This window comes from Zootermopsis nevadensis, unplaced genomic scaffold (genome assembly GCF_977971745.1).
Source record: "Zootermopsis nevadensis isolate Lab colony 2312 unplaced genomic scaffold, Znev_1.0 Znev_ptg000013l, whole genome shotgun sequence".
Lineage (NCBI taxonomy): Eukaryota > Metazoa > Arthropoda > Insecta > Blattodea > Termopsidae > Zootermopsis > Zootermopsis nevadensis.
In genome coordinates, this window is record NW_028259145.1 from 14,234,838 (window position 1) to 15,388,270 (window position 1,153,433).

A 1,153,433-nucleotide genomic window follows, 5' to 3' on the forward strand; every position below is an offset into this window, starting at 1 on the left:
CAAAGTGGAATAAATATAGAAACATAACAGACTATGGTATAAAATGCGAACGCCTGCTACGTGTGTGTGGATTTTATTCTCCGTAAACTAAATATTAAAAGATAGATTAACGTTATTAAAACAGGAACAAGAATTAAATTTAAATGTTATAGCCTAACATATTAACAACGCTACAAAATACGACAAATCCTTTTATTTCAAATTGAAATGAACGTAGTAATTTAATAAATGGTTTTTTAACACTTTAACAACTTAGGTTGGTGACGAACACAATAACCATGGCACACAAGCGATGCTTAAGTATGAGGATGGGCCCAAAATGCACGCAAAATATAATTCGTGTTCAAAACAGAAATGTGAGTTACGGCACCCAAAATTTTAACTTTACATTCCCAGCAAAGACTGAATAACATCCTTTCCTGCCGTCTGAAATCTCGAAGGGCACGTAAGTTCCTTATTGCGTAACGAAAGCCAGGTTCATGGCATTACCATCATGAACCTGTGTCCGCCTATATACGTATCTGTACCCCTAATAACTTGAACTAAATCACGGATAATCATAACATTTTGTATTGGCATCGTTCTACTACAGGACACCGTCTCCTCGCACAATTTTAATTTCACGCAATCAATGAGTTGCAACATTTGTTAACATCATTTTTGTGTACAATGTAGTCGCAAAATGCGAACAAGTTGGACGTGAGAAATGGATAATTAGGTTTAGGCTTGCTGATGATGACTAATGAACCATCGGGGTCAAGCATGTTTAATTTTGACTAGTGATAACTAACAAACACACCAACAGATTTTGTGGTTTTATAAATTAATAATTACATACATAACGGCGCAAAAATTTGAGCAAATATGGGGAACATGTAAAGTAATTGAAATTTGCAGGCAAACTATTATAAATTATGCACAACCACTAGAAAATGTACAATTATGAATGTAAGGTAAGCATCTGAAGGAAAGTAAATATTGTAGTTCTTCCCAGAACGTCTTGCGAAACGTAAGTTACTCCCTTCTTCTTCTTCTTCTTCTTTGAAATTTTCAAACACAAAACTTAACAAAAATTCTTTCATGTAATGCACAGGTGGCCATATTATATACGGACCCTCAAAAAGAACTCTCCACACGCATGAAGAATATATTTATAACTCTAAAGCTCTTACTCAACTGACCTGAAACATTTTCTTCACGTAATCATTGCTGCTTCATAACCTTGTGATAAGTAAGTTTCAAGATCCAATAAAAATCACGAGGCCGTACCTCAAGCAACTCTTCAGTGCCATCTTGTTGGAATGAAATCAGTTCTGTGTTTTCCTTTAGATGCTACAATATTTACAGTATGAATTTTTAATTAATAATTATGCATTCGAGTAATCAAATAAAATAAAATTTGTCCGATATTAATCTCGAAGTTTCGCACCTTCGCCTTGCTTGTAATTGTTAATCTAGACAATGTTTAATATCATTGTGTTTGTATGTTAATGATTTACCTCCATACGAAATTTCACATATCTGGCTACCACTATTAAACCGAAAACTAAATATAAAATTTCAGTAACCAGCCGTCATGTTAACGTTTTAGATTATACAAATTATGTGAAAGAAAAATGCATAGGTATTACTACAGATAATTTTAAATCCTATATTAAATGTCGCTTTCACCTCAACTACAATGCCCCTATTACTGTTGGCATATACTTAAAATGTATGATGTTGATGATTTATATGTCAATTGGACCAAAAGTTATTAAGGGGAAAGCAATGCTGGTGGACCCAAGAATATGACGATAATACTACAACCTATACGTCATAAAATAAGGAGTGAATTAGGCTACCATATTAGATAGGCCAAAGACTGGGCATTTCACTTTTATTTGTCCGAGCTGGTTAAGAGATCATAATTTCATTCATGAGGAAATTTAGATTCTGCTAAATTCGGGGAATGTTTGCTATAATGCAGTTCAGAACACTTTGTCTTCCCTTTTGTTGTCTAAAACAAAAAGACTAAATATACAAATATAGTACCTGCTGCTTTGTATGGTTGTGAAATATCTTACGTCATGGGAAGACCACAGATCGAGAGTGTTTATGAACAAAGTGCTCAGAAGAATATTTAGACCTAAGAATGAATGACGTGAGGACGAAGAAAGCTGTATAATGAGGAACTTCACAGATTGATCTTCGGCAAATATTATTGCGGTGGTCAAATCAAGGAGAATGAGATGCAGAGCGCATTGGGTAGATGGAAAATATGTACTGTATTTTGGTTGGAAAGTCTGAAGGGAAAAGACCACGGAAATCCCAGGAGTAGATAGCAGAATAACATAATGTATCTTAGGGAAACTGGGTTTGTGGGTATAGATTTAATCCATCTGGCTCAAGACAGGGGAAGTGGGGGACGTTTGTGACCATTGCAATGAACCTTCGGGTTTCACAAAATGCTTCTCAAGGAGAAGTTAATCAGTAAAGTTTATTTTCTACAAGCATGTTTTCTCTTGGCCTTCATATAGAACTAATCTCTCCGCCCAGTGGAACTCATTACGATAAATTGTTATAGATTTCAAATACAGTTCATTCACCTGTAAGTAATGGTCTTTCAGCTTTTACAAACTTCAGTACATCGTTAATAAATGACATGAAGTGGTATAGCCCCAAAGACTATCAAATGTGTCCCGTGTGCCTATTTGGCATCTCAATATAAAAAAAATAACTTTAAACACCATGGGACCTAATATCATTTGGTACTTTGCGCACGTATGACAAACAACGCTGTCAAAACTTATTTTATCTTCTCCGTTTATTTTAAACGATTGATAACATAGTCAGGGACAGAGAAGTAAAAAGAACGAGGACCACTCAAAGCTCTTGCCCTTCATAGTTACAAGACCACTCTAATTTTTCATTGCATTCCTTGATCTCATGTGGCCATTTGCCATGGCCTTCAGTATTAAAAGGTTATACATATATACATATACGTATATGAACTAAGGTTAAGATAAAAAGTGAGCGGCCTCTTACAGCCTACTTCCAGGATGCAGCCATAATGTAACCATGCCCCTACATATGTCTTCTTTCTTAGATTCAGACCCAAAGAACAAGAAAACACCAAAGCGTTATTTCGATCCCTACAAATTATAGGCCTGTAGATTTTTAACACTTAATTTTGTTAAATTATTTAAATTAATTATTTAAACACAGAGCAGCTCTCATTTTGTAATGTTTGTCTTATAGCAAACTTCGTAAGCTGTTTTAGTTTTAGTAATAATAATTAGTTCTGTTTATTGAGATTTACCGAGCTGTACGTATGTCTGGCAGCGAGTATTGAAACTGGTTCATATCTATCTTATGGGCCCGACAAAGACCAGCCCATTCCGGACTTCCCACTTCCCTTCAGGTCGCAGTTCTTTTATACAAACGACCACTGATCGCCGACTACAGGCCTACTTTATTTACAGCAGTTTTAGTTCTTCAGTGACGACATCTGAAGTCACAAGACAGCAAAACAATGAAGCACAACATTCCGAAGCGTCTAACCCCGTCCAATGACAATAAAAGCTGTCGATAACTTCTAATGATTGCAAATGTAATTATTCCGGACACTTAGCAATCGCGATCCGAAGATAAATAATCAAGCTTTACAGATCGCGGCACGAAGGACCGGCAAATAAATGCAGTCAACACATCCAGATAAGTAGATAAAACTCACTGCAACTGATCTTCAAACCTCCGAAATACAGAACTACGTTTCATGCTGTATCGCCCACATATAACTTCGTAAAGTGTTGTTGAATTCAGTTTCGTTGAAAATTACAACCCTAAAATTCTGACACCTTGAAATTCCTAGAGTTTAAGGGCACTTAAAAGAATATCCGTTGACATGCAAAAGAAATTTTTCGGCAGAGGTTAAAACCCCAGTACGTAAGAGAAACACGCTGATGGCTGATAATATTTATCCATAAATTGAAATTAGAATATTTGCAATAAAAATAAAGAAAATAGCAAAGAACTGGGCTATACTTGAGCAAATATAAAGGAAAAGGTTCGATAAGCAGTAGGAAGATACAAAGGTCACAAATTAGGGTGGTAGAGAGAATAAGCCGAGTAAGAGTAAGAATTTACTGTATAAGAAATTATCCTAATAAAATACTTATTATTATACGTAACACTAATTACTGCATATTATTCAAAAGCAGCTTTCTTGCATTTTGCTACATACTTCACACATTATTCAAAATAATCACAATCCACAACCATTACGTACCTGTTCTATAAGAACCAATTAATAACTCATTATCACTCTAATGTAACAGTAATGTCAAGAATATAAATGATTACGTTATTTAACGACGCAGTATCAGCTAATGTGGTTATTTTTCGTTCCAAATACTGGTGTAAATAAATCAGGTAAATAAAAAGCAGAATGGTCAAAGAAGAAACGGGACCACCAACATGCAGTCATCTCAACAAAGTTATGCCCATAACAGAATTCACATAATGTGGCAAGATCATCGCCCTGATGACAGAGGCAGCAAGGACCTCTGAAACGTCGGTAAACTTCTACCAGATTACACGACGCTACAATCCAGAAGACAGCCATCTTCATGGCAAGACGGTTTTTTGCCCTAGCCTCAAGACAATCTATAGAAGAGTGTACCAGATACCAAGCACGAATGATAGTCCTCTCCTCGTAACGACAGAAATAAACTTTAATTTAATTCATGTTTAAGGCCAAGAAAAGACGTTTGACTGCTTCAAGCCACTGTCATCAACATCACAGTGTTGGCTCCGACAACCACAATTAGCGAAAACATTAAACTTCCAAAAACTTTCACGGCTTCTGAATCGTATGGGAGTAGGCGTGAATGCACTGGCAGCCAGTACTACCGGTTCTAATACTGCTTGAGGCTATCATAAATGGCGTGCAGATCATCACGTTTCTCCGATATCAGCCTTGGCGTAAAACGTTGGATCGCCTAGCAAAGTATAATTAGTGTCAGAAGTGCCTTCTTCGCACAAGCTAGGACGCAAAAATTTGCCAAACAATGTATTTAATTCCCTTTACATTGGATATTAATAACTATTAAAATAGTCAGTACACAAATAGCATCATATTCTATATGCTTTTATATACGTGCAAAATTTGTCCTGCCTAAGGGAACAGCGAAGACTGAGTGTTGGGGAAAAAATGTCGTGAGGTATATTTGGACCTCCGACAGACAACGTAGCGGGAGGAAGAAAATGCAAAAACAAATTAACAACTAGAACAACACGCGGTGAAATATTTAGATTTGTGGATGACTATTTTCTAAATAAAGGTTCGAATGGAATATGCATACTAGTGTTTTGAAGTCAAGGTTTCTGGTGCGTTATAATATGCAGAACATTTCTTTTCGGCCTTGTCCAGCGTCTTAAATTATAAAATAATAAAACAATGTTTTGGAAGCTGAAATGTGCTTCCGTCTTCAGGTCAAAGGCTAGTTCAACCAGACGGCCTAACAGACCGACTTTCTGTCCTCCTTTCAATGTTCTTTATCTCCATACGGAAGCAGAATCCAGCTTTAGAAAAGGTGTTTTATTATTTTATAATTCATGTCGACGGTAAAAGCCCAAAAGAACAGGTCTACTTATTATGCTAGTGACTGCATGGACGGTGTTGTAGCAATGACAAGAACAATGGAATAACGACAAAACACACGCATGCACTGTAAGAAGAAATAATTCACTGCGCTATTCATTACCAAACCAGTAAGTACATTAATAATAAATAATCAAACAACAGTAATAATAATCATGACGCTAATATCTGTAGATAATCACATTCCTAAAATTTTTACCCAAATAAATTATTATTCAAACCACAGTTCTAAACTATCTTAACGTAATCACAACAATTATGGTAATGGTAGGTAACACATTCACTTATAACTCTGAATTACTGTTTAAATGTCTGCTACTCCAGCTGTTATTTTGCATACTGAACCTAAATTAAATTTACATCTTATACAAACAACAAAATTATCATTTACAGTACAATTCTACCTTCAATTTCAATACCAGGCCTTACTGTATGTACAATAATTATCAACATTAACTACGAAGGCTTTAAGTTATATAATCTAATAACTTTCAAAGATGTAAGTAAAAAGTTTCTTTAAGCCTTATCAGTCGATCTACCTCTGCAGAATTGCATTTTATCATCACGTACATAATCGCAAAGCTAGCACAAAAGTAACAACCCCTTAATTCTCAACTAATCATAAATATATTAAAACTTCATACTTCGCTTTTTTAAAATGATCAGGTACAGTAGGAACTTCACTGAATGCAGAGCTAAGCCAGGTAGGATATCTCACTAGAGACGATCAAATTCATAATTTAATTATAAGAGCCCATACATTTATCATAGTTTCCTTTACAGCAATAATTGTTTCAATTGGAGGATTCGTAAATTCATTAGTACCCTTAATATTAAGAGCATCTAACATAGCTTTCCCTAGAGTAAATAATATGAGATTTTGGTTATCATCATCAATCGATGGTAACAAACCCACTGGTTCCTGAGCTTAATCGCGTATCAGTAAAGTAAATAGTTGTACTGCTATCAGTTCTTTAGATCTGTCCTGTTTTACTGTAGTGCACAACACATACGTAGCAATGCGCTAGCAGCCAAGGGGAAACCTTCCCGGAATGTATTACCACATAAAGGGAAACTATCAAACTTCAAATACAACTTCATGGTAATAAATGGCTGGCAAAAGAATATTACTTAAGGGTCAGTTTTGGTTTAATAAACTAACTACATCGCCATCACAGTTTCCTAAATGACAAATTTTGCACGTTTACAGAACAATAGTAATATAAAAAAAGAAACTATACTTTCGGACTTTCATAGTAAAATTTGCGTGTTTATACATTTCCACCAGAGACTTCACTGGCTAAATGCGGACGCGAACACATGCTCCCTTACACAGTGAGAACATCTATCTAAGGATTAGGTTTGTTCTTTTGTTAAAGAGTTCCGGCTAATAAACTTGGTCATTCACTAAGAGGCCACCATGTCCAGTCCGTCTGATGTAGGAACTTAAAGCGTGAAAGATAAACCCAGAACACGGCAGTGCTATGACCATTTAAAATATACGTAAAGGCGATAGAAGCATGAACAAGTACGTGGTTATTCATCGGTTAAATAATAGATCGCGTTCAGAACTTTGGTCGTTGAGAATTTATAATAATGAAAGTCCACAAAGTAATCAATGAATACAGATACAAACATTCTTACGTCTAAACAGCCTAAATGTTTTGATAAATATTGCTTCCGCAAACACTTCACTTCAATGTGCTTATTTTAAAGACTTGGGTTCCAATCTCGACATAGAATCGCTTTACAACTTCGAAGTCCGCAAGAGTGACGGCATACACATAAAATAAAAATCACAACCTGCCATACAGGAAACGAAAGAACTGAACTTAAAAATATTTTCAATAGGATTTTAAAAGTCCTGTCTTAATAACAGCTAATGAAATTTCTGTTTTTACACCCAACATATCACCAACCATTCCATATTAAGCGTCATCGCCGAAGCCACGGTTTCTGCATAGAGAACTTTGTGCCAGTGTCACGTAAAGTGTCTACTATTTAAAATGGAATTTGAATAACAAATTAACCCTCTGAAGCACAGAGTTAATAATATGTATTACTTAAAAATGTAGTTGCTCCCTGAAAGAGAACACACAACGTCTCTTCTGTAAGAATCTCTTGCTCAATGCTGTTTAGACAAATATTCGCTGTTTATTCTTCAAATAATATGAAATCCATGAATACACTCTAAGTAAACTGCTGAGTTACTGAATATTAAAATAGGTGGTGTTTTGAAAGCTTTAGTCGGAAAGCGCTTTCTTTAGTACAAGTCTTTCTCCTGAAGAAAGGCTGATGAAGGTCTGAAGACTGTAAAGAAGGAGGGGAAGTTCGTTCCCTTTCACCCTGACAATGGACCAGACCTGTAGCTCATGGAATCGATACGATTTGTGGGTCCGTCAGTAACTACAGTTCGTAGACTTTTAAGACCCGAGTTGGACTGTCCAGATAATACAGTATGTGAATATTATGCGAATCTTAACTGTCACCCTTCCATCCTGCGCATTCACATCTGTTTCAGTCTTTGTATACATCAAAAGAAAATTCATCCACAGCTTAGTCCATTGTATTATGCTGGCTACAAAAAATCGGAAAATGTGCTGTGGACTGTACTTAATACTCTGCTTACTTCTATAGAAGTTTCAGAACTATATAATTTTAACACCAAGTGGGTCACGTGATTTTAAGATGAGGCTCTACAACCTGCAGTACTTTAATTACTTTGGCTGTCTAGTGGGAGAGGAGCCTTCCTTGTACGGGGGACGAGGCGGGAAAATGTAATGCACTTTTGTAATTATTTCGATTACAGTTTTGTTTTCACCGGACGTCTTAAGAAAGTAGTTGTAGTTGTTGTTGTTGCTATTGTTTCCATAGGTGCCCTTGTTACTGTTATAAATGTGACAGATAAAGTATTCCTTGTGCTTAACCACCACGCCATCAAGGCGTACAGGGAAGTGGAGACAAATCTCCAAGCATTATCGTCGGCACTAGATGCGTGACAATACCTGAAAGGAATCCATGGCCTTCTGGAGGGCGCAGAAAACTGTATAACGAGTTCACCAAATATTATTTGGCTTATCAAATCAAGCAGGACGAAATAAACGGAACATGTAGTGTGCAATGGCGAGCTAAGAAATTAGTACAAAATGGTGATTGGATAGCCAGAAGTAAAAGACCACTTGTTCGACGTAGGCGTAGATGGGAAGATAATATTGAAATGGGTATTGGGCGAACTGGTTTGATTAAATCCATTTTGCTCAGGACAGGGACCGGTAGCGGTTTCATGTGAACACGGCAATGAACCTTATGACCCCATATAAGACGGTGGATTTGATTAGCTGAGCAAAATATTAGCTTCTTACCAAGGATTGATTGTGCTCTGTTGTAACGGACATGACGTACCTAAGGGTTACTGAAGGGCAAAGGAACCGACAATTTATCCAGTCTACATTGTTTGTGACCGCACAAAAACCGACGCATATATGTAATAATTTGCAGGCCTATATCAATATTATTCGTGTAGTAATATCTGCTTCGCGTACATAACATCGCGTATTCCAAGAACTTGCAAATTCTACCGCACATAAATGTTGATTCGTTGTTCTCTGTTACCATTTACAAACATCGTTAACGTGCGGTAAAACGAAGGCCTAGAAGTTGCAGTTTGCTTTTGGAAAGTCGGGCTTCAGTTTTGGTTACCATGATGAAGGAGCATTTTGACTAGCGCTCGCCAAATATTGTATGAATAGGACCTCGCCAGGATGTTAGATAAGGCACGAGTAGTTGTGTATGAATAGCAGGCCCGTTATCAGAAGGCCTATATATATATATATATATGCAGGTCATGACGTCAGAGCTTCATAAAAAACCCACTACCACCACAAGCACCCCATCATCATCATCATTAATACTATATAACAATTCGTTTGTACAAAGATGGCTGTCTTATGGGTTGCAGCGTCATGTAGTCCTTAATGCAAGGACATCTGAAACGTCGCTAAACTTCTACCAGACTACACGGCGCTTCAACCCAGAAGACAGCCATCTTCGTACTCACCTCAAATCCCACTTAATTCGTTTGTAGTTTACACAGTATTGCTCTTAGAATTGCTTACTTGATGTTTTGAATTGAAAAAATTAGGATTCCATAATTTGTACTCTTCACTAAATGCTATCAGGTTTACTAATCAAAGAGTAGGAGATGGGCGGGACATGTAGTACGCATTGGAGAGCTATGAATGCACACAAAATTTTGATGGGAAAACATAAACGTAAGAGACCACTTGGTACACTTGGATGCAATCCTGGCTGGAAAGATATTACAAGCGGATCGTAAGCAGGGTGTGAGGATTTGGACTAGATTCATCAGGCTCGAGAGGAACCAGTGATAGGCTCTTGTGAATATGGTAATGAACATTCAGGTAGAAGATTTCTGTCTTCTGGGTTGTTGCGCTGTGTAGTATGGTCGATGTTTACCAACGTTTCAGAGGTCATACTGCCTCCGTCATCAGGGCGATGAATCGCCCTGATGACGGAGGCAGTACTACACAGCGCAACAACCCAGAAGACACCGCTGTGAAAACCTCAAATCTTACAACATTCAGGTCCGATAAAATGCGGAGAGTTTCTTAACTGGTTGAGTGACTATTGGCTTCTCATGAAGGATTTAACCCCATTGAGTTAAGTTGGCTAAGCTATAAGCTGGCCCCCTTCCAAAACAAGCAGATGGTCGCATTCTGTGGACTGCTTAATTCACGACCACGCACGCGCACCACCGGCTGTATCGACCCTGTTTCCAAAACCACGTCTGGCAGTGTCCTGAAGCAACAAATTGGACACAATCTTTAAAACGTTCCATCGACTCCTGGCGGATTTCTGGGAGGCATTAGTCACAGAGATGAAGAAGGCAAAATCATTATTTACTATAATTATGAACAAGACATACGCTCATGTCTAATGAGCTGCAACAGTGTAGTCCATATATGGGCCTATAAATCCAAGATAGGAGTAGACTCTGTGAACTAGCAGCTTCACCAATCTTCGCGATTATTAGCTAGAATACTGTTACGTTGTTGAATAATGGTGGAAGTTGAAGTTCTTGTCTAAAATACCATAAAATCTGAAACTCATGATTTGTGACCTAATCAATGACTGCATAATTACTAAGGGAAAGATGCTGACTGACGATGCTTGAGGACAAAGTGTCGAGAATATCTGGACTTATAAGATATAAAGTAACAGAAGGGCGGAGAAGATTGCATTACGAGGGGGTTCACAATTGTACTCTTCACCAAATATTATTACGATGGTTATATCAAGGAGGAAATAGACGGGGCACGTAGCACTCATGAGAGAGACGAGAACTGCATAGAGAATTTTAGTCAGGAAATCTGAAGAGAGAGAGACCTCTTGAGAGACAAAAGCGACAAAGAGAACATAATGTTAAAGCGGACTTATAGAAAGTGGTTATCTCTTCCAGAATATTTTTTAAAAACCCGGGGGAATAGGACTCATTCCATGCCAATTTTTATTTTAAGCTAACGGTAATATGCATTCATAAAACGACATATCAAGCAGCTTCGTCATTTCAGTACAGTTTATTTTAATAGAAATCAGACGCTACGTCATGAAAATATTTAAAATAGATCATAACAAGCCTTCTTGAAACTCAGCGCACACGAAAGAAGAAAGAAAAATATATATATTTCCCGAGAGGATTTGTTGGTTCCGAGTGGGTTATGAGAAACAAATAGAGTGTTAGGAAACTAAATTTTCTATGTGTCTATGTTAAACATGATTTATTGTTATTCCGGATTTATGTTTTTCACTCACAATGATAATATAGATTGAGACTGGCGAAGGGACGCCTACTTCTCGCCGTTGTGGCGACTACTTACATTGGAATGTGATTTTGTGTTTCTAAGGGCCAATAAAACTTCGCACGAAGGATAGCCTACCTGTTATTATGTGTTGCTACAATCACAACGCACTACGTGAATATTATCTAATTTCAAATGTACCATTCCAATTTTGTTACATCGCAAACTAGATATATATGACAAGGGTTTAACTGCTGAACAGCCGGACGGTGACCACAGAGGGTATCGCACCGATGTCTACAGGATGGCAACGGCAGAAACAAGTCAAATGGCAGACTATTCATGCGTGTCTTGTGGTGGACGAAGGACGGCGTTGATGATTAATGTGGTGAAGGGGCAGTCTTTCATGCATTTCGTTTTTTTTTCGTTGTTCAGTAGTCTTGGAAGCTGTATCATGTTTCCACACAGAACACTTGATACATTTTTGGGCGTCCTGTACTGTATTGCTATGTAGGGGTGGGTATCGATCTGATCATTACGCTTCACTCTCAGCTCGTGGACAGAAAGAGGCAGCACAGGACACAACAGACAAGCATCGCGACATCTTTAGCTATGGCCAGCTACGCTGCGTCACTAGGCGGTTACATATCGTCACAGCAAGAAAATATCCACACATATTTCCAAAAGACAGCAATTGTGTAAATGGACAAAGAGTTGCTAACCTAAGTGCATGTTACTTAGGCCGATGGTATATTAACTACAGAGATTACTTAGGAGCATATAGAAAATAGCACCACACGACACGTTCGTCAAGACAAGCATTTGTACTTGAGAGGGGTAGAAGGAAGGGTCCCTAATATTTTAAGAGTTTATTCAGAAATTCAGCTGGAGTGGCTGGAATAAACTACGATACATCCCACTGAGGAGAGCTGAAAGCTTGGTAGAGGTTTGCATTATTCAGCGTGATCTAATGTTGAAACAAAATGCCAGCGTAAGAGAATTATGTAATCGTTAATTAGTATACAGCAGAAGGAAGGAAGCGGAAGGAAGTGGTAGTGGCCTAATTTAAGAAATTATCTCATTTCCTTAAAGAGACTGAATAAAACCACGAAACCCTCACGAAGGATAGACGGTCCCCGGGCGGAAATATGAACCAAGGACCTCCCGAATACGAAGCAGGAGTGCTAACTACTCGGCCGTGATGTTCAGCACTATTAATGCTGTTATACTGTTACTTACATCAGTTACAGCACAAAGCACAAATACTGTCACTCTGTTTTCCACCGCACGAGACAGCAGGGTTGGCACATTATTATGGCGATAAATCAAACATCTGCAGGCGACTGGAAAATACCCCTAAGCTTCTGTCGTCGTAATTTTCCTGACCATTTATCCTAGCCGTCTGTTATATGGCTCGTGTCAGACTGCACTGTTGGAGAAGTGGCCTCATAACAACGGCATTACATGTTAATTTCTGACCTAAGCAGCTCACTAAGATTGTATACGATGAAGGTACCACGGATAGAATATCAATTGCCCTTCTCAAATACTGCTTCTGAATTTCTAAAAATCTTCAAAATTTCTGTGCTAGCGATTTTATTTGGAGACAAGAATGCCGCGGGAATGTGAATGTTTAATAAACACTTCGACTATTAGGAACGAAACTGATTCAGTTTTAACTTTGTGTGTAGTAACCAGAAAACAAGACAGGATAGGCAACCTCAAAGAAAATTTCATCAGTTATAGTTACAGACTTTAATAGGAATCTTAAGAGCAATTAACAGATTTCCGAGCCCTCTATAGAAAATAATTTGAATTTGGTGTAAAATTCAAATGACAAAACTGAATCCAACGCCTTTAATAATCAATACTTGTGTATTTGTGTGCTATAGCAGTGGAATGGCAGTCAACAAAACTGGTTTTCCAATTTTGTTAGAAAGTGCTGCGGAAGTGTTTGTGAAGAAGCAATTATTATGTATTGGCTCTTCACAGACATTTCGATGGTTCTGCTGTGATGCGAAAAGTAGCGGAAATTGTGCTCCATCCTGGGAGCCGATATCTGGAGTCTGTGTGGGCTGCAGAAGATAGTTTGTTCCTTCAGGAGCGCCAGGAAATTAAAAGACTGACGAACACTGAGCAGCAACACGGCAGGAAATTCTTGTTTAGTGGACAGTAGTGTTATATAAAGAGCAGCTTCAGTAACATTATATCAGGTAATAGCAAAACGAGCACGTAATACCTTTTTATGAGCCTGTGAAATGTCCGATATAAACAGCATGAATTCATAACCACCGTCGATCATAGTTATTCCCCGAAGGTAAGCAGTGTCGTGTAATTAACACCATGAAGTTACTGACAGTGCAGTAAGGGTAGAGATGTGAATTATTATAAAACTACACGGAATAATGTCTTTCTTATGAAATTACAACTCACTCAGCTCGTCAATATATTACCTTTATAAAGAACCGGAAGGTCATTGCGGTGTACAGCCAACGATGGCAAAAATGTAATTTATCTAGACGGAAAAAGTAAATACTAGCCGCCTTGACTATTACAAACATGAGATGAGAGAATTAAGCAGACGTATTCCTTGCGAATTTAATCCCTCTACAACCTTGATGCTCATTCACTACAACCACAAAAAAAAATTCATTTTATTCGTCTTACTGATCTTCAGTTGATCTCTTAAGGCAAAAATGAACGCTAAAGATTCGTAACTCACACCCACTTACAAATATGTTGAATTACTAGCAAAGAAAAGAGTACAAACTTTGTCAATCTTCGCAACCTAATGAAATGTTTGTGTTCCTTTCGTTATTAGATTATAAATATGGCTGAGAAAGGCAAAAAGTTCTGAGAACAATTTATGACGTTTTAGTGTGGTTACATAACACTATTTCCTATGCCGTGCACTATTGAAGGAAATGGGACTACCCACTTTCATCGGTAATACGTATTTAGACAACAGCTATGGTACGTTATTGGCAATGTTACTGAACTGAGTAAAAAGCAGTAGTGACGTATTTTTCTAAGACACTAGAGCATCATAATTGAAGAAAACAGGTCCCCACGTTAGAAATTATTCAACAGGCGTGTAACATAGCAGTAAAAAAAGATATTACTTATGAGATCCAAATAACTGGGCGAAAAAATGAACTGGTGGCAACATACGTTTAACAAAGGATCACTATTTCTGAAGGCGAAAATTTCATGGGAAGAGACGCCATGAGAGACCTAAGTGAATTCGAAATATCAATGGGCTGCAATTAATCTCAAGGAAACAAGATGAGGGTGTAAATTGGATTGAAACGACTTAGGACAGAATTTAACGGCAGACTTTTTGCGATTACGATAAAAAGGCTTCCTTTTATATCAAAACAGACTGCCTTATCTAGTTATTTATTATTTAACGACGCTGTCAGTAGCTCAGACTATACAGCGACAAATTAGAATTAATAAAACTATTCCGGATATACATGAAGGGACTGAGGAAAGCCACGAAAAACCTCAGCCAAGATACCGGTCTCCGGGTCGAGATTATAACTGGGGACTCCCCGAATAAGAAGCAAAAGAGCTAATCATTCGGTCGCGACACTGGGTGAGAATATAATGTCACCCTCTAAAATACCCAGCACCACTGAGCTGGTAAGTTGGTTTGGTATAAATGTTTGGATTTGATCAATAACAAGGTTTAAGTACCAATATTTCGTCACGTTATCTTAATGTGCTGCAATGTGAGCCCAACAGCGCTGTTACAGCGCACAACACGAACGTACATTTGGTTGCCTAACGTGCAAGGATAACCACGTCGTACTAAAAGCACTATGATAGAAAATGATCAGAGTTATGACAACAATATTGTCACTTCCTTTATACGTGTCCAGAATGTAAAGATGGAATTAATGTTATGTTAGAGACATGCATACGTTTACGACACTAGTTTGCAACAGGACACTCCCCTGTATTTAAATGTTGTACTTTCGTATACACAGTTAAAATATTACATTTACGCTGTGGTTGACTTGGTGTTCATGATGTTGCATTATTGGGCTGTCACGTAGCCATCCACAAGACAAACACTTCCCGTTACTAAGTAGCAACACAACAAGAATGATATGCAGATATGTGAACGAGAGGTGTTGGTAGAAATACCACAGAAACGATACTTACAGACTTATGACTATACAAGACAACCTAAAATCCACGAGTAAAAAATAATTATAAAATTCAGTGACCTCACATCGCGATATAACAAAAGGGCAACAAATGCATTTGGAGTTAAGGAACACCAACACGTACTGACCTAGTCAAGAAAAATCTAACGCTGCATCCGCAAAAGGAAATAATGTCAGCATTCGGGTAAATTCTGAACAGACTACAGTCTACTACTAAACGACAAAGAGAAAAATGCAAGAATTCGACAGAACAACGTCTATCCCTTTGAATGAAAAAACAACTGACAACCAGACAGTTCAACAATGAAACATCATAAACGCAGGCAACATAATATAATTTAAATTCCTTCGTTTACACATGGGAGTTTGTCAACTGCCTTATATACTCCATAAGCTGGCTAAACATGATTACAAAAAATGATCACTGATTTACGTACGCTTCACTCACACATTCAGAAAAATTAATCAAAAACAAAATTTGACACAAGTTAGTGCTTTTTAAAACCCTGAACAAAAAAGTAAAACTCACGATTTTCTAGGGACAAAGAACTCAGTATGAAAGAAACGGTTAAAAGCTGTCATTTAAGTACGTTTTTGTATAAAATCAGCCATGCTCGTTAACATACGCGAAACACATGAAAGCAGCACAGCGTAATAATGGCGTAAAGCACTGTTTCATGAAGGCAGAGGGGAAAGTCGGTTATTAGCTCATGCTGAGACTGGCCTTACTTAGCCCCACGATACTTTCTGGATAGCAGGTTAAAGACCTTCAGGTCACATTAAACAGCGTGGTAAAAAGTTCTCTCTCGTTCTATTTAGTAGCAGCAATTGCGTAATTGTTACGTTCCTAAAGCACCGGCACAAAAAAATGGAGAAATAACGACAGATGCATTCTTATTTTAAATGAAAAAACATAAATATAAATAGGCCTATGGGTAAAAACTACATTAAAAGCTAAAATTTAGATGTTATGAGAAGAATATTTGATTAAAATTATGAGAAACCGACACTACGAATCATTACATAATGTATGGGCATTTTTTCACTCTGCCTTATTGCTGATGGTTAGCAAATAAAAAACTTGTTAATCGCCATATAAATTTATTGATCAACTGAATGTCGGGTGAGCTGAAAAGGGTCACAAACTAAATCTTCTTTATGCAAACGCAGCATGACACGTAGGCCTAACACAAAACCCGCATCAGAGTGCCTACAAGAGTCCGGTCACTATGTATAGGAACGTTAAAAATAGGAAATCGATTCTTTGAGCATGCGAACGGATTATACATACAACGCGGCACAAGAACTACACATACAGACATCCTATCAGAGAATTCGTGTATTTTAACTGGTTTAATTAACACCTAACAAAATGAAACTAGACTCCGTAAGTACTTTATTTCGTTGGTAACGCTCATAATGTTCACCCTGATCACAAGTAAAAAATAAATACAATAAATATCTTCATAAGAAAATTGGCTGCTATATTTAGCATTGTTTATTGCATCAATCGTCTTAGCTTGCGGGTGCATGACAATTCGCACATTTTATTCTCCTCCAGTCAGAAACGGAAGAAAGTAAAAAGTGGTCAATGTCAGGTTTAAAAAAATCTGACACCGCAACTAAGAAATACGCCGTGACACACGTCCTGAGTTCTAATGGGGCGCATTATTAAAACGATTAATACACGCTGGTACACATGTGCTGATTAAGAAAGTAAAATTACATTTTAAGGACTACTTTCTTCAAGGAACAAAAGTAAATGTGTATGTCTGTAAATCTTTGACATATCTCAATACAGCTTCGTAAGTGTCACTTTTATTGTACGACTACTGCCATGTATAGCGTTCATGTAAGACTTGAGGTTCTCACAGCGGTGAGTATGAAGATTTCCGTCTTCTGGGTTGTTGCGCTGTGTAGTCTGGTCGATGTTTACCAACGTTTCAGAGGTCATACTGCCTCCGTCATCAGGGTGATGCCTGCCTCCGTCATCACCCTAATGACGGAGGCAGTATGACCTCTGAAACGTTGGTAAACATCGACCAGACTACACAGCGCAACAACCCAGAAGACGGAAATCTTTATAGCGTTCATCTTTTGCTACATTTAAGCTTTTGTATTTACTATCACATACACGTAATTTTCTTGTTACTGTCCGTGAACTTCGTGCTGTCACATGCTTTGTAGTGTGAGGTGAAAAACATTGCAAACAAATCAAAGTACGTTTCCCTAAATGTATTTATGCTTATGTTGCCGAAGTCAAGCGTTATTCTTCCGTTCTGACATCTTTCTACTTGTATGTAAGTCACCATCTCCGACTGAACTGAGTAGCTTGATGAATAAAGTGTACTTTTATTCTGCTCGGAAATACTATACAAATAATAATAATAATAAAATAGTTATAGAAGCAACAGGAACTGTCTCCAGGTCACTCAGGAAATATTTGGCCAACATCCCGGGCGAACACGACATCAGGGAACTGCAGAAGACCGTCATTTTGGGAACTTCATACATCATTCGGAAGACGCTTTCATAAAATAAAATTATATAATACATGTGGCACTTGCTAAAAACAATATGGATCCCGGAAATAGCTGCTGCCCTATGTACCTTAGGGACAAGGTCTGTCTCGGGTACATGGAAGTACATACCCCATAAAGTGGTGAATAGACGGGATAATAATAATAATAATAATAATAATAAAGATTGGAAGTGTAATGTGATTTGTTCTTTTACGTTTTTCTACCTCTAATTTTGCAGGATTCTGAACTGATACAAAATCCATTACAAGCAATCTGGCACAATTCACGAGATTTTACTGCACAGAATATAACTCGATTGTACTCAGTACCAAACCATGCAAAATGACCTTCAGCATTTGACAGTCTAAATAATTAACATGCAACACAAGAGCATTTGCAAATCTGGATCTTTAAGTTATAGAGTAAACAAACGCCCAAGGCGAAACATTTCTACGCCGCGTCTCCAGTATGCCAAGACCAAAGACAGAGGCGTTAACATTAAAATCGAACAGTAGAATGACAAGCGCTTCCCTTACTAGCCTCAGAATAAGATCCTTCATCACACTACACGTTTTCTCAACCAGCATAATAAAGTACACAAAGATGTAATTTCCATACAAGTTCACGATAAAAAGCAAATTAGTCAGTGATGACTTTCCACGTTGAGACGCCGTGTGGTCTGGCAGGTGGTTCGAACGTTTCGCCTCCATCTTCAAGGTAGATACGTTCCTCCGAAACGCTGGTAATCACCTACAAGACCACAATCTACATATTCACAGACGCGCCGTGACAATCTCAGATCTTAATAACGAATCAAGGTTAAAAAGTTCCCTAAGATAAATATGTACTTTTCTTACTATTTACTTTTTATGCAACTCTTACATGCCTGAAAGGCGATGGGAAGGTAATATTAAAAGTGATCCTAAATAAACAGCATATAAGGACGTGGACTGCATTCATCTGGCTCAGTGGCGGGATCTTGTAAACGTGGTAAAAAAACGATGTTACAAGTTTACCGACGTTTGAGAGGTACTAGCTGCCTCCATCAACTGGACGATAAGTGGCAGCAAGGGCTTTTGAAACGTCGGTAAACTTCTACCACACTACAAGGCGCATATCCCAGAAGACAGTAATCTTCAAACTCGCCGCCGTGAGAACTTGAAATCTCACACGGCGGCAATACCATGGGGTTCTGAAAAAGGCGGCGGGACTTATTAACCAGGTAAGCGACTCTCAGCTAATCAAGGAGGGCTCTGCTCACGGAGACTTAACAAGATTACAGGCATCCTACACTGACAGGAATAGTACACAGATACATCAAAATGTGAAATCAATGTTTGTGGCTTACATAGTCGAAATTTATTTTAACAAATTTCTGATATCATTCATAGCTTATCAACGTTTTGACTCGCAGACAGATCCAGCCCATCGGTTGAAACTGATCGCATCTAAACAGAAACATAGCTACCAACAGTAATCGCCATGCAGATCGATTACTGTGTATGGTTGCAGATTACCTGCCAAAAATATGTTAGTAACTGGATGATTAATGTCCATGTTTTAATAGGTATTTTGATAGAGCTTAAAATGTTTAGGCTTTTGCGGCTAAAAGAATGGCGTGTGATACATAATGCGTTTTCCAAAGCTTCGCACTAATGAAAGGTGTGGACCGTTAACATACAAGCTAATGAACGAAAAACAGGATCCGTGAAAGATAAAAATTTATAGGCCAACGCTTTACCATTCTTGGTACAGTATGATAACATCAACAAACAAATCAGTAGTTTACAATAATTACAATTATATTTAACGAGCAAAAATATTTAAACTTCATTTAAAAAGCGCTTGTGGCGGATTTGGATAAATTGCGGTTATAATGCACGTATTAATATTTATTCTTCCACCACAGGAAATGTACGAAGATTCACCACCTATCCACATGGTGATGGACAACGAATCATGATTTTAGTGCAAAAGACGGAAACAAACACGGAACCATGTCGAAAACAGGCCAAGGATTCGTGAGGAGAAATATCAAACTGAGATCTGCAACAGTTTCTAGGTGGGAAACGTAGTATTTTATAATGGTATATAATACAGAAGAAAAAAAGCTAAACAGAATTAATGTATGATTTCCATACCTTGAAAGTTCCGCCTCAGTGCCCTTGACGTAATGCATGCGGCGTACTCCTGAAGAGCACTCAAGCGTCTAGTTCACGAAAGGAAAACTTGATGACACGTCAAAAGGGAATTTAAATCCCTGGAAAGGTAGGATAACTAACGAGAGACAGCGTGCATAACAGGAGCAGAAAAACTTAAGAGGGTAGGTAGAAGAGACAGGGCAAGAAACACCAAGTTTGAAGCCACTAAAACCCCCTCCAAGACAAACGAAACTTTCTCGGGCGTTTAATGGGGCAGAGATATAAACTAGACCGCTACTAGCAAATTTAATTCCTTTAAAACGTAGTAGCGTTTAAATTTAAACTGTAATCTAAGTAAGCATCTAACAAAAATAAATCATAACTTCAGCCCTGAAAATAGAGGCGGTTCTCCAAAACGTTGGTAACCACCTAAAACTCCACAGGACAACTGTGTTAATCAACATACCAAAATATCTTTCACTAGGTTTAATCGTTCTTGGTTAGGTCTAAAACATTTTTTCGTGCAGCATTTAATTAATTTGCCACTAAAAACGACCCCATAAACTTAATACTCAAAACGAACATTCCCTTAAGGTAAATAATTAAATCAGTAAACAGTTTCAATACAACACTCGTATTAATCGAAAACAAATTATACAAAACGTTCAGATATGGTTGGTTTCCATAGCTACTTACCCATTCTGAAGGACACAAATTTTAGTTTTACTGTACTGGTCAAGGGCCAAGAACCAATTCGTGTTAACCGTGTTAGTCCGGCTAACAGTCTGAAATAAAAAGGAAAATAAAGTATTGTCTTACTTTCATGGTTCAGAGGTACTCCATACAATGTAACACAGCAGAACCGATCATATAAAATGCAACGTAAGCCAGCTCCATCCAGCTAGTTGAGGCTTGCACTCACACCGATCACTCGGCTGCCTGAAGCTGAGAACGATGCATTTTCTCTGTCCGTTTCTGCTCTGCACCACTGAACCATGAAAGTGAGACAAAATACTTTCTATTTTTCGTTTATCACAGAATTAGCCAGGCTAACATGGTTAAATCTCCGCCCCTGGAATTAATTTTGTCAGAAAATACAAATATCTTTAATGTCATGTTTCGTTAAAAAGTTGATAAAACAACACTCGATGCATCGATACTTATTATTAGACATGGGAAGTTCATGCAACTGCATGTTTGTATTCGTTCTATGCACAAAGTGAATGAGTGAACATGTTTCATCTCCGAAACGATTTGACAGATTTCGATGACATTTGGTGCTGGGGATTTGCACGAAAATTGTCTCAAGACCTTAATATCGGTTGATGTGTATCCAATACAATCTCTAGTTTACATGAAATTTAAATGTAACTTCACACAGTTACTCAAAAACGGCCCAGCGTACAATAAAATTATACGACACGGAGTAGGTTCCACAGCGCTTAAAATTACAAATCATGTTGTTCTGCGTCGTAACGCCATGCAGACTCGCAGGTAGACAGCATCCTGCTTTCACCGAAATACAAGTACAAATATTTTCTGACTATGCAATGACAGATGTTTGATAGCTTCGCAATAGTGGGTGTCGACTTGAAATAAATGATTTTAGTATCTGCAATAAATGAACATAAAGACACCGAACGTAGCGATTGAGTGGATGCACTCCTGCTTTGTATTCGCTCCAAGTTCAAACCTAGGCTTGGTGTCCGCCAATCATAACATCATGCCTTAAAATTAGGACACGATCATTTCTTTCCGCATCCTTTACAAATTTTAATTCACCAATCATCGTACAATTCAACGCCATGTAAGTTATTGAAACTGTCGTTAAATAAACAAACAAATCAAGGCTAACGAGGTATGAAACAACAAACGACACGTATGAAAAATACTGGTATGAATTCTATTTACTACAGTTTGAAGTATACTTCTTCAAGAGAGAATAAAATTATGCTGTTATGTATGTTCCACTCACATACGAATAGACGTATGCAATTTTGTAGTAGTTAAAATGTCTCTTTACGGTTAATGTTTATCTCCGCCTTTACATACTTATACATACACCTATATAATTTACAAAAATAAATCATAAAAATATCAATATAAATGTCGATAAATTATAGTTTTAAATTTCAACACCGACATTTGATAATATTTTTGCCGTTGTTGACAATTTTTAACAAATATTTAATCATGTATTAACATAACGCAAGACTGTTGAACATTGTCAATATTGTTACTTATCGCATCAGGGCTGAGAAGTGACTGTGTTTGTGCAACATAATGCCGCAAGTAAAATAGGAAAATTGGAACATTCAATAGTGGTTTACATAATTTCCCTGAAAAACAGCAGTCAGTACGATTTTAAACACTTGCATCAACACATTCGTGTTGCTGTAACAGATTATACTAATACCAGTGCTTCCCCGTGTGCAATGCGTCGTGCAGTATCGTAAACGGGTTGTCACATTCGAGTATTTATTTATTCTTGTTTATTTAACATCGCTTTCAGTTTCTAAGAGTATATGACGCAGAATGATAGGATGATCAGCGAATAATTAATTGGTAATGGCGTGCAAGGAAGCGGTCATGATTTAACTACAGCAGCATTTGCCCGAAGGGGCAGAGAAAAACCACTAAAAGCCTCAGACACGATAACCAGATTCCGGGCAGAGATTTAAACCCAGACCTTGCACTTAAAATTAAATGGGTGCTGACAATGTAGCATTAATGATATGATGGTGATAATAACAACAATCTTGTAGCTCTTACTTCTGCACCCTTACGAAGCTGTACAGTCCGTTGCGTCAAAGGAAGCAAATTTAACACCACGTTGTTCACGGAAGGTAACCTGATAACCGAAGATAATAAGAACCTTCCCACCGTCGGATCAGTTCTCGAGAACGAACATTCGCAACACGAAACTGAGACTGAACTGTTTTCGCTGTTTCAGCCTCCTTACCCTTACTCCTGACTAGAAAAAAAAAGTACCAATGTTTCCAAACTGTACCCCTTTCCACGTCACGCAAGCGTGTGGTTCCTGTTTCTAGCTGGGAAACAGCAAAACACGACTGCGCAGGTTCTCTATATTAGGGAACCTGGTTCAATCGGATTGGTGCTCCAGTTACCCCGGTCATCCCCGAAACACCCCTATGACCCACTTCGAAAGCTTATAGTTATAACAAAAAAGAAGCTGTAATCTTTCTGGGAACTGGGCCTCAGTACCGAATACCCTGTGCTCCACCCCCCATGCGCGCACACACTAACACACGAAAATCGTAGAATTCACCATTCTGACCGAAATGTTTCTCGGTATTGAAGTAGCCTACATACATATTCCACCACAAACTAATCAATAATCACTGATAATCACTGTGCATTGCAACTCCATACCCCCGAGATATGGCTATTCGGATCCAGAAGGTCCTAGATCGATCTCTCTAAATGTGTGAGTCGCCGTCAGATGGCGACGAGTATGAAAATGGCTGTCTTCTGAGAAGATGCACCGTGTAGTGTGGCAGAAGTTGGCCGACGTTTCAGTGAAGCTTACTGTCTTTATAATCAACATCATCGCCCTGATGATGGAGGCAGTGAACTCGGTGTCTACTCCGTAAAATTTAGAATTAGGGCTGCCACTGGCATATGTTCCATGATAAATACTTACAGACAGTTTCAAGTTGGCCTGAAACATAAGGTGACGTTGAAGAGCTAAATTGCTGTTTCAGACTAATGCAATGAGTTGGAAGAAAATTTCAGGAGTCTTGGAGGAACTTAATTTAGAGGTCTGCACCGGTCTTGGCCGAGGAGCACCGATAATGGTCGGGTGAGGGATGTGTTCAAATGACAGCAACCAAACGTTATGCAGAACATTTCGGGCTTTCTCTGGTTACTTTTTTCGTAAAGACAAAATTATTTGTGTTTGCGCTCATCTTGGGCTCGTAACACAGTTGGGCTAAGGTAACCAATCCCACCGAATTTATTTTATTTGGGATTTTCGTATTTGCTACCTCCCAGAAATAGCTCGAGGTTAGGCCTCACAAACTTGTCATCCGATATCTTTGTACCGTTCCTCAAATGCAAAAATAACTTCACATATTTTAGAGAGTCGATAAATAATTCATTCAAGGATTGCTGGAAATTATGAGTTAAAATAAACAATAGTCAGGGCAGATTATAAGGGCTGGAATGAAAGGATGTCGGGCTTCCACGGGGTAGGGATAACACATCTGAAGCTAAACTTCGGGCTCGGGTCAAATGCTTCTCGGGCCGGACAGGGTGAAATTCTTAAATTTTGGCTCGTCTAGACCTCTAACTTACTTAATTACCCAGTTGCAGCGCGTTGTGACAGATGTAACGAACTCCAATTTCTACTCACATCTTCCTCGCTGAAAACAATTTGGAAGTCGCGTGTCTGGACTAACAAGATAAGAAAGGCGTAGGCCTACTCTAATGTGGATGAAATATATTTTCCGGGTACGGTCTTTGCGATGTCACGTACCTTATTACCCTCGATGTTAATTTATTGTAGAGGTGACTCTTGTAGCAGGGTAATGAGGGCAATTAATATTTATTTCCTGATATTATTAAATGTGTAATCTGATATATATATATATATATTTACTAAAACAAAAATGTACACCTTAAATTTAAATCTGAATTGGAAAGTCATAATGTTAGTTATTTCTTGGAAAAGGGCAAATAATCTGATGCTAGATTCACTTCAGCTTCATGTATGGGAACAGACTTTTGGGGATCACAATCTACTGTTATATTTTTATGATTGGAGATTTACATAGCAATGTGAGTGTAGACAGTGGTTGCTAGGTTGCTAAACTGTGTAGCCTAATGGCTGTCATCAACGTTTTGAAGGAACATGCTACCATATTAAAATAACAATGAAATAATAAGACATCTTAAATGAATGAATTCACTATCTGTGCATTAAACATGGATCAGTAGCTTCCTTACACAATATACCCCACGCAGCAAGAGCAGGTATTTCCTTATCACATTATAACAATGGATTGCTATGTCAATGTTGCATGGTTCCACATAAGTGTAACAACAATCATAACAATAACAATGTCAAATGTCTACCAATATGCTTCGGTAAATCCTTTTCTGAAAAGAATAAAATAAAATTTCAGAAATATTGGAAATATTTTAAGCCCAAAGTGGTGAATAGTTTCAGATGATAGCAGGTAAGCCAGTAAATTCAGCACACTAATTTCCAGTGTTGGATAGCAGGTTACTGAACACATACAATGATCATGATGTTAATTACATATTGTATTCTGTTGCTGCAAACAGGTATACTGATGTATGACCAGGGACAAAATATGTAGACTTATGCAGATAATGAATGTGTACAATTATAACAGCAAAAATCAACATGCAAAATATGGGTATGGTACTGAGCCAAAATGGTCGAGGCATGATTGCACTCCCAGAAAATAACTACCAGAAACTCCATGAACCAAGTCTGCATTAAGCAGTCATTAGCTGTTTGGCTGAATGAGAAATTTCTTAATAGGGCCAAGGATGAATCAACATTATTATGAAAGCCTTAAATTTACACTTACAATTTTATCTACATACACATTTTCTACTATTTTGCAGACAACAACTAACTCCCTCATCCCAAAGAGCAGAGTCCTTCTTGAAAAGCTAATAGCCATATGGACGATAAATCTCCCCACCCCTTATGGAACTTGAAGGCCCATTATGTGCTCACAACTGCACGTCGCTGGATGCTACCAGCTAGATCTAGTCCACACCCTCGCACTGCCATTTCCTTAAGATCCATAGCACATTACCTACAAACTTCTTGATTCAAATTACCAATGCATGCTACATGTTTAGCCCAACTCATCTTGACTTGACCCCCCTTTAGAGTAATTGTTAAAATTGTGCGATGTTCTCCAACTCTTTTGCTTACTATCTCTTGTTCATTACTCTCCTCACCACCCTGTCCTCAAAGACCCTAATTTCTGTTTTTATCTTAGAGTGAAAAAACACAACCTTTACATGTAAATTACAGTTTTGTGAATTTTAATCTTTTTTTATGTAAGAGATGAAAAGGCAAACGCTTGTGAACTGAATGGTAACAAACATTCCTGAAATTTAATCTACTTTTCATTTTATTAAGACGATTTCAATTTGTTACTGTGAGTACAAAATACTTAAACAATGCCAGAGTTTTTAAGGATTTTTTGGACATCTTTATATTATCATTTAATCCTTCACTATGTTGAGAAGCAACATATATTCAGTCCCCTGTGTGTTTATTTCCAAACCCTACTAGGGTATAATATAGTTGCTGTTTTTGTCTTTTGCACAATAAATTAACATCATCAACATAAACCTGAAGTCAATATGTTCCATTCAGTTACAGTCTCTCCTGATTTTATTGGACCTTTCTGGTGGTATCTTCTAAGGCAAAACTGTTTCTTTGACTTTATGTATGTAGTGACACTAACACATTGGTGACTCATACAAGACAAAACTTCTCTGCAACTGTGGGCCTGAATTCTGACTCCAAGAAGTTATTTTCTCATTCTTACTTTATAGTGTGACCAGTAAGAAACTACTCTGCTGAGTCTCTGGGGAGTCATTTATTCTTTATTTAAATTGTAAATTCTAAACTAAAGAATATTCTAATTTAGTTTATGATGATCCTCAAAAGCCTGTTCAAACCAGAGGCAAAAAACTGTTCTAAGATTACTAGAAATCAGGCATGAGACCTTCCAAAATGTTGAAGGATCAACACCATATGCACCAAAGAAATTTTACAGCTGAAACTTTCACAATCCACAACAGATCTACTTGCACAACCACAAATCTACTGGAATTATACAACATAAAACTTGTTTACATTCAAAAACATCAGATTATATATTAATGTGTAGTGTAAAGTCTTCTCACTAATCTTGGCAAGCCGAGCCCCACACCTAATTAAACTCTCAGACTCAGAAATCAAGTTAAGGAAGTATCCCATCATGATTGCAGTTAAAAAGCAGTCTGCATGCTGGAGAAGGATGACCTTGTACGAGCTATGAATAAGGTCATCCAGATTTGTATATATGTGAATCTGATACAAATCTATGAATAAATTTCCATACAAAAAATTGCAAAATAGTGCTTTTGCATACCTTTCAACAGATTATATGAGATATTAACTAAATTTTTATGCCACAGTCAGGATAACAATACACAATCTGGAAACCATGTGAAATGCACAGAAATTAACAGTTACGCAAATTCAAATGAACTTCATAAAAACTTTCTTTATATAACAGACACTGTAAGTAGCAGAAATCATTGCATGGAAAATAATGACTTCATTTTCGTTATCTTAACTTTGTGTAATAAACATATGATTCCAAACAACTTTCACATCAACTACCTGACCAATATTCGATACATAATACTTAACCCTTCCCAGTCACCATGATGACAGATGCAGACACTAAATAGTGAGATGAACAAATACGGTATTTCTGGAATACGACACAACACTTAAAGGTACAAGACGGGTGTCAGAACCTGCTAAGCAGACTTTCAATAATGTTGTTTCCTTGCCAAGATTTAACACAAGACACTCAGTATCTTAATAAACAACAAAGTTTCAGATCATTAAATTACACACAAACAATTTTCAACTGGATGCCACAACGGAAACGGAACTATGTGTCTACTTATGTTTATGTTTATATTTACATACGCATGCGCACGCACTCAAATTCCTGGAGAGGAACATCGATGCCCTCGCACAGCCTTCAGCAGTATCAATTCATAACGTCACACGCACATATTAATTTAGTTACAAAGACCGAGCAAGATGGCAGCAGAATCCACTATTCAATACAGTGTCATCTACAGAGATACACACACACCCTTGCTTTCCTTCCTTCTCTCTCTCTCTCTCTCTCTCACACACACACACACAGACAATACAAAATGCTGAATAGCTATATCGATATTATACGGCAGCGGTTCAAACCCGCTGCCTGCCGATGTGTGTAACTTTTTATACCATATTCCTTTAATGCACCGCATTTCAACAAACTGTCCTCTGAAACGTTGGTAAACATCGACCAGACTACACAGTGCAACAACCCAGAAGTCAGAAATCTTCATACTCACTGCAGCGAGTCTAAAGATGGCTGTCTTGGGGGTTGTAACACTGTGCCAGCATCAGAGCGACCGCCCTGATGTTGGAGGCAGCAAGAACTTATGAAACGTTTGTAAACTTCTATCAGACTACATAGGGCTACAACCTAGAAGACTTCATTGATATCGCTTGGAAATATGCCTGTGCTTCCATCTGGAGAATGACAGTGGCTGGTGAAGGTAGCAACCTTCAGTTGGTGATAATCGTAACTGTTATTCAACCTATATATAGTTCCTCTCTCCACCGGACCCAACTAAAGTAAAAATTTAAAACTCTGGTATTGCAGAGGAACTTACTCAATTGTCAAAGTAAATGTAAAGAACTGGTTTAACCAGTCTCATTTTTTTATAACACTTGAAGCTTTCACAGCAACAGAACACAATAAAATCTTCTCAGGCAACAAGATGTCACTGGCAGACAAATGCCTAACATTTTAGAGATCATCTATGCCTCCATTATCCCCTGAAATTTGCACTTAAGTAGAATGCACAACTAATAAAACATTGTATTATTCATTTATTTATTGTATTGTTTAACTTTTGACCTTTGTAATCAGCAAACATTTATCACCAGGCCAATAAGACTCATAAAATTCTTCAGTTATTTTACATAATGCCTTTCAGTTCAATTATTATGTCATTATATGTCTAACTGTGACTACTACAATTTTTCATATTGCTTTACATTTGCTGATCTGTAAATGCCAAACTATTAACATATTGTTAATGTTCATGTTGCTATAAGCAATCCTGCTTCTGTATTTTAACCACTAATTAGGCATGGATCAAGTACAAGAATGTGTCATTTTCTGGAGACAGGAATATGGTTGAATGACTCAAAATAGATGTGTTATATGTATAATATGGCTAGCTAGCACAGGAACCAGACAATGATCTTTTCAAACAAAATTATTATGAAGTTTTATTTATGTTCATTTCCTACAATACACAATAAATTAGCTCATAACATGTTGATTATCATTTAAATTGTATAACTTTTTAAAATGTATTTTAATTCATGTGCAGAATGCATGCACAGGTTACAGATGGGATGTTAAGATGGAGAGATCATCATAATGCAATGCCGTTAATATTAACATTTTCCAGGTTAGATAATGGTGATAGGAAAATGAATATTTTATAATTTGTACTACTTATTACTAGTGATTTCTGAAAATTATAATTTTATCTTTGATTGCTGTAGAGGTTTTTGTCAGCTGGATTGGACTGATCCCTTCCTACCTAAAAAGTAAAGAGACAGAATCTTTATTATTTTGTAACTACGGTGAGAAGTAAGTCTAAAAATTAACATACCACATAATAAATGTTCATAACAAAATATGGGAACTTTAATGTGAACTGACTCTTTCAGAGATATGTTTACAGCTAGGTTTCTTCTTTTGTTTAAACAACCAAAAAACTCTCTTGTTACTAAGGAGAATAAAGGTCATTAATTAATACTTCAGCAGGGACTTAAGTAACACTTCAGAGTAAAATAATAAATAAAAACAAAATAATACAACACCAATATTTCCCATCAGATATTTATGTTTTACTACCAAACACAGATCTGAAGAATTCCGTCTTCTCGGTTGTTGTGCTGTGTAGTCTGGTCGATGTTAACCAACATTTCAGGGGTCATCGCCCTGACGACGGAGGCAGTATGACCTCTGAAACGTTGGTTAACATCGACCAGACTACACAGTTCAACAACCCAGAAGACGGAATTCTTCATACTCACCGCTGTGAAAACCTCAAATCCTACAAACACAGATCTGTTACTATACAAAACTGTATGATCCCAAAGAGAAAGTACAACTTTAAAATAAATGGCATGGAGAGCAGACCATTTTTTGGACCACGTAAAAATGAATGTGGCACTACCAAAATTCTCTGAAATCAGAAAACTAGGTTCATACTAAAATTATGATTGACTGTAATTACATAACCTCAAAGCAATGTAACAACATTTCAGTTAGGAATGACCAAATGGACAGGATGGAAATGATAGGAAGCCATCATATTTACCAGCATGGAGACCCCATGTTGACAAACCGGAACCCCCAGTACACAACATCACTCATCATTTCCCCCAACCCGTCCAATTCGCTGCCACAGATGGGATACCTTACTTCATGGCTATTGACGGCAGGATCAGGACAGGAGCACGATGCAGATATGTTGCTGAATATATTTGAGGCAATCTCTTCAGAGGTCACTTTAAGAGGTGGGATTCTTTTAGTTTTGGAATACTCTTCTTGTACCTGTGGAGTAGATGATGTTTCTTGTTTATGTACTGGCAAGGAAGTCTTATCTGGAACAGGTGTAGTAGAACCCTTGGTTGAAGGTTTATCACTATGTACAGATGGTGATGTAAGAAACTTGAAGCCATCAGGCTTCACTGTAAAACAAAATGTATTTCTTACGAAACAACTCTATACATTATTAGTATTTTATTTATCTATTAGTGTTGTTAAGTGTAATTTCAAAATTCCACCACTTTAATATGTTTACTGAAAAGTCCATACAAATGCTTCAGCACAACTGTGTAAACAGAACACAGTGAAGTAGTACCTACCGACAGTCAAGTTGTGTTAAAACACTTTTATGAGGATAAATAATTCACAACAATATTAAGAGGAAAAATGTTGCATGCAGGAATTAATATTTTCTGTCATAAAACCACATAATAATTGTCAAGCTCTGGTGACATTGCCACTTCTTTTAATTAACTAAATTATAACAAAGTTTATAACAACTTCCTGTATGTTGCAGCCAGAATTCAATTCCTGAAAATGTGCATCTAGGTGGTGCCTTTGCGAACTTGAGATGTGTGACCAACACTTACAGGGATACAAGGGGAGATATTATTTCCGGCAAATTATATAGTGGGTAGTAGAGGGATGAGCTTCATGAGACATTTACACATTTTATGTAAATATAAAAACAGTTAGCAAATAGAGTTCTGGCTCTTAAAACTAGCTGCCATTGCATTGTTGCTCTAAAAAATTAGAAAATATTCCACCAACACAGAAATTAATACAACCAGTAGACAATTAATCAACAGCCAATACATTCTGTGTGTTCCTTCAATTTAAACTACATTTATTAACACTGGCTGAACAATTTTATAAAAATATGTGTTTATAATAACAAGTACAGTACTAAACCACCATCTATGCCCAAAAAACAAATATGGCCAAACTTACCATTCTGAATATTACAGAAAGATATACAACAAAAATTAGATATACAAACCTCCATAGATGAAGTTGTATGCAATGGTGAAATAATATTTGGTTATTTGTACGGACTGATCAGCAATTTCTGCTGATTCTCGAGGGTAGCACAGTGCTGCCATTGCTGCTGCACCAGCTGTTCCATAAATTAGACGTTTGAACCAACCACTGCGTAAACCCAATACTAAACCTCCTAAGCCACCTAATCCAATGGCACCTGCTCGATGGACAGTAGTGGCTTCTTCTTGTAGGAAGCTCAGAGTAGCTAAAATGGTTATAGCAGATGTACAAGTACATTACATTTCTAAAACTACAATCTGTAACACAAGATGTCAAGACATATCTTAACATATTCACACATGGTATCTTGGTGCCTGCCTGTCTTACCCAGCTAGCTGTTCTGCAGCAATATATACATCAGCTAACATAATATAATGTCTATCTGGTAGATTTCCAGTGTTCATTTTGCAGTGGGTCTAATAAGGTGTGAGAAAGTGATATTATGTATTGAAACCTGGTCTACTAGTCACCAAAATCACCATGATGCTTATAAAGGAGAACAAGCAACTTTCATCTCTTTTAAATGTTGTTTTCTTTGTTCCCATTTAACTTACTAATATAATATTTTGTCAGCAAGCACAGAAAGTCAGTTTTTAATGCAAATATCAGACAATGACATCAGCCACTAAATAAATGAATGACAAACCTTTAAATCAGCTTATAGTACTCCTGTTGGCTAGTGCTAGAGGTAGAGGAAATAGAAATTGCCTTCCTGCCATTATACAGGAAACACTGATATGATTTTCTGATTCAAACAAACTACGCTGAGTAAACAATGAGGTTAATAATGGTTCTTTTAAAGTACTATGTAGTGTTTGTCCTTTTGACTTGTGGTTTAAAAATTCTGTCAACAGCTCAGATTATATAGCATCAAATAATAGAATAATTACTAAATTATGAACTGGAAAGGATGTGTGAGGAAACAGTCATGGTCTCACTTAAGGTATTATCCTGGAATTTTCCTGGAGGGGCAGACAAAAACTATAAAAAATCTGAGTTGGGATAGTCAGTTTCTGAACTAAGATTTGAATATGGAACCTCCCAAATAAAATGCACAGCTAATCGTTTAATTACAACATTTTGTGCATTTTTGTGAATATTGTAAATGTACAGAACTTTACCTTCAGTGAAATGGTGTTCATAAAAAAAAAATACAACTGTACTGTCACAAACACATATTTGTAAATTTGAACTTCACTTCCTTGTAATTTAACATTTTGCATACTAATATCAGGTGTAAATTTTACAAAGTTCTCTGTTACAATAGTTATACAATCATTATTTTTTTAAATAATTTACCAGCCCAGATACATAACCCATATCCCTACAATCCATTTTAATATAATTCTTCCTTCCAAACGTGCGTCCCCCAAGCAATATCTCCCTCTGTGGTTTTCAAGTCAATTTTGTACATATTTCTCATTTCAACCCTGCGGGTCAACATGTCCCACCCACCTTATCCTTACCGATATTACACCTCATTAGTACTGGGTAAAAAGTACAGCTTGATCTTCAATGGCATGGAATTCTAAATATTTTCATTATAATGGCCACTTTGAATTCAGCACTTACACTGTGAATGAGCCTTTCCAGTCTCCACAACTTCAAGGACCTTCTGCTGATAGCCTTTGTATTGATCATAAAAGACCCACAGCTCCTTACGGACAGCACCAATCATATGCTCAAGCCCTGAAGGCTCCTCCACTGTTTTCTTCACCCTATACATAAACATCCTAATTGCATTCACATGCAAGTAATGTGTTCAGACACTACAGTATTCTGTACACGGAAGAATATTTAATAATATCATAAAATGAGTTGATATTTACCCTCATATCTCTCATCAGTCTTCCATATTATCTAACATTTTTAATTATTTGATGGTCCTCCAGTCCTGTTTTGGTCTGATAAACAGGACTCTACTGTACTTTAATTACACAAATATTTCATATGCAGTTTTCATAAACAGCAATACAACAAATGTGAATAACCAGAACTCTTTATTAGTTGGTGCTAGTGTCACTCAGACTTCATAAAATTATATTTCCTCACCTTCCTGCCCTGCCTTGTTCACCTCCATAAAAAGGCAGCTCGCTAGGGCGCAGCTTATGAGATGCATGGCAATGTTTGCATGATTCTGTCTTTGAGACATCTTCAAGTGTCTTGCTAATACCACAAGAAGCCTTCTCTTCTGCTGCAGTAAGTGTAACTGCAGAAAATACTGCTCCTGCACATGATGCTCCAGGCACAAGAAATTTTCTGACTATCTGCAATGAAGAAAACTTTCTACATATGTATGTCTGTCACTCACCAGAAATACATAGTACTTTATATTTCAAACACTCCCGTCCAGTTATGTCAAAATATTCTGAAGATAATGACAAATATTACCATTATTGAGCTAATTGAATTTTCCTGTTTTTCAACACTTAAATGCCCTTTCTAAAATGTAGTTTTAAAAGCAAAACTGAAATCGAAGTCAAAATGTTGCCCGATATTATTAAGTTACGGATGCAAGCTGAATCCTATTAAAACTCCAATGATATACAATACGAGAATACCTATAAACCTAGCCCCACACACCCTATTGCCATATTCTTCGCCCTGATGACGGAGGCAGTATGACCTCTGAAACGTTGGTTAACATCGACCAGACTACACGGCGCAACAACCCAGAAGACAGAAATCTTCGTACTCACCGCTGTGGAAACCTCAAATCTTACAGAGAATACACAAGTTTCAACCTCAATGTAAGTTATTACTACAAAATTGAACGAGTAGAAGTGCTATTTTTACTGTTGCTACATTTAATGCACATTCGTACCTTGAAGTGAAACATTTTTATGGGAAAAATTAAATTAACAGCTGAATGACGATTGCACTGTATATTATTTAACAGTATAATACCGTCAATTAAGCAAAATTTTAATAATGTATTATTTTATAGAAATATCGTCCGCCATTTTTGCTGGAACGAACTGTCTTGCCATCTATCTTTGAAGTACATACATGCTCATTACTGGTCCTGCCATCTAACGACCATAGTGCTCACTCAAATGATAATGGTCAAGGACAGGTGGGCCTTGATCGCTTGGACACTGGAATAGTGGGTTCAAAACCCACTCTAGGCATCTAAGTTTCTGTGTTATGTTGTACTGTGACTGTCTTGCATCGAGCTGATCATTCGTCTAAAAGGTCCTACCATATGTCGAAAAAGATTCATCATTTCAGAAGTAGAGTAACTCTGAATTGGGAAAGAAGAAAAAATTTCAGAATTATGTTACTAACCGAAGATTCCAAGACTGGATTTTATTTAATTATTTACTGTAACGATGGGGTGAGACTGCATGTGAAACTGCGGCCGCTAACGGGCCCATTGTCCTTCACCCAGATGATACACAAGTAACTATGGAGCAGCAGTGCAATGATACTGACAGAGTAAAACTGATGGATTCGGAGAAAAACGTGTTGTCACGTTGCCACGTTCGCCACAAAGCGCACATGGACTAGACGGGGCGCAAAAACGGTCACCGACGGTGAATGAGTTTGAACAATATAAGCCTGCGTTAAATGAGCCACGCCCGCTTCTCCCCTATTCAAAACCTATAGGCATAGGATCAATAATTTTATACTACTTCAAGTCAGAACTTGACGCAGTTTCGAAAAATAACCGGATAGGAAGCCGAAGACGTATTTACACCGCGTTGGTCACCGACCCGATGTCTGTTTAAGTTGGAATACTACGAAATTTGTTGAAAATGCATAAGAATACGTATGGAAATATAAACAGGGCCAACATTTACGCGAAAAGTGAATATATTTATGTAGTGTTGCATGACAGAATTCTTTGTCCAAACTGAGAGCCACCATTCTTTTCGTGTTCCTCTGTTTATACAGGATATATGTGGGGATTTCCATCCACTGCATGCAACCTAAAATTAGATGTCGGTTGCTAATGGAAACAAAGTCGTGTAGTAATAACTGGTTTCTTTTCGCAGTTGTGGTAAGAAGTGTTTAAATGTTTTGACAGAGGAAATTAAGATCTCTTCCTCTAAAAAAATGCTTTGCTTGTTTGGCATAACTAGTGGACACATTCGGTACCATGAGATTGGAGTGGGGGGTAAAGGCTGAATTCCATATTTTATTTTTATTATTTGGATGTGGTCGCATCCTAAGACCCTGTTATCCTGTTAAAGAGATCGGACCTTTGTAAAAGACTTCATTTTATTTTCTTCATTAGACCTGCTTTTCTGTACAAGCTCGATGAAGAGGATGTATAGGACAGTGAGAGTGGACCTTTTTTCAGGAGGAACCCAGTTCGAATTCTAATGGAGGCACCGCCTATCCTGACCTCGTGATCTTGTGGCTCTCTTAGTTTATCCAAACAATTTCTGGGACTATTGTATGAATTAAAGGTTGTAAAATAATGAAAAAACCTTTGTGTGCAATTAACAAAGTCAAACATATGTTAAGAAAACAATATTATCTAAGGCACACACGGCAGTTTCCCGCGAATTTACAAAGCAATTGAAATGTACAAAACTTGATTTTATATTTTGTTTTTTGTGGGTCTGAAACTTGGTATCTAGTCTCAAGGGAAGAGCGTAAATTTGGGTATCTGAGAACAGGTTTCTGAGGAGTGTCATTGAACTTGAAAGAGAGGAAATTTGAGGAGGATAGAGAAAATAACATTAATAAAAAGTTTAATAATTTAGACTAGAAAACAAATATTATTACTGTGATCAAACCATGAAGGATGCGATCAACGGGGTATATAGTGCGAAAGTGAGACATGATAACTACTGATGTTTTGGTTGGAAACCATTGAAGTCTACTTTGGCTACTTCAAGGACTATTTGAAATGCTCTGGATTAAATGGAAGAATAGGTAAATATGAGTTGATTTTAACTACGTTAAATTTTAGAACACTTTATTCCAGGCGGCGACATCTCGATGCTTTATTTCTTATTAATGTTTTTAAGGGCAAAATTAATTGCAATTCTATTATGGATACTGTTGGTATTCGTGTGCCGTCAAGGCAAATAAGAGAATTTTCTACGTTTTGCGTGTGCGGTGCGCTTAGACACAGTCCTTCAGCCAGGTGTGTCATTGCTGCTAATTATGTTTGTACATTCTTGGACATTTTTGGTATAATCAATGTTTCTTTTGATGACACTTATTCCATAAGGGATAATACCTAGAGTGGATCTTATTGGTTACTTTTGTACTTTAAATTTGCTTTTTATGTTATCTATTAAGTTTTTAATGTCTTTTTTTTCTTCCCTTTTCTGTGTTGTCTTTGTATTTTGTTTGTTTGTTTGTGTTGCCCTGTAATTGGCTATAGCAGCTGTTGGTGAGTACATTAAATAAAGAATTTAATTATAGAATTGAAGTATTTAATTTGGCAAACACGTAAATAAATGAATTGAATTGAATATTGTACATTTATATAATTAGTTCATTTGTTTGTTTGTTTTTTATTTTAATGTTTCACTTTTAGGCATATTATTTAGCTCATTTACTGTTCATTATTTTGCAATAAATTAATGAATTGATTTATTATCATTATTATATTCTACATTTATATATTTAGTTCATTATTTGTTTTTGTATTGCTATGTTTACTTTTATTATTTTTTTGTATTGTTAGTGCTCGGCTGTTATTGGCCTTTTTGGCTGTTGCCAAGCACTCAAATAAATGAATTGAATTGAATTGAATTGAATATTAACTTTGTCACAATGCCGAAAGGACGCCTATGCCATAATCAGGAGCGAATCCATTATTTCAAAGAAGAAAAAATTGACTGTCATAGTGTCTGTATAGTCATTAAATCGCATCATGTCCATTCGTTGTTAATACGTTGTGTCATTATCTTTAAAAACTTATGACAACACTGCTTGTTATAGGCAACAAAGGAAATTATACAATGTCAGATATTCCATGCTAACTAACTAACTAGATGGCTTACCGAACCCGAAGGTTCATCACCGAATTAACCAAAGCCCTCCACCGGACCCTGTCCTGGGCCAACAAAATCCAGTTTCCTTCAACTCCTATCTCCCATAGATCCCGCCTGAGATTATCCTCCCATCTACGTCTAGGTCTCCCCAGCGGTCTCTTCCCTTCAGGTTTCCCAACCAGTACCCGGTGCACACCTCTTGTCCCATCCATGCGCGCTACATGTCCCGCCCATCTCACTCTTCTCGACTTAATCACCCTCACAATACTGGGGGAGCAGTACAGATTTTTAAGCTCGTCATTGTGCAGTTTTCTCCACGCCCCATCGTCTTCCCTCTTAGGCCCAAATATCCTCCTCAACACCCGATTCTCAAACACCTGCAATCTGTGTTCCTCCCTCTGAGTGAGAGACCATGTTTCGCACCCATACAAAACAACAGGCAAGATTATTGTTTTGTATACTTTAATTTTCAGGTTCTTAGAAATCAGACGGGAAGACAAAATATTTTGGACTGAGAAGTAGCAAGCATTTCCGGAATTTAGTCTCCTCCTAACTTCCTCACAAGTATCATTTTGATTTGTTATTGTTGTTCCCAAATATTTGAACTTTGTAACCCTTTCAAAGGATTTATTAGCTACCCTAAGATAATTTTGCCCGCCTGTCTTCTGATGACGAGATACTAACATGTACTTAGTTTTTTCTGAATTTACTTCCAGCCCCACTTGTCTACCAGCCTCTAGTAAAACTTCTGCGTTCCTCTTTATTGTATTTATATCGTCCCCCAATAAATTAACATCATCAGCATATGCCAATAGCTGATGTGTCCCGTTCAATTGCAAACCCTCCTGCCTACCTTGGACCTTCCTGATGGCGTATTCTAGCGCAAAGTTAAAGAGCAAGGGAGACAAAGCATCTCCTTGTTTTAGACCGTTCTTGATGAGGAATGTCTCAGATACATATTTACCTACTCGAATTTTGCTGCAGGTTTCATTTAAGCACATTTTTATTAGACCCACTAGCTTCTTTGGTATACCAAATTCAATAAGAATATTATATAGCACTTCTCTCTTCACAGAGTCATAGGCTTTTTTGAAATCTATAAATAACTGATGTACAGTCCCACCGAACTCCCATTTTTTCTCTAGTATCTGACGAATGCAAAAGATCTGATCAATCGTTGATCTGTTTCGTCTGAACCCACACTGATGATCCCCAATAGTTTCATTCGCATATGGGGTTAATCTTGCCAAAAGAATGTTGGATAGAATTTTGTATGAGGTTGATAGCAGCGATATTCCTCGGTAATTACCACACTCAGTCTTGTCCCCCTTCTTATAAATAGGAATAATTATGGATTCCTTCCATTGATGTGGCATCTCTTCCTTATCCCAAATTAACTGAATAAGCTTATGGATCCTCATATGCAACCCTTTGCCACCTGCTTTAATTAATTCGGCCGGAATCTGATCAATTCCTGGAGATTTATAACTTTTCAACTTCCCAATGGCTAGTTCCACTTCATCTAAGCTAGGTTCTGGCACCAACAGTTCAGCTGTATGCATTTTAATCTGTCTAATATCACCAGTATTATGAACATTTAAGAGCTCGCTAAAGAAATTTTTCCACCTATTCACAATTTTTATTGGATCTGCAAGCAAATTGCCACTATCATCCTTTACCAAATTAGTCTGGGGTTGATATCCTTTCTTAAAGTTATTAATGCCTCTGTACAGGTCTCTGATGTTTTTTTCCTTATTATTTGTCTCAAGTTCAGCAATTTTGCCCTTCAGGTATTCCCTTTTCTTAGTCCTAAAGGTTCTACTAGCCTCACGTCTCACGTTACATAGATTATCCGCATTTGTTTTGTTTGGGTTCTGCAACCATTGAAATTTTGTTTGCTTCCTTCGATCTATTAATTTTGAACATTCTTCATCAAACCACGGTTTATTTTGCTTTCTCCTGTAGTATCCTAGTTTCTCTTTTGCTGAAATTTTGATGCAGTTTCTGACATTTTCCCACTCCCTGTTGATGTCCACACTTTCATTATCCTCATTTGTCTCTAAAATTTGAAACCTATTCGAAATTTCAACTTGATATTGTTCCTTTGCCTCTCCCTCACTTAATTTTTTCAAATCAAATCTTTCTGTGTCAAAATTTTGTTTAGTTCGTCTACTTACTGAAAGCCGCTCCCTCACTTTTGCTACCACCAGATAATGATCAGTGTCGCAATCTGCTCCTCTGAATGATCTCACATCAATTACATTTGTCTGCCTTCTCTTATCTACTAAAACATGATCTATTTGATTGTGTGTTCTGCCATCTGGGGAAGTCCAAGTGTATTTATGAACATCACGGTGTGGAAATTTTGTACTTTTTACAATTAAATCTTTTGACGTAGCGAAGGTCACTGCTCTGACGCCATTATCATTACTAAGTGCATGGAGACTCTCGCTGCCTATTGTGGGTTTAAGGTGAAAAACTACTCACTTATGACCCGGAAGGGAAGATGTTAAAATTTTCTGAGAGTGGGCAAGAAAAACAACAGAAGAATCTGATGACATGAATGAAAAAATGACACATCTTAATGACACAAATAAAGTAGCTGAAATGATTAATGATGTGAGTAAAGCTGGGAAAGAAGTTGATACGAAAAAAGATGTAAAAAAGTTTCAAGAAGGAAGCAGAAACAGCGGTAATTAAGCTTGAAAAGACGTTAAAATTGCAGATGACTTTGAAATGTGACACTCGAGTCAAAGTTGCTCTTGTTGCTAGGCCGCTGCCCGCGCCAGTTGCGCAAACGCTGTGTAGGTGCGAACATGAGTAGAACGTGCGTTCGTGCTCGAACATTACTTCGCATCGAACGCTTGCTCCTGTTCGTTCAAAATTTATGAATGCATATCCCGACAAGGAAATACCGAATATAACAACAATACACGGATTGGTAGCAACGTTTCGGGGAAAAGGAAGTGTTTGTATATGACAAATGCTCATCAAGCGACAAAACAGCGTTAATTACAGCCGACCGATTTCAAGCAGTGCATCGGATGCAAGAATCCAATAGTATCATTGGTTCCTTCGTTTTGTGCGTGCAGAGGTTCTGTAATTAACGCTGTGTTTTAAATTCAACACTGGAAACTGGGTTCTCTTTAGATGTTGCCTATAGAACAACAAACAATTGTACAAATTTTTGTACAAAAATTTAAACAAAAATATTGTCTGTTACTGTTATGAAACTCGGACTGTAGGGACTAATACGAACCCTGGTCTTGGATTGTGTTTACATACTGGTTGCTTGGGAACTCACTGATGCACTTGTTAGGAGCTGACCTCGGATAACGGTAGTGATCATTTCAACACACAGTCCCAAAACGTGTTTCACCGAACGGTTGGCAAAGCTGGGACTCAGGTGATGACCAGCACAGTTTAAATAATGGTGTAATGGTGTATGCGGTTGAAGTTTGTTTGTCGTTTCTTTTACCGAGCATCCAACACCTGCAGTACATTAAGTAACATTAAGACATTTTATACCTGAATGCATAACGGAACTTAAATTACGTACATATGAACTCACAGTTCTCTGCTATTGCTCCTTACGTACGTAAGATGAAAGTCTTTTTTTAACTTCTTAACTGAAAGCGTATGAATTATGATATGTTGGATCGAATGTATTGCGAACGCCCGTTTCTAAATCTGAATTAAACAGAAGTAATATAAATCAGGAAGATCGTGTCGGTTGCTGTCTTCTGGATTGTGACACGATCTTGAAACGTCGTTAACCACGTACAAGATTACACGGCGTCACAACCCAAAAGAACACAATCGACTTCACAGCCGTGAAACTCAAATCTCAGAAACATTACTCATGTGATGTCACTCTTCACGAGTCCAGCAACCTGTCCTCTTACCATCATGTTGCTTCTTTGTGAAAAGTTCAAATCGTGTCATGAACCCACCGAGAGTAACAGCCGACAGTGTTGATTCTATACATTCTGAAGATCGACTTCTCTAATTCCGATACTTACAATCTTTATCGAAAATTCTCGTTCCCATGGTGACTATGCAGTTTCCGGAAATGCAATTTTGAAAGGGACAATACAACGATAAACAAGTGACTCTTCAACGCTTCAATGCCAAAGCGTCAGAAGTTCACTCCTGAGTCTTCTGTGGCTTACCATGTATTATTTTAGAAGAAACCTCGGACGTTTAGTAGGAACTTACAGTCTCTATCAATAAGTTCCTCTAAAATGTCGAGGTTTCCTCCAAAGTAATAAATTATAAATAATAATTCAATGTAGTTTGTGAAACACCAAAATCACTTAGTTAATACAGTGTATCATGTGTACATACATAAGTAGCAAATGTGGCTAGAATTTGGTCCGAAAATGGTTCACCTAATAAACACAAATGCAGATAATAATGATGATGATGGCGACGACAATAACAACAACAATGGTGCCTTTAAGCTTTAGCGTGAGCGAGTACATTTTATGGGCCAGACCATGTCTGTCGGAACAAATAACTTAGAACCGAGACCATAGGAGTAGTACTATTTTTACAACGAGAACTGATGTAGTTGTCGTCTCACGACAAATTCTGGCAATATTTTAGCAACAATGACCATGGACACCATTACCGCCTTTGTTATTTTTTTCGAGTAACAGTGATACCAACAGTTCCTTCAAACCGTTATTATCAACGAAGCAATCTGTTGATGTCACCGTCCGTGATGTGACGTGAAGAACATCTTCGAAATTTCAGTGCACTACAAAGAATGTTTATTATTCGTTACGGATCACAATACGTGCAGCTTACTAATAAAATATTTGTGTGAGATTTCAGGCCCTCGTGGTAACGGATACGAAGATGGCTGCCTTCTGGGATATTGCATCATGTAATCTAATAGATAAAGCCTTCATCAAGTCCCTCTGAAACACGGATTAACTTCTACCAGACTACACGGTGCAACATCCTAGAAGAAATAAGTCATTTTACTAAATAATTTTACTAAATTTGATGATTCCGGCGCAACGCACCCTCGAAATTAGGTATCATATTAATATGAGACGTGGGACACGACGGACGGAAATAAATGTTCACAGGAGACTTGTAGTTGTACACGCACATACGAAATATGACTCGTGTTTTGACAAGGGTACGAGCTTTGGTACTGTAATTACTAGCTACACTAATTAACACACTCTTGTAATATACTCGTCCACTTTTGTTGTTTGCTTCCTAAATCTCAAACTCCTGACTAATGCGAAGCAGGAACGAGCCCTGTCGTTGCACACGCGAACTCTTGTTCATGCGGAGAAGTAGAAGTTGCTTGGAATAATTTTTGAATAAACTGAGAGGCGTATTATCTGTCTAGATAACTGGGTACCAGCTGGTAGCTAGTACTCAGTCATCAAGTAGTAGAAACTAATAATAAATCTTTAAATAATTATATGTAGCCTACATATTACTGAAATATAAAGCAGAGTCACGTAGGCCTATTTGTTGTCGACTGTGGTATTCTGGATTGCGATGACGCGTAATCTTGTATGTGGTAACCAGCGATTTGGAGGAAAGTACCGCCTTCATTGCTGGGGCTGAATGTAGACAACCATCTGTAAAATAGGCGGCGTCACAATCCAGGTCATAACTGACATCTTCGTCTCTGTGAGAACCTCAGATAATTCACACATTGTATAACAACAGAGAAATGATGCTAAAGACGCACTAATTTAGGGAACATTAACTTGGGCCTCCATGTGGAACGATGTATAATTATGAATTAACATAGGACTTGAGAAATATGTAAGGAAGTTTTTACATGTTTTTTTTAAGTATATGACTTAGATCATTTTCAACCTCAGGCCCGCAGCTTCGTGTGTGTACGTCATTATTTCGAAGAGGCAGTCCTGGCGATGCTGTGTAGCACGTTCCAAGTCATCGTACTTGTGAACTCTTGACAAGATACGTCAATAAACAAAGGATATTCGGACCGACTTCACACGAAATGGAAGCTTTGCAATTTCAGCTTGAGTGAAGTCTTTGATGTGTTCCCAAATGTATTTCTTTCAGGAATGTTATCCTGTACCTAATCTTCAAAACACCAAGACGTTCTTAAACTTTAAATATTATTTAATGCAACAGTTGGTGGGTTCATTTTGGCCTTTTTCTAGCTCGTTGTCCAGAAGAATTAGAATTCGCAGGGATACATATATTACTCAGTAAAAGGTAGACATGTTTCAAGAATCCTCGCGATTTCCGCACAGGTGTTGAGAAAAATCGCGAAAGTATTGAGCCAAGATGTTCGATATCTTTATTATTCCGTAATCTAGCCGAATATAAAAGAATACAAATTTACTTTTCGTCTAGACGGAAAACTCTGACCTGCGTTGACTTTAATTGCTTTTTCATTTCATTAAAACACCGAAATATTTAAAAGAGTGAAGTTGTCCCTTTTTCCAAGTTCCATGATGTGAACATGAGAAAAGTTGACAATGGAACCACGGTTCCGGAGAATCTGACGTAAATACGTCTCTGTAATGTAATGAAGTGTAATAATTCTTATATAAGATAAGTAATTGTGGTATTCTAAAACGTTTTTAACAGCACAATATTATCTACTCTACGACGCACTTCTTCTACAAGCGATTCACAGCTCAGCTCTTTCCGCAATAACGAAAGCGGATTGTTGACGGCAGTAATGAAACACAACCTTGCCGAGTAAACAGATGACGCAACAATTAGTTTCTTAGGTAACATAACAATGCACGCAGGAGTTCATATAAAAGCTGACCATTGTTGTCGGTCCACATTTACACATTGTTGATATGGATCTTACACAACTTCGTTACGTTTTTTGCCGAATGACCCTTCCGTATAGACGTATTTACGTCAAAAAGTAGAAGTAAGTCACTACACGACACTTAAATGGAAATGAGTGGTGAGCTTCAAGCTTAGGCCGCTCTAGTCCGGTGGAATAGTCTCGGTATCCATTGTAAATGAAGTTAGGTGGGCCTCAGAGATGTTCTGGGAGTGATGGCAGAGAAAAGAGTTCCTGCTTTTATACAGCCGTGAACCGAATCTCAGTCGTTCTATTCATTGGCTGACCATTTTCCTCAACATGTTGGCCGCCGAGCGGCCTACACCAAACAGCACAGCACTGGACCCGATTATCTGACGATGCGCTGTTCTGTTCGTTTATTCGCGTACTACAGATTTACCAAAGTTATTATTCTACTAGTTCTTCTTAACATGTCTCTTACGAACTGTAATATCTAATCTGTGATACTTGACTGGGAATGGCAAAATACAGGAAACAGTAAATAAAAATGTCTTATTGTTTCTTGTGACTGAATATTTTTACTTGAACTCATATACATAATCTGCCTCAGTTTTATACCACGTGATATTCAGATTGTTCCATACGCTTACTGTTGTTGATAGAATCTTTGGAAGACAAAATGCTAGTTCAACAAAAGAACAAACTACCAGTCTGTAAAACACAATCACAGAACTATTCTTTAAACTAAATTCAGTTTCTAAAAACGAAAGGATATGATATCACACGTGGTTTATAACTTATTTTTCGACGTCGCCCCGCGTAGTGGGTATTACTAGGAACACAGAAATAATGGACCATTTTATGCTATGGGCTAATCCATGGTCTTCAGTAAACAGACAAGAGAAACGGAAGGACTTTTTGTAGGTAACCTAATTATTAGGTGAATGGAATGTATGAATTTATGAAAGATGTTTTTCTTACAGTATCTAACTAAAATGATTAGTATGATGAGAATCGTCAGAAGACAATGCTTTGAACAGGCGAAGACGAGAGAAGTAAGTTTTTCTGCAGTGAGGAACGCTAAAACTCCGCTATAAAGGCAACATCATCTAGTATTTTCTGTAACCTCTCTTCACTTACAGTGGGATGTCAGATTGATACATTACCGACTAGAAATGAGGAATAGCTTCATGCTCTGTTCGTGATGCATCTGACCGGTTCGAAGGCTTATTACACGCCATTTAGCTGTGAATGAAGCATGATGGCCATTGATTAAACCATTGGAAAGAATTAAGGAGGAAATTATCCTGGTCAATTCTAGGTTAATCCCTGAATTCGCTTTAAAATACTTGCGAAAGGAATTAAGTATCAGGATAGCCGGTTCATTAGCCAAGTTTCGAACTGCTTATCTCTCAAATACAAGACATGTATGGTTGCTGAACTAATTTGTTCGGTGATACAGTTAATTATCTGCGTTACGTTTACACAATTTTCTATCAATTTTATAATCACACACATCACTTTGGACTTATTTCTGAGTTTGTTTGCTGCCCACGATTCCTAGAAAAGGTTCGACTTTGTCCTTGAATATATCATATATTTAAATCGGTAATGTTATTATCTATCAGATAAAACGCCTATTTTATTTGCACTATCCAGATAATGAGAACAAATATTACAGATTTTTCCATATTCGACTGTGATACTGTGCTTTATATGCATGGACTCTTCACATTGAAGATATTTCGTAATAATAAGCTGATAGTCGCTCAGATACTCATGAAATTATGAAACTCTAAGATTTATATATGTGTTAAAAAGTTTCATCCACTGGATTCTATCATAGCCAAATTAATCCAGTCTACAGCTTTACATCCTCTTTAAGATCCAACTTAACATTATTATCTAATCTGCGCCTGTCTCCCAAACGGCCTGACTACTATCATGAAGCAGGAACAGAATTGCAAAGCAATCAAAATTAGCGTGTCTCACAGTGCAGCATGAAGACACGTGACACATTCCGAAGTGGGCGATGACGCCCCGAGAGTATTTGCCACCTTTCCAATTGACAGCAGACTTGGAGGTTCCCAGATTCATCCCGAACGAAGTAAAAGAAAAACAAAAGGAATTACAATGTATACATTTTAAGTCTTTTGAGGATAAGCATGTTATAGAATTTCGTCCGTTTCCTTTTCTGGTGTCAAGCTTGCTTAAAGATAAAAATTTCGAGGTCTGTAATATAATTAGCGTTTTGAATCTAACTGAATACCATTTGCCACAAACATTAAGCACTGCACTGTTCCATTGTACCTTTTTGGTACTGAACGCCTGCTTTTTTGCTGAACTATCAGTGGTTTAGGTGAACGCAGACATGCCAGATAGCATGTGTACAAACTCTTAATGAACGAGTGACAAATATCAACACGCCATCTCTGGTGTGTTCCCACGGTCAGTAATTTGCAATGGTCATGAGATCCAGGGTCAATCACTTACCCTGCATATGCACTAAAAGGGAAATAACCACGAGCTTAATTACATGTTTTAAAAACGATTACAAGTTGGGCAACAGCCATATCCATAACATAAGGAGCATAAAGAACGTACTGATAATTAGCGTCTTAAAAAGTACCGTCAGAACGCAAATCACTGGAAGTGTCTGCTTTTCATAGAAACAAAATGCCCACTTTTTGACGTAAATACGTCTATATTTTAGGGTCAGTGTCATTCGGCAAAAAGTGGAACGAAAAAGTGGAACTTCATTGTTATGTTACCTAGGAAACGTCAAATTTCATTGTTATGTTACCTTGGAAACATAATCTGTTTACTTAGCATTGTTGTTACCTATAAAACATTACATTACCTTACCTTACCTTACCTTACCTTACCTTACCTTACATTACATTACATTAATTTACATTACATTCAGCTACTACAGACCCATTTCAAGCGTAACTAATTGAAGTTGAATAAGCAATGTCTTAATCAAACTTACCTCAATTGTAAAGCATGTATAAAGGAAATATTTAGAATAAAGCCAATATATAAACTTCCTTTCCGTATAGACGTATTTACGTCAAATTCTCCGGAACCGTGGTTCCACTATCACTTTTTTACTTACTTACTTACTTTTACTTAAGTATCAAAGCTAACAACAAGGGTTAAAATGTCAGGCTGTGAGAATTTAAAAAGTTATTTTCTCAAGACGGATGGCCCAGAATTTAAATTCGATTTAAGCACTTACATTTGAAATATAATCATGCCTGATACTGTGGCAGTAAAGCGAAAATTATCAACACTAATAATACAAAAGTCCGCCACTGCGTGGTCTAATCTATCTTCCAACTTCACACTCTGTTTTCTTGTGATTAACTTTAATTTTCTCTTTCATCTCATTGTTTCTCCAAAATGTTTTCCCACCAAAATTCTGTCTGCATACTTTGACTAGAGGTCCAGCAAATTATAACCTCTCGTTGAATAAAAATCCAAACTCCTAGCTTAATTCCTTCTTGTTAGATCTGGTGTTATCAATTTCTTTCAAAACCCTTGCAACTTTTATTTTCCAAAAACAACAGACCATATTTCACAGTTATTTTAAAATAAAACTTACAAAAACGGTTAGGTCTATATCCGTACCTCCAGCGTTTTGAAAAGTAAATTTGATGATACCATTTCTCAAACTGAATAATGACAAGCGTTTCCAGAAATTATTCCTTTTTTTACTTCGTCATGAATCTAATTCTTGTTTCGTAATGTTGTTTACAGATAGTTCACTTAAATTGAAAACAACTTAAAATTATGTGTTATATTCTTTCTTTATTACAGATAGTCATATCAAGGGCACGCTGAATATGGAGGTTACTCACCTACAAGACAACACGACGTTACAACCTAGATCATAATCCATTTTTTTGCAGCCGTGAAGACCCCGAGTCTCGTATTGTAGAAACGTATGGTTTTCATCTACGATTCATTTAACGGCGCTGACACTAGCTCAGATTATATACCATAAAATAACAGACTACTCAGAGAATAATGAATTGGAAAGGATGTGGAAGGAGGCCGTCGTCGCAAATGTAAGAGGGGCTGGGGAAAACATGAAAAATCTCAATTAGGATATCCCGTTTCCGGGACGTGATATGAACCTGTGACCTTCCGAACAGAATGCAAGAGTGGTAACTACTCGTCCACGAAGTTTGGTGGTTTGCAGGGATCGATTATACATTCCAATTAGATAGTCTAATTTAAGACTGAGGAATGAGTGAAGCCAGTCTATTATTAACAATTATAAGACATGCTGATATAATAAAGCAGTTACCTGGGAGAGGAATTTTCTCACGAACTTTGTACCAACCATCGTCCTATTATCTTCATCCATCCATCCAGCTGCAGGATGATGTAGCTGTATCTAGTCATTTAACTCTCCCTGCTCTTCACCCCGTCCTCCGAAGCCATTGGCTGTATAAAACAGCCATGCCCTGTCTTGGTTAACTCACAGGTTCTAGTTCAGTGCACTCGAGAAGGTTGTTTCTTCAGACGATCTAAAACCTGAGCTCTTCCAGGTGAGTAGACGCATATGTTAAGAGCAGGAACTGACTTGGCTGTACACAGCAAGTATCGAATATAATTAAATTACTCTGAATCGTTACCAAATTCATATTCATTTTCGAATATTATATATTTCGGTACAGGGAATTTGAATCGATTATATAAACTAAAATATTTATTTTTGAATTAAAAAAACATCGAAATACAAAGACAAGGGATTTAAGACATTTCAATCAAGCATAATACATATTACGTAATAATAAAACATGATAAGTTTTGGCTGTAACAAATAATATAATTCAAAGTCTAAAGTCACGAAAACATGCAACATAACAATTTGAAATCTGTAGCAGAAATTAAATCGGAAAATTTAAATTTTTTAACGGATATATAGGCTTGCTAACCTATTCATTGAAACGCGTTGACGTGGAAACGAACGTTGACTAACGCGTCTCGTGCTAGAGAGTTCACTGCTTTGTGAACAAATTTCAGTCGACGTTGCAGGACTCATATTACCGGAAATGTAAAGATTTGTGTGATACGACATTTAATGCCGTAGTTATTCTAAAAATCGTACTGCATTATTCAATGTAATTGTGTCAGATATAATACAAACAATTCTATGGACCAGAAACCTATAGTAGTTGCTCAGATGCTCATAAACTATCCCGAAGTTTAATTAGGTTACCCACGTAATGTCTTCTCTTCAGGGTTTTCGACTAAAATTTCGTAAGAATTTCTCATTTCTGCCACGCCCTGTCCCTCCCATTCCATCCTCCAGGCCGAGATTTTAACTCGGGTCCTCTTGAATACTATGTGTCATAATTTATGCAATATTATCAAAATAAGTTTTTTGAAGCGTGTGTACAAATCCACAAACTGCTAAGTGGACGTACGTTCGCTGTGCTTTATTTACAGGACCCACGCACCATGCACTCCTGGGTATTTTTCTGCTTTGCACTTATGTTCTTGAGCGCCTCCGTGAATGGTTTTGGAGGAGCTGATGACCGATACATCAAGAAGTACGCCATGATGAAGGTAATCACATTCCTTCACATCTCCCTGTTCTTGAAAATCGTTTAATGTTTCTTACCAAACTACAAAAATCAGCCACACTTCTGAAAAAACTGCATATGTAAACACGGTTAATAATTAAAGAGTAACTGCACAATTAAAAAAAGAAGCTATTATTAACTGCAGGTTCGATCCTCGGTCAGCCCGTCAGATGTAAATACAACGTATCGTTCCGGGGAACAATTTCTCATCAGTCTGATATATTGTCAGCATCCAATAACGTACTGATTAATTGTAGTTAACTAACTATATGGAGAATAACATTAATTTATTTTTTAAATCAGAGAGCAAGATAATGACACGGTGTCTAATTTAGCGCTTCTCTTTCTGTATCAACTTGTATTGAGTGAATAATTGTAATGGGCTGAAATCTCATCCAAGTAATCCTTTTGCTAATGTAAAAGCTTGCAGAGAAACCTCTGAAACGTCGGTAAACTTTCACCAGACTACACGGCTTAACATCTCACAAGAGTCACTTTCGTACTCGCCGCCGTGAGAACTTCAGATCTTACCACTGTGATAATAAGATTCTTATTTATTTGAATACTACATTCCTGCTGTAGCAGGGACTGGAAATTCCCTCTGCGTATAGATCAGGACAATGAACTCCGTTTCATAAATTATGCAAGTTATTTAAAATACCAGGCTTTAGTACGGAATTTTCTCACGCCATATGACAAGATCTTAAGACTATGTGAAGAATGTATTACAAAGGAAAAACTGGTTTATATTAGGTGTTTGTTTACAAAAACGAAGTCGCTACGTTTTGGTCATCTGAGGGCCTTCAACTCTCTACATAAATAATACTGAGAATGTTACTCCATGCTTTTAATAACAAAGTCCTGAGTACAAAACGCACATTCGTTAATGAATCTGTCTTATAGACGCATTAAACGTGATTACTGTATAGGCCTACGCTAGCTTTTCAAAACTATTAATTACATAAAAGGCTTGGCTCATTTAGGAGAAGAAACGCCCAGATGACACGCATACAGACGTTTCATTGCCGGACATCTTCCACAGATGAAGTAGGGCCGAAGACTGGTCAATCCGATCTTCACCAAATATTACTTGGGTAATCACGTCATGGAAAATGAAATGGGGCACATTAAAGCCTGTCAATATTCAAACGGAGTGTAATCTGTCACCGTCGGCGATATTAAATTCGTCGAGCAGTTATAGGTCAAGTGAAGTTTCGTCTTATAATTACCAGCATCTTTCTCTTTAATTTATTATCATTATTACTGTTACTATTGCTTATTCAAAATTATATTTAAGTTAAATATGAGTGTAGTACACACTGGTAAATAAACCATTCTGGGATGAAGATAGATACTGAATGCCCGGAAGAAAAAGTGATTTTTGCTTTGAAATTTGTCCATCGTCTTAAGTTTCTTCAAACATGAAGTTTCGGAAAAGATAATTTCTCATTAACCGTGTATAACCTAGTCAGTTGATACAGCGTCATGAAGTACGTTCTCTTAGAATCACTAGAATGCTTTTATATGCCTGTCTCCAGTTGGATGACATTTATTTAAGTAATTATTTTTAATGATCTTTATAGGCTTTTGCGTGTAAAACGCAACTACTTCTTCGAACAATGTTTATTTAAAAAATAGCCCCAGAAACAAGTGCAATTATTTTAACAACAAACGTTGTACCAGCGCGGACACAATGACTGTCACGGTGTTATTCCATTCCAGGAATGTGGTGTAAAAGGAAACGAGAAAATCTGCACCTTTAAGTCTTGCTGTTTCGCTGACCACGACACTGATTCAAGGTTGTTAACGAAAAAGCATGCAGAAGTCATTACCCCAAAGAAATAAGAGATCTCATCTACGAACGTTTCGTTACAATAAATAAATCTGAAAGATAATTACTTCAGTATTTAGGCCTAACGTAATTTTACTTTCAGTTATCAACGTTTCACGTCACTTAAGGTCTTACATTTCGTCTCGTGAAATTCCATTGCAGGAGACAAGAACTACACCGACGACGGTCAAACAGACTTTAATCAAAGGACAATGACACTTTTAATCATCCTCCTTCAGCGTTTGACTATCGAAAGGGATCAATGTCTGTTTCGTTCCCTGCATTCATATTTCGAGTTTAGTTAAAACCGAGATTTCTTCTCAAAATAATATACCAAGATTACAGACTTTTGGACGTTCTTTAACATTCCAGACTACTTTTATGTTTACAAAGTTCTCACAAACAGAATTAAATCATCACATTTTATTTGGACTCAGTTCCAATAATTAAAATATAATTTTGAAGCTTATGTTTCCAGATACCACGAATTAGTACTCCAGTAAATAAAAGAGGTTACAGTTAGAATGAGGATTGAATTCGTTAGTATTTGGACAAATTTACTGTTAGTTTTTAACACGAGGTGTAACAATTAAGTACCCGGAATGCCCGTATACATGTATAGAGTGAGCAGTAAGTAAGCAGCAAATCTTAAGACGGCCTGTAGTTGCATCTTGAGTGTTCTTGAAGCAAATAAGACAGTATGGCGAAGCAGTGGCATAGTTACACAAGCGCGTGTTTCCGTCCCGGAGGAAAAATGATTGAATGACAGCCATTTTGCGTGCTCACTGGAGTGAAAGCCTCAAATTTTACTGAGTGACAGGTTGTTGGAGCAACGCATTAACATCAAGTTTTGTGAAAAATTAGTCAAAAGCGCGAGTTAAACTCTGCAGATGTTAACAGAGGCTTATGGTGCTGATGGAAGAGGGTCCAGAAGACGTGAAACACGACGAAAAACCCGACGCCCGAAAATTCACAGGGCAGATGAAAGTGTGGGAGACGCATATACGAGAGCAATGCAAACAGTCAAGCCAATAAAATTCGATAGTGTTTTATACGAAAGTCGGACGTTAATCCGGAGCTAATGATGAAAACAAGACATTTTGGTAGAAAAACCAAAGGAAGATTAACCCAAGCAACAGCTCATGTTAAAATTCATGCTGAATCCGTTTAAATTCGAAAAAAAATATTTACCGCATTGTCAGTCGGGCCCGACACAACGAAAATATCGTCGAAGCTGTTTAAAATAGGCCGCATATGTTGATGTGCAGGTGTACGAGAGTTGTTTTGGATCTGACGTGGTGAAGGAGGTGCGCCAGGAGATGAAGGCAGCGTGCGCCAAGTGCGCCGGAGTGTCCGCCACTGCGCCTGGTCAGGCCGTACCTTCTCTAGCCGAGCCGAGCGACAAGAAGAAGCCTCCTGCAGGCGCTGTGCCGCCCTCGTTCGACGCTACCAGACTCCAACAGGCAATTCTTAGTTTCAGGTCTCCCCCACAGCAGGTGAGTCAGTCGTCAATTTCAAAACTTAATTTCTAATCTTAAGCAGATTAATTCCCAATATTCAGTTCTGATTTCTTTATCTTCCAGTCTCTTATCAACAAAAATAAAGATTAAAATATACAAAACTATAATTTTACCTGTTGTAGCCTTTTCTTTATAAATGTGAAGTTCTGTACTACAGTCAACATTTACAAGGCAAATGAGTACAGTCAAACACATCAAATTTTCACTGTTCTGGTTGCTTATTGAACAGAATCCTCTGCTGTCTGGATACATACAGCAGAGTCCTACAGTGACACCCCAGTACAGGCCTGCAGGCTTCTACCCCCAGCAATTCCCCCTGTACTACCCTGCAGTGCCCAGCGGATCTCTGTACAACCCCCAGCCTGTGCCCTACCAGAGTGTCTACCCTGCAGGGCCCAACCCCTATTATCAGGCACCTTTCTATCCTGGTGCACCAACATACTCTTCTGGTCAGAGAGCTTCGGTAAATAAACACACAATCGAACATAAGTTTAGATTTAAGATTTGAGGTTTTCACAGCAGTGAGTATGAAGATTTCTGTCTTCTGGGTTGTTGCGCTGTGTAGTCTGGTCGATGTTAACCAACGTTTCTGAGGTCATACTCCGAAACGTTGGTAAACATCGACCAGACTACACAGCGCAACAACCCAGAAATCTTCATAAGTTTAGATGTTTGCGCAAGTTCATCAATAATTCAGGCCATACTGATTTCTGTATCAGCACATCTTATAGTACTTAATAACATTAACAGGTTCATTTTATATGAATTATTATGTGAATATCAGAATGTATTAGTAATAGGTGCTTATTTATTAACTGCTTTAGAATATCTGATGTTTCTTACCTAAGTATGGAGAGGAGATTCTCAAGATCATGTCCTGTGTGTTACAGAGAGATCTCGACATCAGAGGGCAACTGGAAACTCTGACATCACGTCTCAATGGCAAGATAAGGAATGTGACGTGTGTGATGCAGGAACTTGGCTATGTAAGTTTTCGTTCTTTCCCAATTCCTACTGCACAATGGGTGCAGTATCAGAAGAGACTGGGCACATATGGAACAAGTCACACAGTATTTTGGTTAGCTCTTTGTTAGCCAAATCATCTGGTCTGTACTTTCCTGTAAAATAAATTCAAGACAGTGAGAACAGCCATGTGGATACAAAATAAAGTTCACTCAAAAGACAAATATCCTTTAAATTGCACTTATCTGTCCAAGAGTTAATGCAGTTTCACGCAGGGACAAGTATGCATCTGTACAGCCTATATGACAAAGAAAAATGAGACTAACAGAAAATGCCAATCGAATACTTTGATTATGTTAGCACTCAGCAAAGCGGCTGTGTTATAAGCTGTAATAAAACTAAATAATACATGATTGAGCAGAGTTCTGCTGCCAACTCTCATTAAAATCATGAACTCACCTAGAACAGTGAGATAGAGAAAAATCTAATCACTCCCAAGTTTATACAAAAATATAAAGGAAACAAAAACACAAGGTAAATGCAATGTCATTGTAATCCCCTTGCTAATTTAACACAAAGAACACAACTAGACAATTTACATTAGTGAAGGCGAGTAAAGTGCCCAAGGATTTCCTTGGGTACTTAAAAATTTGCCGAGTACAGCCTCTGACCCAGCTACAGGCAATACCAATGTTTAAATGACATGCTCAGAATATCTTCTATGACACAAAATGTCGTGGTTTGAACAAAATTTTGGTTTTACTTTTGACAGTGATTTAGAAATTAATTTGTTAAAATACATAATTTTTTAAATTGTAGTTGGATGAAAATTTGGAGCCCAATTTTGAGAAGATTTCAGAAAGAATCAACAGACTACCAATTGGAGAAGAACTGAAGAAAGACATGGTTGATGGTGTCCAGTTCTGCAAACAGTTTGCTGTAAGAAGTTTTTTTAAATCTAAACAAAATAATTTTAAGTGCAGCAGACACTACCATTCTCTGTAATATTAATAAAGTTTTGTGTCAAAAATGCAGTGCAACAGAATTCTAGAGGAGTAACATACTTACATAAATGCCAGTAAATGTCAAATTGATTAATGATGCAAATCATAAAAGCCAGCAAATAATTTGAAGGTTTTCACAGCGGAGAGTATGAAGACAGAAATCTTCAAATAATTTGAAGCATCCAGAAATTATGTCAAACACTTTCAATCCAAACTGTTTGTTTGGATATTTGCAAAGCATTCATGCTGTTTCCTGTAGGGAAATGATTGTATATTTATATTTCTGGATTCTGACTAACTAAAATTTTTTACCAAGTGGCCTAAAACAATCGACACGCTTGTTCCTAAGATAGAAAATGTTTATAACCTTAAAATATGAGACTAATCAAGTCTTACTTGTAATGTTGCTTTTTATTGCAGCAATGTGTTCCTGAGACGGGAAAGGATAAGTTTCAGCTTTCTCGGGAACTGGTGAAACCCATGTTTTTCTTCAGATGCTATAAGGTGGGTGCTGAAAATTATTATGCTTGTAGTTAAAGGTACATCACATCTCTCTCTCCATATTTAAAAACCAAGGCTACAATCAAATGAGCTTGTGGATAAAATTATGCAGAAGCCTATTATTTAAAGCAGGCCATGGAACTTGACCTTGCTATTCTTTATCACCTTAACATTATCCATACACATAAGTATAAAAGTTCAGCAAAGTTCAGAAACACCAGCATATAAACAACTGCAGACAAAATTAAAATAATACAAAGACATATATTAGGGATGAATCTTCTGACATATCAGTTCACAAGGAACTTCAGTGACAATATAGCATATCAACACATTAGGGAATGCATGCAGGATGACAATCTTAGTGAAATAAAGTACAGGTAGCCCTCGATTTACGCCGGGGATGCGTTCCTGGACGAACCAGCATAAATTGAAACTCTTTTATAATGTAAATCAATGGGAAGTCAATGACATGTGTTCCCCAAACACTCACGAGTAATATAATGGCATTACATTTAAAGCTCCGAAATAACGCAAACAAAATAAAGGGAATTAAAAAAAATATATTTTATACAATTACAATCTGCAATTCGTTGGTAACAGCAACACTGGCCATGTAATCCTGGGGTCTCGGGTTCAATTCCCAGCGGTACCCGAATTTATAACTTGTGTTGGGCAAGGCCGTGGTCTAGGCAACACAGAGTTTTCCTCCGGGGGCTTCCCTGGTTTCTCCGTGGCATCCCAACAATCACTCCATTCACACACAGAAGGAGGAAATGGCAAACCACTTCTGGATCATCTGCCAAGAACGTATATGAACAAGTCCCAGTCCGAGAAAAGGATGGAAGGATCCTGTTCATATGGACCTGTCGTCAGACAGAACACTAAATAAATAAATAAATAATTTGTTGGTCCCTGTGATTATTTCATGTGATTGATGTGTACAGTTATCTCTGCTGTTATGCGATAGTTGCATTCACGTAAGACGTCGACCTATATAAAATCGCGTAGTAAAAATAACCCCGAGACCTCCGCAGAGATTAAATTAATCCCTTGAAAGTTTAAAGTGCCAGGAATGAAATTGTATAAGAGCAAACTCGCATATGCAAAAGTTTGCATTTCACAAACAGCTTTTACCGATTCATCAATCTCATTGGAGATAATTCGCGTTAACGAAACATACGTAATTGCAGAGATGACTGTATTTATAATTTTTATTCAAAATCAGTGATGTAAGAATTACGAGAAACATTGTAAAACGTTATAAATAACAGTAAATATACTTTTTCATTTTTTGAATTTCTGGTTTCAAAATTGGCGTTATTCTGAAACAGCGCAAATCGAGGGCTACCTGTACAACCACTGGCTAAGAGCAATAATGCTATAAAATCAACTGTTACATGGTCTGAGCACATATCAACATAAAGAATCACATATTTTGTTGTGGTAACTTCATCCAGCAAGGTCACTTGATCATGAGTGGACACAATATCATTAAAGTGGATCTTAAGGATATTATACAGTACAAAAACAAAAACAGTGTAACATAAAAGTATAGTGACAGTATAGTTAAAGTGATAATAAATTTCAGGACATAAGATACGTAATCAGGGATGTATGGAAAATATGACAACTTATCAGCCAAATGTTACAATGTGAGAATTCTGTTTTTGCAGCATAAGAAACTTGAAGCTTGCATCATGAAGGATGTGAGGGAGAGGTACACCCCTGGAGACGATATGGCAGCACCTGACGAGGATAATATCGGAAGTGGGGAATTGCGATCTTTGTCTTGGGCCAGCAGTAAGCCTGATTATGATGACATGGCTACAGCTGCATATGAGTTTCTTTATGGTGGGGAAAATTCTGATCTTGAAAACATCATGTAGAAACATCAAATTCAATATTTACTGACTGTGTTACTAAGGATATGATGAAAGAAACAAAGTTTTCATATTACTGGACTTGAAACAATTTCTACATTTCACATGTATGATGACAGTTTCCAGGGTAAGCAGTAATGTCAACATTCTATAATTTATCAGTGCCTTTAACATTTTTAAAGTTTGATACTCTTTTTACAGCTGAAAAATATTACACAATTCCTTAAAAGATTGAATTATTTCATTGTGGACAATAAAACAACTTAAATGTCATTAAAGATGGCTTAATGGAAATTTTAAAGTGTCATCAATTATAAGAATCTTAATTTCATACTGTATACTGAAACCCAACTATGCATTTGAACAAATCAGGGACCTAAATTTTTATAGAAAAGGGAGAAAAATATCAGAAATACAATATATAAATCCTCAAGAATACATTAATTTATTTTACAAGTTCAATAACTTTTTATTTCAGTTATATAATGACAAGAGAAATGTGACAACCAAATATTTTCAAAGTTAGCGTCATTTAGAAACTTCAAGCATAGTGAAGATGGTCAACATCATGGTGACATAAAACATTTCATCTCTTACTCTGCTACGGACCAACAATTGAAATATAGCCATTAGTCTTCAAGTAACCGGTATTATGTAAGAGTGAACCTGACAGTAGCAGGCTCTAGGCTTCCTTCTGGGTATTTGGCTGTATTGGGGAATAACCCATTGACACAGTAGTACTAGATGTGGGAATATACTGATATGTAGTAGATATCAGATCACAGACCTTGTTCGTGAGACAATTAACAAATTCTCACAGGATCTGTAGTTTCTGTGACAAACTGTCAGCAATGAAATGCCAGCAGAATTATGCCACTGTCTCACGAATGAACGTCCAGTTTTTATACTTTACTTTATGTACTTTCTAGTTTTGTGCAATAAAAAATGTAAAACAGTCCACAGTGAACTTGCTTTTTCTGCTTATATCTTCCAATAGCTTCAACTTCAAATGTCTGTAACTCCAACATCGAGAACAGGCAATTGATTACTCTTTATTTTCAACCTGCAATGAACTCTCCTGGATGTAGGTAAAGTACAGACTTTATGTCATGGAACGTCCTGTGACACTGTTATGTGTCCGTGTGTATGCGAGTGCTTCTCGGACACAGTTCTTTACCGCAATTCTCACTCAAATAGCATGGCCAAATCAAACTCACGTGAATTTGTGTTGTCACATGATCATCTACTTTCGTCTAAGCATGTAAAATAATTTAATGCAACTATATCAATGTTAACCTTACCAAAAATGTCACAGTATGTTTCTTCAATTTAATTTGAACATATTTCATCATGTAATTATAGACATAGAAAAATTTGCAGCAACAATTCTTGTCAGTGAAAAATAAAGTAATTATATGAATGAAGAAAACATACTTAAAACATTTCAATGTTGAAAATAGATATAGGTATTATTTCTTTTGCATTTTAAGTGTCATCAAATTGTAGTATGCATGAAATAATTATTTCACTTCCAGGTCAAGTTTATTTGGTTATAAATCACTTTGCTTTGTCATGGACTGTCATAGACATAGCAAGTACAACCACCTCCTTTTGAAACCGAGCGCATCTATTCATAAACCACACACCAAAATGATAAACATCTTGATCCTCACCTTTTCATTTACCCTGCTTTGTATAGCCAATGTAATTCATTAAGGACTACCAAACACAAATGAAACATATGTTTCATTATCTACATTTTAAATCTAAAGTAAATACCTGTATATTGCAAAAATCAAAACAAGCAAATAAGAATGAGGCATTAAAGAATTATATGGCATAATAACAGTTACAAATTTTCTCTTTCAGCGTATTAGTTCAATTGTCCAAAGACCTTTAATTTGTGATAGGAATAACAATAACAAAACTTGTAATCACTATATTTGTTTTGAAAACGACAATACATCCTTCTTAGTAATCAGTCATACTAAATTTTGTGTGTGTGTAAATATATGCACTTTTCTACATAAAACTGCATGCCTGTCTGGAAAAAGAAATAGAGTTTCCATGTTTCAATCACTGTCACAGAATTACAACCTTTCACAAGGCAATATGCCACTTTTACACTAATACACATTTCAATTGCATCGCAGCATGACCTTCATGCTCTCATCAATAAAGTTTAATAGTTGCTGTGATCACATCACACTTCAAAATTTGGAATCTTTTAATGCAGATTTGTGGCTCTTAGTTTTGTGTGAACCAAAAACAACTAGAATTTACTGAAAAAGAACATTTATTTTCTCACAAGAAGCAAGTTTTAACTTCATCTAAAAGAAAATATACTAACATGAAGAAAAGGAAGGATGATGAGTTCTTACTTGTTTGTTACAAATGTAACAAACTGAAACTGGAGTGTCGAATTTTTGATCAATTGAACTGCTGAACTAAAAGATCAGATGACTGAAGGGAACACTTACTTATCTATTTTCACATGAGTTTATCCTCCTTTGTATACAATACAGTACATCATGTTGTTAAATAATTTATTACATGTCTTAAAAGAGATGACAATTTTTCTTACTTCAATACCATTTAGTAACTTTGCTTACAAACTCTAATGTTCACCCAATGCATTGACAGATTCCATTTCGTACAGCTACATTTCACTCGAAACTCAAGAATTAGATGCCACATCACATGAACTAGGCCAATAAGAAAGTCATGACTTATGTCTTATGGGTCCACAAACCCCTGAAGGTAAGAGTGAGCAGCACGGACTGTCTTTCCAGTTCACATAACGCCTATGTATAGGACAGAGGTTCATACGAAGCCAAAGTTCTTGGTCTTGATGGCAAGCAGCAGCTTGTGACGAAGCACTGCACGACTGCTATACAATGGGATGTAGAGACGTGAGATGCAGGTGTTTGCTGTTGGCAGATGAGAATCGTCTGCGGGTCGGATTGTCACGCTTGGCATGGGCTGGAATCCATCCTCACTAGCAGGTAATGCAGGGGAGCCTGTCCAAAAATACACCTGGAAAACATAGAAGACACAAAAGGCAAAATGATGAATGTGTCTAAGCATGAAAGTGAAAGGCAACAATAGTAACCAAAGTCATTGTTGTGATAATGTGATCTCAGGAAACTTTTGTGAGTCAACTATGATGTTAGTTCCCACTGCTGAAACAATCTGTTCCAACAACGACCCTGAGGCATGTGGGTTGCCTAATTCCTAGGAAAACATGTGACAAATGGAGTTCTTCATTCACACTAGTGTGTAAACAACACCTGATGCTCTGAACAATGATTTTCCTAGCTGGTGGATCAGGAGAGGCGACTATTTTCACATACCACATTAAACAGCTTTGATGCAAACCTGTCTAAAAATAATTGTGATTGTGAAATTTGCAGTCTGTTGTTAACTAAAGAGTAAGTACATTACAGTACAGAAATGTTTTGTTTGCATGTCAGCTGAATAAATGTAGTAAATTTTTATATGTGCGTGTATTATAATGCATTACTGAGACAACATTCTTTCTTGGTCCAAACAGAACTGAGCTGTCTGGTGACAAATTTCAATAGCTGCCATAATCCTGTTTTTTAATGTTTCAACACTATGTTGACGTCCAACAGCTTCGTAATCTGCACTTTTTGTATTGTACTCACCAGATCTTGTCTCTCAATGTGAGACATTTTCTCTACTATGGACCACAGCCAACGTTTGAATTTCAAAAGACGTTCGCTTGATTCGCCTGATTCGTCATTAAAACTGGTATAAGAGATTAGAACAGCCACATTGATATCACCAACACCATTCAGTAACAGCCGCAAATCCTCCGCTGTAAGCCCATCCAACGAACCGGCTGGTAGGACATCAAATACACCTGTACGCAGTGCCTGCATCAAGCACAAGAAATGGGATGTCAGACAACATTTATATTCAGTTCTTTATATATAAGTACATATAATTTACAAACTGCAGTGCAATTTCAAAACATTTTCATGTTTAAAACTATAATCTCTAGAGTTGAGGGCACCAGAACAAGAGGAAGAGCTAGAAAGAGCTACTTGGATACTATTAGAGAAATAGGACAGGCAAAGGGGAAAAGTTTAACGCAGATGAAATTCTTAGCAAGGGATAGGAAGGAATGGAGGAGGTGGACCCAGCAATCAACCCTGATGCTATAAAGGTAAAAAGGGAGATGAGGAGGCAGAAGAAAAACTACAATCTAACAACACAGTGTCATTACAGAATGATTATTTACAGTAGAAAATGACAAGGACTTGTAAAAGGTGAAAGCAAGACTAAATCCAAAGGAAGAAATGATTTTGTGTTAATAAAAAAATGTTATATCAATCTATACGTCATTTGAGTTGGAGATTCTCACAGTGGCAAAGATGTTGATGCTGGTGTTCTGGATCGTAATGCCACATAAATCTGTCATATGACACCAAAGTTTAAACTGCTTTAGTCCAGCCACACAGATTTCAAAGACACTCATTTCTTGCTCTTTTATCTACATTATACAAAACATGCTTTCAAAATTTGTTTTCTTGCTGCCTATTTATGTGACCTTTTTTCTGTCTCCAATAACACTAAAACACCTCTGCTGTGTCTTTTAAGATGGTTTATAGGAGGTGATTAATTTTAAAACCCTACCTCAATGGCTTTTTCCTGTGCTTTAATCATGCGATACTCAGCATATTTTCGCACATAGTCATAAACGTTCTGTGCAGTGACCTCCATGTCACGACCACCAGATACAAGTTCCATGGTACCACCTCCTTCCTCTACACTCAAATCAATGCTGAAACAAACCAAACATATTACTGTGTGAAACTTATTATTATTTAGAAGAAAAAGTTACATCCTACAGCACAGGATTTTCAAATTGTCTCTCTTTGTGTTGAAAAACAAGATTTTATAAACTGATTGCCACTTGTTAACAAACATGAAGACAATTCTGAAACAGCCTTCAGTGCATTATTTTAAGTTACAATGACTGAAAAATTTACTTCAACTATTAGGTGATTCCATCTTAACAGTGGCAAACTTTAACAAAAATATGAGTTACTGCTTCTCAAGATATAAATTCAGTTTCCAGAATCTTTTGATATTTATAGCAATAAAGACAAAATTTAAGGCATTTATAATTTACAAATTTTCTAAAATTTCTCTGAGTACTGTTATTGAGAAACCATTTATTCTCAGAATATAAGTAAAGCCAATTACCCATCTATAATAGAGAAACTAGAAAAAATCACATCTAAAGGATGAATGCATTTCAAAACCAAAGCTATAAACTGATAGCTCAAAAAATTTATATGTTAAGATTCACATGGATATAACAGTAAGCCATTGGAAATGCAATGATTTTTGTATACAGAATATTTTAAAAGTTTCCTGCATGTCATCAGTATATGCTGCATCTTTTGCAATTATTATATTCTTAATTTTAGGAGTTTAGAAAAATTATAAACTAAATTACTATTGTTATGTTATTAAAACTTCTTGAATATGCTGGCACTGTTAACATAGGAAACATGTGAAATATCTCTTATAGCTGAGCTTCCCAAAACTAGTATGATCACTTTGTACTTTTTATTTTTGAGTAGAAGGAGATATTTCTGAATGAAAATAAATTTAGACTTACTGTCAGGTTACTATGGTATTGAAACAAGGAATGTGTCTTGTAACAAAACAGGAGTTGAGAGTTACAAACACCCTGAATTCAATAAAAACAGCATTGTCTACAAGCAATGTAATATTTGAAAACCATACCTGAAAGTGAGATCAAGTGCCGAGAAAAGGCTATTACTATCTTTAGTTTCTGCATCCACAACCAACTGCCGCAGACTCTCATATATGACTGGATCAAAAAATGCTAAGTCATGAAATCTAATAGGTCGACCAAGGATATACTTCATCACATGACGATTCAAGAAAATGGGGCATAATTCATTCTGCAGGAGACACAGACCAATCAACCTAAAACCAAATAAATAAACTCATACACATAAAGAAACATACACTGTGATCCTTCACTAGTGAACCGAGGCATTCAACAATAAAGCTGATCGCTGATGGTGATCAAATGTGAAAGTACTACCTCAGTCCTTGTAAAATCATATCAGATCACTTTTCAGACTGTAGTGAATTGTTCTTGAAATGTCTGATCAACACTGTACAAATGACAAGAGGGCATTTTAGAAGTACAGGTAACTCTTGGTTTATGAACGAGTTCCGTTCTAAGATGCTGTTTGTTATGTGTATCTTGCATTCCTGAGCTTTTACGATACGTAATGTATGTGTTAGCAGCCATTTTAAAGCGTTATAACCATGTACTAAACATTGAATGGTCTATACAATACGTTTTATTATAATGTATATATGCGTTATGGTTTATCGTATACGATACGTAACGTACGCCACATGGCGTGGCATGTAAACCAGCATTTTTTTACTGGCTAGATTAGTTTTATTAACCAAGAACAGTTATATAAAATATAATAATTTTCTGATAATTATTGTAATAAATACATTTTTTAAAAGTTTATTAATATAAATGTTACAATTATGTTCAATATACATTTGGCATTTCGTTTTATAAGGAACTCTATCTATTGGAGACTTTAAGAAATTTTGAATGAATTGTGACGTTTGTCATAGCAAATGTCCGTAAATTGAACGTTCGTAAACCGAGAGTTGCCTGTATGGGTATAGGTCAACACCATTAAAAAGCTGTATTCAGATATCAGTAACACAATTAGAGATGATGGGGAAGCATTGTTGATCAGCACTGGGTGAGCCAGAAGCTGTCCGATCAAATCAAACAGGAAATTAAGGAGCAGCTGCTGCCACCACCCCTCACTTCACTGTATGGCTTTTTCAAGAGACCTGACATTATGTAATTCTGTTTTATATGCTCCTGTTACTGTATCTCTCTTCGTTCCAAATACTCTCCTTAGCATTATACTCTACGACACACTCAATTCACATATTTCCTTTAGGACATTTTTTAAAAGTTTTCCAAATAAAAATTACTTTCTTTAAAGCAAAACCATAGAACTTATCAAAGATACAGGCATTTAATGTTCATCCTTCAGAAAGACATTAAATCATGTGTGCAAAACCCAGAGTTTAGTATCAGAAATACCAAAACATAGCTGAATCAGTACCTCCCAACATTCCGGAAAGCATTCAGCCTCTCAAAGCTAGCCTTTCCCTGGCGCGGAGAATAGAAACCTCTCTTGCCAGGACTATAGAACAAGGGTGAGTTGTCTTCGCTATCATCTGCAGGTTCTTCAGTTTCTGAACTTCTTGATGCTCCACTTCCAGATTTCTTCCCTCTTTCTGACAGGCTGAACACATCTAGATCTGAAACACACTCAAAATTCAGGAGCTCCGATAGTCTGTGAACTTCATTTAAACAAAAACATAAGTCAAATCTGTACTGGTAAAATGTAAGAAGATACATTCGGCTATTTTAATGACCTAGAACAATTCTGTGTGTTTGCAACAACTCAAGAATCACTTAAGAAATTATCATTAAATCTGATACCAGGGAGGTTTGCTACAATTTGTTGACACATTTCAATTTTGGTTCAGACTGGACAATTATCAAAATTTTACATGAAGACCTGTACAGTTTTTGTACACAGAAATGATTAGGAGGGGAATTTACAGCCATGCAACCACATGGGAGAACCCTAGGAATCCTGTGACTATGTCAAGACACAGTCAGGCACCACACACACCATGTCCATGGGGTCACTTTGAAATTTGTAATAAACTACCATACATTTATGCAAATAAAATAAAGCATGCAGACTGAGAACTGTAATGGTAAGCCAGATCATATTTTCATTTAAATTCAATACATATCTAGGAACTAAACATCCAGTTTTAAATCCATTCTAATAATCAAAGGATCTACTCTTTTACCTAGCAGTGCCTCAGATGCAAGCTCTTGTCCATGATTCAATATGAGCTCCATTGCCTCTTCAACTTTTTGTCGCAGAGCATCTTCTGAAGCTAGGAGCATCAGCAGCTGTGCTGGGGTCAATTCAAGGAGCATACCAGTAATTTTGTTGGCAAATGATGGACGCAGAAGCTGTACTTTTGGATACAACCGATCTCCAAGTTGTTGCTGGTGTAATGTAAGATGTTCATTGTGACCACTGTTTCCACCACTACCACCACCTGAGGAGTTATTACTGCTTTCAGCACCAGGTGGAGAAAAGGGGCGGGCATCGAAGGACAAAGAACGACGTGGCTCTCGACAGCGCTGTGATGAACGCTGGGCCTAAGGGCAATGAAAGGTAAATATTCACATAAACAGTTCAATAGGAATGTTTGAAAGCAATCTAAAGTATGCAGAGTGTGGCAGAAGGAAAGACTAGAAACAGTTTACAGTGCTGATTTGTTTGTTGTGGACTTGTACATGTGAAAGAAGATGGAATATAAAACCCTCTGATTATTCTGCAAATTATTATTGAAATGTATAATTAGATATTCTGTTTCAGTTGTTCTAATGCACAAACGTTATTTTTTACAAAAACAATTCTTGAAACACCTCTCTTCTATCAACGAGCTTGTAGTATGAGCTATTCCATCTTACTGCAACAAGAATGGAAATTAACTGCTTAATAATCTGGCATTTACAGATTCACTAAAGGAAAGGGGAAGGGTCAAATTACACACAGACATAAACTACATACCATTCACCAACAGTTTAAATGAGTGTAATGGGTTCTCATGGAAAACATGGGAACATATTCAGGTATCTTGTCTATTAAAATATCCACCAACATGGACTTGCCACTTCAGAAGTTGAAACTGTATATGTTAATAAGACTAATGTCCTTTTGTTTGAGCATTCACACTGCAGCACTTACGATGTGAAAAATATATGGGGAAGTATTTCTATATTTTGCAGGCTCTAGTGAAACTGCAGGTTCCATGAAAGGCATGGAATTTGACTAGCCATGCATTATCAACTTCCCAAAGAGGGCTTCATTCTACATGTTAATAATTTATTAAAATCAATGTTTTAAATTCAATTTGGTCAAAACTGTGATGGCCATCCTTCACTTTCAGGTAAACAGAGACGCACGCATTCTAGCCCCATTCAAGTTTCAAAACCATGTATCAATTGCATATTCCTTTAGCAGGCCCTTGCCCCAGCAAGACTTTTCATTTTTCTTGACATATCTATGTGTACGTGTGAGACATAGTTATACAGAATGTGACAAACTCATACTTGAACTGGCAAATTTAATATATTCCTATGAACTTTACAAGTTGGGATCTATAAGTTTTGCAACAGAAAACAAGTAATTTACATTACCTGAGCATGCCGACGTATGTTCTCCCTCTCACGTGTTCTTAATCTTTGCAGTACATTGTAGGGAGCATACTTGGTGCCAACCTGAGCTGCTTCCAAATTTGGTAACTTCTCATTGGCCAACAGTGCCTATAAAAAGATTACAGTATTACAAAAGAATAAAAAAGAAAACTTACAAATTTATGTCACATAAGACTATCCATACAAACAAACAAACATTTAAATGTTCTATGAATACTGAAAATGTCCATAAACAAATATGAATTTATGAAATTAAAAACTGTTAAATTAAAAAGAAATATATTTTACCCCTTTTCTGGCTCCTTTTTCAATGATATACAGATATAAGAACTAGAAACTTTCACAAGCTTCCTTCTGATAAGGCATGACATTTTGTTCTTTATGTAAAGGAAGCAGCAAATGAAATCCACATGTACATATTTTGCATGTCACCATCATGTTCCTACACACCTTACATTAAAGACACATATTCTAGGAACTCTGTAGGTCAAATAATGTATTCAACTGAATGGAAGGCTTGATTTTTCCTCAATTTCAGAGATAGGAAACAAAAGGACATCTTGAATATATATCAATGTTTTTGAACATTAAAAGCCTTTAGAAGAGCAATTTCCAAGTTCTTGTAATTACAACCATATCTTATGAGACACTACACTATATCATCAGAATAAGGCAATAAAAGCCGTATGTTTGGCAGAAGTATCTCACACAAATAACTTCAATAAAATGCTATTTAAAATTTTGTTCATGCTATGTTTATTCATCCAAACTCACCTCAGCTATAGCAGTATAAAAACTTCGAGCAACCCCTGAGCCTTCACCAGGTTCATCCTTAAATGTGACTTTGACGCGATTGACAGCCAGTGGAGGTTGCGAACTTGAAGCTCTACGGTGATAATTGTTGTACTGTGTATTTAATTCCTTCATTGTTTGTATTATCAGTTGTGTTCTTTCCCTTTCAACCTGTAACATTTCACAAGTGATAATAATATTCTGTACAGAAACAAAAAGCAGTTAAATCAGTACATCAGGCTTTTAACATTTTTTCCTGAGTAAGCAGAAGTAAACTGCAACACCAAATATCACATTTAAATACTAATTCCCTCGTAGTAGAACCTGCAGGTCCAACACCAAAGCCTGCCACCAGACACGATCTTGAGCCAACTCCATCCATTTACCATCCTCATAGCCCACCTCTCTAAGATCCATCTTCATATTATCCTCCAATCTCCTTCCTGGTCTGCCCAGTGGTCTTTTCCCAGAAGGATTTTCCACCAAAAATCTGTATGCAACCCCCAAGAATGCTACATGTCCCACCCAACAAGTTCCTTTCGTATTCCAAACTCAATCAAAATGCCATACAGCACCTCTCTTCTGAGTCACATGCCTTCCTAAAGTCCACAAATAGTTGGTGTTCTGATCCATTATACTTCCACTTTTTCTCTAATATTTGTTGAATGCAAAATATCTGATCAAGAGTTGACCTATTATGGCGGAATCCAGATTGATCATCCCCCATAGTTTCATTCATAAATAGTGTTAACTGTGCCAGAAGAATATTGGATAATATTTTGTACGATGCTGAAAAAAAGAGATACCTCAGAAGTTACTGCACTCAGTTTTGTCACCTTGTTTTATGGATAGGGACAATTAATTCTTTCCACTGCAGTGGTAGTACTTGCTGGTTCCAAATCGAGACTACAAGTTTATGTATCTCTGAGGTAAGACATGAGGATGATCATAACACGGGACTTACAGTTTAACATGGGCTCTGAAACAAGGTAGAGGCCTGTAATACTTTGCTTTCAGTTTGTGAGCAGAAAATCTGCACACTGATTGATGTAACTGGCAATTAATTTGTTACTTATTTAAAGATGGTGTCAGTAATTCTGACTATACAGTGTTAGATGATAAATGAATAAAGAATTGGAAAAAATATGAAAGGGAGTGGTCATAGCCTAATGGGTAAACCATAATTATAAGGAATTTAATGACTGGCCTGAATGAATAACACTACAATAAAGAAAATAATAAAAATAAAAAACTTTCAATCACATATTGTAAAAAAGGATAAAATTACCTTTGCCAAAGTCAGGTCCCGCTGCTGGCCATTACGTAGTTTTTCCATTTCACGACGGAACTTAGCTTCCTTGACAGGAAACCCTCCCAGCTCAGACACAACAGAACCAGGCTCCAGTCCCACATCTTCCATGAAGACACGCCCAAATAGGTCTAGAGATAATCTCCATCGACCAAGAAGAAGATCATGAGATACTGACTGACCAATTGTAGGATGAGGCCTATAAAGAGAAACGGTCAGTGTAAGAAAGGCAGCATTACTTCTCCTCACTTACTCTAAGGTGCAGGAAATTCTTTGAAAAGTCAATTGTATACATTTCTTCTCCTCATTAACCAAAAAGGATTCTCTTCACTACAGTCAGAATCTACATGTCAAACAACTAGGACAGAAAACTGAATTTAATATGACCAAACTTTGCAAACTCTACAGACATACAAACAGTTTAAGGACAATTACTTTTATTGTACACTTAAGAATGAGAAAGAAAGAAAGTTTTTATATGAAAGTTGAGACAATATGTTGCAAACATCCCGATGAAAACAGTCCAACATTTCTGAGATTAATAAATTAAGTGTGAACAGTATTTCAACTACTGGCTAGGAACTGAACGGCATATGCTGTGTGCAAGATAATAGAAACAATCCTGCCTACTAATTTGTGGATACTGTTTCAAGTAAACAGAATCATCATCAAGTATTATCCACTGAGCCAATGATACATCCACATCAATAATTTTACCTAGGCTGATCATGTGTTCGACTTGTCTCAACAGTAACATGGGCAGAGATTTCATGACTTCCGCCAACACTGTCAAGTCCATGGCCATCACCATGCTGCCTGGAGTCTGTTGTTGGAACAACCAACACATCAGGTGCATCAGTGCGGTGAGAAGAAGCCTACAGTACACAAAATTATAGTGTTATTATTTTCAAGCAACTGAATATGGAATTTCACATAAATCTTGAAGCATGAATAACATAACTTTATACCTAAAGAAAAAAAGGTCAACGCAGCAACGGTTTGCAACAGGCATATTGTTACGCAGAAGAAGGAATAGTCAGCACAAAAGAAATAAACACTGATGTAAATAATGTGAGGAAAGAACACAAAATATTTATTTCTATTTAAAAAACTTTACTCTTGAAACATTTTAACCACAAGCATATTGTGTGATACAAACTGAAACTGAACCTTGGCTGACCTGAAGCCCTGAGTTCCACTTCTTTCACAATTTGTGGTGATGACAACTGGCAAATTTCACTTGACATCACATACCCAAAATGCCACCTCTCATTTAAATACAAAAAAATGTTTCTTTCTACCTCTGGAAACCCCCATCCCAAAAAAATCCACTGACAACCACTACTTTGTAGAGAAAGATATTTTTACACATCTACTGCTCTATATTACAAGAAAGCAGAGTGTTGAGCATTAAGCTTCTTACTTTGCCTTATGGCAAATGATGTTTGCGAATCTACTGCTCCCTCTTGTAAATTTGTATGTTTCCACAGCACTTTATGTTATCCAAATCAAATCCTCAAATATGATGAAAATCTACTTTACAAAAGGGTTTTAGATGGTACATGTGGTATTTAGTATTATGTGATGAATAACAGTACATAATTTTATGCCCATTCTTGCCTGTAAATAATGACATTACATTTATACACTGATTTTACAACCGATAACCACAGTTTCGTCTTACACTCGTAGTTGGCCCAGGACCAGCACGAACTATTACACTTTTGACAGGCGGTGTTGATACAGCTGTTGATAAAGGTGTAGCTGAAGGGGTCTGTTCTCCAAAGCAAGCAATTGCATTTGCAAGTGCAGCTGCCACTTTGCGAGGCGAAACAATGATTGGGGCTCGGTTCTGCTCCATCAATTTCCGACTCTCTTCAGACAAGGATGTGTCTGCTGGAAAAAGTGAGAATATATTAGTGTTACACAGCCATATCTCCATTATTCAGTATATGTATACCAGACAAATGCCATGTAAAGTAGGAACTAATATTACATTAGAAGTTGAATTCCCAGATAATAAAAAATTATAAACATTTATTCATGTAAAATGTACACACACACATAAATATATGCACCTTAATTTATATGCCATGAGATTCATATCAGAAATAAATGTAGGATACAAAAATCAGAACATGTGTACTTCATACTAAAGGGGTAAAAGAGACTTTTGTGCTTGTCAAAGGTCATTAAGAAACTACAAAGAACATGGTAAAAGATTTATTTACAGCTCGATAAGTGGACACTACATCAATACTAATTTTTGATTCCTAATCTCCAATTTTCCAGAGCCAGCAATCATGACATGTCAACATTATTTAAAAGTCATTTGAAGAAAATATGACCCATCTAAAATTTAGTAAACAGGATGTTGAGGACAATTTTTTCAGAGTGTGATTAACTCAAGAGTTATTTTGCTGTATAGGAATATGTGCAGAAAGAAATATGACATAAAAGAGAATTGGCAAAACTTTGGAGGCAGTTGGCCAAATACTGTACAGAAGACAACATGTTATGCTGTAAGAACTGAGTTTATCACCTCATTTCTTTGTACGGAACTAAAAAGTTCACAATGAGTTAACACCAGCGTTAATATTTGTGACACTGTATTTTCCAGAAACATTCAGAAATATTTCTAAAGATGTTTATTTGAACATAAATGTTGCACACACAGCACTTTCTCTCAGTATTATGCCCATACTGTGTTTAATCCAAATTTAAATACTGCATGGATTGAGTCACATCAGGTAATGTTCTAACCCAGATGCTTCTTCAATGCAAGACACATACATGAACCAAACCTACTGGATGGAATGTTTCTACACACAGTGAAGAACTGATAGAACTAAAGTAAAGTTAATAAAAATGTCAAATTTACAAAATACTTTTTAGTCTTTGTCCAACCTGGAATGAACATCAGTAATTACAGATATAACAGTGCATCACTGATTCATAACCAACATAAAATCTCTAAAACAGAACACGGACAGATGAACTCACCAGAAGCAGAAGAGGCTGCTGTGCTCCCACAAGCCAATTCCTGCAAACTTGTCGCTGTTTGAATATCAGCTGCACTTCCAGATGTTTGCATACCACTTGGGCCTGGTTTACTAAGGTCAGCTGGTCCTTCAGATACAATTATATCGGTCTGTGATGTTTTCCTTTCATTAAATGCCTGAGGTTTTACACTTGCAGCCAAGCGAGCAAATGGACCGCTTGAATCGGAATCTGAAACAAAATCTCCTGAATCTTCATTGTCAACTTCCATCTTGGTAACAGGTGCTGAATTAGTAATGGCTATAGCAGTAGCAGTAGCAGCAGCAGTAGTAGTAGTAGTAGTAGTAGTTGTTGCTGCTGCTGTTGTTGATGGTGGTGGCGGAGGTGGTGGCGGCGGCAGCAGTGGCTGCGGTTCCTTGCTGAATGATAGATCCTGAGGACCTTCCTCTGTTGTTGCTACCAGTGGTGCAGAGCTCATGTTAATATCTGGACTTGGATCATTCAATTTCATTTGTGCTGTTTCTTCTTCCTCAATCTCACGGAAGAGGTGGTCAAATGCATCAAAACTTGTCCTGTTGGATGGGGGGAAAATATGCTGCTTAATGTGCCAACAATAGTTGTTTTGTATGATCTGAAGCTTTCACGGCAACTAAGTATAATAAATTCTTCTCAGGCTACCAGCCATGTAAGGTGGTTTAATGAAGAAAACACATTATTCATTATGCCACCTTACAAGGCTGGTAGCCCGAGAAGAATTTATTATAATTGTTTTCACAGAAACTAGGAGATATACATAGCATATGCATACATAAATGTGAACACCAACCCAAATGTTTCCAAAATGGAAATGTTTTTGCTGTGTGGCAACACCAGAAGTTGGAGGGTGAAAAACAAGAATTCTTAGACTTGCCACTGAATAAATTGTATAAGAATGTAGTTAAACTAATAGACTACCTTCCTTTCATGTTTTCAAAGGATGAAGAGCAAAGAGAGATAGCTAGAACCTAAATTCATCATATACCCTTTTCATAAGATTAGACAGACAAGATTTAATATATATATATATATATATATATATATATATATATATATATACCCTTTTATCTCCTATGTGAAGCATAGCTTCTTGGATGAGTGATCAGCCCATTGCAAGGCCTCTACCAAAGATGTGGGTGAGAAATGGCTGCTCAATTTTTCAAATGAAACGTCTTGTTCATGCTCATAAGGTTCTTTTATATGCCGTAATCTACGACAGGGGACCACCAGCTTTACTTCCCCTCTGAAGGAAGTCGTGCTATGGATTTTTATCACCCTTAAAAATCCATTGACCTCGGCCGGGTTTGAACCCACAAACCTTTGGTCCAGTGAAAAGCATGCTACCTCTAAACCACCGAGGGCAACTAGAACCTAAATTAATTTTAAATTAAACATCAGATAGCACCATACTATTAAAGACACTTAGAGGAAACAGCAGTAATATTTAGGTCATTCCTTATACATACAGCAAATACCTATTATTTTCCATACATGTATTACTTGGAAGGTTAAGGCATAGTATTAATTTTTAATTAAAAATGTACAGCTTATGTCCATCACTTTAACAGAACAGGTCACAATCAAGACAAATTCTTAATAATTATATTATTTGAAAGACCTAACTTCAGCTAAAGCCAAGAAACAAGAGAACAATAAAATGGGAAGAATTCTAACCATATAAAAAATCGTTAACTTTTACACCAAAATGAGCTCATGAAAATACAATATATAAGAAGAAAATAAATAGCAGAAAGTTCTAGAAAATGTTCTTTTAAGTTAAAGTACTTTGATAACAAATAGGATGCAAAGAATCACTCCTCAAGAACAGAGGAATTCTAAATGTCACACATTATTTACTGTGCTTTGCTGGAGATATAATATACCATGGTTTAAAAGTCTCACATTCAAAAACAAGTTAGAAAATGATAATTAAAACTTTAAAAATATACCTGTGAAATGGAATTTGTTCTTTATTCATGTTGGTATCTTCGGGAAGAGGTTTACTAGGGCTTGACTGGGGCTGTGGTTTGACAGTTGTTACTTCTGGAGTAGCTGATATATGTCTTTCTTCTGTGCCACTGTTGCTACTGGGTCCAGGTCCTAAGTGTGTGTTGCTAGCTGCATTCATGCATGGGCTTCCATTTGTATTATCTGCAGTTCTCATGGACAAACCTAGTCGGGTTGGCAAAACTTCTAGTGGATTGTATGTTCCTGGTGGACTTGTGCCTGTTAAACCAGGGTATTATAATTCAAATTATGGGAAGAAAGAATGAACATAGACACAATTAGAAGAATACAAATTATCAGACTTTTATGCAAGGTACAAATTTATATAACAAAAATTAAGACTGGGAACAATATCATCAACATTGTGCACCTTCAGTGTGTCAAAGGTATTTTTATACCAACATACAATGCTATCCATGGACAATTATTCATATTCATCCAGAAGGAAATGAAGATCAAGTACCCAACACATCCTTCATCTATTCTAAAATATGAAGAAACAAACAATTATATGTGAACAGTAATGTAAATAAGGTTTATTGTGTTTAAAATGTCTAGCCCCACACTTAATCACCACGTTAAAGCATCTTCCAGATAATCTAGTACACCTGATGTGCAGTAGAATGATTCTGAAAAAAACAATTTTAAGCGTCAAAAAGTCCTTTAGCAAAGTATTCTATAGTATTTTCTGAATCAGCAAACAACGAATAAAACTGAATAAAATAAAATAAAAGACAATAAAATGCTTCTTTTTGTAAACATAGATATAATATGATTGTTTTACTTCAGGGGCCCAATGAACTTGAGCAACAAGCATTAATTTACAATTGTGACCTTTCTTAACTCACTTAACAAACTACTATGTAAATTATGAAGCAGTTCAAATTTGATATTTCGAATTTTAATTGGTTCCTGATGCCTCTGCTGGCTGCAAACACATCCTAAGAATTATATTTTGCAGGAATGTGACAGTGGGATCAACTGCCTAATGTGGAAGTGCTAAGATTATTTACCGACATACTATGATAAAAATTCTGCATTAAATTTAAACTGCTACACTGCATAAGCAAGCAACTCATAAACCATTACACCATACCTGATGCTGGCACTGTAATTGGTTGTTTAGGCATCCCAAAGAGCTCCTCTCTTCTTGCATTGGGTTGTAACAAATGTGGTTGGTCTGCTAGAGGTAAAGCTTCAGACATAGGCGTGTCAAAGGGATCTGGTGGTGGACAACCCAAACACAAAGTAGAGTCTGAACGCTGAAGAAATGGATTCTTGCGTCCTTTCCCATTGGGACTAACGGCACTCATACTCAATACTCCAGTTCCAGGTCCAACAGTTTCCTGATCATCCACTGACTCAGTTTCCATCGCAACTGAGTGATTCAATTCATCATCACCCTCATCATTATCATTTTCATCCTAGGCAGAAAGATCCACTTACAACCATCTAAAGCCAAAGCTCATGCAAAAAATATTTAAACATTCAGTTCATACTACAAATAAAACAGGTTTGGCACCAATCTGCTCACGAGCATCCCTCTTTTGGGTAAAACCCATGCTTAAGGCGGTAATACAATTCCTGCTAAAATCACATTAGTCTAAAAATTTGGTTCTTCCTGCATATATCGAATACATTGCTAACAACTTCGAGAGTTTGACTTTTTAAAATATGCTTTTGCAATTTACTTTTGAATTCCATTTCTAAACTTTAAATATAGATAATAATTCACCGGACACTTCTCGAAGTATACTTGTGGACGAGGGAGCAACAAACGAGCTCCGTATCAAAGGCACAAGTTTAGTGCGCATAACGAGGGCGGGGCTTACCTCCGGCCATCACTCAGTCTTTGAGCTGTACCTCTTTCATGGTGGTGGGCAGTATGTGCGACACCGGTGGGCGGTAGGGAAATTTTACCATCACCAAAGATACAAAAGTGGGTGGTAGGTATAAAAAGGTTGACGACCCCTGGTCTAGAGGAATATAAGTGGTGAATACAGGAATTTTTCAGCTTAAACTGTTGTATTTTAAAAATAAAAACAACTTGCATCCATTTAATTGTCTCCTATTGCAAAAGTAAACTTCTTACATACCTTTAACTATATTCCTATGTTGCAACATGCAAATGCACTGGTACAAAATAAAAAAGTTAAGAAATTTTCACTGGATCAGATGCTGGAAAGGTTTTACCAATTTCAAAAAAAAAGTTAAATTTTGGACTTACATAGTTTTTCCAATAAACCCCCTAATTAATACGTTCAGTCACAGAAAGAATTATCTCATCTGGAAAACTCTTCAATTTAGAGAAAATTACATTAGATATTCTAAACAATTCATGCATGTTAAGGATACTGGTTTTAAAGAGAGTTGTGAAAACCAACAATTAAAAAAAATTGCATTAACTTTCCCTCTTGAACATAATCTTCATAAATACAAGAAACAGAAATTGAAGAACTTTTTTACCTGATCATTCCAAGACTCCATTGGTAGCCCATCACGAAGTACATCAGCGTCAGGACTTTCTGTACCAGACCGCATGTAGTAGATTAAAGCATCAAATACATATGCAATGTGCTTCAAAGCAGACACATCAAGTATTGGCAGACTATCAAGATGTTCTGCATTATGTGCTCGCATCAGAGACAGGCAATATGATAGGAAATCTCTTCGTGCAGAGTGTGGATCTGCAGCTATAATAACGGAAATAATAATAATGACAACAAAAATGATTATAACAATGACAGAAATATAGTCAGGACTTAAAAGACAAAATTCAGAAAAGTAAGCTTTTGAATTCGACTAGGAACTCTCCATTCTTAAACTACTGCAATGAATTTCAAACAACACCGTCATTTATTCTCACCTTCTCTCTCCCGAGCAGTCCTTGGCGCATCCACACCTCCAGTTGCAAACCCAACAATTCTTGTGCCAGTTGTAGTGGCAGCAGAATTTGAAGACACTGCTCTATGGCCAGAACTCCTGGTGCCTCCAGTCACTGCTGTGGTCCCAGAAGAGCTAGATCCCCCTCCTAACACAGAGAGTGACAGGGCAGCAGAACCAAGAAGTCCTCCAAGTCCTCCTGCAACACCTAGTCCAAGACCCGCTGTCTGATGCAGTGGGTGACCTGGATGTGTTGGATCTGATGAATGTGTCAGAGAAGCACCAAATCGGAGCTGAGCTTCTGTTGAATCCATCACTGTTAGCAGCCAATCCCATGTGGGCTTGAGATGATACTCCAGGTATAACTGTGAGAATGTGTATCAAAACAGAGCATGCAGGACTGTTGAATTACAATGTAAGTGTAGCAATAAAGTCTTCATGGGTGATTGGCCATGTAAGTATGAAACTAACATCCAATGTTTTAGACTCTCTCTGACTCCACCATCAGGAGTTGATGTGATGAGTGACACATTTGTCTGCTGCATTTGCACCCACAGACAGCTCTCAGAGCTGTCCTTGTATGAGAGTGGGCAAACAGAACCGTGAGGAAGGTTATCACACAGTCCATGATGTTTAACCTGAATAATTCTTCTGCCCTATTGTGATGCAGTTTGCTAGTAGCCAGGTTACAGAATCAAGCTGACTTGGTACGTGCCACACATGAGAACATGGTGAAATGTTTGTTGGACAGATGGTTCACTCTTTTTCAATATGCCTGTTTAAACCAGACAAGGTGGCAGTGGTTGAACATGGTACTGTATAAACCTTAAGGAAACCACAGTACTGGCTACAATGGCAAACTACTGGGATCACACATAACCAGCCTAGCTTCCAGCAAACTGCAGCAAATTAAGAAGATAAAAAAAAATGGAAGGAACGATCAGCGATAGTTAGAATCCTAGATTGTTGAGGTTAAGCAACAAGGACTGTGATATGATTTACCACCAGACTCTGCCATATGTTCCACATTTGGCTGCTCCTGGGACAGGACACTGGACTTAAGAGTAATGAGATTACAGATACAAACACAACAAGCAAACATGTCACCGTTATATAAATCCCTAACAGAACATTGAATATTAACATGGCTGATCAACCACAGTCTTCATTGCATTCAGTCACTATGAAAGGCTATTTAGCTTACATATAATTTAAGTAGTACATAGAATATTACAATATGAAAGCAAGATTCCTAGACACAAAGTTTCCTAAGAGAAAGATAGAAAATAAACATTCAAGGTGTAGCACAACTGTTGACTTTAAAAACGTCGCAGTCTTTGATAATGTAACAACCCTACTGAAGCATTTTACACAAACAAGGTTCTATTATTGAGACAATATGAAGTTTTTAATGATGTACACAACACAATCCTATTTTTACAATTAGAAATACATATCATGGTAAACAGATTTTTGTTTTGGCTGAAAAAGATTAAACAAACAAGTGTAAACTTCAGACATTCTGCTTGGCAGCCTTAAATATACTATTCCATTAATAACAGATCTAAGAGCTACTTCTGTTTATAAATAATCTTTATTACATTTGACACATAAAGAAACTTTATTCCACATAGCAACTGTATGGTAAAGAGGTGGAAACTTCATAACTGGTAATTTCAGTGTCAAGATATCACATGAAATTACAGCACTTGCAATATATGATATAAATAACACAGTTTATATGTCCCATAAAGATACATGTTAAGCCTTCTTGCAACAAACTAAAACAACTGCTTCCTATCCATAACAGCGTTCAATGATTCATCTGAAATTCATTCATAACTTTATCCATTACCTAGCCTCAGTAATTTTATTTCATGATTGTCTGCAACTAAGTGTAATTCATGCCTTTTCTTAACAACTGTTCCTTTTCTTTAGAAACTTACAAGTACACATTTTATGAAGCAAAACAGTAACAGATAAACACATTTTCAAAATGATCCAAGGAATATTTAAGAAAACATATACACACCTGCAAATTAATGGATTCTTGATACGATATATCAAGTGTTCTTGGCAACGCAGGCGCAAGTGCATGATAGTCCTGAAGCATGGTGAGAAGATCTGCTATTTGACGCACAACAATACCAAAAGCTCTTGCCAAGCAACTTGCCGTTGTTGCCATAGTGACTGGCTCCTGGTTGGCTGCAGCAGCGGCAACAGCAGCGGTTGCAGTGGTCGAACGTCGCAGGGATGAAGGATCGATAAACACCAAGCTGCTTCCACCTGCAACACGCACACCTGCCACACTCTTGGCAGTCATCAGGCTGAATACAACAGTGCTCTTGCTACCATCAAGTTCTTCCAAGCAACAGTTGGAAGCCTTGTTCATGGAAACAGGAGACAGTAGTGGTTCATAAAGTACTTTCCTACACACCTGAGGCAAACACTGAGCTGAATGGTTCTGAATGGCTAACACTTGCTTCACTAAAGTACTTCATGAAAGCAAACCTGAATGTCATAAAAATTATTATTACTGCACTGCATTTTAAGATTTTACACCTTATATGGTTGGTATAAATAAAATAATAAACTAGATCCACAATAGTAAGGTGTAAAGGTAGAGAATGGATTCATTTAGCTTAGGGTAGGTTCCAATATCAGACACTTAAACACAGTAATGGACATTCAGGTTTAATAAAAGACAAGATCAACTGGTTAATGCTGTTTAAGGAAATAACTGCTGTTTACTCTGAGAATAAAACTGAACACACAAATACTAAATGGAGTGTTACTTACTATTAAAGTAGATGGTAGATATAGGTACCACTCACCCTTAAAGGGTTGTCTTCATACAATCCCGAATGGACTGTTTTCAGGACTGGGTCCATACCGTTAAGAAATCTTAACAGGCAGGGATATGATAACTTTGGCATACTGCATTTTCTCTGCTCATTTTACAGCAATTCTTGTTTATGTTAATTCACAACAATGCCCTAACCAGTTCATTATGGGGATTACAAATCAAACAATAACGTTTTTTTAAAAAAGACCCTGTCTGGAGTCATGTGAATCCTGTCTACAACTTCACACACCATTTATTTAAGACCAATTTTAAAAATCCTCCAAATATGTCTCCCTCATGGTCATTTCCTTCAGGTTTTCACACTAAAATTCATAATGCATTTCTGATTTATGCTATAAATGCAATGTCTTGCCAACCTCACACCAATTTTATAACTCAAAAAATATTTGGTAAAAGAAACGAAAGCTTGTCTTCATGCAATTTTCTACAGCTTCCCAGACATTTCCACTTCAGGTCCAAATAATCTACTTGGCAGCATGTTCTCAAACATCCTGAATCAATGTGAGTAGGTCATACCAACTTTAAGTTTTCTTTTCTAATCATTTACAGATAATTTCACCTTACCAAGACTTTTTCCCTTATTTAGTTCAAGTGTTTTCAAATTATATAATGTAATTAATAATAATTACAAACAACTCAAAATAAGAACAAGCTTTTTGCAATGTGTCAGGCAGGAGATTCTTAACAGATAAAATAAGGTAAATACAGCCATGGTGGAGCGTCCATGTTAAATGTGTTAGCCATGCTAGTATAGTGAAAACTTCAAAATATGGCAAATAAAGGTCTTCTTTTTTATTTTTGTGGTTCAATGGTACTCTATGCACTGGAACATAGTAGAACCAATCAGATAAAATAAATCATTAGTCAGCTCTAGCTAGGCATTGTTTAGCTAGCTAGCTGAGGCTTATAAGGCTAACATGGTTAATACAAATGCTCCACGCCTTAATATAACAGAAATGCCCAAGTAGCTTCCATACCTCCTGCTCTTGCCCCTGTTTCACGGTTGCGTATTGCCCACTGCATTGACTGTGGAGCCAGGTGATTACGGTGACCATGACCAGTACTCGAGCTGTGAAAATCAAATTAAATTTATATAAAAATAATCAGTTAAACAGTATGGCTCTGTGTAAAGTCAAACACAATACGAAGGAAGATGAAAGCCAACATTTATTATCTATTTAGATTCAGAAAAAATTAAAATATTTTTGTGGTGTGAAAGCTGATAACTCAAGAACAATTCAAAGGATTGATTTTAATAAAATCATATATTCGAGGTCTGTGCCCACCCATCCTGCTTGTTTTACACTATTTGTAATAGGGCATAAAATATTAGCATCCACAAACTGAAAATTCACAGGCAAGTACAGAGTGAATGGAGCAGCATTATTACAGTATGTGCATATTTCCTAACATGATTATTTGCAAAGCTGTCACAAAACACAGTTTCTTGTTATCATGCTGGCACCAGCCAAATTTTATTTATAATTGCAATTTTTCTCCTGGGTGTGTGAATAGAACAACCCTGTTGTTTTAACATTTTTCATTCTTCCATTATCAGTTATGTCTGTACATCATAACAATTGCATTTTATTCTGCTAGGAGACCTGTAGGTATCATTGTACTTTTGTACTATTAACAGTGCAATGGAAGGGAGGGGAGCCAATATCAATGCTGCAGAAGAAATGAGAATTCTAATGAAGAAGCTACAAACTATTATAACTTAATATGTTTGTTTTAATAATCACACTTACCTTCTGCGTTCCAGTTGCTCATCTGCTAGGGCAAATTCCTCTGTGTCCTGCTCATCAGTTTCACCTGCCTCAGACTCATCATCTTCTTGCTGGCTTGACTCTGCCGAATCATCCTCTGGGAACAGCAGCAGTGAGGCAATGCCTACACCGCACACATAACAGACTATTCACAGCCAACTGGCCAAGAGTAGACTGAATCCAGGATATGCCAATACCAGACAATGTTTTATTCTTATATTTTTAGAACTGTATGTATAAACTCAAATAAAGCTCTTGTAGCAACATTATTTAATAACGATAAAGAAAATAAAAACTAAAGAAAGTTTCAGAAAAAAGAGATATAGGCCTGAAAGAGTGTGTATAATTCCGAAATACCATCTAACAATATCTGCTGGTGTTTTAAACCAGCATAATAAATTCACTTCAAATTATGTTCAGTCACGGTTGATAATTTAATTACGAAAACAAAAGAAACAGACAAAACTACTCTGCCCAGTTATCATTTTGTAATATAAACTTCAATTTGATATACATTATGAAGTCTTTATTATGATAAAAAAACCCACTTTCAAGCTTCTTTAAATGGTATTGTGTGTCTGGATTCAATGCACACTCAACCAATGTGTGAAGTACTTCTTACAACTTATTACACAGAGTACTGTGAAAATATAATGGAAATCTTTACTAGAAATTAAAGAATCCAACTTTCTACTACAATAAAACAGAGGAGAGACCAACATGAAATGGCATTTCAGAAGCCTACTTTAGATACTTTATTATACAGTGAATTCCGGTTAATTGGGACACATTGGGATTAGAACACTTTGGCCCAACTGAGCAGCAACCCCAATTATGCGAAGTTTCACATAAAGAGTTACAAAAGGTTTAAAACAAAAGACAAACTCCTTTATTGAGCAACAAAAATACTGTAAATGAATTCTGGAACAAATGGTACAGATCAGAGAAAAATAATTACGCAGAATCGCTACACTGCCTGAACACTCGTGTTCATTACTGTGTGAATCAGCGATGACTCACTGACTTGCCCATGCCACACATCACAAGCGCGCCATGTAGCACTCACTGTCCCGATTAAACAGCATGGTGTCCCAAATAAGCGAAGCAAATTGCAGTTATTTTCTCGATTTGTTATTGGTCTTTAAGACTTGTCAAAATAAACAGCTGACCCGATTAACTGATGGCCCAAGTAACCAGAATCTACTATAAATACAAAATCCTGCACCCATTTATGCAGACATGATTTGCTTGACTTAAGCACAAGAAAATATACAAAGTTGCTAAAATACCAAATACAGTGAAACCTCGATGCATCGTTTTCGGCGGGGGTGGGAAATAAAAACGATGAATGCGGGAAAACGATAGATGCGGGAAAGCATTAAAAATTTAAAAAAAACAATGTTTCTCTTTCAAAGTTACTTCTTTCTACCAAAAAAGTCTTTAATGGACAACTGGTTTGTTGAAACTTTACGTTTTAGACCAAACAGAGCACTTTCCACGTTCAAAATGTTTTCTTTGTCACGTTCACTAATATTAAGCGCATAAAAGAACGACTTCACTTTCGCCAATGCAGCGTGTGCTTCGGCAAAACTCGGCAAAGCTTCGGGCTCGCATTTGTCGTCTTCCTCACCGCTCCAACCCCCTTTGCAGACAATAACAGGAAGAATGGAAATACTATTACTGCCGAACTCAACTCAACGTAGCTGTAGAAGACCCTGAACCGCTGGAAACGAGATGAACCAGATGAATGAAAAGTGCCGCCAGCCTTTCCTTTGTACTTGTAATAAAAGCATTTGTGAAGAAATTCACACTGCACATGCCATCTGGCATCGCTGGAACGAAATATGAGTGCACCCTAATTAAAATCGTAAAATTTCTGACAATGCGCGCCGCCATTCTCTCCAACTATCACCCCTGCACCGCTGACCCTCATTCCAAAAGAATGTGCTGGTTGGGCGACATAACAGGTTACCGCTACTGTGTATTCCAAAAACATTATGCGTCTTTCGGTATTAATTTATCTCTAAACCCAGCATTTTAAATTCTCAGAAACGATCATTGCGGGAAAATTGTGGGCCGGGACTAAGATTTTTGAACGATCGATGCGATAAAACGATAGTTCGAGGAACGATAGAAGCGGGAAAATGTAACATTATTTTATATGGGATGTATTCGGGACCGAACAAAACGGACGATGCATCCGGGAAAACGATAGTTCCGGGAACGATGGATAGAGGTTTCACTGTATAAATATATGTATCAGAATTCACATGTAGCACATGTTAGCTAGACCAAGTTATGAGAGATGTGGAATTGAGAGAAGGAAACTAGGGAGTAGACATAACACAATAATGGGCAGATACAGGTAGCAGGACACTCCTATGTGAAAGTTGACCTATAAATGTGGAAATGGAAGATGATCCAAATAAAAAGACCATTCATGCAGAAATGCCTAAAAAATACTGTACTTATTATTTCTATATTTCATTCTGCATGCCAACAAATAATAAAAGCTCTAAAAACTTGTTTACTTCTGCAAATGTAAACCTTTGGCTTTTAGGCTTAGCTGAAAGAAATTTTGGCAACCACAGAAATCAGTAAAGTTTTAATTTCTGATTCTCACTGATCACACTGAACATAAAACGTGAATTATGCCTTATTTTCTTAACCATTCTGTTTCAAATTTCAAGACCTTATTACTTATTTTTAAATATATTAATACTTTTTATCATCAATGTATCCTACTTTTTTCTATCTCACATTTATCTAGGAGAAGCTTCCTGTGAATATACTTACAAAACACACATAATATCTGCATGCCTCTTACATTTAAAGCACTAATTACACAAACATATACAGTAAAAACCTACCAAATTAAGAATCAGTTTCTAATGAAATTCTGTTTTATTTTACCTGTGTCAGATCCTGCAGTAGCTCCAGTCTGCACACTCCGCTGAGCTGAAGCTGCATCTTGGTTGCTATGGTTATCATCTGAGTCTGATTCTGTTTCTGCCAGAAGGTCTAGTTCATTATCTGATTCCCCATCTCCCTGGGCATCATCTCCTGGCCCCCCCACTCCTCCTACCAGATCTCCAACTTCTGCTTCCATTGCTTCCCCATTTCCCACGCCTACACCACCACTCCTATCTGCATTATCCTCTTGCTCACTGCCTTCACCATCTCCATCCTCAGCAACCAAACCTGCCCATATTCAAACCATTATCTATGTTACAAAGGATATAAAGCCAAGTGACAAACAGCACACACATTAATACAAGCTGGAATCTTTGTACAAAGGAATATCTAAGCAAAGTTGCATGTTCACCTTCTACTGCATCAGCATCATCTAGCATCATTACTGCAGCTGCTGCTGCTCTGGCTCGAGCAACACTGGCTGCCAGTCCAGGACGAGACACCTCTGCACCACGAGATGACCCAGTCATGTTGCCAACTAGAGGTCGTCCTCCTGCCAGATACCCACCATGAGGAGTCAGAGGTTCTACAGAAAACAACTCCTCAGAACCCTAAATGGAATAACATAGAAAAGAAGACAGTTTCAGGCATCAGGATATAACTAGCTATGAGTGCCATGCTCCCCTGCTCTATCAACCAACTCTTGAAATGAGTATATTGAATTATATCAGGCAATGGGCAAGACACTGTATTTATTCATGTAATTGGTTCCATAATTCTTGTCCTTCAGTTTTTGTTGCCAGAGTTTAATGCACAACTTTGGCTCTTCAGTTGAGCTGTGTCATGCGTTGAAGGTGTTCCAATTTCTTGGCAACCACTGCAATTGACATCTTCAGGGTGAATGTCTGTGGAAGGGAAAGGGAAGCTCTCATAACAACTGGCAACAGAAGTTGAGTGAGAGGTGAGTGATATGGCTGGGAAGAGAAGCAGGCTGCAACCCACTGGGAGAGCCATGTGGCTCAGAAGTAGTATAAGAGGTGAAAGATTATGCAACAGCTAAATGTAATTACTTTTGCCATTCTTTCAAGTGAAGTCCTAAAATGAAATATGCATGGCTAAAGACAGCAACTATTACAGCAGCATGCTTAAAATGAGAGTATTACTCACATTAATTACATCAATTGTGGAACTGGCAAGAGTGAAAGGAGCAGTTGGTCGAGCCACCCCTAGCCGGACAGGAGCTATAAGTGAGTCGGCTGTTTCACACAACTCCTCTACTGCCAGTTTGATCAATGCTTGGAAAACTCTCTTGCACTTCACCAGTGGCTGAGACATGCTGTTCAAACTAGAGTTCAAAGCAACACACAAAAGTACATTTGAAGATAACAGCTATAGTGTTTCCCTGATAAGAAGTTCTTCAATGGGGAGGGGGAAAAAAAAAAAAAAAAAAAAAAAAAAAAAAAAAAAAAAAACCAACAACAACAACAACAACAACAACAACAACAACAACAACAACAACAACAACAACAACAAAGGGGGAACATAAAATTTTGTCAAGTTCTCAAAGCTTTATGTTTACTACAACACTGTGGTCCAATATGTTAATAACTGTTATTTACACAACACCCAATGTAAAAACTAGAATAACTCCACATTCGAGACCAAAAGCAAAACTGATTTTTCATAAAGAAGAAAAAAACCCTAGTAGACATATTACTGCCACTTCAAGTGTAGTATGAGTATATCTCACATTCAGATACATGGATTTATATGGCAGTTCATACATTCACAAAGGAGAACATTGAATCTAGGTGAATATTTGAATAATTTTCAATCAATCAAAATTTGCATTACAGACCTGAATAATTTTTCCAAATCCAGAACAGCTAACAGTTAATCAGGTCACACTCAGTGGATGCAATGAAAACATAGTTCAATTCTGAAGTTACACTTACCCCCTTCTTTTACTGGTTGTTGGAGCCATCTCAATGCTGAAAATGACAAATATACGAGCTACAGAACGTACAAACCGGCGTGCTACCACCTTCGCATCTGCTAAACGACTAGGGGGTGATTCATTTTGGAGCTCTCTGATAAGTGTAGTTAAAAGAGTATCTAACATCTGAAACAAAAATATAAACATTCAATTATCAACAACAGCATTACAGTTTACTTATTTCTTCGTTCTCAATACGTGATACCCACTCAGATTATGACAATCTTACACTATCTTCAGTATAAGTCAAAAGCCATGGAACATAGCAGTACCTTAGTTAAAATCCATGCTGAATTTTCATAAGTACTTAAATTCAATGTCATACTCAACATTCTTTCTAAATAATAAAAAAAAGAGTTTCTTACAAGGTAAGAGTATGTTTTCAATTATTTCTGCTAAATTTTTACAGTTTGTATTCTATATTGTCTGGCAAATTAAATCTACACAGGCATGATTTTATTGTGTCCTGTCTTGCTCTTATACCAAAACTAAGTCTTTTAATTGAAAATTCTTTATGAAACAATATGAATGGGCTTGGTCTAAATAACAGTTAGCTCATCAGAGTTTTCCATCTGCTTGATGTCAATGATCACAAAATGGATAGTTGTATGGCTATTAACAGATTATCACACAAGATATGAGATAATTAATTACAAAATTCCATACAGAAGCTCATGTACCTTCACAGTCTTAGACAAATATCTAATAGTACAAATAAATAAGAGCATTGCTAACTTAATACTGTGTAACAAACTGCACCATACTAACAGCATACAGATACAGAAATTAGTATGTACCTCAGCACTGCACTTCACCAAAAGGCAATATGTAAACTTGTCTAATAAAGTTGTTCCAGTCTGACTCTGCAAATAAGTTTGGTCTTCATAAACAGGTTGTGAAGTTGAAAACACCTCTTTCACACCTATATAAACAAAATAATAAATACCAGAAATCCAAAAATTGAGAACAGAAACATAAACTGTGCAAAAGAATAGTTGAATTTTTTTACACTCTACAACCTCCATACAATTCATACTCATGTGATACCATTCTCATATTCTACTTGAATTCTGAATTTGAGATGGAAACATGTTCTTGAGAGTTTGCAAAGTTCAAACAGCTTTCAAATTAATCCACTAACATATTACTATTTTCACTCTAATTACAGTGAATTAAAAACAAACAGGCAAGATGACTTGTTAATGGAAAGCAGGTGTGAGCAAACATTATGAAGCTGAAATTCGGTCAGTTAATGCAGGAGTCGGATAATTGAAGGTCGGTTAACAGAGGTTTTACTGTATGTCATTAATAACAAAATTTATCATAGTTTACTTTCCTACACACAGAATAAAGAAATTATTGTAATCAAGCATTAGAAGGTGGATGGGGGAGTTTCATGGAAATACAGGTAGCCCTCGATTTACGCAGGGGATGTGTTCCTGGACGAACCGGCGTATATTGAAACTCTTTTATATTGTAAATCAATGGGAAGTCAATGACATGCATTCTCAGCACCCAAACATTCACGAGTAATATAATGGCATTACATTTAAAGCTCCAAAATAACGCAAATAAAATAAAGGGAATTTAAAAAATATATTTTATACAATTACAATTGGCAATTCGTTGGTCCCTGCGATTCTTTCATGTGACTGATGTGTACAGTCATCTCTGCGGTTATGCGATAGTTGCATTCATGTAAGACGCCGACCTATAGAAAATCGCGTAGTAAAAATAACCCCGGTACCTCCGCAGAGATTAAATTAATCCTTTGAAAGTTTAAAGCGCCAGGAATGAAACTGCATAAGAGCAAACTCGCATATGCGAAAGTTTGCATTTCACAAACAGCTTTTACCGATTCATCGATCTCATTGGAGCAAATTCGTGTTAATGAAACACTTAATTGCAGAAATAACTGTATTTATAATTTTTATTCAAAATCAGCAATGTAAGAATTACGACTTAGTATAAGAATCAGTACGAGATACATTGTAAAACGTTATAAATAATAGCAAAAAAAATTTTCTTTTCACTTTTTGAATTGCTGGTTTCAAAATCGGCGCAAATTGAGGGCTTTTGATGGCCCTAGTACACATACATATCCTTTTACTATATGTATAATTGCATATAAGTTGGGTGGTCTCCACTCTAAATTTTGTTTACCGAATGAAAACACCCATGAAAGAATATTATATTCTATTTAATTATTTAACCATTTTAATTATTTGATGTCTTTCAGTACAACTATAAAGTATGTTCAGTCCAGATGTATAATTTCTATTTAAGTGTCTAAACTACAGAATTTCTCTTCAGAGGCTCTGCAGCCTGTGGTAACTGCAAAATGGCTCCAGCCAGATGAGTAAAATTAAATGTCTACCAGTGACGTAAGAACACCTGGTATGAGCAGTAATGGCCACTTGAGGCACCATTACAATAATAATAATAACAAACAAGTGCAAAGACATTAGCTTTTGTTTATCTTGCAGTTCTGATTCTGTAAGCTACTCACCAGACATAATCATCCCACGCACTGCTGACCAGTCACTGAGAAGTCTTTCCAATGCCCTTCTACTGAACCGGGGAGGCTCCAAATCATGATCTGGTACATCTGGCTCTGAAAAACAAATGATGTAGGTACACATCCAAAGTTGTAGGTTGGGTCAGAAGAATTTTAATCAAAGTGGTACTACAAGCCATATTCACATACTAAAGACATCTTTTCTCAGAATGGCTGCTTTGATAAGTGGGGTGCATGTCACATTCAAAGACTTGAATTTCCAATACTTAAGACTTTGTTGAAATTAAATATGCTGAAAGTTGGAATTTTATTTTGCAGTGGTCCAACACGTAACAAAACCAAGGAAGGCAAGCCACATGAATATAGTAAGCTTAGTTTTACAACTTATTTTCAGCAAGTAATGAGCAATGAATTTACTCTACATACTCACAAAATTCTAATATAAAGAAAGACTTAAAATGCCATGTGTATGGCCAATGTGTGTTTTTATCACACACAATTTATGGCACAGAATAGCATATTTACATCACTACAAGACAATACCAAGAGTACAAAAAATTGTGTTATCTCATATTCACAAATAAAGAAAAATGAATAAATACCAGGAAAATTTTTGTCCACATTACTGTTAATGTGCAGTGTGGTATTTTTTCTTTCATTTCCTTTCATTGAACTTTAGACATGTATTTTGTTACACCCATCATTCTTTATAAACAAAATTATCATACTTATGTCAATATAAATCACACATCACCATCCAAACTGACATCCCCTGGAACTTATTTTATTAGGAAATGAGCATTATTGTTTTGGGGGCAGAAAATCCATAAACATAATTCAATAATAGCGGGGGAAAAGGCAAATGTTTCACAGATGAATAAACAAAACTGCAAACAATGAGAGAAAAAATTACTTTATTTGAAAGGTAGCACCATCACTGATGTTTTGGCAGTGGGCCATGTTGCCATTGAATGGTGCAAAGTTGAAAACTTTTAAATACAAACTTACCTTCAGCAGTAGCTGCACTAAAGCAGGCAAACTATATCACCTATGGAGCAAGCGGAAGAGGACGGGAGCATAAAGATCATAAACTGTACCTTGCATTCCAAAAAGTGATCTAGGCCTAATGAACATGAGCAGTAGTTTAAAACTAATAAATTTTTTTTGTCAGCAATAGCACAATTGGGCCTAAGCTCTGTCGCCTCCTTTCAGCCTGCGTGTCTCTCATAGTTTACTGGTTGTCACCCACACAAAATACCAAGTGCCCACTCTACAGATATAGTCACGATTTAGGCTGAATGTGTGATGTGTATGTTGTTTTGATCTAGACTTTACTGACTACTTTATTTCCTCTGAAGTAATAAACACACAAATTCCATTAACAATCACAAGTCCACATATAAAAGCTATGTAAAATTTTATCTGTAATTTAAAATAAAAGAATAGTACATTCAACAAACATGCAATTAACTGCAGGTTTCATTCACACTCATCCTACTAGTAGGAAGTTCACATAAGGTCCACAAAAATTTAAATTACAATGAGATTTATCACTTATCATCATCGTTATAATCACCACCACCATCATCATACCACAAGCAAGTACATACCAAGGTCTGATGATGGTGTTTTCCTACTGGACGCAGATGCACTTCTTGGTCTTGCAGCTCGATACTGGCGCTGCTCCACTGACTGGCGTCCTACAGTCTGAACCAGGAAGAGCAGAATGCTCTCACCTCTGATAGGAGAATAAATAAAATTTCTCTGTTAATGAGGGACTCACATTTACAATATAATTAATGTGCAGGTATTATGAAATAAAAATGTCTACTGCTGTAACATAAAAACCTCACTTTGCATTAACAATTTGCCTACTGTAAGTTCTAATTACAATACAGTAATGAAAGTACTATTGTACCTTTAAGTGTTATGTTTTCAAAAGCTTTTCTAATGCCCTGTGCTGAGAAATGTTTATTTTTAGACTATTTGTATAACTACATTTCTAATGCATGCAGCTTATTCTGTTTTACTGAATGACTGTAAATAACTGAGGCGGCTTGCAGTATAAATCATTTCAGGACTGTAAATAACTGTAAAACATTACCAGCAATGAAAAGCAAATAAAATTGTTGGGCTGACCATAAAATAGCAAAGTGAATTAACTTTCATTAGAATTTCAAGTACTGGAAAACAATCTGATAAGTAGAATGAAACAAAATTTATTGTAGATGCCTGGCTAAATCATAAATTAAAAACACAATGCTTCTCTAAACAAGAATCTAGACAAGGGTTTCTTCCTAGCAGAACAATAAAATATTATGATACTGCAAATACAATAATGAACCTTTGGTTTCCACAAAAGGCAGGGAATTTCTTGACCATCTGAAAGATTATAAGGATCTCAAGAAAGGCTTTGCTGAACTGAATTAGAGCACACACATATCAAAGCAGCATATACAAAATTAAATCAATTTGTTATTAGGACAGGCAATATTATAATGTCAAATTCTGCAGTCCCTTACCTGCTGTTTGGCTGAGAAACAAGTTCAGTCTCAGTGACAAGTCGACACAGCAAGTTATAGCGCGCTGCTTGCTGACCCATAATCAGGGCTTTGCATTTGCACTTCTCCCAGCAGTCACAGTAAGCTGTGGGGGAAGTACGCTTCAACTTGCAGTCATGACCCTTGTGACACACTCTGGCACATTCCGTGCAGCAACACAATGAACCAGTCAAACCACATGTGCGACATTCAAAGATATCCTGCAAATGTATTGATTCAATTTAATGAGAAACATCAACGTAAAAAATATATATATTATTCAACTCCATGTCTAACAAAAACACAGAAGCTAGGAGTGTACCAACCATTAAGAAAAGAATGAAAATTACCAAGCTATAATCTTCAATAAACAGACAGTGTAGAAGCCACTGTTTTTGGCACACACCAAGATCATCCAAGTGTCCTTTCTGGTTTTATAACTAAAATTATTCTGCACACACTTAATCCCACAAATGCTCTATGTCCTGCCCATCTGATATTCCTTGATATGACCATCAGAATAATGATCAGTGAAGGACACATATTATGAAGAGTTACACATTAATAAGTTTGTCATGTAGTAAGTTCAAATTATGACTGTAACACAATGCGTACAATCCAGATAAGTTTTCATATACAGCAGGCTTTAAATTAAACATAAATTACACTAAATAACATGTTTATGTCCATTTATGTGTAATTTAAGACAAATACAATTATAGTACTTACCTGATTGATGTGTTCAGCTCCAGTCCACGTAAAACTGCATGTATCATTACAGCAAACAACATGAAGTGGCGAATCATCTGGATTTGAACCAATAGGGTACACCATGGCAGCTACTGCACAAGCCTTCTGTTGCTGCTGGGATGATTCAGAAACTGAGGGAACACCAGCAGTTTGTGGCTCAGCTGTAGGTAATGATGATGGAACTGCCAATGGACTAGGAGGAGGAGTCGTTTCCTTGTTTGCCACACGCTGGATTGTATCGAGAAGTGTTAGAGCTGCCGCATATGCACGTGAGGTTACTGCCAACATGAATGGTGTGAGCCCTTGTGCATCTCTGTAAGAACAATAACACACACACACAAGCATGTGACAAATTCAATTAAACATAGTAGTTATTTAACAAGATCCACTTACCAATAATCTAAAATTTCTTAAAAAAATATCTTTACATAAAGTTAATTAAAAGGACTTACAAATAAATTATCTTCATTTACATGTAAAACAGATAAACATATGGCTGAAATGTGACCAGATTACAAAGTATACAGTCCAATTTGTAAAAAAGTAAACACAATTACTGTTCAGTGACATGTAAATACTGAGTACTAAGTGAATGAGTGATTACATTATTTGTAAATAAGCCTTGCTTAACAAAATTACTTTTTCCTAAGTTTATAAATGCATATAACTGCTAACTCACTTGGCAACAAGCATTTCCTTTAGGTGTGAACTTAAAGCAGAACTCTCACACAACAATTGCAGTGCCATTAGTGCATTGTTCTTGCGTTCTGTTGGGTCCACAACATATGAATTACTACATGTCACACCAGAGCCTGAACCTGTCCGAAAAACAAAAACAACTGTTAACAAAAGAATTTCACTATTCACGTGAACAAGAGAAAATTAAAAAGAGGCTAATAATCCAAGTTATGTAATATCTGAATATCAGAGTACAAGCAGTACTGCCAATTAGTTTTAGTTAAGAATCAACAAAATGATAAATACTAGCTAGCAATTTTGATATATCCAGCACAAGCCTGGAATAAACAACAAACACGCTATCTGAACAAGACTGATAAAGACTTGAGGTTCTCATAGCGGTGAGTATGAAGATTTCCGTCTTCTGGTGTTAACATCAACCAGACTACACAGCGCAACAACCCAGAAGACGGAAATCTTCAAGACTGATAAAGTTATAACAAATGAGAATTCTCTTTTGCAGGATCAATGAAATGAATGCCATGCTTAACATTCCATATCAGTACTTTGCAAATGGTAATGTAAAACTGCAATTCAAAAGGTGGGGATATTTTTAAACATAATCCTATTGGCAGAAAGAGATACATAATGACTCAAATGGCCATATTTAAAATACAGACATTCCATTATCACGTGTGCTTCGCAAAAACAAACTATAAAAAAAGTCAGCCGCTCCAAATTTTGATGATAGCCTGTGCACAGACACATTCTTTTTTTATCTTAAACTATGCAAAAGATATACAGATCTTTACAACAGGAAGTGCTAATGACAGATCTATTGCCCTACATAAAAAGGACTAGTCACAATGGAGGTTAAATGTCTTCTGTTACCCAGACAGCATACACAAACTGTGATCGTGACTGATTTATCTTCTTGCCAATTTGATGACAAGTGCTTGTACTTTCATGCAGGTTAATCATAATCATTACAAGTCAAATTGAAAAAGTTCTTCTACAATTCTAATTAACCTTTAAATGACAGGGATTTAAATGGCATAGTGGTAGCAGCCCTACGGAGTTTCTTTGCAGGTTTTTAAAATTTTGTGCACACTCTACGGAAAACTTTAATATTATCTAAAGTAAACATGATAAATTGACAAAATAAAAGCCATATTTATTCGAATAGAACAGAGAATAGATAGAGTTCTTTAAAAATGCAGTTAATATCTTAATTGCCTAAATAGGCCTTAATAACTTTACTTTGTTCTTTTGAAGCTCATTCGAAGTGGTTGTGAACTAATGACCACACAGAAAAATTTGTCTCCCCTACTTCGGTGGATACACATTATTCTCACCCATCATGCCGAGGAATGTGAGAAGCTTTGATTAGGGGCCTGAAAACGAAGCCGAAACTCACTTGACAATAACAATGTTTGTTGCTGTTTATGGTTATAGTTTCCAAGTTGACAGCTCAGGCTGACCTTGTAAAAACCCTAGAGAAAGTGATTCAATATTTGCAGCCCCTAAAATAGGCCAAAAGACGTAGCCAAGTCTTCTTACAATGTTGCAAGTTTTGAGGTCCCCTCCGGGAACGTTCGTAGGGCTGACTACACAACTTACGTTCCCAGGCCGGGAACGCTAGGAAGATAAAGGTAAACATTTTCAGTCTTCCAATACCACATTTACTTACTGCTGGTTGTGGGTTTTGTGTTAGGCGTATTTGAGGCCCCAAGACCCATAAGACTGTCCTCATCACCAGATGTTGGGTCAAATGTCTCTGGTGGCCAGCTCAAGGTTGGAATGGCTTCATCTGCCAATGGTTGATGTGCTCCTCCATCCACAGCCATATCACGTTCTGCACACAATTTTTGTTTTAAATTTTACAGCAAACATACAAGACAAATTATTACATTCTTATGGAGAATAGCTGATGACAGGGTATTAATTAGTGATGTGCAAACTGTTCTGAATTTCAAGAGAGAGAGAGAGAGAGAAACAACTCTGCCTGGCTTGAACTAATAAAAATGTTCGAAAAAAGTTTCAACTCTTATTTCGTCATTTCCAATATCACACCTGGGATGAATTTTCTTCGTAATTGATAAATCAACCATCGACTGTCAGCTAACCGTGTTATTGATAGTGCATAGTGAGCATCAATCTCTAACTCTACATGTATTTTGGTTGAATATATGCAGGAGTTGGAGGTGGGACCACTGATAAGGCAGGACTGTTGTGTCTTCAGTGTATCGGTCTAACAAAATATATCTAATAAAGGTGATTTCTTACTTAAACTCGAACTTGAATCGAAACTCAAGAACTTTAATACTGTTCAGTTCGAACTCTACTCGACTTTTTTTTTTTTTAAAAAAAAACTCTGTTCACACATCACTAGTATTAATGTTTTAAAAAATAGAGTTTTCTTACCAGATGATCTAACTGCAGCTGTGGCTCTTCGCATCATCTCACGCAGACTCACTGAGCGGGAACCCAAAGCATTGGTTATCACGTTGATAGACTCAAGTCCTGAGTTGTTAGTGCTATTACTTCCCTCTGGTGGGCAGAAGCAGATATACACACATAGTATATACATACACAAAGTTTTTTACCTATATATATATATATATATATATATACACACACACACACACACACATATACGTACATACATAAAACTATAGTTTTAAAAATTGAAAAGGGAAACAGTTTGTGCACAGCGTCTAAAAGTTACACAAAAAAGTGGAAATCGATGCATATAATGATTTAAACTTCTTTTCTTAACCATACATTACAAATCATTTCAGAGTTCATATTTTAACAATTCTGAAAAATTTAAAGCCTTCTCAGCTAGGACACAATGCTGTGATCTAAGATATTCCAAGGAACATAAGCAATGTAACTCTACACACCTTGATCTCCATCCTTGTTTGATGTTGGTGTACACATTGTGACACATGCATGGAAAATATTACGATTACCATCACACCGTTCCATCAATATACCCTGCAGTGCAGATCCTACATCATTGCAGCATTCTGAAAGAAAGGATGTTCAATGATGAACAGAGAAAATTCAACAATAACTCTAATTCTCAGCCAAAAGTATCTTGCACAATGCTTCTGTGAATATCGGAGAGCTTTACCTCATTTGACCACAAAAATCAAATTACATCACACTGCACAACAACACACAATCTGAAATCAGAGCCAAAACGTACTGATCTTTTCTGAACATTATGTCTACCCCATGAAATGCCCAAACACGGCTTAGCATGTAGGAGCATATATGCAGCATTGTCTGCAAGAGTATTTGTCTGACAAATTGCCAGGATTTTACATGCAAACTGCCATTACCTTTTCAATTCACCTCAGATATGAACAAATCAATAAGATAACGTACAAAGCCTATCTTTCAATGTAAAATTATGAAACCAATACAGAAATAGCCGAAGTGACTACAGATGCCAAAACTATGAAAAACTTACCATTATACTTACTAGCTTCTTGTTCGAGATTCAGCAACACTTGCTTAACACCTTCAAAGTCACATCGCAGTATTCTAGGCATGAGAACTTGGGATTCCAAGGCTAGGACAATGACAGCCACTTGATTCTTCAGATTAGAACCAGTAGCAACACTAAGGGCATGAGTTCCAGCTCCTACACACCGCACTGGTGGGAGATCTAGCCAGTGAGGATCCCGAATACTGTCCACACAATCCTTCGCAAGTGGATAAATTGTACTGTTACCATCTCTCAGGATCAGTACACTCTCACTTGTCTGGAATTGAAACCAAACATGAGAAAAGCAATGCTACACCATAATTTCCATTTTATTAACTTCATGCTGTAACTTAACATCTTACACTATACATAAATGGCTTCCATTTATTTTACAAAGCTATAAAGTCTATCTATAACTTTTCTTAAATATTTGTCATTCCAGGAAAGATACAGTAGTGCCCACTTGTCAAACGAGATGTTATATCACTGATCCATAGGTAAAGTTGCAAATCAACAAAACTTAAATTTATTGGGAGGCAAATGAAAGCAGTTATTCTATCAGTTCTGCTTCACCAGCATATGATGTACTTATTGCTGGGTAAGCAGAAATAACCACAAAACTAATTTTAGATGTTCATACCTATAACTGTTTTTAAATGTGTTCACAACTAAAGTCACAAAAAAAAAACCAGCTTTGTCATGTCTGTCTGTCCATCTGCTTGCATGAAACAACTCAAGAACAGCTGAAGTAATTTTAATTAAACTTGATATTTGGGAGTTTTACTAAAATGTGTAAGCACATTCCAATTTTTGTTAAGACTGGACAACAATAATGGACACTTTATATTAATACCAACACTCATTCTCGCTAGCTTTCTTAAGGAAGTGACTGGGAGGTGATTCCCGAGCCAGTTTAATTACTAAACAGATTTAAGGTGGAAATGTTTACGTAACTGGAACGTCACAGTCTAAGCACTTTCACTGCTTCTGGCTGCACTGCAATGTTTGCCAAGCCATAATCTATTCCCCTTCAATTTGTTATATCCTTGCACATCTTTGGCTGCAACAACATTATTCTCGTGTACCTATTATTACAAGCTCTAACCACATCCTCCATTTTACGCACATTACTTTAGATCACACATACCTCTCCTGCACTTGTAAGATTGATGTTTTGTGGTTCCAGTCCCAGGAATGAACCTGTATCTGATGGGAATGGGCTGTCTTGTTCTGCTCTGCCACTGCTCAGATTGTAGATAATGTAGCTCAATTTCATACCTGTTTTCACTATTGCATGAATACCTGCAATGCAATACATGTACACCAAATGTCAAAAGAAGCAAACAACAGAGAGTTTGGAGCCGAAGTAACTCAACAGTACACAAATCAACACTACTAATACTGTGAGTATACCACATGCCATGCAGACTAAATATGTTGGGACAAGGCATACCAAAGAGGTAAATAATTTACAGACTACCTTCAACAGACATATTACAGTATTTTGTATTTTACTAACCCTGTCCATCAACTGTGATTGTGAGGATCTGGCCTCCTTCAGCTATATTTACTCTGCGTGGGATGCGCTGAAAGCAATCTGGGGCACGGGAAGTAGTTCCAGATTTAATCACCTATTAACACAATACATGGGAAGATTAATAATGTCAATACCTGACCTAACCTGCAGCAAAGTTTAATTTTTATGATAGCTTTCGACATATAGCTTTTTGTCCATAATCTTGGATCTAGAGATTTTAAAATGTTCATTTGGCATGAAGGTCAGGCTTCAATAGGTTTTCAAGAAATCAGTTTGTGTTTGCTGGGGTACATATTAGGAGCTTCCACCGAGTGCTACTCAAATAAAGACCGTTCAATTTCCATTGGCTGTTTGTTATGGAAGACAGCTTCTATGATAGATGCCTGACAAACATAATCACTGACCTGGAGCTCATCCTTTCTCATGAGCCTGCAATCTTGTAGAAGGTTAACAGTATCATCAGCTGTAAGATCTTTAATTTCCTTTGAATCCTTGGTGCATGGAAAACGAACTGCTACATGAGCCCCATCAACTTTCAATACTCGACCTGCAAAAAAGAGCACCTATATATATGCTTGAAGACTGCATTCTGATGTACAGGCATGATAGTTATTCAGCTGTTTATGAAATTCCTTATTGCTGTGGAGCCCAGAGAATAATTTTTATTTACAAAAGCCCATCAGAGTACTTTTCTTGAGCCAGATGAATCAACTTTTCACTTCAAAAACTTGCTTCTCCAGGGTGCCCCATCCTTTCCAAGAATAATTTCTATACAAAATTTCTTGGAGGCCTTACTTTAACTAGTATATTTTTTTAATCAGTGAGATGTAAAATGGGTTTACATAAAACTTAATTACCCTGATAATACCATATGAAAGATTAAGAAACTCTTCAATATTACTTCATCGCTCTTGGTCCAAATAATCTCATCAGCAAATTGTTCTTAAACACTCACTTCCGTTCTCCACTCAGGGTAAGAAATCAGTGTCAACAGCTAAACACCTACTGCAATATACTTTGTTAATATTTTCAAAAACTGTGAAAAGGCAGTAAAGGTAAGGGGCAAGAACAGCACAAAATATTTACCAGGATTGTGGGAAAGTAAAATTAGTAGTATGAATGTTTCAACCCCACAAGAAATCACATTATAACAAATTAATAGTATATGATGACATTTGTAAATGTGTCATGCACATTATATTCTTCAATAAAGAAATTCCAACTTTTCCAAAATACAAAGGCTCTTGTAAACATGGTAATGAGTCTTGGGGTTCCATAAAAAATAGATAATTTCTTGACCATCTGAGCGATTATGAGCTATGCAGTTAGTTCAACAGTTCAATAAACCTATATTAGCTGTAAGACGTACCAACTGGCACACTCTTCACATCCTCCACAAACACTACATCCTTCAGCTGCCACTCCTCTTCGTCCTTCTTCTCCGTATCTTCTCCCTTAGGTGCTGGGCGCTTCTGTCTTTCTGTATATGCATAAAAAATAGTGAAACAAATGAAACAGAAAATTTGTTACTTGAATACAAGATTTCCAATAATTAGTAAAAGTGAATGTACTTGTGAAAGGTATGTGAGCTGACAATCTTAGCATTATCAATAACTTTCTCAACTAAATGCACTCAGCTATGTCACAGAAAACTCCTTTCAAAAGCAGTTAATAGGAAATGCATAACCATTAGCACACAGGAAAATTATGCAAACACAGCCTATCCTATGCTTACCATCAAATCACACTGCACCTTCCAACTGAGCAGGGGATAATCAAAAAGATGTATGTTACGTTAAGCTCATTTTTCAGGATATGTGCAACTGTATGCCACCGTAACTATCTATAATATACAGATGGAAGACCAAACAAATGTTTGTGCAGTTGACTATTTTCCAGGGGCCATAAATCCCTCTTACAAACCACACAATTCAGAGCAGATGAAAACTTTTATGACCTCTCCTCATTCCTGTCAGAAATGGGGAGGGAAAACAAAAAAGCAAGATATATTATGAAGAATATATGATGACTACAGTGCTTTGAATAATTCCACCTGTAAGACAGGGGTAAGGATTTCAAGTTTCATATCTTTGCCAGGTTTGTAATTTTTAACATAAAAGAAATTTGACACAAAAATTTAAATACATTTGACACACCTGACAAATTCTGTAAGTCCAGACACACTGATTCATCAGTTATTGCCACAAAGCAGAAAAATAAATATACATTTTTACAGGGCTATTCTGCATCTGTTTTCATTAAAACTGCCTGCCTTCAATTCCTGACTTACCCTCTTATACTGAAGGTCACTAGTGTTGCTTGGCAAACTGATATTTATATTATTGTGGCACAGAATAAAACTGAAAAGGTGGAATGGCAAACAATGATATGACATTCTTACACTGTTTCAGCTAGGAGCATATAAACATTTCAAACATGACTGCCACACTTCCCATCCCTTCAATGCAATGATACTACAAGCACAATTGTTCAAACAAAATGAGGAAAGTAGGGAGAAAAAACACTGCAGAAACTGAAATGCATAAAAGGTGTAATGCACATAAGTGAACATATGCACTGAACATGGTTCCTATGGTCCTAATTATATGTGTGTACATACTGTGGCTAGTTGTAATACTGCCTGTGTCACTGCAGGTACTGGATGCAGGAGAAGGAGGAGGGGGCATGTCCAGTCTATCAGCAGTCTCTTTATGCAGGGTATTTTTGTTTCCACTGCTGCCAGGTGCTGGAAGGCTGCTTGCTGCAGTTACTCCAGATCCACTGTTATTACCACTGCTGCTGTCTGCTCCACGACGATGCTCAGGTGTGGATGAAGCACTGAGATGTGGTGTTGGCGGTGCAGCTGTTATTAGTTTGAAGCGACACAAGTCCGTTAAATTCCAAGCAGCATTCAGCAACTGGCCAACCTTAGGAACACCACCTGATATTGTGAAGCCTGAAAATATGAAAAAGTGGCAGAATAAATGAAGTCTCCCACACTGACAGTAATATTCCAATCTCTACAGTGAAGTCACCATTTTTTCTTTGCCACCAAATCTAGATAGGGTCAACCCAGCCTCCTATCCGATCGGTATTGTAAGTTTTCTTCTTGAATGTAAGTAAAAAGGCCATATTGTGAAGTTAACCACTTCTATCTAACACTGCAGTTAAGAATGCATACATCTCCACTCCTGTATGTCTTCATCACATGGCACCAAATTAAGAACTTCATATAGTTGTATCTTTATTAATGTGTTTAAAAACAGCCAATTACATTTCCAGCTTTTTGAAACAATGAAACAAATACTTAAACTCTCATGGCAGCATTGTCATAATGGATTTTATGCTGCCATACAAGCAACGATAAAGCTTCAATTTTTTGTAAATGCAGTTTTCTATCTACAGATTACATTGTCATCTGCACCAGCAACAAGTTGAATACAATTTCAAACTAATTACAAGCTGATAGTTACAGTTCCAAAGCTTGTCTGTGATAGATGTTCTGTTGAAATATGTCCTTCAGGATGTCAATGAAATTTCAGGTCTTTTCCAGTCACCCCAGAATTATTATTATAGTGTGTGTCCATATGTGCACATGTGCATGCACAGACATACTTATAAAATTCTAGTAAAGTTCTTACCCAGACTTCTGACTTTTAGTGATAGATGCATTTTACACACATCTGTACACACTCTTCAGAGAAGCAACCAGAAAATAACTTACACCAACAGCAGTTTCCTTGTTATTAATAGCACTAAATCAACATCACAGTGTAGTTCTTCAGAATGGTACTTACACTTAATTACACACACTCCTTTTACCCTGTTTTTAAGTTTCTAATGTTTACAAGAAGCCATAATGTTTATTAAGGTTTTCTTGTCTTCATACAACACAAATGAGCAGTATACCTACTGTATGTAATGGGTGGATGTATTTGAAGATTGCTGTCTTCTGGGTTATTGTGCCGTGTAGTCTGGTAGATTTCCACCAATGTTTCAGAGGTCATCAGGGCGATGAATTCATCATCATCGCCAGACTACACGGCGCAACAACCCAGAAGACAGCAATCTTCAGACTTACGCTGTGATAACCTCAAATCCTACACGGTGGATGTATTTGTAACACATCACTGCTTTATGTGAACCCTTTGTCTGTAAGAGGTGAAATCTTTACAACAGTATAAATTATACTTGTAATATGTATTATTATGACTTATTCTAGTGCCTATTGCCATCTGACTAACTTAAGGATCAATGAAATGTAATGATGATGTATGGATGTATTAATAAAAGTTAGATCAAATATGCCCCTACTTCTTACTGTAATTACAAGTACTCACTTGGAGAGCTGGTTAAATTGTTGTTCAACCTCAACCAAATAAAATGAAATAAAATCATGATCATAAAACATGGTGAAATCTCATTTGTAAGAAACAACTGATATGTAGGTGAAATTTACTGAAATAAGGATAAAGTTTGGTAATACAGCAGGTACAGAATATTCTGAAATTTACTTCCATTATACCAAATGTAAATATCAACACAAAGTGACATACATGAACAGGATAAACGTGTTTACCATCAAATGTCGGTAGATTAGGGTAAAACATTTTTTTAAACTTTAACTCCATTATCACTTAATAACCCAGCAAGTAACAGTACTTACCAACGGCCCCTGGTTGGTACATGGGACTATTCTTCATGCACACTTGACTTCCACACACAATGTCAGCTGTCACAGTAGAAGGTCGGTGTTTACGAGACTTTGCACGATGCTTTTCCCACAACCGCTTGCGCTGACCAAATGGCAGAACACCCCTGAAACAGCAATGTAATTTACTTTTTCTAAAAGAGATTAGAAATACCAGTAAGTTACCTTCAGTATGTTGTTTTTAGTGATATTACCAGAAATTACAAAATAAATTGTCTTGTTACTACATTAAATTAGTGCCATCATGATTCTTTTGATACACTTATGTATTTGTACTCTATTTTTTCCAATTTGCAAATTTTATTTTATAGCACTGCACAGCATGTGAGAATGCAATAATTAAAAAAGTGTTCTTGAATCATGCACAATTACATGAGTACAATATATATAATATTATGGTGTACCATGTTATATAAATTTATCTGTGATTTACTTGTCAGTAGCATAGACTGTTTAGTTTCCATGTCCCCATTTTTGCCTCAAGATGAAAGGAGAATCCAGCTTCCAAAATGATATGATTTTATTATTCTATAATTTTGATGATGGAAAAAAGTTCAAGAAAACAATTTTACAGATTACAACATGTCAATGCCAGAAACTTCCTCAGACTTGATAAAAAATTAAATTTATGGGGTTATGTGGTTATTATCGAAGTCTATCAGAACTGCCTCACTCTTATATTACACACTCACCACCAGTATAAAGCTCCACTTTCCAGCCTAGCTACAGTATAAAGAGTACATGTATGAAGTGAGACAATGTGATCAACAGTGAACTCTGTGAAGCTCTGGGCTGGGTGTTCTAACTTAACAGCTGCATGATTTAGAAGTTCATCCAACCAAGTGGCTACCTTGCCACTTTCTGTTGCAACAGAGCAACGGATAACTGTTGCTGATATCTGAACTATTCGCTCTGACAGTAGACCCAATGCCACTGTTTTAGGATGATGAATATTGACATTCTGCAAGAAAGAATACATCATATCACACTAAAAATTCCACATTTAAATTATCTATATTTTCAGGGAATAAAATTTTAAATATCCCTCCAAGTTATTTTCAGAATTAAAGAGAGGTTCTATATTTCTTATTGCTTCCTTAACAACAGAATAAGACAAACAACAAACACACTCTTCAACAAAGATAAACAGGAACATGGCATGACTGACTTCTTTGACATTGTTCATAATCTTGAAGAACAGAGACAAAATAAAATCGGGCACACACCATGAACTACAGGCAAAATATAGGTACAACCTGCAGGTTTACAAACTGTGGGTAGGACTTATGCTTGTAAAGTACAGATCCACAGCTCTAATAAGTAGTCAGATGCAAGTATGAACAAGAGATGAAACGTGTACATATGTTTTCTCAGTTCAAATAATGCTAGAGATGACGAATGCTGAATTATTATTTATTACAAAAGGAAACAAATTTCCCTAATGGCATAAACCTTTTAACTTAACACTGTACTGTGATATACACAATTAGTAGTTAGAAGACAGCCATGAAGTTTACATATTTCAATCATTTTCATGAGTATCCACAAGAATTATATACTTGAATCAGTTTCATATATTACGAGTACCTGCTAGAACAAGCATTTTTCCCAAATCTTATAAATTCTCATTATACCAGTATTGTATACTATGTAATGCTTCTATATGATAAATTTTGTCTGTGATCCTTGGCTTCAAAATGGCCATGTCTGCATACCTCTGAGTGTCTGTATGGCTCAGCTTCATTCCATTTCCATTGGTACAGCTGACCACTGACTGTCACTGCTATCAGTTCACTGTACAGTGCTGCCAGTAAACTGAACTGTGGCAATGGCTCTCCTCTCTCTGGCCAAAACTCCAGTTCATCTGACATCCAAAGCGGGCTTTGGGCTGCAAATTCCTTCTTTTTGTTTTCTGTACAGTGAAAAACATCCATCAATTAGCATTTTTAACACAGATTGACTACATACATCCAGACTGTCATAAAATTATGCAGATAAATTACATAAAGACATGAATTTTTTGAGTTAACAAAATATTCAGCCTGTTACCTTAATTTGTCAAGTGTTAGCAAATAAATATGGGTGACACCCAAACATTATGCCTCCTTAATCCATGAAGTAAAATCTTTCTTAGGCAAACAGGTACTCAAATAGCCAATTACTTCTACTGGATCCTATTTTGTGTCAGACAAATCCAGAACACACCCCCACACATGCTTCTTTCCTCAAGACCCACAGATAAACTTCAATGATATCTTCATATCTATGCCTATGTCCTGCAACAGCTCATGTCCCTTCAGGTATTCAGGGTAAAATTTTATATGCATTTTACATTTTTCCTGTGTGTGCTCTTATGTAACAGGCAATGCTTTATGTATTCTACTGGCACTGCCACTGTCCCACTAGCATATGAATTTATGCTCTGCTACTGACAAGATACACATATATACCAGCATGTATTAAGTATACAGCCCATCCAACATAGCTCAGCCAAAATGATTCATCTGCAAACATAATTTACCCGGATCTTTATCCCACGTGGAATCACGTAGAGCAGATTCAAGCCAACGTCGTGGCCCGAAGTATTGGCGATCTCTCCATCGGGAAAAGCTATCTCGATCTCTGTCCCGATCCCTGTCTGATTCACGGTCTCTGTCAGCTGTAAGACGGCGACTACTGGTACTTCCACGACTGAAGAAAGCAGAATCAGATATTAACGTGTCTATCTTCTGAATGTATCATAATAATTAAAAAGCAGTTGAAGAAGAATCCAACATGACAGTATTTTATTCAATCACTTCTATCTGTTCATATTTAAATACAGATGTCCAATCACAATACAAGCAATATGCTTAATATGTAAGGACTAGCTGCGAATGTGATGACACACCAATTTCAAGCTTGAAATATACAATTTCTTTCATGTAATCCTGGTAAGATTTTATATGATAATGAATAAAACAGGAAGTTGATGCCATAACACAACACATTACATCAAGAGTTTTACACCCATAAATATTAACAGAAGAATAAAAATGGGTAAATTTTATGTGAGTAGCATGTCAAGGATTTTTTAAACATGTAGTAATGTTTTCAGGCATATATATGCTGCATGGCTTACATGTGGTCCAAATGACCATGTGATGCACTAGAGTATTGCTAAAACATAATCTCCAGCACTGAAGCCTGGCTGGCAGTCCCACAGCATGGGGGTTTCAATTTGCAATTCTCATATGATAAAGGTTAACCTGTAAAGTTTACTCCCACCGTTCTCAGCATTTACCTTCTCATGGCTGAATACCCAAACATGTCCTCAGAAAACATTGCATCAGCATCAATGATAACGGAATGTTCAGAATGGAAACCACCATCTAATAGTGATATCAGATCTTCTGGAACATAGGAATCTGGTGCATCATCTGCATCATCTCCTTCTTCATCATCACGGCTCAAAAGGTTGTTTACTGCCAGATTAACATCTAGGTTGGTACGCTAAAGAAATTAATTAGAGTTACTTTCACTCTTAGAAAATCTACACATAATTTATTTGAATGGCCCCAGAACCATCACAGACTTCTTCATTCATACTACATGCTCATTATAGGACAATTTTAAACTTGTCATAATAATAACAACAAAAAGCAGCAGCAGAAACTGGGATATACGTATTTTGAATATTTTCTAAATTCTAAATCTCTGTTAACTTTCCACGGTTGCTTAATCTCTGGGCTGGTCTCACAGTAAAGGGAGTTTAAGTGTCTGGACAACAGTTCATATACTATGTTATACTTTGGTATCCTACACAAAATCACCTGCAGTTCCCTAATGATGAGATTCCTACTCTTCCCCTGCAACACAACCTGTGCCTGTGACACCAATTCCTCAGGCACATAGGGGGCAGGTACAATAGGTCGTGATCCTCCACCAGCCCCTCCTGCACCAGCCCCTGCTCCCATGATTACTCCAGGTGTACCACGGCCTCCAGCTGCCTGACCAGCTCCACCAGCAGCACCCCGCAGGGAAGCATTCGAGCGCATAATGCGAGCACGTGTCCTTGTAAGCTGACGACTGTTCGAGCTTGAACCTGCACCACCAGTGCTGCCAACCTTGCTATTATTGATGTTGCTTTAACAAACAAGTCAATTATTAATGCTGTAGATTTGTTACTGCTAATACACTTAAGCATTTTTGTTTGACACAGTGGGCTGAATTGCATCTCAAAGCATCACAACAAATTAAAAAATTAGAATTAAAGATAAAGAAAAATGATGTGTAAATACAAATACTTCTAAGGCATGATATACATATATATGAAAAAACAATATATATATTACCTTTTATTGGGATCATTTTTGCTAAGATCAAGTCGATCTGAGATAATGGAGAATGAGACTCTACAAACACGTCCATCCTCCAAGAGCAGAGCAAAGTGACTTGGACCAACCACAATACGCTTCACAGGAATTTTGAGACTACTGAGAGCAGCTGGGGTGGCAGATCCAAAACGATTCAACTTTTCAGAAACCTCTTTGAGCCTAGAAAATAAAACAAAGACAATTTTAAGCTGTTTTCAATGACAGAATACTAGTGAAATCTTCACCCTGAAGATACCAAAACAGAAAACAAACAAAATTAAACTCCAAGTTTGTTTCAAGACAGTGACGTTGATGAAATAAGTGAAAGAAAAAATGGTCAGTAATGCAAAACAAATTTAAATTTTTTAAATTAAAAAAAATAGATTTGTTGGAAGGCAGGAAATGGAAATATAAGGAAAGTGACAGAGAAACAACCAAAATTCTTGATGATATGGAGAGGAACATTTCAGTAAACAAATTAAAGGATGTCTAAGAACAGGGTACTGAGAATATCAAGACCTAAGAGGGATGACAGCAGGCTACAGACAACTGCATAATAAGCAGCTCCATAATTTGCACTCTTTGCCAGATATTAGGATGATTAAATCAAGGAGGCTGAGATTGGTAGGGCACGTATCATACATGGGGAGCTAATAAATGCAAACAAAATTTTGGCTGGAAAAGCTTGAAGAGAACAGACCATTCAGAAGACCAAGGTGTAGATAAGAGGTAACATTAAAATGGGTCTTAGCGTGGCCATAAACTACCAGGTTTCTAAATATGGGTATGTCCACCAGTTTTACCCATATCCTGTGTGAGCCCACATGCCATACAGTTTTAAATCCTAAACCCATACTGGCTGATACCACATACAAGCCACTGCACCTGTATCTAGTAGTCATGTATGCCAACAAATCAAGCTCATTTGATTTTTCTCATTCCAGTTTTAAAACACATATGTTTTATAAAACAGCCAGTTTTGTTTCATATACTGGCAGTCTTGCTAATACCTGTAAATGTGTTGTAAAAGAATGCAGTGTATGGGGCCCTTTGGGGAAATAAGATGGGAGGATGTGGATTACATTTATCTGATTGAGGATAGGGACTGATGCTCAGCTCTTGTAAACACAATAATGAACCTTCTGGTTTCTTCTTGGTTAGCCGAGTGTACTTTCTCAGGACAAACTCTGTTCACTGGAGTTAAGACAGTTATTCAATTTGTTAAACTGACACTGCTTTAGTCACTAAATGCATCAGTTTTAATTCTTTGTTTGTTGTTTTATCAGGGTATTATAAACTATGTGTTATAAGATAATGAGAAATAATAACTTCTGTTTGCAATAAAGAAGAAACAGCAGCTAATTAATTGTGTTACACATGACAACAGAAGGTTAAGCTACACTACTTTTAGAAGTCTCTTGGGCTATTTGTGATCATTATCAAAGTATATTTTCTTTTTAAACACAAAAGCACACATGTGCACACACATATGCATTCTTTAACTATTATGAATTTCTAAAAGACTTATCAAGGTGGAAGCCAGGATAATACCTTTAAACTATGACCATTTATTTCCATATCCTTTATTCATTTATTAACCACTATGCAATATATAAACTCAGCTACTGTGTCATCATATAAACCACAAATAAGACATTAAAAATATTATAAAGAATCTCACACTTTTTAATGCCTCCTGTAACAGAATGTACCATATATTATTCAAATGACAAGCCATGTTAAAACTTTCAATTTTGAATTAATTTTTGACAGCATAGGAGATTTAAGTGAAGATATTGGTATTCTAGATTGCAAAGCTTGGTGGACTTGCTGGCACATATCAACATTTGGAGAAAATTATTGTCTCCATCTTCAGGACTGAAGTATTTTATATCACACTGAAAATACTCAGTACATTTTGTTAAAAACTAATGCACTGTAGTTGCAACTGAGAGGTCATGTGGAGAGCTAAAAATAGCAGAAACAAACAATGGAGGAGGAAAGAGTCTAAGACCAAGAAAACAGTCTTTTTCAGTCTGCTTTCCCACCTCCATTCTTCTTCCTTGCACTTCACAGTATCTTAATTTTCAGAATAATCTATTATCTATTTACCCTGTGTCAGATAAGAAATGCTCGGTACTTTTCAACAACAAAATAATGCAGAAGTTGGTAACAGTGCAGTTGGATGACTGCTAAAAATTGAGTGAGGAGGAGTAAGGGATGTGTAATTCACAAGTATCAGCATCAATTTCTTTCATTTTCTCCAGACATTAATCCCTACACAATTATTCCAACATCCACAGCACCCAAACGTGTTACCAAATTTGGGTTATATTTATGGTTCTTGGACCAAACACAAATAAATCAACTTATCCATGTCAACTCATTATACTGTAAAGTTATACCCAAAAAGGCATGCAAAAATAGAAATCGGGCATACATACAAAACCAAAAATTAACAATCATAAACCACACATGGCTCTCTGACCTGTACAGAGGCAACTGCAAGAAGGAAAGCCATGTTCCATTATTACGCAACGCAGCATGAAACTTTGTCAATTATATGCGTTTTCACATAGAATACATCATTTACTGTCATTTCCCTAATGAAAAAATTGACATTTGGGAACTTTTACCCAATTCTGCGAACCCTATTAAATGTTCTACAGCAAGCCTTCTGGCAAATTATTAGATCGTACACATCGTCTCGTAACACTTATTTCGATTGCAAAACGATTTTAAAAATCCTATTATAAAGGAACTTTTCGAATGTTCATTATTCCGAGTGGTTTTTATATCTCCTTTAGATGTGATTCAATGTCCACTACACAAATCGGCCATGAATGATGTTAGGCCTTAAACCTGCCTGTTGAAGCTAGCCTACTCAAGTCCAAGAAAAATATGTTTTACCTGTCATTGAGTTGATCTTCACTTCCTGGGAGAGGGTGGACTACAAAATGTATTGAAGACATCTCCTTTGTGATATTACAGAATAGGCATTGACCCCAAAATACACAAATCTGACACAAATAATTTCATACTCTCGACAATCGCTATTCCTTCGCCATGTTTTGTGGACGACGAGCTTATAACGTGCTGCATTCTATGATGAACGCGAAGAACCTTCGAGGAAAGCTGTGTAGTACAGGGCGCATGGTCACTAGATCTCATCTGTTATATGGTGTTTTGCAATGCTGCATTTTACCTTCTACACATCTAGTGTTTAAAATATGTCACCTGTCCCTTGGTATATGTGAGAAGAGGAAAATACACTTGTTTCACTTAATTTTAGCGTGCTTCCTCTGATGAAATGAGAATGCAGTATTAATACACTCAGATCTCTTCACCAAGTAACAGAAATCATTGTGTATTTATAAGACTACTGTTTAAGTGAAGGAAGTCTGTTGTGATTGAATAGGATTCATTTGGTCCTTTTTAGTGCTGTCACGCAATGCGTACTAATAGTAATGCTGTTTTCCATTCAGGATTTGGTATGGAGGCTTCAGAAGTTCATGAGGGCCCAGAATCTTCAAAATCACTCAGTAACAGAGGAACAGAGAGAAATGTAGAACCCACATCAGTGGTTCCAGCTTCTTCAACTCCAGATTTCAAATCAGCATGGAAAAGAAGGGCGGAGAAAAGAAATAGACAATGCAGAGTACGGGGACAACGATGTGTTCGCAGTCAATCATTACCAGGTTGTCAGCTGAACAAATACTCTGCTGGTGAAATTCGACGCATGCGTGAGCGTCTCCTGAGAACACAGAGGCACCCTGAGCCTGGATCTATTAGACATTTCAGCCGTACCCAAAAACTGGCACTAACTTCTCTAGCTCTTGTTGATTTTATCAGTTTCTGCTCAATGTCCATTATGGCACCATTCTTTCCAAAAGAGGTATGTTATGTCAGAACATTCCTTCATTATTTTGATTTTGTTCCTGTACTTCATTAAGTACATGCCATGAATACATATGGAGCAATGGAAGTATAGCTCCATAATCTGTTAATCCCAACTCAGGGCATGTGATAAGCTTCATACTCTAGCTCTTTTAACTCCAGGGGAAGAGTCCCCCAGTAACAATTAAATAGTCTAGGTGGGCCCCAGAGCTTGTCTTGATCTGGTAGCAAAGAAAAAAGTCTGGTCCATGATGGGAATTATACCCTGGTCATCACATCTGTAGCCCAGCCAGTATACTGACTGAGCTTATTTTAAATAATTCTTTGGCACTGTGCATGTTTAGATCTGTTTAAAGTTGAAATATGCCTATCATGTTTTTGGATAAAGAATATCTGGGTAACAGGTCTTCCATCACTAGTGTCAATTATAGTGATAATTAAAACATGCAAATATTAAAAATTACATTGTCTAGAAGTAGCTGCAAGTAAGTGTTATTATGTGTTATTTGCATGCTGAGCATTAATTTATTGCATATAATGTTGGTCATATCTGTCTGTTCTGCATGATTCAACTTGAGGACTGTTGGATGGATTTGCTTGAAATTTTATATTGACATTATGCCATTGGGGACTACACTAAAATTGTACTTACCAATTTCCTACAGTTGGTAATACCAGCATGGTGGATGTACAAACTTGTGAGGTGAATTGGCACTAGTGCCAGTTGTAACAAGGCCATTCAGTGATACATGGTTATGTGTTTTCAGAAAATAGAAGTTTCATACAGTAATTCCTTGTATAATGTAAAATAACAATGTGGTGGCCACATGAAAAAAAAATTGACCAGGATTTGATGATGTAATTCCATGCATATAAATCCAGTAGTGTTCCATAGAGCTAAAGTAGTGTGTAGTGTGCATAAGAGATGAGAAATGCGTACAAAATTTAGGTCATAATAATAATAATAATAATAATTTATTTACATTCCATGGATCCATAAGACAGTCAGATGACAATAGGATGTGGAAAAAGTCATAATAATAAAAATAATAATAATACAATACATATTATAAAGTACAATTCGTACTATTATATAAATTTCACATAATACAAAACAAAGTATTCACCTAGAGAAATGATAAGCTACAAATAGATCTACCCATTACACACAAGAAAAATTTATCACTTATTTGTAAACAACATAAATTCATTGACAGAGTAAAAGGAGTGTGTAATTAAGTATCTTTTTAATGCTACCTTAAATTGCTCCTTCTTATTTACAAGACTTGTGAGATTTGATGGTAGACTTGAAAATTTTGATTCCTGCATAATATGCACTCTTCTGAAAGCATGAAAGGTTGGCAATTGGTCTATGAAGCTGATTTTTATTCCTTGTGTTGACACTGTGTACAGCAGAATTAGTTTGAAAGAGTTCTTAGTTATTTACAATAAAGTTCATAAATGAGAATATGTATTCACAAGGTAGAGCTAAGATCTCTAATCTCTTAAATAGACTTCTACATGAATTTCTAGGTTTTACACCAGCCAATAATCTAATAATTTTCTTTTGTACAGTGAATATTTTTTTTACTGTTTGATGAATTTCCCCCCAAAATTATTCCATACTTCATTAAAGAGTGAAAATAGGCAAAATATACTGATCTGAGTGTGTCAGTGTTGCTGACATGCAACAGAGGTCTAACTGCATAACATGCACCACTTAACTTAGGTATCAGTTTATCGATATGATTTGTCCAATTTAGGTGATTATCAATTTGCAAACCCAAGAATTTAGTGTTTATTGACTCTTGTATATACTTCCCATTATAACCAATACTTAAAGTAAGCTGTGGTGAGTTATTTGTTATAAATTTTATTATATTCGTTTTATCTAGATTTAGGGCCAGCTTGTTAGCAGTAAACCATTTACTCATATGAGACAGAACTATGTTTGATGTTGAACAGATATCATCAACATTTTTATTAGAAATTATGACACTTGTGTCATCAGCAAATATTATGGGTTCTGTTAAAGTATTTATTGTTTTTATTGTTGGAGGAAGGTCATTTATGTATATTATAAAAAGCAAGGGCCCTAAAATTGACCCTTGGGGAACTCCACTTTTTATTGTTCCCCAGTTTGAGAAAAATTTTTGTTTGTTTTTAGGTGCTTTTACTTCGACCTTTTGTTTTCTATCTGTTAAATAGGATCTGTACCATTGCGCTGCTATTCCTTGAATGCCATAAAAATGCAATTTATCCAACAAAATTTCATGATTTACACAGTCAAAAGCTTTTGCTAAATCACAGAAAATTCCTCCAACATGCATTTTTTGGTTAATAGATTTAAGCACATTGTCTGTTAGCTTGAAGGCCGCATCTTCAGTGGATACACCTTTCCTGAAGCCAAATTGTTCTGGGACTAATATGTTGTTAGCACGCATATGATGACTTAATCTATTGTACATAATGTTTTCAAGTACTTTAGAAAAAGTAGTTAAAAGTGAAATTGGCCTGTAATTTGTCATACTGGTTTTGTCCCCTTTCTTGTACAGCGGTCATACTACTGATATTTTAAGGCGGTCCGGGAAAATGCCTGTGTATAATGAGTGATTACACATGTGGGTTAATGGACGACTAATTAAAGCTGAACAAGCTTTCAAAATTTTACTTGTTATTTCATCATAACCTGATGAGTTTTTTGACTTGAGGGACTGTATTACAATTTTCACCTCAGTTTCAGTGGTTGGAATGATATTAAGGCCAGAAAATTTTACAGGAAATGCAGCTTTTAAAATGGAAACCGGAAATTGCAATCAATGTATGTCAAGCACCTCTGTGCTTTAGACTTTAAGCTAAAAAAGGCGAGGCTCTGGTATGGGTAATAACTGGAATGCTGCTAACACTTGACACATGGCCACCACATATTCTTCCAGCAGTCAGATGTGTTAGCCTCCTTTTGCCCAAGGAATTTAAGTGTAGGCCATGCATTGTCAGAAATCAGAAGTGAAGAGACCCCTTTGAAGAACAAGGTTTAGATAGGGAGATAATATTTAAATGGATTTTAAAACAGGGTAGGAGGGTACAGACTCATTAATCAGGCTCATGATAGAAACAAATGATGGGCTCTTGTGAACACTGTAATGAAACTTTGGGTTCACGAAAGATGGAGAATTTGACTGCCTAAGCAACTGTTAGCTTCTGAAGAATGTCTCTGCTTCATGGAGTTAATTAGTTCTGACTACATTAAATTTGTCAGATAGTGTCAAAGTTGTGTGCTATCACCATATTTGTAATTATTGACTTTTTTCAGGCTTCTCGGAAGGGGATGTCGGAGACCATATCTGGCCTTGTCTTCAGTTTTTATGCATTAGTTATGTTTGTTTCATCACCATTATTTGGAAAGATTGTAAGTGGCATTGAAAAGATAATTACTTTATGATTAATTCATTTACTGTAGCATTGAACTACAAATGTAAATTTAATTGCAGCATCATATTTTAACTTTTACAGTTACCTCGTGTTGGAGCAAAGTTCCTTTTTATGTCAGGCATGTTTGTGGCTGGAAGTTGCAACTTATTGTTTGGGTGAGTGCAGTGCTGTTTTGCCAAATAATTCAGTAACTACAACATCCTTTCTCCACTGTTCATGTGATCAAATGTTGTATAAGTACATGCCTCAGTCCTGATGAAACTGCATCCCTGCATGTAAGGGCTGAAAGTGGTTGCTGTGGGAGTCCATATACAACTGAATGCAATGCTTTTAAATTTTTGGAGATCAGGTGATCCCACAAGACCTCTGGATAACATGGCCCCCGATTTTATCCTGTCAGACTATTCCCTGTGATCTGTGTGGCCATTATGGTACTGATAAATGTATTTCTTCAAAGCTGTTCACCAAAAAATTAATTTTAGACTTAGTGTCATGATTATGAAGTAGAGATCTAGTCATTAACTATACATGGATGAAGTACGTTTAACTCATTCTGCAAGGATTAAATATATTCAGTAGCATAGAATGGAGCAACATTTTAAGTATTTTTTTTATCACAGCACCAGTTATCCATCACAAGAATGAGGTTAAAATTGTAAGACTTGAGGTTCTCACAGCGGTGAATATGAAGATTTCTGTCTTCTGGGTTATTGCGCTGTGTAGTCTGGTTGATGTTAACCAACGTTTCAGAGGTCATACTGCCTCCGTCATCAGGGCGATGAATATTCATCGCCCTGATGACGGAGGCAGTATGACCTCTGAAACGTTGGTTAACATCGACCAGACTACACAGCGCAATAACCCAGAAGACAGAAATCTTCAGGTTAAAATTGGCTACCATTTATGAAAAATATATTATTTTCACACTAACATTGCATCTGTTACTTTTATTAACAGACTCTTTGAAAAGCTGTTTATGTTCTTCTTTTGTCCTGTAGGATGTTGGTATACATTGAGAATTTCCCAACCTTTACAATATACTGTTTTTTGGTCCGTGGGATGGAAGCACTGGGAGCAAGCGCATATGCCACAGCTAGTTACGTGTTTGTGGTCGATATCTTCCCAGATAACATTGGATCTGTTCTTGTAAGCATGCTTGTTATATCAGTAGGTTGGTTCAATGTGATGTTTAATGTACATGGATAAAGTCAAATATTTCATTACCTTACACCTGTGTGAGATTACCTGTCATGGCAGGTTTTATTAGTTTTTGAAACAGTTCACGTCTGCTGTCATACATTTCTGTCAGTGGCTGTACTTATGGTCTTTCCTTAAGCAAGCAAGAACAAAAAAACTGGAATCACCCTTGATCACAGACAGAAATGAAACAATGAGGTATGGTTCTGAAACTGTTGGCATATCTATCAGAATAGAGCTGGATTTTATAAACTACTACAATTCAACCTCTATGGCCAAAACATGTATGACTATGCCCAAGGAATAAAACTGAAAAATAACCACAATTTTTTTGAAAGAATATGTGAAAGATAAGAAGCTGAAGAAAGAAGCACTGATAACACAACACTCCATTTCCTTTGTCAAGACAATTGTCAGTGATTTCCGCATATCAGGATCATTAAATAAGAACTGTGGCAATCACAATTAAATAAAGTCAAACTGCTTTGCATGTTCAGTGATAATCAGTACATGTGTGAGATTGGCACGAAGGACCAAGGATGTGATTGAGGGAAATACATGAAATAATTTTGCAGACTTCTTACATACCATAAGTCCGAATGCCTTTATGATGATAGATGGAGAACTTTGGGAAGAAAACTTATTAACATTCAGAATCACATTAGTGGAAGGTCTATTTGTGAGACAGGCCAGTATTTCTTAGGCAACAAAGTACCATATGTTACACATTTTATCAAAAATCTCCTGCGAACTAAGAAGAAAGCAAGACCACAGAGAAGGTGAGCTGTAACTTTTTGTGGGTTTAGTTGGAATATTTGTTATGTAACAAATCACTTTTCACAGCATTTCTGGAATTAATTTTGTGATTTATTTTAAGTTTTTTATACATTTCCTATCATACTGGCAGATGAAGAAAATCAGACTACCCTCAGTGTTGCAGAGTACTTCTTGTCAAGGAACTCTCATTACATATTGTTAGATGGAGGATTCTCTGCATCGTTGGAAATTTTGGATCAGTCCTGTCTTACATTATACCCACACAGCCATGTAAATCTTAACTGAACAGCATAACCTTTCACTCTACTGCTGTTAGCACATAAAACAGTCAAATGAAAGGTTATGACTTAATATGAGGTGGTGGACTAGGGTCATTGCTTGGATAGGGAGAGAGTAAAGGACAGTCATCTGTCGAGGCATGGTAGAGAGAAGATAACTGATCTACACACAGCACACACGGACTGGCTGTTTGGGTGCTGGAGGAGTAAAGTGTATGCAGGGCTTGACTGCGACTTGTTCAGACTCGAATGATGGTATGGCTGTCTGGTGTTTTTTGGTATAGAACTGGTTTGTGGATAATATAGGTATTAAAATTCCTTTTGGGTTTTGAGATTGGAAAATTTATATTTTGTTTGCCACACTATTATTTACTATTTAATATTTTGGTTTGTGTAACTGGGTTATCCTGCTAGTAGTTTAACTCCCTTCTACCCCTATAGCACAACTGGTTTTGTATAGTAACATGAATTTTGTGGTAGATTGGTTAATGGTTAAAACCAAAAAAACAAATTATTTTTACATTTTCAGAAGTTGTAGGAAATATAAATGGGATATTTTCTAATAATTATTCTTCGTCTTCAATTAATATTTCTATTTACAGGGAATTCTTGAGACTTTTGTTGGGTTAGGAATGAGTATTGGACCTGCACTTGGTGGAATTCTGTACTCGGTAAGTGGAACTGTTTATCTTAAAACCTTGCATATCATGTAGTGTATTGGAATATAAAACACATGGCATTAGTGTCCTTCAAAGTGTAAATAGTTTTGTTTACATGCGTGTTTTATATGGAACTGTTTATTTTTTCCATTCATTTTTATGTCAACAAATATTATACATAAGATTTAAAACTTTCACAGCACATGAATGTTATAAAATCTCTAGGGTGATCAGTCTCTTCATTGAGTCAAAATCAACATTTTGGAGACTATTTCTGTCACCATCATCACTGACATTCATAATTATTCCAATTCACTATAATAAACTTTCTTAAGAATCAGTTTAACATATTCTTCTGCCTGTCTGTCACTTTTTTCCTTCTGCAAGTCTGTCCCTTTTTTCCTTCTGCAAATTTAATTTCCAAAACTATAAATCAGATTTCAATAGCATTTTGTTTGGGAGGGTGGGCCATCTACACCTGAAGTTGTTGGGTGAAAATAATTTTAGTTCAAATCAGTCTGGTATATAACACTATTATGCTTCTTATGGATTTTTTATGTCCTGTGAAACATGCATTATAATGATAACGTTTGTACTACGTGCATGTATACATATGATTATATGACATTTTTGTTTCTGTCACAGCATTTGTTTTCATTTCATAGTATTTTATGTCGTTCACTTATCTAGGGAAAGGCTTTTGCTTCTGTGTCAGTTACAAATATAATGCAACCTGCAAAGACATTTCCAATATTTAATTTCCCTTTTATTCCTTGCTGATGACTTCATAAATGATGTGGAACATCCTTCGGGTTTTCCAACCAGATCTTTTTCTCTATGAATTGTTAAAACAGATGAATAATTTTTGAAAACTACGAAGTTGTTTATTCTGTAAGATCAGTTTTACCAAAAGGGTGCTTTATTTCATATATTGATCTCTAGTCTGGCTTGTAATGTGTTGCCTTTGAAAGCATTCTTTCTTTCAGTCAGTAAAGCTGTGCAAATGCTATTGATACAGTACATTCCCTTTCAACAGTTCACCTTTAAAGCTTGCTTTTTCTAGGTAGGAGGGTTTGGACTGCCCTTCTACACACTTGGGATTCTCATGGTAGTCATCGTGCCTGCCAACTTGTGTTTGTTACCACCAGGGGATGGTGAGTTACTCTGTATATACCCAACCAATCTTTCCCTACCTCTAAAATACGTTAATTGAAATATTTGTTGATAGTGTTTGTTTTATTTATTTATTTTACCATATTATGAGGTAGTTTTGAAAGGTCTTGGAAAGAGGTTATGAGAGAAGTTGTATCCTTGTTATTTCCTCATGGGATAGATGAACATAATGTTTCATTACTTACATGCACCTCATGGAAAGTGCTGAAGAGATATAATTGGCTCACTTCATAAACTTTGATTACAGCACAAGATTTTTATTAACTTAAGAACAAGTTAAACAATTAAGATAACATGAATTAGAATATATCAGTATGTAGTTGAGAAACTAGCTTTCCATTTTGTTGACCTCAGAACACATCAGTTAGTAGTATGAAGGACTGGTAACTGTATTTGCGGTACATAAAAATTACCATGTTTGGGATATTTTGAGAATCATTTACTTGCTCTCTTGGCTTAATTCCTAGTTTTAGATATATATGCTACTGCAATGGGATTATCTCCAGAAATATTATACTACCTATATATTAATCTTGCTTAATTCAAACTAAGAGGATTTAAAATACTTTTACAACAGAGTGTTCAAACAAAGTTGCTGCTTTCAAATTACTATTTTATTTTATATGAAGTTTGAGATTTTTGTGGCAGTGAAAATGTGGACTATGGTGTACCATATTTCAGTTAATTTTACTTGCCCATGAATAAATAATAAACGTCAGTAACAGACTTAGTCTTTCCACAAGTTAAAGACCAGTAATCAGTCCTGCCACATTGCTAAAATTTTGTAACATAGTTCTTCGGGTAGTAAGCCAAACCTGGCTTCATATTAATCTGTACTGACTCAAACCATAATCACCATACTCCCTGCCACTGGTATAATTATTTGACATTATCATTGTGAATATGCTAACAACACTAAGAATGAATTATTAGCTCTAAATGCTGAGGAATTCATTTGAATGAGCCCAAGAAGTTCAGTTTGTGTTACATGTTAGCTTTTTGAAACAAAGATGATAAATTAGTTTCCAAATATATTCGAGCAACAAACTGTGAATTGTAAAATAATTACAATCGGGGATTACATGGATTATTTCTTACAGTATTATTAGGTGTTTTACTTTGCTACTCTGCAAAAATATGAATATTTAGAATTGGGGTTCTCAACCGACAACCCACGTGGCCCAGGTACATTATTTCTAAGCCCTACTGTGTTCAAATGTATCGTAACTAATATTTTTCTGATATTAGAGAACACCTCTTGTTATTGTATTTACTATTTGGTAATCTCTGCTGACCAGACTACACAGCGCAACAACCCTCGAAGACAGAAATCTTCATACTCACTGCTGTGAAAACCTCAAATCTTACAGTTTTGAAGTACATGGTAGCAAGCATTGCCCAGATTTAATCTTCTCTTAAATTTCTTCATGAATGCAATTTTGATTTGTTACAGTCATTCCTAGATATTTAGTTTGCCATATTTTCAAAAAAATTGTAAGCTATGATTTTGTTCTTTATTTTTGTGACCAGACATGAACATATACTTAGGTTTCTCAATGTTTACTTATAGACCAACCTTCTTTTGCTGTAGTACCTATGCTTTCACCCATCATGAATATTAACAAAGAGTACTGTTAAGAATGTTTCTCTTTATGAGACTTTTCTCTGGAAGAAATTTCATTGGCTTTCTTTAAAAGTCTCATATGTCCAATTTTTATCATTTTATAATATTTATGTATTTCTTGACAAAGCAGAATCGCTGTACCTGTTTATAAAAACAATATAAGTCTGCCATCAGTAATGGCAACCTCATTTACCATATCAATAAATAACAGCACAGAAGGCATATATGGGTTATAAAACACTTTGTGTTTCCTAGAAAAATGGTGATTCAGACATGCATAGTTCCTAATAAGAAATCAGCGATTTGTAAAATTTACCATTGTTATGTATGCTTCTGCTTTGTAGCTTGCAACATGGAGAAGAAAAGTGGGTCACTCCTTGAGTTGATACGAGTTCCATCAGTGATCATGATAAGCCTGGTGATTGTGGTCATTTCTAATACATGGGGTTTCCTTGACCCAACTCTAGAACCACATTTAAGAGAGGTAAGCAAATGTTTAATGAAAGTTACTATCAGTAGAAGGAAACAAACGTAGAATCATATGTCACACATGCATCCACATACATGTCATAATTTATTACTTGTATGCCTGTCATTGCTCATTACTGTGTTAATATTGACATCTTTTGTTTATTTGTGACTACTTTAATGGATGTATCTAAACTGGCAGGTGGTGATGATAGTTTATTGGTTAAAAATGTAAATCCCCATAAAGAAAAACACAGAAACTGCATTAGACAATGTTAATGATGTTAATCTAGAAATAAATGCAGAGAAAACCAAGTATATGTTCATGTTTCATTACCAGAATACAGGACCCAATTATAATATAAATAGAAATAATAAATGTTTTTAAAATGTGGCAAGTTTAAACATTTTAAAATCATGGTAACAGATTAAAATTGTATTCATGAAGCAATAAGAACATATTAAATGAGCCTTTGGTTTAAAAATGGAGCAGGGAATTTTTTGACCAGCGAGTGAATACCAGCTTCTCAAGAAAGCCTCTGCTCCAAAACATTAGTTGGTTAATCACATTTCCAGAAAAAGTAGAACACAGTAAAATATAAATGACAAATTAACATAGGTTTGCTACTACAGCAGTCAATGTAATTCATAATTTTAATAACAAAATGCAAACAGTAATACCTCTTATGTAATAAACACATATCATGTGTCTCTAGTCTGCACTACTGTGAAGTCTGCAACTCTATACATTCGTGTTTTAGTTTCAGTTGAATCCAGAGCACATTGGTCTTATCTTTCTCCTGTTCTCTTCTCTGTATGGAGTATTCAGTCTAATATGGGGTTGGCTTGCTGATCGTTGTAACAATCATTGGTCCATGATGGTGTGGGGACTTCTTATCTGCACTATTGGATTACTTCTGTTGGGTCCTTCACCTCTGCTACCTTTTCTTAAAAAGTAAGTGAACAAGAAGCATGGACATCCAGGTATGAAGACATTCACATAAGAATCCTGCAGCATGCTTGAACTGAGCATCAGGTAAGTGTTTTCACTCTCCATACCTTAGCCGAGAATCTAAGTTTCCTGTTCCTGTTCCAGCTTGCTTTCTTATTTATAAGTTCTTATACCAATCAGTCTGCCACAATACAACCATATTTAGCACTTCATTAACATTAATGTGGCATTTGACACACAACCACCTGAAGGAGAGCAGCCTACTGCAAGGACATGGGGGGGGGGGGGGGGGGGTGTTCTAGGATATTTTGGCAGTTGAGTATATGCATCATATGCACTTCATCTTCTGTGATGCAGTCACTAGTCGCAACATGGCACATGCATACAACAAAGGTTATGCAATCAAAATCACAAGACATGTGATACAGTGCAATATGTAAAACATCAGCATGTAGCGCAAATGGGAGAAACTAGAAATATATACAGAATTTGTATGAGGAAACATCTTTGAAACCAGCTTCAAAATGAAGTGTAGGATAACATTAAATTAGAAGTAGGTTATGAGGATGTGGACTGGATTGCAGTGGCTCAGGATTATATTATATTAGTGCTAGCTTATTGCCTTGTTCGTTTTTAGACCCTTTCCCTTCGCCACAATGAAGTGTCCATATTTTAAAATTAAAAATTTGGCAACCCTATGTCAAAAGCAATGTAATAATTATTTCGCTAGTATTTTATCACATTTTCCTTTAATTATACTATACTGCACACATTTTTAAGTTCTATAGAAATATCATAATTAAAATTAATGTTTAGCCTCACTGGTGTTCAGATTCAACTCTTAACTGCTGAGTATTTCTTAGCTCATCAACTCATGTTTGTTGGAAGTACTTCATCAAACAATATGTTGCTGACATTATAGATCTTATTAGAAGAGTTAATTTAAAAAACTGTGAAAGTTACAGGCTGGAGTATCCCAGTAGAAGTGATGTGCTACAAACTGCATGAGTCTGGGATATCCAGAGTATAGTGGCCAAAGGATTAATTGATACTGCACTGAGGATGGTTCTGTAGATCTGCAACACATCAGCAGTAAAGTATACTGAAGTAAAAAATATAATAACATGCTGATGTAAAATGATAGCATTACAGTCATTCAAGAAGCACCAAGGATATGTTACCATCAAAGCCATATTATGATATGATTTGGACAAAATGTCTACGCTAAATGCAGATAATGATTAGATTCAAGAATATAAAGTGAGTTTTGGTATGGCTAATAAACTGTATATGGAAAGTAATAGTATCTCATCAATTGGTTGTGTGAGGTGTTAATAAATTTTCTATTTTAAATATATGTATTCAGTAATTAATTATTTGTAATCAATGTGTGCAATACTCTATTAATTTTTCTTTAATTTTTATAGCACAATTTGGTTGAACCTGGTTGCGTTATCAGTTCTTGGAATCTCAGTAGCACTTACACTCCTGCCAACATTCCAGGCTGTGTTAGACAGTGCAATGTAAGTTCTGCAACTTAAGGGTGGGGGGAAACTGGAAAATGTAACATGAAGTGTCTGTATTTTATACTAGTATTTTCAGTTGTAACTTTTAAATCTGAAATTAATATTTCTTGTATTTCTGTTGGTTACCTAGTGAAGGAGGTTGCAGTGAAGATTTATCAACATACAGCTTAGTAGCTGGAGTTTGGTCTTGCATGTATTCATTGGGGTAAGTATAATTTATGAGCAATTCAGTTAGACTTGAATCCACATACTTAAGACGAGTTAATCATAATGCTCTTGTTGCAGGGAAGTTACGGGACCATCAGTAGGTGGAGTATTATTAGAATACTATGGCTTTCCAATTTGTTCCACTGTTATGGCCTGTGCTACTTTTGTGTTGGTAAGTTCTTTGTTCATTACCAAATCTGATAATTTCTGAAACCAGAATAGTACATGGTGGAATCACTAATGATACTTCTGAACTATTTACATGAATAACCCTTGAAATGTGTTGCTAGTATAGAAAGGAAACAGTTTGTGGGAAAAGGAGTAAGACGTGAGATTTGTCTCTGAAAGTCTGCCAAGGTGGTATGTAAACATTATCCTTTACAAAATACTAGAAGAAAAAGTCTTGTGAGAACAGGTCTGGGGACCTTGGTGGTGGTCTATTGACCACTGGATAAGAGCTCATCTAGAAATGCTGTTCTCAAGCAGTCTTTTACTAAGGATGAAGGCAATGCTAGTGTGGCCAGGAAATGAATTATGTGATCAGAATTTGATGTGTTTCTGCATATTTATCAAGATACCTCATTGTAGTTACTGCTTGTTTCAGTAATCTCATTCATTTTGAAAAGGCCTCTAGAATCTTCCTCAAATACTGAAATGTACAACTCTCTTGACTCTTATGTCACCAAGGAGCCAAGGCTTGAAGATCCACAGGCCGGCCCCTCATCTAAAACATAATTAAATAAGTTTCATTATTGTTCTAATTGTATTTGTATTTTCACCCACCTAATATATAAAAATACTATATTGACCTCATTTAGTGCTGTTTCGGTAAGTGCTCCACTTTCTAGGAACGTATCCTGAGCGTTAACCGGGGTATTACTGCATACCTGGAGGCAATATTAAATACAGACAAACCAATCATGATTCAAACCAGTTTAGGTAAAATCTGTAAGTTTCCAAAACTATTCAACTGATATCACTGTTTAAGACTTATAAAACTACCACAAGACAATTACACTTCAGTCAAGGAAACTATACATTCTCTGATTTCTAGCATGACGTAAGCATTATTTATGTAAAACAGTTTCCAATGCCTTACAGCAGTATGCACTTTCCTATTGCTGCTGCAAACTATATGTGATTCATTGTTGTGCTGAGATTGTTCATACAGCATTTTATAAATAGTAAGAAATTAAAATTAGAAGAATGTCACTGATTACAGTGTTTTGGGGGACAATGAATTCATTCTTTTTGATCAAATTCCAGCGCAATTAATTAAAGCGGATGGCAAAAAGTTGCATATGGAGATCCATAAGCTTATTAAGTTAATTTGGGATAAGGAAGAGATGCCACAACAATTAAGGAATCCATAATTATTCCTATTTGTAAGGGGGCCAAGACTAAGTCATATAGTTAGTTATGAATTGATACTTTAGAACAGTTATAATAAATTTTACTCTGTAGTCAGTTTATATTGAAATTCATTGATTAAAATATTTCAATTTTCTCAGATACAAGAATATTTTGTAAGATATGGATGGTCACAAATGTAATGTGTTTGTGTTATAACAGGCACTAGTTACATTGGTGTTCTTTGTGACAAAAGAGACTATGCATCAGAATAGTAGTGACAAGATCACTACTGACAGTGGTATCAGTGAATATACAAGTTCCTGGGATCAAGACAGGGAGCTGGAACATGATGGAGTGACTGGGTCAGAATGTCAGGAGGACAGTCCTCTGCTGGCCAGCGGATGCCCTGATCATGACCTATACACCAGGGAGAAGGTTGAGTATTATGAGACTGCTGTTAATGCAGAAGAGGACAATGATCCAGATAGACTGTTAGATGTAAGGAGGACTGTAGGCATTACTGGAGGTGGTGCCTGTGAAGTTTAGGTTGCAACGAGGAAAGCATGTTCACTGAGTGCTAAAAACGTCTATACTCAGTGCACTGAAGAGAAGATTAAAAGTAAGACTTTTACTACAGCAGTAGTTCCATCAGTACTGTCTGAAATGAAACCACACAGAATGAAAGTTACAGAAGTGTGGAGTGATAAGTTTTCTGTTGTTATCTTCTCATATTGTCAGGATTGTTAATGTTCCTCAACAGTTGACAGCCAGACATTTGAGTTCAGATTGAACTGAACTATAGACAGATAAAACCATACAACTTGTAAAGTTCAAGAGATGGCTCTGTTCATATAACAACTTTGGCTCGACACGATAACTTTTAGACTTTTTGAGCACTTTAATACAAGCAGAAACTTTTTATTCATGTTAGTAAACATTAAAAATGCATGCAATATATTATAATGTTTGGTGAATGGAGGGCTTGAACAATAATCTGTACACTGTCACCAGGTACCATCACAGAAATAGTAAATATTAGCCCAGTCCACTGTTCATTATTAAAAATCCACATCTTATTGACACATACTGAAAAGCATGTTTGCTGTTGAATGTATGCAGGATAGGGTGAAAAATTCATCCACATAATAATTTAAAGCAGCATTTCAGAACCTTTTTCAGTCTACATACCCCCTAGTCCCAGAAAGAAACATTTCTGTTGATTTAAAGTATGGCAGCCCTATTGAATTATAAATACTCACTAAACAAGCATAATTTTAAACTTAAGCTCCTCTGTCACTAGAAGGAATAATGTAGGCAGTTGGTTATACTTGATTCTTGATAGGGAAAAGAGAAAAGTTGGTTTAAGTAGAAGTGAAAGTGTGTAATAGTTGATATTTAATTGTATGTATTATCCTACTTCTTATTTGCTCACAAAGGTTTGAGAGATGGTATAGAAGTGTTTGTCCGCCTTTCTAGAGTTGTGGACGCCCTTCCTCTTAACCTTTCTGTTACCACAGATCCCCTTCCCCAAAAATATCTCATACATTTAGATTAAATAGAATAAGACTACTAAAATATGGATAGAAAGTATTGTTTTTTCATCATGTTCTTATTCCAATGTGGAAGTAAATAATGTTATAAAATAATCTTAGAAGTTGCAGGAATACAGCATAAGAAGATAAAAGAGTAGAATCTACTCAACTTGTGGACCCCTTACGCACAGCTTGCAGATCACTGATTGAGAAACAGTAGTGTGGAACACATTATGTCAAGATCAAGTCTGCTTGACTGCCCACTTCTGTTATTAGAATAAAATAATGTGGGCTATTAAAAGCCAGAAGGCACAAATCTTTGATTCTGTTAGGTGTTATGAAATCACATTATAAGGTGTTATTAGTTGGCATTTAAGTAAGTCTCACACTCTCAAAAGTACAAGAAGTTGCACTCCTATGTTCTGTGCATTTTTGCACATAAGTTCATAATTGTTCCAAACTTATGCCAGTGAAAATGTTAATCCCATCTCTGACAAAGGACCTCAAGTCTTACGAAAAAATAGAAGCAATCTAAAATGTGTATTTTCTTATATTGTGAGGTAATCAACACAAGCATATTTATGTATATTTATTTTCTGAAATAATTAAAATAAATAGTTTTTAAAACTCATTAGTGTAGAAACTAGTGGCTGCCAATCATTTTTACTACTGAAATAAAAGAGGAAATGATTCAATGAATAGGCAAAGGTAAAGAAGCATAAATTATTTAAACATGGGAATTTATATTGTTATTAGTCCAAGCATAAAAATTAAAATGTATAAATAATATGGATGTAAATGCCTGACTGCTAGTATAATGATGAAACTGAGAAGATGTGTGTGTGATTCATTTTTAATTTGTTTATCATTTCCTTGCCCAAACTTATGAAAAATTACTTTTCTGTGCTGAATCCTTAAAATACAGCAGCTTAATTATTCATTGATATGACACTTTTTGTCAACAGTATATGTTGTAAGTTAACAGTAAATACATTTCTAATGTAGAAACAAATTAGTTTTCAGATGGCTGTTTTCTTGGATGTTGCACAGTGTATTTGGTTTTCCTACTTATAATTTATTTCTTATACCTAATGAGTTTCAGTGCACTGATTAGAGAATAATAATGAAGTCTACATATATTGATAATACTGCATCATTAAATAAGATCAATATTAAATTTAAACAAATGAGTGAATGAGAATGTGGAAGGATATATTAGTTGTGAACTTTTATGTTTACAGTCCACGGTGCTTAGATTTTTAATTATTAAATTATGTAAGTGAATATTAAAAGTTTTCACTTCACTGTAACATTGAATTTAATATAATGTAAAATGGAAAATATATTTTATTGCCAAAATTTGTCAATGAACAACATGGTGTTTGCCATGTTAGTGGAATAATGGCTTAAGTACATTGTCGTGAAATTGTGGTGTTGGAGAAAGAAGACTGAAATCATTAAACAGAGTGAGAATTGGAAGGAAATTTAATTGCTAAAGGCAGCTAAAGAGTAGGATTTTACTTTATGCCCTATTGGATGAAAGAAACAAAAAGGACCAGATACCAAAGCTTGTCCACATTGCACTGCTGCTATCACAGGGGCACTACTCAGTCTCATTATAAAATCTGTGACTTGATTTGTGGCAAACTGATTGGCACATATAATGAACAAAGTTCATTCTGGGAGGAAATGTGTTATGCTTAATTTTGAAATCTGTATATGCTTCTGCAGTACAGACAGGACTGAAACTTAAGTACACTTTCTAAGTGAGTTTGCAGAATCCTACAGCAGCATGTACGAAAATGACCAACTTCTGGGATGTTGCACTGTGTAGTCTATATGGTGCAACATCCCAAGTTATGAATGCCTCTAGTTTGTCTGAAGGCATATCCTGCAAGCTGAACACTCATGTCTATTATTGTACATTGACATTTAAAAGCCTGTTTAAAATAAGTTGTAAGGACATCTACAGAATGTAAATATTTTACAGGATAAAGGTTAATTACATTGGTTGTGCAGTATCATCATCAGTTTCCTTTTAATGTTGGGTACCTGGACAACAAATGTAAGGAACTCGGTTGAATGGGACATAAGTTAGTCAATAAAAGTGTAGTCCCCACATTAACAATTAAGGTCAGCCATTGTCCAATCATTTGTGTGGTAGCAAAATTAAAATATTATGAAATGTATAATTATTATTATTTACTTGTTTAAAAGCAACAAATGTTGAAGTGCTGTTACTATTTATAATGAATTAATGTAAAATTCTTCCAAAGACATTGCATGGTTTAATAGCTGCACTGCAAATGAAGTCCCTCTTTTTAAATACTGTGATAGTGACTAGTTAGTTTTCATCTGAATGTAAAGATAAGAATTGGATCCTAGACTTTATAATTCCATTACTCACTTCCTTGAATAATGAAAATATTATTATTTGTTAAACACCAAGTAAATGTTTGCCTAAATGTATGTATACAAGCCTCAGACCTGGTCTCCTGGTTTAGTTAATACTGCAGAAGACCAGGTTTGAAGCTAGCTCTACCAGGGAGCCCAACAACTAGGATTTCTGTCCTTTCTGTTTTACCCTAGTACAGAAGATATTCCAGCTTCCAAAACATATTTTTAATGGACAGAGTATATATAAAAACACTTTTACAGATTATAGTGTAAATGGCTTGAACATATAAGACATTAATGATTTCAGATATCATCTATCATGCTTTCACTACCACCTTTACTATGATAGTACTACTAATTTTTCCTGTTGAACATGTTACAAATCTTCATTTGAAGCCAACATTTTCCACAAGTAAGAATGTTACAAAGACTTGGTGCTTCCTGTGTATTGCTGGAAGAATTACTCGTTTCTGAGAACTGCAGAATTCATGATCTATTAATATTGCTAAGTATAGATGCCATTTCCATCTGTTATGAAGGATTTTGTGCAAATATTCCCTTAATCCATTAAGGAAATTCAACAGGCATCTGCCTGTCTATTTGTAAAAGTCACATATTTCACACATAAATTCTTCAGCAGATCCTTTAGTTGCAGAAGGCCTCTCAATAATTTTGCTTGGTGGATCCCTCGCACATTTACATTGAAAGTGTTGCGCAGTGTCATGATAAACTAAAACACAAAATGACTTTTCTACTTTGGACACCATTTAGTAATACTACTGACGGCAGCTGCACATGTCTGGATTGTGCAAGAATGCAAATAGTTTTTGAGTTGAACTTTCAGATGATCACTACTACATATTAAAATAATAAAGAGAACGATTTGTATTTATTATATTTCTGTGACTGTAAAGACAGTGATATCAGAATTATTATATAATTTTTGCATAAATATGTAGATTTGGGGTATTTCCAGTCCTGAGATATAATCTCTTGATCTTGTGAATCTTGTATTAACTAGAACAGGAAAGACTGAGATTTTGTTGAAATATTTTTAGCTCTTTTATTGAGTATCACTGTAATATTAAGAGATTATGTTCTTACTGCAGCCTTTATTTAGCAGGATAAACAAGCTGTAACATATAATTTCTTATTCTGCCTTTAAATATATGTATTACGGTCACAAATCTAGTAAGACTGCACTTAAATGTAAATATTGTATTACAATGATTGTAACATCTGCCTTTTACAAATTTACCTTAAAGAACAAGGAAAAAGTGATAAATAATATACTTAATGTTCTGTTGAATACTGTTTTTTCTTTCTTTCCTTCTATTTCAACACACCTACTTACTATAAAAGAGTGGATCTGAAGTTTAATTTGCTGTGAAACCTAATCTCATATGTAAAATTGTAACTGTTTGTTTAAATGTATGCTTATTAAAAAATAAAGCTGTCCCACTATATGCCATGTAGGCACTTAGGGGTAGGGAAGGTATAGCTCCAACTCATTCTTAACCTTGCCATTAGATGGGGGTGAGTGGTTAGTGTAATGCCCCAGCCACACTTTACCCCTGGGATAGAACCCTGGTACCTATTGGATAGGAGGCTGGGTGGGCCCCAGAGCTAATCTGGATGCAAAGGCTAGAGGAAAACTCTTCTGCCTCCATCAGGGATCGAATCCCAGTCGTCCAGTCTGTAGCTAGTCACTATACTGTATACTCTATATATGCATATTATTTTAAATATTTATTAGCACAGAATATTTCAGAACCCTATACTATACTAGTGGTCTGGAATATCATTTAGACAAATCCACCCTGTAAGATTTATCCCCTTTGACCCCAACAGCCACCACACTGTTATCTCATGTTGGTATTGATTATAGGAAATTATAAAGTACAAACATGGTGTGGCATTATGTTCATACAAAGATTTGTTAAAATCCATCAAATATTTTTACAGGATGACCTCATGGACATACTGATACCATAAGCTTACGTGCAAGAAAGGTAGGCTAAAATCGGTCAAATTTTTCTAAGGCATGAGAATTCAAAGTTATAAAACATGTTAGATGAACACTGCAGCACTAAACTCTGGGTCATGATGTGACATGGAATGGTGGATATTACATAACATGAAACTTCAAATGTTTGTTATTACTCTGCTCAGAAACTATCATCTTACCTACTTTCCAAAACACTAAAAATTAAAGCATATAAAATAATAATTTTACCTGTTGTTTCCATGGTTTGGCAAGCTGTAGGCTGCATGTGGCACTGACCTCCAGATGTGGAAAGTAGCTGCATGTATGCTGAAAGCAGTAATGGACAGCCAACAAGGGAGAATTCACCACCTAGGAGACCAACCTAAGGGCTGTCAACTTCTTGCAATACAAGACTAGCATGTTATGAAATGTCACAAAAGCTGTTGATTTGGGTCAGATTCTGATACAATCTGATGGAGAAAAGAATGTAATGAGAATATCTGAACCTAAGAGACAGGAAGAAACAGGAGATTACAGGTTTTCACAGCAGTGAAAAAGTGAACTGTGGTCTTCTGGGTTGACACAATATTCTTTTAGGTGTTTACCTACCAATGTTTTGGAGGAAAATATCACCTCGGTCTTCATCTTCTAGCCTGAAGATGGAGGCAGTGTCTTCTCTAAAATGTTGGTAACCACCTACAAGACACTGGCATCACAATCCACAGTGACAGTTCTTCAGTTTTCATGCTCATGTGAGTTCAGAATATGGTATTCTGGTCCATCAGAATTTGTAATTTTGTATGTGGTTTCAGAGGAACATGCTACCTGCATGTGAAGGCAGTACATTCAACCAAAATGGTAACTATCTACACAGACTACATGGTATCAGAACAACAGTTTGAGAAGTAACAAGAGGATGGAAAAAAATTACATATCGAAGAGTTTCAGAATTCTTACTCATCACCAAATATTATCAGGGTAAATAAATCAAGGATAATTATATAGGTGGGACACGCAACATGCATGTAAATGAGAAATGCATGCATAATTCTGGTAGGAAGCCTGAGAGACATTAGGAGATTCGGGAGACGAGATGATAACATTAATAAATAACTTTACCTTTATCAGCCACGTGCTACTGCTTATTCATCGTCCAACTGGCCATGTCACAGTAGTATGCCCACAAACCCACAGTACAGGGGTTCTAATACCCTGTTCCAATACAATAAGAGTTAAATAAATGGGGAGTGGGGATGTGGACTGGATTCAACTGGGTTATGAATGAGCCCACTTGCAGACTTTTAATTTGACTGAGAAACATTTTGGAGACAGATCTATTAGAAAACCAAGGAGGAAATGGAAGGATATTGCTACAATGTATCCTATAAAGATGGATAGTAGGATGTGAACTGACCTGGCTCTGGATCATTTTAGATGAACAGCTTTAGTATTAGTGGCATTGAACTTTCATGTTTTACTACAAGAGAATTAATCAATTAACAAAGATACTGGAAACAGGTCCTTCATAATACACATTACGCAAACTTTATAACATTCCAAAAACGTGGATGAACATTTAAAATTCTATTCTTGCTGCTCGTGGGGTGGGGGTGGGGGGTAATAAAAAATAAACAAACAAAATAAAATAAAAAGACAGGCTATTTCAGTGCAAAATAGTTTATGTAAACATAACAAAGTCATTGTTTTTTCACAGTGAAAATAAAGGTCTTAAATAATCAACCAAAATCACTTACATATAATAATTACTTTGTCTTCAATGTCCCATGTACAGCTTCAGTAAGTTTCTTAGTTTTGTACAGTGAGAGAAACTCAGTCTTTGGGTTCACAAACAGAAAGTGAGAGTCATTAGTGGAAAATGCAGTCATTCTCTCTGCCTCCTTAATAAATTCTGCCAAGGTATCAGGTTTTCCACCATCTGACAAAGGTGGCACATGTGGCCAACACATATGCAATAGCCAATGTTTGACTTTTTCAGGCAGATATGCTTCAAATAACTGGTGGATATCCTCTCTGCATAATAGGTTCTTCAGCTGACCACATGCAACTTCTGTCAATGTTGCTGTTTCTGCATATATGTTCATCTCACCTTTGTCAAACACTCGATCCTAGAAATAGCACCAACAGTATATTAAAGGTGTCTACTGAGAATAAAATGTAAACTGAATTTGCTCAACCAACTAATTAATATCAACAGAAACACCACACCAATTAATTTAATTTGGGGTTCAGCAATAAAACTTAGTTCCCATGAATAAGGGTGCACTGTGTAGGCTTCTAGATGATGTACACTGACAGACGTAGAGTGAATATTTATATCTGGTAGCTACAAACAGGTTTGGGACAGGATTCACATCTTAAATCCATTTGCACTAAGAAGCCCTTAGACACAACTGATCTCGGGTAGCTTTAGCACCTATACACTTCTACTACTGTTCATAGGACTATCATTCACTTTGGGAATCACAGAAAAACAATAGGTTCCATAATCTAATAATATATGAAATACCAGTTTTCAATATTTGTACTAGTCTTGTAATGAAATTCCAGATTATGATCTGCTGCAGTAATGAGCCCACCACTTATTGTTACTGTGTCAACAATCTTGGTACTGCACATTGACAGCCAAACTGCCCTTAATGAGGGTGATATGGCAGCCAAGTACCAATAATAATTCTGAAAACAAACAGGTAATCTATTGTGCAGGCTGTCTTCGAACAACTCAGGACTGCCCTTGATGCTGTGAAGCCAAATAATGTTTGTTTGCCACAAAGTTGGCCTGCTGCTTAATGAATCTGTTTTCCCACTTTAAAACCTTTCACATGCTACTTGCATTCTTCTCTGGGAACTGTCATGATCATTAGTCGAATGGTAACTGAGTAATTTACTAAGCATGTGTATTGATCATGAGCAGGTTTTGGCCATCTCCCATACTGTCACTGTGTTTGCTACTGTCTTGGAACGTGATAAGCTAACATGTCAGTCTGAATCTAGGCACTGAAGTGATAAATAATTTTTATATGAACTGTATCTTACCTCCACTGGAGGTTTATGAAACAGCATTCTATTCTTAATAATTACCAGTATTTGCTAATTTATTTAAATATTTTTGGCCAGTCTGAAGGAATAAAGAGAAGATAATTAAGAGACTTGATAAAATTATGTATTAAACACTGTTCTTACCTCAGACATTCCATCATCACAATCACTGTTAGTGGTGCCAAGACACCAGGCCACCAGACACACAACACACATCAAGGCATCCAGATTAACCATCACATGAACAAAATATTCCACCAACAACTCTCTGGCCTTCTGTGATATTACAGGCAGCTTGATACAGTTGAGCTGTGTTGCAAGACTGGAAATCAGCTTACGTACATGTGCACACTCATCATCCAACAATGTTATAACCACAGTCCACAGCATACACACATCCAGAACTGTAACATGAATTTAATAAAGACAAAATTATTATACACCTTTCCTGCACAAAGCTTTTCGCTAGTTTTCCTGTAGTAGATTATCTATTTATTTCAAAGACCTGTCACCTTTGTCATTTTCGCATAAAATACCTAATGTTCATCTATCAAAAACAATGTAATATAAAATAAATTTAATAGCAAAATAATATGGCACATTACATATGTATAATATTGCCAGAGTTCCCTGTATGGCCATTATATACTGTTTGACAAATATTTATTTGCCTGCAACAGAGAGAAGCTCTCCAATTATAGGAGGCATACACATTATAATACAAAATATGAATGCTCTATACATAAAAATAAAATGACAGAAAAATAAAAGCACAGCAACTTTTAGTTGTGAACATCCCTTCCTATGCTAGGAATAAAACCATGCAGACCAGCCCATAGTTGGTCACAAATCAAATGTCTTACCCCCAGATTCAATCTTATCTATCCTAGATAAAAATTCTACTCAAAGTAACCCATACCTGAGAGGAATGTGACTGTGCCCTTCAACCAAGAAGTGTTTTCCAGCAAGATGTTTGCCACAGTCAGTCTGCATGTTAATGACTTTTCTGCTAAGGAAAACTCAACCAAGTTATGGCACATCTGACTGGCAACTTCTGCTGAAGGTAGTACCTGTATGTGCAACAGATACTTGTTAAAATATTACCCATAATCAGCTACTTCTCTGAGTTTTGTGTGTTATTAGAAATTTGTATAAAGGATATTTTAGCAGGTAGATAGGCTTCTTCTGACAAGCATACTTCAGAGATATAAGTTGTGTAACAGAATGGTCAAATTTAATGTACTTCACTATGTACATAAACAAACAATGGATCAGAATACCAGAAAATAGTTTTAATATTTCTAAGCTGTACAAACTTTTAAAATCATATTATGACTGGCACTGAATCTGCCAAACCTCAAACCACTGCCATATTAGCTTTCCTGCTATAATATCAAGGAACCACTGCAATATGTTTAATAATGATTTTCATGAAACTTATTGCAATGGTTCAAATTGAGTATTACACCTCCTGGAAACCAGCATAAAATTAATGATGTCAAGCAGCTGTTAGGAAAAAGAGAATAATATGAAAGCAACCTGAGTTACTGATCTATTCTGAATTGCTTTTCCTACCATTCTCTTCAGACAAATATTGATAACCAAAATACATAACATACGTATGTAATAATTACCCAACAATCATCATTATTACTATTTTCGGCTCAACGTGTCTCAACTCTGTTGGGTCTTCCGCAAGAACATCTTACTCGTCACATAAACCATATAAGGTCTTACAGTACACTCACATCATTAATTAGTAATGTATTTAAAGCAACCCAATTAACATATCAATGTTATATTAGGCCTCTTGCAGTAGTAATTGGATAGTTATTACATATATATTTTAAATACTTAACAACAGCATGCATTCTAATGAATTGCTAACCAAGATTATTGCTGTGCAATGATCTGAACCTATTCATCTTGTCTATGTCATTATTTCATTAACAAAATTAAAGGAACTTTATGTCAAATTAAACACTGACTTACACAATTTTTACAACTTACATTCTCTAGCTGCATGACCTTCATGAGAGCCCCAGCACACTTCAGCACAGTCCAGCTGATACCTTCATATTCGTCTTGACACTGCTGAAGGAGGCCTCTCAACACTTCTTCAGCACCAGTTTTCACGCTCAAGAGAGCCTTTGGACAATAGCTCAACACACAAAATGTTTTCCAACAACACTCTGAAAATGTATTATGCTCCTTCAGTATCACCTGCCTTACTAAAATCTCTCCAACAGCCTGTGAAGATCTTAACACATTGGCCAGTGCCCCTTCATGGCACCTATCCCACTCCTTGACAAGACTACAAAAACTTTCCTTTACTGGCAGAGTGGAATCTTCAGTATCTTCTAATAAATATTCTCCTGTAGTCATAAGAGCTTCCAGGAAACAAAGTGTAACATTGACAACTTCATATCTTGCATGAAGAAGCAGCTGAACTACCAACTGTTCCATATCTTTAAGGAAAGGCGCAGTTGGAATGTCTGAAGGATGCAGAGCAAGCGACAGTTCTAACAGGAGCTGCACAGCACGATGTGTGTACACTCCTCTACCAATCATGTTGCTTGGCACTGTCTCCTGCAAGTCAGACACAATTACTTCTTACAGCACAGGTAATATGCATATGAAATAAATTGAAGAGTCAACTGTGAATGGAGAAGTTACAACATTTCACATCTGCCATTAAATTAATTGTTTTCATGGTAGTAGACGAGTCAATTTAAACTGACTCATTCTATGCAGTAGAGACCATCTTTAAAAAGCCAATATTAGCTCAGCCACTCAAGAAATTCCCTGCCTTTTATGGACAATCGATCAACTATTTAACAGGATGCTTACTTACAAATTTATTACTGGATTCACAACTACCCAAAACTAGACCCTATCTTGAACCAGATGAGTTTAGTCTACACAATCACAATCTATTTCTTCAAGTTAAGTTTTAACATAATCTTCCATTTGTGCCTAAACATGTCATAAATTCATAACCAAATTAAAGCTAAGGGCTCACCTGTGACCTAAATAAGTCCAAATGGATGATCTGGCATATTTCTTGCCATACAGAAGGGCTAACTGATGTAAGCAGTCTTCTTGCCACAATATGAAGAATATGCAAGAACACTTCTGATGTGATGAAACAGACCTGAAAACCTGATTCTGATGGAAGCAACCATTTTAAACTAGCTATCCACTCCTCAACTTCTCCTGCTACTTCCTTGCTTACAGACAATGCTGACAGACTCTCTTCAAGAATATGAAATATCTAAAACAGAACACAGCAAAATTAAATCAATAACCATGTTATTTTACTAAGAATTTATATCAAATGAACCTAACAGGGTGGAAGAAACAGGATGGCCAAGAACTGCATAATTAAATTGGGAACTTCACAATTTTAATCAATTAGGATAAGATGAGCACGACACGTAATTTTTTTTTGAAATGGCAAAATGATTAATAATTTTGTATAAACTCTTGTTCACAATTCTTGGTTTAAAAACATCCTGCAAAATATATGTCATTTCATCCTAATTTCCTAAATGTCACGGAATTTTCTCATGGATTCATCTACTTATTGTTTCTACCAATGGCTGCTCTAATGGCTAGTCACCATCTTACTTTTGATGTGTGACTGTGTTCAAATTAGCTGTTACTATTATTATTTAATCTGGTTGTCAATTGCATGTACTGTAGTTGTTTTATTTGAATTTTCACATTTGATAAGGCATGATGGTAACATAGTGGGGGGGGGGAGAAAGTATTTCCTTAGAAGAAAAACTCAACAACAAAACATGGAATATCCATAACAACTCAGAATATAATAGTCAAAAACCATAATGTTATTGAAGAAAATGCAAATCAGGTTACTTTTTGAAGATGTAAATACACTGTTTACTCTGTGCAAAAATTTTCACAGACAGTCCCTGACAAATGACTTGAATGAACATCATGACACTGCATTTTTAGTTTCTGGGAATAATATACTGCACAAATGTTTGTATAGTGCTTAGAAATTTACCTACATTATTTACTGAGCATGAAAATAGGTGTAAGATTAAAATGTTATGATTTTGCATTTCTTGTAATTTACACTTCCCACAATTTACACTGTTTTTTATAAATTCTTAGAAAAGTGTAAAAATGTGATTTCACTGTAATCACCTGCAGAAGTAGCCCATGCCTATAGTTCTCTGTGGTGCATTTTTGAGATGAAATTGCAACTAGTTTCTGAAGTAACACTACAAGCTGATGTGGAGCAACAAGAGGAACAAGAGCCTTTGCAGCCAACATCCTTGTCTTAAGCACAGAGCTCAAGGAACATCGGTGAACGAAAGGAGCATATGCACTCAGCTGTAAATAAGAGGTTAGAACAATCAATAACTATGCACATTATAAAGACCTAAGAAGTATGTACTTACTGGATTTTTTATATTTAACATTATTCAGAGAACTGTTCTGGTTTGTATCATACCATTCTTCAAAACAAAGGAATTCATACTTTTAGATGGAATTATTCTATCTTCTTACTATATGGAGTAACTAACCAATTATAATAAAGTCAATCACTCTTCAGCCTTTCAAGAAACCCTCTGTTGATAGGTCTATAAGCATTCTCATATAACAAAATGTAATTCCCTATGATCAATTTCAATATTCCTTCACTATTTTCAATTCAAAAATATTGGAACATAGCCATATTTTAAAAGAATTTCTTAGTAATAGTTATATTATGAATGTGTACTGTATTTCAGTTAACTTTTATTTATAAAGCCATACACAACTGCCACACTGAGCTGGTTTTACCAAGGCTCAAATTCATGTCATAGTTTTGACATTTCTTAAGTCTCTTGTCAGTAGTACACAGTACATATAACCAGAATTCAAATAAATATAGTAATTTAGATGAAGGGGAATAGTTCAGTCAGTACAGTGACTATGAGTTGGACACCTGGGGTTTGATTCTTGGCAGGGGCAAGGACTTTTCTCTTTACCATCTCAATCTGGGGCTCACCCAACCTCATACTTTATGGGTTCTACAAACTCATTTCCTGGAGGTAAAGTGGCTGGAGTGTGAAGCTGACTACTCCCCTCACGTTGGGGTTAAGAACATGTGAAGCTATACTTCTACTCCCTCACAGGGTGCTTCTTTAGCACAGGGGCAGTTCTACATTTACCTTTAAGATAATTCAATGACAATGTTATGATGCAGAAATGAGGAAGTACAAAATATATTAAACATCCATATCAGTGACAACCATATTAGTTCACAATAATATTATGACTGAGTCTGTTCCTTAAAGAAGTAAAACAGTAGGGCAACGTACATAACTTGACAGGCTTACATAAATGTAACAGATCTACTGTACCTGTAGGTTGGAGTCTGTTCCTTCTAGGGATGATGGGTACAGTCTAGAAAGAAGTAACAGTACTGGGAAGAGGGCAGGCTGCAGACTGTTATGACACGCTTCCATGCTGGCAACAGCCTCTTTCAATTCTTTCAGTAAGAAGTCATACAATGAAGGATAACGCAGAAAGAAGATCCGTCCTGTCATACGATTCCGCATACTCAATTCTTCTCTAGATCGGTGCACACCAAAAATGCGGGTTACCAGAGCAGAGAATAAAAGTGTAGCAGAATTACGCTCCTGGAACATGAGTAGAAGCATAAAGACGTGTTCATCACTGGCTTGGTAATAAGAGTGATATGATTACCAACAGCGGTACAACAATCTGAATTATTCATTTAAATAATGAACAGCCTGCATGACTCAGCATCATCCATTATCAGTTATTTAGCTGTTTAACAAATTTTTTGTTGTAATTACTTGTAACTTGGTATACGATTTAACACTATTCAATAACCTCAATTTAACTGAATAATAAAAACATGTATATTTGCTGATGTAATCACCTTTTTTTAAATTAGAGTACCAAGAGCCATGAAGATGGCTGCATCGTAACTGAAACATGTTGCTACTGGTTCATGTAATGGTGACCTTGACAGTTACTGCAGATGGCCACAGGACTGAATTCTATACCAGACAGTACTTCCTTATTGCTCTGAATTGTAAATATGTTATTATTGTTGTTGTTGTTGTTTAGTTCTGTGTATAAAGTACTTAATACTTAACTCAAAGGTTTGCATCAAAACCATGTGATCACTGACTTACAAACAATATTTCATACTTGTAGTCATATATGATTTATCTTCATACTAAATTTTTCATTCTTAGCTTCCAGCCTCAAAGTGGTAGTATGAAATGAAATTAAGTTTCCATTCAGTACAGTGACTGGCTACAGACTGGACGGCCAGGGTTCGATCCCCGACGGGGGCAGAGTATTATTAGTGGAAAGTGGTTCTACAAAAATGAACTTACCGCCCATGTCTTGCCCTTGAAACCTTGGATAGCAACTATCACCCCTTGTGCAACATAAGGAGTAACAGACTCTCCCAGTAGTGAGTGACGAAACAGTGCGCGTAAGATATTCAATGCATGAATGCGAGCCTCCACATTGCTGACACAGTCAGAGCTTACTACTGACAAATTAAAAATGTTGAACTCTGTAGCACTACTAGAAGTGACTGATGCGGCATTGTCATCAACATAGTCTTCAGCTGCTGTCTCATTATTGACAATGCTAGTATGTCTGGTTCCTACTCTGTTGTCAGAATTGTCAGCAAGAGTTAAGAGGGCAGCCATGGACTGCTGAAAGCAACGTCGGCTGCCTCCAATCTGAGGCTCTGTTGTTAAAAGTGCCTAAGATGAGAGGAGAAGAAAAAACAAACTACTTTATTATATATATATATATATATGAACAAACTGAACAGTGTTGTCAAATAACATTGATACCACAAGCCATAAGTGCCCATTATAACTATAAATAAGAGGTCTGACATATAATCTGGAATTCACAAATTCTCTAATTCATATAATGTTTTCCAATATGATTTTCTTGCAAGTTCTATGCAAACAAGAAACAATACAAATAAATTTTGTTGAGAAAACAGTATGGAATGTCATATGTATAATACAGCTACTATGTCTTCAGGCGAATCCATGTTCAAACTGCATACCAGAAATTAGTGGGAATATAAAAATACACCTGTCAGGAATGCTTGGACATCACATTATGAAGCCACCAAATTGAGTGTTTCAATCACATATACAAGTATACCTTGGTTGTCAAGGTACTCACAGCTACACTTTCAAAACAGTCTTTATTTGTCCAAACATCATCAGACCCAGTGTTTATGAATGTTTCAGTCTTCTTTTTAATTTTTACATTTTTGCTGACTAATTAATACATGAAAAAATAGTAGTTGATATGTCCTTTTCAGTTCTAATCCTGATTCTCTTGATTTCCTTGATGATGGAATTAAATATGGATAAAGCAACTGTTATTACAGATGTTTTCCCAGAATATGATATGCAAGAAAGTAATGTGACCTCAAAACTTAAGTGACAGTACTCCAATCAAAAACTTGTAGATACAGATATGAACATCATATTAGTAACAACACAGTAGTTGTCTGGTAGTTTATTTTCTGCTAACCTGCAGAACACTGTACCTGCACCATAAATGGTAGCCCTGCAGACCTTCTAGTAGCACAAAGTTTGGTGCCCTTTCCCCAGCTGATAGTATACATAACCTCTTCTAACCACTGACGAGGCAGATGATGTAGTCTGGAAGATGGATGTCTCCATAGCCTCCCACAGAGCTTGCAAAACCCCACATAAGCCTGTTCAAATGCACCACGATGTTTTGTCTCTACCAGTAGTGTAACCAAGTGAGATCCAATTGTAAGCACTTGCTCTTCTGTTAGTAAGCCTTTCTCAGTACTATATAAATCAAGAGAGAAAGTATAGAATATTCAAATTTGTGTCAATAACAAGACAGTCATGAATGATCCAATTTCATTGTAACTTAGGAATGAATATAAATGTTACAAAGTTTTGGTAATTTAAATCACAGATTAATAAAAAACAATCATTAAATATAATTTCAATAACTGCATATTCAGGAGATTAAACACTGCATTCATCCGACCTTAGTTTAGTTTTAGTTAATTAGTTCTGTATATTTAATTGTATCTCTTTATAAGTTATGTGTATTTTATATCAATTTATTAACAGTTTTGTATTTTACATTAATTACCACACAATTTGTTCAATTTAGAATGTTTCTGTATCACACATCTCAAGATGTTTATTGTATTGACAACTACTTGGGATTTTAGCACCACATGCTTAGAATGAAAGTGGACATCCACTTCTAAGTGCTAAAAGTAGCCCTTACGTGTGCAGAAAACATATTTAGGGATTTGTTTAATTTTTTATCTCACATATAAATTACCCTGCTTTTAAATAAATTCTGTTTACTACCCCACACAGAGTTACATTTAGGATAAAGCATGAGAAACCAGGTTGTGCGGATGTCTCTCTCTTTCATGAGAAAGGGATGGTTCTTTACGCCAAACCTGGACCCTTACGCCAATGGAAATTAATGTTACATCATTCTTGGTTGGAGTCTATAAGTTTGTTATCAAATTAGGAATGAGTTGTCTTCTTGTGAATGTGTCTTAACCCCGGTGTTCTGGGTGACAGACTTCACTTCACACTTGGACTTTGAGACTTTGCTTCTCACTTGGTACATTTTGAACATTAATTAGAAAACTTCACCAACTACAATTAAATTCCAAGTATCAAAGCTACCAAGAGCACGCAAGTGATTTATAGCTTGACTGTGATATTTTATAAATTTATCATTTACCACCAATAGTTATCTGTAACCTCAGTGTTGAACATATGTCAATAAATAGTGGTGACTTCCTCATAAACATCAATCTGTGTTATCATTCACTGATGCGAACCAGGCCGTTAACACAACCCAAGATCAGAGTCCACCCACCGACAAGCTAGGACCCAACAATCATACACCCTGAGCTAACCACAATGCCCCTGGGAGCAGAGGCAGCTGAGCACCCACCCTGAGACAACTACAGCTCCATGGGATTCCAACCAGCAGCAGCACGGGAGGTGACAGTAGCAGACGGTTACACACATATGTTCATTTAGTTACGGACTAGTTATACCTACACTTTGTCTGAATCCTTTGCAATTAAGATAGGAGCTTGCTCTGAAAGCTCTCCAAGCAACAAAGACACCTCTTTTACAGTGCGCCAAGCACACAGCAGCACCATCTGTGCAGTAACATTTAAAACTGATGACTCAGATGCATTAGAAGCTGAGTCCTGCTTCAAGTGCTGCATGCCTGACAACAAATCAAAGAATAGTAAATCCTACTTAAATAAGCTTATTACATAAAACAAATGAAACCCAAAAGCTGTACAGTTTAAACAGGTTCATAATTTTACATAAAATCAATTTAAACCATCAATAATAATGAGCTCTTTGATCACATCTCCATGTTCATCAATTTTATCTGTCCACTTGTTTCACCTCTAGATATACTCAACAGACTTCTATGATATTCTGTAATGTGAATCTGTACTGAAGTTGGTGGGAAACTTTAATTTTTATTCCTGTTGGTCCAATACAACCTTTATGAGGTTGAAATCAAATTTCATCAAATTCCCTACAAACAGACCACGTACCAAAAATGGGCACACATTAAAAAACATAACTCAACAAATTTTATGCTAGAGGATGTTAATCCAGCTGAACTCATAGGATAGTCGAATTGTCAATGGATGTAGGTCTGGCTGGACATTCTTGGAGTTGTATCACCAAGCAAAAATAAAGTTTTTGTTACTCAAGTACAAAGCAGTGTCAATAACAAAGTGTATATAATAATATCTTCTTCAGCAGCAGTCACAAGATGAAAGCTGAATACAAGTAGGGTACACGCTGAGGACACGTGACTATAATAAACACTGACTGTCTGAACTGAGAATATAGTATTAAATGTCTGTGGTTCTCAGACAGTACTGCAGTTAGTCCACAGTGTGGAGTCAAGCAATGACATGCCATACTACATTATACTATACCACACCATACCACAAGAAGAAAAATCATTCTGTATTACATAATATAAGAATATGCTGCCAGTGGGATGTTCCCACTTGCTGGTAACTTATGTTCAGAAGCTTTGTAAATGTCCAGCAGACACAGGGAGCTAGAGTTTGCTGACAGCTAAAATGAAGGGCAGGTAGCAACTCTGCAGAAATAAAGGGCAACCTCAAGCAAACTGATACCAGTCGCCTGAAGATGCATACATAATTGTGATAATCACCAAAAATAGAGGAATTGTTATGTCTGGGCACTGCAATGGTTATGGTGTGCTAAAGACAGATCAAGTTTCATAAATATCAACAATGCACAAAGTTAAGTACACACAAACATAACAAATGTGACAATATACACACATTGCTGATTAATTCCGCAGAGGGTGGCCACAATGCTTATAAAATAATAACGACAAAAGCAAAAATAATGATGGTAATAATATTGCATCCCAGGATGGAAATAAGTAATTTTAAAATAAAAAGTGATCTTAAAAAAGGTAAGACTTATTTCTTCATGGAGGAGGCTAGGGCTCGATTTTGGGCTGTTACGCCATAGTAGTAGTAGTAGTAGTAGTATTTCTTCATGAGAAACTTTTCTCATAAATTAACTCTCAAATCTCCCTTTTCTACCACTACATACACACCTGGCTGTAAGTACATGGGTAAGTGTCCCTCAGGAGATGAGCTACTAACAATGGGACCCACAACCTCGGTCAGGCGAAAACATGTGGTAACTACTTCACCAATCAGACTGTGCCAGCAACACTCACCAGCAATGCTCCTTCATTCACAGGCAAATAAAAATAAACATTAGATTCCACATTAAATTGAGATAAAGAGTATAATTCTGCTCTACAACATGTAAAAACACAGTTAATTAAAGTGACTGCTTCATATTCTAGCATCCTTCATGTATTTCACAAGTTTTTAAAATATGTGTTTACAAATTATATTAAAGAAACAGGTACCTCTGAAACACTAGTATACTTCTACCAGACTACACAGCACTACAAACCAGAAGACAAGTATCTTCATACTTGCTGTTGTGAGAACCTCAAATCCTATCTTTCATAAAATGCTGTTATACCACAACCAACATAAATGGTTATGAAGTGAGAAATACAACTAACGAACCCAAAATTCTATTTATTAGCCACAAAATGATGCCAGAATTCTCCTGCAGATAACCACTAGCCTTTGTCAGAATATAACTGACTTTAAGCTTCAATGACTGCAACTTCAGTAAAATGTATTTTTCGATCAAACAATGTATAATGTGACAATAAATGTCGACAGGACCTTGTTTAAAGTTTAAAGATATTTAAGTGATATGGTTCTAGTTGCTTGCGTCCAAAAAAGTCTTCCATTGGATTTCAATCTATAGTACCCTTAGTTATAGGAAATGTATTCCTTGTCGACATGGCTAACTGCCTAAGAAGACCTTATGACATTTAATGAAAAACTGGAATATATGTCCTATTCATATAACCACCATTAAAGTTCCAACTGCTAAAATTAAATGTTATTTAATCTACAGCTGATTTCAAATTTAATAAACTTTAAAATCAAAATAACACTAATTTCTTAGAAAGGTAAAGACTGAAATTAAACAGTAACTTATAGGAAGTAAAATTTGTACTGTATTTTGAATAGTATGCCACTGGAAATTGAATTAATTTGTTCTTTATATACAGTCTAATGTCATTTCCATTGATAAGTACTTCTGCTGGAGTGCTGATTAAACAAACTCACATGAAGTTGACATCAGAAAGCAGCTGCCTGATACAGAACAGAGTTCCATACATGGGCCCTGAAGCAGCTGCAATTAGTAGACTGTGACTGGCTCCAACAAGTTCTGTAGACAGACGACGGACCAGAAGACGAACAGCCAGATAGACTGAACTGAATCTTTCGTCATACCCTACAAACAAAGAGTGACACAAAAATAGTGAGATATGTGAAAAATTCACAGCAGATGATAATTTCCAAACCCACCACTGGTAGGTGCTATGTTCCGTTTTTGTTCAGCTTAGAGAAATTACTTATAGGTTTTACCTCTTCACATAAGTTTCCATGATCAATAAAAAAATACTTCATAAAAGGAACAAAGAATTTCATACCTTGCATGGCTGCCAGAACTACACCAGTCTGGTGGAATGTGACCAACACACGTAATAAGTATGCAGCAGTTATGCAGTCCGGTGGGCGGTGACTGGATGCAAGTTGCAGGGAAACTTCAATCAATGAATTCACTTGATCAGCTTCCTGCAAATAAATACACAGCAAAGTAAATCTTTTACTTTAATAAAGACACTTATGACCATCTAACATGTATTTTTCCTTCTGCTGACACACCGTTGAATTAAGAATTCCTGGTGTATTTTTCCAGCTATAAACATATACAAAGTTCTGTCAGACAAAACAGCACAAAGTCACAAAATATGTTTTAGCTTATGGTTTGATAACTAATGCAAAATTATAGTTAGACAAAAAATCATGATCACACATACAAATTCCATATGAAACACTTCTACGTGTTAATAGCTACAAACACAGTGACATTGTACAACTTTGAGGTTATCTCTAACGAATGTAATGTTACAAAAATATCTGTTTGTGGAAATTATATAATTATTAATTTGTAGTCCTTGATAGTCTCACCATATACAGACAGAAGTATTTTATTGATAGCAGGCACGGTAAGTGCTGCTAGATCACTTCTGCCCATCACTTGATGCAATCAGTCTCTCATTCCAAATCAATGTCTCACTGACAGTCATGCACAGATAAAATCACCACCTTGTGTATGTGTTCAGGTACATTGTCCAGCCATACTCTCTTTACTTAATACTTATAACTAAAGAAAGAAATATGACAGAAAGTTTTGCAAAACAAGAAAGGGAGGCAGCACAAACAATTCAAATGAAATTTTTATGCATTAGAGGAATCTTAGGTTTGCCAGTCTGCATATTTCATTTCCATCACTACACAAATAATTTCAAGGAATAGATTTACTTTACACTACTCGAGGCTATTATGCAAACTTATTTTGATTCAGATAGATCCACTAAAAACCTCACTTCACATTAAGTTCAAATTAAAGAGTTTCTTATAAACAGCTGATTATATAAAATGACTGGTACATAATGTTAAATGCAGTTTTCATGAAGATATAACTTTCTTCTGAAAGACTTTTCAGTACATACAAATTGAGAGAAACTAACATTTAATCCAAGAACTTCTGCTGGAAATGTGATGAGAAGCTGGACAGCTAACATCTTGTTGTTTTCATATGAGTCTTTAAGACACTCTAACAGAATATTTGCATAGCTCTGTGTACACACAGTGGGTGGACAGGGAATCCACACTGGCTCTGACGAGTCAAAACTTAAAATTTCATGGCAAAGAGAAAGTATCTGAAAAAGAATAACAAACTACAGTTCCACCATACAAAACAAAATAAAACAAAGTGAAATTCACATTATGTATAAAATATAAAAACGGCCCTGACTTTACTATAGATATAATATTCATCCACACATGAAACTGGATTCTCTGTTAATTAACCATAACACCTTCAGCAGTGTTTATCATGCAAATAACTATTTGTTCACAGAAACTTCATCAAAAGTGTTAAGATTATTTGTGACTTGCTAAGAACATAATTTGCATATTATGCATTCAAATACATATGGACACACACACATACATATACAAAGGACTCTAGAAACTTTGTCCAGAAATAGTATCAGTCTATCTTTTAAGGAACAAGATGGACTAACATATGGACTTTACTTTAAACCAAATAAGGATACATTATTTGAAAAGGTAAGCAAGGCATATATGAATTGTAAAGCACCTCAAAAAGTTTATATGATAGCAGAAAGTTATGTGATCCAGTATTCTTACATGTAGTTGATAACGTGTCACTAAATTTTTAAATATTGGGCAAAGAAAACTAGTCATGCATTAAAAAATTCTGGGTTCAATTCCAACCACTGTAAATAATCTTCAAATAACATGAATACAGCAGTACAATTGACTTTCAAAATGTTGTGGACATCACCAAACACAATATTAGCACAATGAACCAAACATTAAGAGAATCACTTAAAGACTGATAGTGTCCAACAATAAACAAAACAATTGCTTCTATCAAACTACATACAGTTATTAACAGCAGCAAGTTACCTATTCAATACAAAGGAAGAATTTTAAGAAAGGCCACATGATACTAAATACATTTAAGATGTTTCATATGCCACCCTTATATACTTCTAAACCATAAAACACAGGGGAATTCTGGGTTGCATTCTTCCAGCAGATTTAATGTTTATAACCTACAACATACACTGAATATGATAAAGCTTCAAGCTGATAAATACTTGTTTTGTTATTTAGTACATGATTAGCATATTTTCCTTTCTGAATACTCCTTTTTATAATTATATGTATGACATCAAAAGTACCTGCAGTGATGAGCTACGACGACCAATGTTTGCACCTGGAAATAAATTGTTGAAGGAAAATTCCAGCAGCCACAGGAGAAATGTATTGTATGTCCTGAGCAAATGGCTCTTGTCACTGTCAGTTTCCAGCTGCCTCTTACTAGCCTTGGTTTGTCCAGTTTTCCAATGAAGCACTCGAGAGCCATCTCTCAGTCTGGTAAGAATCTGCCAGAAAATAAAACAAAATCTTGAATAAAAATAAAAAGTATATTCCATGCCTTCTTAATCTCAGCACAAGATGGAGGTGAGCTTCATGCTTCATGTACACACCCAGTCACAAAGTGAAAGTTGCACCAATATTATATGTAATGTAATTTAAATCTCTTCTGAATTTCTGATTTACTATTAAAGTTTAATCAACACCTTGTGGCATATACAGACTGCTCCACTGCAGTACCACTGTCTTGACATGAATAATAACCACATGCTAAGTCAAATGGAAGCAAGTTACATATTCTTTATTAACCTCTATCCATATCCATATCCACACTAAACACAAATGTGATTCACACTGTACAATCATCTCACATACCAAAATGATAAAGCAACACGCTGAGGACATAATACTGGCTTTCCACTTCACTTTACCAATTCAACAGGTCAAATAGCCACTTTACCGAGGGTCAACGTAAAGTAAAAATACACAATTCCTCGCACACATGGAGCTGAGCATCAACTCATGATATGTTGTGACGTACCTTATCTTTAAACACAAATGTAATCTCTGTACTTGCAACTAAATTACTTGGAGTCTCTTTTATAGCCAACATCTCATATACTTTGAACAAAAATAAGAATTTATTCTGAGAAATCATCTATGTATAAATTACTGAGGTACAATTGTTCCATGTTCTCAGAGGGTCTACATTCAGTTTAAAATTTCATGGCAGTAAACTGTTTCAAAAAGAAAGGCTGTCTTCTCATATTGGAAAAAATACTATGCCTTGTTTCTGTTAATTTGCTCAACACAAATATAAAAAGCATAATGCCATTATTAGAAAATATAAGCCAATAACATATTATAATAGCAAAACTTGAAAACAAAACAAGATGGCTATTGCACAGAAAGGATTGTATATTTGTCTTAGAAACTTAATATTGACAAAGACACAGAATTCAATACTGCAACCCATTTCCACTTTAATGGCTATAAAATAAGCATTTTATGAAGTTATGAAAACAGATTAGAACATGCTCTTGATTGTTTGGGCTAATGTAAGTAACCTCCTACATTCAACTATTCTAAAGTTAGAAGAGCATAAATCACAATTTCCTCCAGAGACATACACTTTTTAAAGTCTACTAAATGAGAAAGACAGTAAAAATATATTATTAAAAGTTTCTTACATTCTACTTTGGACAAAGAATCTTACTATTGTTACATTACATATTATATTTGGACATGAAAAGGGAAGCAACATTACACTAATGTCTCTGAACACCATCCTATAACAAATACAAAGACACCGGTTAAACTTAAAGATGTAAGAGTGCATTAAGCCATACCACATTACTGCAAGCTCCAGTACTAAAATACTTCAATACTTAAATTGCTAATAAATGTACCTTTTTCAGAAGAGCCAGAGTCTTCTGCCTGGAAGATGGGACCTCCGAGTTAACATTGTATTCTAAAAAGGTTTTGATTAACTGGAGCTCAGATGCAGAGAAGGTCTCAGTGCTACGATGGCTCTCAGCAAGCAGAGACAAAGCTGATATTCGAATCTGTGCATAATATTACCATAACTTTATAAAAGTAATATTAACTTGAAGGTGGCTGTCTTCTGGGTTGTGCCAGACTACATAGTGTAACAACCCAGAAGACAGCCACCTTCTGACTCACAGCCATGAAAACCTCACATCCTACATAATATAAACTTGCTAAGGTCTATATATTTTAAAAAAATATCACCCAACAAGGTCCAAACTATTTTGTATGAAACTGAAGTGTTAGGCTGAATCTGACATCTGAATTAAACATGATTTTCCAAATGTGAGGCTGAGAAAAATAGAACACCTTTGAGATCCATTTATTTATTTAACACATGATAATTTACTTATTTTAATTTATAAGATTATCAGAAATGTCAGATTATTCAACCCATAACTAGACAGGAATGTGATTTTTGACAACATCAGGCTCAGTCCAACAGAGTATCACAGAAGTTTAAAAACAATCACACTTCTATACTAATGTAAAGAGCTATCATGACAATACTAAAGATCCCACTTTTTCTTCTATTATTTCACAGCATCCATCACATTAAGATGGTATACTGTGCAATGTGGAGTCAGTTATTTTGAGCATAAGTATTGGGTGGGAATCTCACAGGATGTAATAGGGTATATACATATATATAAATGCATTACTGAAGTATATGCAATAAGAATTCACTCAGTCCTCATGCTGCAGTTATACAGACACACACAACTAGGAATTCAAGACAAAACTGTAGGATACAATCACATCCGCATAAGAAGAACTTTATAAACTTACATTACTTAAAATCATTATAAGCAGTGTTATCTCCAATTCTGGTCTGCTTCATACGTGATTATAACCATTTACAATGCAAAATTAATCTACATAAACCAGTGTTTCATTGAGTTGCAACTATTTTTCAATCATAAAGTTATCACTATGCAGCATCACAATGGTAAATAACAGAAAACTGGTCAACATAAATATATATTGATAAGAATGTCACAATAAAACAGTTCATTTTCAGTAGTTTACTTTGAGAAAAGCCTGAACAAAGAAAGAACGGGCAATTTCATTAGTTTGGAGATTATTTGGAAATTATAATGAAGATGTTCTTGTTTCAAGTGTCAGGTCCTGGAAAAAGAAGATTAATAAAAACATTGATGAAGGGGGAAATGCACACACGAAAAAAACCTTCAGAAAGATTAGAAGGAAATATTGGGCCCCTCCTTGTTCCAATGGTCACAACACAGAAATTTAAATAATGCGTGAAAACTACAATAGCATGCAATAAGGTAACAAGGCCTGATGGCATTCTAGTTTACAGTACTTGCCACCAATTAAGTATTCACAAGAATTATGAGTGGTGTGTGCATAACTGCATCTTTTAATGAAAATTAAATGTTATTGTGATAACATTAAGTAGAGGTATCAGCCCCCACCACACCACCTCCAAAGCTGACTACATTAAAAGCCTTAATAAGATCATTAAATAAAATAACAATGACATAAAAACATAAATATATATTTTGCATACAAAAAAAGTGTGGGGTACGTAAATCAGATTCTTCAAGCAAGCTTGATAATCTGCGCTGTAAGACTTCCAGGAGACAATTCAAGCTTTCACCTTGCATGTGGACAGCAAAAGCAAAATCTATGTGACTTATTTCCTCCTTCATACTTCAGTATATATAGTAGATGTTGAAGTACCTTGCAAAACTAAACAAGCATTTCTTTTTGTAACTATCCTATGTATTGCACAACTACTCACTTCAACATCATGATGATACAGTGCTTGCTCCAGAACTCTTATATCCAAAATACCCTTCCACAAACCAGAACAATGCTGAAATTTTGACTGATCATCCAGTGCACCTTGTTTTCTGGCCACGCAAATGCAACTAAGAAGAGTGCGGATATGTGTTGTCTTGGTGCACATATCTGATATCATGGGTAGTAGGACGTGGGTTACAAGTCCTGGATGGTATGTCACTGCTGTGGCAAACAAAGCCTGCAGTGGGCCACACACAGAAGGGGATGCATGGGACAGCATTTCTAGGATAGGTACAATCCATAATGCTCTCCAAGTATCTTCCTGACATTCACCTATATGTTGAAGCATAAGACGCTCCACAGCAGATGAAACCTGAAAAAGTGTAACAAATAATGATATGCAAGTAAAGGATAAGTTCTGGCAATTAATAAAGGAGTTAACACTGAAAAGTGAACAGCTATTTTTTACACTTCCCTTGCAGCAAGAAGATAATAACCCCATGGTTGTCAACCTAAGGAGATAAGCTTTCATCTGATTACAGAGTATATGAGCATATGATGACACAAATGCAATGTAAAAATCAAAGTAACACCCATATTTACCAATCATATATGTTATAATATTTCTCTAAGAGCTACTATCCATCATATCTATGTTAACAAATGTTCCATATGGACTTAAAGAACTGAAACTTAGTATACAGAAAGCACCCCTTAGGCATATAGATAATATGAAAGGTGGTTCTTTAGGAAGTAAGGTGTAAGGGTATGGACTGGATTCATCCAGTTAAGGGTCTAGTCTGATGGTAGGCTCCAACATTCACCTAGAACAACTTATTTTACTCTCAATCTGTACTACCTAACAGATAACTGATAAGTGCATATCAGATGAACTTGGTAACCATACTCTTAGAAACAAAATTAAAATTAAGGACATGACTTACAATAATGGCATTTGTATCAAATAAGATGGTCAGAATTCCTAAGAAACTAAAACTTTCAAGTAATTACTCCACATTATACCAGCCATTACCCAAATGTTCAGACAATGAAAAATACATATTAACAATCTTTCATAACCACCAGACAACATACATATGTACGTACGTACGTACATACATACATGATGCTAATAAATACAGATGATGGAAATGTTCAAAGGGTTAACCTTTATCTTACTAGCATTCCCAGTCTGGGACGTAATATGTGTACTCAGCCCTACGAACGTTCCTGGAGCGGAACTCAAAACTTGCAACATTGTAAGTACACTTGGCTACGTCTTTTAGGCTCTTTTAGGGGCTGCAAATATTGAATCACTTTCTCTAGGGTTCTGACAAGTTCAACATGAGCTGTCAACCCGGGAACTATAACCATAAACAGCAATAAACATTGTTATTGTCAAGTGGGTTTCGGCTTCGTTTTCAGACCCCCTAATCAAAGCTACTCACATTCCTTGGCATGATCTGTGAAAAGAATGTGTATCCACTGAAGTAGGGGAAACAAATTTTTCTGTGTGGTCATTAGTTCACAACCATGGCTTCTAACATGTCGAATGAGCTTCCAAAGTAGAAAGTAATGTTACTAAGGCCTATATAGGCAATTAAAATATTAACTGCATTTTTAAAAAACTCTATGTATTCTCTGTTCTATTCGAATAAATATGGCATTTATTTCGTCAATTTATCATGTTTACTTTAGATAATATTAAAGTTTTCCATAGAACGTGCACAAAAGTTTAAAAATCTGCAAAAAAACTCTGTAGGGCTGCTAACACTTTGCCATTTAAATCCCCGTCGTTTAAAGGTTAAGCACAGTGGCCCACTTTTACTTGACTGAGTTGTAAAAGTATCTGGCATTCTATATGTTAACACTTACATGAGTGGCAAGGATAGGATCAGCCAATGAGTTCAACAAACTCTGAACAAGATTTGGAAACTGATCAATGAGTGTCTGACATCCAATTTCATTCGCCAAGACTGCCAGACCAATGTATCTGGATTTGCTATGTACTGGTATCTTCAAGACAGTTTCCAGAATAGAAGTCAAGACATTACAGCCATCTGAGCCTACAGAGCAATAACAACAATTGCAGAGTTAAACCAGAAATACAAAGCATGGACTAAATCACATTATATTTAAAAAATGTCTATTGCTCCCATTGGTGCAAAATAAACACATGAAAATCATATGGGATACTGTTATAATGAATATTGCAATTACTGTGTTCTTACTAAACAATAAATTTCATAATACTGATAGTAAAATGAGAATATTTCTAACATTTATCAAATGAAAATAGTTTACAATTAAGCATTTAAAATAATAGTCAGAGTTACACATGCATGGGAATGCTTTAGCTTACACACAATCAGAAAACACTGCACATGCAAAGTAATGGATAATGAAGTCAAAATCACTTTAGATCCAAATAAGCTTGTGGGAAGACAGAATAATTACATTTTTATTTTCTCAAAATCAGTAATACCAAATAATAAAATATAATAAATTAAATCTGGGGAAGAAAAAATACTAAAATGTGTTAAGTTATGGCACCCAGAAAATGTCTCTTTGACACCACCACACAGGAAAGAATTTTTGGATTTATTAGAAATTTTCATCTCCTTTATCTATCCTGGGAAATGTCAACCATGTTCTGCGTTTGCTCAGTCTTCAGTTACCCAGCTGCTTATGCTAGCCACTTGGACCACAGTTTGGTCACTCCTGATATAAAGTAAAAAGTATTTTCTCAACACTATTTCATATTATTTTTTTAAACAACTTTACAGATGTAACAGACATAACAAAACTCCAAACCACATTTCTGGAGCCAGATATACTCTAAAATTATAAGTTAAGACAATTTAATTGTGTTGTAATTACTCAGGCATAAGTGGAATTACAGTTTATTTATATTAAAAACTTAACTTGTCATAATAATGGATGAAACTACTCACTGAACATTTGGTACACTGAGTTAAACTTGCAGCAAAAGCAGTTTCATGCCAAGAATTTCCAAAAAAGAAAGATTTAATTTAAACTGTGCTTCTCTCTGCTATAAATCATACTGTTCTCAGAAGCTCAAGTTCTGTCTTATGATCCTACTTGCCTGTCACAACAAGAACTTTCTGATATATAAAATAAATAAATAAAAAGAATTTCTAAGCTTCCTTAAAGGGCCAAAGTAGTTAATTTTGCCATGATAGCAAAATATATTTAGTATTTAGCTACAAGTATGCTTTACATTAAATGACAAATTGTGATAGGACTTGCTGCTGCATGTCAAATGTACCAGACAGACACAATTAAGAAGTGAGCTTACTGACCATCCTGTTGCAGAGATGACCCTAGCTTCACCAGGTTCAGCAGAATGCTTGAAGCACAATGTTGCACACTATCCATGTGATGCTCCAGATGTGTCCACACAAATTCAAGCATGTTGTCCACAACAGAAACATCTCGCATCTGCACAGCTGTGGTCAACAGGTTACGAGACAGAAGAAGAAAAGCACGGCTTATGCCCAACACCATCCCACAATCCGCATTCATCCTGTATTGAAACAAGTACACATTTAGGAAAAACATTCATTCCTTGACTTATTGAAGGTGTGAAGATTGTTGTAACATGTTTTGCAAGTCCACTGTATTAAGAAAATTTAAAAAATCAAAGAAGAGAAAAACATAAAAAAAAGAAGACACAAGGCGATGATGGAGGAAGTATGACCTCTGAAAAGGTGGAAATCTACCATACTACATGGCGCAACAACCCAGAAGACAGCAATCTTCAGACTAACCACTGTGAAAACCTCAAATCCTACATGATCGAACCTCTGTTGTCCAGTCCGTAATCAGTCACTATAATGAATGAGCTACCATGGCTCCTACAGTTGAATATTAATAAAAACAAAGTAATAATATTGAATTGTCTTCAGAATGAACATTTTGTAAAGGTTAATAACAATTATTTTGGACTGTGGTTTGGTTCCTGGAAACTTGCAGAACATAATGAAAGATTCTTATGTGGTCTTATGATTCTCAGAATTTGTGGAACAAACAAAATATACCTCTGGCTGATGGCAAACAGACGATGGAACACAAAATTTATAATAGGTTCACCAGTTACAGGGTGCATACAACATAACTCTGATGTGTTTAGGGCATTCAGCACTCCAGTACACATGTTGAGTTGACAAGAGTCAGTTGAGAGATCTACTTCCCATGGCACATTCTGATTTTTCAAACTCTGAAATAAAACACAAATAACATATCACAAGACTTACCTTACAGATTTAAATAAGACACTATACATTGAAAAGCACAATAATACTACACAAAATATGAATACACAGGACACATAAAAGCTACGCAAATAATTTTCAAAGTAATAAAATTCTTCATGTACATGGCATTATTAAACCTTTAATGATGCACTGAGTACTATACTGTTCACCTCAGCAATATGGATTCATCTGGCTCAGGATAAGGGTGTCTTGTGAACATGATAATGATTGACTGGATTAAATAAAAGGTAGGAAGATTTCATCGCCCTGATGACGGAGGCAGTATGACCTCTGATGTGTTGATTAACATCGACCAGTCTACACAGTGCAACAACCCAGAAGACAGAAATCTTCATACTCACCGTTGTGAAAACCTCAAATTTTACAAAAGGTAGGAAATTTCTTGATTACCTGAGTGACTATTAGCTTCTCAAAAAGGTCTCTGCTCCATGGTGATAGTTAGTAACTAAGTTACATGGACTCAAAAAAACTAACCTTGCACAATTCTCCACCGGTACTCTCCAAGAGAATCACTAGGAGGACAAGCACCATCCCACAGTTGATGTGTGTGTTCATAGGCATCTCTGAATAGCTCATCAGAGCAGCTACCAACTCTAGCAAAGAGGATAATGTGTCAGTAGCAGGAGGATTCTCAATGACATCAGATAATGCATGGCTGCAAGCATCGAACAGAACTTCATCTCACAAACTCTTCATATTTAAAATTCATACAGAGACAGATTTTATCTTGTGTGTCTCATAAATATTTATGTACATGACAAAGAGTCTTACATCCTTGAAAGAAGTTGGTTATGTATAACAAGAACTGAACCCATTCCCTATTAGGAGAAATCACAGACATGTTAGTGAAGTGTTGCCTTATTTGAAATGAAAAAGAAGTTAATAAAACATGAGACTAAAGATTTTTACAGCAGTGAAAATGTAGATTGGTATCTTCTGGTTTGTATCATAATGTAGTCTTGCAAATGGTTACCAATGTTTCAGAAGAATATAACACATTTTTTGTATCACAATCCACAAATTACTAAAGATACCCAAACAGTACTACTTTGAACCAACGTTAGAAAAGTTTTGTAGTGAGAGGTATGAAAATGAATGAGATTTCTTCTATTTACATAATTTACTTTAAAAAGTGTAAACATTGAAATATCAGTAATTCTTTTAATTTTACTATAATTTTTAAATATATTTTGCTGTCACTGTCATTTCTTCTTACCTGAAGTTTGTCTATGTCTGTCTTAAAGCTATTCTGCAATGGTCATTCAATCTTAGCAGTAGGAAGCCAGCAAGTATGAAGAGACTGATCAACTTTGGTTGACCTTTCACAGACTTTAATTTGTTAGAGCTAGACTGACTTTCAGTACTCACAGCATACTCTCAAAAAAATGTATGTACATAGAGTTAATGGACCAAAACTAGACTAAACCACAAATGTTACACTTATAATTCATGAACCCAGCATATAATACAATTACACATACCAGATTCCATCTGATTCTGAATAATCTGTAGATCCTGGCATAAGGTTACAATGCATGTCCAACAAAGCAGCCAGATTCACAATCATATCAGGCACTAAGTAGCCTTCTTTACAATATCTTTCAGAATAAACTAGCTCTTTGACTTTTGTCTGACATTTCTGAAGCAATGAGACAGCTGTTCGCAGAGAAGAATGTACTATATGACAGATCTCCATTTTCTTTGCTGGAGGTAGGCTGTGACTGAAAACATAAAGTTGATAAGCAAAAAGTAGGGCAAAATTATAAGTAATATCACAGAAAAAAGTACATAGAGATGAATACCTAATATACAGTTTCCATAAAGTCACTCTGTGTGCACACATGCACATACAAAGTTTTAAATCCAGGCCTTTTGTACAATACTTAAACATTCTATAATGAAAGCTCAAAGATGTCTGCATAAGCTTGACATTACCAGTTTCATGACTGGCATTATAATGACTACGCAATGTATCAAACATTAAATATTTCATACTTTGAATGATATTTTTGGCATCGTCTAGAAAACCTGATTTCACTTTCCTCATAACACATACATAAACTCATATTGTGTGTTTCTGGCAAATTCATGAGCACTCCATCCAGCAGCAGTTGAGAAGATTGGAAATTAGAAGTATGATACAATATATTTAATTTCATTATTAATTGTTCAAATTATTAATAGTTCTATCAACCACTGTACATGCTCATGTGGATTTCTACAGCGAAACTAACCACATGAATACAACTGATTAGTCTACACTCTTCTTTATTTTAAGTTGAATTCCATTTTTTTCTCTTAAAATACTACAAAATGTATGCACAGATCTTATTCAGGGACATATGGTACTTAAATGAATATAATCTTATTTATGACAGCCAAGCAACTGCTAAAATTATTTAACAATGAATGAGATGTAAAAATGTGTATGATAATAACAGGCCATGACCTACATCCAAATGTACATCTGACTGGACCTTAGCCAAAATACTGGTAAGATCTCTATATTGCCTCTACTCCCACATGAAGAAGATAAAACAAGCTCCACATAATTGGGGGGGGGGGGGGGGGTGTAAGTCACATAAGTATTAGTATTAATCAAATGGTACTGTTTACCTCAGCTCCATAATGCAGTATTTGAGACAGGTCTTAATAAGCCTTAATGCTGGCAAAACACTGATGGTAGCTGCAAGTACACCAATTGGGAAATTGTCAAAGCAGCAGCCAACTGCAGCTATCACAGAGTTCATCTCAACTAGACTTCTGTCTGAAGACATTAACTTGATCAGATGGGCAGACAGACACACAGCAACATCAGTGTGGGCTTCTTCAGGAAGTGCCATGAATATCCTAACACAAATTAAAATAACAGCCTTTCAGTAATGCTACCTTTAAGTAGGATTGTTAAGTCAAGTTACAAAGAAGAGCTAGTAAAATTATGCAAATTTTATAAGAGAACAGATAATGTATGGACCCTAGAATAATGACGGTAGAAGGCAGTACCATGGAGTTTGGTACACCAATCAAATTATGAAACAATCTTGAAGTATTTACAACAAGGGTTCACTTTGGATTTCTACTTGTCTTATATTTTCATCATTCTGTACTACTTTGAAGCTAACAAACCCTAAACTAATTTGTACTGAATTCATAACTACAAAACTTTGAATTTAATTAGACATCACACAAACCATTAAAAAGCCAGTCAAGATATAAATTCTCCAGGCCAAGATTTGAACCGAGAACTGACACTCTTCACCCAATTTCAAAGTAAGTACTAAGCTTACACAGTCTTGTGAATCACAGATAGAAAATGTACAAGGTGATTACGCTTGTCACCAAGGATATGTATACCATCAGACGAAGAGTGAAAATGAATGTTGTATTGCTCATTGACAACAAAAAAGAATTTCAATTAATAGTGATTCATCAAGCCACACCTACAAAATGTGCTGCATCATATCCAGGAGGTCCTGTGTTCAAGTCTCAGCCCAGAGCATTATCCTGACATTGACATTTTCTTCAGTCTCTTAAGGCAAATTCCAGGATAATACCTCAAATCTGACCATAATCACTTCCTTTCAAATCCCTTCCAATTCATTATTCACTAATAAATCTATCTATCTATCTCATAATTTAGGCAACTAAAAGACTTGATCAATAGACCAAAAATAATAAGTAAGAAATGAGGTCTCTGTATATGAAAAGTATTAAACTGTGTCTGAACTTTTATGTCATTCATCAAGAATTATCTGTAGCTCCTGATTCTAACTTCTGCTGCATGTATCATGCATAATTGTTTACATTATAAAGCATAATAATTGTATGAAATTTTTCTACACCTTAAAAACACAATAGAAATGGCAAAAACTAAAGTCATTCTAACATGTCTTCTTTAAGTGATAAAATTTGTGAAGAAAAAGTAATGTTAGTGAACATGCTACTGAAATAATGGGTGAAGTAAATACAGGTAAGGTTGTAATTGGTCCCTGCTGGCTACCACCTCTTGAACCACCTGAAATACAGGCTGAACTAATACAAATACCACACTACTACATCTGATCAAAATATCTTTTACAGTTTCAAAGTAATTCACTTTTATTTAAAGCTGAATGAAAATCTCTATCAGCTGTTTGGCTCATAGGTTAATACTGCATTTAAATATCAAGCAGTGAATGTCTTAAAAAACAACAAAGATAATACATGAATTACATCAGATGACACACCTTGCAATGGCACACTTGAATGGATCCTTGGGAGCAGCTGCCACATATATGTCAATGAGAAGCTGAATACAAAATGCAGACACCTTTGATTTCTCACATTCATTTCCATTTCCCAGATGATTCTTAGCTATCTAAAAAACAAAACAGAACAAGGCACTGTGACACAACTATGCAATGCTTTTGTTTCATATGTACAGGCAGAAACACTGTTATAAAAGATGTTATAATTAATAAGACATTGATATCCGGCAGAAATAACAAATAAATTAAATATGTTCTAACCTGTACAGGTATACATGATAACCTAGTACAAGTTTACATGTATAATAAAATGAATATGCTGTCTAGTATAGGTTAACACACACACATGTGCATTCAAAACATTAAAAGAAAGAAAAGGTTTATGGAGGAACAGTGTAATAATAACTGGCTGTTAGACAAAGAGTAATAACTGTCTCACCCTCCTTCACTAACTCCAAACCAGAAACAGTGAGCTGACCCTGTAATCCTTACAACGAACTGAAGGAATAGACATATCTACTCAATTAAGTGCATCACAAACACTGAATATAGTTATTGCTCAAAGAACTTGATAATTGTGAATCTTGTGACTGCAGAAAGGTTTTATTGACTTTACAATACCCACCATTATGAGCTGGAAGGTATTATTAGTTTCCTTGAAAGTAAGAAGACTTCAGATTATAGATTCAAACAGACAAGACTGTAAGACATCTTAAAGTGAAACAGGGCTACCATACCTTAGGTCAGAGGTTCTCAAGATTTTTCACATCTGGCACTAATTCACCCACTCTTAATGATTTGCAGGCCACTATGTTAAAATGAGGATAACTTATTAAAAATTATATTAAATTAAACCTACTACTGAAAAGAAGTTCAGTTTAATTAATATTCCTTCAAAAATCAGTGATTTGTGAAATATCTGACACTGTTTTCTGCTTGACTAAAATTTCAATATCAGGTTGTTACCTTTCATCCTAGTGTGTGTGTGTGTGGTTGGGGTGGGGGGAAGAAAGAAAAAGGGGGAAAAAAGTGAACACACTGACAGGCCACATGTGGCCTGTTCAGCATCTTCCTCTTCAAAGTACACAGAGTGTCTACCTTTCTTGAACCCTCTCACAGTCCCTGTGAATTTCTAAATCCCTGTCTTCAGAAATCTTATCCTACTTCTCTCATTTCTTGTACAGCTAAGCTTTGGGATTACATTGTTGAAGAATTTACTTACATCTTTCAGAATGTGTAGCTGTTCTTCAATTGTAGCAGCAGACAAAAGATTCTTGATTTCTGTACTTAGAGATGTGCCTTCAGTCTCATCTATTTTTCCTATTATAAAAAGTGTTTTATAACTTTAAACATTCAGCACATTTATAGCAAGCAAGCAAATTTTAAGGGTCTTTTGTTCATGTTATAAAGTCTATCCTCGCTCTTTCTGATATGAAACTAAACCTGAAATGTTACAAATATTAAAAGACAAAAAATAACTGCAACTATACACATACATTTAATCTTTTACCAAAAAAGAAATGTTTAATTTCAAGTACAAGAAACTTCAGTTGAAGAAAATATGAACTGTACTATACAATATTTATGCATAATTGCCCTAGCTTATTTATGAAAAGGAAATGAAGTTTCTTTTTGAACCATGTAACAGCCTCTCCTTTCTTATGACATGGTTGTTATGACTGTTTACACTTCAATCTCTTTTCACTTCAGTTCCCAGCAGTTGGATCAAAATTCATACTAAAATGGCCTTTGTATAACTCTGTATTCAAAACATGTATGGTTTTCTTGTTAGTATAGATGGTTTTGCCAGCAACACAGTGTAGAAGAGTGGAACTCAAGATAAAGAACAGAAAACAGAAGCTTAAAAATATCAGAACAGTGTTCACACACACTGCTTTGTACAAAGATAAAAAAAGTAAATCCATATTTCTCATGTATCTGGAGCATCAGGTACTTCTTTGCTAATTATGTTAATTTGTCAGGATAGAATTATGCTTAAATATCCTACAGGTAAAAAAATATATTAACAAATAAATATGGATACTAAATATATGAACATGAGCTGAAACCTAGAACAGCTCAGTCAGTATAGTGACTGGCTATGGACTGGATGACTGGGGTTCAATCCCCGATGGGGGCAGAGGATTTTTCCTCTAACCTCTGCATACAGACCAGTTCTGGGGCCCACCCAGACTATCTATTGGGTACTGCATTCCTTTCCTGGGGGTAAAGCGTGGCTGAGGTATGATGCTGACCACTTACCCCCATCTATCATATAATGAATGATACTTACTGGCTCTATCAATATGACCTCTTGCCACAGCAACTGTACACAATTCTTTGCTTTCACTGTCAGTAATTCCATTACAACTGCTTCGTTTACTTCCCGAGTGAAGAGTTACTGTTGCCATTTTTCTAATTCAAATAGTTCACTTTTAAAGGAGTAACACATTCCACCAGTACAAAATTATATTAAATGGCTGGTAGCCAAAGGAAGCCACACTTCCCACGAATAGATCTATTAGGTGGTAAATATTTTTAATTATATGATAAAAATCCTAAACTATATTATTTTTCAACACTACAGGACACACATGCTCCAATATAACGATTGCGCATGTTAACAATCGTTTGCATCTGTGTAAAGACCATGCATTGCAGTACATACTCTGCTACTTATAGTAAACTCCCTGGTATCTCGTATTTAAGACAATGACCCCTTCTAATCAATCTCACTATGATCCTCTTTAATATTATCTTTACATTTTCAGTTCTTCAAGAAAATGATGTATTTAAAAGGTTTCCAAATTTGTTTAGTTTGTGAGTCCTCCATGCTTTTGAATGCCTTATGTCTTATGTCCTACAGTACAACAAACTGAATTGTGATATATGATAATTGTAAGCACAAAGAGTAGTTTGACTATGATCTCAGACTGCACAAAAATTCACACCTACTCCATTTTGCACAATACCACAGAATACACAGAGAGAGACATGAATGCAGTCAAGAAAGAAAAAAGTAGACGATTAAGTACACAGGACTTCTATATAGTGCTATATAATTCTAATCCGGGAATGATTGTTATGTTTATTGTATCTAGGGTAGTGCATTACACCAGTTTTCAACCTATGCAGCAAAAAAATTAAATATTTATACGAATTACTGTGGTATTGTAGAAATAAACTGTGGTCGACTATACCAGGTAGCATTTGTCAATAGTTATTAATTTCTGGCGCAAGTCATCTGTGGTACATACCGCACGAGGAACACAAAGCGGAGCAATCGAAATATTACTGCTTCATGTCAGAGAATGGCTAAATCTGGTATCTGTATATAGTCTTGAAATTCGTAAGGCTTATATATTAATAAGACGTGTTGAAATAAAGTGCATTTATTTCAGTGAATGCAATGACTGCCTTGGACGATAGCTTGTTGAGCTTAGAGAAGCTTGATAGGACGTCTCCTGAATTGTGGCCAGAACAGAGTATGGTTTATGGCAAGTAAAATTAATCGACTGTAATGAGAAGTGTTTTATTGTATTTAATCATGTGTTTTCAGTTCCAGGTGTGTCGGAATTTGTGTCGTTGCATCCATCTACTCCTAATGCTTCACCGCAACCTTGGACCAGAGGCTTGGATCCAGATGACATTAACCTGTTACATCGTAAGTCACTCCATACTTCTTCACCGAATGTCGCATTGTAGGAGTTGGTACTCTACGTCGTATTCTGAAGAACTCTCGCAAACAGACTAACATAATAATTTATGTTTTTTCTTAATGCGTACAGGTTAGGTTAATACCTCAAAGTAGGCTACAACCACCCACATCCATATCCTTTCCAGTTCATACGGTCATTCCGCAGATCGACATTATATAACAAAAACTGCAGTTGAAAAAGTGGAAAGGAAGGTGCAGGAAGTGAGAGAGTGAAGAAAGTTTCATTCACAAGTAACTACATATGGGTTTATAAAGCTCCTGTAAATTAAATATTTTGGTTAGAAAACCTGTAAGGACTGCTTTGCATACCTAATAGAGGAGAGGGTGGTATTAAGGATGTAGTGGGCTTTTGTGAGTACAGTAATAAATCTTTGAATTCTTTAAAAGCTGAAAATTAAGACCAGTTGAGTAACTGGCTCACAGAAGACCATAGAATTGGTAGTTGAACTTCTGTAAGTTGAGTGGCAGGAAACCTGAAAAATTGTGTTTCAAGCATTCTGTAAACTTATTTTGATGAAAATCTTTTATTGGAGTTCTAATAAGCCAAAGATGGCACTTTTGGATTATTATGGTGTACTGGAGTTAGTATTTTGCTTTTCTTGAGATTGCAGTGAAGTATTTTATGTGAGTCATTATTCATCAACTTGACAGTTGTTTTATGTAAATATATAAAACTTTGTGAGACTTGTGCTGATTTTTGCATATTTTGATATAGTAAAACTGTTTTTTTCAGAAATTGATAACATTTTAATGCAGAGGTTACACATTTCCATTTTTGTTGCTAAGCAACGTTAATTTTATGTTATTACAGAATTTGGTAGCCTTACAGCATCTGGTCTTATAGCTGAAGTGAAGAAACTACATGATGTTGCTTATCAGCTAGGTTTAGAAGAGGCTAAAGAGATGACACGAGGAAAATATCTCAACATACTGACCAGAAGGCGTCGATAATTGAGATTGGATGCTATATTTGAAGTCTTTTAAATAGGAAAATTTATTTGCCTTAAATATGTTAAATTTCACTTTCTATTTGGAATATGATTTTTTAAGTTGCCTAAGGCACCCAGTTCCTTAGCCTGTAATTATATTATAATAATGGTGTACCACTTCTAATTAAAATGTAATATTGTTTTTTATGATAAAGAACTTATTGTTGAATTATATGATTGTTCAATTCATTTATTTGTTTGCCAACAGCAAGAAGCCAATAACAGGCAAACACTGATAATACATACAATAATAATAAAAAATATTACACAACCAGATTATCTAAACACATACATGTACAGTATTAAATATAACAGGCAGAACCAAAATAGAAATAATATATTGGTATTTAATGAATGACAGTGAATGTGCATTAGCATTGCAGGATGAAATACATGGATACTGTAGGACATGCCATCTTACCTTATTCATATATTGGGATACATCTGTCTCTAATTGCTGCCACCCATTTTCTTGACCAGTTAACAATTAACACTTCTCATATGCTGTTATTTCTGCCAGTGACTATAACTGCTGGAAGTATTTGTGTCAGTCCTTCAACTGTTATAAGTTCCAAAGTCAGCTCTTTTACCTTTTGTGCTAACTGCAACCTGTGTCCCTTCAGGAGGCCTTTTAATTTTTCGGAATAGTTTTCAGCGGGGAATTGATCTGGAGAATAGGGACATTGTGCCAGCACCGTGAAACTATTCTTGATCAGATACTTTTGTATCAAAAAAAACCCTAGAAAAGGTGCATTTTTATGGTGAAGCAGCATATTTTCTGATCCCAAAGATGAGGGCATTTAAAATAGATTGCTTGCAGATAGTGAAGAATGTGTTGATTTTATGATTTTCTCCACTGAACTCATGGTTAATGATGCCCTGGATAATGAATAACATCTTCAGCTTCTCCATTCTGGGTTATGAAAATGACTTCCATCATGAGGCCTTGATGTCTGGTTTGTGCACTGAAAAGGAAGCACATGTTTTATTATCCATGATGACTGTTCAAACTGCGTAGTTCACTGTTGACCTGGTGTGCCATGTTCTAAAAATTACCAAATTCACCACAGCAAACAGATTGTTGATCATGCCTTTCACATACTGATTGATTTACATGTTAAAATGAATCTGTCTACCTTATGTACATATCCATGCATGCTCAGACTTGAAGATTCACAGGTAATGCACTGTTTAAATGTTCACAAATATTTTAATCTGCAACATAAATACCCTTGTAGAACTAATTCATCCAGATGTGTCTTCACTTTTATTGCTCAGTATAAAGAAAAAGGCAACAATCATATAATGTATCTCTCATGCTTTTTATTTTCAGTAAAACAGTAGTATACACCAGTGTTGTGTAGTACTGTAGTAAGGAGCAGTGTTTGTGAGCATAAATGGAAAACAAATGTAGTTTTTGTAGTTTATTTCAGTATTTAATACACTTGTTTTATGTAGAAGTCAAATGACTAAATTTTCATCAAGCCTTAAGTCATTATTAATACCATTAGAAATTCTTGAAAATGAACCCTTGATTTCAAAGATAATTACTACAATCATGTAATAAAATTACAAGGAGGGCTGATTTAATTTCACAACTTAATGGTATGTTTAGTGAACATTGACTGAGGATGTTGTGAGAACAATGTTGAAAAGAATATTTAGTCCAAAGGGAAAGGAATAAAACTGTACAATAAGGAGATTAAATCTTGAACTGTTTACCAAATATTAGAAATATCAGAGCAAGGAAGATAAGACATGCCTATTTTTTTATTTTGTTTTAACCATGGCTTTATGTTTTCCAATTTCTCACCCTACTAGTATTCCAGGTCTGTCTTTAAAGCTGAACTGTTCAGAGACAGTATCGCCTGGCAACACCGTGTGCGGTCGAGTCCCGTTCATCTGCATGTATGCCACTGTACTGTACCAATACAATTTCATATGTCACAATAGTTCCAGCCACCTGGAATGGGAAAAGAGATATAATTAAATAGACTGATTGTTATGGCTTCCTCTATTTTTACTGGTACATCAGACTCTGTGAAACAAAATATAAGTAAAAGCCTAGAACATCTATGCAAAGCAACATAATACAGATTTGTGTTATACCTGTATAAACCCACATAATCAACAAGATTTGTTTTAAATGAGATTATATATTCAGATTCCATATCTATACTGGGATTATTATGTCTATTACCAGTGGTACGATTGTTGGTAAATATCAAATTACATATTTTCTAAACCTATCTCAGAACCTTAATTAAAAACAAACCGTGAGAAGAAGTGTGCGTCTGACAGAAAACAAATTGAGTCCAGTAAGTGCAATATCCTTTGTTGTTGCTTGATGTAGGAATCTCTGCACCTGTAAATGATCCATATTGATTCTTTAACATAGAAATGACCAAGTGGAGACCCATAGATCACAGTGGCCTCTGGAACAGTTTGGATAAGACAGTATGGTAAAAGTTTAGCAGGAACTGAACTGGCAAATATTTGGTTAATTCATTTCATGAAAAATGATGGTGTTTAGGATGATATTGGATACCTATGAATTTACTGAATAAGTAGTCACAGACACAAAGACAAATCCAAAATTAGAAAAATGTTTGGGTATAAACCATAATAGGAGACTTGTGCTTTATGACTACAATTCTGGTTCTGTTATCACAAACACCATTAAAGTATGGTGTATACAAATGATTTTCTACTGTAGGTCACATAGTTCTATATACATATTTTGTATCTCATTAAAAAGTATAGGTAAGAAAATGAGCCAGCAATTAATACTTTTATGATAGTTTTAGACATGACACACAAATTCATATTTCTGTCTGGATCACTGACTCAGGTCTAGATGAATACATTCATGGTTTAAGACCAATTAAATACTACATATTGTGTAGGTTGTAGAGAAATGGAAGGATTCATTGTTGTTATGATTAATTCCATACCTCAACAGAGAAGCTGGTTGCAGGAATAGAGTAAAGTATATTCCTCACTTGACAGCTCTGCTCATTGACACTGGCTGCAGAAAGGGATACTACAATCATCCTCAGGAGTACATACCCAAGAGACAAGCAGAAGTAAACCATTTGGACTGCATTTTGTGGTGGACTGTGAAATGATTAAAACTGTACAGAATCCAATGAAAACTACTACTATTATTGAGCAAACATTATAGAATTAATTAAAAGTAATTTTTACTTTTATACTTTACTAATGAAAGTGCCTTTTCTGTGTCTGTTTTAGATAAATCACTGAAAAAATGAAACTGCTTATATATTATGACAATTTTTTTAATGTATACATTTACCATATTCATCAGTTTACTATTATTTACTGCTGTTGGATGGGCTTCATTACAATTGATCACTTCATAAATTAAACAACTGTCAAGCAATGAAGTGATGGTGAACCCAGTTGGGTTTTGCATCATTTGTATTTCATCAATTTAAAATTTTTCAAATAATGTCAGTTAAAAGCACTGTCTCCCTATAATTCTGACTGATACATCTCTTCACTCACACTAAAACATAAAAATAAATGTAAACACATACAGTAAAACCCTATATCAGAGAGACCAGTCTCCAAATCCATGCATCACATCTGAATTTATCATAATTAAGAAGCCATTAATTCACTTCCCTGTTTGGGAAAAAGAGCTAATATGATGAACAAAGACTGGGAACCAAAATAAGTGGAGTGAAGAAATAGATATCTCCTGTATGATTCATCATGTTTTTTTCTAGAATAGTTCTGAAAAATAATACAAAAGTAATTCAGGGCTATAGCTCAAAAGTGGAAGGAAGTACATATGCATGGAATGCACAAGTCTGAGAAAAATAATGTGGAAGCAACTTATGCTTATTCAGGAGATAATCAGTCTCAAGCTCCTTCCTAATAAAATTAACGGGGATGATAGCTTCTTCCTGGCCAGATTACACAGTGCAACAACCCAAAAGACAGCTATCTTCAATGTCCAGAGTGGCTTTAATTTAGGTTCTGTGAGCTAAGATTGACCTTTTGTACATGTGCATTACTTACTGCAAGCTGTTAAGTAGCTGAATACAAACAGTGTAAAGGTTGTTTGCAAAGGAAAGGAACACCATCTTTGTAATACAAGAGTCTACTGTCTTAACTAAGGAAGATAATGTGTTGTAATCTTTATGCATATGATGCCAGAATCTTGGTGGTACATGCTGCAACAAACAAGCAAAATTATGAAGGGAAGACAATAATACAGAGCTAGGTACTGTAACTACACAAAGAGATCAGAATGAAGGAAAAGATTTTATGTCAACATGAGTTCTAGGAAGAGTTCTGCACATATATTCATGTGTTAGGATCCTTAACAAGCACTTTTGTTGTCTCTTCCAAAACGCAGGTTTATGGCCTTGTATATAAAATGTAAACTGGCAACCAAGGTCCACAACGGACTGCACTGCTTTAAAAGAGAAGATATAAAATGTAACTGCAGTGTACAAGAATACTGTTAGGATAGTACAGTAAAGGCATCAAGCTTTGAAGAAATGGAAGACTATAGGAACCTTTGAAGATAGGCTATTGTCAAATTAACAGGTCTACTTACACTTTGACCTGTGTTTAAATGTTTAAATTATTTAATTGTTCATTCTTTTCCCCTTCCTTGTACTTTCAATACTTAATGGCAAGGAAAGACTGTGGCATTCTAAACTGCCAAGGCAGATTTCTCCTCAGTTTGTCACTGAGAGAGCATTTTATTTTACCATTCTATATGGCAATGGTCAGGCGTTACACTTCTCATGGAATTGCCCAAGCCTCATTCTTAATGTACAATGACATGGGCAATTCTCCTTGTTAATGACATTTTTGCATAGTGGATAATGTATAATAACAGAAAAATAACCATACAATATACTGAATTTATAAAAAAGGATACCTTTCCATGAATGGACTGCAAGCATCTGTTGAGCTGTTCAAATCTGTCAGCCAGTGCAATACTCATTAGAACAATGAAGAGATCCATGTAAGTCCAAGCAAAGGCACATATCACATTGATGATGAACATGATTATACCATTCCAGATGGAACAGGGAAAATAATCATACACATGTGGAAAGCTATTGTAGAAGAAGGTGCATATACCATCCATTTTGTCTTCTACTACACATAACACTGCCAAGCGAATTACTCGAACATGTGAAAGGGCATGTTCAACTGCAATGCAATGCATATTATGTATTAATATTCAATTAAAAGACTGAATAAGTAAACTGGGATTCCAACTGAAACAAACAACATTAGAAATTTAACAAGAACTTAACCTAATAATAAATATACTTTGAACAATTTGTCAATGAGTAACTTAGTTTAACCATTCCAAATTAATTCAGCTAAAATCTTGTGTATTACAAAATGTGAGAATATTAATTTCCATATATGGTATATTTTTTTTTATACCCTGAAGAGTTGTGGTACCAAGTGTCCTTACTTAAAATACTGTGAGCGAACTGCACCGTACCTGCATTGTTGAATGTATGTGTATGTAATATATCTACTGTATGTAACGTCTAGATGTATTTGTATCACATCATTAATTATGTGAAGCGTTTGTCTATAATATGTGAAATTTTACAATAGTATAAACTGTACTTGTAATATGTATTGTATTACTAAGACTCCTGTTGTCACCTGAGTAACTTATGGATCCATGGGCTGTAATAAATATGTATGAATTGAACAAAAAATTATCAGATTCAAACAGATTTTCTTTAATGATGCTTGGTTAGTTTCCTGCAGGAGTGACCATGAATAGCATATAAGGTAATTGCAGCTTTGGTTCACAGTCAGAAACTGATATGTTTAATTTTAGACATGTAAATAATTCATTATTTCATTATATGCAATTTAAAAATACTTCTATAACATTATGGTAATGTGTACCTTTACTTTGAATACTACTACTACTACTATTACTACAACAACAATCAATACATTTTATGTGAAAAATAAAAATTATGGCTACATACTGAAGGATACAGAGAGAAATATTGCAGTTATTAGGTTGAATTTGTGACGCTGATGATAAGGGTAACCATGATGAGCAAGAACTCTCTCCACCTTCTCCCATCTACTAGCTAGAGCTGGCCAATGCTGTGCTAGCAGCAGGAAAAGTAGCATTCTACTGAATGAGCAGCCATAGAACACAGAGCATTCTGGGAACATATCACCCACATAATATAACTCCTCCACCAAGAAAATAAAAAATACTTGTGGTTGAGGACCAAAAGGCTTCTCTACAGTAAAATTACATTCATCACAACACACAGTCTGGCGAGTATAACATGGCGTTTGGGTTTTAATGCTGCTACATCCCAGAAGACTACATACATACCATAAGAACCTTGCATCTTACTTTATTTTAATTGATTTTGATTGACAAACTAAAACAACTTCCATCCACCATCCAGCAGAAAGCTAATTTTTTAAGTGTGTGCCTGTGAAGTGTCCCTGGCAAGTCATCTGCCTGTACATCTGAACAGATTCTTTATAAAATTTGATTCAGCAGAATAACAAATTTCAGATGTACTTATTGATATGTAGTTCTTTAAACCTGAACCTTTATTGTTTTGTATGTTACTTTCCAACTCAACTTTTCAAATGTATTATTAAGGGAGATTGGACTTACGTGTTTCTTCAAAGGTGCGACCATACTTGAAGAATCTTATGACACACAAAGATGTCATGAAAAAAGTTCCAATCAGAGATAATGCTGTGTATATGACATGTGGGTTGAACCACGAAAACCTGCAGAATAGGACTGCATAATTAGGTCACCTGCTTTTTTAGGCCTCATTTATTGAAACAAAAGAAGTCTTCTATGACAGAAATGTCCATCTGTCTGTTTGCATGCCTGTGATTTGGTATGTGTGCACATGGATTGAAGACCATGCAACAGAAGATCAGCCTGATCATATGTTTTAAATCTTTCCTAACAGCAATATTAAAATAGAGACTTCTTAGAATAATTTGGCAGCTGTAACACTAAAATACAATTCTGAAATTTAAAATGGTAGATTTGTAAACTTATCACAGACATTTATAATTACAAATGAAAAATAAATTTCAATACAGTTTAACTAATTGATCTCTTTAGCTATCCATAATAATTTCTCTTCCTGATCCTTCTAACATGCAAAATGTATTATAAAAAAATTTGTATCTAAGACACTGATATAACAGCTTTAATTCATATAATTTCTGACAGTTCTGGACAATTCCAGGTGTAATCTTGAGGCGGGATTTAATACCAGAACCAACACAACTCTAGCAACCCATTATCACAATGATTCATATATGAACAGTTCAATATAATTACCTCTAGAAAATAAAAACATTTAGGTCTAAATAATTAAAAAACAAAGTGTTTTACATTGCAATAAAATTTATTAAATGGTGCCAATTAATGTATTTAATTAAAATTTACCTTCTCAGAAACCTACCCTGATTTAAAACTATTATGAAAATATATCTCTGCATTTGTGTGTTACAGTTTAATAATCATTTGTACAAAATATCACTGCAGAAATACTAAGATTAAAATAAAAATTGAGAAATATACATTCCTTCTTATACCTGAATATGTTGCTGTGAATATATTAGTCTCACCTGATAAATGAAGCACTTGAACCTCTAATGCCGTAGACAGGCATCAGCCCAAAATACTGAGCTATAACAATGACTGAACTGAATGCTCTGTGGAAAGAATCTGACTCAGACACAGAATGTTTCTTATATTCCACCAGTTCAGATCTTGCAACATTATCCACAGTGTTTCTTGTAGGTACAATGATAGCTAGTGGGTCCATTAACTCTGGTATAGTCCCACACTCATTAGTGGCAACTGCCATTTGAACAACTTCAACACAAATTCAAAATGTAACACAGGACTGAAAATAAGAGCAGTAAGTTGCTGTCTATTATATGATAAACTTCCTTTTGCCAGTTTTTGCTATTCTTAAAATCAAATGACTTTTCAAATGAAGCATTACACTCTTTAAGGCAATTTGAAATGTTAAGTGATACTGGAAATAGTTAGGAGAAGTCAAATGTATGGCCAAATATATAGGCACTCTGAATTTTTGGGATTGCCAGATCTCTTAGAAAAGCAGTTTTAAAATATGTAATAAATCCCCAAACAAAAATAACTAATTATTATGTGGGTCTAAGGAATTTTAGATAAGCCTCAGATAACACTGTCTTGTAACATATCAGCTGCTAGGTGTAAGAACTATTAGAACCATTGTCAGTGCTTCTATTCAACTTTGAACACAAAGTAGTATACATATTATGGTGGGAAAGACTATCTCGCATGAAAGTTAAAGGTTATTTGTATACCTTGGTACATCCAGTCTAGCTTATAGCTTATGCTTACTGTTATCTTAACTAATGCTTCAAATACTCAAGATAAACTATAAGAGATGATTTGTAAACAGTTATTTAATACCCACATTCCTGCTCTTTTCTGTCTTCCAGAGAAGTCATACTTCTAAGACATTTTTATTAATACAAAGATTTCAGAAATTATCAGAACTACTTTACACTGGGTTGAAAAGTTTTGAACAAACTGGCAGATTTCTTTAACCCCATATGTAAATATCAGTAACAGAAGAATACTAACACATATGTGGAAATATCCTACACCAATCTAATTCTGTTTATCGTTGCTATCCTAAAAAAATAAACATTGTGAACCAAGTTGTTGCAAGTGACAGGAACATGTCTCATTAATTCTGTAAGAATATTGAATATGTAGTACTACAATATCAGATAAGTATCACACACAAATTCTGAATACCATAACACAGTTGTGTGCCAATGAACTAAATATTTGATGAAGTAGGAAAGCAGCACTGCTGCAATGCTATGATTGGATACTGGAGATGTTCTCTTTCATGCTTACTGTCAGTAATTCAATCACAGTTTATATAGCACTATATATTGTACTATTTAGTATTCAACTTAGATTTGAAAAACTTTACCTGCCATTTATTCATTTAATACGGAAAATCCAAAAGCACAGTGTTTATGCACTTACCTGTATATTGCGATCCTGATTGATGTTTTCCACAATTTGCTTTAGTTTCTGTCTTTAGAACTTTTGTTTAAAGGGACACTAAGTTCTTATATCTCATTTTATAGCAATTAAAAAGCAGATAACTTTAATAGTAACACTACCATCATAATGTTTGTTATAAATTATTTTAACACTGTTTTAAAATATTAAAATGCTGTATTGCAGTGTTAATTGGAATCCTGTTTACAGGAGAAATAAAATATATTTTCATATTAAATTTAAATACAAATGAAAATTATCTGCCAGCAAAATATAACAGCAGTTCACTAATGGCATTCAATACAAATCATATCAAGTTACAAACCATATTATTCTTGTACTGTATTCCAGTAACCCATAAACTTCCTAATGCTGTCCTTCACATCTTCACACAAGCAAGCATTATGTTAGAGGTCTAACAGTTGGTGAATGAATAAAGTTAGATCAAAACTAAGACACATCACATTTAATTACTGAAGTGTTTCAGTTATCTTGGTGGTGATGTCAAGATGAATGTTTGAGAAAACTTTGCCAGTATGAATGATTGAACTGCAGATTTTAATGTGTTGTTTAGAGCATTACTATAATATAATATTATTACTCAGTTATTTGTAGACCCTGTTCCTTGATACTGTATGAGACCTGGTGCAATGACTTTGCATTTTATCATATGAAATAAAATGAAAATTATATTTTATTCTCATTTGACACAGAAATACTTCTGTCAATAAATAATGAACTTGAAGAGCATAAGTATTTCTGTAATGTATTACTGATGCATGATGCATCTTCTAGTAGATATGCCATATCAACACAACACATCAGGGAAAAGTTAAAAAAAAGTTGTTATTTTTATTTCTGAAGTTTCACATAGCTAATACTACAGTTACAGACCTTTGTAATTTTTAATTGTATTTTCTATGCAATTTCATATTCAAAAATTACCAGACAATTCATATCTGGACATAGGGTGTCTCTGTTTCTGGGGTTATTTTTCTGCTAATTATAAATTCATGCTTCAAGTATCCTTGGCTGTCTACTTGCATTTGTGTCCTGCCTCCTTAGTGCTTAAATGAGGGTGATACAGAAAAGGCATTATTAAAGATGGTGTCTGTATAAATAAATTCTAAGAAATATCATGGAGGCTAAGAAAGATCTTTAGATGTAATCTGTGGATATAAATATGAGTGGAAAATTAGTGCTGTTGGTGCATGTTAATTCTCATCAATTACAACTTAGTGGTTACAGCAGGAGAGTTGTGATATTTAGTATTAGGAACAGTGAACATTCACTCACAGTACTGGTCAGTTCTGGGCAAATTATAGCTAATTAACCAACTCCATGCACAAGTCTTTTCAAGAAGTTGCTAATTGCTGAGGTAGCCAACTGTTCTGAAACATTTGTTCAAAATCTCACACCCTATTTCTTTAAGATATATCTTTAATATTATCCCAACATGTACCTGTGTCTTTGAAGTAGTAATTTCCCCATCAGGTTTTCTTAACAAACTTTTGTGTGCAATTTTTCTCTCTGTGCATGCAAATGTCTTTTCAATCTCATTGTACAAAATAATTAGAAATAATGAAGCTTCCCTCCAGTAGTTTTCCCATACTTTTTCCCCTCTGTCTCAGGTCAAAACATACTTCTCAACACTCTGTACCCATACCAATGTAAGTTTTCCCTTAGGTTGACAGACCAAGTTTCACACACATATATATATATATATATATATATGAATCAATGCAAATTATAGTGTAATGAATTTGTTCTTGTGGTTGAGAATCATTTAAATTTTACGTTAAAATATTACTATTAGAATCAGGGCATATTAGTATTAGAAGTTCCACATTTCCCCTGGTTAGTACTTTTTATATACTGGTCTTCAGTATGACCTTCAATGTAATTCAAATTAATCTTCTCTATCAGCAAAACTAGGGACAAAATAATCAATATGTATACAAATCAATATACTTTCACAGGCTGACTCAGCACTCCATACAAGCTCCTGAAACAACAAAAGAGCTTTGTGAACTTTAACGACCAGTGCTAGCATAACAATCTCTTGTAACATGTTGTGTTGTACAGTCTTTCTTTTGCTTCATGCATGCCTGTTAAAAAAATTGATTGCTATAACATCACTATTAATGACATGCCACTCTCCTTACATGACAGAGTAATGACATCAGAAGTGTGTGTCTTTAATGGGAGCTTTATGGTTGGTATTATTGTAATGGAAACATATTTCAACATGTGGTGAAAATTTTTCACATGCAGTGTTTGTGTGTGCCAGAAACATTGTTTGAGACTATGCTCATAACACTTCATGCTGAGGTGTGATTAGTGACAAATTTTTCTTAAATAATATTCCCATGAATTATGTTGGAGATAAGTTCACACAAATATTCTGATGATGAAAATACAAGTTCCAAAATATTTTGATTATGAGAGTGGACTTACCAGAATTCTGTACTGTATGCGAGGGTCAGTGTAATGTGATTTGTTATTGCAATAAGCAAAGTGCAGGCATTTAAATACATGCTAAAATCTGTCTCTTGAGATTACTGAAACATGAAGATAATAGGATTCATTTATAACAAATTACTTCAGCCTTTGACAGAAGTCAGTGGGTTTATGGTAGGACTGTGAACAAACATACACTGGTAGCAAAATGCAATAAGTTCACAGGTTTAAGATAAAAGGTAGTTCATATAGGTAGCTGGTTAAAGATCAAAATAATAAATTCATTCATATGAGGTAGCCTTTTCTGGGGGTTAACTGAGAAAAGCATGGTCAAAAGCTCTATATTCACTGCCTACTCACTGGCCATACTTTGCAAGATATTGGTGAGTCTGTCATAATAAATAAGCAATTTAATTATTTCAGCACAATTTATGTAAATCAACCCACATGTGCAGAAATCATTTACAGAAGGAGAGAAATACAATTTATAGGCACTTCCACAAACTTTATTTATGGCAAACAGAAGAAAATACAAAAATATTTCACTAATCTTTTCTTTTTGTCAATGGAATTATACAAATATAACAATGTCACAAAAATCAAGAAATTTTGTTATTTCAGTAGTTTATTGAAAGACAGACCAGGGCAAAGAATGGGTGCTTTTGTTAGTATGAATGTTCTTCTGTACTGCTTCTCCAGCGGTATGAGTTGATGTGAGCAGAATAATGGCACCAGCAGTCCAGCCCAGCACCCTCCAAAGTCAAAATGAAGTTTACATCAATGTCAGATTTAATCAGCATTTCTATTCTTGAGATTAAAATATATATTGTTTATGATTAATTTTTTCTTGTAGCAGAACCCACAGGTCCAACACCGACAACACCAAAGCCCACCTTTATGTTGACCTCTTAAAATTCTTGTAGAAGTATCAATAAACTTGATACTGTATTTTACTCATAAAATTTCCTTGTCATGTTATTTGTAGTATTGCTTCCTATGATAGTGATGCTGTTTAACTGCACTAGTACAATTTCATATGTCACAATTGTACCAGCCAACTGTGGACAATAAATGAGAAAGGAAGCATCATATTAAAAAATGAAACTTATTCCACATTCTACCAATTATTAAACTACATAAGTGAATTAACTGGCAAAATATATTTTGTTTTTTGTTCTGCCCTACATGGTTGAAATACAGTATGATGGGCACTCTGCAGGTGAAAGTGCAGTGTGTGATCTAGCTCAATATCATATGATTTGAAATCTCTCAGTTTCTTTCTTTGATGTTATGTGAAGAATGTCACCTATGGGTCAACTGAGCAGGTTGATGTGGTAAAACTAAAAGTCCCTTCAAATGTTAGATCACTACACCTGTCTCACCAGTGTTGAACCATGTGTCAATGAAATCAAATATAGGATGGACTCTGCCATGTCATTAAGGGAGACCATGTGGAAATTTACTAACAAAAACTCTGAGATAAGCTTGATTTCTTTGTTCAATGTTGTTCAGTATATTTATTGGTTAATAAAAATGGTAGCACCATAATATCCTGTAGGTTTCTGACAGTCCTACCCCCCACCACCACCACCCCCAAGTTAGTTTATCCAGGTGAAAAACTTAATAAAACATACACACACACACACACACTGAACATTGTGAAGTTGAATAAAAATAACTTACTGTTAACAACAGGGTTCTTGTGATGTGGAAGAAGTTCATCCCGGAGAGTGCCACAGTATCTGTCACTATCTGACTCAGAAACCTTGAAACCTGAAAATCATTCCAGTGATTTATCACAAGATGATATGTCTAAAGAACTCAAAATCCAGCCCTTTCAAAATACAACAACAAAATTCTGCTAACAATTCTTTTTACCTCTCCTCTGTAACTTTCTGGAGGAACATCATACAGAACCCTCTTTGGCAGTAGACTTTCATCATAAATGCTTGCTGCATACAGGGATAATGTCACTGTTCGGAACAGTACAAAGCCAAATGACCAGCAGAAGTACAAAGTGTTTATTACACCATCCAATGGGCTGCAACAGGAATATGTGGGTTGCAATTTTAATTTCATTATATCATCATCATCATCATCATATTCTTATTGGTATGTGAGACACACTCCTTCATTCCTTAATGACAATTGTTTAAATTATATATAAAGGACAGAAAATTTGATTAAATTGTAGCAAATGTATCAGCAATAATGTCATTTAGCTTTAATTCCTGGCTGCTATCATATAAATTACTAAAAACATAGATTCTTGTTGTGAAAAAATAAATATTATGTGACCAACAGAAAAAGCATATCCAAAATCTCTATACAATAAATACTGCAAAATTATCATAAACTTTCCTGGAAGTGTAACATCTGCTACTCAAAAAGCAATAAACTATTTTAACTTACATCTGGTAGTATTTCAAAGCCACTGAAGTATTTAATGTCACCTGAATGGACAGATCACATATTGTCAAATAATTCCAATGGGTTAACTATGAATAACAATATACTGAATACCTATAGATTACTACCCATCCAGCCTTCTAATGACAGTCTTTTTTTTAATTATCACATTTTCTTGTCAAAAACTTGATGTCCTAATTACTAATTGTCTGTATTGATTTAGTTTATCTGTAGTTTTTAAAAATGTTTCAATGAAGGTCTACCAAGTAAAGATTGTTGAATTTTCAGTTCCATACTACAAGCAAGCAAAGTGAGTAAAATAAATTACATACCTCAGACTATTCAGAAGTTGGCGACAAATGAAATATAAGTTACTTCCAAAAGACACAAGCACAATCTTGGAGATGCAGGAATCAAGAGTCCTGGTGAGATGTGACAGATTGTTGTATTCTTCTCTTCTTTGGGCCCAGAAGCTTTCTGGCAGAAACTAATAAGTAAACAAACATGTGAGTGATTATTCTCTATTTTCTAAATCAATAAATTACTGATGTATTGCGAATTGTGAATTATGAGGCTGAACTTGTGAAGATGGTAATTAACATGAGATAAAAACTGAGGTTGAAATAAAGACAAACTTTTATTGTAATTTTAAATTAATAGATTTTGTTAATTCTGGATACATAAATGATACCAAAGTATTCATAATTTTGGCATGAAAACATGCTGGGAAGAGATGATAATTACAATTAACAAAAAAAATACTTTTTGTAAATAACATGGATGAAATAACCTGATTTTTTACTAAATGACAGTAAACAATTTTTAACATTTACAGTATTTTTAATCTCCTAATTCTCTGAATACAAAATATATGAACTTCCATATCACCTATTATGCAGCTTCAGATATGGACGTTATTTAATTGAGATTAAACTTAGAATCACTATTAAAACATTCAGTTGCAAATATAACAAGAACACTAAGAAAAAGTTATAAGTGCAAAGGGAAATATAATATGGGAAAAAGGAGACAATGACTTGACAAATTGTCTGTGCAAATGTATTTGTATCTGCACTCCAGATTCTATTTTTATTATATTTTTTCCCCAGTATTACTTCAGACAAGCAAAGCTGCCTGTACTCTCAACTGAAATATTGTATATAACACTGTATTTTCTCTCACACAAAAGCTATTAATATACAGTGATGGGTTACCTTCCCCCGAAGAGAGACAAGGTACTGGTTGAAGAGGTGAAATCTCTCAGTGAGGGCGAGGCTCACCAGTATGATGAATAGGTCTGTGAAGTTCCATGCGAAGGTGGCAATAAAATTGGTAATTAGTGTCAAAGTGGCTGTTGTGAAACTGTAGTCCATAACAGCAAACATTTGGTTGTAGGTTCCAGTTTTTGTAAAATAGTGGTGGAACATGTCAGTAATGTTGTCTGTGTGTGCTGCTGCTACTGTTATCCGACTTGACTTACTTAGAGCATGTTCCACTGTGAGTCACAACAAAGATAAAATTAATTTTATTTTGTCAATTTTGTTCTGAAGTAAATATGCAAAATGAGAGAAAATCATTCATTTGGAAATTAAGTTATAATATAATGGTTTTCTTTCCTACATTATAAATTAAAGAGTGCTCAATAACTTATAATACAGAATATTTCTATTTCACATGGTCACCTCTGCTCAAATATTTAATCAGTTATTAAAACTTATTATAAAATATAAGTGTAATTGAAAGTTAAGTGGCACTAAAAAGTTTCATAAATGAATTATAATATTTTTAAAACTGTACTGGATAAAATGAGAACACTAATGCCAATAGTCTTTTATTTATTCAAGAGTAGCTGAACTCTGTTCAAAAGACTATAAATACAGAACCTCTTGCACTAGCTGCTGTTTTCCTGAAAATCATCAACAAATTTGTATTGACAATTGTATCAACAGGTGTGGTCATAAGACTACTTTAAGCCATGGTGAGACTTGTCAAAGATCTGAATTAAACATGAGGGAAGAGACACTGTATATCTTTTACTCGGGTACATTTACCTCCGCTCTACTAATATGAAGGTGAAGGGCAAGGGGGGGGGGGGGTTGTTACATGCAAGTAAGAGGCTAATTGGTAGATACAAGTGTAAATGTGGGATAATATTAAAACTGATCTTGAAGATACAAAATATTTGATGGTATGGACTGGATTCAACTGTCAGGACAGAGACCAATTCTGAGCTCTTGTAAACAAGGTAATAAATCTTCTGATGCCATAAGAGGTGAGTAATTTCTTAACTAAGCAACTATCAACTTCTCAAGGACTCTGCTCCATGAAATTAGTTATCTACTGGTGCTATGTTTTCTGTTACTTTAAGTTAAAAAAACCAGTCGCATGTTGATGTTGTAACTAGTTCTTTGTTTATACCCAGAGCTCCAGTCAATACAGCTGTTGCTATAATTTTTATCTTGAGATGCAATCTTCTAGGATAGCCATAATGTTTCTGAGAGAGTTCCAAATTCTCCCATTCCACCATCAGATTAGGCCACTGTTTGGCAAGTTGGAGAAAAAGCATGTATGTTGTTGTCACTGTCCCAAAGAATACGACACCATCTGTAAAGAAGATAAAACACATCAATTAATAAATTTTCTAAAGACAGTTGCTGTTGCCAGTCAGGCATATATTTAACATGGTGACCACTGCTACCACCACTATAATTATCATATCTCGTTCATCTTGTCAAGTGAGATCTCACTACCCTGTGACGGTCTCCACCATTCTAAGCATCTCTTACAATTCACAGTTATTTTGGGGGAACCTGGTATTATTTATACACTCACATATAAAGCCCACTGAAATTCAACTAGGAAGGATTTCTTTCACATCCTTAACCCCTTACCCTCTTACTTCCTTTTCTTTATTCCTTTCATAACTGTATCTCATAAGATGGCTGTTTTCTGGGTTATAGTGCCATTTAGTTTGGTAGAAGTTTACCAGGTCCAGGAGGAAAACTGTATGCATGCCTGTCAAAAGTTACTATATCTGCAGAAAAAGCATGGAGACAGCATCAAAATTTAATCCACAATGAATGCTCCGTATTTTATTTTCATTGTAAAAGATACAATATGCAGCACCTGTTCTTAGGTATAAAGGATATGGTATTCAACATACAAAGGGAAATGAATTAGCCCAAAAATACAATTTCTAACAGTGACTCAGGATCTTATTACTTTAATTATTTTCAAAATTGCCTGCTTCTTTGCAACTTATATTATCAACTTCTCAAAACTCACACTACTTGCAGTGACATATTTAAAGAGTTAAGAATTTGTTCTTAAATTTTTCCAACCAACTCACCAGATTGTTCAAAACTTATGCCTGACTGCATAAGTACAACAGCAAAACACATGTTGAGACCTGCTCCTAGCAATATGAAGATGCTGAATACAGCACGGAAACTGTTCCACTGGAACCTGGGTAAAAATTATAGTGGAACATAATAATAAGTATATGTAGAAGTTGGGGTTTATACACAGTTGTGTCACATTTTTATTGGGGTATAATGCTGTCAATTATAAAATATCTCTAATGTTCTGATGAACCCATTGTTTTAATTTCCAGAGTTAATACATCACTAAAAGAGATAGCATGGAACTTTCAAAGGTAAGAAAGTAAGCAAAGAGAAAGTGTTTAGTTTGCAATTCATAGAATATTAAATCTTTTATCTCAACCAGCTAAATAATGAAAGATTTAATATTCTATGAATTGCAAACTAAACACTTTCTTTTTGCTTACTTTCTTACCTTCGAAAGTTCCATGCTACGTATAGCATAATTAAATATATGACTACCTATCAGTATATGAGGAGAATGTATGGCCAAAAGTAGAATGATATAAGAAGATTACATTATGTGGAGTTTCATAATTCACACTCTTTTCTAAAATTGTTAGGTTGACTTCAATCGCGGAGGGTAAGACAGGGGATATGTAGCATGCATGAAAAAATTTGAAAGGAAAGAGATGACATAAAGAGTCCTAGCTGTATAAAAGACAAAAATATTAACATTTATCTTAGAGAAATAAGGTATGAGGATGTGGAATGGATTCGAGTAATGAAGGTGGTCTCTTTTGAATATGGTAATGAACCTTAGGGTCCCTTAAATACAGGACATTATTTGACCAGCTGAATAACTGTCAAATTTTCAAGAATGACCCTGCACCATGGAGTTACATAATTAGTTGTAAGACTGTACTAAAATAAATCAGCCTGCAATTGGTGGTCTGAAAATTCTTTTACCTTTTCCCCTTTTGAAAAGTCTGCTAGCATAATATTCTAAGTGGAATGTAGTGAAGCAGACTAAGTTGAAAGTGAGAGGGAATAAATGTTGTTTGACTGCACTTTACTTTATTTCACAAATGTCTTATGTCACTGTCTGCTTCTATAATAATGCAAATTGCAAGTAAAAGACAGGATAATTCCTTTTGTGCAATCTAGATAAATATAAAAACTAGTATTGTTTCATGACTGGTAACATGTAGTTAAATATTATTTTTGGTTCTGCTAAGAAGAAACTGTCAGACATGCAGTTTTATCCCACCCCACTTGAAGAAGTGACTTGGTCCACTTTATATGCAGATGAAGCAAACAGTCAATTTTGAGTGGCACTGCTTGAATTCTGGCCAAGTGATTGATCTCCCAAACATCCCAGCATAATCCATTTTGGAAGGTTAAACATCTTTGTCAGTACATGTAGAGTTTGAATACTTCTGAGAGAAAATTAATACCATCAACAGTTAAGCACAAACTAGTCACCAATATTCTAGCCTGTGACTGTCTGGCCACTATATAGTATAATATTTATCCATATTCTTGACAACCTAGGTATTCTAGACTAAACATGAGAGAGTTTATATTTGTATGTGTTAGGAGCAATACTGGAAAGTGAATCTTATAACAAGTGACTTGAGACATAGGGCATCGGTGCACATTTTAGTAATAGCCTGTAAATTTGTTAATACTTTCAATACTGATAAAGTACATGACACTACCTGAGGCTTGCTGCATTGGGACCAGTAACTCCAAGTACAGGTAGGAGGCCAAAACATTGTGCAGTCACTATCACCGAGCTAATGGCATGGTGGAATGAGTTTACATTTTCTTCATTAAGCGTAACAGTATTCATCATGGCCAGATCACATTCCTTGAAGAATCCTCCTGTCATTGTTATGCTTATTGTTTCTCATATTACATTTCTGTGTGCTTTTTGTGTTAGTTTACATTTGCTGGATTCTGAAAAAAAAAATTACAAGGAAAGAGGATATCATTGCCCTTACAGTAAAACCTCATAACTTCTTAAAATATATAAAATGAGATTCCCATGCTACCTAGTAGTCAAAAGTAGCTAAAGCTTTGGAAAACAGTTTTCTTGGTGGTAAACATTTGGTAAATATATGAAGTATTTTCTATAAGACAACCTATCATAAAGATCACAAACACCAAGAAAAACCAGAAAAGCTCTCTGCTATGACCTGACTAACTAATAACATCAATAAAATACTAAAGTCTTGACTCTATCAATGTGAGTGTTCCTTGATACAAACTCATGCTTGCTGTACAAGATAACATACAGCTATACAATACACAAATTAACAAGACGCAAAACTGCCACACTTGACCCCATGCAACAAGCACAGTTGATTGTGAGCTACTGCTTCCGACATCACATCCACGTACAACACCCAAAAATAACAACTTACTGATACTCATGAATACTAGAACAATTATTTGCACAACTTCTATTAAAACCAGTAATCTTGACAGATCTTATATTACAATGACAGATGATTACAACAAAACAACATACGAGGATATTATTCATTCCAGGCACCAATACAGTTGAAAAGAGTGCACAAACAAGGTTGATAAGGTAATTACATCATCCATCATTCTGTCCTGAAATCATAATATATCTCATTCACTACAGACTGGCTTGAAAAAAGACATACACAAACACACATATAATAGACAACAAAAGCACACAACCAATGAGAATGATGTGGATTTATTAGTAAATTACTACAAAAAATAGCTCATAACAAATAAAATGTAACATTATTAGGCATTCTTTAAAAGACAAAAACAATTTAAATCCTCATATTTTGATCATATCCACACATTTATTTCAAACTTGGTAACAACAGTTCTCTAGGAAAATAGAATATGATAAAAATTTAAATTGGGTAGTATTTTTTAAAACAGAAGTTTAAAAACTTTAGGTATTGCTACTTTACCTAAACAATGAAATCACACGTCAGTTCGGACTGACATTCCAATGTCTCAAAGGTTCACTCCACACTGACACATCTGTTTACCTGTGAAAGTTTAATTACACTGCTAATCATCCCTACTATAATCTTAAATGAAAAGTTGTTATGAGCCTGGCAGCAAAACATAAAGTTTTAACTACAAAATAAAATAAAAAACACAAACATGAAACAGAGCAAAAAGAAGAAGAAGAAGAAGGAAGACTTGGTATGGCAGTGACTAAATAGGTAGCACAGACCCTGACAAATATTTACTAAGACACGTGGAACTGATATTGATTTCTGCAATATATCAAACAGCTACATGCAGCAGCAACAGAAGTGATTAGAACCAGCACAAAATACAGCAATATAGGTGTAAAGGGTTAACTAAAAACAAGACTCTACTTAGTTTGACAAGCTGACCATTTTAAACTTAAATGGTGCTAGATTTTGTGTGCCAATGAATGTTCTCCATGCACCACTGGATAAAGATAAACCGTACAATGAAATGGTATATAAGTAGAGGCGTTACCAAAAGTTACATACGCCCTGACTAGATAAACCTCACACGAAATATCTCTGGACCTTGAATATCTTTGAAGTAGCAATACTAAGTAAAATATGTGTGCAAATGCAATTCAAATTAAATTAGTGTCTTTGATTCAGTTATACAGTGTGAGAATGCATTAAATAAGACCTACCCAATTTTTCAAACAGGTTGAAGGAGCCTTAAGATAATATTGGTCATTTTTGTTCTTTGCTAAGTTATCATATTAGGGGTTTTATTCAGCCACTTAATGAATTGACCCACGATGTCCTATTTTCATTATCAAAAGTGCAACATAAAAATATAGTAGTCTGTAATTGAAATTGAACAAGATATATTTTCAATAGAACAGCATAATACTGATAACAGATATATTTATAAAGATAAAATCAGGGAGAACTTGCTACAATTTGAGTTTTAAATGTAACATGTAAAAGTTTAGAAGAGAATTTATTAAATATCTTGAGAAATATGATTTAAAAATAAAATTTCTAAGAATACAGGGGCAAAACAGCATTTTAGAAATAAACTGTAAGATTAAAGCTGAACAAGTGCATATCAGGTAAACAACTCATTTCTAGTTTATGCCCACTGCACTGCCCATAATCTGAATTTAGCCATAAACAAGGCTTATATAGATTTTTTTTAAATTCCTACTTTGCCTCTTGAACAAGTACAAGTGAGCTATCATTTTCAACACTACTTCATGTCAAAACACATTTAAGTACACCTACTATGAGAGACTATTGATTAAATAGACTACAGACAAATATATATTGCAAATACAGGACTGTGTATACACACACACTCACACATGCATGCACAAGCACATACACCCACAAAGAGAGACAGGGAACTCAACATTTCAGATTATGAAATACAAATTTACAAACCATCATCAAAACCAAAATATTTACAAAGTGAGGAATCAGGTTCTTCTGATGGCGATTATGTAGATTGCTGTCCTCTGAGTTGTAATATCATGTAGTCCGGTAGAAGTTTACTGACGTTTCAGAAGTGCTTACTGCCCCCATCCTCAAGATGATGAGTGGGTGATCTTTCTTTTGTGGAAGGGGGTGTGTGCGTATTTGTTTTTCCCAGTCCTTTCTGGGATTAAAGTAGACTAAACTCAAAACCTATTTCTGAATATCTAAATAAAATGGCCTTCATGCCTTCGTATTCTTTCTCACTGTGATGCTTACAACATGTGGGGAAAGTTACCCGTCTTCATGTAAATAAAACTGACGACTTTCTTACTGTATTTAGATTGACGATTTGACTCCTGAAGAATTATTTGAGCATTGCAATTATATTTATGCGTGTATATTTCTTCTTCTTCTTTCTCATCTCCCTTTTGCCTTCAAGGCGTCGGGGTTGATTGCTCGGTCCACCTCCTCCATTCCTTCCTATCCCTTGCTAAGATTTTCATCTGCATTAAACTTTTCCCCTTTTCATGCCCTATTTTTCTAATAGTATCCAAGTAGCTCTTTCTAGGTCTTTCTCTTGTTCTGGAACCCTCAACTCTAGCTTCCAAAAACTGTTTCGCCTTTCTTTCATCTGCCATTCGAACAACATGTCCAAACCATTTCAGTTGTTTTTCTTTCAATTTTGTTCTAATTGATTTAATTCCCACCTCTTCTCTAATTTTGGTGTTTCTTATTCTATCCCTACGCGTTTTCCCTATTGATTTTCTGAGGCATTTCATTTCCACCGCTGTAACTTTAGATGAATATTTATTTAAGTTTGGCCAGCTCTCGCTGCCATATAATAGTGTTGGTTCTATAACTAATTGGTAGAATTGTTTCTTGGTTTTTATATTCAGTTATTTCTTTCCAAATATTGTATTGTTTAATTGGTAATAAGCATTATTTGCCTTCTTTACCATATTTAGGATATCATTATCAGTTTTTCCATCTTCGGTTAGCATGACCCCCAAGTATTCGTAGGTTCCTACTTGTTCCAATTTCTCATTTCCACAGTATATTTCTATCTCTCTTTCATCCTGTTCTAAGTGTATATTTCTAGAAAGCAAAATGTTCCACCATTTTGTTTACTCTTCTCCCGCGATGCAATAAGATATTCTGAAATGTTATTGCACCTGAACGTCAGGCTCTTGATAATTAACTTTAACAATTTAAGCTGGCAGTAAACAGTGATGAAATGTTCACTGCCTGTGTCCATTTCATTAACACTTTCGTGGTAACAGAGAATAACAAACTTCAGTTTTATACGCACTACAACAAATAAGCTATAAAGTCATGGAAGATCAACAGCTGAATGCAACGAAACTCAACGTCGATTTCATCAAGCTACATACAAATGTAATCCTGATGACGAGAGATTATTAAAATTTTCAAACCATTATCATTTCCTGCCGTTCAAGAATACTTGTGATCTTAGTGCTAGAAATACTCAAGTAATTTTGTATGGTACATTTTTAACAACCCCACTGTGATGAAACTCGCTGTACTCTAGTAGCACTTCTTCACTGTTTACCTGTAAACGTTATTTGACTTCTTACAAATACACCGCATTTTCGTCAAAGCCCTTCATAAATAAAGCAAAAATATAATACTAGAAAAATTACAATCATTTTTTTCGTGGTATTCACTGTAACGAAATGATATAAGTGGAAACAACTATGACCGATTTTTCGGCGTTTTACCTGCAGATCGTGAGCCCCACGCAAGAATATAGGCCACTGGAAACAGGTATACGCATGAGCTGGCAGAATGTTGACAGCAATGTGGATTAAAACCCAAAATACGACATGCCTATATGTACTCTATGCCCCGCCCATGACCCCACCGTAGTGATATAAAAATGATACCTTGGTACAGCAGCAAACAACAAATTACCACGCCCATACGAGTGCGTTGAACAGTTGAACTCAGAAACTGTCACAACAATATTTTACGCTACTGTGATGTTTTTCCTATCAAACATAGACATGTCTGATAAATACCCCCTTTGACCTATGTTTACCACCTTGGCGCCACAATGATTGCTCTGTGCTTCCAAGCGACGAATCAAACTCTGTACTATAGGGCCTACTTTCTCATGTTGTAAACTGCAAGAGAAAAAGTTACAGTGAAACCACGGTTCCGGAGAATTTGACGTAAATATGTCTATACGGAAAGGAAGTTTATATATTGGCTTTATTCTAAATATTTCCTTTATACATGCTTTACAATTGCGTAGAGTTTGATTAAGACATTGCTTATTTAACTTGAATTAGTTACGCTTAAGATGGGTCTGTGGTAGATGAGTGTAATGTAATGTAACGTTTCCTAGGTAACAACAATTCCGAGTAAACACGACGTTCCCTAGGTACACTTGTTACACTTTTTCGCCGAATGACCCTTCCTTATAGACGTATTTACGTCAAAAACAGAACAAGATTCCTATAGAAGAGAAGAGAATGTATTTACATTCCATAGCGCCTTATGTTTCACATAAAGAAATAATGCATTAGCAATAGGGTGTGTAAAATATCAATGACACACCTCTTAATACATACACAGAAAAACTGGCAAAAAATTACTTTTATCCACCTGTTTCTCAAAAATGTGGACTTTCTGAATCTATAACAGGGTGACTAAAAGTATTCGAACAAGACATAACGTCTAAATTATAAGAAGAAAACAACAATACTATTTTTAACTTACTGTTTCACAAAAAAGGAAATTATTAAATTAGCAGAGACTGCCCCAAAATAATTACTATGTAAGTTATAAGCTAGATGCAATGATAACCCTCTTTAAATATAGTTTATAATAGTTGAAGATTTCTGTCTTCTGGGTTGTTGCGCTGTGTAGTCTGGTCGATGATAACCAACGTTTCAGAGGTCAGAAATCTTCATACTCACTGCTGTGAAAACCTCAAATCTTACATTTATAATAGTTGCTAAAAAATAAAGTAAAGCTGTCCCACTATACACCATGTAGGCGCTTAGGGGGAGTGGAGGTATAGCTCCTACTCATTCTTGACCTTAGCACTAGATGGGGTGAGTGGTCAGCATCACGCCCCGGCCGGCTTTACCCCCGGGAAAGGACCCTGGTACCCGTTGGAGAGGAGGCTGGGTGGGCCCCAGAGCCGGTCTGGACGCAGAGGCTAGAGGAAAAATCCTCTGCCCCCGTCGGGGATCGAACCCCGGCCGTCCAGCTAGTCACTATACTGACTGAGCTATCCCGGCTCCTATAATAGTTGCTAATCCAAACATAAGTTTGCAAGGACCCATTTATGCAAACATATTATCTAAACTTATCTCAAACAGGTGAACAAACAGCAGTTTCATACTGCATCTCTTAACATATGGAATATATAGTTTCCAGAATTGGTTACCAAAACTGCAAACTAAGTACAACTGATTTAAAACTGAAAATTACTTATCAGGCAGTGGTAACAGCTGTTTCCATATGCCCATGTTTTATGAACTGTTAATTTCCACTATGTACTCAAAGCCACTAATGCAATATTATCAAGGGACCTTGATGGATATGTTGGTGGATTAGTCTGACAACAGCTGTTGTTTCTCATATGTTATTATTATACTCCCTCACTGCAATCTGTAATCTTTAAGAGAAAAGATTTTAAAGGAAGTCATTGAAAAAGAGTTCAGGCAGCTAAAGGAATTGACAAACAATACATTCACACCGCAAATGTCTTCAGATTTATAAAAATGCATAAAATATGACAAGTGCAAAACAAAAATAATATGACTGTAAAATAGACAAATACAAAAGTACACAGAACTACTGAAGATACAAACATAAAAAATTCAGATTTCTGAAAGAAGGATAAAAATTAAGATTTCACGACTGTGCTCACATACAATTTTTAATTTATTTTTACAATAACTACTGTTTCAAAGAAAATAACACTGAATACTCACCATGCTGCAGATTCTAATGGTCAGTTTCTTTTTATTACTTCTTGTGCTCCTAGTCCATAAACACCTTCTGCTAGAACAATCTCTTCAGAATTGTGTACAGAAATTTCCATCCTGAAAATTGAAGCAGAGAAGAATGTATATGTTACCAGCAATGCATAGAATACTTAGGCAATGTATAGAATGCCTAAACTCAGTAGGCAAAGTATGAAATAAATCGTAATGTATTATAGTTTGGTAGTGTAAATAAAAATTAATCAAAGTCGATTAGGTAAGCTGTCAAGATGAAGGTTGTGCAAGATAGTCGCAAAAACACCAAGCTACTGAATCTGACATAGCAAGAGTTTTGAGAATTAAAAAAAAATTGTTTTATACACTAACCTAACCTAACAAAAGTTTTGAGAATTAGATTTTTTTTTGCAAGTATAAGAGATAATACAAAACTGTATATAAAAACTTCTTTGTTATATACTTTGCCTAAATAATCTGAGGCATTTTATAAAATTCCTAGGTACTCTACACAGTGGCCGTGTGGTCTGAGGTGTGGACCTTGTGCTGCTTGGTCACTGGGACTGTGGATTCGAATCCCACTCAAGGCATGGATGTTTGTCCGCGTCTTTCTGTGTTGTGCTATCCTGTGTACAGGTAGAGGCCTTGTGTCAGGCCGATTACTCATCCAAGGAGTCCTACCAATTGTCTATAGATCAAAGCCAACAAAAGTTGGGACCCGCAGAAGCTCAAGGCTCTGAAGAATGAGTTGTCCAAGTACCCAAGTAACCTTTGCCATATACTTACTTTTAAAGTGCTGTGAAATTTAAGAATTACTACACCGCACCAAAACCGCCTTCTCACCACAGGGATTTTCTCATGGCCGGTGTACCTAGATGGTTTATTCACCATTGTCATGAAAGTTCCACATTATTGTCTAGGAACCATTATTGTGAAAACACACAAGACAGTCATCTTCATACTTGCTGCCATGACAACCTGAAATCTCTCATAACCAACCTTGTAATGGCTATGGCTGAATCTGAAGTATAACAGCATGTAACACATATTCTTGGATAAATTAAATATTTTTACACTCTACATACATGAAAAGCAAATTCAAGACAAATAATCTGTGCACAATGACAAAATTAGACATTTACAATTTAAATTTTTGTAAGTAATTATATAACTGCATACCAGACTTCACATCAGGAAAGAATAATCACATTTTCCAGAATGGCTGGAGGAATGGTACTATACTCAAAGGATAGAGAGAAACAGAATGTATTTTCTTAACTCAACTGCAAAATGACACGCCACATTTATTATGTTCATGTATATCACAGAATCATACACCAACAAGATCTGGTACCAACTTCACCATAATTAAAACATTTAAATATATGATACTTTAACAATTTAATTAAATATATCATATATCTAATACTATAAACATAATATATTTGACTATATCAACATGTGTACTGAATTTAGTGTTAAGTACAGATGGTTAAATTTGATAATTTATTTGTACAGCTACTTCAATGCATGCTTAAACAACTTTTATGTAATAACTGTCTACTCCAGCCACATGTATTATTACATAAGTGCTATAAATATCAGATCTACAGTCATTACATATCATATAAAAAATAACATACACCTGTATCATTCATCAGGATTACTTGTCCTCAGTATGAGATTGACTTGCTATCACATATAAAGACTCCTTACAGTGGGATAAATACTACAAAACTGAAATGAATGTCACATCAGCTTACAATCCAGTCTAGTCTTGTGGCACTGACTGGCAGGCAGCCAAAGATATACTTTCTTGCCTTCACACAGTAGCCTGCACAATAGAAAATTAAAGTATAACATTTATAAACAATACATATGAGTGAAGTGGAATGGAACAGACATATAGGAATTGTCATTATGTATGTGATTCATGTTCAAAATTGGATTTATATGGCCCATTTAAAATACAACAAACTATGTACAGCATAATTCTTCTAGAGGAGCTGATAACCAAGAACCTGGTCAATAAACATCCCACTTTCTTGTAACTCACAGTTCATTATTGTTCTCAAGAGCTTGCTATGTAACCATAACCTGTAAAGATTTAATCCAATCCATCCTATCCAACCTGATTTCTTTAGAAGTTTGTTTTTATAGCATGTTCCAATCTACATCTCAGTCACCATTCCCTTTTATTTTTCTGACGAAGATTCTGAATGATACTCGGCAAATTTACAATAGCTATATTGGGATATTTATGTATTACTCTATATGGACTTCTGAGTAAAGCCAAATACTGTAATTTTGTGATACCAACAGGTTCCACTGTTTAGCTGTTGTTACACATGAATCTTGTCAACTGAATAAGTGGTCGCTGACAGTAATAAGACAAAAATGCTCACCAGTTCTAGTCACAGCTGCATGGAGAACCATGGACCCTCAACAGAGATTCTATTACATTAAGACATGAAAGGCAAATAATTTAAATATAATGTATTATTCTACTTACTTTTACTTCTAACATGCCGCCTTGATTTTAACTACATACTTTTTTTACACTTTTCTTCCACTGCACTGGAAATCTGAACGTTAATAAGAAAACAAAATATCTTTAAACACTATAATTCAGTTGCCTACAAGTTGTATATTAATTAAGATTTGTCATATATTTTCAACTTTACACCACATGTAATATAAATTATAATGATAACTCATGAGAGAGAATAGCTCAGTCAGTAATGTGACTGGCACCAAGCTGAACAACTGGAGTTTGATTACTGGCATGGTTTTACTCTTCACCACCACATCCACAAGAGCACTGGAGCCCACTCAACCTCCTACACAATGAATATGACAGACTCCTTCCTCAGGTATAAAGCAACCAGAACATAAAGCAACCAGAACATAAAGTGACTACTCACATCTATGTAGTGTTGAGGGTAAGAATTTGTGGAGCTTTCATCACCACTTCCCCATACGTATTCATGGGTGGTATTTAAAACACTATTAAATCATGTGATTGTACCACTCTTTGAGCATGCCACTGCCACAAGACTCACATACATAAAATAAAGTCATTATTTTCCAGTCAATACTAATACTACATGCTTTAGTGTCTAGGCAATTAACTAACAAGACAACATAGATGTAATTAGTAAAAATAATACTAGCAAAATTGTTAACTCACGTCATTTAGCAATTAATATACTGTGATACTCAATATCAATTTTAGTGCTAGTAGCATCATAAGATGAAACTGCAAGAGAAGACAATGTTCCTTTCACAAAACATGGACATTCATATGGAACAAGGGCATATTCTTAAGAAACATCCAATCAGGTCTCTCACTGTTGAGTGCATTCCTAAGATTTATCATTGTCAAGTGCAATCCATAAAATACATGTGTAGGGGAAAAAATTACACGTTTGCTGTGAATAAAATAAGTCAATATTTACATAAAATGCTTCTATGACAAATACCATTGCAATGACAAGTTTCCTTAGTGGCAAGCATAATGTAAAACTTCATATGAAAAAAATTAATTATTTAAGATTAATAAAAAATCAAAATTTGTTAATTCATTCCTGAGTATTTTCCAAAATACCAAGTTTTTGTATAATGTAAAACCAAATTTTGACACTGAATACCTGAGTATTATCCTAAAACCAACCTTCTGTATGGGAGATCTATAATATGTCAACACCTAAAGTATGCTATGTGAAAGCCCAGCACAATACAACTCAACAAATTAAAATATATACTAAGCGGAAAGTCATGAACCACAAAATAAAAAAGAATTTGTAAGATTTTATTACATGTTTTATATCAACAAGGAGGGAGATGTAAATGGAGACATTCTATTCTAAAACATCTTGCAAGAGTTTGTTATCTGACATACTGAGGAATGAGTCACCCACTTTATATTAAATTTATTATTTCCCTGGAAGTTCCAGAAATTATAAAAAGGGGAATATGAGAATCAAAAGCACAACTGAGAGAAGGGAACCATTGATGCTTCAACAAAGGACATGATCACTGGACTACAATCATAGGAAGACTACTTCGAAGGGAATTAACTGCATTAACTGCCTGGACCTTTAGTTTCAGTCCCAAAATATTAGTCACACATTTTGAGCAGATTTCAGAAAACAGTCTTTCATTATGCGGTCAGTAGAGCTGGATATTGCCTGATTAACACAGATGCCAACACAGTGAAACAAGGAACAGAAAGAGCTAATTTGATTATTGTATTTATTTGTGTATCTGTCTCCATCATGTAAAATACTCCACTCCTATTTACTTAGACATGCTGGTTATCACTGTTTACATTGTAGTCACCATTAGTACCCACACCCCTTCCCAGAGAACTGATGCTAAAAACTTCCTTTGCCTAACCATGTATTCAAATTTGTTAAACCAATTGGAGCCACTAATATAATTTCTATTGTTTATGGTGTAGTCTTTCATCTACTTCTCTCCCACCATCCCAACAGACTGATTGCCAGTCTTTGTGGTAGGAAACAACTTGGGATGTCTCAAAACACCAAGCTTAAATAATTCAATAACCATCCTCATAACTGTCAATCTCATCAGTTTCTTAATGGCGGTATGAAGGACGAAAATAATAAAAATAAATGTCAGCTATTCTGGACTTACAGCTACCACCATCAGAACACAATACAAAACGAAACAAAGACAGAAAGGGGAAAAAAAGAAACAGGAAAATATTATCAGGGTAACAGTGTTTATCATGTGACACATAGCCATGTCAGCATTACTTAAAGCAGTATGTATGAATGTAACAGCAAGATTCAGTAAGTAGCACAGTTACACACTGTGTGGAATAAGCAAGAAAGAATTATAGTAGGTGCAAGCATGAGTGACATGAGGAAAAATATAATTATTACATGGCCCAGTTCAAATTATGCACTGTGTCATTAGTCCTCCAAAGGAAACAGTAGCTATTTTAAAATTACATTTTCAATATACTTCATTCATACTACAAGAGAAAATAAATGAAACTGTCCCACCCTTGTTTTAACATAAAGCAGACTATGCAAGAAAACTGGAGCAATTATGTTAGAATATATGAATATATAATGATAACACACAGGTGAAATTCTAGTTCACTCTATTTCTCAACTATACCTTAACATAAAACTTCATAGTCACATCATTAACACAGATTTTGTGTTCAATTCAGCACCCTTAAGGGTATGCATATTCTGTAACACTTGTGTCTTTTTGGGCTTTCACAAGACTACAACATTTTTGTGAAAAGAATTGTATCATTTAACTCTCACACATCTAGGCTTTATCAGAATCTAATATGATAAGTCTACAGATATATAAATAGAAATACTGGTATGGGAATAAATTCCAAAGTATGCTGATACAAGTCTGATTCAGTACGTGCCATTTTCACAACAAACTGGAAAATTTGAAACCAGTAGCTTGGGCAAGAGGTCTACAATCTGTATTTGCAGCAAAATTATAGAAGTGGCACTTATGTTTCTGCATACATAAAACACAATTAAATAATAAGCATATCCAAGGCAATTATTGATTGAAGTGCAATCTCATTTCAACATGGTTTAAAACTTTTGAAATGTACTATGAGTTATACAGTAGTGTTAAGTTTTTCTATTACACATTTTAGGACTTCATGTCATAATGTTGAACAATATTGTGTAAGAAACGAGTAAACAACTTCCATATCAAGTATTGTTTGTATCTGACTGAAATATTTATGGGAGAGATATTAAATATGTCTGCTATTACATCCAATCAATATCAGATAAGATTATTTGTTGGTTTGTATGTCTGAAAAATGGTAGGCAGGTCAGAAGAGCAAGCAAAGGTACCTAATTCAAACTGTTTTTACTGTATGTAGTTTACAATACTCTTATGAGACTGTGTTCAGATGGCACATCTAGTAATACAATGGTAGAACACAAAAGTTTAATGCTAAGAAATTTTTTTTCTTAAAATACACACATCTGCCAATCAGTTACTTCAGGCAGAATCATAGGGTTGATGTGTGCATTCTCTGACCATGTATAGCTCAGCTGTAGAGTGAAAGCATGTGGAAATTGAAGAGTAAGAGGAAATAAATGAATCACCTGCCCAAGACTAGATATGCCACTATCTAAACTACTGCATTATCTTCTCTGGCTTGTTTCAGTTTATTTACTAAACTACTAATACTGGAAACTTAAATGGCAATAAAAATAAAAAAAATGCAATAAAATAATAATAAATATTTTCATGAACATTTTCTTAACTTTAGATATAAGGTTCCTACATGAATACTCAACTGTTGTAGGGCTAATTTACAAAAAACAAATGCACATCTTAGAAAAAGAAATAAAATCATGTTCATTAATATATTAATTATAAGCAAGAAGCCAACATCAAGTTAGGCCTTATACTGTTGTTACTTTGACTGCTTGTGCTATTTGTTTAACAGTGTCATGATGAAACAGTCTTCTAGTTTCACAGCATTTTCCCTCACATGTTATCTCTCTGTGTCAAGTTTCATGACTTACTGCAAATAAGAGATAAGTAGATGATTGTATGATCTCCTCTTTCTCATGCTTTACTGCTTCTTCATCTAACACCAGATGGTATATAACCTGTGCAGTTGAAACAGAATAATTAAAAAACCTCAAGGAACATCCATTCATCCAATACAGACATACAAATATAAAACACCTCAAAATAGTTTTGACATATCATAAATAATGTTTCCATGAACACTATTTTTCACCAAATGTCACGGTTAAATGAAGAACACTACTACTTTGTATTCAGGAGGATCTGAGTTGAATCTCAGTCCCAAAACTGGCTATCCTTATTTGAGGTCTTTCGTTGTTTTCCTCAGTCCCATCAAGCAATGCTCGGATAGTACCTTAAACAGGCCATGATCACTTCCTTTCACATCTTTCAGAATCATAATTTTTATCATCATACCATCTGGTGCAGTTGAAAATCATCATTAAACAACTTAAGAATCGATCAATCAATTAATCAACACTATTTTCCAGCCTATAACTGAATAATAAACCAAGTAATGTTCCAAGAGGAGAAAAGAAGAGAGAAATACACAACTCTGGTCACCGAAATGAAATCTGTCTGCAGCAGGAACCTGGCAACACTGCCAACAGTCTCTCCCAACTGAAGCATAATACTGCTCCTTCCATTAAGTTGCCAATAAGATTCAACTTTGGTCTATGCCTCCTGCACTCTTCTCAGGCTGATGAGGGGATACAGATTCTGCTGACTGAACACCAGAACTGGATGATGAATCACTTGTGTAGTTAGCAGAACTGCCTTGGGTGTCACAGTGGCCTGATGGTTTGTCTGCAGGAATCCAGAATCAATAAGTTCATCAACTAGTTAATATACAATAACTATCACTCAGTACACTCCCTATTCACACAGCTGTGGTAGAGGAACAGGTGGCCTAGAGTATTTACTACTGTTTCTATGTAATGTCAGCTTTTGTTTGAGTTGCACAACACAAATTCTCGTTCTGTAATATCAACTCTTATTCAAAGTTGTTTTGGCATGTGTAGTAGCGGTGGGTGGGTGAGTAAACTGCTTTGTCACCTCTGAGTCCATAGGGGTGGTTGTACAGTAACAATTAATAGACTTGCATTGTAAGAAGCTTAGCTATGTAATCTATTTCATTTGTACCAAAAACAAGAATTGTCAAACAAGTTTTATGTTGATTACTTATCACTTATAGTTTATACAAAAATCACCTGCAATACTGTGCTCCAGTCTGGGGAAATAATTTATGAATTGCACTCCCAGTGACCAAGAATGTCATTCATTAAGACAGTAATTTGATCAATACTAATCTCCATCATTACCCAGACCCCAAAGTTACACCTTCCAGCTCCAGCCAAGTCCCTATGTTCATAATCATGAAGTGGCCCTGATAGTCTGAGGCAAACCTATGAGCTATTATTTTAAAAAAATCTTCTTCAAAGAAGAAATGCATATCTATGATTGCCTTCATAATCTCATAATTTATGACAGGATGCCTTTTAGCCTCAATGAAATGAACATATGGAAATCATACAATTAAGATGATTGTCAGAAAATAAAATATTTTCCTGGCTATGGTGTTTATATTACAAACAAGACACTATAAATAATATAATTTAGAATAAAATACATAAGAGTTTTAAAATATTAAAGTGTTTCTTAAAATAGTATAAAGCACAGAAAATTACTTCCTTCACGGTCTTACTTCATGAAATGGTAATCGCTTCACCCACAGTGAGGTGAAGCAGATGGCATTGCAATGTTACTGCCACCATAACAGGAGAAATAATACTCACATGTTTTCAATTATGCTACGTTTATGAGGAATTATCAGAAATAACACACACACACACCACACTTTGAAAAACAGACCCATTAACTAATTTTAATTACTTTTGTGTACCTGAATATGCTGCTACATACTTCAATTTTATTTTATCTGAAATCAGGTTTATTTAACATGCTCACTCACTTACTCACCTCTATTTATGTGATTATTTTCCTGTCATTTTATTCTACATAAACTGTTCTCTTAAAGCAGCACATACACATTTAACCTACAGAGTTAATACTATTACAGAGGTTTAAAATATTTATTCTGAAATTTAAACTAAACAAAATTTCAATCCATAAACTATTTAATGTAATAAATACCATTAGTTGATAATTTATCAAAACATTCTGGGAGACTGCTAGTGCTTGTGGCAGCATGCTCGCCCCTGATGTCAGCCAATGCATTTCGACGCCCCGTTCGGCCTGATGAGAGGAATGCCTCCACTGGGTCTTTATTTGAGTCTGGGGACTGCTCTGTCATCACGGCCAGCATTTTTGTCACTGCAATAATAATCACATTCATCATAACTGGGTGTTAAATCAAAGAAAGTATATGAGATTCCATTACATCTGTTAATTCAATTATAAGTATTAGACAAACCCTTACATATCCATCTTTATTATTTTATTGCTACAGTAATACTAATTAAAAGTAACATTGGATTATATTCAGTACAAGCACCATGGCCAAATCATAAATTACAGTGTAACTAGTCAATCTAAAAAATATTGTAACTCACTGACATAATCTTCTCAGATTGTTTTTAAGCTTGGCTAATGATGATTTTAATATTTATAATTCCTCACAGTTGATTCTCAAATGGTAACAGTGGCTGACTCATCATACCAATATTATGCTGAACATTTTAGTTGTATGACCTTTCAGGAATTTATTCTACTCCTATCTTACGGTGACTGAGATGACAAATTTTCATTATACTGACAGAATTTAAAATCAGTAGTAGCTACAGCTGGTATCAAACACAGGACCACCAACATAGTAAGATAGTACACAAACCACAAGACCACTGGTGCAGTTCAAGAATGATTGTAAGAACTGTTTCTATGTTTATTTATAGTTACTGCCTATGTTATAGAAGAGAGAGCCATAGGCAGCCCACACTGATGCTTGGTTATATCATGACCTGTTCATCTGTTGATTTTAATTTCCTACAGATGAAGTTTTCTTCTTTGTGGATAATTTTTGTTTGTTCCCATAGTACTGAATGTTCTTTATTCCAAAAGAGTATACAAATACACATTTCCAAAGCACCTATAATCCATTATTATATCTTAAGCTAAAATTAGTATGGTCAAAAATTATGAATAATCATGCCAAAGATACATATTACAATCACAATCAACACTCTCTTTTACATTCCACATTATACTCATAAAACACCCTTCATTACTTGATGACAACATGCAAGTAACTCTCCAAAAGAGAACCGTATAACCATAACTATAAGCAGTACCAACATGAAGGCCTATTATTATCATGTTGAAGGAAGAGAACTGACAATGTGCTTTACAAAGCCATGCACCACACTGATGTTAGACGATATCTAAATACAGTGCTTTGTATTAAAAGAATTCATTAGAAAATCACGAAAAAGATCTTCAAGCCAACTGAAAGGTGCTCTTATACCAAAGGTTCTGGATTTTACTGGTTTTTGAGAAGATGAGACAATCTTGCAGGGCAATGTCTGTCTGAATGAGCAAACAATATTTGGTAAGACAAGGATTCGATTCAATTCAATTCATTTATTTAAGTGTTTGCCAACAGCAAGAAGCCAATAACAGGCAAACACTGATAATACATACAATAATACTGAAGAAATAATTAAAAATACAGATTAACTAAACATATACAAGTACAGTATTAAATGTAACAGCCAAATATAGGCAAACCCAAAACAGAAACAATATTATACACAAAGAAAAATAAACAAAGAAATATAAATAAAAGCAAATAATCCACATAGGGAACACTAATACAAATGTAAAACGTTAACAAAATACAAAAAACAGATAACCAAGCTAGATCATCTATCAAGATAACCTATCTAGATCATTTCCATTATTGAGAATGTGCCCTCAAGGGAGACAATGTTTATGCTAAATACGTCCAAAGATTTACATATGTCATGACACACCTGGCTGAAGGACTATGTCTAAGTGCACTGCTCACACTAAAAGTAGAAAATTCTCTTATTTGCCTCGCCGGCACATGTATACCAACAGTGTCCATAATGGAATGGCAATTTATTTTGCCCTTAAAGACATTAACAAGAAATAACGCATTGAGAGGTCAACATCTGGAATAGTGTGTTCTAAGATTAAAAGTAGATACCATCAGAGATCACATTGACACCATACTTTTAAATCTGTTCTCTCAGTTAAATCTCTTATCTATATTATGGAACAGTTGATATATGTACAGGATGATCAAAAAGTCACACAACCCATTCTTGACATATGTTCTATTTGTCAAAAAATAAATTACAATGAAATCAGAAAATAAAAAGCAATGTTACATTAAGTGTTGGAAATATCCACCACGATCAGCAATGCACACATTCACTTTTTTCCTCATGTCTGATGCAACCCTGTGAAAAGTTTCTGCAGTGACATTTGAAGTGCACATCTCAATTATTTTGTTTGTTCCTGTAATCTCCTCATTAAAACAAGGAACTGTGGTCTTGGCACCTTTCTTGTTAAGAACTAAGTTTCCGAGCTACATAAACCATCTTCACCGGGTTTCAACTCAGGACAGTTTTCAGGGTTGTAGCATTTTTCTCACTATCTTCTGGAAGGGGGGGAACTGCTTTGGTGCCTTTTTTTATCATGCTTACTTCTTGAGCTACAGAAAGCACCCTCATCAGGAATTAAAACCAGGACACCTTTTGTGGTTTTGGCCTTTCTAAAATATTTTCCTGATATAAGTTTGCCACGTTTGAGGCAAATTGGTACATCCCTTCTTGAACTATATATTCAACATACACACAAACTCACAATTTCAATTTTATATATGAGATAAAAATCAATATTAAAAATTCAAACACTCATATAAGATTCGCAATGAGAACAAATAAAGGATAGAAGATGGCTGTCTTCTGGTGGTTCTGCCATGTAGTCTGGTAGAAGTGTACCTCCTACCAGACTACTAGAAAATAGCCATTTTAAGACACTCTGCCATAAAAACGTCAAATCCTAAATAAAGAACACTTAGAAGGCAACAAAGGTAGAAGGTCTGACTTTACAATAATAGCAGAAGAATGTTCAAAAACTGTTTTGAACAAAGTAACTGAAGGCACAACACAGTTCAAAGAAAACATAAATAATAACTTGGTCAATGCAGTTTTCTGATGATATTCTTAGGACTAAGATTTCTTTTAATGGAACTAAAAATTCATGTAATAGTGTTATTTTCATGTGTTCCCTTCCCTTGGCCTCCCTAGAATTTAGTTACATGATCTTTTGCCCTTTGACTACAAAGTATCTCAGACCATGAAACCACAGAAAACAACAATACACTTTGCAGCCACTCCCCATCCTCCCTCCCTAATCAAATTCAGGGCACAGTTCCTTCCCTCTCTGCCTCAGAACATTCAGAGCATATTCCCTACCCCTTCCTTCAGCACATCCAGGTAATACTCCCTACTTTCCCTCCTTCAGCACATCCCAGGATTACTCCCTACTCTCCTTCCTTCAGCACATTCAGACACACTCCTCATTCTCCCTCCATCAGCAAATTCAGAGTATATTTCCAATCCATCCTCTCTCGTTCAGTATATTCAAAGCATAATGTCACCACTCAACCCAAGCTTATTAGTCTCACCTTTCTTTGGAGAAACCTGTTTATGCACATCTTGCTGATAACATCATGCAAGCTTCATGTATTAGAAAGCACATTTCTCCCCCCTTCCCAACATATCACTGTACATTATATAGTAAAAAACTGCAGTTTTAAATTAGCTGTTTCGTGCGAGCAAACCCATGCAAACAATCTTCAAGGTCCTTGAAAGAATTTGCCTTGTGAAAGACATATGATGAAAGGATTTGGGAGGAAAATATGTAGAATGTGTCAAACTAGGTTATGGGAATAAAGACTATAGTTTGAACCATTTTCAATACTTTGTATAGTTAAAGATATCTGAAGAAAATTCATGCTTAGGATGAAAAATTTAACCTTCTTAAAACTATGATCCTGAATTTCTCTTCTCCTTCTAATGGTGACTTAGTATTAGTACAATGACAAGTTCAAAAGTCAGTTAAACATGTCATATATTGATGAAAAAACTTGATTTAAGAATAAACATTCACACCAACAAAGTGAATGTTCTTATTTTGTATCATAATACCTACAATAAGTGCATGGGCTAACTGAATCTGTGTACTTCTTCCATTTCACTTAATACACAGAACATGGACTGGCACAGCTCAATCAGTATAGTGACTGGCTACAAACTGGACAACCAGGGTTTGATCCCCGACAGGGACAGAGGACTTTTCCTCTAGCCTCTGCATCCAGACCGGTTCTGGGGGCCACCCAGCCCTCTATCCAATGGGTACTGGGGACCTTTCCCTGGGGTAAAGCGAGGCCGGGCTGTGATGCTGACCACTTACCCCCATCTAGTGCCAAGGTCAAGAATGAGTAGGAGATATACTAACACCCCCCCCCCCCCCCACCCCAAGCACCTACATGGCGAACAGTGGGGCAGCTTTACTTTCACTTTTTAGACAGAACATGGAGTTATTTAATTAATAATAAAATTCTGTGTCACAACTTCAACTAATCTGTATTATGAACTGTATGATAACTGAAGGAAAATCTGCAGGAAGAAAATTATTTCAGAAAGGTTGGATAAACTGGAGTGGGATAAGGCAAACTCCCTACCTGATCTGCGAGTCAACAGCCTACCCCTTCGCGGGTGAGAGTGTTTAGGAACTCGTACAACACCGGGCACTGTGGCCCCTCTCGCAGTTCTGGGGCTCACCTTCATTTTCTTAATGTAAAACTCTCTGCAAGGGACACATCACATAACATTCAATCTTCACCATTTGATCCACTCAATCATTAAGCATCTCAACTCAATTTTTCACTGTGATAAGGATCCAACTGATCACAATATTCACACATTTTCTTGAAGAAAATTCAAGAGCACATTACAACCTCATTTTCTTGTATGCAATTCAAAACTAATAGTTATTGAAAAAAGAACTTGTAATATCTGATCAAATTTCACATAAAATGATTCACATACACACTTAAAATTTACTCCTGTATACATTGGTTCAAGGCTGTAAATTCAAAATTGGAATATTTTGGCCATAAGAAAATATACATTTTCTTCACGGTTAGAAAATTCATAGCAAGAAGTGACCTGAACTACAGAATATAGAAAATAGTGACGCTAATTACTGCTATTTATTTCATTAAAATGTGAGTGTTATGCACATATTCCCCAAGATGAGAAAATGTGATATTTTGGAACAGTGAGCTTCTAGTATTCTATAAATATTGTTTAGGCAATGTGATGAGTTATGGATACATATTTTTTCTGAGTAAACTACCAGAGAATTTATTTTAGAGATAAAACCACTATTTTCTGTGAGAAGTAAAGCAGTTATTTTGTAATTATAATAAGTATTGTTTATGCTGGGTTTAGGACTACTGTTTCCCCCATGTTTTATCTCCTCTGTAGGTAGAGACCTTGTAATGAGGTCAATTCAAATTCCAATGTAAATCAGAGTAGGGCAGAGGGCCTAATCCATGATAGTTGAAGGCAATGAAGCATAATGAATTATTCTCAGGCTATCAGCCATGTCAGGTGGTTTAATGGATAAAACACTAACATTTCAAGAACCATCTTCATCCTTATCCTCAGGATACTAAAGAATTCATTATACTTAGTCACTGTGAAAGCTTCAGATCATGCAGCATATAAGCACTTCATACAGAATCAAAATCATCTGCCTATATGTTTCTACACCAACATTATGTAACCCAATTTGAAAAGCATCATCTGATTATGAAGTTGGACAAGAAGCATAACTGGATGCGTTCTCCATTACAGTATCTGAAAAAGGTTTAACTGCAGAAAAAGTGTACAATGGTAATTATGTGACATTATTGTATTGCAGGAAGAAAACATCCACAAACCCATAAATGTGCTTCATATCTTATCCTGATCAGGGGTTCTAGACTGTACTTCAAAATACTGTATATTAATTTAAATACATCACAAATTAATGTGGTCATTCATTACAAGTGGCAATGTTCTCTGGTGCTCATGAAAGGATCTTTCCTATTGTCCTGGACATAACTCCATCTCCTATTCTTATCCCTTGGCTCTGACTAGCCAGTCCCTCTGACTGATCAACATCCTAACTCTATATAAACCATCCACTTCCTGACCCTTCTCATTTCAGACCTGAAGATGGTGACATTATATGTTCCTCTGAAACACTGGTACAAAGACTACGTACGATGCAACAGCCCAAAAGACCACCATACCATACTAACATTGCCATGAAAACCACAAATTCCAGATTATTAAATACAGTTTGCAACATTTTTAAGAAAACTATGAGATGAGATTATTTTCCCTTCCAGCTGTAACTAAGTAATTCTCTGTCCAAGAAGCCCTAAAGATGGAGGCATACGTTGCTCTAAAAACACTCTTTGGTACAACTCAGATCACATTTCATCAAAATTATTTTCTGCGGGTTAAAACTGTAGCACTGATGTTGCATATATTACTGGAATTTTATTTATTGTACAATGCTTAGATCCGTATTAGTTCAGAATGTACTCTGCCACTATCTTTGGTATTTTCAAATCCTCTTTATTCTAAATTTCTCCTAATAGTTATATAATGCACACTAAATTGAGAAATCATCCCAATTAATTACTATCCCAAAACAACATTCCATGTACTTTCCACTAGTTATCTGAAATTTATTTCACTATAGTGGAAAGGTCAGGGGTCATACACCCTTCCAATCATGCAAATATCAACAGCAGCAACACAAAGGCATGCAGAAGCCCGTCCAGTGTATTAAACACAAGTCACTGCACCATAGCACAGCTTTATCATCCACTGATAACATTCTTTCACACATTCTAAAAACTTATAAAAAGTTAAATACAGCATTCAATTCCCTGAGGCTAAAGCAACTGGAGCATGAAACTGACCTCTCAGCTCTAGCTAACAAAGAGGTTAGGAATGTGATGAGCTTCATGACCTGTATAAGCCTTCACAGATTGGTGCTTAGGCACTTTCTACCTTCCATATATGTCCAATGGAATATATTCAGATGCTTTGCAATATTCATTTGCTTGAAGCAGTGGTTGAAGTAAAACACTGCTATGGCCAAATTCAGTGTTCGTTAAAATTTTAATTTGGATGCTCCAAAATATGAAAGAAACTTTAATCAAAGGAGTTCATTATACACAGACACTGTGAAAGCTTCATATCATACAACTTTAATCAAAGGACATGTGAAGGAAAACATAAATTTATTCAGGGCAAGCATCAAATAAATCTCAAGACTGGAATGAAACCTGACAATGCTTTAAATCTGATTACTAACCAAATAACTAACTATTACCTAACCAGATAACTAATACAGTTGCAGTTAACAGAAGCAGACTAAGCTAACCAACCAGGTTCTTGGTAACACAGACATCACTAATGATACCAAAGTCAGCATCACTGTACATGAATCTGAAAAGGTTCCATCCACCTACAACTTTCTTCTTAGTCATCCAAGTGTTTGCTTTCAAAATGGATAACCCACCAAACTTCAGAATGCATTTCCTTCTCCCACTCCAGGCATTATGTCCATCTAAGTACAATCCCCATATTGAACTAATCTAAGAACATTTAGTTCCCTGTATAAATTTATAAGTTCAATGTTATTTGATGTCCTCCAGTTTCCACTTACTGTATCCCTCTTAGGTCCTAATATTTTACTACACATTTCGATATGAAAACTCTTCAATCAAAGTAAAGGACAGCATATAAAACCACAAAAGAACTGGTAAAATTATTGTTTTAAATACATATGCAAAAGATTTCCAGGGAGGAAACAGCCTAACTCTGGGAGACCGTTAATCAGTGACTTTCAGTAAAGTAATGATATATAAACTCCAGCCCCATTTGTAATGGTTACAGAATTATGAATGTTCAAAGTTAAACAGTCAAGAAGCAGTTGGTAGAAATGATTACGTACAACTACAGTTAAATGTACATGATCTTTCTAAAAATACGCTTGAGTTTTAACTACATGTAATTACCTAACTGTGTGTTAAATATCATTGTACTTGGTTTCCTTGAGATCAGTAGTCTTGGGACAATGTGATGCCCCTGGTGGCAATGCCATGATTGCTGATCACTATCTCCATGTCCTAGAATAAGAATTTATTCAATTTCTCCAAGGAATAGGTCTCAGTGTCAGAGAAAGATTTTTTCAACAGGATGGGGCTCTGTCACACACTGCTAATGTATTGTTGGATGAACTCAATGAAAATGTTGATGACATACTTCATCTAATCGTTTTCCTCACACTTCTGAATATGGGTGATTCTGGCCATAATACTCTCTAGATCTGAAAGATACAGTTTACTAAAACAATCCGCACATAATTGAATAACTGAAACAAAAATTTCGGCTGCAGTGATCAGCACCAGAGAACAAACTGCTGCAGTCAGTGCGTCGATTCTTTGGCTGGCTTCAGTTAGGTCTGGAGATAAACTCCTTTGGTAAGTGAATGGGTAGGCCTACTTGATGCCGTCACGGCTGTTTCGTACTACGTTCTGCTATGACAATATAATGTGGGGCATTGATCATTAAAAACATAATCCCCACTTCTCCTTAGAAAAATTAATTCCATTACAAACTCGTGACTGCTGTAACAAGGTCAGTAAAAAAACAGACAAAAAGTAAAGCAGTCCCGCTCCAAGTCATGTAGATCGCTTGGGGGTGGGGGAGTGGGTGTATAGCTCATAGTCATTCTTCACCTCGGCACTAGATGGGGGTGAGTGGTCAGCATCACGCCCCAGCCGCGTTTTACCCTCGGGAAAGGCTCCCGGTACCCATTGAATAGGAGGCTGGGTGGGTCCCAGAGCCGGTCTGGATGCAGAGCTTACAGGAAAAATCCTCTTCCAACGTTACAGATCGAACCCCATTCGTCCAGCCCGTAGACAGTGACTGTACTAAGCTAACTCGGCTAACGCTGTTAACTAGGTGACGCGAAATTTTATTACTGTTCTCTCTTATTTTGGGCACCAGCAGCGCTTTTCGTCAGAGTCGTGTAAATGCCGAAGAAATTATAAGATACTTAAGTTCATTTAAGCTAGGAAAAGAGATTCCTCGTTACCTGGGGTGACACATAAGCTTGCGTCGGTCCTGGTAAATTTCATATTTACAAAGTTACGGACATTGGACATTTCGCCATGTTAACATCAAGTTGTGAGCGGAAGAGACGACATCCAGCTATGGAAGGTAATTGTAAATCAGGACCGTGCAGAGGGAGGTGGAGTGCGCCAGGGGCGTTGTAATTTTAACAATCGAATGAATTTAAATGCTAGTTTTGCGCGGTCTAAGGCATCAAATGCCAGGGATTCCAAATGTGACGAAACGGTACAAATAATGCAGCAGTTACATATTTCAATCTCTCCGGCTCTGCCAACCTGCGCATTCGGTTGAGGTTTGCTTGGGTAAATGAGTCAACCACAGTCGCGGGATTCTGGAGTAGAGTCCTTCTTGAAAGCTGACAGTTGCTCGGTCTGTCTAGCCATTTCCACGCCTATTATACACGAGGGTTAATTTCCGTGTTCACAACAGCCCGCAACTCGACCCTACCCTGAGCCAGGTGTAGCCAATTTTAATATTATCTCCAATCTACGCACAGTTATCCACATGATCAATTCCCGTCAGGTTCTCTGACCACAACTCTGCTCGAATTGCTTATTACTCCGTCCTTTCGAGTCACATGTCTCGCCCACATCCTCTTCCTCGATTTGATCACTCTACAGTAGGCCTGTGGCGCAACTCTTCATGAACTTGTAACATTCTGTACTAATGGAGCAACTCATTTGTCACCTACATGTCACACGTCTTCAGAGCTTGTAATGCGTTCCTTCCAATGGAATCATACATATGAAACCAAATTAACAGAAGGGGGAATATGAAAGGTAGCCTTGTACTACAGCATTTAGGTCGTGCTTTATAAAAAAAAACTATTCAGTAAGATTTAAATCCCCACACAACAATCTTATATACAGTATATAATTTTATGGTGACCTGTTTCAACGGATATTACGTCATCTTCGGGCCATTTTTCTATGTTAAAACTACATACGTATCAGTTTTATGAAAGGAAAAATGCAGTTTCACTCATATCACCAGAAATTTCATAAGCTGTGTATAGAAGAGCTTTGCGCAGTAACTTACGAGCAATTCCGTCAGTTTGATCGATATAGTGATGTCTGGCACGTCAGCTGTTCACTATTCTGGCAGACAAGCCTCGTCAGAACATACAGATCAGGTCGTACTGTCACCAAAGCCATGTTTGGATAACCACTGCGGAATGCAAGTTTCCCATATTGTATGAAAGGAATGCGTTGCAGCTTCTTTTGAGGGTTAGCCATAAAGTTAATAACACCTCGCCGGAAATCAGAGCATGTTATAAAATGAAATACATGGGCTGATACAGATCCCAGGGTATTGAGAAAGGGGAAAGAAAGAAATGCAACGAAATAACAAAGTACAAAGCCTTCTGCTGGTGTAGCGGCAACACTTCTAACTACTATTAAACAGGCACCAGTTTGAGTCTCGGCCCGACTGCCATCTATCCTGACTCAAGTATTTAGTAATAATGTTAGCCTATATTTATTCATTAAATAAAAGTTAATTAAAACGTTTTCGGAAAATTTTGGACCAAACATACAAAAATATGCTTGGTACAATTTTAAAGGTATGCTTAATACTAGGGTTCGAATGTTCATGACGTCATATTTTAATTGGGGCTTCTATTTTGATTCTAAACTGAAATTAAACACTAAGTGGGTTATTCTAATCACAATTATGCTGTTTTTATTTTGCATATAAATGCATATTTAGGTAATTTTTATGTTTTGGGTCATATTTGTAGTTAAATGCATATTTTGGTTATATTTTGAGGATAAAATTCATATTTTACTTATATTTTGGGTACAAAATTCTTACTTGAAACTACATTTCTCAGACACCTACAGTGAATCCTTCAGTTAATTAAGATGCCGAAAGTGAAGTTCTGAAAGTGCGAAGTTAAGAGGTTTCGTTAAAGATCTGGCGAGGAATATTTTAGTTTTGATGGAACAATTCTGTTCTGTAAGGGACTTAATGTGCGACAACATTGTGCTACGGCAAAACATAAAAATAAATTGAGCCGACAAACCAGTCATCAAAGCGAGCAACGACTTCTGTTCGATAACACTGAAACACCTTCACCATCAAATATGACATCGGAATTTTCAAGGGACCTGTGTGAAATGATGGCGTCTACCAACTGAACAAAGTAAACAATGAGCAGTTCAAATTCTTCTTGGAGAAACACATGAATCAACACTACGAAAACACTATGTGCCTGCCTGTTATGTCGTTATAGGCACGCTCTTTGCTAATCGCCCTGGTGACTTATTCCTTCTTCATACAGTAAACCACTCCTCTATCGCTGTACTTTTCTATTAAGATTGTCATTTGAGACCTTGAAAATGCAAATCGTTATAAATTGTAATGTTGCCAAGAAAGGAGAATGAAGAAAGGTACTTGATATTTTGAATTTCGTTTATTTATTTGTGATTAATGAATTTGAAATGCATGAAAGGCTCTATCTTAAAATTTATTTTATTTTATAGGAGCACATATTCTCAACATCTGATGCTGATCCAAAACGAGGGATTTACAACTTAAAGCGACTAAGGTTTTTAATTAAAATTGCTAGGAAATCAAGTAATGCAATAGTTATATGTGCACATGTAAATAAATAACATGATTAAAATGCAAAACCCTTTTTTTTAATTTTAGTAAATATTTTTTCATAACAAATTAGGTCATATTTTGCCTTTTCTGGGGCATATTTGCATGCATATTTCTCGGTTTTTTAGGTCATGAACATCCGAAACCTACTTATTACCTATACACATGGTTCACTGCGCCATCAAACCATTTTAGGTAAAAAAAAGTTAAAAAATTTTAAATTGCTTACTGCAATAAATGTAACTCCAATGAAAATAATATAAGTTAAAATCACTTGGTAAAGGGAACTGAATGTTCAAGACAGTTCAGAACACGGTACTTTTTGAGAGAAGGAAACGGACAGTAATTTGTCACTCACATCAGCCAACCATTGCCCATCGGTCACCAGCACAGCTCACGGCCACTCAGCGGATCTGAAACATAATCAAACACTTAAACAATGTGGCCTGTTGTAGCCGTCACAAAATTTCTTGCTTCACAGTTACAGTAAAATTGTACAAAGCTGCAACACGAACTGCGGGGCCCAGGCGAGTGAAGACAGCTCCGAACTTTCAGCACGTAAAAGCTAGAAACTCTGTAATGTTGGCCCGGTAAGGGAGTTCAAGTTCTTACATGGCCTTTAAACCATTATGCTTCTACAGAAAGTTAGTACTACTCCACTCTTCACAGTTCATCTGATATTTTAACGGGTGCTACGAATACGGGACCCAACAGTTCAATAACAGTGGATGCTATGAGTTTATGTTTCGGTGAACAGCCATATGAAGCACTATCACGTCTTGCCGGGTTAGTATACGGAAACTTGTGTTATTTTTGGTTTACTTAACGACACTGTCAGTAGCTCACATACAGCGTCGACTGATAGGATGATCAATGCATAACGAATTGAAAGGATAAGTACGTACACGGTTGTGGCCTAATTTAAGAACCACCAAGAATTTTCGTGACTGAAGAAACCCACGCAACACCTCAGTCAGAACAGCCGGTCTACGGGCCGAAATTTGAACTCGGAACGTCCCAAATTCGAAGTAGAATTACTAACCACACGGTCGCGACGTTAGGTAGAATATTGACATGGCTGATGTAAAAGCCTGCAGTTTATTCTTGCATTAACGCTTTATTTCTTAAAATGTAATTTCGCTTCGAATCTATATTAACGTTACCCCATTGGTAGGCCTAATCATAATAACGCTACACGTGGAATTTTAAGAGTAACCTGTTACGTGACGCGGAAAATTAGATTCCATATGAATACATCAAAAAGCGTACAACACTCGAACACGCAGTTTCCTCGTTCCCCATCCCCTCCCCCCAATCGGAAAATACCACATCAGTTTATGTGAGAAAGACTGGTGACCTGTGGGTAGCCACCTTGGATTTTACAAAAGAACTTGGTACAGGTACATCACTTTATTACACTGCATAACCTACACCAACTCGGATATTTCCAGAGCATATTCGATTATACACGTGAAAATAAATGCGAACAACTATGTTCTGAAGCCGGAAAAATCGACTACACGCGGTATGCCAAACATGCTGCAGTAGCATACGAAAAATATCAACACTGTTTAAAATTTTAAATACGGTCCTATATGATGTCTAATCCGTGCTGATATTTTATTTAAATATCTAATATTCCTTTAATATGTTATTATAAAGTGTAACTTTAAGCTACTATTGTATGTTAATGCTTATCTTTCCGATGATACCTCATTACATTACATAGTTTGTTCATAAATAAAAATCATTGCAGCATGCTTATGATTTTATTGCTCAATAGTTTAATTTTCCATGACTGTGTTCCCATATCCCCATTAATCCCACACAATATTATGTTCGTCCAACGCGAATTCACCGAACGCGCCTCTTCAGAGACACGTGCCCCTCGCGTAGGACGAGGGTTTACTGTGCAGTATGGGCATATCAGCATCCACGTGACTGGGAATAAAACATGATCGCCCTGTCTCCTCCAATTTGTTTCCCGTGCACATTCTGCGAGCAAATGTAGAAAGTTTTCCTTCTGAATAGAAATTATGTTGAATTCTGAGAAAACTTTGACGTACAGAACGACCAATTCAGCACGCCGTCACACTTACTGTCTCGTAGCGTAGGACATAACTTTGCAATCGCTATGGTCAACTTCGGAAGAATACGGCAAATATTTTTGATTTGAAGGTATCGCCAAAACTCGATAAAGGGAAGTTCATTTTCAGAAACTGATAGTCGTTCAGCTGATCAAGAAATAATTATTCCCGCTTCACAGCCTTGGATCGCTATCTCCGTTTGCCCCGCCTGTCCTCCCATACAATGCGTGGCAGAAGAAAAGGCAAAAACAAAAACAAAAACATTGTTTGGAGAGACAAAATTATCAGTATCTTTCTATTTCAAAAAACTATTTACAGTGACATCCAAAACTTAGGCCTTCCAGGTCTCGTTCACTTCGTGGCAGGAGTAAATCAGTTAAGAAAATTTAAGAACATGATATGAATAATTATTGTATTTTTCCAAATGTTTATAAATATGTGATGGCCTTTCTTAAGCACCTTATATTTATTAAACAGACACCAAAAAGTTCATTATCGTGTTCCCAAAATACTGATAACACTTCAATCCAGTCAACGCTTGAAAACCAACATATCATCTCATATACCCAGATATTTCCACAAGCGTACCTCTTATTGACGATTTCCAACCATAATTTTACGCAACAACTGTTTCGTGCGTCTTAGAAATTCCATCATTGTAAGGTTAGGCAAATTTAAAGTTTGCACAAATCCGGAATATCCTGACGAAAGAAACCTGACCCGCATTCAGCAATATTTTTTATAACAAAGTTTGAAAATTCTTATTTGAAAAGAAACATTGTGACCGGAATCAGATTGTTTCCTAATGATGTAAATAAAAATATGATCAAACGCGCGGTAAATTTTTTTAAAAAAACAACAACTGTGAATTCCTTCCCAACGAAAAAAAAAACAAAACTTTCAACATTTTACACACACTTGCTATGCGTTTACTAGAGCGTGACACGAATAAAGAGGAAAACGATGGCTGGCTTTGTAAAGAGCTGCTTTATACACGAACTGCTAGAATGTCGACGGGCTGGATCCAAAACGCAGACGACTTTGCATGTGTTAATATTAACTAAATTAACGACAATGTATCCTGATAAAATCCAACCCGAATTTCAAAACCGCACAATCCAAAAACTAAATTAACGACAATGTCTCCTGATAAAATCCAACCCGAATTTCAAAACCGCACAATCCAAAAACCTCACGAGGAAGGAAACCAGCAATTATTAGGTTCTTCAATATGAAATGTAGGATTTTTGTTTATTGTTGTTTAAGATAATCTTTTTCTTCAATAAATTGAACCTTTCTATATATCTTACATATAATTTTAAAGCATCGGCCATCACCTTCATGTTACGACATACGTGAACTTAGTTACGCCTGAAAAAATAATGAAATGCCTCTAAGGAGAATGGAATACATTAGCGACCATATGCATCCGTTACGTACATCTTCATACATGCCGCCCCTCGCCACAAAGACAAGTAAACTACACAATTTATAGTACTATCACAAGATCGGAAAATTACATAAGGCTGTCACCTAATATAGTACAGGCTACTATGAACTGAAATAACACCATTTTGTTACTTAATCCGTTATGATTTACAACCGACGTGTTTTATAAGTTTTCCTTATATTTACGGCAGTGTGACAACATCAACTACCTAATAACTCAAGGGAATCGGCCACCTTTATGGATCCCCTACCACGTTCACACCAGCCCGCCCCTTAGACCCTATCCTGAGCCAGTTTAATCCAGTCCAAACTCGTTAATAACCATTTAAATATTCTCATCGAAACTTTGCCTTCATATCAGAACTGGTCTACTCTCTTCGGGTAATTTTAATGGCATTTCGTATTACTTCCAGATATAGAAACGTTGTTGGTTCTATAATGATTACTAGTGCTGTTTCGTGCCAATTTCGCAAGTTTCGTACAAAAACCAACTGAACAAACAACTACGCGCCCGCATCATCTTGATTAGACTATATGCCGTACACTGCTGTGGAACAAGATGCTGTACCAGCACGGCGAACGAGATTCGTGCACTACAGTTCATACATTTCGTGGAGGGTGATAGTAATTGTCTGGACAGAGAAGAGGAGACGGGAACAAGGTCTCAAGCGCAGCCTGACGAAGAAATCGGCACTGCTGTGACACAAAATATTTTCGGAAAACATTTGAAGTAAAATTGTTATCATTATTCATACTACCAAAAGCGTTCTTCGCCCGGGTGTTTCTTGAAATAAACCATACTGAAATAGTGAAAATGCTACGATAGCCTTACGAATACATACTGCTGTTAACCACGACCCGAAAAGACTAGGCATATAATATAATGAATGGTCGCCTATTAGTCAGAACAGAGGCGGATAAACCAGTAGAAACGAAATGATTTTATAAACGAGATTTTTATATGGCTCAGCTATATCACAAAAGAAAGTATCTAATGACTTCGTACTCACCGCTGTAAGAACCTCAAATTCTATCTGATGCCTATCGGTACAATTGAATCACAGTATCAAGGAGCTTCAAAAAATGAACCAATGTGAACCCATGACTCATCTGTTTGAGTTCTTCTGCACTTTTCCAGGCACGCTATTCGAAGTTGAAGAATGTAGTGGCATTCCATTAAGACAGATGCTGTACTTTTATACTGGCCCTAATTCGTTTTATTTGTTCACTTCAAATTCAATCTTCTCTTTGACGGAACTTAGAAGTTTGCACAAAGTTAAAATTTCTTTTCTCAAGCCATAATGTTCTTCTCTCTAATATTTATCATAGTCAATTGCTATTTCCTTCCAGGGATGGAGTTTCCCTGGCACTAAAACTTCTCCAATTTTTTTCTCAATCTCTGCATTTGTTACATCCACACTGTTTGTACACGTTTTAGTCTTTTTCAAGTAAAATTATAATACAGGCCAACAGGCAGGTAATAAATCCCCCGAAAATGTGACAATTTTCGAATATTTGGGGAACGACACAACAGTAATATATAAAAATTACATTCACGACGAAACTAACAGCACAGTAATTTCGAGGACTGCTTCCTAGCATGAAATTCATAGTCTTCTGTCTCCAATTAAAAACATTTAAAATATCAAAAACTATAAATGTGACGACTGTTGTGGTTTCTTGCGCTGCGAAAACACCTTCATCAACGATGTCTGAGAACAGGATGCTGAGGAAAGTAGCCTTGCTTGGAACGAAGATGGAAGTAATTGGAGGATGGATGAGACACTCCATACTTTGTACTCTTTACCAAACAGTATTACGGTCATACAACTAAGCAGGGAAGGGGCGGGTGGGACAAGGAAAAAGCATGAGAGATGAGATATACACAATTTTGGCAGAAAATCCTGAAGAGGTCGCTTGAAAGACCTAGGCGTAGATGTGAGACAACAGTAAAATGGATATTAACGAAACAGGACGTACAGGCGTGGCACAGGGTGGAGTCCAGTGGTGGGTAATGAACCAACTTGGCGACAGGACCCTGCACCTTAAAACTACGAAGTTACATTTTCGTTATACCGCGCATCGGACACAATCTAGCATGTGTTCAGACGAAAACAACTTGTATGTCACATTGGACATACGTTGAAAACTTGTTATTGCCTTCCACTATTTTCGCACACCGATCATGTCCGCTATTAAGAGTAATATCCATTACAGGATACAGTGTACCAGTTCTGCCCGGTTTGTGTACATTCCTAAAAGAGCCCAGTACACGACAAAGCGAGACCGTGTATATTAAGTTCCAAATCGTTATTCCTGAGCACAAGAACAAAAAGGATATATTTATGTCAGCATTTTTCATCAACCGTACAACACTGCTCTTCAGTTTGCCTATATGGTAACTAATTAACTCACTTCTTTAGATTCATATCCAACCACAATTGTGTAAAAGTACAAATCACGGAGCTCCTCGATAAGTAATCTTCACAATCCTCCTATTCCTTCTTCTCCCTTAAGTCTAAATATTATCTTCTGCGCTTTTTTTACAAATACCCTCAGTGTATTCTTCCCTAAGTATGACAGAAAAAAGGTTTTCGCCCATTTAAAACAACACTGGCTTAGTTCAATATAATTAAATATACTGAATCATTGTAACTGATCTAAAACTGATGACGATATGCTGTTCAATCAGCTATTTGAACTTCATGAATAAAAGCGACATGTGCCACTGTCGATCCACATTACCCAGCAATGTACGAACATACGCAGGTTTAAATGTACGTGCAAATTCAACATGCATTGTTCTATGTCACCAGTACAGACATACCAACAGGCAGACTCTATTCAAACAGGCACAACAAAACAGTTGAAAATACAAAGGGCCATGGGACACTCTACAGCCTCCCTCGTCAGCGGGTACTTATGTCCTGATACAGACTGTTGCACTCAGAATGCACTCAACTGCACTCAACTCCTACACTCAACAGTATATATAGTCCGCGCTACTGTAAAAGCGTCGTTAAATAAACTATAAATAAATCAACTCCCACGTGACACTGGGTTCTTGGTTCTTCGGAATATTTAACATCAATGTGAAAACGGGGTACTCAATCTCTTATGCTTATGATTTTACTGGTACGTAGTGCCTAAGACGTCTACAGAGCGCAAGGTTTTTTACCTATCGAGCACCGAGATTACGGAGTCGAATCCTGCTCTGGGCATGAAGAAGTATATATATAAAACGTATTTGATGTACCGAAGTCCTTACTGAAAAGACAAAAGTCACTCTGCTAGCTAACAAATCCCTTGCCTTTATAGATCCCGAAGACTCATTATCGTGATCACAGGAGTCCACCACAGGACCGTATCCTGAGTCAGACGAATCCAGTCCGTATCCTTACTCACCATTTATTCAATATAAATTTGAAAATTATTCTCCCAGTCAGGTCTAAGTATCCCAAGTAGTCTCTTCTCTTTAGTATTTAGAACGAAAATTTTGTATGCTTTCTCACCCTCCCCATGCGTTTTAAATGTCACGCCCAATCATCCCCGAACCTAATAACGACTAGTGACGAGCACACATTATGAAGCTCCTGCCAATGTAATTTTCTCCATCCACACAATAATTGAGGTACTGTAAAATATGATTTATGGAAAAGTACGGACGTCTGTTACCAAAACCTTTTACACTAAATGTGCACCGGTATGTAAATCCATAAACGTGACTACATACATGCACGCAGATGGGGTGACTTTCGCTTTCTCGTAGGTCTGCCTTCTGTTTCCAAATTCAAGTTGTATCAATCAACCACATTACAGGAAAATGTTCATGTCAATATGTCACTTCTGTATTTAAATGGTCAGTATATCGTCTGTCAGGTTTATAGTGACAACATGAACAAAAACTTCAATATTAAGTTGTACAGATTAACTGCGTATCTGCAGGTAACATTCCCTGTTATAACACAACACACTATGCTGATGAAAACATTATTGAGAATAATAATTTTGCGAAACGGTCTGCATCATATGTCATGCTATTCCTTCCAATTACGATTCTAATGGGCATGATTATTACATTTTCTGCAACTAAGCTTCGATACTATGTGCCGAATTGCCGCTTCAAATGCATGAGGACAGGAAATCGTGCTTCACAGCAGGTTCGAACCATGATTTACACGAAGCTCACGCGATAACACATGACGTCAATAGAATTCCATTAAGAGCGAACTTGTAAAACTTATTCCGACGTAGTGTGACACCTTCCTGTACTAAACGGGCCTCCCATTATCAGGCACAGACCGTACTCCTGCTGAATAAGAAGCAAACTAAAGTAAGCAGAACCCCAAACACAAATTGTTTCCTAACCCCGTTCATAAAAACCTTTACAGCTCTTTCGTAAGTGCACTTCAAAATAGATGTCTTGCTCACAGACATATAAAACTTTATTACGATATATGATCAAGAAATGGTATAGATTCTGAAGTAAACTGTATACGTCTACGTACTATTTTAAAACAGCGATTCTAAACGGATACGTGAGACGTACTTCATACACTGTCAAAGAGGTCTAAAGATCCTAATAAAACGTACTACTATTTTCATACCAAAAGAAAATGTTTATTTAAATGAAACCCTCTCCAACATGGACTATGAATATTTGTAGATGGCTTTCCCTCATATTGTCTCAAGAAAAAACATACAACCACGAACCAACTATTCCATACAGGAGATAAAATATGCCCTCTCACTCCGCAGCTGAAACTAAAAGTACTCATATGGTACCCCTGAATGCTAAGAGGGATATTTATTACACCGTTGAATAATACCAGACTATTCAAGGAACATTCTATATAAGTTTGGTATTTAGAATAACAGGTAGAGATAATTAATGAATGTACGACAAGGAATCTGAATACTCCAGACAAAAAACAAACCCAGGGCAGATTCGCCATAAATTTTAAACAGACTCCCGGGCCCGTTCAAACTCGAAACAAACAAAGAAGACTGCAGTACACAGAATTTCAACGCAGTCCGTTTTTAATCTCCCAAATTCTCTGCTACCAAGAGTTTGTAACTCCATGAACATTCTTCACTGAGGGGTTGAATAGTCTCTCAGTCATGAAATCTGTCGTATTTTATGGAGCTTGACAGTCATTACTGTCTTCACAAGATAATGCCACTGAGCTGTATATTGAATCAGATTAATCCATTCCATATTGTATTGCCTTAAGTTCCATTTTAACACGGTTCTTCTACCAACGTCAAAGTCTGCCAACTAATATTTATCTTCAGGCTTTCCGACTACTATTTCGTATGCATTTCTCGTTTCACCGATGCGTGATATGTGTCATGTCCATTTCGCCCTCCTTTATTTGCTAATTATAATATCTGTTGAAATAAGAGGGAAGAAATGCCAGGGAGTCGTTCCCCACCCTTTGAACCTTGTAACAAATTGAATAAATATACCAAAACAGTAAATAGTTTTTACTAGAGCCTGTGTGTTGTTCTTTATGATATTTTTGTTTCCGCCCAACAAATTAACACAAACACAGATCAGAAGCTAATGCATCCCATTCAATTCCAATTCCTGTTTGATTTTTTGAATTTCCCTAATTCCATATCTTAAAGCAAAATTGCAAAACAATGGCGATAAAAAACATTCCCTTGTTTCACACAATTCTGATTAAGAAATGCAACAGACAAGTGTTTGCACACACGGACCTCACACCAGACTTCGTTTAAATACTTTATAATTACATAGTTTCATTGACATAAGGAATTCAATGAGAATTTTATGTAATACTTATCTTCCTGCTTAAGCATAAATTTTCTTCAAGTCTATAAATAGCTTACGTGCTCCCCCCCCCCCCCCCCCACCATCTGACGAATTCAGATGACGTGATCAGCAGTTTACATACTATGTCAAAACCCTGATCATGCTCGATAATTTCGTCTAAATTTGAAAAAGAAAGCTGGATACAATTTTGTATGCTGTTGATAACTGACATTTATCGATACTTACTAGTCAGTTTCATCGCCTACTTATTAGTAAATACTATACACATATGCGCGCGCACACACCCCCACACAACAGGATTCATCGATTTAAGATTAATAAAAACACTGAGGGATGAACAGACAAAATGCTATTAACAACGAGACGTGCACACATGAAGCTCAGACATCTATTTACAGCGTAAGCTGAGGTCAACATTATATCGCATATAAGTTTTTCGACCAACAAAACCAGTTAAATAACGGGCATATAATAAAGATGGAATTATAACTAACCAACTTGATAGCTTACGGAACACGAAGGTTCATCACCGAGTTAACCAAAGCCCTCCACCGGTCCCTGTCCTGGGCCAACAAAATCCAGTCTCCTTCAACTCCTATCTCCCATAGAACCCACCTGAGATTATTCTCCTATCTACGTCTAGGTCTCCCCAGCGGTCTCTTCCCTTCAGGCTTCCCGACTAGTATCCAGTACACACCTCTTGCCCCATTCATGCGTACTACATGCCCTGCCCATCTCATTGTTTTTGACTTAATCACCCTGACAATACAATACAAATTTTTAAGCTCATCATTATGCAGGTTTCTCAATACCCCATCATCTTCTCTCCTAGGCCCAAATATCCTCCTCAACACCCCATTTTCAAACACATGCAATCTGTGTTCCTCCCTTACAGTGAGAGACCATGTTTCGCACCCATACAAAACAACAGGCAAAATTATTGTTTTGTAGGACTAGATATTTTGAACTGAGAAGTAGCAAGAATTTCCGGAATTTAGTCTCCTAATTTCCTCATAAATATAATTTTGATTTGAAAAGATGAAATTATATTGAATTAAAATAAAACCTCGAATGTTCATGACGTGTAACACTACTACAGAGCTAAATTATGGTTGTACAACCAACTGACTACCAAGTGAATCCAGTATACATCTTCAAATCTTATTTCATCACAGTCTCCCATCATCCTCTGCCAAGCGACCGCCTTGTAAGCATGTTTGTCCCCCCATGAAAACTATGTTTAAGATTTTAGTGACCCAGTGACGCATTACACCTCTTTCCTTAACAGTCACGTGCCTTGCTCTCGATCACCGAAAGTAGTGGCCGAGTTATTAAAACTCTAGTTCAGATCTCGGTTATGCTAACAGGCTTTCGTGGTTTTCTTCAGACACTGCTTTCTTCCTTTCGAGGGTAAAGCGGCCGGGAAGTAAATCCAATCACTCACCTTCAAGTAGAGCCTAAGTTAAGAATGCGTGAAGCTATACATCCACTCCCCCATATATCTACATAGCGCCATGCTTGGTTAAGCACATGGGACTTTACCCTTACCATTTCTTTCCACATCCTTTCCAATTCATTAACCATACCATTTGACGCTACTCTAAGCTACCGACGGTGTAATTACATGAATACGTCCAAATCTTTCACTTAGCACTTTTTTTTCACTGGACAAAACCGGACGCAAGAACATGTTGATCGAACAACACAACTATAAACACTTCACCACGTACAAAGACTGAATGAATCGGGAATCAAACTCCACGTACTCCCAGTGGTATGCGAACAACTGAAGCTGTCAGCGACATGAGTCGTGCTCCCGGGTAGTGGGTTCACCCTCCCACCCACCAGAGACGCGCGCTACTGCAAATTCTTTTCCTTCTTCGTCCGTATGAAAAGCAACGTAATTTAAAAGGTGCGAAACAAGCCTTATTATTAATCGGCCTCCAACGTACATCCCAAGTATTCCGCGTTTTAAACGGCCGAAGACAACAAACAGAAACACACAGTTCGATGAATATCATGAAGTGCCTATTAGAATTCAGGAATTAGGCCGTATAACGTTAAAAAGTGCATCTGAAAATTGTCAGTGTACAAAAATCTCGTCTATTGCCTCACAGTAGAGTTAGTAACGGAAACCCTCATGGCGCTGAGGACGGAGGCGCTACAGCCCAAAAGACAGCTATCTTCATACTCGCCGCCGCTAGAACCTCAAATCCCACTTAACAAACAAATATTATCATAAATTTATTAAACAAGGAGTCCCTGGAAGAACTCATAAAGTCTACTTTCCCACTGCGAAAATTTCCGGTCCTAAGAATCCTATATCATTAATGTTATATTAAATAACGCCATTTTGTAGTCCAACAAGTTCTTGTCACTAAATAACATAGATACAAACATCACAGACCTGCATCATACTAAGAAAGGTAGGTAAATTACGAATTAACACAACTGGCTGCTTAATTATCAGCTGGCGAACTTAACAAACGGCTTCGCTAATATTTCTCACAGTGGTTTTGAAATGCCTTTTCGTCACTCAGTTTGATATATTATACTTTCTCATCTGTATTTCAATTTGATTTCACGTGAAACGTAAAATGGAATGATTTTCATAAAACAGCAGGAACTGTGAATACGCCACATCGAAATATAGACACTGGAGATTTCCTTATGGGAACCACAACAAGGTCTGATAACGCATTACCTGAACGTGACGTAATGTATTCTTGTAATTCCAGACCAAGGCTGGAATAGTTGTGGGTTGCAGAAGATCGATCGTTCCGATCGACAGCGAAATAAATATATAAGGCATGCTCTAGATAAAGTTAGGACAGAAAGCAAGCCGTGGAGGCACCCAGCATGGAGGTTAGATCGCGGTTTAAGGATCAACCTAACTGCTAAACCGCATCTATGTACACACCAACATCCCACAGAACAGTTATCTGCAAATATTTCGCTTATGAACACTGTTATAACGTTACTTAAAATTAAATGTTATTTTTATTTGTTCACGTAGAGTTCATACTATAAATTTAAAATCCGGTGTAACATGGACAGTCGTATGTATATAAAACTCAACTCAGTAATTGAATGGATGAATATTGTACAGATAGAGTCTGCTTTTCATGTTATGTATTAATCTCTTACGCCATCGTCAGATTTTATAAGATTATTTAGTTTCTAGAATATCTTGTTTGGTTGTGTTTGGCTTTTTAAGTGCATGGCTGAAATTTGGCTGTTATCAACCACACACATAAACTGAATTACATTATTATTATTAAATAAATGAATTGAATCATCATCACAATCATAATGTACAATATGTTACGTATCCTGCATCTTCCACTGACTTGTTTCATGTGTGAAGAGTTCGAACCATACAGTGAATCGCTAATCAATCGACATATATTCCACAATATTTAGATTCTATAAAACTTGTGTGCGTTGTCAGTCCCATAAGCACACCTAAGCTAACATGTACCTCCCATCACTTACCCGGTATGAGGGCTGAAACAAAATCTTACAAGCTGGAATAACAATTAATACGGAGCAGAACTTTTTTTACTTTATGAGGGTTTGCTGTCTATTAGACTACATTTCATTTCTGTTAAAACAGTTCTCTTTCTGAACTCAGTAACCGATAACAAATGATTGTGATCATGAATTGTCAACATTTACATCAAAATGAAGTGTAGCGTTCAAGGATGTATGCAAATTCTTATGAAGGAACATAACTACATATCTAGTATGTAACATTTTTGTGCAATACACATGACATTTACTGTGTAGTTTAACCAAAAAAAAAAAGTATTTTTACTCAGTAACTGCGAATGTAACCGAGCAGGAAAACAACTGAGCTGATTACCATCATTACACCCATATAATCCTTGATAGTGCATGGAGAATTCTAATTGAATTTTAATACTATGTTTTCTTTCTTTTGCACAGTTTCCTTGTCAGGCAAATTCCTTGTCTCTAAGAATGGCAAAGTATGCCAAGTGAGCAATTTTGGTATTACATAAGGAGAAAATTCATCTATTATTACTTAGAAATCTACAAGGCTACAGAATCACTTTCCTCTCATGTGGTACACAGACTTTTTACGTTTGTTCTCCTGTTCTGTGTTCATATTTTGTCACCCATCTTGACAACACTTTTCTGAACCCGATAAACATGTGAAATACTATTTCATGGATCGATTACATACTTCCAGCTAATCATAACAGAGACCTAGACAAGGCGATGTTCCACACTTATCACTAGTTCTAGTGTCATCAAGAACAAATTTTCAAGTTTCTAAAATTTAACCGTGCATAATTCAAATCACCTTGGATAATGTCATTTTCTTTTTACACTCCAGACAACACCTGATGCATTTCATCACTGGAAATTCCTTCAGCAATGATAATTTCATAAACATTATTAGTATTTTGGTAAGTGCCATTTTATTTTTAACACTACATTTCAGAAACTGAGTATGTTTGCCAATATCAGGTAATGGAGAGAGGAAAGTTTACGTCGTGATCATCTGGGAATCAAACCTAGCCAGTTCTAGGTGGTCCAACAAAGAAGGAAACTTCCTTCCCGCCCTTCATCACGTAATAACAAAAACAGACCCAGCTATATGGAAGTTAGTAAGAATTATAATTATATAACATCATACACTATTTCTGTGCATAATATACATTCAATGTAATTTTAAATTACTTTTCACTCAGGACCAGAGAAATGTTCTAATGTAGCAAACTTCTCATTTATCCAGGTTCTGTTTTAGACATGTTGCACTGTACCAGAATTTTACTTGTAAATTTAAGTTATCTGCCACTATACTTAAAAGGATTTGCATGTTCTCTCTACAGACAGACAAACATATGGAATGAGTTACACTCGCTCAACTGTGACACCTACGTCAACAACACCTGGGGCAGGAAGGGCCTTACTTAATACTTTGAGGAAAACAACATTCTGACAGCATCAACCTACGCCTTCTTCTGTATAAAATAAAACAGTTGAACAAAAAACAATGTTCATAAGGAGCGCCACATCCTGAGGGAAAAATGTTTATTATTTTCATCACTGTCATCTATGCAACATAATTATGTGATTAAATGGTTCTTAAAAATGTTAAGTGGGTCATTTCGCACCAAAGCTTTGTGCATCCATGGACTGCAGAATTTTAAATGTTCCTCCAGAGTGTAGCTATAAACATCCTAAATCATTACCATTATGATCCAGGTTAGTTCAGTTTATATAATGACTGGCTATGGACTAGATGACTAGGGTTCAGTCTCCAACAGGGACACAGGATTTTTATTCTAGCCTCTCCATCCAAACCAACTCTGGCAACCATCCAGCCTCCTATCCAATGGGTACCAGGTCCATTTCAAGGGGTAAGGCTTGGCCGGGCATGACACTGACCACTCACCCCATCTCGTGCTGAGGTTAAGAATGAATAGGAGCTATACCTCCTATCCCCTCAAGTGCCTACATGGCATATAGCGGGACAACTTTATTTTTATGAGCTACCATCAAAGGTGTGATCCACCAGCATGGGATAGCATATATATTCATTGACCTTTCAGAGTAAAATAAATCTAAATTATGTATATGATGACAAAGTAATGTTTGTGTCAGTGAACACCTACAAGCAGCATTTTCAGTGCACAAGGTGCTAAAAATGGAAGGCTTTTTAATTTTTCTCAGAATATTCCATAAATGACGTCCAAGAGAATCACAAAGTGTTGGAGTTGAGAGACCTAAATCAAGTATTACATTACTATAATGCTACTTCTTCCTTTGGTCAAAAGGTTAGGCAAAAGAGACCTATTTCAGCCTTTATATTGTACATGCTCACAACTTATTATAAAGTATTTTTCAGCGGAATTGGCGGCTGAGTCAAGTTCTGCTCTTTGTGAGTGACCAATCAGCGCAAAGAAGGTCTGTTGGTAAACAGCTAGACCTCAGTTTGTTCAGAAACCGTGTGATGGAAGCATCGGCTGCTGCACTGTGTTCTTGCCAGTTCTCACATCTTCTTTGCGTAGTGTTGTAACCATTCACTGGAAACCAATGTTCCACGATGCTACATCTGGCACCATTGTATGTTGTTTCCTCACTTTCTCGCCCATCCACCTCCCACCACTACTTCCTACCATGGCACAGTACATGTGATTGGTGCACGCTTCAGCCGCCAATTCGGCTGAAAAACGTTATAGATGAAAATATAAATAACACACAAAATAATATTAAAGTTCTTTTACAAATCACTGTTCACCTGCAATAATTGACTTCTACCCATAATAGAATTCATATGAAGCTTCAGTTAGAAACTATAGGGGGAAACAACCACTTAAAAAATTAAGCATATACGGAAAGATAATATTAAAATTGATTTGAAACAGGATGTGAGGGTGTAGATAAGATTTAACTCACTCAGGATAGAGTCCACTGGCAGGCTCTTATACGGTAATAAATCTTTGGGGGTTTAGAAGGTAGGAATTTGTTGACCAGTTAAGCGCCATCACTTTCTGAAGAGGGCATTTCTTCCATGGAGATACACCTTAATTTATCATGTTCTTTTAAAATAAAATATTTGACATAGACTGACAAAGATATTGAACATGTTAAAACACCATCACTAACAACAACAAAAATGACAACAGCAACACCACTACCACCAACCCATTTTGCATATCGTGGGGGGGGGGGGGGGGGGGGGAGTAGATGGTTTATGACATTGATTAGCTGCGACAACTTCTTATAAATCGACCCCAACCAAAAAATGTTCTATTTCATTTTTATAATTATCCAACTTTATTATTGTCACTTATTTTAAATATATTCATTATTTGAAATAAATTAAACTATAATATTTCCTACCATTTGATCCAAAATTTATTAACTATGTGTAAACATTGAAATTTAATTTATATTTTTACATGTAGATTTCAGAAAAATACATAGTGTGGCAATAAAAGTAAAGGGGAGGTAAACATGTTTTGCTGAAAAGTGGTTGTGTTGTTTTCAAATTCCATTTAGTATATCTTGTCCATCCTTAATCAACCCAATCATAATAAACAAAATTAAAACTGAGACACAGCAGAAAACAAGATTAACAATTATTTATCTCGTTATAGTTATAATCATAAAATGAGGTGAAAATTTTGTGGCACACCTAGATGGTCTCTGCAGCACACTGGTGTGCCGCGGAACACCGGTTGCGCATCAATGGGCTATACCATAGCACAGGCTTGTTGATGAGGCCTGGGTTCACAGCCAGGGCAGTCCATATGGGATTTGTGGTGGACAAAGCAGCACTGGGACAGGTTCTTCTACAATTTCTTCAGTTCTCCCATCAACATAATTTCACCACTGCTCCATATTCACTCACGTATCATTTGTAGGCATAACAAAGGGCCTGTTAGCACCCTGCAGTTACACAGAGACAAAGTCTCCCTCTTCATCAACCATGTTCACATTTCATCAAAACAACAAATGAATTCTAATGGCAGGAAATGAAGCATATATTGACATATCATTTTGAACATGACATATTATAGTTTTAACCAATATATGCTTTCTTCAGAAATAAACCTTAAATTCTGAAAGACATCGTGGCAGCAGATTGTCATATGAGAGCATGCTAATGAGGCTTAAATACATTGTAACATTTTCAAGTTGTTGTCATCTGTAGTTGTTTAAGATCTGCATTAATTAATGAAGCAATATCACAAAATTTATTATGGATATAGTCTTTATGCAGGTCATTCCAAGGAGAAAGATCAAAATAGAAGAGCAATATTTATCCAGCCCAAAACTACTTTGCTGAAATATAGTAAAGCTACAAGATCAACAAACAAAATAAATTACCAATTTCACAGCATGTAAGACACACTGCAATTCTTAGGGCCATTTTCAAGAAAATAAAAAATAAAAAAGTCTTATACACCAGAAAATACAGCATGTCATACACGAAGAGCAACTGATATAATGCTTTCACAAATATGAGGACATAAATTGACAAGTTGTATCAATTTGGTAGGTCAAACACCACAGAGATTTGTATGATCCAGAAAATATTACACGTAGGCAGTTGATCTTGGCTCACAAATTGTAAAACCCTGAGAAGATTTGTTAAATTTGGATTAAAACAATGATTTATGAATCTATCAATACCAATTTCCCCTTCAACAATAGTAACATAAAGTAGTCCCTTCACACTGGTGCCATACCATGATACCTCACAGACAGTACAGCAAAGTAGAAAGTAAAGTAGTCCTACTACATGTCATGTAGGTCATTTGGGGGGAGTGGAGGTATAGCTCCTACTCAGTCTTCACCTCGGCCTTAGGTGGGGGGTGAGTGGTCAGCATCATGTCCCGGCCACACTTTACCCCCAGGAAAGGACCCCAGTACCCACTGGATAGGAGGCTGGGTGGGCCCCAGAACTGGTCTGAACACAGAAGCTAGAGGAAAAATCCTCTGCCCCCGCCGGGGATTGAATCTCAGTCATCCAGCCCGTAGCTAGTCACTACACTGACTGAGCTATCCCAGCTCACCCTCACAGACAGTGACAAAGTAAATTGGGTTTACAGGCACATCAGCTGCTATAGCTATATGGGCCTCACACAGGGCATGGAGACAACATTCCAAGCATTTTATACCCCATCACTAGATACATGGGAGTGGTCAGCTTCATGCTCCAACAACTACACCTTGAGGAATAATCCTTCAAAAGCCAATGGATAGGAGGCTGGACAGGTCCCAGATCTTATCTGAGAGTGCTGGTGAAAAGTAAAATCAGTATCAAACTCCAGCCTTTCAGACTGTAACTAGTCACTTTATCAACTCAGCTATCTGAGTTCATCCTCTCCTGTACTACTAGTTTCAAGGAGCAGAATCTTCCCTCAAAATAAAAAGCTGACATTAGCTCAACCAGTTCAATAATATACTCTATCCTCTATAAAACTTGAAGGTTCATAACCACACTTATAAATGCCCAACAATGAACCCTATCCTTAGCTGGGTTAATTGAGTCAACATCCTCACATCTTACTTCTTTAAGAGAAACTTTACTTTTACATTCTCATCTATCCTTGGATCTCTTGATTAAGTCTCTTCCTTTTACATTTTGAAATTATAATATTGTATGAGGTTTTCATTTCCTAACTTGTGTACTTTTCGCATCCCTAAACATGCCCCATGTCCTGTCTGTCTCATCCTCCTCATTTGATCACCCTAATAAACCTTGGTTAAGAGTACAAATGACTATATCCAGTAACACATGGTACAAAAAATAACAAAGCAGTGGCAAACCTCATATTAGATTAAAAAAGTACATGTAATTGTACTTGTACAGTGACAAATTGTTTTTAAAAATATTTCTGATATGCACGGTATCCAAGAATTTTATGGAAATACTTGTTCCTGCTGACGTTGGTTCTATGACCAATGTGCTGTGACACAAATATCTGTTGTGTATGGCAATCTCTTTTTCTAAGGCTATATGTTGGGCACTAAATATTACAATGGAAGCAGTTATCAGTATATGCAGATGAAATTATGGAAAAATACAACATATTTATTAATCTCAGATAGCAGAAGTGGCCTCGGATTGATATTTCCAGTATTCTAGTTTGCATGTATGTTATACTGTTAGTATTTTTAGGGCTTTATTAATAAACAGTACAGAAGTAGACACTTCAATGTTTTCCTATGAATCATGGTTGTTCATACATGCCACACAACTACAGAAATGTATATAAATGTTCCTGTTTTAACACAATGAGTGTATAAGGTTTAATTATTTTCATATTTTTGCCCCAAAATACTCTACATTTTAAACCCTTCCTTCCACATCTTATTATAGGCTGAAAAATCGGGGTTTGTTTCCCGTCAAAGGCAAGGACTTTTCTCCTTCACAATAGTCAGCCAGTTCCTGAAGGTGACCACTCACCAAACCCTTCCGTCGTGGTTAAGAATGCATCTGTACCTCCACAACACCTACACGCCTCCACGAAATAATGCTTAAGCACAGGGCCAATCGTACCTTTTATTTCCACTCCCCAATTTCTTTTCTTAATCTTTGACAACTGCAAACATTCTTGTCAAAGTAAAACTACTATTTCATTTTTAAATTATTAAGATCAATCTTTAAAGTTAATTTAATAAATATTTCACTTACTTCAACAAGCTGCAATTTCTTAACCATTTATAATCACTAATATCGCACCAGTAACAATAAACTGACACCATTCAACGACAACAACACATATGTCACACCATAACTGTCGCCATGCTAGCGCTCCTATCCAAGTAGGTATCAAAAATGGACACATTGCCGCCACTAAGATCACAGTTTATACCATGACACATATTCTCTGAGGAGAATCTAGTCTTCGACGCGTTATCATTCGCAACATAAGTTCTACCATTTCAGAGAATACCAGAGAATATTTAAGTAAACAGTATTATTCGCTGGCGCTACAGGAACAATTTGAAACCATGGTCTGATACATATAAGGCTCAGGGAGATGATATCTGTCTACACATGTCATGGCTGGACAGTTTTTCAAAAATTTGTTACAGATATTTTAACATTTGAAGTTAACCCAGTATCGCCCTACTTGATTTTCCACGCCTAGTAATATGAAAATGATGCATGACCAAAAATTATGAGTTGGGTTGATGATACGCAATCGTCTGTGCGTATATAGCATTATCAGACTTAAGATAACCTAATAACGTTAAAAATAATGTGCATATCAACAATGGCTTTAGTTAATTTCTGTGTTCTCCAATGTTGCAACCGTAACTGAAACTGACTCTACGTTTGAACAGAATTTTCTTATCATTAGTGGGAATGTCTGTAACTTGATCATGTAAAAATGTATTTCTCTAGAAGTAAACTTTCATCAAGTCTGTGAAGTTCATAATTTTGTATAACGTTCTTTTCCATAGTGAAAAAGTCTTTCAGTATCTTGTAAACAAATCCTTCCATGATAGGCAAGAATCTATTGAGAAAAACCTCACTCCTAAGGTAAAAATAAATCTGTCCCTCTATACACCATATTGATGCTGGGGAGGGAAGGTTATATATATTCTACTCTTAACCTTGGCACTAGATGTGGGTGAGTAGTCAGTGTCACTCCTAGCCATGGTTTACCCCTGGGAAAGGACCCCAGTACCCACTAGATAGGAGGCTAGAGGGCCTCAGAGCCGGTGTGAACGCAGAGGCTAGAGAAAATATCATCTGCCCTCCAAACATTTAGTATTCAATACCAAGAATTGTAACAATCTGTGGCTTTGTCAGATTTTGGCATCTTGGGAAGAAATCTCTAATGTGACTGGTTTAGTTACAGATCTTGTCCATGAAGCTGTCACGTTACACTCCTTCAGAATTCCAACTCCTTTATTAAAATATCCCAGTTCTTTGGACCCTTACAAAGGAAAAGATAATAAACTTGTACGTATAATAAAGCCAAATCTTGTACACATTTCTGACCAAACTTTGATATACTACAGAACATAAATAAGTTCATTGCAGATGCAGAAGAAAACAAATTTCTTTTATCTTATACTAGTCCATGACGATGTTAATGATACAAAATACAACCAGTTCCTCTGATAGATTGTATAAGTGAGAAGGGCATCTAGAACACTCCCACCAAGAATTTAAAGAAAGTTAGTGCCAATAATGTCAAGGTATGAGACATAAATATGAACCTTTTCCATTAGATAGACATGTCTCATGAATGTGAAGTGCCTTTTTTTGGAGATCATAATTTTAAATTAACCAGAATAATTTGCTCAGACTAAGTTCATATTATCTACAGCAACTGATGACAAACAAGAAATATTATAGTGATAACTGTATAATAATTCATTCACCGTCGATACACAAACTTAAAATGTTGTTAAAATTTACTTAAAATTACATAAAATTACAACATTTTTTAGAATTAGATCTTGATACATTTCATATTTGACGACATGTTTCGGTGTATTACACCATCATCAGGTCAATCAATTTAAAAACTGTTTTAAAAGCTGTTGTACATCCTGCTCCGCGTATATTGATACGTTTGACAACAGCTTTTAAAACAGTTTTTAAATTGATTGACCTGATGATGGTGTAATACACCGAAACATGTCGTCAAATATGAAATGTATCAAGATCTAATTCTAAAAAATGTTGTAATTTTATGTAATTTTAAGTAAATTTTAACAACATTTTAAGTTTGTGTATCGACGGTGAATGAATTATTATATTGATTAAACACAAACATGACGCAGTTAAGATATAAAGTGATAACTGTCTTCTGGGATATGCTGTGTAGTCTGGTAGAAGTTTACTAATGTACCAGAGGGATAAAGTCTTGAACATCAGGATGATGGATCCATCACCTTGATGGAGGAAGCATGCACCTCCAAAATGTCGGTAAACTTCTACCAGACTACATGGTGCAACATCCCAGAAGACAAATGTCTTCATACTTTCTGCTGTAGAAACCTTACTTAAATAGTGAGTATCAGAAAGTACATATTACAAGCAGACAAAATCTTCCTGTCATCTTTCATACACAAAGTAAATAAAGATCAATACAAACATTTTAAAATTAAATTTAAAACAATGCATATAAGAAATGTTTTCAGTTTGTAAGTATGTAAAAACTTTTATTTTACTTTTAAAAGACTTCTCATCTTAGAGAAATACACAGATACACATCTGGACAGGAGAAATAAAACATTTTACTCTATTCTTAATGTTACAAACCTTCTCTTCAAGCTTTTAAATCTTACAAAGTCAAAATTATTTTTTTCATTTAGTTGTACAAGTTCTATACACTTTCAGTGGTATCTTTTATGGTATGTATGTGAGGACTACAAAATATTTTCTCTCTTTCCTAAGTAGGTGTCAATTTAAGGTCATAATCCTACAGTACTACTCACTGGACAGTCAACTAATAGGTCATACATAATACATTAATAATACAATTAAACTAAAAATAATCAGTAAATATTATATAAAAGATAGTGAACTATTTTGCTGCTAATATTAATAATAGTAAACAGTATAGGTTGCAGGAAGGGTATTATTCATTTCTCTTTGAGGCTTTGGCAGTATGTAGTTCAGTCTTCCTATGTTGCATCCACAGTTTATAAACAAAACTCCAGGTTGAAAAATTACTACTACCTGATAAGCAACCTGACTAGTGGTATCACCATTTGTGGCAAGACACAAAGTAACACTATAGTCATTAAAAATTTACTGTAAGGAAAGTATCAAAATTGTGGAGATTTAATATATCAGATATGGGCATTAAATTCCACTATTATGCTGCCGTGTTTGTTAACTGAAATAAATCAACATTTAATATTTGCAGGCACAGATTTTGTTTGGTCATACTTTCCACATACTCCATACCAAAAGCATTATTTTCTGGACTCAAATTATTCCATATCTTGCATTCAGACGGCAGACCTTGTGCAATTCTGATCACTTTCTGATAGTTTTAAAGTCTATCCAGTGTATTCTTCTCTGCACATACAATATAAATAAACTATTTTGTTGATTTAATATTCGATTAGGTCACTCTCCTGTATTTACATGTTTCCTCTATACATTATTAAAATTTTCTGTACACTGAAACCTTCTACATACCTGCTCTATATTATTTCCCTGTAGTTTCAAAAGTTTGTGAAAATGATTATGTACTACTACGAGAATACATTTCTAGGAGGAAGGTATAGGCATTGTCTTGTATGGATTAGAAAACGTAGAAGTTGGTTTCTCTCCATTTTCAGGTTAAATTTTATCAAACATGCATTGCTACTGCCATTCAATCCAGCACGCTTTGCATCACAGTAGCATACCACTTAACATGAAATCCTGTAGTTAATTCAGAGGTTTAAATTCCCTATACCCACACAGTACAAGTTAAACAAATTTCATATTTATAGAAAACTTTACTTATAAATGTTATCAATTTTAACCTCACAATATATTTTTAACTTGACTAAGTACCATGCATGCAGACATGCAGGAGAGGAGATATAGCTCCATGTATTCTTAACATTTGCATTAGATGGAGGTAAGCATACACTTTAAACACTAAAGCCTTTTACTGGCAAATCTTGTTACATAGAACAGTACTCAGGACCAAATTACATGCTTCACCTATCACTAATTTGTGGATAGAAGGAAAACACATATATATTTTGTTAGCCAAAAACATTACCTGAGACAGAAAGCTAGAAAGTGTTGCTGCTGGGAAATAATGTTTATATTCTGGACAGTGTATGCCTTCTTACCTGCTACCCCCTCCCACTCCAATGATTCACTTTTTCTTATCTAATGGATGTGGAACACACAATTTTGTCCCAACTACTGTACACATTTGGATTCCAGCCAAAGTAGAAATGCTCTTGAGTTTGAAAAAAATTATAAAATGAGTATAGAATGTGACAAACTGAAAGACTCAGATACTGTTTTTCCATAAATAACTAATTATTAATCACAGATATGTAAGAATATGATGAGTATTTTAACTCTTTAGCAGTCATGAATTTCCTTCTAGCTTTTCCAATACTGTTTCTCATATATTGTGGCATAGTTAGCAATTTCTTATAAAACCCTGTTCTGTTGCTACAAATCAAAGACTGTCACATCTACTGATCAAATGTTGGAATACACAGTAGTCCAAATGTCTTCTAAATAATTACTGTGTACTATGTTAATAAACCTGCTTTGGTGGTGTAAAAGGGCTAATACTGGCCTGTATTAAATTGCACATCAAATTTTCTTAGTTACTTGAAGAATGATTTCATTACAATTATATGAATATTACTAGAATCATTCATTTCCACTTTGTGATGTGCTTAACAAGTCTTTAAGTTCTCAGTATTACACATTTTATTAACTCTTTCGCTGTATTTTTGCTGGTACAAAATGCCGTGTCTATACAAATAAATCTGAAAATCTTTGTAATTTTTTTTTACTACTTACCATCCTTACATACACCCAAAGAGTTATAATTGGGAAATAGAGTTTGCTAATGTCTTCTATAATCTGTTTGTTTAAAAGAAGTGGTAGTCACTAATTAACATGAAAATGCTACCTAAGTTGGTGCAACCTGAGAAACAAAACTAAATCCTATGGCATCTTACAGGAACAATTACATTTAACAGAGGTATGTTTCTACATGGTGCATGTGAGATTTGCAAAACTGCGAAGTTTGAACTTACAATAATCCAAGTTCCGCAGAACTGGCTGCTAGCATGCCTCACAGTTTTATGAACTATGCAGCGAAAGAGTTAACCTGAAATGGCCCAGCAGACATAATTTAATGTTTTGCCTAATTTTATACATCCATTTCCAGAACTTCACTGACAAAGTCTAAAAATCTACAAGTTTCAATCTTTATAATCTTGTTTTTCAGTTCTGAACATGTGATCTGAAGTTATTTATTTCAGCTGGTTTTCAAATAGTATTTCCATACAACTAGTCACTAATGATATGTAATAATAATGAGGATGTCATGACCTGGACCTGGCAAGTACCATATATGTGCCTTGTCACAGTGGTGATTAAATAGTGTTTTTAATTGCTTTTCATGACATCTATGTCTTCTAAGATATCTTAATTTATTTATTAAAATATACATGTTTAAAGCTTATACAATAATTGTGTAAGCTTACTAATTTCTTTAGTAAGAATAACAATTATTTTTATTCTTATTAAAAATTAGCTTGTATTAACATTCTTGATACATATGCTGTTGTCTGTATAGACACTTGACTTTAGATACAATTTAGCCATTGGACAGATTAATTCAACATGCAAGAAAAAAAAGGAAAAATATATGTAGATGGTATGCTCCTTTGAAACATAGGTAACCACCTTCAACACTGCACAGCATCATAATGCAGAAGCCCACAATCCACATTTTCACTGCCATGGAAACCATAAATCTCATATGATATTCAATGTGTCTTTATTCAAACCATTAAGGCAAACTTTAAGAATTTCTCTCCAAATCAACCCAACAAATCATGGCAGAATTTATTAAAATTTTGTATTGTCTTTATACATATATTCTAATGTATAGATTGCACTTCTTGTTAACTCAAAATTTTCAGTTTTAAAATGCAATGCAGAATAACACCATACTATGGCTTGATGGATGGCCCACTATTTCATATGATTAATGCAAAGACAATAAACAGTTGCAGGAATTGGCAGGTCCAATTAAAAGGAGTTTAACAAAATTATGTAAAAAAGACATTTCTTCTCATAAAATGTATACATGTGCAACCTATTTGCAGAATTATGTCTAAAAGACATAATGATATGGCATGATATTAAATGTTTACAAAATAATTATATAACAAAGGTTTTCATAAAAAAAAGGCAAAGCATAACACAAACATGTCATGAACAGCTTGTTCCATCAGGAATATAGATCCTGTGTTACAGAGCTCACATATGAAGACAAGAACATGTCTTTTAACTTCAGGTTTTCTGAATTTTGGACTTTATATTGATGAATTGAATGTGTTGGTGTTTATAAGTAGAGCTCTGCTTTTTTTAATGCCATATATATTTTCAGGATGTCAAACATGAACCTTGTTGCTCTGTTTAAACTTTTATCAGCAGAAGCAATCACTTTAATCTCAAAAGATGTTTTGACTCTATTAATTTTACCCATACAAACACAACAGCTACCTGACATAATTTCAGGTCCAAAATGAAAAGTGAAGGTGATTTCTTGTCAAATTTAAACTGTAACACAGGCCATTATCATGTAATATGAAGAAAGGGTGGGAATTTTAAAAAGAAGAGATCTATAACCTCATGAAACCACCTCAAAATATTAACAGCAATTTAAAAGTACCACGCAAGGGCAATATCTAAACATAAATAGGTAATAAAACAATTAAGGTACGATGACATCTTGATAACATTCATTATGATAATAAAAAAGTTTGCTTCGCTCATTATTCCATAAAATTTGCCATCACAGAACATTACTATATTTTATTTGTACTAAAAAGCAGTGGTACAATATATGAATACCTAGGTAGCTATAAAGAACTCAAATAATGTACAAAAGATATAATTTGATAATCATAAAATCACTAGTTTACATTTCTGTTCTGATTAGTATGTGATACAGTGTTCAGAGAACAGTGAAGTATGATAAAGTTTCAGTTATGATCAGAAAGTCACATGGTTGGCACATGAATAACAGCAGTGAACTTAATTGCTATGAATGTTGCATAAAATATTATTTTATCTAGAAATGATCCACAAAGGTGAATATCTGCTTCCATTCGGAACAATCTGTTTATAAGTCTAAAACATATTTTCCAAAAAATGCTTCCTGATTTACTTACTTTCAAATATAAAAGACAATGCCTTATAAACTTTCCCATTCATATGAATAGCCTCAGTTCAGAACATGGCACACAATATTACATAAAAGAAATATGCTTTGTACACCTCCATACTGCCAAATTACTCCAATTTTCTTGAATTATACTCAGTTTCACACATATGAGAAAATTAAAGATGCATTCTTTAATAACATATATTGAAACCTCATTTATCCTTCTCACATACAACACTATTCATGCATGTTCATAACTTATATACTCACATCATAAAGAGAGCAATTTACCACAGCTTTCTAAGGGATGTGTGATCACAGAAAATCGTGTTTAAGCTGAATTTGTTTCCAACACTCCTGTTATTAATATTTATGTAGAGGTTCACACACTTGGCAGTATCAGCTTGACATGGCCAGAGAAATATGTGATGATTAATATAAAATGTATTTTTTCACCCACACAAATCTTGCTACATTTCCCATCTTCATGTAAACACTTTTCCTTTCATTACAAATTCCAGACTCTCTTGAGCCAGGCACTTCCTTTCCTAGTAATATTTTACTCCTGCAAGTTGATAAAAACTTATCCACAGAGTAATGAGTTCTTGTATACAGATAACAGTGACAGGGGAAGCCCTAGCTTCAGTTTTCAATATGTAAAATGGCACAAACCTTGATTTATCAATGTTTACATTTCACTGTAAATCATTACTGGAAAACTTGGATGTATCCACATTTTCAAACACAATTACACTTTCACTATATTTATTGTAGCTGTTTTATATTATCTAATAGTTGAAACAAATGGAGGAAAGCTAAGCAACAGCTAGCAAGAATATGTGAAAACCAAAGTTGTTATGAGGTATGTTTTAATTAAAATAATGTAACATTCATGTTAATAACCATAAATTACTAATATCACTCATACTCAGTTTCTGTCATTAAACAACAAGTGAAGTATTGGGGGGGGGGGGGGGGGGGGGGGAACTTGAAATGACTAGGTAGTGATACAAAATGAGATGGAAGACTGAAAGAACCAATGAGCGATAGGTTTCTATCCCAAATAAAATTGTAGTGGAGGATATGTATGCTGCACTGAGACACAATATCTAACATACATCCGTCAGTATATATAAATATGTATCTTTAAGGTGTGTAAATCTACAATCATATGCAACAGAACACAACAGATAAAGCAGAAAATTTAGAGGGAGATAAACAATAAAATGGGAACTGAGAAGACAGAATCACAGGATGCCATCAGAAAATTCAGCACTGAGGTGTATAACACAGTGATTTTAAATTTATGTTTCTAGTCATAACTTTGACTAAAAAAAATGCCTTTACTAGCACACATCTAGAAACATGCACGCAGAGAGAGACAATATGGTCACTTTAGCTTATATCATTTACTTTAAATCAAAAACTAATTTACCACAGTTGAAAGTAGAAAGAAACAGGTTATTTAATATTGTGAGTGAATTATTTAGTTTAACAGCAATAAAGGAGAGGATCAGTACATATTTCAAGAAACATTTTTATTAATTCCTTCAACAATATATCTGGCTACTTGCAAATCGATAAAATCAAATCAAATTTGCTAAAATAGCAGCTGCTGTCTTTCAGGATAAATTATACCTATCCACAGATGGTACATAGGTGGGCAATAAATTAAAGCACTCAGAACTAAGAAATTCAGGAAGAAAGTAGCACAAATTTAACAATGCATCAGCTGTAAATTATGTGTAATACCATGAGTGTTCTGGTGTGTAAAGTAAAAAGTAAAAGTAAAGCTGTCCCACTATATGCCATGTAGGTGCTTGAGTGAGGGGGGTGGGGGTGGAGCTCCTACTCATTCTTAAACTCGGCTGTAGATAGGGGTGAGTAGTTGGTGTCATGCCCCAGCCACACTTTACCCCTGGGAAAGGACCCTGGTGCCCATTGCATAGGAGGCTGGGTGGCCCCAGAGCCGGTCTGGACACAGAGGCTAGAGGAAAAATCCTCTGCCCCTATTGGGGATCAAACCTTGGCCGTCCAGTCTGTAGTCAGCCACTATACTCACTGAGCTACCCGGCTCACTGTGGTATGCAAAGACTGAATCTAACATAGTAAAAATAAGCTTGAAATAAAATGTCACAAGTAGGCAGTATGCTCCATCCTGTGGTAGACACCAAACAATAATTCTTATAAACATGGAAACATTCAGCTATAGACAGTTTAGAATACTCAGAATTATCTCAAATCTGTCAAGAAATTCAGTGCCACCACAGAAATGGCACAGCAACACTAAAACTCAGACTACCACAAAATCAAGTACTGAATTTCTGCCTTTACAACATTTTACAAAATGCCAACACCAACAATGGCTAAAATAAGAAAGGAAAACAAATTCCTTAACTTGTATCAGAATTCCTATATGATTTCAGTGGTGCTGGCAGATTCATTGCAACTCACAGTAGCCTGCTACATTTGGAGGCAAGTGGGGGGTAGGGGCAAAATGGAAATGGGGCAGAAAACAGAAACAAAGAAGAGTTTTTTAGTGCAGTATCTGAATAAAACAGTCTGTATCTTAAGACCGTAGAGCAAACTTTCTCATTTTATGACTAAAGAATAAGACTAAGGAATATTTCATACAGCTGCCCTTTACATGCCTGAGTAGGCAGTTTGAATTAAAATGCTGAAACACACGTTTCAATGAAGAGATGAGGACATCAGCTGTTCCTACAATGTTAATCTTTGTACATTATAACAAGAAGATTAAGAGACACACCATTCATTTGCCTCCATACATGCACAGGTAGCTACTATCTGTTTTTTTGTGGTTTTCGTCAGTCCCTCCAGGCAAATGCCAGTATAGTACCTTAAAGTAGGCCATGACTGCTTCCTTCCACATCCTTTCCAGTTCATTATTCACAGCCATCCTCTCATTTGACGCTATATAGTCTGAGTTACTGAGAAAGCGTCGATAAATACACTATAAATAAGAAAATTAAAAGAATATGAGGCTATGCCTCAGTCAAAGGACTGCTGTATCTTGTACAGTTTTGTATGGCCTCTCAGAACTCCATTTTAACAGACTTGATCTTTTTGTGAGCAGATGTTTCAAACCATTACGATCAGTTTTAATCTACACTCTTCAACAATAATTTGTCAAAATTGTAGGATTTGAGGTTTTCACGGCGATGAGTCTGAAGACAGCAATCTTCAACTCGTAAAAATTCTTTATAAGAAACATAATAAAAACAAACGGCAATTCCTTTGCTACAGACCTCAAACATTCACCAATACCACTATTTATGCACCAGTGGTAATCAAGGAAATCACAAATGACTGCAATTATGATGTCAGCTGTACACTCATATCACTTCAAGCTTTGAACTCTGAACATGATACTACAAACTGGTGAATACTTGCTGTGACATGTCCACAGGAATAAATTCAATCTCCTGGCAAATGTTTTCTTTCAAGTCATTAACGGTGTGAGGGTTGTTCATGTAGAATTTCCTTCTAGTAGGTCACACAGAAGAAAATATGGCAGGATTAATTCTAGCAACCTTGTTTCTGGCAGGTCTTCTGAGACAACCAGATCTCCAAAAATATAAGGAGCGTCACATCCAGCAGTGCACAGACACCAGGCGCAACTACTTTCAGCACCATATGTGATGGAATAAAGCTTCACAAAGACTGAGGAATGTAGTGCAATTTGATCACCACTGGTGCATACCAAGTAATTTTACTGGGGCCTCTAGTGACAGAATCAAACTCTGCAAAAATAAAATAGGTGTTGATCTAGCATTTATACACAAATATGCTGCCAAAGAGAGCAAGATCACCATTTTGATGACAGAAAATATAAAACTAACATTGTGCACATATATTTAAATATAATAACTATTGTGTGTGTGTGTATATATATGTACACACACACTGTAGTTATTATATTACTTGCTAGCTGTTAGGACTATTCTCCTTTAAAATATACTACAGTCTGTGCTGCCAGTCTCCATAATCACTTAAAACGCTACTGATTGTTTGTCATTCTGTTATGTAGCATATCCATATTTGGATCTGCATGGTGAATAGGTGGGATATAATACCCCATGCTTCCCATGGGCAACCCTCCTGGCACATACGATGGCACATGATACGAACCCATTAATGGGTTAGTAGGCTGTGTGGTTCTATCCACTGAGTCTTGGCTATCCTGTTGATGTCCTGTATGGAAAACATTGCTGATTGATGCCATCTTAGCCCCTGTATGACTTCCACTATGAAACATGTTCCCCATCTTTCCACTGCTGTTATTGATATGTGTGTTATAGATGTTCACAGCTGCCATTTTGGCAACAGCTGAACTTATGTTTCCATGGTTCTGGTTGTACACAGGAATTGTGTTTTGTGTTGTCATATTACTGATTGTACTGCTGTTGCTGTTCTCGCCTACACTGTGATTACTCAGGTTGTACACATTGCCAACAAGTGAGCCTGCAGAGACTGAACTTGAAGTCGGAGTTGTTGAACCCATCTTGCTTGAATTAACAACTGCAATCCCTGTACCAGCTCCTATGTTATTTCCCTGCATTAGAAATACATTATAATATCAGCTGAAAATTTTGCATTAGAACATGTTAATGGACTTAAATCTACACATTACAATGGAAAGAAATGAAAAGATAACAGCTCATATGAAGAGTGGAACTTCTTTCACATTTCTCAGAAATACCTTGTCACATTTTGATAATATCTTACAAAGAATTCGTCTGACACAATGTGTCCTCATGAAAAGTTATGGGTAACTAACTGAACTAAGTACATGAAAAACAGTCCTTCTTGAGAAGTTAATAAACATTCGCCTACTCAAAATACTATACAATTTTCTGTAAGATTGTGCATATTTTATAATAATGTAATGAAGTGGCAGTATTTACTTCCTGCCCTTCCACAAAAGTGTGCAAGAACAGAAAGCAAGCACTGCATTACAATATATCACTAAATGCTAACAACGCCCCATACCTGGTATGAGCGATTTGAGCTCCTAACAGTGTTTATATTATTAGGGTCATTGTCATTCCGATGGCGCCGTTTCATATGCTTATTGTAGTTGGCCCAATTTGTAAATTCTCTTCGACATTCAGCACAGCTATAGGGACGTTCACCAGTGTGCTGTCTACGGTGAACCTAATACAGAAAAGATAAAAGTAATTAGTAATAGGTATGTTTCCCTCATTATGAACATGACAGTGAAAGTGTAGCTTCATTTCATATTAACACAAATCCATATTCATGAAATCCCAGTTAATTCATTCAAGTTATTCAGGAGTTAAACATGGTAACACAAGAAACAAACTGTCTAATTGAATCTATATCATTACTGATTTATCTTCACCGTTATATCACTGCTAGATGCCAAATTTCATGCCTCCACTATTAAATACTTTTCCAGAAAAAAAGTCCATACAGATTTCACAGTTCCCTTCAGACTTACACCTCCTATATCACAAATAAAGTATGATACACTGTAAAGTTTGCTTGGATCATCAGCTAATGCTAATGTTAAACCTTCAAAGCTAAAACTCATCTAAATAGCATTTAAACATTCAGTACATACCTCAAACAAACATAACACTTCTCCATTACAAAGACCAAATGGTTAATGCTGTTCAACGACATAACCAATGTTTATGCTGAGAATCATAGTAAAACCCTATATACACTACGTGGGCATAATGCAGGATTATTGATTATTAGTGGATAGAACATACAGTTACCACTAGGCTTTAAAAGTGTTAAAAATAGTTACTATTTCCATAGATTTTTATAATAGAAGTTTCTTAAATATTATATCACTGAAAAATAATGCCATATTCTACAAGGTATATTTAATTATGTAATCAATTAAAACATTATTTTTAAATGTCAAAAAAATCTCAGTATTTACAAATCATTCTCAACAGAGTTAAATGTATGCAATGTTTGTAATTCAGCAAATATCCAAGAAATACACATTCAGCTACGCATGCCTGATGTAACAGTTGCAATGGACAGATGTTCCACCACATGTTCTTACACAACAACCCTTTGTTTAACCTGTTTATTAAACACAGAGTCCTTTTAAACTTATTAGTGGTTGATGATTTCCTATTATGTTTTATCCAGAAGACTCTTACTCGAAAGCAACATAGTTATTAAATAAAAACATTAATTGATCGATCAGATAATAACAAACACCCTACATTCCTTCCAGTTGATAAGTGTACAATTTAGGCACAGATTTAAAAGTTTTAGTTTTACACTATAGAGTGCAAAATACTTACTGTAAGGATACCCTTGAACCTAAAGTTCTTGCCACAAAACTCACAAGTGTATGGCATGGCACCAGTATGAATACGATTGTGCTCTCTGAGAGCACCACGTTCTCGGAACTGTTTCCCACATACATCACACTGATGTGGTTTAATTCCTGTATGAAGTGTTGCATGTTTGCCAAGTAATCGGGCTGTCTTGAACCTGAAACAGAATTAATAAAAAAAAATTGTTTCCTAACAGCTCCAACTTCTGGGAAGACATTTATATGACTTCTTGCTCTCTCAACATATAAATAAAAGTTTAAAGCAGTCCAACAGTAAAATTCATAAAACTGAAGCACTTCCCAGTTAAAAAAAACTGAAACATAAATATTTTAAGAGAGTTTACTCACCCCTTACCACAAACTGGACAGTGATGGGGTTTTTCCCCAGAATGTGTAAGGATATGATAGTCAAGACTACCTTTCGCAATAAAACTCTTTCCACACACATCACAAATAAAGTTCCGTTCTCCTGTGTGTATCTTCCGATGAGTCTCTAACGTATGTTTTGTAGCAAAGCTGTGAACAAATTAATGCCAGAATTACAATATTGTTTTCCTTATGACTTAAGATGAGAGTTACTAACCTATGAAATGTGTAAGAAACAGCAAAATTTCCTGTCCATATTTTGCATGGAAATAAGGAACATACAGCACATTCTGTTAACCACTTGCATCCTGTAGGCACCATAAAAGTTCATGATATTTTACAACTCTGATTTGTTAGGCTATTACATGTAGTGTTAGCCTTATATTGCATTACATGCCAATTCAATCAAGATACAATCAATTTTCACAGCCTTTCATCCTCTCCTATCTTAACCAGTAAGGTTCTTATAATGCAATGTTATATGAGAGCACAACTTGTATTTTAATATCTGTAAAATAACTATGACAGACGCCTACTGAAAACAAAATGAAACTAAGAACACAAAGCTGGATCATAAAATTCTGAGACTGATTTTATTTAACATTAATAACACACACAATATGAAAAATATACCATAGGGGCTGTTGTAACCGATACCGATATCATCACAGCTAGAAGAAAGTCTGTGCTTTGTGTACACGTGTTCATAGCATTTACTTATTTATAGTGTATTGAATAATGCCTTCTCAGTAGCTCAAACTATATAGCATCAAATGTGTTCACAGTGATTGGCACACTGCATAATGGCTCACACTACAGAACAATGTGTGTGTATCAAGTTTAACATAAAAAAAACAGATTAAAATATGTGTTCATATATCCAATGATGAAATGATGCATTCATATATTAATTCATCAGGTATGTGCTGGCTAATATACACACAACAGAAGTATTTTTCATTACTCACTCCTTATGGCAAATGTCGCAGGGGAACTTGGGCTTCACTTGGTCAGGAAGGTGACACTTGCTGTGTAGGTAAAGTGAACTAAATTGTTTGAATGCTTTCCCACATTGTGGGCATACATGAGGGCGAGCATCAGTGTGAACAGTACTGTGAGACTGCAGAACTGTCTTTTGGGAAAAACATTTCCCACATTCTTCACACCTGAAATGGTAATCACTTTAATTAAAATTTTAAATTACAAAATATTTTACTTGATAACAATGTCAGTTAAAAACTAAACTTGGATAAAAGAGTAGGAACAAATGTAACCGTTGTTCAAATGTGTGCATGAGTCAACTTTAACACGTGGAGACACATGTTAAAGTGCACCACACCGGTTTATAATTCTGTTCCACTGTTTCATCATCAGATTCTCTCGAGAAAGCCTTGTTCATGTTAAACAATGTACTTCTAACAAAATTAAATAAATGTTCTTTTAAAGTTATCTGTGAATACATGACTAACATCGCTTATCACTATTTTGCAGTATAAAATAAGGAAATAAATAGTGCAGCAAAAACAGTCTTAGATTAAACTTGATTACATTAAAACATCTAAACATATAAATAAAAATAATACTTATACAAACACATGACACTTTGACTAACATTTAAATGTTATAAGCAGTACTTTTTAGTAGAAAAATTGTGGTAGCACTTTGAGATAATGTCCAACAATTATACAGTATTTTGATGATCTTTCTTACATTTTGAAGTAAAGGTGCTAGTACTACATGTTGGTGCATACTGCCACAAAAGCACTGTATATAATAGGAAGAAAGCCCATTTAAACAATACACACATATTCATATGGTTATGGTAAGTTTGCGTATTATGAAAACCAACATAGCAGTGCATTCACCAACATTATACATCAACTTTCTTTGCCACAGTACTCCAGAATTTAAAAATAAATAATGGAGAGGATTAGTAACATTCAGTTGCACTTCCACTGTTGTGCCTGTAACTTGTACAGTCACAGGCATGTGTCACACAGTACCAGTTACTAAATTGCTAAAATCAATGGTTTTTTGTTTCTTTATTTATTTAATGACACCATATCAACTGCATTAATTACACAGCACAATATGCCAGTTGTTATGGATGTATTCTGAAAGGATACTGGGGCAAACATGTCATATTTTAGGGTGCTTCACCAGTACCTCACTGGTGGGAACAACAAAACCCACAATCAGGATAACTGAAGAACCAAGATTTGATCCAGGTTACATAGTGCAAGTTGGAGGTTATTTAGTATAAAATGAGATACAGGGACAGAAATAAATGGTCATCATCCAAAAGTTCCTATCAAGATAACTGCTGCAGATACCATGAAAAGGGATTCTCTAAAGTTTTGTGATTAATAACATGTATGGCATTGTCCACTGTCTGAGGTACATTTGATATACATAACATTTTGGGAGTTGACTCTATTCTTGTCTTCATATGACCAGTTTGTCATTATACAGATTAATTACCACTTTCTTTATTTTTCTATTAATGGAAATGGATGGAATTAAACCGAGAACTATTTGGATTGTTGTTACTGGTATTGTTGCAGTGGGGCAAGACAATGTCCCAATAAAAATGTGGTTGCTAATAAGCCCATTATCTGTTCCCCAGATGATGCATGGATACATATGGAGCAACATTGGAATGACAGTGGCAGAAAAAATTAAAGAACTTAGAGAAAAACATGTCCCAGTGCCACCCTGTCCATCACAAATAACATTGGACTGACCTGGCCACAGACCCAAGCCACCATGGCAAGAAGCTGGTCACCAACCACTCCAGCTGTGGTATATGACCTGACCATTTGGATATTAGGCTAGTATGTTAACCACTTTACCACTGCTATGGCACAAGATTGTTACTATAGCTCTAGTTAAGAGATGGAAGTAACCACAACATGTAACATAAGTAGAGTTATAATAACAACTATTCCTGGGATATTCTAGTGGTCTAGCAGTTAGCTTACTAGCTTAGTTTTCAAAATGTTCTGTGTTTGATCCCAATTACTGCCACTAAGATCATAATAAAAAAGAACAAATCTGTCAGTGTAATGAACAACCACCAACTGAAAACAGCAAATCAACATCCTGACCCATCCTGTGTATCAAATACATCAACAATGGTCAACTTAATATCCAGGTTACAAAAAGAAGCTGAGCTTCAAACTGAGAATCAAACCACAAACCTTCCAAATGTAATTTAGTGACATGTCACTTCAGAGTAAAACCTGCAGTCTGATTCATAAAAAACATGTATACACAATGACCAGAAAGCAATAGGACAAAAAATGTACCTTCATAAAGTGTATCATAATTACAATGAATATTATCATAACACAAATACAATCTTACAGTCAGAGAGGGTAACCACAGTCCTGCTTCAGGAATACAGAGGTGAACACTAAGAGTAAACAAACAAAAAATAATTTTGTATGCTATACAACAAACTAATGGGCCCATAATCCTTTCTTAAAAGATGATGGTTGTTCAGATGGTAAATAAATTCCACACCTTTCATAAAACCAGAAGATTCATTACCACATCAAAAATAACCAGTCACGAGACCCTATCTCAAGTCAGATGAATCCAGAACATTATCACATCCTAACTCTTTAAAGTCCACATTCATATTGTTCTTCCATCTACACCTGCTCTCTTCCCTGCAGGTGTTTTGACTGAAATTCTGTAAATATTTCCTATATGCATATGCATGCTACATGTCTCACTCATATTATCCTCCTTAATTTGATAACAGTAATAATATATGATCAGCAATACAAATTATTAAGTTCCATATTATATAATTTACTTGATCTTCCTGTTACATCATCTCTCCGAGATTCACATATTCTCCTCAGCAATCTATTCTCAATCACCCTTTATCTGTATGCTAGGCTGCTACTTTATGCAAAACATGTTGCACCTAAATGAACGTGGGGAAATTAAAAGAACATTTGTGAGGGGCAGAGGAAACTTTGAAAAAATCAGAAGAGGAAATAATGTGAATAGCAGCAATACACTGACAGTTATTTCTGTCTTGTATGACACACTACCACTTTACTATTCTTGCCCACACATAAAGATAATAAAGTATGAAGTTCCAGTACTAAAACCTGTGCTCCAGAAACTGTTCAACATGTCAATAGGTTTCTGCACCAAACCCATATAAAGCCAAAATACACCATAAGATCAGCACAATTTTTATGAACAGACTGTTCAATATCAGGAACAATGTGTTTTTCTTTGTCACTACATTGTAGAAAGGCACTGTTCCCACACAGAAATAAAACTGTAGCCTGCTTACATTTGCACCTGGACTTAAACCTAGTTGTACACCACCCATACCAATGAATGGATGAAATTCTGTTCCCAGACTCACTTAACATCAGTGACTTGGTAAAAAAACATTGTATTTTGATATTATAGTGCCCAACTCTTAATAGCACATTCATTTATCCACTTAAATGATTCAGTAATGTACACTAAATTTTGTATTTTCTTGTCATGACAATAACCACACATTTGACATTGCTATGCTAAACCCAAGACATTCATGCCTTAAAACAATTTAATTTAAATCAATATTCTAAGACAAAAGTTATGTCGCCAGCAGATTAGACAAGTTAGTTAAACATATAGTTTCGCTACATCACTTAATAGAGCTCACTTTAAGCAAACACATGTGCTTTGTGCACTAATTATCATGACCAAAGCACAAATACACTTACTATCATGAATGGATTAAGAATGAGAGTAGTCTCAAATAATACCTGCCAGCAGCTATTATAAACAGAATAAATGGTATCTACAACTTTTCTTTGGCTTTAAATGAATGAGACAAGAAGTCTGTGCAATGCATTTAGCATAATTTATTTTGGTTTCATAACTCTAATTGTGGCTTGAAATAAATAATAAATATGGTAGAGTTGGCCAATGTATTTACTATTGCTTATTTTACTTTTGTGACTCCAATTACTAAAAGACAATCAGAGACTAAAATTTTCTATAAATTTTGTGAGACTGCCAAAGATTCTAGAAGCAAGCATAAAGTAATTTTAAAACTTGTTAAATGTACAATTTAGAGCACATTTTACTCACCAGTGAGAAATATTAAGATGTCTGGCTGAATATGCCCGGGATATTTCCAGGCCTAAACTGCCATATTTATCAAGTTTCTGTAAGTAAAAGTTTCAGTAGAAATTACATAATAAAACTATTCTTTCTAACAAATTTCTTCATCAAATTTAAATGTTTCTAATTGTATGGAGTCATCTGACAGAGTCATCCTATAGTCATGTAAATATATTTCATACATAAAATGCCATGTAACAAATGTGCAAAACTATAGATCCTACAACATAATTAATTTATTTACATAGAACATATGTAACACATACAATTTACAAACATTCAGGGGTAGAGTATTTGTGTTAACCATGTTAAATGGGCTAACACAGTTGATATGAATGCTCTACTACAGTAATTATCCTTATTTTAACACAGTAAAATACAAACAAAACCAATTATGAATTAAAAAAAATTCTACAGGTTTAAAAAATTCTTCATTCCTTATTCACTTCAATTTGTAACCATATTATATATCACTTTCAAAAGAAAAATCCAATAATGAACATTTCAACTGAATACAAAAAAAACAAAAACAACTGAATTCACTCATTGCATATTATAATAAATTCTATGAAATTCAAAGTTTTCTATATAAAAATGAAATTAATTTTCAAATTTCCTCATTGTACACAACCTTCACAATGAATAATATTGTCCTTTACTACTCCACACATTAAACTTGGAACACAATGCTTTAAATGCCAGTGCTAGAATATGGCTAGAGTATTAAATTACTTTCAACCAGTGCAGAGTGCACAGTATCAAAAAATATACTGTAATTACCAAATCTGCAAAGCTAAAACTATAATTAAAAACGAAGTTACTACAAAGTGATTAATTTGCCTGTACATAAAGTACTGAAATATTCAGGTTTTATACAAACAATTAATTTTATGTTGTTTCTGCATATTTAGAGTACATCTACATTTTTCAAACCATTAATGTTTGAAATAAGACAATTATTTATTTCTATTTGGTCAGTAATTATTGCACACATTTTTCATCAATATACATGCCACTTCCTAAAACTGAACCACATGTTTTGAAGTTGACTATATAACAGCCTCAGAGCAAAGAGCCAACAAGTAAAAATGGGGCTGAAGAAATATGATAAAAGTAAAAAAGTACAGCTGTTCCACTATACGCCATGTAGGTGCTTGGAGGGAGAAACATATAGCTCCTATTCATTCTTAACCTCTACACTAGATGGGAGTGAGTGGTCAGTGTCATGCCCTGGTCATACTTTACCCCCAGGAAAGGACCCCGGTACCCACTGGATAGGAGGCTGGGTGGGCCCCAGAGCCAGTATGGACGCACAGGCTAGAGGAAAACTCCTCTGCACCCATCGGGGATCAAACCCCAGTCATCCAGTCCATAGTCAGTCACAATACCCCGGCCCAACATGATACTGAAAATAAATATTGATTTATAACTATTTCCTTTTGTTTGTGACGCTAGAATTTTAATACAGAATGTGCCTATGCCAACTGAAACTGTAAAAATTATTTGCACACAAGTAAGAAGTCACTGTACTGAGTACAAAAATTACATGGTGAGTAATGAAACAATGTACACAGAAGTGAAAAGTGGTAAAATACTGAGGAGACAATGTACTGTACTAAGAATAACTTCACAACAATTACATTTACTTGTATTATAACAAAAATTTATGTGTAAGTTATAAAGTTTCTGAACACATTATTTCTAATTTTTTAATGTTGATATGTGGGAAAGTGAACATCACATCAGTCAGGCTACATGGCCTACATGAAATATGGATCTTCCGTCTTCACAGAAAATGATTTTCAATTTCCTATATAAGTAACACCCAATCAATGAATTCTAATATTATTTCTTTACCTAATTCATATAATCCATACTTAAATTTCTAAACATGGAGAAAGTTTGAAGACAGAATTACAAACTTTCTTACTTATACCAAATTATAAGATGACAGTGACTGTTGACTTATTAACATAGCAATAAAAACTAAATATAAATTATCAGTGCAGTAGTGACTCAATGCCACCATTAATTCCCTGGGTGAAATTATATGCTTCACCATAAGATATACTAAAATACACCACACAAAAATGAAACATGACCACCGGATCAGCTTTGAAGTGAAATTAAAAAAAATAATATAAAAATCAATTAAAATGTAAAATGTACCAGTGACTGCCCTGCATACTTATATATTCATTATTAGATACATCAAATTTGAAAACACTCACAACAGAATTAAATAAGCTCTAAATTATAAAGCACTTTAACTGATAGTATCTAAAACTTACTCAATTTTTATAATGACTTCTATATTTTGTACTGATCAGATCATGAACTCTGGAGATACTCAGAATCATGATCAACGTAAAACATAAAAAGGTAAAGAAATTGCCCTTGGTTTTCTTCAGTAATAAAGAGGCCAGAATGGAACTTTCAAGTACTTCACCTCCCACCTTTCCTGATCATCACATCTCATTCTATTCTATACAAAGTTAGCCATAAATCCAATCACATTATCATATTTTGCATTATACATTTTCAATCTATGTATCACAACAAATATAATAGAGAATTAAAAACAGTGATAATGGCCCCATACCTACATCAGATTTCTGGTGTTTGTGACACTTTAGTTTCTGTACATTTGACCACTAGCAGGAAATTTTCTTTCAGAATGTTGCTGCATCAGAGACCTCGTGGCAAATGACTGTTTTACTTTTGATAACTTAAACAATGTGTCTAAAAACTTCAGAAAGCACAACTAATAATGGCAATGTTCCTCTGCCAAAATAATAATCAAGATAATTACAAATAATTTCTTGTTTCTGCTTTCACATAGATGCCAATCGGCAAGAAATTTTCAGAATGCTACTAAAATTATTTGAAACTCCCAAAGCAAAGCTTTTTTTCAACTACTTGGGTGCTAGGCAACACAGTGCCCACACACAGACTTTATGTTATAGAAACAGATTAACATACAGAACAGCTTCTGTAGGTGTTAGTAGATTACAGAGTAACTTCAAAATAAAGTATTCATTTAACATACACCATTTTAACAGGACAGCAAAATATCATTGCAGTTGAAAAAGTGTCATTAAACAACTTAAGAATCAATCAATCAATCTATACCTTATATCATTATAATGCATAAAATATATGACAGAATCTATTTCGTCTCAAAGTCAAAAAACAATACATAACAGCAAAATTTAATTTCCCCTTTCCTCAAGCACTTCTAGTGTCATTTAGAGTACTTACATAAATATACTTAACTTAAAGTTAAGTTTGTCTCTTACCTGAATTTCTTGGGGTTGCGATGCAGTTTTACATGTCTTGCAAAACTTCTATATCGTGTGTACACTTTAGCACACTGAATACATTTAAAATTAGGAAGCTGGTTATGTTCCATTTGATGATGAGTCCTGAGTTCTTGTAATGTTGATAACACAACGGTGCAGTCAGTACACTGCCAAGGGTATCCCTCAAGGACAGCTTTAGGACGGGGGGGTTTAATAATCATAGGTTTGGGTTCTCGTTCCTTTTTCTTCCTACCTGGACGCTTTCGTTCAGATTTAATCATTGTTTCAACAGCTTTTTCCCTTTCCTCTTCTGTCTTATCCTCCACTTTTTTTTCTGTTTCTTTCACTTTTTCCTTTTCTTCTTCCTTCTCTTTGTGTTTTTCTTTCTTTTCACTTTTTACTTTTAGAACACGTTCTTTGCGTTGGGTAGTGTCTTTAATTTGCACTCGTTCTTTTGGAGGTGGTCGTTCTTGTGCGGTTGGACGTTCTTTCGGAGGAGGCCGCTCTTTCGGGGGTTGGCGCTCTTTTGGAGGTGGGCGCTCTTTGAGTATTGTACGTTCCTTCACAGCCAATGTTCGTTTGACAGGAATACGCCGCTTCCGACGAGATGAAGCAGAAATGTCAGTTTCTGAAAGCAATTCAACCATGATTGAATTATGGGAAATTTTATGTGAATAATAACTGTAACACACTGTTGAATATATTATTTGTAAACCAAGGATACCAGCATGAGAGTTGTATTCCCATTATGTATTTCACCAAACTTTATTTCTTTTATCACTGTCTCTTCTTCCTGGAAAATGTCTTGGTGTACCATTTATATTAAAATGATGTATTTATGAGAAGATTGACTTGATATTGATTTCATTAGAGGTGAAACACATCCTTTCAATTTCTTATAAAATATTTAAATTAAAACTATAGACTGAATATATTAGTTGTCTACTCATCTGTGGCAAGTGAGAAACTGGCTGACAAGAAGAAAAACATTCTATATGATGTACATTCACTTCTTTATTTTTATTAATAATATGTACAAAAACATAATATATATTTTCACATTGTAATCATTATCACTCATTAACATTCTGGTTTTCTTATTTTAAATGAACTGTTCTAAACATAGTGCTACACATTTCCCACTAATTATTTATTTTTCTGTATGCCACATCAGAGAGTAAAATCTGTTTCTGACTTTAAATAATCACAAATACAGAAAACCTTTATACTGAGGTCTTCTCAGTTGTAACATATATAATCTTGCAGCAACATATAACACTAACTAACTCCCTGTTAGCAGAAGCTGCAGGTTCAACACTGACAACACCAAAGCCTGCCTAATCCAAGACTTTGCTATTGTTTTCGTAACATGAACAAACTACATTTTTACTTCCATAAAAACCTCAAATTTCATACAGAAAACCTCAGTTACACCATGCTGTGAAAACTGCCTGCTCTGTATTAAAATCTTTGTCAGGTAATATGATAACCTGAATTCTTCCTTAGTTTACATAAATCCACGATGCAAACAAATGCAGGGATTTTCCCTTGATGCATACAAGCATCTTACCACAAGCTGGCTGTATCTTGCTCTGCATTTACAATGTAATTCTAAAAATATGTGAGAGGAAAGTTTTTGGAATAGTAATAGGTGTATACACACACATACAAGCACATATAAGAGTGTACTTACACATACAAAATTAATCTAGTTTCCGCTTGCCGCAGTGGTCTACAAAGAAGTATTCTTACAGCACTAGCAAACACAGCACCTAAGATATCAGATTCAAAGCTCTCCTATTAGATGTATGTTTTATAACTGTTACTTCTTTTAAAAGACCTGAATATTTATCCTAATGCAGCTGAACACAATCTAGTGCCAGTACAGTCAAATGAATACCATCACAGATTATTTCCTATTTCCTTTTCGTATGTATATGTACATACACAGATATAAACACGCATATGCAACTATTTATATTTCCTATCTCCTCTCTGTGCATGCATGCACTCTTTCAGCTTTTTTATGTTGGTCACTACAGCTTGAAGCAATTAAATGAATTATACTGACATTCATATGTAACAACAAAGAGAAAAACTGTCTAAATCATTATTAACTTTTTCAGTACAAATACAGAACAAGAGTTATGACAATAGGAAAGGAAACTACATGCTGTGTTGAATTAGGTGCTTCTGACACTAATTCTGTTGTTAGTAACAAAATAACTTACTCTGAGGAGTGATGTTTGCTTCTTTGTCAGATAACACACACTCTAAAAATTCTGGTGGCTCGGCATCTCCATCATTTGATTCATCCTGCAACATACAACAAAATAATGTATATGGAATTTTTTTAAAAAAAATTGAAATTGAGAAAGTGTTTGCTGTAAAAATTATAACATCAAGAATGAATCACAAAATATATCAATGAATAGAGAACTTTTAATTCCAATTCTCATCAAATATGTATAATTAGATGTGTATTCAGATCTTCTTGAATCTGTGTCAATTAAAAAAAGAACTGTGAAAATTTGTCTTATCACATGACATCACCACACACTAGTGGGACAGCATAAGAATTACAGTGAATCAAAATGTCAGTGTTGTGACAACAAAATACAATTTTTTTCAAAGATGGCAGTTGATAATTTCATCACAAAACTTTGAAGATTATCACAGCAATTCAATATTTAGTCTCACAGGATACTGCACTTGAATATCTCTTGAATTTAATTCTTATTTTTTTTAAAAGTGAAAAAGGCACCCATTCAGATAAGCAGAGGAGAAAACTTTTCCAGCCACATATACAGGTGAGTCAAAAGTATGTTTACAAACTTCGCGTGCATGTTTCAGGATCAAAAATAAGAAAAAAATGTTCCTATGAACATGGGGTCGAAAATGTTTCATTTTTGAAACATTTGCGACCCCATGTTCATAGGAACATTTTTTCTTATTTTTGATCCTGGAACATCCACACGAAGTTTGTAAACATACTCCTGACTCATCCTGTATTGCTTTACAAATACTGGGAGTCTAAAAAGGCCAAGCTTTAAAATATTCCTCTGTCAAAACAATGCAATTGAGAGAAAAACACAACTGATATTTGAGGACTTAATTATGTCATCAATGGAACAAACATCCTTGTTCTGGATTATAAATGAATGTGTGAAAATGAAAAGGGAACATCACAAAAACAAATTTTTGGCAAATTACAAAAAAAAATGTTTATAATGTTTCAGAGAGTTAGAAAATTGAGGAACAATGTTTATCTTGCTCCAGTTAGGACTGATATGTTTAAATTATGTTACAGTGGTTTCTTTATCCGTTAATAGTTTAAATGACAAATTTTTTTCTTACATGTGTCGTTTTCACACTTTTGTAAAAGTAAGTAGTTGAGAGAGAAGAAAAGTCCCCAATTATTTAAGATCATTTCATATTGTTTATAAAAATTAGTATAAATTAATTTTTAGTTTACATTTTACATTACTGTCTTCATTTTTCTCAGTATTTTACTCATCCTCATCCTCTATGCTGGTAATTTCCATACTAAATTAAAATATCTTTGTGACTGATCAGTATACTTCATCACTTGTTTCTATTACTCATATTTTTGATGTCTACTGGACATATGCCATTATGGAAGGCTTTTTCATTTGGTATAATTGGGTATTTTATTTTTATATTTATATTTATAAGCCTAAAGTTATGAAGCCATCTGTGAAATCTGTGCTGATGACTTCACCTGTCTTTAAGAGACGTATACAGATGCACATGCACTAAATAAAAAGTTAAATTTCTGGGCAGGTACAAATTTACCATAGGTGAAGCACTGACATGGTTTTGCTTTTGCAATCTTTTGCTTACTACCATTTATACTCTGTGCCAAGCTGTCATTGCACATGGACACTGAAAAATTTCCCTTTCTGCTTCAAGCACCAAGGACATGCAACATGTAATAGTGTTTTTTGGTATCTGGAGGAATGAGAATGGCAGAGATCCATGGACAACTGGCTGCCAAGAATGGACAGAACCGTTTCCCATAATGAAGTATCTATGAATAGATCAAAATGTTTACAAGAAGCCAAACCAGTGTTACTCATGCAGACAGGTTAAGAACACCCATCCACATCAACAAATTAACAAAACAAAGCGCAAGTTCAAGCAATGATTCTTGGAAACTGTAGGGTAACTAATGCAGAAGTTGCTGCAAGACTGGGCATTAATCTTCCTTGTCCTTGACAAAAATCTCTAGTGTAACAACCATCTTTGTGCCACACTGACTTGGCACAAATGTACAACTGAACCACACTAGCAGCATGACCCTGAGCAGATCTCAGCAGTGTTGCCAATCATATAACGAAAATTTTACAATACAGATCAAGCTTTTTAAATTCTCATCATATTAAGTCTTCAGTACGCTTCCTATTACTGTGAAAAAAATAACATGATTAATACAAGGGGGACAAGTGAACATATTCTGCTATCAGCACATCAAATGGGAAAGTATGTATTATCTTAAAATGGTCAACATACCGCATCAGCTACAGTACATTCTGGAGGTGGGTCAATGTCCATGTTATTGCTGTCATCATCGTCATTGTCATCGTCATCATCACTATCATTGTCATCATCATCATCTTCTTCTTCTTCTTCTTTTGACTTGGGCAGACAATTTGGTAGTTCAAATAGTTCTAGTTTAGGATGACGTTCAGGCTCTGGTTCAAGTTCAGGCTCCTTCTTCAGCTCTTTCTTGCTGGAAGCCACCAACTTTGGGTCGAATAAGATTTGGAGTGATAACTGTGCACGAGAACTTGTTTCGAAGAAGTCAAAATACTGGTTCAATTTGGCACAGCAATCAATACACACAGTCTTTGGCAGGGGGTCTTCTGGATACAACTGGAAGACATCCGTTATCAATAGGTGAGTGACATGATGTTTTGCAGGGTATGCTGTGCAGAAATAATATGGGACTTACTCATATCAATCAACTAAATTTAATTTGTTATTTATGAATTTAAGAAACTTAACATTATGAACCTCACTGTGATATAAAATAAGTTTATACAAGAGACTAAAATCAATCTGAATATGATTTATGCTATATGAACTGCATTATGCCAATAGCAACATCTTATTTATATTCAAAATTAAACTATTATAAAAAATGCATTTCTGAACACAAAATTTCAATTCAAACACCACTCTCAAAAATCAAACATGCACCTGACATGTACAACCTGCTATTCAATAAAGCTAAATTTTTGACAACACATATTTTAGTTATATGAAAATTAATAGAAGGAATGAGGCTAGTGACGACTGAAACGGACACTGACTTGGAAATCAGTAGCATTCAACAACGAAAATGTACTAAATTATTTGAAAGTAATTACATGGTTTAGACTGACATTCCTTTTCCAACTCTTATTCTTTTAGTAATGGAGGTTATATTTTAAAAACACCCTAATTAAAGGGAGTCAGTTTGGAGTGAATTAATTTGAGACTTATATGCAATCGGTTCATACACCAAACCCACTAGACAGTAATTCTGTACCTCCAAACCTAGGTATTACTTACTACCTTACCCAGATCTGCAGACATTGAATGATCTTTGTCGCTAGGTTCAATTTTTGCCCCTCTTCTTCGTAAATTCTAACGAAACTATCCCTTTCCTGAGCACATAAACGACACAGTTTATTGTTCCCCATGTCTCACCACCTAATGATTGACACTTTACGTCATTACAAACAACATAAGTTTGTTTATAAACAACTCCAAAACACACAAATACTAGTAATGCCGACCCACTTCTCAAAAAAATTCATGTACAATTTACGAACGCTGATAACAGAGCGCAGCACTATGAACTGTAGAGTTGAACGGATCGATAGCCTATGCATGATCCCTAATAGCGTACTTGTTTCCACCATTTTTAGTCAACATTTCAATCGCCTATCTTAAAACAATTTCTAAATTATAGCCTACTTTATATCAGAGCACTGCTAAGATTACGTGAAGACAGAGATATCGTCTTTGAACAAAAATTGACACAAGCAAACTTATGAATCTGCATGAAAATGGCTGTCTTCGGGGTTGTTGCATTGTGTAATCATGAATAAGTTTACCAACGTTTCGAAGGTAATTGCTATCTCCAGGGCGATGGTGGTCTTCTCTCAGGCTGCACGGCGCTACTACCTAAAATACCTCAAATTCTGCATATGACTGCGCAATTCACTGATGAAATAATTCGTGAGTGGGGTTGCTGGTCTAAGGACAGAGGCCCTCAAAATTTTTTCATTTTGTAAAACATATCTGTGTAGGCTTGTTGGATAGGGTTGTCTGCTTCTGACTTCGTATTTCGCTTTTACCAACGTACGGGTATCTTATCTTTCATTTTTGTTTCGAACTGTACAAGGGTCAAGCAACTGCTGCCATCTACACGTGCATGTGGAAAGTATACAAAGTTCTTCCCGCCGCCGTAACTTTTACGTAACACAAGACGAAGTGCGTAACATTCTTCCAGCATTGACAGAGGAGATAGATAGTTCGTAGTTGGGCGTTGTGCGTAGTGTTTGTTGAAGGTTTTGCTGGTGACAGATGAAGCAACATTCCTGAACAAAACAGAAGGGTGCACACTAAAATATTCAGCATGGCAGCATCTGAACAATTGCGAATTTCTCAGGTTGGTCTGGTTGCTCGCAGTCCAGAGGGTCATGCAGCCAAGGGAATGGCCATTAAAGGCCGTGAAGACCTGTGGGTAGAAATCCAAGCTAATACTTTTCGTAACTGGGTAAACGAACATCTGCGTACGGTGGGGACAGAAGTTCATGATTTGGTAGCAGACTTCTGTGATGGCACACGTTTATGTGCTCTTGTGGAAGTCCTCCAAAAGAGACCCTTGAGACCTGCGTGGATCCAGAGACCTGCTAATCAGCATCAGTATCTAGAGAATGTTGCTACAGCCCTTACAGCAATCGCCGCTGATGGTGTTAAACTTGTCAACATCGGTAAGTTAGTGTGTGACGTTTTCTTACTCGACAGGATTTTTAGTAAATTAGCAAATTACTTTTCACCAACAGTTTTAAAGCAATAAAAACTTCACGTTTTTAAATCAATTTAATAATGTTCTTCATTTTACTGATCACATAATACATTTTAAAATAATTGTGGAATACGTTGCGTTGCTCGAAAATATTTTATCTTCACGCTGAAGAAATTAAATTATTGTAAGAAGGCTTGTGAAGTAATTGGCATTCATAAGGAGTGCAAAACGGCAATGTATGTAGATATTAGAAGGAAGATGCTTTTGTGACAACGTGGTAACCCTGCTTTACAATATATAGGTCTACAGCCGACTTCGTCGCAATGATGTCAGCTATTACACATTCCATAAAAAATAAATTTCCTTGTGTGTATTTTTACTTTGTGAGGTTGGTTAACATCTCTCTTTTGGGTTAACATTTTCTCCTTGCCTTTAATTACTCCACCGTCTTAAACGAATTTGCACGCAGAAAACTCAGAAAGTATGTGTGTCCTTTGGAATTGCGGTTACCAGCAAGCCAGCTCTAAATGGATGATGTCATTCTTATTTGAAACTACCTTCAACAGCTATGCAGATTTAACTAGCGTTAAGTTGACTCTTTGCTTTGCAGAAAGTCTGTTAAACTATGTCATTGAGACTGAACGTCATGGTCGAGCGTTTAGCACTCCTGCTTCGTATTCGGAAGGTCCCAGGTTCGAATTTCGGCCCGGAGGCCGGCTATCCTGACTGAGGATTTCGTGATTTTCGGGGTAGTAACTTAAATTAGACCAAGACTTTCTTTAACATTCTTTCCAATTTATTATTCACCACCATCGTTTCATTCGACGCTATATAGTCTGAATTACCAAAAAAGCGTCGTTAAATAAATATACCGTTGAGTACTTTTGATATTATACTATGCATCATATATGTTACGCATAATCTTGCTCCTTGAGAGTTCTCCAGAAACGTGAGATGGAGTGCTTTTCCAGAAATAAAAATCCAGATTTTTATGCCATAATTAGCATGAATAAGTTCAAAAAAATGTGCAGTACCAGGATGCATATATCCCTCGTTAAGTATGAATCATCAGATGTAACATAGTCCTACTAAAAGTGGAAACGTCTTAGGAAGAAAAAGAGATGATTCTAAACCACTCAGTCTCCTTAATACTCCCTGAACACTAATGCAAATCACTGTATTAATTTGCTCAGCTGTTCTTTACACTGTTTATATATTTACTCACATTGTGTTTATAGGCCGATAAATAATAATAAATTATAATTGTAATTCAGTTTATTTATTGAAATCGAACGGGCAATTAATTTCTTACAAACAAAGAAAAGCATGTTTTAACTAATATAACTAACCCAGATTTTACTTACCTTAAACATTCCCATATACTGAGTTGTCGCAAGAAATTAAAAAAGTGTAAGCAATATAATGTAGGCCTAATGACAGGACCAGCTGTACGTCTTGCAACTAACACACAGGCAAACACCAGCACAGAAGGCGAACACTGTCCGGAAACGTCTTTGAGCTTTCATACAGAAAATAGCATATTCCGATGACTTAGTGTGTATATATGCTACGTACGTACTAATGTAGGTATGAATATATGTACGAATATATGTGTATTATGTATTCGTAAAGATCTCGCTCCTCTTGAGCAATTTTGCCAAACAGGAATAGCAAATCAACAAGTAGAAGTTCAGAATACAAAGTAGAGGCATGGTAGTAGTTATAGTAGTAGTAGTAACATAGTAAGTACTGTAGTAATAATGCATATCGTGTTGCCGTTGTTCTAAAAGACACGGTAACCGAGACCACTGCCACGAAGTGGACATTAAATCCTTGTTTGTTAGTAATTATCCCGAAACCAAGGTAAAGACAGTACAACATTTAAAGAAGCATTTCCATTTCCACAACCTATATAACTTGCGCTTCATACAGCTGTGCATGGCATTTTATTGCTAATATTATACAAGGGGAAATCATGAACAGGAGTGTGGTTAGCGTCATTACTAATGTTTATTGAGTATAACGAAACAGCAACTTGGTAACTTCAACGGTGGAGTAAGCTACGAACCTTATATCCTGCAGCGTCTAACATTGTTGCAAGCCTATTTTATGTAGCTTTTCGTTCGACGTTTCTGACTAATTTTCAAAGTCAGATGAGTAATGAAACGGGCTTTTCAGTGTGTTCAAAGCCTTATGAAGTACTAAACTGAGATTTCTGTATTGCCTTGCATGGCGCGACTTCAGTAATGTCAGGAATATGCCGTTTCCTGAATTACCAGTGTGTGTACTATAATGTTCATCCAAATTATATTGAAGCTCTACGTAGTGTGAGTCTGCACGTTGTCTATAGAAGTAAAATCTCAAATCGCGAGAGAGCGTATCGTATCTTTTTCCGAAGATAAGTCTAACGTGTTCACACGTTTGTAATTTTTTTTTTACGCAAGGCTCCTTCTTCCCATTGTATTTCCATCTACAGCTTTATCGAACGAGTTTATAGATGTAGCCATCACTTTTCGTATTTTAAAGGTCCGGTGTTGTATAAGCCCAAATTTGGATATCCTTATTGGAGTTTTACACTCAGAAAAATGTAGGATTACACTTAGATAAAAGTCACTCTCAATCTGAGTTACGATAAGTATGCAGTTTAACACGTTGTTACTTATCGGCCAAGATATTAGTTTGAGGAATGAGACTGAGAAATACGGAAATCTAAGCATTCGTTTACGTAAGGTTATGCTACTGTTTACAAACATGGTATCAGGATTGTTTTGTCCTGCATACCATCTGTACTAAGGAAGTATAAAAATAAAGAACCTTGGCTACCTATAATTCTTGAACTGTGGCTTGTATTGGAATTTCTTGTCTCTCCCATCTCAGTTACGTACACAATTCCTGCGATATTAGGTGACCTAATTCTGGAAATTTCGCCTTATATGAAACTATATCAGGATGAACATTTTATGTATAACCTTAATGAAAATGACTGCTTAATGATGTTCAGTGTACGCATATATATCAAATTCAGTCAAGTGGCATTTGGATAGTAATGAAAATTGCGTACATGTACAAATTCTAGAATAAATACGAACTATGATAATTTCTTTTTCGGACCGTAAGTTAAAAATAAATCAGCTGTAATACGATACATGTGAAATGTTGGTATTTTTTTATTCTGCAACCTTTAATTTACACATCATCTTTAATATAATGATCTCATTGACCTTAATTTTAATGAATTGTTGGTCAGAAACTGTGACACGTTTTAAAGAAATTAATTTATGAATGTGTGTTACTTTTGTTTCGAATTACTCTAAGTTCCTTTTAACCTCATGTCTTATCGTTCCACTTAACGCTTTGAAGCATAAAGCTAAAATAATATTAAAAAATGAAGTTCATACCACAAGAAACCACAGTGCATCCCCACCACAAAGATAAATTAGTTAATGCTTTTAGGAAAATAGCCATATAGCTGAAAATCATACGGGACCTAAGCACACACCCATGCCATTCCATGGAAGTTCCAAAGCATGTGGGTGGGTTCGACTGCGGAATAATGTTAGTGTTGTTTGTCGCCCACTTTCCGCGATGTGAGCATTACAAGGTGGCAGCGAACCGCTCAACATATGACACCCAAAAATGGTCATCAATAGAGAAACTAACTCGTGTTAGTGGCGGCTTGTCACTGACAACTTAGGAGCTTCTGAGGGGAAGAAGGGGCATCTCATTTCACGAATTGAGATGATTTGAGGGCAGGGTTCTGAAGACAGTATTTGGGCCGAAGAGAAGGAGTAATAGGTGAACGGAGAAACTGCTTAACGAAGAACTTCATAATATGAACACTTCACCAAATATTACTATAGAGATCAGATCACGCATGGTGAAAGGGGCTGAGCTTTTAATACCCATGTGAAAAATGAGAAACCATCTAAAATTTTACCCGGAAACTTTGAACGGAAGAGACAAATCTGGAAGACCAAGACGTAGATATGAAGATAATATTAACGTTGATATTAAAGAGAAGTTATGAGAATGCAGACTGGGTTAAACTCTCCCAGGATAGGTCCCATAAGTGGGTAAACACGAAAATGGACTTTAGAATTGTATAAAGACGGGAAATTTCTTGACCAGGCGAGTAACTATAAGCTTCCATGAGCAGAAATTAGCCAGGATTTTTCATAGTGAGATCCCTCAACATGTAATGTTTAATTTCAGTCAGAACATGTTTTGGAAGTAAGCTAATGACCCTCGAAATATTTGTGACGGTATTGATTCATTATAGGCTATGATGCTATGTTAGTCTTTGTCCATTGTCTGTGATTTGGTATACGACGTTTCGGGAGATGGTTCTTTCCTAGTATTCATGTGAGTGGTCATCGTACTGACAGGATTTATTATTATCATCATCATCATCATCATTATTAGTGCTATTTCAACATAATATTAGTATGATGTGCAGGCTGGTTGCATAGCGGCACATATAAGGCAAGAACATTGTGTCAAATGTCTGAATATGATGGAAAACATGCACTTTCTATTGTCAGTCGGTACCAAGGACAACTTGTCTTGAAGGCACAGCTTTGCAGAAGAAATAATACTGAGTTTTAGGTTACTTACGTACTGGTCTTTAACGCGGGTTTTAAGCGGGACGTATAGCACGCAGGAATACGAGAAGTGCACACACAATTTCAATCTGATAATTGGAATGGAAGAGTCCACCAGGGAGACCTACGCATACATAGTATAATAATGTTAAAATGGATCTTAAAAAATATGGAGTGAATTCAACTGACCCAGGGTAGTTCCCATGTTGAGCTACGACAATAAATCTTCGGTCGGCTTTTGTTTTAATAAAAGCCGGGGAATTTCTTGACTAGCTAAGCGATTATCAGCTCCTCAAGGACTCTTCCGTGGAGTTAGTTAATAGCCAATACTAAACCGCGCTGATGGAGTTATTTGATTTTACATTTCTAGACTAATTCCACGAAGTAAGAACATAAAGCAACAGTAACATACAATTTTAATGCAATATAACTTAAGAGTAGAACCTGAAGTTTCAACACCATTAAAACAATACTCATCATTTGGTCGTATTCTAATCTAGCTGGAAGTATTGTGGTTAAATCATGTGTTTTACTTATGCCCGGATAACATTCCTGTTTTACAAACAGCTTGCTGAAGTAGAAGCGTTCCGTGAATTATACACCATTCGCAAGTGGTTTTAATAACTCCTTTAATTCTTACTTTAGTTTTCTTTTGTGTGTTTATAGACAGATTATAGTTGTGCAAACTAACAATAAACATGATAACACTAGTGATGGATCGTGACGGAGGGTGTTAACCAAATCACTAGGCAGAGGATGTCGTGAAAACTTTGGCAATAGAGTACGTATATCGTACTTCATCATCCACGATGAACAATGTAAAGTCATAATACGGCATACTCGTAAACAAAGGTTACGCAAATGAAATTGCAGGAAATGTTATGCTGCGCTCCTCTTCAAGCGCAAGTACGTAAAGCAACTGTTAACATTCCAAGACTGGCTAACGTGAGAACTTGCAACTTCATTCAGTTCCTTTTCCATTGAAGCATATGTTATAATTTCATAACTGCGCGTGCGCAAACGTAAACCTCAACAAGCTGAGTAACAACGCTGCTGAGTGGCTGAAGTTAGTTAACGATTTCATTTATCTGATCGGTTCTGCTGTATTGCAGTGTATGGAGTACCACTGGACCACGAAAGTAAGAATTTTTAGTTTTAGTTTTTCAAAGTGATATCCGAGCTAACACGGTTAACACGAACGCTTCTCCGCTAGATAACACGGTTTTAACGTAGCTAATATGAGATTTAAGCTATCGATGTGGAAGAGGCCCTTCTTGATAGCAAAATTCATACTCACTAGCATATGACATTGAATTCACAGCACAGGGACTGTTTACCTTCATTGCTGCTTAAACGTTTGCAAATAAATGACGAGACTTACTAAGTTTACAAACTCATGTGGTCTAGCAGTTAGCACGTTTGCTTCATATTTATTTATCCACACACACACACACACACACACACACACACACACACACACACATATATATATATATATATACACATATATATATATACACGTACATACATGCATGCATACTGATGAAGTAAATTTCTATTCTGGTGGATTCGACAGAAGGGGCTAATCCCAATTACAATCCAGGGACTGGGATTTGGATCTTCACCCTGAAAGGAGAGCAGAGCCAGCTTCTGAAACGTAGTGTCTTGTTTTAGAATATTAGAAGATGAGTGAAGTCTAGAAAACCAACAATACTGAACATAATGTACCATCGTTAGAATACTTTAGAACTGATAACTACTTCAGCAACGTGCTGTTCTAATTTTGAACATTTCATTAGCCTAATTGTAGTCTATCTCCCAACTACTCCTCCTCTTTATGATTTGTGTCTTGGGGCCAAAGCTATTTCCCCTCGGCTGCCTGTATTCACGCGTTTGTCATTGTCATGTGACAAGAATCACGAAACGACAGATGCCGTCATGGATTCAAGACAAAAGAGTTTTGTCTTTCTCGAAGGACTGAAGGAAAACTGCAAATGTACTAAACTGCTGAGTTCTGAGTACTTAGAATGTCGCCCTTCTGTTAGAGCACAAGAAGTATCGATACTATAAAAGTAGATAAAGTTGATCCTGGTGCGTAACTAACCACCAAACCAGGCAGACTTATGAGGGAGCAGAGATATAACTTTACGCATTCTTGACCTTGGAACTAGATGGAGGTGAGTTGTCATCCTCACGTTCCAGTTGCTTTACTACCTAAAAGAGACCCGGCACCCGTTGTGTAAGAGACTGGGCGTTGTGGTGGGAAACAAACCCCGATCTTTCAGCCCGTTGCCTAATCACTGTAATGACTGACCTATACGAATACGAAAATTAATTTAGGACGTAATAACCGACAAGAGATCCTCTGGCTTGGGGCTGGGGCAGAGGAGTAACAACATCGCATCTTAAGAAACTAAAATATCACGGAACGTAATACAGATGATATGAGAGTAAGGACTATATTAAACTGGCTCGGAATAGGATTTATGGTGGGCTGTTGTGTGCACGGTAATGGAATTCCATAAAGGCCGGATTTTTCTATCTGTTGTGCGGAGTATTTTACTATTTTAGTTACCGTAATTTATTATGGAAATCAGAAATGTGTGTTGGATAGTGGGTTGCTTTTTCCAGAGAGTTAGACTGCCCAGATTTTTCATAAGTCATTTGCAGAAAGTGTATAAAATAGTGGGGAAGAAGACTGTCAATGACACATTTAATTACCAGATTTACCCAATTTGTTTTGATTATCACACTTTATAGAACATTTAGAAACTAATCGTAAAACAAATTAATATCGTATGGCATAAGATATCTGTCATTGTGTTAGTTAAAGTCTACTACATTCGGAACTGCTTTTCGTTATAGTGGCCGTTTGAACAGGAGAGAAAATAGTTATGCCTCTGTGCTTTTTGACAGCTTTGCTGTTCATTAGTTCTGTCAACAATAGACTGCAGCGTCTCGAGAGACGAAACTCACATAACCTTTTATATACATTTGCTCCGAAGGCTTCTTTCCATGTTAAAGTTACTGAACTCCCTGAAATTTCTTGGTTCAGTATATTCAACTTTCTGGTTATCTCACCATCGAATCTAAACTCGTTATTGCGCAGGAAGTGAGTACTCTTTGCATTTTGTACATTCACTGATATAACTGCAAATTTGGCAGTCCGGAATTGACGTCTTACTTTCTTTTTTAGTCCTTACAAGCAGAATCTTAGGAAATGATTCTCTCGTAACACATGCTTTATAAATAGGTGCGGACTGAGACGTCAGTGCCTGTGTATCAAGTTGCCGTAACGCCAGAAGAAAGTGTTCAGAAATGTTAATGTTCACTATAGTTCTGCATAGCCTCCATCGAGTGTAAATTTCTAAGATGTAGGTATAAACAGACTTATTGAACACTGAGGGTGATTTAACATGCCTGTTTCGTCTTCTAGAGATGCCGCTTCGAATCTCAGTCCACAGATCGAAAGGCTATCCTCACAAATTTTCGTTACTGTCTTCAGTCCGTAAATGCAAAATGCCAAGTCAGTGTCTTGAAATAAGACTCGATTTTCATCAGCATCCTTTAGATTCTTTCGCTGTCACTACCATTGGGAGGGCTTTGGTTAATTCGGTGATGAACTTCCGGGTTCGGTAAGCTATCTACAGGGTGGGTGGGAAGTAAGTAGGCATTGAGAAATGGTTATAACCTCTATATTTCCAATGTATAGCGATTATTTAATGCCTACTTACTTCCCACCCACCCTGTAGTTTGTTAGTTAGCTAGTCACTACCATTGGACACTATGCAATATGTGCAGTTGAAAGAAGCGTAGTTAAATAACCCAGAGTTCAGTCAAATGGCCATACTGCACTAATGTTCGCATTAGGGATGTGGTACATATATTCATGTCTTGTGGGTTTTATGAAACTAAAAACTTATACTTATGGATGTTTTAGCATTTTCACTGACTAGCAACACACGGCAACTATCTTGCAAAAATATACAAAGTCAGCATGTTTAAAGTTGGAACGCTTTTTTTTCCCCCAGCCTTTTAATAATTCTAATATATTCTTGCTCAAACTTCTTGTAGCGTAACATGTTTTATTTATGTTATTCAGTGTTCTACATTGATTCAGTTAAGCTTGAGTGAACCGAAGTGGGACATTTGTCGTGAATTCAACTGAAATTCTGCCGAAGTAGTTGCAATTAGCACTTACACCCTGAAGATTGGTGCAGATTATTCCTCCGAAACGTTAGTGTACACTCACAAAGTTTCAAAGAGCAACAATTCAGATACGGCAACCTCAGAGCTTGACCATTTTAATTGGTAGAATAAATTGTCGACAGCAACTTAACGTTCTGTAAGCTACTATTTCCTTCCGACAAATACCGCAATCCGTAACATGTGTTACATATAACTGCATTTGACTACTTTCACTGCCCAAGGGAATCAGCAATATTATGAGTGCGCCGCCGCCTTTATCGGCTCTACCAAACATTTTTTGCCTTTCTCTAGAGCATTGAACTTCCTCAGATTCTGTCCTTAAAAATTCTGTTTAGAATGAAAGCGAAAGGCGACATAAATCGCAGTAGAATCTTCAAACCTCATGTTGTACATGTTACTTCTTTAGAATATTAGCAGACAGCGTGTGTAATATGGGGCGTAATAAGACAAAATCAGCCCAGTTTTAAATCATTATAGGCGGTAGTTTGTCCGGATTTCAATTCCACTAGTTCTTTTAAGTCAGTTATCAGAAATCGCTTTCCATTTCAGAGAGTCACAAATCAATCTTGCTGTTAAAATAACATGTGTTTTTTGTTCACAAAAACAATTTTTACTTCTAAAAATATCAGGAAGACACTTTATTTCTTGTATACTCAGTCTTCTTATCTATGTGAGAGAGTGAGAAGGGATTTAACCTGCGGACTCTCCTCTCAGTATTCTTATAATGAATTTTATTTTTTGTTAATTTTTTCATGGATCTTTTTTTTTCAAAGCTCACTGTTAGAAATGCAGAATAAATACATGTCAATACCGAAACTTGGTATTCTTCGGAAGATGGCTTCGTACACTGAACTTCATGGACCAATGAACCTACCTCGTAGTTTGGATAACCAGTTCGTTTACAGCGTATGACCGTCTGCTCTGACAGGGGACATTATCTTTCCTTGCTCTTTATAATGAACCGAATATAGCCTTAACCAAAAAGTATGAATTCAACTTTCGGAATCGTAGACCTATTAATGCCAGTCAGCGCTTTTTATGTTTCGATCGGATCATGAATGAGTTACTAAATGCTTATGTATAATGCTAGTAGAACTGGATCCACCGATTATGGCCTCTGACCTTGTAGCCCAGTATGCGGACCACTCAATGAAGGAAGGAAGGAGTTTTCGTCGGTCAGTACAGTCTGTGTCAGTGCAGCAGTGTAGAAGCCTGAATACAACATCTAAAATTAAGGACGTCGAGCATCTGTGTAGCCAGAGATTCGAAGAAATTGGTCAAGAGGAATGGGATAATGTGTACGTCAGCATGTGGAAAAACGAGCACAAATTTATTATGAACAAGAAGGCATAATCGAAGACGCTATTGAACGTATTATAATTGAAGATATTGGAGTGGACAGCTGCAGCGGTAGTGATTAATCGAGTGATGCCAGAAAGCGATGGTCTGAGAGGAGTGGAAGAATTGGAAGAGGACCGAAGAGTTGTGAAGAAGATCAAAGTATCTAATACTCTCTGCGGTGTTAATTTTCTAGTGATGTGTAGTGTAGTGAAATAGACTTTCCTGTGTTACATAACGTGGTGATATTTTATTTGAAGTGTACTGTAAGCTGCCTGCTACCATCCCTTCCAGCAAACTTCTGGTGACAGGCTCCGAGGTTCCAATTCACAAATTTCAGCGGCCAAAAACGCTGGAAAGCAGTATACCGCAGTTTTGGAACTATGACATACTTGATATGTTTTGTTACTTACTGCAGATGACTGACCAGTTATTTAATTTTAATTGTATTTGTTGCAGAGAACTAACAATGACTGATGAAATTAAAACAATAAAAATACTACAGCCCTTGAAAACAACTTCCAGTTAAATTACAGCATCAATAGCCAACCCCCCTGCACCGCTTTTTAGCATAAGCGGTGTTTATTGTTTGGACTGGGTTAATTGTATTTACGATTTAGGGGATACATACCTCATTATATTATCCTTCCATTTGTGCCTAAGATTTTGAAGTGATCTGTTTATTTCAAATGTTTTTATTGATAGGCCTACTTTTTTGCATTTCTCATCTCTCCCATGCATGCTACATGCTCCGCTCGCGTCATCATCCTTGATTTGATCAACACAACAGTATTTAGTGTAGAGTACAAAATTATTAATCTCTTTCTTTCCAACCTGCTACTTCCTGTCTCTTTGAAGCAAGTTCTCTCCTTAGTACCCTGTTCTCAAACACCCTCAATCTGTGAATACAGCTGTCAGACCTGATGGTGGAGGCAGTAAGCTCCTTTGAAGCATGGTAAATATATTCACAATGCAACATCCCAGAAGACAGCCATCTTCACACTCGCCGCCGTGAGAACCTAAAATCTCAACCTCGATCTAGGTTCTTCCCTTCGAATGAGAGATTATTTCACACGTGTACAGATACTGGCAAAATTTAGCTTCAAGAAACAAGGTTTGTGGTTATGCACTGCTTAGTACAGGTTCCATTGGCGACTTCCTGTTTGTAAGCATGGCAACGAACTTTCGGATTCCATAAGAGGCGGGGAAGTTCTTCAGCAGCTGAGCGACTACAAGCTTCTGGAAAAGCCTTGTTCCATGTGGGTAGTAGTTGCCACGTCCAGTTTCCAGGTCCCATATTAGCCTGAGCTTTGCTAGTGTCCCATCTCTGAAATTCGCGCGGTCTTTATTGACTGGGAATTTAACAAGACAAACGTGGGTGTAGTAGTGTGATGTTCACGTATTTAACGAAAATCATTCAGTTTGTCCTAAAGTACTGGGAGCAACAGACACGCATGCAAGCTTCTGTTCTCATTAAATAACACAAATAGGTTAAAAGAACTTCACCGAACAGAACAGCTTTTCTTATGACGTACAGGAATACCTCACTGACACCGTTGAATTGCTGAACTTCTGTCTTCAAGTGTTTGTGGTTGGTGTCTTCGTAGATCGGATAAACGGTACAAGCTGCTTGCCTTTAAACCGGTCCTCAACCTCAGTGTTAATCACATTACGTTTGTTTTTTAGCTCGAGGTTAATGGCTGCGACTTAAACTGTGACAACTGGGTTAAAAGAATTACATGTACAATATATAAACAATTTTCGTTCTTCACTAACAAAATGCGTTTGATGGTAACGAAAGAACAAACGAACAACAATAAAAACTTCAGATTGCTTTCCCTTAGAACGGTCGTGGACTACGGAATGACAGTTTATAAATGTGGTAAAGTTATTACAGAATTGTACCAACAGATATAAATAATAATAATAAAAACCTACATAAAAAATAAATTGCTAGAATATTTAGCAATAATTCATGAAAACTGTATTTTAAAACTGCTCTATGAACACATACTGAAAGGTAAAATATCAGAGACATTCGAGAAATAAATTAAAGAAACAGTTTTAATCCTTCTGGTGGGAATATGCCAAACTCTAAATCCACGGTGTGAAGTTAATGCATATTTATTTTGTGGGTGACACGTTTCAGTAACAAGTCGGCGTTATCTTAGTGTTATATGGAACCCTATATGAAAGGATGTACATGTGGTTATTCAATAATCTGCTAGTCGTCACTTATTCATAATCATGGTGAAGACATGTTGTTAATTTAATTTTAATGCGTTCATTTTATTTTCCCAAAAATTAAAAATTATTAAAGACAATTAACTCAGTTAAAAATTAAGGTAAAACTGCATCGCGCTCTGAAGACGTAAGGGATATTTGAGGAATAATTCCACTATTTCATGTCCAGACCGCCTTACACCCGTTACCCATGAGATAGGAGACTCGGTGGGCTCCAAAGCTGGCCTGAAAGCAAAGGATATGAGAAAGTATTTTGATGTTTCCGGGAATCGAACTCCGGTCGTCCCGCCCTTAGGAACAGACTATGCTGACTTTGCTACTCCTATATCCAAAACAAACATGGACAGTTTATGTGTTTATAGCTCTAAGAATATTTTGAGAAAATCATCGCATACCAGACGCCAAGATGAGAAGCTTTGTATATTCTCCCGCTTTTCCATTTTTTACCATACTTTCTGACGTATAAAATAATACGGTCTAATATAATTTTACCTGTTCGTCATTATAATTAGAGAATGTAACAGCATATAGGTATCATTATCAATACACTGATGCGAAGAAGTTTACAGAACCTTAATATAACGTAGCATACGGCAAATTAAAAATTTAAGGAGTCAAAAATTTCTAATAATTATTTACACGCACAATTTAAGAAAATACCTTATGCAGGATTCTCAGTGGATACAGTATTTCTGATTTTGACCCCGGTTCAAGAAGTTCCTATTTATCTGAAGCGCTCTGAAATTTACGTAGTTTTATAATTTAGTAAACGCATTTAATTTATAATATATTTGCAGGGAACCAGTGCTAAAAAATGGAAATTAAAATCATTGCTTCTAAGTGTGTAGAGAAGCTCTCAAGTCGCATTCCACTCCGAACATCTCTCGCCCGTCATGAAACTCCTTCCGACCAAGATTCATATTTCCAACCTTGGCTGTTTTATGGCCTCCTACTTCCACCGAAGACACAAGATCTGTATTTTATGTGCAGAAAGGCTGCACCAATATTCTGCTGAGAATAGTAATGCCCACAAAACATACAATAGTATAAAATGTCCACCACATATGAAATGAGTCGCAACACATGAGCCAGGAAACACCGTAACCTAAATTAATGTATACATTATCGAGCAGGATAGGCCGTGTGGCCTCTCACATCGCCCATCCTCGTAATGCTGAAGGTTACGTCCGATGCAGTTCGTACCTGTTCCTGTCTCAACTTCCGGTATATTGTTCCGGTTGAAGTACCTGTTGTATTTTTGAAGAGCATAACATCGAGTTGCATAACATTATAAATGAATCTCACGTTGGTGGTACTGTAGCACTACCAAGGTCAGATAGCTACTTTTTACAGCAGAATGTCTGTCGACAGCAGTGACTCAAAAGAACAAACTTACTGTCAGGTTATTTTTGAAGCAATAATTCTTTGTCCAGCACTGTTTAGCAAACACTTAGTAAACTTAACGTTGGACACGCAACACATATGCATGGAATAACTCAGTTATTAACAGTATTAAGTGAATTAAATTTAAAATATGAACATTTAATAAGTGGAAACATGAAAAATTTTAATGTTACTAGGTACAAACAGATTTATAAACTGTGATCGATTTGAGGTTCTCGTGGCGGTGAGTACGAAGTTGGCTGCCTTCTGGGTTGTAGTGTCGTGTAATCTGATAGAAGTTTACCAACGTTTCAGAGGTCCCTGCTGCCTCCATTATCAGGCCGCTACAACTCAGATGGCAGACATCTTATAGATGCATACATTACTGTACCTGCATACTCTTTTCTTTGAACACTCACGTAGTGTATTAAAAATTATCAGAACAAGAAGATTTGGCGAGATGCATGAAGGAGATGAGAATTGCATATAAAATTTAGTTGAGAAACCTGACTGGAAGATATGAAATGGGAGATCTAAGCGTATAAGAAAGATAATATTAAAATGGCCAGCATGATGTAATCTATATTGAACCGGCTTAGTATAGGGTCCAACGTTGTACTGTTGTGAACACGGTAATAAACAATCGGATTCCATTTTGTTGGATATTTCTTGTCCAGCTAAACGACTATCAGGTTTTCAAGAAGAACTTCATTATAAAATCGCATTGGGTCTTCTCAGCTAATTTTCTCCGTCTAACTCTCTTGAAATATTGTGTTGTGTATATGTAACACCTTTTTCCACGTACGAGCCTTGCTTCACTGGCTTCTAGTCTGTCTAAATTTGGTTATGGTTGCAGGATCCTACCTATACATACGGAAGATCAAAGGCGACGTAAGAAAGTGCTATCCACTGGTAATACAGTTCATGCAGGCAGGAAAGGAAGGGAGGATCCCACTTTGTCTGCCCACTTATCTGCCATGCAATGAGTTGATTTGCTAATCGATCTCATAGAACCTTGGCACTTGGTCAGTTGGTTTATGCAGTGTTTTGTTTACTGCCTTAACCTTGAGATAGAATTTCTGGTTCTGGATTGTTAGCTGTAGTCCAAATTAGTCTCTTGTCTCTACCCACGGTAGGACCAGACTCGATTTTGAAGTATAGACCCGAATAAGTTTCGATCAATGATCGTACCATACATACTACAGGACGTTATGCAGATCCGACACGACTAGAATCAAATTATACCTTTCAACAATGAACTTGTTAAAATGAAAATGAGCAGGGCATAGCCCAATCAGTGAATTGTCGGTCTATGGGCTGGACAACACATCCGATTCCCGGTACGGATAATATTTTTTAGTGGTTATCACGTCCAGATCTATTTTGGGGGCCACCCACGTCGCTATCCAGTGGGTACGAGGCGCCTTTTCGCGGGGAGTAAAACGGCGAAAGCGCGATGCCGACCTCTCATCTCTGTTAGTGTTGCATATATTCTTGAATGAGACACTGCTCTGAGAACAATGCCATCTTCAAGCGGGTGAACACCCCCACCTCTTTTACAATTCTTAGGTCGCTGTAGTCTCACTTCCTGTTGTGCTGCTGGAGAACAATGAGTCATGCAAAATAAACGGCCATTTGTTACTGTACCTACGTAATGGTGAATTTGTACTCCTAAAGCACATCACAGCGACAGCTTCGTGATATTTGCTAGACGCACGTCTTCATTGTTAGTCTTCGTGATGGGTGCTTCTTTTGTACCCCTCAAAAATAATATTAGGTAGATGAGAAGGATGAGGCATGCAGCGCACATGGCAAAATGAGCAATGCATACGGAACTTTAGTAGGAAAGCCTGAAGAGAAGCGATGATTTCATATTGCATGGGAAGTGTTAGTGAAATACAGTCAAACTCGGTTATAACGAGATCGAAGGGACTCAGGAGAATTGCTCGTTACAACCGTTACTCGTTATATCCGTTATTACAGCTATATATTATTTTTGTTGTTACTCACTACTTCCATCACACACAGGCGCATATATAATTAAGGAAAATGGATAAAAACAACATTTACACGAGGCAGTGGAGTAGCAGAATCATTCTGCCCACCCCCACCGTGGGTAACATTTGCCATGATACCTGAGAGCCCCTGTAGGCCCTTAAACTTATAAACTTATACTTAGAAACTTGTTAAGTACAAGGAGGAATCGGACCCTAATCGCCCTTGTTCAAATCAGAATTTTAACATTGTTCTGCAGAACATACTGATGCCATATGCAATTTAGAATCTGATAGAGCACTTCAGTAAGAATTAATGATTTTAGCAAGTAGGTTATCTTCTTCATCTAGCATAGAGTTAATTAAAATATATGAACTTCTTCAAACTGCCGTACGGTACATTTGCGGAAGAAGTTTAAAATATGAATTTCCACTACGTTAATGTACAGCCAACTGCACTGCTGAGGTGAACCGGGTTTTTCTGGAGACTACAAGTTTCTGAGGTCAAACCGGTGGCTGTACTGCATTCACCGCTCTTACAATCAATAAGGACAACATAGATCCACAACAGGAGTTACTGATCGTATAGATTCTTGTTTGAAGTAACTATATCAGCAAGCCAAGTTTCATTAAATATTGCAAATGGTGTAAAAATATGTAGAAAAATTCAAGCCTGAGTTAATGAGACTTTAGTGTACACCAGATATCATACCACTATTATAGGAATACATGTTTTTACATGTGTACTTTTATACACATTTTACCAGTGTTTATAATAGGCTCAGAGCATTCAGCTATTTTCTTTCTGGCACGTAGGAACTGTTTAGATTGTAGTGGTTTACAAGCATTATGCCTAATATTGAGTTTTGTCCATTTACCCTTTCACGAGGGCTTTAAATTGAGCAAATGTATTGTATTCCGAAAACGAAAATAATATCGAGATATCCTGAGACATCTACTCGATTCAGAGCGCAAACTGTGGTAATAATAACAATTATGTAGAAAGAATTTCTAAGAGAAATAAACATTGTTTATAGGACCCTAAGTATTTTATGATACATCAGCAATCAAGTGTGTTATAATGTAAGTTGAGATGACAAGTGCTTCCAGAAATACTGTAAAAATAGGGCACACAATCCCTTTTGTTTTCTTCACTTTAGATGTACGCGAGTCCTCGATACTCACACATGCAGAATTCATTTAAGTTCAAGTCATGTAATTCTTTGTGCTTAATGAAACAAAGTTTTACTTGAGAAGCTGGTAGTCGTTCAGATGTTCATGGAAAGTATTTATTTACGATACATTTTCATATAATATTTTCACTGATGCCTAGGTCTCCCTTCCAGAATTTCCGATTAAATTTATTAATGCAGTAATCATCTCCTCATGAGAGGTGCATGCCCAGCCCTAAAATAACTCCCAGGTTTGATCGCCTAAATAATACTTTATGAAATTACAGTTATAAATGAAGCTTATCTGCCTTAGGTTCAGGCATTCTCCTCAGTAGTATTCTCAGCCGCTAACGTAAAGCATGAACTAACTTATTGAAAATCGTATAAAAATGATTACGTACGAGTGTGTTAAAATATTTGCTTCAATTGACAAAGCAATTAAGCGTCTGTAGTTCTAGGGGGAATAGCCTTTCTTAGATATTACTTTGGGTTTTTAACGTGTGAATTAAACAAGGTGATCAGGTGGACAGCTGTTTGGGACTATAATGATCTTCCTTAAAGTATAAGTAAAATATACTCTAGGACGCCGCAAGCAGTAAATTGCAGCTGACTAGCCTGACTCAGTCACATTACTGATTTTTAAACTTTATATTTTCTGTCCTTTTATATTTTTGGCATTTGGTTTGTCTATCTGTTTATTGTCAAATGCAACGAAGTATATGATGTTCTAAAATAGTGGATTTGCTTTTCATCCCACATGATACATACGTAAAAGAATAACACGAACCTCTGAAGATGTCTGAAAAACGGATGATTCCTGTTTAATGAAAATAATATAAGATTTTAGAACATAACATGTTAAGTTATATTTGACGTTACATTGTCGATACAAAAAACACACCGTACTGATTATTTAATACAATTCGGTGAACAGACATCTGTTATGAAAGAAATTTATTTGTATTTCTTTCAGGTAATGTTGATATTGTAAATGGAAATCTCAAGTTGATCCTGGGCTTAATATGGTCATTAATTGTCCGTTACCAAATCGGAAGGTCAAAGTTTCCACCAAAGAAACTTATGCTGGCATGGCTAAAGGTATGTGCAGTTACAAACAAACAATTATTCGTTTCTAAGACATAAAATAAGTTATTGTTTCCACTCATATTATGAGATACACTAAACACTTAGAAACCACGAAATGAAGATTTTCTTATTATGTGCAATAATATCTCATCCTTGTCAGTTTATCTGCAATACAAACGGCAATGTTAGAAATATTATATATGGATTATATTTTTTAGGCTTTCATTATGTTAGGGTTCACAAACCGCTCTTGGGTGAATGGCAACTAAAGGTAGCCTATAGGCACCATGTGAATCTTTAAAAAAGTAAAACAGGAAAATAATGCACGTTGAAATACTTAAATGTGTCTATTGATTCAAGAGAAAATATTGCAAAAATGTGACCATTTATCACATAATTAAAAAATTAAACAATAAAAAAAATATTTCATATACTTAGGTAATACAAAAGTAAGTGTAGCTGATTTGTTAACAGGCTGTACTCCCAGAATGTCGTGTGAACAATTTCACAACAGACTGGAACTCTGGAGTCTACTTAAGTGCTCTGTTGGATTATTGTCATCCTGGACTCTTTCCTCACTGGAGAAGTCTAAATCCCAAGGACAGGTGAGGAACAATTTTGTTTACTTAAACATTTAGTTGGGTATAAATAAAGCTTGATGTGATCCTGTTGGTTTTATCATCCTTTAATAATAATTAAGTATGTTTACAATAAAACTACGCTGAAAGCCCTACATTTTCTAGCCTATTATCTCACTGATAGTGTAGACAATATTCTGTGCGGATGATTTCACAGCCAAGCCTACGTTTCCATTCAAGGCTTAATTGAAAAGAATGCTTAGTTTAGTACTGAAAAGATTGTAATCTTTCTTTCAGCTGTGATTCTATAAGAATCAAGCAGATTTTGTATTACAAAATATTTTACATCATGTAACATTACTTAAATAAAGTATTTATGTGAAAATTTTAAAAATTCACTTCCCTATTTTGTCCCAGATCACAGCAACACATTGTAAAGCTTTCATAACTACAACATGCTGTTTTTATTTGATGAAAGACTTTCGGGTTACAAGCCGTGTCAGGTGGCTGAATGGTTAATAAACCATATCATCTACCAGCGTTTCGAGAATGATCTCTGCTCTCATCCTCATGGCTGCTGTGTAACAAATCTGATCCTTCTGTGAGCACGCAACAAAGGATCAGATTTGTTACACAGCAGCCCTGAGGATGAGAGCAGAGATTGTTCTCGAAACGTTGGAAGAAGGTATGGTTTATTCACCATTCAGCCACCTGTTTCCTCTGTAGTCTTTACCAACACTTGCTCTTACCATTCTAGTGTCAGCTTAACAGCATGGAGTATTTATTTTTCCTAAGCTGGGATTAAATAAAGTAAAAATGTATGATGTAAATTGCTCAGATCACTTACATTTCCAGCCATTGAAGGGCATTACAACAAATACTTACATAATAATATTCTTTCTTGTTCCAGTGTTGGAAACTGTCGCACAGCTATGGAAATTGCCAGAAGAGAATTCCAGATCCCAATGGTCTTGCAGCCAGAATATTTGGCTTCTCCATTCCTGGATGAACTTTCTGGAATGACATATTTGTCATATTTTATGAAAGAAGATAGCCCAGGATTTCATGCAACTCTTCGTTGGGTCAATAATCAAATACCTGACACTCATGTCAGAAATTTCACAGTAAGCAGTCACTTGTAATGAAAACTATAGTTAAAAATGCTTGTTCAGGCCTTCAAGAAGTTTTCTGTGTTCTGATAGCTTGGCCAGAACATTTAAATAGAATTTTATCAATTATATCAAGGACACAATTTTCTCTATATGTTACACATATGAAGATACTTCTTGTAAATATGGTTAATATAAAACTTTTAGAGGCAAAAACTAAAACCTGCAGTTGTATGCTTTCTTGATAAAGCTTTATCTGTCCACATAAGTTTAATTAATTATTTAAAGATCCATTTAATATCATATTATAAATCTAAAGTGAGTTGACCTAACTAGAAAATTACATGGAGCAGAGCCCTTCTGTTAAAGTTAGTCACTCAACTAGTAAAGAAAAGTAATTTCAATTGAAATGGTTCATCATAAAATAAATTAATATTAAAAACTGATAGTGAATTCACTTGATGTAATTACTTTCAGAGAGACTGGAATGATGGAACTGTATTATGTAAACTAGTGCGCTCTTTGGGAGGACCCACACCAGGCTATGACCAGCTAACCACTGACCGCTCCAGTTGGGAGATGAATCTGAACAAAGGTACTTACGTTTTTGGGTTAGTTAGTAGTTTTAATAATTAAAAATTACTTAGGAGAAATTTTTAGTGCTCCTTTCATGCAGGTTACAAAAAGCAGAATCATTCTGGTAGATCTTTTTTTATCTTTCCTTGTTTTCAATTTTAAAAAAATTCTCATAACATATTACTAAAAAAGTGATTTTGAGCACAAAATCCTAAGTTTTGACTCAGTGGTAGATCATTTGTCTCCTGCTTCGGTTGCACCAGATTTGAATCTGACATGGGACATTAACTATTGTATCTGTTTTTTGTATCATCAGCACCACTGTGCAAGTTTCTATAGCTTAAAGTGGACCACAATGACTAGTTTCATGTTTCTTCCAGCTCAACATTTGTAGTTATATTACAGTTTCTCATTTAAAACTACAGAACCTCTGTCATCCAAAATGTAATAACCCTGCACTGTGTATACTTATTCCTTTATTAATTTAATTTAATAAAATTTTCTTTGAACAGCATATATCCCAAATTTATATATCAGAGTCACAAATCTTTGGACTAGAATATATGCTACTGCATGTCACAAAGCAGTTGGCTGGTCATCTTCAAGCAACTTAAATGCCCAGTGTCACTTTAAGTAGAACACTATCCAATAATTTAAACAACTGGTAACACTAACACTATGCAGCAGAGTACTTCTTGCAAAGATAACAATTGATACTCTAGTCAAAAAATTCCTTGCTTTTATTGCCCCCAAATATTCATTGTCATGTTTAAAAGGATCCACCACTATTCCCTACCCTGAGCCAGATGTTTGCAGTCCATATTCCCACACACTTCTTCCTTAAGACACATCTTAATATTATCCTGTCATGTAAGTAATAAGTAACCTAACATGTTATTAACATACTTTATTATTGTTCATGTTAATAGGCATCCGTGGAGGTGAAAAACTGGGTATAGAGCCTATTCTGAAGGCTAAAGACATGGCTGATAAGAATGTAGAACACTTGGGCGTTATGGCATATGCAGCCAACTTCCAATGGATTCAACCACGCCAGAAACCTGGTGATAGGTTAACTGTATCCTGTGACTCTCACACTGCAAAAGTCAACAAGCCAGTAAGTTTCTAAGTGAAATTTAATGTTGTCACAGTGACGAGTATAAAGATGGCTGTTTTCTGGTGTTATACTTATAATCCACTAGATATAGAGATGAAGAAGGCAGTAAACTCTTCTGAAACATCAGGTAATATTTACCAAACTATATGGCTCATCATCCCAGAAGACAGACATCTTGAAGTTTCTAAGTCTTAATAATCTATGATATATGACAAAAATCACGTATATGTAGGAGATACAAAAGAATAAAAAATACAGTAGTATCAGTTCTTCACATTCTCAGGTATATAAAGCATTTTTTGAGAGAATTTTTTTTGAATGCATTAACTTGTCCACACAGGTTCATTTTAAATTGGAGTACTTACCTGGTGATGTGGACACCAAGGAGGTGATGGCAGAAGTCATAGGACCATCTGGAAAAGTGGAATGTCGCCTCCAGTTGAGCAGTAATAATGGAAGAGGATCCTTCATTCCTACTGAAATTGGAATGCACAAGGTAGGAGAATAATAATATGATAACTTGATACTGAGGAATGCAAAGAGTTTTTACTGCATCTATACTCTCCAGTTCACATCACAAGCTGTTTCCTTAAATTTGATTTCAGTCCTGTTGATTGTAGTCTCTTGGGTTGTAATGCCATGTAGTCTTGGAGGCAGTTACCAACATTTTGGAGGAATATTTTGCCTCCATCTTCAGTGCAGAAGACCACAATCTAGATATTCAGTGCTGTCAAACTTCAAATCTCAATTTTAATCCTTTCTGTTTTTAAATTCTTTGATAATCATGATGAAGAGCTCTTGTCTGGATTAATGTGTGTCTTTGCCTTTGGTGCAAATGACTTGGTTGTATTAAAAAGTGAACCACCCTCATCTATATCAATGTGCAGTTCTTTGTTTCTGCTGTGTGGTATTATTTGTTTCCAAGCATACTGTATATTTAAAAGAAAACTAATAGGCCATCATGAGATAAAATTTTTACTTGTTGGATGTATAACATGCAATTTTACAACAATGAATCTACTGAGTTTTTATTTAGCATCAAATAACACTTGGTGAACTATTATATAAACAAAATAAAATTCTGCTGAAAATGGCATTTTATAACACAGCTATCCATAAACTTGCATGTTTTAAATGAATAATAACTACACAAGCTCAAAACATAATGCAAAAATGAAATAAGATTATCTTGTTGTAGCATAATATTAATCAATTCCGTAAGTGTTGCTGACATCATACATATGGGATATGGTGATATTCTGGATTATATCATCAGTAATAAAATGATAAGAATAGGTGGTAATGTGCACATATAACTATACAAAAAGAATGTAATTTTTTTTTATTTCAGCTTATAGTGTACAATGAAGGTGAACATGCCCAAGGTTGTCCAATAAACATTAGAGTGACTCCAGAGCCGACAAAGATTTCATTTCCTGGAATGGATCCTTGTGCCATTGGCTCTATTGTAGAAGTACTAGTAAGTATAAACTACTATTATCAATACTCCAACCAGCTTGCAATGGAACGTGAAACTTGAGACAAGCTGAAAGCACAATACTTTTTAAAAACACATAAAACACAAAATCACTTTATAAAGTGTTGTCAGTTCCTTCCACCTTGTCTCTGATATAGTTGCTAGGCAATCAAAATTGGTTCTTGGTAGCTGTTTATTTTATAATGTAATCATTGTGTAACACTACAACAGTAAATAATAGAAAACTGATTGATGGGCACACATATTTATGAGACTTTCTTGATAAATAAGCAGTTTTATATTATTTCAGTATATTTTATTTTGAGAAACACCTGGATTAAATACTAGCACTTTTACAATATTTCTGTGTATAAAATTACATTCCAGGCACAAGGAGTAATTTATTCAATCATGTGGTGAGAATTTTTTATTTATATAATGAAAAGTACATTTTTAATGTAATTATTTATTAAGAGTATTTTTATTCTTCTAGATTAACTCAAATGGAGCCAGCAGTAGAGAGATTGATGTGTTAGCACGTTCACCAACTGGTCGCAGACTGCCATGCCCTGTGCAAGAGACTGATGGTGTATACACTGCCACATTCCAGCCTGATGAAGCAGGAGAGTGGTCCATTGCGGTAACACATGGTGGGGAACATATCCAAGGAGGCCCTTTTACATGTTTTGTATATGATCCCAATGCTATTAAGGTAAGTCAAATGTGTTAATGTGACAGTTGGTTTCGAACTTGTTCAATGACTGCATGAAAACTGCAATTTGGTCTGATTAACATCCAGCTAAATATGTGGCTAAATGGCTGTAGTAACATGGTGCCAACAGTGACATAGCATGGTCCTCTTTACTGTCATTGTGTCTCATTTTAATCTAACAGCTATCATAAAATATAACATCTTTTGCCATGAGTGATCACTTTTTAGTATCTTTTATGAATTCTGAATTCCTGAATTTTGTAGCCCTTCAGCAAAAGTATAAGGGCTGTTGCTGCAGTCAAAATACATGATCAAGTTATATATTTCTTTTTATTAAGTTACACCGGACTACCCAAAGAATTGATATCTGTATGAGACATATCACTTACTTGATAGAAATAGATGATGCTGGTATCAGTGTAGAGAGAGTAAAAATGACATTTGTAGATACACGTGAATTTGAAACCTTACATACACAGAAATCATGATGAACACTAACACTAACACTATGTATGAAGAAATTACCAAATGTGCATTTGTGGTTGAGTATATAGAATGAGATTTCAGAGAACAGAAACACTGATCCATTCAAATAATATTCATCACCCTGATGATGGAGGCAGTATGACCTCTGAAACGTTGGTTAACATCGACCAGATTACACAGCGTAACAACCCAGAAGACAAAAATCTTCATACTCACCGCTGTGAAAACCTTAAATCTTACATAATATGTGCAGTCGTAGGTGGTATTTTTTTATATCGTTATCCTCCTATTCACCCTTCAATAACCATATTAATTATAAGTTTGTCTTGCCATTGCAGCTGAGAGGCATGGAGGGGGCCACACCAGGACAGCCCTTTAGCTTCACTGTTGATGCCTCTGGTACAGGTGGTTTGGGGGATGTGTGCGTAGACATTGTATCAGGTGGATGTTCTGTTCCACACCGAATGGAGTCTCTTGGAGGATCTCTGTACAGAGTATCACTTGTACCACAGCAAGCTGGAAAACACAGAGTCTATGTTTATTTCAATGGTGGTGATGTTAAAGGTCAATAAAATTAAATCTGTATTTTGAGAAAGTTAAAAATGTAATAATATAATAATGTATGAACTGCATGTAAAAATACACTTCATTGAAAATCAGTAAATGAAAATTATGTTTTAATTGTAGTTACTTAGCTAAGGTATTGTTTGTCTTGTACATAGGCATCATGGATTGGAGTGCAGGCTTAGGAATATGTGTAATTTTTAAGAATTGAAAATACAGACTTTTTTGTTTTGTTTCTGCAGGCAAATGCTGACATATAAGTAGTAAATATAAATATACTAAGAATGAAACTTTTTGTCAGGATCCCCATTTCCTCTCCGTGTGGGAAGTCAGCGTTCGAGGGACAAATCAGATTCTCCAACCAACAGACGGACCAGTAGTAATCACCATAAGGAATCTCGGAATCAAGATCACAGCAAAGGTACACTAGCTACAAAATCAGTATAATACTGATTAGAATAGATTATGCTTCAAAGTCACTATATATTTAAAATCAAACATACTGTAACAGTGCTTAATTAGGACAGGAGTAGACAGAGAAAAAGCATTATGGGAGAGATTGCAGATTGTGCCTGTCTTCTTGTAGATTTTTAGCATGGTGTCATTGTCCTTCAATTCATTGTTCACTGTTATGTTGGTGTGATAGTGGTGATTGTCTGTTCATAAAAGGTTTTCTTCATGTTTTAGAGGTTATAATTGTCTAAATTTGTAAATGAAGCAGCTTATTTCAAATAAAGAATTCATAATTTTCTTTCACCACTATCATATTGGAGTAGGGGATTTAAACCACTGAACTGTGGAGCTTCCAGCTGGACTTCAGCTCGAGAATAATGGTTTAGACATATGCTACTGTGGTATATGGCCATCTAGAACACACTGAAGCTGTGTTGCCCAGCTGCTAAAGGTTAAGCAGTAAACCATCTCAGCATAAATTTAACAATAGATTTTCATACTTACAGTAATATCAGAAATAAAATTCAACAAGCTGTGCATAATATTTCTTTAATGATACAAATGTTCCTAGAACTGCATGCTTTAATAACATTAAGGTCTATTTTTTACATAATCTAAAGTGGAGATATTAATATATAATGAAAGGAATCTGAAGAGCTGTATTTCCCCTTTTGATGATTAAGATAAGGTGGTAAAATTAATTACAACCAAAAATACTACTAAATAAAACACTTCACCTAATAACTGAAAAAAATTATGAAACAATTTAATCTGATGTACTGGCTAGTATTTTTTTCTTTCCTGTACATTAATTTGCTATTTTATACATCAATACACATATTTCTATGGCAAAAATTAAATATGAAATTCCAAAAACATTTCCACTAAATTCACTATGGTGTTTCAGACTTGTGTTTTAGAGATGGTATGATAACATAATTACCCCTAATCTAAGCACCATACATTACAGGGTATAGGGGCAAGAAGGCAACAGCATATACCTTCATAGTCTCTACAAATAAATGGAATTGAGTTATCAGCTTCATGTTTGTTTACCTCCAGGGACAGAGATTCTGATACTAGTTAGAAATTATACAAGAACATGAAAAACTGTGTCATCTTTGTTATAACTTGCTCTCATTTTGTTTGAGCTCATTAGTAATAATCTGACATCACTGTAATATTGTCATATGTATATAGGCACTAAAACTTCAATTGTATTGTAGATTGTAGTTTTATGTCTTTGTTTTTGCTTACATTCTGACATATAACCAAACTAATTATAGCATAAATGGTAGGAATTCAGTGAATATAACAATCTTTATATCTTTGTACAAAACTAAAGTTCTTGCTAACCTTCCATCTTTTATAGATTTTACTAATTTGGTCACACCTCATATTAACTATAATAACCTTTATAACCTGGTTAGCTGGAACTCAGTACACATCCAGTTTTGGGTCTCACTCAAGGCATCAAATGGCTTCAGAAGACTCATACTGGAAGAGAAGAATGCCTGGAGTAACACTTCATGTTGTATCAGGTATGCTAATAAACACTTTCTAACTCTAAGGATAGTGCCAATTTATATGTGTTTGCTACAAAGCCTGTTAACAACTGTGGGTAAATATTTACATAAACAATATAAAGAACACTAAGCAAAGTTATGTCACATAGCAGTAATTTAATGCATTCTACTTGAGTTGTTAATATTCTACATACATTCACCAGTAACACCACTTTGACTTGCTGAGCTGCATACATGAGGTAAAATACATCATATAACTTTTATCTTTAAGGTTAATAAACAGGTACCTTAAAAAACTTTCCTGATTTTATGCCACAGTCAGTACTGTCCTTTTGTCTCTTTTAATGGAAGAAGTTCCAATAAAATATTAGGGTCCAAATATTAAATGTGTAATTTTTTGTTGTACTGTGGAGATTCTTATAGCTCAGAATGACAGTACCTGATAAGTCAGTATTTTAAATTCTGTCATGTTTCAGATGGACGGGAGAACAGTCATTCCCCACAGATTAGTTCTCCAGCACCGCATGTCAAGGTCACACCACCCACACCAACTGTTCGTCCAAATATTAATAACTATTTTACTGAAGGTTAGTTTTACATGGCTCTGATTGCCTACAAAGCAAATTGCCTATATGTTGCAAATAGTAACTACTTAATCTGTGCATGTTTTCACGGCTGCTTTTCACATTACTAATAATCAATTGAAATAAATTTTAATATAATATTTTAGAAAAAAATGTAATTAATATCTTGAAAGATTTGGACTTGAAGTTTATTTTTTAAGATTCTTTGAACCAAGTTATGAGACTGTCTTCAGTTAAAATCATGGTGATGATATGAAACTCTGAGATTGTATCCAACAAATTTAATAAAGTAAGAAATTGTTCCCAACTACGATGATGACGACAACCACAACACAATAACAACAAAAATTTCTGTAACATATTTACAGTTACAAGTAATATTAAAAAATGTGACCAGAGTGGAATTCAGTCATGTATACATGAGCCCAGCATGCTGACCCATACACTAAATTACATTCTATTATTGGATTAGAAACTTGAAATATCTAAATTTAACATTAATTACACAAGATTTGTATGACTAGAACTCTGTGCAACAAGAAAGTTGAATTTGCATGTTCATTGTTGTTGGTAACAAGAATATTGCTTGAAACCTTTGTTTGATTTCTTACAGAAAGGAGTCACTCATCTATAGACCAGCGCCTAAACCACATGAACATCACAGAAGATCGAATTGGCTCCCCGTCCTGTGGTCTTACCAATGGTCGTGGGCCTAGTCCTATCATGAGCAACAGTTCTCCAAGTCCAGTTAACAGTCCACTGTACCGTGACAGTCCTGTTCACAGTAATCGTTTTAGTCCAATTTACAAACCAAATGTCAGCCCAACTTTCAGATTGCCTTCAAGTCCATCCCAGAGCCCAACAGGATTCAAAACCAGTTCAAGTCCATTGTTGAATAGTTCAAGTGCTTACAAATCCTCACCAAGTCCAGCTCATAGTCCACTGACCTTTAAACATTCACCAAGCCCAGCACATAGTCCAGCATTTCAACAAAATGATGGGAATCACTTTGAAAGCACCAGCAGATATTTTGAAAGTAGCAGATTGAGAAGAAGTTCAGTGGATGTTCTAGATGAAGAGAAAGGAGGTGCAGTGGATACCTCTTCAAACGTCAGAGGTAAGACATGAAAGCAGAGAAAATACCATATTTATTTAAATACTATATATATATATATATATATATATATATATATACACACACATACATACACAAACACACACACATACATATATATATATATATACATACATATACACACACACACACACATTTCCTCATGGACAGAGACATTCTCCAAAATCATGGATACAAACTTCATTTTCACATGACTGATTGCCTAAGAAGACTTCATCACTTTATGCTTCATTGGTATTAATATATTTTCATAAATTTACAGAATGTAACAATGAAAGCTTAAATATATCATGCATATTCAGCTTGTCTTTAAAATGTGCAACATTTTTAAAATCAATAATTTCACAAAACAAATTTGTCTAAAAGAACATGGATCATGTCAGAATCAATATATCAGAATTGTGTATTACACAGGTTCTCAACCAGTGACCTGCTGAAGTGACTTGCGTGGCCAGAGCATATTTTTGTTTTATTGTGTATGGTGTAATACATTTGCCTGATATTGTAAAAACATGTCTTGTCAATGATGTCAGTATTTGGCTGTACCTACAGTTGTGAGAATGTGTTCAGTTCAATAAAGAATGTCAAATCAAGAACTAGGACATGTCTTACAGATGAACATTTGGAGGGATGCATGCATCACTCAAACAGAAACTTAATCTAATACTGAAATTCACTCAAGAAAAAGCAGTTGTGCTTAGTAATAAATGTATGCACTATTAGATAACTAAGAGATAGTGATGTAATGGTAAAATCCATAATTAAGCCTTGAAGATAACACAAATTATTTCCAAACCAACAGGAATGTTGGGCACCTCACCTAAACTTACTTGTATCCCACTACACTCATTGCATTACTAGCAATGATAAACTGTTTTAACATGATACTTCTTTGCTTAAAATAAAATTAAAACTTTACTTAATTGTTATTGCATATAACAAATTACATAGAATTTTATTTATTTTTGCTTTTTATAAATATTATTAGCGGTAATGGTTGATGATATCTACAAAAGTTCCATAAATAATACTTTTAACAAATGCTCATACAGAAAGCTGATACTTTGTTTTATTCTAGTTTCTGCAATGCTAGGAAGCTCTAATAATCTGAGAGCTGATTCCTGGGACGCAATTGCCAAAACTAAGTCACTTCTGTCTTATGGGAGCCTGGAGTCTTTGGCAAACCTTACAGCAAAAAGTGAGTAGACAAATAACGAGTTTAGTATATGAGTTTCAAGACAAATTTAACATTTTTAATAACTGTCCTAATAGAAGAGTTCCATAATGATAAACCATAACTGAATAATGAATGCTATAATAAGACATACTAACAAAAGCAGCTGTTCTTTGCCTAGTTTTCTCTTAAAATAAACTGCACTATAATAATGAAATTAATATTTATTATAAGTTTTATGAATACATGAGGGTGGGTCAATAAAATCCTGTCCAGAGCTGATTACATGAATCTATTGAGCTCACTCAAATGAAGTCACTGCATGCCACTGAATCACCAAATCCAAAGGCTACTGCTAGAAAAAGTCATGAACAGCTTATTTCACTTCAGCAGCAGAGTCCTTGGTGACCAAAGAAAACAGCCAACACAACATTTTTGGCAGATACTTGAGCCTTGAATTTTTAAAGTGCAGGTCACTGAAACTTTCTTGTTTCATGCTTGTTCTCTTCAATTTTGTAGCCAAAAGCTGAATCACAGTATGCAGATCTTGCTTGGAAGGATGTGGAATGTAATAAATCATATTTTTTTAGACTGCCACATGTCACTCAATTGAACAGTTGCACTTACAATTATAATGCAACTGACTGATGTCTTGTAATACAATTATAATGGAATCATAAGATTGTGCGACTATTGAACCACTCTCATACATTCCCAATGACTAATTTTCTGTTATTTGTTGATATGGCACTGTATAGTGTTTGCCTTTGCAATATAAAACTGTTTATGCCTATCTGGCAACCGGGAAAATGACTGAAAGGATCAGAGGGAGAAATGGACAACAGTGTATGAAAGAGTTTATATAGCAGACTGCTTGGTTTCAGAATTGTCACATGACCAGTCAACAGTGCATCAACTTAACACAAATACCACTACTACATCCATGAATGAGGTAGATACAACCCACTCTTGGTTCAGAGGTAGCTCCCCAGCACCAGGTGGGAGTCACCAGTATAGTAATGTTATTAATCAGCGGAACAATGGAGGCCTACTCATCATAGGTACATGCAAAACTTAGTTATATTTTCTTGAACTAGTTTTTAAAATATGTTCCCTTGTTGACTGTAATTTCAAGGTGATATCATAGTTCTTTAATTTCCTCTCTTCAGGGAGCGTTGTCTTTAAATGCTATCTGCTGTGTGAATAAAAAGATGCAAAATGTGTCAAGGGTTGGGTGTACATTCAGGTAAAACAGTCTGTTAGATAACCAGTTGCCTGGATTAAAAGATTATGATTTTGCTTTTTATATAAAATTTGGTTTGACAGAGAACTAAGTTGCCACTCAACTAACATATTACTGCTTACTGTCACAACACAAGAGACTTGTGTCAAATGGTTATCTTACCTGATACTTTGATAGAAAGTTAGGTTAAAAATTCTAAGCAAAGGTAGTCCAAAAAGTACAAGAAGTTTGTTCTGGACACACTTTCCCATAAATTAATGACAAATGCACTGACATCTTTGTCAAATAAGAGATGAAGAACCTAGACTTATAAAACTGTCAGATAAAAGGATCTGCAAATCAAGAACAAAATTTTTATAGAGGACAATTTTGAATCACCTTATCAAACATAATAAAAAGTGTATATGTAAACAATAGAGTAAAATTTCCACTCCTTCCTACTTTTATCGTCATTACTTGATACTGATTCCCCAACAGGATCAAGAAACTCGCCAACAGAGAGTCGAACTGGAAATGGGGCAGGATCTGTGCCTGCAACAGTAACAGGAGATGCACTTAAGCTGGTGCCTGTCAATCGCCAGGCCTCCATCAACATTGATCTGCCAAACACTGCTGACTTAAATGAGCTTACAGTCAGTGTGACAGGTGTGTATAGTGAGAAAAATAATGTGAACATACCAGTTCAGACTTATTGATGCAATTTCTGAGTTTCCATGCAATCCTGAACTGGAGACTAGAAAAATCTACAGAGTACATAATCAAAACTAGAACAGTCTCATAAAATCTTCAGTTTCTTTGAATTTATGGGTATTAACATTAACAATTTGACAAGGGAAGAGTGTGTGATGTTTCCGCAGATAACAGCAAAACGTTTTTGCTTACCCTGGTATTATGAAAATAAAATGAACTGATGTAATAAAATTTCTTATTTATTATGACAGTCTTATGAATACATATTCCTGTTGTCCATTACGAAAGTAAGCAAAAGTATTCATAAACTACACTGAAATCATATTGATAGTTTATTATAACAGTTTCATGAACACGTATTCTCATTGGTCATTGTTCTATTACCTTGCAACTGTATATTTCCATGGAACAAAAAGAGAAGTATCAGAAGTATTTGAAAATTGTACTCAATGAAATTGTCGTGATTATATATTCCTGTTGACCAATTTTCTATTATTGATCACTCTGTAGTGTCATAGTGATCACTTGATGCCTTGAAAAGTTGCCAAGCAATGAAACAGTAGTTAGAGTTATTTTTCAAGAACCCAGTAGTTGCTCAGCTGATAAAGAAATTCCCTACCTTTCGTGGAATCCAAACGTTTGTTATCATGTTCACAGGAGTACTCCATTTGCCCCTGTCCTAAACCAGTTGAATCCAGTCCACACACACACACACACATGCACACTCACACCTTATTTCTTTTGCATCCATTTTAATATTAATCTCCCATCTATACCTACTTCTTCTAGGTGATCTCTTCCCTTCTCTCATAGAAATATACAATTAAAATGAAACTCAAACAGATTTTTATCATAATACCTACTTTAACCTGTATTTTGAACCTCTGTTTTCAGCTCCATCACATAGAAGTTTGCCTGTGAAACTCTTCCAGAACAGAGATCATGTTTCAGCTAATTTCACAGCTACTGAGATTGGTGAACATATAATTGACATTAGAGTCAGAGATCAGAAGGTTATTGGTACACCTTTCAGGTAAGAAAATTCTCCCACTCCATACTAATATCATTAAAAAAGTGCTCTTATAAAATTAAAATCTGTGAAATGAGATCTATTAGGAACTATGCAGTACCAGATGTTATCAGTAATATTATTCTGCATGCGAGTAGTTAGAATCATATGACTGCTTACTCTTTATATTTGGCTTCTCTCTAGGCACTCCAGCAAATATTACACCCTAAAATAAGACACAGTTGATCCCTTTACTGATTGGTGCACTGTTATAGAAAATGAAATGTTTGACCAAACATATGAGCCATCTAACTCAATCAGGGTAACTGGCTGAACAGGGTTTGATTCTTGGCAGAAGCAGGTATTTTCCTTTCTGTCATCTGATCCAGACCTGATATGGTTTTTAGTAAGCCTTTTATCCAATGGGTAATGAGGGGTCTTTCCCTGGGGGTAAAATTGGCAGAGCCTGAAACTACCCACTCACCTTTGTCTACTGCTGAGAGTAAGCTTATGTGGAACTTCTCCATCACTTCCCCATGTATTCTAATGGTATGATGCTTAAGCAAGTGGCAACTGCATCTTCTGTACCAAGAAAAATAAAAAGGATCTTCATCTGATAGTTAAAATTTATTCTAAGAGCTGGAGTGCTGGTAGGTTCAATCAGGGAGGCAACATTTTTTATACACTTTTAATCCAATTTTGCAGACAACAATTTACTGCTCTCCTAGATTTAAGAAAGAATTTCCAATATCTCTTAAATACATGTATGGAAGAAACTACTTGTACAATGTTTTAACACATATTTTATGAATTTTTAAAACTCCATTTTGTGTATTTCACTACTTGAATTTATTGTAGACTATTCAGTGCACAAATTTATATTGAAATTTCAGGACTCATGCTTACAATGCTAAAGCAATCCAAGTTGGACACATCCCCAATGGTGTCCTGGGACAGCCTGTAGAATTTGAAAGTAAGTTTTTGAAGGAAGATAGCTGTTTTTTAATAGAAGAAGTATTTGCTACATGAGAGCAGGGTTTCATTTTTATGTTGTTATTAGTATAAATCTCTTTTTCACCTTTATTATTTGTCTGTTTTGACAGTTGATGGTTCTGGTGCTGGTTCTGGAAATTTAGAAATCTTGGTCAATGGAGGTCATGTGACTAGTTTTGTACGTAATCTTGGCAACCAAAGGTTTCTTGCTTCATTTGTTCCACATGAAGCTCTAAGCCATCTAGTGGAAATGAAATTCAATGGGGAAACTGTGCCTGGTAAGTTCAGAATTTGTAGGATATTTTCACAACAACATTTAGAACATATTAAAGTGGAAATGCTTGCTACCATTCAGTCCTCTCTTATATCTAAAAACATGATGATAGCTAGCAGTGCCTTATATGACACAAGGACTAGCACAGAGACAGTGTTGTTTCATCAGTTGTGTTACTACACAGTGTCTCCATTATTGTTTATCTTTCACACCTTTCACTGCATGTACAATTGACATATAATGGTCAAGCATGACCACTGCCAAAGTAATTATTCTCTGTCTGTACTATTACACAAAATAATATGCTTATTTAATGTGTGCAAATGGATTTTTGAACTTCTTAAGATTTGAGGCACATAATGGTGAAACAATCTTACATATTGCTTAAAAGAAAAATGGTAGTAATACTTTTCTTCACTCAGTTTCAGTATTTAAAATTTGTTTATAAAATGTCATCTGCTAAATGATGTCATAAGAAATTTACTTGGTGAAAGGTTCAAGTCCAGATTTTTGTGGTTCTTTAATTAGCAACTTTCAAAAAGTGCAATGTGTTCACATATAATCATACATGATACAATCATCAGCTCTTTATCACAGAGTTTGAAAGCAGTTTTCACTTAAGACTAGACACTGCATTCTGCTGTGATACATTTAAAATACCACTTTTCTCTATGGCCATGGTCCAAAAATTTGTGTGCCAATTATACTTCTGGAATGGGATTATTTCCTATTCACTGTCTTGTCGTGTTATAAAGGAATGTTGAACACATGTCTATCTCATGTATTGATTTCAATAACAGTAAGTTATCCAATCTCACTACTGTATTGGTCTAAGTATGACAGCTGTTTTGATCAGCAAGATTGTTAGAATACTAAAATCTAGAAGGCTGCAATGAACTGGGCAGGAAGCATGGAGATAAGGTATGGCTACTTACAGAATTCAGTATGGAAACCAGAACCATAAAAATAGCTAAAGGGAAACAGTTTGAAAGGATACGATCTAGGCAAAAATGGCCCAGGATTGTGCCCAGTTGCAAGTTTTCGTATATATTGCAACACGGTCTCTTAAACACAAGATGCTTGCAAGCATTTATGGTATATTTTTGCGTAAGGGTCTACCGATTTGTATGGGAAAGAAAACGACACATGTCAATATTTTTCTAAAATGGCAATTTTTATGAAATACCATTCTTTAAGTACAGACCCATGAACGTGTATGAAAACAACACATATCCCATTCACATCTAGCTTGTTATTCTTCATCACTGGGTATAAACATGTAAAATAAATAACCATAAAACAATAAATCATATTTTGATTATGAAGGACAAGCTAAGGAAGGACCCAACAAAATATGTTCCTTATTACTGTATTAAATAACTAACGATGTATCTGAAACTGTCAAGGAACTCCATATTATTTCTCATAGCTGTCTTGGCTAAAACATTGTCAGATTTCATATAACATTAACTGTTAATGGAATATTCAAAAGAATCTTTCAATACATTCCTATAGATTATGCTCTGTGATAGGGGCTTAGGATTTTCTTAAAAAATTTCTTCATAAAATAAATAGGGTGTATACATCAGAAGAATATAGCAAGTTCTACCCTCTGAATTTAACAGGGTTATTGTTGTTTGTTTTTGTTCAGTTTTGAGTATTTTCACTTGCATATAAGAAGATGAAACAGTGTAAGTAATGCATGGTAAGATGAATAGGTCTACCTTATTTCCTGTTAGAACCCAGGGGGAACTCATTTGTTTATGGAAAGAATTTGGTGATTCTAGTGTGTCTGATCCTGCAAGTGCCATTGTTTAGTTACCTTGAAGATTGCTGTCTTCTGGGTTGTTGCGTAATGTAGTCTGGTAGATGTTTACCGACGTTTCAGAGGTCCTTGCTGCCTCCATCATCACCCTGATGATGGAAGCAACAAAACGTTGCTAGCATCTACCAGACTACATGGCGCAACAGCCCAGAAGACAGCAATCTTCAAACTCACCACCTGTTTAGTTACCTTGTACTGTTATAAAGTATAATTAAAAGTTACTGGTGAGTGCAGTATTTTAAATATGAAACCTGGAGTTACTAGTATAGAATAAAGAGTAGTGTAAAGTATGTATTGTAATACTTTTTTATAAAATTACATTAGTGAAACAGAAAATGTCAACCAAAACAGAGTGGCATAGGTGTATGGATTGCACCCCGTTTATGTTTAAAATTATCGGTACTAATGTTATGGCCTTCTTCAGAGTAAATACTGCCCATCACATGTGCAAGTAAATTGTAATGGTGATTTATAAGACTCATTAAATCATTTGAATATTGTTACGTTCTTTGAGCACAAAGTAAAGTATGTATTGTAATACTTTTTTATAAAATTACATTAGTGAAACAGAAAATGTCAACCAAAACAGAGTGGCATAGGTGTATGGATTGCACCCCGTTTATGTTTAAAATTATCGGTACTAATGTTATGGCCTTCTTCAGAGTAAATACTGCCCATCACATGTGCAAGTAAATTGTAATGGTGATTTATAAGACTCATTAAATCATTTGAATATTGTTACGTTCTTTGAGCACAAAGTTCTATAAAAACTTTCACTACAACTGCAAATCTTTTGTGATTCAGACACAAGAGATATGTGGTGTACGGTTGACATGAGGATTGTCCGTAACGCACTTTTCCGGTCATTGATCTCACAAGCTGAAGAAACTGTCTGGAGTGATGTTCACATTAGCCTACTGACCCCCTTATTACAAGGTCGACTGCAACAATCACATTTCTGGAACGGTATATTAGTGAGATTTGTTATTTTTAAAAGCAAAAGAACTGTTATTATTTCTGCTCACCCAATACCCGGATAATGCTGAACACAATGCAACAGATTTAACAAACACTGATTGTTTCACTGCAAATTAATTTTTTAATTATTTTTGTTATACAAATTTACGTTTTTAACTTCAACAGTGTCCAAATTCTGTACACTGGCAGTCTCTGAAAGCCGTGTCGTGAAGTTCTAATTGTTTATATAATTTGAGGACAGATCTTGAAGTATCTTCGCATACATAGAAAACGAACCGCCGAAATAGAAACACAAATTATTTTTCAAACTGTTATGTATCACGATGTCCTACTTTGTGGCAGACAAGGTATTTCTTTCGCGTTGCCAGGAAGAAGTACCTCGGGGACGACTGGCGAGACATGAACATCAGAACAGAACATGGCATCGCTAAACTTGTTTCGCATGATTAGGGCCTTACATATAGTGATCTGGAGACTACTGGGAAGAGGAAAGCATGTTCGTTCCAAAGATTGGCTGTTTTGTTCCGGTTTCTTTATTCTTTTCTACCTCTTTTCTTCTTGACTCACGCGAAGAAGTTTCGATTAGTAACGGAACTAATTTTTTTTGTACGGAATACTCACCTTATCAACAATATATATCCAACAGTTTTAGTGTATCCTCATCGTTTTTCCAAGCAGACGGTGGTACTTTCAATGCTGTAGTCCATTGTGCTGACTGAAACTTTCTAATGTGACTGTACCTGGTGCTTCTCTCTCTACCTACCTGTGGCCTCGATCACCAACACACCGCGGTTGCCGTATCTCTCAAACGTCTTGGACATTTTGTAGTTTCTAGTTGTTAGTTGTGCTTGAAGTTGCTGGAATGTGAAGTGTCTGGCTACAATGCCTTGCCTGACGTCACGAACATATTCTGAGACTACTGGAATCACTGCTGTCGTGGGGTTTCATTCTTGTGACTAGGTGTGTGTTGGTGATGTTGGAAGCGCATGGTATTCTTGGGTTCTGTCAGGTGAAATATTTATCAGCATTTTGTGCGCAGCCGAAGTTATAAAGAGGTAGGCGGTATTTTGTTCCGGTTTCTGTTGTATTAGTAGAGGAGGTAATTGTTAATACTGTATGTACGGTGGAATGTCACTGTTTGGATATTCTAAAACTTGATCCCGTTCCGTATGGTCACAATTAATATGTGTGTGTGTGTGTGTGTGTATATATATATATATATATATATATATATATATATATATATATATATATAGGTCGCAATATGTGAGTACGTCACTTAGGTCCGTTAGTATGGTAGTCTCATACGGGGGTGTAACCAATGTACAGGCATTCCAAAAATGGCACAGACTGCAGTGACGTACAATTACAGTATGAGTTTCCTTATAAGCTGAAGATACCATATTTTCAATTTGAAGCAGATTTAATTTTGTTAATGTAGTAGCAGTCATTTCACATTATGTAATTATGTGATTAGGGTAACCTGATTTTGAACTAAATGAGTTCAGGGCAAATTTATAGTCACGCAAATCCAAATACTATTCGAACATTAATAATGAAATGTGGATTAACACGAAAGGCTTGAGGATTTTTATGCAGAAGGATGAATATATTGTCATGTTTTCTTAATGGTATCCACTGGGAATTGGGCACATGGTACTGAAAAAACTAATAAGAAACCATGGTGTAGAAGTCATGAAGAAGACATGAGATGTGTACCCTTAATATGAAGAAAGTGTTTGAATATTAAGCCTGTACTGCACTGTTCACTAGGAAATAAAAATAGTCCTGTTATTGATTTATATACTGCCATTTAATTCAATGGACAGGCTGTCAATGACCTGATTGTATTTAATTTATTGTTAATTACAGTGTGACATCTAGGAAATTTGACTATTCCCCAAAAATATTAATAGAATACCAGAACTGCCCTGGAAAATCTAGAGAAGTGGCACTGGGGAATTTGCTGTCATATATGATGGAAGAATAGTGCACATTTTGTTTGTATTTAAAAATACTTTCCAGTCTTGCACAGATATTTTATTTCAATGAATTCTCATATTGATCCATGAGGTGATGAAGTATTAACCATTTTTTCTCTCGGGATCTATGTCCTGATCTGCCAGCGATGACTGTTGATATTAGAAGTTTACATTACCAAATCTGAACTTTTCAATTTTCTCTTTGTTATTTATTCATGGCAATGGGGGAAATGTAGGAGTTTGCTTCAACCTTTAAAAAGTGTCAGTCTAGAAATTACATACCCAAAAAGTTTTCAGTGTTATTTATACACATTTTTCTAATGAGAATTCTGTATAATTTTGCTTTTAGGTCAGAGCAAATTATTTGCTCATGCACAATTTTGGCATTTTACAACTAAATTAATACTATAGAATATACATACGTGCTTTGTGTTTAGGATCAGTTTGAACTAGAGTCTGCTCAAAAATGTTTTCTTTTGCATTTTTTGATAATGTGTTGTGTCAATAAAAATCATTTTTATGATGGTAAATATAGATGCATCATTTCCCTTTTTTCTAAGGCAGACTAAATTTTAAATTTGAATGTAGATATTTCTTGGTGCCTTGTTTCATGTAAACTGTGGTAAAGGAATAAAGGGTGACACTTTTGTGAATCATATATTGTTATACTTGTTTCACATTGCTTGCAAATTGCACAAGAATTAAAATACATAAATGACACAGTATTGAAATTATGTCCAAGAAGTTACTTTAAACCTTCATATTCAGTGACCCATGGATTTTTATTACAGGTAGCCCGTGGCAGGTGGGTGTGATGACGGGCCCCAAGATGGCAGTGCTGGGCGATGCAGTCCGGTTAGTGGCAGCAGGAACCACTGCTGTGTTTGAGCTCAGTGCCCTTGGTTTCAGCCATGATGACATTGATGTCCAGATAATAAGTAAGACAATTTAAATATCTGTTGAGCATGGTGTTCTAGGTTGTGACACTATGTGGCCTTGTAAGTGGTTACCAATCCACCCTGCAAATGAAGGTGGTGCATTCCTCCAAAATGTTTTTAACTACCTACAACACCACATACCATAAACCCAGAAGATTATGACTGACATCTTCACAAATGTGGGAACCTTAAATTTTAGGTAATTTAGAGATTTCTTATATAGTTCTATCATGCATCATCTACTTTTTAAGTTAAGATATCTTCTTATTACAAGTGGTAGCTTTTAGAATATTCAGTTAAAGGCATTTGACCATTTAACCTTTATTGATCATGCATCACTAGTTAAATATTGGCCAGCAGCTCCATAGTTCAGGAGTTTAAATTCCCAGAACTCTAAAAATAAAGGTTAACAATTTTCATATTGGCATTTAAATCTCACTTATGGAAAAATGTTCAACATGGCAATTAAAGATTAACTGTGTGATTTAATAGAACTGATTTTGTGAATAGTAGGAGGGAGTCTGTATGCTGTGTATTATTTTTTTGTTTTTGTTTTTGTAGACTGTAATTTTAAAATGAAACATCTGAACTCGTTATGAATTGTCAAAATCATGTTCAGAACACAAAATTTCCAACTGTATTGCAGCTATGTGACATTTATATGCACAATCAAATTATTCAGATTATATGATAGTGCTATGCAGACCAAGAAGAAAACATTTTTATAGCCTAGATCACAGTGAATGCAGGAGATCATTATTTGATTTGGTAAATGTAACAAAGGGGAAAGAACAACACACGCATATATATATATATATATATATATATATATATATATATATATATATATATATATATATTCTTTCCCCCTTATGTTACATTTACTAACATTAAACCTACTTTTCATTCAATATATATATATATATATATATATAGGGCCTCCCTAGCCAGATTGGTCGAGGGGAGAGGTCAGACTAAGACAGGTACCCTGGTCCTCCAGGTTGGGGGTTGGTTGCAAGGCTAACAACCTTGCACCATAAAAAGGAAGATGTTTTAAAACCTCAATCAAAGCCTCAGACAGACGGACATAACAGAGAACCGAATGGAAGAGGAGAATTGAGGAGGCCATGGACCGAATACGGACCGGAGAGCCATAGAAGAAGAATATATATATGTGAAAGATTATATTTTTGTATGAGTGACTTTATATTGCTGGTAGTATTACTTAGGCCTGTTGCAGATCAAAAGTACTTCTGTTTGATGGGAAAATTTGGTTGTTATTTGTTTGTAAACTACAAATATACACAAAAATGACTGTGTGAAGCATTGCTTATTGCTGCATGAATTTTTATTTCTGATTGCAGTTTTATCTTGTGTTTAAAATTTTAGGTCCATCTAAACGGCCAGTAACAGCTCGTCTAGTGGAAGAGAAAAATGGAGAGTTTCGAATAGAATTTATGCCATCAGAAGTTGGTAGCCATTTAGTGGAGGTGTCAGTTGCTGGCCAGAAGCTTCCAGCTGGTCCATTGGTAGCCAAAGTATACAACAGTGCTCTCATTCGAGTGACAGATGTTGGAGGTGGAGTGGTAGGGCAGCCATGCCAGTTTAGAGGTATTAGGACATGAACAATGCTAATTTGTAAGATGTGTAAGAATAATGCTATCTTAATTACTTTACTATATTGGAATGTTATAATTTTCTACTTCTGAGCATATTCGTATGAACCTGATTTTGTAAATGAACATGTGTATACTCTGGATATCCTGCTTAATGCTTATAATTATGCTACTTCTCTTTATGAACCACAGGAATTTCAAGGGTAAGGAAAGTAACTGACCACAGTTTGCACAGTTGCTTGTAGTTGTCCTTGATGCCTTTTTATTTATTTTTAAAAATATTATTCATTCTCTGGTAGGGCGAGGTGAACTGTCATTGGAAAAGAAGGGAATTACTGTGTTTAGGAACCTTTATTTAGTAATAAAATGTCTTCTTTATTTTGAAATAATCCTTACACACCTGTATAACCAGGCAAGATAATTTACATTTACATTAATTATGCAAGGTTAAAGAAATGTAAGTTTGAAATATGTAGTTCAACAAAAAATAAATTACTTAACAGTTACTGTGTGATAAAGTAACTGTGAATAATAATTATCAAGAATCAAGTAAACACACTGGGATGCTACACTGCAGAAATTGGAAAATCTGTAAAATTGTGTCTAGTGGATGACTGAGAAGGTAACTTCTTATTAACATATACTTTGTGCATAATTTATTTTGGACATTCATGTGAGGTAATGGGAGTTTGGAGAAATATTTTCCTTTGTGTTGGAAAGGATTTGTTGCAAAAATGAATTTAATGTATATGTGAAATGATAGGGTCCAAGGATGTTTGTTACAATATATTTATTTACATTCCTTAGATCCTTCATAAATACCAAGCCAAAAATGTAGAACATACAATATAAATAAAAGTAAAGTAAAGCTGTCCCACTATATGCCATGTAGATGCTTGGTGGGGGAGTAGTCAGCGACATGCCCAGCCACGCTTTACCCCTGGGAAAGAACCCTGGGCCTCAGAGCTGGTCTGGACACACAGGCTAGAAGAAAAATCTTCTGTCCCCATCGGAGATCGAACCGTGGTTGTCCAATCACTATACTGACTGAGCTACCTTAGCTCATATCATAATATGGGTACAATACCTAACACTATAAGGCCCAGTGGTAACTGTATATACCACCTGCTTTAACAATCAATAACTTTGCATTTTGCCCACTGTGTACATTTGCTGGTTTTGTTTGATTCTTACGGTAAACAGCAACTTGATTTTCCTGGCATAGTTGTCTTAGACACGTGGCATTTTCAAGAATTTGTGGTGCAAGCTCTTTTTCTGTAACACAAAATTGTTCGTTTCTAACCACTTTTCTTTCAGCTTAAAAAATTTACTGTATGAAAAATAATTCTGTGGTTTATATGTGTGTTGTAGTGTTGAAACTTGTTCTATAAATTAGTATGTTTTGTCATGTGTTATTCTGAGTTGATTTTTGATTTGCTTTCAGTTGATGCAAGTCAGGCAGGGGAAGGGCAACTTGAGATCTCAATAAATGAAGGAGAGGTGCCAAATCATGTTCAGGTTGTTGGAGGTGGTAGATGTTTGGTCAGCTTTACACCTGAACAGACTAAACCTCATCTCATTGACATAAAGTTCAATGGAGAAACTGTTACAGGTTAGTTATCTGAATTTCATGAGAAAATTTAAACTGCCTTGACTCTGAAATCATACAGTTGCATAAAAACAGTAAGCAATGTAATGTTCTCATTGTGATGAAAATGTATATTGTGACCTTTTGGGTTGTGACTTCATGTAGTTGTGTTGGTGATTACCATTGTTCTGGAGGATTGTATTGCCTTGGTATTAAGGGTACAAGTGGAGGTTTCAGAGAAGTGTGTCTCGTCCATTTCCACTTATACCATGAAGGTGGGGATGATATATTCCTCCAAAACATTGGTAACCACCTGAAAGACTACATAGCGTCAACAGAAGAGCCTTAGCCATCAATGCAGCAACTTGGCCTTTCATATGGATGCACCATACAGAAGGTAATATTCAAAGTTGAGCAGTGCATTTTTGTGTTTGTTTCAGATTGTCCGTTTGTGTGTTCTGTTTCTGACACAAGTCGAGTGTCTCTGACATTGAGGAATCTGGAGCTAATCCCTGTAAATGAAATTGCTCGCTTTCATATGGGAGTTGATGGAAATGGCAGTGCTGAACTTGCTGTCTCTGTTAGGGGTAAAGTTTCTGTAACTGCTCTTACTTCTATCATGTCAGAATTAAACTTAAGTAGCTCTGTAGTGGGAAGATTGTGTGTGTGTGTGTGGGGGGGGGGGGGGGGCTTATGTTTCAGTTAACATAGTTTAAATGCACTTTTCTAATATTTTAAGCAGGTCACATATAAAATGTAATGTAAATCACATTTTTATTATAATGTATCAGTAGATGAACAGTGTGTTTTCAAAATTATATGAAATTCCTTCTTGGCTACAAAGGACTTGTTTATATATAACAGAATAATGCACAAGATCTGTCCTTAATTTTTTTATATTTATATTTTTTATTGTAATTCATCATTAATCATTCAGTGTTACTACATTCTTAGTACAGTAGTAGGCATAGTAAAGGAACAGTTGCTAACATTAAAATACATCACTAGATAGAGATACAGCCTCAAGTATATCATTAAATACTATAAAGTTATATTATTTAATTTCTGTCAGGCCCTACCACAGAACTTCCAGTTAAGGTGACAGGCAACATTCACAGTGGGTTCACAGCTGAGTTTACACCACGGGATGTTGGAGCACACTCCATTACAGTCGAGTATAATGGTCATCCTGTCAGTGGCACACCATTTATAGCTAAAGCATATGATGCTAAGAGAGTGTTTGTAGGGCCTCTGCCAAAGGGGTCAGTTGGAAAAACTCTGCAGTTCATGGGTGAGAATTAGTGTTTGTCATTATAATGTATATTATTTAAAATTGTGTTAATCTGTTTAAAAATTTAAGAGAGTTCAGATTTGTTACATTTAAAGAGGAAGAGACATTCACAATACATAGATTGTTTTATGTAGGTGAATTTACTAGTTGTTACATAATGCTATAGCATGTTGTACAAAAATGTAAGTGTAATGTACGTTTTCTTTCAGTTGATGCAAGCCAGGCTGGTGAAGGCAACTTAGAAATTACTATTAGTGCTCGAGGACATAATATACCTACCCAAGTACATCCACAGGGAAATGCCCGCTTTGCTGTTAGTTTTGTTCCTATCGAGCCTACTGATCATGTCATTAGCATAAACTTCAACAAGGAAAGTGTGCCAGGTAAGGATTTATAATGTGTATGCCATTAACAGCAAACTTTAGTATGCCTAAACATGTGTTTGCTGAAGGCTCATTCTAATGAAAATTAGTGAAAATCAGTATAAAGTAATGTCACTTACATGCAACATTCATAACCAATATTTGGCCACAAACTCCATGGAACATGGTCCTTCTTAAGAAGCAGTCACTTAGCTGGTGAAGAAATGTACTGCCTTTTATGGATCCAAAGGAGTTCACAAGACCTTATCATTAGATCCTGTTGTTTGCTGGTTGAATACAGTCTACACCCTCACACCCTTCTTCTTTTACTTGTTCACTCCAAGTTACTCTGCTGCTGGTTTACCTCTCAGCCCAGCCATTTTTAGGAGTACATTGATGGTTTGCAATATTTTGTGGTAAAGAAATTCATGTCATTTGATCTACATTGTTCAAGAAATTTTGCATTTACTCTTTACTGAGGTCTGTATGAATGTGGAATGGAAACAGGAGAGACAAGTTACAGGGTTCTGCAAAATACTGAATGGTTTCTAAACCAAAATGATTTGATACCTCTTGTTTTGACACATTTAGTATTAAATGGATATATATATCAGTGTATTCAATCTGTGATGCAGGTTCCCCATTCTTGGCTCGTGTCCAAGGGGATTCACCACATCAAATCCTAGTGAGTGGGCCATCATTGTCATCAGCAGCAGTTGGCAAAACATCCTTCTTCACTGTCAGTAATGTGGCAGGAAGTGTTGAAGACATAGAAGTTAATGTGGAAGGTAAGTTGTGAATTTTTTTGAACTGAGACTGGTGACTAGTTTTTCCAATCAGATACACATCAGTAGTACATTTTTCCTATAGTTTGCCTAAGTTTTCAAATAATATATTTGTGTGTGTTGTCTTTGTTTCATTTTTAAAACATTTCAAACACTGGTCCCTTCCAGCAGAATTGGTGTGTTTTTTATATTTGTCTTCTGTCTGAATATGTAATTCCCTCTTGCTATAAGAATAATTCTAAGGTAGTGTTCATGCTGTATGTTCTGAGGTAGAAAGTGCATACTTAACTCTTCATTGGCCAGTACTTATATGATTGGCTTTTGAACACCACTCAGTGAAGGATCCCAGATTGTTCCTCAGTCATTGACTAATAGAAGTGCCTCATATTCTCACATTTCATGCAGAAGTCTATACCTTCATTGTCGCCCATATAAATTTTCTGTACTGCAGTGAGTATAATGTATTGAATCTTCTATATGTATTCGTCGGCATTTTTTCACATTTATACCGTTCCCCGAATCAGTTCAACACTACACATTCACCTACCTTGGTATGTTTCTTGCACAATGCAATTTTTCTTCTTAATTCAGTAAAATACTAATGAATTTTCAGCGCACAGATATTTAAATTGCTGAGGTTTGTTTATTAGAAGACAGAGATGTGGATTGTAGGTTGAGAATGGTTTTAACTTGTCTCTGGTGATTTTAAATTGTAAATTATATAGGATATAGTTTATTTCTGAATATTGGTAATGTACCATGTTTCAGTGCTATAAGCAATATTGACCCTTTCTTATTATTCCACAGGAATTTTAAAATGCATTTTTTGTTAATTATATGTGAATCTGTTTATTTTATCTCAGAGGTAACTGATGGTGATATTAAAATTAATGTCACGTTTCTTGTAGACCTCATTTTTTGTGACCTAATGATAATGTTGTAAATAAATGCTCCAATATCACACCATTGTTTGTATGTATGTATGTGTGTTTTCACAGATAGAGAGTTTGTCCCTTCATCTGCAAGTATTTCTCTTTTGTCTGTGTCTACAAAATTAAAAATGAATAAACACTACTGTTTTTCTTCTATATTCTGTCTTGCATCTATGTCTTACAAGAGTACATGCATGGCCAATGAGTAGTGACATTGGGTTTAATGTATTAATTATCATTATATGCCATGTTTTTATATTTAGCTGTAATTTAGATGATTATCTTCAGCACATATTCTTTTATAAAGTTATTTTAATTTTATTGCACAGTGCATATATCATTTGAAATATGTTGTACCTTGAAATTTTAAATGTTGACATTAAATTGTGTAATTGATGTAATCCATTAAAAACTCAACAATTAATGTTATAACATTGAACATGATTCTTATTATATGAGAACACAGGTGTAATGTGTTCAATGGTAATTCACAAGTAATTATTTTGTGCCAACTGTTTTTATAATAAATTGTTTTTTGAAAATTTTGGTCATATATTAGAAATTGTAAATTACTGTGTTTTCAAGCACGTTACATTTTCTGCGATATAACTTTAATGTTTATTGATAAATTTTAAGAAAAGTTCAAGGTATGGTATATTTTAAATGAATATAGCCTAAGAAGGTTTGTGTTCTCTTGTTGCAGGTTCTACTCCTTACCGACTTAGACATTACTGACTGAAAATACTGACTTTATAAATGTTATGTTTTCCCCTTACACTTACAGAAACTTCTAAACAGATAGAAAGTTTCTTATATTTGTGTACATGATACAAGATAGTGCAAAAGCAAGTTGAAGTGATGGTTAGGTGTATGAAATGATTTTGCTGTAGGGATAACAATTTAAAGTTTCACTAAACTGTGTTTGTCTTAATGGAGAGAAAGGATTATTTTATTTAAAAGCTTGGTTTTGGTTGCTTATTAACATCTAACATAGAGAGCATTCCAGACTGTCTTCATAATATTTTACTGATTTTGATAAGTAGTTTGATATTAACAGGTTATTATATATATTTGTCTGGAATGCTTTGTGCTTCTTTGCAAGATCAGCACAAGTTGAATTCTTTCGAGTATTATCATGTAAATATATTGAAAATAATAAGGTCGGGAAGTACTGTTCTGACGGGACGCTGTAGTAGACGGACAGTATGTACAACAGTAACTAGCGATGATGACTGTAAATATGACAACTTTTAAACATCCTTTTTTATGGGTGATGGAGCTATTGCAAACTGCTTCCACCAACTATAAGGGTTCTATATGGTGTAAGTTTTTTGTTTTCTGCTGGTTTATTTCCTTATTTCATATTGGTATTAAAACTGCACTGTTCTCTTTTAAAATTTTACTAGCTTTAGGCATACTTTAATTACTGTATTGAATTATTTAATTCATTCCATTTTTCAGTGATGCATTGATATTCGTTTCATATCTGTAAGCATAATTTTTTTCATAAGTTTGAGAATAGTGCATAGCCTTTATCATTTACGTCTTCTGTCAGTATTGATAGCAAAGTTATAAACCCTTCCTATTGACATCCTTTCTTAGTCATAAGTAATAATTCTGAATTGGTAAGGGTTTTTCTTCTGTTTCCTGTATCTGTATGGTGACTTGAAAGTTTAAGTGCATTTGCAAGCTTGACATGATCTTCCTGTAGGTGCTAAATTGAGAGTGACTGAATGATGTTGATCACACATTTTCATTCCATTTTACACCCATATTCCTTATGTGCATATTAATATTTGCTTTTATTGTCATAATTGTTCATATTTTTTTATAAAGCAGCACATTCTGTAGTTACAGTGAAACCTCTATCCATCGTTCCCGGAACTATCGTTTTCCCGGATGCATCGTCCGTTTTGTTCGGTCCCGAATACATCCCATATAAAATAATGTTACATTTTCCCGCTTCTATCGTTCCTCGAACTATCGTTTTATCGCATCGATCGTTCAAAAATCTTAGTCCCGGCCTACAATTTTCCCGCAATGATCGTTTCTGAGAATTTAAAATGCTGGGTTTAGAGATAAATTAATACCGAAAGACGCATAATGTTTTTGGAATACACAGTAGCGGTAACCTGTTATGTCGCCCAACCAGCACATTCTTTTGGAATGATGGTCAGCGGTGCAGGGGTGATAGTTGGAGAGAATGGCGGCGCGCATTGTCAGAAATTTTACGATTTTAATTAGGGTGCACTCATATTTCGTTCCAGCGATGCCAGATGGCATGTGCAGTGTGAATTTCTTCACAAATGCTTTTATTACAAGTACAAAGGAAAGGCTGGCGGCACTTTTCATTCTTCTGGTTCATCTCGTTTCCAGCGGTTCAGGGTCTTCTACAGCTACGTTTCGTTGAGTTCGGCAGTAATAGTATTTCCATTCTTCCTTTTATTGTCCGCAAAGGGGGTTGGAGCCGTGAGGAAGAGGAAGACGACGAATGCGAGCCCGAAGCTTTGCCGAGTTTTGCCGAAGCACTCGCTGCATTGGCGAAAGTGAAGTCGTTCTTTTATGCGCTTAATATTAGTGAACGTGACGAAGAAAATATTTTGAACGTGGAAAGTGCTCTGTTTGGTCTAAAACGTAAAGTTTCAACAAACCAGTTGTCCATTAAAGACTTTTTTGGTAAAAAGAAGTAACTTTGAAAGAGAAACATTGTTTTTTTTAAATTTTTAATGCTTTCCCGCATCTATCGTTTTCCCGCATTCATCGTTTTTATTTCCCACCCCCGCCGAAAACGATGCATCGAGGTTTCACTGTATTTGGAATTTCCATATTCATGCAGAAAATTTGGTGATAATCTATAACAATTCAAAATTAGTTTGACTAAAGGTTCCATTCTCTGTTCATACAGATGATATTCTCATAGCATCATGCTTATATTATTTTAGTTACTTTTAAATTGGAGATTAAATGGTTATTGTGAGAATTCTCTGCTATAAAAAAAAGTTATTATGAATTAATAATTATCCCTTTTCATATCATATACATCTACTTGGGCTAGTTCATAATAGGATAGTTTATTATGTCTTCAAAATGTGTGCCATTTGTAAACTTTTGATATGGAGTAAACAGAAAATTGCATTGTACATAGAACATGTTTGTGAATGCAATAATTTATTATTTGTGAAGTTGATCTTGTATTAATTCAGAACAAATCAGTGATCTGAAGACTGAATGTGATGTCATTTTGCATTCCTAGCATTGCATTTGAAATGGGTGAATATAAACAAAATTTGTTTTTGTTAGAAAGCAAACTGTTTCTGTTATTAGTTTTCACTTTTGATTGGTGAAAATGTATGATCAGAGAAAATAAATTGCAATAGTTTATGCTTGTGGGAATACTTATAGCATTTTAAATATTGTTACATCATTGGTATAGGAGATCACAACCATAAAACTTGCATTTTATGAAATTCAGTAATGAAATTATGAAGTTTGATGTTAATTAAACTGTGGTTTGAAGAATTTGACTAACAAGGAACAGTTCTCGTTAATGCTAGTGCTGGGAAGATGCAGCATTCATATATAATTTAGTAATGTTGGTGAGTAATACAAAAAAATTGTTTTTCCAAATTATGTGACGTCATGATGCTTTGAATGTGTTCTGTTGGTTTTGATGTAGCATTCTTCTTTGAACTAAATCATAGAACATAAGTGTAAAGATAACACAATTTGTAGATGACTGTCTTCTGGGTTGTTGCACCTTGTAGTCTAAGTTTACTGACGTTTCAGAGGTCCGTGCTGCCTCCATCAGGCCACTTATCACCCTGATGATGGAGGCAGTAAGGCCCTCTGAAACGTCAGTAAACTTCTACCAGACTACACTGTGCAACAACCTGGAAGACAGCAATCTTTGGACTCACCATTGTGAAAACCTCAAATCCTATATAACACAATTTTCATCCAAGCTTATGGATAACTGTAAATTACCATCAGTTTAGTGTAGTTGTGGGCTGAGTTGGGCTTTGTAAACTTGTGTGCTTGTATGTAATGGGATTAAAAGCTTCAAATCAGTTACACTTAAATACATATTTACATTTTTCTTGTCATTCAACTGAATCATACATTATTTTCAGGAAATAATTGTGATTCAGATCAATCTAATGTCTTTGTTTCAAAAGGAAATAGAAATTACTTACATTTCATTATTAAGATTTGAAGCAATATCGTATACAGGCATAGCTTTAAGGGTTAGATTTTATTGTTTTTAAGTAAGCTTAGCATGTTTATATCATTTACTGACTAATGCATTCTGAGAAGTTTGTGTTCAAAATTAGCATTAACAATTCAGACAAGCAGGCATTAATTTAGAATTGTTCCTATGTGCAGTTAATTTAAATGCCGTATAGAAATTAGATTACATGATATCAAGCACAGCATGATTTGTTTAATTTTATTACATTCTCCTGAATTAGATGTGGCAACCAATTACATAAACTGTTAGTTTTTGGAAACAGACTTCTCATTATGAGTAAACACATATTGGTGTTGATAAAGAGCAGTGCCAGCTTATACTAAAGAATTATGAATATCTTTTATGTATTTTTTCTCTGTGCCTTTAATGCAGGTTGCTGCATAAAATGAATTTATATTTTTGTCACATTTAAGCTGAAAATTAAAAATGTTGTTCAGAAATGACAGCATAAATAACTTTTTTAAAAACTGTAAGGTTTCCAGTAAGCTGTACACATATATGAAAAGGATATAAGATAACATGAGACCAGTGAAGTATGTAAAATGTCAGGCAATGCATTTGAAAAATATTGTTTCAATTCAGAGTTCAGCTTTCTAACATTTTTTTATGTTGAGGGCATGGAGGACAAAATCCGTGAAAGTAAAATATAGAAAATTTTACTTCTCCTACTAACAAGAAAATTTATGTTGTACTAAGACTTACAGGGGATATTCCCAAGTTACCAAAATTATAAAAAGACACTGCCTCTGCTACTGTAAAATGACCACTGCAGCAGCAACTACTGCCACTGTTACCCTCTGTTACGATTGACACTCACAGGCCCAAATGGACAATCAGTTCCTGCCCAAGTTAAAGATACAGGCTCACAAACATTCCAAGTTGAGTTTTCACCTCGGGTAGCTGGTGAACATCGCATTGCAGTGGCTTACCGTAAGGTTGCCATAGCTGGGTCACCCTTCTCCTGTAAGGTGTATGATGTCAAAGCAATCAAAGTCAAAGATGTTGCTGAAGGCATTGTGGCCAAGCCAATTACATTCCTTGGTGAGTAGAAATGAACCATTTCTGGGCATGGTATTAAGTTTTCTGTAGCTTTGTTAGAATGTCTTCATGATATCAACAAAGGTGGCCACACTTTATATTTTATTATTGCCTCATAGAAATGTGATTTATTCATTAGAAGAATTACTGTTTAATGCCATTCAGGCTAAATCTATATTCAGAAATAAAGGCATCTACATAAATTGTAAATGCTTACTCTATAATCATTTGGAACTGTAAGTTTACTTCCATATACCTTGAAACTTTAACTTATTTGCAGTATCAGTTAAGATATTTTATTGGTACTGCCCTTTTTAATTTATGTTGATATTGAAGTTTTTACATTTAAAAAATTGATTTTTGAATTATGGCCAATAAAGAAAGAAATTGTCACAGTTCACATGAACATGAACATGCAGGCATGTTTGCTTATGTGTGTAACCTGTATAAACATTTTTTTTTTGTAAAATTATTTTAGTTTTGAACAGAAACATTGCAGTATCTGCTGTTAATAATTGTATTAATCATTCACATATGGTGGCAACATTTTAGGAAGAGGAAGAATTAATTTAGCTTTTATGCTGTTTATTTCCTACAGTTGAAACAAGTCAAGCAGGTCCAGGTAATCTAGAGGTGACTGTAAATGGTGGACGAGTCCCTACTTCAGCTCAGGCTCAGGGTCCACACACATATGCTATCTCATTCACCCCAAGGGAAGCCATTGCACATACTGTAGATCTGCGCTTTAATGGTGAAGATGTTCCAGGTAAAGTGTTTAGTGTATCATAAACTAATCTTTATGTCTGAGGATAATTGGAGAAAATTGAAAAGTAAGGAGCTCCATAATTTGTACTCTTTACCAGATACTGTTAGGATAATCAAATGTAGGAGGATGAGATGGGCAGGGCATGTAGCACATGTAAGGGAATGAGAACTAACAGGTCCATATAATCATCGCTCTGTTGATGGAGATAGCAAGGACTCGTAAACATTGGTGAACTTCTTCCAGACTACATGGTGCTACAACCCAGAAGATATCCATCTTAGTATGAGAGTAGATTAGTGTAAAAAATAAATGCTAAGTGTCTTAATTGTTCATCCCTTTAGCTGCCCATTATATTTTCACTGCTTTCATAAAGAAAGTTATTTTAAGGTAAAAATCTGAGCTGATTATGAGTGTTGCCTAACAAAACTTTTATACATCACTCAGTGTTTCTCGTACAGTGTTTTCATTTCTTTAGGTAATAACTAACAACATATTCTCTTCTGATGTAGGAAGTCCTTTCACATGCCAAGTGTCGGAGGCGGCTCGGGTTGTGATCTCAGGTGATGGGCTGGAGAAAGTTGCGGTTAACAGGGCAGCGATGTTCTCTGTGGAAGCAGATCCTTCCCTTGGTCGACCAGATGTTCAAGTTCTGAGTCCATCTCGGCGACCACTGATGGTAGATGTGGGTGTCCAGACAGCGGGCAGATACACAGTGCATTTCACACCTACAGATGTCGGTGAGTGAATGTATGTTTATCTTAGGTTTTTGACGTAAATACGTCTATAAGGAAGGGTCATTCGGCAAAAAAGTGTAACGAAAAAGTGCAACAAGTGTACCTAGGGAACGTCGTGTTTACTCGGCATTGTTGTTACCTAGGAAACGTTACATTACATTAAAATACATTACTTTACATTACATTCATCTACCACAGACCCATCTTAAGCGTAACTAATTCAAGTTAAGCATTCAAGCATTTTTGTTACCTAAGAAACGTCATCTGTTTACTCATCATTGTTGTTACCTATAAAACATTACATTACATTACCTTACATTATCTTACCTTACATTACATTACTTTACATTACATTCAGCTAACACAGACCCATCTTAAGCGTAACTAATTCAAGTTGAATAAGCAATGTCTTAATCAAACTCTACGCAATTGTAAAGCATGTATAAAGGAAATATTAGAATAAAGCCAATATATAAACTTCCTTTCCGTATAGACGTATTTACATCAAATTCTCCGGAACCGTGGTTCCACTGACAACTTTTTCCTCCACTGAGCTTCGTGCATTCTTCCTTTGCATGTACTAGGTCTTGACAGCTCATCAGGTGACTGGATAGTGTCTCACACTTGATTGCAGCCTATAATCTCAAAACTGTGGAATTTGAAAGTGGAACTGTACTGAAAAACTTCAGGTGGTTATCACCAAATACACATGAAACAGTGTCTTCTGCACATGATTAATAATATATTTGGCAATTGTGTGGGCCTCACCATGGCAAGAAATTTGTAGTATGCTTTGCACACATTTCTATTTTCACTTTTAATTACAGATGTCAGGTTACTTTCAGAATGCTTCAGTTCACCACATTTACACTTAAGAAATGTGAGAAGTTTGTCCTTGCAGTGAATGTGCTGTGTGTATGAATGTTTTGTAATTTTACTGAACAATGGAACTTTACTAAAGTTTAGTAAAATAATGCAGTGCATGCCGAGCATGTGCATTGGAATTGCTATTACACAGAAATCTGAATTACAGATAGCTGTCATATTTATGATTATTTCATAATTCATATTTGATGCCTGAAGTACTTAAACATTATCATGTTAACATGAAATTGATCTTGTTGCATTTTCTTTTACCTTAAAATTTCCAGTTTTGAGCCAATAATTCATTGTGAGTTAAGGTACTGTAATTATTTACATTGTTCTCATCTTTAAACTGCTCTTAACCTACCATGCTCATTACAAAAGTATCATCAACTGACCAGTCAATTTGCATACATTGTTGCACTTAGACTGCTGTCTACAATGTCTGGCTGTGGACTGATAATTTTGTGTCTATAAATTAGTATAGTATAATTAAGAAGAGTAAAAGCTGTAATATAATGTTGACTAAATCAATATGAAAGCAGGGGCATTGCAAAAATTACTTGGTCTTCCATTAAACATTTTTTCTCATTGAACCCTGGAATGCCACAAATCTTCAAGAACACTGATCTCCCCAAAAGTAATTGGGATTGTGTTTTATATGTCTGTTTATTGTATGTATATTAAATTGTACAGGTGACAGAAGTTGTCTGCAGTGTGTAAGGAGTGAGTTTAGTTGTTCATTACTCCACAATAAACATTTGTACATTTTCAGGTGATCACAGTGTGGAAGTGAAACTGGCTGGTGTTCATGTTGAAGGCAGTCCATTCCTTGTTAAGGCATATGATGCTGCTAAAGTGAAGGTCACAGACATTAATTCTGGAGTTGTTGGAAAACCAGTTTTCTTTAGCAGTATGTATAAAATATATATTTATATATACACAGAGATTTATAGGAGATATTCTTTTGGTTGTACATCCATGTTATTAAATTATGCAAGCCACTTTGTGGAATCCTTTTAATTTCATCATTAATATATCCAACCTAGTAAGTGTACAAACTCAGAACATGAGAGGTGCGTTAGGACCATTGAATGTAACCTGAAGATGTCTTCATAATCTCTTCAAACATGCAACTTTCTGTTGACTGATAAACCACAGATGTATTGGAAGTTTATAATTATGATTTTGTGCAGCAGATATTCTTGTGTATCGCATAATACTGCTAGACATTATTAACTAAATAAACAGAAATGGCATCTAATAAGTTACCTCATGCCTGCTTTTTTATTCTTAATAAATATAATTGTTTATGCATAAACGTCTTTAAAAATGTTTATGTTTTACTTGAAAGCCTTATACCACTACTAGCTGTACAACTTCAATAAAAGGCAGGCTCTTCTAGAGTTACAGTGGATGGCACAAGTGCTGCTTTCTCACAGTAACACAGACAACACACATCATATAAATTGCATGTATAGTGTAAATAAAGACTAGACAAATGACTGAATGGTGGGTATGATATCCTTCATCATTATATCAAGACTGGCTCTGGGGCTTACCCAACATCTTGTCCAGTAGTTACTGGGGGTAAAGCTGCTAGGGTGGGAAGCAAACCATTCACCTTTATCTGGTGCTGAAGTTAAGAATGAATGGATCTATACAACCACTTCCCCATACCTTGTAGTATAATTGATTTTCATGCAAATGTGGTAAATGTTTTTCCTTGCAATATCAGTGACCGAAGGTAAGGAATTATAAGCAGAATCTTCATATGTGGGTAGTTCTTGAAGCTGAAACATTTTCTAGCCTGTTGATTGGTTAATGTTAGTATTGTATGTCATTTTTTTCTTTTTCTTATAGTCAATGCCAGTCAGGCAGGTGCAGGGAACTTGGAGATCATTGTATCAGTCAGTGGTCATAATGTACCAAATTATGTGCAGTCCGAAGGAAACGCGAAGTTCCGGGTGAATTTCAAGCCCCAAGAAGCAGCACCACATAGTTTAAGTGTTCGCTTTAATGGAGAGCCTGTTCCAGGTTTGTCACATTTAACATTTCCTTAATCCTGTAACTGCCAAGTTATTACCCTGTGAGATTAAATTATGTTAATTAAATTTTCTGCTGTATTTATCTTATAAATCTGTTTTATTGTACCTGAAGTTTATTCGATGGTTTTCATAATGAATGTGATCATTTCATATGTATATATTAACACACAAACTTTGTATGTCACTAATTTATAACATGCATGCAGAGTAGTATGTAATGTTAAAAGTATTTGGTTTTATTGGTTACTCATGCTGTTGTTCATTGATGACTTACAGTACATGCACTGCATATCATTAGCCTGTATGATCTTTTTAGTGATGTTTTGAAGAGTTGGGAAACATATAATACAAAGAATTGTTTCTCCACACACACATACACAAAGGATTTATCCTATAAAATTTAATTTATAATATATGTTTCATTTACAAAACTTTGCATGCTTTTTATGCGCCCTATCTCTGTGGAAATTTTACTATCACATTCATTTGTAGTTATGATTCTCTATTTTAATTTGCAATTGCAAATTTTGTCTACATGGACTTCAATGAGAAATGTGCAAATCTGTTAAATTTTCTGAACCTGAAAATATAATTGCAAGGTTTGTGGGTATTTTATAAATGCATTGACCTTTAGGTTCCATAAAAGACTGTCATTTCTCGACTATATGGGCAATTATTAGATTGCTGAGAAAGGCTTCATGCTGTGGAGTTGGTTAAATAGTTTATTCATGAAGATCTAATCAGCCTTTAAAACCTGTGTGTCCTGATGTACAGGGAACTGAAGATCTTTCTTCTTGAAGCTACACTGAATTTAGTGACTTATGGGTATGAAGAATGATTTTGTGTAATGTTTTCTTGTATACTCATGTCTTTTACAGGATCTCCATTCATGTGTAAGGTTCTTGATGCAAGTCAAGTGCTGGTATCTGGGTCAGCTTTGAAAATGTCACCTTTGGGACAAGCTGCAATTGTTATGGTGGATCCCCAAATGTCAGCCGGAGATTTGGGATCTTGTGATGTCACTGTAACTGCTCCATCTGGACAAACCATTCCAGTCAGGATAACTAAGACTGACAAGTTTACAGCAGAGTTCATGCCAATTGAAGTGGGTAAGTTGGGACTTGGAATTTACTGGTTGAATACTTATTAAATTGGTAACATGTTACAGAGTTCAATTAAATGCAGTAGAAATTACGCAAGAGAATATCCTGAAAGGTTTTCAGTAACAGTTATTCACCTTTTAGCCTGTTTCATAAAACAAAATGTGTTTTTTAAACATGAAGTATGAGCATTAAGAAAAGAAATGGTAGCACGTGAAAAAGGTCAAAACAGAATACATATTGACCCAATCACATTATTTTTTTAAGCTTAGTGCCACATTGTGATGCTCATCATTAGAAGGTAGAAGATGAACTTCAATATTTCAGATATTACAAGTGCCCATTAGAATAAGCATTTTTCAAAATTCTATTTCTTGTAATATTAAGGTGCACTATATTTTATATTGTTGGTGTGATGGGGTCCTGTCCTGTGTTTATTTAGGTCGACATAGTGTTGCTGTTATATTGGATGGTGAACCAGTTAAAGGCAGTCCATTTGCATGCAACATTTATGATGTCAGCAAAGTCAGAATCACAGGACTTGGGCCTTCTAAGGTATGTCTTGTTCATTTGTGATGTATTTAATGATGCTTTTAGTAGCTCAGAAGTTTAGAATATATGTTAATGTATTTTAGGTTGGCAAACCTGCAACCTTCACAGTTGATGCTTCGGAAGCAGGTGAAGGCACACTGGAGTTAGTAGTTAGCACAGACAAGTCAACAGTCAAAGCAGAAGTAGTTGCATGTTCCAGAGGTCTTTATGATGTTACCTTTGTTCCTCATGAACCAGTGCCTCATTTTGTGAACATTTCATTCAATGAAGAAGATGTTCCAGGTGCGTATAAGCTATACTTTGATTTTACAAAAGCTTTAGACACATGTAAAAATGAGCTGTAGTTAAAAATGAATTGTCTAGAATTGAGGGGAGAAGTGGTAAAAAATTTTTAATGCAATTAAAAATTAGTTGGAAGGATAACATTAAAACACAACTGAAAGAAACAGGGTGTGATTGTGTGGATTATATTCATGTGGCTCAAAATATGTTCCATTGGCAGGCTGTTATGAACATGGCAGTGAACTTTTGGGTTCCATAAAACAGAGAATGTTTTTACCTGTCATAATGATTATTCGCTTCATATACTGCAAAATAGAAAGTGACAGTTGTCATAATGCAGAATGGGTCTTGTGTTTTATATACTTCAAGTTCTTTTATTAAATTTTATTTATTAAATTCTGTATAATAAGGTTTAACTAGAAACTGTAGAAGTGGTGGCCAATCTCTGCTTGTAAACTGAACCAATCAATAAATCTTCTCGGGCAATCAGCTGCAATAACTGGTTATAGTAAACCGACGTTTCAGGAACCACCTCTGTCCCCATCATCAGGGTTCTGATGCAACTGGATACCTCGGAAGTTACCTGATCCGGCTGCATCCTGACAACTTTAATAGGGATGGAGGTTTCACCTTGAGCCGAGCATGGTATCCGGTGACGAACATGCTCAGGAATTTTGGGGAAACACCAGGTAGAAAGCAGAGCCAGACAAACCGAGCGCTTGACTCCGCCCCCTAGCTCCTTGGGCCTGGGTCCGGACATGTGCACTGGTCCCGAGCAGGTAGTTACACAGGCGACTTCCGAGGTATCCAGTCGCATCAGAACATGATGAGGACAGAGTTGGTTGGCTGATTGCCCGAGAAGATTTTATTGATTGTACTCGCCGCGAAAGTCTCAAATCCTATATCGTTGATTGTGAAGTTCCACGGAAGAAACATACATTTATGCAATTTGAAGTTACTTATTTTGTCTATTAGTGTAGTTGAGGCCAGTTTAAAAATGTTAAAAATATATTTGTTATATAGAGATTCATTTCAATAAGCATTTATTATTTTTGGACTGTAATTACTTTGTTAATGTTTTACTGTAATTCCATTCTAGGTAGTCCATTTAAGTGTGAAGTGCTAGAATTGGGTGCAAAGGAAATGCGACATATGCATCGTAAAGAGTCTCGAATGATTACAGTTCGTGGGGAAGGTTTGAAAGATGCAGTTGTAGGTTCCACAACTTATTTTGATGTGGATCCCAAGGGCATGGATGGTCACATAGACATGGAAGTTGTGGGTGAGTAGAAAATTGCAGCTAAATTTGTATAATTTCACAGAATATCTTTAGTATTAAAAGTTTTATTCTGCATTGCTGAATTTGTGTTAAGTGTTATATAATTTATGTTTGCTTCAATAAAAATGTATTTTTTGTGTTATAAAATTCCATTTCACCTCAGTTGTTTATATATATTCTTCATACACATTGTTTTGAGAGTTAGTTCTCCCATCCTGAGGTGATTGGTTATTATTATATTGGCACATGTTTTTATTTATACTGTACTATTTGTGCCAGCAATAAGAATTCAAACTGGTAGCCTTTGAATACTTATATGACTATATTCAGTCCCATGCCATTAATTTGAATGAGACAGTTCTGCCACCTCAGGACAATATTAGTGAAACAGTTTTTGCATATGCATAACACATTCTGAGACTAAAGAACTTTTAAACAACTGTAATAAAGAATTAAAATTATTATATGCATTGCAGATTTTATATATATATATATGTAAAATTACACTGTAATGTTAATAAATTAAAACACATATTAATTGTGCAGGTCCCGATAGTTCCCATGTACCATGCTATGTAAAGAAACTAGGCTCGGGTCTGTATCGAGCAGAGTACAGACCTCAACAAGTTGGTCTTCACAGCATTACAGTGTTTCATCAGGAACAGCCAATCAGCAAGCAACCTTTCACTGTAGAAGTATTTGATCCACGGCAAGTCAAAATCATTGAAATGGAAGAAGCATTTTGTCATCGCGCTGCAAGTTTCAAAGGTCTGTTGTATTGAATTGTGTTGTAAGTTAAACAGTGTTGAGTTAATGTTGGCAGATGGCACAAAGAAAAGTATGGAAGCATGTTATTTATCATGACAAATTAATTAATAAATTAATGAACATTGTCTACATTTTCATAAGTTCTGAAAAGTCACAAGCATTTTGAAGCACTTTATACTAGTAAGATATAATTGAAGATATTTTTTCATTGAATCGACTATGATTGTTAGTTTCAGCTTATTCACTGCATTTTAATAAATAGTAATTTGAGACATACCGGTCACACATTCTGCACTCATCAGATACTATAGAAAAATTGGTGTAAAATGGTCTATATCAGTTGGTTGTAGAGTTCAAAGCAATTCAGTACAGTGATATACTTTAGGATCCCGCTTTAAGACTATTTCAGTAATTTGGTTTTATGAGAACATATTAAAATGGATATTTTAATTTTATAAATTCTTGCTGTAGTTGAGGTTTCAGCCTAGTTTAATGTAGAATTAGAGCAATGGGGTCTGTACCACAAATGTATTCATAATCAGAGGACATTCTCCCTGCAGTGGATACATCAGGAGCAGGACAAGGAGTGCTAATAGCAAGTGTGAAAGCTGCTGGACAGGAAGTGAAACATTCTCTACATGCATTGGATGCAGGGCAGTACCAAGTGGTCTTCCATCCTAAGCTTGCTGTTCCACATAGAATTGACCTCAAGTATAATGGCTTGCATACAGCAGGTAATAATAATACTTTTATATTGACTATGATTTGTTTTAGTCTGACACAGGTACTATCAGCTTTGAGTGCTGCTATAGTGAACATGCATTATTATATCCTCTTTAATGTTATATATATAGACTATCTGTGAAGTCTTAAGCAAATAAAACATTGTGTGAGGAACTAATTGTGCTTATTTCCTTTAAATGTGGCAGGGAGACATTCAGAAATTATAAATTAATATTTACTAAGTAATTATTATCATGAAAATACCCGTTATTTATTTAAAGTGCTGTTTGTCTTCAGTTGCAATAGCCATATCCATATCCATATCCATATGGATGTCAAGACTGTCGCTGGGGGCCCACCAAATTTGTTATACAGTGGGTACTGGGGACTCTAGTGGTAATGCAATTGGAGTGTAAAGGTGATCACTCACCTCCATTTAGTGCTGAGGTTAAGGAATGAAGTTTTGCCTCTACTCCCCATGTTGACATTAATGGAACTCAGTAAGTTCAGTGAAAGAATTTTGACCAGTGGACCAATGTACTTGTATTATTAGATGAACTCTTGTATTAATATGCATTAGTGAAATAATATAAAGGAATTTGCTTACCAGGTTGTCCATTTGAAGTGTCTGTGAAGAATCCAGCAGTTGGACAAGATGTCATAGCAACAGGGCTTGGTCTATATCAGTCACGTGCAGGGAAAGTGACAAGTTTTGTCATTGAGACACTGGGTCATCCAACAAAGGAGTTTGACGTCATAATTACGGGTCCTCAGGGCTCTGCTGTGCCAGTGAGGTGCTATCAACAGAAAGATGGAAATTTGTTGGCTGAATTCACAGCTCATGGTGCAGGTGCTGTTCTTTATTGCAAGATTATATAACATGTATCTCATTATTCAGGCAACAGAGTAATGTTTTTGGTTGGATGAAATATTAATAAACTTATTTCAATTCAAATTTGACACTCATTGGAGATGGTTTCCTTCAGTCCTAGAGATGTCCTTATTTTGTCAAACTGATTTACCTGCTTGGTCATTATGGTTTAAAGCATAATTTTATACTTGGATTTGAATAATAATTCTTAAATTTAATTTCATCAGAGTTTGTATGTAGGTGTGGTATTATATGAGTGTTTGTTTGGAATCCCCAAGTTTTGAATTTCATATAAACTGGCAATTCAGTCTAACATTTTAGCAGAATTTAATTTTATCAGTAATGATTTTAGGGCAGCCAGCATGAACTTAAACTTTAAACTGAACTGTTTGCTATTTAAAAGTAGTTTAGTAATGTGTGTGTTGTGTTACAAGGGCTCACAGTTTGTTCAATTTATTTAGGGACTTACAAGATTGATGTGACACAAGGATCTAGGGCTGTCCGTGGTTCTCCATATTACTGCCAAGTCTTTGATGCATCCAAGGTGAAGATAGAAGATGTGGGGTCTAAATCAGTTGCTGTCAATGAGAAGATTGCTTTTCGACGTAAGTACCTGAATGTGCTATTCATTGCAGTGGAACCCTGTATTTACACTTTTCTTTGAAATGGTAAAAAGTAGTGTAAATTTCAGGAAAGTGTAAATTACAGGAAATTTAAATATCATAATAGCAGTACTTTATCTTCACCTTAAGTCTTATTGCTCAACAAATAATATAGGTAAATTATTAATCAGTGAATGAACAGTTTTACAACATACCATTTTGAGAAGCTAAAAATATATACTGTCATTGATGAAGGAGAACATTTTGTTTCAGTTCAGCGCAGAGAAGCTGGGTTTGCTGAGTTGGATGTGACAGTTACCAGCCCATTGGGCCAAGACTTACCACTTGAAGTTAAGAGTTGCGGAAATGAGAAGGATTGTGACTTAATTGAATTTTGTCCAAGTTTACCTGGAATTTACCGCTTCAAAATGACGTATGGAGGAGAAGAGATACCAGGTATATTATGAAACATATTTGCTTTAACTGACTCCATGGATCATATTTCTTCTTGAGAAGCTAATAATCACTCAGCTAGTCAGTTGTCACTCTACGTTCCTCTATTAAAATTATGAAGTAATTTAAATATATGATTAATAGGGCTGCATTTATTTATCCATGTAGGTTCACCTGTAACATTTACAGTTGAAGATTCAGGAGTTGCAAAAGCAAGTGGTGATGGATTATTGTGTGGCCAAGTGGGGAGTCCTGCTAGTTTCAAAGTTGTGGGACCCGGTCTACCAGGCAAGCCTAGTATTCATGTTGATGGTCCAGACAGTGTAGCAACCTGTAGCATAGAAAGGGAGGCAGATGGAATATATGTCGTCACCTACACTCCTTCGGAAGTTGGGGTTTATGATGTCAGGGTGGACTGGGATGACAGTCCTGTACCAGGTATGCACAGTTATTGAAGATTCTTTCATTGTATGTTTGAAGAATTTAAATTCAAGTAATTTATTTTTATTAAATAATTTTAAATCTGTTTCAGGATCTCCATTCCATCCAAAGATAGTAGACACTCTTAAAGTACGGGTTATAGGAGGTTGGGAATCATTCACAGATTCAGAAGGTCGATTAGAGCTGGCAGTTCATAATACCAAGAAGATCAGCTTTGACACTGCAGAAGCTGGTCCAGGTAAATTGTTAACAGTAATGGCTAGAATGTATTGCAGTTTTACATATTACTACTTCCTGTTCAGGAGATTATTCTGGCATATGATATACTTTGTACATCACTTAAGTATTTCGTGAATTAAGTACCGTAAATCTGATATTCTAATTTACTGTATTTATTGGTTTATGAGCTGCATATATGTGTGAGTTGCATCAAAATTTGTTAATTAATTTTCCCGAAAATACCAGTCAGATGAAAAAAATCGACCTCAAAAGATGTTGGTTGTAGCAGTTTTTAAGAGTCGGGGTAGCTCAGTATAGTGACTGACTATGGACTGGACAACTAGGGTTTGATCCCCAATGAGAGCAGAGGATGTTTCCTCTAGCCTTTGCTTCCAGACCAGCTCTGGGACCCACCCAGCCTCGTGTCCAGTGGGTACCGGGGTCCTTTCCCAGGGGTAAAATGTGGCCAGGGTGTGATGCTAACCACTCACCCCACCTAGTGGTGAGGTTAAGAATGAGTAGGAGCTATATCTCCTTTCCCCCCAAGCAACTACATGGTGAATAGCAGAATAGCTTTACTTTACTGTAGCAGTTTTCTGACAACCAGTCACAACGTGCATTCTTTGACACATTGCCTCACTTCTCATAAAAATGCAGTTTTGAACGGTTGTGCAATATCTGCAGGTGGAAACTGTTAAAATGAGAAGATAAAAAACCAAAAAAGGGACAGAGTGTGCCATACTTCTGTTCTCTTCTATTTGGGAGACTATTATCAGCTTTATTTCATAATTTTATAAAGTAGCATAAAGAAAGAAAGAAAGTGAAAGTTTAAGTATGTCTAAAACATGAGATTAAAAATACACAAAGAAAGTAGTTGTGCTAAATGAAACCTATTTACTCATATGAGATTGTTTTTCTTCTCTGTTCTTTCTTTATGTAATGGTCATAAGAAGAGCATTTGAGGCAATTGGATGCACAGGCTCATTATCAAAATAGTTAATTCTTTTCAATTCTCTCCCTGCACTCAGGCCAGCTGACTGCAGAATGCCGTGGTCCTTCTGGAAACTCTGTGCCCATTGCTGTTGAGCAGACCTCAGGATCACGAGTGCGTCTGCTACTGACTCCACGTATCTCAGGAGAGCACCTAATATATCTTCAGTATGGTGGGTTCCCACTTCCTCGTTCTCCACTTCTGGGGATTGCTGATGGGGCCTCCGGAGGTTCCAGTGGCCCAGTACGAGTTGTACTGACTGGAAGAGGACTTGCAGGTGCAAGATGCCATGAGGAGGCAGAGTTTACCATTGATGGATCCCAAGCTGGGCCAGGTACAGTTCAAGAGAAATGGCAATGACCAAACTCTGATGTCCCCACTACACACACATGAAACAGCTAGGTCTTGATAACCTTGACCTAATATCTTCACACTACATATTTGAAGTGGTCGTAATGGGTGAGAAAATCGTTAGATTTGTACAAAATCAATGTTAATTTGTATTCATGTTATTTTCGAGAATTGTTGTCCATGTTTTCATTACTTACAGGTTTGATTTCAGTGAAATGATCAAGGTCCTGTATAGGTCACTGTCCTGTGAATTTCATTTCACTCACAGTTCTCTGCATTGTTTTTTTTATTTTTATATAGGGTTGCCAGAAGTAACTCTGACAGGCATGAAAGCAGACATCAAAGTTCAATTGCAAAACCTGGGTAATAGTGTATATCGAGCCATCTATACACCAACTGTACCAGGAGCTTATCTTTTGAATGTAATGTGGTCTGATAGGTGAGTGAATTGTAATGGAACAAAATAAATTAAAACTTTATTGTTCAGTCCATCAAAATGTTTCTTTACAGATGCAAGATGACTGGTTGATTTAAATGCCCTTTAAATCCCTAATACATAGAATTTGACTGTTTTGACATGTAATGCAACATTTTTAGTGGTTTTCCTTAGGGATATTATACTTGTAGTTAGTCAAATCAGTTTGTCAGAGGGAATTGGTTGTGATCACAGAAAAAAATAATTTCTACATAATACCATTTCTAGATGAAAGACCAAAGAATATCCAGTGTTGCTAGGGATTATTATGTTCGTTGAATAGTTCCTGTAAGGGCATTCTTTTAATATGAATGCTCACATCTTGACAAAGCCATATATTTTTCTAAAACTTCAAATGTATTGAAATCCCTGTATTATGTGAAGAAATTGTCTGTGAGTTTCTTTACACCATTATATTCACACTGTCTATCTGATGTATACACTCTCTTCCCACATTAAACACTCAAAATTCTCATTTTTATTTACACTTCTTTGATATAAGAACTGCTATGCAGTGAGCCACTAATCATTGAGTCAGATGTTTCTGTATGCATACACACACAAAAGTAGAATTGTTATGAATTTGGTTTATGTGTTGAACTTTTGCTATTCTTATAACAATAATCACCAGTGGTTAATTAGAATTCAGTTTGAAAAACTGTTGTTTTTTGATATTAACAAAATCTTTGGAAGAATGAATGCATCATCATTAAGTTGAAGATGTGCCACTACACATTATAATTCATCTTTTGACTTTTAGAACACAGTGATTTATGTACCACCTGTCTGTATATTCCATAAATCTGCTTTTTGCCCACAGTGTGTGTATATTCTTAGATAAAAATTTATTGTATTTCTTCATCTTTTACCAGTTGGTGTTTGTAATGCGGATACTTGGCATATATTTGATTTCAAATTGATACAGCCACATAAAAATGGAAAATTTATCTCCAGCAGAGTACTAACAAAAATTGTATGAATTGTTTCATTTCTCTTTTAAAAATATTGAAAAAATATGTATATACAAGGTACATTTTAATTTTATATGCCTTTATCTACCTCTTATTCCATTTTGACTTGTTCCATTGTAATGAAATATTTCAATATTGTGCACTGTATTTGCAGGCAGGTAAAGGGTTGTCCCCTCAAAGTTGCAGTAACAGCAGTAGCTGATGCAGGCAGAGTTGTTTGCTCTGGGGATGGACTACGTGTTGGGACTGTGGGCAAGGAAATACGAAGCTTTATTGATACAAGACGTGCTGGGCCAGGTACTTTAATTCATAGCTGGTAGTAACAACTATTTTATGGCATTTATCTGTCATTTGGAAAACATCCCTTACAATAAATAAAAAATACTAGTAAAACTGTTGGAATTAAATCCTATAGTATAAGATGAAATACTTAGATCATACACTGTATTTGTAATTCACATGTAGCCAAGAGGTGAGGAGACACTGTCTAAATAATTTTGCCATCACTTTATGAATTAAAACAATGTATGCAAGGGCTTTTTAAGGTGTGCAGTATATAAGCAAGTTAGGAGATGTATGTGTAGTGTTCACCTAAATATGATTTTTTTTGTAATTGTGAGTGACTGGAATATTCACCCAGTTACTTTGTTGCTCGGAAACCCATATAAATCCTCATGTAAAGTGCGCTTTATTGTTACCTGATTGTGACTGAAACTGGAATGTTTTGACAAATTGTAGTAGAACTCTCCAATATTAATCTATTTAGCTGTTCTTGATTTGTTATATGCACACAGATGAAGTTGTTTTAATGGGTATTCTGCGGATTTGGGAAGGGCTATTATTTTTTAACAGTTTGCATAGTCTGAAGTCCAACTTTTTTAGCCCCACATTACAGGATTGTGCACAAGTGAGTAAGAAATGGGGCCCAGAATGTATTTTAAACAAAGGCAGAGGGTGAAGTAGGAACTTGTCTCAAAAATAAAGAAACTACCATTAAAATAAGAATTCAGTGAAAGAATAGGATATCCTACTAATTATAAATATTTTCCAAGTTCATATCTGTTCCTATTTATGTCTTCCAGAAGAAATGTTGGACAAAATAGAAGTTGTGGATGTTATCTGTGTAAAAACCATGCATATATTTGTGAGAACATTTTTTAATCTTTTTAGGAGAGCTGACAGCCCATTGTGTGGGACCACACAAAGTGGCATACTGTGAACTGTATGATCATGGTGATGGCACTTTTACTCTGAATGTGAAGCCACAGGAAGCAGGACGGCATGCCCTTACGATCAAATATGGTGGTGAGTATAAGCCCCCTTCAGTTTTAAGTTTATGTGTAAATCCCTTAACTTGCTTCACACATACATTTTCATGAAAACATTGCTTCCTTTTTCATCAAGATGCATAAGCAGTTAAGATGCCTCGTGTTTTATTTATTTGAACATGCATAGGTAAATTATAAACAATTTTCTGAGTGTTATGTATGACCCTTTTTTAACTTGTTAAAATTATGGGTTAAAATAGTTACTTTTATCATGTAAACTGTCCCAAAATGCAGGCTAAACACCTGTAATCAAATGTGTTGGCCTCATTTTGGTTTTCAATTGATAAATATTAAGTTCATTACAGGGGTGTATCAACAATATGACTAATTTACAGGAGACTTATTTTGTTTGACAAATGTGCATCAGCATTACACACCCCATTATATTGTGTAGTTAGACCAAATGTCTCTGGTTATGTATGTTGCTATGCTCTTCTGGAATTATGTCCTTAATGTGGAAAAAGAAGTGCAGCCTGTTCTCAGGCCATTGTAGTAAATTTCTGTTTAAATATATATTTGTAACTGAATGATGTATAAGAACAGACATTGCAAGTTAAAAATCTAATGGGAACATTCTAGAGGCACTTAGGAGCTATTATGATCCAATTGGCTATGTTTTATTAAAATTAATGTATCATTACAAAACTCTTATTTACACTTAAAATTATTCATTGTCAGGACTTTTCCATCATATGTTCTTTAAAATCACAACGATTCGGACGCTGGTTCTGTCTCCGTCTTCAAGTGAGAAGTACCTACTCTGTTGGGTCCCTTAGATAGAGCTAGTCTCTGTCACTGGAATAGAATCTTATTATTTATGTTCACCATTATTCTGGTAAGGGTTTCCTTTACATTGGTTGTGTGTATCAGGTGACCACGTGTCAGGCAGCCCATTTTCATTACGCGTTGCTGGAGCTCCAGATCCAAGTAAAGTGCGAGTATATGGACCAGGTATAGAACATGGAGTTCTGGCCACATTTCAGTCTCGCTTCATCTGTGATACTCGAGGTGCTGGAGCAGGACAACTCACTGTTAGGGTCAGAGGGCCTAAAGGTTTGTGATATTTCAACATAAATATGTACCCAGTGGTAGGAAATTTGGTTTACTTCGTTCCCATTCAAGAAGTTAATGATGGTGGTGGTGTAGAGGGTAATTCTCAACATCTCAAATGGAATTCAGATTCAAATAGTCCAATCCACAGTAACTTTACTGGCTGAGCTGTTAATGGCTTTTATTAGGAAGTCCTAAGATTAAATTTAGTTAAATTCAGTAAATGTAACATGAACATTTTGGAGGTCAGGTTGGTTTTAAATCATCTGATACCAACAATAGTTGCATCAGTATGTTTTAGTAATATCTGCAATATTAAGTGTGATTAAATTAATTTGGCAAGGATGTTGACTTTCTATGTGTATAGACGAACATTGATAGAAGATTTGTAAACTAAAACATAACTTAAAACAGAAATATTAGCTTGTAAGAGATAAAAATATTTAGATTCTAATGTAGGCTGAGCACTGCCATTTATGTTCATACGAAATTACTAATACTTTGGTAACAGGACCCAAAAGTTCAGCACCACCAATACCAAAGCCTACCATTAGACATGATCCTGAGTTATTTCCATCTATCTTGCATCTTCCTATACATCAGGCATTTCCCAAGATGTTTTCAAATTAAAATTCATTATGCATTCCTTGCCTCCACTCTAGCCACATGCATAATTTCCTATATTTTACTGTTCTAACAATATGAGATGACCTGTACAAATTTCGAACTTGTTTTGGCAACATTACTTCTGTTTGATGTAGTAATTTCGTCCATGGAATGAGAGTTAAAATTTTTATTTCATCGTTTTCCAGATTCATATATAAGTAATGAAGAAAATATGAGACATGCCATGATTACCGAACTGTAAAAAAAAGATGTTTTCCTAATTTTAAAGTTAAAAAATAAACCATTTAGAATTCGAGTGTGATATATAAAAATGTGTTTAAAACACATTATCTTTAGCAGGATCTAAGCATTAAGGGTTGTTTTACACTGTCGACCAGTCGCTGAATGACCAAAACCATCGGCGACTAAACGAGGAGACCAGCAGGGCGACCAGCGCAGACAGAGGCCTCAGCACTTTGGAAGCAGTCAAGCAGTATGGACGTCGAGGAGACCACTATAATGATAAAAATTCGTTCCATTAATAGAAACAGGAAAAAGAGTAGTAGAAAACATTGAGTGTACCCTTTGTTGCAAGGTCCCAAATGGCTCTTCGTGACTCTACGGCCGAAATAAATCTTTCAGTATTAAACTCATGATATACTGATCACTTGAGTAACATGAACAAGACGGAAGAAAACAAGAAACAATGGATATGTTACCTCTCTTGAGCTCTGGTCGCTGGCTGAGTCGCCCGCAATGTGAACACGTGATTGCCATCTATGTATCTCGTGGTCGTTGGTCTCCCGTGCGTCGCTCACTTCTTGTTGGTTGACGGCGGCCATTGGTCGCGGTCACCGTCGTGTGTAAACTCGTACTTAGCTTTTCTACCTAGTGGTCGTTCAGCGACTGGTTGCCGGCGACCGGTCGACAGTGTAAAACGGCTCTAACAGGTTAAAGGTCAGTAGCCACAACCTGTCATGAGTATGCTCGAAGTAATACCAAATTTATGAAACCAAAAGTTGTAACTTCTCACGAGTTTGTAGTAACTGTATGAAATACATTTCTCTGTAGACTTGTTTCTTAGTGAGATTTAAATACAGTATTTATTCACATTGTCATAGGTGCATTTCGAGTGGAGATGCAACGTGAAAGTCAGAAGGATCGCACCATTCTTTGCAAGTTTGATCCAACTGAACCAGGTGATTACCGAGTGGAGGTGAAGTGGGCTGGAGAACTGGTTCCAGGTTCTCCATTCATTGTCATGATATTTGACACTCAAGAAGAATTGAACAGATTTTTACAGGTGAGTAAATAAATAGTCTTTCTGCTTTATCAGGCATGAAGTCCTCACAGTGGTAAGGATGTCAGTGTTTACCTTCTGAGCTGTAATGCCCTGTGAAGGTGGTTGGAGTCCTGTAGAAGGAGGCAGTGTGTTTCTTCAAAGTGTTGATATTTACTTGCAAGTCCACACTGCATTACAACCCAGAAGATCACATCAACAGTCTCATGACTTGTATTTGCAAATGGCAAGGTCAGTTTATGCATTGAAATAAAGTGAACAACATTCTTTATCCTTCTAAAAATGATGTTATAATAGATGTTTCTACAATCCATGACTGTAATCTTGAGACTTGCGAGGATTGTAGGAAGTCTGTAGCATTAAAGGCAGGCGCTACCTTTCCTCCTCCCTCCTTCACCCACTTCCTCACCCCGCAAGTCTCCAGATTACAGTTGTGGACTGTAGTTTAAGGGGTGGGGTGTTAGGAGAAAAAAATGATTAACATTCTTTGTAGTCTACATTTCAGTCTTAATTTTGTATTTCTGTTTCTCAGCCATTGAATAATGTTGAGGGGGAGGTGGGGTGTATATTGGCAAGATGTACACACATGGACTGGGCAGAATCATGTTTCCAACATGCATTGAAAGATGCTCCTTAAATTTAGTAATTTTTATGTTCACGATATTGGAATTATTATGGGATATTTGTTTCTTGTCAGTTATGCGAGGAAGTCCATAAGATGACTGAAATGAAGCAGTATTGGACAGTTAATCTGTCCTTTTTACACATATCATCAAAATGAAACAAAGTTTTATTGATTTTGAGTAATCTAAAGGCATGTGAAAGTGTTAAATATATGTTCAAGAGCAGCATTACAAATAATTTTTGTCTCACAGGGTAGCCATTCCCCAGGATCTGAGCTGTATGGCAGTGTAGGATATTCCACAGGATATGCTCATATGAACTTTGGTGGTGCTCAACAATCATGGAGAGGTTCACAACCTCAGTTGTAAACAGTGACTTCACTTACCTTACATAAAATTGTGTACTCCCATTCAGCAGAGAACGTGTAATACATCATTTTTTTAAATTACAGTATTTTACAAGCAGTATCTTCTAGTATTGTTTTAATTTTATGCAGGACGATGTATGTAGCCTTGATCTCTTCTAACTTACCACAGTCTTTCCTTTTTATTCTTACTAGCTCTTTCCTCTCTTGTTCATATTTTCTACTATCAGGCTGAACCATCTTCTGCATCATCCCCAGAACAACTTTCCTTTAAATACTAATACTGTTTTTAATATACTGTTCTATCAATTCTTTTTGAATGGCCAGATTCCCCCCCCCTTCTAATCGAATTAGCAAATGTTGGATTCCAGCTTGTCTTTTCTCTCAGAACTTTAAAAAATATATCAATTCATTGCTTGGATTTTGTTTTTGTTTCCCTTTGTGTGGATCCTTGTCTTGGTGTTAAATGTTAGAATCATTTTAAAACATACTTTGTAAATTGTTGCTGGTTTTCCTTGTTCTGTAATTTTTCTTATAAATTGAAAGAATTTGGGATTGTATCATACTTTTACAAATTTTCCATTCTGAATTTCAACTTCTCAGATAAATAAATTTGGCTGCTCTTTAAGCATTGTGACATTAATTTTCAGTCCATATTCCTTTATGATGAGGTTCCATTGATTCATTTCTATTAAATTTCCTTTTTGTCTTTCCTCTAAAGTAACATGTCATCTGCAAATACTGATTTGTTCATGTCTGGTCTTTTCTCTTCAAAGTTTATTAAAAATTTCTTTCATCATGGTATTATAAAATACTTCCTTGTTTCATTCCACTACATGCTTTAAACCATTCTGATCTTTCTAGATTTGTTTTAGTACAATTTTTACAATCATTGTATGGTTACTTTTCCATCTAAGATTTTAACAAGTTAAATTACACCAGATGGATTTTTTCCTTAATATACCCTCCCTGCTTTATTGATCCTTATTACATTTTCATGTGAAGGACCCATATAAGAGCACACTTTTTTCTTCTTCTTCCCCCATTTATGATTAAAATGTGTGAAGGAGTATCATATACAATTTTGCTTGATATGTGTCAGGAGGATTCTGGTCTTAAAAATTAATATTTGAAGATACTGAACCCTGATTTAATACACTGAAAGTTGATATGGGAAACCAGTGAATAACATTTGTTTACAAATTGGGTACCATTTGTTCCATAAATCAGATTTCAAGATTTTACTTAAATACATTAAATTACATCTTAGTAAAGAGCTATTATGTGTATCAAATTTGTAAAGCAGTATTTAAGCTAGTGTCTGTATTAATTTGTTTTAAAGCTGTCGAATATGTGGTACTTACTGGATACTCTGTTTATATTAGTTGATGCTGCATCACATTTATGACAGCTACAATGACATTAACATTCAAACTATAACAGCAGTTGACAAGAGATGTATCAGAAGTTTACTTGCTGCTTTGTACAGGATTTTGACTATACACATGATACACATTGTGACTTAATACCCGAGATGTCATTTTAAATGCAGTACAATTTTTGTATACTATATACATTGTAAAGTATTTCCTCTCTGCAAATTGTAATTGTTATGTAATAAAAAAAGGTGTTGGTTTTTATGTTTGTATATGTCAGTTTATTCATACTTCTACGTTAACTTCTTTCAACATTCAGAAAACCTTCATGTTACTTCAGAAGATGAAATAATTTATATACTGAAGAAAATAAACCTTTCAGTAAACAGTAACCTTAAAGCAATTGAAAATAAATAATACATCTTGAAATGAAGAGTAATTAGAAATTACATGAGATATGAGGTTCTCACAGTGGCGAAGGTGTCAATTGTGGTCTTCTGGGCTGTGTTGTATAATCTGTAAGTGGTTACTAGAATTTTGGAGGAATGTTGGCAAGATCCTATGAGACTACATAATACCACTAATCAGAAGACCACAATCAACAAGAAATTACATAAATATATAATACTATCTAGATAGTATACTTCTGCCGATACACTTCCCTTAACCAGTAAGGAGACTAAAACTGAACTTTACTTTTCAGATAAATAAAAGAAAACTTAATCCTCAGGATACAGCTAAAGTGTGAAGTATCTGAAAACGGTTATGGATATTTTGGTACATAATGAGAACACAAATGACATCCAGAAATATTACTGCTCTGAAACTAAATGTTGATGGAATTTCTGGAAAAAGAAATAATCATGTCATTTTGAGCTGGGGTAGCTCAGTCAATATAGTGACTGGTTATGGGCTGGATGACCGAGGTTTGATCTATGACGGGCAAAGGATTTTTCCTGTAGCCTCTACATCAGACTGAATCTGGGGCCCACCCAGCCTCCTATCCAATGGGTACTGGAGTCCTTTCCCAGGGGTAAAGTGCTGCATGATGCTTATCACTCACCACCTAGTGTTGAGATTAAAAATGAGAAGGAGCTATACCTTCTCTCCCACCGAGCTCCTACATGGCATATAGTGGGACAGCTTTACTTTTTTCATATATAATTTTAAAATAATCTCAATGGGAATATAATTCCAAATGAACAGCCAAAAAGTCACACAACAAATATCTGTACAGAATAAATGTGAGTGTGGGTAAGCTTCTATGCCTGTTTTACCCTGAGTGTGTGACATAACACACACTTAAAACAATTATCATAAACAACAATCCAGGACAAACGTGTCCACGTGTATTCTATAGGAGTTCAATAGTGATCCATATTCACATTTTTAGGGTCACAGTCACTCAGAACTCTTTCTTGAATCTTACAGATTGTTGTAGATTGATGTGCATGGATTTTTTTCATTTTCTAGCTTTAGATGGAGGTACCGGCTTCCTCCACCTGATAAAAAGTGACACCAAACAAACAAGTTCGCTTTTGCCCCCAATGACGGAATAAGTTCCTATGCAAAGCCAGAATAATGAAAATTTACCACGTGTTGCAATAACAGGTAACGTTTTTACCAACGGAACGCCGCCACCACAACTCCATAGCCGTCGTGTTATTACTAGCTCGATTACAGATGATCTGCTGTTTCTGAAGATGATACAGTGATGTCTCTACTCATGCTATCAACTTTTCTGTCCAATGTTGCTGTGGGGAAGGACGGTGGGCCATGCTTTCAACAACCAATCACAATAGACCACGAATATCATGTCGCCATGGAGGTGGTGTCAACCACTGATTAGAATCGGAACTTCGTGAAATATGAGAATTTAAGTGTTAGCATTGATATTGTAGGTTATTGCAATACAGTTTCCTCCATTAAATAGTTGGAGCGTAATAATGGACTGCTGGCAATCTTCTTCATGGCGAATATGTTCCGCTTGGGTGTTTCTTTTAGTTCTAGATTTGACATATGATGGTATGTTTGGTTTCTAACCTTTAATGTAGCTTTTAGACACAAAGTATTATTGTACATTAAAATATTCGGTAAATTATGTACCAGTTATTTCAAACGAAAGTTTGAGCAGCGTTCATATAAACTGTTGGTTGATTTATCATATTGGAAGCCGCTAACGCTCTCTTGCCACATTAGGTTTAGGTTTTCCCATCATTCATTCAGATATTACAACTTTTGAGCAACTTTGAAGTAGTTTGCGTAAATGATGGTAGAGTTTTCTGTTTTAAGTTATGTACTTTCCTTTTTTGTTATAGTTTGTGGCACTACATCACAAAGTGAAGTAGATAAACATTTAGAGATGGGGAGAGACTTATTAAGTCGAGGGCAGTTACAGGATGCATTGTCACATTACCATGCAGCTGTAGGTGAGTCTGATAGTGTTGGTAAACAGTATATATGTGCGATTAACAAAAACACTTTTGCAAAATCTGGTATGAAGTCATGCTACATAATTGTAATTGATAAGAATATAATATTACTAAATTTATTCGTGCACCATATGCACTAAAGAAAGAGTTTACTGAAAGAAAGGGTTTACATTAATTTATACTGGTATTTATTTATGGTTTATTTAGCAACACTTCATAGCTCAGTGTTGCATGATTGGCTGATTAATGAATAATTAATTAGAAAATATATGGATGGAAATGGTCATTTGAATTTGACTGCAGGACTTACTGGGTACATTTACATGTATGATGATGTATAAGAGTGTTGTGATATAGTGATTTAAGAATTTGGGTCATGTGTGCTTATGAACTGGCCAAGTTTAATGAAACACATGTAGTACAAACTGGTGGAGCCATCATACTGTTTTAAGTGTTCTTTACAGTTTAGTATAAGTGAAGAATATCTTATGGACCCATCCATGTTTTGTCTGTCTCATTGACCATCACAGTGTTACAGCAGTGACCTTGAAGCATGCTGTCACAACAGTGATCTTGGATACTTTTGTTGCATTTATTATTCCCTTGGTTTTTATGCTGAAGTTATGATCTGTGATGAGGCATAAAGAACATACTTGGAATTTAAGTGTTTTTCAAAGAGTACACCAGTCTACAGTTTAGAGTATATCTGATTTCTATAAAATGTGTTTTTTTCTTTAGGTTATTCTGTCAGAATACATTTATTTTCAATTCAATTATTGACTAATGTCTATGCTAAGTAACCATTGTTAGCCTAATAAATCTAAAGCTCATCAAAATAATATTTAATGATTAATTCCATACTGCTGATAGATGCTGTTTAAGGAAATAATCACAGTTTACACTGAGAATTGTTTGAAACCAATAGATACAAAATGCAGAGTTGATTGTAAAAGCACTTGGTACATATAGCTACCATTCATCTTTCAAGTGTTAATTATGTGTTTGCACTATGTTCCATTTACACTTGAAATTAGTTGATACATAACATTGCCACATTTGTATTATTTCAGAATTTTTATTTAAGTTTCACTATTTGTTTAATTTTTCAAGAGGGTGATCCAAATAACTATCTGACTTACTTCAAACGAGGAACAGTCTATCTGGCATTAGGCAAGTCCAAATTTGCTCTCATGGATCTGGACAAAGTTCTGCAGTTGAAACCTGACTTCAGCTCAGTGAGTATTTTCAGTAGCACTGATATTGGCACTTGAGTGAAAGTTAATTAATTTTTTATGTTATTTATTTAATTATGATAATTCAGTCAACTACATTGTGTCTATTGTGGTGGTGGACCAGTGTACTATGGACACTGAATATAACAAGGAAGTGTTATTACTCTTTCCTGTATGTTTGATTCTGTGTTTATACTAATATTGCCAAAGAACTAGAAAGTTGTAGCTACTATTTGAATTAACATATAGTTTTTCAGTGTGTAGATGTATTATAACATCCTTTTATCCTCAATTTACCTTTTATCCTCTATGGTGGTTGCTAAAGACTATATACAGTTTACTGCATAACGTGATCTGTGTCCACAGTGGTTTCATCATAAGGCAGCCAGTTATATAGGATTTAATGCATAAAATGATCTGTTTGCTAATTATGAGTACTATAACCACATATATGGCCAGTTTAACTATGGTAGTATTTGAATTGTGTGTATGGTGTTAACTCTGTATCCATTCTTTCGCTTCTGGTTTATTGTCAAGCATATGCTATTTAGTCTAGTGCTGGGATTATTTCAGATTGTTGTGCATAATTATCAGTCATTTTAAAATCCATGTGGCTGCTTAAAATAGTGTACAGGAATTTTAAAAAAAATTGATGGTTTGTAATATATTAATATTTTTGTACAATTATTAATAATAAACAGTTTAATTTTCTTGAAACAGGTTCTTTGGAATTAGGTAAAGGTACAGGCTGCTTTAGTTCATTAACCAAAATGTTTGTTTTCAGGCAAGATTACAAAGAGGAATTGTTCATCTGAAGCAAGCACAATTGAATGAGGCAAAGGCAGATTTCAAGAAAGTGGTAAGAGTTTGTTATTGGCTTCTGCATCAACATTCATTGTTATTTAAAATTTACATACGTGGTTTGTGAACTGGCACTGGCCTGCAATCCTACTCAAACCAGTCTGAAGAGGATCAGCAGGAACAAATTTCAGTAGTCTTAAATTTAAAGCTTTTTAAATTCTCTGAGTTTTCTGAAATTGAACTTGGTGCAGATGGTCCAATATTTTATTTATTGGAATGAATGTGATTGATTTATAAAATTGTTATTCCTATTTTTTCTGTTATCAGCCCTTAAAATGGTACAGTTTCATAATGTGACCAAATGACACATTATTGGATGGCTTAATCATTTCATATTGTTGGAGCCTGACAGCAGCAGTTTGGGTTTTCAGGAAATGTAGTCTCATCCATGCCAGTTATATATTTCTGAAGTACTGTTGCATATAAATTGAAAATAACGTGTATGGTTTCTAAGGATGATTATAAAAGCTTTAATAAAACTGGCAGATTATTGATCTACACTTCCCTGTACTATTTATTATTATTTTTTTCCAGCTGGAGGACGATCCATATAATGAAGATGCTCAGCATGGTCTTAACAAAGTGGAACCAACAAGAGAAGATATTTCTGTGGCCAAATCTTTGGTCCGAGGAAGAGATTACAAAGCAGCCATTGACTTAATTACAAAGATTATAGAGGTCAGTTACAGAAAACAAATGAAGCAAGAACTGAGTCTCCATGCTGTTGCATGAGGACACATGTTCTTGAGAACACACATGCAAAATTGTCATATATACTTATATAAGGACCAGTGCTTATAGTAATGAAGTACCTTATATATGCCAATTTCAGTGGTTTCAGTGACCTTTGAATCAGTAGGGGTCAAAAGTACAACTCCCCGATTTTGTTTTAAGAGTTTCACGCATGACATAGGAAAAAATAAATCAAAATAATTACTCAACTGCAACACATTTGTGATTTCATATGGAATGGCTTTGACCTGATGCATAATAAATTTTAAGAGTATTAAGTTTCAGTTCAGAATTTTAGTGAGATAGTCAGTTTACTCTAAATTATTCAGTTTTAAACTAAGATTAAATAATGTGACAATGTCACATGAGAAATTTCATATACAGCTATTATAATATTTTTGTTTATGTGATGCTGTAGGTATGTCCCTGGTCATCTGCTCTGCGTGAATTACGTGCAGACTGCCATGTAGCTGTGGGAGACACAATGTCTGCCATATCTGACATACGGTCTACAACCAAACTGCAGTCGGACAACACTGCAGGTTTCTTTAAGCTTGCTACTCTGTACTATCAGCGTGGAGAACCTAGTGAATCACTGAAGTATGTATTCACTGTATGATCATTTATTTAACAGTGCTTTTTTAACTTTGCTGATTATATAGCATTGAATGATACGACAATTTGAGAATGATGAATTTGGAGTACGGAAGGAAGTGTTCATGGCCTGTTTTAGGGTACTATTGTAGCATTTGCCTGGAGAGATTAAAGAAAACCATAAAATACCTGTAAGCTAAGTTTCAAAGCTGGAACCTTCAAAATACAAAGCAGGAGTGCTAACCATTCAACTGTAATGTCCATTCATTAGAATAAATAGGATTTCCTCGTAGTGGTAATGACTAAAAATGTCTAGTGCTTTCATGCTATACTTGTCAGGGCACTCTGGGAGCAGTGTGTTACTGCATGCAATTTGGTCTGTAGCATTATAAACCATTCCTGTCCAGTGGCTATCATTTCCAGGAATTTTGTTATTATACTCACAGTCCCTAAATTTATTATTTCCTTAGCTTATTGTATAATTCAATATTTCACACTACTTTCCACAGTATTTTTTATCAGTCATTGCAAGTTTTGATGATTCTGATAGAAATTGTCAGGTATAAGAGCACTTAAAGGTTTAGTTTTGTCAGGAAATTGTTTAATCTCATAATTCTGTAAGTAATTATTTTGTGTGACATTGAGAATTGAAGGGTGATGTATTCATACGATTTATTTCGCTGATGTTGTAGATGCTACTAGAACTTACTTATTTCTTGCTGTAGTGCTTGTATCATTAGTATAATGTACTGTTTTGGGCTGTTCCTCAGCTTTTGTTTAATTTTATGTGAATTTTCCATTATGTATTATGTTCATATCTCCCTTCTGCATGAAGATTCACATTTCTGAAAGCATGCAACAGTAGTGCAGGGCACTGCTGATGCATGAAGGAAGGCATAAGCTGTGGCCTGACTGTAGCACTTGTAATGACGTAATATGACATACTTTTAAATGCTTTATGTATATGTTTGTAGGGAAGTTCGGGAATGTCTGAGGTTGGACCCAGAGCATGAAGATTGTTTCCCCCATTATAAGATTGTAAAGAAGGTGGATAAGCTTATCAGCGATGCTCAGGAAGACATAAACAGTAAAGACTATCAAGATTGTATTGATAATGCAAACAAGGTGAGAACAATGTATGTATCTTTCTGATTCTTCTGTGTTGGCGTAAGTGGGCTTTAGTCATATTTTTTACCTGCACAGATTGATGTTCTAAATCACGGAGTGAGTATACAGAATACATCTCGTATCTTAGCGCATTTCTTTTTATGCTGAATTTATTGAAAACAGTCATCTTCACAGGTACTTGCAAGCCAGCCTTTTTTAATCTTTCCCCTTGTACTTCTACTCTGCTGTTATATGTTATCCTCTGCCTATTATTCAGAAATTCTTTGAGTTAAAGGGAGAGGTGAAGACTATAAAATCTCACAGTGTTTGTTACTGTTACATCAGATAGATATGAATAACTTTGCTGTTACAGGTGCTGAAATTGGAAACATCAGTGAAGATGATAATCTTCTTGGCAAAAGAGAAGTTGTGTCACTGTTATCTACATAGTGATCAGTTGACACTAAGTCTTCAGAGCTGTCGAGAGGCTCTTGAGATCAATAAAGACCCGAGAGTGTACTGTGACAGAGCGGAGGCCTATATAAATAGTGAAATGTTTGATGATGGTATGTATTTAGGTGTCTAGTGAGTAAATAGTGTTTGTTACCACAAGTGGTACCATTACCTTCAGTTCTGTCCATTACATCAAGAGACCTGTGAATTTTGAATGTCTTGTCATGAATCCAGGATAAATTGTTTGTGAGGCATTAAGAATCCATTTACATACATCTTATAGCTTTGTTTATTTATATGCCAACACCATCACCAATGTTACAGCTTTTGTCAATATTAGTTTCATTTTCTTCTATGAAACAGATTCTAGCATTTTCCACCTCATGCCACAGTATTATATTTTTGATCTGCAACCAGGAATAGTAAGGGAGCCAGGTAGCTTAGTCATTATAGTGACTGCTATGGACTGGATCATTGGGATTTGATCCATGACAGAGGCAGAGGATTTTTCCTCTCACCTCTGCATCCATATCGGCTATGGGGCCCACCTAGCTTCCTATCCAATGGGTATCAGGGTCCTTTACTGAGGATAAATCACAGCCAGGGCATGATGCTGACCTCTTACCCTTATCTAGTGCCAAGGTTAAAAATTAATAGGAACTGTGTCTCCTTTTGCCCCAAGTGCCTACATGGCATATAGCGAGACAGCTTTGCTTTTATATATATATATATATATACACATGCATATGCATATCCAGAATAGTAACTAAAGTGGGAATCAGCACTTGAGAAGGCCACACAGTTTTGTTCTCTTCCTTCCAAGATTCCATTATGTTTTAAAATTGAATTACAATGATTATAGTTTAATTTGTTAGCTTTTATATATAGTTGGTGACTGATGATATTCTGCCAAAGTCAAAGGTTGATGACAGATGACATTTTGCTTCTTACTAGCTATACATGACTATCAGGAGGCATTAGAGTTGGACGAGAACTTTAATCGAGCCAAGGAAGGCAAGCAGCGTGCTCAAAAGCTTCAAAAGCAGGCAGAACGGCGGGATTATTACAAAATACTAGGTGTTACCAGAACGGCCAACAAGAGGGATATCATTAAGGCTTATAGGTAAGAATAAGAATACTGAATATTTATCATCTATCCATAGTAGGGTCATTTTGTGATCTCTATTTGTAGTGAAATTGAGAGTTTAGAGTAGCACATATATGTGAGACAGCCTGGGCTCTACAGACATTAAGATCCCTAATGATGATGACCAAGACAACTCTCAAAATGTCACCTGATGTGGCTGATTGCCCGTGAAGACTTCATTGAGTTTAGTTGCTGCAAAATCTATAGATCATATAACACTTATATTGCCTTTTTTATGAACTGAACAACATTATGTACCACCGCACAGTTGTTATCTGTTTCTGTCTGATATCTTTGTTGGCCATTGATGCAATTTTAATTACAGGAAAGCTGCTCAGAAATGGCATCCAGATAATTTTCAAGGTGATGAAAAGAAAATAGCAGAGAAAAAATTTATAGATATAGCAGCGGCCAAAGAAGTATTAACAGATCCAGGTGAGCCTTATTTTAGGTTAGCTGCACAAATGCACATCCTGTCCTGTAAGATTTCAGCATACTGTATATCAGTGGTATTCAACCTGGGGTACGTATACCCCTGGGGGTATGCGAAGACATCTTATGGGGGTAAGTGAAATTTAAAAAAATATTATTTTATGATAAGCACTGAATAATCAGGACCAGATTTAACACATTATTTTGGATGTAATTTATTTTAGACGTAGATTATATACTGTGTACAACTTGAATTATACACTAACAACTTTGGGGGTACAAAGTTGAAGGGAAATTATATCTGGGGGTACGCAAACAAAAAAGGTTGAATACCACTGCTGTATAAGATTAACAAACTGAAGAATATTTTAAACACTTTGTTCTCAGTTATCCTCAGTCTTTGTTCATATGTTAGGGTGAGAGACCCATGCAGATTATAGTTTCTTATATATTAATCTACATTATCTTTCCTAGTGGTTTATGTTAGATGTACAAAATGAATGCCATAGCCAATGTATCATAGATGTTATGTCATGCTATATTTATACTTATATCACAGCAATAGTGAAGTATGGACAAAGTTGAAACTTAGGCTGTGGTTAAAATCTGCTACCGCTGAGGACAGATTTGGTTGAACAGATCTGAAATACCAGTTGTACACTAGATAATTGAAATTCCTTCTCAACTGAATGAAATGTTCACAAATGCTTTATGAATTTCCTTGTTTGGATATGACAGTTGATGCTCTCTTATCCTTTGTATATAGATGTATAATTTTTAAGATATGAACTGGTCTGTCAAACCAGACATTTACCCAGAGAAAGTTGAAATATGTGGATTAAATATGCTGCACCTTATAAAATTTAAAAGAGCTAGTATTTTCTAGTATTTAACACTTGATGTACTGGAATAGGGGATTTATATCACTTTATTATGGGGCTGTCAGCTAGACTTTAGTTTCATGGGTAATGGTTTAGTGGTGTGCTACTGTGACACACGGTCAGCTGGATCACATGGACAATAAGAGTTAATTACAATAACTTCGAACACTTCCGTGTTGCCCAGTGTTGCAGTTACCTCCATTCTTAAGTTTGCTTTCAGTTCTTTAAGACAGTTTGATGTAATATTCTCATGAAGAAACACAATTGTGTATTTTGAAGCTTTGTTTATATAATGTGGAATAATATAAGAAACTTTTAGTATATTCCATGCATTGAAATATTTGGATGTGTGCATATGTATGTTTTGCAGATAAACGTGAGAAGTATGACAATGGTGAAGATCCGTTGGACCCCGAAGCTCAAGGAAATCAAGGCTTTAACCCATTTCACCATCACTTCCATGGTAGTCCTTTCCAGTTTAAGTTCCACTTCAACTGAGATTAAGGGAATCTCAAAAATCTGCTGCCACTGAATTGCAATAGCATGAGTATCAATGTTAACTAAACACTGTTCAGTAAGCCACGGTGATTAGTTACCATATTGCTGAGTTTGTTACTCATGTCCAAGTATTGTGACCTGGCTACAGCTTTACAGTTACTTGTCCTGTTGATAAGATCACATTGTGATAAGGAAGTTCAATATTACAATATGTGATTATTTTTCAGATCAGCGAGGATATTCTGCAACATTTGTGAAATCTTGAACTAAGACTGGATTATTTATGTTTAATAGAAATAGCATCTCTGGTTTGATGTTTTTTGACAGTAACTATAAAATAAAATCTGTTTAAGGTAAGCACAATGTGTAGCATCAGATATTACTAAAATATGGCAATACTGTAAAAAGACAGAAGATCATATAAAGGAAATAAAATTGTGCAGGTTATAACAGTTGATTTTGATAGGACGTCTCAAACGATTAGAATTTTTGTTTGCAAACAAGGCTGACCAATTGAACTATTATGGAACAGCATATCATTCTGTGTGTTTTCTTTTCATTTGGTCTTTATATGAAGCATCCTGAAGTGTTTTAATAAAACAGATAAATTATGGCTTCGTATTTCATCCTTCCTAGTGAATTTTCAGTTTTTGCAGTAGAAGAACATGTTAATTGGGGAAGGTACACTGAGCAAGGCTGTGGTTTGGGCTGTAACATTCGTAAAGGATGTACTCTTCATAGTGTGCGTGATATTGGTTTTGCCTTACGTTTCCTCTACCTGCTGATGCTGTTGCACTGTTTGGTCATCTCTGGATGAACTGCTTTGTGATCTGATACTGATGGTTATGCTTCCAGTATTTCTAAAGTTGTGCCAGGTTTTCAGTGTTGCAGATGAAGCACAGTTAACTATGTAACTTGAAGCTTATAATTCGAAGTAACAGCACCTTCTGCTGTGAAAGATGGACATACAGCAAATTAATGTTTTAATTAAAACCACACCAACAACTGCAATAATGTTGGGAAAGTCCCTGCAGTATTTCCACCATAGTAATCTGAAATATTTTTAGAATAATGTGTGTATAAATATATATATGTTTTCAGATTTATGATGCTACTCATTGTACACCATAACTTTCTCAATTCAGGAATCATTCAAGGGTGACACTGAAGCACGTGAAAGTTTGTCACTTTTGCTGGTGCATTTACATTTTTGCCTGCATGGTGGTGATCTGAACATCACTCACAGGATCATACTTTGCTTCTCCGATGTTTTGCTGGAGTTTCATCTTGTGGCCGAATGGTCCTATGAATTTCATAACCCACCACAAATTAAAATTAAAATTGTATGTGTGTAGATAGCCAACAAATATATTGTCCTATTCTAAAGAAAAAAGTTTCTTGCACAGTTGTGCCAAATTTTGATATTGTTAAAATATAATCAGTGTTGACATTTGAGGTTCTCTGAGCATTGAAGATGTTGATGTTGGTCTTATGGGTTGAAATTCCATGTGGACTGTTAGATAAATGCCAGCATTTCAGAGGAAATACTGCATCCCTGAAGATGAATGTGTTGGTGTCTACCTACAAGTCTACACAGAAATGTATCCCAGAAGATGTCAACATACTGCAATGTAATTTCAAAAATGTCTTTCAAATCTTGTAATACTTTTTAGTTTTACCTTTGATTCTGTTGGTTATCATTTACTTGGTATCTTAAAGCCACATGATACAATATTTTCAGAGAACAGGACTGTGGCAACAAAGACTTTTCACTTGAAGGTTTCATGTTAACTTAAATATAATTTGGAATTTGGTCATATTTGACTTATGTTTAAATTTTATGCTTCTAATGTAGAACAGTGATGTAAAGAACTAGTCACAGATCTGGGTTATGAAGTTACGGGGTTAGAGACTAGATGACATTCTAGTAACACGTAGAAAGATCCTCCTGAAGTAATTAATTATACATGGTTTACTTTTGTGTATTGTACCAGGATGTGACTATAGATCACTGGATATTTTGTGCTTATGGCATTATTGTAATTGGGCGCTGCAATGTAGAAATTCTGCAACTGATCATTGTTCTGATAGCGGTGTTTCAGTTTTGTAAGTGTCTATGTTGGAAGATAAGGGACAGCAGTGTTTGAATGACGTGGAACAGAGACTGCTGATGTCAGTGTGAACCAATGCTGTAAGCGAATCTTCCAATCAGATGTAGCAGGTAAATGAGTCAAACCATAGTGAGTGTTTTAGAGAACTGTCACGAGAAGGGCATTTTTTATGAACAACTTTAAAGGAGGAAATTAAAAGAAACAGATTTGCTTAGTTACATATAAATTGAATGGAATAATAGAAAAAACATTTTCATTTATTAGCCTGTATGCTGCAAGTTTTGCCTCGGTGTTGAAACAGAGATGCGGGCAACTTTCCTATTTTTCTTTAAAATTAAACCACTTTAATGTAATTGGAGTTTAAACTCCATGACTTGGTTTTTAAAATGAATTTTGGTCTCTTAAAACATCAGAGAACTCTATAGAAGAATTTATAACTAACAATTAGCTACTTGTCTTTGTCAGTATTGTTACTTTTAGGTTATGTCTAAACTTTAATAATATCTTTTTTTATTGGCTTTTTCTTGTGCTTTGCATTGATGTAGCAAATTCAGTGTTAATCTCGTTATTCTAATTGTGAATTGTTTTTTTTACTGTTGTCCAAACATTCCGCCTTACCCTTGCTTGCAGAATAATTTTTACTGGTCTGAATCAACGGTTATGTAGCGCTGTGATTCATCAGAATACTGTTCAGCTTGCTGATATTAACATTGGTCTGTTAATTAATAAAATCATTTGTTCTTAGCAAGAAAATTTATTTCAGTGCGCTTGCAGTGAGTAAGAACTGTAATGTGGTAGCTTCATACATAAATCTTACCTTTAAGATGAGATTGTGGTTCATTTCCTACCTGTTTATGAACAGGATATTAGAGATGTCTATTTCAGATGGAATTGCTCTGTTCCAACATTTTTCATCCCTAAATATACTTCAGTGACATAATATTGTTGTTTCAGCATCTTCATTTCTTAACTTTTCATTTCAAAAAGAAACACCAAAATAAAAATTATAATAAATGTAGCTTTAGCGAAAGTTCGATACGAGATTATGAGGACGGAGTAGACTGAGCTATTGGTATGTTTCGTGGGGTCTGAGGGGTTTGGTCGTGCTATGATTTATCAGATGAACGCCGTATATGGCCCCAGTTACAATGATGTTCATTAACGGATTGTGTTGTTAAGAATTCCTTGTGACAGTGTGTGGAATATTTTCTAAGATTTGGTTGTTATAAATGGAAATTGCGTGTAAAGAAATGATTGATCACTTTTAATAGTGATATGCCATACAGTAGGCTTATTACAGTTTTCTTGGCAGGAAATGCCACGAGAAACAAAGTCAGAGGTCTATGAAGAAATCCTATGTACAAAATCAAGGGCAAGTCAGTCATACAAGATTTGCAACTAGTCGGAGCCTGTGAGTTTCAGACATCCGATTTTATTTTGTTTTATTTGTATTTAAATATCTAGTATGTGCTGCTGTAAACAGAAGAAACTATTTTCTCCATGGTGTTTGGTGGTGACTGATGAAGCAGTGTGTGTGTGCGTCAGTGTGTATGGTTGTGTGATATGTATAAAATTAATATTAATAAAAATAAAATTTGTACATACACTTTATATGCATGTGAGTTTACTTTACTTACCTTCCTTGTGTAACTGTGAAAAATATTATGTGTATTAAAATGAAAATCTTTTAAAATTATGCAGCCCATTTTAATAATTTTTATTTAGGGGATTATGCTTTTATCATATATGTGGTTTGAGAGTATGAACTGGATTCACCTAGCTCAGGGTAAGGTCTAGTGTCCAGTGGTGATTTCTTGTGAACAAGGTAATGATCCTGAGTTCTATAAAAGGTAGGAAATTTCTTGACCAGCTGAATGATTGTCCGCTTCTCAACAAGGCATCTGCTCCATAGAGTTGGTACCATTATCTTGTAATTATAAAATATAATTCATGTCTTTGGAGCATCCTTTTTTGGAATTTATATTACTTGAATGGAGTAATAATTACCAAAAGAATGGCAGTAGTTTCAGCCTATAGACTACTAGAACTTTTAACTTCGGAGAAATATTTTTCACCGCGGTTACATTACCTATCTGTTAGTAATGCCACGTGTTTAAGGGAAACCTATAGTATGGTCAATATATGTAAAAATTTGTTATGCATTTCGTGGTCTGAAACATGATTTATTACCATTGCTTTTTATCTTAGTTTCAGAGTATGTCATCAGGATGGTCCAAGAAAACAAATTTAGAATTGAATGGGACATACCAGCTTCTGGTCTGTGTTGATAATGTTAATTTTATTGGATGAAAATTATAAAAAAAAAAACAGTTCTATTACATGCTAGTGTCAAAGAAAACACTGGTACGTTTTCTTGTCGCATTGCCAGACTACAGGACAAAATCATTACATGAAGGTGTGTAAAAATTCTTTTAAAATTAACAAAGTTCAAATGTTTGCGAACTAAAGTAATAAATCAAAACTTCATTGATTGTAGGTCTATGTGAATTCTTCAATTACCATATTTTGGGAATCTGTCCAGGCTAATGACGTTCCTCACAATTGTCTCCTTTCGAAACCATTATCGCCATCGAAATTCATTTTACAATATATGACCTATACAGCTGAAACGTCACTAAATCCTAAGCTTAACTGAATGTTGGTTTAACGATAAGCCCCTGCACTGCAATTTAAGTAAGCAAAGAAATTCCTGTATTTTTAATTGTTTTTATTTGTACAAATTGACCAACGTCAAAGCTTTGGAAATTACCGGTATTAAATTCAGTGCCAGGTTTATGTTATCTTGGGTAACCACGAGTGTTAAAAACTTAGATAAACTTAAACATATTTAATCGGATATGTAGGGCAATAAGAATTGTTGCAACCCAGAAGACCAATATGGACATCTTCACCGCCATGAAAACTTCAAATCTCGTTATATTAAAACTTTTAGAGACGGTTGCTTGTTGTAAACGATAGTTCCCCTTTACCCGAACCAACTGGTCCTTTTGTTGTTAGAATACTAGCCTAATAACGAGTAGGATTTCAACCGCCGCCAATATCCTGCAAATAAAAACCATCCAAGAAACGGGAGCAGAACCAACTGCGGAAATGTCCCAGGTAATGGATAATGCCCGAAATAACACTGTTAGAATATGATGGTACGAAATGGATTTGTGTTACTCAAAATAGGGTTCAATGTCGGGCTTTTGTGAACACGGATATTAACCATTGGGTTCCAAAATTTAAGGGAGTTTCTTGTGTAGCTGAACAACTATCAGCCTGCCAGAAAGGACCACCAATCTGATTCATATGTGCGAGCTGATTTTGAGTTTCAATTGAGAATAAAAGTGGGTAAAATTATTTAATAGGTATTATGTTCGCTTCTAAGAGCATGTTATATTTCTTTAGTCTTACTGAAATGTGTATATAATACATATGACACGTGCGTGAAAATAGAGATAAAAGTTCGTGTGCTACACCGTTTAATTAGCATACGTGTCACTCTTATTTAAGTTTAGTTATTTCAAGAATGTAGTAGAAAAATTGTGGGAAATATAAATTTTTTAATCTTAAACTTGCAATGGTATAACGAAAGAAAAATATGTGACCCTCGCAAGATTCGCGTTTTACGTTGAAATATATGAATGTGTCATTCTGTAGAACAGTTGTAATGAGCCAAGTGATCTGCGGTTCATTTGCGACTTCTTGGCTTAGAGACCTTACAGCGTTGATGTACTATCCATTCCAATTACTTAAGTTTTGATCGTGCTTTTACTGAACATGTCTTGACGAAGCCATTAGAAGTGAGTCGTAACTTATAAAAACATGTGGAATTAACTATGAGCAATGTTTGGAATAAACATAAGGAGAAGAGTATTATTTGAGAGGCATATTCTCAAATAGGGGAATAAAATGAAATGGATCATGAAGAAATAGGGTGTCACGAGGCTCAGCTGGCTCGCGATAGGGTCATTGGCGAGATCTTTTTAAACACGGTTATGGTCCTTTGAATTTGATAAGAGGCCTGAAATTTATTGAAAGTTTTAGAAAATTGTGGGTTATAAAGATGGAATTTGCTACATGGAATCAGTGTTTGGATTGAAATGTCACTTACTCCCTAGGAGAGAATTCCGATACAAATTTGATAGCAGACTGGGTGAGCCCCAGAGCGGGTCTGGATGTTGCAGCGAGAAGAAAAATGCTGTCCTCCGGGAACGAACCCCAGTCATTCAACCATTTGTATCCATCACGACCATTATTCCTTAAGCTGGGTCTACAAAATACAGAAGCCAATTTGTTAGTTAAATTATTCTTTAAACCTATGTATGCTTTTTCTCAGTGATACCATTTCACTTTAGACTACGTAGGTGAATTTTTGCGTCATCTCACACCATAAAACTTAAAATTTTGCCCCTGGAGTGTATGCATGGGAATGGTTGGATTCTCAGAATAAACAGCGATGGTTTTCCTAAATATTTTTAACCAGTTGATCTTGTATGGGAGGTACATTTTACATTTGTTTAGATTTGAACCAAAATTTAAATGTTATGAGATGACTATTGTCATCAAAAACTAAAAAACACCAAATTTAACTTTATTTGCTAACACGATTGAAATTAAATAAATAATGGCTATTTCCAGGAACCATGCAAATCAGCTAATCACTGGCGTTCGCAGTTTGGTATCCGGTGAGGCAGAATGGGATTTTTTACTTTATCACAGTTGTCAAAACGTAGACAAGATCCACCCATCTTTCTAATCAGTGTGTAATGGAAGTGCTTCTCCAGGGGATAAAGGTAGATCTGACATGTAGCTTTTCAGTCCTTCTGGACTCAAAACACGGTTATTATTAAATTCGCTCTTAATTTCATCATAAATATCGTTTAGCCGTGACATATTGAAGGCACTATTCTAGTTCGTCTCTTTAGGGACCGAGGGAAGCCTCAAGAACTTTCAATTCAGATAGCCGATCTCCGAGCAAAGATTCCCTATCGTATAATTATAAGATGTGTGGAAAGAGACTAAAAGTTTGTGCATAATACACTTATTTAGAATGGGTAGTATATGCATCGGTTTAGTGAACACGACAGGTGATGTTATGCACGGGATTTCTACCTGTTTGGTAGAGGGAGCGAAGGCGTTCTTCATCCATAAAGCAACGACTTCCTGCAGCCAATAGGAAAGTCCCTTTCATTCCTTTGACAAATAAAAGCGTTCGTTGTATAGTGATTTGGTTTCACCGAGAGTAATGGCAGGTTGTTGTTGTACAGAGTTACCATAAACTTTCAGAACAATGGTCATCCAACAGAACACATACATTTGTAAAATAATGATTCTTGTGTGGATTGCTGACTTTGACTCTACTGATAAAGGTAATGCAATTATTTGTATTTCCTTTGCTTGTGAAATATACAGACTATGTCTGTGAATAATCGTTGTTGCAGTAACTCTTGTGCAGATATAATTCCTCCTACGTGTAATCGCCTCCCTCTACCTGAGTGGCAAGTCTTGAAACAGCAGCTACGAAACGCTAAAATAATTCTGTATAACGCTTTTACTTCTAACATCATGGTCTATGTGATCCTTACAAAAAAGAGTTCGCTGTGCGTTCGATATGCAACTTAAAATTCATTATGTTTAATTGAAGTTTTCTGTGTATAAGTCTGGACTCCTTCGTGTTGTGTTGTGATTTCTTGAAGTCATTCACAGTTCGTAGTAAGGAATAACCTCTGCACATATTTTGTGTCGAGTTGATGGAAGTGTTTTGTGCTGTTGTGACATAACTGTTTGAAATGTGTTCTATGGATGCGTCAAATACTAAAGAAAACATGTACTTCATTCTCGAATGAAAGGTTAGAAATATAGTTTGATTTGTATTGAATTGCACATAGTTGTGTGCAATATTCTGTTTGCTTCGCGTATAGGCCTACTTCTATGCAGATTTTATTTTGTTGGTAAGTGTTATTTAAAATTATTAGTGCAAAAAGCTACGTGGAAAAACCAACAGTGCCTTCTTTCGTCGTGTTTCAAATAGGAGTGGATATTTTTACAAGCATACAGTAAACAAGAAGTCTACACGAAGGTAAACCAGTTCTTGTTTGTTTTAGATGCAATAGTTATTTTGTTTATATGTGGGGACTGTGAAATAAAGGAGGATGATACTGAAGGGGACATGCAGCACGTATCATGAAGATGAAAAATTCATATAAAATTGTAGCCGGAAACCTGAAGCGAAAAGACTGATTGAGTGACGTAGGTGTGAATAGGAGGACAGTATTAAATGTATCTTTATGAATTAGAAAAAGCATGTGAAGGTGCGGACTAAATTCAGCTGACTCAGAATTAAATTTAGTGGTGGGATCTTACGAACATATTAATGAAATTTCGAATTCCATAAAAGACAGGGAATATCTTTTTGTCTAAGAGACTATTAGCTTCTCAAGGGCTTTGCTCTTTCAGTTAATCATGGTTATCTTTTACGTAGTACGTTGCAAGACACGTTTAATCCACATTTTATAATGTTTCAAGTTATATGTCAATGTAGGTTTTTAGGGCATAAGATGGGGGCCGTATGTTCCTCCAAAACTATTTTATTTACCTACAAGTTCACATTGTGTTACACTCCAGAAGACCAATATCAACATACCTGGCGCCTCGGAAACCGTAAATCTAATATATTTTCATGTTGTAATTTGTCAGAGGCGAATTCGAAGGTCATTGGCATTTATCACATGAAAATAGAACATGATCTATTACTGGCATAGGCCAAGAACTTCTTTGTACTATTATCCTCATTGGATCTTTTACTTCGAGAGAGAGAGGTAGAAAAATTATGTGAGTTAAGTTGGAGCCATCTTTATTTAGTTATAATAGCTAGTTTATAAAGAGTTTGTATTTCAGGTTCTGACGGCTGCAATTATTTATTCTCGGATGCTGCGCCGCGTAGTCTATCAGAAGTTTGCCGACACATCGCCCTGGTGATAGAAGCAGCAAGTACATCTGAAATGTCGATAAACTTCTACCAGACTACACGGCGCAACATTCTCGAAGACAGTCATCATCAATTGAGAAGTTAACTCTCGGTTTATCGCATAATCAAGTCGGTTTCGTAGTTTTTAGTATTTGCGTTCGTATGGTCACCATGTCCCTATTTATAAGCAAGAAGAAACTTCATGAAATGTCATAATACAGGCTTAATTTCCCGCTGTATACTATTATGTAACACAATATAATGTTTACGGTTTCTTAATTTAGACGATGGACGAATTCCGAAGAACAGTTTTACATATTACAACGCACCATCGTCAGAAACCTTCAAACGTCATCAGATATTCGATGAATATTGTAGTATCATTTATGAAATCAACACTTATGTAACTTTTTCCTGCAGCCATCAACTTAAAGTATGGGTTTCGACCAAGCATATACAAGGAAATGAAGAACGTAATTTTTGTAGGATGAAGATTTCAAGATACAAAGGACAACATTAAGACAAGTTTTAGGGAAATAGGTTATAATAACAAAAGGTGGATTGAAAGACCCGAAATCGTGTCTGGTGACGGACTTTGATGTTAACGGTACTGAGCCGTCGGTGTCCGAGTAATTCGCATTCCTGCTTCAGGAGGTAACGGGTCCTAATTTTGGTCCATGAGTCTATATTTTAAGAGGTGTTTTCGTGGGTTCACCAATATTCTGCAGGCAAATACTGGGGTTGTAGAACTTCCTTTAAAATAGGAAGATGGTTGTCTTCTGGGCTGTAGCTCCGTATAGTCTGGAAGTTTACCAACGTTTGAGAGGTCCTTGCTGCCTCCGTCATCAGGGCAGTATGACCTCTGAAACGTTGGTAAACATCGACCAGACTACACAGCGCTACAACCCAGAAGACAGAAATCTTCATACTCACCATCTGCCGTGAAAATCTTAAATCCTACTTACTTTAAAATAGACCACTAGTGCTTCCTTCCACATCCTTTCCAGTTCATCATGTGCAGTCCACGACTGTAATCTTGAGACTTGCAAGGAATGCAGGAAGTCCGTAGCGTTAAAGGCAGACGCTAACTTTCCTCCTTCCTCCTTCACCCCACCTCCTCACCCCGCAAGTCTCAAGATTACAGTCGTGGACTGTACATAAGCCAGTATAACAGCACCAGACGTTATGTAATCTCTGCAGTAGGGTAAGTGGCGTTACAGGGGCCTAAACAAAGAATTAAATTTAATCAGATGTGATCAACCTTCTTCTAGTGTAGACTGAGGCTTAAGCCAGCAAGTTATATAGTGCGGCTAGACTAACAATTTTGGCTCTTTCGCCACAGTGAGACTTTTGACCTTTAAGAACGGCACCAGTGATGTCCAAGTTATTAGAGGCCAATGATCTTTGGGTGGTCAATGGAGTCATCATAGATAATTCCAAACGTGGTTGGCGACAGGCTAGAAATTCCCGATGTAACCATAATAACCAAGCTAGCGTGCTGGACAAATTCCAGCGCATTCACTTCCGCTCGCAGTAATGCGAAACTCTCCGATTTTAACTAAATTTGGCATGAGTCAACAAATTATAGTAAGATTCTCCAACAACACACCTTATTAAAATCGGTTCAGCTGTTCTCGAGTTGTAACATGCGGGTAGACAGGGTTATATATTAATACATACATATGTCGCGAAGTCAACAGACACATTTTTTTTTCAACTTCCTTGCCAATGCGCCTAAAATCTAGATGTCTGATTAATTATATTGTCCTTTTGCTAATTGCGGAATGAAAAATACAGCAAGGCCGACCTGCTAGAGCAAAACAGTGTCGTAAATTGAGACATGTCGGAAATGGATTGCTATTAAAAAGTGCTTGAGAAAGTGAGTTAGAATAAATCGTCTGAAACTCAGGGAGTTCTGAGAGAGATAATGTTCGCTGCAGAGAGCACACGTAACATTCCATTACATACTGGGCCGGCTAATCTGCTCTGGTAGACTTGAGGACTTTGGGGTCAGTGGCAGTTCACAACCTGGGCAGGGGCGGTGATCTGCGTCTCTGTTACAGGCGTGGCACTCGCCATTTCGGTGTGATTCTTTTTAATATTTTTACCAGAAACACACGTCATGTAGGGTTGGTTTCAGTTGAGTTTCGTCAGTTCAGATCTGACTGTAGATACAAGTGGTGAGGGCAGAGAAAATTACATAGTGAGAAGCTTTGTAATTTCGCTTCATATATTATGGAGCTATCAAGTAACGCGCAGACCGGTTCTGGAACCCACACAGTATTCTAGCCAGTGAGTACCAGATGCACTTTCTCCTGAAGAATTGCTCTTTCCCTTGGGTTAAAGAGGCGGGAACTTGAATCTGGTCGTTAACTCATGTCCAAAGATGCCTATCTTCTGGGTTGTAGCGCCGTGTAGTCTGGTAGACGTTTACCGACGTTTGAGAGGTCCTTGCTGACTCCATAATCATTCTTAGTCCTGATGACGGAGGCAGTATGACTTCTGAAACGTTGGTAAACATCTACCAGTCTACACGGCGCAACAACCCAGAAGACAGAAATCTTCATAAACCTCAAATCTTACAGATAAAAATTTGTTAAATTTTTCATGCCTTTCTGTTGTTTCAAAAAAAAGGTATACTTTTTCAGATCTGTGGTTCGTATATGCAAGGAATCGTGTCTTATCAGATCAAGGCGGCTAAAATGCACGAAGATTGAGTTGAGAAATATGTACAAAATTTTAGTAGAAAACCTAAAGAAGGTTAAATCTCTTGGGAAACCTAGCTGCAGACGAAAGCAAAATGTTAAAAAGGATATTAAACAAATAGGGTGCGAGGGCGTTTACAGGCTTCAGATGGATGAGTGCAAGATGCAGTGGCATGCTCTTGTAAACACGGTAATAAAGTTTCAGCTGAGCAGACCCTACGTTAATTAACGCTTGTCACTCTCACTTCAGCAGTTCGCACGACCACCTCTTTATTGTTCCACTCTTCCTCCGAGTCTCATACTCTGCCTTCCCAAGATCCAACTAAATGTTATCCTCCCATTTCCTTCTCGTGTGTTCCAAATAAACATTTTCCAAGGGGTTTTACCACTGAATTTCGGCGTCGAAAGTGCAAGAATGGTATCAAAGGAAACGGTGACTTCAAGGCCATTGTTGGAAGAGTGTGATTAAAGACGCGGTACACATAGACGGGCCCATAAGCTGTTATTCGTTTAAGCTTCGTAAGTCTGGTCCCTGGATGAAATCTCAATGTCAGATTCCGAATGAGTTGTTTTCCTTTTTCTGTTGTATTAGCTGTTTCTTAAACCGTTACATAGGCGAGCCGTCGAGTAGTGGTAATTTATCTTCTTTCTCGAGTCTTTCACACTCATTTTATGGAGGAGAGTTCTTTTTCGGATGTTGGCAGTTGCTCATCTAGTCAGTAATATGTCCGAATTATGCCTAATTAAAATTTCAATACCGCTTTTATAAAAGTCCGCACTGTTTTCACAGCCGAGAATCTGGTACCTGGTGAAGCTAGTTTGCAATTTCTTCAAGTAAATGCAGTTACGTCCCTGTAAATGGATCACGATTTGTTATTTACACAAACTTTATTGCCTTATGTCTTTTGTGAAGCTTCATAAAAACTGCAGTTGATACAGCATTATAAAATAATCGCATAACTAATAAACCTGTTGAAAAGTAAACAAATTAACTTCAGCACTAAATAATTTCAATTGGGAATAGGCTTATTCATTATAACTTGATTATATAAGAGTGCATCTCCATTGTTTTGTAAGCTTATTGAAACAAAGTTGTCACTTGTGCGTCATGCGCATGACGCAAGCTTAATCCTTGATCTTGAATGTAAGAACAATGTTTTGCGTGAAGATTTGAACAGTTTGTTTGTTGGTTTCTGTTGGGTTAAAGGCGCGATAGAGCACCCGTATACAATTTAGGTTAAAAATAAACTGTGCCTCAGCACATTATTATTCCTCCATAACGTTACAATAAGCAAAGCTTATGTAACCGCTCATCAATCCCTTTACTGGGGTATGCTAATTTTGTACTTGTAAGAAACCCAACTTTTATGTGCTACGTCGTATGGTTTTGTATTAGCCACTTATTGTCCTGTTTTTCTTTTGTTAGTTTATTGTTCCTTTGTATTTCATTTATATTCTGGAATATTGTAAGCTTTGGATCGGAAATGGACAGCCGATACTAAGTGATGTAGCGGTACCTGAAGTACGTGGGAAAGCAGGGGTTTTAGAAATTTCCACAGTTGGAAATTTCCTTGTACATAAATTACCTGCTCTTAGCCTAAGTGGGTTTTGCCGCTCGTTAGCGATGCCCTTTAGAATTTAGAGTGTGGGAGGAACTCCCTGAGGATTGGTGGAAAATGGGAGGTCCTTCGAATCGAACCTGGACCCACACCAATAGGAGTTGATGTTACATTTCCTTTTGGGCAAAGTGGGAAATTTTGACTGTAAAACCGTAAGGGTGGTTACGGCATAAAAAGGGGTTATTTTGGCCCCAGAGGGTTAGGTTAGGTTACAATATTACATTAAAGATTGCAGGATTACAACATTACGAGATAGCATTACATTACATTAAAAGTCACAGTATTAAGAAAGGAGGTGATTGGGAAGTCTGCGTGTGAAGGGAGACCGAGCTGTGGGCTGCGGAGAGTGGTACGAGTGTGCGGAGGTATCGGTGCATTTGAGAGAATTGTGAAATTTAACGAAGTGTAAAATATCAAGAATTGGACTGCGTGTCGTGGGATCAGCATATTTAGATCAACGATCACGCAGGTTCTAAATAAATAGTGTGTTACATCCAAAATCAATCTGAGTGTTAAATGTGGCTGTTACGAACTGGCCGTGACACCGAATAAGAGTGAGTCGATGCATACCGACTAGCTGAGCTGTGCAAAGAACCCCGAGAGATCCCGACGACCCAACAATCCCTACCAGCCACATCGTAGTGGAGCTGCGATCAGCCCGGAAGGAGGCGAACGGTTACACTAAAGTTTGCTAATACGAAGCAGATTCTAACACGGAGTAATTTACCTATTTCCTCGATTTTAAGACGCCATCGATTATAAGATTGATTTAGTAATAGGTTTTCAGGGAAAATAAATATATTACAACACGAATATTAGGCAACATTGCCTTTAATATTTCTTAGAATATGTTGTACTAGGTGCGATCGGAAAGTTTACAGACTGTGTCAATAGAGGGCGAACCGGATGTAGTACGAGATTCTGCCGCTAGGGGGTGCGGCCTACATTCATAGTGAATCAGTGTGCCAGCCGGCATCATCGAATTAGCATTTGTTTCTTAGTTACGGGCGTTTTGGTAGTGCATTACACCGACCCTCCTGCGATTTCGGAATGGCGTGTGCATCAAATTTTGCCAAAGACTCGCCGAAACGGCTACGGAAACCTATGAAATGCTAAAGCAAGCATTTGGGGAGTCCGCAATGAGTCGTGCACAAACTTTTGTGTGGCATTCACGTTTTAAAAATGGCCGAACCTCTGTCGATGATGACGAGCGTTCTGGACGACCATCTTCGAGCACAACGCCCGAAAATGTTACGAAGATTCGGCAGGCCATTCACAAAGATCGACGTCGTACCATCAACGACTTGTGCGACATTGTTGGGATAGGCTATGGGACCTGTCAGCTGATTCTAAAGGAAGAACTCCACATGCGACGCATCGCAGCCAAGTTTGGGTCTGAGGACCAGAAGCAGAATCGACTTCTTGTTTGTCAGGAGCTCAAAGATCTTGCAAGAACCGACCCCAACTTCCTTTCTAAGATTATCACAGGTGATGAAAGCTGGGTTTACGGGTACGATCCGGAAACGAAGCAGCAATCTTCACAATGGAAGAGCCCATCGTCACCACGACCGAAGAAGGCAAGACAGGTCAAGAGCAATGTGAAGTCAATGCTGATCTGTTTTTTCGACCAGGTGGGGATCGTCCATAGGGAGTTTCTTCCTGCAGGTCAGACGGTCAATGCTGAATTTTACTGTGGGGTCCTGAGGCGGTTGCGTGAAGATGTGTGACGGAAGCGGCCGGCAAAGTGGCGCAACCACAACTGGCTGCTGTATCATGACAACGCGCCAGCGCACACCGCCCTCAAAGTTCGGCAGTTTTTGGCCTCAAACACCATGGCCGTCATCCCGTACCCTCCTTATTCGCCGGATTTAGCTCCGTGTGACTTCTTCCTCTTCCCAAAGATGAAAATTCAGCTAAAGGGAAGGAGATTTGAAACGATAGAAGAGATTCAGGCAGAATCGCAGATGGTGCTTGACAGGCTGACAAAGAAAGATTTCCAGAGATGCTTCCAGGCTTGGCAGCGGCGCTGGGATCGTTGTGTTCACTCCCAGGGGAACTACTTCGAGGGTGATGGATGAATTTAATACCTGAGATAAGTGCACGGGTTTTTATAGGCGCAGTCTTGAAACTTTCCGATCGCACCTCGTATGACCATAAACAAACAAAATTACGGATATGTAATGGTCCTTAAGATTCTCAATTTTGACATAAGCTGACTTAAGTTTGTACCTAATACTTGCTGAGAGTTTCCCGGCTAGAAATTTGATGTTCAGTATGGTAATTATCTGTGTTGGTAGTGTATTCTAATTAGTTGTGGTGTGTTACGATTTCGGACGCCTGGAAGTAATTCAACTACGATTAAGGTGATATTTTCCTTCTTTTGGTTATGAAGGTGGAGGGTATAGGTTCCATATAGCAACCTGCAAAATGAACCATAAAACGACGAAACGATAAGCATGGCACTTATGCATCTTATACTGAGTGAATTATGTGAAATGTCCTCTGAGGAAGGACGTTTGTGTATTGGAAGGCTTCCCAACCTCCGGACACCCAGTCGTTGTTTTCAACATCAAATGTGAATTAGTACATTTGCATTTTCATTATTTAATTATCAAATAAATATAAGTTTTCTTCATCTTTCTCGTTGTGTAATACCTATATTCTTAAAACGTCGAAGTCTTCTGGTATAAAACAAAGACGTTGCAGTGGTACACGACTCTGAAACGGAGTCACGACTTGTGGTAGTAATTACTTGTAGTACCTCACAGCAATTCGGTTTCCAGAGTAATATTAATGTACGAGGACGATAGTTACGTCGGAACCACTTTCATCGCAAAGTTGAGTAATTCCCTAACAATCGCTACGAAAAGATAGCTGACCTTGACTACCTGTGTGCTTAAAACATCTACATGAAGGGTGGGTGTGTTATACGTAATAGGCGTTGTCTGAGCGGCACAAGAAATTTGCAACAATTATCAATTTTGAAGGGCTGTAAAGCAAAATAGAGATGTTGATGGTGGTGAAATCTAGGAGGATGAGATTGGAGGGACATGTAGCACGCACGAGACCTGTGACATTAATTTACATAGGACCCTGTGCAAGATGAAAAGGATCAGAAATTGTCACGGCGGGGAGTACCAAGAAGGCCGTCTTCTGAGCTGTGTAGTCTGGTAGAAGTTTACGTTTCAGAGGTTTTTGTGTCGCAATGATGATGGAGGCAGCAAGCACATCTGAAACGCTGGAAAACTTCTAGCAGACTACACGCTGCTACAGCCGAGAAGACAGCCATCCGTGTACAAAACAGCTTTGAAGGTATTACAGAAAGTGGCATTATATATTTGTGCGACAATTACAAGCCACATAATCGTTACATAATCTTGCAAAAATTGGTTTTATAAAGCGTTATCTGTGTTTTTCTAGCTTCCACGTGTTCGAATTTTCCACGAGGAGGAAGGCCTTGTCACTGTACACCTCAAAGTGTAATGATTGGAATATTTATTCTCGTTCTCCAACATTGACTCCTAAACAGGTTGTAAGCAAACTGCGATTCGTGGGAAAAGTACACTGCACTCCACAAATGTTTTACATACTTTCTCGTGTATAGTTTAATATATAAAAATTACCATAACAATAAATAGACCTAAATTATTGTACATAGTAAAGAAATAATAATATAATTGTAAAAATAAATAAGTGAATAATTAATAAGGAAATAAATAGATAAATAAACAAAAATTGTTATGTTGACGAGTACGTAAGCTTTTTACTACACCTATTTTCGGATACGAGAACACAGAGTAGGATCCACTTCAGATCCTGTTTAATGTCTACTTTAATATACTGAAGAACACCAATAAGAGTTTAAGATCTCCTTTCAGAATCAATTAATAGCTCCAATATTAAGACCTTCATTAGGTGTGTACACGTATGCCCTCTGTGTTCCTTTCAATACGTACTTTCGGCATGTTTGATTCAGTACCCCGGTTCGATGCTATTATTGTTGGAGAATGTTTAGAAAATGTGGTAGGCGTGGCCACGTAAATGTTTGTATCTTATTCCCGTGTTTGGTCATTGCTTTCTGTTGCGTATCCCTTATGCCGTCAAACTTCTGCAAACATTATGTCATTATAACTATCCAGCAGACGATAAAAATTACTGACCGTGAAACGTAAAACAGAAACCAGGAAGTAACACGTCATTACTTGCTTTACTGTGCACTCTGCGGAAACTTTAGTTAGTTAATCTGTCATATCCATGTATGCTGTGCTTCTTTCCTTAAATTGGTTAGAAACTGAAATATTGCTTTTTAAAAGTTGGTGCACCTAAGAATACAGCCCCCCTCCCTCAGTTCGTGTCGATACCATTTTGATGGTCCGTTCCGTTACATGAAGATGCAATTACAAAGCTAAAAATGTATCATTTTAGGCGGATTTGAATTCGAGGTCTCCCCACCTGCATTCTTGTATTTAATGCACTGTTGTGAAGAACAATTTTTAGTTGCATTTGTTAGCGAAGGGCTTATACACACTCGAGTTCATTTATTTATTATTTGATTTATTTACTTGATGTTTATTTAACGACACTGTCAATATCTTAGATTGTAGGTCTAGAGCCGTGAATGGTAGGATAATTAATAAATTAGAAACAACGTGGAAGGAAATGGCTTTGGCCTGATTTAGGGTATTATCCCAGCATTTACCTTAAGGGACTGGGGAAAACTGCGAAATCTCAGTCAGGATAGCCGGAATCCGGACAAAGACATGGAAACAGATGCTTCTGAATACGAAGTTAGAGTACTAATCACTTGAACTCGACATTGGTTCATCGTCCTTAGTTTTCATCACCATCACCACAACCATCGCTCAATATAAGCTTCTCTTTCTTCCTGTTCTCCTCTACCTTTATCATCACCGCTTTCGACATCTTCAAAAACGTGTATCCCAGGAGTGAACAGTTAGATTGTATTTTCTGGCTTCGCTGACAAGTCCATGGCAGAAACCAGTAGGTGCTAGCTTATTGACAAAGACTGGTATGATTAGAACTGGACACGCGCATGTACATCTTGTGGTCCAGATTCGAACTCGTGACCGACTGCCAGCACTGCAGCTGTTTAGTTCTCTTTCATGCTTGAATGTAAGCTGTGCTTAAGAGAGAGCGAGAATCGACAGGCGAGAGAAAGTTGCATATCGAGTGACTTCATAATTTGTACTTTTCTCAGATTTTTAGGTTGATGGAACTGGGAGAATGAGATGGACGGGGCATGTAGCACAAATGACAGACGAGAAATGTGTTCAGAAATTATCTGGAAAGGGTTGAAGGGGAGAGGCTATTCGGGAGACCTAGACATAGATGGGAATATAATATTTAAAAGGATCTTGAATAAATTTTGTGTGAGGATGTGGCCTCATTGGGAGATCTAGGTGTGAATGGGAGTAAATTTAAACGGCTCTTAAAGAAAAATGCCGTCAATATGTGGATTAAATTCATCTGTATCAGGATAGGGATCAAAGGCGGACTCTTATGGACACACATCTCGATTTTGCGGCGCTTGGGATTAGTTTCCAACGAGGTGTCCAATGGCGTCCTGGGGAGCATCTATTCTGAATATGGCGTCGGTTTTCTAACGTCGTGTCCAGTGGAATTCGGAGGTTTAATTGTTCCAAATATGGCGTCGTGTGGGGGCGTCGCGACCGTCGTGTTGAAAGACGTCTAGAGGCTAACGTATTCTAAATATGACGTCTTTCGGCGGCTTTGCTTTCAAGCGTCGTTTGCAATGGCATGCGGCAAATCTTTGGAGACGTCACAGATACTTCGCGACGTTTATTGTCGGTTATTCCATCGTTGTATCCAGTGGCATCCCGTGGCTTATCAGTCCCAAACTGTTGTCTTGTGTTGGCGAAGAATGGTATCGTGAGGCTTGGTGTCGGTTTTTGAACTTCGTGTACTTCGGCGTCGCTTGGCCAATCGGCGCATGGAATCATGATTGTGGCGTCGCGACGATTGCCATCGGATTTCCAACTTTTTTGTGGTCCCCAATACGTTTAATCAAGAATGACTTTCAGAATTTATCACTCATGTCGTGAGTTTACTATAAAAAGTGGTTTAGGGCGATTAACTTAAGCTGCACGGTGAATTGGTCAACTAAGTTTCTTTATTGCCAATGACATAAGAAATCAGCGGTTTTAGAGGACATAGTAACAAATTTTAAAACATATTTTTGAACGTTATTGCTCTTTTTTATCTGTCGCCAAGGTTAATGCGTTTCATAAGCCATCTTGACGAACTAGTACAAGCATACATAATTTTAATGTGTGTTACTGTGACGTTTAAGAGCAGTATAGTTTTGTGCAACGACAAACGAATGACGTGCACTGAAAGGTTTCGTTTAATTACCTATAATTCAACACAACACTGGATCTTCTTATAAAACTTGTCCTTGAGATGTCTTATATTGTAAGACAATAGGACAGAACGGAGCGCTGTGATGCGAACCTTGTGTTTTGCATGATGAAACAGTTTTGTTATATATTTAAATTTACTGAACATTACTACTAGCCGATGAAACGTGATTAATATATCAAATTAAAATTCAAATAATTATTTTAAAATTTTATTGATCTCTGTTGTAATTACATTGTAGTTTACATACAACAGGTAGTGTATTTAGATTGTGGTATTCTGGGTTATGTCGCCATGTAGTCTTGCAGGTGATCACCAAAGTTTCTGAGGAAAATATTTAATCTTTGCAATCCTTCGAAACGCTGGTAACCACTTCTGTCGTAACTTTATAAACACGAAGACAACCGACATCCCAGCCGCTGTTAAAATCTTAGATCTCATCCATGAGATGGTCGTGGTTGAACAAATGAACATAGTCCAAGAAATTAGTTTTTGCAGTATTTCAGGTTCCCATGACAGTGAGTCTGAAGATGGCTGTCTTCTGAGTTGTAGCGACGCGTAGTCTAGTAGAAGTTTACAAACGTTTCAGAGATCCTTGCTGTCTCCATCATCTGGGCGATCTGGAGGTAGCAGAGACCTCTAAAACGTCGGTAAGCTACTGCTGGAGTACACGGCGCCACAATCCAGAAGACAGCTGTCTTAGAAATTACCTCTCGATTGGAACTGTTAAATCATGCTCATCCTATTATAAGACTGTGTAAGGATCTTGAATAAATTATATTTTATAAACAGGAATGGAATAATTGTTAGTCTTCATTTTATTGCAGGAAATACTGCAATACTATGTTTTTAACATTATCTACACGAGTTCCAGATTCACTACAAAATTCAGTCGAAACTCTCGGACTCCACAGAGTAGAGACCTCTTGAGAACAGATAATTATTCTTTGTTCTTGCCCTTAGGTTTTCGCTGTTCGAGTTCTGTGTAACTTCAGCTTTTGGGAATAAGATTGTCTGGAATTATTAAACGTTTCGGCAGACATTGCAGTTGCCACCTTTAGGGCGAGGGTGAAGTAGTTGGCCGTTTTTGGAGAAAAAAGAGAAAACTATCCTATCTCTTACTTTGCATTTGTGTGAAACGTGGTTTGTGACTTTAAGTTAAGAACATGCATTGAGGGTGTCAGAGAACAGTTTCTGAGATGAGTTTTTTGGATCCGATGTGAGGTAAAGGGAGAATAGGAGGATGAAAAATATTGCATAGTGAGGAACTTCATGATTTGTACTCTTCATGTATTTTTAAAGCGGTTAAGTGAAGGGGAAAAGTTGGGTGGCCACGTCAAAGCGGGAAGAGAGATACAGATTAGGAAGTCTTAGGGGAGGTCAGGATAATGACAGCCTGTCCGTGAGAATGAAACTTTTGGATGCTCGGTGGAAAAGTGTTTTTAGATATGCAGACATACTTTCTTCAAAAAGAGTGACTGATTCTGCATATTTAATGTCGCTGTTGTAACTGTAGAGCTATTTTCAGATTAAAATTATGTATGCAGCGTATTGTCCTCATACTTTCTACGTTACTGTTGCTAAATCCACACATCACTGATGAGAAAGAGACTAGGTAAATGACTTTCTAATTAGCTGAATAGCTTCGAGATACTAAAATCGCTCTCTCACTGATTTCTTCTTCCCCTGTCACGGGCTAGGACCCTTTGGTCTGTTCTGAATTAGAAATTGTGATTTTTTTTATGAACGCAATATAATTATTTGGGTCGAAGATTGTGCCATCGCGCTGCATACGCACAATGCAATACAAGGAAATGCGGACAAATATCCTTTCGTCGAACGAGATTTTGTTCGTGATACGATGTTCGAGCGGTTCACGATCGCTGGTTAATACGACTGTTCAGGAGGGAAATGAACAATAGTTTCCAATTACGCTAATGCGTCTCTTAATTTATAAGCGTATAATCGACGTATTAGGAAGCTGTTCTCTCAGCATGTCTGCTTGAATAATGTTTTGGAGGAAGTAACGCAGCACAATGAATTACGTATTGTAATGAATGATGGAAATTCGTGGCTTTTCCTACCTCTAAATGTAATTTAGCAGCAAGTTTGTATGTTTTATTTGCTTAAATCTAGGAAGATACGACACGATGGGCACGTGGATAATGTGGCGGAAACAAGAAATGTACAGTATACAGAAGTTTAGCAGAGAGCTTGCTAGAATACGCCCAGTTGGAAAATCGAGAATATGATGGGAAGATAGAATTGAAATCGATATTAATAAAAATTGGTTTTGAGGGTCGGAGTGGACAAAATTAGGTCGAGATTGTGTCCAATAGTTGGTTTAGATGTTAGCGGTATTGAACTTTCTAATTTTCTTGATTCGGTAATTTAAAAACTGATCCAGTTATATGTTATTAGTACAAGTTCGTTAATGGCAAATGTTGATCATTCCACGCCAGGATACGATTTTGAACGAGCTCATAGCCTGCTGCAGATAGGAATGTGACCTTCTAAATAACTGTTATGGCAGCATCGTATGTTCTAGAATGCGGGCCATATTTTCGATGTAGAAGTGCGTGCTGTCACGCGCGGCCCAGAAGACGGTGTGACTAGCGAAGGTAACTTCTATTTCCGAATGTGCGTTGTGCTATCTTAATAGCCACCGTTACGCTGACAAACAGCGACTGTGGCTTTGACGCATTTACTTTCTTGAAACTGTGACATTGCCTTTACAAACGCCACCAGAAAGGTACAATGTACCTAGCATTCTGTTGTTCGATTCCAGAGGAAGACTTGATTCCATGTTACCGTACTGTGTTATCAAATCATCTTAACTGGATTTTATGTGCATATTAAAGGTACTGATTAATAGGAACGTTTCCTATTGCTTGTCTGTTCTACAAAATACAGAATAGCTAATAACATAATGATATTTTATTAAATAAATAATTAAATAAGACTGTAACAGACACAGATTATTACAGATCTTCACAAAACATAAAATGGAAATTCCATAATCAAATGTCTGTTAATTTTTACAAGATATTAATTAGAGTAGCTGCAGTCCTACTGAACTTCGAAAAAGATATCTTCCAAACACAACATTAGAATGGCAATTAAGTTGAAAAATATTCTACTGAGTGCTGAAGCGTATTATAAAACGAAGTAACTTTAACTTTATAATATTTTCTATTCCTAAAGGAAATTAAAGTAATTTTCGGCGTTTAAATAGCAATTACCTAAGTTCCAGTGACTGGCGCCTTTAAAATTGTATATAAACCACGACACATTAAATACACAAATAGCGCATGAAAAAGAAATGCCATTGGGCTTGGCAGAGTTGCGAATCAATTCCGTCTAAATTTCTCTTCCAAAACGTTCTGTTCTTGTTTTGTTGAATGGTACTGTAACAGCCTTTTGAACGATAAATTCTCAGCTAGAAGGCTTTTTATGCTCACATTCCTGTGCTTAGAGAGATGCTGGAACCAATACACCCCACTCTTAAGCTCGCCGACCGGAACGTTTTGTCCAAGAGGCACAATGAGTATTACCTGCTACTTCAAAAATTTGCAGTACGTCATCTTTCTTTGTCGTGCTCTTTCCTTTGTGCCAGATTTAGACATTACTGAGAGACCTAAAGAAGCAACTCGTACTGCAGAGGCACAGTTTCACGCTTCGTCACGTTTACCCGCGAAGAATGAACACTCGAAACCCTTTTAGCAAAACAGTGTGGCTCACGTTGGTAAGTCAGATTAATTTATATTCAATTACGGTGTTACCAACATTTATTGTTTTTTTTTCTGTTTACGGCTGCAATACTGACTAACAAAATTAGGTTAAGTAAGCAGTCGGTTCAGTAACTAAAGTAACTCCAAGGAGCAGAGTCTTTCTATTTTTCGCTCAAATATTTGTTTTAGTATTATCCTCTCATCAACTTCTACATTTCCCGTATGGTTTCTTCCTTTCGGAGTTTTCAGCTCAATTTTTGTATGAATTTCTCATCTCCTGAACTCGTAAAAAAATGTCTCTCCCATTTCATTTTCTTGATTTGATGAACCTAGAAGAGTACAATTTTCTGAACAGCTGAAATTATGAAGCCTTTTCTTGTGGGTAGAATTGTCTCCTCTCTCGCTAGTTTCCAAATATTCTTCCTAGTACGATTATTGAACTTAAAATATGGAAAACAACAGTCTTCAACGAATTTGAGATTTAAGGTTATCACGGCGACGAGTATGAAGATGGCTGCCTTCTGCGTTGTTGCCCTGATGATAGAGGCAGTATGAACCTTTGTAGCGTCTTTCAGTCTCTACCAGAATACATGGATCATCATCCCAGAAGACAGTCATCATCAATAGCATTGAACTGCAATCATGCCTTTCATATTTTAATGACGAAAGTCTGTATTGTATTTCTGCAATGTAGATTGAGAAAGTTCATTGAACTTTAGGAAGGGTGCATTTAATTCTGTTTTGGTGATAATTAAAGTTTGAAGTTACATGCGAGGTTTGTCTACACGTTTTGTCGCTTGTAATGGAGTGGCTCAGTGCAATCCCTGAATTTCACTGTACCTTGCTCGTGTGTTTGTTCGCAAATGTAATGATTTATGATGGTAAAATATCAAACCTATTTTCATGATGTCCACAGTTATGCAAATTAGCAACTCAAAAGTGGACAAGTGAATTGTTGACAATTTGTTTATAAATATAGCAAGAGATTACCTGGCAGATGTTCCTCTATATTTAATTTTAAAAAAATTCGACAGACACATATATTTTATTACACAAGGATTTTATTAATAAAATAACTTGAATTTGTTGAAGCTGACTGTGTGTCCATCCTTCCTTATCACTAAATAAACAATTAAAATGTTTGTATTTAAAAGTTCATTAATAAATTTTCTTACTTTATTACGTAACTTTTAGTAATTTTAAAACTATGATTTTTTTATTCCCAGAATACACTTTACTTGGTCAAAGAGCGTACTTTTGAGGTTCTGCTAACGATCTGCTAAGACGCCTAATCGTGACAAAAATCACCACTACTATAATCAACAGCCATTTGTTGACCACGTCACTGCATTAAGTAAAGCAACGCGCTTATCAAATTTAACTTTCGGAAAATGTCTACTCCCTGCCGAAAATGAAATTGCGAACTGGCTGAACTATTGTGGACCAATTAGAAATACGCTTTATTCGTAAAGGATACTTGATATATTTACTACCTTCAGTTGTTTTCAAATTTGACCCACACAGGAATCCATCTCCCTCGACAGCACTGTTAATTATGCACTGCCACTTTTCAATCCACAACGAGTTGTTTACCGTTTCGTATTTCCAAGAGGAAACATGAATATACCCTATAGATCTAAAAAGGAGTCGTGTTACATAAAGACTGACACATTTTATTACATGTGCGAACATGTTGAAACTTCCGTATTCGTGGAATAATAACAGTTTTTATAGCGACTATTATTGTGTTATTTATTATAGTTGTGAGATTCATATTGATACTAAAAGGATTATAAATTTAAGTTGTGCAATTTTATTACTATATTCAGAACTGCTTTGTTTTTGTACTGGATGACCTTTTTAAAATGAGAACCCAATATTAGGAATGTTAATAATGTATTATTACATATTAAATATTTTAAAAAAATTCACGGTGTACTTTGCAAAGTTGATCTTGTTAATCAGCACTAGATAAAGCTGAATGTGGCCAGCTTCACACTCCGTCCGCTTTAACCTCGGTGCACACTCCGCTAGATATTAGGCTGGACTGGTCTTGCGGTGCATTTCAAAAACTGAGCTATCCCCTCGTAATCCTTGTAGTAAATGACGTACACCTAATCTTTTTCTCATTGTTGAGAATGATATTAAAATAAATTATTTTTTCTGAGAAGAAAAATAAATCGTAAGCATTTGAAAACTAGGAAAAAGAACGGATATATCGAAGAAACTAACGCCACGAAACGGGGCCCGTTTTAAGAAGCTGATAGTTGCTCGACCAGTTGAATTCATTGCTTATTATGAAAGCGAATATTCATTAGAATGCTCACATATGCTCCTTTCCCATACTGGACCATTTTCTGAGCAACATGTATACTGTCAACACTCACACAGTTTTTATTTAAGATCATGTTAATATTATCTTCTTATCTATACCTGATTCTCCCAACTGGTCTTTCGGATTTTTGGAATGAAAGTCTGTAAATATTTCGTGTCCATGCATGTTACATGCTCCTTCAGACCCATTCTTTCTATCTCCCTATTGATATTTCTTGAAGAGAGAAAGTTATGTTGCGTGAATTTTATTATTCTTATCCCATTGTCACGTAGTTAAGTCGAAGGAGTAAAGAACGGTCTGAGAATTTAGATGGAGAAATTGGATAGTCAACGTAGACCTGTACAGAATGCTGGAGCTCACACTTCTTGGAAGGCGACCTCTTGTAATCCCAAGGCATAGTTTTATTACAATTTAAAATTGTATTGTAATTTAATGTTGGGATATTGAGTATGAGCATGCGCAGAAGAATGATGAAATGGCTGCAGGATAAAGGACGCATAAGAGAGCTGAGAAATGCATACGCAGTTCTGGTTAAAAAAAGCTGGAGGGCAGAGACCACTTGTAAAACCTAAGCGCAGATGGAACATGTTATTAAGACGCGTCATTAGAAAGTAGTAAGTGAGGGTGTGTAAGTGTGAACTGGATGAATCGTATTGAGGCAAACGTGCATTGGCGAGCTCTTGTTAACATTGCAATATTCAATAGTAGAAAGTGTCAGCCCTTTCCGCATTTGTTAATTCCAAAATTATGTGATGGGCCGCATAAGAAGGCTGTGAGGGCCACGTTTGGCCCGCAGATTGCAGACCCCTGGTTTATTTTGCGAAGTTGATTTAATTAGTTAGTTTGTGGGTATGTGGAATGAACTGACCTGTGTCAGTTGTAAAACAAAGCAATGTGGATTTTTGTATTTTTTGCACTGTATTGAACCTGCAGGCTATAATGGGAGGTCAGTTATTATTAATTTCACTGGCGTCTGTGTTACGTGTAGCATGGTAGAAATAAGTGGATCGATAGAAAGTAATTGGGACAACGCGGAGTAACTAAAAATTATTAAATATGAGAAAATATTTTATTACAGTACGATTTAAATATGAAATTTGCACTGGCATTGAAAAATATGCAGTCTTTTCCTTGTAATTTTGTATGCATGACTGATACACAAAAGACTTGTGCTTGTCTGCGTTCTGAGACAAATGAACCCAGCCCACTTCTTCACACACTATTTCTTTTAGCAAATATCCATTTTAATATTATTGTCTTATCTATGAGACCTCTTCCAATCGGATTTTATAACCAAAATTTTGTATGTATTTCTCATCTCTCCTTCACATGCTACATGCACCGCCCATCTGATCTTTTCTGATTTGATCATCCCAGTAACATTTGCTTGAGAGTAAAAATTATGAATTTCCTCGTTATGCAGATTTTACGTTTTCTTTCGAAGTTCTAACTCTTCTCTGCTCCCTTTTCTCAAACTCCATCAATCTATGTTATGTGTGAGATCAAGTCTGACACCCACACAAAATAACAGGTTGAATTACGTTTTTGATGCAAGGAAAGAGAAGAGATTCTGAACTGCATGGCAGTAAGCATTCTTTGAGTTTAATCGGCTCTTTTAATTTCATTGTGAATTCAATTACGATTTGTTCCCACATACCGGTATTTAAAGTCACGTTTTCGATGACCTTCTGGGTAATCCTGAGGGCTCGTGTCGCCTTTGGACCGTCAACGGCCATAGAGCCTTTCCTTTAGTATTGTTCTAGACTAGCTGAATTGAACGTCTTAATTCTGAGGCAAGGAATGGTCGGGGTCAGAAGGACCCAGTTTTGGTCTCTCGCAACTTCAAGGCCTAGTTGGAGAAGAACCATTTCCATTGTCATTTTTCTCCAATAAATCCCATATCGGCTGCTTCGGAATTGAAGCCATGTCTTCGAGGTAAGATACCGGATACTGTTTTTGAATTCTGCCCTTGTGGAATGGTTATGCATGATCGATTAAAATAAACTACAAAAACCCGAGGAAATATTTGGAACTTACGATTGCCAAATTTATCAGAGCCTTGAGGGTAAAAGTGAGGAGACGGTAATTTCTTACCGATGATTGTTATGTAAGGTGTTGTCATTTTATTTTATTTTTTTCGATGGACGACAGAAAAACCTCATATATTCTAGACATAATGTCTTCTTTCTCAAGTCTGAAAATTAATTGTAATCTCTAGTCGCCTGTGCGCCGGCGCGATTCTGATAATTTCCAGTCCGGTTGGCAGTATAGAGTAGCTCGTACGCAGAATCAGTCTCGAAAGAGGTGGTAGCTCCGAGTATGCAGAGTGGTCGGTAGTCTGATTCAGTTCGTCGGACAGTAGGAGTATCTGGACAAGGGCCACAGGCTCGAAGGCGCGAAAATTACAAACAGAAATCATTGTTCGTAAATTCTCATATGTAGTATAATAACAGTTCTTGTTATTAGACGAAAAACGTAAAGACCACTTAAGTACATTTCAGAAATTAATTGTGGTGTCGGGTAATTGCGGAAAAGAAGCAACGGTTCAACAATTCTGGCTGATGGAATTAATGCTATAAATACTAAGTGCATGTGGATCATCTTTGGAGCTTCAAAATAACTAAATTGATTACACTCTACTTGTCCTTGGTACAATAGGGCACGAGAATGTAAATAGACGTACAAACAAACAGAAAACTTTACAGAGGGCGTTTAATGAACTGTGGACGTTCAATACAGCTCTGTCATATTGTATCACTTTGTGTCTGGTTGTTTAGCAAGAAATACGACTTCTATAAACTCGTGTATTTCATATAATCATCAGTAATGAAAAACAAACAAATACATTTTGTGTTCCAAGTTACGTTACAGTGATAAAAGTTGTTTGCTTTTAACTGAAATAAAAGTAAAGTTGTAGATCAAGATTTTGTTGCCGTCGCAGTTAGGTGCTGTCTACAAGAAAACACGTAATAGGACGTTTAATTTGTAATACAAGCTCACAAATCGATACAGTGTCGTCGGTGGGTGGCAGTAGTACGTCGTCTGGAGGATTGGTGTGTAGTGAACTGCTGTCCGTAACATTTTACTGGGTAAGCAACTAATGAAGATTACATTCTGAGCAAAAATTTTTGTTCAGCAACAGCTGATCGATTGTCAACTCTCTTTTGTTAGCTTTTTAATTCATTTCTTCCTTTGTAAAAGCTCATATCTAATTTTTCCTAATGTAAGACAAGCATTATACCTTTATTTCAAACGTATTTTGGTTTTATCATGAACAAATTCAGATTGCTTTTCAATGCTGCGTTCCTTAATGCTTAACCAATAACATACACTTTCGATAATTTTGAGTCATATTTTGGTTTTTTAAAAAGTTGTGTCACCCTCGGTTTACTAGTCGTTAACGTGCTTGCTCTTGGACCCAAGGTTCGCGGGTTCAAACCCGGCCGAAGTCGATGAATTTTTAAGGGTGATAAATTTCCTTCGGAGGGGAAGTAACGCCGGCGATCCCATGTCGTACATTTACGGCATATAAAAGAACTTTACGAGCATGAACGAGATGTTTCGTAAGCAAAATTCAGCTGCCATTTCTCACATCTTCTGATTCTCTGCTAGATGGCACTAGCAAACAAATCATGGATTGAGTAGAAATTGTGCAGAGGCAGTGGATTTGCCACTCAATTGCACCCTACAAGACTAATGAGGACAAGCTACCTCGAGGAACTGCCCCGGAACAGGTCAATAGGCCCAATCCTTGTAGTAGTTAATGATGATGATGAAAAAGGTTGTGTTATTTTAGCTAAACTTGTGAAGTGAATCAGTAGGATATTTGTTGCTGAAAACAGAGCATGCACCCTGTTTAATTTTTCGATAGTTTTCTCCTTTCTTTAAAGCGTACATTGTCAGTCGCGTAAAGAATCTTAGAGTCGTTTCACGAACTCCTGTTTACTGGTGTGATTTCGTTACTTGTAAGCTACTGTTCCCAAAGCAGTTTTTCGCTGGCGTTGATATTCAGTCTGTGGCCGTGATTATTTAGCGTCTAGGAACATGCAGAAGTCACAGTGAGCTAAGCCGGGTGAGCAGGTAGTTTTGAGTCCAGATACATTAACTCCTTTTCCAGTGGACGAAGAAATTCAGAGTGGAATAAAAGTGTCGGAAACAACAGACTCGTATTGCGACCGACGATCGAGAAGAGTTCGGATTTAAAAGCAGTTGCAGACACACGTTTGTAAACATATGGAAAGAACATTTGTTTACCAGAAGGCGAGGGATTTAGTTTTTGAAAATACACGCACTTCGTACATGAAATGAATACCTCATATACATGTATATTATGTGTATATGAGATAATTTTATGTTTTAAGTTGTAATAATTTCTTCTTGGCCTACTATTCTACCGAATAAAATAGCACCGTATTTGTGGCATGCCTAGTGAGCTTATTTATAGTCTGTATTAAAACATTACATTGATCTGTTAGCGTGGAGAGCAACGAGTTATCTTCAAATGCTCCATTACTTCGATGTCAATCATACTGCGAAGTGAAGTGAACTTCATTTTCGTTCGTTCTTCGATCATTAAGGACTCGCCTTGAAGATAGGAATGTAACATTGTTCGGCACACATACCAATGCCTGTTGTTGACGTAGTTTATTTATTTCTAGTGCTTTGTTTTCCAACTTTTCCACAGGAAGGATGACGGCTCGGCAGTAAACCTCTATGCAGCCCAGTCTGATAACAGCTCACGCGTATGAAAACATTTTATTTATCCAGCATTAAGTATTGTGTAGGAATATTTTATGCAGGTTCGTGTTAATTTATACACTCCCCTAGAATAGAGCACGCGGAAACATGAAAGTTAATTATTTTTGCCACTTATACAGGATAATAGCTCTGGTACCGAAAGCTTCTGTTCTTTTCCAGGATTTTCCTGAACGCTGTATTGGCCAGTTTTGTATTATTTATTGTCACGGCTACACATGGTGACTGCTTGTTGTACTAATTGGTTATTAATGAATGGAACAATAGTGGATATAGATAGTTTTTGCAATGTAGGTTGATTGATAGTCTAATAACTCAAACGGCATGCACAGAAAATGGAGACTGTACGAAAGGGTTTAATACATTAGCCTAAGACAAAATTCAGTAATCATTGTATATTAACATTTTCATGCACGATTAATGTAACATTCTAAAAACACTAGAAAATATATGTATTAAACAATGTTACATAATGCCTGTTTATTAATATTTTAATTTAAATCATTTCAAGATGATCCACCAGTTATCGATGAAATGAATTTCAACTTATGAATTTGGAACATGTTCATGATAAGAGTGTTAAGATTACTATTTTTAAACGTTTAAAATAGGGTTAGGATATAAGTATGTAGTAATTATCTAGAAAATCCTATCAGAAAACCCCATTGCAATGTAAAATATTAGGGGCTGTCATCTGCAAATCTCCTATTGTGAAAGAGTGCTATGTTTTCCAACAAGTCTGCAGATACATGCATCTTCTACGTTCACAGAATCTTTCCTCTTATTCGCATTGATCTGTGTAACAACCCCATAATACAGTACACTGTGGCATGGTTACCGTGATGCGATGAGTACATTTCTTCGTAACATAAAGACACAAAATGTCAAGAAATCAAACATGATATTAATTCATCATCGGGTATCTTTGTGCACGTTTATGACTGTAAGAACTTTGACTAGATTACTATATGTTGAGCGTGCGAGTACAGACATGACTGTGTCTGTTTCTCTAACGTTGCAGAATGCTTGTCCATTTTCATTGAGACCTAAACGTATTAAAATCGCTTTTGATGTCATTTAATGTGCCGGCTAATATTAGAATGGTCAAATAAATGACGATGAGGTGGGTGGAACATATCGAAAACATGAAAAAGAGGAAAAATATATACAGAATGTTTCCGAAACTCTAAAGTTATAAGACCACTTGTGAGATCTGAGCATAAATGGGAGAATAATATAAAAATGGATGCTAAGGAAGTAGAGTGTGCGGGTGTGGACTGAATTGAGCTGGCGGGTGTAGCGGTATTAAGCATGTATTTAAGACTTCATGTTCAGTTGTACATCGCATTCTAACCAGAATCTGGCAAGCCAGACTGCGTCATGGTGTTGAGGGTGGTACTCCTGCTTCGTATTCATGAGGTCACTGTTTTGTCAGCCCGCAAGCTGTCTATCCTGACTGGAGATTCTGTGCTTATCCTAAGTTCCCCCAGACAAATGCTGGGACAGTACATTTGAAATACCGCGGCTCCTTCTACAAAATAAGAAAATTGTTTAGAACAGTTTAGCGACTGTCAGCTTCTCAGCAAGCAATCTGATCCTCGAAGTGAGTTTCCGTTAAATGAGGAACGGTCCGTCTGAAAGCCTCCATCTACGCAGGCCACAGAAATACTTGGGTATGTATCTTTGTCTTGAACAGGGTTTGAACCCTTGATCCCAGAGCTATAGCGGTTCATAACCTTACTCGACTTACACCGGGGACCAAACAACTTTAATATTTAGCGCTCGGCAACGCTGTACACAGGGACCTTTTTAAGAAGATAATAGTTCTATTGTTTCTTTTAATAGAACAACAGTGAGGGTATGTACACTAGCAGAATACAAATATTTTGTAAATGTAGTCGCTGCCAATTTATATGTCCCAGTGACCTTGATGTTTATTTGCTGCGTAAACAAATATGTTCTCGCAAAGTTATCAATAGCACAGATGTGACATTTCGTAGTCGCAGGAATTATTCTCCTTTTTTACAGAAATTTTCACCATATGGAAAAGTTTGTAATGAAAGCTGTAAGCCATAAAAAAAGTACTTTTAATATTTAGTAATTGCTTGTGCATTTGTCTTTTTGGAGGAATCTGATAAAGAGAAATTTGGGTTAAGTAGGGTTTGTATTTGACCTGCGCAATTATTATGACAACTTTTAGCATGGAACCCAATGCTAAGTTTAATCGAAATTCATCGAATTGTTTCCCACATACAACATATGGGTAAAAGAATGGAGTCACATTTTTCCCATTTTTTGTTAATTTCATATGTGTCAACACTAGACGTTGTGCGAAGGTATATATAGAAGTAATTATAAATAATACTTTTCGCGTAACATACCTACAGTTGCAAACAATAAAATGGTTCTTAATCGAGTACCATTTGTTTCTGTGTCCGTCTGTTGACCAGCACAACACCAAATCCCATATGCCAAATTGAACTTACGCGTAGGAATATAAATTTACACGTGTCATTTACAACACAGTACCTGTTGTGCTTGAAATCTGCATTGACAGGAAATTAGGCCTTATGAATTCTGCCCGAAACTTTTTTGTTTTATTGTATCACATATATAAAACTCTTTTATGAAATGTGTGACTCAGCTGATGAGTTTTATAGACATCGTATCACACAGAAATAGAAGGTTAAGCAGTGTATACAACATTTTGTTAGAAAACGTCATTGGAAGAGACCTCTGGGAGACCTAGATATAGATGAGATATTAAAACAGGCAAGAAACGAATTGCTGAGAAGGTGAGTTGGACTCGACTCAGCGTAGGTCCCAATGTCGGAATTCTTTGAATACGGAAATGAACCTTCGAGTTATGTAGATTTATTGACAAGCTGTGCTACTGTAAGCTTCTCAAGGACTCTGCTCCATCTAGTGCCGAGGTAAATAATACCTTGACCTGAGATTAAAGATGGCTTCACGTTTCGTCTACCTTTAATGCTTTAAAATTTTAATTAGGCTACTGTCAACGGGGGAACTGCCAAATAGCCAGAAGATGATAAAACAAATTTTATTTAATTGATAGAGTATAAAATTTATGTTATAAGTTCAGTTCAGTTTGAAGATGGTAATGTTTCTAAGTCATTAGAAAGTTTGTATTAATCACGTTTTGTTATACTACGGTTTAGAAGTGGTTCACACTAAATTAAATGTAAGCGGTAAAAGTAAGTGTTCGTATTCAACTGTTCAGCTTTCTTAATAGTGGGTAACCCCCGTGTAGTGTTTGAATGTCTCTTTGTTTCTTTCTCTCGCTTCAAGAAGGTCTGAAATGAGTTTGATACACATTCTTTACATCGGTTGAGATTTCTTTCTGTTGTTATTCATTAATACTTTCCTTTTGTTATTGTTTCACATCTCTCACATTGTGTTTGTTTTTGTGACGTCTTTTACCCACACTAAAAGAGCAACTGGATTCTAGTGGAAACGAAAGCTGGCCGTCTGTGAACAGTCACACGGTGTACGTACAGTAGAACCTCGATATACCGCGCCTCGTTACTCCGCGGACTCGGATATACCGCGGCTGTGATCAAGTCCCCCAATACGATTTCTTATATTTTACATATTTCACATATAACGCGGGTACTGAAGCTGTCCGCCGAAACCCGCGTTCTGTCGCGTATCCACTGTATTATGTAAATATGAGTCCAGTGTACATGTGGTGTGATTTGTATCCAGTTCAAGAAATTAATTTAGGGAGGTGTGTTCTCTCTTCTGTTTTTGTAAAGAAAACGTGATTTATGTGAAAGTGTATGCATATACGTCATGAAAATTTTAGCATGTTCCTTAATAAATAAGTCTACCTTAACAAACAGCTACTGGCATTTGGATCCGAATGTTGCACGTTGACGTGGGAACAGTAGATGAACATGGACAGAAGAAAAGCGTGTCCGCAAAGCGGTCTCAGCATGCAGAATGACGGATAATAAACATAATGATAAGTTTGGAGAATAAATAGTTATAACATCGATACAGCAGTAACACTGTCGTTAAAAATGCTAGAACATTTGTACAGAAAGAATATCTGTCGATGTAAACCGAAGCGCAGACATCGGACAAAAATCGGAATTGTTCGGCGTTCTTCTGACGTCAGCGAACGCTGTCCATTGCAGTTTGCCTCTATCCAAGCTGATTATGATGAGTTCTCACTTGAAACAGTAATAGAAAAACCACGAAATATTTCAGGTTGTGTTGCAACCCGATCTATATGGAATTAAAAAAAATAAGCATAGGTAAAATATGCCAGTTAAATAATCAGTGATTTTACCGGCTTTAATCGTTGCCGACAATAACCTCACTTTTATAAAAATGTTTGTTTTCCACGTCATTCAACGCCACTGTAGTAACTTTAAATATAACATTGAGCGAGTTATCAGACGGTTTTGATTTTGCAATAGAAAATGTTGGACGAAGTGGTTGTGGTCTGTTTGAATGTGAAGTCAGTAAATAAAAGGAAATAGCCTCCTTCAAATCGAGTTAGTTCATTTAATGTTAATTTTCTTAACTACCGAAACGTAATATAATTTATGCTGCTCAGTGCGGCCTAGGTAAGTGCAAGAAGGTGCTTTTAACACCAGGATGTGGAGTCGGAAGCAATTTTAGATAGAGTCGGAGTCGGTAAAAACGTACCGACTCCGACCTCGATATAAAATCTTAAGAACAATTTCTATACCGTGTGAGCCTCCAGCGGCCTCACGCTTAGGGACATACAACGACGCGTTGAGCCACATGGTGTGGGAATAATGCTTTGTAGGTACCTTAAAAATACAAACTGTCTACAAATCAATCGAATTCTGCAATAAACATTAGACGTATAATTAAATATAGGTTATAAGTCTAAAACGTAGGCTCTTGATTCACGTGGTGGTGATGAAATCTCTCATGGTGCCAGTTACCATTTTAGTAGGTTAACTCTTATTAATACATATTGAGCTTTTATGAAGGAGTCGGAGCCGGAGCGGAGTACCGACTCCACAGCCCTGTTTAGCAGGCAGTTCTTTCGAGGAGACTTCGCATTGCGAGATATGAAGGTTATGAATTCATACATGTTCATAGTAATAAATAAAATACCGATTATGGCCGATAAATAGACAATTGTCAACACAAGAAATACTCTAATTTTTGTACATTAATCACTGTTTTATTATGTAGGTGTTACATAAACAGTTTATTACGTTACCACGTTTCCCGCTTGCATTTACGTCTCTTAATGACGCAGCATGTAATAAAATATTGTGTTATATTTTTTTCGTTACATATGAAGCCATATGTATGTATATGTATGTATATGTATGAAGGAGGAAGAAGATGATGATACCGAATCCATAGTGACGAATAGTTAAGTAACTGCATCGAAGATTGTCGTTGAAATGCTGACCATCACTCAGCTAAAGATGTAGCATTTGACGGAATACTTAGGTTCATTGTATTTTTCACAATGACCCACCATTGGACCTTTATTGTTTCGATTTAAACCAGTCTGCTCGCTATGTCTTTGAGATTGTTTTAATAATGTCCAATTTGCTCTTAGGTCTTCTGGCTCGTCTTCTGGTTTTCCAACTAAAATACTCGAATTCCTTATCACCGAATGCGTTCTGTAGGCTCATGTTCCGGCCGTGTCATAGTGGGCGTGTTTACCAACCTAATATTACCATATTTCCTCGAATTTAGACGCCATCGATTATAATATGCATCCTTGATTTATTAATAATTTTTCAGGAAAAAGACACTGTATCGGTTCTTAGACGCCCCGATTTAAGAAATTTTAAAATCTGAAAGTGTGTCTTAAAATCTAGGAAATGCGGTGTTTTGTGAAGCGTTCGAACTGTGAATCTCTTCATTATGCAGTTTTGTCCAGACTTTCATAACTTCCTCTCTTTCATCTCCAGATATTCACCCCATTTCCCGTGTATCGGCGTAAATTGCAGGTTGAGACACTGTAGCATTTCGAAACGGTAACTTTTTGTAATGTTCATTTACTACGCCAGTTAACAACGTCTCTTGCATACAAATTTGGAAGAGGCTATATGAAATTTCAAAGGATGAAATCTGCGCGTGGAAGGAATTGTCCATTGTCCATGAAACTATTTATCATACGACCAATATCATTCAGTGCCGCGACGTCTCGCATGTGTGATGCGTCTCTTGCAACTTAAAGGAACAGTGGTTACATGATCATTTTCGTAGACGCAGCTGCAAGAATCTCAGGGCCTAACTGGACAATGGAGGACAAAGAACGTGTTTGCATTTCACGATGGAAATTAGTGCCTTGGCCGTATTGCTACATCTTCACTGCAATGGTTTGTCGAATATGTACGTGCTCTGAAATAGACATATTACAGTCCCCTTATAATAAAATCCTTTGATGGCAAGGGCAGACTACACAGAGCTACAGACGACAATAATTGTTTAGGGATAGGCTGTTTGTTTGTGTAAATGCATAATGCTGTCTTATTTTAAGTTCTGCGTCGATTAACGTCAGAGCACAAACACTGAGCTTGCTATCAATTGATACAGTCTTGTACAAGCTATCCCCAATATTTGGGAAGATAATAATGATTATGAGATATAAATTGTTATGTACTTGGAGAAAGTGGATTACTTTCAAACATTTGTTTTGCCGTCCGTCTGAAACTTGCAGAACATCTTTCTTTAATCCATCGACAACCAGGTATAACATTGGAGCCCCGTCAGAAAAAAGCCATTATCTTGCAAATAATACCGGAAATGTTGGCAGATCGAGTGGATTTGGCACGTGGACTATGTACCATGTCGAAATGTGAAGACGTAGAAAGTTAGAAAGTGACTGTACTGGTATAGTTCTGAACTAAAGTTGCAGTTCTGTTATGTGAAAATTTATTTTCAATAATTAGAAATAATTTAGAGGAATATGTCCTGTATTTACCTAGTGATCATGCTATTCTTAAACACTTCACAAACGCTGTGTTAGACAAGCTTTTAGGTGAATGAATAATGTACTTGAAACAAGAGAAAGTTGACAAGCTTATTAAAATTCGTACGCCAGTTTCAGTTTGAGGCTGTGGGCCAAACATGATTATGGCAATCAACTCGAAGGAAATAAGAGGTTCCAGACGTGTCGTACGCGTGAGGGAAATCACTTCAGACACCGGAGGTGATACAAATACGAATTAAAATGAATGGGTGTTGAGGCGGGCTCTTTGAACATGGTAAAAATTCTTCAGGAACTATACAAGGAAAGAAATGTCCTCACCAGCTGAATGACTATCAGTGTCTAAAGAACTGTACTCTATAAAGTTAGGTTTTCACAAGCTGTGTGTACTGTATATCGAAGTGAGAGAGAAAAACATGATAACTTGTGTTTAAATTACACAGTAAGAACAGACTGGCGTTAAATAGTTTTAACAATTTTGACTGACTAAATATATTGTGATCGCTACTGGTGAATATACATGAGATATAGGCGTGTGGGGGAGCGAGGTACTTCACTAAAAACATTTCCAAATACATTGAATTAACACGTATTTGATGAAATTTTCCAGTGAGTTGTTATTGCTGTGCTTTGATGTGACTAAGTTGGTTGCAGGCTGCAGAACACTGCTCTTCTCCTGCCTTTGCCGGGTCACGAAGTGAGATCATCGTAACAACTGTTACTTCTCTGAGACTTGCAAACAAATACTTGGGCATCCATGCCACTTGTAATTTGAGAAATGGCATGGCTTGTGGCAACATAACTTGTATGATACAGTATGCTGCATGTTATACAGTATTCGTAACACAATACTTTGGCTTGGATGGATAGACATAGGCTGTAAACCTTTAATCAGGTTTTCAATTACATATACTGTAGACGGCGATATTAACTTGACGTGAGGCGGGGTAATTTAAACCTAGAGCATACAAAGCCTATCATCCAAGCTTAAGAGAAATGTGACTCTGAAACGAGATGTTTTGAAACTGCTTTGTATATTTATTCATGAATATCTGGATTCTTATTCCTTTCGATATTATACATAATTAAAATGTAACAGGGCGACTATTAAAATGGAACTTGACGAAATACAATGTCAGCTTGTGGACTGGCTGTTCTGTACCCTGTGATAATTAATTTTGTTCCATAAAAGGCGGGGAAGGTTCATCAGCTGAGCTATCATCAGGTCTGCTGCCTGCAATCAATTATTAAGTTGAATAAAGCATTTCCAACATACAAATGCATTCCACAATTTAATAAGAAATGTATCCCTTAAGATGTGTATGGAGGAAAGCACTGTAGTCGAACGTCTGACTTCAATAATTTATTCTTTGATATGTAAAATAAACTCCATGATTTCCGAAGGCCAGTTATTGAACGCCTTAGTGGCAGTGAAGAATTGCGGTTCAACCGTTGGTGGGAAGTGTTGTGGGTCTTGGTCTCTTGGGTAGAAACGCTGTGTGGACTTGAATACTCTGGTAGATAAACTTTCAGACGAAGCTACTGCCTCCATGAGTTTAACTCTCAAGATCTTCACAGCCGTGAGAAACAAATAGAAAAATCGTGTAAGTAGCCCACGTTGTACGTCTGTTTCGCTAATGAGAATGCAAAATTGAAACGTAATGTAAACGTAAAAAGTTTACAACCTTTATTTGTATCTCATGCAGGTTATACCGCTGTGCTGACATTCACTGCGTGCCGTCAGTAGACGGTGGTTAAAATCACAGACCCCATAAAAATCTTGTGCTTTCAGTACAATTGTATTTCTGCTAGAGTGAAATTGCTCGCATCTCTGCACTTACAGGTTTAAATCTAATTACTGTGCTCTTGAAGTGTACTTACACACCTGCTGTGTCAACGTTTGGGAAACTCTCGTGTTTTTATAGGTATAATTACGTTCGACTCAATTTAGAAGATGAAACTAACGTCACTGGAAACGAAGTCTCTTTCACCATTTGTCTGCTGTGAAAATAACTTGTACTGTACGGTTTCAAAATCAGATGGCATTCTAACTAAATCAAGTCGTTCGTTTATTAAGTTGAGATATTGCATTGCCTTTATAATGAACATTAAGACAGCCATTTTACGAAAGTGCGTCGTTTAAATCCACGGTTTCATTTAAACTAGAAAATAATAAAATTCATACTTTCACAGAGGCTGGTGTTTCACGGTACGAACAAATTTGTAACTCCCTTTCTCTCCCCTATTCTACTCTGACAGAACTGGGCCAAAAAATCTTGAATGAGCCTATGTTTATAATTAAGCTGTCTTTTATATGGCAGCTTCCTCCAGTTCTAGAACGTTTCCAGTTTATAGAGATTGCTTTCGAATTAAGCTAGGCCTACATATTTTTTTCTGTCTTAAACAAAAAGCGAAAATTATAAAAAAAGTTACGTTCTTATTTTACTTTTACTCATTAGATCCTCTTGTACGATCAGACTTAAAACTAATTTAGGGCGAATAAAACGTTTAGACATATTTATGGATCATTAGCCCATCGTAAGGCCTAGAAAGGTCCTGGTTAACACCTGAGGATTTAACGCGATTCGAATTCTCTGAAACGTCGGCAAACTTCTACCAGACTACACGGCCCAACAAACCAGAAGACAGCCATTCTTGAAATGTGTGGGGTTATAATGGGTTAAACATATGGCTGACATTGGGAAATAAGAAATTAATTGAAAATTTAGGTAGGTAAAGTTCTTGAAAAACGTACGCATAGAATATCAAGAAGGATACATGAGGAATAAATAAAATTTAGTCACAAGGAAGTAGATTGTGAAGATAAGAGGTGCCCGGAACTAGTTCAGATAGGAATGGGCTTGGATATTAGCGGTGTTTAACCTTCAGGTTATGCTACCACAGTGTTCAGTCACATAAATAATTTATGTAAGATTTGAGGTTTTCACAGCGGTGAGTATGAAGATTTCTGTCTTCTGGGTTAATGCGCTGTGTAGTATGGTAGATGTTTACCAACGATTCGTCGCCCTGGTGACGGAGGCAGTATGACCCCTGAAACGTTGGTAAACATCGACCAGACTACACAGCGCAACAACCCAGAAGACAGAAATCTTCACATAAGTAATTAATTTGACGCACAGAGAGTATTTATTTACTACAATGTCGGTGCTCAGCAGAAATATTCTGAAAGTCACGTAAAGAGGTTAACCCAAACACTACGTGTCGCTACTGAACACAAATGTTGCCTTTCCATGGAAGATCAAAATGCCTGACTGAAATGTGCCCGTGTGGCACATGGCACGGGACGAACCTCTTAACCTGTATATGGGCCATGGCGAACAATGATTAGATGTTTGCAAGGATGAAAATACGTAAAGCCAAGACGAATAAGTTGCATACCTCTACGCGACACCGTGTCAGCTGTGGAAGGTATTGACTGGGTACATAGCCCAGATTTGAGAATGCTTGGTGGTTGTAAATGAGTTGAAATGAATTTTACTCGCTTGCAAGGCTTTATTTCAGAGTTTCAAACCTGGTGATTCTGGTAAAACTCTTGTAAAACCTTAAAATTACAGGTATTGCGTTTGAGATTCGAACAGGTACCTCCCGAATACGAAACAAGACAGCCATCCGCCACATCGTGACTCTCGACCACATCTTTGAGTTGTTAACGCATTTTTCTTTATATTTACAGGCGAATCACGTCACCAGCTCAAGGACCTGCAGGAACGTACACTGAAGTGGATCGATTTCGGTTGTTACGAAAGATGCGTGAGGAATAACCACGTTAATTCCGATTGATAGCTGTTATCCGTTTCTGTGGATGGCAGGCGATAAATCAACTGCTTTGTGTAGGCCTTCTGGTTACCAAAAGAAACTAGAAACAGAATTCTGCATCTTGAAGAGTCATGGAACGTGGCCACAAAATGCATATGATTTCAAGAGAAACTGCTACAGAATGTGAGCTGCAGGGTTGTTTCCTTCGTTCACTGAACAGCCGCAGTGGAAATTCTTGTTCGGCTAAAACAGAAGGCTGAAGAAGTCGTGCCGTGACAAGAAAAAACCCTTGGAAGGCTGAGAAGCCGAGGTCTAGTGTGTGTTCCCCTGATCTGACGGATAGACCAAAACACGAGAAGACATGCCTGGCTGCTTGCAAGTTATAGGAGACGGAAGTGACGTTTTACTTCCATCTCAGTGACCACATCCTTCTTTGTTATTAGTAGTTGACTCCTCTGTTGCGTTCTTCTTTTTTACTTGTTCTTCTTTGTAGACTGCAGCTTTCCATTAAGCGCAGAGGAAGACGGAGGAAAAGCAACCGACTCGCAGAAGTTGGTTTTATTATTCTAGTCAAAAGCCGGACCAGTTCATTTGTTTCAAGGTTCATAAGTACTACAGAGACAGCCTTCAAACGCGATCTGGAAAAGTTATTAGAAGAATTACCAAAACCCAGTAAAAACTTAGTAAGTGTCAATTAAAATGCGTTTCTTTCCAAGGGATATCTAAACAATTACGTACGATTGTTCAGCTGTAAAAGTTGGTGGAGCGAGAATACTGAAAGCTGCAAATTCGTTCTTTTAATGTGCGATACTTACAGATGTGTGTAATAATCATAGAGCATCAGTATCTTCACTGTGTTAATTCTTCAGTCGAACGAAGAAAGTGCCCATGTAATTTCATTTAACACTCGTCAACTTAAGATGATCTGGAGTTCTGCGAAGGGAGGGAAGTATTTTACATCGCATCACAAATAAATGGACAAACGAATCTCCACTACGATACATTTACCGTCAGCAGTCGACGTACAGCATGACAAATATCTTGAAGTGAAATAAATCCAGAAGTGCACGTGGCTTATGGTTAGTGCCACAATGACTCAGCAACACCAGTCGCTAGCGTTGTGTCAAGATGGTGGATCCACCAGTTTATGTGGAAAGGATTTCAGACAACGCACCCTTCGCTCCCTTAAATTATCACTGGGAAAATTATGGAAGCGGAGATCAGTTACTATTACGGAATATGACCCTACCTATAAGGTAGCTTACCTTGGAAACGTGCTAACAGGATGGGCCAAAGGTAAGTTTCTTCTTATTTCTCTATAGAACATTACTTCCAGCAACGTCTCGTAAAACAAAACTTTAATATATTATAATAAGTTAAGTAACCCTTTAAAGCCTAATGCTAAAATATGTACCACTGCTTTATCAGTCATTTTCTCTTCATCTTGTATTTATTGTTTTCGTTTCATTCTGTGTGTAAAGAGCGAGTCTTTCTTTAAACAGGATCAACCAATTTATCTTCGTAATTGAAAAGCGTTGTTTTCTTTGCTGTATCGACAAAATTCTTAAATATTATTTATGAGATCTTCGGTTTTAAAGGGCTAAAGCATGTAAGACTGCATCCTTACTGTACGAACAGACAGTCGTAATTGAAGGAACAGTTAGACGGGAAGGCTGTTTCCTTCGTCAGGGAAAGAATGAGATGAAAGGCCACAGAGGCATGTGTTGTGAAGTAATTTATGCAGAAGCAGAATTTTAAGCCTGGGGAATGGGACGGCAGTTTCGAATCCCGCTCATGGCATGAATATTTGTTTGTCTCGGTATTTCTGAATTGTGCTGCCCTATGTAGGTAAAGGTCTTGCAACTTACTGACCGGTCGTCGATGGAGTCCTGCTAAATATCTGAACTGATTTATGATGTAAGAATTAATTTTGATTTGGAATATTCCACAAGGCCCAATCCGTAAGATTTGGTTAAAATGATGTTAAGGCATTCCAGTTCTTCAAAATCAGGCATTGCTAATTTGCGCCTACGAAACAGAATTGGCACGGTGGAAGAGGCAAGCGGGAGATGTGCCACTTCAGAACCAAAGGGAGAAAGAAATCTGCTGCAAAGTGAGGCGATTTTAGTTAGGTTACGATATGACCGAATCAGAGGATTGCAATGAAACACGTAAATACATTTTCAGATCTCCGTAATTCACAATTTTCATTTCTTCTGCAAAGCTGAACATTCTAAGTACGACTGACATTCCAGTGCAATAAAATTATTACATCTTGTATTGTGACAATAATATTTATCGGTGACCTCAACAGCTCAGTTACAAGAGGACGAGGTTTAGATTCCCAGCAGTGCCAGGAGATTTTTCTCATCGCCACTCTTTCAAAATCAGTTGGGGTTCATCGATCCAAAATCCAAAACTACCGAATGTAATTTCCTCGGGAGTAAAGCATACGACGCATGCGTATTGATTAAGCGCAGGGAGAACTGCCTTATAAACGTTTCTGCAGTCACAACACTGTTGCATGAGAACAGTGGGCTGAAACTATTGAAGGTACAGCTGTTATGTACCACGCATCTAAATCCAGAAATGTGAAACAAGACTATAGATTCATCCTGGACACCTAATTTGCAGTGGACCGTCGTTATATTGTTTGTGTCTGTCAGGGCAGCGTTTTCTAACGTTAGTTACTATGTTCTCACATGACATCAGTTCGTAGAAGAGGAAAGGTACGAGAATTACTTCACAGGAAATAGTTTCTGTGACAGTATTATAATCTGTAAACAGGAAAAAGAGTTTATACGATCCTCTGTATGCCAGTTGATCCTTAGTAATGACTTTAACGAACTTTCAGTACGTATTTTCCAATGAATGTCTGCGTGTTACCGGTATACGTGCTTTCTACTACATAAAACAGCGAAGTTAGGTGCTATTTTACGAGAGTAATATTTGGAATAAGTATATGATGAAAGCGCGCATGGGTTTCGAAGAGGCTTATGCCTGTTTTTCTTTTAACGGCTTCGTGAACTGGCCACGCTTAAAGAAACTCGGATTGTAATTAATTATGAACAGCCAATAGGGGCTTTTTCCATTACCATGAAATGCAGGCCTGTGAATGTTTTCCACTTTATGGGTGCTCTGAAAAACTATAATTTTTAAAGTAGTGTATTGACTTTTCAATTACCTCAGCAATCATGTTTGCCATGGAAATCGTCTGCATGCAGATGTTAGGTTTATTGTAACTTTGCGTGTTCTTCCTGGTAATGAACCTGCGTCACTTTGGTAGATCGAATCAAAGATCGCTCACCTGAGAAACCGATGAACTTCAGAATATAGCTCCATGAACATTTCCTTGCACGCTTACGAAAAGAAGAAAAGAGAACGTATCGCGAAAAGGCATTGAACCAGAATCTATGTCAGATAGCATTATTTCGCGAATATCTGTCACTGTTTGTACCTGTTTAATTTACGTCAGTTTATCTAAGAGCGTAAAACAAAATATCGAAGTTACACACACATTTTACTGACCCAAAGAATGACAGAAATTACGTGCCTGTTCTGTTGTATAAATAAAATTGGCGGTGCCTGCAGCAGGACTGGATAGAATGATTAATGCTTGCAACAATTTAGTAAGAAACTGTGAAGGAAAGAACCACTTGTGACGTATTCATAGTTGGGTAAATATCGCTGAAGTAAAGAAAGGATGATGAGGACCGCATTCAACACTTGGGCCTACGTCTAGTGGAAATCTCAGGAACGCGGCAATGAACCTGATGGTTCCACAGAAGGAACTCCAGGTTTTGACTGCCAGAGACACAATCAGGTTCTCAGGGACTTCAAGTGGTTAAAGCCATGAAACCTTCGCACTTAACACTTGTAAAATAGTATAGTGTTGGTTAAATGAAGTAGGCGGTGCATATAGTATGCATGGGAGAAAACAATTTTATTTAAGTTTGGTTACGAACCCTCAGTGCAGGCTAGTCCTTGGTAGAAAAGTGCGTAGACGGGAGGACAATATCGAAGCAAGTTATAAAAACACAGTTTGACGGTGTTAGTGGATTGGAGTAGCCGATGATGCGGTTCTGCAGCGGATTTTTTGAACACACAGAGGAATCGTGAGGTTCCAGAATAGGTGTAGATATGCAAAATTAAAGATCGTCTGTCCAAATAAGTTTTGTAAGAAAATAAACTACCCACAGCTTGATCCGTAGTGGCGGTAATATTATGTATTGTATTGTATTGTATGTCTGTTACGTTCCAGACAAGTCGCTCAGATGGCAACTCTTTTTCTTCTTACAAGCATCAATAACTTTAGAGATACTTCATCCAGAAACGAAATGCAGGCACCCTTTAACGGGGCCTGATAAGAAATGCTGTTGCACGCATGGTGTGTTTCAAAAGTCGCTTTCTACGGACACGAAAGCTGATAACTTTCTGAACAAAACCCGGTTTTATATCCTGCTTATTTTGTTGGTGATTATGTAGCACTGCATCCAGAACAACACTTTGGGCTACTACGCTGCAATATTTCTATACTGTAATACACCATAGTATCAGTTACTTTCTGACGTATAAAATATATTTCAGTGTTTTTACACGTTTAAGTTACGCTAGGCAAAATATCAGAGTCGTGCGTTCGAAGCCCTCTCGGTGTATGGACACTTTAATAATCGTATATAATCTCCAGAACTAATTATTGATCTCATTTTGGTGGCATTTCTAATCGGTGTCTTCACTGTAAATTATAGAGCTAATTATTTTTGGTTTTTATCGACTTAGGTGAAGCCCAAACCGAACTCCATAGATTATCTCAGTCTTATCTTAAAATAATTTTTAGATCCAGTTGAGATCTAATGTTTTGTAAAATTGTTGATGTAGTAGGTATTAATGTAATGGAAGTAAACATATTTCTGATTCTGAGCAATATGTGCTATAATTTTACAATGTACAATAGCAGTTCGTTTCCGCATCGTAACGGAACACTGTTTGTAAACTTGTTGACTTTCGGACCTGAAAGTGCCGTGCACATTTTGTCGATGTACGCCTACACAAAATACCGGTGTGTGTCGTAGTGAAGCCAGCAAGTTGCTACGGCTGTCAGAATGTCGGTCGGAGTACGTATTTTGTTTTGCATGAGTAAACTTGCGTCCGAGTGTTACTGCGAATCCATTCGGTGGATTCTATTCCGTTAGTCTGGATGTCTCAGCAGTATCTTGTCGTATCATCATCTGTTGTAAGTCATCATAACAAGACGAAGCGCCCAACAAACTTTATTTAAAATAACAATTTAAGTAAATATTTTAGCAACGTTACGTTATACGAGAATTGCGGCGACATAAAATGTTCTATAACTAAATTGGGTACAGTCCTTTAGAACTGAAAATTGCTGACCTAGTCAAGAAATTTCCATATTTTTTCTAGAACCCCAAGAGTTTTCACAGGAGCTTTGCCGAATCCAGTCCACATTCTCACATCCTATTCCTTTTACACCAATTTCAGTATTATCCTCGTAGCTTCCTTTGAGGCTTTCCAATTACACTTCCATACACATTTCAAATAAAACATGACAGCTTCCATTAGATGGGAATTATTATGATTCAGATATGAGCTTCGTATTCCTGTCGTCGTCCGTCTATACAGGTAATTTTGTAAGAAGTACGCCTTTCCATAACCTATTGCAAACACGTGTCTTTTGATCCGTATTCAAGCACAACATATTTTGATTTGGTCTTCCACCTTCTTTCTAGGTATTGCAGACATGCGTCGTTTACATAAATACAAGAGAAGTTCTGTTTTGACACCACGGTAACTTGGTCTGTCATTCGTGAAACGTAAACACCATACACTGCATGCTCTCCACCGGTATCACAGCACAATTATCGAGACTGCAGTGAATCATTCTACACTAATTTTGAATATTCATCTATTCTAGTACAGGAATAAATTAGCACTGTAAATAAACGTTACAGCTCTCGTTAGGCAAATGCGAGTTAAATACTGAAATTGCATTTAAGTCTCGAAAGTTCCGGGTTGTACTTAACATCGTAATACTTAAGAAAGTTTCTTAAGCATAGGATATTCTAATATTCATGTTATAGATATCAGACACGCACAATGCATTTGGCTCTTCAAACTCTGTGGTTACGAGCTCGATTCCAGCTCAAGGTACAAACATTTTTGTTTCTATGTCACTGTCTGACATAATCATCTCGTCATAATTCCTTTAATTTCAGGAATGTGCTCTAGGTTATCTCATTCAGGTAAAACAGGAAATAATTAGTGTGATTAAGTAAATCTTAAATTCAGAAAATAGTTGGTCTGAAAAAATATTAATATGTCACGTGAGATCTTTTATTGTATGTTAGGTAACGTATGAAGAATTCTAGAGATTTCATCAGTCGTCAACTACGAACTCGTCCTATTCTTTAGTGTTTTTGTGAATCTTACATAAGTGACCTTGTTACATAATTACGCACAATATAAAAATGTTATTTTTGCTAATCAGGAGCCACAAGTATTAATTTAATACACCTCTACGCTGTCTGCATAACTTATAAATTAAATTGGCTGAGATGTAAGGCGAGTTTTAAATTCCTGCTCTAATTAACAGTCCTTAGGGCTGTGCACCTGAAGGATGTTATTTCATAGTGTAATCCATTACGAATAATTACAGCATTTTGAAACGCGATGCTGCAAGTTGGTTCTGCCCATCCATATTGGATAACCTTACTGATGTAATTTCCGAAATGTAATTAAGCCTACAGTATCAACGAACAATAGTATTTCTCCCAATGATTTTGTTATCCACGCCACGCTGGCTGCAGGATATTTTGGCAATATGACACACACACACAAGCTGTGATATTTTTAGACGGCAGTTCTTTTAACATTAAAAATAGTCGTAACATTTGTGGAATAACAACATAAGAGCTTTATGTTTGGTACAGGAGTAAGATGCACTAATAGCTTCAAAAAATAGTAATGGTAATGACAATTATAATAACGACGATGATAATGGTGATAGTTATGTTGGCTATAATGACGTATGAAAGTTGTAACTGTAATGGTGACCGAACAATTGATATAAGTAATTACGACATTGACAATAAAAAATGTTACAGTGATCATGATAATGGTAACTGCGATGTTGATGATGATAATTTCCGTATGGTCAGTGACAATTGCCATGTGTCGTAGCTCAGGTCAGTTGTCTGCTTTTTCATCGCGCAACCGGCTTTCGCGCCCAGGGCAGTCCGTGTGGGATTCGAATGTTTTGTGTCAGAACCAATTGTGTTAATCATTTTGATAATTTCAGTGGATACTAGTATATGAATACAGTTTACCCCCGACATACACTAATCGCAAAACTCAGACCACCGATAAAATAACAGAAATGGATGCATGTTCTTATTTCGAATGAAAGAGGAAACCGTAGGTTGTTTAATAATGAGATTTATCTTTTTGTGGAATACATTATTCGGGCTATGTTTAGGGCTCACATTACTTGCTGGGAACGATGCTAACATTCAGTTCATAGTCTTTTATTTTCCTGTCACCTGTCTAAAATCTTTAGGAGAATAACGTTAAACAGATTTTAAAGAAATATTAGCCTCCAATCCACACCTCTGACTCCAGAGTCCTCTCAGTCCTTCAAGCTTTCAGTATTAAGTCCTCATCTCTCCTTGTGTGCTACATGTCCCGCCCACATCGTCAGCCTCCTTAATTTCTTCAGCCAACGAAAACTTGTTGTATGTCCCTCCAGCTTCATAGGGTACAGATATTCTCTTCAGCACACTGTAGGCTACAGAGACAGGGTTCGATCGTCTGACCATCTGCGTACGAATACAGAAAGCTCTCTCGTGAGGCAGAGTGCATTGTGCTGTTGGGTTATAAATTTAACTAGATTAACTAAATATGACAACATAAAGTCTGCAGTACACCAAGTCAGTGCAATAGGCTTTATGCGAGTTATGCCACATCTTCTTGTTACGTAAGGAGAGGAGGGGAAGACAAAAAGGAGCCTGCTTGATCTAATGGTAACAAGCACTTCTCATGAATTATTGTCATCATCAACGTTCCGAATATTTTTCCATCTTTCTGCTGTATATCCGTCCTTGATAGATCAAATCCACTGAAAAACATTGCTTTATGTTATTATGGCAATGTAGTCTATTGCCAAGGTCAGCACGATGTTTTATAATATGTTTCTATCAAATTACGTAAATAGTTACGTAACAAAGTGTAATGACGAAGTCGCTGGAGGTTAACTCATTCATTTGCTTACGTAAACCCATATTTCGCTTATTTAATGCATGTTTCATTTGCATGACAAGGTCTGCAGCCTCCTGAACCTTGAATAATGTTATTCGAATTGTAAGTTTGTCCGCTTAGATAACAGTTCTAATCCCACCCCATCATATTTTTAATATACGCATCTCCTAATTAACGTTCAGTTGTTACAATAATCAACGTTTCGGTTAAAAGGATTATAAATATTTTTTTCCGGCCTTCTACCTGACGTACCTGGTACGTGCATGCACATGTATTTGTTCGTATGAGTAGGTATGTGTGTCTATATGTGTTTCTACCTACATACATTCTTCAAGTGCTAATTTATTACATTCGCTATCTATTTGATAGTCGGCGTCATGAATATTTCATAAAATGTATTTTTGTCTCGGATTACAATTCTGATAGTGTAAAGCCGTCAGAGTTGCCTGAAGCCCCCGTTTTCCTCAAAAGGTCAGTGAGTTGAATAACCTAACGACACATTGATCGCCTTACAAGAAATATGTCGTCAGATATAAACTACGAAAATTTGCCAATGGTTGGGTCAGGAATTATTCTTTCCGTCAAGTTAACATTTTAAATTTGGTGAGTAACACGCAAAGTAATCGAGTAAGCCCTGCATTCATTATTTTAAGAGTACCGAAGTAAGTCGCCCAAAATGTTGTGAATCTAATGAAGTAGTATGAAGTAGTCTAACATTGTGTTAATACCGCGAACAAAAATGTTATCCCAGTACATCATTAACTATGAAGCCTTAGCCTCCTCCGTTATGAAACTTGCTGTAATTTATGTTATCTTTCTCACGTAATTAATCAATAATAAAGTCTTATCGGGCTATCAGCCGTGTTAGTTGGTGGTCAATCGCCGACGTTTCGAGGACCATCTCTGTCCTCATTTTCAAGGCAGTTGACTGTGAACTCGTTCGCGCTACGAGCCACACGGTCAACAGCCTTGAAAATGAGGACAGATTGTCCTCGAAACGTCGGCGATTAATGAACATTTAAACACGGCTGATAGCCTGATAAGACTTTATTAATGAAAGCCACCGTGAAAGCTTCACATCATATATCAACTAATCAATACTTAAAATCCTGTTTCTCTCTTCCAGGACTCCTGAGAAGTAGCTATATCTAGGCCTTTAACTCAAGAATAGCTTGGTCTGGCTGCCTGATGATTGTTGTTTTTCAAAAGAAACATCATCATACCACATACCAAGTTTTATGCGTCTTCTTAGTCCGAACAAGCTCTAAACTGGTTGACAGATTTAGATAAAACACAGTGTGGTGGTCTTGAACTAAATGTCGTTAAGCAGAATTGATGTTAGTTTAGTTTGGACGATTTGAGGACATCATTATTCAAGAACATGTTAGAAGTTGTTACATAAACTTCGAGATTTGTTGGTCACCGCTCTTTTGTAGTGGCAGAACCGAATTTGCAAAAATTGTGTAGTCCACGCGGGGAATATATTGACATTGAACCACTGCCAACTTGTTGAGAAGCTGATACTGGATTATGTTTCCTGATTTGACTTCCTTTTAATCTCACATTCCCCTGCTGTCCTCTCAGGGGGCAACTTCGTTGACTTTCATTAGTCTGCCCTCTTGTGTTCCCCTCTAATCCTCTTTTGCCTACCGTTTATTTTAATAGAAGCAATTACGCATAGTTAAACGGTTTCTGTTTAGGGAGAGGAAAAATTCAGCAAATTGTTGTGGTTATTACGTGTTCATCTGGTTATTAACTCCATAGCGAGTTTTACCTCGCGCGGCAAATGCTTTCGAGCCGAGGCTTATTACAGCTGAAAACATCGCCTGAAAACAAATGGTTTCAGGTTCATTGTCATCCTCTGAATGTGATTTCTCTCATATTTTTTCTTAATTTTGCACATACATACAATTACGTATAAACAAAGTTTGAAATTGTTTTTAGTGCAAAACAGTAAATAAGCAAACTTAACATGTTCGATCCATATTTATGCATACTTAATTTTTATTCCGTTTCGGAACATTTAACAGTGACTGCTTCCTTTCTCATTAGGTCAAGGTACATCCGAAATTAGATCCCGTGACAGGCTTTAGTGGTGTGTTCTTGGAGCATTTAAAATGTTTGTAACAATAATTGATATCATCTGACGTGTTTCCGAAAGCAAATTAAATCCTAGATAACAGCTCTGTTTCTGTACTGCTAAGATGTTTCTAATATTACATTCGTATGAGTTTTAACGTAGTTTAATGCAGGGTTCTTCCCTGAAACAAATTCCGAAGCCACAAAATTATGGCTTGTTTTCACGGGGTGCGCCGATTATCTTCGCCATGTCTGTAGGCACATAATTTTGTATAAAAATATTTTTATATACATAATTTCAACACAAACAAGTGATGTGTTTCCAGTTAACAGTTTAAGTAACTTATTTATAACCGGCATTTTGGTAATAGTACCGCCAATAAAGAAGAGCGCCATTGGACACGATCGTACGCCAGTTCTATCCAACTCCCACCGTTACAGCCTACTGCTCCAGGAACTGTCTTGATGATATCTTCTCACAAGTGGACTTTTTCCAAGATATTTTCACACGGAAAATCTTTGTGGTTCTTCGCCCCTTCTCACATAGTCCATCGGACATTGTATAAAATATTAGGGAACTTGCAAAGTAAATTAATCTAATCAATTTCACAACTTTTTCGCATTAACAACGCGAGAGCGACAGTATACAGCGTTCGCTTTAAACTTGTCTGTTCTTCAATTTCATTGACATTCGATGAATGTAGAGGACGGCGTTTCTTAAATAATATTGCATCCAGAATCTCCTGGTTTTAGAAATCGTTGTGGAACTTCTACATCGTACAATGGAGCCACTGACCGGGATGGGTCAAGTTGATTCTGACCGGGGTTAAATGGACGATCAATTAACAGACGATTACAGAAATTTCCGGCTTTTTTCAGGGATGACGTTTCGAACATGATCTGAGGACGACTGTGTTCACTTGAGCTTCTCTTACATGAGAGCCACTATGTCGTTTAAATTACAAATGCTTTAGAAGGCGGTTTCGTGGGAATAACCTGCGCTTTTAATAACTTAGCCACCCAACGCTTATAATGCTGTTGTAACAGAACTTTGAATAATTCCCCATGTTGCAATAAATGTGCTCCACAAACTGTTAAAAAATAAACTGCAGCACTTTATTAGTGTGGAGACATAACTTCTGATAAGAAGGTAAATCATAAGAAGCCAGAGACCGAAAATCATGGTCGAGTGATCGGCACTCCTGCTTCGTGTTCCGGGTTTAAAAATGAGCCCTGAGACCGTCTGTCCTGATTTTTTCGTGGTTTTCTTCAACTCCTCCAGGCAAAGGTTACTATACTGTAGTGCCTTAATTAGGCCGTGGCCGCTTCCTGCCATATCCCTTCATATTCAGTTCATTGTTCTTTAGTCATGCTGTCATCCGACGCCGTGTGCCTGGCCTGAGCTCTGACAGCGTCATTAAATGTAACATAGGAAATAACAAATCAATTTTCTCTGGTATTTAGTTGCTTTCTCTCTCTCTTTTATGTCAAAATGATCTCAGCATTTTGTTCTCAAATAGTCTCACCGAATCTCTTCCCTTATAGCGTGACTTGTTGCTGGTTCTTAGTTCTGGTGTTTGAATTAAAACTAGGAAGATCTTGCAGAGATAGGAGGATAATTTTAAAATAGATCTTGGGAAAAATGGGAATCGAGACTGGGACCTGTAGCGAGTTCTTGTGTACATGGTACTGAATATTCGGGCTCCATAAAAGACCCAGAATTTCTCGACAAGCTAACCGACTGTAAGCTTCTGAAGGAGGACTCTGCTCCGCGGAGATGCTTCGTTGGTTAGTACAAACCACAGTTTTACTCTCCTCGTTATTTCCGAGTTTCCATGTGGTTCTCGACTCTAGAAGGAAGAATCATCAGATATTATGTTACAGGAAATTATGTCCTTCTTCCGCAATTCCTAAACATCGTAGACAGATTTTTCCATCACCAGTCTCTTTCTTCGTATCTTGTAGTCATTTTGTACATGAACTTTTCAACATACAATTTTTGTTGGCCAAATACCAACTCATTGTTATTGAAATACGCGTGCAGCAGGAAAGTGTATTTCTTCAGCAAATATTTTTGCTAAATGAACTCACAGCAGCAAAATTCTATTGTGCTTCTTCCGAATTGTAATGGTTTGGGAGTATCGAACTTATCTGGTGAGAGACCTCCCTAGAGATCAGGACCCTTACGTTAGGTGTGGGGGTGGAAGAGCTCGCTGACTCGGAGCCGCGTTGCCTAGCAACTGATAGCACTGTAGTCGTACAGTTCAAGTTTCCTCTGCTAACAATATTTTATTTTCCTACTCCACAATCAGGATGCATATTTTGCAGTTTATTCTCTTCATCTGGTCTCATTTTTGTAGGATCCACTTAAAGAGAACAGAGGCTTTGCGTGTTATCTCCCCTGGGCATCCGGGAAAGGTCCTTAATGAGTAATTCTCATTTTTTTCCTACTCGTAAAATAGTAATACTACGTCATTAATAAGTCAAGCATTCTTCCAGGATCTGTTGTTTGTTCTCTCACAGAGACTGTCGGTGTGTGATGAAAGATTGGAGTTTTAAGCAAGAAGTCGGATGCCTGTTTTTTGCGCGGAAGACGAGATCAGAATGACCCAAACCGTCTGGAGTCGGTTAGTTTTCTTGGTTGTGCTATTGTCCGCCTTTTCTTGCAACAATTTAATGCAAAATTTTCGGTAATGTGAAGTGTTTCAAGCCCTTGTATGTTCTTACTAAAATTTTACTTTGTGCATTTCTCATCTCCCGCATTCATTCTACATGCCCCGCCCGATTTTCTCAGCCTAATAATATTCGTTGACTAGTGCAAATTACGAAGTTCCATATTATGCAGTTTTCTCCACCCTCCTGTTATTCACCCCCCCCCCCCCATGTCCAAATATTCTCCTCAATGCTTTGTTCTCAAACATCATCACTCTCTTTTCTTCCCATAGGTCGAGGGACCAAGCTTCATAAGCCTACCCACTTATAAAAATATTTAAAATTATAGTTTTATTATTTTAGTCTTTTGTCTTCTAGGCCGGAGACAGAAAGACAGAAAAATATGTTCTGAATGGTAGCAAACATTTTCGAAATTTTATCTCCCCCTCGAAAATGTATTTTAGATATTTTGTTACTGTCGTTAAATAATATTCAGACTTGAGCACATGCTTGCATTTTCTTTGCGATTTTATCTGAACGAACCTTCTTACTGCCATCAAATATGGTTCCTGTATGATTGACATTGTAATTGAACTACAACAATGAAGTGGCATTACGCGTACAGAACAGTGGTCAGAGTGCCGTGTGATTCGATCTAACGCTACATTTGCCATGAGTCCACGGTCCAACCACAATGCATTTTCCTCGAGCGCTGATGAAACACCCTAGCAGACTAATGCGTTTAAGCTGTTGTTGGTGACAAGAAATTTGCTCAGGGAGGCGAAGTTCTTGTTATGTGACTTGAACCTGACAATCGACTTAGTTTAGTTTGACCCATTTAGCTCGGGTAGGGAAATGCCTGATAATAGTGTAGGGCAGTGGTTCTCAACCGGCGTGCCACGAGCTTGAATAGAATGATTGTACAAAATTAAACATGCAAGCTGGAAAGTTAAATAATCGTTAATATCACATTATTATCCGTGGTGTAGAGAAATTCTTTTGCTTGCATCCAAGTGTTCTCTCTCTGACAACCAAATGCAACCGACGACTTGTACGCATCTAAGCTGTGGGGCCTGCCCGTCGCGATACATGGATCAGAACAGTAATTTCATGGCGGATGCTGCAAGGTATGGAGAAGCGAACAGAACAAATGCATCAGTGTCATGTTGCAGACGGACAGTCGGCGTGATGGACAGAATCGGTGACAGCGAATTTGAGAAAAGATTTTTAACATTAGCTTTTGTATTCCAGTTTGTGGAAACCGAAATTTAGGCAGTATTCAGATAAACGTGTCAGAAACTATGCTTAACTTCAACTTGTGGCAAGGTGTAAAAAAACTACTTCTTGTCGCTGATAAAGAATTCTCAGGCTAGAAAATCCATAGCTTTAGGTGAAATCAACAAAGGTTTTGGAAAAATCGCTGAGATATTTACATACGCGAGTATACAAGATTGGTTTCTTAGTGCTTGGTATCAGGCTGTTTATGCTTCGCTGATACTCATGTATTATGAATCTGCATTGTGATACACGTATAGCCGTGTGTATCAATGTTGAAAAGCCCTCCATTAAAACAACTTGCTCCAGCATTCAAACTTTAGATTCATATTAATATTATACTCACTCCTACTGCTAGGTGTCGCAAGTGAGTTCTCCCTTACATATTTCTCTATTGAAATCTATTGCTCCCCAAATTCACTGCAGCTTACGAACTATGTATTATGTTTCTTGTATATCTGCTGTAGATGCTATGTAAACAAACTGAATTCAGTTTCTCCGTTCCTCGACGTCAGAAGAGTCGGGGGCGGAAAATTAACACGGTGCGAAGAATTTTTCCGGTTGTAACTGGCTTCTTCTGAAGGTTGTCTGTTGTAGCCTAAAATTTCTTATGTTTGTAATTATATTTCCCGCTCGGTGTCTACTCAGGCAACCCACGTCAATCTAAACCACTTAACTGTTGTCTTGGAGTGACCTGTTTCGGGCAATGAATAATAAGGGAGTACTCGTCCTTGCCACATCTCAGGCGGTTAGTCGGCTGCATCTCACCGCGGAGGCCTGGGTTCACACCCAGGCCATTTTATGTGGGATTTGTGGTGGACAAAGCAACACTGGGACAGGTTTTTGTCCGAGTCCTTCGGTTTTTCCCTGTCCCTGTGATTCCACTGATCCACCATATTCAGTAATCAGCTGGGGGATGGAGGCCCAGTTTCATAGGGACATATTTTCATCCTGTCACAACAATGACAATAACAGCATAGTCTTTTGGTTGAGCCACTCTGTCTTCCTTAGAAAATATCTCAATTTAAATTACGCTTTATTAATGTAGCATTTCTGTTTTTCTGTTCTAGTTTCTGAGATTCGTAAGAAGGCAGTGCACGTTCAATAGATTTATCTTGTCGCGTTATTATATGTTATGTGACGTATACTAATATTTTTTATAGTTGTTGTTGTTCTGCCTCCATTGAACACCATTAAGAGGAAAACACGACGCGGAGTTAGCAGTGACCAAGTGCGATGTTTTGATCAGCTATACTTAATGAGAATCAATTATTTTCTTCTCAGTTAAGTGTTTGTAATCTTTCTAAGATCTGTAACGACATATGCTTGGTTAATTAGTAACATATTGAACGCAAAACTATAAAAAGTTGCTGTGGAACCTGGATTTTGTAATTAGGCCCATCCACCAAAAAGGCGCCGGAACTAAAACCGAAGTAGGCCATGCCATAGCTCAGGCGTTTTGACGCCAGTTTCCCACCTCGGAGACCAGACTTCAGTCCCACGTGACTTGGTGAACGAAATGGCACCGGATCAACTTTTTCTTCGAGTTCTCTGATTCCCGCTGTTGATCTATTTTCATCTATCACCGCCCCATGAGGAGTGCAGTAGCCTGTCGAAGTATTACATTGTCGTATCTTGTGTTAAGGGGTTCATCTTCGACTGGCTGACTCGGAGTAAAAATTGTTTCCTGTTTAAAACAAATGTTGTAGGCGGAACGCATAATTCCTACTACAAATGTTTTTTATATATAAGGTGAAATTGACAAGGATTGTAAATAAATATTCATATCATTTAGTAATATGTTTAGCCATTGTGTTGCAAATTGCACTAATACAGAATTGCTACGTTAAAACTAATCTTGTGTAAAGCCAGGGTTTCACGTGTCGCCGTGTTTGTAGTTGTTAATACTGTAATTGTTTTCAAAGAATACAGAAGTCTCACAGGCAGCGGCCATTAACAATGCAGATGAACCGACTGAAATATCAGCTCAGTTTTATAGAGTTCAGAGAGAAATGGTTTCTTAATTTTTGATGACTTGATTGCAGGGAAGGTTTTCTCGCGTGAGAAATCTGAGTAGTCAGATAGAAAGGACTGAGTAAAACTGTTGAAACAAGGCAGGTCTGATGTAGTATTTTGCAATTAATTTAATTTAAATTCAGTATATATATTCTTTCTAAAATATTCTTTTTACTGATCTTTTAATTTGTTTACTTCTATGTAAGAATGTCTCACTATGTAGTGTGCGGAGAAAGTGTATTTTGAAGTTTGTTGCAAGTATGTCCCCAGTATAGCACCCATTTCTCGTTAATGGGTGCCATAAAGTAATGGCTGTGTCATCACGGAAGCAGATCTCATGACGACGGTCCCATTTCCCATGATTCATAGTGGCACGACCTCAAGTTTAATTAAAGATGTCGTAAGGTCAGGCTGTCGCAGAGCCACATAAAGGAAGGCAGAGATTTAAGCCTCCTGTCTCACGTCACTGCACATGTGATCAGCACATTCAATTTTCAGGCGCGTTCATGTCCCCGCGGCGTGCCTATTAAAATCGCTGCGTCCATCTGTCCGTACACATGACACGACTCGATAACTGCTGAACGGATAGTTATGAAATGTCACATTCGGGACAAATCGGACAAAAGTAACGCTCACTTTCCACTCATCATTCCAATACAGAAGCCATCCTGTCGCTGACCGTCATATATCCTACTCAGTTGTAAAAGTGTGTTTAATTAAATCAAGAATCACTTAGTCCAGTTAATCGTCATTCGCAACCTTCACAGCATAAACCGAAGCGAAGTCTCGTTACGAATGAGTAGAATTCAGAGTACGAGAAGGAAACACCAAACAGAAATGTAATCCCAAGTGGAAGTAAAATGGGCAGATATCTCTCAGCATTCCAAGAGATGCCCATTTATTTCATGCTGGCAAAAACGTTTTCTTTAAATATTAGTTTTTCAATTATCATGTAAGTGTTGGATTTTTTTGGTTTTACAAAGACGATCTCTCAAATGCCTTCATTATATGAAGTCAGTTCAATGGAACCAGGTAAAATGCTTTAAATCCTAAAGTTCAGGACATAAAAATATTTAGAAAGTTCTTTCAAATAATGTGTACTGATGTTTAGAGTACTTTATGAAAATGTTATTAAATTTACCCACGAACATAAGGCTGAAGTGTTAGTTTTGACAAATAGTAAAGTAGCAGTTATAATATGCTTGTAAGTTTGACTTACACCACTTACCTTAGCATCGGCGAATTACAGGACAGTTGCATCAAAGATAAAAAGTAAATTATGTGAAAGGTAGAGGTCGTTACCTATTTTATGCATTATTCCAGTTTTTTTCTTGAACAATTCAGAAAAAACAGTGAAAGTCTTGAGCCATGTTAACTGTTGTGTGGTCTTAGGGACGAACTCGGATCCTCCAGAATATGAAGCGGTATTTCTGACAATTCGTCTGTGATATCCGATTAATGTCGAATGCTTTGTAGGTTGTAGTATCTGAGACAGGACGTCAGCGATTGCTGAAAGTGTTAATGTTTGATTTTCTGTCGTGTTATGTTTGAGAACTTGGCATGTCTCGTGTTGAAAGAAGAGAAAATGTGCCATTGACTGACGATAATAAGTAAACATGCCAAGCAACAGGTGGAGAGAGCAGAGATGTGACAGCTTAGAAGTTAGCTTTTTGAAACCCTATATTTGGTACCAGAAGCATCCAGGAATCTGCTATGAAGGAAATATGGACACTTTTATGCATGTAGGACTATTTAGTCGCTGGGAGTTGATAAAGAAAGGGAGATATGTATACAGCACAGCGCATAAAAATATAAACTCATTTATTTTTATGCAGTCTCTTTTATCAACGAGAATTTGTAACAACAATATTTCTCACGTATATTTTCTTTCGTGTTAGCAGCATTTCTATGTGAAGTACAGTGCAAAAGACATAACGCGATATTAAATAAATTAGGTCTATATGACCGTGATGTGAAATGCTCTAATAGCGGCAGTGGTAAGAAAGAGATGCATGTCTTGAGACAATGAAGTTGCTGGAAGAGAAAAAGTGAACGAAAACTAATTGGCATTATCTTTGTGTACAGCTAGGTATTATAGTGTGGAGTGATATTAAATAGGACGTGACAAGAACGTTCGTTATTTTCTCACGTGACCGTATCATCCATATTCATAAATTTCTAAATTCGAAAACTTAAAACTAGCTTGTGGTTGCCCGGCTCCATTCCTTGAAAACACATTACAGGAATTCCAAAGATGTGGTTGCGTTGGTTACCGGTTTTAAATGGGAAAGTTTTTATTAGAATGCTGTAAATTTCTACTACGTTATTGCAGTTGGCGTTAGATCGAGGTCTACACACAACAAAGGAAACCACAGACAAAAAATACACACACACCATTAACATTTATCCCTCTTCTGTATATTTAGACGCGCTTATTCGTAACTTAAAGGCCAGGAAATCTTAAAACGTTTATCTGGAATATGCATTTTTGATTTTGTGTATAAGATGAGACGAACCAAAACCAGGAACACGACGTCATTAATAAAAAGTGTTTGAAATCAAAGTTCTACGTAAAATATTTGAGCCTAAGATGTTACATAACGAAGAACTAAGCAATTTATATCGGTTGTTTCTATCGTCAAGATAATGAAATGTATGGTGCAATTGGCTGACCATGTAGCTGGGATAGATGAGACACCGCATTGATGATGGAGGTAAGGACCTCTGAAACGTCGGTAAACTTCTACCAGACTACACTTCGCAACAGCAAAGAAGACAGCCGTCTTCAGACTCACCGCCGTGAGAAACTCAAATCCTACTTAGGAATTGGTTTTATTTGGATTTATCACGTGGAATTGAACCAGTGACGGAAGTAATACTCATTCAATTATCCGTAACTATAAACTGTTTACTAAGTCTACAAATAATAATAATAATAATCGTAATAATAGTCAGAAATTGCGTTTTGTATTGCGTAAAGAACTTGAAGGTGAAGTCTGAACTATTTCTTCTTCCCCAAAATTGTGATGTAGAGAGAGTGAGAAATATTTACTGAAGCTCGTAGTTATTTTGTTGGTGATGAGAATAACAGCAGGTGCATTTCAGTACGCTTTTATTACTTCAGATAAGACGAACTGATGTTGTTAACGTTCAACTCATTACGAAATTGTGCTGGAAATTAATCAGATGGCTGGTACGCTGTATCAGTAAGAGGTAATGTTTATATGGAAACGTGTTTTAAACGTTTGAAAAAACTCCCTCATTCATCATAGCGTGGTCTGTCGGTTATTTTGAATGATATTGCCTCTTCCAAGGAAGCTGAATTCATTACATAACATCACATCTTTCTTGTGTAAGGTCAACTTGAATATTATCCCCCATTCTACAATTTTGTTCAAGGTGACCGCTTTTCATCAGGATTCCCGGCTAAATGTATTTATATTGTATTTAAATGAAGATTCGACGTAACATTATAATGAAACAAAGTTGCAAAATTTGATCAATTTATATTTATTTAGATATTCTAATATTGTTTAATTTTACGGAAACAAAAAATCCGATTTTAGGAATTTAACTATATCGGACACGGGATATACGTAAGTCGCTTTGTTTTCAACACTTCTCATTTATGCCCCTTGAACACACGTTCAGCATCATATAGCACGCCATCCTGTAGACACGTTTAATCCTTCGTAAATTAACATTTTTTAGCTGTGGAAAAGGTGGATGTAATGCGGTGTTCTTTAGCCATTGTGTCTCCGCAACGCTTCAGGTGTGCCGCGAATTTTTATAAGAAATTGCATATTCGTGCGTAAAATTAAAAAAAAAAGATGCGATATCTCATCGTCCTTAACAGTTTATATTTACGGTCATGTATAGTTTCGTACCCGCTTCTCATTAGGCGTAATGTCGTGTGCCGTCATGTGTCTTTGACAAGCAGTGTGTGCAGCGGGCGAGAGAAAACGTCGAGGAGCTCGGCTGACCAGAGCCCGTGACTGGTCGTTCGGCGACTTGGTCCAAGCTGAGAAAGCGGAATGACTGCCTGCCAGCTTGTCTACCTTCCTGTTCTGGCCGACTGCTAGGGGTCGACGCCCCTGCTCCGCTACGCTTCTTGGTTTGGCCACACAACTAGAGCTGTCTTGCTGAGCGCTTAATTGTTCTGAGAGAATGGCTCTTTAAAAGTTGTAGCGTGTTTCTTTCGGTCGTTGGCTTCTTCGGGAATATCACAATCACTGACTTTGTAGGGCAGTAGACAACTGGTTGACAAACAAGTACGCATGCGATGTTCCCCCGTTTGTCCATACATTTTCCTGTAATTTCGGAAATTGTGAAGTAAAGCCTGAAACAATATCTGAATCTGATTGATAATACAAACGTTTTGAACTTAATTGCGTTTTGTAATCATTAACATCTGTTTTTGTAGTATTTGATATTTCCACTGTTGAGTACCCAGAAGCGCATTCGAAACTAACCAATCAACCAACTCATTTCGTGGAACAGAGTTTCAAAATATCTTAAAAATGTTACGCGTTTTCGGTCCTTTCAAAGAATTCATTCATGTCCAAGTGTAACATTTCATATACCAGTTTTTAGGGCGAGGGATTGGTAACTACTTGTACCATTCCGAAGCTGGAGGCACGCCCGTTGTCGGCTATCCTCGACAGCTTATTCCACATATCGGAGTTACTCTTCATATTTGAAGGCCGTCTCCTCCATATTCAGAGTGCTAATGCACTCTGGTGTTATGACAAGGGGCTCTCTTAACGCAGATATTATTCAAACACATTAAACACGACAAATATATGCACGGGGAGAGCAATAAAAACGCAAGGACTTGTGGGAGGAACTTGTAACACCTGTTTTCTTATTTTGTGGATTTAAGCCTCATTAATATTGTGTTGTTAATAGAATGCAAATAATACAAATTCTTAATTAAATAACAAAGTGAAATTTTTATGTTGAGTTGGGGTAGCGTGCTGGGCCTATGGTCGTGAGATCGATTCCTACTCCAATCAGAATTAAGAATCGACAGCGCCATAACACAGAAGACCACTGTCCGGATATTATTTACTGTGATTGCTTCAAATCTTGTACAGGTCTATAAAAGTTGTTTATCGGTTGCAGTTATGAATGTGTTGTAAGTTATTATTTTATTTCGGTAAAGAACCAGCTTCTTAATTACAGATGCTATCTACGTTGAATATGTCTGATAAAGTCTTCACCTTAATCATCATTTGTACGTTTGTTACCATATGCCATTGCAGGACCGTACGATAACTAGCTCGTTCAAGTTTGTATGGCTGTTATGTTAACGCTCGTTGCAGAAAATTAAGACGCAGAGGTAGAGATTGCCTCGAAGAGCATAATATTCAGACCAAATTTCATTAACATCAGTAAATTGACGGCACGCACAATCTGCGTAACAAAGTAGTAGACCAGAAAGAGGCTCGAAATAAAATTAATTAAAAGAAATTGTTATTTTTCAAAACATCAAAATATGAAGGTCCGTGGAACATTTCCTCAGTGAAACACGGTGTCTTAAAGAACATAAATCAGTATCCGGACCTAAGAGAGAGAGACTAAAATTAGAAATTAAAATATTGCTTAACGATAAACTTTATGGTTCGTAATCTTCTGTCATTTTGTTGCTGTAGTTGAGAGTGTTTGTGTATCTGAAATAAATTTATGTGGAGAAATAAGAAATACATACACGATTTTATCGTTAATTTGGAGGTACAGTCAGAGACAATAATATAAACTTCATACTTCATGGAACAAGGTCCATCTTCAGACGTTAATAGTCGTTCATCTAGTTAGGAAGTTCACTGTCATACGAAACACCAGAGTTTCTTGCCGTCTTAACAAAATTTCGCCAGTGAGCCTTATTGTTGCCAATTTTAATCCAGTGCAGTCTAATTATATATTATTGTCTACATAACTACAATTTCCATTGGTATGCAGCTTCTAAAGACAAGAAAAATTAAGGACTTCAAAATATTTATTGACTTTGAAGAAAAGTTCTTATTTTTAGTGTACTTGAAGTATTGCTGCTTAAGCAATATGCATAAGAAGAGCATACATGGTAATGTTGAAGATTTCTGTTTTCTGGGTTGTTGCGCCGTGTAGTATGGTAGATGTTTACCAACGTTTCGGAGGTCATACTGCCTCCGTCATCAGGGCGATCTTCATACTCACAGCTGTGAAAACCTCAAATCTTAAACAGTAATGTTGTTCCTAAGTACACTTCCATATATTATTAAAACAGAAATCCATAATAAATTTGACCCAGTAACTTCTGCAAATCGAACTTCATACTCCTGCAAACTCAATGGAATGTCACGTCTAATTTTTCACCACCCACGATTAATTCATTAATTGTAACTAAGCAATACGCATTACCGTCACGTTTGCCTATCAGATTCCATCTAGGTTTGTGTTATGTACGTATATGAAGTACAGACTGTGTAAGGTAGGCAATTATTTTCCTGTCTATCGAATCTCCTTAGCTGGTTTATTTGCTCTGAGTTTCTAAAAGAAAGGTTAAGGTCAACACCACATTGTGTTCATTTCTTTCTTTGATGAATTATCATTTCTGTATTCTGTTATTCACTAACACCAGAATTAGTTCACTACGGGACGATTTGGAAGACCTAGATGTAAATGGAAGAAATGATACTAAAGAATTTAAGTATGCTGGTGTTAATTGGTTTAATCCAGCTCATAATACGATGCAGTTCTGGGCTCATCTGAACACGGTAGCAAACATTTGGATACCATGAAAGTCCGGATGTTAATCTTGTGAATAATTGTACATTTAATTTCAGCCCAGCAACTGCTCTATAAAATCGAATTCTTGTGTTTTAAAAGACTTATTAATCATTAGAACATACTCAGGCTGTTCACGTACGGAATTAATACGGATATTACAAACCTAACCTGAAGAAAGCCATGATGGGGTTCCATGACCAGAAGGAATTTTACATTGAAGAATCAGTGAATCCCGGTGATATAAATTTAATTAAGAGTTTTGTGAAAATGGAAAGCAAGTTACAAGGGAATTCAGACGGGCAGTGACTTCCTTCAAGAAAATCCGAAATACACTTAATTTGTCTCAGGTACATAAGAATTAGCTTGATTTTCCTGAATAGAAGTGCATGGGCCTATACGTAAGTAGTTTTCCTTCTTGCACATGCATGAAACGCAGAACACACCTAGTCTTTGTTGCGTCACAGTTTGTCAGGATGCTGCGTGACATACCAATGTATGTGGGCTTTTCACTAAGCGCGCATCTCGTCACCTTTAATAACGTTTTTTTTTATTCATTGGCGTTGCGCCATTTCGAGTTACATCACGATCAGATTGTTATGATTTGTTCTTTGGCCTGCTTGTTTGTGTTGGAAGAGTGGTTCTAGCGGCGTGTCTCTTGGGTCCCTTTGACTGCGTTGTTTACCTGTACAAAAACAAGAGGGCAGCGTGTGTAATATGTGGAAACCAACTGCTGCATACTCGTTTTATTATGGAACTGTAAAGGGGCGACAGCACAGAACAGCATCCGTGACTAACGAAACTGCGATCTAACTGTTAGTTCGTGCAGGTTTCAACGATCGGCGTTCTTCCGGAAAACGGTGCGTAAATCGAGCACTGTTTGGCCATAAATTCAATGTTGAAGTCGGGATTTATTTTTTCAATAGATAACTGTGGATTTTTTTTTGTGTAAGTGAAATAACCCTTCAGTAAGATGTAAACGTAATCATAAATTAGGTATTATACAGTGAAGATTTCTGTCTTCTGAGTTGTTGCGCTATGTGGTCTGGTCGATGTTTACCAACGTTTCAGAGGTCATCAGGGCGACAACCCAGAAGACAGAAATCTTCATACTCACCGCTGTGAAAACCTCAAATCATACATATTATAGAGTGAGTTTATATTAACAGTGAAATTAAATGAGTAAATTTAATTCTGGGAAATGCTTGCTTTTACTCATACCAAATTCTTATATTTTCCATCTCGTTTGTAGATTTGGAACACTTTCTAAAGGCGTACTTTCAGCCTTATATCGGAGGCGCAGGCGAGTGGTTAGTAATCTTTCTTTGTATTCGGTAAATTTAGGTGGGCTCAAATATAGGCCCAGGGACTGAGTGAGTTTTTTGTGAGTTTCCTCAGCTCCTCCAAGAAATCACCCGGATAGTACTTAAAACTTCGGCCGCGACCGCTTCCTTTCGCATCCTTTCCAACTCATTAGACCTAATGCTACCATTCGACAACGCTATGTACTCTGTGCTCTTTAGAGTTTCTTTAAATAAACCACAAATAAATCAATAAAATTACGCCACACTATCTTTTCGGCTGAAATATGTGACATACAGACTACCATAGCGATTAGCGTATTAACCAAGTAGTCGTAAAAGTTCCAAGGGTGCTGACTTCACCACGGAGGATTCTCCATGTTTAGTCGGTTGACTGATATTTGCCAACCCAGTCACTCACGCGCTCAGACTCATTACGGGCAGTGATAAAGTTTTACGTATTACTAGTTTTAAGCTTCGGCCGTTGTAACCTATTGAAGGAGTCACTTGTGCCTGTTGGATAGGAGACTGTTGGCCTCGGAGACGATCTGGACGCAGCGGTGACCAGGAAGAATTCTTTACTCCTGTTGTAATAAATTGTGTTGTCTGTGCGTAACTTCAAGCGTAGGCGAAACAGTGCTTTTACCTGTAGAACCTCAGTGACCGCCGTGATTAGTAGACAGGGAGGAGTGCTCATTATTTTGCCATTTCCACTGAGACGCTGAGGAAATACCATCCACCCGTAACCCGTCCTCGTATGGAACTTATTTCCTGCAGTGTGTAGACAGGGAATGGCTCGCTGAACAGTCCCCTCAACAGTGTTTTGGAAGGCGGGGACCACTGGAATGGCTACCACGATCCCCTGACCTCACACGTATCGACTTTCACTTGTGGGGACCATCTGAAAGCCAAAGCGTTTTCTGTGGACACCTGCAATATCGAGCATCTTCAAGAACGAATTGTCACCGCATCCACATACCACACATTGTAAGATTTGATGTTTTCACGATTTATGTCTTCTGGGTTGTTGCGCTGTGTAGTCTGGTCGACGTTTACCAACGTTTCAGAGGTCATACTGCCTCCATCATCAGGGCGATGAGTATGAAGATTTCTGTCTTCTGGGTTGTTGCGCTGTGTAGTCTGGTCGACGTTTACCAACGTTTCAGAGGTCATACTGCCTCCGTCATCGCCCTGATGACGGAGGCAGTATGACCTCTGAAACGTTGGTTAACATCGACCAGACTACACAGCGCAACAACCCAGAAGACAGAAATCTTCATACCACACATTGTTCACGTCGTTCTCATGGACTGCAAGTTTTCTTCGGCGTGAGTGGTTCACTTACCAGGCATATTTTGTTAGTTGCGTGGTGTTGCTTGTGGTACTAGACGTGTGGAACACTCTGTAGTCAGTCACGGCTTATGTAACTGCCTCATTGCATTAAAGCATGGGAAGAGACTTAGTTTCAGTTGCCTTCTTCTACGGATCCTTTTTTTTTCTTCTTCTTACTTTTCCGCTTCGGGAAATCCGTGCGATGGTGTAAGATTTGTTATTCGTTGTGTAAAGGTCTCAGAAAAAATTGCTTTATGGCTGGAGTAATTATTCTTATTTGATTAGTACCATGGGGAATTAGTTTTATCTCTTTAGTTTGCGGCATTTATGGTGGGCCGCTCAGTAGCCAGAGGAGTGATTTTCATACTTGCGTAACTCTTCACATTCTTGCGAAATCAACGCGACACTGTAATAAAAGGAGAGTGATCATTGAGAAGTGTACAGTAAACTTTCTTCCCGTTCCGTCTGCAATTCGTTACAACACATTAACTTTCCTCAACTTATTGCTATGAAACGGTGTTAAATAACGTAGGGTATTGACACAGTGTCCTGAAGCAAATTATCATTTCGCGTCATTTAATGCTTATTCATATCCATACGCATTAAAAGTGACAGAAAAACGAAACAGGTGTTAATATTTTTTGTATATTTCAGGATACGTGAAAATTGCTTTCGAGCAGAGTCCATATTGAGAAGCTGATGGTCAGCTGGTCAATAAATGCCTCGCAGTTTATGAAAAGCAAGGGTTTAAAGCTTTTAAAACAAATATCTCACTGAGGTTATATTGCTTGTCTGAAACGGGAGCTTTGTGTTGTGGGTCCAAAAGGCGAACGTGAAAGAGTTACGTGTTGTTTCTCAGGCGTTACTGGCGTAAACTAGTTATGATTTAATGCAATGAAGCCCTGAAGATGGAGACAGTATGTTTCTCCAAACAAGTGGTGTCTACCTGCGTGTCTGCATGGCGTTAGAACCCAGAACATCTTCGCGCTGCAAGCTCAGTTCTGCATTTCTGTACTAACATTTCAGAGTCCGTAAATAGGAGACAAAGCCAACAGAACAATTATTTTGTAACTGATTAAAGTGTCGTTAACTAACAAAAAGGTAATTATCTCAATTCATGTAGCAGAATCCTTTTCGTCATGCTGTAAGATGCTTTACAAATCAAGAAATGTTTTTGCATTTTATGGGACTGGAAGGTTCATTACTGTATTCACAAAACCCGACAACTGAACCCTCTCCTGATTCAACTTAATCCAGCTCACTTTCACGTCTTATTTATTTAAGAACCATTTAATATAATCTCGCCTTTTTGTAGGGCCTGCAATTTGTATATTCCTTTCAGGCTTTGCTTTTCATGACTAATATTTCTATTCACTTCTCATGTCCGCCATGCATGCTACATGCCCCACCCAGTTTATTCTTTATTTGAGTGTCCTAATAATTTTTGTGACGAGTGTAGATGTGTAACTTCTCATTCTATAATTTATTACATTTTTGCAGTTACATCATCAATCCTTCTCAGGTCCAAAAATTCTTGGCAATTCGTAATCAGTTGCCTTCAATCTTGTTCGTCTCTTAGGGTGAGAGGTCAAGGTTCAGACAACGGGTAAAATTGTCTTTAGACCCATATATGTATTTTAATCTTTAGGCTTTGAGGTAGAAGATGGGAAAACTATACAGCACGCATCATTCTCTTAAATTAATCCACTCTTAACTCTTTTGTGAATGTAATTTTGGTTTGTTGCTTTCAAAAAATGTTCTGAGTATTATTAGCTGCTATTATATTCCCATTTTTTTCCAGCATCGTTGTAATGATACACGTGTGTGTGTGTGTGTGTGTGTGTGTGTGTGTATTTCTGGAACTGAAACCCTGTAAGGTAGTAAATTAACAGCCACAATTTGTCGGGATCTGTTTCATCTACGAGACTAGAATAGAACCGCTATCTTATCTGTACTGCTTTTGGGAAAGTAAGTACACACAGACCTTTAGTCTACATTATAACTCATGGTGAAATTTTAATTTATAATGCACGTCAGCTTGCATTACGTTTACCTGCTTACAGCTGCGATTGGACGTGACAGAGTCGACCAGCCCTTATATCTAGACGCAAGATATTTCCTTCAGAGCAACCGAAAATGTTTGCAAACTCTCAATATTTAATTGCATAAATTCAGAAATATTCATAAGGCTGTATGAAGATGGCATCTGTGGGGTTCACCACAATTAATTAACGAAAACATATACCAGTCTCATATAATTCGGACACAGATTCTGATACGAAAAATTCTGCACCCGCAGACAAACGCACGTACACACCATTCTTTCGTTAGGTGTTTACAGTTTCTTCGTCTGTGACTTCATAGCTGTAAGGCCGTAGCATGTTTCGTAGTGCAAAAGCGATCTGTCTCGTACGCTTACCACTATTTCGTTTGGTGTGGTGCGACAGTACATTAACAGAGCACTGACTAGTGAGAATACGCATTTATCATAAGAACTGAGCAACTTAGTTGTTTTGGTAGAGTATTAAGAAAAACCCGGACGAACAACAGGTTTGTTCTTTACTCGTTTCTGGCCAACAGGAATATAGTATACAAATGATTATAATAAAGTCCCTGTATCATTATTTATAATTTATTTTAGAAAATCAGGACTTAGAATTAGTTTCTTTAGACCTATAAACATTAAAATGTGTATTTCGTATAATATACCTACCGTGTTATGCTTTTTATGCATAACCTTTCAAATTTCAAAAGATAAACAAATTTTAGGAAATTGCGTGATTTGGACATTATATTATTCTGTCTGAAAATTGTAATCTTGTCTTAACGAGGTACTTGGGCGACAGTTTTGGAAACAATAGACTGTACATGAAGAGGTAAAACGAGATGGAAACAATTCCAGGTATTTTGTGCACCAGTGCGTTAGAAGTCGTAAGGAGCGACGGGAAATAATGTAGCGGAAGTGGTCACTGTGTGGTTGATATAATGAAGGATATAATAAAACGTTGGAAGTTCCATATTAGCAGTTTGAATGCATTTCGTGTTGCTGCTGTACTTGTTACCTACTTTCCTTACTCGCTATAACAAAGTACGAAATATAAAGTAATTAAAATATTTAAACACAATTCCACAATGATAAAGTTAAATGGGGTCTGCAGGGCAAGTAGCGCGCACGAAATAAGACATGCATATAAATTTTAGTTGGAAAGTGCGAAGGGAAGAAACAGACCATTTGAGAAAAAATATTAAAATTGGTCTCAAAAGTGGTACGTGAGAGTGTGAAATGGATTCTTCTGCTACAGGTATAGTAAAATGGCAGGTTACTGTAAACATGGCAATTAATCTTCAGGCTCATAACACGTGATAATTCAGTGACTAAGCAACTGTTAGCTTTTGAAGAAGAACTCTATTCTCTGTGTAATGCATTCAGAAAAAAAAATAAGGGCAGCAGAAAATAACTTTTTCTTTTAAAAACTGATTGAAGTTATCTGTGACATAACCTCTGACTACTTGCTAATAGCAACATCGCTGAATTGTTCGTCTGTTACTTTACTGGTATTAGCACATCCTGGTACCTGCGCGGATTTCTCTTGTATTAAACCTGTCCAACACTAGGATCGTCGGTTAGAATCCGTGTTGTAGCATGGATGTGTTTCCGATTTTTCTGTATGGTCTTCTTCTTGTAGCTTTACGAATGGGTTATTCGAACTAAAACCATAGCCCTGAGTGTTGTGTAGACCATAAGATATTGTTTTGTGTGTTCGCCGCTCTTCAACACGTATCACTTCAAGCTTCTCGCATTTTGAACTATAGATATCAACTCAGTTTATTCTTTTTTTCACGCAACCAACCGTTGCATTTTTATGTGTCTTTCTGTAACGAAGCAAATTTCGGTGTTCTTACCCTCCATACAATGAATTCCGACGCTAGCTCTATAGAGCAGAGTCCTTCCTAAGAACCTAATGGTCGCCCAACTGGTCAAATAATTCCTCGCTTTTTATGGAACCCGAATGTTCATTGCTTTGTACACAAGAAGCCGCCACTGAGTCTGCCTCATATCCTCTTTCCTTAAGATTAGTAGGATTTGAGGTTTTCGACCACTTTAGATTTGTCTGGATGCTCCTGTTGGATGTGGGCTGGTGCTTCTTGCCTCTGGTCTTGACTGCATCAACCAGGGCCAAGACATTCAACTAGAGGACACCACAATCCTGTTCACCAAATCCCGATACATGGACCGGATGATCCAAGGAGGCCATCGAGATAGAACTTTATCCGAACATCTACAGGGAGGATGGCCTTTTCCTGAGCCGGTCATGGAAGCCCCTCGTCCACTCTCTCAAAGGACCTAGGAAGCCTCCGATACAGCATTTCCAGTTCCGCCCTGGACACTAGACCACTACACTCTTTTCAGTCCTTATTTGCACTCGCCTTGTTCCTCCTTACTACGTCCACCCACTTCCTGTATGTCCAGTGATCCACCTGTCGGACCCCGAGTTTAATGCCATTTATTTTATGGGCCTACGCGTTAATTACAGATGTCCTGCTTGTCAAGAAACTGTTAAGCGAGCAGGAAAATATGGAACAACTTCGAATATAATGAGGCGGGTAAATTTAAAAAATTTTGAGACCCATTTTTGTAGGTATTCGTCATGAATCCTACATATGTAACGAAAGCCATAGACCTATACCTTCTTATTTTGTAAATTTTCAAAATTATGTACTTGAAATCATTAATAAAATTTGTGAAAAAACCATATGATTCTTTTACGGAACCCGAAAGTTCATTATCGTTTTCATACGAGTCGCCTTATGCTTGTCCGAACACACCATTTTAATATTATCGTACCTTCTATGTGATTAAGTCCTTTATTATATAATTTTTTCCGTTCTCGAAATTTCCAGATATTCTCTTTGCTACCTTGTTATCAAAGATCATGTGAAAAAACACGATGTATTAATAATTGTGTCTTCCACTTACATCACACACAGCTGTGCAACGTATTAAATTATTTTAATTTATATATCCATTTCCGGGTCATTCATTATATAACTTTTTGCCTCAACGTTCTCGTTTCGTAACATTATAATTCTACGTGTTTTAGCGTGATTATCCCCAAAGCATAGGGGATATCTTATCGAACCTCTCCCCCTCCCTACTCCATCTCAGTTTCCATGTTCCTGCCTTTAGTCATGCTATCCCACTTCTCGTATTTCTTACACAACAGCATTACCTGCTTACAGCAATAAGAATGCAAGAATTTAAGACTGGAAGTCTATATTAGGAAAGTGCGCATTCCACACTTAACTCGTCTTTTCTCGTTTTAGTGGTACCCAAGACATTAAATTACAATACTTCCTTTCCTCACTATAATTCTGAAGGCCTACGGAGCTATTAACTTAAAAATATGTAAGAAATTTTAAAACTGTACTCAGTTTTAGAATATATTTACTGCAGATGTATGTATCAACGCTCATAAATAGCAGTATGTAGATGCATCTCTTCATTGCATTTAGTCACACTTATATGTCTATATATATCACATGACGAAGAGTTAAGAGGTATTCAGTTTTGAGGCACGACACACCCACGGACGAAAGGCTTTTAGGAAAGAGCTCTTCTCACCTTGAAGGCTGCATGTGCTGCAAAAATATAACTCGTTTTGCTGCAAATGTTATTGACTGCCCACCCGCCCGCAGAAAATGGACAGTATTCCGTGAGCAATATAGCTTAGTTATATATACGTATACTTAGTTACACCATCAATGATACCAAAACTCTTTAGTAATTTACACAGCAGTGCTAAATAACAAACGTCCGGATCAGTACTAGTGACTCTCTGTGGAAACGTTTAATACGCTAAAAAATTGCTGTGGACGGATATTTCCTATTAGGGTTTAGATGCAAGAAACTGCTTACATAATATATATCTGTACAAATTCTAACAGAATTTATTTCTGACAGGCGGACGCTAGCTGGCGAGGTCATCATCTTGTGAGTTTGATCATTTGCATGTAAACTTCCTGAGTCCGTTGAATGTCGTATACTCATTATTTATACAAACGTCATTTATAAACAGAGACGTATAGATAAATGGAACATCGGAGACAGAAGTTAAAGCTTTCGTAACTCGGGGAATCTGATAATGAAAATTATTCCTTCCACATAAATTAAATGAACTTAACTTCCAATACACGGTAAAATTGAGAAACTGGTGCTATTTCTTTCAGTCGTTGTAGTCAAAGAGAGTTAACCATTCCTTAATTAACCATGCTTTTACCCTGTAGGGTTAAAAGTAAAAAGAGAGGTAGGTGCCTCTGCCTTTAGCAGTGGGCCACATAGGAGGGTGTACGTGAATCCCCCACACATTTTTTTTTACTTTCGGCAGTGTGGAGGTTAGTAGTCAGCTTTTAGGTCAGACTACATTATCTGCTGCGGAAGTGCCCCGGTGCCCGATTGATAGTTTGAGGTGTGGGCACAATAGCCTCTATGGAAATGGTTCCAAACGGAAATATCCTTACCCATATCGAACTCCAGCTGTCCGTCCCATAGCAAAACACTTGCCAAGTAGGGTGTTGTCGTAATTTTTTGTGTTCTATATTTTAAATTAAAAATTGGGCGATATTTTATAGTAAGAAATAGGTGTTACGAGCATTCATTAAACTATTTAAATGTTAACATTGAGGGACATATGGATAAATAAGAAAGGAATGCATACAGGTTTTGTTGAAACTATTTACATACCCAACGCAGTCTGCTGTACCTAGATTGTTTTGTTCACTCAGCTAGTCTTGTTAAATTAAAATTTGTGATATAAATAAACGTATTTTGGAATCTGGTTTAAATTTGTAATTTCTGCAAGTAGGTCTAACGGTTCTGTGAGCAGAGGGTTTATAAAAAACGTGATTTAAACAAACTGTATTTGTAATTGCTAACAGGAGCACAATTGTCTGTTTGCAGGTGAGGGTTGTGTGGAAAAGCCGCTGTCTACTCTGTGGAAGAACTACACGGGCAGCTCGAAGCCGGACGTGCAGATGAAGGTGACCGTGACGCAGTCGGGCCTCAAGGCCGTAACGAAAGAACACGGCCTGACCGAGTACTGGAGTCACCGCATCACGTACTGCGCAGCCCCGTCCTCCTTCCCACGAATATTCTGCTGGGTGTACCGCCACGAGGGACGGAAACTCAAACAAGAACTTCGATGCCATGCTGTGTTGTGCTCCAAAGAGGCTGTAGCTAGACGTATGGCGTCTCAACTAAAAGCCAAACTAGCACAGTCACTGTCGGAGTTCAAACGTGACAAGGTCTGCCGGCAGAATGCTCGATTGTCTCTTGCAAATTCTGTTTATGAGAACCCTTCCTTACCGCGGAGGAAGATTCTTCTGTCAACCGGTTCTCATAACTACAGACCTCCACTTGAAAGATCAAAATCAGCTCCGAAACTCATGGTCATCGAGGAGAGTCTCGAAGAAGGAGAAGAAGAATGCACAGATATACAGAGAGACCGTGTTAGTAGATTGCACAAAGACGCCAGTGTTCTGAATAGGCTGGAAGAAGTGTCTGGCGAAGATACGTATCAGGATCATCAGAAGGAAGCTGAGGAATTAGCTCAGACATACCACGACAAGGATGAAACGGAGCAATGTGACAGTCCGAGATCTTTAGGGACTTTGAGGTTACAAAGGGTCAGGAATGAAGTTCATAAAGAGAGGAATGTTATTTCACTAGATAAATGCAGAAGTGTGGCTAGTGTTATATCGAGTGATGAAGAGTTGGGCCATTTAGGAACAAATGGGTCGTTAGTGTATAGGTTTGATAAGGGTCGAGGAAACATACTTGATAGGCAAACAGCTACAAGTTGTGGTGTGAAAGCATTCAGAGGATCGGAAGGCGAAATGAAGAGGAAAGTGTGTTGGAATTTAGAAACTAGGAGTGACGGTGAAGACTCTGACAGCTGGATTAGAAATGTCCGCAATCATCACACGGAGAGATTATTGGTGATCGGGTCCTGTATTAAAGATGGCAATGCCCGGCGGTGTATCCCTACATCAGGAGGAATGAGTGAAGATGATCAAGTTCAGAACAATCAGAGGGAGTGTGAGAGTGACGAAGGGTCAACCAGTTTACAAAGTATTTCTAGCAGTGCAAGTTCCAGTTCTGACAACTCGTCTCGCATCGCTTCAGATCTTAGACCTCTTGCCCCCTACGAGTATGAGGACGCAGACATCCGTACTCCTCAAGACGAGGTGGAGGTTGATCTGCACCCTACGGGTGGACTTCTCAACAGAAGACAACATGTTGCTGTTGACCTGGATCGACTCTCGGCTCAACTCAAGCGATCTGCGACTTTCCCTCCACCCTCAGCACTTGGTTGTGCCAATGGCGGTAAGAATCAGGAAAACGTGTACGTTCATAACCCTGAAGCTGACCTCTTGGTGTTAAAACAGTCTATTAGATGGTTTTAGTTTCAGTTTTGATGTGTTTTTATGATGGTGGACCAGATTGTGACAGGCTTGGCACAGTGTTTTTTTCTTGTATAATTACATTTTATAATGAAAGAGAAGTCACGGGGTAATTCGGAAAGTAATATCAATAAGGAGACTGACATGGTCATTATGTTTGCTTTCACTGCACATTCTTATACCCCAGAAACTTAATGTCGGTATTATTTTCGTTTTAAAAACACTATTACTGGTTTGTATAAACTTTTAACATGAAGAAGAGAATGAGTATCATTGAAGTTTTTTTCATTCCACCATTATGTTATCACATTTCCTTTCGTTCTGTAGGCTTGCTATATTACAGATATGTTTTAGTTCCATGGAACTGTCCTTAGTATTTGTTCAGTTATCTGGTCAGTTACACGTTCCTATGTATCTTTCTAAACAATTAATAATTGGTAGAGATTTAACTTACCCTTCCCTGACACACAAGTGCAGAATTAATTAACACTTTAACAATAGAGTTGGAGTATCGAAATAAGTTCACTGGCAACAACTGGTGTGATACCAAGATTTTTGTGAATTGTATACAATACAGTGTTTCAGGTATGAAAACACAAAATTAAATAATATTTTTACCGTAGGCATTGCCTGTACACACTGAAGGCTGACCTATTTCTATGCTCTAATCCATCCCAGCTACAAAAATACATAGTAATGTTGGAGTGCACAGGATAATCAAGTTGTAAGATTTGAGGTTTTCACAGCGGTGAGTATGAAGATTTCTGTCTTCTGGGTTGTTGCGCTGTGTAGTCTGGTCGATGTCTACCAACGATTCATCGCCCTGATGATGGAGGCAGTATAACCTCTGAAACATTGGTAAACATCAACCAGACTACACAGTGCAACAGCCCAAAAGACAGAAATCTTGATAATCGAGTTGTTATTCTCACATTTTAGGCAGATAATTTAATGTCAATTTTACTGATGGAATGACTTCAAATAATGATTGAAGAGACTACAGTAGGCCTAACTTATTATGACAGATCAATTCCACACTCAAGTTATGCAACACTCAGAGGCATCCACACGTTAAGCATATTTGTATTGATCTATTGTGGAATGGGTGACTGACTCCACTCACTGTTTTCCTCTTCACCAGTGTTACATATCACATCTGTTGTCACTTTTTAAACAGAGATAGTCAGATACTCACCTCATATTGGATTTGCAGATTACCTGAGAAGACTTCACTCATTTACTCCCTATGAAAACTTTAGATTTTACTGATAGAGGTGGTTTATATTTTCTATACAATATACTATTCACCAAAATGATATATTTGTTACTATTTGAATTAAATCATTCAATTTTGACCTTGATAACAGAAGAGATGGTTCAATATATAAAGCTTTACTTGAGTAATATTTAAAATTTCTTGGATTATGTAAATTGTATTCCTGCATGCACATGGATGATTGTTATTTATATAACACCTTTAGGACTTTTGTCTGTTCGTAGGCGAGGTTTCTGAACTTGACTCACTGTCAGAGGATGATGATGATGCAACTGAAACCCCAGGGGAACATGAGGAAGAGGAAGAGAGTGATGAAAGTGGGTACGCAGAACTTATGGACATTGGAGTAAAAAAATTGGGACAAGGTATTATCTCAGCCAACAAGAAAGAGACAGATGTGCCCCATCATCATCTGATGAAGACTACCCTTAGGGCAAACAGTCGTAGTTCACAGTGCTTGCAGGTGTGACATCACTTGGTCTTTATTTAGCGAGGTCTGGTGGTTGTATTGATCTTAACACCTCTCCAGGTATCACAGTAGGAACGTAGCTTACAATTCACATTTTGCCTTCCTTTATATGCCACATGTGTTTACTGTAACTTCATCAGGATTCATAACATATAAGAAATATTTAATCAACTTATATTCCATAGTGGATTTCATGCAATATGTATTTTGGAGTATCAAGGGCCTTTGCAGATTTGCCAAAGACATCTAGTACTTAGAATCCTGACTCTATAGTCACAAAATGTCATAACCAGTAATTCATTTCAATGAACAGCTACACTACAGCTTTCTGCACTCTTACTCTTGAATAATAAATTGAGAGGTCAGTGTTACATCTGTGCCCACTGTTCATTAAAGAACCCTTTAAAAATTTCACATTGTTAATTTAGTATGAATTTGTTTTGAAATTCATTAATTAAGTAACCAGTATTACAATACTTCAAATACTTGAGAGATGACTATTTCTAGAAGTTTCCTTGGTCATAATTATCAGTATAATCACAAATCAAGGACAAGATGACTAAACTCTTTTGCTATCTTCTTAGTTCCGATTTATTGGAAGCACTTTAGAGGCAATCGTACAGAAGATTACAAATTTAATTTTACATATCTTATAGCTAAAATTATGTTGTATACCACAAACAATAAAATACTTTATAAAGGAAGGGTGTCGTGCGTTAAAAAGTGTGGTACTGGGGTGTAGTGTAAGCGCTTTTGACTGTAATGAACATTTGCAATGACAAAGTGGAAATGAGACGGGTTCAGCATGTGACGCCATTATTATATGGGGTGAATGCGATGGTGAATATGTGCTCTCAGATAGGAATGGAGAAACTTTGGCATGTAAGTGACTTATGACGTGATATGTTAAGATAAATAACATAAACATGGCAGTTTTTAATGTTAACAATCATTCCAAAGACTCAAAGTTTCTGTATTTTCAGTCCATATGACAACTTATGAATCTTTAACTGAGTTGCCAAAGTTTGTCTGATCCTGCTTTAGAATATTAAGAAAGGATACATATCGATTAGTAAGCGTACTCATAGCACTATTGAAAATTGTAACAATATGTTGTAGTATTCTTGTCAGAGTGTAATGGAAATGGAATCAAAATACAAATTAGTAATTATGTTTGTTTTCAATGTTTTCTTCATCAGTCTTATAGTCAGATTACCTCATAGCATCACAGCCAAAGATTTGCGTACTCTTAGGTTAGAAATGGAGTGTATGTAGTGCTCGTCTGACTGCAGTATTTTCTGTATTACAGTAAAAGAGGGTATTTTGTTGCCAAATGACTTTCTTTAGTTCTGTATTATCATCTGAATAACATATCAAATACAATGTAGGATAATTTCTTTTCTGCATAAAATTCATGTCCAGTTTACTTTCAATATTGCAACACATCCAAATGAGATAAAAACAGATTTATGTTTTGAACACATAATTACCAACATGTGAAGTATAAGAACATTACCAATAAAATTATGAAAAAGTGATATTATTATCGTTACTAAATATAATGCACACAGTTAGCTCTGTCTTTTTCTTATCTTATGAACATCATTATTGCTGTGGGTGCGACAGTTTATCTCTTTAGGTCCCTGAATAATTTGCATATTAAATTACTCCAATTGTCTTGTTGCAGGTACTGTGTAGTATGGCAGGGACATGGAATTTCTTTTTGTTAGCATTATAGATTCAATTTTCAAACGTATAGCCTCGTCTTCAAAATCTTATAAGCATCCAGTAATTATTTCTCTATGAGGGCCTGGTGCATTATGAGGTCTGAAATTATAAAAGTTAACAGCAATAATCTGATTTTACTACAACAGACTCATAATTACATACAACTGGTCAATACTTATAGGAAAACCGCTAATGTTGAACTGTAGGAGAGTAGTTACTGTGGTTTCAAGGACTCAAGATGCACACTGAAAAAGATTTAGACCTGCAAGTGGTAGAATGGTAGAATGCCAATTAAATGCCTAATTTTCCAGATTGTTCACTTAACTGACTCATGATGACTTTGAATACTCAAGAGTTTATGGGGAAGAAATCTAGCAGATTATGTATGCATTACACTCGGTGAACAGAGATACTTCACGATTGATAATTGTACAATGTCCAGTGGCATCAAAACATATTTTATTATGTGAGATTTCAGGTTCTCATGATGGCTGTCTTATGGGTTGTTAACCATGTTGTTTGGTAGAAATTTATTAATTTAAACCTTTACCAGACTGCATAGCACAATAACACAGAAGACACCCATTTTCATGTTGTTATTACATCCATTGTTTGAATGCTCATGTGTATAAGGAGTAATTTAATGTATTTTTGCAGACAGAAAATCTTCATTCAGAAATTAACAACATAATTGAAAATAAAAGCAGTGCTACAAATTAAAATTATAGTAACAGTATAATGCTACTCCTTTAATATGTTTGTCATTAGTGTTATAAATATATAAACAAAGTGTCAAAAGCACCCATTTGTCACTACAGGTTTTCCTAAAAGTGAAATTTGTTAGAATAATGAAATTGCTTATTTATTATAAGAACCCTTAAATATATACATCGATTGATTAATTTTGCATTTACTGCAGCTTTGTTCTGGTCACTTTGTGAAATTAGCAATTAATAAGCAGTGGTCATAATTGCATAGCAACCAGACTTGAGCTGCAGAGACACAGAAAATTGTGTGCAAGGTTTTAATTTATAACATATGTAACGCATGGGGTAAGACAGAAATGAAAGTACACGTATTGCAACGACTGATTATATTTTACACAGACCCATCATTTTTATCCTTGTAATGTTAGGATGCCTGGCTTTAGGGAGAACATCTTGCATGGTTGTGAATTATACACTTACATATCAATAGGAGTATTCACCACCTTTTATACACAACACTCATATTTCCTACACAATTACAATGAACTTTTGAGTTATGTCAGTTTCTTTTATTAGTAGTAGAAAAATGGTAAAACTCATTCTTAGAATAAGTCATATTTGACTGTTTTACCAATAATTTAATTTAATTTTTTATTTTATAATGATGAAATGAAATGAATGCTATAAAACATTCTGTATGTCCTTAGTTACATTTAAAGCTATATGACTGATTTCATATTATGTCCTCATTCACAATTTGGCTTTTATCTGCATGATTGGTATATGTAGTATAAGAAACAAATAGAATTAAAATCTAGTTTGAAGTGTTCACTGCAAAGTAATATTCCAGTATGATTGTAAATTTCATCTAAAGGGAATTTGAGATTAGATAATTAACAATACTAAAGGGGCTTGTGCTACAAAGTTCCAACAATTTATTTAAAGAATATAAATTTAGTAGGTAATGAAATATTTCATATCTTAATATAGCTGTTGGCTATTAAGGCATTATTTGTACTTACACTTGTCATATGGTGATGATAAAGGCTACAAATCTCACAGTATTTAATAAATAAACCTCTTAATTTGGTGGACATAATATAAGAAACATAACTGTGATATGTTAGGTAAAGGAAAAAAATAAATTTGTGTGGGGAACTGAATATATTCAGACAGTAACTTTTATAATACCAGGCAGAATCCTAAACTTCAAGACTACAAACATTGGTATATAATTGTCTTTTAAAGCAACTGCCTGAATGCAAATTAATTATGTGAAACTTAAATCTCAGTAACTAATATATTTTGATATCCATTATAGTGTTTTGGACCATAGTGGCATTTCTATAGTATTCTTTGTTGAAAGTTCTGTATTTTTTTAACTTTTAGTGCAGTGATGAAAGAAGAAAGATTCGGGGTTAAAAAATTAAAGTGGTGAAGTAAAACGACCATATAAAATTAATGCATGGAGAGACCAAAGAGTGGTACTTTAGTGAAAATATTTAGATAAATATTATTTTATTAACTGCTGTATACCTCTGCCATAGTCAAATGAAAAGGCTTTACAATTTTTAAAACATATGCAATAAAGTAAACATTACTCCCTTCCTTATTGACTTTTGTTAATTCTGCTCTGAATGTCTTAAAATGTTTTAAAATTAGACCCTTTTAGAACCTCTGGGCAATGAAAATAAAACAGGGATCAAGTCAATGGATTATCAAACACTGGTATTTGCTTTTTGGCAAAAAATCATGTTAACTAAAAAGCTGTATGGAAAGGCAAGCTGTCATGATGAAAATCATCTTGCCTGGTATAGATTTTGTCTTTTTGTTGTAATGCAGTGCTGTAAACATTAAAATTGAAGCCAGAATGCTTGATTGTTAGTTTTTCATGTAAAATTTCACAGTGGATTATTTCTTTGACATCAAAAAACAATATATCTTTTTTATATATTCAAGTCTCAGACACTGTAGACTTTATGATTGGATACTGACATCTGTTTCTCAACCTTACTAGAAAATCGAGAATCGTCACTTGTCATTATTTTTTCTTTTCCAGAAGCTTGTATTATTCTAACCATTTTTATAAAAATCATAAGAACATTTCTTTTATCCCCATGTGTTTGATAATTGCAGTGAAGACACGCCCTGTGGTCTTCTGGGATGAAGTCACTTCTATCCTGAAGTTGAAGGTGATATTTTTCCACAATGTTTGTAACCACCCACAAAGCTAGGTGGTGTCACAATCCAAAAAACCATAACTGACAACAAAATATTGTGTACTGTAACAACAAAGGAAACTAAATCCAAACAACCGTCTGACACAGAAATGCTAATAGCAGTGCTTTTAGTTGCTGATAGTATGTACGAGTATGCAGAAACATCCAGTGAAGTAACCATTTAGAATCTTGAAACAGTGACATGATTATTTACCTTTACTAAAACTATGGAGAATGTTAACTTCTCATGATGATCAATCTCTTTAAGATTAAGAAAGTTACAGATGAGGAAATGCAAAAAGATTGCATATGTTGGACTAAACATTTTCCATGCCATAGCAATGTAAGAAATCTTAATTCCGTAAAAGAAATAACTTTAAAACTCTGTATTTGAAGAGCAGGGGGAAACAGATTTGAAATGTTTCTCAATAATTCTTAATAAATCTAATCAATTCTTAATTTCCTTTTATATGTAATATAAGTGCCCGCCGCAGTGGCCACGAGGTCTGAGGAATGGACCTCGTGCGCCTGGCCACTGGGACCGTGGGTTCGAGTCCCACTCAAGGCATGGATGTTTGTCCGGGACTTTCTGTGTTTGTATAGGTAGAGGCCTTGCGTTGGGCTGATCACTCATCCAAGGAGTCCTACCATTGTCCAAATAGATCAAAATGAATAAATAAAAAACCCCGACACCTACGGGTAAAAGAGAAAGAAATAAATGTAATACAAGTAGAAGAGCTGGAGAATTTAACATTATACAGGATATTAATAAAACTATATGGCAGTACAGAATGCGCAAGTCATTTTTTTTTTGTTCCAGTAAATTACAATTCATGAAGCGAAGTTTTTCATGCTTCCTGTTGTGTTAAAAATAAAATTCTTCTAAGTATGTATGTATTTACTTCTAATACCTATACTGATTCTTTGCACAGAGTATCACAAGAGGAAAATGTAAATGTAGTTGTAAATCTTGCCATTTTTTTGCTACCCCTGTGGATACAGAAGTACATGAAACTGAAAGTATCATTATGTAACTATTTCACTACTAATATATATTGCATAAATGGCATGTATTGGAAACTGCTGTTTTGCACTCTGTAGAAGGTATACAATAATTTTTATGTACTTTGAGGAACGAAAATAAAATAAAGGAAGAATGTAGAATACTGTGGTATGTGAAATTCTTATGTTTTATCACTTCCAAGTAATTTCTATTTCCACGATTATTTCTTGTTTCCGTTTTACACAACCTATGTAAACAATTGACTGTGCCATATTTAAGACTTTCATAGACCAGTAATTATTTGAAAAATTTCGAACAGAAATTGTATACAAACTATGAAAGTCTTATAATCTACACTTCAAGGTTCAGTATTTCGAGCCACGTTTATTACGTAACAGTATACCTGCAAAGACGACTGATAACCGATTGTGAAATGCAGTGATACCATCCGTACATTGCATTGGGAATCACACTCCACAAGGATATAACTGAACTGAGATTTGAATAATGTGGCTGGTGACGACATTTGCAATTCAGTAACCGAGATTGGCTAAGAACATTTGTTACCAAACTTTACATTGTTTATTTTTGTCGATATTCTGTTCTCGCACAGATGTCACACAAGTCAAGCGATCGATCAGTCATTGCTAAATCGATATCGACATTGTAATTGGTGGGAAATAAGTTGATAGTAAGCTAAGAAGTGTGTTATTGGAAGTGTTTCTGTGAGGATACAGTGATTTGCATTGAATATAATCGTGAAACAGGCGTGATTTATTGAATGTGTATATTCATGGGTGTTAATAACGTCACATGACTCAGTTGTACGCTGACAACGTAGAAAGATGAATCGGATTAACTATGTGGCAGAAGTCGTAATGATCTGTTCTGGTGTTTGCAAGTATGTTCATATTGATTCCGTGTAGACAGGTAGGCCTACATTACATAATTATTTTATGCATACTATATAGTCTGAGTAATATTTAAGACGGGGAAGACACCGTAGCAATAGACAACATTGGACCTAATTTGATTGTATATCTGTAATGTTCAGGGCTTTAATAACATACATATGGACAAAGGTAACTGGACCAAATAATGACACTGCCCTTAATATGGACACCCCTGATAAAATCTTCAAAACTTTTGTTTTACACATGGAACATACCATGCATCTATTTACATCTGCAAATGGATCCAGATCACGGCATTAGCAGTTGTGTTCATGTGATCCTGACTGTGCGTGTGTAGACTTGTTTGTGAACATTTGGAATCGCTGAGAAGGGGCAGGAAGGGCGTGGGCTACGCCCCGGGCCTCGCTTGCCTCTCGTCTTAATATTGCTGCTGTATTTTGCCTTATACATATACTGTTATCTGAGACCGACATCAATGAGAAGAAATTAAAGTTTTTGATAAAAGTCTATGATATTTTTGTAATGTAAGTGAAGCGTCCCGCTACATGCCTATGCAGGCACTTGGGGAGGGGGGGGGCAGAGGTATGGATCCTACTCTTTCTTGACCTCGGCACCAGATGGGGGGGGGGGTGGTCAGCATCACGCCCCGGCCGTGCTTTACCCCCGGGAAAGAACCCCAGTACCCATTGGACAGGAGGCTGGGTGGGCCCCAGAGCCGGTCTGGACGTAGAGGCTAGAGGAAAAATCCTCTGTCCCCGTCGGGGATCGAATTGTAATGCCTTCCATAAAATACTGAGTTCTTTTTCAATCAAAATGTTTATTAACTTCTTATTATCTTAATGTTTACTGCCGCTCATATTAGACTGTCATAATATTAAGCGAAAGGTACAAAGTATAACTTCCACTTAAATGTTTTGTGTGCCTTGGCTCCTTTCGACCCCTTTGTCTTCTTATTCTCCTCAGCAACCTCTTCTCAAGCGTTACATTACGGCAGTTTTCATTAGTCCGTTAATAAAGTTGGGCGTCAGCAGTAGTCACATGGTCAGAAGTTGTAACATCAGAGATAGATGACTCACTAAACTGCAAGTCACTGATCAGGGTTTCTCACGATGGTGTCATTGAAGTGTGCATATTAGTGGACATTTTACCTAGTTTTTAGTTTAAAAACCCACGTTTATAAACCTCGCTCTGCTTTAGTTATCAGATGGAATTATGCAACCCAGTCAGTTGGGGTCATTGTACTCTTACTTGCAGGGAGCCAGTAAACTGTTCGGAGTTTTATACCAGTTTTTGCAACAACCGTGGTATCTTTAACGTGGTAAACGAGGTAGTCATATACAAGTACGCCATCTAATTCAAAGCAGACCTAACATGCAGACAATTCGCTCCGCGTGAACACTCGCCGAATATTTGCATTGTATGTTGATGACGTTCTGGGTTCTGAAGTCGTGGGTAGAGAAACATTTCGGAGAAAGCGCCATGGGAACGACAAATCTCATATTTTGAACTGGAGTCTAAACTCACTTCTCTTTGTATTTTGTTAGGATGATAAAATCGAAACACAGATGGGTGCAATATTTTTCACGCTTGTGAGAGAAGTGAGATTCATGCATAAATATAAGTGTAGATGGGAGGATGGTTTTAAATTGGACGTTAATGAAGCAGCATATGAGGATATGGACGGGATTCTGCTAGTTCAGAGTAGTGTCCAATGACGGGTATAGTGAACACGGTAATGATTATTCGGTTTCGATAATATGCGGATAATTTCAGGATCAGTTGAGCGACGTTTAACTTCAGAAGAAAGATATTGCTTCTCGGAATTCGTTAATCAGTTCACATATTTTCAAATAGTTTTTTGATCGAGCACATTATGTGGATCGCCAAGTCGCAAAAACTTTATTTTACTTGGTGGTGATTTACACGAAAGCACTCGGGGTGTTTTTTCACCAGAATGCTTTTGTCATGCTCGCATGCTTATCGGTCAAAAGTAGCCTACAACACAAAATATGAAAATAATATATTTTTTGTAAAAAAGCGATGTTTTTATAGTCTGTTTTCGTGCAGCAGAATAGAAATAATCCTTCCCACATTAGTGGTAGAGTTGGTGACGTCAGGTGTCAATTTACGACTACGCTAATGTTTATTCATTTGTTAGACCCATGCCAGTTCTGCATGAAGGATCTTAAAGAATTAGTGTCAGTTAAAGGCCGAGCTGTGGCGACTTAAAAAAGTTAATATTAGGTATTTTGCTATATTTAGACGTCTTTCGTAACTGAAGTGAGAAATATTTGTCAGCGTGACCATTCTGGTCCGAATTATGATGTTTTTGGCTGGATAAATACAAATGACTTTAGCGACGTAGTCCTAGATTCAGGCGTTAGTTTGTGTCGAATGCAAAGTGTGGATGATACAAACTTAAGTGAATTGGGTCAGACGTGATTTCCATTTGTTTTCAATATAATATTTTAGGATTCGCATGGATAACAGTGAAAAACAGAATTTCAATAAGAATAACAGTTGTCCATACGAATTGAATCTGCGTTTTCCTCCAACGTTCATCTGCTCGATTCTGTCGAAATGATTTTATATGTGTAGGTACATATTTTGCTGGTCACAATTGCAGCCCTTTCTGGGGCTTGGGCCTTGTTCTGTTGGACACTGGGACCGGTGGGTTCGAATCCTACTTGAGACATGGATGTTTGTCCTCGACTCTCTGTGTTGTGCTGTCCTGTTTCGGCAGAAGCCTTGCGACGGGTTGATCACTCGTCCAAGAAGTTCTACAAAATGTATAAATAGATCAAGTAACTTCCCATATGGGAGGAGACCAAGGCTCGTCAAGGGCTGTAGAGTCACAGATAGCAATGATAAGTACATGTTTTGGTTGTGAGTTATATGTGTGAATAATTAGATCAGATCTTGCAAACGAAAAGTTATTTGTCTCACCTTGCTAACTATGGATCCATATTGCCTCTTATTATTGACTCTAAGACCATTCGGTTTGTAATAGGGTCCCTTACGTTAGCCTACTTTTATCAATTTCATTTTATAATGCCGAGACATACAAGGAAAAAGCTTTGTGTAAAAGCCAGAAATAAGAAGGAGAAAAACAATAAGCACTTTAACAAATAATATATCCTGCTGTATGAACCAGTAGGTTATAAAGTATTCCGAATGATGCTACATCTTTATAAGTGCACTTGACACAAGATACGAGTTTTCTGTGCGTCAGAAACAGTTTACAGCTTTTAGATTCATTGTGTCTCGTATTGAATTAAATTGAAACAAAAGTTTTGAGTTCGGAAGAAGAAAACCTTTAGCGATGTACACAGTAGGATCTCGGTGAGAAAGTAGCAGAACGGTGGTTGCAGGCCGTTTTGGAAGGAAGTGAAGTACAATTGACACAGCCGGTGTCGGAGTGATATTCGAAGAACATTTTATCTGTAATATTTGCTTAACTTATCGCGCGATAACTTTGAGGACCAGAACACGGCACCTGGATTCAGCAGATTTTGCGAATTTTCTAGCGTCGTTTTCTCTATTTTTCTTTACTACTGGGTATACTTAAAATTCTATGCACCATAGCACTTTCGTCACTACTAAATTCATTATCACTTTACTACTATAACCGTTTGTTTTATGGTTGTTTAACTGCAATACGTCAACTGCAGAAATGATTTTGATTCGAAAGACATGAGAATTTGATAATTTACGTTGAATTCTGAAGGATGATTTACTTCCCGGTGTCTATTTCAGATAAACTAAACAGAACCGATGGAAACGCCAGTCAGGTCAGCAGCTGAATAGGTCGAAACTCGAATATCGTACTTCCAAAATTAAAGTGAAACTCTGAAGTGTTGAGCCAGTCTGTTATGTTGCATTTATTTTGGAACACCGTGTTGCCCCAGCCTAGTAGGCTTATATTCTTACTGCTATCTTCTCCCAAACACAAACATTTTGTGCAACCAGCAGATGTAACCTGACCCCAGTTTCGTTTCAGACTGGGCGGTCGTGTGTCGATGTTATTTCATTCTTAGTTTCTAGTGATTGCAAGATTTGCAACTTTATTCGTCTATAGCAAGAGGTAATATATGAGAAGACATTGCATATTAATTTATTTATACGTTTAGAATAAACTGTTCAAAACAATACATGCATATTAAAAGATACTGTTAAACATCAACGGAAAATTTACTATATATCGTCTATTTAGCTCAGGCCCTAACTAAGGAATCTGAGCCACATACATTTACGTTGTCGCTTAGACTGGATATTTCTATGCACAGTAAATTAAAGTGATTTGGGAAAAACAGCGTAATTTCAAATTAAATTTTTGTTTTATTCCATGCTTTGTTCACAGAATATGTTATCTACATAGAATAGTTACAATAGTGGTTCAATGGGAGTTCAAATAACTAGATTTTCACAAAACCTTTTGTAATTTTATAATAGAGGATGATAATTTGAGGCGTTAAGGTAGGACCTTCAACACACAGCTACAGTTATATTTGAGAAGTCTGCAGCGTATTTATGTAAATCAGTAATTTAGCCATAAAATAGTAGTTACACATTACGCCACGACTGTTCTGGATTTGAAGTAAGTTAAATCTCGGTTGAAAGTTGCATGTAGAAAAGTTATGAAATAATTTATTTAAATAGTAAATTAATGGAGATCTATGATTGGTATTGCGACATATTTTGGTGATCATAAATAACCATGTTTGTCATAATAATAGGACGTTTATTATAAGAGATGTACGTATACTAAGAAAAAGATCACAGAATTTCTGGATTTGTTGAACGCGTTCATTTATTGGTTTGTTTATTCTAAAAGACTTTTAACGCGTTATGTTGGGTTGGGTTTGGTCAAGGATTCTCAAATTTTTGAAAAATTACAAAAATTTCTCAAAGTAGCAAAATATATTAAAAGATTAAGAACTTTAGAAAATGTTTCAAAATAAAAAGATATCAACGTTTCAGATATTTTTTCAAAAATGTTCAAAATTATCAAAATTTCCAAAATATCCCTACAAATTAAAAATTTTCGAAAATTTTTATTTAAAAAAATTCAAAACTTTGAAAAATTCCAAAAATTTCCATTGTCTATGTTAATGTTTTCCATGGTGAAAGTGGTATTGGAAACTATGTAGACTGGACGCACTTCTTTTCTTTTGCAAATAAAAAGGGTTTTCAAGCTGTTGGAACAGCTAGGAGCATTCAGAACGCGAAGGTGCAAGGAACGCATATGGAAAATCTGTTCGGATTGCACCCTTCTGAGCTTGTTATATTCTGTCTTTATTGTAATTTAGTTTTGCGCCATTTAAATAGACCTACATGTAAGGTTTATAATTAAATACAGAGCTGCAAATAATGCATTTCTGGAGCTGGTTTTGTTTTTTTAATCAGAAAGTTCTGTTCATAAACCCGGACTGTTGTCATAAATCAGCTGAAAATTATTAGTCTCCACGGTGTGCTATGTGAAGATTGTGGCCATGATGATTTTCTTTGTATGTTTTATGAAAAGTGAAACGCCCTTAACCACTGTGCATTAAAATGCAGGTCTGACAAATTAAGAAACTTGACATTGAACTTGAGAGTTGTTTAATTCATTCCCCCTTAATGGTACTTATTGTGACCTTCCGCGAAGAAGTTTCTTGTTATGAATGATGCGGGATCGATACCAAGACCGCGCTTTGTGTGTTACCAGGACGTGCCCGCTAAAACCTCAATCCACGTACATCGGCTTGCCAACGGACCCAACCTTGCTTTTAGTTTCAACAACTGTCCAACTCGTACATTATAATTCAGTGTGTTATTGATTATTAAGGGATTATGCCTTTCGGCGTGTTCAAATTCATGATTTATTGATGACTGATTTTCCAAAACAAAGTTAGTTTTTCCTCATTTTGTTGCTAACAGAAACGTTTTCCTTTCTCGTACTTGTCTGTGCTGTTTTAATTGTGCATTATTTACTACAGTAAGTTTAATGTTATCGGTATCACAAAATCAGGATAATGTCCTAAGTCGGAAAAATTTGAATTATCTGTTTTGTTCTAAGTTAGGGCGCAGACGCTGTGATAAGTTGTGAATATATTGTGTGGTAGGGTCAGAGGGTGTAGCTTTTCTGTAAGGATTTGTAACAGTCTCTGCTTTGTGAAGTACTTAATCGATATTAAGTCACGTGTTCGACACTCCCACACTTTGCTACCTGCCTACACTTTTGCTTTTGTTAACCGTGTGCAATGAACACCCGCCTACGAGAGAAGCCGTCAAAAAATAACTCCCCTACACACAGACAGACACTCTCGCACACTTAACTCTTAAGCGCACAAAGTTGACTACGTTCTACTTCCCATGCTTATAATTTTGGAATATTTTCTGATAAATATGGATCACAGGGCACATGTATCTCTGTAGGCGTTCGCAAGTATTAATGATTTTCTCGTTCCTTGACAGTTAAACACATTTAGTGGAAAGGCCAGTTTAAACTTAACGAGGGAAGAATTCTTTCGTATACCTTATCCCTCATAATAATTTTGTCTTCTTTAGAAGCAATACTAAATGATTCCTAGCTGTAGCAGCACTAGTAAATATTTAACGTTCTCCCATCTTGCATCATTACTGAGATTTTAATCATTCATAACACACACATACAGGCCATAAACAATATCGTATTTTACATACACTGTGCATATAGACCAGTATACTGTGTACATACATAGATATTGTCTACATTATACAATATTTGCTATCCATTTCCATAAGGCCTCTTCAAATATTTGAAGCTGCTCAGCCCGATAGTTTTTGTGTATCATTTATTCATTTATAGTCCTATTTCGAAACTTTTGATTGAGTTCGTTATGACATTGTTCCCTTTCGTGCCTAATCTCGACAGCAAATGAAACGAAATTGTAACTGTATTTTTTTTGGAATAGACCGTTGGAAGACCTGCGCGTAAATGTGTCGATGATATTAAACGTTATTGCACAGACACGGTGTGAGAGGTTGCACTGAATCTGTCTGTAGATAGGATCCAGTGGTAGGTTGGTGTGAACGCCGTAATTCAATTTCTGGTTCCATAAAAGCGTGGAATGTATTGATCAGTTGGATACTGTCAGCTTCTCGACGAAGACTGTGTTGCATGTAGTTCGTGAATATTCTATATAATACTACACAAGCATAAATTACTCTTGAAGATTTCTGTCTTCTGGGTTGTTGCGCCGTGTAGTAAGGTAGATGTTTACCGACGTTTCTGAGGTCATCAGGGCGAAACGTCGGTAAACATCTACCTTACTACACGGCGCAACAACCCAGAAGACAGAAATCTTCATACTCATCGCCCTGATGACGGAGGCAGTATGACCTCTGAAACGTTGGTGGACATCGACCAGACTACACAGCGCAACAACCCAGAAGACAGAAATCTTTAAACTCACCGCTGTGTAAACCTCAAATCTTACATAAATTACTCTTGCGGGTTTCCAGACTCATGGCCATTTTAGTCCTGAAGTGTCAGTAGAACACAGATTATTCTACCTAAACACTGTCTGAGCTAGCTCAAAGACGAAGGCTGAAACTTTTCCTGTTTTAACATATTTTAATTGATTAATAAAAAAGGATAAGCCGATGGTTTTGTGATAATTGCTATATTCTATGTTGTAGAGTCGTGTCGTCTGATGGAAGTTTACCGACGTTTCAGTTATGTAGCATGTATAACAGAATTGTGTACAAAACACAGTATTCGATCAACATTCACTCTATCCCAGTTCCGAAGATATCCTCAGAGAGACATACATCGTATAATGACAGAATACATAAGAGAGAAACAGCTTAAGACAATGATTTAGTCACCGTTCTGTCCGTTTTACAGAAAACGACTTGCTTATAAGATTTATTAAGACTTTTGTTGGATGCAAGGGATGTGTAAAAATGTGTATGAGTGAAATTTGAAGCTGTAGGGTAAAGGTTGCCTTGTCATATATTGTCTGTCCCAATTAACGTAATTAGAAGCTCGGCGAGATCATAAAGTTTCATTAATTTGCAGTTAAATTTTAGCCCCAGTACCTGAGTAAGATGAACAAAGACTCGGATGGTGCAGGATGAAGAAAGGACGTAGCAAGTAGATATCGCAAAAGAGACTATTATGAATTAAACAAAAAGTGTGATGACGAAGGGAAATGAAGAAGGAAGAATGACTGGCTAAAGGCAGAAGTTAAAGTTGTTCCTGTACTTATCTGTGCCACGAGAACTTATAGGGGAGTGTGGAACTAGTTGCACGATTTTCTTACTTCCGCGCTAGATAGCAGTGGGTGATCAGATTCGTGCTCCCGCTGCTTTAACCCCGGTGAAAGGGCTCCCGCCACGCACTGGACTGGGTTAGAGCCGGTGTGGAAGCTGTGGCGAAGAGAAAAATCCGTACTTCTGCCGGAAATAGATCCAAGGCCGTACAGGCAATTGCTAGTCACTATGAAATCGTCTTGGAAATGCGGCAACTTCTCTGTCTCTGAACGAACATCAAAGGTATGTCGGAAATATGAGCTTGTAATACGGTATTTTCAACATAAAAGAAGTTTTCAGAAAGGCTCTTGTATTTGATCAGTATACGTCACAGATGCTTTGAATCAATGGAAAACGGCATATCACATCATACTGATAACACGGTGCAGTCTTTCGGCTGCAGGACTGTATCTGCGAAACATACTTATATAACCAAGAACTCATAGGATAGTCGTAGAAACCCTCAGATCCTAATAACTTCCCCCACCATCCACCAGAAGTTGTAAAGTATGTTTGTATCATATAACCTGAAATATAAAATATTTCCTTGTTGGTACGCTTATAACAGGTTTGATGGCACAGAGGAACACGATCGATACGAATATTTGACACTCTATTGTTTGTCTGTCATGAATTTAAGCTTCCAGGCTCCTTTGTTAAGAGAGGAATTGCGTGGTTAGGACGCAGAATTGACTGAGAGGGCAGGTGAAGGTTGAGATTGCGTGATGAATTTAACGCTCGCACGTCACGCAAATAAACTTTAGCAGTTACGTGCTTTAAGCTGTAAAGAAAATAAAGATCGTGCATTACCACGTACAACATGAGTTATGTGTTCTCTTTCAATGGCACCGATTGTATGAACAACTTGATTTAGCCTTGGAACTATAAAAGAAAAGTGTAATATATTTGTGACCCTTTAATCGCGTAACTTATGAGGGAAGAAATATGGTTAACACTACTGTAGTTGTGTTTTGAGACAGTTCTTAGAGCTTTCTGATCAGAAAATTTATAAAAATTTGTAACCTACAACTGTTTTATAAAAAACGATTAAGACTTGCAACAGATTTTCTTGTCCGTATTTTAAATACTGAATAACACCTTTCTTTCTTTATTGGTTTCTACGAGCCCCCTTTTTGTATAGTCCACACTTGAGGACTTCTTTCTTTCTGTTGTATTTAGACACACATGACAACATTCTCGTTTTCCCCCTACTGTCGCGTGTTCGCTGTACAATTCTGGTTATGTACACGAACACTGCTAGCTTCGATTACTACACGGATGGGTTTCCTCAATACAAAATCTGAAGCCGTGTCAGTGATGCAGGGTCGTTCAATTTACTCTCCTGCATCCAGAAAGGACAGACGTCGACTATGTCGCACCTCCATCCATTCTGGATTCTTCGCAAGCCAAAGTATGAGAAATATTGACAGAAGCAATCCGAATGTAGCTGTTAGGCATATAATGGACCCCACTGGCAATTCCAGGATTGATACAATTAGCTCAAATCAGGTTCTTGTCTGTGGCGATATTGTTAATTTTTTGGAGCAGAATGTGAATATCATTAAGACTATTGAATGAGGACGGAACGGGCGAACAGAAGGTGGTGGTTGTGATGATGACAATGAAAGAGTGAAGGAGAAATTCTCATACGTATAAGCAAAAAATGGGTGTAGAAGTAAGTCTAAATAATATATACACAAATGAAGCAAATGGATATGACATGAAAGTAGTTTGGGGTTTGGGGATACAGCGACTTAATGATAAAAATATATGTCGGTCTAGTGAACAATTTGATAATGTTTTTAAATTTTAAGCATCTCTGAACACTATCTAGCAGAAGTGAAGTTCGTGATGAAATAAGGAGATGATAACATTTTTGGAATTATGTTTTCTTATTGAGTTCGAAAATTGTCACTTCTACTTTAAGAAACAGGAAGCTACGCAAGTTATTCTATAACAGGACAGGTGCACTGAACAGTAAATGACAGGAGAGCTACACGAAACAATGAATAACAGGATAGATACACGAAACACTAAAAAGAGGATAGCATGCATGTAAAACGTGTTACACTAAATCAGAGATTCGCCCCGAAGTCTGTAACAAATCGGTTTCGATGTCAGAAACCCAGATAGAATAGAGCGCTACTGCATAGTGTGCGAAGTGAATGGAGCAGTTGTTGTCGACAGTGCAATGCGATATGTAGCTATAAAAATTCAAGGATCGGTTACTGTCCATCTCGAGTTGTGTAGCACAGATGCTCGTTTTATCATACCGACGCACACATGCAGTGGTTTTGACATGTGTACTAACTAGTGGCAGGCGAATGAGCAAAACTGCCTCGCCATCTCTCACTTTGTAAATGGCAAGTGGCTCGAACATTCTGTCAAACGAAATGTGTCAATACCGTCCGATACCCATATACGTCAAACACAAGTGAGCAAAAATAAATTCAGAACGGACATTTTTGTTATGAAATTATTTATGACAATGACCCTGAGTTGGCGTTTTCCGTCATTGATCCACGACATGTTCCACGAATTCAGTCCCGTAAGCTACAGAATTATTTAGGTTTCAAGGATGTGGTTACAAAACACTTGTCGTGTTCTACAAGTGCGGATCTGGTATTGCGCTTCATACTGTTAAGGCGAGCTGCACATATTTCAGGTCTAACAGAGTTTTATCAAACATCCCTAGAAGGCGTTGTGGTAAGGATAGACACTCGAGGCAACCTGACGTTGTCAGGAGAGTGAAATATAGGAGTTGTGATAGATTGGGCCGGTACGGAAGAAACAATGAAATACAGAACACTTTTAGCGATATTTTATTCTTATTTTCATATGCAACTTGCACTAGGAATCATGCCAGTCCTCCTGCTGTGTTCATATACCTGTTTCACCTTTCTAATTACATCGATAAATTACGACTGCAAGCTTAAATTTAATAACGGAATTAAAACAAATTTATGTATCCACGGTAGTAATAATAAAAAAAAAACACATACACATTAAGTATGAATTTACAGATTTTATCACAAATAGGAATGCTGGTCCTCGTGGTAACGCCGTGTGGAGGATTCCCGGTTTCGCGTCCATGTCAGTCCATGTGGGATTTGTTGTGGATAAGGTAGGAATGGAGCAGGTTTTCCTCCGAGTATTTCGGCTTTGCCCTGTCAATATCATTCCACCGCCGATTATATATCATCTGGTGGATAGGCATTAGGCCCGTTAATTTCCCAGTTCCACAGACATACTGTCACCCCATCACAGTAATAATAGTGACGTGCAGACCTGTAAATATACTCCGCTCTTCGGAAGAACTTGCTGTCCGCTGAGGACAGTGGCATTTCGTCGGTTTCTACATACAAGTCTACACGAATTTTCTACCCAGATCATCGATATATAACGAAAGTAACGTCAGTATATATTGATCTTTCACTGATCGTGTTTTTAATAAACTGAATGATTGCATGTAGTGGATACGTTAGATGTAAATATATGTTAATATTCATTTCAGGTTGTACGACGAAAACTGTGTACATTTCTTCTTCATATTCCTCTCGTGTGCTGCATTTCACGCCCATCTCATCCACCTTGGTTTCATAATCGTAATGATATTTGTGGAAGTGCAAGTTATGAAGCTACTCATTCGTCTGTTATTTCCTCCATCATATTACTTCCTCTATCTTAGTTCAAAATATTCTTCTCAGATCTTCGTTGTCAATTGCCCTTGGTCTTTATTTTTTACCTTAGTGTGGATAGCGATTATTTATAACCGTACAAAGCAGCTGACATAATTACATCTCCGTATATTTTAATCCCTTGGTTTATAGACAGGGAATGGGAAGGTGTGTGGCTTACAGGAAAAGTAGCTTCGTTTTCCAACACAGTAGTTACTGTTGAGCATTAAACTTTGGACAGATTTACAGAATGGTTGTCACTTTGGATGTGGAGCTCTGTGTTCTTTTTCCTTTGATCATTTGGCTGTGAATATTACGCTCACGGTTAACATGCATGGAGTCGTCTGTTGCCATGGCTACAGGAATGACGTAAAGTAAACGCTGCTGGTTTTGTTCAGCAGTGTATTTCTATACAAACGTGTTTTGCATTTATGGAAAATGCTTAAATTAACCAAAACTAAGAAACTTGTCATTTATTTACCCAGCTGAAATCAGTCTCTTTGCAGGGATTTGGGGGGTGAAGAATCCTTTTTAGACTATATACTGTAAATTCATTAGAATACAAACTGAAATCGTATCAGTTTTAACTTGGTCGAGTGTAGATATTATCGTTTACAAATATGTTCTCAGCTTACTATCAGCAGAAACTGAAGAAAACCATAAAATCTCAGCTATAATAGTCTGTCCGGGATTTGAGCTGAGCATTAAATAAATATAAAATAAATAAATTGAAATAAAAACCAATACAGTTGAACACAAAACAAATGGTCTTTCCAAATAGGACCAGGGTTTTGCCACAGAGAACGCGGTCTCTTGAGATTTTACAAGGCGAAGTGTTTTATGCGCTAGTATGAGTTTCTCATACAAAATTTCCCTCACGTTGATATCATTCCCCTCATTTTCCTGCAGATATTCCGAAATCTGGCAGTTTCTGTTTACTTACCAGTCATATTGCAAAATTATTTACATACAAATCTGAATGTGTGGGGCACAGTATGTAGGACAGCGACATTTCTAATAAATTTCTGAAGTTGCTATATAACCATAGATGGCCTGCTTAACATTCATGGTATTCAATAAGCAGTAAAATATAAAAGAGCGCTCTCTTGTTATATCTGTACGGAGAGACAGGAAACGGAATAAAAGATAGTTTGGAACTGATGGTAGAAGGTTTCGAAGTTGAGTTGTGCGTTGTTTGTCATCAGCGACTGCCGTCTTCGAGAGAACTGATAGGATTCAAAGACTCTGTTTTCAATATCGAGCATTGGCAGAGTTTGCTTTGTATAATGACAGGTCTCTCACCCACAGGGTGAGGATATTTGAGAACATGGGAGATAAGAAATGATACAAAATATTGTAGTACATGTAAATTAAAGAGAGCACTTTGGAAACTGGTGTGTAGAAATGAAATTTAAATAACGAGGAAAACCTAACCTAACCTAACCTATCGTAACCTAAATTAACATAAGTGAGGATGTAGAATTGATATGGCTGAGAAGATGATATAGTGACGGGTTCTTGTAAACGCGGTTCTGATCCTTCAGGTCCCATTAAAGATGGGGAATTTTTTGACTGTTTGAACAGCTATTAGCTTCTCAATAATAATTTTGCTTTATGTACGAATGGTTACACTTATTAATTGCTCTTCGACATTGAAAAATTAATTTTTTTCCGATTTGATATTGCCACTTCTTTATGGGTGTTGAAGTACAGTTATGAATTCCGATTTTAGCGACATTTGTGTGAATTCAGTGTAAACAGATTTAATGAAACCTGAGTCGGTAGCAGGAGTATGTTATGTTTCCATTGAATATAATAGTGACAGGCTCTCATTGAATTGTATTCATGCAGAAGCGCTTATCCGAAGACGTCCTGACATGTCAGACAGTAGGTACGCTTGAATTGAATTTCATTGCTCTTGGTTTAAGCTTTTATAATCACGTAATCTACGTTGTATGACAGCAATGCAATTATACAGAGGGCTGGGCACCACTGAGCTGGAAGTACCTAGATACCGCGTTTTACACACCGGTACGTGCATGACACAGAAACGGGAAAGCGCAAACCGAACCTAAACAGAGTAGGCTTTTTGCCGCGGATTTGACAGTAGCAAAATGACAAGTAAAATCTTACAATATGTAAAATTGGTTTCGTGGACTCTGTCGTCAAGATCCGAGGCTAGCTCAACCAGGGGCCCAACAGATATGATTCCTGTCCTCTCCTTTCTTACCCGAAGACGGAAGCAGATCCAGCTTCTAAAACTGAATTATTTTATTTGTAATTTAGACGATGGACAAAGTCCAAAAAACACTTTTACATATTATAAGGCATCATCGTTTACACAAACTGAGACCGAAAGTGTTACTCATACCAGCGGAAAATATCGATCATAAAGAGACTGGGAAATAATAAGTGTATTGCATGAATAAATTCTTTATTCAATTGTAGTGAATGCAGTTTCGGAGTTATTTGTAGTTTCATAATTTGTTTTGTTTCTTGGTAAAAATAGTATTTATTTGTTTGTAAAATGTGTATTTGACTGATTTATTATACCGGGATGTTCTAATTGGCAAAGTACAGGTATAGATAAATGATTTTAATGTAGACCAATATAACGCACTCTTTGAAACACACTATCATAATTGACCATATATTTATATAACAGCACATAATTCCATTCGTCTCCCCTCTTCGCCCCTTTACTTTCACTGACTCCCACAAATCAAAGCCACAGGACGTTAATACCAGCACCAAGCTCTCAGCTACCCACCATAACAAGACATCGAACGATCAATACAACAGAATCTAGGTAAAGCATGCCATATAAAAAGCGAATGACTACAGATTACACACACTAAAACAATACTACTAGAATAGGGAATCAGCCTTCATTTATAAATGCTGTGCGTATATGTTTAATTCAAGAAAAGTTTTAAATTTAGCTAGAATACCATTTTATATTGTAAAAAATACAATTGCATATAATAACTTAAGTACAGGCCTTGTGATGGCTATATAGTAGCCGAAACGTGCAGTCAAAATACCAAGACAATAATCAAAAGTGTTGTGGAAAGATGTGTAAGCAATAGTGTATAAAACACAAATCTGATAAGTAAATAACGCACCAGATTGCTATACTACAGAGCTCAATCTATAGCGCAGCGCTTGACATTAAATTTATTGCACGTGTATAAGACTATTACAAGAGCTTGCATATTTAAGAACGACAGTAAAAATCAAATTACGTTCACGAAGGAGTTCAGAACAGATTTAATTCCGGGAATTCCAGTAACCATACCAATTCAGTATCTTTCGCTTTCTCACTAATCTGAAAGCATAAAGATTAAAACGCAGAAGACTGCAATTTTACCAGTTACTTTGTTGTGAAAACTGGTTCCTCATCCGAAGGGAATAACATGGATTGAGAACGAGAACAAAACTGGAGGAAGCAGAAGGGGGGCTGAGAAAATGATATGATGAAGAGCTTTATAATTTTATTCTTCCTCAAATATAACTAGTCTGATTTTAAAGAACGATGACATGAGGGGGCACATAGCATGCATGATAATGTAAGGAAACCATAAAAGTTATTCGACGGAGGAATTTACGGAAGAGACAACTTGGGAGACCTAGAATGGATCCAAAGCAGAGAGAAGAAGAATGTAAGAGGTGAACTGGATTCCTTCGACTCATGTGAACATGGTAATGAACCTTTAGATACCATGAAGGACGAGGAGTTTGTGGACCAGCTAGTGGACTAGCAGCTTCTTGATGAAGACTGTTGTTTTGACGTAGTTTGCTTCATTGACTTTGACAATTGATTTATAACGTATGGAGTTGGATGAACGTTAAAATCGATAATAAGCCGTACACGAGTATGTACCAACTAAATGCAAACTACAAGTCTACAAACTTGAAATTCTACTTAAATTGGAGTAGGAGGTCTGACGAGAGGGTTGTATGATGACGAAACCAGTCACTGGAAACGGAGATAGGGTATATCTCTTTGACCCGTTTATTAGCCGCCCACACAAACCCCCGCTGTGAATATCACTCCCTCTGTCAGGGGAGGCTGGGAGATTACCGGACGCGTGTCTGACCCCTGTTGTGCGCCGCTGGGAGTACGCATTACATGCCTGAACTCTGGAAATTTGAGCACTCCTGGCGGTGTTATGTTGGCCTCTGGGTTTCGGCATAAACTAATATCTGAAGCGTAGGTCTAAGTATGGCTGAACTTAGTGACATCGTAGGGTGACAGCCACTTCGAAGGAATTTTGTTTGAGCGATGGTAGGGTGTTGAAAATTATTTATTTTATAATTTACACATTGTATATAATGCTGTGTTTCTATACTGCTTTAAAATTCTGTTTCCTGCACACATTTAATTTAAGAATTTTTCTCTGACCACTAGCCAAAGTGGATTTTAGATAATTAGCTCAATGCTGTATAGTCCTTGAGAAGCTGTAGTCACTTGACAGATAAATAAATTATCTGCCTTTTATGGAACCCAATGGTTTATTGCCGTATTCCACAAGAACCCAACACTGGTTTATATCCTCAACAGTTTAATCTAATCAACAGTTTTACCTTTCTTTTTAATACTGTATTTCTGTGCATGTCTGTGTCTCACAAGTGGTGTCTTTACTACAAAAATTTGCATATTCCGTCCATCTTTTTTCCTTTATTGCATCAGCCTCATAATGTGTAAAGAATGAACGATCAGAAGAGGAGTCAGGGTTGTCTAGTCAGTATGGTGTCTGACTAGGGAAAAATATTAGGAAAACGTGGCACCAAAATCGGAAAGGAAGCCGTAATACAAGTACATGGAACAAATACTTGGTAATATATCAATATTTAAAAAATCTGGGACAAGTAAAAATAGAAATGAGGTTCAAGATGACATTACAAGATTATTTTCTGAAAGTGCTTATAAATTTTCAGTGGAAGACTTAAATTTTAAAACGCTTAACCCTTTAAATACCACTGACAGCTACATGTACTACCTGTTTCAATAATCAGTAACTCTTCACTTATATTTATTTATTTCGTATTATTCTACTAACTGTAAACAGCAACTCTTTCCTTAGATAGCGTGAATCAGTTGATATTTGTAATGGTGAAGTTCTGTTTTTTCTTTGCGGTACGGACTACGGACTGAATCCTCAAATATATTTTGGACAAAATTCAAAAGGTTAAGGAAGAACACACAAAGCCATTTTCTCAGTTTTATATGCAAGAAAAGATGTTAGCTCATTTTGCTGGAAGAACATACACAAGTCTCTGACACAAGGGTGGTCGTGAAAACATTAGGACCTCAGAAGGATGAAGTAAGGAATGGATTCAGGATATTGCGGTACATAACGAGAAACTTCATGGTTTACACAGGTCGTTTCATTGGATAGATAGTTAAAGAGGCTACGGTGGCCTGGCATGTGGCCAAGATGGTGAAACTAGGACCGCATGCAGATTTTTGGTGGAGTGAAACATCCGTTTTAAAGACCTAATAGGAGATGAAAATATAACATTTAAGATCGGTCTTGGGGAACTATATTCTGAAGATTGGAGAGTGGACAAAACTGACTGTGGACAGTGTTCTATGACAGATTTTGGCAAGAGCACTGTCGAATATTAGAGTTTTTCTACCGTAGCGGTATAGAAACTAGACAACGATCATCTTGTACACTTTATCACAAGTGACCACCATAAATGTAGTAATTGTTGCCATAAATAAACCAGAAAGTAGTCGGAAAAGACTAGAATCGACTGCGTGATAAGCGGAATCACAAAATAATTATATTTGAAGAAACGGGGGGAATAATGACGTGTTAGAATATCAGGAGATGTTTCCTATAACCCGGACGTAAAATATACTTCAGGTTTCATCTCCCGACGTCTGCAGTAATTTTGACATCATCGAGGTTCACTATCGTGTTTCTTAGTCTATCCTGTTCCCGTCGATTACAAAGCAACAACCGAATTAGTCAGCAAGTTAACAGAAAAATTCTCATTTTGCTTGCAGTATTAATGAAAGGAATTAGCTGAAGATATTAAATTCCGATCAAGGTAATCTACGTTTGATCAAGGAAATGCAATTTAATGAAGTTCCAAGAACTTATTTTGTTTAAATAAGAGCCTCATTCCGGAGTCTGTGAGCATGGGAAGTGTTCTGCTCAGCTGAACTAATCTCCCCTTCGAGACGGTGACGACGTGTTTCGACTTGATCGCGTGCCTGGCCCAGATACGTTGAACAGGTTGTTGGCTGGCAACACACCCTACATGCCTGTTTTGCGGCTTGCAAGCTCTCAGGCGCACTAGAATTGGAAGCACTTCTCCATCAACTGATAATCGGTTACATGTTAAATCTAAATATCGTGGCCCATATACAATTATTTAACAGTTCTGTCCACCAAAAATTCCATACCAGATACAATGAAATTACACATATTTCTGAAACAGATATAAATGTTCTCAAAATTATAAGTATATACCCAATCTGTCACTAAGAAGGAACTCCGTTATCTGCCCTGAGCCATATTAATCCAATCCACACCCTCGCGGGGGGGGGGGGGGGGTTCTTTGGCTCCAGAATGCTCGCAGCCTGGTTTAAGCTTAAAACGTCTTTCTGTAGACTTGAGAAGAAAATTTGTTTTATAGTTTCCTGAAAAATTAATAAGGCTATATAAGTATAAACAGTATGGGTATATCGTTGAATTTTATGGGTGAAAAGAATGAGTATGTAATGTGGCGAAGTCATTTCTTTATTTTCGGTTACTTATAAAACTCAGTTATTTGAAGATCGACTTATGTAATCTTACATAAATAAACAAATTCGTTGCGTGCGTAATCACCTCTCCACGAAGGCGTACTAGGGTTTGGAGATAATGTTCCACACACTCTTATACTTGGTGCTAGATGTAGGTGAATAGTCAGCTAACGTTCCAACAGTGAAATATATATTTATTAAATAACTAAATGTCTGTCGTAACAAAACGTAATTATTTATGTAGTTGTTGGCGGTTATGCTTCGAATTAGAAGTCCCAAGTTCCAGTCGGAGGCCGTTTATCTTGACAGACACCTTGGTTTTTGGTCCCCCGAGGCATATGTTGTGTGTGCCATGTTTTAATAGGCCACTTGCCCTTCTTCCCCAATTAATCCTTTAATTGGTAATATGTGCAATTCAGAAAGTGTGTCAGACCAAGGAACAAGAAGAAGTATGCAGATTGTGTTGAATAGGTGTGCTCCGCCGAGCCACCGTTACTTTTTTCTAAGTAAGCGATTCCCTCAACAGATTGCACCACCTTTAGGTTGAACTGCCATTTTACACGTATTTAATGTTTCCTACAGAAGCAAGGTCCCTACAATCAAGATTTTCTCGGTTGTTGCGTCTTGTAGACTGGTAGACGTTTATCGACGTTTTAGAGGCACATTCTGTCTAAGTATTGCCACTGAATTTATTTTTACAAATTTAAACTGAAGTCCCATATAGCGTTGTCAGTTCCATCCATCGGTCATAATTTGGAACACTCCGTGCAATAAGTTCCTTCAAGCACCAAGTTTCAAATAAACGCATTATTAATTTCATAATGAGATATTTAATCTTTCCCTTGACAGCGTAACGTTCTTTTAGCTGATTAATTTAGAGATTAATCAGGTGATTAACTTATTAATGGTGATTGGTATACCGATTATAAATGTGAACTATTAGTCGGACCTAACCCCTTGGAATAAGAGGCTCGTCTAGATAATATTCAAGAATTAGTCCGTCCCGCAAAGAGAACACAATATTTCACCATTACAAAAGTCAAATGGTTAATGCTGTTTAAGGAAATAATCTCTATATACGTACGTTGAGAATCATACGGAACCCACGCACAAAATGAAGAGTTCTTGATTGCTGAAACAGATGTTACATTTAATTTCCAATTTAGTAGGATTTGAGCTTTCACGGCGGCGAGTCTGAAGATGGCTGTTTTCTGGGTTGTTGCGCCATATAGTCTGGTAGAAGTTTACCGACGTTTCAGGAGTCCTTGGTGCCTCCATCATCAGGACCTCATGATGGAGGTATCAAACGTCGGTAAACTTCTGCCAGCCTACACGGCGCAACAACCCAGAAGACAGCCATCATCAATTCCCAATTGCTTTAAAAGGTTAATTCAGCGGCAGTTTCATTAGTAATGAAGTAGGCTGCATTATTTATCTGTGGTTAATGCACTGTTCCAGACCAGGTCAGTTCACGTGGGACGTTTGTTATGCAGCAAATATTCGTCAGTACAATTTCTTCGGGATTTGCTCGCTTTTCGCTCACCGCGTAAACAAAGTTTAGGTGCCACAGAATGTGTCACTAAATCTACAGGTTGTTCTTAAAGGCTGCAACCAAAGGCAAAACACTATCCGTTTTTGTAACTTTATTTCAAAACTGTTACAGCATATTCACCACCTTCTCAAGGCATGTTTGCAGGCGAAACATGTTCCTTGACGGGTAACCTTCAAACTGCTAAGACGCTATCATCGTGGCTGGCTGACTTCTTAAATTTCAACAGTTCTCAATACAACAAACTCAATACGTTCTTGTAATTGTAAATTGAGTATTCTGGAATATCCTAAAATAATAATTTGTATTGGCTCCATATTTTTCTGACACTTCACTGTGACCCTATTTTATATGTGGAGAAGTAAAATAGATGTAATTCTCGAAAGATTTGGGACTAGAATTATATTTTTTTCTTCCTTTTGCTACCAACAAGAACTGTTTTTTTTCTTTCAGATCGCGTCCTTTGAGTTCGGAACTAGCTGAAACGTTACTGTCGGCCATAGCGTTCAGGTTTGTGATTTACAACAACTAGAAAATAATTTCTGTAGCTACAGTGCATGACACAGCAACGTAAACTCCTTCTGTGCGGCTTTAAATTGATATTCTCGTATACCGCTCTTGCTCTGAATAGTATAATTTTTCCTTCAGTCGTTCTATATAGGCCAACGGCGTAACGGGATTAGTCGGATCTTGTACAACTGCCTTTATTTCTGAGTACAGTTACTGTGTTTCACTTTCCATTGACACTATTATTGTTGTTGTTGTTCCACCGCACGTAACTTGGTTTTTATTTAGGAGAATATAAATACAGTACACACATAGGCTTGCTATGGAAGTCTGTAAGGAACCTCCTGAAGCAGTCGCTTTTCGCCTTCATTTTTCACAGAAAAGAAAAAACTGCAAGCCTGGCCTGTTAGTGTAATGAAGTTACTTCTAATCTCTTACAACTTTGAAACAGATGCTAGTTTTGCCAACTATGTGTAGGTCCTATATTAGATTAATCTTATAATCTTTCTTTAATAAAATTCGTTAGCAACGAAGCTCTTCAACCTCTTATCCCTTTGAAGCTCAAAGGTCGTCTGAATAATACGATTTGCAAATTAAGCATCTAAAACGAATAAAAAACCGAGTGTCTTACAAAGATCAGTTTGTTGCAGTTCAAGGAAATAATTACTGTTTATTTCGAGAATTATAATACATATAGATACGACGGCCTGGCCATGAATTTAATGCATTGAAAGAGAATAAACACATATCTGTTTTTACTTATTATTATATTCAAATTTTATATATATATATATATATATATATATATATATATATATATATAGATGTGACGTCACACATTTTTATATTGTTCAACGCCGAATCAAGGCATGGAGACAAGTTGTTTAAATATCAAATCGATAGTTTTATGCGCGACCGAACAGAGGCGGGTATAGATTGTTTTATGCATTAAGACATAAGCCCTTTGTTTTGTCCTAGCACACACTAGACAGAGGTGACCGAAGGAAGTGGAAGTATTGTTAAGGGATTTTGGGGCCTTATGAGGTAACATTTGTGATAATATGTTCACTACTTTGTGTTTTCTCCTCATTCTTCATGGGCAATTTATTAGTAGTTTGTTTATTAGATTATGGTACTTTAAGGGTTACACGCCCAATCAGTTATCGGCCCTATTATTTTATATAATATGAAATGTCTATTTTCCCTTCGTAATTTGTTTATGGAGGATTTTTAATTACTGACAACTACTTATAGGTGTGACGTATTGGCAATTATTCTGTCATCCCTAAATTTAAGGAACTTGACATTTTGGTCTGTTTATTGGGTGACCATACCAGTTTTTATATTGCAGAAGAGATCACTGTTTATTTTCTGGCAAACTTGTAATTGCTTATTTATATAAGCTTTCTAAGTGAACAACATTTCGATGCTTGTACACCCCTTAATGCTTGAAGCGATCAATATACCGCTATACAGGAATATAGTAAGATATTTCAGTACTGATAAGAAAATCCCTGTCAGAGAATGAGCACTTTCACAAGTGCGTTGTACAAGAGACCACTTCACGGAAAAATATTCTTTCTAATATAACATAAAACATTTCTGACATGAAATACACAAAATGTCTATGTGCTCGTAGTGTGAAACACCACATAGATTTCTGATAAGGTTTGTACTAAGCTGTAATTTCCTTGTTAAAATGTTTACACGGTTTCAGGGCGAATTTCAAGTGGAACCCTAATAATAGATCAGTGTGCATGTGTGCTCTTCATTCGGCCTACGAGATTTATAATCACAGTTTAGAAAAGATACCGATTTTTGTGTAATTCCTGCCTGAATTGCATGTCCATTGGAGGTCTGCGTATTCATGACGAACAATATTGCAACCGCTCGAAGTACTTTTGCGTTATAACGACATTCAGAGCGACAATGAAACTAGACATAATAAATCTGTAAGTGTGAATCTTGTTTTATTTTATTTTATTTTATTACCTTTGTGTATACAGGATGGATGTTCATTGCCTTCGAAATCTTTGTTATGCGTCCCTCACCTTTACTTTGAAACATCAGTCCTACTTTGTACTAGAGCAGGTCTTCGTTTCCACATTATCATATCTTCTGTTCTAAGCTAGGGGCTTCATCTATGACGAGGCTCTTGGCTGGCCTCGGAGTAAAGGTAGTTTTCTTTTTTATTTCTTCGCCCTCCAGACAAATGTAAGTAATACGGGGTTAATGTATGTAGGCCAATTAGAGACAGTCTGGAGACTAAGAACGGGGCAGGAACTGGAAATATTATCTCACAATTAGAGAAGAACTGAAGAATAGACCTCTGGTCTCGAACCAAAAATGTTTTGGAAAAGGTGCCATTACCACATATATTATTTTTTTCTGTTACATATCAAGTCTTAAGTCATATTAAAATTATTTAACCGAAATTGTTCGGACATTTCAATGGTTTACTGGTTCTTTGTCGTGTGTGAATGAAGTGTTTTGACATGCCTTGTATGTAGTAATTACCGTTATTGTTTTGAATCTCACGGGACAATTCCGTGTCTCGTGGTAAGATGATGTTGAGTCGCTACTCACGGGAAGGAGAATGTCTCGAAAATACTGATAACACATTGCAACATTAGGACTTCGTCACTTACACACACACACAGGTATATAAATTTGTAGTGTCTGTTGATGTTACTAGACTGAAAGTCTGTTCGGTGATACGTGAAATAAGATGTCCTTGCTGTATTCATGTTAAAAATTAGTGTATGGTAAGGACAGACGGGTATTGTATATGAAAAGCCTGTTACAAAGATATTGATGAAAGAATAACTCGTAGAGGAAAAGCGATATCTTTACTAAATATGATCACGGTGGTCTAATGAATGAGAGTAAGACACGTAGGCCATTTAACACGCAGATGCAGATGAGAAAGACGAAATTTCAGTCAGAACGCCGAAAGGGAATAGACATATTGAGAGGTTAGCAGAAGATGGGAGTTGACGACATTCCTGGTTGCAGCTTTGATCTGTTACAATTTGACGTAACTGTAGCCTACTAAGGAGTATATAGCCACACTTCATGCGAGAAGATGGCTATCTTCTGGGTTGTAGAACCGAGTGGTCTGGTAGAAGTTTACCAAAGTCATCGTCCTGATGATGGAAGCAGCAAGGACCTCTAAAACATTGGTGAACTACCAGACTTACACGGCGCTTCAAACCGGACGACAGCCGTCTTCGGACTCACCGTCGTGAAAACCTAAAATCCTACACTTGATATATGTTTTTAGGACTTTATTCTTGTTAAATAACATGTTTTGTTACTGCGTTTCGTTGATTGTTGACAGTTGTTCTATTAGACAAGGAGGCGTGTCTTTGTGTATTTTTCCCCGAGGTCACTTCAGGCTTCCATTGGCCATGACCATGCCAAAGGACACTGCACCGCGACAGAGTATTGTATCCAGTCCGGCAACTCTCACTGTGCCATGAAATGAAGGAACCAAAACACTTAATCGCAGCCGATTTTACAAAATTTGAAATGTTTACTACCTAGTGCTGTTAAGACCAATGTGGAGATGTAGACGTAGCTGGGACGATAGTGTATTAAAGTGAATCTTAACGAAGTCGTGTGTGAGATTGTGTACTGGATTCAGCTCACTCATAAGAGTACAGTGTCGGGTTCTTATGAAATCTGCAATGAAATTACAGATTTACAAAAGGTGGGGAATTTCTTAACCTGCTGATCTACTCTCGGACTTTAAAAAATAACCCTGTTTTACGTATTGAGTAGAATGAAGGCTTCTCTAATTATCACGTGGTTTGGGAGTAAAACTAGCGTTTCGGGCACTACGTATGAGACTGCAGGGTCCCACACCTGGATAAGAAATGTGTGTGCGATAGGACGACGAAAATGCAAGAATAATGTCGTGGTTCTTCTAGTCTTCCGCTGAACCAATTTCATTTATATATGATACTGGGGAGGTTAACGAAAATGTCGACATGTTCCAATGCTGGTTAGAATCGGACAGCAATGAAGGACACTTCAGATGAACATCTACATGCGTATCTTCTCGCGGATATGACTGGCTGGGGAATCCCCAGGTCGCATTGGTCACCATGGTTACGCGTAGAATCCCCAGTTCTCAGATTCACGGGTAATCCTCCATCGTGGCGTTATCACCCATCCATGATTTCAGTACAGCTTATTACAAAATAAATACAGGGGAAGAGTAGAACTTTATGTTGTGTGTGTGTGTGTGTGAGAGAGAGAGAGAGAGAGATACTTGTAAGCTGAAGGTCAAGTTGATATTGGATTTTACTAGTATTTCTATTATAATTATAGTTTGTTTAGAAATATGAATAAATAAAATTATTATAAAATTTAGGTGCAGGATTATTGCTGTAAACTGTTTTAAAAATCAGCAGTTTTAATCATTATTAATATTGGCGATAAATACGCATATGTCGGCACGATGCTCTCAGACAAATTCCAGACCATTTAGCATTGGAACTCGAGTCACGTATCGACGGCCTTTCCAAGAACTCCTCCACCCTTCGACATGTAGTCAGAACGAAGTTTCACTACAAGCGCATCCATTGCGATTGGTATGTCTCGCACTAACGCACGTACTTACAGGTAACCACATCTGATGTTCTGTAGCAGTTCCTTTTAGCTGTATAAATGTCCAGCATTGAAGCACACGGGCTTTGTCATCACGTAAGAGATTTGGAACCGATTAATGCATGAAACGATCACTGCACCGTGCCACGGCACAAAAACAGTAAAACAGTGGTCAACGTTAAATATACAGGATGAACGAAAATGTTCTGAGCGGGTTGAAATATTTATTTAACAAGAACTAAAGTATATGACGAATTATCTTTTAAGCGCCTCCCCAGCTGAAATTTTGGATGCAGCTGGCCGAGTGTACATACGTTTTACCTTACCCAATAAGGGTCACATTTACTGGCGACTTGATGTCTGCCAGTCCATAACATATGAACATGTGTGCAATTTGTATTTTCCTGTTAAATGGGTTAGTATTTTAACTTTGTGTTCATTTACATTCCAATTTTGATTGCCGGAACCATGTCAGCTAACATGAACTCCATATGACCACACTTGACTAAATCATATCCCGTTATGATTAAAGAAATGCTTGAAGAAGAACAGGAAAATATGAAAGTTTTAACTTGATGTATTAATCAGTACACGACTTAAATCGATTTGGGAAGTCTGTGTGATGGAGAGTAGGGTGATAGTCTCTTGTATTTTGGTGTGACTTAATTTAAGATTATCGATAGAAAGGGAATTTCCTGTGCAATTGATCATTGATGACGGAAAAAAGGCAGTAAGATAATCCGCTGTACCGATGATATCTATTTGTGAAAGAGGTGTTTATTTTCTCATTGTAATTGCGCCTGTTGCGAAATGAAAGTATGGTCATCAGCATAACAGATTAAGCCCTGTGTCTGTCCTGGTTACTAGGATTAAAACTCCTACTACTTTATATTGGACGTCCCTGGTATGTTTTACGTTCCGGTTTATGTTGTTTAATGGAGAACGCCAGGGATTCGATTTTCAGGTATTCTTTCCAAATTTACTACCAATTTCTTTTCATACTTGTGATTATTGTGCTGACATTTGTTACGCTCTAGTTGTTGCCTAACCTCTTCGTTGCATTAGTGATCCGTCATCATACTGTGTTTTGCAACTTCTCTGAACAAATGCATTTCTGCATTTTTCCTTTCCGCTTATTTGCCCTTTTTTTAATCTAACATACGGAACCATACAAAAGCGTGTTACACTGTGACATTTAGCGATGCTTGGATTTGGCGTTTTGTAGTTTCTCAGAACTGTTGTAATGTACTTGGTTTTAAATTTATATTTATCATTCTTACATTCGTAGTAGGAAAGCTAACTGGCTGGGACATATTATGAGAAGGAATGGTTACTGAGTGATATCATCGAAGGCCAGGTTGAAGGAAAGCGAGGACTGGGAAGAAGACTGATACAGCTAACCGACGATCTGAAACAAGGAAAGAAGATGAAGTTCCAGGAATTAAAACGAGAAGCTGAGAATAGGGAAAACTGGAGAGCTCTTTTTGGGCAGAGCAATGGACCTGTCGTAAGACAGAACACTGAATAATAATAACATTCGTAGTATGTGGGCTTACTGCAGCCTAAATATTCAAAACAATTCATGTTCTCAATTACAAGCTACCGGATCTGAATTTGGGCACAAGACTTCAAGCAGGAATTTTCCATCGAAGTATCTTAACTGGAAGAAGCAGCAGGTTTGGTGAACCCGCTGGAGGTCAACAGATGGACAAGTCTCAACCTTTGACACTAGGATACTCGCCTCATACTGATGCTCACATAGATTTACGCGGCTCGCAGGTGGGACGTGTGCAGTGTATGTGATGAATTCATCTAGCATTTGCCGCCATTGCCCGAAAAGAACTTCAGGTTCTTGTATTGCTGTCAGTGAGTCTCAAAATATCTGCTAAGAAACACAATTCTTCTCCGTATTTACACAGTAGTTGTTAATCCTTATTTGCATCTTCATGTTAAAAACCAGAGTTAACTTGACGAGAAGAATGGAAAGAATTTATGAGTTATTTTTATGGAAGAATTTTCTTTCTACGTTGTACATTCCCTAGATAAAAGAATATAACCTAATTTACGGAATTTCAGAGACTGACACTGTCTCCACCTTCACGTACGAACTGGTAACGGATTCATACACTAGATAGACTTCCGTACTAACCGACGACAAAGTCAGATCTAAACTTCGAAACTTTGTTTTCCAGATATTTGCCAAGGAAGTAACTTTAAGAAAAATAAGTTGCATCATATGATAAAACACTTGAAGAAATTAGAAACTGTAATTATATAGACTAAAGTTTAGACTACAATAAAGACAATACTGATAGCAGTAACAGTTTCAACAGTTTCTTGAAAATCTAAAACACACATTATTAAGAAAGCGCTTGAAGATAACCGTACTAAACCTTCATAGATAAATAATTATTAGTCTTTTTTGTGGAGTTGACGAAAAAATATAAGCGGATGATTTGAGATGGTGTTGCTCCACGTAGTCTGGTAGAAGTTTGCCTGCTTTTTAGAGATGCTTGTTCCCTCCATCATCATTGTCGTCATAGCCCTGATGACAGAGGCAGCAAGCACCTCCGAAATATCTGTAAGATGGCTCAACGTACCTGAAGACTGTCATCTTCAAAGGCAGGAAGATATCTGGAATGTCTGATAATGAGATAGAACAGTTTTAATTTTTGTAACCGAAACAAGTTAGGATGAATAATAAGAATCAGAAGAACAGGAATATGACAATTATAACAAATAACGCGTAAAGAAATTTCTGTTATAATGACATATTGGCAAGATAGAACCCATCTTGCTTCGAAGAGATGCAGCAGAAAGAGTAGTAGAATTATAGGCAAGAAAAGTATAGCAGTACTCTGTAGGAATAGTGTTTGTTGTAAAGTAGGACTATGGGAATAAATAACAAAGCAGAAAAACTAGTAATAGCGAGGAAGTGACAGCCGAAATAAAGAGTGGAGTACCCGGTTCCTGGCCACAACAGACTGCGACAAAGAGAGCGTGACGCAGACAAAGCCTAGCTTATTTGCTGCTCTGCTTTGTTTATCCAACAGTAATTAGCTGTTGAAGTAGAAACGTATAAACCACAGATAATTTTATGCCCTGTTACACTAACTGCGGGGTGAGGGTAAGCCTATGACTTGTCCTAGTATACTATTTCTTTCGTTTAAAATCAAATACTTTTGATAGACCTGATGTTTAACTGTCATTTCGATACGGTAGTCGGCTGACATGAATGTAATCACGAGACCAATTAAACAGAAGGGTGGATCGCTCGTGTTAACCGCGTTATTCCGACTAGCATTCTGGAAAAACAAAAACAAAAAGTCGTCTGTCTTTTGTGGTTCACTGGTACTCCATACACTGGAACACAGCAGAACCGATCATATAAAATTTATTTTTATCCGTCTCCAGCTAGCCAGTCATTGTTAGCGAACTAGTTGAGGCTAACGTGTTCCGGTGTATGGAGTAGCAATGAACCAAGGCAGAAATATAAGAACTTTTAGTTATCGTTTTTTAAATTTTTAGCCAGATAAACATATGTAACACCGTTAACATGCACGCTCCACTCCTGATGGAAGTTTGTGTTCTAAATGAATTATTTAAGTACCTCTGTCGCCTTGATGCCCATTTGTTACAGATACAAATAAATGTACTTGTCGCTTTTTTATCTATCTTATATCGAAATTCTTCAAGTTTGTGAGCTCCGATATTAAAAGTTAGTAACGCAGAGCAATAATGCTGATAAAAGTAATTTGAAACAGATGTCTCTTTATTGTTCTTCAAATATTTCACTCAGTACATCAGGATTAACTAAATTTTACAAATCTGTATGCAGAATCTTGAAGCACATGAAAAAAGTGTTATAAACAGAGGGATACAAAATTATTTGTCTCGTATTTTGTTAATCTCTTCAGACTCTAGTAATATGACGAAGTGATAATGTTGAGAACGATAACTTTATAACCTTCAGCTTAAATAAATACGTATATTAAATCTGTTAGTCTTTCTTTTCTTTGCGAATTTTCCTTCTGTCGCAGACTTACGGCATAAATAAGTGACCGTAATTTAATAAAGTTTAGGGATATGAAAGTCTTTCTTTGTGTTTAGCTAAGTATACACCACATAGAAAATTTTCTACAATAAGTTGCAGGCGTTAGTAGAACTTTATCTTACATTTATGCACAAATCTTTTGTGAAGTGATTATTACTTAACGAGTCGCTTGGTAGGCCTGAGGATACGAAACCAAGAAAGAGGTACAACGCCGACACTTTTCTGGCGAAAGTCTGTCATCTTCCCTGAGGCATTGTCTACGACAGTAATTTATTTTATTTTTTTGAGGACGCTGTATCAGTTGTATAAAGTGCATCTATATAGCACCAAATGATGTTACTGTAAATTTTGAATTTGAAAGGGCGTAAAAATGATCGCAGCTTATTTTAAAAGTAGTGACGTGAAGACGAGTAACTTCAGAACCGAATAGCCAGTCTTCAGGCAGATATTCGAGGCTTCCCGAATATGTTACAGGAGTGCGTAGCGTTTACTTTTTCCTTGTACGAAACCTATGTTCATCGTAAACAAGTGTGTGTCCCATTCAGTCAGTACCTAACAGGGAACGAACAGTTAGCCATGTAAAGGTCTTTGTAAAGATGTTTATTTGTTGTTGCTATATCGCACATTTTAGCACAATGGCTAAGCATTGTTTTATTAATTTTCAATAAGTGGGTACCTGACTGAATGTGTTGATAAGTAATTTTAAGAATTTTTGTTAGAATATGGCAGATGCTGCCAACTTAATCATTGAATAGTCATTTTATTTGAAAGCTAAATGTGTGGGCATTACCTGAATTGTTGCGCACTATTATTTTCATTACCACTATAATTAATACAGAGACAGAGCTGAATAAGAGAGAAGAATTCACTGCAGTGAGGAGAAAACTCCTCGTAATGTGTACTAAACTAAACTAAACATAATAAGGGTGAGCAAATCAAGGAGAACGAGATGTGTGAGATACAGGGGAGAAAATAAATGTATACCAAATTTCAGTCTGAAAATTGAAAAGATGTCACTTTACAGATCTAGGCTTAGATAAAAATATGTTATTGAAACGGATCTTAATTACAGTGCACATTTACGGACTACGTTCTTCTGGTTCAGTATAAGCCCATGAACTTCTTAATTCCATAAAATATGGTCTTCATCAGTTAAGCGAACGTGATTTTGACAACAAGCACCCTGCTCTATTGAGTTAACATTGAAATCACGCACCAGTTAGAGCTCCTATCGTCTCCAGGCACGAGAGACCTAGATCTGATAGTCAGGCTCCCAGATAAACGCGTCAGTAGCTTGATCACTGGTTCTCAAGTAGTAGGTTACTTGTAAGTGCAGGAGTAGGTAGTTAATGACCTCTGATCTCTGCATGAACTAACTTTCTCTAGCTAAACGCGTTTACTGATGCTAGGTCAAAAAGGTTATTCTTAAGCACGAGGGATACTGAACCAACCCAGAGGTGTCCATGACTGGCTCCAGCTGCCTGCAGTGTCAGCAGACACAATGTTAGTTAAGTGTAGCAACCAGAAGAGCTGAATGTTTTCAGCAACTTTCTTTCACGTAACAACATCTCATTGATGACCTAATCTTTTCATTAATGCAGTAATGAAAGAGAGATTTTCGGCTTTTTGCGTTCTGTTGCAATTCAGGAGCTGTTTATCGTAATTTTAATGAGGCTATCAGTCAAAAGTTAAGAGGAAGATAAAATTATCGAGGCCGTTAATAAACAGTTAATTGGCCAATGAAACAATTGGTAGGATTTGAGGTTAACACGGTGGCGAGTACGAAGATGGCTGTCTACTGGGGTGTAGCGTCATGTATTCTGGTATAAGTTTTATGAGCGTTTCATAGGTTCTTGCTGCCTCCATCATTAGAGTTATAAGGACTTATTGCCTTGATGATAGAGGCGGCAAGGCCCTCTGAATCGTTAGTAAACTTCTACCAGACTACGCGGCACTACAACCTAGTAGACAGCCATTTAATTAAACAATTATTTATTGTTTCATTTAATGGAACGCAGATACTAACAGTCTGCTGTTTGGAGAGATGTAGTTTCGTACTCATTTAATGAACAGCTCAGATCTTAATGCCTGACATTTGAGGTTATTTAAACGGTGAAGATATCAATGTTGTTTGTCTGGATTTTGATGCCTCATGGACTCACAGGTAGATATCAATGGCTCGGAAAAACCGGCTGTCTCCATCTTCAGGGCTGAAATCTAATATCGGTAAGAAAATAAATTTCTCCCTTCAGGTCAGGTGCCAGCTATGTTTTTTTAAATCATGATGAAGGGTCAACGGATAACATGTCTATTTCTTGATACATTCTTAACGAATGATAATCCAGAGGAGTGCTAATTTGTTATTAGTGTATATTATGTTCTTATTAATTAAAAAATAATTTATCATCCTTAGTGCATAGCGACGCATGGAGCAGCATGTAACTAAGTCATTCTTATCTATCCTCTTGTCGGTGCGTCACGAGTTCATTAGGAGGCTTGCGGGAATTGTACTTGGCAGTCGTAAAAATTGTCCGGATAGAGAATGTACCGAGGAATTCTGTGCTGGTCTTTCGGGCATAGAGAGAACAGAGACGTTGAAATTAATGTAACTTCGGAGGGTGGGGGGGGTGCTTATTCAGTAGCTGGGGCATGTGTACCAAGGGAGGTCAGAAACTCAGTAATATATAAAATTATAACTACACACACGCATAGCTTTCTCTTCAGGAGTTGCCATTTTATTTATTTATTACCTTACTTGTCACATTACTACAGCACATCTAGCTTTGGGATGACGAACTTCTTGAGTTTGTCTGCTTGAGAAAGCAACCCATTTGTGGCTGTGCGAGTTCTTATTCAGTCCGAGTATTTTATGAGCTATGTATACATTTAAATCTCCATATTTATTATTATTATTATTATTATTATTATTATAGGCGTGGATGGGAGGTTATTATTAAAATGGCTATTAAATAAATAGTTTTTGAGTGTGCGGATTAGACTCGAGTGGCTCAGGATAGTGTCCAGTGATGGAATTTTGTGATAACGATAAACCATTTGGTTTTCTTTATAAGAGGGGGAATTGCTGGACTAGATGACCGAACAACATCTGTCAAAAAGGACCTTGCTCGATGGAGTTGGCAGGTCTAAATAGCCTGATATTTACATTTATTCATATTTGTCCGTCATCACACAGTTCAGCTGAGCGTTATCAGAAATTTGTTTTATGCTTTAGTTGTAATCTGCGATATGATGGAAACGTTTAACACGGAAGTTACTCCAAATGGGATTATTAATAAAATGATAATTCTGAAGAGTAGAAGGCACAGGAAATATTCTGTGTTCTTAATTCTTACGACAAGTCACCGATAACAATCTGTAAATATTTTAAAGAACTATTATCTGAAAGAATAATTATTAAAATCGCTAGGTCAGCGAAAAATAGCCAGGATTTGATGTCAGTGGCACATATGACAAATACGGCAACAGTTAAGACTTAACATTAAGGAAAATACTTGGCGACCATGTGTAATAGCTAATCCTTTAGAACTAAACGGTAACATTATGTACCAGTTGCTAAAACAATTAGAATTTTCCATTCCGTTTTTTTGGGTTTCATATAATTATTTCCTGGAACAGCGTTGACAAATTGGTCTTTCTAATGGTAAAGTTTTGTTTTCTATGCGGTATGGACTGAATTCTTACGTATTGTTTAGACCATCTTTGGCTCTAAAGGGTAAAATCATTTATATGGGCTCAATTAAATGTAACATTCTAAGCACTTCTTACCGCTTCATGACTTCATGAAACTAGAATAGAAATTGTCTATTGCTGTCTCTTGTGTTGTACCGTAATGTGATATTGCGGGATTTTACCAACTTCGGTAACCACCTACAAGACCACAGTCGGCAGGTCCACCACGGTGAGAACGTCAAATCTTAGAGTCTAAATTAGTTTTTGTTCTCTTCACTTCCGTCACTCAGAAGTACCACCAATTTAGGAAGGCTCTATGTTGTGTTGAAAGTGTTCGATGAGGTGAAATCTTTGTGGTCCTGAAGATGGGGCATAACTGTGGAGAATGGGACTTGTTGAACGATGTACAAATGCTCAGAGTTCGACTCCGGATTGCAGCAGATGTGGATTGAGAGTGAGCGAGTGGAATAGTCGCCAGGTGGTCGACCTAGAAATCGCTGCCTCTGAGTTAACGGCCTTGGCGCGAGAAGTAGGTCAACAAACAAGGTCAGTAGCAGGATGAAGAAGTGAAGCGAGCGACACTCCTCGGACTGCCTAATCTCATTGTGTTCTGAAACGATATCCAAATTAAAGTACTAATAAATAATTTGATATAAAAGTTGTACTTTGATGGCTAATTGTAATTTATAAGAAATGCCATTAAGTTATTAATTCTCTGTTAATAATGACTACATGGACACATTATTGTGGCAGAAACTTGGACAAATACAGGAAAATATCGATAATCTTGCCATGTAATCGCTATTATACGAATCTGTATGAACTGCTGCTGTTGTACTGCGTTATTAAATTTGAGGAATGAATAATCGAAAGAAATTCGGAAAGACATGGTCATCGCCAATTTTAAAAGCACTGTATCGACATTTGCTTGAAACGACTGAAGAAAACCACGAAACCATTAAGCCACAAGCGTTTTTCTCCGATCTAGATTTGATCCAGATTCTTTAGAATGCTAGCCATCTGCGAATGTTTTAAAATAGTCGATTTCATATTAGGAATACAAACTTAGGAAAAAACAGTCTGGCATGCGGTTACGTTATTTAGGCTGTGATTGTGGTTATTGTAAAAAAATGATCTAGGTAAAAAGTTCGGGGCGTGAAGCTAACCACTCATCGTCATATAGGACGTAGAGGTAAACCTCCACTCCACCATACGCCTGTATGGCGTGATGCTCAATTAAACACCAGGGACAACTTTGCCTTCTCACGTTTTTGCGAGATATAATTGCAGATGATGACCCTATGAGTTTCCTGAATGGAATGACACTAACATTTAGTGGGAACACCGCCGACAGTTACGAAGAACTATAGATTGTAGTTAATGTGGTACTAGAATATTTAAAATATTTAGAATTTTGAAATGTAATGTCTCATATGTCTCTTATATCTATATAAACATAAAAAACATAGGCATATTTTAGCCACTAGATAGAATCTGTATTGAGGTTCAATTCACGTATTATAGGCTATACCACAGTTATTGTTAAACACTTTAGTTCAACATCAGTATGGCTAGTAGCTTTTTAATATTTTAATCTTGTATAAGCATAATAACCACAAAAAAGCTAATTAAAATTATTATGGTTCAGTTGCCTTCTAGCTTACTGTTGGTAAAATGAAACGTGTCTGTAGTTCTGTAAACTATTGCCAACTCTTTAAACGTGTAACAGTCGGACAATGTTCGCTGAAGTACTGAGCCACCACCAGACATCAACAGTGTTGTGGTTTGGGTTTCGCTTGTCATAGGTTTATGCTATCATTTAGTTAATAATATTAACTACTCTATTATGGAACTATTCTGAAAACTTATAATGAAAGACCGAAATCCAAATAGTAGGGCCACAACATATTGGTTTCGAAATGCTGTATGTGTGTGTCTTTCAGCATCTACTTTCTATAATGAGTTCGAAACGTTGGTTTTAAGCAGCTGACTCGCAAAAGTAGCTGACCGACGTCACGACCTAGGTATAAGCAACTGTGGAGGGAAAGTAACTCCAAGTGTAAGTGCATAAACATAATTTAAATGTCCATAACATATTTATCTTCCAATTTGTTACATTACATTGTTCTGTTGTCCGAGTGGTAAAAACATAGGAGCCTGTTGCCAATACACCAACTACAGATGACTAGACATTGACTTTGTTTGTTAGCTGCTTCGTGCAAGCCTGCAACTCCAGTTGTGGCTCAGTGTGTGTCAGTGTTAACTTGCAGACGCTGTTTATGTTTTTTTCTGAAACAGTTTTTTTTAGCCGAAAAAGTGCTTTAATCCTTTGACCCCGAAGCTCGTTTATAAAATATTTGAGAATTTAGTTCGTACCTCATAGAAAACAGAACACTTCACCATTATAAACATTAACTGATTAATGCTGTTCAAGGAAATATTCGTTGTTTATTCTGAGAACCACACGGAACACACAAATACAAAATTCTCAGCTACAGACTGTTAAAGCAAGTGGAAAATAGATTTATAATTTGGGCTTTAAAGGATAGGAATGATTCAGTAACTTGATTGAGCTTTGAAATAAAAATGAAACGTTGGAACAAAAGTATATTGTACTTACATTAAATTTAAGTGCTCCATATTTGGGGGTGGGGGGGACCAATCGGTAATGTGCAACAAAATTATTGTTTTAGTTGATTTTGAAGGTAATAGAATTACTAGGCATACATAGATTTTATTTTTCAAAAGAAGCAACATTTTAAATAGAACTGAAAATAATTTATCATTTGATAGGCCTATATCATATATATAGTATACACCCTATAATTAAAATTATAGGGTGTATACTAATAAACTATGTTTAGAGGGTCTCTTATCACCACGCAATGGTGCATCCTCAGGGTGTGTGGATGGGGGAGCTGTCCTCCAGATATGAAGAGGTAGTTGCTAAGATAATGAATAAGAAGTACTGTACAGCCGAAAAGGGGTGGTCCTACCAGTTTGCTCGTTTGGTAGGGGGCTAAAAGCTCCTCATCCTGAACAATCAGCATGTTACGAAATGTTTCACAGGAATGCAGAATTAGCGGGCTGTTATTTAAATGATAATGATCCTTTGAGGTCAATAAAAGGCGAGAAATTTTTTTACTGTCTGAAGTGACTATCAGCCTCTGAATAATTGTTTTAAATTACATATTTAATTAGTTAATTATTTAATAATATGATTACTATGAAGTGGGTAGAAGAGGAAAACAAATATCTTCGTCTTAATGTTCTTAATGTTGTATTCAGGATACACGAAGCATCTTGACCACTTGGTTGATGACATCAGTGACTTGCGAATTCATCGCCAACTTTTCCGAAAGTTTTTTAACTCTTGTCTTTCATACTGCCTATTCCAAGTCATAGATGTGACAAGCAGACAATTTGTAAGAACGTGCCGAGACCGTCAGAACTACCAGCAACAGTACATTTGCTATATTTCATCATCAGCTGTGTTATAAGGAGTGAAATACCTTATCAGTAGAGAACGTTATTCAGTACCAATTCTTTAGCAATGAGGCTGTTTTTACAATTTTTCTGATTGTCATGCTGTGATTATGAAATAAAGAAAATAAAGTTAAACTTTTGAACTCGAAGGTAAACTGAATGCCAACTTTTCTGAGAAACATACGAAGATGATTGTCTCCTGCGATGTCTTAGTCCATATTGAAAAGCTGACAATCTCTTAGCTCGTTAAGAAATTCCGCGCTTTTTATGGGACCTGAAAGTTTAGTATAGTGTTCACAAGATCCCGTCATTACGCCCTATCCTATGCAAGTTGAATCCAATCCATATGGTAATATCCCATTTGTCTGAGATCTGCTTTGACATGAGGTGTTATCCTTTCGTCTTCGCCTAGAACTCGAAGAGATCTCTTCCTTCACGGACTTTCTCCCGCAAATTTTGTAGGAATTTCTCAGCTCTCCATGCATGCTGCCTGCCTCATCCACCTAATCTTAATTAAGTTTATCATCCTGAAAATATTTAGCGAAGAATATATATCATGAAGCCCGTCATTGTGTATTTGCCTGCCTTCTTCCCTTTCTGTTTTTCTATTGGTTCCAAATATCCTTAGTATTTTGTTTCAGATTTGACAAGTCTTCACGTCGATACGAAAGAACTGATAAAATTATAATTTGTGTATTTTAATCTGTCCTTAAGTTATCCGTGAATGTGATTGGTTACAGTCGTTTACAAATACCGGGGAGTTGTTAAATTTGGAGATTACTTATTATGTATCATTAGGCCTATACTTTAATATCTGTCCTGCATTCTAGTGACGAGGCATGAACGTGGCTTATTTAGTTTCCTGTAAAACGGAGTTAGATTATTAATTTACTTTGTCAATCGAACAGAAGAATATTATAAATAATCTTTTAATCGCTTCTCAATGCATTATTCCAGAAGTCATTATGAAGCTTGTTCATAGGAAATTAATGTTGTCAGCAGAGATTGTGCGTGATTTTGTCATACACTTAAATTTGTATTACGCATTTTAGGGTCTGTTTCTTCTCTCTTAATGGTCTGCTACGGTACCCATCAACATAACATGTTTGTAAGCGGATTAAAAATCACATAAACAGTAACACATAACAAAAAAAGGTCGTATTTTTATTTTTATGAGCAAATGGAAATGATCATTACTAAATCGTTTGCGAACTGGCCACCCCTCACCTAGAAACAACATAAGACTGTTTCTTGATATGCGTGTCATGATAAGTCAGTTTGTCTGCATGCGTGTGTGTGACTGTTTACTGCCGCAAATTGCCGTTATTCCAATAGAGTAGTGAAAGTTTCTCCGTACTGTTAAACTCAGCGTACGTAGTTCCCTTCTCGTATCTGTCTTGCTCCCGCTTTTGTCTGCAGTTTTCATCACATCATGCCGACACACCTGAGCTACTTCGTTTTATTTTTCTTCACCTTGCTGTAATTTGTATCTTTTTCACAGAGCATTACGTGTGTTTTGATAAGAATGTCCGAGGTGAGATAAAATATATTTTATGTGTACGTAGGCTACAAAAAATGTATTTTAAATTATCCATATCATGGGTTCTAAACCTCTTAAAACCTTGCGGTCTTATTCGGTCTTTCGTATTATTCGCGAGCTGGTGATTTGTAATTAAAGACAATTTATTGAAATTTAAAGGCGGTTTATGCTGCTTAATGATTATCTCAAACGAGTTCGCACATTCGTCAATTTTCTGCAGATTTCTTCTTTACTGTTATTAACTATTTCCTTAAAACTGAATATTTAACCGTATTATAAAACAGCACGCTGTCTACACAAAACGCATTGGATTGAGAACCGCTGGTCTATATTGTATCCACCCTCGACTATTTTTACAGATTATTTAAATATAAATTGAGAATTATCTGGTTGTGTACGTAGCCGAGATATGGTAGTAGAATCCGAAGGTTCAACACTGCTTATAACAAAGCACGCCATTGTACATAATCCTAAGCCAGTTTCAGCTATCTCTGAAGCTTACACCATTTTTTATCCATCTGATTTTATCTTCTCATCTAGTTCTTTCAGGTGGACGTTATCAAACACGATTTTCCACATCGAAATTTTGTACTCATTCTTTTTTTCTGTCCAAACCTAACAACGTGACCAGCCCGTTGTCTCCTAGATTTCAGTTCTAAACACTTCTGGGTAAATAAAGTAAAGCTGTCCCACTATACGCCATGTAGGCGTTTGGGGTGAGTGGAGGTATAGCTCCTCTCTTCCTTGACCTCGGCACTAGATGGGGGTGAGCGGTCAGCATCACGCCCCGGCCGGCTTTACCCCCGGGAACGCAGATGCTAGAGGAAAAATCCTCTGCCCCCGTCGGGGATCGAACCCCGGTCGTCCAGCCCGTAGCTAGTCACTATACTGACTGAGCTATCCCGGCTCATAAAACACTTCTGAGTGACTCGTGTAATAACGAAGTTGGCGTTAATAAGGGAACACGTATATTTACTACGTAAGCACACAGGCAATCATGGGTTGATTTTAAATATTTGAATCTCCGTAAATGCTTTAAAATAAATTGTGGCTAGCTTCTTATGCTAACTCACAGTGATGAAAGAAAGCAGAATAGCAGTTAATCTGATAAATAAACATCTCTTTAATTAATGCTTACTTGAATGTTGACATTGCTTGACTTGTTCCAAGTGGTGGTGGTGGTCCTTGAGGAAAAATTTATTTCAAAAAAGTTAACAAGAGGCAGAAATCTTTTCTGAAGGTTTATTTCTCGTGGTCTTTAGTGGTTCATGGGATTGATTTCTTCGGTTTACTTTTCTTTAAGCGCGTTTCCAAAAAGAATCTGTACAGCTGAGTCGATTTTGTCACTATCACAGCGAGCTGCAAGACTGACTGCAGGCTACGTACGTGTTAATCTGCATTCGTATGACCGAATTAATGAGATGTAGGTTTGTATGTACGGATGTTAATAAACCTGACTTTCGTATCGCTGTGACTCGCAGGTAAATCTGCATGTAGTTTATAACGCAACAAAGGTTTAGTAGGCCTGTCTGTTGTGGATAAGAGGACATGGAAGGGAAAATAATGCGTTAAAATAGAATTGTACTGTTACCAAGATATAAAAATAAACACTCTTATTTCGTCCTTCTTGATGTTAAGAGGTACTAGATGCCTACGTTGCAGATATTTATAATGTTCGAAGATTAAATATATAGGCCTACTAGTAACTTTAATTTGCAATGAAATAATAATACAGTGGCTTTGAAGTCTCAATGGAGACGACCTCAGAAACCTAGGAACATGTGGAAGGACAGTACTGCAACTAATTACAAATAAATGGGCTGTGGACGAAGTTGACTCTAATTAAGTTTGAATAGGAAGAGTTACTGATCACATCACAGTGACAGTACGTCGGGTTATATACGAAACTGGTAATTTCTGATCAGGCTAGTAACTATGAACTACTGAAGGAATTATGATGCTAATTTGATAGCAACAAATTAACTGACTCAGTTATAAAGAAATTGTATTTATCATTATATTAAATGCATTTCTCAAAAAGGCATAAAACGAATGATGCAGTAACTTAAATAAAATGTGAATACAATGTTTTGAAAAGTAAAAATAACAGTTCCTGTCGTCCGCTTATCAACGCAATGCGGCCCGCACAATAGCGGTGACATTCAGTGTCTGCTGTTCCAGTAGATTTGAAATGTGGGTCTGAGAGTTGACAGGCAATGCTGCGGGTTGTTGCCACTACTAACTATATGCAACTACTTGTGGATGTCGATGTGACTTGGCTATGTAGATCAGTGTGCCACTTCCAGCTCTCTTCTTGTCTCTCTCACCTTCCTGCCGACTATAAGATGTTTCGAAGTGTAGCTGCACACAAGCTGTTCTGGTGATTTTGTGTTGCAGTAGACATAATCTTGTTAATTTCTTAGGGACTCTAGATTTTTTGAAAGTTCATCGTAATCTGAAGGTCCGGGGTCCTGTTTTCACTCACCCTTACCTGGGCAGGTTTTGCCGACTTCGGACCTTCAGAGAACGATGTAAGTATAGCATCACCCCCAAAAATGGCATTAAAAGTAATTTCTTGCAATAATATTTTATTATGATTGTGTTACTTTGTAACAACTAATTTTATTTCAGTATTTTGATGAGTCTTACTTTTGTTATTGAATTTTTATTTGACAATACTTTTATTGAAATATGTCACTTGACTCGGAGTAAACATCAGTAAGAAAGGATTAATTAAACTTACTATGCTCTAAAGATTGCGAAAAACTGTTTCTGTAGTAAATTTATTTTACATATTTTTAGTGCTTTTACATGTAAATGTGGGTAGACAGAAATATTTATCATGTTTTATTTTTAGCTCTGCTTGGTATGGGATGCCATTTTAATTTAACCATTATAAGTTCTACTGCATAAAGACAATAAATAAAAACAATGTAGAATATTTTGGTCAACTAACTGTAAATTATTTCGAAACAAACGTTAACTAGATTTTCGGAGAATCGTAAGTAGGACACGTGAATTCCTACGCAGATTGAGTGACACTTTCTTCCACAGTGAAGATGTGGGTAAACTAAACGGTGGATAATGTTTATTTAAACGTCGTTACACTAGTCTTTCATTATCATCCAGCAAGACGTTTATTACGCCTGCTTCCACAATTTGGACATTCGTTGATGAGTAGTGTCGTTTATTCTTGAGCATTCTATACTTGTGTGTTCTTTGTTTTGCTGAGAGTTCCTTATATCCGTGTTCACTCATGACTAGTTGAGCTCGTCGTCTACCACCAGCATACTCCATGCCCACTCAACTTGATAGCCGCCTGCCTCTTAACCTACTTCTCAGCACTGCAAATCACGAGCGCAGCAAAATTCAGACAGAATTATATGCTGATGTTTCTACTCTGCAGGCCATCTGTTGCGAGGAGACAGCACAAGTACGACAGTAATATTAGTAAATAATGTTTATGCATCTACAAGAATAAATTATTTTGAAGGTATTTCTGATTTCGGTTGAACGCACAGAAGTTTCATTTGATTTTAATTACATTGGTAATTCGGAATTATAGTTACATTTTCAAAAGGTTGGGTGCATCCTTTATAGAACGAGACATTTCAGTATCATGTTCACAAGAGTCAGCCAACGGGCACTTTCCTGAGCCACATGAATCCGTTCCAGATCCTTACTCTGTTTTCCTTCATGAATATTTTTTTAATTTTATCTTCCTATCTGCGTCTGGTCTCAGTGGCCTCTCCTTGACAGGTTTCCCGTTTACAATTGTATATGTTTTCTCCCATGCGTGCTGCATTCTCCATTCATCTCTTCCTTCTTTTGATTTGACCAATGAACAGTACAAACCGTGAAGTTGCTTGTTATGCCCGCATCAACGCTGCAAAAACCACGGAAAAAATATACATAATCCTCTTTGTCAAATAAGATATCTTTTAATAGCAATAACTTTAAATACATTTTCAACATCTGTGCTTGACTGCATACACCTGTGTGTTATGTTATTTTGGAAATGTAGAAACAAAATTAGTAAGTCTTCGGTATTAATTCGCATATCTTCCCATTTCTTACTGCATTCTGTGCATGAAGTTAAAAAAGTCATATACAAAGCTACTGTGAAACGAAGTGCTTCAATTTTAATTGGGCTTTAAAGTAATTTGTCGACAGTGTAAAAACAAAAAGTCGCTTTTTTTTGTGTTGGGCGATGTGCTCCAATAATTTCCTGTAACATAACAACACACTTGACACTTTTTTGTCTGTTATCATAAAAGGCAAAGTTCTTGTTTCTTTTCTTCTTCTTTAGACAGAATGGAATATGCAGTTATAACATAGAAACACAGTAAATAAGAATATATATTTCATAAAGCAGAGGGAATTGAAAGAAAAAATATTGTCTAGTTTGAAAGGGAATGTTGAGACATTTTTCTGATGTGTTCATTAAAGGTGAACTGCACGAACTCAGAGCGTGTTTTATTCTTGAAAGACTGAAACAAATGGAACATAGTTTCGTAAATAGTTTTTAATTCTATTTTGCTACACAGAATAAAAATGACAATATCATGAAATTAAATACATTGTCAATCTACTCTCCTCGAATGTAATTTTAAACACAGGCTCACGGTACAGATGTACCTATTAAGTCAATAAAATAAGTTATTATTAAAAACTATTTAATATAGAAAACTCAAAGTACAAACAGATACTAAATACTTCAAATATCCTGTATTCTGAAGTGTGTCTTTAGAACTGCACATAAAATAAGAAAGCTAGCTTTACTGCTTAACGCCATGACTTCATTCCGCGAATGTTTTCCAATTCCTACTAGACTCGTACATTGGCAGAATGTTATTTACCTTGTTCGGAGACACTGACAGTGGTTGCTCGAATGATTAGTGATTGAATGAAGGAGAGCCAATACAGACTCTTTCTTCAGGCTACGTTTGAGGGGGGTACTTACTTTTCAGGAACTGATGTGGTGATGCCTTCGAGTCTCTGCACCCGGAGCGTAGCGCCTTACAGGGATACATTGGTTCTGTAAAGGCCGATTCCCCGTCCAAGAAATTATAACGAATATCCAACTATAAACTACGATATAAAATAATAAACTTGTTATATACAGAGGAAAGGGGCGTCATGCTTTGTGTAGTCTCTTTTATTTGATGGGCTTTGAACTTACCAGAGGTATGTAGGAAAGATACAAACTTCTTCCCACGAGATATGAAAACCGAACTTGTCTGTTACTTGCGTCGTTTAATTGTCACTTTTTGTCCCGGTACGCAAAATTCGGTATAGGGAGATTTCGCGAAAGGTCATGTAAAGTATTTTTATCGTGGTTCTCTTGTTTTCATTTACAGTTCTAGTGAGAACACAGAATGTTACATACATTCAGTTTCTAAGCTTTTCTCTTTCGAAATTCCTTGTTGTTTATTTATTCGTATCCGTATTTATTGTTCAGTTTTATTAATGAGAGGAGAACCTTGATTTTAAGATGAAAACAAACTGAAGCAATTCCTTCTTTCGAAATATGCGATTAATAAATAACTAAATTGTTCCATATTTGTATGAAATATTATTTCTAAGACGGAAGTCACTTATATCAGGATTGTGTTTAATCTCTGAGGTTATATCCTTAAAGTTCAGCGTACACACAATGTGTACTAAGAGAAGTATACCCCAAAATTAAATAAAGCGATAAAACTTCTGTAGCATACAGTATTTACAGTTGTAAGCAGCACTACAAATGTTACCAAGGTAGATTTCGACTGTGCCCTCCATCTAAGAACGAGTCCAGCATCAAAACCCAAGATAAACCGCATTGTACTGTTCGACCGTAAACTTGAAATACGTACATTTAACATTAAGTATCTAAGATCTGAAGGACTATAAATGTGTGCAATAAATTTGGCTTTGGGACTTCTAGTCGGAACACCTTCATCTTTTCGAAATTAATCATACAGTTTCACATAAAGCTACAGATCCTTGCTGTCTGTCTCTGAAACTACCTTCACTCCGAGGCCAGCCAATTCTTGGGTCGGAGTTCATCCCCCAAATTAAGACCGGGAGCCTACTACCCGGTCAGGATTATCGCATAACTCAAGGAGTGGTGATATATGAGAATGGAGAAGTTGCGGGGTGATGGTTAGGAAGGGGGAGTAAAACCCTGTTCCAGTGTCAGTTCGTCCACCACGAAACTCTCTTGAAGTCACACGGAACTGAACCCGGGTCCTCGCGATGAGAAGGATGCCTCGGTTACTGCAAGGCGACTCCGTCTCTCTTAATTAACCCAAATCAATCCAGAATGATGTCCTACTTTAAAGAATAAAATATCATATAGAGGAGGAACTGGAGTTGGGAAATAGAACACAATCAATCTTGTACTCAAATATTATATATCTAATTAAAATTTACAGATGATCAACTACAAACAAATACAAGACATAACACAGTAAATCTGTAATAGTGACACATTAGTTTTCAGTTTACAAAACTTACATATTTACGCAATAATGGAACACAATTTATACAATGAAATATGATGAAACGTCATAGTGATCGGAGTAAGTATTAACGAGTATATATAGGTGAGAAATTTAAACAATGTAAATGTGTAAGTCACTTTTGGCTGTCACTTCGGACTTTCACGTAAAAAAAATATATATAGTTGCCGAACAAAATTACACCAGTGTAACTTCTCATGTCATGTCAGATCACTTAAATATCGTATTTTTTATTTATGAAATTCCGTTTAAGAATAACACATATTATTGTAATTTAAAATATTTCATAACAATCGTTATTAAGTGGGGATAAAAGCAAAGTTCATTTCTTAATGTTTTGTATGTGTTAAATGACATTAATATGACATTCTTGGACAGTGTTATAAAAACGTCCCCGCGAACCTTCACTACAATAATAAAATTACTCTAAGCACGAACAGCATAAATAATGTTGTGACAGCAACAAATTGACTTTTAATAAATCTATGTTTTCGACATCAATTTTTATTGTGGTATCTGTTGATAATTTTTCAATGTTTTTATTTGCCGTCTATCATTCTAATTTGTGCTGTTTTATAATTTTATCGCATTTCCTTAAGGAAGAAGTTCGACATAACTACGTCTTCTGTAAAAATGCTTGTTTAAAGTTATGCTTCGGAAAGTTATAAAATGTAAGGTAAAATCGCCAAATAACCAACACACAAATCAAACTAATGTAATGCAGGAAGTCGTGGCATTGAAAAGAACTAAAATATTACTTAAATTTAGGCTCATGGAATCAAACTTCAAAACGAAGGACATATTAAAATGACTTAAGCTATTCACGTATTTCTTGTGTTCAGTAGCATGCTACCGGCAGAGCAGTTACTTACGAATGACTAATATTTATGTTAGATCTAGTTGCATTTTCACAGCATCGTAATTATTACATGCCCAATGCAAACTAATAATCGCACCTTGGAAGCATACAGCATAGAGTATACAAATATTCTCACCAATATTCAAGAACGTGGCCATTTAAAATGGCCCTATTTAAAAATCGCAGCCTGGCTGTCGTTATTTAAATAAGGCTTAGAGCAGAAAATTTCAGAACGATCTTTAACCACATCTGCTTCTTTTTTAATGTTCATGTCACATATCTATTTCTAAAAAATGTGCGTAATATAATTCACTATGAAAATGACATTCGTTGTATTTGTTTCCGCTTTTATACAACATACATTGAAAGCGACCATCTAAAGGCTAACAAATATGTATAGTAACTAAGGTATACGTAGGTGACACCTATACAACAAACATAAATTAAAGTATTTTTATGATATATACATTTTATGAATTTCATTGTTTGTGTTTTTTGCTGTTGAAAGTAATTACTATTTTGGTAGTCCGTTATCGTGGTCTCCAATTCAGTTTCGATCAGATAACCATGAGTATAGCGTTTTTATATTAGTTAGTTTACAAAGTAAAGAGTCCATTTAGCCGTAAATGAAAACTCTCTATCTTATATTAATAATAGTCTAATAATTTCCAATTCTGTGAACCTCACACCTTAAAATACGAGATCGTGCTAAAATAAAAAAAAATCGTTTTGCTTACTTTACCGAGCAGTGATTTAAACTTGAGGGATGTTCTCGTTATAAAATAGCCTTTGAAATTATTCCTAAATGTTAAGGATAATTGTGTGTTTATGTATATATTGTTAAAAATCCCTTTTATCGTTTGATCAGTTGTATAGCAACTACTAAAGGCCGACAAATTCAGTGCGCGGACGTATTTGAAATTGGCAGTACGATTAATAAGTAAGCCGATAAAACGCCATCAAAATTCTAAGTTTCGTTCTCACTGCATCCTTTTTGAAACGAACGAGACCTGAACAGAGATTTACAGATTTTTAGAGAATATTTCCTCTTCATACATTTAAGTTTAGATTTTAGTATAATGTGATTTCCTCCATCTTTAGTTGTAATACGTCAGTAAGTTAATATGGCGTGTTTAAGTTGTGTCGTCGTGCTATGTCACACACAGCAAAATGTGGAGGTTTTGTTTGATAGAGAATTTGAAAGAGGGTAAATTTAAGTCACATTAATTATATAAAAAATTCTGCGTAACTGATTTTGATTGAGGCCACTTTACGAATTAGTGATGCAGATTTATATTTAGTTTTATACACATTTATCATTTGAAACAATTTAAAGGTAAATTTATCCCTGATGACATGCTGGCGTATGGGGAAGTAGAGGAATAGCTACACATATTCGTGACCTCGTAAATAGATGGAGGTAAAGCCATATAAATAAAAAAACTAAAATTAATGGTCAGTACTTTGTAGGGACAGTTGAATGTGAATCAGAGCCACGACAACGAATTATAAGCGATTTGTTCTAGTACTGTTCACATGAAACTTTAAATATCTATTACAATACAAGTAAGGACCTTTACGATAGGAATTATGACGATGTAATCGGTGTTGCAGATATTTGTTCGTCTTTGGTCAACCTGAGATTGCGTGAAACTCACATCATCGTCTTCAAAGAAACAGAACGATAATGTTGTTGTACACGATATGATTATCTGAAATATTATAGATAACTGATATTTTGTAATACCGTCACACTTGTCTGTGTACTTACTTACAATGCTTAATAACAACAAAATACAAACTTCGTATTTGTTTTCAATTTGTAATACTTCGTGCAGATATTTTTGAAAGGAAATAAAAGCAATGATATCACATTTATATTCATAAAACTTCAATATATTTCATGAAGTACAAAGTATGTATTTTGTATCGTATATTTAACGTATCAAATTGTATTCACAGACAAGAATTCACTCATAGTCAATTGTTGTGTCTAAACGAGTGACATGTCATCTGTGAATATGAATCTGAGTCTGAATTATTAGAGATCCATTCCAGTATTAACTGAGATATAGTACGTTCATTGCCCCATTTACAATATTAAAATACTTCTTATTCATAAAAATTCATGTAAGCATGTATCTGACATTACGTTTCACTTTCTGGGCTCTTCGCCCAGCCGTGACGTCACCGCTTATTGCTTTACAGTATCATTATATGGAATCCTTAATCCACTCCTCCGATATTTTGAACCACTGAACAGTTTTGTGCATTCGCCTTACTATGTGCATTGTTACCCGTTTATATGGCTACATGTAAACAGAAGCTTATTATGTGTCAGGACTGAGTACAGTTCCTTGCTTTGAAGATCGTTTTAGTAAATTATGTAAGGAAGAAAAGAGCATAGCTCCAGAGTGACACTTCTTTGTGTGTTTGTTTGGGTAAATATTTTCGGCTTCATTGTCAAATTGATAAAAGAGAAATCTTTAAAAGTTCATAAGCTTTTTGTTTCGTGAAATCAAAGTTATTGAAAGTTGGACTCGTCAAATTTCCTTCTTTCAGCAAACAGATAAATCGAAGAACTGTGACACAGACGGTCTGAGCAATTGCTCGTTTGACTGACGACGATAAATGCACTAAGTGCTTGCGCTCCTTAGTTCATGTGTTGTCTAATTCGCAATTACTCAACTAAAAGAACGCTTAGCCGTTAAATGTTACGAAGTATATTAACCTAATGCTTTCTTTCTTACTTTTCATGACTTATTTATAGATGATATGAATAGCTTGTGTTGTGTTAACCTCTACGCTTATTTTCACGCCATACAAATACAGATACAATGTTGTCATTATAAAGGTAGTGTGGTTAAACTGTTAAGACGGAGTACGCCTACATTATAATTTATAATTAAACGAAACGTGACAAATGTTTTAAACCGTCAATGGCCCTTTACACTGTAACTACGTAGGGCCTCTGTATCTTGTAACAAGAAATTTAAGAAAAGCATTTTATGTGATTCTGTGCTCTGCCACTTGTAAATGCCATGTCAGTATGCACTGATTCAAACTCCAAAACCTTTAAACTTTCCGCCCGAAAACTGACAAACCTAGCTAAGGGTGTTAGTGATTTTCCTCAGGCCTTCGAGACAAAAGCCAGGATAGTGCCTAAAATTGTGCTGCGACCTGCTCCTTTCATAACCCTTCCGGTTGGTTGATTGTCCTCTCATCCGACACTGTACACTATGAACAACTGTCAGCGTCATTAAATAAACCACGTAAGTAAAAATTGGCACTTACGTATTATGATTCGTGTTATCCGGAATTAAAGTGGAATGGACCTGAATTTAATTTGAATTTATCTAGTAAACGGGCCTCATGATGATGTGTCATACGTTCCTTTACACAACTAAAATTGTTTCGGTAATCTTGTCTTAAAATGACCATGTATTCACTATGTTTCTTAGGACACGTACGCGTGATCTGGTCGCAAATTATCAAGACTAAATTCACATCTCGCATAAATCGCACTTCTCAAGGACGCAACTTGATGAACGTGTCCTGTTAAGACCTGGCGCGATAACAGAAATCAGCACCGCGCCTGTGCAGGGAGCATTAAGACCCCGGGAAAGGAGAAACCACGTCCGACCGTCTCATTTATGCGGATGCAACAACGAGCCGAACACGAGCTTTTCGGTGATTCTCGTCGTTGTAAGGAGACAGAGACTAATGCGAATTGACAGAGGATTGCTCAATCGTGAAATGGCGGGAACTGTGACGTTTTATTACAACTCGTGTTAAGCCATTTTAACCAAAGAATTTCCAGTGAGGCATATCAGCCAAATTCGTTCCACGACTACTGGCGCAGGCACAGAAAGAACATTTGTCTATTATGACTTCTGACGTGCTTCAGTGTGCAGAAACCTACGGCAAGAATGTTGGCAAAGATATTCCAGTGTGTAATTAAGCTCCGCTCCATGAAGACGGATGGGGAAGTGGAGGTATAGCGCCACGTATTCTTAACATTAACACCAAATTGAGGAGTGCAATCAGTTGCATGATCTGGCCACTTGAACCCAGAGAAAAGAACCCCCGATACCCATTAGATAGAGCAGTGGTATTCAACCTGGGGTACGCGAAGACATCTCAAGGGGTACGTGAAATTTAAAAATATATATATATTATTTTATGATAAACACTGAATAATCAGTAATGTAATTTATTTAATTTATTTTAGATGTAGATATTATACTATGTATAACTTGAATTATACACGAACAACCTTTGGTGTACAAAGTTGAAGAGAAATTATATCTCGGGGTACGCGAACAAAAAAGGTTGAATACCACTGGGATAGAGGACTGGACGCAGTGCTTGGAATGAAACGTCGGTCGTAAGATCTCTGGGACCTCTGGCCTAGTCTCTCTGGTCGCTGATCTTTCCCGAAGAAACCGATAGAAGATTACCGAAAGGATTATAACAAATGATAAAACGTCTACGTTGATGACTCCGAAATACAATAAAAGCTATTTACGTGGAAATTCCCATTTTAGCAACAACTGAAAAATTGCCAAATGCGAGGTAAAACCAGGTCGATGCTGGCACTGGTTAAGAGAGTGTTGTGCATAGTCAGTATACCCCACCAGGAGAGGATATTAATCAGCACATCAACAGTTCGGTTTAAAAATTCTGAGATGTATCCGTAATGACATGCTTTGTAAGCAGTCACGAAATTGGGAAAACGAGGATCGGCAAATTTGCCATGTCGGTGCACTTCAACATTCAGTAAAGCTTGTGCGACAAATGTTAACTGAATACAGTATTAGACAAATAAAACAGCCTGTTTATTCACTCGATATAACTCCCTGTGACTGTTTTCTGTTATTCAAACTTAAATCTGGAAAGGCAAAATGTTTTATCTTGTGGAAACAGTGTGAGATTTGAGGTTCTCATGGTAATATTGTTCTTCTGGTTTGTCGCCGTGTAGCCTTTAGGTAGAAACCAATGTTTCAGAGAAACACACTGACTATCTACAGTTCTGAAAATGCAGACAGTACGTTTCTCCGAAACGTAGGCTTCTACCGACGAGTCTACACGGCGCCGAAACCTAGAAGAATATTACCAAAATATTAGTTTGTGAGTTAATTTCAGTTATTAGGAGAGACGGAACAAGTGTGGACATGATGAAGTAGCCTCCTCTGAAGTGCATTAACACCCCCTCCCACTTGGTATATTAAGGCCTATCGTAGTTTTAGTGACTTACAATACTTTCTGATCAGACCATGTCTATTAATTATAAATACAAAGATCAGTTGGATGATGGTGTGAAATAAGTTCAAGCTTTAAAGTAGCCTGGCAGTTAAGAAAGCTTACCACAGTTTCTACTGAAGTTGAACGAGTAATCTAAGAATTACCTAGGGGAGTGAGGTAACACGATTTCAAAGCGCTTTTATGTTCAGCTCATAACTACATGTGACGAAACAAATTAAACGAAACTAGTGAGGAAACCGGTGACGAAATTACGTTTTCAAATGTAAAGAGCGTACAGATTTTTGTTACTGATTAATAGTATTCGTAGTAATGTTTCTTGCAATTTTATCATCATAACTTTTGTGAGCATTTAAAATGTAAGACAATGCAATTTTAATGTGCACTGTGAACACAGTAAAGTAGGTTCCGATTCTGGTATAAATGTTTATTCATTACGAATAAGAAGTCTTCCTGGCTGCGTGAGTTCCGAGGCCTTCGGTTGTGTACAGTAGCATTCTGCAGATGTTTGCATAGTCTAGGCACATACTAGGATTAAGCGGTTTTGCTATACTCCAAGCCGATTTTATTTTCGTTCAGTGTTTACTGATAGTCCTTAGATATTAAATAATATTGATTTTCTGCAAAGAATCATCCGCTGCTTTGTGCATACTAATTATCAGTTAATATAAAAAGTCCAGCTTCACGGCTGAACTTGAATTTTAAATTCATGAACATATTTCGTTTCATAAAGTAATTATAAACACTAATTCAGAGACTAAATATTCATTTAAGTCATCTGTGCATATAACAAACCGAAACTGCAGGCAGATTGCAGTCTTTTGGATGGAGACATCAAAACTTAAACTAAAGTACCAGACTTACGTAATCAAAATCGACTCTACCTTACCTTCGTAATTTTAATGACAAACACAAGTTCTTGGGACAGAAAAAGTCCCACATTTTAGTCACTAACATGTTTCTTCTGCTTCGTGCTGTTGCGTTTGCTGTCAGTCTCTACCAACCCGTTTATGTATTTGTTGGTGTTTTATGAGATGCGCCTTTTGGCGGAAGGCTTTGCCACACACCTCGCACCTGAATGGCTTCTCCCCCGTGTGGGTACGTAGATGCACTTTTATGTTCGACTTGTTCAGGAAACCGCGGTTGCAGATAGTGCATCGGTGAACTGGTTTCTCCTTGCCCATCATCCCACCACTACCATCCGCCGTATACACGACACTTGCCCCACCCCCACCCCCACCTGCACCACCACTGTGTTGTTTCCTTCCCGATCTACTTCTGCTCTTGCTCTTGCTCGGTGTCGGCGTAGTCGTGGTGGCAGCTGTAGTGTGAGGGTAGTTCCCATGTACCAGACCACTTCCAGTGACTAAATTGTCAAGTGAACTGCCGTTCACCAGTAAATCTGGCGACGGGACTCCGGCTTTCAAGTTGCGGATATGGCTATACCCTGGTCGATTTCTGTTCTGGTGCACGCCTTGGTACCGTCCTCCGTTCATGAGAAGGGTGTTATCAGTGGTACTGACCACGTGCCCAGGAGGACTGCCAGTCGTGGTGTGCGGGAGCATAATGTCTTTGCTACTCAGGTACGGTGTTGAAGAGGACGGAGAGGGACATTCAGACAAGTAAGTCGATGAAGATTCTGGCTTAATTGCACCATTTGATAAGGAAGGGGGCCCATTTTGAAGTCGACTGTGAAGAAGGGGCATGTGGTGATGTTGTTGTTGTTGGTAATTCGTTGTGGTTGTCGTTGACTGTTCCCTCTTAAGCATCAGGGCCGCCTGCTGGGTAAAGGCTTGTTGCTGCTGCTGAAGGCCTTGTGTCAGGAGACTCTGCAACGTCGAGGAGGGTCCAGTTGTACCGGACTCTTCAGGGGTGACACTTACAACAAACTGAGAGTTAGCAACAAATTCCTGTAGCGATTCTGCCGAAATTATTGCTTTGCCACTGCTGCCACCATTTTGCACATTGTTTTCACCACATGCAGTATCTATCCACGCATCCAAATCCATCCAACTGTCCCTAGAAGCCGCTGGATCCTCACCAGACCCTACTAACCCGTCAACATTCGGCACTGTAGTGTCTGCAATAGCTGAGCCTATAATAGCTGCTATATCTTCTATTTCTGGCGGCAGAAGACTGTAGTCAACAAACTCTGGTTTAATTCCTCCCGAAACGCCATCAACTGTTGATGACGATACCACGGACTGATCCGCTGTTGTGCTAACCGTATAGTATAAGGTAGCGCCACCATTATTGTTGCCGGTTTTAAACACTACGTTACTGTTCGTATTATGATTGGTGGCATGGGCATTATTATTATTGGTCTCCACCAGTGACGAGACAGTGTTGTGAGGGCTTTGCGGAGAATGTGGAGCTGCAATTGCATGGAAATGATGTCCAGGAATACCATTAATACTAAGGTGCCCAGTGTATCCGGTGAATGGAGGCAGGGGCTTCAGTTCTGCAAAACTTGAATTGGAACCCGGCGGAGAATTTTGAGACGACGATGTTAGTAGCAAGCTATCTAAGGCATCCATAGTGGCTTTGGTGGCCGAATCTTCATCTGTCGTCGAGCAGGAATCCATGACTAGTTTGTGGGCTGGTGCGTCCATCAGGAAGTGTTCCGTCCCGCTGCCACCGCCTGAGCCACCCCAACATGAAGTGAGTAGCAGTGTGTCCACCGGTCCTCCACCACACAGTATCTCGGAGTCGCCCCCCGAGTACTTCATAATATTGGGTGTTGTGCTGGAGGTGGTAGTGGTCGGTGCAGACTGCTGCAGCTGGGGGGTTGTGGATGGTGATATCGTCCGAGGGTGTTTGCTTTTTGGCGGACGGGCGGTGGCCCGGTCGGGGCAAAGCCACGGAGGATCCAGGAGGAAATGTTACGAGTCCAAGTGGGAGTCGCCCAGATGGAATCCCTCCAGAAGACGAGACAGATCGATAACTAGTCGTGGATTTGTCTGTGGCAAAAAACACTCGCGTGTTGCGTCCAATATTTGATGAAAAAGAGCACTCACGCCTGTTGCTAGGAATGTAATTATTTTTCCAACACTCACAAACATAGACAGAACGAAGGAAGACAGCATCCATATAAAACCACCAAACCAAAGTAGTAACACTTCAGAAATAAAGAAGAGAAGGTAAATGAACCATCACCGCCGAAAGAAAAGATTAGGAAACTTAAGGAACGAGTCCTTTGAAACGTTTCTCCTTCTAATTGTCTAATGTCCTGTCTTTGAACTGTAGGTATCAGGAACCGGGGCCTCTTCCTGTCCACTTCATCATGGCGCTGTGCGTATCATCAATAAATCAGACTCAATTATTTCTAGTGTTGTCATGGAGGCTCCAGCCCCCATGCTGTACCAACAGTCGACGATGCCACCTATAAATAAACAGTGAAAACAATGAGATTAGTAATAAATAAACCCTGTCTAATCGCTTGATCTGTGGAAATGACAGAATAGATGAAGAAGCGTAATTTTATAGAGTACGAAGAAATGTCGTTTAAAACCACAAGTAGCTTACAAATGTTTTTAGTAAAAGAGAGGAAATCATACAACTTTGAAGATCTTTTAAGGGATTTCTATGGGCTATAAATAGTTTTCACAGAAGTATTATTGAAATTAGGTCGTTAGTTCTCAAGCTCGAAGGAAACAAATGGGAATACAATTTGACAATCAGATTATATATATATATATATATATATATATATATAATAATAATAAAGCACAGGGATATCTAAGTCCTTGTTTCAGGAAGGAAGTGATTTTGATATAACACTACTCGTTTAGTTAATTGGATTAATTTAAAATGTATTTGAAAGATATCTATAATAAACTCCGTGTATGTATATATATTTGTCGATACATTTTCTGTTCAGAACAGCCTTAAAAATTATTTACAGAATGGAATGTGCTATAGCTAATGCTTTTAAACATAAACTTTGAAATTGAATGGATTTTGCCAATTTATCGGATGAAAACACATACAGGTCTACAGTAAATAATTACAAACACACTGTTAACCTCTGCTGTGGATGTTGGTCTAGAAATGAACCCCGAGAGAACTAAGCGAGCTTCATCCTGCATGGATATGTCACGTCACCAGAACACAAGACTGAGTTAATATTTAAATTAACAAACAAATCCTTCGGAAATGTGGCAGAAGCACAATATTTCCGCACGGCAGTAACAAATGTGAATTACATTTATAAATAAGTTAAAGGCATATTAAATTCACTATGTGATTGCTATCTTTGAATTCATAATCATATTTCATCCCGTTTTCTTTATCAAAATGTAAAGGTTAAGGGAGATAAGCAGATTAAAATTTATTACGAGGTACCGGTTTTGTATTTTATGTACTGTGTAGGGCCCTTTCTGAGTCTCACGCGGGACACGAGAGGAAGCTGGGTCGGACCGGATGGTCTACTCCAGTTGACTACAGTTCCGTGACTCGAACGTAATATTGTGGTCTCCCAAGTTGGCAGTTCCTTATTGAGATCGTGCCACTTGGTGATGGATTTTCAGTTTTAATGCCCTCTTCAAATGTCGCGTTTGTACGATGCGCGAACCTGTCAGAACGACGCTCAGTACCAGCCCTCGAAATATTGGCGTAAAGAAACACGTCAGTCCAGGAATAGTCTGGACCGCAAAGTACGTGACCAAATGACCTGCAACATGTTTGTATTCACACTACAAAATCTAAATTTCCTTTGTGAGATTTCAGGTTCTCACAGCGACGAGTATGGAAGAAGAGACTTTCATAAAGTTTTCTGTTTGTCTGTGTGTTTGATTATTCCCTTTTCTCTTCTCACTTTATTCAAAAACGCTTTACTGTGGATAACAGAATGAAGCAGTCGAACATTAGAACTTTGTCGGGGGAGGTGGAAGCAGCTGTTTTTAAATTGATATATATACTTGGGTATTAAAAATAATTATACGCTCAAACTATATTTTGCCTTTAACTTCGAATAATGATAACTAATAAAAAATTTAAAAACGTAAGGAACTTAAGTTTGTGATTTAGAATGTTGTATCCTTATAGTCTCACTTATTTTGGCAACAATATTGAAAAATATTTTATTTTTAACATAAACAGAAAATGAAAAGTGTTTTTACATGATACACGTACGTATTGTTTCGTATGAGAAATAATTTAATTTATTTTTCTTGACGACTGCTTTATTTATGGAAAAAAGCATCTGTCCGCCATTAGATTCTGCTTGCAGAATTAAGAAGATATTACATTAGCATTGCTACCCGAGCGTAGTGTCCATTGTGCACCTCATTCAACACTTTTCTTGTTCTGCTTTTGTGGGAAAGTTGTAATGTCAGATGGCCTCACGTAAGAACGTATAGCTGGCACAAAACATTTTGAGTTTAGACACATTCTCAGAAAGAATCGTGGTCTGTGATATGGTCAGTTCCACATTAAGAAAACATGCCCGAAATTGTTTTGTTGCAATTTATATGCAATGCAGAGGACATATAATATACGTACCATGTCACATTCAACAGCTGCTGTTCTCTTGAAATTACAAAGTAGTAAGAACAGTCGTGCTGCGTGTAAAAATTGTATTCGTTTTCTCCACTTCATCAGAATTAATTTCTTTCGCCTACATGGTACGTGCAAGAAAGGTGCTGTACACTTCGTACCGCAGTGGCTGCAGAAGGACCGAAGTGGAAGGTATAGATAGCTACTAGCACAGCGGTTAGAAAAAGGGTTTACTTTTTGTCCGAAGGCAAGCTACAGAAGGTGGCGTGGGGAGCATGTCTCGGAGAGCGAGTCTTGAGAATGGGAAATGTAGGTCGTCCCAGTTAAGAGTCTATGACCGGACTAGACCGGACTCTTGTAGTTGCTGCCACCGAACCAAAACACAACAAAACAAACGAAGCAACACGCGGCGCACCAATAGTCCTCCTGAGAGACAAGCTTTAACGATGCAAGAAGGACTTCTGTGGGCATCAAGCTTGGTGAAGAAAGTGTAGGCATACTCTAACTGAGCATTCCGTCATCAACTCACGGTTAGCAGAATTAAAAATGGATAATCCCTGGTGTCTTCTGCTTTTCCGTTTACATTGCCAGAGCAGCTTCTGAAGTCGGTCTCCACACATGCTTTCCGAATATTGTAGCTCTTTAGCTTATCGACGTTTGTAATTTCTAGTTCCTCTCTCGTCATTACGTTTTATGATTTGTCTCTCTGTACCCTGCGATCGCTCTAAGTAAACGCATTCCCACCATCTTGTTAATGTTACACGTTTGGAACGACTATTATTCTATATGATATTATTAAAGTTTGTTTCGGACATTTCTCTGCTACTATGTGTTTTATAATCCCCAGAACTGTTAAAACGTGTTTACTTTTACGTTACCACCATAGGCTGTCTTATTGCCTTTTATTGGAGTCTTAAGTAATTGCAATTCTTCGTATATTTAAGAGTTTATATTATCTGAAACTATTTTGCTCTTACAGATTTGTTCCTTCTGATTGAAGTTATGTCTGTTCATGAGGTGGAATTGTTTGCATCTTAATCACTACTTAATTGTAACAATCAGATTTCAATTACCGACGCATTTGTGTGGGTAAATCTTATTTTGTGAATGACGCTTTGCCGATCTGTAAACATCAGAAAATATTGAAGTTTAAAACGGAACGTATTATATGATACGACATTTCTACTTTGGCAGATTGTTTTACTTTCTTTAATAGATCTGAGTAGAGAATTATATTATCCGCACTCTGTTTAACAAGCATCATTTCCCTTCCTGTACACGGGATCGTAAAGCTATTTAAAAATTGGATGTGCAGAAGTTTGGGTGTAAGCGAATAAACATGTTACAAACAGTTGCCTACCAGCGTAAAATGGTTAGTAAAATGTGCAGATAAATTTGACAGAATCCAATCAGGTATTATTACGTAGGCCTACGCCAAAAATTTTAAAGTGCCATGTGATATTAAATTAAACACCAAAATTTAATGTTTAGTTAAATCCGTTAAGTATATAAATTATAGCTCCATGCAGCATTTTACCAGCAGGCCTAAATAACTTTCTTTAGCACAAATGTTTACCATTTAAAGACAAGTGAAATTGTGACTAATAGAAAGAAATAAAATTTCGAGATTGTCAGTTTTGAACGCTGTGATAGTCGTGTTCAGTCTGAAATACTCGTATACATAGGTGGGAACACGATGACTGTTCCGGTTTATAACGTAACCTGGGGAGAGACCTATATCAGTTACACTGGTTCCATGTGTTCCAGAACACTTGGCAAGAAAATGCCAGAACTTACCGCACATCCGGGGAAATGTTGGCGGTGATTTAAGTCATAATACTGATTTTTACTTGGTACTCAACAGCATAAGAAAGCTCAATATAGTAAACAACAGAACACTAATTTACCCTCTAGGATTATGAACGAATAGTAGGTATTTCAAATACGAAACTATTTCTTAGCGGAGCCAAAGGGTAGATAAAAAATAACTATGGGAATTGTTATCAAGGCACAGAGTTCCTGCTGTATGCAAGCCATTGATACGACCTGAGTCAATTGTAATCACGTCAGATCCTCGTAGCATATCTTCCTGAGATCTTATGTCTGAATCCCAGTCTTGTATGTGGTCCTTTTTAAAGATTTCGTGTCTATCACAACCAAAGCTTTTATTTTGTTTTCTAATGGTAGGGTGCAGGCACGCCATCTTGGTAGAGTAGTGGGTGAAGAGCGGTGATAGGGTCGGAACGGAAGAATGTTTCTGTAAGAGTCTGGTAGGAAACATTTGCTTCGCTCCGCTCTGGTCCTAATAGTACTCGGTGCACTGACACAAGTCTTCTTGACAGACAGCAGAATGCCTGCTTGCGCGACCTTGACGCAGCCAGACAGACCGAGTGTCAACTATGAGGAAGGCAACTCTCAAGATAACTAGCGCGTGTATTAGGCATAGTGCCCCGTTATTGCTCCCCTGATTCCCCTTTCACAGATTCAGATTTTGCTGATCTCTGTAGTGGACATAATTTTGTATTTTATTTGTTATAATCAACTGATTATAACAAGGACACAAAATACACCGACTTCGTTGGAAAATCTTACAGGCCTAAATTTTGTAATTTCTTTTATGGCTTTCGAAAAGCTAGTAATGGTCAGAAATTTTGGAGGAACTTGACATTGGCCGAAATCTCTATTCCATATGTTCATATTGGTATTCTGGGTTGGACCTGTGTGTATCAGCGTTTCGGAGGAACATACTGCCTCCATCTTCTGGTATCTGACGAGTTTACGTATCCTTGTAGTCCAGAAGACCAATATCTACATCTTCACAGTGTAAGAATCTGAAATTTCTCTTCTATAATTCACTATTGCATTAATAACTACTATTGTTGAAAGCTCAGTCGCTGTTCTGTGCAGCTAAGAACTCTAGATATGAGATGGAGGGTCTGCTAGCTACGAACTTCGCCGATAATGGTGCAAAATAACGTCATAAAATATGTGTTACGTGGCATAGTTTCTCTTATTAATTTCTGTGGTTTCACGGCTCAGAGTAGGTGTCTCCGTTTGTACCTAATGACGAAGGAAGCGCCATAATTTGAAACGTCCTAATTTTTAAGGAATTTCAAAAAAAATGCTAGCAAACGATGGATTAAGTCCAAAATAAAGACATTAGTATACGTAAGCTAGCTCTTCTCGGTCCATTGTTTCACTACATAAACTCTGCTTGGTTGTGTTGTGTTTTACTTACTGTTGTTATTCCTATACGCTTTCATGGTGTGATATACAATACTTACACGGGCGATATGCCATGTAGAAGCTTTACATAACAACATATTCTCAATTTTGTTAACTAATATGTGAAATCTGATAAGCCTGCTTGGCCTTGGAGTCTTTCAAAAGTGCGTACACTGAGTGTGTTTGAAAACAGTGTTGAGGACTTATTTCTTGTTTATTTCTGGACGCGTTCATTAGTTCAGATTACTTATCATCGGTAGTTCTGAGGAGAATAGTTTCGCTCAGAAAGAGGAAATAACGGGAGGACAGAATTAATTTCATCATTTGAACTCTCCAGGAAATATTATTATGGGAATAGAAATTAAGGAGGATGTGATGGACGCGAGATGTAACACGAATAGAGAGCTAGAAATTCATATAATGAAGAATCCTGAAAGAAAGACACTTCTTAATATACGAGTAGACATATGGCCAATATTAAAATTATTCTTAAAGATCTGCCTGCTAATTCCATTCATTTGACTCCAGTGATTAGGTACACGGTGTTCAAACTTCGTGATCCATAAAGATGGGAGATTTATTGACCAGATGAGCGACTGTTAGTTTCCCTAGAAAGACGTCGCTCCGCTTTGACTCCAGTTATAATTATTACGTGAACAAATCATGGATAAGGCGATGGGCTCATTAGGTTCGTAAAAAACTGGAAAATAAACACACTGACAACGAAAAAATCAAACGATTTTGATTTGATTTAATGTTATTGAGTCGATACACATTTTATGCCTTCTGATATGTTCCATCAGCCTACTGCTCTATTAGCCTGGAAACGAAAGAGTGTCATTAAATAATATGACATTTATGACTGATGTGGTCTGATGAGAAGCCCCGTCCGTCCGTCCGTCCCTGAACTTGTTTGTTACCTACTCCCACAAGGATCTGAGACAAGTAGGTAACCCGGTCCGGGCTGCGTAGTTCCGCCCGCTATGTACCCCTACGCCCGCTGTAACGGGACTTCTTGTAGTTCTCATTTTTCCCGTTTAAGGGGAGTCCAAAATAGAACGAGTCAGAATAGCTCAATGCTGTACAAACACTCATCTTGTGTTTTAATATTCGCATCTTTCGATCTCACTCGACTGCTCTAAGAAAACTCCATGGAACATGGATATAGCAGATAGTCATGAAGACAAGCAAGAAATTCCACGCCTTTTATGCAACCTGATGACTCATTGCCATGTTCACAGCAGCCCGAGCGACATAAATACAGCCCATTTCCTCAAATCTATTTATTTCAGATAATTGTTAATGTTATTTTTCCTTCAAATTGTCTGACCAAAAAATGTGCATATCTCATCTCACCATGCGTGTTGCATGTCCCACGTATGTAATTCACATTGATTTGATAACGTTAATGGTATTTACGGAGAAATACAAATTATATGAATTGATCTTACCCCCTGGATTCAGTTTTAAGTCGCGTATTTGGTTATTGTTATCCGTGCATGTCTATATTATGTGTAAAAAATCCGTGTATGCGTATATGCATGGGTGTATGTATGTATGAATGATCGCGTTCCGAAGAAATTCATTTACACTAGTCTACTTAGCGGGTGATCTGGATACACGCTGTCAGAGATGTGAGGTTCTTTGAGCTTTTCGCACACTTTACTTTTAAATTGTACCTAGATATCTTTGTTCAACTTATATCTACTTACAGGAACCGTTTGTAAATTCCATAGACAGCCTTCTGTCCCCAGTGTAATATAGGATAGACCATCAGGTTGAAAAACATTAATTTTATGACGGTGGGTTCTGTTCACTGAAATTTTCCTTCAGTTACATGGATGTCAACTGTCGAATTTCATCCAGCCTTATGGAAAGGCTGAAGATGCATTACCGTGTTTACAGAGAACCCATATCTGAGCTCTGTCTTTGGCCAGAAGAAAGAATTTTATTATCTAAGTAATATAAAGTATATTATTTGAGGTTTTCACAGTGGTGAGTATGAAGATTTCTGTCTTCTGGGTTGTTGCGCTGTGTAGTCTGCTCGATGTTTACCAACGTTTCAGAGGTCATACTGCCTCCGTCATCAGGGCGACAACCCAGAAGACAGAAATCTTAATATAAAGTTCTTTGAGAATCCTGTCATTACTTTATAAACTTGCAGATCCAGACTACATGAGCAGGATTTGAATGCACGGACTGGTAAGTGGAAGACCTTAATCTTTATTATGTATTTCACTGAATACCGACATCAGTAGTTCTGAAACAGGCCGTTTTTCTGAGTTATTACTCAACGTCAGTTGTTGGAAGGGCGTTTTAAGTAAAGAATGTTTAGATGCGTCAGCCCAAGATGAGTTACTGCGATGCATAATTTATCAATCTGATAAGACGTTCTCAGCACCTGCCATTCGAACACCTAAAGGATAACACCATAAACAGGTTGAAGAACAAGTTATTCTGTTTGCTTTTCATGAGTTTATTCGCTCTTTCGAAGCAAACATCATAACATGCTTAAAAATACGCTAGAGAATTTTCGATCGACGCCATTGAACAGTTGGTCGACGTCGTCTGAGCCTTCAGGCAAAATGAAACCAAATAACATTAACCACATCGTCACTACTCAACGTCACTGTCTTTCTGTTTGTGTGTTATGAGAAATGGTTATACTGTTCGCGAATTGGTGTAAACAACGAGTTTTCTTAGGTCGAAGCACGCAGTCAGAACGATAACGTTCGTATCTTTTTGAGTTTAACCTGAATTCTCGTGGGTCATTCCCATTTACGCCCTGCAGTGTTTATAATCTCATATACTCCAGAAAATGTAGGGACCATAAATTATACAAATACAAGAAACGGTATGTTTCAAATTATATTACACTGCGCACAATGGCCACAAATTCCGAATCCGTTTACTGTATTTGTTTTTTAAAGCACAATATAATTCTGATAAAACAACGATTTTAGTAATAATAACAGAACGTTGTTAGGAATATATTACCGAACAAATAATTAGTCTGTAGACATCACACTCCAAAACATCACGAAATGGACAGCGTTATTGTTGAAATAATAAATGTTTTCGAAAAGTTCTGAGAAGAATAATTGAGCCAAGAATCATTTCAATAAATGGACTGATTTAACAGCATCTGAAGTTTAGAAGAAGCTCGACGTCATTTTAAAAAGAACATACTTTTAGAAATAGGCCGTGTTAGTATGGAAGATCTGAATAATCCTCTGCAAATGTATTTCTTGGCTTTATCAAAACTATAAATCACGTAGTTTGGTTATAAATGTGTAAGAACTAAACTACTACATGACAACTATCTGCGTATTACTGTGACTGTAAAAGATTATGGTTTCATTCACTTTTCTTTACAATCTTAATGTATGCTCTCCATAGGGTTGCGAACAAGCGTGGAAAAATAACATTAAAATTGTTCTTAAAAGAAACAGGGTAATATAATGTTACAAAATAACTAATGAACTATATAATAAATCCTTAGTAAGATTCCTCCTTCAGGGTCTGATTGTTGTTTGCCTGGCCACGATTTTTATCAAGGTGTTTGGCTCAATCGTTTGGTCCAGTGGTGGTCATCCTTTTCAAAAATCATGCTAGAGGAGACACGTTTGTTGGAAAATAGGCTTTGCTGATGTGCCACGAGTTTTAAATAAGACAGTAGGTATGTGCGTAGCACAACACCCTCACACTTCGAACTTCTCTTTAAGAACCGTCTTCAGTTACAACGTCTTAATGGTAATACATAATTTCTATTTTTAAGAATTGGCTTTAACTGTTAAACAGAGAGCAGGAGACGTTTTATTCTTAAACATCAAATAAATTCAGACCAAAATGCAAGTGCTTTTAAGCGAGATACCTCGTTCATAGCATGGAAAGTGTTAAAAGGTCCTGCAATAATATGATAAGTAATTTCGGTAAACTATTTACGTGAATGTCACGCTTTAAAATCTTGGAAAAGGCTTTAAAAGTCTGTACACATTTCTCTGTCTTCGTTGAAATCAACACAGCTCAGAATTGTAAAAATGGAGAGCTGGTTTATTTTTTCTACCCTTGAAAGGCAATCGGACGTGACGGAACAGTCGGCCCTACCAGTATTTTTCTTTTTCACTGTTTTACTTGAAAAGGTTTCGTAATACGACCGTAAGAAATAGTTCCTTGGTCCACTGGTTGTCAGGCCGCGTGATTGCGGCGCTGTCGAATGACGATAATGGGTGTGGGTTGAAAAGTAACTCAAGTGCTACTTACTTCATGGCATGTACAGGTAGTTAATCAACTTTATTGTCTCCAACTTAGAATATATTTTGGGGGCTGAGGTCTAACTTTACGCCAAAATATGTTCAAGCGTGCAGACAGACGGACGTATTACCTTTCAACGGAAACATTTCTGGAACTGTATTTACCGTACGCTTCTGACCGAGTCTTATGTCCGGAAGCTACAGTGTAATACGTACAATTTACAAAGAAGCCTTATAGGCTGCGATTGAATATACTGTTTACCTAGTATTGTGAATATGGTAGAAGCTAAATTGGTTAGATATGTCGTTAGAACGGAGGAGACAAGAACTACATGCAGAATTTTGGTCGGAATTATTTCATAACACATAAACTTGGTAGACCGCGAAGGATGTGGGAGGATAATATAAAGTTGGATATTTCATATATATAAGTTGTAAGGATTGGAGATGGGTGAACTTGTTCAGGATCTTATCAAAAAGCTATCTTAGATACTGTGATTTAAATATTCGGTTTCTTTTACTATAATATTGAAAGATACTAGTATGCTTATTTACATTCCTTTTAATTTGTTTGATTAAATACATACGCATATTGTCAATGTTGGTCTTCTGGTAGTAACGCTGTGTGGACTTGTCGAAACCGTTTGTTAGGAGCATACTGTCTTCAGCTCCATGATTAAAGGTGAAGACAGTATGTTCCTATGGAACGTTGGTTTCTACTTACAAGTCCTCACTGTGTTACTAGTCAGATCAACATAGACACCTTCGCCGCTCTAAGAACGTTTTGTCTCACAGACTTAGCATCCTATTGAAACTCCTAAACACTCATTTCCCTTAAATTAATAGAAATGTCCCGTACTGTCATAAATGATTGCAAAGTTTAAAGTAAAGCCGTTCCCCTCAAGCGACCTACATGCCATGTCTGGACGCAGCGGCTAGAAGAAAAATCCTCTGCCCCTGTCGGGAATCGAACCCCGGTCGTCCAGCCCGTAGCTAGTCGCTGTGTAGCAGAGAGAATATTTACAGGACGTTTGGTGAGAGCATCTACAGTTTGGTGCTTCTGACACTCGGCTAGTTAATAGGCAAGTAGCCTGGCGACAAGAAAGATTTCGATTGTGAGATATGAATTTTCAATGAAATTATTGCCTTCATCTTCATGGTAATAGAGCAGTGGCGAATCCACATCCAATATTATTACCTCCCAAATCTCGCGACAGTGCTAAGGTATTTTAATAACAACTATTCGGTTCATTTATTCATGTACTTTACAACAGCCAAACACTAAAACCAACAGTACAAGAAAATTACTATCACAATTAATAATAATTTTATTATAATATGTCGTTTTGTTATATAGTAAAACATGTGTTTCACATTCCTTGAGTTTTTGTGGTCACTACTAGCACTAATGTATAGACCGGAGCAATCACCACTATTATGGAGGCGTTTGCCAGAATTCTTCGAACGTTGGCAATCACGCCATATCCCACAAGAAGACAGTAGATGTTTGGATACCCCTGTGTGTTTAGCTGATCCTGTCGATAGTCACAACGCTGTCGTACAAGTGGAACGGACCGCCTGTTTTTGTGAACACCGTTCTTGGACGCGTTATGTTGGTGACAAGAGAGCGGGTGACCGGGTTTAGAATACAGACAGCGTGAGTCAGGACAGGTATCGTATCTTGCTGGACCTAATGGGTCTCTTTGGAATCGCCTGTCTTCCCAAGGGCAGAATTGTTTTTCGAAAGGGTAATGGAATTCATCCATGTACAGTATAGGAGAATTCTGATACAGGTCAGAGGTTTTATTCGGTTTTCCTGCAGACATCCAACAATCCAATGGCCCTAATAGCCCATATCGGGTCTTGGCCTCCTCTTTATATTACATTTGTCGTTGTAGACATTTCAGTATGCTCCTAAGCTTCGCTCGAGTTTCCGTAACAACAAATTTTTTAAGGTGTGGGGTTGTTAGCTTCACGCCCAACCCCCAACCTGGAGGACAGGGTCTCCTTATTTGTAAACTCCGGATACAAAGTGGCTTAGCTATACCCCCGTACACTCGGTTCCTCCAACTCGGAGGATCTGAGGCTTTCTGCAGTCCGAAGACCGGGCGATGGGGTCGCCACATCCGTAGTCCTTTCCTGCAGACATCATCAGCTGCAAATTCACGGCAGGCTACGTGTTAATCGTCTTTAAGTCAGTGAGAAACATTATTTAACGTAATCATTTAACACACTCCTTGTATGTTAACGGCGTTACTGACATGCCTTTCCTAATAACGCCATGTAAACTTGTAGAGAGATACCAGCATTTTGAGAAACATACTGTCTCCATCTTCAGGGCTGAAAGGCGGAGGATGGAGTCACTATGTTTGCTCGAAATTAGTATCTGTCTGCAAGTCCACACGGCGATACAGGCCAGAAGAGCAATATCATCTTTACCGCCATGAGAACCTCAAATTCCATACGCTTTGTAACTTTAATCAGTCCTTCAAAAATTAAATGCAATGTAGAATTTTAAAATAGGACATACCGGCTTCTTCAAAATCCTTGCCTGCTCACTATTTATGATCATTATTCCATACCATTACATGCTGCTATAACCTTCCGATAAATAGCCTAAGAGTTAGTGATTTGCATTATACTCTTTTAGGCCTTTTTGCTTTTCTCTGCTCAAAAACACGTTTTCATAAAAGCTGATGAAACATTTTCTCCTCTGTGATGCGATAATTAGTGATCGCCATTGTTACCCCTATCACCACTACCACGATCATCATCATGATGCCCTTACTCCTGTATGTTAGGCCATGAGCAAGATATTTCTCGAATTAATTGGCCAAAATTATGGCAGTTAAGGATTGTTTGCTCGAAGATCTCGAATAAGCTGGAGCCAAGCAAAACACATTTGTCTTATGCTTACGTTTACCTTTTAATAAGTCCACAACTTATCTCTGGGTGCGCTTTCAGATGAAGATGATTTTCTTTACATTTTTCTTAGCATGTCCCCGTTGATGTAGGCCTATTTACGGACTTCTTCAGTTCGGTATTGGAAAAGAGCTATTGAGTTTGCCGTAGCCCAAGAAACAAGTCGGCGGATTTAAACAAGATGGTCTCGGAGCGCATGCCACTAACCTCATTCTAACACTCCGCCAACCTGGATGAATCGACTTTCGAAATGTGGAGGGGCACCTTCGTGAATAAACGATTGTGATTGACCTCCAAGCCAATCAAGGTGCTGAAAATAACTGTCTTATTGCGGTACAATTAAAAAGAACGCAGGCCTACCAATTACATTAATATTTCATAAAATATCACATACCTACCATTATTTTCTGAGGTCCTTATTCATCAGTTCAAGTTCCATTTATCCGTTCGTACAAATGTTTGTTTAATCATAAAATAGAAGGGCACTTTGGAAAATTTCATTACTCTTCGTAGTCAAGAAGAAACTATTAGTCAGTATAAACTCCTTTGATGCAGTTTATGCAGATGGAAGATCTTCGTCTTTAAATTTTATCACAGAGTACTTTTCGGTTTCCCAAGTTCCTAACTTGAACTCCTTGCTAATTTCTTAGGACCACCGGCCACTTTCGCCACGATAATACCGCAAAATTTAGGACGACCCAGATATGAGATATATATATATATATATATATATATATATATATATATATATAAAAATTACGAAATGTAAATCTGGTTTAACTCCTGGAGACAGGCGTTACATTCTAGTAGCCATATACTTAAGGAAACGCACTGAGGCAAAATCAAGAATTGATCCAGGGACTCCTGAATTCCGTTGCGTTTCTCTTCACTCGTGTTCCCCTTCTTCTGGACTCTGTCCTCATGTCTGTCTGATCAGTAAATATATCAGAAAAAGTGCAAGTGTTTGATCTAAAGTTGACTACAGTTGGAGTATAGCAATGAGTGACGTGTTTCTTAGCAACATCAATTTATTCTCCGTTGTTCCAAGTTCCGGATTCTTTTACTTTCAGAAAACCTGTTCTTCCAGCAGTAAACTGGTGGCGGCTTTCGTACCACGAGGATGTAAGATACTTTATGCCAGTCTGTGGCCCGTAGAGCGTACTGAGTGAATTTTGTGACGTGAATTTATTATACGGAACAACAATTATCATAGAAAACCCAGAAACTTTATTATAAGCTAATAAGGAGATTGATTTAGAGATACACATAGGTAAATTTTAGTACATAATCGTGTTTTGTCACCAAAATACAGGCCAAAATCGTAATGTGAAAAGATGGATATAGTTGAAGATTTCTGTCTTCTGAGTTGTTGCGCCGTGTAGTATGGTAGATGTTTACCAACGTTTCGGAGGTCATACTGCCTCCATCATCAGGACGATGTGCTTTTTCAGGCTTTCATATCAAGAAGTTTACGTATTGAATTTTGTGCATAGTATTTGCGATTGTTGAATCACATCAGATTATTGCGTTATAAAATCAATTTCCATTAGCTATTCAGTATAATGTTAACATAATGGCTCTGAGTTTTCTTTAAACAACCAAAAGTCATAGCATTCCTTCACAGAACTGTGTAACTTAAAACAAAAGAAGTCTCATTGCCGGTATCCGCCGTGGGATTCGATCTGTGGATCCTCGATACGACTCATGAGTTTGCCGGAAGTTATTTCATTTGGTATCTCCCGTTTTAACAAGTTGTGACACCTCCGGTTCAAATTATCTCTTGTAGAACTAAGGCAGCCATTTAAAAAACGCTGTTTTATTGCTATTTTATTGTTCAGACTGCGCTTTCTTTCCGGAAAGAAAATGCTTAAGAAGAGGAACATTCATGCCTCGGACGAACTAAGCCACGTTAAGAAACTGGGTTGATACGCGGACAGCTGAACGGTATGTCGTCAAAACCGCATGCCAGTGAGACATCAGAACTGGTACCGACAGAAGCACAAACCCAGGACGTCGTAGAACTTAGTCCCGGGAAGGCTAGTAACATTAGCCTCATGTTTCGTTCGTCAGTGTTTATCTTATAGTAGCCAAAATAACCGTTATTCTGCAGAAAATCTCTTAACGTAAACCCTACTGAAACAATGAAAATTCTTGTCGCTTATGTCTCATATCTTTAATAAACTTTGACTTAATTGTTTAATAAACTTAATAAACAATTAAAACAATGACGGAATAATTTAAACTCATACTTAACACATGATAGAGGACTGCGAAATGTATGCGCTGATTTATTTTTTTCAGTAATTACGTGCGTTATTTGCAATTTGGCATTCTGATTGTTAATAGCTGTTCTGAATACCTTTGATAAGGAAGTTAATATCGTATTCACAAATGAAATTCTGGACAGCATTGCACTCAAATTTGGACTTATGTGCAAATCTCATATTATGCAGATGTACAAGACACGAGTTTCCTCTTTTCTCGGGTCTGTCTTAAAATATGAAAAATATAATTGTTTTTCCTATAAGTGGAATGTTTTAAGCAGTGAAACAAGTTTATTCTGTCGTCTAGTACGCTCAGCTAGTCAACAAATTCCCGACTTCTGTAAAACTCGAAGGCTCATTATCGTGTTCATAAGTGTCAGTCACCTAAATAGAATATGCATTCCAAACCTTATTTTCCATACTATCCTGATCTGTTCACAGAACGGGAATAGCTCGGTTTACCAGATCCAGCAAAATAGGTGGTTCCCCCTTTTTCACATAAAGGCGAAGGAAGATTCATTCTACAAAACGCAATGATTTTTAAGATTTTGCGATTTGTTTTAAGACTTTTAATACCAGATGATGTGTAAGTCCAAAACAAATAAAGTATCAAGTAAGACAGGACACTATTGTAAGGTGGGTCGTTACAGCTCGAAAAGGACTGGCCTGAATAAGACACTTGCAATGAAGGGAATTGCTTATTAAAGCAATTCTTGGTACTTGGCAATCCACGAATTCTGTTTGAATAGTTCCGCTGCGAAGTCAGAGGAAGATTTCAGCTGCTTCTCGGTTTGCAGTCACTGCACTGTGTCAGTGGTCCTTGTTCGTATAACCGTGTCAGTGGTGTGACGATTTATGTTAGTCAGGATGGAGTTTCACTGGTCTCGAGTTCAGATACAAACTCATTGGCACAGCTGTGGTAATTTGCTCCATGACCAAAATATGAAAACTTAAATGGATAACATGAAAAATTTCAGAATATTCTACCGCAAGTGAATCTTCACATGAGCCAATCGATTCCAGTCCAAATCTTCACGTACTTCTTCCTTAAGAATATTTTTTAATATTATCCCCCTATACACACACACGTCTTCTCACTGGTATCTTCCTTTCAGGGTTTCCAATTAAAATTGTCCATACATTTATCATGTTTCAATGTATGTTATATGCCTCGCCAATTTCATCTATTTCATCTCCCTTGAACAGACAATTCCAATAATATTCGGTAAAGTGTACAAATTTGAAAATACCTCATCGTCCTTTAGTTTCTTTCTGTCTCGTGTTCAACTGTTCCTGTAAGCACTTTTCTGTCAGACACCTTCTATCTGTGTTCCTCCCTTGCCTTTTGGTCATAGCTTTATATTTATGCAGGCTTAAAATTACAGCTTAAATTATTCATGTATATATATGTATATATAAATATATATACACACGTATATTAATCTTTAGGTGTGCAGGTAAGAGACAATGTAAAAGGTTCTGACTGGGTAGTAAGAAGAATTCCCTGAGTTTAATTTTGAAGCTTCAAGTGCATTCCGTTTCTACCACCAAGAATTCAGTTTTACTGACCATCACATACATCATGTGCATGCCGTAAAATATATGTTGTATCTGAGGGTTAATCAAATTTAAGGCTTACTCTTGAAAATTTTGCGTGAACGCAAGTTTGCTTTGTTGCCCCCATTATCAACTTTCTCGCAAATCGTTTTAAACGTGGTTATCAAAAACAGTGACAGTGCAGCTTGCTATCGAAATAGTGCTTGTCACTTGATGTACAGGCGACCTACCACATGAAATTCTGCGAAGACATACATACATACATGTTTCATATCGCCTTCAACCTACTTCCGTGAGAACATATATTATGAAGAATTAAAGCTGAGTGTACGTCATGTGTATTTCTTGTGACATATATGAAGGGCATGTGCAATTTTTTTTCAGAATAAGTTACAAGAAATAGAGTGGTAGGAATTTTGTGAAAACCCTAATGAGCATTGAGTTTAATAATAATAATCCGTGGCGTAACAGCCCTCTGAGAACCAAAGCCGACTAGATGGTTGCTGGCCTCACGTTCACATGCCTAAGCAGAGGTGAACAATCATCCAACCAGATATAGGTGACGTGTGGTCAGCACGACGAATCCCCAGCCATTGCTGGTTTCCATGACTGGATTACGCTACCCATTGTAGCTCCCAAATTTCCTCACGATGCTGGGTTGGCACCGGTCCCATACACTGGTCGAAAGCTCATGAGAAAATTTCTTCTCCCCCGAGACCCGAACCAGCGCGCATTCCGTATCACCGGTTCGAAGCATGATCATTGATTTCCATAAAAGACAGAAATTTCTTCGCTGGCTGAGCTACTGCTACTATTTATCATGTTGAACTGTGTTCTAAATGATTATGTTAAAATTGCGCAAAATTCTGGCTGCTTATTTAGATGATGTTTGCGTAAAAGGGCTGTGTAACCTGAGTACTCTTGCTGCTGAAATACGAAGCAATACATCTATTATTGTCAGCCATTCGAAATGTACACGTGAATTCGAAATAAATCTGTTTCATTTGTAGCTCAACGCTGGGGTCCATCTATTATTCAGACCACAGCCCTGCTCTAGGTAGATAAGTCAGTTTTATCTACAACAGGTTCGTGGCGACAATGTTTTCCTGTTCCATTGTTTTTCCACTTCCTCACCAGTGGACCGCGTTCCCGTCGGACGCAAACAAAGTAGTTCTAGAGGCGTTTTCGTGAGCAACATTACTTTTTGTCCACCAGTTTGAATGTCAGGTGACTGCTAAAATTGGCATAATGGCATTGTTATTGCAGGAGGAATCAGAAGAATTATCGCATTTCTGTTATAATGTAAACGAAGTTCTGTTCTTGTGTCTTTTACAGACTATAATTGAAATTTATGAATATGTATATGTAGATGGCCTCGAATCAAATTTGTGTTCTTACCAGGTATTTTGTACCTGGAGGCTCTTGGTAAAGTGTAGGTATTATTAATTTCAGTTCGGCCCACAATGTAGTACGTAATACAGTATGAATTGGTGGTGCTACGTTATATGTAAAATCTAACATTTCTTGTTTGTATAATTAAATTTCATACTAGGTTACTTTTAAGTTTTATATTCTAAATTTAATTTTTATTTTGTTGTTCATTTACCTAAAGTGGCCATCCAGGTTAAGTTCATTTTTAAAATAAGTCATTTTAAGTTTCCATAATGTACCTATTAATTTGAGTGTTCTTTTTTCGGATGTGAAACTTGGTCTCTCACGTTAAGGGAAGGAGACATTAAAAACGTGTGAGAACGGGGTGTTAAGGAGATTATTTGGTCCAGAAAGGGATTAGGTTGCAGGAGGCTGGAGAAGATTTTATAATGAGGAGCTGCTTGTTAAGATGTTTAAATCAAGGAAGACGAGATGGGAGTATATGCATGTGTATATATATATATATTAATCTCCACACTCCTCTATACGTCGTCATGGCATGATGCAAAATTATTTTCTGTGTTTATATTTATTGCGTTTAAACAACTTTATTGCAAATCCTTACATCTTACCATCTACAAATAAGACTAAATTGTTCCTCGTATTTAACTAAATACCGTTCTATGACAATGTATATTGAAGTGGACGTATATCTTCACGCATTCTTATTCTGGGCACTAGATAGGTGGCCTTATTGTCCGCATGCATCATTTCCATTATTTTAGTATCAAATTGGCATATTTGTAAGTGCAAAATGTCAATCATGAGATCTTAAAACAGCAACTTAAAAGCTTAGTCCGTGTATTTTATGTAATTGCAGTACGTAAACTCTTCACTTAATCATTAAAATGAGCAGAAACGTTGTATGAAAGATACCGGCCGAAAGGTTAGCCGGTTGTTCTGGTTGCGTGACGACACGGGGTAGACAACGGGACGTGACTGGTTTTATTCAGATTCTGTTCCGTTGCATGTAAATAACAGCGGATGGAAGAAACAGGAAGGCACACACCTCCCCTCTGCTCATTGGCAGTAAGTAGTCCATGCACCTTGTTGCCATGTGGTGGGGGCCGGAACTCCGGTAACTCTAGAGCAACTTAGGAATACAATAGACATATAATTTTGGTTTTCGTGTCAGGCTTGCAGTGTTGCACTCACTGCGTATTTGTGTCGATAACTTGCAGATACAATTTAATGAATTCTACGGACAGGACTAAAAGCTGTAATGCGTTACTTGTTTACAATTTACCATACACGCTGTTTATTAAACAGCATTAAATAACTAACTCCATGGAGCAGAGTGAGTTTTGAGAAGGTGAGAGTCATTCAGCTAGAAAAGAATTCTCTCGGCCGTTTATAAAACCGGAAAGTCCATTGCCGTGTTCACAAGATCCTTTGAAATCCGAGTTCATGAGCAAAATTTTATAACATGCTGGCTTATCCACAATGAGTTGTTAGCCCGCCCTATGATGCAATATCAACCCTTATCGGCTGTAAATATATTCGAAGGTATCCTCCATATCAAGAGGTCGCCCCCTCCGTCTGCTTCATAAGGATGCGTAGTGTTATGGCGACAAAGGGCGCTTGTCAGAATTAATTTGACCGAACACTCTGGGCAAGTCTGACATTTGTACGAAATAACTTTTCCATACATCATCACAATACGTGGCTGCCAAGGTACACCGATCTTTTGTCTATCAAATGTCAATGTTCACGTAGCAGATAAAGAATAAGCATCCCTGCCCGCAGGCTCAGATAAGAATAATCCTGTATCTTAAATTACACGTGGAATTTGCACTGTAGCATGTTTCCTTCTTCTCGAGGTTTCCTGTAATGTTCACTAATCATTTTAACTCATGTTCCCAGTCACCACACTTAACACACAAATCGTTAGTTCTTACATTTTGGTGTTCCACATTTTTTGACTTGATAACTAATGTGCCGTGTCTAGCCGCCCAACATTTAAATTCACTGATATACATACAAACCGAAATTAATTTGAAATTATAATATGGCGTTGGGTATGGTTTCGCTTCTTGTAACAACGTCCGTGTGACAGATTCTTAGTTTATTTCACAATGCTGTTTTAACTGTGAATGTTTATAGTGTTAGGTGTGATTGAAAGATGGCCGTGAATAATGAAATGATAATGTACTTTGAATTATCGGTCGTTGCTTACTTGATGATACTGCCCTTGCATCTTTTCCGGAGAGACTGTGGGTTTACGAAAAACCTCAGCGAAGTAAAATTGAGCAAAAAGGCTAACCTCCAGAATACAAGTCTAAGGTTTTAAAACTGTTCGGGACAACATTTTATGTTTAGTGCAGAAATTACGAACGCCTTTCCTCATTCACCTTGCATGAAACTGATTTCCTACAGGCTTTGTCCTGGGCGTATGGTATGTACAAGATGCCATAAATAACCACTTCTTTTTCTTTAGATATCACGGATTAGACCCTCTACCCTGTTCCGTTTCAGAGCTTATTCTGAAATTATTAATCCTTTTTAGACAATTAGCAGGTCTGATTGGACGGGTGATCGGACAACGTTTCGCCATAAAACATGACAATACAACAGGAAAACACGAAAGCAGCCTACGTCCGTGACCCAAGCATGATCTGAACCCACGATTCTTGTGTTTGAGCGATCAGTCATAAGACACTTGAACTACATTAATAACTGTTCTTCGTTGTACGTGCACAGGAGATGAACGCTGCTAGTAAAATTATATCATAAAATATGAACACGCAGTTCAGATTGTGTAGATTGTCTCAGTTCAGATTTATAAAAACGGATTGTGCTCCATTTAACAACACGTTTGAAACACTGCGTAAGAAGCAACTTTGTCAGAATTCTGAACATGTAATAAATAATAGTTTATGGCAAGCAGCTGTCACTCACTGTCGGCAACTCATACGAATGTCTAATACTAATAGAAATCATATCGACAACTTTTCTGCCATTAACAATTGATTTAGTTGAGTTAGTTATTAGTTCTGTGGCTTACATATATATAATCCTAAGTTTTACAACTCGCGTGTGGAATGAAGTTCTACATAATTTAAATGGAAAGTTTTTTACGATTCTTTGTCCTGGACACACAGTGATCAACGGAGGTAGGACAGATAGTGTTGTATTAAATTTACAAAAAAAGGCATCTTTCCTATTGTCGCAGATTTTGCCATAGTTATTTGGCATTCTTGTTCCTAGCGCCAGGTGCAATATTATTTTGGCAAACTGTATGTTATGCACCAAATATTTGCTTTTAAGGCTGCAACTGAACACAAGAATATCTAAATACATCGAACGTGTAAATCTTTTATACGACGTAAGATCACTCGGCAGAAATAAATAACAACTGAGTGCGATATGCATAATACGTACTATGTAAGCTGTTTAGTGATATTGCAGTAGCTGTGGGATTATTTTAAGACGCTGTATCAGCAGCAAAATTTGAAAGACGAAGGTAAAAGTAACTGGTTTAAAATAGGTTACGAGAGAGAGAAAAATAGGAAACCCAGGTAAGTCACTTCGATCGGCTCATGGTTTGATAGGAATATGCCGGACGATGTGTGTGATCAGCAAACATCGAAAGGCATAACGCTAAGCACATCTGTTGTTTAGTCAGCCTGTAGTAAGCAATAGGTTATCAGTTCTAAATCCTTTAAGTGTTAATGATAAATCAGTACCCCTTTTTACTCTCTATCTATCGTTTTCTATGTCTGTTCTTTCTTCCTTTCTGTTTTATTTTATTTATTTTTATTCTCCCCTTCTTTGAAACCACAGTATACCCTATCTGTACGATTGAGGAAACATTTATCGGTCTTTGTTATAATGCCATTTATGCCTTGCGTCTGCTGAGTGAAGGCAGTTCTACGAGTCCAGTCACTTTCAGGGTTGTTGGATTAACCGGGTTGCATCAGTTTTTAAGCAATACAATTTTTTTTTGTATTTACTAATTAATTTTAAGCTCAAGGAAAGCGCTGACAAGTTAACAGAGTATTTTTACTAGTGAAATTAAAATTATATCAAGGCCTATACCGCCAAAACAGCTATGTGGAACTTGGTTTATAGTTTATTATAAACGTATATGTAGCCTATTTAAAATGATCTAATGGGAATCTTTATAATTTTTACACTTCAAAAACTGTTAGTGTGATCAAATCAAGGATCACGAGGCTGGTGAGAAGTGTTATCTCTAATTGTTCAGCGTCTTATTAGCCTTTATAGTAATCTGTTTAATATAAAGTTCTCTAATTACTCTGTGAACTTTGTGAGTCTTCTGTCTTGTTTGGCGTTGTTCGCGGCTGGCTACAATAGACCATTGCCGAATGACTGTGCTGTCAGCTGTTCAATGATAATCATTCTTTTCTCTTCCCAGGCTTCCGAACATCATCCGGTAATGCTCTGTAGGTCGCATTAAGTAGGACAGGTTCCCAGTCCACTGCTCGCAAGCTAGCGTGGCTCGCAAAACTCTGGGTTCCAGAAGTGACTGCTGTATGAACGTGATTCGAGACACACGTCCCCAGCACGTAATCGTAACTGTACTCGGTTGTATTGTTAAGAAGAAAGTTTGTGCTTCTGTTAAGATAGCTGAGAACGAAACGGAGAGATTAGATCAGAGGGTAACGTTTCTGATTTGTATTCTGGAGGTACCAGGTTTGGGTCTGCGGTTGGGATAACATTTAGCTCAGATTCTTATTTAGGTGCCCCCGGTATATTCACGATAATATTGGGATATTGCCTCGAAACAGGATAAGCCGTATGTTTCCTCCAGCATGGTAGTGGGAGGCCTCAAGCGAGCCCATGAACTACTGCATAAATTTATTGCCCTAGTTTTGTTGTTTTCGACCAGCCAACATGCAGACCGTACTTGGCTCCGTCTCTCGAAAAAACATCAGTTCTTGTCAGACGCTATAGTAAAGAGCGGTGAAGATGCGATTCCGTCAACTAGACGCATATTTCTATCGTGGCGGACTCATAAATCTATCAGGATGAGGTCCAAAGTCTATGGACTGCAGAAGAAAAGCTATCGTTTTTATAATGGTATAGGCCTAATATCTGTTTTCGCTAAGGACAGAACATTAATAGGCGTTACTTTCCAGCATATCTTTGTATGTACCTAATTTGTCATGGGGTAAATGTAAAGATTAAGTCACCCCTGTGCCTGAGAACTATGCTGTAAACAAGGGACTTCCAGGTAAAGCTCTATGCATTCTAGACATCGATCAATAGAGCGAGGCGAGTGCTGAGCCTCGCACTTCAGTCGATTTGCCTCTGGAGAAGAACCTCTGGGTTCCTTTGCATAAGAGGCTGGATGCCCCCAGATCCCGCATGGATGCGGTAGCGAAAAGTAAAATCTCTTCTCTCGCTAGTTCAGTTTGTATCTTCAGAACTCCACATCCCACATCAAAGACTTAACGTCTTCCTTTGGACTTGTTCCTTTCAGAGATCTTCACAATTTAAGCTGTACTGCTAATACTTTTAGGAAGATAAAATCGTGGAGGATAATATGGACGGAGCATGAATCACGCATGAGTGACATGAAAAATGCAAACGTTTAGTCGGTAAGTTTGAAATGAAGAAATTAGTTTAACAAATTAGCGTGTATCAGCGGATAATTCCGATTAATTCAGTCATTCTCTCGCATTTTGTTACCTTGAGACCATGTTGATATTATCCGCGTACTTCTTGCAGAAAATGTGAAGCTAGTCAGTCAGATTGTTGCCACGTACTATAGGGCTAGCTGCCTGCCTGACTGCCTTGCTGGCCTACATATGTACTCTAGCGGTACTCAACGCCAGCAAGAGTGGCGCACCAATCAAGTGTAGTCGTCAAGTGTACGCAGCGCTTTCAAAACTGGGTCTTCAGTTATTACTGAACTTGAAAAAATTCAGAAAGTTTTCAAGGCATATAATTTGATGCTACTAACTCCATTGAGCAGAGCACTTCTTGAAAGCTGACAGTTGTTCAGCAGGTCAAGGAGTTCTTGCATTGCATAAAGCTCGAAGTTTTAACTACTGTGTTTACAGGGACAGCCACAAGAACTTATCCTGAACTATTCTAATCCATTTCACACTCGCACTTTCTATTTATTTAAGATCAGTTTTAAAAATTTCTACATTTCTCTAGAGGTCTCTTCAGGTTTATGAGCCATGTAAAGAAATATTAAGTCGAAGATGGCATCAGGGCGATGAAACACTCGTCACCCTGGCACTCGTCACGTTGGCAAACATCTACCATACAACACGGCGCAACAACCCAGAAGACAGAAATGCTCATACTCACCGCTGTGAGAACCTTAGATACTACAAATATTAAGGCGACGAAATAATAAGATAAATAGGCTAAGCCTGTGCTGAGCAATAGGAATCATCTGAGGCAAAGTCTGCTTGTGAACCGCACCGAAGTGCTCTTAAATATACTATGGTGCTCTAAGCAGTGTCCTGAAACACGACAGAGACGAGTTCGTTCTTTTGTAATCGTAATTTCTTCTGCGACAAACAAAATTTATAAAAGCTTGCAGTAATTACACTTAGGCATATGTTCTTATACTTTAGAATTTATATTTTCTAAAAATTAAAATGTGTTGGTTTACAAATACCAAAAATATAGGCACCAAACAGCCTGTATAATACAGCAGGTTCGTAAAGAGGGCTAGATATATTATTTATTTATTTATTTTACTCTTTGCGTAGATTTATATAAGGTATACGGGGGCATGTTTTCGTATTATTATTGACTCTGTAAAATTTGTAATTTAGAAACACGAAAATAAGCCTTGTACCAAGCAACATACCAACAAATTGTACATAAACCAGGAAGTAAAACATAACACAAACTTTGCGTCCTAGCCACAGGATTGAAGAAAGCTGTTATATTCACACCTAAGTCCTATTTACCCTAGCATTTTGAAACCGATTACTTCTCGTGTAGAGTTATTAAGAGATGCATAACATCCTAATTGCAAACATTTATAAGGACAGACAAATGAGTTTGAACACGCTGGATAATGTATTCTCTTTGTTTCAGGTGTCACTTGGAGCATAAGCCAGGTGAACTGCAAACTACGGTGACGTGAGTATAGCATCTTGTTTATTAAGACAGGATTCAATCAAATAATCTTTTGCTATGATTATAAGAATTTTGTAAGTAGAAATTCACTCTACTGTGTGCAATGCAGTTCTCTGCATGTTGATACCAGATGTGTTCTCAGAGATTAATATGCAGAAGGAGAAATAATATAATATACTGATATTTTGTATATATATGATTATACTTCTCTCCCGCTTAATCATCCTCTCCTCTTGGTGGTTGTTATGGGATACAATGTAAGGTAGGGCTACAATGCATGGAGTAATGTATGAGCTTAGTAGTATCTTCGCCATTAGGTGCCACGACGATAAAATGTACAAATTATTTGTGATGTCACATTGTTTAGTTCTAGAACCTGGATTTAAAAATGAATAAAAATAATCCAATGTATGTTTGTTGCAGCGTATTAACTTTTCTTGCCAGTTAAGAGATCAAGTACCAAGTTATTTTACATCGTTTACGAAATTTATTAAAGAAGCGCTTAGAAGATTAATCTAACATAGACCTATTATTGACACAACGTACGAGTTCATTATATATGTGTGATACTGCGTAATAAGTACGCAGTTAGTGGGCAGTGCATATAATTTTAGTACAGTAGGTTTAGTAGGTGTATATGTTAACCTGAATGACATTATGAAATAACCGAAGTTAAACACAAATTATATACATATCTACTTCAATGCATGCAATAATAGGATATTGTATGTTAATTACATAGTGTTAATTGGATAAAATTAGATGCTTAAAATAAATACAGAATTTTGTACAAAAGATTGTGTTGTCCCAGGAAAGTAAAAGAGGAGAATAAGGATAAAATTCGCTTACTTAGAGACGAATTATGCACTTGTAAAGTGGCAGTAGGTCGAAGGGATACGACTATGTGATTTGCGCTTCTTATCCACTCATTTAAAGAGATCCCAGCTCATAAATTCACGTAAATCTGTCAGTTTCTTTCTTTGGCAATAGTTAATTCATAATAACGCGACAGGACGCGGGTAGGGCAAAGTTAAGCCTTACTAAACACCCCGCCACACACGCGTTCTTATCTCCGACACCTCACTGAGGATGAGTGCTTAGCTTTGCGCTCCGGTCGCTTTATCACCGGGATAGATCCTGATACTCATTGGACAGGAGGCTGGGTGGATCACAGAGCCAGTCTGGACATTGTCATTGTCTGCTTTCCGGGAATCGAACTCCGGTCGTCCAGCCCATATCCTATTCAACATACTGACTTTTCCGAACAAGGTTGTGGTGTGGTTAATGACACAAAAGTGGGGAATGGGTTGAATTAGCCATCAGAAATGTTTTAACAAAATTGTTTCAAAATTGTTTCTGTATAAGCATAAGAAGTCTCCAAAACAGCGTAAAGTTTTTGAAGACAAAATCTGGAATTAAATTAGAATAAATGATTGAATGGACAGGAAAGGTGAAGTCCGACCACGCTTTTGATACTTCTTTTTTCTTATACGTGTTTTGTATGTGAACGTTAAAGGTCTAAACATTCGAAGTTGACAGAAAAAGTTATTATATTACTTAGGAATTGTTTTTTTGATTTCGATTTTAATTTACATATAATAGGAATAAACAATAAATTTGCTTTTTATCTGTTGAGAAGATCTCTTTCAATTTATAATATAAGTCTTAATCTTCTGTTATATAAGATAGGCCTACATATATTTGTATGTACTTGTTTGTTGAAGTTTTGCTATTATGAAACACTGACTTTTATTACACGCGAGTCATTCAAAGGCCTACAGTGGTACAGTTTTGGCGTTTAAATGTTATAGAAGCTTATAATACTGACTCCTGTAAAATTGATTACATGTTTGTGTACATCTTATTTTGTTAATTGTATTTTATTATGCAACAATATAATGTATTGTTATATATAAGCATTTATTCAAGTACAGTATTTTCAACGCTTCTGAGTTACAGTTGTAGACGTCAATTACCTCAAAATTTTGCGGAAGTGTTTTCTGGAAATTGTTTGTTTATGATAAACACGGCGCAGTTTGCATATCAGGACATGACACATACAAAACACGTACTGGGAGTAAAGTATTTCTTATTTATTTACCTGGTTGCCACTGCAGACGACTGGTAGCACCTGTACGCTTCAACGTCCCTCCCATAATTGAAGTTTTTTAGGCTTTTCGCGTCCGAAAATATTGAAGATATATTTTACAAATAAGTAAGTGCAGTGTCATGAATAGGAATCGAATTTGGTTTGGGAAGGAAGTTTGTATTAGCCATGACAGTATTTCAGGAAAAGGTGGAAATTGACTTCTTTCTTTGATCCTATTTTTTGGGGGATTGCTTTTCTAAATAACTCACGGTACTTGATATTCTGAGGGAAGCCGTTTTCTTCAGTTAATCCTTTGAATTTGGTTTTGGATCCTGTTGAAACACCAGTTAACACTGCAGACGTGGGCGAACCGTCAAACAAATCTTCTGTGCGTCAGAATCGTCACCACACTAGCACCGTACGGGAAATTCCAAAGACTCGAGCAGCTTCCTTAAAGATGTCAAGTCCTAATAACACTTTTTATTATTATTCTTTAAAATAGAATATCTGATATAGCAAATAACGGGCCCGTAGTTGACCTTCAGGCAGAGTTGATCACACAAAACGACACTCGCATTCAGCATATTTAACATGGCTACAATAGGCTTTTTCTTGTTTTTGTTTATGTGAAGAGTTGTTTTTATATGTGGACTTCGGGAGCTGCACCTATATTTGTTACCAGGTACTATGAAGATCAACAAAATAGCCTGAACCAAGGACGTTGATTCATCAAGCCGTTCGTAACGTGGTCCTTCCGTCTCGCTGCTTGTGTTGCCTTGTTATGCGATTCATTGGACACCAAAGCAGTTTAGGTCCTGAGTTTCCGTAGAACGATAACATCCGGTGACACATTTAAATTCCTTTCAGTTTGTAAAGAGTTTCACCACAGTTCATCTCTGCAGTTACTACATCCAAGTTGGACAGAAATCCCACTTTAAAACTTCCTTCAGTGATTGGCACTATTCACTCAAATTAGTGCTTTTTAAAGCTTGAAAGTCACTTAAATTATTCTGTTCTTCCATGGAATTTGCTATAGTTCATCACACATATGAGATATGGGGCTAAGGCAAATGTCATCTAGCTATTTTTTTGTTCCAGTATTCAGATTGTGACATAAAAGAATTTTATATTATAGTATCCGGGAAGAACAAGTAATCCACTGTCCACTGACGACGAAAAATAATGTCCACTTCACTCTGTCATTTAAATGTTAAAAAACACGAAATTATTTAAATGTTTTATCAGATGCCTTCATGTAGAGCAGGGATGGTAACCTCACAGATATCCACTATGCCTCACAAAAGTTCGACCGAACGGAGCACTCCTTTACATCCGGTGCACAATGCAGTCTACAGCGAAGATGCGGGCACTGCCCCCTGTTGCCCGCTAGTGGGTCAATCACACAACTAAATCCTCGACATCACACTAAGAATATTGGTGTCTTGAGCTAAGCTTCCTCCCTCTCCTCAACTGCCACCACCATCTCTTCAGTAGGAGGTGGAAAAGAAAGCTTTGTAAAGGTGGTGGTGGTAATGCACGTAAAGCAACAGTCCACAACCACCCTTGGTATCTTATCCTTAGAACAGAGGCTTCTAAGCGCAACTTAAGAAAAATCCTTTTAGGAGTAGTGGTGGGGAAATATTTTGTGGAGGGACCTTTGGGCCTTCCATGGATCGGATGATTACTCTTGTGGTAACTAACTCCCAGATTTGGTATTATGGTAGACGTAGTAGTAGGCAGGTAACTGGTGGGAGGTGTGGAGGGGAACGTACGCCGACTGCCCAAGAGAGGGGACATTAGTGGAACATTAACCTAGATTCGAAAAACTTGAAGCACTTCTGCTCTGCACCGTAGCTTTTGGACGTCACCAGCAAAGTGTGTTCGATTTGTCTGCTGTATGATGAATATAACATGTCCGCGTAACTCTGCACTTAAGATGTAGCCAGCTGGTAAGACTTGGAAAGTTATTAGCATTCAGGTTGATGAGGATGTTTGTCTTCTGGGTTCTAGCTTCTTGTAGTCTGGTAGAAGTTAATCGACGTTTCAGAGGTACTTACTGCCTCCGTCGCCCTGATGACGCAGGCGGCAAATATCTCTGAAACGTTGGTAAACTTCTACCAGACTACACGGTGCAACAACCCAGAAGGGAGGCATCTTCATTCTGGACTCGTCTGGGCTATTGAAAATGCGATAATGAACCTTTCAGTTCCAAACAAGATGGGAAATTTCTTGTATTGTTTAATGGCCGTTGGTTTCACAAGATGGGTTCCTCTAAATGGAATCACTGTTACTAAACTCAAATAAAATTATTTCACCCGGAATCTGGAATGAGATTGATATAAGTTTATCCTGAATTAATAATTTTCAACCTGTGAGAACTCAAAAAAGGCATAGCTATACTATGGTTCTAATAAACGCCTTCTCTCACAGGCCAAAGTGATGTTCTCAGCGCGCTGTTCTAGGACACGTCTACATGAAGAGCATTTAGTTTGTTTCCTAATGTTTTTAGATTCAAGTAAATGCAGTCTCTTATTCGCTTCTTCGTTGATATAATTTAAATTCGTTACTGTTATTCTTATTTAGGAGCCTAAATTTATTTTTTAATTTTTTTCGTAAGGTATACACGATAGGTTTTCTCTGAATTTATTTTTAGACCAACGTCTGTAATAGTGTTTAATGGAGCTTCTGTGCTTTTCTTTGTGGTATATGTCTTTTCTACCAAAAATGAACATGAGTATAAACAGTAAGCTGATGTACTCTAATTTTTTTCCAATTCTTCACTGTTAGCAAGAATACCTATATATTAATTTTCATTATAAGAATTAAAAGATAAACAGAGTCATAAATTAACAGTACGTTATAATGGTACAGTCTACACGTTGCATTAATTTTACTAATAATAATTTAACCTTCAGTTTTTATCTCGTAGTTTTTCTTCTTAGCCATACTAGCAGCAAGTTGCCAAGGTCTAAATATGAAATTACAGTGAGAAAAACTGAAGGCATGGACCATTTTGGAGACATGCGTATGTGGCACGATAACATTAAAATGAATCTTAAATAAATAGTGTGTGAAGTTGTGGATTGGACTTGACTGGGTAAAGATATGTTCCAATGGTGTTTTCTAGTGGTTACTAATACTGTGTTTCATGTCCCATAACATGTGGGTTAATTCGTTCACCATTTATGGTATTATTGGCATCTCAAGAAGAATCCTGCGGAATGGAACAAGTAATATCATATTCCGACATTCGATGGGGTAGGCGTGTTTACTACTTCAGCTGCTCATGAACTCAAAAAATGCATATAACAACTGATTAAAAAATATAGCTTTCGTGCCAGCATTAAGCCTATAATTAGTTTGTGTAACCATACAATCCAATTGATTTATCTGGCTCAGGATAAAGACCACTGGCGAGCTCCTGTAATCACGGTAATGAATCTCTGGGAACATGGCGGGGAATTTCTTAAGTAAATGAGCGACTACAAACATCTCAAGAAGAAATCTACTTCACAGAGTTACTTGGTTAATCTGTGCAATCCAACGTAGCTTCAGATAGGCAAATATGTTTTATCCCCCCCCCCCCTCCCAGCATGAAATGCAAGAAGTGCTGCTGGTGTGTGTAAACACGCAAGATAAAAATCGGAATGAAGCATTGACCAAGAACTACAAAACAAGTCGATAGTCCTTTCAACCTCTCCACCACACTCACTGAAGGCTGTCCTTCACTTCTTCATACGAAGGACAGGGCGGCTTGAACCACAGGCAGAGAAGTGAGTGATGTTAACGGCAAAGCACGGCGGGGAGAGTTATCGCCAGCAGGAAACGGTCGGTTCTTTCTGACTCTATCAGTCGTTGTCTGGATTATAGGAACTGGATCGTTTCTGAGCGGAGCACCTCAGATAGCTGAATGAAACTTGAAATCGTACTTGGGGAAATATGTATCATTTTTCTGCGAGTGTTTAAGATATATTTTTAATAAATTTGTACACTTTGTACTCCATTGAGTTCGTTTAGTATTGAAAAGCTTATAGTCACCGCCGTCTTTTATGAAACCCTGTCCTTCATTAGTGTACCATTAACAAAACCTCTGTATCCTGAGTCAAATGAGCTGTCCTGTGTGCAGGTAGAGGCCTTGCGAGAGGCTGATCACTCGTACTAGGAGTCCTACAAAAATGTCTAATACTTTAAATAAATGAATAAATGAATGAATTACCTAGACTAAGAAAGAAAGGAACATGTTTTACGTTTCTAATTAACAGTCAGGAATACAAACGATTATGAACTACATTTTAGCAACTCTTCGAGAACTTAGCCTGCTCGTAATTTATTTCTTAATTCGTGAATGAAGTTTTGATTTGTTCCTATTGTTTGTTTCCGAAATATAATCATGCAGAAATATTCATTCAAAATAGATCCTGTTGCTTTGGATTTTAGTTTCTCACAGCGTTGAGTATAAAGATGACTGTCTTCCGGGTTGTAGTGGCTTGCAGTCTGGCAGAGGTTAACCGATGTCTGATTCGCCCAGAAGACAGCCATCTTCAAACTAGCCGCCGCGAGAACTTGAAATCTTCCACAGAAGTATATACTTCAAGGCACTACAACCCAGCAGAGAGCCATTTGCGTACTTCTGCGTTGATGCTATGAGACACAGGGATTAGCACGCTAGAAAGCTGTTATCTCCCTTACAGCAAACAGAATCAGGAAGACTGTCTTCGTGCCAGTCACGGAACTGAAGAAACGTCAGATCATACTAAGAGGTGGGCACCCGAGCATCCAGCTGCGGAAATTGTGTGTGCGTGCGTAATGCAGACATTGATCATTCGACCTCATGAAGAAGTTGAAGGAAAACAGATTTTTACGAGAATATTAGGAAGAAGAAACGTCGAATGCAATTCCTGTTCGTTAAATGTATAATACATTAATTTATTTGAATACTAAAAATGCCATTTTCCGTTTCTCCCAACTGACACTACCTAAAATTTTGCTCCATAATACGTTTCGTGAACACTAAAGTCCATTATCATTATCAACATCATCATAGATTACTTTTTTTGCTCTGTTGAATAGTTCGTTTTCTTTCTGTGGGACGATGCTTGCGTCCTCAATATTTCGGTTCATATTGATAGAACGGCCTAGAGATTCGTTTTGTAATTATTATTTTTAACAGTTCTAGTTACATGTTTTCATACATTCTCATATTTTGTAGTGGTACGCCTGTTTGGTATTTCCATTTCTCTTCTAAATCTTAATTAGGTCTACATGGTTATATTTCTGTATTCGTTGTTCTGACATTCTCTTCAAATGTTCTAGCCGTTTCTTCCGCCAATATCTTTTATTGAACTTACTAAATTTTCCTGCCGATTTTTAAACTCCAGTCGTCGATAAAAACGAGATTTAGGAAGAGCACGCGAATTAGATGGTTTGAACAGTTTTCATTATCACGGAACAAGACTCGTGGAGCATGCAAGGAAGAATACTTTTCTTTGAACGCGTTAAGTTTATATTCTTACAACGATGTCAGATTCTTTACACTGACAATCTAGAAACTAGGCTTCGAACCTGTAGGGAAGCTTCTTTTATTGCGTGTAAGTAATAAATTGCCCTTCTAGTTCTTGAAATACTGGTAGCAGAATATTTTGTCAAAGAATAGGGACATTATTTTTTAAGCTAATATGACGGCCCATAAAATAACGGCACTTCTTTTACTCTGTAAAAAACCGGCAGAGCAACTGACCTGAGGACCGAATTCGACCTTTTGTTACGAATTCTCTTTTTTTTCATATAGCCGTAAATAGGGGTTACGTATCCATTTAAATTTACAATCATCACAGTAATTAATACCTGCTGTATCTTTTGCCAACAATATTGGCTGTCTTTACATTGCACGTAGAGTTTATTACTGAACTGAACTTTTAAGTGCATTTTTCAGTAATAACAAAAATAATAAAGCATATATTAATTGCTACGTATTCTTCTGTATGAGTGTAAAACTCTGAGCTAATATCATAGATTGAGGATTTTTGAAAACAAAGTGTTGAGCAAAATATTTGGATTTAAGAGAGACCATGTTACAGTAGGATGTGGAAAAAACATTTTTTTACACATCGCGATGGAGATCAAATGAAGAAGTGCGGGCACTGTTAAGTGCCACATACATTTTTATTTATTTGTGTTTCTTTTTTAGTTTTGAGATCGTTTGTGCTCACTACAACGACATTCAATATGAAGGATTCTCTGCCGTCATACGACATGCCACCACTAATTCACTAGGCAAAGTAAACAGAAAAACAGCTTCCGTATTGCAAAGCTAAGTAACGTTATGGAGCTCAATCAGTTTTCAAAAGCTTATAGTTGTTCGGCTTCTCGGTAAATTATCCACCTTTTATGGAAATATAAGTTTTATTATTATGGTCACAAGGACGCCACCACTGGATCTTATCCTAAATCAAATAAATCTAATCCGCGCTCATATATCTCGTTTTAAAGATCGATTTTACTGTCATCCTCCCACCTGCGTCTCTTTGTCTCCAAGTGTTCTTTCAGGTTCTTTGACTAAAAGTATAGCTTGTACCTGCCTTTGCGTTCCACGTCTCTCGCCAATTTCGTTCTTCTAGACTTATTTACCATAATAATATTTGGTGAAAGGAAAATAATTAAAAAATCTCCTCATTAAGCAATATTTTCCATTCTCCTGTTCTTTTCCGTCATTTAATGTTTGTTTTAAGGTACGAGGCGGAAGTAAAGACCAAGAAAGAGACTGGGAACGAAATTAAGATGATAGTTAAGGAGACAGTGTATGAGGATAGAAGTTGTCTGATTCAGCTCAGGACCACGTTCGTTTGCAGGTTCTGCGATTAGTCGTATTAGATCGTCACGTAGAGTTATTATATACTACCAGTGCTTCAGTTTAAATTAAGTGACTGAAGTTCTGAAATATGCATTAAATTTTTTTCTTGTTTCTAAGGTAAACATGAATCTATTAAAGATGTATAAACTACATATTACTGTACTGTTTTTACATGTTATGTAATGTAATATTTGAGGTTTTCACAGCGGTGAGTATGAAGATTTCTGTATTCTGGGTTGTTGCGCTGTGTAGTCTGGTAGATGTTAACCAACCTTTCAGAGGTCATACTGACTCCGTCATCAGGGCGATGAATCGCAGTATGACCTCTGAAAGGTTGGTTAACATCTACCAGACTACACAGCGCAACAACCCAGAAGACAGAAATCTTCATGTTATGTAATGTTAGCGACTTTGAAGTCAAATATTAAATTTCTTTTAAGTCGAAATTAATTTTAATCAAGCACTATAAATAAGTTTATTCTCTGGCCGTGACTTAACTTTGACTTATAACCGGGGTCAGCCTGCACATTGTCTTCAGTCTGTGATGGAGTTTATTCTGCTGCTCCTGCTGATGCTGGATGAGGCGGCTGGAGAACTAACGGTACTTCTGCCCCGCTGAGTCTGTAGACAAACAAACGTTAGCCATGTGGTTCTCGGTGAAATTTATCGCTGGTACTCTGTACAGAGGCTATCGACAGATCGTCTATCGATTAGAGAATTTCAGTCGGTCATTTTAACTGTTGGATATCCCTGAGTCCTACTCAATGGAAATCGCATTTTTCTCTCTCTATGAGTAAAGTTCTTTTTAGTTAGTTAGTTACCTAACAAAGATTAGAAGGTTTCTAATTTTAGATATGCGAAATCAGAATTAAGATTTTATATTGTCTCACGTGCAGTACTTGTTTCGGACCACACTCTGACTGATATTATAAATTAATTAGAATCTGCTGGCATGAAGAATACGGTGATCTGCGCAGAATAATACAAAAAGATGCATTTCATACACTGTTTTCTGTATCTAGTCAGAATTTGTCAACATAAATTTTAAAAAAAACGTAAGTAGGCCGCCACATAGGCCTTCGAGTAAATGGTAATCCAGTGTGTTTAATTTAAACTACACTATGGCGCCGTTATTTTACAAATGGATGGATCACACGACCGACGAACAAAAATCACGGACAGGTAGTTCATCTCTGTGATCTTCCGTTGGTTTTTAATTTACTCCAATACTAACTTATCCATAAAATTATGTGTCACTTCTAGTTTAAAATTATATATATATATATATATATATATATATATATATATAAAACTCTATGAACGCAATAGTACAAACATGTAAACACAGGTAATCAACCTACGCGCTCAAAATTCGCTGCAAGATACCCACTACAAAACAAGGCGACTACTTCTAACTGAATCCTTTGCATATTCGATTACGAAGTTGGATTTTGCGATTCATGATGGCCGAACGGCCTTGACTCTGGGCACCGGGATCCCGGAATCGAACTTTCTCTGTATCAAAGTATGTCCACGTCTTTATTTGTTATTTTGCGTAGATAATAAGGCATTCGACGAATTTTTTACAAGATTCATATCTTTATAATTAAAACTGAATGGGAACAAGCCAGACGGATTACTCCACATTTCTTTTAAATACAAACATGTGTGAAGATTGGAAACTTCACCTGTCCGTCGTACTGAAGTATGAAATACTTTGAGATACATATTTTCTCTGTATTTTGTATTATTGTCTTGTTTCTAGGAACTGTAGTTCTGAGGTCGATTATTTGGAAATTCTCAAAATCTAGACACAGTTCGTTAGTAAAGATCACGTCAGATTGACACCCGGAGATTGTGCAAATAATTTCGTGTCGGGTTCTCCACTATTTTATTTGTCTAAACTGTAACTTTCCTGTGCGTTTAAATTTGTCCAAGTGCTTCATTCCAAACTGTTCCGTGACTATGGAAATAAATCTAATATTGAAGAACATACTTCAAGTATCCTTCTTGACAGTTGTAAAGTCAGCATACAAATTACTTGCTGACCGTCCTGTCATCTTTATTGAGCCAATTCAGGGAATGTAAACATCACAGAACATTAGTATTATAAAAACAATAGTCATGCCACATGCTACTTGTATTTTCAAAAGTATGTCACCACAAGCATTGTCACTCAGCACCAGAAGGCTTGTGCGCGTGATACATGGTGGCGTTCGAGGAACAAACGCGTGGTCACTCAAGGATGACGTCACGTACAAAGCGTGACGTAGCTCGGGTCACTGACTGGTAGCGAAAGTGTTAAAGCGACTGTGGGTTTTTCTCTTATTGTTGTTCATAGACCATGGACTAATAAAAAGAACATACATATATTTTAATAAAACATAATACCACGTATCATTTTTTCTTGGCCTGTTATTACTTGTTCATCAACTATAAGCTGTATTTGGTAGTTATAGTTAGTACTAACAGACCGGAATGAAGGTTAGTTATACGTGTGTAGTAAGCAACGTGCATGGTGGTGATAAATGCACACAAAATTTTGGTTGGAAAACCTGAAAGGAAAAGATCACTTGTCAGACAGTCATAGATGAAAGGATTATATTACAATTTAAATTTAAATAAATAGGATGTGAACTGGATTCAACTTATGAATTTTATCGTAAAGAAAGTGATAAAACTCTTTGGAAGTTGCTGTGATAGACGCAGTCGTACGAAATTGCTACTTAATTCGACAAATTTTGAATTCTACTGGCATCATATAATTTTGAAATTTTTCCATGTAAGCAGTCTTGTCTTTAAAAGAAACATTTTAGTTGTTTTCCAACGATAAAACCACTGTTCAACTAAATAATGGTGTTTGTGGTTCATCAGAGCAGGACTACACCATTTTACTAACCCATAGTTGCCAACAAGTTAAGAAAGCTAAAAAAAATCTTCATCTGCCTACATTGTATATTATAACTGCTACTAGGAATGACAATGGTTGTGTCTTTCAGCACGGATAAGCCTGTCACATTGCAAAATTTATTGACAAAAATATACCACATATTTCTTTTGTTAAATATGGGTTACGTCTTTTGTCACGCTGTATATGTGGCAAGAATCAGACGTTTGAAAGCATAATCTTTAAATAATCTAATCACAACCTTCGGGTGTCTGAGAGGGGAAAAATGTACATTTGCACATTCGAATAGGTATTATATATGGCAAGACTGAGAATATTCGTGAAGTTAACAAAGGAATTTTCTCGATATTTGGTGCACTCTGATATCTCCTGAGTTGTACATAGGGATAGTAACGAAAAATTGTCATGGTGATGGAAATTATTTCTTGTTCCAAGTATAGTTTATACGGTCTTAAACAACAATTGGTACAAATTAGTGACAATGGTTCTTCGGTTGAAGAAAAGAGCGGTTCTATTTAGGCTGTGCTGGCAAAAACATTATCCGTACACTCGATGTTGTATTTTGCGTAATTAGAGGCAATGGACTAATCCCCAAAAGTCTTTTTTGCCGCATAAATTGAGAAGGTGATTATGGATTGGGAGCTTGTGGGAAGAACAGATCGTGATTTACATTTCACGATTCCTTTTTCTGAAGGAACATTTGCGACTTGCTCTATTTCGGAAACCCCTTACCGTTCGACTATCTCGTTCGATATCAAATCATGAGGACTCCAAAGGAAGGAGACAAGAGAATTCAAAATTGTTCTGTAAAACATTATCGGTTTCAGACATTACATTCCATTACCAGTTCCTTTTAGACTAATCAGTTATATTTTGCAGTGAAGGTTAGTGGAATTTCATGTAAATTGTACTGACATTTAATTTTTGTAATCAGTTAACTAAAACATCTGACTCTTCGTTGCTTTCTGGAATGTTAGGAAGGTGGTAGTCCATACTTTCTCATCTGTTTCTTTGAGATACATTTTAATGTTATTATTTTGTATACGTCTAGCTGTCCCAAATGTACATTTCTCTTCAAGTTTTTCAACCAAATTTTTACATTCATTTCTTATTTCCCTAATCCAAAGCACGGGAAAATAAAGTTTACATGTCCTATATGTAACGCCACCCTTAAATCACGTTTATTTTGTTATTGTATCAAGTGTTGCAGTTACGACGCTTCGAATGAATTGATTTTCAATGATAGACTGAGATATGTTGGAGAAGAAGCAGTTGTGTAATTGGTGAAGGTACACTTTGAGAACTCGTCGGAAGAGTCCGAGATTCGAAATAGAGACCTTTACCTTTGCACCGCTGTCTGTTACGTATGTCGCTTATGCAGTTTTATATCTCGCTGGATTGGTAACACAACAACTTTGATGACGTCAGCAAGGACGTTTCTTGAACCGGGAAACACACCGGTTTGTAAGGATTGCTCAATTCGCGCAGGTGGCAGGACCCGGAGTGAAGCAATAAACGTGAGAGGATAGCGAGCACTTCGGACCTCAGAAGCATTTCTTAGGCTAAGCAGATTAATGTTGTCTCCCGACAGAAACGCTTTAGTATTAACGGCCCTTTCCTGTCATCAGGTCAGGACGACATCGCTCAGTTTATAAATTAGGCGTCGGAAAGTATGGTCCGTCAAGAACGTTATGTTGTTGTTCAGCGTTCATAGTGTTTTAAAAAATTGTTTAATGAAACGAATGAGAAGATCCAACAAGAGGACATTTGTTTATATGAAAACCAGATGGGAACCGATGAAGTCTTATTTCACCCGGTTCTGTTAAATTTAGCGTTGACCACAGCTGACCATCAGTTGAATGTAAGGTCACGAACAACACGACCGTTTTTATTCTAACAACATTAATATTTCCGTTCTTATTTGTGATTATTCTCCATTTTAAATTATGACATGTTTGTATATTTACTATATGTATTTGTATTTATATGGGTATAATAAGATGGCTGTCTTCTGGGTGTTGCGTCGTGTAGTTTGGTAGAAGTTTCTACCAGACTATCCGACGTTTTAGAAGTCCTTGCTGCCTCCATCATCAGGGCGATGTTTCATGGAGGCAGCAAGGACCTCTAAAACGTCGGGTAGTCTGGTATTTGCTAGTGTTCTCTGCATTTACTTCTATACCTACCTGTCTTATTGCTGGTGTCTATTAGAGTTTCTGCCTAAAATAAATAGTCGCTGATTATTAGTTGAACGCTCTTCCGCTGAGCTAATTCCGCGTTGTCTGTTTTAAGATGCTAACATAATAACGACTCTTTACAAAAATTAAGTCGCAGTCCCAATTATAAGTGACCACGTCGCTGCTCGAGGTTGTTGGCCCCAGGTTTAAAAACTGGGTTGTTGCTTGTCGCCGTGTACCTGCAGGGGGAGTCCCGATAACGGCCCGGCCTACTGATAACCTCCATTAGCGCCGTGACCCCAGTGGGATAGTACGCGGGCACACCGCCACATATCTACCCTCACCGGTATCTAGTTTCTATGTGGGTCATGAGTTACAATTGAAATGGCTTCCTGTAAATCAGTCCAACAATATCCGCTTCAGGAAGTCCGCAAGGCAGGCCTGAATTGAATGAATCACACAAAAATGAATCTCGAATTGTATTCTTTATGAGTACAAAGTCATAATGTAGGCCTAAAGTAATAAACTGTTCAAAATGCTACAAAATTAAAATGTTTCTGAATGAATGTAACAAATCAAAGTTATCTTATCGTGCTACCTTGCTATCTTTCTGTTCAATACTTCCTTTCTTCTGTCTAAAACTTGAAGGATTAAAATTTACGATGCTGTAATAACTGTTGTTCTACATGGTTATGAAACTTATCTCACCCCAAGTGAATAACATAGATTGCCCGTGTTTATGAACAAGAGTTCCTCGGGAAGGTTTCTGCTCCATGGACTCAGTTAACTAAACCTCAATCAGAATAGCCTGTGTCCCAGCCGAGACTCGAAGGAGCATGTCGCGAATACAAAGGATTGCCGCCTAAGCTAAATTATTCGGTGCAAAAAGAATTCGTCTTCTTTCATGTTACTATAATAATGACTGTTTTAAGATTTCTGTCTTCTGGGTTGTTGCGCTGTATAGTATGGCGCAAAAAATAGTCATTATAGGTCATTATAGTGAAAACCTCAAATCAAACAATGACTGTTTTGTTATAGAGATATATTGTTTAACTGATTCTGTTTGCTTAAAATTCCACACACGTTATAGTTGAACATTATCATAAGTTCGCCTTTTTACTTGGCTCGTGTTTTTCGATTTGGACGTACCGAAATATAGCCGTTACTCCTTAAGATACCTGGCTCTCGACCATCAACATTTTTCGTTACGCTATGGCGTAGCGCAGATCCGATCATAAAATTTGTGACCCTCTCTTTCATTTGCCTTGTTGTTCGTGTCTTGTAGGCTTCTTGGGGTCTTCGTTCTGACCTAGACCTTTCCTTCTTTTGTCGGCACCAAAATCTGGGTAAAGATCTCTCTACAATGGCACTGGCCGATTTTATATAAGCCTGTGAGGTCAGGGGTATAAATGTTTCTTGCAGTATTACAATTAAATGACACTACAAAATTTTCCTTGAATTTATTCTTAAATTTCTTCAAACATGATACCATTTGAAGATGGTTGTGGTCTGGGATCTTTCGCCGTATAGTCTTGCATATATTTATCATTTTAAAAAAAAAAGTTTGTTGCCTCCGTCATGACGGAGATCACCGTCGCCTTGTGAACCTGAAACCTCATGACATTTACTTAATTCCTACGACTATTAATAATGTATAGATATCACATAAGGTGTCGTAGTAGTACGCAGTGGGTGATGATAATCCGTATACAGTTTAGTGGAAGATACGAGGTGCGATCGGAAAGTTTCAAGACTGCGCCTATAAAAACCCGTACACTTATCTCAGGTATTAAATACATCCATCACCCTCGAAGTAGTTCCCCTGGGAGTGAACGCAAAGATCCCAGCGCCGCTGCCAAGCCTGGAAGCATCCCTGGAAATCTTTCTTTGTCAGCCTGTCAAGCACCATCTGCGATTCTGCCTGAATCTCTTCTATCGTCTCAAATATCCTTCCCTTTAGCTGAATTTTCATCTTTGGGAAGAGTCAGAAGTCACACGGCGAATAAGGAGGGTGCGGGATGATGGCCATGGTGTTTGAGGCCAAAAACTGCCGAACTTTGAGGGCGGTGTGCGCTGGCGCGTTGTCATGATGCGTCGCATGTGGAGTTCTTCCTTTAGAATCAGCTGACAGGTCTCATAGCCTATCCCAACAATGTCGCACAAGTCGTTGATGGTACGACGTCGATCTTCGTGAATGGCCTGCCGAATCTTCGTACATTTTCGTGCGTTGTGCTCGAAGATGGTCGTCCAGAACGCTCGTCATCATCGACAGAGGTTCGGCCATTTTTAAAACGTGAATGCCACACAAAAGTTTGTGCACGACCCATTGCGGACTCCCCAAATGCTTGCTTTAGCATTTAATAGGTTTCAGTTGCCGTTTTGGCGAGTCTTTGGCAAAATTTGATTTGTTCATGAAAATCCGCCATTCCGAAATCGCAAGAGGGTCGGTGTAATGCACTACCAAAACGCCCGTAACTAAGAAACAAATGCTAATTCGATAATGCCGGCTGGCACACTGATTCACTATGAATGTAGGCCGCACCCCCTAGCGGCAGAAGCTCGTACTACATCCGGTTCGCCCTCTATTGACACAGTCTTGAAACTTTCCGATCGCACCTCGTACATGAAGGTAAGAGATCACTTGGGAGACCTTAACTAGATTGGAGGAATAAACTGAAATGGGTGGATCTTATAGAAGCAGGGCGTGATGACATCAATTGCATTCAGCTGGCTGAGGATATGTTCCATTGGTGGGGTTTCGTTAGTACTGTAAAGAACTTTTGGTTTTCATAAAACGCGGGAAATATCTACACTAATGATGTGACTAGACGTATTAGATACTTAATATTTTACTCCATTTTAGGTTGTCAGTTAGTACCGTAAATTATTATGCAGGATTGAAGCATGTTCAATTATACATAAATGTTAACATGCTAGAAAGTTATTTAGGGTTGAAATTTCGATCCAGCATGCAGACATACACATAATACAAAGACTCATTGAATTTAACACTGAAAACGAGATAAAACACTATTGTGTTCAGCGTACATTATGCTTGTTACTTAACAGTATGAGTGAAATAGTACTTCTGTTGTCACCTTTCGTAATTTCAAAGTGAATAATTATGACCTTTCAGCTACGGTAATCGCGAGTTACGAAGCAGAACCAAAATACGCTGACTTTGATCTTGAAAAGCTAGGCTTGGCAAGAATTAACAGAATGCTGTGTCAGTTTCCATCCTCACACGACACAGACATGGCAGTCACCCTCAAAATTCTTCGTAAATGATGTTACACAATTTCTTGACCCTCCCTACAGTATGGACAAGACTTTTTTAATTACCTAATCTTATTTTTATATGTTTTATGAGACATGTGCAAAAACATTATGTACAATGTTTGCTTTTAACGTGTAGCTATTTAGAATAATCTTAAAACTTCTATAAAAAGTTCCTGATTTAGGTATTTCTTCGTATTAATTTTCTCTACATCTGGTATACTTATTGCATATTTTATTAGAGTGAAGTGTTACAAAGATTTGAAATATGATAAAAATGTGTTTGAATAAGAAGTCATGGTCTCGATCCTTCAAGCAGTAAAGACAGGTCTTTTAGTGTGTGATATGTAAAGGACACATTTTCAGAGAATATATCGGCAAGGACACTGACTAGAGAAGTAACATTTGATCAACATTTGCGTCCTTTATTTGATAACAATGCACACGATGAAGTCGTTATAGTCTGTTCATCCGCATATTTGTATACGAAACTTCTGAAGTTTATTTCTATGAAATTTGATATTCTATAAGCTTACAATAAAAGTTAATGGGTTAGTGGTCCTACAGTACCTATACCTTACATAAGGCTCGAATCGAACTTCATATTTCCCTAAAAAATTACTCATTTTTCAGACAGTTGGTACATAAAATGAAGTTTTGTCTTAGATCACTTCCATATCTGTAACTTTTGATTCAAAAGTTATTTATTTAATGTACTATATTTTAGAAGGCAGAGAAGTAAAAATACGGTTTTCACTGAAATAAATATAGTACTTCAGAAATTTGAAAAGTATTTCTTGAGAAGTCGACAGTCGACCAGCAATCGATAAATTTCCTGCCTTTTATGGAACCGAATATTCACGTTTATAAGAGCCCTCCACTTGTCTCCATCGATTCCACAACCTCACACCCACTTTCTGTAAGGTCTGTTTCAATACTATCCTGCCACTGCCCTTTGTATAAATGGGATGTTGACGTATTTCCCTAGAAAATAATGCATTGTGGGGATGTCAGAAATCTGGAGTTAGCTTTGTAAAGCCTTGGCTATCCATAAATTTTTAAGTGTTTGGGTCGTGGTCACATTATAACCCCAAAAGCAGAGCTACCGTAACCCCCACAGTTAGCTGACAATAGTATTTCCTGCTGCTCCAGGACAACCCGCGAAACAAAAGGAACTGCTTCTTCATTGAATAGGACGACTCAGTGGGTCAAGGCCTTCTTGGAGGAAATACTGGACGTAGGAACCAATTTGTCCCCTACTGGTGTTCCAGTGCTGTTAATTCTGTTTGGATAAGGAAGAATTGCTAGAAGAGTAATGGAGTCTGTTATTGCACTTATTTATAAAAAAATTGATTTTCAACTACATACAAAATGTTACGCAATATTGATCTCTCAAGGCTAACTCCATATTTATCAGGGATAATCCCTGTTGATTTCGACGTGATAGATCAACTACTGGTCAGATATTCTGCCTTAGTAAAACGCTGGACATTAAATAGGTAGACAGCTATTTACAGACATCAAGATAGCAAGTTTACCAACGTTTCAGAGATCCTTGCTGCCTCCATCATCATTCATCGCTATGATGACGGGGAATAAACGCATCTCTTAAACGTCGGCAGACTTCTACCAGACTCCTCGGCGCTACAACCCAATAGGCAGCTATCTTCATAATCGCCGCCGTGAGAACCTCAAATCATTCTTCCTCCCTCTTAGTTCCAATTATGTTATGCAGCACTCATGGTGCATACAGGATTTTGGTAGGGTATCATCCTGGAAAACGATCACTGGGCAGACCAAGGAGATAGGAGGATAACAACAAGATGGATTTTAGGGAGGTGGGCTGTGAGCTATGGCAAATGGATGGAGTTTGCTCTGGATCTCAGCCGGTGGCGGGCTTTTGTGTTATTAGAGTTGTACCTGCGGTACCAGGGAGTTGGATAGTTACTTAAGACTCTGAGTTCTTTCGATATGTAGACTACGTTTCACGCATATAAAACATTGCGTAAATGATAATTGTGCATTTTATGTTGTTCCTTTTTTGTTTTAGTATATGGATTTGTGCATAGGAGACGGAAGAATGGAATTCTGCACTGAATGATAGCAAGTATTCCGATTGTTAAATCTGTTCTTACATCTTTGTGAATTAAAAAAAATATGAAAAGGGTGTGAAGTGGCACCACTGTTTCAGATTCTTACCAATGTCTGTAGTCACGGAGGCTTGTTCACAACTCGTGATATTACAGAGAAAACAACTGAAGGCAGTCACTCGATTGGCTAAGGTTTTTACAGCCTTTGAAGCGAAACAAATCCTTAGGTTGGACCATAAAAACGAAAACAGTTTACACCAAATATACAGATGCCGTCGATTTTTTGTTTATATTTTCTCCTTCAGTCATTCGCTTGCTGTCGCTCTACGTATTTACAAATTGTTCTCCATCGAGTTATTTCTTACTACTGACCAGTTGACCTACATATTTTCCATGCAGCTAACTAACCACCATGTAGCAAAAAAGAAACTACATGTCCCCCAAAAGATAGTAAACAGAAAAACAGACAATTCTTCTTGCACCCCCAAGGATGTTGATTTGTGAGAGAAGACATCTTGTTGACAGTTTGGTAACCACAACTGTTGTCTTGATTTTTATTACGTCAGACCAACGGAACACGGCCTGACTCTTCTTGTGACTATGTGTGGGGAAAGGCAGAAAAAATATGTCTTGACCTGGCAAGATTCAGAGTAAGACGCTGAAAGTAAAATGGTGGCTTGTTCACACACACAACCGACAAGGTTTTGGGGAGTTTATAAGGGTTCAAACATGACCTAATTCAATAGCGGGTCGTGAGAATCACAAAAGTTTTGAAATGAATTGAGGCATGAGAAGCGACTAACGATGAAGCAGAGTTCCTGTTGAGAAGCTGATGGCTGCTCAACTCGCAAAGAAATTTCTCGTCTGTTTTGGAATTTAATGCTTCATTGCCGCGTTTACAGTAGCAGCCAGTTGAATCCAGTCTGCATCCCTATGTATCATTTTTTTGTGAACTGATTTAAAATGATTTATCCACCAATGCCTACGTCTCCCAATTTGCCTATTCTCTTTAGGTTTTACGGCCAAAATTGTGTGTATTATACGTATTTCTCATAATACGTGTTAACACGACTCTTCTCATTACCGCCTCCTTGATTTTATAATGCAATTGATAAGTTTTGTGATGAAGAATATAATTTATTCAACTTCTCATTATGTAACGCTCTCCTTATTATTTCTACTCGAAGTCTCTGTTTCCTCCTCAGCATTCCGTTCTCAACCATTCTGAATCTGTGTTCTTTGTTTGGGATGAATGACCACTTTTACACCAAAATGAAGAAAGAAATACAATTATAGTTTCATTACTTTTTATCTTCCCATTTTTATATTATCTCTCGGGGAGAAAAACTATTCTGAACCGATTGGTAGCAAGCATACCACAAATTCATTCTGCTCTTAACTTCTTCTTCGACGTAATTTTGGTAATATTTTATTCGAATTTTGCCACATTTTCAAATGATTTAATAGCTCTTTGGTTTCTGGTGACGAGGTATGAATATGTACTTAATTGTATCTGCGTCTGTATCCAGGACAGTCTTAGTACTAGCCTGCAGTAGGGCTGTTGTAAAACTTCTCGACACATTCTGTACATATTTATTGTACTGATGCAGAGCAATCCCAGACGTTTTATTACATGTTAGTGCCTTCTTACGGTTAATTTTCTTTGATCTTTTCAGTCACGAATCACAATTTCCATTAATTTACATTTCCTCATATAGTCATTGGACCAAATGTGTGCCAGTTAAAATGACGACTAATAAGTCTGCAGGACAGAACATGATTCATTCGGATCCCAGCTCTTTAATCATTTCAGTTATTACTGATACGATGTAAAATACAAGGACTCAGTAAACAAGGTCATTTCTCTGCTAACATCTATAGGGATTTTTCTAAGCAGTAAAATAAATTATCTTCTGCTAAGGAAGACAAAGATGTATACGTTACTACAATGTGATGACCTTCAACTTTATACTAAAACAGGCGAATGGATCTCTCTCCTTCACATTCGATCAATCTAGCATACGTTTTAATGTTATTCTCCCATCTATGCGTCTATGTTCCAAATGGGATTTTTCCGCTGTGATAGTTAGCAAACGTTCTGTAAATCAGCATCTTAAGGAGGGTCCATAACTGTCAGCTGAAATTAGAGCCCAGTAATTATTGTCGTCTTCCAAGTTTGTTTTCCTTTTCAGGCTTTGTGTAATTATTTCTCATGTTTTAAAATACTTGTTTCCGCAGCAGTACACAGTTATGTAACTTTGAGGAACTACTGAATCCTCGGAAGTCGCATCAGAACCCCGAAGATGGGGACAGAGTTTGTTCCCGAAACGTCGGTTTACTACTGTAACCAGTTAACGCGGCTGATTGCCCGAGAAGATTTTATTGAGTTATACTCCTGCTTTGCTTTCGGGAGGTCCCTGAGGTCAGTTAGCCAAATCGACACTTACCGTGTTTTCCCTCAGATCTTATAAGAACATATATCTCGTTACTAAGCTTACCCACAAATAGAGCACAGCGCATCACGCCCTGAGAATTCATTATTCACAAGTTGTCCTTCAGTTCGACGCTGCATGTCCAAACTCCTAAATAATCGATCGACACAGTAGACCTGCTCTAAAACTTTCCACCAAATCTGATTTTAATCTTTGTCCGTCTGTGTTGTCAACATATAAAGATGAAGATTTCGCCACGATCTGTCATTCTAAAACATTTCTTAAAATCTTCAAAATATGTCAGCCGATTTACCACTACTCCTTAGATTCTGAACTTTAAATTACAGAGCAACGATAAATCGTATACTCCAAAAATTACATTAAGAATAAGTTGAACTTCTTGATTTGGAAAAGACGTGATATACCGGCGAATGTTGTCACCTGCGAATACATTTGTTATTGGTAAAGTAAAATGTAAGAGTTGTATCAGTCTGCTTCTGATGCATGGCGTTTTTATTCACCAGAATTTGTGATTAATCGACTAACGGAATGTGTATAAATAACAGAGAACTACTACTTTACTGAATAATTCAATTTAATTATTTATTATTAGTGTGCTGTATCAACAGCCAGAAGGCCAATTACAGGTACAGCACAAGAGATGAGCACATGAATACAAAACAAACAGAATATAAAAACACATTAGTACGGAGGACGCTAATACACAAAGAAAATTGCTTCTGAATACACTTAGGCTTCGAGTTCCTGTTCTATTATCTTAGGAACTTCTGTATGTTTCATCTTGGCCTTTAAAATAAAGATTGCCCTGCTAGATGTGTATCATCTGTTAATGTTGTCTGTAGGGACGTCGATATATTTAAAACAAAAATTGTTTGTCAGTCTTATTTTATAATAACTGTGGGATATTAGTATTTTTTTTTTTTTTGCTTTCCTGCCTCTTAATTACAAATTTGATTTATGTTGTTGGAATAATTACAGTATTATATAAATTACCGTGTTTATGTCTTTATATGTAAACTTGTATTTTTTTAAACTCCTGCTTGCTTTGTAATTCGCCTTTGGGCTGCTAAGTCAGCACGTGAATAAATAAAGAATTTATTTACGTTGAACTGAATTATTGTTTTGGTTGAGTTACTGTATCTAGACATGCACTTTGTAAGGTGCGTTGGCACTGAATTGGAAGAAAACTTCTCCCTCGGGCTGGTAGGCGTTGCGTCTGGTATTGGACAGACTAAAAGTAGGCTGTCGCACCAAGTGGCTAGTACAGGGGACGTTCTAGCAGCAGAGTGGTACAGAACGTAACGTAGAGGCAGGCATACGTTAAGGTGATGACAGCACAGAAACCTTAATTCGGTTCCCAATCTTGGAGAGCAAAAACGGCTTAAATCTACTGTTGATCTTGTGGGCGCTCTTCCTTCCAGATTGTCCTTCGGGAATATTTGAAAGAAGGGTGAAAAGTTGTATAACGGCAGAAGCATGCTATAATTTACGGAATTCAAATTGTGTCCTTCCGAAAGGATGTGTATGAGCACGCATGCACACCTGTCTGCTTCATAACCTGAGAATGCCCAGTATTTTGTATATACCCTCGGTTTATTTAGAATATTAAAGGTAAAAAACACAAGTTTGTGTGTGCATGCGTTGCTTTGTGGGACTGCGTGACAGTAAGAAAATTCTAAATCCCAATCAGTGCGTCCTTTGTCTTTTAGCCATGCATTCACACTCCATGCAAAGTGTAGTCATAAATTGTGAAAGAAGGTGTTACATATACTTAAAAGGTTAATTGTAGAGAGTAAATCAGAATTCGATTCGTGAGATTAATGGCTGTAAGTGGGTTTTCAGAATGACTAGTCCTTATAAGCCGCTGTTGCTCTAATGCATTGTGGGCAGAGTTGTGAAGCGGGTCTTCTTTGTACTGCAACATCTTGTATAGAAATGGAAATTCGAGTGCCTGGAGATGTTTACTCGATATCAACTGTGTTACTAGGACTAATTATTCTACTTTTTATTTTAGATAAATAGTGTGAGTCGATACTACAGAATCCTGTTCTCCAGTCGTAAACATGTGCAAGGATGAAGATGGCTGTCTTCTAGGTTGTTGCACCTTGCAGTCTGGTAAAAGTCTGTCTACGTTTCAGAGGTGCTTGTCTCCATCATCAGGGCGATGAGTGATCTAACATACGTTAATTTTTATTTTATTATGTTAGCAGCGCCCTTTGCACAGAATTAGGCATTAATGCTGTTGTTTTCGGGTGCTGACTCTTTACATCAAAGTAATTTTACACAGCATAATTACGATTTGTTGTATACAGATTTTTGAAGGATTTGTTCTAAATGCTCACGTTCAATCCCCGGAAGGGACAAAAGAAGGTATTGATCCTCTGTGTCATATAGGTACATTAACCCTCAAAGCACTGTGGTATCTGTACCATGTGCTTAAACATTCAGTAAGTGTGCGTTTTCCAAAAATTTGTTTAAAGACTTCGTATGAATCTCAGATTAAACAGTGCGATTGTTTCCTTATGCAGCTTTAACCAATTGATTTTCTTAACGAAAATCTGTTGTTCTCTTCGAAGTAAGGACAGAATTTTTAAGCATTATCTACGTTAAATTCGGGCTTCAAACGGTTAAAGCGCCGATTTATAAGTAACCTTTGTCATGGTGTATTGAATGAATTGCTTTAATTCATTTTAAACTGTACATAGATGGTTGACGAACAAGTATGCAGTTTTATTTGTTTAAACTCTTATCACTGATAGCTATTGCAGATATGGAAGTGACTATAAAATTAAATATTAATGTATAAGGTTTAAGAAAGTAGAATACATAAATAATATTTTAATCATTTCTGATTTACAGCTTACTTTGTGAATGAAAAATTGAAGTTGGGAATTAAACCAGGGACTTCGCATTTGATGTAAAAGTAATAGTCGTAGAACACGTCAGATTCTAAGCAAACATGGCGCACGTAAACAACGCCAGTTGGTTTCGTAGCATAATGGGGCGGTGAAAAATGGCAGTGGTAATTATTAAACTATAAAATAGCATTAGGAAGTAATGAGGTGTACTATAAAATTCCTCTCTAGAAGAGAGAATTCCCGTTATTTAGTCGAGAATTGACGTTCTTTATATTTCAGGCCGCACCTGTAAATTGTCATGAATAGCCAAATAGTTAAAGAGAAAATTTAAAATTAACCGGTTTTAAGAATTCTAAAATAAATAACATGTCTGTCTACTTGGCTAAGGTCCATCTGAAGTCCTCATGGTTCTCTACAAGTCGTACTGAAACCCCTGTTAGTTGAGTGCCCATTTCGTTTGCAGTTTTATAAATGCAACTTAATTTGTGTACTTTTAAAATAATTCAGCAAGAACTTGAATATCGCAGTCAGTACACTGCAGACGACATTCTAGACTGTCTGTGTTTGGTTCCCGGGAGAGAGAAATTTTATCTTCATGACTGTGTTCGGGTCAGTTCTAAGGTCCACATAGCCCCCGATCCAATGAGTAGCTGGAGCTTCTTCCATTATTTTCACCGCCATGCATAAAACCTTTAATTATAGATGTTTGTTGAAAACTATTAAATTATTCTCATAGTTCGGTTTATGTAAAATTTACCTCCGGTCAGCAACCCATAGACCACTAACATCTGTGCCGTACTAATAAATGGTCCATAGAGGGATCATTTAAGAAATAAAAATTATATGATGTTTTCGAAAACATCAAATTTGAAAGTGACTAATTTTATTCCACAGTTCATATTAAAATAAATCATAAATATTTATATAAATCTTAGGTAGTTGTAACTTTGGCAAGTTTGATCGTAACAGCGCCTGTTAGTTAGAAAACCCAGTTTACTTGCTGCTGTATTTCTTGTATGCTGCGAGTATTACTGTTGACCCCAGCTGAAGTGCGCATTGCGCTTTCTCCTGCTGTATAGTATATCGAATCCATAGAAGACTCAGTACTTAATGCAGAGTTTCATACTCATTCCATTTTGTCTCTGTAGAGAAAATGGTGCAGAATTGTGATTCTTAATCGGACACAGGAAATTAGATGACATAGAGCGAATACTCCGGTATCACAGTGTTTACCGAAGTGTGGTACGTGGCACAAAATAATCTGCTGAGCTCCAATAGAAAGAAAATTGGACAAATTCGATAATAAAGCTCGTAAGTCTCTGTATTTGTTTTAGCGTATCTCATAGCTCTTTTTTCATTTTGTACTCAAAGCTTAAAAATAATGCTGTTTGACCACTTACGAGTTAATTTATTCTGATGCCATAGGGGGTACGCCGATAAAGCCGGGAACCCGGACGGTGCACGCAAATATTTAAAGTTTTGGAACACCGAAATACTTCAATTACTTGCTGTTAATATGTGTTGTGATTGGCTGTTAATATCTGTCTTGGTTGTGACACCATGTGAATTCATAGGTAGATACCAGCGTTTCATATGGACATGCTAGTTTTAAGGCCAAAAAATGGGGCAAGTATGTTCCGCCGAAACGTTATCTACTTAAAACTCGACACTACGTCACAATTCAGAAGACGAATACGACACCTTCATCACCGTAGTAGCCTCAAGTCAAATGTAATTACTTGCTTGAAGCAGAAATCACTCTTCTTTAACACAGACCACATCTGGCTTAATTGTAGATTGAAGGTACGGTACGGGTTGTAACTAAAGGAACATGACACTGCTTACGGGAATAGTTTTATACTTCTAAAGATATAAGAGATTATTCGTGTTTGGTTTCTTTCCTTGAAATATATGCCACATGATACCTGCCATATTACTTTAGCCTTAATTTAGAAATATATGTCCTTGAAAATCGACGTAAGTGTTGCTGTGAACGAACGTGCATTTTTCTTAACCCCACAAACAATTTAAAAAGATTTGTAGGCAGGCAATATAAGTCGCTTCATTAGACTACGACGTAGTTTCGTTGTTTATTTAATCTTTTTTTGTTTTCAACAGCAAGGTTTAACGAACGCCGAATGGCAGAAAGATTATATGGAAAGGAAGAATTGCAATGACTGTGGAACAAAATGACCCTTTAAGTTCAAGTCTTTGCATGGACGGACTAAGACAAATCACGAAATACCTCTGTTAGGATAACGGTTGTCTGGTCGAGTTTGAAACTCCGGACCTCCCAAATTGGAAGCAGGAATGCTAAACGCTACACTGCTCCTCGGTTTATCTGTGAGTTTAGAGAATGTAACGCCATGGAAAGCACTTATATGAAGAAGTCTGCGTTATGTTGGGTTTGCACTTTACTTAATTTCAGGTATAGTAAGAAGAAAATCGAAAACCACACATTAGAATCTTGTTCATCTGTCCATTCACTAGTAGTGCCTGAAGTAGTGGACTTTTCATTCGTATTTAGTCTTGTGGATCTACACTAGATTTTATTAGTTCATTTTTATTTTAGTTAATTTCGTTTTAAGGATGACTTTATTTAGGAGCTTTACTGAAATGTTAAATTATTTATTCCATTTAGCCCTCTGACAAATTTCATTGAAACTCAATTTTAGGTTCGCAACACCTCTAGTAAGCCCGTACCACCACTGCCATGCCTGATTTTGAGATTTCAGTTTTTCATGGCGACGAGTATGAAGTCTTCATGTCTGCTTTTGTTTGAACTTAATCTATATTATGACTACCACTCTACATAAGAGCACACGTGTGTACCTTGTGAGTCCGTTGACAATTGTTAAAGAATGGTTAGTAATTGAAAAAGTTGTATTTATATAGATTAATTGTAATGTCCAAATTAATTTAATGACTGCTCGGAGCAGAGTTGTTCAAAGAAGCTAACACTCAAGTCAGTCAAGGAACCAAAAATTACTTCAGGTATAACGCTCCATTCTTCTGCATATTTGGACATGGAATAAGTTGAGATACGGGATTTACAGATAAATTATAAGAGTGTTTCTTTGTGTAAGTTTGGTTAACTTTAATTTATTTTAGATACCCTTTACTAAAACGTCCAACGATCTGTTACATAATTATTTTGCACCATTTGATAATTTTTGATAAAACTCGAATTAAAACACTTCTATTATGCTAGCCTGCGTTGTGTAAATTTGATTTTATTTAATATCCAGACAGTAATCAGGCGTTAGGCGTAAATACGACGAACCATAAAAGTCTCATCACAGATTGCAGTTTTCAATGGAACAGCCGTGTTAAACATGTCAGAATACTATCACTGTTGACCGAACATTGCTACCTATTCGAGATGTCCCGGGTTGGAGAGCGGTTGTCCTGACTGAGGTTGTTTGTACTTTTTCTCAGTCCCTCCAGACGAGTGTTGTGATAGTACTTAAATTAGGCTGTTGTTCATTAATATTACTGTGTATTTTGAGATACTCACATCATCGTTAAATAAACTACAAAATAAATATAAAAGTATCACCACTGAAGAATAAAACCAATTAGGTAAAATGAGAAAAATTCCTTATTGTTTGTATAAATCTTTTCCTTCACTTTCGATGCAAAATCGAATTGCATTCAGTGAATTGTTTTCACTCGTAATATTCATATTTGTGTTTTGATTTGACATATGTTCATCGCAACTGGCCATCCTGACAAAAGTAGTTGCGCGTAGTTCTTCGGGTCTAGGAACTGTACGTTCTAAGTGTTTGGTGGAACGTGACGTCAGGTAACGCGGACGTGACTATGTAGCAAGTGGACGGACGAGCTGTATATCATACATACCAAAAGCAACTTAAGAACTGGGTACCATTTGCAAGAACATACTCAGAAATTTTCTGAAAGTAAATTATGATGTACTACTGTCTCAGCAGATTTTATTTAAAATTAATTCTGTGACGTACTACAGCTAACACATCCGCCAGCGTTCCCCTAAATTGTAACATCGTGATAGAAAAATCTGATGATCCAACAGCATGCCACGTGGTCCTGAACTAGTTCTTAGTTCCATGCACAACCGATCCTCAAGACCTGTCTCCATAACAACCATTTCAATATCATACTTTCATCTCGCTCTCTGTCTCCTTTGTAAATCACGAAGTTCCTCGTTATTATTATATTAAGTCACTCGATTAGTTTATCCTTCTGAAGTCAAAATAATTTCCCAAGAACTTTGTTTTCAGAAACTTGTTTATCCGGCAAAGTAAGAGACGTTTCATACCCATGAAAAACTGGGGAGAAAATTTGTATTTTGTAACTTTTATCCAGGTTTTTTTTTATGCAATGAGTGAGATGGAAATATTTTCGAATAATAACAACAGACATTTCGATAATAATGTATGTAATTAATATTTAAAATGTATTTTATCGATATCAGTTTAATTTGAAAACGGATTACTCTTCTGCTGTCAAACCTGTGCTGAGTTTGTTACTCAGCCAATAAAGACCTACGCATAGTGTTTATATACATATATATCCTATGTTTCTCCTTTATACCTCCATTAAAATTGCCGGTGTATTGCTGCATTTCTCTTTTAAGTTTAACGTCTTGTTTATGTATCTCTCTTTCTATACAAATTTCCACTGTTGTGTATAATCTTCCATCATCAGGGCGATTGGTCACTCACGCCCTGATGTGGATGCAGCAAGGATCACTGAAACGTCAGTAACTGTTGTTTGTTCAGATTCATTCTGCAGACTTTTGACTAAAAACATAAAATTTTACGCGGTTCTAAGCTGAAATTCAAACCCAGAACACAACTACTAAGAGTGAAAGCAGTGGAACATATTCCTTTCATTACGACGGAAAATTCCCCTCGGAAAGTGGTATGAGTTACCGTAGACGTGTTGCGGTCGGTCCAGTACACTGATGTGAAGCAGGTTAGTAGTGTTAGATTCTCTCTTATAACGGTCCTCATACTGTGTGAAGATAATGTATGTTCCGTAATTACTAGGTGTAAAACTAACATGGTATCTCCACTTTCCGCTTCGGTATATAAGTCCATGGTAGACATTTTCTTGTAAGTGGAAATGTATTGCGTGTTACCACACTGGAATGTTTTGATAGAAGTAATAATGCACCTTTAGGAAAGAAATTACATACCAAAAACACTGCCAGCTTCTCAGAGAACTCCGTACATTAGTTTTCAGAGGACTAAGATTTTATCCATTTTCCGTTTCGTGGTGTTTTCTTCCGACCCGCCAGGAAATTTCAGAACTGAAAAATAGAATTTAACGAGATAAGAAACACGCATAGCGTAACAATTCCAGTACGTTAGCCAGGATTTTGCGTTTGACATGTGTGAATGGCTTCAGTAAAGTCAGAATTGTTGATTCCCCACGCGTGGGTGCCTGTCTGACTGTGGGATGACGTCATCTCTGATGAACCTTGGTTGTGTTGGCCAATGTCTGGGAATTCCCTACTTAGAGGATCCTCACTCGATGTTGCAGAAACACGTGTAGGTCGTCATGAAAATCTCTCGTTATTGCTGTCCAATTTCAACTAAAACTGAAATGTATCGACAAGTTTCAGCAAACACATCACATCAAATGTTACGAAATTCTGTTCTGCCGAACATGGCGAAGCTATAGGCGAATTTTTGGAATTTCAGTTGCGAATGCACCTAAAATGACCCCGTTGCAATTTAGTGTTTTGTTATTTGCTTTAAGTTTTATGTGCACGAATATCAAAGAACCTAGGATGGCTTATGTATGAGTTATAGCGGAGACAAGGGATGAACACAGAATTTTGGTGGGGAAGTTCTGGAATACATCCACTTAGAACGTCGACAAGAATATGGGAAAACATTATGATAAGAGATAGGTTGTTAAAATGGGATTAAACTGGCTTAAAATCGTATTTGGTGGCGGGCTTCGGTATTAACGATATTGAACTGCCTGATTCTGCTATAAAAGTGTTTGTGATTACGGTTAATTTTTGTTGAGAACATTCATCCCTGATTACATATGTTGGTCTACATACTAAGCCTACCATTTGTTACGTAATATTTCTATGTACGTACTTATATTACAGACATGTAAACGGACTTAAATATTACTTCGATATCGACTTGTCATAAAATATGTCCAAATAAGTATTATGATTGTTTCACATTGTTAAAAGAAAATGGAATGTAATTAAAATTGAACAGAAAATGCAACGTGTTAACCACTCATTATACGATGATATTCCTTTAGATGGTTGATATTGCTACTTACTGATCTGCAAATAAAGTTGTAACTAGATAAGATGGAAATAACATTTGCTTTAAATCAACATGTGTATTGACTCAGCATCTTGCTGTTCTGCAGTCCCTGACATCGTCTGTCATCTGCGAGATGTGTAATGGCTCAAAATTGGCAAAAGAATAGTAAGCCAATCAGAACTCGTCTCTGTCGCCTGAGCGTTTTAACATCAGTTGTACGTGTTAGTAGGTGCAGTCGTGCTAGTCAGATACTTGGCTTAGGATTGGAATGTGTTATGAGGATGTAACTCCTTGTTACATGGAACTTGTTGAGGTGGATTAAACAACAAACCAGGGAACGAAATTCCTTTACCCCACGGCGGTGAAAGTTCTTTCTCCGGTTCGTGTTTTAGTCATTTTAATGGCATTTTGGTGCATTAGCGAGCTATGTCATTCGGCGAGCGCTATTTTTAAGACTGGACATAAATAATGCAGCGGTAGTTATGAATATCGTATGTTACTGTGTACGTGTAATGAAGTTGATTCTGCATTGGGATTGGACATATAAATATTACTTTCTTAACATGTGAATGCAATAAGTGGAATCTGATGAAATTATTGCAACGAAGCACATTGTATAACGTAAAGTATGACTTCGTAAGATTAAATGGGTCTCGATTTCAGATGGCATATCAATGTGCGACATGAAATACAGTAATGTAAGCTAAAATTTTAATATCGTACAGCTCGACTACGAAGACCCCAACCCAGTTTCGATTATTTACAGGAAAAGAGATTTTTTTTCTTCGTTCTCACTTCCAGACGAGCGCTGGGGCTTAGCCAGCCTCAGCCTAGTTCCCGATGTTTAGAATATCTTCATGGTGTGTCAGTTATGCATAAGCGCAGGTAGATTTACCTTTTACGTTCATGTTAGCTCAAAGACATATTTGGAAGGTACGGTGTTTAAACTACAACACTGGCTAATCAAATTTAATTTTCTCATTATTTTGCGTCAGTACCTCAGACTGCATCATCACTGTTATGTTTGTAGTCTCTGGAAACTACGTTAATAATCTCTCAGCAGATATGAAATTAAGTAAGAGGCGGATAGAGAAAATTTCTGAAGGAGGAGATTCATAAATTTTGCTCTTCACAAAATATTATTACTTTGAACTAATGACGGATGATAAGGTTGATGTGTAGCACGCGTGGGAGATGACACGTGCGTGCAAAGTTGTAATTTAAGAACTGAAGGAAGAGGCATAGGTATTGACGGGAAAACGGTGTCCTGAAGAAACAGGGGTCGGTGTCTGAAGTGGATTAAACTAGCAAAATCTTTTAATTCCATAAGGATCAGGAAATTTGACTAACGAATATTAGTTTCTCACGAAAGATATTGCTGTATGCAGATGTTTGTTTGATTCGTTATTAGTTGGTTGGTTTAGGTGGTCTCTACTCTTAGACCAAGATCGCTGTGTGGTAATTAAATTTTCTGTTTATGCATTGTGTCTGTGCAGTATCCTTCGAAACCGAAATGTCAAACATTGTGCATTTTATCATTATGTGATGGAGCTTAGATGTAATGAACTTTCATATAATCAATATTGTTTCTGTGTCAGACGAGTCGGCGATAACGACAGAGTTAGCACCTTACGCTGGTGTTGCTGTAAATAGGTATTGGAGTTATCCGACGTCACAGAAACCGGTTTATTAATAATTATGGCGAACTGGAAACGTGTTGGGATGTGGTTTCAAGTTCAATGTGGCTTGGAATTTAATTACTTTTTTATTTATCTTATACAGCAATACTTTTATAAAAAGTAATCATCGTCTACTTCGATTTCATTCTTGAACATTTATATATTTTACGTATATTTAGTTATTCCTCCGATGTAGTTGTTTCGTCAGAACTATTGTGCTGTATCACGTAGGCTGTGTGTTGAAATAATAGCCAAATAGTGAGCAGGAAGTGATGTAAAACAATATTTCATTTTCAGGGTCTAGATTATTGTCATTATGCATTTACTTTCTTTAAAGTATGAAAAACTCTTTTCCTCTTTATTTCCGTAAAAGAAACAGTTTGCGAATGTGTGAACTAGATTCAGTGGCGTGCTGTTGTTATCGCATTAGGCATGTATACCTCCGTAGGATTTGAGGTTTTCACTGCGGTGAGTCTTCTGGGTTGTTGCGTCGTGTAGTCTGGTAGAAGTTTACCGACGTTTCAGAGGTCCTTGCCGCCTCCATCATTAGGGCGATCGCCATCTTAAGTATCCCTCCGGTTTCAACGCGGGAAATTTCTTGTCCAACTAAGCGATCGTCAGCTTCTCAAGATGGACTCTGTTTTACGGAGGTAGTCAGTTTAATCAAGTTACCCTTGTATTTAGTCCGTACTTGCGAGTAGTGTGGTGGATAGGTCTGCAAAATGCAGAAAAGTTATATTCCCATTACGGTGGGCAGTTTAAGACACCGACTTTAATCCTGAAAATTAATCTCTTGTAGGGACAGGTACATATTTATCTTCGGCGCGTTGTTAAGACTGGCACAGGGGCCAATCTAGCCCCTAATTCAGAGGGTGCCGGTGGTCTAATTGTCGGGTTGATCACCAATGCCCACCTCGTGCCAAGGCCTAGAATGTGTGTACTTTCATCTCCTGCTATTTAGATTACGTTTAAAACAAAAATGGTTCAGTCCAAGGGAAGAACATTGATTTGGCACGTTTGAATATAGTGCTGAGAAGATTATTTGGACCTAAGAGAGAGGAAGTAGTCAGGAGAACCGAGAAGATTGTAATAAGCGAAATGTAGCTTCTGTTATTCAGCAACTAGTATTAAAGCTGTCATATCATGGACGGGACACACAACACATATGAGGGTAATGAGAAATTCGTACAAAATATTGGCTCACTTGGGGAGATTTACAAGCAAATGGGGGATTGATATTACGATAGAGCTTAAAACAAATAGTGTGAACGGATGCAGAGAAGATTTGGATCAAAATAAGGGCCAGTGTTCTTTTGCGAACACGTTACCTTACACTGTTGGGAACTTCTCGACTAGCCGAGCAACTATTCGCTCCCAAAGAAGAACTCTTCCATGACGTTAGCTTATTCAATAAAACATAAATGCAGTTTACATTTTTATTATTAGGTCACTGTTGAAGACTTAGAAATTGTTTAAATAAAACAGCATATTTATTAGATTACACTTTGGAAACATAAACGATGCTCTCACGGCAAAGCATTTTGTTACGTTATGTCACGTTACTTGTGCCTTTATTTTGCGTGCCCAAAGAAGGTCATTGATCCCTGCATCTTACCTGCGAAATGGTCTGACACTTCTTGTAGAAGAGATTCTTGCGTGATATTGGTTCCTTTTCCTGCGCGTCTGTAATATTGAATAGAAGGGGATGCGGTTTTATGACTACTTCTCGTACCTGCTGGATGTTGCGCCATTTGGATTGGAGGTAAGGTATTTATTTTCGGCAATTAAGCCGTTAAAGGTTTTCTGCTTTCCGCATAATTCTAACCGGTCAGATTTTCTGTAAAATCTTGTTGACAGATGTAACAAGCGATTTAAAAATATACGTGGTGTGGCTAGGTCTAACAACTTTCTCTGCTAAACTTCGGAAATTTGTGCATATAGACTACTCAGAAGTGGCTTTAATGTGTGTTGGCACGATTGCAGCTGCCGCTAAGTGTTGGTTCTTGTAAAATGAAAGTTCCATGTGTTGACACATGAGTTTTTAACAATTTACTCCTAATATAATAGCCAGTGTCCGTCACGCCTGACCGTATGAGTGCACCGTTCTTGCGATGCGAAAGAAATTGAAATTAAGTTCTGAAGGTAGCGACTCTGGTAGCAAGGAATGGAAACGAGGCTTTGGTGGCGCCGGGAGTCTGGAGTCGGGCAGGCGGTTTTCAATCGCCGGGAAGAAGTTTTCACATTTAGTTTGCTTTAAAAAGCAAGTTTATAATTTTTTTTTAATTCCATTTGCAAAGAATATGCTGCAGTGAATTTTATTACTGTTAAGCACAAAAAAATATTTATTCCTGCCAACTCTGATGATTACTCAATAATTATGAATTATAATTATATGAGTATTAGAGTTGAAAGTAAAGACGACCGTGTGCTTAAGCACTGCGCCATGAACTCGAGTATGAGAGTGGAAGCTAAGCTCCAATTATTTTTCGCCACTGCGCTGTAGTGCGCCATGGAGACAAGGGATAATCTGCATTTGACCGCTTTACCCCCAGAGCAGAAACAGGATGGAACACACCACATATCCCGTAACTACATGACGTATTAAATAAATGTAACTGAGTTCTTCTTGAGAAGACTGTAGTCGTACAGTTAGCCAAAACGTTTCTCGCTCTTTATGAAACACCAAAGCGGATTATCTTCTTCACAGCATTTAACTATTACCACATCTTCAGTCAGATGACTCAACTCCACACCCTAATACCGATCCCTTACCCCGATTTTAATATTATTCCCCCATCTGGGGCTATGTCTCCCAAATTGTTTGTATTCTTTAGGTTTCCCTCACGTGCATTTATTATTTCGCGTATAGGTGCTGTGCATCCAGGCCATTTCAAACTATCGAACTTCTCAGTTTTCTTAATTTTCCTGGTACTTCATCTTTTAAGTGCCGAGGTCAAGAATGAGTAGGAGCTACACCTCCACTCCCCCCAAGTGCCTACATGGCGTAAAGTGGGACAGCTTTACTTTACAGCTATTTCACTCAGTACTTTTATCAAACCGTAATCTAGAAACATGACTTCATATGATAAAAGGTATCTGTTAGAATAAATTTTGTGGTAAAAAAGACCATAATTTCTGAAGACGGCAGAGTTGATTCTTTCTAATTCAATTTTGAATTTTCACCCCCCCCCCCCCAAATTAAATCATATATACAGTTCTGAAGACGTCTTCTTATACCGTATCATTTTAAATCACTCTTATGGACAAGGGGTGGAGAATTTTGTGGAAGTATTTCTTTCTTTCTTTCTTTTCTAGTTTCCGAAACTGCAAATTTTACAGCATGAAAGTGGGGTTCATTGACATTGCATGAACAAGATTCGACTCTTCCGTGTTGAACTGAATGTGGTGAGGGTATGGCGATGTTTTACCTGGTGAACAAGTTGGGGTGGATTTCATTGCAATTTTATTACCGTCTTTTGCGTTTCCTGGCGGTTTTTTTTTATAATACCTGTAATATTTATTGCACCAGCATCCAATTTTGTGTTCGACTTTTGTCTTCAACTACAGTAAGGTTCTTTCTTTAGTGTTTTCGGCAGGTACCGGTCCTTCTAAATCTGCAGCAGAAATCTTCCTTGTTGACAGAGAGGCCCATGTCAGACACAGCATGTTTCCTTTGTTGTACGATTTTCTGGTTACATAACTTTAAGTGAATTCAGAAGAATCTTAGAATAGGAGCTGTAAACATCGCACGCAAGTCCCTTCTACGTTATTTCTGCTGAATGACTACAAAACTGATTCATCTCATTCATTGAATTCAGGTCGATTTGAGTGAGCTCTTTCAGTAGTGAAGAGTCCTTATTTAAAAAGTAATAGTAGCTCAGCTAATCAAAAGTTTATCCGCCTTCTGTGGGACTCACAGATTAATTATCCTCCTCGTAAAACGTATCTATAAAAATCTGTCCAGAACCAGGTTGATTTTAAGAATTTCCTAAGTTTTGACTAAATTTGTAGCAATTATTACGATATACTTGTCCGAGTAACAATAAAAGACACTTCTAAAGATATGTAGACCCATGTCATTTTATAAAAATGTAATGAGCACCGAAAGACATGGTTACAAACCAAAGCAGGTAGTCTAATGGAAGCATGGACGGAAAAATAAGTTAGACGAACTACACGCGGACAATTCAGAAACCTGATGAGTCACGTATAAGTTATATCATCTAATAAAACTATATTTTTTGAGTGAATTTCCATTAAAACATAGTGACAGTAGTTTATAAATATGCGTGATTCACAAGAAAAAACAATATTGGTGTGTTATCTAAATTGAAAATTAATCCTGATCCTGCATACCTATGTGGCTGATGATAATTGTGAGGATATTTTTTTCCACTTTAGTACTTTTTAAGCTACTTTACCAGGTCTCTGGTATTAAGAAATCCGATGTTTCATCATCACAATAATAAAATATCAAATTTTAATATGTGATTTAACATGGAAAATTTTGTTTCCTCGTGTATATTACATCTCCAGATCTTCTTGTTCCTTATTCGTTTCTATAGCTACAAACAAGGATAAAATATGTCGGTGACTCTCCCTTATAAAACACACCTGGTATGGAAAATAACGTATGCATTAAGATATTAAAATAATTATGTTATTCCCATTTTACGTATTTTAAAACAGGTACGCTGGTATTCACAGAATGCCATTGAATGTACCAAATTTCTTACCATCAGCAGTACCAACGTTAAGACATTAGCACTATGTAGGCTACCGCCTCGAAGTGTAGCGCAGCGAGAACTCGCCAATTTTAAATGACAGGTTCCATTCGTAACAAACGAGGCACCCACTCCGTTTCAGAAGTCTGAACACTGCAGATAGCATAAGGCACGTGCGGGTGAGTAAGAGGAACGTTCTCACCATCATCATCAACAGCAACACTCCGTTGCAAGGAGCGTGCGAGCAACCAACTTTCTTCGCTTGCTCTGGTCGCGCTACGTGAATGCTGTAATTACTCATCAATCATTGATCAGCGACTTGGAAAATTATGTTTTTCTGTGTTGTGTGGCGGAATAATCTAGCAGATGGCTGATTTGTGTAATATAAACCACAGAAGTTTAGAAACGAAGATGGCCATCTTGTGGTTTGTAGCGCCGTCCAGTCTGGTAGACGCTTACCAACGTTTCAGAGGCCTTCTTTCAAGGTCTGAATGAAACCCTTCAAACAGGAGAATCGGCTTCCTGGCACAAATCTGTACACAGGACCTTCAGAATAGGAAACAGGATTCCTAACCGCTCAACAGGGATGTTTTCGGTATGTTCAAATATGTCGTAGATTCAGTCACATAATCGGAAAAAAAAGGTAATAAAACACACCAAAAAACTGACGAAGTATTTGCTTTGAAACTTACACAAGACTCGAACAAAAAGATGGATAAGAGTAAAAACACGCTTTAGTGAGAAAGCTGAATCGTTGTCTGTGATTGCTTTTTCTGTGTCCCTTGAAGATGTCCGTCTGGAAACACGGGCAACCCATTTGGAAGCACGATTTGCAGATATTCTGCTTCTCAAAGCCATGTCAGAATAATCTGAGCGAGCGAGAGAGAGAGAGAGTGTGTGTGTGAGCGCCACATACACATACACACACATGCTCAGCGCTGCCATCCCGTCTTGATACCAATCTTTTTTACAATAAAAGTAACGAATGTAAGAAACAAGATGGCAGCAGGAAGAAGAAATGAAAAGTGTTACACGGAGACAGGCACTACGTGGCGCTAACTTGACGCATCGCTGGCTGCCGGATGAGTAACAGCCTTGGAAGGACGTCGGAATTTCAGGACGAGGCGGTGTTAAGCTTCGCGCAGAAGGGCATAAGATGTGAAGTAACTGGGGAGTTGCAACAGGAAATGTGGCATTTTTACATGTGTAGCTACAGAAAATAAATCATAATAGCACTTTTATTTATATTTTCTGTATAATGGAAATTTTAATCAGGAAAAGTGATGTAATGAAGAGTGTAACCAAAATGTTTCAACACGTATGTAACATCAATAAAATCTTCTCGGGAAATCAGCCGCGTTAGCTGGTTATCGTAGAAAACCGACGTTTCGGGAACAAACTCTGTCCCTATCTTCAGGGTTCTGATGTGACTGGATCCTCGGAAGTTGCCGAAACGTCGGTTTACTACGATAATCAGCTAACGGCGGCTGATTTCCCGAGAAGGTGTTATTGATTGTACTCGCCGCGAAAGTCTCAAATCCTATACCTATGTAACAGTGTTACAAGTTGGTACAGCAAACATGTTAGACTAGATATGTTGTAATAACGATGAAAAAATAAATCTTATTAACAATTAAATGTTTATAATTATAAAAAATCTTATTAATAAAAATAATTATTTTATATTTTAAAGCGAAGAGCTGGGGAAAGTATTTGGACCAAAGAACGACGATGTAGGACTACGTGAGTAGTTTATGATATTACATGAGGAACTTCATGACTCATACAGGTCACCGTGATTTGTTAGAAGGATTAAATCAAGTAGGCCACGATGAGCAGGGCATGTGACTATGATGGCGGACGAGAAAAATGCACACGAAATTTTTGTGAGAAAACTTGTTGGAGGACTTCAATTAGGAAAAACCATGAAGGGGAATGGAGACGACGTTACATAAGGTTTGTAGGAGACAGAAAAACCCGGTGAGGATGGAACTCAGTGGGCACAGTGTCCAGCGGCGGACTTTAATATTAGTGGTGTTACAAGATACGTAGTAACTAATATTTGTGGACAGGCATTAATTGAGCAGCGATCGCCGAATGAAAACACTGATTCAAGTAAGTATTTTATTTGCATTGACTTACTTTTCCCTGTTTTGCTGAATGTATGATTCATCGTTGGATAATTTGTTGTGAGCACAGTCAGTAACTAAATTTGTGATGCAACAATGAAGGGAAGAAAAACGTTGGTGTAAAGGAGAAAGCTGACATTGCTGTTGTGTTTTGTGGTGCGTCATTTGCTTCACATTAAACCACAGGCGGTGGACAGGAGTTACGGCGGGATTCTAATGTGAAATAAACAAATTCGCTGTTTAAGATTTCAATTGTTATTTCTTGTAATAATTAAGAATCCTTTAAATAATTATATATATAATTATTATAGATGCAGTATATATATATATATATATATATATATATATATATACTGCAGCCATTTATCATATCGTTATGTATGTTCGTTCTTATGTACTGAGAGTACCAAGAAGCTGGCCTCTAAGACAAATTACTTTTTTATTTCACTTACAGAAGTCCCTTAAACATATACAGTACTGCAGATAAAATAACATCTGCGTTGATGGATTTGCAGGTTTTTTCATCTGAGTGTTGGAGATAATTCCATTATTAATATTTACAGTGTAATCCTGGTTCTTTATGTAGCCCCAGATGCTGACATCAGTCATTTGTAGGCACTACCACGCACTTTCGCTGTGGCACTTTAGCGGACTTTTTCCGCGTTGTCACGACGATCCAAAAGTGGTCACTTTGTCTATTGCGATGTGGTGTGACTATGTCTCTATGGGACAGCGGCCACCATTGTTAAGCCCCAATATGATATTAGTAAACATGAAGTGGAGATGGAGATATACTGACAGGGGAAACCCGAAGAACTAGGAGAAAAGCGTGTCACAGTGCAATTTTGTCCAACACAAATTCGACTGATCGCCTGACCTGTGGCACAGCCCGCCGAGATATCGTACCGTGTGATGATTGTCACTAAATTAATTTGTAGGTTCATCTGTAATACCTACGTAGGAATATGATGCCATTGTCAGTACAATATTCTAGTCATGAAAGCATTATTCAGCGATATCCGAAAATAATATCCGTTTCTCCAGAATGATCACGTTAGCCTAATAATTTCCGTCCATAATCTTCTGATCAGATGCATTCTCTTGAAGTATACTTATGTTATCAGAATATGTTTGCCTGCCATAAGCTTTCTGCTGTTGTAAACACACGAAATACAAAATGTAATTGGATTATCGTTATTATTTCCACACATGCAGTTTTTGCAACTAAGTCCTAATTTATATAAGAACCCAGAAGTACGCAGACATTATAACATTGTTGCATAAAAAACAAGTCAATAGCTGATACTGCTTCTTGTTTAACAACCAGTTCTCACACGCGCGGGGCCATATGCCCCTCTTCTGATGATGATCTTGTAAGAATATTTCCCGAGGACAGGACCTCGTCCCCCGTGTCCGGTTGGGTGACCTACTTCCGGTCATTGCTCTCTTCCTCCGGTCCGACGACTGTCCACACTGCTGTTTTATGCGCTGGACCAAGCCGCTGTTGCTACTGATGATAATGGGAACTTCCCTGAATTGAGGTTATTAGAAGCGGAGGTACAATAGTCTTTGCTGAAAGTAGCATCGCATCTCTTTTTAAATCAGCGCTTGGCTAGTACCTCCAAGAACTGAACCTGCTAGAATACAGCACTTACAAAAATGAGAAGAGTTGACAGTCTTGAAGCTTCTCAAAAATAATTCTGTTTCATGGAGTTAATACAGAAAACATGACATAATATCTGCTATGCATTCTACTTCACTTACTCATCTTAACACAGCGATGACCTGTTATTTCCCAGTTAACAACATTGCGAAACATTTTTCATTTGGCATAAAATCGCCTGATACTTTGTGGCGTGAGTTCCCTTGCCTTACCACACTTACGGGATTCATGAAGCGAAGCGAGGTCCCTGTTCACGCTTACCCCTCCAATGAGCCGTATAGTGAACAAGCGGCTAACTGCTAAGTCTTTTGAATGTACTGTTATTCAATAGTTTACTGGCGAATTAGGCGTATTGGATTGCACTGTCATGCTTATATGTATCTCCTGTCTGGGACCAAAAAAATTCCAGCCTCACTAGCAGCAAAACATGCCTACCTCGCATTAAAGTTCATAATAATGTGACATTAGCTAACAACATTGACTTAATTGCAAATTGATTTTAGAGTGTTATACATATGATGTAATAGCTCAGCATAAACAAATGTCGTTGAACACAATTTTGATGATAGACAGGATGGAACAACATAAAATATGATGATGGTTGTCTTCTGGGTTATTGCGCCGTGTAGTCTGGTAGAAGTTTACGCAACAACCCAGAAGACAGGCATCTTCAGACTCACCGCCGTGAAAACCTCAAATCCCATATACAATTCATTTTGTGCGTTAAATCGATTTTGAACGCAGATTGTTTTAACGTTTCCTTTTTACACGTGAAAATTGTACCTTAAAGATAGACTGGTTAAAAAATTGGGACTTTTTCTGCAATTTAACAGACACTTATACCTGCCTGTCAGAAACGTTGTTATTTCGCTAAATCATATAGAATTTCGACAATGTGGTTTGTGTTACAGCTATAAATGTCATCGTAAGATATACAATTTAACGCCAGAACATTCTATCTTTCCTTCTATGCAAAAACTACAATAGACTCTGCCCAGAAAGCTATAATTTTACTTGTATTTGTGTAAAAATTAGGTCTCTCGCCGTGAAGGTAAAACATTGAGTTATGTGGAAATAATTATATAGTGAGAATCTTCATAAAGTGTTCCCTTCAACACGTATTATTTGAATGACTGAATCGAGTAGAATCGAATAGAATAAAATAGCCAGGACATGTAGGAATAAAGAAATATTTCAGTTTCCACGATACTACACGGCGCAGCAACCTAGAAAACATCTTCATGTTCTCTGCCATAAGAAATTCGACTTTTCTTTTGCTCATACAGTTATCGCCGTATGTCAGTAGTTTTCATATCCTCTGACTACAAAAATCTGATGAAGATCGTTATTCAGCGGATCAGTTATGTTAAACACGTGTTATCACCACTAAAAACAAGGTAAAACAACCTACGAGCATGTGAAGAAAGGTTCATACTGATTACATTCGCCATCCGTTCACTGTCATCGACATTTTTTAGGTAAATTATAATTGACTTACTTTCTGACGTGTCATATTAAATTATTATTTTAAATAACATTAGCATATGTCATAGCATAAACCGAGCTCAAAGTTATTGTTATAATTTTGATTAAAATGTGGCTCAGTACGTCACCTTAATGTCCTTGCAGTGAAATGGAATCCAATCTGCGTACATCGTTTACGATTTATTCATTTCGTAGGTGAGCTACTTTGATCTTCAAATTTAGAGTCTAGATATTCCTACCAGAACCGAGCTGTAATTACTGCTTCTCTGATACTTATCTAGCCTGCGGGATGTTACTGATAATGATAGTACGTTGAGGAACAATTGAGCAATTACATGTCTCGCCAGTAAGTGAAAGCTTGGAGTGCATGCCAGAAGCAGAGCAGGCTGTAGCAGCTCCAAGTTCGCACATCAAAATATTTAGAGTATCACACTACACTGCGGGCTTAAAAGGCACATGACTTAAACATTCCGTTCAGCTGAAAGCTGCAAAACCCTTAAATGTTCGTTTCTTAAAATTTTCAGACATAAATAGCAAACGAAACAGCGTTATGGAACTATATACCAATAATAAATCCGTGGGAGAAATGGACGTGCCCTTTTAAAGAAATGCTTTCGTATGTAAAGACTGGACTAGTAAGTAGGCTATAAGGTTTAGTGCTTTGCCTGTGTACACAGTTTTTCTCAAGTGGACTTTAGTGATTCATTGCGTGTGAAAATAGTCAGATACAATCTTAAAATTTACCACAGTCACCATGTTATTTTAATTTGTCGCAATTATGCTTATGGTCTTTTGGGGCAGCACATTTTGTATTGGTTGCACGACTACGCTTGTCGAGATTCTAGAACTGTAAATAGGAATTTCAGTGAACGGAATAATTGATGGCAAAGTTATTCACTCCATATAGACTTCTAGGGGAGAGGTGGTATAACTCCACGTATTCTTAACCTTGGTACTAGACGGAGGTTAATGGTTAACTAAACCGTTTTACCGTGAGGGAAGAATCCCGGTGTCAATTGGATTGGAGGCTGGGTAAGTCCCAGAGCCGATCTGGACTTTGTGGTGAAGATAAAAGTCCTGTGTAAGATTTGAGGTTTTCACAGCGGTGAGTATGAAGATTTCTGTCTTCTGGGTTGTTGCGCTGTGTAGTATGGTAGATGTTTACCAACGTTTCAAAGGTCATGCTGCCTCCATCATCAGGGCGATGAGTATGAAGATTTCTGTCTTCTGGGTTGTTGCGCTGTGTAGTATGGTAGATGTTTACCAACGTTTCAAAGGTCATGCTGCCTCCATCATCAGGGCGATGAGTATGAAGATTTCTGTCTTCTGGGTTGTTGCGCTGTGTAGTCTGGTCGATGTTTACCAACGTTTCAGAGGTCATGCTGCCTCCGTCATCAGGGTGATGAGTATGAAGATTTCTGTCTTCTGGGTTGTTGCGCTGTGTAGTCTGGTCGATGTTAACCAACGTTTCAGAGGTCATACTGCCTCCGTCATCAGGGCGATGAATCGCCCTGATAACGGAGGCCATACCAGACTACAGAGCGCAACAACCTAGAAGACAGAAATCTTCATAAAAGTCCTGCTTTGCTGTGAGTCCAATACCGATCTTCCAACGCTTGATCAAGTCATTGTAATAACTCATTGTTATTTAATAGTGGGTGTTTTAGTATTCGATATCCAAAAGAGTGTTTGCGCTTAAGAGAGAGTGACTGAAAAATAAAAAATACAGAATGAGGAGCTTCACAATTTTTATTTCTCACTCATAATTATTATGGTGATAAAACAAAGGAAGATGAGGTTGGCGGGACATACAGCTCGCTCGTGGGAGATGAAAGTGCATACAAAATTTTATTACGAAAAGTGGAAGGTAAGAGGTTACTTGGAGGACGTCGTCGTATATGCGATGACAACATTAAAGAAATGACTTGAAAAAAATCGTGTATAAAATTGCGGATTGGATTAATCTAGCTCAGGATAGAGTCTAGTAGCTGGATTTTGCGAACATGGTAGTGAAATTTTGTGGTCGACGAGAAACGAACTGTAAGTTTCTCGAGGACTCTTCCGTGTAGTTACTGCAATCACTTGCGACTTACAATGTCCTCCTATGCTCAGTTATTAATGCATTGTCTCAATCCACGTTCTATTGCAAGCGATATTATCAGTATGAATATTATAACCAAGGTTTTTATAGACATTTTGCTTATATTTTACTTTTAGAATTATTTTAATTGTTAGTTGTATGCGAGATTAATAATGATAATAATGACAGGAAACCAACAATCACCCTCGTATATTACGTTACTAACACTTTAACAGACTGGAAGCAAAGTGGAGAAAATTGCATAACAACAATCTTCATAATTTATACTCGTCGCCAAATATTATTGGAGTTATTACAACAAGGTGGTCAGATGGGAAGTGCATGTAGCACGTATGAGAGATAAGCGATCATACAAAATTGTAATCGGAATCACTGAAGGGAAAAGAGAACGTGAGAAGCCTAAGCCTTGACACAGAGGAATGTCACTGGATCGTACAGAAATGGATTGAGCTGGCTCTGGCCCTCTGTTCGGAATATTGAAATGAACCTTCAGGTTTTCACAAAATGTGTTGAATTCGGTGACTGTCAGCTTCTCAAACACCCTGTTCCGTAGTGTAATTTCTTTGTTATCGATGAAGAATAAATTTGTGTCTGCTTTAAATTAACATGAACACTGATTGTTGATTTCGTGTACAAGAATAAATTTGTAACTGCATTTTTAGTAAAAATACCAAAGAAATGTACAAGTCACACATTTGGATATTAGTTCCTTCCGAACAAGACGTAGTTTGACCACTGAACATTACGCAGTTCACCCGAAAAGTGCAAAATTAATTAAAATGGATTTTGTTTTCTGTCTTCAATAATACACTACGAAGAAAACGAAGACCCTACTTTCACATTTTTAAGGTACAGTAACTGTGTGGTCATTTTATGACAATATATCACCACATAAATCCTTCAACACGAGCTTGTGGTGCATGGAGCATTTAACTGTCACCCCTAGACTCTCGTTAATAAAGTGGACTAGCGTGTCTAATCTGCCACAGGTAAATATAGAGCCAGCGACGGACTACGTCGTCATTGTTATGACCGGGAAGCTGAACTAGAGCTAAGGGAGATGAATGGTCGGTGTACGTTTCCCTACACATTGCCGTCATATGTCGAAATGAACTAGACGGCAAACGAACTACAACAAATTCCACCTAATCTTGGTACGTCTATTAAAAATCATTACGATTTACGCGAAATACTGTTGAAGTAGACTACTATGCGATAACTAACACGAGAGCTGGTCAAGAACTTCGTACACCAGATAAATCCACGCCCTCATACACAGTTTTAAGACCAAGTTTAATATTATCCTTCCATCTACACCAGGATCTTCCAAGTGGGCTTTTGGCCTCAGATTTTCGTACTACAGTTTTGTCCGCTATGTGAAAATGCAAGAAAATACGCTCGGTTTATTCATTATTAGTTAGACTCTTCAACCCAAATGTGGTTAGAATGGAAAGCATTGCTTTGTATTGAAGCCGTGAGCGTGTACGGTAGCGGGTAGAAGGGAAACAGATGAAAACTACGTAATTCAAAGACAATACCGACATAGAGTCTGAGGAAGCGAGGTCCAAAGCACTGCCGCTGGGAAAGAATGTTTGTAGTATGGACAGATGTGCTTCCTCCCTCCCAGACCACTGATCTCGTTGCCTTTTACTTTTAAAAGAAGTGGAACTCACAGTGTTGTCCCGACTACTGACTTAACTTAAATATTTGCTTTCATTTTATGTTATCTTCGGTGTATGGTGGACATTTTAGATCAGAGATTAATCTGTACTGCTCGTCCAAGCAATAGCTCTGTCCGTTCCTGATTGCAGCGACTTCTGTTCGATAAACACGCTTTTCATAAGGGTAGTTGTATAACTAGTGTTGTATTGGGAGAATGGTTGTAAATAAACTAAAACTAACGACATTATATTTCATAGAACAAGTCAAGTATGTCTTTGGCGTAAATAAAGGCATACGACTTGAAGCTTTCACGGTGACTGAAAGGAATCAAGTGTATTTGGGCGATAAGGCGTGTCACTTACCAATTCCTGATTATGGAGGTAGGAACAGTCTCCGAAACGTTGAAAATGTTGGCATGGCTGACCGCCCGAGAAGACTTTGTCGGCGTAAATAAAGGTTTATTCATAATGACGTGATAGTAATAGTTTGTTAAAATGTTTAGGGGGAAAGTCCTTCATGTCATTTAAACGTATCAGGAAAGTGGTTTAAACTTGCAGAAACCTTGAAATATATCCCTGCCGGTAGTGGTTTGTACGTTTTGTAAGTCTTCTTCCAAGGGAATAGCAAAGTATATGACGAGGGCGTCTTGGTCGTTTGCTACCAGTTGACAAGTATAGCCCTGTCTCCACAAGCATCTGGGCTGGTGCTCAGGTTTTGAGACAGCCTGCAAAATGTAAGATAATACTGCCCCGAAGCACACAAGTTGCATATAGGTGTCTTGGAGACGAGGTTGCAAGCAGTCTCGGCCATCGACAATAAAACCAGTGTTTGGTCTCAGATGGTTGTGAGTGTATGTAGTTTCGATGCAAAACTTTTGATACTCGTTTAATTAAAACCTGAGTTACACCCAAGGCAGTCCTGGAGGGGCTATATAGAATATGGATAAAGAAAAAGAGAAACGTAGAGCCTTCTCGAACAACTCCATTGAGCAAAGTCCTTACTGAGAAGGCGATAGTCGCAAAACTGGTCAAGAAATATCCCACACATACTCGTACCTGGATTTTGATTAAGTTGAATCTATTCTATATTCTCACACTTAATGTTTTTTGAAAACATTTTAATAATACCCCTCTGTTTATGACTAGTTCTCTCACATAGTCTCTTCCTCCACTTCTTGTTTCCAACTAAATATTTGTAGGTATTCTCATTCTCCCATGCGTGTTATATGTCCCATCTTATTCTCTTTCAAGATATTCCTCTTCTGTTAGGCCTGTTTGTTCAATAGTACTAATACGAAGTCCCTCATTGTACAATTTTATCCACCCTTCTGTCACTTCCTCTCTCTTAGGTCAAAATATTTTCCTCAGCACCCAATTGAAGGTTCACTGAAAAAATAATGTTTTTGTGGGTCACCAGGTAAGGACATTTAGGATCGGTTCAGCCAAGTTTTGAGAATAGAGTTACTAATGAAGAGGCGAGTTGAATAAAAGTTTGACACTCACAGGAGGAAAAGGAGAAACATTTACCAAAATCCATAATTTACAACTTCACGGTTTGCTTGAGAGGACAAAAGATTTTGAGTCGCTTTTTCGTTTTCAGTTCCGAGCTGTTCCTATGGTTGTGTAGTTCTGAAGCAAATACTCGTACGCTTATTGACACGATTTCTGGCTAAATTATAATTAAAACACGTACAAAGACAAGTACACCGTGTAAAAGCGCTTGATATTTGAATGTTGTTGAGCTGCTTATTGTTAGAAGATGGTTGTCTTCTGGGTTGTTGCGGCGTGTAGACGTGTTACATGGGTACAAAAAGTGAGAACTTCGATTGTCAAAAATCTCTATGGAGGTGTTAGTAATTATGACGAAATTTAGAATGGAGATGAGACGTCAACGTTTCAGTAACCGAAGAAATTGAAACTGTGTCAATTACACCGAATAAGTTGCCGTTATCGATGGCTGAAAACACTAAAAACAAGGAGATTTAAACGAATGAATGGAGAAGTAACATTGGGAGATTTTAATTGTGGATCAAGCAGGTAACATAAAGAAAACTACAATGAACGAATAAGCTGCCAACTTTCTGGAGATTTTAATCTTTCGCTGGCCTAACAACAGTATAGACTCTTAAATATCTGTCAAGCGAATTGTATTACTTGACAAAGGACGACAACTCTTGAGTAAAATATTTTCGTCTTTACCCAATGGTTAAAGGCCCCGGTAGCCACTAGCTAAAGGAATAGTGAGACCGAGAGGTGGACAGATTGTAGGTCGACGTTAGATGGGAGTGAGTGTTGAACTTCACCATCAGGCCGCTCTAACTTCGTGGAAAGAGCCAGCTAATAGAAGTAATACTAGTAGCAGTAGTAGCAGCTATACGTGTGATAGAAATATCACTCTTATTTTCAGTATGATAAACACTGACAAACAGGGGAATCTAATAATTACAAAATTTGACAGTGGAGTATATTCATTAAATAAGCCAGTACTCTATTGTGTACGTTGTGAAGAGGGATTCTATTAATATATGAAAGGATTCACGCTGCGTGTATGTCCCAGAAACACACTCACAAACGTCTGCTTCTGCGGTCAGTGAGACCAGTCGCCGCGGAACTTCGGCCTGCTACAAGTAACAATGTGTGTTTTGTTCTTATGTGATCGATCTGAAATGATTTACAACTTTTTATGTTCGCAACAGGTAAAACATTGTTCGGTTTATTACGTTGTGGTGACACAGAGGACACTGGCGTTAGGAACCAATACGGATATTTCTTTCCTTACCTGAACATAAAAAATAAATTCGCTACGGCCATCTTGAAGTTTAGAAACATTTCCTGTTTAAGTCGTTGACCGATCTTCTAAGGTGTGGTTTGGGAAGAGTTTTTATCTTGTTGAATACAATTGTTGGCACTTTTACAACGCACAGGTAGATCCTGGAAAGCTAGAGTCATAAAAATACGTGCTTTGGGAGAATCCCTTGACATTTTTCTCGCTAAATTTACCTGAATTTTAAAATAAGCAAAACAACCTTTTTCACTGTAACAGACACGCACTTATTCACATATTCTTGCTTGAGCTCTTATTGAAGCTTCATAAAATTAAGGACAACTTCGATAATGCAATAACACAACTGTAAAGGTGCAATCCATACTGGAGAGTAGAAACGTGCGTTCTTTTCACCTTGGCATTCTAAATGCTCCTAGCTGTTCCGCATAATTCTGATGATGGCGTTAACGTCTTAATCACACACAAAATATAGCGCGGTGTAATAAAATTTGCATAGTTTACGCTAGTAGAATGACTGAAAACACATGAACGTAATTTCTGAACACATAATGTAGTGTTTTTGCCCTATTCTTTTAATTGTTGGTAACAGTACTGTCTAGTTCCAATCAGAGACTGTGTGTTTATAAATATAAATGTAGGACTTCAGATTTTCCTTCTGAGGTCAGAATGATCTAACCTGAGACAGTAGACGCCTAGGTGTGTCCAGAACAGCGAAGGAAATGCCAGTGTAATCGAGAACAAGCCCCGAGTGCAAAGCGGTTCTGGCCCTCCTGAGTCCTGGATGATCTAACCTTAGACAAACTGAAATATATGGGCGGATTCATAAGGTATTATTCTTTGTTTATGGCAGAGCGTGAAGAACACCTAAAAAAATTTACGAAATTGAGTTGGCCCCCAAATACACAGCCTTCAAATCCCCCCAACAGTTAAATTTAAACATGCGAACAGACAGATGGTCAGGTATGATCAGCCTTATATGCGTTCATTCACGTGTATCGTGTACACACATATTAACCTTAATGATATCTGCTGATACCTCTGAACATGTATGAATTAGTTTAAAATTTGTGTTTTATGAAACTCAGTATTATACAGTCATGAGAAATCATCTAGAATCCTAAACTTATTATACACATTCTCTTGAATTATGTTAGCATATACATGAACATTTAAAAATTCAACATTGGGTGTTTGATTGTAGTATGTTACTAAATATGCTCATGTTTATCGTATGAAATGCAAACCTTTTTAGAAATTAATTTCTGGGATGTTGCACTGTGTACGCTGAACGTCAGTAAACTTCTGCCAGACACTGCGCAACGTGCCAAAAGACAGTCGTCTTCATCTTCACCGCCTTGAAAACCTGTCTCATCTTCTTAGTACATATTCGTGAGTATTTAGTGGGGGGGGAAATTTCACACCAGCGAAAGCGCCCGTTCCTACGTTCTCGTAAGATAAACTTCACTGAAACAATAAATTTGCTTATTAATTATGACATGAATATATATATTCCATTGACCTATCTTCTACTTTCCGCCGTGGCGTAGCGTAATGTTTACTTTATGTATTAAGTGGTTGCCAAATTGCGAACCTCTGGACATGCATTGCTCTGTGCAATATGCAGTAAGAGTCCATTATGATCCGGGAATAAGGAGATAGAAGCGTAGAACAGAGAAAGCTGGACAGTAGTATTCGTATATGAGATACTTTTTTGAGCATTTAATTGTGATTTGAGCCATTTGTGAGCTTGTCCGATTGTTGTAACCAAAAATAAAGTCATTAGAACAAAATAAAATGCTCCATTCTCATACTTTTAAACCTATTTTTGGGTGTCAACGTGGGCTTTCTCAAGAAAATGCAACCGCGCACGTAGCTAACTCATTACCCTGATAATGGAAGCAGTGTGTACCTCAGTTTCTGTTAGACTATCAGTGACAGTCTTCTTCATGAAAAGTCTTATTCAGGATATCCGGTTGCCCTGGCGACACTCGAATCGGGGACCTCCCGAATGCGAAGGAATGCTAATCATCACACCCCAAATTCGTGTAGAACGATTTAGTGTATTCTTCTCAAGTTGTCAGGACTCAGTGTGTTAAATATTGAGTCTCTCAACAGACAGCTTTGTTATTTTTCTTGCTTTTTCCCGTATCGGTACGCTGACATAGTTTCATTGAATGTGCATGATTCTCTTACCGCTGCTGCCGTCGAGTTGGCGGGGGGCGGCGACCTTAAAGATTTTCTGCATGTAGTGTTAGTATTAGCAGGGTCATCGTGACGTCAGACATGCAATGAGAGGAGTCGCCCCGTCTCTGTTGCTGGAAGGTGGAAGTGTTTGTGCTACAGATTGTGTGTGTTGGAATCTGTGACAACTTGAGGGGGAGATGTGGGTCACACACGACCTTAAGCAGGTCACCACCACGTCATTCCGCCCAGTGGGAGGCGACACCGCTATAGTGCAAGCGTTGGTAACTTGACAGTAACGCAGATTTTCTGTGTACTTACTCCACATTATCTTTGTGACTGCAGTAATTGAGTTGTGTGGTTCAAACTGACAAGATTTTTAATATCATTGATGTTTGGTGGTAATACAGAAGAAGTGGTGGACCGCGACCTCGAGAAACGCGTTTCTTCATGCCTGTAGTTCCATTTCTAATTTTTATGGACAGATTACCTTATAATTAACTCGTATGCAGGTGTGAGAAGAAAGGCACTGTCCCGGGACTTGATAAAGGCATAGTCGTTTTGAAATCTGACAATGGTAAATATGCAGCGTTGCAACCTATTTTCCCTAAGTCTTTTCATGCACTTGTGTACAAACTGGATATAAATAAAGTAAAATGGTGATGTGTCTATCTGTCCGTCAATCAGTATATTCCAGTGGTCTACAACAACGGAGTGTTTTGTAAGAAAAACTGTAATTCAGACAATATCAATCAATTATTCGCTATGACAGAACATGCCATAACGCAGAGGTTCTGACGAGATATTTTTTGTGGCCGCTAATGCATTCACGAGCAATTCATTGTGGCCGCATTAAGAAAAATTTAACAAAATGAAGTGCGAAGCATATATGTTTAGACTTAGAAGGTAAAGCCAGAGAAAACAACATTTTTGTCATTGAAATTGTCTGGTGGCCGCGCTTGAGAACCACTGCCACAGAGAAAAACAACAAACGACACAAAGTGATATGATTAATAATGAATTCGGAATCGATATAGACTCCATCGATGTTCTGGTTCTCTAAATTCAATGTTGAGAGGACACTCGTACTCTGTTGTTGGTAGATTTCTGTACTAAATTTAAATGGTAGTAAATATGTTCACCTATTATGGATACAAAAAATGCAACTGCAACAAGTTTTCTTGGTTACAGTACTACCTGTACTATAATTGTGTTAGGACTAATAATATCCAAACAATGCTTGTCGGCCGGGCTGAATACTTTCATGGACCGCATTTTTCATAGGACCTAATCCCGCTATAGTGTAATATTTGCAACCACATACTTGTATTTACAAGACATTTTCATCAAGGCCAATGACATAAGCAAAATCACAAAGTCGAGGGTACTACTTTTGTTTCTCCTTCTTATTAAAATAATGAAAGCCAAGAATTTAATATTTCACCTCAACCAGCATAAATCTGGACTTTCTCGATGATTCCACACAACGGCAATAATAATGATTCCCCAGAATTCCCTGTCTATGGAATCAGAAATTCGCTGTCGTACCCACAAGAACGCGGTTCTTGTTCCTGTTCTGATCCAGATGAATGCATTCCACACCTCAGATGTTAGTTTTCTGAGGTCAATTTTATTATCGTACTTCTATCTACGCCTTGGTCTTCCAAATGCTCTCCCGTTCAGGTCTACGTGACAAGTAATACAATAGCAATAATAAGTACTAATGCCAGTTAATTAATGCTGATGTAAAAATTAGGATGTTATTTCATTCCCGTATTCTTCCTTCCTAACCATTAGCTCCCATCTTAATCACTCCAGTGTCTTCGTTTTTGTTTTTTATACCTTAATTTGGATTCGGGATTCTCTCTTTATTCATCCATAAAACATGTCCATACAGAACTACCAAATATCCTTCCTTGAATCTGAATTCCATATTTCGTGAATTGCCTGGACAAATGGCACACATAATTTATGTTCCATTCTGATGATAATTCCGCCATTTCTACGGGTTGAAGTAGAACAATGCCCTATAAAGTCATAACTATGCTCCCTTCATGCTTTGCATGGCTGGCACTCAGTAATGTACGGCATACGCATGCGCGCCTCCTTAAGCAGGCGCAGCACGCAGTATTGAATGCGCGAAATAGAGCATGCCGGGAGAGGCACGTGACTCAGTACTCCACCAATTACATTTCGGCGTTCCTCCAACAGAAAGAGAAAGCGACTATTAGAAGCAGGTCTGATTGTACTCTAATAATGAAACTCTTCCACACTAGAAGGAAAAGTCACATATAATACAAGAACATAAATACAACTGTTAATTACGCTGAGATAGAACTAAAACAATGATAACAGGCCTAAGGCCTAGGCCTAGTAATCAGTAAGCATGTTTACCAAATGATGACGCTAATCTGCTTCATAGAGTGAAATATTTATAATATACTGCAACAGAGAACAATAGGTATGATAACTTCAATACTGATTGGTTATTAGTTTTTTTTTTCATTCCCGTCCACCAAACCAAGAAGTTCTCAAAAACTGTTGCACCACTAATAAAAGTCATGCGTGCACACACACACATGTACACAGTTAGACTTTTACTTATGGTTTGTTTAAAGACTGTCAGATGCTCTGACTTTTATTAGCATGGAATGGAGTGACTGTGGCCTTGTCTCCTACAAACCATCTTAACTTTTATCTCCCATTTTATTATTCATTTTCAAAGTTTCCATTTTCAAGATAACTCCCACCAAAGTTCTGGAATGGATGCAATCACTATTCTGTAAATAAGTTAATGTGATATTTGTGCATAAGAAACAAAATAGCATCAGTCCATATTTGGCCACATGGAATTACAAACTACATAACTACAACCACATTGTTCTGCTAAATTTTTGTGGTGACAGGAATATAATATGTTTGTAATTACTTAATATTATTATGAAAATGTTCTTTTTTGATGTAAATACGTCTATACTGAAAGGTCATTCGGCAAAACAGCGTTAGGAAAATGTGTAAGATCCATACCAACAATGTGTAAATATGGACCGACAACAACGGTCAGCTTTTATATGAACTCCTGCGTGCATTGTTATGTTACCTAAGAAACTAATTGTTATGTCATCTGTTTATTCGGCATTGTTCTTTTTTCATTACTGCCGTCAACAATCCGCTTTCGTTATTGCGGAAAGATCTGAGCTGTGAATCGCTTGTAGAAGAAGTGAGTCGCAGAGTATAGATAATATTGTGCTGTTAAAAACGTTTTAGAATATCACAAGTACGTATCTTATATAAGAATTATTAAGAAATCTGTGATACTGCCCTCCATTCTCTCCATTTTAGTTTTGATTACATTGGTCATTGCGGGTGGACATCGTGGTCTCTTACAATTGAACAAAGTTTGAGGTAAGGGATTCCTATTTATTATTATTGTTCATTACGTTAAGCGCCCGCCTCTCGAAAACCGTAAGAGATGGATCTTGACATATTGCGTACGAAATATGTATTACCTCTTGAGCTTTCCATATCTGTTTTCAGATTTTACATATCACAAATGGTTTAGGTTCTACAAAAATTTATTTATACAAATAAAGGCGCATAGCACTTCACGCTACTGCTGCGTTTGTGTGTTGCGTCATACTATGTAGAGATAACAAGATGGATGACATTGAAGCTAAAAGAGTCCGTAATGCAGAATATGAGACAGTACAGAAAACGTAAAAAAACAGAAGTATTAAATAATGAACCTGAAGTTACCAAAAACTGATGCTGAACATATGAGGGAATATAGAAACCGCAAGAGGCAATTATTGCAAGTTATAAAGCTAATATATAAACTTCCTTTCATTGTATTTATTTCCTAAATATAATTTAAATACAAAGACGCATTTACGTCAGATTCTCCGGAACCGTGGTTCCACTGTCGATTTTTTAATATTACACATGTGTATGAGTATTCGTTTCCAAACCTGACCATTAGAAGATCATCATTGGTCTCTTGTCTACATTATAATGGAAATAGGGTTTCTAATGGTTCAAAACAAGTGATGTACGAAATATAGATGATGCATATAAACTATGACTTAAAACTGGCCTGTTTCTCATTTACACCTTCAAGTATACTTCCATCCTCCCTATCAGGAAACCTCTTTAAATTCTTTGATTATGCTGTCCAGTCTATATTTTAAAAAAATATCCATGTTGGAACATTCTACAATTGAATAACAAAGAGTTTCTTATTAAAAATATATATTAAAATTATCCGTCAATCACAATATAATATAATTAAAAGATTAAAATATCATTTTACGTTCCCTATCGAGTACTCGATTTACATGTGGAACATACACGACATGTTTCGGCTCTATATAGCCATCATCTGGTGTTATGTATATAAACTCTTCACTGGATTACTGATTTTTTACTGATTTTTTACTGATTTATTAATGATTTTTATTTTTCATTTTTCTTATGATGTTCTTGTCCTCCACATTGTTTCTTCATTCGCTATTTATTTTTCATTTTTCTTATGATGTTCTTGTCCACATTGTTTCCAGTGAAGAGTTTATATACATAACACCAGATGATGGCTATATAGAGCCGAAACATGTCGTGTATGTTCCACATGTAAATCGAGTACTCGATAGGGAACGTAAAATGATATTTTAATCTTTTAATTATATTATATTGTGATTGACGGATAATTTTAATATATATTTTTTATATTATAAATCACAATATGACGCATCTACAATATCTTAAAGAGTTTCTTACACAATATGCAAACTTTCAGTAGTAAGCAATTAATAATGTACAAGATTACTATTCTCTCTCAAGTAATACTCTTCTGTCTACTATATAACATCCTTTAAAATATACATTGTTTAGTTCAAACTAACAAAAACCGATTTTAATTCTTTTTAGCGCTATGTACAAAAATATATTTATAATAAAAATATATTTGTAATTTAATTGTATAACATCTCAGTACTTCTGGAAATATCATCCAGTTACTGAAATTACAAAATATCAATCTGTACTTATTACATCTCGTAAAAGAACCTAGCAAAAACTTTCTGCAAATAATCACATTTACTGGTAGATCGTCCAGTCCAAATGGTTCTCATACAAAGGTTCATCTTTCAGGCTAATTTCATTAAAAGCTTTACTTTTCACAGAACCCAATGGACAGGACTGTAAATTCCAAAACAAAAACAATTTGTGTAATCTTTATCCATTAAGACAGAACATACAAGAAGGAACACACTTTTTATTCTCTGTTACGTTAAGCAGTAAAGGTGTAAAGACCAAAATAAAAAAATGTAAAAAGATTCAAATACAAGTAGGAAATTGTAAATATGTATAAAAATATTCTGTCATCTCAATTCTTACAGTTTTCTGCTTCTTTTGTTGTGAAACATCACAAATCTAAAGAAATTTAAAAGTATGAAATGATATTGGTCTCAGTATCTAAAATTTATATCCATAATCAAAAACTGGAATTCTGATTCTCACTGATCCTTAATTTGGTATGCCCACACCAATTTCACATCAATGGCTGACAAAAATAATAAATCATCATAGCGTTAACAGATTTGAGGTAGACTTATTCTCCTATGTGAGAAAATGTACCCTTCTGAAGACAAGAGGTGCAAAATTGATGATGGATGATGATGATAAAAATGTACACTATCTACAAGAAAGCAGACGTACAAAAAAAAGTGGATCATAAAATAAGATTTGTTATGCCCCTATAAATACAGCACTGGCAAGTGAAAATATGTGACGTGAAAGGTACAAAAAGGCAAGAATGTCAATATCTACATTAATAATGGCTTTGAGCAGAAAACGGAAAGAATTCATGATGTAAGGTTGGCCCCCTCTTCTCCTTATCAATAGTTTGGTCCCATATAAAGATGGCTGTCTTCTGTCTTCCAGAAGACAGCCATCTTCAGCTTAAGAAATTACCAGTGTCACCTGTTTTACAAACGTCAGAAAATGTAAAAGCTTGAAATGGAGCTTGTCACATACACAATGGGTTTTTCCTGCAGCTCATTTTTAAAGGACTCCTCCTGATTTTTCTGTAACACTGATGGAAAAAGTCCAGATTCAGCGTTAATAGCCTCTGGAAAGTTTTACAATATTGTGAGGCAATATCAGATTTACAATTTAAGAATTAAGATATGCATGCATTACTATTATTCCTTATGTTACCATTCTTTAACCAAACTATTCAAATGAAGAGAAAGAAATTCTATAACTTCAAAATGTCTTCAATTATACTGTACTAACAACAAAAGTAGTTTATTCTGCTTCCTTTCATATTGCATTTAGAAGATAACCAAAATCGAATAAAGAATGGACTCACATTGCAGTTTTTAATTTAGGGGGGTGGGGTGGGGGGGTTTAGTGCATGGAATGGGGAAGTATTGGTCATTATTCAAATATTACTGAAGTTGTGATATCAAAATCATGAATAATATTTAAGAACTTCTTTTTCTAACATATTGAATGTAACTTCGTTGATATCAACAAATCGTTTGTTTTGTCTGCTGAAATAGTATATATCACCAGTGTAGATGTCAAACCACAGAGCATGTATATGAAGCTCATGTCTCTCGAGTCGTCTCTTGAGGAATCCGTAACTGGCAATGTTCTGGAGCTGCTGAAGACAGTTTACCTGGAAAACATAATTCCAACTTATTAAAATTAAATCCGTGGCATAACAGCCCTCTGAGAACCAAAGCCGACTAGATGGTTGCTGGCCTCATGTTCACATGCCTAAGCAGAGGTGAACGATCATCCAACCAGATATAGAGTGATGTGTGGTCAGCACAACGAATCCCCAGCCACTGCTGGTTTCCATGACTGGATTACGCTACCCATTGTAGCTCCCAAATTTCCTCACGATGCTGGGTTGGCACCGGTCCCATACACTGGTCGAAAGCTCATGAGAAAATTTCTTCTCCCCCGAGACCTGAACCAGCACGCATTCTGTATCGCCGGTCCGAAGCATGATGCCTCAGACCGCACGGCTACGGCACGGGACAATTCCAACTTATTACTTGCTCAAAATACAGACATAAAATAGTGAATGCATTCATATATGTACATCAGAATCTTTTATTTGCAGTACATGGCTAAACAGTTAATTTCTTTCATATGAAAATGCTTCTTTGTGAGGATTCATGAGAGGTTCTACTGTAGTTGATACAGTTTTCCTGTTTAATCTATAAAAATACAGCTAAATATTGCAACTATACATTAACCATAGTTTTATCTTTGGATATAAGGAGTTTTTCTACTACTAACAGTAAAGTTGTTTGGGTCGATGATACATGAAGACATTAAGCATTTATAAAAGTTAGATGGAAGGTATCATTACTAATAAAAGATGAGATAAATTTCAGCCTAGCAAATTAGTACTATGTACATTAGAAAATGTTCTCAAACAATTTGAGTACTTACCTATAATCATTCTTGTTCATCCTGTTGGACGACTGTTGTCATACCTTGACACGTGTAATTTATATTTTCCATAGACAAAACAACATGTTCCCCTTATACAATAAATATACTTACTTTCACATAAAAAGACCATAAGTTCTTTTAAATAAGCACATGTTTACTACAACTGTACCTGTGAAAGTTTATCTGTAACAGAAAACTTATCCTCAGGATCTATATAGGCTACAAATTTTCTCATTGGAGTCTCTGCTTGAAAGATGAGTGGTTTATGATAGCCTGAAACTTCAAGTTGCTGAAATTTTGTCAAGGAAGAATATGCGTGAGCACTCAGCCAGGCTCGTAAGGGTGAAATGCGACGGTTTTTCTGTGATGAGAACTCCTGACACTGCAAGGAATGGAGTAGATTCATAGCCTGGAATGAAGAGATAAAACAATATGTAAATACTTTACTAAGGAAAATGAAAACAGATTTATTCTGTATCATAAAAGACCTGTAGTCCTTATTATTTTAGCTTAACACATAATAAATTTACTTTAAGTCTGGTAGATTCATATCGTTGCCTCAGAAATGGTGAGTTCTGACTGTGGCTTTTCTTTCTGTCTTCTGGTGAAGGCATTAATTTAGTTTCATAAATATCTTTTTAATTATGATCTTCCTACCATCATCTAGTGATCAAACTTTCTGATTGTTTTGGTCATAGGTTATTGAATTATACTGTTTCAACTACAAAAGTTATTCAGTTTAGAATGAGATGACAGGGACATTTATGTGCAGTCAATTGGAAAGGACAAGGAAAGCGTAACACAAAAACTCAGGACACCCTCTGCTGTGTAAGGTTTGGACCAGGTATCTTCTAAATAAAAGTTGAATGCTTACCAGTTTACAGAAAAGTTCAAGGTTGGCTTGAACAGAATTGCCTCTTAGATGGAAGGACTACAACATTACCCTAATTCTTGGCTGTGGATACTGAGTTGTTTTTCTGTATGGAGATGATTTGGATTGTCTAAGATCTTAATTCAAATAGCAAAACTTTCTGTAACATGTCATTCACAAAGGCAATCAAGAGAAGCAGAATTAAAAATTAATAAAACTGAAATTTTGCTACATAAGAATTGTTTGCTATATAAAAATTAATTGGGGAACCAAACAAGAAAAATAAAAATGTAAATAAAATGACAGACATTGAAGTATTTTCCTTCTGTACTTATTACTCCTACCTGTTACTTTTGTACTATATGGGAAGTGTAACAAAAGAAGTAACTGGTATTTTATTACTAATGAAAGAGAGAACACTTATTGACAGGGCAACTTGCAAACCTTACGCGTATTGAAAGTATGTCATACTAGTCCTAAGTCTCATTTACCTTACAATCTGAGTGTCCACACACTATTATATGTCTGATATCATTTATAATACATCCTAGCTCTAATGCTGCTGGTTCATTTGTAGTTGCTTCATCTAGGAAATGCTGTGAATGAGGAATTAAATTGCCAGCATTACGAACTGTAACAGAAAATTATATTTTACGCATTCTCTGCATATTGCAATTCTTAACAGTGCTAACATGTAGTATATTGAAACATATGGTGCATTTATAGGTCAGAGGACTACACCTCTAGTGTTTTAATACCATTATACTACTCAGACTAGTAGATGTACTTATGACAATATGGATTTCACATACAGTGATTCACAATTATTATCATGAATGATATATTTGTTATTTTCTATTTTTCAAAAAGAAAATCTTTGCACTTTTCAAATATTAATCACCATACAAAGGTTCAGGACCGACATTTAATGTCAGTAATATTACTTCCACCTCACAAGCTTGCACCACTGTCATATTGGTACTGCTGATACAAGAAATTTAAAATACCAAGATGTGGAGACCTACATTGGAATAATGTTCACACTGACTTTCACAAAAATTGGCCAAACAGTCTGTAATATTAATGTTGTAGTTGAATCAGGAGACAAACATATACATGCAATTCACTAATAAGATACTGAAGAAGGAATAAATACTCACCAACAAACATATCACCAACATTAGTCTCTGTGAAACGAGTTGGAATCATTCTACTGTCCATACAAGTAAAGAACACAGCTTTTGGCTGGAACAAAATAGAATTTCATTAAGTTAAAAACAGGTTATTACACCTAACAAAACATTGTAAGAATATACTTATCTATTACAAAGGCTGATGTTTCCTAGTAATTTTTAAACAGAAAATTGCGCATGCGCAATTTCGTTGATTGAATTACTGCACATTTCTGTGCTACCCCGGTGTTTGTACACCATGCAGTGATATTTTTAGTGATTTTAACAGTTTCGAGTTAATGCTTAAAACATACCTCTGGTCGATTCCGTACTACTTCAAATTGTTCAACCATTTTTTTTCGATCCGTTTGTCGGTATTTCATGATACCACGTAATATTCTATCCATGTCTCTACTGTGGAGTCATCTGTCCAGTCCGTGTAGGTTAAGTGCATGGAATCAAGGGTCTTCAGTAATGGTGGTTACATTTGTCACCAAATAATGATAAGTGTATAAAGTAAGTGAAGAGGGAAGTATATGTGTCCCACGTGTTTAACTTTTAATCAGAAGTCAGGTTGTATAACTTCGCTAAATCGGCCTTAGAAGACCTTGAGAATGAATTTGCATACTTTGTTTTCTGTAAAAGACTTGATGGATCAGATAGGAGTATTATATAACGACCTGCAGTTTTGCCTCATTGATTGATGACGAATTATTGGTACTTTTATGGGAAATACGAGTTTATCATTCATCATTAAAACAGCAGTCATTAAGTCCAGCTCATAGTATGTGTAATAATCATGACGTTTACACTTATCATTCACGGAAGTGATGCCCCACTGAGTAAAGAAGCTATTGTAACAAGCTCTTCAAAGTTAATAGCTCATGTTTTTTCTCTTCGGGCGATCAGCCGCGTCAAATGATTAAAAGACGAAACCGACGTTTCATTGACCATATCTGTGTGTGATTGTTGTTGGTTTGCATTTTAAATGATACACATATTAAGACTGTCTTTGTGAATGTTTATTACTAAATTTCTTTCACTTCCAAGGCAAACTGATTAGATGAGTTTTGATTATTTCATATTAAATATTGGGACAAATGATAAGAAAGAAGACAACTATTTACTCTATTCTCACAATCTGTCACAGTCACTTACCAAAATGCAAATAAAGAAAAATGTTAAATTACAATTTTAAGTTTTTATAAGTGTGATATTTTGTGCACTAACTGCAACTGTATAACTGTGTTACCTTGTGCATCATTGCTTAGAATCTCAACTTTATAATGTAATACCTTATTTCTTATTTCAGGTGTGTGAAATTTCTCAGGTGGTATCAACCATGCCATTTGCATTCCATTTCCGTCGACTTATGTACATATTCTTGCTGGTGGGATGCATGTATATTACATTTCAAATTGTACGGCTCCAGCAGGGTAGTGGCTATTTTGATGATGTGGACAGATCATCCAGGCTGTAAGGAACAGGCACTACTTGCATTGTAATAAAATATGGGTTAAGGATATATCTAAATAAGAGAGGGAAAGCAAGAACTGTTTACTACTATTTAATTTAGAAAAGCAGTGGAAGAATGTGTTGGTGGAATTTATAACTGAGAGCTAGAAAGTGTCTTTCAGTGGTGGACCATATTTATTCTGTATCTATGATTCCTATAATATTTTATATAATATTCATTCTTTTGTATGGTGCTCTGTATTTCTGTAGTCTGATTGGTAGGCTGGCCAACCATTTTTGTGAAAGTGAGGGCTGTTACACCACGGATGTCTAATGTTGTTCCATTTCTTTAGCAAGCAATCACTATGCAGTGCCATGGCTGTAAATAGTAGAAAATTGATCAATGAGATATATATTCATGACTGTAATAATAATTATACAGGCAGCTACACCAGGGAATTACCTTTTTGCTGTGCACAAACACTGCATCAGTTGCTAAATTGGTCAGCTGTGATGTTGGTGACATTACAGAATGAAGTTTACTTACCTACATTATAGAAGATTCTGAAAATTTTCCCCAATGGCTCAGACATATTTTTTAAACATTTTGATCAGACTGTGACTTACCCACTAGCTCTTCTGTGAATGTATGAATACTTCTAGGTGAATGTTTTTTTATATATAAGTTATTCCTTGTAGCAGTTAGTTTGATAGACTTCAGTTTGTAAATATCCCCAGTCTGAAGATCCTGCATACAGAAATTTGATTAGATTAATGTATCATTCAGCTGCAGTGAGTAGGCATTTATTGTTTTGTAAGACAAGATTTGATAATGTTGTGTTGTTCCAGAATATTGTCTGATGCTGCCTTCAAGTTAGCTTTTTTCTTTGTTTTGCAGTGTTGTCACTATCAACATACATATACTAGCATTGCCACTACTTCCATACTAAATTGCATCCTTCTATCATCATTTGTTACTTTCCTAAAAGCAAGAATACAAGTAGACATTTAAATGGCTTTTGTAGAATGTATAAAAAAATGTGGATTGTAGGTTGAGAGTGCATTACGCAGCATCAGATCGGGTCATAGCAATATGAACTTGGACTGTGTAGAAATTTTTGAATATATAGTATGGGTCCAACCTTATTACCAACCACCTGTTTGTGGAGTAAGATGTTGGATGGCAGCAGGGTTCTGTTGCATAAAGTAGCTGCCAAAAGTGATGTCCTCCAAGATCCATACACATTTCACACAAATATAAGAAATTCTCTGACTCAAATTTAAGTTCTCCTTCCATGATTTCAAGAATAGCATTTCATATTTTGATCCATAAAGCTCCAAAGTGTATGGATTATTTCTATAAACTTTCTATTTTGAGTTTCACAATAAATAAAATTCACACATATTCAGGTCTGAGGAACGTTATGGCCACAGTCATTTGCTGATCATTCATTCATCAAGAACAGTCTGTATTGTATGCATTGAATGTTCTGTGCTGTGTGTGCTGGTGCATTGTCCAGCTGAAAGTACATATAACTAATTCTCAAGAAGAAATGCATTCATTTCTTCATCTCACCATGGTTGCATGCAGACACAAAGAATGTTCACATCTTCACAGAGGTGAATAATGTCCTTTTATCACAGCAGCAGTCTTGCAGCATAGTGTTTAAGGCATAACTCACAGCATACTTTCTGCTGACCAGTTAAGTGACTGCTTAAACAAAATTATGTACATGTTGTATGAACCACTGTGTATATGTCTGTACATTATCCACTATTAGTGATGTGTGTGTGTGGGAATAAACAGAACTCTCTCTGCAGTATATTATCAGTTTCTATGCATTTAAGTGCATAAATATGTTATCTGTTTTCTATGCCTCTACTGTCCCTCTTTGCTTTATTTTTTATACCTGTTTCTTTATAAAGTCTAATTCATTACCTACGTTATAATTGTTTTGTTAAATGACATAGATTAAATTGTTGATTTTTCATGATTCTGTTTATAGGAAGCAGATAAACTTGATGCTCCATTCATCATCAGCACAGACCTGGAGAAAACTCTCGTGAGTTCTGAAACATCCTAAGATTATCTTAATCCTTGGTAGAGATGAGGCTGTACAATTGCTAACACATTATGCAGATATATTGAAAACACCAAATAAAGAAATTTAGAAAATAAAACTTCTGGACATTTTTGTGTGGAAATTATTTATAGAGAGACCTTATGTAAAGTAATGCATTATCTCTTGGAGACCCAGGACTTCAGTGAGGTTTGAAAGCCTTTCACTATATGCATAGTTCATGTTTACACTGTGGAATTTTTAAATTCTGACGTGCTGTTCACAATTTTAATTCTATACATATATATATATTTAATACATCATTTAGATACCAACATTTATTATGGTATTTCTTAAATATTAACTGATTAGTGATGAATTGCTTCAAATGGATGTATTTGAGTACTTTATCATGCATTTTCCAAAGTTTTGGCATTCTTAGTGGAAGATAATGAAAGGCAGAACACTGAAGTGCTGAAAAGAGCTATGGGGTATGCATATCAGAGATGAGATCACTCCTAGGAATTTGTAAAAGTGGTATATCTGTTATACTGTTTATCATTGCAGGTTTCCAGCTTCAATTTTAAAAGGCATTACACTATTATTGTATGCAGTGCAGTAATTGTGGAAGGATTAAAATACATTCAGCTGTAGAAGAGGCCCATACAGATTGAATTTCCCTGCCCTTCTCAACCCCTTTTCCATACTCATCAGAGTTATACATGCATGAAAGGAAGGGAAACTTTTCTAAACAGTCCATATCTCTGATAACTTGATCTTGCTTACAGCTGTGTGAAAATTACGATCTTTCCTGTTACGATTTTACCCATTACTTCTGCCTCTGTGTATTGTGTGTCCATAAATGTATCAGTTACTCACAGAGCTGCATTATTTAATGAATCATTACATTGGTTCTGTTAAATTAATTGCATGCTGCAACCCATCTATTTTTTAAATATACCTTGTTAATGTTGACCAGTTTGAACTTCATGTATATGAATTAAGTTATATATCTTGAGGCAATATTTATATTTACTTTTGATTTTATTTCTTATATGCATCTTCTATTCTTTTACTTGATTAATCGCATTTTGGATTTTGGATTTCAGAGCCGGAGGCCAGGCATGTCGACACCCTCAATTGGAGGTGCACAGTCCAGAGATAATGAAGTTCATCAAGTCATCCCCACCAATAGATTGTGGAGATAACCTAGACTGGGTGAGAGTTAATGGGAGCACCGTTTTTATCACAGATGAAGCTCGGTCAAGGCTTGGCAACATTCAGTGTGCCTTCACAGGTCAGCTCAGATAGTGTGGCATATAGTACTCCGTCATTCATCCCCTCTGTCAAAAGTTCAGCCTAACATCCAGCATTTATTACTGCACTGAAATTATAGTAAAAGGCAAGATATGTTTAAAATTCTAACTGCCATGCGAAATTTGATTGTTATTGACACAAGAATTTTTGAAAATGATTATTTTTTTTGTACTGCTGGGGGCAGTTGAAAGTGTATGTCCATGTCTTATCACCAGAATGCAGGACAAGATCATGATATAAAGATAATAAGCTAATGAAGCATTTAAAAATATGGCAAAGTTAAAATATTTCAGAGCAACGATAATAAATCAAAATTTCATTTGTAAATAAATTAAGAGCAGATTTAATTCATTTATCACTTACTACTGTCTAGTGCATAGTCTTTGTCTTCCTTTATAGACATTTCATGTTAACTAAGATTCATTTTGTAGGCATGAAGTTTGTTAAAGTGGTTTGTTCTGAAGAGAAGTTGCATTTATTTTAAAGCATATAAATTTTGTTTTCTGAAAATAGATTTGCTTTGAATTGTGTGCATGCACGTGTGTGCATGCGTGCACATTTTTCTTTCTGTTTTTGTTATATTTTTACATCATATAAATTTATTTACAGCCAACATTAGTTCATATGTAACTAGTCAGGTGTTTGAAATAAGTTGTGTCACATTTTTCCAACATTTTACAAGCCTGATCTGCATGTAGGTTATGGAATAAAAAGTATGATACATGCACACACAAAGTTGTCTGCCTGGAAACAAAAATATAAGCATATAGCATGAGCATACAATTGTGTTTGTTGATGATATTTATAGTTATGCTGTAATAAACATATTTCAGTTTTTTTGTTAAAATAATACATTGAATGATATCAAAATGTCTCTTAGTCATGGTAAGTAAGATCCATTTGTCATGGGATAATAAATATGTTAATAGACTGATTAAGAAGATAAAATTCAAGAGGAAGAAATGTCAGTTGAAGAGGAAATTATTAACTGAAAGAATTTATATTATAAACTGTTGATGCAAATGCTTTAAGCTGTAATTTAACTTTTTTGAAAAAACTGGAAACACAATGAAAAATGTGGGGTGCATGCATTTTGTGTTTATAAAGATGCCTCTGCAAGTGAAGATTGTCACAGGCTTGTGAATCACACAAAACTTGAAAAATGGATGAGTGGAAATCTTTTACTGAATTATCCTCAAGTAGATAACCACCATATTCCCTGAAGTGCAAGATGACTGGTTAAAAGCAAAGGTATCTCACATAGTGATACACTGTATAAAGTAGATCTGCGGAAGCAAAAGATTAATCAAACCCAGAGAAAAGACACTCTAGATAGTAGGCTCACCACAGTTCTTCAATTTCTATTGTACATGTGGGCTAAAATTAAGTGCTTAGTGACTGAAAATGATGTTAAGGAGATATATCTATAAACATGAAAGACTCCTAACAAACATGCTGAGGAATCAGTCACAGAAGAAGATTGAGAAAGCTACTGTTAGCATCTTATAACAATTATTGACAACCATTTTTGGGCGAGAGGCATGATTCTGTCAGATGTAATCGACAATACCATTATTTCTTTTGGCCCCAAATCTAGCAGCAAAGAAAGTGGTAGTGAACACAATGTGTCCTCATCTGACAACATACAGTCCATGAATGAAACAGCCAGTCTTGGCAGAACCATTGAGGTGTTCTACATATACAGCCATGATAATAGTGAGTTAATATTTTTAGTGTTGCTATTAAGCATATTTATGACCAACTGCATGTGGCTAATGGTGATATGCGTTCTGTTATCAGAGGAATAGTATTCAGTATTAATTCTGAGCTCTGCTACTGTCATATTATTAAGTGTTCAATTCTTCTCTTTTTTCTGTATCCAAGATAAAATTCTGTTTTATTGTTACTAATGTAGCACTTTTTCATCTGGAAACAGATATCCTTCGAGTAAATGACCACAGCACACATGATGGAGTCACAACACAGACACACACTGAATACAATCTGGAGGAAAGTGATTTTGTTCGTGTTCTCTGCAAGACAAGTAAAGGGGAGATGTATGTGCAATAACTCTTAATTGAACCATATTTCATAAGTTCCTGTCTTTGACAGATTTAGTAAATTTTTATGCCTGTGAACTCATAAATGACAAATATATATTTTTTCTTGTAACTGTGACATGAACTACATGATTTTAGTTTTAGTATCAAGCAGAATTAGCCGCTGCAAAATATTGAACATGAAAACAGCATAGCATATTTATAATAATTGAAATTGTCATAAACTGTCACACTGCCAACACATACTTTCAGAAGTCAGGTCAGTACTAATGTCAAATTTCTTTCAGATGGAGCAACATAATGGCAGGAATCCGCCATGATCAAGATGTGTTGGATCGTACGGGTTGGGATAAACTCCCACGTGATGCTTTGCGGTTAGACGTACTGATGTTTGGTTTTGACTCATTGTCACGTAACATGTTTATTCGTCACCTACCACGTACATACCGTTATCTCCGTGAAACTCTTCAAATGATTGACTTGCGTGGCTACAACATTGTTGGGGATGGCACTCCACAAGCTATCATACCAATCCTCACAGGTGTGCTTTAAATTGTCGAAAGGAAAACAAGAAGCTTGTAGATTATGCAGTCCTGTTAGTTAAAATAAAATAGAGCTTGTCATTTTAAGTCATGTTTTCAATTTTAGTTTGAATAGACTGTAAAGAAGGTAATGCAAAGTGTAGATCTTCGAACACCCAAATTTTCATTTCGAAACTCAAACTCGGCTTTGAATTCTGTGTTATAACTTTGAATTAAAGTACTATTTACACTTACTTTTTTATCCATGAAACGTGAAAAATTATTCTTTCACTGCAGGTATCATAAGTCACAAGTGTTTTATATTATTACTACCACTAAAGATGTGTAAAGTCTAACAAATCCATTTTAGACTTTAAAGGTAATTTTCTATAAAGATCTCAGTATATAAAACAGTGTTATCTCATTGAGCGTACATATTTTTATTAGTAAGTTCTTTATTTGAGGAATATTAAACAGAGTAATAGTAAAGATTTAGCCCAGGAATTACCTGCTTTTGTACTTTCTACTGCGTTATTTTTTTTTTCAGGGAAGACTGAACTGGAACTTCCAGAAACAAGAAAACGAATGGGTGATAAGGCTTCATTTGTCAATATTTATCCCTTTGTATGGAAGGAATTTCAGGATAATGGTTATGTGACAGGTGATTCTCCTCTTTTATTTGAATTTTATTACCCTGCTTTCTGTAGGTTTATTGTGCAATAATATTGATATGCATGTATATTATGCGCTGTAATGACTTTTGAACATATTGACTGCTTTTAATGAAATTTTGTGTAATTGTTATGCTGTTAGATGTGGACATTCTGTCAGTGTCCATAAATATAACATCAACATTTTTCCCAATCTGTAACCGTATCCTGAAGAAACATTCTTTTGTTTCTATTGGTGTGAATTTGCCAGTATTAAATTTCATGAATGTTTAGTAATTCAGTTTAGTGTGTTTTTCTGCGTGTGAAGATGACTGTGGAAACTTAAATTTGTAACATGAAGGAATGCTTTGCACTTGTTTAAACATTTTAGAATATTCACATTCTGACACAACAAATTGAAAGAGTATATTTTTTCAACATGCTTGCCTAAATAGTGCTTGAGGTGAATAAACTTGTTAGGTGGGATCTACACTAGTGTCACTTGCAATAGTATCATACAATGATGGTTTCAAAAGACACAAAACTTTGGTGAAGTAATTCTTTTGATAATGTAAAATAACACGATGGCTGCATAAGAAAATATTTGGCTAAAGGATTAGATCTTGCAACCCCATGCATATGAGAACAGTATGCAAACATGGAGCTAACATGGCTTATGGCATAGCAGTATTGATTTTACATTACTTAAAGAAGACATTAACATTACATGATTTTTGTATAGTTTGATACTAAAGTTGTCGAAGCAAGATAACTGAAGTAATCATTTATTAATAATTTAGAATTTACGAAGAACACATTTGTGTATCTCAGCATAGAATACACCTTTTCAATCTTGTTATTAACTAATGTAACCTTTCTAGGAAATGTTGTCATGAGATTTTGCTTGTAGTTGTATGCATGGCTAAAAGAAAAAAAAAGGAATATTGTTATTGAAATCTGGAATGATACATCTTGATCAGAATTTCAAACAGGTGTTTGTTTTAAGCTGCTGCTCCCATCTGTACTTTCTCATTCTTAAACATATATTTTTCTGCAGGATACTTAGAGGATTGTCCTCATATTGGCACTTTCACGTACCGATTAAAGGGGTTTGACTCTCCACCAACTGATCATTATGCACGAACTTATTATATTGCTTCTGCTCAAGAATACAGTCATCATAAAAAATATTGCATGGGTTCTGTACCTCGTCATAAGGTGAGTTTACATTTTCGGTGAATTTATAATGTATCTGGAGCCTTTAGTTATGACAGCTTTCACATCAAACCACTACTGCAACGGTTAATTTGTTTTTGCACAGATCCTGTAGTGAAATTGTTGGTACACCAATGTGTCAGTGGTTGGTTCATAGTATGTTTATTAATATATATTTCAACTGCAAAGATTAGTGTTTTTGAATGAGATTAAGGGAAGAATTCATATGGAGAGCTGGAAGGTATTGGGGAGAATGTGATTATGGCCTGTCTTTCAACTAGCATAACTGAGGGAAATAGGAATTTTGTCTTTATATCTCATACATTTATTGAATAGAAGTCAATTATGGAACTGGACAGGAACTTTAATCTCCTTCTTACTATAACCAAACATGTCATACACATTTACTAAGAGTTCACATCAATATTCAGGAATATAAATGGAATTAGGCTTACTTTAGTCTGACCATGTCATACTTAAAATTAATAAAGATAAGATTTTATGGCAATGTTGATCTTCTGGGTTGTGACGCCATGTGGGCTCGTTGGCAGATACCGTTGTTTCAGAGAAACGCAGCATCTCTATCTTCAGGTCTGAAGTTGGAGGCAGTATGTTTCTCTGAAATGGTGTCACAACTCAGATACCCACCACCACTGTGAGAATCTCAGATCTGACACAGCTTTTGTGGTTTACATAGGTCATGTCTTCTGCCTTACTGTGATACTTTACTTCTGGTTTCTTTGCCATAATTCATGAATACTGTATGAAAGTAAGGGAGGAAATGGAATATTTTATGCAAATATTCTGCATTTTTAAGGTCGTGATGAACTATGTCCATGACTTTTTCAAAGTCTACCGTGAGAAGCCCAAATTCATGTTTAGTTTCCATGCTGAACTATCTCACGATTCACATAACCTGATTGGTGGTGTTGATACGGATATGCTGGAATGGCTCCAAACAATGAATGAAGAGGGTCACCTTAACAACACATTACTGATCATCATGAGTGATCATGGTCCACGGTAAGGATTTTGAGTGAATTTTACCATATACTAGTGTTATATTCTTGACAGCTCTTTGTATTTTTATTAAGCCTATGTATAAATTTGAGAATAAATTTGTTTATAAGAATGTTATTAGGAGATTGAATGCAGCAGTATGGAGATAAGGTATTTCAGACCAATAATTAGGAATGAGAATTTATTTTATTAGTTACTAAATTGTAATGGAATTAGAGTAGTAAAATTTTCCATACCAAAAAACTTTGTTAAGAGTAAATATTTTCATATCATGGCATTAAAAATAAACAATGACTTTTACTGATGTGACTACATGCATTCAGTTTATTCATGTCTGTAGATGAAGGTGGTTCTTAGGTTTGATTCATTTACATATTTTAAGGAAGTTGACTGATAATGCTATATTGTGGTTGCACAAATTCAGGAGTTTCAGTAAGTAAATGATCATCACAAAAGTTAAATATGGAAAGCTTTAATCTCTAGAAGTCAATTGATGTAGAAATTATAGAATAGTATCAGCTTAATATTTCGGATACATTTGCAGTTTTAGACGACTTGGATGATTATGTGGACATCAGTAGAAGTTGGGAAATTTTTAGAGTATTTAAATCTGAGACAAAGAGAGTATAGATTACTTGACTGAGACCAACAAGAATTGTGGTTTGACAATTGTGCTCAATTTATTAGGTCAGAGGAATCAGGCTAAATTGTTGTGGTACACATGTCAGTTGAATGGAGGCAACATAAGCAGTATAAGATATAATGTGGGTGTAAACAGGAGAATAATATTAAAATGCTTCTTGAAGTTAAAGGGTGTCAAGATAAAGTCTAGTGGCATGCACTTGTGAACAATGTAATGAACCATATGGTTCCAAAAGAGGGGGCAAGGAATTTTCTCTAGCTGAGCAAATTTTCAACAAGGACTTTTCTCCTTGAAGTGTGCTGGATGTAGAGGATACCTCAAAGATTATGGAACACAAGCAGTTGTGATTTTTAAAGATATTCTACTAGACAGCATATTCTGCTCTGATTGTACAGCATGCTTGAAAGTAGATTTATTGCTACAAGTATATTCAGTATCGTTGATCAAGCTGCATGTTTTGCTATGTACCCACATCACCAGTTTTTAAAATTAAAACGTATGTTTTTCTTGCAGCTTTGCAGATATTCGTAACACACAGCAAGGCAAGCAAGAGGAGCGTTTGCCTATGTTTGGATTTGTGTTCCCACCATGGTTTCAACGTGCTTACCCTCATGCCATGGTTAATTTTAGACGTAACAGCCAGCGTCTCACCGCACCATTTGACATAAACCCTACGCTCAAGAATGTGTTGCATTACCAAGGTTCAGGGAAAGGAAATATTAGGGATAGGGCCATTAGCCTTTTCAAGCAGGTACTTGGTTATTCTGGAAAATGGAAATACTTGTGAACATGCCATATATGTTATAGCTAATCTTTTTTTCTTGTTATTTCTTTGAAAGTGGAATTAAATAATATATCTCTTAAAAGATGCATGACAGATAGCTTTAATGTCTGTGGGCAGTTTTATAAAGGAACTTAAAATTACAGTGAAAGTCCATTATAATGAGAGTTCACAAAGTTTGGGGAAAATGTTATAATGAATACTCATTACAGGCAATTAAACATTTGGAAGGGTAACAATTTTCTGCAGAAGGAGAGGCAAATGGACATGAGATAAAATGTTGGAAGCTGGCAAAAATCTAAGAAGTAAATTCTTACAAGCAACAAATATGATCTCTTTTACCTTTTTTTAACACTTCTTTGAGAATATATCACTTCATTCAAGATGATATTTTGAGCAAGTGTGGGGAGGGATTTATGTGTGCATCTTTGTAATGTTTTCTGTTTTGCAGCTTACATTGACACATGTTTAATCAGGGTTGCATGCTCTTTTTCATATTCTTTCCCTATAACTGTATTAATATTTTACTTGTCATAACTGTAAAACTTCTGTTCTTTTGTTAATATGCAGCGTGATTATTACTTTAGGTGCCATTGGAGAGGACATGTCCAGATGCACATATTGAGCCGCATTGGTGTGCTTGCCTTGACTGGCAGGAAGTAAACCTGCAGGACAGCTTGGTGGTCAGAGGTGCAAAGGCTTTTGTAGATTTTGTCAACAAGTAAGTGTATTAAGAATACAGATGTGACATTGGAATATGGAAACTGGTAAATTTTATGTTGCAGATTTTTTAATTTTGTGTGTGTACTGATACCATATTTAAATAACATATTTACCTTTATCCCAGTTCTGAATGTGTTGAAAATGTGACATTTGAAATTATTTATAAAAAAAGTGTGAATGTTTTTGTTATCCTTTATTGCAACCTTGCCAGTCATCACCCAACCACTGATTATTATATACACTGAAATATCCATATTATGGTTCTCAAATTTTTCAGACTTTGTGTAACAGATATTTTTAAAAACATTCTTAGCTTTTGAATGCAATTTTATTTATTTGGACTTCTTGCATTCCTGATATTGAATGTAAGAGTGAAAATTTACTGAACAGTATTTTGGTAAGGATTTTAGAAGTATGTTTCCATGGCTCACATTACCAGCTTCTCTCCATCCCTGGTCTGGTTGCTGAATTATATAACCACTTTTAGGTGTGTTGACATCCCTGTGGAGTGCCTATTAAAATTGCTCTGTATATTTTTGTATGCATGGAACAGCTTGAGAACAGGTGAAGGTTTTTACAGTGTGCAGTGTTCATAGTCACGACTTGATCCCTCCAATCAGAATTCAGTGCTGTCCACCTCAAAGCAGCATTGGCCAGGCACGTTGCCAATTGCTCTGTTTTGATTATTCTGGTTATTCTTTCTGCTGGTAGCATATCAGTCTGTTTTTTTAAAACCCTGATGTTGCTGAACATATTGCTTAATCTTCAGCCTAAAAGTATGATTCAAGTGAATGTGAACTACAAGTCTCTCTTCACTTGTATCCAAGATATAGTTTCTTAGCAGCATCTGACAAGTCCTAATTTGCATTTTGTACATTCAGCCATATTTTCTCCTGCTTTCTTGATAGTTTGACGGAGTCACAGCGTGATGTTTGTGCTGATCTCCACCTGGAACGCATTCAGTGGGCAGCAAAGTTGATTCCTAGTGAAGGACTTCTCAGGTTTCAGAAGAATGCCGACATTGATGGCTTTGTTGCTGATATGTCAGCACATACAGTAGTGACACAGGAAGTGTACCAACTAAAGGTCTCCACAATGCCAGGTGGTGGCTTGTTTGAAGTTTCAATGAAGTATGATGTAAAAGATGACAGCTTTACAATCAGAGTAAGACAAGCCTCATTTACAATACACACATTTTTATTATTTTCTTTTTTTAGTGTCAGTGTTCTTTTATACATGAGTCGCATTTGTTTGATGTGAATTATGTATCACACTTATAATGTGAGCTCAGTACAAGTATCCTGGAATCACAGTGTACCAAAAGCTTTCTTCCTGTCCACAGTAATTATGCATGTATATATGTGTAGCACACTGTACAGGAATTCCAAATAGATCATAATATGATTATTTCTTCAGTTTGAACTTATTGGTAAAATTCAGGTTGTGTTTTAATTCACAGATCTCAGATATAAGTCGGATCAACCGTTATGGGTCAGCAGCACACTGTATTGAACACTCGCAGCATCACTTACTTCCTTATTGCTTTTGCAAGGCACCTCTGCCTCAGCCACCAAAAGAATAGGAATACCTGAAACATTGAGTAAAGAGTGGGTAACCTTATATGTATTTTTGGTCATAATAAGCCAGAAAACAGATGAGATAACAAAAATGGTCACAATTAGCAGTGATAATGGGCAGCAGAAAGGAATCTAATTTCTGTTGTGCTAACATGATCCATATTTATGAAAGGTGAGGAGTTTTATAGTTTCTCCAGATTGAGTATGGTTGGATTCATCCCTGTTATACAGTTCACTGTGTCTAATAAGGCTTATATTATTTAACTTATAAGTAATATATTATCATTATAGTTAAGATTGCCTGTGACTGGTTTATGCAGCTGGCTTGCTAATCCAGCATATTTGATCTCATTATTACTTTCTGTTTGTTGATTTTCTTTCCCAGGTTGGAGAAATGCTATAACCAAAGATTTTTCAGATCATTGTGAATATGTTAAACATTCTTTAAGGGTACTTCAGTGTCACATTCATTAGAATGGTAACAACTTAAACTAACTAGCAGAGTTCTTGAGAAGCTTTACTTACTAACCTGGTTAAGATCATCCATTCCTATTTATGCAGCGTGAAAGTTGGTTACTGTTTTTACAAATGCCTGCTACTGGATTATATCCTGAGCTAGATTAATCCAGTCCACAACATACTCCACTTCTTCAAGATAAATTTTTATATTGTTGGGACATCTAAATGTAAATATCACAAGTGTTCTCTTTCCCACGAATGCAACATGCCTTGCCCATCTCACAATCAGTTTTATTACCCTAATAATATTAGGTGAAGAAGTGGATGTGAGGGATTTCTCATGCAAAAATTTGTAAGCATTTGTGCAGTTTGCCAGAAGACGTGTGTCATACATATTCTGATACATGTTTCCAGATGTAAACCTACCTTAATGAGCAGTTTTACACAGTTATTTTTAAATACCACAACCAAATAATTAATAATAAGCATATGTTTCAGGTAGGTGAGATGATGGCTCTTTAGTTTACCGATAATCTCTTAACACTGGATTTAAAGTTAAAAGTCCGGCCAATCTCCTGTTCTTGTACAATAAAGGTTGAAAGCTTCCAAGCTTTTAGACCATTAACCTAATATTGTAAGCCAGTACATTAAGGGAACAGATTAATAAAGTAACTTTATCTCACGAGACATAAATTATACTAGATTTCTGTAAATTTGATATGACTGAAAATGACAAATAGATATTTCCATTAAATGTACATACTGGGAAAACTTGGAAGAAAAGTAATACATTTTTGGAGAATGTAAGTCATATTATGGTTGACAAATTGGTTAATTTGGATTCTCTCACAGAGTCATTGTTCTCATGAATGTACAGGTATTTGGTACTGTATGAAATGATTTTCTTCTAGTGGGTATTTAAAGACAGGTTTAGAAACAATTGGATTTAATTATTATCTTAATTATGTTAAACAGTCACTTTTGTATATAAAATAAGTAAACAAACAACTATTAACACTATAAAAAAGACACTATTGCCATACGCGTTTCAACCTCAAGAGGTGATCAGTGGCATCAAGGAAATTAATTCATTTAATCTACTGGTTTAAACTGGATTTAGAAAATAAATAAGGCATTTCATAAAAGTATTTAAAGCGATACTGCACTAGATGCTGTTATTCACATAGTAGAACTATGCACTTAGCTATTGATCCGATGGTTTGGTGGCTGTAGCTAGTCTGCGGCTAGCTGTGGTCAATTTTGTGCAAATTAGGATTCCCTTCCTCATATATACCTTACCTTTTCCCTGTTGCAATGTATGTCAGCAGTAGTTACAAAAGGAAATCTGGTACTTTTCTTCCCAGTCTTTCCAAGTTAATTATTTGAGAAGTTAGACTTGATAGGTTTAATAAGTTATAATACTGTGCTTTGTTCATAGGATGAACCCATGTACTAAGGAATAAATTGTGTGGGAGATGACTAGTATTGACTCGCATTCTTTCCACGGTTCTTGTCCCCTTATAATGTAAATATGTCTATTCTGTGTGCCAAAGTATCAATTGTCACTATAATCAGTACTTTTACTGGGCCAAACTGTGATGAATCATATTTTATGATTTCTGAAGTTCGTATGTAGCTCATGTTATAATGTTGCCCACAGTGCACCTTGATGCTGCCTGTGGTAGATTTATTTGCATTTAGAAATTATTATATCTCATTCTGAGAAGGAAAATATACTATAGAATATTTGAAAGTAAAATATGTTTATTTTAGTGGTTTGGAATCATAAGAAAGGTTTGACAGGCCTGAAATATAGTCCTCAGTGAAGTGAAACTTTGCATTGAAATATAAGTGTTGTAATTGCAATACTGATTATATGCTCTGTGGTGCTGTGTTCTAAACAGGAGATGTGTTTATCTGGGAATCTTTACCAAATTTCATAATTGAGTGAGCTTACTTGAAGTAGATGTGTATTAAGAAGAATAATATGATTGTTTTTATTTTAAGTTGGACGTGTACAAGAAACATTTGAAAAGTGTAAACTTTACAGCCTGCTAATGACTGCTGGTTAATTAGATATGATAATACATGATTTCATTTGTTCCCTAATATCAATAAACTATCATTTCTTGTCAAATGTGGGATCGCATTGTGTGAAAAAGGAACGTGTTTGACAGACTTCACTAACTCTGTCTGATCCAGGAAAATGTAGGGCTTGAGGAACTTGAAAAAAATGTATTTGTAGGATTTGAGGTCGTGGTCTTCTTGGTTCTTGCACTATGAATCTTTTGTGGCTGAAGATGGAGGCAGTGTGTCCTTTGAAACATTGATGTGCATCCAAAAGAGATGGTGCAACAGCCCAGGTGACCACTGTCTATGAAAGTATTTTTATAATTAAAACAGTGTTCTTCATATACTTAACATAAAGCTATGTTCTAAGTAATATGCAGGAATAGCTTTATAGGAAAACAAATGTTCCTGATGATATTGGATGGAATGTGTGTGAATGGCTTGCATGCTTGGCATTATAAGTGTGTACGATTGAAATCGGTATCTGGCAGAAGATCTCTCAAATGAATATTTATATTCGTGATACTCAAATTAAGGTGTACAATATGCTTTGTTTTATTAATTGTGAAGTTCCATTTGGTATGATGATTTCTTGGAGTGGCTGTATAAATACTGTTAGAATAAATTTGGCTTGTACTGTACAGAAAGTGAATTAATCCACACATTTCCAGTTTTTATTTTATATTGCATAACATACAATAAACAATACATAACATTTTCTTTACAAAAAGGCCAGATAAAAAAAGAGTTCCAGACAGACATCAAAACCTAATCTCCTATTGCACATCCTTCCAGTCCTACAGATCTTGTGTTGTTAATGTTTATGTTTAAATTTATGCTTATTTTCTAAAAGCAAAATGTAATTTAGCTGATGGGTGTGCATGCTAAGCTTTTGAGAAAATGCTTATAGGTTGGAATCCTACACATCTCATTCTTTTCTTATTGCTTGCAGTTGTAAATATGTTACATATAAATTATTATATTTTCTGTATGAGGAAACACATTACTTGTAGGTGTTTTTATAATTTTTCTTCATACCAAATGTCATATTCCTCCCTCCATTGGTTCATTACTTATTACTACATTTATTTACTATGATTTATATGTTTTAAGTCTTCAAGTTGTGTAGTTCTTTCCTCCAATCTTGTGGATTCTTTTCAGAGTGAAGGAATAGTATAAAATTGCATTGTGAGGCTTACTTTTAATCGTGCAAAGATCATGGTGGTGTGTCATTCCATTAATACATATGAGGTAACAGACTGAATAAATAAATCTTGTGTAATCTGAAAACCAAATGAAATGTTGGACACATTAAAGTAAATTAATGCAACAATGAATCTTTTCCAAAACCACAAAAATAATCTGACTTCAACCTTTTGCCTTAAACATAGTAGTAAAATGATTTCCACTCTGAGATCTCTGTGGGCCAGTATGCATTATGTTTGTAAACTGACCTTAGGTAACATTCTTCCACAAAAATAATTTTCTGGTTCTAGACTTCAGTGCCATGATATCAAAAGGAGGATTCAGATTCTTGTACAACATACAGATTCTATATTTAGTTTAACTCACGGAATTGAACACTGGATGCTGATAACTTGCCTGTGTTCATTAGCAGTATATCTCATGTGCTTCCCACACACACAGTGCAAGACATCACAACTGTCTTAACGATATTTATTTTATATACAATAAATGCAATGTGTGTATGCATGTACAACACATATGACAGTGCTTTAAATTGCTCTTGTGAGATGAGTTTGTGGATATATTGCAGACCATTTGAAAACTTCAAGTTTGTATGTAGAACTTTTCCATGTTCCATTTTTTAGCATTGAAAAGTTCCACCATAATGGTGTACTAAAGTAGTAATCTGTTGATTCAGGGGATCAACAATGAGGTAAGCAAAATTCTGCTCATTTTCTGGGTTACATGGAAAGTATGCCATTCTGTCATTTTCTCTTGCTACAACTTTTAGCACTGTGGAAACTACACTCACTTCTTTTGTAGCTGGATTTTTCTGCACTCTGTAACACAAAAATGTAATATATATGGAATATAAACAAGAGCTCTGTGGTGTTCAAAAGGACTAACACTTACATCTCTGGAAAACTTCTTTTTAAACTATGAGTTCAAGAAGATACCAGGCTTATAAAGTGATGAAAAACAAATTCAAAACAGGATAAATGAAAAGGCACTTGATATCTGTAACAGTATTCCAGAAAAACCTATGAATCTTTCTGTGGAACATTAAACAAGAATGGAAGAATGTGCTCCCAACCTATATTAGACATTTTTCCCATCCATTATTTACAATCTTGCATATTTGGGTACTAGCCTTCATGTTCATTCACAGCAGAAAAATCTTTTACTCCAAAGGCAATCAGTACAGATACCACTGAGGTGAGTCACAAAATGTATTTCCATATATTTTGTTAAATATATATTGTACTGAAAAAATATGGAATGAAAGTTATGGATCTTGCATTTCATATACATTTTTGTATATTGAGCCTTTTTCAGAAAAATGGTAAGTTCAGTGTGAGTTTTGTTTAAATTAGGAATTACACTAGAAAAGTGTCCATAGACATACAACACACATTTAAGAAGCATTATCTAAAGTCACTTGTCATAAGATAGAACGTTTATTGTATGTCACCTTGTTTTCAGCACACACATCTCAAATACACTTGACCCCCCCCCCCCCCCCAGTCTCTAATAAATTTAATGTTATACTTGCCTAATAATATCTTTATAGAGTAGTTTTGTTGTGCTAAGATATGGTTTTATGTTGTCTTCATACTGACACCACTGTCCTCCAAGGCACAAGTGTTTAAAGAGATGAAACAAAAACTCAGTACGATGTTCCTCTGAAATTAGCTTGTAATTTGGACATTCATTGTTTATTAGCATCTGTAACAGTACATGAAAACAATAATAATAAAAAGTGGTACAGACCAGGCTTGAGATATCTGATTTCCAAATCTAGTGTTTAGAAGAACACAGTTCAAAGTTTGTACTTGACATGTTGGGGGGAGGGGGGCAAGAATTTGTGATCTCATCCAGAACGCTCTATACCAAATATCTATGCAGATTTTATTCATTACTTCTTATAATAATGAAATACCCATATTTGTATAGCTACCAAATATTTAATATTCACTTGTGTTGAATCTTACCATTGTACAGACTCTTAGGGAATGTTAGATAAAGCTATTCTTCGTCACTGAAGTGACCAGGAATGGATTCATGTGACAGGCATTAAAGAATAAGTACCTTTTCCTTCTACCCAAAAATGGAGACAGCCAGAAACATAATTTTTTTATACAGATAAAATTATCTTCAAACAAATTTATGTGAGTAGGAAAGTTCTTACATTTCTTAGTTCATCAGTCACAGTGTAGTTATCAATTTCATCATATGGGCATTGCATAAGCCATCCATCACCTCTAACAATCCCATTCGATGAGTTCTGCAGGCAACTAAACATAGACATGGTTGTCACAGAACATGGGACAAGTTCCACATCAACTGATGTAGCTGTAACACCTATTGAAAAGAATATCAAATACTGAGTTCTGATGTGGTGAAATACAAATTCCACTCAAATGGAAATGAAGTGTTTGAAAGAAACAACCTGGCTACACTGGATCTGATGTGACACCTTGCTTTCATTTTTGAGGATATAAACAGTAAAACCTTTAGTTAATACAGTTATGTTTATATACTTGATACATAAAATTCTGTAAGTTTGTTCATTATTGCTTACCATATATTTTTAAATGTCTGGGTACAAATATTGTGAGTTTTTTATGAAATGAGAAAAAAAGACATTTTGATTTATTTACCTCCAATTACAGGAGACTTTCACACTGTAATACAAAACATTAATGCTCAACAATTAATGGAAAAACTGTTCCAACAAAAAGGAAGTATGCAAGGATGTTTAAGATCAGCTACCAGGTCAATATTTGGAAATTCTGTTGACTGCCCTGATTTGCTTTTAAATTGTTACTAACTTACCAACTGGAGCCCATGTATTGTTCAGTGACATTCCTTGTAGTGTAGATGTTACTATAGGGTCACCAAAGAAAGCATCTGCAAGTACTTGTTTTTGATATGGTTGGAAAGGCTGGTTAAAACAATATGTTTGTAATTTAAAGTTTCCTTTCATTGACCTGAAATCAAACATGAAAAATTAGGTATCTTGACTTTGACTCAGGACAGGACCTTGAAATGGACAACACAGATACTAGAATTTTGATATGAATGATAACTGTTTTTATGTACTTTAAAAAATGGTGATGTGGGTTACTAGTAATATTACTACTGGATTGTCAATGGATGAGGAAATTAATTCCATGAATGTGGTCTTTGTTGAACAGTTGATAATAATCAGCTGATCAAGAAAGCCCATGGAAAATACTCTTGTCAAATCTTAACAACTGATACTTCAAAAATATGTTTTGATGTAATTTTCCCATTTAAAATTTGATCACCAACGTAGTGTAATTCATAGGGATTTCCAATTAACATTTTTAATGCATTTCATATTTATTATGCTTGTCACTACACAGCTCTAAATACTTCCTTGAGGAGAGGGGATTCTGCTCCAATATGTATACATAGTTTCTGAGACTCAGTCGTCTGCTGTCAGTGGAAAATATTAGCTGTCACATTTTAGAAATGGGTTTTAAACATGTGTTTGACGTAAATTAACCAACCATTTCATTAATAATTCTTGAATAGATCGGTCATGAAACCACTTGTAAGTTTTATCTTCAACATATACAAAAGTATATTCTTCTTCCATGTTTACCGTGTTGCTAAGCAACTGGAAAATCCATGGCAGCTGGAAATACGAACGTATTATAAGAAGAAATCGATAGCAGAAATCTTGCAAGCGCGTGCGATTATCCGTCATGGCGCCTTCTGTGCGTCAACGTAATCAGCTAATTGGGAAAAGAGAACAGAAAAAGTTAAGTGGTAGAAAACCGTCAGGACTGGGGAGGTAAAGTTATTAATGTATTAGTTCGTAATTTATCATTGGTAACTGTATGAAATAGATAAATCAGTGTACCTGTTAATTCTAGCCACTTCAATTAAAGTTAGGTTACATTTACATACAGGTTGTTTTTATGTGTTTATTTTAGGACTGAAGAAGTTTCTTCAGTTCCGAATCCAGCAGACATAGGAATTGTTTATCCAAGTGGCGATACAGCCTTCAAAGCGTTGTTGTCAGCACGATTTTGTGCAGCAATATGGAATTACATTTCTGACTGTGATGAAACATTTAATTATTGGGAACCAGTAAGTTTTTTAATTTGTTAATTTCAGGTAAACTCAGACATTTCGCTGTTGTAGGGAGTTGAAGCCACTTCAGCAAGTAATTCTACATTATACAGAATTTCTTAAGTCTGGAACCAATGACAGTATTGTAGTTATAAAACATGCTCAATATGTCCAGCAACTCCTGTATATTCATGTTGACTGTGACATTCCTATAGCAGAATTACTTCAGTATGTTATTCTTTACTGAGTGCCATCACTCGCAGTTGCAATAAAAAGAAGACATATACAGTAGATTCCAGTTAATTTGGCCGTCAGTTAATCAGGGCAGCCATTTATTTGGAGCAAATCTTAAAGAACAAACCTTTTTAACTCTTTACATTGAACTTCGCATGATTGGGTCAGCCGCTTAATGGGGCCAAAGTGTTCTAGTCCTGATGTGTTCCAATTATCTGGAATCCACTGTATTGTGTATGGTTTCAGATTATGGGACATTCTGTAGTTAACAAAAAGGTAACGCATGACTTGTTTGTTATAATATAAGTTACAGCACTAGAAACTAATAAACATTAATTCTTTAATTACTGGAATGGAAGGACTGACAAACTGCAGTCTGTACTTGTAATATGACATAGCATAATTTATTGGTAACATGTAAATGTAAGTTTATGCCTGAGATGCTGGTTTCTGCCCTTTATCATTAAAATTTTGTTCCAGAGTCATTATTTGCTGTTTGGTAAGGGATTTCAGACATGGGAATATAGCCCAGAATATGCTCTTCGCTCATATACATATCTGTTGATTCATGTGGTCCCTGCATGGCTATACCATCAACTTCTCCAGCCAAACAGGCTTCTTATTTTCTACTTTTCACGTTGTCTACTTGGTCTGCTCTGTGCTTTATGTGAAGTCTATTTCTACAAGTAAGTGTATAAACATGATGTTATGATCTTAAATTAGCCACCAAACAAATTACAGTACTTACTATTAAGATAATTTATATTGGTTATATTTATTATTCTGTATCATCTGTAAGATTTGCTACTCGCATCTTCAAACAGGAAATTAAGATGTGGGAACAGTGAATCATTTTCTTTTATTGCAATTTTTCTGTTCTTTTGAACATCAGCCCTTTCTGTGCAAATCTGAAGACTCCAGTGTGAAAAAGGCTGTATGTTGAGCAGTGTTATAACCAGTGAAAGGTTTCAATTTCTGTAGTGTAGCCCTGACTATGCATTATTGGATTTTATGTTTCTGCAGTTTGCATAGAATAGATTGGAATTTATTACATTCCATAAATCCTTCAGAGGCCTAAGCCAAGGATGTAGAACATGTCATAGCATAGACGAAGATTTGCAAGGGTGGAGTTGGACATAGAAAGGTGACTGGAGTTGGACATAGAAAGGTGACTGACTAAGAACAGTTGGCCTCTGAACAGCGATGTAAAGAACTAAAACATTAGAACTATTTAACAAATAAAGAAAAGCGAAAGAAGACTTACATTGTTAAACGAGACCATATTAACAACACACCATATTAAGAACACATGTAGAAAAACTTATTCAATAAGAACAGAAGAGCAAAAAAAAACATGCTGAAAAACGAAGTATTAAATATCAACAGAAACCGATAGACGAAAAACGCGAAATTATCAAGAAAGAACAACAAGAACTCTAGAGAAAGTGCTCCGAAAGGAAATAGCTTAATTCCAGTGTAGTAAACCCCTTTCTGATATTTACTGAGTTTAGTGCAAAATTTATTTTATCTGTGGTTCTGATAGTGATGTATATAAAAGTTTGTTTTCTGTTTGTATTCTAGGAGTATCTGTCGTGAGTTTGGAGTTCAAGTTGGTCGTTTAGCTTTGGCATTTCTTGTATCTAGTGCTGGGATGTTCATATCAAGTACAGCTTTCCTGCCTTCATCATTTTCCATGTGAGAACCATTATAATTTTTGTACGTGAAAGAATGCATATAGAAGAATCCTTTGATATTTTAGAAGAGGCTAACTACTGTTCATTATTAACTGGTAGAATTTTATAAAAGGCAGAAATATGTTTTTGTGACATATAAACAGTTAAAATTGTTTGGTTTGAAGCATATGGATGCTTGGGAGGAGTAATGTTGTACTGAATTTGCACAAGGTTAATACATTTGTGGTATAGTTTCTTGACAGATGAAGTAATTTTATTTTACATTCCTTTTTTATTGTACCTGCCCTCATCAGTTAATGGTGGCATAGCAGTTATTTTAAAGTAGCGTTATTCTTACATCTTACAAAGATTCTAAGGTGAGATCTGTTGGGTTGATTTCATGGATACTGTTTAAAATTGAAATTGTTGTTTAGTTTCTGTGATCTATTTATTTACAGGTATATGTGCCTGGTATCCCTTGGAGCATGGTATAATAGAAAATATGAACTTGCCATATTTACCACTGCACTCTCAACATTTCTGAGCTGGCCTTTTGCTGTGTTGATAGGGTAAGATAATTTATGATTTTTATGTAGTGGAATATTTACATAATATGCTCCAATCTTATTAATATATCTGTATGCAGAAAAATGTATTTCCATGAATTTCAGCAACCCTTTTAAAGGTTATCTGTTGTATTTTTCTTTTTCCAGAATAGAAATTGGAAAACATATGTGACAAATCTTTCAAATTGTACTGCATTGAGCAGTGGAGACCAAATTTATATGATTCTTATGGCTGGATTACAACTAGGAATGAGAGCTCTTGTAGAATTCATTCTGCTGGTGATGGAATTAAACTGGTATATTTCATTTACATCAAAATGCTAGTTGCCAAGGGAACATTTCCACATTTTGATGTACATAATTCACTTAGACTACTCCTAATAAGCAAATACACAACTGGATTGACCTAATGGTCTGTCATGGTGGTTGTTACATACGAGGGAAGTTTCTGTTTGAAGTGTTTTTTTGTCTCCCCAGATTTAGAGTATAGGCAGTGTTGACTGGTTTAATTTTTGAGGATTTCAGTTTGGACTGCTTTATGTTTAAGATTTTTCTTCATAAAACTATTAACCTTATTTGTAACAAAATTGTCCTTATGATAATGAAATATGTTTCTATCTTGTGAAATAAAATTTCATTACTTTAATATTTTACAGAGTTCCCATAGCAGTTGACATGCTTTTCCAGAGAAGGGAAATTATCAAATTCCTCCAGTGGAGTGTAATATCTGTAGTAGTTATTCTTGTAAGTATAACGTATGTGTAAATTTACTTTTGATATGTGTACGTTGTTTCCCTTTCTCTGTTATTGAATTAATGTGTTTTTAAAATGACTGGTAATATAGAACATTGTAAGGGAAGATGGAAATATTTGACACAGAATAAGAGTCCAGTGAAGGACACAGTATATGGATTATGGTTCAGAATTTGTTGACAGTGGTGTGTTACCACTCTTTGGGTCTTCTATTTGTACATTATATATTGTCTTAACATTCAAGATTAAATAGAAATACAGAGTTTTGGAAACTAGCTTTGTCTCTGCCTTAAGGTAGAACACACACTGTGTTTTGGAAACTGGATTTTGTTTATCTTCAGGTAAAACACAAAAAAGAGTGAGAAGGGGAGATGTCTATTCTGTAAGCATGCCAGATAAGCTATTTTTCATCACTTAGGTATAGAAGCAGGCAGAAAATACAAGATATAGAAGAACAGCATCAGCTAGCAAATAACACTGCAAAATAAGCAGTGAAACACAAAACCACAATCTGTGGCACATTAAATAGGATAACCAATATAATAGAGTGAATGGTGGGATTAATTTAAGATTTTAAATTTTAAAATAGAGACAGTGGGTAACATGTAGAACCATCCACTAAGAGTATATGAAGTCCTACTCCCTTGAGCTATTTGCTAAATTTCTTACCAGTAATTGGTAGTGTATGCAGTAGATAAGTGTGTGCCTAATTTACACAACTTCCTTCAAAGGGGAAGTAAAGCTTGCAGTCCCATGTCATAGATTTATGGCATGTAAAAGAACCTTACGAGCATGAACGAGATGTTTTGTAAGCAAAATTGAGTGGCCATTTCTCACCCATGTCTCTCCTGATTTTCTACTAGATGAATCTAGCAGACAAATCAGGATTGAGTAGAAATTGTGCAGAGGCACTGGGCTTGTCACTCACTACTCACAGATGCACACTTCAAAGACTAGGAAAGCTCCCACATGGGAGGAGGCCAAGGCCTGACTCAGGCTGTGGTGCCATTGGATGGATGGAATAGCCTAGCTAATTGATTTCTTGTTATGATTTGCAGTTACCCATGGTAAAATTAGACTCCTCATACTTTGGTCGTTTGGTGGTGGCTCCATTCAACATAGTGTATTACAATGTATTCACGTCTCATGGACCAGATTTGTATGGCACTGAACCGTTCCATTTCTACTTCATTAATGTGTTTCTTAATTTCAACTTGGTCTTTGTTGCTGCTTTATTAACACCTGTCATGTTGGTAAGTGTTTGGCATATAGTATTACTTATAATCTACATATATTATTATTTATAATAGTAGAATTTATATGATGATGGGTTTTAAATTTAATGCAAAACAGGTAATTTTAGTTGAAAGTTCACATGACAATAATATTTCGTTGGGCACATCCTGAATTAGAGTAAACCTTTGTCCAGTGCAGATTTCCCCATACATGCAGAAATAAATGCAAACAGTTACTTGCTGAATGTGAACAATTTTAATGTACACAACCTGCCAGCACATGTTCTAGTATTTTTTCCTGATCTCTCCATCACTTTCACAGCACCCTTTGTCTGAAGATGTCTGTCTTCTGGGATGTTTCACTATGTAGTGTGGTAGAAGTTTACTAACACTTTAACTTAGTGATAATTAGTAGACTTCTACCAGACCTCATGGTGCAATTGTCATGGAACACGATAATCTTCATACTCACTGCTGTGAGAATTCTGAATTCTCACCATTCTGTGTCTGTCTACTACAGTGCTACTGCATTAAGTTCAGTAAAGTCATGTTGGATTAGTTTGGCCATTTCTTGCTTCTTTCTTTCTTTTCTTTTTTCTTTCTTTTCTTTTTAAAAAAAGTTATATTTAAACAGCAGTATGGCATCAAAACTGTTTACCATTTCTAAGTGCTATAATGTTTGTGGTTTTATTATGCTTTTATGTCTTGTTGTGTTTTTATTTCACATACAGTATACATATGACCATTCAGTTTTGTGTGTGTAAAAATGTATGTATCTAGGTATTAATGAGAGACTTCATAAGGCTGCATTCACATAATCCCAATTAACCTATTAGCTATTAATTTTGTACAATGTGGTTTTACCTAATGTACCATTCTCGAGGAGTCTAAACCCCTGCATTGTATGAGGGTTTACTGTAATGTCTGTTCACTCTGAGTTGAGAAAAATTTAATATTTTCTCTGCTCTTCTGCACACTAGAAAAGCTCTGTTGCTTAATGGATTTTAATTAAACACACTAGTATTTTAAATGGAACAAGCAAAGTGTTAGGATAAATCTTAGGGAAATAGAGTTGGAAGGTGTGGACATGGCGTTACTTATTCTAGAGCCATGGTGCAGTAAGGACTGATTAACAGTGAGCAGTGGGTTTTTAGCTGTGTGTCATGAAAGTGTGAACTTTAGTGCATGAACCGTTGTCATTATTACAAATGCATAATATTGATTGTATGTTGCAGATGATGGTTGCATGGCTGGTGCCTTCAAAACCACGTAATCCTGCCTGTTTTCCATATTGGTTATCTCTCATGCCACTTTATCTGTGGGGTGCTGTATTCTTCGTTCAGCCTCACAAGGTGTGTCTTTGATGTCCTATCATTTATATTATTGTATTATTATTGCTTGGTAGACTAAAGGTAAATTGTATTTTTAAATGGGGTAAAAGTAAAGTAACATTATGAAAATTGTAAAAAGTAATCTGATTATCTTTCTAGGAGGAACGGTTCCTGTTCCCAGTGTACCCCCTGATCTGCTTGTGTGGTTCTATCACAGTAGATGCCATTCAGAAACTTTGGTTCTGCTTCTGTGTGCGAGATGTTGAAAGAGGAACTCATTATGTAACTCATACTGCTCCAATTATGGTTTTGGCGATTCTCACCTGTTCTTTTCTGAGTGTTGCAAGGATACTTGCTATCTACAATGGTGAGAGAAATTATTATTTTTTTACAAGGATGTGTATTGCTTTTATTCTAAATACATTTCATTAATGAGTTGTGTGTCTTTCCATCTGTCTGTTAATGATTCAGTTACAGACAGCAATAGGATAAACCCTAATTGCCCCGTTTTTGTGACACTTGGTATGTATAGCTTGTTGTTAGATGTCATACATCATGTTAGTTTTCAATTTTGCCATTGACAAAGTAACACAATGGCTTTGCAAATTTGTAACTTGGGAACATCAGGAAGGTCTTGGAAAATATGGAATTTTTATTAGTATAATGTTTTAGGAAAATAAATTTTTGTATAAGGTAGTTGTGCAAAATGTTTTAATGAATAATTGTAACTCTAAATGTGAAATTGATGTGATGACACATTGGGAATGCAGCTTCAGACTCTTTCTGCAACATTTATATCTTGGTTTTCTGCAAGGTCACAACCCAGCTGACAACCATGGATACTTGTGAATTATGTAAGTGAATTTAACTCCTTAAATATATAACATTTTGATCACATTGCATGCTCACACAATGAGATATGTTTATGCAGGGTACCATGCCCCTTTGGATCTGTTTATGGAGCTCAACAATTTAACTACAGAGAGGAAACTGCCATCAGACCAAAGCATTAATGTATGCATTGGCAAGGAATGGTACCGTTTTCCATCAAGTTTCTTTCTGCCTGATAATCGGTGAGTCATAAATTAATGTGATCAATCTGTAATCATTTATTACAAGAACTGAAAGACAATAAAGAGAAATTATGGTTATTTAACAACATCTTAGTCTCTTATTTAGAAAGATGCTTGCTTAAAGTGGCATGCAGGAACTTCAGGGCTTCAAAATAAGGCAAGTTAAATTGTACAAGGCATAAAACATTAAAAAAAATGTATGATTCCAGTCAGAAATGAAGTTTATAAGGCATACATCTTGAAGTGATTCTCTGAATGCTCAATATGGATGATGCATTATCTTTGTACTCCTTCAGAACTGTTTCTCTACAAAGTCCTCTTAAAAAGTGATTTACAGTGAGATGAGTTTTAGTGTTCTTTCAACTGTCATTTTAGTTTAGTTTTCAAATTATCATCACTTCTAAATTTCCCAGATTCTATTTTAGTGCTGGTAATAATTTGATGCTACATCAGAACTATAAGGAGACTGTTCTAAGATCTCCCATTCAAACTGTTTAGAAGTTGTTAGATTGTGGTGGCAGAGTACAGTTGCACATTGTTGAGCATGACACTAAGCTATATGCAGGCATTTCAGTGTTGCAAACCAAGGAATTACTTAATTGTTGTGCTACTTTCTACGCCTTGAGGTCCTAAAACATCATACTCATTGTTTATGCAGCAGATTTCTCAATCTTTGGTGACATTATATCGTGCTTATGCAGCTTGCTTCTAGAGTATGGCAAAGAATCCACATTCATCTCATGTGACAGTACATTTGTCCATGTCATTTAGCATTCATCAGTGCCCTAAGGACCCAGAGTTTATAGAACCCTAGGTCATGGATGATGTTAGCAATTGTTGTATGTGTGAAAATTCACTTACATTCCTTTATCAAGAATTAATATCATCACTAATGCTGTGTATTCAGCTATAACTGTAGTCATTAATGTATAATTTTTTGCAAAGCCATTTGAAATCATTATTCAGTTATGAAACTCTGCATGCCATTTGGCTGCACTCTGCCAGCTCATGACATCTTTTTCATACACTTTCTCAAATTGATGATAAATTTCTACTACTGACAAATTTCTTATAGTTATAATCCTGAGACTAGTCCAAAGGTCAAGCTATAGTGTATGAGAATGAAAAGGTCTATAAACACATCAGCATTGACATCAGTTTGCCTCTGAGTTGTTGCTGCACATACATAAATTAACATAAAAAGATTATTTAACAAAAACCCACATATAATTTTCATTATTGAAGTGAACAAAACCATTCTTTCCTCCTTGAAAGTGATATCCATTTAAGTTGTCTTGATTGCTTGCATTTGAAATCAGTGTTTCAGGTTTAAACCCAGTGATGTCTAGATTTTGGCATTAAAACTAAATTCTGCCATGGAAGTCAGGCTTATTAGATTTCAACTTATTGAAGGTCTTAGTGTTATATTTTTCTAGTGTTTATACCTTATTATTCCTAATTTTTCATCTTTGTTTTTTAAAAATCAATTAATTATATGATATTTCAGATGGCAGTTGCAGTTTTTGAAATCTGAGTTTCGTGGACAGTTACCACAACCATACAGTTCTCTGCCAAATGCAACATCAATTATACCTCCACACATGAACAGTGGAAACAGGGAAGAGACCAGCAGATATGTGAGTTTGATTTGTATTGGAAAACATTTGTACATATTTTTAAATGTTTGCAAATGGAATTTCTGGCTGGATTTTATTTTGGGGTGTATTAGTAATTCACACTCAAGATTAGAAAAGCATAATGCTTTCGGAACTATTTTTAAGGTGTTTTTTGAACTTCAGCATAAGCAAAGAACACCATATGGGTACATCCATCACATTGTTAGCAACAGTGATCTTTGATCACACTGTAGAGTAGAGTAGAGAGTAGAGTTTATTTACATTCCATAGATCCTTCTTAGGACTCAACCAAAGGATGTAGAACATGTCATTTCATACAATATACATACACTTCAGAACTTTCAACACAAGTACAAGAACGTATTTCACATATCAATGTACATAAATTTCAGATTCTGCAATACAAGTATGAAAAATAATTTTACAAATTAAAATACATAAACCTCAGAATTTTAAATATAACTACAAAACTTGCTTTACATATACATAGATTATGGATATAAAGCTTAAACATTTACAGCAGAGATGAAATAATCTACAGAATAGAAGGAGTGAGTAAAGAGGTAATCTTTCAATGCAGGCTTGAATACCTTTACTGTTGCAATAATGACCTTGGATACTATTAATGTTGCTTTTGATATTGTTATATTTGTTATTCTGTTGGTTGCCCTGCTGATGTTATCAATTGTGGCATAAAGAACACCTCTGAAATTTTTGTGTACTCTAGAGAGTACATATTTCAATCTTGTTAAAAATTTCTGTGTTAAAGCTGGAACAAAATACATTTTCAAATTGAAGAGTGTAATTAGTTTTGACAAAATGCATTGTTGTTTTTCTTGGTGACTTATTCTACTGTTGAAGTAGACAGACAGTGTATTGAGATGGTGAGTGTAAAAGGGAAGGGAGACAGCTGTGTAAACAATACAAAATTAAGTAAGATATTAGTGACTCCAGAGCTTTTTAATTAGAAGTCAGTAAAGGTTATTTTTAGCATGAAGTAGAATTTAATCATCAGTCCATTTGGAGAGGGAGTAAAAATATAAGCAACATAACAGTTTAAACAATGATAATCATGTCAAAGTAAATGAAAGGAAACACTTCTACAATACAAAAGATAATATTTTATTTCCTCATCAGGTGGAAAAATTACGCAGTAAACACAGTTAAATAAATACAGTGCAACCATTTATGTTCACAGAAATTAAAGCAGCTTTTTTGTCTGTAGTTTGACATAGAGCGCTGCCATTTTCTGGTGGACCTGGATTTAGGTGTCACTACAGAGTTTGAACCTAACTATGCCCAACAGACTGACAGATGGGCTGTAATTAAGTCTATTCCATTCTTAGATGCTGCAAGGTGAGTTTATATCCATTTCATTACAACATAACAACTTGACTTTCCTGATTTCAGCACAGGGCCATTCCGTAATCTTCAGAAGACATGGTGTTTAAGCTTACCTGTTATGTCCTTTTACTGAGATGTAATTAATTCTTTCAAGGCATATGTATTCAGAACAATCAGACAAATTGTCCCTTTTAAATATACATTTTTAGCCTTTGGAAATTGAACATGTTTTATTATGTTGTTTCCCCCTCCCCCAAATTTATATGAGAATCCATCCAGCTTACCTGCTTGAATTTCTCATTCCAGTGTGATCTTTCAGTTTTCTTATTTTATTCATCCCTGGTGAATTAAATTATTATCTGTTTCTGCAATTTTTCCAGCCATCAACAGTTATACTGTCCTATCACAGTATAACTATTATGAGGTTGCCTTTCTTACCTACACATGAGCATGGACAAGAACACATTTATTATCATTTTCTCTTTAAAACTTTCACTTTCCTAGACACTTCCTTGCCAGTATTTTTTTCCATCTGAGATGCTTATCCAGTCGTAACAATAATAAGAAAGGAATAGAAATTAGTAAGTTCTTTGTTATGTGATTTTCTCCATTCTCCCCTAAGCACACCATGCTACAAACTATAGGTATATGAAATTTGATTTTTAAGATTTAAATACTGTAGTTCAGAATTATGGCCTGCATTAACATATTGTCATGACCAATTTGGTATGTGGAAGTGATACTTGGGCTAGTCAAGATTAATGTCATCAGAGACAAAATTGTTTACCTTTGTATATATTAAATATTTTGCAGATTGAACTTTTCATTTCACATGTTTAACTTTAGAAGAAAATTAAAACTGTGTATTAACAGGAAAAAAGTATCATTTTTATTTTCTGATGATACCAGTGAAGTGACAGATTTTGGACATAATGTTTATTTTATCAGTTGAAAATCTGACAAAGCTTTATATTATATTTCAAGAATTAAAAATCACATTTTGAGACTAACTTAGTACAGTATTTATTTGTTGATTTTTCCAGGTCTCACACATTTTTCCGAGCTTTTTACATTCCTGGCATTTCAAGCAAGTTCTGCAGCTATGCCCCTTATAATCTTCTTCAGTCAACCAAGTTTAAGTGGGGCAAGAAGGAACCTTTGCCAACAAGATAGGTGAGGTTAACTCATTGGCAGCATATTTTCCAGTCACCAGAAGTTGTGTGGGGTCATGCAGGCAAGGACTATTTGGGAAGCACTTAATTACTTTAGTTTTCTAATAATAGACATTTATGAACAAAGTAACACCCACTTTTCTGGAAGACCTTCACACATTTCTGTGCATAACTTTATTGGAACTTGCTATACTTATCAGAGCAAAACACATTTCAAAGAAAAGTTGTAGATAAAGTGAAACATACTTTATACTCAGTATGCTTTTTCCTTAAGTCTTGAGTTTTTTGAGATAAGTAAACAAAATGGATTTTCATATCGTGTTATCTCATAACTCAAGAATTATTGGTCTGATTTTGATCACACTTGAGATACTTGCTCATACACCTACATCGTTAGCTTGTGGCTTGCCTAAGATAAGCCTGTGTTCTTTCACACTTAATGTATGGTAGGTATTTGAGTAGTGCTAGATGGCTGAATTATTACATTTTGTGTAGCAGTCAGCCTATATATTTATGTTGTTTCAGTAAATGTTTATCATGAAAATTCAAGTTCAAATCAGTATGGTGAGGCATACTTTTGAATCAGATGTTACAGAAGTAAACCATTGTTCTTCATAGTTGGCTTGTTATTACAATACAGAATTTTTTCATCTTTTTTACATCTTCCTAAGAATCTCGTCTTCTCAGCTGGTAGTTTTATCATTTTTGAGGTGATGGATTCTTGCAAAATTAATCAGCTTTCACATTGTTTGTGAATCAGAAGTAATGTAAGTTATTTTATACAGTTGCCTGTATATTAGTGAAAATCATAGATGCAACAAAATATGAAGACAATACTTCTGGAATTAAACTACACATCATATGCAGAAAAGTTAACATTAAAATTGAAACTCAAACACTTAACAATCATATAGGTGAAAATATTTCCTACAGAATATTTTATTTGGTTTTTGAATAATATTGGTTGTTCAGCTAATGTAATTTATGTAGCATTGACTTAATAATAATTTTTTAGAAAACATACCTTTGGCTTTCCTACGCTATCAAGATTTAAGGGATTCTTGTTAAAACTGGTGGAAATGGTGACATTTGTGAATTGCCTTCATGTTGTTTAAGAAATCATTGCATGCGATGTTTGTTACAAATATGCTTTCAAGTTTCGGAAAAGTGCAGCATAAATACTGCCAGTCTGTTTAAAATTACATGTCAGAACTCTGAGATATTTACATTCTTTTGTGCGACAAAAGGTGCTGAACATACAGAGCTTGTGTTGCAAATGGAAATGATTCTTCTTAGGCAAAATTATCTCACAGTTTGACAGATACCTAATGGCTACAAAGAATGACATACCAGGTGGATACCCATCTAATTTGAAATTCTCAATTAAATAAATGTCTTAAAATGTAAAATTAAAAATTACAGTCTTAGTGATAAACACAGAATTACATAAACACTATGTACTGTTATTGTTTATTGCAAACATAAGATGGAGTTCTGATTATAAAATGTGGAACCCTGAAGTTAATATTTCTAATTGTGTATTAATATATGTCTGCATGTATTTCATATTCCTCATCTTGCAAACAAAATTTTCTTCTGGGAGCAGACTAAAAATCTTGTTAATTATTCATTGTTTCAGATCTGAATTATACGTGAGAAAATTATGTGAGAGAAACTGAATGGTAATTTCGGATGGCAAAAGAGCACATTTAACATCCAGTTGTGTGCAGCATTCATGTTTATACCTGTCTGTTGAGCATGGCTCAGTAACATAACTAAATATTTTTTTGGAACTTGTATTGTTAACAAGTATTTATATTTTGTACAAAAACCAACCAAAACCATTTCCATGTAAGTATTTGTGTTATATTGTGATCAAGAAAGTGTTACTTCTATGAACTGAAATTATTTTTTGTGATAGTCACAAAAGTTGCTGTTTAATTCAACAGGGTTTGTAAAGAACAATGAGTGCTGCTCTTGTTTTAGAAATCTGCAAAAGAATTTAGGATGTAATAGGCCTTTCATCACAATTTATGTTACTTTGTTTGAATGTTTCATGTCTTATATTTAGATCTCAGCATTTATATACAACAAACAGTAAAATGCAACATGTAAATACAATATTACACACCAATAGATGATAAAAACAAAAAGGGTTTATAAACTGTAATGGGCCAGATTTACTAGATGTTACAAAATCTTAATTCTGGTCATGTTATTAATTAAAGGATAGTTCTTTCAGATTAGATCCCAAAGAATATAAAATACAGATTCTATGTACCATATATTGGTAATGAAAATTAATATTTTAATTGTTATCCATAAATAAATATAAAGATACAGTTAGACAGGACATCACCCTGGATTGATGTGGATGCTTTAAAACAGAAAGTGGTGGTCAATTGGTCACCAAAGATCATAGCAATAAAATTTATAATTTACATATGTTTTCAGGCACCATGAGAAACCAGAAGTGCACAGTTAAAAAAAACTTCAGTTTCCATGGTAATGGAATATCTGATGTCTTTATCTTTCATCTTCTGCTCTGGACCTTCATTTGTCAAATGAATGATTTGTACATCATAATGGCCTTGGGAAAACTACAGCAAGTTGAACATGAAGATAGAACATTAAATACCAATTATTAAAACTAATTCTGTTTAACATTTCACTGATGTCTTACAAATATCTGAATATTATTTAGTAGTCTTATTTTCTCACCATAATTTTTAAAATGTATTATGTCTTTTAGCAAAATGTATATAGTAAGACAATGATTGATAATTTTATTATTCAATTCTTTGGGAACAACAATAACAAATCAAAATGATACTCATGAGGAAGTTAGGAGAAGACTAAATTCTGGAAATGCTTGCTACTTCTCAGTTCAAAATATTTTGTCTTCCCACCTGAAAATTAAAGTATACAAAACAATAATTTTGTCTGTTGTGTTGTATGGGTGCGAAACATTGTCTCTCACCCAGAGGGAGGAACACAGATTGCAGGTGTTTGAGAATAGGGTGTTGAGGATATTTGGGCCTAAGAGAAAAAACGATGGGGCATGGAGAAAGCTGCATAATGATGAGCTTAAAAATCTGTACTCCTCCCCCAATATTGTCAGGGTGATTAAGTTGAGAAGAATGAGATGGGCAGGGCATGTAGCGCGCATAGAGGTGTGCACTGGGTATTGGTTGGGAAGCCTGAGGGAAGAGACCGCTGGGGAGACAGACGTAGATGGGAGGATAATGTCAGGCGGGATCTATGGGAGATAGGAGTTGAAGGAGAATGGATTTTGTTGGCCCAGGACAGGGTCTGGTGGAGGGCTTTGGGTTAATTCGGTGCTGAACCTTCGGTTTCGGTAAGCCATCTAGTTAGTGGGTAACCAGAGCAAACCCAGGATGTCCATACCATTAAACCTTAACAAGGTTTATTGAGGATATTACCATGTTGAGTGTAAATTATGTATCCCAATTAGAATTAATCCAAAGTACTTTTATATTCATAGTTTTATGTGAATATGTCGGATGGGTGAAGGTCACGTCAAGGTCATGGCTTTATTAGCTTTACCAGATAGAGGCATTTTGAATATTTCAAGGCCATTTGAAGATCATTTTTTCTCGCTTATTTCTTCCCAACTAGGTATATGAATAACAATACTCATGTCAAGTTGAGGTCACGACCAGGTTAAGGTCACGGCAATATCAGCCCAAGGGTTTGCCGAATAGAGGCCTTTGAATTTTTCAAGGTAATTTCTGTTCCAGCTTATTTCTACTATCTTCTGGGTTGTGGCGCCATTTTCATTTTCCCTACCATGAGTGCATTGAAAGTACATTAAATTGTAGTGACTACCTTTAACGTTATTGGGATTTCAAAATTGTAAAGAAGTAGGTAATTGCAGCTGAGGTATGTGGCAGAAAGAAGAGTTTGGACGAATGGCTGGTAAGTTAACCGTGAAAAACAGACAGCTGAATTAAAAAAAATTAATGTGCCCCAACATGCGCATTGCGTTTGGTATATTTTTTAATTAAAGTTTTAGTTATCCTCATTACATTCTCTCCTGAAGTGGCATTTTCAGTTAATTATTGTTTACATGATTGATCAAAACATACTGCCTATGAGAGATGTTTCGATCCATAGATCAATACCAAAGTTTGGATCACAGACAATACCAACATTTGTTTAGACCCATGGAATAATAGTTTAATGTTTGGACCTATACCACATGCACGCCCTGGTGCATATCCGTGTGTTCGTGTGTGAATGGACCGATCTACGTACGTAGTTCAGTGGCATATGTGTCTAGTACACAAAGGAACGAGGGTTTGTTTAGTATGTTAGGAGTGAGGTTATATAAGTATATTTTTTGTTACCGCATCAAGATATTTATGGTACTATTGTTTCACATTTTTGGAACTAACATTGCTTATCTTCGTGTCCTTCACAGCCGTGAAATCGGCGGAAGCTATGTTTGTAACACGTATAATTGATGTGTACAGAACGGAATGGATATAAAGAGTCATCCCAAAAGTATCAAATTACCTGATACTGTGGAAGTTTTTGGAAATTTAAAAAATGCGAAAAGGTTCGCAATTGACATAGGTAATGTACAAAATTGTTTTGTAAGTGTAAATGCAAGAAATACTTGACAAGTAGCTTCATTTGCCTATTTAACTTTAAGGCTGACAGTATGATTTGAATTACAAATAATTTACAGCTATACATCTAACTTACAGAAATCAATGCTTTATATGGTAATGTTAAGTAGGTTTCATAAGTATACAAGATATTTTTTTATATGATGTATTATCAATTTTTATGTCTAAAATTCCAAGGAAAATGCCTGATCATAAATTTTACCGTATCAAAATATGTGACTTTGCTGAGTAATGTAGGTATTTTTCACCATTATGGAAATGTTTGTCTGCAAGCCTCTTTGCCCAAACTCACCACATCATAACATAACCCTCAAACAGACATGCATGCAAAGTGCACTATGATTGTCTTAGTCTTGCATAGCTTATAAGAATACAAGCTAAAAGGAGAGAAATATTTTTAATATTTTTATTATGATTGTAATACTATGCTATTGAATCTCACTTTAGTGAGAAGATTATTCAGGTCTAATGACAATAAGTTTCAACTGAGTATCATGGATGGTCTTTTAGTTTGTATAAAGTCTGAAAACATACACAGAATCCTACTGACATTCCTTAGCCACTTCCCTGTCACTAAGTTAGGGTTCTGTTTACAAGAATTTGTATTATTTTAATGCTAAAAATGCAGATATGTGGCAGCTTCTTCCTACCATATCATACTCCAGGTAAGTATGATAGTATTGGAAGTTTGTGAAAAGTAGATTGAAATAACTCAACAAGAGGAACATAACCTGTCAGAATGATAGTGGATTCTAATTTCACTCTTGGGAAGAGGTATTTTTTTATGATTAAAACCTATTCTGGTAACGTATGTGCAGTGCTGGCATCCCTGAGTAGTGTTTTGGTATGGGTGATTGCAAAGAATAAGGTGAGGCTGAATTGTTGACATTTGGTAAAGATGTCATTCCACTGGAGACTATTCCAGACTCATTCTTAATTTCCTACACTGGCTAATACCAACATGTGAGATGCTCAAAGTCATGATTTGAGATGATAAGGACACCATTATCCATAATCCTGTGTGGATGCAGTGTTGGATTGTTGATTGGTATAGAAGCTCATATTCGATGATGTTCATCTATTTGCATGTAACTTGAAATTAATGGATTTTCATGAAATTTGGTATGAAGAGCTTAATCCACAATAAAAACTTTTTTATTTGGACAGTTGGCAATACCAATGTGATGGATGCTCATGGTCGTGAAGTGGAACAATGACAACATCTTTACCCATGACCCCCTGCACATATGTGTTATGCCCATGATGATGATGATGATGTCACTTGTGGTATCTGTCTGTGTGCATTTAAAAAGCAGAGAATCACTAGGCAGATTTCAGTGAAACTTGATGTGGATGTTATGTCATTGAAGACTGTTCCAAATTCATATACTTGCTAATACCAATGTGACACATTAGGTGAGACCACATTGAAAAGATTGGAAGGAAGTGCCTGTAATCTAATTCATGGTATGATTCTGGCATTTGCTTGGAGGGACTGATGCAAACCTCAAAACACCTTAGTTGGGATAGTTTGTCTCTTGTCAAGACTTCTTGAATATGAAGCAGGAGCCCTAAGACTGCAATTGACATGTGATCTTTATAAATGATTGTACATAATTTGTTTTTCAGGTGGGTCTCTCACTAAGATTGCATATTATTCAACAGTCTCACATCGTCGAGTCTTTTATGAAGCCGAGAAAGAAGATGGAACGTCTTCACAGTCTATTGATGAGGTATGTTAATTCCTTTGCTGTTTTGTATGCTGTCCTGTAACATTAATAATTCACTGCTGCACAGGCAAGCTACCAGAGGCTGAGATAGCTCAGTCAGTAAGATGTCTTGCCACGGGATGGATGACAGGTATGTTTTTCCCAGCAGGGAAAGGGATTTTTAATTTATCCAATGTGTCCATACCAGCTCTGTGTCCACCCAGCTTCCTGTTCACTGGGATATTTTTCATTGAGAATAAAATGGCCAGAACATGAAGCTGACCACTTGGCTCCATCAGGATCTGGTGTTAAGAATGCTTGTAGCTTGTCACACATGGCAAGTGGCTCTGTTATGTAGCAATGTTCAGGTCATCATTGTTTTACTTGGTGATGATGCACGTTAACCCTTAACATACAGGGGACTAAGATTTTGTCTGCAAGTTTAAGCCTTTATTCAGGGTGATAGGATAAACATTCAGCTGCAGAAACTTTTAATTAACATGCATGAACACCACCAGTGTTTCACACAGTTGTATCAATAAGTGTTTTTTGGGAAGGGGGGATGTCAATGGTTGGTCGTAGGATAAAATTTATACCTAGCAAAAATTGCTTGGAAGCCAAAGTGGGATTAAATTCTTATTAGACTGTAATATAAAATGATCTTTAAAATTGTTTATACAAACAACTTCCTATTGTCTCACGATAAATGTTCCTTTACATTTGAATGTGGATATTTTCAAAACATGGAAACAGTGAGGCCTCTGTTAGTTGTAGTATTATGGTTGGTGATGCTTGATGTTTTAGGAGAAATGTTGGTAATGACCTACAAAATTACACAGTGGCATAACCCAGGAGACTACGGTCAACATCTTCATGTGCATGAGGTCAAATCTCAGTAAGGTCTCTGATGGTTACATACGTATTCTATTGACTTTGCAACTGTAACATTTTACTGCTAGTGTGATTTGAACATATGTACCCACAGAAGATTGACTCGTATGTTTCAATTTTGTCCAAAAGCTATTAAGAGGTTGCAGAAAGGACAGAAAAATTTTGTGCCTGAAGATCTAATGGTATTTGAAGTCCATTAAATTTGAACATTTGTTTGATCAATAATTTCAGTTGTGAAGGTGGGTTATTTATTGTGACCAACATTTCATAGGAGCTTACTGCTTCCATCACTGGGGCAGTATCTACCAGACTACATGGTGCAACAGCCCAAAAGACAGTCAGTCATCTTCATACTCATTGTTGTGAGAACCTGAAATCTCAGTTTCAGTTCATCTACTAAATTTTTCTTGAGCTAAGCTATCAGTTTATCCTAACAGGAACTGTTAACAGTGTCAGTGACTTCATTCTCCCACAGGTTCTGTGTTTTATACAGAGGTATGATTTTGTTTGTTGTTTAGGTAAATATGTGTTTCTTGTTATTTTTTTAAGAACATTGTAGTAAGTACCTCAATTATGAATATGATGAAAATGTCCAACTTATTATGTATTACTGGTGCAGGACCATCGTGTTTATGAGGTCTCCGAAGGTGCAAGGCTGCATTTTGTCAAGTTTGAAACAAAGTATATTGAGAGTTGTTTGGACTTCGTTCAAGTGAATTTGGTTAACACTCGGGACAAGATGATAGGCAAGAGTATCAAGGCAACAGGTGGTGGAGCATACAAATACACTGAACTTCTGCAACAGAAACTTGGACTCTCGTAAGCTTAATTTCTCATCAGTTGGAGCAATATAAGGTAGAATAGACATACTCTTGATGCACATCTAAAATAAATTGGTAGGTGGAATTTAGGTACATCTCAAACCTCATTATTATTGAGAGTTACATATAGTGATTCTTTACAGTCATGTAATTCTAGTATAAAATTTTCCTAAATTTCATGGAAGTACAATATATAGTTTTATTGTTTTCTTGCAAACATTTTATAACTATTAATTTTCTTGTGTCCATGCTGAAAGTAGCCCATTGTGTACATATGGTCTATTGTAATGTAACTGTTTTATGACATGCCTCGCTTAGTGGATTTAAAATATAATGTTACCCTAATCATATTAAATAATTCACAAGTATCCATCCATCATTCAGTATGTCAAACCATTTTAAGGAACTTTGAAATGTAATAGAAATCTTAGAAGTCAGATTGTATGCAAAGGGTCATAAATTATTATCCAGAAAAACAGAATATCCTGGAGAAGTGGTTTCACATTTCATAAATTATTTTTGGAAATTGTCACATATATTTCATGTTTTCTTAATATCAGATTTGAAGAAAACTGGTAAAGACTAGTGTTTGAATTTACCAATGTGTTCCAAGATAAAGTATGTATATATATATTGTTTGTTCAGTTTCCAATAATAGACACATATTACTCAAATAGATGTTTCAGAGATAAAAGTGGCAGATACCAGAAGTGTTTGAGATATAAAGTTCTCATGGTGGTCATATGGGGTGTGATGCCAAGATAGTCTTGCAGGTAGAAACCAAAAGTTGATAACCACCTACAAGACTACAGCGTCTCAACCCAGAATACCACGGTTATCAACAACAATTTTATTTTTAATTGCTTGTTCCATAAAACATAAAAAAACTTATTAAGTTGTACAATTAACTACTGAAACACATACTCAGAATACAGTGACCAAATCAGAAATGGGACAAAATTTCATAAAATATTGACAGTTCTATTCAACAGTATGAAAAAAAGGAAAAGTATATCAAATACGAAAGTTAGAAACTAATCATTTAAAAGTGTTTCTCTCCAGTGTTTGAAAGCAGCTGATGTTTTATAATGGAACCTGGTATAAATATCGTGTTACTAGAGGCAACCCTTCATGTTTAATTCCGTATCTTCTGTTGTAGTAAGATGTTGCCTGGACATACATCTAAAGTGGGAGTGACATCAGCACAAGTTAATGTGAGGTCTATAAATTTTGTGTTGTAGTAAATCTTGAGAAACTTTGCAGCAATGGCCAATTTTTTTTGTGGAGTCCAAAGCAAGAAAGTAATATCTGTGCAAAATCTATATTTAGTTTTTGGTTTGATGATCATAACTAATGAATCCATGTGAAATTTTGCAGATTACAAATTCTGTATGAAATATTTGTATGTCAACAGTTACAAACATAGTAACGTTGTACATCATCAGGATGAAGCATGAAGTTATGGTGCTGTCATTACTGTTTCTTTATTTTCACAGAGTTGACAAGGAGGATGAGATGAGCTGCCTCATCAAAGGTTGCAATTTCCTGCTGAAGAACATCTCAGATGAAGCATTTGTTTACCAAAGGCATGGGAATCCTGAGTACAAGTTTCAGACTGCAGATCCCAATATTTTTCCATATTTGCTAGTCAACATTGGATCTGGTGTTAGCATTATGAAGGTTATTTTTACTGGATTCACAATTATTCTTTTTAACCATATCCAGAATAATATCAGCATAATATTATAAATAAACCTTTTGGCACACCTTATATTGTAGCATGCAGCATTTCCATTCAAGATGATTTTATGATTTTATTGAGACTGCCTGTGAGCTTCGATATGGATATATGTCTTTTAGAAAATCTCCTTGAAATGTCAGGTATATTTGTCTCTTGGGGTCTGTATACAAGGAAGGAATTGCATACGAAAGAAACTAATATGGTAGATATATGCCAAGAATCTATTATATATAATAATAATAATTCTCACTGTCCATATGTCTGTCTGCCTGTCAAATCTTATAAAATTTGAATATTGAATGAAGATCTGAAACTCAGTATACATGAAGAGAGCCATTAGTTAGTGACTAGAAAATTGAAAAAAGTAGCATTTCTGGGTATCGAAATTCTTTGAAGACTGTTCTGTGATTATGTTCTGAATGGTAACTCAAGAATTAAAGAGAGTAAAGTATAAAAATGCCTGTCTTTACCAATATCTGAATACTAGCACTTTTATTTGTAGAAGGAAAGCATAGAACCTATCATACATGTAGTAATATCAACTAGACCCACTGTCAAAGTGTACCCAAACATATATTCTATCTTTCTGAGGGACTTAGCTAGAAACATCAAAGTATGTATTCAGAGATTTGCAAGTCATTATTATTACCTTTTGGGAACACCTGGACTTTGGTTTAATGATGTTTTTGGAATGCCCTTGCATCATGTTTAACATGTGAAGGATAACTTTATAAGTATCTTTCTCCATGCATAATTTTGTTTGCCATTCTCATTCTAGGTTGAATCAGAGGATTCATATGATAGGATTGGAGGCACGGCAACAGGTGGAGGAACTTTCTGGGGATTGGGGTCATTATTAACAAAAGCCAAGGTATGAATCATGGAGAATACCTAGAGTTTAATATGACTTGATGCTTAAATATTCCTCTGAGTTTCTGCTAGAGATTGTTTAAGGTGTTCTTTTGTATACAGGCAAATGCGTATATGCCTGTAGGCACTGCAGCTCACAGCTGTCTAATATTTTCTGTCTTGCTGTCAAAACAGCTGTAATTGCTCACACTTCAGAACTAGATTACAATTATAAAGATGGGTGCCTCTTGGGTGGTAGAAGTTCACCAAAGCTTCAAAGGTGCTTGCTGCCTCCATCATAAGTACTCATTGCCATGATGATGGAGGCAGCAGACACCTCTGTTATGTTGATAAACTTCTACTAGACTACACAGCTCTACAATCCAGAAGACAGCTGTCTTCATACCTGCTGCCATGAGTACCTGAAAATTCACTTAGATTTCCGTTATATTAATTACAAAATTAGATTCACAAACCAGTATTTATGTACCTCTTAAGGTATACATTTCCTGCCATATATTATTATATAGGTGAATGTGATATCTGTTTTGCTGCTGCTGCTGCTATTAGCATGTATATGATATGTAACAGAAAAGTGAGATATTTACATTTTTAAATATATAACAAGTTTGTCACTCTTTTTGATTTTGTGTTACGTTCATATACTTAATTTATGATTACTTAACCAGACTTCACCATACAGCCTGTGCTTGTTAATTTTAATTAACCAGGGCAGGATTTTTTCACTCAGAATTCAATTAATTTAGTATTTCTGTACCAACAGAATCACTGGCTGTTTAAAGTTTTCAAGTAGTTGTGTAGTACATACTTCCATTTTTCTAAAATATTTGCGTGGTACAGATAATTTGATGTGTTCTATTTGAATCTGTATCAGTGATTGGTAATAGTATTTTCATAAATAGGATTAATCATATAAAAATAATATTAAGTAAGATTTTTCTTGAGTTTAATAAATTCAAATTCTTTATGCCACACAGTATATAGTTGGCATAAAATGTTTAATATAACTGAATGTACAATTGTAGTGTGAAACTTTTAGTTTGATGTTATGGAAACAGTGTAGCATAAAACAGAATAATTAATATGTCATATTAAAGAGTATGATTCATATTACTTCCCCACAACCAGCTTTAGGTCCTCAGGTTAGGATTACCTGTAGCAAATATATTAAGTATTGGCATATCAGCTGCTTTGGAACTTGCGCCAGGTTTGGATATATTTTCAAATGTGTTCATTGCTATATTTAAATTAGCGTCATTATGGTTATGCTGTTGAAAGGAATTCTGTTTTTGCTACTACAATTAAATATCAGAATTTTGCCAATCACCCAGTAAAGTCATGCATTGTAGATGAGAGAGTTTTCCCTTACAAATTGATGTATAAAAGTATTTTGTGTTTTTTTCAGGGATTTGATGAGTTACTGGAATTGGCAGAAAAGGGTGATCATCGCAATGTGGATATGTTAGTGCGAGACATATATGGTGGTGATTACAAAATGCTGGGACTCCCTGGCGATTTGATTGCATCTTCATTTGGAAAAGCTATGAACTCCCACAAGGATCACGATTTTAATGCAGGTAAGTTAGTCTGCAGTTGGCAGGCATCAGAGAACCACAGTTATGTAGGACACTTTTCAGTATGTTAACCATCTTTTTAGTAGCAGAACTTGCAGATCCAACACTGATGTGACAAAGTTCACTCATCGAACCTGATTGTCATTACTAAGTTCATGTAAACTCTTACTCCCTATAGTTGGTTTGAAAATATGCTCCTGGCCAAATTTTGCATTGAAATCTCTTAGTAGAATTTTCATGAGGTATCTACTAAACTGATCAAATACCCACTCTAATTCTCTATAACAACTATCCTCACCTAATCATCCTTATGTTTAGTTGGTGCATGCACATTTATGATAATATCACACCATCGACCATGAAGGATTAAATGTGACAGCCTGTCATTAACAAAATCTACTATTTTAACTGCTTGCTGAAAATCTTTTTTCATTAAAATACCCATTCCCAGTCAATGGTCCTTATTTCCTTTTCCATGGCATAATATGTAGTTCCACTTTGTGAGTGTTTCTTCATTAGGCAGTCTAACCTCCTGAATTCCTGCAGTATCCAGACTATGCCAGGTGATTCAAAAAGGACTTTACAACTTTGAAAATGTATAGAAATTTAATCAGAAAGCTTACAGAATCGGTTGAAGTGCCATTTTGCAGCAAAACAAATTAAGTTTGACTCACGTTGTGCTGTAGTACCGAATTCCGTCACCACGAGTGCAAGCGGCAGTGCATTTGAAAATGGCTACTTTCACAGGTGCGGAGCGCGCTCGCTGTGTGCTGTGGTTTGAAGAAACGAAATCTGCGACAATGGTTCAACGAAATTTTCGCACCCAGTATGGCAAGGATCCTCCCAGTAGACCTGCAATTTACTCTTGGCACAAGAATTTTGTTGAGACTGGTTGTTCTGTTCGCCATGACAAATCTCCAGGTCACCCGCGTGTTTCTAGTGCTGTTGTGGAACACGTTCATGACAGCCCAAAGGTGAATGTGTTTTGTGCCCTTAGCAAAGTTAAAGTGTACGGCCCGTTCTTTTTCCATGAGAGAACCATCAATGGTATCGTGTATCTGGATATGCTCGAAAATTTTCTCATACCACAGTTAGACGAAGATGACCAAAAAGGACGCATTCACTTCCAGCAAGACGGCGCACCACCTCACTACCTCACAGAAGTCCGAGATTTCCTCAATAACCATTTCCCAGGTCGGTGGATTGGTCGAACAGGGTCGATAGCATGGCCACCTCCAGATTTGACACCTCTCGATTTTTTCTTATGGGGTTTCATTAAAGATCGTGTGTATGTTCCACCCTTACCTGCCAATCTCACTGAGCTCAAAGCTCGAATCACCGCCGCAGAAGTGACACCGGATATGCTGGATCGTGTTTGGCAAGAAATTGGTTTCAGGTGGGATGTCTGCAGTTTCACCAATGGCAGTCACATCGAACCAAAATGACTGTTTGAGGTAAAACTTGATTTGTTTTGCTACAAATTGACACCTCAACCGATTCTGTAAGCCTTCTGAATAAATTTCTATACACTTTCAAAGTTGTAAAGTCCTTTTTGAATCGCCCTGTACTTCCCTGCCTCCATAGCTATCTTATCCCATGCCCATGTTCTATATAAGCTCCTCACATTCCATGTTCCAATTCTCAAGTGCTTTGAATGTCACCTGGGTTATTATTGCGCACAATTCATCTAATTCCGAGGCTTTGTTGTTTTTGCAACATAAAACATTTTTATGATGAATGGTTGTTTGCCCCATGCCTAACCCCTAAGCTGGACGATCATCATTAATTGGCTGTCCATGACTGCTTATTCAGTATATTTGCAGCTAACCTGCACTACTGGAGGCTGTACCTCCGTCCACAACCTGAGGACACGCAATGCTGTGGTGACACGGACCCACATAACATGGTTTCAGTATTACGATAAAAAAAGATTTAACCTGCACTACTGGAGGCTGTACTTCCATCCACAACCTGAGGACACGCAATGCTGTGGTGACACAGACCCACCTAACATGGTTTCAGTATTACGATAAAAAAAGATTCATTCATAGCACATCTTACTGGTTGTTGTTGTTGTTGCTGCTTTTTTCTCCTCCCCCACCCCTCCCCATTTTGCCTCATTCCATGTCCTGACACAAGTTGAACTTCATGGTGCAGAGTCCTTCTTGTCAAGCTTATAGTTGGTCAGGTAGTCAATTTTTCCACTTTTTATGCAACGAGGCACTTTTAAATAACACCAGAAAAGATCACAGCCACAAAATCTGCCATGGAGAAGATCTTTTTACAATCATAACTCCCATTTTAACATCGATTTATGTATTTATCCTTTCAGGATATATTCTCAGCAACAAGAATATATCATTCCTTGCTTGTGACCATCCCCCATTATGTTTTACTTTACAGGTACCAAGTTTTCAGAAGCAGACTTGGCTCGCAGTTTGTTGTTCACCATCAGCAATGATGTTGGCCAAGTTGCGAGTCTTTATGCTATGATGCATAAACTAAACAAGGTAAGCCAGCCTACTAATAGCCACACTTGTTAAAAGTGGAATTGAAAATAGAGAAATAACACACTTGGTGTCTTGCTGTAGCATATTTTTTTATTTACTGCAGTTTTAGTCTGAAATACTTTTAATTTGGTTCATAAGTGAATTAAATATACATGGTTATATATATGCCTACAACAGTAGTGACAGTCCTAAATATTTCATTTGTCTTGTGAGCATTTATTTGTCATACAGTGTGGAGTGAATTTGTCAGTATGACTAGTATGTTGTGAGCATGTGTCAAGACAATGAACGTGACTGTCTTCTGGGATGTTACACTGTGTAGTCTGATAGAGGTTTACCTACATGTCATGCTGCCTCCATCGTCAGGGTGATGAGGAACCCAGACTATATCCCACAAGACAGTTATCTTCATTCTCTCCACTGTGAGAACCTGAAATCTCACTGTGGGTTGAGAATGAGTCATCATTAAGGATGAAGTATGCACTTGGTAACTCATTTGATAGTGGATTTTTGTAGAATTTACTGCATAATTTTGTGTTCTGTATATGCCAAGGTGTATTTTGGTGGATATTTCCTGCGCAATCATCCTTTGAGTATGCATACAGTATCTTTTTCAATCAACTACTGGAGTAGAGGTCAAGTACAGGCCCTCTTCCTGAGGCATGAGGGCTACTTGGGGGCTATAGGAGCCTTCCTTAAGGGAGCAGAAGAGTGTGGTGAGTTCTGTACTAAAGTATGAATGAAATATACATTCTGCATTCCTGACATTAAGTGTCTCTGAAAATGTGCTTTGTTCCTACTGTCTTTGTTCATCAGTTTTTGACAAAAATAATTACTCATTTGTAATATCACAAAATTGATACATGAACCTAAAATTCTTCAAAATTATTTTCTATACTTTAGTGTAAGAGGAGTCTTGTTTTAGAGTTAAAATTCTGTCATGAAGAAGACGCTATAAACATCATTCGTCTGCATTTGAATGTCTACACTCAAAATCAGCTGTCACACTTTGTAGCATAGTTTTCCAGTCTTCTGATTCTGCTGCCCCTGGCTGCAACTGTACTTGTAATTTTTAACATAAGCTCCATTAACAGGAATTTTGTAGACAGTCTTCTGGCAGTTGCCCATTACCATTGTTAGTACTTCCTGTAGTTCTTCTTCTATGGCTATTCGGTCCTTGGCCTCCTCAATTCTCCTCTTCCATTCGGTCCTATCCTCCGCTGCCTTCTGTTAGGTCCGTCTGTCCGAGGCTTTGATTGAGGTTTCGAAACATCTTCCTTTTTACGGTGCAAGGTTGTTAGCCTTGCGACCAACCCCCAACCTGGAGGACCAGGGTACCTGTCTTAGTCTGACCTCTCGCCCTCGACCATTCTGGCTAGGGAGGCCCTACCAGTAGCTATGCTACTGCCAGCATTGCTCTTGGGATCACTGAGGTACTTAAGCCCCCCCACCACCACGACAAGGTGCAGGACTTCCTGTAGTGCCTGTTGTAATATAGATGTTGTCACAGCAATATTTTTACACTTTCTTCGTGAAGCACAGAAGCACTTTCTCTTCAAGATTTTAATTTTTACATCAGTTTATTTCTGTTATGGCTTAACTGTGCAATGTATATATATCTGAATACTGACTTCTGAACATAGTTTGTAGGAGACTTGGCTTCCTTTTTACATCAAAGATAATGAAGTTTTTGCGTGTTATAACAGTATTAAAGCTGTATAGAATATGTAGGTTGTAAAAGCAATGCAGTTCATTGTGACACATATGGCACATAAAAGATAGAGATATCCTGGTTTCTGTTATTGAAATTGTATTCAAATGAGCGGGCTTTTTACTTATCAAGTGTAATTATCTTAAGTAGCATATGTTAGGTTATAGAATCAGATGCATGAAGTAGCTACCAGCATAATCTAGTATGTGACAGAAAATAATCATTCCAGATATTCTGTACCAGCATTTTCATTGATGTCAGGCTTATAGTTGGTTTTGTTGTGTTACAGATGCAGATAAATATTCATGGTTAGAGAATTATGCTGGTAGCTCAGGCCTTCGTAGCCCCATTCCAACACAGGTTCTGTCAGCACAAGGTGTACCTGTAGATCAGCTGGAAATTGACCGTTGGGAATCTGCTGTCACATATTGCCCTCTTCTTCGTGATCCAGCCAATTATGTACCTGATACAGTGGATCTCACGCAAGACACTGAGGCCAGGTATGAGTAAAGATTTTATTTTTTTATTCACATTGTTGTTTTTGCTTTTAAGGCTGCAGAAAATACTAAAATTAGTATGGCATAAACATGTTATTTGAGGGCCATTAAAAATTAATGGCAACACTGGTGTAAAATTAGAAAATGTATTGTCCAAAGCTGACACTTTACACCCTTCAAGTTGGTCTCCTGCCTTACTACTGCTATAATATCTTTCCTCATCATGACTAATGTGCCTTGTGGGGTTGCTTTCATTTTCCAGAAGTAGGTCTGGTGAGTATAGCAGATGTATCTCTATCACATGGATCATGGGTTAGAACTACCAACTTGACATTAAAGTTTGACTGATGCCCATCATTGGTCTGTAACTAACAGAGTCCTCACAGTCTTGTATCTAATCAGGTGCTGTGCCGAGCTCTTGGTTTTTTACACATTTCCTCCCCTACTCTGAAAGACATGCACCCATCTTGTCATGGTTCAGTGTGGCAGAGCATTTTGTCCACAGTCTCCATGCAGTCCTTGTGACACTGGCTTGCATTTTGCTTTCACACAACCTGGATTTTGATAAAGTAGTGCTTCTTTTACTTTCTTGACATGCTTTGAGGATGATTTTACATGATACGTTACTTCACACCACTGCTTGGTAGTTAATACTAGTCATGCACTTGTGAAAACAGACAGACACATGCACAGCATAGTTCAGTCTCTCACCCAAAAGCTGTTTTCATCTTAATATCAATGTGGAGGGCTGCAGTGCTGCCAGTAATTTTCAAATGACCGTTATAGTTAGGTATTTATAAAACATATTTATTTGTTCCCCTAATCACTTTGTTGAAGTGTGTATTGCTTATTACTAATTATCTAAGATGTGAACAAATTGTAATCATTACTTTCAGTAAATATTTAATTGAACTTGAACATGAAACTTTACTTGCAGAAATTTCCTTGCTGGTCTGTGAATCACAGAGGGATGCACCCTAAGACTTAATACAGTATATTTACTTTTTACTTAAAATTTAGAGACTGTAACCAGTATAAATATTTATATTCTGTATATAGTTTGGTATGTCCCGCGCCATAGCCGCACGGTCTGAGGCATCATGCTTTGGACCGGTGATACGGAATGTGCGCTGGTTCGAGTCTTGGGGAAAGAAATTTCCCATGATATTTTCGTCCAGTGTATGGGACTGGTGCCAACCCAGCATCGTGAGGAAATTGGGGAGCTACAATGGGTAGCGTAATCGGGTCATGGAAACTAGCAATGGCTGGGGGTTTGTTGTGCTGACCACACGTCACTCTATATCTGGTTGGATGATCGTTCACCTCTGCTTAGGCATGTGAACGTGAGGCCAGCAGTCAGCTAGTCGGCTTTGGCTCTCAGAGGGCTGTTACACCACGGATTATTATTATTATATAGTTTGGTATAATGAACTATTTTTGAGAACTATAATGAAATTTGGTTTAAGAATAAAAGACCTTTGTATAACTGCTATAAACATGCATATTTTCCTTATTAATATTGTCCTTGTGAATACAGTGTTAATAATTGTGTCTGAAATAAATAAATCAGGAAAACATTCGTTATTTCAGGGAATATTGGCTACATTGTTTTGAGGAATCTGTGGATAAATTTGTATCTCGAGCAATCTACAGCCAACCTCATAGTCTAACTGCCAAAGAGAGAGCATACAAGTTCAAGGAGAAATACATATCTAAGCTTTATTACCTCAAACATCAACCATGGTAAGTCTTAACTGTAACATAGAATTATAATTTCTAAGATGACAGAAACTTTACAGCAGTATGACATTTTTACATTTATACCTCACAGCAGTTCATTATTAGCCTATGTAGTTTCTTGCAGAAAGAAAGTAAGATTGTGGAACACTGTGCTGTCTGTGTGTTTGCTTATCTCCTCATTAAACATTTGAACCAACTGACAAAATTTTCATGAAATTTGGTATGAACATTATGCCGGTTGAGGCCAGCACTTTTTAATTTCTTAATGTTAGTAATAGATTGTGGCAGATATATATGACCTTCTATGGTGGGACTGATACTGGCTCCATTTAATACATCATTCTGAAATTGTCCATCTTCAAAAGATTTGCAATGTTTAAAGTAACATTTTGTTATGCTGTAAAATGACAGCATGATAGTTGCACAAATTCTTCATTTATCTTTCTGTTTGATGGTGATAACTAATGAATCACTGGATTTGAAATTTGGTATGGAGGTAGATTATAAATATACAAATTACCTCTGAATGAAATATAGTTTATAAATAAAGGAATTGCAAAAACTGGGAAGGGGTGAAATTCTGAGGTTGTGTATGGCAAATTTAGCATAGGCTAACTTTGTACTTCAGTTTTTTTAAAAAAAAATTACAGCTGTAACAAAGACATACAAAATGGTGAAAAATTTAAATAAGACAAGGAAAGATACAGCCCAGTTTAATAACATTCCCAAAGATACATGGCTAAGTTATTACAAACATTTATGGATAACTCTCAAGTATCAGAATTAGGTCATGAGAATGAAATTCTGTGCTTAGACCCCATAACATGGACAGAACCAGAACAAAACCAGAAAAGATACACATCTTAAATTTTACAAAGTATTGGCAGTATCTGTTCTGTATGGCTGTGAAAACTGGGCATTAAATAGAGTAGACAGAAGAAAAATTTAAACTGCAGAAATTACATTTTTGAGGTGAGTCACTGGGTATACCCTTCCATGTGAAATAAGAATTGCAGATATTTAACATGGTGAAAGAATTCAATCATGTAAAATAGAATGACATGAACACTTCTCAGAAATGAAAGAGCAGAGAATAGCACAAGTTATGTCTTACAAGCCCATCAGCTGCAGAGAAATTGGACATGTGAGAAGATGATGGGAAGGTACATTTTAATATTCTTAAGTATTTGTATGTGAATGAAACAGGACTTTCAGGTCTACCTTGATGCTGCTGATGATGATGAACAGTAATAATAACACCAGCAGCAACAGCAAATATTTAACGTGTTTAAAACTGCAGGCAGTAAAACTTTTGACTAGACTGATCCAGTTATATGACTATATGCACATAAGTCCATTGTATTGTAAATTGGTATTACCTAAATATGATATTAAAAACAAGATTTGTATGACTGGAAGTCTGAAAGGTAAACTTTTCAGTTCTACGCAGAACCCCTTGTTTTTAATTGTTCCAGCATTATAAGTTACTCATTTCTTTATTATTTGTGACTAAATCACAGTGTGAACATTTCATTTTAGTGCCTATGGTAATTTGTCCGTGAGAAGCTTGCTGGATACAATTGAACATTGTATGAAGGAATTTGATTTTCCTGATCCATATCTTTTGGTAAGTAATTTTTGTTAGTCATGTTGATGACATTAATAATACTATATTTTTTATTATACAGAAATGAGTTTGGCCTGCACGGCATGTCATAACTATATATGTAATATAATATTAACATGATTAGGAAATGGCTGTAGTTTGTAGTAGATGGTCCTTCCTCTCAAAGATTATACAAGGAAATAAAGTTTTCATAAAAAAAAAGTAAAGCTGTCCCACTATACATCAAGTAGGTGCTTGGGAGAAGAGGAGGTATAGCTCCTCATTTTTTTCCTCTGAACTAGATAGGGGTGAGTGGTCAGCATCACACCCTGGCTGCGCTTTACCCCCAGGAAAGGAGCCTGGTACCTGTTGGGTATGAGGCTGCGTGTGCCTTAGAGAGCTGTTTTCCTAGATTTATAAATTAAACTTTTGGTAAAGTCTGTGTAGGTAAACATCTAATGCATTTTCTATTCAGGAATTTTCTGAAAGGTGATACTTTATTATCCTTGGTTTTGATGCTAATGTGTTGGGCAAACGCTGAAGCTTCGTGAAACATTGGTATGAAAGTTAGTATAAAAGTAAACACAAGAAAGCTAAAATTGATACTGCAGGATAGAATCATAAAATTAGCCAGTAAATAAAAGAATGCAAAGATCAGGTATTTGGATGACAGTAACATCTCAAAATTATTTTCATGAAGAAATTAAGAACAGATTAGATTTGGGGAATGCATACTGTCATGGAGTTCAAAATTTTTTGTCTTCCAGGCTGTTGTCTAAAAATATAAAGATTAAAATATCCAAAACTGCTTTTACCTGTTGCTTTGGTCTTTCACATTAAAGAAAGAACACAGGGAGTGTTTGAGAGGAGGATACTGGGGAGAACATTTGGACCTAAGAGAGATGAAGTGACAATGTGTATGTAAAAAAATGTTCTCTGTATTTTATAGCAAAAGCAGATGGAGAATGACAAAGCCCTTGGTTTGTTAGGGAAAAGATTGCAGTACCTGGATAGTTTGGAGTGGTTCCTTCGACAAGAAACATTGGTCACATCAGTGCTGGCAGGAAATATGTTTGACTGGGGGGCTCGTGAAGTGGCTGATCTTATGGAAAACACAGACTTCGGGTTCCATGAAGCACATAGAAAGATACAAGGTACATCTCCTGTGGGGAAAAGGTATTAAACTCTAATCATATTTGGGAACAAAAAGTTCACATACTGTTTCACTCACAGCTCGACCATGGTTGGTAGACGGTTTAGATGCATGGCTGGATCGTCTCAAGGGTCCACCTCACAAGTGTGCAGCCGTCTTCGTAGACAACAGTGGGATTGACATTGTTCTAGGAATTCTTCCCTTTGCTAGGGACTTGTTACTGAGGGGAACAAAGGTAATCGTCACAATTTTGTATCCAGAAACACTAAAAATTTAAATGAATATTACAATTATAAAATTCCGTCAAAACTGTTTGTGTTTAAGCTTATTATTTTATTTGACAGAGTAGTGCAAAATGCTGTAGTTAAGCTTATTTCCATTAGAGTGGATCATGTTTTTGTTGTTCTCATACTTGAAAGTGGATTATTAACATTTCACATGACAGAACCAGAAAACACCAACAAACTCATTTTAACAACTTGTATAATCCATAACTCCTCATGTGATGACAACTTTTGAGGTGCCAGAATACAAAGTTGTCTTCCAGTAATGATTATTTGAATGTAACTAACATAGCCAGGCAAGGGGGGCACTTGGCATATAGCCTTTAATGTACAAGAGTTGTATACAACTTCTTTCATTTCATAGCCTGGTTCTGTTTTACCAGTTTTGTCAAGTAAAATAAGAGCTTTGGTATGATTTTGTAGGAATACAATGTCCAGAAGAGACAAGACTGAATTTTCTTCTTGTGTTGTCATTTTTCATAGAAAGCATGCTTCCAGAAACTATTGTCATGATATAATGATAATATTGTCAAACTTTTTATGCTCATATGTATAAAGTACCAATTGAATTAAAAAAGAATTTGTACACAAATGGCCTGATTCTCAGAAAAACTGAAAATGGAAATTTGCTATATGATGTAACACCAAACATTAAATCTGTGCCAGTTTAAAAGCAACCTTCTCTAGAGAAAAATATTAATGTTGAACTAAGATTTGACTATGTATCTATCTTACAAGATCCTGAATATTTCTTATAATTATGTTTACCTCTTAATTTTAATTTTTCAGTAATTGTGATCATCTTGTCATGAATAATATAAGATAGAAAGTACTCTGCTTCTTAGGTGATGCTGTGTGCAAACTCAGCACCTGCCTTGAATGACGTCACCCATCCTGAACTAGTCGTGGTGTTAAAACAAGCTGCTGCTATATGTCAGGTTATCCACAAGGCTTTGAATGCAGGAACATTGATGGCAATGGAAACAGCACAAGCAGGACCTTGTCTTGATCTCAGGTATTTTAAATTGTTATACTGAGTATCAAAAAAGTGATAAATTACAGAATTCTACTTGAGAAGCTAAGTAGTATGCTCAGCTGGTCAAGAAATAGGTTTATTAGCATGTCTACTACAGCCCACCATCAGTTTGTGTACTGAGCCATATGAATCACATCCTCACCCTACAACCCATTTTCTCTAAGATACAGTTAATATAATTTTACCATCTATGCATTGGTATTCCAAGTGGTCTGTGCCTGTTAGGCTTTCCAACCAAATTTTTTTTATACATTTTACCGCTCCTGTGTATAGTATATGTCCTGTCCATCCTTACAGAATAAAATAATTTGGTTTATAATTTCTCACCATTTTTAATACATTAACTAAAAACATAAATCTTTGTTCATTGAATAATTATCCATTGAAAACCTCATGTCCTGGCTGCAGAAATTTGTGGAAATGGTGTGACTGAAAATCTTTAAAAATGAGAGAACTGAAGGCTTGACAAAAGTTGACATCCTTCCTCTAAGTTTTTTGTTGATGTTTCAGGTGGTTTCCTCATTATCATTGATTTTACTCTTTTCTTATGTCTCATATAAGGATTACTCAAGCCAAAAGTAAACTGGGGAATTCATTGTACTTCCTGAATAAATTTTTGTGCTTTCAGTCGCTTGAATCTGGATTTGGCAAATGCAATGTCATCTGAGGGTGTCGATCTAATTGTTCTGGAAGGAATGGGCCGTGCTCTTCACACAAATCTTGAAGCAAAATTTACCTGTGAGTGTCTCAAAGTAGCTGTAATCAAGAATCGATGGCTAGCTACAAGGCTTGGGGGAGACATGTTCTCAGTTTTGTGTAAGTATGAGCACCCAAATGAAGTGAAGAAAGACAAGGAAAGGTAGGGTTGAAGTGATGAAATGATAATATTGCAATTGGAGCAAAGCACTTCAATATTATAATAAAGAGGACTTTTATGTATAAGATTACCTACATACATACAAGCATGCTCACATGTGCACCAAGGTTGAAAATGGTAATGATCACAGTGGTTTGTTCAAGACATTTTGATTGCTGTGTTCATAATGATACCCAACTCAGTTCCATTATCAGAAATCAGCATGTCTGCCTTACCTGAACCAACAGCCATCTTTGTAGACCACAGTTCTTGAGAAGCTGATGGGAGAGTAGATGTAATATTAAAATATATATTTAGAAAACTGGTATATGAATGTTACATTCATTTTATTATCTTTTTTTCTTTATTTTTGGTGTGTACATACAAATTTATTTAATCTCCCCCACCTGGATTGGACTGGCTGATAGTTTGCTATAGTGGGCATTTGTAAGCTTTATGATAATGTTATTTTACATTTGGGATCATTATAAGGTTCTGGACATTTGGTCTCCCTCACCTGGAATGCTGTGTACCAAAACCAAATTGTGAACTTCCAAGAAATATGGGTAAGCACTGTTTGTCATATCATATCTGACAATACAATTGAAATATCTGGATGGACCTTTTGCAGTGATGCATCGTGTTTTTACATTACATTGTAGTGCAGAATAAGTGATACAGTATTTATTCTGCTGAATGTATGAATCTGTGTTTGAAAGAATTATGCTATCTTAATCTTATGAAAATTTATCAATTAAACTCAATATTGTTAGGTATTCAGATCATTATTTATCACAGTTCTTCTAAGAAGCAGTTACAGGTTTTAATTATTAATGCATAATGTTTTGTAATAATGAAATGGTATGCAGAAGTTTAATCTTTTACAGTTCAGTTTCCACTGTCATGCTTGTCTTAAAGCTGAAAAGTAGTGTTTGACACAGTAGTGTCACATAAATACACTATATTTATATGTAACTGCTTATAATGCATTGTTTAAGTAGAAGTATAAGTTTTAAAGATTATTTGAATGTTTCAGCCATTCAACTGCAATAAAAACCTTTGTTAAACAGCTAAAATCAGTGTAAATGATAAATAACCAGTAATCATGAGTGGAAGAGTTTTGTGCATGTTGTGTGTTGAGAAAGGAAGTGGCATGTATCACAACAAACACCATTGGAAGGATAATGTCAGATAATTCACTTTAACCCTTTAAAGCTGAAGCTTGTCTAAATAATATTTAAGGATTCAGTCTGTACTGCAAAGAAAATACAACACTTCACTGATATAAAGATAACTTGGTTATGCAAAGAAATAATTGCTGTTTTTTTCTGAGAATGATGTGAAACACTTAATACAAAATACAAATCTCCTAACTTTTAAAACAGATGATACTGGGCTTTAAAGGGTTAATATGCATGTTATTTGAAGTCTTTACCATTATAGTGCCTTGTTGCACATGAGAAATTCATATACTCTGACAATATTTTTCATATGTTGGCATTTTTGTGAATTCTTGTTTTTAGATCTGTGACAAGGTACTTTGTGTGTTATTTTTGTCAGTTGTATTCATATATTTTACATACCCCAAGTTAGGTTTCAGATTTGTATTCCATATTTTAATTTTTACATAATGCACCAAAATAAGATAGTAATTTTAAAATTATATGTGTTAATGATTTACTGTTTTTCAGAATGCAACATTATTTTGTGTTCATCATTTGTTGAAATATTAAGTAACTGCTTTGCAGAATACATCGATATCTTTTACATTCACAGATCTCTTTAATTTTGAACTCATATCTGTGGTGAAAGGGTGCAGAAAGTTGTTACTAACTTCCCCCTAACCTTTGATTTGTAGCATCCTGTTAACAAAATGGTTTGTGTGATAATTTCTTTATTTATAGTCTGACTGCATGAAGTAATTAATTTTTTCATGCAAATTGCTTTTGCATGACCAAATAAGTGCAACTCTGAACCATTTGTGGCCTACAAGCAGCTGGCACTTTTAATAGTACAGTAGACTTTCTATTATCAACAAATGGGTCATTTGATTTGTTTATCAGTCACAGTGCATTAGGATATGCTCTCCTGATCATTCCTCCAACCAGTTCTTAACTGCTGCTTACAGAGCAGTATTTCATTGAAAGTTATGAGATTTTACAGTGTTTTAGTGCTACCAGTGTTTTGTAACCTTTAACAGGTCTTATCTGGAAGTACATAGTTTGTGGTAATGATTTTCAACTGTTAAGTACCATATACAAAATAACAAAGGTATGGAATATGGTAAAGCAGATATGGCAAAAGGTGATTCAGATAATAAGGGAAACAAATATGTAGATTTTTAATGGGAAAATCATGGCTGTGGTTACCACATTGAAGTGACGGCTGTTAAAATATTGACACTGAGGGTAAACAGAAATTTGATTGTATGCAATCTTTGGTTTAATTTTGTCAACATGTAGCAATTCATTGTTACTGATTGGGCAGAAAGATTATTTGGAACAAAAAATAAATGTTCTGACTGGTGTTAATGTAGTCTTATGCACTCTTCACAAATGAAATGATCCGTCGCACGTTGTCCGCTTGACTGCAAGTTACAAGTTGTTCAGTGGAATTAACTGACGCGGAGACGGAAGGGCCATGCGGACTGCTCCTCCGCGCACGGGCCGCTCCGTCGAATCGTGTAAAGTCACTTAAAGAACAAGGTAACTTATCTGCATGCGGAGAGCGGAGGACGGAGCGTCCGCTTGACTATGTAACGGGCCTTAGAATGCTGCAGAAACTAATTAATCAGTCAGTGTTAAAGAGGTGTTCTATACTAGAGTGTGATTTAATTTTTATAAAGTTGATTCTTTTAATGGGAAACAGTTTAGCAACATGGTATTCCATAAAAATTTTACCCACTGAAGAATTTTGATAGCATTGACAGTTTTAACCTCAAATAGGTATGATTCAGGACTGGTAAAAATGGATTAGTAATGTCTGATTTTGCTTATTGAATGCTGTGTATTAGACACACACATGTGGATGTGGCACATTCCTATGTCCATACCTGCAACACTATGTTTCAAGATAAGATAATGGCAAGTGAAAGCTCAGAACTAGATTATGTCAGTGTATTTGCCAGCATTAATTGTGTTCATAGATTTATTGTGTTTGATCAAGTAATTAGTTGGTCATGTTACAGTATTGTGGGAATGAGGCATCTTCTCAGGAGGAAGGAAAAAAATATTTGTATGGTTCAGAGCATTGAGTATATAAGAAAACTGGAGATACATTTACATTCAGAAATTCCTTTCTGGCTGTAGAGGTCTGAAGTTTGTCCAGTCCTATATTAGAGCATTACCAAAACTATAATTTGTTGATGTTGGACATGCAATTTGTTACACAGAGTTTTGTAAATTTATTGAATTGTTGGTGAACCTGTTATATTTGGAAAATAAAATATAAACAGTACCAGTCTTCATATTCTCTCCTTTGTCTGCCTTTCATGTAAATGAATGCATATAGTATGTATATAACTTTTTTGGTGTTTTGATTTTTTGTAGCAGTTAAGTATTTGCCCATATCGAAACGTTACTTCTAGTGAGACACAGAGAAGCCGAGAAAAAGGTGTTGTATGCAGCTTACGTCTCCAACCACCCGAAAACTTTCGTTAGAGAAGGCAATATCTGTGAGGTGTCTTGTGTAGTTTGAAGTCTGATGTTAATCTGTGGCCGTGTTAGTGCACCAGTGGGCAAGAATTTTATCTATTTCGTTGTGCAATGGTACAGTATCTTTGCGTTGTGTATGCGTACCATGCAGCACTGGAAGTTGTTTCAAAATGGATATAGGCGAGTTGCTATCTTATAAGGTTTGTATAAATATTTCGAAAAAGTTAAGGTTAATTCTTTACGTGATCTTACATTGTTTAGAAATGCATGAGCTGCATCACACGCAGTAAGATGTCTTTTAAAAGGCGTAATTTGTGTGCAGGCTGTCCGTCTTTGTCTTTTGAACCTAATAACTGATACCTTAAACCTTAAGTAGTTATTGTCCGATGTTATTTTGGGCTCGGTTGAAGTTACGAGACACGTTTGAAAACGTCAAAAAAATCTGATAGGTTTTGTTATACTCAACAAAGGATGAATACATCGAAAATAGGGTGAGGCAATCCCTTTGAACCAATTAACCAAACCAAACGTCACCTAACCTAATCTCTTTTTTTTACCTGAAACGGAAAGCTGTCAATTACATGTGCATGTACGTTAAATTTTGATCGAATTTGTTTCGGACATTGCTTTTTATTATTCCTTGGATTTGGTTAACTGGTTCATGAGAACTATATCAACATGGCCAGACCTAACATAAAATGATAACTATCATGTATGAGCAGAAGGATGCTGTTGAAGCCGAACTCATTCTTTTTTTAGTTTGTTGGAAACATTTGTTTTAACTTTGCTAGGCCTGCTATAGCTTCTTTTTGTTACACAGTTGAATTACAGCAAAATGTCATGCAAGCAACGGAGGCATTGGTAACTGGTCACTGTACATGGTAATGTTGATATACCAGTTGAAGTTATGTTTTATAGGATGCAGTTAGTTTGTTTCCAAATAAAATAGCATGACTTTGTAATGCATAAGTTTCAAAATCTGGCCCCTATCACAAGTAACCATGTGTGGTTTGTGGGTATGGTTTGGTACCAAGGAGTTTAAAAGGGCTCCCTGCTAGTTTCTCTGTGTTCCTTCCAAACAGTATTAGAACAAATCAACATAACATTCAGATTTTTAATTTTATTTTGTAATGTGTACAGTTTTATTTTGTTTCCACATTACAGATCATATTCTTGTGACAGTAGGGGTAATGTGCTGTGTGGGAATATAGCTTCTGAATTTATAATTGTCCAATCATACCATATGTACTCTACATGTACAATTAAAATTATATTCATATTGTATTTAATTACAGCCCCCTAATACGCCCAAAAGAGTCCAGGATGATGATAATGAAGAAGAAGATTTTGAAAATGAATTTGAACGACAGCGTAAAATGCGTAAGCTGGCTAAGTCTCGTGCCACTGATGCAGGACTAGTTGAAAGAACTCAAAAGGCACAACAGAAAGAACCAGAAGAAGCTGTAAGGGCAGAGAAACCACTAACAGATGAAGAGAGAGAAAAGATTTTGAAATTGGTTGAAAGTGAGGAATTTGAGGTTTGTATATTTAATTTCACAGAAATTTTTAATTTTGGAGGTATGAAGAAATCATATGGGGCCAATTTAGGTGAGTATGGTGAAGATTTTAATGCTGGTATCTGTTTCTTGGCCAAAAATTTCTTCACCAAAAGTGAGCTGTGGAAATGGTCATTGTTATGATGCAAAATCTGCTTGTCCAGTCAAATATTTGGTCTTTTGATAGTTAGAATGCTTTAAATGCTCATCAGTATACTGAATATAAAGTTCTAGTATTTGTGCTTAAAATTATTTCTTACTTGTAGGGAGAGGTTCTGGATGAATCCACATTGAAACGTCTGGTCTTACTGTTTGAGAAACGGGCACTCAGAAACCAGGAGATGAGAATTAAATTTCCTGACATGCCAGAAAAGTATGTTTCCCCTTTTATGACATCAGCCTGAATCCTCTTCCTTCTTCTTTGAATCAGTTAATTGATTTGTTTCTTCTAAAGATATAATTTAAGATTTGCTATATGAGATTCTAGTTTTAGGCCTTGATTTGCATTTTCCTGCAGATTTATGGAATCTGAGTTAGAGTTACATGAAACGATACAGGAGATGCATGTTGTGGCAACTGTACCAGACCTGTATCCCATTATGGTGGAGCTTCAGGCAGTTCCTTCTCTCCTGGAACTACTTGCTCATGAGAATACAGATGTTGCTGTGGCAGTTGTTGACTTGCTTCAGGTATTTGTATAATTAATTTGTGTAACACATGTATCTATTCAAGTCAAAATCTGAATGTGACAGTTCATTGGTTAACACTTCTTGTATTTGGGTGTTAAAGTGATAAATTCTCAGCTGAGAGGCCAATTGTCATCTTGACTTGGTTATTCATGGCTTTTCACAGTTTCTTAAACAAATGCTGGATAGTTCATTAAAGCAGACCATGGCCACTAGAAGTTTTTTACAGAGATATGATAGTTACAGTAGCTGCCACTTGTGCAAAAGAGTATTCAGTTTTGTTGTTTACTGCTTAAAAACTCATTTTATTTATAGCCATATTATCAGCCAAGAATATTTAACTATCTTCATTCCTCTACTTTCATCATAAGATTCACAAATAAATCTGCTCTACCACTTTAAAACTTGAAACACTTTGGGCCTGTTTTATTAAATATTCATTATATCAGAAATATTTTATACAAAGTTGTAATTTTATGTAACATAGACAATGAAATAATTTTTGTAAATAAGACAATGATATACTGTACCTGATAACTGATCGGTACAGGAACAATAATGCTTTCATAGCCTTTGTTTAATGATTCAAAAGTCTTCAGGTTTTCTGCAAGTAGTATTTGTTTACTCAACTTGCAGTCAGAAAACAAAACAACTTGTCCAGTTATCTATTAACTATGTGAAATAATTTCCATGGCAGGAGCTGACAGATGTAGATATTCTGCACGAGAGTGAAGAGGGAGCTGATAGCTTGATAGATGCATTGCTCAACCAGCAGATCTGTGCATTGCTTGTTCAGAACTTGGAGAGGCTGGATGAGTCTGTCAAAGAAGAATCTGAAGGCGTACATAACACATTAGGTACGTATGATAGTTTGCATGAAGGTATACAGAACCTTGTGCTAAAGTGTGTATATTTTTTATTAGCCCACTTAGAACACAACAAGTTATGTAACATAAACTGAAGAAGGATCATAACATATCTGGGAGAAGTCTACATATCTCTAATTTCAGGTGCTAGCCATATTTTTAAGAACTGGGGAGGAAGGAAAACCTCATTATTGAAATAAATATCTAAAGTTTTGCCCCTAAATAAGTACCATTATTGCCATTAATGGTTTTATGACATGACAGACTCACAGACAATCTAGTTTATATTAAAAGTTTTATTGCACAAAGAACAAGCTCAGAAGGTGTATTCCATACCAGAATACACATCTGTTATTTTGTTATCACCGTTTGTAGGATATTCAAAAGTATGATTTTGAGGTCATACAGAATAGCACAACGTTTACATCAGATTTCATCCATCTACTGGATCTCAAGTTGAATGCGACCAGCCCATAATGCATTCTCGCTAAGCGCTTCATGCAAGGCATAAAATTAACTGATTAACAGAACTGAGATTGTGAGTGTTGAGTAACGTTGGTAATTTAATAGGACCGTGTAGGAATTGTTAATTCTATTAGTTTCTTTCTCGAATATGCAATAGAAATAGTTACTCTGCATCCACCATATTACTATTACTGGTTGTAGGAACTTAAAAAATGCTTTGTTAGGGTGAGCTTAATTGATATGTAAAAATTGTTGATTGGTTTAAAATTTTAAAAGGAAGAATGCATGCATACACGGTATGATACTGGTATTTCATAAACCAGCTTTCATCCTTAAGAGAGGAAAGTGGGCTAAATGTCATCATCACAAATGTCAGATTCACCTTTTAGAAACACTTTTAAACTACAGGTGTGTTTTTGTATCTACAGTTTAAAAGACTGGCATATGGTTAGCAAAAGTCCTAAAGGTTGTAAGATTTGAGGTTTTCACAGCGGTGAGTATGAAGATTTCTGTCTTCTGGGTAGTTGCGCCGTGTAGTGTGGTCAATGCTAACCAACGTTTCATAGGTCATACTGCCTCTGTCATCAGGGTGATGAATATAAATGCCCTGATGACGGAGGCAGTATGACCTCTGAAACGTTGGTAAACATCGACCAGACTACACAGCGCAACAACCCAGAAGACAGAAATATTCGTCCTAAAGGTTCATTGTGTTAATCATATAAGAAATAAATGTGTATGGTACATAATTTACTAGAGGACCCAGCTTATAAATATGTTAATAACATGACTGAAATGTTTGTGAAAAAGGAATCCTTCAGTTTTGTGATGCTTTAATAAAGAATTGATTTTGTTGACATGATAGCAATCTTTGAGAACCTAGCAGAGTTTCGGCCTGATCTATGTGGAGATGCAGCTAAACAAGGTCTTCTACAATGGCTGCTTCGACGCTTGCGGGTGAAACTACCGTTTGATGCAAACAAGCTTTATGCAAGCGAGATCCTGTCCATTCTGCTCCAGGATACACCTGATAACCGACAAATGCTCGGTGACTTGGATGGTATTGACGTAATTCTACAACAGTTGGCTGTATGTATTTCGGATCACAGTCAGTAGCAAGTATCATTAACACTTTACATTGTTTATCTGATAGTGACGCATCTTTTCTGAAACATATCTGTGAAAGAAATCTAAGCCTTTATAATGTTCACCATTTCTTGGCTTATACTTTTTGTGTATGCATGCGTGACTGGTCTACTTTTGTTTGCAACAGTTGGATATTATGACAAGTTAGTTGCCATCTTGCAAGCTTCAATTTGTGGTTGCTTTCAAGGTAGCTGTTGTAATTATTTGATATGTTTGAGTCTGTAATTTATTTATTTAAATCTGTATGTTTGATAAGGCTTGGTAATAAAACACAAGGAAAGAAAACCCATTTGCTTAGAAGCTCAACATATTGTAGGCCATTGACAAACACGTGGTGACATGTTTCCTTGGTGAAACTTGATGATTTATTAGTATCAGCTCTGAATATCATAGTAAAAGTTGGTTATGACATTGAAGAAGGTGCAAATCAGTGTGGGAGATAACATATTTTTTTAAGAAATAAATATAATGCTTACTTTGTACAGAAGATTTAAATAGTGGCTCACAAGTGATTTTGACTTGCATCATTCCACTGTGTGTGCGTGCAAATTGATGATTTGTAATAATATGAAGAAGGATTAATTTTTAAGATATGAGTAAAATTGTTTTCAGATATTTTATGTTTTACTATTTATACTGAATAAAGCGTATTTGGCCCAGGATTGTATGTTGGATTTCAATTGTATGATGGCCATTTAATGTTAAGTATTATTTACAAAAATTGGTCAGGAAACCTAAACAGTGTACATTTTATGATTTGCTTATCTTGATCTTGAGGTATGGTGGTTTTGAAACTTTGTATTGAAAAATAAGTCAATATGATGAGATTTAGTGGGTATTTGTGTCCTGTGTTGCAGTTTTACAAGCGGCACGATCCAACTTCCAGTGAAGAGCATGAAATGATGGAAAACTTGTTCAACTGCTTGTGCGGAAGTCTGATGTATGCTCCCAACAGAGAATGTTTCTTACGTGGAGAAGGTTTGCAGCTCATGAATCTGATGCTCAGGTATGTTCTGTAGATTAATTAATATGGGAGATATTTTATGCAGAAAACTGCTGAAAATTATTAGAAAATTTTGCAAATACAGCTAGAGTTGAATAATGTATTAATTCATCTTATATACATCTTCTTTACATAGATTTACCTTCATATTCATTATGTATGTGTGGATGTCACAATTGAAATCTTTTTCAATCCCTTTCCAATTTTCTTCGGTAAGGATAGGCAGGCATATTACAGTGAAACCTCTATCCATCATTCCCCGAACTATCGTTTTCCCAGATGCATCGTCCGTTTTGTTTGGTCCCGGATACATCCCATATAAAATAATGTTACATTTTCCCACTTCTATCGTTCCTCGAACTATCGTTTTATCGCATCGATCGTTCAAAAATCTTAGTCCTGGCTCACAATTTTCCCACAATGATCGTTTCTGAGAAATTATAACGAAATTTACGCGATGTTTCTAGAATTTAAAATGCTGGGTTTTGAGATACATTAATACCGAAAGACGCACAATGTTTTTGGAATATGCAGTAGCAGTAACCTGTTATGTCGCCCAACCAGCACAGATTCTTTTGGAATGAGGGGTCAGCGGTGCAGGGGTGATAGTTGGAGCGAATGGCGGTGCTCATTGTCAGAAATTTTATGAGTTTAATTAGGGTGCACTCATATTTAATTCCAGTGATGCCAGATGGCATGTGCAGTGTGAATTTCTTCACAAATGCTTTTATTACAAGTACAAAGGAAAGGCGGGGACACTTTTCGTTCTTCTGGTTCATCTCGTGTCTTCTACAGCTACATTTCGTTGAGTTCGGCAGTAATAGTATTTCCATTCTTCCTGTTATTGTTCGCAAAGGGGGTGGGAGTGGTGAGGAAGAGGAAGACGACGAATGCGAGCCCGAAGCTGTGCCGAGTTTTGCCGAAGCACATGCTGCATTGGCAAAAGTGAAGTCGTTTTTTTATGCGCATAATATTAGTGAACGTGACGAGGGAAACATTTTGAACGTGGAAAGGGCTCTGTTTGGCCTAAAACGTAAAGTTTTGACAAACCAATTGTCCATTAAAGACTTTTTTGGTAAAAAGAAGTAACTTTGAAAGAGAAACATTAAGTTTTTTTTAAAAATTTTAATGCTTTCCCGCAACTATCGTTTTCCCGTATTCATCGTTTTTATTTCCCACCCCCTCCAAAAACGATACATCGAGGTTTCACTGTATATCATTATTCTGGTGTACAGATCTGTCTGTTCCTGCTAGTATCTAAGTCTTGTCACTTTGCCGTAAATACCATGTGGATTACCCTGGGATTAAACCAGGTCCTCCTCTTTGAGGCAGGTGCATAGTCTTTAAACAACATATAGTCACATAAATGACATTTCCTTCTGATTTTTGCTACTACAGTCCATATACAGTTGTAGGTCTTCTTCTCCTCTTGCACTACAGCCCTTGGTGGGCTCTGGCATCCCAAACAATATGTCCCCATCTCTTCCTATCTTGAGCTACCCTCCAGTTGCACACTTTCATCTTTCTCATATCGTCCTCTATCGCATCAATCCATCTTCCCCTTGGTCTTCCTTTAGGTCTTGTTCCCCACAATTTCTGGTTTAATACCAAATGTGGCAGTCTATCCTCCCATTCTGACCACATGCCCCACCCATCTTAACCATTGTGATTTAATATATCTCACAATGTGCTCATGATGGATCAATTCTTCTAACTCTGCATTATGTCTAATTCTATACGATCCATCATTATTCTTTAGGGGGCCAAAGATTTTCCGTAGAATAGACAGTTGTAGGTAGGATATTGAAATGTAGTGTGTTGTTCATTATAAAGTATTTGTGAAGCTTTGTTCATATTTGGGAATTATGTTAAGAAATCAAAATTGCATTCATCAGAAAATATATGATTAAATTTGGTCAATACTTTCTATTACTCCATTTAGAATCTTTGGTATTCCCATCTGTTATCTAAAAATGTAAAATATTAAAACATGCGAAACTACAATTTTACCTGTTCTATGTGAGTTTGAAGTTAGGCCTTACACATTAAGGGACAAGCAAGCGTAGTTTGAGAGTTTTTGACAGGGAATTGATGTTTATGTTTGTACAGAGAGAAGAAGTTGTCACGGAATGGATCCCTTAAAGTGTTAGATCATGCTATGTCTGGACCAGACGGAAAAGAGAATTGTAACAAATTTGTAGATATTCTGGGCCTCCGCACCATATTCCCACTGTTCATGAAAACTCCAAAGAAGAATCGTCGACGTATTTTAACAACAGAAGAACATGAAGGTATGTTGACAGCTGACAATGTTTAGACTAAGTTGTCAATGTCTGTAGTGAAAGACAAAAAAGTACCTTGAACTTTGAAATGTTGTTCTCAGATTATTCATCCAGACCAAAATTCTTAGCTGATAAAATTAAACATGAAAAATATGAAATTAATTTAATTAATAAATTAATTATTTTTGTGTCAGACCTTTTATATGGTACTAGTGCTAATGTTACACATTTATATATAATTGATATTTTCCACACTTAATCTGTTTAACCCCTCGCTGAGGGAAGTCGTCTCCAGACGTGCTGGCATTTAAATTTAGGTCTTCGGAACCACGTTCAATGACGTGCGGCTGTATGCCTAATTTCAAATGCCCATAAGTATGGAAATAATAACGACTGATATATGATGTTTGTAGTTGATTTGTCGTGGAAAAAATGCTCTTTCTGTTCATGTTGTGGCAACGTCGCATTTTTGGATCTGTGATGGCAAAGTCCGTGTATGAATGCGTGACCTAAGAGTTTACGGAATCTTCATTGTGGTGATTGTTTGTGAAGGGAAGAAATGTGCCTGTTATCCCAAAAAGGTTTATTTTACAATCTTACCTAATGCTGTGAAGGACAGAGGGGAAAAAAAGTATCTGAAACGGTCAGGGACCCCATAATTTTTCTATAATATATGCGGTTTTCATGTTTCGGTGTGGCAGAATAACAACATTTTAGCACCCCTATATTTACAAGGGTATGGAAAGAAGCCTTCCTAGAAAGAGACAGGTTATAACTGTTATGTATGATGCATATATTTGGCCTTCAGTTCGGGGTCAGATGGTGGGGTGAGGCTGCAACATTTCCTCCCGCTTATTCCTGACACAGGCCTCATTGCGTGTTATGCAGGAAACGCCAGAAAAGAATAGAATCTCTTTATTTGTGTAGTGTAGTGTGGTGACGTTTCAAGAACTACATACAAAACTCAACATCTTCCATTGCTAACATACACAGTGTTCATCATATAAGATAAGATTACAAAACCAACTTTGAAATTCTAATCCACCTGCTTCCATTCCTCACACAGAGTGCTCATCTTATAAGGTAAGATTATAAAACCATCTTTTAAAAGTATTTCAGTGAAATTTCATTATTATGTCTCATATAGTTTAAAAGTTATGATAAAAAAACTGTTTTAGAGCAAAATTTAAATGGACATCGAAAAAAAAAACCACTGTACGAGCTCGACTGCGGCATTTAAACCCCCCAGCTGACGGGTTAAAGTAAGAAAAGTTGTAATATGGCATGTGCTGCAGATCGTGAAAGATCACATGGAAACAAAAGTGCCTTGTGCTGCAAAATATGTTCATTGTCATGAACTACGTATGATGCCGGTTTTAGTCTAATAGTTTTCAAATATTAATGATCTCTTAACTTCTAGGATGCTCATTGTTTCTGTGCCAGTGTGCAGTGATGGAAGAAAGACAAAACAATTACTGGAAATACAAATTCCACCAGAATTACATTTTGTGGATCTAATATGTGTCACTGAGAAAATGTGGGAGAAAAAATTATTTTTGGGCATGAAAATTGCATGTAAGAATTTTATGTGGATAAGCAGCAAAATAATTAGTTTTCAAAATTTACCGGTGGTTGAGAGGGGAGGGGGACAGGAGGTCTTATATTAAGAAGTTCTGACATATTAGCTTCAGATGTGTATAAAATATTTATTATTGGGAAAGGGAGCTAGTTATTATCTTTCCCATGATGATAATGTTTATTTGTTGATTGGCCAAATAATCTGTTCATTTCTTGCAGTTTCATTTCCCTATATCAAGTTGAAACTGCAGAATTGTGTAACTCTATAGGTGTGTAATTTTCCAGACTAACAGTAATTTTTCCTACAGAACATGTGGTGTCAATCATTGCCAGTATGTTGCGCAACTGTCGTGGCCCACAACGCCAGCGTCTCCTAAGCAAATTCACGGAAAATGATCACGAGAAAGTAGATCGTCTGTTGGAATTACACTTTAAATACCTTGAGAAAGTGGAGGAGGTTGACCTTGAAATAGACCATGATCGTAGAGTAAGTCTTGTCTTTATATTGAATAAGAATCTAAAATATATCTTCAGTGCAGTCGTCGGCTGCTTGTGTTGTATGATGTGGAACGTTGAGTATTCTTTCATCATGCAGCATTGTAATTATTATTTTATAATGTGATATTCTCTGTAGACATTGTATTCTATTTCATGGTGTTTTGTAGGAAAATAAATGGTCTTTTGATGTGTTATTAACAGTCTGTTCTTTTTCTGTGTGATTTACGAAGTACTGTGTTCATGGTTATAGGTTCATAACTCTTAATAGGTGCATTACAAATAACCAGCTGATGGCTGTTAGGGGAAGTGATTTAATTTTGTAAAACTAATGGAGATCATTTGCTGTTATATATAAAAATAAATTTATTTTTTATGGTCTGTGTGAATGAATATTTTAATCTCCCGAGGAAACATACTAAGATGCCAGTTTTAGGGACATGTAAACTCAAATAATTGTTTTGATTTTATTTTGGTCGTTTTGCAGGATCTTGATGAGGGAGACGAGGATGCAGAAGAAGAGAGGAACTATTTGCGCAGGCTGGAAGGAGGGCTCTTCACACTGCAGTTAGTGGACTACATTCTTCTTGAAGTTTGTACTGGGGGACCATCCACCATAAAGCAACGTGTTACGCAGATTCTTAATCTGAGGGGCGGCTCACTTAAAACAATCCGACATGTTATGAGAGGTAAGGTTTATTATTTCTTTTACATTCAAAGGACAAAGACAGGAGCACTTACAGCGAAACCTCTATCCATAGTTCCCCGAACGATCGTTTTCCCGGATGCATCGTCTGTTTTGTTCGGTCCCTGATACGTCCCATATAAAATAATGTTACATTTTCTTGCTTCTGTCGTTCCTTGAGCTGTCGTCTTATCGCATCAATCGTTCAAAAATTCTGTCTGTCTGGATGGATGGATGTATTAGTGTGATGAATATTCAGTCAGATCTTTATTTGTTAATGCGGTAATAAAATCAGAACTTTAAGTGATGTCTCTACTCATTCTTCACAGCAGAAAAATGTGTGTTTTATTTTCAGTGTGGTAAATTGTAAAGAGATTTTGTAATTTCTCATTGTGTTCATACACAACAGTGGAGCTCTGCTTTAATAGACTTGTCATTGGAAATTCTTATTAATATTGTAGCACCTTCCCTCTTTTAAGTGTGACTATTGCTCTCTCTGTCTCTCTCCCTCTCTCTCTCTCTCTCTCTCTCTCTCTCTCTTTTTTTTTCCCCATTGTAAGATAATTGCCAAAAGAGCTCAAAAACAAATAATTAAGTTTATTCATTTGTTAGTGTTTGTGTATGAAATCACCAAAGTTAAAGGCTGGGTAGAAATTATAAATTATTACCTGTTCGGATTCACTGGATTTAGCAATTTTCTTTCTCATACCAATCTTATATCTGTGTTTTGTTTATATTACCCTGAAATGAAGACACTTTCAGCTTATTCAAGAAGTTTCCTGAAATGTTGTAAAATTTTACAGAATACGCAGGCAATCTGGGAGATGCAGGAGACACTGACTGGAGGGAAATGGAACAACAACACATCTTACAGCTTGTGGACAAGTTCTAGGTAAGGCAGCCATGTGAAAACAAGAAGCTTCTTGTTGCACATGGAGTCTGATGTGTGAAGGTTTGTGTATGTACAGCTTTAAGTGAATCAGTGAAGTATAGCATGAAACAAACTTACCTTATACTGAACTGTCATTTGTTTATTACAAGTGTTTTATTAAAATGAGACATTATGGATGCCAGCCTTTGTGTGTCATATTCAGATTCTGCTTGGGGTTTCACACATTTTATTTTTCAGCATTTTGTTATGACAATTTTTTTTCGTGCTGAACTCATTACCTACGCATCTGTCAGTTATCTTTCATTTATAGATTCTTATCTGTGGATCTTTTGATTTGCACGGAAAAGTCTGTGGATAGAACGCATTTAAAAATACATTTTTTGCATATAGAACTATTAGGGACTAATGACAAGAGAGATGTTTTGATAAATTATTTTGTGTGAAATGTATATGTAACATCCTCTGTATGAATTGAACATGATGTAAATATCTTATTCTGATCTCTTTCATCTTCTTAAGCTCAGAAAGTGTATTCTGTACCGGAATAGACATAATACGCTCATGTGTTCTTTGCAACCATGCATTTAATGGTATTCTGCCTTGTTGAATAGTTCCCACTTTTACCATAAAATTGCAGAACCTCGGCATCCACATCGTTGGTTTCCTCATCTGTCATTTTTTATTACTACTTGTAATGTATTCAGAAGTATAATCTTGAGATATGCAGAATACCACAACCTCCATATCAAATTTTAACCAAATCTGTCCAGTGGTTTATGAATTAAATTTACCATCCAGTGCTTAATCCACGCTTTCCTTTACTTAGGTCTTTGGTCATAGTAGGCTGACCAGTTTACTGTCTATATCTCTTAATATTATGCAATTTTTGTTTCAGTCAGGATGTCATTTGCCAGTTTCAAAATGTACGTTCAGATTTGGCGGAGTTAAGACAGTGAATGTAGCCATCGTTCATTTGCGATTCTGTTTTGGTATACTTATTTAACCTTTGTATGCATGTTCCTCTTTATCTTGCATCCTGTATGAACTATTTTAACCGCCACGGTGGTCTAGCAGTCGGAACGCTGGCCATGTAATCCTGGGATCCCGGGCTCAATTCCCAGTGGTGCCCAGATTTATAACTTGTGTCGGGCAAGGCTGTGGTCTAGGCATCACGGGGGCTTCCCCGGTTTCTCTGTGGCATCCATACTCCATGCAAACAGAAGAAGGCAATGGCAAACCACTTCTGGATCATCTGCCTAGAAAGCATATGAGCAGGTCCCAGTCCGAGAAAAGGATGGAAGGATCCTGTTCATAATGTCATTGGGGGTCGACTCCGACCCGATGGTACAAAAAAAATGAACTGTTTTAAATTTAAAATACAATCATAATTAATCAAAGATATCTCATAATGTTTTTTTTTCTAGTTTCTGTTTATGGACTGAATAATTTAGCGACCTTGCTAGAGACCCTAACAGATATTTAGGAATAAAAGCACAGTTGCATTAGTGGTGATAAAATGTTGCAGGTAAGTAATGGTTTTTTGATATTCTTTAAATATTGTACTGTTGTAAGAACATTGCTTGAATTTTACCACGTTTGGGAATTTATGATTTCTAAAACAACTTGTGATTCCGTAAAGAACAAAATGAATTGTTCTAATACATAATGATGGTTTTTTTTATCTTGAAAGGTTTTGATTTAAAATATAAAAGAGTGTGTCAAGTGGAATAACATAATAGCGCTAAGAACGAAGTTTTAAAAGAAAGAACATTTCTGCTAAAATCATGATTCTATGTCTGTAGCATATACAGGTAAAACTTTTAAGATGGCTGTCTTCTGCATTGATGTGCTGTGTAGTCTGGTAGAAGTTTACCGATAAGCAGCAAGGACCTCTGATGTGAAAGGCAGTTTCCATAAAAAAAGTGATTAATTTCCTCTGTAACAAATTAAAATTCTGTTGGGATTCTTATATCATAAAGAATTCACATTGAATTACCAGTGATTGTAGGTTTGCCTCAGTGCCATTTTGTTCACCACAGGTCTCACGTGGACTGACATAGGTGTGAACCCATGCTTTTGCAGCGAGAAGCCGGCAACTACCTGCCTGAACTATGGCTCGGCCCAGTTTTAACGTCATTGATTGCAACAAGATTTCATTTTAACCATCTTGCATTCAGCCTGTTTCCACTTCTGTAAATACCCAGAAGAGGATGAAGCTGATAGCACAAAAAATATAACCTGTAAAGGGAATAGGAATTATTCCAGACGACGCGTCGGAGTGGAGTTTTGAATCCAGTAACTATGGAATATAAATACTAACAACGCGCCTGCTGCAATGTTTTTAGGAAGCGTTTCTCGAACCACCAAAATTGTTTTGACTCGCTCGTTACACTAAATATTGCTAATTTATAGAATAATCTTGATAAAATTCCACAGGCCTGCCAGCATTTAAATTGCTGTTATATTCAGAAATAGGTATTGAGTTTAACTAAATGCATATTTTCGTAAACCCGATCAAGACATCTATGCGGTAATGACTGCAGTTTGTATTATGAAGCTTATTTGTAGTAACCAGGGGAACAACTGCCCTAAGTGATATTATTTTTGATGTTTTTAGGGGAACTTAAAACCGTCTTAGCACAGCGTTCCCTAGCACCAATTATGATGCTATGGGCTTCATGTGCTTAATTCAGCACAATTCTGGATGGTTCCTGTGGTTGAAATGCAGAACTGCAGAAGTTGCTGAGCATTTAAAGAGGAGCGGGGATGGCTCTGTGTTCAACAGAAATGGTTCGGGAGGAAGCCGTCACGGCTTATTTGAAGATATCATTAGGACGTGACTTGCTGACGAAACCACGATGAACCTTAGTGAAGGCAAACTAGTGCCCTACTCAAACACGAACCGACAGTCTCCCGCGTTACTGCAAGAATTAACCTTCCCAATGGGAACAGCGGAGGGTGCTGAAAGCATTGTTCCGATATTTACTGACTGCCACGTGCTTTTTTCTCGTCATTACATAACATTAACAGTCATCTCGGTTTAGATGTTTGTCACATACGACAAACCACTGCAATTCAGCAGTATGATTATAATCATCACTCGACTGGAGAGAGGTAGCAAGCAGCAGCTCATCACCAATTGACGCACGTGATAATGGCCGTCTAAGCGCAAACAAATAAACAACTGGTGATAACACTCCATCTCCATGAATGTTCTGTGAAATGCTTGTTCGTAAGCTCTCTTGAGGATACACAACATGGATGCAGGACTCTTATTACAACCTTTCCTGTTATGATCGGTTCATACAAATACACCGTAAACGTCTAGATCAGGATAATGTACCAAATTGTTTCTGTTGTTCTGTTCTAAATATTGGTTGTAACAGATATCAGATACAAAGCGAAAAAGTTGAAAAACACATTTTTATGATTTTATATAAAATTGTAAAGTCCTGGATTCTGAACCTTTATCAGTTCATGTTCCACAATTTTAAATGTCCTTTTGTATAAATTTCCTGCTTGTTCGTGCAACCACCTGCCATGCTTGTTAGGTGTGGTGCTGCCATCATGCCGACCCACCCTTTTTATTACTTTGATATTAGAATTAACATTACCTGACGTCATGCAAACAAAACACCTTGTTTAGTAAGTGGAGAAATGTTATATTGAACTATTGTCCACCCTGCGGGTTGTCAGTAAATGAAGAATGAAACGGAATGAGTTCCGTTTTAGATCTCTTGCGGACGCAATAAGAAGTTTCTCATACAGCATTACATGTGGTTGAGGTAAATGTGCTCAGAGTTAAGAAATTTGACGCCTCAACCTAGAAAACCGCCGTCTTTTCGCTACTGTGAGAATCTCAGTTCTGAAAAGAAAAGTGTAGTTTCTGGAAAGAGTGACGCAATTGTAAGTAGACATAACCTGAGATAAACATCTGAAGTCAGAACACGCGGGTGCATCGAAGTAATAGTTTTGGTAGTGAAAAATGCAAAATAAGCCAAACAACAGGGATCCTCTCCAACTGACATGTGATATATCAATTGCGTGACATTTTTGAAGTTCTGGGTCAAGAATCTGGTGACGAAAGTAGTTTTGTGCGGTGTGTACCATAATATAACCTGCGCAGGATGAACAGGTGACTATAGACTGTATGAAGCAAATGCAAAGGATTGTATATGATTTCAGATGCATATGAAAAGGAATGAAAGCTGCACAAACTTCTTTTTTCAGCAATGCATTCAGCTTCTACACTCTCAGAATTTCACACACAAAGTTTACAAAAGACAGTTTGTGCCAGATAGTTGAGTTTCCTATTAGAACAGCAACAGAGACAGTAAATTGTGCCTGTGGGGATGTAAGAGATTCAGTGTTCTGAAAACGTATTCTAAATGCTGTCATCACTTTTAGTGACACTATTAGCAGGATGAAAGTGTTGGAAATCTCTGTCATTTAGTCTAAGAGGACGAAGAAACTACAGGAAAGAGATTCAGAGGTGGAGAAATCAGAGAGCAACAGGGATGAAGAAGAAGATGGAAACAGTCAGGATGATTATCAACTAGGATTGCACTAATGCTTGGAATGCTGTGAGTTTTTATTTTGAATGTTCTTTTCTTATAATTATTTTAGCTTTTAGGTACCATATACCTTTTTCCTCAGAAAATGGGCTATTTAGTCTGTTGTTAAGAAAACCTTAAAGTCATCAACCAACACTGTTAAATTATTCTTTTTTACAATCTTGAATGCAGAAAAAGTACAGTATGACCTGCTTATAACAGAATTCTAAATGCCCGACAGTTTTTCCACGTGAAACACTTTCCTTCTAACAGAGGTAATTACTTTCAACCCCAAAAGGGGTCACGATGGTCAAGCTGACCATAGACGACGATAAAAAAATTACTTTCAGACATTAAGTGATGCACAATGCATATTCTGTACTCCGCGTATTTATGAGCCAAATACTAATTCAGCCATTTGTGTTACATGTGTTATGTGTATGACCTACATTGTTACTGAAAAGTACTCCAATTTCCTTTAGTTCTCAGATAAAATCCAGGAAGCACAAAGTGCAGATCTATAGTAAAAAAAGGCAACAGTAAACATCCAAGATTAATGAAGATGGCTGTCTTCTTGGTCGTTGCACCTTGCAGTCTGGTAGAAGTTTGAGAGATCATTGCATTGCCCTGATGAAGGAGGCGGCAAGGACTTCTGAAGCATTTGTAGACTTCTACCAGACTACACGGCGCAACGACCTAGAACATAACCATCTTCTTTCATATTCAAGTGTTTTAATAGGACCGCTGTGGCGTGCGCTGTTTGCAGGAAGACGATTAAAAGAGATCAGAGAGGAAAATGCTGACAGTTTATAAAGATCAGCGTGCTCATTCACAGCGCTACAAAAATACAGGCTGGGAAACATTATCGCTGCACTGAACGATTTTGATATATAACATTATAAGAACAGTAAACGGATTCATATCTGCGGAACAGAAATCACCTACTTTAGAAACATTAAGTAAAAGCCGGAAAAAATAGTGTTTTATTTACTACATCCGGCGTCAGCTAGGCTTTTAGGATCAGTTGTAATGAGCCCAGCCTGTAAGGTTTTCTCTCGCAGGGAATAATAGTAGTTGGACAAGTGCAGAAATAAACGCCATTAAACAGAACAGCCACGTCATAATTTTGTTAGAATTATGCTAGATAGAGTGGTAAATAACAAACCCATATAAGCAATTAAATATAAATTAACATATTTTATCCTGTAAATCTGACGCAAACAATTCTTTTTGGACTAAACGTGTAATCGTGGTATCAATTTTGTATGGCGTACAAGTCCCGGACTCAATTAGTGATAAATGAGTTTTGAAAATTGCTTTAATGTTTATCTAGTCACCTGTTTGTTTCTCGGAAGTATTCTTAGGAGCGACAAAATGACCGGAAGCAGCATGCTAATCACTGAACTCTTTACAGTGCCGACGCCTGAGAACAATGAAGCTTTAAGGTCTCTGCATATTATTGTGATTATTTTGTTTAGAAAAAAATGTGCGTATCTGCCTGAAAAAGGTAAAGTTTGCATTATTGTGGTCTTCAGGGCTGACACCGCATGGTCTTTTACGTGAGAGCAAATATTTCGCAGCAATATATCGCCTTTATCTTGAAATGTAGGCAATGCGTCGGTGACCGCATGCAAGACTACACGGTCTCAACCCGGAATACCGCAGCCAATGTACATATTGATCTTAGGAGAAAAGCAATACTGAAGACTCATTCTGTTTATTTGTAACAATAGTTCGATTCACCATGAAAGAGATACGAACCACGACTATCAAACGGAAGGATGCACACTCGAACAGCAGTTCTGTTAATCAAGAGGAACAAAATTGGACTAACTCCATTTTACTTTGTTCGAGAAAAATAAATGGACCCATACGGTTAGATCAAGTTTGCACAGGATTGACCGCTTTGGCATTAAGCAAAATACTCAGGCACACTGCCTGTTGTAGTCACTCTTCGGATATTTGAAAACCTGAGAACTTTTACAAAGAAAGCTGCTTCTAACAAAAAAAATTCAATAGTTCTTTTTAAAGACGAAGCATATATTTTGACAAAATAGGTTGGCGAATAAATTTAAATTTTTGTTTTATATATGATTGCATCTAGTTCTGTTCATACGCATTTCAGTTCTTCCAGTATTGTATTCACACTAGACTTAACAACAGTTGTTCTGAGCTTCAAGGTGTTACAAGGTTCTTTAATTTCAGTGATTACTGAAATGCAAATGTCCACCAGCCACGGTAATTCCAACTGAATCAAGTATCACAGTCAATGTGCATACATAAAGCAGAAAGCAGGCACGCTCCGTCGTAACACTTTCCATGACTAATCACGTGATGGCGTGTTGAGACGCACCTTTAGCATTCAATTATTCAGTTGTTTTTATTGTTATATTATTCTGTCGATGTGAGCGACTGGGTACGTACAACGCGAGGAAAAAGCTGTTTTTTTATCAGTCCATTAGGAGCATTCCTGCTTATTATGTTAATGGTACCTCTGAAATATACAGGATATCCCAGAAGGAAATGTCAAGATATCGTCAGTTGATTCATGGGGAAATTCTAAGTAAAAATGTTGTATCGATATGGATCTGATTCGTAACAATTGCATTTGGATAAAAATAATAAGAAGCTTAGATGACTATTTATTAATAATTGCGGAAAGTACCAAATACAAGCACACTAAATACCAGTATACTCGTCCAGAATGTTTTCAAAGGGACCACCTCCGTACACAAATACCATGTCTGCGTATTATTATTATATGAAATGTTATGCTAAAATAATTACTGCAATGCACTTATGTGTTTGCGCTCTGAATAAACAACACAGACTCACTGACCCACCAATAACAAGTCCCAACACACTCCAACGTGTTGAGACCTGCATAGATGGTGATGCAGAGACTTGCATTATCTCGGTAACCGCTAACAATCAGACTTTTTTACTTAGATTTGCCCCAAGAATCAACTGATGAAGTCTTGACATTTCCTCCAGGGCCACTCTTTATAATAACTAGCAGTGTGTCCACAATGTTACGGTGGGGAAACTCTGCAAATGCTTAACGTCGTTCTTCTATTGTGCTTAGTTACAGTGCCGCAGACGTAAAACGTACGGTTTTGTGGTCGGTAATCAACTAACTAGATGGCTTACCGAACCCGAAGGTTCATCAATGCAAACCGTAAAACCGAGAATTCCTTTGTAAGATTTGAAGTTTTCACAGCGGCGAGTCTGAAGATTGCTGTCTACTGGGTTGTTGCGCCGTGTAATCTGGTAGAAGTTTACCGACGTTACAGAGCAAGTACCTCTGAAACGTCGGTAAACTTTTACCAGACTTCACGGCGCAACAAACCAGAAGACAGTCATCTTTACAAATAATTTAACTCGACAAGCCAAAGTTTGACGCACATGTAAACAACGGAAAAAATTATAACCTAATTTTGCATGTTTTGATCTTGTCCGGCTGTCGGTTTTATATTGGTGTGTTTGGCAGGAATTTGGCTTAAGTTGTTGTGAATATGTTCTCACAATTAACTTACTCTATAAAGAATCTTTATATAAATTTTATACTTTCAATGATATTAATAATTGTGTTACCTCTCTCTCTCTCTCTTTTCAAAGGAGATTTTATTTTACTATGTTGTTTCATTTGAGTCACTGAAATTCTGGCGATGTTCTAAATTAAATTTAAATCGGAGGTACACGAATTTTAACGCAGTCTTTTTAAGCAGCGTTTGCGTAATTAATATCGATAATATTTACGTTGGGTTTCTGGAAATTGTTAACCAACCAGTTATCAAGTTTTAGATTAGGTTGCTGTTGCTCAAAAATCCCAGTTTGGCTTCGAATTCCGGTGAACATGGATGACGTTCAGCTACATTTGTGCGTATTTGTTGACAGATTTAGTTAGAAGTGACTAGTGATATCTGGTGGAAATGCTTACAGGAAGTAAAGCAGACATGCGTATTACTTACTTCAGTTGCTGAATGAATCTGCTTACCAGGAGCGTATCTGTGCCTTGACTGATAACAGGGTAGATTTATCAATGGTCCTATTAATGTATTCTGTGAATTGAAAGCAAGGGAAAATATTAAATAAACTGTGAAAGTCTAAATCAATCATTAAGTTGCAGATATTTCGCTGAATTTCCGGGCATGCAGTATTCTGTTTGAAATAACGCATACAGTTGAATGTCATGTGTTCGTTAAGTCATGGGAATAATACGACATTTTCAGTAATGCATTTTTTAGTCGTTTGTATTTGCTATGCATCCTTTGCAAAAAGTGAATAAAATTAAATCTACTCGCCCTTCGCACTTATGTCTGAAATTTCTGAACAGATTTTGATTGGGGTCTGAGGTCCTCACGGCGGCGAATACGAAGATGTCTTCTGGGTCGTAACGTCATGTAGCCTGGTATAAGTAATCGCCCTGGTAATGGAGGCAGCAAGTACCTCTGAAACGTTTATGAACTTCTACCAGACTACGGCGCTGCAACCCACAAGACAGCGCAATTCGGACTTTGATTGAGTCCAATTTTGTGCATCTGCACTAAAACTGTAAATATCCTAGGCCTATCATCATTTTAGAGGTATTTGTTCACAGATGCAGTTGAGCGAAATAAAAGGAAACGTCTGTAGTGGTCTAATTGTGAAAGAAGTTTCTGAAACAACGAGAAGATGCCGGTACTGTATTATGAATATTTACAGACCGAACACGCTTAAGTGCCATATACGACTGTTTCATTCGGAATCTGTTCGTGTTTCTGCGCCAAGAGGCATTCTGGTATTAACGAACACTGAAGTTCTAGTGATATTCCGTTCTGAAAGCATGCTAACACCTCAGAGAGGAGCAAGTTCGTGAAGAAGAAACAATAGAAACTTAGCGCTTATTAGTGGGAACAATTCTCTTTTCTGCCGCCTGTGCAGTTGTAATTAATTGTCAATGTCTTCTCTTCTGTCTCTTCCACATTTTTCCCCTTTTCACTTCTTCAGTTTGTTGTCTTTATTGGACACACAAGCAGAGTCCTGGACAGAATTCATAGTCTGCTCTCCTGCTGTGTGGACTTTCAATCCTACAAATATTGTACTGCTAATTTTGTACTTTGGTAATTCAAGTTTACAACCCAACAGTAAAATGCGATTCAGCTCATACAGTGGCTGGCTGAATGTGAGCAGATCGTTACAGGGTAAAATTCTCTTGGAGTCCGAATTTGTTTTTGCTTGCGATTGTGAATGTGTTACGGAGCAGTGTTTGTCGCTGTCAAACTGAAATTTTATTTCCACATTGTTATACTTTATCAGAAGTTACATTTTTCGAAAGTCTTTCGAAAGTTTATTGCCATTCAGGTATATAATTTCATGACTATATTAGGTGGCTGTGGTGAGTCTTTTCCACCCCACAAGTTCGTATGATCGTCATATTGTTATTACTGATTGTGGATAGTTAAATTGTGCGAAGATGTGTCTGACTCCATTTTAATGAACCCCCCCCCCCCTGCTCCTTTTAAATTTGGTCAGATAGTCCAGCAGTAGAAGCAGAAGACACAATCACGCAGACTGCATACTGATCTCATAAACCTGTGAGATTTGAGATTTTCTCTGCTGTGAAACCGCGTGGACTTGCAGATGAACAAGAACGTTTCTGAGAAATATACTGCCTCATTGTTTGGGGATGTAGATAAAGAGACAAGCCCAACATCGACACCAAAATAAACCTTCAGATTCCATAAATGTTGGGGAATTCCTTGACCATATGAGCTATTATCAGATTTCCAAGAATAATTCTGCCCCATAGGTATGTCTTCAAATAAGATGGCTGGTACAGATTAGGTGAATATTGTATCCCTGAAGATGGAGATGGTACCTAGATGTCCACACGGCGACACAAGCCAGAAGACAAACATTGACATCTTCACACCACCGTGGAAAGCTCAAATCTCACGTTCAGTATCGTGTTTACAAAAACCCACCATCGGACCATATTCTGAGGTAAAAAACACCATTGCGCCATTTTTAAGATAAATTTCTTAATTAATCTCCCGTCTAAGCGTCTGTGGTTGCTACAATTCGTGTTTTATTCCTAAATATGAACTTCTGGTTTATTCCATGCTTACTACATGCCCCTCCCATCTCTTTCGCCTTCATCTGATATGCGGCGTAGTGTAGACATACATATTGTAATACGTCATTAATATGTGAAAGTTGATCTCTCACGCTCCAGGAAGAACGTGATCCAAGTTGAGTTTGTTGAGAAGACAGAGGATGGAAAAATGTTCATGAGGACCTTCGTAATTTTTCTTTCCGAAATATTAATAGGACAATGAATTCAAAGAGGAATGGACGGGCGCGGAATGTAGTAATAATACAAAAATGAGCAAAAGATTTTGTCGGGAAAAAGTTAAAAGGAAGGGACGAAATACGTGGAGAATATTAAAATCAATCATGAAGAAACTGGGTGAATGACTACCTGGTTCACTATAAGGCAGCTCCTCTGTGGAATTAATGTGCATGTCAGCATAAATATAGAATGTGATCTTCTGTGCCACGTGCACGGAATACGAACATGGAGTTTGAAGGTACTGGATACATTTTTTTTACTCTGTACGATTCGCTTCAATAGAATTGCCAAAAGAGGAAGTGAAGACTCATCTTAATTACTTTTAGTACACAAAGGGGTCTGCCACGTGTACAAAGCCCACGTGATAAGATCTAGTGCAGGCCTTGACATAGATTGTTGGCTGTAGCGCTAAAGACCTCTGTCGTCACAGTTGCGCTGTAGATATCGCGTTTGCGTTATAGGTCTGATATATTACACCGCCTTTGATGTGTATTTTACACTTCCTGGCAATAATAATTGCCCCTTAATTTCAGAATTCAGTGTGTACTCGATTTACTCTTCATGTCCTGTTTTCAATGGTACTTCGTATTCCAAAGGTGGTTTCACTGATGTTGAGTTTCGGATGCAATTCAATATAGTATTAATGCTAGCTAATGAAATTGCTAGTCACTAAGGCGGAAACGACCTACAAACGTCTAATTGCACTTTAATACTTGTAATGAAAGATTCGAGATTAAAATGTTCAAAGCTGAAATTTACGAGTTGCTTTATAAGATGTGCGATAAAAACGGCTGCAGTAATTGCAGAAGAACATCTCTGTCATCATCTGGGTGTGCATGATAAATGTATCCAACATTTGTCTCTCGGTCGACTCCATTCACAGGCGAAATTGTTGGGATCATAAGCGTTAGTGTCGGTGTAATCGATCAGTCAATCTTCAGACAATCTGCATTCGTCAGATATTGAACCAAAAATCTGAGTAAAGTGGGACAGTACAATAGTTATTAAAGACTTCTGAGAAGCTTGTATATAATTCAAACAGGAAAGGTTTATTACGTCTATACGACGTTCTCATTAAATTCGGCACATCCTGAATCTAGTTTGGCTAATCAGAATGTGTTTTAACTAATCTTACAGTAAAGGCCGAATAGATAAACTCTTGTCCGAAGCATTTCGTACTCAGAATTATCTGAAACAAGATGCTTCATCGACATTGCTTTTCAAGAAGAAAAAGGGATTGCACTTGAATGGGACACGTCAGCTTCTGTTCGGTGCTGATGACGTCAGTGTTTTGCCGAAAACATAAATACTGAAGCTTTATTAGCTGCCGGCAAGGAAGTTGGCTTAGAAGTAAACGCAAGTAAAACTAAATAGGTCTCTGCATTCATATCTCTTCACCAAAATGCAGAACAAAATCACAATATGAAGGGTAGGCAAGTCTAAATCTTTTGTAAATGTTAGCCTCTTCGGGAACAACAGTAATCAATTCGTAATGCATTCACGAAGTAATTAAGAGCAGGTTAAATGTAAGGAATTCTTCTTACCAAACGTTGAGAATCATTTCTCTTCCATTTGACTGGTTGTATTTTATGGGTTGCAATTTTGTTCTCTTACATCAAGAAAAGAACACAGGTAAGGGCTGTTTGGGAACAGGGTTTTGAGGTGAATATTTGTATCTAAGAGGGATAAAGTGACAGGATGCTGGTGAAATATGTGTAATGAAGAGCTCTTCACCAAATATTATTCGGATGATCAAATCGAGAAAGATGAGATGGCATGAACGTGTAGTACTCATGGGATAGGTGAGAATTGAGTACAGAGTTTTGTTTTTAAAGCCTGAAGGGAGGGAATTACGCGGAAGTCCTAGGTTTAGGTAGGAGGATTTTTAGAAAATAGTAGGGGAGTGTGAGGACTGAATTCACTTGGCTCAGGACTGAACTGGTGACGAGCTCATGTGAACACGGCAATGAACCTTCTGGTTCTTCAATAAATGTCGGCGAATTCCCTGACTTCCTGAGTGACTATCAGCTTTTCAAGGACTCAACTCCATGCACTTATTTAGCTACTGTTATATGGACGTGAAATTCGGTCTCTCTCTTTGATCAAACTCTACACACTAAGAACAGGATACAGAGGAGAGTTGTCTGTAAGTTTGAATTTTGTGTTTTTCACAAACGAAGTTTCTAAAAAAGTATGAAAGCTAGAGTTCTTATCATTTCTTCCATCCCTCATGACAGACGTGATCTACTATCTCCATACCTCGGTGACTCATAAGCAATGGAAACAGTAAGAAAGGGCTCAGAAGTAAAGTGTGAATACAATTATTTGGTTATTTTGTCAGGGCGGCGTGGTAAATTACTCCAATTCTGTTAAGTAAAGATCATGTGTTAAATCATGATAAAACTGTAAGCCGAGATTGTTCATTTTAATGACATCTGATAGTTGCCCTCCTATTTATTATACGATGTACAAAGTAAATAATATTTACTGCCTTAACTTATCTCCACATTTCACGTGCAAGGCGTGTTTCCTCTTGTTGACGCACAAGATAACTTCGCTCTTTCTAACGTCCAATAGCATTATTCGTTTTAATAAAATAACCAACGAAATAGAATCTTACAGATCGCACCCAGTGGCGTGACGTATAGCATGACGTGACGAGGTAAACATGACGTCATTTCGATGTCAAAGGTTACTGTTGGATAGGAACCATATTCTTGTGACCTCAGATGATAAAACTGAGCATAAAACATATTTTAGGTTTTGTTTGTTTTGTAGTTTCTGTTTTGTTTCCATACAGTATCCAGTACGCAACCAACGTCGCAATACGATAACGGAGGATTACCTCGCTTCAGGACACGGTTACCAAGCGCCTGTCCATAAGATTGCCAAGGCGCATGGAAAAATTCTACACATATTTTTTCTTGAAATCCTTCTCTCTTTATGATACGGCTATATGAATTATAAATTAATAATTTTACAATTTATTAATCCACTTAATGGAATAAATTCCTTCTCACCGCCGTGAGAACCTCAGGTCGTACTTCCGCGTAGGTATCCTAAAGAAACATCCGCAAGGAAATTAACAGAACTGGGCCCACAGCAGACACTTTGGGTTGCAATTGACATCGAAATTGTGCTCCGCTTTTGTGGTCAGAGCTGGAATGAGGCGCATACTTGCATCTATAATCATTTTAAAACTCACATCATAGTTTTCTATCAGTGCGCTGAGTAGGCCATCCAGCTTTCATATGACTGACCCTACAGATGCACACTGCACTGTTTCTGAAACAGCACAAAAATCTTTAAAATGTATAACCAATAGTAATTTAGTTGCTGCGGGTTGGACATCCTGGCAGAGAATTATTATGTTCCTACTGTTGTAAAACCTTTTTCGATGTTACAGCTTAGAGCTGTGTCAATTTGCAGGCACTAAGACATTAAACGTTGAAAATGCCTTATATGGTTCAACAGAACACAAGTCCCTTTAACTTAAAACAGGACATTAAAGTAATATATAGAAAGATAAAATGCTCTTAAGTATCAGCTGCAAATGACGTAAGTCTATATGGGGCCATGTGGCCCTTTGCCCTTAAGTCGCATAAACCTTTAGAAAGATTTTGTTGTTTTTGTAATAATTCGTTATCAAGCTGAGATATTGATTATCAGTTATTGAACAACTCTTTTCAACAACATAAGTTATAGTATCAAATGGCAGGAAGACTAAATGATTAATAGGGAAGGATAAAGAAGGAGTCGTTGCCTATTTTAAGGTACTATTCAGAATTTGTATTTCTACAACGTTTGTACGTTGCTCAAAATTTTTCTAAATTAAAAAATCCAACGTGAAACATAAGCAAGCGTGCTGTGATTTAGATCTCGTGCTTCTAACCTTATAGGCAGAAAATAAATCAGTTGTGTGGAAGCATGTTCAAGAAATGAGTCCTAACTCTGGACGTTTCAGCCGCTTACCATTTTGATGGGTGCACTAAGGCGTAGTCTTGAGAATAATGCAGTAGACCAACTGACTATGCACAGAATAAACTGACGTATGTCGTTAATACGAATTCGTGTCTCTGCAACGTTAGATTTTATTGAAACACCAGGTGCAGAAATGGTAGCCATTACAGTGGCCCTGTGGTTTCAGGCACATGAGGTTGCCGGTTCGAATACCGCTCGTTGTGCAGTGTAGTCCTGTGTACGTACGGTGTTGTAGTGAAGCCACGTGTCGAAAGAGTTGTGCAAAACGACCAGAAGACAGAATTATGAATCAGAGCAAGGATGTAATGCGTGAAAATTTAATGCAGACCGGTTGAAGAATTATAATTTGTCTTCTTTTTGAAGTATTATTATAGTGATCAATCATTTCAAGCAGAATGACATAGGTGGATCATGTAGTACGCACGGAAGAGATGAGAAATTCGAGTCAGACAGCCTGAAAGAAAGAGATCACCTGGGAGACGTAGGCGTAGATGGGAGAATAATACTATGAAAACAGATGCTAAATAATTGCGATGAGATAGCGTGGACTGGATTCATTTGGCTCAGGGTAAGGCCAATCTCCGCGCTCTTGTGAACTCGCAGTGAACCTAAGGGCTCAGTTAAAACAGGGGAACTTCTTGATTATGTGAACATCTATAAATCACCCACTGAAGCTGTTTGTAACTTAGACACAAAATATACGCTAAGTGGCAGTGATATGCAAACATGGCCATCTCAGTATAAATCTGACCGAGCATATTCATAATGGAAAGTTTCCATGGTAACAAAAACAACACACAACAAGAAATGTAGAAATGATGATGCCAAGGCCACATGAAAGACATCACTGGGCCGGTGACTGTCAAAACAATAGGCCTTTGTCGTATTTACGGCAGTACCATTTATTGCTAAGGAGTCGAAGGAAATATATCGTGTAGTTTCGCTGTATGCCCGCATGATTTAACTCAACCGCTGGACGAATTTAGCTTAAATTTGGTACGGACGTTATGCCATTGGAGGCTACCCGAAAATCGTACGTTTTAATTTCCTACAGTCGGTAATGGCAGACGCGCAAACTTGCAAGATGGGACCAAGATTCGATCCCACAACCATCTGCCACAGACATAATTTTTATTGTGTTACATTAATGTGGATTTACAGGTTAACAGATATTTGAACATATATCGTAAATTATATATTGCATTTATCGATTGTGCCACGGTGGTCTAGCGGTTAGAACGCTGGCCTTGTAATCCTGGGGTCTCGGGTTCGATTCCCGGCGGTGCCCGAATTTATAACTTGTGTTGGGCAAGGCCGTGGTCTAGGCAACACGGAGTTTTCCTCCGGGGGCTTCCCCGGTTTCTCCGTGGCATCCCAACAATTACTCCATTCACACACAGAAGAAGGCAATGGCAAACCACTTCTGGATCATCTGCCAAGAACGTATATGAACAGGTCCCAGTCCGAGAAGAGAAAAGGATGGAAGGATCCTGTTCATATGGACCTGTCGGCAGACAGAACACTACAAATAAAATAAAAAAATTATCGATTGGTTTGTAATATGTATCGAGAAACAGTCGAGGTTCTCTGTTTAAAACTTCTCGTCCTCTGAACAATCAGGTTTTGATAAATGAATCAGTAGAGAAGAAAGAAACAACTCTTCAAAAGTATATTCATACGTTCCAGTGATAATAATAGTGATAATGGTTGAAAGTATGTAAAGTGAATTGCAGTTCGCCCCAGTTTTATTTTTGAGTAAGAAGATAAGTTGGTACTAATGCATAATGAATAAATCTTTATGTTGAAGACATAAGCGTGTGTTATCGCATCGCCTTCGATCGATTGTTACGCTTGTGAACAATAATTAACATGACGGTTGCGTAGTATATAGTATGATAAGGTACATTTTTCATATCATCGCTAAGAGCATTTCAAGCTTTCCATTCTTGTTTTAAATTTAATAAACTCGAAATTGTGCCAGGCTACTTTTGTTGTTTGATCATGAAGATAGACAGGTCTGGAAATAACATTTAAATATTTGCGTTGTTTCTTTCTGTTCTTGCAACAACAAAAAAGTCCTTTCTTGCTTTATTTACGTTTCATAAAAATACCACTTCATTTTCGCACTCAACTTGTATTTGTTTTTCCGTGCACCATAAATCATAATTCATTCCGTATAATAGCTACTGAGAAAGTTCTTCTATTTGCTTTGCTCGCAGAGTACATTTATGGGATAAAAATTGCTAATGGTCTGTTACTTATTCTGTATATCCACTATCTGCTAGTCGATAATGACTAAACAGACGAGGGTGTAAAGAGATGAGAGTCAGGCGTTGTGAACTCGTGTCTCTGCTATCAAAATGAGCTCAAATTATATTTTGCTTATGTCTGAGAATAAGCGTAACTTTCCAAATGTAACAGTGGTGTGTGCATCAGCAAGTCTTATCGTAATAATCTTGAAAACTTAGTGGGTGCGATCTGTTTGGACTCTGCAATTGAAATATTTTTCAAACACGTGTGGCAAGGAATAAGATTTCGGCTGGCACCGGTTTCGTTTGTATTAACATCTGGAGCTACGTGGTAGGACTAATTGTCTCTTAGAAAACAAGCCAAGAATTGAAGAAGTGTCTAAAAATGTACGTCAGAAGCAGGTATCTCAGGAGTCGGTACGGAACTTCGTGGCACTGGTGTGTGTGTGTGTGTGTGTGTGTGTGTGTGTGTAATACCTCAGCCTTTACCAGTTCTCAAACTGTGCCTCATGAGGTGATGGGGCTCTGAAAATTATAGACCTACGTAATGTTTAATATAGTAAAACCTACATTTTAATGCAGTCCGAAGGCGATGGTACAGATTACAGGTTTAGACAGGTTTTCGATTATGAAAAACAGGTACTCCAGACATACAAAAATATTGCTCAGCCCATTTAGGGGTTACGTGTTCTGCCCATTTTTCTCTTGATTACATGGTCTAATTATTTTTTTTATTTATTACATATAGTCCAGAAAGTTCAGTAGGAAAGTATTGTAAATTATAAGCGAGAACTACATTATGAATATTCAAGAAGACCATTTTACATAACCAGTTTCTGTTTGTCGCAGACAATTTTACTTTAGTCCTTGTTCTGTATTATAGGAACAAGATAGTTGTTACGATAATGACAAATTTCTACCTAACCTTGGCTCCATTTTAGAAAGGTAGAAACGTCAGGAAAAAGCTGGCGAACGTAGTGAAATTACAATTCTTTACATGAAGGAAGACACATCATGGTGAATCACAGAGTGTCCCAGAAATGTTTATACACATCCAATGAATTAAATAAATATATTTTAATAAACTAAACCATTACATACATCACTATTGGCACTTAGTGAAATAGTGAATCTAGTGTAGGTGTTCAAAATTACCACCGTTAGTTTCGTGGCACAGTTGACAGCGGTAGTTTACAGCAAAATAATTTGTTTGGGCTTATTAGGCACCAAGCCATGAAGGAGTGTGAGGGCGTGGAGTGGTTCCATTGTTTCTTAACTTAGGCATTGGGTGGAGGTGAGCGGTCAGCTTCACGCTCAGTATGCTTTGGTCTGGACGCGGTAGCTAAGAGAAAAAGTCTTGCCCCTGCCGGAAATCGAACCCCTGTTGTCCAATCTATAGTCTGAGAGAAAGAGTAGACAGTTAAAATGTATCTTACGTAGGTTTGTTCTTGGCTGGTTGTAGGAATGCCAATATTTGCCTGGTTCTGTGGCTTCATGATAGTATGGAATACTGAAATTCAGGTAACCTAATCTGTGAGGAATGTCCATACAGTGTTTTTCAAGAAAAAGAAAGGCTACTAGTAGCATAACGTTTGTACCTTTGGTTCAGAAATCCTCAGAATGAACAACGGCCCTTCTACCCCATTCATCTCACTCCGAAAGCCCGTGTAGAGGTTTAAATTGGGCATGTCTTATTTTTGTAATGACAGTGATAAAGAAATCTTTATGAGTGATCTGACGTTCGAATTCGGTTTTGTGTGACTGCAAAGAATCTTTATTTGCTTTCAGAGGTAAAATTATTCGTGAAACACAGTGTACCGATGGGGTTGGCCGACTCAGGTGGATGCATCAGTGGGTGGGTGAAGGGGGAGAAACGAACAACCCGTAACTCATATACTCGATGATGCACTGGTTTTAGTTAAGAACTCTTTGATTGGTGTTACGTTGTGAGGCTGTGTCGTGTTAGTTCTTCATGTACTTCTCTGTTTTCAGGTCTGTGCTGTTCTTACAAGTGTTTTAAATCTATTTAATGCGGTGTTTAAAATTACTTAATAATGTACAAGATTTATAAAACGGAGAGTGAACTGAATCATAGGTCTGAGTCTACAAATTTACATTTAAAGTAAATTTATTGTTTGAAATATTTACCATATATCTACATGAATTATTCTCTGAGGAACCTGGTAAACAATACTTAATTATAGTTAGAAGTTTCTGGACAATGGCGAGTACGAAGCAGAAAAACTGCGATGCGAGACGATAAAGAAGAATAACACTACGAAACATATTGATACTTCTCACTTCACCTCTAGTGATTTACTGTATAAACAAATAACGCTGTTTGTGTGGGGGGGGGGGGGGCGAGAGAGGGGGAGAGAGAGAGAGAGGGGGGGGAGAGAGAAGCTCACAACCTAAGAATACAATAAGTTAAAATGTTTTATTTGCTTATTTATATGCTTATTTCATTATTGTGTACATTTAAGAATTTATACTGTTTATTAACTTATTTCGTTTACATCTAGAAGGCGAAGTTGATGCGACAAATTGACCTGTTTGACTGACCTTGTATGTTGCTCACTATACAACAGTGTGTGTCATCATATTCATTTGTGTGGGCTGTTTTATATTCTGTTTGATATTAGAGTCCAGAGAATGATCTATATTCGTTGCGAATTCATTCATTGACTTATTTACATCTTGAAATTTAAAACCCACTGTTATCAAAAAATTATTCTCGGGCTACCAGCCGTGTAAGGGGGCTTAAAGAAGAAAACCCCAACGTTTCGAGAACCATCTTCGTCCTCGTCCTCAGGGTATTGACAATACCTCGTTGTTTGTACGTTCTACAAACTCGTATGCCGTCATGATGTCGAATCTTGGAATGAAGCTGTGGAAGTGATCGTGGCATATTTTAAGAACTTTTGCGACATTCGTATGACGTGACTGAAGGAAATAACAGAAATTAAGTCAGAATAGCCGGCTTCGTACCAAGATCTGAATCCTGGGCTTTCCAAACGCACTGCAGGAGTGCCAACCATTGGACCGAGACAATCGGCCTGTACTAGAGCAGATCTACGTTTTTAATTTTAGATCGATCAAATTGAATAAGAACAAGATGGACAGGCCATTTAATACGATTGGGATAGACGAAAAATGCATACAAACTTTTCGTCCTAAAAAGCACTAGGGAGACTGAAGAGTCGATGAAGAGCGAAGAGTAGGCCTATAGCTATTAAAGTGTCGTAAAGAAACAGAATGTGAGAGTGTGGGTTGGATTTATATGGCTTAAGGGTCCATCAGTGTGCTCGTTTGAATACGATATTTTTTACCAGCTGAGCGACTGTCAGTTTTCGGAGGGGGTTACGACTCCATGGAGTTAATTAGCACAGTTGGTCGCTGACAACGACGGCGTGGCGAGAAGAGCGTCCGATTCGTCCGAACTACAGGATTACGGATTCGATTCCCGCTCGAGGTTGGAGACTTGGCGACGCGATGATATCCATTTGAGGAGTCGTACCGAATGAAAAGGATTGTTTCTTGGAGAAATTTTGAATCTGGACAAAACCAGAGTGCCTAATCGCAACGAACGAGAGTACAATTTTAATGTCCAGATCTTCAGCGATATGTTCTATTGCGCAGCTGTAGAAGTTCGTATAACAGATATTAGATGGTGCTGGCGTTGAGTTGAAATGCAGAATTGATTTTTGTGTTATGAATGAACGTGAAAAGCGGTTTTACCAACCCAATGTATAGCCAAACGTCGTCACACACGAATTTCTTCATATTGCGCAATTCGTAGATGAGATCAATCCATCAGGAGCAGAACAAATAGAACAGCTGACGTGTTTTGCCGATATGAACACACGCACACCACTGTTATGTATCATTCTTTCCGAACAGTAAACAAATCACAACGTTATCTTTACTTCAACTTGTCGAGTGATGTAATTAATGATTATTTAGTGTCTTCCTCCCATCTACTCAGTTCTGAGCGAGGTGTTTGGTACCACGCATTCATTGGGCGGAGTGCATTAGTTAGACATCGAAGAACAAGTGTGAAATTTGAGGTTCTCGGTGAAAATTTCGATGACTTTATGTGGGTTATGACGCCTTTTGGATTAATAGGTAAATATCAACATTTCGGATAAAAATGCTGTTTTCATCCTCAGGGCTGAATATGGAGACACGTTTCTCCGAAACGTTGGTATCTACCTACGAGTCTCTACGGCGTCACAACCCAGAACAACGTCGTCAAATAACTTACAGGCTTCATTTCTGTTCATTGTTCTTTTCCCGCCGGTCCCTGATGATTAAAACGAATGAGACGTCTAAGTGACGATATATCTGTTGTAGGTCTGTGTGTAGTTGACTGCTTCTTGGGTTATTTAATGCACTTCTTTCAAATTCTTGAGTTGTACGGCGTCGAAATTGGGATAGTTACGAATGATGACGTCGTAAGGATGCGGACTCAAGTGACTGATGACCTTTATTAAGGTACTGTCCCAGCGTTGTCTGGAGAAACTGAGGAAAATAACTAAAGTTCCCAGGATAACTCGGTATCCAGGTCGATAATATTACTAAACCATGAAAATAGGAAAAAAGGATTGTTATTTTTCATCTTTAAAATGTTAGCCCGGTTAACATAAACGAACCGCCGATGATGAACTTGTTCGTAGAGTGTGTTGTTTATGTAGACTGCTGGTCAACGCAGGTACAAGAATTTTGCCTACACCAGCGAATTGCTGTCTTAAGCAAACACAGTTATTAATAATCTGAATTCTATCACAATGATATACAAACAATTGCTGCTGGTCTTACACAACATATAACGTGGAGTTGAATTCAGGCCATAAGGCAAACCACGGCGCAGCAATTTGTCTTTTCTGATGTGTATGCGCTTTAGGAGAGAAAGTTGTATCTCAGGCACAGCGTTCGTATCATGATGACAAAATATTCATGCACCCACAATAAATACTTCAGCGCTGTTGTGGCAAAGGGAAAGAACTGCTAGTTAAGCAATTCGAGCTTGTAGCCAAGGCAGTAATTTAGGCGTGCTTAAGAATACGAAAAATCTCTTACTTAGCCGAATGAATACACTCAACATCCTCAAATATTGTTTCTGTGAGATGTTTTTGTTTTAATTCACCCTCCCACCCGAGTCTTCTAAGTGGTCTCTTCCCTTTAGGTTTCTAGAATAAATTTTTTGTCGCATTTATTATTACTCCCCATGCGTGTTTATGCACTGCCCTTATGCTCCTCCTGCATTTGGTCACCTATAATAATATTTAGTAAAGAGTACAAATTTTGAAATTACTCATAAAGCAGTATTTTCTACTATCATGTTACTTTATCTTTTTATATCCAAATATTCTCCACACGTCGCCGTGTCCAAACACAATCTATGTTCTTCCTTTTGGATCACAGACCATATTTCACATCCATACAATACAGTATGAAAAACTGCAGTTTTAATCTTTGTATTTAATGACACAGAGGTAAACTTTTGGGAGGATAGTAAAGCATAGACCACATTTAATGTGTTTTTATAAGTTACTTCTGTTCTCAGTCTCCTTCGACGTTGAGTTAGCTTATATCCTTAACAGAGACAGCTTGTTCCCCATTCGACAATATGATCGGGTAATTTTTATCCTTGACCTAACCTGTCTGGCATTTGACACGTAGACCCACGAGTGAAATTACAAGACGCAAAGAAGGAGTTGTATGGAACATCTGCAGCGTTAAGTAACACATGTATAATTAGTCATGACATATACTGTGCCTCTTCCATACAGAAATAAACACATAAGGCCTAAGTTTACTTTATAATGAAATAGCAAGTTCCATACGAAAAAGAGAATTTCTTAAATTCTTAATAAATGCGTTAAACGTGTTATGATTACTCAAAAATGAGGATAGTCGTCTTCTTAAATTCGCAAAGATTCCATATGTTAATTTAGGGCAACACAAAAGTGCGGTAATTCATCTTGTTTTAGAGCCTAGACCTATTTAGTAGTTTCTATGAGGGAACATTTTGAATAAAATATAAATAAATGGACCACGGTATTTCTTTGAATGAAATGTGTACCGTACTTACTTCGCTCTTCGCCGATTATCGGATTGTTATTTACAAATCGGAGGAAGAAATAAGGCATCCCTTTTTATCTTACATAATCGTAACTAACAGTTTAATATGATATTATTAACAAAAACTAATGTAGTGACTCTTAAAGGATTACATTTTTAAAATTAAGTAGTATAAACGTTTATCATGTCAATAGCTTGCTAAGTGGCATATATTATAAATCTGGCTATTAATGACAATAATAAAATACATAAGTAAGAATATACTGGTCGACAAGCAGAACATAAAAACGACAATTAGTCCTAAAGAAGAGAAAAAGCTGCAAGCTAAAGTCATCGGAATTTCGTCACCTTGTATGAACGTAAAACTTGGGTTAAGTAATGCAAAAATTTTGATAAAAGTGGTAAGTGGAAACGGATTTTAAACTTTTATGCCAGGTTAGACAAAATTAAACCAACGATATACAATAGGATCTAAATATGTACTAGGTAAATTGAAGATAGATGATTACAGAGCAATGTCGTTGGTCCATTTGAATAGAATTAACAGTGATGACTGCAAAAATTAACTTTCGTACAGACAGAAGGTTTAAAGAGAAACAGTTGAGAAGGTGGATGTAACAGCGGAACAGGCGTAGGCCTTTGCTATAAATAAGATGTAGAAATTCATTAGGTTAGGTTAGGTTGAATCTCATCGGTTCTTAATTTTTAATAGAGATTAAGTCAATTTACAGTTCATAAGTTCAAAATTTCGACTTTTTGCCTCCTACAAAGATTTATTAAACTTATCTTTTTCAATAAATTGTTTACTGGAAATTTGAATATAATTTATTTGAACTTCTACAGTTCTTGTAGACGTAACATTCCATATCCGGAGATGTAATGCACCTAAAATGAGATGTGTTAAAATAGGCATCAATCTCCCAGAAATGGAGCCTTTGGCGTAACATTATAATTTGTTGCTTATTTTGAGGATATTCAACGTTAAACTTTCATTGTTAGAATGCAGTTCAATTCGGTTTAGCCCCACATACAGGGGTCCCAAAAAGATACACATAACTATTACATACGTGTGTATTGTGTACTCATCTTTTTGGGACATTCTATATTTATAATTCGTAGAGCAGAGACCTTAATTAAAACCTGGTCACTCAGTTTGTCAAGAAATTACCCTCTCCTTTTGTGAAATCCGAAATTTTATTACCTTATTCACAAGATCTCGCTACTGGATCCTATTCCGAACTATTAGATTAATCCAGCCCACACCTGTTATTTAAAGACGCACTTTAGCATTATTCTCCCGTCTCCATCTCCAAATGGTCTCCTGCTTGTCAAAACTACAGCAAAGTAAAAAGTAGGTTGCAGTAGAACTCTGGTGTATGCATTGTATTAGATATGTTTGTGTGACTTTCATATTGTCAGCTCTAAAAATTTGCTGACATTACCAAATTCCTAATATTGGCCTACATATTCTAATCTGATAGGTTACGTATGACGCAAGTAATGTGTAAGCTGTAAGTCTTTCAACATAGTATATCTTGGAAAACACTGTACCCTAAATCAGCAGTCCATCCTTGGCCCACGGGTCATAATTCTGACGGCCTTTCTAGAAAAAACTTTAATAAGACTTGCTTAAGACTTTCTTTTTTTATACAGTAGATTAAAGTGCCACGGAAGGTTCGTTCTGTGACACGAAGGGACCATGAGCTCTCTCAGATCGAATTCCGAAACACATTTAAAATTGTTATTCATATAACATTATGTAGCAACGTCTTCATGGACAATCAGTTCTCATCGCCAGAGATCTGGTATCAGGTCCCTGATGATGACCGAAACTTCTCTCGAAACATCGGTTTTTACGGCCATCTGAAACTGTTGATTTCTCATGAAGACATAATTGAATTAATTTGCCACGAAAGCTGTAGATCACATAATATTAAGTATATTCTGCCAAATAGTTAGCAACATCTTCAAATGTCAGATGCCTCTGATATTTTGAATAGCTGCAGCGAAGATACTACATTGTTCGTAACATGGACTTGGAACTATATTACATGCAGCCATCTTGTAGGCCTACGCGGTAGCATTATAAACCTGTTCGGACGTAGAAAATACATTTTAAAATTCCGTATGGAAATTGTTTATAGGGTATTTTTACGTCGATGTTTTTGTGTTTCAAAACGAAGTCGATATGTAGACCTGTTTTTAGTTATAAAAGCTGAGACGCTTATTTCTCGATTACACGAACGTAATTAATTGCTGTTTTCCAACGTAAAGTGTCTCCTGTGTTCGGCACATTCACTCACAATTGAAAGGGGTTCCAGTTACTGGATTTAAAAATGAAAGACAAGACAGTAAACCCACTTATGACGTAGTAAAGCTAGCGAGAATGACAACGTAATAATTTTTCACATTTATACTATAATTACCTTAATACCCTTCATACCGTGCAGTAGCGTATAAAATTAACAAGAAACGAACCACTTTTATCATTAACTAGCATTTATTTACAATTTATTTTGTCAAACGCATGGGGCTATCCTCGTTTCAACCTTACACGATAAAATATGTAGTCAAAAAAAGTAAAATATCAGAAATAAATCGTATCACACATTCAAATAACGATAAAAATAATTAGTGCAGTGATAAAAGTTGTTGGTTGGTTTATTTATTTGTTTGTGGTGTTAATGCTAGTACAATGTGCTATGACAATGAGGGGCATCACAATGTGTGCACTTGTGCTCTTCACCAAATACCATGACCAAATCAAGGAAGATTAGATTGACTGTGCAAGTAGAGGACATCCGTCATATACCAATGTACCTTGTCAATTTAGGTAGGCCCGAAATTCACGTGCCTGGCTTCAGTGGTTTATCAGCTATTGCAAGAAGTCACGTGTAGATTTTTTGAGGGGCCTCCGTGCTGTTTTGCTTTCTGCAAGTAAAGATCTATCTTTCGTGTGCTGAAAACGGATTCTCCTAGCAAACATGGGCCAGTAGCCAGTTTTGTGGTTATCATTTCTGTTGCGTATTCACGAGGACACGGCTTCAAATTTCGGCTCGAAACCCAAGGTTCTTTCGTGATTTTCATCGGCCTCTTCAGGCAAATGACATGATCTTTCTTAAATCAGGCCATGACCTCTCACTTTCTCATCCTTTCCAGTTCATTAATCATCCTATCGTTCGACGCTGTTCGGTGTAATCTACTGAAAACTAAATAAGCTATAAATAAACACAGCGTCCTTTGACTTTATGTCATTACTTCAGGATCTTATTCCCTGTCACTCGTGGCGAGCGTAAGCCTCAACCAGCTGGCTAACAATGTCTGACTGGCTGGAGCTGCCTTACGATGCATTTTATATGATAGGTTCAGCTGTATTCCAGTGCATGTAGTACCACTGAACCACGACAGAAGATTTTATTTTTCGTTTTTTCAGTGTTAACCGGACTAAGACGGCTAACACAGCTAATATTAGCGGTCCGCCCCTGTTGTTGATTTAAGAGGTGTTGTAGAATCGTGACTATAGATGATTAAAGATACGGTTTACAAGTAGTATGACTACTACACATTTAAAATAAATTAATGTTACAGAAACGTTGCTTTCTTTACCACAAACATTGCTGGTAATAAACCTATTCTTTTTTAGAATGATATTAAAGGAATCCTTCGTTACGATTATTGTTAAATAATGCCGTTTCATCACCGGTAAACAGGCAGATACGAAATTTAAATACGCATTGTTACCACACTATCGTTATTATTTGAAGCAAGAACTCATATATCTACACTGGGCTAGTGTTATGTCACGAAAAAGAATGGTTGGTTATGAATGTAAATGACACAAAATGAATTTAGCAAGAGTTTAAAAAGAACGCTGGTAGTATTACGCTATACTTTTTATGTTCATGGTTGGGTTTGCCGGACAACAGTATTGACCTTTTCGAATCCAAGGAACGAATTAGAATTACCATCTCCCTGAATGTCTTGACACGCCGCTAGAAGTAATCTGAGGTCACTTGCGTGATTGATCAATGAGGTTCATTATCATCTGACTGCAACACAAAGAACTGTAACAATAACAATCATGGAGCTCCTCGATTATTTTCGGATGACACTGCAGAATGAACATCGTGACCTCTGACTTCGGGAGGAATCTCCCGTCATGCCTTTCACGTTCCTCTTAGGGACAAGTTTGAGGCCCTGAAAGGAATTTCCATATATGCCCACGTTTTCATTTGATATGTGTTATTTAAAGTTCTTGAATATTTTGTTACGTATATGATACTTTATCGCGTATCCTGGGCAGTTATGAGCGACTGCATGTCTGCCTTGTCCATTCTTTCGTTTAAGTTTAAAAATTCTGATTGGTATAAAACAATCATATCCATTATCATGTAGACTCTTCGTTAAGTTTTCGCTTTGACATTTTCCTGGTAATGAATGGTCAATTGGTCCGTACAAAGGTTGAAATTTGTTTAGTTTTATATTAACAACATTGTACTCTGTACTGTATTTGTAGATTGTATTGCATCTTAAATAATCGAACTTCCTTATTTATTACCAGACACAATATTCAATCTTACAGCTTCTTTTATCTACGTGCATTTATTATTTTTTATATTGCATCCATTAATTATATTATGCAATTGTGAATGAGCCTCTGAAGTTCCTTTATGCACTGGCGACTAAGATTTTTTCTTTGACATAACGACTGTTTATTTATTATCATGTTTAAGACAATTCTTTCTGTTATTCTGACAACATGGTAAATATAGGTATGTCTTAGAAAGAACAGATGCGAGACAGAGCCGTTTCCTGACACGTTGATTTATTTATATTATTTCACCACTCTCTTTTCTTCTTTTTCTGTTATTATTTCTACATCTATATGTTCAGAACTTCGTATTTTACTCTTTGCACTGCTCTCATTAATATTCTCTGGAAATCGTCTTTAAAACATCGTCCACCGTAGTGCATTTCCTTATAATAGATAAAACATCATATGATTGTATAGCGATTCGTTTGTTCCTTGGTTTATTTAACGACGTACCTGCATGAATTATGCAGCGTTGAGATATGAAAATAAAATTACCAATGGTGATTTAGGGTCAATGTTCAGGTGTCACATCATTGCTGTATAGGATGTATTATGAACCCAGTCTTATAACTTTCGAAGCAATCAGCAGACGTGTTCAACCTCACGAAACTGTGCTGTTAGTATCTATCAGGCGGAGCAGTGACTTTTCTCGGAAACTGAACAGGAAAACCATTCCGTCAGCCACGTACCCAGACGAACACTACGTGCACTTCCATGAGTATCGAAACGATACAGTTCACATAAATTACTTTTGTTTTACGTAACGTATCTATTCTGAAGGGTTCTGACGAAGGTGTAATTGAATCTGGATTGTTGGGTTTTTGGATTTGTCCATCGTCTGGTGTTATAAAATTACACGGCGTAGAGAGGACTGAACCAGTGATTGAGATTAGCTCAATTTAACGGAACCCACAGAGCAGGTGTCTTTCCCCTCCCCCACACCTGAAGACGAAGGCAGATCCAGTCCTCGAAACGTTGTATAATTTTATAACACCGGACGATGGACAAAGTCCAAAAGCCCAACAATCTAGGTGGTAACTTATCAAAATAAACATTTATATATAGACGTAATGGAAAAGAAAACAACTGCCAAAAGTCCGCTGTTTGCAGAATTACCTGAACGCAGTCAAGACCTTAAAAAAAGCGTTCCGTTTATATACTATCGTTCTACATTATACGCTACTTTCCAGCACGATTAATAAATACAAGAAGAGTTTGCGTTAAATTCTGTTAATTATATATCTTGTTCTACACTTCCAACCGTTTCCGTCAATTATTCTAGCAACTTTAAGCGATGATTTTATATGAACAAGTTCGTAACTGCAATCTGTTCTTGTAAATCCAAGTATTCATTCTCGTTGAAAGTACATAGGCTCTTTCCTCAGAGTACGTGAGATGTGATGTGAACAGCGTCTACAGAAAACAGAAACAAATTTGTGTCTTGAGTATTTTACTTCGTAATTTAGTCAAAAGTTCAGAGGTATTTAATAGAGGACTGAATATTAGACTTGTTCAGTTATTACAGATTTGGCCGTAGTCCCGATCCATTTCAGAAATACTTCTGAAGTTATTAATCTCTCTAGATATTTGTAAGGATTTTGGTTTGGACAGTCTGTATTACTTTGGGACGGGTCTAATGGGCTTAAACCTTACAAGGAAGAAGAGAAAGTGTAATGGAACTTATTATTTTAATTCTATCGTACTTATATTTCAACATAGCGGCTATACGGACTTAGGAGTTGCAAGCAACACTATCGCTATTTAGTACATAGTGATACCTGAACTATATCCACGGACCACAGTCATTGAGAAACTGATAGTTGCTCGGTTGACCAAGAAATTCCCCGCCATTTATGGCAGTTTAATCTTAATTACCTCCTCTTCAGAGCTCGTCGTAGTTGGCCTCTCCGCCTTGTATTCCAATGCCTTCTTTGGTTTTCTTCTGTTTGTCTTCATTCTGCACATTATGTGCTGCAGCCAGTTCTGTTTCTAGTCTTGATCTTCACTGATGACGTTTGGAAGCATATAATTTTTATGAGCGAAATCATATTCTGATGCCACGTAAAGATAGATAGCCAATGATGTTTGAATAACAGGATCGATGTATTGTTAATAGCGCGTATTTTTTTCCTTAGTGACGCCAGATCGGCTACCGGGACACTTTTTAAACTTCTATTTGAAAGACGTCAATTGAAACAGATTAAGTATTCTATAAAAGAAATTCAAGTATAAAAATTATGTATGGAAAGGACTGATTAAGGAAAGGGCTACGTAGGCAGTAGAATACGTCTTATTTCTTCTTGTTCGATGGGTAATCCTGGTTCTTCAGTTCGAAATATCAACAAGTTTAGTTCAGTCGTTATTATCTTAATGTCTGTTATTGTAAGATCAACAACAGGCTATTTATTTAATCTGTTCATAGTACGCAGAAAAACATGTCTCACAGGTCGGGTCGCTTTTTAAACGCGTCATTGTCTGTGAACAGATCTTATCTTGGCTTTGATACAAAAAATAATTTCGCTGAACGAAGAGAATGAGACTGTTATTGCATTTGAATGGAAATTTACAAAGAAGTCAAGATATTTAATTTTGAAGCACAGCATACAAAAATGAACTTACATTGTCTAGTAATTTTATTATATTAGATCTGTCAACGAGTAGTTTAATTTGATTTTGATTTTACACACACCGGTACATACAAGCTATTTACTCTTAAATTCGATGTATTTTATTCATTGAAGCAGCCTTATGTAACATAAATTATTTAATTAGTTTTATAGAACGAAACCTGTCTTTGTCCTAGGACTCCATTCACGGAATTCTGTGTATCACATGGTTCTCTACCGGGTTATAACAGGTCGACTAATAAAATTAGACCACAGATCTGTGCGTTCTTTGGCACAAACTTAGTAACGTGAACGCACAATGCGGAAAAAGTATCTCCACCACATGGCTTATCTCCAGAACCATTCAATGTGTTCTGGTTAAATTTGATTCACTGGTGCTTTATAATCCCCTTAATCTTCATTACTGTCTAACAAGATGCTCAGCGTACAATAGATTTTAAAGGTAAAGTTAATTGTCCCCTTACCACACCTTAAGATATATGGGAGGATGGAGGTAAATTTCCATGCATTCTTAATCGTAGCACTGAATATAGGTGAGTGGTCAGTTTCAAGCTTCGGCCGACTTACGGCGAAAAAGCTCCCGCTGTGGCGAAGATAAACATTTCATCACTTGCTGGGCATTGAATCCCGGTCGTCTAGACCGTGGTCACCCACTTCATTACCTGAGCTGTCACGGGTTGTATAAATATAGATTTAATTAATATCTGCAACTTTTTAAAAATGTTATTTTCGTTAGGTGTGTATTTATCGAAATAAGTGGATCATTTAAGACCAGGTAATGTTAAAAGTATTGCGATAAGCCTTGAAGCGCTAGATTTATATCGAAGAGAAATAAACCTCGAGGTTAATGAGATACTCAACATACAACAGAATACGTATGCCTGTTTCTAATAATAACACACTTTTCTGCATTTTGTTTCGTCCTTCACAGACGCTTTCGAATCTTCGTGTCGCTTACAAAGAATAATTCCGTAGCGAATAAAACTTACTCCAACATTGTTATCCATGAGCAGTGAGTGTCTCCGCATTGAACCTACATTATTGGCTATTCTGTCTCCAGAATTCTAATTTATTTGGTTAAGAATGCAAATTTCTGTGCATCGACGGAACGAAGTTTTACTTCACGTTAAGAATATCCAATGTTTTCGTACTCAGGTTACCCATCGAGGAGACAGGCTGCATATGGCTGCGGGTGTGTGGAATAACTGCGGACGACCGACAAGGGGAGTTGTGCGGGTCAACAACCTCTCGCCTTGAAAAGCTAGCATGTTACGAAATGTCACAAAGGGACGGATTGTTTGGCACGATGGAAAGGAAAAAGAAAATAAAAATTCATGAGATTTTACCTTAGGAAAAAGACATGGCAGGGAAGTGGTATAACTTCAGCTTAATTTGTGATTCTGCCCAAGTGGGCGATCAAACGAAGGAAAATGAGATGAGCGGAAAATGTGGGACGAATGAGAGAGGCGAGAAATTTATACAAAATCAAGTCAGACAATGTGTAGGGTAGAGACCGGTTGGGGAACAAAGGTGTGGATGGGAGGACAGCGTTACTATACATACCAAACAGCTGGTGTGTTAGGGTATGAACTGGATTCATCTGGCGCAGGATACGATCTGGTGTGTGTGTGGTTAATAATAATTTATAAGTAATAATAATTATTAGTGATAAGTACTGTGCTTGTTTTAATACGTACATTATTGTTTCCCGATAGAGTCTATTTGAAAACTTCGATTCTGGAAGAGAGCTCGAAATCAAGAAGCGAATGGTGCAAGGTCACGGGATTATAATTTATTTTGTAGCAGTTCCTCAGTAATGACAAGGCAGAGGCAGTTTGATGACACAGCGCTTCATGAATGAAGTTTGATGCACGTGAGACTTCCTACTCAGGAAGTGGATGTTGCCTGTTTACCGGAACTTACAAACCGCGTTCATCTGTTTGCACGTGTTGAAAGTTGATAAGTATTGTTGAATGGTGCTTTGATATCGAGAGGGAAAGGAAGGGAAATTCCACCGGTTGCGGTTGTATGATACTGCGTGCAGAGCCAATGCGAAATGAACGTTTTATTTACGGCTGATGAGTAATGTATCACTTTGGAATTCAACGAAAAGGTGACTTGCATCGATCACTGATCCTAAAGCATTTGAGGTTTCAGGACTATAACGATTGTGGATAATTTTATAATTATTTAACTATTATGTCTATGTGAGAAATTGACGCCTGTGATTCCAACAAATAAACCAGTCACCTGGAGCAAAGAGCTCGTTGAGAAACTGGAAGTCTTTTATCTGGTCAAGAAATTTACAGCGTCTTTTTTTATGACCGGTTCATTAGTGTTCAGAAGAACATCATCTTGAGCCGGTTGAATCCAGTACACACTCTCTCACATTCCTTCTCTAGGATCCATTTGATCTTATGTTTCGCTGATGTCTCCAACGTGATCTATTCCTTTCAGATTTTGTAATTAAAGTTTTGTGCGCGTTTCTCATCTTTGCCATGCGTGCTACGTGTTCCATCCGTTTCATCCTCATTGCCTTCATCGTGCTAGTAATACACGTTGCAGAGTACTGCTTGTGAAATTCCATGTTACCGGGTTATAATAAATTTGCTTTATCCTCCTTTTACTTCCTCTATGTTATGTGCATATTGATTTATAAATAATTCATACTGTTGACAAGTACAGTAATGAGCCAACTGTTTGTAACACGTTTGAAGTTAAGTTCAGTCAGGTTAAGATTAAGGTCTGCGATAATTTTGTTATTTGTCAAACCTACTGAATCCCACTTAATACATTTGCAGTCTCAGGTCGAATCGGGGCTCCACGAAATGAGCTATATATCTTATATAAAAGGGAAAGTCATAAAGTAAAGAAATTTTGGTTTAAAGGTTTGTGTCTTCTGGGTTGTTGTGTTGTGTAGTCTGGTCGATGTTTACCAACGTTTCAGAAGTCATACTGCCTCCGTCATTCCAGTGACAGAGACTAGCTCTATCCAAGGGGCCCAACAGAGTAGGTACCTCTCACCTGAAGACGGACACAGAACCAGCATCCGAAACGTCGTGATTTTAAAGAACAGACGATTTAAAAAGTCCTGACAATGAATAATTTTAAGTGTAAACTACCGTCGTCAAAACCCTTTAGAATTGGAACCATTTGTCTTTAGTCGGTTGTCGTCGTCTTTTGATTACCGGTAGAAAACCAAAGAAAAAGGAGATAAATTCCATCGGGGTAGAATGGTTGAATTCCGGCTGGTGACCGTATTGATCCTCGTGTTTATTACAACCGCAGACGTACGGGTATTGTGATTGATAGCACCAAATAAGAACGACAATATGATTTGTTTTTGAGGTCAGTGGGTGTGAAAAGTAGTTGAATTTACGTATAAAAGTAATGAAGGTTCAACATGGCGATGATTACAGGAGAACAGTAAAGTTTGCAAACTGTCGGAAAGACTGGAAGGCGGACAGTGTGGGTGACGGGAGTTCTGTTCGGTCATGCAACGCGTGTTGAGGTTAATGAGCAGTTGGACCAGCGTTCCCGACGAACCGAAGAATCAGCATTGATGAGAGATTTGAGATTCTCACGGCTGTCAAAATTACGATATTGTTGTTCTGGGTTGGGACACCGTAGATGTCAGCGTTTCGGTGAAACGTAATATCTCCATCTTTAGGGATGAAGCCCTGCACTACTTTAGAACTCAGAAGAGCTACAGAGTCCTTTATGAAATTACATATGAAATGAGTAACAGTTAAACAACGAAACGGTGCAAAAATGGCGTAAGGCCCCAAAAAGAAATATTTTATTGTAATATAATAAGGACACTTGTGTTGGCCTACTCTTGATCCAAACGCATTGAAAAATAGGACGATTACATACGAAAGTGAAACATTTTTAACTATTTTGTGTTTATTTTGTCAGAACTTATTATAAAATTGCCTTTAATATTTGACTTGCCTTTGTGAATTGTAAGACGCTTAAGCAATATATATGTAAGATCTAACATTTACGTATGGTTTCTCTTATGTGTAGATAAATCGAACTACAAGGTTAAGTTATAAAAAAGAGTTATCAATTTCCGCGTAGGAAATCCACTGAATGTAATCATGTTTGATAGATAAACCATAACTTTCCATTACGTTAATATACTGGCCTTTTTCAAGGTCAATAATCCAGTCACTTACTGACATAAAAATATGTAGAACTTGTGATGTGTTGGTCTAAAGAAAAAATACACACTTAATTGTACTGAGAACGTGAAATTACTTGTTTGCAAAAGCCTTTTTGTTTATTTTTATCTCCATTACAAATATGTGATCATAAGCAATTGCCAGCAAGAGTGAAATAGGCATGCAAACTGTCTTCACTCTGAGATCAGCCTCGAACCAGCCCAGAGATGAAGCCCCTAACTTAGGACCGAGGGTATGTTGATGAGCTGCTTGGCCAGGTTTTTGCATAGCTCAGTGGATGGTGATAGATGCGTAGGCTGTGGAGTAATGGTGGAATGCTGATTAGCAGGGAAAACTGAAGAAATGCTATAAAAACTTACTCCATTCTCACTTCGTTTATCACGAATCATACTTGAACTCATCAAAAACTGAACTAAATCACTCTAACAAGTCATCGTCTAGTCTCCAGAGATATGGGATGTATTTTAAATGCGTTTTTGTTATGATTCTGCAGATATAGAGTTTGGTGCTCATCAGTCGAACACAAAAATACAGGCCTACGTTTACTGTTATTGTAAAGCTGAAAAGTCTGATTGTTTTTCCTAGAAGTGTTCTGAGTCGTTCAGTGTTCTCTTGTGTGTTATGCACGAGTATTTTGTCGTGTTTTATAAATCTGATAAATTGCAGATTGATCTTTATGATAGAATTGACTGTATTGATGACGTAACTAATTATCAGTACACGAATATATTATTTTTCGATATATTTACTTAAATATTCCATATTCATTATGTCAGCCTTTATTAAATATTACGTGTTTTCACAGGGCCTACAATTTTAATTGTATTTATTGCAAACAAAAATATTTCATTGGCTAAACGTGTCGGCAATGAATGGATATATTAGTTTTTCTTTGTATTTCGTTAAATCTTTCAGATTCTAGTATAATAAATCTATGTACATTAGAACAATGTAAAATATAAGTTAGAGATGGCATAAAATCGTAGTATCTCTTATTTTTAAATTAAGGGGGTGCCATGATCAGAACATGGGAAGATGAGAAAGTCATATCAGATTTTAACTGGAAAGTCTAAAGAAAAGAGATGATTTAGAATACCTGGACGCAGATGTAAGGATAAGGCACCTTATTAGAATTGATCTTAAGTAGAGTTTTAAGAGAGAACTGCATCCGGCTGACTTATGTTAGGATCCAGTGCCGAGCTGTTGTGAGCACGGAATGAACCTACGGGTTCCATGAAAGGGGTAAACTTCTTTTATCAGATGAACAACTGTCATCTTTTCAAAGATTATTCACTACCATGCACTCGCGAAGGTAGAAGCGCCGGATGCCTCTGAAATATCGCATAACCGTTTGCAACGAAGCAGCTCCATTTTGGAAACAACTGTAAGTCACACATTATGTACGTTTTGCATAAACTGTAGATTATAAAGAGACTGAAAGAAACAAGAAAAAATAGAATTTCAGTTCAGATAACTAACTTGGTTTTACAATCTTCTTCGTTTTGTGCGACTCCGATTGTAAATATTTAAAGAGTGTCGGACAAGGAAAAAACGGAAAGAATTAGACCCAGTTGGGTGAATTTTTTCCTGGTTGGATTGATAACTGAAGTATCTAAAGTAATAAGTAATCAGGCGGCGTAAATCATATTTCTGGAACAATGATTAAATTATATTTAACAAAAAACTTAAGTACTTCATAGTTTGTTTTAAAATGTTTATCTTGGGTGCTGTCAAGAAGGAACAGATAAATCTTCATAAAACATTATTTAAAATATTTTTGGTGATAACTTGCAGATACCATACGTATGAGTATAACCCGGTTTCCAACAGGTCGATATCAGACCCATTTGCGCACAATATAGAAATGATGAATTGCTCTCGTCAAGAGTTCAGTATTATTATTCAGTGCCACAAAGATTTTACTTTCGAAGGATTAGGTTTCTGCCTCATACTAATTTAGAAACCACGTATTTCGTCATAGGCGTTTTTGTTTACACACATACTGCACGAAAATTCATAAATATTGTGTATATACACACACAAACACACACACACACACGGATTTTCAAAATACTGCCATCTCGCCTGTAGAAATCTGATTTTATTACTTTTGCATTACAATTTTTTGTTTTGTTTTGGATTTTCTAGCTTTTAGGGACGTTTAAACCCTGATGAGCCGCTATTAAACTCTGTTTGTCCCCCTGTCTGTAAAAAATAAAACAAGTCGAGAAGTGAAACCGATTTTGATGAAATCTTGTATTGTAAAACTGTACAATTTTTTTTAGAAACTTCATTAGTCATCTAGTTCGGTAAATTGTGACGTCCAATTTAGTGGATGTGATAACTATGAACACTGGAGGGTTATTTTCGTTTGAAATTGTCAATAGGATTGTTGAGCCGTGTAGATTGGTAGTTCATCGACGTTTCAGAGGTACTTCCTACCTCCATCATCAGGGCGAAGAGTCATTGTGAGATTATTTTGGTATAGTAGCCTGCTAATGGAGATGCACTTCTAAAATTGTACTTCTTTGCCTGTATTTGAAAGTAGTCAGTATTAAATCCAGCATGATACTGTGCAGTAATTTTTTTCTTCTAATTATGGTTAGAGCTAGGTTTATTTATTTTTAAAACAATTACGTACAAAGTAGGATTTGATTACGCTTAGCTGTATCTGGTTTTTGAGCATCCACCAAGGAATTTTCAGCCTTTTTCTTGAAGAAAGCATCTAAAGTTGATTACCTTGCCTGAAGCGTTTCCTCCGCAAGTAGGCCTATTTCTTTTTAGCATGATATATGAAGAACATGATTAAGAATCAGGGCTATACGGAGCAGCATTAAACTCAACAGCGCTATATATTATAATTTTCTTAATTTTTGCACATTTTATTGTTGGTAAGAGATAAATTTTGTCCAGATCATCCACTGTCATTAATGTTTCTGATTATGACCTTGCAAATAGTCCGTGTAAATAAAATTTTTATTTCATAAAAATGAACTTATAAATGTGTATTTTTTAAAAAACTGAAATTATAAAATGATTATGTGACAAGTAACATGAAAGTATGTCGGGTTCAACGCTGAAGGTAAGAAGCCTATCTATCAGTCATGTCTGTATCTTGCCCTAGTTTCTTAATATAAGGAAGCTATTAAAGAGGCTACCGTAGATATCGAAGAAATATGGCGATGATGTAGCTTATCAAGTCGTTAAGATTAAGCGTAATTTATGTGTTACTAAGCGTATCAGCACCTCTCTGATCTTGCCACGTTTACGCTTTTTGGAGTTAAACGTAGTCTGTTTTACGTAGTTAACCAACTAACCTGGGGCTAACTGAGTTGACGGGTTGTGAAATTAAGATAAAATAATACGACGGGTTAACTATGTAAGCAGATGGATCAAGGCCCATCTTGAGAAACTAATTGTCGCTCTTATAGTCAAGGTGTTCCTCTCATTATGTACCCCACATTGGACCTTTTCCTGAGCCAGATTAATTGATGTCCTCATGATCACATATTATTTACCCAAGATCAATTTTGAAATTGTCTGCCCTTCTGTGCCTAGGTCTTCCAAGTTCTCTCGTTCCTTTAAGTTTTCCGTCCTCAACTCCTCCATGACTGCTACAACAATAATTGGTGCAGAGTACAAATCATGAAGTTTCTCATTGCATTTTTTACTGCCGTCCGGCTGTTCCCTCTATCTGAGGTCTTTATATCCTCCTCAGCAGTCCGTTACACTGAATGTGTTCTTCACAGAACAGCGGGTAAAATGATGAGCTTTACGTTCTTAGGCCTATGATACGGAATGACAAGGACTTGTTTTAAGTCTGAAAGACAAACAGAGAAGATCATTGTATATAATATTTAACAAATTGGTTTATAGTTCAAAGAAAACATGAAGTCTATTAGGCAGATTAATTGGTTGATTCTGTTTAGAAAAGTGATCGAAGTTTGTTCTAGAATCATACGAAATCCACTCTTTGGACAAGGAGCAGAGTTCTTGGATTTTAAACATGCAGTACATATCGTTACCACTGATGATTGAGAGTAGGATGTTTAATGCCCCATAATAGTGGTCACAAAATTTCTCAATATTGGGTGGAAGTTCACATGATCGGCTTGTTACTTCAGGCATGAGGTCATGTTACTTCATGGCATGGCATGGCATGGCATTGCTTCTGGTATGAGTTCTAACTACACTGACTGACAATGACATTTAGTGATCGAGATTCTAAATACATCTTTCAGTTTATTTCCAAGGTAAAGTGCTGGCATCAGAATGGCTGCTTTAAGTTCTCATAATTCTAGTGCTTACTCCTGCCTGTTTCCTAGTGACACTTTCGCCATTTATTAGCCAGTTCACACCCACAAACTAAATAATGTGTTGGTTTATAGGCATCTCGGTTTTAATATGTCGTTACGTCATTGAGGTATACAACGTGGTTGTAAATAATGAGAATATGTAAACGTTTTCCTTGACAAGAATGGATATTTATGATGGAGAACCTTGATAAGTGTTCTTTACGGACGCAAATCCTTTCGGTTGTGTTACGGCGCCAAAAAAATTGTATAAATAATGTGCAGGACAGAGTAGTAAGGGGTGGCGTGACAGGACTCGGCCATGCAGTATGAGACAACGTTGGAATGACATGGTGACGATACATGTTTACCAATGCTCTGTCGTCAACGATGCCATACGTCGCAGCTGTGCATCGCTGCAACCTTTCGTGGCTGATGCTATTAATAGTATACCAAATTTCATGAAAATTAACCTGACAGGAGTGCACATATAGGTAAATAGTGTCGTCACTATTATCGTACCATAATTAACGTATGCATCTGTTCTAATTTACGATGTTGCACTGTAACAGTTTAGACTATAGAATGCTCGAAATGTCTACAACCAAAGGGAAGGTAGGCCTATTTAATTCTTATAATTTTTCCTTTTAGTTTTCGGCATTTCTCAAGTCGTGGTTGCAAAGGGAAAATGTTTATTTGGATTATTCCCAGGGACTTGTAGCAGGATATAAAGCAGGCAATCTCGGAGTGAATACCACTTCTTCTTTCTATCAACCGATCGCCCTGGAAGTGGCGCCCTGGATGTATATTATCTCGCCAGTGACGAAGTGTGGCGAGGAACCAACTTGCATGAACAATTCTTTTACTTTCCTCCAGATTCAAACCGTGAACTAGTTAGTGACTCTCCATTCACAGCGTCAGTAGCATTTCATCCATTTCTGGGCAGCTTGCTGTTTGGTACCGATTAACCATTGTCGATTTACTGTCCACCAGAATCTTAAATTCGGTTATTTACCTTTGTGTTTATATAAAATCTTTACTTCATTATAAAGCAATACACCGCTTAAGAAATTGTCAATATTTTCAGTGTTATCGAGAAGCTATTAACATGTTTCCACCCGCCGATCTGGATCTACTTTTGTAAGATGTTACAATACAGTAAATGTCGAGTTGATACTTTTCTACGGCAAAGAGACTTTTCAGAGAATAATGACGCACAAAGTTTAAGCCTACTCTTATTGAGTCAAGTCCAGAATTGTTGGTCCGTGTGTGCAAAATGTTCTTTCTGTTTGTGGAACGGACTGGTCTCCGTTGCCTAGGGTCAAGACTGTTTATGCCGTCTGCATGTGCCGTCAGCTGACGGGCGCAACATCCATGTGGCCAGCATTAAGTATGACGTAGGTTGACACTAAGTGCATAAATTGGGTTTCATCCTACTATTGCTGTAACATGGGTGCAAGGATCGCAACTAAACTTGCCATAGGTCAAGATGGAGGTCATCACATCATTCTAACCGATCACAGAAAAGTCGTATCACATATAAAGCTGCATCTTATAGGAAAGCAGATTTCCACTCGTTTCCTCGATTATACTGCAGTTTGCTGGGTAATCTAAAACACCTAACGCCACGGCGTTGCCCAAGGGAGTCCTTGCCCATTCGAGATAGTCTGTCTTAGCCATCACTTTAATTATTTTCGTACTAGTGCAACTGTCAGATTACCGTAACCCCTACCCACGTTCTAACGAACCACCTACCATGTGGATGTTCAGGTGATTTCAAGGTAGGGCAGTAGTAGTACTGCATCCTATCTATGGAAGACAGGTTCCCTGTCCCCTTTCCCCTTATTCTTCAGTGTTTACCACATTTGATTTTATATGGAATCTACGATTGCATCATGTTGGAATGTCGGAACTGATACGAAACTCGAGGGCAGCGATAAACATACTCTTCGAGAGAGAGAGATCCTGAAAACTGCAAAGCACGTCTACCTGGCGTGAAATGGCATGGCACCAGGTCGAATAGCCTAAGGCTGTAGGGGGAGTTGGTACAAAGGTAGAATCCACTGTACCCACAAGAGTGATGATTAGAGGGGAGGCAGAGGAGAAGACAGTAGGCACTTTGCGGCGAAGTTAACAATTGTCATACCATGTCACGTGAGGTACACATGTCCAGAATTTATGAAGTGTTCTGTTTTTCTGTTTGTTCTAGCGAAACGCTAAACAGGAAACGCATATATAAGTCGATTATATAATTCGTTCCACCAATATGTGTTGTGTTGCTCATTAAGCTCATTTTTCAGTCGCCTAAAAAGGAACTTGTCTCATTAGTCACAGGGTATTTCCGATATAATCCTTAATATTTTTAACAATTTCTGCCTTTAATGAATCTTGACAATAGCTTTAAAATAAACGAACTCCCACCAATTAATGTCCATTATAATGCAGCTAGACCAAAGACTGGAAAAGGGTTGTGATAATGATGATCTCAAGGACGATGACTTGGGCGGGTCATGTACACGGGAGAGAGGAAAAATAGTCCTGCATAACTGTATAGTAAACGTTTCTAGAAATTACCACAACTACATGAACACCGCGAATGGATTACATGTTGTACCATTATTTTGCTCAAAATTATTTGATTATTAACCTTCCAGAGTTTAGTCACTTTTTCGTGGGACACGAAGTTATGAAAGTGAAGTCTACTGGCCGCATAACTGGTACACACTGGTGTTCTGGTGTTAAAAAAACGTGCAAGGAACTCGCGGTCTCAGAAAACTTATGCTGCGGCACTGATGTCGGTAGCACGTCTTGACGTAGGCACTGCTTGAAATGATTACAGGTATTTGTGAATCATGTTCTAATTCTTGGACATGTTCTTGCATCACATGTAATAGTCTCATTCACTGATCAGATAAATAGGCTATGTAAATATTCCTGTGTTTACAGTATGAGAGATTTAGATAATAGCAATTACATCCTTTCACTGGTAGGTTAATAACATAGCAAGGAAAGACAATTTTTCGGCTTGAAAAATCAATGTCGGTAGTGAGTAGGGAATGTATTTATAATTGACTGCTAAACAGGCATATTCACTAAAACTCAGCGTTTGTTAGGTAATGGACTAATATGTAAACTGCATTTCCCTTTTTAACACTTTCACTGCTCTATCCAACAACATTCGTACATGCCTGAACATCTTTTGCATATGCAGATATACGAAGAACAGTAAATTCTTTCCGGGTCATTATGTAGGGATGAGGACAATCAGACCGGATCTCATTTCATTATACACGCCAGTCGGCAGTGGAGTGTGCTGACTGTGATGTTGAAAGTCGTTGACATTCACCGGGGGGGGGGGGGGGGACTACCTTTAAGGGTATCTTTTTTCGAATTGCTTCATTAACCTTCAAGTATCAGGATTTCAGCAAAATTGTCACACTTACGAACTACCATTTTTAGGAATGGTACAGTTGTACAGCTGTAGTTTGTATTAAGTACTGGTACATTTGTTAAAATTATGTAAATTGATGACAGTTGAATCATCATGCACCATACGGTGCCCCGCACCAAGAATTAAACATTGTGCTTTACCTTGTCTTGGAAATACACAAATGTGAATTTGTACTAAGTAGACTACTGGCAGCGTAGTGTAGCCTGCCTATTTGCGTCTATACCTACACATTATCCTTTCGTCCAAGATGTGGCTGTATCACACAAGTTCATCTGTACTGAAGACCTCAGATACGAGGATGACGACTCTAAAACGAGGCTAGTCAACACGGTCGTTCCCACTGATGCCTATGACGTACATAAGAGATAAATTGAGAAATTGCGCTTCAGAGAACTGATTAAGAAACAAGCTTTAATTTTCTTACAGGCTCTGTTATTGTTTTCCAGAACCACTCGAAGAAATCACGATATCACATGAAAATTATTCAATAATTGTGAATTAATTATCTTTTCGGTACCTAAGAGACTACACTTGGGATCGTAATTCGAACTAAAGAACCTTCAAGAAGGCACTCACAAGAAAATAAAGTACAAGGTTCGATGATCGCTTGTGCACCGATAGGTCGCTGTACTCAGAAATCGTCTGAAGATGGCTATCTTCTGGGCTGTTGCGCCGCGTAGTTTGGTAGAAGTACTCATCGCCCTGATGATGGAGGCAGCAAGGGCCTCTGAAACGTCGGTAAACTTCAACCAGACTACACGGTACAACAACCCAGAAGACAGCCATCTTCGTAATTAGAAAGCCTACGAATTGGGCTCGGCAACACTGATAAGGTTTAATCTTGATTTGCTTTAATCAGATCTGATTGGAATATTAGTTTTTGTTTTATATTATAATTGTTAAGGGCACAGAAGTTTCTAAGTGTCCTTGTAACGTCTCGAATATTATTTGTGTCCTCGTCAGTGACCGTTCTGCATTCCAACTAATTCTATGCACATCTTCGTTTTCCAGCACGCTTTGTGTTTATTATTGTCGTTGTGCTGGACGCGATTATGAACTGGGACCGAAAATTGTGAAGTAGGTTGTGACACAGTCCGTCACCTGCGCAATGAAGGAGACTCCTCCAAAGTCTGTGTGAAGATGTGTTGCTTAGTCCCGCGTGACTCTATGCCATGTCGTGTAACGTAACAGATAATTATCATTATTTGGTATTAATTAATGCAGGAGTTCTCAATCAGCGGGTAGCACACGGCCTACCGTTTCGACATGGCGATGCAAAATATTTCGTCGTTATAAGAAAACACGGTTTTGTTAATATCGCTAGTGTTTGGCTGTTACTATCGCTGTAAGCAACTGCCAAATAAATAATTAGGATGTATGGTGTCTTACTTATAAGCACAAGCAAATTACAACAGATGAAATATCAAGCATAAATAGTTTTTGGTATCACATTAATGATTTTGTTCCAGAAAATTACTGAGTGCCATGTGAGCCTGTTTGTAATAGTGAGTTAGTAGCATTTTAAATAAATTGCCATGAAGTTTTAATAAATTGTTCCTAATTTATAACCGGCTGGTCCTGGAGCCGATAAGCAAGTGCGAAATTTGCCCTCGTTCTGGAAAAGTTTAAAAACCTTTCGCCAAGAGGAAACGAATGATTGAATTTATTGAACGATTTACTGACAAGTGCAACAAATGCACCAGACAAATTGGTGAGCCGGTGGCTGGAATAAAATTGCTATGATAATGGCACCTCATGACGATACGACGGCGGTACCACTGCATACATTATATTTGTTGCGTAACCCCAACATCTACAATATCGAGGCATCTCGTCTTGTCGACTGTCTTGCTTATCAGCACCTGACTCAATCAGTTTGCAAATCGAGAGCCCTGCAACACTTTTCTTACGTTCCGATCTTGATCATTCTTTAATCTTATTTCATTTCGAATGTTAGTTTGAGCACTGAGATGAGTCTGTCATTTATAAATATAATTTTTGTTATGACTGATTATCGTATTCACTTTATGAAATTAAATTGCTCTTTTCGAACAAAATTTGTATGTGGCTACTTCTCCAAGTGGTCTCTTTTCATCAGAAACTTAAAACATTAGAATGCATTGAATGTCTGTTGTAATTATTGCGTTAGTAGCTGGTGATAACCGCAGTTAGGTGCACATAATGACCAGAATGCAGTTGATTTCCTGTACTTGTCAGTAAGCTTATGTGATATTACCTGTTTTCTTTCTTATTTTCTTTTTCCATCAGTGGTTATTGTGGATAATTATTGTTAATTCTGTCGTATCACCGCCAACTCTTATTAATTCCTTATTATCGGACCTGAGATATGAATCTTGGAACAGTGTTCTGTTATAAATATGGCTGGGTTCTGTATTTAAAAAAAATATTAAATTTTCCGTGCTGTGAGGGAAATTCCATTGGCAGCACTGCCAAAGACTTTGGCTGCATACTGGCCGCATCGCCTATGCTTGTCCTATACAAATCTGTTTTCGCTTTCCTAAATCTATCGCCTTTTAGCTATATACAGTGCCACTTCTGTTTCTGTAGGTATGAGGTAGAAGGAAATTTTGTGACCCAGGCGAGATGCACTGCAAGGAGCTACATGACCCGATCTTGTGATGACACAAGTGATGGAGGAAAATGAAACAAGTCTAGGATCATTTAGTGAACTGAGTAGGCCAAGTTCAGATGACAAATGCCTTCACTATTTCAAAAAATCATATTATTTCTTGGATTTTAATCTATATAAACGTACATAGTTAGCAATGCTAAAAGCATGTAAGCTCCATAAAATAGTACAGTACTTCTGGCGCAACATTCAGTAGCATGTTCTTCTGTCACAAATTGCTAATTTATAAGACATGTGGACTCGCCGTAATCTTTGTTTAATGAGTGATTAATGATGGCGTAATAAATTTACCAAGCGGCTTAGGAGTTAACTAATTTCTGTGCCAGCATCAACACGACGAGATTAATCCATAATTCAGTGGGATTATTTTTTTTAGTTTACCGACGTTTCAGAAGTCCTTGCTGCCTCCATCATCACGGCGATGATCATGTTTTCCGAGGAAGGAATAAGAAATACACAAATTCTGATCGGAAAATCGGAAAGGAAGAGACTGCATCTGGAACTCATACTTACATTAGGGGATAATATGACGGATATAAACAAAGTAGGTTAGATCTACGAAGCGTGGAATAGATTCACACGAGTCAGGATGTGGTCCAGTCACGGGCCCCTGTGGATACGGTATTGAATCTTTGGGTACCTTAAAATGCAGGGAATTTGTAACTGCTGGCAGATTAATGAACTACTGAAGGACTGCACCGGATGGAACTAGCGAAATGAAATGTTTCTTTAATGGTATGTTTGTTACAAAAGTTATTTCAGCGTACCATTTTTTTGTTTTTATCATTCAAAAGGGTTCTTTACCCGGCCAAACGTTCGTTCTACTGGGTGTTAGCGCCTGAAAAATAGAAATTTTGCTTCCTGCGGATATTTTTTTATCCTGTTATATGTATCTGCGTTCTCTAAAAAATTTCCCTTTCCAAAATTCTTTATGCGTTTTTGTCTTACTCATCTTAGCCACATACCCATCCCATCGTAGCCTTCTAGATTTCACTGTTCTAACAGTCCTAGTAACGGGTATAAACAACGAAGTTTGTTGTGATGATCGTCTCACGTATTTCGTCTAAATGTTTTGCCGAACACACAGTTTTCAAACGATTGTAATTTGTGATTTTTACCCCGAAGTAAGATATCATTTATCACATTCTTAGAGAATATGTAAAAAAAAGGTTATTGCTGTGTATATTCTGTTCAGAGTTTAAACATCGGACATGATAACAGTTATCAAGCTGAACATGTGTAGTAACGTAATCAGAATTTCAGAATTGTTTTTTAGGGCGATTCAAAGGTCCCTGTGCATCTATAGGAACAAGAGATGTTGGAAGTGATTCAAAAGTCCTTCTGCATACACACGCCCTAGGTAGCACACGTGTCTTGCGTGATACTCAACGCGCGCCATACGATCGGTGTTGAGCTTCAATAAACTGTGCATGGTCATAAACACAGTATCACTTGAAGAAGAAGAAGAAGAAGAGTAATTGTGAGGTGCAGGATCGCCTGTTTATTGAAGGACGGTGCTTATAAACAGTCTATCTATCAACAACTGAAAAGGACATGCGAAGAGGTTTATCGTTACTCGTTAAATCAAAGTATGAGTCAATTTGACGATAGTCAAAACAGTGATGGCATGCACGTAGACCTTCTGTGAATGTTTCATCAAGAAAAAACAAACATTTAATATAACGCTATCCTTATATCTCTTACGTTGTCGATCGACCACCCGCCTTTGGATGGCCAGGCTGCTTTGAGACGAAGGATCATGGGTTTCAGACTTTCCTAGAGCGTATTTTACTTCTTTTTCTGTGATGGTGCTGTACTTGTGATCGTCTGATTACCGCTCCAACGAGACCTACTGTTTCACGCAAAAGAGGAGACTGGTACTGGGCTCGGGATGTGGATTTCAGGTTACCAAGGCGGCAAAAATGACGATATTAATATTCAGAGGACCCTTGTAACTACAACACAGCACAGAGCGTTATCACGTTGCGAACAGAGAAAACAGTTTCCTTATGCGGAGAATTGATGTGAATAAACTGAATAAGCAGCCACAGACAACCATCAAGGGGTAGTATTCCGGTTTGGGAATCGAGAGGGAGGGTAACATATCTTCGTCTTGTGTACAGGGAGCATGATAATAAAATTATGGTTCCATAAAAAGGGGAAAATTTCTTGTTCGCTACGATTGACTTCTCAAGGTCTGTCCTCCGCGGAGTACGTAGTTGCATTCATACGTCAGCGGGTCGCATGTGCAGACTACTGAGAACAGAAACACACGCGTAGGATTTGAGGTTTTCACTGCGGTAAGTCTGAAGATGGCTGTCTTCTGGGTTGTTGCGCCATATAGTCTGGTAGAAGTTTACCGACGTTTCAGGAGTCCTTGGTGCCTCCATCATCAGAAAGACACATGGTAATGCCTTAAATTTTGTGGAACATCCGTGGCTGTCGGTAATAGGTCAATAATTTTAATCTGTAATTATGAGCGAGAATGTTCTGTTACCGAGGAACATTGAATCCAGATTATGTTAGAGCCTCCACACGTGTCTTCCGGCGCTTATCACTTGAGAGTTTAGTCATTAAATTCTAAACTAAGCTTGAAATAAAGAATCACGCGCTGAAGAGAGTGTGTGTTTAACTACGCGTGCAAGGATAAACATCTCTCAGCAGATTTCGATCTAGATAAATTTTTATCACTGTTTAAAGTTTTAAACAACAAGATATACAAATGATTGACGATTTGCCCTTAGTATGATTCCACCCCAAAATTCGAATTACAAGGAGCGTCAAATCTTAAATGTTCTTTACCATCAATAGAAAGTTCAATTCATGAAGCAAATAATTTGAATTAGTGAGTGAAATGCATTGCTTACCGAATTTAATTCCATTCTGATGATGCTTACATGAAAGGTTCTTTGTTTTACACGAATTATGACAAATCCAATGAAACTGCGATGGATTGCGATGAGCCCGTCTTTGTTTAGTGCCACGTGCCAGAAGTTATTTGCAATTAGTTGCAGGCAGAACGCGTAAAAAACGTTTCACTGCTGCGCGCCATCCCAATTCTACGAATCTTGTAGCCCTACGTTTGAAACCTCCGGTTGTCAGAAAAGGAGAATTTATCAGATGGCCGAGAGACTATTATTTTCTCAAATATGAGTTTCCTCCATGGCGGTGCTTGGTTTATAATCCAACAGTAGAATTAACTTTCGCTGAAGGGCTGGATTTCTGAGCTTATGAGAAAATCGGGACCTAATCGAGTGACTTTTATTTCATCGTGAAGTAAATTGAATGTGAAAACATCTTCACGGCTACTAAAGCCAGATTCCTGTGAAACACAGCAACTCAAACCAGATCCGGGCTCCACCGGGTCGCCACCTTCAGAACTTGATTTGCCTTTTTTCCGCAGTCAATCGTGCATGTACGCCCTGGGATATAGGAGCGGGGCTACCAAGGGAGACGGCCATCATAGCACGCGGTCTCTTGTTACGTTCTCAAAGGTGGTTGTAAGTTCTACCCCGTGTTTTCACAAGTTCTTTCCTTTGTGCTATGTTTGCTCTCAGATAACTGATGAAGGTACCACCCAGACCTGACGTCATTCACAAATGCCACGTAGAAATGTGGTAGAGTCACTCGTGAGGGGAATTACTTGGAATGTTCTCATGTCTGGACATTTCTTTCAGAAACATGAGCGTAACCTGAGTTAATCTAACGAATTTTGCAAAATAAACAATAAGAAAAGCTGTCACATTTCTAACATAACAGAACTTGCCTGGGCGTAGTGGTCAGGTCAACCGTTTCCCTGCCGGAAATTGAATGGCGGTTGTTAAGTCCGTTGTGAGTCACTTTACTGAATTCGTGTTAACTTAACGAAAAAAATATAATTTTAGAAAAAGTCAAATGGTAGTAGTTATTTTACGCGGGGAACGGCTGTGGCCTACAGCGCTCCACGTGGCGAACAAAATGTGTCACGTGACCCAGTGATGTTTTATGACCTCGTGTTGGTGCTGAAGCCTGGCGGTGGTTGGTAGTTTCATTGCAGGGGGTCAAGAGTCATTTTCCATTCTACGCAAGCAATTCCCAGTAATGTCAACATGTCAGCCTCTTTTGTATGAAGACAAAATATGCTTGTCTTAAATATTTTCCATTTTGAACATTATTTTAAGATTTAAAATTAATTTCCTTAACCAGTAACCTAAATAAGGACGTTTTTCGACTTTAATATATTAATTTTGGGTGTTTTTTTTATTTTACAAACAATTGAATAATTTATTTGCTAACAACTTGACAGCTGAATGATACTCAAAGTCGCTTCACCTCTCTGCCACCTTACTGATGCGTGCATACTGATAATCGCTTGAATACATAATTATTGTGGAAAAGACACGAAGAAACGCGAAAGGATACAGTCGAAGGGATTTAGATCAGGATACTGAGGAGAGTATTTAATCCTAAGGCAGGAAGATAGAGGAGGATTTAAACATGACATAATCAGGAAGTCTTTGCAGTTTATTGTTCACCAAGTCATATACGATATTCCAGTCAAAGGGGATAATATTTTCAGAGTAGCCTATGTAACACGTATAGTCGGAACCACGAAATATGGAGAGTGTGATCTGAATTCAACTGACTCAGGATAGACTGAATTGGCAGATTTCTTAACAAGCTCATCTACAGTTTGCTTCTGTACTGAATAGAGTTACTTGCTTCTGTTTATTTCATATCTTAGGTGCCAAGAGAGTAGCTTTTAAGCTTAGATTACCAGAATAAATTATTGGTAATAAATATGACGTTTCCTGAAGGGCGGAGCTCTGTTCTCAAGAATTAACACCGGCAGTGTTTTATAACCGCAACAAATAATTCACGGACTCATGGGCTTCTCATCCATTAAACGTATGCAGACCTACATATAACTCATTTCTATTGGTCAGTTTTTACATATTCATGCCTTTGTAGTGTTAAAATACCAAGCCACTTTGTTGATTGAACTTCAAGTTGAATGATGCATTATATCACTCGACACATTTTACTACCGCCTAGGCTTCTGAATTGTAATTTCATTTAATCAACGTTTGTGCAAGACCGCTCGCAGCAGATGATATATTATAGCCTCCCGGTGTCTTGACGCTGCCACCTACTTTCATTTCCAGCTGCTGGACCATAGGTCCAGCCTCGGGCTGCTACTAACATTCCTAGCTTCGCCCTCTTCTAGTCACTGTAGGGCGGGGCGGGGCTGCAACCTGCTGGGCATGGAACTGTGTGTGAGTTTAACTTACAAATGAATTGCTGTGACATACATGCAAGTAACAACATTGATGATGAAGAAGGGGGGAAAAATTAAGACGCGTGTGGCAGAAGTGAATTTAATTTTTACAAATTACACGAAATGCAAGCCAAGATGATGATATTGAAGATAATTATGAAGGGAAAGAAAAGACGAAGACATAAATTAAATTTTTACACGTTAAATGAATACCAGTAGAGATGACGATAACGATAGCAAAATTCTGCCGACAACAACAGTTATTATTAAATTTAGTTAATTTATCTAAGTGCTTGGCAATAGCAAAAAAGGCCAAGCCAGCCCGAGGGAAAAATAAACGGTAACAATAGAATGTAAATGAGAACAATAAGAACTACATGTAACACGAAAAAAATGCTTAAATGGCACCTAAGGAGTCTGGACTGAAGAAACGCTGTATCAACAATAACGAAAGTAATCAAAATTGCGACAAAAATGCGATGAAGCTGATTAATTTATACAATTGAAATGTAAGTAAAAATTGAGATGATAATTAAATTCCTTTATTAAAGTGTTGTCTAACTGCCAAGTGCCTAATAATGATGTTAACAATAATAATAATTATAAGAAGAATGTAAATATGTAGCCTACTCCTTAGAGTACATCGTACTCCAAAAGGTGTTCTTCACGCCATGTCACTGTGTTGACGTCAGAACGGCAATAATAGTGTCGAAACCAACAATGACATCGAAGGTTATTGTTGCAGTGATGTGATAATCTGAGTCAACAATGACCTCAGTTTACATTGTTAAGTATTAGGCCGTGTAGTAAATGATGACAACAGTCTTGTCTAAAAATGGAACTGAATACTTTCGGAGTTCCTCGTCCTTTCTGTTGCTTAGCTAACCGTTGTCCCACATAAACCAATATTATTAGTGCTTCCTTCACTGCCAAGAAACAGCAGTCTCCCCTCCACTTCCATCTCTAATTGACCTATATTTAAATTCACAGAACGAACAAGAAGGAAGGAAAATCATATATTCAAATTATGTAACGCTTTCACTGGTTCAGTGATAAATTACGACTAGGTTTTCTATTCTGTGAGTAATCTTGAATGTGGTGTATTTATTCCTGTAATTGCCTCCTTTTCCTAAAATCATTTTACAGCTAAGGGCCCCTGTAAAGCGGTTTATGCACTTAAACCAGATGCTGTGACGAAGAAAATATACAAATACAATATAATGAATATTAATATGTATTCTTATAATTAAAGAGATCTATGCTATATAATTCTGGAAGTAAATACAGCATCTCTCTTATTTTAAATTACTTGATCTTTGGGACAGATTTAAGATCTCTTTCTAAGGCTCCTTGTATCTAATTTATTAACCTCGTACTTACACTCACACACACACACACACACACAAGCTAATGTATTACTTCGTCTCACCAGTTTCTCCCTTTTCTAGTCTGATTACTATACGACCAGGTAACTGGATTTTTCATACCTACTGCATGAAGGCACCTTTGTTCTCCGCTGGTACTTCAGTTGGTAGACGTTTGATGCACAAAGCAATCAATGTTCATCGCCATGACGACGGTAAATAATAGGAAATTCACCATCAGTAATACGCATTCATAAGACTGTTATATTAAATAAGCGATTTCAGTAAGCCCTCCAGTTTAAGTGAACGTCGGGTGAATAGGCCTACATAAAACATTGTATACATTAGGAAAAGTGTTAGGTACTCATCCAGCACTACTGTGATTTAGTGTGTTTTTCAGCTACGTAACAGCGTCATTTAAATGTAACGTTGATATGAGATATGAAGATAATCGTGTGGTGACCCAGGAAGGATTTTGGAAGTGGCCGTGACATATTTATAGGCTGGACTCTGCAATCCCGTCACTCTTCGGGAAAGGACAACAATAGCTCAGTCATTATGTCCTGTATCATGGCCGTTATTATTACGAAAAGACTTTTTAACAAAAACTAGATGTGTGAACACTGAGATACTTACCTGCGATATAAACCTGTCTTACCTGAAAAAACTTCAGAGGTACGAAAAAAATGATAAAGATAGCCATTCCATATCGAGCTGTGCTCTTAAATAATTAATATAGTAAGTGAAGCTAAGACGACCCTTTCTCAGGTTGCGAATGTATTGAATAAGAAATTGCCGACGGCTGCCAACAGCTAGTTCTCCAGTCCATTGATTTGGCGGGGGACTATTAATCAGCCCCCATTAAATTTAGGAAGTGGCGATTTATGGTATGAATTGGATTAATATGGTTCAGTGCAGGGTACAGTGTCATGCTGTTGTGACGACTGCAGTGAATCTTTATGTTCCATAAAAGGACGGGGAATTTGTTGACCAACCGGTTGACTATCGGCTTCTCAAGAAGGATTCTTGTCCATTGAGTTTATTGGAACTGTAACTTTTCTTCATGCAAAAACAAAGGAAGGAGTCTGTCTACGTCTTTATTTGGTAGAAATCCTATAAAGGAACAGTTAGAAGGTCAGCCTATAGGCCTATATGAGAACAAACATAGGTGTCCCAAAAATATGCATATGCATTATAGTACTTTGTGTATTCATCTTTTTGGACCCGCTGTAGTATTGAAATGTAGTAGAACAGAAGTAACCGGCCTACAACGATGTAATTCTGAGTGGTGTTACGGCTACATAAACCTGCTTGATGACCGATCAAATTCAAATATATGTTTCCTATACGGGGTCCCCTGAAGGGCCGTTTTCGACTCAAATCAGGTACAGTCACCGATCCCGAGCGAAGCCAGATTTTAATTCTAGGTAACCACAGTGACGATTCCTTACGTACGCGGGTATACGAAAAAGTTGCTATGTGTGACATGCGGTCGGCTGCCTGTGGTGGACTTGGCCTGCTTTGGTCCGTACCTTACAGCACCGGTATCTCTCCATGTGGTGGTCAGATGGAGCCCGAGGCATACGAGACGGAAAGTGAAACTACTCGTATTTATCGCCGTCTCTACCTCACCTCCATCTCCTCTTCTTAGCCACGACCTCAATTTTCGCTCTTCAAAATTTCCGTGTAAAGTATAATACACACGAGTACGCTTACTAACACCTAAATGTAGAAACTGTATCTTACATGACTAAGATTAAGATAAAGTAAGCTATGAAGTGTAGTTGTTTAATATTTTCTGGTTGTCGCCGTCGTCGTAGTTGTTTTTTGTTGTTGTTGCAGCATGATGCAAACTAGTTGCACAGTTGTATGATTTTGAGTTTTTCACAGCGGTGAGTATGAAGATTTCTGTCTTCTGGGTTGTTGCGCCGTGTAGTCTGGTCGATGTTTACCAACGTTTCAAAGGTCATACTGCCTCCGTCATCAGGGCGATGAGTATGAAGATTTCTGTCTTCAGGGTTGTTGCGCCGTGTAGTCTGGTCGATGTTTACCAACGTTTCAAAGGTCATACTGCCTCCGTCATCAGGACGATGTTATAACATTCTCAGTGCCATACTCTGTAAGACTTTAGACTTAGGTGTTCCTTCTAACTTACAGCGTTGCGAAGGCAAGATCCACAACGTATAGGCCTACGTTTTCAAGATTCCTGCAACCGAAATCTGACTTGTACAAATTTTGGAAACATACTGCACATCATAACTTTTGACCATGGAACGAAACAGTAGCAGGTTGGAGAATTTTAAACAATGAAAATATTCATAATTTTTCTGCACCAAGTGTTATTGTGTTAAATCAGGGATATTCTAGCTCACTAGACAACTAGGTGGTCTACAATGATACTACGGGTGTCTTATCGAAATCATTGCCCAAGCACCTACCTGTCGGCCTGCTCGATTTACATACTACATCGTTGTCTAGTCTAGATAGTTGGTTATATGCTGCAGATGGGTGTCATGCGCAGACAAAAGTAGCTTTTCAACATCTTTCCAACATGACAGTTGTTCGTTTTATAAATATGACATCTAGAAATCCAGAATTTTGTGAACTATTAAATTAAATAAGCATGCTTGGCAACAGAAATATCAAACATTTACTTTTTTAATCTTTATAATTCTTATAAGGTAGTCTGTGACAATAGAAATATGCGGTTATTGCGTCAGATGAAATTAACAGGGTCCGCAAAAAGGGTTCTTTATTAACGCAAAGGAATTACGTTGTCTTGATTTTATTTTACCTGCGTGTTCACAGGGAGAAAGAGTTATATTACACGTGACGCAATTTCTAGACTGAAAGTAAGTCGCGCTGGTATTGCTTCTGCCTACCACAAAGGGGCACTGGAGAAAGAATGAATAGCTTGTGTTCATTAGAGCTGTAGATCGTTCGGGCAACTCACGATAATGCAAACAGCTTGGCTGTCAATCTGACTGACCAGTAGCCTCGTAACGAATGCTATTAAATGTAATTACTGCTGGCACGTAGGAAATAAGAAATAAAAGTGTACAAAGTTCAGTAAGAAATTATGATGGGGTACCTAGGCGTATAGATAGTAGGATAATATTAAAATGGATCTTAAATTAATAAAATATGAGGGCGTGGACTGGTTTTAACGGACCCAGAGCAGTGCCCAGTGTTGGCTATTGTGAACACCAATCTATAAGCAGCGTGAAATTTTTTGATCAGCCGAGCAACTATAATCTTTTTCAAGAAGGAATGTCCTCCGTGAAAATAATCACATAATTCATTAAAGAAATATGAATAATTACTACAGTCAGCACATTGTTGTTGTGATGTTCAGTTCCCTAACTAACCAGTCGATTAGTATGCTGCTTGATTGGCCACAAAATTGAGTAACTTTTCGTTTAGCTACTTGAGTGAGTTATCAGCTGTGCGTTTACTTTCTGCTAAAGAGCATACATAACTCCTGCTGGCTATAACATACCTCCTGAATGAAAGTCCCAGTGACAAATGCAAAACTTACTATTTCTTGGTTGATAATGTACTGGGAGAATGTACTTCTAGTGTTTGCCTCTTTGGTTTTATTAATTGATGGAATGGATGATATCAAACTGACTAATGCATCTAACTGAGAATGGTGAACTGATTGACTGTGCATCTGATTCGTTTCAAGAAGTCAATTTAGTTGCTGGTGGAGGCGTGCCGAAATTTATTTCAGTGTAACTTAGTGACGAGATGTGCCACTTAGCCGATGACTGGATAATAAGTCTGTTTGTCTTCGCATCAAGATATGTCTGGGTTAGGTTACTGTAGGGTTTTTGAGGTCCCCATATTAATAGCTGTTTTACGTCTGTCTCACCTGGTTAGCCTTTGATATCAGAAGCTGACTCACTCGCTATTACCGTCGTGACATATGCTTAGAGACGTGGTACATTGCAACTAGTTGAATTTTTGCTGGTTTACATAAGATGCAGCTTCGAAATTTCGTGTTCGGTCGAAGAATAAATAGCCTACGATTCAAGTATACTGACTTCCTCTCTTCAATAACTGTTTATCGAAAGGAAGTCTTCTTGTGTTCTTGTGATCCATTAAATGCTGGAAAGGTTTTCGCAGTGGAAATCGTTAATTACTCGTCTCACTCGGCCATCACCTGTAACAATATGCATAAGTGATTTGGACAATATTTTACTTTATTAAAATATCAGATAATCAGAATGCGTTAGTATACATCTTACTTGTATATTAAAATTGGGACAGAACTGTCATCATGAAGTATTTTAAGGTTCTTGTATGATGTTAAAAACGTTAATAATCTGTTTTTGCAAATACCCTCCATGTCTGGAGGTAGTCTAATTCGTCGACAGCCGTCGATCGCGCCTTGGGGCTAACTCGTGAGCAAATTGTATGGATGCGGGCTTCATTTTGTATCCAATACGTGTATTTGGCTTAAATTGAGAGTTATATGAAGATTTAAGTTGCTGGTTCTTAATAAAACAACATACCGACTGGTTAGCATTCCTGGTTATTATTCGGGAGATCCCTCGTTCAGATCTCAGCCCAGAGACCGACCGAATGCTGCCCTATTACCCCAAACTTCAGTCCCCCTGGACGGACTAATCTTAAAATAAAACTTATTTAAAAACTGTCAGTTTAATAGCAACGAATCATCTCGAGACCAGAGCAGAGCCATCTCCTGGTATGCCGTGTGTCTTAAATGTGTGTCTCAAACAGTGGAACATTCCCAACGTAATATTGGTGTAATAAATCGACTATTGCCACGAACCTAAAGAGGAGGAATCATTCCTGGGGTTGTAGGTTCTAATCTCTGGCATTTATAGGAATGCCCGGTGTTACCTTAACGACGCTCAGCTGCTTTCTGTGCTGTTACTGACCCGTATTATTTTGACTTGTGGGAACTCCAAATGAGCTCTGAATGTTTGGATTCTGGACTCACTTTAAAAGTTTTGAGACAAATATATCTGTTCTAATAGTTGGAACATTAGTTTCGTTGTTCTTCACGAGCAGACTGGTAATAGGCACTCAAGCTTTGTTCTTGTACAGATTTCTGTGAGATTGCAATTTCCTGAAAGGGAAAGTATATGTATTGTTCCTCTAGCACAACTCTTGAGAAAATTAGTCGGAATGTATACTGCCTTGTGATATTATTTGCAGGCTGTCACATTATTATACAACAATGGGCTTAAAGAGATCCAGCAACCAGGAAGCTAGAGATAAATTCACAAGGAAATCATCTTAAAAAGGACCCCGTGTTTGTTGATGTCTTGAGCGAAACAATGGCGTCCGTACTTTCGCTCATTTGTCTTAAAATAATCCCACAACTATAAAACAGATACATGGTAATTTGACGTGAGAAGAAAGAGACGCGTTAATAAGAACTAAAGAAATGCAGTTTATCATTGCAGTATCAGAGTGATTGATAACTACATCCACAGACAGCGTCATTCCTGAGAAGCTGATAGTCGCTTGGCTAGTCAAGAATTCCCCCGAATTATATGGAACTTGAAGGCTTGTATTTGTGTTCACTATATCCCGCCTTTGGCATTGTCCTGACTGGATGAATACAGCCTTCACCCGTACCATATTTTTTGTCAGACTTATTTTAATGTTATCTTCCTTTCTACGACTTCTGTCATGGTTATTGCCGAACGGAATTAACTTAAAGTTTTCTCAAGCAGACTGGCATAAATTTAATGGGATACAAGGGTAGCAGAAATGTCCTTGTGGTGGATGACATTTTAAAACTTGTAATTCTGTATTCGTTATAAAAAAATACAAATTCTTACAATGTTGTCTCTGACTAAAACATGGCTTAAATACCATTTGTCATTTCAGCACCATCTTAAACGCGTTCTTACGATATTTATTGCCCTCTGTAAGTCGAGAGCAGAGGAAATATGAAAAATTATTCTTTGGATGTATTAAGCGTAATTGTAAATATTCCGTCATTTTAGATTCTATACAGTAGCGTGCAATCTGGTATAAGTTTACTGACATTAGAGTAACGTTCGCTGCCGTGAGAACCTGAAACCTCACAATAGCGTGCAGTGCTTTCAACATGTGAAAATAAATAATTAACAGCTTTTAAATGGTTCCAGACATTCCAGTACTCCACGAACGTGAAGTATGAATAATTATACATTATTTATAAAACTAAATACGTTTTTGAAAAATCATGAAGACAGCTCGTAAAGTTTGAAGTTCGAGGATTGTCTTCGAAAAAGAAGTTTAAAAACAATCGGTCAACAAACATGTCGTCTATACTCGAACCTTCTATAAGAAGGGTAATTACCTCCCAGATTATTCACTGCTGGAACATCGGTGAGAGCAATTTACGATTCGAAATTACATGACAAAACTCATTAGCGGTTGACCTCGGACACAGAAATAAGAGCTGGAAGGAACTGGCGCCACATGATGGCACGTATTGGAAACATTGGTAGTTACAGTTTTAAAGAACACATCATGTTGACAGTTCTTCTATACAAGTTTTATCATTATAATCTCAATGTTTTTGTAAATCTATTAAATTTTTCGACCTTCATAAGTCGTCTTGAGGTGGTCATCTTTAAGTGATTGAATCTAATAGATATGAAAGCTAAATTATATACGTATTTTAATCAGACAACATTCGCAAGGATCCATGTGAACCACCTGAAGATGACCTATTAAGGTAGTGGATTTAAAAAAATGATTATAATAATGAAACGTGCTGTGTAGACGGACTGTCAATGGGTAGATGTAATTATGCCTCGAACCAAATGTGGTTTCATAGCAACGAAACGGCACTTGACATAGATCGCGTTATGCATTATCCTTCTATGATCTAGCAATAATCAGGCAAAGCCGATGGAAGGAAACCGTAGAGGCAAAAATAACTTATTTTTACAGAAATAATTAGAAAGGTCTAGCAATGTTGTCTTGGAATAGATCAAGTTAAAAATTGCATTTGTTTACAGGACTAAATTAAAAGTAAATCTGTCCCGTTATGTGCCATGTAGGCGCTTGGAGGTGGGGAGGTACAGTTCCTACTCATTCTTAACCTTGGAATTAGATCTGGGTGAGTGATTAGCTTCACGCCGCGGTTCCTCTTTACCCCCGAGGAAAGGACCCACAGTACTCATTGGACAGGAAGATGGATTGGTGGGCCCCAGAGCCTACAGACACCCCATACCCGTCCCCTCCGCGACTCGTTGTGGGATGAGAGTAGTCTGCTTTCATTCTAGCTGCACCGGTGGGTGTTACTTCTTTTCTCGTGTTGTTCCTCCCTTATCAAAACGTCGCTGTGTACCGTATACGAATGAACGATACTTTCAATTCTGCAACGTAACCGAATTCAATGTCAGGCCATAAGAACCTCACATCTGCACGAGCGTTATACGCCAAGAGCAGTTTGGTTCATAGACTTACAATGGTCGCGAGGAACTCAGCTGCAGCAAACGCAGTTTACATGGCAATTTGACAGCGTCATGCGGAAATATCAGCCTGCTGGCTGCTTTGTGGTGACCTTGACCTTCACAATGATCAGCTGTGCCAGCCTGACTGAACTTGGCACTTGAACATCGTCTATATAAATGAAATTACAAGAACTATTATTACTGCGACCAGTGTAGCAGCTCTCTCTGCCAGACAATGACTGGCAGGACCTAATACGTATGGTGGATAAACGCTGTTGCTTTGTGGTTCCTCCCTCATTGCCTTTCAAAATTATCTAACTTATTTGTAATTCCTCAGAAGTCAAATTCCGTGTGTTCAAATCTCAGTAGGCTATTAGTATGGAATGGTTTAAGCACCAAAGAAATAGGTACGAATTTAAAGAAACGAATGGAAACATAATTATGATAATTCAGTGATTTTACATAAATTTCTCAACAGACTTAATATAATTTAAAAAAAAACGAAAATAAAATTTGATGATGGGTCCATCAGCGTGCGCGCTACAAAGGATCAAATTTGCTACGCAGCAGCCCTGAGGATGAGAGCAGAGATTGTTCTCGAGACGTTGGCAGAAGATATGGTTTATTCGCCATTCAGCCACCTGACGCGGCTTGTAACCCGAGAGTCTTTCATCAACTTCGCTCGCCGCCAAAGCTTCACTTTATACATCCTTAAAAATGGCTTTTACGAAACCTGAAGTTGCACTACTGTATTTACAATGACAATGACAATAACCCACTGGTTCCTATCCCCTCAGGAAATTTATGCTCTGTAAGTTGCAGTTATGGCTCCGAATATCTCCAGCTTATCATACTAACTTCTAATAATTTCGAACATCCGATGCAATTAAAAACATATCTAGCAAACATACACGAATCTCATAGTCAAGATTTCTTCAAATGAAATGTATTTATAAACAGGGCTGTTGGTATCAGGGTTTGCCCTGTTGATGGAAGCATTAAGCGCTTCTGTGTCGTCGGTAAATTTCTACGAAACAACACTGTGGAACAACCCAGAATACTGCCATCTTCACAGGCTACCGCTTCGTCTTAGCATCTCCAAGTCACGATCACTTACACTGTGGAACTTCTGTTGTCAAACAACATTGTCATCAAGAGATCGTTATCTGTCTTGGTATCTAAATTTCAGGATGTAGTGCTTTAGCGCAAGCTCAGAAGATTTAGATAACGTATAACGCTTTTGGCAAAATTGATTACGCCAACTTCTGGGGGCTAGTCACAATAATATGTTTACGCGTATAATCTACTGCTCAGTTTATGCTGGTTGGAGACAAATAACAACTGAGAAAACCGTCAAGCACTTCATAATATTGTTTTTTTCATAAACATGAATACAGCGTCATTAGCCTATTAAGGTTCGTTAAAATTATCAGCGTTGTTATCGTCACAATTAATATAATCGTTTATAATATTTGACTGTGATTTGTTCTTCGAATCACTGCACCTTGTAAGCAGAACAATGAAATCTTTCTGTTTCCTCATTGTAAAGTTTCTTACGTCGGTTTGTCGGGTAACTTTTTCCCCGGAACTGCTCATCACAAATTCTTGCTTATCTCTTCTGTCTAAAATGCTAAATACTTATGTCTTTGTGTCAACTTTGTTAATTCTGTAATGTGACATAGTGTTATTGAATTTACGCTAAGAAATCAATGTCTTTATTTGAACTTTGAACGACTCTTCTTTTCAGACGGGAATGCAAAGACAGAATAATGTCAATTTCCAGTTTGGAATGGAATATAACGAAACTTATTTTAATAGCCTTTGGGCATATGTAACGCGTATAAAAATTATTGCTGTATTATAAGTGTAAACACGTTCTCCTTTGACAAAGTGACAGTTTGCCCCATATACTTCTTAAATTCGTCCCTTTTCTGGTTTCACTGACGTTTTTTTAATTGCATTGTCCTTAATTTTCAGTAACGTTTTATTTCTTCTTGCAAGTCTACCAATTTGTCTCTTTCTTAGATCATTTCTCTCTCGTCACCAGAATATACGACAACTTAAGAATACGAAGAAACCCATTAAATCCTTCGAAAATATGGCAAAATTAAAATACTTGTGAACGGCAGTAACAAGTCAGTATTCAACAATTCTATTTTGGTTACCCGAATTTGACCTTGTGGCTTTTATGAATAGCCAGAATTTGACATTTGACTCTGTGTGACTCACTGAAACGCATGTCAACGTCGGTTATTGCTGTCAGATCTTGGCCAAAACTAGAATGGTTCGAAGGAGTTCTTATTGTTACATGTGTACAGACAAACGGGGCTATTTATAGGCTCTGAGTAGGTTGTGAACGCGTTTGTCACTATTTGACCTTCGTGAACAGCCGGTGTTTAACTCATAGAAGGGGTGCATGTAGGCGTTCGTGTAAAATGATCATTATTGAAATATTTCCACTGTCCCGAATCTGATTTTTTACGAAAAACCCGTCCTTCTGTTCCCAAGTTATTACATGCTCCCACGCGGACGAGCAAAGCCATTTTAATAAGCGCTTTGGAAAAAATGAATAACGCTCCTAATTACGAAGTCACATTTGTAATCTTAACAACGTGAAACGTTGTGTCTCACCGTAGTATGAGGGAGTTAAAAAAAATATGTTGAGGAGCATATTTGAGTACAAGGGAGAGAATGTAACAGAGAGATGGAGAAAATTACATAATCTTAATATTCATAATTTGCATTCGTTATGTCGGATGTTCTTAGGCTTAGGCAATGAAATCAAGAAACGTAAGATAGACGGGTCAGGTTCTCACAGCGAGGAATACAGATGACTGTCTTCTGGGCTGTTGCGCCGTGTAGTGTGATAGAAGTTTACAGACGTTTCAAAAGTGCATGCTGCCTCCATCATCAGGATATCTCACAGACTGTGCGTAGTGAATTTCGTTAGTTACGCTGTTCTTTAGCGACACTGTTCAACTGTTGAGGCCATGCGACATCAAATGAGCAACACAGAGATTACTGTAAATGCGATGTTGACAGGATTGGCGGTTGAAGGTGTCCTTGCCTTTTTCAGGTGAGGAAAACCACGAGTAAGGGATTAGGAGTAGCAAAATTGCGTAACTCAGAGATGATGGAGTTGATGGTTGATGTGGTGGAACTAATGCGTTGCGATTCGAACCTCATCAGACCGGTAGAATAAACAGAAAATTCAGGTCACGATCTCAGATTTTGAACGAAAATTGCCCCAGCGCCCACTGCATTAGCCTTCTACTCTTCAGGAGAGAAAACCAGTTTGTGAGGAAGTACTATACGGAGAAGGAGACCATCTGCATGCCTTGGGAAGCTGATAGTCTCTCATCTAGTCAAGAAATTCTCTGCCTTTTCTGGAACCTGAAGTCCGTTACTGAAATTTGTCCTGAGCGAGAATCGAGTTTCAACTCTAATTCCTATCTATGTCTTGATGTTCCAGCTCAGTATTTTGATTTCATCTGTGCCTTTGTCTCTCACGCCATACACTTCCTTCAGATTCCATCTAAAATGTTGTATGTATGTCTCCTATCCCCGATGCAAATTATATATCGTGTGCATGGTTCTTGAGCTAACAACCTTAACTGTATTGTGTAAGAAGAACAGAATATGAAGCCCTTCACCACCGTGCACTTTTTATGCCCCGCATCTACTGCGTCTCATCGACTGTTCCGAAACAATGGAAATCCCGAAGATGGCTTTTGGGATGCAGCGCCTTGTATTCGAATAGATAATGACCAATGTTTGAGAGGAACTTAATGCTTTTATCATCCTGGTGGTGGAGAACATTACGTATACTGAGTTATATCGTTTGTATTCTTCACCTAATAGAATTACGGTGATCGTAACAAGAAGAATTATAAATTTATAAACCATTTTAGTTGGAATGGCTGCAGGAAAGAGGCTACTAGGGAGGCCTAGAATAGACAGGAAGGTAATATTACAGTTTATGTCAAAGGAGAAGCATATTCGGTGGCTGGGTTCGGTTAGGGTCGAATGGTAGGATGTTGGGTTAAAGACCGCGTAATTGTCGGGGAATTTCTTGACCTTCTACGCTGATCTGAAGACAGAAACGATCTACATGGATAAGTGGATTAGAGTAGTTATCGAGGCGCTCATAGATTTGAATTAAACGAAATGAAATTGCCATTCTTTTCTTTTTTGAAGTCAGAACAGCACTCCGTTGTTATCTCAGATTTAGATTTTCCTAAAAAGAAATGCGTGGAAAACGAATCATATGTTCATATCGACTATCCACAACACGGGACAAATCACTACACACGTAACAGTAGCTAATGAATCCTTTGAATATGTGGCGAATTTAAAATAACTAGAATATTTATAAACGACTTTAACAAATAACAAGTTCGCTCACAAAGAAATTAAAATGAGATTAAATTCTGGAAACGCTTGTTGCCATGAAGTTCGTTGTTTTCTCTTCCCGCCACCATCTTCTTCTTCCTGTTCAAGGTTCGGGATCTAATTGCCCGTTCCGAAATTCTGAACTGATCGATCCCTCCTTCTATCTAAAATGAAAAGATTGAAGTAAACAAAACTTATTTCGCTTGCTGTTTTGTACGCTTGTGAAACTTAGGTCTGTAACATTAAGGAAAGGACACACATTTAATGTGTTTGAAACCGGGTGCTTATCAGACATTTGGGCCTAAGAGGGATTGAATGACAGGAGGCTGACAGAATTGCGTAATTGGGAGCTCCATGTTTGCACTCTTCACCAAATATCATTAGGTTGGTAAAATCAAGGAGAAAGAGGTTTGTGGGGCAGGCGGCGCGCATGAGGTAATGAGAAATGCGTAGAAAATGTTGGTTGGAGGTCCCGTGGGGCGAGACCAGTCGGAATACTTGGGAATAAACGGGAGGATCTTAGGGAAATAAGGAGGGCGTGGTGGGTTGGATTCGTCTGCCTCACAATAAAGATCGTTGGCGACCTCTTGTGGAAGGGGCTAGTGAACCTTGAGTTCACTGTGTGAGTGACTTTCGGCTTCTTGAAAAGGACTATGATCCATGGAGACAGTTCCGTTCCCGATCTCAGAGGTGAATCTAGTTTCTGGACTGCAGACTGAGTTATAAGAATTTTCAGTCAGCTGTGTGCGGAGCGTGGCCACTGCTTGGGCGTGGTTAGTCCAACTGGCGTTATCAGATCACTCAGTCTGCTTCAGACTGAAAACTTATGCAGTAATTTATTTTGTTGACTTTTATTACACCGCGTGGCTGTTTATGATACGTAACTAGCCGAACCCTTTAAAACCCAGTGGCAGCTCATTATGTACCACCTGCTTCAATGATAAGTAATTTAGTGTATTTATGGGTTTTGTATGATTTTGAGAACATACAGCGATTATTCTCTTTGACATAATTGAGCGGTTGATTTTTGTAATGGAGGCGCGTTTTATTTGCTTTGAGATACTGACTGAATTTTTAAATGTATTATCTAGACAAGCTTCGGCTTCAAACGGCTGTCTTGACTTGGCGATTTCTGTGGTGCGTTGTAATGCTGTGAGACTATTAGCACTGAGGAGAAAACATGATTATGAAGAATGTGATGAATGATGTTACTAACATTTCAACCGTCTGTTCGTTATTCATGTCGCCGATTTAAAAGCCGCTTTAGTACCAGCACAAGAACGTGGTTTGCACGTGTGTCTCACATCCAGAACTCATGAACTCGATTCCAGAAAATAATAGATCCATGGTTCCGTTTTGAAATAAGGTGAAAGGTAAATTCGTCCCGATATTTTTTCTCTTAGGTCGAGATGTGATCCTCAGTACTTTGTTTTTAAAGACCTTTTGTGGTCTCGGTGAGAAGTAAGGTTCTCACGGCGGTGAGCATCAAGATGTCTGTCTTGTGATTTGTTGCTCCCTTAGGTTGTGTTCTTCCCGAAAGGAATGTGAATGTGGTACATGCTCGTTTAGCCTATGTACTGACTCGTTAAACAAAGTAGAGTAATAGTATAGTAGAAAGTAATTATCCACATGGCTTCTTTAATGGCTACTTTTATAAATTTCCGGGCCTAACGCGCGTAGTGGATGCCTGTTACCTCTGAAAACCGAATTGCTCCCTATGAGGTATGTCTCACCAGCTGCTGGGATAAGTAGACAAGCACAAACAATGTGATTTCTTGAAGTATTTGTTTGTTATCTTTATAGTTCAAATGTTGAATTCCGAAGAAATCCCGATCCTGAAATCGTGTCAGAGTAAATCACTTACAGAGAATTGCTTACTATGTAAATGTATCGTGACAAGTAGAGACCTGATTACTACCACAGAAATTTAGTACAAGAACAAAGACAATATTTGTACAAACTGAGGTTCTTACCAATAAAATCTTCTCGGGCAATCAACCGCTATAACTGGTTACCGTAGTAAACCGACGTTTCGGGAACAAACACTGTCCCCATCTTCAGGGTTCTGATGTGACTGGATCCTTGGAAGTCGACAGGTGACCGACTGAAAAATTACTCACATAGAAATAAATGTTATGTTTGTCGTCGTTTCCATGACAATTAGATTACTGGAGATTTTGAAGATCTGACGAATGAAAACTGACAGTAGGAATATACAGCATACAGTTTCGTAGAATTCTAGTAGTGACTTAAGTCCTGTCAAGTTCGTAAGTCCGGAGATGAATGAAACTGACAAATACTGACAGATTTACCCCAAAAATAAATTGAAACGCCTACAAATGTCGCATCAACTTAAACGAACTTAATGACTATAATCGGGGCTCCATTGCTACTGTTGACGAGTACATTTTTAGCTTCGGTTTAAATATACAGCTCTATGTTACAAAGTTCGAAACTGTTAAACTGTGACTCACCCGGTAAATTTTCTCAGTTTAGTCAAGCCAACCTGAAACAAGAGAAAGTTCTCAGTGAATCCACCCCCTTTGAATTACTTACGTATGATACGTATGAATTATTGTTATCTGCAAACATTAATCAAGTCAGGAAATGGATTACACAACATATTATACAGCAAAGAAAAGGCTTAATGGAGGACAAATTATATAGGCGACTTTGTCAGTGTTTATTGTATAACCATAACTTAGTATAAATATTCGCATTGATAGAACCTTTTATATTACACGTGTAAGAGGATAATGTAAAAAGTTACACGTTTGTACTCGTGCTTAAGCACCACCCTATGAAGATGTGTGAGTGAGTGAATGATCGCTTTATGCATCCTTAACGTCAGTATACCCGAATCCACGATGTTTGAGAGGCGAAATAAACAACACAGTGGTAGGGAGTGTCGGTCCCTGGGGTGGGAGAGAGCTGTTACCGGAACAGAACCACACATACGCAGTACTTTCATTATTTTAAATATGTTATTGTGGAATCCGTGACGCCTCGGCCGCGCTTTACCCCTGCGAAAGGGGTTCCTGGTATCCAATGAACAGTAGGCTGCGTGGGCCCAGAGACCTGAAGAAAATTCCTATGCCCCTGACGGGTTGACCGCCGTCGTCCAGACCTTAGTCAGAATCGAAACTGAGTTATTCCGTGTCCTTCCTTTTCCACTGTATAATTTATAATTGTTTAAGTTGCCTTAACACCAGAAGATTTTGTTAAAGTAATTCTTTGTAAGAAGGCCGCCATTACACATCGGTGATGATGGGCCAATACGACTGCGAGTAAAAACTGGTGGTGTTAACGTAGGTTAAACAACTGTGCCCTCTCCTTAGGGTAAAAGACCAAAGAACCACCAGCTTGTGGGATTAGGTGTAGGGTAGAAACCCTTGACTGTAAAATATTCTGTGTTACGAAAGTTTTGCAAAGGCCTCGGAAGTGGACAGAATTGGTGCTTTCTAGTACGTATACACAATCATAAAGACGTTCAGCCAAGCGTTTTAATGCCATTCTGTTACGAAAGGTCCGTTCCTGAATTATGACTTCGAGTTTTAAAAGTTCGTTCTGAAATGTGTAGTTTTGTTCTTTTTAGTTACGATTACGCTGCATGATACGAGCTGTCCTCTTTGAATTACGACCGTCCGAAGAAATTGTTGTGCGATAGGAAGCGACCTTACTTGGTTACAACTCAGCTGAAATAATTTGCTGATATGATATATCGAATTTGAATTATAACACTTGCTGGTGCTCATTCCAGATAAGAAAGCATTAAAATGAATTTTACCGTCTCTTGTGTTAAAAAATGAGCAAGGCAATTAAGCAATTGCAATGTCGAAACACCAGTTTCAGAACATGTTTTGGCTTCTTTCTTACAAGCTCATTGCAACCAACTGTTGCGAAATGTTTCTAGCAAATTATTTGTTTCCAAAACAGAAAAGGAAACCCTTCCTGAATCCCCTCATATGCAAAAATAGTTTTATATTTTTGTGTCTGTTGAAAATTACAAGCACGGTGATGGCACAAAACCTGAACGTTGTACCTGACACCTCTAAAATAGTATGAGCGTATGGACCTATTATCAGAATTGTGCACAAATACAGGTCACGACCAATTTAACTGCTTGGAGCAGCGTCCTTCTTTAAAATTGGATAGTTCCTCAGGTGGTAAGACATTTCCCTCCTTGTATGAAATCCGAAGGTTCATTATCGTATTCAGAAGAGCCTGCCAGTGGAATCTATGATGGGCCAATTGAACCCATTCCACACGTTCATAACCTACTTCCTTAAAATGAATATTATGCAATTCTGTGATCTGCAAATTGGTCGAAGGCCTACTCGTAGATGAGAGGATAATGTTAGAATTGGTCTTATGTTTTGAGGGTGTGGATTGGATTCATCTGGCTCAGGATAGGGATCAGTGCCTGGCTCTTGTGAACACAGTAGTCGACCTTCGGGTTACGTAAAAGGCAGGAAATATCTTGACTAGCTAGGTTTCTGAAGAAGGACTCTGCCCCATGGAGTTAATTCGGCAGGTGGGTCCAACTGGTTTCTTTCCTTCAGAATTCCGGACTTCTTACATTCTACATGCCCCACCCTTTATACTCTCATGAATTGACTTCCCTGTAGTATGTTATGAAGCATACAGATCTGCAGGTCATTATCCAATCTTCTCCATTGTCCTGTTTACTTTTCTCCATCCTTTTTGGGTTAAAAATTTCAAACTGTGCAAAATGTCAGTCTGCAGTGTAAATTGATCTTTGAGTGGGACCCAACGAAGTGTAGTGCAAACGGTATTTCAACGGCGCTGGGCGGATGAGGGAGAACTCAGCCAGCTGGGATGATGGAATAATCATAATCATGATAAGTGTGTCGCTCGCTCGCCCGCCCGGGTCGTGATCTAGCCAGCCAGCCAGCCAGCCGACAAGTGGGCCAGTGAAAGTGAAAACAGTTCTACTAACCCAGCAAGTACACAATAACATACTCTACCTGGCAACCACTGACTTACTGACGGCTGCATGCCCGAGTACCAGGCAGGCATTTTCGTTTTTCTTTTCTTTTTTATAAGTTTCTTATTCCAGTGTCAATAAAGCTAGAAAACACGGCATAAGAATTAACGCACTGAATGACATTAACGTTAAAGAATTATAATTTAATTTTTTGTCCGGTTTTGGTGTGAAACCTGGTCTCTCCTTTACTGAAGTGTTTAAAAACAAGGTGCTGAGGAGAATATTTGGACCTAAAATAGACGAAGTAACAGAATTAAAGAAATCATGCAATGAGGAACTTCGAATTTGAAAGCCACAAAATGTTATCAGACTGTTGAAATCAAGAAGAATAAAACGGGTGAAACATGTAGCACGCCTGGGGAAATGAACGGTGAATAAAGGTACTATATAGTATTTTATTTGACGGATTCTAACATGACGATAACTACCAGAGACGTATCTGAACATCAGTAAAATAAACTCGGTACGTAAATCCAGGAAACGAAGTTCCGGTGACTCCAGTATGGACAAGGGCTCTATAAATTAAAAGCCAACATTTACCGACGTAGCAAGTGATACTCATGCCCATTTATAGTAGGGCCTATTAATATTACAATCTTCTGTTGGAAGCCGAACTGTGATAATGGAATTTATTAAGGTGGATCTACATCATTTTTTCAAATTCGTTGATTTATTATTATGTCTAAATTTTACTGAATTGCTTGTTAGAGACTGAGAATACAGCAAACAACGAATTCAGAGATTGAAACTAAAGTTAAAATCAAATTTAATACGTTAGTTAGCTTTGTAACAGTTACACACTCTTAAACACTACTAGGTTAAGCACGCAACATTGAACGTGGCCTGAAATGGGATAGGTTACCGATTGACTTGGCCCATCCTCTCCGATTGGTCGATTCGTGTTCAAGAAAGATTGGACTCGGAAAGGTACACGTGTTATTCCATTACACATACATACATGCCTGCATGATCGGTGTTGTCCAATTCTACATGACGCTCCAAATGTTCTTAATCTTGATAGTGGATGGAGGTGAGTGATCGGTTTTACGCTCCGGTCGCTCTGTCGTAGGAGAAATAGCTCCAACCATCCATTTGGTAAGGACCCAGAGCTGATCTGGATACGGTAACTTTTCCCTTCCTGGAATCGAAAGCGTAAGTGGGAGTATATTACTAAAATGGATATCAAGTAGGATATAAGGACGTTAAATGGGTTCGTCTGGCATAGGATAGAGGCAAGTGGTGTCTTTTCAACAAGGTAATGATTCATGGATTTCATGAAAAGGGGGGGGGGACGTTTTGCGTTGCTTCTCAGACAGGACTTTTGCTCCGTGGAACTCGGTTGGAATATTTAATGCCATTTCTTCTCTTGTTCGACTCAGGTGCCAAGTTTAGAATGTATGCTGTGGCAAATATATACAGTCTGAACGATAAATAGTGAGGGCCATGTTTAATTTATATAAGAATTCGCATATGAATATATTGCTGTATCTGTTATCGAAATTGAAACGTAAGACCTTCTTACTATGAAGTGTTGTTTGATTTCATTAGTATGCGTTACAAATTTTCGACAAGTAAATTTCAAAAGCAAAGTTTGTTTTAGACTGTCAGGATATTAACATGAGACATGAATCATACCTCTGGTTACTCCGTGTTCTTACGCCTACAAAAACAATTTTTTTTCTGTTACATATTTAAAGAATTCCCATGGTTTTAATTGAACTTTTATCAGAAGCATTGCTGCACTGGATAACAGGCTAACGTAAGGAAGGGAAGTAGTAAATTATGGTGGTCATGTGATTGGGTTCAAGTAGCTCAGGATATAATTCTATGGGGAACTTGTTAACTGTGTCGATCATTCAAATTTAAATTCCAGAGGTGATCGATCGATCGATTGATTAGCTTTTTTGTTAATTGCAGTCTGCATCAAATATGATTACGGCGATAAAATTTATTAAGATGCACGGGAGAGGGAACACGTGTGTGAGACGAGAAATGCTTACAAAAGTTTTGTCGGAAAACCAGGGCTGATGAGGTCCCTTGGCAGACGTAGGCGTATATGACAGACTAATTAAGTGGATACTAAAAATATTGACGCTCTGAGCGACTATCAGATTCTTAAGATGGACGTGGCTGTCGTGTAGTTGAAGATCTGTAAGTATGGCCTTAGTTAAGATCAGACCGGACTGTCAGTGATGTGCTGGAAACGAACAGCTGGAAATCAAAAGCGTCTTAGATGATTTTCAGAATATTTGGATAAGTTTGATTATAGATTTTAAAACTGCCAGAAAGTTACGCAATTCTTGTTACGTTTGAGAAAGATGGAGAAAAACTAACACTTTTTGCCCTTTAACGTTTTGTATGGACGCACGATTTTTGACACGCGTCCAGCCGTGTATTGATGGTTCTGTCCCAGAACCTTGCCTACGCTGTCCTCTGTTCCGCGTACGTTTCTCTCCAACTGACGTCTGTTTGAATATGCACAGTTTATACAAAAGCCTTGGTGCATATTTCTCCCAAATTAAGCCAGGCATACAAGCAAACCTCGCCGTGCTGTTCATGTTTAGTAAGACAAACTTCCTGCTAGGATTCTACACATTTGTTGAGTGTGCTGCGGTTCATGTAATTAACCCTTAATTTGTGGGCCAGTCCCGACTTCTACGCCACATGAATAACCTAGCGTGCTCAGTTTGCATCCATTGCATTTATAGACTACGTATCACTGTTCTGAGCCAGTCGAATGCACTCACCTCATTTTCTATTGCTTGAAGATCTGTCTTAATATTATCCAACCATCCACTCGTAGCTTTCTCCTCTCCCAAGCGATTTTTTTTCCTTCAGGTTTCTACGTAAAATTTTGTATGTATTTCTCGCTTTACTCCCTATTCGTGTGAAATATCCCGTCTATTATGTCGTTTTTCATTTCATTGTCCTTATAATATTTGTCAGCAGTTGAAATTATGAAGATCTCATTGTAGACATTTGCCCCACTCTCTTGTTGTTTATTGTCTGTTAGGTCTAAATTGGTGTATTTTGTTTTATTTATAAAATATAACATAGCCTTCAGAGATTCTTATTAATAGACCTGAAACTCCATAAACATTTCGAACATTTAAATTTGCCTCTAGCAACACATGTCCATGGATTCCACTTGTGAATGTAGGCCTTTGTAGGTCCATTACAGCATCGCATCAGCACGAAACTCATTCTTTGCTGTGTTCCATCCGAGTGCTTGCATAAAAAGAATAAAAAGAACACAAGAAAAACAAATATTATGCAATGTTTTCACTGAGATGGTTGCAATCGAAAGTGTGCTAGTTTAACGATCCGTCGACTGTACGCCGTGGCCTAGTAATGGAAGTGAAATCGGGGTTAGCGTTTCCTCCGAAGCGCCCCGCCATTATAGACGTCACTTTCCATTTCATGCCGAACTGGTAACACCACTTTTGAGTAGAACTTTATTGTTCTGCTGGTAGGAAGATCAATTGGACCCTTAAAAACAAGTTCTCCGACGTAATGATACAGTTTAATGTGGCATTTTCATGAACTCCGTCTAACTGTAACAGAGCATACAACTCTGTCCAAACAAGAGTCACTGTGGTTGTTTACAAAACCGTCACACAGACTAAAGGCGTATTGATCGCGGAATATGAATACTGATGTGGCATTACTTTTCGATTTACATTTATACTGCTCATCCAGTTTCGAACAACGCCATCTTTCGAATATGATTTTGCTCGCGTCACCTATAAATACATAGCTTAGAGAAGATTAAGAAACTAGCTTTGAAATCTCCTTTGCAGATCTAGATCACTTTGTTACGCACAGAAGTAAGAGACTGGTGTCGCGTTTGTGCATAATTTACAATTTCATATATATTGTTTTTAAAAGAAATACGCAATATATATCTTACTCTGCTTCATTCTTATTTGCATCAAGTATCTAGGCCTATACATTATGCGTCTATATGCATCTACATGCTCATAACACTGCGATGGTAGCGGGATCCGATGGGTCAACACCGCGAATAACATACCCCGCCATTGAAAACGATCCTGAACCAGTTCCATCCACCTTTAATTTTCACAACCTTCCTCTCTAATAAATATTTTAATATTATCTTCCTAACGCCAATTTCGATCTTACCAGTGGACGTTTTCCACTTTCCCCGACTCAGTTGTTATGCATCAGTTGTGGACTGTTGACTATAACAAACCTGTGTGCCACTTTGCTGGGGTTTTAATAGTAGAGGGTTTCTTGCTCTTTGTCCACAATTTGGGGCGTTGGTGCCCTTTACAATGTTCAAAAGTTTAATTTCTCTGTCTACTTATTGTTACGCTTTTCTGTTTGGGGGCTTTCATATGTCATTTAGAACAGTGGTCGGCAAACATTTTTTCTAAACGGCCAAATAGTAAATATTTAAGGCTCTGCGAGCTAAGAGGCAAAATCGAGGATATTTGGGTAGGTAAGCCTACTTATGTAACAAGAAAAACCAAGTTTTAACAAATTTATTGAAAAAAATATAACGTAATAATAATAAGTAGACTACAATTGTTTGAAATACAGCTCTACTAATGAGAAGAATGGAATTGCCTGTTATGAGATAACATTTCACCAAACTGAGTTTTAAATTCAGTACTCCCTATAATCAAACTTGATTGTATATGTTCATCCGTTAATGCTGACCTGTATTGAGATTTTACATATCTCATCTTTGAAAATGTCTTTTCACACAGGCAGGTGCTGCCAAATACAGGTATAAATCCCACATACGGTCTTTCTCAACTACTCAACTCGGCTGTTTCGTTATAGCGCGTACTTTGAAATTTCAAAGAATTTAAATATGTAAAATCCGTTCTTAGCTCGCGGGCCGTACAAAAAGAGGCGGCGGGCCGGATTTGGCCCGAGGGTTGTAGTTTGCAGACCCCTGACTTAGAGGGTCTAACTTCTTCAATCCTGACTGTGTTCTCTTCTATTTAAATAAGTGCTGTGGAGTCGAAACAATTTTAGGTGGAGTCGGTAAAAATGTACCGAATCCGACCTCAATATAAAATCTTAAGAACAACTTCTATACCGTGTGAGACACTGCCGGCCTCACGCTTAGGGAGATTCAACGACCCATTGAGCCACATAGTGTGGGAATAATGCTTTGTAGGTACCTTAAAAATACAAACTGTCTACAAATCAATCGAATTCTGCAATAACCATTAGACGTATATTTAAAAATAAGCTATAAGAAGAAGGCTGATGTTTCACGTGGTGCTGATGAAGTTTATTATGGTGCCATTTACCATTTTAGTAGGGTTACCCTTATTAATACGGGCAGGTCATGTAGCGTGCATAGATGGGACAAGAGGTGTGCACCGGGTATTGGTTGGGAAGTCTGAGAGGAAGAGACCACTGGGGAGACCTAGACGTAGATGGGAGGATAATGTCAGACGGGATCTATGGGAGATAGGAGTTGAAGGAGACTGGATTTTGTTGGCCCAGGACAGGGTCCGGTGGAGGGCTTTAGTAAATTCGGTGTTGAATCATCGGGTTCGGTAAGCCATCTAGTTAGTTAGTTACCCTTATTAATACATATTGAGCTTTTATGAAGGAGTCGGAGTCGGAGATTTTAGTACCGACTCCACACCCCTCGACACGACAATATAAGTACCGAGGTTTTCCGAGTAGAGGCCTTTAAATCTTTCAAGGTATTTCGAAAGTCATTCTTTTCAAATGCATTTTTCTTCCGACTTGTAGGGATCTGAGTGTCAATACTCATTTCAGTTTGAGGTCACACACAGGCCACTGTCATGTCATAGTCACGACAATATCAGTCCATGGGTTTTCCGAATAGAGGCTCTTAAAATTCTCAATGTCAACCAAAGGTCATATTTTCAAACGCAAATTCCTGTCTATCTGTAGGAATCTGAGTGACAATACTCATGTTAGTTTGAGGTAACGGACAGGCCATCTTCATGTCATAGTCTCGACAATATAAGTCCAGGGGTTTTCCGAAGAGGGACCTTTAAAATATTCAAGGTATTTCGAAAGCCATTCTTTTCAAACGCGTTTTTCTGCCGTTCTGTAGGGATCTGAGTGTCAATACTCATGTTAGATTGAGGTCACGCACAGGCTACTGTCATGTCATAGTCACGACAATATCAGTAGGTGTGTTTTCCAAATAGAGGCTTTTAAAGTTCTCAAGGTCATTCGAAGGTCATATTTTCAAAAGCATATTTCTGCCGATCTGTAGGAATCAAACTGACAATTCTCATGTCAGGTTGAGGTCACGGACAGGTCATCGCAATGTCATAGTCACGACAATATAAGTCCAGGGGTTTTCCGAAGAGAGGGCTTTAAATTATTCAATGTATTTCGTAAGTCATTTTTTCAAACGCATATTCTTCTAACCTGTAGGAACCTGAATGACTATAATCTTGTCAGTTTGAGGTCATGCATAGGTTAACGTCACCTCAAGATCGTAAGAAGATAGGTCCAAGGTTTTAAGGAATATATTACCTTGAAATTTTCGAAGCTCAATTCAAGAACAATTTTTCTCAGGGTTACATATACCTAACTTTATTAAACTGAGTGACCATAATCATGTTATTTTGAAGCCACTTTTAGATAAACTTCATTCATAAGTCAGGGCAATTACATTCTCAAAGATAGGGCTACTTGATAAGGATAGGTTCTGTTAGTTTAGGTTGGGTTAGGTTAGGTTTGGTTAGGTTAGTTTAGTTTACGGGAAGTTGGCGGTTGGTAGGTTGGGTTATGTTTGTTTCGAAGGCCAGGATGGGCTTCAGTGGTCGAAAGTACCGAAACACCCCAATGCGCCGATTGAGTCTAAATGGGCCAGAAGGCCTAAAATGTCTAAAGGACCTAAATGGTCAAAATGGCCTGATTGGCCTTTAGAGCCTAAATTGTCCTGAGGGCCTAAATGAGCCAGAGGGCCTAAAATGTCCAAAGGGCCTAAATGACAGAGCCAAAATGGACATAGGGCCAAAATTGTCCAGAGAGCCTAACTGGTCTAAGTTGTTAAACTTCCAAAAGGGACTAAATGGCCCATGTGGCCTAAATAACCCATAGGGCCTAAATTGTCTAAAGGGCCTAAATGTCCCAGAGGGCCTAAATTGTCGAGAGGGCCTAAATATTCAAAAGGTCCTAAATGGCCTATAGGGCCTAAATTGTTCAGAGAGCCTAAATGGGTCAAAACGCCTAAAATGTCCGAAGGGTCTAAATGGCAGAGACAGCCTAAATAGCACATAGGGCCTAAATTGTCCAAAGGACCTAACAAGCTCAAAAGTGCTAAATTACTAAAAGGGCCTAAATGGTCCAGAAGGCCTAAATGGCCAATGGGGCCTAAATAGCCCATAGGGCATAAGTTGTCTAAAGGGCCTAAATGTCCTAAATTTCCAAAAGCTCATAAATGACCTGAGGGTCTAAATTGTCCGAAGCGCCTAACTTGCCAACATGGCCTATGTAGCCGAAAGGGACGAAATGACCAAAAACGCCAGTTTTGTAAATTTAAGTTATGGTAGGTTTCGTTAAGTTTGGTTAGATTAGGTTAGGATGGGTTAGGTTATGTTGGGTTAGGTTGAGTCACATTAGGTTAGGTTGGGGTAAGTCATGCTAGGGTAGGTTGCATTGGGTTAAGTTAGATTATTTTTGACTAGTTTAGGTCAGGTCAGATCAGTATGTGTTGGATTAGGTTAGGTTATGTGCCAGACAGATTTCTTTAAAATTCTGAAGGTCATATATTTTCACGCTTATTTCTGCCAAAATGTAAATACCTGCTCGACCATACTCATGTCAATATGAGGACACGTAAAGGTCAAGGTCATATGGACTTCACGACAAAATCGGCCCACTAGTTTTCCAGATACAGGTATTTAAAGTTCTCAAGGTCATATCTTTTCACGCTTATTTCTGCCAATCCGTAAATTCCTGGTTGACCATTCTCATGTCAAAATGAGGCCACGTATAGGTGAAGGTCATATGGACGTCACAATTAGATCGGCACAATAGTTTGCCAGATACAGGTCTTTAAAATTCTCAAGGTCATATTTTTCTCGCTTATTTCTGCCAAACCGTAAATACCTGCTCGACCATACTCATGTCAATATGAGGTCATGTAAAGGCCAAGGTCATATGGACCTCACGACAAAATCGGCCCACTAGTTTCCCAGATAGGGGTCTTTGATATTCTCAAGGTAATAGTTTACTCGCTTTTTTCTGCCAAACGGTAAGTACGAGGTTGACCATACTTATGTCAAAATGAGGTCACATATTGGTTAAGGTCATACCGAAGTCACGTCAAATTCGGCCCAATATTTCCAGATACAGGTCTTTAAATTTATCAAGGTCATATTCTTTCTCGCTTATTTCTGCCAAACCGGAAATTCCTGGATGACCATACTCGTGTCAAAATGAGGTCATGCAAAGGTCAAGGTCATATGGACCTCACGATAAAATCGGCACACTAGTTTCCCAGATACGGGTCTTTACAGTTCTCAAGGTCATATCTTTTCACGCTTATTTCTGCCAATCGGTAAATACCTGGTTGACCATACTCATGCCAAAATGAGGCCACGTATAGGTGAAGGTCATATGGACGTTACAACTATATCGGCCCAATGGTTTTCCTGATATAGGTTTTTAAAATTCTGAAGGTCATATCTTCTCACGCTTATTTCCCAAAAACCGTTAATACCTGGTTGACTATACTCATGTTAAAATGATGTCATGGCTAGGTCAAGGTCATGTCAAGACCACGACAAGATCACGCAAACTGAGAATAAGTGACCTCAAAATGTTCAAGATCATTCGAACTACTATTTTCTCAAGCATATACATAGAGAACTGTATGAATCTGAGTGACATTGCACACATCATTTAGAGGTCATGGATATGTCACAATACATACTCAGTGCCTAAATTGTGTTGGGATACATTACGTTAGGTTAGGTTTGGTTAGGTTAGGTTGGGTTAAGTTAGGTTGGTGAATATGTTGCATCACTGGCAAAGTAGAGCAAATCAGATATCGTGTTTACACATCTAGACTTTGGGAGGATTAGGAGGTGTGGGAGGTGGTGTTGCGAATGTTCAACCTAGCATACAGCACACTGTTCGATCAGATTTTAAACAAAGAGTTCGTTTTTGTGGTGCGATGAACAATGTGCGTAGCTGCTGGAAAAAATGTATCTTTTCTAGAGACTAATGGTGATGTTTGTACTGGATTACCTGTCGTCATCCCACCTGATATCGTCTGCTAAACAGCTAACTCATTTGTTGTCTTATCCTATAAATGCACCCTGAAATCAGGAGATTTTCCTGCCGTTGAGCTAATTCGTTAAAAGTTATAATCGGGCCCACTCAAGCCAACCTGCAACCACCTGTGGATAAAAGTGAGAAACTGCTATGGCTGACTTTGACGATCTGTAGGAGACGAGTGGGTCACTCACGCTAGTTAGCAAAAACTTACAAATACTGCTAATTTTTATTTCCTGTATAAGTTATTTCGTCTGAATTAATACACCCGTTATTAACATTCCACGTTATCTTAGAGCTGTAGGACCACATTCCTATTCAAAGCTGAAATGCCGGGATGAGGCGAACTTTTAAAATCGGTTACGTAACATTTTATTGAAAGCAGAGCCTGCTTGTGCTTACAGGGTTGTTGTCTACTGGAGTTTGAAAGGGATTTGTAATTATTTCATGTTTCAAGATTCAAAGTGGAACATCTTTCTGGGATTTAATACAAGGTCCTTTAGAATTAAACAGGTAATGCGCCACAGTGATGACTCCCCTTTCTTGGCAAAAATGGGGCTGAATATGGAATCTGAAACTTAATGGGTAACGAATAGGATGTTGAATGGAAAAGTTACGATTTGATTTACACATGTCTTCTTCTGAAATACTCATATTCCATGTAGTATTTGCTTTACTTGTTGTAATAGGCATTCAAATTATATACAATTGAATTATCGAGGGAATTTTATTTCCGCTTCACTAAGTAAACAAACAACAGTTTGCATATTCAGACGCACAGTTATTTTTTTTTTTCAAGTCCGTGATTTGTTGCCAGTAGCTAATTATGACTTCCCTATTTGTTCCTGGTACAAGCGAACTAGCAGGACATCTCAAGGACTATCGTGATTGTCAGTCCGAAGATCTGTACCTGTATAAGACAGCTAAGCAATACTTTTTTTTGTAGTGTTCTGTCTGACGACAGGTCCATATGAACAGGATCCTTCCATCCTTTTCTCGGACTGGGACCTGTTCATATACGTTCTTGGCAGATGATCCAGAAGTGGTTTGCCATTGCCTTCTTCTGTGTGTGAATGGAGTAATTGTTGGGATGCCACGGAGAAACCGGGGAAGCCCCCGGAGGAAAACTCCGTGTTGCCTAGACCACGGCCTTGCCCAACACAAGTTATAAATTCGGGCACCGCCGGGAATCGAACCCGAGACCCCAGGATTACAAGGCCAGCGTTCTAACCGCTAGACCACCACATAAAATAACATTTGTATGAGAATACGCAAGTATAAATAAAATTCCAGACCTTTAGGATATACTGAAAACGTAAGACATTTCTGTTGATACAGCTCACTATGTAATAGTAAAGAATTGAATGAATTGTTATTGTTATAGTACTCTTATCATTAAAATATTCTACACAAGAATATCAAGTAGAATTTTAGGTTCTCACGGCGGTGAGTACTGAGATGGCTGTCTTCTGGTAGTGTCGTGTAGTTTAGAAAAGTGTACTAACGTTTCAGAGGTCGTTGCTGCCCCCATCATCAAGGCAATGAACATTTTTACGCCCCTTGGTAACTCGGCACACATCCAGCCTGTAGTCGAGTTCCTCCCAGACACGTTGCAGCATATCATGATCGACTGCTGCAATGGCTGCTGTGATACGTGCACGCAAATCAAACAAGGTCTGTGGTAAGGATGGCACGAAAACTATCTTTGACGAACCCCCACAGAAAAATAAATCACAGGGCGTCAGGTCCGGTGAACGTGGAAATCCAGGACACAAAACGCTCCCGTCTTCGATGGCAGCCATTTTCTCTCATATCGCCCCTGGCGGCGAACAGTGTTACTACGCGGCCGCGAAGTATGCGAACATAAACTTGGAGAGTTTCTCTTTCCATCGGTACTAATTTTGTGCATCTGAATTTCATTAAACGTGAGAAATTCTCATTAATGTGCAGAAACAAACCCCAGGCTGAGCTTCATGATCTAGTGGTTGCTTACCTCGCTTCGCATTCCTGAGACCCCGCATTCGAATACCAGTCTCGAGACCCGTTTCTTATTTGCTGAAGTGAGTTCTTATCATTGTTAATTCTCTCGCCCCTTCATGCAAATTCTGTAATTCTTACCGTCTCACTTTTCATAATCACTCTTCTGTTCTTCTCATACGCTATGCAAGTTTTGGATGACGCAGCGTTGTTCAACAACAAGCAAGTTCAGGGTTGTTAAACTGCGTTCAAAGCTCGCTGATCGCGTGGCGTTTGTTGTGTGTGAAGTCCCAAATTAGACTTCACACAGCGGAAAGTTGCAATCCGGACAGGTAGCCAAGTTGCACGGGGTTTGGCATGTAAAAATTGATAGGCATTAAATATTGGCAATTTGCCAGTTGTGAGAGGTGGTTATCTTTACTATTTCTTCTGTACCAACTACGTCAAAATCTAGTGAACTCATTGACCAATTTTTAACAAACGAGGAATTACTGTTATCCGTGAAGATTCCATCCTTTTTAATCTGCTCTGAGCAATTTCGAGAAGTTTCAGCGAACATTAGCAGCACTTGTTTCTTCTTTTCTAATATCGATATATATTTGCGACACTATTATAGTGTGCGAACTAGTAAGTACAATTGTCTACAGCATTATTATTTCAACAGTCAAGTGCCACACAAAATTGACATTTTTTGTTGTATGTCTCTCTTTTATAGCTTCAGTATTGATTTTTTTGTGAAATCCATTGCGACTTTCTTACCTGATATTTCAAGTTCTCACGGCGGCAAGTAAGAAAATGAATGTCTTCTGGAAGGTTGCTTCGCATACTCCATTATCAGTGCGATCGCAGTAAGCACCTCTGAAACGTCGGTAAACGTCTACCAGACTACACGGCACAACGTCCCGGAAGACAATTTTCTTGTTTGTTTCTTAATTTATTAAACGAACTTCTTTCATCTTCATCGGCTAAGTAACGAAGAGATGTACGATGATTTGTAAATGAAGAATGGGAAAACAGATAGAACAAGACGGCCGTGGTCTACGAGGTAGGTAGGCCATGAATTTGCCTATAATTTCTGAGGACTAAATCCATAGAAAGGCGTCCATCTTGAGAACCTAACAGTCGCTCAGCTTTAAAATATCCCCCTAATTAATTATATAATCATTACTGTCTTCATAGGAGCGCAACTTTATACCTTATCCTGAGTAATATGATTTCAGTTCATAATCTAGCAGCCTATTTCTTCAATATCCGTGTTAATATTATCCTCCATCTGCGCCATGGTTTCCGAAGTAGTTTGGAAAATACCACGAAAATATTGTCAGGTTAATCAGCCATCGGGTTAAGCATTAAACCTGGGTCTTCCCAAATACGAATCCTGACACCTGAACATTCATCTGGTAGAATTGTTCTAGGACAGAATCAATCTATTTCTGTATTCTGGGATAGTTGCATTAATGTTTGTTACTTTTAAGCCCAGAGCTTATTTCAGTATATGCGCCATCTCCTTTAGGAATTAGTAACGTTTCGTTTGTCTTTTTTAATGCGTTTCGTATGATTCTCAGAATAAACAACGATAATTTTCTTGAACATCATTGATTAGATGATTTGTAATGGAGACGTGTTGTGTTTTATGGACGAATTCTGTAACATTGTTTAGGCGAACTTCGGCTTCAACGTTCTAATTTATCTCTAATAGCTTTAATACTTTCTCGTCTGAGTGTAACTCGCCCTTAGGATCCTGGAAACATATTTAATACTCTTCAGTATTTCTTATGTTGTTTTCTATTTTCGAAATTTCATCCATGTAAACGGACAGGCTTAAGTCAATTCCTCATTACATTTTGTTATAGTATCAGTAGACATACCTTGAAATTTTTTGTGATTTAACATAAATACGCTTTTAGACAGAATTTAAATATCTGAAGCTTGACGTGCCCCAGATAATAAAATCTGCTGTTGTGATACGATGATGGTACCTCTTCAGAATAACAGAAGTCGGTCCAAAGATGTAAATCTAATCCAGATGCCCGTTGCTATCTTGATTTCATGACCTACCTAATAATATCGGCAAGTGCTGTGTGACGGAGAATGCAGTGAGTGTAACCCTGGCAACAGCCAAGATGCTGGTGGGTGTCAGGCGCGACGCTGCTGACGTGATGCTCCAAGTTCCGTACCCTGAATGTTTATTTGGCTCGTCACGATGTTGTCTTGATCTTGGGCTAGGTCAGTAACTACGCCGTTCTAGTAATTTTCCCTGCATAGGTGAGCAGTAGCAACAGAAATTGATTGCATGTGTGCGGACGTAAGTATAGCTAAGACAACACAATGATTGGCTGTAGGACAATAAACTGGGAGTTTGAGCCCCGGGAAGACGGTGAGATCCCCCTGATGATGGAGGCAGTTAGCATATTTGAAACGTCGGCCAACTTCTACGAGACTACAGCGCGCAATATCCAAGAAGGCTGCCGTCGTGTTAATAATATTCGCCGTGAGAACCCGAAGTCTCAAAAACAAAAGCCATTTTCTTGTGCGAAATCAGAAGGAAGTCTACCACTACCGCTTCTTCTTCTTCTTCTTCTTCTTTTTCTTCTTCTTCTTCTTATTATTATTATTCTGCTAATTTTCTTCATGTGCCATGATACCGTAGCGAGCCAACGATATAGAAGTAGAAGCCGCATGCTAAAAACTAAATATATGGCACCAACTAAGTGTAATTTATTACGTAAAAAAAATGTTCTAACATTTCTATCTCCTGGTCTAGTAACTCTGGCTTCATAGACAGGTTTTCTAGTTTGGTCTTAGAAACTGAGGGACTAAGTGTAGTTCGTCATCGACGAAGTTAATTGCTTTATTAAATTCACTTGCGGTATCCACTGCTGTCCGCACAACATCAGTTTTGTTTTTGGGATGGGTGGGTTAAATGAAGAAGCTACCTCATATGGTAATTATATGCACTCTGCATAACTGCCCGTCTCAGTCTGGGAGCGGTGGCGAAAAGAAGCCTCCCTGCCTCTGCCAGAAATCGAACCTTAGTCGATCAACCTCTAGCCAGTTAAGTTATAAAGTGACTGATTTATACCGGCTTGTATAAGCGTTCAGATAGCGTATAAATATCAGAAATAGGTATCTTACTTCTTCATATTCTTCCTCACTTTCTCATTTTTTCCTTCTGTTTTCTGTTTATGTGTCCATTATTTTCTACCCTTTCTCTCCTGTTTTTCCTCCTACACCTTTCTCATATCCTCATCTCTCCATTCTCTTGAAGTTGTGGTGTTTCCTTTTTAGCTGACCAGAAAAATTATTAATGTTCAAAACTTGCGTCTTCGTACAGTAGGCATACGTATAATTTTATGTCCTTAGTGCACAACACTATCTTAGATTAAGTAAACTTATTTCTTGTAGCAGACTCCTTTCTGATAACGTTATAGTCAATCAGCTGGTCAACGTATTGTTCGTCACGCTGCTATAAAGAAGTCACCCGTGGATCCCTAGCCAGATAAAACCATTCTGCACTATTACATCTATTTATTAAAGATATATCCCATTTAATCTTGGGTCTACAAATATGTCTGTCTCCATCAATTTTTCGGATCAAAATTTTCCAGACTTGCACGTTTGTGTGTCCAAGATCTGAAAGAGTCAGATAGATCCAGGTCTTTAGGGTAGGACAGACAGAATACGTACCTATTACTTAATTTGAAGAAGAATAAGGGACGATTCTGATATAAAAAAGAAGACGGTCACACTCTCAGTTTTACCTAAACATTCTTAAGACATTTACAAGTGGATGACGTCACGATTTCGTTGTCTTGATTCTTCCTGGTGAATGCCAAAATGTGAGGATCTATCTTAAAGTATAACAGCATTGTTTCCTACTCAGATTTGGCCACCTTAAAATTATTTTCATACTAGCACACGACGTAACCCCAACGCAACAATTTCTGTGGAAGTGTGGCGCATGTCGACATCAGTCAGGGCCTTTAAAAGCCGACTGTCGGTTAATCAGGCCAAATATAAACGTAAGAAAATGTCAAATTTGAAGCTTTTGCGTTAAGTCTGTAATACGGATACTAGCCAAATAGTCCGGGCTGGCGACATTACAGGGACATTCATTTGGAGCAGACCGAGCTAATTAATAAGGAATTTTCGAGACCTCGCACCTGAAAGTAGCTATTTACAAGTTTATAGTTAGTGGGGGGGGGGGGGGGGTGTTGTGGAAGTGTCAGTGACTAACACACAGACTTCATAATAACGTAAATTACTTTACTATTTATTGTTTATTTTTCCTTTTAATGCATAAATTCTCACGTATGAATTTTCGATACATTAATTGTGCATATTCAGCTCATTGGTCAAATGGTTTGTAATTCCACATACATGAAAGTGCGGCTTGTGTCAGTCATCCAGTTCGGATGCAGATATGCAACCGGAACTAAATTTACCGATGGTGAGATCCAACTGCACTTGGCCAAGTAAAACTGAACTGTGGGGAAAACTTCAAGGTCAAGTTCATATGAAGGCCTACTCGCAACCTTACCACGCGATGCAAAAATAGGCGAGCACTTGGGCCAAGATGCGTTTTGAGTCCTGCAAGGTACAGTGCAAGGAAGATTTAAGTAGTCTCTGACAGTATTTTATTCTTAGGCCGCCAGCATAGACTTGTGATTCTCAATATTTTCTTTTGCTACGGTTCTAAAAAGCTGTAAACTTCAAGACATTGGAATTATGTGTATCGCCCTAGAGCGGGTGCCGTAAACCTGCAGCGAAAAAATTCTTGTGCGGCTGGTCACGTGATTTGGGAATTAGACAATGCGAGGAGAGCAGATATTTTCTGCTACTGAGGAAGTTTGTGTACAATGTTTAAGAATAGGGAAAACAGTCGCAAAAAATATTTTAATAAAACAAAAATTGTCTTGATATATACCTGCATCATTAAAATCGCTTTATTGAGCAAAGGTACAGTGCGGAAATTACTATGGATTTAAATAAAAACGGTGAAGTATGAAATTTACAATTACTTGAAATCAAACCTGACTAAGCTAGAAAAACAACGTCTTTATAATAAACTCAGTTTTATGGATAAATACAACTGTTGTCCATCTTGAAGTGAATGCCAGGTTTCGTCTTTGTGATAAAGAAATACAGTTTCGTTTACAGTCTAAGATATTATTGTTCCTATTTCTGCTGCTTTCAACAAGGTATGAACAACCACAACAACATTAATGGAAATGTTGCTGACCTTTGGCCTACAGAATTCCATTACGTTTAGCAGCTGCGAGAAATTAAAGTCTTATAAATTACTGAATATACCTTGACAAAATGATTTTGTTTAGACCTACATAGAAATCAATAGATTAAAACACAAAAGCAGTTTTATCTGGTGATAATAAATCCCTGTGTCTTGTAAAAGACGGGGAATTTCTTGAATAGCCCAAGGAGTTTCATCTTCCTAAGAAGGACTTTGCTCCATGGAATTATTATAGTTTAACCCTCAGACGTGGTTTTACGTGTACACACGCGGGCATTTAAATTAAAGTTCTTGTGGATTTACGTATAAACACGCGAGCCTCAAAGCCTAATTTAAAACGCCCATAAGTATGGAATAAATAACGCCAGCGCGATGTGGTTTGTTCTCGCCAGTTGTGGAAATAAAGCTCTATGTGTATATATGTGGCAACAGTGGGATATTGCAATGACCTGCAAGGGACAGTCTAAAAATAAACGCCTGACCTGGTAGTTTACAAGGGCTCTCTCCCTTCGACTAGTTGTCCTCTGACGGAGCTAGACCAAATACAAGTTTTAAATGAAGTTTTAGAAGATGATAGTATAAGTGAATATAGTTCGGACGATGATAGTGTATTTGACATTGATTACACACAGTTTGTGACACCGGGAACTGTCGTGTTTAGCGATAGTGATTGTGATAATGGTAGACGTGGTCGACAGGACGACATCGTACATGCAGGTGTGGTTTCCAACAAGATTTTGTGGGAAAATATAGACTCATTTCCTGCTTCACGAGAAGCATTTTGTAATGTATGTGGTCCCCAGTTCGACACTGCTGAACTAGATGTCGTGAGTTTATTCGAAAATATTTTCGATATAGCACTTGTGCAGCACATTGCTGATCAAACCAACAGATATGCTCAACAAGAAATATCAAAAAGTGCCAATCCTCTCACATTTCGCTCTAGGATTAGGAAGAGGCAAGATATTACAGTGGACGAAATTTACGTTCTTTTGGCTCTATTTATATTGATGGGCATTGTGCAAAAGCCTACACTTAGATCTTACTATTCAAAGAACCGGCTGTTGTACACTCCGTTTTTTTCTGAAACTAAACTTCTAATCGACTTGCTTCCACTGCTCACACATCTCATCTTATAAGGTAAGATTATAAAACCATCTTTTAAGAGGATTTCAGTGAAAAATTCATAATTATATCTCATATAGTTCAAAAGTTATGAAAAAAAGAGTATTTTACAGCAAAATTTAAACGGGCATTTAAAAAATACTACCGCAGGAACAGCACGACAGCAGTATATGCGGGTATTTAAACTACCACGTCGACGGGTTAAATGATTGTCAGTAAAATTATACTATTATCTAAACACTGAAGTAGCGCGAACTTCCGAAATGCCGTATGCATTGAAATGTAGTGAGGGTCACGCGTTTATTGACACATGTGCACTAGGTTCGGCCAGAGTCAATGTAACAACTTGCAATGACAGGTTCGAGTTATGAATCATTAGTCAGTGTTTAAAAAGAGAAACTTCCCTGAGACTTACATGAATTATTAATCCCAGATGAAACATTACTAGATTTGATCTGTCTGTCACTCATCCACCATCTTTCCGTCAACAGGTTTTAAGTGGCCTTGTTCGGCCTTCGTGCATGTCACATTCACCGAAGGTGTCCAGAAACTAGTTCTAAGAAAGAACTAATTAGCCGTAGCAGAAACTACTGGGCTTCAAACAAAATACGTAATGAAGAAAAGACATAATGTTCAATGTAAAGGAATAGTGTATACCACTGCCAAATTACAATCCTGCTAACTATATATATATAATAAACTGTGCTGAACCACAAAATGCATACTTGTTCTACATCTCATCTTTTTATGATCACAGGGAATACAGTCTTCTAGGAACTATAGATAACTAACGTGATGAGGGACCTTGAGAACCTAAAATTTGCTCATGTATTCAAGAAATCCATCCTTTGTAGAAACGGAAGATTATTTACACTGTTCACACGAACAAGCTGTTGGCCACTTTCCTAGGCTAATATAACTCAGCTCATATAATCGCCCCGTTTGTAAGACCCATTTTTGTATGATCTTCAGTCTACGTCTGGGGTTTATAACTAAATTGTTGTAGGCCCGTGCATTCCTCATGTCATCTGTGCTGGCAGCATGAACAGCAAAACGTGACTTGTATGGAAAAGTACGGACAATTAAAATGTCACAACAGTTTAACCTCGTAAGATCGACTGAAATATTTAACAAATTTAATGAATGTTTGTAGTTTTTAATTCCTGGAGGAGATTTGCTCCTAAGAACTACAGTGTGTTATCTTACCGAGTCCGAGGTTTTTTACAGTTATATTACATACAGTACACCGGCACCTTTTCTGGGAAACTGTCATATGTTTAATGGGTCATTTTATCCCCGCCATTTCATTGCACCTAATCTGAGTTTCCATGTTATCTCTCAGATAAAAGCATTAACAGAAATGTACCATGTTTAAGCGTTTGTTCCGTGCCGGAAGAAAAACGCACGTGGAACTTAGTGACGGCAGAAGCCAAAATAAAACAATGCAAGAGTAAATCATGTCGTATTGTATGGTTCAGAAGTAGATCAATGGTATTTTAAGAAGGTGATACGTAAAAATGTTCTGACAGTTTTAACGTAATTTTTGGATACTGTGGCAAGATTTAAAGAAAAGACAAAATCCAATATTACGTAATTAGAGACAATGGGTTAACAAAATTGTAATGAATGATAAAAGCATAAAACAATAAATGATACGGACACTTTCAAAGAATGGCCGACAGCTGATGACCCAGAACAGTGTTCCGAGTTGTTGCAACTCGGAGGCAGGAAGCGAGGAAGACCAATAGTTAGATGGATAAAGGAAATTTTGGATGCAGCAACAGAAACAGGGAACGGAAAGGGGGCGGTGGGTGCTTACAGAAGAATGACGTTTGTGAATCGGAAAACAAATGATAATAAATAAACTGATAAGTGCGTGGAACCAAAATGAGAGAAGAAACAATGAGTAAGCCGTGTAATGTGCTAATGAACAGCCTGCTTTAATTATCAACGTGATAAACACTGTCACTTACTAGCACTGTTTAGAGAGTAAGTATTTGATGTATGATTCGAGGTTTTCACAGCGGCGAGTATGAAGATTTCTGTCTTCTGGGTTGTTGGTAAACATCTACCATACTACACGCCGTAACAGCCCAGAAGACAAAAATCTTCAAGTATTTGATGATTTATGCTGCGGTCAATTTCAGAATGCGGGCGGAAATGGCAAAAGTCTCGGCAGTGCCTTCTTAAAGACGATTTACAAATCAAATTTCAATCATGTGACAGTATTTAAAACACTAACTTACAACATGTCACTGCGATTCATGCTTTTTGTGCATTTTCTACAGTCGTAGAACTTTAATCAAGAATCCGCTTGTTCATGTCAGAACTGCGGTTTCAGAATGTAAAGCAAGCAACAAAAATATTGGACTTGTAAAAACTTTCCAGAAATTATTAATTATTTCTGACTTTGAGCACTTTTAGTGATGCTGCTATAATTTTACCTAAAAATGTCTGTCTTCTTGGTTTCTGCACCATCATCAGGGCGCCCTGATGATTGAGGTAGCAAGCATGTCCGAAACGTCGGTCTACGTCTATCAGAATACACGTCGACATAAATCAGAAGGTAGCCACATTCAAGTAAAATTATAGTTTTTCGTATTTTAGAAGGTCTGTTTGCTTTTTACACTAGACGGGAAAACTGTGTTATGAACTGAGTGGTAAGAAGTTAGCATTTCTTGGATGTCGCATGATCTGCTATGTATTCACTTCTGCTGTATCGAAAATGTCACCTGAATGGTGCAGGAGTATGCATAACTGTCTCTCCATAAATCCTCTAGCTGTAGTTGGTCCTTCAAGTCGGAACCTCGTTTATACTTCGTCCAGTTTTCAGTGTCCCATTTCTTCAAGTTTCAAAGTTAGTTTCTTTGTGATGCTTCTTAAGGTGTTATGACATGTGTTCGCAGAGTTTAATGATGCAGTTTATTTTGTTGTAAGATTATAGCTTTAGTCAATATCTGTTCTTTTGTCTGAGATAAGACACACCTTTTCTTCTTCTTCCCACAAAGGTTTGAGCCAACGACCCTGCCGAAGATAAGATACTTAAATTCTGATTCTTATTTGGTAATTTTATTCTCAAGTAGAATGTTTTTTTTTAATTTTACTCTTTAAAAGTAATTGTGGCATGTTCCTAAATATCTAATTTCGGTGATAGAGAATTTCATCTTATAGGTGTCTTTTGCTGTGTCTACCATCCAGTCGTATCGACGTTGAGTGCCAGACGTTTATTTATAATCATCCTATTGTTGTTGAAATTGGATGGCAGATATATATATATATATATATATATATATATATATATATATATATATTTTTCAAATGATGTTTGGTAGACATATTGAAATCACAGGTAATCCTCTGAATCAAATTATAAGGCAGTCAGAATAGCATTTGGGCCAACACACAAACTCATCAGTGGCAATCTGATTCAATCCTAGCGAGAATTTTAACAACCACTTTAGTGGAGAGACACTGAGATCGAAACCATAAAAAAGTATGTGCAAGGACGACAAATAAAAAATATATGAGCGGGGAGTGGGGGGTTTGTGGAATACGTTTTTCTCTTTCCTGCAGTGTTTACTTCATTTCTCTTAGTACGTGGCACACAAACATTTTTTCTGAGAATTCTGTCCCTGTGGTGACGTACTTTGCCGTGATGTTTCACTGCTATTCCTCTAAGTCTTCGTGTTATCCGGATACATAGCTTTGTTTGATAGTTGTGTGAGGGGAGGAGAGGTGGTGTGACGTCAAACATTTCCTTTTCGTGTTAATGCGCTCATCACTTGTTTCCACTGGGACCAGTGGATTGCCGTCTCAGTAATTTGTAATGTCAAAGAAAGAATGGTCTGATCCGAAAATTTTACCTTTACCGTTCCCTGCTTTTAGGTCCAAAATCCGAAACGAATGATAAAACCGTACATATAAAATTCTTTCTTGCTGTTTTATTAGTTTCTCCCTCCGTTTCTGGCCCAGTTGCTAAGCAATCATAAGTTTTTTGAATAAAAATTTTCTTGGATATTAGCCATCGTCTAGTATATAAAACTTAAAAACGACGTTTAGGAGATGGGGCTCTATCTCCGTCTTCAGAAGATGGAGCTAGAGCCTCATCTCCGAAACGTCGTTTTACGTTTTATATACTAGACGATGGATAATATCCAAGAAAATTTGTATTCAAATGACTCATCACCATCGTCAAGAACTTTTAGATTTGATAATCATAACTTTTGTATAACTGTATCTATCGACAACAGTTTCTTTGTTTGGCAATACTTTAATTTATCGAGCAATCATTACGCAGCGTTGTAGCGGAAATTTATAGAAAATTGGTCCACGGGAAAAGTAATAAGTACACCGGCTTTTCTTACTTAAGTACAGCTTATTTCAGGGGAAAAACCCTGGCGAAGAACAAGCTACCAATTTATAAGAAAATAGCAATATACGAGGTGCGATCGGAAAGTTTCAAGACTGTGTCAATAGAGGGCGAACCGGATGTAGTACGAGCTTCTGCCGCTAGGGGGTGCGGCCTACATTCATAGTGAATCAGTGTGCCAGCCGGCATCATCGAATTAGCATTTGTTTCTTAGTTACGGGCGTTTTGGTAGTGCAGTACACTGACCCTCCTGCGATTTCGGAATGGCGTGTGCATCAAATTTTGCCAAAGACTCGCCAAAACGGCTACGGAAACCTATGAAATGCTAAAGCAAGCATTTGGGGAGTTTGCAATGGGTCGTGCACAAACGTTTGTGTGGCATTCACGTTTTAAAAATGGCCGAACCTCTGTCGATGATGACGAGCGTTCTGGACGACCATCTTCGAGCACAACGCCCGAAAATGTTACAAAGATTCGGCAGGCCATTCACGAAGATCGACTAGGTACCATCAACGACTTGTGCGACATTGTTGGCTGTCAGCTGATTCTGAAGGAAGAACTCCACATGCGACGCATCGCAACCAAGTTTGTGCCAAGGCTCCTGTCTGAGGACCAGAAGCAGAATCAACTTCTCGTTTGTCAGGAGCTCAAAGATCTTGCCGGATCGCCGGATTTAGCTCCGTGTGACTTCTTCCTCTTCCCAAAGATGAAAATTCAGCTAAAAGGAAGGAGATTTGAGACGATAGAAGAGATTCAGGCAGAATCGCAGATGGTGCTTGACAGGCTGACAAAGAAAGATTTCCAGGGATGCTTCCAGGCTTGGCAGCGGCGCTGGGATCGTTGTGTTCACTCCCAGGGATACTACTTCGAGGGTGATGGATGAATTTAATACCTGAGATAAGTGTACGGGTTTTTATAGGCACAGTCTTGAAACTTTCTGATCGCACCTCGTATGTCCATCATATTGAGCTCATACGCTACGCTGTGTTATTAGTGTTTACATACCATAAATAGAGTAAACACAAGTTGCAGTATAATTATAAAACAGGTTGCTGTCTTAATAAGCAATTAATGTGCTTCTAATTGTGCATAAGTTTTTGGGAATTAAAACTATAAAACCAATAGATTGAGTAGAAACAACCGCATATGAAAAAGAATAGACATTTTAAAGACCTTTCTTAAACTAATTAGCAGTTGAATTCAGTCCATACCCTCACACCCTATTTATTTAAGATTTATTTTAGTATTATCTTTCCGCCTAGGTCACTCAAATGGTCACCTTGGACATGTTCGACTAAAATGTTGCATATACTTCTGATTACCCATGCACAGCCGAAACATACAATCCTATAACACTAAAATATTAGATTTGTATGTTTCAAAAGTGCTGTGTTTTCACAGGTTACGCTAAAATGCCTGTGGAAATAAAGCATAATAAAAATAAATTGTTATTCCGGAGAAAATACAAATTTTCCTGCTCCTTGAATCACTAAATTTTGCAGGAGACACTAAAAGTACCACATAGCCAATAGGATATATTCTACAGTTGTTTTTATTTGTATGGTTGATAGGAACTCCACTTTCTGTGGTAGACTTACCTAGTATATAGATATACATGCACCTTGAGGTCTTTTGTTTGGGTGGCGAAATATGTAAATGCTGTTAGTAACAACATCGGACACAGGCCAGCCAGCGATAGACTGTGTCGGTATCACTGAAAAAACCTGAATGTTAATTAATGGTACAAGCTTGAAAATAGTTTGTCCACATTTGTTATAGGCCAAAGTAATGCTCGCAAACTCGAGCGATCATCAGTAATGTCAGGAGCTTAGGCCCTACGCTGTTGAAACTTTTCAATAAGTTGAATAAATATGCTTAATTGTTTTCGACATAAAATTATAGTCAGTATAGAGAAAGGGAATTATTTCAAACGTCTTCAAACTGGATACTGGTTAAAAGAACCAAAGTTCAGAGTGTTTTGACGTAGCTAGTTCGATTCGTTTGAATTAAGCGGTTTTTGACCAAAGTAAAAGTCAGATTGCTATTTGTCGTGTTAATCACAGACGAAGGAATTCTTACAGCTCTTCTGATGCTGTCAGTCGCATTGGCATAGATTTCATGGATGATTTGACGCTTTCCGCACGGATAATGTCTTCTAAGAAAAAGACTACTCAAACTGCGTGACCCTAATTTTCTGTTTTATAACAGTAGCTAACAGCAATTAACACCCTACTCACACCAATAAATGCGTTCATGGTGAAGTACTTTTCCAATATTTTGAAAATATTGAAATGCGCCATAGCAAAGATTTACACAGGCACGCCTATTTATTCTCAAGGTACAGAGGTTTTGAAGTTTTCTTTACTTCCGGGACTACGTTCTTCACATTATTGATTATTTTAACTCGTTTAAGCCAAGTTGAAACAACATGTTGTGTCTGATTTAATAATCACGAACTCTGCATTTTCCTCACAGAGTGTATTTATGGATTTCCTGTATGATTCTCAGAATAAAAAGGTATAATTCACTAAACAGCATCAACCAATTTACTTTTGTAATAGATAAGTGTAGTTTTTTCTTTGTGGTAAGAACTGAATTTTGAATACAATTCTGATGATCATCGTCTTCAAAGCGTTAAAGACAATTCCTCGAGAGACATGTAATGGCAATGGACTAAGTAACATTATCAAACATTTCCGTGCACGAAATGTATTATTATAAATATTAATGACTGGTTTGTTATTTTCCTCGAGGAGTGCTCTTGTGAAAACGGTAACGAAATTTGTGGTCCTGTAACATATGTGGAATTTCTTGACCGCTCGAGCGATTGTCAACTTCTAAACAACGCACTGTGAAGAAACTGGCATGGAGTTTTGTAGTTGTAATGTTTGCGCTGGGACAGAAGACATTGTTATTTGTGCAGTGAGTCAAGTTCTGTATCAGAAAGTAAATATCAGTTTTATGACCGCATTAGAGTGCATAAGACAAAGTCCGCGTTCGGCAAGGTGCGATTAACAATATTCTTGGTGCATTACTGCTTTATGCGTTACTTGCACTCTGTGTGAACGAACAATGGAAAGATAATGCTTGTTCCCCGTTTGCAAGTTTTGTCTCAAACCACATCAGAAAATGGGACTCAGCCTCTGAGGCTGAAAGAGTGAGCACGTAAGGGAATGTAGGATTTGAGGTTTTCACGGCGGTGAATCTGAAGAAGGCTGTCTTCTGGGTTGTTGCACCGTGTAATCTGGTAGAAGTTTGCCGACGTTTCAGAGGCCAGTGCTACCTCAATTATTAGGGCGATCAACAAGGGCCTCTGAAAAGTACGTACAGGGTGTTTCTTAAACACACGGTATTAACTTATGGTGTGTTGTATGCACAAAATAAACGAAGGACGTCTTATGTAAATATTGATTCTTTGACGCGTCTTCGAGTCCATTTTATTTTCGAAGAAAGATAAAAAGCAGCGTATAAACCCGTCCAAAAAAGTGCTTATTTATACATCGATGTTTTTTTTTTTATTTTTATATTTTTTATTTCGAGAACAGCAAATTACAAAAAATGCTGGAAAAATTTCCCTTGTGCGAGTCTCATTAAGGAATGCACCCAGAACTTTCAGGAGTGTTTGGGATTAAGTCTCAACCGTCTTCTACCCTCTTTTGTAGTTTTCATACATCATTAATTGCCACTGCATACACAGTACATTCAAGATGGTCCCATTAACACCGCTAGGGTCTTCCTTTTTCAAGTGGCCATAGCCCGAAAACGAAGCGCCCAAGGACTCATGCTTACACAGATATTTTTCGTTGTTTTGTGTACGAAATATGCCCCCGAGGTGGAGTCTTCACTTAAAAGAACGCGCTGTATATTTGTGCTAGCCATATGAATACTGTATCCAGGAGATTTGTGGCTTCTTGGGTCTCAACATTACTTTATAACAATTTTGTTTGGATTCCTTTAGTTGAGAGGATGGGAACTGGATTCAGAGTAATTTCCGCATTCGCTTGGAGGAGTTCAGAGAATTACAGGCAGGTCATGCGGTTTCTCCGTGAACCTCCAGAGGAAGATATTTTATAAAATTTGCGTCTCTGTGACTTTTGAATTTAAAAATAACAACTGTTATGTGAGATATGAATAGCGCTACCAAGCGGACATTACGCATAGAGGGGAAAGGGGAAAACTGGAGGAAAAATAATTAATTTCGTCAGGGTGTGTCGCAGGGAGAATGATTATTTGTTCCTGTAGTTTAATCATTTGTTGTTTTCGACCAAAGTTATCGGATTAATTAACGTTTTAGTCAGCAGAGAAATACTACATGGTGTAGGCACATACGAATATTTTATTAGAAGGAATACATTTATTACTTCCTGGTGTCCACAAAGAATAATTATGATCGAAATTCATTGCACAGCACGGCCACACAGACATGACCCGTCAGGTTCTGTCTCCTTTAAAGAAGAGGGGGGGCTTAAAATGAGATAAGTTGTTGCATCAGTAAGAACTCCGTCGAGAACTGATTATCCTGATTGATAGTTTCTCAGATTTCTGAGTTAAGACAGGCTTTTGACAAGAAACTGTCACATAGCTGATCATGCCCGCTTCTGCCTCTGTTCTTTAGGATTCTCCGTGCTGATTTATTATTAAAAATTAAGAAATAATTTATATTCTTGTATAAACACCTAATAAGTATTTTAAAATCCTTTTGTACAAAATCTGATCTCGGTACGTCACGAGTCTCTTGGTATTTCCCGAAGCCTTCTTATTTATAGACAAAGGAAAAGTACGAGGGTTCCCAATTCAGGTACTTTCCGTCTTGTAAGACGTAATCGTTCGTAGAAATTTACGTCAAACCAGCAGTAATAGATAACATAGCATGGTCCTACATCAGGAGTCGTGAATCAGTGATTTTCGCGATGTCATATTGGGCGTAAGCAAAATTATAAAACGAAGTTATATTTTCGATCACTCTCCTTCGGAAGAAGAAAATTCTATTTCTATTTGTACTATATGACTCGATTGAAGGTTTCAACGCCTCCATGCTCCATGCCTACGTGACGGATAGACTAGGCAACAGTTTCTCGAATCCAGGATGAACACCATGACAGGGTTCCTCCCACATTGTGATAACACATCCTTGTACCCACCTGTTTGGCTTCGGCAAAAGGAAATGTATGAGATCATTCCACTTATCTCACAGTCCTCCACATACATTTTTCACGGCTCCAAGTTTACGTAAATAAACAACTTAATTAACCACCATGACATGCTGACATACTATATTAGTTCATGACAAAACAAATTAATTATGACGTTTCAAATTACATCTCTGCATTTTATGAAATTTACAGGCACATATTAGTCTCGGTCTAGAAACCGGCTATTATTATTGAAGTTTCTCATTGTTGCCCTCAGTTCTTCTAGACAAATAGTCATCTTAAATTTGGTCTTGTCTTAAATGTAAGTGATCACCTAAAAGTCTGTGAGAGTGGATGCTACATACCGTGGAACTTTGTAATTTGCACAGGTCACATAATATTTCTAGGAGAGTGAAACCCACTAGACTAGGATGTGCGAAGTATCAGGCAAGAGTTGGAGAAACAAGTAATTTGGAAAAGCCTGTTGAAAGTGTTTACTTGGAAGACGAAGAAGGACATGGGTGGGTAATAGCAGCATAAATCTTGGGGAAACAAGTCGTGAGGGGGAGAGGTAGATAGAACTGGCTGAAGATCATTTTCTGTAGTGGAATCAATCATTTTCAATTGCGATTTCGAACCTTCGGCTTTTGCTGCTAATGTCAGCGGCAGGAACCATTCGCCATACTTCAGTGAATTGTCGTTATGAGTCCGAAGTTAAAGAACAGTGCTGGAAAATATGCAAATACTGATGGTGTTCGTTCTGTGCAGGTCTTCTTCTTACTTCGCCGTTGCCCATCTGCCACGTGCGGGCCGCAGCGGCTGCAGGTTTGACCCCGCTGTAGACGCTGTGGTACCTGGCACGGGGAACAGAGTCGCTGACCTTCAAACTGGTAAGTGATGCCGGCGCTCACAGCTTCCTGGATCTGCAGGAAAGATGAATTCCTAGTTTGGAGACGTGAAGGTAGTCTGGCCGAGTCTTTGTGACTAACTGGGGTTTTCGGCCAGCAGCATTTGTTCTTACTGGCTCACTCATCAACCGAAATGTCAGATCTTCGGATATTCTGCAGCTCTTTCGATATGGGATTGGTCCATGGTCGTGATGGACGCAGTGGCATTGGGGCAGGTTTTTCTCCGAGTTTTTCGGGTTTTCCACTACCGGTCATTGTTTTACCATTTCCCTACTAATAATCTGACAACCCGCGAGAAGTTCGACAGCCCTGATGAAGCCACTCATACAGGCGTCATCTCTGAGCGGGCACTTGACTGGCCTTGAAGCAAAAGTAGTTTAACTTAACATGGTTGGAAAACGGTGAAATGTTTCATTGTCATTGGAACGGATGAATCACAATAGCTGAGAAGGGTGTTTAGATGAAGTGTGAAAGGGTACCGTAAAGATTTCCGTGATGACATAGGCAATCGAAACCATGCACAGGGAGGAACCAAGGTCACTTCTTGTGCACGTGTCGTGACTCAGATAAGCAAACCACAGCCGCCAGTACGAGGACACCCTGTGCCGTGCCCGACAATGCTCAAACCCTCAGTTGTCTATTTTATCACTGTGGAAACCCGACTTCAGTCTCAAGGCAGTCTGTTTTGAATTTAAAGTGAAACAAGTGGAATTGGGTATATATTTTTTTCTGGGAAATTTTTTGACTACTAATAATTATTCCGCTGATGCTTTTTTATCTGTCGTCATTCTTATCAGGGGCGAGTGTAATAGGCTCATTTGAGGTCGCGTTATTAAGGGAGCTCCGCGTGTGGTGTTCCATATGATTTGGATTAGGTCAAAATAATGTGTGTATGAACAACGGCTGAGAGACGGAAGTAGTTATTTTGGACGTATTAAAGAATTGCTATTCTCCTATTCCAGCTTTTAGACTCGTGAGATTAAAACTTTATTCCAGACTTCAGTTATGTTTGTGTTTTTAATAGTGGTTCGAAATTTAAAATTCTTTGAAAATTATTTTGATTCTAACGAAATGAATCAAATTTAGCCGTTCTGTACTAGAATATAGGCCTCATCTTAGGAGTTTCTGTCAGATAACAAATAGAAGAAGGTACCTGTTGCAATTAGGGTAAGAATACATTTTATTATTGAGTTCGAAAACTGTCACGATAGTCCAAAACGCTGAAGAACAGGACCCCTATTGATTTCAGTGATACTTAAATGAATACATTACAATAATGAAAACATAGCAGATGCCAGCATTACGGCGAAACATACCGTCAATTTCGTCAAGGCTTCTCCGAAACTTTGGTATCCACCCACAAATCCACGTGGTATTACAACCCGGAATACCAGCATCGACATACAGAAATTTTATGAGAAAACCTCTTACAAAGCGTCCATTTGGATGACCGAGAACTAAATAGTGAGATAATATTAAGATGGATGTTAGGGATATGGGTTTGGAGATGGGAGGTGTGTGGAATTCACTGTGTTCTTGTCTAACGGCGCGTGTTCAATATTGGAATTCTGAAACTACAGAGGTAGTTTGGTGTTGCAGTGTACATACATGCAACATTATCTAAACGCACTCTCGCGGGAATGTAATAGACCTAATATTTTGGCCCACGTGGAACATAGTAAAAGTACAGAGCAGCCAGCAGTATTTAAATGCAATGAATAAAGTGAGTCGTTGAAGACTTCTTTTTCCAGTGCATTCAAAACTGACACATCCATGTATATCCAGTGTACATGAATATAAGAATCAGGTCTGCAAGTTAACAGTCGGTGGTTCGATTCCCCTCATCAGCAAAACGTTTCAAGCCACGCTCGCTTTTGTTTAACAAAGTTGTCCTCCACACCCAGCCCCTGCCCTATCATTGGCAAGATTTCGTTGAAACTATCCGTAAGTCTGGTAATTAATATTTATTTAAATTCATTATGTTTATAATTTGATTTAAGCGTTCTCCACAACAAATAAAATTTTGCAAATAAGTAACTCCACGGATCAAAATCGTTTCCGAGAAGCTTGTAGTTGATCATTATTAATCATAATGACACAATAGTAAAATTTATGTTTGTATTTAATAATTCAAATCGTGTTGGAAGACAAAATATTTTTATCACACTTAGGACCACATTAGTGCAACAAATACCTATGTTGGGGTCCGCAGTGGCCGCACAGTCTGAGATGTGGGCCTTGTGCTGCTTGGTCACTGGGACCGTAGGTTCAAATCCCACTCAAGCCATGGATGTTTTTCCGCGTTTTTCTGTGTTGTGCTGTGTACAGGTAGAGGCCTTGCGACGAGCCGATCCCTCGTGCAAGGAGTCCTACCGAATGTCTATAGAACAAGCCAACGAAAAGTTGGGACCCGCAGTGCTCAGGCACTTGAAGAACGGGTGGTTCCCAGTATCCCCAGTAATACCTATGTTATGTGGCGTGAATAACATGTATGGGATGTCAGTGTACTCCAAAGAGTTCACCTTTCGAATTACGTTATATATGAAGAACGACTTAGTGTTAATACACATCTCATTTCCTAATCCTTGCTACATGTCTCGCCCATTTCAAAGTCCTTCGTCTCATTATCCTAATATTCTATGAAGAGTGTCTACAAATACGAAGATCCTTGTTATCTTGTTTTCTCTCATCGGTCCAGGTATTCTCCTTATCACTCGTCATAAACTAGACAATAAATTATAATATTCGTTTCAGGAAGGTCAACAGGTGAACTCAAACATATTTTACCAACAAGAGTATGTAATTGCTTCTTCCCCGTACCAAATTGTATAGATTTGATACAACGACGTAGACTCGACTTCTTTTGTGGACTAGTAGCTAGCCGCAAACATTCTGCGCACGCACAGAGTGTAGCCTCTGGATAGACAATGACGGGACTCGACCCACAGACCTGTCATTAACGATACAATAATGCGATATCATCTCAACAAATGGAATCGGCAGAAACGGAGAAATCGATGCTGAAGATTACAGCCCCGTAATATTCCAATACCTAAACTTTAACTATATATAACGAACTCCGAGCATGGTCAGCAGATACGTGCGGATAAAAAGCAAGAATCTAGGACCGCCTGAAGGCTTGGCCGCAGCATTCAGTTGGAGGTCAAAGCAAGCAAGCCTGCATTCCTACCAATGTCGCCTACTCTAACGAGAGGACAGCGTGACTAAGCATACACAAACCCCAGGTGACACATGACGTGGTATGACTCACGATGAACTTCCAGAAGGATCGGCCAAGTCTGATTGATGAATATTGCATCGTTGCGCAATACATAAATTGTCGACAACAAAACAATGCACTTGAATAAAAGTTAGTTTCCGAAAGAGAAAAAGAGCGGTGAAGGTATCTGTTACAGCAGTAAGGTAAAAAGTTCTCACGGCAGTCATCACCCTGATTACAGAGGCAGTACGATCCTCTGAAATGTCGGTCAGTATCTACCAACTACACGGTACATCCCACACTCGTCGCCGTGAGAAAACCTGAAATTTCATCTATCAATTTACACTTCTTAAATAATACTGTTTATAGGGAACATTTCTTTCTAACACCCCAGAAATACGGAAGCAACAACTAAGATAATACTTGTAAAGTAGTCTTACACGTTTGGTAGCGGTACAAGTTGAGATAAAATTGAATGAATGTGGAAAATACAAAGAGAAGCTACGCAAAAGCCCGAATAAACAGACATTGCTACCGTCGGCAGAGCAGCGCGGGGAAGGCAAATATTGTCCACCAGTCGTTGGGAACTCCAAGCGGCTGGTTGTGTACCCTTTCCATCTTCACATAAAGAGACCCCGTATTATCTCACGTGTTTTACTCTTCCCGCAAACCAGCCCCGTTTCTTCCTTGCAAGACGTCACTGCCACATTGATGTGTTCGTGTGGTCAGTCACAAGCTCCGATCAAGGGCGGTTCGCGGTTCTCTGTTGTCATGTAATGAGCAGACATTAACCCTTTGAAGCCGAAGATCGTCTGAATATTATTTATGAATTCAGTCTGTACCGCGAAGAAAACACTACACCTCACCATTACGAAAATCAGCTGGTTAACCCTTTGAAGCCGAAGCTCGTCTTCATAATATTTACGAATCCAGACCGTACCGCGAAGAAAACACTTTACTTAACCATTAGAAGTCGAATCAGGCGGTACCACATAAGATTTAACAAAAGACCATCCCGGTCAAAGCCTTAAAGGTACAATTTGGCTGCACGCGACAGAGACAATCGACCGAGGCAGGCGACAGAGTTACGAGACCGAGACTGGTCGCTTCCTGTCTGCTCTCTGTACAATCGTATGAAGTACAATTACGAGCGCGAGACAAAGTCAGGCGACAGAGACAAAGCACAGGAGACCGCTCTCGGACCAGTAGTGTCTCGCGACGGGCTCAGGCAGCACGTGTGTTGTTGAGTAAAATAATGGCAGAAATTAAATTTACTGGTGACCAAGATGAGCAATTGGTAGAATTAGTAGCAGAAAACCGACCTCTGACCGCCGACAGAAAGATCCTTCTTTACGTCTGGTTTTGAATATTGAACTCTTAGGTTTTCTTTGTTTCTTTCGCAACAAATAACACAGCAACACATCTTCTTCTTCGAGTAACCTTTTTAGAAGCATTTTTGTACTCATTTTTTACAGAATATGTGCACGTATGTCTCAACAAAACAAAGAAAACAAACACTTTGCCGCATGTCTCGGTCGTCACCTCAAAAGTGTGTGGCGACAAGCTGCGATGTGTCCGTCTCCTGTCTCTGTCGCCTGCCTCGGTCGCTTGTCTCTGTCGCGTGCAGCCAAATTGTACCGTAAGTTACAATGGGCTGATCACCCATTCAAGGATTACTACCGCTCATCTAAAATGTCATGGTCTCAAGCATAATACTAAGTCGGGGCAAGACATACGTCCTGACATGTGAATACAAGAAATACAGAAAGAGAAGTACAGGAACATGATGGTAGTGGAGGAGAAGAACAATTATGACGATTTCTGTCTTCTGGGTTGTTGCGCTGTGTAGTCTGGTCGATGTTTACCAACGTTTCAGAGGTCATACTGCCTCCGTCATCAGGGCGACGAATCGTTGTTAAACATCGACCATACTACACAGCGCAACAACCCAGAAGACAAATCTTCATACTCACCGCTGTGAAAACCTGAAATCTTACATAAGAACAATTATGATGAAGAGAAGAGAGAGAAAAAGATGATAATGAAAAAGCAGAAGACGGTGGCGATTATGCAGAATAAAATTATGATTGAGATAATAAGGAGGTGATGACTGCGAGAGAAGAGAGATAAAGGTGATCATGAAAGAGGAAACGAGATGACGTCCTAAGAGCACAAACGGCAGTAAGACTAATTTAAATGCCCCACTCCGAGGGGCGGCCGACAGGGCGAACAAACAGATTGGTGTGGTAATGAACACATTAGCATAATACTTTCTAGGGATTAATGAGAAGTCGAGACATAAACAAGTGACTATCTAAGCTCACACTGGTGTGAGCCGGAAGGCTTTATTTTAACCAGGCTACTAATATGCGTATTTTTCTTTAGTGCTTTTGAAGATAAGAGCAGGTTGTAATAGGAACTACTCTGTACCTCGCTGATACTGCAGCAACAATTCCACGTCGGAAAAACAACAGTAGCCTTGAAATGCAGACACGTTTTATTTAGCGAATTCAGATTACTAGGATACTGGGAACGACCCGTTCTTCAAGTGCCTGAGCACTGCGGGTCCCAACTTTTCGTTGGCTTGTTCTATAGACATTCGGTATGACTCCTTGGACGAGGGATCGGCCCGTCGCAAGGCTTCTACCTGTACACAGAACAGCACAACACAGACAAACATCCATGGCTTGAGTGGGATTCGAACCTACGGTCCCAGCGACCAAGCGGCACAAGGCCCACGCCTCAGACAGCGCGGCCACTGCGGACCCCAACATAGGTATTTGTTCCACTAATGTTGTCCTAAGTCGACGTTGCCTCTTAGATCATTTTTGTAGGCATAGTAGTGTGATTTCACGGCATTGTTACACAATGATCTTAGGTCGTTCATGCACATTCTGATCGTAGGTCCCATCAGTGATAACCCATGAATCTCACTATTGCACAACAATGAGTAACAACAGATAGACAGACAGACAAACATGGGCGGGTCCATAAGTTGTTCTTCGCTCGCGCAAGAACGTCGGGAACATCTAAAAATTAAATTCTGCGTACGGTAAGAATGATAGATTTACAACTTGGTAACAGCCATAAAACTCGCTGTGAGAGAAACAGCGAATGACAGTAACCACTCATCTTGTTGATGAGAAACGTCACGGATAAATTCAGTTAATTGCGCAACGTAACTCTGGCGATGGGTCTTAAAGGTCTGTCTTTTATTTCGCTGCAGATTAAACTGTGGAAACACTTACCACTGCCCAACTGATAACCCTTTAACTTTTCTTCTCCTGTATAAAAAATTAAAGGTTAAAATCTTTAAATGTGTGGGGTGAAACTTGGTCTCTCGTCTTCAGGGTCAAACGTAGATTGAGATCTTTTTGCGACAGGTTGCTGAGGAGAATGTTTGGACCTAAGAGGGAGGCAGTGACAGAAGGATATAGAAAATTACATAATGAGGAACTTTATCACTTGAGCTCCTCGGCAGATGTTAGTAATGTGGGCAAATAACGAACGATGAAGTGGGGATGGGCATCGCGTGCAGAAAACCTGAAATGAGAGTTCACATGGGAGACGCTGATATAACAATACATTTTAGTATATGGACTTGGTACAGCGTACAGTATACAGTTCAGTTGCTGGCTCTTGTGAACTCTGTAATGAGTCTTTTAGTTAAAATACAGCCCTAAAGATGGAGACAGTATGTTTCTCCGAAACGTTGGCATCTACCTAATAGTCATCACGACTGGATATCATCGTAACTTTCATTGCCTTGAGAATTTAAGATCTCATAAATTTGAATGTACATGTAGCATAAATTGTATTGGTATGAGTAAGAAGAATTAGAAGATGCAAAGAGAAGTTATTTCGGGTCCTTAAGTAAGCTGACCTCTGAAACAATTTAAACAAAGCCAAAATCAGAATGACTCAACTATATGGAGTTTTATTTAAGTCGGTTAGATAATTTGGAGAATGTTGAGTGTAGCGGACGGATAAACGGACATGATACTTATTTTAAACCTGAATGGAAATGAAATACGTAAAATGACACGGTATTTAGATGCGCTTTCGATTTGTATGATATTCGGTATGCAGCACAGTTTGAAGTGACTTAATTTTGACGTAGGCCTGCTGGGTTTTTTTCTACGCGAAGCAGCAAGGCCAGAATACAAGAAAAAATGCAACTAAGGAAATAACAAACAGAAGCGATTATTACTGTTGCAAAGAAAGGCGAAATGATTACTTGGGAATCCCCATTATAACCTAGCAGCAAAATAATAACCTATCTGCCCCTTTTCTAGTAGTTCTGAGAATCTGGAGATAGAATAGCGACTAGTAGAGAGCAGTTCTCGCGAAAGAATCTTACCCACAACTTCTTAAAATTTACTCTGCCGTTCGTTTCCTGCTCGAATATTTCAATACGTACCAGATATGGGGCCACATTCACACTCAGTTATAATCTAAAAGGCCGCGAGGTTAAAAGTAAGTAGCCTAAATTGTTAAACTTCATGGCAGTTTGTTAAGCATGCCTTCTTCAACTTCTCATAACATGAAGATTTCTGTCTTCTGGGTTGTTGCGCTGTGTAATATGGTCGATGTTTACCAACGTTTCAGAGGTCATACTGCGATTCATCGTCCTGATGACGGAGGCAGTATGACCTCTGAAACGTTGGTAAACATCGACCATACTCAACAACCCAGAAGACAGAGATCTTCATACTCACCGCTGTGAAAACCTCAAATCTTACAGGTTCTCATATTACTCTATTTCATCTAAGCTAAAGCGAATATTTGAAGTAAGAGGGGTGAGATGGTTAGAGAAAATGGCATAATGAGGAGATCTATAATATTTAGACTGCTTTTCTCTGTTATTAAGGATGGTAATATCAAGGAGGACGGGGTGAAGAGGCATGACACCCATTGGAAATTTACTTTAGTTTATCACAAAGTTGATTTTCACGCGAACTTGATGTTAATTTTAACACATTTCTTAGCGAGTGTAACGTTTTAGATACAAACCGAAAACAACATTCTCATGGAAACTTTTCCAAGTAGATAGAATTCAATATTCAGAAGACAGCTGATAGCGTTGTCAGGAGTCAACATGCAGAACGTCTGCATTGTTCATATCCTCGTCAAGAGACTTGTAAAATGGCGGACTACTTAAAATCAGTTCATTCACCTTAGTGATTAAGAAATGGGGACATGGACACATTAACAATCATTTTGCTCACATTCTTGTAATTGTTGTCTTCAAAACAAAAGTGGCAATCCAACTAAATGACTACTTGGGTGAATCAGCAGAATATTCAGGAAGTAGAGACCTTGTTTATTACATTCGTCTAAAGGTAGGAAATGAGTATTTTAATTCGATTCATGTGGCTCAGGACAAAATTCAGTAATTGGCTATTGTGAATGAGATTTGGAGATTCGGGTTCCGTAATAAATGGTACATTTTTTGACCACTTATGCGATTTTTAGCTTCAGAAGGACTCTTACTGCATGTAGCTTGTTATATCTGGAGTGACATTGTATCTTCAATGACTGGCCGAAGGATATCGGAAAACGCCACACTAACTTTAGGCGCAGGCGCATCGCGATTCGCCTAGACAAATATCCAAATGTCGGTAAGCAGCACATAAAGCCAAAAAAAATATGAACATTAATTCGAGATTTTGCCTAGCTTTACTTCAGACATCGCACTGTAGATAAAGTAGCTTCTGACTTATCTACAAATAAAATATAAATCTATTTGACATTTTACCTCTTGAAAGGATAATATTTAACGAACTTCATAATCAATATAGGATGTAATAAAATTATGTGGACATTATTTTAAAAATTCTATATTTAAATGACTTAAAAAAAATATTTTCTGAACAGTCTGGAATCTCCTATAAATTTATTGTCATTCACTTTTTATATAATAAAATGCGAGATACTTTTAGTTCTGTTCACACATGTACACATTGACTACCGTAGCATATGCTTGCATTTATGCACAGGTTGACAGAGTACGGCAGTTCTACAGGGTGGGTGGGTAGAAAATGAAATCAGACATTTGTCTCGCAGTTTAAGGCGCATAAGGTCTAGGACTATTCAAACACAGGGAGCGTATGTGTCTACTGGCTTATGTCAACAAACGATTTGTGAATACGTGAAAAAGCTCTCAGAAAAGGTCACACTGTCTTGACCACAAAAGTCACGACTTTAAATATCACACGAGAAAACTAGACTTTACTTAAGAGAATTATTCGATTTATCACATCATAAGAATAGCCTACAAAAGTTTCCAAAGGGAAACAATTTATTTTCTCTAAAGTGAAAGGCAGTTTTTGTACGGGCGAAGAGTGTCGGGCGGTTTACATGTGCAAATACGAAGAAATACCACTAAGGAGCAGTTACGCTGTAAACAGTGGATGTTGTGGAAGTTCAAGGAAACGACGTATTAATGTTACCAGGGCCGGAAGTGTTTCATTATCGGACAAGCATTTGTTTCACTGCATGCCCTTAATGTGAGCATAATAAGTGGCAATCATTTTAGCTCCTTTGTTATCACGGTGATACCACTTTGACACTTTTTAAAACGAGTTGTGTCTTGTATTTAGATATGTATTGTAAAACTGTAAGTCACATTTAGACTGTAACAAAATTTAATTAGTTTAAAGTTATTGACGTGGACGCAACAGATCTCCTACGATATCCATGGAGATCATGAGATGTAACTTGGACCAAGACTTGTAGGTGGGTCATTATGTATAAAACAAGTAAGCCTGTTAGGCGGATTTGCAACTAAAATTTGAAGAAGAAAAATAACGGCATTGGCCACTCCGTGTACACCCGCGTGTCCGAATTTAAGAAATCGAAAACAGTTGAACGGGCTTTCAAGAAATATGATATTGGTGAGATCTTCTAAAACTTGTCTGCACATTCCAATTTTGATTGAAATCGAAGAATAACGTGTTATTTAAATAAATATGTTCATGCGTTCATGTGCGCGTGACTGGTGAATTTTCGCTTGAGAATTCCCAACCAGAGGAATTTCCTCGTGTGGGATGTTCACCCGGTTAACTCCCGCGTGGGGAGTCCCCTACCAGTGAATTTCCGGTTAGCTGATCTGCAATGCGGGAAATCCTCCGTGGTCACATCACCCGCTTTTCCGCCAACGCATGTCATTGACTCAGGCAACTTCTGACGTCACTGGTACACAGAGGTCAGCGTTCAAAGACCGGCGGATGCGCCAGAATCGTTATGCTTTGCGTACATTTTCTTGGTTGTTTGAGTCTCAAGATGGCATATTTATGAAAACGAAAGTAAATTACCAGTTATTAAAAATTCACGTAAAATATATAAGATGGAGTGGCAACTACGACGTCTTTGATCTCGCAAATTGTACGCTAACAGCTGACCAACTGTTCGCCAGCAACATGGGCACTTTATAAATCGAGCTTGTTTTCAAACTGCTGGAGGACAGTGACCGCTATAAACGAACAGAAACTTTATCAAATTTGTTTTATAGAACAATGTTACCACACTGCGGTCTTTATGCTGTAAATATCAGAACAGAACACCTCTGATATATTATTACAATATTTTTAAGTGTTTCTTCGTTTCTAAATAACACCCTAGAGTTTTAAATAGAAAACTTTAACAATCGCGGAAAGTTTAATTATACATCTCGTAAGGACAGTCTTGTAATACAGATAAGCGTACTTCAGTCACTCTTACATTTATATCCGAGTATAATGGTACGGTATTGAAGGTATTGCCTTAGCAGAGACATGTAAGAACGCCGTGTCGTTGTGGCATTGGGGCAAACTGCATCCTCTGGACACTGTGGCGGTTTTCAAGAAGGTTACTGGCACTAACAATTGCGTGCGGGAGGGGATGATATTGTTCCATGTTACACGTATTCCCAGCTGAAGAACAGTGCGTGGTGCTATATTAGGTGACAGTAATCAGGACCTAGCTCTCAATCATTCTGATGTTATTTTCAGTGGTCCATGTTTGTTGTAGAGAGACACGGCGAAGCTTCTAGTATTTACATTGTCAGTTACGAACTGGTCAGAAACAGAAACAGTGGGTGTCAGAGGTTAGTGACGTAAGCTTGATGCATGTAATATCAGAAATATTGGGTGATGACAGCGTGGCATTCCGTTACAAAATGGCACACGCTCAAATCACAGAGTTATGACGAAAAAGTATCGAATGAATTGAATGGAACGCATTAGCGTCTGGTCTGTGCTGATTATGTTAATTTATTGGACGAAAACCACGAATAAAAATATAGAAAAATATTAAACGCCAGTAATGAGATTGGTATAGAAATATAAGCAGAGAAAACTTAGTACTCTCGGTGCTAAGAGGCAAACACACAGTCTTCCTATTAAGACAGAAAAGAAATCTTTCGAAAATGCGGAAAAGTTAATATACTTGGACACGACTTTAACGAATATCAATTACAGGCAAGAAGAGGTTAAGAGGATATTTAATTGGGCGAATGCTTGTTACCATTAGTTCAAGCCATCATTTTATCTAAAACCCAGACAAGTAAAGTGTTCTAAGCTGTCATCTACCGATTGTTTTATTAGTGAGACTTTCATTTTAAGAGAAAAACTTAGATTGAAGATGCTGAGAATAGACCCAAGAGAACAATGAAAATTATACATTGAGGAGCTACATAAATATTTTAGTCTTTAATAGGATGGGATAAATGGAGCAGAACAAGAATTGTCCAGAGTTGGGTAAACTTAAGCAAAGAAAGAATTTGTGAGACGCAGGAGTAGATAAAAGTATACTATTGAAATGAAGGAATACAGGTAATAGCATATTTGGGCTAGATAACCAGAGTTCGATTCCCGGCAGTTGCAGAAATTGTGTCAACGTGACGGACGTTCACATTCGTTAACTTTGGCACCATCGAGAGACTGGAGTCTGGGAATCGGCCACCTTCTTATCTCTACCACACACATTTAGTGCAGACGTTAATGACACATGGAGCTAGTACGCCATACTTAAGGCATGATGCGTGAAACCTTTTAAATGCAGTGGTAATTATATGTACCATTTTTTTAAAGGCTAGTAACCCTGCTACACACACAAAGTGTATTTATGGGTTTCGTACAATGATCAGAATAAACAGCGATTACTTCCTTGGACATCGTTAATCAATTGCACTATGTAATGGGTACGTAACATCTCGTAAAGATTGGCGTATTTTATTTTGTATTTGCCTTGAATGGATACCTTCCAGAAGCAGCATCAAGTATGTTAACAGTAGAAGCGGAAACAGAAAAATTACATCATTAATTGAATGGGGTCAAATTTATACTGTGGCCTTCCTCGCAAAAGTCTCGCGAAAATGAAGATGTTCCTTGCGCGTATCAGTCGATATCTGGACTTCCAGCTTACAACAGTTTCCAGTCCGTCAGTGGCACGGAGCAGAACAACCCATCTTTAGAGGATTCATTGAGAATTGTAATTAACGTAAATTACACCTGGACACCCCCCCCCCCCCCCCCTTAGCCTCCACTGCACAACGCACGATAATGTTTCTGTCCGGCTGCGTACTTACAGGTAGGCTTTTGTTTCCCCTAAGGCTTTGTTGAGGCTGATACAAGAGAACCCGAGCGTACACTGTGACTGTTACGTAATATAACGCCCCATTTTGGCACGCCTTGGTACATTTTTGTAACTGAACTATAGGCATATGGGTGACCATAGACGTTTCAACTAGAGGTGACAGATAGGTATATGTCTCGACAGTATCAGCACAATGTGGATATCTGTGAAATTTAATAATGAGGTCTTCATTAAAATTTATTGAGCGAATTAAGTTTTGGATTTTATCTGTCAGATAGTGAGTAGGCCTTATCATATCTATTTTCTCAGAGATTGCTAATCACACAAAATATTTATAACGATCCTTACTCATCGCCCTGATGATGGATGCAGCAATTACCTCTGAAACGTCGGTAAACTTTTACTACAAGACGCAACACGCCGTGGAAACCTCAATTTCTACGACATTAACTCTACTTCAGCACGAGATGACCGGAATGTTTGACAAAAACGTCCACATAGAAATCAGAGTGAGCCAGGAATTCGTGCGTATCCCCTTTGATGCACTCCTAGAGTGGACATACACGAACAGTTGGCCTGCTGATAGCGAACACGTCCACACTGATCATACATACCACGTCCACGTGAAGTGGCAAGGTCGCGTAAACACTGTATTGAACCTACCAGTTCCATAAAAAGCAGGAAATTTCTCGACTACCTGCATTGTTATTAGCCTGACTGCTGCATGGAGTCAGTCCGTCCATACTCCGTTTACGGAATCCTGAAGCTCCGTGGTGTTTTGATTAAATTGAAACCGGTAAGTCTTTCTCAGAATCCATATTCCTTGCCACGCCTTGCAAACACTTTACTTCACAATCACCAGTAGCTTTGGTGTTAAACCTAAGGTTTTGACGGCGCTTAAAATTTAGATTCTGGGCTTCTGGGTCATGTTTAGTCGAGCGTTGTTTCCGATAGTTTCCGAGAAGCAAGCTGCTCGCCTGACCTTTCCATTTGCCCTTTTAAGATGAAACTCATCTAAACGCTACATACAATTTCATTCCCTACCTTAATTGAAACAAAATTTTTATCCATTACAAAGATCAAAGAAAAGTAATTGTTTATTCTGAGAACACCAAAAACATACAAATACTTTTTTTGGGCAAAATGTAGAGCTAGAGATTGTTAAATCAGGTAGTATGCGTAGTTACCATTGGACTTAGAAAGTTTAAACAAAGCAGGCTTCTAATTCGTAGTCCCTGCCGTAAGGAGCGTTGTGCTCGTCTCCTTATTCAGGAAATACACATTTTCCGGATAGATCTCATGTTTAGCCTCCATTAATGACAGAAGAAATAATTCGATGCGATGACAAACTGTTCCAACCATAGAACAGTCAGACCTAATAGCAGCTGTATTGAGAATCTTATCACACCGGCAATTTTTAATCACAGACTAATGACTTTGCGTTCTAGTGCAGGAAAGAGAATGCAAAGCAGGAAATAACATTATTTTTGGCCTTGAAATTATATGCAGGACATTATTGCATGTTGTTCCGCATTTTATGTTACACATGTGTGTGCGGAAGATTGACACATGACTAATTAGAACCCGTGAGTAAAGTCAAACACCGGACACTTATCCGAGAGAGTGAAGCACAGGAACGGGTTACAAGGTTTTAATACAGCATTCTTGACAGAATATGGATTCACATACTGAGAAAAACGCTATCAATAATGGCAAAGCTACCAGGCTAATAAATTATATATTAGCCTTCCAAATACTGGAGGGATTGCAGACGGTTCAACTTCTGCGGGCAGGTAGAAGCAGTTGCAAAATTCTGAAAACAATCATGCAGAACTTTATTTTAAGAGAGTAAAGCTGCCCTTAATTTTTAATAAAGTAATTTTGAGTACAAATTCAGTGAAGTAAAGTACATTAGTTTGCAACAAAATTATTTTGCAGACACGAATTAAATATTTCACGCAAAACGAATTTGGAACTAACTTTTTAGTATCTTTAATCCAGAGCTAATATATTGATAGAGAACTGAAGAACAAAGCTGCTGATTGTTTAAAATGCACTGCTCTTTGTTATTATGAACTAGTCACAAAGTGTTTACGTCTTTGTCATGAATATTTGACGTGTGGTCTTGTATGGCACAATCTTCCCTTCCAAATTTCTTAATGGCACTCGTTTTCAAACAAAGAATGATACTTGGTTCTGCAACATCAGTTTCCATTAAATGAACCTGGCTTTTGTAATTTGTAATGTGAGGACAGGTTTAAGAACTTTTAAAAGTGTTCTTTAAGCCTGCTAAGTCACGTACTCTTATATATGACATTGGAAACGCTAAAGTGGTTTCCAAATGAATTATCGTAGAGCCCATTTATTGCAAAATACATCTGTAATTAATTATATTTCTGAAGCCTACACAAGTATATTTGGGCTTTAAAAGTATTAATTTTCTTCGACAGTCATAGTTTATGCCCTTTGTCCTGTTCAGATACAGAACTAATTTCTGAAACAACGCAACCATTATGAGATATTTAGAAAGACTCCTTGGACGGGAGTTATGCCGTACTATCTCTGTTCAAAGATTAAAATTAATTTTCATGCGTCATGAAGCTTTCTGGTCAAGAATTTATTTACTTTCTATGGAGTCCAGAAGTTTATCACTGTCTTCAAAGAAGACCCGCCACTTTACTTAACCTGAGCCAATTAATTTCAATATAAACCGTCACGTGCTATTTGTATACAATTTGCTTTAACTTGTTCTCATTTTATAGACAATCGGTTTCTCACATTTATCACAACTCGCGTTTTTTATGATGCAACTATAGTTTATTGTTACATTAAAATCAAGACAGTCATTCTAAATGAATGTTAATCGCACTCACATTGCTATGTAGAAGTAAAAGGAAACATTCCTACACGTCACTTTATAAGAATTTTAGTTCTACGCTGGTTCTAATGTTGTATACATCACCATAATATTATGTTTGTCATTGGTGGTCTAAAGAGTCCCTTTCTAAAAATTCCGCAAGATTGTTAAAGTGGCCATTGTCTTAATAGCTTAGGTCGTCAGAAAAATGTCGGTGACGCTAAATTTGCGAATGACGTTCTTCAAAATAAATGTTGTCTTATATTGCTAAGATCTATTACATCGTATAATGATTCCTTCACAATTCCGAATAAATGATTCATTTTTATTGTGTTCATTATTAAAAATAGTATTAAAAGTACGAAGAAAATAAGCAGCCAGTATCTGAGGGCAGGTATGGCTGGAAGAGAAATTGTGATTAGGCTTTCTTCGACAATTATTCCCTATAAAAACTTTACGTATCAAAGACGTTCTTCTTAAAAAACTAACAGTCGCTCAGCTGGTTAGTTTATTCTTCGCATTTTATGGAACCGGGAAGTTCATTGCCGTATTTGCAAGAGCCAATTACTAGGTCCTATTCAGAGCCAGATGGATTCATATCATATTTCGTTTAAAGACACTTTGAAAGATCCTATCATATGGACCAACGCCTATGTCTGTAAAATTGTGTTTTTTATTTTCTTTTGAGGTTTTCTGATTACAAGTTTGTATGCGTTTCTGTTTTACCCGTGTTTGTTACATGCGTCGCCCATCTCATTCACCTCAAAACGATAACCTTTACATTATTTGATAAACAGCTGAAATTACGAAGATCCAAATATTTCCCTCAGTACTCTGTTCTCAAATACCCCAAACTTTATTCTTTACCTAATGTGGAATACCAAGTTTAAAACCTATAGGCCTACAAAACAGATGCATATGAGACGAGGTAATGCTCCACATATTCTTAAAAGTCTTCACTAGACGGCCAGCTTCATGTTTTAATCAGGAAGAGTCCCTGGCGTCCTTTGATAGGCTCGTTTGGGACTTGGCGCCAGTCTGGCCACGAGGATTAAAAAGAAGTATCGTACATCCCTGCAAAATCTTGTACATTCCAGTCAATATTGGAAATAGTTGGTGCAGTTAATTGTGGTATTCTTGGATACTGTGCAGGTTTGTAGGTTAGGTTACCATCGTTCTTGATAACGTATCTCCTCCACATCCAGGGAGTAGCAGCAGCGCTTTTACCCAGAAGATGTAGACGATTCCTCAGAAACGTTGGTAAGTGACTACAGGGCTACAGACTACTACAGTCCAGAGACCTCAACCCACATTTTGACCGCCGCGAAAATTTCAAATCTCGGTACAGTTGACGACATGGTGCCAGTTGTACTGTTGTGAATAAACAGTCCCCCCCTTCAGAAAAACCTTTATAAGATTAGTAGGATGTTCATTTCATTTGTGTCGACTTGGCTTTTTTTGTAACATTTACAGTTTCAGTACTCACATTTAAAATTACATGGACAGTTTGAAGTAAAACAATAACGCCACGGCTTCTCACTTCATTGCTACTATTTTATAAGAAATATGCAGTGAATGCCAGTGCCCTTGTTCGCGGTTCCATATATGTTCAAAGCCAGGAAACTACTCAGGAATAAAACAAAGTGATGACGTCACCGAGTTGATCGCCCCGCAGAGTCTGTGTCATTGTTTTATCGGTTTGCAGATTTCCTTTGCATGATAACAGGCGAGTAGACATTACACGTGTTCGTATCGTCATGGATATTCGTTTCCTTTGTTCACCGATAGGTGCTTAAATTTTGATGTTGTTAATTGTACACAGAATGAATCCAAATTGAAAAATACTGCAAGACGTGTACTACATACGTGTAACGAATGTGGCTTGGGAGCAAATATATAAACACAACTGAACATATGGACGTAGCAGGAGATGAGATTTGGCAACAGAATAATAATAATAATATTAATAATAATAATTCAATCGATTTATTTAAGTGCTTGACAGCAGCCAAATAAGGCCAATAACAGCCAAGCACTAAACCAGAGTACAGGATAAAATATAATAAATAATTGAATTCATTTCAATAATAATAAAAGTAAAACATTACAAATACAAAAAACAAACAAACAAATGAAACTAAATATATAAATGTACCATACTACTACTACTAATAATTCAATTCATTTATTGAATAATATTTCACAAGTAAATGGGCTAAATACGATACCTAAGTAATATAATTCAATTAAATAATTCTAATAATAATAATTCAATTCTTTATAATAATAATAATAATAATAATAAAATATGAATTGAATCATTTGAAAATTTAAAAACATGTCTTATTTGAAAACAAAGCTAACAAAAAATAATTTTGAAAACGTCGAAGTATATTCTATAAAAAATATTTTCCACATGTTTTGCACAGTTACGAAATGCGACTTCTTGCTTTTAGGAAAATATAAAAAATTATGGAGCTCAGGAAAATGTTTTAACTCACAAAGCGGAAATTTAGTTGGGATAAATGGGCAGTCTGTGTTATCACGGGCTGCATAATTTATTATACAGGTCACCAAGCACTTATTGCAAAATCTAGGAGGTTACGATGTACCGCGCACGTGGTTTAGTTGGGGGAGACAAGGAATTCAGGCATAATGTTGATGGTGAAACGATTTGTAAAACATAATCCTCATAGGTTTATGTTAGTGAAAACTGTTGAAAGATCTGTAAACTGTAAATGTTCTCAGCACCTGTATCGTTTCCCGAGTGACAGAAAGGTTAAAAATTTCCTAATAAAAGCAGTAATGGCATTTAATCATGTATTGCATAACTTGTCGAATATCGTAAATCATTTACGGGCACTTTTCCTTCGGAATATACAGTTTGCTTGTATTCGAAAATTACTTCCGTCTGATGTTTGGTTCCGAGTCTGAATATTACCATACTCTGCAGCCATCTAGGCTTCAGTTGTGTTTAATGAATTATTACAGTACGGAAAACGAGTGAAAAGATTGCTTTTAAAAGCCTGTTTTGGTCTCGTGGCACACCACGACTACTTGATTCAACTGACAATCAAGTTCTCTTAGAAAACGCAGGCCATCATGCTTTGAAATGTTCTCTGACTGAAAATTCTGCCATTTTCACAGTGAATGTTCTTGCTTGGTTGGAAGTTGTAAATAAATCCCGTCTTCCGAACTCATTTTTCTTTCGACCGCAACAAAATCCCTATCATTACGTAAGTATGAGTGTCCTCTCTGAGGGAGGTACTGATCCACCGTCTGGGTCTGTGCTTGACAGTGCCAAGAAGAATCTAACCACAGTATGGTTTCGGTTCTGTCCTGCGCAAGTGCCAGACAAATCACTATCATATTTTATAAAGACGCCAATTCGTTTGGCCCTTTCCTTCCCTCGTCTTCATGTTAAGCGTAGAATCGGCAGTGTTTGGACCCAGTAAGTTTACACTGAAAACCCTGTCAATTACCTGCGATAGAATAAGTTTTGATCTGGAATTTCCGGTAGGCGCAAATTTTGCATATAGTCAAGTGCGATAGCAACAGCAAAGCTTTCGAATTAGTTTCTTTCATTTTTGAGTGGAATTTCCCGGCTCGTTTCTTGTGGACAAGCAGCTTTTATTTTTGGATTATATTGTAGTGTCATGTTGTGAAATATAAGAAAGAATTATTATATCATATAATAATTGTTACTTTAATTTTTACTGACAACTCCTCGCAGCGACTGCACGTGTCTGTCTACCTGTGGACGGCCAAGGGACAGATTGAGTCTGTCCTTGAAAATGTTTCGGTACACACTGAAAGACACCTTCAAATCAGGATGTTTGTCTTGGAATAGCTCATTCATCAGTTTTAAATTTAGTTTTCACTAAGGTGGAGGACTTCCTTGTTCGTGTGATGTCCTTATGTAGTGGGAAGATTTGTGGCTGTCCGTGGCTGCTGCTTCTACGGCACCAGGTGTGCATTTTGAGGCCTTTCTTCTGCATCAGTAAAAGATTTTGCTTTGGAATTCGTTGTAAGAAATCATTATCGCTTTATGTTGACTTCCGCTCAGCGCTGACTATATACTGATAGCTCAGTTGAAGGAGAAACTTCACAGTCAGTGAGTGACATGTGGATTTTCTGCCAGAAATCGATGTTATAACTAACGCAGTTCTCTTGCAGACGGCAGATTGACTTTCAGTTATCGCATTGTTTGTTTTAACTCGGTTTTATCCAAAACGTATCCGAAGTACACAAAACGTTTCGCTTCAGAAAGAATGATTACTTTACATGTAACGTTACCAGTGAATAATGTGGCACAAAATAAGGCCTAAGTCGTTTTAAATGTTATTACTGACCTTCATAAGTACGGCCTTTATTCCTGAAATATGAGACGCCGAAAGTATCTGCTGCTCGCGTCTGAAAAAAAGTTGTGGATGTTTTACTCGGTTTGCTGGAACCTTGTTCCAGACTTGGAGTGCATATTCTTGTATGGTTTCAAAGTGAGGGGGCGAATAGCTGTTCAACATGGTTTCTGTTTAGTTATCCCGGGAGCAGCAGTGTTTGGGCTTCTACTGATCGCTTCACGAAATTCTACCATTTTGTTCCCACTTATAGTTCTGTTAGGGTAATTTCGGTTTGGTGTGATGGCGCACATAGCTAAATATACCTATGCACACATCGATTGATGTCAACTTAGTTGGAAGTTTTACCAACAAAATACACCACTTTTACTAGTCTCAGTATGTGGACGTTTTGCATTTAACAGCAAAATATTTTTTTTTTGTATTGCTTATTACAACTTCATGCACAGATATAAGTGTAGGATCTTCTAGTACATTGTTATCTCAGAGCAAAATTTAGTTTCATTTGCAACAAATAATTAACAGAATTTCTACTACTAAGTGGGACTTCCACCTTATTTCTTGACATTGTGTATTTGTGAATGACCATTCCTCATTTCTGTTTCGAAGGTTACGAGAACAAAATACACTTTTCTTCCATTCCTAGTGACATAGATCTTTCGTAAAGCTTGCGCTAATAATTTCAAAGTCTGAAAATTATATTCTTACGGAATTTTAATGACGTTCTTAAATTGAATAATTGCTGGATTCCTATAATGACGAGTTTACCCTGCTGTAGCCTCGGTTACAATTTAAAAAATATATAGCAATAAGACCTAGGTGGAAAGCAATAACGCTCTAATCGCCAGCATGTCAGTTCCACTTTCGATAAGTTAAGTTAGATAAGTCCAATTAGAGGAATAACAGAAGTAAAGCAAAGTGTGAATGTGTGTGCGTAAGAGACGACTGGGCAAGTTCTTGTTTGGTCAGCAGATGCCTATCTCATTTCGAGATGTGCAGTTGCACACGTTGCAACATTGCATTCATTCTGCACGTAAGCATTTCTTCCGCGAAGATAGGAGATACTGAGTTATTGTCAGTATTTTATCGGTGTCGTCGTGTTTTTGAAATAAAATTGTGCTTAAATACTGAAATTGCTAGTTTATTGTTTCAATCGTGCAAATCGATATAATCCCTGTGACAGATTGATGTTATAAACTGTTGTGACACCGCACAATGATTGATTTATGACCTTAAGGATTGTCGAGCCTCGAAATAGGGGGTGGCCATGGATCGCTCTTGCATTAAAATAATTACGTTTTCCTAGCAACTTGATCAGAGACTGAGAGAAACTGAGGGAGAAATCGGTAGCACTGTAGAACAGGACTATATAAAAGACGTAAATGAGACTAATACATCGCGTATTTCTGTTTGCCTTAATTGCGAACAGTATTAATTACGTATGATTTCCATTAATACTCTGTCGATTCCACGTTTTGAGTACGTCAGACATATTTAATGCTGTCAAACACTGCATAAATAAAGTGTTTAAAAGAAAAAAAAATCAGTTTGTTTTTACTGATATTTAACTATATTTTATCAAACTTCAAAGATGTTTGTGCTTTGCCTGCCTTTGTATATAGGCCTACATTGTTCTGTTATTTAATTAATTAACAGAAATTTTATTCCTATAATAGTACTAATCACTACCAGCTATATAGTCAGGTTTAAACCTGAAAGCGAGAATGGACGAGCATATGTTAGGAAAGTAGGCTTTGTGAGTTCTGCCCGAACTCCGTATATTTAATATTTGTACTGTCCGCAAATGTTTGTACTATAATTAAGTGTTATTTCTGTCAGTCCTTTCCATAGACAGCACTAGAGCACAATCTGTTTAAAAAAAATACTGTACGCAATTTCTCCTGTTTACGCGTAAAGTGTATTTTGATGTGGCCTCTGGCAGCAATGTGTGAGGTATGCATGGTCACCACAGCGTGTCCTATCCATGCTGGCAGTTGAAGTGGAGTCGGAGGTCTGGCCGGCCGTTGACCGACCTTGCTAAGAACGTCACAATTCTCTGCCGCCTGCATTGCTACTTGCCCGCCACGAACATTTCGATCACGTACTCAGCTTCCCCCCCCCCCCCCTCTTTTACAAGCTAATCGACTGTTACAAATAAAATGAACTAATAATAGTACTCCGAACTCTTTTTACGCTGATGCTGCTTACTGTGCGCAGGCAACAAATTCTTTCGAACAGATTCCTTTTTGAGAAGGCGACAATCGCTCAGCTGATGAAGAAATTCCCTCTTTTTACTGAACTGGAAAGTCCATTATCGTACCCACACAAGCCGTGCACTTGACACTGTCCCAAGTCTCTTAAATTTAAATTAAGTAAATGCAGGAGTTGTCGACATTTCAAGATCCGGGGTCGCCCCCAATCGACTCATTATTTAAAATGCATCCAAATTTCTGCTTCAGAAACGTTCACATATTATTACAGAACGTCCCTACCGTGTGGTGAGCACTCCTGCATCGTATTCGTGACAGTCTCGGTTCTGGGCTCTCATGACCGACGTTTTTTCATGGTTTTACTCATTTCCTCTAGGCAAATTCCTTCCATATCCTTACCACGTCATTATTTGTAATTCTGCCGTTTGACGCTATAGTCTAAGGGGCCACTGGCGTCGTTAAATAAACCACAAAATAAAATTCGCATATTATTTAATAACGTTCAGACATACGATTGTACTCACTTGATGTTTTCATGATGTCTTTGTCACAGCATGTGATTATTGCCATGTCAGAGTGATTTCTATGAAATACGCCTTGCATCAAACGCCATTATTTGCTTATTCACTGTCTGACTGAGGAAAGGTACCTAAGACACTGAACATGCTGAACATGTAGATCTGTGTATGTCAGGCTGAAGTTAACACAAAACAATTGTCTCTTCAAATAATATACCGTGCCTGTTTATTACAGAGGAATTTAATATTTTTTGTTAGCCAAATATCAATGAACATGAAAGGAATAAAAATACAATTTAAAGAATAATAGCAATAAAGGAGATTGTAAAGGTGCACTGTTTGAAGTGCACTGATATTCCAAAGCGTTCTTCACGTCACTTAAAATGTTCGTTGTTGCATTTATGTGACCCGAGGCCGCTGTTGTGACTTAGGTTATTTACGCGCTGTCATCCTAAGTCATGCAGATTGAATATCCAAGAAGGAACAACGAACCCCCTTCCCCGGGGATATGCATCCTCCTGCGAATTTTCATCTCCTCGGTTGTACGCGCTCTCCTCTCACTCTCCTTAAATTGATCACACCAAAATTATTTGGCGATAAGTACTAAATATGGAGATCCTCGTCGGGTTGTATTTTTATTTCCTTAATTTTATTATGCAGTTCTTTTTCTCGTCATACGAGTAGTCTTCGCCATTTATATTTCTTAGTTAATTTTAATAGGACAATGACTCGAGCACAATGGAATGTGCGAGGAAGGTAGCTGTCATGGCGGAAAGACACACAAATGTAATATACATAATATTTTGAGTGGCAAACAAATCAATTAAGATATGTGGTCATAGAAGGGACGATACGCTCAATATTAGAATGGTTCGTAGAGATATACGTCGTGGATATGTGAATTGGATTAAATTGGCTCGTTATAGGGTCAGTAGCGAGCTTCTCAGAATGTTCTGGTGAATGCTCTGGACCCATAAAATCATATATTTTCCGACTGACTGTATAACCATCGGCTGCTCAAGAACGAAATTAATTAGCTGATCAATTAGATAGGTAGATTTCGTAGTTAATTTCGTTCAGGGCCTAAGTCAGCAATCACTTTCTTGAGAAGCCTGTCTTCTGGGTTGTTGCGGCGTGTAGTCTGGTAGAAGTTTACCGACGTCTCAGAAGTACTTGCTACCTTCGTCATCAGTGCGATGTTCCAAATATTTATTTGTAGGCCTGTGTGGAAACGGTGAATATTAGACGAACGAACGTTGATAGAAAAAATCACAGAAGCAGATTAAATTAAAGATAAGTAAAGTTTGTTGTAGGTACGTGTGTTCGACTCTGTTGGTTATTACAGTGATGAATATTTTATTCAAATTACGAATGAATGTATTCTTGTTAAATTGTTTTAAGTAATTTTGGCAAACATGTCTGTCTTATAACAGAAATAATATTATAGGTATAAGATATTACCTTGAGAGATGTAAGTGGGAAATGAATTAGCAAAAGAAAGAATATGAGAAAGGAAGGTAGAAAGAAAGATCGAACGTCTTCCATATCATGAACGTAAGCGGTACATCGTGTGTCAACAGAAACTTGTTCGGTATTAGTGGAATTAGGTCGTGGTTATTCCCTTTGTCGTCACTGTGATATCGCTTTTCGTTATCTTGCTGCCATTAATCCCGCAGCAGAAACCGAGAAGCCAGTAAGATTACACACATCATTATTTTCTGGTCCTACTGAGACATTTCTGTGCTCAGCTCGCTGAATGAGCAATGTGTCGAGATCAACTTCGTGCCTGTGTCCAGAATATGCTCGTGGTGACATGTTGTGCAACTTGTCATCTTATAATATCCCCCAATTAATCCAAGCTTTTTTAACTACAGCGAATGTGAAGATGACTGTCTTCTGGGTTGCACCTTGTGGCCCGGAAGAAGTTTACCGGCGTTTCAGATACTTCCATTGTATAAGACCGACAATGATAAGGGGAAGATAACATTAAGACATTAAGATTAACGTTTACGTTTCCTGTACACAGAATATTCACTCTGCGATGATTGCATGCAGGCTGCTAGACAGCAGATCTGAAAAGCATCTATTTTTAGTGTCATCGCAAAAATGTGCATTTACTCTATCTTTTTCGTTACATTTTGTAGTTTTATGTCCTTAAGTGTCTCGGTCTGAGTGCAGGTGCAGTTTTGTGTAACTTCCGCTTTCAGGGATTAGCCACTTCGTATGTTTAAGGTGTTCCAACGTTTCGGAAAATGTTGCAGTTACCATCGTCACATGCCCTAAAGACGGCAACTGCAGTGTTCATAGAATCTTTGGAACACCTTCGACACACAACACGGCTTATCCCCGAAAGCCCAAGTTAACTATACGTTGCTTCTTCTGTTAATAATTCTACAGTTTTACATCGACGTTCAAGTTTGCACTGGGAAGAAGTATACTGAAGCGACTGTAACTTGTTTTGAAATTCTATGTTGACCTTGTTCTGTGGAATGCTGTCTCCATCTTCAGGGCTGAAGATAGAGACAGTATGTTTCTCCGAAACGTTGGTATCTGCGTACGAGTCTCTACGACGCCACAACCCAGAACAAAAATGTCGCCATTCTCACCGCCTCGAGAACCTCGGATTCCACGTTTGAAGTAGATGTAGGTAAATGGGCATTGTCAAACTCCGGCCGCGATTATCTACTCTGAAATAGATTTGTACAGCTGTCTGAACATTCAGATAATGAGTGTACAGTAACGAAGTAAGTCAAGTAAATGTTCGGAGTTTCATCTACCAAAATTCCTGCACGGAAGAATAATAAGCGTCCTCGTGGTGGGAGGTCCGTGCGTCAGCAACCAAGGCCAATCACTGTTTGTCCATGGAGATTTGAATGACAAGCCCTGTAGATGGCAGTGCTGCAGGTCTCTTTCTGCCCGCATCCGCCTTGTAATAAGAGGAAAGTATCGCTCCTGTTTTAACATTTACCTTCGACAATCGGTCATTACGGTTCCACCGAAACATTGCGATAACATGGTGACAACATTATTTAAAAATGCAGGTCTGTATTTCATTATCTACAAACCTTGCTCCAAGGTGTGTAGCTTTAGTGAATGTTTAACGAGATAAATAAAACGGTGAGATTTTAAGCCCATACGGAGGATGGTTTGAAGATGTCTGTCATCTGGAATCGCCCTGATGATCTAGGCGGCAAGCACCTCTGATGCATCGATGCAACGGCCCTACAATCCAAAAGACAATTGGCATTATTTTTTAAGCATTCATGTAGTTCTTGAAGTGTGCGTTGTAGTAGAGGTAGCATTAGTACATTTCAGGGCTCTATTATGTCTCTCAACTGTCAGTAAAGTAAGAAAAGGAAGTCAAGAGACTACAGAAATGGTAAACTGCCAGCCTTAAGGCATGGACGTACACTCTGAGGGTAGGCAGCAGGGAGACATGATGAAGCCACAAGCCCTTCTCGTCTTAATTTGTAGCAGTAAAAATTGTAGCCTTACGAATTCACGTAATTATATAATTGTTAACTTACAATTCCTGCTAAATTCGCACCATTGCCAAGCTTATGATTGTTAATGTGATTGCAGAGTGTATAGGTAATTCATCTACGATCTGCATTCAACATTTCTCTTGCTTAGCTCCAGTGATTCATTAGATGTCGCCATCATACCTAACGGTAAATATCGCACGATCGCAATGATTTTATTTTACATTCTGAAACAAATTACCTCTGCAAACGTTGCATATGTTTCGATCATCAATTACCACTCAAATTTCAGAATCATATTCTAGTACACCACTCTTAAATCTCAAAATTTATTGCAACCGCTAAATTGATAGGTCTCTTAGTGATAGTAGAAAATGTAATAATAGTACAGTGCAGTGGTCTCTGGTGTTACTGTAATCATCAGGTGGTTTATATAGGTCTATTATCAATAGGTACAGGCACACAAGCATCACGACTATATTCTATCATAAGCCTATTTTCTTTATAACATAAGAGTAGATTAACAGGAATATTTTATTATCAAAATAATATATGTTTCATCATGTACTGTCAAACGCTCGCCGCTGGCATAGAAAATATAACTTTAAAATTATATTTATTAACATGTTGTATACTGCACACGTCTCATATGTAATAAACACTCTCATGTAATGTAAAAATAAACACGAGTACCTACAGTTATTTCCGTTAAGTGAGAAAACGATTTCACTTCCCACACGAAGAAAGAATTGGCAGTACTTAAAACCGCTTGTATTTCTCTAAATATATCACAGTCGGAACTGAAATCCTTAAGTAACTTGTTGGATAACGATGCTTTCACAATACAACGCCTAACGGACAGGTATAGTCCATTAACGTTTTGTTAAAGCCCTCTTTCTTCGATCACTTTTCTTTTCAGCAGCTGTTAGTGTGCTACGGATCGGGACTTCCTAGACTGACAGATCACGAGTTTGAATCTCAGTCATATGTTCAGATGTAAGTGATATAAATGTTACGTTCACAAAGTTATAATTTACTTTCACGGTGAGGGAACGACGATAGAATGACTATAATCACAACTGTGGCATAAATTGTTTGTTTGCTGTGATGTGTGGTCGCGCACCCATGATATTCATGATCTAGTCACTAAACTGTGAGAAGAATAAAGATAATCAGGGGGTTGCAAAGATTTTTGTACTAGAATATATTTTGCTAAAGGAAACAAATTCTGTATGATTTGAGGTTTTCACAGCGGTGAGTATGAAGATTTCTGTCTTCTGGGTTGTTGCGCTGTGTAGTCTGGTCGATGTTTACCAACGTTTCAGAAGTCATACTGCCTCCGTCATCAGGGCGAAACGTTGGTAAACATCGACCAGACTACACGGCGCAACAACCCAGAAGACAGAAATCGAAACAACTTTTCTTTTCACATGGTGTCTTATTGGCGACTTACCATGAAATTTTTTATACTTCTAATTTATTTTGATTAGGCCTATTAGTCTATCATTATCTCTCTTACATTTGATCTTTACTTATTCTACAGTTGTCTATTTAGTGTCAGTGTGAATATTTTAACAATAATAATGTTTTAATAAATGTCCAATGTAAAATTAGTCTGTGAATTCGTACGTTAGATGGAAAAGGTTAAGAACCACTGTTCTAAAACACTCTATTTCTGAGGTCTAACCCTAGGTTGAGGTTTTAGGCTGTTGGAATACAAGAGCCATAAATTTATTTACGCTCCTTTCCTTAAAACCTAAGCACTTCCTTCGGAGACTTTGAGTCCATTGTAAGCTGCTTGTTTTGAACATTGGCCAGGTGTAATCCAGTTCTTGGCAAAGATGTTCGTGATTTTCTGTTCTCTCTTTAGCACCTTAAAATACATTTTTATGCTTCCATTGATGCCGTTTATCTACTCCCCAAGTCTTCAAAATAAAGTAATTTCTTCTGGTTTTCGGACCTAAATGTTCATGCATTCCGCATTTTCTCCGTGTATGCTACATTTATCGCCCACTGCATTCTTCTTGATTTGATCATTCTAATAATACTTGGTGAAGAGCGCAAATTATGAATCCCCTTATTAAGCAAATGCCAGCATCCAGCTATTATCTCTGTTTCCCTCCTAAGCCCAGATATTCTCCTCAGCGCATTCAAGTAACACCTAAAGTTGCAGTTTAAGCTCTCGTTATTTAAACAGGATATGGTCGAATTATAAATTCATAATTACGTAACTCATCACCTGAAGTCACGTAACCTGGCTAATGAAACAATTTAATTATATAGCCTGAAATTTACAATTGTCGTTTTGTAGACTGAGAAGCATGTTTGTGTACTTCATCACGGGTGATAGCAGATGGAGCTTCCGAAACGTCTGTATTTTATTCAACTTTATTGTTTTTAGAATGTGTGTGGGAGCGGGGTTAAAATAATAGAATGTCGTTTATCATTAATTTGCCTTTGATGAATCTGGATCATTAAGCATGCACGATGAATACAATTCTGTCTTTGAGGATAAAATGTTAAATCTCCTATTAATTTCACTTTGTGCTTCTCAGTTTAAGGTTAAAGTTGTTCTAATTTACTGAATTTTCATGGATAAATACACCTATAGCATTGTTTAACAAACATGCTTTTACAAAGTTGTACTGCAGCTTAGAGTCTGCGATATCAAGACGCGATCTTCCCGATTTTTGACTCTAACTGTCGGAATTTTCTTCATCCTGTATTGAGAAACTCGATAGAAGGAAATGTAACCAACAAGTAACGTGACAAAAATCCCCATTTTCCCCGAAATCTTTCTTGAAGTAAATTGTACCGGATCAATGAAATTGCTTATTTACCACAACAATTATACCAATATACGTGTAGGCCTATTCCTGGCGCAGCACAGCGATCATTTTATGAATTAAACTCGTGCAAAGCAAAAACTCAACGATGAGCATGCAAATTTTTTTTACTATAAAACCAGTTATAATAGCCTAGGTACCAAACCGGAAGGGGAAATGGAGACTCTGTAGTACTATTTTTTGACAAGGTCGTTCAGTAAGATATTACACAGTGCACATTCATCAAGTGTTTTATATCGCTTATGCAGCTCATCAGCTATGCAGACATTGCATTTTACATAAGCACAAGCGCCTTTAAGTGTACTATCTGGACTTTATTATATGAATATTATAAATTTGAATGAGTCTTAATGAGTTCTATAATTTTATAATTTCAATGTAATGTTAATGCCAAGTAGATTCTACACGTGATCAGCACAGTCAAATTGTAAATTCTTATAATAGCTTTGAATGTATGCCATATGCAAAAAAAGTCGATTTAAAGTCATCAAGGGGTTTCGGATGTGAAAGGTGCAGAGAGAAATACCGAGGGATGGGCAGGATCACACTATTATATGTTCAACCAGTCAAAAACAACGGGAAATTTTTACTTACAGAAACAATTTTACTGAAAAATGTAACGAAGTAGCATATATAAATTAAAACCATTAATCATCTTTGCTTAATTACGAAAGCTGCGAAGCGTTAAGACGTAAGCATCTGTTTTGCTGCTTGTAAAGACTTCCATGTATGCAGGTACATAGTAGCCTATGGATGAGTGACATTTTTTTGTTTCCACAAAGCAACTTATAACAATTAAAATTAATTAATGTTGTATAACAAAAAATCAAGATCGTTTCTTATCCTTGTTTAATTAAAGTATATAGTACGATTTAATGTAAAGCATTATCAAAATGATCTTATATTGAGGTCATAAATGTGTTACGTTGCAGAACAATACAAGTGCATAGTTGGCCATGGATGAATGATCACGTGGTGACAAATATTATCCCACGAGATCCAAAATCCCTCAATAGTAAATGATCACCAACTAACAAAGCTACCTTCTCTTGCTAATCATATAGATCGGTTTATGTACTTAGTGTAAAGAAGGCATGAGCTAAGAGTGACTGTGGACACCAATCAATCATTCCGCTGTTTTTCATCCGTATCCAAATTATCTCGAGCAAATGACCTAAATGTACGAGAGCACAGATAAAAGAAGCTGAGCGTGACATTAGAACTATAAAGAGAGGTTCCAGTTGAACTTAATAAGGAAATTGAATCGTTTATACAATTTCGCTGTTCCTTGCAGTTTATCATATCTCTAAGGCTCAACAATTAACTGCATATCAATATGTCTTTTGGGATATTGCGCCGTATAGTCTGGTAAAAATTAACCAACATTTTAGCTGTGCTTACTGCCTCTATCATCAGGGTGATTGCCGTGTCAGTAATTTTCATATTTGTCGCCGTGAGAACCTAAAATCTCTCCACGGAGCAGAGTATTTGTTGAGAATCCAATAGTCGCTCGGTTGGGTAAAGAATTCCACACCTCTTATAGAACCAGAACATTCATTCCCTTGTTAACAAGAGCTCGCCACGGACACGGCTTACTCACCACACTGATTACGAAGGCAATAAACGTTGATAACCTTCTACCAAACTACACGGCGCAACATCCCAGAAATCATCTTTAGGCTGATTTTTGCTAATATTCTAGGACCTTTTTATTTTGAAAGAAGGAAGAATTACATAACTCAAATACGACAGTCAGTTCGGAACAACTTGCGACCGGATACAATTAATAACACATTTCGCATCTAATATATCAACTTAAACTGATTTATCATCTTTAGTAAATACAGAGACGAATTTTTAATTGGCATTAATTTGGGTTAATTTACGTCCACGGAGTCATACTTTATAAACAATTGGCTTAGACCCTTTAAAGCAATTCAAATATTTGTATCTTAAAATTACTCAGAGAGTTGTTACTCAAAGTGAGGTTCCTTTAATGAGCCGAAAGAAATATTTCAAATGTTTATATAGTACCAATTAGCTAAGTAGTGATTCATATGAATGCAGTACATGAAATGTGAGACTATCAATATTTATTAAGGCTGTGTTACTGGAAAAGCAATAAACTTATCAATTTATAGCTAGTGGGATGCTATAGAAACTTACGTCGCCTACATGATGTCAATACTCAAGCAGTCGCTTGTAAGTCAACTGTGATTACATGTTATTAAAGAAAGTGCCTGGACTCAAGGACAGCTAACTTACCGACAAAGAAAATGAAAGAAATACAAACGAAAGACCATAAACGAACATGCCGCATTGTTATAAGAAGTTTTGAAAAGTAAATAACAGATTACAGGATGAAATCCTAATGGAACACTGACAGCACAAGAAATGCAGTTCATTTGTTACCGTACGTTTCAGCGTGATTGCTGACAATGAGGTTTGAATGCAAAAACCATTTGGGCCGCTTTTTTCCAGAGTACCCATAAATCCGCGCTGGTCTTTTGGGTTCTATCTAATGTAGACTTTTATACAGAAATCCAGCATCAACATCTTCATCTCCTTAAGAATCTTCAATTTTCTTACAATAAACCTCTATGGGGAGGTAAGTCGTCAAAAACACATAAGAACACGTGGTTAAAATCCGTGACCGACAATGTTCAAGGTGTAATATCGTAATGATTATATGTTTTTTTCCACTTCAGTTTTTGTTTATTTAGTTATCTGGAAAGTTACGCTTGGATTGACATGGCAGCTGCAACACAACGCAGAGTCCGTAGATTAAGAATCTGGGAATTTGGTTTCTGCCGACATTTTCACCGCCGTGAGGACCTCAGATCTCATCTTCAAACGAACACAGGTGTTGTTGCAGTAGCAATCGCTCGAGGTTTATAATGGTAACTACTTGTTTACTCGACAGAAGTTTGGTGAAAACAATTGTGAACAACATTTATTCAGGGTCCCTTCGCTTTTTAATTACAACAAAATAAAGATCTGCTACAAAGGTCAGTGTAGTGGGTTATGCAAGACCGACACATTTATAAAATATCTTCAAGGCGACTGAAGACAGATTCCTACCAAAAGTACCGATGTCATGACTCGTCTCCTATCAAACGCAGACTCCCCATGACCTCTCTATAGGCTCTACGATAGCCTCCTCGTAATTTCTTACTACCAGAGTCGCAGCCGTTAGAACTTAATTTCAATTTTTTCAACATGCACGAAATGTCTTTTAGTGAAGCACGACGGACATTTGCTTTTGTTTTTCATTGTATCGCTGTCGTGGTTTTCCTCAATCGCTCTAGGCAAATGTGTGGTTTGTACCTCAAATTACACCACGACCGCCTTTTTCCACCTCCTCTCCAGTTCATTATTCGACGCTATAGTCGGAGAGACTGGAAACGTCGTTAAATAAACAATGTATTAATAAAAGCACACGTAAAAATTTTCCATTAGTAAAAACGTAGCATTGGATTTTATTACTGTTTGTGGGTCTAGTCTGAGATTATTTGTCACTCGCCTAGTGACCTTCGATTTATTTCAAAGGAATAAGAAGTGCTTAGTTTATTTAACGCGTAATATTAATGGCTCTCTTGTCTCGTGGGATTTTCCATTTATCAGATACAATACATAAATGATGACGTCATTGAAATGGGCTCGTCTCATCCGTGAGCCAATAGCAGCAGTTTTGCGCTTGGATGTGTGCCAGTCTCTACCCAGGAATTCCAGCAAGTCAGCTGACATACGAAGTCCAGGACACAGCTCGCTCTGTTAGCGATATGAAGGGTACAGTCGGCGTACGACGCAAACAGGTAGAAAAACTGATTTCTGACGTCAGGAGAAGTTCAGCTGTCAATATGGGTCAAGTAGAACTCGGGCGACGTAGCGTTAAAGATGTGGCTTCAGATACGTACATCAAGATGCCACTACAGTACCACACGCCCGATACCAGACGTTGTAGGGCTTTAATTTGCACCACATAAAATAACTTTGTACATACCATGCCACTGGCTTCATGTAGCACAGTTTTCAAACTTTAGAAACTCGTTTCCTTTCTTTGCGTTAGCTTTTCTTTCTTCCCTGAAGATATATCGGTGAATGCATTACGTTACTGCTAGTGGTCATGGTATACAAAATTTGAAACAATACCCCGTGGAATAAATGAATGCAAATGTCTCACTTCGTTTTCCATAATGAAACTACTTTAAATGAAAAAAAAAACTGTATTTCGATTAAACATCGCTGTTCACAGAACATACTACACAAGTTGCGTAAAGAATTAAAAACTTTGTCAGTAACACACACACACAATGCATAACAATCCACGACTTTTACGCTAGTTACGAACGAGCGAACTCCAGATCAGAGACCATCCATAAATTGTTGCGCAATCGAGTTTATTGATCCAAACGAATCCAGCGAAGGAAACAGATGAGTCACGCTTACACAAAGACATGTGAACCTTACTCAGCCATAGCAAATGAAGCATTGCATGATCCCAAAATATTAACGCCAACGTTTAAGATAAGGAGACATAAAAAATGACAAAACAATGCGAGTAATTTGACTGTTATTTCTTATGTTTTTATGTAATTGAATGAATGTTGACAAGAATATTTAACATTTTGAAATGAAGATACGTCAATGTATCTAAAAGCGTAATTGATTGATTGCCTTCTCCTGATATACGATATTAAAACATTATGACTCAAGTTAGGCACCGAGTGATGTGAAAAATGTTATATTGTATATTAATTCTGAATTTGTTAGCCCATAAACATTTCATTTCACAACACTAAAAACTGTTTTACAGCAGTAATTGCTATAAATGATGGCTTAATGTGCCTTAGCTTGGAGACGGGTCAAATGTCAGGTCACATACTGTGACTGAGGTGTGACAGTGTGCTGCTTGAAACTCTTGGGAATTCCAGAAACATGCAAGCAATCCGTGCACACAACCGAACCTTAATGTTTATACAATTTTCCGAAATAAGTACACAGCATCTCCCTGGTACTTAACTAAGCACTACGCTGTGCAGATGTATGGGGGAGTGGAGGTATAACTCCATGCATTACTAACTTCGTTGGTACATTGAGATGAGCGGTTAGTCTTACGCCCTCGCCCATTTACCTCTAGGAAATAACCGTGGTACCCATCAGATAGGAGGCTGTGTGAGCCCCAGAGCCGGTCTGTATGTCGTCGCGAAGAGAGGAGACCTTCCATGCCGGGAATCGAAGTTCGGTCTCTCAGCTTGTGGTCTAGTCACTACACTGACTGATAGTTATCCTGGCTGTCTCTTCCTTCGAGCTGTGCACCTCCATCAAAACGTAACCCAGTTAGTTTTCATGAGAACGAAGCTGAGGTTCTTGCATGTCACGTACGTGTGTTTCAGAGACTTACATAGTCAGATTAAAAACAAGCCTGTACCTGTGTGCGGGGCCCCTAATGGCCGTATCCTGAGGCCGTCCTACTCTGTTTATGGTAGTGTGTTGAGCAGCAAAAAGTTTAATTCCTAATCTGAATAAAAGTAATTCCATAAAAATGCAAAACGAAACTGTCGGTGATTACCATCTTCAGACGTCAAAAGGATTAACCTAAGCTTTGATGACGTAAAATGAGGTGTTATAATGGTAGGGTATAAATAAGCTTTAAAGTATCAGTCTCAGAATTAAATAATGCACAGAACTGCATTTAAACTCCGCTCTTTTCTTTTTGTTGAATGCTACACTCACACAATTATTGCAGGGCGCAGGCCTAGTTATAAAGTGGACGAGCTCTGGTTCTGTTTTAAGCTTCTGTGAATGTTACAAAATTTCGCAGTATCGGTTCTGCTTAAGGGACATAGCATCCATTAGGCCCTGTGTGACAGCTTATTTGCTTTCCTCCTGAATATTTCTTGTATTTTACTCGTATCATCTAAAAACATAAAATTATTTATAGTCCTAAATTAAAATCTCTGATTGGTCCTTTGTAGTCCAAAAATGTAATTAATATGTTTCAGTCCAGTGGTTCTTATATAAAATGCCTTTAGAGTAAAAAAAATTCTCTTTCCCCAAGAGGACACACAATGTGTCTGTAATTATTTTTTAATATTGAAAATCATGCAGAACTCATCAAAATGCATGCAGAAGATATCCGTGCGCGCAAGCGTAGTATGCGTTCTTCGTGGCTTGGTAAATTTAGTAGTGTATAATAGATATTTGTATACTTACGTCAAACATTTCAACGACTGTAGTGTCATATCTGAAGAATGCTTCTACGAAAAGTTTACAACCGGCTGTCTGACCTCCAAAACAAGATATGATTTGTGTGATAAGTGGTGTTGTTTCTGAGGCTGAAGAACACAGCATAGCTCATCAAGCATTTTCATGGTTGTATACCACACAAATTCAAGGAACGCAGATAATAAAATATAACACAGCATTGTTTTACAAAACAGAGCGTAATATAATAAGGTTTAAAAATAAACTTAATATTTTTCTGTACGTCTGCTGCAAATCGATCACTCGATTTTGCTTATAAATGATTTCTAAATGTCGAACTCCATAGCTGATTTCAATTAACTTATTTACTAAGCTATGGAACAGAGCGCTTTTTAATAAGATGATAGTCTCTCTCAGCTGGTCAAGAAACTACCTGCCTTTAATGGAACCTGACATTTCATTAAATCGTTTCCAAGTGACCGTCACTGGGTCAGATGGATCTGAGGCTCTGTGCAAAGTTTCGTGACTTGGTGAGGGGTTAATAGAGAATCATCAACTTGGAGGCCCACCTCTTGTCGGCCATTCGCGAGCGCTTGTTCAGTATGTTTGCATCTTCCCAGTATAATACAGGAATGTCTCTTTCATACGCAACCTGACAAGGGATCCATTTGGCCTGGAATAAACTTCTTAGCTGTTGCAACTCGCTGTTAGTTTGACCCTTTGAAGCCAAAAGATTGATCAGTGCTGTTTAGGAAAATAATCGAACGAGTAAATCCACTCTGTGGGCAAAGAGTATATTTACTGACTGTTAAAACAGATAGCACATATGGTTACCACTGTGCTCTAAATGGTTATTTATAATGTTTATAATTTTTCTCTTTATTTTTACGGAAGAACAATTTCTGTTATGTGTAATTCTCACATTGGGCAATGCACTGCTTGGCTTCACGAGATAAATGTTAATTTGAAAGCCTGAGGGAAATGATAAATTGGAAGACTGGATGTAAGCTTATATTTATTTATTTATTTATTTTATTTAGTGTTCTGTCTGACGACAGGTCCATATGAACAGGATCCTTCCATCCTTTTCTCGGACTGGGACCTGTTCATATACGTTCTTGGCAGATGATCCAGAAGTGGTTTGCCATTGCCTTCTTCTGTGTGTGAATGGAGTAATTGTTGGGATGCCACGGAGAAACCGGGGAAGCCCCCGGAGGAAAACTCCGTGTTGCCTAGACCACGACCTTGCCCAACACAAGTTATAAATTCGGGCACCGCCGGGAATCGAACCCGAGACCCCAGGATTACAAGGCCAGCGTTCTAACCTAGACCACCGTGGCACACTGTAAGCTTATACGGGAGGTTAATGTTAAAATTAACCTTAAACGTAATCTGGGAGGCCGTGAACTGAATTACTGACTCACAATATAGTCCAATACCGGGCTCTGTCGAACATGATTGTTAACCTTCGGGTTGCATAAAATACGGGAAATTTCTTGACCAGTTTAGCGACTATCAGCTACTCAAGACCAATCCTACTCCATGGTGTTAGTAGCCTATAACTTATCCATTGTTAATAAATTTTTATCTAACAAAATGGGTTTCAAGACCAACGCGACTGGATAAAAAAATTTACCAGAACGCTGCGAGAGACTGAGGGTTTCATGTTCGGAATTTGTCTTAACCGCAGATCTGAAGAACTACGAGGCCGCCACATTAATTAATTGCAAAATTGTTAAGGGGCTCGTACACATTATCCATCTGGCAAGCCTGGGTTTTCCATGGATATGTCGTCTTATCATTTTCTGAGGCGATTTACATCACTTCCAATTTTGCTGACTCATTTCCATTCAGCACTTTCGGAGTGATTTGACCTCGTCTTCTTCCACAGCCTTGGAGACTAGTGATAAAGTGTAAGTAAATACTTTCGCGGATCATACAGTGCTCCGACGTTTCAAGGGAAGCAGAGACAGATTTATGGACGACCGATACAAACCAAGGAAGGCAGAAAGGCTCTTTTCCAAATCTGAAAATGAAAAGATAATGAGAAGACATCACTTGGTAGATGTATTAGTAGACGGAAGCATAATATTGAAACGAATCTTAAGTCACTGTGGTGCAACGGTGTGGAAGCTTAGAACGATGAAAATAATTGCACAGTTTCTTAAATAAAATTGCATATTTCGATTATGTATAGGATACACATTTCGTTAGAAATTTTTAGTCCGATAACCCATTTTCGAGAAAACTGATAAAGTTTTATTTAACCTTTGTAAAATATCTACCCACCAACTTCTAAGACCTGTATATGTCTGAATATTAAATTAACCAGACAACTTCGCCACTTGTAAAATCAATAAGGGCTATTATTTTAATATGAATCATATGAAAATATGTTTTGTTGTTGGACGGTAGGTAGATGGTTTCGTGGCCAAATTTTATTTTAACAGCATTGAATCTTGTGGTTATACTTCCAGAGAACTGGTTGGTTGTTTGTTTAGTTATTTTAGTTAAACATATACATTTAAGAACTAGGTAATCAAGAAACGTCGAGAGAATGAGATGAAACTGAAACAGTTGTTGGAAAAAGCGTTCGGGTAACAGAAAAGAGAATTGAATGCTATTGAATTATCTGTAATAAATTTTGGTCGCAAGCGATAATAGCTTTTGTGTATTGTAGATTATGCTGAATATTGTTATTCAGTATTCGATCAGTTGCGACATGCGCAGGTCGAATTTATTTTTGGAGATTGTATTTAATTTGTGGAGTCCAAGCTACCTCGTTACTAAAGGCTCAGGGTATCATTGACGAGTAGGAACTTCAAAAAATTACTATGCCAGTCCATCAGTAACCTTGACAAACAAGCTGGACACAGAACTAGTCGCTATCTCCACGTCCATGTTTTTCTTCATGCGTATTTGTGTCTGTCTGTCTGTCATTTCTCCTCCGTCCTCTAGATGGAACTCTTGTTCAAACGGACCGAACACTTGACTTACTTACTTAGTATTTTTATTGGATTGTATATTAAACCTTGTACGAGTATTAGTACATGGTGGTTACAAATTATTTGACTGAACTAGACGGTTAAGAACCCACTGCTAATATAGGCCTGTGTATGTGTGTGTGCAGACATTTAACAATTATTCAGGTAGATTATCTGCGAAAAACCTATTAGTGTATTATAATAATCGTTCTATCCTCTACTTGAATCTTTCAAAAATGATTTTGCGCCAGAATTTTTGTGGTACGCTCACAAGCCATATATAACGACTATTTCCTACATTTTCTAGATACTGAATTATCTATTGACACAAATTTTTATTATGTTTTATACTCTCCTGGAGTGCATATTGAAAGTATAAAGTACCACGTTAACACCATTTCTTCGAATTTTGCTTACAAACATTCCGTAAATCAGGAAACTCTGAAATTATTGAGAGGACAAAAACTGTGTAATATTCTATTTGAATTCGTAATAAGTGTGAGTGTTGTTAGGTTATAGGAATTATTTTTGAGCACGAGGTAACACAAAGCATGCTTTATTCCCTCCCACTGCTTTATACTTTTCTCTAGAACATTCTATGAAGAAAGACCAAGAGAGTCAGGAAGAGTTGGGACTGAATTGTCTAACTAAAATATTCTGATATTGATAATTTGTTGCGGAAGATAAATAGCAGAAAATTTCCTGCAGGTAAATAATGTAAACTCGTCTAGAGGTAAATAAATATAAAACAAGGTGTAAGGCTTCCTGAACATGAAATGTGAAACAAAAATAAGAAACAAAGACAAACAATATTTATATTTAAAAATTATTTAAGAATATGAGATTTGTTATATGAGTTATTTTCTTCTGGATTATGACACCTAGTTTCGAAAGTAGTCACCAGCGTTTCAATGGTACATACCGCTTCCATTTTCAGGGTACACGTGACTTTAACCCCCCTCCTTTCAAAATAAAAGAGCGTAGGCGAATTATATCGTTTTGTGTATTTCGGAAAAAAACTGCTGAACTAAAGATAAGAGTTACAATGTTATTATTTTCCGCTAACTTGATAATGAAATAACACCAGCAAGACAAGTTTTACTTTATCATCAAAGTGCTTATTTTAAATGCTGTTTTATTTTGCAGCTGTGACTCAGCAAGATCAGTAATACTTTATCACTTAAGGCCTGTATTTTTACCATAAGGTGCTTCAAGTAAGGAAGTCCTTCATAGATACGTGAGTTATTCTAAAGTCTTTCGATTACCACGTTACTATTTGGCAATTTTTCCTGTTTAAAGTCTTAATTAATTGTTTTATTTACTGCCAGTAAGCATAATTATGTAAATCATTTAAACTAAATGCACGTCGAAAATATCAAAGTTGATCATTTGTCTAGGTAATAAGGCATAAATACGTATACGAAGCTAAAGATAAAGCTTTATGCATTGTAAACGTCGACATGAGATGCAGACGAAAGGCCAGCTTCATGCTTCGGCCGCTTTACCGCCATATTACCCTTACATATGAGACTGTAAGGATCCCAGAACTCGTCTGGACATGACGGCGATAAGAAAGATCTGATACAATACAAGAAATTCAACTGCCACTGTACAGCCCATAACCAAGATTAACTGACATCCCGGCTCCTTGATAGGCTTATATGGAACTGGTTTGCGGTTAACTGGATTGCAATAGACAAATAGACATTACGAAATATGTTTCGAAATTAGAATATCTAATGTTCAATCTTTCTCTATTAAATTGTAAGAGAATGTGATAAATTCTTTGGGATCCTTACGAACATCGTATTCATTATTTTAAATTATAGCTGGCACTTAAAAACCTGCAGGGAAGCTGGAACTTTAGAGATCTGGACGTAGATAATATGATAATGTTAAAATATATGTGAGGACGAATATGGATTTAGCTGGCTGTAGGATAGGATCCTCTGGCTGGCTTTTGTGAATACTGTAGTGAACGTTCCGGTTCAATAAGAGAAAAATAATTTTGTGAGCAGCTGACTGAGTATCAGCTTCTCAGAAAGCTTGAGAATTAAAATTCTCAAGAAGGACTTTCGTGATTTCACTACTAGGTTATGTAACTTGGAACAGTATGTGACATCTCGTGAGCTGGAAACTAGAAACGGAAGTCTGTGGTAACAACAAAGATTGTTAATGCTTTCAGAACAGGTAGGAGAGGAAACCTATTTATGAGGCAAGGTGCTGCCATTGAAATACTTTGGGAAGTGGGGCTGCTCGTTTGATGTGGATGCATGGACTGTAACAATGTCTCAACGTCTGCTACTTTCACCTACACGCACTCAGCACGCATGTTCCGTTTCTCTTGTTCTTATTCGTATTTCCTTTAAACAACATGCTGGTATAAGTAAATAAGTAAATTCAGGCTCTCCTGCCTTGTTTCGTTTCATGTTTCATATATTTAAAGGAATGGAGCTAATAAAATGTCTAAGCCTATACAGATTTAGTTTTCAATGCCCCGCCCCCTCCGGTATAGTCAGTACAAATGAAAGAATAATAATTATTATGTAACAGTGGTATCGTTTCGAGTTGTCGGTTTTGTTATGAAGTTCCTTATGTATTCTAGGAATAGAATGAATGTGCAGTATAATGATCAAGTCCAACTGGTGGGTTCTGTATAGACCGCCAAGTTATACGACAAAATGCAGTTTCGCGGTGGCATTGGAGACAAGGACGTGTCTGACTTCCTATCATTGTCGGACGACATACACGTTTCTGTCGCTGAAGGCGCTTTGATTGGACTAAGTCACTTAATAACAGACACACTCAGATAAGTCTTCCACGTTTTTGTTTGTTATTGAGAGATGTGATTTGATGAAAAACGGTTCAAGGAGGAGTAGAGCGGAAAACCGCACCGCCGAAAGAACTGGAAAAGAAAATGGACGAATTCGTGGTTTATGCAGGAGAATACTATATTTAGTTTCAAAAATGTACTGAGGACATGTAATTATTTTAGCGTTTAGATAATTGTTTACTCTTTTATGAGAAATTTATTTCGAAATTAAACTTGTAAATTTCGAGACGCTTTTTCATTTTTAGTCAAAAGCATTCTTCCATTTCCACAATGACATCGAGTTACTTTCTTACAGTCTCAAACAAGCAAAATATTTTGATTGGCACTTTGAAGGGAAACACTGCGTTCATGGAAATTTCTTAACATCACTAGCCGTTGAAGTGGTGCATTTTCGAATACCGAATGATTTTACTTCGTGTGTGTTAATTTATCGTGTCTAGTATATGTTATTGTAATATGGTACCGTATAAATGAAGTATATTACGTTACAATTAGATTTATTCAACAGTTACTGTCTTACCACCACAGTATTGTATGCGTACGCCGTATTATTGCATTTCTTGTTCTTAACAATCAGGCTACTGTAATAAAAATTATGTACATTTAAAAGATCTGTCACCATAGGAAATTTCAAGACCAAATATTAAATGGCTGTAATCTGTTACCACCACACAGATTTGCATACATATCCCGCTAATCCAGTTGCTGACATGGAATCAATAGCCCCAAAGTGTGGAATTTTCAGTACCAAATATGAATACCAAGTATCACAAAAATGTGTTGTTTAAATGTTAAATGACTCAGTAGGACAGACACGCGTCTCGTTAATACAGACCAAAACGAAAGATCCAAATGCCTTTGAATTCATAAAGAGAAGTTTTAAGGCATTTTATGGCGTCATGTTGGAATTACCACAGCTCAACCTAAATGTACGTAAAGTGAAAAGACTCATTCGAAATTTACAGTACAGGAAATTCGTTTCTCTTTTGTTTACGTTTGTTTGTTGGTATAGAGTGTGTACTAATTACCGTGGTAATGAAGCATAAAAGGTCGAGTAGGAATGTGTTAGCTTGAAAATGTCACTAAGTTAGTTGGTTTAAGAAATGAACTGAACAAACAGACAGTGCGAAAGTGAAAGTAAGGTGATTCCCTTCCTGTCCTCCTATTTTCGTGTTGCTTGTAATGATTCCCACGTACCGACCACGTAACCACGATTACTCTTTCGGTAAAGAAGAGTGCACACATCACTATGTGATTATGTGACTGTAAATTTAACTAAAATTGTTGTAAGTTCTTTTATGTTTTTAGGGGCAGTAGATGCCACTTGGAAAATTTAAATGTACATGGGAGAATAATTTTAAAACGAATCTTAAATAGGGCTTGGGGTTGCAGACTAATATTTCTCAAGCTAGGGGCCAGTAGCGAGCTATTATGAACGCGTTAATGAAATTCTAACTTCATGTACCGGGATGACTCAGAAACTAATATTTGCTCAGTCATAAAATTCCCCGCTATTTATGAATCCAAAACTTTCATTATTGTATTCCAGAGATTGAAACTTCGGATTCCATAAAAGGTTCACATTTCTTTAACATCAGAGCTATCAGATTCTGAAGAATGACTATTCTCTGGCGGTAACTGTAAGCCCGTAATATATAGCCTGTGCTGTTTAAAGTGTGAAGCGTTCTATGTGCACAGTGTTTCATCGCTAAGCAAATTTCTGAGATAACAGAAATGTTGTGCTATGTTATATTCTTTCGTTTCTGGAACGTATATTTTCCGAGAAGTAAGAATATTGCAATGTTTCAAAGTTAAAGTCGTTAAGTTGCCCTATAACTCTGGTAATTTTAATTTGCTCCAGAGTAGTTAGTTCAGCGTTATCCATTCTCGCCCCGGCTGAAAAACTACTTATGTGTGTTGTGGAAGATTGTTCTAAGGAATAAGTAGTTTTACAGTCTGCGTTCCAAACTAGGTTATATTTTTTGTGCCTAATTGTCATAATAAATAAACAAGTCAATTTTAATACACTTTTTGTTAAGAAAATTCCGCGCAAACAGCTTGCGATATTCAAAAGTATTTTATTCTTAATCTGCAACATATTATTGCAAATGATCCAATTCGCTCTTACATGCTCTTTTTGTGCTCAGCTGAATTACTAGACTGTACTAGTTTTGTTCGCAGTAAAAACATCATTTTTACAGTTTAATTCTTTCTGTGTTTCTTGTTGTTTTCACTCCAATCACTGACTAGTCTACCTTCAAAGGTCATTTTAAGAAATCGCAACTCACTCAAGAATGAAAGCACTTTTTTATACTATGTGCGAAGGTAACTGAAATAAGACGATGAAAACTCTGTCGGTCTACTTGACTTCGCGTAGGAGTTCATCTACGTGAGGTGTGTATTCTAGCTCTCGTTGTCTAATCGTCCATACAACAGGAACTGTGAAGTAACGTCATCGTAAGATCGTAGTAAGTACGGGTTAGAAGGGGCATATTGTGGGTGGAAATGAGAACGCTACTGCGCGTCCCCCTCCACGTATTGTTGTCGATCTCTCTCTCTTTCTCTTTCTCTCTCTCTCTCTCTTTCTCTCTCTCTCTCCCTCCAACTGTCTCTCCCAGGCTCTCACAGGAAAACAACAGGAAAAAAAATCCAAATGCGAAACCTACTTTCGCTGAACAAATGCTGATGAAAGTAGGTAACACTTTTTAACACACACTAGGACTATTACGCAACGTCAATTCGTAGTTGGAGAAGTTTCGTTCCTTTTACTGCAGAATACTTCTGTGAGTAAATAGCAATTGAATGATGCAAGACAAAAATGTCTTTTCGCTCCACACGGACACATGTATGTTCTTGAACATGTGATTTCCATAACCTGCCAATCGAAAACAGTTAATTTTTGCTGGAGGACCAATGACCTTTTTTGAAAAAAAAGAAAGTTTTATAGGTAATCGTAAATATTTATGTTAGACCTGCGTTTTAGGGGGACTGGACCGAACGGACAACAAAGAATGTGGAGCATTTAAGATATCAAAATAGAGGGTTTTTTTACCTAACAGCTTTGTAATCGCCTACATTGCATGCATACTTACATACACGAAAACACACACAACATGAATGCAAACATGCGGACACACACCGGGGGTGAAGTGATAGCAGCTTAAACATGCCCACCCTTCTCCATCTAGTGTCAAAGTTAAGAATACGGGGAGTTTTAACCCCACCCATACCCCGAATACATATTTATGCCGTGGTGAGCATTTTTCTTGAGTCCCATAAATAAGATTTAGCTGCAAAAATTCATACTGCAGGCGTGTTTATTTGGTTAAGCGTCAAAAACGTCTGCATTTTCTGATCCTGCAGTATGAAATTAAGTAGCAGACGGAGCAGGTATTATAAAAAGAGTAGGTGGAAGGAAGGAGTGAGGGGGTGGGTGTACAACTCCTCACAGTTGCATCACCTTTATTCAGATTTTCACTTTTCCTTTCGTGTGTGTGTTCATCATCTATATTCTTACGATGTCACTGTATGACCGTTCTGGCGGCTTCAGGACAGGGGAATTCATTCTGGCAAAATGGCCCACTTAATGGTTCGATGACGCGTGACATAACTTGTAACACTGTAGTACCCATACGACGAAAAACAGTTACCGGTAGCAGGCATAAGAAATGCGTGTTAATGTTATTAATAATTGATGGTGCCTATCGCTGAAACAATTGTACAACGTGACGAAAAGCTTCTAACTAAGAAATGGAATGTGTCTGGGTGATAAACCCCTGGAGATTGGCTTGCGATTCCCATAAAAGACGCTGAATGGGAAATTGAAAGATTATTGAAACGAACGGAGCCAAATATCTCACTAATATCTGGAAAGAAAATTACTGTTTAAAATGAGTGGACCTGTTTGGAATAGGAAGCCTAATGTAGTAGCATTTTAATAAATTGCCAAGTTGTTCTAACAGATATATAACCTTGCTGCCCGCTTATCAGTCTCGTGTAGATAGAAAACTCCTGACCTAAACAGCATTAGACCATGGATATCCTCAGTGACTCTCGAAGTGTTGCCGCTTGAGCTATCCCGCTCGATGGGCCACGCCCCTCTCGACTCATTCATAGCCTAGACTCATTGAACTGCATCAGTTGATATGAAATTGTTAAGTGCCGGTACCTTATTAATAGCCCATAAATATAGAAGTGTAACTGCGTGCTCATAGGCTGCATTTGTATGAGCCCGAAATAGCTACTAACTGCCCTCCGTTCCTCTTCTCGTACATTTGAAAGAGTGACGTGAAATGGGTGTACCATTCACAAAGTACACGGCAGTGTTAACAACAATGCTAACCAAATGACGCACGAAGGTTTTAAAAAAATCGCAAGCATCTTCCTGCGGTGGGTATAAATACGTCTCGTTCCCGAAGACTGGCGTCCGAAACATTTCTATTCCTGTGTTCCTTCACTCATGATGACGTAGATGTTAAAAAGTGAGGCCCTGGCAACAACCACGTGCGTCAGATCGACAGAGACGTGATGTGAATTCTTTCAGCTGCGGCTGTGAAACAAGAAAACTGACGTAATAGATCACGTAATTTGTGATCAGCTGTTGGTGCAGACGCGTAGTGTCTTCAACGGTTACATCGCGTTTAAATGAAAATAACTACTTTACTAGCAATGTGAAACAAGTACCGTATGACTTATTTGGCAGAGATGATAAATAGCCTAGAAAACACTAAGAGACTAATATGGCAAGTTGCCTTGAGCAATTGTCCGGAACGGGCCAAGGGCCCAATCCTTGGCAGGAAGATGACGAGAAAATTGTAACTGGACAACAGGTGTGTGGATTGGATTAACTGACCCCGGATAGGGCTCAGACGTGGAATCTTGTGACCATGGTAATTAACCATCTTGTTTCATAAAACCTAGGGAATTTATTGAACAGTTGAACGAATTAAGAAACTCTCTCCGTGATGGATTGGTTGATTGATCGTAGCTGATTAATGAGTCCATTCGAGGTTATATATTTTTTTACTTGCAGGCTCAGCTGTATAGGCCTGAGCTTTTCAGACGTCTTGGCGGTGAAGCTCAATTTGAGCGCTGGTTAACTTCATTTCGTTAAATCCCAATTGTAACTATTTCACCACCTGCTCTAACAATTAGTAACGCTGCATTTTGCATTTATGGTTGTTTTTATGATCCTCACTGTAAACAGCAATTACGTCTGAAAACAGCAATTGGTTAGTGCTAGTTGCAGGTCTGAGTGCTGTAGAGCTTTATAAAATAATTCCTAACGAACTGTGTCTTGAATAAAAGGGTTGAATTTGGGGCGTTGGTGTTCAGAGCTGTTTGTCATGCAGATCTGTAAATTTTCCACGTAAAATGTAACCCAGCAACAATAACATATTGTGATACAAAAATTAAATCACAACCAATTTTACTTCCATGTGACAGATTTTCCTAATATCCCGCGTGACACCCTGGCTACTAGGTCGCTGCTCACGATAACTGCATAGAAGTTGTGCAGATGCGAACAGAACAAGCAGAACGTGTGTTCATTCTCGAAAATTATTTCGCATCGAAATCGTTTGTTTCTGTTAGTTAAGGATTTAGCAATGCGTATCCTAATAAATGTCAAATAAAGCAACAATTCGACGACTGGAAAAACATTTCGGGACACAGGAAGTGTTTACGAGAGGAAACATGGCCGACGTCGGACAGTGTGGACATAGGGATTGCAGACTTCAACATTATAAGGCGACGGCCCACACTGCGAAAACAACTACTTCACTGCAAGATATCTTTGGTGAGGGAGGTCACTGTTGGACGTGGCCTTTGACCACCGAGATCTCCAAACCTTAGGCCCACCCCGCCAGACTTCTTTCTGTGGGAATCTCTCAAAAGATGGTGTTTACTCGAAAAACCTATGAAGCTTAGAGGAAATGAAACACGATATTGAACGGACTGTTGCCAACACTGACCCCAGAACACTTCGAAAAGTCGCTCAAAATGCACTGTAAAGGATGGATACATATCTTTGAGAACGTGGTGGACACTTTCAGCAGCTGCTGTGAAGATATTCTGTACGTTCATCCAAATAAATAAAAACTAGAAAAAGCACATTTCTCTTGATATAAGCCAATTTGTGTCACATATACTGCTGTATTTAGGATTGCGTTTTAAATTGAACACACTGGACGATCGTATATAATGCGTGTGCGTGCGTGCGTGCGTGCGTGCGTATGTGTGTGTGTGTGTGTATGTCATGTGCCGATTTGTCATTGAAATCTGGATCAGAAAACACCATAAGTCAGCCACGCGTAAATTCCCGCAATCAGATCGAAGCCAAAGTGCACGTACGCTGAAACATTCTGAGTTAGGATCCCGATGATATACGTCGTAAACATTGGTTGTTTATGTATAGTTTTGAGGTTTGTTAAATATATTGCATGTTGCCCATTGTTATATAAAATACGTCGGACATTTTCCATTATCTGACTATATTAAATATGTTGGTCATTGGGCATTATCTTACGTTTCTAGGAGATTGTCCAATGTATAAATTATATCTCATCTTGGGAACGTATTTTGTTAGACCACCGAACAGGAAGTTCTTTCAGATTAACGCTCCTGCTTATAATGTGAGAAATAATTTGTTTTATGTGCATACTTCCCGAATTATATTTTCTCAGTTCGTTGCAAATGTATGCAAGGACGTCGAATGGTGGCCAATAACCAGCAGTATATGTGGTGCATTACCTTTTGCCACAGACGTTTAGAAAATAATTCTGCATTTGATGTGGTGTTGTTAGATAGAGTAATTACTGAACTATCTATAATCTAACCACATCTTCGTTCCACTACCGAAGGCTGATAAATGCAAGAGTCCACCTTCACGCTAATGAAAATGAATTATTATTCAGCGAATGTAAGTGTTCCAGGATTACGTAACGCACGTAAGAGACCTGGAGTTTTCAAACAGGAACAAATGCATGCTGCATTAAGCGAAGTGCTGTAAGGCATATGACATAACGAATCCCCAGCAGCTGCTGTGAATAGCTGAATGCTACCTGCCTGTGGATGAGCGAAGTTCGATGCGCAGATCGTGAGCTAGTCAGGGCGTATGATTCACTGACTTGGGACATACACGCAAGCAGGACGTGAAATGGCTTTTGAAGTTCAACATGTGGACGTTTACTTCATTTCTATTTCCTTAGTCGTGTAAGTGTACACGCATAATGTAAACTTCTGGCTGTTTTCAGTTTCATCCAAAATAATCATGATTCATAGTCAGAAATTAACGTTGACAGTGAGAGAAGGAAAATTACAATTTTTCTGAAGATATCTGTCTTCTGGGATGTTGCGCCGTGTAAACTGGTAGAAGTTTACCGGCGTTACAAAGGTGTTTATGGTCTCCATAATGCAGTAAGTACCTCTGAAACGCCGTGTAAACTTCTGCGACACAACATGGCGCAACATCCCAAAAGACAGTCTTTATCACAAAACTTTGACTAATTACGTCGGAACTACATACTTGTTTGTACGTGTTTATTATGCCCATTCGGCAGATCAACTAATGAGGGTTTGAGGAGAATAATATGTAGCTACAGGTTAATAAGTATTGTTTACATCGCTTTTGAGTTTAACGTTTGTTTGGTGAAGCATTTATTAAATCAGATCACTTAACATCGGAACGAACAGCAAGAGTGGGATAATAGTCATCATGTAGCGGCGCTAATGAGAACCGATCGAGGTTGAAATGAGAGCCAGGAAGAGGCGTATTAACCCAGCACTAAAGAGTTAGGAAGAAAATGTGATTTGGTTATTTGATTGGTTCTAAATGTTCTTTGAAATATACAATACATATTTATTCTTTAAGTGAATCTATATAATACAGTCCTTCTTGACAAGATGATAGTCGCTTAGCTGGTCTGTAAATTCCTCGAAGATTCATTTTCGTGTTCCCTACATCCCGCAACTGACCTATATCATTAGACATTTGAATTCAGTTTACACTTTTAAACTCACCCCTTTTATTTAAGATCCATTTTTTCTTTTGTTCCCATCTACTCCAAGGTCTTCAAAGATGTCTTTTTCTTCAGGTTTACTAACTTATTGTACGGGTATGCATATCTCAGCTCCCTACGCTTGAGCGTTCAGTTTCTTTTATAGAAGGAGTCATCATAATATTTATAGTAGTAGTAGGCTAGGCTAGCTTAGAATTGTCTAGGCTGGTCTAGGTTAGCTTAGACTAGGTTAGGATGTATTAGGTTAAGTCATAGTATTTTCATTTAGCTTAGGTTAAGTTAGGTTAGGTTTGGTTTGATTAAGTGTTTTTTTTCTTTTAAAATTTGAAAATATGTTAAAATTTGAAAATTATTTTAAAATGTTACAAAGTTTTTGAACATTTTGAAATTTCGGAAAGCTTTGAAAATTTTTAAAAGTTTTGTAATATTTGAAAAGATTTTAAAATTAAAAAAAAATACAGTGATGCGATCTGCAGAGAAATCTTATGACCTGATAATGGGTGCGTACACTCCGAAACATGTAGTGACTGGAAGTGCGAGTGAGAGAGTGCAATTTTAGATGCGAAGTGCCTTGTAAAAAACTGACAAATAATGAATTGTTTCTTTTATTTCACAACGTGACGCTAGAACATAATCTAGTGTCCACCTTATTTACACGACTTAATGACTCCTATCCCACTCATTTGTTCGTCCCCACACAGTCGAATCCAACATTCCTGCACATCCACTTCCGGTTTTCCAGGAACAGAGTGCGTGCATGTCGCTCCCAACCCACCAGGAACATGTCCTAAAGTGACTTCTTCCTCCCTTGGCTAATCAGTGACGTATATCCACTGTGATGCTGCTAGTAATGCTGCATTGTCTGATGACGTATGTATCTTCAGTGTTGGGTCTTTCCGCGGAAAGACAAGTTTAATGCACAGACTTTGATTTCTTAATTAACCACTTGCTTTTCCTCGTTTAAATAAATACAGAACAAGAACGAGTAAATGTTTGGAATTTTACGTCATGCCAATATTTGCAGGTTTTGGCGTAGAGAAATGTCAGCAAACAAATGTTATTCATAACTTAGCTTAATATAACAATAAAACTCAACCTTTAATGTTACAGTGAAACTTTTTAAAGAGAAGGTACGCAGAAGCGGAAACGAGATTTATATGCGTATGACCTTCGGCTGTTAGGATTTGTGAGACTGTATCTCCAACGTAATATATAGAGCATAAAAGTACAAAGTTTCTTATATCGATATAATTCAACAGAAATAAAGGGAATGGCAGAATAGTTTCTAAAATTAAGAGTGTTTTTTAAGTATATTATAATAAAAACGTTGGAAATAGAGTATATGGACCGTGTCGCACAATAATAATCATATACCTGAAAAATATGGACTCACGCTATAGATGAATTGCATAGCGTTATCTGACAGAATATCAATATATATTGAGCATCTATAGACATATTAATATCCTGACTTGTAACTTCCAAATATCAGCGTAGAAACACATGAGGCGTATCGTTTTAATCAGCTCACATTCTTCGTAACTCCTCTTAATTGTTTCAGAGTTTACAATCATTAGCAGTTACCTGTAATGGATTTGTTTTTGCGACTATAACAAAGCGCCCTGGGATGATACAGAACATTCTTTCTGAGCGGATGTGAAATATGAAATTTAATCGCGTATGGAAGTATGAACAACTGAACACAGCCTCGTGGAGTCAGACGCATGCGCTTAAGTGACTACCTTGACACAGAAAAGCAAATTACGTAAACGCTCACTTTTCTTTTTTCTGTCTCTCTTTCTTTTCTCTTTTTTAATCTCACTTTTGTTATAACTCGCTGGTGTGAGTGAGCAGCTTGCAGGGTTATTACCCATTTGAAAAGCATTAACCGTCACATCAGGAACTTTTATGTTTTCTGTACAGGAATTTTACTTGTTTTGGGAGTAGACGTAGAGAGGAATATGTTACACGTAACTTCCTGCTTTCCGTGAATTGCAGGGTTTTGCAAATAAGCCTGTTTACTAACGAGGACTATAATTCAGGATGACATGGATATCAGAAGAATCTGACTAGGATTTTCTTTCATCTCCCACATTTCCTCCACGCGAAGAAGCTCTGTATCCAAATCTCTCTAATTTAAATTCATATTCTATTTGCTATGCCTTACAGCTAGAACTCTCGCTTACGAACAGACATGCCCGTATGCAGCGTATAACTAACTAACTCAATTGAGTAAATCACTTCTTGAGAAGCTAATAGTTGTTTAACTGGTCAAGAAATTTCACACGTGTTATGAAACCCGTGGGTTCTTTATAGTATTCATAGCACTCAGCCACTAAACGCTGTCCAGTTCTGGGCGAATCCAGTTCGCAAATTTCCTTAAGACTCGTCTTAATATTTAGTAGGAACTGAGGTTCATATAACGGCGAGTATGATGATGGATATTTCCTGAGTGTAGCGCCATGTAATCTGGAAGTGGTTTATCAACATTTCATTGGTGCTTGTTGCCTCTGTCATCAAGGCGACTCATGGCTATTAGTCGCCCTGGTGATGGAGGCAGCAAGCATCTCTGAAACGTCGGTAAAGTCTACCAGACTACACGGTGCTGTAACTCAGAAGACAGCCTTCTATATCTCAGTATTATTTTCCCACGTGTCCTCTTCACGACTGAAATTTTATACATTTCATGAGTGCTGCATTCCTTGTATATATTATCCTCCTAGATTTAAATATCCTAGTAACATTTGGTGAAGAGTAAGGGTACGAATTAAAAAGTTTCTCATTGGGAAGTTTCCTGCAACCTTCCATCTCTTCAGTCCTTTTAGATATTGTCCTATATACACTGTTATCAAACAAGTATTCTTCTTATCATCCTCGTCTTTAATCACTCAGTCTATGTTCGTTCCGTAGAGTGAGATAATATTATATTTTTTATGTTTTGAACTTTGGGATATGACGTAACGGAGCGGAGGAAGATAAACGATTCTGAATTGAATATTCACTTAGCTCCTTAGTAAATGTAAAGATGAAGATTTCTGTCTCCCAGGTTGTTGCGCCGTGTAGACAGAAATCTTCATACTCACCGCTGTGAAAACCTCAAATCATACAAATGTAAAGATATTTGAGATAATGTGCTATTTTTTCTTTTGGAGTACTAACTGATGCACCATTTATCTTTACAGGACACAGTCAGTCAGCATATACTTAGAACAATTTTAAACAAGTGATTCATACATGGAGGTGGCTGTCAACAACTTGGGTTCTTTAAAGCTGATGACTTGGGAGCACATTAAAATTGGTAAGTGGGATGTACTAATTCTAATATAGTACTTTCTGGCTGTGTGTAGCTAAATGTAAGACGTATTTCTGAGAAACGAAAATATAATACATTCTCTTAGACGAAGTTTAATTTTCAGGTTATCCACATCTGTTTATCCGCTCAGTAATATTCCAAAATCCACTGTTGATGATGAATTACATTTTCTATTGTGTAGGCGACTCTTAGAATATTGCTTCTCTTTTTAAAATATTTTAATGTTAGTGGAATTCTTTTGTTCAGTGGGATTTAGTGTCTTACATTTATTTTACATGGTTTAGTCTTTTTGCTTCATCTCCATTCACAAATCGGCCTTCTACTCCCTGAAGAAGGCCTATTTTAAAATTCGTTTGTTGCTATTTTGGCTTGGTATTCATTTAATGCAGATGCATTCCATTGTTGCAAAGTTAATGGCGTTATAGATCGAAACTACACAGAGTCATAAATTATTTTCTTTTGCACTTTGTTAAGTATGCACGACATCGAATAATTTTTGCAATGAATATTGTAGATTTTAAACGAGATATATTTTTGCTACAGCAACATTTTTAAGACAAGCATTTTTTCGATAAAATTGTATTTGGTATTCCTGTGAAGTAGGAACAATTTTGGACTGGTAAAAATCAAAATTAAATGAACTAGAGTTTATAATGTAGACCTCTAGCATCAAATGTTATGAAAATTCGTTCATTATTTTTGGTGATAAAATATTATGGAATCAGACAGACTGAAAGGACTTAACATATGCAGTCACATGCTACACCTTGGGCATAGAAATTTGATGGGTTAGAGATCCAGAAGAGGACACCTAGATACTTAACTCATAACAATGAACTCCTCTATCTATTTACTTTCTTAAAATGAACTCTAAAAAATAAGACAAAACTAATTGTTTTGTTTCATCTGAATTTCCCAGTTTTACACATTCACTTAGCTCCTGCTTCGTATTCGGGAGGTCCTGGATTCAAATCTCGGCCCGGAGATCGGCTATCCTGACTGAGTTTTTTTTTAATGTTCCTCGAGAAAATACTGGGATAGTATCTTGTACACGACAGCTTCCTTTAACGTCATTTCCAATTTATTACTTATTATCAGCTTCTCTATACAGTCTGGGTAACTGAAAGAGTCATTAAATAAATTCGCGTTCGCTTATGCTGTCGTATTTTCGTCTGCTGTTGCGACATCCAGTTTTATCAGCGCAGGTGCTTTTAAATGATCTCGGACCCAGTCCAAGGCAACTTCTCTTTCAGTTCACCGCATATTTAAAATCGTAATAGTTATGATATTAACAGATCGGCAAAACTTGTAACAAAATTCCGAATCACTGCCTTAAAAATCAAGTCTGTGCATTGAACGATAACAATGGATCTTATCCCAAAACAGTTTGGAAAAAAAAATTTGTGACTGGCTCGTTCACTTGCAGAGGAACTACAGAACCGCGTGAATGATGTGGTTAACTGATGCCGTACCATCTGTCTACTTGGTACTGAATAGTTCATGCGTGACAACGCGAGGCAAGTCTGCTGACATTTAAAACTGTGAGCCAGTAATGAGTTGTACCGTGTTCAACAGAATCAGTGAAGCCTGACTTCAGGATTAGGAGTGCTCATAATCTTGAACATGCATGAAATCAAAGATCCTTCAAAATGTTCAGGCATTAGCACGAATATTTTAAGTTCCTCTCATCACTGTTACAGTAATAGTAATTTGTAATCTGTTAAACTGCTGTTTTGGACTTCGTACGTCGTCTAAATTATAAAATAATAAAATTCAACCTTTCGGAAGCTGGACTCTGCTTCCGTCTTGAGGTAAAAGTGGGGAAGAGGACAGAAAGCATATCTGTTAGTAAGATCTGAGGTTTTAATGAAGATTTGTCCGAATATGGCTGTCTTCTGGGTTGTAGCGCTGTGTAGTCTGGTAGAAGTTTACCGACATTTCAGAGGTCCTTGCTGCCTCCATCATCATGGCACTTTGTCCTGATGATGGAGACACCAAGGACTTCTGTCTAATGGGCCCGTGGTTGTGCTAGCCTCAGACCTGGTCCATGTCTTTCCGTGGCCTTAAAGCATGTAGTTTGGTGATGGCTACAAGTGTATTGACAACCCAGATAAGTTACGGGTCTATGGCTGTATCGCCGTGTCTCGATCTCCTGCGTTTGTAAGAACTGAGTGCCTTGTGAAAGTGAGGCTGGCATTAATATAGGAGAGGCTTCAAGGGGTGCCCCCGGTCTCTTACGCCACTCGAGAAAATGTGTCATGTTTTATTAAACATAAGCCTGTTTAAAAATTGTAATGTTTGAGAGTACATATGCATGAGCTGAACCACTGAACTTCATCATAACATCGAAATCCTGACACTTACCATCCGACCAGATTAAACACTTCATGTCATTTCATGTTACATTTCATTTAATTCCCAAATTATGTGGCGGGCGGCGTAAAAATGTTGCGAGGGCCGCAGTTTGCCAACCCCTCTGTTAAAGAATCATTTTCTTCGTAATTAATTCTGAATCGGTACACGCTATAGATCGTAATTCGTAATAAAGAAATAAGAATAATACTTCAGAGTCAAAATTCGAAATTACGCTGTGTGCAGGAATTTTCACCAGTTCATTAAAAAGAGTTATAATTTTACAGAGACATCATCAAGAAACTCATCATTGTCTCTGTGCATTATTTTATCACAGACATTATGGAGGAAGGCGCCTTTCTTTTCATTTCTTCGGTAAGTGAATTCGTGTCGTGCATATCTAATGCAATGGAGACTCCAGTCTTGAATGCGGAATCAATTTATCATCGCTTGTCTGTAACCTATATCAGAAGGCCTTGAATGAACGTAACTTTCTCCGTTTGCTTCGTCCACTGGACGCTGCATGAAAATTACTGTGCACAAACTCAGCTGCAGTACGTAGGTAGGTTGCTGTCTCTTGCCTAATATGATGTCATGCCAGTTTTCAATCCGGCATTTATATTTGCGCACTTTAATTGGTAAACCAGTGTGTATTATGGAGCATCCGTTCTACTAAGTCTGTAATGCGGAAACGCCAATAATTTTAAATTTTCTCGAAGATATGTGTATTCAGTCACACAGCGACTTCTGTGGACCACCAGATGGCGATAAGCATCACAGTGCGTTCCTCTCAAAGACTGGATTTCAGTATCTGAGTGAGCGACATCTTTTGAGTGGCCAGTCCGAGTGTGTAACTCACTATCAAGAGAACATTAAGTACAGTGTTCTATTTGAAACGCATCCCTCACTACTACGCATGAACCCCTTTACAAAACGACGAAACCAATGGCAATATCGAATTCTTGCCGTATCCCGTTATTGCAGCTGATAACACTGCTTATAGTCGATACGGCCGTAATTTCATTTGTTTTGTCGTTCGATAGACACTCGTCACAAACACTTCTTTGTAAGATCTCGATTCCTCGCTGGAGGCTACACGCACTTCTGGACCTTCGGTAAACTTCTACCACACCACACTGCTCAGCAAGCCAGAAGATAGCCGTCTTCAAACACTTCTGTGTCTCGAAATTTTGTTACCAGTTATCGTGTTGTCTCATTCCGTTCTTCTTTGTCAGAATACGCATTGTTAAATGCTTCAAGAACGGCAGCGCACAATTTGATACCAAGTAATGTTTCCAAATGAACACACGTTCCGCTTGTGAATACGTCATGTTCGTACCTGAACAACCTTGACTCTGCTGGCTTGGACAGCGGCCTAGCAACAAGGGTGACCTTGGCTGGAGTGATACACGCACGTGGACCTTCTTCTGATTTAATTGTTGTCCCGTAGTACGTGATTGTTTATGGATTGTGTTTTAAATGGTACATTCTGTATATTTAGCCTAAAATGCAGAGATGTGGGAATGATGTATTCTTAATAATTGCGTGTTATGATGCGACGAAATTCACTATTATAACGCCATTATTGATTTAATATAAACTTTATAACTTAGAAATAATATTTTCTTAATAAATTTCCAGTAAATTTTCTAACAAAATTATCAAGTGTTAACGTAGGAAGTTGGTCGAAAACCTGTACGCTGTAATTCCTATAAAAGCTATGCTTTGTATTTAGTCTAAGAAACAAAAATCAAGATGTGAGGGGTTTTTATCTTGTACCTCAGGATTTCATCTCAAGTTCAAGTTGTGCCAACTCCGTAACTTGGGTTACCTGGTGGACAATCTTGGCAACATGAAATGATAAACGCAGGGACAATCTAGGTCAAGAAAGTTGGCCGTAAATTTGAGGTGGACGTCGAAATGTTTTGCAACGAAATCGCTGTTTAAACCTCTAATTGGATAGGCATAGTAATCATTGGTTGTTTTAGCACTTCTGGTTGGATTAAAGAGAATTATAAGACGTACATAGGCTGGATGACCTTCTGAGGACGATTGTATAACTTCCGGAGACAAGATAATAAGTAAAGTAGATTATTCTGTTGCTTATAGGTACAGTTACAGCATATCGTGTGAGAACCAACTACTTAAATTATGGTTTCCGGTTTTTTAAAGATCCTCGTAAGATTGCGCGTGCATAAGTTTCAGGCATTTTTTTCTTTTGCTGGCCCTTTAAGGGTTTCGAAGGGACCATGCATTTTTAAAAGTTAATCTCCTGTTACACTAAATTTCAGACATCCAAATTACAAATATTTTTTTGTCAGCTGTAACATAAACTGCTTACAGTAGCAGCGTGCAAACGTAGGAAGAAGCATTCTAGCCGTGCAGTAAAATATTTACTAGTTAGGTTTAGGTTTTCACGGCGCTGAATTCGAAGATGGCTGTCTTCTGGGTTGTGGCGCCGTGTAGTCTGGTAGAAGTTTACCAACGTTTCAGAGGTCATACTGCCTCCGTCATCAGGGCGATGAGTATGAAGATTTCTGTCTTCTGGGTTGTTGCGCTGTGTAGTCTGGTCGATGTTTACCAGCGTTTCAGAGGTCATATTTTCTCCGTCATCAGGGCGATGAGTATGAAGATTTCTGTCTTCTGGGTTGTTGCGCTGCGTAGTCTGGTCGATGTTTACCAACGTTTCAGAGGTCATACTGCCTCCGTCATCAGGGCGATGAGTATGAAGATTTCTGTCTTCTGGGTTGTTGCGCTGTGTAGTCTGGTCGATGTTTACCAGCGTTTCAGAGGTCATACTGCCTCCGTCATCAGGGCGATGAGTATGAAGATTTCTGTCTTCTGGGTTGTTGCGCTGTGTAGTCTGGTCGATGTTAACCAACGTTTCAGAGGTCGTACTGCCTCCGCCATCAGGGCGATTCTTAGTCTGAAGATTTCTGTCTTCTGGGTTGTTGCGCTGTGTAGTCTGGTAGATGTTTACCAACGTTTCAGAGATCATACTGCCTCCATCATCAGAGCGATGAGTATGAAGATTTCTGTCTTCTGGGTTGTTGCGCTGTGTAGTCTGGTCGATGTTTACCAACGTTTCAGAGGTCCTCATCGCCCTGATGATGGAGGCAGCAAGGACCTTGAAACGTCGGTAAAATTCTACCAGACTGAACAGCACAACAACCCAGAAGACAGTCAGCTTCATATAACACGGGCCTATTATTTGTACCTACTCAAATATTTTTAATATTGTGCAGCTTACGTATAAGGATAATTTTAATAGGTCAACTTAGGTCTGCTGTAAGATATTCATAGACCTATATGGAAATACAATTAATCATCGTGTTACTATATTTTACTCATGCGTGTTTTTACAGTGAAGCGCTTGGCTCGTCATCAGAAGGCAAACTCGCTCGTCCGAAATATTCAGGAAAGTATCGAACATGTGTTAACCAAACCACAAAGGACTTTTGGTCATTCGGAACGTAAACATAAATTATAACATCGCGCTTATGGGAAATGCAGACTCGCTCCAAGAACTGGTACTCCCCGTATAATCTGATCAGAGCATGTTGCTTTCACACTAACAGCGTTATTACGACAAAATTGTCGTCATAACACATACTAAAAAATGTCCATTCTGCTGGAAAATGTCTTATTTGCTGAAAATGGCGCTAGTAATTGCATGTAGGTATATCTATTACAAATGTACTCCTCACAGAGCTGTGTACACAGCAATTGATGTAACACGCCGCCCTGCAGGTCTATAACCTTACACTGACTCTACACATAAACAGTAAAAACCTGACAGTGATGCGTCGTTTGGATATTTCGTTATCTAATCAATAAAGGGAAGCGATAATAAGCGAATGTTCTGATAACGCTGTTGATCTGCTTGTTCAAGGAATGAATTGTGCACGGAGATACGAAAAACAAAAGCCATACTTCAGTTAACAGTTGCTTACGTACTGAGGACCTTCATCATCTGTACTCTTCACCAAGGAGTGGACATTGCAGGGGAGGGATGAGAAATCTTATAAATTTTTATTCGGAAGATACGAAGGCAAGGGCTTACTTGGGAGCGTTTAGATTAGATTTAGCTGACGAAGCAAGGTCCATTTGTAAGCAGTTGTGTATATGGTAATGAACCTGCAGGTCTTCTGGAAGTACAGGGGATCCCTTGATCAGCTGAGCTGTTTCGGAAAGAAATTGTAGCTACGTAGTACATCGTGTGCGCTGTTATTTTGATTTTCTCTTATTTATTTAAAAGTATAGAAATTTGTTGTTATTGCTACTTGTATGCATGAAACAAAATGCTTATATATCTATCTATTTCTAATATATTACGGGAAGTCGCAATTTCTGGAAATAGTTTGTTGTTGTTCGTGCGTTGTGAAAAAAAAATTATAGCTCTTGTTTGTGTGGGAAAGTTTAATAAGGAGCACAATTTTATTGGTCAATTTCTCTAGATAGCACATGCTGTGTTAATAATCGAGGAAGTTAACTGTATTTACTCAGATTTAAGACTCATTTTTCTGGTGAACAGGCAAGCGTTAGTATCGGACGGTCGAAAAAAATTTCAGTCAATTGTTGAATCTAACTAACTAGACGGCTTACGGAACCCGAATGTTCATCACCAAATTAACCAAAGCCCTCCACCGGACCCTGTCCTGGGCCAACAAAATCCAATCGCGTTCAACTCCTATCTGTGGGCACGTTTCTTGGGAGAGGGCAGCAATTAAACATTTCTTATGAAAGGATAACTGCAGTGTATTTCAACGTTAGTAATATTATCACTCACCGAAAAGCAATTCATCTCCTGTGAATTCTTGTATAACTTTAGTATTCTTAGATGCCGGCAGGAATTTGGAGCTTTTACAGATCAATTACATATTAAGTAACAAAATATTTCATGACACGCCACAATGAGGACTGGTTTATTGAACAAAAGACCATTGATTGGAATATAAAAGGAAACTTAGTTGTAGATTAATTAACAAACCACCAAACAGACTCACGCAGAAAATGTGTACATCTCGCTAGTTCCGAGTGCTCGCGCACGCACTCACATGGGTATGTATACAGTTTTCTGTACTTGGAACTGTAAAACCGTGAAAACTCTTTTTCTGTTTCGGTGCATTACCATAATTTAACTGTCGTTACAGCTTCTTGCAGACTTCATCTCCACGGTCGGAATGAATGTGAGAAGATAAATCAGTCTTACTCTTGGAAGTGGCTGCATGTCATGACAAGTTTTTGTTCCAGCTGGTAATGATTGTGAATGCTACGTTGCGTGTTAAAACATGGGCCTGATCTATAACCACGGTTTCAGAACCAGTCCTACAGGATATACAAGTTTAAATTTCACTAACAAGCGAAATCACAGGTTATATAATCCAACGATTTGTCTTTAATTATCCAAAATAATACAGAAAATCAAATTTATAGACGCAGTAAGGAATAGACATTGTTAATTAAAAGCTTTGCACAGAAAATATAAAAAGGAGAGGGATATGAAAAGTTAATTTAATTTTTGTGCATTCATTTGTAACTGGTCTTCAATCCTAGTGACTGTGTTCACACGGTTGTCATAAGACAATGTATTATTGAACAGTGAGAGACTTGCTGAATATCTAAAAATGGTCATCTGTGTCTGCCACATACATGCATACAAAATTTTAACTGGAAAATCTGAAGGAAAAAGTCAGATTGAGAGACCTAGTTGTAGATGGGAGGATAATATTAAAATACATTTTAAAGAAATGCGATTTGCGTGTGTGGATTGGATTAAAATGGCTCAAGATAGGGTTCATTGGTGGGCTGTTGAGGACCCAGCAACGAACATTTGGATTCAATTAAGGACCAACAATTTCTTGGTCGGCTTAACGATTACTAATCTTCTCAAGAAGGATATTGTTCCATGGAAATAATTATAAAATGCTGACTTTATGCGAATTTTTAAGAAACTCGTATATTTTCAAACAAGTGAGAATGTATCTGTTTAAAACTGAATTTCATCTGAACAACAGGACAAAGATGTTATCCTCATGTTATTAGCACAGAGCTACAGAGTGTTATTTGTCTCTTTCTTAGAAAATCGTTAAAATAAATGTTTGAAGTTCAGTCGTTCCACTTGGAGAGGAAGCAAGCACCAAGCAGTGTTAGTCCACTCTTGTCCTGACGCAGGATGCAACTTCCTTTATGCAGCTCCGTGTTCGTGTGCATCTCTCGACCGAGTGTCCCTGCAGTGACCTTGGGCAGGCTCCACTACTAAATGACTTGCTGCTTAGATTATTCTTAGCGAGTCGAGCAATAAATCCTTCTCCTTTTTTATAAATCTTGTTTTGTTTTGCACACTCAAGCCTCTGTTGATGCAAAATGACTAGGTGCTGGAGTAACATCGCCTTTAACTGTTTGATGGGAGTCCCTGTGTTAAGAACACAGTGACCGATTAATACAGGTCTACTTTCTGAAGACGAAATCTTTAGTGCAATGTTGCTGCAGTTGCACGAACGCGGAAATTCAAAGCGCTGAGAGTTTTCTAGCAAAGATGAACAAAGCTGAGAATGTCTGTAAACGATAAGACAATTGGAATACTAGCAGGTCCTTTGTGAGGATGGTAGTCACTCAGCTGCCAAATAAATTTAAATAAACCTGAACTTTTTATGTTTCACACTTAGATCTGTCTTTCTCGTATATTTTTGCTTGCAAAATAAGAAAATGAAATTAAAGTGTTTTTCTATCACCCCTGTTTGAGAATGTGTGGACTGTAACGATTTCTGCCTTTGAACATAGAAGTTTTGTTGAACAGTTTAGGGTTGTCTTGAAATAAACTGTGTAAATATGCATTAAATGGTTCATGTGTATTGGATGGTTTGCTGCAAGTAAACTGCCTATGTGTGTAGAAGTATAACTTCGCGCTCTAACGTCGTTGTTGTTTGTTATGCTGCCTGGTTGCCATGTCTACACTTGATCATCTCAGAAGTGTCACTCTACGGTTATCCTATTGTTGATTGACAAAAATATACTTACCGCCGCCCTCAAATGTGTATCCATGAAACGTTTTATCCGCTTCATGTACGAAGATGGTAACCGTGTCCAATACTTTAAACAAAATTGTTTCCGTATCAATTATACAATTATAAAAGAAGGCATATTTGTCCTTTGATGTTCAACAATAAATTGTATGTTCATCTGCTTTAACATGCAGTAATTCTGCACGTGGCTGTCTTATATGAAGCTTTCGGATACTGAAGTTACGGACTTGTTGAAAAATACAAGTGTGCGACTAAAGAACTCGATGGGAGAAATTAGAGGGCCCAAATTAGAGGAACAGAACTTGACCTTTGTGAATGCTACTCTACTGCGTCACTCATAAGTTGTAGCCCGCCAGTGAAACATCTGAAACTTCGCCTGAATGTATGAGCGCTGCCAAAACGTCGATTTATTTTCAAAGACCTCTTGACTTAGGCATATTCCCATTATATGTTTGTAGGAGTTGTGTGTGGGTGTTTAAGTTCTACACCCAGTGTTACCTACATACTATACATAAATATATTCTTTGAAAAACGCAAATCTCTTATTCCTGCGTCGTAAAAAAACCCTTCCTAATCCTTGTTGGGAAGCTAACAGTAGTTCAGCTAGTTAAAAAAAAATTGATAGGCAGTGTCGGACACTGCCGCAGTTATTTTCGTGAAAACGTCAATCGTGTATAGTATATTGAAATTAAACAAAATTTTGGGCCCCCGTCGCCATATTGGGTATGCCAAGTGGGTCCGATGGGTCTGGGTCGACCTCCATTGCACTCTCCATCTCATCAGCAACGAAATTCACATCCATACTTGACCCAGGCTCGTCAGATGCCGCCTGAGTTGTCAGAGCGCTCTTACGTTGCCTATATTCGTGGCAGTACTGCGCGTTGGTTTTGGGTCCGGGCCCGGCGTTTTCGTTGTCATTTTCTTTGGACGTTTGTGCTCTACGTACGCATTCGTGCCCGATTTTTGTAATTCTGGTTGTACTTCTCCCTCATATATCGCGACATTTTAAGAAAATCGGGAAATTTTCAAACTTTTTCAAATTCACAGCCTCGTATCTTTTTGAGTTTTTGAGATACACACTTGGAGGCCAGGATGAGTTGTAACATATACACTCCTCTTCAAAACAACACTTGATTCACTCGGATCGGATAATTAGTCTCTGAGATATGATCCCGTTTATGGACACGTGTCGAATCCGGAAAGTCGAAAATCGTGGGTTCACTTTGCGCGTGCGCAGTTCGCGACGTCCGGTCGCCACGAATGTTGGAGCGGTACTGGCACAAACTTTCATCCTTCCTCTTTAAAACGAGACTAAGATGGCGGAGCTATGTCTATTTTTATCCGAGTTATTGAAGTTTGAAATTACTTCGACAGAAACTGTTGCTCATTTGGGCGCGATTGCCTCCCCAAACCCGGCATCGATTTTAAAGACGTTTTCACGTCAAAAGACCTCGACTATACCACCATATTCAGAAGTCAGAATCGTGTATTACCGTAGGCTTTGGTAGACCTATGGAGGTGTTGCACCTTTGGGTTGCACTGTTGCATTGTTCCTTGAACATTTTGTAAGAGAAAGGCTGTCAGAAACGTACAGTTAAGTGGTAATATTTATGCATCCTCTTAATGCCGATAGAACTATGATACCCCCCCCCCCCCCCAATCGTATTTGCAACGAAACAGTTTCAACTTGAGGATGAAGCAATGGGAACATTTTTAATCAGAAAATATATTTGTTTTCTGGAGTGAAGCCCTGATGATAAAGGCAAACTTGTACCAGAGTAAACGCCGCAACATGCCAGAAGACAAGTATCTTCAAATGGCCTTCGTGAAAACCTGAAATCACTCTGGTAATCATGATTTTAACGATGAACCTGGGAGTATTTCTTATGTATTTATGGTACTATCCCAATATTCGCTAGGACGATATAGAGTCTTGCATTTGGATTACTGCCTTAAAATGTTAGTGGCATGCCGTACATCGAATTAGCACGGACGCTATAAGCAAATTCGTTTACTGGAGTGTGGAACTTTGATACTACTGCAGTCACGAGAACATGATCGTGTCATTAAATATCATTACTGCTCCATAAAGCACTGTTGCACACAATCCCTCTCCCGGATGTCTCGAGCACCTCAGGACAGCTGATAGAAGCAGCAGTCTGTATCAGAATGAGCGAGCTGTCGAAAGTTGTGAGTTTAATGTGACAAATATCACGAGGAGCGGGTTCAGGTATTGTTATGTCCGTTACAAAAATGTCTGCTACCTCCTAGGCCACTTCTCACTCAGACCTGATTCCCATAGAAATTATTTAGTTTATCGTCAAACGACACCTCTGCGGTACGTCGCCAGCAAATATGTAAGTTTTAGAATAGGTAATCGAATTTAATCAATGATGGCTGACTTCTTGGTTTAGCATCGTGTAGTCTGGCAGCGTTTCAGAGGTCCTCATCGGCCTGATGATGGACGCAGCAAGGACCTCTGAAACGCTGTTAAACTACACGGCTCTACAACCCAGAAGACAGCCATCTTAGTACTCACCGCCGTGAGAACCTCAAATCCAGCTTCTTTCAAATTGCAGATTGCTCACCACTTTATGAGAAGGTAAGAAACAAATAGGGTAAATGTAATGGACGACTTCACCTAAAACTTATTTCTTCCAGAAGACAACGAAAAAGAAAGCTGCATTTATTTTCACAATGAAAATGACGAATTAGCACCATTGTACTAATAAATTCGGGAACCTGATAACAGTATGTATCAGTAGGACGAACATGTTAGTTATTGTTTCTGACATGACCCGCAATAAAATTGTTTAATTTTTTAAAAAAGTTAATTTCATAATGTAGCCACCAGTGTTAGGCGAGTCCCTCGTTGCCATGGCACGGCGTGACGTGTCGTCTATGTTGCAGGTGGAGAAGAAAGTTTCCAGGCACGCAGCGTAGTTGCAAATGTGACTAAACAGTCGCTGGAGTCTGGCGAGGAAGGAGGGGCTCTCCAGCTTAGGGGTTAGGCGGGGGCTAATAACTGCTGACTTAAAAAGAATGCTGTATATCATGAAATGCCACAGGGTCTCCGACACGGATGGGTTCTTTGGAGTATGTGGACTGGATTCATTTGACTCGGGATAGGGACTGGTGGCGGGCTCTAATGAACTTTGTAATGATCCCTCGGCTTCTGTAAACGGCGAGAAATGTCTTGAGTGTCTTTGTCACTATCAGCTTTTCAACATAATGGTGCTCCGTGAGTTCGTTTACAACGCTTACCGAAAACGCCCGTCCTTCACATGAGTTTCCGTTAAAATAAACTGAACTGAAATAATTCATTTGCTTTTTTATTATGTCTGTCTTATGGGAAGAACTTAGCGAACATTTGCCAAGCAACGAAACATCTATGAACACACATTATACGTTGCCATTTTCAAGGTGGATATGAGGGAAGGTCTATGTCTACCGAAACGTTGGTTAACATCAAACATTCGGACATGGCTGTCACAGGAAAGCCGAACACATTGAACTCCAGCCGCGAAAACCTTCGGACAAGTATTGTAAACATGGATAATCAAGTCAGAACCGGATGACGATGTTGGCAACACTGGAAAAAGGGTTTTGTAAAATGAGATTAAGAATAAAACAGAGAAATCAACTTCGTGTGACGTCAGCCTCAGAACATCAGTTCTTTGTTTTCAGTTAAGTTAGTAGGAAATGCAGCCTGCAAGTTTCGTCGTATTACCTGAAGATGATGAAGGCTGTCCCCTTGAAATAACCCCCTGCATAACAGAGACAGAAACAGGAAGCTACGTCATGGCATGTCACGTGATCTACATACTGGAGTGTACTGGAGCAGTAACGTTTTAAAATGTAATACTTTGTCTGCGTCCTCACTCTGCCCCACTCCGCTCCTTTTATTTTAATATCGTTAAGTGCAGCATGTCAGCAGTAAGCTGCAATCAGTTGCATGGACTGCATCAGCAACAGACCGCCCTGTCTAAACCATTGCTTCACGATCTCTGTGAAAGTTTGAAGTTGCTCAGTATTTATGTACCAGTGTGCAAATAGGCAGGACTTGAGCTTCTGTTTCGTATATGCAAATACTCTCCCATGATCCCGAAGACACGAAAAGCACGAAATGGTGGACCATCACGAGCTATAACGCTTGTGGTTGCCATTCTCTACTTGTGTTTGTAGATCTGTTGTAATAGCAGATAAGAACAGCTGAGGCCGGAGGGTTGCAATTCTAACTTGATAAAGGGATAAGAATGCTAGAATATTCACCAAACTTGGCGTAATGTTCGTAAACTTTGTTTTGCATGGTATCACTAACACTTTACCTTTTATGTGTCCGCCGAAAGGCTGTCAGCTTACATAAACCGTGCTAAACTGTTGGAGCAAAGTTATCCTTGCGAATCTGATAGTCGCTCACCGACTTTTACTGAATCCGAATAAACATTACCTTGTTCACTAGAACACACTACTGGATCCTATCCCGAGCCACTTTAATCCAGTTTGTACTGTTGCAATCTTTATTTTCTAACATCTACTTCATCATTACCATCTTAGGTCTTCCAATTGTTCTTTTCACTTGTAGTACGAAACAAAACCATAACTCATCTTTACTTTACTCAGTTAAACCAAAATGTTACACCTACTAACAGTTAGATCCATAAGATTCGGGGTCAGCTGAATTTTTAATGTAGCAACTTTCCTTAAAAGTCGAACATTCAGGCGTGTTCTTTAAGAAGTTTAAAAAATTCGCCTGTAGCTACCCGCATTTAACAACTACTCGAGAATCGCTTAATGAATTTTAATTACATTTCTGATTGGAGAGTTTTCGTAAAATGTATCAACACATTCCAGTTTTATTTAAAACTGGACAGCAGTAACGACAATAACGAACACTTCACTTAAGGACCTGCCTGCGTTTCTGCGCACATCTTGATCGCAACTCCCTAATATTTAGGCCTATCGGAGCAAAATGTATTTTGAAAAATCGTTGCAGAAAAATGAAAGACAATTTATGCACTAAACAATTTTTCGTGTCTTATTGCTTTCGAGATAAGCGATGTTCATGTCGAGAACCGTTTCACTGATTTTGACAACGGCTTATATGAAAGATGTTGCTCATCAACCTAACCTGATTATGCAAATCATAAGAAATCATCAAAAGTTATAGTTCGTTAATTTAACATTTTGAGGCAAAAAGAGTGCGAATGCTCAAGATTTAATACTCCATGTTTACACTTCCTAATTTGTTATGCTCATCGATGGTTTGTAGTTAGATCTATAAATAAAGCGGGCCATGAACGGACAGAGTATACTTAAAATAAATTGCTGTTAGCTTCATGATATTGTTACTGAAAGAATGAGCTCCCGAATTCGAATAAGGAATATAAAACCACTTCTCATCGGTCGGTTATTGTTAGTTTAATTTATCTGTACAAATATTTGTTGAATTCGAAGTTTGTACAGTTCGAAGTTTGTATTAGTTGTGTTTGAAACTGTTGCTTGTAATAAATTTATTTATGTGACGACTCACTGATATTTGACTATGTAATTATGGATCGTAAAAATATATTGCAAGAACTATCAAACTACATGGAGCAGAGTCCGTCTTGAGACGCTAGTAGTACTGTCAGCTAGTCAAAATATTCCAGCCTTTTACAGAGCCCCAAGATTTATTACCGTGTTTACATGAGCCCGCGACAGGTCTCTATCCTGAGCCAGATAAATCCAATTCACACACTCCAATCCTGAGACCACTTTTAATATTATCCTCCCATCTGCGCTCACATATTCCGAGCGGTCTCTTGCCTTCAGGTTTTCAAATCAAGACTGCATTAGCAATTCTAAATTTCATCATGAATGTTGAAACTAATATTCTTTAGTAGCAATTCGTAACGCACTAAAGTGATTCAACGAGCATCTTGTCTAACTGTCAACAACATGACTGCCATTCCGGATAGACGACTAGATCATCTAGAGCCGTTTTAGTGAGCCTACGTACTGATGCTACCAGTCTCTTTAGAGAATTTCCAGCTGCATTGTTTGTCTTACAAATCAATGTGCTGGGTCTGAGTCCGAAAACATAGGCTGACCTGAAAATTAGTCTTCCGGTTTTCCTTATTAGTTCCAGGAAGACGCCAGGATAGCAGGTCCGCCCAACTCCTCGACACGTGACATACGTCAAGATGTTGTACTCCCCATTGTTCTGAAACTAACGTGAAATGGATGTTGGATCGTTTATATTTTTCTTTCTTCGTGTTTTTGGTCAGAGATGTTTTCTGGCTTGTACCCTAATAACTAATGCTTAAGTGTTATGCTTATCGAAGCTAGCAACGTCTGGTTTGAGTATAGGGGAATGTTATAAACCTGGAAATGGGCGCATACGTGTGTAGACGCTGTGTACTACGAGATTTTAGATTCTCACGGATTTAAAAATTCAACTCCGTGTTGAATTGTGGGTAGATAACCATCGTTTCGGAGGAACACGTTGATGAAGATGGAGGCAATTTTTTCCTCCGAATCTGCGATGTCTGCCTGGAATTCGACAAGATTTTACGTCTGCTTGCTTTTGAAAAGCCATTTCCACCCGGACCGTTATGATTGATATTTTCCAATGGTTTTCTTCAGCGTTATAATGAAATAATTTGCGTCAAGTGTTTCTGCGTAAAAATTTAATCTGTTAGCTCTCTTCTCCGCATCCAGTAATTGTCATTCCTGTTTATGACTTGGTTTAATGGCGTATTCTTAATCGCAGAGGTTATAGTAGCTTCGAAGGTGACGATTATTATACAAATACTTTGGGAAGGGTTGGAAGGAAACGGTTGTGGTCTGTTTGAAGGTAAGAAGATTTCTGTCTTCTGGGTCGTTGCGCTGTGTAGTCTGGTCGATGTTTACCGACGTTTCAGAGGTCATACTGCCTCCGTCATCATCGCCCTGATGACGGAGGCAGTATGACCTCTGAAACGTTGGTTAACATCGACCAGACTACACGTCGCAACAACCCAGAAGACAGAAATCTTCATATTTTTAATCGCCCTGATGATGGAGGCAGTATGACCTCTGAAACGTTGGTAAACATCGACCAGACTACACAGCGCAACAACCCAAAAGACAGAAATCTTCATACTCATCGCCCTGATGATGGAGGCAGTATGACCTCTGAAACGTTGGTAAACATCGACCAGACTACACAGCGCAACAACCCAGAAGACAGAAATCTTCATACTCACAGCTGTGAAAACCTCAAATCTTACATATTTGAAGGTACTATTTGATAATTTGCTTGGGGTTACCGAGGAAACCCAAAAGAAAAACCTCAGATGTTGTAGCCCGACTCCGAGCAGAGAATTGAACCCGGGAGCTCGCAGTTACAGTGACATTCAGTTTCTTTTTACTTGTATGGAAAATAAAAATAAATTTGTGAATCGTGTGACAGTTTATCTATGTATATGAAATGTATTGCCAAACATCTTGTTTTGAATCACGTAACATATTTCTCCTGACCTATAGGCTACGAGACGAAATATTGAGGAATTAGGCCTCTTAGGGAAATAATGAACAAATGCGGCCTAATATGTTGCGTGTGTCTGTTCCATATATAGGCCTGTGCACGCGCGTAACTTCACATGCACATAGACTAGCATTTCGCTTTCAGACACACAAAATAAATAAATTGTTTTGTCTTGATAGTTACGATCGCATTTGTATAAGGACGGTGAACAATACATGCAGGCTATTGTCTGAAGTTGCCAGTAGGTCTGGCCCAACAAAGTATAACACAATGAGGGAAAGAAAACCTGGAACCATGTTCGTACAAATACCATGTGTGGAGCGTTATGCCGCCATTAACAGATACAATATTTGTGGCAACTGCATTGAATGAAAGCTTGATACACAATCACGTTAAATAATTCCGAAGTTCTGAAAGCTTTTGATTTGTGTCAGAATAAAGAAATCTGTACGTCACGAAAGACTAATGGGTTGGATTGTAGAATCTTACATATTCGATAGGATCTCTCGTTTCAGTTCCAAGTCTAAACAGATTACGAGTTTTTAAAATAATGTTGGCCTCACTGTAAACACATCAGGACTGCAAGTTTTTTTTATCTACACTCGCCTCGGACTTGAAATACTAGCTCAGTTTAATCACACCTTTGTGAATAATTTTTAATTAAATATTTTGAAAATATTTTTCTTGAATTCCATTTCCAGTTCTGAAACACTGATATCAGATTCGAAACATAAACAATCGTGATTCGGGAAATGTTTATCTACTTCATGTTAGAACATTTTTGAAACACTACCAACCTGCATATGTGTGTGTTTTTTATTAGTTATAAATAAGTTCCAACATTTATGACTTTTGTGTGTGGTTGATTAGTAAATTCTATTTTGAAACATTAATTTTTGCGGTTGCATAGACATACAAAACACACTTTTACATACGCACACGGCTGATCCTTTGTTTCATAAGTGTACATGGTAGAACGTATCGTATCGACCAAATGACACAGAATGCAATGTTATTGTATGGAGAGGTGAAACCAAATTCGATTTAGTAACGAAGCATCCACAATAATCACGCGATACAGCATTTGATATTATCTCAGTTGGACTCACCGTGCTGTATTCAGTAATTTACAACGGTTCCCAACCTGGCTACCGCGGAATCATAGGGTGATTCACAAAATAAATGTTTGTAATTTAAGTGAAAGTGCATTTAAACTGCGTCTTGATCTCCACCATATGTCCTTTCGTCTGTTCATCCGTTTATGCATTTATTCACCCATTGAGTCATCTAAATTTCTGACAGAAATACAAGAGAGGCTTCAGGTACTCAAGGCGGCGAGCATGAAGATGATTGCGATGGGATGTTGCGTTGTTTAGTATGGTAGAAATTGATAGGTGATTGGGAGGCGTTTACTGCCTCCATCATCAAGGTGACACAGTGCAACATCAAAGGAAACAGAAAAACAAAAGAAGTAATATTGCCAAATGGACTTTTATGAGGGACTTACCATCATTAGGGCATATATGTAGTTTTGTTTTTGGTAATTTCTGCCACTTGACACTCTAGAAATTTGTATTATGTCCGCGTTGTTGTGAAGGTCTCAACCAGTGTTCTCTCGCTCAGTCGCCAACTCGCTGAATTGAAGAACTTCCTCTTTCAAAAGTCGTTAGTTGCTCATTTGGTCAAGAAATTTCCCCTGCATTTATGGGACTCGTTACCGTGTTCACAGGAGAACTGCGCTGGACCCATCCTGATCAAATCAGTCCACATCCTCACGACCGATTTATTTAAGATGTATTGCAATGTTATATTCCTGTTACTTCGAAGTCTCCCAAGCGATTTCGTCACCTCAGATTTACCGAACATGGATTTCTCATCTTCCTTGTGCTTTATACAAACCCTCTCATTTCATCTTCCGTGGTTGATGACTCTCACAATATTTAATGAAGTTTACAAATTATGAGGCTCGTCATTATGTAATTTTCTCCGTCCAATTGTTAGTTACTTTTTTATAGGTCCAGGTGTGTTTCCCAGTACTTTGTTCTCAAACACTATCAGTATATGTTCTTTTTCAATGTGAGAAACCAATTCTCATATCCATAAAATACGTCAAAAATTTATAGATTTTATTATTTTAATCGTTCGGTTTCCAGGCGGGAAAAGTTAGATAAACTATTCTGAACTGTAACGCAAAGATTCTGTGAGCACAAATATAGGACAAATTTATAGTCCAATATTATTCAGCAGTTGGTGCTTGAGTAAACATGAATAAATTAAAAATGGGAGGTTAAAAAGGTTTGTTTTTCTTTGTGTGTTGTTTCATGTGCTTCAATGTGAAGTGAGATGTTTGAGGACGCGAATTTTTCCGCAATATGAGACTGAAGGAAAGTGTTGGCTAAGCAGCGACTGGTGTCACTCTATCTTATGGAGGGACTGTAACACTGTGAAGACAGGTGTCCTGGCTTCAAGTATACTGCAGTTCAATTCACAGATCGTGCGTAATGCAGCCGACACAAACAACATCGTGTGCCCGACATCATTTGCAAACAACAGATAAGAGATTGACGCTGTTTGTCTCCAAAGAATCCACCAGGCGGCACTACTGTCTCGGCTGAACACGGTTGTGTTGTCCAATAAAGATTTTCATTTTTTCCTGAAGTGGAGATGGGTGGGTCTATTTCAGTTCCGAAGTCCATAGGGCGTAGTTTTAATAGAATGAAAACCAAGAGATATTTGTATATAATTTGTTTCCTCTAATTCTTCTATTCATTCCACTGCATGCAACTGAAATATACATAATAAAATATTTTTAGGCAAAAAGCCGTGTCAGTTGTGGACAAAAGCCCGTCAGTTGGCGTTCTTCCTTTAAAGTGAGAGACCAAGTTCCACAGTCTTACAAAACAGCACGTACAATTGTAATGTTTTTAATTAAATGTATAGCTATTATAATGACGTATGTGAGTAGCAGGCAACGATTACAATTTATTTGTACGTCGCATTTTTTAGGAAATCGATTTGAATTTAGGTAGTCTGGTAAAAGTTACCTTAACTTCTACACGGCGCTACAACCCAGAAGACAACCATCTTTGGACTGAACGCCGTGAAAACCTCAAATCCTACGAAATAGATATTGTGTTTCACCAGTACAGACAAAAATATAATTTTTTCCACAATTTTTGGTGTAGACAGCCGCCCCTCCCCAGTTTAATCTAAATTCGTTTCGAATATTGTATATAAAAGTGTGCAGACAGATGGACAGACAGGCATTGCTTCCTCATTATGCGTTAATTTTATATACTTTGTGCAAGGAACACATAAAAATATATTTTGAGTGCTGCACAGGCGTGCGGTTTCAAATGAGGCCAAGCTTATGCTGGATCATATAAATGACTGAGAAGTTATAGAGTTGGCAGAACATCAAACAACCACCCGTACTGTGTGTAGTGCATATTACATTTGATAGAATAACAATTAAGCGGGAATGGAACAAGTGTCACAAGGAAAACCCACAGTCTTCATCTTGTACAAAGTGAGTCTTCCCGAAGTAATTAGAAAAATATGCTGCTGCAAAATTATTCTGTTCCTAAGAGTTCTCCATTCTGTGAGCCAAAATATAAACTATAAATAAGAGAAGCCGATTATATGGTCTAAGTGCTTTAGGTCGCAGTGTATTCACCCGCTCTGGGATCGCAAGTTCGAAACCCGATTAGGCCTGGTTCTATCAGATGGATGAACTGGCGTAGCTCAGTCAGTATAGTGACTGGCTACAGACTGGGCGACCGGGTTTCGATTCCCGACGAGGGCAGAGGATTTTTCCTCTAGCCTCTGCGTCCAGACCAGCTCTGGGGCCAACCCAGCCTCCTGTCCAATGGGTACCGAGGTCCTTTCCCTGGGGTAAAGCCGGCTGGGGCGTGATGCTGACCACTCACTCCCATCTAGTGCTGAGGTGAAAAATGACTATGAGCCATACATCCACTCCCCCCAAGCGCCTACATGGCGTATAGTGGGACAGCTTTACTTGCTTTTACTATCAGATGGATAACATTAAAATAAATTAGGTTTTCAGCCAATTACAACTGGCGTCTTACCCGGACTCTGCAGTTATCGCTTTAAAGAAGCACAGAATCCTGCGAAGGTAATTTTTCTCAGGTACTCTGCTTCAGTTCACGAAGCTTGTGATTGCAGGCATCCAGCGAGGCAACGGTGCCAACTTCTTGGGGGCTCTCTAGAGGGAGGGACTGTAGTCATTAAGAGGTGTTAACAAAACATCAACATCTACGTGCTATTAACAGTTGACGTTAGTGTTCCTACCTCAGTAAATGAACATTACAGAACACCCGACAAAACATTGTTGTAAAAGATAGCAGTGTTCACCTCAGCCCAGTTCTGTTAAACAACTTATCGATTGGTTTGACCAATTATAATTAACTTACTAGGCAATTAAAATTGGAAATCGTAATTAATAATAATTTTGAATGCATAGGCTTATATGGGAGGATATTAAAATGAATCTTAAATAAGGCCATGTTGTTTATAAATATCTTTTACGATCTGGTACGCTGCGAGACGTTTCTAGAGCGCTCGGGAAAAGCTGTTGGCTGGGTACTGATTCCTTTGCATGAGATCAGGTTCAGAATGAAGTCTGTTGTATATGCTGTGGTCTTTCGTGCAAAGTGAGGAGTGATGCACCTACCGGCTACAAGCTTTCTGTGCTAATTACAGTCCAAAATAATAACCAGATGCACTGAAGGAGTTGTTCGTATTAATTTTTGTCATTATTCGCCGAAAACAATTATCAGTGGGGAGTAGGCACATGTGCCCCAATATCTCGATGCACCTTGTTGAGGATGGCTGTAGCCCTTAACGAGATTCTAGGTTCTGACGGCGGTAAAGACGTCCGTGGTGGTCTTCTCGCTTAAGTCACCGTGTGTACCAACGTTTCTGAGAAATATACTGCCTCCATCTTCAGGGCTGAAAATGAAGACAGTATGTTCCTCCAAAAAGTTGGCACCCACCTACAAGTTTACACGGCGTTACAACCTAGACGACTACTTTGGGCTCTTCTTTCGGTGTTTAGAATTTAACGCGCAAATTGTACGCTCTCAGGCTCCTGTACCCTTGCTAAGAAGCAAGGAAATAAAGAGACGTTGCCTTACAGACATACTAACCGACCGATTAACCAGCTGACTGAGTGATTTACCGGTTAATTGAGAAAATGATTGGACAAAACTTCATGTGAGCTGTTTCTGCTCCGACCTGTGGAATCGAACGGAACAGTTAAATTCCAGAGAACAGAGTGAATAATAACAGGAAGTTGCAGTGCCGACTTGGTTCCATCTGCCGTCGGCAACAAGCCCTGTTCTTTTCTTAATGCGTTTGGCAGATTCAGATGTGCCTTTGTCGTAGTCCTGTTCGCGTGGTTTGGATGTCTGCCATTCGCCATTTTCTTTTTTATCTGTTCCGTGTCTCGAGAAGAGCTACTTCCTTCCATACCACGCGGAATGTCGCCTCAACACAGCAGCAGTGGGGATTTACAGCTTCCTGAATTGAGTACTAAGCTCTCGCTACTGTAAACATTGACTTCTCGTGCTTGATTGTCTGGAGTTGTGCACTGAAATGTCATGCGAACCATTGCAGTTTGTGATGTTCATGAAATTAAAATTTAATTGTAGCGTCCTCTCTTTCAGATCTGTTGTATGCGTTTCATACGCCGTCTAATTCGCCATATATTCTTAGGGATATTAAATCAAGAAGAATGACGGATGTGCGGCACGCATAACAAAGACTGGGAATTGATGTAATATTTCAGTTGGTGAACCTGAAGGGACAAGATAGATTGGGACACTTATTGGATACGTTGGAGGATAATATTAAAATTGATCACAAAGAACTATGTTTCGATTTCGTGGGATCGGTGCCGAGCTGTTGTGAACACGGTGATGAGCATCCAAGTTCCGTAAAGTCGAGATTGGCATGTTTGTTTACCCCCTTGAACGAATTTTAGTTTCTCAAGGAAGACTCTGTTGCTACGTGAAGTTAAATCAGGAGAGTAAAACAGACTCTTTATCTCAACCGTGCAGACACAAATCCATCGCTCTTTGTCATGTCGGAATGTCAGGATGCATGTCCGATAAAAGGAAACTCTACAGTTCGATGTTTCAAGTTAAACTGCTGGCATATCACTTGCTTCTTTGATAGCAATTTCACGTTGTGTTACATTATTCGTAATCTACAACTCTACAGAAAAATAGGTTTGTAGTTCGTTATTTGGTGATTTTATTGTGCTGTATTAAGTGTTATGGTTTTTTAGTATTTGGTGATAGCCTAGGTTGTTTGATAATGATTAGCCCTGTTTGTGATGGACGTGAGATGAAGTTATGACCTATTTTAGATACTGTAATGACTTTTACATGGTCTTACACAGGAAACCCATGAAAGCCTTTATCAGGAAATCTTCCAGGAGTCAAGCCGGTACCTCTCATCTGCTGGTAGATGAGATAGGCTGTCAGTGTACTGTCATAGCGACATTAAGCTTAAGACATTTAGTTCAGACTATTATTTCAGTAAAGGATCCGAAGCTAAACTGACAGCCGGTTGCAATTTATTCACTGTATTTACGCATTTAAGTGAACATCACCGTTGATTTGTTACCGTTTGTGCGTAAAATTTAGGAGGGCCAGCTTTCGATGCTTGGTCCGGATGTTCTCCAGTCTTTATGGTGAGCGGAGTATGCCTTATCGCCCGTCCATATCTCTCTCTGTCTCTCCCTTTCGCTCTCTCGGTCGTATTTTTCCTAGGAGGTAGACAACCTGCAAGACCGGGGGTCATTTTTGCGCAGCACTTGAACGTTATTTTATTGTTGATTCGTTGTTATTTCCAATGTTATTTTATGGCTTTCCTTCGCCGGGTTGGACACCCCTTTGCGTCTTACATCTCAGGATAGATCATCCAGGCTTCACGAGGATAGGGACCAACTTTTGCAGTTGAGAGAGTGTCATTAAACTGCCGAAGATACGTGTTTTCTTGACTAGCAGAGCGTACTAACACTTCACAAGGACTCCACTCATGGAGGCAGTGTACTTAGTGAAGACGTAACACGACTAAACAGATTCCATGGAGCTGTCTTGAGAAGCTGCTGGTACGCACAGCTAGGCAAGAACCTCCTTGCTTTTTTGGAACCATAATGTACATTGTCGTGTTATCAATTTTAGAACATTCGTTTCGGCAGCGATGTGTGTCTTTTAATATAAATTATTATACAGATTAATGACAGTAAAAACTTACCGCTTGTGTAAGCTGAAAGGCTAAAAACTCTGTTGAAACAATGGTAAGAGTATAAATAAAAACAGTGATTTATCTTGGAAAGATTCTCATAAAACACATGCGTTTGCATGCCACGAACTGCGAAATATGAGTCGACAGTTGCAGTATGGCGCACAGCATTTCTGCTCTTCTGAGATCATCCGGAGGACCGGAATTAATTGTCTACAGATAGGATCCAGTTCCTGGTTTTTGTGAACAGAGTAATGGACATTTGATTTCATAATAGCCAGGGTATTCGTCGATCAACTGAACGACTGGAGTTGCTTGATTCGTTTGTTTGTATAGCCTATATCCGAAGCTTGTGAACAAATTGGCTACCTAGTCATGCGATTCTTATGCCACTCTATCTGCCTCAGCTTTCCCCTCTCTCTCCTACACACATGCATACATAGTTCGATCTCTTTCTCATATATTACTTCTAGTATCACCGCCTTTTGAAAGCTCTCTTTTTGTCCAGGTCGGTGTAAATATAGAGCCATTAAACGAACATGCCATTGCCCGCTAGATGTTGTCTGCCTGAAGCAAAATATATTTGCCATCACTTCATTAATTGGGTCACTCACAAACACCAGGCCACAGAACATGACTTAGCTAGCACACGAGCGCTACTCTAAAAGAATAAGCTTGTTTACCAAAGCAGAACACAAATCATCTTATTCCAGTAGGTTTAATAGATATTTAGTCGTGGTTGTTTAATGTCCCACGGTTTTACTTCGAGTCCCATGATCATTTTTGAAATGTTGTATTCTGCTGTTCAGTTGATTTCATGGGGTAGAGTCCCACGTGAGAAGCTGGTGGTTTCTGTTTCCGGGAACAGACCTTCGATAAACGTTTTCATCAGTAGTAAGTGCAAATGATTGATAATTCGGAAATGGGTTGGATGTTTGGGGTTCGATCGCCGACAGGGGGAGAGGATTTTCTTCTAACATCTGCGTCCAGACAGGCTCTGGGGCCCACCCAACCTCCTGTCCAATGGTTACCGTGGTCCTTTTACCGGGGGTAAAGCGCGGCCGGAGCGTGATGCTGACTACTCACCCCAACTAGTTAAAAATGAGAAGGAATTGTATCATCTCCCCCCTGAGCGCCTACATGGCTACTTTTACTTAATAAAATAAATACGAACATTGAACTGCAAAGAAAAAGGAAAAAAAGAATATATGTACATTCATTTGCACGACGGGAAAAGTAATGAAGAGATAGTCAGTCACTGAACAACCAAGAAATGGACAAAAAGTTTCCAAAGAATACCACATATATTTGAATGAAGTAGCTGTTGACACCTCAAAGTCGTGAATTTGGTCATGAAGAGTTCTTAAATTCACTCTTTGTTTAAGACTACGTTAATTTTGCAGTTCATGGTGTACTAGTATGTAATGCTAATAAATGAAAAATAGACGAGTTAAAAGTAACTTTTCATTTTCCGCTCCTAATAAAAAGCTAATGTTCTTTTCGTTGGTTGTGAGTATAAAAACAGTTCACGTACAAGTTATGAAGTTTTCAGAAGAAATGTTTAACTATTCCAGTTGTCGTGTTTGTTTTCCTGAGTTTTGCATTTTTGCGCAAGAGATAAAATCAAATATTTGGAAGTAACCAAACATTTAAGAGTTTTAATGTTGATGTCAAATGTAATTATTAGCTTTAAGTCTGTTCTTACTTCCGAAGGTAATATTTAAGCAAGTGCTTAAGAAATAAATGTGTTGATGAAGTTTTCTTGGTTTTATACTGTGGTGCATCAGACACGAGACAATTTCAAACATTAAATTTAATAGACGTACCTTTTTACAATAGATCAGAGCATCAGCCTCTTGCAGGGACACTTGACACGCATATCTACGTCTGCCAGTTTCACAGAAAAAGGTAATTGGGCGCGATGTGCTCACCAAAAGAAAGGAACAGATGTTAATTTCAGATATTAGTAGATGCAAATTGACGTACTCTCACACACCAGGACAAATTCTTGTTTTCCTATATAAAGTGACAACATGTACGAAAATGTTGTATGTGCTTTTCGTTTGCTCATGGCATTTTGCCATAAAAGACAGCTCATGGAAACAGAATAGTCTGTCACGGTTAAAAGTTAAAACGTCGCATTCCGAATAATGTTGACTATTTTATATACTTTTGTAGCATGTACTGGACAGACGAATGAGCGAAGACAAGGAAAGAATTACGTTGTGAAATAACTTGACCGCAGTAAGTTGCTCTTTTGTTTCCATATGCTCACTAAAGGTCATCATCTACAACATTGTTGAGCTGGAGTAATTGCGTTCTACACTGTACCGTCATGCAGTATTCATGTAGGCTTGGTTTCCTACTTAAGCTTCCTCGCAACCACCATGTTGAAGTCTACAGTTTATATGGGATGCAATCCACTTCTTACCTTCATGTGGCTTTTTCCATCCGTTAAAATGTCCTATGATGACGAAGTCTGCAAAAGCCGTTTGCCAGTTTTATGGTTTTCTTTATGAGGACATCTTAAAGAATTAATGTCATGGCTGCGGCTGCTGCTGCTGGTACTACTACTACTAATTACCACCACCACCACCACTACTTATAATAATAATAATATCAATAATAATAATAATAATAACACTAAATTAATAGGTGCGAGTTCGTGATGAGAAGTCGATAGTCGCTCAGCTGGTCAAAAAATGCATAGGCATGGAAACACAAGGTTAATTAAAGCGTTCACACGATCCAGTCGGTGGAGAGCCATTTAAATACAGTGTTTCATCATCACACTGTTTCTTTTCGATCAGTTTTAATATTATCTTCCTAGCTATGCATTTATCTCGCAAATGTACCAAGCCACCGCGTGGCTTAACCATCCCCCCCAGGTGATGGAGGCAGTAAGTACCTCTGAAACATCAGTGAATTTCTACGAGACGACAAAGTGAAATGTCCTAGAAGACAGTCGGCTTCATACTCGCTGCTAGGTTCTCAAACCTTAAATCTCACAAACTCGTAATTATATGTGGGCGGCTAGAGCTAATGTCATCGTAACCTAGTATAGTGGTTAAAATATGCCACGATCGCTTCCTTCCAGTAACTAACTACATGCAGTAGAGTCCACTTTGAGGAGCTAATAGTCATTTAGCTACCCAAGATAGTACCCGACGTTTTACGAAACCCAAAGGTCAGGTCTACTATGTTAACAGGAGCCCTATATCTTCTCACCAGACATTGCAAACTAAATATCATTTAAGTGAAATTTCTAGGCTTAATCCAGAAATTTTAATAATACCAGCTTAGTTTCGGAAAGTGCTTTAACTTATGGTGCAGACTTAGGTTACGTAAGGAGGAGGAGACACACTTGATGTATTGGAGGAACCTCTTCCTTCGTTGATAAGCATGTGTAACGCCTGCTTTAACATTTACTATCTCTTAATTTTACCCCACGGGGAGTATTTATGGGTTTCGTTTGATTCTCAGAATAAGCATCTATTATTTCCTTAAATACCATTAACCAAATGATCTTAGTACTTGAGACGCGTTATGTGTTACTTGAGGCAGGAATTGAAATGCTGAATATTATTTAGGTGAACTTCGGTTTAAGAGTTAAATTTGGATAAGTGAATGGTTGGTGTTTGGCTGTTTAAATCCCTTCGTCTTCATGACTGTGTTTACATTCTTTTGGAAGGAAACTTGTTACTGTTTCAAACATAAAAGTGGATAACGACCAGAACTGCTTGTCTGCAAGTCCATTCGTTCCTTCACCTTGTTTGCTGTAACATAAACTGGAAACATATTGTTGAGCTGTGAGTGACCTCGCCTGCGTGCTCTGAAATTTATTATACACAGCCAGTACGCATAGACAGGCCTACTAGACGTATGTAACTTGCTACATACTATGCAAAGAGTGCAAGGAACTCACCGAAAACAAATGACGACTGTTTTACACTTATTTTACGAAAGCGCCTCCCTTTTTCCCGACATAGAGTTAAATTTCGACTTTATTTGCGACATCTGACCCAAGGAATTTTTTAAGTTTTGGAAATAAATTATGAAGTCATGCAGCAATCTTGCTGAAAGATAAAGCAGACTGGCCATATTGAATATAAAATATCAACATTGTTGCGTGAATTGTTTCAGGGAATATGTTGAAATGCGCATGTATAATTATCCTTATGCGCTCACATTAACTGTGCAATATTGGAAAGTGTTTCTACATTTGTTAACATTTATTGTAATAACACGTAGAAATGTTGTTGCTAAGAGAAATATTAAAAATACCCAGCGTCTGCTTACTGAATTTTAGTGTTCCGATGAATTTTGCCGTCAGATATTCAAATTATGACAGCATATTTTCTAGAAATAATATATGTGCATTTTTGCAACTTCATTCCAAACATGCTTTATATTTAGATTTCACTAGATGCAAAACTTTTGATAGAAATAAGCCAATACTTTGATACGAGAATATATTTAACGACATAGGATAGGTTACAACTACAAATTTTTGTATCTGCAAGCTAACGAAACTGAATACTGGCGTTGATTTTTCTTTCTGTTGTAGGAAAAAAGGACGTGGTTATTAAATGGAAAAAATATTATAATGAAGACATGATAAGCTACAAATATGTAATTGGAAGGCAATAGATGGTAAATTAAATTGATTATTTGGATAAGTTCTTCTGAAAAAATGTTGAAAATTGAATGCAATATAATTGTTGATTATTAATTGAGATGTTGGTAGCGAAAATGTAATTCTAAAGACTGAAGTGAAGAATTGTAACATATTTCAGAGAGATGTTATAAACATCTGTCGATGCTGTACTGGGTTGTAATGCCGCTGTTACAACCCAGAAGACCAATATCGACATGTTGACCGCCGTGAGAACCTCGAATGTCATTGAGTTATTCCACTATGTATCTAAAATAAATTATTTAAATATCAGAGTCATGTTGTTAAGTCGCAAAAATTCGCATTTTGATAATGCATGTAAGTATTCCAGTTTGGAGTATGTCTTACATGTTTGTTAATGTCATGAACTGAGGGTAAATATGTATTTTTATTCGTGGTCAACACTTAATTGTTTCTTCGAACAAAGCGAAAGTCTTATCAAGATAAGTTTGCGGTTTTCCTGTTATTTAGGAATTGCTGTGTTCCTTCGACTTCGTTTTCATGACGGTCGGTCTGCGTACGGATGAGATGTGCTCTATCCGCCATTCCTCTAGTATCGCTATTGAAGCAGAGTTGGACTCTGAAACCCCAAGTAATGAGGCCGGAAGTTATCTGGGATTTCTGGCCAAGTATCTTTCTGCTTGTGACGTCTTTCAGAGTAGTTTTAAAAGGAATCTCTTAATGCTATGGGAATTTTCAGACTCATATCTCCTCTTTGTGGCAGAGGAAAATTAGTAAGTCTAACTTCGGATAGAAACCAATTCTAGTATACACAGCACTGCACCATTTTCTGTGAAATTCGATTACGTAAACTTATTTAATTTTAGATAATCTTGCTTAACATGTCGGCCACTTTACATGAACATACATATATATATATATATATATATATATATATATATCGATATGGTATCAATTTACATACCTAGTTGCGACCCCCAGTCTTCTGTTATAGACACCATCTGAATTGATTTAATCTTTTCATATCCTAGATGTACCCCATCTTAAGACTTTTAAATAAACCTACTGACATGTAAGTCAGTGCCTGGGCACTGCTGAGTCAATGGGGGACGAACCTACGGCAAATCAGACTGAAAACATTTTTTCTTAATTACTATATATGAGTGTGAACTGAAACGCTTATATCATGCAAAAAGTCAAGTTATATGCAGTTCACATTATAATTATTTTAACGATATGTGACAGTGCTTCATTCGCTATGTTCAGTATTGTCCAGTGTCTGAAGAATATTTAATAGCGCGGCGTTTCTGGAGTTAATCAGTTTGACTTCAGTTAGGGTGTCAGGAAGGGAAGTCTGAAGGAATGGGCCAATCAGGACGGATTAATTGGCTCGTTCCTTCTGACTTCCCTTCCTGCCACCCTACATAACCCGTCTGAAACCCAGCATTGCCACTTCAGCCCTCAAGATGGAACATGTTCATGGGTCGTAATTTTATTATGTTTCAATGGCCAGACAAGTGAGGATAAGTTCTGTGGGACACGCATCACGTACTTGTACGTAAGAGTCAGAAAATCACAACAAAAGAGCCCATTTGTGAGCCTTAGGTGTACATAGTAGGAATATATGAAGATGACACTAACAAAATAGCATGTGAGGGTGTGGAATGAAATCAGCTGGCTCAAGATAGGGTCCAATGACAGGCTGTAGTAACATTTTAATGTACCTTCGGGTCCCTTAAAACAGATTTATAGTCCACCTGATCTGCTAAGAGCTTCTCAAGTAAGACTCTGCTCCATGTAGTTATTATATTTTGCATGACGCCATTGATACAAAACTACATTCCTTATGACCGCGGTTTGGCGCATCTTCGAGTCGGCTTCCATATGGCATCTAACAATATGCTGAATAAGTAGATGCGGACAGCCGACAAGGGGCGATTTTCTAGTTTTGGAATTCGGTATGTGGCGACAGAAATCTGTTTTTTTTTACGAAAGTATTCCGCACCATGAAGTCAGTTATTGCACAAGGATGCCGAGATTTTCAAATGCTTGGCCCCTGCTTCTTGTTGGCCACATCAACACACCAGGAACTTATGAACGAGCGTAAATAACTTTAGCACCTGCAATTATCGGTATTATTCTGAAATAACAGATGAATTCTTTGCGCATTACAGTCGTTGTTTGTTTTATTTATGTGAGGAACCAATATACCTTTATTTCAGCGGCGACCTAATTTTCGTGACAGTTCCTGATGAAGAACAACTGGGAATAAAATCTAAATCAATGCAGAAATACCAGAAACAGCTGTTTCAAATCCAGAAAATTCTACATTCATGCTCCACCTCGTCACTTTCGTCTTCCTCGTCCGAATAATATGTTGATAACAGAATCCCGACCACATGGTTCGCATCAAAAAGACGTAGTAAATGTGATGGGGAGGAAAAGAGGGGAGACGCACACGCGCATGTGCAGAAGAGGCCAAGGTCCTCTGAATCTCTGTAAGACCTTGCGGGGTTAATGACTCAACAGCACGGGGGCCGAGCTGGCGTATCCAGAACAATCGTACTACCATAGGAGGTCGCTGAGAAATGGATGAGCGTGTGATCTGGTAAGAAGCAAGCTCCAACTAGGCCACGAGCTTTATAAATACCTCTCAAATCCTTTCAATAAAAAGGTCACGTTTATTTTTTCAGCATAACTATTGATACCCGTGACAAACATAACGGGAAAACACAGTTCCATGGTTTTCACGTCGTATCAACGCACCGCGGTAAATAGTAAAGGTTCAACTCCGCTAGTGCGTGAAAGCCCACCACAGGGCATGATCCTGAGAAAGTTCCATCCACCTTCTACACTTACAATTTGAGGATGTGGAATGGATTCATCTGGCTCAGGATATGGTCCAGTGACAGGATCTTGTGGATACGGTAATGACCCTTCGGGTATTTCAAATGGTAGTTTCGCTAAAGTAGCCGTGGAGATTTCTGTGACGCTGATCAGATGTGACATAAGAGATTGACACCTTCCTACAAACGCTGACATGAGAAAGTAATAAGCCACTGAGCAAAAGACATGGAAAGCTGCCGCCGCTGATGATGATGACGATTGACAACACATCAACGCATCAGTCTTACTTCGGAAAACATCAAAACTTCGTATATGTGGCTTGTTCATGTACACTGGTGTAGGCCTACATCTAACATTTATAGTTGGAACGTATTCGATAAAAAATGTGGGCTTTGAAATTCAGAACGTATCTATTTTGCATTTCAACCTACTTCACGACCGTTCCTGTAAGTCCAGATGAAAAATGACGTACATATATTTCCTCTCTCAACGGTGGATGATATTTTAATAAAGATTGATATTTTTCTGTCATTTTAAAATTGAGGATTTGTAGTTGTGGCAAGGGACAATAATGGGGTCGTGATGGTTAATTCGGGCCTCGCGAGGCTTTCGGGCTGACCTGACACCACGCGCTGTGTACATTCTTGGCAAGGTCTTTGAACTTCTAGGCTCACTCTCACCGCAGCAGGAGGAGGAGGGAGTCGAAAGAAGACGATCCGTCCCGCGCTTCTTTCCAGCCTGTCGCTAAATGACCCTGTTCGCTTTCAGCCGTACCTTTGCCGCGCTGTGGGGCTTTTTCCACCATCCCCAGTGTCGCGTTCACCTGAATTTGTCCAAACAACAAGTAGCAGCTACAAACAACTATTTGATAGGGCTAAGGTTCGAACTACACCCCTCAAATGATAGTGACGACGTGAAAATTATTGTCTTGTGACAATATTCAGTTAAAGAAGGAAGGTTTGTCGGTGGAGGCGCCAACGTTTATGTCAACAGCTTACCTGGTTTGTGAATCTATTAAAAGGAAAAAGTTTTTAGATTTATTTAGAACCCCTTGTTTCACATAAATTCTAAACCGCCGCTGACGAGTCTAGTAGCAGTGTTAGGGTTAGAGATTTTACTCTCTACCACCGCGTTCAGGGCAACTCTGGAGAGCATCCAACCTTCTATTTAATGGGCATTGAGATTTTTTCTTCGGGAACAAAGTGTTTGGACTTGAATCTGACCACTTCCATCCATGTTGTACCGAGAAATACAATTTTTGGTGCTCAAAAGCAGGGACAAGTGTGTTTGTCTTTGTTTTATGATTACTGCTACATGTCTATGTGCCTGTATGTCTGTCTGTCTTTCTGACCGTCTATCGTATCAGTTTTTCAACGTCACTGACATCTCTGGATTGCCGGTCCCCACTCTCCTCCACTCCAATGTCCTTCCTCCTGTCCTGTCTTTGCCATTGCATCCTGGACACCTTTCTTCCGTCCAACTCTGTCTTCCTGCCTCCTATTTGCTTTCGGTCCAGTACTTGTTTGGACTTCTGTTGCATGCCATTCGTTGGACAAATCATGATCATATGATAAACCGCTACTAGACGTGACAATTTCAGCAAGTGTTGCTGGCCCTTCACAAGGAAGCCGACGTGCGAAACAAGAATTATGTGTCAGACACAGGAAGTGACGGGAACTAGATACTAGCTACTGTCAGGGAGGACTGAACCCTGGGCTCAGAAATGGATTCCTGATAACTCGGCTGGGTAACAGTACGCAGTTTGAACAGACGGTCTTAATCCTTCAGTCTCCTTATCTGCTTTAATCTTAAGTACAGTATTAATTGTAATTTATCTTTACAGCATATTTACGTACAGAAAACCGTTACTTCATCTATACATTTTTATATTCCCCAAACACGCCAGTAATTTGATAAGTTTTAATGACAACGACCGCTTGTCTTTTTACACGTATCGAAACCTACGCCGTGATGATAAACAATGAAGAGATAATTGTTGGATGGCAATGAACCCGGCTGTTTAACGAAGCAGCCTGTTTTCACCTGAGGTTTTCTTAAACTACACTGAAACAATGAAATTTATTATTTCTTATGGTAATCTAATGAATGTACGTTCCGTTTTACCACTTTTCTATTAGGTTCATTTTGTACAGTGGCGGCTCATAGTGATCCGTTTAGGAATTAAGAATTGACAAGTAACGAAACAATGGTGGATGTTATAAAAATCGTGGTGACCACCAAACTAGCGAATCAGAGGAGGATAAAAACAGACAGAGGCGGTTAAAACTGTAAGAAATATTTGTATTAAACATTATTTGATATAGACACAAACAAACGATAACTTTCCCAGTGCGCCAGGGACAAAGGTTGGCGTAGGTACAGCTGAAAATATTGTAGTGTTTTGTAGTACATTTGTAATCTCAAACTGAGTTATTCGTGGCTTGCGGGCGTTATGCATTATCGAAACATCGTATTTATAGTTAGCCTGTGTTTATTTTTATACAAACAAAATTTTAATAGAGGAAGTTTGAAGAGAAGAGACCACATGGTACATGACAGGAGAGCAAAATTGGAAAAGCGGAAAAGTGCATTGTTTGGAGTACACTGAACTTCCAAAGATTTTCTTAACGCCACATCATGCAGATCATTCTTGTACTAACCTATACGAGATACCATGTTTCAATTGCATATGATGCGATAGTTAAAAGTACGCTTGTATTGCTGTGTTTTAAACTTCAGATATTTAGATACAAACCGGAAAATAAGACGGTTGAATGATGGCAAGCATTCACCAGTTGTAATTCGCTCGCAACATATTCGTGAACGTAACAATTATTTGTTATTGTCATTCCCAAACATTTGAACATCTTTCCTAAATAGTTTAACACTTAAAAAGTGTGCCTAAACGCATTTCACGTGATATTTAACCCTTGACTTTTTTTAATTATCCCGTTCTTAGTATAAATTTTTATTTTACCGCAGTCTGTAACTTTCAAGTCTGAAATGTTGTAAGTGAAATAGTGGATATATATGAGGTATTTCCTGTCACAAATAATAACACTAGAAGATGTCACAGCATCAGACAAGTATTGTTCCTCTCCACAGTGCATCTCAGAAATGACCATGAGATACTACTACATATTGTCTCGATGTCAAGTGTTTATAACATAAATAAGTTTTATTAGAAATATTTTCTCTTTGTTCTTAGAATTTCAGAAATATATATTACCTGAGTTTGTTTCTGCTGTCTCTCGTTATTTGTAATATACTGCGAATTCAAGAGGTGAAATGGAGGTCAGCATTGCCCACTCCCGATGATATCGTAAAATAAAATTACACTAACGTTTTCGTGTTAAATTATTATGCATGTCTGCACGGATAAACTCATGAGTCCTGCAATGAAAACCTGCTTTGTACAAAACGTAATAGTGAGGACGCAACTTGAACGTTTTGCATCAGACGTAGGCCTAGTTGTCATGCAGAGAGTTGTAAAAACAGAAATAATGTACTCATGAAATATAATTTATTTGTTCCACACTCAGAATCCAGTAACAAAGACAGGAATGCGGTTTCAGCAAGCAATATCACATGCGTTCATGTTGTGTTCACTGGTGGTTATTAATTCATGAATCACACGGAGCTCGAAATGATTTAACACTTCTGTTGGTCTGCACAGTTAATAGCCTGATGACTGGACGTTACAGTCCTTACAATTACGTCTTGAAGACACGAGAAAACTTTGCTCCCATCTTAGGTGTGAAAACTGGTGAAATTTACGAAAGAATGATTGATAGTTAAGTTTGTCAGCAACTACATAAAGTTTCTAAATAGATGGAAATATTCAAATAAGAGCGGGAGTTTATTGATGATACGTGTTCTGGGCGGTCATTGGCTGCAAAACGCGTTGATGTTAAGTAGCATATCGATAAGTGTGTTTTGTATAATCGAAGAATGATAGGTGAAACCATGAAATTAATTTTTTTTTCTAGCGATCGCCATCCTCCAGTTTGAAAATAACTCAAACTTTGTAGGATTTGAGGTTTTCACTGAGGTGAATTCGAAGATGGCTATCTTCTGAGTTGTTGTGCCATGTAGTCTGGTAGAAGTTAATCGACGTCTCAGAGGTCCATGCTGCCTCCATCATCAGGGCGATGATGGAGGCAGCATGGACCTCTGAAACTACACGGCGCAAAATCCCAGAAGACAGCCATCTTTATTGTATTATCATTCAGAGTCGCATACTCTCTTAAGATGGTAGCTTTCAGTAACTTAAGAATCACGTAATTAGTGATCATGAAATTCAGTTGAGGGAGAACAGCCATTTGCCCTCTGATTTCTTCTGCTTAAAGCTGTTGCAATAAATAGCCACGCTTCTTTCAAATTTACTATTCTCTCCGCAAGCTTGCAACAAGGCACAGCAGCTGAAGAAAATTATGAAATCTGAGTTGGAAGAAGTGTTGAACTCTATTACTTGCTTTGGTCAAAATTGTAATTCCAGCGTCGTGTAGAGTGGGGTTGCTGACCACAGCCGTTTCCGACTTCCTTGAATGAAGGGTTAATGTTATGACGTGACCTCTGTGTGCCATGTTTTCGTAAGACTGGCCATGTACCCCCTTCACCCTCGCAGCTGGCAGTGAATGTTAATGAAACGGCAGTCGGTGTTATTCATCTAACAATCCTTCAAGACCATAGTTCAGCTTCCTGCTTTTCGGTTACCGATGCGTCCTCTGAGTTTCTGTTCCTTTGTTGAGATTCTGACCGATGGTTGCTTATCAGTAGTTCATTTATCAAGTTCGTTTACTTCGATACCTTCCAGCGATGCCTTTTTTGTTATTCTTACAGTAACAAGATTTGACAGATGTAATCTTTGGATTACACTGATATTCTGAAGGTGTTATTCATTCCACATCACATAGGTCATCCTTGCACTTATATGATTTAAAATCATTGTTACGTTTTTGGCCATTCTCGCTCTGTCATCTGAAGTCACTTTTGCGCATAATGGCCCTCGGTCATGCAGGTTGCCTAGCCCAGGAAAAACGCGACAGACACAGACGTACCCACTAGGTGTTTTTCACCCACGCTAGAGCTTAAAAAACGTGTAGAATATTAAAATTTGTTGATACTTAAACGATAAGAATGTTTGTCAGCAGGAATTTGGAAATGTCAGGATTTAATACATGTCACCTGGTATTGCTAGGATGATAAAATCTGGGAGTCTGCGATGAGTTACATTTGGAAAGAAAAGGAATTCCTACAGAATTGCCTGAGATTTGAGGTTCTTATGGAGGCGAAGATGCTGAAGCCTGCCTTCAAGTCCACACGGCCTAAAAACCCATAATACCAATACCGATGGAATTTCAGTAGGGAAATCTCTTGAAAAGCTCGTACTTGAAAAGGTGATATTAATATGGATCTTGGGGAGACAGCTTTTGAGGATCGGAAGTGGATGGGACTGGTGTTGGACTGTGGTGTCGTAGGAGTGTGTCCCACATGGGGATTTGGTATTAGTGATGTTGACTAATAAGTTTATGCTGCCATATTTAACAATAGTAGTGTTAATAAAATAACAATCAAATTTGATTCATTTATTTATGTGGTTGACAACATGATAATAATTCATTTCCTTTATTAGAGTGTTTGCCAGCAGCAAAGAGCCTATGACAGGAAAACAGAAATAAATTCACTGATAATAAATATTGACTAATACGAAAGCCAGCACTACTTATTTCAATGATGCAGGCCTATAGTAGAAATACCAAAGTGTTTACATCTCATGCAAGAGTTCAAGATGTATGTAACAACAAAATGAATTCATATTACTGACGTAATGCCAAGCACCAAATGCGAAAATAAAACTAAATAAAATATGTCAAATCATTAAGCACAGGTATAAACTTCGTATTCTGGACACCTGCCACGAGCTCATCTGTGTATCGTACAACCAAGAAGTGTAACTTGTTGGGCAGTTTGCCTCGAAATTAGAACAAAGTATTATCAACTGTAAGCTTGTATGTTAATAATTCTAGTCAGAACAGTGCTTGACAAAGCTGAAAATCCAATTACAGCCAAACACTAAAACAATAAAAAACAAAACGCAAAAGAGATGATGTTAATAATTAACAGTAAGATGAAATATCTTCGCCTCCACGTCTGCACGTCTGCGATCCATCTACACTCATATTCAGGAGGCGCCATGGCTCTCCCCAGGAGTAAAGCGGCCGAACTGACCAGTAATGTCGAAATCAAGAACAAGAGACGCTTTGCTTCGTTTCCTCCTACGTCGTCTTAGTATTGTGTTTATGCAAAAGAAAACATTTGCTGTTTATCTTCGATGAAGGCTTCCTTTTAGTTCGTAAAAGCTGAATGGAAGAGACAGCTTGGGAGATCTATGCATACAATTGAATAGAACATTGAAGTTCTTAGAAAGACGTAGTGTGTGGAACTGCACTGGATTCAACTTGTTCTGAGTACGACTACTGGCAGGTTCTTTTGCGCACTACAATGGCCTTCCATGTTCCATGAAAAGACGGGATTATCTTGACTAGTTGTGCGATTATCTGCTTCCCAAGAACGACCCTGCTGCTTGGTATTGTTATCGTCATTGTTACACCTTTCCAACACGCGTTGGGTGTCGCGTTCTGCGTTCTTGGATCCATATCATAAACATTAATACTATACTAGCGAAATATTATAAACATTTTCAAGCGAATGACGTAATAGAACCTCAAAATCAGATGGACCGCTTCCATGCCAGTGCCAATAATATATACTTTATAGTCATTATAATCAATGGCTTGTAAAGTAAATAAATGTTTAATAGTTGTACTTCGTTCTGCGTCTTGTATGTTTCGTGTTTCTCTCGCGTTTCTCCCAAAACTAATTTACGCCTCTAGGTAATGTTTAAAGCTTGTTTTTCACTTTAAAATACAGAAGGTTGTCTTTTTGTTAGAAACGCTGTCACCTGACCCTGTAAACAGGGCGTATGTTGTGACGTCATTGGTGAGTGTAACGTGTCTTAAAGTAAACACAAACTGGAACACGTAGTTTGCATGATAGTGTTGTGAGTGGGACGCTCGGATTGTCATTTCTAGGAGGTCCTGATGAGGTCAGTCAATCAAGGTCGGCTTAATGACCTCGGTCAATCATCTAAGAGTCAGTCCATTGACTTGTTAATTAGTTCTCAGAGTTACTGTGGCTTTTAAAGTAATCATTACATGTTATTCTGGAGTGATTAACCAATTAATCAATTTCACGGGACATCACGAGATAGAGCACTTCTTGAAAAACTGACTGTCGTTCGGCTGCTAAGAAAGTCACCCGAGTTTCGGGAACTCAAACGTTTGTTATCGTGTTTACATGAACTCGTCATAGACTTTGTCCTGAGCGAGATGAATTAATTTTACGCTCGATATTCCAAGTTGTTAAGACCAGTTTTAATGTTATATTACCACCTACACTTAGGTCTCTTCGTGTTTTTTAAAGTAAAGTTTTGTATGTAGTGCTCATTTTTTTGTAACGTTTTACGTGTCCGCCATATTCTTCTCCTTGACCTGATCTCAAAATTCACATACAAAAAATTGCGTATCCTATCGTTTAAATAATTTGATCGTTAACCCCAAAACTTTATGTAATCTTTTGTAATGACAATTAATTACAAATTTTCGAAAGGAAATGTTTCCATTATACACAGTGACTGCCGTGATAACTGATAACGGACTTGTCGGGCTCTCAAGCGCGTCTCAAAATATTTGCTTTATCATGTACTGCCAGCTACCCATTTTCTCAGAAATGGAGTTTAAACACCAACAGCAGCAGCTAGCAAACTCCGGGCTGAATTTTCAGAAGCCGTTGTTTCGCGTTTTACAGTGTTTAAATGTCATGTCCGACCGACGATTGTCTGCTGTAGCCTTCGTTCGGCCATACTTTAAATCGAAATATCGAGATATAAGAAGGCGACCCTGTGCCCTAATATGGCATAGTTGTGCGTTAAGAAGATTTTGGTGGAGACTGTATTGTTTCATAAAGAACAATGAATGCATACATACAGTGGAGACAATGAATTTGCCTAGAATTCGATCCAATTAATTTATTAACAGGCTTGACACAGTAAAAAAAAAGTTTAACAAGCGAGGGAAGAAGACTGTGAGATTACAGATGTAAAGTAAAATATAAGTCCATAATAGTAATTTCAAGTGCTGTGCTATATCAACGGCCAAATGACAAATACAGTACAGAAAATAATAATCGAGATAAATTAATAATAATAATTAAATTAATTTATTGCATTTTTGGTAAAAGCAAATAAAGCCAATTATAGGTAAGCACTAAAAGGAACTTATCTTAAAAGTCCAATAATACAGTAAAATATAATCTACACGGGTTTAGAATATGGGTTAAGAATTGAAGAACGTATGGTACCTGAGAACAAAGTAATTAAAAGAAACAAATGCAGAGATTACCATTACTTCATTTTCAATTCACTTGCGAGCTGCTAAGGTATTCTGGCCACTATCCATCATTTGCATTCCATGTGCTAAACAAAGCTTTGTGACAGCTGGCTCATAAACCTGTGATTTGTTTCTGTTGACATGTGCAGATTTATAAATAATGGTTTTGTATATAAAGTTTGTACTTGACCAGAAGAATGGTTGTCACTGTATCCGAAAATATTTACACTTCCAGTATTTGCGCTCTTGAACGTACAGCAAATAACTTAATAACTGTTTTATAGTCTTAGAATGTTTGTTAAGAAAACAGTTGTATTTTTGGGGTGTTCTTTGACGTGTGCACGTAACTTGAGCTGAGGACAATTTCGTACACAGAAGTAACTTCAGCGTATTAATTTATTAGACATTATGTTCACAATAATCCACGCGTAAGCAGGAGAGACTCATCCTTATTTTGTTCTAAAGATCGTATTAAGTTACGTGTTTTACAGTTCAACGCTCTGAGATATGACGCTATTTCAGGCTTTAAATAATTCCGTATTTAAGACAAACCTTACAAGGCAAGGCCTACCTATAAAACAGAATGAGACCTGTGTGTGTGTCACCATCGACACGGGTTCTATATAAGGACTAAAGACCAATCGTACGCTGCGAAGGAGCTGTGTCAGACTCCTCAGAATGTCCAAGTTCGTCTCATATCGAAAGTAGAACTGACTGGCAGCTTTAGTGTGCCTTTTCTTCTTTGTGCCCGTAGTAAAATATATTCCGTGCGCGGTGACATATTAAAATATAGTTTAGTGTCGCAAATCATACAATATTGTGCAGCTGAGTGTATGTATGCACAGTCTGTGTTCATATTATTCATCATACTTCGTTATGAATTTAATTTATATATGTTTGTAACATGCATTATATTGCAGGGTAAATGTGGCATAGGTCTATTAATAACATTTTTTATTTATTATTTATTTAGTGTTCTGTCTGACGACAGGTCCATATGAACAGGATCCTTCCATCCTTTTCTCGGACTGGGACCTGTTCATATACGTTCTTGGCAGATGATCCAGAAGTGGTTTGTCATTGCCTTCTTCTGTGTGTGAATGGAGTAATTGTTGGGATGCCACGGAGAAACCGGGGAAGCCCCCGGAGGAAAACTCCGTGTTGCCTAGACCACGGCCTTGCCCAACACAAGTTATAAATTCGGGCACCGCCGGGAATCGAACCCGAGACCCCAGGATTACAAGGCCAACGTTCTAACCGCTAGACCACCGTGGCTGCTCAATAACATTTTATGAATGATTAATTTTATTTTGGCAAGAAGGACACAAATAAAATGCTGTAATTAAAATGGTTATGTGTATAACATATATAAGTAAATGTGATTTGGGGCATGGGTCTTGGGAGCTTAGATACTTGGATCGCTAATATTTGTTCTCGTGCTATCCTGTATAGGCAGAGGCCTTGTGTCGGACTGATAACCCGTTCAAAGAATCCACCAAAAAGTCTAAACTGATTCATAATTTCAGAAGTATTTCTGATTTGGAACAGGTCACAAGCTTTAATCAGTAAGAGATTATAACGGCAAATAAATAAACCGCGAAAAGCGTAATTAAAACAGTAAGATACGCTATAATAGGCCTATTTGACGACAAATTTCAATACCGAAACTGCAACAGTGTGATAAAGAATTAGATCGAGAACAAAATTAAGATAAATCAGATTTCTTTCTTCTGGATTGTTGCCTCCGTCATCAGGGCGATGAATCGCCCTGATGACGGAGGCAATATGACCTCTGAAACGTTGGTTAACATCGACCAGACTACAGAGCGCAACAACCCAGAAGACAGAAATCTTCATACTCCTCGCCCTAATGACGGAGGCAATATGACCTCTGAAACGTTGGTTAACATCGACCAGACTACAGAGCGCAACAACCCAGAAGACAGAAATCTTCATACTCATCGCCCTGATGACGGTGGCAGTATGACCTCTGAAACGTTGGTTAACATCGACCAGACTACACAGCGCAACAATCCAGAAGACAGAAATCTTCATACTCACGGCTGTGAAAACCTCAAATCATACGAAGATAAAACAGGCCTGCATAAGTTCTCGTTGGCTTGTAGTAGTTAAATGGTACTAGTAGTAAGCTGGTAGTCCGAGAAGAATTCGTTAGTCTCAGAGGCGCTTGATGCTTCCATCATCAAAACTGTCATCTTCATAATTGATACGCGTTAGGCAGACAGGCACTGCTTGCTACTTACAAACCCGACACGAACTTTTGGCTCAGCTGAATACCTCACGAAAACGTGCCAGGTTTCGATTGGAAGACCTGCGTCAGAGGTTCCTTGAATGACCTGTGGGTTGCAATGACATACCACAGTAATGGAGGTGTGTTTAATTGGCGTCACATTACTTTATCTTCGTTCGTGTCGTGTCGGCATTTTAACGCATGCGGTCAACAAAATAACTGCACTGGGTCGCATTTCTGAATCAAATATCCATTTGATGCTACAAATTTCGTGATTATAGTCTAATTTGGAAATCATTCGTTAACTATTAACGGCTTCAGTATGCATGCTGTATTAACATTTTTGCACAGAATATTTTTAAAATATAATTATAAAATAACTCTGTCGTCATTATAACCGGGCGTGATCAACGGTCTGTTATTTGAAGTTTTATGCCTTCTTTACTTGTCTGTAAACTTGGATGTAAACCTGTTTAATATCATAGTCAGAATCAATGAACGTCGAGGAATGCTTACTGTACGTTTTCAACGACGTGGTAATCGGATGTAATATTGGGTAACAAACAAGTAATAATTCAGACAGTGTTTTTATAGGCCTTTAAAATTACCCGATTGTTACTCCTGAAAACCACCACTTGATTTTATTTCAAATTAACGTTTTGATTGTCTATGAATTCTTTTCTTCCTTAACGCAATTACAGGCAAGAAGACTACTTGTTGCTTATCGATACCGAACTTTATTTAATTCTTCTGGCGGGACTTTTGTTAACACTTTGAATTATCTTCCTTGAGACAAAATTATTGGTCTAAATTTTAAGAACGGGGTCCTTGGTCCTATCTTGCAGATGCCTTTCATAATATGAAACAGAAATAATAGCACGACAGGCATTCTTGATATTAATTCTTCACAAGTTTAAAAAGTGTCTGATACTGTTGCAAGTTTTAAACTGAATGTAAGAACCAACTTAATATTATCTTAATTGCTTAAATTTTAAAGGGGCAGATATTGTGCAGGAGCCTGTGATCCAATTTAACATTTATTTTAGTAGAGTCTTTATAAGCGTAAATGATCACAGGCAAAATAAATACGTTTTTCTTCCTAAACGATACACCAGAAAGGCACACAGAGGAGAATGGACGTAATATTGTAGCTCACTCATTTTCCACCTACACATTAGATGGAGCTGCGTGGCTACCTTCAGGCTTCGGCCGTCTTTGTTTTTGGATGAATTTAGTTGTGCAATGTTGTTATTTATTTTGTTTACAAAGCAAAGCACGTCATTTCAACATCAAACGCTTTTCTTATATCCGAGAAAACCTTCTTGTAAACACATATCCTTTACCAGGTGTTTCAGTTGCTATCTTATCTATTAAATAGATAAATAACTAGTTTTATTCGAACTGTGACAGGTTTTTCTCCGAGTCCTTCGGTTTTCCCCTGTTAGTATTATCGTTCCACCGCTTCTCCTTATTCACTCAGTATCATCCGGAGGATGAACAAATGTCCGGTTAGAGGCCCAATTCCACAGAGACATAATCTCACCCCATCCAAACAATAATAATTTCATGGAGCTGAGTCATTCTAGAAAATCTAGTGACAGTTCATCAAAATACGGATTAACATCTCTCCTGGTGCTAAATAGTTTTATCTCATGGGCCCACAACGTTGGTTCCTTTCGAGACAGATCCAGTCTTCGAAACGCCGTTTATACAAACATAGAATGGACCACATCCAAAGACATTTCTCTCATTAGACAAGATAGTTTTCATAAACCATCACATCATCTCGGGTATCTTGTTCTGGCACATCAGGTATACTTTGCAATACTATCTTCTACTTCAAAAGTTGGTAACCCCTACTGTGGAGTGGCATATCTATTCCGACATTCCAGTATGGTGATATCGCAGATGCTATGTTTCCATATTCTGTAGAAAATCTAATTTGATCGCAGCTGAAGGACTAGAGGAAACAGAATTATCTGTCTTCCATGCATGCACATGATGCATATGCAGTATGAACATAAATCTACCAGTGCCTTGAGATCAGCTTGGCTTCTGCATTGGGAGGCAGTATTTGTCTCTGAGTGCATCGGTTTCATCACGAAGTTTGTCTAAGTTAGAAGGTTTCTGATGATGGTGCCTTAAGACGTATAAAAATTGTTCTTTGCACTTTGTAAATCCTTCAAACTGTAAGTGGTATGGACGCCTTCGTGCAATCTTCTACTCATACACTCATTTGAGGAACGCTTGGAAGCCTTAAAATCCTTCGCGGACTAACACCAGACCTCTCTTGTGCCATCTAAACAGTGTTTTCTTCTTCAGCAGCATTATGTTGTACCAAACGCTCAGATGAAATACGGACGCTAGAAAATGAATCTGTCTCTTACAATCTCTGTAAAACGCTGATAAACATTCACCGGTCCGGAATTCTTCGATTTAAAAAGTGTCGTTGGTATTCAACGACAGCAGCAGTAGTGTTTCCACCCCGTAAACATCACCACGTCAGCATATTCGGTATTTTAAAACTTAGAAGTCATACTTGACGCGTGACATATTTAAGCTGTGACACAAAAATCAACTTCTTAGGTAGGTTCGGTTAATAATCACACGTCGGTTTGAATCTCAAACATGCAACGCTCCATAACTGTTCAAATGAAGTTTCTGGCTAGAACGACGTTAGTAATAATCTCCTGAACATTTCATCGTGACTCTGTACACCGAAAGAACGAAGGAACGAACGAAAACGAAACGTATTTTACTGGAACGTAGAAAAGATGGAGAGCACACCGACGGTTTGAAGAACATATAATTAAGCGCAATCCTGCACAGTATATGACAACAACGAAGTTCTGAAGTTCTTTCAACTCTGAAAGAAACCAGGTTTTGTTTACCCGCTTGGCCCTTGGAAATAGTTATTTTATATCCGCATTTTTCATGCTGCTTCAAGCTTTGACTCAACCTCTGCCTTTTCCGAAACTAAAATGGTAATTTAGTGGAAATATTCGTGACTTGTGGCCACAACAGTGACGTGGAGCGAAGGGCAGTGCAATTGTGTTTTGTCACCGTTATTGCGTCTGCGTGTCATCATCCAACCGCCCACGGATTTTGTTGTGACTGAAGTGGATTAACCCAGCTACTCTGTTACATCAGACGGTCAGACTAAGCACACGTGTGCACGTCGGGGCAGGAGTCGAACGGGTCTCGTCAGGTATGCGAGTTCAGTTCTGCAGCTTCGAGGGGATTAACCGCAGGTTGGGGACAGTTGCGTAACGAGGACCTTCACAATTTGTCCACTGCGCCGAATATTATTGTGCAATATTCTGTGACATTGGCAGTGGATGAAGAAATTTTCTTCTACAGGCCTAACCTCTTAAAAATAAAATGACTACTCTAATTCGTTTTTATATCTGTGACATGATTGTAAATAAACGGAGATTGAGGAGATTTGAAGACGAAGAGCTGAATGTAATATTTCAGCCTGTGAGGGGACAGAAAGTTGGAGAAAACTGCACAAGAAGAAATTTCGTTATTTGTAATCTTCAAGAAATGCGTTGCTATATTCTATTTAGGATGTGTATGGAGCGGAATTAAACATTGATGAGAAAGAGTTCGAAGGACAGGTCAGCGGCGTGGATAGTTCCCGAGCACGCGACGGTCTTGGTGAACGATTTTCATCCGTGATGGAAGAAAAGAATTACAAATTATGAATGACACTAAACAAAATCAAAAACCAGGAACAAAAAAAAAAAATAAGTACTTAAAATGCATTTTTCACTCATGCATTATTCAATGTGTCCAGTTTGGTTATTTTTATACTGAAGGAGCACGGCTTTAACCACGCTCAAACGTATTTCCCCAACTTTCATACAGCAAACCATAACGATTGAGAACATTCGTGCCCAGTATTTGTTGATGTCTGCTCCACACACAACGAATGAAGTAGGATGGAAGGATAATATTAAAATGGTACTAGCAGAAAGAAGATGTAAAATGTGTGAACTGGATTCATTTCAGTCAGACTGAGTTGTAAAGACAGTAATTAGCCTTGGTGTTCCATAAAAGTCGTAGATGAGTGACTGTTGCTTTCTGAAGTTGGCCACTGCCCCATGGATTTATATAAGAAATTCAGTGAATAAGTAAATAAAATCACGGTTAACGATTGTTTATTAGAAGAGAGGCAACATGGAATTTTACCAGTCACTGCCATATGTTCCAGGCAAGTAAAATGATTATGTACAATTATTCTTTTGAACTTTTCCGTCTTCCAAATCACAAAATTTGAACTGCGACTGCAAATTTTCGTAAGCTGGGTATGCTTCCGTGCTGAGGTAAAGGGGAGGGGGCTTTACCTGTAGACGGACGCACATTCCACATTCCAAAAACGTAGTTTTATTATTTTACAATTTAGACGATGAACACAGTCCAAAGAACAGTTTACATCTTGCAACGCACCATTTTTATGAGCATTCAGACTCGAGTAAAATGAACTGGCTGAGACCGGCCTCCCTTCTCTTGATAAAGGAATCGATCAGCAATATTCTGAAAAAAAGAATGATGCCAACATTCACATTTTAAACATTGTTATGTACTTCTGAAACATCCTGTAATTGGGCCGAGTGATGGCAGTAGCGTGAGGGTGGTATGTTCTGAAAGAGGGGTGGGGTTGTTGTGACGTCACAAGGTCGCTGTGTTCCTCTGAGCTAGTTCCGGGTTTATGACCTACATTAACGTCATTCTGCAGCATAAGAAGTGACGCGGGCGAAAACAAAGGTAAGGGATAAAGAGATTCAAAAGGCATCCGTTGAAAATCCAATTAATCAACCAAGTAACCGAGAGTCAGGAAAATAACTAGCATCATTGTTCCCGGATGTGCTGAAAAACATCACGGACAGAATCGTTCTTGAAAAAAACAGTCTCTGTCTCATACCACGGATTACCCCTACAAAAATTACGTGGATCTACACAAAATTGCACAGTTCTCAATTATATATTACCAAACATAACTTCAGTTTTATTAAGTTCCTCTGGTGTCTTTCATAACTCACATATTTGCGCGGCCGCCATGTTGTTTTAGAAGTTATAGAAAAATAAAAAGTACTGACTTTGGGTGGTCTTAAATGAAATACCAGTTTCGTGAAAATCGATTAGCGGTTACCGGGGTGGCGATAAAGCTGAACGCATTTTAACTTTTGAACCATTTTCACGCTCAGACCGTTTCTTTCTAGAAGACAGCCAATGGTGCGCATTAGATAGAGCCCGGGTGGCTTCACGGCCGGACTGGACGTGTTGGCGAATGGAAAAATATTCGTCCCTACCGCGAATCGATTCGAGCTCATTACAGACAGTGTCATCCCGGCTAATAGTGTCAAGTGGAAGAGATACACAAGTGTCCCTACTCTTCAGACGGTTACAGTAAACTTAGTTTAAATTAAGCCTATTTTCTCCAGTACACAACACAGATTTGAATTATCATGTGGACCCATGTCTCGTAGATAAGCTTAATTACAGTGAACTTATATTAAAAATCCTTTCAATCTCGAAAGCCAAGTTCAACGAAACATCTGGTGTGATTAAGACAACCAATTACGATTGATACTAGAAATGGACTTCAGACTTAGCTTAGATATGAATGTTTTTGTGTTTTTCGAGTTGTCAGAAAACACTTCATCTTGTACGTTGTACGCATGGCCTATTGAGCAAAAATTCTTTTAATGTGAGTCAAAGATAGATAAGCAAGGCTTTTAATGGTATTAATTGTGTTGTGTGTAACCGTGTTATGAGAGCTTTGTTATACAGCGTGAGAGAATTGAATAAACTAGTCTGTATGTTAGGTCGTTCATGTACGAAATTTCGATAAGGTAAGGACACGCACTATGAAAGGTTCGTGTTTTAGGTGGGCCTTAGCTGTTGCAGGACCTTTCCTTTAAAGGTGTTCTCAACCTTTCAAAATCTACAGCCGCATTAATAATTTTTGTCGATTTTCGGGTCGCCGGGTTATAAATTAGAACTATTTATTGAAAATGAGATTTCAGGTTGTCACGGTGGCGCTTATGTAGATGACAGCCTTGTCTCTCATCGCCCTGATGATGGGAGCAGTAAGCACCTCTGAAACGCCGAGACTACACGGCACAATGTCCCAGAAGGCTGTCATCTTATTTATTAGGATCTTGTGTCAGTTTCTTAAATGCTACTTACTACTGCAAACATGCTCACGTATTAATACGTCTGGTTAACAATATTTTACACTGTAGCAGCAAAAACGTTTACTCCGTATTCCAGATTCAGAACACGACCCGGAGATCGCCTTTCACGATAGGACTTTAGTGATTTTATTCAGTATTTCCCAGATAATGATCATTATTTTCTGCAATATTACGTTGAACATCGCGCAGTGTTTTACTTCAGACAGTGGAAAATGTCGAAATTTATATTTGTTTAAAAAACCAGCCAGTGCTACAAACCATTAACCCACACGCTTTACAGTTCCTTATTAAATTACGATAACATTTTATATTGTGTAACTTTTGCAGATGAAGTATTGTTAATTAAAATAGTGTATAGGAACATAAATGTGCCCCTGCTTTATGAAATGGGTCATTCGCTGGAGTAATGAAGATAGAGCAAAGACGTTAATGCTCAGAGGCGCCACGCTTTCTTAATCTTGGCACCAGTTGGAGGTGAGTGGTCATCTTAACGCTTCGGTCAATTCACCCCCTGTGCCCATTGGTAAGGGCACTACAGCCGATCTGATCATGGTGCCGAACAACAAAATTCCTTTCACCTGCCGATAATCGAAGCCCATTTATCCAACCTGTAACCTGTCAACGATTTATTAAACTATTAAACGATGCGTGATTTGTCACAACACTTACACCGCTTCCCCCCTCAGCACACTGTAATGTGTCCACGTCTTTCCCACTTTCTGTACTCGCCCTCCTCTTGCTTTGATTTCCAAAGCTTCATGTTAATTTTGGCCTCACGCCACGATAACAAACTTACAACGAAAGTGGCTTATGTTAAATTCAGTAACAGGAAATTCTCAAATTATAGTCACTCAAGATGAGACCATGAATGTGGCTAGGCCGAATTACTGTACAGATGTCCCTTTAGTTAGAACTCGGCTATTTGGCAAAATATGGAAAAATGTCGGGGGAGAATCTGTTGTAGATCATGGCTCTCCAATCTCAAATGTTGGAATTTGGTTACCTAGGACGAGCTGTTATGGCGCTACACTCTTTGTATTATCAGTAGTAAGAATTTAAGGCTATGTTGTTACGTTGCCATCACACCTAAAGGAGGATACCTTTCCAGAATAGGGGGAGGCGCAGATACTACAGGAACACGAAGTGAACGAACAGTGAAAACAGCAACTACTAGCGAACTGTCGTCAACGTGGTAACATCGCAGTAACTTTTCACTGCTGTTGATGATATAATAACGAATCGTCCTAAGTACATAATTCCAGCGCTTAATATTCGAAACACAAGATTTGCAACGAATTCTACCTCTTAATGTTTCCCGTATTTTTTTCAGATAACAAAGTTGTTCTTTGTTTCTAAACTTATGGGACATTCTGTACCAGAAACAAACTTGTTAACTTTAAACAGGCGTGTATTCGTTTATCTTTATTTGCATGGTTTTCAACTGTTCGCATGAAATTAAGGACAATGCCATTTCTTGAGAACCGCCACCACACGTATTCAAAGCTTTCAAGGAGCACGTCAATCAGTTGTCTTAAGGACAAGCTAAGTTCAACTGATTCCGTCTTAATGAGCTTTCCTTCATGTCACGTGGCTTGTGGAGTCAGTAGATATTAAAATGGAAGAATAAGTATGGTGTTAAGGTTTTGGCCTTCGAGGTCAAAGGTCTGACATGATTTTTCCACTTGCCACCCCTAACCCTTACATCGTGTGAAAGATAAATATGTGTTTACGCGTCGCGCTGTAGGACATATATGGGGAGTGAAGGTGAAGAACCACAAATTTTAACCTCGATATCAGTTGAAGGTGAACGGTCAGCTTCATTTAGTGTGGTTATTATACCCCCCTCCAAACCCCCGGAGAAAGACCACCCGGTACTCATGGACAGGAAGCCGTGTTTTGAAGTAGAAACGACCAGTAGTCCACATGTTTCCATATCCTAGCTGCCCGCCGGTATGAAATATGAATAAAAGAATGAGTGACTTGTTTAGCGACGACTGTCATGTAACTTCATGTGTCCAACAAATATATATTTAATTTATGTTATGAACAACAATTAGTGTGACACTGGACACTGCCGTTGAGCGGCTTATACTCCTGCTTTGCGTTTGGGAGGTTCCGGATATTTTATCTCGGTCTTTAGACCGACTATCGTGCGATAGGGCCTTAAATTAGGCCACAACCACTTTCTTCTGCGTCCTTTTAAACTCATTATTTACTAATCACCTTATCGTTTGACGATGAATAATATAATAAATTGAACGCATCGTCAAGACTAAAAACAGTGTATGGTAGCTTAGTTCGAATATTTATTGTTGTTTTTGTATAGTCTAGTGTTAATTATGATGGCATAACTTCAGTTTATTCCTTGATTCTTGGGGGGTCACTTGACTCACGTTTGTTTGGTGTCCGTTTAATTTTCCCGAAATCATTGCTCACTTCTAAAGCACATTATTTCCAAAATCACCGTACATAGACAGGCCTGTACACATTGTTTCTATAATGCATGCCACTCAGTTATGGAACAAATATTACCTTGGCTGTTCAGGCGTATTCTTGTGAGCAGCCAACTTACAGGTCACACTGTCCCTGTATCAATTAATTATTCCACGACCCTTCAAGAAACCTGTGACCACGCCTTCGAATGACTGTCCCCGCTATAGTGTCACAGTACTTCGAACGGAATCAATATAGTGACTAGGTAACAGGGTTCGATTCCCAGCAAGAGCAGAGACACCACGTTCAGATTGGACTCATCAGTCTCCTCATCCAGTTACTATCAGGAACACTTACTTTCCCTGACTGGGGTGTGAGGCCGACCGCGGTGGTTAATAATGTCTGGATATATACCTCCACTCCCCTTACGCCTTCATTGGTGTGCTGCCTTAATTAAGAACCAGGGACAACTTTAGCTCAAGTGAACGGCATTGCAGGATCTGTAGCTATAATACGGCTGTGCTCTGCTGTGCTGTGAATGTTTTCCCAGCAACAGCAGGGCCTGTGACCCCCCCCCCCCCCTGCTCTTGTCGTACTGACCCAGTTTCCTCCTTCACCGGATTGGCTCCACCATAAGTCACGAATACACGTCCCTCTGCTCGCTGTGGTTTCACTTTCTGTTCAGAGACGTTCCTCGTCGTGGCATACAAATCACGTTCACTGACAAAGCTGACTGTAGAGACTGGGTAGACATGTCGCGGCGAACATGATACTTCATTACCATTCATACAAACTCATGGAGTGAATTTCTTGATGACAGTTGCTCAGCTAGTCATGAAATTCCCTGTTTTATATAGAACTCACTATTCATTTCTGTGTTCGTTACGCCTTGTTCTGGGCCAGCTGAATACTGCTTGCACTCTCACGCGCTGTGTCTTTGAAGCGGTTTCGTTTCATCAAATTTTCTGGTTAAAAGCTTGTACACGCATGAAGGGGTTTATCGTCTCATTCATTCTAGGATGAATGCCCCTCCCATCTTACCTTCTTAATTTGATTACTGTAATAATGCTTAGTGACGATTTTGAAGCTCCTCATCGTGATAAGCTTTCTCTTCTTTTGGTCTAAATGTTCTCCTCAAAACTTTGTTCTGAAATGCCAGTAAGTTGAGTAAGTAGTGCGATATTCCTATAGAGCAGTTTTCCACAACCGGCGTGCCTCGAAGTTGTATAAGAAATTGCGTGTTCTTACGTGTTGATACAAAGAGGTAATATCTTATATTTGGTAATTAGAACTTGTGATACGTACATGCGCACTGGTTCGCCACCGATAGTTTATTCAACATGCATCGTGTTTTGTTTTCATGTGTTCTGTACCCCGTTTTCATGAGACAAAATTTTGTGGTGTACCGTCATGTTCCTTTGACAAATTAGGGTGTGCCCCGGGTGGAAAATGTTACGGAACACTGTATGGAGACCCGTGGATGACTATCAGTGACAGGTTCGTTGTTCGTTACTCGGACTTGCAGGACGATACTCTAATCAAACAGCCCAGGGCGGTTTCCTTCTCGCTGTTTATCATCCGAACACCTTGCCCATCCAGTACTGAAGGAGAGAGACGCATATAGATCTGTAGAATAATTTTGTAAGTCCATTATTGTGGTCGCGCTGTCGTAGGCCATAAAAATCGAGTTCGAATCCCGGTTATGATGTTTACGTGTTCTCTTGCGATGTTTCAGACCTTACATTAGACTGACCAGCCACGGAGTCCTGTCACTTTCCTGCATATTGCACACGTGTTACTGCAAGACAATTAAATCTGTTAATATAACTTTCCATTCAGAAAAATGCCTGGAAATGCGAATTTAAAGCTACCCATTGTCTAAACTTATCAAATTGTGTTGAGAATGAAGTTTCACAGAATCTCCGAAACTCATTAACAGGGAATATGGCTAATATTACTGGATTTCTTTTACATTTACATCGTTTTAGTATCCTGAAGAGAACAAAACGTTACGGAAACTGAATTTGTTTCCGTCCTCAAGTCAGAGGTCAGTTATGTCCATTACATAGAGCTAATACCAGGCACTGAACCTCTTAGCTATAATACATACATCCCACCTTTTCACTTGAGGATGGAAAAGGTCTATTTTCCGAAACGTTATATTCTGTTCGAAATACTTAGCTGGACAAAGTCCAGAAATCCAGGAATGTTAACTGTGACATACAGTTGTCAGAGCCCTGTAGATTTGTGGGGATCGCATCTTGAGTAGTGACAAATTTTCGCCTTTACGGGATGGAATCATATTCCTGAATTCCAGCCCGTCATTAGGAATTTATTGTCTTGAAAAGTGCAAGTAAATTATTTGTTTATTGTTTTCTGTCACCACTTTATTTCTTTCACAGTCGGTTACCTCTTCGTATAATTTACGCAGGAAATTTTTTAAATTAATTTATGTAATTAAGGATATGGTTGTTGTGAAGGGTAAACCATGTTAAGATCTATACACATTTTTTAAGTTTATTTAACTTCAACGATGTCAGCCATTACCATTTTTACACGCTAGATGTACTCATCCATTGCTGAATTCAGTACACAATAGGTCTATGTTTTTATCATGAACATATGTCGAAAATTTCAAGTACCATTGTATCAAACTTCAGAATGATGCTAATATCCGACATATCCAATTTTGGATACAGGCCTGTAAAAATGCTACCTGGTAATATGTCAGTCACTCCACTCATTTCAGAGTTATTACAGACAATAAACATGTCCTCTGTACTAACATTTTTGTTCGTAAAACGATGTACATTTACGGCAACCAATCTTATGAACTCACAACTTGCGCTTACGTTTTTGGCATTTTACTTCTCAGTATATCGAACTACTGACATGGCTGCCTCATGTAAGAGATTCTTTAGTAAATCTGTACGAGTGCTGGGATAGTATGTTGAAATATGCCTATAGAACAGAAAGCTCACTTGTGGAGCGTCTGGCTTGTGTGTGGGAGATAACAGTTGATAATGTCGGCAATACAGTTATCTGAGTTCTTTCTTTCGTGTCTTTTCTCAAAGAACTTTGTTCCTTCGGAACCATAAAAATAGTTGCTGTGAACTCGTACTGGATAGCTTGGTCCACGCCGTGGTTAAATGCCCTTGATATGTGTCCTGTGTTATCGTTATGGAAGGAAATTGAGTATCTAGTACAAAAAACACACAGATATCAGCCTCTTAATTATCTGTCGCCCTCTTTCATAGCGGAGATAGCAACATTTTGTCTTTCATCAACAGAGGAAAATACCGGTAGTTATTAATATAATCCTTCTGTCTCCTCAGTTGCGTATAATTATTGGTTACAATCGTGTAATGTTCGTATTCAGCACGTTTGTAATCTATGTCCAATGCAACCATACTGCGCTCAGTTACCATTTGTCATCATGGCTGTAAATAATAGAAAAGATGTGCTATGTCGTATTATTTACACAACCTGCTTTTCACAGTTGCACAGAGCAGAGCCCTTCTTGAGAAACTAATATTCACGTAGCTAGTCACGAAATCCCTTCCCTTTATATGGAAACAGAAGGTTAATTACCGCCACTGATTCCTATTCTGAGCCAAATGAATGCAGTCAACTCCTTCCCACTCTGTTTAAGATACATTTAAATATTATACTCCCGTCTACTAGCAAATATTTAAAGTGATCTCTCCTTTGAGGTTTCACTACTATGCAACATAAGAAATTCTTACCTTAATGACGTAAAACTAGGTGAACCAACGTTCTGTAATAATAAAAATAATTCTATAAGCAATTTACCACAATTGTTCTATGCTGTATTGGCAGACATGCTTCGGTTTCATTAATTATGTGGAGAGATACACTACGACACCTCTAATGATCATTAAAGTTACTTGTTTAATTCATTTAACGTCGCTTTCAGTTGCATGTCTGAGAAGAACCACGAACAAATATCATTCAGGGTGGCATATGTTTAGAGCGACATTCGAACTTGGGAATTGTGGAATATGAAAGAGGAATTTTAATTACTCGACAGCAGCATTTGTTGTGGTAATTGTGCGGATGTCAGAACTTACGTAGAACTTAAACTCGTCTGCAATACACATACACTGAAGAAACGTTGATTTTAAAGTGCCGATTTAATAATTATTGCATTGCATTTGTTTAGAGGACCACTACGCGTATTTTACTGCTTGTGACCATCGATATAACTAGTGCCAGAAAGACGCGGAACGTACAAATGATATGACACGAGATCTGTTGTGGCCTGTTCTGTCAGTTTAAATGGAACAGTTGATAATTGAGTGGAATAATGGAGAACAAAAAGTGTATGAAAAATGCGAAGTTACGAGTTTAAGTGCTATGAACAATCTAACATCCTGGAGTAAAATTTATTACATTCCTGGTTGACATGTTTAATGCAGCGTACAAAGAAATGCATGTATCTTCACAAGACAGGAGTCAGTACACGTCTCAGATTCCTTTCATATAAATACACCGACCAACCGAAAGCATGTGCGCCCTCAGTCTTCTGACTACGTTGCAGAAACTTCAGTCGTAGTATTAATATGTAGATCATTTGAAGAAATTGGGATAAACATCGGTCAAATTGATGAATAGCATTTCCGAAAAATAATCAGGAAGGTCAGAAGATGAGATATCACGTTCTCACGACCGTGAGTATGAGGACAGCAGCGTTTTGGATCATCCCGATAATCACCCTGATGGCTGACGCAGTAAGCACCTCTAAAACATCGGCCAACTTCTGCGAGACTACTGCGCAATATCCCAAAAGGCTGTCATCCTCAAGTTAGAAGACGCTTTGCATTCCATTTGGTAGAAACGGGATTTTCTTTCATCCGTAGAGTCTGCGTGTAGACTGCTCGGATAGCAAGGACTGTGCGCGGTCTACTTCAGCAACATTACGAATTCTTCTCTTTTCTTCTTTCGCAGAAAATGGCTGGTCTGAGTTAACGAACAGTGAACACATTCACATTTGATTCACTGATAAATTGAATCTTCTTCTTCAATTGCCAAGGGTGTAGTATCTACTAGTACGATTATTCCTGTAAAAAAAGAATCAAATTGATGCAAGATTTGTGGAAATGGTCTACCTGGAATTTACCTCAAGGGATTGAGAAAAACCATAAAACTGGACCGAAATTTGAATTTGAGATCTGCCGAACACTAAGTAGGAGTGTAATGAATCATGTATGCTTATGAGACCTAGGGTAAAACTGGCGTCTCTGAATAGGGTCTGGTGGTGTGCTTTTGTGAGTACGGCAAAAAACCTTTTCGTTCCATTACAGGCGTAGCAATTCTTGACCAGCTAGGTGACTATCAACTTCTCAAGAAGGGCTCCACTTCACGTCATTAAACTGACTACATGTAAACTCTCCAGGTGCAATTGCACGAGTTTATATTTTACTAAATGGTTAGATGGAGTAATTAAATGATCGTAGGTCTACATAAAGGACAGCTTTCAAATTAATTAATTGATACTATAAAAACAATAAAGTTCGTTTATTTTCTTGTTCTTCATATTCAACCACCTGCGTTGGGATATTTGGCGTTCAGACCACGTGACTTGGTTTAATAATAATCTATGGAATAATTTAACATAACAGTTGAGCGCCAAGGCATGGTGGCCCCCCCCCCCTCTTCTGCCCACCCGGTTCCAAGCAATGTGGAAAGTGTCGGTCTATGCGTTCATTTGACCCACTTTCCCTCTCAGATTCGTTTCTACTAACCGTTTGCGATATTTCGTTCTCTTCAGTACCGACAGATATTACGAAACGCATACTAGAGCTATGGTTACTGTGCTAAATATTCTCGTTCCAAAAAACATTCGCTACTTACGAGTTTACAGAGTTTGCAGAGGAAATTGAAAAAATTAAAAATATTATTATTTGTTTCTGTCCACCGCTTCTTCACCTGTCCTGGGATCTTTTCATGAATTTCCTCCTCAAACAAGTAACGCTAAAGAAGTCTCACTGCTGTACCAGTGCTAAGACGGGTGAAAGGCCGGCTGTAATAGATATCGAATTAACTCCATGGAGAAGAGTCCATCGTGAGAAGACAACAGTTACTAAGCTAATCAAGGAATTTCCTGCCTTGTATGGAAATCGAAGGTTCATGACTTGTAGCTCTTTGCTTTGCTCTTGCGGGTCAGACGGACGGCCTACCACGAACATAACAGAACGTCAGATGATGTAACAAAGATAGGATTTTACGGTATGCTGGTACCTATTATCATCTGCTGGTACACAAAGGAAAATCCCTCCCGCCTCCCTGCTCAAAACAAACAACCGAGACTCCTCAGCTATGCGACGCGGTGTTTTTGTACTCAAATTGATTTAAACATAATTTTTAGGGAAACTTTGCGTGAACTATTTGGTCAAGACGATGCTTATAGGCGGTGTATGACAAGAAGAGATGAAGAGAACGTATGATTAATTCAGTTCTGAAGGGTTTTGACGACGGTAGTTTACACTTAAAATTATTTGTTGTCAGGACTTTTCCATCGTCTGTTTCTTTAAAAATCACGACGTTTCGGAGGCTGGTTCTGTCTACGTCTTCAGGTGAGAGGTACCTACTCTGTTGGGTCCCTTAGAAAGAGCTAGTCTCTGTCACTTCGTCCAGTGAGGCAGTTCCATTAAAAGCGATGAATTTCTTAGTCAGTTGAACAATTATCAGCTTCTCAAGAACACAAGAATTCTTCACGGAGACTGATTATCCTGACTAAGGTTTTGTGGTTTTCCTCAGTTCCCCAGGCAAATTCAGGAATAGTACCTGAAATTAGGCCACGACCGCTTCCTTCCACATCTTTCCAATTCATCAGTCGTCATTCTCTCATTCCATGCTATTTAATCTGGACTACTGAAAGGCGTTGTTACATGAACTGTGAAGAAATAAGAAGCCAAGAAGGTTCATGCTGCATCGAGTAAGAACATAGTAAGAGTAAAGACAGAACTGCAAAATAGCCTGTATCGTGGATTAGCACTCGAAGGGGATCGTATCCCAGACTGTTTCACGCTGTAAATTAAGGAGATTTAGCAAATAAGAGCAATTTTCGTGCATGATTGGAAACAATGTTGAGGGCAGGTCATGCCGTAGCGGAAGTTCAGACGGTGATATGCTGTGAGTGTGGTTCAGTTGTAGTCTTTGTGTCCCGAGCGGGAGTGACGTAAATATGAATGATAAACAAGTGCTTTATTATGAGAACATAATTAAGCCTACATCACATAGAAGAATACACGCGTCAGTCTATTAAATACCAAGGCCTACGTATTTTCCACCTATAGCGATATTTACACAGAATGATATAATATGAATACAACATAACAGTAATCACATAAGAACTTTTATTTTTCGTCAAAAAAGGGAACAAGTAATTTGAGCCTCAAAAACAAATTGCGCTCTAGCGTGACTTAAGCTTCTCACGGCGGCGAGTATGAAGTTGGCTGTTTTCTGGGATGTCGCCCTGATGATGGAGGCTGTAAGGATCTTTGAAACGTCGGGCGGTTTCTACCATACTATACGGCACAACATCCTAGTGTACAGCCATCTTCAAAATTACGTTCCCTTTGGAAAAATATATATGCAGTGATGCAAACAATTTGTTTCTTATAGGGTGATAAAAATATTTGTATGTGTACTTATACGTAGATGCTAACATTTTGGAGGAAACATACTACCTTCATCTTTAGAGCTACCCACACTGGTGAAATGAGCCAATATGTTTTGGAAACTGCTTATACAGTATTATCGGAAATAGTAGTCTACTTTATCTACTTTAAACTGCAAAATGCTGCGCTGTATGTGGTTTCCTGCCCTTGATATCTCACAAGTTGTTGTTATTGTTATTATTATATCTTTTATTCGCCAGTTTATAGGGTATTTACTTCTATGTACCTGAGACAAACCTTGCTCCTGAGGTACATAGTGCTGCAGCTATTTCCGAAATACATTTTGTTCTTTAATACGTGTTACATGCATTATACAGATTTCGTGTGAGGCATTATATATTTTACATGAGCGTCTTTCGAATGATATAAGATGTTTCTAGAATGGCGGATTTCTGAAGTTCCCTGATTTCGTGATCGCCCGGGATGTTGGCCAAATATTTTTTGAGAGAGAGACTTGGAGACAATTCCAATTGCTCCTATAATTTATGTTGTTGTTGTTATTATTATTATGTGGAGGGAAAGGCCGGCTTATTTCTCATACACTGTGGAGTAGCCGTCCCCAGGGGGTGGAGCCTGTGTGGAGGGGATGGCTGCAGCCCGATGTTATTGTCACACATTACAAATCAGTGAAAGCAGCGTCGGGTCAATTTGTTCTGCAGAGATCCTCAGCCATCAGTGCCGTTGTGAGTGACAGGTGATGCAACAATATTAAAATTATGTTCGCCACGGCAGGCGTTCTACACTAAACATTATATTAGCTTGTGTATGAAGTCTGATACACGTGCAGTTAAGTAAATGCTGTGATTACCTTTTACAGTAAAATGAATTAATCTTTTGTTGCATTTGGACTAGAGACAGAATAAAAGGTAATTAAGAACTGAAAGCTGCCAGTCGAGTAAAGCCATGTTCAGTGAGTAAATTTATGAGTCTGATTAAATTAATCAGAAAAAATATCCTGTTACTTCTTTGTAGAATATAAATAATGTTTGGAAATAAAAGATTACTGTAATCAATTTTCAAATATCTGTGGTCTGGTTGGGTCCCGGCTTCTTACTACCTCCCCCACCAATTGAAGGTTAGGTTACGTTAAGTTAAGCTGAGTTAGGTTAAATTAGATTACGTTAACATAGAGTTAGGTTGTTAGTTTAAGATAAATTAAGTTACATTAAGTTTGATTCTGCCAGGTTAGACTGTTAAGTTAATAAATCAAGTTAGATAAATTAGGTTATGATGCCAGGTTAAGTTGTGTGTGGTAGGAGTTAAGTTGCGCACTTCATAATCCCACATTCGTCACGTGCCACATGTTTGCCACCTAGACCAATTTATTTGGAGGATTTTGAGAGAGACGCTTCTTCATTCCGTATGATATTTGTAGTCTCTCGCAACATATAAGCATATTAGGCTTTCCTAGAAAGAGAATAATAAAGTAGGGCGCTGTTCTTCTGGAAAACCGGACCGGACGGTGCCTTACCGTGTCGGCTGCTCTTGAAAGCCCAGAGCCACGGCGCCTCACGCCATTGACAGTTGCCTGGAGACCCGGCACGGCGCCATCTCATGGCGTGACCCTACATCACGTGCCCATTCCCCCGGACGTTTTGAACATAGTGCTTGAGAAATAAAAATAACGCTTGTTTTGTTCTTCCAGGCATAATTGTCGCATTAACATGTAACTTGTAATGCTGAAGGCGACGACCAGATATGGCATAACTACCTGTTAGGATCGACAAGTTCTTCAGTAATACAGCAATTCAACCATCGGAGACAACACTTTTATCCGATGGCTGATTAACTCTTACATGTTAATTGATACAGTGGCATTGAATGAAAATTCAAGTTTAATTTTACGGTAGAGCCTAAAATGTGTTGCCTGTCACAAAGAAAGACGCATTAAATAAGACTCATGATGATTTATTGAGATTTTATTTCTGTGTATTATAAATTCTACTAAATTGGGCTTACTGTTGCAGTTAGTTTCATGTATTACTCAATTTCCTGTAACAAAATCTATCATTACAGAGATATCTGACGTTTCTTTTGATTGATCAGTATTACCGTATGGGGTTTAATTACTATTCGTTTGCACCCTATCAACTGAACAGCAATGAGGCACGCGGCCTAGTTCTTGATTTGTGGCTTTGCACGAATAAGTTGAGCAGTTCCTTACAGCGATAGTGAAACACTGCTAAATACTGTGAACAGCAGTGCGTGTTTTCTGTCAGGTGTCTGTTACGCACCATACAGGAAATGTTTAGGGGCCGCATGTTGGTCCTTGATATAGAAGGCTTATCTCGGTCAGGAAGGAGATTGTTTTCAGCTTTCCAGGCTGAATTTCGATCCCAGTAAGTGCATTTTGAAAACATTCCTCTGTCCTTTATCGTCTGGGTAAAACACAGGTATTTTCGCCTTGTGCTGTAAAAATAATTTTTATGACTAATTCTATGAAGCAAAGCCCTCACTAAGCCCATCTTTGGAACCCAGTGGTTTGTTGTGTTCACAAGAGCCCGCCATTGAAAAGTGACCTGAGGCAGTTTAATGCAGTCTACTCCCTACAGCCATGGTAGTCTAGCGGTTAGAACGCTGGCCTTGTAATCCTGGGGTCTCGGGTTCGATTCCCGGCGGTACCCGAATTTATAACTTGTGTTGGGCAAGGCCGTGGTCTAGGCAACACGGAGTTTTCCTCCGGGGGCTTTCCCGGTTTCTCCGTGGCATCCCAACAATTACTCCATTCACAAACAGAAGAAGGCAATGGCAAACCACTTCTGGATCATCTGGCAAGAACGTATATGAACAGGTCCCAGTCCGAGAAAAGGATGGAAGGATCCTGTTCATATGGACCTGTCGTCAGACAGAACACTAATAATAAAAACTCCCTATTTGTATAAGATCCATTTTAATAGTATCATCCCATCTGCGCTTAGGTCTCCCAAGTTGTATCTACCGTTCAAGTTTACCGATTAAAATATGTTCAGTTTTTTCCAAATCCCTTATGCGTAATACATGTCTCATCTGTCTCATATGCTGTGATTGGATCAGCTTATAAATTATTAAGTATTTTTCCAAACCTCTGGTTAAAGCCTATCTCTCACATTCAGATTTTAACTGCGAGGTGTGCATATGAACGTATCGTCGGAAAACATGGAAGGAAGAGAAAACGTAATTGGGAGGAAAATGTTTGAATTTAACGTAAAGAAATACGATGTTTGGGTGTGGAGTGGAATCAGCTGTTTCAGGTTTGGGTACCTTGGCGGGATACTATGAACACAGTAATAGACCTTTGGTTTTCATAAAGGGCGGGTAATTTGTTTCACCAGCTGAGCGACTGTCAGTTTCTCAAACCTCGTCTCTCCATAGATTAGTTATGGTTGTTAGTTTCACAGTCATGCTGTAAAGTTGATCTTCTGCTTGCCTTCTTTGGTATTATATTGGGGCGAATCTTTGGGTAATATGGGCTTACGACATCTCATCCCGATGGACAAGGGTAGGATGTGTTAACTTGTTTAGCGGTTGTGTTAAGTGACAAGATTAGAATGGGGCTTGAGGTATTCCTTGCCAATTGACGTGCCTACGTATGTGACAAGGTTTTTTACGTTAACAGTGGCAGATTTGAACTTGAGATATATATACTCTATGTATAAACGGTTCGTTTAGGGCTTTGCGTGAGCTATTTTAAGTGTCCTCTTGCCATCACAAGATGGCGCTCCGTAAGGTGGAGGAGAGGTAGCCATGAACATATCGAACTAAGCAATCGATTATGACCGACAAGGAATGATCCTTGAGCTTGGAGTAAGGAGGTTGTCGGAGTAACTGCTACCCATCGCAAAAGTAGCAGTTGCGAAATGTTACAAACGACCTAGGGAGAGTTAAAGTGAACATGATAATCAACCTTCGGTCTCCAGAAATGCGGGAAATCCTTTGGCCAGCTGAGCGACAATCAGCTTCCTAAGAAGGATTGCAGTCCATGCTGTTATACATAATTCAGAGATAATTCACCCCCTCTTAGAAATGGCCGTCTCCTTTTATGCGGTCACCGAGGCCAGAATATATTTGATTTTCCAAGGTATATAGCGACTCAAGCACGATGATATTTGTACTGAGAGTACCCAACTGAGTCTGATACTAGTGTGCCCAGAAACGTGTGGGTTGATCATAGCAGCTGGTGTTTGAAAGAAAATTCTTATAATTCTTTTAACTTGTGTGATACAACTATAATGTCGAAGTTTTGCACAGGTGACCCTTAGACAAGTGGGGATAAAGGAACGTACAGAAATTATGAAAATAATGTAGGATTTGGAGCCACTAACCAAAACGAAAAACTCTAAACGTGGGCCGACTTATAGAAACAATGATCTGAATGTGGCAAGTATAGAATTGTTAAATAATTCCAAGAAAAATTAGGCAACAGAATTTATTTGTAGGTAAAGATTATAATGACAGGTGCTAAAAATAACAACATAAAAAGTCACTGTGCAGCTATTTACTAAGTTTATAAAAAACAGCTGCATGTTCATAAAGAAAGACTAACAAGAGTAAAAGAATACTATCAGTTGCCTGTCTTCGGAGTGGATGACCAGGGTTCTATATCCCACAGGGGCAGGGGATTTTTACTGTAGAACTGGATCCACCGATTATGCCCGCTGACCTTGTAGGGAGAGTCCAGTATGCGGACCACTCAATGAAGGAAGGAAGGAGTTTCCGTCTGTCAGTACAGTCTGTGTCAGTGCAGCAGTGTAGAAGCCTGATAATTGTTGTCTTGTGACTGTGCTGTGTTAACAACATGACATCTGTTCGTTGCAATCTCCTTTCTGGTCATTGACAACGCCTCGTATCACAGACAAACCACCTACGTCTTAATCAAAGAAGGACGAAATGAAAGCCTGGCTATTGGAAATAAATATCCCATTTTGTGACAACGTGTTGAAAGCTCAACTGTACGATATAATCTAATTAAATAAGTCAAAGCACAAATAATATGTGATTGATCAGATTTTAGCAGACAAAGAACGTACTGTGCTGAGACTTCCGCCGTACAATCCCGATTTAAACCCCATTGAAATTATTTGGGCAGATGTAAAACAATGGGTTGTAAGCAAGAACACAACATCTAAAATGAAGAACGTCGAGCATCTGTGTAGCCAGAGATTCGAAGTAATTGGGCAAGAGGAATAGGATATTGTGTATGTCGGCATGTGGAAAAACTAGAACAAATTTGTTATGAGCAAGAAGGCATAATCGAAGACGCTATTGAACGCATTATAATTGAAGATAATGGAGTGGACAGCTGCAGCGGTAGTGATGAATCGAGTGATGCCAGAAAGCGATGGTCTGAGAGGAGTGGAAGAATTGGAAGAGGACCGAAGAGTTGTGAAGAAGATCAAAGTATCTAATACTCTCTGCGGTGTTAATTTTCTAGTGATGTGTAGTGTAGTGAAATAGACTTTCCTGTGTTGCAGAACGTGGTGATACTTTATTTGGAGCGTACTGTACGCAGCCTGCTGCCATCGCTTCCAGGAAACGTTTGGCAACTGACTCGCTCCAAGGTTCCAATTCACAAACGTTCAGCGGCCAAAATCGCTGGAACGCAGTATAGTATCTGCGTCCAGACCCGGCTCTGGTGTCATCCCAGCCTCGTATCCAGTTGGTACAGCGGTCCTTTCTCGGGGGTAAAGCGCCACCGGAGCGTGACGCTGACCACTCACCCCCACCTGGTGCCGATTGAGACTGAGTAAAAGCTATACCCCCTCTCGCCACATGAGCGTACACGGCGTATAGTAGGACAGCTTTACTTCTCCTTGTGTGCACCCATCAACGCTAGTTCTTCTAGTTTCTTAGTTGCCGCTAAATCCAAAGGGACCTTGCGCGTCTGGGCCACCTTTAGCGCCGGTTCCATGTATGTTTGTAGTAATAAGTGTCATATTCTTAACGAAACTCAATTAAAAATAAAATGACAATGACACATGTTACATAGGCTAGTGTGAATTAAAATTCTGTTCATTGTAGACTATATAAAGTTTGCACATTTGTACTAAAAATCATTATCACTTAGAAATACCTTAAAATCCGCACTTTCCACTTTAATTAACATCACAGCTATCCGTACAGGATTTTCTTGGAGACAGGATTTGTTTTCATGTTTGTAGCTTTAACGTAAAATTTAGTTTTATGTCGCAGTTTGTAACAAATTCGTTGTTATGGAAGTTAAGCGCTATTCATTTAACGTTGAACTTGATCTGACTACTTTATGACAGACTTCAGTATATTTAAAATGAAAAACTTGAAGGTTCAGGAAATTGATATTATTAACAACCTTCTTTTTTAATCTTAATGCGCTGTTTCCTACTCTTCTGTTCTGTTGCATCATGTCACAGCGCGTAACTCTACTACAAGTAGAGCTTAAAGATTGTGATAATGAGTTAGAAGGTCACTCGTGTCGATAAGGAAATCCATAGTTGCATATAAATGTTTTTATTAAATGCTTTACCTGTTTCCAACAAACTCCAAACCGGAATTTGAAATCAGTGAAGCAAATTATTCTTCGGACTGCGGTAACCTCGGCAAGTTTTTACGTAGTAATGACGTTTGTGGACTACAAACGCAAAGCCGGGTCCACACTTGCGCATTCTACCATAACGTAACAGCGAATGCGCATGCGTGGACGATGTTGAAGTAACATTCGGTCATGTTCAGTTCGCGGCGGCCGTTCAAAGCTGCTGTCGGATTTTCTACGAACGTCAAAGGTTGTTACGTTATGCCACAGGAACAAGTTTGGGGGGCGTCCCATTAGGGTTGGTTCCCGAAACGTCGGTTTACTACGGTAGCCAGTTAACACGGCTGATTGCCCGAGAAGATTTTATTGATTGTACTTGCCGTGAAAGTCTCATATCCTACAGCATAACAACATATTTGCACAATCAAAGATACTTGGTTTAGCAACATAAAACAGTAGGATGTGGTCAAGCCAGAAGTGTGTAATGCTTATGCTGCCCAACCGAGATACAGTTAACTACGTTTCGGCGTATGAGCACTAATAATGTTCATTTGTTAAACCAAGTAAGCCAAATAAGCGTAATAATTAGTCTTCTTAAAATCAGCATTTTATTGATACGCCCTTTTGGCATGGTGCCCTCGATATCACACATGGCATTATTTCAGTCACTTAATTATCGCGTCTCCTTTAAACATTTTAAGCATTATTTAAATATGCTACAGGCTGTTCTTTTAAGAGTTTTTTTGTCCCCGGAACTGACACAGATGTTGGGTTTGAATTGATAAATGCGCGGAAAAACAAACTCCACACAAACGCACGCGCGCATGCGCACATATCTATTTCCGTTTCCCAATTTCTCTGTCTGTGCTCTAGTTGCTAGTTGATGGTGATACTGATTTTATACTACAAATTATTTTTATGTCCCTGAATATTTAGTTGCTGGAAGCTTTTTCATGCATAATGTAATATTGTCATATGAAATAAACACAATTATTATATCAAGAAAACTCATGCGAAGACATAGGCCTAAATCTATGTTTGTACTGTTACCAAATATTATTCGTGCGATCAAAAGTTAACTATGATGATATAGGGGGCTTGTAGCAAGAAATTTTAGTAGGGAAATCTGAAGGGAAGAGACAACTTGAAGGACCTAGATGTGGACGGGATTATTCTATTAAACTTATTACTAACGAAATAGAAAATGAGGGTGCATAATGAATTAACGCAGCTCAGGATAAGGACTAATGACGGGCACTTGTGAACACGTTACAGAGCGTTCTGGTTTCATAAAAGTAAGGAATTATTGAACACCGAAGTAACTATCAGCTTCTAAAGACTGCGCTTCGTAGAGTTAGAGGAAGGGAGCAAATTCAATTCTAAATTTCAGTAATACAATTCAAACTGACTAAACAGAAATGTACAAAACAAATACAACAGTAACATCCGTGTATTTATATTTTTGCCATTTTACTTTGAAGTAACAATGACACAAATGCAATATAATTTGAGCCTTTGTTTTCCCGATAAAATTTCTTGAAGGTTTTTAACTTCTGCCATGGAGCGACCGAGTGTCGAACTCGTGTCACTGCCCATAGCTGTACGTCTGGGCCTTCGGAAAGCCTCAGTGCTCATAAAATCATCTCATTCATTCAGCTATCGATTACTTTCACTTGTTTCTTCTCTAATTGTTCTTGGTCCTGACCTCGACAAGTGGAATCACACAAACCTCTTTCAGTGGAAACTTCCACGTAGATCCTTACTGCACAGATCGCTGCATCCTGTTTTTTATCATCCGCTTCACACAGCTCAGCGAGTGAAGCCGTAGCCTCTCTCTCTCTCTCTCTCGCCAAATTGTTTAAAGTGCACCATGACCATCCCTATTAAACACGAAATGTAATGTATATGTTGGCTAGCTGTCGTAAAGCGTAGGAAAACAACCAATCGCAAAGTAACTGCAATTTTAATGGAAAACTTACAATTTACACAAATCTGCACAGGATTCAGCTGTATCAGAACAATTTCGCTGTATTACATCTCGAAGTTTCGACACTACTATATAATATTTATGTAAATCCCGTTACTGGACACGACCTTGGGCCAGTGCCATCTACCTCCCATTCTCACAACCTGGTTCTCTAAGACAAGTCTTAATGTTATCCACCTACATCTCCTCAGTGTTCGAAACGGTTCGGCTTTCCGAGATTTCCCGCCAAAATGTTGTAAGCACAGAACATAAAAAATAAACAAAAACTTTTAAATCACCCCTTGAACGGCGCAAATGTTGCTGTCTCATCTAGAACGTACCGACAAAGATATTTTTCTTTCATTATCCTACTTTAATGGAAGGAAGGAAACATCAGGGGTTGTTAATATCCTCTCATTAAATGTAGTAAAAATATCACAACATAAAGTCCTGGTGGTCCACAAGAAATTAGAATGAGTCGTGAAGTAACTCGAATTCAATATGCACAAAGAGTTTTCAGAAAATTAACCTCATTATTGCTATTTACGTAAGTTTACAGGTATAAAAATGGTAAGGGAAATGCAAATGGTAATGTGGTCTGACAAATTATCCAAGACATTCTAATTCCAATTCATGAATTTTGTATCAAAATATATTTTATGCACATATTCTTCCACACAAGAGCTATCCATCTTTCATTTAGCATTTGGTTAACACTCACCACAACAATGTAAATAATAAATACTTTTTAATTCATAAATACAAGATATGTATTAATAAAATTACACTTATGAGCGCCTCAAAGACTGCCATCTTATATGACCATGTTCTTAATTTCAAAATGAATCTAAAAGCACAAAAAAAACATTATTTTGCATTTCGAAAAATTGACAAATATTTGTTAAAATTACATGCATGACCTCAGTTTCATTTTTCGGTAATTTACATTACTAAAGAATAAAAACTGTATATAAATCAACGAGGCTATTTCAGGCGTTATATGAACAATAAAATGTGATTTTACTTAACAGATGATTTGTATTAATACAATGTTTTTACACGATTCCTTAAAAGTAGAAATCACTGACAGTTATTAAAAGTTTAAAAAAATCTATTTGAAATTAAAACATAATGTTGCATATTTTGATAAGCATTTTACACATTCGTGACAGCACCAATCAGAGTAGATTCAGGCTTAAAAATTTTACATTTCAAGACCAAATTGCTGGAACCATTGAAAACAGTGGTGCATTAACACACGATTCTCTCTGCTTTGCTCAGATATTTAAACACTGTATAATCTTTTATAGTACAATTCATACTGTATACAACAACTAATTTTACATATGTACTCATAATATATTGAAATACAAATATGCTATATAACATGGCATTTTTAAAAAATCACAACACTTGGAACGGACAAGTTAGTATGTAAAATTACGTCACTCCTTCAAAAGTCGAAAACTAGAAATGAGAATTTTTTGATTACGAATATTTTAATATTAACACTAAAATTTAATAATAATGAAAACTAAATGCTACACTCAAATCAAAGAAATCAGCATATTTGAAGGATGTAATACGAATTTAAATTATCCTAAAGGTAAGCACCCACGTTTAAAGTTAATACAAGAAATCTAAAATATATTTTGTTCACTGTCAGGATGGTTTGGCTAAAGCAGGATTAAAACCATTACTTCTGAAACACAACAAAACACAGGAACCATGTTGTTGTTTGTCAGTTCTCCCACGTTTTGGTCTGATACATTTGCCGTCACTACGTATCACTTTCACAACAATTAGAACATACCAGTGGTACATCATGTTCACAAGGCACAGAATTTTGGTTCTGTCACACAAACTATAAAAGTACATCTCAGAACTGCCAACAAAAATAAATGCAAAACTGCAGAAAGACTTTGTGGTCGTCAACATCTCAACTTTGGTTTCATTTGCACATGTAAGAGATCTACAATGCCGAATAGCATACGAAATTCCAATTTTCAATACCAAAGTGTTAACAAATACAAAAAGATGTAGATAATTCTCACCACAGTCATTTCTGTAACATTCTGCAGTCATATAACAGTTTTGTTCCTGCTCTGAAGAATGTTTATATTTTATCGTGTCACTACGATCATACGAAAAATGTTTAATTCTCGGATGGTTGTTGAGGTACTTTGTTTTACACTTCCTTATATCACGACGAAACCCTGGCTGCAAATCACTCGGTGAGCACAGCGTAAATAGTTCTTGGTTATCTGTATGTTCCGAATGAATGCTATGCTCACAACCATAAATAGTGTTTGCATAAGTGACAGGATTATCAGGGCACATTCGAGCGCTTACTTGAATGGAGCCTCTACATTGCCACGAAAGATCTGGTTTGCAATAGATGCAATTACATCGTGCATTATTACAGAAAAGTAACCACTCATATTCACCTCCCTGAATCGAATCCGTAATATCACCACTTCTGAATTGATTACACCTTGGATACAGATTTCTTTCACGGGAACTTTGATGGCTGTGAAATGGATATTTGATTGAATCCTCATACGCCTTTGATGTGTTGACGCTGGCACACGGTCGGAAAATCGTGGGCCAGAGACCAATCGTCGTGTTGCTGCCATCGCACCTGGTCCATGTGTACACTGGGCTCCGCCAAAATCCCGGGTTCGGTTTCTCATAATCCTTGGTGCTGCTGTTGCTGCACAGTGTCCAGGTGCCTGTTAATCTCCCTATGGAGATGCTCCGGTACGACGCCCACATTAGCGAATAAGGATCGAAGGACGTTCAGTTCCTCGCTCAGAAGTTCAATTCGTTTCTGCAGACGTTCGTTCTCCTTGACAAGAAGTTTAACTTTTTCCTCCGTTTCCCTCGAACGAAGCTTCGCCTTTTCTCGCGACTTTCGCACAGCGATGTTATTTCTTTCACGACGTCTCCGATATTCGTCGCTTGCCTTATCCACTGATTTGCCACTCTTTCTGCTGTTGCTATGATGGTGGTGGTGTGGATTGGGTTTAGAGAGGGCAATATTTTTCCCTAATCCAATCAGAGACGAATGTTGGTGATGGACATTTGAGGCAGCGCCAGGTACGGTTGAAGGTGTCAACGTGGTGAACGTTGACCCGGCGCCGTTACTGACGAAATTACTTCCGGCGCCCGAAGGCGGCGAATATGAAGACGAATATGGGACGGGAACGGCCGCCGTGGTGCCGGAGGTGATATTCTGCTGCTGACAAGCGTTTCTGAAGTCCGCTGGATCAACTGGCTCCTCTTTGATGCTTGGAACGCTCACTGAGGATGCTGAGGAATTTTCTGAGGAACTGGAGGCGTTAGAGTTGTTATTGGTTGTGTTAGCTGTGTTGTAATTTGCTGCGCCTGAATGAACGGGTTGGGGCATGTACGCAAGGGTGGTGCGTGGGTAACTGCCTTGAATCAAGGTATTGTGCCCTCTGACAGACTGATGATGTGCTATGGAACTTGGATGGTGAGGATTTGTTTTACCAGGATTCAGGATATCTGTGAACAGACCTTCGTTGAACTGACTGTCGTCAATCAAATTCTGGAGGTCAAGGGAAATTTCTGGGGTATTTAAGTCTGCCAGTTCGCTCTGATGATCTGTGTGATGGAAATGATGATGCTGCTTAGCCAGCAAGCTAGTGGCAGATTTACTGGTATTATTGTTGATTGTTGAAATGTTGTTGTTATTTGTATTCACCACCGATTTCTTATTGGAATTTATGGCGTGAGCGTCCGAGGGATTGATAGCTGAAGGATGTGTATTGTTGTCATACATCTGCGGTGAATCCATTGTTCTGTAACCAACATAACATGCTTGTTGCGATGACAACCCTGCCACGCAATAATTTGAAGAAGCTTCACTGTCCGTATCACTGTAGTAACTAACGTCCTCGTCCCAACAACACACTGGTAGAGAAGCCGTCGTGACGCCCTCGGCAACACAAACTACGCAAAAACAAGACACTTCACTTGAAACTTCACTTTATTTGGAAGGTTCAGATAGAAAATGATGCCTAGCAACTGTTTCCCAATTGTTTTGTACAAGCTGTTACGCCCACTTTTACAGAGAAACTAACACGCACTTTGAACAGTGGTCCTGGTTATATAATTCCTGCTAAATTCCTCAACACAACACTTCACCTCGACGTTTCTGCGTCGAATGACAAGCTGACGCAAGAGGCAAAGGAGGAAATCTCGTGCTCCTTCACGTAGGTACATGCGCAGAAGCAAGTTGTGGTATGGTGCGCAAAGAGAGATTTTCGTGGTATCATTCTGCACTCCATATCCCTAGACGACTCCGCCCAAAGGAAATATGTTGGTACAATTTTTCTTTCTTGTTCTTTGAAAGATTAAATGTAATGCAGAAAAGAGGGTTCGAAAACTGAGATTGGTTCTGGCAAAGTTGGAAGTTCGCAGTATTTTCTTTACTTAATTATATTCGATGTGACGTCAAACAGTGACGTTTGTCTGAGTCAGTGATTTAACACGTAATCGACATATCGCATATCGCTATCGACTAACAGCAGCAAGATCGATTTTCAGAATTAGAATAAAAGTGCCGTTTGTTCATTTGTGTGAAGGTTTACGACATCTGTTGGAGATCTTTTAAAATGTTTAACCGCAGCTAGGACGCATGGCCTTCTAAGCAGCGAATACAAAATATGTCAAGGAAATTTCTCCCTGTTGTGTTGTAAATGTGAGTGTAGCGGGAAATTGTTCACTTCTCAGTGCAAATATTAGTACTCGTAGGTCATGCCTCATAATTAAAATCAAAATGTCGGATAAAGGTAGGAGACGGAAAGTAAGGGATTGCGGAGATTCGGAAAAATTGTCAGAAGACTCGTACGAGGACAATGAAATTGCTAAAGGATCGGAAGAAGTAAGACTGGACTGAAGGAAATTGTTTATATTCTTGTATTAATGATTTATGTAACGGCTGTACAGAAGGCCTTGTATTGAATGTAGATCCACATGTGAAAAAGGTCGAAAGTTCAAATCGTATGCCCGGGAGATCACCGATTTAAATTTTTGTGTGTTTGATTACTGTACAGATAGTGTTTAAATATTGAGATTTTAATTATAATTTGTATTGCTAGGAAGGTGATCTGAATGCCAGTACCGAAGGTACACGGGAGTCCGAGTATGAAGCTGTGGAGGATGATACAGAATCTGATGATTCAACTGCTGTTGATGAGGAAGAAGACGACGACGACAGTGTTATTATAGAGTATGAAAGAGAAGAAGGAGACGGTCAGGTATTTCTATCTGTAAAGTTAAATTAGAGCTTTAAGAGGTGGCTTGATGTCTTCCACAACTAGAGTCTGATAACTACTGTGGGACATACATTGTGGTTTGTTATCTTGTCCTTTTTTGTGAGTTTACAGAGAAATTGTAGTTTCTTTAATCATTAAGAACAGTTCTGAAAACATAAGTACTGTAGAAAATTATGAAACCAGTCTTGAATAAGTTCTCCAAGGCATCTGCACTTTTGAGACCATAAAAGTGTTTAAGACTATGGCAGTGATTATATTAAAGTCAACATTACAGTTTGGTGGTTTATCAGAAATAATGGAATTATTCTTCTAGAATATTTTTATGACTGTTGTTTACAAGATGAGTAGGTATGTTCCACTCTGGCATAAATTACATATGCTCTTGTAAATTCAGTAACATGAACTATCAGGAATGAATTGCAAGTAACAAAAATTAAGTAAAGGATGGACTTTCCAAAACAGAAATTGTATATTATTCATTGATAATATTTTAGTAAATTATTTACTCTAAAATATTTCCACCATACAAATGTTATATATTCCGAGACCAATTATGTTATGTTATTGTGATTATTGGGCCTCTCACTTTGGGGCTAAGGTATCCAGAATGTTAGCAGACTGCTTACCATCAGTGTAGTGGTAAGGTCTAAAATGCATGGGGCTTTTATCTCCATACCCTGTTTTCACCTTAATATCTTTGTGCTTTGGCACAAGGACAATTTTATCATTACTCTGATGTTAGGTTGCCTTTTGGGGTATTAATATAGTAATAATGATTATCATTATTACTGTTATGATGATGATGATGATAATAATAATAATAATAATAATAATAATAACAACAACAACAACAACAAAAGACAGAATTTGTTTACTGGGGAATTTATTTACTACATCACAATCATGTGGAGACATATTTTGTGTTATACTTCCATGCATGTCTCAGAATAATTTCTTTTTCATACCAATCTAATATTAAATGACTTTTTAATGAAAATTACTTGGTGAGTTTATTATTATTATTGGTATGTTTTCAAGCATAGCATATTTTTCTGAACTCTGTTTATATTCCAGGAAAGCATACCTGCAAAAGAAAAGAAGTTGGATGATGATGAAGATCGGAGAAACCCACAGTATATCCCTAAACGTGGCACATTCTACGAGCATGATGATAGAACAGCTACCGAGGATGTGTGAGTTGCTATATAAAAGTCTCTTTGTACTTTTGTGGCTTTGATATTCAAAATATTGTTTGTTCTCAATGTGAGGGACAAAGTTTCACACCCATACAAAACAAATGCATTATTACAATTATATATATTTTAATATTTACATTTGTAGAGAACATGCAGGTAGGTGACGTATTCTGAACTGCATAGCAGCAGGCATTACTCACATTTAATCTGCTCTTAATTTCTATATAAATTCAGTTTTGATTTTTTACCATCATTCCCAATTGTTTAAACTTTTGTACATGTTTTAAGGATTTATTAGCTACTTTCATGGAATAACATTGGTATTCAAATTTATAAATATATGTATTATTGTCATCTTCCCTGTTAAAGCACAGAAAGTAACATGGAATTTTTAATTGTTACCACAGCTCAAAATTGATTTTTGTTGTGCGTCCCCATAGTTTACTTCAGCTGTGAAAGGTGAAGGTATGTAAATTGAATTGTGAATCTTTTGATTTCATCATGCCACCTATGTTACATATTGGCAATTTTTAATATAGATATGTGTTTCAAATATAACATTTTAATTGTTGGCAGGAGTACTGGTGAAACAAATGAGAAGGAACCAGCAGACCGTGTATCTAAAGAAGGTCAAGGAAGTAGCGATTCTAAAGCAAAGAAAGTATGGCGTGAACATGAAAATCGATGGAGTCACGATCGCTATAATGAGGATGAACAGGCACCTAAATCACGTGAAGAATTGATTGAAATATATGGCTATGACATCCGTAATGAAGAGGGCCCTCCGCGTGCTCGGAGGAGGAGGAGATACGGGTAACTTCTTTATGTGATTCATAGTTGACTTGGTAGAATCTGAGGAGGTTTGTGTAAGTAGTGGGTGCAACTTAAGTAATTATGAAGGCCATAAATGGGGAAGCTTTATGTAAGTAATAAGTGCAGTTGAAATAATTACCAAGGGTTAAATTTATAGTATAATATGTTTGTTGTTTAATTGGGAGATCATGTGTTTGAATCTTCTTTGTGGCCACTTGTCATTACAGCTGTTACTAATTTTCTTATCCATAAAGTAAATGCAGAAAGTCCCCTTTATATACATATGAAAAGTCTGTACAAATTTTGGGGGTGAGTACCACACAGCATACTTCTGTAACCTTGGTTTGTGTGTGCCAAAATGAATTTTATTAATAATAATAATCCGTGGCGTAACAGCCCTCTGAGAGCCAAAGACGACTAGCTGGCTGCTGGCCTCACGTTCACATGCCTAAGCAGAGGTGAACGATCATTCAACCAGATACAGAGTGACGTGTAGTCAGCATGATGAACTCCCAGCCATTGCTAGCTTTCCTGACCGGATTACCCTACTCATTGTAGCTCCTGAATTTCTTCACGATGCTGGGTTGGCACCGGTCCCATACACCGGTCGAAAAATCTTATGAGAAATTTCTTTCCCTGAGACTCGAACCAGCGCGCATTCCGTATCACCGGTCCAAAGCATGATGCCTCAGACCATGCTGCTACGGCGCGGGACAAAATTAATTTTATTACCATTTTTATCTCATTTATTTACATACATTATTTGCCAAGTGAATTTATATAGAGTCTTAATTTTTTTAATTTCATAATATAATAGGTTGTTCATGGTTCATTGACTTTACTATTGGTAACTTTTTAGGCGAGGTCCGAATAAGTACACAAGAAATTGGGAAGATGAAGATGCATACAATAAACCCCAGGTGTCTGTCACATCTGCAAGAGGAGGACGACAAGGTGGACGACAGAGAGGGACCAATCAAACTCAAAATTCTGATTCAGAACGTCAAGAAGAATTTCCACCGCTTACAAATAACAAACAAGATAACTCTGAGAATACTAGCAATTCTGTAGATCAAAATCCAACTGTACATGGTTCAACTTACAGTAATCGGACTATGAGTGGTAGAAAAAACAACAAGGAAGAAGGAAGTAGTAATACAAAATCTCATCAGGATGCCTTCCCTCCACTGGAATTTGAGTCTCATCATATCCTGCATTCAGGAAATCAGGAGTCACTGAGCAGGTATTGATATTGTTAAAAGTAAGGATAATGAAGATATTAATAGTCCAAATTTGTAGGAAGTGATGTCAGACTATCTTGCAATTCCATTACAAGTAGTTACCAAGTCTGAAATAAAAGATGAATTTGACTGTAATTAATCCTACATTAAAGACTGAAACCACTTGAACATTTTTGTAGAATTTATTGATCCACTCTCTACATGAATATAATTATTAGTTAACAGTGTTTTATTTTATTGATTAATAGACACTGGGATGAGTGGCTGAGTAGCAGAAGAATCAGTGAAATAATTATTCCAAAAGAATGTTTAGATTTTAAATTAGTGGTAGTTTGATTGAATGTTCACTAGAACTATGTAACATTATGGAGCACAGACCTTGGAAAGCTGATAGTCACTCAGCTGATCATAAAATTCTCCACCTTTCATCAGATCTGAAGATACATTATTGTGTTCATAAAAGCCTACTGAATCCTACTCTGAGCCAGTTGAATCCAGTGTACACCCTTATATATTTTTTCTTCTTCAGATTTTCTAATCAATGCCTCAGTCTCCCAAGTAATTTCCACTGTTCAGGTTATGCACCCAAAATTGTGTGTCATCTCCCACATGTTCTTTGTGCCCCACCCATCTCATCCTCCTTGATTTTAACCTCCCGATATTTGGTATAGAGTACATTCCATGAAACTCCAGCCTCCAGATACTTCTTCCCTCTTGGTTCCAAGTACAGTTAAACCTTATATTTTCCTTTCCAATATATACATTTTCCCTATTTTTCATAATTTCTAGTCCCATTGATTTTACTACCATTTGAATTACTTTAGTTCCATCTGAAAATATGTCATTTTGTTTGAATTTCCCGGGTTTTTCACCATTTTTCTGTGACTGATCAACTTCTTTCATCTGTTGGCTACTTAGTATGATGAGTAAGGCACCATCTTGCAATTACCTTTTAGTTTATAATATGTGGTTGTTTCAAGGTAGCCATTATTGTTATTCTTATTATTTTAGCTGTGCCTGCTACATGCACTGCAGTTGTTTGTTCACATTTGTGAGTTTGATAAGGCATGATGGCAACACAGAAGGAAAGATATGTTTGATACAAGACATAACTTGAATCATGATACAGTATATTTTTAATTTTTGATAATTATAAGTTGTACAAATGTTTATACATTGCTTAGAAATTTACATTCATAATTTGCTAAGCATTCCAATTAAGGGTGAAGGCGAGTACTATGCTTTCTGCAGTTCTGCAATTTATGATTTCAACAATTTACATTGTGTTTGTATAATTTGAGGTTTTCACAGCGGTGAGTATGAAGATTTCTGTCTTCTGGGTTGTTGCGCTGTGCAGTCTGGTCGATGTTAACCAACGTTTCAGAGGTCATACTGCCTCCGTCATCAGGGCGATGAGTATGAAGATTTCTGTCTTCTGGGTTGTTGCGCTGTGTAGTCTGGTCGATGTTTACCAACATTTCAGAGGTCATACTGCCTCCGTCATCAGGGCGATGAGTATGAAGATTTCTGTCTTCTGGGTTGTTGCGTTGTGTAGTCTGGTCGATGTTAACCAACGTTTCAGAGGTCATACTGCCTCCATCATCAGGGCGATGAGTATGAAGATTTCTGTCTTCTGGGTTGTTGCGTTGTGTAGTCTGGTCGATGTTAACCAACGTTTCAGAGGTCATACTGCCTCCGTCATCAGGGCGATGAGTATGAATATTTCTGTCTTCTGGGTTGTTGCGCTGTGTAGTCTGGTCGATGTTAACCAACGTTTCAGAGGTCATACTGCCTCCATCATCAGGGCGATGAGTATGAAGATTTCTGTCTTCTGGGTTGTTGCGTTGTGTAGTCTGGTCGATGTTAACCAACGTTTCAGAGTTCATACTGCCTCCGTCATCAGGGCGATGAGTATGAAGATTTCTGTCTTCTGGGTTGTTGCGCTGTGTAGTCTGGTCGATGTTAACCAACGTTTCAGAGGTCATACTGCCTCCGTCATCAGGGCGATGAGTATGAAGATTTCTGTCTTCTAGGTTGTTGCCCTGTGTAGTCTGTCGATGTTAACCAATGTTTCAGAGGTCATACTGCCTCCGTCATCAGGGTGATTCATCGTTGGTTAACATCGACCATACTATACAGTGCAACAATCCAGAAGACAGAAATCTTCTTTACACTGTGTTTCATCACACCCCAGAAAAATGTAAAGACACTGTATTCTCCTCACCACTGTATTCTGAAATAACATTACTTTATGCATTTCCCATGGGATGAAAAGCCAAATTTCACACCAGGTTTACATATTGCTTAAAATAAGTAGTCTAAGCATGTACTACATGGAGTTTTCCTCCGGGGGCTTCCCCGGTTTCTCCGTGGCATCCCAACTATAACTCCATTCACACACAGAAGAAGGCAATGGCAAACCACTTCTGGATCATCTGCCAAGAACGTATATGAACAGGTCCCAGTCCGAGAAAAGGATGGAAGGATCCTGTTCATATGGACCTGTCATCAGACAGAACACTAAATAAATAAATAAGCATGTACTGTTATGCTTATTAATGATCTATATGTTTGCCTGTGATCACACAGGAAGTACTGATTTTCTGGTTTGTAATGTAGATTTAATTGTGTACTGATAATTCATTTAAACTACAACATTGTTGTTTCAGTACTGTAAACTGCCCCTCAGTTATAACATTTATTGTGTTGTAGGGCTCAAATCAGCACAAATAGTAATAATTCAAACAGTGTGGAAGAGACTGGTGGTATCTCAAACTCATCAGCAGGCGGACGAGTTCATCGGGATACTCGCGATGGCCCCTTTACAGATGCTGGACTGAAAGGAGGTCGGGGACGTGGTCGTGGTAGAAGTAGAGGCAGAAGCAGTGGGATGGATATTGTTCCTGGGAGTGTAATGAAAGGCCGAGGTAGCGCTAGAAGTTCATCTGAAACAAGATTACCTCCAGACTCCATGCGACTGCAGCATCATGATAGTGGGAATGAATCTGCTCCCCCACCAAATCAGCAGCATCACCATAAAAATTCTGATGCTCCTTCATCTTCGTTCCAGGGGGCAAGTAAACCTCAAGATGAGGTACATAGAGAATACAATCAGCGTAACAGCAGTAAGTATAATGTATGTGTAAGTCTGGTACTGTTTTAAATTTATTATTGTTGGTGGTACTGTTTGGTTTTATTACAAACTTAAACAGATCCAAGGAGTATTTATACTGAAACAAAAATTTACTGATGTGAAATTATGAAAATACATTTGTCAGTCTTGCAGATTACATGGATATGGACATTTGAGTACTGTAGTAGATAAGGCCCAAAGGAGAGACTGACTGTGGGAAAGTGAATGGTTGTGAAAAACTTTGCTGTGACTTACTGTTGATTACACTGTAGGGTTGTAACGATGTTTGCAGTTTGTGTTTTTCATTGGTCTTTTGACGTAAAACGTCTATACGGAAGGGTCATTCCGCAAAAAAGTGTAACGAGTAAGTGACAGGAAACTGTGTAAGATCCGATAACAATGGTTACCTAGGGAACATCGCCTTTAATCGGCATTATTGTTACCTAGGAAATGTCATCTGTTTACTCGGTATTATTGTTACCTAGGAAACGTCATCTATATACTCGGCATTATTGTTACCTACGAAACATCATCTGTTTACTCGGCATTATTGTTACCTAGGAAATGTCAAATTCTCCGGAACTGTGATTTCACTGTCACTTTTTTATTTTTCACGTAAATACGTCTATACGGAAGGGTCATTCCGCAAAAAAAGTGTAACGAAAAAGTGACAGGAAAATGTGTAAGATCTGATAACAATGGTTACCTAGGAAACATCGTGTTTTCTCGGTATTATTGTTACCTAGGAAACGTCATCTGTTTACTCGGCATTATTGTTACCTAGGAAACGTCATCTGTTTACTCAGCATTGTTGTTACCTAGGAAACGTTACATTACATTACAATACATTACTTTACATTACATTCATCTACCACAGACCTATCTTAAGCGTAACTAATTCAAGTTAAATAAGCAATGTCTTAATCAAACTTTACACAGTTGTAAAGCATGTATGAAGGAAATATTTAGAATGAAGCCAATATATAAACTTCCTTTCTGTATAGACATATTTACGTCAAATTCTCCGGAACCGTGGTTCCACTGTCACTTTTTTTTTGCATTGTTTATTGGTTGTAAAAATGGAAGTCATGTGTTTAGAACAATTAAATCTCAAATGCGTGTAACTTATAAAATTAGGAGTCAGATTACAGGAATACAAGGATTGATCCAGCTGAGTGATGTGAAAAGTGGCCAAAAATTTCTTTAGGTGTAAAGTGCTGTTCACTCGTGCACTTGTGGTGAAGAATTTAGTGATTGATTTGGCCAAAGATTTTTTCTTTTTATCCTACTTTATGTCACAGATGTGTTTGGTTGCATTCTTTAACATCTGACTTTGTTTGCTTTGGATATCTAAAAGTGGTTGTATATGGAACCTTGAGGCATGTAGACTTGAAACATTAAAACACAAGACCATGGCAGCTTCTAAGACCATATGTGTTTATTTAGCAATTCTGTTAGTAACTCAGATTATACAGTGTCGAATGATAGGTTGATTAATGAATAATGCATTGGAAGGGATGCAGAAGGAAACGGTCATGGCTGATTTTAAGGTACTGTCCTATGATTTGCCTGGAGGGTTTGAGAAACACTGAAAAACTTCAGAATAGCCATACTTCAGTCCAAGATTTGAACCAAGGACCTCCCAAATGTGGAACAGGAGTTTCAACCATTCAGCTGTAACATTCAGTCAGAAGTGCTTGAACATGTTCAGGTGAAAATATATCACCATAATATTTGCAGCGTTACAAAAGCTGTACATGTGAAACCTCATGAATGAAAATTCTAAATGTGTATCTTTGTTTTATTTTTTGTTCCTTGAATTATGTTTGATGGTTAAGGAAGTAAAAAGGTATTTTTTGGACAGTCTGCATGACATTTATAATTTGCTTGCATCTGATTATTTACTTGCTGTAAAATACGTGTTAACAAATGCTTTTGATACTGGACAGATTATTGTACATCAAGTCTTGTGATCAGTTGTAATGAATATTTTTTATATTGGAAATTTTTAGGTATTATGATCCCTCCCGCCAAATCCATTGTTTGGCACACTAAAATTAAACAATATTGATTAAGGGGCTTGCTCTGCCCCTGTTGTGGCTCTATTTTAGTATATTGAATGATGGATTTAATTTTTTTAAAAAGGAAACATCAATATTGAATGTAACACACCATTTTTAAAACCCTTTATGGTTGCTATGGACTCTCATTATAGTGGACTTTCATATATTTATGTTGCACAGAAATTGGTAATGCACAACCACAGTACCACCACCAAAATCAGCAGCAGCTCCAGCAGTCACAGGGTGGAGTTCCAGGTGCAGAGCGGAGGCAGCAGATTGTGGTGCCACCTAGATTGCAACATCAGCAGCATCAACAAGATAACAGTGGTAGCAACCGTCCCAAACGCTACTCATCATTACGCCAACGGTCGCTGCCTGAATCTGGAGCAACGTATACCCAGCCACCTCCCACTACTGCTTACTACCAACCTGCTGGTGAGTTAGAGAGTAGCGACTGTGCTACAAACCATCCTAAGCGCTACTCAACGATACGACCATGTTCAGGAGCAGTCTACACACAGCCGGACCATGCCTCAACCTATTTTCAGCCTGCTGGTGAGTTAGAAACTAACAAATCAGGTTTCTCGAATTTGGAAGAACCGTGTGTTATATCAGCTTTAGTAACTAACTTATAATATACTCTGTGGCATTCTAAAGGGTTCTGATTATGGTGTGTTACATATGCAATTACTAAATTCTTGGACTTTGTCCATCAGCTGGTAATCACAAGAACACAACATTTGGAAAATGATCTGTTTCCATCTTCAGGTAAAAAGTGGAAGGGGCACCTACTCAGTTGGGTCTGTTAGAAAGTGCTAACCTCAGTCACTGGGCAACCAAAGTCAATATGATTGCATCTATATAAGTACCTGAGATCAGGTTTAGTCAACAGGAGAACAGAAAAAATTACAGTAGAAATTGTGGAAATTTATAAGACCTAAAATTAAGATAGGAAAGAAAGTTAAAAAATAAATACATCAAACCAAAAAGACCCAATCCAGAAACTTTGATGTAGAATTCATTTATGGATCAACAGTTGAGCCCTCAAACAAAAATTATGAAACTACCCTCAAAGAAACTGTCAGATCATAACTACTTTTTTCTTCTCACATGAGGACAAAAACAGATCCGGTTTCCGAAACATTGTGTTTGTTTTAATACCAGACGATGGATGAAGTCCAAGAATTTAGTAATTCCGACTCCCTGAATTGTTTGATCACATTAAAATGTTTATATTAGTTTTAGTGCATATGTCATGTCTGAAATTCAAAACAAATGCTAATGAATCTTTTCTCACTGGGCAGATGTAACATGCAAATTTGAATTGTTACAAAAACGTGAGAAAATTGTGTGCCAGAGAATGGCACTTAATTTTATCTGAACGAGTAATAAATGTATCTGTCCTTAACTTTTTGTTATTGCAAAATTACCAGCATCATATGAAGAGAAGGAAAAACATACCTTACCAGGAGGTTCAAAGGTTGATCAAGTTTTATACTGTGTCAAGAGTGTGTAATGACTTTGATTTAGATTATATGGTGTCTGTGTGTCTGCAACTTCTGAACCAGTTGTTGGATTTTCGGACAGCTTGAGGTCACACAACCTTTAGATGTTTCAATTTTATCGTCAGTAATACAATCATGGCCACCATGTGAGCTGTGTGGAGCAACTGCGATGTTACAGTAGGGTCCTGGAATTAAAGAGTGTGTTCTCATAGCTTGATTAAAAAATATATAATCTTTATGTATGTATGAAGTGAGAAATGATATTTAACTATATGAATTGATGTTATCATTGCAAGAATGTTTTTATGCTTCTTATTGGCTATTGTGTGACTTTTGTTTTTGTACAAGTAAATAAGTATGATAGACAACACTCATTGGATGTTGCAGAAGGAACATTTTTAATAACGTACGTTTGTTTTGCTTTGTTTTCCAGCAGGTTACATGACACAGCAGCCAGTTTATGGTGATTCCCCGCAGCATCCACAGTCGGCAGGGACACCACCACTTCAGCTGTTGCCCCCTCATGCTCACCCCCCTGCCCCAGCTTATGCTGCCCCATTTCCATCACCTACAACAACTTTTGTAGGTCCTCCACCCCCTCGCATATTGCCCCCTGGGGCTGGTGCTCCTCCTACATTCATCCCTGCTCCTACACCAGGTACACCTATTATGAATTACGTAGGTCCCCCGCCAACGTACACAGCATTTCAGGGATATACAGCTGTGGTAAGCTGCATGTATTATAAGAAATGGAGCACTTTTAGTTTAATAAAAATTACACATTTTTAAACATCTTGAGTATTCATTCCTAGTAGATTTGTTATTACTGTTATTTTGATTTTGCTTAAGATGATCAGTACCAATATTCTTGTGGAATATGCCAATTTGTGAAACACCTAATGTAAAAAAGGGAATGTCTGTTGGAAGTGTTCATTTTCAGTGAGTGTACCACATAACTAACATTTTCCCTGCCTAAAATGGAACTTTTTTTTTTATAAGTCAGATTTTCAGGATGTGAATTTTGTCAGATTACTATTTTATTTTTGAAAACTTCCCTCAGTTTTCTGCATTGTATAATTATTATTGGATTTATTAAATAATTCCCAGTTTTATCTTTTGTTGATACTTTTTTAAGCTTTAGATTAAGGGTGAAAAAGTAGTGCTTGAAATCTGCACTGGGGCAGACATATGCTAGGTTGTAAAAACATTTTTCTCGGCCGTATGAACATGAGTGAAAGTTAGTTCATTCTGTTTCTGTCTCCTGCTGTAGAACACAGATGCTTGTCTTTGTAACATTATTATGAACAATTTTGATGCATAAGCAACCTTTCACTAGATTACGTTTATCGATATATCATGACGCATTTACCATTACTTGCAAGCCTCAAAGAAGAAATCTGAGCAGAATTTATAATGAATCTTAAAGAAACAGGATTGGAGGGTGTGGATTGGATTCATCTGGCTGTGGATAGGGACTGGTGAACACAGTAATGAACCTTGGTGTTCATCAAAATCATGGAATTTCTTGACAAGCTGAACAATCAATGAGCCTGTTTCGATCAAATTAGTTAAATATTTACATTTTCAATTCAGAAAGTTTTGTTAGTGCCTTTCTTTTGAAATGGGAAGTTCTCAATTTAAGGAGCCTGTGGGAGATGGGAACTGCTGTTCTGTAGTCTGGCTTCTTTACTGGTTTGATAATAAATAAGAATTTCATGTCATACCTTCCATGTTGTAGGCAGTTGGAACATGTACTTTGTTTTAATTCCACTTATTCTGTCTAGCCAACTCCAGGACCACCTCCAGCTGAGTTATATCAGCCACAAGGAGGTATTACATACTACAATACGGAAGAGCAGAATATAGTTCCTCGTCCAATTACGCAGAAACGGCAGAGAAGTGCTATTCCCATAGTGCCACCACCAGATCGTTTCCCACGGGGACGTGGTAGGACTAGTCGAGAAGGGACGTCCCTTGGTGAGTCAGGGGATACAGGAGAGAGGCACTCCATCCCACCCCTTGCTGCTTCACCACCACCAACCACAGCCCAGTTTGAAGATGCGCCATCACCCAGTTCTACTACCCCAACAGCAACAAAGGTGGCATAGAGGTAAAAGAACATTAGGAAATTAAATTATTGTTCTTTCTTCACCAGGTGGACAGCTCTGTTAGATACATGATGGGAAGCAATCTCATGGTACATGTTAAGTTCTGCTTGGTACATATTTCATCCTCACCCATAAAATGTTATTTTTATGTAATATTTGTGGAAATAAAAGAGCATACATAAAATGGAGAGGCTAGTAGAGTATGTTGTTACAATCTTTGCATGCTTATTTCTCACATTCCACTATGCTGTTGCAGTAATTGATGTGATTACCATAAGAATTTATTCAAGATCAAATGGTTGTTTCTTTAAAAGTAAATGTTTTCCAAAAATAAATTTTGGCTGCCTTGGTAGAAAAAATAATTGTGACAGATTGAAATAGCACAATTTTTTCTGTATTTATAAGTTAGACATAATCAGAGACAGTAACAGTATGGGTTGCTTAGGACATGTGTCACTGGTGATGGTATTACAAATGATAAAGTAATTCTTTTTTGTGAAATAACACATCAGCTTATATAGTTCATGTGGTATTATTATGTGTGTATTATTGTATTGGTTCAAACATACGCTCATTAAATAGCAGAGTTTCAGTATACTTTTTAATTTAAGCAGTTGCTTTCCAGAAATTTGATTTGCATTGTTTCCATTTTGTATCTTGAATTTTCTCCGAAATTTAACCCATCCACATACATAATTATTCCATAATCTGAATTAACATTCAGGATTGTCTGTTATCCAGCTGTCCAGTGCAGATTTGAATTAATCATTGTGATCATTATTGTCTTCACCTCTGTTGCAAACTTGGAGTCACTGCATGTTTAACAAAGAAGCTCATAAGTAAAAGAGAATGTTGGGTGTAAACCAAACTGTCATCAGTTTTATTTGAATCTGTTTAGTTTTGTTCAGATTACGTTACTCATATGTAACTACATACAAGTGTTCCTGCAAATGCCGATCTGCCTGCCCACCTGTCAGTAATATCCTCTGTAGTCTGAAACTGATCTTTTGAGTAGGTCTTCAGATCACATTAAAAAATGTACAGCTCTATTTAATTTACTTTATTTTTGAAAAAGTTTGCTTCTGGCTCTCAAACATCCTTCACTCCTAAACTTATATGAATTTATTTAACTATCCATATGTGTGTGTGTGTGTGTGTGGGGGGGGGGTTATTTAGTAAGAATATGAAACCTGATATCAGAATGAGACAAGACAGTAATTAGAGCACTTAAAGTGCCCACTTAAATGAACAAATTGATCAGAAATTCTAAGTCAGGCTTTAGACTTCCTCTGCTGTATCATTTAAGGTGCTCTTATACTTCACTTTAACTTATAACATGATTGAAAATTTTAACATATGTTTTTGTTTGTTTATAGGCTCCCAAATATTCTCAGCACCCTGTTCACAAACACCTTCAATCTGTGTTCTTCCCTTAATGTAGGAGCCCAGGTTTCACATACATATATAACATCAGGTAAAATGAAGTGGTGTAATATGTATGCCCTAGTATGTGTTTTGGCTTAATTTATGTGTTGTATTTCTTACATTGAATGTGGCAAAGGGTTTGCTGCTCTGAGTGACTCGCATTGCTTCTGATTTCCATTATAAATATTCTCTCACCTTTTATGATGATGTACCTTTGTTCAAGGATTGTTGTGGTTGGTGGGCTGATTTGTTGTTATTGGTTGTATAATATCCCACACATGGCAGTAAGTTACTTGCTGACTGATTTCATATTTTGGAATTTATGGTTATAAAAATAGGTTCATATAGCATTTTGTCATTATTAAACTGTGCAAAGAAGTTTTCTCATGCAGTGATCCTTATAAGAATGGGATTAGTATGCAATGTTATGGAGACAGTCTCTGCCTCAGTCATCACTGACTAATGTAATGAGTGCTGCAACTGCCCATTGTATTTATATACACAACAGTTCATGGAGTGAGGTAGCGGGTAGGAACTCTCCTCGGAGACTGTCCTACTTCAGGGAAGTGAGTGCCCCTGCCCACGCGAACTCCGGCTTCCCCTTGCCTCGGGGGGGTGGGGGGGGAGCAACCTGTAAAGGTCCCTCTACCAGGTTTACGGTAGATAACATAGGGCAGCAGCTATGTATTACTGGGCCGAGGGTATTGAAGAATGATTTCCCTAAAGGCTCGACTCCAGATACTCACAGATGGTAATCACATCTTGATTTAACTGGCTATGATACTGTGATGAGGAAAGCCACAGGAAACTACCTCATTATTATCCCTAGTCAAAATCATTACGGCAAGAAATCGTAACTCAGTGAAATACGAATTGCCTTGATGATAGTTAACCTCTGTTCGGAGACAGCACCTTAAGAAGAAGAAGAAGTTCATGGAGCTGAGTTTCCTTGTCTGAGAGCAAACCAAGTAGGAAGGCAGTCAGGCCGGGATTATCTACTACTGACATGTCTGGCTCGAATATGTTCCATGCATGTTCTTTACAAACTGGCATTAGTTCCATACAAGTCAGTGATCAAATGCTTTATGAAAGAGGCCATCAGAATCTGGCTCTGTTTTGATAACTTTAATAGAAATATGAAATTTAGTCTAAGTTGATCCTGGAACCCAGCTGCTTCATCAAAATGGGGTAGTCAAAATACAATGGAAGGATCAATGATAGCACCCTGGATTGTCCAGGTTAAGCATCATGGGCTGTGATGACTGATAACCTGACTGCCATCGTTTGTTTCCAAAATGTTGGATACTCTATTTTTACATGGCTGATATTCAGAGAGGATTTGATTGCATTCATTCACTGTGAAAGGTTTAAACCTTATACAAAAGAATGTAAATTGTGCATAGATTAGATTTACTAACAAGTTATTAGGAATTTTGCATATATGAAACAAAATGGTCATTTTTTTAATATGTGTGGACATTTAATATTCCAGTAAGGTACCTCTTTGGAGCAAAGAAGTTTCCTTGCAAAAGGGCTTGGAAGCTATGATCTTTAATGTGTCATCAAAGCATCATAATGATCTGCAACTAAAGTACCTCTAAATAGAACAGACAAGCAGTATTCAACTAAACTGCTGTACTATCATTATTTGACCAGGTTGCCTGTTTCAGCATAAAGATATTTTCTTCATACACTTAAAAAGTACATGACTTTGGAGTGAATTCTATTCATGTGTTTTCTTTCTTGGTGACAACTTTTCTTTGACGTAAATACGTCTATATTTTCAGGTCAGTGTCATTCGGCAAAAAGTGAAACGAAAAAGTGTAACTGCATTGTTATGTTACCTTGGAAACGTCAATTGTTTACTCGGCATTATTGTTACCTAGCAATCGTCAACTGTTTACTCGGCATTATTGTTGCCTAGGAAACGTCATCTGTTTACTTAGCATTGTTGTTACCTAGGATACGTCATCTGTTTATCAACAAATAAACAATGGTTACCTAGGAAACGTCATCTGTTTATCAACAAATAAACAACAATGGTTACCTAGGAAACTTCATCTGTTTATCAACAAATCGACAATAATGATTACCTAAGGAACATCTATTTACTCGGCAATTTTGTTACCTAGGAAACGTCATCTGTTTACTCAGCATTGTTGTTACCTATAAAACATTTCATTACATTACATTACCTTACCTTACATTACATTCAGCTACCACAGACCCATCTTAAGCGTAACTAATTCAAGTTAAATAAGCAATGTCTTAATCAAAATTATCTCAATTGTAAAGGATGTATAAAGGAAAAATTTAGAATAAAGCCAATATATAAACTTCCTTTCCGTATAGATGTATTTACGTCAAATTCTCCGGAACCGTGGTTCCACTGACAACTTTTTATTTAGTTCTGTATCATTTTAACATTTAGTTTCTTTGATAATTTGCATTTGCACCCTTCTAGATTGTTTTCAGAATATGTTTTAGTATTCTTTTTTACTTATATACAAGAAATGGTTTTTGAAGGTACAGTTCATTTGTATGTAAAATTTCAAATCCTTCCTCGACACACAATATGTTTGATAAAGTGTTTATGTATAGTTGACTTACTAGTGGTGTTCCTGATGTTTACTAATAGAATCACAAAAAAGAATATTTTATATTTAACTTTTATTACCGTGACACGGTTTACGCATAATCCAGCAACCTGTTCATCACAGTAGCAAATAATTAAAATTGTTGATCCAGGGGCTTCATATTACTTATTGTTGTATGATAAAGATTAATGCGCAATCAGGTTTTAAATTCTTTATTTCTTATCATTCTTAATGAAGATATGATTGAAATGAAAATAAATTTAGTTAAATGATATAATTTATTAGCACAGAGTGACAAGAATACATTTGGATGGGTGTTCATATAAGTTACTAATAGAGAAGTATGTGTGAATAATCAGTTTGTAAATAACAAGGTGACAGGCCACATGCGGAGTACAGAACTGCTATATTCTGTGCTAGAACAGTATTATAAATAATAACAGAAAAGCATTTGTTGGAGTAATATACTCTATCTGATTTAGTGGACAAAGAAGAAATGTAACATCACCAGAGCTTCAAACTTACATTCTGCTTCAGTTTTAAATCATCTTAAGACTTAACAGATTTCCTGTAAGATGTTTTGTGTTGGGATTTGATATTGTCTGTTTTTTCACAGTATTGCACTATCAGTATTTATCTGTATCTGAAATAGAAACATTCTGTGTGAGGTTCCTGTAGATAGATTCACAAATATTTGCAAATAGAAGCTATATAGCAATACAAAATGTACACATACCACATATTTGTGATTTATCATCATAATATCTGCATGAATTTTTGGAAAATTTTATTACTCTTTATTGCTCTTCCTGTCGCCTTCAGTTTCTTAGGTGAACATATTCCATAACCAGAGAAGGATATTGCAGTTGTGTAAGTATAATTTATAAGGTATATTACAAATGTGATAAATGTTATTGTGGATGCTATATAATTCTTGTTCTCTTCAAGTAAGAAGATTAAAAAGTTGTCTTGAAATACTTCTTATGAGGTTTTTATTTTTATGTGTCAAGTGTATTAATCGCTTCACTTTTATAAACAACAGATCTTATGCTGGGCAGAACAGTACATTGTACATTACAGATTTAACAGTTCCACTAAAAAGTATCATGTACTGTAATATAGATTTTTATTGGCTGTTAGTCAATATATTGATATAGTTTTGGGTTTATCATTGTAGAGGGCAGTCATGGTCTTACACATTTGAATTTTGAATGCAAGAATGTTCTATTAAAATATGTATAAATTAAATATGGTGTGTTTTAAACACTGGCAGTAGGATGGGTTATTGGCTAACACATAGCCATCCGACTTTTATTTTCACTAACAGCGAGGAGTTAATACAAAATTACAAAATTCTGTCAAGATGAATTTCATAAAATAGAAATTACAGAGCATGTAATGTTCAGAAAAGTCTGTGTTTGTAATTATTGCTTCCATGTATTGTTCAGATATGTGTGTTATTGTCTAAAAAATACTTCAACTTGTAAATGTTTTCACTGTTAATTTTAATGTCTGTATTATAAGGAAGATAGCAGTAATGTAGTATGACCAAGAATTTGTAATGGTATTACAGTCCTTGACCATTGAACAAAAACAGATGTTTCAGATTGCAGTGATATTATTTCACTTTTTACAGTTACTTCCATATTCAAAATGTGAATCTGTCTATAGGTACACTCGCTATTGAGCACTGTATGAGATTTTTCTGTTGAATGAGAGATGATACTTTTTTATTATAAAAAGTTTTTTGGGGGGGCTCTAAATATAATATCTATGTAAAGAACATTTTAAGTTGGATTAATGTAAGATTACTAATTGTTCATCAGATGTTTGCCCCATCTCAGCTAAATAATTATGTGCTGTTTAAATTAGTAGTTAAGTTAATCTACATATATAGGGAGAGGGAACATTGTATTATCATATGAGATTTGAACATTTTAATGTGCAGACATATCTGAGTGTTCAAAGACAATGTTTATTTTTTATGTTCTTTGGCCTAATCCAGTAGAAATGTACAGAACCTTCAGATCTGTTTGTGAATAAAACTGGTTCATAATTTTGCACACTTCTGTATTTATTGCATGAGCTGGCATAGCTCAGTCAGTATAGTGACTGGCTATGGACTGGACGACTTGGGTTTGATCCTTGACGAGGGCAGAGGATTTTTCCGCTAGCCTCTGCGTCCAGACCTGTTCTGGGGCCCACCCAGCCTCTTATCCAATGGGTACCAGGGTCCTTTCCTGGGGGTAAAGTGTGGCCAGGGCGTAATGCTGACCACTCACCATCTAGTGCTGAGGTCAAGAATTAGCAGGAGCTATAAACTCCTCTCCCCCCAAGTGCCTACATGGTGTATGGTGGGACAGCTGTACTTTTACTGTATTTGTTGTAACTTTTGAAGGATACTCAGATAATGTTAAACCGCTTCTTACACTTAACTTCTTTCACATGTTTTTGTACCTTGCAGAGAAATACATATTGTCACATTTTGAATCCATGGTTGGATTTTTATTGATATGACAATGATCATTGTTAAAAAATACTTAGATAACTGAATTTGGACTGTTGAGCTGCTTGAACTTTCATTGTACCTGGAGGTATGAATTCTTATGCATGACACACAGCGAGCTGGACCACATATAAGCCATTCCTGCATGGCTAATAAACATTAAAGACATGTTTTGTGTACATATTTGAGAAATTTGGTCTGTAAAAAAATTAATAATGGATGCTTAATAAACATCTTTCTACTGTTGTTAAAAACTGTTGGTGTAAGACTGAAGAATCGGAGTAGCTGTTAGAATAAACAGAGGTAATATATGTACTATGCTTGTCTCTTCTTTATGGGTATAACCAGAATTCTATGTCCTCTTTCAATGGCCTTCTGCTTTTACCTTTGTTCTGATTCTTCTCTCTTGTATCATTATTTTTGTAATAAAAATAAAAAATACTGTGTTAGAATTTGCTCTTGTCTGGTTTCTATGAATAATAATGTTCCATCAAGCTCACTGCCAGCTTCTGCCAATTAAAAGCTACAAACACAATTTAAGTCCCATTACATACTATCTACAATTTTATTCTTCTGAAACTTGATTATACTAGGAGCTTTCAAACGTTTGCTTCTTATAGTGGCACAGTGTCAGTTTGATTGTTGGGTAGTAATCTTTTTATCATTGTTTATAATAAAGGCTGGGAACATGCTTCATAGTAAGCTGATGAGAATCAAATTGATGAAACATGTTGCATTTGTTTACATTTTAAAACTGTACTTCTTTTATTAGAAATGAAGTTGAATAAATATAAATTACAATTGAAGTAAAACTATATACGTTTGTTGCTTTGTTTCATTTTATGTGAATATGTCATGAGAAGCGAAGGCAGACAGAAGGTATCATCACTGATATTGTGTTTTTTATACATAGCACTGGACTATACCCCTCTTCAATCAAATATTTTGTTTTTGTGCTTGTAAAGAGAGTCCTTTCCCTAAAAATCTTATTACCTTCTTGATAGTAATTTTGGGACCTCTTTATGGTGTGTATATATTTTTGATAAGTGGATCATTTTGTATAAACTGATTCTAACATTTATGTGTACATTTGCTTGTGATCAAGGCCTTACATTCTTGCTGTCCATTCTTTTCTTACTTACTTATATGGAATTATTTTCTAGGGAAACTCAAAGTATTTTACATTCAAAAGAAAATCATTTGAATAATGACAGGCACTATAGGGAGATCCATATGTAGGGAAATGTTTAAAAAATTTAATATTCTTCCACTAGCCAGTGAATTCTTGCTCTCTTTATTATCATTTATAATGGAAAACAGAAAAATTTCAAACAAACTCAGATATCCATGAGTACAAGTTACAGCTACTATAAACTTAATGTGTTAAACACGGGACTGGTAAATATCAAAAAGGCATTTACTATACTGGAATTAAGCTGTTCAATAATCTTACCCCCACTATCAAAAGTCAGTCACGCTAGAAGGAAGTTAAGCCAGCACTAAAATATCTCCTACTTCTACTCTATAGAAGAACTCAATTCAACCAAAAAATTTCAGCTGTTAAAATACATGTAATCAATAGTGGGTATGTATTCTTGTGTAATTATTTTGCTGTAATACTGTGGTTGACTAAGTTGCTATTATAACTATGTAATTTATATTTGTATTAGAAACAGGTATTGTTTTTTGTGCTAAGACATGTTCTACATCCTCAGCTTGGGCCTATAAAGGATATGAAATGTAAATAAATTCTAACCTGTTCTGTACTCTTTATGAAGTATCTACACTCTTTCCCATTTTACAGTGTCACTGCAAATCTTGACATCAATTATTAAGAGTGACATAGAATATGACTGTCTTTTAGGCTGGTGCACCATGTAGTCCTGAAGTTTATAAGTTGTCAGACGTTTTGGATGTGCTTGTTGCCTCTATGATAAACAACTACTGAAGACAGTCATCATCATATTCGCCGCCATGAGGACCTGAAGTCTCATCTGTAGTGACATCTTTCGGATGAATTGAAATGACGGTATTAATGGTCGTCGTGACTTGTGGTCTTAGTCAGGTTGTCTATCGTTGGTATTATCTATTGTCTTTGGTTTTTATGAGGTTGCATATGGTAAACTGTGTCAGTAACTGACAAAATAAAAATTCTGCGTGTAGATGTGTGGTATTTCTTTGGGACACAATGGTGTGTGAGTAAACATTTGTTGAGTAATTGTGACTAGTAGTAATAAAATGAAGACATACTAGTTTTGAGACTGACGAAAGTTTTAGGTTAGAAATAACCATCTTGCATATTGCTTTGCTGTTGCAGCCGAAATCAAAGAAATTTATTGATCGTAAAAATGCGGTAACTTTCCATCTCGTTCACCGCAGCCAGCAAGACCCGCTTATTGCTGATGAGAATGCTCCTCAGCATGTTCTTGTGCCAGCTTCGTTTGATAAAAGGACCAATGTAAGTTTGAATTTAATACATTTATAATTGATTTATGTTTGTAATAAGGACATAAACAGAAACTATTATCAGCGGAAAACTCCCCTCCCCTTGCTTTTGATACTCATATGTTGCTATGTATTTTTGTCTTGTTAGTTTTTAAAGAATAATCTTTGATAAAATATAGCATACTTGGACAACGTTTCTTTCTAACTATACATATCATATGTTCTTAATGTCTTATTATAATTATTATTATAATATACCTGAAACCTGCATGCCAGACACATCATCACGTTATAATTACTGCAAATGGGTAGTGTTGAATTTTATTTGATACCAGATGAATCATTTGGTAGTTTTCATTCATAGTTTTAGTTGAATGACAACAGTAGAATGAAAGTATTCAATCAGCAGCATTTGAATTATGACATTTAATGAAATTATTCAGTTGGTGGCAGTCCGTTGAAAGTATTTGAATGACAGAAAATTAATAGCTGAATTTGATGTAAAATCTGTGATTGAATTTATTTCCTTGATATGACATGATACAGAACAAATACACATACAAGTTTGGCATGACTTTTTAACTTTATGTAGTTATCTGTTTGTGGACCAAGGAATTTTGTTGTTTTTACTTCTTGTATATATTCAACATTTTAGCTATTTGTATATTGATCATTGCCTTGTTTTTATTACAAATGTTATTAATTTGTTTTATCAAAATTTAAGGTATGTATATTAGCTGTGAACCATTTATTCATGACTGTTGTGTTTTATTTGTGGTAAGAACAGAATTTTAATTATTTAGACAAGCTGAACATATTAGGACTGAGATGTAGCATTTTGTAATGATCTTCTCACTAGACTTTGGACGCTACAAAGAGAAAGGAGGAACAGAAGAAATATGGAATATATTTTGATGATGATTACGATTATCTGCAACATTTACGTGATGTTAACAATTCAACTGTTGATTGGGAACCTATTAAACAGTCATCCAGTGAGGCTACCAAATTGAAGTTGCCATCATCTGTGTTTGCATCAAAAGTTGAAGATGATGTTGGACTTCTTAATAAGGCAGCTCCTCATTCAGGTAAATTTTATTAGTGGTTGCAGAGGCTTTATCAGTAGTATTTCATGAATTACTTAGTGAAAGGAGTAACACAGGAAGAAAATCTTTCTGTAAATTGGGAAAGGTAGAAATAGTGTTTTATGGAAGACATATTTTACTCTGTGAACTTAACAATGAGTTTTTGCTTATGTTATGTAATTTGAATAGTAGGATGACTGTGAATTTGGAAATGATGTGGAAGGAAGTGGCTGTGATCTGTTTTAAGATACAGTACTAATCACATATTTGCTTTAAAAAGAGGAAAATTGTGAAATGCCTCATAGTAACTGGTCCATAGACTAAGTAAAGTATTTGAAATTTTTATGGAGTAAGTTTACTGTCGAGGTAAAATATGAATTTGCATTTACCCAGCAAATTTTGGATTAGTTACATGCTAGTTTGGAGGTTTTCCATGATTTTGTTCCTGTAACATAGTTTGTCTCACTTCTTCTGCTGTTAAACATTCTTTCAGTATTACTGTAAAGAATTCATCAGATATGCATCTTTTTGTTACATTTTTCTTGAGTCATGATATGGACGTGATCGAGTGGAAAGTTTAATTTCAACATTTCCCAGTCCACTGTACTAACATTTTGCCTACACCAGGCTCATCGTACTTATGTGTCCAAATTTTATAATTTGACCTTGTATCCTGGGATGTTTCAGGAAAGAATAAATTGAAGAAGTGTGAAGTTGAAAATTAATTATAACTGTAATAGTATGAGATTATGTATTGAAATTATATTCCAGAACATTTTGAAAATGAAATAGGGACCAGTAAATTAAGTGGATAGTACTGTCATAAAAGTACTTCCTCTTACTCCCCTTTGCATGTCACCATCAAAAAATTTGAGTAACTAGAATATTCACATCATAAAGTCTGATGAACCAGCAGCATATTCATTGCATGAATTATACACTGATGCTCTCTTCTGTATACGTATAGTAATCACATTCTTCTTGTTATTTGAAACCAAATAGGTTGGTGTAACAGTAACACTATAGACTTAAGTTATGGACTGAAGTATTTGTGGTTTTGCTTGGTATGTCTGGTGAATGCTTCAGATATGCCTCAGTCATTTCATTTCAAATCATTACCTACTCACCATCCACATTGTATTTCAATGTCAGGTCATATTCCTCATTTTCATTTGATGCTTTGAAAGCTATGCAGGTGACATAATTCTGTTATATTGCTCCAGATTGAATTAGTAAATCAGGACTGAGAACGAAAGTTTCTTCTTCCCACTGCCTCCATCATGCCAGCATTGAATGTAGCTGACAGGTTTAGAGCAGCTGAATAAGTGGCTGATAGTGTTCAGTAAAATTTCAGTTAATTATTTAGGATCAGTTCTACAATTGAATATTTATCCTTTGTGAAAGATTTTGTGCCTTTTGCTTTTGTCCTTTTTAGGGGCTGAATATTTTGTAGCTAAATTTAAGTCTGACATAGAAATAAGACAAATTAATATGCCTGTGTTGATTTCATAAAAGTTCCAACACACTTTATATTTGGTAACATTGAATTTGGAACACTGGAATTTTGTTATTATAATGGCATTTTAAAATCAGGACCACGGTTGGATCTGGATCCAGACATAGTAGCTGCAATGGATGAGGATTTTGACTTTGAAGACCCAGACAATGAACTTGAAGATAATTTCATTGAACTGGCAAATGTAGAAGAAAGTGGTAGTGACATTGATTCAGATGTGATGTCACATGGAAACGATGTTGAGTAAGTTATTACTGAAAGGTAATATTTTACAAACTCATTAAAAAAATGTATATTGTTATTGTACTTATGGCAATGTGTGTGTGATCCATTACTATACCAAGTAATTCATTATACACATAGTGGATATTAACAATCCTACAACTTCAGTTGCCTGAGATTTAGTTGTCAGTGCTCACAGTCTGCATTGGTCCTTCCTTACTGTCTACTGACTTTTTATCTGTTTTTTATATTATGTACACAGCTCACAAACTTCTTATATTTAGTTTATCCATTTACCTTCACAGTGAAGCAAAGGTGAAAAGATAATAATGGTGATGAAACATGAGGACAGTCCAGATTTAACTTGGGATTTTCAGTATTTCTCATAAATAACAATGTGAGCCTGTGTTGTTTTTGTATAGTAATTTTGTGGGATGGGGCAAATGTGTACAAGCAGGGGGAGAGAAGGATAGTACCTCAAGAAGAGTGCCTAATATGAAATAGGTAAAATTATTTATTTAACAATACGTTCAAAATGTTGGATCAAGTTTGATCTGCATACATACCTGAAAAAGACAATTATTCTGTTATGATGCATGCTAAATAAGGTCCAGAACTGTTGATTATTGCTTGTTGAGCCAGCTTGTATTATTTTATAAGGAAATTAAGACATGTTTGTGAGTGTTTTGGGGTATAACTGAGAATGCTAGGATACAATTATTGTAATTCCAACCTAAACTGAAAATATTTGATGATACGTGATATTATTGCAGTCTCAGTGGTGGAAATGTATCAGATGATGATGAATTGGGCAGTCTCTGTGGTCCACAATATACATTTGCAGATGAGGAGACAAAATCGTACTTTACCAACTACTCATTGTCAAGTTCTGTGATAAGGAGGAATGAGCAATTAACACTCCTTGATGATCGTTTTGAACAGGTGATTTATTTGCATGCTTTTAAGACTACATTATGCAGTAAAGGATAATTATTTAAGGTGTTTGAAACTAACATATAACCAAGAAAATACTTTTAAATTAAAGTTTATTTTTCTTTCTGAAGGAGCGCATATTTTATAATATTAAGCAGAATAGCTTCTGTAAATGAGACAAGTAACTAGTCAACCAATACTGCACGAATAGAATCTAAAGTTTCGACTGTGTCACATCAAAAGTCAACCATTGTATCTGGCATGAAGACAGTTAAATCCAGTTAACATTATAATATCCTAATTCAGTTAGATTTATTTCCACTCTCTGTATTCCTCTTCATTATGTCCACCCACCTCCCGTATGTCTGATGATCTAGCGATCAGACTTAGGGGCCCTTATAAGGGCCTCTTTCTTGGACACCTCTCTATTTCCTTCCCTCTGTCTCCCCCATGTCCCTACCCCTCCTGCTGGCCAGGCTGTGGCATTCCCTCTTACTCCTATTGGTTCACATGCCCTCACTTGATTGTGATATCAGTACCCACTGGTTGGGCCAGCCCAGGCTTAGAGTTTATATTGCAAAGTAAGTTTAAATTAAAATTGCTGTCTCCAGACTCACCGCTGTGAAAACCTCAAATCCTACATAAGTTTAAATTGTACATCAGTATAATATAAATTATATTGTCCCAATTTTCTTTGGTCCTTTGTTTGATGGTTGCTAGGGGACCATATATAGCTTCATGTGTAAAGCAGTCAGGGTAATTATAAGCCTTATCACTGTACTACTTTACAGTGTTAAGTGGAATTGGTGTTTGACAGAAATCCATTTAAAATTATAAGTAATATCAAGCTGATGTTAATGATAAAGTAATAGCCATGATTAAGACTCCTGTATGTTACTGTGATGAATGTTACATTTATGTTTAATAATGGGCTTAGATATTATCAGTCTGAAATTAGAAGAATGTTAATGGTAACATGTTACTTACTCTTATTGTCAGATATTTTATAATGTGAGAATACTGTCTATTTATAGATGTACAAATTGTTTTTTAATCTGTGGTGCCCTTATGAGAAAACCGCACTGGATTTTGTTTGCTTGTCATTTATTCATTGACCAAATACTGTTGTTTACAGTTCTTCACTTTGTCTTGTTAATAGATGTTCACAAGTTGCTATGGAGATACTGACATTGGTGCATTGGAATGTGAAGAAATTGAAGGTCATATAGCCCCTGATTCAGAATTGGTAATTCAGTATGCTGAAAAAATGGAAGAAGAGCGCAAACTTAACAGACCACTGCTAGAACCAGAGGCTGACTCTCGGATAAATGCTGCTGGGCAGCTACACGAGTACACAGATGAAGAGAATGAAGATCTAGTACCATTAGAAGTGCCACATGATTCAAAGGAACATTGGGATTGTGAATCTATCTTATCTACCTATTCAAATCTGTACAATAGACCAAAACTTATTGCTGAACCAGTGGTAAGTAAATACATTGCATGAGATTAATGGATGTACCTGAAAAGAAATTTATGATATGTGGAGACATAAAACAGGCAAATTAGTAAACGATTGCTGTTGTGAGTTATGTTGTATATGAACTTATGTGGATAAGAGTCCAGGAAGTTTAAAAATGTGTTAATGTCTTAACAGTTTTGATATACAGTAAAACCCCTCAAGATGGACACCCCTATACCCTGGACACCCCTTTATATTGGACACTTAATTGGAACCAGCGAATATCTTATAATTTTACATGTCCACAATACCCTATATCTTGGACACCCCTTTATCCTGGAACTTGAACACGCCTTTTGTTGTACGTTGGACAGGTTCATGCACTTATCTCTGATGCTTTTCAGGGAAACTTTTTTAGTTACATATTTTGTTGTTTTGAATTTCTGACTGATGAATGCATCCTCTCTGGAGGATTATGTTATGGACATTGGACCCATCATTGGATTGCATTGCAAGTGTTTAACTATTCTTTTGCTGAACCCTTAACTGGACTACAGTTTTGCAGAAGACACAGTGTTAAGTCCATCAGTACTGTGTTAACAGAAGTGAAATTTTTCTTTTTACAATGGGGAAGTGAAAATTGGTGGAGTTAACTTTAGAAAATGTTATTGAGGCTGGGGTGCAATGTGCAATGCATGGGAGTGGGCTTCAAAAGAATATTATTAGTACTATTGTCATTAATTCTTAATTCAAGTAAGCCTACAGTAGTTGGTGTATGTAAGAAAATAGATTATATTGCCATTAGACCACAATCTGGTTTTTCTCTTTACCTCTATCGTGGACACCTCTGTAAGTTGGACACATTTTCGTGGAACCCCAAGTGTCCAACTTAGAGAGGTTTTACTGTATATAGTATTTAAAAAATGTGATTTACTGTAACATTAAGCAATGGAAAGGATTAGTATTCTTTTAACTTTGTTTCTTGTGGAAAAATATATATTTATATGCTTTCTTCATTTGAAGGTGCAAAAGAAAATCCGTGTGTCAGGGCTAACAGGAATCCCTCTAGGAGTACTGGATGGCATTAATGCAGGTTGTACACGATTAACAGCTCGTGCTCTAGCCCGACACAACATTGGTGATAATGAAGGTCACTGTGATGATGGAGCAGAATCAATGGTATCAGCCTTATCTGTACTGTCCATGCGCCCTAAAGACGAAACACCAGAGGGACGCTCTGAAAGGAAGAGGGCTTTGCGACAATACAGGAAGGTATATGACATGACCTTAAGTTGCAGTTTAATTGCACATTAATATCTCTTCTGTGACCTTATTTGATGCACTGAATGTAGCTGGGTGAGTTGAAGTACTTGCAGATATTTCTGCAGTTTTTGGAATTCTGAACTAGGGTGAGTGGGTTTGTAATGTTCCCATCGGTATTTTGTCATGAATTTTCCTGGCATTTGCTAACCTAAGGAGATTCTGGAATCGGTTTCTTAGGTCAGATTCCATTACTGATAATATGGTTATCATGAGGATGATGGTTAGCAGAGATGACATATTTTTTATTGTGGGCTTCATTCAGAGCCTGGTGGTTGCCTGGTATGCTTCGTTCCAGTATCTTACCCTGAGACAGCCAGGATCCTCAATTCAGAACTTATATTTGTTAATAGCAAAGGCATTAAGAACTTGTTGGAAACAATATGGCATCAGTGTCATCATTGGTAATAGCTTTTGTGTGAAGACTAAATCACTGTGAATGTGTTCGCTTGTTTCTGTAAACATCTGTTTTATATTGGTGTGAAACATTAGGTGTCACACAAAACCATCCTAGAAACATGTTTCAAGGTTTTTTTCATTAAAATCGTAGTTGTGTGAGGGCATTTCAGTATCACTAAGGTTTGCAGGAAGCCTGTGGACAAGCAACTTTGCCATACTGTATCATGTCAAGGTGGGCATGTGCCTTTTTCCACTGTCTATCCAATTATTATGGTGGTTTTATATGAGACCTAATGCTTTGCTTGATATTGTTTGTACGCTTGAGAAAACAGATTGACACATGTTGTTCTTACCACTTGATGCCAGTATGTAGTGCTGCAGTGGTTAAAGTAAGTTGGTGTACTTTATTATGAGGAGGTAAATCCCTATAAATTCTGTACTTTGAAGGGCTGGTTCCATCCCAACTGACTGTATTCTTGATTAGCATTGGGTAGGAGGTTACTGGGACCCCAGATCTAGATAAAGCATGGAGAAAACAGATATCACATCACCTTCCAGGAATCAGACCCAAGTTTCCTGGCTTGTACCAAGTCACTTTACTGACTGAGCTGTTGCTGCTCATTTATCTTATGTGATATTTTACAGGAAAGAAGAATGGAGCGGAAAGCAAATACCCTGGCTTTTAAAGAAGAAAAGAAGAAGCAAGAGAAAGTCATTCTAAATAACAGGAAGAATATCCAGGGCATCCACATCTTGTAAAATATATTGTGCTGACAGAAGTTAGTGTATTAATTTGTAAAAATGATGCACATTTCATTAAATGTGTATATTCTGTGAAAAGTAAAATATATAATGTTATATTAAGCCAGTATAGGTTGTTTCCTCATTTGGCAACTGTGTGTCATGCTTCTTTAAAAGGGAGGCATGGGTATAATGCATAATACTGGAATGCACACTGTATCTGTTCTACTTATAAGCCTAGTTAGAGTATTGGAAGATGGGAAATATCCCCCCGCATCTTCCAGCTATCGACTACTTCTTCTGGAATATATTAATTTTTCATTAGCTTAGTTTTTGTTATAACGAATGAATAATGAATAAGGCATTGAAGAGAAACTTTTGAAGCTAATAGTCATTTGGATAGGTGAGAAATTTCCCATTTTTTATGGAACCCTCTTGTTCATTACCATATTCACAAAATTCCACTATTCCTGAGTTGAATCCAGACACCATATGTCTTTAAGATCTACTTTAATGCTATCCTCAGGGCTCAACAAACTCAATTGTCTTTTCATTTTTAACAAGTGAAAAATGAAGGCAAACAAGTGATGTGATTTTTTTATTCTTTCCTCTCTCATTTATCTACAGATATTGAACAGCTACATTTGTAACTGACATTGGTGTGAGGGCCCATGTTAATACAACACCAACTTTTTTAACATCTGAACGTAGGAAAAAGGTTAGAATAAAATGCAGTTTGCTAGTTCTTCTAATTATCACTTTGATTGTTTGATATGTGTCAGATACTAAGAGTTGCCGAAAGTAGTAGTTTAACTTTCCACTGTTTAGGTCACTTGTGATCAACTGTTTGCTAACAGTTCATGATAGTTTCTTGTGGAGGAACTATCTGAAAAATACAATTTGTCTGACCGGTGAGTTGAGAACTAACATTTGTTTACCCGTGATTTTAGTCCTGTCTACACTAATGCCTTCACAGTGAACGATATTGTAACTTGGGGCGGTATTGCCACCCTGGATTGTCAACCCTGATTTATTCACGTCAAATTAAATCAGTTACAGAGGTCTGCACATACAGTCAACTCTCTATGCCACATCAACAGTCTTCGAGTCTCTGTACACACACACACACATACTCTCACTCTGTCCTTCGAGTCTATCTGGTCCCCCGAGCTCGGCGCTCTTCACACTCTTCGCTTACACATCGGCCCGTAGCACCCCACTGGACACATGCTGGCTCCTCGGCCGCCACGGTCCACATACCCGGTGCTCGCTCACGCAGCCGACCTGTCCTTTCTCAGCGCCACACCAGACCTCTCATTGGCTCCACTCACTCGACTCCATCACACACTTTTCTTACGCCCTACTCACAGCTCTGTTCTTTCCACACTCTCTCTCACCACTCTCTCAACAATGCCAGACACAATAATGTCTAACGCAACAATGGCTATAAATAAATACAACAATGTCAATAAACAGATACAACAATGTCAATAAACAGATACAACAATGTCTATAAACGAGTACAACAATGCCAAACGCAACACGTCACAATATAAATATTCGAATCCGAAGGAAACTACCCAGAAACATGGAAGATATCACCATGGTAACCATTAAAATTCGCGCTTTGGTATTTGCGTGTTTCGTCTGTACGTTGGTCATATTGTGAATGTCGATTGAACCGCTATCTGGCGATTAGTACTTTAACTTCGCGTCATATGATTGATCTCTTGATGGTGCAAAATGGCTAGCCAGACGCAAGGAATACAACAGTTATTGGCTGCTGAAAAACGTGCTGCCGAGAAAGTAGCGGAAGCTAGAAAGAGTAAGCAATTTTCACAAATTTACGGTACTTACGTATTTAAAATAAAATAGTTTCGGGAGCTATAAACTAGTATGTAAGGAGTGTGACCTATATAAAAAAATATTAATGCATTGGCAGCGACGAAACTCAATAATAACTTTTCGGTCCGTTAACCGAGTCAAGTGGCCAAAAGACACAATGGTTTCGAGAACAATTTCCGTCCCAATCAGGGTTATGATGTGACTGTCCTGAAACGTTGGTTTTATTTGATCACTGGATGCAATTGATGACCCGAGAGGATTTTCTTGAAATAAAAAATGGTATGTTTCAGGGAAAGCACGTCGTCTGAAACAAGCTAAGGAGGAGGCCCAAGACGAAATTGAGAAATACAGACAAGAACGAGACCGACAGTTTAAGGAATTTGAAACTAAGGTTAGTTGTGGATTTTCCTAAATGATATCCTCATTGCAAGACAGTTTTAGGATTCAGAATTTTTTTGGTTTATATTGCAATGGATGCAGGTTAAATAGGTTATTACTTTCACTCTAATAAATATTCAAGTGTTGCGTTATTTTTACATTTCCGATTTTAACCTCACTAGGTGTCAGAAAGGTGATTACTTAGCAGGAATCAAATTATTCAGTATTCATCCATCTTTCATTTAAGGTTTAAGTCATGATAGTGAAAAATTTTGTTTCAGTTTACTCTGGCTCTGAAAAAGAATTTACTTCAATTTAAAATTCTTAAATATTGTAAATATCTCAAACAAGTATGTACAATGCATTCTAAAGGTCACTGTGCAGTTGTGATTTTGTAGTAATGTATGCCCTGGCAACGCTGACACCAACAGTATGATGTAGCATTGGCAGATCATTAACTGGTGGTTAACTGCACAATGACTTTTCAAACACTCTGTATTTATGTTTGTGTTGGTATTGTATCTGTATTATGACATATTTCACATCTTTGAAATATTTATTTAATGTAAATAAATTCTGTTGTTTTGTAAATTATATCAGTAAGTGGGAGTCTCCTGTACATTTGCTGAGACATGGATATGAAAAAGATTGGCTGTGAATATATCCACTTTGACATGTCATTTTAACCCAAAATAATTATGGTGATAATGCTGATGATAGTGACAAAATAAGGAAAGTGTAATCACATCAAAATCTCATTCTATATCAGTATTATGAATGTTGTTCATATGGAATACATTGTTTCTGCATCCTATGTGAAGTATTTTGTTGACTTGAAATTAGTTGTACTTTTAGCACATGGGATCTAAGGAAGATGTTGCAGCACGTATTGAAGTTGATACTAAAATCAAGATAGAAGAGATGCAGAAGGCTGTCAACACACACAAGGAAGCTGTATGTACAATATATATTTTAATTTCCACATCTTTTATTTTTGGCTTTGTTAATAAACGTATGTGTTTTGGAGGAAAGTAAATTTCATATAAAATTATTTTAACCCTTATTGTGCCAAGGTACTGCATACAGGCTGCTGGATGGATTTAAATTAGAAATACTGGGTCAAGTATGTTGCATTGTTGGAGGTTGATGTTATATTAAGAAGTCTAACCTTTTGTGATGTTACCTGAAACGTGGATTCAGTTTGTATGTTGATACTGAAATTGTAAATGCTTTTCTTAGTTTTCTGCAGATTTTGAGTATTACCATACATACTTCTTCTGTAAAGACCACTGTTCAAATATCTTGCTTTTTTAAACAAGTAATTTGGCTAATATTTATCGTAGGTCTTTGTCTAAAATGGTCTGAAGTTGAGGTTCCTGTTTGCAGATTTTGATAAGATTTCTAACAAGTGCCAATCAAAAATCTGTATGGGATAATTTGTATCCAGTATTCAGAAAAGATGGTTAGCTCTGTTTCTGCTCCAGTTCACTCTCCTTATCTCATAATAAAAGATAAAATCCTGTAGAAACCATTTTGGCACCATGCATTGCATCTGCTCCGGTCTGTTCTGCCCTGAGGCCATTTGGTATTCTCAGACAAGAATATTTTCCCTGATACAGAAGCACAGATGATCTGGTGGTAGAGTTTTGTGTGACAGAATGAATGAGAATTTGTCAATTGTGTATTAACTACCCTTTTAGAGATGTTTATGTTTCATGTGAAAGGCTATTTATCAGCGTTTAGAACACATCAACATCAAAAGGAATGTTCAGGATGTGCACTCAGTAAGAGAAAAAAGCTTTCCATTGTAAAAGAATTGCATGAAAAGTCATACATATAGCATAAAATAGTTTGGTGCATATTTGGTAAGGGTTAAATTATCACTGAAATTTGAGATGTGATGCCTTCTCAGCTCTGAAAATGAGGTTTCTCTTGAAGATTTCTGTTTTCTGGGTTATTGCACTGTGTAGTCTGGTCGATGTTAACCAACGTTTCAGAGGTCATTCTGCCTCCGTCATCAGGGTGATGAATATGCCAATAGGGTGTGTGGGGCCTGCTTCCATTGGCTCGGGGCAGGCTACTCCATTCACATTCTGGCACCTATAAACCTAGCCCCACACACCCTATTGGCATATTCATCGCCCTGATGATGGAGGCAGAATGACCTCTGAAACGTTGGTTAACATCGACCAGACCACACAGTGCAACAACCCAGAAGACAGAAATCTTCATATTCACCGCTGTGAAAACCTCAAATCTTACAGAGGTTTCTCATGTTATGTATTATTGACTCTGTAGTTTTGTAGATGGTTATTGGTGTGTTGGAGAAACATTCTTCCAGACATTGATAACCACATACTTGACTACACAGTGTCATAACCCAGAACCCATAACAGTCCTTCTGTGTTGAAATTGGTCATGGTTATATATTGTTGAAATAATATACATTTTTTAACAGGTAATCACAAAAGTGTTAGAGTTGGTATACGACATTAAACCTGAACTCCACAAGAATTACCAGGCTTCTCTGAAGTAACATCAAGAAGATCTGTGATACTTCATTTAAACACTCATTTACTAGCATTTCATAAAGTGTATGCCACATGAGATGACTTTATGAAATAAACTTTATAGTTGTTGAAATATAATCTGTATTATATTGTTATTGTAATCAGGTGTTGGAAATTGGTTTATTAGTAATTGGTGGCAACTTAGAGGCATGAGGCTTACTAGACATTTAATAATTGTATTCTTCAGTTCATCATCATGTGTAGGGATAGATGTATTGGTTGGATATAGCCCACACATTTCATTTACTACCATATAAATTGTCATCATTCAGAAGAAGTTAGCTACACCTTCTCTCGCCCATTTGTCTTCATTATTGTGCTTAAATGAGTACAGAGTAAACTTTATCTTTATCTTATACCTTCTGTCAAAGCTTATATCCATTTCAGGTTCCTGTAACATATCTGTTCATAGTTGAAATGTTCGTCATCTTCAATCATTTTGATGACAGTAAATTTATAGGTATTCTTTCATGAAGGGTGCATTTTGATGTGTATTAGACCATTGAATAAAATTTTTTCTTGGATGTTATCCATCATCTAGTAAATATAAAACGTAAAACGACGTTTCGGAGATGGGACTCTATCTTTGTCTTCAGGTTCCTACACAGTTGGGCCCACTAGATAGAGCTAATCCCTATCTCCGGACGAAGATAGGGAGATAGGGATTAGCTCTATCTAGTGGGACCAACTGTGTAGGAACCTGAAGACGGAGATATAGTCCCATCTCCGAAACGTTGTTTTACGTTTTATATTTACTAGATGATGGATAATATCCAAGAAAATTTTTATTCAATTGACTCTTCACCATCGTCAAGAAATTTTAGATATGTATTAGACCATACTTATGGTTTTACTCATATTTGTCATTCCAACTCAAGCATTTTATTACTATTCCATATTGATACTTGGTGTGGAAGTTGAGTAATTGAAAACTAATACTGTATTATACTGTATATTTTTTGATGGAATGTTGATTAATGTATTGGTCATTGATAGTAGATCCTGTAAATGTTTTACTTCTAGTTTTGTGCAATAAAGCAACCTTGTACAGTATTAAATAAAATTGAGTTCAGTAGATACTTTGGAAATTGTATTTATTTTGTGCAGTCTTTAACCATGTTGATAGCCACAGTCCTGCTGTCTGCTTTTGCCATGCCTTAACACTGTGTATCATGTGGCTTATGGTGGGGGCTTTCCCATGGCAGTGCCTTGAACCTTGGCATCCTCTTCTGTTTTCAGGCAGCTCAAATTAACTGTATATACAATTAATTGGCTTTTTTTATATTGGTATACATGAGTATCATCTTTGGTTGTAATTACATAATATACCAAAAAATATTAAATCGCCTTTGAATTGCCAAGTAGTATAAAATTTAAGACAGAAATGTCCTGATTTGGAGTGCTGGTGAGGGTGGTTTCTGTACAACAAGAACAGGGCCAAGACTAAAACCTGCTCTTGGAGGTGAGTCTAGACTACATGGTACTACAACTCAGAAGACGGCTTTCTTTGACACCAAAATTGGTGATAAGTTCTAAGGTCACAACAACCGAAAAAAAAACCATTGACTCTTTCTGCAGTCTCAGTGGTGTTTTTAATAATAGTAATCAAAATTTTCCTTGTGGCAATTAAGATGGAAATGAAAACATGCTTAAGTGAGTGTCCATTCTATTTCACGGTTTCAGATTTATTAATTTCTTAAATATAGATACTGGTTAGCCTACTACCAAATGTAAAGATGGAGTCTTTGAGGGGAAATGGGGCAAATTTGCCTGTGGTAACACTGCAGGCACTTTTCCAGTAAATAACACAGGAATACGAAAGGGTTAGAAGCAGTTTATTCGCGGATTCAACAATCATATGTGATTGACATGTATCAAATATTGTTCTGTAGCTGCAGTACTACTTTGTCCCTGCAGTGGGTCAGAAACATAAACACAGCTGTCCCATGACGACAGTCACGTACACACTAATAAACCAAGGCGCACGAATACAAATAACTGCAACATAAACCAAATTATTTTCACAATATCACTTGTAATATAGAATGGATACGAAATGCTCATCGGTTATTCATTTCAGATGCATTTCCGTGCTAAGGGGTGGACCTATCTGTGCTCATTGCCCAATGAACGTTAAATGTGTTTTGCAATACCGCCACAAAGTTATGTGTGGTTAAAGTACGAACTGTTGCTTTCATTGTTATTGAGAGCTGCTGTATTGATGTGCTTTGGTAGACAATGGTTGTGGTGTTGTGTGTTTGGATTCATCCAAATTCACACTGTAGTGAAGGAGTTAATAAACATATTATAATTTATAAAATGAAAGCGTTGTGCTAGCATTCGGCTAGCAAATCGAACAATTATGTGGTGTCTAGTAAGTCAACCGAATTCTGTGATATTAGAAATTAAAGTTGATCCAAAGGCGAAAGGCCAAGAATGCTTGGAAAAGGTAATTTTCGACAGTTTCTGTAGACTTTCGGTTTTGTTTCTGTCTTGATCCTCTTTTAGGCTACATTAGGAGAGAGAAAACTGACTCGTTGTCACGGTTGTTTTTAAACTACTTTATATTCTGTCAGGTATGCCACTACCTTGGAATAAGCGAAGAGTCGGATTATTTCGGCCTTAAATATCATGGAGCAAAGGGTGAAGAGCTATGGCTTAATTTGCGCAATCCTATAGAACGGCAGGTGGTGGGTATTCCTCCACACCGTTTTGCTCTAAGAGTGAAATTTTGGGTCCCTCCTCATCTTCTTCTTCAAGATTCAACCAGGTAATTAAGCTCAATATTTACAGTAGCAATAACATTGCTTTGTTGTTGGAAGCAGTTTTCTCAGTTCTTTACTATCAGCATTGCTGCTAAGCTTTTGGAATGATTGTAACAATATTACAGTCTTGATAATGATGATGTTCTTCCAGATTCTGGCACCATGTGGATTGGTTCATAGACACCGATGTTTTGGAGAGGAAGTTTGAAGGATTGGGCAAAACAGGAAACTTCAGCCCTGAAGATGGAGATTACATTTCCAGAAATGTTGGCATCTACTGACCAGTCCACATGGTGCCAAAGCCCAAAGCAGCATCATTATGTTGGGAGACCTTTTTGAAGGCCAAATTCTATTTTTTGGATGCTGTAAAACATGAAAACATAAGGAACGAAAATAAGGAAGTTGTGTAACCTAACACATCACACATACTCCATGTTGTATGCATATGTATATTTCACTTGCTGATATAAAACCTAATATAACAATGTAACATTTATCAAAAGCATTGTAAAACAAACAAAACCAAATCATATTTAAAGGAGTCTGGCCATTGCAGTTACCGGTGACTCTGTCCTTTGTTGACATCTCCAGATATATTGTGATGAACATGGAATGGAGGCAGCTTGAATATAATTTGCTTAGGTCTTGAGGCAGATGACTCACTAGGTGGATTATTTAACAGTCACAGGAAGTAATTATTGTAGTATAATAATTCAGCAAAATATAATAAGTTTCCCAAATTGACATCATGTGTACGAACATGATATGTTCTTTGTGTACTAGAAACAGACAGACAGACAGACAATCAACATGTTAGAAACATTAATGTGGTGCATATTTGGAGCACAGAATGCATATTAACTTTATTAAATTATTTTAAATGAGTTTTATTAGGTTGTCATTTAAAAGTTAAATGCCAAGATGGATGTTTAAATCTCAGAGCAATAAAATAACTGGGAAATGGGGAAAATTAATTGAGGAAGTGTAAGTTTTAAATATATCTTGGATTACGCAAAGAGGAAAGAAAAATGTAGAAGGAAAGAAGCAAACACATCATGCTTGCTTCGCGTGTTACTGACAGATGAGCATATTCACAATTTCCATGTTACTGTTTATTGGGAGTGATGAAAATTGCACAAAGTTTGTTCCTCCTCTCCCTTTTGTGCAGAAGATTTGCTTTTGTAGTTCATGCTAAACATCCACATTGAATATTGCTTGTCTTCAAATATTTACTTAACTGCCATAATGATGTGAAATGGTTTTCAAGAGGAAATTATATGGTGAAGTATGTTATCAAATTAGATGGAAAATATCTCATCCTAAGTTTATTATGTGTACCATTTTAGAATTTCTTATTTCAAAATGTAAACAACAAATTTTAATCATGATGTAAAATTTCATATTATTAGGCCTAGTAGTTTGTGCAGTAAAATGACCCACGTCCTTTGTAAAGTAAAGTAAAGTTTGTCCTGCTACGTGCCATACAGGTGCTTGGGGTGAGTGGAGGTATAGCTCCTCACTTTCTTGACCTCAGCACTAGATCGGGGTGAGTGGTCAGCATCACGCCCCGGCCGACTTTACCCCCGGATAGGACCCCGGTACCCATTGTAGAGGAGGCTGGGTGGGCCCCAGAGCCGGTCTGGACGCAGAGGCTAGAGGAAAAATACTCTGCCCCCATCCGGAATCCTTCCCCAGTCGTCTAGCCCACAGCTAGTCACTATACTGACTGAGCTATCCTGGCTCATACCCACGTCCTTTGTACACATGGCTAAAATGACACAAAATGTCACAGTTACAGCTATTGCTATCTGCTTACTAATTTTCTTTAATATTATCTTTATTGTTTAAAAATTAGGGGATATATTATAAAAGTTGATGGTTTGTATTCACAATTTCAGAGAGAACACTGTCAGTGTTGGAGGCTTTTCCTTTGAAAACCAGACTATAAAATTAAAGTGCAAATTGTAGAGGATAAATTGTGCCTGTTTTGCTTAGTAACATGAATCTGGAAATTGTTACCTTAAAATCAGCTTCTTTGTCAAATGATGAATAATAAAGCAATAAGAACAGAAACAACAACAACAAGAATGATGATGATGTTACAAACCTATGAAGATTGCTTGTATTTTGCTGTCATTTTCATTAACAAGCCTACCATTTGATGCCATATAGTCTTAGCTACTGATGACATTTTTAAATGAACCACATCATTAATAATAATAATAATAATACCAACAACAAATTGATTTTATTTTGATTGTGCATTCATTATCCTCCGTATTGCATATTGTGATATTTATCATACAGGCACCAGTTTTACCTTCATGCAAGACTTGATCTTCTGGAAGGTAGGCTTAAAGTAAATGACTGGGGTGTAACTGCCAAGTTGGCAGCACTTATGGTACAAGCTGAGTCTGGTGATTTTGATCCCCTGGCATCTCCACAACCTCACAGCTTGTTTTTGGAACAAGGCTCCCAAATTGGGGCTGGAGAAGACTGTAAGCCTTCAGATTTTCTACACAGGGTGGCAGTAGAACACAAGGGACTGAAGGTCAGTTTATATTAGCACCTGGTATTACAGGAGTGTCATAAAATGAAATGTTGATGTAAGCTTGATTTTCTATAAGCATCCTGTTTGGCATTGCATTTCATATGTTTGTATCTTTTGTAGAAAAAAACAAACTGATGTTGAATGCAGGAAATATTTATTTTTTGTGAAGTGAAAGTCTCTTTGGCTCTAGTTGTTCAATATTATGACTGAGCAATGCATTGTAGCAAATTTTAGGGGTTTGTGGGATGGTGGTACAGATGAATTCTAAGAGCAAGTAGGATTTGAGGTTATTATGGCAGTGAGTCCAAAGATGGTTGTGTTCTTTGTTGTACTTCCATACAGTTTAGTTGCCCTGATAATGGAGGCAGCAAGGACCTCTGAAACATTGGGGAACTTCTGCCCGACTACACGGTGCTACAACCCAGAAGACAACCATCTTTGAATCCTAAGAGTACATTAAATAGGCTAGTAGGTGAATTGTAGAATTTTCCAGTAGAAATGCAAAGTTTAATTTCTGTAATGATACTTTGTGATTTCCAAGTGGGTACAAACAATCAATAATTTTGAACATTTCCAAGAAGTTAGAGGATTTGTATGAATGATCGTTTAGCCAGTGTTTGAAATGATTTAAATGTATGAATGATTATTTAACTTGTCTAAAACATTTTAAATGTAGTTTATCATATTTATGTACCAGTTTGTTTTTCCTGCATGGAAACAAATTTTTATAATCTAACTAACTGCTTGCCTGGTAGCAGAACCCGTAGGTCCAACAATGACAACACGAAAGCCTGCCTCCGGACATGATCCTGAGCCAACTTCATCCAGTTTACCATCCTCACAGCCAACCTCCGTAAGCTCCATCTTGATATTATTCTCGTATCTTCTTCTTGGTCTCCCCAGTGGTCATTTTTCAGAAGGATTTCCTACAAAAATTCTGTATGTACCATTCCCCTCCCCCCCTCATGTGTGCTACATGCCCAGTCCATCAGAGCCTCCTAGATTTCGCTATCTTCACTATGCTAGGTGACCTGTACAGTTCGTGCAGCTGCCCCTTTTGTAATATTCTAAATTTCCCACTTATTTCATCCTTCTTAGGTCCAGATATCTTCTTGAGCATCATGTTTTCAAACACTTATAATCTAGGTTCTTCCTACAATGTCAGTGACCATGTTTCCCAGCCATACAAGACAGCAGGCAAAGTTATTATTTTGTATATCCTGATCTTTAGTACTTTGGATAGCAAATGAGATGGTTGCAATACCTTTTATAATTAGCATTCCTTTTAATTTAATGTCACATATTGTATTTAATGTGTGGAATTTATCAGGGCATGAAGGCATCAACAGCAGAATACTGGTTGCTGAAGGAAGCATCATGCTCTGACAGTTTTGGAGAAGAAGTGTTCCACAGCAAGCCAAGTAGTGAGGGAAGTGTGGGTGCCTGTTTAGGAGTTGGTCCCCATGGCATCTGTCTGCATCATGGTGAAGATTTGGCAGAAAAACTCAGGTACTTTTTATTTTTTTAAGATACAAAAGCAAAAGTGCTAGTAACTACATGTGTAAGTGAGCAAATATAATGGAGTTTTAATCTATACCATATAATTTATAAGGTATGTAATTTTATATTAGATTTATAACATATTAATATTAATCATCACACTCTGTTAGAAAAATAAACCAGTTGCTCCTTGAATGTGCAAAGTATAATACTGTATATTAACAGTGAAATGTATGAAGATGACAGAACATACAAGATGAAGCTGGCCCAAAAGGTAAGCTGCAAGGCACTACAACCAAGCAGAACACTGGGTAGATTATTTACTTCATTAAGTATTATTTTAAAATAAGGGTTGTCTGTTTGGATGCTATAAGTTTATCTCTTCATTTTTGTCAGTAAAGTTACTGGCTATGGACTGGATTACCAGGGTTTGATTCCTCAAAGGGGCAGGATTTTTCTTTTTGACACCATGTCCACACTTGCTACAGGGCCCATCTGGCTTCTTCCCTAGAACTGTGTTCTGAAACTGGTGTGTCATAAATTTTTATAAGAAATTGTATATATGCACATTTTAGATAGAAGTAAGCAATATTTTATGTTTCATAATTAGAATTTGTAATGTATGTAGGCCTACACATGCGTGCACACACTCATTTTTATCGATAATTTTATTCTTACAAGGCAAGGCATATTTATAGGTATATATTTATGGCCATGTATAATTTTGAATTCCCTTTTTGTGAGGTGATATTCTGTGGTGTGCCATTATGTGTCTTTGATAAATTATGGTGTACTACAAGCGAAAAAAGGTTGTGGAACACTGCTCTAGATGAAAAGCGTCTGTGGAGCATGATGCTAATTAATCTTCAGAATCTTCATCCCAGTGGCAGCTTTATCTTATTCACATCCCTAGTCATTGTGAGTACACACAGCAGAGTCTTTCTTCTCAGGAAGGTTATAGTGACTGCTAAGTACTTTTTATGGGATGGTAAGGGTTATTACCATAATCACAATAGCCTGCCACAGGACCAAATCCTGAATTTGATGTGTGTATGCAGTCCACACCCTCTCACCAAGTTCCAAGTTTGAGGATCTGTGTAATATTTCATAATGTAGTAGTGAGATGCTATCAGCCCACCAAACCCACAAGCTTTTGTTTAATGTTCTCAATTTATTTTACATTAAGCATGTTTTTGATATAGGCCCATATAACAACTTGGGGTTTTAAAATAGTTTAAACTTTAACTCACTTTCATATTAAATTTATTGTGTGCTGTGAATTCATGTACTGACTGTAGACTAAACTTTGAAGACTCTTAGCAAGAAAGATGAAAGCTGCATTGCATATTCAGAATTGTATATAAATGAGTGTAACTTATGTAAGTCACACATTTGTTTGGCATGACTCAGTAAAAGGTAAAATAGCAGTTTTAAAGCAGGAAGAGGTCATGTGAGAGCATACTTGATGTAATATACTTACATAAAAGGTTTGTAATCTGGCTTTTTTCGTACATTTAACTTATTGATCCCATCATGTAATGTTTATTCTGGCAGAGTAAAGTAACTTAGTTAATGAATTTATGTTTTCTGGGTTGTAACACTACATAGACTTGTAGAAAGATACCATTGTTTCAGAGGAACATACAGCCTCTCTGTTCAGGGCTGAAGTGCTCTTTACCACTGTGAAAACCTTAGTTCTCAACATTACACTTTAGTGGTGATATACTGATATTCAGGTTTTATTTTCAGCATTCCATATACAGCAATTCAGACTGCAGCATCGCAGCGTCGATTGTTTCATTTGGTGTATGCTGACATAGATGGCCATGAGGCTTCCCTGCAGATCAAATTGGAATCTTCACAAGCAGCCAGTGGTGTATACAGGGCAATTACTGAAAAACATGCTTTCTACAGTTGTGAGACAGTTCGGAGTGCTGTGACTGCACAATTTATAAGAGATCTCAAGGTATCATTAATCTGTACACCTCTCTTTAAAAGAATGCTGTATTTGTACCTATTAATTGCCTCATAGTTCATATTGAATGTAGTACTATATACAGTAATGCAGTATGTTAACATTAAACTTTTTATCCTGTTGTCAATTTGAATTCTTGCTACTACTTTGTAACAACCATTTTGGAAATCAATATAATACATAAATCAAACTCTTACTCAGTTCCTTACAGTAACAAAGATTTGGCATTTATAATTCTTATGGAGAACTTGTTTATCTGTTTATACATAATTGTAGCTCTATATTTGTTTACTGTATATATAGTGTAGTTCAAAGTAATAATTAGTGACAAATAATTTTGTGAAACTTGATGTACATGCTCTGACTTATGGAATTATCCAAAATTATTCTTGTCTTTCCCCATTTAAAATGCAACCCCCCTATTAACCTTGTCATTCACAGAACTATAAAAGTGATGGCAGTACTGAATTCTTGCAGCTATCCATTGTTGCAGATGATCCACTGCTTGAAATCTGAATGGCTGTAATTCCAGCTATTTGGATGCTCAGTATGCACTTGTCCTGGACAAATATTTCCTTTGTGCTGATATTGCATTGTGTATTGTTCTTTATTTGGTGCTTGCTTGTGAAAATATTCATTGCTGAGAGCTTCATGAACAGTGGCAAATGATTTTGATTAAAAAATAATGTTTGAGAATGAAAATGTTTTGCTCGTGAATAATCCGTGTTCCCTGCACAGCTTTTGTGCAGCTGGCATGAGCAGCAGCCTAGCAGCCAGGGTGTCTTTGATTTGGATGCCACAGAGGATGTTGGGAGAATCCATTGCACTGATGAACCTGCTTCTGATTATATTTTTGTAACTTGATACATGATTGTTGTGGCTAATGCAGTAGAATGTATCAAAATTAAATTATTCCTGCAGTGTTTAACATACTGAATGTTATAAAGTGCCCATTTGATCTGATAGTGCCAAGGTACAGTGGATTTAGATGGTGCAGTTTGCCAGAAAAATCTGTCTTATTCTTGGTGTCTTATGTATGCGGATACTCCTGTTGACACATTAAATAAAACGAATGATACAAAAAGTAGTCTTTTGTTAAGGAAAGATAGTGGTCCTGTTACAAGCTTGTTTTTAGTGTTAACATTTGCACAGGTGGTATGAAGCATCACTTTGTTTAAGCCAGTAACTCGGACAATAACATATTTTTTCAATGTTCCCATATAACTTCTCTACATTACTTACTTTGACCACCAATAATACTACCACCAGCATGCTTATTACCCTTTACTAATTATTATTTCACTTGGAAGATGAGTAGAATTTAAAAGAATCAGTCATAGCCACTTGCCCATCCCAGAACTTAACAGAATATACCACTACCATGCAAAAATTGTGTTGAACCAAGTACGTTAGTCAGGAATGAGCCCTGTTTTTAAAATTGTGTTAAAATTACACTGTGTTAGTTGAAATTGTGATAGTTGAAAACTATCTGTATTTTTATTTCAGAATTTTTGTAACCATTTATTTATATCAGTTGAATTGGGTTAATACAATATGTTGTTCTACATTGCAGGGTACAATTGTGTCCATCTTCAATGAAGATACATCTCTTGGTAAAAAATATGTATTTGATATTCGACGTACGTGCCGTGAAGTGTATGATAATGCAAGGCGTGCATTGTATCAGAATTCTGGAAATAATGGGGGTTCTCAGGTGTCTGCTTCACCCTCTCTAATTAATACTGACCGACTTTCTACTGGAGGAAGAAGTCAGCATGAGAGTGGTGAGGATGTCACTAACAGTGACTGTCTGATTGAACAGTGCAAGGTATTTACCAAAAGTGTGAACTTGAATTGTGTATTATTTGCTCATGGAGCAGAGTCCTTCTTAAGAAGCTAATAGCCACTCAGTTGATCAAAAAATTGCCTACCCTTCATATGAAATCCAACGGTTCTTTACCATGTTTACAGAACCTGCCACAGTCCCTATCATGATCAAATGAATCAAGTCCACATCCTTATACTCTCAAAAAAATCAATTTTAATATATTATCCCATTTATACAGAAGTCTCTTCTCTTCATGTTTTCCTGCTCCAGTTTTACACATGTTTCATCTTCTATGCATATTGCTTGTCCTGAATGTCTCATTTTCATTGATTTGATTATGTGATGTCTCATAAAGATGACACTCCTCATTGTGCAGCTTTCACCAGCATCTTGTTACTTCCTTCCTAATTGTAGGTCTGCATAGATCAGACTTGGATAATAATACAGTTAGATATTGGAGACTTATGTGTAAGAATATTTCTAAGGGAAAGTAGGGGTATGAAGAGTTCAGAATTTTAATTAAATTAGCTTTGAAAAACAGCTTGATTCAAAATGAGCAATAGGTCAGGCAGGATCTAAGCTCATAGAGCATGTTTTCTTTTCATGTTAAAGATGTACAGTTTAATTTCTTTGAACCATACATTTCTACACATTTTCTGAGTACGTTTGTTGTTACACTATTGTGCTATTGCAGTTACTCATTGGGGCCATGTTTTGACAACTTGTTTTGGCCATGACTCATTTGGCTCCAGGTTCCCCTCACACTTTCGCACTACTTTGTTTATACAAGATGCTGTAGTGTAAAGCGAATCTGAAGATGACCAAATGGTGGTCAAAACAAGTTTAGTTGTGACTCCATTGAGTCAGTTCAATAATACAATACTGAAACTGAACAAACACTTGCAAAAGTTGTGTATAAAGTGACACTGTAATAGAGCTATAACTGTACTTCGAACACAGTAGGATGCTATAGTATAAATATAAAGATGGTAACCTTTACTGTATGAACACAGTCCTGTAATCTATAATGGCCATCAGTGATCACTATGCTCACAGATAAGCACACCTATACCGGGTGAGTCAGAAGTATGTTTACAAATTTTGTGTGCGTGTTCTGGGATCAAAAATAAGAAAAATGTTCCTATGAACATGGGGTCGCAAATGTTTCATTTTTGAAATAATAGCCAAAAATAAATTTCAGTGAATTGACTTTATATCATGGTGAATCCAGCTTCCAGAAAAGATTTTAAATTAACGTCTGGGCAGGAATTGTTGGCAACATGCTTATTGGTCCACACATGCTTCCATCACGTCTAAGAGGGCCTTCATGTCAGCGATTCTTAAGAAGACACTTGCCACGTCTCCTTGAAGATGTACCACTGAATACAAGAAGACAAATATGGCTTATACACGACGGAGCACACTTCTCCCATCGCGTCAGATATCTCAATGAACAGTACCTTCAGCGATGGATTGGGCGTGGTGGCCCAGTAGCATGGCCACCAAGGTCACCGGACCTGACTCCATTGGACTTTTATCTGTGGGGTCACTTGAAGTCCATCGTTTATACAATACCCATAAACGATGATGACCTATGGAAACGTGTGCGGAAAGCTTGCCATATGATTCGCGGAAACCCTGGTGTGTACGAACGAATTCATTTGTGCTTGTGCATGTGTGGAGCATGGAGGAGCAACCTTTGAGCATCTGTTATAAAGAAACATCCCTGTCCTTATACTTGGCAATAAAGGCATACATTGAAAATTATTTTTGGATATTAATTCCAAAATGAAACATTTGCGACCCCATGTTCATAGGAACATTTTTTCTTATTTTTGGTCCTGGAACATGCACACGAAGTTTGTAAACATACTTCTGACTCACCTTTATACTGGAGTACACAGTGGTTAACTAGATGTGCAGTTTATGTATTCTAAAGTGGATATTCTGTTATTTCTGAATTTTTCATCATTGGTGAAGTATGTAGTGAAAACTCTTGTTTTTCATGTTAGCTTGTTTCCTGTGGAAGGAGCAAAATTATTTAACTGAGACATTTTGAGAATGAGCTAGCAAAACAGGTCTATATGAAATTCAGTGCAAATGCAATAATGTAATATGTTCAAGTTATGTTCTACAGCCAGCCACAGTTGATATTATTTAGAAGTATTATAAGTAAGTATACATACTGCCAGTTCTTACAGTAGATAGTCTTTGTACAGATTAGTGGCTGAATATAAACTGTCAAGAATTAAAAGATTTGTACTGTGTTTACAGTCTACACGAGCACGATTGGCAAGGCTGCTGGAAGCGATGTCGTGCCGCATTTGCATGGACCGTGCCATAGATACTGCATTCTTCCCTTGTGCTCATGTGATGGCATGTGGTGAGTGTGGAGCAAGATGTGATAGGTGTCCACTTTGCAGGGCACCAATTCAACACTCGCAGCGCATCTTTCTGCCTATTGAACTGCAAGATACTGATCATTTGCTGCAGCAACATCAAAATTCCAACCATTCTGAAGAGCAGTTTGAAGACTGTGCTGACCATCATAATTTCCATGAAGAACTGCAGAACCACTCACAACAATTGTTTCAGGTAAACCAGTCACACCAACAGCGATGGCAACATAGAAATGGTCTCAATCAGTCTCACGAACAGATTATTGGAGTAAACCAGGTAGGCAGTGTAGTTGACCATATCCTGGACCAGTTGGAGCAGGTGAATCAAACTCAAGAAAATTGTGTCATTGGTGATAGCTAAAATCTTATGCAAACCATACACTAAAATCCAGACTTCAGGATTCTTTGTCTGTAGAACAAAACTGGTGTACATGTTTCTTCATTCCATAGTCTGTTAATTAAGAAATTTAGAGAATGGTTCTGGAATACCCTTCTCTGGTTGGTTTCATATAGTTTTGGGCTTGTGACTGAATAGTGATGGGAATGTGACTTTATTATTTGTACTTCTCTTTAAAATTGTACTGGCATTAATATCATGCATATTAATTGACTTTTCTGTTTGTATAACGCAGTATTCTTTTACACAGGTTTGATGTTAAAGTATAAGCATAACTGATTTGCATAAATCTGTATTACAAAATGGGGTTCCGTGATTGACATTTTCACTTTTGAATGCTACCCTTCCAGAATTCTCTTTTAAGAAATGTTTTTGAAATTCAGTTATTTTCATTGGTACTGATAGGTCTTCATTGATGACATAAATCCACTGAAGAAACAATTACAGTGAATCCTCGATGCATCATTTTTGGCAGGGGTGGGAAATAAAAACGATGAATACGGGAAAACGATAGTTGCGGGAAAGCATTAACAATTTTAAAAAAACTGAATGTTTCTCTTTCAAAGTTACTGCTTTTTACCAAAAAAGTCTTTAATGGACATCTGGTTTGTCAAAACTTTACGTTTTAGGCCAAACACAGCCCTTTCCACGTTCAAAATGTTTTCCTCGTCACGTTCACTAATATTATGCGCATAAAAGAACGACTTCACTTTTGCCAATGCAGGGTGTGCTTCGGCAAAACTCGGCACAGCTTCGGGCTTGCATTCGTCGTCTTCCTCTTCCTCACCACTCCCATCCCCTTCGCAAACAATAACAGGAAGAATGGAAATACTATTACTGCCTAACTCAACGAAACGTAGCTGTAGAAGACACTGAATCACTGGAAACGAGATGAACCAGAAGAATGAAAAGTGCCATCCGCCTTTCCTTTGTACTTATAATAAAAGCATTTGTGAAGAAATTCACACTGCACATGCCATCTGGCATCACTGGAACGAAATATGAGTGCACCCTAATTAAACTCATAAAATTTCTGACAATGAGCACCGCCATTCGCTCCGACTATCACCCCTGCACCGCCGACCCCTCATTCCAAAAGAATCTGTGCTGGTTGGGCGACATAACAGGTTACTGCTACTGTGTATTCCAAAAACATTGTGCGTCTTTCGGTATTAATTTATCTCAAAACCCAGCATTTTAAATTCTAAAAACATTGCGTAAATTTCGTTATAATTTCTCAGAAGCGATCATTGCGGGAAAATTGTGAGCCAGGTCTAAGATTTTTGAACGATCGATGCTATAAAACTATAGTTTGAGGAAGGATAGAAGTGGGAAAATGTAACATTATTTTATATGGGATGTATCCGGGACCGAACAAAACGGACAATGCATCCGGGAAAACCATAGTTCGGGGAACGATGGATAGAGGTTACACTGTATAAGTCAGTGGTGGTCTTCAGGATTGTGATGCTGTGCAGTCTTGACGTGGTTTTCCAACATGTTACCACGTACAAGACCATGTGGTGTCACAACCCAGAAGACCGACCTAAAAATTTCCATTGCTATAACATCAAATTTTAATTGTGGTATAAAATAGTGCTTGTTTTTATTTGAGTATTCTATTTTGTTTTTATAAGATTTGAAAACTCACGGTTGAAACTATTATTAAGCATGGTTTATTTTAAATTAGTGTCATTGGTGCCATCTAAAATCACATTCTAAGTCAAGAGATGTGAACTGATCCTGCACCTGATCTTTACAGTTAATTGGTTTTAGTGGTTTGCATCATGTTTGTATAATTTCTGTACTTACATGATTCTTCTAAACAAGATATAATTAGTGGACTAAACTATAATAAAAGTATGTTTTGTTTTCCAGTTATGTGAAAAAGAATATTTGCACCACATGTGAAAAAGGGGAAAAAATGTGCAGAGGAATTGTAAGGAAGGAGCATATCTGTATAAGAGTTGTGTGTTTGTCTTGTTAATAGGATTTTATTTAAAAATGGGGAAGTGCATACTTTTATGAGCTGAAACTTTCATGAATCATCAAGCACAGGGGTTCCCAAACTTTTTGTGGCTGGTACCTCATGCACATTACCAGTATAGGTGTACTATAGAATAAGAATGGGAAGAACTTTCACATTGCTGAATCCTACAATCTCAGTTAATTTTAAAATGATTTGTGACTCAGGGTTGCTCATAGCTTGTGTGTAACCCTTTGGAGCTGATGCTTATCTACATAATATTTAAGAATTCAGTCCTTACCACAGAGAGAAAACAAATCTTCACCATTACAAAGATCAACTTGTTATGCTGTTTAAGAAAATAATTCGTATTTGCTGTGAGAATTATGGCAAACCCATAAGTACAAAATGAATAATTATTGATTATTGAAGCAGGTGGGACATATAGGTACCATTATGTTTTAAAACAGTTAATTTATGCTTTAAGTGTGTGTATGAATAAGTATTTATGGTATACCTGGAAAGCATTTCTGGTATCCCAGTGGGTACTGGTACCACAGTTTGAGAACTGCTGATATAGCATCATCATCTTAAGGTCTTTATTAATGTGTAGTAAAAGCAAAGAGGTTGGGAACTTCCTCTTCAGCCTTCAGCAGTAAGTGTTTGAGGACTTGTAAACAGTTGTAATTTTAAACAAACATGAATTAGAGTGTGATAGAATTATGTTTGTGATATGTACAGTTATGTGGAAGGGGAATCTCTGGGTCATCATACATTAGCAGTCCTAACCAACCTGGTCAGTTACTCTGACAAAAGTACAGCAATTATGCATGATGAAAAATTTCCTTTATGATCATAAAGAAGCATAAAATGAAGATTTGTAACACCTTGACATATCTTGGTTGATTGTTGTGTGATGGGGACTGTGAAAGTGACAAAAGACATACTTGTTAAGTTCAGACCATTGTAAAATTGCAGTGTGCATCTTTGAACTAATACAAAAGCCCCTTTATGAATTTACTATATGTTAAATGCTCATTGAAATGCAGAGCATAATGCAACAACTGCTTTAGTCATTAACAATGCAAGAAATATATATATATATATATTAATATAAAAATATATACTGTTTTGCTATGAATTGAGGTTTTAAGTTTCTTTTATAATACATTATTAGTTCAAGATTATATTTTTTAAGTACCAGAAAAAGATGAGAGTATTTTCCAAGTATTTGCAGATTTTGAGAGGAAGTATTAATGTAATGTTGTATGTCTGTGTATTTGATAATTGTTATGTAAATTAGATTTTCAATTATATGAACCACATTATGTGTACAGTGGTGGTTTAACTATTTTGTTTTCTACAAGGCAAAGTTTTATTATATAAATTGTTATGTTAGTGCGCATGAGCATGTCAGTCTACAGGCAGAATAGTACTGGTGTGTTCATGTGATACCTTGGATGACTACATTAAAGTGACATTTTAATAGCACTGCTTATTGCAACTCTACCTCCAGAATATGTATTCTTCATGTCTCTGGATAATTGTATGATTTTTATTTCATGATCTGTTAGTGACTACAGACATACATTTATATTCGCAAGGGATACATTTCTGATATGATCAGGAATAAGGTCATACAAATGTACCCTTTCAGTGAAGTATGTGTTATTCTCTTTTCTCTTCATAGTTTCTACACTTTCAGTTACACTGTTAACATTACATACAGAGCCATCCCTAGGGGGGGTGCAGGGCCCCATCTTCAGATTTGTACAAGTAAAATCAAAGTCAGTATCCTGCATGTTTAATATTACTGACACCAAGCTTTATATTTGTTAAAGAATGCATTCTTTCTCTGTTCTAATACAACAGTGAAGTTAATATACTTTAATATGCTGTCTGACAACTCACTGGGCACAGAATATTTCATACATAGTAATGTTGATGTGCAGGGCTGAGGGTAGCTATCTTACTTGCTCTATGCTAGGGATGGCTCCAGTCACATATTTTATTTTGGGAGGCATGAGTTTTTTTTTTAGTGTTCTGTCTGACGACAGGTCCATAAGAACAGGATCCTTCCATCCTTTTCTCGGACTGGGGCCTGTTCATATACGTTCTTGGCAAATGATCCAGAAGTGGTTTGCCATTGCCTTCTTCTGTGTGTGAATGGAGTAATTGTTGGGATGCCACGGAGAAACCGGGGAAGCCCCCGGAGGAAAACTCCATGTTGCCTAGACCACGGCCTTGCCCAACACAAGTTATAAATTTGGCACCGCCGGGAATCGAACCTGAGACCCCAGGATTACAAGACCAGCGTTCTAACTGCTAGACCACCGTGGCTATTTAGCATGAGTATACAACAAATGAAATGCACACTGTGAAACATTAAAAGAAAATTTGTAATAATGTATTGTTGGGAGCTTGACCATGAATAAGTAAATTCATGAATACTGAACAATAATAACTTCAGAGTAATAATATGACAGGGCCCAAACATTCTTGGGGTTCCAGTTCCTTAGGACAGTAAAATTTCAAGCTGGCACATAAAATGTACACTTTATTTTTCTGAAATCCATTTTTGGTTTCTGTTGTTGTTGTAAAAAATGTTTGAAGATATACAGAGTGAATGTTAAATGCCATTAAATTTATATGCAGTTCCACACAGCAACCATTGTACATTATTACTTGAAAACATCAGTTTTTACATATACTGCAGGAGTTCTTCTTTGTCCTATTTATTTTTTCTATCCTATGTCTTACTTCATACCTTTATCACTGAATGTGACTGCTGTCCATTAGTGTCTATACAAAGTCTGTATACAATCAAACCAGCAAGTAGCTCATAGTTTGTCAGTGTACAGCATTTATTATAGTAGTGCAGTATTTCCATACCAGGTGATTGAGAAAAGACTAGCTAGCACACATAGGCTGTGCAGAACTGCATAACAAAATTTGAAGGCACTGAACATTCATTCTCTTATGTAATAGTTTTATATTTGAATATGTAACATACTATTTAAAGTTAATGTGGTAAGATGCAAAAAAATATTCAACTAACATAGTGTGAGTTTGCTGCTATACTCTTTATGTATTTATCACACACTGGTGTGTAAAACTGACAGTTTCACAGTGAGCAGAGTGCATTGTCACACAATATAGAATGAATGAGTGGAAAGTGTGTACAAAATGACTAACATAAAATTCATGATATAAAGAGGAGAATGAATAGCGGTGCTTTTCTTTTAAAAAAATTTGCTGGTTTTGTGCATTCCAGAACACCAGACTTAAAACCTATCTTTAGGATATGAAGTTTTTATGGTGGTGAGTCCAAACATGGCTGCCTTGGTTGTAGTGCCATGTAGTCTGGACTCTGAAATGGTAAATATCTACCAGACTACATGGCATTACAACCCAGAAGATGGTCATCAATCTATCTTTACTCTAACCTCAGCCAAATGCTGGTTCAGAGAGGAAACCCGTAACTTTGGGCCTGTTGTGTGATAAAGTGCTGTTTGTTAGGGCTGTTGCACACCTCAAGAGACAATGACAGATTTGTCTTGGAGCATTGGTAAAATGATGGTTAGCAAAGGAAAAACAAAGAACTTTGGGAAATAAACCTGTTCCAACACCAATTTATTCACCACAAATCACTTGAGGTCATTTGGAATCATACCTAGGTCTGCAGTGAGAAGCCGGTATCTGATGGTATGACATCCACTTTATATGGATATAACTTGGTATATTACTCTGAGATGACATGAATTGAAACTATTTGAAAATTACAATGTATCATAGGCATAAAAGATGCAAAAAGTGGGAATGAAGGAAATTGCATAAGTTTTATGGTATGCACATTGTTGGGCAAACACAAGCCAAGCGTGACCCATTTGGTGGAAACAAGAAGTAGGTACAGCATTTAGTTTAAAATTATCTTGGTGATTTATAGAATACCAAGGTAAATATGGTAGGATTATATTAAAATGGATGGGGCTCTAATATGGATTAATCAGTGCTGGTAGGTAACAATGGTGGCCTGTACACCTGGAATTTAAATTGTGCAACTTTAATTGCTTATAATTATAACATTAGTGATCCCATTTACGAAAATGTACCGGCACGAAACCACTGTCGGGGGACAATTTTTTTAATTTAGGCCGACTTCTCGATACTACATTTGTTGTGCGTATGTCAATACATTGTCAACATCTTACGAAAGGAACATCATTTCTAAAAGGCTAGTGAGCACAGATGACATAAGCAGTGTGTGTACGTTGATCCTGATAGTTGTATTATGGCGGCTTATGGTTACGCTCATCTTCGTCTTGAAAGAATAAATCCAGTCACAAAGGTAATACTGTTTTCCTTGAAATATTTTCCATCTATTTCATCTGCTGTTTCTTCATTCCAAAGCAATCTTAATCGAAAGAAACAGTTACAGCCCAAACTTGCAGCCATTCGCTGTCGTTTTGTGTGCACAACGATCGTCGTAAACCTCCAAGAAGTGCATTGTGGGAGTGAAATTCTATTAATTTTTAACATGGCAGCGTTGTAAGTGGATTTGCGGCGCTTGAAATTAAAACTATATAATGTCTTCTTTTTGCAGTTAATATCGGTTTATAACTTAATATATGAGTTTTAATAAACTACTTATTTACCACTTTCACCACTATAACTATATCAAAGTTGAAGCAAGACAAATCAGAGAGTTCGATGTTGCTGGAACGTATGGCAGACTCTGATTTAGATAACGACGATCATGGGAAAGTGTCGAAAGTGGTGGTTTTACTTCATGATTCCCGGAAATGGGAGCACGCTTATATATTTATTGGTGAAATAAATAGTGCGTAAAACTACATAAGAAATAAGATACTGTATTTTGATCTTATATGTTGCTTTGATTATACACCTTAAACGTGAGAGAGGTAATTGGATTGATGTTTAGTCATGAACGCGTCTCATGGTCTTCGTTTGCAGTGCCAGTCTTAAATTTAATCTTTAACATGCTACAAGTGAAATGTAGCTAATGAACGTGCCGTGTAACTATGGTATGGAAGACAGGCTAGTAGGAAAATTCAACAGTGATGTTCATATTTAAGCAAATTGTTATTGCTGTCTACAAAGCATAAAATTAAACAGATTTTATTTGAAGGCATTGTAAGGCCCTCTCAGGTATACTGCTCGTTAGATATGTACATCAAAAAAGAACCAGGAAGCATGGAAGCAACATTCCAACCTCCACCTGTGACCTCCAGTACTGGACTGGATGGACAACAAAGTCCTCGCTCAGTGTGCTTTGTGTGTGGAAATGTGGGACATCCTGAACAGTATTGGTTAAGAGTAAAGCCAAGCTCAAGTCCTTCTGGGGGACCCAATGAGGCATACTTTCCATTTTTAGAGTCCCATGAACCACCAGCTGGTTACAGACTGGAAACAGATTCAGCACCAACAGCTGTACGAGCATGTTATCTTTGTTACTCTCTTCTTATGCAGCAGTGGGACTGCTATGAACGTGATGCTACACCTCACCCTAGGTATGAATGCACAGTAGCAGTTCTGTGAAACAGATTTATTAAATAAGAATTTGATGGGTGCAGTAAATTATTCCTAAAATAGAACCTGGATTTGTTGGAACACTGCAAACAATAAATATTTTTTTGGTGTATGGTCCCAATGTCAAGTAGGAAATATATGTTTATGAAAACTGGGTAAGTTTGGAGATTAGTGAGGTACCCATATGTTATGTTTGAGAAAGGTTTAGCACAATTTATGTTTATACCCAGCATCTATCTAATGGTGCTGCAGTTTTACAGTTGAAGTCTCAGTTGTTACTTATTGTTGCTATTTGTAATATTAGCATAAAGAGAACATGACTTAGTCTCTTACAACCAGTTCAGGGTATATCTTTACAATATGGTACTATTTATGTTGTTTTGTTTACTTGATGTGAAATTATTTCACTGCATACTGATGGGCATACAAAAGTTTGGTTGTAAAGCCTGAAGGGAAGAGACCACTTCTAAGTCCTAGGCTCTGATGGGAGGATAATATTGAAGTGATTCTTCAGTAAATTGAGTTGGAGGATATGGATTCAGTTCATCTTGCTCAGGATAGATGCATTTTACCTTTTGAGGCTTTTGTGAGAGTATTGTTGGTTTCTCAAGAAGTATATTGCTATATAGAGTTATGTAGTTAGTCATCAGACTATTCAATCTACAATACTTAATTAGGTCTTCATATTTAGAAATCTTGACAGTAGTACTTCTTGTATACTTAAAATATCATGTGGGATGTATGGAGAATTTTGGTACTAATATCTGAAGTGCAGATGCCACTGGAAGACTAGCTATGGATGGATAGCATTAACATGGATATTACAGAAATAAAATGGAAGGGTGTGGACTGGATTAATGTGCCTTGGGATCAGGACCACTGCACTTATTAATGATCCTTAAGGGTCTATAAAAGATGGGGAATTTCTTGATTAGCAGAGTGAGTATTGTCTCCTCAAGAAGGGTTTTCCTCTGTGGAGTTCATTGTTTGTTTATTACATCTTTAAAGTTAATTATATATGTATAGGTCATGTTCACAGATTGTATGCTCTAAACTATATAATATTGGAGGTGGGAACACTTGTACATCTTCTTCTATTTTATATTCATCAGTCTGTAATCCAGAACTAAGCTGTAGAGTCAGTGGAAGTAAAAGAACTTCCTCATTTTTTATGTGAATAAACATGATCCAAGGTACATTTAAAAATGTGTTTGCTTTATTCAAATACATAAAGTACCTTTGCCCCTCTCCATTAAAAATATAACTACACTAAGTGAGATTATGATAATACAAAGCATCAGCTGGTAGGTGGCTCTAACATCAACTTTGTTGGTAGATGATTCTGTTAACATTGTGTTAAAGACATAGGCATACTTTGGCTATTAATTTCCTTTCATACATATACCTAATATGTTTCAATATCCTTTCATTTTTCTTCTTCTTCTTCCTAGACGTCTTTACTGGCTAAAGCGGTGTGACAATGGTCCATTCACGGGTGCAGAAATGGCTTTGCAGGGTGAATATGCTGCTCAAGTTCTGGGTTTAAATGCTGCAGACAATTCTCAAAGGTAAGAACAATTTTGAAGTTGTAATGTGTAATGACATTGTATGAGGAATCATTTAAATATGGTAAAAACATGTTGCTGTTACAAAGTTTATTTGTTATTCTTCAAAATATTCCCCTTGCTTCTCAGTGTACTTGTTCCAGCCTGCTTTTGAATCATTTGGTTAACATTCTATTTACACTACAATTTTTTGTCTTCTCAATGTTTAAGATCCACCACATGTTTTGACCTTCATTGGTCATTCTTAGGTGGTTCTCTTTAAGTGTTTGTAACTAATAGATTTGAATGCTAAATTGTATACATATTTGAAACAGATAAGATTTACTTGGATATGTGTGATTGTCTTACAAGTATTCATAATTGCCTTCATAACAACACATATCAGTAAAGGTATAACAAGAAAGCTTCATTTTACCTCCAAGATTAATAACCCAAAGGGCTTTTAACTCATAGACAGCTTGAACTATCATATATTTTAAGCAGCATCTCATGAAATAGCCATACAACTTATAATCGTCTTCCTTCCATTCCAGCATGTGCTTTTAAACCTGAGAAAAAAAGCTTATGTTTCTACTCTAGGTCAAACTTCCTATGCTTCCAGGTACATAACTATTGCAAATACTTGTATAAAAATTGCACAGATCCATGCAAAAATTGATCTGTTTCAAATGTGTGTATAATTTAGCATTCATATCTATTAGTTTTGAGCACTTGTACAGAACCACCTAAAGATGACCAGTTAATAAACATTGAGAATAATCAAAAGTTGTTGTGTAGATGGACACTGTCTACATTGAACTGATATAATTTGTGGGCAAATGCATAATAGTGTGCAAGTGCCTATTCTCTTCACAATGTCTGTCTGTACACATTCATTTAGGTATACTGTTTTGCATAAATGGGCCTTGATGACATTTGGTTTTGTGAGTCCTTCAGTGTACTGGATTGATAAAATGTAATCTTGGTCTGAATTTAACAACATGGACTACAAGTTTACTTGAAAGCCTTATTACTGACTAGATAATGTTCAAAGCATTGTAGCTGTCAGTGAGACAAATATTTTTACTATTTACATTTTCTTTATATAACATTGTTTTTGGGCACTCAGTTTGTACACTGACTGGCTGTGGCCTGAGTGACCAGGATTTGATTCCTGATAGATGCAGAGATTTGTCTGGTTGCTGTCATGTGCAGACATATTCTGGGGTGCCACCAAGTCTCCTCTCCAGTAGGTACATGCAGCAAGTATAAGACAGCTGGGGCATGTAGCTGACCACTCAGTTGCTAGAGTTACTGTGTGGAGGTATACCTCCATGTAACTCTGTCACCACTATGAAGTAAAAATAATCACTGTGTTTGAAGTCTATGCGCACATCATTATTTATCTAGGGGTTGAAGAAATACTACACAGTCACACAAGCTTCACATGTCATTGTCACACAGTGTTAACATGAAACGTATTTTCCACAGTTCTATTCTAAATTTTAAAAATGTGAAGGAGTTTAACATTGCATAGTAGCATTTTTCTTAGTTACATCACATTTTTTCATCCCTTTATCCACTTCTCATAGGATTTACAGCTTCTGTTGTTTAGAAAAGTGTTTTTCCTTTCTGGCACTATAGTATGTCACTTTAAATCCAAATTTATGAAGGATCCAAAGGATTTCAGTAATAGCTGAAAACTGCTTTTGACACCTGAAGGTGCTCTGGATTCGTAATGGTTGAAGTCTTGGCTGAAATCAGCATATTACCTTCAATAATAATAACCAAAATATAAATCAGCTGGTTGGTGTTGTTTACATCTTCATCATTTCTTTTGACTTGGTTTCACTTATTCTGTTTCTTTGTGCAAAACTGACACAATCAGAGCTCACATGTCAGTATAATTATCTTTCTGCTTGGCGTGCAGACATTTTAACATTGCCAGTGTTTCTCTTCTTTGTTTCATGCTTGGCATCAGCTGAGTTCATACTTCATTATAATTGTAATTTTAACTGCTAGGTGCCCAGGTATGTGAAATGTACGTTCTTCCTGCGCTTTTTCTGTTTACGTTGCGCATATCATTCTGTTTGTAGTATTTGATAAAGGATGATGCTACATGACATGGAATTTGCATGTGATGAGCTGGTCATGTTCAAAATGTTTAAGTTTATTTCAAATGTTTGAGACTTTGATTTCACTATTCACGAACATACTCCAACATGAATAAATTATTGTTTGTTAAATCACTGCAGGTTGCATCTTCAGTTCACATCCCATAAAAAGTTGTTTGTGCTACTTAGAACACATTACTGCGAAAGCACTTTTCATCATTTTCAGAATTTTCTGTGCCTGTTTTAACTAAATGCACGCATCTTTTTTCTCATGTCTTTGTTGTATCCATAAGTCCATAATTGACCCTGAAGCACTAGTTCTTCTGTAGTCCTCTATCTATAGAATGGTGATGGTTTTTGCCAAGCACTGCATCAATTTGTCCTACTGTGCCATTAAATCTGTTGTTGGTTTTTGAAGCAGTACATCATTTTGTAACCTTATTCTCCTTGTAAATCTGTAATGGGTTTGCTAATGACTACTTCGTAATGTAGGCCTGCTTTACCTTAATATGTATGATTGTATTTTTAAAGCACTACTTTATTCAGTATTCCCATTCTGTTGACAAATCTGTGATGGACATTTTAGTAGCTACATTTTTTTAAAACTAGTGGGCAGAATGATACGAATATGACAAGATATCAACTGTTATGACACATGCAGTAACAGGTTTAATTTACAGGAAAGCATCCACATTTTGAAGAGAGGAGTAAAATCCTGCTACTTTTAGTCATCACTCGTGCACTATAAATGGTCAGTCATACTGGAAATTGTTGTTGAAATCTGATGTATTCATGTATTCAACATCATCTTGCTTGGTTGTGGAGCTTAATCACATCCACCCCTCTTCAGGCTATGATTGTATGAAGTGACTTATAGAGTTAGAGGAGTATCCTGGTTCTTCCCATCAAAAACACATTACTCAGACCTACACACTTTCTCCAGATGACATACACAAAGAAACGCATACAAATGTATAAATGGATATACACACATGCTCATATGCAGCAAAATACATATATTCCCCTTGAAAATAGTCTCTTTTTTGTGTCACATATCTGTTTATGTGAATTCAGCTAGGTATAAGTTTCAAAGTTCATGATGAAGACTGATTTCTGTATCATAAAATTTTCTTTGTGCGAAGCTAGTGTTCAGTTTGAAGTAGGCCTAATTCAAAGTACAGTAAACTTGCAAATTGACAAATTCTGCCATTCAGGGTGAACTTTAAATCAGCATTATACATAAATGAAAGAAGTTGCAGTGGTTTTTATCATATTCTATATTATAAGCCACACAATCATCTAACTCAGAATTATTACTGGCTGCTGATGTGATTTGATGATGGAATACAAAAATTTCAGTACCCTTTCATTTCATAGTTATTTGAAGTGGGAATTTTGGTATCGTACATGGTATATTATGTATGAGCAGAGACACAGTTTTCACCAAAGAACAATGTTTAATTTACTAGTATCTTGTTTTGTCATTTTATAAATTCTGTTGAATTTTGCTTTATTTCCATTCTGATGTTCACAAACATTGAACTGAATAAACTTTCCATTATAGAAGAGGTTACAGAAGTAGTTTTGGGTTGCTGAACACTGTTTAATGACATTCGATAGTTCAGCAGTGAGGATGGTACAGTTCTTTTCTTATGAAAATGTTTAAGCTGCACTGTTCTTTTCCAACTGACAAGAAAGTTCTAACTTTTTTTATGAGGCACAGGAATGTTGAAGTGTGTATTATTGAAGAATGAGCAATGTTTCATGTAATGAAGACAAACTTCCTTTTGTGATTCATGTGTAGAGAACCTGTGGCAAGACCTCTGTCACATGATGATGCTGTCATCCGTCCAGGTATATCCCCGCTGCTGTCATCATCAGCTCCTGCTCCTCCACCATCTGCTATTTCGATGAGTATTGAAGATTCGCGTGGGTCAGAAGCAGCACTAGACCTGCGCCATGGTGGTGCTAGGGAGTCCCCAGCACCTGCATCTACAGGTAACTTTGGACAGCCTTAGAGTGTTTAAGATTGTTAATCGATTGTAATAAATCTGGTAGATAAAGGCATGTGAACTGCAGTGTACAGAATAAGGAGACTGAAAGGATTAGGTCTGATACCTGTTTCTAAGCCAGCTGATATAAGACAAACTTCAAGAGAATTTTCCATCTATATGATAGCGTGAAGAGAATCATATAGACAGAGGACTGGATAGGGAGACCAAGTGAGGGAGGATGTTGAAAAGAGAATAGGGAAAGCATTGACACAGATACAAGTACAAGTTGTATCGGAGGATAGAGAATGTATGGAGAAGGAAGGCTTTGTCATCGTTTGACGTGCCAGAAGGAAACATTAATTTATGGTGATATTCCAGTCACATTTTCATGACTGGTTATATTACATACATTTTTAAACTTTCATTCTTGTATGTGACCACTTTCTGACAGAATTGTTTACTTCTGGCATCTCTTGAACAACATAATTTTGTTCTTTTATGTGTTCCTTATGAGGTTATGGATATAATTGTTCATTAGTGGAGAGTATTTCCAGAATAGAGAATGCTGGTTGAGCCATGCAAAAGTAAATGTGAACATGAGAAGAACATTATTCATGAAGAGTAACTTGTAAAGATTTGAGTATTTTTCTTCATAATATTAAGGGTAGGTATAATTGATTTAGAGGATTGAGCCAATCTTTCAACATGAAAAAGAAGGGAAATTGGTACAGGCTATTTTCATGGCTCACATGATAGTGCTTACTTGAAAGGGTGATATAAATGTGGGTGCCACCTTAGAAACAAAAAATGGTCTTGAAACATCACAAAATACAATGCTTATGCAACCTGCTAACAAGTTCTTGATTTGAGTTACCCAAACAATTTTAGCATTTGATTTTTCAGCAAAGGGAAGGATCCAGCCTTTCATTATGGATAACATGTGAAGTAAGAAATGGCAGTTTCAGTATGTAACAAATTTGATGCTTCATTATAAATGCACAGAAAGTTACAGTGTTTGAAATAAATCAAGAGATTTGATGCTTTCATTATCATAGAAGAACAAGACCACTCAGCTAACACCAGTGTTGTATGTACTGTTAAACAGAAATGTGTATGATGCAGTAACATTTAGATATCTGAAGTGGCTACAGGTTAAACATTTGTGATAAAGTTTAGTCAGATTAGTGTTTACTTGAAGTTTGTCAAAATTTTGGCAATGAAACCATCAGGTTTTTACCTTAATGCCATTGGTATTAGAGGTATGGCAGTCCAAACTGTGTTTTAAGGTTAAAAATTGTGCCATTTACTAAACAGAATCTCACTAGACTATAAGATTTAGAAGTCAGTATCAGACATAGTAAAAATCCACAAAACTATTCTTAGTTACTGATGTACATAAAGTGTTGTCAGAGTGATCTCAACAAGGCCAGCCAGTAGGTAATATCAGCACAGATTCCAGTAAAGTTTGTTTGCTGCTATCAGCATTCAGTCCATAAAATCATCTCATCTCCAAGACAAAAGGCCACTGTCCAGATTTTATTGAATAATAAATGGGTCTTCTTGTTCGGTCACTTTCCTTTGCATTCAGGATTCTGTTTGGACCTGAGCCAGATGTAATCTTCAGTTAGCAAGGTCTCGCCTTAAGAATTCAGCAAGGCAGACTACTTCCTCAGAATTGGCTACACAGGTCATACAATCAAATGAGATATCTTGAGAATCTGCCCTTTATTTCCTGATAAACCCAACTCTCCTCTTCATGTTATTTCAATCTGTGAAGATAACTGAATTGATGTTTTTGTGCAGCAGCTGGCAAGACTGGTGAGTTGGTACATGTTGGATAATGTGACTTCATGATTAATTTTTGTGTAAAACATTAATTGTGATTCAGTTATTTTTTGTGATTGCATTATAAATGTGTTCCTTGAAAACAGCCAATTAAGCATTCTGCCTTCAAGATTTGTAGTGTTTATGACAGCACACTAGTCAAAAAAATCAAATCATTGGCTGAACAAGGAGATTTGGCGTCATGACATTGCACTTTTGGTGAAACACTTTTTGGCCAAAAACCAAGCACACATGGCATATCTAACATGTTTGCCCATGTAACAATTTCATGTTTTCAAAATTACAAATTACTGTGAAGGGGTCTCATTTTAAATCACTTATATTTCAGAAAGTGTATAAAGTACTTCAAAAAATTATTTTCAGGTATAGTAGAGGTATTAGAATACATATATTGTCAGAAGGTAAGCACACTCACTCAAGGTTAATGATTTTTTTTTTGTGCATAATAAGTCCATTTATTCCCTGGCCATACAAGAGGCAAGCCATTTTCCATGTATCCAAGCATAGGGTAGAGTAGGGTGGTCCAATAGCATTGGTTTAGTATGTCTTCTGTGTAAGAATGGTGACAAGTGGTTTCCAAAATGAAAGGATGTAATAGATGCAAAATTGTATCATGGAAGAAAAATAGATCGTTTACTTTAAGTTTGTTCTTAGCTGTAAGCTATTAAAAGTGCAGGACCCAACATGTATGCATATCTTATGAATAAACACACAGTAGTTCCACTGGGAAGTGTACAGGATTACAAACCATAGCTTTTGAAGTTTAAACTTGCAGTTGGTGATTTTTATGTATGGCATTTACTTTATCCTGCATAGCACTGAAAAGTTAATTTCAATAATAATGCTGTAAACCAACACTTTGGGCAAGTATTGTAGTTTATTTTCATCGTGAGATGCTTTAAGAAATAAAATATAGATAAATGGGAATATGTGACAATTGTGAAAACTGTGTAAAAGTAAAGGATACCTAGTCTTGGGTTCCCATGAAATGTTAGCCTTTGTCACTGGGATAGAGACCTTCATTTTTATTGTGAGGGACTTTCTTTTGCCCTAAAGTAGAACAGAGGTTGATTTGAGTGTTTAGACATTTTAGTGTTTGAAGTTTGTTATCTGCAGCATATTAGGTATTGTGTTGTTGAATTTACATTCCACTTAGAAAGGGAATATGAATTTTGATCTTTGCTAATGAATTTTTCAATATTCTAGTTTTATGAAGGAAAGATTTATACCAGGTCTGTACCTTATTATGTAATGCCATTCTAAAGGTTTTGTTAACAGTAGTTTGATAGTTGTTATGGGAATATTTTCTTTGGGCTTTGTTCAATACAGTGGGACAAAGCAGAGGTAATTAATGAAGAAGGGAACAGTTATTGAAGAGGTTGGTGTTCATTAGAATAAAAGGATAGGCTATTAGATAATCAAGCCTAGATGTAAGACCCACATGGCTACCTAAAAACATATAAGATAAAGAATCCAAAATATCACAAGTAGAGTTAAATAGACAATGAAGCGCCTTGAGATGATAGTAGAGCCATTGTCACAAATGTTCTGTGTATCAAATTTACATTGGACAGTGTCCATCATAAAAGTGACATAATTATTTATTGAAGCTGGCTATGGCTTTATCTTCAGATGAAATAAAAGGTGTACAAATGATAAGGATTAACTTCATCCAAGATCTCCACATGATTCTTTTTCTGATGATGGAAATGGAGCCAGTGCCAGCCTTGGAAATATCATGCATATACTAAATATATATGTCCCCAGACAGTAGGTAGTGCACAAAGAAACTGTTTCCATTTCAATAATAAGCCACTATCACAAACCTTTAAAACCATCTTACTTGGATTCTTGTATGTTTTGTAATAACTTTTATATATTTGCAGGTGGTTATCCTACAAGTGGCAGCGGTAGCAGTGTGATGGGTGCAGATATTTTAGATCTGAGCATGCCTGACAAGAACTCAGCCACAGAAGTGTGTTATGTCTGTGGTGATGAATATAAACGTGGCTCACTATGTCATATTGCAGCCAAACCCCTTCCCTCCCCTCAACCTCAGTCATCTTCTCCACCACCTTTCTTTCCCTCTCTTATGCTGCATCCTCGGCCTGGACGATCACGCCCCATGGATTCAGCTGGACGGGTTAGTTACACTTCTATATAAAGGCATAAATAAGTATATTTTGAATAGTTGTACTAATTTTAGGTATGTTTGAAGCCCTGTGGAATGTCTGTTGTTATTATTTAATTAGAATGTAAGATGTTGGATATATAATGTACTTTCATATTTAGTATATGTTGTGATTGAAAAGTGCATATGCTAAAGCATATTTTACACTTTTAAGATGGCTGTCTTGTGGGATATTGTGTCATGTGATCTAGTATAAGTTTACCAATGGTTCAGAGGTACTTGCTATTTCCGTCATCACAGCAATTAGTAAGCTTCATGCAAGCAATTGGTTTGAGATATGGGAACCAGCTGGATCTTGGCATTCTTCTTGCTCTGGTAATAGAGGCAGGAAGTAATTTCTAAAACATCTGTAAACGTCTACTAGACTACAGGGCACAATAATCCAGAAGACAACTATCTTCATACTCACTACCATAAGAACTTCAAATCTCACATATTTTACACCTGTTGACATGTTTATACATTTATTTACAAATATAAATTGTCATTGTTTGTAGGTCTCCCTTATGTTTTGTGCTACAATGTTTTAAAGTTCTAATTTTTTCATTTGAATATGTGTTCTGTTTCTGTTAACTCATAAATTGTTGTTACACTTCATATTATGCATGTCTGTCAATTGTAATTACAGCAATTGACAGATGTGCATGTGCAAATAAATATATGTTCTTAGAATTCTGCCATCATTAAGCATATTCAATCCCGTTTTAATTTAAATCTGAAGTGTTGATTTCATAGTAGTTTTTTATGCTTGCTTATAATAAAGTTATGTAAATTTTGTCTTTTTATTGATCAAACAAGAAAGAGGTAATTGCTGTGTAATGTGGTTCAAGAATCTTTACAAATCATTCTACATTTTATTATTGCAGGTTCAGGCATGCAAAGCATGTCAACGTCATCTGTTACAACAGTGGCATGCCTATACAGTACAGGGAGTGCCTCATTCAGAACGTAATTATGCTTTAAGGAAGAGGCCAGCTCCTGCCCTTGATACCACAACATTCATTTGCTATACATGTGCTCTCGAGTATCCTTCATCATCAATTCGCTTGCTGTACTGTTGTCCAAATCCAGAAAAGGAACCTTACTTTCCAAACATTGGCACACTGCAGCGACCTCCTGGGGCTGTTCCGATCTCTTCCCAAGGAGTGGTCCAGGTATGTTTAAGCTTGTTTATGTATATGTAAATTTTTTAATTTTAGATACTCTCTGTTAGATAGGTAAAAAATTTTACATATTGCATATAAGTCTGAGTGAGCATTTCCCATTCTGATGGATGGGAAGAAGTAGCTCATGACCTTGGCCACTTAAATCTCCTTACCTTCGTCTACTACTTTTGTCTGTGAGTCTGTATAAAATGAACCGTGTTGAGAGTGGAGATTGATTGTAACAGTTTTCAGCGGAATTGGCGGCTGAAGCGTGCACCAATCACGTGTACTGTGCCATGGTAGGAAGTAGTGGTGGGAGGTGGAGGGGCAAGAAAGTGAGGAAACAAAATACAGTGGTGCCAGATGTAGCATCGTGGAACATTGGTTTCCATTGAATGGATACAACGCTATGCAAAGAACATGTGAGAACTTGACTCAGCCGCCAGTTCCGCTGAAAAATACTATAACATGGACCATTTAAAGTGAAGAGTCAGAAACACTGCTCATGTCAGGTGTGGAAAGAATTTTACTTCTGAATGGATGTTTTTAAAGCAATAAATGGATGTCAGATTGAACATTATCAACAACGGAAGTTTACTTTCACAGTTTATCTTTTATATTATGCACCATTCATGTTTGTAGCGCGGTTGTTACAAAAGAGTAGGGCATAAGAAATTCTCCAAAACTTTATAGACATATGTAACTGACTCAGTATATAGAAGAAAATGTGAAAATATGCAGTGTAAACATTTTGTACAATTTTATTTGTTAATGCTGGTATTAAAATATATATTTTGATGTGTGTATTAATTATGTTATTTGTATGTAGGTGTGTTCAATTTGTTTCAAAACAATACCTCAGAAACATCAAGTATTTAGTGGAGGTGGAACCTACAATCATCAAGTAGAAGACAATGAAACAGTTCGGAGGCAAGGCCTCTCTCCTCGCCCCGCAGTTGTAAAATCGCCAGCTAGTGCAAGTGGAAGCGATATACGTTTCAAGCCATACGAATTGGTTACAAGCAGCAAAAATCCAAGTGCTGGAGTTTCTCTCTCAGCAGCAAAGCGAAAAATATCAACTGGTGGTACGGGAGATACAGGATCAGTGCGTAGTGGTAGTGTGGGAAATGTAACATCTGCATCTCCTGGACCCATTGTATCTGAACAGAATGGTAGTGGGCAGCAAATCATGGCAACCAATTCAAGTAACGGCAGTCAGCAGAATTATCGCTGCTACATCTGTGCAGGTATGGTCATTGTCATCATAATGGAATCTTAATAAATACTAGATATTCAAGTACTTTTTCCTGTAAAACCATTTCTAATTTCAATTTCTAATGTGTTACTGTTAAGTTAAGGCATTGTATTGGCTTGCTTTTAAAGTAACGCTATAAAGAACTAACGATATACACAATTTATACATGTCTTGAAGTACAAATGCTTTTTAATCAAAGTAACATTTAAAATCACAGTTGATTTTCTAATGATTCTTGTCCATTTACTCTGTTATTCATTGATATTCCTTCTTTGTTTTTGTAAATGTGCATGCTGCAATTTTTTCTGTGATCATATATTTTTGTTGTTTTAGCAGATATCTGCAATATCAATGATTTACATTTACTTCCTTTGTAATCAGTTCATCATTTTTTTCATAACGGTATGTCTTCAGAAGCAAAATGACAAAACGACGGTTGTTTCGGTTTCTCTTTGTTTCCATAATTATTGTACACACTCATATTCGATATAAAGTCATGCAATTGGAAAGTAGCAAGGCCTGCACAGTGAAATATGCATGAGTTAAAAAAAGGGTGACTGTGTCGCAAACAAGGTGTATAATGTTTATTTCATGAAAGGCCTTCTTCCGACAACCACGTATAAATATTGTATGAATTTTCTTCAGTTGAGAGATGGCTGAGAAGCAGGTTTGTTAATGTAGGATTGGGAAAGACGTACACCGGTCTATTTGGCAACTTACTATCGACTGACCCTGTGGTTATAGACTGAAAGCTTATAAGCATTTTATACTCATATAAATATCAGAAATCAGATAACTTTGTCATTACATAATTTTCCCTATTCTCCATCATTGTATTAGCTGCTAATCTCTGTCATTGAGGACCGTTATATACAGTAAAGTTAATCCTTTTAAAATCATATCATAGCTTCCATGTGAGCCATATCAAATGGTAGATTTGCATATGTGGACCATGTCATATTTAAGGGGGTGCTTGAATGGAATGTCTTGTCATGTGTGGGGCACTTCAGACAAAGTCACTAGACAAGTAATAATAGAAGCCTGAAGGAATTTATGTTATGAAGAAGTAACAACACTGAAGAACATGTTCTGAAAAACAGAGATTTTGGTTAAACTCAGTCCTGTGATACACTTCAGCTAATGTGTTGCTGTAAGTTCTTTTACTGACCACATTCTTTGCTTCATATTGCCCATTGTACTTCAGTACTTGATTTCCTTCTCATACCCCAATAGAAAGATGTATGTAGTGGTGGAATGAGAAGTTTAGTCCATTGAATGTAAGAAAGCTTAATTTAATCTCATTTTTACTGAAAATGGTTTGTTTTAAGATGATTGTTCAGAGCAGTTAAAAGAGTGAATGTTTTAATTTCTACTGCAAATAAAACTGTAAATAAATGTTATAAAGTAGTTAATTCTTTATGGTTTCTGTACAGGTCTCTTCCCAAGATCCCATATGAAATGGTTATCAACAAGTCCAGAAGGAATGAACTCTCATGCAATGCACTTCCCATGCTTGCGCAGTATTGCCTGTACCTCAGAAAATGCCTGCATGGATTCTCACGGACGTATCTTAGCATGTTCCCGGTGTGTCAGCCATCTTTCCCAACAGTGGGAGAGCCTTGAAGCTGATCGAATACCTTTAGAACGCAGAAGGTAGCCAGCTATTGTAAGGAAATTGCAGTGTGTAATGTACTGAAGGATGACAATGCTGTGCATATGGTCAGATGTTACTGTAGCACATGTAGCATTGTGACACTCAAATCAGCAGTCAGTACAGTGAAACCTCTATCCATCGTTCCCGGAACTATCGTTTTCCCGGATGCATCGTCCGTTTTGTTCGGTCCCGAATACATCCCATATAAAATAATGTTACATTTTCCCGCTTCTATCGTTCCTCGAACTATCGTTTTATCGCATCGATCGTTCAAAAATCTTAGTCCCGGCCCACAATTTTACCGCAATGATCGTTTCTGAGAATTTAATATGCTGGGTTTAGAGATAAATTAATACCGAAAGACGCATAATGTTTTTGGAATACACAGTAGCGGTAACCTGTTATGTCGCCCAACCAGCACATTCTTTTGGAATGAGGGTCAGCGGTGCAGGGGTGATAGTTGGAGTGAATGGCGGTGCTCATTGTCAGAAATTTTATGAGTTTAATTAGGGTGCACTCATATTTCGTTCCAGTGATGCCAGATGGCATGTGCAGTGTGAATTTCTTCACAAATGCTTTTATTATAAGTACAAAGGAAAGGCTGGCGGCACTTTTCATTCTTCTGGTTCATCTCGTTTCCAGCGGTTCAGGGTCTTCTACAGCTACGTTTCGTTGAGTTCGGCAGTAATAGTATTTCCATTCTTCCTGTTATTGTCCGCAAAGGGGGTTGCAGCAGAGGAAGACGACGAATGCGAGCCCGAAGCTTTGCCGAGTTTTGCCGAAGCACACGCTGCATTGGCGAAAGTGAAGTCGTTCTTTTATGCGCTTAATATTAGTGAACGTGACGAAGAAAACATTTTGAACGTGGAAAGTGCTCTGTTTGGTCTAAAACGTAAAGTTTCAACAAACCAGTTGTCCATTAAAGACTTTTTTGGTAAAAAGAAGTAACTTTGAAAGAGAAACATTGTTTTTTTTTAAATTTTTAATGCTTTCCCGCATCTATCGTTTTCCCGCATTCATCGTTTTTATTTCCCACCCCCGCCGAAAACGATGCATCGAGGTTTCACTGTAATTACATGAATTGCCTGAGAATAAGGATTATAGCATTAAATTTAAATTCATCAAAGGAATTCTGGGCAGAACTCAAAAAGTTTGCTTTCTTATTGCACTGACTTCGTCCTGCAAAATTTGTAATGTTAATGTTAATATTTTCTAACTCTGTCACCCATCCCTCAGTACATACTGATCTGTAATTTACAATTTTTTTAAAATTTTAGTGATTGCTTTGTATGGGCAGTAAAAAATTATACAGCACCACCAACGGATCTAAAACTCTAGATAATAAGTGAACTGTGATGGAAGATTCCACTTCTACCCCTGCTTTTGGAAATAATTTTTTCCCCCTCTAGTAAGCCACTGTTTGCTCTCTCTCTCTCTCTCTCTCTCTCTCTCTCTCTCTCTCTCTCTCTCTCTCTATATATATATATATATATATATATATATATGTATCTATCTGTCTGTCTCTCTCTGTGTGTGTATGTGTGTCTTCTACTGGCCATTGCCTTATGATTTACGATTTACACTATTGTCTCACAAATACCATATTGTAAGATTTGAGCAGTGAGTATGAAGATTTCTGTCTTCTGGGCTGTTGTGCTGTGTAGTCTGGTCGATGTTAACTAACGTCTCAGAGGTCTTACTGCCTCTGTCATCAGGGCGATGAATCGCCCTGATAACATTGGTTAACATCGACCAGACTACACAGCGCAACAACCCAGAAGACAGAAATCTTCAAATACAATTAGGTGACTTATTTAAAATATAATGTAAAACAATCCAGTGAAAGCATCATCTGGCTTCTCAACTTCTTGGTTACAGTATGAATGAATATATGTAATTCTCATAAGGTTTAAATGTTAATTATTATAGTCATTCAGGGACCTCATTCTTCATGATTTAAGTTTTCAGTTAAGTTACAATGTTTGATATCAGGGAATTATGTAGAAATCTACCAGACTTTTATTACCATTGCTGAATGAACACTAGATGCAGCATGGAAACTTTAATTTTTGTATGTGTGTAGTAAAGATAGTTGCTAGGAATATATTAAAACTAAACAATATTCCTAAAAGTGAGTTGTTTTTTAAGGTATGATGTTCCAAGTCCAAGTGTTGGTGGTTCTTCAGTGGTAATATCATGTTGGAATGGAGATGCATCACAAGTGGGTGTGTCTAGATCAATAACTCCACCAAATGTGGCCTCTGAACGTTCAGCGACTTGCAGTTCAATCTACTGTTTTCTCTGTGGACTTCATTCTGATTTGACATTAGCTCGTGTGCTTTATGGAAGGCCACAGGTGAGATTTAAGAATTTTCCATTGTTTGTCATACGTAGTACTTGGGAATGGGGAGAATTAGTGGAATTAGAAAGTAACTGAGAGGATGTTAAAAGTGCAGTTGTAAAAAAGGCCATAATATCTTTAATCTATATTCCTTTCTTTCACCATGCCAATTGGCCTCCTCCTATAAAAACACCACATCCCCTTCCTAATTTACTTTAACCCTAAAGATGGAGGTGGTACATTCCCCTGAAACATTAGTAACTGCATACAAAACTGAAAAGTGTTACAACCCATAAGACCCACAATTGACGATTTTGTCTTATTCTGTATGGGTGTGAAGAACAACCTTGTAGATTGAGATTGTTTGAGATCAGAGTGCTGAGGAGAATGTTTGGACCTCAAGTAAAGGAAGAACAAGAGGCTGGAGAAAATTTGTTATTGAGAAGTTTCATGATTTGTATTCTTTACAATTTCTTAACCAGCTAAGCAACTATTACTTTCTCAAGAAGGACTCTGCTTCATGGAGTTCGGTATGTATAACTTATGGATCACATGAGCGTATGTATTATATTTAGTCTCTACTATTCTACAGAATTGAATTTTATCAAATCAGATTGTGTGAAAAGTTGGTTGAATCAATTCCTGTCACTCCATTCTTCATTGCCACTTTTAAACACCTGTTCAGTCTATTCTTGGCAATACCTTTTGCCTGCAGTTTCCAGTGTGCTTGGGAAATTGGGCTCAAAGGAGTTGGCTGTTCATTATTTAGGCTGGGGCCACACGACCGTACAAAGTACGTCCGTTGTACATTCGTGTGGCCCCAGCCTTAGTTGGTACCATTCTTGTATGCACAGAAAATGTAGGCTTCTTAACAGCATAGTTTATTGTCTTGGCTGCCAGTGGTTGGAGACATGGCAGGTAATACCTTATCGTGAAATGAATAGCTCAGTCAGTATAGTGACTAGCTACGGGCTGGATGACCGGGGTTCGATCCCTGAAGGGCAGAGGATTTTTTCTCTAACCTCTACGTCCAGACCGGCTCTGGGACCCACCCAGCCTCCTCTACAATGGGTACCGGGGTCCTTTCCCGGGGGTAAAGCCGGCCGGGGCGTGATGCCAACCACTCACCCCTATCTAGTGCCGAGGTCAAGAAAGAGAGGAGCTATACCTCCACTCACCCCAAGCGCCTTTACGGCATGTAGCGGGACAAACTTTACTTTTACCTTCTCGTGAAGGGCCTTGAACAGCCTCCTTTCATTTAATTTTATTTCAGCCCAAGTTGATTATAAGAAACTCCACAGTATTTACAGTTATTTCAGTCGGTCCTGAATATCAGCTGGCTTCTGCACGTGTTTGGTAATAAAAGCATATATTACGTGATTGCTGGATGGAATATTATTTTGTAATGGTTATTGTGATTTTCTTAGGGTCGGAATGCACCTTTCTTCCCGTCATTATTGCGACATGTGTCACCCCCCAACGCAGAACAGCTAAGGGAGGATGGTTCAGCTTTGGTTTGCACTTTCTGCTATCACTCTCTGCTGGCCCAGTGGCGTCATTACGAGCAGCTTCAAGGAAGTGGGTCCGCCATAGTAGCTGACAAACGAGAATATAACACACATGATTACTGCTGTTATGTATGTGGTATTACAACGTACAGAATACGTGTTCGTGCACTGCCTGTCAAGGTAACGGAATTCTCTTGGTTGGCATTATTCTTCATGTTTGTGTGCTCTTTATTCAAAGAATAACTTGACTCATTCCCAAAAGTAATCATTACCTCTGAAGTATAATTTAATTTACTTGCCGTTGCAGGTCTGAATGATTTTGTATAAAACATGAAGAGCCATTCTCACAGTTCATTTACTGCCACATAATTCAGATTATAATCCATAGATGGTGGAAACAGCTTTTAGTTACAGTACTTCCTTTCTAAGTGAGCAGTTGCCAAAATCTTTGTTTTGGAAGCTCCAACTTAGAATTTAAATAAGATATTGATAGTTCAGGGACACACTACTATGGAATAAGGGTTAAGGCTGAATGATCTGAAGCTTTGACAGCGACAAAGTATAATGAGTTCTTTTTGGGCTACCAGCCATATCAGGTGGTTGAATGGAGAAAATACCAATGAAGATGGTTCTTGAAATGTTGGTGTATTCTCCATTCAACCACCTGATATGGCTGGTAGCCCAAGAAGAATTCAATATAAGGGTTAAGGCATTGTTGCAATCATAGTACCTGTCACGACAAGAACTGGCAATAGAAGGATATGTTGCATTTATACATGATATTTGTGTACTTCCTAGATATTAAAGTGCATGAAATTCATACATGGTAGTACTCATACCGTAGAAGTGCTGTATATTTACATTCATCAGTATTTGTTAATTCAAAACACTTGTACGGCCACATAAGAAATGCACCTCTTGAAATTAATTAAAATGTGCTAAACTTTCCTGTAGAGTAGAACAGCAGTAACTTAGTAGGCTTAAGTAACCATTGCTTTAGGAACGTTTTTCAGAGCAGTCACTATAAGATGTGTGTGCAGGCAGGCATGGGCTTGTACATGCCCTTTAAAATTAATAAAAATCAATTTAAACTGAGCATGGCAATACTTGCATACCCGGTACCAAATTTAATCAAAATCTGTCTATGTCAGGACTTAATTAGGTCATTAAGTGAAGTGGCCGTATGGTGAATTGAAGTAAATGATACATGATAATATTTATGTGATGGAAATGCTGTATTTTAAGTTTCATGAAATTATGTTATAGGATTCAGAAGATAAGTGTGAAGGTTAATTTATACCTTTGAATAGTGTTTCTTAAACTGAATAGTTGTAAATGAAACTAGTATGTGATAATAGTTGGATAATAGAATTACCGTATAGAGTTATATTAAAATTTGCCAAATCACTGAAAACATGTGCATAAGAGTTCAGTTAGGCCTTTTATATAAAGGGATTCTTAAAATTTGCCTAATAGAGATAAAGATTTGTGGACAAAGTTGTATAGGTCCATCATATGTGAATGAAATCAGCCTAGTAAGGCACTGTTAGTGTATGGACAGACAGGTGGCCATGACAAGTTCAAAGGTACTTTACAAATTTTTTATGAAATGCTCTTAAAATAGGTCTAATGGAAAATGTGGAAACCTAGAAACTAGAATCCAGGTAGCCCTCGATTTAAGCCTGGGATGTGTTCCTGGACGAACCGATGTAAACGGAATCGGCGTAAATTGAAACTCTTTTATAATGTAAATCAATGGGAAGTCAATGACATGCATTCCCAGCACCCAAACATTGACAAGTAATATAATGGCATTACAGTTAAAGCTCTGAAATAATGTAAATAAAATAAAGGGAATTTAAAAAATATATTTTATACAATTGGCAATTCGTTGGTCCCCGCTGTTGACTGCGATTCTTTCACGTGATTGATGTGTACAGTCATCTCTGCTGTTATGCGATAGTAGCTTTCATGTAAGACGCTGACCTATAGAAAATCATGTAGTAAAAATAACCCCGGTACCTCCACAGAGATTAAATTAGTCCTTTGAAAGTTTAAAGCGCCAGGAATGAAATTGCATAAGAACAAACTCGCATATGCAGAAGTTTGTATTTCACAAACAGCTTTTACCGATTCATCGATCTCATCGGAGCAAATTCACATTAACGAAACATACTTCATTGCAGAAATAACTGTATTTATAATTTTTATTCAAAATCAGCGATGTAATAATTACGATTTAGTATAAGAATCAGTACGAGATACATTATAAAACTTTATAAATAATAGTAAAAATTTTTCTTTCTTTCACTTTTTGACTTGTTGGTATCAAAATCGGCGTTTTTCTGAATCGGTGCAGATTGAACCAGTGTAAATCGAGGGCTACCTGTATCATTATATGTACGCAATTACAGGACTTCCCATTTTTGCGATATCATCGTCAGCCAGAACGTAGCTTGTTGCTGGAGAATGGAGACTTTGCTGTAGTATGCCTGGATTGTTATGAAACATTACGTACACAATCACTGGAGTATGAACGTTGGGGACTGCCTGTTGAGAAGCGAGAATATAACTGGATCACTCAGCCACCACCTCCAGAGGACTCTCCAGATGCAACAGTAGCAAGGCTACCATCTGGAGAACGCTCAGAAAAACAAGTAAGTTAGTTTTTATCTCACTACAAAACTTTTGAGTTACTACCAACTTGAATATTAAATTTAACTTAGGTCCTGTTTTTAATGCATGAGTCCCATTGGTGGTTGCACTTAGAACATGTAAATACTGGAACAAATTGAAAACTGGTAGTTAGTACATAGTAATAATATTTTTATACACAAAAGCATCATAGAGGAACAAAACTGTAAGCATATACAGCGAAAATGGTGATACCCTTGGTTAAGAAATAACTAAAAGTGGAAATAGAAAAATTCAATTTCCAAGCAGCAACGTGTGGCTATTAAAGTAAAGTACCATGTATCGTAGTTTAGTGCATTAAATGGAAATGAGTGGTTAGTTTCACACTGTGTTTGTTGTACGTCTGAAGAAAGAGTCTTTGGGGATCCCAGTGCCATTTAGGATGTGGCAAAGGAAATTTCTGCCTCTTCTGAGAAATTACTCCATTGTTCAGACCATAGTCAGTCACTTTAATGCTTAACCTATTCCACCTTTCTTTATATTAATACTAATAAAAAGAGTTTTTAATTTAATTTAGTAAATTATTGCAGGTGCCTCCAGTGATAACAGCCCGTCCTTCCCGTAAGAATTGTTCACCAAAAACTACTGCTGATCTGAAGAAGCAAACTCCAGCCATGAGCAAAGCGCATCAGTCATCAGCGAACAGTGGTGAAAAGGTGGAACAAGGTAGGGAGCTTCATTTTCTGATAGATTGTTCAGTAGTAATGTAGTTTACAGAATGAAAATAATTACATAGTAAACTTTTATAGTCTTAAATTATTCTACTACTGACATTCAAAATTTATGTATTAGAACAGATGGGAATTAACATACTAAATATCTATTTATTATTTATTTATGTCAAATGGCAGGTACATAGAATTTCATCTTTGACCCATTTTTTGCCAAGTTTGTAGACCACTTTGCCATCAGAGTTGTTGCCCAGGGTGCACCACAAAGAGGTAGGTCTACTTTGCACCCCATACTAAATATCTTTATGTTGCCATTTTAGGTTACAGCGTTGGTAACAGATTTCTTCCAAATATATAGCAGTATTCAGTTCACAGCGTAATTATGCCCAGTTTCAATTTTGTGTAAAGCTACAGACATTGATAAATTGCAATACTATATAGATGTGGGAGCTGTTACATAATTGACTTGTATTTAATCTGTTTGCACTTGTTTTAAAACAAAATATTAAAATCCCTATTTCTTTGACCATCATCATACCATTAATTTTATGCCATAGGTCTGGTTAGTCCAGCTTTCTCTCTAAAAAATTGTAGTTCTTTAGAATCAGTAAAGTAAGGAAAAAGTATATGGTAAAATAGTGTTTCAAGTGTATACCCATGTTCACATACAAGTTTTGAAGCATGTTGTCTGAAAAACCAATTTCTGGTTGTAATTACTGTAAGCCAGGCAGCCACGTTATGGTGAAAGTGTAAGTGCGTTTCACACAATCTGTTTCCTGCAGTAGATAAGGGCCAACATAGGAATCTAATGAATCGAAGCACGTGTACAGATGGCAAGAGTTTTAGCAAGGACGTGAAAGACTAAATTTAATTTTTATTATTTATTCCATTTTTATCTGTGTGAGTTATGCCCAGAGTATGTAAATAATATGAAACGTCAATGTTTATAGCATTCAGTAGTATTTATTTGGTGCTTTATGTTTTATAGCAAGTGTGACATTTAAATACTTCCTTCATCTGTTTATGTTACAGCTGATTAATTTACTTGGAAAGTGATATCAAATTTGTCATACATAACTACTGAGTTTGTCACAGCAGTATTGCCATACAATATTTCATACAGTTTATCTTCTGGATAAACATTTTCAAATGCTGCTAGGTTTTCTGGGCAGATTTTTTCAACTACTTCCATCATAAACTGAAAGTTTGTCTAAGTCATTCCTGTGACCTATTCTTTTCTTCCAAATTTGACACCTTTGCAGCGTATTCTTTGTATTTTGAATTGAAGTGGTATTCAAGATGAAATCTTTGCACACTGAAACTGCTGTTACCACAGACAAAGCACATAGCACCAGTCCCACCTCTGCGAAGAAATATTAGAAACTTTGCTTTCTTATACTCATTAACTATTTTCATTATTAAGAAAGTGACTTCTGCATTGTATTCAATAGGTATTAAACCCCATGTAATTCAGTTTGGACCACATATTTAATTTAAGATTCAGGGCCAAGTATCATTATGTCTTTTCGATGTAATCAGTTCTTTAAGGCCCTTCAGATGGTCCAAACTAGTGCTTTCCACCAATCTGTGCTCAGAAGAGTGCAAAGTTGCCCATCCAGGTGCCTTATAGTAAACAGTAAACCATACCAGTAGTTTGAAAATTTCCTGAAGTGTTCCCAAGTTGCATTTTCAGAATGTTTCAGTCAGCAAGATACAGTACATATTCTAGCACAAGGTTAACTGAAGTAAATAGGAACTCTGAGTTTCTTCTCCTCTGTTAACATTCTATGATATATCATCATGTTCATATGTGTGATTCTGTGTTTTCATTGTTGAGCTTGGTCCTGATGTCTTTCTTAGAATGACCCTTCCTGGTATAAGTTTTCAGGTTTCAAGGGATTTGTAAATATTGACAGAGAAGTCAAATCCACAAGTCCATGCCTTATAATGTTCCACAGGAGCAGTAACCAAGAACAGTAACTATTGCTGCCTGACCCATCTGCAGTAGACCTCTTTTTCTTGTGCCCAGCTTTTACAGAAAGGCCATGGAACACAGCAAAGACTAATTTATAATTTTACATAAATAATATGTGTAACTAAATTCTCACAATATTTCTTTGAGTCACAGCAGAGGACTATTGAAGTCTGGACACAGCTTGCTTATCGTAACTGACACATGCCCGGTACAGGGCATGAAACAGAGTTTAGAACAATGTTAATCATTTGTATAAAGTCCTTAACATTTATTCTTCTAGGCTTACTAGCTTCCATGGATGATGATAGGTATAATTGTGCAGGGATCAAGCAGAATATTGGAATTAAAAAATAAACTGTGTAAAGACTGTGTATTTGTATCAGCCCTGACATGAAATGAATTATGTGTATGGAAATGCAGATTGGGTTCTTTGGTGTTGTGGCTTGGAAAATGACTCAGGAAGGAAATACATGTATTGCAGGTACAAAAACAGATTAATGATACTTGGTCTGTTGGTGATTAAAATTGGCACAAAACAAAACATGCTGAAAACAAAAACTTTGAGTGTTGTGTGAACAATGTTTGGAGCTCTTCTTTCAACAATTAATTGTGGAATGAAAGAGTTGTGTGCATTTCCAGCATGGCAGAGTATACCAGGAAACATTGCAAATAGAAATTCATTGAAGGCCTTACTGTTTGTGTTTGATGAACAAATAAAAATAATCAGTGAAGGGCATTGGCTATAGCATTGCACATACACGAGGGTGTCAAATTTTTTACCATTTAACAGGCTTGAAGCAGATGTTTATATTCACCCACTCTGCTCCACATTACATTGTAATGTCGTTTAACTGTTATTCCCACCGGCATGAATTCTTTCGTAGAGAAGTTAGTGTATTTTTACGTGTGTTGGTAGGATTGCTTTGTGGTGACGCGTGCTTGAGCGATGATCGATATCAGGCGGGCACAGAGCAGGTGGGGAAAGAGAATGGTGGGTGGGTCAAATATATCCCACCACCCTTCACTTGACCTGACCGCAGCCCACAGGCCCCATTCGTCGTAGAGTCAAATTCTGAAGTCCGTTTATTGCACAGATGTGATAGGATTTGTTTTGTTCTTGGGGAACCTCGAAAGGAAAATTTACATTTGTTTATTTGATTGACTATTATTGCCAACAAATTCTAACTATGGAAGTACGGTGGATTCCGGTTAATTGGGACACATCGGGCCTGAACACTGGCCCAATTAAGCTGCTGCCCCAATTATGCGAAGTTTCACGTAAAGAGTTAAAAGGTTTATTCTTTAAGATTTGTCCCAAAGAAACCGATGGCCCAATTAACTGGAGTCTACTGTATTGCGATTTATGACTGAGTGCAACTGTTCTGTTGACGTTGGGATGACGGGTATCGGTTTATGGACAGGGTCGGCGTTACATTTTCATTCCGAAACGAAAATCGAAGAGTTCCTTTTTCAAATTAGAATTGTTCAGTGCTTCATTTCATCAAGAACAACTGGAATCAGATCAAGGAAATGTAAATTTTATTTGTACTGATACCAGGAGCGTGTCCACCTTGTGAATAACGAATTTTGCCCTATCACATTTCACCGTTTCATGTTTCTCTTCCGATTACACTTCACCTAACACTGCCAACATGACTAAAAGGCAGTGAGTGTCCTGCTGCCATGCAACCTTCAGTCGTACCCACAATAGTTTATTGGATTTATGGAATCCTAAGTTTCACCTGTTTCTGATATATGCATGTCGGTTATGTTATTTTTCTTCGATCCTTTCAGTGTTTAGTCTGCAGTAACCTCGGGCTACCAGCAGTTCAATCAACGAAAGTGAGGAATTTTGTTCTGGCCATATAGAGTTATTTTTGCAAAAGAAAAAATGTCTGTCGGGAAGTGCCCGCGTTTCACTGTTTACCCTTCCATTTCTTCTCTTTATCTAGCATTACGAGTTGTTTGTGGTCGTTAGAGGAGGGTTGGAAAACCATTCGGTCGAACTCGGGCGCCAGCCGCACGGCAATTGTCGACCACAGATCGCTTTTCGCTTGTTATGTCTCGGCGTGTGTCGGACCCTTTCGGTAAGTCGAGTGTTTGCGGAAAGGAGAGAGTTACGAAGAAGATGGTGAAAGATGTAGAAATACTTCTCCAATCTTTAGTGCAAATTGTCTCGTTATAGTAGGTGACCCAAGGCAACTCCATGCCAGCACGAATAATATGAATTAGGTTAAATAATGAATGGCGGCATTGAATTACAGCATGCCGTGGAAGATAAGTTTTTTTCTTTGTTACTGCCTAGACAAGGACAGGAAGAAGCAAGCATGGGTCAGTTGTCTCCCCTACCCCCCTCTTATCCACTTATTCCCATTCCGTCTTAAGCTAGCACATCCCTTCCTCACTCGCAACCCTCTTAATTTCCTGTCTTCCTCTGGCAGTACTCAGTCCTTGTCTCGGCATTGATTTTCCCGGCGAATGTGGCAACAGCGCTGGCTGGATGCTGCAGCAGACTAATAGAGAAGATATCGGTATTTACAGCCCAACTTCCAGTTTACCAAATTTTTCAAGTGGATTGCATGCTAATTGTATATTCTTAACGTAAATTACAGCATTGTAATGGGTTTTTCAGGAGAAGTTTCGGTTACTGTATAGAACTGAACATGCACCGGTTACTGATGCGTAAATCAGTTTTTGTCCGATGGGTTGTCTTCGCTCCTTATGCACAAAATTAGAACTAGAATCGTTAAGAAGTGTGGTTGTAGTGCAGTAGCTTGATTAGTAAATTTCGTTTTGTAATGTTGGTATTGTGAAATGTACTGCGTTGACAAATCGACGAACTCCGTTCAACTGCAGTCAGTGAGAGACCGTCGGGGCAGTTGGTTGTGAGACTTGATTTTTTTGCGCCCAGTGCGATGGTATTGTTTATTTACGTGGACAGGGAGTGGTCGCTACATGATCTTGTAAACAAAGGACTACTTGAATCACGTACATATATCATTGCTGCTAGGAAAATAATTGTAGCAGGAAAAGGTGTTTGTACAACGATAGGACGAAGTGTAAATTATACTGTGATTCGAAGTGTTGTACCGCTGTTTGTCAGAGAAAGCAACACCGAGTGGCAGAAGTGTCCTGTTGGTAGCTCATCGATCCGTCCGAACCAGCGACCTGCCAACCGTGACGCATAATAAGCGAAGCTCCCGGCTTCGAAAGGGGGGGGGGGGGATTGTGACTGAAAAAGCGTGAAGTCAGCCTATAATCGCTCGTAATCTGGCTCATCATGCGTTTGGCGTTGAACTGCGGTTAGCATAATAAATGTAATTGTTATTAGTCTTGTGCAGAATTCTTGTAGTTACACGGAAGCCAGTTACATTTTGCATATTGAGTATGGATCTGGCTGCGGTAAGATTGATTGTCTTCGGCTGTAAACCCCGATTAAACTGCTTTCTGTGCGTTGACATGGTTATAAATTACAGTAAGAAGTGATGTGTAGACAAGACACTGGTGTTAATTAACGCAGAGCAGCTGTTAGTTTAATTTATATTTTACTGTGGACACCTGAACTACTGCTTGTGGGGGAAGTTTGTGTGTTTCAAAACAGTTACCGTTTTGACATTTTTCTGATAAAATGCCAGTTTTGTGTGTTTGCATGACTAAGAAGTGGATATGTTTCAAGAAATGCTAATTTCTTTGGTGAGTGATATTAATGCTGTGAACTAAACAAGCCACGGCGAGGGCACGGGCTCGAAGTTCTCCGGGGATGGAGTACCGGGGTCCCGCACCTCCTCACCCCTTGCTCCAGCATCCCCCTTCACATGCAGCAATGTTCTTTTATCCAGGTGAGTTCATTAGTCGCCCTCCAACGTAACACCATTCGATATTGATCACGCCAGGGATGTGGGGTAGTGTATATCGTGAAGTATGTGTAAAAGAAGTTCGGAATTCTCAGGCAATCATGGCGTAGAATTTTCGTTCACTAAGGTGGTTTCTGTCTAAGAATGTTATTGCAAATGTAGATAGATTTATGATTATAACGTACAGTGATATACAGAGTCACAAGACCAAAGTTCTGGAGTTCAGTGTAAGAAAGAATTTCTACTCTATACAAATTTGTCGACGTTTGTATATTTTATCACCCCTTTTTACCTACCAAATCTAGCGGAGAAAAATTTAATCCATCCATTGTGCTTTAACATTGAGCTAGCAAAACACCAAAGACATTTGTTGACTTCAGCAAACAAGTTCCTGGAACGTAATGAAGAGCAATGAGGAATAATATTGTTTTTATGCAAAGCTGAGAAAGTGATGTAGGCACAGAAGTTCTGAGCAGATCCTTCTGTTTTTAATTGTAAGTCTGGAAAACAAGATGCCAAAGTGGGTCACATTATATGTGAGAGTAGTGGAACTTTGCTCCTTTGGAGTATATCATCTTTCTTGGATAGTTTTGTATGGCTAATATATTTTTGAAAGGTGAGCCATGCTGCAGTTAAAACAAATACTGTTATGTGGATTTCTGTTATAAAGCAGGTAAATTCTCAGTGCCACTTTATTATGCACCTCGGCCTTTTTTTGTCACAGAGGAGGTCTGGCTCAAATTTTGTGCCTTATTGTCTTTCCTGTCCTACACAATAATTGATTCTTTCAGTCTTGAGCATGCAAATATTAAATAATTTTATTAAACATCTTGCTGGCATGAAAGGACATTGTTCATGCATTTTAAAGGGATTTATAGTTATATGAATTGTGCAGCCATGCAAAGCAAATTATTGTAGTACTTCATATCATACAATTTTCTGTGTTTATTACCAGATAAAGTAAATTCACATGTTGCAGCTGACTCAGTTTCCATTATTAACCCATGTTGTGTTCATGGCTCAATTTCTTGTTTTTATGTGCTGTTGTCTTTTGAATGCAATTTTATGTGCTGTGCAATTTGCTGTTACGATCTTATCGGGTGAGTACAGTACTGAAAGTGAACTTCTGTGACTGTCAGAAAGTAATTTAGCAATATAAAGATGAACAATGGTTGCACAATGGTAACTCTTTGTTGGCACATTTTTACAGTTTTGGGAAAAGACGTTATGTTAGTGCAACCGCCCTACCGCACACGACTCGTCTTTTTACTTTGATCGCCACAGGATCAAACCCAGTAGCGAGCCCGGTTTGCGTGCGGTTCCAGCTTGAGGTATGAATTTGGGTATGCGGAAGGATATAAAGGGATATTTGGTGTAGGTTTTGTCAGAGAGCGACAGTCTCCGAATCTCAGGGAATATACGAGGACTACGATGGTTGGAGCGGCATTTGCGCGAAGGAAGTGAAATCTCTGGGGTTGAGCAACTGAAGACCACACCGAAGTTATCTTGGAGATGTCTACCTTTATTGCGTCTCGAGACACACTGTTGTACAACCAATCACTCTGATAGGAAGGCAGCGCGATGATTCGGCTGTTGTCTTTGTACTTGAAATTTAAAGGTACAAGCAGAACCAAACCTTTTGAGAGCGCACAACACAATACAGCTATAAATACCCCCGCAACGTAACTGTTCTTAAATTTGGAATTTAATACGGCGATCCGATTCGTCCCCCAAAAAAGTCACCCCATGACGTCGGAAACGCGCCGAAAAGCCACATTCGAATTTCATTGGTTCCAGTCGCAGTGAGGCGACGGCTGTAGGGCTCAAGTTTTCGCCTCATAAACAAATTTTACGAGTGCGAAAGCTTTGTTAAAGTCACGTTCCCGCTAGACGGAATGTCGGGAGGAGAGACGTTCAAGCGACTGAGTGTCGCCACTCTTTTCCAATTTAATACATTTAACAATGGCAAAATTAATAAAATCACTCAGATTTGGATGAACATTACAACATTGACAGTTACCATTGTTGCCCTTCAAGTAAGTGCGATGCGCAGTTCCTTAGAGCTGTGATTGTCAGTGGATCAACCTGGTCTTGTTAGACCTGAAAAATCTATAAGAATGTGCTTATTTGAGCATTATAATTCACCTATAAAGAGGTGTAAGGCAATTTTTATTGTGTTGTGAAGTTATTAGATGTTTGTATGGGGCTTATGGCGGTGTTGCCATCTACCAGGGTGAATATGCCATATTAAATACACAATTACTGCTAACATTCCATGGACATCCATAGAGATTAATACGTTTCCAGTATTATTACTGCCTGTTCATAGGGCATAACACAGGCTAGCAAGCAGATCGTGTTGTGTAAGGAATACCAACTTATGCCGAATCATATAATTGAGGTTCTGTTCACATTTGAAAAATGTCAGTAAAATCACATCGTTGACCTGGTATTACAGCAGCTGTTGAAAGTGGTGTCTTCTGTACCACAGTTTGAAGTCTGTCTTCCATGATTTCTGGAACGGCATTCCAGACTTTGATCTGTAAAGTGTCTAGTCTGTCTGCAAACTTTCTAACCTCAAGTTCCCTTAGAGATAACGACACAAATGCTGGTCCTGGGATGTGGTGTCTGTGATTCTTCTTATGTTTACGGCACCGTAGAAAAGAAACTGAGGGTCTGAATATTTGTAAGAAGCCAATTAAAAAAGTGCATCAGAGGTGAATATTTTCTGCACCAGTAGAAAATGTAGTCCACTGATTCACAGAAATTACGACAGTACTAGTCTCTTGCTGCATGACTCACTGTGTGCAGAACAGACAGTTGGTTGCTTGAAACTGTCAGATGAGCAGCTGTATATAAATAATGAGAATGTGTAAACAAATTAAAGTGATGGACTGTTTAAAATATAAACGTTATGAACCAGTGTGGTGCATTGTTAGTTTCCCTAGCTGCCTTACATAGTTTGTTAAAATTAATATAGCTTTGCTTAAAGCATTTTAAGTCCTTTCGTTCATCACCGTGTGTCTGTCCGCAGACAGGTATCAGCGGAACTGCGCCCTCCTTTAGTTAGGCCAACAGAATTGCTAGATTTTAGTACAGAAATGTCAGTTTTGGTCTAAGGGACTGTGGACTGACTGCAGATACATGCCGTAAACCATTTGGGCTTCTTGCTGGGATGCTAAATATGGAGAAACACAACAATGACAAGAAAATATGTATCTTGTTTTCAGGGTACATGACAACACAACACAAAACTGCTTTGTTACAGTTTGAATTGTGTTCTGAGGCGAATAGGAATAGGAGGCGTTCCAGGGGCTTCTGTAATGTTCGTGTTCACACTGAACATTATCGTTGTTACGAGTTCTTTGCGCCATACTCGCAAAATGAGTTCTGGTCATGCCTGCCCTTCAGCTTCAGCTTGAGAACAGCTGGACAGGTTTTTTTTATAAGAGAATATTGAAAGTAGCATTTGCTACTTTAAAATCTAGGGGCAGCTACAAAGCGAACTTACCAAAATTGTTCCACTTTGCGTTCGTTTTCTAACCAGCTTTTCGTGTCCCCTGCATGTCTTTTGGTTTCACCATTTTTTGTTTTTGTTTTAGAGAGAACCTAGTTTATTCTTCCATCACCGGTGTTATAATCGACATGTGCAGTAGGTAATTGTAGTATAGTTAGTTCACATTCTGGTTGTATTTCTGTGCGCGTGCGCATCTGTCTTGTAATGTAGGAGGAGGGCCCCTGAAGTGTCCGTATGGGAATGTTGTTGATCAGGCCTTGTCTCATGGCCCAGCCTCCTGTGAAGCTGGCGTATAGAAGCGTGCGGCAGGCTTGTTCTCTCAGCAGCGGCAGCAGCTGTGAATTGATCAGCTAGGGGTCAGATCTCAGGTCAGGTCGGGGTTAGCGGGTAGCCATGGGTCACCCGCACAATCAATCAGCTGCAAGCAAAAGCGTATACTGAAGGAGTTGATATTGCAGTAATACATAACCCAAATGGAGCTCTGTGGAATGAGTATAGTCGTGTAAAAGGATATTACCTGAGCACATTATATAGAAGGGAAGAAGTGCAGAATGCCCGCTGTATGAGCCTCACACGTCGATGGAAATTTGTGTTAAAAGTGTCACTATGTTTAGTTTCAGTTGTCGAAATAATTTAGGAGAACTGAAGTTTCTGCAGGTACTCTTCCGCAGCAAATTAAATTATCGTCACGTTTGTCATGGGGCATATAACTGTGGTTTCATCACCTTTCTTCGATGACGATTAATACCAACAGCCATTGTTTACCAGAAACACAAACTGCTCGTGTACGCAGTACGTCTACGTATAAAATTGAACCCACCTGTCACCTCCCCGGCTCCTAGCTATGCACTGTACGAGGGGCAGTCAAAAAGTTCCCGGAATTGTGGTATAGCACTGTAATGGTAGGACATTTTCAGAGTAGGGAACAGCCAGAAGTCACTCGGAGCGAGATCCGCAGAGTATGCTGGTTGGGTGATGACGGGAATGCTTTTCTCGGCGAGGAATTGCTGCACAACCAGCGATGTGTGGCTCGGTTCGTTATCGTGATGCAGAAACCACCCACCCTACCACTTGTGGCGCCGATTCCGAACTGCTTCGCGCAACTTCTGCAACACTTGCACGTAGAAATGACTCGTAACAGTCTGTCCAGGCGGTACGAACTCGTGGTGCACCACACCGTCGATGTCAAAGAATGCGATGAGCATCACTTTTTCCTTTGATCGGACGAGGCGGGATTTCTTTGGTCGGGGAGACGACGCTGTGTGCCACTCGGATGACTGCATCTTCGTCTCCGGGTCGTAGGCGAACACCCACGACTCATCACCAGTGACGATCTTTGTGAGAAACGTCGGGCCCTGCGTACTTTTCTCAAACAGATCTCCAGCGACCATCGTACGACATTCCATCTGATCCGTAGTCAGCTGCCTCAGAACGAACTTCGCACTAACACGTCTCATCTTCAAATCGTCGGACAGAATCGCATGAATGGATCCGTGAGAGATACCAACTTCATGCTCCAACTCCACGATGGTCATCCTGCGATCAGATAGAATCAGTTGTCGCACTTGTTCAATCGTTTCCGCGGTTCTGGATGTCGAAGGCCTCCCGCCGCGCTGGTCATCCACCAACGTCTCCTGTCCATTCTTAAACCGGGAAAACCAGTCGTAAACTGTGGATTTCTTTAGTGCAGTATCACCGTAAACTTGCTGCAGGGCCGATAGCGTCTCTGTAGCTGATTTGCACATGAACTTGATGTTCGCACGCTGTTCGAACTGCGACATTGCGCCGAATGACCTACACCCACGTCTACCTGTAACGACACGGCACGCCGAAACCTGTCCAGACCTGTTGCCCACCACAACACTTGCGTTCGCTATCTTACCTCTCATTCCGGGAACTTTTTGACTGCCCTACATGCGCTAGTGACTGGCGTCTGAGATGTCAAGACAAGTCATAACTCGGTTATGCAATAAATGCTGAATCCTCAGTTACCAGCGCACACCAGTATAGGTTATTGTTAAAACATTAGTTATTTTTCAGTGCTTGGTAAGAAGGGCATAACTCTAACGTGATCTGTATTGACTTAAACCCGTTAAGCTAGCAAAAGAAATGCCGAGCACACTTTTATGTTCAAGAAAGTAGTTTGTGTTGATCGAACAGCCGTGATTCGGTTTTCAGGCGTTCTTTCCAGATATTGCGATATTTTATTATTGTGTTTATAACCTGTCTCTTATTCCCATGTACGCATATGAGGAATGAGAAATGTGTACAGCATTTTTGTAAGAAAGCAGCAAAGAGGAGATTACTTGGGAGACATACGCATAGATGGGAGCATGGCATGATGTGTAGAAATGGCTGCTGCGCTGCAGATGGTTGGTAATGTCTGGCTTTAGAGTTCCGAGAACCGTGCGTTGATCACATCTGTTGAAATGTATTTAACATCGTTATCTCTTCTCTACCCTAGGCGGAAAGTGAGACATTTTGATGCATCGTTAATAAGAACAGTAAGAAACCTCGATTGTACCTTGTTTCAATAACCGATACTGATGCAGTAACAATACGAGAACATGTTAATTGAATAACTCAGGGAATGTAACAGATTTATACAAACGTGTCGTCAGCCAGCCAACCAAGGAGAGCAATGTTATAAATTTGTGTCATGTCACATGTCCATCAAGGTCTGCTAACATGTCTGTACCCATATTCCTCCCACGTGGCATGCGTGCTTGTGGATTCGTTATGTTTGTAGAAAGGTAAGCAACAGGAGTGAAAGAAACGGATTAGCGAGGGTTAGGTTAGGTTAAGTAATTTGCGAAAGTAAGCATACACTGATTACAGTTGGAGAATTAAGAGTTACACATTTAGAAAGCTAATTGAAAACAGAATTAAAAAGCTTTACTCAGAGTGTAAATATGTGAATGTATGTGTCTCAAAGTATGAAACTCGGGAATTCTGTGTAATTCCTTTGTCTGTCAATTTCAGGCGAAGTATAAAAATACCCGGATATTGATAAATTATTAAAGGACACTCGGATTTACCCGGCACCCCATCCCATTATTGTGACGTGTGATTCGTTTCCTGTTCCTCATCATTGCATTGTTTTATGGCGACAATTAACTGCTGTGAATGCGCGCTTATGTATTGCATTTTCGTATACTCCGTAGGCGTATGGTCTAAGGGAAAACACTCGGCCACGTGCATGAACGTCAGGAATGATGCCGAAGAGGGGTCGTTCTTAACGTCTGCTGCCTTTGAGGTCTTTGGTTCCACTTTACTTGAGTACTTTGGACAGGCGGTTGGATCGGTCGGTTTAGACGTAGCCCCTGCTGAGATTCGAACCCCGGACTCCCAGCCCATAGTCGGTCCCTTTATTAAATGAGCCATCCTGGTACGTGCGAAAGGACAAATTCAGTAACTTTTGTGAGACCAGAGCAGTTGCAGCGCCGATGGCGTGAATGTTACCGGACGTCCGCCAGTTCGGGTGCTTTCAGATACTATGAAATCAAGACGGGACTGCTTCAGCTTAGGCCAACCAGTACAGAGGCTTGGGAAAATGTTACGGTTCATTTTACATTGGTGACACCAAATACTATGGCAGTGGGTTAGCGTTTGTGATGATCTGAGTGTTTGATGTCGGGGTAGCGTTTAGAAACTTCACGGATCGTGTTCGGTTAGATTGCATGTTATGGACGGTTTTCCCCAATGCTTAATCGCTTTCGGAAGCAACGCCCACATACTTCATGCCACACAAGACTTTTCTCGGGGTCCTCTAATGGGCGTGGACTTTGTAACTCTTTTAACAAAGTGGCACGTGCGTGAACACGCAGTCGGAATTTGATACCACTTCATCCTTACCTCGTTTTTACAACCTGATTCTTCGTTGCGTAATTTTTATGAGCAAGCCTGCAGACGCATGTTGTCGATATACTTTCCAGAATGGAAAATTGGCGTATAATTTCTTGGTTGTTTGTGCGTGCGCGCAGAGTTGATTGCTGGTGTCGGTGTTGCTCTCAAGATACTTTCTTCGTGTTGCGTTTTAAAAGTGGCAGAGAGAACCAGCTTCGGCGCCTCTGATTAAACATTGTTCTCATATAGCAGGTGTCGTTCCGTAGTTTTGAGTGGCTTTAATTTTTCGTATCGATTTCCATGTCTTTTCTCTCATCATTAACGATATTAACGACTGATAGAGTTTTTTTACAACATTATGTACATTGGAGGACGGATGACAACCCACGGTGATTCGTTTTAATTCCGTCGTCTTCCCTAAACATGAATGCGGTATGTCGGGGTGGATTTGAAGTTGGGTTTGAAGTATTGGGACTCGTGGTGTTGTAGGCCTATAGGTGGAAGCGTTACGGAGGAACTTTGATAGCCATATACAAGGCCTCATGGCTTCACAATACAGATGACTACAATCCACATTTTTACCGCCGTTTAAAACTCGAATACGCACACCACTGAAAAGACGATAAGGGGCTATTGTGTTACGGCCGTGACTATACACGACTCGCTCGTCTGGGGGGGGGGGGGGGGAAGCAAATTGCTGCTGGCTGACCCCGAGGTTGAAGGGATCTGTTTCCCTCTCCATCTCTTGGTTCACATGAGTGACCCAGTCTTGACCTCATGTTGGAAGTCCGTTCCTGACCTACAATGACCTTTCGCCTGGCATGTCACCGGTTTCCAAGAGATTGCATCATCCGCGCCATGAACTTATTATTATAATCTGAACATTGTCAGGGGTTGTTTATGATAGCGAACGTAAATGTCCACGTTTTGTTCACGCTTGTAAGTACCCGGAATGCGTAAAGTCTACACACTACACAAGCTACCCATGTAGACCCGCGGCCTGCCAATGTGTTTTGTTTGTCCTGCGTACTGTTTTTATAATATTTACATGATGTCAGGAAAGACATTTTGTTTTAACTTCGTCACTATTTGACGATGCCAGTCACTGTGAGCAACTTCCAGCTTAGGCCGTCACGTCAAAACAAAGAACTCAGACGCGTCATACTGTTGAAACACGTCGAGGGGTGCACATCATAACAAGATTAATTGAACCTGATACGGAAAGATTTCTGTAGCAAAAGCAGCTTTAAGTTTATCGGTATTGATCGATTTTGTTGGGAAAATTGCGCAGAATGTGAATTTGTTTGCGATAGTAAACCTATTTTAGGAACGTAGCACAATTTTTTTGCAGTGACGTTTCAATAAATATCATTCATTTGTAACATTGCGGCCCGTGATTTGATAACGGGGTGAATGTGGCCCCAGGTCCGGAAAAGTTGAAAACCCCTGATTTAGACACAACAGTTAAACTGGAAAGAAGAGCTCTGTCATCAATGGAAGTGTGGTCGCGCAGGAAAATGAGTCCATAGCAGTAGGCACAGTCATGAATTACAGTTGCCTTATTTAGGTAAAGCACTGTGTGGCAATAAGGGGAGCATCGTGTGTGTTTGACCAGTAGGATGTGGCCTGCAAACTAAGCCAGAGCTCTTCTCTTGACTGATGGACATAACATACACAACTATTTCTGCTCCACAGTGTACATCTTTCAGATTTTGTAACATTGCAGAACAACATATTTTTTGTAGTTATATGCTGATGAAGGAACTCTATTCACGAAAGTTTTCACTTCAGACATTTCGGGAAATTCAGATTGAAATGATAGTTTGGTACCTGGGGCTGTTCGTAAACCACTTCCTCTTGAGGAATTACAGACATGATTTTCCTTTGTTTCAAGGTATTCGGGGGGAAAGTAGGTTAAAATGCAACCCCTTATCCCTTCTCCTTCCACCAGTAACACAGCATTACAGTGTAGTCTATTATTTTCTTATGGTATGCATGTAACATAAACATGGTAATTACATTTTGAGTTCAGTCTGCAGTTCAGTAGTGACGTAATAAGTTACACTCTATGCTCTATATGATGAATATTTTAAGTTTTTCTTGTGAATTTATTTAAATTTGGTAATTTTTAAATGCCTGTTATTTTGTTGCAGGTGTACCTCCTGGCACGAAACCTGCACCCGGAGGTCACCTGTTGCCATCGTCTGCTTCTCAAAATAAGCACCATCGCTCAGGAGCACAGTCACTTCCAGGAGGGCATACAGTACCAGGTCCAGGTCCTGGGGTTGGAGTGGGTGTTGCACCCACCCAATCTGCCTCTAGTAGCGGAGGGAGGTCATTTGCAGCGGCGCTTAGGAACCTTGCGAAGCAGGCGGTGCCTCCTGCAGAACGTGAAAGTGAAGGGGAACCTCCAGCACCCCATCAGGTGTCCCCAAAACGGGGGCCACCTCCTCTAGTCCGTGGAGCTTCACCCACATCTGGTGCGGGCCAAGACACTCGTAAAGTATGTTACATGTGTGTTTTAAGTTCTATTTGTAGTGACATTTTTCATTTATTGGTACATTTTGCTAATGTACATTGATAATAGGTATCTAAACCTTAATCTTTCCTGGTCTATCCACATATCCTCTAGGAATAATTACATTTTTGTGTTTGTTAGGACCGTGGAGGTTCTGCTCATGAACAACCTGTGACATCACGCGGTGGATCATCTCGTCAAGCAGACGATGGTCCACTTTATACAGGAACCAGTAGTCGCAGTAGTGGTGGAGGATCAGTACCTGCCCCTGGTCCAGAAATTACTCGCAGTGGATTTCAGCCCTATCGGCCTGAAGACTCTTCCCACAGACTTGGTAGTCAGCATCCCCCAGCTCCAGCCCCGCCACCTCCACCTCCATTCGGTCTCGATCCTGCCGCAGCAGCGGCGGCAGCAGCAGCAGCTGCAGCAGCGTATAGTCCATATCATCATGGCTTATATCCATCACCCCATCTGCAGCATGCATATAGCAGGCAAGTGACATTTCTTCAGAATAATTTAATTCCTTTCTTTGTCTTGCATGCATTCACTTTTGTGGTACAAATATCATAGACTGGATATTTAACCCATTGAATTTATAGCTTCCATTTTATCCCTGTATTGCCTCCTACCCCCACCCTAGAAAATATATTTCAGTAAATTAAGCATTATCCCATGCAACAGACTAGAACTGTGTGAGTGAAATTGGATCAGTAAGTAGTCAACTAGTCGCCCTCGGTGGACTAGTGGTTAGCGTGCTCGCCACTGAACCCAAGGTTTGTGGGTTCAAACCCGGCTAAGGTCGATGGTTTTATAAGGGTGATAAGAATCCATAGCACAACTTCCTTTGGAGGGGAAGTAAAGCCGGCGGTCCCATGTCGTGGATATACGGCATGTAAAAGAACCTTACGAGTATGAACGAGATGTTTCGTAACCAAAATTCAGCTGCCATTTCTCACCCAAGTCTCTCCTGATTCCCTACTAGATGTCTGTAGCAGTCAAATCAGGATTGAGTAAAATTGTGCCTTTTCTTTGCTTTTTTTATATATAGTGTATGGAAAGAGTGCATAATGAAGAGGTTGTGTCTATCCAGCCAAGAGTTTTATTTGTGAAACAACTGTATATATTTTAATCTAAATTTGGTATTTGGGTTCAGTCTAAATCAAACTTTGTTTTACGTGAAGCTCAAATCAAAATGTGTGCATTATTTTAGAAATAGCTCTTGTACCAAAAAGTATAAATTCAGGCATAAGCAACTTTTGTAGGGCCTCAAGCCAGATCTAGTTTACTCATGTTGAAAATTTTTATGTTGTCTTATCAATATTTATTGTCATGATTTCGTTGTAGTGGATGTTTAGTGAAAGAAGTAGCTTTGTCACTCTTCTTCAAGTTTTATAATGAATTTTTTGATTTTAGTATTATTTTGTGACATCTTTACATTCCAGTTTAACTGGCTGTTTCTAGGATTAAGAAATTTCTCACACTCGTCTTATACTACATATCAGAGAAGCAATGCCAGTAGGTTTCATTATACTATATTTGAAAGTACTTGTTTTAAGCCATCTTCATCAGATGACTAATTTACCCCAAAACATTATAATATGCAATTACAATTGTGTTGCCTGTTTGTGTAAGTTTATTTTGTAGCATACAGTAGTGGTAAAAAAATCTTAATTTTAATTTGCAAATATTTTTTGCTTTAACCTTTGAGAAGCATCTTGCAGACACAGCATGCTGTGGTATAATCAAGAGAAACTAAAACAATTATTTTCTGTAAGTTGTAAAAGTTGGTGTTTGAGGTACAGCTGCCTGAGGAACCAGATAATGTAAGAGAAGAAAAAGGTTTTGTTTAATTTCACATTTTAAATCAAAAAATGTAATGTGTTTTATGTATAACATTTGTTATATTTCATTATAGTTGGCTGTTGGGAATTATTTATCAGCCATCATTATTTGGAAATAAAAAATTATTGTACTATTATTTCTGACAAATGTGAAAGTTCTGTTAGATTAATTTAATTGTTGTGCTTTTCTCCAGGTTGGATGAACAGTTGTATCTGGAAAGATGTGGGATTCTGAGGCCACCCCTCTTTCCTGCACTACCTCCTTCATACATGTACATGAGGTACCCACAAGATATGCTACCTTCACCAATTGGGCTCCTCTCACCTGTTATGCATGAAAGGTGAGAAAACTAATGTATCAAATATTTTGCCTTGTGGTAATAGTTATTGTTTGTTTTTGTTGAAGTTTAGATGACCTTTTGTCCTCCTCCTCCTCCTTATTCTTTCCATTGTGCTAGAGTAGCTGTCAGGTTGTGAACTTTTATTCCTCTACGTTATGAGCTCCTTTTATTTCATTTTTTGTTTCATTACTGTGGTATAATACAGTATGTAAATGTCAGTGATGGAAAGATGTTGATTTTTCATTGCAGTTAAAATTTTGTATTTCTTGTGACATTTCTCTGAAACACTTCTTTTTACTACCAGTCAAGTTAGTGTGTGCTGTGCACAAATACATACTACTGGAAGCATTGCTTAAAAGGAAGTGAGGGAATGTTCCAAGAAAATGTGTGTACTGAGGTGTTGATACAGCCTGTTGACTATTAAACATGTGATGTTGGTTAGCAAGTGGTTCACTAATAAGTTTATTAAAACACATATGTGTTGGTATCTGTGTTGAATTTAGCAGAAATATATCCCAGTGCATCAAGTCCAGTGAGAATATATGTGCCTGTAGAATGTGTATAATATATCCATAACCAGTTCAGCAGGTTAATAATGAGAGTTACTTTCCAGTTTATTACACAAGCAAAATGTATCTGTTATGTAAATATATTATGAGTAATTTTTATATCTAGTACAGCATCATGAAGCTATAGCCACTAACGTGATTGCATTTATTTAAGCTGCCACAGTATTTGGCAGCAATTTCAAACATTAATAACCCCATAATTTTTTTGTTTGCTCACTTCAGTTTCAGTAATTTACATTCCTCCATGTCTCCCTGCTTGTGATTTTATCAGATTAAAACTGGAGGAAGAACACAGAGCTCGGGAAACTCAGAGGCTGAGGGATGAAGAAAAAGAACGTGAACAAGAGAGAGAGCGTGAGAGAGAACGTGAAAGAGAACGGGAGAAAGAAAGACGGGAAAAATCACGGCGGAGTCCACGAGCTTCTCCCAGTCACCATCAGGACCTGCCAGGTGAGGGCCATCGTTAAGCTTAACTTTAAAGACTGGTGCTCAAACAGAAATCTGTGTACTCCATTGTAACTGAGAAGGTGTAACTTAAGATTTCTAAATGCTTTAGGTTGTACCAAAGATAATATGTTAGTGGAGCCTCACCACGGTTCCGTTTTTGTGTGTTTGTTCCAGCTAGGAAGGCGCCCATAGGAGTAGCACGAGATCGAGTGTGCAATGACCCTCCACGAGGTCCTCCTCCTCTAATTGCACCAGGTTCTATTCCTACCCCAACTGCCGTTACCCTTCCTCCACCTTTACATCCTATTCCTCCAAATCAACTACAAGCAGGTTCTGTTGAAACAGACCTCCTACCTCCACATGCAGCAGGTAAAAATCTGTCATCCTCGTCACATCTCAGACTGCATCCACACACTCCTCCATCTCATCCTCTGGTTCCTCACCATCCACATACTCCACCATCCCATCACCACCCACTTACACCCCCAGGAACTCATCACCACCATCATCCACACACACCACCTAGTTCTCATGCATTGGCACCACCTCCACACCATCCTCATACTCCTCCATCCCATCCTCTTGTACATCATCCTCATACTCCTCCAGCCTCTCACACTCTTACCTCCCATACTCCACCATCACAAAATCCACCAGTCCACCACCCTCCTGTTCATTCTTCCACTACCCCTCCAGCTTCCTTGTACCATCATACATCTAGTCAGCAACATACCTCTCTGGCAACATCTGTACAACGTACAAATAGTGGTAATTTGACTCCTGGACGTTCCTCTGCATGCACCAAGGACCAATCTGGGGTTGTTACTACACATACAACCACCCCTGCCTCTGGATTTGTACGCCCATTTGAGGACAGTTTCCCTCAACAGCATGGCAGCAACAGGCGTTCACCAATTATCCCTCCTCCACCTAATTCTCATTCAAATCCCTCTCCAAGTGATGGTAATCCTATTAACAAAATCCAACACTCTCAGCAATCTTCATATCACCCAAGTGGACTGCAGGCTGGAACAAGTCCTTGTAACACCCAGCAGACTACTGCTGTTGGTGGTCAGGATGCTTGCGTTACTCCTGGTGGGCGCAATGCCGTGTCACATCAACACAGAGGACCTTCAGGAAATACACAGTCAGTGAAAGAAAATTGTGGGAGTGTTATGTGCTTTAATAAACCTGTCATGACAGTGAATCAGAGTGATAACACAACAGGATCATCAGCAGTAGCCCGTAAGCTGTCATCAACATCCCCATCACGTGGCTGTAGTCAACTAGATGGCAGCTGTCATTCTCAAACCATGGCATCATCCCCAACTACTACAAGTACAGTAGATCATGTTGGGACTTCACAGCAGCCACTGCTTCAAACATTTCAGCAACCTGTAATCAGTCAAATGTTGGGTCAACCTTCCACCTCCTCCAGTCAAATGTCACCAAACAGCATTTCTCACCAGTCATCTCCATATCTTCAGCAACCTACTCAACCTAATCTAAGCCAGCATCAGTCATCCCAACTTCTAAGTCAACAGCAGTCATCTGTTCAGCATCCTTTTGTACATACCTTAGGCTCAAGCCATCAGAACCATCAGCAGACACAATCGGCAACATCGCTTAACCCTTCAAATCAGTCACAACAACAAATTCCAGTGTCACATCAGCACATGGTCAATTCTTCTTTGCCTTCCTCTTCGGCTAGTTCCATCCAGCCACCTCATCAATCTGTGCAATTGGCACAGACAACTGCACAACTCCATCCCTCATGTGTATCTTCTCAGCAAGGAAGTACATCTCAGACATCTGTACACGTATTGAATTCACCATCCAGTCAGCATCAAAACTCATTGAACTTGAACAGTTCGTTGCATCCAGTGCCACTTCTTTTATCCAATCAGCATCATGGAACCATGCTTCCAGCTACAACCCTTGTACAAGGTACTTCAAATTCAACTGTCCAGCATCAGGCAACGCAGAACTCGAGCAGTCACCACCAAGGGCCTTTGACACCAGCTAGCCAGCTTCAAACAATCATGAATCCTGCACCTGTGTGCAGTTCACTACCGTCTTGTAGTAGTGCAGTGACATTGGTTGCGTCAAATCACTCCTCAACAGTATTGGCCTCAACAAGTAGAAATGGACCGGCAGTATCTGGTTTAGGTACTGTACCGGCAGCTGTTCTCAATGTACCAGATGCAGCTAAAGTTTTAGCGGCTGTTTCTACAAACAAGGAAGGAGCAACAAATATGTCTGTGTGGGACTACCACTACCTTAGTCGCAGTATAACCAATCACCGTGTGAGTACCAAAACTGATTGCATTTAAACTTGCTATGGTTTTTTAGTAACAGCAGCTTGATAATGTCATGAACGGAGATATGTGTCTATGTGTGTATATCCACACCGTGAAAATGACGGTCCATCATACATTTAACAAACACAAAAACTGCTCACAGGTTACTTAACCAAAATTAGCAAGCATCTCGATGATTCTGTGTAGTCTTTGAGGAATATATTGTTATTTCTGCAGGGTGGGGGTTGACTGACTGTCCAGCCTTCAAGTTGGTAAATGAGTGAATATGCAACAGCAGTGGAATGGTACTGTGGGTAAACTGAGGAACTCGGAGAAAAGCCTGTTCATGTACCACTTTGTTCGCCACAAGTGCCCTGTGGGCTGCCATGGGTGCAAACCCAGGCCTCCACAGTTTTAAGAAATGTATGCTAATGATGTACACTCTGAAGATTGAGGCAGTAGATTCCTGTGAAACACTGATAACCACCTACAAGACTTCATGCTATAATAACCCAGTAGAACAATACTCCAAATTTTAATCTTGGGTTTTAGGTAGGAGATTGGAAGATAAAATATTGTGAACAGAACGATAACACACGTTCCCCAAACTTGATCTGCTGTTAACTTCTTCATGAACGTTTTTATTATTTGTTACTGTCCACAGATGTTTGAAATTGCATGGGAATTGTATGTAGAAGAACATTTGCATGTATTTTAATACAGAGTGAAGCTGACGCCAACACAACACTGATCAGCAAATTAGACCTGGCAGAACAGAGACGCAAATCTCGCATCAGCAGCAGTAACAACAACAATCTAGGCTCAGATTCAGATGGAGAAGATGGAGGTGCAGGATCAGATACCTTGCTTACTATATGGATAACTAAGGGCCCACCTGCACAGCTTGATGCCCCACCTGGGAAACTCAGGTTCTTGCGATTGTTTGGACTAACTACAATTTCTGTAAGGAATGGTGAGTTAGCATAGAGGAATTAGATGAATGAGTAGTTATAGGGGTAGGAATAGGAAATGTGAGATTTGAATTCTGAACTTGCAGAAGGGTAGTAAAGTTTCTTATCAATTAAGCAGGATTAGATTGATTTATTGCCCAAAGACAAGTCCATAGGCTAATAATAAAGAGCTCTTATTAATGTCTTACGTACAGTGGACAATTAGAACTGATCAGATATGTTATACAAACAAGTTTTACTATGTTTTACTTTTATAAAATGCAGTAATTTAATTCTGTAACAGTATATTTAGAATTTATGGAACTTGGTGCAAGTTCTCATTATTGTCATTGAGTGATATTTTCTTCCCCCATGTCATGTCTGAAACAGAATTTGTTGTATTCTTATTTCTTTATGCTGTTGTGTAGGTGGCATTCCTTATTTATTTCCCTAGCCTATGTAAAATAAAATTTAGAAGTGATTTTATGTTGGGAGTGGCAGTCTTACCTTAATACAGTATTGGGTAAGAGTAACAGTCATTAGATGCTCGGACATCACTCTGTAATCACACAATAAGAACCTTCTGATTTTGATGCATTGAAATATTTATTTTGTGTATTCATTTAATTCGATTCACAGAATATGAGCTGCGCAAATTGGAACGTTGTCGTGCCCGGAGTCCTTCACTTCCACTGCAGTATGACAGCCCTCCTTCAGCTGACACCATGAGTCCACCATTGCCATTAGATTTGCCTCTTCCATGTGGAAATCCTGATGTACTCTGCAGAACACCAGACTTTAAAGGAAAGCAGCGTTTTCTTCGTAACCTTTGTTTGGAGTCTGTCTCTAAGAAGGAGCGAGAAGGTAAATTTATATGGATTTTTTATGAGGATGATAAAAAATAATTTTGGGTCAGCATAAAATTTACTTCACACTTTAAAGTTTTTAATTTACTACAAAATATTGTTTAGATCACACATTTGGATAGGATTAATGATAATCATCAATGTAAAGAGCAGCAAAATCAAACCTGACTAATTATTTCAAATAGAACTTATAAGTCACTGATATGTGCTGTTTTACTGGCTTACATGTTATACCAGCCATTTAAGTAACATTTTGCCGTATTACATGGTAGGAAATTAATGGCAAATGATCTACATATGTTCAAGGAATCATAAAATGTACCTGCTTGTACTGTTTAGTGATAGGGTAATATCATGGTAATGTGCTCAGAATGTGTTGTGAAAGTGACTTTCTTATGTCTTTTCATAGTATGTTATTATCTGACCTCAGTCAGATTTGGCAATCTGTGAAAAACACTGGTAAATGACCAAACTTGGATGCGAGAGTGAATGTGTTAATGAAATCTGAAACGGTCATTTTCGTTTAGTGTTGGAAACTCTTGAAGTGGTAATGTACTGGTAATTTCTAAGCTAAATACCATATGAGTGAATGAGAATTTACTGACCACAAACATTTTTATTGCAGAAGGAGAAGCTGTATGGCAGAATGTGCTAGCAGAGAGGTTGCGTCGAAACTCCCTCAATCCGATGGTAGTTTATTGCAGTCAGACTTTAAAACCAGGTGTTAGGGTTAACAGTACTGAAGAGAATGCCACAGACAGTACTAACAACATTCCTTCCAGTTTGGCTTCTTCTGGTGAAAAGAAATTAATCTGCACTGTGGTGAGTAAACTACAAAACAAAAATTGTAGATGTTACATACGGTGTCGACCTGTTACTTAAGAGAGCACACTAATAAAAGTTTGTTATATGACAGTTCTTAATATCAAAAATGTTGTGTTGTTTTATTTTGATAACCAAATTATGGAACATGGGTATGCCGTATAACACACTCACCAGTATAACCTGAAATTGTGTGCACTGTTGTTAATATAACATTATTAAAATTCTATTTAATGTAGGAGAATTAGTTGATGTTGGTACCTCATATATATGTCCTCACAGACCTCTGTTGCTTGGCTAAGTAACGACTGTATAAACACTGGAAAGTCATTGCTACATAGCATTGACCCCACCATGTAGATTGCCTACCTCCTAGGATAAATGTGTCTGTATGGACAGGCTGATATGGTGTTCTTTGCTGACCATAGAGTGTGAAGAACAAATGGTACTTTTTCACCATGAACTGTCTGATGTGAATAGCATACTAGATGCACTTTGATATATTGTGTAGTATTTAAAATATCCATATTATAACAAAAGCAAATTATTTGTTCTGATTAGCTATCTTTTGAGTAAGTCATGTTATGACCTTGGTTGCCTGTAGAGAGTGTTAGTTAAGTGGTAACACTAATGTCCTAAACACAGTCCATGTGCTGTTGGGTAGATTCCTTTCCACTTTATTCTCAGCATACTTAAAATCATCTCACCACTTGTTTTGAACAGTCATATTTTTTTCTGATAAAAATGAGCATGCATTTAGGTAACAGATTCGCATGGTGGAAAGGCTCGTTTGCTAGCGGGTGGATTGAAACGGTCTCTAAGTCCATCCACTTCATCAGAGAAGTCATTGCTTGTCCTGCCTTCAAATGGACAAAATGGAACAAGACCGGGTCTTGTTCATCAGCTGGCCACATTGCAGAACGGAGTGAAGAGGTTTGCAGTTGACATGGATGGAACTGAGGCATCTGTAGAGCTGTCTGAACAACAAGATGGTGGTGATGATGATGATGATGATGATGACAGACCTGTGAGGTGGCCAGGCTTGGAAAGAGTCATGGAGGCCTACCAAAAATATGCTCGGGGCAAGTTATATTTCAGTATTATATAATAATTTGTGCGCGCGTGAGCTTGCATGTATGTTTATAAACACAAAAACATTTATAAAAGAAAGTGTAAAGTAGTGTTGAGTTTATTTTTTAATATATACAGCTAAATATTATTTTCCCCTTGAACCTTCATTTGTCACAAGAGCATAATAATTTCTCTTACATGAGATGTAAATGTCTTATTAAAGGTTAGTGATAATGGATATCATTACATCAACACTGGGAATTACATATTTATATGTATAACATAATCTCTTTTAAACTGACTCTATGTAGAGTTTTAAAAAGTTGAAATATTTGGTTTTATATTATCTCTAACAGGCAGGCCAAGCCTAATATCAGGAATAATGACAGGCAAAAGGTAGGTATATAGTTTAAATAAAATAAAAATGAGGGTGAAGTATGGTAAAAGAAATAATGCTGATATATTGTAATGGTGGCTTTAGGCATTTAAAAGTGCAAATTTGTTTTTGGCCATAAGAGAAAAGGGAAGATGGTTTCTGAGACTGACATTTAATAAGGCTTGGTACTCTGACATTTTGGTGCTGAAGTTTGTGTTGGAATATTATGTTACAGAACAGTCTTTGGAGCATGCTGTTCTTAAACAGCAGTGTTCCCGGTTGTGTCACATTCTTGCCGAGAAACGCCATGAAGCAGATGTATTGGACCATAGACTGAGGGAACTGGTGGCAACAAAAAGCCTACAGGATTATGAACGCCATCGAACGCAAGCAGCATTAGACAGCTTAAACTCATGCTTGCATCGTCTGAGGTAGCATCAGGATCACCGAGGCTGAAAGGTGGTGCAAGCAAAGTGTGATGATAAGCACTGTCAAATCCATTTGGTGCTAGATGCCTGTGACTGCCACTTATAACAACCAGCATTTGAAAGCTCTAAACATTGCTTTCTTGGTTGCCAAACATTGCCAAAGAGCATTCACTTGTTAGACAGACTTTGCCTATACTGGCCAAATTAAACAATCTGTGTGTAAAGCCATGAAATTGTTTGGGTGCAAAATTTGTTCCTTGAATATTGACCATTGGATCCAGAGGAAGTATGCCTAGAAGTACTAAATGTTTTCACAGTTGAAGTTTCCTATCTTGCTGTGACAGTATTATTGAGTTACTAATATGTGCAAACAGGACTCTTGAAATATGCTCACCCACTTTCCACAGTAAGTTAACTGAGACCAGTGGGGAATGTTTTTTTTACCATCATTCAAATGGTATTAAAAATGTGTTTTATAACATTTCAGTGACTATGGCCATTTAAATGGTGGCTTGCCCTATGGATGGAGGAGATTTGAACCCCATCCATATACCTGGTCTGTATGACATGTAGATGCTAGTGTCATGTGACACGCTAAGGTATGTACAAGGTATGGAGGTTGGCACTCATGGGTTAATCACGTGAGGTGCACAGAGTGATTAGTTTTATTTGTTCACTTTTGGTAATTTTTAATGTATGTTTTATCAGGTGATTAATCTCATCAATAAAGAGTGAAAATCCAACATTTTCAAGACTGTTTCTGTCTCCATCATGTGGAATTGATGTGTTGTGACACAAACTGTAGTCACTGCATCTGGTTTTCTATTCTCTTGGCATGGTTGATCACCACAGAAGACATCCTTGGTTTTAATCACCTAGAAAACATCAGATGTTTATTAAACATTGAGTGTTTGAACGTGTCTTTTAAGAATATTTTACTGAAGCATACTGAAAGATACAGGCAAGTGAAGGTTTTTAAGTGGCAAGTATATTTCTGGAGCCCTGTGTGCAGACATGTGGAATAGTGTGACTATCATTCTTGTAATATGCATAAAATTGGTGGTGATGGTCGAAAGATAAATTATATACAAATATTGTCTTAACTGATCCATTGCTCATCAAACAGTAATACTCTTAATGGACTTCATTATGACTATCCAGCAAAATGGCTCATGGTTTCTTAGCCATCCATCTTGCTGAGTAGTGCATTGTAGAAATCCAGTTTATAAATTGACTATTATCCATAGATATTATGTTTAGAAACTGTCCTATCGTGTTTTCATGCTCTTCTTAATAGGGTGACAGTCTTTCCTTTTTAGTTGCATTTACAACTAAAAGCTGCAAAATTTACCTGCTTGCTTCACCATGTCTGTCTGTCCATCCAGTTGCACGTAACAGCTTGAGAATGACTAAGGGTTTACATGAAATGTGATATTAGGGAATTTTACTAAAATCTGTTAACATTCCAATATACATTAAAATTGAACAGTAATGGGCACTTTAAATGAAGACCTACCTGTGTTCCTGCATGCAAAATTGACAGTTGGTAATCCCTATATGAGGAAAATCCTATGTGATAACTTCATCACCCGGCCAGATATGCCCCAATACCCAACCCATAGATCATTTACCCTGGACAAATATGTCTCACTGGTGCCATTCACAAAGGTCAGATTTTTGTGAACACCTCAGAATTGTTATACTGTGCTTATATTTCCTTTTTTGTTTGTTCTGTTTCCTTCCAGGTAGTGCCTAGTTAACCTTATTATTAAAATGTCTTAGAATTTGTTTCTCTTAAAGTTGAAGGTGCATGACAGCCATCTCCATACTCACTGCCATGAGAACCAGAAATCTCACAAGGTCAGCAGTCTTTTATGTTAAATTTCTTCTACATTAAATCATTAATTCCTGTACAAAATAAAGGATTTTAATTTTTTTTTATAAAATAATTTGTTTTTTATTTCTGAACCAATTAACTTTGCATTTTAATTAGATGAATTTTTCAAGAGACACAATTTTGGTATACTTCACAGCTTACACATTATATACATAAACATCTTTAATGTGCATTACATTCCATATCTCTCATCGTGTTTGTATCCCAAAATTAGTCTGGGTACATGTTCTGGAAATGAGCTCTGTTAGAGATTTTATTCATGTATGTCATTAATGTACATTACATTCCAGTCTCAATATGTGCCTTTTTCTCTTTTCATCAAGTAAAGAGGAAGTGTGCCCAAAATTAGTCTGGTGACATTTTCTGAGTGAGATCTCTCTTACTGAAAAGATTTTGCTTGGTAGTAGAAGGAAGTTGAATGTTGGATTTTCTTTGTAGAAGTACAGTAATTTCATATGAATATTATTTTATAGCGTAAACCTGCCCTGGTTTTTAAAGGGATGGTGAAAAACATTCATGAAGTAATTACAGGTGTTCATCGTATGCACTCTTGTTTTAATAGTCTAATTGTAACAATTTTACTCTCAGGTTTTTGATTTAACAACAACCTGTCATGTCTGGATTTAGGACCATATAAAGAAGTCCATATATCTTGCCCTTTCACATCACGTTGAAATTATGTCTTTCTGTCAAGTTATAGTAAGAAATGTTTTGGTCAAAATTAAATCTTTTCTTGCTTCCAAATATGCTGAGATAAAACTAGCTGCACACCCTGAAGGTTTTGGGGAAAATTGGCACTTTGACTTTGTCAGTGGATGCCAAGAAGTAATCTGAATCTGCTGCTGGAATTCTCTCTTATTTTTCCACTAGGAGAGGTGCAGGAAATTTGTTAGTCTTGACCAAAAGCTGGTTACTTTGTAAATTGAGAAAGACAGCATAGTCAGAGGCAGTTATGTGTATCATGGCCGTGTTAGAATTAATAACATTGTTTACAGTATCGTGTGCCATATTAAGACATAAAGGTGAAATTCTGCATGTTATTGAGTAAATGTCGTGCATTGATTCGTTACTAAAATAATTTAACTATAGTAGGAATTTGTGTAAGCAGAGCAGTTCTCCTCTGCCTGTCTTGGTCTTTAATAATTTTTTCTGAATGGTATCAATTTTATTGCTTTTTCTGGATACAGTCTTAATATTTGCTTCTTATGGCATATTCATTTTTAAACTATGATGTAATTTATTACAGCAAATAGGGTAGTGAATAACACCATCACCATCAATTTCATACACATTGGCAGTGATTGTCAAAGTGAAGAAAATTTGATTCACTAACAGAGATAGAATTTTGTCTTTGGACTTCAGAATTTTCTAATATTATTTTCTTTAATATGTGTTTAAAGCAATCTAGAGTAATTCTTAAAAGGATTTTACATTCTTATGTAACAGATTTTACTTTCTCAGTTTCCATCATGTATTATGACAGCATATTGGTCAGTCCATGCAACCACTAATTTGGTTTTGGTTGGAAAGTATAAAGCTAACCCAAGAATTTTGTTGTATTTTTACTTACTGTGTATTGAATGGATCAGTCTGGTGTTTTGTAGTCTTTTTATTGATGTATATTTCATCATATGGAATATCCTCAGGGAAGCATTAATTGTAATAATTTGAATCACATCTTACATTTTGCTTTATAGTAAGTTAGAAAAAGTTGAAAATATTTACTTTTAATGAATATGTCAAGTTACGTTAGCTTCATTTAGGTAAGGTACTTGCTTTTAATAAGATCAGCTGAAGATTAAGTTGTTTTCATAAGAAAAAACTGAATATCCTAGTGTCAAGTTGAACAGCCCTGAAAGCACTTACAGAGGTCAGAAGAGAGAGTACAGCATTTATTTTATTTTGAAAATTACAGTTTTTAAAAAACTAACAATTAGTCATATTGCCGACTCTGTATCACTAATGTGGCCAATTCCAGGTCTGCCAAGTTCATGTATTGTCTGATGGCAAACAGATTAATGTTATTCTATGCTGCTCAGCAGCTTCAACTGTTTTTAGTCACGTGAGATTTAGTGTTGTCCAGTATTGACAGTGACACAGTCATTAAAGTTATGCATCCAGTTTATGAGAATATCAGTGGCCTCTGAATCTTTTGGAGTCATCTGTGCTACTGAACAAGATATCTGAGTGTTCTCTGAGCATTTCAAATTTGGACAGCTTTTCATGATCTTAATAGAATTTCGAAAAGCATCTTTTTTACAATTTAGCCTTTTTTGTCATAAGTTACCTACAGTCACAGGAGGATTATATTGTTACGTAATTGAAGTTTTCATTATCTGGCTGAAAATAACTTTTCAATAATGCCAAAACTGGCCATATAGGGACATTTTTTATTATATATTGTTTCTTACTGCTGTATATAATTTGCTTCCTTGCACAGTTGTCTCATTAAAGCAATCAAATTATGCACAGTGTTAATATAATGCATTTCTGAACAATGAAGGTGTCTTGTATGCACTAACTAGCTTTGGCAGTTATGGAAAATCTTGTCATCCTTATTAAACACTCGCTTAAGAACTGCATGACATACTAAAGGAAAGTCTGTGATTGGAAGCTGAAATTACATGCATGAGTGGCCATTTGGCAATATTCCATTCAAATACCCAACATTCCTGAAGCATTACATGTTAATGTAACTTGCAAGATATTTATGGTAACTGGTTGTAATTTTAATTCTTTAGTACCTCAACATAATGAATTTCAGTATATTGAAGAGAGATGGTTCTAGGCCACCTGCAGGATGTGCCATATGTAGAAATTTACATATAAATATAAGTCTGCCAGTAGCTAAACTGCTTATATGGAGCCCTCACTTTAGAAACTTCATAAGTGTATTAAAAACAGAACAGAAATGAAAAGCAGTTAAGAAATACTATATTTCAGTGTTTATGGTCCTTAGATTTTTTTAATAATTATTTTCAAAAAATGTTGTTTTATTGAAACATTTTCTTTCCAAGAATAATTTTATGTACAGTGTGGCCCAGCATAAAGTATTCCTAAAGACAACAGCTCCTCCCTGCACAGGATACAGGATTTGCTGTTTCCTAGGGAGAGATGTTTGCTTTTCTTTGTGTGTTGTACAATGAATGTAACAGGTGTTGTATTTTGAACACTTTTTACAATCTTACAGAAGAGGTCATTGGGAGAGGGAGGATGCCAATTTAATGCAATTTGAGAAGCATACAAAATTATGAAAACAAGCACCAGCAAAACACGTGTTTGTGAAAGATTGTGGAATATTGTTAGCATGTTGACATAGTGAATGGAAACACTAAACAAGTAACACTGTCCATGTAGGAATGGTGTTTGACAGCATTTTGTAATCTGCAAGTAATTTCAATGTTGTATGTCCAAGTAATTGGGAGTAAATACAGGATAGGCAGCGTTCATCATTTTTAAAGATTCATTGGTCAACCACAGTTTATTCAGAGTAATGTGAATTGAGAAAGAAATGTTTGCTGTTACTGAGTAACATAATAACAAAATGACTTCTTACCAGATTATAACTTTTTCCATTACAAGTAGTAACATGACTGGTGATATGGCATTAATTTCTTCAGAAATTCTCTGTTTTTGATTTTTTAAATCTGCCAGACACATTTTAAATGCTTTGTTTCTCAAGTAGCTCCTTAAAAAGAAACCACAAGCTGACAGATCGCGCAAATGGGCTAGCCAAGAAATGTTGCCATAGTGGGAAATTATTCTGTGTTCATCAACTGCCAAGCAGTATGTGCTGTCACTCTGTCTTGTTGGAACCAAACAATAGCAAGGTCATCATCATGGTAGCATGTATCTGGAAGCAAGAACTCCTTCACCATATGCGACTGATTAGTGACTCATACTCTTTCAGTGTTTTCTGTGCCTGCGTGGCCCTGACACTGCCTCCAGGTTTTTTGTTTGTTGTAGCCGCTGTGGTTTGAAACTTCTGTCCTCTGATCTTGATGGTGGTGTGATTTAGAACCTTTATATGTATCCTGTTGTAAAACTACTATGTGAATGTTTGTCACATTAGAGTTATATTTTAAAAATGTCTCTATGGCAGATACACAGTGCACAGCTGACCACATACGTGTTTACTAAAAATGGTGTCCTTAGCCGAATGCTATGTTGCAGTCACTTTCATCACTTCCCTGGGACCACTGGAGTACTTCATAAATCAAAATGATGAATGAATGAATGCTGCCTCTGCTGACATACAGAAATAGTTATTTTTTACCTTGACATATTGCATATACTGCCTATTATGAAATAGACAGGGGAACTAATGTACCATTAATGGTGTGAATGACATAACTTGATCGGTGACACTGTTGTAGGAGCATTCTCAAGCCACACCAAACAGAAATGTGTGCTGTGAAGTAAAGAATAATGGAAAATTAACAGATGTTTTAAGGTTATTTTCATATAAAATCTCATCTTGCTAAGAAATTTCAACTGAGCGGGTTGTCCAAAATGAGAAATGATGGTGTAAAGGATCACAAAAACATAGAGAACATTTGAGAAATTTATAAAATTATTTTTGTCCTATGGTGAACTTGCTTGGTGAAGATTTATGTCTGTTATTAGCCTAATTTTCTCTCTAAGAAAAGTGGACTGTTCCCATCATATCCAAATGTATTTGAAACCCCTCTTACATTTTGAATTAGTTGGCATTTCCTTTAAACTTGGTATTGTATCAAAACCACTACTTCCTTATTTTTCTGACATGTAAAATAGACATTGATTTAAAATTTGAAGTATACATGTAAGTAAAGGTGTAAACAGATCACAGTGCTTTGAATAGATAAGTAAGTAATCATGCTTTGTAAGCACTGTTGGCAATATACACATTGTTGATGTATATCGTGCTATCAGTATGATTTTAAATTGGCATCGCAGTATTGCACTTTGCAGCAAGAATAAAGCATTTGATATGTGAAGTATGGCCTCAGGTTCTTGGTAGACTTCATAAGACTTAGCTAATGACATTGCATATGCTACTTATTGTTCTGGTGTGTTAGTGTATTTATTTTTACAATAATTATGGACTTCAGGTAATTTTTTTAGAAAAGTTTATTTCCTAATGCTAAAGTATTTATTTTGTACAGTCAGCGGTGAATCCTAGTCTAGAAGTGGAAATGCAATATTATTAAATCCGTACCACATTGCTAAGGTATATTACTATTACAGATATTCCACTGTTGTGTTATGTACCTCATTAAACGTTTCTTTTATATTCCTCCAATTACGTGGACTGGTGGCACACTGCTATCCAAATTGGAGCGTTTGCCAGTCTTTATAGTTTATCTCAAATTTTGTATGTCAGTTCATGTAATGTGGTTAACTTTCCTGCATTATGTTACACATAACAACTTGATAAAATTAACTTTTGATAAAGAATACTTTCACTGTTATCTCAGGCTGAGGTTTAGACCACTTAATTATAGGTATTTTATTTTGTCGTGCTATAGTCTTTCATGAAGCTATTGGATGGAAATGTACTGGCATGAATTTGCAAGCTTGGTGTACATTTAGTGAATGAATTTCTGTAAGGGGAAGGGAGGAGGAGTGGTATCAGTCAGTTACTATGAGGCCTGATGTCATCTGTAAATGATAATGTGCCTCCTCTGATTTATTCAGATGAGGCAGTATTTACCCTATCTGAAATGTTGTGTAGTGAAGGTGTGAGCTTTGCGGATTCACACCTTCTACTGTAGGTACTATCATGTCGTGTGTTCAAAACATACAGTGTATAGCATTGCTGCCCTTTGTTACATTACACATTGCTATTTTAAAATAAAACTGCTGACATATCACATGCCACTTGCTCAAAAGACATTGCGGGAAAAGTTCACTATAGACTGGATCATTGCTGTGTAGCATGTAGATTTTGGTGTGGACTTAAAATACCATGAACATCCTCAAAAATTTAATATGCACTCTGACTTTCAAAGCAACACTTTTTGAAAGAAAGGTGTGTGTTATTCAAGTACGTAGGTTGTAGTTTGATTACAAAAGCTAATGAACCAGTGTAGCTATAAATGCGAAATTTTGTACGTACATGGGTCATTAATTTACATTCAGATTTGTACAAGGCTACCTTTTTATGTTAAATGCTTTAAACATAGCACTGGTGGAAAACTTCAGACTTTATCTGGAAAAGGAAATCTGTACTAGTGGACATACCCATTAATATCTTGCAGTCCTGGTTAGCATGTCTGTATAGATTAAAACATTTAATTGAAAGTGTATTCCCACTGTATATATATGTAATTTGTTGTCTTGGCTTCAAATACGTTTTGTATATGAACAAAGTTGTCGCTGATTACTGTACAAGGGATAGTGATTGTGATAATACATAATCCTAACAGAGTAATAAGTGAAATGCTGTTTGAAGTCTTTAAAATGAGGGCTCATTATAGGAATTTTGTAACAACGGAGGACCTTTGCAGCAACTGGAGGTTGAAAAGTTGCTTTGTTATTTTAGTGGGATTGAATTTGTTATATTGCATTGACGCGTTGAAATCTGCTAGATCCTTCAGTGATGTGTCGTATGTATCACTTTACTAAGGCAGCTACTGATGCAGAAAAGCATTGTGAAATGAAACTGATTAAAATAGTCCAGTGCAACCTAGTCTAAAACCTGTTAATGTATTTATACTCATATGATGGATGAACTTATAAGTGGTTGAAATTTTAATTTCTGATTTCATCTGTTGGCCAAGTTATCAAGATTATTAAGGGTCATAAAACATGCTTGGCTTATCTAGTTACTCTTAAATACTGTTCATGACATGTAACGTCCGATAATTGGTTGTTTAAGCTTTGAAACCACTCGCCTTGAAAAACTGTTTCTGTCGTCATTAGTGATGTGACTGACAGAGGATCGATCGCCCTTTCTTTTTTAAACCAAAGTCTCTGATGGATTATGTTCCCAGGGAGTGGTTGATAATTGTCACCTCTTTTTTTATGGTTATATTTATTGTGTATTTACTATATATAAAGGGGTTAAGAAAATATAAAGAGTTTAGCTCAAATTTTGTACTTTCGGGGCAAAGTAGTTTGGAACAAATGCCTCTTTTTTAATGAAAATGTACATTCCACAATTTGTGGCATTCCATTTACTGAAAGATGTATATAGTATATTACATAATAATGATGGAATGTTTTGAAATGTCATGTATGAATGGACCAGAATTAAGTTTATAATTTGTTAATGGAACTCTGTGCTTGTTAATTGCTTTTTTTTTCTGTCCGAATGCCATGAGAAGCTTTATGTATATTAACATTACAGTTGATGAATAATGGACTTTTTATCAGTGCCTCCACCAGAAAGTTTCAATGTCTTTATTATTAAAACTAGATGTAAATATGTATTGTTTTATTTTATATTCTGTATTAAAGACATTTCTAGATGGCGGCATATTTTAAGTGGCTGTTAAGAAGAATTGTTCCATAATATGATTTTAATGGGAATGTATAGCCCAGTCTCTTCATTTTACTCTGTATATAAATGATATATGTATAAACTTTGTAACATGAAATCAAATAATTAATAATTATCTTTGTAATAATATTTATACTTTTACTTAGTGAATGACCATGAAATGTGTTCCATATGGGAAGATGGTTCCCATATTTGCTGAATAAAAGAACTCTATAGGTATATTTTTAATTTTGACGCATTTGTCAGATGTGAGCCCTTGCATATTCTTTTTCCTGCTCTTTGGAGTGAAGCATACAGGTGCATGAAAACACTTTGTGGCCAGGATTTCTGCCTAATTCATTTTACTTATTTACTTCTGATGTAGTGATGGGATATTGGAAATAATACATGGAAAGTTTGTTTTTGAATGGTCAAATGACTACAAGATGAACAGGAAAAAGACATTTTCTTTACACATGTGGTAGCTATGTAATGTGTATTCTGCGTGTTTCATAACCTGTTTTCTTATCATTAACATGGTACAGTTTGTCACATTTTAAGACGTTTTAATGTCTATAACCTACCCAGCCTATGAAACTTCGAGAAAACTGTTGGCAGTCACAGAGTTATGAAGAATGGAACGAACCTTGTGCACCTTTATAATACACTTTTGGGAGAGTGGACCTTTATGACAGGAATAACGAAGTTTCGGGATTTGAACTGCCGATCTAACACGACAGTCGACATGAATAAGAACAAATTAAATAGAAGATATGCGTTAATTCTTGGTTTATTCTACTCAGAAGACAAACTGATTTGTTAGTACGTTCTCTTGACGATTTAATTTTCGTTTGTTTGGAGTGGAAAGTTAGATTAGGTTTCTAAACTCTTATATTAATCTTTCTGGTCCGCGAGGGCAAGGAAGTGTTCTTGGAATGGTAACATCAGATGAGCTGTATCCTTTTGGCTAGTTTGACAGGACGACGTCTGACTCATTGCGGGTGAAAGTTTGTCCGAGAGGGCTTCAGTGCTGGCTGTATCCAGTGCACGCCGAAATGGGGGAGGACTATCCTGTCTGCAAGATTGTACAAGCTAACTTTTCCTTTCCTCTCGTCACTTACTTTGTAGGTCAATGCGATGAAGAAACTAACAGTGACGGACTGGCTCAATATGTGAAGACGTAGTTTGAAACGCAGTGGAATAACAGGAACTTTCACAAAAATCACAACCTAGACACTTAACGATTTCATTATGAACAATTATTAGAGACAGTATCAAGGTTATTATATTTTTAAAGAGTTAATCCTCTTGCGACCATTTTGTGGGGCCCCAGAACAAATTGTGTATAGCTGATTTATATATCTTATGAAACTCCGTGACTTTTATTCTATACATTTCTAATGTATGTAGATCTACTTCGTAAAATGCAAGGGAAAATTCTGCATTTATTTATGAATTGTAGTGAGTATCCCCACTGCTGATTGTAGTGCACTATTTCAGTGGAGCAGAATATTTATTTATTTGCGGTTTATTTAGCGACGCTTGTTCAGCAGCTCACGTTACCCAAAGGTTGTATTTCTCGAGGTGGGTACATTAAGGAAATGCTGTGTCATATTTTGCCTGTTTATCGGTAGGTCCCTATATCATTCCACCGGCCACCAGGACCTCTTTTAATCTTAAATATAGAATGTTCCTTTTGAAACGCAAACTTTACTGACATCAGCATGACAAGTCAAACGAGTTATTTTTTAAAACTATTAAGGACTTACATAACAGCGGAACATCAGATGTTGAAAACGCCCACCTTTTCGAAGACAAGCACCAAACCTCTTAATGTGTTTCGTGTGACTTAAAGCAATGTTTCTGGGTCAGTGTTTGCAGCAGTGTGTTCAGTATTGTTTTTAAGTTTCTCCAAGCTCTGTGGGTTATTTGAATAAATTCTTTCTTTAAGAAATCCCCACAGAAGTCTGGCGGGATAAGGACTGGTGATCACGATAGCCGAAAGAACTCATGCAGTTCTGGTGGCAGTGTGGGCCTTCGCCTTATCATGATGAAACCAGCAGTCCCTTTCATTTTCTTCCAACAGAGAAATGAATTGGGCCAGAAGATTCTGACACCGTTCCACGCCAATTGTTTCCTCAAAAGCTTTTTTGTTGTCAGTCTGTTTATTGTTGTCTTATTTACGTGATTATTGTTTGGTTGCGTTTTCAGTTGCTTTCCGTGTTTTATACAGATTATTTTTAAATTGTTGATAAAGCAGGAAGGTAAGGATCGATCGTTGTCACTGAGTGGTTAGAATTCCCGCTTAGTATTTGGAAAATTTGGGCTTCGAATTTAGCGCTGAGGTCGGATATCCTAATTGTGATTTTCTGTGGGGTTTCTTAGTCCCTGTAAACAAATGCTGTGATAATACCGAACAACAGGCCACGGCAACTTTCTTCCATAATGGTCTAACTGAAGACAAAAATAAGCTTTTGGTGTGAAGAGAATGAACCTGGAACTTTTGGTCAGTTACTATGAGGTGTGCAAACATCAACCCTTGACGCCGACTGGAAACGAAAATGTGCTTAGTTGCAATATTTGTCTCGTCTGAAACGGCATGAAGTGAAGGTTAAGCTTGTAGATTAGAGTTGACTATTAAAGCTGTGGCTGAATCCCATCCAACTGAACACGTAGGCAAACAATAGACTGTGATTTCAAAAGTGAGAGTTGAAACCAGTCCGTTGCTGCGTGAGAGAAAATAGTCATTTCTCGGCTGTTGTATTACTACCACCACTACTATGACCACCTTTCGAAATTGAAATCACGACGAGAAACTTAGGGGTACACCTTCAGTTCCTCCTGAACTACGAGACGCGTGTGTTGATTGCGCCACTGCAGTAAGCGGAGTGTCGTCACATTTGTCTTCAAGTAAAGGGGACACGGTAAACTTCCAAAGGATCATCTTGATGTGAGTATCACAAACGGCTTCACTTCCCTGGACTCATACAAGAAGTGTTTGTTTTTATACAACAGTTGTGCTTGTAAGAAATAATCAAAATATTCTGGATAATTTTGACAATCCAATTCATCATTTGGACTAAATAAACGCCAACTTATTTTATGTAATAACAGTAAAGTAGGCAGTATAAAAGAACAAATAAATTTGTAACAGAGGTAACACTGTTAAAAGGAAATAAGTAACTGCGCTTGAAATGACGGGACTAGTCTGTGTTACTGTCGTCTCCCTTGGCGTTCGCTACAAGAGGCTTACGTGCAACGGTGGACTACGTGTCTCCTGTGTCCCTACATCCAGCTTAAGAGTGTTTTTTGAACAGAGAAACATAAGAGTATTGAGAATGGCTCATTTTAACGTTCATATTTTAGTTATCTTTCCTGTTTATCAGTTGCTCTTTGAACCGTGGTGCATATTACAAAAGCACACACACACTCCAATACACTACATAATCGCATTTTGCGAAACAATGCTGCTTATTTCGACAACCGAAACCCACAAAAAAAAAATTGTGGGTCAAACGTGGAGTTCTTGAATAGAAATGTTGTTGGTACATGTAGGTACGACTGTCCTTCAGAGAATTAAGCTGCAGATTAGCCAGTCAAACAAAAACCTTTCGCTTCTTGTCTTCATGCATTCACTAGATGTCTAAATTTTAGTAACATGTGCCAATACAAGTTGCACAACTGAAGATATTTACTACATTCTGAAACGTCGTAACCTAGAATGCATTTTATGAAACGAATAGTCAGTTTCAACTGTTTCCAAATCACCAACTTTCACTAAATTCAATGCGCACGCCATCAGTGACCGTAAATTAAGTCAGAGGCACTTTGTATGCCGGGTGCACAGGTTGAACGAGGCAAATGTGACGTCATTCATTGTTGTTAAACATCGGCAGCTATACTGGCAACGCACTCGGCAGTTGTGGGTTGCAAGCAGGCGGAAGGATAGTGATAAATACGGACGTAGGTTAGGCCTGATATATGAGAGCCATATCAGCGTAAAACATCACGTATCTTCCCGTGAAAACTACTTCCCATCGCTGGAAGGCAATAAAGGTATTTCCACTTCTTGAAAAACGTGATTCTGAGTGTACCAAGACTTTACACACGCAAGACAATGAATTACATGCTTAGTCTCCCTGCATGTTATACGTATATTCTTTGGGGTGACATTCTGGAGCAGTATTTCATATCCGGCAACTGTCCCGTCATTTTTCTATATATATGTTCGTTTGTATTTTTGCAAATCTCGAAAAATTTCTCTAATTTTTTCAACTAAGTAGCTCGTGTTTAACGTTATTACTACTTTTCCACTCGTTTGTGAAGTGCAATTATGTGACTGGTCGATCAGCGATGAAAGGAAGGTTGGTTAGTGAATCTTCCACAAATATGGATGTGGAGACATGTTACAAACAACAGATCTTTGAATTAACAAATAATTTTATTCGCATAATTTTTATTGCCCATGTTTCATTTCACATAAAAGTATTATAAATAAACATATATAGACGTGCTAATAATTACATATGTAGGCTATTGTTATGCTATTTATTTTTAGATAGAAAGGATGTCGGAGGAACGCCTGACATTAGATCTGTTTATTTTTGCGGACATCGGATTAGAAAAGGAGAAAATAGTATAAAATCTTTTATTGGTCAAAAAGAGACAAGACTGTGGAAACAAATGAATATACTATGTGCAGAGACTGGAAGCCATAAGGTAACTAATATGTATTTATTAATTACAGTCCTAATGGGAAAAGAGACATTGGATTCCCCAAATCAATAGAATGATACATGGTATATTAAGAAGAAATAATAAAACTAAATTGATTTATTCTCTGTGGATTATACATCAAATTGTATGTAGAATGAATGCGTGTTACTTAGAATAGTACCTTCATCTTTATCGGAACATTTGGCGCTACGACTTGGAGATAAGAGACGTAAATTCTGCAGCCCGAAGAATGACAACGCTTCTGCATTTTAATTTTTTTTGTGGGAAGTGAACTTCAAATCCCCAAAGACTGGCGCACTCGTTCATGAGCAGACTGACAGGAAGAGAGATAGGCTAAAAGGAGGAGCTAGTGTTGCAAACAAGATATGGGTCACTGTAACGAGAGGATTGACCCCACCACTGTGAATGGGGGAGGACATGCACAAACTGCTCGCTGTTTCCGCTGCGGACCAGCTGACGTCTGTTGGGAAGGTCGAGGCAGTGGAAAGCCGTGTATTGAGTTCAAATAAAAGAGGAAAGAGTGTAACACTGAAAACAGGATGAATGCATTTACTTGGGGTTAGGTTAGATATCTGAAGAAAAGATGTTGATCTAAGATAAGAAAACTACGCAGTGAGGAGCTTCATAAATTGCACTCTTTTGGGATGGTTAAACAAGAGAATGAGATGACAGCATCCACACATTGGAGACATGAAATGCATGACAAATTTTGCTCTGAAAACTTAAAGGAAAGAGATCAGTTGGAAGACCTAGGCTTTGATGGTAGGATAGTATTAATTTTTTTTTTTTTTTTGATGTATGTGGACTGGATTCAACTGACTCTGGATGGGGTCCAGTGGCCGCCACTCAGAAACACGGTACTGAACCTTCGACTTCTGTAAAAGGCAGGAACGTTAGACTAGTTGAGTTACTATAGAAGGTCTGCTCTCCACGGACTTCGTTATATAGACCTAGTTTTTGTATGTGTGTTATTGTGTAATTATGCTGAATATATTAACTTTCAGGTTATAGAATGAGACGCATGGGTTGAAATACTGTATCACGGAATCAGAAGAATATCGCGTGGTGTGTTTTACAGTGGCATTTACTCAAATGATCTACGGAACACAAGATAGTTTCATTTGCAATGTTTTTTTTAGATTATTTAATACCAACTTAGCAGTTGTAAACAAGAAAGTGTTTTGTTTAATCTATAACACACTCATTTTCATATGGGTTTTATTCTGTTGAAGAGGTGTGTTTGTTCATTTTCAGGAAGAGCTCCAGTAGAAGCTAGTCTTATTTTTTAATGGTAATTTGGAGTGTCCACAATTTTTACCCATGTTCAATGTTGTCAGCATAAGCCCAGCTCTCGTTGTATTTACTGAAAAAGAGCGCGTAGTTAGCGTTAGCCTGCAACGAAGCTCTAAATGTGACGAGAACGCCTTCATTCCTTCCACGCACCTTATAATGTCTTCCTTACTGGTATTGAAAAGACATAATGATATGCGTTATGTTCAGTAGTTCAAGCTTTACATTAATAATAATGCACAGTGGATACAGCTTCTTTCAGATTTCGTTCAGCTAAATTTATTTAGCATATTCATTTGTTTTTCAAGGCTAACTAATTTGTTGAACGTCCTCTAGGTAAATCTGATGGCTGTCATGACCAAGATATTCCATTTGTCCCGAAGAGAGAGACTTCCACGCACGTTTTAAACAAAATTTAATAGGAATAATAATAATAATAATAACAGCAGCAGCAACAACGATCATAGCTTATGGATTAAGACTCGAGATGATAAACACTCAAGTGATAAGGATAATATATGTTGCCGTTCTTCGTTAATGTAAGGACTTTAAGCAACACGCCTTGAAGACGTAGGCCTATAGAACAGTGGAGATGAAATTCCAGCGGAGTCTGGTCAGTGTCAAGCCACCGACCACTTTACCCCCCCCCCCCCCCCGGGGGGGGGGGGGAAGAGCTCGCGGTACCAATTGGGTTCCTGAACCCGCGGTGCACTGCCGCTGACTGTAACCAAAAGCCCTGACGCGCGAATTATTCGTCGCCCTCATGATAGAGGCAGCATGTACCTCTGAAACGTCGGTAAATTTCTACTGGACTGGACTCACCGCCATTAGAATCCTACTTATACACATCTACATATGCTTCTGATGTTTGCGACCAGAACAGTCTTGTTTGTTTCTGAACACAAGCAACGAAAATCGATTGACAGAGGTATGCCATTCTTCGTGACTTTTAATTGCACTTGTGTGGTATTATGAGCATGCAGAAGGGTACGTGGCGTGAGATGCAAGCAGAAGGCGGAGAAAGTACAAACACGAAAAACGAGAATTACCGACTTGTTAACTTTCTCCTCTAGTGGGCACACAGGACGAACACTCTCACTTAATACAAACTTTTCTAGTAACTGCAGCTATGGCCATAACATCGTGGTGAGAGTTCTTACCACTCTACGAACATCGACAATAAAAGTCTCTGATCCGTGATGTCGCAGAGGTGACACCACCAGATTGTTCTGAACCCGTCAGTTGCACTATACATTTTACTTTTTTTTGTTAACATTTTCTTGTTTGTTTGTTATTTTGTTATCGTGGCCATAAAATTATTTTCACCTTCTCATGTGAATATGAAAGTAGTTTGATCGTTAAAAATTGGGTTCATTCTTCGTTCGGGCGTGTTTCGTTGATGCTGCTGAACTTTGAAAGAATTGTTGTTGTGATAGTTATTGTTAACATTTCATTCCAGACAATGATATCGCGATAGGAATAGGATACGAAACAGCATGATAAGAATTCTGTGTGTGACTGAAATTTCCTATAGTTGCACTAATTTCGATTAATTATTTGTAGATTTTGATCACCAGAGCTTCTCAACAGGGCCAGCTGACAAAAAACCCGTGAAACAATAAATTACTTTCTTCCATTAATCCATCTCCACATTTTATTTGATTGGTATTATATTTGTATCAGTTATTTTATCTCATCTAGTCTTCCTATGGATGCTAATTTCGTGAACCGATAGCTGGCTTGCAGAAGTTACGATTTGAAAATAAGATATTAATCGCCCTTATCTCAATGAATACTGTTTCAAACGACAGACTGTACTGGTCACGATGCGAATATATTAATAGAAGCGGTTTCTCGTTCACTCCGACTGGTTATAAAGAAATGTGAACAAATTGCCGTACTACTTATTTTATTATTGTTTAATCTGTAGGAAGTTGTGCATTAGGAGACCAATCTCATTACTTAATTCGATGTAGATACTTTATGATACAAATACTGAACCAAATAATTTGCAAGTCCGGTATGATCGAATTATTGGAGCAAACCATGTGCAGATCCTGTCGTCGAACCATATTATTTAATCATTATTATTCAGGAATTACACAATGTAATCAATATTGTTTTCAAATTTAACAATTCGAATAAGTTGACAAGTCCAATTTCTTAATTTTTGATGTAGTATCTAATCAAACTGGATTGCCACCATAATTGCCTTGCTATAAATAAACAGGCGCATCTAATGTACAAACTGAAATAAAACAACAATAGATGGCGAACTTACCAGAATTTTCTCGGCGTCTAGTCTGTAACTAGAATTCCTTAACCCAGAGCACTTCAGGTCGTACCTTGAGATATAATTAAGTGTTCATTAGTTTTGTGTAAAAACCATACGTTTAATTGTTTAAAACTTCAAACCGAAATGGTTATAGTTTCTTAGAAAGAGTATTATCGATATTGCTTCTCGAGATTACACTATCAAAACATGTAGTACACTATCATCGGATATATTTTTTATTGCAACCTTTGATGGTGTATTTTAATAAATCGGTTTATTTGATTCAAGAACCACTCACGTAATATAACTGATCTCTGTAGTCAAAGTAATTGGAGCACAAAGAGAGCAAAAATATGTATTTTATGGCTGCTAGTTCTGCTCCAGCTATAGTCATGGTTTCTGCGGAATTTTAATAATGTTTAGTAATTTAATAATTTCTAATTTTACTACATGTATTAGCAGTGTATAAAAAAGGCACCAAATTAAGAGACATCATTCTTGCAACAAATTAAATTGTATTTTGCTAAGGAATGTTGATATTTGAACTTCACACTGGCTACAAATGATAAACCGAGACAACAACGTGGTCGAGTGATTAGCACTTCTGCTGCATACTGAGGAGACACCGGGTTCAAATATCGGTCCAGAGACCGGTTATCGTGTTTGAGGATTTTTGCTCTTAGGTAATGCCCAGTATACAACATAGGGTCCAAACACAGCACTTTATATTTGGCATCCTGATCTTCCATAGAATAAACCTGAGTCCAAGAGATGAATATTTTGTGCTGAACTTGTGATAAACATTGTTCTAGTAGAGTGTCTGGGATTTCTCCTTCCAGTTATTCCACCAATCTCTTCATTCTTCACTTGAACACTGGTATCACTGTTGATAAATAGCATGGTGTCATTAAATAGATAGATAAATTAATAAATTAACCACTGGGATACTGGGAACGACCCGTTCTTCAAGTGCATGAGCACTGCGGGTCCCAACTTTTCGTTGGCTTCATCTATAGACATTCGGTAGAACTCCTTGGATGAGGGATCGGCCTGTTGCAAGGCCTCTATCTGTACACAGGACAGCACAACACAGAAAAACATCCATGGCTTGAGTGGGATTCGAACCCACAGTTCCAGCAACCAATCGGCACAAGGCCCACGACTCAGATCGTGCGGCCACTGTGGACCCTTATAAAAACATGTAATGCCATAAAATGTAATTTGACAAATCTAATTACATGAATGCTTCAAGTGAATATGTTATCTGCTTAAATTTTTAGACATTGAAATGGGTGTGGGGGAGGATAGAGAAAATTCCCCATTCTTCATGCCCAAGCCTGACGATGATGGTTCAGAATTTCATCTGAATGACGAGCTCCGTCTTCTTGCACAGACAGAACTGCGTGAGGATGATGCAACACGTCAGCAGGCGCTTCAACAAATGAGGGACTGGATACAAAAACACCCAGATATCAAATGTTGTCGTACAGGTATGCCGTACAAAAAACCCACAATAACAGCATCATTTAATGCAAGAGGTTTGCTGTAAACAGTATTCTGTCATATCATCAAGATTTAAACAAAAGCCAGACATAAAAGACAAACATCTAAGACACAAGAGGATTGTTAACAAGTCAATGCCCTTCTCACTGACAGTGCTTTAAGTGCCGCTCTGGCTAGGTAAAGATGAAATATTTATTTAATTTTATACATGTGTTTACAACCTGATGAAGTGCCGGTTGAAATCACTCTGTCCATCAGTCTGTATGCATATAACAACTCAAGAATGCTTGAACATATTTCTGTGCAATTTTTTCAGGGGACTTTTACTAAAAAAATTTATAGCATATTCTAGTTTGGTTAAAATCAGGAATTAGTTATTGATAATTTTGCATTCTTGAAGTGATAAGGTGGTGAATACCCACCTACAAAATTCTCACATGGGGAATTTCCCTGCCATTCACAATGGTTAAAGATCAAATTCTGGTGAACTTGCCAGAATTATGTTGTGCACCCATTTCCTTGCTTGTTATAAAATATTATTGGTGTATAGAAACAACAAAATTAAGATCATTCAACAGACATTTATCAAGCTGGTTTCACAAAATTATAAATTGTCTCTCTACAGTTTATGTGACCTGTAGCTCATGCAAATTCCACAGCTTCCTTATGGAAAAGTTACGTACAGAATATAATATTATGTCCCGTACACTACAATAATTTTGAAATGTGTAAATATTTACTGTGTCACTATTACTTTTTGAATTGTTACATATTTTCTTTTCATAACTGACTGCACATCTTGTTCATGATTCAACATTTTTATGTTGAATTATGTACATCTAATTTTGCTGTCCATCTCCACAGATTCGGCATTTCTGTTACGTTTTTTGCGCACCAAGAAGTTCAGCATTCCACTAGCACAGGAAATGCTGGAGCGCTACCTCGTGATCCGTCAGCTGTACCCTCACTGGTTTCGAGGACTTAACATCGATGATCCTCCTGTCTCAGAACTCCTCGAAGAGGGATACATTGTGCCTCTTCCGCAAAGAGATGACTTTGGTAGGCAAGTCATCTTAACATGTGCTGGTAAGTACCTACACACTAAGAGCTCATCTTGTTTATTATTTCAGAAGACTACACTGTAGTCTGATTCTGCCCCAGTCACCAAAATATTCAAAGTTTAGTATTAATGTACTTTATTACCATAAACAGCCTGATATCAGTCACAATGGATTAAAATTAATATCCCAAAAATGATCTCTATTTACATTATCTACATTTATTTTTCTGAAAAAGAAAATATACAGAGAAGGCTGAGTAAAATTGTTATTCTACAATATTTTAATATATTAAATTCTCTTAACTGAACTTCTTTGAGGGAGGCACACATTAAACTGTTATATGAAGCTGTATTATATTTAGAAGGAAAGTTAAATTAATAGAGGACAGAAAAGATTAAATATCTAGGAGCGATGATAGGGGACCAAGGGATGTATGGAATTGAAACAGAGGAAAGAATAAAATAAGGAAGGAGACTCATAGGAGCCCTCAACCCAATATTATGGGACAAAAATATCACAAAAAGAACGAAAGAGAGAATATATAAAACAATAGTACAAAGCATGGCTCTATATTGAGCAGAAATATGGCAACTCTCAGAACAAAGAAAAAATAAGTTGAGAATAATGGAAATGGATTTCCTAACAAGAGCAGCTGGAATATCCAGAAGAGAGAGAGTGAGGAATGGAAGGATTAGAGAAATCATGAGGGTGGATTGAGATATAATAGAGGAGATAGAGAAAAGACAACTGATTTGCAAAGGATGGAGAGGAAAGGTTACCAAAAATGACTATCAAATGGCAACCAAAAGAGAGAAGGAAGAGGAAGACTGAGACCAGGATGGAATGACAGAATTACAAGAATCATGATAGAGTGGAAGCTACCTCTGGAAGGATGGGAAAATAGAGAAGAATGGAAGAAAATGTTAGACGCCAGAAGACCGAAGTAACGGTCAAGAAACGGAAGAAGAAGATGAAGCTGTATTACAGTTAGGAGGAAAGTTAAATACAGAAACATGGTCTCAAATACAGGCAAGGGAAAAAGCTTTTACAATTGATAACATTGTTTTTTCTTATGCTTACAGCACGTTTTGATCCCTACAAGTACACATCAGTGCACATGGCAAGATGCCACAGCTTGGTAGTCGAGTGTCTCATGGATGATGAAGAGAACCAAGTCCGAGGATATTCCTATTGCAACGATGAGTCTGGACTTACCATGGGGCACATAAGTTTGTGGTCTCTGAATGATATACGCAAGATCTTGCAGTGTATACAGGTAAATAAGTTCATAAATTCAAACTTTATAAAATGTATTACAGGGCAAAAGTAAAGAAGTCCCGCTACATGCCATGTAGGTCATTTGGGGGGCGTGGAGGTATAGCTACTATTCATTCTTTACCTTGGCACTAGGTGGGGTTGAGTGGTCACCATCATGCCTAGAAGCTAGCTGTTATATTAAGTCTTACTCTGTATCATTTTGTAGCTGTTAAAAACAGTAATTTTGGGAAATATGAAATATGGCAGAAATCCAGTCTTTGGTTTCTACTGCAAGAAGTTTAGTTCAGTTTACGTAGCAACATATTCATAAACTATAAAAGGAAATTATATTGCAATAGATATATATATACTCACATCTATTTTTTAGCATTTTATTTAATATTGCTGTCAATAAATCATACTACATAGCATCAATCATAACCATTAAAACAAGGATCTTCTGATTGCTAATGCTAAATATTGCTATTTCAAGAATTTGAAAATAGATATCATAATTTTAATAATGTGAAACTTATTTTTCACTGGACATTCATGTGACTAAAGAGAAAGTATTCACACCATTCTTATTTGGGTAATATACTAGGAGATGCACTGTATGTTATAATAGTAAACTGTACTTTTGTATTGTATGAAAACAACAATAACTCTGATTTTGCTTACAGAATTCTACACCAATGCGCCACAAAGCAACACACTTCTTCAATGTTCCACATTATGCCAATAAAGTTTTTGAATTTTTTATTGCACTTCTAAATACAAAACTCAAGAATCGTATCATGGTGAGTGAGAAGAGAATGACATTTAATCCATTTGATTGTATGAACGTCAGATGTTATATAGATAATTATTTGATTGTAATTAGATACTTAGCATCATACTGAAAAAGAATATTGCTTCCTAGAAAATAACCTAATTGCATTTTAGTCCCATAATCAATAATAAAGGATGAAACAGTAATGGTGGCAATTTCATCTGAGGTCTGCATTTCTTTGGACCACTTGAACAGTAGGATTGCGTGTTTGAATTCCACTCAAGGCAAAGATGTTTGTCCATGTTTATCTGTCTTGTACTGTGCTGGGTTGTGCTGTGTAGGTAGAGGCCTTTTGGTGGACTGATTCCTATTCAACGATTTCTGCAAAACATCTAAAAGCATTCATAATTCCAGAAGTTATTTGTAAATTTGAACAGGTCACAGGGCCTAATCGATGAAAGCTGAAGAAGAATGTTTGTTCAAACAACTAATTAATATGCAAAATATTCCCATTGTCCATAGGTGCTGCCAAAGAATTCAAATTTTATCTTACAAATCATTGTTGTTCTTGCACATATGTGTGTGGCTACCTGAAATGTACTACAGTCTTAGTAATCATTGCATTGTTGGTAGCTATAAACAAACTTTTGAACTGTAAGTTACTATAAATATAATAGCCTTGGAAATGTAAATTGTAGATAATATGAAAGAATGACAAAGAAATTCTTTGAGAAGATTGCATATATTTTTAACAAAATGTACTTTATTGAAATTTAAATTCGCATCATTGTTCATTGTTTATTGTAATATGCCATCATGTTTTATTTCATTAGACCTATATATGAACATTATACTAGATAAGATGACAGCCTCAATTTAAATCATTCATATATTTAAAAATTGGCAAAACATTTACAAATAGGATTTGAGGTTATCACCATGGTGAGTATGAAGATAGCTGTGCTCATTTATAAATAATTATACCAACTCTCATATTACAGCTGCATGCAAGCATTGATGACCTGAAGGATGCAGTGAACCCAAAAATCCTTCCTAAAGAGTATGGAGGAGAAGTCCCTCTTGCAGACATGATAGGTAAGTCTCTGTTTTCTCAGGGAATTTGTCATTAAGTCAATTAATAACTACATGGTTCTAAGTTAAATACTTTTTTTTGGTATTTTCAATATAACCCATTGTGTGTGACCTTAAATGCAAAAGATATGACCTTGTAAGCTTATTTAAACATTCAAAATGGAAAGAGTATTTGGAAGAAGTGAATAACTAAGACTCATATGGTGGCTCTTTGGCCTTTCATTGTACCTATGTGTCAGCCTCAGTATTAGTACATGAGACTACACAAAGTCTGACTAACAATCACAATTTGTCTCTCTTATAACATCTCTCAGCACCAATAATATCTTCTATAAATTAAGTAACTATATTGAACATGAAGGACCTTGCAATAACAATTTAGTAACTCTGACATTTATTTTAATTTTTACAGCTCAGTTCAAGAAGCGCCTTCAAGAGAAACATGAAGCAATAAAGGCACTGGATAAAATGGAAATTGAACTGAATCCAAAAGGAAAATATGTCGCTGACATAGAAGGTGAACTAGCTGGCATAGCTGGTAGCTTCCGCCAACTTCAGGTTGACTGATTAAATCCAGTGAAGGGTACTAGTCAGAAACCAGTGTGAATATTATAAATTTTACAGGATCTCATGAATCATGGTAGTGATTCTAAACAGAAATACTGTGAGATTTCCAAGGATGGTAGAAGTTAAGCTATATTTTACCTGCAAGCATCTGTATAAACTGGTTGAATGTTACACTTGAAATTACTATGTTAGGTGTAGAATTTTATATTTAAACATAAGACATTTTTTGCTACTGCCATTGCACAGTTCTTGTGTATAATTCTGCAGATTAAAACTCATATTTCTGTATTGGGAAAGGATAAAAGCTGATCTTTCCAGCATTCTGTCGGTTTTGTGAATTTATTGTCCGATTCTTTTATCTTGGCTGCAGATTTTCACATAAGGGGAAGCATGGTAGGAGTATGAGAGGCTATACAATGGGCAATATGTAATGTCTAATGAAGGTACTGATAATAAAAGGGCCACATATTGCAAATAAAGAACCTTACCTGCTCACAGAGCCAACTGGATAAATCACATGCCACTTTAATACCTGTTTGTGGTGGATTGAACCTACTCCATCAGTGATAATGTGAGACAGGAGTCTCTAGCAGCATGTACAATTTTGGAGCTCTACCTGAAAATGCATCACTTTGTCCAAGTGGTCAAAAACTTTTTTAAAAATGAATGATTTCTTACATTCAGCCATGATGTGCTTGTGTTTCTTCTATGTGATGGTAAAGTGGTTCATAGTTCACTCATTTTACTGAAAGATTTAAAATTGTTTTAATATTAATGTAATACCTTCTGTAGATTCTTATTACCCTGCCCACAGAATATAATAGCTCAAACTGATCCTTGCCTGTTACATTTTCAGAAGTCTTTTCATTTTTATTTCATGTAATGCTTCTGACTAATAAAGACAAGACATTTTATCAATTTATTCTCCAGAACTATTTAGGAAACATAAATATAAGTTTCTACAAGTAGGCATAAGTGAAATTATCCACAGGTTTTTTAATAAATGTTACATTCTGTCTACCTTGTGACAAAAGTCACATTTTTATACTGTGAAATCAACATACACTCCATATCACTAGAATATAAGTAATATAATTGTTTTACTTGAATGCTGAGGATATGTTGTTATTAAAGATAATTATTGTTTGTGTATCTAGAGCATATATATATAAAATACTGTTATAGTTTTAATAAAATATATTCACATTTGTTGCTGGTGGTATAAAGTTACCAAGATTTCTAGAGATGTATTCATTAGAAATCCCTCAAAAAGGGAAATTTTTCTGTGAAGCATGCATCAGAATTTAGAATATGATTTATAATAATATATCCACACTTCTTAGTATGTAAGATTCATCTTTTTCCATAACCTCATTATCAGGTGATGGAACAGTGTACATATCAGGAAACTTTTATAAAAGAAAGTAAATAAAATAGGTTTTCTTGTTAAAATTGTTACATTGTTTTAATTTTATTATGCTTTAGCTCATAAATCAAACGGATGCCGATACATGTGGGGTAGCCTCATGTCTATTGAATGATATAAACTATATTCACTATTCTAAGTTAACTGGCTTTATTGTTGCTCAGAAATATATTGGATAAACATGTTAATGGTGTATTAGATAAATGATACAATATTAATTTTAAGTCCCTGTAACGGGTAGTAACCTAACCAAATTCATTGCATTTTTAATATGTTGTTGTATGGATACACTCTACAGCAACAACCAACTAACTTTTACATAAACCTGACATTGCATATAAACATTACTGTACTCAAACAAGGGTAGTTCTGGTGCATTTTGGAAGGCATCCTGATATTTGTTTAGGTACAGTAAAGTCAAACACATGGTGTAGCCTAAGGGTGACAAGGGGAGTCAATCACCCACAAAATATAAGATATGTAATACAGTTTTCTGGAAACTCTGAAAAATTATGTAGTACAAAAGTCAGATAGTATACAGCATTGTCAATTCTAGTGTTAAGAAGGAATACAATATGATTTTTACAGAACTACATGCAAATATAATTTTAAAACTATACAAATATAAGAACTTACAGCTTTTTTAATCCTCAACCTCTGTTTGAATCAGAACTGTCAGCCTGTTTAAATAAGAGTATTTTGTGAGCTGTTAATAATTAAGTTCTGTAAAGTGTAAAGCTGTTGTAACAATGATAGTGGTCTCATGCACATTTCTCTTAACCTAGAGCTGTGTACCAGACCACTTAATCTTATAAAACATGCTGAATTATAGTGAAAATTACTTACAAAGGAAGCAATAATAATTTTTTTGTGCCCAATCAATATTATTACAACTGTGGCTTGTCATTCATTTAGGACAAGCTTCTTTTATTTATGTATCTTATTAAGCATTTACTGCAGCTGTGCTTTATTTATAGTGGTATAAAATGGTAATGTGTTCCAGCACCTTTTCGAGAAAAATAAACTGTTAATAAAATTGAGAGAATAATGTTAAAGTAATTTTATTTTAATTTCCTCACCTCCACCCCATACTCATATACTCATCATCATCATCAGGGATTAAGCACTAATGCCTGTTCTGGCTTCAAATTGATCTTCCCATCTTCATATAAATACTGTGACCCATTATATTTCTTTTATATAAATATGTCACTGATTCCACTTTCCACCTAGTTTCTTCAAAACCACTCCTGGTTCCATTTACAATTGCAGTATTGCAATTATTAAATACTTGCATCATGCAACCAAATCCAGTCACATTTTTCATGGAATATTATTTTGAATTTAAAAGCACAATAGAAAACAGACGTCAAGACCAGTTATTTCTCAGATTACATGATCATTGACCAGAACATAGAAAATGTATTGTGGGTTCGAATCCTGGTGAAAGTACTGTTGTAGCTTGGACGCTAGGTATGACAGAAGAATGGCGCTTAAACCAAAATTGTTTTGGCAGGGCATTACAGGAACAGATCACGAACCCGAAAACTGCTGAAGTTTGAGTTCCGGGTTTGCTGTTGAGATTAGGGATAATGTTTCCTGTGATATTCAATGATACATATTGAATAATCAGGTCAATGATAAGTTTCGGGCAATAAAGATTGTTAAGTATGTAAGCATTGTGCATTTAGAGCTTTCTAATATTTTTGTCACTAAAATATTCAATGTTTTAAATTGGCAAATCGTATGCAAACTGTGAGATATGCCAATTGTTTGCTTGCGGTGCATTGTTGTATGCTGCCAGATGCGTTCCTGAATTATATTTATATATTATTAGTTAAATGCCGACTTAGTTTCCAGTGCGTGTCCAGATTTTATTTTTGTCTTCATTATACATTTACCCCTTTTGCAAAAACAAATTTTTGAGAGAGATTTTTAGTTTCAGTTTAGTAATCCGTTGGTAATGCTGAGTAGATAGAAAATGGGAGTAAATGTAATATGTAATGCTACTGTTTGTTATTTATTAGGACGAAATTAAACATGGGTGACGCGTGCAACATAAATTTAAATCTCTCAGAAATATGTCGACTTTGCCTAACTCACGAAGGAGAAATGTTACCAATTTTTGATAATAAAACTGATGTTCAGGCTCCGCCTTTACCAGTGAAAATAATGACGTGCGCTTCGGTTAAGGTTAGATTACCTCGTATTCATTTTTTCATCGCATGCTTATCCAAATAATGCAGTCTTTTAAAATGTATTACAGTGTAGTTAGAATATTAAGCTGTTAGGTTAGTTATCATACTTTCTTTTGACATGGAGTTTTGTTTCAGGTAGTAGTTGGTGATGGTTTACCAGATTTGATTTGTCACCAATGTGCCCTTCACATAGACAGTTGGTACATATTTAAGAAACAGTGCCAGAATTCGGATGTTATTCTGAGGCAGTACATCAGTAGACAACATTCAGATACTGAAAATGATGTAAGATATTTATATATAGTTATACAAAAATCAGAACATTACCCTCCCCAAGATAGTCATTTGATACCATTCAAGCTTCCATTAAATGTTTTTATTTTTGAAGAAAAGATTCGTAATTTTTTTGGATGAAAATTGTGGGAATAATTTATTTACCGATTTCTTTATAAGTAACTGAAGTCATTGACTTAATGTAACACAATTTAATAGTCATGGGTATTTAGAATTTATCTCTATTTTACTTTATTTTTAATCAGTACTAACCATGGTCATGTGTAAAAGGAGTTTACACTTATTATATCACTTAATATTGTGTTGTTGTTTAGCATATTTGATTAAAAACCATTGCACATTGTACACTCTGCATATGATCATGCCTGCACAAATCCCAAGCATCAGGTCACCATGGTGCCTAGACTTTTTTACATATTCTGATGGTTTTGTATCTTTGCATATTGTGACGTAACATTTCCACATTCACACCATGCAATTCTGATTCCATCATATTAGTGGCAGCTTGAGTGTTGGTGAATAAATTTATGTGAATATTGTTTTAATTTTTGACACTGGCTTCTAGTATTTGGAGGTGGCTCCTAAATTCATTGGAAATTTGTGCAGGCTTACACATGAGATACGTGTTTCATTAGGTACCATACTCTCATAATTTGTTGCAACACACACACACACATGATATACAGTCTGTGCATGTGTATAAATTAATGAAACCTTATGTGTCTAACTAACTTGTCATACTGCTAATCATATTTTACGTATGTTTCATTTATTGAACATGAGCTTTAATTATTGTGTATTATTTTATGGCAGACTATACCATGTGTGTTTTAAAGTAAAATTATGTTACCACTTAGAAACAGTAATATGTGTCGACAATGTTTTTCCATGTGATCTTGTTACTTAACCATTCCAGTTGGGTGCCTGTGTACGCTCTTGCAGCATTTAAACATTCCAATTGGTGGTATACCACAACCAAACTATCCATCACATCACAGTCTTTTCACATTGATCTAAAATTTATGTAGGGTGAAGAGGAACCTCTTAAAAGGAGACTGAGGACAAAGAGGAAACAAAAAACTGTGAATACTTGTAGACGAGCAATTACTGCTGCTAAAGAAGCTGCTGAAGCAGCCAGAGGAAGAAGTGCTGAAGTAACATTTGTTAATGATTTGACCGAAGATGTTGTGGAGGTTGGTAACGCTATTTACATTTGTTGGCATATTTCTTACCACTGATTTATTTTTAGGTTGTGATTAAACTATCTCTTTTACAGTTATTGAAAATCAGCGTTACAGAAATCAGTGTTTAACCATTTATGGACAGAATTTCTTATGCTGTCCTTATACACAAAAAATTATTTTTGCTTTTAGTGCCAAATGTATTTGCATGTAATGACCCTGCGTTGCATGTAATTTTTTGTTGTGGCCAGGCTCGCTCCATTGAAAGGATGAGACATGTTTACAGGCTTCTCCATTTGGAAATATGTACCTGGAGATGGAGATACCTATGTCCATGTGTGAGCATATGGGTACATTGATAATTAGAAGATTAGTCTTCTTTTGCTTTTCTGTGACTCATGTGTGCTTTCTTTGTTCTACAAAATGGTAAGAATGTGATGTACCCATTGATATATCTATTGTAGATCTTTAACACATGCACTATATTCATAATATTGCATTAAATTCAATAATTTGTAAATCAGCACAAGTTGTGGATTAATACTTGCTCTGTATTCATAATTGTGCATTAAACTGTAATATTTTTAATGTACTTTCTGTATAATCTAATTTTATTTTAACAGATAACAGTTGCTAATGACATTTGAATATATGAATGACCATCTCAGACACTGAGTATTACTTATGAGAATATTAAAATTAATATCAGTGTGACTGTGCTTCATGTCCAAAGAAATGGTAAAGAAATTTGTTGAAGAAGAATCAAGTGAGAATTCAATGATATACAATTTGGAAAATGTAAAGCGTAGGCACTTTGATTCATAAACATCTATTTGGAGAAGACAGATTACCTTTGAGTATTCTAGTTTAACATCTTAACACTAGGATAATAGGAGGAACAGGCAAATGTGTTCTGGGGGATTACATTAAAAATGTGCGTTTCATTTACGCATGATGTCTGTCTTCTGTCTAGGTGTATGTAAATCGAGCAGACATCAGGTAGATGGCAGGGCAATAGCAGGAGGTTGGACATTGCTTTCAAAGGCGCACACTTAATAGGTACTGTTCTGTTAGCAATTTTCTCAAAATCACTGATTTGTGCAGATACAGTGAAACCTCTATCCATCGTTCCCGGAACTATCGTTTTCCCGGATGCATCGTCCGTTTTGTTCGGTCCCGAATACATCCCATATAAAATAATGTTACATTTTCCCGCTTCTATCGTTCCTCGAACTATCGTTTTATCGCATCGATCGTTCAAAAATCTTAGTCCCGGCCAACAATTTTCCCGCAATGATCGTTTCTGAGAATTTAAAATGCTGGGTTTTGAGATAAATTAATACCGAAAGACGCATAATGTTTTTGGAATACGCAGTAGCGGTAACCTGTTTTGTCGCCCAACCAGCACAGATTCTTTTGGAATGAGGGGTCAGCGGTGCAAGGGTGATAGTTGGAGTGAATGGCGGTGCCCATTGTCAGAAATTTTACGATTTTAATTTGGGTGCACTCATATTTCGTTCCAGCGATGCCAGATGGCATGTGCAGTGTGAATTTCTTCACAAATGCTTTTATTACAAGTACAAAGGAAAGGCTGGCGGCACTTTTCATTCTTCTAGTTCATCTCGTTTCCAGCGGTTCAGGGTCTTCTACAGCTACGTTTCGTTGAGTTCGGCAGTAATAGTATTTCCATTCTTCCTGTTATTGTCCGCAAAGGGGGTTGGAGTGGTGAGGAAGAAGAAGACGACGACGAATGCGAGCCCGAAGCTTTGCCGAGTTTTGCCGAAGCGCACGCTGCATTGGCGAAAGTGAAGTCGTTCTTTTATGCGCTTAATATTAGTGAACGTGACGAGGAAAACATTTTGAACGTGGAAAGTGCTCTGTTTGGTCTAAAACGTAAAGTTTCGACAAACCAGTTGTCCATTAAAGACTTTTTTGGTAAAAAGAACTAACTTTGAAAGAGAAACATTGTTTTTTTTTAAATTTTTAATGCTTTCCCGCATCTATCGTTTTCCCGCATTCATCGTTTTTATTTCCCACCCCCGCCGAAAACGATGCATCGAGGTTTCACTGTATTGTATAAGGCATAACATGTATTTTATGAATGTAGGGTAATACTTTTATATCAAGTTTAATCAAAATCTGTCAGAGGGCTCAAAATACATACTTTAAAGTTTAATTAATGTTACTTATAATAATATTCATTCAACGGAAGTGCCATATGTAAATTTTATCAAAATCCATCAAAGTACTTAAAATGTGTATCTAAAGTTTATTTAGCCCTTTCCCTAAAAATTAGCTAGACTAAATAAAAATAAAAATGAATAGACAAAATTAAAACTTTACACAGTCATTGAAGCATGTTATATTTACAAATGTATGGTATCCTAATATTTCTTTACCAGTTACAAATTAAGAGTTTTATTTGTCACCTTATTCCTTTTTAATGTTCATGTTTCATCCTCTGGTGGTTTACTACTTTCCTTGGGTTGTTTTTGTTCATTTTTGTTTCTTCAGCCTGTTGTGTTGTCATATATTCATGTTGCCTTTTTACATACATTAATACTTGTTAACATCATATATACTATTGTTTAAGGTTAACAAATTTAACACACTTAAAACGGTTTTTAGTCTGCACTATTTTTTCAGGAATGTAATGAGTTAAATGGTATGATGGCCCATTCTTCTTTGCCCTTTTTACACTGTGTGATGTCATGTATTTAAAAAGGCGAACTCTGAAATTATAATTGGCAAAGAAATAATGTGACATTCTTGATATGACATATATATGTTAAAACTCTTATATTTATAAATTGACTCTTTTGATTTAATTGACATAACAGTTCTACTGTGTAGTATAACACACTGTACATTTTGGTTGGATGAATTTTAACATGTTAATTTGTAATATAAGACTGTGTTAAATTGTGTGAGGATGAAATACTGTATTGGTGTATAAGTGCTCGCAACAGGGTGTTATGGGCTGTGGTCTTTCCCCGTACTGACCCTGGTGATGGAGTCAGTAGCAGGTCTCCAAAAGTTGGTTCTGAACTAAACTTTGATGTGGCTGATCATCCAAGAAGAGTTTGCTTAACTTGTAATATTTGGAAAACAATCCCATTGTTTTCAGTTATTTTCTAAACATTGTACATAACTAGACTTTTTTTTTATTCTTGTGATTTCAGTGTGAAGGCATCTTTGTAAGTTCCTCTTTGCTTTTATGCCATAACACAAAATTTGTTTTTTTAGGAGGTTCCTGTGTATCCAGACCTCCCATGTGAAGTGAAGATGGAGGGTGGAGATGACAGAAGAACTGAAGTACATGATGAAAGTGAAGTTGAAAGGAACTCAGGGATCCTTCCTCCTCTTCCAGTTAATAAGGGTTTCCCATGCCAAGTTTGCCACAGATCATTTTCAAGCAAATCCTACTTACGAGACCACCAAGCTGTACATACAGGAGAACGAAGTTTTTCATGCTCAGTAAGTTTAACTGACAAAGCATTAGGTATAAAATACACAATGTAGAGATATGGGATATATTTTAATAGTATTTTCTGTATTGCCACTTTCTGCATTTATAATCTGCTTGCATTCTTCTTCTTTCACTTCTGGTCACAAAGTTATGTCAATAAATGATGTGTTTTGATTTCATACTTAATTTATTACAGTTGCTGGAAGGCTATAGGAAATTTTAGGATGATATTTGTTGTCCAGAATTATTTAAGGCACTAATTAACATATAAAGATTATGAACTTTGTACTGTGAGAGGTATATGGAAAGCAGAGTGAAAATCAAGCGAATTTTCATACATACGTTCTTCATTTATAAATGTTTATACTCCAGAATATGGTATTTATAGCCAGTATTCTTTCAAAACAATTATTAAAACTGAAATCCCTGTGCTGTAATTATTATTATTTTTCTTTTTTAGTTTATTAAAATATTGTACAATTTAACAAATTCAAGCTCAGACTGCTTGTTACCATGGCAACCCTGGCCTCCATTATGTTACTGCTATTTAGAATGCTAAAATTCATGGTATATATTTGTTCTGTTATTTGGTTATAAAGATTTCTATGTGTATAACTTTTGACACCTATTGCTTTCCTCATGACTACTTATAAAACTGTAGGCAATACTTGACATCTTTATTTATATGGTATAATTGATATTATATTAAAGCTTTTGGAACTTTCCTCCATGGCACCAGGAATGTGGGAAAGCATTCTATAGTGACCGCAAGTTGGCATTGCACATTAAAACACATTCTGCAGAGCGACCGTGTCTGTGTTCTGTGTGTGGAAAGGCATTCCGTGAGAAGAGTGATCTCAAAAAACATTTCAGGCTGCACTCTGATGAATCACCATTCCTCTGCAATGTTTGTGGTAGGTAGCATTAGTTAGCATTATTCAGGAAGAAAATAACAGATGAATGTGTTACAGATTAATACTGGATATGTGGGTGGGTGACTGCTTTATATGAAATTGTAATTCTTGTCTATGAGTCTGTGAAGATTTTATTTGAAATTAGAATCATGTTTCAAATATATATCATTGTTCTTTGGATAAGCTCTAAGAACTCTGTGAATATTGTTAACAGAAGCTGAACATAGAAGTCATTCTTTTGCCAAGAGATTGCTATCATATTTAAAGAATAACACACAGAAAACAGAGTTTATGAGATTGTATTCTGCAGGACATCAAAGTCGAGATTTTTTTTTTTCAATTTGATAATCTCAAAGTGACCTCTAATTGTTTCCATCTAGTTTTATTCATTGATGTACATTTACGTGACAAACAATACAGTATAGCCTCCCAACAAAAAGTAATGACTGTACAGCATCCATTGTGTTTAACTTTATTGTTAGGAACTGAATAGCTTTCATTTTTAATTTTCAAGGGCTCTGTATGTGTGCGTGCGTGCATGTTGTGGACTGTAGTCTTGTATTGGCAGTATGGTTTAAATCTTCAGTAAAGTGTTAATGCCATTGTTGCCCCATTAGGGTACTGTAATTGCTTTTTACCAAGGGGTAAAGTAGCCACAGCACAAACTAACCATTAACCTCTGTCAAGAGGCAATGTCTAGAGTGCATAGAATGTTACTTCCATGCCCCTATACATCTTCATGGAATAGTGCTTGGGAATAGTTGATAGATTTGTACTTTTTATAGTAAGTACTAGTGTACACTGGATGTAGAAATACAGTGAAATCCATATGTAATTAATCTCTGAGCAAATAGCTTTTATTGTGCTAAATCAAGGTTCTTTTTACTATGTGGGGTTATGTAAAATTATGTCAAGAAACACTTCTTATGCAACTTTCTATATGTAATTTTGATAAAGTTATTTATTTTCATAAGTAGTTAAAGAAGCTGCTTGTACACAAATAAAAATGAAATTATATAATCAGTAGTATAAAATTAATTCCATGCACTAAAATCAAGAGGCTGAAAATGACTTTGGCATTCACAAGCTAAAACTGACTAGCTGTCAGCTTCTTAAGATGACCTGTGTTCAGTGGAGTTGGTAAATTGTAGTGGTGTGCGTTGAACTGGTTCAGAATATGATCTGGTGTTAGAATTTTATGCTAGCATTACTGGACCTTGTGTTATTGTGATATTTAATTAGTTAAGCACAAAGTTACATTTTATTTTCAACACCAACCTACATTTTTGTCATGCAGTTAGAGAAGTGCTAACCCAGGCAGTATGTTTGAGTTTTCCATTGGTGCATGAATCCTACTTAAAATGAAATATAGTAATTTCTAATGTTGGCATAATGGTCTACATCAGTATCTGAAAATAACTTATCTTTCAGCTTTGTTTTAGATTGTTATATGAATAGAACTAGACTCCAAAGAAACTTGGATGCTTGGTGTCTGGATGATAATGTGATGGTGAGCCAGACAGTTATAACAATAGCAGTCTTGTTGAATATTATCCATTGCCCTAATTTTAATTAAAACATTGTTTTGGGGACTGGACAATTATACATTTTTCTAAGCCCATACTTAATTTACCATTTGCCATGATTGTTGTATGTGCTGTATTGATGTCAAACAACAGTGATGTAATTTTAATCTGGAAACAAAACTATTTGATGACAGTGTCCATGTGAAATTTGTCATGATTGTCCACAACCTTACTTCTGACATTCTCTTGCCAAAACAATAAAAGAAATCTGTACACACACATATATTTATGACATGTTTTAAATTTCCGTAATGAATATTTTTAACTGCAGGTAAGACATTCAAGACCAAGTTTTACTTAACACGTCACTTAATGATTCACTCGGGGGAGAAGAGACACACTTGTGCTGAATGTGGCAAGTCTTTTACATGGCGAGACACACTTATGGCACATGCCAAAGTCCATGCACGGGAACGTCCACTGGCCTGTAGTATGTGCAGCAAAGGTTTCAAGAGGAAGGAGGATCTGGTGCGTCACATGCGAATACACACAGGGGAGAGGCCTTTTGTGTGCCCTTATTGTGAACGTCGTTTCTCAGACAAATGGAATTTAACTCAGCATGTACGTTTGCATACTGGTCAGAAACCTTATGTGTGTTCTGTCTGTAATCAGGCTTTTACACACAATGTAACTCTGAGAAACCATGTAAAACAGCACCATTCTTTAGTTTAAAGTTTTGTGTTGTAAAAGTGTGACAGAAACATTCTGTTGTAACTTGTGCAAAATCTGCTGCAGTGCAGAATTTGGAAATTGAACAGTCGGCACTATACCACCTCTCCAACTGAACCATCATCATAGTTGCTACATTGCCATGGCGATATAAATATTTCCTAGCAGTCCAGGTGCCTGGAAAATCCTTCTATTTATACCATGCTGATGTGGCAGCACTACTCTGCAGGAGAGCATCATGATATTCTTTGCTCACAGAGCTCCATTACCAACTCTAGAGAGACCTACAGGAAGTTGGATTGCATTTGTAATATGTGTAAATGATGTTACCAGATGTGGTTGCTTTGTCCCTCCCCTATTTGTAAACAACAAAGCACCCCCTCAGAATACAGGTTCAGTTTCCTGTTACATGGCTATGTCCAACTTTCTTTCATGTGTAACATGCCAGATTTATGAGAGTGATCGATGCTTGGGAGGTAAGCAGCTCTTGAAATAAAGATATTCTACTTAAATGGCCATTTGGTCTTCTGTTGTTTATGTTGGTTGGTATACTGTATTTCATAATAGATAGAAGCATAAAATGACAGCTGTTTTCTACAAAATTTATCTGTTGCATTTTGGGCCCCAGCCATTTTATACAAAAAACATGAATGTACCTGACTTTTTTCTTGTGTAGTAAAAGTGCCACTGCAGTTAATATATTTATTTGTATGTGAAATTTTGGGCACTTTTAGGTTATTGACTGAAAGTTTCATACTTGTATGCTTCATAGTTATTGAATAAAAATTCTGAAAAACAAGTAAATAAACATGTTTCACTGTTTTGTATGTTCCATAACCATTGTATTATTTGCAATCAATGTCATTTATATAAAAACCATCAAACACAACTTTGTTATCATTTTTATTAACTCCGCTTGTTGCCTGTACCTTAGACATCTTTAGGAATTTCTAAGTCTTATGATTGATTGGAATTTGAATTTTACTTATAAGCTAGCAGTACACACAGGTAGGACTGTATTTTTGTGTTGGTGGTAGCACGGTTTAAATTGTCCTGAAACGCCCTTGGGCCAATATGACCATATCATGGGGTTGCAGGAGGTTTAGAGTGCATGTCTATTCATTTAATCTTGTTGAAGGTATTTTCATTGGTTAGTGAATTATGTTAAAATTATTAATTACATAAATTAATTCATTGTTAAAATGACAATCTGAAAATGACAAGGCATATGCAGTGAAGACAAGAACAGTGGACATTTCATATTTTTGCTCTGCTCCATGGAGTAAATAAGTAAGTAGCACATGTGCCCAATAATACATAAAGAAGTCATGGAAAGTGAGGGTGACAGCTTTCTGGGATACTGGGCCAAAATTTGGTCAACTTCTATGAGACTACACAATGCAACATTCCAGAAGGCTGCCATTTTCATACTTGCCGCTGTGAGAGCGTAAAATTATAAAGCCATGGAGAAATTTCTTAGAAAACAATCGCTGAAGTTGGCGAGAAATTACTGCCTTGCATGGAACCCTAAGGTTCATTATTATGTTTACAAGCCGCCATTGGTTCCTATACTGAGCCCAATAATAGAAAATGTCATACAATTTTTCGTCCGAAAAGGACATTTGTTACGGATGAACCACTGGCGAGAGAGGCAAAAATGCAGTTCATGGACTGAATTAGGGAGTTCTGTTCAATGATATTGGCGACTATGAATCGACGAACATGGCGGCTACGATCGAACGAAACACTATGTACATACATACATGATGTGTGATATTGTAGTCGAAAGGTAACTGTTGGTGTTATCTGTGGCTGATATAATTCATATATATTAAAGTGTGCTTTGCTATGTGGCGGAACCGTGGAGAGTATGTTATTCCTTGTCACGAGTTGTATTAAAGCCATGACTCAATATTCTGAAGCGTATTGAGAGGAGTTCTACACTGCTGTTATAATTAAATGGTAACGTTTTATGAAAGGAATTGCAAATACATTTTGTGACACCTTGCTTTCACTGTCATACAGTTTGCAGATACTACTTATATTTAGTATGGTGTTAGATAAAATACAGGAACCAGCTTACGTTTAGTAAAGATTTTGAGGTAAGATTCTTAACACTTAAAACTGCCACACTGTGCCTTTGGTGCAGACACCACTTCTGGCTACAACATGGTGGTATGTGTAGTGACAATGCAATGCTTTGTTGTTTCACAAACCTCCTCCCCCTAATTTTATAAGATTTAGGTAGTGTAGCTAGAGAAATTAGAAATGATTTCCACTTTGAAGGTCTCATCAAATAAAAAAAATGGCATCCTGACATGATAACCCTGCATCTGGGACTTGTAATTTGACATACCAAGGGTGTGGTATACTTGATATAGCAGTGTGAAGGGAAATTTTCAATAACTCTTTCCCTTACACGTTTAAAGCAAAAGCACAATGTATCTTTTCAGAATACTAAAAATATGTGATATATATTTTGTGATGTTTCTTGGGCAGTCAACTGTATAACTATTTGATGTGTTTTCAGCATTTCTGCAGCTGCCCAAAGCATTGGAAACTCATTTCATATTGACATGGATGCTTTCTTGAGATGACCTCATTGCATTAATTTGCCATGAAAACTTAAAATGTTGTGTACTTTACTGAATAGTTTGGTATTTTGCAGTGCTGTTCACACTGCAAGACTATAAATTATTTTCATTCTGTTTTATTTTATAATCAGTTTTTAAAAGAACATGTATTACAAAATGTATTACTGCTAAAGAATTAGGTTTTGTGTCATATACCAATTTTTTGTACGATATAAATATTTACAAACTTTAGTTTGAATTTCAAGTAAAGTAGAGGTTATATCGACTCGTAAGGTCCATATTTTTACTGCACAAAAATATAATTATGTGGTTACATTACAGATATCTGTTTTCAGTGTTAAGGTTGAAGGACTACAAAAATGTTGAGCAAATTTTTATTTTTGATTATTACATTTTACTTCAACATGAAAATATGAGCATCTCAAATGGAAACCATGACTGTTGATTCATTCAGTGCTGTGCTTTGACATGCCTATGAATTGCAACATATCTGTCCCCTGCTGCAGACATTTGTCTGAACAATTCTTTATAATATTTGTATCTTAATTGCGTCATGTTTGTGTTATATCAATACATATATTTATTTTTCCAGTCTATACACAAAACTTGTTTTAAAATAATGTTGTTAAAATTATTTATAACATTTACAATATAAATTGCATTATGTTATATTTTATGGCGCTTTTCTGTGTCGTATAATATTACATTTATCACAGCGCTTTTGATTTCGACGACATGTTTCGATGTTTACCACATCATCATCAGGCTTATCAATTCATATATTTTTAAAAACTATTGTACATTTGTGCATTGCGTTTATAGATTTTTAATTTTCAGTCTTCATCTTGATTTGGAGTATGCATTTTGATGTTCATTATCAGGTTGTATTGTGATGTGTCGGACGTCTGATATCCACAGACGATAAACTGCAGTTGCAGTTTATCGTCTGTGGATATCAGAAGACTGAAAATTAAAAATCTATAAACGCAATGCACAAATGTACAATAGTTTTTAAAAATATATGAATTGATAAGCCTGATGATGATGCTGTGCGCTGTGATAAATGTAATATTATACGACACAGAAAAGCGCCATAAAATATAACATAATGCAATTTATATTGTAAATGTTATAAATAATTTTAACAACATTATTATTTTAAAACAAGTTTTGTGTATAGACTGGAAAAATAAATATATGTATTTATAATAACTGTTAGTAAAATATTATCATTGCAGAGATTTCACATATAATACAATGGCTGTGTTGTATTTTGTTTTAGGTCTTGGCACAGTGAAAACATGACTGATAATCAACTTGAGCCATGCATTAAGCTGCCATTGGAAGATGGAGTCTTGGCAGATATTGTTGAGAAAGCTAAGGACTGGGCACTCATGCATGGTAAGAAGACTTGTACTTGTACGTTAATAGTTATCATTTTCTTGTTATTGGATTACTGTTTGTAGGAAACCATCTACTGGTATATAGAGTAATAATTTAAATTACATTCTATTTCATGGAATATATATATTCCCCATTCTGCCTCTGCAGGCTTTATAAAAGTACTCTAAGCATTATATTGTTGTGACTCAGATTTTACCTTCGAGCACTTTAGCCTGATAAATGACCCTTCAGAAATCTATTGCTTGGGACTGATACAGCTACTTTTAAGCTTTTGTGTTGTAGGTTAATTTCTTCAACCTTTTCTTTTAATCTGAAAATACTAGTTCTGATATATTTTCATTCAGAAGTAGAGCACTGGTAGTATGCATCTGAACAGTTGCCACAACAATGTGACCTACAGGAAATCCATATTCCATATTGGTCTGTTGGCATCTCACTGTTTCTGGCTTTAAGTCAGATATTTTAGGTACGCCACTGTGCTGCTTTAACTTTTACTAATTATACAGGTGCTTGTATGAGATCAAAGCTGAACTTCAGTAAGGACTCCCTGCAGTTTGCTCCATTTGTTCTGCTGCCATCAACCTTCCCTCAGAAGGAGTTCAAGAAGGCCGTGGAAATCCAGATTATCCTCAATGAGCTAGTTCATAAAGTTGCACATGATTATGAGTTTCTGTCCTCAAGTTTGAAAAGGTAAAGATACAAGCTTTGTGATTATTACAATAAATTGGCATTCTGTGTTTCTTGGGGTTATTCATTTTGTGATAGTTTTACTCTGAATAAAAGTATAACTAAAATAAAAAATAGACTTTTGGTTGGTGCTTAGTTTCCATCGATTGTTACTGTTTGTAATTTTGCTTATAATATGAACTCTGTACCAGGAGAACCATTTAGTATTTAGATACTAGTAGTTCTTTATTTTACATACGGAAACAGTTGGCCTCATTTCTTTTAACCATACAGTTGAATTTACTTATCCTCTGTGTATTTTTTTACCTTGTTTCTATCCAAGCACTGTGGTTCTCAAAAAATGGGATGTTAAAATAGACTGTAACTCATTTCTGTCCAACTTGATCATTTTATTAAAATTAGTTTTTATATGTAAGCTGGTTTAGATAGATTCTATAAAATCTTAGATGTATCATGGAAGAAAGTTTTTCATAGTTATTTGTTAAGTAGTATTTGTGCTCCTTACTCACAGAGCCCACTCTTCGGACGTACTTACGTGGTTCGTAAAAACCTTTAGGCAAGAGATTTAAATTTTGTTGCTGTTGTAAAATGTTCATTCTAAACATCTGTAGTGTTAAAATGTATGTAAGGCCTATTTATACATCACAACTGGACAGTAAACCACAGAAAAATTATTTCAAAGTGATGGTAGTTTTCTCTCCATTGACAACTTCCTGTGATTAAAATTGCTTGAATGTTGGTTTGAGATTACATTTGTATCTTACAAATACTATGGTAAAATATTTAGGTTTTGTCTGCTTGAGGGACCAGATTGTTGTGGTTTTAAAACACAGTCCACTTTAGTATAGAACACATGGAAGGGTATCTTAAATTTTGTTTTCTACTATGTTAGCATGGCAAAGGGTTACATTACAGATTTTACTTGGCATGGCAAAATATTTGCAAAGACAGTATAATTTGTCCCAGGATGAGTTTTTTAAATACAGATTCATCTCAATTTGTATGAGTATTTTATGTTAATAACTTATTGGTGTTAGAATTGACATGCATGTAAACATCTCTTTTCCGTGACAGCACAATAGAAGTTGACAAGTTTACAGGAAGTTTGTTCCAGATATATGAAACAGTGCATAAAGAAGGAATAACTCAGGTAAGAAAATTATTAAATAATACTGCTGTTTATATGTAAAATAACTCAGACTTGCATCTGCAGCTGTCACATACATATTTCCTTCATAATTTGTTCTCTTCATCAAGTATTGGTAGGATGATAAAATTAGGGATGACAAAATGGCTGGGACATGTAGAATGAATGGGAGAAATGCGTATAGGATTTTGGTTGGAAAACCTGGAATTATGACCAAAAGGGAATAAAAATAACTCACTGTGTTTGTGTGTATGTATAAAAAGGGTACGTCATCAAGGATGAGATGGTCAAGACATGTCGCACATAAGAGAGATGAGAAAAGTATACAAGATTGTGGTTTGAAAACTTTGAAGGGAGATCACTTCAGAGTCTAGGCATAAATGGGAGGATAATACTAAGATGGATCCCAAGGAAATAGTGTGTGATCTTGTGAATATGATATTGAACATTGGATTCATAAAAAAAAACAGGTAATTTATGGATCAGCTGAGTAGCTGTCAGGTTCTCAAGAAGGACTCTACCCCATGGAGTATGTGTAGTTGGGTGTTCAGCAACATTGTGTTTCTGATGAGTAAGAATATTTGGTATTTCTGGCATGTTCAATTCCTGTGACATATTATGATGCCCCATTTACAGTGTTTGACATACTTTGCTCCCAGAAAAGCACTGTAGCAGGGTTTCAATGTTTATATATCATTGATTGATGTGTGTTCGGCTATTACAGGATATGGTAGGGAAACAACCATTTTTTTAAAATTTAAGATGTTATCATGGATCTTATTTGGAGGGCCTGAGAAAAACTTAAGTTTACATATCTGACTTTGTAGTTAGTTTAGATTTGTAGAAAAGTTAGACTCTAAAGTGTTATTGCCACTGTGAATAATATACAAATTGTTGTACTTATTGTATAAGATTCTTGCTAAGTGAGACCAACTGTTGGCTCTTATGTGGTACCTTCTACCTGGGTAACAGCTTTTGCAAATTGATGTGGTTAACTGCTAGAAATTTCTCTCTTTTTATATTACATCAGTAAGAATATTTATAGTTTCTTGCTTAGATTATGATCTACATATGGTTTTTACATTTTTTTGAATTGCAAGACAAAAGTTTTGGTTACAGAAATAAAAACAGAGAATTAACCATGTGTTGCCTCTTTCCAGTTGAAACCTTCATTGTGTTTACAATAATTTTTGTTTATGAGCTTACTTTATTTATTACAGCAGACATTTAGCCTTGGGCTGTTCCGGTCAGACTACCTGGCCCACAGTGCTACCAATAATAACATCAAACAAGTTGAAATAAACACCATTGCATCTGGCTTTGGTGGAATATCTACACACATTCCAAGTCTGCATAGGTAAATGACAGTAACATTTTTCCTGTTCACATGTCTCATACATGTTGCATACTTATATATATTTTCTTGGATGGCCTGTTTGCAGAACAACATTGGTCTCAGTTGAAATGTGCCCATGCTGTGTGTTTGTGTAGGTGTTCTTCACAGATTGTAGTAGAACTTGGCAATATTTTTATTGTTTCTGTGCTTCAGTATACTTGCCTTGCTGTAAATGGAAACTTTTCAGTGAGTAAGAATGAGAGATGTCACTTGTGTCATATTCTATGTATTTACAAGTGCAGTTTTTGTTTTCATGAATCTAAATGTTTTCTTAAAATTATTGAATGAATACATAAAATTGGTAGATAGTAATTAATACAAAGTGGGTAGAACAGTAATCATGTAATTAATATGAAGTGGGTAGAACAGTAATCATGTAATTAATACAAAGTGGGTAGAACAGTAATCATGTAATTAATACAAAGTGGGTAGAACAGTAATCATGTAATTAATACAAAGTGGGTAGAACAGTAACATGTAATTAATACAAAGTGAGTAGAACAGTAATCATCCATATAGTTTTCTCTTCTCAGGATTGCTCAAACTCTTATTTCACCATATCTTGGAATTCCTTGAGCAAAATACTTGCTGATGTTTTGTCACTCTTTTGTAAAAAAAATTGCTTTTCCAGAAGTGCTGTGTGAGAAGCCCATTTTCTTAATGCAAAATATACTAATCCAGCCAAATAATCAACAAATTCACTGCCATGAGAACTTCTGAATTTGAAGGTAGAATGTTTAGTTGACTGTTTTTACCCATGTGAAATTCAAATCCAACGTCGATTTTCTGATTAATGGCCCATTATTCTGAAGTCATATTGATACATGAAAAAAATATAAGGTCTGCAAGTTTTATTTGGAATGTATATTTAATTAAATGCAAGGAAAACTATTTTGTTTCCTTGTGCTGTTTATTTAGTTTGTCGGTAACAGATTTTATGATGCTGTGTGGTTTCTGTACACTGTTGGCTTTATGTCGGTTTATTTCATCTGGAATAAAAGAATATCTGTATCAGTGAGACATGCAAAACTGCAAAGCATGCTTTTGGAAAATAAGTGTATTCTATTGGTATTCAAATTTTTCAGATACATACTTCAGGAACTGGGACATGGTGATAAGGTAAAAAATGTAAGTACTATGTAAGTGAAGGATCTGTAACTATTAGTATGTGGTTTTATTCCTGCTGTTATAGTAAGTTTTATGTGAGCCCAGACATGAAGGATGCGTGACTGATCGTTTTATTGTTGAAAAGATGTTCTGAGCACACGTGTGGAAGATATTTACATTGTTTAAATGTACTTAATTTTTATTGATAGAGATATGTTAGGAACATAGTTATTAGTATCTCGGTTATAGAATAATTTTTGTTGTACAGTTTTTAGTTATGAAATATTTTTTGTTGTGCAGCTTTTAATTTTAGTGCCTGTTTTTTGTTAAGGGGACAGAACACAGTTTTAAACAAAAAAGTTGCAGCTGAGATGCAGTTAAAGTGTTGTTGTTGGTTGGTTCAGTACTTATTGCTGTTGTAATGTGTTCTAATATGCACTGCCACCTGCTGGCAAAAAAATAAGTTTGATTACTTTGTTGCAACTTGAAGTATGAAATTTCAATCAATCAGTAATAGTACATATTTAAACAAAACTGTCTCTGTCCGTATCTCGCAACGCCTTAGTTTCGGTAAGATGTGTTTTATAAATGCATTCATATTTAATTTCAGGTTCCGGTTAACACGGCTTTGGAAGGTTTATGTGGAGGTATGCTTGAAGCATGGAAGCTGTTTGGTGATCCTAAGTATGTATAATGAATTTCAGTTTGTGTAAGTGCCAAAGTGAAGATATGACATTTAAAACTTAGCAGTGATTTTGTTATATTTCAGTGCAGTGATTTTGTTTGTAGTGGAGAATATAACATACAATATTTGTGACCAGCGGTTCCATGAATTTGAGATCAGACGGCAGAATCCTGCAGTAATCGTTGTCAGGCGAACCCTTACACAAATTGCAGACACAGCCAAGCTGGGGAAGAACATGGAGCTTATCATGTACGTCGTCCATTTAATGTTAAACACATGCAGCACTTTTTATTAAGATAAAAAGTTACAGATTTTTAAAGTAATTTTTGTTACCAACTTTAGAACTTTGAAGCAGGATTTTTCTTGTTATAGTGATGGTCTGTCTGTGGCAGTGGTTTACTTTCGTTCTGGCTACGAACCTGCGCAGTATCCTAGTGACAATGAATGGGCAGCTCGTCTGATGATAGAACGCTCATTGGCCATCAAATGCCCTTCTATTCATTATCACTTGGCAGGCACCAAAAAAGTACAGCAAGCCCTTGCCACACCAGGTATTTTGAAAAAGTTCCTTCTTGACCCTGCCAAAGTCGAAGCACTACAGGAGATATTTACTGGTCTTTACTCACTTGATCTGGTGAGTATAATTTATTTTTAGTATTATTGTATTAAGGTCTTATGATTTGGGGGCGATGTGGCCTGCAGCCCACAACTCTCGCATTTAAATCTGTAGGATATGATTCCATGAGAGAAACGTAGCTCGTTCTAAGCTGGTTATCTTATGTGTTGTAGCACCGTGCTTCAACATTTTTAGACTCACCGCTATGAAAACGTCAAATCCTACGTGGCTCTTTCTGTGGGTGTAAGATTTTAATTTTTTTAAAATTCTTTTTAGTATGGTGTATATTTAACGGAATATAGCATAAAAGAAATACTGCGTAAAGACTGTAATTAGTAAATCTTTGAGCTTGATAGGATTTGTGATACCCATTGATATTCTGATTTATGAGCAGAAGCAGATAAAGAAGACAGTAGATAATAGTTTAGAATTATGTATTTGTTTATCTGTTAGGATGAGCATGGGAATCGTGCAGCTAACATGGCAATAATGATGCCTGATGGTTATGTACTAAAACCACAGAGAGAAGGCGGTGGAAATAATGTGTATGGAGAAAAGATTCGTGAAGTACTGCAGTCTATGACTGATTCTCCTGAACGAACGGCTTGGATACTTATGGAACGCATCGTACCTCCAGTACAGAAGGGGTACATAATTCGTCCTGGTGGACCTAAGGTCCCTCAGATGGTCAACTTGGTGTCAGAATTGGGCATATTTGGAGTCATCATAGGGTGAGTGATGAATACGCGAAGTGTCTATTAAAACTGCCGCAGGAAATTTTTAAAGTCCAAGAATTTTGGTAAATGCTTGTCTAAACTGCTTTTATGTTACATGGATGCTTTCAGGAATTCAGATACCGTGATTGCAAATCAGCAAGTGGGCTATATGTTGCGCACGAAACTGAGTGATGCTGATGAAGGTGGTGTCGCTGCTGGATCAGGGGCCCTCGATAGCCCCTATCTGATACAGTGAGACCATAAAACTAGGAATTCAGGTATCCCATATGTTGATGGTTCTGTCTGCGGAATAGTGCACAGATTTAACAGAAGTATTTCCGTGTACTGTGGCATAAGTCTAATCTGGTCACTGATGTATGTATGTCCTGTTTCACTACAGAAATGTACATTATTTTTGTATAATTTAATGTAATACTGATTGTAACACCGTTGTAGATTTAACATACGTGTACATTGTCTCTTGTTTGTGAGACGCGGTCTAGAGTGTTCTTGTACGTTGTGTATATAATTTACACTTTTGTACATTCCACTGTTGTGAGATTCTCTGTATTTTAAAACATGTGTAATGTAATACTTTTGAAATGAAGGAAAGTGTATTATGCATATATTTGTGTGTGTATCACATATGTACATATTTTAATTTACAATCCGGGGTCTGCAGTGGCCGCACGATCTAAGGCGTGGGTCTTGTGCCTGTTTGGTCGCTGGGACCATGGGTTCGGATGTTTGTCCGCGTCTTTCTGTGTCGTGCTGTCCTGTGTAAAGGTAGAGGCCTTGCAACGGTTCAATCCCTTGTCCAAGGAGTCCTACCGAATGTCTATAGATCAAGCCAACTGAAAAGTTGGGGACCCGTTAAGGGTACCACAAAATGTACAGACATTGTTAAACCGGAAAAAGAAGAATAATTTATATTCCAAAACTGTGTAAATTGTGTCTTGCAGTTTTTAAATTTTAAGTTAATTACTTCCTTCCTGAGGATGCCTGAAGCTAGAAAAGTATACCACTATTCCAGAGCATCTAAATAGCATGCTCAGTTTGTTTTATTGCCGTGTGCTGCACAGCAAGATCGTATTTGTTTGGGCAGATTTCAGAGAAGCATACTGTCTCCATTTAAAGGGCTGAAGTGACAATGCTGGGAATCAGGGGGATTGTATTGGGTAGGGAAGTCTAGAGGAATGAAGTAGAGATTGAACGAGGCGAGTGGTGAGACCCCAAAGACATAAGAAGAATGGATGTGATCGGAAGGGGGAGAGTTCGAGGGAAGTGGTCGCCCCTCATACATTTTGTTTAAAATATCATCTTTGTGGATGGTTCAGTGTTTATAATGAGACTTTTAAAATATTCATAATGTGCAACGACTAATTTTGAATTAGCTATTTTTAATGATTAATACTCTGTGTTGAAAACTTCCTGCCGATGGTTTCACATCCACTTTAAAGACGTTCTTTGAAAGAATAAACACGTTGATGAAATAATTCAGCAGGTTTGTATAGAAATGTGTATGCAGTAAAGAATTTTTAGATTGTGTACTATATTTTGAAGTGGAATATGTGTAATTATGATTTTAATAGTGATCAGTGTTTTAGTCATTTATGACTGGCCAAGAGTTACTCGCTTTTGTCAGGTTTGCCATTCAAGTAGACATGCCACATTTGAAACCAGAACATTGTTTATTCTTGAGATTGTATTCACATTCGTATATTGTGCAACTGAATTCAACGTTCTTAGACGTTGAATGAGAGCAAACTTGTAGAATTGGAAAGCAAAAACAAACTTGTTAAAAAGTCTGCTTTTAATTTGGCTTTATGTATAAAACAACGACAGAATTGTCTCGTTTGCCTGACATTTCAGACATTTGGAAACAATTTGTACGCACCAAACAATCGATTTTTAAGTAGCATTTGTCATATGATTGCCACGGATGTGTAATACGAATATGTTCAAAAAGAACTTTTCTGTAGCGACATCAAACGTATTTCAATGAGAAGAAACATTTAATAATTTGTTGGTATGTTGTGAGCGGTTGTTAAATTTCAGCCCCATCCCGAGGGTGAAAGACACTCCTACCCCTCGGAGGCTGTCCGCAAATTTATTCGCAGATGCCCTCTGTCTGCAAGGTGCCACGCCCATTAGCAACCTGAGGACTCGATGTGCCGTAGTCCCAGCTATCCATTTGAGAGGAGTATTTGTAGGTAGAATTTATAGTATACTTCGATAAACATTTGCTATAAGCGCTCATTATGGTCGTAGATGACGTAATGAGCAGTTCAATTAAATTTTCATCCCCCAGTTGGCGACACGTTTCCCACCACGAAATGATTCCAAATGTTCTGTACCCGCGCACACAAATGGAAGTCATGTTTCGAGTCCGTTTTCTTGTTCGTCTACTAGTGAAGGGTCTTCGTAATAGGCACTGTTTTCACAAGAAATCGAAAGGAATGACAAGTAGAAGTAATTGAAAAAGTAACTAAAATTTAGCATGCCACTGATATTTCGGTAAAGTATGTTAATCTAGGTAACGCTAGACACTTGTCGGAATTTTGGAACTTTGCTACCTTCACGCAAGCTATTATCTAAACCAAATAGATCTATTTATGCTCGGGACTGTGCCGGTGCATGTGCACTCATTGACCGCACGACAGCGAAAAAAGAATCATCTTTGTGTTATAAATAGTCTGTACAATCTTTGGGTCGAACCTTCGTTTAACGTAGCCATTTGGTCGTAAAGGCATATGATCTTTTCGTGTTTTACAAAGGAAATTTTGTCTTCACTCTCATCATTGTTACCGCGTAGAAGCTTTTATAAACTAAAATAATGGAGAATGAAAGGTAAGAATTTGTATTAATTTTTTTGTCACTGATGTTAATGTATAGCCAATAGAAACAAATAATAGTGCCTGAAAATTTTATAAGGTGGGGATTATAACCCACCCCTCCCCTTTCCCAAGTCGATTTTACTGTTAGAATTAACATGCGTCAGTTTTATAGCTTGCTGTGTTTGAAGTATGTGATTGGGCATTTAGATTGTAAATGTTGGGTCTGAAGATCAAATGGCAATGGATCAAAGTTCAGTAAAAATAACCACACAAAGTTAAAAGCGTATCAACAGTTAACAAGCCAAGTTTGTATTGGAAGCTAATTAGTGGAGACTAGATTACTGATGTCGGGATGAATAAGGATTATTAGGAAGATGGAAACAGCTTAATGCTTTAGGATATTAGGGTATTTTCACAACGATGTAATCGTAGTAAGTTCATTGGATTATACAAAAATGTTACCTAGGCCTCTTGCCCTTAATACACAATTCATATAGAAAAATATGTTCAAGCCTACCACCAACTTTCGAATTATCCCAATTGTGTTTCAAGTAGAGTGCAAAAGAATAATTTTAACATTCTTTCTCGTTTCACATTAATTTCAGGAACTAATAAAATTTTGTGTTGAAAGTCTGCGAAATATCTGTTAAGCCAGGAATTGGTTCATAACGTCAATATCAATAGAGGCTGTATTGCTTTACATAACGGAATCAATAGAGCTATAACTTTTAGTATTCCCTCTTTCAGAAATGTAACATTGACTATTAATGTGGATGCTGAAGAGGAGTAGGGCTCGATTTTGGGCTGTTACGCCATAGTAGTAGTAGTAGTGGATGCTGAAATGGTGGTCTGTGTTGACATGGAGTAGAGATTCAGAGAACAACCATTTAATTTGTCTATCGGATGATTATAAAGCATGCACCCCACGTGTGTCAAGTTTTCCCGCAAAAGGACGTTTAAGGGGAGAGAATATTAATATTTACGAGCAAATAAAACTTAAGTTTTGTATGCTGATTGGTCCTATTGTCGTTTAGACCTTTCTTGTTCTCATGCCACCATGAGAATATCGACGAAAACAGGAAATTTTAAGCACTGCAGGTCATATATGTCTTCCAGTGATGCGGCTGTCGTAATGTGTTTCGTGTATCTGTTGATTAAAAAATAATGAACAGGAAGAAAACGTACTTCATAACTACGTTGAATTGCCTATTTCCATTTAACTCTCAATGTTCAAATAAAACCACTACAGTTTACTGCATTGTCCCCTGTCTAGACCTAAGAAGAGGGTAGGTTTTTATTTATCGACGCTGTCAATATTTCATGCTGTAGCTGCCACATAAGCAAATGGGGGGAGTGAGGATCTTCATAATTGGTACTCTTCAACCAGATATTAGTAAGGTGATGAAATCAAGGAGGATAAAATGGGTGAGGCAAGGGACAAAGGAGAAATCATACGAAATTTTAATGGGAAACCTGAAGAGAAGAGACCACTAAGGATATGTAGGCGTAGATTAGCCAATATTATAATGGACGTTAAAGATATGTAGTCTGAAAATGGGAACTGGATTAAAGTGGCTCATGATAGAGTACAATTGTGAACACAGTAATGGATCCTCGGATGTCATAGAAGGTGGGATATTTTTTGTTAGACAAGAGAATAAGTTTTCCAAGCAAGACTCTACTGTGTGCAGTTATAATGAGGTGGCTCTCAGATTGTTGACCAGATATTTCTTACTGATGACGTGGACGGGAGAGCTTCAATGTGATTTTGTTTCCACTTCAAGTGTTTCGTGTTTGAGATCTCAGTGCACATCAAGTTTGTAATATATTCGTTTTTAAATGAAGGGTTGACTCTCGTTCCCACTGCAATGAACACTTCCTTGTCCCATAATCCTGAAGTAGTGTGCGAGGTTAACTGTATGAGGCCCCAGCGATCTCTGGAGCGTGATTGGTTTGATTGTCACGTGCATCATGCTCACTACAAACAGTATCGCTCCATCTGCCGAGCATCTTGACAACAGCTTGTATTCAGTTTCCGAAACTGAAAATTGATTTACGCATTCATTGCAACCAGAAACGGCGTCTTAGACAATCATAGTAATAAAGTAATGGTGTTAGTACACAGAAAGGCTCGATGCGAATGTGTACAATAGTGATGGTTACATGGATCACGAAATTCAGTCGTTATGTAAGAAGTGACAACGTACTTCTTTGTCACAGCATATGGAGCATATAAATACAGGTAATGTACACCGTGTTCCATAATTATCTTTACAACTTTAACACCTCATTCACACGACATAACCCCTCTGGACTTTTCTATAGGGATATAGTGTATCGAACAGAGGTTCGCAATTTGGAAGACCTGAGACGAAGGATTACTGCAGCCATCGCAACAATTGTTGCAGGGGTGCTAGAGCGAACATGGCAAGAAATCGAATTTCGTCTTGACGCGCTACGTGTAACTAATGATACGCACGTAAAGGTGTATTAAAGCAAGAAACAAACTTTGAGAGTTGCTCTTTCATATGCAAACAACCGCATTGTGATATCTCATCTCATTATTTGGTTATTAAGTGTTAAAGTTGTAAAGATAATTATGGGACACGGTGTATTATATTCTATGCTTACACCGCAAGGGACAGTTAATGACAGCAATGTGTTGCTATAATTTTATTATTCAGCGTCATAATAAACACATTGTTAAATGGATCGTAAAGAAATGGAGTGTTAACATGAAGACGATATGTCATTCTTATGAACCTCTGTGTTTCATATGAGGAAGGAAATTTGTTGGCCAGCAAAAATTGTCTTCTCATAGTAAATCAATTACAATTACGAATTGGTAATTTTATTAATTACTTTTTAGTATTTTACTGGTGCCGAATGAATTTTGGAATAATGTATTAGGCTTCGAGTGATAATAGGTTTGCTGGTTGTGTGCTAAAGAACTGGTTAAAAGATTTAAAGTCGTATCAGCTACAACTTAAAACAAAGTTTTAATTTATCAAACGCCTTTTCCAAAATATCGTGTGTATGCCACACATTAAGACCATATTTCTTTGGGTTCCATTTTAATATCATTCTTTCATTTGGGTCTAGGTATCCCAAGTGGCCTTTTCTCTTCATGTTATCCTAATGAAATATATGTGGTTTTCTTCTTCGTTGTGTTTGCTACAGGCTGTGGCCCGCTTGTCACCCAAATAGGCTAATATTTGGTGAGCGGTACAAACTATGAAATTCGTCATGACGTAATTTTTTCTACTCTCCTGTTAGTTATCCTTCTGTAAAGTTTAAATATTTCCTTTGGTAGCCTACTTTGTTTCCAGCTACCCCCAGTCTGTGTTCTTCTCTCAGATAGCGACAAATTTTCACACGAACAGGTATATATGTGCCTATGTTTAACGTTTGCCTACTTCAAAGCAAATTGCTTCTCATGAAATCCGTCTATTCGTTTTCCTATCCTGAAACAGGTTGACACAGGTAAGATGAACGGAATTAACAATCAAATTGCTCGCGTGTGCATCTCTGAAGACTCAAGTTTGAAATAATGGAAGGTACTTCTTCTCTAAACTATTATAAATATGTTTATACTATAAACTTGCATCAGGTTCTGTCCATCATTTCGGAATATTTGAAGCTGGCGACTGTATGTATATAAAGACAGATCGTTGATTATTTTTTTGTATCATTCTGTATGTTATTTGCATAGGAATATTTACAGAATGTCGTTATCAGTGTTGTCGAATGTTATCGAAGTTTAGAAGAGGCTGCGTCTTATGAAACATGAGAGGCGGGATGCAGTTAACAGTATTCTTCATTTATTTAACGTTTCTCATTGCATTGGTCGAATTATATGTAGACAGACTTGCGATTGATGAATTGGAACGGATGTGGAAGGTGGCGGTCGTGGACCATTTGAGGTACCTTCCCAACATTTCTGTGGAGAGGCTGGATAAAATCTCGAAACTGTCAGAATAAGCTAGCTATCCGCGGACCGAGTTTTGAACCTGGTGTTTCTCGACCATGAATCGGGAATGCCAACCACTCAACGCATAGGAAAACCAAATACATTACAGGCATAGTAACTGAGACTGAGCTGTAGAGTACTGCGGAAGGGAAATGGTGTTTCTTGAATGGACAGTGTACGCTTCATTATCTGCTATCCCTCCCAGTCCTTCTCATCCCATTGCCTTTCACTTTTAATGGACGTGGAACGCACAGATTTATCCATCTACTGTAACAGACATAAAGCCAGATATTTTATTTTGAAGGTGTTTAAAAGAGACAACAATAAACATCTGACGTATTTTTTTCTTATACTAATGTTTAGTTTCTCTTTTACTACGCTAATAGGCCGAGTGGAATTAAATTGTGACAATAAAACACGATGAAAACGTCTCACAGCTCTATTAATATTCTAGTAGTATTCTAATGCTTCATTGCAGTCTGTTGGTCGGTTGCATTACAAGAACTGACGAACAGGATGAGTAAAACAAGAAGATTGAAGAGGAACAATCCGTACCAGAATACACTTTCCATAGGCGTTCTTTTCACCTTGGCATTCTCAATGCTCTGTTTAGATTATTAGATGCTCTTTTTTGTTCAGATTCGTCACCGTTTCAGAGTTAAAGCGTTTTTAATTTCATGTAGCTTTAACAATTTTGATTTTTGAAAGATGGAAATAATTTGTTTTAGCATAACATGTCAATTGATTTACTTGTTTGCATTGAAAGGAAGAAAGAAAGCAAATTTTGCCGTTTGTACCATCCTTCAGTTGTATTTCTGAGTTTCTCTCAGATTACAACGAAACATTAAAAATTCACATCTGTAACATTGTCTCCAGCCCGGATATCAACACTGATATGCCCTCAATGCAGCAAGAGAAATTTCCGTCCCAAACACCATAAACGAAATGCGTGTACCCAACAACCTCCTTAATTATTGTACAAGAGCTTTGAATTACCCAGTACATACAAGAGACTTCAAATATTGATACCATTACTTTTTTGTACATAGTTCTGAATCACTTACGCGAATACGGAAGACCGCCAAAGTAAATAATAACACATCTATCTGACAACAAACCTTTGAAGTAGACTTCACTGCACTGATAAGTTTTCTACAGAATTTAGTTTAAAGGGAAACGTACACATGACTCCCTTGAGAAAAAAAGAGGGACATTTGGGATACTTTGCATATTGTATTAGATAGAGCATGACAAAGTACAAATCGGTTGAAGGCACGTGTTTTTGTTTGTTATTAATGTTTTGAAACAGTAGCGAATCAACAATTTTTACCTTTAGAAAACAAAGTGATATTACCGTCACCTATGGTGTGTGTGTGTGTGTGCGTGCAGGACTTTTGAATCACTCTCTAGTTACGATGACAGTGTATCTTTATCTTTGACAGTCTGAGATATTGTACCGATAAGTTTAACTCTTGTTCCCTTCTTTGAAAATATTCCAGAAGTTTATCAGTGGATCAGCATGCTTTGTGAGTGTCTTCATTTCTGACGGTTTTAAGCTTTCATTTGCAAAAACTAGATTACAAAGAACACATCTGAAGCTAAACAATTTCGCTTTCTTTGCACAACCATATTTAAAATAGAGGTCTATTTCAAATAGCCCTCATTAAATAGCCTGACACTAATTTTTCTTTTCTTGAAATGTGACTGAGGCGAAATGGAATACGAGCCGGTTCCATTGTTTTCAATACCATTAGTACCTTCTTAGTTTAATTTGAATATACTGTTTATTGTGTTGTTTATTTAATAGCACAACAGTCTATTGTAGGGATGATTAAACTTCCGAGGACTGAATGAATGAAATACAGCGAAGTCTCCATCTTCAGCTCTGAGAATGGATACAGCATATTTCTGCGAAACGTTGGTATCTATCCACAAGTCTACAGGCGTCACAACCCAGAAGAACAATATTTTATTTGAAATTGAATAATAATTAAAACAAGATTGGAAAGGTGTACTCTTTGAAGTACACTGAAATTCTAAATGTGTTCTTCACGCCACATCACGGGAGATGACATCATGTCGCTTCATTGGTAACCACGGCACAGAAAACACTGATAAAAGTCATTGCTGGGATGTGATTAGAGATAATTGTTGTAAGCCAACAATGACATCGGTTCCCATTTTTACAACATATTCCTACAGGTGCCGCTGTTCCCATTGTTGCAACATTGTGTTCCGCTTTATTTTTTAAACAGTGTGAGCCGACAATGACCATGGTTACATTGTTGCAATAAAGTTTCAACATTTACCCCTGTCATGCGGGTTGTCTGTTTTCAGGAAAATGCAACAGAGACCGACGTGAACGGGCCCATAAGCTGTTTTTCGTTCATGCTAGAGAGCGAAGGACACTTAAAAAGCATTGTGTTATATATTTATTCAAAGTAATCGATTTTACATGGTATTATGTCGTAAGTGTCGACTCAATAAATTACTACACACGATCATATGATGGGTTGTGATCGGCAGTTTAAAAAATACAAGCGTCATAGTTTAGGGACTTTCTTGAACGGATGTTGGCTAGCGTAAAGGTGTAATCAACTTGTAATTTTCTGTGAACGAATAGAACAGTACTATAATTTTTTAAACGTATCATGTTGAATTAAGTTTTATTTTATATTATACAGTTTTATTGCCATTTAGAAGATGTCTATGGAGAAAATATATATGTTCTGTAGAACTATTTTCTGGGTGCATGATTCATGAATTGACGTGCAGCGTGTGGAAAATTGCGAAATCAGACCTACGTTATGAGACGAGACGAAAGTAGGAAGTTGGAAGTTGAAAGTTGAAGTTATTTGGTAATTAGTGGTTTTGTGGCATCATTACCATTGTTCGTGATGTGCTGGTTTTATGATAGTGGTATATATATTTCAATGATGCTCATGTGCACAGTGAAATATATCAGTTGAGACTTTCATATGGGAACGGAAGTACAAGTTTCATTTGTGAATGAAAGTATTGATCTTGGTTGGCTTTGTTTTCAAACGTTTAGCAGGTTAATGTGGTGGGTATTATTATTATTATTATTATTATTGTTGTTGTTGCTGTTTCTGTTTGAAATTAGTCTCTTGTCTACCCTACCAATTCTGTATTGTGCGCAGTTTCCACACTTATGTCAGGAGCTGTCCAGTATTATAGCAGTACGTTAGGTCTTTGTTCTACACTTTCATTGATAGCATATTTTTATTTAAAGTTAATATCTTCGAGATATGTGTTCTGGGTATAGTACTTGGTGTTTTACGTAAATACCAAAATATTTGTAAAACTTTATCATATAACTTGGAGAAACCATTAGTAAGAAAAGAGTTGCAACTTTGGAATGTACTATCCAAGAACAATTCATCACCCATTATGTGATTGTCAGCACTGTCATCTTGGCATGTCTTTATAAATGCAGAATCTTGTTGAGAACTGGAATACATATTATTTCCACATGCCAGACTCCCAGATTTTTGTACTAATAATATAGTAATTTTGACATGTAATTTCTTTCTTATTTATAGATAGATTTCATTACTAGAGTTTGTTGTTACCGTTGATATGTTTACAATGTTTTGACCATTTGTGTCAGGCAAGCCAGAATGTTTTGTGTGCCAGTAAGTAAAATCTAACTTCAGTGGTACAGATGGATTAGATTGGTTTTTGTAAGTCTCAGTAATTTTAAGTGAAACCCAGTGTCTGTTATAGTCATATGTGGTTATTGTTCAAGATTAGCTTACAGATTTGTCATGAAGCATGCAAAATTGTTTTGTTTATGCTACATTTAATTACCTAATGTTTGGACACAGCCTCTGCATAGAGTAAAAATTACTGATTTTGGATATCATATAGGATGATCCCCTCTAAAATTATACAATTTTCATGAACTTGAGCATGATTGCAGTAATATCTGGATGTTCAGTGGAAATCACAGATGCAGTACAAATATGAGAAACAAGAAATGTTATAGACTGCTTACGTATGTTTTGTGACGAGTGGCTGGTGTGATCTGAACTGAAGGTAGAAACTGCCCCTGTACAGTATTATTTCTTTTTGGTTCATTCTTTCTTCCTTCCTTCTTGCCCTTATTCTCTTTATTTATGTAGTTCATGTTGTGGATAGCCTGGTGCCTTTTGTGTAAATCAGCACTTATGTAAGAGTTATTTTTGTCTTGTGGTGGATTCTTAATAAACATTGAAACTATAATCAAGAATTATGTAGATGGACTGTCAACCTAACATGTTTATCTTGTACCAGAGGGCACTGCTCCAAGTGCCTGTGAGCAGGATGGAAAGTATGATGAAACTAACAACACAGAATCCTTTATCACTACTTCTTAAGTTTGGTATTATGGCGTGGAATGGAACCTGTACTGATAATTGTTCGGGACATGGAGAATGCCACAATGGGACTTGTCTCTGTGAGGTAAGACTTATAAATTTACAGTGTTCACAGAGATTAAACAAAATTTAATATATTTATGTTATACTTACCAGTTTCGATTGTTCCTTGAACAAGGTCTGTTTGAATTATTATTGGCAATTGAAAATTAAAAACTTTTTTATAAAAGTGTGAAAGTTAGGTTGTGTTTCTCAGTCAACTTTTTGATATATTTTCACAGTTATAATAATCTAATATTTTCTGTGCATGTTATTTTATATAGTTGTCATTTGTGCTTAGCAAGATGCTATTTCATAAAATTATCAATGTTTGTTATTATTGTTGGAAGTCCTCTGCATAGATTTTAACAGTATGGGAGCATGAGGTGGTTGGGTGTTGTTTTCATTTGTTTCCCAATGAATAGAATAGATTGTTTTCAGTATGGACTGTTTTATACACTTTTTTGACAAAATGAAGGAATCGCTAGTGTCTGCACAAACAGATGTATTTCAGTTATTTCCTTGCACAGAATTTTCAGCTAGGGAAAGAATTAGTGAAATTTAAAAATTAATTGCTCTACTTTTTAAAAATTTATGCACAAAGGGAAATGTTTATGTTGTTTGTGTCTCTGATGACCAGTTATCATGGATATGGAGTGATTTACCTTAAGTAATGATATAAAATTTCAGAGGGGGAAGAAAGAAATTCCTTCTTGTACTTAAATAAGAAAATCACTTTTATCTGACAAGATGTTCATTAACTGGAACAATGTGTGTTCATAAGATGTGAATAATTTTTGCAGACTGTGCTTAGGAAAAGAAGCATTGAATTCATATTGCCTTTACTTCAGGAAGCTATTAATATAGATTGTGACAATTTAATACTTAACTTTAACAATTTATGGTACTGATAATTTTCATGGAATGAAATTACTAAAAGAAGTTTTTAATCCTGTCCTAATCTTCTGTCATTGAATTCAGACCATGACAGGTAGTTGTAGACTCTAGCAATACTGGATTGTCTTTAATTAATGTTTTTTATTATTGTTTTCACCGAGTTGTTGTAGAAAGTCTTAGTTTTCTGGGTATGATACATCCATAGTTTGAAAGGATTGTTTGAAAGTCACTGAGAATAAAATTGTCAAAATGGAAGCTTTAAAAACATGGAAGCCATAGTACGAAAAATGAGGTTACATTACTTTATATTATTTTTAGTGTTTTGTTGATGAAGCTTACTATAAGATATATATATATATATATATATTATATACTGCAGTTTTAAACATTGATGTGCCTATCTCTGATCACAAATGTGTGTTGATGAGTATATGGCAGTTAATAATAGGTGACTTAGGTGCTAACATAAGAAGGACATTTGTATATTTTTAATTTAAACGTTTAGAATTACATCATGTTTTAAGATCAGTAGAACTTGTAATAATATGATAGTGAATGACCTTACTTGAAGTTTGTTTTTTTAAATTGTTTACAAAATAATGAGGCTTGACTGATTTGATATGTCCATAATCTACAGATTCAGTTTGATGGGCCAGAATGCCATGTACCTAACCTGAGTTACTATGTAGCATTCGCCACAATCTTCTTCCTGCTGGCACTAGTGTGCCTGATCCAGCTGGTTATATGCATTGTAGCAGAATGGCAACGAATGAAGGCACCTTCACTTCTTCGAGCTTGTCGTGTTACCACACAGAAATTGTTATATTTTGTGGTGTTTCTAGCTGCCATTATAAGGGGTGCATATTTTACATCACCGGTAAGAACAAATAAAATTCTTCCTAAATGCTTGAAGATCAGAACAGCCTCAGCACCATTATAGAAAGATTTTGCATGTACAGATTTTTCTCTGAATATTTTCCATTCCTATTTTTAGCAATTTGTAATTGTCTGGTTTAAATTAAGTGTGCATATTCTCTTTATGAGATTCATTATCGTTCAACAACTAAAAAAGTTCATTCATTGGTTTAATCATTGTTATCACTGCTTTATATGTCATTTATTTGAGGCTGTTGCTGAGGCACTGATATGCAATTATTTTGTTTCCAGGTGATTTAATTTAGTTTACTACAATAGTTTTCATTGACAGATACTTTTGTTCTTGTGAAATTGTGGTTTTAAAATATTTGTCTAGTCACAGAAAATATCACATCTTATAATGACAATTTTTGTGGGAAGAGCAGAAGGATAAACAGTAATTGTAATATTTTTGCTGCTTTTGGAGGACTGGTTTGATTAAAGCATCTTTTTAATATTTAGGCTGCATTTGAGGAAGGATGGTCACGCAGTCTTATGAGTGCATACTACCCACTTTTGCTATCTGGTTCGTCGCTCGTTGTTTGCTTTTGGGCAGAGGTGAGTACCCAGATTTATAATGTATTTTTGTTTATCCAAATTTAAACTTCTAGTCACCTTCCATTCCAGGATTTGTTCTATAATCTACTGTCACTCATATACTTATCCTACAATAATTGATATGGTAGTTGTATGTTTCATAGGTCTGGTATACCACCTCTTCTGTATGTCAATACTGCGGACATGTCTCTGTGTTAAAGTATGAGTGCTGTCTGTTATGTTACCACACTAAAACTCATAAATTGATTGTGAGACTAGGTATAGAGAGAACTTCACAGAATATTTGAGGATGTAGTCTGGGATTCATCTGGCTTATTAAAGTGTCAAGTTATGGACTCTTGTGAAGGTAGTAATGAACCTTTGATTTCCATGAAAGGTGGGGAATTACTTGACCAGCTGAGTGACTGTTAGCTTCTTAAGGAGGACTGTGTTACATCAAGTTAGTTGCATCCAAATTTCCACTTCCTTTTCTCCTTGTGAACATGGAAAGTTGTGATAACAAAGATCAAAGGATCATCATTTATCAGTTTATGTAAGGCACATATCATTACAGCATTCTGTGAGCAAGATTTTAATTGTGTAAGGAACTTCGTTAGAATAACTATAACAGGTATGGATTTTAGCTCTGTTGTATACTGTTTTCATATTAAATTGCAGCACATCTGATTGTATGAGATCTTATAGCTTTGCTATGGGATGTGGTGATGGAGAAGGAACCACTTTTTTGTGATGGGAACTTATTGTTTCCATTTATATTAACCATGCTTAATGTAGTGTAATATTAAGTCTCATATTATATGAAACCTTATGGATGTGGCTAATTAAGGAAATTATTCACATTTAAAATACTTTTAATTATGCCACTTGAGTGCTTTACTTACAGTTTAGTAATGAAATGGTACATTCCTTTGAATGTAGTGTGTAAGAAAAAGTTTGAAACTGTTAGAAGCCTATAAATTGTAATCGAGACATTAAAGATTGAATAACTTTGATGTAATGTGAAACAATAGAAATGTTGGGATGATTCTTATTTTTGTGTGTTGCATCAAAATATTACTGTATCTGTAGTCTTATTTGGATTGTGAGAATGACTGTGTTTTAATTGACTGTAATTTTGCCACTTCACAAGCTGGGGGGAGGGTCAGGCCACTTATTGTTGATTGTCTTCTTTGTTTGAGAAGATTGCCACTGTAAATTAATGTGCATGTGTGTTGAATATGTAGTGCTTATATTACCAGACTGGTATAATCCAGTATATCAGTTTCAACTACTGGCAGACTGCAAATCAGTATTGTGTTTGGCAGTTTGCTGTTGTAGAAATGGTGTCATAAATGAATGATTAAGAGGTATTAATGCTAAACCACAAACATTTGAGATTTTGGAACAACTATATAGATAGAAATTATTCACAGACAATGAGTAAGAAAAAGAAAGGCATAAGGATTGATTGAACTGTGAGGAACAAATAATCAAGCTGTTACTCATCCACTTAGTAGCAGCTGTAGGATTCTGATTGCCTGGTACATGTGTACTTAGTATGAACTATGTAGGTACACTTGCACTGACTGGCTTGGATGTGTTATTGGGAGCTGAGAGGAGGGGAAATAGTGGAGTTGCTTCACCTTTGTAGTGGGGTAAATAACAGTGTTTAGTAGGGGTTAACAGAGCATTGGCAGATTGAATCCTTAGTTATCAGCTCAATAAAATTAATTTGATACAGGATGTACCATTTCAAACACAACCCAACAACATTCATGTACTGCAGCACACACATCAGAAGCAGGTCAATCCCCTTGTAATACCCTTCCAGCTTCCTCTGTGACACTTGAGTCAGGGTCACCCTTTTTTTGCTAGGCCATTGCTCATGCCAGTTGTGCAAAAGCTTGGCAAATATGGTGTATTCATGAGCAGTGTGTGTATTCATTCTTGACAATTCCTCCCATAAAAATAATTTTCTGATGTTTGTGAAACATGTAGCAATGCATATCCTGATTACAAGCAGTGTAACAGCTGCAACAATGGGATATGGCTGCAAGAATTTAATATTCCTATTAGTTTTGTTATTTTTTGTGTAATGGAGTCCATGTGTAGTATTAAGGGTTATATTTCAAATGGAAAACACCATGTATTTAGGATAGACATTTGCTATTTCAAGCAAACAAGAAAGAATAAAGTCTGCTTTATGATCAGTAGGAGTAAATCTCCCTGTTTAAAGTCCTACAATACAGTGCTTTGTGTTTGTAATAAGTATGATTGTAACAAAACATTATTAATTTTATGTGTTGAAATGCTTTGGTTGTGTTCACTTGTAGTTGTAATGCACATTGCCTGAAAGTGAGTTATAGTAACAGAAGCTAATTGAGTAGGATCCTCCTTGAGAAGCTGGTAGTCACTGAGCTAGTCAAAAGATTTTCCCCTTGTATGAAGTTCCTGACTGCATTTTCCTCCAGTCTTCTGTTACATTCTCCTCAGCACCCTCCTGTCAGACATTCTTGATTCATTAAAGTTTTTAATCATTATTATACACAACCTGTTGCTACCTTTTAAGATTATCCTCCGTCCATTTTCTTTCCTAGTGTGAGAGACCAAGTCGTATACCCATATAAAACAAGTAAAAAATGGTTTGCAGTGGGAAATAGGGCTCATGTCAGCAATACCTGTTAAATGAGGTGGTATACTTAGTTACCACTGGGATTTAAAGGCTTAGGCATGGATGTTTGTCATGACAAAATGGCATTGGCTTACCAAATATGCAAAAGTCATGGTCAAGTAGCATTATTAATGTCATACATGTTAGGCAGTGATGACAGCAACAGAGATGCTTTAATTACCTATTTATATTTTGTCTCTGTCCTGATGTAATTGAATCTCTCCATTTATAACACCTTCATAGTGACATTACCTTAAGTGTTGAGAGTTAATGATCGGTTGTGTTCTTAACATTGTCACAGAACAATGTAACATTGTCCAGTGCTTGTCATTTCTCATGAAGATTTCAAGAAAGGAGGTAGTATATATTTTCTTCAGTTTTGAGGTGAGGACATTTAATTTTCCATTTCTTAATGAATTTGTGTATCTACCCATGCAATGTAATTTATAACGTCTTATTAAATCTTTTGTTATGCTATGGAAATTATATTATTAATTTGTATAGGATTCTCATGTTTTTACTGAGTACAGTATTTCCCCAAACAGTGGCTATTCAAGGAATTCCTTTTTATGGAATCTGAAGGTTTATTACTAACTTAAAAAAATTGCCTGGGACACTGATTCTTGACAGTTGTTTGAAACTGTCAGCATATAGCACATTAAATGTAAAAAACCACAACTTGAAGAGACTTGAAGATGGCTGTCATCTGGGTTGTTGTAGAAGTTTACCAAAGTTTCATAGGTCCTTGCTGCCTCCATCATCAGGGTGATCACCCTGATGGTGGAGGAACCACCCGGAAGACAGCCATATTCAAACTCAGCACCGTGAAAACCTCAAATCCTACTTGAAGAGACTTCTTAAGATACGAACGCACTGCTTTTTGGTTCTTGTGTAAGATTATGTAAGTATTTCAGGTTTGCAGATCTTCACTTCTGAGATTAAACTTGTGTGTAGTGAAATAAGGAAGTCTGATAATGTTCTAAAGCCTTTAAAGATCATTATTTGTGCTCCTGGTATGTGGTGTGTGAAATTTGGAGGTTATGTGAAAACTAAAATTAAATTTGAGTGTTAAGTAATGTTGTTGGAATACATTGCACTTGTGAAAAAAAAATCACAGAATACTGACTGAAGATCTGCTTTACTTACAGGGAAGATGAATCATGTAATTACATTTAATTTAAATATTTCAAAGCAAGGGGTGTGCTGTCATGTATTTTGTTCCGTAGTTTGCATAATTAATGACAATTACACAACAATACCTGTATTAACACTGTGAGCATGGGCTAATTCTGTTAATTTTATGAAGTACATGATAATGCAAAGTCAGTATTATAATATTAATTAATAGTACCTTAATCATGCAAAACATGTTATGAATGCTTGCATTTTACCAGTTGCTTGTGTTCATCATATTGGAGACTCCTTGTTTTTTATTGGTGATGAGGGATATTGGAATGTGTTCAGGCAGTTTAATGCTCTGTTTGGAATTGCTTATTGTTGAATACTTAGGTGTATTTTTAGGTGTATTGACAATGAAGTTGCAAAAATGTGCATGTTAGCTGTCTGTCTCATCTGTTCTCAAGAACACTGAATGGGTTGTTGTGATTGTTGGTATAGGAGGATTTTACTAAAATTTGGTGACATGTTCCAATTTTGATTAAAAGTGGAGAAAAGTAGTGGGTACTTTTAAAAACTTGTTTTTACCGTGCATCTTAAGTGCAAGTCATTAAATATTCTAACAAAAATGTTTCCTATAAAAGTTGCTGGGAAATTAAACACATATTTTATGCTGTTATACCTTTTCCGTAAGTCTCGTGTTTTGAGTTAATTAAAGAAATGGAGTTTTATTCTCATCTCATAACTCTGAGAACTCTTGGATTAATTTTGATAAAATTTTGTACTGGAGGTGCTCATTCATCCTGTCTGCCTTTTGTATGCTGTTTGCCAGAAAGCGTCATAAGTTAGAATTCATGAATATTTGAGTTATTGAAGGTTTGGAGGTAATAGTAATGAATGTGCATACATTTCCTAACTTGTGTACATCTTTCTTGGCAGGTTTTTCATTTGCGAGATATTCGGTGGGAAAAGCCACAGTTTCTGTCAAAGTCTTTCCTGGGATTTGTCACTTTCAACATAATCACATATTCGCTCCTCCTCGCAGAATTTGTGACTACTCAGTTTGCCAATACCACTCTGGAAGAGAAGGTAACGTGTTGGTCTTGTATAATATTTATTCTGTTGCTGAGATCTTATGAAGCTGACCCATTAGAAACTACTATATGCATTATATGTTAAGTTGTTGTTGTGTTTGTTGCTTGTAAGAGGTTATTGTTTTTATGAAGTTAAGTAATTTATATTCTGGCATATGTGGACAAGGATGTGTAATCCAGATTAGTCTTTTTGGTTGTGATGTTGTAGGTGAGTACTGACATATTGGAGGAACGTACTGTTCCGAACATAGAGGCAGTATGTTCCTCTGAAACATTGGTGACCACCAAGAAATTCATATGGCATCACAACTGTGAAGACCACCATAGAAGATTGATGAAGTTTTTTATTATAGGATGTACAGGGCCTTTTGCAGAATTCCATTTATATTGAAGTTCTTTTGTGAACAGCCGTCTGTTTCAAGTGACTCATCAATGCAGAGAATTGTGTGTAGATGCTAAGCATGATTAGCCAGTGAGTAAATGTTATGAAGTGTCACAAGTATTTTTTTAAGATGTATCAAGCGTTCGTGTTTGTAAATGTTATCTTAATATTCTGGGCAGAAATACCAGGCTACGGCACTTCTAATTATGAGTCCCATTTGTAGACACAAAAATAGGCACAAAGAACATGATGAATATGATTGGTTTATGGCTCTAATTTGAAGGATCTCTAATGTAAGGGTATATTTAAAGGACAAAGTAAGGGTCAGTTGTCATTGTCAGTAGTTCCATAAAATTAACTGCGTAGGGTCAGAAATATGTTTTCCAGATTTATTAGTTTAAATGTTTACCATTACTTGTTAGGAAGGTTGGTAGGTTGTTTTCACTGTATAAATAAAATAAAGTGTCCTGTAAGAAGATACAGGAAGAGTTCCAGTGTCATCTGGCTACTTATAGTTTGTCACAGATTAATAATGTTTGTTACTCATTGTTTGGTTAATAGATTAAAAACATGGGAACCAATCATGTGAAGATGTAAGTTGTCTATGCTGTATGTTTTAGTTATGCAATTTACTGTGTGTGTGTTGTTTATGATGTGTATTTGGTAGTGGTTCTTGGCTGCTCCTACATTTTATGTTAAGAAAAGTTTCAGTCAAAAGTAAGGAAGGATGTTCCATTTTCCTTATTTTCATGGTGAGTGTTGATGTGTTATAATTTTTTGAATTTGTTTTGTTCGCAGAGTTTCTATACACATGTGTTCAATGGCTGTTATGCTGTCCTGCTGTTCATTGTTGTCATCTTCTTCCTTATCTATGGTGTTGAGGTATTCTTTAAGGTAAGTTGTTGGTGAGTTTGAACCAATTTTCTGTCTATACAGACTGGTATGTTTATGAAAAAAATGTTTTTATTTATTTATTAAAACTTTACATATTTATTTTTTAATGTTATCAGACTGTGATTTAATGCCCTCTAAGTTCCTGATATGAGTAATTGTACAGGTTTTATAAAACCTGAGTGTTGTAACATATTGATCTGAGATTATTATAATAATTTTTATTTATTAATCTTGGCCAGTTTGATGAGATTTGAGGTTTCCCAGCAATGGAAATGTGTATTTTGGTCTTCTGAGTTGTAACACCTTATAGTTTTTTTAGCTGGTTACCAATGTATCAGAGTAAATGCATGGCCTCCATCTTCAAGGTTTGCAGATGGAGGTAATATATACTTCCAAACCGTTGGTAACTGCTTACAAAACTAATTGATGCCATAACCCCCCTCCCCCCAAACTATATGCTGAACTTACATTCATAATAAACAGTATATAACCTCAGTAGCTGACAACAAGTATACACCATTTTGTATGGCATTGAGATTCTGTGCTATTGATGATGTTAAAGGGTTGTGTTGTGCAGCATTTGTCTCTGCAGCTATTTTTCTTTGCAATTTTATTGTTATCTTGTTTACCACATAAATGTGTCTATTGACATCATTTTTAAAAATATTACTAATAAAATAAATTAGGCTGGTCTGGAGGTAAGGCAGCAACAAAGTTGTAAGATTTGAGGTTTTCACGGCGGTGAGTATGAAGATTTCTGTCTTCTGGGTTGTTGCACCGTGTAGTCTGGTCGATGTCAACCAACGATTCATCGTCCTGATGACGGAGGCAGTATGACCTCTGAAACGTTGGTTAGCATCGACCAGACTACACAGCGCAACAACCCAGAAGACAGAAATCTTCAACAAAGTTGTTGATAGTGAAAAGGTTAAGTTTTGTCATGATGATTATTTTCACCGAATGATACCACATACTTCAAATTATGTTTTCTTAAATTATTTCTTTTATATTATAGGTCCGTGGTGGTTTCTTGCTTGAAACCACAGTGACAACAATTGCGACTAGCAGCCGAACCCCCGCAGCCAGTGAACCGGACTGTGACTCTGCAGACCCAGCAACTGCAAGGCTGTTTGCAAGTGGAGACAGTAATCCACTGCTTCAACAAAGCATCAACACCTCCCAGCTCCATCAGTCACGGTTTGGCCTGTTATCTCAGGCTTTCATGCTCATCATCGTTGTTGCCTTTCTCTTCAGTGAAACTTTATCAGAGTTCTGGAAGAAAAAGTGAGTACATTGTTGTTTGTACCACATGATGTATGAATATATCAGTAATGTAAGTTAGATCGAGTTATTCAGATAAGATAAATTATTATTAACTTTTATGAGTTAATTATTTGTTCAGGTGATTGTATTCAGCAGGAATGTTCCTGTATTCTGGAATGAGGCCTAAAACATAGAATTTCATTATCATAAGGAGTTCCTAATTTTCTGGTAATCCTTTGAAAGCCTCACCATTTGTTTTCTGGTACCATCAGACCAATTTATTTATGTCTAGACTTTATGTTTGTCAAAGGAATTCAGTGTCCAAAATAACATAGAATTTGTTAGCTGGCCGTCCTTGGCAAAGTTGTAGCTGACATTGAATGGTTATGGTGTAATGAAGTGGACCAGCACAGATTACACTATTTGTATCCATAAAAAAATAGTTTACCATGACCTGTGTTCTGCGGTAAGGAATTAAATTATAGTGATCATGACCCATAAGCGACATGTTAAAATTCAACAGTAATTCTATGGCTTTCCTTGCTGTTGCATCCAAAAATAAATGGGCACAATATTTTCCGTGGTTGAACCAACCTGGTTTTTCTTATTAGAAACCTTCAATAAGGAGACTTCTTCTTCTATGGTTCTCCGGTCCGTATTCAGTCCGTGACCTCCTCAATTCTCCTCTTCCATTCGGTCCTCTGTTAGGTCCATCTGTCCGAGGCTTTGATCGAGGTTTCGAAACATCTTCCTTTTTATGGTGCAAGGTTGTTAGCCTGGCTAGGGAGGCCCTACCAGTAGCTATGCTACCACCAGCATAGCTCTTGGGATCACCGAGGTACTCAAACCCCAAGACCACGACAAGGTGCAGGTACCATTAAGTCGGGTTAATAAGGAGACTGTCACTGTAAATTATGTACATGATCATAGATGCTACGTCTGTAGATAAATATTGTACTTGCTAAGGAAGAGAGGAGCTATACCTCCACTCACCCCAAATGCCTACATGGCGTATAGCAGGACAAACTTTATTTTACTTTACTTGCTAAACCTCATTAAAATATATGAACGTGCTGTGTTATATGTTGCTTCTTTACACTCATTATACAAAGATAGTACAGTGAAACCTCGATGCATCGTTTTCGGCGGGGGTGGGAAATAAAAACGATGAATGCGGGAAAACGATAGATGCGGGAAAGCATTAAAAATTTTAAAAAAACAAACAATGTTTCTCTTTCAAAGTTATTTACTTCTTTTTACCAAAAAAGTCTTAAATGGACAACTGGTTTGTCGAAACTTTACGTTTTAGGCCAAACAGATCACTTTCCACGTTCAAAATGTTTTCTTCGTCACGTTCACTAATATTAAGCGCATAAAAGAACGACTTCACTTTTGCCAATGCAGCGTGTGCTTCGGCAAAACTCGGCAAAGTTCGGGCTCGCATTCGTCGTTTCTCCCTCAACCTTCGCGGACTATAACAGGAAAAATGGAAGTACTATTACTGCCGAACTCAACGAAATGTAGCTGTAGAAGACACGATATGAACCAGAAGAATGAAAAAGTTTTGCTCGCCTTTCCTTTGTACTTATAATAAAAGCATTTGTGAAGAAATTCACACTGCACATGCCATCTGGCATCGCTGGAACGAAATATGAGTGCACCCAAATTAAAATCGTAAAATTTCTGACAATGGGCACCGCCATTCACTCCAACTATCACCCCTGCACCGCTGACCCCTCATTCCAAAAGAATCTGTGCTGGTTGGGCGACATAACAGGTTACCGCTACTGTTTATTCCAAAAACATTGTGCGTCTTTCGGTATTAATTTATCTCTAAACCCAGCATTTTAAATTCTCAGAAACGATCATTGCGGGAAAATTGTTGGCCGGGACTAAGATTTTTGAACGATCGATGCGATAAAACGATAGTTCGAGGAACGATAGAAGCGGGAAAATGTAACATTATTTTATATGGGATGTATTCGGGACTGAACAAAACGGACGATGCATCCGGGAAAACGATAGTTCCGGGAACGATGGATAGAGGTTTCACTGTATTAGCATTTATTATGAATAAAATATGTTCACTACTTCATTGGATTCAGCAAATGACTGTTCGCATAGACAAAATGGAAGAGTCATTTGACCCTGAACCACTGATTTCCTGGAATAAACACACACACACACACACAGTTAACTGGTTAAACACAGTGGAAATCTTACTTTAACTCTGTAAAAGGCATCAATACTATATATTTGTTTGTCGTTGAATCACGTAGCATCAAAGAGAATTACAGAAAACCGTATTACCTCCCCTGCATATCAAGATAGTGTCAGCCTAAAAATAAACAAGAGCTGCTATTGAACTGCATTTGCACAGTCTGTGTACAACTAATCAGTTGGCTTCACAATTTAGTGTGGAAGAATGTTTCTTTTAAGATAAATAAATGGATGATAAATAAATACATTTATAGCTTGGGGCTGGAGGAAATGTTTTTGTTGTAATTTGCTCATCCTTCTAGTAGCATTACCTTTAACAGTATATATGGCATGTATATGTCTAGTTTTTATCAGGTCTCATGTAATTACTTTTACATTCTCTTTTCCACTTGTGATATGTAAAGGATTGTGGCATTGAGTTCAGATCTAACTACAGAAAGGTTTGTGTAAACTGTCACATTTTAGTGCAGTGAATAATTAAATGTTTAACAGGAGATTTTAGCATCTTTATTGTTCACATGAAGGTTTAATTGCCTTTGGATGTATGTGCTACATACTAGTAAGATAACATGTCATGTAAGCAGTGAAAGTGATTAACATCATTGTGAGACAATGTTTGAGGTTCTCTCTGTGGTATTCTTCGGGGAAGTAACACCATGTGGACTTATAGGTAGGTATCAGTGTTCCAGAGAAATTTAATTTTATATTTTTGATTTTACAGAGTTCCACTTTACAGTCGCAATTGGCATGACGTTGTATTCCGAGTTGTGGAAGTAGGTGTTGCATTGTGGTTCCCTTGTGTTCTATGGAACTGTATGAGGTAAGAAGAAATTTCAGTGAATCTTTAACATGTATACTGTAATTATTTTATGAAATTTTAAAAATAATTTTAAAAATCACCTGTTATTTTAATCATGTCTGTCCATATCCCCATTTGAGAAGGAATATGAACAGCATAGAAAAGGATAAGGGAATTTGATTAGAAGATAAAGTGGAAACTAAATTAATGTTGGATAATTTATCATAAAAACTGTTCTAGCAATTATTTCTTTTATGATGTGATGTCAGAAGCAGGAACAGTTGATGAGCTGGCTTTGTACCAGATCTGTCAGGTAAATGACCCACGTGTGACTACTACAATAGATTAAAACTGATCAGATTCCAGAGGTGGGTTTCAATGCAATTGCACTAACAAACTGGAAAAAAAAATTGATAGTTTGCCCTAGACGATATTATTAAAGATGAAGATTTATGTATTGGCAGTAAAGCTATTCCTACATGTGATGAGACGAAAGAAGATTAAATTTGGCCGTTACACGCCCCTTAGCACTGAGAACATACAAACCTGATAAACAAATATTTGTGTTTGTCATCCAACTAAACATCCCATGCACTGAGTAGCCTGACGAATGTTTACATAGTCTTCCAAATTTTTTAAAAGAAATTGATGAATTGTTGCATATCTTTGATACAGATATAATCATGTCAAATTAGTCACTTTAAGGATGCCAAACTTTAGTGGTGTTACTAATACACTTTCTATATAGGATGGCATGTGGGCAGTGCTAATAGGTTTGTGTGGACAGAGTTTTGCTTCAAATAGATAGGATGAACCAGCTGATTTACTACTGTTTTGTTCACTTACCTGTATTTGTTTGTTTTCAATAGTTCAAGGTTGATGCTTGGTTAAATCAGTTGAACTTCCAGTTTATTCCCAGTTAGGATTGTCATTAAATTTTTGCTCTGATTAAATTTAAATATCTCATGCTAATTCATTATTTCATGATACTTTTTGCGCAGAAGTCAAAGACATAACAGTGTTTAGTGTTTTCCATGAATTGTTTATTTTCTTTTGATGATTTCAGTCCAGAGCAGCTATGGATTTTAAACCCAAAGCGTATTCTCAAAAAGCTGGACTTGGAGCCTCCAAGCAAGCAGCCAGGCCAAGAAAGCACAGTTGACAAGGCGTCATCCCAAGCCGCAGGCAAGCATGTGTTTAGGCATACATACAGTGAGCTTTCTTATGTGCTGTAATTGAATCAGTCTTTAATCACGAGGAAGACAAATCATATGAGATCGCAGGATTGTTAACTACTTGCTTACTAATTTTCTTTCCTGAATTTGGTACCAAAAAAGCAAACTCATTTAGTTAGTTATATGATCTTTGAACATAAAATGAAGTAATGCAAGGGAGTAATGTTTTAAAACACCATATAACAAGAAAATCTGTATTTAAATAGCTTGTTTATTATCCTGAGTTATCTTGGGTTTTGCTTAGATGTTTTCTGCTGTGTGGTAGACCTGAAGTTGTTACTTTCATTCATTGTCAGGCTTGTATGACAACAGAACTGTCTGAATTGGGCTTTGTAATTAATGTTGCTAATGTAGAAGTGTTACTGCCGGACACATTACCAGAAATATCTTCTGCTTCACTATCATAAATGTCAAGAGTTGCTTTTTTTTCCATAACAAAATAATAATAATATGACAATTTCAAAATAACAGGCCACTACTACACAATGTGTTTCACATCTGTGGTTACAACTACTTGCAAAAACCCACTGGATGTAGGTGTAATATATGAGCACTGCTACAAATAAAGACTTAGTATAAAAGAAATCTGCCAGAATATTATGAATCAGTGAAGTACTGAACAATGGTTTTATGTAGTGTGAAGCTCGGATTATACGAAAAGCCATGGAATTCTAACTGCTATGAGATAACTTGGAGTAATATATTTTGGGCAACATTTTTAACATGAGATAATTTCAGGTGTTATGAGTAGTGGTTAATTTGTCTTACTACAGATGAGTATGATGCTTGTTTCTCCAAAGACTGCTGGATTTGCTATGACAGTGATCGTCAAGATGTGGGCCCACTAATCCAGCCTTGCCAGTGTCGTGGAGATGTGAGTAGTGTACACCATGACTGTTTACGGAGGTGGCTTGTAGAGGTTAGTATTATCTTGTGTTATACAGAGTGTGCCAGAAATACCTGATGGTTTTTGAAAAGTAATTACCATCTTTTCCGCTACGCAGCACTTCCATACTAACATTCATCATGTAGAGTGCTCTTTGGAGTTTAGTTGAGGTGGAACACTGGTCAGGGCAACACCATGTGGCTGTGGAACTGTTTATCAGAACAGAGTCAATTACAGCTACACAGCGTGGTTTTCGACTATAGTTTTAAACACACTGTGCACCTAGCGGCAGTACTCTGCTGTTGTGGGTATTGAAATGGCATCAAGAAGGATCACTGAAGGACTATAAACCTGAAGGACGTCCATGTTTGGTGCATGTGCCAGTCAATGTGGAGTGAGGAAGAGAAGCCATATTGCAGTCCCTGCAGATCAGCTTGGTGGCAAGCTCTCACACTTGGTTTAAAGGACAATAGCATTTAGTGAATTCTGCACAAAGGTTTGCATTACCATCCCTACAAAATTCAAGTTGTCCAGGAACTTAGTGAACAGGACAAGGTGAACTGACTTTAGTTTTGTAATCAATTCTTGGACTTGGTGAACAGCAATCACAACACTATGAACTCATGACTGATGTCAAATGAGGCCCACTTCCACATGTCAGGTTATGTGAATAAACAAAATTGTCAGTTTTGGGCCGCAAACAGTCTGCATGAACTTCACAAGCGCCCTTTGCATAATGCAAAAGTGACAGTGTGGTGTGCAATTTCTTCTGGTGGCATTATTGGTCCCTATTTCTTTGAGTATGAAGAGGGACGAACTGTAAGTCGATGCTGAGTGGTACAAGGCCATGCTGGAAACGTTTATGCGAAACAAGTTAAATCTTTGTCAGCTTAATGTACTGTGGTTTTAACAAGGCCGAGCAGTTGCTCACTCAGCATGGATTTCCATGGCGGTTCTCAGGGAGATATTATCAGGCAGACAGCATTTGTCATTTCTGGTACATCAACAGGCTCACCCGCTTGCCTGATCTTTTGGTACCAGATTACTTTCTTTGGGACTACTTTAAAAGCAAGGTGTATGAAACATGCTGCCAATATTGATGACTTGAAACAGTGAATTCAGGAGTGCATTCAAGGAATCCCTAATGAAAAGCTACATGTTATGGCATCCATGCTGTCTTGACTGCAGGAGTGTGTTGAACAACAAGGTTACCTGCAAGGTGTCATGTTCAAACATTAATGCTTTAAACAAATTCTTGATGGAAACATATCTACCTGTGTTAATAAATTCTTCCACTTTGCTTTGAAAAGTTATTTCATTTCAGAAACTGTCGGATGTTTTTGGCACATTCTGTTCATCCACATTTGGTCATTGGAGTATTTGTGCTTGTTTTTAAGTCTCAGAGTATGACTGGTATCTTCATACATTTTATATAAAACCTGGAGACCAAAATATAAAACTATAGTTTGACTTTTTATTTTGTATGGGTGTGATTATTTTTGTTTTCTTCCTGGCAATTATGTAATCATTTTCTTATGATAATCTTTGAAGAGTTCCGCAAGTCCCGATTCTCTGCGCTGCAAAGTATGCGGGTCTGCGTATGAAGTGGAACAAGGGACAAGGTTGGATTGGCAACATGGCTTCACTACCCAGCACTGGTTGCAGACGGCAGCCATTGTGACATGTATGTGCGTGTCTGCAGCAGGGGCTTGGGTCACTATCCAGTTGTTTGAAGACCCAGTCATCCGCATGCTATCTGCTGGCAGTGCCCTTCTCATACAATATGTATGTGTGAGGTGAGTGGTACAGTGGAGGGTTGAATTCAGTTAATTTTGGGAGTCTCATTGAAATCGTAAGTGCTACTAAGGATCGAAACAATATGTTTAACCCTTATTTTTGAGAGACAAAAGACTTCCTACAATGACAAATACATTGAATCTCCAAGACTGACAAAGAACTGCTGAATTGTGAACATGATCCATGCTAGTAGCTCTTCCATTTATTTATTTGTCAGATCTCATGTAAGGGATTCATATTGCTTTGTATTGCTGCAAAGTGGTTGTGTGTCGCAGTTAGGCAGGCACCAAGCTATGAGGATGTGTCAGTACCAACATTGTGAAATACAACATAGTGATAGCTGCTGTGTTCCAGTATATTTAAAAATTTTGATATTCTTATATATTTTTGTTGCATATCTGCAGATTCCTGGGTCTGAACACCGTAGTGGCATACCAGCGTGCTAAAGTATCTGCTCTAAGCATTGTTGGTGGAGGTGGTCATGTTGCTACCATAAGTGAAACAGTGGCTGTAGACATTCCTAAAACTCCAGCTCAGGCACGCATCTGAGATTGCTATATCTCATACAGGTAACTGTATTTACAGATTTTGCCAACTGGTAGCTGTGTAGAAATATATTATTGACTCATTCACTTGGATTGATATATTAACACTGGATATGAAAATGGGAAAGTATTTTGATGTTAATTTGAAGTATAATTATGTATAATGACATGTAGTATAAGTAATATTTAATGGCATATTCTTGTATTTGGTACCAAAGTATGTAGGAACATTTGCATTCGTTTTAATGTAATTTAATAGAAATGCATAATAGAACATTTTGACTTGTAACACATGAAAATTAGAGTAGGTTTCCGCTGTGTAGACAACTTCATATTTTAAAAGTTTGGGGCAGTTTAAAATATGCTATTAGCTGCAGATAATATGGTATTTGTGAGACAATTATGATGTACAAGACTTTTCTAATTTTCTCTCTCAAAATTAAAATATTAGTTTAATGAAACAAAATAATTTTTATGTACTTTTGGGTTGCTTCTAGTAACAGTTCTTTATAATCAACGTAACACAACCGTTGCACCGTCTACGTTTATTTCTTTAAAAGATACTGAAGATGGCACTATGACAACCTTCTTCATTCATATTATACAGATATTTTATGCTGAAAATACATGTTCCAGTAGGCTGTGTGTTAGACAATGTATGGCCTGTTGTGAATGTTTAGACCCCTGTACAATATTTTGTTTTTAATTTACATTTTCATATTTAAAATGAGTATATAACCATGACCGCTGCGGAGACCTAGACGTAGATGGGAGGATAATGTCAGGCAGGATCTATGGGAGATAGGAGTTGAAGGAGACTGAATTTTGTTGGCCCATGACAAGGTCCGGTGGAGGGCTTTGGTTAATTCGGTGATGAACCTTCGGGTTCTGTGAGCCATCTAGTTAGTTATATAACCATGACTGCACTCTGTTATGAAGAGCATAAAGTGCAACAATATATTATCTGCCAGCTAAGAGAGATCAATATTAAAACATGCTCTACCATTTCAGAAATATTCCATCCATAAAAGTGAAAGGGTTAATCCATACTATAATTTTTTTTTGTTTTAGTGCATACTAAAATTAGTTTATCTGTTTTTGTTTCAGTTGTTCAACACCGGCTTTGTACTGTAAATGAGGGAAGTCCCTTTTCAACATGTTAGTGTGTTTATGTCAAGTGTTTAACATTTTAAGTTTTTGTACATAGAGAACTTGCCAGAATGTGTGCATAAGTGTCTATTGTATTAAATATTTTTTTTTTTATTTAACACAAATTAATTCTCAGTGTCTGTGTTTTATGTATGCTCTGTATTATTGCATGCTGAAACAAACTCTGTGTGAAGTCATAATTTAACAAATGTTAGGAACTATCTGTTCAGGAGTACATTTTTTGGAGATGTATTTCTGTAAAATCTTATTGTTTTCTGCCATTCTTTATTCCAGAGATAATGTTATTGAAATTTGTTGTAGCTAAGAAAGATCTCCACTTTTGCTCATTTTAAAACCAAACATTTTTAAAACAGTATTCTCAATGTTGTTTTCTAGAAACATGCTTTTATTGAAATTGGTCAGGTAGAGTGAAGTTATTGGTTTCCAGAAATATAAATTATTTGTAATTAAGTGGTATTGGATATGAAGTATCCAATTAATGAAACTTTCAGTACTTTGTGTTGTAATGTTGACGAATTCAGTCAGTGTGTAAATTATTATTTTTTTTTGCTGTGCTCATATTAACAGAAGAAAGAGTTCTCATTCAGTTGATTGGATTTTGAAATTCTAATTTCATTTTTTGTGAAAAACATCATATTTACTTGTGTGATTACTTGCATACTGTAATTGCCCCATCCAGTTTTTGAAGAAACCTCTTTTTTTGTGCCACATGAATGCCTATCCTTTGCTTTGAAATGGTGATTATAACTACTCATGCTGCAGTCTTTGTTCCACTTCCCCCTCACCATCCTAATAGACATTGTACCAGCAGCAGTATGACACAGCTCATTGAAAGCCACATAAAGGAAGGCATGATTAAGCTTTGAAAACATAAATAAATAGTGTTCTTAAGTGTGGGGAGAGAATTCTAGTGTAAATTTATAATTCCATTGTTGCTAGACTTATTTTATGACCATTTCCACATTATAAGGGGAAAACTGTGTGATTACCCTGCCATTGTTAGAATCTAAAAATACTGTATAAAAATGTGCGACAGTTATTTGAATATATATGATAATTGCTTTCAAATATTTCATTTGATTCTACTGCCTATGACTCATCGCTTTATAGATACTGTTGCTGGCTGTCAGCAATGTTGAATAAATAGTTAGTTATATATTGTATTATATAATAATGTGACTTTCTTGTTGCCACAGAATAGCTAAGGAACAGTTGTTTTATATGAAATGCAGAAAGAGAAGTATGAAATTGTAAGAAAAGTACAAATTTTTGTTGATATAGTGGAAGCATGTATCATAAGAACTGATGAAGTAATAACATTACACATTATGCAGTTTGTTAATTGTGATAAACCTATTTTTATTTTTATTCATATATTGAAACAGTACAACAGCCTATCTCTTTCATTGCCTTTGTTATCAGGTGATTTACTTTCTAATACAGCACTTGGAGAATGTGACATCAAATTCATTCTTTACTTATATGGATTAATATGTTCAATGTGGATAATCTTGTATGCAGTTTGTGTGGGTCCAGTTTATAAATTTCATTAGCACCTAACCTTCAAGCAAAATTTTTGTAACCATATTATTTTCACTGTTTTTCTTTAATCAGTAATATTATATATCTTATAGTAGACGAGGCATGGCAAATTTTAGTATTAACCAACAGATTTTGTTACCATTAACCTTTGAGAAACAACATAAGCAGATGCAAATAGTTGACAGGTAGATAAAATGTTCAGGCATACCAATTTTTTTAACATGTATTTTATTTTTACGTATTCTTGGTTTATTTTAACACTTTCATTTGTGGAGATTATATAGTGTCAGGTGGTAGGATGATGAGTTAAATATTAACTATGATGTGAAAGGAAGTGTTCATGGCACCTCCCAAATACAGAGCTGGAGTGTAAACCTCTCAACCAATGAACATGATGTAGAAGGGTAAGCTGTTTAATGAGAAATCGTGACTATGAAGGGGTTGAATCAATCTTATTAATGATATGATAACTTATTTATTTTTATTCCAAGTGTCATTTTTAATTTCTCTGTTAATTTGAAATACTGAAGTCCAGCTCCAAAATGTGGCTGTTAGATGAATGACTCTTTATAAGCTCACCTGCCTTGTGTATACATTTCAAACAGTGCATTACATGCACTCTTATTAACTGGAATTAATTCGGAATAAGTACATTGAGGATGTAATTGTATGCCAAATCTTAATTGAAAGTGGTACTCAGTTTGGTGCGTAAATCTGTTTCATACAAGGTATGGCTTCAAGTGTTCAGAGCTCTTGGCTTTGAACAAATTTGATGAGGAATCTTGATATATTGTATACATGCAACCCAAATGATCACCCATTTTTGAGAAACGTGGGTGTGAAGACAGTTACCAACCTCCTTTGAGATTCTCTCATCAGAACAAGAGATCAGTGTTTGAAATAAGTCACATGGACTCCATTTAGATGTAGAGGAAATTTGGCACGTAGCAAATTTTCTGAAACATCTCTGTGATGCTAAGCAAATTTTCCATCAATGTAGGTCCAAAATGTTGAGTTTTAAGTCATGCTGACCTAACATTTATTTTCATGTGAGATTATTCCAAATACATTCTCCAGATGAATGAGTTTTTTTGATCACTGTGTTGAGGGTAGCGAGAGATAACTGTCCGCCTCACTGGAAGTGTAAAGAAAATTCTAATTTCTGATGATGAAACAAGGTGTCAAGGAATTGACATTTACATCAGTCTAATGCACAGAGACTAGTGGTCTAGGAGTAAGGTATTTGGCCTTATGTAGAGTTTTGGTTTGAGACCAACCTCATCCAGTACAGATTTGTCTGCTTTCCCTCTGTGATGAAGTTGGAATTCAAAAGTGATGTGGACCAGGCATCTGCCGTGCTTTTGATGTCATGAGATCTGTCGTGCCTGCTGTCAGTTTCACCGTCATGGTCAAAAATCATTTCCGAAGGCATTGGCCACGGTAGTAACAACAAAGAAGGGTTATAGTTACAGTAGTTTGAGTCGTCGTAAGGTATTTATTTCATCATTGTAAGTATACTAGATACAATTTTGTTTGTAGTAACATTTATTTTACTGTTTTATATGTGTAATTTGATTTGATTGTGCACCATGCTAGTAATATACATGGGCAAGTTTCATGCAGTTTAATGAGTCATCACCAATTTATGAATGTGGACATTTATCCCACCTTCTGTAGATCTATAAATGAAACAAAAATGTAGTTTTTAATTACTGTCAGTTGAAGTAAATTATAAAATTGTACTATTTTGCAACAGTAATTTATGTGACACATTTTATTGGGATTGTGAAAGAAATCGGGGGTCCGCAATGGCCGCGCGGTCTGAGGCGTAGGTCTTGTGCCGCTTGGTCGCAGGGACAATGGGTTCAAATCCCACTCAGGCCATGGATGTTTTTCTGTGTTGTGTTGTCCTGTGTATAGGTAGAGGCCTTGTGACAGGCCGATCCCTCGTCCAAGGAGTCCTACCGAATGTCCATAGATAAAGCCAACTGAAAAGTTGGGGACCCGTAAAGGGTACCGGAAAATGTACAAACATTGTTAAACCGGAAAAAGAAGAGAGTGAAAGTAATCAGTAGGACATTTCACTTTAAAATTTTCAAGTTGTTTATCTAATAATTAGATATATTATTTTCAATTATAGTACATTTGTGTGTGTCATGTAGACTGATGAATAATGTGGCAGGTATGAAGATAAAGTTAATGAAAGGTGACTTTCTTAATATGCCACAACTTTGGTTTAAATGTTTTAAATAAATGTGCTTTAGAAAACTGTTTATCGAGGTAATTTAAGATTGTAAAAATACTGGTTATTCAATATATATATATATATATATATATATATATATATATATATATATATATATGTATATTAGACATTCAATTTGTGAAGGGTGTATTATTTGCATGAATATTGCCACTTCATTTATAGGTATGGAGGGAATGTGAAGGTCAAGTGTATCAATCAGAATCTAAAAATGAATTTATATATTTTTCAGTTTTGTACCCATCTCCATTTTAATTGATCCCTGTGAATAATGAAGACAATTATTTGCTATATAGCGACTAATTCAGAGCTTCAAAATTATGACTTTATGAATGAGCTCTTTGCAGGTTTATGGAAGGGTTCTTATGGTTTTGTTGTGTAATATACAAGCATGTCTAGCGCAATGCCACGTCGGTTGTGATCCTCTGGTTTGTGATGCCATGAGGTGTTTACAGTACCATTATTGACAGCTTCACAGCTGTGAGAATCTTAGACTCAGGTAGCTCAGTGCCATGTTTAATGGGTAGTTGAATCGTATATTGAAGAATGAATCAATTTTAGTTCTATTTCATCTTTATATTAAAAGACATGTTTATGTATTCCAAAAATCTTCACAATTTATAAATTGCAACAATAATAATAATACAATATTTTATTTTACAGTGACTCATCTGTTCTGTAGATATTATCATAACTGTTATTTTTGAACTACTTTAATTTACATTATTAATGTTAATCTGGTATATGAAATTTTGTGTGACTTGAATCTTGCATGGTTTTAAGAGCTGTATTGTGGCTCGTCTGTAATTTGTGCATTGTTCAGCACTACTATGAAACTACTCCCATAAATAAGGCTTTGTCTGCATATTGTGACTTGAGGTATCCTTTCCAAGTTCTTCAGAGCTTCAGATGGACAAATCCACTCCTGGATGCATAAAATCAGTGACTGTACTGATAGGTGGACGGCCCTCGTTTGTAAGGCGTCTGATTCGGAAAGTGAGGTTATGGGAGTAGTACTGTGGTATGTTGCATAATGTGATTGATTTAAAAGAGCCAAAAATAGTGCAATGTTAAGTATAGTTTTTTTATAAACTTTATTCAATGTAACTAGCAATATCAATGTCAGTATTGTGTAATATTCTTGAAATTACAAACTATTTTAGTTGTATAACAGCTTTGATTTTGTAGTGTGTAAACCAAAATTTTATTGAACGTGGTACCTTCGCAGTTAATATAAAACCTGTTCCTTTACTGGAGAGATATCAGAGTCGTATGCATAGAAACATCCTTCCTGTAAGTATGATTGTTCTCACAAATTAATTATGTGTTTCTTTATTTTATATATTTATCATCTACTTGCTGGAAGCAAGGACTCTTTGGATCAGAGTCTGTTTTGAGAAGCTAATAGTCGCTTAATTGAAAATTCCATGCCTTTTATGGAACCAAAAGGTTCATTACCAAGCTCACAAGAGCCTGCTACTGGACCCAGTGCTGGATACCTTGAATCCAGTCCATGCTTTCACACCTAATTTCTTTAAGATCTGTCTTAATATTATCCTGTCTCAAGTGATCTTTCTTTCTTGAAAATTTCTTACATATTTATCTTTTTCATGCCCAACTCTTGTCATCCTCTTTGATTTGATATCCTGTATGGTGAGTTATGCAGCTCCTCATAATGTAATCTTCTCTGTCCTCTCTTATTTTAAGATTAGAATTCAACAAATTTCTTTTGGAGAAAAAGTCACAAATCAGTATTTTAGTATTTCAGTGTCTTCTCTTTAGTATACTCAGAATATACAACTAGAACGGATAAACGAAATTTGATCAAATTTTGTATTGTGGAATTTTACGAAAAATTGTCTAGTCATTTAAGTATTTAGGGCATTCAGTTTCAACGACCAATTAACGTAAGTGCCTAAGTGCATGATATTGTGACTGTTATGAAAAAGAACAACTTTGTTTCCGAAAAAAATCGCAGCAGTTAAATATACTAAAGCATTGACAGAATCCAGTGAGAGCTGAAATGAGATTTGATTTATTCTGTTGATCTGATGTCTTACAATACCATTTTGAATCACGTGTTTGTAAGAACACAAAACAATGAAAGTTTAGCGAACGGTTGTGTTGTCAGAGCGTAACAAAATACGCAATTCGGGCGAGTGGTACTTTTAGCCTCGACCCTGGATGAAGATGAGTGATTAGCTGCATGCCACGGCAACTATATTCCCGAGGAAAGAACTCCGTTGGCTGTTGGATAGGAGGCTCGGATGGGCCCAGAATTGATCAGTCCTGCACAGCCGGTAACCGAAGTGTCGCTATACTGATTGAGCTTTGCCGACTTATGAAGCCTGTATTGGTATCTTATTTTATTCACTACAAAGTTTGGATTTTCGTAACTTAATTTCATTGTTAATTATTGCGTTGGACTATGCAATTATGAGCCCTGAAAATGGAGTTCATTGGTACCTCCAGGAACACCTTTGGATTTTTGGCTGACATTAAGAAAATGTATGTCAGCTGAATAATTAGATTTTGCTCCACTCTGAAACATTGAGAAGTTCAGTTTTAAGTAAGGCCGCATTTCCTGATAATGGTAGGAATTGCTGTCTCTGCCACTAGACCGGTCTACGCAGCTTCTTAACCACTCTGGAAGCTCAGCACCGGCGTTGGAGCATGACGCTGACTATTCGCCTTCATCTGACATCGAAGTTAAGAATGCATGGAGCTTTACTTCCACTCTCTCATATACAGTGGATTCCGGTTAATTGGGACACATCGGGACTAGAAAACTTTGGCCCAATTAAACTTCTGCCCCAATTATGCGAAGTTCAACGTAAAGAGTTAAAAACGTTTGTTCTTTAAGATTTGTTCCAAATAAACGGATGCCCCGATTAACCGATGGCCCAATTAACCGGAATCTATTGTATCTCCATGTGTAGAGCAGTAGAAGGGTAATTATATTATTTCTTTAAAGAACGCAGCTAAAGGTCTTTCCACAAGCTATAATGGAGTTGTCACAAGAATTAAAACTTTCAAGGAGTTGACATTGGTGAACATTGAAGGAGCATTCTCCAAAGTCTTAAAGTAATTTCTAAGAAGCAACTGTCGACGATTTGTCTGACATCGCTAAGAGACCGCTTTGATATCTCCAGTTACTGTTGCCTCAACTGAGACATTTACAAAGCTGAAGCTTATAAAATCATTTTTTCTCTCAGTAATGTCACTGACACCAGTGTCTATTGAGAATGAATTTTCTAAGCCGCTGCTGTAGCTTACAAATACCGCGGCTCTGCATAACATAACCTCGTCTGCTAGCGTTAACAGATTCAGAGGTTTACTTCATGGAAACTAACTCCTAATTGCCTGTTTTCAACAATGTTGTTTTGAAAAATATTTGGCCTGTGGCAGAAAAGCACCCATTTGATTTGAAACCAACGATGAACGAAGTAATTCTTAAAGCCTCAGGAACCTGAGTCATGCTTTAGATTATAGACACCAATGAAGTTAGAAGTACATGATAAAATAATGTTAATTTTCTTTTCCCCCATAATGCTATTTGTTGATTGTTTCAGACATGCACTATTTACCTTATTGCCTAGTGAGATTAGGAAATTGTTGGCCTATATGCATTATTCTTGGTCTGCTGCTCGGAATTCAGATGGTCTAACATTTTCTGATATATTAGGTTTTATTTACCACCAGCTATGTCATAAACATTATTAAGATTAATGGGAATGTTTCATAAAGCATTTTTTCGCCATTATGCTTTGTTTATGTAGAAGAGGAAGGAAGGAGAGATAAGGAAATATACATGTTTGTTCTGCTCTACTGATGGACAGTCATCCCAAAATCAAGCCTTGTAAGGTGTCCCAAAATATTTGACAGGTTGTGTCATGATATGGCACAAATGGGACCAAAATTTCTGTTACTGGTTGACAGAAGAAGCTTTGCAACGGTCTCAAAATTGGTTCGATTGTGTTTGTTATTTACATGTAGTGAAACAACGAAACGCTGGGCAGTGTGACCCACGGGTCTTCGCTTATTCAAATGTCTGTAAATAATGATGTTTTGTGTTATCTTGCAAATAGCAAATCGTGTTACCTTAAGGACTGAATACTGTATTCTAGTTTCTGTCTTGGTTCTCGAATGAAGTATAGTGTTACACGAAATAAAATTTATGAAATCTTGGACATACCATTTTAGTCACATGTGACCTGTTCTGTCTGTATCTTCATGTTATTTATTTTTCCCCTTTCAATTTTTAGGTTACGTGGTGTGTGAGGTTAATAGAGGAAAGAAATGTACCGAGGTAGAGGGCTTGTAATCTTATTGGTTCCTTACTGCAGTAATCCGTCCTCCAGTGAGTTCATGTGAAGGTCAGTGTCAAAGAACTGACATCATCGATACTGGCGTTTCTACCCTGAACATCGTGATTTACAGGGTATTTACGTCGTACGATGCATTGTGGTGAAATATTTAGTCGGTGTAACGACTTTGGACTTACGTCACTCTACTTTTCCTGTTCCAAGGGGAAAGTAGAGTGCCATTCCCTTCAAGAAGGTCGTTGGGGTAGGACTCAGGTTGTGTTTGGTAAATTGTGAAGACACTGAAGACGCCTGAGGATAGGGGCACGTAGTAAGTATGGCAGTTTTTCGATTTGAACTGTTGCTTGCAAAATATTTCTAAAATTTAATGTGCAAGTTATTCTGAAAGATTAAATTTTAAATTGGGGGCTAAAAAACGTATTTCAAATCTTTCTTGGCATGTACCATGATATTAGTGGAAAAATAGTTTCCCGTTTATAAAGGTAAAATGCCTTTCAACGAATTTTCAGTATGTTAAAAAAATTGTAGAGTAACAAGAAATTGCTTTATTTAAATTTAAACTTTTTCTGGCAACAAAAGTTGTATTTCCAATTAAATTTCTAGAAAATTTGTCGGCCCAAATTGCGACTTGATGTTTAAAAAATCCTGTGAGTGGTGGATTAGGAATTTCATACACAGGAATTGCCCCCCCCCCCCCCCAAAAAAATCAATGAAATTATGCGAGTTATTTTATGTAATTTGATTTATCAACGCAAGCTGTCGACGCTTTGTCAGTGGGGGTCTATAAAATTTTAAACTGTTAACACAAAGTATCAGGCTTATTTACGTAATTTAATGGGAGTAGTTATAGAATAACTTCGAAAATTCTATGAAGCAAAATGAAGACGACTTGTAATATGGATCGCAAAAAATGGAACATATTGTCATACTTCACTCTGCCGTACATAAACAACCTGTGGTGCGCCGATCGAAGTCAATCAAAAAATCATAGCTGAAGAAATTTTACAGTTAGCAACTTCGTATTTAATTGTCTCGTATCAACTAAATAGTTTGTTGGAAAGTAATGTGACCAGCAGAATGGAGAAAAAGAGGGAACGAAGTTCGGGTTATCGATCCGCTTAACAAACCCTAGATACTAGTGGAGACGTGTCTGATAATTTTAACAATTTCGTATGCCTCGAGCATAATTTTTAATTTGGAATGTTCAATATAGGTGATTATATTTTCAATAAAGTTTTCCATAAAGACATTAGAATGTAGATGCATTTACGCGTGCTTAAGTAAAAAAAGGAGTAGAATCGTTATTGAGAAGCTGGTGGTCGTTCAGTTGATCTAGAAACACGTAGCCTTCTTTGAATCACGAACCTCTATTATCATGTTCACGAAAGCCTTGCTACCAGTTAGATTTACTGACTTACTATAAGACATCCGCTACTGGTTTTTGTGTTGATCAGAAGAGGGTAAGAACCGATGGCCCATCATAAAGTCTGAGCCTGTTAGTAGAGTGGCTTGCTGTTGTACAAAATTCGGTGACTAGTTATAGTGGGCCTGACGGGACAGATTTCGCATTTTCCATGGTGGGAGAGAGAGAGAGAGAGAGAGAGAGAGAGAGAGAGAGAGAGAGAGAGAGAGAGAGAAGTGGGCTGTTCGTAAGCGTAAGAAAGTTCGGATGGCAAATGTTTGTTGTTGAACCTGTCCCACAATATCTTCCTGTTCCGTTGAACTCTTAGTCTCAGAAGAAATGAAGACTGGTCGTTTCATAATGTAACTTACTAATCCTCCTATAAATCGAACTGTATCATATATTTGAATAGTTCAATGTGTTTAACAGGAAACGTTCGAAGCATCTGTATTCCCAAATTGACAAGCATAAACATTTGATTCAGATGGGAAGGAACACTTAAATTATCCCAGCGACAGTTTGTTCATAAGGGTTTCCTGCTGAGTGATGCATGCTTAGGTTTAGCGTTCGTATTACTTTTCTGTTTGGTAAAAATTCAGGATATGCGGTCAGAAGCATCCTTTCATCCCGTCGAACGCTCGCTAAATACGGCCTATGCTGACGGGGTGCAGTAATCTGCGTTAGATAGAAAATGTGTGAACGCAGAAACAATACAAAGGCCTGCTGTCAATAAAAGTACAAAAACATGAAATTTTATTTATTTTGGGCAATATGAGATAAACACTTCGGTTTAAGAAGAAATTCCATTTTGCTGAAACATTACAAAACGCAGAACGTGAATGTAAATGTGAGGAGTTAAAAGCTACACACCATGTAGGCATTTAGGGGGAGAGGTTACAACTGGATCAGTTGGTAAATCTCGTGTTTTTCAGAATTCCCCAGTTGGTTGTTTTATAATGTTTCTAGGTGTTAATTTTATGTCTAATAGGCCTATTTGGAATGGCTGATAATGATTAATTGGAAGGTTAAATAATTACTGCGCTTGAAGTGCAACATTAAAATTGGTAGAAAATTAAATTAACATATCACCTATTAGTAAATTAACTCTGGAATGGTAATATTTAAAACCTAATGGAAGTTCTGTTTAATGAAAACATAATTGTTACAGTGCATTGAATGCTTATAAAATTATATTTCAGGTACGTGACCAGGGAGAAAGATGTGGTCACATCGATCAGCCATGCTATTATGGATAGGAGTAATATGGGTTTTGTTAACATTTCAAAATGAAGGTATGTTTGCAGACATATCTAACATTAAAATATGACTGCATATTTCTTGTTAGAGTTGAATAATTGTTCATAAATTGACAAAAGCCTAGGTTATTGAAACCTCGAGCTGATTCCTTTAAGCAAGAAGGTGGCTTGTGATTACTACTTCAGATCTCGTATTTCTTGCTTTTCATTTTAATCTTGTCATTTGTGGTTCATGCTCCACTTCCATAATTAGAACTTCTTTTTGCTGGAAATTGACAGCTTGATAGTTTACTGCATTAATCTAGAAATTTCAGAAGCTTCAAAATAAATTATTTTCTTGTTGTATAACCAAGGAAGGAATCACATTTATAAATTGATTACAGGGTCTTTTGGGGCAATCAGGTGTGGAAGTACAGAGTGAGTTTCCAGTGTTTTGGAGTTGCCCTGCCTCCATCAATCTCTTTGCATGACCAATTTCAAGTAAACATCATTGCATGTAAAGCTTCAAATGTGGCACAAGGAATTCCCCTCATGTAAAATGTCTCAATATGTACTCGAAGATTGTTTACCAGTGACAGACATTTAAAATCTATTCATGTTCATTTAAAAAATCTGTGTTAATCTGAAAAAGCTTATAAAACCAAAAACAAATAACATATTTTAAATTTGTAGGCAGTGAATGTCATCTATGCAATACATTACAAATTTTTGACATGTTTTCCAGTTGAAGGGAATGACGTATGCCCAATCGGTTTCTTCAGATGTCTTGATGGGGAATGCATTCATGAAGCTAAGCACTGTGATGGCCATACAGACTGCAAAGATAACTTTGATGAATTTGACTGTGGTAAGATGCTTCATAAAACTTCATATTGTCAATGAGGAAATGCAGTTTATATGCTACTCCAATAAATTTAGTTAATATAATAATTTTATTGACCTGCAAGTTCTTTTATATAATGCCACCAAAATTTCTTATTTATTTTTACTTATTTTAAAAGTCTGTATCTTAGAATGAAAATGCTGAAAGAAAGAGACAAACAGCTAGGAAAATAAACAACAAAATGGATACAGAAGAAATGTTGAGAACTGAACTTTGGTTGCCAACTTAAATTTTAATTAATTTTTAATAAAATGTTCAACTTTTGTTTGCTTTGTGTGATGATTGCTTTGGATTAATAAAACCGCAGTCTCTTGCAATATACGTAATTTTAGTGCAGTTTGAACCAAAATATTATGTATGTTATTCAGATTATAACTTAATGTAAGCAGTTTATAAAAGCTGCTGAACAAAAATTTAAAGTAGGCAGAATCTTGTACTAGAATGTAATTTGTTTCTTTAAACACAATATGTTAGTACCTGGACTCAAACTTGATTTTTCAAAGTATGTCACAACCACCAGTATTTTATGTGAATACTATAATTGGGCTTTGACATGAAAGAATATCCCAATAATAGAATATTTGAGTTTGTCAGTGCATTGTTATGGATTAATGCGCAGATGCAGTGACCTGCAAGGAACCAGACTGGTTTCGTTGTCATACTGGACGCTGTGTGAGCAGTAGTTTACGCTGTGATGGCAGTGATGATTGTGGTGATTGGTCAGATGAAGAGGACTGCTCTTCAGTGGTAAGATTGTACATGGACTTGCAGTAATGTTAAATTGTTGAAATTTTATATCGATATTTTCTTAACAAAATGATCATCAGATACCTTTTATGTTACCCAGATGTATGATTTGAAGCAGTAATTTGATGCATAATGTAAGTAATGACCTAGTCATATCAAAAAATATTTAGGAATACAATTGTATTCAATAGATTAAAATCACTCTTTCTAATGTTTTTATGAATTTACATTGTTTTCTGGATATTGATTAGTGTAACTTACATTTATTACTAAAACGTTTCCTACTTTCACACAATTGGATAAAGTGCACAAATTTTCTACATAAATATATATTCCCACCAGAATGTATTCTGCAGATGTGATAATATTCTGCCAGTTCATATTTCAGCAAAATTTAAACAACAAAAGTTAAGTCTGTGTGATTAATGGACACATGTAAAATTACTCAAGTAATTTGATTTTAAAGTTATTTTAACACATTAACTATTGAACTTGATTGCTGAATAGAGAATATACATGGAATAAATAGTTTTCTAAATTTTTGATTTTAGGAAACACAGCCTGCAAACTGTTCAAAAGATGAATGGCGCTGTGTCGACAATAATTGCATTTTGGTGGACTGGGTGTGTGATGGGAAACAGGACTGCATGGATGGGAGTGATGAACTCCAGGGATGTACTCTTCACGTGAGTTACTGTGCTGTGTTTTTGTAGAATGAAGCACATATTATTGAGATACAGTAAGCAATTTTAATATGAGCTCTGGATATATATTACAATACTTTTGAGAGGATTATTTTATCCTATTGTCTAAATGCCAACACAAAAATGTTAAATTTGTTTCTTGACAACTGGTTTATGAACTTGGTTACTGGCAGGTAACATTTGCATGTTAATTAGATCCTTGGTATTGTCAGTTCTTTAAAAAAAGAAAGAAACAGGCTCTTCACACATTTGTAATTTGTTATCTGAAAATAAATTTTAATAGTTTTCTGGAAGATGGTAAACAGACTGAGAAGTCACTTAAAATTATATTGTGTGTACATTTCAAAGTTACCAAAATGTAGAAATTAAAGTAGCACTGGGGCTATTTATACTATATTCACACTTTGTAATACCTGCAGTTGTGTTTCTGTAATTCTTATTTGTATTAAAATTAAAAAAAAAATCTTGGTTTACAATCCAATACTTTCCTACATAGACAAGTTCTAAAATTAGGTATTTTTCATTTTCCATTCAGATATTTTGGCTGAATGTTGCAACTCATAAGGTTAATACAAAAGATATACTTAATTTGCAAGAGTCACTTTGTCATTGACATTTCTATTTACGTGTTTCAGATGCCCTGTACAGATGGGTATTTATGTGACAATCATCACTGTATTCCACTTACATTTTTGTGCGATGGTTCTGATGACTGTGGAGACAACAGTGACGAAAAACACTGTCGTAAGTTCAATAAGATACCTTTCATATTGCACATTCATGACTTATATGTTCGTGACATTATTTCCTACAACAGAAATCTTTCTTTAAACATCTTCAATGTGTGTTTCCCCCAAAATAAGAATAATTTGTTTCTGTACTTTAGCTTCTGTTGTATGGCACTTCACAATTATGTAATAATAACAGTGGTGATAACAATATTGTTTGTTTCCATCAACATATTTTTCAGCATATAATGCCTCTATTCTCTTTTATGTTCTCCTTCTCCATATTGTTTTATTTCATAAGTATTTTTCCTTTACTTTGCTGATTTTGTTTCTGATGAGGAAAAATTGCAGTTGCAATGGACAAACTTTTTCTTCTTATTATTATTATTATTCAGTGTTCTGTCTTATGACAGGTCCATTCCTCTGCCCAAAACGAGCTCTCCAGTTTTCCCTATTCTCAGCTTCTCGTTTTAATTCCTGGAACTTCATCTTCTTTACTTGTTTAAGATCGTCGGTTAGCTGTGTCAGTCTTCTTCCCAGTCCTCGCTTTCCTTCAACCTGGCCTTCGGTGATATCACTCAGTAATCCATTCCTTCTCATAATATGTCCCAGCCAGTTAGCTTTCCTTCGTGTAATCGCCTGCAGAATGTTTCTTTGCTGGTTGACTCTCCTCAATACTTCTTCGTTGGTCACTCGATCCGTCCACCTGATCTTCTCTATTCTTCTCCAACACCACATTTCAAAACTCTCCAGGTATTTCTGTTCCTTCTTCCTGAGTGTCCAAGTCTCTGCTCCATACAGCGCGACACTCCATACGTAACACTTCACTAGTTTCTTCTTCATCTCCAAGCCCAACTTGCTAGTGAGAAATATCCTCTTCTTGATGAAAGCTGCCTTGGCCATGGCTATCCTTGCTTTTACTTCCTTGGTGCATAGAGCGTCCGTCGTAATTATGCTTCCCAAGTACTTGAAATGCTCCACATTCTCCAGCTGTTGGTTTACAATTACAACGTTCAATGGTTCTGCTCTCTGTGCTATCCTCATTACCTTTGATTTTTCACCTTTGATTTTTCTTATAATACAAAAATTGTGATGAAGCTGACAGCAGTAATTTCTGAAGTCTTTTTATTAGCATCATATAAACTCTAAACTCCCTTTGGTCAAGATTTACTCCATATGAAGAGAATTTACTTTTGTTTCAATGTAGCCAAGCTGAAGAAGAATGATAGAAATTGTGTTAGAATTGCACATTCTACCAACTAGAATAAGTTTTGATTAGACTTGTGGGTTGCGATGACATTCACAAGACTACAAATTGTCACAATGCTGGAAACTAGTCTAGATTTTTATGTTCACAAAAGCTTTAAATATTCTAAAAATAAGTGTGATTTTGTTAGGTCAAGGATTATGTAAATTAAATTTGGAATGCCCATAGAATTGGTTAGGCTAATTAAATGTTTGAATGCAAATCTGAGTTTATTCAGGCAGTGTTATATTCTTGGATGAACTTTCCTTGGACATTGCATACCTATGCTGTGCCTTTCTTCAGGTAGAAAGACAATTTCCAGAAATAATTTTCCTGTGACTATATTAGAACATTGCCACAAACATTTACAATGGCATTATGTGCTTGACAACTTCATTAAAAATTCTCAGTACTCTAGAACAGAGACTTTCTCTCCAGTATCTCAGATTTTGCTTAAGAACATTACAGAATCTGTAGGTGCTAGAACTTTTATTTCTGTGCACTGATAACTGGTAGTCAAGAAGAAGAATGTGGTGAAGCAAAATAACTTACTTCTTACATCCAGTAAATTCATTTATCAGTTTGGAAGTAGTAAGTGTATTTATTTTTATTTATTTATTTATTTACAAGTTCCAGAAATCCAGTAATGGATATAGAACATGTCACAAACACAAGTATAAAAGCATGAAATACATACATTAAAGAATTACATCTAGACAAGCAGCGTACTAAATACAAAACAATATAACTAGTATTTTTTATTGTAATAGTTATCCAATTAGGTACTCATCCACAGTATAAAATGAGTGAGTAATTAAAAAATGCCTTAATGCAACCTTGAACTTTTTAAGATTATTTGAGGTATTCTTAATCTCTATGGGTAATTTATTAAATATCTATATCTGTATATTCATTTCATAAATAGCTTTCAGGTCAGAATAACAATAAATTTCCAAAGAAATATTTTAAAATACAGTGAAGTTAGTTTTCTTGGTAATATGTGAAATTTTGAAATTATGCAAAGGTGTGAAGTTCAGAATGATATATGAAGAGTTAAGGAATTTGAAGGCAGTGAATAGATTCATTTTAAACCTTATGTGTAAAAGACTGGTTGGAAATACAATGAAAACATTTCCAAATTCAAAAGATAAAAGAGAGATTGTTAATTAATGATGTGAAACACTCTACAGAAATTTTCTTTCATCAATTGCATATAGTATCTACAAAATATATAGGTATTCTTTGGAGATAGTCTACATTTTTATTGCATTGTAAATGAGTAAAATTAAATTACAATTTTTGTCTGTGTGCGCATGCGTGACATTTTATATTTGTTTAGAATAAGGTTATGTAATTCAAGTTACTAGGTTTATATTAATAGGGCACTTGTGTAGGACTTGACTCACACAGATGTAAAATATTAACACATTCTATGCCAGGTAAACTTAGGTTGACTTTAAGGTTTTCATGGTGGTGAGTGTAAATAACATGTTAGAGTAAAGTGGATATCAGGGCAATGGTTTTGTTTTAAGGTAGGGTCAAATTATGACAGTGATTAGTAGATTTCTTCCAGAATGAGAATTTTTACAGTTCAGTATCTGACTTCCAGGGAAAGAATTATGACCTTCATTTGTTTTATTTTTCAGCAGGTAACCATAATGTGTCCCCTGAAGAATGTAAATTGGAACGAAACTTATTTCTCTGCACTAATCAGTTAGAATGTGTGGAAGTTAAAGAGTTGTGTGATGGTGTGGAGCATTGTCATGATGGCTCAGATGAGGGTCCTGCATGCAATGCAAGTAAGTGACACATTTTGAGTTTCATGACCAATTCTTTTTTGATTAAATAGATATTAAATTTATGAACTTGGTGCAGGTGTTGCAGCTTGCCACACTGCAGGATGCAGTCATCGTTGTGCTGCTTCTCCTGAAGGTCCTCTGTGCATTTGTCAAATTGGTTATGAGCTTGTCAACAATAAAACATGTGTTGGTATGTATTTACATGTCTTAGAATGTTATTAACATAAAGATAGGGTTCTTGCATGCCATTGTTGAGGCAATGGCATTTGTTACTTGCAAATGAATGCCTTGTCTCATTTGTCTTTGTAATTGTAAAGAGAAATTCTGAAATGGAAAACACCATGTGTGTTATAATAAAAAAAGTATTTGTGGGGAGATGTGTTCTAGTAGAGGCTAGTTTATGAAAAAATGTAATCTATTTTCTCACTTTACTTACTGGAATCTCAGAGCAAATATTTAATCTGAAATTTATAAACCAGTTTCTTGCTATACCAAACTACATTTACCTATACAGGAATGTTAAAACATTTTAAATTTTTTAATATGCCAATCTAAATGAAATGTCTAAAAGAATCTGTCCAGAAGTACTTCCTTACAGTTCTAGTCTTCTTATGCTCATACTCCATAAAGATGAAGACTAAAAATTCCTGTGGTAAGTGTTTAGTCAGTTTCAAAGACACTATTCAGAATTTGTTTAAAAAGACCAGTCAGCACGGTTGGAAGACAGAAGCATATGAATGAGCTTGAACAACTGTCTGCTGCATCAACGATCAGTGCTTCAGTACTTTGATGACTCCGTTGAACTGCTTTCAAACAGTCTGAAAAGTAGAAATTGAATTTTATTGTGTTGATCAGTTTGGAGTTACATAAAAATTGACCAGTTGTTTATATCATAAGGTTTTGGGGGGTACAGCATACATGACCCTGTTTAATCTCTTGTTATAAAAACTGGACTAAAATCATGCCAGACACTTCAAGATATCTTCACATAGTTTGATAATTTAAGTGGTTATTATTACTTGAAATATATTGGATTCGAAAATGGTCGACATACTGAGTGTCCTCCAAAGAATAAGCTGCAGTTTTTACTTTTCTCTGGTTTTTATTTCCTTTGATCTTTATCCCATGATGGTTTTATTAATATAAATAAAATATTCTGTGTCATGTTATTGGTGGCAGTGAAGAAACAAGGTGGTATATGGTGGTATTTTTAAAAGTAACTGCATGGTCATTCAGAGGTATTACGAGGTCAGTTTTTTTACTAATTCACAATCTAGATTACAATAAAATAATAGTTGGTTTGTGTGTTATTTTTGCAAACCAAAAGGAATTTTATAGACAAATTGATTTCATCTATAGATTATGATTAAATTTATAAATAGCATATTTTGATGAAATATACCAATTGTTATTAGAGAGAATAGTTATCTGCACATTCTAAATTATTGAAAGGACATTTAGCAAGTTCGGTTGTATTTTGAGGAATGAGTAGGCTGTTTAAAACTTTAGTGTTAAATGTTTAATAAGTGGAATATTTGTGTTATAGACAAAGATGAATGTTTAGAATATGGTATCTGTGATCAAAGATGTAAAAATCTGCAAGGAAGCTACAGCTGTTACTGTGATGAAGGCTATGAGCTTGGTCCTGACAAGCACTATTGCAAAGCTACAGGTTAGTTGATCTAGGAATAGATACTGAACAGACTTCTCTCCCCTTGTGTAAAGCTAAGCTGACTGAAGGTTATAGAAACCCAAAAGAATACAATACACAAAATTACTCTTGTTTCTGACATCTGTAAATACAAATTGGTTCCTGTTTCTCTTCTAGCCAAATACTTTTTTTTTCTGGAAAACTTAGTACAAAACAATATTTTAAGTAAATTATGATTACTTGTGTAAGAATCAGGCACAATATTAAATGCAGGCTTAAATGTTGCAATAATGAGAAGTATAAACTTTGGTGTTAATATTACCTCATAAATTAAAACTACATATCTGCTTATTTAGGTGCAGATGCCTTGCTTCTGTTTTCATCTACAAAGGAGATACGTGCTATGTACATTCACAAAAAAGTCTATTACGTGGTTCGCGAAGACCTAGATCGTGTTGTGGGTCTGTCTTATGATGGAGTTTATGTGTACTGGACAGGCATTATGGCTGGAGAGGAATCAATTGTACGGAGCAAAGAAGATGGATCTCATATGGAAATAATTGTGGATGCAGGTAAATAGGCCAGGTTATGCACTTCAGATTAAATATTTGGATGAAAAAATGATTTTGTAAAAGAAAAGAAATCTTACCACACAGTTGTTTGATTTTTTATTTGTGTTGCTGAAGATTCATAAAACTTAAAGAGTGGTTGGATTAGTGGATTCATATTTTTATGTCAGTACATTGAGGGTGAGACCTTATCAGTTTAATTTAAAAATTTGTATAATTTTATAGGTTTTTATTGTATGGGAATAGGGGATTTAAATCTCTGTGCTATGCGGGACTGCGGGTTAGGTTTTAACTCCGGAAGTTTTATGGTAATGGTAAACTAATGACAAATGGCCAGCTGGGACCATGATGCATTACTGATGAATGTTCAAGGCAGTTATGGTAAAGTTATTCAGTTTTAACATTCTACTATCTTTATTCTGTTTCAAACATATTTAATCTTATTTTTTCCAAATAATAGGCATATTGAAGATTTCTGTCTTCATGGTTGTTGTGCTGTGTAGTCTGGTCGATGCTAACCAACGTTTCAGAGGTCATACTGCCTCGGTCATCAGGGCATTTATATTTATCGCCCTGATGACGGAGGCAGTATGACCTCTGAAATGGTTAACATCGACCAGACTACACAGCGCAACAACCCAGAAGACAGAAATCTTCATACTGACCGCTGTGTAGACCTCAAATCTTACAATTGGCATATTTATTATTTTTTGATTAATTAAAATAGTGTTTGTAACAAACACACAAAATCATTAATTAAAATTCACCTGGATTCTGAAACTAGCTGCCCACAGATCATTAAAGTGTATCCATAACAGGCTCGGGATAAATGAGAAGCAATGCTAGAGTGGAGTTATTAAAATACATAGCTGCAGAATCTTTTGGCTAGTTGTGTATTATCTTGACGTGTATCACACTGTGAAGTTCTAAGCACAGTTTCTGCTTTTGATGAATGTTTTACTGCTAAGCAGAATGTTGGAGATGAATTGTTTGGTTCAGACATCCTGAATTTCATAATATATTGGAAGTTGTTAAATGCCACAGATTGCTTGTGGAGGAGAAAGTTTACAGACATAGTAGCTGCTAATTTATTGAATAGCCAGCAATGTGTGACCTTTCAGGTTCACATTTGGGGCAGGGCATTGCTAGTAACTCCTTATAAAAAGACAGCATATTAAAAATGGTATACACAACTTTATAATTTAACATGTTCTTTGGAATGACCAAAGCAGCATGAAATGAAGAGAGGTTTGCAACTTGGTTAGGTTCAGAATTCTTCATGGAAGACATTTGAATGATGGTACTAATGTTTGTTGGCCCTTGGCTGGCACAAGAGGAAGAAAGGTGAAAATGTTGAGGGATAATCAAAAATAAAGGTAATGAGAGGGGTAGCGGCAGAGTGGTTGCACATCTGATGGAAAAATTAACTTTTCATTACTGCAATCTAGTATAATGCAGACTTTTACTATTATTCCACTAGAATTTGGGAAGAAACAGCTGTTTTTATCTAAAATTTATTTACCTTACCTACACTTCACATAGCATACCAGAACTGATGTGTTTATGCTTCCTAGTATTACCTTATTAATATTTTGAAATTTGACCTGCCTCACTTGCAGCTATCAGAAAACTGGCCCACACATACAACTAAATGATATGTGCCAAGTTTAGAGCACAGTCAGAATCCAAAGGTCACCATAAGTAACAGATTCATACATTTATATTTGTAGGACTTGTTGAAACATTATAAAAAATTTCTTTTAGGACTCTATCGGCCTGAAGATCTTGCTGTGGATTGGGTTACTGGCAACATATATTTTAGTGATTCTGAAGCAAAACGTATTGGCGTATGTTCAAATAATGGATCAAGTTGTAGTATTCTGATCAATAAAGATGTGGACAAACCACGTGCTGTCGTTTTATTACCAACTGAAGGGTAAGTTTTTGTTTTGTTATACATTGTTGCATGTGCTGGAATTATAAGTAGCATGGAAAGAAAGTTACTGAGGTCATTTACTATCTTAGGTTGATGTTCTGGTCTGACTGGGGAAAAATACCTGCGATTGCTAAAGCTGGAATGGATGGATCAAAACGAACAGCATTTATTTCAACACAACTACACTTCCCTAATGGTCTTGCAGTAGATTATCACAATTCTCGTCTATACTGGGTGGATGCTAAACTGCTTGTCATAGAGTCAATCAGGCTGGATGGAACTGACAGAAGGGTAAGATGTAGCTTTGCTTGACTGATAACTTTGTTTATATGATGCCACTATTTCATAAAACTGGTACTGATTTAAAGTAAGCTTATGAAGTTTTAAAATTAAAAACTGTTGCTTTCATACAGATGATTGGCTGTGAACAGTAGAAAAATATTTTTGTTTTTGTATGTCCATGTAAAATGTTTGTGGAGTTTATAAAGACATATTAGTAAGAGAGATTAGACCTGCATTTTTACATTCAAAATGAGTAAATTTCATATGTAGTGATAAAGAATTACTTCAACATCATAGAAAATAATTGAGAAGTTTTAAGTCCTCGGGTAGTAATAAGTTACAGCCAAATTGGAATTGAACACCTGAGTTATACTGAATTTTTGTTTTTGTTTTAGGTCATTTTAAAGGATGCTGTGAAGCATCCATTTGCAATTGCAGTGTTTGAAGATACTCTGTATTGGTCAGACTGGCATGGACGTGATATTCAAGCTTGCAACAAGTTTACTGGGAAGAATCATCGTGTGTTAATTCGTGAGAAGACCAAAGGCAATTTTATTTATGATGTCCATGTTTATCATCCAGCCATGATGCCATCGGTTGGTATTTCAGCTTATAACTATGGTCTTACTAACTTAATTTAGAAAGTGATTTTGTGGAGAAGAGTCTGTATTGAGAAGCTGATAGTCATGGCCAAATTTCCAGTCTGTGCTAACTAACATTTACAAGAGCCTGCAGGTAGACACTGTCCTGTGCCAAATTAATTCGGCACACACTCATACATTATATTTCCTTCATGTTCTATTCCTGCCTACTCATAGGTATGCCAAGCACCTCTTCCCTTCAAGTCTTCTGAACGAAGTTTTATGAGAATTTATAATTTGTTCCATCCATGTTGAATGTTCTTCCATCTCATCATCCTTTCTATTATACTAATATTTGGTTAAGAGTACAAATTATGAAACTTCACATTGTTCAGTTTTTTCCATCCTGCTGTCACTTCTCTCTTAATGTCCCTGATTTTAAACATCCTGTATGTATTTTTCCCTAATTTAAAAAGTTCAGTTTTGGGAACGATTTACTTGACAATAGTGAATATTATATCAGACTTAGTAGTTCAAAATTCCATATAATGGGAGTTGGAATACTTGTGTGTTTTTACCCTTCTTGAACTTGAATTGAAAGCATAGAGTGAAGTGTTTAATGTAATACAGTTACAATAAAGAAAATGTGATTATTGAGCACAAACAGCAAGAAAGTGATTTTAATATATTTCACTTACCATCAAGACTTATAGTTGATATATCTTGAGCACATATTAATTTCAAGCATACATTTTACTTTGTTCTCATATCTTAGTGGTTTTGTGTGAATAAAATTGACATTTTTTTCCATTACCACCAGCTTATTATACAGACAGTGAGAATTCTTATTGCTATATTTGATAATCTTTATATCTCCCTGTAGGTTCCAAACCCATGCCTACATGCAGAATGCAGTGATATTTGTCTTCTGGCTCCAAATAAAACCTATACCTGTGCCTGTGGAGAGAATAAAATCCTTGGAGTGGATAAGCATACTTGCTATGGTGAGTTAGAATTGTAACTGATCTTAGAAATAGAACAGAACTAACAAGCTTGTAAAAATGTATTGCAAATATAAATTTTGTTTCCATTATTTACAGAATGATGGACAGAATTATTCAATCTCTTATCTTTCCAGCCACTTACTTACAATTTGTCAGCTCTTCCCCCATTGTCTTCTAGTATCTGACTGAACCAACTTCTTGCTCATGATAAAACCATTATAATTTATCTTCTAATTCTATTATCAAATTCTGGACTTCAGTTTTAGATTTAATTTTTAATCACATTCCTTGCTTTTTCCTCAATACTTCAAAACATTTAATTTGCATTACTCCGGTTTTGCTTTTGTTCTTTTTTGCAAGGGTTCGAGGGTACATGTTTAGGTGTCAAATGTTAGAATTAGTAAAATATATTCTATAAATTGCATCTATTATTTTGGGGTTTCTCTGTCACATGTTATGAGGATGTTTAAAATTGTAAGGTCCTCATATTTGAAGAATTTTATTCTTACATAGGTGCATGACATGTAACACAAGACTCTGGTACACATCTCAAATGTTTAAAGCATTCATCCCACCTTAACAGTGTTTGAGGTGACCTAAAGAATATGTTTTGAACACTTTTATTGACATGTAAGTATTGAAAACAAAGTAGATGGATAAATGTTGAATTGCTAACCATTATTTCAGAGACAACAAACAAGCAAGAGTTAATGATGGCTGCAGCAGGTCAGAAACTTGTTGCTATTGGTCATGAGTTTCTGGGAAAACATGTTATCTATGAGATTTCATTGACAAGTGTTCAAAGTATTGGGGCTGTAACTTACAATACGCTTACAGGCAAGTATTTAAAATTTTATATTTTATACAGGTTTTCAATCTGTCCTTGGCACCTGCATTGATGTCAAGATAGCATTACACTTGTATTGCCATAAACTTTATTATTTATGTATTTTAACATATAATAAGTTTAAATAGTATCAAGGTCTTCATATAATTTAAGCTAGAACTAACATCATTGTTTGGATACTAATTCAACATATGACTTAACTTTGTACTGTAATAGAAAAGGTATAATCAAAGTAATCAAGGAGCTTTTTATTTTAAAAAGTGAATTTTCAGTGTCTCCTTCAGAGAAGTGGAAGTCTAGTACATCTATAATTTAATTATTTTATGATGTGCTCAAAGATATTTGGGAGAAACATTTTGAGTAAGAAATTGAGATGATAATACTGGGAATTCTGAAACCTTTTTCCAAAAGAAAAATATGCAATGCATAATAAAATCACATGAAAGCTTTGTGGGAGCAGTGCTTTAGAAAGGATAATTGCTTGCAGAAACGTATAAAGTGGCCAGTATTATCTGATAGTGATTAAAACGCACATTGGAACTGTGAATTTATTGAGGAGAAACAAAAATTCCATGTCTATATATTTTTGGCTATGGATGGTTAAGTTGAATCTTTATGTAGGAAAGTATTGTTGAATGTAAAATGTATTAGAATTGCACAAAGATGTTTTAAAATATTTACATTTATTGATAAATGTGTTACTTATACTCAATGCATGACACAAATATTTAACCATTGCATGTGCAAGTGTTATCAGAGGTGGTAAAAATGTATAAAATATGGAATATATTATGATCTGTAAATCAATATCGTTTGAAATGTTACAGTACAGCTTATGTAGACCTGCAGAATTAATAATTTTAATTTTGTTTCTGGGATAAAGTTGGGCAGCCTGCAGAGAGAAGTAAGGGAATTCTTCAACTTTGTTTCTGAAGGCTGGTTATTTTTAACTTTTCAGGTCATGTAATTATGTATGATTCTGATCAGCAAGCGCTTTTCACACTCAGCTTTTGGCCAAAGACAATTGTACGTCCTTTGCATAGAGGAATTGAAAACATTGACACAATGGACTTTGGTAAGTTATGACAAATGTGTGAAAGTGAATTTGAAAACAAAGTAATAAGAAGGGTATTGTGATTTAGTTAAACTAGGAACAATATATCTTGTTGTATTTCTTTCCATACATAAATTATATTGCAAAATACAACTTAGTACTTGGAATGATAATTTTAAAAAAATGATAGGATTCACACAAAACACACTGAAAATGTCTTTTAATTATTGTATTTGTGGTAGTTGCTTTGTATGCCACATTTATAAAACTTGCTTCTCATATTATTTAAAAATGCACATCACATTCCTTTAACATGAAATATTGTGCTATGATCAGATCTACAAAAAGAGTAAAGTAAAGCTGTTCCACTATATGCCATGGTGGCACTTGGGAGGGGGGTGTAGCTCCTACTCATATATAACCTTGACACTAGGTGAGGGGTAAGTGGTTAGTGTTTCTTGTTTATAATATTTCTTATAACTTCTAAAGCATTTAGAAATGCTTTAGCACAGACACTTAAATGTGTGTGAAGGATATGATAAAATTAACGTTTAGAAAACATAAATTCATGCAAGATCATCCAAAAATCATTAATGCAACCAAAAGTACTATTTTCCTTCATTATCAATTTGCCATTCACTTCAGGCTACTTGCAGGCAGCGTGCTTAATAAATTTAAATTGCTTTTAATTTTACACGTGTACTCATACTGCAGTCAGATTAGCAATGAAGAGAATTTAAATACAATCTTGTGTGTATTCTGATAACATTCCTGAGGGCTTATTCTAATTAAGATAGTTTTCAGAGTGAGAATTTACAGGAGTCATTACATTGTTGTGATTTACTTATTTCAAAGAAAACGTATATTTCATAGCATTTATATTTGTATAAGTAATGATGCTTTGATAGCATAATTGCTTTAATGTAATCTGTTGAAGAAATTGCATAATTTTAAATAGTAGGTACGTGACTGGCATCTGTATGTTGTGTTTTGATATTTATTATGTATTCTAATAGATTAACCATTTTTATGTGCTATAAATCTGTTCTTTCTTAACTTGCAGACTATTTGGGAAATAATTTATACTTCAGTGATGGTGATGCAGGAACTGTGGAAATATTGAGCCTGAATACATTTGAAAAGACTATATTGCTTCGCACTTCAGCTGGAGAAACGCCTCTTGATATTGCTGTTGTCTCAGAGGAGGGGTAAGTACTCAAGGTTGTGTACATGTGTGTGTGTGTGTGTTGCGTGCACCGTTCATCTGTTAGACTTTCATGCTTAGAATATTCTCAATGAAGCAATGTAAGTTGCATTTTTATCAAGAATAAGAAAAAATGTGGAAACCACTGAGAATGATGGTGGGAAGTAAATGAGAAATGCATCTTCTGAATAGTATATTATACAGAGAAATGATAGAAAGAACAATCCTTGGATATTGAGGACTTTCTGCTGAATTGGTATGGTTAACTAGACAATATTGGATTTGTCACAAAGTTGTTGGCCAAGAAATATTTTGTCTATCCTTAGAAAGTAAAATATGTAAGATTTTAAGTTCTCACAGCAGTTCTGGGTTGTAACACCTTGCAGTCTAGTTCACCAACATTCCAGAGGTCTTGCTGCCTCCATCAGGCACTACTATGTCACACTACAATCCAGAAGGCAGCCATCAAAGTAAAATATATTTTGAAAGTGTTAGTAACTTTTAACCAGTAATGATGTTAGGATTGTTGTTATACTTTAATTATATTATGTATGAATATCAATTTTCAGATAAAACTATTAGTGAACTTCCTTTTAGAAACTTAAAAACTTGTGTTGGGATGCTAATAAAATTGCACATCAGATTAGGGCATTCAATGCAAAATAAAATGTATTAATTTCTTAGATAATGTCAAATCCCTTGGCTGACTACTATAAACTTTTCAATATAGAAACTGATATAAAAAATTCTATTTACTGTTTCAGAGTAATGTTTATAGCATTTTCACATGCGTTATTTGAAGATTTTAGCCCTCATATTGACCGCCTGAACATGGATGGCGGAAACCGTCTTCATGTAATTGAGATTAATGTGAAAGGTCCAGTTCTCTCATTGTTTTATGATCCAGAATTGCACAGGATATTATGGACTGATCCAATAAAGGAGGAAATTTCTAGTGTGGCTGTGGATGGTAAGAATGCAACACACCAAATATCGCATTTATTTCGTTCTTTCCCCAGAACATTCTTGTGTGGATTCCAGAATTCTTTGCTATGGTATGACACTATACAATTCTGATATTTTTTTTGATCTAGTGAAATGTCTGTTGAAAACTCAGAAGTCTGTAAGTGCAACTGACAGGCCCTAGTTAGCCTTTTCCCTCACGATAAAGTTAATATTACATTAAACTTTAAGGAAAAATGCAAGGGAACAAACGTAAGACCACATTAATACATGGAAATATAAGGTGTCTCACCAATTTAGTTCTTGAGCAGATTGGTTTCTTTGGAATATGTATACTAAATTCTGTAAATGCAGATGAGGAAAAACAAATTCTCATCAGTATGAGACTTCTACCTCCGGTTTATCTGTAGCAGAGCTGTCAGTAATCTTTAATTCTGCTCAGATAATTTTTTATCCAGTAACCATATTGAAACATAAATATTGGCAGTATTTGTAATTTTTAAATATATATTTTTAATAATGTGAGTCTCGTTTAAGTATTGATAGTATTATTTGGAAACAAGTAACTTCAGATATTACGTTGAGATGGATGAAACTTAGTTGGGGAACATGTTTTGGTGTTGGTGGAATTTAACCTTCAGGTTCTGTTAAGTAATTTATACTGAACAGATTTTGCTAATATTCAGCATATATTGCATGTCTATTAGCTCATAAAATGCAGTTCAGTAAGATATGAAAAACATAATGTTCATGATCTTAGGAGTATTTTATTTACCTATTTCATGCTCTACTACTTGGAACCATGGTTTTTGGTTTTTCAATCTGCTGCCCAAGCTGCCCCTACTGAACTGCATGTCATACATCAAATTACAATGATTTGGAAAACTAAGTTTGTGCATAGACTTTGCATTTGGTTTATTGAAGGATATTCCATAAAGTATTTCATAGGGCAGTATAATGTGCACTGACATGTTAATTTACATATGAAAAGAATGAGTTTAATTAAATGATATTAAGAAAATATATTTTTTGCATATACTGGGGATACTGGGAACAACCCTTTATCAAGTGCCTGAGCACTGCGGGTCCCAAATTTTCGTTGGCTTGATCTATAGACATTCGGGACGAGGGATCGGCCCGACGCAAGGCCTCTACCTGTACATAGGACAGCACAACACAGAAAAACGCGGACAAACATCCATGGCTTGAGTGGGATTCGAACCCACAGTCCCAGTGACCAAGCAGCACAAGGACCACACCTCAGACTGTGCGGCCACTGCGGACCCCTTTTTGCATATTTAAACTGGAAATGTCAGCTAACAATGAGATAATAGCTCTAGGAACTGATTACAACATGGAGAAATACTGTATGAAGAAACTTCAGACACAATTTATGATTACATTTTATTACCTGTGCAAAGGATTTAGGAAATGGAAGAGTGAAAACAGTTTTAAAATGCATGAATCTATTTTGGTTAGGTCCAAGTCATTAATATAAGCATTAGTCCTGAAAATGTGATGATCAGAGGTCTTGAGTTTATAGTGTCCAACCATTTTATTTTTTGACAGGTATGGATCAGCATGTATTCAAGACAGACCTTGGTACTCCTTTTGATATTGCATCACTAACTCATGATATCTTCTGGACAAACTTAGGATCTTCTTACATATATTGGTCTGACAAATACTATAGCCATAGTAGTTTAAAACGAGTCCTCGTTGGTGAGTATTTTTATTTGTTCTTTGAACAAGCTTAAGTGTAGGGTGATAATACCCCAATTTTCCTTTCTAATTGGGGGTTTAAAGCACTCTAATTTTGAAATCCATGTTAATGGAATAAATTTTGAATAGTCAGGGACTTGGAAAAGGTTACTTTATTAGATTATTATTTGCAGGAAATCATGTTAAGGTATAAATTAGTTAAGAAATTAAGGTGTAAGGATTCATGGATACATAAATTGTGGAAGAGGAACTTGCAAAATATGTTATGGGGACACAATCCTGGAGGTTAACTGCAGTGAAAAAATATCAGAGTTAATTTATGTATGTGAAGAAAGAAAAATAAGCTTAAGGTAGTTGGCCAAAAATACAAATGTTACAACTTATAATTGTTTATCGAAAAACAGTAAGTGTTGTAAAGAAAGGAAGTTGCATTGTTGCTCACTGTTCTTAGTCAACAACGTGTGGTTTATAGACAAAGTTGGCCAGATATAATAATAGTTTGGTTATGTTCATAAATAAGTGTAGAAATGTATCCAGTCTCAAATCATTTGGCGTTATTACTGCACAGATAATGCCTTGAGCCTGGACTTTTACTTCATTTTAGATGTGCATGGTGTAGAACTGAAATTGGTAGCAGTTCGTGGTGTCCGTAGTAAACCAGACCATCGTTGTCACAAACATAATGGAGGATGCAGTCATATATGTGCCGTTTCCCTCAAACGCACAGTAAGTCAAGACATTTTAATTTTGTGGATTTATCCTGTAACCAGACATGAGGTTTTGAAAACTGAAAGGGTGTAGTCATTTGGACCACTTCAAGTTCAGGATGATGAAACAATTTTTTTCTTCCCCTTAGAACAGTGGTGCTCAACTTGCAGGTCATAACCTCCAACATGTACTTGAAAATGTTTTATTAGAAGCAGTTGATTATGAACAAATGAACATTGATAAAATTGATTGTGCATAAGAAACGTTTTCCAATATTGCAATTGATGACCTAACAGTTGTTACAAATCTAGTCTGCCTTCTAACTTACGAGGTATTCTTCCATTTTTTGCAGGTGTGTTTATGTCCAGTTGGACTAAAGCTGAATCATGACAAAAGAACATGTTCTGCACCTATCCGTTGTTCTGGAGGTATGTTCAAATGCAAGAGTGACAACTTCTGCATTCCCAGCATGATGAGGTACGTCAGGAATGGGTGAATTAGTGATGCAAGGATAAATTGCATTTGTCATCTAACAATGACTGTATCATATTTCAAACTTACGAAGCAGTATTAGGATGCTAGATAGAAAATTACAGTATATAGCTTGTGGCAGACCATTTTAAAATTATAATATTTTTGCCATTAATAGCATCTAGTTAATTGCAAGTTAAACTATGATTTACAGTGCAGCATATATGAAATTCTGAAAGTTCCTCAGATTTTAAATGGGGATTTATGTGAAGTTCATCTGCACAGTGCATAGGAACTTTGTTATAGAGTTTTAACAGATGGAGTATGTTATAAAAATTATACCTTTATTTATTTCAATAAATTTCATAATTCATTACATGGAAAATTTGGATCCTGAGCTAAATGCGTTTGTGTATAAACTTTAATGTAATTCTTGAACTGTATTTAAGATATGTAATGCATTGTGATTAACACTGATCATAATTTTTTAGGTGTGATGGAAAACGTGACTGCCCAAATAGTGGTGAAGATGAACTGAACTGTCACTCCAGAAAGTGTTTAGATAACCAGTTCCGTTGTGATAATGGACAGTGTATTTCAATTGGTAAAAAGTGCAATGGTGATGTGGACTGTTCAGATGAAAGTGATGAACTTGGCTGTGAGTCGAAAGAGTGTAACAAAGGTAACTGATTTTTCATTAACAGTTAGTTTCGTGGATTCTAGACTTGGAGTAGATGAAACATTAGTCTCCATTTACATAAGGAGTCAGGGTAGCTGTCGGCATAGTGACTAGGCTATGTATGGGCTAGGATGACTCGGGTTCAGTTGTAGGCAGGACAGGATTTTTCTCTTAGCCACAACATCCAGACCGATACTGGGGCCCACCCAACCTCCTATCTAGCAGGCACCAGGTTCTTTCCTTAGAGAAAATGTGGCCAAAGCATGAAGCTCACTACTCACCCGAGCTGAGGTTAAGAATATGTGATGTATACCTAAACACTTAGTCTACATTGTATGGTGGTTAGTTAAGTACCAGGGGCAACTTTACCTTATCATACCTTACCATTTATATAAGAACTTGGAGTATTGTCTTACAATTTGATCATAGTAACTCAAATTTTACTTTTATTTATTAATTCATTCTGGAAGGCAGTCCTCTACACTGTTTATTGTATTACTTACAATTAAATGTTGTCAGATTTGCAGTTTGAGTGTGCATCTGGTGACTGCATTGACAAGATCTTGCACTGTGATGGTTCTGCAGATTGTAAGGATGGTTCAGATGAAGAAGACTGTCATGAAGGTAAGAAGGTAAATTGCATTTTTAACAAGCTTAATTTTACAGCATAAAACAGGATCTGACGTTTTGGTTTCCTTACAGCAACATGTCTACCAGAGGAATTCAGGTGTGATATTGGTCAATGCATTCCAAAGAAGTGGTTATGTGATGGGCAGTCAGACTGTGCAGATGCTTCAGACGAACATAAATGTGGTATGTTACTCAGCATTATGTAAGTTATGAGGGAATTCATGTATACAGTGTAAGTAAAGAAACAAAACAGAATGAAGTTACTGACAACTTTATATTCATTCACTTACTGAATGGCGCAGGAATCTTCATATTAGTTTTAGATTATAATGGAGTGTTATGTTATGATTGAATTAAATATTAGCCACCTCCACACAAAAAAATATATATTTGTAAGCCTGTAATATTGATTTGTTGTGTGAAGATGGGTAATAATATTATTTATACTGCTAAGCAAAACATGCTTTGTATCACCACCATAATTCAGGAATAATCTTTTAGCATATACTGAATTTTGAGAAAATTATCTCCTATTTGGATACCTGTCATCTCTCAAGAAATCCAAGGTGGGCATCGAGTTTCAAGTTAATATTCTTGTGTATTTATTCCCACCTTTTGTGAGTTTTTGTCTTTTGGCTTTATTCGTGTTTATGAATTTTGTTTTCTACATACTATTCTTTTACGTCCCACGGATGGATGGTGTGGTTATGCCTTTTTATTCTGGGACTTTCACTTTTTAATTTGTCCGGAGATAGGGATTAGCTCTATCTAGTGGGCCCAACTGAGTAGGAACCTGAAGACAGAGATAGAGCCCCATCTCCGAAACGTCGTTTTAAGTTTTTTACGTTTTATTACTAGACGATGGATAATATCCAAGTAAATTTTTATTCATTTGAGAAAATTGTTTAACAAATAGGGGCTATTTACTTTTAGGAAACAGGGTAGTGTTAGTCTGAAGGAATGGAAGGAAAAAAATTAAAGCAAATGTAAAACTTTTATTCAAATTAGTAAATCATGAATAGGTTTCACTACTATCTTGTGTATGGAGTAAATGCTATACAGATCAAAAACTTGTACGGGCATGCCTTTGGAAGTTGAAATCCACCATCACTGTTATCATTTTCTATATCATTTACCTGAAAATGCTATTTAAATAGGATACATATATTATTTTGGATACCACTGCTGAATTTATTGTCCTCATTCACCTGTGATGTTGCATGAACACCTCCTTTGTAATTTGTGTACTTCAAAAATCCACCTTACAATTTTATTTCAGCTTCTGTTACATGTGGATCTAAGGCATTTACCTGTAGTAATGGTCGCTGCATAGACAAGCATCTTCTTTGTAATGGTGTGGATGACTGTGGAGACAGATCAGATGAAGAGCCCTGTAAAATCACAGATCTACACCTTCCCGTAACATCATGTTATCCTGGGGAATTAACATGCAGTGCATATGAAAATGTAACACTCTGTGTTCCTATAACAGCTAGGTAAGTCATGATCAGGTTTAGCACTTACGCTTCTGTGTATCTCAACTGATAGCGGAAACTGAAGATTCAACACTATGACCAACACCACAGCTTGGTACCAGGCTTTATCCTGAGACAGTTCCATATCTCACTCACTCGTGCATGATGAAATTTCCTGTATTACCTGCTTGTGAATGCTGTTCTGATAATGTCCAAATATTCTTCTGAGCATGTTATTTTTCAGCAATAATTCATGTATTTTCCTTAAAGTATATGTTTCACAGCCACACAAAGTAGTTAGAAATAACATTTGTGATCTCAAAGTGTTATAAGTATTATTAGTTTTGAACTGAATAATAAGCATTTCCTGAATTAATTTCATTATGAATCTTACATATATTTGCTGTTTTCCCAGATAAATTTTTAATTCTTACATTTTATGTGATATAGTTATAGGTTTGTTGCCAAGTTTGGTTTCATATCATGGTTAAACTACCATATTTTTCTCTCATATTGGTTAACTGCAAAATAATTTAATCAGTAGTAAATTCATTACAACAAAATTTGTTGCATTAATAACTTATTTTGTATACAAATGGCAGTATCTGGCTTAGAAGAATTTTGGCTAGAATTTTTTATGAAGCTGATAAGAGATTGCTTAGAAATCGCTTCAATCATCATAGTCATTGGACAGTGTGTTAACAAATCCAGTATTACGAGGTAACATCATCAGTGATAAGCACTACTACTTTGAATTGTTCATGGAATTGAAAACAATCCTTTCATTAGAATAAATATTAACTTAATGCAACAGAATGCAGGTTATACCAGTGTGTAAACTGTAATTGAAATGTTTCAGATGCAATGGTTCAGCTGAATGTCCATTGAAAGATGATGAGAAAGATTGTGAAACTTGTCTGGAATCTGAATTCCAGTGCTACAATGGAAAGTGCATTCAGGATGACTGGGTATGTGATGGAACAAATGACTGTGGTGATGATTCAGATGAGGACAATTGTCATACTCCACCAGTATCTGAAGGTAAACATCAGTGTACATTTATTATTTCAATTCATTTCAATTCATTTATTAAAGTGCTTGACAACAGCCTAAAAGGCCAATAACAGCCAAGCACTAACAACAATACAAATCTTACAATACTAAAGCAAACAAACAATGAACTGAATATATAAAGTACAATATTAATTTATTGCAAAATAATTAATAAGTAAATGAGCTAAATGTTATGGATAAGTAAATTAAAAATTAAATTTAAATCAGTTCAAATTTGGACAAACAACATACAAAATAAAATATTATACTAAATAAATAATAAAAAAGAACAATGATTATTGTTTAAAGAGCTGACTGACATCAGTAAGCAAAATAGGATCTTTGTTAATGATGTCGATGCTCCTACAGACTGCATTGGCAGCAGAAACACATCTGGCAGAGGGACTAGCCTTGAAATTACATTGTACAATAAAGGTAGAGTAGTCTCTGATAGACCTACTGGGTACACAGAGACTAACTGTATCAAAAACAGATGAGCAACTAATTTTGCCTTTAAAAACATTAACGAGGAAAAGCGCATCCAAAAGCTTCCTCCTTAAATGCAACGATAAAAAATTTAATCTGACTGATATATCATAATTATAGGCACATATGCCATTAAAGAATCTAGTGTAACATAGAGCTACAAATTTCCTTTGAATCCTTTCCAGTTTAAAGGAGTCAGTGTTAGTGATAGAGTTCCAAACAACGGATGCATACTCAATTTTAGAACGGACTAGGGTACTGTACAAAACCAAAAGGCTATCAATAGTGGAGAAGGAAGAAGTAATGAACCGAATCAAGCCAAGTATTTTTAGGCTTTGTGAGAATATGTAGTTAATGTGCTGATGAAAATAAAGCTTACAGTCCAATAGAACACTGAACAAATACCTTTATTTGTATGAGCAGTAGTTATTACAGCCATTTTATTACTACTATCACTACCAGTACTAGCTGGAGCTATTACAATACTATTAACTGATCGAAACTTAAACACATCTTTTTTTGATCCAGCAGGAGGGGGGATTATGAACCATATGATAATTTAAATGATACCTGTATGAATATTTAATTATTTTTAGGAACTTCTGGTCCATGTTTCGAGTATTCCTGCAATGATGGGGGATGTGTTTCAATGTCCTTTGTATGCAACAAACAAAAAAACTGCCATGATGGTTCAGATGAGGGTGGTCAATGTGGTATGTATGATTTATAATATAAATGACTATAAAAATGTATCAGTATTTTTCATGCAAAAATTTTAATGTAGCAACTAATATTACAAGTGGCACTTTTTAAACCTATAACTGCATGTTTGGTGATAAAAATGAAGATTTTGTTGTGTTTGTGAAGAAAATGGTAGTTTTGAATATTTTATCTGGCCCACCCATTAGAGATAACAGGTCACGTGAGTGTTTGATAAGCATTCTCCATTTACAATAGTATGTATAGTGTAATTTTGCATGAGTTTCTGAAAACAACAATGTAAAGAGAAAGGTGGTGGAAATATACCTGGCAATCTTGACAAAAATTAAATTTCCTTCAATTCATTGACTGCAGATTCATCATGTGGCAAAGGATCACCCTGTGAAGACATTTGCCATCCCACACCTCGAGGTCCAAAATGTAACTGTTCAATAGGATATGTGTTGCTGAGTGATGGAGCAAAGTGTGGAGATATAGATGAATGTGAGAGCCATGATGCATGTGCTCAGATGTGCACTAATACACGTGGCAGTTTCGTGTGTTCTTGTGATCCTGGTTTTCAGCTTCGATCAGATCGTGTATCTTGTAAAGCAGCTGGTAAGTTAAAACACGTTTTCCAGCGTAATTGATACCACTGAAATACAAGACAAGATGTTCATCACTTCTGCTAAAATATTTTAGAACTGTTAGACATGTTGCTAAATAATGAACAAATAAATATGGGTTATACTTAAATTCACTCTGAAGTGTTTTTGAAAACTACAGTGAACTTTAGTATTTATTTCTTTTAATGAAACTTCAGTTTCAACTTCCCTATTACTTATCTGCTAAAGGGGCTCCAGCAATCTATACAAATTATTCTTGAAGTTCTTGAATATGTTTTATGATTAATGTAAGCTACCCCTTGCATAATAGCTAGTGTCTGTTATGCTTGACTCTATGTGTTTGACATTTGTGCAATGTGGAAAAATTAAAAGCAGTAAGGATGATCTGGGATTTGGCACCAATTCCCAGAATCACATCAATTGAAATTAAGTTTTGATGGTGGTTTCTCTGGTAGCAGAAAGCGTAAAGGAGGCTGCGGTGATGTCTGGCAACATTTGTTTGGTGGGAATCTGAAGTTGGGTGGTTAATTTAGTGTCTGTGTGTTTGGTAGTAATCTGGCTTCATTCACTGTGAAAATGTTTTCATATTTAACTTATTTTATAAACAAATGTTTTGTACTTTCAATGCAATTTCTGAAGATAATACTGCAAGAAATTGTATTACTGTTAAACACAAGAAAGGTTCATTCCCATCAACGTCAATGAGTCATACTACCCTAGTATCTGACATAATATGATTATAAATTGTTCACAGGAGAAGCAATGGAGTTCATATTTTCAGCAGGGTATCATATTAGAAAAATGTCGCGTGACCTTCGCTTCACAGATGTAGTGTACCCTGACGCTGAACTTCAAGTTACTGGCCTGGATGTGGACTCAGCACTAAGTAGAGTTTACTGGAGTACAGGTAATAATTTTACTATTGAGCTGAACGTGATGATGATCTAACACACATTACTGTATTTGGTGGACATTGTGTTAACCATAACATCTTCTTCTTCTTCTTCATCTTCTAACGTCACTAATTTTTATCTGCAATAATGGAGAAGGTATAGAGCCAAATTTATAGTGACAAAAAATTCAAGGACATCTTAAAGGTGGAATTAAGTACAAATGACATAAAAAAAGAAAGTATCTATGACAAGTTTGAAATATAACAAAAAAATCTGAGAAACTAAAATCAATATAGTGAAGGATGGGAATAATATACTTTGTTTTCTACAGAATAACTTGAAAATTTAGTGTATTATTTTTGTTTACAAAATGATAAAATAAATCTTGCACACATCATAAAGAACATAATTTTATACATCATTCTGTTAGAAAGATTAGCTCCATTGTTGGCTGAAATTGCTTGGGTGATCGATGTAGGTTTTGACATACCAGGTCTTTGCTATCATCAAATATGTTAATTTGAATATGTTGGGATCTGTTTCCTTTGTGTTATAATTATTCTGGGATGTCAGTATGTAATTATTAATTTTAACCTTTGTATACAGATGTAGCAGGAACAATTTATCGGCTGTCACTGCTTGGTGGCGAAAGAGTTTATGTGACTGGTGTTGGAAGTCCAGGTGATATCGCTGTTGACTGGGTCACACAAAATGTATACTACGTTCAAAAGTCTGCTATTCAAACAATAAGAGTGTGCCACTTGGATGAGCAAAGTTATGCAATAGTGACATATGTGGAACATGGTTTTGCTGTAACCAAACTTGCCGTGGATCCCACTGCCGGGTGAGTTGTTAAAGTGCCTCTGTGTGGTGATGGTAGTGCTGTGTGACTGATATTGTAATGTCCATTGTTAAACTGTACACCTTTCTGCAGTGGAGTTAAATGTTTCATAAAATGGTACAAGTGTACAAGCAGGAGTGAATTTTATTTTACATTATTCAAAAAGAGTCGGGAAGGAATTCCTAGCAATTAAGGTTAGGTCTTTTATATCATTACTGGGGGTCATCAGTATAGATTTTGACATAATAGTTAAACTACTGTAATTGATAAGTATGGTTGTATTTGAAGGGTGGAGGGGTGAGGGTTATAAATAGTATGTTCTTAGGAGTAGATAAGAATGTTACACTACATTTATTGTGGTGGTGTGAGTTCAGAAATAACTAATGGCATGCAACCTATAGTCACTCCTCTTGCAGTCCCCATTCTTCTTCACCCTGCTTCATTCCTGGGACACATAATTCCCACACAGTACTGATTACCTTTTCTGTTCTCAGATACTGAGGTAAGAAATTAGAGTACAATGTGACAGGAGAATCAGTTTAAAAAAATCCTTGTAACTTTGGAGAAAAATTTTATGCAACAGCCTCATTGTACTTGGTATGTCCATGAAACTGGTTTGGCCAAGTATAATGTGTTTAGAAGATACCTACAGTAAACTCTGTAAAGATTAAAATTTGTTTGATACATTTTCTATACAGAATGATTTGAAATAAGGAAATGATATATCACCACTATCTTTCAACTTTGCTTAAGAATATGCCATTAGTAAGGTATATATGTTGTTTTACTATGTAGTCTTCATTGTATATAAATGTTTCAGATTAATATGAACATGGAATACAGAAGTAGCATGCATGAAAAGCATAAAATACAGATATGATAATCAGATTTTAAAAATTTGTTCATTAGTATTTCAGTCCATATTGTAAAATGACAACCAAAAAATTCAGCTATGTGCATAGCTGCATCTGACAGCTGTAATTAATTTTTTGATAACAAAACTTTAGATTCCCCAAAACACATATAATTTATTGACCAACTGATTAACTGTGAGCTGCTTAAAGACCCTGCACCGTGGGCCAGAAGACTGCAGAATATAACCACCTAAAAGACCAGTCTAAATATATTGTTAATTTATTGGGCAAAGATATATGTACAATAATTAAAAACACAATTTTTGAGGCTAGTAAGATACAGGTCTAGAATAAACACACAAAACTATGTTCCTATCTTGTCACCAGAATGCATGGCAAAATTATGATATGAAGATAGTTAATAAAGGCATAGCTAAGTTCAAATTTCATAGGGTATGTTTGATTTTTACATTGTTCCAGATATTTGTTTTGGGCAGAGGTAAGCAACTGGGCTTTTGACAAGCCCTCAAGCGATGTGTTTCGTTCTGACCTTGCTGGCAGAAACAGAAAGCATCTATCAATAAACCATTTCATGGTGGCAAGTGGTCTAACATTCGATCTGGTGCGGAGAATATTATATGTAGCTGATCAACACAGACACACAATTGAGTGTATGGACTATGAAGGAACGGATATGCATACTGTTGTGAGTGGTGAGGTAAGACTTAGACACTAAATGGTTTTAATTTGAAATTTGATACCCACTGATCTCATCAATGACTGCTTTACAGTAACCTCTTACTGGCATAAAATATGAATTTCTTTTTATTGGTACAATATCTAGAACATGAACTTCACACATGATTTAATCGTGCTATATAAATGAACATCGCAACACACAAAATCTTTGTCTTAATTTTGTGACCTCGTAGAATATTGAGTTTATAAGTTCTGAACCATAGCTTATACTAAAAATCATTTCACAATTTGTTTTATTTCATTATGTTACCATCTTTAAAATTGATACTGATAGAATAAGTGTTGAATTGCTAATAGATGTCAAATCTGCGAGTTATAAATAACACTTGGTTTTATTGTATCCTATTGCATAATGCAATATCACTTGTGTTAGTAGGTCTATTAGCTGTAGCTGATGTGACAGTAGGCAGTGTGAATGTTTAATTGTGGCATGATTCAAAAGGCATAATAACTTTATATTTGCATATTTCCTCGTTGTTTTTCAATACATCGAAAGTCAAACATTGACATTCTCAAGACATAAATGTTGCATCTGAATTAGTTATACAATGTGTATTATGCCCTTAGAATTAACTGTTCTGAGTGATGATTTTCTTTTTGGTCTTTATTCCATTTAATTATTGGCATCTATTGACAAGTCTGCTTGGTGCCAAAACCCAGATCCTCCTCCACCACTATGAAAATGTCAAGTATCTAGAGTGTTCCGAGTGTTCTTGTATGCTGATCTTAATTTCAATGTTAGTATCCTGATTAATTTTGCCAGTTTCAAATAAAATTTATAACAGTCTAAGTTATGTTTCTTGAACCTGCCTATTTCACATCATCAGCATGTTTTCTGATATCATGACTTCATTGTAATTTCCTTACTGTTTTGCATTTGAAATTATCTTAATCTGAGTGCCTTATAATTGTTTCAGCATGTGCAAAATCCCATTGACTTGGCCCTGTTTGAAGGAACTCTTTATTGGTTGAAAGCTGGAACAGGGGAGCTAACCAGTTATAAATTATATGGACCACGTGAAAGACGAATTGGAAAACGACAACTGTATGTTTATAATACAGAACATTTCACAATCCTGCAGTCAGCCATGCAACCTACAGGTGAAGTATTTATTGAACTTACAGTATGCAACCAGATCACATGGTTAGTCATTTTCTTTTGCCTCCAGTACCTAGCTTGTCGTAAAAATAATTTGTTGCTGCTGTGTGATATATCTATTATAATTAATGAACATTGTCAAATACGTATCAGTCTGTCTGCATCTCACATAGTAATTATTTTTATTATGTTTGGGCTATTATATATTTTATGCCATTAGTATGTCTTCAACTCGAGTTGGGATGAATTGAAACTAATTGCTTGTCAGCTGTTAGTCTATTTTGACCTAGACAATTTATTACAAAGAACACAAATACCATGCTAGAAGCTATTGTGTATTAGTCCAGAAAGAAGTTTAGAGAATACTAGTTATATGTCCATCTCTCAACATCAAAATACAGGATAAAATCATAAAGCTTAAGCTACTGGGAAGATACACTGAAATTACATTTATGATTATATTAAGAGCAGGTACATACTGGAAATGCTTGTTACTATTTTGGTATAGAATCCACCTTGTGATGTCCTAACAAACATCCTAAGATCCGTAAAATGTGTATGGAAAAAACCATTTTACCAGTTTGAGCATGAAACTATGCTTTCACTATAATAAAAATGTTTCAGAATTGTGCAAAGAAAGATATTTGGATCTAAGAAAGATGGAGCAACAGACTGTTAAGATAAAATATATAACGAAAATGTTATAATTATGTCTAAGTGATATTGTTATGGTGATTAAATCATGAAGTATGCAATGCATATAAAATTTTGGATTGAAAATCTCGAGGAGACCCTACATGATGCAGCTGGGGTGTATGTAGGATATTAGCTGGACATTAGAGAAATGCTGTCAAGTTACTGGCTAAATTATAGTGATAAGGAAAGAATCTTACAGTGGGTTTCTTGAGAATGTGATGATGCAAATTTGTGGTCTTCCAAAAGTAGGAAACTTCTTGACCAACTGAATAATTAGATTCCTGAATAAGATAGTGTAATTGCGTCATATTGTGAATATTCTAACAATTATTTATTTTAATCCGTCTTATCACAATATTTAAAATTCCTTATAATTAAGATAATAAAATATCATTGATGTTCCATATCGATTGATCGATTTACATTTTGGAACATATACACAACATGTTTCAGTTTTTATAAAACCATCATCAGGTTAAAATATCTACGAACTTAAAACTCAAATATGATTCCATTTGGTGATGTTTCATTACGTTTGTTTTTTCATTTTTTGGGCGAGGTGTTGTCTTTTCTTAAATTGTTTTTTTTAATTTTTTTAAATTTTTTAAAGGCGAGGTGTTGTCTTTTCTTAAATTTTTATCAGATGTACATATCGGTCAAAGATGTAGGAGTGTACATCTGATAAAAATTTAAGAAAAGACAACACCTCGCCCAAAAATGAAAAAACAAACGTAATGAAACATCACCAAATGGAATCATATTTGAGTTTTAAGTTCGTAGATATTTTACACCTGATGATGGTTTTATAAAAACTGAAACATGTTGTGTATATGTTCCAAAATGTAAATCGATCAATCGATATGGAACATCAATGATATTTTATTATCTTAATTATAAGGAATTTTAAATATTGTGATAAGACTGATTAAAATAAATAATTGTTAGATTCCTGAAGATGATTCTATACTGTGTGATTAATGTAGGCAGCTATAATTTAATCTTCTTCCCAACTTTCTTCTATATCTTTTAGTTTCTTGATTTAAATTTTGAACATGCCTTTTGTTTGTGGACTTGTAATATGTCTTTAATGTCTTTTATATGTATTTAAAATTGACTTTTTTCCTGTGTAATTATATTGAAGGCATCTAGTTGTAAGTTTCCACACTGTGTAATCATATAAGTGATTACCAACAGTTCAAAGAAATTGCTGCCTCCATCTACAGGATTGAATTTATGAAACCGAGATAGGTATGTCAGAGGGTACAGGTCGAGGGACATAAGCTATGCCAATCAGAGCCAGGTATAGGGGAGAGGAGACAGAATCCTGTTTGGATCAATAGTAAACTGCAAAGGGAAAAGGCCCTGTTCAGTTTTTGAATTCCCTCAGGCTTTGAATGAGAGGATTTCATCTGTTAAGGGAGGGGAACTATCTTCCAATTCTCGTGTTGCTTTAGAGTAACATCCTATTCCAAATAAAATGTTAGAAGTTCTCTGAAATTGTATCCTTTGTTACAGTCCTAAAATGTGTGTGGAATGTTTCTCTTTGAAAGCTAAGTCTGTTTTTGTACTGAAGAAAAAAGCTAGATAAAGAAAATAGAGGATCTTACAGTTAATTCTCAATTCTATGCTTGACACGTGATTGTAGAGTTATATTTTTAATGCTCAATATTTCAGTTCCAAATCCATGTGCTGACCACTTGTGCACTGAGATGTGTGTGTTAAATGCTGGTGGAACTGCTGCCTGCTTGTGTGCTGATGGAACCAAAGTTGAAATGAAAGAACTGTGCCCATTGCCAGAGGTAAATGGTCATCTGTAAAATTGGAAAATGTTGAAGATGGAACATTAGACATCAAATTTTGCCAGTGCTTATGAAAATCTACTTATGAAACACTGAAAATATTGCATCAGACTTTTGACCATGCAGTTTCCCTTTTCTTGAAAAGGGATTGTTCGAGGCATTTGCTTCAACAGCAAATAAGTTACTGTTGTGACTAAAGATGCTGTGCTTGTTATCCAGTCAGAGCATTACTAGAATTGCTTTCACAAATTGTACCAACACTGATGAAAATTTATGGATCGAGGAAAATATCTTAAGTGGCAGTGTCTAGGTTGAGTCCACAATTTTCCTAACTGTACCATGTTTGTGAAGTCACAAGACTCACTTTTAAAAAATTAAGACAATGGTGATAATTAAAAAGTCTTACACAAGAGAGCTTTAGTAATACATAGTGTTGAAAGAACTTGATACCTTATTAATACAGTGTCTTTAGTGTTTGGATTTTAAAATTACTATTTGACATGTGCATCATGTTGCAGGAAATTGATGCATTTGGAAGCCCAGTGTTCCATAACGGTGTTAATCAAACTGACAAACAAAATGTACAGGAAACTACAGGCCATTCAAGTACTGGAGTTATTGTGGGGATTATTATTGCTGTAATTGTTTTATCATTAGGAGCATTCTACTACTATAAAAAGTTTTGGCGCAAAGGAATAAGGCCAGACTTCAGGTAAAATTTACTTATATACTTGCACATATAGTAAAACTTAGCTGCAGTGTTTCATTCCAAAAGACCTAACATACAGAACTGATAAAAGACTGGGCTTTATATGCACATTTCTGTAAAGGTTAGGTTTGTCTATTGAAAACTAATAAAAAAATAATGTGCATGCTGTTGCTCTTTTGTCCTTTCTAAAGTAGCCCCCAAAATACCATTTGGATCATTGTTGCTGGAGTCTATGAAAGTTGGCGAAGCAGCTGTGGTGTCATTTTGTGAAATGCTTTATAATTTGCCATGATAATCTTTATGCAGTGAACATTTATTGCCTATTTAAGTCATGAGAATTAAAAACAAGTTGATAAGAGGTGAGAAATGGAAGTTTGGTACACATATACATACACACACACAGATACAAAGTATCGTATTGTCATACAGTCTCTAGTTCAGTGATTCTTTTTATCAGATCATTGCAGGAGTTCTGAACTTCCTGTGTACATGTTGAGGCTAACACACTTTATAACAACTGTCTTCATTCTTGAAAAATGTATAAGGTCTTTTCTTTCAATGTGCTTAAGATATCCTGGAATCAAACTTTTAAGTCCTTCTGGAAAGTATATATTCATAACTTGGATACTAATTAATTTTCAGTTGATCAGAACCAAACTTCATTATTTGTGTAGAAGCAACTGAGCCAGTAACCATTGTCAGTTATAATTTAGATTGGCGGAGTTTTCTTTTTAACAATCTTGTAATAGTGCCACATAATCTCTATGGTTGTATTGGCATGTAATAAATGAGATAAGAAAAATGTTCGTAGGGGTTCTAAAATATGTCTTCAGACATGTGTTATCTTCTATATAACTTTCACTTTTCAGAAGTTGTATTTTATGGTTATGTACTTATGTTGTTAAATTTGTATATTTTCAAAAAAAATTTGAAGTTTTTAATTGAATTGTGAATAATATCCATTTTAAAAAAAGCTGATAAGAAAACACACATGAACACACACACTGAGGCAAGTTACGTTCTTTGATATTCTTCTACCTACTATTGTAATTGTGAGAATTTCAAATTTTTTTGAGTCGAGCATGATTTGAGGTTTTCTTGGTATTCAAGATAATGATCTTTTGGGTTTTTATGGTGTGTATACTTGGGTAGATGCCAGCACATTGAAAGAAAGTCTGTTTTCTGGGCTGAAGTGGCAATGTTTTCCAATATTCTGGCATCCACCTATGAGTATACATAGTGTCAAGACCAAAAAAAGTTCTTTTAGTTTTAAGCCAGCTTATTATAAAATAGTGAAGTGGTAAAATATACCGCACTGAATATTTTAAATTCTTGTTCAGGCTGCATTTCAAAAATCCAGCATTTGGAATGCATACTAGTGAGGAGGAAGATTTAGAACCACAAATTTTAGTTCCTGGGCAGCATCAATATACAAATCCACTTGAGAGTTCTGCTATTAGTGAGGTAAGTGCTGATATAACTAAATTGTAACCAGATGGAGAAAATAAGTTTTAACAGCTAATATTAGATTTATCAGTTGAAAAAATAAATTATATGGGCATCAGGTTTGTTGATTTCCATCTACAAGACTTAATATATGGTTTATATTGTTTAATAAATTTCAGACTACTGCCAGCTTATATATTTTGTGCGGCCACTGTACAATATTTTTGATATTGTTACCCTGCATGATGAGAAGACTAGAAGTTACATCATTGTTTTATTACCAATTCATCATACTTAAAAATATGGGGAAAATGATAATGCTGTCTCTTAGGAATAACATTTTCTGGGAACAAATTTCAGTTTTTAAGAGAATATAAAAGACATAATTTATTGATGTACTTCATGCAGCATACCTTGCCATTAGATACACTTATATTCCTCAAATCTAAAATAGTAAGTTTGTTCATAAACTTAGAACAGCTGGGCCAGTTTATATATATATATATATATATATATATATATATATATATATATATATATATATATTCAGCATGTTTTACTATTTGTGATTTATATAATGCATCAAAAGTGTCACAGGTCCATGCTCACCTGCAGTAGTTATATTAAACTATGAAGTGGATGTTGTACAACTGTTTTAAGCTTTAAATTCATTAGAATTGACACAGGTTAGGAGCTGGATTGAAAGGTGCTTGAAAGAATAGATTTTTGAATCTGAAAAGAATTCTTTTTTAAATTTCACCAGAATCAAAAAGGAAGAAAGGATTTGCCTTTTGAAACTATCGGGAAAGGAGTGTTTGGCCACACAAATTAAAGCCAAATGTCCATCGCTGGCAGTATTATTAAGGAAATATCTGTTAGATTTGTAACTTCTTGCCTAAGTATACATGTCTCATACCCTCTGATCTAAATTGAAAGGTTTTATTGAAAGTTAATCATGTAGTGATACTTAGCAGTCATTTTACTTGAGAGCCTGAACATTGTCCAGAAATGTTAGATAATGTGGTGGTAACTTCAGTAAATGCTTCAGATTGAAACTGGGCTCAAAGTTATTTATTTTTATGTACTTTGTTTGGTAGTTACTTATTTCAAGAATAATGATGTTTTAAATAAACTTTGATGTTTCTGGATTATTTTATGCCATATGAAGTGCACTTATTTTGTGCTGTGACTAACATACACCTTCCCAACATACGTATTTTGAGAAACCTCTTTGTCTTGAAATTTTTATTATTAATGTTCTCTTTATTTATAGCATCCTGAGAGTGAAGTATTGCTTCACTCATATGATAAAGCACAATCTTCAGTGACTGCACAAATTCCTCAGCAGCATGCAGAGTCTGTAGAATTGGAAGATGAAACAGAAGAAGTCTTTGTACTTGATAGCAAAGACATGACAACACCACTTATTTCCTGAATAATTACTCTTGGCTAAATAGCATCAGAGACTAGTAATTTTTGTAAACCAGTTAGTTCAGAGTATATTTTGATGTATATTTATAAGTTGGTATTTATATTAATTTAATGTATTTTATGCATCTGTTAGAATAGTGTATAAGGAGACTGAATTTGTCTGTGATATTTTATAAGTCTCAAAAATTATGTTATAGATAGATTTGTATAAACATGTATATGTACATATGTCTGTTCTATCATACTAGAGAAAACATTTTTGCAACTGTTTCTGATGAAGATTAATATTTTGTAAAATGCAGATATTCACTGTTGGCAATAACTGACAATATATGTTGAAAAAAAGTATTTGGAATTGCTGATCTTTACCTTGGGAACTAATCTTACTCTGGAAGAAGGAATGGTACTGGCTGCCTATTTGCATATTATGACTGTCCTGTAGTTCCACAAATCCGAGGGTTTATATCTTCAAAAATTAAAAAAAATATTTTTCCTTTCATTTATTCATGCAATACATGTGGTGTTTGGAAAGGTTATAAAGAAGTGTAAAATGTATAAATATTTGTAGTGAGTTTGAGAAGCTTTGTGTTAAAACTTTGGGATAAATAATTACCCCATTTACATTTAATTTAAAACTGTATGCTCAAGTTACTCTGTCTTGATTCAGAACAGTCCCTTGGCATTATAAAAATTTGCTTTGCATCATACCTCAAGTTTTCTGTTCTTGGCAGTGATTTTGTGGCAGCAACATCGATATGAAGGAAGTGAAAGTAGTTTCTGTAAAGCAGAATACAGGCAATGTGTAGTCAAAGCTTGGAGCTTTGTTAAATTTTCTGTGATCTTTTAACTACAGCTTGAACTAATGCCATCTTTATTTCCAAGCCCTTGATTATATGAATTCGTAAAGACAAACCCATAAAGACCTACTACTATAATAGGGCTTATTTAAGATAGAAACAATGGCTATGATAAATACTAGCCCTAGGGTGTGGCAGACTGGAGTTTGTTTGAATATGACCCACATTTAACATGTCACAGGAAATCTTTTGGTTGCATTACTATGTATTTTCAACATATTTGAATAATTGATGTAGTAGAGCCCTCTTCTGCATTCAGAAAAGCCAGTTTAATTTTTTTTATGTGAGATTCAAGATCAAGGTAATAAAATGCATACTAATTCAGCACAAATGGTTAACAACAGCATGATTAATTCTGTGACAGCATGAACATTTCTAGGAATATGCTGTTGAGATGCATTGCATCCAGTGGTTAAAGTATGAAGATATTTAATATTAAAGTTGCTCTGGAATGTGAAAGTTCTTGTTCAGTTGCTATGTGTTGATTTAAAATTGTAGAACAATTTTCAGTGTTAAGAATGTGTAAAGAAAAAGTTTCTTGTGTGTTATCCATCGTCTAATAAAATAATAAAATTGAACGATGTTTTGGAGATGGTATTTTGCTCCAGTGAGTGAGTTAGTAATCTAAGGTTGTAGGATAACATACTTCTGACATTAAGGACTTTCACAAATGTTCAATGACTACTGGATTGTTATTGCCAATGTTGATAGTGCAGAGTAATGGCATTACTGTTTTGTGTTAATTTTCAAACCAGGGTTGTGTGCAGTTAGTACTTAGTGACTTGCATACAACAATATAATATAAATGTTCATTATTTTATGGTCTCCTTTCAACCACATTATGCAGAAATGCAAGAAAGTTCTAACAATTCACTATTACTGTACCGAACATTACTTCTAAAAACTACACTGGGGTATCACATGACATACCTTCCATTTCTAAAGCCATCTCTCAGAAGCCTTGAATTCAATGAATTCAAGGCTTCTGAGATTGATATTAAGAATATGTGTAAATTTACTTCCATACCCCAATCTCCAATAGCATTTATTACTATCTTTTCTTGAGGATATGTGATACTGCTATTAAGGTTTGCAGAATAGTATAGAATAACATACAATAAATGAGCAAGAATTCCTCTTTATATGAATATGGTATTAGAAGTGAGATATTAAAGTTTTTTAAGTAACCTGATACGAATTCATTGTATAATTACTTAGGTGATGCCAAAATTAGCAAATTAATTTCTCTCCATGATTTTGTAAACTCTCTTCAAAATGAACTATGGATAATGGAATGTGATAGCCTTCTCATTGCTTAGGCCATTTCTTCTGGAATTTGTCCACTATCAGGTGCTTAATATTTCCTTGATTTTTTGTTCCTACACAAATGTCAGATGGCCAATGTCTGTCAGCAGAATGTACATTATATTCTATGATGTATATCATTGCTCTGAACTAGTCAGCCCAGATTATCCATGGATAATTTACCAAGTTAGGAGAATCATCACTATTTAATGATTAGGGCGTTTATTCCCCCTATTGATTTGTATGCAGAAGAATAGTTATTTTTGCCGGAATTAATTTTGAAAACAAAATTGTGCATGCATGCAGCTTGGAAGTTTTTTGCATTTGTAAAATTAAAAAAAAGAATATGATTTGGGTCCATAATGTTACATTCAGGGATATTCAACTCTGGCTGACATGATTACACTTTGTTAGGTTAAATTAGATCATATTAGCATAACATAGGCGGGACCCATTTTTGCCCAAGGAGTATAAATGTTGTAAGATTTGAGGTTTTCACAGTGGTGAGTATGAAGATTTCTGTCTTCTGGGTTGTTGCGCTGTGTAGTCTGGTCGATGTTAACCAACGTTTCAGAGGTCATACTGGCTCCGTCATCAGGGCGAGCGATGATAAGCGAGTATAAATGTTAATTGAATCGGAGACCGCTTCTGAATTGTTACCAGTTTAGATCTTGAAGATGTTGAAGATAAAATGTCCGTGCTAAGATATATAATAATTTGCATATCAGGGCATTAACATAATTGCGAAATTTGAAGATGTAGAGCTGAGGCACATTTGTTGCGAAAAGCAATTTGTTAATTTCAAGACATCACAGCAATCGCTCAAGTTTTTGACTTGTGACGCGTAGTGGAAGTACTCTGAGACACGAGATCATTGATTGTGGTGTTATCTGTGTTTGAGTGTAGTAATTGGTGAATATTATCCCTTATGTATGTTGAGATTTTTTAATTAATTGATCATATTATTTATTATATTCAATAAAGTTTAAAACTCTGTTCGTTTGTGTTATATAAAAAAACAACGTATTTAAAATTGTATAACTGTCCGTGGTTTAAATATAGGTTATGGACGTCCTTGATTGAAATGTCATTGATATCACTTTGTGTGTTTGTTTTAGAATAACTCATTATTTTCAGAAAAGACATTAACTCGACGTACTGCTGAATGGAATGGGTTACAAAGGGAAATTTAAACGTAAGAGGTTGAAATTATCTCTAACGTACTAGTCCCAGAGAGTTCTGAATTATGTAACCATGCATCAGTCTTCAGACCTCTATGGGACTGTTCATGGTGGAGGATTCGTAGTTCACAGAAAATATGAGTGTTTGTGTACCTTTTGTGATTTGATATATTGACTCTCCTTTAATTTTCTGTTGATGGAAGGCATTTAAATGAAGTTCTGCTACAGTGTTCACAGTCTTCATATTTGCCTATGTGAGAAGCAGAAATCTCACTAGTTTTTAGAACGCGAATGACAGAACTGCATAACTTCGCGTAAACAGTAATAAATCATGACAAACTTGTTAGAAATTTAACGTCTTCTGAAAGCCACAGTAATATAAATTATTCAGTCTATAATACTATATGAATTGAGTAGTAAAATAAATGTTAAGACATTCTTCTGAATGCAGCCCCAAGTCACTTCTCGGCCAGCAGTACACAGTGTATTTTGTACACCCTTACGGAATTATCTTCTTTACTATGGTATATTTCTTCACAAAATTCCTTTCCTTTTATAAGACTACAGCCTCTCCAATTTTTGAATTCTGATTGTAGAAAAAAAGTCTCTCACCTGCTCCCTCTTGTGTGTGTGTGTGTGTGTGTGTGTGTGTTAGGGCAGAAGTGGAGTTGGGTGCTATGTCACCTTAGAATAAGTTAATTTTTTTGCCCCATTTCATATTTTTGCATACCTCCTGTTTAGTCTGAGGGTACAGATACAGCATTGTGCCCCATTTTTTTGTGATCAACTATCTATCTACAGTTTTTGATTTATGTAACATATAACTTCAACTACATACAGAATCTGGACACTGTAGATATCAAACATGAGCATACACTAAAAAGGCCAAAGGTAAAAAGTAGCAGACTCATTCAGACAAATTCCTTTAAATTTACCTCTTATCATGAAATGTGATGTTATCTGCTTTGAACATTTGCAGTGCATACAGAATGGCATATTTTCCTCACTCTCAAGTTATTAAATATGAAGAGGCTTGTGGTGAAGATGGTGATGTATGTTCAAGTGAGAAGAGCACCATTGATAGTGATATCATTGGAACTAATGCTGCACAAAGAACTGAACAGGTGGACATATATAGATTAGTATTCATGCTATAGTTACAGATTAATATTTGTAAAGGATTAAATGTTTACAGGATTTATAGAAACTAAAATTAATATCACCCATTAAACCTCCACTTCCTCAGCCATAACAACATGTGTTCTTCTCTAGTGATTTGTGCTCTGAGTTAATTACTCCCAGCTTTTTAAAATCCTCAACATCATTCAAATGTTTATCAAACTATGTTTGATAGTTGGAGTAAATGATCATCTTTGTACCCCTTTATTAAAATGCAGTCAAGTTAAAGAAGCATTTGAATAAGGATATATTTTTTAGCACATTTATTAGACCTTCAAAGTAATATGTAAATCCAGAACATCTTTTCAATCTGTATTAATTTTTTTCATTCCTAAGTAAATTTGATCAGCAGTCTGTTCGCAGAATGTAGCTTCTACTAGTGTTAGGAAGTCTTGACAAACCTAATGACAAATTATATTTTTACAAAATATTCCTAAGAGTTGATCCTTAGGATATGGCAAATGTTATACATATCTGTGTTTTGGCTGTATCCTTGTAACCTATATTTTGTATGTCCAGCATGCTCCGGATGGATGTTGCAGCAACAGTAACCAAGCTACAGAAGAATCTGCTTCTAATACTCAGAAGTCAGACACCAACAGCCTACTTGGCAGTTATATCACTAAAGAATATGAGCTTTTGAATTTAGTTCTGAGTCACTTACCCCTTGGGGACTTAAATGCAGCTTCTCAGGTTTGCAGGTATATGCCCCATCATAACTTCAGACCTAGACCAACAATAAGATGCTAATTTTATTTATTGTTTCAATTTGTGTGTCTAGTAAATCTTGTAAATCATAATTACTCTACACTACAAGTTATATACAGTGTTGACAAGAAATTTGTTCACACTGAAGGTAAATATTAGCAAGGAAAATAAATTTTAAACTTAATTTCTGTAAGCTTTATCATAATCATTTGAAGAACTGGTGCAAAACACTGTTGCAAGATAGAATGATGTTATTATTAGTAAGGTGGGAAAGAAAAATGGTCTCAATTCCACATCATTTCATATCATAAAATATAATAATTATTTAAAAAATGTTAAAAATATCATCCATCTATCATGTTAGGTGATTAAGATATGCAATTACATGTCACTCAGTTCTGAATGCTTGATGGATAGACAAAAAATTGACACTTAAAAGAGTGTTGAGCATATAGCCATTGATGTACTTCCTGTTTTCAGAACATGGTGTTCAGCAGCAGTGTCTGTACGACGTGGCCGAACACATCCACATTGGTTACTGTGGTGTGGTGACCAACGCCAGAAAATATCAGAACAGTCATGTAGAATAAAAAGTGTGAAGTTTGCAGAGGCGGAGTTTCCATACTTGGCTTTCCGTGAGCATGTCTACAGTGAGCCATCCTTGGCCCTTATGTTTGCGTCACACACAGTGTTTGGAGCTCGTGTAATGTGCACATATAAATGCTCTTGTCCAGCTGTTACTGCAGGACAGAATAATGAAGAAGATGGTCATCAACACAGAGGTCAGTTTGTTGCCCTAAATTTCAAAATTAAACACTTATGAACAAATTTAAATTGATAAATTTATTTGTATTTTGAAGTGTACCAGTGTGGTGAAAAAAGTTCAGACTTTTGGGGGCATGGTGAAATTTGAGGTTCTCACAGTAAGTTATGATGAAGTTCATGACTACTGATGATGGAGGCAGTAATGACCTTTGAAACATCAGAAAACTTCTACCAGACTACATGGTGCAACATTCCAGAAGACAGCCATCTTCATATTCTCTGCTATGAGAACCTCTAATCTTAATCTTAATCATGTTAATAGTATGGGAGTATGTGAGAGCTGAACTACAACCAACTTGTCCACTCATCTGCCTCAGAGGGTATGGTATTGTAGGCACTTTGCCTGATCTTACTGTGACAGTGGAACTTGAGAATTCCCGAGCCTACTCAGTACTTCTGCTCCCAGACATGCCTGGAGTTACTGTTCGTACCTTTCAACTAGACACGAATCAAGTTAACAAACTTCAGAAAAGTAATGTAAGTATTTACCCATCAGAAAACTACAAATGTCTATCCAGGTTCATAGCTTTTTTGTACTTATTATTGAATCAGTGACTGAAATCTGTTTCTGTTTTATATAATTTTCGTCCTCTTCAACATGCATTTATTTATTTATAGTTTAACAACACTTTTTCTGTAGCTCAGACTGTATAGCATCCAATGAGAGGATGATGGTGAATAATGAATTGGAAAGGATGTGGAAGGAAGCATTGTCACCTAATTTAACATACTATCCTGGAATTTGCCTGGAGGGACTGAGGAAAACCACAAAACCCTAGTTTGGTTAGCCAATCTCTGGGCCATGATTTGAACCCAGGACCTCCTGAATATGAAGCAGGAGTGTTACTAATCAGATACATAAACATTCTTGGCTTGTAAATTTGTTAAAGACAGCAAGTTAAAATACTTCTTTTTGTAAGCCTCCTGTAATTGTTAAGACATTGTATAGAAATATAAGTATGTGGAAGGATAATGTTAAAATGGGTCTTAGTGCAGTAGGTGTAAATATATGACTTGGAGTGTACTGGCTCAGGATGTAGACAAATGATAGGTTTTTGTAAACATGGTGATTAACTTTAAGTTTCATATAAGTAGAGGATTTTTTGGCTGGCTGATTGTCAGCTACTTAGAGAAGACAGTACTGTGGAGTTAGGAATGTAGGTACTGATTCAGTTAGTCATTCACTTAGTCAACTGGCTAGCCAGTTAGTCAGTCAGTCAGGCTAGAAGAATATGAGTATGATTTTTATAACATGGAATGTTTGAAGTACAGAAACATTGAAGTTGGTACTTAATAATTGGATGCTTTGAGAATTTGTTTCCAAATGTTTCTTGTGAATGTTTTTTTCCCTGGGAATAATTAAGTGAATCATTTTGTGTTCCAAAGAGTTTAGCAGATTGTTTATCTTCACACTAGCAGTATAAGATATGCCATATTCTTTGTGAAGCAAGAACCAAAGCTGCAAAATGATTGTGGCTTTTATTCAATGTTTTAGCTACAGAGCTTGAATGTAGAAGTTATGGAACAACTGACAGGAATTCCAACAGGTGAATCTGTACAGTGTCTACTGCTATTTTGCCGTGAGGCTTTGTTGCTCGTACCTGCAATTATCCATCTTGTTTCTTCTCTGCAAAATAGGCAAGTGGGTATTTTATTGCATCTTTGATTTATATAATGAGGAGATGTGAACTTTATCATAAAGCTGGCTTACATTAGATAAGATATACAGTATTTATCTCATTATATGATGACCTTGGCTGTAAGGTGACCCTTTCACAATGGAATATTTTATAGTAAAATGATTTCACTGTTTGTCCAGACAAAATTCTTGTTGTAGTTCTCTGGCAGAATTTTCCTATGTTTCTGCCATGTCTTTATAATGTCCCATTGTACGCATACAGAATTCTTACATAATAAAATTTGTACTTGGTAAGTGTTGTTTGTCTTTTCACCATTGATGCATATTGCCACCAGAAATCTGTATTTCCTGGTTTCTCCATAGTTATTAGTCCTTTTGATTTACCTGATAAACATTAATTAAAATTATCATTGTATGTAGTTTGCAAGACTTAAGGAATCTTCATCAAGAGTCTGGCTTGCTTGCTTCCATGTTGTCTTTCATGATTGCATCATGCAATTTATTAACTTTTATTTAGTAGGCACAATAATTGTACATGCTTTAAGAACTAAATATTGAAACTAGTTACATCAGTTACGTAGATATGTTCAGTAATAATACATACGACACATTAAATCAGTCTTAACGTTTATCATATGGGAATTGGGGATTTAAAGTCTCATACCATGGGGCTGCCAGCTGGGGCTAATGGTGTGATGGTATACTAGTATGATGCATGGCCTGCTAGACTGCACATAAGCTGTTTTTTGTGACATTAAAGGTATAAAACTTTAGAAAATGTCTGTTATATTTATCAAATGTACATCTGCCTTAAGTCATGAAGTGCATACCATAATTTGTTTTAGTTGTGTTTATTTACAGGCAAGAAGAGACAATGGCAGTTGCAGGGGGCATAATTAATGATGTGGGTGGTTTAAATGATGGTGTCCCTATCATGGTAGGGGTGACTTTCTCTGGTGAAGGGGTGTGTGTGGCCTCAACAATCCTAGGTCGAGGTGTTGCAACAGAAATGGAAGTAGACAAAGCTATGCAAGAGGTATACACAAATCTAATACAAATTAGTCTACATGATAGTAATTATTGTTAACTTTTATTTAAAGTTTGTAATTCCATAATGCTCTCCCTGTAAGCCAAAGGAGATTAAACACAACTGTAGTTAGTCCATTGAACAGTAATAAGCACAATGTAGTAGTTGATCATATTCTTACTTATAATTACCATGGATCACATTCTTTGTTGAGAAATTAGTAGTTGCTCAGATACTCAAGTAATTAACATGATTTTTGTGGTACTCAAAGGTTTATTACTGTGTTCATGGGAGCCAGCCACTGGATCCTGTTTGAAGTTAGGCAAAATCACTTCACTTCTTCATTTGTGCTTTTTAAAGTTAATTTTCTCTGTTATCCTCTCATCTTTGCCTAAATCCTCTGTCTTTACCGTGTGTATGGGGATCATTTTCTAAGTCAGATAAATCAGTCAGTCAACATCTTCCCACCCTATTTATTTAATCTCCACTTTAATAATTCTGCAACACGTAGTTCAAGTGTTTGACATGAATAGTTTGATTGTTCCACTGGCAACATATTAGTGAGCAGTGTGCCAAGCTTTGTGGCTGTATTGAAAAGAATAATAACAGAGAAACAAATTTGATTTGAAGTCTGCAATAAATAGAAATAATATTTTGCTCATTTTAAAAATATCTGATGTTTTAGTTTTGATACCACGATTTTCATACTACACAAGAAGTGGAATAATTAAGAGACAATTCAGAAATTTGAAGTTAATATGGAATTATGAAGCTGAAGTGTAAACAGGGAGAAATTAAGGAGATCCTGTAAAGTGCATTTTGGGCCAATACAGACATTAAATTGCCTAATCTTAGAAGATGAGAAAGAAGGAAAGATGAAGAGAAATTCATGTGTATGTTTTTCCCTTTTGTGGTTAAAAATTAAAAGACAAGGTTGGAACTTGGGAAAAGTATGTGTTTGTCTGCATGTAGATCCTTAGCCAGTAGCATAAAATGTCCACTTGTTGATTTACAGTCTGAAGATTCAGATATGTCATGAGGGAAGTGATTTATATCGGAAGAATGTGCTCGATAAAGTAAAGTCCTAATTATAAAAGAATACCATATGCCTGTTTTGCAGTTGAAGGCACATACAGTGAGCAGTTATAGCAGCAGTGTTGGATTGATGTTTGCATGTGTGGGCAGAGGAAGACACCATTATCAAGGGAAACGGAATGTAGAATCAGCTGCATTCAGGAAGCATTTTCCTAAAACTCCTTTGTTAGGATATTTTGGCAATGGAGAGATAGGATTTAAACTCCTACCAGGTAATGTAAAATATATTAGTTCAACATATTTATGTGAAACGTAACAGTTAAATAACTAGTCTGATGTGAGTTGTGGTCTTCTGGGTTGTGACGGTGTATATCGGAGGATTATGGTGCCTCCATCTTTGAGGCAGAATTTTATGAAGGTGGAAGTGTTACATTCCTCCAATTTTTTTTTTAATGACCAACAATTTTAAACAGTTTCATATCCCAGAAGAACAGAACCCACATTTTCACCACCACAAAAACCTCAAATTTATTAAATTAGACATGTTTTTATGTAGCAGTTGGGAATACTGATGAGTTGTCATGTGTGGATCATACAGCTACATGGTTCAGCAGTTTTATGTTAGTCAGTATAGATTCTGTTTGTTTTATGGTACAGTAATGTAGACAGTGCTTTAAAACAAAAGACTGTTTGCTTATCCATGGGTTATATACAACACAACAAAGTAGATATTTTTTACTTGGAACTCTCAATAATGGTTACTTAAAATAGCACAATTCTGCAGCTCTCATAAATCTGATTAGAAATCTATTATTTTTGCAGACATCAGTGTGTCATTAGCTTTAAAATGAGGCATGTTTATACATCCCCATAGGTGTGTCCATTCATTCACAGTTTCATCTACCTTACAGAATTCTGTAGAAATGGTCACCATGTTAACATACAATAATTATGTATACAGAAGTTTTTTTTAGTATAATCTCTCGCCATCATAATTTTACATGCCTACCAACACTGTTGTAATTAATTTAGTTGAAATAAAGTATTCCTTTTTCTTATGTTATGTAGTGAAGCATTGAATTGTGAGGTATTGAAATTTGTTCCAGAAATTGTCATCAGACATTAATTAAACCCTGAAGCTTAATTACGTTCTACACATGATCATATTTTGAAATCTAATAGCTTGACAGTTATATAGTACACAATATCAGGTTACACTGTCCAGTATTTCTTCTGCTTGCAGATGTTACAGATAAAAAGAAATTATTGGATGGTCCCACAAGAGGAAATAAAAGGAAACGTACGGGGACACCCGTCATTTTACATTCCTATACAACCATTATGGTTCATCTGGCATTCACTGGTAGTAAAGCAAGTAGTCACACTCATCGGTGAGAAAAGGGGCACAAACCTCCTTCCTCAGCTCAGGGACCCTTGTCTTCCAAAATCCAGCCTAATAATCTAGTCAATTTTTGGAAGTGGAGGGTCATATCAAATAGACTTCATACTGAACTAAAATTTTGACAAAATTTATCCTTTAGCATGGAACTATTGTTATTATATTTTTGGTTTGCTGGATTGACTGAGTTTTTGAGTGCAGTGTATCTTCAATGTAATTTCTTATTCTCTTATATTTAAAAACCTTCAAGAGTCTGTGTAACCAATTGTTCATGATTCATTTATGGTTTTAACTTATCCTGTGTAAATGATACTAGTAGCATATGAAAATGTAAATGGATCTCACTGGTTTGGAAAAACAAGATTTGTATGCCAGTAAGATCAGTTATCAGATAAGACTTGCAGAGTTGCATTCCGTCTACATTTCTTGGGATATTTCTTCTCCTGTCTTGTGTTTTTGTTGCTATTGGCTTGCTGATGGTTCTCAGTGAACTCATCTGTTTCCTGAATAACAGCTTTAGTTTCAACATTATCATCAGTGTTACTGTAATCTTCTGCCCCAAAATTTTTAACTCTGCCTGATTCAGTCTTGGAGAATTTGAATGTTGTTTTCATTCATTCCACTTCAGTATCATCTGTACAAAATTTTGTTCTATTGAAGTGGTGGTCAGATCATTTCTGGTGACACTTTATTATATCTGTTAGTCAGATATTCCCTCTAATACAGACACAGAGTTTTTTCAAGTTCAGTAGCAAATGATGCAGACTCCATATTTAGTATCACTGATCACATGAAAAGTTTGTGATCATTCAACTTTATGCAATTTATAATTTGTCAGTGGGTTGAATGATACTTGTGGTATTGGGTAGAAACCACACAAGTCCAAAAACCCAGTAATCCATATAGTAAAATTAACATGATTTTGGACATGGAGAATTTTAGATAACTGTATGGGAGTTGTGAGTCCAAATTACAAGTGGATACTTCATTACTATTGTATGTCATAAGATCATCATTAGGGAAAAAAGGAAGTTCTCATGCTAAAATTACTGCTGAAATCTATATATTTTCATGTATTTTATGTGTTATTTTGGTATCTACTTCATCTTGGCATCATCTTTTGTGTTTTTGTTTACTGATGTGATTTTTCTGAATAGTTCAGTACACACACTTTCAAAGTATTTTAATTCTATATTTACCGCACTGTGCTCAAAATATTTTCAGGTAAGAATGATGAAATGTTACTGACTATATATATATCTTGCATGCTTGGAGTTAAATGAGATTGGTTGTGTTAACAAATTTGCACTATGAGTTGTTAAAATGATATTAACACGTGCTAGAGTTATATCTCATCTAACCAAGGATTGCCGGCGCTGAACATTGGAAACTCCCCCTTGTTGACTGGTGGTATAAGCTATACAGCTACAATGCAAATTTTCAAGAGCACCTTGAGATGAAATTAGCAGTCCTTGGTCACATGAATGTAATTATAATTGCATTGCCATAGAGGAGCAAGGAGGGAGGTATTGTGTATTTCTCTGGATTTAATTCAGAGCCTGGTCTTCTGTAAGTCAAAGGAAATGTGTTGTTTTACTTATATTACAAACAATTTACACTCTGGGTTCACAATTTAGTGCGGTAACTGACATATTTACATTTTCAAGAGTCTGTTCAGAACAAATACTAAAACATCTAATTCCTTAATTTGGAGTGTATTGTATGTCTCTTTAACCAAATGTAGCATTTTAAGATGTTATATGTCAACTGTAGAAATAATTTCCAGACTAACATTGTTTTGAGGTAACAGTAAGGTTGGATATTATATGGCTACTATTTTACATGGTTTTGGATTGTATAGAAACATTAATCAAAAATTTTCTCATGAAATTAATTTCTTTATGTGACTGAAGATTGTGTCTGACAAACATGAAATACAAATATGTGTTGAATTATAAGTGTGTATGTAGTTTGATGATCTCTGTGAAATTATTATAATTGTATTGGTTTTGTTGTTATTTGGAAAACAGTATAATATGCATGTTAAAGGGATGAAAACATACTTTAAGCAGTTACAAGTGGCCATGTTAATATTACTTATTTTGTAGAAATGTACACATTTGTAGTCTTTCCCTTCTAAGTGCTTTTATGTTTAACTGTTTGAAGTAGATTTCTGATTCAACTCTATCAGATAACTTCAAGAATTAAAATAAAAAGTCAAATCAAATTAATATACATTTGTGAAACATATTATAAGCAACAAAAATTTAAGGCTTAATTTGTATTGATTTTTCTAAAATATAATATATAAATTACAAAGCATCATTACAGACATGTGAGTAACTGGCAAGAATTTCAGGGAACTGGTCTTATAATTGAAGGTGCATCAAGTTCACCGATGCTTTCTTTTTGCTCCACTGGCAAGTTGAGTTTTTATGGAGTAGATTTATCATTGTTTGATCGCAAAGCAATTGCTATACAAGCAGCTGGTTGGACCCTGACATGCCACATCTGTGCAGGGGTAGCATTTGGTGAATGTAGCTTTAGCTTGACAGTAAGCTGTCGTAGTGGTAATAACCTTTAGGAATTGTAATGAAAACCCACCAGGACTGAAAGTGTTGCTGTCCTCAGTATACATGCAGAACAGACTTGGTGGAATTTCAAGTCTTAGCACCAATGTCATTCAGTATCTTTTCTATTAGTACAGTTCATTTCCTGTACGGCGTTTTGTCCAGCCGTGGCCCTGTTGTCTTTACCTAATTGTCCAGGTAGTGTATATTTTATCTGTTGGGAACCGGTTCGCTTAGAAACTTGCATTGAAATTTTCTGCAACATTTTCTGGCAGACTAATATTTGAAATATAGTTGCGATAAATAGACACACTGTTTAATAATATACCCTGCTTAAACCGTGTTGTACAGCGCTGAGTGGTTGATTGAGAAATGCATTAACAGAAACAGACAAATATGATGATTCATGTGGTGACATTTAATTCCATTATGGAAAGTTGGAAAAAAAAAATGCATATATTGGGACCATCAAATACAATTTAATATTTCAGTAGAAATTGGTGTAGTCATTTGTAACCTAATCCTATTATGGCCTATATGCCTTGATGATATGGCATGGCTACTCTTTTCTTTCAACATTTGTACATTTCAGTAATAAATTAATGCGCACAAAGCATTTAATTACATAATTTTATAATTATTAAAATATATTTTCCAAAAAATGCATCCTTATAAATATACTTATAATTTTGTTTTTCATTGCTGAGTTGCAGGTGAAGAAGTGTGTCGACTGATTCGTGGTCTCAGATCCGCTGAGGTTAAGAAGCTCATTTAGTGACTTTAAACTGGAAAGTACTTGAGTCTAACTTTGATAGAGACATTTCCTCCATATTGCCATGATTGCTTTTTAGAGTATAAGTTTTTAGAATGGAATTACAACATGAAGGTGAGTTTGTTGTTGAGGGAGGAGAAGTTTTATTATCTTGACTCTAAACACTGCTTATTTAATTATTTTATGTTCTACCATGTTGACAGTACAGATTAAAAATTCTGCTTCGATAATGATTTAAATCATCTTGTATCAGCTACAATGATTGGAGTCACTGCTTGACCCAGATTCTCAGGTCATTTAAATGTTGATTTACGTAAACTTGCTGTCAACATGGTTCCATTCCCACGTCTCCACTTCTTCATGCCTGGTTTTGCTCCTCCCATGCCGGCCAACAGTACCGAGTTCTCACGGTATCAGAACTTGCCCAACAGATATTTGATGTGAAGAACATGATGGCTGCCAGTGATCCTAGGAATGGTAGTTACCTCACTGTCACTGTTGTATTCTGAGTGCACATGTCCATGAAGGAGGTTGATGAACGTACGTTACAAGTGCAGAATAAAAACAGCAGTTACTCTGTTGAGTGGATCCTAAACAAAATGACTGTTATAAGATCTCTGACACTTCTATTGATTACTCCACTGCCAGGCCACAGACATGTTCAGACGCAAAGCATACTTTCACTGGTACATGTGTTTAGTTTGTGCCTGCATGAGGATGTTTGGAACTAAATGACAATACACAACTGATGAAAATGCCAATTCTATATTGTGTTAAGAGAAGTAAATTTTAATAACTTAGTTAATGTAAGAATGTTTTGGTATTGAATTTGCAACATGAAGATGGCAATCTTCTGGGTTGTTGTGCCGTGTAGTCAGGTGGACATCTACTAGACTACATGGCGCAACAACCCAGAAGACAGCCATCTTCAGACTCACCGCCATGAAAACCTCAAATCCTACATAAATTTGTAACATAGTTAGCTTTGAAAGTTTATCTCACAATCTGTGTTACTTGTTACATTTTTGCTGGTTAAGCCCTCACCGATGGGAACAACTTAAAAGGAACCTTGGAATGGGTAGAGGAGATTTAAACCCGATATCTGGTCTAGTGGTCAGAAGACTAGCCTTGTAATCCTGGGGTCCCGGGTTCAATTCCCAGTGGTGCTCAGATTTATAACTTGTGTTGGGCAAGACCGTGGTCTAGGTATCACGGAGTTTTCCTCCGGGAGCTCCCCGGTTTCTCCGAGGCATCCCAACAATTACTCCATTCACACACACAGAAGAAGGCAATGGCAAACCACTTCTGGATCATCTGCGAAGAATGTATATATGTATGAGCAGGTCCCTGACAACCTGAAGAGGATGGAAGGATCCTGTTCATAATATATGGACCTGTCGTCAGAAAGAACACTAATAATAATAAAACAAATAATCTGTCATCTATACCATGTACAGAGGTAGGCTTTGTGGGATGAAACTGAGATATATGGAAGGAAGTCTGAAATGGAGAATTTGAAATTTTGTTCTCTTCCCCAGTATTGTCGGGGTCGTTAAGTCGAGAAAAATGAGATGGGCTGGGCATGGATGGGGCAAGAGGTGTGCACTGGGTATTGGTTGGGTAGTAGCAAAGAATTGAACCAGGAACCTCTGAGGTACATATGAGCCATGTTAACATTTGAAAGAATCTACACAGTCAGCTTGTAGAGGAGGCCTTCGACTGAGACCGTGTCAAAGGCTTTGTCCACGTCCAAGAAAACCGCCCCAGTTAGCCGCCTCTCATCAAAGTTCCTGTTTACCCTTTCAACGAGACGAGCCAGCTGCAGCTTCGTGTTGTGCCTACGCCGGAACCTAAACTGCTCGTCGCGCAGCAGTCCGCGTTCGTTCGCCTCGTGTAGGACCCTAGTTAATAGGATCTTACAGAGCTTTCCGACCGTGTAAAGAAGACTGGTCGGTCTGTAGGAACAAGGTAGCGTGGGGTCTTTGCCCGGTTTCAGTATGGACACCACGCGAGCGTTTTTTCACGCCGAGGGGAAATACTGCCTGCGGAGGACCGCGTTGAACACTTTCGTGAGGTAGGTTATCGTGGAAGATGTCTCAGGACCCTGTTCGGTAAACCGTTGGGGCCCGGAACCTTGCCAACTTCTTGAGTCTCTTAATAGCCTGAAGGACCTCCGAGGGTCTGGTTAATTTCGATTCACTTGACGTGGCATACTCGTATGCTCGCATCGCCTCGTTAACCATGTCAATAAATGTCGGGTCCGACGGATCGTCCACCAGCTGAAACTGGACCTCAAGGTTGTCGGCCAGGGCTTCCGCCTTCTCGGAGTCCGAGACAGCGCATCCTCCCTGCACAAGCAAGATGGCGACGGAGTGGTGACTCGCATCACCCGCTTAGCAATCTTCCAAAGCGACTGGTCCTCGCAGGCCAAGGATTCCAGCGCGTCGCTCCGCTGTTCGTTCGTCCACTCGTTGAACCGACAGGTCACCGACCTCTGGAGTCGGTTGACCTGAGCTTTGAAAGTGGGGTCCCTCGTGACCTGCCAGCGCCGCGTCAGCCGGTTCTCAGGCGTATTTCATCCCGAATACTAGCGGCCAGGGGCGGACGCCTGTCAGCGCAGGTTCAGTCAGATACACAGGTAGGGCGAAGTCTTTGACGAGGGCAATGTCAAGGACGTCGGGGGTTTCGTTGTGTGTGTAAGGAGCCGTTTTTGGGGAGTCCGGCCCGTATATCAAGCAGGAGTTTCTGTTATCCTAATCCCGTAGGAGCGAACCCCTCGTAGAGATGAGCCAAGAAATCCATTCCGTGTGCTTCGCGTTGAGGTCACCGGCCAATAGGACCGGGATATACTCGGTGAGGTCCGACTCCGTCCAGGGCCGCGAGGGCGAGAGGTATGCAGCCACGAGCTTCACTTTCCTGGTTGCCAGCATCGGGTGAATGGCATTTGCCTCCAGCTGCTGCACACCCGAGACTGGCACAGGGTTGTAAATATGGACCGACAATGGTAAGCTTTTATGTGAACACCTGTGTTGCATAACAATGTAATAAAAAGTATTCGAATTTCTAACCCACACCTGCAACAATATTGGCTGAGTATGCCATAAGGCTCTTTTCTCGTGTCTTATACATGCAGTATAATTGCCTGAATAAACAGTAATGCACTCCATTCCTTTGCCTAAGAAACTAATTGTTACGTCATTTGTTTACTCGGCATTGTTGTATTTCATTAGAATATATTTCCGTCAACAATCGGCTTTCGTAATTGCGGGAAGAACTGAGCTGTAAATCGCTTGTAGAAGAAGTGCGTCGTAAACGAGATACTTTTGTTCTGTTAAAAACCTTTCAAAATCACTGAAGTACTTATCTTCAATTTGTGAAACTATCTTCCACTTTTTTATTATTGATTCAATTGGGCATTGCGGGTGGACATCGTGGTCTCTTACTATTGAAAAAGGTTTGAGGTAAGGGATTCCTATTTATTATTATTGCTCTCACATTTATTGTTTTCATCTGCTTTTATGTACTCTTATAAGAGAATTACGCTTTTCTTTCTAACACAATTTTAAGTAATGCTAAATTGACGTCTGTTTGTTCACGGCATCATTTATAATAAAAGAATGTTCCAGGAGGCAATTATCATTTTAAAGGAATGAAACGTGTTTAGTAGAATAGAATCTTAATAAAAATACATCGATGCTAGGAAATGGGGTATAGATTTGAATAATAATTCTAACACTTTACGTCACTTGAGACAGCGACATAATTAATGTGTTTTAGGGAACTGAAAATAATTTTTATTTCGGTTTTACAAGCATAATTATCGACGAACCTCCCTCTTATAATCATCCCACAACAGCAGATTAAATCCGGGGAATGCTTGTATCACTGAGTGCAAAGTCTTTTGTCCTACCTTCTCATATCAAAAGAAAATTAAGATTAAAATGAACAAAAGCGTAGTTTTGCCAGCTGTGCTGTGTGGGTGCAAAACGTGGTCTTTCACTTTGAGGGAGGAACATCAACTGCGTGTCCTTGAGAACAGTGTTTTGAGGATGATATTGAACCCAAAACGGGTAGATAATAGAGAAAAGTGCGTGCCGAGTTTCAAGGCCTGGACTCCTCACCCGATATTTTTAGGTAGGGGCGGGCAGAGGAGGGGTGTTTACAAGTAATTGGTGGGGTGGCCTGAGGGGAAGAGACCGCTGGGGAGTCCTAGACGTAGTTGGGAGGATAATCTCAGGCGGGATCTGAGGAAACTGGATTTTTTGGCCCAGGGCAGGGTCCGGTGGAGGGCTTTGGTTAATTCGGTGATGAAACTTCGGGTTCAGTAAGTCGTGGAGGTAGTTAGTTAGTTAGTTGTATCAGTCACATTTAGAGCTTTGTCATTTTGTATTGAATCTCAACGGGGCGTTTCTGTAACAAAGAAACAAACTTAGACCATGGAGCTGAAGTACTGCTTGAGAATCTAACAGTGTCCCATCTTATCAAATGTCTTGCCTCTTATGTTTCATGTTCGTGTTTACAAGACCCCGCCTGTAAACTATATCCTCAAGCAGATGAAGTCAGTTCAAACCTTCATTCCCCACCTATCTAAGATCCATTTTAATATTATCCCAGTAACGCATAGGACTCTCAAGTGACCTTTTTGTTTCAAGTCTTCCATTTAAAATGTCGCATTCCTCGTCTCTGCCACGTGTACTCATCACCCTTGATCTGACAGCCTATAATTTAATAATTACTCAAGAGACATATAAAGCTCCATAATATGAAGTTTTCGCCATTCCCTTGTCAGTAACTCTCTCAGGACCAGATATTCCTCTGAGTACCGTGTTCCCTCTCTGTCACTCTCAGTTGAAGTGCACACGCGTCAGTATGAAGAGGAACCAGTAACAGCGATGGAATGTTTTTTCAGGAGATGGAGACAAACAAACATCGCAGCTGTTTTCATGATGGGGGCAGGTGCACGTGCAGCAAAGCATTGGTCCCTCTGAATGAGCTGAGAGATAACAACCTCTTGAGTGACGCGGTGTTTAGGTTGGAGGACGGCGGCGTCTTTCGAGTCCACAGAGCAATTCTCTCGATGCGCAGCACATATTTCAGGTTTGTTTATATACTGACGTGGTTGATGAACATGTGAAATGAGGACACAATAGACGTCAATTAGTTTGTGAAATGTTATATCCCGTTTGTTGCATAAACCTGTACTTTTATATGGCTATTTGTCCTCTGTTATTTGTTCATTGTCATGAAATCTCACGGCGGTAGAATCTGATTGGCATTTCAGACGTACTTGCTGCCTTCTTTCCTTGATGATGGAAGCAGTGAGTACCTCTGAAACGTCCGACAATTTCTACGAGACCACACGACGCAACATCGCAGACGACGGACGTGGTTTTTGTGCTAATTTTTAAGTGCGGATGCACCAAGGTGACAGTCAATCGATTTGGAGGGAGAAATAGAATCAACCCATTTTCAAAACGTCTTGGTTTTAATGTATACAGACGACCGACAAAGTACAGATGCAAATTGGTAATTCACCTTCGTCGCGCCATTGTCCGGAACATTGGAAGCTGCTCTGTCTGAAATATAATAAACTGTAACGAAGAACTTGGCGAGAAATGTTTGATTGTTAGGTGAGAATCGTTCGAGAATTTATGCATTCGTTAATTTGCTTGTGTTTAAAATAAAGATGCGGTTAGTTCTTGAAATGAGAAATGAATTATAAACGTCATCCATTGTTTCTGTTACGTTTCTCATGTCATGTTGCAAGCTGTGCCCCTCTTTCAGTTTTCCGACAATCAAATCTTTCTGTTTGTCTTGCACTGCAAAGCCCTCAATTTTTAATATGAAATTATTTGCTGGTTGGTGATCAGTTTTTAAAGACCGTATAGAAACATCGGCTTTCTTTTAAGTTGTTTATTGTCGGGAAAATGTTTTGACAGAACAAATAATTTCATATTACGAACTGATCAATCAGTGGAATGTACAGCCTGTGATGTATGTTGAAATATTTGTGATAATTAGCTGGTTGGCTTTAAAATTTCTGTAATAGTTGTTATAACCTCAGATGTCTCTTGAAGGAGTCAAATGTATGTAAGAAACGAGGTAACCATTCTATAGAACAAATGTTCGCTGCTTGCTATTCGATTTGTGAGTTATATTCTGTTAAGCCTACGCACGCTCTTGAATCTCTCGCTGTTAATCTAATCCCATTAGTACACATTCTGGGAGTTTTTGAAGAATTCTGATTACAAAAATTCATCCACCGCGTTGACTGTAATTTTCTGCTCGCCGTTTCTCGAAATCGACGACTGCTTCGTGACGTTTCAGGCAACTCTTCACGACAACACTGCACAAAAGTGAGGAGACTGATATTCTCCTCCACGGAATTAGCTCGGACCTGATGACGCCGATACTAGACTGTGTTTATTATCGCGAGTTTGACATCCGCTCAGATAACGCGTGTCGGCTGCTCGTGGCGGCTGACCACTTGTGTATTCCGGACGTTACTGAACCCTGCTGCGACTTCCTGAAGGACACGATGGACGCCGACAACTGTATCGGCATCATGCAATTGGCAAGGTAATTTGATGTTCATTTGTCATTTGCTGTGACGCCAGCCTCCGTCGCTGGAGCGAATGAGCTTCACTCAGAGAGCAGCTGAGTGCCGGGTCTGAGATTAAAGCCTCTGACTGAGGACTGGGAGAATTATAATGCGTTGTTGGTCAGGGCTATTGGCAGGTTGTTATTAATGTGCCTGTAATTTAAATGTTCTGATTTAACTGCATACGTTTTGATCGTCATTATGACCAGCAGATGACTAATTTCACAATGTAGAACGTGAATCCCGACCTATTGCAGGGTCACAATTATTTCTGTCTTCCTCTCGAATTCCTTTCCTTATTTCTTTCTCTCTCTGCGGCATTCCTTGCTTCTTACATAATCCTCCCAATATCAATAGCAACATTCAGCCCCACATCTTTCTGCACACAGTAAAATCTCTGTTAAACGACCCTCGATTATCCGATTCCCGCATTAAGCAACCGAATTTCAACCAGATCGGCTGCGATCGAATTCTACCGGCGAGAGTGTGTAAATCGATGTCACGCGGTACAGTTCATTGATCTGACCTCACAGCCAGAATTTGCTGAATATTATGAACACTTCAGGACATTTAGAGAATTGGTTATAATCGGGCAAAGACAAAAAAGAACCTGCTGGTTGCCGTAGAAGGAGAACCCCTACTCCTTCTTCTTGAGGACAACAAAGCAAGCAAATCATCTGACATCGGCAGGATCACACGAGAACATCGACGTCATGCGTTGGACAGCGACTCAGAATGACTAATAAATTCACTATCTTAATACAGGGACTCCCTCGAACAGCGCTCACGAGTGACTCTCTTGCTGTCAACATGTGCGTGCGAAACGCCCGCATCATCAGCCGCCTAGGAAAATGTGTATTGAGTCTTTACTTATTTTTCATTTCCATGATCACGTTCCCCTTCCTCTCGCTGTTGTCTCTCCACTTCTGCTCTCAGTCTCACTCATTCGGGCTTCAAAGGGCTAAGGTGAAAACTGGAGGCGAAATACTGTGGTGTGAAAATGCTTGAGAATTAAGTTCTTGCTGCAGTGTTTTATTGTGTCAGAGTTCGAAGGAGATCGGTTCTGAGTCGGATCTTACCCTCGCTGTCGCAGGTTTCACTTCTTCGCCGACCTTGAGACACACGCTCGTCGCTTCGTTCTGCGCCACTTCGTGCAATTGTCTCAGCAGAAAGAAGAAATGCTGGAACTGTCTGCAGAGGAGCTGCAAGCGATAATCGAGTCCGAGGAACTGAACGTGAAGGACGAGAAAGTTGTGTGGGAGTTCATTCTCCGGTGGATAAACCACGACCCGGGCAACAGGAAAGGCCACATCGTGGACCTTTTGAAGGGCGTCAGACTGGGACTCCTTGACGCAAAGTTTTTCACTGAAATGGTCAGTATGCCCCTGAAATCGTGGAAGTTTATGGGAAGTGAAGCCCACATTTTAAATTCCATTTTCACACGTGTTCGTAACTAATTAATACAAATCGTAAGACTTTTACTTCGTCACGTCTGTCCGCAGTTCCATCTCGAGAACGTCTAAGCGGATTTTCATTAAATTTAATACTGATGAGCTTTAACAGAATCAGTTGACACATTCCAATTCTGGTTAAAATCTTACACTAACAACGTGAAAATTTAGCATTGATTTTAATGCCTTATTCCGCGCAAATTTTGCTGCGTAAGAAGTCCCCATATTTCCTTAGTTTCCATGGCTGCAATAACTACCTGTGGAATGGCGCTGGTAACGCGCTCGCATATGTGCGCGTGCGTGTGCGTGTGCAAAAACAAATATTTGATCCGTCCTTTAATGCAGAAATGTGGTTGGAGTTAATAATCGTCTTTTACTCACCGTCTATAAGCGGCCGTTGGTTTGACGGTCCGTCTGCGCTAGAACCTTTGATTACAGTCTCAGCGTTTATTAAGATCCATTGCATGTTTCAGTTCAACCACAGCATTCAAACGTCCACTCAACTTGAATAGGAAAATCCCCCAACAGATTAATCACGTCTTCTGGCGCAGCGTTCTACTGAAACAAAGATCCTACTGCCATAAGAAGCGTATCTTAGCTGCTATAATAATTTCACGCATCTCCGACGATTATATATATAGTCAACCCGAGATCACTTCAGCGTGATGAGCCTCAGCTGATTGAACACACAGGGACAACAGATATTTAAAAAGTGCAGCAAGAAAGCCTCGTTTTACATCCAACAGTAAATTACCCGAAGGGCTTCAAACTCATAGACAGCTTGATCATTCCAATATTCTAACAACCACCACCTCACGAAGCAGGCATACAACTTACGATATTCTTTCTTCTACTTCAGCATGAGCTTTAAACCGAGAGAAAAAAATGTTTCTACTCAAGGTCAAAAGTCCTGTGCTTTCAGCCACTCACCTCTTATGATTACGTGTGAAACAATCGCACGGATCCATGGAAATGTTAACTGCTTCAAATGTCTTTACAATTTATCATTCGTATCTTATAGATTCGAACCACCTGAAGATGACAAATTAAGGTCGAAACATGCAGTGGATCTTCATAGTCATCGAGCCCGTAATCACACATTGTTGTGTTGACGGACCTTGAAGCCAATCATCGGCATGCAGCAGTTTGCCTCCATTGAATCTCGAAGCAACTAATTGTCATAATTTTTTTTGATGCTACGTAATTTTGACGATTAATTAAGGTCATCGAAACAAAAGGAATGTGATGATCGCAGCGTGCATCTCGCACGGGAGAGACGGGAAATAAGTTACATTTTTGAATGTAACTCAAAATGCAACTCTTACTAAAGTATTTAGCTTTTATTTTAAACACATTTCAATACATTTCTCTCTGGTCAATTTAACTTTACCATCCCTTCCTAAAAGTTTATAAGGTCCACATTGAACTGTTCAACAGGTATCCAGTCACCCTTACGTGACGCAAAATGAGGACTGCAGCCCCGTGATCTCCGAGACGCTCACATTCTTCCGCGACGTGGAAATGATGAAGAAGGAAGACAAGGAATTCGTGACACCAAGGATTGCCTACCCACGAATCCCACAGGATTTTCTGCTTGCTGTTTGTGGGCGTAGGGACGAAAGCCCGACAGATGTGATCGAAGCTTACGACGCACGAGCAGACCGATGGAGTGTAGTGAGTTACACAAAATTCTACTCTTACCGTGCCTTGTTAAATGACGCCTCAGATAATAATAATTTTCTTCTTTTTTGCTTATTTTTACTAAGTAATTGTTTATTTAAGCTTAATAAAAAGGACCTCTTTGCCTTTTTCGTGTTTATGTACCTGAATTGGGGTGAACCCCTTTTTTAAAAGAAGCTTCAAAGACATGAATTAAAAAGAATGAATACATAAATTACACAAATGCTGAGTCTCATGTGAAATGTAATTTATAATAGGAACTACCTTAGGCATGAAGTTTGCTTTAAATATCATTTACAATAAGCGTCTTACATCAACTGTCATGGCAACCTGTTTGCTGATTTTAGATATGAAACGAAATCACCGTTGATCATCAGTGGATTTCATCGTAATAATTGAAGCACTGATGAGTGTCGATGTTGGCCATCTGAGTGGTAACGCCGCCTGAATTAGAAGGCTGGTACACTGTTTTGGGTGGGGTGGGGGACGTACTGCCTCCAGCTTTGCGTCGATAAAACCCAAAACACCAACATCAGTCTTCACCATCGTACAGACCTGAAATGTCAACTGTTGTTCAGAAGTTCTACTTTTGTCTGTCGTATTTGACGAGAGCACTGGTAATGTTTGAGCTTCTCTTCGGGTCTTCCTGTTTCCCCAAGTTAATTTCTCACGGTCTATGTCGAGTGCGGTAGGCCCGGACACCCAGCACGGTGTGGCAATTTCGGCCCACTGTTGGGGAATGTACCTCTGATCCGGTGGTTGGTGGCTTGGACCCTAATGCAAGGACTTCACATTAGTAGACCAAATGACCCAAAGTAACATAAAGCCATAACCTGTCGTTCCTGCAGGTAGCGGATGTCGAACCGATCGGACCGCGAGTCAACCATGGCACGGCAGTAGTCGGTTTCGACATTTACATCATCGGCGGTTTCGACGGCGTGGAAGTCTTACGCTCATGTCGCTGCTTCAACGCTGTTACGAAGACAAGGCGCGAGGTGGCGCCTATGGAAGCCCGAAGGTAAGATGCAGAGCGATCCTAAGGAATTCCTTGGAGCAGAGTCCTTGTTCAAAAGCTGATAGTCGCTCTGTTAGTCAAGATATAAATATATCACTCACATACAGGAGGACATTTGCGACAATTTTGGTTGTAGGTCAAACACGAATAGAAGCCAATCACAGACAGCGTTCGTAGTTTTTCCAGGTTTTAAGAATGTGATTTGCTTGTTAATTTATTTGGCGAGCGAAAAATTGCGTCCATGAGCCGGGATATCTCAGTCAGTATAGTGACTAGCTACGGGCTGGAAGACCGGGATTCGATCACCGACGGTGGTAGAGGATTTTTCCTCTAGCCTCTGCGTCCAGACCGGCTCTGGGGCCCACCCAGCCTCCTCTACAATGGGTACCGGGGTCCTTTCCCGGGGGTAAAGCCGGCCGGGGCGTGATACTGACCACTCACCCCCATCTAGTGCCGGGGTCAAGAAAGAGAGGAGCTAAACCTCCACTCACCCCAAACGGCTACATGGCGTATAGTGGGACAAACTTTACTTTACTTACAATTGCGTCCTGCAAGAGGGGATGCTACCCCATCAGCAATAAATGTGCATAGCAGAGCGTGTAGTTTTCTTTCGTTTCAGACGCAGATTAAGTGTAGCTGTTCTCCGAAATGCAGTGTACGCCATGGGCGGTTACGGTCGAAGTGAGGTTACCGGTACGGCGGAAAGATATGACCCCAAGACGAACCAGTGGTCTTCGATCGCTCCCATGAACACAAAGCGACGTAATGCGAGTGCGGCTGTGCTGAATGGTACGTAAGTTCTGTGAAACAGAAATGTGTGAATTAGTGCAGAAGGCGAGGCGTCTGTCTGTCTATCCGCGTGCCACAACGCAAGAACGTTTGAAGGAATCGCAGGATTTGAGGTTCTCACGGTGGCGAGTACGAAGATGGCCGTCGTTTGGCTTTTACGGACGTTTCAGAGTAACTTTATGCCTTCATCATCAAGGCATTCCTCTTCGCTCTTTAACGTAGTTTTCCTCATTCCAATAGCCAATATTCTTTTATTATCCCTTTCTTTTATCCGTGCTACGTACTACGTTATTTCACAGACTGTGAAGGCTTGAAATTCTGAATAAGTGATGGATTCTTCTGCCCTTTGAAGCTGTCCCTGTACATCGTCTTCTACCTTTGTTGTGTACACTAGCAGTGAATGCAAATAACCACCAAACTATCAAACTGGCTCTAATATAAGACAGATGTACGAGATGCGATCAGAAAGTTTCCAGGCTGTGTCAATAGAGGGCGAACCGGATGTAGTACGAGCTTCTGCCGCTAAGGGATTGGGCCTACATTCATAGTGAATCAGTGTGCCAGCCGGCATCATCGAATTAGCATTTGTTTCTTAGTTATGGGCGTTTTGGTAGTGCATTGCACCGACCCTCCTGCGATTGCGGATTTTCATGAACAAAGAGTGTGCATCAAATTTTGCCAAAGACTCGACAAAACGGCTACGGAAACCTATGAAATGCTAAAGCAAGCATTTGGGGAGTCCGCAATGGGTCGTGCACAAACGTTTGTGTGGCATTCACGTTTTAAAAATGGCCGAACCTCTGTCGATGATGACGAGCGTTCTGGACGACCATCTTCGAGCACAACGCCCGAAAATGTTACGAAGATTCGGCAGGCCATTCACGAAGTTCGACGTCGTACCATCAACGACTTGTGCGACATTGTTCGGATAGGCTATGGGACCTGTCAGCTGATTCTATAGGAAGAACTCCACATGCGACGCATCGCACCCAAGTTTGTGCCAAGGCTCCTGTCTGAGGACCAGAAGCAGAATCGACTTCTCGTTTGTCAGGAGCTCAAAGATCTTGCAAGAACCGACCCCAACTTCCTTTCTAAGGTTTCCTCTTCCCAAAGATGAAAATTCACCTAAAGGGAAGGAGATTTGAGACGATAGAAGAGATTCAGGCAGAATCGCAGATGGTGCTTGACAGGCTGACAAGGAAAGATTTCCAGGGATGCTTCCAGGCTTGGCAGCGGCGCTGGGATCGTTGTGTTCACTCCCAGGGGAACTACTTCGAGGATGATGGATGAATTTAATACCTGAGATAAGTGTACGGGTTTTTATAGGCGCAGTCTGGAAACTTTCTTATCGCACATCCATTAAAATCATTTCCTCTGACACGCTGATTGTGTGCATTCAAAACAAAGAAACAGATGAACAGAAACAGCCGTGTCCGTGCAGTTGCTATGACACGAAGGGGGACATTAGATACTATATAATTAGTGGATTTACAGATTTAAGTATGGATTGTCCCATGTTTGTGCTCTGCATGGACCAGTTTAATGCCTCTGTCTTCATCAAATATGTGTACAGTTTGTGTCATTTTGTTAATTTGTTTTTACAGACAAAATATACATCGCTGCTGGATATGATGGTCAAATTTTTCTAAACTCGGTGGAAGTTTATGACCCGGACACCAATCAGTGGACGTTCGTTGCACCAATGTGGACTGTACGTATCGATGGTTGTTGCATCGCCTTCCACGGCTGTCTGTACGCCCTAGGTGAGAATTCTGGACGTTCTGAGTGTTGCTCCTCTATCATTCTTACAGAACTACTGTTGTGAAATGTATTCCTGGTTGTCATTGAGTGACTGAGATTTTTTGAACAGCAATTTTATCCCGTCTTTACAGAGTAACTTTTTCAGTATTTTTAACCCTGATTCGTGGTTTCGATTACATTCTCCACAAAGATAATTAACTAACTAACTAACAGCGGTTAATCTCAACCAAAATATGCCCCATTTGTCATACAGTCCCTGTTTGAAAGGTAAATATTTTGTTCTTGTAGGAAGGAAATTTCCGTTTGGCGTGCTATTATCTCAAAATGCAGGTGGTTTAAAGCAGCCCTTTCGCAGTCTTAGTTTTTCGTCAATTGCTTGTGTAATGCCGTTTTCAACAGTTTAGCTTGAGCTTATCTTGGACGCTATTTTCGCACGCAGTTTCATGAAGCAGAAAACAGGTGTCAGGTGCAATTTCCTGATGCTATAAGTACGAAAATAATGTAGGTATTCGATACTTAATTTCGTTCCTGGTGCTAATACTAACACTACAAAAGGGAATGGATTTTCTTTTCTGTATTTCATTCATTACATCCGGTTACGGAATTACAAAATTTAAGAACTTAATTTCCGTTGGGTCCACTAGACCACCGAGGCCGACACATCTAGGAAGTTATAATTAGTAATCTTTAAGAGAAGAAATCACTTGTGATACATAGGCGTAAACGAAAGGATGATATTAACATATTTTTAAGTAACTGGAGTAAGTGGAAAGGGTTCAACTTCCGACTTTTGTGAGTACGGTAATGAAATTTGTGGCTCTAAAAAAGGCCAGATATTTCGTGGCCAGTTGACAGAGTAATAAATATCGATGCTTGTGATTAGAATAAGTTTCGTTTGCCAGCTTTTCTTTATGTACTGTGAACTATTACGGAATGTACGTGTGTGTATGTGCAGGAGGATATCGCGGGATATCACACGAGCGCAGTACAGAAAAGTATGACCCCGAAGAAGACACGTGGACCGAGATCCCTTACATGAAAATCGCAGGCAGAATCTACTACGCAGAAGTCATCGACGAGACGATCTTTGTCTTCGTTGCATACCAAAGACGGGGCCTCACCTTACGTGTCAAATGTTTCAATGACAAGGAAAATCGATGGTTTGTTTCTTTGTTTGTTTGATTGTTTGGGACCGTATAATCACAAACTGTTACTTTCGAAAAACACTAGGAAGTGAACCAGTTCCGGTCGACAAATCCGCGATCTTGCGGATGCTCTGCCGTGTAGTGTCGTAGAAACTGACCGACGTGTCAGAGGTTCTTACTGCTTACTCAGGGCCGTGAATACAACGAGCAAAAAGTGGGAGAAAGAAAGGGGGTTGAATGAACGCAGGCAGGGCGATGTTGCAGTCAAGCTGAATCGTTAAAGCAGAGAGCGAGTGACTAGGTAATGATAATCAGACATAAGCTGTAACTGCGTTGATAAGAAGCTGTTAGAGTAAGTTTCATTGATCAAGGGCATTTTCTTGGGCAGGAAGTTTCTAGCGTTCAGCACATCAGCTTCGCCATAATCATCGGCTTTCATCAAAGTGTTAAGCCAGTTTCAGGTTTAACGACGCCTTTCCGTCTAATGTTCCCATTTTTGATGGAAGTTTATTTGGAAATGAGAGAGAGAGAGACAACCACCAACCAAAAAGCTAACTGAGGGCGGAGTCCTGCGCAAGCGCAAGCATCGTCCCTACCTAGGTGACACCATACCTGCGCACAAGGCGTATTGCTGGAAATGGTACACGGTCTTAACTAGAAAACGGAAATTATGCTAACGCTAACGGGGTTTCGTCGTGGCGAGAGCCTCGACCATTAGAACTGGGATCCGTTGCTGCTGATGGGAGGTTATCCCGTCAGGCAAGTTGTCCAAAGGAATTTGGTTGGTTGGATCTATTTGGAAATGGCTGTCTCTTGGCCTTTTTGACCATGCAGTTTCGTGCCATCTGTTGACGGAGTGAGTAAGGAGCTCCAAAGATATCCCAGAATGCAGCCTTCTTCTTACTCGTCCGTGCAAGAGCCAGAAATCCCACAGAAAATAATTTGATTTTTGTTCTTGTCTGTTTGACCTCCAACAGAACCTCTCCAGAACTATTTATGGCGGGACAAAAAACAAGTAAATTTTGAAAATAGAGGGAAATATTGTTATAGGTGCACGTCTCAAACAAAACGCGCCTCTCTCTCCAAAGAAATTGTGGGATTAAAATATTATTCTGAACGAAGTGTACCAAACGTAGCTAGCTCGGAACACAGGTCATTTCACAGCGTTTTACAGCAGTCATAACCTCTCTTCCATTTTGATGTAATAAAATGGATTATGTTATAATAGTACGTTGGCTGGTGTTCGATGTGTTTTTGCGTAAAAAAGATTACGTGGGATCTGTTCTGAAATATGGTGTGGGAATCGGGCTCTGAAGTCCAATTGGGGGAATTTTTGTTAAGGTTGTCTGGAAACAAAATACACGCAAACATCGACCAGACTACACAGCGCAATAACCCAGAAGACAGAAATCTTCATACACGCAAAGACATTTCGGTGGGAGTCTGAGCCCTTAACTTCAAGCAGTTTTCCATTCTACCCAAAGACAGAGCCAGCCCATCAGGCATGGATATTTTTAGGTCAACACATTTTACGACACCCTAAGATAATTCTTTTATATTTATTCTGCACCGAAATCTCTGATATTTTAGAACCCCAAAAGAAGAAATATATTTTTTAAGAAAACTGTTAACTTCTTTATCTAAATGCACTGACATTCAAATTACATTTCTATTAAATTTATATAAAGTAACTTATTTATGGTAGAAGACGCATTCCTTCATGAGTTACATCATCTCATGTAGAGCTACATATTTTCTGTAACTGTGTCCTTGAAATGTGTTAAAAATTGTCTTGAGTGTAGATAATATTGATGAATGATGAAGAAGGGTTTGTTTTCACTTTTAATATTTCAAATTACAGGCACCAGGCGGAGAACTTGAATGTTTGTAGATATGGGATGTCGACTTGTGTCATCAAGAACGTACCGAATGCAAGTGATTACGCCTACAAACACAGAGACAAGTTAATGGAGGAGAAACGTAAAAAAATGCTGGATTGTTAAAATTAGTAGTTTACAGTTAATTACAACCACGATGAACACATTAATTGTAATTAAGCACCTTACGAAAGAAATGTTCTTGCTTCATGAACATCGTTTACAAAAACTTCATTATGAAGGCAACACTCTGAGAATTTTGTACTGATTTCTTATATACGTGTGATATTTAAAAGAAATTAGAAATTACATTTGGCTGAGTAGCTGGGTAATTTTGCCATGTCTTTGGGGAAGTATCAACCTTTTCAAATGCCATGAAGATACAGACGATGGTTTCAGCTAACAGATGTATATATTTATTAACGGTATTTTGCAAGGTACTTTTAGGTATTTTAATGAATAAGTACAAATTATTACCTCAAAATACACAAAACTAGGAACTTGAATTTAGTTAAGTTACTTACAGAGTAAAAGAAAAATGTGACAGCTCTAATCAAATGGGGAACTCACAGAATGTTTCCGAGATAAAATCAAATAAGAATCAGCTTAACCGATCATAAGCCGGGGCTGGAAGAAGACTCTAATGCCGTCACACTGCCTGGTACTGGGGTAATACCGGACCATTAAGTGCCATTAACCGAGACGTGGTTAACAACACATTATTTATTCCCGCCCGAGCCCAGTATGTTACTAGAAGATGAGACATGCATATTTGTACTTTCAAATTAAGGAATAAGAACACAAAGCTACAGCAGGAATTATTTGCTCCATTCAGTGCTCACTTTACTACATATAATTTTAGATTAATAGTTAGTTTCTTTTTCTTCCAGTGTTCACATGGTTTTTGCCTGCATGAGGATGTTTGGAATTAATGACAGTATACAAATGATGAAAATGCCAATTCTATATTGTGTTAAGAGAAGTAAATTTTAATAACTTAGTTAATGTAAGAATGTTTTGGTATTGAATTTGCAACATGAAGATGGCAATCTTCTGGGTTGTTGTGCCGTGTAGTCAGGTGGACATCTACTAGACTACATGGCGCAACAACCCAGAAGACAGCCATCTTCAGACTCACCGCCATGAAAACCTCAAATCGTACATAAATTTGTAACATATTTAGCTTTGAAAGTTTATCTCACAATCTGTGTTACTTGTTACATTTTTGCTGGTTAAGCCCTAACCGATGGGAACAATTTAAATGGAACCTACCTTGTGGGAAGAGGAGATTTAAACCCCATATCTGTCGTCTATACCATGTACTAAGATAGGCTTTGTGGGATGAAACTGAGATATATGGAAGGAAGTCTGAAATGGAGAATTTGAAATTTTGTTCTCCTCCCCAGTATTGTCGGGGAGGTTAAGTCGAAAAAAATGAGATGGGCGGGGCATGGATGGGGCAAGAGGTGTGTATATACTGGGTATTGGTTGGGTAGTGGCTAAGAATTGAACCAGGAACCTCTGAGGTACATATGAGCCATGTTAACATTTGAAAGAATCTACACAGTCAGCTTGTAGAGGAGGCCTTCGACTGAGACCGTGTCAAAGGCTTTGTCCACGTCCAAGAAAACCGCCCCAGTTAGCCGCCTCTCATCAAAGTTCCTGTTTACCCTTTCAACGAGACGAGCCAGCTGCAGCTTCGTGTTGTGCCTACGCCGGAACCTAAACTGCTCGTCGCGCAGCAGTCCGCGTTCGTTCGCCTCGTGTAGGACCCTAGTTAATAGGATCTTACAGAGCTTTCCGACCGTGTAAAGAAGACTGGTCGGTCTGTAGGAACAAGGTAGCGTGGGGTCTTTGCCCGGTTTCAGTATGGACACCACGCGAGCGTTTTTTCACGCCGAGGGGAAATACTGCCTGCGGAGGACCGCGTTGAACACTTTCGTGAGGTAGGTTATCGTGGAAGATGTCTCAGGACCCTGTTCGGTAAACCGTTGGGGCCCGGAACCTTCCAACTTCTTGAGTCTCTTAATAGCCTGAAGGACCTCCGAGGGTCTGGTTAATTTCGATTCACTTGAGGGGGCATGCTCGTATGCTCGCATCGCCTCGTTAACCATGTCAATAAATGTCGGGTCCGACGGATCGTCCACCAGCTGAAACTGGACCTCAATGTTGTCGGCCAGGGCTTCCGCCTTCTCGGAGTCCGAGACAGCGCGTCCTCCCTGCACAAGCAAGATGGCGACGGAGTGGTGACTCGCATCACCCGCTTAGCAATCTTCCAAAGCGACTGGTCCTCGCAGGCCAAGGATTCCAGCGCGTCGCTCCGCTGTTCGTTCGTCCACTCGTTGAACCGACAGGTCACCGACCTCTGGAGTCGGTTGACCTGAGCTTTGAAAGTGGAGTCCCTCGTGACCTGCCAGCGCCGCCTCAGCCGGTTCTTCAGGCGTATTTCATCCCGAATACTAGTGGCCAAAGGCGGACGCCTGTCAGCGCAGGTTCAGTCAGATACACAGGTAGGGCGAAGTCTTTGACGAGGGCAATGTCAAGGACGTCGGGGGTTTCGTTGTGTGTGTAAGGAGCCGCTTTTGGGGAGGCCGGCCCGTATATCAAGCAGGAGTTTCTGTTATCCTAATCCCGTAGGAGCGAACCCCTCGTAGAGATGAGCCAAGAAATCCATTCCGTGTGCTTCGCGTTGAGGTCACCGGCCAATAGGACCGGGATATACTCGGTGAGGTCCGACTCCGTCCAGGGCCGCGAGGGCGAGAGGTATGCAGCCACGAGCTTCACATTCCTGGTTGCCAGCATCGGGTGAATGGCATTTGCCTCCAGCTGCTGCACACCCGAGACTGGCACAGGGTTGTAAATATGGACCGACAATGGTAAGCTTTTATGTGAACACCTGTGTTGCATAACAATGTAATAAAAAGTATTCGAATTTCTAACCCACACCTGCAACAATATTGGCTGAGTATGCCATAAGGCTCTTTTCTCGTGTCTTATACATGCAGTATAATTGCCTGAATAAACAGTAATGCACTCCATTCCTTTGCCTAAGAAACTAATTGTTACGTCATTTGTTTACTCGGCATTGTTGTGTTTCATTAGAATATATTTCCGTCAACAATCGGCTTTCGTAATTGTGGGAAGAACTGAGCTGTAAATCGCTTGTAGAAGAAGTGCGTCTTAAACGAGATACTTTTGTTCTGTTAAAAACCTTTCAAAATCACTGAAGTGAAACTATCTTCCACTTTTTTTATTATTGATTCAATTGGGCATTGCGGGTGGACATCGTGGTCTCTTACTTTTGAAAAAGGTTTGAGGTAAGGGATTCCTATTTATTATTATTGCTCTCACATTTATTGTTTTCATCTGCTTTTATGTACTCTTATAAGAGAATTACGCTTTTCTTTCTAACACAATTTTAAGTAATGCTAAATTGACGTCTGTTTGTTCACGGCATCATTTATAATAAAAGAATGTTCCAGGAGGCAATTATCATTTTAAAGGAATGAAACGTGTTTAGTAGAATAGAATCTTAATAAAAATACATCGATGCTAGGAAATGGGGTATAGATTTGAATAATAATTCTAACACTTTACGTCACTTGAGACAGCGACATAATTAATGTGTTTTAGGGAACTGAAAATAATTTTTTTTTCGGTTTTACAAGCATAATTATCGACGAATCTCCCTCTTATAATAATCCCACAACAGCAGATTAAATCCGGGGAATGCTTCTATCACTGAGTGCAAAGTCTTTTGTCCTACCTTCTCATATCAAAAGAAAATTAAGATTAAAATGAACAAAAGCGTAGTTTTGCCAGCTGTGCTGTGTGGGTGCAAAACGTGGTCTTTCACTTTGAGGGAGGAACATCAACTGCGTGTCCTTGAGAACAGTGTTTTGAGGATGATATTGAACCCAAAACGGGTAGATAATAGAGAAAAATGCGTGCCGAGTTTCAAGGCCTGGACTCCTCACCCGATATTTTTAGGTAGGGGCGGGCAGAGGAGGGGTGTTTACAAGTAATTGGTGGGGCGGCCTGAGGGGAAGAGACCGCTGGGGAGACCTAGACGTAGTTGGGAGGATAATCTCAGGCGGGATCTGAGGAAACTGGATTTTTTGGCCCAGGGCAGGGTCCGGTGGAGAGCTTTGGTTAATTCGGTGATGAAACTTCGGGTTCTGTAAGTCGTGGAGGTAGTTAGTTAGTTAGTTGTATCAGTCACATTTAGAGCTTTGTCATTTTGTATTAAATCTCAACGGGGCGTTTCTGTAACAAAGAAACAAACTTAGACCATGGAGCTGAAGTACTGCTTGAGAATCTAACAGTGTCCCATCTTATTAAATATCTTGCCTCTTATGTTCCATGTTCGTGTTTACAAGACCCCGCCTGTAAACTATATCCTCAAGCAGATGAAATCAGTTCAAACCTTCATTCCCCACCTATCTAAGATCCATTTTAATATTATCCCAGCAACGCATAGGACTCTCAAGTGACCTTTTTGTTTCAAGTCTTCCATTTAAAATGTCGCATTCCTCGTCTCTGCCACGTGTACTCATCACCCTTGATCTGACAGCCTATAATTTAATAATTACTCAAGAGGCATATAAAGCTCCATAATATGAAGTTTTCGCCATTCCCTTGTCAGTAACTCTCTCAGGACCAGATATTCCTCTGAGTACCGTGTTCCCTCTCTGTCACTCTCAGCTGAAGTGCACACGCGTCAGTATGAAGAGGAACTTGTAACAGCGATGGACTGTTTTCGACGTAAATACGTCTATATTGAAGGGTCATTCGGCAAAAAAGGGGAACGAAAAACGGAAACGAAAAAATGTAACCTGGTTACCTAGGAAACGTCGTGTTTACTCGGTATTGTTGTTACCCAGGATACGTCAATTGTTTACTCGGCATTATTGTTACCTAGGAAACGTCATCTGTTTATTCGGCATTGTTGTTATCTATAAAACATTACATTACTTTATTATACCTTACCTTACCCTAATAGCCACGGTGGTCTAGCGGTTAGAGCGCTGGCCTTGTAATCCTGGGGTCTCGGGTTTGATTCCCGGCGGTGCCCGAATTTATAACGTGTGTTGGGCAAGGCCGTGGTCTAGGCAACACGGAGTTTTCCTCCGGGGGTTTCCCCGGTTTCTCCGTGGCATCCCAACAATAACTCCATTCACACACACATTCACACACAGAAGAAGGCAATGGCAAACCACTTCTGGATCATCTGCCAAGAACGTATATGAACACGTCCCAGTCCGAGAAAAGGATGGAAGGATCCTGTTCATATGGACCTGTCGTCAGACAGAACACTAAATAAATAAACCTTACCTTACATTACCTTACCTTACCTTACATTTCTTTACATTACTTTACATTACATTCAGTTACCACAGACCAATCTTAAGCGTAACTAATTGAATTGAATAATCAATGTCTTAATCAAACTTTACTCAATTGTAAAGCATGTATAAAGGAAATATTTAGAATAAAGTCAATATATAAACTTCATTTCCGTATGGACGTATTTACGTCTAATTCTCAGGAACCGTGGTTCCACTGTCATATTTTTCAGGAGATGGAGTCAAACAAACATCGCAGCTGTTTTCATGATGGGGGCAGGTGTACGTGCAGCAAAGCATTGGTCCCTCTGAATTGGCTGAGAGATGATAATCTCTTGAGTGACGCGGTGTTGAGGTTGGAGGATGGCGGCGTCTTTCAAGTCCACAGAGTGATTCTCTCGATGCGCAGCGCATATTTCAGGTTTGTTTATATACTGACGTGGTTGATGAACATGTGAAATGAGGACACAATAGACGTCAATTAGTTTGTGAAATGTTATATCCCGTTTGTTGCAGAAACCTATACTTTTATATGGCTATTTGTCCTCTGTTATTTGTTCATTGTCATGAAATCTCACGGCGGTAGAATCTGAGTGGCATTTTAGACGTACTTGCTGCCTTCTTTCCTTGATAATGGAAGCAGTGAGTACCTCTGAAACGTCCGACAATTTCTACGAGACCACACGACGCAACATCGCAGACGACGGACGTGGTTTTTGTGCTAATTTTTAAGTGCGGATGCACCAAGGTGACAGTCAATCGATTTGGAGGGAGAAATAGAATCAACCCATTTTCAAAACGTCTTGGTTTTAATGTATACAGACGACCGACAAAGTACAGATGCAAATTGGTAATTCACCTTCGTCGCGCCATTGTCCGGAACATTGGAAGCTGCTCTGTCTGAAATATAATAAACTGTAACGAAGAACTTGGCGAGAAATGTTTGATTGTTAGGTGAGAATCGTTCGAGAATTTATGCATTCGTTAATTTGCTTGTGTTTAAAATAAAGATGCGGTTAGTTCTTGAAATGAGAAATGAATTATAAACGTGATCCATTGATTCTTTTACGTTTCTCATGTCATGTTGCAAGCTGTGCCCCTCTTTCAGTTTTCCGACAATCAAATCTTTCTGTTTGTCTTGCACTGCAAAGCCCTCAATTTTTAATATGAAATTATTTGCTGGTTGGTGATCAGTTTTTAAAGACCGTATAGAAACATCGGCTTTCTTTTAAGTTGTTTATTGTCGGGAAAATGTTTTGACAGAACAAATAATTTCATATTACGAACTGATCAATCAGTGGAATGTACAGCCTGTGATGTATGTTGAAATATTTGTGATAATTAGCTGGTTGGCTTTAAAATTTCTGTAATAGTTGTTATAACCTCAGATGTCTCTTGAAGGAGTCAAATGTATGTAAGAAACGAGGTAACCATTCTATAGAACAAATGTTCGCTGCTTGCTATTCGATTTGTGAGTTATATTCTGTTAAGCCTACGCACGCTCTTGAATCTCTCGCTGTTAATCTAATCCCATTAGTACACATTCTGGGAGTTTTTGAAGAATTCTGATTACAAAAATTCATCCACCGCGTTGACTGTAATTTTCTGCTCGCCGTTTCTCGAAATCGACGACTGCTTCGTGACGTTTCAGGCAACTCTTCACGACAACACTGCACAAAAGTGAGGAGACTGATATTCTCCTCCACGGAATTAGCTCGGACCTGATGACGCCGATACTAGACTGTGTTTATTATCGCGAGTTTGACATCCGCTCAGATAACGCGTGTCGGCTGCTCGTGGCGGCTGACTACGTGTGTATTCCGGACGTTACTGAACTCTGCTGCGACTACCTGAAGGACACGATGGACGCCGACAACTGTATCGGCATCATGCAATTGGCAAGGTAATTTGATGTTCATTTGTCATTTGCTGTGACGCCAGCCTCCGTCGCTGGAGCGAATGAGCTTCACTCAGAGAGCAGCTGAGTGCCGGGTCTGAGATTAAAGCCTCTGACTGAGGACTGGGAGAATTATAATGCGTTGTTGGTCAGGGCTATTGGCAGGTTGTTATTAATGTGCCTGTAATTTAAATGTTCTGATTTAACTGCATACGTTTTAATCGTCATTATGACCAGCAGATGACTAATTTCACAATGTAGAACGTGAATCCCGACCTATTGCAGGGTCACAATTATTTCTGTCTTCCTCTCGAATTCCTTTCCTTATTTCTTTCTCTCTCTGCGGCATTCCTTGCTTCTTACATAATCCTCCCAATATCAATAGCAACATTCAGCCCCACATCTTTCTGCACACAGTAAAATCTCTGTTAAACGACCCTCGATTATCCGATTCCCGCATTAAGCAACCGAATTTCAACCAGATCGGCTGCGATCGAATTCTACCGGCGAGAGTGTGTAAATCGATGTCACGCGGTACAGTTCATTGATCTGACCTCACAGCCAGAATTTGCTGAATATTATGAACACTTCAGGACATTTAGAGAATTGGTTATAATCGGGCAAAGACAAAAAAGAACCTGCTGGTTGCCGTAGAAGGAGAACCCCTACTCCTTCTTCTTGAGGACAACAAAGCAAGCAAATCATCTGACATCGGCAGGATCACACGAGAACATCGACGTCATGCGTTGGACAGCGACTCAGAATGACTAATAAATTCACTATCTTAATACAGGGACTCCCTCGAACAGCGCTCACGAGTGACTCTCTTGCTGTCAACATGTGCGTGCGAAACGCCCGCATCATCAGCCGCCTAGGAAAATGTGTATTGAGTCTTTACTTATTTTTCATTTCCATGATCACGTTCCCCTTCCTCTCGCTGTTGTCTCTCCACTTCTGCTCTCAGTCTCACTCATTCGGGCTTCAAAGGGCTAAGGTGAAAACTGGAGGCGAAATACTGTGGTGTGAAAATGCTTGAGAATTAAGTTCTTGCTGCAGTGTTTTATTGTGTCAGAGTTCGAAGGAGATCGGTTCTGAGTCGGATCTTACCCTCGCTGTCGCAGGTTTCACTTCTTCGCCGACCTTGAGACACACGCTCGTCGCTTCGTTCTGCGCCACTTCGTGCAATTGTCTCAGCAGAAAGAAGAAATGCTGGAACTGTCTGCAGAGGAGCTGCAAGCGATAATCGAGTCCGAGGAACTGAACGTGAAGGACGAGAAAGTTGTGTGGGAGTTCATTCTCCGGTGGATAAACCACGACCCGGGCAACAGGAAAGGCCACATCGTGGACCTTTTGAAGGGCGTCAGACTGGGACTCCTTGACGCAAAGTTTTTCACTGAAATGGTCAGTATGCCCCTGAAATCGTGGAAGTTTATGGGAAGTGAAGCCCACATTTTAAATTCCATTTTCACACGTGTTCGTAACTAATTAATACAAATCGTAAGACTTTTACTTCGTCACGTCTGTCCGCAGTTCCATCTCGAGAACGTCTAAGCGGATTTTCATTAAATTTAATACTGATGAGCTTTAACAGAATCAGTTGACACATTCCAATTCTGGTTAAAATCTTACACTAACAACGTGAAAATTTAGCATTGATTTTAATGCCTTATTCCGCGCAAATTTTGCTGCGTAAGAAGTCCCCATATTTCCTTAGTTTCCATGGCTACAATAACTACCTGTGGAATGGCGCTGGTAACGCGCTCGCATATGTGCGCGTGCGTGTGCGTGTGCAAAAACAAATATTTGATCCGTCCTTTAATGCAGAAATGTGGTTGGAGTTAATAATCGTCTTTTACTCACCGTCTATAAGCGGCCGTTGGTTTGACGGTCCGTCTGCGCTAGAACCTTTGATTACAGTCTCAGCGTTTATTAAGATCCCTTGCATGTTTCAGTTCAACCACAGCATTCAAACGTCCACTCAACTTGAATAGGAAAATCCCCCAACAGATTAATCACGTCTTCTGGCGCAGCGTTCTACTGAAACAAAGATCCTACTGCCATAAGAAGCGTATCTTAGCTGCTATAATAATTTCACGCATCTCCGACGATTATATATATAGTCAACCCGAGATCACTTCAGCGTGATGAGCCTCAGCTGATTGAACACACAGGGACAACAGATATTTAAAAAGTGCAGCAAGAAAGCCTCGTTTTACATCCAACAGTAAATTACCCGAAGGGCTTCAAACTCATAGACAGCTTGATCATTCCAATATTCTAACAACCACCACCTCACGAAGCAGGCATACAACTTACGATATTCTTTCTTCTACTTCAGCATGAGCTTTAAACCGAGAGAAAAAAATGTTTCTACTCAAGGTCAAAAGTCCTGTGCTTTCAGCCACTCACCTCTTATGATTACGTGTGAAACAATCGCACGGATCCATGGAAATGTTAACTGCTTCAAATGTCTTTACAATTTATCATTCGTATCTTATAGATTCGAACCACCTGAAGATGACAAATTAAGGTCGAAACATGCAGTGGATCTTCATAGTCATCGAGCCCGTAATCACACATTGTTGTGTTGACGGACCTTGAAGCCAATCATCGGCATGCAGCAGTTTGCCTCCATTGAATCTCGAAGCAACTAATTGTCATAATTTTTTTTGATGCTACGTAATTTTGACGATTAATTAAGGTCATCGAAACAAAAGGAATGTGATGATCGCAGCGTGCATCTCGCACGGGAGAGACGGGAAATAAGTTACATTTTTGAATGTAACTCAAAATGCAACTCTTACTAAAGTATTTAGCTTTTATTTTAAACACATTTCAATACATTTCTCTCTGGTCAATTTAACTTTACCATCCCTTCCTAAAAGTTTATAAGGTCCACATTGAACTGTTCAACAGGTATCCAGTCACCCTTACGTGACGCAAAATGAGGACTGCAGCCCCGTGATCTCCGAGACGCTCACATTCTTCCGCGACGTGGAAATGATGAAGAAGGAAGACAAGGAATTCGTGACACCAAGGATTGCCTACCCACGAATCCCACAGGATTTTCTGCTTGCTGTTTGTGGGCGTAGGGACGAAAGCCCGACAGATGTGATCGAAGCTTACGACGCACGAGCAGACCGATGGAGTGTAGTGAGTTACACAAAATTCTACTCTTACCGTGCCTTGTTAAATGACGCCTCAGATAATAATAATTTTCTTCTTTTTTGCTTATTTTTACTAAGTAATTGTTTATTTAAGCTTAATAAAAAGGACCTCTTTGCCTTTTTCGTGTTTATGTACCTGAATTGGGGTGAACCCCTTTTTTAAAAGAAGCTTCAAAGACATGAATTAAAAAGAATGAATACATAAATTACACAAATGCTGAGTCTCATGTGAAATGTAATTTATAATAGGAACTACCTTAGGCATGAAGTTTGCTTTAAATATCATTTACAATAAGCGTCTTACATCAACTGTCATGGCAACCTGTTTGCTGATTTTAGATATGAAACGAAATCACCGTTGATCATCAGTGGATTTCATCGTAATAATTGAAGCACTGATGAGTGTCGATGTTGGCCATCTGAGTGGTAACGCCGCCTGAATTAGAAGGCTGGTACACTGTTTTGGGTGGGGTGGGGGACGTACTGCCTCCAGCTTTGCGTCGATAAAACCCAAAACACCAACATCAGTCTTCACCATCGTACAGACCTGAAATGTCAACTGTTGTTCAGAAGTTCTACTTTTGTCTGTCGTATTTGACGAGAGCACTGGTAATGTTTGAGCTTCTCTTCGGGTCTTCCTGTTTCCCCAAGTTAATTTCTCACGGTCTATGTCGAGTGCGGTAGGCCCGGACACCCAGCACGGTGTGGCAATTTCGGCCCACTGTTGGGGAATGTACCTCTGATCCGGTGGTTGGTGGCTTGACCCTAATGCAAGGACTTCACATTAGTAGACCAAATGACCCAAAGTAACATAAAGCCATAACCTGTCGTTCCTGCAGGTAGCGGATGTCGAACCGATCGGACCGCGAGTCAACCATGGCACGGCAGTAGTCGGTTTCGACATTTACATCATCGGCGGTTTCGACGGCGTGGAAGTCTTACGCTCATGTCGCTGCTTCAACGCTGTTACGAAGACAAGGCGCGAGGTGGCGCCTATGAAAGCTCGAAGGTAAGATGCAGAGCGATACTAAGGAATTCCTTGGAGCAGAGTCCTTGTTCAAAAGCTGATAGTCGCTCTGTTAGTCAAGATATAAATATATCACTCACATACAGGAGGACATTTGCGACAATTTTGGTTGTAGGTCAAACAGGAATAGAAGCCCATCACAGACAGCGTTTGTAGTTTTTCCAGGTTTTAAGAATGTGATTTGTTTGTTAATTCATTTGAATTATGATTTAACAATGACGAGCGATCAATTGCTTTCTGCAAGAGGAAATGAATCTCCATCAGCAATATATGTGCATAGCGGATCGTGTAGTTTTCTTTCGTTTCAGACGCAGATTAAGTGTAGCTGTTCTCCGAAATGCAGTGTACGCCGTGGGCGGTTACGGTCGAAGTGAGGTTACCAGTACGGCGGAAAGCTATGACCCCAAGACGAACCAGTGGTCTTTGATCAATCCCATGAACACACAGCGATGCGATGCAGCAGCGGCTGTGCTGAATGGTACGTAAGTTCTGCGAAACAGAAATGTGTGAATTAGTGCAGAAGGCGAGGCGTCTGTCTGTCTATCCGCGTGCCACAACGCAAGAACGGTTGAAGGAATCGCAGGATATGAGGTTCTCACGGTGGCGAGTACAAAGATGGCCGTCGTTTGGCTTTTACCGACGTTTCAGAGTAACTTTATGCCTTCATTATCAAGGCATTCCTCTTCGCTCTTTAACGTAGTTTCCCTCATTCCAATAGCCAATATTCTTTTATTATCCCTTTCTTTTATCCGTGCTACGTACTACGTTATTTCACAGACTGTGAAGGCTTGAAATTCTGAATAAGTGATGGATTCTTCTGCTCTTTGAAGCTGTCCCTGTACATCGTCCTCTACCTTTGTTGTGTACACTAGCAGTGAATGCAAATAACCACCAAACTATCAAACTGGCTCTAACATAAGACAGATTTATGAAGTTTTTGAGACAGTTAATAATCTCACGCAAATAACACATTATATTAAAAATGTAAACACCGCTTGACATCTCTGACACCAAATTTAATCGAATTTCTTTTACAGAAGATGCGAAGTACCATCATTTTGATTATGCATTAATTTAAGCACTTCATGTTGTTTATATTAAATTTTAGCAGTTTATTTTCATCCATTAAACTCATTTCCTCTGACACGCTGATTGTGTGCATTCAAAACAAAGAAACAGATGAACAGAAACAGCCGTGTCCGTGCAGTTGCTATGACACGAAGGGAGACATTAGATACTATGTAATTAGTGGATTTACAGATTTAAGTATGGATTGTCCCATGTTTATGCTCTGCATGGACCAGTTTAATGCCTCTGTCTTCATCAAATATGTGTACAGTTTGTGTCATTTTGTTAATTTGTTTTTACAGACAAAATATACGTCGCTGCTGGATATGATGATCGAATTTTTCTAAACTCGGTGGAAGTTTATGACCCGGACACCAATCAGTGGACGTTCGTTGCACCAATGCGGATTGTACGTAACGATGGTTGTTGCATCGCCTTCCACGGCTGTCTGTACGCCCTAGGTGAGAATTCTGGACGTTCTGAGTGTTGCTCCTCTATCATTCTTACAGAACTACTGTTGTGAAATGTATTTCTGGTTGTCATTGAGTGACTGAGATTTTTTGAACAGCAATTTTATTCCGTCATTACAGAGTAACTTTTTCAGTATTTTTAACCCTGATTCGTGGTTTCGATTACATTCTCCACAAAGATAATTAACTAACTAACTAACAGCAGTTAATCTCAACCAACATATGCCCCATTTGTCATACAGTCCCTGTTTGAAAGGTAAATATTTTGTTCTTGTAGGAAGGAAATTTCCGTTTGGCGTGCTATTATCTCAAAATGCAGGTGGTTTAAAGCAGCCCTTTCGCAGTCTTAGTTTTTCGTCAATTGCTTGTGTAATGCCGTTTTCAACAGTTTAGCTTGAGCTTATCTTGGACGCTATTTTCGCACGCAGTTTCATGAAGCAGAAAACAGGTGTCAGGTGCAATTTCCTGATGCTATAAGTACGAAAATAATGTAGGTATTCGATACTTAATTTCGTTCCTGGTGCTAATACTAACACTACAAAAGGGAATGGATTTTCTTTTCTGTATTTCATTCATTACATCCGGTTACGGAATTACAAAATTTAAGAACTTAATTTCCGTTGGGTCCACTAGACCACCGAGGCCGACACATCTAGGAAGTTATAATTAGTAATCTTTAAGAGAAGAAATCACTTGTGATACATAGGCGTAAACGAAAGGATGATATTAACATATTTTTAAGTAACTGGAGTAAGTGGAAAGGGTTCAACTTCCGACTTTTGTGAGTACGGTAATGAAATTTGTGGCTCTAAAAAAGGCCAGATATTTCGTGGCCAGTTGACAGAGTAATAAATATCGATGCTTGTGATTAGAATAAGTTTCGTTTGCCAGCTTTTCTTTATGTACTGTGAACTATTACGGAATGTACGTGTGTGTATGTGCAGGAGGATATCGCGGGATATCACACGAGCGCATTGCAGAGAAGTATAACCCCGAAGAAGACACGTGGACCGATATCTCTGACATTGACTTCGAAGGCAGAATCTACAACGCAGAAGTCATCGACGACACGATCTTTGTCATCGGTGAATACGAAAGATCGGTCACCACCTTACATGTCAAATGTTTCAATGACAAGGAAAATCGATGGTTTGTTTCTTTGTTTGTTTGATTGTTTGGGACCGTATAATCACAAACTGTTACTTTCGAAAAGCACTAGGAAGTGAACCAGTTCCGGTCGACAAATCCGCGATCTTGCGGATGCTCTGCCGTGCAGTGTCGTAGAAACTGACCGACGTGTCAGAGGTTCTTACTGCTTACTCAGGGCCTTGAATACAACGAGCAAAAAGTGGGAGAAAGAAAGGGGGTTGAATGAACGCAGGCAGGGCGATGTTGCAGTCAAGCTGAATCGTTAAAGCAGAGAGCGAGTGACTAGGTAATGATAATCAGACATAAGCTGTAACTGCGTTGATAAGAAGCTGTTAGAGTAAGTTTCATTGATCAAGGGCATTTTCTTGGGCAGGAAGTTTCTAGCGTTCAGCACATCAGCTTCGCCATAATCATCGGCTTTCATCAAAGTGTTAAGCCAGTTTCAGGTTTAACGACGCCTTTCCGTCTAATGTTCCCATTTTTGATGGAAGTTTATTTGGAAATGGCTGTCTCTTGGCCTTTTTGACCGTGCAGTTTCGTGCCATCTGTTGACGGAGTGAGTAAGCAGCTCCAAAGATGTCCCAGAATGCAGCCTTCTTCTTACTCGTCCGTGCAAGAACCAGAAATCCCACAGAAAATAATTTGATTTTTGTTCTTGTCTGTTTCACCTCCAACAGAACCTCTCCAGAACTATTTATGGCGGGACAAAAAAACAACTAAATTTTGAAAATAGAGGGAAATATTGTTATAGGTGCACGTCTCAAACAAAACGCGCCTCTCTCCAAAGAAATTGTGGGATTAAAATATTATTCTGAACGAAGTGTACCAAACGTAGCTAGCTCGGAACACAGGTCATTTCACAGCGTTTCACAGCAGTCATAACCCCTCTTCCATTTTGATGTAATAAAATGGATTATGTTATAATAGTACGTTGGCTGGTGTTCGATGTGTTTTTGCGTAAAAGAGATTACGTGGGATCTGTTCTGAAATATGGTGTGGGAATCGGGCTCTGAAGTCCAATTGGGGGAATTTTTGTTAAGGTTATCTGGAAACAAAATACACGCAACGACATTTCGGTGGGAGTCTGAGCCCTTAACTTCAAGCAGTTTTCCATTCTACCCAAAGACAGAGCCAGCCCATCAGGCATGGATATTTTTAGGTCAACACATTTTACGACACCCTAAGATAATTCTTTTATATTTATTCTGCACCGAAATCTCTGATATTTTAGAACCCCAAAAGAAGAAATATATTTTTTAAGAAAACTGTTAACTTCTTTATCTAAATGCACTGACATTCAAATTACATTTCTATTAAATTTATATAAAGTAACTTATTTATGGTAGAAGACGCATTCCTTCATGAGTTACATCATCTCATGTAGAGCTACATATTTTATGTAACTGTGTCCTTGAAATGTGTTAAAAATTGTCTTGAGTGTAGATAATATTGATGAATGATGAAGAAGGGTTTGTTTTCACTTTTAATATTTCAAATTACAGGCACCAGGCGGAGAACTTGAATGTTTGTAGATATGGGATGTCGACTTGTGTCATCAAGAACGTACCGAATGCAAGTGATTACGCCTACAAACACAGAGACAAGTTAATGGAGGAGAAACGTAAAAAAAATGTTGGATTGTTAAAATTAATAGTTTACAGTTGATTACAACCACGATGAACACATTAATTGTAATTAAGCACCTTACGAAAGAAATGAAGACAAGTGGGACTTGATGTAGGATCCACAAGGAAAATAAAGAGAAATATTGTTTGCAGCAAAGAATAAAAATTATTTTATTGAAATTAATTATTTTAGAGACGTTTAATGTTATCCGAAATGTTACTATCTATGAACACATAGCAGATTCTCTTTGCGTCTTGTATTAAATCCACTTGTGGCGACATGTTTTGAGTTACGAACCTTCTTCATGATATTAAGGGAAGATTAAATGTTCTTGCTTCATGAACATCGTTTACAAAAACTTCATTATGAAGGCAACACTCTGAGAATTTTGTACTGATTTCTTATATACGTGTGATATTTAAAAGAAATTAGAAATTACATTTGGCTGAGTAGCTGGGTAATTTTGCCATGTCTTTGGGGAAGTATCAACCTTTTCAAATGCCATGAAGATACAGACGATGGTTTCAGCTAACAGATGTATATATTTATTAACGGTATTTTGCAAGGTACTTTTAGGTATTTTAATGAATAAGTACAAATTATTACCTCAAAATACACAAAACTAGGAACTTGAATTTAGTTAAGTTACTTACAGAGTAAAAGAAAAATGTGACAGCTCTAATCAAATGGGGAACTCACAGAATGTTTCCGAGATAAAATCAAATAAGAATCAGCTTAACCGATCATAAGCCGGGGCTGGAAGAAGACTCTAATGCCGTCACACTGCCTGGTACTGGGGTAATACCGGACCATTAAGTGCCATTAACCGAGACGTGGTTAACAACACATTATTTATTCCCGCCCGAGCCCAGTATGTTACTAGAAGATGAGACATGCATATTTGTACTTTCAAATTAAGGAATAAGAACACAAAGCTACAGCAGGAATTATTTGCTCCATTCAGTGCTCACTTTACTACATATAATTTTAGATTAATAATTAGTTTTTTTTCTTCCAGTGTTCACATGGTTTTTGCCTGCATGAGGATGTTTGGAAGTAAATGACAGTATACAAATGATGAAAATGCCAATTCTATATTGTGTTAAGAGAAGTAAATTTTAATAACTTAGTTAATGTAAGAATGTTTTGGTATTGAATTTGCAACATGAAGATGGCTATCTTCTGGGTTGATGCGCCATGTAGTCAGGTGGACATCTACTAGACTACACGGTGCAACAACCAAGAAGACAGTAATCTTTAGGCTCACCGACGCGAAAACCTCAAATCGTACATAAATTTGTAACATACAGTGAAACCTCTATCCATCGTTCCCGGAACTATCGTTTTCCCGGATGCATCGTCCGTTTTGTTCGGTCCCGGATACATCCCATATAAAATAATGTTACATTTTCCCGCTTCTATCGTTCCTCGAACTATCGTTTTATCGCATCGATCGTTCAAAAATCTTAGTCCCGGCCCACAATTTTCCCGCAATGATCGTTTCTGAGAATTTAAAATGCTGGGTTTAGAGATAAATTAATACCGAAAGACGCACAATGTTTTTGGAATAAACAGTAGCGGTAACCTGTTATGTCGCCCAACCAGCACAGATTCTTTTGGAATGAGGGGTCAGCGGTGCAGGGGTGATAGTTGGAGTGAATGGCGGTGCCCATTGTCAGAAATTTTACGATTTTAATTTGGGTGCACTCATATTTCGTTCCAGCGATGCCAGATGGCATGTGCAGTGTGAATTTCTTCACAAATGCTTTTATTATAAGTACAAAGGAAAGGCGAGCGAAACTTTTTCATTCTTCTGGTTCATATCGTGTCTTCTACAGCTACATTTCGTTGAGTTCGGCAGTAATAGTACTTCCATTTTTCCTGTTATAGTCCGCGAAGGTTGAGGGAGCGATGAGGAAGAGGGAGAAACGACGAATGCGAGCCCGAACTTTGCCGAGTTTTGCCGAAGCACACGCTGCATTGGCAAAAGTGAAGTCGTTCTTTTATGCGCATAATATTAGTGAACGTGACGAAGAAAGCATTTTGAACGTGGAAAGGGCTCTGTTTGGCCTAAAACGTAAAGTTTCGACAAACCAGTTGTCCATTAAAGACTTTTTTGGTAAAAAGAAGTAACTTTGAAAGAGAAACATTGTTTTTTTTTTAAATGTTTAATGCTTTCCCGCATCTATCGTTTTCCCGCATTCATCGTTTTTATTTCCCACCCCCGCCGAAAACGATGCATCGAGGTTTCACTGTATTTAGCTTTGAAAGTTTATCTCACAATCTGTGTTACTTGTTACATTTTTGCTGGTTAAGCCCTAACCGATGGAAACAATTTAAATGGAACCTTGGAATGGGTAGAGGAGATTTAAACCCGATATCTGTCGTCTATACCATGTACAGAGATAGGCTTTGTGGGATGAAACTGAGATATATGGAAGGAAGTCTAAAATGGAGAATTTGAAATTTTGTACTCCTCCCCAGGATTGTCGGGGTGGTTAAGTCGAGAAAAATGAGATGGGCGGGGCATGGATGGGGCAAGAGGTGTGCACTGGGTATTGGTTGGGTAGTAGCAAAGAATTGAACCAGGAACCTCTGAGGTACATATGAGCCATGTTAACATTTGAAAGAATCTACACAGTCTGATTGATGGTATGGGAGGTAGGAAATATATTCCATGGTGCTTGAATTTATAGCTGACCAAAAAATTCTATGTCTATTATCATGGGATCTGAAAGTTCATTGCCATGTTCACAACATTGTGTCACTGAATCCAGTCTTGGGCAAGTTGAACTCAATCCGCATCCTTAAATCCTTTCATAAGAATGGCTTATATATTATGTGTCCCTTCTCTTCAGGCATTCTGGCTAAGATTTTGTACATTTGTCTTCCCCATGCAGTCTACATGTTTCATCCATTTCATTCTCTTTGATTTCATTGCCTTCGTAATATTTCACAGGGTTTACAATTATGAACCACATGAATGTTTAATTTTCTTCATTCTTCTGTGTCTTCCTGTCTCTGAGATCCAAATTCCCATGGAATTTTATGAAAAAAGGAAAGTTTCACAGAATGAACTGATGTAATGGTGAAACCATAACCAAGGGACTTTAAGAACATTAAAAATGAGTGTAAGAACCTTGTTCTTTGGAATAAACATTGTATGATATTTTACAAGCAGCATCAGCATCAATAATGTATACATTCAGTGTCTTCAAAAAGACATTCTTAATCACTGTACCTGAATTTGTCTTTAAACCTTTCATGGTGGCGTTTAATTGTACTGTACGCCATTTCAGCTGTGAACACAACTGTAGCTAGAGCAAGACCAAGGCTTAGTATTACAAAAGCCCCTTGTAGGTGGTCAACCATAAGCTGTGTGGGTCCCTCTTTGTTGCTGAGAATAACACTCTGCTTGATAGCAATCTGAAGGCGCCGTGACATGTATCTCTCGGTCATCTGTTCCTCCCAGAAGAGCATTATGCCTGTCTCATAGAGGCTGCTGATTATTTGATTGAAGCTTTCTTTATATGGAGAAGATTTTCTGGTGGCAATTGTAATGTGACTGCCATACATCATTTCCTTCATGATACGCAGTGTCTGGATGGCTGTCTCATTAATGTGAGCTGGCACAGAGTAATGATCTGGAAAAAAAGTGTAACAATAAACAATAAATGGAAAGGATTTATGTTGGTAAATAATGGCTCTGGACTCTGTGAAATGTTTATCACCAGTGGTATTTCAAGGCACACAACTAGCTCCATGGATAAGGTTCGTTGTAATACTAGCATTGTGTACATTCCTAGGTCTCCCAAGTGATACCATTCCTTCAAGATTTTTTGATTAAATTTTGAACTTCCCCATGTGTGTTAATTGTACCACACATCATTCCTTCTGATTTTATCACTCTGATAGTATCTGGTGAAAAACATAAAATGTAAAGTTTCTGTGTGTAACCCTTTGTTCTGATGTTACATCCTTTCTGTATGGTCTGTTGTATACTGATCATAACTTCTTTCACACATGCACATACACACTCAATTTATAATCTTTCCTTTGGTTGAATGACCAGATTTTCATATTCTTATAAAACAATATGTAAAATTACAATTGTATGCATTTTAATTTTTAGACATTGGTTGTAAGGCAGAAAGGTGATCACTTCTGAGACTGAATAGTAACAAGCATTCTGTGTGGATATAATTTTCATTTGTTGCTGTCGTTACCAAATATGTGTACCTTACCACAATTTTGGAGGCTTTGCCATCTTATCTAATTACTTCACTTGGTAAGAACAGCAGTGGACTTACTACTGGCGAATTTCTCAAGGGGGAATGCTGTTTCCCCTTGTGTTGACAGCTCTGTCATCTCCTCCTCAGTGAGGACCTGGAAATTGTGCACAAGTGTCTTCGAGATGGGATCGTCAGAGTCCAGCAAGGACCACACCCAGGCCTCATGAATGTTAACCCATGGAAGATTGCTATCTGCAAGTTCCTTCACTGTATCTATTGGATGTTCATATCTGCAGCAAATAACAGTGTTTTCTCTTGAGTATAATTGCAATCTTTCTTTTCTGAAGTACTTAAAAGTGAAATATGTACCTAGCAATCGTTTGTTGACATCAAAGATGAAGAATTTGGTAATGGCTGCTACAGAGTGAGAATATGTGACCATAACACTGATTGTTTCTTCCTTCAACATTTCGTTATTGAACTCACCTGGGAACAGTGAGAATTGAAGCAAGGCCTCCACTATACACACTTGAAACAAGGAGAAAGAAGATGAGCAGACTTATAACAAAGCCTTTTATTGGTCTGTGACTGGCATCTTGAGGCTCTGGTGGAGACTGAAGAACAAACATCCCCATTGTAGTCAAGAAGCAGTTGATCCATGTGGCATATGAATTCAGTATAGCTCCCCCTGTGAACAGATTTTATGCAGATCTGAATGTAATGGTGTGGTAATACTGGTTTCACTTCAGATTCTCAGAAATTTTGCGTGCGTTTCTGATCTGACCTTGAGTGTTACATATACCATGTACGTCATTCTCCTTGGTTTTTATTATCCTAATACTCTGGTATGTGTCCCGCGCGGTCTGAGGTATCATGCTTCAGACCGCCGATACGGAATGCGCGCTGGTTCGAGTCTCGGGGGAGAATAAATTTTCTCATGAGATTTTCGACCGGTGTATGGGACCGGTGCCATCCCACCATCGTGAGGAAATTGGGGAGCTACAGTGAGTAGCGTAATCCGGTCAGGAAAGCTAGCAATGGCTGGGGGTTCGTCGTGCTGACCACACGTCACCCTATTTCTGGTTGGATGATCGTTCATCTCTGCTTAGGCATGTGAACGTGAGGCCAGCAGCCAGCTAGTCGGCTTCGGCTGTCAGAGGGCTGTTACGCCACGGAATTTTTAATGTTCTGGTATGTACTCAGAAACATTTGGTGGCAACACTATTATAGTTGGTGACCTCATTTAATTTATACTTCATTTACATAATTAATTTGTGAGTGATGTGTTGAAACAATACAATGTGCCTGTGTAAATGAATGCTACATACCCAGACATTTGTTTGAAGCTTTAGCAAGTGTGTAGAAGACCACTGTTATGATGAGAATGGATACACCTACAGCAATCCACATGACTGCAGAAAATGGTAACCATAGTGACATCCAGGATGGTAACAACTTGGGTTTTGGGACCAGGCAGGTTATTCCAGAGGATGAAAGTGCAGTCGTGTAGTCTGTCCAGAGAAATGTTGAATACCAATAGTACAGGCCTGCAAAGCCAACATCTACCTGGTCCTCTGCTACCATACCTGTCAGAGAGATTTGAGAAAGTTTCATTAACATTCTATTATGGTTGTGTGAAATTAAAATGAAATTAAAATGAAATTAAATAAGGAAGCCATTTAATGATTCTTTGCATTTGGTCAGGAAGTGGTTACAAATTGGTTTAGTTGCATCAGGATAAAAATGTGTTTCAGATTCTCAAACAGTTTAAATCTCTGCCCCAATTGGAAAAATATCCACCAGAATATTTTGACCAAAGTGTGATTAAGTTATTGCATCTTCGAAGCAGTGACCACCCGTTGTCATCGGATGCGCTCCGTATCTGAGGACCGTCTTATCCACCAGCAACAACCTTCCGTGGTGTCAAGGGACTCTGCCAACATCCTCAAATTCTTCGAAATTACGGCTTGCTGACATTCAGTTCAGCATATTTTGTCTTTTCATCGGCTCTCCAAGACTTAACGATTAATATATACAAATTATGGAGCCGACGTAGCTCAGTCGGTACTGGCTACGGACTGGGCGACCAGGGTTCGATCCCCGACGGGGGCAGAGGATTTTTCCTCTAGCCTCTGCGTCCAGACCGGCTCTGGGGCCCACCCAGCCTCCTCTACAATGGGTACCGGGGTCCTTTCCCGGGGGTAAAGCCGACCGGGGAGTGATGCTGACCACTCACCCCCATCTAGTGCCGAGGTCAAGGAAGAGAGGAGTTATACCTCCAATCACCCCAAACGCAAACGCCTACATGGCGTATAGTGGGACAGCTTTACTTTACTTTACTTTACTTTATATACAAATTATAATTTTACCTGGTGTTTTGTATGGATGTCAATTTTGTCCGTCCCGTTAATTAAGGGAAGAGTGTAGATCACGGGTGTTTCAGAACAGTGATGAGACTCGACCTAACAAAGAGGAAGTAACGTAACAAAAAGGCGGAGAAAATTACATAGTAAGGAACGTCATAATTTTCTTCACCAGATGTTGTTAGGATGATCAAGTTACAGAGATTGAAATGAAATGAGCGTACAGCCTGCAAGGGAGAGATTGTGATCGGGAGGCTTGTTGTGAAGAGACCGCCGGTTACAACTAGGCGCTTCGAGAGAATGGTATTGAAATAAATGTCTTAAGTTAATCTGGTCCAGTGTAGGGACGTGTGGTAGACTGTTGTGAACATTGTATTCATTCCTCGGGTTTCATAAAAAGCGGGGAATTTGATTAGGTGAGAGACAGCTTTTGAAGGAAGCCCCGCTGTGTGGAATTCGTTATTTAAAACGATATACGAGGGTCGCTCATTAAGTAATGCCCCACATTTTTTTTCTCAGCCAATAATGAAGATAGAAAAGCGTACTTTTACATGCTTGAGATTTGATGTTTCCCGCGTTCGTGTACGGAGTTTCAAATGATTCCAACCGATAGCGGAGCTGTAGTGAACTGTTAAATTGGCGTCTGTGAACGACTCTCGTTACAAGCAACGAGCTGTAATTGAATTCCTTGTTGCTGAAAAAGAAACGGTGGTGAACATTCATAAACTTTTGTGTGCTGTGTATGGAAGCTGTGCAGTCGATAGGAGCACCGTTGGTCGCTGGGCTAAGAGAGTTAAAGCTTCAGGAAGTGAAGAAACCGAGCTCCGTGATCTGCCGCGCTCTGGGCGTCCTGCCACAGCCACCACTCCAGACATGTTGAACCGCGCGGATGCCATTATTCGTGAGGATCGGCGCATCACAACTCGACAATTGGCCCAACAGCTTTCAGTCAGCAATGGAAGTGTGATTGCAATTATCCAGGCTCTCGCATATTCGAAGGTGTGCGCAAGATCGGTTCCACGAAGTCTCACAGCAGATCACAGGATTCAAAGGAAAACGATTTCTTCTGAATTGTTGGAGCGTTTTGATGCTGAGGGAGAGGTCTTTCTGTCCCGGATCATTACAGGTGACGAAACCTGGATACACCACTTTGAGCCAGAGACAAAAAGGCAGTCAATGGAGTGGCATCATCCTCAATCACCGAGAAAGAAGAAATTCAAGACAACTCCCTCCGCCGGAAAAGTCATGATGACTGTCTTTTGGGACAGTGATGGGGTCATTCTTGTGGATGTGATGCCAAGAGGTGCGACCATCAATTCAGACGCGTACATCAGGACCCTGAAAACCCTCAAGAAGCGTTTTCGACGAGTTCGGCCTCACAAGCATCCAGCAGAAATTTTGCTCCTGCACGACAATGCACGCCCTCACACAAGTCTGAGAACCCGGGAAGAAATCACCAAATTGGGTTGGACGGTGCTACACCATCCACCCTACAGTCCAGATCTGGCACACTCCGACTTCCATCTCTTTGGGCCACTTAAAGATGCTATCCGCGGAACAAGATTTGAAGATGACGAGAGCGTGATTCAAGCAGTGAGGACATGGCTACGTGCACAGGACAAGAGCTGGTACCGGCAAGGCATGCATGCACTTGTTCCACGCTGGCGTAAAACCGTACAAGTTGATGGGGACTATGTGGAAAAATAGTATGTGTAAAGGAAACATTGATTTATATTGTCACTAAATTTGAGCCATCTTGAATAAATATGTTCTGAGGAAAAAAATGTGGGGCATTACTTAATGAGCGACCCTCGTATTTCTGGGAAAAGAGCTATTTTTATATTTTTTACCTACTACACCATTGCCACTGCCGTTAGACCAAACAGCTCCCCAGAGATTTTCTTCATCCAGGACAAGCTTCCAAGTAAAATTAAGTTTCTCTGCACATTCGATGAACGTCCGCATTTCAAAGCCGTCATAAACGGTCGATTTTTCTTTATCGTGAGTAATAACAGTAAATGGCACATAGTTAAATGTAATGACATTCACTTTCCTGCCTTCCAGGTTCCGAATTTTGTTTGGGAACAAATTAGTGCGTGTAAGAAAACCAGTATTCTGGCAGTCGGTAATCCAGGCGTCCAATACGATCTCACGTGAAGGAGTTTGACCCACGAACTTCAGAGTTACGATCTCTATTACACTTACATTCTGCGGTATCCTGTTTAGATTACTTGCATGGCACAGGTTAATAAATCTGTTTGCCAGTTTGCCTTCCATGCCCCACTGAATGAAACATTTCGCTGCCATTGTCGTATTATTAGAAGGTACTTCTGACTGCTTCTTCTCATGTCGGTCTCCTATGAATTTAATTGTAATATCAGTGCTCGAATTCAAGATACCGTTGCTTTCGTAATGTTTGTTTTTGGAAATCATATTTTCATACCTGTGTTGAATTAAATCTGATCGTTTTTTAGCGTTTACAAATCTTGCAACGATTAAATCAGGCATGTAATTCATTTCTTTCATAGAGAATACATTTTCTAAAGATGGAATTTCATCTTCAAGTGTCACTGGGAGATACAAGAATTTCTTGGAGTATCTCGTTATCGCTCGGCGAGAGGTTCTAGCAAAACTGTGAATTACGCTTCTCATGTTACGCACTTGGACTATGTAAGGTTCGCAACCTGCGTTCATTGTTTCAGTCAGAAGTCTTTCAAACAGTTGCGTTTGATTTGTCAGTTTTGTCGAGTCCAATATGTCACTGTCTTCTATTTCCTGTATAGTAGATCCGATTCCGCCTATTTGTATGTGGAATATTAATATTGATTTAGGAATATATTTTAATATATCTGCATTCTCTTCTGTTATGACGCATACACACTGACTGTTAATAAAATATCTTTCTGCTATGTTATAAACCATTGGTCCTAATAAGTTACTAATTGTACCGAAGTAACATCCCTCTGTGAAATACATCGCGTAGCCTGTAGGCACCATGCAAAAGCAGATAATCCAAAATATAAATGTTGTTTCGACACTCATTTCACTGCGATTAGCTGCTGGTAATTTATAAGGGATTTCGGTATATTTATTCTATACTTGCAGTGTTTGAAGCAGAACGTAACGGTCTGTTTAATTATATTTCATTTCCAGGGCCACGTTGTGATTTTATTACTCTATTTGTTGGCTGTTTCTGCTGAAGACAGTCACTGTAATGATGTCTTTAACTATAACGCTGGTTTACAAACAGTTAACACAACCGATACCCGAAAAATGATCATGCTTTCGGAGAACACTTGCGGTTCACGGTTTGTGATTCGTTAATTTCTTTTCTTATGCGCTGGTTCCGACATTTAGATTATCTTGTTTCTTGACATAATTGAACTGGGCTACTATTTAAGTCTCCGTTCTAACTTTCATTCAATTATGAAAATAACCAATAAATTTCTGAGAGCATGCCTGTTCTTGTTATGAAACGATTACGTACGCATTCGATGTCTTTAATCTAAATGATGTTTACTATGAGAATTAAAACACGCTACATTAAGGGGAACCAAACGTATCAGATGAATCTTCAAGAGCAATCATAATTACGATCCCATTATATAATTTGATTTTCAGATACGTAGACCTAACAATTAGGAATTACTTTGATGAATGACACAGTTTGGAGTTTACTCTACTGTTCTCAGAATTAACAGATTTATTCTTAAATACAGACTATAGGCTTATTTCCACAATTTGTACGTTCTCTTTACCCGGTATTCTATCAACTTTTCAGTGGAAGAAAAAATGTCCAGAAAGTAAACATTTGGTAGACTTAAATTGATAAAGGATGTCGTAGAATACAAAAATCACGTCGAAACAAATCTGTAGGTGTTATAATGTAAAGACATTATGCACTGTACTTCTGTGTGCTTCAGTGCAAAATACTTGCTGTAGGATTATATTAAAGCTTTAGCATCCGAAAGTCCCCAGATTACTTTTTGACAGTTTGTGGCAGTGATATTTAAAAACAGTCGTAAATTCATTACGCTACTGGAAGCTTGGCTACGTAATGTGACGATTAAATTGGGACGAAAAACTTCCGAAAGTAGCTGGGAAATTATGTTAGTTGGACAGTTAAGAAATGTTATTTCCTAGCTGACCAATCAGGAAGGAGGATTAAATGTGCCTCGCATGTGGCTTTTTCAGCTTCCTGGACAGCACAGGAATATTACCGCAAACACAAAACTTTCCAGACACACCTGTGCTTTTTGGACTTGGTCTGACAGGATGAAAAACTGCTTTTGTGTTCAACTTAATTTTAAACCAACAAATTCTTTGTCCGGATTGATGTACATTGAAGATTATAAACACATTATAAATGACGTCTACAATTTAAAAATATATTTTAAAAGTAAGCAGTGCACTGTAATGGAGTTTGTAGAGCATAAACAAGAAGCTCTGATTGTACTTAATGATTTCAATATGAGCCCCATTTGTGATTCTGTACGCAGATGGGGAAACATCGAAACGACAATCAGTATAATTCCAACATTTACAATCAAGTCGTACTTTATCACGCGTTTTGTGTTTCAAACTTCCGCATTTCCAATCCGACTCCTAAAAGAAAATACACGATATTAATGACGGGTAAAATATTGAATCTATAGGACGTTTCTTCAGTCACTGGTTCAAGGGAACTTCTCGTAACTTGCGGGGTTTTTTGTGTCCGGTATGTTACCTGTCTTTCGTATAACACAGCCACAAAGTTGCGTGGAAGAGGATTATAGCCCCGAAGGTCTACCTCCGCTGACGCAATATTCACGTTTTCAACGAGAGTTTTCGTTTTCTGTAGTCTGAACATGTGACTTCGTTTTTCTGTGATCGGTCCGCAGCTGTCGAACGAAGGGTTGTATCGTGTCAGCAGTGAGTGGCGTTGTGAACAGTTTTATATTACAGTTCGGCTTGTTTTCGTTCCAGATTTCGTGCCAGTGTATGTTTGCATTAATACAAATTTAATTTTTAAAGCTCCGTATCAAGTTTGTAAATCAGGCATATCCTTAAATAAGTAGGACCGGACACTAGCTTTCATAGTGCGCAGTATGCGTGTGAAGAAGAATGAAGCAGACCAAATTTCTCGGAGAGTCGAGACCTAATAGTCGAAGTATGTGTCGTCATAAGTCGAGTGTTCCAAGGATTTGTGAGGATGATGAAGATACAACTTCAGCTGTTCCATTGGAGAATAATAAAACAGCAGGGTATGTTTTATTTGCATATATATATGTGTGTGTGTTTAAAGTCGTGGGTGTTATAAACACACCCCATTTGACTGCTAGATTTACGTAGCCTTTTGACTCAGATCCTCACACATAAGAGTCGGAGCGCAAACATGTGACGTCGAAATGACTCCTCATTGGCTGTCTTCAAATATCAGGATCCGTGAATCCTATAACAGCACCTTATCTTGTAGTTATTTATAAAAGCAAGAATTTTGAAAATATTTGGAGGGCATCATGCCAGAAGGGGCATGTGTGTATGTTCGGAGATATTTGTCCTAAGAACGTAAAATTGTGGAGTGTAGCCAATATCATCTCTAAACAGGGATACAAAGAGTTACATTTCAGCGTGTGAATAATTTGTGAATTATTTGTCAGAACAGTAAGCGTAAGAATGTAGGTTCCTTTGAACACACTGGTTTGTTGATACGCCCTTCTGATATGATGCCTTCGATTTAAATTAAATGTTAATTTAGGATGATGGCATATAATGTTTATTAAGAAAGAAGGCGAGGAGACAAAAGTGATCTTAAGATGTGATACGCAAGACACAAATTATGTAGCGATAAGCCGAAATAACTTTAAACAAGGCGAGGTTCAGCAAAATTTCAATTGCTTGGTTCATAAAATACGATCCTAGTTTAAAATGTGATTGTCCCTATGCAACATTCATTACACGTAATCAGGCTTGCAACTGTTCATGGCAAGACATTGTTCTTCAGAATCTGAACGTTCAGTAGAATCATTGAAAGTAATTCGTGAATGCTATACACGTATTAAGTAATGGAAACGGCACTTTCCACCTAAGAGGCTATGAAAGACCTTTAGAGTTTAAGCAGCGAGGGAGAACGGACTTGCGTCGACTGAATAAGGCACAATTGTTCGTAACGAGACACTAAAAAATGCTCGTATTTCTCGTATCAACAAATACGGACTTTTCAAGTCGATTGCGTTCCCTGTCAAGCAGGCTGCTGTGGCAGCAGAACCTGAAGCTCCTTCACCCCCAATAAATCTATCAAGGCCAGCATTTATACACGTTCAGCTCCGATCACCTCCCAGTCTATTGTGGGATTGTGTTCCTCAAAATTTCTTCAAGCAATAATTTAAGTGTTAGTGTTCGCAACGGATGGCATGCTTGTGGCTCAGAGCAGTGCCTTCCGTCTTGCGCAGACAAAATGGAAGAAATAATAACTATGTTGAGTTAAGACCACGAGAAGTTGATCTCTCATATGGCCAAGAAACTCTTACCCTTTTGTGGGACCCCAAGGTTCATTATTAAGTTCACAAGATTCGATAACGGAGCGTATTCTATTCTCAGGAATAATTTAATTTATTTTTATCTTCGACCCGGTATCCCAATTTGTCTCTTCCCATTTGACTTTGAGCAACACATCGGACCACACGGCATGCAGTATCCTTGTAATGTATCACGTCAAACGTGTCAATCTCATGAACAGGTACACACGAGGTTGTAGATGTTGGTTTTATAATCGTTACTGGCGGTTTAAACAATATGAATTTTGCATTCAGTTTGGAGTGCTATAAAGCACGTTATTTTGTTCGCATGACCAATTCCTGGAAAATAGTTTATTTACAACATGGAAATACTCAGTACACTGTATAAACTGAAACGTATTATGTATTAACAGCGCAAGTAACCCTTATACCTTACACATTTACGCATTGAACTTTAAACGTTAAGTTGTTTGAACTGCAGTGGAAGTTACCAGAAAATACGGAGATCTTGAATGCCATATTTATCACATTTCTTTTACAAGTGCGTTATTATGGTTTTCCAGAGGAATAAGGAAGGTTGGAATTTATGAGACGAATGGTTTCATATATAAAATATCATTACATCGAGACTGCATGGATCATATAAGATGGAGTTAATGGGTACACAGTTTAGGCCATTATTAATTTATTAAAATAGCTTATCTCATAAACATATATGAAATATTAATGTTTAAATAATCAACCCTTAAACATTTTAAACTTTTTTCGTTTTGTAGAACAGTGTGTAACTCTGCGGAGAAGCTGATAGTCGCTCATATGGCCAAGAAATTCTCGCCCTAGTCTGTAGGCCGAAACTTGACCGGGGAAGTTTCAGAATACGAACCACTCAGTCGCACAGTTCAATGCGACTGCTGTTGTCTGAAGTTAAGTACAAATAAGAGCGAATGAAACGTATTCGGAGAAATTCTGAATAATATGAAATGGAAATGTATTTTGGAAATATCTTCTTATATATATGTATATATATTATTTGTTTTATCAGACGTCAAAAGAGTTGTGCAGTATTAACAGTTCTCAAGGTAAAATGCATTCCTGTTTTGTTACAATTTCATTGAAGTTAGAATAATTAAATGTAATCGGAATGGAAAATCCAGTCACGCAGCCATAGTAACACAGTGTGGGTGACCTAACAAAGGCGTGGGAGGGAACGATACCGAAGACCTAGACGTTAAAGTTTCAAGCAGCTGATGTTGCATTTCATACAACAGTCGCTGTAGCTATCACGCACCGACTAATTCATTCATTTCTGTAATTTAATTTTCTCTTTGTGAAATTAATATAATTTGCTGGGCCTGTAACCGTGAGTCATGCAGTTCAATGAAAGCTTCTACTTACATTGCAGCATATCAACTCAATTTATAATGTGCAAGTTCTGACCTACAATAAGTTACGAAAATCGAATGCTGTTGAAGTAGACTTCATTGTGAATTTCAGCCGTTTCATATCCAAGTAATACAAGCGCAGGTCGCTGATTATGAAGCTCCTAGAAACGATTTCTTTTCCAGCCACGAAGTTTTAAATGCAAATATTTTCTTCAATACAACGTTTCCTCGTACTTTAATGTTAATTAAACGTACAAGCAACAGCAACTGGCTAGTTTCAGGCTTATAAAGAGCTGGTTCATGTTAATAATAATGTTCTTAAATTTAATCGCCATTATACAGCTGTTACCGACATTTAAATCTACATTCAAGGAAATGATTCATTCAGTGAATGAACGAAACATATTTCGGCGATAATTTCACCGTAATCACAATATACTACGGCGGTTAAGTAGTTTATACGAGGCTCGTCCACAAAGTAAGTTTCCCTGGGGCCGTTTACAGAAACAAAACACAATTTCATGGAAATATTTATTGCAACAGATACAGCAAGTGTCCAGCTATTTTTCAACATATTCGCCACCGGAATTGAGACATTGGTCATACCGTGGGACCAACTTTTGAATACCTGTGTCGTAGAAGTCTGCCGCCTGGGATTGGAACCACTGTGTGACAACCATCTCCGCCTCTCTGTCATTCTCAAAACGCTGACGCTGACCGGACAGGAATTTCTTGAGGTGTAGGAAAAGATGGAAATCACTGGGAGCGAGGTCCGGGCTGTAGGGTGAATGATTAAACACCTCCCAGCTGAACTCCTGCAGGAGACTTGCTGTCCGTCGAGCCGTGTGCGGCCTAGCGTTATCACTGACCGCACTTCACAGTCGGCGGGAGCTGGAATAAGAACCTCCACCTTCAACAGCTGCAACGATGCTACTGTGAGAACGCGGGAAGTTCCGTTAGTGCATGCGCCATGCTACGTCATTGCTCTATCACGTACGCACAGTCGCTTCGCGCAATATAAGGTTTGCTAGCTGTGGGACGAATGGGAAACTTACTTTTGGGACGCGCCTCGTACATTTCGGCATGTGTTACGTTTGTCGTCAACAGAATGTGTAATGGTCTGCCATCTGTGTACAGAGTGAGCATGTCTTCTTGCTGGCTGCCGGTGGCTGAGTGTCAGTCGGAAATATAGAAAGCTGTAATGGAATCTATGACGGCCGGTATATTTTTTCGCATTGCTAATATATAATAACTTTGTTTTTTGAGAATCATGTTTGAAGCTAGTTTTCTCAGAAATGTTTGGGCCAAAGGTTCAGGAAGTAACAGCAGGCTGGAAAATATTGCACAATAAGAAATTTGGGGTACAAAGGAAAAATTTCGGCCAACGGGCAGTGAGAACTACCACTTTATTAAGACCACCGACGAGTTTGAAATGGTTTAAATGGCACCGTTCCCTGTAGTACTGAGGTATAAACAACCTTGCTAACGTAAAGCGATGTTAGGTTTGGGGTAGTCGTTCAACCGCCACCGAGTTTTCTGTATTTCCTTTATTAAAGTGATGAGTTGCTAAAAGCACCGAAAGTGTGCACATGAGAATGAAATACGTTACAGTACTCTTCAGAAAAGAGTAAAAGTGGTCCAGTTTCTTCTCCTAAAACGAGAAGGAAATCTGTTCAAAAATTTCACTTAAAGTTCTGATTTGTTGGATTTAATTTGTTTTCAATGGACGTAATGTAATGCAATGACGGTCAGTACGGCGTCTTGAAATTTATTCTATGTAATAGTGACAGCGAAGAAAGACGTCCCGATGCTAAAATAGTAGCAATCACACTCCAGGCGTCCATTCTGAAGTCAGCCACTTTGCTGAATGAGTTATTAATCTCGAAATCGCAATCATGACCCGATTGCAGATAAATTACATTATTAATTCTGCATCACCTATCAACAATTCGATACACATTGCTCAAGATGTAAGTAACAATTTTAGTTTATTAACGTTAATGAAATTTTTATGAGTAACTTTCATAAACATCTAAAAATAATGTATGTAACGTCCTTCTGTATTACCAATATTCTCCATTCTCAGTACCTGACATGGTTGCTAGACGGTCCACGGTTGATTATTTCCTTTGTATTCAGGAAAACGGAAATATTTGTTAAGAGAGTGCCTTAATAAGTTTTGTGTGCTCAAGGCCACGGAAGAACTTCACTCCCTTTATCGTGTGGCTCTAAGTCAATAATGTTTCTAACTTTGCTACTCTGCGATTTCTGAGATTTCTTCACTCGCTGGGCCATGCTATTCGTGTTGAAAATCTGTACGACTTTTCTGTGACCTTTAAGAATGCAGTTTGGTGACGGTCACGATAGTGTACGAACACAGCATTTCTTGGTGTTACTAATTTCTCAAGAGTGTTTGACTTTTAGAAGTTTCGGTTAATGTTAATTACAGTACGGGACTACACGTTAATTAATGGACATCACGATACTGAATTCGAAATTGTTGGAGGAGTTTCTGTATATTATTGTTCGGAAAACTTCGGGTCCTGGAATAGGTCATTTGCGGGAACGGTTCCAGGAAAACACTTTAACTCTGTTTGTATTATCAATTAACACCTGTGTCGCAGATTAGAATTGCTAAAATTGGTGTTCCATTATTATAAAATAATCTCACTAGTTAAAATAACACAAAACTGCATTTGCACATTGTGAGACGAAATTAAATGTGTTCTACTCTCTGTTTGTTGGCATTTTTACAATGTGTGGTGGACACGAAAAGCTTCATCTGATTTTGACACTGTTTCTATACCGAGTACACGGGATAGCCGTTGTAATCGGAGCTTCTGTTCGAATGTCTTTTCGTGGTTCTCCTGAAAAATTTCTAGAAAGATACCGTGACAGTACCTTCAAATATTTTACTAATGCCCACATTAAAATCTTTGTCCATTCAAGATTTTGATTATCTTCCTGTCTCATTTGATGCTTTGTAACCTAAGTTATTGAACCAGCATTGTCAAACACGCCTAATAAATTAATACTCGATGCTGGCTCATAACACTATGTGAATTTGTTTATGTAAATTTCAAAATTGACTTCGTCGAAATTTGGAATCAGCATTAATTGGATTTTATTTAATTTTCCGAATATGATAAGAAGTAGCATTGTTCTCTTAATAGTATATTGTAGCTTATTTTATTAGTTACTTGCGTCTCCAAACATCAGAATGTTTATATGTTATTAAAGTATGCTTACGTAGCATTAGTCGTTGAAAGGCCATATCTTAGTTTCCACCTGCGTTGATTTCAAGAACGATATATTACTCTGTTTTCGTGTATTACCAGAGTATTTAGAGCGACAGAGTGCGAGGTATAAGGACCTAATTTAATATTCGCCTGTGCTAAACTCCTGTTGTCGTTGCGTGATTTTAGAGTCCACTAGCGGATTCACTTAGTAGAACTGGACTTGTTAAAAGGATGTAATTGAAACTGTTTGTAGACAGCTTGTACCACGGTGGTCTGGGTCTTGAGAGAAGCACTAACAGAGCGAAATGCTCTGGAGTCTGGACTCTGAGACTAATGGAATGCAGTACAGGACTCCGGTGCAGGCAGAGATAGTGTCATAGAGGTGAAACTGTATAATGCTAAGATTCACAAGCAGTCTTTAGGGGAGCGGCATTGTCAAGTGAAATATTTGTGACATCTTCACTAAAGATTTAAGGGACGTTTAGGCCCCTGTATGGTTCTGTATGTGACGGTAAAGAGATGAGGTCTCACCGTTCTCTCTGGAAGTCCAACCTCGGTCGCTAACTCTTAGTAAAGTCATATTACTGTCTAGGAAGTCGATTTCGCAGAAACTGCTTTTGTTCTTGTGACTTACTTGCACGAAGTTAACGAACAGTGAGGACGTCTTCATACAAGTTAATGTGAACTTTTTTTGGTAGTAACGCCTGCAGATGGAGGCAATTTGTTTCCCCGAAACGTTGGTATGTACCAACAAGTCCACGCTGTGTTACTGATTACAAGACAAACATCGACGTTTTTACTGCTTTGAAAGATTCAAATGTCTTTTACAGATGTTTTCCCATTTATCCGCTTTTCATCCCTGAAACTACACTGGATGATAATGTAAATTGCCGTTGTAGGATCTATATTGGACGTCGTCTGCTATTGTCATTTTGGTCCATGTCGGCCTGATATTTTGCGAAAAGCTCAGATCCAGTTAAACTATATCGACTTTTTTCGACAATTGCGCATCGCGAATAAATGGAGCACGACACAGTCCACACACACATGCCAAATATATATATGTTTTAATCGGAACATCCTTCTGTGCTGTGATAACATTAACAAAATCCGGGACAAAAGAAGCAATGTGTTTCTGTATGATTTATGTTTATTCGATTTGGAACAACAGATTTGTATCTGCTTTAAATGAATATGAGGATAAAAGAACTCGTCTATTACACATGCAGCCTGAGCATGAACGAAATTTGTGTTATGGGTCCGTCTATGACAAATGTCTGTGTGTGTACGGGAGTAGGCAACCTGCATGACCGGAGATTATTTTTGGAACAAATTGTTGCGCAAAAATGGGAAGAGATGTCAGAATGCATTGTTGTCATATTACTGCAATAATAGAGTGAGGCACAACAGTTACATATGATCACATCAGTGTACCAGTGACCTACCTGATGTGGCGGGAAGATCAGTGTATTCCAGAGAGCATACATTTAAAAAAAATTGTTTTATACCCGTAACGCTTTAAACCGAGTACTAATATAGTCACAATTAGGTCTCGATTTAAAGACATCTCTGAAATGAGCAAGGCTACTGTCATACAAAGCACATCATACTGAAGAAAACTTCAGGATTTTTTTTTCACAATTTACCATTTTTTATAAATACTCAATGTGGCTGTCGTGAGGCCATTTCAGAGTTACAATTTCTTTAAATCGGGATTTAATTTTTACTCATATCCTAATTAATTAAAGAAAAGTGTGGTGGGCTTTATCGTTGAAGTTAATTGACGAAATATAAAACTACTCAATACGTAAACTCGGGAACGTGGTGAGTGTCAGTGACTCTCACTGGAATTTGTGGATCGGAATTACATGTTAGATTTCCTTGTCTGACTGTTTTATATCTGAAATATATTTTCAGCATACGTACAGAGAGAAAATTTATCAAACAATGAAACTGCAATGTTGAGTGGAAAGCTAATATAAAAAACGGAAAATCAGAGAATATAGAATGCCGGAATTTATACGCAGTCAGTAACATGTATCAGTAGAGAACTTTTTGATTCAGTTTGGAGGAAAAGGGGATGGTAGAAATAGAATGAGGTACGCCGTGTATGGAAGCTGGTCTCGTGCAGTGCGCGTCAAGTCTGGTCAGAAGACGTAACGGTACGAAAGTAGTAGTTCTGCATCTATAGAGAAAAACTCTTCCCCCAGCCTCCGGCTCACACTCGCTTTCCATTTCGTATTCTGTCACAGTCCTTGGATTTTGACGAAATAAAATTTCGCTTCTCCGGTAAACCGAGTAAAACTTGTTCTGTTAGAAACTCTGCAAATGTATTGCGTTTTATGTTTTATTTCAATTCTCAGGCAACAGCGAATAACTGAAAAATAGGTCCAGCAAGGCAGCAGAACTGAAAATACAAACTGTGATCGTTATGTTAAATATTTTGTTATTGTGGGCTAACGCGTTGTTAAAATAAATATTCACCCGCCCCAAGTCATTTGGACAAACAGAATTTAAACAGTATCTATTACTGTAACATTGAACATTATTTATGTAATAAATACTAAACAGCATGACGCTCAAAATCTTTATCGCTGTAAAGGATAATATAATTGCTATTTCATTCTTTAAAATAACAAGAAAATTATTATGAAACTACACCAGGTGAAGGACAAGGTTTTGAAGCAGTAACAACTGTTCCCTTCACACGACTTTGTTTACATCGCCTCTCATCTTACCAGGAATCACAGACGACACCAACATACCGAAAACTCACTGAGAACCACGTTTATATCCGCAATTTCTTCAGTGCTACCAACATACCTTTTACAGGCGAATTTTCCCTTTTGATTATTCCTCGCATTGTTTGTAAAAGAACAATATCTATGGCTGACGGTTCGAGGTTATTTTAGATGCGCATGGCGTCGAATGAGATGAGATGATGGTTGTGCTGAGTCAGTAAATTGAAAAATATCGGAAAAGAAGAGGTTGTATTATGTTTCAAAGCACTTTCAAAGTATTCGCCTGGAAGTCAAAACCATTAGTCAGATGTAACAGACATTCTTACTAGGCTCATACCCAGTTCAAAGCAAAGCTCACTTGGTCGTGAAATGTCATGTAATATGAGTATTAGTAACAGACAACGATTCCGTAATAGCACTAAAAGATTAAACAACATAATGTTGTACATTGCTTTTCATCTGAACTATACGCCTATGTACCTAAGTTATATGATGTTAGCTATTGTTAATCCAAACTTTTTCCGTAATTAGGAATTGTTTTCATTATATTGGCAATTTTAACTCCTTGGGGCTATCCAAGGGATTTTACGCCTTTTATGGAACCAGAAATTTTATTACTTATTCACAGAATTCCACCATTAGGTCATATCCAGAATTATTGTTATGCTCCGACTTTTGAATGAGGGTGGGCGTATGAGTAACGCAGTTTACGCACGTAGGACTTTGGACCGCATGACTTCCTTACCGTGCGACAGAATGCTGACATGCTGTTTCCTTCGGCACGAGCAGTTTAGTCGCACAATTCACTCCTACACTCTTTGCCCCCAGCACTCTTGTTCGTATTCCTGGCTTTGTATCCCCTACTCGACGTGCCCCGTGTGACTGCGTCCTTTCGTACCAAAGGACCCAACACTTCAAATCCCTACATCGCTAGAAAGTAAGGACAGTTATATCCTCTGAGCTATTAAAAACGTAATTTATTAAGAGGTCTTTGTGTGTTTCGTGCGTTTGGAGTCACATACAATTCCACTGACAATCTGTTCCTTACCTAAAAGAGATCACAATTTTTGATCATTCTATGATAATTTATCATCGCTGATTATTGTGTTTAATTGTGGGATTGAATGGATTAAATGAGGTGTGTGGATTGTTTGTACTGGGTACTCACACAGAAATTGATCACAAGAAGGCGTGTAGACCAATGGCGGCGAATGCTGGCTAGTAAGGCAAAAGCTAAGACTATGGTAAATGTATTTCGGAGACCAAATTTTGTCTAATACGTAAAGGAACTAACATGTGCTACCTCCCATCCTTACGAGTGATTTATGTAAGATCCAGGTTACGCACACAAATAATTCTCATCCTGCCAAGAAGAAATTTTCTAAAATCTTTCTGCACAAAATTTCTGTATATTTTTCTCCCTCCCTATTTATTTTACATGCCGAGCTTCACTATCTTAACAACACTAGTAACCTCTGTACATAAATCGCGGTCTTTTTAGTTAAATCTCTCAGTTCTTTCGTCTTATGCACAGATATTTATGCTAGGCGTTTTCTTAAAGCAAGACATCACGTTTAACAGCCATAAATAAATAGCTTCCAGTGTTATTCTTTAAGTTATTTTAATTTTTAGCGTTTTGGAAAATTTACGTGATAAGAAGTTTCAAACTCGCTATACATGTGTAAGGTAAAATTGCAGAACTTGTTATAATTTTGTTATGAACCTCAGTTACAGTGCTAAGTGTTCTTCTTAGACATACTGCTGCTGATAATGGTTTAGTGTGTGTGCGTGCGCGCTTGTTTGTTTGTTTGTTCGTTTGTTCGTTCTTAGGTTTAGTTATAGCTACATCTAGGCACATTTTTATAGGAGAAGGTTTGCGTTATTCGTTATAATACTTTATTATATTCTGTCCCAGCAAATTAACGTCATAATTTAAAGCAAGTAATTGATTTAAGCAAATAAAATTCAGCCCCTTCTGATTATTTTATGTTTTCCTGATGATATCCTGGAGCAGGTGAATGTATTCACTTCTATTAGTTAATTATAAACTAAAAATATCATCTATTTCAACTGTTCACCTGCACAGACTCGTTCAGACGCATTTTACTTTACCAAGCAAGCTTTTTGCTTATTTGGAATTCAATTAAAACAAAGTAAATATGAATCTGTATTACATAAATGATTTTCTGCCTCAAAGTTTGCAGTAGATGATTCGCTTAAATAAATAAGACGCGAAGGCACCCGAATAGAACCTGAGTGTGATCGTCTAATTAAATTGCATTTCATATGTTGGCCTCTTCGTTTTACGAATGCTGAAAAGCCACTGAGTTACTGAAGCATTATATTGAAACTAATTTCACGTCTTTATAAATGTAGGTCTACTGGAAAACAACAATTCTGAAATGTGAGTCTTTAAATTTGCAATTAGGGCTATATTTGAATATGGTTGTCTTCTGGGAAGTTGCGCCATGTAGTCTGGTAGAAGTTTACCGATGTTTCATAGGTGTTTACTGCCTCCATCATCAGAACGATTCATCAGGAGGTGTGTTGGCGTCGGGACCACAGATTTCGTCGGTTGGGCAGAGTAGTGTCCTGCGGCTTCCCAAGGCTTGTCTTCGGTTTGTTCGAATTTTTTTGGCGTCCGGACGAGATCTGTGAGTTTGGACTGTGTTTAAATGGTTCGAAGGCGGGCTGTATTTATTTGATTTAGATTAAGGCCCAGGAATGGGTTTCTTTGAACACCGTAATAAATATTTCGGTTCGTGACTAGCTGAGCGACTATCAGCTTTTGATGAAATGTTGTGCCACACTTAGTTGCCGACGTTAATGCCGTACGAGGTTTCCACAAGCAGATGTTTTGAGGGCGCTGCTGCATTAGACCGAGCTCTTTCAGATGAACCATTTTGTAGTTAAGCGTGTTCGTGATTTGGTTCGACTGTACAAGTTGACAAATAAAGCAAATCATTGGAACCTAAAACACATGTCACTCACCATTTTCGGATTTAGCAAATTAACTCATTCGTAACTGTCACTGCAAACATAATGGAGGCTGTTTATGTCAAACTGCTTACCCACGATGTGCTGAAAGCGCGATTAAACCTGTACAGATCGTCCAATAAATGTTTACCTCAATTGATTGACTAACCAAATATCAACAACGTTACGGAACAGAGAATTTCCTAAAACATTATCATCTTCTCAAGAAATGTCCCGCACGGCCGGTCTGCTCGCGATGGGGAAGAGACAAATATTGTCTTCTGCCTGTGGTCAACCCCCATTGTTCAGCCTGTTCTAGCCAGTTATGTTACTGACCGAGCTCTGTCGCTGTATATGGCATTTAAACATATTAAGTTGCTTTGTGAGTAGTACTGAAACAGACTAAACGCTTATATGCCGAATGAGTAACTCTTCACTTCATAAACCTCATTACCGTAATTTAATCATGAATCACCACTTGCGTGTAATATTTGCACCCCTGCTCTGAGTGTATGTTGACTTTGTGAATGTAGTACGATGCCTACATAAGTCGGCGCTTTTTAGTAATGAAGACTGCCTTCACTACACCACCTCTCATTTGTGTGTATGGAGGAGATTTATATTTATCCGTGGATTCTTTCTTTCGAGACTTTATCCTGGAGGAATGGCGGAAATTAGATTATCTTTTCTTGACACAAAATGTTTCAGATATGAGTGTCACCACAGGCCAATAT

At 37.0% G+C, this 1,153,433-nt stretch overlaps 36 protein-coding genes, 7 long non-coding RNA genes and 1 pseudogene across 128 annotated transcripts; 24 read left to right on the forward strand and 20 right to left on the reverse strand.

The window, feature by feature from the left end:
• Window positions 1-29,369: 29,369 nt before the first annotated feature.
• Window positions 29,370-34,757, reverse strand: Mic26-27 (MICOS complex subunit 26/27). Its single transcript, XM_022078598.2, has 6 exons — window positions 34,597-34,757; window positions 33,825-34,039; window positions 33,345-33,490; window positions 31,732-31,977; window positions 30,738-30,874; window positions 29,370-29,715 (listed from the first exon to the last, which is right to left on the reverse strand). Exons 1-6 carry the CDS (start codon window positions 34,609-34,611, stop codon window positions 29,659-29,661), a joined length of 816 nt encoding a protein of 271 aa, XP_021934290.1. The 5' UTR covers window positions 34,612-34,757; the 3' UTR covers window positions 29,370-29,658.
• A 14,193-nt stretch (window positions 34,758-48,950) lies between these two features.
• On the forward strand, window positions 48,951-58,767 carry LOC110836930 (uncharacterized). 3 transcript variants are annotated; one of them, XR_002545510.2, is made up of 9 exons: window positions 48,951-49,066; window positions 49,971-50,090; window positions 53,207-53,434; window positions 53,688-53,921; window positions 54,349-54,444; window positions 55,241-55,360; window positions 55,846-55,929; window positions 57,603-57,936; window positions 58,288-58,767. XR_002545510.2 is itself a non-coding variant. In XM_022078660.2 (9 exons), the coding sequence occupies exons 2-9, from the start codon at window positions 49,983-49,985 to the stop codon at window positions 58,293-58,295; spliced, it is 1,056 nt and encodes a 351-aa protein (XP_021934352.2). In that variant the 5' UTR covers window positions 48,951-49,066; window positions 49,971-49,982; the 3' UTR covers window positions 58,296-58,767. The 3 variants fall into 3 exon arrangements, 2 of the variants coding, with proteins under 2 accessions (XP_021934352.2, XP_087204852.1); XM_022078660.2 differs by having other exon boundaries at window positions 57,603-57,780; XM_087348726.1 differs by having other exon boundaries at window positions 57,603-58,767.
• A 1,571-nt stretch (window positions 58,768-60,338) lies between these two features.
• Window positions 60,339-110,389, reverse strand: hyd (E3 ubiquitin-protein ligase hyd). 6 transcript variants are annotated; one of them, XM_087348684.1, is made up of 46 exons: window positions 110,249-110,389; window positions 107,318-107,518; window positions 106,796-107,108; window positions 106,267-106,475; window positions 105,505-105,674; window positions 104,699-104,895; window positions 103,676-103,944; window positions 102,939-103,090; window positions 100,893-101,228; window positions 99,642-99,752; window positions 98,677-98,819; window positions 98,255-98,366; window positions 97,883-98,037; window positions 96,730-97,012; window positions 96,143-96,268; window positions 95,661-95,786; window positions 94,927-95,091; window positions 93,238-93,376; window positions 92,538-92,871; window positions 91,791-92,029; window positions 90,879-91,006; window positions 89,260-89,364; window positions 87,548-87,672; window positions 86,710-86,876; window positions 85,922-86,099; window positions 85,167-85,365; window positions 84,755-85,042; window positions 81,824-81,965; window positions 81,050-81,141; window positions 79,239-79,507; window positions 77,190-77,571; window positions 76,790-77,016; window positions 75,420-75,747; window positions 74,266-74,542; window positions 72,284-72,852; window positions 70,965-71,173; window positions 69,998-70,155; window positions 69,260-69,479; window positions 67,954-68,142; window positions 67,162-67,287; window positions 65,757-66,117; window positions 64,991-65,189; window positions 63,594-63,800; window positions 62,472-62,619; window positions 61,478-61,708; window positions 60,339-60,845 (listed from the first exon to the last, which is right to left on the reverse strand). In XM_087348684.1, the coding sequence occupies exons 1-46, from the start codon at window positions 110,308-110,310 to the stop codon at window positions 60,633-60,635; spliced, it is 9,579 nt and encodes a 3,192-aa protein (XP_087204810.1). In that variant the 5' UTR covers window positions 110,311-110,389; the 3' UTR covers window positions 60,339-60,632. The 6 variants fall into 6 exon arrangements, with proteins under 6 accessions (XP_087204810.1, XP_021934342.1, XP_021934344.1 ...); XM_022078650.2 differs by having other exon boundaries at window positions 70,965-71,176; XM_022078652.2 differs by having other exon boundaries at window positions 70,965-71,176; window positions 81,824-81,938; window positions 96,718-97,012.
• A 15-nt stretch (window positions 110,390-110,404) lies between these two features.
• On the forward strand, window positions 110,405-130,119 carry LOC110836929 (MFS-type transporter SLC18B1). 6 transcript variants are annotated; one of them, XM_022078653.2, is made up of 13 exons: window positions 110,405-110,585; window positions 110,824-111,233; window positions 114,549-114,644; window positions 114,749-114,822; window positions 115,666-115,813; window positions 117,522-117,590; window positions 118,642-118,732; window positions 120,720-120,859; window positions 121,605-121,798; window positions 123,223-123,318; window positions 123,452-123,526; window positions 123,607-123,700; window positions 125,101-130,119. In XM_022078653.2, the coding sequence occupies exons 1-13, from the start codon at window positions 110,405-110,407 to the stop codon at window positions 125,425-125,427; spliced, it is 1,995 nt and encodes a 664-aa protein (XP_021934345.1). In that variant the 3' UTR covers window positions 125,428-130,119. The 6 variants fall into 6 exon arrangements, with proteins under 6 accessions (XP_021934345.1, XP_021934346.1, XP_021934348.1 ...); XM_022078654.2 differs by having other exon boundaries at window positions 110,405-110,519; XM_022078656.2 differs by having other exon boundaries at window positions 110,433-110,705.
• A 2,339-nt stretch (window positions 130,120-132,458) lies between these two features.
• On the reverse strand, window positions 132,459-163,393 carry THADA (Thyroid adenoma-associated protein homolog). Of its 3 annotated transcripts, XM_087348685.1 has the most exons (27): window positions 163,374-163,393; window positions 162,712-162,833; window positions 161,641-161,738; window positions 160,398-160,528; window positions 158,788-159,021; window positions 157,653-157,892; window positions 156,646-156,826; window positions 155,935-156,113; window positions 155,197-155,420; window positions 153,749-153,939; window positions 151,872-152,246; window positions 149,968-150,123; window positions 148,363-148,566; window positions 147,118-147,309; window positions 146,014-146,158; window positions 145,646-145,814; window positions 144,538-144,674; window positions 142,965-143,139; window positions 141,437-141,707; window positions 140,244-140,624; window positions 139,233-139,511; window positions 138,028-138,216; window positions 136,877-137,128; window positions 135,865-136,443; window positions 134,774-134,924; window positions 133,999-134,258; window positions 132,459-132,923 (listed from the first exon to the last, which is right to left on the reverse strand). In XM_087348685.1, exons 1-27 carry the CDS (start codon window positions 163,376-163,378, stop codon window positions 132,561-132,563), a joined length of 5,883 nt encoding a protein of 1,960 aa, XP_087204811.1. In that variant the 5' UTR covers window positions 163,379-163,393; the 3' UTR covers window positions 132,459-132,560. The 3 variants fall into 3 exon arrangements, with proteins under 3 accessions (XP_087204811.1, XP_087204812.1, XP_087204813.1); XM_087348686.1 differs by lacking the exons at window positions 158,788-159,021; window positions 160,398-160,528; window positions 161,641-161,738; window positions 162,712-162,833; window positions 163,374-163,393 and having other exon boundaries at window positions 156,646-156,764; window positions 157,653-157,792; XM_087348687.1 differs by lacking the exons at window positions 156,646-156,826; window positions 158,788-159,021; window positions 160,398-160,528; ... (1 more) ...; window positions 162,712-162,833; window positions 163,374-163,393 and having other exon boundaries at window positions 157,653-157,776.
• Window positions 163,394-163,526: 133 nt separating this feature from the next.
• On the forward strand, window positions 163,527-165,297 carry lin-52 (DREAM core complex component lin-52). 2 transcript variants are annotated; one of them, XM_022078548.2, is made up of 3 exons: window positions 163,527-163,903; window positions 163,978-164,082; window positions 164,948-165,297. In XM_022078548.2, exons 1-3 carry the CDS (start codon window positions 163,828-163,830, stop codon window positions 165,085-165,087), a joined length of 321 nt encoding a protein of 106 aa, XP_021934240.1. In that variant the 5' UTR covers window positions 163,527-163,827; the 3' UTR covers window positions 165,088-165,297. The 2 variants fall into 2 exon arrangements, with proteins under 2 accessions (XP_021934240.1, XP_021934241.1); XM_022078549.2 differs by having other exon boundaries at window positions 163,527-163,742.
• LOC147873902 (gustatory receptor for sugar taste 64f-like) lies at window positions 165,295-171,105 on the reverse strand. Its single transcript, XM_087348727.1, has 6 exons — window positions 170,047-171,105; window positions 169,173-169,327; window positions 168,080-168,242; window positions 167,401-167,490; window positions 166,939-167,088; window positions 165,295-166,090 (listed from the first exon to the last, which is right to left on the reverse strand). The coding sequence occupies exons 1-5, from the start codon at window positions 170,338-170,340 to the stop codon at window positions 166,978-166,980; spliced, it is 813 nt and encodes a 270-aa protein (XP_087204853.1). The 5' UTR covers window positions 170,341-171,105; the 3' UTR covers window positions 165,295-166,090; window positions 166,939-166,977.
• A 6,061-nt stretch (window positions 171,106-177,166) lies between these two features.
• Window positions 177,167-190,969, reverse strand: LOC110836912 (gustatory receptor for sugar taste 64f). 13 transcript variants are annotated; one of them, XM_087348716.1, is made up of 11 exons: window positions 188,602-188,746; window positions 185,375-185,455; window positions 184,948-185,036; window positions 184,133-184,373; window positions 182,441-182,556; window positions 181,510-181,695; window positions 180,306-180,586; window positions 179,424-179,578; window positions 178,561-178,723; window positions 178,366-178,455; window positions 177,167-177,740 (listed from the first exon to the last, which is right to left on the reverse strand). In XM_087348716.1, the coding sequence occupies exons 4-11, from the start codon at window positions 184,303-184,305 to the stop codon at window positions 177,633-177,635; spliced, it is 1,272 nt and encodes a 423-aa protein (XP_087204842.1). In that variant the 5' UTR covers window positions 184,306-184,373; window positions 184,948-185,036; window positions 185,375-185,455; window positions 188,602-188,746; the 3' UTR covers window positions 177,167-177,632. The 13 variants fall into 13 exon arrangements, with proteins under 13 accessions (XP_087204842.1, XP_087204843.1, XP_087204845.1 ...); XM_087348717.1 differs by lacking the exon at window positions 185,375-185,455; XM_087348719.1 differs by lacking the exons at window positions 184,948-185,036; window positions 185,375-185,455; window positions 188,602-188,746 and adding an exon at window positions 190,831-190,969.
• Window positions 190,970-192,115: 1,146 nt separating this feature from the next.
• Window positions 192,116-231,219, reverse strand: LOC110836873 (uncharacterized). 4 transcript variants are annotated; one of them, XM_087348730.1, is made up of 6 exons: window positions 230,773-231,219; window positions 211,615-211,669; window positions 209,691-209,819; window positions 204,128-204,252; window positions 199,549-199,728; window positions 192,116-198,201 (listed from the first exon to the last, which is right to left on the reverse strand). In XM_087348730.1, exons 4-6 carry the CDS (start codon window positions 204,231-204,233, stop codon window positions 198,059-198,061), a joined length of 429 nt encoding a protein of 142 aa, XP_087204856.1. In that variant the 5' UTR covers window positions 204,234-204,252; window positions 209,691-209,819; window positions 211,615-211,669; window positions 230,773-231,219; the 3' UTR covers window positions 192,116-198,058. The 4 variants fall into 4 exon arrangements, with proteins under 4 accessions (XP_087204856.1, XP_021934237.1, XP_087204855.1 ...); XM_022078545.2 differs by lacking the exon at window positions 209,691-209,819; XM_087348729.1 differs by lacking the exons at window positions 209,691-209,819; window positions 230,773-231,219 and adding an exon at window positions 222,323-222,362.
• Window positions 231,220-236,291: 5,072 nt separating this feature from the next.
• LOC110836900 (uncharacterized) lies at window positions 236,292-259,008 on the reverse strand. Of its 2 annotated transcripts, none has more exons than XM_022078616.2 (9): window positions 258,727-259,008; window positions 257,675-258,090; window positions 255,373-255,457; window positions 253,139-253,769; window positions 245,663-245,860; window positions 244,677-244,844; window positions 244,294-244,486; window positions 242,993-243,157; window positions 236,292-242,555 (listed from the first exon to the last, which is right to left on the reverse strand). In XM_022078616.2, the coding sequence occupies exons 1-9, from the start codon at window positions 258,740-258,742 to the stop codon at window positions 242,001-242,003; spliced, it is 2,427 nt and encodes an 808-aa protein (XP_021934308.2). In that variant the 5' UTR covers window positions 258,743-259,008; the 3' UTR covers window positions 236,292-242,000. The 2 variants fall into 2 exon arrangements, with proteins under 2 accessions (XP_021934308.2, XP_021934307.2); XM_022078615.2 differs by having other exon boundaries at window positions 257,675-258,037; window positions 258,727-259,007.
• Window positions 259,009-259,645: 637 nt separating this feature from the next.
• jbug (filamin-type immunoglobulin domains fbug) lies at window positions 259,646-332,896 on the forward strand. 2 transcript variants are annotated; one of them, XM_022078558.2, is made up of 50 exons: window positions 259,646-260,148; window positions 278,098-278,222; window positions 278,685-278,815; window positions 279,699-279,912; window positions 280,375-280,492; window positions 281,403-281,590; window positions 281,931-282,086; window positions 282,942-283,070; window positions 283,561-283,779; window positions 284,604-284,829; window positions 285,131-285,250; window positions 286,713-286,823; window positions 287,285-287,395; window positions 288,006-288,509; window positions 289,606-289,725; window positions 290,586-290,762; window positions 291,422-291,589; window positions 292,529-292,667; window positions 293,537-293,616; window positions 293,747-293,914; window positions 299,487-299,633; window positions 301,023-301,244; window positions 302,694-302,861; window positions 303,278-303,424; window positions 303,910-304,128; window positions 304,338-304,511; window positions 305,126-305,278; window positions 311,276-311,497; window positions 312,093-312,260; window positions 312,770-312,997; window positions 314,634-314,771; window positions 315,722-315,895; window positions 316,785-317,015; window positions 317,449-317,561; window positions 317,642-317,840; window positions 318,940-319,122; window positions 319,666-319,887; window positions 320,448-320,621; window positions 321,221-321,460; window positions 321,943-322,086; window positions 322,357-322,539; window positions 322,705-322,974; window positions 323,069-323,215; window positions 324,225-324,521; window positions 324,839-324,977; window positions 326,139-326,281; window positions 327,155-327,289; window positions 328,183-328,365; window positions 330,090-330,271; window positions 331,144-332,896. In XM_022078558.2, the coding sequence occupies exons 1-50, from the start codon at window positions 259,791-259,793 to the stop codon at window positions 331,258-331,260; spliced, it is 9,024 nt and encodes a 3,007-aa protein (XP_021934250.2). In that variant the 5' UTR covers window positions 259,646-259,790; the 3' UTR covers window positions 331,261-332,896. The 2 variants fall into 2 exon arrangements, with proteins under 2 accessions (XP_021934250.2, XP_021934251.2); XM_022078559.2 differs by lacking the exon at window positions 286,713-286,823.
• Window positions 282,916-297,968, reverse strand: LOC110836879 (uncharacterized). 5 transcript variants are annotated; one of them, XR_015535145.1, is made up of 4 exons: window positions 297,477-297,968; window positions 293,128-293,225; window positions 286,705-288,494; window positions 282,916-284,781 (listed from the first exon to the last, which is right to left on the reverse strand). It is a non-coding gene; the product is annotated as an uncharacterized LOC110836879 (long non-coding RNA). The 5 variants fall into 5 exon arrangements; XR_015535144.1 differs by having other exon boundaries at window positions 297,335-297,968; XR_015535146.1 differs by lacking the exon at window positions 297,477-297,968 and adding an exon at window positions 293,722-293,837.
• A 1,526-nt stretch (window positions 332,897-334,422) lies between the features above and the next one.
• Window positions 334,423-346,723, forward strand: P58IPK (dnaJ homolog subfamily C member P58IPK). Its single transcript, XM_022078618.2, has 11 exons — window positions 334,423-334,657; window positions 334,951-335,061; window positions 336,175-336,299; window positions 337,081-337,155; window positions 337,692-337,835; window positions 338,308-338,489; window positions 339,458-339,608; window positions 339,964-340,156; window positions 340,998-341,166; window positions 341,516-341,625; window positions 342,874-346,723. Exons 1-11 carry the CDS (start codon window positions 334,579-334,581, stop codon window positions 342,999-343,001), a joined length of 1,467 nt encoding a protein of 488 aa, XP_021934310.1. The 5' UTR covers window positions 334,423-334,578; the 3' UTR covers window positions 343,002-346,723.
• A 3,662-nt stretch (window positions 346,724-350,385) lies between these two features.
• On the forward strand, window positions 350,386-426,080 carry LOC110836884 (uncharacterized). 8 transcript variants are annotated; one of them, XM_022078570.2, is made up of 5 exons: window positions 371,151-371,963; window positions 373,559-373,616; window positions 384,282-385,660; window positions 417,014-418,438; window positions 420,016-426,080. In XM_022078570.2, the coding sequence occupies exons 3-5, from the start codon at window positions 385,441-385,443 to the stop codon at window positions 420,258-420,260; spliced, it is 1,890 nt and encodes a 629-aa protein (XP_021934262.1). In that variant the 5' UTR covers window positions 371,151-371,963; window positions 373,559-373,616; window positions 384,282-385,440; the 3' UTR covers window positions 420,261-426,080. The 8 variants fall into 8 exon arrangements, with proteins under 8 accessions (XP_087205012.1, XP_021934266.1, XP_021934267.1 ...); XM_087348886.1 differs by lacking the exons at window positions 371,151-371,963; window positions 373,559-373,616 and adding an exon at window positions 350,386-350,487; XM_022078574.2 differs by lacking the exons at window positions 371,151-371,963; window positions 373,559-373,616 and adding an exon at window positions 350,654-350,967.
• A 4,810-nt stretch (window positions 426,081-430,890) lies between these two features.
• LOC110836865 (uncharacterized) lies at window positions 430,891-583,944 on the forward strand. Its single transcript, XM_022078533.2, has 15 exons — window positions 430,891-430,915; window positions 447,551-447,607; window positions 505,790-505,834; window positions 568,044-568,232; window positions 570,193-570,249; window positions 571,356-571,543; window positions 573,500-573,620; window positions 573,911-574,164; window positions 574,692-574,805; window positions 575,852-576,012; window positions 576,827-577,032; window positions 578,186-578,423; window positions 579,041-579,174; window positions 580,085-580,340; window positions 580,636-583,944. The coding sequence occupies exons 4-15, from the start codon at window positions 568,183-568,185 to the stop codon at window positions 580,756-580,758; spliced, it is 1,902 nt and encodes a 633-aa protein (XP_021934225.1). The 5' UTR covers window positions 430,891-430,915; window positions 447,551-447,607; window positions 505,790-505,834; window positions 568,044-568,182; the 3' UTR covers window positions 580,759-583,944.
• LOC110836870 (uncharacterized) lies at window positions 468,509-470,123 on the reverse strand. The gene is made up of 2 exons (XR_002545484.2): window positions 469,848-470,123; window positions 468,509-468,874 (listed from the first exon to the last, which is right to left on the reverse strand). It is a non-coding gene; the product is annotated as an uncharacterized LOC110836870 (long non-coding RNA).
• ich (zinc finger protein ichor) lies at window positions 476,603-509,394 on the reverse strand. The gene is made up of 2 exons (XM_022078536.2): window positions 508,190-509,394; window positions 476,603-480,994 (listed from the first exon to the last, which is right to left on the reverse strand). The coding sequence occupies exon 2, from the start codon at window positions 480,339-480,341 to the stop codon at window positions 478,602-478,604; it is 1,740 nt and encodes a 579-aa protein (XP_021934228.1). The 5' UTR covers window positions 480,342-480,994; window positions 508,190-509,394; the 3' UTR covers window positions 476,603-478,601.
• Window positions 561,051-567,383, reverse strand: CAHbeta (carbonic anhydrase beta). The gene is made up of 5 exons (XM_022078538.2): window positions 567,046-567,383; window positions 566,720-566,804; window positions 566,051-566,190; window positions 564,858-565,097; window positions 561,051-563,897 (listed from the first exon to the last, which is right to left on the reverse strand). Exons 1-5 carry the CDS (start codon window positions 567,136-567,138, stop codon window positions 563,688-563,690), a joined length of 768 nt encoding a protein of 255 aa, XP_021934230.1. The 5' UTR covers window positions 567,139-567,383; the 3' UTR covers window positions 561,051-563,687.
• On the reverse strand, window positions 583,935-588,207 carry LOC110836872 (cilia- and flagella-associated protein 300). 2 transcript variants are annotated; one of them, XR_015535176.1, is made up of 6 exons: window positions 588,007-588,207; window positions 587,306-587,460; window positions 586,659-586,831; window positions 586,023-586,195; window positions 584,885-585,309; window positions 583,935-584,565 (listed from the first exon to the last, which is right to left on the reverse strand). XR_015535176.1 is itself a non-coding variant. In XM_022078541.2 (5 exons), exons 1-5 carry the CDS (start codon window positions 588,204-588,206, stop codon window positions 585,111-585,113), a joined length of 900 nt encoding a protein of 299 aa, XP_021934233.2. In that variant the 5' UTR covers window position 588,207; the 3' UTR covers window positions 583,935-585,110. The 2 variants fall into 2 exon arrangements, 1 of the variants encoding a protein (XP_021934233.2); XM_022078541.2 differs by having other exon boundaries at window positions 583,935-585,309.
• On the forward strand, window positions 588,181-602,381 carry Alg9 (alpha-1,2-mannosyltransferase Alg9). 3 transcript variants are annotated; one of them, XM_087348889.1, is made up of 15 exons: window positions 588,181-588,293; window positions 588,436-588,592; window positions 589,289-589,494; window positions 590,390-590,503; window positions 590,940-591,050; window positions 591,704-591,791; window positions 592,859-593,053; window positions 594,271-594,387; window positions 594,526-594,733; window positions 595,298-595,439; window positions 596,947-597,076; window positions 598,302-598,432; window positions 599,464-599,654; window positions 601,232-601,443; window positions 602,047-602,381. In XM_087348889.1, the coding sequence occupies exons 1-13, from the start codon at window positions 588,205-588,207 to the stop codon at window positions 599,591-599,593; spliced, it is 1,818 nt and encodes a 605-aa protein (XP_087205015.1). In that variant the 5' UTR covers window positions 588,181-588,204; the 3' UTR covers window positions 599,594-599,654; window positions 601,232-601,443; window positions 602,047-602,381. The 3 variants fall into 3 exon arrangements, with proteins under 3 accessions (XP_087205015.1, XP_087205014.1, XP_021934232.1); XM_087348888.1 differs by having other exon boundaries at window positions 599,464-599,593; XM_022078540.2 differs by lacking the exons at window positions 599,464-599,654; window positions 601,232-601,443; window positions 602,047-602,381 and having other exon boundaries at window positions 598,275-598,416.
• Window positions 602,382-603,392: 1,011 nt separating this feature from the next.
• On the forward strand, window positions 603,393-626,702 carry LOC110836880 (4'-phosphopantetheine phosphatase). 4 transcript variants are annotated; one of them, XM_087348876.1, is made up of 16 exons: window positions 603,393-603,531; window positions 605,877-605,980; window positions 607,467-607,666; window positions 609,165-609,348; window positions 610,188-610,280; window positions 611,685-611,856; window positions 614,257-614,363; window positions 614,917-615,079; window positions 616,364-616,574; window positions 618,162-618,314; window positions 619,851-619,938; window positions 620,867-621,071; window positions 621,151-621,305; window positions 622,200-622,369; window positions 623,019-623,206; window positions 623,739-626,702. In XM_087348876.1, exons 1-16 carry the CDS (start codon window positions 603,498-603,500, stop codon window positions 623,906-623,908), a joined length of 2,397 nt encoding a protein of 798 aa, XP_087205002.1. In that variant the 5' UTR covers window positions 603,393-603,497; the 3' UTR covers window positions 623,909-626,702. The 4 variants fall into 4 exon arrangements, with proteins under 4 accessions (XP_087205002.1, XP_021934252.2, XP_087205003.1 ...); XM_022078560.2 differs by lacking the exon at window positions 603,393-603,531 and adding an exon at window positions 603,623-604,191; XM_087348877.1 differs by lacking the exons at window positions 603,393-603,531; window positions 623,739-626,702 and adding an exon at window positions 604,037-604,191 and having other exon boundaries at window positions 623,019-623,332.
• Window positions 626,703-626,814: 112 nt separating this feature from the next.
• Window positions 626,815-643,532, forward strand: LOC110836881 (beta-catenin-like protein 1). 5 transcript variants are annotated; one of them, XR_002545493.2, is made up of 13 exons: window positions 626,815-627,099; window positions 628,195-628,437; window positions 628,722-628,828; window positions 628,973-629,144; window positions 629,839-629,998; window positions 631,338-631,561; window positions 632,476-632,624; window positions 634,731-634,912; window positions 636,790-636,968; window positions 637,464-637,665; window positions 638,465-638,553; window positions 639,978-640,078; window positions 641,171-643,532. XR_002545493.2 is itself a non-coding variant. In XM_022078563.2 (12 exons), exons 1-11 carry the CDS (start codon window positions 627,070-627,072, stop codon window positions 638,551-638,553), a joined length of 1,737 nt encoding a protein of 578 aa, XP_021934255.1. In that variant the 5' UTR covers window positions 626,815-627,069; the 3' UTR covers window positions 641,171-641,974. The 5 variants fall into 5 exon arrangements, 4 of the variants coding, with proteins under 4 accessions (XP_021934255.1, XP_087205018.1, XP_021934253.1 ...); XM_022078563.2 differs by lacking the exon at window positions 639,978-640,078 and having other exon boundaries at window positions 641,171-641,974; XM_087348892.1 differs by lacking the exon at window positions 641,171-643,532 and having other exon boundaries at window positions 639,978-640,232.
• Window positions 643,533-692,880: 49,348 nt separating this feature from the next.
• Window positions 692,881-718,436, reverse strand: LOC110836921 (uncharacterized). The gene is made up of 5 exons (XM_022078639.2): window positions 718,380-718,436; window positions 707,965-708,144; window positions 704,473-704,504; window positions 703,972-704,102; window positions 692,881-694,341 (listed from the first exon to the last, which is right to left on the reverse strand). The coding sequence occupies exons 1-4, from the start codon at window positions 718,392-718,394 to the stop codon at window positions 704,000-704,002; spliced, it is 330 nt and encodes a 109-aa protein (XP_021934331.1). The 5' UTR covers window positions 718,395-718,436; the 3' UTR covers window positions 692,881-694,341; window positions 703,972-703,999.
• A 35,381-nt stretch (window positions 718,437-753,817) lies between these two features.
• Window positions 753,818-754,547, reverse strand: LOC147873903 (uncharacterized; annotated as a pseudogene).
• Window positions 754,548-787,159: 32,612 nt separating this feature from the next.
• LOC110836922 (uncharacterized) lies at window positions 787,160-857,550 on the forward strand. The gene is made up of 3 exons (XR_015535177.1): window positions 787,160-787,243; window positions 787,315-787,430; window positions 851,578-857,550. It is a non-coding gene; the product is annotated as an uncharacterized LOC110836922 (long non-coding RNA).
• slbo (CCAAT enhancer binding protein alpha slow border cells) lies at window positions 855,202-858,833 on the reverse strand. Its single transcript, XM_022078637.2, has one exon. It carries the CDS (start codon window positions 858,395-858,397, stop codon window positions 857,267-857,269), a length of 1,131 nt encoding a protein of 376 aa, XP_021934329.1. The 5' UTR covers window positions 858,398-858,833; the 3' UTR covers window positions 855,202-857,266.
• Window positions 858,834-858,904: 71 nt separating this feature from the next.
• On the forward strand, window positions 858,905-879,284 carry btz (CASC3 exon junction complex subunit). 7 transcript variants are annotated; one of them, XM_022078629.2, is made up of 10 exons: window positions 858,905-858,925; window positions 859,704-859,862; window positions 860,955-861,073; window positions 861,653-861,889; window positions 862,749-863,132; window positions 865,843-866,255; window positions 868,498-868,881; window positions 870,265-870,557; window positions 871,616-871,941; window positions 873,316-879,284. In XM_022078629.2, the coding sequence occupies exons 1-9, from the start codon at window positions 858,920-858,922 to the stop codon at window positions 871,937-871,939; spliced, it is 2,319 nt and encodes a 772-aa protein (XP_021934321.1). In that variant the 5' UTR covers window positions 858,905-858,919; the 3' UTR covers window positions 871,940-871,941; window positions 873,316-879,284. The 7 variants fall into 7 exon arrangements, with proteins under 7 accessions (XP_021934321.1, XP_087205005.1, XP_087205006.1 ...); XM_087348879.1 differs by lacking the exon at window positions 858,905-858,925 and adding an exon at window positions 859,331-859,486; XM_087348880.1 differs by lacking the exon at window positions 858,905-858,925 and adding an exon at window positions 859,331-859,486 and having other exon boundaries at window positions 870,268-870,557.
• A 1,215-nt stretch (window positions 879,285-880,499) lies between these two features.
• On the forward strand, window positions 880,500-888,718 carry LTV1 (LTV1 ribosome biogenesis factor). The gene is made up of 8 exons (XM_022078636.2): window positions 880,500-880,658; window positions 880,785-880,925; window positions 881,772-882,000; window positions 883,591-883,756; window positions 884,509-884,677; window positions 885,828-886,154; window positions 887,154-887,402; window positions 888,495-888,718. Exons 1-8 carry the CDS (start codon window positions 880,656-880,658, stop codon window positions 888,606-888,608), a joined length of 1,398 nt encoding a protein of 465 aa, XP_021934328.1. The 5' UTR covers window positions 880,500-880,655; the 3' UTR covers window positions 888,609-888,718.
• Window positions 888,719-890,239: 1,521 nt separating this feature from the next.
• Window positions 890,240-894,462, forward strand: Vha13 (V-type proton ATPase subunit Vha13). Its single transcript, XM_022078638.2, has 4 exons — window positions 890,240-890,415; window positions 890,726-890,826; window positions 891,669-891,767; window positions 893,272-894,462. Exons 1-4 carry the CDS (start codon window positions 890,334-890,336, stop codon window positions 893,347-893,349), a joined length of 360 nt encoding a protein of 119 aa, XP_021934330.1. The 5' UTR covers window positions 890,240-890,333; the 3' UTR covers window positions 893,350-894,462.
• An 885-nt stretch (window positions 894,463-895,347) lies between these two features.
• On the forward strand, window positions 895,348-911,992 carry dnr1 (E3 ubiquitin-protein ligase defense repressor 1). The gene is made up of 7 exons (XM_022078621.2): window positions 895,348-895,832; window positions 895,960-896,153; window positions 898,456-898,699; window positions 900,030-900,208; window positions 901,949-902,165; window positions 903,748-904,002; window positions 906,277-911,992. Exons 1-7 carry the CDS (start codon window positions 895,746-895,748, stop codon window positions 906,760-906,762), a joined length of 1,662 nt encoding a protein of 553 aa, XP_021934313.1. The 5' UTR covers window positions 895,348-895,745; the 3' UTR covers window positions 906,763-911,992.
• Window positions 911,993-912,506: 514 nt separating this feature from the next.
• px (MAP7 domain-containing protein plexus) lies at window positions 912,507-970,602 on the forward strand. 5 transcript variants are annotated; one of them, XR_015535169.1, is made up of 23 exons: window positions 912,507-914,295; window positions 915,766-915,882; window positions 919,777-919,970; window positions 923,698-923,954; window positions 924,869-925,156; window positions 925,977-926,394; window positions 927,836-928,055; window positions 930,205-930,412; window positions 931,825-932,085; window positions 934,320-934,562; window positions 935,130-935,265; window positions 950,616-950,965; window positions 951,122-951,471; window positions 953,016-953,162; window positions 954,003-954,181; window positions 954,353-956,484; window positions 957,202-957,451; window positions 958,068-958,292; window positions 958,920-959,116; window positions 959,877-960,198; window positions 960,799-961,022; window positions 961,479-961,590; window positions 961,700-970,602. XR_015535169.1 is itself a non-coding variant. In XM_087348870.1 (22 exons), exons 1-21 carry the CDS (start codon window positions 913,952-913,954, stop codon window positions 960,996-960,998), a joined length of 7,038 nt encoding a protein of 2,345 aa, XP_087204996.1. In that variant the 5' UTR covers window positions 912,507-913,951; the 3' UTR covers window positions 960,999-961,022; window positions 961,479-970,602. The 5 variants fall into 5 exon arrangements, 3 of the variants coding, with proteins under 3 accessions (XP_087204996.1, XP_021934318.2, XP_087204997.1); XR_015535168.1 differs by having other exon boundaries at window positions 960,799-961,590; XM_087348870.1 differs by having other exon boundaries at window positions 961,479-970,602.
• Window positions 970,603-972,949: 2,347 nt separating this feature from the next.
• LOC110836926 (clavesin-2) lies at window positions 972,950-987,388 on the forward strand. 4 transcript variants are annotated; one of them, XM_087348909.1, is made up of 8 exons: window positions 972,950-973,303; window positions 974,912-975,072; window positions 979,936-980,145; window positions 981,023-981,244; window positions 982,302-982,495; window positions 983,160-983,276; window positions 984,250-984,343; window positions 984,753-987,388. In XM_087348909.1, the coding sequence occupies exons 3-8, from the start codon at window positions 979,944-979,946 to the stop codon at window positions 984,905-984,907; spliced, it is 984 nt and encodes a 327-aa protein (XP_087205035.1). In that variant the 5' UTR covers window positions 972,950-973,303; window positions 974,912-975,072; window positions 979,936-979,943; the 3' UTR covers window positions 984,908-987,388. The 4 variants fall into 4 exon arrangements, with proteins under 4 accessions (XP_087205035.1, XP_021934336.1, XP_021934337.1 ...); XM_022078645.2 differs by lacking the exon at window positions 972,950-973,303 and adding an exon at window positions 973,554-974,409; XM_022078644.2 differs by lacking the exon at window positions 974,912-975,072 and having other exon boundaries at window positions 972,951-973,303.
• Window positions 982,853-988,244, reverse strand: LOC110836927 (uncharacterized). The gene is made up of 2 exons (XR_015535179.1): window positions 987,413-988,244; window positions 982,853-985,652 (listed from the first exon to the last, which is right to left on the reverse strand). It is a non-coding gene; the product is annotated as an uncharacterized LOC110836927 (long non-coding RNA).
• A 28-nt stretch (window positions 988,245-988,272) lies between these two features.
• Window positions 988,273-997,533, forward strand: LOC110836925 (uncharacterized). 2 transcript variants are annotated; one of them, XM_022078642.2, is made up of 6 exons: window positions 988,274-988,526; window positions 988,667-988,816; window positions 989,854-990,018; window positions 993,253-993,483; window positions 994,215-994,389; window positions 996,247-997,533. In XM_022078642.2, the coding sequence occupies exons 1-6, from the start codon at window positions 988,374-988,376 to the stop codon at window positions 996,645-996,647; spliced, it is 1,275 nt and encodes a 424-aa protein (XP_021934334.1). In that variant the 5' UTR covers window positions 988,274-988,373; the 3' UTR covers window positions 996,648-997,533. The 2 variants fall into 2 exon arrangements, with proteins under 2 accessions (XP_087205033.1, XP_021934334.1); XM_087348907.1 differs by lacking the exon at window positions 996,247-997,533 and having other exon boundaries at window positions 988,273-988,526; window positions 994,187-994,377.
• A 661-nt stretch (window positions 997,534-998,194) lies between these two features.
• Window positions 998,195-1,007,622, forward strand: LOC110836863 (glutathione synthetase). Of its 4 annotated transcripts, none has more exons than XM_022078526.2 (11): window positions 998,195-998,433; window positions 1,000,521-1,000,639; window positions 1,001,149-1,001,332; window positions 1,002,404-1,002,479; window positions 1,003,700-1,003,833; window positions 1,004,958-1,005,000; window positions 1,005,590-1,005,663; window positions 1,005,749-1,005,913; window positions 1,006,037-1,006,298; window positions 1,006,734-1,007,011; window positions 1,007,126-1,007,622. In XM_022078526.2, the coding sequence occupies exons 1-11, from the start codon at window positions 998,408-998,410 to the stop codon at window positions 1,007,250-1,007,252; spliced, it is 1,488 nt and encodes a 495-aa protein (XP_021934218.1). In that variant the 5' UTR covers window positions 998,195-998,407; the 3' UTR covers window positions 1,007,253-1,007,622. The 4 variants fall into 4 exon arrangements, with proteins under 4 accessions (XP_021934218.1, XP_021934217.1, XP_021934219.1 ...); XM_022078525.2 differs by having other exon boundaries at window positions 998,196-998,433; window positions 1,003,697-1,003,833; XM_022078527.2 differs by having other exon boundaries at window positions 998,197-998,606; window positions 1,003,697-1,003,833.
• On the reverse strand, window positions 1,004,234-1,018,076 carry LOC110836864 (uncharacterized). Its single transcript, XR_002545483.2, has 2 exons — window positions 1,017,822-1,018,076; window positions 1,004,234-1,004,861 (listed from the first exon to the last, which is right to left on the reverse strand). It is a non-coding gene; the product is annotated as an uncharacterized LOC110836864 (long non-coding RNA).
• On the forward strand, window positions 1,009,689-1,041,618 carry LOC110836862 (uncharacterized). Of its 7 annotated transcripts, none has more exons than XM_022078524.2 (13): window positions 1,009,689-1,009,846; window positions 1,018,100-1,018,267; window positions 1,019,756-1,019,995; window positions 1,020,496-1,020,591; window positions 1,025,297-1,025,446; window positions 1,026,632-1,026,727; window positions 1,027,743-1,028,011; window positions 1,030,932-1,031,030; window positions 1,032,076-1,032,221; window positions 1,033,018-1,033,163; window positions 1,034,682-1,034,926; window positions 1,035,332-1,035,496; window positions 1,036,580-1,041,618. In XM_022078524.2, the coding sequence occupies exons 2-12, from the start codon at window positions 1,018,130-1,018,132 to the stop codon at window positions 1,035,474-1,035,476; spliced, it is 1,770 nt and encodes a 589-aa protein (XP_021934216.1). In that variant the 5' UTR covers window positions 1,009,689-1,009,846; window positions 1,018,100-1,018,129; the 3' UTR covers window positions 1,035,477-1,035,496; window positions 1,036,580-1,041,618. The 7 variants fall into 7 exon arrangements, with proteins under 7 accessions (XP_021934216.1, XP_021934214.1, XP_021934213.1 ...); XM_022078522.2 differs by lacking the exon at window positions 1,009,689-1,009,846 and adding an exon at window positions 1,011,824-1,012,075; XM_022078521.2 differs by lacking the exon at window positions 1,009,689-1,009,846 and adding an exon at window positions 1,016,311-1,016,867.
• Window positions 1,041,619-1,044,946: 3,328 nt separating this feature from the next.
• Window positions 1,044,947-1,083,052, forward strand: yl (Putative vitellogenin receptor yl). 3 transcript variants are annotated; one of them, XM_087348873.1, is made up of 36 exons: window positions 1,044,947-1,045,082; window positions 1,047,374-1,047,466; window positions 1,048,155-1,048,277; window positions 1,048,933-1,049,060; window positions 1,049,612-1,049,746; window positions 1,050,400-1,050,508; window positions 1,053,385-1,053,537; window positions 1,053,614-1,053,727; window positions 1,055,084-1,055,209; window positions 1,055,545-1,055,760; window positions 1,057,522-1,057,693; window positions 1,057,783-1,057,984; window positions 1,058,371-1,058,571; window positions 1,059,440-1,059,560; window positions 1,060,248-1,060,397; window positions 1,061,366-1,061,482; window positions 1,062,525-1,062,669; window positions 1,063,430-1,063,635; window positions 1,065,198-1,065,350; window positions 1,065,955-1,066,076; window positions 1,066,411-1,066,535; window positions 1,067,021-1,067,211; window positions 1,067,728-1,067,832; window positions 1,067,911-1,068,021; window positions 1,069,118-1,069,334; window positions 1,070,173-1,070,354; window positions 1,071,449-1,071,565; window positions 1,071,927-1,072,169; window positions 1,072,932-1,073,084; window positions 1,073,677-1,073,914; window positions 1,075,246-1,075,483; window positions 1,076,442-1,076,625; window positions 1,078,994-1,079,118; window positions 1,079,637-1,079,830; window positions 1,081,168-1,081,291; window positions 1,082,547-1,083,052. In XM_087348873.1, the coding sequence occupies exons 2-36, from the start codon at window positions 1,047,394-1,047,396 to the stop codon at window positions 1,082,706-1,082,708; spliced, it is 5,475 nt and encodes a 1,824-aa protein (XP_087204999.1). In that variant the 5' UTR covers window positions 1,044,947-1,045,082; window positions 1,047,374-1,047,393; the 3' UTR covers window positions 1,082,709-1,083,052. The 3 variants fall into 3 exon arrangements, with proteins under 3 accessions (XP_087204999.1, XP_087205000.1, XP_087205001.1); XM_087348874.1 differs by having other exon boundaries at window positions 1,060,248-1,060,390; window positions 1,061,359-1,061,482; XM_087348875.1 differs by having other exon boundaries at window positions 1,053,388-1,053,537.
• On the reverse strand, window positions 1,070,385-1,085,356 carry LOC147873904 (uncharacterized). 2 transcript variants are annotated; one of them, XR_015535181.1, is made up of 3 exons: window positions 1,083,413-1,084,718; window positions 1,078,927-1,079,130; window positions 1,070,385-1,072,206 (listed from the first exon to the last, which is right to left on the reverse strand). It is a non-coding gene; the product is annotated as an uncharacterized LOC147873904 (long non-coding RNA). The 2 variants fall into 2 exon arrangements; XR_015535180.1 differs by lacking the exon at window positions 1,070,385-1,072,206 and having other exon boundaries at window positions 1,075,573-1,079,130; window positions 1,083,413-1,085,356.
• Window positions 1,085,357-1,085,385: 29 nt separating this feature from the next.
• LOC110836875 (F-box only protein 22) lies at window positions 1,085,386-1,097,058 on the forward strand. Of its 6 annotated transcripts, none has more exons than XM_087348896.1 (10): window positions 1,085,386-1,085,796; window positions 1,085,985-1,086,061; window positions 1,087,027-1,087,171; window positions 1,087,746-1,087,927; window positions 1,088,415-1,088,716; window positions 1,089,022-1,089,236; window positions 1,090,255-1,090,405; window positions 1,091,268-1,091,434; window positions 1,092,546-1,092,732; window positions 1,093,704-1,097,058. In XM_087348896.1, exons 3-10 carry the CDS (start codon window positions 1,087,037-1,087,039, stop codon window positions 1,093,853-1,093,855), a joined length of 1,491 nt encoding a protein of 496 aa, XP_087205022.1. In that variant the 5' UTR covers window positions 1,085,386-1,085,796; window positions 1,085,985-1,086,061; window positions 1,087,027-1,087,036; the 3' UTR covers window positions 1,093,856-1,097,058. The 6 variants fall into 6 exon arrangements, with proteins under 6 accessions (XP_087205022.1, XP_087205021.1, XP_087205023.1 ...); XM_087348895.1 differs by having other exon boundaries at window positions 1,086,004-1,086,061; XM_087348897.1 differs by having other exon boundaries at window positions 1,085,386-1,085,778; window positions 1,086,004-1,086,061.
• Window positions 1,087,473-1,090,414, reverse strand: LOC147873905 (uncharacterized). Of its 2 annotated transcripts, none has more exons than XR_015535182.1 (2): window positions 1,090,361-1,090,412; window positions 1,087,473-1,087,953 (listed from the first exon to the last, which is right to left on the reverse strand). It is a non-coding gene; the product is annotated as an uncharacterized LOC147873905 (long non-coding RNA). The 2 variants fall into 2 exon arrangements; XR_015535183.1 differs by lacking the exon at window positions 1,087,473-1,087,953 and adding an exon at window positions 1,088,115-1,088,674 and having other exon boundaries at window positions 1,090,361-1,090,414.
• A 3,404-nt stretch (window positions 1,097,059-1,100,462) lies between the features above and the next one.
• On the forward strand, window positions 1,100,463-1,113,852 carry LOC147873906 (kelch-like protein 10). Its single transcript, XM_087348890.1, has 10 exons — window positions 1,100,463-1,100,662; window positions 1,102,111-1,102,298; window positions 1,103,529-1,103,780; window positions 1,104,896-1,105,175; window positions 1,106,691-1,106,927; window positions 1,107,782-1,107,951; window positions 1,108,568-1,108,737; window positions 1,110,342-1,110,500; window positions 1,111,454-1,111,658; window positions 1,113,505-1,113,852. The coding sequence occupies exons 2-10, from the start codon at window positions 1,102,114-1,102,116 to the stop codon at window positions 1,113,644-1,113,646; spliced, it is 1,800 nt and encodes a 599-aa protein (XP_087205016.1). The 5' UTR covers window positions 1,100,463-1,100,662; window positions 1,102,111-1,102,113; the 3' UTR covers window positions 1,113,647-1,113,852.
• A 2,813-nt stretch (window positions 1,113,853-1,116,665) lies between these two features.
• LOC110836915 (kelch-like protein 10) lies at window positions 1,116,666-1,129,443 on the forward strand. Its single transcript, XM_022078628.2, has 10 exons — window positions 1,116,666-1,116,837; window positions 1,119,099-1,119,286; window positions 1,120,517-1,120,768; window positions 1,121,884-1,122,163; window positions 1,123,679-1,123,915; window positions 1,124,769-1,124,938; window positions 1,125,265-1,125,434; window positions 1,126,327-1,126,485; window positions 1,127,439-1,127,643; window positions 1,129,146-1,129,443. The coding sequence occupies exons 2-10, from the start codon at window positions 1,119,102-1,119,104 to the stop codon at window positions 1,129,306-1,129,308; spliced, it is 1,821 nt and encodes a 606-aa protein (XP_021934320.2). The 5' UTR covers window positions 1,116,666-1,116,837; window positions 1,119,099-1,119,101; the 3' UTR covers window positions 1,129,309-1,129,443.
• Window positions 1,129,444-1,130,456: 1,013 nt separating this feature from the next.
• LOC110836914 (glutamate receptor ionotropic, delta-1-like) lies at window positions 1,130,457-1,135,085 on the reverse strand. The gene is made up of 4 exons (XM_022078627.2): window positions 1,134,830-1,135,085; window positions 1,133,988-1,134,189; window positions 1,133,580-1,133,791; window positions 1,130,457-1,132,913 (listed from the first exon to the last, which is right to left on the reverse strand). The coding sequence occupies exons 1-4, from the start codon at window positions 1,135,083-1,135,085 to the stop codon at window positions 1,132,498-1,132,500; spliced, it is 1,086 nt and encodes a 361-aa protein (XP_021934319.2). The 3' UTR covers window positions 1,130,457-1,132,497.
• Window positions 1,135,086-1,153,433: the final 18,348 nt, after the last annotated feature.

What these genes read in the sequence shown, in the direction of transcription:
- Mic26-27 (XM_022078598.2), bottom strand. An exon ending in ATACAACTTCATCTATGGAG is followed by an intron (nt 30,875 to 31,731) that starts GTTTGTATATCT and finishes TTTGTTTTACAG; the next exon opens with TGAAGCCTGATGGCTTCAAG. An exon ending in AAACATCATCTACTCCACAG is followed by an intron (nt 29,716 to 30,737) that starts GTACAAGAAGAG and finishes TTTACTTTTTAG; the next exon opens with GTAGGAAGGGATCAGTCCAA.
- LOC110836930 (XM_087348726.1), top strand. Translation starts at nt 49,983, where the DNA reads ATGCACTCCTGGGTATTTTTCTGCTTTGCACTTATGTTCTTGAGCGCC. An exon ending in AGAAGTACGCCATGATGAAG is followed by an intron (nt 50,091 to 53,206) that starts GTAATCACATTC and finishes GTTGATGTGCAG; the next exon opens with GTGTACGAGAGTTGTTTTGG. An exon ending in TTTTCTTCAGATGCTATAAG is followed by an intron (nt 55,930 to 57,602) that starts GTGGGTGCTGAA and finishes CTGTTTTTGCAG; the next exon opens with CATAAGAAACTTGAAGCTTG.
- hyd (XM_022078647.2), bottom strand. Translation starts at nt 110,310, where the DNA reads ATGTCTTCAATACATTTTGTAGTCCACCCTCTCCCAGGAAGTGAAGAT. An exon ending in GGGTATTCAGCCATGAGAAG is followed by an intron (nt 105,675 to 106,266) that starts GTAAATGCTGAG and finishes TGCTTTCTTCAG; the next exon opens with TCGTGGAAGTACCAGTAGTC. An exon ending in AGCCATACAGACACTCAGAG is followed by an intron (nt 103,945 to 104,698) that starts GTATGCAGACAT and finishes TCTTTCTTGCAG; the next exon opens with AATGTCAATATTCATCATCC.
- LOC110836929 (XM_022078653.2), top strand. Translation starts at nt 110,405, where the DNA reads ATGTTTTGTGGACGACGAGCTTATAACGTGCTGCATTCTATGATGAAC. An exon ending in TTGGTGGAATTCTGTACTCG is followed by an intron (nt 117,591 to 118,641) that starts GTAAGTGGAACT and finishes TGCTTTTTCTAG; the next exon opens with GTAGGAGGGTTTGGACTGCC. An exon ending in TAGAACCACATTTAAGAGAG is followed by an intron (nt 120,860 to 121,604) that starts GTAAGCAAATGT and finishes TTCGTGTTTTAG; the next exon opens with TTTCAGTTGAATCCAGAGCA.
- THADA (XM_087348685.1), bottom strand. An exon ending in AGGTCATATTGATAGAGCCA is followed by an intron (nt 161,739 to 162,711) that starts GTAAGTATCATT and finishes TTTTTATAATAG; the next exon opens with GAAAAATAGATGAGACTGAA. An exon ending in AGTTCTGGCAGCCATGCAAG is followed by an intron (nt 145,815 to 146,013) that starts GTATGAAATTCT and finishes CTTTGTTTGTAG; the next exon opens with GGTATGACGAAAGATTCAGT.
- lin-52 (XM_022078548.2), top strand. Translation starts at nt 163,828, where the DNA reads ATGACTGCCTTGGACGATAGCTTGTTGAGCTTAGAGAAGCTTGATAGG. An exon ending in TGAATTGTGGCCAGAACAGA is followed by an intron (nt 163,904 to 163,977) that starts GTATGGTTTATG and finishes ATGTGTTTTCAG; the next exon opens with TTCCAGGTGTGTCGGAATTT. An exon ending in TGACATTAACCTGTTACATC is followed by an intron (nt 164,083 to 164,947) that starts GTAAGTCACTCC and finishes ATGTTATTACAG; the next exon opens with AATTTGGTAGCCTTACAGCA.
- LOC147873902 (XM_087348727.1), bottom strand. Translation starts at nt 170,340, where the DNA reads ATGCATTGCATTGCAGTTGAACATGCCCTTTCACATGTTCGAGTAATT. An exon ending in CAACCAGCTTCTCTGTTGAG is followed by an intron (nt 167,491 to 168,079) that starts GTATGGAATTAA and finishes GATCATTTACAG; the next exon opens with GTGCAGAGATTCCTACATCA. An exon ending in GACGCACACTTCTTCTCACG is followed by an intron (nt 167,089 to 167,400) that starts GTTTGTTTTTAA and finishes TTCCCATTCCAG; the next exon opens with GTGGCTGGAACTATTGTGAC.
- LOC110836912 (XM_087348719.1), bottom strand. Translation starts at nt 184,305, where the DNA reads ATGACAGGAGGATTCTTCAAGGAATGTGATCTGGCCATGATGAATACT. An exon ending in CCCAATGCAGCAAGCCTCAG is followed by an intron (nt 182,557 to 184,132) that starts GTAGTGTCATGT and finishes ATTTTTACCCAG; the next exon opens with GTTCCAGTGGAACAGTTTCC. An exon ending in CAGAAAGTTACAGAGGAGAG is followed by an intron (nt 178,456 to 178,560) that starts GTAAAAAGAATT and finishes AATGATTTTCAG; the next exon opens with GTTTCAAGGTTTCTGAGTCA.
- LOC110836873 (XM_022078545.2), bottom strand. Translation starts at nt 211,634, where the DNA reads ATGGGCAATGGTTGGCTGAT. An exon ending in ATGGGCAATGGTTGGCTGAT is followed by an intron (nt 204,253 to 211,614) that starts GTGAGTGACAAA and finishes TGTCCCTTGCAG; the next exon opens with AGAGTTTTACATTAAGAAAA. An exon ending in TGATAAATTATCAACTAATG is followed by an intron (nt 198,202 to 199,548) that starts GTATTTATTACA and finishes GGATTCCTGCAG; the next exon opens with ACAAACCATCAGGCCACTGT.
- LOC110836900 (XM_022078615.2), bottom strand. Translation starts at nt 258,849, where the DNA reads ATGGGGAACAATAAACTGTGTCGTTTATGTGCTCAGGAAAGGGATAGT. An exon ending in TTCAATGTCTGCAGATCTGG is followed by an intron (nt 258,038 to 258,726) that starts GTAAGGTAGTAA and finishes GATGTCTTCCAG; the next exon opens with TTGTATCCAGAAGACCCCCT. An exon ending in CGCAACCCCAAGAAATTCAG is followed by an intron (nt 245,861 to 253,138) that starts GTAAGAGACAAA and finishes TTACCATTTCAG; the next exon opens with GTGTGAAGAATGTGGGAAAT.
- jbug (XM_022078558.2), top strand. Translation starts at nt 259,791, where the DNA reads ATGGCAGCATCTGAACAATTGCGAATTTCTCAGGTTGGTCTGGTTGCT. An exon ending in ATGATCCCAATGCTATTAAG is followed by an intron (nt 283,780 to 284,603) that starts GTAAGTCAAATG and finishes TTGCCATTGCAG; the next exon opens with CTGAGAGGCATGGAGGGGGC. An exon ending in AATTGAACAGATTTTTACAG is followed by an intron (nt 330,272 to 331,143) that starts GTGAGTAAATAA and finishes TTTGTCTCACAG; the next exon opens with GGTAGCCATTCCCCAGGATC.
- P58IPK (XM_022078618.2), top strand. Translation starts at nt 334,579, where the DNA reads ATGGACTGCTGGCAATCTTCTTCATGGCGAATATGTTCCGCTTGGGTG. An exon ending in TGAAACCTGACTTCAGCTCA is followed by an intron (nt 336,300 to 337,080) that starts GTGAGTATTTTC and finishes GTTTGTTTTCAG; the next exon opens with GCAAGATTACAAAGAGGAAT. An exon ending in TAGTGAAATGTTTGATGATG is followed by an intron (nt 340,157 to 340,997) that starts GTATGTATTTAG and finishes GCTTCTTACTAG; the next exon opens with CTATACATGACTATCAGGAG.
- LOC110836884 (XM_087348886.1), top strand. Translation starts at nt 385,441, where the DNA reads ATGGTTAGTGCCACAATGACTCAGCAACACCAGTCGCTAGCGTTGTGT. An exon ending in GCTAACAGGATGGGCCAAAG is followed by an intron (nt 385,661 to 417,013) that starts GTAAGTTTCTTC and finishes GTCTGTTTGCAG; the next exon opens with GTGAGGGTTGTGTGGAAAAG. An exon ending in ACTTGGTTGTGCCAATGGCG is followed by an intron (nt 418,439 to 420,015) that starts GTAAGAATCAGG and finishes GTCTGTTCGTAG; the next exon opens with GCGAGGTTTCTGAACTTGAC.
- ich (XM_022078536.2), bottom strand. Translation starts at nt 480,341, where the DNA reads ATGAAGTACTCGGGGGGCGACTCCGAGATACTGTGTGGTGGAGGACCG.
- CAHbeta (XM_022078538.2), bottom strand. Translation starts at nt 567,138, where the DNA reads ATGGATAGAATATTACGTGGTATCATGAAATACCGACAAACGGATCGA. An exon ending in TGTTGGTGATATGTTTGTTG is followed by an intron (nt 566,191 to 566,719) that starts GTGAGTATTTAT and finishes TTTCTGTTACAG; the next exon opens with TTCGTAATGCTGGCAATTTA. An exon ending in GTGGACACTCAGATTGTAAG is followed by an intron (nt 565,098 to 566,050) that starts GTAAATGAGACT and finishes TCTTCATTCCAG; the next exon opens with GCTATGAATCTACTCCATTC.
- LOC110836865 (XM_022078533.2), top strand. Translation starts at nt 568,183, where the DNA reads ATGATGTGGACAGATCATCCAGGCTGTAAGGAACAGGCACTACTTGCA. An exon ending in CAGACCTGGAGAAAACTCTC is followed by an intron (nt 570,250 to 571,355) that starts GTGAGTTCTGAA and finishes TTTGGATTTCAG; the next exon opens with AGCCGGAGGCCAGGCATGTC. An exon ending in GTTCTGTACCTCGTCATAAG is followed by an intron (nt 576,013 to 576,826) that starts GTGAGTTTACAT and finishes TGCATTTTTAAG; the next exon opens with GTCGTGATGAACTATGTCCA.
- Alg9 (XM_087348889.1), top strand. Translation starts at nt 588,205, where the DNA reads ATGGCGCCTTCTGTGCGTCAACGTAATCAGCTAATTGGGAAAAGAGAA. An exon ending in TATCTGTAGTAGTTATTCTT is followed by an intron (nt 591,792 to 592,858) that starts GTAAGTATAACG and finishes TATGATTTGCAG; the next exon opens with TTACCCATGGTAAAATTAGA. An exon ending in TTCTTTCTGCCTGATAATCG is followed by an intron (nt 595,440 to 596,946) that starts GTGAGTCATAAA and finishes ATGATATTTCAG; the next exon opens with ATGGCAGTTGCAGTTTTTGA.
- LOC110836872 (XM_022078541.2), bottom strand. Translation starts at nt 588,206, where the DNA reads ATGACGGATAATCGCACGCGCTTGCAAGATTTCTGCTATCGATTTCTT. An exon ending in TGACTGATGAACTAAGAAAT is followed by an intron (nt 586,196 to 586,658) that starts GTAAGAACTTTC and finishes GTACTGTTACAG; the next exon opens with ATGCTAATAAACAATGAATG. An exon ending in CTCTATAAAGATATTATTAG is followed by an intron (nt 585,310 to 586,022) that starts GCAAGTATAACA and finishes TTTGTGTTACAG; the next exon opens with AGTGCAGAAAAATCCAGCTA.
- LOC110836880 (XM_022078560.2), top strand. Translation starts at nt 604,095, where the DNA reads ATGGATATAAAGAGTCATCCCAAAAGTATCAAATTACCTGATACTGTG. An exon ending in CATTATTAACAAAAGCCAAG is followed by an intron (nt 610,281 to 611,684) that starts GTATGAATCATG and finishes TGTTTTTTTCAG; the next exon opens with GGATTTGATGAGTTACTGGA. An exon ending in TGATGCATAAACTAAACAAG is followed by an intron (nt 614,364 to 614,916) that starts GTAAGCCAGCCT and finishes GTATATGCCAAG; the next exon opens with GTGTATTTTGGTGGATATTT.
- LOC110836881 (XM_022078563.2), top strand. Translation starts at nt 627,070, where the DNA reads ATGGATATAGGCGAGTTGCTATCTTATAAG. An exon ending in CAGTTGTTGACTTGCTTCAG is followed by an intron (nt 629,145 to 629,838) that starts GTATTTGTATAA and finishes TTTCCATGGCAG; the next exon opens with GAGCTGACAGATGTAGATAT. An exon ending in TAATTCTACAACAGTTGGCT is followed by an intron (nt 631,562 to 632,475) that starts GTATGTATTTCG and finishes CCTGTGTTGCAG; the next exon opens with TTTTACAAGCGGCACGATCC.
- LOC110836921 (XM_022078639.2), bottom strand. An exon ending in AACACCGATCATGCAGGCAT is followed by an intron (nt 704,505 to 707,964) that starts GTATGTATGTGT and finishes CTCTTGTTTCAG; the next exon opens with GTTGGCTTGACTAAACTGAG. An exon ending in AAACTGAGAAAATTTACCGG is followed by an intron (nt 704,103 to 704,472) that starts GTGAGTCACAGT and finishes GTAATTTTTCAG; the next exon opens with TCGGTCACCTGTCGACTTCC.
- slbo (XM_022078637.2), bottom strand. Translation starts at nt 858,397, where the DNA reads ATGGATTCACCGCAGATGTATGACAACAATACACATCCTTCAGCTATC.
- btz (XM_087348879.1), top strand. Translation starts at nt 859,382, where the DNA reads ATGTCGGATAAAGGTAGGAGACGGAAAGTAAGGGATTGCGGAGATTCG. An exon ending in CGGAGGAGGAGGAGATACGG is followed by an intron (nt 861,890 to 862,748) that starts GTAACTTCTTTA and finishes GTAACTTTTTAG; the next exon opens with GCGAGGTCCGAATAAGTACA. An exon ending in ATACAATCAGCGTAACAGCA is followed by an intron (nt 866,256 to 868,497) that starts GTAAGTATAATG and finishes TCATATATTTAT; the next exon opens with GTTGCACAGAAATTGGTAAT.
- LTV1 (XM_022078636.2), top strand. An exon ending in TAAGGCAGCTCCTCATTCAG is followed by an intron (nt 882,001 to 883,590) that starts GTAAATTTTATT and finishes TTTTAAAATCAG; the next exon opens with GACCACGGTTGGATCTGGAT. An exon ending in TCACATGGAAACGATGTTGA is followed by an intron (nt 883,757 to 884,508) that starts GTAAGTTATTAC and finishes ATATTATTGCAG; the next exon opens with TCTCAGTGGTGGAAATGTAT.
- Vha13 (XM_022078638.2), top strand. Translation starts at nt 890,334, where the DNA reads ATGGCTAGCCAGACGCAAGGAATACAACAGTTATTGGCTGCTGAAAAA. An exon ending in AGTAGCGGAAGCTAGAAAGA is followed by an intron (nt 890,416 to 890,725) that starts GTAAGCAATTTT and finishes GGTATGTTTCAG; the next exon opens with GGAAAGCACGTCGTCTGAAA. An exon ending in TCAACACACACAAGGAAGCT is followed by an intron (nt 891,768 to 893,271) that starts GTATGTACAATA and finishes ATTTTTTAACAG; the next exon opens with GTAATCACAAAAGTGTTAGA.
- dnr1 (XM_022078621.2), top strand. Translation starts at nt 895,746, where the DNA reads ATGTGGTGTCTAGTAAGTCAACCGAATTCTGTGATATTAGAAATTAAA. An exon ending in GATTTGGCAGAAAAACTCAG is followed by an intron (nt 900,209 to 901,948) that starts GTACTTTTTATT and finishes TTTTATTTTCAG; the next exon opens with CATTCCATATACAGCAATTC. An exon ending in GTCTGATTGAACAGTGCAAG is followed by an intron (nt 904,003 to 906,276) that starts GTATTTACCAAA and finishes CTGTGTTTACAG; the next exon opens with TCTACACGAGCACGATTGGC.
- px (XM_022078626.2), top strand. Translation starts at nt 913,952, where the DNA reads ATGTACATCAAAAAAGAACCAGGAAGCATGGAAGCAACATTCCAACCT. An exon ending in TCGCTGCTACATCTGTGCAG is followed by an intron (nt 926,395 to 927,835) that starts GTATGGTCATTG and finishes GTTTCTGTACAG; the next exon opens with GTCTCTTCCCAAGATCCCAT. An exon ending in CGGGCCAAGACACTCGTAAA is followed by an intron (nt 950,966 to 951,121) that starts GTATGTTACATG and finishes TGTGTTTGTTAG; the next exon opens with GACCGTGGAGGTTCTGCTCA.
- LOC110836926 (XM_087348909.1), top strand. Translation starts at nt 979,944, where the DNA reads ATGGGTGTGGGGGAGGATAGAGAAAATTCCCCATTCTTCATGCCCAAG. An exon ending in TATCAAATGTTGTCGTACAG is followed by an intron (nt 980,146 to 981,022) that starts GTATGCCGTACA and finishes CCATCTCCACAG; the next exon opens with ATTCGGCATTTCTGTTACGT. An exon ending in CCCTCTTGCAGACATGATAG is followed by an intron (nt 984,344 to 984,752) that starts GTAAGTCTCTGT and finishes TAATTTTTACAG; the next exon opens with CTCAGTTCAAGAAGCGCCTT.
- LOC110836925 (XM_022078642.2), top strand. Translation starts at nt 988,374, where the DNA reads ATGGGTGACGCGTGCAACATAAATTTAAATCTCTCAGAAATATGTCGA. An exon ending in AACGAAGTTTTTCATGCTCA is followed by an intron (nt 993,484 to 994,214) that starts GTAAGTTTAACT and finishes CCATGGCACCAG; the next exon opens with GAATGTGGGAAAGCATTCTA. An exon ending in ATTCCTCTGCAATGTTTGTG is followed by an intron (nt 994,390 to 996,246) that starts GTAGGTAGCATT and finishes TTTTAACTGCAG; the next exon opens with GTAAGACATTCAAGACCAAG.
- LOC110836863 (XM_022078525.2), top strand. Translation starts at nt 998,408, where the DNA reads ATGATGTGTGATATTGTAGTCGAAAG. An exon ending in TGTGATATTGTAGTCGAAAG is followed by an intron (nt 998,434 to 1,000,520) that starts GTAACTGTTGGT and finishes ATTTTGTTTTAG; the next exon opens with GTCTTGGCACAGTGAAAACA. An exon ending in CTGTCCTCAAGTTTGAAAAG is followed by an intron (nt 1,001,333 to 1,002,403) that starts GTAAAGATACAA and finishes TTTCCGTGACAG; the next exon opens with CACAATAGAAGTTGACAAGT.
- LOC110836862 (XM_022078524.2), top strand. Translation starts at nt 1,018,130, where the DNA reads ATGGAAAGTATGATGAAACTAACAACACAGAATCCTTTATCACTACTT. An exon ending in TTGTTTGCTTTTGGGCAGAG is followed by an intron (nt 1,020,592 to 1,025,296) that starts GTGAGTACCCAG and finishes CTTTCTTGGCAG; the next exon opens with GTTTTTCATTTGCGAGATAT. An exon ending in ATACCACTCTGGAAGAGAAG is followed by an intron (nt 1,025,447 to 1,026,631) that starts GTAACGTGTTGG and finishes TTTTGTTCGCAG; the next exon opens with AGTTTCTATACACATGTGTT.
- yl (XM_087348873.1), top strand. Translation starts at nt 1,047,394, where the DNA reads ATGTGGTCACATCGATCAGCCATGCTATTATGGATAGGAGTAATATGG. An exon ending in GTTTTATTACCAACTGAAGG is followed by an intron (nt 1,057,694 to 1,057,782) that starts GTAAGTTTTTGT and finishes TTACTATCTTAG; the next exon opens with GTTGATGTTCTGGTCTGACT. An exon ending in TTTAAAACGAGTCCTCGTTG is followed by an intron (nt 1,065,351 to 1,065,954) that starts GTGAGTATTTTT and finishes ACTTCATTTTAG; the next exon opens with ATGTGCATGGTGTAGAACTG.
- LOC110836875 (XM_087348896.1), top strand. Translation starts at nt 1,087,037, where the DNA reads ATGGCATATTTTCCTCACTCTCAAGTTATTAAATATGAAGAGGCTTGT. An exon ending in CTGCACAAAGAACTGAACAG is followed by an intron (nt 1,087,172 to 1,087,745) that starts GTGGACATATAT and finishes TTGTATGTCCAG; the next exon opens with CATGCTCCGGATGGATGTTG. An exon ending in ACAAACTTCAGAAAAGTAAT is followed by an intron (nt 1,089,237 to 1,090,254) that starts GTAAGTATTTAC and finishes TCAATGTTTTAG; the next exon opens with CTACAGAGCTTGAATGTAGA.
- LOC147873906 (XM_087348890.1), top strand. Translation starts at nt 1,102,114, where the DNA reads ATGGAGACAAACAAACATCGCAGCTGTTTTCATGATGGGGGCAGGTGC. An exon ending in CGGCTGTCTGTACGCCCTAG is followed by an intron (nt 1,110,501 to 1,111,453) that starts GTGAGAATTCTG and finishes GTGTATGTGCAG; the next exon opens with GAGGATATCGCGGGATATCA. An exon ending in AATGACAAGGAAAATCGATG is followed by an intron (nt 1,111,659 to 1,113,504) that starts GTTTGTTTCTTT and finishes TTCAAATTACAG; the next exon opens with GCACCAGGCGGAGAACTTGA.
- LOC110836915 (XM_022078628.2), top strand. Translation starts at nt 1,119,102, where the DNA reads ATGGAGTCAAACAAACATCGCAGCTGTTTTCATGATGGGGGCAGGTGT. An exon ending in GGCATCATGCAATTGGCAAG is followed by an intron (nt 1,120,769 to 1,121,883) that starts GTAATTTGATGT and finishes TCGCTGTCGCAG; the next exon opens with GTTTCACTTCTTCGCCGACC. An exon ending in GAGCAGACCGATGGAGTGTA is followed by an intron (nt 1,123,916 to 1,124,768) that starts GTGAGTTACACA and finishes TCGTTCCTGCAG; the next exon opens with GTAGCGGATGTCGAACCGAT.
- LOC110836914 (XM_022078627.2), bottom strand. Translation starts at nt 1,135,085, where the DNA reads ATGGTAGCAGAGGACCAGGTAGATGTTGGCTTTGCAGGCCTGTACTAT. An exon ending in TCAATTCTCACTGTTCCCAG is followed by an intron (nt 1,133,792 to 1,133,987) that starts GTGAGTTCAATA and finishes TATTTGCTGCAG; the next exon opens with ATATGAACATCCAATAGATA. An exon ending in CCTTGAGAAATTCGCCAGTA is followed by an intron (nt 1,132,914 to 1,133,579) that starts GTAAGTCCACTG and finishes CTTTTTTTCCAG; the next exon opens with ATCATTACTCTGTGCCAGCT.